Source organism: Chiroxiphia lanceolata, chromosome 8 (genome assembly GCF_009829145.1).
Source record: "Chiroxiphia lanceolata isolate bChiLan1 chromosome 8, bChiLan1.pri, whole genome shotgun sequence".
In the NCBI taxonomy this organism is placed as follows: domain Eukaryota; kingdom Metazoa; phylum Chordata; class Aves; order Passeriformes; family Pipridae; genus Chiroxiphia; species Chiroxiphia lanceolata.
In genome coordinates, this window is record NC_045644.1 from 35285668 (window position 1) to 36113388 (window position 827721).

Sequence of the window (827721 nt, forward strand, 5' to 3'; positions counted from 1 at the left end):
TGCAGGTGTCCCTTAAAATGTGTCCCACTGGATGGTATGACCTGCTTGTCCCTAAACTGTTGGGAAGGGGACGTTTTTCCTTCTCACTGAGTGTGCAAATCAAAACTATGTATTGCCAGGAGTCTGCTTGAGAATTCTCAGACAGAAATTCTCCCCAGCCAATGAAGATCTGGTTATGAGCAGCTGTCCCACTGAGGGATACCTTTCACTCTGGTGAGTTGGTGCTTCAAAGGCTTATGGGGTGTCCTTCACTGGAGTAAAATGTCACAGGGGGAATGAGTCTGAAAGGAATATTCTACTCTGAGTATTGGTTAAACTCAAGAGAATTTGGAAGCTGAGATCTGTTACTTGGTAAATACCTCTGTTGAATTTCCCTCTAAGAATATAGATTATTTCTTAAGTATTGGAGAGCTCATGAGCATATTTCCCCTTCCCCGAAAGTACCCGCCCTGCAGCTGATCTGAGGCCAAGGTGTAGGCACTTCTTAGTGCTCTAGCATCAAAAAAGTTGATAGTATTTCATATTTTGAGACACATTGCCTCAGATGATTCATATTTTACTTTTTTTTTTTATCGTATAGAAAACTGAATGCCTGGTTTCTTACCATTTTTCTAGAAAATAGGATGAAAACTGTAAGAGAGCTCTTTTGCCAGACCCAAAGCTTTACTTTAGTCCAGATTATCTCACCCAGCTCTGTTCAGTGGAAGAAAAGTCTCCCTGTGCCCTGCCTGTGATGCCTTATTGCTCTAGAAATCCTCAAAAAAGGAAAAGGAGCTCCATTAAGCACTTCATACCAACATCCTCTAAGTGCTGATTCAGAATTACAACAAAACTTGGGATGGTGGTTTGAAGGACGTTTAGGCTTGTTTTCCTAAGTTGCTTCATGTGCTCCCTGGTTTTCACTTCTGCATATTGCATATAGAAGATGAGAAAAAGGATATATTTGGCTTTTCTGTGTTGCTGTTACCCAAGGTAAGTAATCAAAGAATATTAACTTCATGATTTCAGTCCAATTCTACTTTTGGTAGTTATGCTGTACACTTAAAACTCTCCTGGCAATTCCAAATGATTCCTATTTCTCCCACTCCTCAGTAACTCTTGCATATTGCTGTTGTGTATAGTAAACTTTAGCTGTCTTTTTCCCATGAGGAGCTGAAAATGATTCCTGTAAGGCAAGTACTTAGCAAATCCATTTGTAAAGTGCATTTGGAAAGCTCATGAATGTGTCGGGGTGTACCATATAAATGGAAGATTATTCATTCAGTGTAAATTTAGTTACACATTTTCAATGCAGTATAGATTTCCCTCCTGAAAATAATACATAAAATTTCTAGGCGGGGGGGGAGGGAACCCACCTAAATTGGTGCCTCTTTTTTTTTCATGTATTCACAGAAATATGGATTACAAAATGGATTATCATAATTTTCTCACAGTATGCCATTTCTTGAATGATGCTAATACCTTGATGATTGATAGTCAATGTAGAAGGGAGAACATTAATAGTAAATGCAATAGTTTTATTTCCCTGTCTCTACATATTTATTGTATTTTGCCAGAAACACACATTCCTACAGCCTTGCTGGTTTAAATGCTATCAGACTATACTGCCTGTCTTGAATCATCTTTTTCTGAAACATAATTTGAGCTAAGTAATTTATAAATGTAAAAATACCTATATTTATGGCCTAATAAAATTTGATAAATTTGTTTTAGGTTAGAATGGAAAATTCTATGAGTAATCATATAAGTAGGTGCACACATTGTATTTTGAAATGGCAGTAATTTACTGAAATACCCACTGGCACAGACAACTTTAAAATGTGCTAAGTATTCGCCTTTGGACCTTGAGTCTTAAAAAAACCCCAACATCCTATATGAATAAAAGATCAGTCTTATTAATTCCTGGTTTGCATGTTCACAGGCTTAGTCCTTTCTTCCAATATTCTCTCTTTTTCTCTTGTAAACTTCCCTATTTCATTTTCAGTTGCTTATAGGTCTTCCTATGAATGTGAAATGTTAAAAAAAAAACAACAGTGGCATGCTTTTCATTTATAAGTTAAATTGCCCCTTTAGTACATAAATCCCCAGCATGGGAAGGACATGGAGCTGCTGGAGCCAGTCCAGAGGAGGCCCCAAGAGGATCAGAGGGCTGGAGCAGCTCTGCTGGGAGGAAAGGCTGGGAGAGTTGGGATTGTTCAGCCTGGAGAGGAGAAGCTTTGGGGTGAGCTGATTATGGCCTTCCAGGACCTTAGAGTATTTGAGGTTGGCCTCTGCTCCCAGGGAACAAGGGACAGGAGGAGAGGGAACGGCCTCCAGCTGTGCCAGGGGAGGCTCAGGTTGGACAGGAGGAGGAATTTCTCCCTGGAAAGGGTGGTGAGGCCTTGGCAGGGGCTGCCCAGGGAGGTTTGGAGTGCCCATCCCTGGAGGTGTCCCAGGAAGGCCTGGCCGTGGCACTCAGTGCTCTGGGCTGGGGGACAAGGGGGGCATCGGGCACAGGGGGGACTCGGTCTTGGAGACCTTTTCCAGCCTGAATAATTCTGGGATTCTGAGAAGGGAGCCTATAAGAAAGATGGAGAGGGACTAGGGCCACAAGGGCCTGGAGTGACAGGACAAGAGGGAATGGCTTCAAACTGACAGCTGGCAGGGTTAGATGGGATATTGGGAAGGAATTCCTTCCTGTGAGGGTGGGGAGGCCCTGGCACAGGTTGCCCAGAGAAGCTGTGACTGCCCCATCCCTGGAAGTGTTCAAGGGCAGGCTGGATGGGGCTTGGAGCAACCTGGGCTAGTGGAAGGTGTCCCTGCCCATAGCAGGGGGGTTGGAGCTAAGTAGTCTTTAAGTTCCCTTCCCACCCAAACCATTCTGTGACCCTATCATTCCATAACTGTTCATTAGCTGTTGTGTAACTAGTTCTTCAAGAGTCAACCTAAAGCTTGCATACCTTAATGTAACACACAAGGTACTTCTCTGAACAACGGACAGGCATAAACTTGATTATTTAAGTAGGCATTTACTATTTCAGTTCTTTACTAGTAAAAGTTACTCTTTGGGATTGGTGATGGTCCTTGTGTTATTTAAGAAAACTGTTGTGTTGTCTATCATTGTCTCTACAGGGATCAAGCAGCAGAGCAGAGATGCGACTGCACAGCTCAGCATGGATCCCAATTCTCTTCTAAATTAAACTATTTGACTTTAGTATTTCTAGGCCATGGTGTTTCCAACACTACCTTTCAATACCTTGGTAAGTACAGCTGGCAACTTCTCAGATTGTCTAAAAGGATGTTCTGAATTAACCTGTAATGCCATTGCTCAATATTGGGTTGATTATTGTGCTGGCTAATTGAAAAAATACAGACTTCATTCAGAACATGCTATAGCTTCATTTATTTAGGGGAAGAGAAAAATTTCCCCTAATCTTCCCCTCGCAGAAGTTTCCACTCTGAATGAGTACTGCCAAACCCAAAAATTGCTGGAAGACTTTGAAGCCAGAAGAAAAAGAAGATCACAGGATGCCATTGAATTAATGAAAATGGAAGAGCTGTTGTAATCCTTCCTGTAATAAGTCAAAGCAGTGTAAAATGAAGTCGGAGCTCTTACGTGCTGATGTTGTGATGGTGACAGCATTCTCTAAAATCAGGATATTTTGCCTCTTAGGGGCTGTCAGAACTCAGGGTTCTTTTTTTTAAATTTTTTAACAGGATTTTCTGTTTCTCTCTTTATAGCCCTAAAACCGAGGAGTCTGCTACTTTATCCTTTCTCTCTGCAGTGAGTATATTCTGCAGCTGATGGGTCATAAAGGACCCAGGGCACGAAGAGATACAGGGAGGAATTTGGTCACCGAAAAGCTCAGCCTGACCAGGAAAAGAGCTTCCTCAGGGGTTCCTCGTGTGTGTGGATCAGCCCTGGCCGTGCCCTGAGCTGTGCTGACCCACAGCAGCTGAGCCAAACTGCTGCTGCCAGAGGCTGCCCCGCTTAACTGCACTTGAATGTCCTTTTTGGATGGGCTGCTGCTGCGCTCGGGATGTGTGCAGGTTAATTCTGACTCCTCACAGCCCCTGGTGACAGCCCGGGGAAGGCAGAGCAGCATTTAGGATTAGGAGGGCTAAAATTACCCTGCACCCCCAGCCGGCAGCCTGTCTGTCAGCAAGCCCTGCAGACCCAGAGCAGAGCTTGTTCTCCTCCCGGCTGGAGGACAGGACGTGAACACAGTTTAGTGAACAGCTGCAAGGAAGAGAACAAATAGCTCTGGTAGGAAAGATTTCTGTTCATGTGACAGAAAAAGAGGAATTATTATTAAGTAGCTTAATTTCTTACAGATTGGGTTCAGCAAGTCAGTTCTTTTGCTAATTTGCAACCCTACTTTACCCACTGAGGTTCAAAGGCAATTGCTAATGGTGTTTGGCCCACGTCCAGCGAGCTGCACTTGCTATATTTGCATCTCATCATTCAGTTGTATCTCAGCATTCTTTATTAGGTAAGTAAAATTTTATTTTGCTCTACACAGAGAGATCTCAGTGAAAACTTATCATTGAGGTTTGTTAGTTTTCAAACTGAGAACGTAAATGGATATTAGAAACCCTATTTGGTCAAATGGGGAGAGTTAATCAGAGCAATGGAGGGTCATCTGGTAAGCACTGATTCCTGCCCAGTATTTAGTTTAATAAGATATTTCAAAATGTCTCATGCTTAAAATAATTGTTAATTGTACCTGTGCCAGGCAGCAGCCTAGGTGTGCCAGAAACAAACAACTGGATCCTTTGACATTTGACCATCAGCATCAATTTCTGTGAGGATGACCAATAGATTTTAGTGTTCAGTGGACCAACCTGGAATGGACAGCTTTAAAATGAGATAAAAAGCAATTGGAATGGACAAGTCTGTTTCTTTTCTGTCTCCAGGGACTTTGGAACACTGCTGGTTATTTTACTCCTTTGTATATAATGTTTTTTATTCAGATTTTTCTACATGTTTTTAGTGGATAATAAATGCTTCTATTGATTTACCAAACTCAATAAACTAGATTTTGGTCGACGTACCTGACTGAATTTCCAGATGCTCTCAGGGAGCAAAATGTTAATCTCTTTCCAGGAGCAAGACAAATGAACAGGACTGCCTTGCAAGAGGCCTCCAGGAGTGCAGAGCTCGCTGAAAGCATCCTCTGAAGCTGGGCCAGTTGCCTCAGAATTAGAAATGACCATTAAATAGATTAACAGTGTGAAGAGGCAGGATGCAGTATGAGTGGTGTTGTGAGGAGAGAGAGCTGTGTAAACACTTCCCTCTTATGAGACAGTGCTGTTGGACCGGGGGGAAGCACTGGGCTCTTCCCTGCATATAAGGTAATACACCCATGCTTAGCTGTGCTAAAAAGAAAGGCAGATTGCCTGTGGATGCATCTTCAAACCAGCTGTTAGTAACCAAATTCAGTTTTGAATTCTTCATATAGCATAAGTCTACCTTGCTTTTCTGGGTGGCATTATTCCTATTTATTTAATGCCTACACATAGTCCTGGAAAAATTATGTATCATATTTTTCCTTACAATATTCAAGTGCCTAATTTCACTGAAGCCTATGATGGCGTTTTCCTAAATTTGATGGGGTTTTTTCCTCCTAGATAATAAATCATCCCATTTCTAAATAGATAAGAAATTCACATTACCACATAGACTGAACATTCTGAGTCCTAAAAAGCATTTGATGTTCTAGAGACATAGCTACTAAGCTGGAATGAAAACAGGAAATAAAGCAACGTTAAATTACTGTAATATAAGTTAAATGCTCAAAATAGATAAACTGTAGATGTAATCTGTGTAGCCCTAGCAGGGTACAGGAATGCTGTATAGCTATTTCCAGGGTGTATAGCACAGCTACAGCTTCTAGTGATTAAAATAGCTAAAATAATAAACCCAAACATAACTGATGACTATAAGCAATAAATACAATTTCAAGCATCATAGGCTGAAAATAATCTGTTCTGGGCTGAAAAGTCCAACTCTTGAGAGGCAAAACTAACTTTCTAGCTGTCCAACCAGATTTATTGGCTACAACACAAGCCTCTAATGAACCTTAACAAAACAGTCAATTAGCAAAGAGCTTACCACTGTAGCAGAGCACTTTTGATGATAACATGTTTCTCTAAATTTTTAAACCCTATTATGTTTTGGGTTTTCTTTAAATTGACTTTTCAGTTCAATTTCCTGATTTTGAGTGGTTCTTCCCAATTACCCAACTTCTAGGCCTCATCACACACCCTACTTAGATTTGGACTACTGCTGCACTCATCATTCAGCAAGTTAGTGTTGCAGTAAGGACTGTGCCATTGGCACAGTCCACATGTTTTGCTTAATTTAAAAAATAAATGGAATAGCATGCTTTACCCATTAGGTATAACAACATGGAGGAAAATATTTCTGAGTGAATATGCCTGCTTATACATCACAGTTAACTTCTCATTTGGGGCTCAAATTATCAAAAGTAAGAATGTAGGAACTGTGATTACATCAAACTAACATTTGCCTAGTTTAGAATCCTGTCTCAAGCAGTTTGCTGGATCAGATGCCTTTAAGAGAGATGCAGAAAACCCCACTCTGTGTAATTTGTCCATTCTTCCACTTGGTGATATCGTGTTGACTTCTTCCTGAAGCACTAAGATGTGTGTTCTCATGTCTGCAATTTTATGATCTGATGTGACTTCATTTCCGTGTAATTTAAACAAAAGAACTGGCTAACTTGTTTTCAAGACTGTCTTTCAGCTCTGAAATCTTCAGGCTAATTTCATTGTATAAAGTGATGTTCTCTCATGCCACTTTCAAACAAACTGCTTCCAGCGATCCCTTGTTCTCCTCTTGTGACAATGGTACCTTGTAACGACCCATTCTGTTTTCATATCATTAATTAGCTTATGTATCTTTGTTTCCCCTGTATTTGTCTCTCAGCTAAATGTTTCTAACCTGTCATTCTTCCTTCTTTATATCTCTGATAAGTTTTACTGCTGTATCATTGCCTGCTATTTATTTAACAGGGAATGACCAGAAATTGTGACAATAATTACACCGTCTTGATGAGTTTAATCAGTGATGTAGTGTCTTACTAGGGCTAAACTTCGAGATATTCAACCTGATTTCATTCAAACACATAAAAAAGAGCTCACCATCACCACCAACACATGTATGGATGCAGCCAAAGTGGCTGCAGGTGATGCAGGTGTGCACACAGTGTCTTGGCAGCGTTGAACCTGTTGAATATGTTCAGCATACAGCTTCCAGGAAAGCTGAATATGGGGACACTCTAGTTTGAACAGACCAACTGGATTCTCATACAACACTGAACTCAGCCCCACTTAGGTGTTGGTAGCTCATGTAATAGCAGAACTTCAGGTCTGTCACAGCAAAAACCTTCAGCTCGACCCTTGTGATTGATTGTGAAAATTCTCCCTTCCCTCTCCCAAAACCAGCACCTTGTTTTAATTTTAAAGTAGAGTGAACTACTACTGCAAGATTTGTTTTGTTGTCCAGAAAAGGTGAATGAAGAGGGGATGGGAGTGGGTGTTTTACTGGTGATACAAATAGAGTGTTCAGGACTACATATCTCTCCTTTCCTTAGGTGAGCTGATAATGCTGACTGTGGTAGTGAGGTTCAAGGCATGAAAGCCCAAGGACAGGGAAGGAGAACAAATGTTCACTGAAGGACTAGAGCCAACTGGTGCTACACCTGCATTATCTCCTCTTCACTTGTGTGCTGTTGTCAGGGTTAAGGAGGAGGGGTGTACCTCGTATCGAGAAGAGTCAGCATTGCCTCTGAGAGGGAGGACAACTTGCGCTGCATTTTTAGACTGTCAGGCACTGTGGTCTTGCCCTGTGGTCTGTGTAAGTATTTTTCTCTCTGTACTAAATAGAGGCTGACTTTCCATCTAATCTGTCTGTAAAAGAAATGCATGCAAACAGCTGTTCCCTAACAATATCTGTCAGTCCAAACTCACCTGAGACAAGATGAGTTGATGATTCAAGCTGAGCTTGTCCAAATACCTTTCTGCATTGGTGAGACACTAACACTTCAGTTAGTCAAGATTTAGTCAATTCTTGACATCCAGCTTTGCAACTCATCAATATGTAATGTAAGCCTTCAAAGGTCAATCTCAGAACATTGAAAATCCATCTTCTCCTGCTGCAAATACTTCATGGACACAAATACATGTGCCAGCCTAGGAGGCCTCCGGGACAGCAACACACTTAGTTTAAGAAGATTCCTGAATAAGGGTGCTTCAGGGACATAGTCAGTTGTCAATGGTAGTGATAAAAGATTCTTAAAGGCAGCAAAAAGTAGTTTCAAAAGTTAATTCATTGTTTAAATTGTTGTATCCACCTAAAATCTATCTCTGTTTCTCCCGATTAAGAAAAATAAATGGCCTGTTTAGATTTTTGGTGTGAGCTCTTATCTCTCTGGTGCCCACATAAATCAAGGGTAACTTCAGTGAGACTATTACTCATTTAATACCGATGTAAACATAGATTAGCACAAATCTGGCCATCAGCCTATAATGGAAAAATGCCACGGGTTGTGTTTCAAATGTTTATATCAAGGGTGGCCAGCATTTAACAGTAAGGAAATAATTATGGAAGACAGTGAGTGTGTTTAAAGAATGGCTGGAGTAGACCCAAGATGGCATGGTTTGGAGTTAAAAGTACCAAAGATTGCTCTTCTCCCTCAGGCTAGTGTGAAAAAGTCACCAGAGGAACAACACTCACCGTTTTGACCATTAAATGTTACACTTTTCTCAGAGTGAAGGTTATTAGCTGCACGCTGCTGGCAGAAATCCATTTTGAATAATTGTATTCTAGCTTCCCAGTTGCTCCTGTTACTGGCTAAGGCAGTCTCCCCTTCCTGCCCTAAAAAGCAAGGTAGAAGCTACTGTGTGACATTTACTGCTAGTGGAAAAGTGGCTCTGATGAGGTCTTTAGTGGGATATTTTTGGGAACCATTTCAACTTTAATGTGATGCCCATTTGTCTATCTAAAAGATTCATCCTGTATCTCTTAGACCTTTTATAGCTCTGCAACCTGTGTTCCACATCTGTGAAAGTCACTTACCTGACTTTCACCCCGCTGTTAGACCAGAACATTCCAGTAGAGTTAACACCTGACTTTATTCCCAACTGTGCTTTCTCCCTTGTTGGGGGCTGAGCCTCTGTGCTGGACTGGCCCAGCTGTGCACTCCACAAATGGGAGCTCTGGGACATCAGGATTTCTTCTCACAGCTCAGAGATGCCAAAATTATAATTCTTTTTGGGTAGACAGAGGATCTTTCAGGTTTCTCCATCACAAGGCATTGTGCCCCGTGCAGAAGAGTCCCCAGGTAACAAGGGAATGCAGATTGTTGCTGTCTTGATCCTGTAGTGTGATTTTATTATCTATTTCATAACTTGGTACTGAATACAAATGGCTTCATATGGAAATGGGCAACAGCGAGGTCAACCCTTTTATGTAAAAGTCCAGCACTGAACCATACCAATATAAAGATTGCAAACCAATGTTATTTCCTTTATAGCTTAATATTCAGACATGAAAATATCATGAGATTTGGAACAGGTTGCCCAGAGAAGCTGTGGCTGCCCCTGGATCCCTGGAAGTGTCCAAGGCCAGGTTGGACGGGGCTTGGAGCAACCTGGGCTAGTGGAAGGTGTCCCTGTCCATGGCAGGAGGACTGGAACCTTTCCAGCCCCTACCATTCTACGATTCTAATGAGCTAAACTCTTTATTTCCAGTTTGTATAGATCAGGATGTATTCTTGTGATTACAAGAAGGAATGATATTTGGGTTACACTGACGTAAATTCATTGAGTAAGTGCAAACATGCATTTTAAATTCTGCATCAATTATTGCTGGTGTGTCACAGCCCAGAGAACTTGTGCTGCATTTAAAGGTGGGGGAGACAGGCACACAGGTTCCTTCCCCAGCCTCAATCTACCTCCTTTTGGGCTTCCTCAGAAGAGAAATCAAAAGAAACATGAAAATGCTTATGTTCAAATTTCAGCTGTGGTTATGCTTGTGTTTCCTCCCAGGACTGTTCCTTTCCCATCTGCTTAACTCAAGGGGTCGGTCCCTATGCCTCAGGCAGCGGAAACTAAACGTGTCTTTTCCAGCCACTGAAGGCACAGACAATTCCAGGCACTCCCTAGCAGCCTGTCACAGAAGATAGGAAAAATATAACATTCAACCTATTTTGTAAAAAAGTAGTGTGTGGAACATCTAACGAGACAGCAAGTCTAGATACACCATACGCAGGGAGCTGCAAAGGTCAAACACCAAACGGGTGTGTAAAAAGGGCCTCTGAAAAGAGAAAGAGAAAAATTTGCATTTCCTGTAAATAATCCTGGAATATTTTAAAACCACTCTGAAACGTAAGAACAACCTGGAAGGCAGGTGAGGGTCAACATGCTGAAATACATATTGAGACACACTTCTCCAAGTGACCTGCAAGACCCACTCTGATGGGCAGCATGTAGAAGGTGCCACATTCAGAGTGCGAGCACTCAGAACCCGTTTGTCCCTCTGTCATCAGGTCTGGAGGGTGAAAGTCAGCTGTGTGTGTCTGGGCTTTCCAAAAGCTTTGGAAGAACAGAGTAGATGATTAAATAATTAAATAATCACAGAATGGCTTCAGTTTAAAGAGACCTTAAAAAGCATCTAGTTCCAGCCCCATGCCATGGGCAGGGAAATTGTGAATTCAGCAGGTGAACATGAGTGTTTCTAGGCATTGTTTTAAGATACTGAATACAAATTTCACAATATTAAATAAACAAGGGCTAATAGAGCATGGTGCTAGTGACACCAAGGTTGTGGGTTTGATCACTTAAGGACTGGACTTTATGATCCCTCTGGGTCCCTTCCAACTCAGAATATTCTAAGATTCTATAATATTTTTCCAAGTTCTTATATTTTATTTGCAAGCAGATAATTTAAAAAGCTATTCAAAGGTGTTTATAAACCACAGATATAGAAGATTTCCCAACTGATAATGAAATGACGCAATGACAGAACTTTTATTGACTTTGGAGAATATAGAGGCAGTTTAGTTGTTGTTATTGTAGACCTCCTGCATTCGTGTTTTAACTTTGTAATTTAGTTATTGGTGAGGTATAATCATTCTTGATGGATGTGTTCACAACTAAGCCATAAAAAAACCTGCTGAGTGTGTTCTGGAAGCTGCTAATTATTCTTAGTTGTTATTAGTTTTAGTACTAGTCACAGATATCAAAGTCTTGACTTCAGTATTTCCCCAGCGTGCAAATAGAAACCTTGTTAGTGTCAGCTCCTCAAAAAGCACACCTGATTTTGACAGCTGTCCCCAGGCTCTGTAGAGAAGTAGGAGAGCAATGGTCACTGAAGTAATTCAGCCCTTTTCCAGGGAGAGGGATCAGAAGCTCCAAGTGAAGTGCATCCCATATGAGATGACCTTTCCAAAACCTCCCTCTGTGCAGTATCCTAGTCTGGAAAAGTGTAAGAATGCTTGCTTGTTAAGAATCTGTTCTTCCCTGTGCAAAAGGTTTTATTATTTATTTATTATCCAGTCTTTATTTATTATCCACTCTTATTTTCTAGATATGATGCTTTCTGAGCACAGCATATTTATTTCAGATTATTAGAATACACCCTTGTAAGAGACTCATACAATGTTTTTTCAGAGGCTGAAGCACTTATGTTGTTTTCCATCAGTCTTTGGAACTTGCCAGGGAAGAAAACCTTCAGACTCAGAGAAAAGCATTTATTACTTTATGAAATTCTTTTCAGTTTTGGCTGAGATGTAAACTTGGTAATTTCCTGGGTTTTGTACTTGATTTCTTAGCAAAATGCTGGCAGTTTGTCAAAACATAAACAGCGTAACCTGGCACGCTGTGCCACAAGGAATAATGGCACGTTGCACTGGCAGAAACACAGTCTCCTCAAGGAACAGAGAGAAGAAACTTGGGTAGACTGGACTTGTAATGCAACGTTGTCTTACCTGTTGGTGATTGAACAAACAAATAACCTCAATATCCCACTTCCCAGTTAAGAAAAACATTCCCTCTCTTTGGCAGGTGATGTAGTTGCTCTTGTTGTGTGGTGTCACACACAGCTGGTAATAGGTAACTGGGAACTGTTGGGATTCCTCTACCCCCTTTGCTCTCACTTGAAGAAAAGACACAGAAAACAGCAGCCCTCTCCTCTGTACTCCAGTTTGCTTTGGTTAAGAGCTGCTTCAGTTGTAGTGTCAGGCATTCAAAAGTTATGAAAAGCCAGTCGTTGGTGTCACCTTTCGACATCTCTGTGCACCGCTGAGGGACCTCGAGGGCTGGGCCCAGTTCTGGGCCCTCAACAGGAGAGACCTAGAGGGGCTGGAGCATGTGCAGGGAAGGGAACGGAGCTGGGGAAGGGGCTGGAGCAGCAGGAGCGGCTGAGGGAGCTGGGGGGGCTCAGCCTGGAGCAAAGGAGGCTCAGGGGGGACCTTCTGGCTCTGCAAGTCCCTGACAGGAGGGGGGAGCCGGGGGGGTCGGGCTCTGCTGCCAGGGAACAAGGGACAGGAGGAGAGGGAATGGCCTCCAGCTGTGCCAGGGGAGGCTCAGGTTGGCCAGGAGGAGGAATTTGTTGCTGGAAAGGGTGGTCAGGCCTTGGCAGGGGCTGCCCAGGGGAATGGTGGAGCGTCCAAAAAGCGTGTAGGAGTGATACGGAAGGGCATGGTTTGGTGGACTTGGCAGTGCTGGAGGAACAGTTGGACTTGAGGATCTCAGAGGGCTTCTTCAATCCCAATGGTTCTGAAACTACAATATTATCTTTACCTACATCACTAGATGCTCCTGCCAGCTCTCTCACATATTAGTACCTTGGTATATCCGTGTGTGCATCAGGAAGATTCCCTGTTCATGTGTAGAAATCTGAAGGTGCACGGAGAAGAGAGCAATGGAGAGGATTGCTTAAATAGAAAGGATCACCTGTGATGGAGGCAGGTGAATGAGAAGAATTCTCCTTTATCCTCGTTTCTGCTGCAGTCTCAGTGTGTGTTGCTGAGCAAGTCACTTCAACCAAAACAGATTTAGTGGCTACTCTCCATTTGTCTCATTCCCGGGACCCTCCAGGCCTAACATGGAGAAGTGCTGAGCACTCACATCCCCAAATGCAATCGATGGGCAGAGTGGTCACTCAGCGTTTCTGGAATTAAGGGGGAGTGGACTGGCTCTCTGGGCATGGGGAGGACAGCAGGTTCTGGGTGCCAGCCTTTCCTCTGCAAAGATTTGCAGCATGGCCTCTGGCATGGCTTGTTTGGGTTTTTCTGTCTTCGTGACTCTGTTGTGGACACAGTGCATCTTGCAGTAATATAAATTAATTAATGTCTGTGAGACATTCCTGGCTAAAATTTTCCCCAATATCACATGAAATTAATACCTTTTCTATGTGTAGCAGATTTTGGTTGGTATTGAGGATACAGTATTCCTGCAGATATATATGGTATACACATCACACATATATATGTACAGATAGTTTGAGATGAACTAGCACATAAAGGAGCTGCACCTGCTTTCCCTGAAATCAATAACAGAATTTCCATTCATTTCAATAGTTACAGGACATGATGGATTAGGAGAACTTAATTTGGGCTTTGGGGAATTATATTCACAACTTTAATTGTATTCATATAAAATGCACATTGATCCTTGAACAAATTCTCAGTACAGCTGGCCATTGCAAAAAAAATCAGAACTTTGCAAATGCCTCTAAATGTTCTTCCTGTGATTAACTGTTCTCTTAAAGAGAAGAGAAGGCAGGGATGTAATAGAAGGTATTGCCCTGTTTGCAATTATTTCGAGTAGTAAAACAGATTAAGTAGAGGCTTCAGGCATGAGCTTAGTGAATGTAGCCATATCTAAACAAACAGTGGCAAATCTGCTCTTTCACTCTGAATTTTAAGATTAAATAAATGGCAGAGTTGTTTAAATTATATGTAAGTACATGCAAATATTTGATTAATGAGGTCTTGACACTTTAGCTTGTAATTCCTCCTCTCTTATTAAAATCGTCCACCAAATTTCAAAGTAGAAATTAAATCTTTCTCTAATTAAAAGAGTTACTTTTCAAACAAGATTGTGCACCATGACAAATGCTACTGAGTTCTGCATTAGCACAAAAGCTCCTGAGCTCTCAAATCTGTAGGTCTTCTCTATAAGCAAACAAGGTTCTCTGTTAAAATCTCTGTAACTCATCTAATAATGATATGGAGAAATACCTGGCTAGTGCAACAGCTCAGGTGCTGATCAGCATTTCCCTCACACTTAACCTCCTTAGGCTTCCTTTTCTTCCTGCAATAGTTAATTTGAAGAACTCAGATGTTTAAGAAGCATGAGGAAGTATGAGAGGAAAGAATTCAAGTCATGACACAGGTTTTCATTCACCTGTGTGCCTACAGATGATCCTGTGGCATGAACTGTGAGCTGATTTCCATAGTGCACATTGCCATTCAAATATTTCTAGGATTCCTGTAAAGCACCAGGGTACCATAAGGGTTAAAATTCGTGCTCTTATCACTTTGGTAGGGAAGAGGAACATAAGAAGGCTCCATCTAAATCAATACGAGTTTTGCTTTTGACTTCAGAGAATGTGAAGGATGAAATCTTGGACTCAGCTGCAGTGGGGAGATTTAATCTGGATTTACACAGGTGAAACTGGGAAGAAAGGGTCAGAGTGGCTGAGCAAACATAACAACTGGCAGCTGAAGGGGATGGTCCTGCACCACTTGCATGATCTGCTCAGTCCAGACCTGCTCAGCAATGGCTTTGCTGCTTATCTGATTCCCAGTGATCCCACTTGGCTTGTTAAAGACGAAGGAAACTCGGCTTTTTGCTGCCAGGTTAGTTTTCTGCTGATTTAATGAGTTGAACTGGGTCAAGCAAAGTTGATGCAAGGGTAAAGAGTAGAAACGTGGCTTGGGGAACTTCTCTTTTGGAGGCAGGACTGGCCAACAGGACAGAACTCATTTTCTGAGCTCTGTTCATGTTTCCATGTGAGTGGCTGTGGTGGGAACAGAAGCAGCAGTGGGGTTGCTGGGGTCTCCAGCCAAGCCCAGTCTTCTTGGGATTCTATTGTTAAATAATTGTTCTTTGCATGCCATACCGAGTGGAGGAACCTGGCATGGCCTACCACGTTGATTGTGGGCTTAAGCTAATAAGTTTTGGGGGCAAACAGAGGAGAAATTTCACTCTGTGTGTGGTGTTAATCATAAATATTGAGGAAAAAAAGGAATGATGGCTGAGTCCCTGATTCCACTGGCTGCTGATCGTGCCTGTTTGAGATTTTTATTCTGATAGTTCACCGAAATTCTTCAGCATAAGCCTGCAAAGCTCACATATTCAGGAAATACTCATATTTAAAGCAAATAAACGAATACAAGAAAGCTTGTGGGCCTTTACTGAAGTGCACAAGGCTCTTTACAAATATCCCTTGTTTGTAAAAACAAATGTACAAGGACAACTGGTGGAATCCTAAACAACACTTTTGCCAATGAGCTGGCTCTTTGCCAGAACCAGGACACATTACCTTCCCTCTTCAGCTGCTGTAATTAATATTCATTTTTACTTCACGGGAATCACTCCTGTTAACTTCCAAACCCGTGCCAGCCCCCCTGAACAGAATCCTGCTCTCAGAGTTCACACCGGTGCCAGCTCACCGCTATTCCTCCGTGTTTCGGGGAAGTTTGCGTTTTACTTTTTATTATTATTATTATTTTTGTGAGGTTTTGTTGTTTTTTGTTTTTGGTTTGTTTTTTTTTCTCCCCCAGCGAGGCAGGTGTGCCCAGTCTCGGGGCTGCCTGCACTGCCGGGGTCCGGGGGTGCCGCGGCTGCAGTTCGCCGTCCCTCCGAGCCGAGGCGGGGGCACACTCTGCCCGCGTTTGGCAGCCCCGCGCCTCGGCTCGGCACCGCGGGGAAAGGAGAGGGAGTGGCAGCGGCGGGCTGAGGTGAGCGGCGAAGAGGGATGGGATGGGATGGGGGTCCCCGCGGAGGGTCAGGGCACCTTTAACAGCGAGGCCGCCCGAGCTGGGGGAGCCGCAGCCCCGCGCGGGAGCAGGTGCTGGAAGGAGCGAAGTCATTTCGCCCGAGTCTTTTCGCTCCTGGCCCCAGTTTGGGGAGTGAGAGGCTCCGAGGGGTGGGTGCTGCTACGTGGCGCCGTCAAGGGGAGAAGCACCTAAATATAAAATAGCTGGCGGCATCCTGCTTGCCTCGGATTAAACTCTGCGCTCCTTTTCTAATATGCAGTGTCGGAGCTCCTCAGTACTCCAGAAATATAGTCTGAGTCCTTCTGAAGGCTGGGGTTGGCTATCAGGATTCCAAAGGAATTAACAGGCTCCTCTGAAAATACTGGGGAAGCTCAGGTTTTATTCAGCTTCTGCGCAGAAAATTTGTGGTGCGTAAATCTACTTTGCCGTTTGGATCTGAGATGATATTGAAACAGGCAAAATTTACACGGTCATCTTAACTGGAAAGGTCAGGAGTGATTATTTTCCTTTATAAAAGGTTTCATAAAAAGGTGTTGGTGGTTTTGCAGATGGAGTTGCCCGCGGAAGTTTGAGGGAGGAGCACAGGTGAACCCAATAAAGGGGTTTGATTGCAAGAGGGGAGGGGAGTTCGGTGTGATTAAAGAGGCAAAGTCGGGTTTTGTACTCACTTGGCTTGGGAAAGCTCTCTTCCAGAAGTGAGGGGGCCCAGAAGTGCCTGTCCCGTCCCATCTCGGAGATGAGTAGAGCAGATGGGGCGAAAAAGTGAACATTTGCGTTTGAAACCAGCAGTGTTTAGCTGCCGCTCACCTGTGAGGTGTCTTCCCCTTACACTGGCGATGAAAGGTTGAACCAACGTGGAGTTTGTTCGCTAAGAAATGAAGGTATATGCTGCTTTAAGGTAACACCCGGAGGTTTGCCCCTTCAGGGCCTCAGATGTTCCTGCAGCAGGTGCAATTCGGCACAGGTTTATGCGGGACGGTCCGGGGGAGGAGCGGGAGCCCGTGGCGAGGCTGACCCGCCGCGCACCCCGGACAGACAAACAGGTCCCGCGGTGCCGAGTCCCGGCCTGAAACTTTGCGCGCCGAATTCTGACGGATGATAGCCGAGACATTGATCCTCCCTGGGAAAAGGCCTACAGGTGGCAACTGGGGGTAAGGCACCACCAGCAAACACACAGACTCGGCGGCCGGTGCGCGTCGGTCCGGAGTTGGGATCAGTAAGTGCCGGGAGCGGGTTTGTCGGAGGCTCCTTCCCTGGCGCCGCGGAGCATCTTCCGCTCGGGCAGGGCGGGGGGCGCGGGGTGGGAGCGCAGCGCTGCCGGAGCGCCGTGTCGGGAGGGATGGAGCGGAGGAGCGCGGCCCGAGCCCCTGCCCTGTCTGCCCTGCTAGTCCTGCCCTGGGTGTGCTCGCGGCCGGGGCAGCGAGGCGGGCGGTGAGGCTGCGAGGGAGTTGGCTGCTCCATCCCGCAGGAGCGGGGGGCGGAGGACCGGCTGCCGAGGCAGGGATGCCCGGAGCCCTCGCAAATGCTTGCCGCCTTCTTTCCTGCCCCCCTCTCCCGCCCCCCAACCTCATTCCTCACCCCTCCCTCCCTTCTTTTTTTTTTTTTTTTTTTTCGTTTGCCTATGCAGGGAGGCGGCCGCGAGCAGCCGCTCCGCCGCAGCGCAGCTCCGCTCTGCCTGCGCCCCCCGCGCCGGAGCCGCGGCAGCGCGGGGTGAGCTGAGCTCCGCGGGGTGAGCTCCGCGGGGTGAGCTCCACCGGGGGGGCAGCGCCGCCGCTCCCCGCCAGGTCCCCCCGCCCCCGCGCAGCCACCGCCGCAGCCGGCGCTGCCCCGGCGGGCGGAGCGGCGCCGGCGCTGCCCCCGCTCCCGCACGGACCCGGCGGCACCGGGGCCGCCCCCGCGGGCCTCGCTGCGAGAGGGCGGCGGCCCCCGCGCCCGGCCCCGTCCCGAAAGTTTCCCGGTGGAAGGGGGTAAGTCGGCGGGGAGGGAGGGATGCGCAGGTGGGATCGCTGGCGGGGTGTGGGGGGGCCGGACTGCGCTGCCGCGGCTCCTCGGGATGCCTCAGCCCGGAGGCTCCCACCCTGCTGGGGCAGGGCTCGGCGGCCGGAGCTGGGAGAGCCTCCTCCAGCGAGGACGAACACCTATCTCCTCCTCTCCTTCCCCATCGGTCCCTGCCGCCAGGCAGAGGAGAGACTGTGACCTCAACTGTTGTCGTGCCGCTTTGACATGTAGGGTTGATTCGCAAGGGCTAGTGTACAAATGCAGTGTTTAGACTTTAATATCTGCATATGGTAATGGATAAAATAAAGGAACCCCTTAGTATTCCGCTCTTGTAATACTTGGCGCGGGAGAGGCTGCTGTTACATCTCATTTCCGAGCTCATTTGGGGAAAGCGGCGTGATGCTGGGTGCCTTCCCTGCTGTCTTTTCTCGAGTGCCTCAGCCTGTCAGGCACTGGGGAGTCCTGCGAAGGGGAGACGGGAAGCTCCTTGCCTTGTAACTGCAAAGCTGCGGGGAGACACCTTCTCGGGCTCGGAAAGCCCCGTGAACGCTTTGCGAGTGGAATTACAGCGGGAGTCAGCAGGGTGACCCCGGTCCCCCGACTCGTGGTAGGTGATGTGACTCTGCTGCCTGCCTTTTACACACCCCAGTGATTTTATCTATCCCTGTGACTGAGCCGAGCTCTGGGTTTGAAATGTTGTGCTAACTTGAGAAATGAACGGTGAGGTAGCTTTGGGGGCTGGAGCCTGAGCACTGTGAGATTACCTGGGGAAGAGCAAGACAGACGTGTGGGTGGTGGTGTCATCTGGGGGCACATGCCGGGAGAGGCAGACGCCGGCTTTCCAGACCCTGACGTGTTCCAGCAGTGGCCATTAATGACGACTGCGTGGATGTTAATATAGAGGGAGGGGCGTGGTAGTTCAAGGGGCTGTTGGATGCAAATCAGTTCCCATTGACTCATTTGGACTCCGCCGAGGTGGGGGGGAAAACCCCAGTGTTTGCAAGGCAGGTTGCTCCCACATCCCATCATGAAAAGTTAAGGTGGAAACATTTTCCTTGTCTGTTCCCTCCCACCCCCCGACGGGAGGAGGTTTCGTGACATGTAAAATTCTCAAACGGCTCTTTGGGGTGTCTGCGTTTTAAGCAAATACGTTTCTCACTTCGGCTGAGAACAGTTTTGCTTTCTGATGAGTGGAAACTGGGGAAAAAGAGAGATTTAAAAATAAAATCAGACTGTATAGTCGAAGTGGTAAAGCAAATGTTCTCGAGATCCCACGTAGCAAGCTGGGAATGAACGCAAACTGTTCTTGCTGTGTAACTCTTCCAAATTCAGTTCTCCCTGGAAGATGCGATCTCCTTCTGCTTCCCAGCAAAGCCCGATCTGCATGGCCGGTCAATCAGGGAATGTGCATGAGGTGCTGAGGCTCCTGAAGCAGCAGTGGGAGTGTGTTGGCACTGCAGCACAAGTGACAGTCTTGTCACATGCGGAACCCGGCACGGACAGCAACGGGGTGGGAATCCACCCTACTTTAAACATTTCGGTGTGCCAAAGCTTTGCAAAATTTAAGGCAGGTTACTCCCGAGTCGGGGACAACTGGCTCTCCCCTCTTGCTTCAGCTGCTGTGGATCTGGCAGGCCCCCTTATGCCACCCTCTGGAAGGCACAGTGACTGTAGGTGACACGTGCTTAATTTTCAAGAGAATGACCATAGACCGGTAAAGGGACCCTTAGATCAGGCTTGCTTATGTTTTTATTCAAAGTTTCATAGTGCAGCTTTTCATATCCTGCTTTGCCTGTAACTTCCAAATGTCAGTATGTGCGCACGTTTGGGAAAGTGTAAGAGTATCTAATTCCATTGGCAAAATGGGAATGGTTATTAGAGCAACCTGCTAATCATCTGACAGGTGAGTACTGATCCAGTGTGCACTTTGCAGATGACGAGGTTCAATCAGCTTTGTGGGACTATAGTTATTGTTCATTCATCCCCTGTCCACCCATGAAGCATCATTTTTGTGTACATGTGTTTGTCACATCTGGTCTCTAGACTCTGATTTTTCTATACCCTAATGGAAGTCTGAAGCACGAAGTCTGTTGAGTTGCTGCACTGTGTATCCATGCTGTACATGTATTTACTACTTGATAGGATAGCTTGGTGTCTCTTTGGGACAGCTACACTGCAGTGCTGGATAGGGACATGGGAACAGTGCTGTGGCGTGAAGCTTTGCATATGATATAAGAGCATGGATATCAGACAGAAGTTAGAGTTTGGCTTAAGTTCTTTTTCCTCTGTTTACAAAATAAACTTCCGTAAGTTCCTTATGTATTGTTACTGGCACCTGTAGACTTCAGGAACTATGTCTTTACTCGGTGGAATACATCCTTAAAAAGTACAATCTTTCAGGTGTCTCTCACTTATTTCTCCTTTCCTCCTTCCCATGCCTTAGCAGCCACATACACATGGAGATTTACCCCTGAATCTGTGATTTAAGTCATTTGTGAACAGCTTTAAACGTGGGACATAAGTTGTTATTAAAACTCTGCTTGTGGTTAGCAAACAGGTGAAGGAAATCAAACCACTAGCTTTGCACTTTTCCTTTCCTGGCTTTAGTAAACTTCTGGAAGCAATTATGCCTTAGCTAAAATGCTCTTATACAGGAAAACAGGGTGAATGTTAGCTTTCTTTTTTGTTTTGTTTTTATGTTTGCATCAGGGCCTCTGTCCAGCCAAGCAACAAAATCTGTAAAGAGGAAAGTAAATTTTGGTCTGAGTGCAGTTGTAACAGTAAGTCTGATACCAAACCCATTGGTTTGGCAAACCGAACCTTTTCACTTCATGAAGGTGGTTTTTGGATCTTCATCCAAGCTTGAAGTAAATTTAACAGACCTCTAGCAAAATGAAGCATTGGTTTTTTTTTTGTGAACCAGCTATTTTTCTCCTAAACTTAAAGTGCACAGATGAAAACTGAACTATTAGCCAGGTAATATGTGCTTCTTGGTACTCAAAACATGCAGATGGGTAACAGAGTAGTTGGAGCTTGAGATCTGGATCTAGCCAAAAGGCTGCTTGAGAATGAAAGCCAAGTTTGCTGGTTCTATACTATTAATAGTTTATGAATTCAGTATCTGAACCACAGAAAACAGTAGTTAAAGTGGCAAGGATTATTGCTTAAAATCCTGCAATCAGAGCTTGCTCTTTTAATTAAAAATAACTAATCAACTGATTGATGAAGGGGAAAAAAGTGCCTTGCAGGTATATATTCATTTTGCTGCTACTAGAGTATTCTATTTGATGCATTTGTTGATGTGAAATCTTTTGGGGAAAGAGACATCGAGTGCCTAAAAAGCTTGTAAGAGCACAACAGAGCAGGCTTCTGAGAGAGGAGATTCTCCTGCAACTTTGCATGCTTAGGTGATTTATTATAAGAGACTTCACAGTAAGTACTAACTCAGCAGCAATTGGAAGTGGTTTGTCTTTTGGCAGTTCAGGCAGTCCGTATAATCCTGTTGGCAGTGCCTCTGTGTGTTTCCTTGCTGTTAGGATGACATGCTGTTCTGTGGGGACTGCATACCTGGCTGAATTTTTTTTTCAGGCTGTAGCACAAAAGATAGTAGAACAAGTACTTTTAATTGTGGTGATAAACCTCTGAGTAAGAGCTAAAGTAATTTACAGTACTGTCTGCGTATATAAATCTACCTCTCTGAGCTTTTTATGACCTCTGTATATGCCCACAATGCACAGCTTTGGGTGTGGGAGAGAGAAGGGTATTCTTCCTGGATTCACCTGAGAAGGGAAAAGCCATTGGAGAGAAGGGTGACCTACAGCTGTGGAGTGGCTGTATCTGTCTTTGACCCCTGTGGATTCCCCTGTCATCAGAGATTCGACCTTGTCAGCGTGATTGCCCTGAGTACTTGGCTAATCCTTGAATTCCAGAATGGTTTGGGTTGGAAGGGATCTTAAAGCTCATCTTGTTCCACCCCCTGCCATAGGTAGGGACACTTTCCACTATCCCAGGTTGCTCCAAGCCCCGTCCAACCTGTCCTTGGACACTTCCAGGGATGGGGCAGCCACAAAATGTTAATGAGCATTCTTGGAGGTGCCGGGATGCAGCAAACCCCAGCACTGTGAAGGGGGGATGAGCAAGGGCACCAGCTCCTCTGCTCTCTACCTGTATTGGAAAGGCGGATGAAGGGGTTGATTGGTTTTGTTTGTTTGTTGTTTTGGCTTTCTCGGAGGAACTTTCTGTCTGCTGGGGAAGTCTTTGAGGGGGGTTGATGAGCAATTCCTGGCCAAGCAGACGAGTGGTGTATCTCAATTAGGATGCTGCAGCTGCGGTGACAGCACAGAGCTGGCATGGGCCAGGTGCCAGCCAGGTGCTTACCCTGTGTATAAAACCCTTACCTGGGCTGTGCTGGCTCATAGGGGGAATAACTGCTCTGAAATAACGCTCCAATAGGAGTTTACATTGGTGCCATCAAGATTGTAATCTTAGCCTGAAGGTGAACAGAGGAGTCCTAGGCTTTTTCCTAATTTTCCTTGTAACTTCAAACAAACAAACCTTGCCTGTAGCGGATGCTTGCCTGAGGAAGGGCCATGGACTGCTGTCTTTCTCCAGCTGATTTTGTCTGTCATTAATAGAATGCCCTGCAACATGGAAAGACACAAGTGTTGGTTCAAATAAATTCCCTGAATTTATTTGCAGTCTGAAGGGCAAAGAAAAAGAGCAGAGGGAGGTTCAAAGTGAAGAACCACAAAGGCTGTGGTTGTTTTCTGTCTCTGAAGTACTAGCTTATTTTTTATTTAGTTCATACGTTTCATTTTCTAACCTGAACAAACCACTCGAGGTATTGAGAGAAGAAACTGAGGTAAAAAGACAAATCTGACTGATAAAAACAGGTGGAAAGATTTCTGGAAGGAGTTTGGGAAGCATGTAAGGAGAAAAATGCTCCTGATAAAGCAGTTTGAGGAGCCATCTTAGTAAAACTGTAGCGAGTCCTTTCTAAGGTGAAGATCATGTTTAAGCACTGAAATGCTGCTTTTGCTGAAGTGATTTAATTAGTGAGAGAGAAACATACAGCCTACTACTTTCATCAGTGCTTTTATTTACTACTTTGGTAGTTAGGCAATCAGATTTGGACAAGATTTTGTGGCTAAAATAGTTTTGTTTTTCCAGAAATAAACATTAACACACATTTCTACTTAGAAGCAACCCAAATAATTCTGTACTAACTGACTTAGTACCCAGGTTATAAGACTGAATGTGTAAACAGCAGTGCTTCAGGCTCTGACAGGGCTGTGTGACAAGGGTTATTGGTATGTCCATATTACAGACTTCTTATTGTTGTGGTAACTGGGGAGCCTTCCTGCAAAGCCAGGTTGTTATTGCTGCGTTTACTTAATTCACGGGGTTCCTGCTCACGTATTTTAAGCAGATAAAATACTCCTTCTTGGTTTCCATTCACATTGTGGTTCAGTGTACAGCCATTGGAGAGTGTTGGTGATTTATTCCTTTGGATGAGATATACAACTGCAGTCTGTTGTTGCTCTGTTGTTGCATTATGTGTTGGTGCTTTTTACAAAAACATGAATATTAATCCCAGAGTGTAATTTGAATAGCTGATTGCAGAATTTTCTGTTTGCCTACATTTCCCCCCTGCTCCCCCATCTTTAGAAACAGTGCTTCTGTCTTCCTTTTGGCACTTCCACAGTTGCTCTTGGTAAGAGGAGATAACTCCTGTTACCTGGTGCTCTGAGTGTCTCACAAACCGTCCCATGGGAACACTCCATATGGGATAGCATTGGATCTGTGCCATCTCACAGCACTTGCATGGCACCAGGTGAGTGTATGATTCCAGATTTCTCTGATATCCATCTTATAGGGATGGTGAGGGAGGTGGGGGTGGGGAGAGGGGACAATCCTATTTCAAAGCTGACAGTTCCATTTAAATATAAGGATATTACTTGGACAAACAGCTCCAAATGTTGCTGGCTGATGAGCAGCAATAGAGGGATGATAATAAGCAGCTTTGTGCTCTCTCCTTACGGATCTTGGTGTTAACTTTGCCTGTTTGTAGGGGTATTTCCCTAGTCAAGCAGACGTACCAAGCAACACCCAGTTAACCTGCCCACATCACAAGAGATGATAAAATTTCAAGGATGTATTTTAGAGTAATGGGCAGATGGCATTGGGAACTTGGGAACTTGGCAGTTCTGGGTTAATGGCTGGACCCAGTCTTGGAGGTCTTTTCCAACTAGGACTTTCTGATGATTATTATTATGATTGTGGAGAAAAAGAATCTTTTTCTAAACAGAGAAATTAATTATGACCTGTCATAAAAACAAACAGTCAGGTATTCTGTTGATGTGGTTTGGGTGGTTTTGATTCAGTTTTCTTTTAGCTGCATTTTGTGTGTTTGCTCTAAACAACATATATTTGAGTGTGACCACACTCTAAGGTTTCGTTCTGGTGACGGATGTGCTGCACTTCATAGATACTCCTGGGTCTGTCAGGGACAGCTCTGGAACCCATCCCTCTGGCTACTGGAGCTCTGACCTTCCAGAGGAGCTGTTTAAGCTTATCTGATCTAGTTTTATTGGAATGCAGTAGCAGTAAGGCTGGCTGGGAAACGGGTCTTTGGAGAGGTGAGCGATGGGAGCACAGGGATGAGCTGGGGAGCTTTCCAGCTGAAGTTGGGAAAGGCCTTGTGAGTGCTGGGCCAGCAGTTTCTTCCTGAGTGGCAGCAAAGTTGCTGTGTCTCAGTTCTGTGCTAATCCACGCTTCACTTGGCAATAGCCAAGTTCCAAAGCTAAGCTTAAATAGGTATGTACTCATTAACCATGTAGGTGTTTGAGTTCTTGAGTGCTATGGCAGACCCTTATTCCCAAGAATCTCCACTGAACAGACATGTATTTATGGACTATGAAGAGTTCCTTTCTTTTTCCCTTTTTCCTTTCAATTTTTACCTTTGGGCAATATTAAAGCTTGAAATAACCTTTGATTTCTGGTGGTGTATCCAACAACACAAAATAACTTGTGTCTTTGTTCTCTGCTTTTGTCTGCAGAGGTTGCAAGTTTGAGGAAAGTATTTGTGAGGCAGCACAATGAAAGTAATTAGAAGACGGTGTATTTAATTTTTATTTTTGCATCTGAAAGGAATGGAAGCTAAAAATGAAACACACACGCTAATGGCACTAGGTCTTGACATTTATGTGCCATGTGTATGACAAGGAAAAAGGAACAACCTGAAGCAGAAATAGAGTGTTGCCTTTGAATTTTTATTCATTTTTTTTCTTTAGGTCCTGATAAAGAAAAAGGTGAGTAGAAGTTAATTTTGAAGAAGCACTGAGTGGTTTCTGAATCCATTTAGCTTATGGAACTTTAAGTTATTTAACACTCACAAATAGAATCTTTAAATCTCTCAAGAACAGTCTGAACTCTGTTACTCGTATGTCCACTAGCAGAGATTTGTTCATAATAATAAAATTGCTGCAGTTCTGATAGTCAAGGAACTTTGTGGTATTTGCCTATTTTACTTTTAAGTTGGAGGGCTTTTTCCCCTGTAGGTGCAAAAATCAATCACAGAGCAGTAGATAATCTTATTCCTTTACTACTTTTTCAGATTTTTTTTCATTTTCTGAGAGCAATGCCTTTCATTGGAATGCAGTTTGAATAAAAAACTTGCAGTTTGAATAAAAAAATAAACCATTTAGTATTTAATGTGAAACAAGGTTATTTACAAACAAACCTGAGTAAGATCTGGGTAAATGCACCTGGTGACTTTCAGAAGGTGGTTTTTGTTTTTTAAAGATGGGCACTCTAATAAAATAGGATTAATGACTGGCGAACCACAGGGCAGATCTTGAGCTCATAGGAATCACTTTGCGTGTTGAAAAACTTCAGAGAATAAGATACTGTGAACTCCTGTGCGTATGAAAATACAGTCTGAGCAAAAGTGGAGTGTATGGCCTCTAGGAATCCTCCAGCAGCCTCTGTCACAAGATGGTGTCTTTCTGCCTGGCAGCCAAACTTGGGAAGCAGAGTAGAGGGAGGTGGAAGGCTGTGGTGAACCATGGATGAACCATGGTGGATGTCCTTTCCTTAGCAGTTCACCTGGATTTCTCCAGAGGTTTATGTGCATGAGGGAAGTGTCACAACACGGCAGCTACAAGAGGGACAGAAGAGCTGGGCTACCACTGTGGTCTTTTTTTCATCTAGGAAGGTGGGCTGAAGGACGCTGGTGGGACTGAAACTGCTGAATAGATGAGTCAGGCTGCTCATGAATTTCATAATAGATGGAAGCTTTGTCCACTGCCACTGCAACCTGCTTCCCTTTTTGCTTTATTTCTTCCTGATTCTAACTTCAAACAGCAATGAAACACTGGAAGATACTGCCTATGTTTGCCTCATTGAAGGTAAAGGCCAGAGGATTATTGAAATCCCTTACAAACTCTCTTTTTTGGGGGGTACAATGATATCTCTTCAAGTCTTTGATAATGTTCCTGTTCTAATATCTTTGAAGGCAGATTACAAAAAGAAAATCTTCTAACTACTAAGGGAGTCTCAAACTAAAGGGAGCCATCCATCAGAGATATGGATGTTATGTCCTCTTGCCCTCCCACCAATTCTCAGGATAGTGACAAGTTTATGACTTGGGCTGTCAGCCACAGAGGCTGTTGCCGAGGGCATGAAATTCCAAGTTCTTTCTGAAGGTATCCTTGTATAACTCCTGTGGAAGAAATTAGCAAATTGTTTTGGTGGCACAACAGGTAACTAAAATGTTAAGGCTACTGCAAAATGAAGTCAGTCCTCTGGGCCACACACACCTATCACAAGTTGGTGCTTTTTTTAATAGAAAGGAATCGATTCAGGGCAATTATTGAATCTTTTCTCTGCTTTGAAAATAATTCTGAATGAAATTGAGGTTGACATAGGTTGTGCCAGAATTAGTCCCCATGTGCTGAGAGGTAGTGGTGATTTGGTGGGGGCATGTAAAGCTGATGGGGAAAGTATCATGTGGCTGGAAATTTCCTTTTAACTCCAACTTTGCATTTACTAATATGAATACTACGGTAGAATATTTCTATCTCTGTATTTTAGAGTGAAGTAAGTTTTTAATTTGTAGTTAAAACCAATAGCTACAGTTCGTTGAATCACAGAATGGTTTGGGTTGGAAGGAACCTTGAAGATCATGCAGTCCTACCCCCTGCCATGGGTGGGGACACCTTCCACTAGCCCAGGTTGCTCCAAGCCCCGTCCAGCCTGGCCTTGGACACTTCCAGGGATCCAGGGGCAGCCACAGCTTCTCTGGGCAACCTGTGCCAGGGCCTCCCCACCCTCACAGGCAACGATTTCTTCATAACATCTAATTTAACACCTTTCTCCTGTCTCTGTACACAAATCTGACTCTGCCTGTGTCAGTAACAATGTTACTGGGGCTGTTGAAATACTTGGGGTGGTCTAGTTGTCGTCCAGCCTCCTGAAAGGACAGAACTGAGGTCACTCGTAGGAAGAGAGTTGCTGAGACAAGAGCAGTTAGTACCTGAGGTTCTTCAAGAAGTGTGGCAAGTGGGACTGTGCAGTCTTGGAAAAATAGTGCCTGTACAAGACAACATCTTTGGAGATTGATTCATTACAATTATGTGTGTCCCTACGGTGTCTGCTGGAATTCAGCTTTTTGAGCTTTGATGTGACACCAACTTCTGTTTCCCAACACAGGCACCTACAGATGAATGGGTGCATGTGCTCCTGGCCCTTCTAAATAGATGGGCATTTATTCGTAATGCGAAAGAAATGAAAACTTTTTTGGATGAAGTGTAGTGATAGAAGTGACACACAAAGAATTTAGTGTTAAGACTGTAGATCCATCTTGTCAGCAAACGTTTGTTTTCAGTTCTCGTACTGCTATATATGATCTTTTAGCAAAATCAATTACAGCTTAATATTACATGGAAAATTAAGGATAATGAAATCCATCAGTAAGGTTATGTTGTGAGCAGACAGGCTGAAATTGTTGTTAGTGTGCTGGTTTACTTACAGTAATGCTGTTTCCCTTTCATTCAGTCTCCTGATCAAATTTTAACAGGAGGTTTGACATTTACATGACATTCACATCTGTAGGAACACTGTTTCCTTTTCCCCATTGCTCAGTTTTCTTTGAGTTAACATTCTGCTCAAAGCAGTGAGAGACATTGGAGAAGGGAGCCGATAAGAAATGATCACTGTAATAAATTGGCTGTGTTCTCGAGCCTGGCTACCACTATTTTAGACTTCTGGAGTGGTGGTGAAAAGGCTTTAACTGACAAATTGGTCGCAGATAGTGCCACAGAAACTCAGATTGCCTGGTTGTGGCCCCTTTGTTTGTAGTGTAAGTAATTTTGCAGGGTTAAGAATAATGTGCTGCTTGTTGCTGGTATAGATTTGGATGAGGCTGTGGGGCTCAAGAACTTGGGAAGGAGCTGGCAACCCGGGATTGGGCTGTGTACTCTGGAGCAGAGCCTGTGGGGAGCTCCAGCATGGGCCTGGCTGAGAGAGTGTGCTCAGGGGGCTTTGGCCCAGGAGGAGGGATGGGGTGGATAATGCTGCAGCCAGAGGGTACCAGCCTCACTTGCTGAGCTGACTGGAGTGTTGGTGACCTTGGAAACAGGGCAGGGATGAGCCATAACAGTGTCTTGTTCACAGCACCTCGAGGGTGGAGGAACGGTAAGAGCTCCAACTGTACATCTCATTTTACATATTTTTACATATATATCCACTCGTGGGGGCTTAAATGGGCTCCAGAGCCTCCTAAAAGCCACAGAGCAATTTTTAGTTTTGGTTCTGCACACTCAAATCAGAACTGATAGAGATGCTCAATGCACATGCAAGAGTTGATTTGTTTTCATGGAAAATGGTGGCATTCCTGGGCTGAGGATGTTTGTTGCGTGTAAAGGAAGAGCTTAACATGGAAGTTTTGATGTGAAATCTGAAGCAGTCACTGAAGGAGTGCAGCTGCCCTGGGCATTACCAACGCCAGGGTCAGAAGGATTAATCTAATTATATAATTGCTATATGTATATGTAAAGATTTGTTTTCAGATGCTTCTAGTGCCCAGTCTGAATGCCACAGCCTTTCTGTGGAGCTGTATGCCAGGCTTTTTCTGCTGTATGTATTTTTAATAATTGTGTATATGTTAAAACTAATTCTTAATTTCATCGTGACAATCTCATGTCTGTCAATTAGATTTAGAGGTCGATTTAAACAGTGCATCTACTTAAAAATGCATCCAAATGCAGCTACTTAACTATACATTTCACAAATCACAGGGTCTAGAGTTTCTGGTAGTGGCTTGTTCTCCTGTGGTTAGGATGGAACCATTTGGACATTTTAACTGATCTGTAATTTCAGGTAGACTATGTACTTGAATTTTTGTTAACAACAGAGAGTAAGGTTTGCTGATATGAAGAACTGCTCATATTTTGAGACCTTTCTTCCCCTTTTTTTCAGTCCCACTGCAAGGAGTAGCAAGTGTGTTGTTCCACTGATGTCGTTATACAGAAAAGAAAAAAAACCCCACAACTTTACTTTGTATACTTAAGAGAAGTGTCAGAGCCCAAAGGAATTGGCTGCATTGTGTAATGGTATCAGCTGGGAGCTGGTGAAGCACAGCTAATGAATTTTGGACTCTGAAATCAGTTATAATGAGGAACTCAAAATCTGGAAAATTGTTTTTGAGAGTTGATAGGAACAAAACCAGCACTTCTCTCAACGGCAAGGCTGGATGTTGACTCTTTAAGGTAGGTAGGCATGTCTAATGGCAAAAGATTGGTCATTAGATTTTAATCTGCTGAGATAGCTGTGCACCTTGGCTCCTTTGGAAATGGGTAGAGTTAGAGAGGAGGAGGTAAAAACTAGATCTTTTCAAATATGTAGTTAAGTAGTGGGCCAAAGTCTGGTTGCCCATGTTCTCTGCTGTTTCTGGATTTCAGCACTGTTGTATCAATATTTTGGATGTTCTGTTCCGTAAGGGTTACACTCGTCTTTCAAATAATGCAGGTTTTAGTTTCTTGTTTTCTTAAAAGTACCTGAAACTGAATTTGTTCTTGGCTTTAAAAAAAACCCAAAAACCATAACAAACAAAAACAACAACAAAGAAACCCAGCAAACCAAACTAAAACAACAATAAAAAGGAAAGAAACAAACAAAAAGCTAAAAAAACCCCAAACAAACTCAAAAAACCTCAGAAACCTCCCCCCAAAACAAACAGACAAAAAACCTTCCAAAAAAATGAAACAAATGAAAAAAAAAAAACAAAAAACCAACAACAACAGAAAAAGAAAAACAAGACCTCTTGCTGATTTTTAAACAAGACTGTGAAAAAGTAAATATGAAAGACTGGCCACGGACAGCCTTTAAAATAGAAACCAAAGCCTTGGCAGGGTGTCTGCAAGAGATCACATGTTATTAGCCAGCCTCCTATCCTAGAGTCCTACGAAGGCATTTCTGATGGATCTGCTTTGTTCTCCTGTACCCTACTCCTTAGTGAGCTCTGTTTGGTTTCTGCCTCTCCTGAGTGGTCATCTAGAAAATTGTTTTGTTTAAGTGTTCAAATGAACAAGTGTGTTGGTTGTTAAAATTCTCATAGGAACACAGTGCTTTAAGGGACCTTCTGGGTCACTGACTCTGCCTGACTGCTTCGGTAGCTGCCATGCTGAACATTCCCTTTTGAAAACAAAGCATGTCATGGTTAATATTCCCTCCTCTCGCTGAAAGGCTGATTGCTCAAATTACTGTGCCTCTCTTACAATTTGTGCTTATTTAAAACCTCTGTATTCATATTTGTTATTGTGCCAGCATTGTCCTTTTGCTTAAGTAGTTTCCTGCCCTCCTTGGTGTCCCTTGCTTCCACAAAGTGTTCTGTAGAGAGAAAGATTATGTTGCTTTTTGCCTGTGGTTCCCCAGAGCGAGCAACCACTCTCCTTTTGTGACATCTGCTTTGGTCCCAGCACCATCTTAAAAGGTGTGAGCTTAGATCTCATCTGGGGACCTGAGGATTTAAGAACGTGTTAAATCAAAGAAAATCTCCGTGTTTTCCAGCAGTGTAGACAGTATCCAAATGTGTAGTTGCAAAGGATTAAACCAAACAGCTTTCACCTAACATTTGTAGTGGAGCAAGGATGGCTTCTCAGGGTTGAGGGAGCACTGTCAGAGGGTAGTTTATCAGGAACTGGAGAGATAGGGCAGAGGGGAATAGTTTCAAACTGAAAGAGAGTAGGCTTAGATTAAATATTAGGAGGAAGCTCTTCCAGTGCCTCACCCTCACAGGGCACAGGTTGCCCAGAGAAGCTGTGGCTGCCCCATCCCTGCAAGTGTCCAAGGTTAGGTTGGACTGGGCTTGGAGCAACCTGGGATAGTGGGAGGTGTCCCTGCTGATGGCAGGGGTGGGACTGGGTGATCTTCAAGGTCCCTTCCAACCCAAATCATTCTATGATTCTATAGTGCTGCTTAGGGAGATGCTAGGAAGAGTTGATATCCTCTCTTCCCTCTCTCTCCAAACAGCTTACACCGTACAGGCACTTCATGGAATATCTGATCAGCTCTCCTGTCCCCAACCAACCCAATCTCTCTTTTCCTTCTTGGACAAAAGAGGCAGAACTAGTTGTTGGTGGTGTCACCTGTGCATCCAGTCCAGCTGAGTGCTTCTATCTCATCATCACACTGAGTCAGTAAAAATCTGTGGGATTTGCTGCTGTGGGCGTAGATCCCTCTCTGTTGGGCTGCTGTGAGAGTCTCCAGGGTGTGTCTGGCTCTGAGCAGACTTGTCACCTTGGCTGTAGTGTCACATGAATGCCTCTGATGGTGTCTGACATGTGGGCAGGAAGCCTTCACGTTATTTGTGGTACTGTGCAATATGATTTAGAAATTGTCTGCTGAGTCTTCAGAAAACCAATCTGAGTCCCTTATGGTCAGGGCTGGGCTGGAGCTGAAGTCTGGACATATCTTAATTGGCCTTTACAGAGGAAGCACTTGGTGTTGTGCCTTTTTTTCCTGGTACTCTCTAAGCCCTTCAGGATTCTGTTAGCTTTGCTTGAGTACACGGAGCCAACTTGAGTTGTGTGTCTGCAGCCGAGTAATGAGCTTTTCTAAAACCTGAAACACCTCGAGGCAGGCACATCTTGGAAGCTCCAGAGGAACAAGCTCAGGTATGACTTGCTTTCTTGGGTGGGTGACTGCTCACTATCTGCTTTACACTCCCTAAGGTGTTTATGCAGGCTTTCACCCTTGGCCAGAGGAGCTATGCTGGATCCCTCCTCCAGGCTTATTCCTTCACAATTCTATTCCCTTTTTCCCTTCACACCAGTTCTTCTAGTTCTGGTTTCTCTGGAATATGTTCTCCTGTGGTGTTGTACCACATATACCACTATAATTCCAGTGAGGAGAGCAGTGTCACATCTGATTTGTTTATTGATGCAGGAGTATTTTGAAAAACTGTTGTATTTGCTGGATGCCTGTGGGTCTTGGGAAGGGAACTCATGTTTGCCAGTTCTTCATTGACCTGTGTATCTTTTAGCGTTGTCTTCCCTTCCCAAGCTCTGTGTGCGTGGGATACAGACTTAACAAGCTTAGTTTCTTAGATCTTTTTGCACCCTTTCTTCTTAATTAAAACCCTGTGTTTCCTATTCTGTAGCCAGTTCTTGTCCTGAACAGCAGGATATGCCCTTGATATGGTGGAGCCTTTTGAAGTGTCTGTCTGGCTCTGCTGTTTTGAATGCCCCGAGCTGCTTCTGTTTGTCTTTTACTGAGTGGTTGTGCCAATGACCACCTCGATTTCTGGCTTAACTGTGCATCCTTCATAAGAAATGCTCCCTTCTGCTTTTTGGGGAACTCTGTTTTTATTACCTGGATTTTCTCTCTTCTTTCTTCTCTGGTTCCATTTCTTTTCTGGTTGTAATTTATGGCAGAATATGGAAAAGATACCTCAACTCTATCTGCTGTTCTTTTGACCTCAGGTTTAACGAATCATTTTCTTCCAACTTCAGAATTTTGCCACGTGACATGGTGACATGTTTCCCTTCAAACAGAGGAGAAGGGAATGGAAACAAATGTCTAAAAGTGGAAACACCACAGAAGTGTGGGAGTATTTTGGTAAATGTTCATCCCCTAGACTATTATATGGCTATTATGACTAATTTTAATTTTGCTTTAGAAGATTGCACCAAATAAAGGAAGAGGTAATTGAAATTTTAAAAGCATTGTACATGAAAATAGCATTTGTTTCCCCGGTTGTACTGGAAACCATATATGGAGAACAATGCTAGTAGCCCAACAAATCTGGGGGTAATCTGAATTTAAAAAGCTCTTCCTTGACAGCTGTATCCAGATGCATGCTTTCCTCTGGCTTATTACTGCTCCAGGATGGCAATTACAGCCTGGCAAGTAGGGCAGAGTGAGGAATACAGGACCCACAGAACCTTCCTCTTTAAATTATATTACCACTTAGCAGCAGGGTTACCTCAGCACTTCTCAGCTTTTCCTCAGTTATTGCTTCGCGGAGCCAAGCATTTTTACAGCCTTTTAATTTTCTACATATTTTTAAAACCCCTCAAGAAGCAACAATCAGAAGGACCATTAACACCTCAGCTATGGACTAATGAGAAACACAACTTCTGTGCTGGAGATATCGATTTGCTCAGCTCCAGTTGTATTTCTCCCCTTTAATTCTTTGTGCTCTCCCCTTGACTGTGGCGGTTGTTTACTCACAGTACACCCGAGTGAGGAGAAGATAAACTACTGAAATACTGCTGCTCAGGCATTGATACATAGAGGCCTTTCCCTTTGTGTTCTTTGAATGCCAGAAATCCCCTTCTTTATTCGGAACATCTTTTTAATCTCTTCTTTCATCCATGAAGAAAAAGAAGAGCTAAGTTCAACAGTTAACTTTTATCTCCTTTATTCTTTTTCCCTGCAGCACCCAGAAGGTGCTTCTTTCCCTTCAGTTGCACCTTTCTAGCGTGTTCCACCTCTGAGAAGAGAAAGCAGACAGAATTTATCCCATATATGTGTGGGGGGGTCAATGCCCTTATTTTTTTTTTGATCAAGCAGTTTCATGTGGGTTCCTCATCTGGATTTCTGGGTTTTAAAACAGTGACAAATTTGTCTTGACCTTCATTTTATCTGTATGACATTAAGAAAACAGAAGGATCTGAATTAACAATAATGGTTTATAATGCTGTCTAAATTGAAGAATCAAATGGAAGAGGATAAACCATCAGTTAACACATTGGTAAAATGCCCTGAAATATGCTGCTTACCTTTTTTTTTTGTTGTTGTTTGTTTGTTTTTTGATATTTTGCCTTTTCTGACCTCAGATAAATATTCATTGCAAGCAGTTTCAGATTCATTTATCCTTGCAGGATATAACTTTACCCTGTAAAGTCTCTTGTGACTAAAATATTGTTTTGGAGGAGAAAATATATATAAAAAATAACCCAAAGCTTAAACTTTTCGCTGCTGCATTGTGAGTTTTTTGAGGTAGGAGCAGAATGATTTTATGATGTCTGTGCCCAAGAATGATCAGATGCTCCTTCTGTCTCTGCTTCCCAGTTTCATCACTGGGTTGTTTTTCACATCGTATGTGAAATCCAACTGATGTTAAAGCCTCTCTTTCCACATTAGCCTGTTTCCAAAGCACATCATTGTCTTAGAACAGATCTATTAGTTTATCAGACCACTGATTTTGGAGAAACTATCTGCAAAATATAGAATGTGAATCTAGCAAGGCACACTTTGTTCTGTTTTGTCAGCCACCATTTCCACATCACTTATTTAAATACAGGCTCAATTTTCTTTTAATAAGCGAATTCTTATGGATGTATTTATTTTTCCCATGTCCTGCTGGTGTAGTTTATGTAAAACTGTGGGTGCTGGCAGATTGCAGTGTTTTGTAAACTTCTGAGGAGGCTGCGTGTCTCATCTGGAACTTTAAAAAAAAATTTCCTGGTCTTTGAGTATGAAATAATTGCAAATTATCCCAAGTTGCTCAAGCCCAGGCTGGACAGGGCTTGGAGCAACCTTGTCCAGTGGAAGGTGTCCCTGCCCATGGCAGGGGGTTGGAGCTAGGTGGTCTTTCATGTCCCTACCGACTCAAAACATTCTAGGGTTCTATGAAAAGTAGGGTTTTTTTAAAGCAGTGAGTTTTCTCTGTACCTGTGTCTATATTTTAGTATGTTCCTTTCCGAAAGAATTGTAAAGAGTTGTTTCTCCATTAGTGGCTTGCTAGATGTGGAACACTTCCACCTTCTTATGTGGTTTAGAGAAAGAAGAAAATTATGCTTACAATAAGAAATGTGAGGAGGGACTCCAGCTCAGGGAAAGGCTATATAGCGACAAAGAAATTAAGTACAGCTTCAGAAAGTCAAATATCTTGTTAAGTCTGGGCAGGAATCAATAAGTGCTTTTGAGAATGGTGGTATTGAGTATTCTATTTTGAGAAATACTTGTGTCTGTGGAAAACTGGAGTAAACGACTACAGCAGAGATGCAGATGAATTCTGCAGCAACTTTTCTAGGTGTGCACACTGGGAAGTCGTGGACGTCTCTGCTGTACTTCTCTAGCTGTGCCTGGATTTCCAGGCAGCCTATTGGCACCTTGGGACAGGTGGGAAGTTTCTGTGGACGTTGCTGGTGTTCTTTACAACTGCCTGAAAGGAAGTTGTAGTGAGGTGGGGGTTGGTCTCTTCTGCCATGTCTCAAGTGAAAGGATGAGAGGAAACGACCTTAAGTTGCACCGGGGAGGGTTCAGATTAGATACTAGAAAAAAAACAAACAAACAACTAAAAGAGTGGTCAGGCATTGGAATAAGTTGCCCAGGGAGGTGGTGGAGTCACTGTCTCTGGAAGTGTTCAAGAGGCAACTGGATGTGGCTTTTGGGAGGGTGATTTAGGGGTGATTATGATGGTGCTGGGTTGAAGGTGGGACTTGATGATCTTAAAGGTCTCTTCCAACCCTGATGATTCTGGACAAGCACCCTCCCTCTCTCCCCTGGCTGCTCTGGCTCAGCACAAATGGCAGCAGCTGCCCAGGGAGTCCCCCCTGTGCTTCGGGGGGATTTGTCACCAGGTACCAGAGGAGATAACCACGGGCTTCCAGGACTGCAGGGCAAGCTTTCAAATGCTTCTCAGCTAACAGGGTCACCAATGCTTCCCCTGCCCTCCCCCTCCCCATTAGCAGTGCTCTTCTGTTACACAGAAGTCAATGATAGTGTTTTTCCATTTTCATTAAGGCTCAGCAGTGACGTCTGTTTTTACGTTTCCCTGGATGAGAAACATTCAGTTTGAACCATTGAAAATGCTGATTCTGAGCTGTTCCACAGCTTTCTCCTCTCTGTTGTAGCTGCTTGTAGTGAAACTGCTCTGTCAGAGGGGTTTGGCCAGTGCTGCTGTATGTGGAAGATGGGAAAATCCTGGAAAGCAGCTGTGTTTTCCCACTGCTCTGGTTGGCCATAGCTGCTTGGTTCTGCTGTTGGATGCTAATGCAGTTGCAGCTTCTCTCTGCATGAAGGCCTGTTCTTGGAAAAAAGTGCTTCAGGCTCCAGGAGGGCAAGTAGGTGATTTTAATTTTTGGACCTCAGGGCTGCTCTGTGTCCTTTGTGAGAGGAGTATCTACACGTCTGCAGAAATGAAACTTGACTCGTACTGGAAAGTAAGACTGTGTGAGTGGAACAAATTGTGCTGAAGTCAGCTGAAATAGGAGTGGGATTATGTGCCAAATCACATCCTGTGGGTCTCTAAATCATTATTCTGTAGAGAGCAGCCTATAACAAAGCTCACTCTGCTGCGAGACTCACAGAAAAATATATGTTCTCCAACACTTATATCAGTTAATGATACAAATCTGCTGATGGCTGGAAGTATTTATTTGCTGTGAGAAGAACCTGCTTATGTTGCACTGAGTGTCATGGTTGAATGGGAAGTACCAGGATTGTCTATTGTAGAGGTAAATGGTACTGGGACGTGCACTATTGACACGCTCCTATTCGAGGGAGCACGTCAGCATTTCCCATGTGCTTTACTGGGAGGTGAGTTGGGAGGATTTTGATCCTTTGTGGTTTTATATTGCCAGACTGGGTAAGATGTTGAAGGGTATTGGAAGAGTATGAGATGCTGTGGTGGGAGAACAATCTTAACTCCAGGGCAGAAACTTCAGACTCGTGGGTGTTTCCAGGTGTGGTTTCACTCAGCTTTTACCCAGCTGTGGCAGCAGTCCCTGTACTTGGCTGCCTTTTCCAGTGTGGAGGACAGAATTGCTGGATTGGTTTCACTTTTTTTTGTTGTTTTCTCCCATTGTGGGGTAAAGACACGCTCTCAAATGAGCAGGTGCATATTTTCATAAGCCTCAAGCATTCCTTTGTGGATGAAAGTGTTGTAAAATATCTGAAAGCTATTTTCTTTGACACAAGCTTCTCTGTTTAAAGAATATGTGCAATCATTTCTTATTTGGGCTGAAGTAGGTGAAATTGTTGCAATGTTCTGATGTAATGGACTGTATGAAACGGATATTTGGGCCTTTTTAAATAAGATGCCTTTGGAACATATTTTGAGCTGTGAAGCATCTCAGATTGAAGTGTAGGGAAACAAATAAAGAGAAATACCTCCCAAAATAAAGAGAATTTTCAACAATATGCTGGCAAATGCATGCTAGTGTTAAGCAGTGTATTTAGAGGGAGTTAACCCTTTGATTTTGGGTTAAGGAATCTGTTGTTTGGTGATGTGATGTGAGAAGTGGCATTGTGGAGTCACCATCCCTGGAAGTGTTCAAAAAATGCATGGCTATGGCACTTGGGAACGTGGTGGTGGAGCTGGGCTGATGGTTGTACTTGATGATTTTAAGGGTCTTTTCCAACCTTAAAGATTCTATGACTGTGCAATGCTGCTCTTAAGAATTATGTAAATCATTAATGCTAGAAAATGGTTTAGCTGTTTACTGTGGGAATAGTACTTACCTTCACAGGAAAATGGTTCTTTAAATTAGATTGATTTGAATCTGTGCAACGTTGTGGTGGAGTGAGGCGGAATACATAATGCATTCTCGGTTGATTCAGTTTTGCAAATAAATCCTGGATACAACTGCTGCTAAATGATGGATCCAGTAGGTGTAATGGTTGCCATGCTGGCGGCTGATACCATGTTTTATCTGTTTTTTCCCTTGCTGTTGCTCCCTGCTGTCCATGCAGTTTGCATCCCCGAGGGGTGTTGCTGCTAGGGTAGGAGTGCGAGAGAGATCAGATGTTCCATGGAAATTTTGGGAAGACTAGTAGCCTTAATTAGCATGAAGACCATATGCTTCTAGTCTGAGGGTCCTGTCCAGAGAATTGGAAGTGGCTGATCTTGAGCAGAAGAGGGGAACAGTCTGAGGAGCTGACAGGGGTGCTGGATTTCACAGTTTGCAAATCATCCTGGCCTGACCTGCTGTGTGTTGAATGGGTTTCTTATCAGCCCAGATGCTCTGCATGGAGCATCGAGACTTGAATCCAGAGGGAGTGTGTTATCAGCAGGCCTGACAGCCTTTGTACTTTAGTCCAAGGCACGGTGTTGCCTCTTGCCAGCAGTGGGACTTCCAGCAGGAAGCTGAGCTGGGCTGCACGGCCAGACAGCTGCTGAGCAGAGAGCAAAGGTGTGTTTGAGCAGTTCTGTGTTCCCCAAGGTCAGTCCTTGATTTTGGGGTTGGGATAAATTACAGCTGTGTTAATCAAGAGACCAGAGCCTATTGCAGTCAGGAAGACCCAATTGCATCATCAAAAGAAATGTGACCGACAGTTCAAGGTAGAAGATTCTGCCCCCTGCTCTGCTCTCGAGACCCCATTTTTTCTGTTTAAATTACCCTTCACTCTCAATCTGTGCTTTAAGCAGCAACAGTTAGTTCCACTGCTATTTTGACAAAACCATCTAAACCTGATGTACAAGTTCCCTATTTCAAACATTGCCCCCATTCCCCTTCTCCTTATATCATTTTTCAACCACTGCTTTTCACTTCTCTGGTCCTGTGCACAGCACATGCAGCATTTCAGAGAATGTTACTAACAGAGGTCCCAATCCCACACTGTTGAGGCCCCTCCTCAACAGTCCAGGTCCTAAATCACCAATACCCCTGTGAACCGTGACCACTGGCTCATTCCCAGTCCAAGAGTCTGTCCACACATCCAGTGAGAGATAAAATTTTTTCCACTTGCTGGTCAAGTTACCTTGTGATTTCCAAAGATGCAAGTAGTCCTAAAGATGACAATCAGGCTCTTCCTCTTGGGAAGAGACAGGGGATCCCTGTCACTGAAAGGGTAATTTGTGATGCACATGCACACGCAGCCGTGTCTTGATGGGAAGGGCCTTTTGGCAGCACTGTTTCTGCCTTGGTTGCATTTAGGCCCTCCTGATGAGGGCTTTTCCCCTCCTGATGAGGGCTTTTCCCCTCCTGAGCAGGTGTATGGCTGCCAGCCTGGAGATGAGGTTGTCTAATACAGGAGCTGCAGAGCAAAGTTAACGGTGCATGGCAGCAGAAGATTGAAGTTCTGAATCAATTTGCTCCATGTCAAGTTGGTCAGTTATTTTAACTGCAGTTTGCAATTACCAAATCAACACTAGAAAGCTATAAAGGGAACGGACTTAAGACCTTTCTACTCTTAATTTCTGTGTCTATCAAACTATAATTTACAATCAGCAGCTGTGTCACAGAGGTGCTGCTGCAGCCATTATTTATCAGTGAGAACCAAGAGGGGAGAGGGATCATCTCTTCGATGATCCCTCTTCAAACCACCAAACCCCAGGCTGGGCTCAGCACACCCCCCCCTCGGTTTTCTTGCTACAAAGAGCCCCATGCACAGGTTGTGCTCATATCTGGACACTGCTAAAGCAGATAAATCAACTTCTCTGCACTGGCTAATCCTATAAAAACTGAAAGTGCTCCCCATAGCAAAGAGGGGATTGTTTTGCAGCACAATCTAAATCTTGAATTCCATAAGGTGCAACAGTTTCCCTAACAATATTTTGAAATTAATGTTACCTTTGTTCTTAAAGACACTGAAAGAAAAGAAGCAGCTGCAAGAATGAGAAACACAAAGAAAAGGGGGTTTAAAGTGTAGTTCTCACTGCCATTTGTAGAAAGAAAAAAAAATTACATGCACACACATATAAGAAATGTTTGCCTCATGAATATTAACATGGATGTAAAATATTATGCTGGTGGCAAAAATCTCCTCTCAAATTAAGAAGGATATCCTAAATACCAAAGTCACGTAAAGTTGAAAGTTATTAGCTCTGGAATGATGTTATTCCACAACTGTTCATTGCCTGAAGCAAATGAGCCCCAGACCTAACACAGTTGGTACTGGTGGTGCAAAAAGCCGCAGTTGTGAAGTTCCTGTTCACCACTTTGCCAGATTAAGGTGCCAAAACTGAAAGTTGGCTCACTTCAGCATCAGCAAAGTTACTGGATAACTGAAAAAATCTCCACAGAAAACGAAAGGTAGAACAAAAAAGTTTTCAAGTTGCAAGGTTGTATATTATCCAGTTGCAACGTAACACTGTATGTATCTATATATAGACATATAATATATATATATATTTATAAAATAATTGCAGGAGTTGATAGCAGCTTTTTGATTCATAAAGCTTGAGACAAAGGGAATAAAACTAAGCAAGAACAGAAGAGATGCTTATCCTTGGAGGAAAGCACATATTAGGGGGGGGGGTGTGTGTGGGGAGAACAATGGAACGGCCGTGCAGAATTATGATATGGGATGTCCCCAGACCCTCTGGCTTGGTGGAGTTTAGTTTGTTTTCTCTGCCAGTTCATTCCCTCACATGCACAATACAGCAGGGCTTTCAGCTCAGCAAACTACTAAACAGTGCAGGCAGGTGATCCTCCTTCCAGTACAGTGATGTGTTCAAGACACACGGACTGAAGAGGGTCAGTTTGTGGTAGGGTTTTGTTTGTTTTAACACTGTGCTGCCTCTGGAGAGGATTCTAAATAATATTGTCATGGAGCATATTTCACCAACTTAAAGCATTGTAGATATAAACCAAGGGCAGGTTACTCTTGCTGCAACCGAGTTCCCACAGAGCATCCAAGCTACTGCACCACACACTGACAGATGCAACATCACTTCTTGTCTTCTGCAAATCAGCACATGTTGGCAACCAAACCACTCAGTACCTTAACACCCAGATAGGTTCCAGGAAGACTTTGCAACCCTCTCAAACCTGTAAGATCAAATTTTCCAGGCTGGATGGGACTCTGAGCAACAAGGTTTAGTGGAAGGTGTCCCTGCCCAAGCCAGGGGTGTTGGAACTGGGTGATCTTTAAGGTCCTTTCCAACCCAAGCCATTCTGAGATTCTACGAAATTAGTGTCCCTGTCACAACATCATAGCCCTAATGAAGCAAAAAAAGTGCTGAGCCTTTACAGAAAGAAGCACAATCCAGCACCCTCATGTTGCACAGGGAGAATCTGTGTAATACATAAGGCTACCTCAAAACTGGATAACAAATCGGGCAAGAATTTAGACAAAATCTGAGGTCCAAAATTTGGTGGCCAGCCAGTACCTCTGGTTCCTGTACCACATACCTGAATAAGGGAGGTACCATCACAACTCTCTACTTAAGTTCAAGCTCTGTTTTGCTCTTCCAACAGTGATTCAACACTTTGCCTAAACCTACCCTCCTTTAGGACACTCCATCATCTCCAGGGCATTCATGAATATACCATTAACTAGTTGAGTTACATACACCTTTAAATTTATTTCTGAAGTCATCCCATCTTGTGTTACAGTTGTGTTACAAAACAACACAGCAAGAGCACTGCACCTTGGACTTCAATAGCAAAGCTGCACATCTAAAATCACATTGTCACTCCAACAAGGCACCAAAGCCCAGGTTCTGTTCAGGTGTGCTGATGTACATATTACCTTTAAAGGATTTTTATGGTAAATTTAACTATTGCTATCCTGTCTTTATCCCGAGTTTACTAGTTGCTGAACTGATGCAGTTGGGGTTGTTAGCAGGCTCACCTATTTTAACAGGGCTTCCCCATTCCCCCTCAAGTAATAATAAGGTATGAAGAAAGTGTAGTGCTGCACAGTGGCTTCACCTACAGCTGTATTGTGCTGCTTCCTTGCCCTAATTTATACAAAACATGCAAATTTGGGCACAAAGTGAAACGACAACAAGGCGTTTCGAAACACGTCCAGAACTACTTGTCAGACAGACTGTTCATCTCACAGAAAGGGAAATTACCTGCAGGGGAAGCACAGCTCAGGTTCTGCTGGGCTGCACAAAGGGTGCACCCACCCCGCTTGGCAATACAGACACAGCAAGGTCTCGGGCAGCTCTTCCCTCCAAACACTGCAGAGCAGACCCTGCACAGATGGCTGTACTCACTTTTCCTCTATCCCTTGATAACAGGCAATGTTAGTGCAGCTGGTTAAACCTGCCTGTACACACCGTTTCCCCCAAAGCACAGGCACTTTGATATGTCTCACAGGTCTCAGGCCGTCAGCACTATGGGAAATACAGCGTATGAGGCGAAAGGAATAGAACCATAGAACAGGAAGGGTTGGAAGAGACCTTAAAGATCACCTCGTTCCAACCCCCCTGCCATGGGCAGGGACACCTTCCACTAGCCCAGGTTGCTCCAAGCCCCGTCCAACCTGGCCTTGGACACTTCCAGGGATCCAGGGGCAGCCACAGCTTCTCTGGGCAACCTGTGCCAGGGTCTCCCTGCCCTCACAGGGAGGAATTCCTTCCCAATATCCCATCTAACCCTGCTCTCTGTCAGTCTGAAGCCATTCCCCCTTGTTCTGCTATTCCAGGCCCTTGCCTGAAGTTCTTCACCAGCTGTCTTGGAGCCTCTTTAGGCCCTGGAAGGGGCTCTCAGGTCTCCCTGGAACCTTCCCTTCTCCAGGTGAACACCCCCAGCTCTCCCAGCCTGGCTCCAGAGGGGCTCCAGCACTCCAGCAACTTAGTGACCTCCTCAGCACTTCCTCCAGCAGATCCATGTCCTGCCTTTGCTGGGAACCCCAGAACTGGAGGTAGCACTGTGTGTGTGCAAAAAGCTAATGTGTCTGGAACTACATGTGGTTTGGAATCACAGAATCATCAAGGCTGGGAAGAGACCTTCAAGATCATCAACCATGAATCCAGCACCATAATCACCCCTAAGCCCTGTTCCCACGTGCCACATCCAGGTACCTCTCGAACACTCCCAGAGATGGTGACAAGAATGGGGTGTGTTTAAAACTTTATACAGCAGAAGAAAATATGGCAGATGTTGTGAAACTCACGGAGGAAACAGTGAGGTTTGAGCAGAATACTCGCTTGTTTGAACAGGGTATGGGGAAAGGGCATGGGGACAGATGTATTTTAAGCCTGATAGAGTGAGGAACCTAAAATGCTACAGCTGCAGCAAGGAGTAGCTCCTTGGGGAACCCCCCAAGAGAAACAGCTCTTTAGCTGCCCCTGAGAGGGGCAGGAGGTGTAATTCCTAATGTTGTTCCCAGAGCCCTTCTTGCACTGGCCATACTATACTTACTTGTAGGAGTTAGAGCCAAGAATTCATGGCAGCTGGGCTTGGTATCAACAAGGGGAACAGGACCATAAGGAAGAGACAACTGAGGAATGAAAAATGGCTCCTGAAAAGTAGTTCAGGGGTACTGAATGAAACCACAGATGCACAAGCCTTGTGTCAATAGTAGGCAAGCTGGTTGAAAGTAATGAGGATTAGAACCAGTTGATGGTTGAAACATAGCGAAGTGAAGAAGAATCAATGCAACATTTGTAGTGGGAAGTTGATCCTACTGCAATTACTGGAGCCTTTGAAGGGATCAGCTAGGGCTGTTAGGGGACCAAGGGGAATAAGAACAAAGGTGGTTGCGCTGACAAAAAGTGATTTAAAAACGTAAGAAATGAATGTTAGAGAGTCAACTTTCACGGTGCAGGGAAGTTAAGAGCAGAAGTGTGTTGTCTTACTGTTCCTTGGAAGAAAGTAGCACTGGTATGCTGATGATCCACAGTCAAGAAAGAAAGATGAGGGTGAACTGTGAAAAGCTACAAAAGGGCCTTGGAGTATTGAGTGGCTTGATAATAAAAAGGCAGATGAGATTCAGTCTCATAAATGTTGGAATGATGTACATAGGAATCCTAATTTTAATATGAAACCTGGGCTCTGATTGTTGTTATAATTCAGGAGTGTGATCTTTGTGTTAAAACAGGGAGTTCTATTAACACATCAGCTAGGGTGCTTGGCAGCTGTCAAAAAGGGGGCTCAATGGTTAGGAATTATTAGAAAAGGAATAGAAAACAGAAGGGAACATTCTATGACCATATAAATCCATGTGATCTTTGCACAGCTATCATCCTTCCAGCCTCGACAGTAGCAATGGAAGCAATTCAGAGACTGATGAAAGGCATCATCTGTACACAGAATGGTGTCTGTGCAGCCCAGTTCAATAGGCTGTGCTTGTCAGTCTGGAAGGGGAATACAGGGGAGAGGAGGGAAAGAGGCCTGTGATGTTTTGAGTGGAGAAGGTGAGTAGAGAATTGGTTTCTTTTCAGTGAGGACCTGGAGAGTGTCTGATGAAATGCAAAGGTTCACAAGAGCAGCAGGAGTTAATTGTTCACACCCCACGTGGGTGTGCTGTGGGGCTGTGCCAGGAGGGGCAGGTGTGTGGGAGCAAAGAAGTCACACCTTCAGGTACATGGGCACACTCTGGCTCCTGTTCAGCTTCTTGTCAATCCAAACTCCCAGCTCCCTTCCTGCCTGGCTGCTCTCTACCCACTCTGTCCCCAGCCCGGGGGGCTGCTGGGGGTTGTGGCCAAAGTGCAGGAGCCAGCCCTTTGCCTTGTTGAACCTCATCCCCTTGGAATCAGCCCAACTCTCCAGCCTGTCCAGGTCCCTCTGCAGAGCCCTCCTGCTTTCCAGCACATCAACACTCACCCCCAACTTGGTGTCATCTGCAAATTTGCTGATGGTGGACTCAATCCCCTCATCCAGATCATCCATAAAGATATTAAACAGAACTGGGCCCAACGCTGATCCCTGGGGACACCACTGGTGATGGATCCCAACTGGATGCAGCTCCATTCCCACTATGCCCTGGGCCCAGCCATCAGCCAGTTCCCAACCCAGCACAGAGTGCCTCTGGCCAAGCCATGGCTGCAGCTTTTCCAGGAGAATGCTGTGGGACACGGTGTCGGTACAGAGCAGACTGGAAATTATTCATGGTTTGTGAAAGTAAAAAGTACTTTTCGAGCATGGGAGGAACACTGTGCTAAACCCATGTAAGTTAATAAAATAATCATGGAGATGAATTATGTATTTTCACTTGGAAGATGTCTTACAGATTTCAGCAAGACAGGATACAGCAGAGGTGAATGAGAACCTCTCCTGGGGAGTGGGAACTTGCTCAGATTTCGTTCAGGCCAGGGAGGGAGAAATGATTTTCACTGGAATGTACTCCAGGACCAAAAGCAGAGACTTCCGTTGTGAGTCTGCTGTGTTGGGCCTCAGCAGGATGCAGCAGAGAGGTCTCTTTTTGCACTATAATTTATAAAATTACACCACTTGGTTAGGAAAGCAAAACAAAAGACACTCCCAAAGGAAACAAAAAAAGTGGAAATGCGTATTAATGGTGTGAAGGGTTGATAATAAGACACAGTCTCTTAAAATTTTTCTTGAGTGTTGTAGCTGTTACATGAAGGCAGTAGAATAAAGTGTTAGGTGTGTTTCTCAACTTTGTTGCAGGGTGTTGAAGGGTGGCTTTGCGTTGGTGGAAATAAAAGCTTGGCAATGAGGTTTCTACTGGAGATTCTGGCTGTAGATTCTGTTATTGTTTAAGGATTTTTATGGGTTCAGTGTGTCCCATTGACCATGGCTTTTGTTTGGCTCAGAAGTACTCCTGGTATGGAGATATGACTTGGCAGGTCTAAAATGTTGAAGGTTTATTAAAAAGAAGTTCTGCTTAGGTAACTGTTAGATAAACAGTGCTTGAATGCAAATGGCAATAAGGTTTGAAAACATGAGAAGAATTGAGGATGTAACTCAAATAATTAGCAGTAATATTTCAGAATGTCTTCCTGAGGAATGCCATCCCTTTGGGTGGGTTTCCTAGGATTCTTGTTTGGCACAGTTAACCTCCAGAAGCTGAGGTAAGGGAAAGATGGCTGAAACAGGTAGCAAATGGTAGTTTTGCTTCCCAAACCCCCTTGGAATGTTATAGTACTACTAGCTTGGCTAATTTAACAAAATGTCTGTGGGAAGTCCTCCAGGGACAGTTCACTCCATAGTAACAGTATCAAGTTTTGTATTTTTTTTCCAGACTCTCCTAATTAAACCATCAGGGGATCTCATGAAAAATTCTTTAAAACTTTGTTCTTGTAAATAACCTTCTATATTTGGAATGTCGTAAAAAAGGAAAAAAAAAAAGCAGGATGCTTAAATTAATATTTTATTCCTGTTGGAAAGGAAGAGTACAATTATGCCACGCTTTCTGTGCCCAAATCAGGTTGCTCTGCAGTGCTGCTCACTCCCCCTCTAGCAAGGCACACTGCTGTGGGATTAAAAGTTTTAATATAAAAATCCCTGTCTGCTGCTGGTGAAACATCAACTGTGTGATAACATTTGTCATCAGAGGAGAGCAAAGGCCACCTTCACCGTTTTTTATTCCAGCCAAATCAGTGCAGTGCTGCCCAGCTGAGGACCAGCTGTGCAGGAGGAGCTCAGATGCTCTCAGCCAGTTGAAGTTTCTGTCATGAATCTTTCATTGATAAAATACATGGGGGAAAAAAACCCCTTGGATATGGCCAAGAGGGTCAGGATGTGGCCAGGAAGCACACGAGGAATGTGAAGTTCTCTACAGAGAAAGGTGGAGCAGTTCTGAAGGAGCTTTGTAGCCAGGGCACTCACCTGGGCAAAGGAGCTTCAAAGGGCTTGGAAGCACTTATTTTCAAAGGCAGGGAGGTAAAAGATGAGATGGGAGAGAGGGTAGGTTCCTTTATGAATCAGATTCTCCACTATCTTTACTCCTGATAGTGAAATCCCAGTAAGATGTTCAGAACAGAGGGAAAGGATTTTCTAAACATTTTTTTCCTGCCCTCGTTCATGTTATTGTGCCTGTCCTGGAAAATGAAGCTGAAGGGTGAACTGGAACCTCTGTCCCTAAAATGTGGAAGTATTTCATTTTTGGGATGTCAGGTAAAATCTCTTGCATTCTTCAACTGAAACTGTTTATCGTATACTGACTTGGTCTTGGAGAAGGGTTTCAGCTGCCTACAGCCTGGGTGAATAAAATAAACTGTTAAAACCAAACAAAAAAATCCCTCTCCTGTTACAACTCCGACTTGGGACCTTTTTAATACAGTGGTTACAGGCTGAATCAACAAGATGTAACAAAAATCTGTCACAAACCAATTTACCAGCATGTGATGGGCACAGAGTATATGTGAACTGATAATTATATAATCACTCCACAAACTTCTTTTCTAGACACAAGTAAAAATAATGAGCTTGTCAGGAAACAAGATAGATGAAGCTGAACAGGAAGGCTGTTTTTATTTTGACACTGTATAATTAGGGAGTTTCCCCAGCCCCTTCAAATTGAGAAATTGATATATATGTGTGTGTTTGGAGTTAGCTTGATCCTTGAAAATTTGGGTGAGAGTGAACAAAATAGAATTCAAGGTTCCTGTTTTTCTGTCTGAATTCCTGTTTTGTTCTGGCTGTCTGGAAATTGCTCCCATTTAGTTATCTGCTTCTCTGTCCCAAACTGGGACATTGTCCTAAGCTGTTCACTGGGGTAGAACAGCATTTGAGCCACAACAAGGATATTTAAGTAAGATAAACTAATAGATATGTGGAATGGGAAACAGGCTACAGCTGGGGAGGGTAACAAACCAACAAAACCTAACAAAACAGAACAACTACCTTTTTTATCCTATTTTCAGGTTATGAGTTTCATTTTTTTCTTTTGTACATGTAGGACAAAGATCAGTAAAAAGTAATTTTTGCGTAGAAATTTTAAAGTAATTTAGAGCAACATGGTAACCTCCTTCTTGGACTCTGGGCAGCTTTCTGAGACAATTGGTTGATCCAAAATTTAGGCTCAGCCTTGGAGCATGTGTGGAAGATCAGCATTACCATTAAGTTCATTTGACCTGGGATAAAGGAAGGAGGAAACGACTGCTGTTGCCATAGATGCAGATTTTGGCAGAGGGTAACAAAATTGTTGATGCTAGTCTCAATAGAGTGATTTTGAGGTTTAAATTTTGACTCGAGGTTTTGGCTTTCACTCTTTAAGTAGGTGAGTTTGGGTAATCAAGGCCAACACAGTTTTTTGTCCTTTTATTTCTTTTTTTATTTTATTTGTTTTTACTTCAGACCTTAGTAACTATTCACTCAATATAGCAGTGCACTGCAGTACAGTTCCCTCTCTTTTAGCTACCTGCTGCTGCCCATTAAACCTTTGATGGGAATGTAGCTTTAGCTGTTACACATGTTGATAAGAAAGCTATGTGCATTTTATAAATGTCTGTATGGAGTGAAGCCTTGTTTTATTCTGCTCCCCCTCAACCGCTTTGCAGGTCTTGGCAGAGAAGCACTTGCACATATTTCAGTTCCTTCAGGGTCAGAGGAAATGAATTTCTTCTCCAGTCCATGCTCCAGAAAATGCTGTTTTCACTGAACCCTTATGCAGATATTTAAAGTTCTGAAAAAGAAACAAAAAATACTGTTTGCATGAATTAATTCAGATATTTATGGAGATCTCCCATGTGGAGTTACTATCTATAGATGAAAGCAAAGGCCAGTTATCTGGGCTCCTGTGACATCAGTCAGTTTTTAAAAGAAGTAATTTTTTATTGAACTCACGCACAAACTGGAAAGGCCAAAATAATTTTCCACAGGTTTAAAAGCTTCCACAGTGTCTTGTATTTTTTATCACCTCTCTGTTAGAAAACCACTGTGCACGGGAACCAAATTGGATGAGGCAGGTGAAATAATGGAGAACAGGATAGATAAGGGACCTTGAGCTTTCCTCCCTCCTGCTGTGAAGAGACAGAGAATTAACCTCCCTCCTCCTGTGCTTTCACACACATGCACTTTTAGGATCATTTGGTTTGGGTTTTTCCCCCTTTTCTCTCTAATCCTGTATTTCTTTTAGAGGAGATTTCTCAAAGCTCCTTGCTCAGCCAGCACGTTTTCTCCCCCGCTGATGTTGGTGTAGGGACAGTGCTGGAGGCATTTTACCACCATGGAGTCTGAAAACTGTAAAATCACACACAGTCAGATGTGTGTAAAAATGGTTCCCAAGTTCTGGCTGGCTGAAGTCGCCCCAGGCTGAATCAGTGAGATCAGATGGGAAGTTACTCTCATGGCCTTTATACCTTAGTATTGTCACCTTCCTGGTGAAGGCAGGTTCTGCTGAGGTGTAGAAGGAATTCAGACATTTGCTGTCTCAATATGATGGATTTTCATATGTTCTTTGCATGGGAGAAAGGTATCATGAAACATGTATTGTTTTTCTGGAGGCAAAATTCTGGTTTGCATGTAAGTGGTCTGCTGTGTCCAACAAATATGTTGTACTAATCTGGATTAAAGCAGCTGGCAATTTTTCTGGAGGGCCTATAAGGAATTGGGATTTTTATAGAGGAAAAAATTCGGCGACTACCTTGATGCTTTCATTGGGACCAGATGCTGTCTGCCTTGTACAGGATGAAGGAGTCAGGAGAGACTGGTGTGGGAGGCACACAGAGAACAAATCCATGCTCTACATGTGTGGGGTGTTTTGTGGTGTGGTGCTTTTTGTCTTAATTCTGGGTCTGTCTGAGCAGCTCAGAGTGGGGATTTGGGCACAGTAAACATTTTTTGTGATCTGAAGCTTTCTGAAGTCACCAGATACCAGCTGGTAAACCCTGTTTTCTACTTTGTGCCTCTACAAGAGGATATGAAGTCTTAAAAAAACCCAAGCCAGTAGTCCTCTGCCTTCACAATATCATTTCTGAAGAAGTAAAAATTTGTCTGTTGGAGTGATGGAAACTGGTGGCTGGGTACTACATGAACCATTTCTGTGGTTTCAGTTCTTCCCATTGAACTCGTTTCTTCTGTAAACATATTTCAAGACGTGAAAGCTTTATTTGCCTTATTTAATGTAATTCCTTGAACAGCATTTCTCAAGCTCATTGCTGAGTGAATGTTCCTGTATCCCCATCCTGTTGCACATACAGGAGCCTGGAAAGGGCAGTTTTGCAGGGAGGTTTTGTGTGACCACTCAGCCAAAAGCAGACATTTCAAAGGCCAGCAGTTAAAGCAGAGCCATGGGAGCAGTGAGCGTCTGAAAAACTCAACTCCAGGTGTTGCAGCATTTGTTACATGTTTATAAAACCATGTAATAACTAGAAGAAGCATTTGCTCTGATACCTGTCTTGTTGGTACTTCTGTAAGTGCCTGTAAGCAAATTCTAATAATTTTTGGGGTGTCAGGTAAAATCTCTTGCATTCTTTGATTGAAAGTGCCGGTGTTACCTTCTTACCTTCAGGGAGGTGTCTGTGGTTTTTACTGATGGTGGATAAATCTTGATTTTTTTTTAAAGCCTCCTCTAAAGGTTCCAGTTATGAAGAACTTAAATTCTCCCTGTATTCCTGTGGTGGTTTGATACCTGCTAAAGAATTCAGTTGAAATCACTGATTTGAGTGGGTTGCTTTTGCTACAAGGAAGTATTTGTTTCCTTGAGTGAAACTGCATCATATATATATATATATATATATATATATATATATATATATATAGCCTGTATGATGTGTTTCTTATATAATGAACCAAAAACTGGATAAAACTCCAGTGACTGAGGCCATGTTATAATTAAATGCTGAAATAACTCAAAGCAGGAAAATGAAGTGTTACTATTCTTCAGTTATCTGTGCAGGAGGAATTCACTTTCTGGTTTTACTCATTCTTAGACTTTGCAGCTACAGTTCACAGATGCAACAGAAATAGAGATTGGGACATTATATGGATGGTTAGGATGAAAAGTAATAGAAATGAAGGATTAGTGGATTTTATAATGACTTAAGAAATACTTAATTTTTTGGGGTGCATTTGTCAGCACTGAAGGGTTTAGGTTTCAAATGGTGAATTACTTGGAAAAAAAATTAAACATCTCCCATGGAAATAAATGCATGTATTTTCAGTTTGAAGTCCAAGCAAATCTGTAATTTTCACAGCAAAGAGCCAGAACAAAGCTGTGTATATGAAAAGAAAAACATAATTAAAGACACGTAAGCTCAATAGTAATCTTCTTGTCCAAAATGCATTTATAATCATACTGCAGTCAGAATAAGGATGAAGTTATGAAAAGTTAAGTAATGAAACCAGAATTGTTCTCTTTTGTCCTCAAACCAGTATCATTTGCCTTAGCAGACAGAATAATGCTTGAAGTTTTTAATGCATATTTAAAAAAAAACAAACCCCAAACTTGATTTAACACATATAAAAGAGGATCAGTGATTGAGAAGCAGCTCCTTGAAAGTGGTATCTGAATTGAAGCTTGACTCTGCCATTGCTGGGGAATAGACATGAAATGATGTACAGGAGAAGATGGAATGATCAGTGATCAGAACACTTCCCAGAGGGTGGGATGCAGGAGTGTTTATCTCATCCTTGTGTTGATGAGGCTCTGAAATGAAAATACCTGTGTGATAAGTTGAACAAGGCTGGTAAAACAAATTAGTGTAAGACTTTGTTTGAGCCAAAATACGGGATGAATGGGAGTAACACTGCTGATTGAAAGGAAACAGGAACCTCCTGAAATATTATTATTTGTGTGTCTGAATTATGCTAGAATCTGACTGTGTTTTCCTTGCATGCTAAAAAAATTAGACTTCATAGAAATTTTGACTGTCTGGTGAATTTAAGCTGACAAATGTTTTCACAGGTTAAAACTGTGATTATGAAACCACAAAACAAATCAGAATTTGGAATATGAAAAAAGTGAATGAGATGAAACTTGAACTTTGTGTACATCCTCTGTCTCGAGGTAACTCTTCTTGGCTCGAGGGTACCCAGCAGTAAATGTGACTTGAGTTTGTTTCTCGAGCCTTGAAAAAAGAAAAAGGGGTATGTGGGAAGGGCAATAAGGTCCCAGGAGGTGATGCAGAATGGCTGCTGTTGTCTGTCTGCATCCTGGCCTGTTTGTGTTGCATTAAAGGTATGGGAATTGAGCACAAAATAAACCCGCTTGTGTTCCAGCTGGTCCTCGGAGATCAGAGGGGCTGGGCTTAATTTCTGGGTAAAGCTAATTCAGCACTAGAAGTCTGGTTGAGTTGAGGAGAACTTGCCTGAGCACAGATGCACAAATCATGCAGTTACCAAGCCCGTGCTATAGGTCTGGTCACGTTTGATAAGGGCTTGGCACGATCCAGGTTCAGGAATGGTGTGGTTTATTTAAGGGACAGGAAAGCAGGTTTGGGATTGAACTTACTAACTAACTACAGAGTGTTAATATGTGTTGTGACAGAAAGTACAGTAAGAGAGCTGTAACAGCACTATATATGTACAACTAAATATTCCTGGGTGTGCTCCAAGGCAGTGGGAGGTGCCCCTTCAGGAGAGGACAGACACTGTCCCGTGACCAGTCCCGAGCAGGCAGAGGTGTTTTCCTTCTCCAGAGGTGTTTTCCTTCTCCAGAGGTGTTTTCCTCCTCCAGCCCCTTCTGCCCCGAAGACTCCCTTCATACTATAAATTTTGGCCTGTCCAAATGGGATGGAACAACTGGAGAGTTTACAGCACTAAATAGAGAAGCTAAAAGAAACGCTCCTTTCAGTGTCTCCTTTAAGAAAATCTAAGATTTAATTGGATATCAGCCCTTCCTGCCTGCACAGGAACTTGATTTAATTTGGCAGCACGGGCATAGCTGTGTTACCCCAACAGGCCCAGCATCTCTCTTGATTCAGAACTGTACTTTTGTTTGTTTCTTTTCTCCCCTCATTGTTCCTGTTGTGAAAGCTTTAAAGCTAGTTTGGGCTGTTTCTTTGCCAGCTGAATGCAAAGTATTGCCCTTTGCCAGGGCCCATCCACTGTCCCCCTCTGATAAGGCTCTTGTTTCTGTCTCATCAGGGGCAGAGGCAGGACTTGCTGGGAACAGCCATTAACACTGGAGATACCCACATGTTCCTGGACATGTTATACTGTGAAGCACTGAAGGAATTTCAAAGCCAGCTAATTTTCTCCCTCAATGCTTTGTGGGTTTCAGCATGCAGAAGAGAACTGGCAATTACTGGAATTTCTTAACAAAGAATAATTATTTTCATTGAGCTTTTAAATCTGAATTTAAAGGGAGCTTTCCCCAAAATAAGGCGCAAATTAGCCTTCATTAACGAAGGTAAATTTAGTAACTTTACAACATCTAAATTTAGGCTTCCAAATAAGTCCTCATGCTGAAGGATATGCCTTCTAGACACATGGGGGCTTGTGAACTGCTGACTGGGGTTTATTTTGCTGAAATTATGAGTCTGATTAAACTGTTGCTGTCACATTTTCTCAGTAGATCAAAGTTCAATTAAAAATACAAATACAAAAATACCTCGAGGTTTGTAACCTCAGACATTGACATAGTTTCTCTCTTCTTTTTTTTTTTTTAATATCTGCCAAATTTAGCACATGCGTGGAACATGCTCTTTTAACCAGTTGTATTCTATCAGAAACACTGTTGGTAAGAATAAGCCACCCCTGTGAGGGTGGGGAGGTCCTGGCCCAGGTTGCCCAGAGAAGCTGTGGCTGCCCCTGGATCCCTGGAAGTGTCCAAGGCCAGGTTGGACGGGGCTTGGAGCAACCTGGGCTAGTGGAAGGTGTCCCTGCCCATGGCAGGGGGTGGAATGAGATGGGCTTTATGATCCTAGTGAGCTCAGAGAGGGTTTCCCTCTTCTGTTCTTCTTCCACATGTCAGCTTTTCTCCACTTTTGCTCTGTATCATATCTAGAATTTTACAGGCTTGGAGTCTGAAGGTACTGTAGAAATCAGCACTTGGTGGCAGGCCCAAGCAGCTTAAAGATTTATAAATTAAGATTACTTCTGATCTGTTGTAGATTTGGGAACACTGCTTTAAGAAATATAAATTATTTTTTATGGTTATACTTCCAGTTAATGCAAATGAATCCATTAAAGTAACAGCTGAAACTTGTAATTGTATCCAAACTAGAATTGAGCAATGCAATCCTTACAGTATGGCTACAGCTGTAATGAGTAAGTGAAAAAATTAGCAGTATGAAACTAAGTAACAGACCATTCCCACAAGTGCTGAGTTCTGGAAGTGCTCAGGGCAAAACCTGCCTCGCAGCCACAGCTTTGTCCTTTGGTTTTGTAGCTGGAATACATTTCAGAGTTAACACTCTCCCTGAATGTTCAGTTCTAATGTGGAATGGCTTGGGGTTTTTTTTGTTTGTTGTTGTTTTTATTGTAATTGCTAATTTTTTTTGTGTATGGTGATATGAGACCATTTTGGTTCGGTGTATGGATGTCTGCATGCTGCAACTTAACACGCCCATGAAAAACAAGGAAACCTTAATAAAATTTACAGGAAGAAAGAAGTTTAACTATTAAAATTGTGAAGTGCTGGCAGCGGCAGGCTGAGACTTTGGTTCAGAATGGGTTGGTGGTGCCTTTGTTGATTTGCATCTTGTGCTGGTAGACTCAAGCGTAGTCAAACCAACATAGAGTTGTTGTTCCCTCCCAGCCTGGTGTCTGGATTGGGGTCAGTGCCACTAATCTTCCTTAGCTGCATGACACAAGACCTTCTCACATAACTATTTTGCTTATTAACCATGTTTCTAGATGATATTCTCTGCCTGGCTTTTGGAAGCAGACAGTAAGTCAGAAATTAGCTGATTATTCCTACACTGCAAGCTTGACTGGAGGTGCTTTGGCACATCCTACCAAGATACTCCTTTGAATAGAGCAAATTCAGAAGGATGCCTGCCATTGATTTGGTATATGAAAAGTGCCCCAAATAGCTTACTTTTCCACCCCTGGGTGAAATTTTTTTCCCTTTCTTTGGTAGTCTGAATAGCAGCTGAGAAACCCAGTTCTAGCACTTTGGTGGATACTGAGAGCTCTTCACTGCTCTGTGCTCTGCTCAAGTTGAGTAAATGACACGTTATTCTCTGAAGTGTTTTAAGACCTATTGATGTAAGAGGTAGCATTGAGAGTTTAATGAAATTGCTACTGTACCTCGTGGGGTGCACAGGTAAGTTCTATTCTAGAATAGGCAAGTGGAACTTGGGAGTCTGAGTGGAAATTTGCAATACTTTGCACAGAAATTGAAGAGGAGAAAATCGTGGTGACTGTTCTCAAGAAATGGTCAACTAACCTATTACATTAGGAAAAATATAAACATTATATTTGGGTACTCAGGAGAGTGTGTTTACAGTCATACCACTTGATATGCTAAATAGTTAAGAACAAACTCATTTTAAGCTTTGTCCCTGAGCCGAGGTTACTTAAGTTTGGTGGGAGGCTGGGGCCAGAGCTGGGGACTTGTGATTCTCAAAGTCCTTTCAGCAGGTTGGTGCCTGTGTTAAGCTTCTGATAGATTTATTTAGGGGCCCTGAGGGGTAGAGAGTGTTTTTAAGCAAATTAAAATTGGCTAATCACTTGTCATTGCTGTTCAGCAGCTGAAATCCTCACATATGCTGTGTATGCTGTCGGTCTGCCTGGGGATCACACGATGTCTCCCAGGTGAGGGGGATCTGTCCAGGTGAAGAATTACTGTTGGGATGTAATTAAAGACTAACTCAGTGCCCTGCATTGTCTCTGAAGGAAATAAAACAGCAGAGAACTGAACACCTTCAAGGTGATGGTGTGAAGTTCTCTGTGTCTATAAACTTACCTAAACATCAGTGTGTCTTTCTTACTCGTCCTGATCTAAATGATCTCTTAGGTCCCTTCTAACCCAAACCATTCTATGGTTCAAGTATTTCTTGCTTTTTTCCAAGACCCAAAGCTGTACTGCAATTTAGAAAATGTTTCTCAACACAGGGCTTGTTGACATACATAGTGAATTGTCTTGAAATATTGAATCTTTAAAATAAATTTTGCTTGAGTGCTTGTAAGTAATAACATACCAGGGATAATTCTGCCTTGGTGATACTGAGATGTGGATTATTCCACATTAATAGTTTGAATTTCCTGAGGAGGATGCTTATTTATAAAGAGTTGAGAGTATTTGAAGGGCTTCAGACTAAAAATGAACTTTCTGTTAATTTAGTTGCAACCATTGATCTTATCAAAGCTGAGCATATGAAAGATGTTGGTGGTTGGAGGGAAGAAATTGGCTTCCTCTGAGGGACCGAGCAGTCTGTCGCTTGTTTTATCACGGAATTCAAACACCATAAATTCTGACTAATGTCGGACTGTTCCTACCTCTGTGTCTTTCAAAAGGCTGTTTATGCTGGAATTCCAAAAATATATGAGAAATAGAATACAAACTTTCTGTTGAGCTGGAGAAAGGACGTAATGCGCCTGCACGGATTTGGGGTGTAATGAAGATCTGAGGAACTCTCCTGTTGTCCTTTGCTGTCCTCTTTTGCTGTTACAAATAATGACTATTGTTAGGTTTTGGAGGGTTTTTTTGCTGCTGTTTGTTTTGTTTTGTTTTGTTTTTATCGTGTATGTGATCAACAACAACCTGGTCCTTTGTGGGACATCTGGAGACTTATGTTCTAAGGACCGGGCTTTTTAAACTCATCCATTGTCAATAACTTGCATTTGGAAATTACATATTTTAACTGGTAATATATCAGTTAGACCTGTTACGTCTTGAAGAAAATAAACCAAGGGTTCTTCAGAGGTCCTTTACATCCTGCAGATAATCCCTTGTGCTGTAAAGGGCGGTTGCCTCTCGGTGGTTTCTGGAGCTTGGTCTTCATCCCCTGGGAAAGGTCTTTCTGCCCCACAGTCTTTGGAAAACTCTCCCCATAAATATCCATGGAAGGTCTCTTAGTTTAGATTTCTTCTTTTAAGCATTCTCCTTTGGTTTGTCACCTGCAGGAAGACCAGGCTAAAAATAGTACAGGTGGTAACTCATTTGTTCCCACTTGGCTTACAAAATGCTGATTTGCTTGCACTTGCATTTTTATGTTATTCTTTACCTTCCAAATGAGTGGCTTTCACCCAAATTTTCAATTAATGCTCTTTGTTCTGTCCATTCCTCTCACTTCTAAAAATATGACTTCTTTCATTTGACACTTTACTTGTTGCTGTATGAATTTCACATAATTACAAGCTGTGTTTCATTGCATTTGTGTTACTTTAGTGGGGGAAAGTGAATCTTAAACTAGGATTTGAGAAGTACTTTTAGATTTCATGTGGGTCCAATAGAAAACTGTTAAACTTTTTCTGTCTTGAAAATACAACTTATGGTGGAACCTATTCTCACCTGCAGTAGCTGGAAACAGAAGTTTAAAGAAAAAATTAGGTCTGAAACTTCACTGATCTGACAATTAAATATTTTTCTCTTGAACTCAGTACAATTGCAGTGATCTGCATACTTGGCCTCCTCTTACAGAAAAGAAAAGGTTCTTTTCCGTCACTCTCCATGTAGAATATATTATTGTCCTTCCAATTGTAACTGAATTCCAAGGCTTGTGATTAACTACTGGCAGAAATACCAAAAATAAACCCATTTTTTGGACTTCTTGTTCTAAACTTGGCAGTGACTGTTAATAAGATGTTATAGCTTTTAACTCTATTTTGAAAAATTGTATGAAAAAACTTGGGAATTATACCATTGGGATTGACAAGTGAATTATCAAATTACTCCTTTCCTCAGCTGATGGTAGATCTGTTGCCTATAATCATGGTTCTGTGAAGTAGCTCAAGAGATGCTTTATGCTCCTCTCCTAAATATTTTTTTTTTAATTTTATAAAAAGTTATTAGTTAATAAAATCTTGATGAAAGACTGACAAATGTCATTAGAATAGTATGTAGAATGTAAAAACGCCCATCCCTTTCTGTTCTTTGGAAATAAAAAGTATTTTTCTTGCACAAGGTTTGTCTTCTTTTCTCCTTTAATACAAATTATTATTATTCCAGTAATTCATTGCAGAGGACAGTGTAGGACTCCCCTAACTGTGTGAGTTCTTAATCTTAACAAATTCAGCAAGCAAATCAATGAAATTACAATATGAAAGAGGACAGGGAAATAAAGCAAATGCTTTTTTCCTGTGTGTTAGTGTGACTTCTGTCCTGTGCTTCTTCGGTTACACGAGCTGTGTTGCCAAAATAAAAGCACTCTCTCCATCTGAAGACCAAGACTGTTAATGATGCACAACCCTTTTTGGTTTAAAATGCTAGTAGAGGAAGGAAATGAGAGAAAAAAATGAAGTGCTTTACATTCTGCTATTTCATTTAAGTACCATTTTCTTCCATGTAATTGCCTTGGCCAGCCATACGAAAATGACCATATTGTGTTTATGCTCTCCTTAAAAATGTCATTCCCTTCTTTTTCTCTTTTCGTTTTTAAAAAAGAACATTTGGCCTCTTCAAAGCTTGAGTATTTGATATTCATTATTTCTTCCATTTACTCCTGGAACAAATTAGACAAATTGCAGGAGTTCAAGAGAGATTGAAAGTGTCTGTAATTAGGACAAACAAACATAAAAATGTGTAGTGAAGGAGCATTGCCGGCTATAGCTTCTTATAATATCTTCTATCTCCTACTCTATTTTTAATGTATTTATTTTGTTTTCTTTCTAATGGCAATGGCCTGGGTTTCTTTTCTTCTTTAATACCATTTGAGTGATGGTATATTTCTTGATGGGGACTCTGAGCCAAGGTCACAGGCAAAAGGAGATCCTACAGGATTTTCCGCAGCTAACTTCCCAAAGAAAAACAACAAAAAGGAATTCCCCCAAACTTTGATTTTCACTGGAAATTTAACTAGCTGTATTTTGGGCAATTTTTTTTTGTGCCTAAACAACTAACTGTGCCCAAAGGCACAGAATTAGCTAATGAGCTTTTCCCATTAAGCTGAACCTCAGTAAATGTATGTACCAGACCAGATCACAGGTCCTTATCCAGGGTTTTGAGAGGTTCTGTTATTTTCCCCCCTTGTGTTGCTTTGATCATGCACTTTCCCTTTTCCATATGTAATGGTGGTCTCTGCTCTTGAGCTTTAGGCCCTGGTGGAATTCTTTCACTGACATGACAGGACTGGATCTTTTGTCTTTGTCTGTGTTTTCTCTTGCACTTGGCATTCAGGAGTTTGTTGTTCAGGCCATTTCATTTGTCATTTATGCGATCTCTGTTCTTGGCCGTAGGGAATTAAAAATAAATATAAATCGTAAGCCTGTTTGAACCTCAGAATCAGTTACCAGAGCACCAGACTTATTACTGCAATGAGAGAAGTTATTTTATTAGCTTTTATATGGAATAAAGATTTGGGGTTTTTTTGTAGTGCTCAGGGTTGTCTCATACCCTCTTAGAGCAGGCAGGATGGCATACAGACTAATCTGGATGGCTTGCTAGTTTTTTGTGTGGTTGCTGGTGTTTGATTTTTGTGGGTTTGGGTCTTTTTTGTTTTGTTTTTAAGGAGGGGCTGTTGTTTTGAGCCCCCCCTTCTTTAAATAGCAGACATAATATTAGTGTTTGAGGGGTTTTTTTATTTTCTAATTCTTAAGCGAAGATGAAATCACATATCCCATCTGTTTCCTGTGGTGTTATTCTGCAAGGATAATAGAAAGGAACAGGTAATAATTTCCTTTTCTAAGCTGGCAGGTACCACCTGCAGTCTTCCAGCAGATGTCCTTTTGGGACCCTCGATTCTGCGTGCACTTCATAGTCCTGAGCTTACATCACGTTTTAGGACTGACACTGCATTACAGCTGTCAGCTTCTCTTTGGCATTGAAAACTCGGAAGGACAGGGAGCAGGAACCCTGAAGTGATGACAGGGCAAGAACACACAGCTGTAATGTTGTGCTGTAGAGATGTGATCGTCCCTTTCTGACGGATGGAGGCTGCTGAGAGATTGACAGATGCTCTCAGCCGAGTCCAAGGTGATAAACAAATAATCCTTGACAGGATGCTCCTTTGGTGGTCCTTTCTTTAGCTGTCTCTGGAGACTTGCAGACTTTCCTTTCCCTAAATATTTTCCCCTGGAGTTCTTCTGGAGAAAATTTGAAGAGTTGGCTTGGGTTTGGCCTCTTTTTGGGAGGTGCCTTTGTTGTGTTGTCTGTGTTTTCAGAAGCCCCAAGTCCTTCCCTGCCTCTCTCCTCATCCTTGTGAGCAGAGAGGGGAGAGTTTGCTCTCTTGTGTAGGGTGTGTTCACTTTTGATGTGCTTTTTTTGTGTGTGGGACTGGGGGAGAATGTTCTGCTGCTTTCAGTCTCCTCTAAAAGACTCTCAACCTTCTGGGGAGAGGAACTGGAAGAGTGAAGAATAATCTCAATTTTGTTATTTGTGCCCTTGGGCTCTCTACTTTCTTACCCACGTCTGTGATGTTTGACTAATTTCTTTTGGAAGATTGGAGGGTGAACTGCATTGTTTCTTGGAAGAACTGGAAAATGGCTCGTGCTTGTAGTGGTGTTTGTAGCAGAAATTTCAAGTTTCACAAAGAGCAGCTCATTTCGATGGATTATAGTCAAACGATCCTAATGTATTGGGTTTTCTGTTTGGTCAATGGTTTTCAGTTTTTAGCATTAGAGTGTGAAAGTTTCAGGAGAGAATTGTAATTGTGGGTGATCCCCAGTGCAGTCAGTAAAAAGGAGTGACTTTCTGAAGCCTTTAATCCAAATTACTTGTTCCCTCCTGGAAATCTCAATAAATAAATATTTGTGGCTGTTGGGAGTTTGTTTCCTAGCGACTTCCTGAGTGCTTCCCATTTTCTTTGTGGGATCTGGTCTTTCTGTACATTTAACCTCCTGGAGCAAAGGTGAGATGGTATTTCTTGAGATGCAAAATGGTTACTTCAAAATTTTTTTCAGGACATTTTGGTATTTCTTATGAGCACTTTGATTGTTGTGGGTGGTGCTGGTGTTTTAAGGATGCTCGAGCTGATAATAGCTCAGATTTTGTTCTAAATGTTTTTTTAATGTAAAGATCTATATCATGCATCCAAAAGATGATCAGCAGTAGTTTTGCTTAGAGAAAAATACTAGATCAGAGTTTATTACAGCTGAAAGTTCAGATACCTATATGACCGTGTGAGGACAATAGAGTTTAGCCCTGCTACTTATATTTAGATTATTGAAGACATTACTCTATTGCTTAACCTCTTTGGGTGCTGAATGTTTATTCATTTATTGAATCAATTCTTTCAGAACAAGCATCTCCTGCTATCAGAGCGGGCACTGAGGAGTTGGGCTGAAGGGAAGGATTGTTACAGGCAATCGAGTTCCTGGCGTGTGCCTCGGGACCTCCCTTCATGACAAGTCTGATGCTGTGTAATGATTTTGTGGGACTTAAGTTCCTTCCTATGCAGGGTAGTTGTACAAAGGTGGAAAACCAAAGGATTGTAGTACTAAACCCAAAACAACCTTCCTCCTCCAACAAATCACTGAAATCCAAAAAAACCCAACCCCAACCCCACCACAAAGCCCCAACAAACACACAAAACCCCTCAACCATACCCAAAAAATACACTCCATTTACATGTAAATCAGTTACCAAAGCAGTGTGGAATATGCTAGCAGTAGGAAATCTAACTGGCAAAGCAGAGTGAATGCCATGTGTTGGTGAAAACCAAGTGGAGGATACTTTAGATTTATGAATTCTAATTTCTCGTGTATGTGTAAATTTTTATACTCCTGATTTGCCAAACCATTTTAGTGAAGTTGTCAGCAGCATGTGATGGAGAGAACAAGTTTGTCTGTGAGTAGTTATGAAGAAGGACTACTTCATCCCTTTAGCTTGGGGGTGAGATGATGAAACAAGTTTTTGTCATACTGAGTGAGAAGTATTGTTTTGTCCTTGAATGGTTTTGAAGTTGCTTGGTTTTGTTGGAGGTTTGGGGTTTGTTTGTTTGTTTGTTGCCTAAAAAAGAAAAAAGAAGAAAAAATGGTGCTGTGGTGTTTGTTCTTCTTCCCTGTTGTCCTTGTGACCCACTACTTATACTGTAGCATTACCCTTTGTTTAGCCAAGAAAAGAAGGGAAAGAACTCTGGAAAATCTACATGGATTCAATTGACACGATGTGTATCTGTATGTGTACAAATCTGGGCAGATCAGCTCAACAAGAGGCAGAGAAAATTCTAAAACCAGGATGTGAGATGCTTTCCCTGGAATGACACCTCCCTTTATTAGGGTGAAGCTTGATCTCATTGCAAAGTAAAAATCTAAGCCTGGGGGAACTGTAAGGACAGTAATTCTCACCTGAAGAGGCTGCTCAGCCTTGGGAGTTCTGAGCTGCTCCTACCTGGGGCTTTGCCTGTCTCTAAGAGCCCAGAGGCAAATCCAGATGCGAGCTTGTACGGTGTATTTTTACCTACTGGCTCCTACAAGAGCAGAAAGGAAAAGGACGGGGAGGAGAGCAGCAATCTTGCTTTGTGAGGAATATACAGAATTTCTGCTTCCAAGTCATCCCTGGTCTTAGATCCGCTCACACTGTTCTCCGAGTACACAAATGTGTGGTCTCTCAAGAGGCTTTCTGGAAATCTCTTAAAAATTAAGAATCCTGAAGTAATGCCTTTCAAGGTTCTGGGTGCCTATGAATCTTTCAGACAGACTGAAATCTGGTTTTGTACTTAGGCAAAGTTAAGTGGGACTAAAACAAATATCCAAATTACATCACAACATTTTGGCTCTGCGTTCCCCAGGTCCTTTTCAGTTCAGCTTTTCTGCTGAGTGTCATTAAATCCTTAGGATGGTGATAAATACCACCCCATTTAATCCTCCTCTCAGAGATCAAATGGCAATAAATAAGCACTGATATAACGGCAGAGCTCGAGCTGCAGCAGTGCAGGTGATGGCATGTGTGCTTTAAAAAAGGCTTCTTGGTCCTGTGCCCTCTCCAGCTAAGGCTTCCATGGCTTCCTAGGGGTAGCCCATGGAGGGGCAGGTGCTGGAGCTGGCAACAGGCTCAAGGCAAAATTGAGAAGATGCTGCACTTACTCTTTATCTGTTTCTCAACGGGCACAATTTGCTTGCACAGCAGAATTCCTTACAGCTGCATCTACACCTTGCTGCACTCAGAATTCCTATCAAATCTGGATATCAACTCAATACCTGAGGAAGGAAACGGTTCTCTGTGCATCAGTGCCATCTCTTCATCCTCTCGATGTATCAAAACACAGAGGACAATCAAAGTGAACCCTTTGCTTATCTGCAGAAACATCATATTGGCCTGATTTCTGTTTGCTGAGTCTGCTTGCAGAGCTTATAAAAATATCGAATGTAGTATTTTTTAAGTTACTATAAATCAGAGATTGCTTTATAACAGTTGATCAGTATGTTTAAAAAAAGAAAATAACCAAACTCCAAAACATGGCATCTGCTATGCTGTTATCCTTGTGACTTTAGTTCTCAGATTTTATGAAGCAACCCTCCATGCACATCAAAATAAAATTATTGAATCCATCACCACAGCAGCAGTTGTTGTATAGGCAAAAGGAAAATAAAAGGAACAACTGGAAGCAGCTCCTCCCAGTGCCTGTGGTGCACCTGACTTACAAGGTGTGTGGAAATAAATAACCTGTGGAAATAAATAACAGATACCATAAAGTCATGGAATGGTTTGGGTTGGAAGGGACGTAAATCCCATCTTGTTCCACCCCGTGCCATGGGCAGGGACACCTCCCACTAGCCCAGGTTGCTCCAAGCCCCGTCCAACCTGGCCTTGGACACTTCCAGGGATCCAGGGGCAGCCACAGCTTCTCTGGGCAACCTGTGCCAGGGCCTCCCCACCCTCACAGGGAACAATTTCTTTCTAATGTATGAAATTTATACAGCAACAACTGTAGTTTCCCAGCTTCCAAAGCCTTCCTGTTCCCCCACCTGTGAGGAGTAGCTGTAGTTTGGCGGCCAACATGTTCTGCCACGTGTTGTGCTGTGCTTGAGCGGGAAGGTGCCTGAGAACCCTCTGCCAGGGTTAATGTGCTGGGTGAGTTTGTGCCTGCCACAGTTTGTTACTGTTCTGATTTTCCACCTAAATAGCAGCTGTGCCAGGAGATGGCCTTTATCATATTCGTGCTGCTGCTTTCCTGCATTGAATTTCCAAAATCTGTGCATCTAGGCACTTAAAGCAGCGTTAGCATTGGAGCCACTTGGATGCCCTGTATGTGAACAGCTACAGTCAGACAGCAAATGTGCTTCAAAACTCCTAAAGCAGGAGCTGAGTGACCCAGAAGTGGTTTTCACCAGCTTATGCCGATCAATTTGCAGCTAAGTGGTTTCCTTCAGCAGCTTAGTTGTTCTTGCACTGAATTATAAAGCTGTTTTTTCCTTTATTGTCATTTAAGTGCTTCAGCTTTTGACTTGATTTAATCAGACCCATCCTCTTGCTTCCAAAGCTATGCAGGAGTCCCAGTGGAGCACCATGTAGAGTCATGTTAAATCCATTTTTCATTTAACTCTATAATGCATAATCGTAGGTATGAGAATGTTTGTGTTATCATCCTGTATTAATGTCACTCCTGTTTATCCTACTACATTCCTTTTTCTTAATTTCTTTTCCTGCTGGTTCTGTTTCACGTGAAGTACGTGAAGGAAAGAAATCCAATTTTCTCTGCAATATTAAAGGTCTGCACTAAAAAGTTGTCTGTTCACAGAAATTTAAGCGATCTTATTATAATCGAGAGTAATTTAAATTTGGTCCTTGATGGCTGCTTGTTGGCATAATGGTCCCGTTCACCTCTCCATAGTTGTTGCATCCCTTGGCACAGAAAATGGCACATAAATATAACAATACTGGCCACTTGTCCATGGGTATTGCTATAAAAGATGCTTAAAAATTAACTTGGAAGTAACACTGAATAAAAAAGCAATAAATCCATGTTTGACAACTCGGATGTTGTTTTGTGCAAGTCTGTAAGTTCAGTCTCAAATTAGTTATTTAAAAGACTCCTATGGCATAGGGATTCATGTCCCTGTTTTGCACAGTGAGAATTAGCTGTGTAGGAATGCATAACATGGCCCTGCTGACCCCAGTGGTGGTGCCTTGCACCATTTTAATTGAGAGAAAAGAGAATAGAAATTGTAGTCTTGGTAATAGATTTCAGAGGTCTTTGCTAAAAGGTGTGATTGCAATCTGTGTTCTACTTTCAGTTTCTCAGTTTCACTTTTATTTTCCTTTGGGCATCATTTGAGGACTTAATTTATCTCCAGGACTCTGCTGGAATATTTCTGTAGCAGACCAATTATTTGTCAGATAGCTTTTTACAGGAGCCTTTCTCTTATTGCTCTCAAACGACTTTGCTATAGGCTTTTCCCTGTTCTTTTTAGACAGTCCCAGGGACCAAAAGAGCACTCTGGAGTTGAGACTGACTTCCTTACTGCTGTCTTTGCCTGCGGAGAGGCTCTCTAGGAGAAGCCACATCTTCTGAAGAAACATTCCAATTGATTGGGGGTGTGGTTCCCTCCCCTGCCTCCGGTAATTAAATTTGTAACTTCACAGCAGCCAAAAAGATACAGAATGCAGAGTCCTTGAACTGGGTACCAATTTGTTATTTGTGATTTGAGTCCCTAGGTCTTATGCTTTTTGGGCACGCTCATCACAGCAAATCAAAGGGCTTGTGGAATGCATGAACAGCGAGGGGAGCCTCAGAGAAAGACAAAATTCTGCTCCCTTGCTGGGAGAATCGGGGAGGGCAGAGCTGAGAGCTGTGTGGCTGCCACCAGCAGGGACACCTGTGTGCTCGCTGCATTTAAATCAGTGTGTTTATATTTAATCTGGAGCTAGTTGGTTGTGAGACAACCCCCACTTCAAAAGGTTTTCTGCTCTGTCGGCATCAGAACCGACTGCACAGTGTTGTGGGCCCTGGGAGGAGCTGTCTGGGCTCACATTCAAGAACCCACAGCATCCAGCAGGAGCGTGGGTGCTGCTCACCTGGAATGCAGCTTCTGCTTCACATCCCCAGGTGAGCTATTGCCAGAATGATGGAATGCTTTGGATTGGAAGGAACTTTAAAGCTCATCCCATTCCACCCCCTGCCATGGGCAGGGACACCTTCCACTAGCCCCAGGTTGCTCCAAGCCCCGTCCAACCTGGCCTTGGACACTTCCAGGGATCCAGGGGCAGCCACAGCTTCTCTGGGTAACCTGGGCCAGGGCCTCCCCACCCTCCCAGGGAACAATTCCTTCCCAATATCCCATGTATCCCTGCCCTCTGGCAGTGGGAAGCCATTCCCTGTGTCCTGTCCCTCCATCCCTTGTCCCCAGTCCCTCTCCTGGAGCCCCTTTAGGCCCTGGAAGGGGCTCTCAGGTCTCCCTGGAGCCTTCTCTTCTCCAGGTGAACCCCCCCAGCTCTCCCAGCCTGGCTCCAGAGCAGAGGGGCTCCAGCCCTGGGATCAACTGTAGTGGTCTCCTCTGGACTCACTGCAGCAGGTCCACATCCTTCTTGTGTTGGGGGCCCAGGGTTTTGGTCATTTTCTAGATCTGAGACATCGCCAAATACTGTCAGATCAGTAAAGAACAGCAAAGTGGTAACTAACAATTTTCATGGTGGATATTAGAAGAGAGAGGGGTGTTTTGTTAGAAAATGAACTTCTTAGAGGCCTTGGGGATAGCAAAGGGCTTTTGTTTTTTGCACTTCCAAACTGCACAGGCCCAAGGCTGATGGATTTCTGAGGAAGAGGGAAAACCTGTGGTTCAGAGATTATAAATGTGGAGAAGTCCTTTTCCTGCTATACTGTCAGGATTGCTCTGAATTCTTCCTTGGAGGATTTTGCTGTGCTGTCTGAGAGATGATCCACAAATTCTGGTTCTCTTTGCAAGGCAGAAAAAGTCAGTTCTGTGTTGGCAGTGAAGCAGACCTGTGCACAGTGATGGAGATCCAGGGGAGGAAGAGTCATGGATGGAGACATGGATTTGCTGCTGCTTCCTTCCCCTTTGATTTTTCTCTCCCTCAGGCCAAGCAAGACCTTGCTTCACCAATTGCCCTGTGTTGAAGCCACTGCTGGCTGCTCTCTGTGCTGCCCCATTTATACCCCTCCATCCCTGTTTCTTCCAAATTCTTTTTTGCCCTCTGGTTCCTATGTCTGTAGGGGTTTCAGGATTGAGTTAAATTTGGGAACCTGGCTGCCGTTCCAGGTGAGGCCAGAGCCCTCCTTTCCTTTTGAAGTCTGTTATGTGCATGTGTGTTTGTGCATTCTTGTCTGTTTTATTTGTTATCTTTGATAATTTTGACTTTTCTCCGCTGCCTTGGTAGAGTTGGGAGCAGAGGAGAGAAGTTAGGACAAGGTGGGAATCTGGTTCCCTGAAGCAACTTGTGCTTCTTTGTCTTCTTTCACAGCTGCCTTTTGAGGCCCACCACAGGTTTTAGTCCATTTATTATGTTGTGGCAGTGCTTTTGTTTTCTCATCAAGATGGCCTGAGGCGCTAAGTACCCAAGTCTGAGATTCCCACTGAAAAACTGCATAATGATTTATTTTGACAAGATCTATTTACCATGAAATCGTGACCAGTGATGCTAATTTTACTGTCATTTTCAATTCATTATTAGATGAACCCTTATTAGCTTTTCTAGCACTTTTTACTAGGAATGCTCTGACAAGCCTAAAATTGCATGGCTTTCAGATTTTGGCACTTTGTGGTCTGTTTTTCTTTCCTCTCATCCCCTGGGATCATTCCCACTCAGAATTGTCATATGCAATGACACTTAGAGCAAATGAGCAAAACAGACTGTTGCTCAACACGGAAGGTTGTTTAGGCACAGATGTATTCAAAGTCATTACATTATAAAAACAACTTATTGAAGCAGTTTAGGATATTTTGAACTCAAATTATGGTTTCTGAACAGTATTCCAGCAGTATCCTTCCCTCATGCATTTGAGCTTTCCCTGCCATAACCTGACATTGATACTGACTGACAAGTCTGAGTAGCGAGGCTCCGTCTTTTCTGAAGATAAGTGCTAATATTTTGTAAACCAAATTATTTGGAAAGGCTTGTTCAGCGTTTTCACCGGAGGAAAAGTTCTCTCTACTTGACTTAAAGTGAAACTTTGATTACCAGTGCTCTTTCTGATGGTATAATTCATTTATCCCCAGTCTTCTGTGCTCGTTCCTACCACAGGCATTAGCATAAAACTGGTGTTACCACTAGATGGGTCTGTTTCTTTAATAAGCCATTGACTACCACTTGGAGTAGTTTCACAAGAGAGAAATATTTGAAGACTTCTCTGGTTGATATCACGTACATGTTATCTAACTTCTCTTTGACTACAGTTACTTGTGGGTTCATTAAAAAATTATATTTTTTTTTAATCCATCAGCCTATCCTATTCTACTGTTCTCCATGGTATGGAGTTAGTCAGATCTCTAGGATTCTGGGGGGAAAAAAAGTTTATTTTAATTCATTATTTTAATTAGGAGATAAGAACTAATAACACCTTACTGCAATTTCCACATGTACATTTGAAAAATTTATCAGAATGTTTCCTTTGTATGACCTGTGATAAATGGAAATGTTCATCTTCAGTAAGTTCATTGAAAGCACATGAACATTACTTTGTTTTATTCAAAAACATCTGAAACAATCACAGACCCATTACCAAAGTGGTTGCAACAACAGCAGACCTTAAATATGAGATGCGAAGGTTATTTTTGGGAGCAAGCATTTCATCAGTTCAAAGATGTGATGGCAGCAGATGATTGAAATCTTCCATACACTACAGTGAGAAAAGCAAATCTGTGTTTGATGCTTTGCTCTTTCTCTCTCTCTGTGCCAGGAGACAAAAACCAAGAGATTCTCCCAGTCCAAGGCTGACTTGTTCTGGCAGAGCCAAGGGAAAGGGACTTGTGTAGAAAAAGGCAACAAACGGCCTGGTTTGGTGTTGCTGTGGTGGAGGTTGGCTTAGAGATGTTCCTTCCGACCAATACTTTTACAGCTGTATAAAACCAAATAATTAAAGTGTTCATAAACACCTTTAATTCCACAAAAAAACCCCAACCCCCCCCCCCAAAAACCCAACCAAAACCCAACCCTCCAAATGTTTTCTGAAAGCTTTCTTTGTACATAGCACAGGAGAACTGTCAGATCTTCTGTGCTTATGGTTTTTTTTTCAGACTATTACATTCCATGCAGTTATAACTTTTTTAATTGATTTAGGATTTGATTTAAGTACGTCTTCAGTTTTATTTTTTTAAACCCCAGCCTTGACAGAGCATCCCTGCTCTCCCTGGCACTTCAGATTTCAGGTCAGCCTGTCTGTAAGACATGTCTGTCGCCCGTTCCAAGTTTGTTTTATGATATTAGAGGTTTCACCATCACAATATACCAAATTTGCAGTTCTAAACAACTGCAACTAGAAACCTTATTTGCTGGTTTCTTTGAACTTACCATTCATTTCTCCACAGGTGTTTCTCTAGAGCTTATTTGCCACAGCAGTTATACAGTTGTGCCACAGATGATTCCGCAGATGTTCCAGCTGGTGCCCGAGGCAGCTCTCTGTCTCCTAAGGTCATACTACAAGTATTTAATTTTATTGGGCTGCTTTGTTTCTTGTTTGCTTCCTCACCCACAGCAGTAACTGCCTAATTCTTCCAATAGTCTTAATGAATGTTGGTGCATTTTAAGAAGCCTATTTCGCACTGCGGTAACAAATAATAACAACATTTTTGTATTCTCAGTGGCTGTTTTTAACATCTGCTTGGGTGTAGCAGTTGGCAGGTATGAGAGACAGAACTCGTGGGTCTGAATTCTTAGAAGACACAGTGACATGGGGTATTACAAGAGCAGTTGGATGTCAGTGTATGATACAGTGTGAACTGACCTTGAAGTATCAATATCTTGGTTGAGTAAATCCTATGTAATAGAGAAGTTGTGCATGTGTGTTCAACCTGACAGTTCTGTGCTGGAATTAAATGCAGTTGCAAACCACAGGCCTTTCACATGCTTTTACCGTTCTTGATGTTTTAAGCTGTCAAACAGATTAAAAAGAACAATTGTACTAGCTGCTCTCTTAATTTTTCAAACAAGCCCCCAAGTATTAGGGTTCAAGGCACTGCTTTCTTTTAACTGCTGATTTGAAAACAACTGTTGTAACCCAACTGCAACGCTGCAGAAGGGCTGTTAAATTTGACTTTTTGGTAGGAAATTCATTGCAAATTAGTACAGCACAGGCAGGGCCATTGCTGGGGTTCATTTTGCAGCTTCTTCAGTCCAACTGCATCAGCCTAATACGGTTACACAGGTGTGTAAGGTGGGTTTGGTGTATGTGGTAATCTGCAGGTGCTTTTTGGCCACCTTGGCTGCCTGTGGCAATATTGTGTGGATCAGCTCCTAGGACAAACCACCAGAGCATCTGTATCTGCTCTAGGCAGTGTTCTTGCTTGTAAATATTAAAATAGATTTCATAAGGCTTCTGATTTAAATCTTCCTTGTGGTACTTAATTGGTAATTTATATTTGAGAGAGGGATTTGGGTGAGGGTTTATTAGCTTGAATTATTGAATTACCGTTTTATTGTGAAGCTTTTTGTTAAAATTACCAGACACTGTAATTATTGATATCTGAAATCGCTTCAGTTCATTAATGAATAAAATCATAAAATAGAACAGTATAATGATACCTAATTGCAACAAACTAGATTACAATCTTTTATTTACAGGTAGGCATAAATGAACTCTAGTAGTACAACTTGAATAATAGATTTTCTGGAAGAAATAAGAAGATTTTCTGGAAACTTTTTTGGTTGTGGTTTATTTTTTTTTTCAATTAAGTCATTCTTCAGCAGCAAGCACATTGGTAGATGTTTAAATGGACGACATACCCTGCTTTGTATTCTTGGGTTTGCATGTGCATAGGTATTTTAGACAAGGCTATATAAAGAGGTTTCACTGTTTGCCTGTCAAAGGTGTGGTATTTGCAAGTTGTTCTAGATGTGGGGAAATTTTCTCGCCATTAAATTATTTAATGTAGAAGAATGCTTTTACTTTGCATTTAAGTGATAAAACAGTAATTTTAGTTACTTTTGCAGCAGACAGTCTGAAGTTTCAGGGTAGCAAGCAAGGGGGCTGCTACATTTTATGGCACATAGGGCATTTCCCTTGTGTTTGTGGAACAACAGCTTAAAGAGGATGCACAGGAGAGCTGTCATTAAAAATGTAAGCACAGTGGTTGAATAAAATGCAGGTTACTGTTCAGACTGCAGACTCAGTTCTGGAATGGATTTTACATAAAGTAAAAGCCAGAGGTTTCTTCTAAACAACCACACAGTGGTTGAAGTGGCACGTAACCGCTAATTTTCACCTCACAAGTGCTGAGTAAGAATAATAATTTTCTGTCTGCAAAAACTACTTTTGGTTTCCAAAAGCTTCCGTGATTTAGCTGAAAATACTGGTCTGTCTGTAGCCGTGTAGTTTGTTTCTATGCAGCCACGAGCTGAGGATAAGATTCCTAATGGGCTGTTTCTTGGGATGCCCGTCTCCTGCTGAGTGTAATTTTGTTTGCTGGTGATCAAGTAGACTCTGACACAACCCAGTTTCTCACTCCACTAGCGTTTGTGCTGCCCTTTGGCCCTGGGAGAATCATAGAAGCATTTAGGAAAGAAGAAACCTTTAAGATCATGAAGTCCAGCTGTTAAGACAACATTGCTGAGCCCACCACTAAACGAGGTCCCCAGGTGCCACATCTACATTTCTTTTAAAATCCTCCAGGAATGGTGCCTCCACCACTGCCCTGGGCAGCCTGTTCCAATGCTTTACAGCCCTTCCAGTGAAGGAACTTTTCCTACTATCTAATTTAAACCTCCTCTGGCACAACATGAGGCTGTTTCTTGTTGTCTTATCACTTGTTGTCTGGGAGCAGAGCCTGACCCCCCCCTCCCGGCTCCCCCCTCCTGTCAGGGACTTGCAGAGCCAGAAGGTCCCCCCTGAACCTCCTTTGCTCCAGGCTGAGCCCCCCCAGCTCCCTCAGCTGCTCCTGCTGCTTCAGCCCCTTCCCCAGCTCTGTTGCCCTTCTCTGAACTCACTCCAGCACCTCAATGTCCTTCTTGTAGTGAGGGGCCCAAAACTGAACCGCTTTTGTGTAAAACCAAGCCATGATCAAAGAAGCCAAAAATCTGCCAGTGACACCAGGCTCAGAGCCAGGTATTGATCTGCTCCTCCTGTTTCTTTCCTCGTCTTTCCCAGAAACTGGAAGGATAGAGAAGAGCACTACTTCTGCTCCTGATCCTTTAACCAGTTGTTCCAAGGCCCCAAAGTCTCTCTTGATTGCTCTCAGACAACTTCATTATCCCATGGAGAATAATCTGAGGGCTGTACCAGAGTAGGAAGCTTTCTCTTCAGATCTTTAACCCAAGCCCAAGGGAGCCAGGAGACTTCTTCCCTAAGGAATGCTCTGGTCTGAATATGAAGCCTTATGTTCCCTTCAGAAGGGACTCTCTGATGCCTTTTTTACTTTATCACCTCAACCGCTGTGACCAGTGCCAGATGAGCAGTCATCCTTGTCATTGTGGGGTTCTGCTTGCACAGCCTCATACCTGTGATGCCAGGGCCCCTGGAGCAGTGAGACAGTCACAGAGGAGCACACCTGCTGCTCTCTTGAGGTTCCCTGCCTCAGGAATCCCACCTGTGCACTGCACTGGAGCACTCAGCTGTGGGTCGTGCTCACCTTCACTGTGGAATGATATTGTGTCAAGCACTGACTGAACCTGCTGTTCCTACGAAGTGTAAACACTGAACACTGGGTTTGATAGTGCTATTGAAAGCGTTTTCAAAATCCTTCTAAATTTTTACTTTAAAACAGGTTAATGGTAGTATGGTCAAGGCCATCATAGGGGCCTGGCAGAGGACAGGCTTTGCCTCAGTGTGTCAGCTGTTGATCATCATGTTGACTTCTGCAGGGAAAAAATAGGGCAGCTCTATATTTCAGTACTATTTAAAATCTGTGTGACACTTTTAGGGTAATAGCTCACGTGTCTCTAAAGGAGGTAATGAAGTTGCAAATTGCCTAATCATTCTAATGCATGCATATTGCCATTCTGTTTGGCAAATCTGCAATCAAGCCATTGATTTGCTTTCGCTAATGCCAGCTAATCATGCAGAGGTGGAATTTGAGCTGTGAGTGATAGGCTCTGCAAGCAGCTTTCTGGGGCTGACAGATTGGGCAAAGCAAGAAGCTGTGAGAGCGGTGCTGTGCTTTCCTACTTTGCACTGTGGTGTTATCCTTAAAGTTGATTTAAATGATCCCAGCTGGCTGCTACCGGAGACACCCTCTGTGACTCTGCCATAGAATTCCACGTTACCTGGGGCTGCTGCTTGTTCTGGGGGAATGAAAGTCTGCCAGGTGACATTCCTTGGAGATTCCTTGTCAATCCCTCGACCTCATAAGTGTTTGTTCAGCTGGACTATAACTAATGTAAGGACCCGAGCCCAATTTCAGTTGATGCATTCCCGAGGCTGTTGCGTTACTTTAAGTAGCTCCTGGTGGGCAACCAGCTGTCCCTGCCCAGCCGTGTGTCCTGGGGACAGGGAGGGCAGTGGGATCCTGGGGGCACCAGGAAGAGCGTTGGCAGCAGGGCAGGGAGGGGATCCTGCCCCTCTGCCCAGCCCTGGGCAGGCACATCTGCAGGGCTGGGCCCAGCTCGGGCTCCTCAGCACAGCAGGGCCAGGGAGCTCCTGGAGCGGGGCCAGCGCAGGCTGCGGAGATGCCCAAGGGATGGAGCAGCTCTGGGAGCAGCAAAGGCTGAGGGAGCTGGGGCTGTTCAGCCTCCAGAGCAGAGCCTGAGAGGGGCCCTCAGCCATGTCTGGAGGGGCTGCAGGGAGGGGGCAGAGGATGGAGCAGGCTCTGCTCGGGGGGCCCAGCAATGGCACAGGAGGAACGGGCAGGAACTGATGCCCAGGAAGTTCCAGCTGGACAGGAGGAAGAACTTGTTGGCTGGGCAGTGACCCAGCCCTGAACAGAGACCAAGAAGGGGTGTGGAGTCTCCTCCCCGGGGATATTCTAGAGCTGTCTGGACACACTCCTGTGCCGTGTGCTCTGGGCTGGCCCTGCTGAAGCAGGGAGGTGGGACCAAATGTTCACTGTGGTCCCTTCCAGTCTGGCCCAGTCTGGGATTCTGTGAGTCTGTTACTGTGCTTTTCTTACAGAACACCAATGATTCATGGTGCTGTATATCCAACTGCAAATCTACAGGAGAGTGAATTTACTCTGACCTTTGATGACATCTCTCCGTGCTGTATTTCTTCAGCTGTTTGGTTTAGCATTGCTTTAAATTGTTGCTTAATGTGTTCATCAGGCTTGTGTCTGTGATTGTGTACTGACCTAAATTTCTATGGAAAGCACTGAGTTTTACAGTTGAGAGAGAATATCAACATCCTGGAATCCTCTGTGATTCTCAGTATGAAGTTACTAACATTGAATTAGCATCATACTGGACACATGGATGCAAGTACAGCTTTCAGTTTTATCACGCTCCTCTTGGCTCCTCTACTGCCAAAGTTTTCCCCCAGATTTTCCACAAAACCCAAACTCTTATCCCCTTTCTTGTAGTTTGACTTATCTTTTGAGTCTACAGCGGCTACAATCTCCATTTGGGCATGATGACTTTCCTCTGTTCTCTAGTTTCTTTCAGGAAAGCAGGAGGTCTCAGAGGTCTTAGACTATACATGTAATGTACCAAGAAGAAGGGAAATCCTAATTTTAATGCATTCTTCAAAATGTGTGACTAATATACTGTGTCTGGTTGATGTTTTAGTGCCCTTACTGATCCCAGCCACATCGCTACACCCTAAGGAAGAGAACTTTCTATCAAATTAATATATCTAGAGCTGACTTGGCCAGCATCTAATGCCTTTATGAACATTTCTAGCAGTCAGGGAAAGCAGATCCAGCACAGTTTAGTTTTGGACATGGTTTTTTTTAGGAGGGTACTGCCCTTAGCAAATAGGTCAGTAGCCTTTGTCAGCCTTCATCTGTGGCCAGCTTTAAGGCTTTGTGGCTATCAGCAGCCCATGATTTCTATCCCTGATTACTAATGAGAAATGATAGATGCTTGAAAAAAAATCAAAAAACCTTAAAGGCTAGTTTAGGCCATGTTATTTGGGTTTCTTTTTAGCTGAGGATATTTGGTGGCAGAATTCTGTGCCACGAAAAAATGACAGATAAAATGTGTGTTGTCCCAATGAGTCAAAGAAATCAGGCACCTAATAATAGTAATTACACTGTGCATCTGTGATGTTCTGCATGCTTAGGACTGTGGAGATATTAGCTAATTAATCCTTTCAACACTGCTGTGCAGTTGGTATAGCTGGTACTATTCTCTTCTTTTTGTAAATGAAGGAACAAATAGAAAAGTTTGACGGATGCGCTTTGCAGCAGCGAGCAACCTCACATTTCAGGAGTTTATTCCACTGCGGTGCCTTGAAGGCACAAGGTGGGTGGAGGTCCACCTCAGAGCATTACTGCAGAGGCAGGCAGTTCAAAATGCTGGCTGCTGTTGCCCTTTACCTTATTCTGTTTTTTAGGACTACATTATCTACCAGAATAGTTGTTAGAGTGGTGGTAGAGAGGAGAGTTCTTGTGGCACAAGAGCTGTACCAACAGCTACTGCTGAACACAAATTCAGCTTTCAACCTTCAGCAGTGCTGGTGGCTTGTAATGTGGAGGTGAGTTATGACAGGGTATCCTTTGTCTGCCAACTGCTTAGGGAAGAAGAGCAGCTGTTGGTAAGTGCTAGCTGTGGAGCTCATTTAATCTAGAATTAATTCACAGAGTGAATGAACAATCAGTGTTGATGCAGCACCTTCTGTGAAAACAGGTGAGCTGCGGTTCTCGTGTGAAGCGTGCCGGCCACGAAAGTTGATGGCAGCTGAACTCAAGGTGGTGTTGCACAGTGTCCTAAGCAAATGAATTTCTTTCAGCACTTCAGGTAGTAGATGTTTCACATCGATCTACCATTTGGACAGTATAAAAAGTGTAGATTAATGTTGGTGCTGATGATGCACCTTAATAATCTGGTGGTAAATGTGCTGCATCATGTATGGAGGTTTAATTCCTACAGCTAGATTGGCTTTGGAAAGTGTCAGCTGTCTGTAAACCCCCAAGGATGAGTAAGTGCTCATTGCCTTCATGAACTGTGTTTTTGTAAGCAGCCATGCTGACCCAGCTCAGGAACATGGTGTGCCCAAAAAGCTCTCGTGCAGAAGGCTGATTTCCTCCAACACAGCCCTTCTCTGCCCTTCTAGTTCAAATGCCTTACAAAGCCACCTGTCTGTTCATGTCATGCCACGGTGAGGGGGAACAAGGGAAAACACATCTGAAAGCTTGTTATGTTTGTGGAAACGCCCTCCTTAGTCCCTGAGAAAAAAAAAATCTTCTCTTTAAACCCATCTGCATGGCCTGCTGATAGTTCCAAAGTTATGAATACTCTAAATGATGTTCTTGGATCTTTTTTAGGGTAGCAAATAAAGACATCACTGGCATCTTTCAGTGTCTAATTTTTGCTCCTTGGCAGCCAGCACAGAACATGCTGATGTTGGGCAGTACTGTGCAATGCCTCCCTCCCTTACACTCAGAGAATACTCAGTGGATGGTGTGAAAGAGAACAGAAAAATGTAGATAGTGGAGATCATCAGCCTTTGAAACCTCAGCTGATCCTTTCCTGCTCTGCTGTATCATGGACAAAGTTGTTTGTCATGGCACTGACAACATTTTTAGTCTTGGTTCTCACTACAGTCTTAAGTGCTGAGGGTTTTTTCCCCCTTCTCAATTGTCAACAACTCTCCCGTGATTTTTGACCCCCTCATGCATTTCTGATGAGTTTTAACACGGGAGTAGAGATCTCAAATCTCATTTACTTAATTTGAAGGAAAATCGTGTCTGGCTGTAGAAATCATACTCAAATTGGTATCAGTGACAGAGAAACTGTGGTGTGGGTTCAGCAGTTCCTGACTGTATCTAACTTTTCTGACCATTCAGCATGTGTGTCTCTGAATCAGTCACACTTTATGCCACCTCTGAACTAGTGGTAATTTCTGGGTATCAGAGGGAGCTGAGAATAGTGGTTACATTGAGGGAGTTTAGGAGACACATAGGGGGAAGTTAGAATAGATAAATTCATGGGGATTGCAAGGGTAGTTAGTGATTGATACTGCAGGGAACAGTTGGAGCAGGTCTCTAAGTCTGGCATCCTAATTTTTCATCACTGGGAAAACATTAAACTTCTTTTTCTAGTTAATGAGTGCGAAGGGAAATTGCCTCTTGATCGAGCTGCCTGTCCTGTGTTCAGAGCTGTTAACTCTGTGCTGGAGCACGTACAGCGACCTCCGCAGGCAGCACGACCCAAAGGACGCCACCTTTAAACTGAAGCAATAAATGCTGTTTACCTTTAAAACGGCTCTTTTCCTTTTTCCTCATTTTGGGAATTATATTTTTGATGAATGGCCCTTCAGCAGCCTCCTTGGCTCATGAATGCCAGTGGATGTGGGTTAATAACAGCATAAAGGAGAGTGCTTTTAATAGTCCTTTCCGCGTGCACTGAACAGGCTGGCCCTGCTCTGATGCTCTGCTTTTGGATGCTGATGTGAACAGAGATGCTTTTAAAGAACTGTTGAATGGGTTTGTATTGGTAATATTTTCTCCCTCTCCCCCCCACTTGAAATATTTTATTGAATTTCTCTTCAGCTTTTTTGGCAGTTTGAGGGTTGGGAGTTTATCTGCTGGTAGGCACTGGGTCTGTTAAAGCCCAGCTGCCTTTGTTTCTGTATGTTTTCCTGGATTATACTCCTTTTGACGGGGTATTTTTTCTTGTAATTTGAATAGTCACTGCATTTGTGTCTTCTTTAGGGCTGATACCCCTACTCTTATCTGTCCTCTCTAAGCAGAGCATCACTTCTGAAGCAGTTTGCTGGATCCGACCACAAGATAGAGGCTTCTTTCCTTTTTCCCCTGCCAGACCAGCCTTCTGCTTACTGCTGCAGAGCAGCCAAGGCCAGGGCAGAGCCAGCACTCCCAAACTGCTGGGACTTTGAAAGTTAATTGAAAATATTAGTTAACATGTGTTCTACTAATGAATAGCCAGCTTGTTAGAAAGCCCACCCCCAATAAAAGAGAGTATTCGCAGCACTGCACCACTTGTGGTTGTAGAATTTTGGGGGAAAAAAGAAGTATATAGAATTTCATAGTGAGTGTGAATGGTTTGGAGGGTGATAATGGTCACCAACAGCACAGCTGTGGAGATCTGGCTCTAATCAGCTGCCTGTGAGTCTGCAGTGGGGGAAGATGTGCCAGAGGGCAAACTCAGGAGAAATACCTTCCCAAAAGAAGCTGCTGAGCCTCCCACGCTGCTCTGACTCTGTATTTTCTTATTTACCTTTCCAAAAGTGCCTGTGATTATAAAAGTTTCTGGATTCTGAAGAGAAATTTTGCTAAGATTTTTTTTTTTAATTTTAACTGTGCTACTCGTACTGTTTGGCAGGTCTGATAGAACACTCCTTTTCATGTTTCATTGAAGTACAAGATTCAAGGAGATGTGTTAATTAATAATTAGGCTTTTCTCTTGGTCTTTATCTGCATAGATAGCACTTTTTCTTGTAATTAGGCAAATCATTTGATTTTGCAAGGCAATACTAACCAATACACCTTTTTCACATGTGGTGAGAGGATGGACTCGGTCAAAGGTTGGACTCGATGATCTTTGATGTCTTTTTAAACCTTTGTGATTTCATGAAATTTGCCTCCACTCAGAATTTAAAGTAATTTTTCTAATCTTTCTAAAGGTTTCCCCCCCCCCTTTTTCCCCCTTTCAGTTATGTTGCCCATCCAGTTTACATTGTGTAACATAAAAAGAGGATCTGTGTTAAAATAGCTGGGTTTTTTGTTGTTGCTAATTAGCGTGAAACAGATAATGGGATATGTTACTGCTGGGTGGAAAGTGGGAGTAAAAGGAGAAAATGAAAAATTATTATTCTGAGCACCTGACATTATCTAGCACAGAGTAAGAATTCCCTCTATACCAGTAACAATAAACCAGTATATGTTTTAAAGATGTATTCAAACTGAGTGATTATTTTAGGATCGTGCCATTTATTATTGCATGAAAACCTTTCTCCCTTCATCCAATATAATTTTATGTTCTAAACTGTCAAACAAAATACTGCTCTGATTGCATTAAGATGATGTACCCAACGTGTATTGTACTACTCCCACAAAGTGGTTTTTTTTTCAAAAAAATAAAGATATTTTTTGTATGAAACCCATGAGGATAGATAACAATGGCTTATATCACCTAAAGCTTGTGCTGGGGGATGGAAACACAACTTTCAGTCACTGCTGCTTAACTGAGTGTGGGAGAGGAGGAATGAGCGATGTTCATTGATCCCGTGTTTTAACAACACGAATCTCTCAGTGCCTGAGTGCCAGAGCTATTCCTAAGCGAGGAAGCCAAAAGCAGTAATTGTAACATCATTTAAGAAAGCTTTTTGTTCCTTCCTTAAGGCAATCCTTCTGTTTTACCTAGCCAGTGTTGTTAAAGCCAGAGCACTGCTTTCCTTTGCTTTGTAGCCTTGAATTTGAGTGAAGAGGCACGAGCAGGGCTGCAACTCTTCTGGCAACTGATTCATGTTGGATGGGAATTAAAAAGTCCCGTGGCTCGTTTATAAATGTAGGCACATTCTTTATAAATGCTTCTTAATTGCTTTCTGCATTTCCACGTAGGGGACAAAGGAAAGGCCTGTGTCTCTGCAGGTCAGGTGAGGCAGCCTCTCACCTGGCCAAAAGCACAGCTCCCAGCAAGGATGCTTCCTCCTGAAATCTTCAAATATGCTTAACCCAGGGGAGATGAGGCTTTTGGTCACAGTGAAGTCATCTGAAATGTTGACAGGGTTCTTAAGTTGTTGACTTTGACGTTTGCCAGGTTAATAATTAGGCAAATGCTGTTGGAGCAGCTCTGCTGCTGGAGTGGAGGGACAGCCAGCCTGGGGAATGTGCTGTCTGCAGCGGCCTGAGAATCCTCTGACTTGATGAAGTACCAGCTGGGGTACTTCAGTGGTGCCTCCAGAGTGAGGGGAAGGCAAGGTGTGCTTTCCCTGTCCAGGAAAGCAGTGAAGTGATTACCTTCTCTATAGGGTGTGTACTAGACTGTTATGAGACACGTTTTAATATTCATGTGTAAATACGGTGTTCTCATTCCTCTGAGGTCACTCAGCTGCCTGAGGAGGTTCTAATAGGCTGCTGGACCAAACCTGTTTAATTTCCATTATCTTTCCAAGCCATCCAAAGCCAGTTTTCGCCTTTAATTTAATTAGACAAAAGACAAGTGTCCTGTAAATAAAACCGGTGTACCATTAACGTATTTCTGCATTGTTCTCCCATGCTAATCACACATGGAGGCCTGAAGTGTGTAATGGTAAGAGAAATGCAAACCTGTACTTCAGAGCTGTTGTTCTGTCTTTAGATCTTCCCGTATCAGAACTCTGTGTTAGGTCAGAACTCAGTTATCTGTGGAGCTGGGGCTGTGATGGTCCTGTGCTTTGGAGAGGTTTTCTTGCCAATTTTGTCTAATAGCACGTTCCATGAGGCCAAATGTTGTCTGCTAAGGGATGAGATGTACTGATGTATTTCATTGATCTGCTGCTGAAAGTTGAGAGAAATTTTTTTTCTTTGTCACTTCTGTTTTTCCCTGCAGGATCTTGTTGACAGGAGCTACAGAGCTTTGGCGGCTTCTTGAGGGTCTTTTTGATGAGCTGCTGCTTTGAATGATTGCCTTTGCTAGCCCAAAACATGGGTTCTGTATAATAATATCTGTACTGCTGTGCTTTTGGACTCCACAGCTAATATCTTCCTAAATTTGAGAGGTGCCCTTTGGCAGAACTACCTAATGGTGTGCACACTGAAAGCTCAGGAATTTGTGTGTGTCACGGTATTCCTCCTGGTGCCATCATATTTTATATCTACCCAGTATGAGTTAAAATACTGATTTAAGTAACATGTTTTCCAAACAGCAAGAAAAGAAAGGGACAAGATTTTTGTTGGCATAGAGAACTGGGAAGCAGGAACAGGCAGAGAGGACAAGATGGAAAGTCCCTCTGTTGTCAGCCAAGCTGGGGAGGATAGTGAGATACACCATGAACCTATGCCATGGGAAAAGAAGAGGGGTTTTGGATGAGCAGAGCATGCTTTGTTGTTGCTATCAAGGAAGGCATGTTGAGCCTCTCTGGGCTCTCTGATCATAGCTTTTGCTTCTTGCTCTGCTTGCCCAGGCTCTTGCCCTTCTCAGCAAAAAAGCTGAGGAAATCTACAAAAATAATCCAAGAATATGGTTTTGAGCAGAAGAGTGGAACGGTTTAGATTGCTGAAGAGAACTATTATGTGTTATAAAAAGAATGCAGTTTGGTTCTTTGTTTCTTAGTTGTGATGCTTCAATGACAAACTGCTGTTAGCACTGCGGAGCTGGAATGCAGGTGAGCTGACACAGCGTGATGCTGTGAGGTGTTACCTAGTTACTGATTTGGCCTGATTATCTCAAAAACCCAAGGAATTCTTTGACTGTGTAATCTTGGACTGAGGTACACTTGCTTGCTTTGTCAGCCTGCACAGTGTGACAGAAACCCAGAGCTGCGGTTTGGAATTCTTTCCGGTGGGTGATATTCCTCATCCCCTCACAGCCACTGGGGATTTGAGCTGCAGTGTGAATGGTGCTTCCCTAGTTTAATAAAAGATAGGGGACTGTACCTGCCTCTGCTTGTGTTTAATACCACCAGTGTGCCTTTCCCACCATCAGACACGGACAGGCACATTTTTATGCAAAAAAAGGGAGTTGATATACGCTACTTTATGTAATCTTTTTGAGTTCTGTGTCTCTGAGGTCTGCCAGCAAAGCTGTTAAGCAAATCCTAGATTTTTCAGTACTTGAAAATACATCAGAAAACTGTTCTTTTGTGATAAAGACCTTCAGTTCTTTCTTGGGCTGTCAGTTTTTATCTTTCTGGGAAGACAACTGTCCTTACTTTCTCACTTTGAGCAGAACTGGATTTCCTGGATTACACTGGTTTCCATTATCTGTGTCATGTACTTACCAGAGAATCTTTCCATATTTCTTGCAAGCTCTTGATTTGTGATATAATTTCAAGGAATTTGAAAGCCTGAGCTTTTGGCAAAGCTGTGTTAGGGGAGGATTTTTTTTTTTTTAATGGATCTTCAATGGAAAAATTTAGAAATTGCACCTGGCAAAGTTAAGCCACTCTGTCACTAAGTGAGTTTAGGATTTTTGTGTTTGAATTCCAAATGCCTTTTACTGAAATGTTTACGAGGTTTTTAGAAACACCTGTTACCTGGAGCACAGCTCTTTTGACTGCTTTGAAAAGCAAACAATGATGAAAACAGTGTGCCTGTGTCTCTAATGCTGTTTTAGAGTAGCACTAGAAACTCTGCTCTTTTAAGACAGGTGGTGGAGACGTCTGCTACCACCAATGTGCAATAAAGGAATTAATGCTCAATAAAAACACTTTTTCCTCTCCCTATAGTGAAGCGCATAAAGTTCTATTAAACACCCTATGAAATCAAAATAATGAGGGGACAAAAGCATGCATGAGATTCTTGAAGTTGTTAAAATCAGTATTTAGGTTCCCATTAAAATATGATTATTCCTGGTGTTTGTCTTTCGTTATGTCAGGCGATTCAAGTAATTTTTTCCATTTTCTTTCTCTGTCTGTAAATCCTTGTTGGCTTTTTGGAAGGGGAGCTGTTTTTGAGGGTGTTTTTTGTAGTCAGTAGAGTTGCATTTGTATGGCTTTTTTGGCATATAAAAGTGTTTGTATTCTTTGTAACTGGCTCTGTCTGCATTGGAGATCTGCAAAATCTGCATTTTTAGCTGAGGTGGGAAACCTCACCCCGCCTACTACCTCAGGTAGGATTTTTTATGATTCCTTTGTTCTAAAAGGAGTTTACAAACCCTATGGACAATTCTGCAGTGAAAGCCACTCTGAGGAGAGAGCAGTGGATTCTGTGGAGAGATGTGGAGGCAGAGAGTTGGCACTGGAGCTGGGACCACCTTAGGGCATCACTAACAGTGTTGGTCTCAAAATGTGCCTGCAGGCAACAAGTGTTCCAGGAATTGTTGTGGATGCCCCCACCAAGTGTCCAAGGCCAGGTTGGACAGGGCTTGGAGCAACCTGGTCTAGTAGAAGGTGTCCCTGCCCGTGGCAGGGGGATGGAACTGGATGATCTTTAAGGTCCCTTCCAACCCAAACCATTTTCTTAGTCTATGATTCCATGAAATTGGTACCAGATCTTTGAAAGGAGCACAGGCTCTGAGTATGCTCCCGTTTTTAAAAAGAAGTGTGTTGTGAAACACTTTGTCCTTGCTACTGTGTCCTTGAGCCATGCCGCTTTAGGGCTCATGGCTTTTTTCCTCGCTCTTCCAGTTAGCAGCTTTTTCCCTGCTCCCATGTTAATGTGACAGCTTAAATGAATAAATTTACATAGTGTCCCAGCTGCATGTGGATGTTCCCACTGCTTACAACAGAACTGAAGTGGGCTTTAGCTAGCCTTCCTACATGGCTGCTCTGGGTAGGATTTAACCAGAACCCAGTCCCTCTTCCTGAGTGTTTTGACTGCTGGAGTCTCCTCTTTATGTGAGGAAGGCTCATACTGCTGCTCCAAGTTCTTTTAGTGCATCTGTTGGCAGGGAATTTTCTGTGAGATTCTCACTTTGTCTTTCAGCAGTGATTGAGGACGTTTACTTTCCTCTAGAAGATCATTGCTTTGAGCTTTGAACGTGCTGGTGGTCTCATGGGGAGGTCCCAATGTGTCCTCTATACAAATCATAGGTGGAATCATGAAATGGTTTGGGCTGGAAGGGACCTTACAGCTCATCTCATTCTACACCCTGCCATGGGCAGGGACACCTTCCATTAGCCCAGGTTGCTCCAAGCTCCATCCAACCTGGCCTTGGACACAAATCGAGCCAGGCTGTGCATTTAACAGATGCCCCAAGCTTGAATAAGTGCAAAGGAGACTGTCTAAATAGCCTTCCTTTTTTTTATGATTTTGTTTTAATCTACTTTTTATTATTATCCATATTATTCAGTCGTGCTTTCAACGTGGAGGGTCTTTTCCCTAATTCAGATAATCCCTTCGCCTGCCAGCCAACATCAGGTGTTGAAGGGAATGAGGGTACCTGTTCAACACCCCACACCCACAGAAAATGGAGCTCTTCTCCATCTGTAAGGGGCCCTGTAACTCCAACATCCCCGGAGCCTGGTGGGCCAGCACTGCTGTGTCTGGTAGTGGCTAATTCAGGTCATCAGTGGGAAAAAACAAACAACAGCAATTTGTCAGTGTCTCACAGTGATAAAGAGGCAAACATATGGAAGGAGATCGGAATTTCACCATTTTGTGTGGGGAAAGTCATCTCAAAAATAAGACAAAAGAGAGGGGAAAGCCAGAGGCAGCTTACAGATGGGTGTAATCAAACAGTCTAGACAAGGTGTCCACATTGAAAAGGATAAATAATATAAGTAATTAAATATATATGTTAGCCAAGTGAACATGTCCCCACCATCACATCTGTGAGTTGATGGATCTCTTCAGTAATTTAGTGAGCACACCAGTGTCTCCCCTCTATTTATTCTCTTATTACCTCCATCCATTTTGTTTCTCCTCTTGCTATCTGCTGCTGCACGTTTATTCTTCCATCTCTAGCACTTTGCTGCTGAAATAGATACCAGCCTTTGCCGTGACCAGCCGAGTTTTCCTTGCCTAGACAGCTGTGACCTAAGCCCTGAGATTTACTGCTGGGCTGTGCAGGTCTTTCTGCAGAAGTAACCCTGGGAGGATGCACAGGGTGGCCCACAGCCCACAGAGAGCTCTACCTGCTGAGAGCTCCTATTGTGTCTCCGTGCCTGCAGTGCAGCTCAGGTGTCAAAGGAGCGCTGTATTACCCGTGGGGATGTGAAAGGGAAGTCCAGTAAGGCCTTCCACTCACCTCCTAATGCCATAGGATGGAAAACGACGCCTTTGGGGCTTCCTGATTTCATTTTGTTTGCTCAAAAATATAATTAGTATCTTGACTGAACTATTGTCCCGACTATAGGAATAAATTGTGAAATAAATACAACTTGTGGTTATTATGTTGTTGTTCTGTCTATGTTCCTTGTTTACCAATTATATCTTACCTCTAGGGTAATCAACTTTAAATATCCACCAATAATTTGAACATCAAATGGTACTTATCCTGGAAGTACACCCCAGTAATCTATGCACATACATTAGGAGGGTGCCAAAGTGTTTGCTTAGATTTTAATGTGATGTTCTGTATAATTTTCCCATAGATTAGCTTTCAGCAGGAAGTTTGCATGTATTTTTTCCCCCTAAAAGCTGCATTCAGTAATAACGGGTGGTATTTATAGCAGTTGTGGTGAATTAGAAAACTGATTGGGTGAACGACTTGATTGCTGCTCATTTAGCAGTTACACTCCTGCCAAACCTCTGTGCATGGAAGTTTGGGTGATGAAACACGGCTGCCATGGCGGGAGCATCCGAGGACAGCAGGAGTTGCCCAGGCAGAGCAGAAGTCAAAGCAGTGTTTGCAGCATGTGCAGCTTTAGCCAGCAGGAAACGTTAGTTGTTTGTCCAAATGAAATCCTGGTGTGCTGGTTTTCAGCGTGTAAAAAATGTCTGGTTTGCTACTGCACCAAGAGCAGGCATTTCAGGGACAGAGATGCAGCCCCATGAGTACCTTCCTAATCACAGAACTTGGAATCTTTTAAGGTGCTGGTGTGGCTACAGATGCTCCTCTTCTGCTCTCCTCACACCGGCAGCAAGTTGAGTTATATCTGTTGTGCCAAGGTGTGGCACAGGTTTTGTGTGAGGGAGTGTTTCTCGGTATGAATTTTTGACATGCTATTTGATACCTGCTTGCTTTATGTAGCATATGTGTTGGATAGAGGGTGCCTTGAATGAAACAAGCAGCCAGATCTCCCATCTTTCTTCCAAGATTAGGTACTTTGGCCCATTTCAGAGACTGGTTTTGAAGGTTTTCTTCGCAAGGTTTTCTTCACATTACCATGACATCTGACATTGTTTTGGACTCTTCCTGTCCTACAAGTGTTACATGATGTGCATGGGATATTGTTGAGCACCATAAAATTGGCAATGCAAAAAATTTCCCAAGAAAACAAAAGTTTGCGTGTCTTGGAAGGAGTATGGTGCTTACAAGGTGTCACACAGTAGTATTTCTATTATTTAAAACTGATCAGAACTGCATTAATTCTGACATGCCTCACACAGTTCAGTGGAGTTGCTCTTACACACTGGAATATGTTATGTGTTCTTGTATATTATCTGCTGAAGAAGATCCCTTTTTGAATATTAAGGAGTGTTGTTTCATAGGAAGAAATCCTTCCCTGTGAGTGTGGGGAGGCCCTGGACCAGGTTGCCCAGGGAAGCTGTGGCTGCCCCTGGATCCCTGGAAGTGTCCAAGGCCAGGTTGGTCAGGAATTGGAGCAACCTGGGCTAGTGGAAGGTGTCTGGCACAGTTGCACTGTTATGATTTCTCATGCTCTAACTGTGGCAATGGAATCTGGGTGTAGGGTCACCCTGAGGGTGAGGTGCAATTAATCTCAGTTCCTTACGTAGGTTATTAGTAATGCTGTCTGCCACAGCTGTGCTGCTACTGGTGCTGCCCACCACATGTGCAGAGTGTGCTGGTGCCACAGGGCTCATCACAGGTGCTCATCACCTGGAAAGTGTGGGAGGTGGCCAGGTGAAGATAGATGTGGTTTATATATTTCCCATGAGAAGGGAGTGAGTGCTTGTGTGGCTGTGTGAGCTAATCCCAGTGCCAGGGTGCCTGTGTCTGTCCCCAGGAGAAGTCTGATGTGAAGAGACAACCTGATGCCGCGTGCCATTCTTCACTTCACTGGCACAAGTTGCTACTTTTTCATGTTTTGCCACACTGGCACTGGGTCAGAGGATTTTTGGATTTGAGGTAGTTTGTTGGGCATGGGGGAAGTGTTATTATTTAACAAAACTTTCATGCAAAAGAGTATTTATTAATCTGCAGAAATACGGGACTGTGAGGAAGAAGAGGATGAGAAGTGTGGCTTGTTCAGCCTGGAGAAAAGGAGGCTCAGGAGGGACCTTCTCACTCTCTGCAACTCCCTGATGACAGGAGGGTGGAGCTGGGGTGGGGTGGGGTGAGGCTCTGCTCCCGGGGAACAAGAGACAGGAGGAGAGGGAACGGCCTCCAGCTGTGCCAGGGGAGGCTCAAGTTGGCTATTGAGTTGTCCTCCTTCCCCTCATCTGTCTCAGCAGCAACAGCAGTTGATCCTGTTATTTCCCTTGGCTCTGATGTTGATCAGGAGCACTGCAAAACATGGAGGTTTTTGGTTGCCAGCAGTGCCTGTAGCTCAACGTTGCAAGGAGCTGGATGCTCGGTGGGTAATGATTTATTGGGAAAGGCTGTCTGAAGCCGGTGTGCAGTTTTAGGATCTGGTTCTTGATAGAGTAATGAGCAATTTGTAATTCCTGCATATTTTTAATGTCCAAAGAAAAGGCTGCATTTAAAAATGATCCTGTTATTTCTTCGCTTTTTAATGAAAAGCGAAGAAAGGTGTAAAAGTTTCTTTTGGCAGTTATTTTTAGGATACTGTTCAATTGGCGTGATTCTGTTGTAATGGAAAACCAGTTAATAGCAAGTGTGTAGTTTTGGAAAAAAATGTAGAATGAAAGATGTGACAATTCACTTTTTGCACATTTGCCAAATAGCACTGATATCATATAAAGTAACAGATAAAGTGGATACAAGAGGAAAGTTATACTCTTGTCCAGAAGGCTGCAGAAATAGCAGCTGCCAGCTCATATTATTAAGCCCTGGGTTAGAGAAAAGGCCACACAATAAAAATTGCAGGAAGGACACCAAATGTTAAGTTACACTGAGAAAAGAGTGTGCTAATGGGTATTATTTGGGAATTGAATGGTCGTGGTTGCAGTTGGAGGAGTGAAGGGTTATAATAGTGGCACAGACTGTCAGTTGGGGGAGAAAAATAAACAAAATTAGCATTTAAAATACTTTCATAGCTATCACCAGAACAATGTGGCTCAATGGTTAATGGATTTTTAAATATGATGAAGCTATAGCAGATGATTTATGTCAATTCCTGTATCTAACTGTTTGCAGGAACCACAATAAAACTGAAAAAACAGGGCTGCATTGTACTTACTGTTGCGTATATTTATGATACTTATCTCACAGCGTTCTTACATAGTTTGGTTTCTGGCAAAAAAAAAAAATCTTAATTTTTCTTAAATTCATAAATTTGTGCAGGACAGCTGAGGGATGTAGCGCTGCCTGTGTTAATCTGACTTAGTGCTTCTGTTTACTATTGGTTAACGAGGAGATAATGTGATTAAAATATCCTTTCTCAGCAAGTGGAGCCATGGATAAGCTCTGTTGCCCCGTGCTGGCACTATAACAGGGGGCTGCTCAGCGGGGTCTCCTATCCCGAGTGAAGCTGTGGATGTCCCAGGGGGGCCTGTGGCCGCGTGTGCACGTGCGTGTCCGTGGGCCCAGCTGTGACATTTAGTGCATTAAACACCCAGGAACGTCATCCTGCTGAGCTCAGGGCGCCTGGCTCTGGGTACAAAAGCAGTAATTTTATGTACCGATAAATTGTGACGCAGAGCAGGATTTTTGGTGCTGTGGGTGCTTTGGGAAGTGGCTGGTTTCTCCAATTAGTGGAGCCAGGCCTTTGTTGTGTTCTTACAGATCTCTGTCTGTCCAGTATCCAAACATTTTAATTTTATCTGGATGTGACACATTAAACAGGCTGTTTTACTGCATTTGAAGGTTCTGCCTGATGTTTTCCCTGTAACCCATCCCGTAAATAATCTCCAAATGCATCATCTTGCTGCTTGAGGGAGACACTTGGAGAGAGGGGGTTAACTGGCAATGTCGTGTGCAATAATTGCTGAGTGACAGGACCACTTAAAGGAAGAGTTTTTGAGGGCAAACATGGGAAATTTCCTGGGCTTACTGCACATGACAGAGATATTCCTCTGCAAACTCTGTGCCTATAAAACAGTAAATGAACTCCTGTAATCCGGATTTTCCAAGATGAAGTCTAGTGCTGCAATTTCAGAATTCTGTGGAGACTTTTTCTCTGTAAATATATTTTGGAAGGGAGAGTATAGTGAAAAGTAACTACATACATATATATATATATGTATGTATGCAGTGTAGGTAAGTTCTGAAAGCTACTCAGTATTGTTTATGTAAAGCACGAAACTAAAACTGTGCTTGCTTTATACTGTTGAATATTTTGGCTCTTGCCAACTCCATCATTTAAGCAGAAAAGCCTAATTTTACATGTGTGAGCTCCCCTCAGATCCTGTTACATCTGAGGTGCTGCACATGCTGAGATATTTGGCTGTGTTTGGGCCAACAAGTTTGGAGACTCAGGTCAATAGTACAGAATTCTCTGTTAGGGTGAGGAGGCCCTGGCCCAGGTTGCCCAGAGAAGCTGTGGCTGCCCCTGGATCCCTGGAAGTGTCCAAGGCCAGGTTGGAGAAACCTGGGCTAATGGGAGGTGTCCCTGCCCATGGCAAGGGGTGGGACTGGATGGTCTTTAAGGTCCCTCCCAACCCAAACAATTCAGTGACTCTGTGATATGGATTGGTCAACTTGTGATATGTTTGCTGAGCTGTTGTAAGGAGTTTAAACTAAGTACATTCTTAATATACATTTTCTAATCTGCTCCAAAGTGATTATGGTTTAATTTTCAGCTGCATTTCTATACTTGTTTTGAAAGAAACCCAATACCTGTACTTTTTAAGAGGCAGAGTCCGAGCTTTTACCAGAAGGGGACTGCATAAATTACATAAATAATTTTTGTGCCTTAAGCCCACATTGAGGGGACCTGCTACTGAATTTTAGAGGAGCAGTATCTCCATATAGGGCTTTCATGCCATCAAAACCTGAATGATGGCTAAAATAAGTGAATTTCCTTTCTATTATGCTGATCTGAAAAGATGTGTGTGTTAGGTCGATGAGTGGAACTAGAATTACCTGAGTGTCTTTCTGCTCACCAGTTCCTATACTGGGAGCAAATCTACATGCTTACTGTATAAAACAAAACAACAATAAAACAAACACCAAAAAAACCCCCTCTAAAATCCCCACACATGAGCAACAGTGCTGGAGTGGGCATAAGCAATATCTTTTGTCTGCCAGAATTCATCAGACTGCTTTTCCTGGCATGCCAGATGCCCATGATGGGGACAGTGTGTGAATGTCACTTTGAAGCATATAATCAAAATAAAACTTACTATTCTTTAAGCTTGGAACTGCCAAATAAATTTTTGTATTTGTTTCTCGAGAAGTCTGCCAAAAAAAAACCCCCAACGGCAGCTGTGTCCAGTAGCACTCAGCAGTAATCTATGGAAAGAGATTTATTTACTTCACATTTGCTTCAGAGTAAATTTAATGTGAGTTTTTACAAAATTGTGCCAATTTTTATGTAGGTTACTGCCCCTTTGGAAAGTATTTTTTCAGATGGGGTAGCTTCCCTTGTTACGCTGCCGGCAAAATGTCAATTTTGGGAAAAGGAAGGAGGCATTGGGTGGATTTTTAAGTAGAAGTGTTTTAAGATGGAGTCAGAAGTTCCCACGCTTTCTGATGGAGTTTAATCCTGATAGATGCAGGTGCAAGGACTTGAGGATGAAGGCTGAATGAGGAAATGTGTTTGTTTCATTACTGTTCTCCAAAAATGTTTGATTTCCTGCTCTCCACAAAGTCTTAAAAACACCACTGGTGGCCCCTCCAGACCTTGTTTGGCCTCAGCTTTGTTCTATTTCCAGAGGTGAGGAGTTTTGATTGCAGCCTGCTTTGTACCACCTTGCTGGAAAGTTATCCTAGAAGCTCTCCCAAGGAATGCAGAGGTTGAACTGAAGACTGACCACCCTGTGTTCCTGTTTCTAGATCCCTACTTTCTGTTAGCTCTCTCCCTGATAATCATGTTTCTTGTCCTGGGGTGGTCGGAGTCACCTGGTGCATGTCTGCTGAGGTCCTCTGATGAGAACTGAGATGAGGCACCGTGGCCTCCTCCCCTTCTGTTGCTGCCTCATTCAGTGGTTGGTGCTTAGTGCCCACAGGCATGTTGGGCACACAAGCCTCTGGGCTGTTTGGGGGGTAAAGGTGATAACCCTTGGAACAAGTGAGAACAGGTGAGCTGGAGGCTGCTTTGGGGACTCAGTGGTGCAGTTACAGGTGACGAGGCTTCTCTCCCAGCTTTTGAAAACGATTCTGAATCACTGAGCAGCAGTTGTTTCCTTGTGCTCTGCTGCGTTTTTGGCCCTTTCTCCAGCAGAGCTGCAGCTGTTGAGCATTTGTGGTCCTGCCATGTCCTGGCACTGCACCCACACTGTGCTGCTGGGGAAGGGCTGCCAGCACTCACCTGGGAGCTCATCCAGCCTCCACAGGAGAGAACTGCCTATTCACACTGTGTTAAAGAGGATTTGGGGAGGAGACGGTCAGCTTGAGGAGATTTTTGCATTCTCCTCTTCTAAAAGTTCAACCTGCAGCAAATCAACTTTGATTATGGCTTAAACTGTAAAGCCACTTGCCCAGAGTTTGGGTTTCCCTCTGAAGAACCAGATGACCACAGGATAACTTCTGGAGCTGAATGGAAATGCTGCATTCCTCTGATCCCTCATGTTCAGGTGGCTGGTTTTGGAAAAGGTTATTTAACCCTGCTGCTGCTATGTCATTCAAAATTTCCTGCTGTGTTTGTTCATTTTGCTTTTGTTGGAATACTACAGTCCAGTAGTCAGGTTTGGCCTGCAGATGAATTTACAGGATGTAAATGTTCAAGGAGCCTGCACTGAAGGGTAACTCTTAGTTGAAAATAAATACTTTATGCATTTAAAACTGCATAATAATTGAACAAACAAAAAAAAAGGGGTCTGTACCTAGACTGAAACATTACCTTAAGGAACACTCATGGGGAATTTACTTCCTGGGACAGAATATCTGGTGTATTTAAACTTGGACACTAACTTTCAGTGAAAGCTCTGGAACATTTTCACATGAGAATAGCTGCGCTTGTGTTGCAAGATCACCATTTTATTGCAGAATCCTGCTTTATTTCTAATATAAAATTAGCATGAGTGTGCCTCGCAGGACTGTACCAAATTAGATACCGTATTTAACAGTTACCTATTTTTTTCAAATACTTTATAATCTTGAATTTGTATGATGTAGCATAGAACTCAAATTACCTTGGTAAGATAAAAGTTGCATCTGTTACCTGGGTTGTAATGAAGGTGCTTCTTGAACCTTTTGCCAGCATAAGGCACTGACTCATTTCTGTCATGGAATCACAGAACAGTTTGGGTTGGAAGGGACCTTAGAGTTTATCCCATTCCATCCTCTTGACATGGGCAGGGACACCTCCCACTAGCCCAGGTTGCTCCAAGCCCCGACCAACCTGGCCTTGGACACTTCCAGGGATCCAGGGGCAGCCACAGCTTCTGTGGACAACCTGTGCCAGGGCCTCCCCACCCTCACAGGGAAGAATTCCTTCCCATTATCCCATCTAACCCTGCCCTCTGGCAGTGGGAAGCCATTCCCCCTTGTCCTGGCACTCCAGGCCCTTGGAAAGGGTCTCTCTTCATCTTTCTTGTTGGCCCCTTCAGGCCCTGGAAGGCCACAATTGGGTCACCCCAAAGCTTCTCCTCTCCAGGTTCAACAATCCCAACTCTCCCAGCCTTTCCTCCCAGCAGAGCTGCTCCAGCCCTCGGATCCTCTTGGGGCCTCCTCTGGACTGGCTCCAGCAGCTCCATGTCCTTGCTGTGCTGTTCCCAGGGCTGGAGCAGCTCTGCAGGGGGGTCTCCCCTGAGGGGCAGAGGGGCAGAATCCCCCCCTGCCCTGCTGCCCACGCTGGGGGATCAGCCCAGGGCACGGGGGGTTTCTGGGCTGGGGCAGGTCCAGCCTCTGCCCCACCAGCACCCCCAGGGCCTTCTGCCAGGGCTGCTCCATCTGGTCATCCCCAGCCTGGATTGATCCCAGGGGTTCTCCTGACCCAGGCACAGCACCAGCACTTGGTCTTTCATCAGAATGTCCCCTCTGGCATTTCCCCATCATCTCATTTCCTATTAGCTCAGCCAAACCTGTGTTGGACCTGTGCCACCTTCCATGGAGTCTAATGTTTGCTAACCCGAGGGTGATTGATGTCACTGTCACTCTCTGTCTCTAATGGTCACAGTATGCTATTTCCAGTTGTATCTTTTTGATAGATAGCACAGCCTACTTAAAGAGGCGAAAATTAAATGATTGAATTCCAGCAGTTGTATTTTTGTCTGAAAAACCCATACTGTGCCAGGTTCTGACATCCTTTAGTACTTTATAAGTCAATAGGACAGCTGTGGAATGAAATGATTTTTAATGAGAAGTGATGACAGAACCTGGCAAGGAAATAATGGTGAGTTAATCAGTAAAGTTCTGCATGTTTGTAGCAGTCTATTCTGTGGTGTCTCAGTCAAATGATTTGAAATAGTGTTCAGAACAGGGCAGTGATAGCTCTGCATGTAGACACTTCCTTAATCATAAGAAATAAGACCCTGAACAGCTCTTTGTTTTGCCTGTTCATGGTTGATCACGTGGCCTTATGTCTTACAGAGACATTAGTCATTTGGCAGTGGGGGGCCCACTCTTGCAGGCAGTGCCGTGACCATTCCCCAGAGCTGGGACTCCATTGGATGTGGCTCTTAGTGAGATGTTTTAGGGGTGATTATGGTGGTGCTGGGTTGATGGTTGGACTGGATGATCTTGAAGGTCTCTTAATGATTCTGTGATTGCCCAGAGTGGGACTTGCTGCCGGGGACTCCCACTCACCCTTAATTTGTGAGTGCATAACCAAGGTAATGGCAGTGAAGCTGCTGACTCTGTGCTCTGGACAGATAGCTGGAAGAAGGCAAGCCAGGAAAGATGGAAAATGCAAAATACGCATCCTCTTCCCCCCCCGTAACTTTGTCAAATAAACAACTGATTTAAAAGAAGAAATGTCAGACTCTTATTTTGATACAAGACCCATCATTAATATAAAATTATTTATTTTTTTCCAAATTTGCGTGGAAACTGGAAGAGAATAGGGACAGATGAGACACACAGATAGCAAACTATCAAATTCATGTGTACAATTATGGCATCATGCAGGAGGAAAAACTGCAGCTGTAAGCAAGATCTGGTCAGACTTCCTTGCTGAAAACAAGGAAAGGGTGAAAAAAAGAATTCTGACTTCCTGCTGAATCTTCTTGCACTTGAGTTACCAAAGTGAATTTTCCATCAGCTTTCTCTAGGTAAAGTGGTATAACAACTGGCACACTTCTTTCCCATGGCCACCATTGGAGGGCAAAATAAAACTGGTCAGTTGAGAAAACCTGGCATGGCCAGATAATTAATACATTAATTATATAGCTCAGTTAAGTGCATATTAGCTGAAGGGGAAAGGTAGAGCTCTTGTAGTCTTAAAGATTTCTTGGATGTCTCACTAGAACAAGATGAAGCTGAACCTGGAGGACGTCAGGGTGAGTGTTCTGCATTGAGGGGTTTTTGTAATAAGCAAGTTTTCCTGAATTAATTTGAGTATCACACTCAAAAAAGTAATTCCCATATTGCTGTTTATTTCTCTATTCTCTGTTTTCTCTACATTCTTTTTTCTGTATTCAATCATCTCTTGGGAATCAGGACTGAGAAGAAGGTATTTGTATTTCCAGTTTCTTCTTTATTCTCAATATTCAGGCGGATTTCTGCCAAATCATTTGGTAGTCTTCTGGATGGTGGAATACTATCAGGGTGTCAAGTCTATATGTTCTTTAATATCCATTATGCTCCTGTCCTTTGGAAGATTATTTGTGTCTGCTGATCTCCTGGACGTGTGTTACGTGCTTCTCCCCACCACCACTTATATTGCATAAGGAAGAAAATCTGCTTTTCAGCAACTCTTGTGTTGACTTTGCTTTCCAGGATCACTATTTGCATTGCCATCTTTACACAAATATGTTTAGTTTAACTGCTGATAGGACTTGGTGGATAGGCTTCAACACCTGTTCTGATTTTGGAGCTGGGGAGTGCTGATGGGCTCTAAGGTGCGTTTATCAATATTCAGCTTATTCCTAAGTGTGCTCACTTTTCTTGCTGGTGCTTTGCTGCTGTAAATCATAACCTATTTTGCCTCTGTCACTTGCCCAGAAAGGAAAAATTTACTTATATTTTATGTATGGGGCTTGAATTTTAATCTTAATTTAATTTTAATTGCCACAAACCAATTTATTTTTCTTGTCACTTGCCCAACACTTGAAGACAAGCTTCATATAAGATAAATGCAAAGTTCTGTTGCAGATAAAAACTCTCTGCATATATTTTCAAACTTTGTGTTAGGTCCTGAGCTTGCATTTATGGATCCTGTGTTCATAGCTGCTTTTAGAAAATCCTGCATGTGTTTTAAGAGTTTTATGCTTATACCTGTGGCATGTTTGATTTCCAGAATCTCCTCTGGTGCATGGACAGTGATCCTGCCAAGCCTGGGTGATGGGTGTGAGGTCACAAACATCATCTCCTCATTTCACAGTCCGTGTTGGGAGATGGAGGTTTGAGTTAGTTACGGTTGGGTTTTGGTTTTTTTCTTTTCTATTTGGTGCAGAACTGTAAGGTGACTATTCTTTTCCTCCCCTGGTGTCATCTTCTGGTTTGTTGTCCTTGTTGCTCTTCCTCTGTACAAATGCGTAAATATTCTCTTCTACCCACATGGTTGTCACCTGAGGTTGCACTCCAGGAGCAGATGAAATTATTAGTATGTGAGTTAGAGAGTTCAGATCTTTTTGAAGTGAAGGTGAAATCACAGTCTTGGTTTTTAGAGCTAACATTTCGTTAACTTCCTATGATTTTGGCTAATTGATGCTGTATTTATGGGATGCAGGTCCCAGAGCTAGACTGGAGCCAGGGGAGGGGAGAAATGAACCACAGAATCCCAGAATGGTTTGGGTTGGAGGGGAACTTAAAGATTGTCTTGTTCCACCCCCTTCCATGGGCAGGGACACCTTCCACTAGACCAGGACCTTGGACACTTCCAGGGATGGGGCAGCCACGGCTTCTCTGGGCAACCTGTGCCAGGGCCTCCCCACCCTCACAGGGAAGGATTTCTTCCCAATATCCCATCTATCCCTGACCTCTGGCAGTGGGAAGCCATTCCCTCTTGTCCTGTCTCTCCATCCTTTGTCCCAAGTCCCTCTCTTGGAGCCCTTTTAGGCACTGGAAGGGGCTCTAAGGTCTCCCTGGAGCCTTCTCTTCTCCAGGTGAACACCCCCAGCTCTCCCACCTCTGAATGTCTCTGAAGGCATCCAGAGCAGAGGGGTCCCAGCCCTCAGAGCATCTCCGTGGCCTCCTTTGGACTCGCTCCAACAGCTCCACGTGTTTCTGATGCTGGGGACCCCAGAACTGGAGGCAGTAAAGCACACTGTACTCCCTTATGTACTGAAAATACTAAGGCCAATCCAAAGTGTAGCTACAGGTATGGGTGGGAAAAACATCTAAATGATGTGTGTTCTGAGCCTCTGTTTATATGGCCATATATTGTTTCATTTTTTATTATAAAGAAAACTCTTTATAGTTCCCTGTTTCAAAAGACTGCTTTGTCTCTGCAGACCTCGTCTGTGCAAGAGAGGACAAACAGCTGTAAAAACTGTCAGAAAAATGAAGCTCTTGTCTTGAACTCCTTAATGTAACCAATATTCTAGGTAGTGGCATGGATTTCTGCCAGCGAGGACAGTGGGTTTGTTTAAAAGGGATCTAGTATGCTCTGGAGCCTGTACTTTCTTGCTCTTAAGAACTCCTGGCAGAAGTTTTTCAGTAAATTCAACCAAAAATGTAGGTTCAAATGTTCTGCATTGCAATCATCATACTGAAAGCTCAAATTTCAACTGTTTGAGGTGGAGGTGAAATGAAGCAGCAACGTACAGAGCTAACAAATTAGATATCACAAAGCAAACAAACTCAAACCATGACAAGGGGAGATGAAAATCAATGTATTAGCACCAGATTGGAACAAGTACTTTATCTTCTTTAAGTATAATCCCTAAATTTGTGTCTGCTCATAATTTGATAATTAGCAGGGTAAATTAAATGGAATACATGAATTTATTTTTTGTTATCTTTAAACTGGTGGTTTTGTTCTTTTTCTCTACAAACCGTATTAAATTCTAGTAAGCTCATGTATGGGAATCTCATTGTAAGGAGGGGATAATTTTAAAATAGCCTAATGTTAATAAAAACATAGAAATATGTTAGTGGGCAAGGCACAACTGGAGAATTGGAAACCTTTCTTTCTTCTGCTGTGCAATATATATGTTTTCCTTGAGAAATCCCTACATTGTAAAATTTGTGATCAGTGCAGAAAGAAAGAGTTTGGAGTGGCTTTTGATGTGAATTTACTTTTTCAAGTGAAAAGTTCAAGTGTCTTTTTATTATGTTGGAAAAAACCCCCATTTAGTACATGTCAGTGTAATTGTATTATTCCTGACACCAGTTTAACACTCCAATGAAAAAGAAAAGATCTGTTTCTAATTTGCCTGCCCCAGTAACACTTGGGTGACTGAAGTATTTTGTCTTGGCTTTCCCAGACTTATTTCACTAGTTTCTCCTCTGCCCAGCAAATCTGGTATTGAAAAGCACTGATATTTCGGTTTTTTGAATAACAGAGTGGACAAAGTCTTTTTGGACTGTGTGAACTGGTCTGGAAGTTCATCTGTCTCTCTCATCCGAAACGTTTCCTTCCAACTGGCAATTTTCTCAGTGTTCCCTGTATTTCCTTCTTCTCCTGCCTGTTTGCTTGGAGCAGTTGTGTGAGTCCAGCACTGAACCAAACCAGGTGTGTCTGGAGTCCTTGGTGTGTTTTAAGGAAACCCCTCAATTTTTGGTACCTCTGGGGGTGGGGGAAGCCTTCCAAGGAGTTCTGTTTTGAGACAGGGAGATTTTGTGTGGATGTGTTGTGTTAACCACTGTGCTGGAAACCAAACTTGGTCAGTGCTTATGTTGTAAAGACAATTTGTTCCTGGGATCAGGAAGAGCTCCTTACCTTTGTGGAAAAGGAGAACAAAGTTGTTGATGTAAGTCCACTATTTAAGTGGTGCATGTTAAGTTGAATTAGGGATGAGAATAAAATGACAATTTCCCTTAGTTGGAGGTGTCCAAACTGGAGAAGAGAAGGCTCCAGGGAGACCACAGAGCACCTTCCAGTGCCTAAAGGAGCTCCAGGAGAGCTGGGGAGAGGGACTTGGGACAAGAGCCTGGAGGGACAGGACAAGGGGCACAGCCTTAGGATGAAGGAGGGCAGGTTAGATTGGATGTTAGGAAGAAATTCTTCCCTGTGAGGGTGGGGAGCCCCTGGCCCAGGTTGCCCAGAGAAGCTGTGGCTGCCCCTGGATCCCTGGAAGTGTCCAAGGCCAGGTTGGAGCAACCTGGGCTAGTGGGAGGTGTCCCTCCCATGGCAGGGGGAGGGACAAGATGGGCTTTGAGGTGTCTTCCAGCCCAGCCCATTCTGGAATTAGTGCCATGGGTAATACCAATCTGTTTGCATAAATCTTAACACTCAACCCAATAGCTGCAACTGCTTTGAGTCACCAAGTGTTTTACAAATTAAAATTCAGTTTCTCTAAGATGTCCTTAAGAAGCAACTTTTGTATTGAAAGATTAAACATAAAACGGTAAGCAAAGAAACGCCAAGCCAAAAATAACTCAAAATGAAAAAACCCAGACCCTTAGTTTTACTTTATATTTAATATTCGCTCTGACATTTTAGATGACTCTAAAAGGAATTCATGCTGCATCTACAATTCTCCAGCATTTAAAAACCCCCAAAGATTAATGTGGAAACTATGAAAATGGCCTTCAGAAAGATTTACTTTGTAGGGCTACATTTGCATATAATGAAATTGATATTATGTCCTGTATTCTGAGCAGAAAGGAGTTCCTTAGTAAACACTCAGGAATAAAGAGTTTAAAGCTCCTGTTCTGATCCAAATCAAATTACACAACATCTGTGTTCTCATCAGAAGATAATAATAGCAGGCAACCAGACTGCACGTGGGTGCTAGCAAGGGCCCTAGAAATGAAATAAACTTGTTGAGGCTGGGGAAAGAGCTGGTTAATTAAGGTTTGAGTGGTTTTGTGGGGGTTTTTTGAGAGATGAGCTCCTCAAGGTTATGGTAATTATCAAAATGCAGTATTTTCAATCTTTATTTTGAGATGTCATTATTAAAAAAACCACAGTGCACCATGAGAATGTTATTGATTGTTGCCTTCCATCTCTTTCAGAGAAAAAGAGAGAACAAAATAATCTGTTTGAACAGCAACAAGCTCAGTGAGTTCTTACAACTATTTAAAATGACCTGAAAACTTGAACAGATTCTAACTGATAGTAGCAACTTCAAATCCTCTCTAGAGCTTGTGTTCTCAGCACAGTTACAGAATTAAGAAAGAAAAAAAGCTTGTACCTACCTCTGTTACATATCCTATGTCTTCAGTACATTTATATTGCCATGCACATTTATATTATCAAAACTTACAAGATGAAGTAAGGGTAGAAGTTTTAATCAAGACAGGCATTTCTAGTGATGGAGCTGATCCTGTTTCCTTGTGTTTTTACTTTACTCATGAATAGCTCTGCTTGGCAAACCGAGGCTTAACTGGTTTATCCCATAAAGCCAAGTGAGTCACCTGAAAATATTCCCCTGATGTGTTCTCTTTCTCGAAACCACGTACTCCTGTACCACAGGGAGTTACCTGGTTTAAAAGTGGAAGGCTCTTTGGGAGTTCATCATGGTTTGCCTCCCTATCCAGAGGCAGGAACAAGTACACTGACAGATGTGTGTCTAAATTTGCTCTTATGGAAGAGATTTGGGAATTCCCAGGTGCCTCGTGCTGGGGCTGTGCTGGCCCTTGTGCACAGAAAGTTTTGCCTGAACTCCACCCTCAATAATCTCTCCTGGCTTGTTTGGATATGATTTTTTAATTTCTCCTCCAGTTTCCCAAGATAGCTTCAAATTTTGATCTTGTTTTTCAGAGCTATTTTTACCCTTTTCATCATCATCTTCTGCATGTTTTTGTAAGTCTGGCCTGTAATTCATCTTCTAAATCATTAGTGAAGATATTAAAGAACACAGGATGTATCTCTTCAGAACTGTACTTGAAACGTCCTTCAGGTTGAAAGAGAATGTTTTAAAAATTACTCTTGTGCCTTTTTACCTAATTGCAAAACTTAGTTCACTTTTCCTAAAGTCTCTGATTGAAGCCTCAGTGAAGTAGTTTCATACTTGTGCACTACTCTAGTTACTCTGTCAGAGATGGAAATTAGGTTGGTTTGACATGATTTGTACTTGACAAATTCATGCTGGCTGTTTTCTACCAATTTACTGTCCCCTAGGTGTCTGTAAATTGATTAATAATATGTTCTGATTTCTTTCTGGGTAGCAAAGCTGAGCCTACTGATCTCTAATTCCTTGAGTCCTCCTTCCTCTGATTCTGAAGAGAGTCCTGTAGCCCTTAGGGACATCTTGGGTCCTCTGTCAGTTTGGGGTTTGCTTCTGATAGTTCCTAAGATAATTAAAAGTAATTTTCACCTAGTTCTGATGATTTAAATGTTTCTTGTAAACCTAAAATTTTGTGGCTGGGTTTTCCCCCCCCCCCACTTTTGGGTCTTGAGATTCTAAACCATGGTTAGCTGGGCTGGACACTTGGTCATGTCTAATATTTGTGTAGAATGACATTAAAAAGGTGTGAGCATTTCAGATTGGCATATGAGATTATTTATCTTCCCCATTAAGCAGTCATTTCTTCTTCATTCCTTGGCTTGTTTCCAGCATCCCCACGATTTTCTAATGTTCATAAATTCAGGAGTTTTCAACTACTGATACTATTATAATTGAGGTAAAAATTGTTTCCCCTCCCATACTCTTAAAAATGTAATAGGAGAATGAGGAGGACAGAGTGGATCTTGGCTGATGGCAAGGAAACATGGAGTGGGAAAACTATTGTCAGCTTTCTTTGCAGCCTGCAACTTTTGGAATGTGTTCAGAGCAGTTATCAGAAGTTCACAGCTGATGTACTTCCCAGATGAGATGAATAGTGCTTTTTTTTTTGGTCCAGTCCTAGTCAAGTTTTTAATTAATGTAATTCCTTGTGGAATGTGCTTTTTGAATATTGAGCATTGAGGAAGGAAGGAAGAGATGGAAGTGTTTTAAGAGTGTGGCTTTCACACCAGGAGGATTTTCCCTGGGTAAGAGTAGCCTGAAATAAATGGAATGTAATTAGAGAGGGATCTGGGCAGTGTACTGAACTTTGGCAAACACAATCCACATAAATGTACTTGGTGAGTGGCTGCCAGGCCTGCTTCAGATAAAAACCTTTGGAGATATAGTGAATGAGAACTAATGCAAGACAACTGCCAAGCAGTTGCCAAACCCAAATGTCAGCCAAGACTATTGGGAATCTAGAAAATCTGTAAGAATTGTGTGTGTAAACTAATGAGTGGGAAAAGATGAGAAGTTAAATATGTAAAGCTGTCCTGGAAGGTAGATCTCTGTATGGTTTTGGGAAAGAAAACTATAGCAGGGGGAGGAGCAGATGCTCAATTACAGCATGGAGGCAAGAAAAAGGGATCTGGGAGTAGGCAGAGTTGAGCATAGAAATAAATGATCACAACTCTCAGATCTCTGCTATTATAGGTGTTTTCAAATAGTCTGTTGGAAAAATATTTGTCAGGAGTGTTTGGGGTTTTTTTGGAGACACCTTATTCTGCTTTTAAGGAGCAAGAAATAGCTCTGCAGTTCTCATGTTTTTACTGTGTTCCCATTTATTCCCTCTCATATTTTGGCAAACCTCTATTGATTCTTAGGTTCTATTCTCTTAGGCTATGTTTTCTTCCATTCACCAATAGGCTTTCTCTGAAGGTATAAAATCCTAAAAAGTAAAATAAATATACTCTGTCCACTGTTATGCCTCTTTATACAGAAGTAAAACAAAATGAAATATTAAATTTCTTGGTCAATGTATTCTATGGGCAAAATTGCAAGGGAAGATGGGAAAGGAATGCACAGAAATGACAGCGTGGCAATCTGGTGTCTGGATGACTTCTAATGAGAAACATAACTGCTTCTTGAGGTTAATTATTATGTGATAATTGCTGAAGCAGGAATGAAATACACTGGATTTTTCTTTTCGTGCCTCCTGATTTTGTGAACAAAAGGGTTTTACACTCCTGATAGCATGTAATCCAGAATTAATTGAAGAAAGAAAGGGCAGACAGAGTTTTGCAAGTGAAATGAACTTTAACTGTAGCTCTTAATTTCATTTGTGCTGGAACGTGTTTCAGCTGCATAAAAATGTTTATTTTTCTCAATCAGCCCAGTCTAGAGAGTAGGAGCAGTGAATTTTAATATGTGCAAATATTGATTTATTAGGAAACCTGTTAGCAAATACATACTTCAAGAGAAGACACTAATAGATACCTTAACATAAACATACCTGAAGAATGTGAGGGGGCTGAGTGACCCAAAACAGCACCAGCATCATTTATAGAATCACAGAATATCCTGAGCTGGAAGGGACCCACAGGGACCATCCAGTCCAACCCCTGGCCATGCCCAGGACACCCCAACAATCCCACCCTGTCCCTCAGAGCGTTGTCCAAACCCTCCTTGAGTTCTGGCAGCCTTGGGGCTGTGCCCACTGCCCTGGGAGCCTGGTCAGCACTGACCACCCTCTGGGGGAAGAACTTTTTCCTGAGATCTGTGCACTTATCACAGAATATTCTGAATTGGAAGGGACCCACAAGGATCATCCAGTCCAGTCCTTAAGTGATGGCCCATATGGGGATCAGGCCCACGACCTTGGCGTTACCAGCACCGTGTCTAACCAACTATGTTTATATAAAAAATTTCTCTTGATCTACTGATTATTTGGGTTTGCTTTCAAACAGCTAAATTATGCATCTGAAGTTGAAAGACTCCGATAAACTGCAGTAGGTTTACATAAAACTCTGTCTGAGGTAAAGACTGATGTGAAAATACCACTGTTCGGTCTTTCCCAGTTTTGCAAGTGTGCAGCTTTTCCCTTCTCTGGCTTCTTTCTCAGTTAAACATTCCAGACACTAAATAACCTTGTCTTGGAACAAAATATTAGCAATGAAATCTCAGTGACAGATCTATGGACAGAAACTTTGAGTGAAGCATTTGAGGCGTCACATCTTGGTATGTTGGGTTTATACAGTTGGCTTGAACTTTTTTCTCCTACTCTTTAAGGTGTCTTCTAGTGATGGCATCCAGGGTTTGCCTGCTTACAGCAGGATCTAAATTGGCTAATACATAATATAATACATTATATAATATGTAATACATTATTTAGTTTTATACAAGTTGTGGCTTACTTATTTATTTCTTTTTTCGAACCAGCTTAGCTTACATGTTTATTTTACTCCAATTGCCATGAATCTGTGAACGTGGACTCAGGCACTTCACTGCTTGTGCAACCTGTTTCACTCTTGCTGGCGACAGGAATAAGAACAGATTTATGCCTTAAAAGCAAAGTTTCACAGTCAAAATGGAGGGGAAGGGCTGCAGGTCAGAAGGGAGTCTCTGCAGGTTGTATTGACTCTTGGTTTAGAGTGCTTTTGTTCTAGGGCGCAGTTTGACTCATCTTTAAGATACCAATGTTTAATTCTTGTGTATTCTGTGAGGTGAGGGTGTTTGGGCTGTCACAGGACAAAGCTGCCCATTTTAGGTGATATTGTGGTATCTTATTGCTTCTCTGTTAATGTGTTATCTCTGTGTTATCTTTATTCATTTAGCATAAATAAAAAATTTAATGCTCAGCTCATTTTGATGGAGTTTAGGTATTTGGTAAAGGTACAAATAAGGCTCAGCTTTTTTATTTTACAGGAGTATTTATATGTATTTTTAATATGCTGATATAAACCTGAACAGCTATAGCATCTTATACTGTGGCCACCATTGCATAGTGTTTTTATTTCCTGTTGCCTTTTAGGCTGGAAGGGCCTGGCATTAGGAAAGTTTGGGATGGGTTTCTTTAGGTGTTCTTTAGAACAGCCTATGTGGATACAGGTCAGGAATGTTCCTGGTCTTGCATGGCATGTTCACATTTGCTGTTCAGAGGGGCAAATCTAGCACAGTGTTGCTTACTAGCAACCTTTTTTTGGACTGTTTCAATAAAGGCTGTAGAATGTGAAACTGCAGAAGTGTACGTGGGTTTTATTCTGATGCCAGGTCTTGAATTTTGGCAGTTCCAGAGATGAGGTGGGTGGCCTTATCCTGAAGTAAAAATTTTGCTTTGAATTCATTACTAGGAAGTTGTAGATACCCCATCCCTGGAAGTGTTCAAGGTAGGGTTGGACAGGGCTTGGGGCAACCTGGGATAGTGGAAGGTGTCCCTGCCCATGGCAGTGGGTTTGGAACGAGATGATTCACAAGGTCCCTTCCAACCCAGGCCATTCTCTGATTCTGTGCATTAAAAAAATAATTTCTTTCAGTCTTTAAAAGGAATTTGGTCAGCCCACTGTTAGGTTAGAACCTAAACTGGAAAGTTGCACAACAGATGCTGTTGGATCTCAGGGACCTATTCCTCAGGCTGGCTTTCAGAGTGACAAACTAACTCCCTTGTAACTTCAAAATAAGGACAGGATGCTTGCATTTGAGAAATGGTAGAGCACACAAGATTTTTTTATTAATTTCATAGGGTTTTTTTTTTCTGTATCATGTTATGAAGTGAAATGTTCTCACTATTGAGATGCATTCAGTGAAAGTGCTTTTTGAGTTCTTCTTCAAATAGACTATTGAAGCCAGAAAAAGATAATCTATTTGGAGGCAGGTACTGACATTTTATTTGAAAAGAAGTAATTTTTTTTCAATCTTGTGGGGCTGAAAGTCATTAATGCTGTTCTCCATTACAAAATCCAAACTATTTTTCTGAGATCTTACTTAGTGTATGACGGCCTTGTTCAAGTCATTCCTGCTGCTGGAGATGGGTTCCGGGGTTTCAGGAGTCTCTGTCAGTGAGTAAAGCTGAAAGATTTGCTGAGAAAAACAGCTGAATCTTCTTCCACCAAGTGGGTGCTGCTCTCCCATTCCATTTTACCAGTGGCAGCCCTTCACAGCCACCCAGTATTATCCTTTTTACCATCTTTGAGGTACCCTTTTACCTTCTCACCATCCTCTTTCTGGGTTATCTTAGGAATGGATTTCATGGTGCAAACCTGAACACAGATCCTGGAATACTTCAGTGGCCAGGGGGACAAGCATGTGTTGAATGTTTGTAGAAGGAGGTTTTCAGTGTTCTTAAGTTTAGTATTAGATATTGTCTAGATGAACATTTTTGCTCTGGGTTCTCCAGAGGTGTGATCTCTAACCTTAATAGTCGAGCTAATAATACCAGGTCTGTGTAGCAGAGAGGCACAGTAACCTGCTATGCCAGTTTGCTCATGTTCTCATGTTTGACATCGACTTAAAAGAGTACATGGCAAGAGAATGAATTATTTAAACAGAGATGTTATCTGCAATCTGATCCCTTTGCTTTTTACGCTGTCACAGCGATGCTGAAATGCAGAGAATGCCTTTCACCATGAAATCTTCTTCTTTTCCTACCGTGTGCTTTATTTAGCAGTTTAAAAGTTATTTTCACAGTGCAAAAGTGAGGAACCGGAAAGTAACTGAGTATGGTGAAAATAATACTTTGATTATGTGTCTGTGGAACACACATCCAGTACTTGGATTGTGCTGCTGAGGAAGTTGCTTTGAGGAGATTGTTTTACTTTTTTTAATGTCAATGTAGTACGTGCTGTCATCTAGACCACAACTCACCAACACCTCTTGAGCTGGAGAATAAAGTCCACTGGCCTTCCTACTCTTTCTTATATTTTTTTTAAAAAAAACCAAAACATAAAAGATGTACTGCTGCACAAGAAGCACTTGTACCTCTGTTACGGCCAGGACAGAACTCTCCCAATACCGATTTATTTCTTTTCTCATCAGTATCACTACTAATTTGGAAAGTTTCCTCCATATTCTTGCAGTGTAAATAATTTTTCTCTCCCTTGTGGTTTCCAGGTGCTCCCCCACAGGCCTTTCCAGGACCAGGACTGCCTCGAAAGGGCTGTTTGTGCTCCTCCTCCCAAATTCCAGTCTGAAAGAGCCTCAGGTCAGAGTGGCAGACCAGGCTCCCCCCCAATTCTTTGTTCAGGCATTGGATAGGGCATGGAGTGGAGCTGAAGCCCTGGTGTTTTTGTTGGAGGGGTGTCATGAGGGAGCCTTCTGATCTGAGCACCTCAGGCTGTTCTATAGACAGAACAATACAGTCAGATAAAAAATTGTTATCTAGGAAAAGTGTCTTGCACAAAATCATTCTTAGACTTACCAAACGTTTTTATGTATTTCTTGTATCTTTTGTAGAAGGCCTGAATGGCAATATAGAGGAGAAGTACACTGTACTTTAGGAAATTAAAAAGTTCACAGAGCCAAAGAAAAGCCACATTCTTCCAGTGGGAGGAGGAGCACTGACACAGACCTGACAGCACAGTTGTCCCAAGGAATTAACTTGGATTAGCTTTCTGAAAACAGAGATCAAAATATAATTATGAACCAAGCAGGATGTTTTGGTTCCCTTGCAGAGAACACTGTAATAAAATAGAGGTGAGTTGTGTAGAAGACTAGCTGGCATCAGAGTCTCAGGAGAGCTGAGGAACGTGTTGGCACACTGGCATTTCTTTAATTAGGCTTAAAGGTTGTTTGGCAGTGCTCTGATTTGGATGAATGTGTGCATTTTAGAGAATTGCAACTTAAGCTGCTGAAGCACTCGGGCATCATTTTTTCCAAATAAATCTCAGTTTGCAGTATTCCGAATCTGCCTTTGTTTTGGAACAATGTGCGTTATTGTTCAGATTTTAGCAATATAACATGTCAAAAGCAGAGACCAGAAGGGCCCAGAGTGTTTACTTTGGAAAAGGTTGTAACACCTGATTAAATATTTATCATCAGCTCTCTAGAGGAAGCCAAAACAAGCCCTTTCCTTCTGGGTGCTGGTTACAGATCATTCTGTTGGGTTTGACTGGTCCATTGCTGCCATTTTCATACCTTCTACCAGGCCTTTAAATGACTTCAGCTCAATTTTGGCTGCTGTGGCCTTTAGAAAGATGGTCATCATTGCTCAGTCTTCAATCAGTGTTCGGGTTGACACCTACAGAAACTCCTGCATCATTTTGGGGGACTTTTATCACCCTAAAGATTGCAGCCTTTTTTGGGGAGGAAAACATAGGAGTCCTGCTTTTTGATTGCTTTTTATTAAATATGCTAATAGGGCATTTATATATAGGCACATACTAGCAATTGTTTATTGTTTCAGTGGAGTAATTTTTTAAAAGCGTGTTTCAGAAGCTGTTTGCTAAACTGATACCTTGTCTGTCAAAAGGAAACTGCTGGAAGGTTATATGGTCTGTTTTGCAACCTGGCTTGCTTATTCCTTCTCTGGAGTAGGGCTGATAGGCTTTCCTCATTATTTGTAGACAGACAGGTTTAAAGATTATTATTATAATATTTATTATTTATTAACCAGGTAGTATGAGCCACAGTGGTAACTCCTAGAGGCCTTTTTTATATAAATTGTGCCCCTTTTTATATGAAACATTGCAAAAAAACCCAGTAAGACTGATAGTATAAAAATCTCCTGGAAACTCAGCAGGTTTTATTGGTTGAGGTTTTTTCCTTTTTTTCTTTTTAGTAAAACACTGTGTGTGTATGTACTTAGTGAAGCATGAAGAAGGGGGAAAAGAAAGTAACACTAAAAAACTCTGTTACATTTCATGCTATCTCTCGTGAGATCTATGGATCCGTGATTAAAAATTCAATCTTTTTTTCTTTTGCTTCTTTTCCTTTTTTGTTTTTCCTTCAATCGGAGTATGTTGAGGGTTTTTTTTGTTGTTTGGGGGGCAAGGGAATCATTTATCTCAATTAAAAGAAAGGGAGCATTCATTAGTTTTAGGACTTAATAATACCTTTTTGATTTTTGTTTTATAATTTCCAATAGTTACTATTTCTTTTCACTCTCTGTAGCAGGAGGCTGCTTATGATAAGTTGATGAATTTTTTTGAAAGGTCCTCTAACTCCCAGCAGCCTGTGTGTCCTTCTTATGTAGCCCAGAGTCTCCCAGCTGTGATGTGGCATCTTTGAGTGATGAAGTTTGTATTTCTGCAAATAAATATGTATCTTTGTTCAATATATTGAGCAGGGAGTCCACAGTTCAGGGGATCAGTCCTTTTTGTGTGAAGTCTCCTCTCTGGGTTCCTTGGGCCCATTGCTAGGAAGTTGTAGCAGACTGAAGGCAACCCATTAATTTTTGTGTGTGGCAGCAACACATTTCTTTTCGCTTCTGAAAGAGGAGTTTGTCTTCCATTTGAAAGCTGAAAAAAGGAGATAATTTGTTTTGGCTGGAGGGAGAAAGTGTGACTCCTGATCATTGCTGCTGTGCTGATGTGCTTGGCATTATACTAAGTCGTGCAATTATTTTACCTTTTCCCTTGGACCCTCAGTTCCATGTCATTGGTTATTTGATGTGAAAATCTGGACAATAAAACTTCAGAAACACCTTCAGTTGAGCATTCAGATAAGGGAGACCTAAGGATTTGATCTAATTTTGTCAAACTTCTCACTTATTTTTTCCTATATAATTGATGTAACTTGACAGTTAATAATATAGGTTCATTGGGCTCTGAACCAAGAAAAAGGTAATTTTTTTTGGACTGGCAAAACACGACATTCAGATATACTCTTCAGGCTGTATAGGCTCAATTTCAATAAGTACATAGCATATGTCTCAGACTTCAACAGGACTTGTGCTCACTCTGTTCGTGACAAAATTGATTTAATACAATGGTTTCTGTCCAATTTCTTCCCCTGTGGTCTTTCTGTTTTTCTTGCCTCATGCTTTCCTAGTTTAGTGTATCTGTGAAAATACAGTTTATATGATCATGCAGCCCCTTGTGCCTCCTTATCTGTTTTTATCTCTCTTCCTCGCACTAATAGGTTTTGAACACGTTTAACAGTTCCAACCAGAACTGACAGAAAGGTAGAAATTTAAAAAATGGGTTTTTCTGGGTTTTATGAAAAAAGAGACGAGGGTAAAGGAGGATGCTATTAGAGTCCCAGCTGATTTTCACACTCAGTCCTTGACTGTTTTCACTCCTATACATGCAGCTGGTTTAGTGCCATGTAACTCAGTGTCGAGTTTCATCCTCAGTAATCTCTGAAAAAAACAATTTCTCAGTGTGAATATTACTCCCTTGTTTTGCCAAGTCCTGAAAACCTGCACTGGTGGTATGATGGTCAGATGCTGATGCTTACAGAACCACAGAATCAGCTAGGTTGGAAAAGACCTCTGAGATCATCGAGTCCATCCGATGTCACCCAGACCATGGCACTGATTCCACATCCAGTCTTTTCTTAAACACCTCCAGGGATGTTGACTCCACCACCTCCCTGAGCAGCCCATTCCTATGCTTAACTGCCCTTTCTGTGAAGAAGTTCTTCCTAATGTCCAACCTAAAACTCCCTGGCACAGGTTAAGACCGAGCCCTCCTGTCCTATTGCTGGTTCCTGGGAGAAGAGACCAACCCTCACCTGGCTACACCCTCCTGTCAGGGAGTTGCAGAGAGTGAGGAGGTCTCTCCTGAGCCGCCTCTTCTCCAGGCTCAACAACCTCAGCTCCCTCAGCCTCTCCTTACAGCTCTTGTGCCCCAGTGATGTCAAAACCATTATTAGGCCATGGCAGAGTTCTTACGGCTGGTGCTGTGGGGCCTGATGGAATTGCTCACAGGGAGAGAGGCAACCTCTGTTTTGAACGGGTCAGGATCTCTTTAAGAGCGTGACCCACGTGCAGCAGGAGGCTGAGGACACGCAGAGCCAGGTTAACTGGGGGATTTATGCAGCCAGAAGTACGTGGCTGGGAATTGGTTTGACGACCTCATAGCTGACACTCTTTGTTCAGGAAGAAGTTTTGAGGGGATCCCTCAGTGCAGAGGGATCCCTGCAGTGCAGGAATCTGTAGTGGTGCCACCCTGTTAGCTTGGCAAGCTGCTAGTTGTCTTTGTTTATAAATACTGACATTGAAATGTAATATTTACGCTCTCTTTTTCCCCTCTGCCTGTGCATCTCAAGCTTGTTTAACTTAGCACTGGATTACGGCTCTCTCTCCCTGCCTTGATTTGCTGCTGCAAGAACTGTTCTTCACTGGGGAAGAACCAGGCTCAGAATGTGTGTTTGATCTCAGGGATTCCAAAGGTGACGTTAACGAGTGTCATTTATCCTTTTACCAGTGTAAGTGCTGTATTTTAACTGCTGTGATGAACCAGGGAGGTCTGTAGAAATGTTTCCATAGGACATGGAGTTAATTCCAGCTTCTCAGGTCATAAGAGCAGAACCATGGATACCTTTAGTGCTCTGTAGCTGGACCTGCAGTAATGCCTCCAGGAGGTAATGTCATAGCTCTCCCTGACCGCTTGCCTGTGTCCCAGGCAGTGGGATTTTTTGGTTGCAATGAGAGAGATGGGCTTTTATTCTCCACCATTATCTAAACAGGCACTCCCTAAGCAAGGATCCTTCCTTGTGGAAGCATTACATCTTTGCAAGCATTGACGGTTTCAATGGTAATAAAGTGTGTCTGGGTTTTATGATCTGTTAGACATCTGTTAGTCCACAAAATTTTGTTTGCTGGTTGTTTGAAATGAGCAATTTTGGTAGGCAAAAGTCTCTTTCACACCTTTACACAGAGGAATTAACACTACAGCATTTCCATCATTGGATGTCTGTTTTTATTGGATGCTCTTGCTTTTTATTCTGAATGCATACTGCTGAAAATTTCCATTTACTGCATCTGGGGATGTTGCAGCAAAGATAGGAAAAATGGTTCTCACCTCTTTGAAAAATGAAGTTATTTTCTTGTAATGCTAAGTGACCAAAAAATCATATTGGATCATTTTCATAGGAATTTTCAGCCAGAAAAAATTCAGAGAGCTGGATGTAGCGAATGACAAGTCTGTTTCTGAAGCAGCCTTTAACTTTTTTTTTAATTTTTTTTTTTTTTTGAGGAATCACTTAGAGCACTTTGGGTCGTACTTTTCTGTATTAAATAATACATTTTATTTTCTGAATTTAAGAGTGGGGTAGTTTTACAGTAAATTGAGATGGCGTTGCTCTGTGTTCTTCTTTTCCTTGCTCCCAGTCTTGATAAAGTCAAAAAGTTACGGTGTCTTTTTTCTTACTTTTATTTTTAGTGCCCACAGCCAATCTCTGATTGGCTTCTTCCTGGAGCATGTTGTTGGAGATCCATGTTTAGGTGCTGGCTCTGTTGGCTTCCTCATTACCTTCCTACCTGACAGGAGGGGGGAGCTGGGGGGGGGGTCGGGCTCTGCTCCCAGGGAACAAGGGACAGGAGGAGAGGGAACGGCCTCCAGCTGTGCCAGGGGAGGCTCAGGTTGGCCAGGAGGAGGAATTTGTTGCTGGAAAGGGTGGTGAGGCCTTGGCAGGGGCTGCCCAGGGAGGTTTGGAGTGCCCATCCCTGGAGGTGTCCCAGGAAGGCCTGGCCGTGGCACTCAGTGCTCTGGGCTGGGGGACAAGGGGGGCATCGGGCACAGGGGGACTCCATGGGATTGGGAGGTCTTTTCCAGCCTAAGTGATTCTGTGATTCTGTCTTTTCTATTCTGGGTTCTCATTTATTTTAATGAAAATTTCCATTGTGGACAAACCCAGTGCTGAAATTCTCAGCACTTTTTCCCGTCAGCAGCTCGCTAGTCTGCAGGCAAGGAAAGCAAACAGCAGCTTTCTTTTCCTTCTGTTGTTACTACCTGGTGTTCTGTGGCACTGTATAGCACAACCTGTTGTTTCTCACCAGTGGAGTGCTTGATAATTCCTTTTAGGCTATTTGCAGAAAGAGAGGCAAGTTCAATATTTTCATGCTGTGTGCAGTGTTTCAGATCCTTCAGCAATGACTGGAGTTCCTGCCCAAGGGAGATTTTCCCCACAGGCTGCAATGAGTAACTGGCAGCATTGCTTGCTATTAATAAGCACACACAGAAATTAATCTTGGAGCTGCTGTAGTTTATTCATCCTGTTGTGTGCAGTGGCCAGATCATTTAGACCTGGCACAGTTTACCATGGTTCTTCATCCACATGCTGTCGATGGGGGCAGAAGAGAAGCAAAGGCTCCTACCTGTGAGTTTTTTGAGATGTTGGGAAAAGCTGCCTTTCATCAGTGTGGTGGGAATTAAGCACTCCAAAGACATTGTTTGAATCCCAACGGTGTGTGCAGGGAGAGCTGCAGCAGCATCTGCAGGGGAGTCAAAGGTGGCCCGACTGGTACAGGATGCTGTTGCCTGGCTGGTGCCTGAGGAAGGTGGGTGGGAGCTGGGATCCCACCTCCACGGCAGAATTGTCTGCTGGTGATTACACCTTGCTGCTTGTCATTAGCTGTGACACCAAGAGGAATGTTGTATTTCAAGTCTTTAGTCTCAGATGTAGCATCGCTGTTGCTCGAAGTAACTTAAAAAATTAGAGCTAAATTTAAATGTGTTAATTATATCAAATTTTCCATTGTTATCAACATGTACAGCCATGAATACTCTCTCTAACAGTCACTGCTGAGACCATTTCAGTAAGTCTGAAGAGACCCCCAGCTAGAGAAATCTTATGTCCTAATAGTGAGAATATATTATAAAAATATATTATAAAAAAGTATTTTAATTTCCTGATTAGCAGGACATGGTAAAGAGCTTTCACAAACAGGAAGTCTTCAAACACTTGGTGAGGTGGGAATGAACACTTAACACGTGTTTTTGATGGTAGTCTTTGCATGTGTTGTTTGATTTTCAAACACGTGTCCGCTTTAGCAAAGGAGAAGAATATTAAATAATGAGATCTGTGTGTACATGGCATAATGAGACATGGGGCTGGTTTAGCTGGGAGCTTTTGCTCAAGGACAGGTCTCAAGGGCACTTGGAATTCCATTCTAAATAAAGTTTCTGTCATTGCTACCCTACCTAAATTCAGATCAATTTGTGAAAACTGTTCATTCCGAGGAGTTTCTAGTACCCTTAAAATTACAGAATCCATCGGGTGGACTCTTTATGCTCCAAAAGTGTGGATATTACTGTGCCCATTCTAAGTTTAAAAACGCCCAACCAACCAAAAAAACCCTGCAATAACATCAACCAACAGCAACAAACCAACCCTGTTGAAAACCCTGTCTCTGTCAACAAAATTATGGAGCAAGAGGTTGCTGAAAATATTTGGGAATTGCATGTGCAAGTTTAGAACATTATACTGAAGCAAATTCCTTGTGTACACATAATTTATTAATGGCTGAGGTTGTAAAGCATTGGGTGCAGATTAACATTTTGTTAATGATCTTCTGGGGAAGGTTTTTCCAGCAAACATTAAATACTTGAAATGACTTTTTGTTGGTTCATAGTATTCACGATGGAAGGTTATTATTATTATTATTACTATTATTATTGTTTAGTCATGCTGAGCCTCCAAAGGCAGTTTGAAGTCCCTGAAGAGCTGGAGAGGGACTTTGGACAGGGGCTGAAGTGACAGGACAAAGGGGGAATGGCTTCAGACTGCCAGAGGGAAGGGTTAGATGGGATTTTGGGAAGGAATCGTTCCCTGTGAGGGTGGGGAGGCCCTGGCACAGGTTGGCCAGAGAAACTGTGGCTGCCCCTGGATCCCTGGAAGTGTTCCAGGCCAGGTTGGATGGGGCTTGGAGCAACCTGGGCCAGTGGAACAAGATGGACTTGAAGGTCCCTTCCAACCCAAAGCATTCTGGGATTCTGTGAAGGCTTCGTTCTGAAATCTGGAAGTCAGTCCAGGTGTAGTGAGGCTTTATAGCTTAGCCAATAAACCTTATAACTGAAGCGAGGCAGATACTGTGATATTAACATATTTTAAAGTAGCCTTCAGTGGTTTCCAATAAAAACATTCTGTGGCAAGGTTGTCGCCTCCTGAACTGAAAGGAAGAAGATGCAGAACAGTCTCTTAAATTCCATGGCTTGTGACAGCTCCTGGGGGGCAGGGGCTGGATGGGGCAGCCAGGAAGGAAGGATGTACTGGCATGGCCTTCTCCTGGTACAGACCTGGGGTAACATGAGAGCATATCCTCAGCTGGTGTATTATACTTGCTGGGGACCTGTTTCTCAGGTATGAAAAGTAATATTACAGGAAAAAGTGACTCTGTTTTGGGTATGTAGCAGTGAGCTGTAGAAATGCAGGATTGTAGGTAATAAACAGTTTTTGAAGTAGGAGGTACAAGTAAATGTGGGTTTTGGTGCTTCCATATGTAGGAAGAAAGGGAAGTGTGCTTTGTTTTTTTCTTTCTTGGTGCTGAGTTTCTTGGTTTCTGTTAAATATTTTGATCACCTTTTCAGGCCTGTTAGGAATCTTGAATTTTTTTTGATTACTCTTATTACTTACATAGAGAACATCACTTTTCCACTTAATATGTATCTCTCAGATGTATGGGATCAAGATCAGTGCTGCCACTGGGATCCACATTTGATCTGGCAAATAGACCCCTGCTGTTCAGCTCAGCAGAATTTGCTGCAGCACTGACTGCTTGGATATTATAAATACTTGACTGGGATATACACACACAGAGACAGAAAAACACAGATATATATAAAACTCAAAATTATTAAATAATCATCAAATATTTAAAAAATAATTATTAAATATTTATTGAATATTTATAATAGCTATTATAATTACACATCTAATATATAATTATACATTAAATAATTATACTATGAATAATTACATTTATAAATAATATATAAGTTGATAATAGATGAGACGGTCAGAATATTTCAACAGCAGAATTTGATAGTGGACTATCAAACTTAGAATATTTATAAATACAAATATTTTTAATACAAACATCAGACAAGTAATTATTTATATATATATATATATATATATGTATCTTCCCTTGTCTTAGGGAAGATGACTGAGAAACATATCACTTCAGAAACTTTCCACTGCTGTAACTGGCCACAAAAGGGTAAGGGAGGGAAAATGAAGCAGATGACAGGACGTGGGGAACTGGATTCTGGGTCTGGATGCTGTTGCTCAGGCAGGGCCAGGGTACCACAGATTCTGTACATCCTTTTCCTTTTCTCCTTCTTGTGAGGGAAGAGAAGTGAAACTTTGTGTACTGCAAGCAATAGACTTTATAGAAATTTTGATTTGTTCCTTGCCCAAGCCTGCTTGGGGTGGGGAAGATATTGGTCTCTTCAGTGACTGAAAGCAAAAAAGAACAGTGAGGAGAGGCACCTTGTATCCAGAGCTCAAAGGCCACCTGTGTCACCCACCCAGTGTGGACAGTGTAAATAAAAGGCTGCTCCTGCCCCTGGAATTCATATTATGCCTGGTCAGGTGCAAACATGAAGAGCTTCATGCTCCTTTTCTTGCCTCCCAGTCTGTTTGTCAGAGATCAGCTGATGTGTCGATTTGGGATGCATGGGATTGATCCCAGAGTAGCCTTTTGCTGGAGCTGAAATGTGCCAGTCTGCTGTACCCATTATTCCTGTCTGTTATTCCTTCTCATTCTGTCTGACTCCACTGTTCTGGCCCTGTTGAATTACTCATGCTGGTAATGTTCCTACATAAATAAACAGAGTAAGAAGACAAATAAGCAAAGAAGAGTCTGATTACCACAAAATTCACAGGAAGGCTGCATTTCAAACTATGGAAATCACCCTTGGCTAAGGGTCACTGTGATTATTTCACATATTCCAGCAATAGCAGGAAACACACTGTTCACTTCTAGAAAGAATAGTTGCTGAAACATTTTTATCTTGGCCTCAGAGCTGGTCACTGAGAAGCATACATGCTTTTCAGTGCCAGGGAGGCTAACCCTGAACTGATGGATGTGTGTCCTTCCCCCCTGGCTGTCTCAAGGGCCCTGCCCATCAGTGCTTTGAGACCGTCTGGAAGGGTAAGACTGTCTGGAAGGGTAAGACCGTGCTCAGTTCTCAGTGCCTGGAGCAGTATTGTCCATCCCCTGTGCTGTTTGCTGTGCCAGAGGTGCCTCTCCTTCGTCTCTCTGGAAATAGTATCCTAGAAACAAAGTCAGGTTTGGGGTTTAAACTGCATGTTTGGCAAGATGGATGTTTTTGGTTGGCAGAGTGGTGCTTCTGGAGACCCGTGTCCTTTAATTCTCTCTTGTTAAATGTGTCCCCAAGGTGAAGGATTGTGCCGTGTGCTCCTCTGGCTGTGGATGGGATTAGCAGGTATTTCTCTCAAATTTCACACCGTCAGCCAAATTACTCATCTTTTCCTGAAGGCACGTGGGAGTCCAGAGCAGGAAAAGGTAGATAAAGTAAACACACAGGACGTTTTTGTCTGTGAACTTACCAGAAATGAGCCGGTTTGATTGTCCTTTGCCCTGATTTCTAGTCTGACTGAAGGTGAATGTCCCTTGTTGTGGATACTCTCCAGGTAGATCATGCAGATGTTGCTTAGTTTGATGGTTCATGAGCCTTTTCTTTCAAACACTACAGGGTAACCCAGCAAAACCAAATTTGCATCTCTTTTCTGCTTTAGGAATATTCGTGTGAGACCTTCAGGGCATTTAATGAGTGACTTAGTAATTCTCCCTGATATCTAATAATAAAAGGGGATATTTGTTAACAGTTTGGGATTTCAACCACTGTATTTCCTATGCCTTATGAAGGAATTGCATGGAGTTCATGTCCATGGCCTCGATGAACACAATACTTACTTGTTCCTGTATTGTGCTTTGCCAGCTGCATAATTCAGTGTGATGAAGAATCCTGATGACTATAAATACTTGTTCTGGTTCTGTGAGAAAACAAGTACTGTGATCCCTTGAAGTTAATGCCCTGTAGACCTCTTTGCAGAAGACAATTTGTTAGTAGAGCACTTTAAAACTAATTTTTAAAAATTTTTTTTTAATGCTTTCCATTGCTCTCTGGTCTTTGTACATTGATTATTCTCCTTATACACACAGAATGTTCTGTTACTGTTCCAATAGTGGTGTTTAATTATCTTTTTTTATTCTGTCAAGTGGATGGGAAAGATTACAAGAACAACGCAGGTGCTTGTAATGATCCTCTGCACTTTTCTTCACGTTAGGTGGCAAAGTAGCTGCAGAGGCACTGAAATGTGAAGTTCTCAGGCTCCCTTAGCCTTGAACAAATTCAAAATCTCAGCACTGAAGTTGAGCTGTACAGTTCACCACAGCTGGGAGGCTGCTTGCTTGTCTTCTTTCCTGCCACTTCCAGATTTCTTCCAAATCTGAATGCGAGTCATGAATTTTAACAACTCTGTTAAAATAGAATTGTGAATATCAGGATCTGGATGGAGAAGAGTAAGTGAGCATTTCTGCAGTGCAGGTCAGTGGAGTTTCTCGTGAGTGCCATAACTGGGCTCTTGAAATGGTGGTTCTTAACTATAAGTGTGATTAAACCGTGAAACAAAACAGTTTTTTAACTTCACCTTTTGTTTCCAGCTTTGGATCATCTTCTGTAACCTGTCTTTTCCCTTTCCTGCTCCCTAAAGGGAGCTTTTCCTCCATTTCTCAGATGCCTTGCAGCATTAGCTGCTTCAGTGCCCTTCCTTATGAAAAGTAAGAAACATAATAATCTGTTAATAGACTTATTACCCAAAATTTATCAGTCTAAAAAGCTGAAGCAAATTTGTCTGTATTTTCTTCAGTGGTCTTAAGAACAGACTTATGAGGATATGTCTAATAATAACAAATAGAGGGCAATGTCAGCCTGGACTCAGAAGTTGCTGGTGTTTCCCTATGAAGTAGTGACAAGATCATTCCTAGGCTGGAGAATCTTCTTTGAGTTCCAACATTGTGAGGAAAGAGGCACAGCAATGATTTGAGGACGCTTGATTTGCAATAAGATAAAAATGAGTTGTCCGTTTTGTTCAAAGAAAAGAGGCGTGAAGTGATTTCCTGCAACTTCTCTCTGCATAAACACTGAAAGATGATGTGATACTAAAGGACTCTTCAATCTGGAAGATGAAGGCATAAGAAAGCCTTTTAATAGGATCTGTAGCCTAAGAAACTCCAATTGCAAATCCTGAATTTTTAAATGGTTATGCTTAAATAATCACTGACAGAGTTCAGCAAAGGATGTGCTACTTTCTCCACCAGTGGATGTGCTGAGAAATTAAGATTCTCACTGTCTCCCTCTTTCCCCCTCCCAGTGAATAATAGGAAGAAAATCTGTCCCCAGTGCTATCAAAGTTAATCCAGGTTGGTCATAATGAGGACTTCTGCTTTAACCATATATACAGGTATCTATGTGAGAAATAGGAAAAGAAATTAATAAAAAAATAACTTGATCCATTCATCAGCAGTTGGAGCAGTAGAAATTTCCCAACATGCTCCATCTTTGTTCTTATTCTTTATAAACCGATTGTGTAAACCTTGCTTGGATCCTTTATGAGACGTGGTTGAGGTATTAATTTTTATGTGTTTTGAGGAACAACAGAAAATAATATTGGCCTATTAAAGTAGTTGTGATAGAGACATAGCAAGTAGAAAGGTTCTGTTTGTATGAGATGGAACATGCTTTCTCACTGGCATCATGAAAGTGGGCAGTGACCTGCCCATAACATACATGTTCCCTTATTGGAAACACAGAATACCCTGAGTTGTGAATCTCTCACGTGGACCATCCAACTCAAACTCCTAGGAATGTGAAGTGACCATGATACAGTCAAGCTTGGATGTGTTCAGCAAGGAATGGTGCTGACGTATTGTTTTAGTAGAGCAAAGATTGTTTTTCATTGCTTGCAACGCAAGTCATGAGGTCAATAAACCATGAAGTTGCTTGAAATACGAGGGCATGTTTGTAGGACAGGCATAGAATAGAAAAAGTGTGTATGAGAGGCAAGCAATGTCAGCACCGTGGTTAAAAACCTTTTTCCAAAGAATACCATAACTGCCAAAAGGTCCTAATTAAAATTCAGTGAATTGCAATTGCTTATTTGCATTTTAGCCTTTGTTGTCCTGCACTTCATAGCGGTTCTTGGTCTCTGTTATCCTGAATAACCTGATATGGCTTGGACACCCTCCTTTGGGAACAGTGCAAGAAGTGACTCCCTTTCTTTTTTCTCCCTCTCTCAGTGAAGGGTGAGAAATAGGCCTGATAATGTCAGAGAATCCCAGACTGCTTTGGGTTGGAAAGGACCTTAAAGCTCATCTTGTTCCACCCCCTGCCATGGGCACGGACAGCTTCCACTATCCCTGGTTGCCCAGGGCCCCAAGTGTGGGATGAACAGATTAAAATATTTAGAGAGCTGATTTCAAAAATTGAAAGAAAAATTCATCATATGCATAGTTGGTGTAGTGAGGTGATGAACAGACAATCGACAGAGAGATGCTTTAATTTCAGATAAAGGAATGCATGATTTGAAAGGAATGTTTGCACTAATAGTGAATTGATGAGGGGTAAATGCCTAGACAGGAGCTGTGTGGGTTTTTCTAGTAGTGTCCCCTCCATCAAGGCATTTCAACCAAGAAGTCAAAAGGAAAAGAACAAGGGAAAGAAATGGCACAATTAGCAGTTAATTTAAAGTAACTAAAGTGTATTAGGCCCAGTCAAATGAACCATTTAATTTTTGTTCCTTCTTGTTTGTAATCTCATAAGTATGAGTCATTGGGAAGCCAATCTGGCTTGGTACAGTGCGTGCTGTTTTATAGTCCTTGCTCCTTGCCAGCATAAGCATTTCCTTGTTAATGTTTCACATCTGTTCTTTGTAATTTAGTGATTATGTGCAGGCCTCTGTGTCCTCCTTGTTTATTTTAAAAGGACAGTGGGAAGCTTCACTTACGTGAGATTAAATCGATGTCTGTGATTTATTAAAGTTTGGGCATCCTGGACTTCTTTGCTGGTTTGTGTAAATGAATATTTTTAGCAGAAGATGAAAATGGGGATGGTTGGAGCAAAGTCAGTAATCTGCAGTTTGAATCAGCTGAATGTTTCAGAATTGAGTTGGCAAGTGTATACTGGAGATTTATATAGCTTTCTTATCAGTCACACTCAGGCTCCTTGCAAGCATTTCTGATGCCTTTTTGTTTTATCAAGTATTCAGAGAACAGATTTTCATTCTGTGGGGATCTCTGTTCACACAGATACAGGGTATTCATGTCCAAACAAGAATATTTGGTGTTAAATAGAAATCCTACTTATAGCTGATGTTGTTGGCCATTCAGACATTGGTATAGGAGATGGCAACCACATGTAGTTCAGGTGATTGATTGCATATAATAATATGCAATATGAAAGGGCAAATGACCAGAGTGAGCTCTGTTCAGAAGTGAAAATAAATTATTTACCTGGTTTGTAAATGCTTTAATACCTTCTGTGACTCTGAGGTGCTCAAATGCACGAAAGGGCAAACATAATCAGATAACTTAATAATTATGAATGGTTTTACTGGAGCACATAGTGAGCTTTCATGCATTACAGAGGAAGGTTTATTATTTATAGTAGAATAGAACCAGGAAAAATAAATCTGTTTGTGGAGAAGATACTTTGCAATTAAAATCCTACACAAGACTGGAGTCTGATTCAGATCTCTGCCAAAGCTATCTATGTAACCTTCAGCAAATTAAACCTCTAGTCTGGGTCGAGCCTGGAATTTAGATGCAGAGCTGTGAGAGCCAGGGATCCTGAAAGGGAAGAGCCTACATCCCCAGACAATCTGTCTCTGTTTCATATGGACTCAGTATTTATTCTTTTTCATGTGCCTGTGTATTTACCAACCATTTAGTGCTGACTGGGGTGCAGATGCTCTGGCCCAGGGATTCCTGTGTGCCCAGGGATGTGATCAGGGCATTGTCTTCATTGACAAAAGGGGTGAGGGGATATGCCAGTCCAAAAGGAGAGTACAGTGCATTTGGGTGAAGGCTGCAGTAGGGTTGGGGGGTGTTTTGGGAGCAGAAACTAAGCACAGCGGTGGGCAGAGATTAAAGAGGAGGGTCTGGGTTTGTAGGACTTGCACAGCACCAGTGTGGGGACACTGCTGGGTCCAAAGTGTGTCTGAGTGGATTCCCCAGTGCGGTCACAGAGCAGTGCTCAGTTAGTGTTCCCTCCACTGATGGGGCTGAACAAACAAAACTGCAAGGCTGGGTGTGATCTTTGCTTTTTTCCCCCTTTCCCAGTGTTCATATTCTCACATCTCCTGTTGAATGCTGCTGAGCCATTTTAAGCTCAAAGATGAAGGGTTCTTCTTCTCTTCTCTGCTTGATTTTCATGCTTTTCCATCATGTTTAGGGCTCTTCTCTTGGAAGTCAGATACCTGTATGGCAATATGAGCTTAGATCAAGCGTGCAATAAAAATTCCTTAGCAAACTCTCTCAGGCTCTGCACGCTCGGGGAGCTGGGAAGCCAGAGGTACAATCATGGGGTCTTTCTCCCGTATAAATTCTGAGTCTCCTCTTAGGCCCATGTAAATGCATGGTGTCTGGGAGCAAAGTTCCTCTGCCTAATTACAGGCCACACAGGGAATTCCACTGCCTTTTGTTTGTTTGGAATTGGTGTGGGATGCTCTGATCCTGAGGATAACAGCGAGCACCAGATTGGGCTGTCGCCCCTTTGCATCTTGCTCTGGGTTTGCTAAGTGTTTGCTGAGCCTCTGCCATCCCTCTGCTGAGTCATCTCCCTCTCCTGACTGAAAGGTCTCAGCTTGCTTTACCACTTTTGAACCCTTTGATTCACTTTTTGAGGTGGGGGAATCAGAATTACGTACAAGTCCGCACTGTGGATTTATACAGAAACACAAGATATTTTTTTTTCCCTGTTATTTTTATTTTTTATTTTACTTTTTAATTGACTGCCAAGGAGCCTGAGCCAATTTTCTCATAGCACTGGTAGTTGCAGCCCCACATTATGGTTCCTGCATATCAATATTCAGCAGGTGTCCATCATTTTGTGTGTAAAGCCAGGATGTTTTCCCCCTGGGTATATCACTCGACATCTCTTCCTGTTGCCTTCCATCCATCTCTGTGATTGCTCAGTCGCTGAGACATGGAGAGTCCATCTGCAGACCTTCACGGGTGATCCTTGTCTTTGCTGTCTTAACTTCCTTCCTCTCATCCACAGAATGTCACCTTCCTAGTGACTCTTTTCCCAGACTGATTGTGGCTTTGTTGGACAGGGCAGCTCCCAGCTGAGCTGACTGCTCTGGGACAACTCCGACCGTTCGATCCTACCCTCTGTTTCCCATCTTAACAACCAGTTATTTATCCATGGGAAGATCCCAACTTTTCTCCATACTTTTTCTAAAGAGAGACACTGTTGACTTTGTGGAGGGACTCAGATGGGGAGTTGATGAAAACCGTGTGGCTCATACAGACACATTTTTCCTGTTATTGATGTAAGATAAATTTTGATTTAGTGATTATGTCTTCTTTTAAATAATCCTGTATGATAGGGATATAATAGCTTCTGGTTTATGGTATTTTAAACTCTAATATGCCTTTGATTCCATCATGTTTTTTAGGTTTTATGATTACAATAAAACAGGTCTTGTAAAGTTATTTATGTCTGTAATATACATTTGCTTTTATAGAGGGGCCGTTGCCATCCTCCACTGTAGGGTACAGTATTCTCATATGAAACAGATTTAATTTGGTTTCTTATCCAGATCGTCACATTAGATATACAGTGCACATACTTCTTCTATTCATGATATTTAGGGGTTTTTTATACTTAAACTGACATTTAGATAGAAAGAATAAATTTACTTGGCTATTTCTCAATATCCTATGAGAGTTACATCAGGAATCACATTTGAAGTACTGACATTTCCAGCAACAATACCTGTATTGTAAGCCCACTGGATATGTTGATGAAATCAAATTTTGTTAGGAAAATATGTAAAATAATTATTTGCAATAAAAGCAGGGAGAGGGAGGGGCCTTAGCAAAGTACTGTCAATCCCACCCCCTCAGAAGCTATATGAAATCTGGCATTTCTCTGCTGAATTGACTGTGTCAGAGTTAATGCTGGAGAAATGCCAGAAAATTATTTGAAATCTCTTTCTGAATATGAAATGTGGAGGCACCAGGCAGAGGATTCCCTGAAGAGAGGGAGCAGAAAAGCTGTCTGTGCAGCAGACAGAGAAATCATCATTCTTAGCACTGGGATATTTTTAGATTCTCTCAGTCTGATGAATAGACTCAATATAGAATATATTAATTGCTGCTGCAGTCAGAAGTATTGAGAAACTCTAGGTCTCCACCCACAATTAATGGAGATTTCCATAATCTTAGTTTTGATTATTGCTTTCAGTAAAATTGAAGTTAAATATAATGTTAGATAGAAACTGTATCTTTGTTCGCAGTTGACTTTATAAAGTGTTTGTTTGTAAGCTGACTAAACACCACAGCCATAGGAAGAGACTTCTTAATCTTTAATATTTTGTTCACTTGTTAGCACTGTAGACAGTTAACAACTAAACTTAAAACTACCAAACTTGGCTTAAAATGAGGGGCATGGGAATGGGTGTACCTTCACGAGATTCCAATACTTATTTTGATTCATTGCAACTCGGATGAAAAGTTCCAGTATCAAAAGGTGTGATAGACACACCTTTTATGTGAGCTTGCAAGAGGTTAAATATTTTCAGTTTTGTTTTTGTTTCGAAATGTCATTTTTTTTAATTTATTTTTATCAAATTCTGGCTCCATGTTAAATTATTTTTTTGAATTGATTTAGAAGGAGAAAACGTACCAACAATTCAAGCAGAATGCAACAAAAATTGTGGAGTCCAACTCTGAGATTTCTGTGGGAAACTTTAGCTGACATAGCTTTGGTGGTTTTTGTTCTGTGTGGAACATATAATCTGTCAGGCAATACATTTAACAGAGGAAATACTGAATATGCTTGTGATGCATTTCATGCTGTTCTTGAAAACTTAGTTTTCCCTTGTCTTTTCAGGTGTTCAGGTACGTAACAAGTCAGGAGTATCTACATTTCTGTACATGAGCCATCCCATGACTCCGAGTGTCCTCTCTGAAAACACTGATTTATTGTACTTTGTAGAACAGAAGGTGGTTGGGATGTCTGATGTAGGTTCTTGGTTCTGCTGAGGGGCAAGAGGGAGAAGTGAGCTGGTTCTGCCACTTCAGAAGGGTGTGTGGCTTCACAGCTCTTGGTTTCTCCATCAAATGGGTTTATGACTCAACCTCTCTCATCAGTTTGTTTAAGCTCAACCTCTAATTCATTTCAATATTCTTCAAGTAAATGTCTGAAATTTTGGAGTGTAAAACAGACGCTGTACAATGGATTTTGATTAAAATACCAGGATATGTTCAGATGTAGAATGAATTGAAAACCAGTTCCACCTGAAAAGCCTTTGCCCCTGTCTAAAATAACTTAATAGTTGGAGTTGGTTACTTTTAAATTTTACCCTATGAGTCTAGAGCAAAACCATTGTCATTAAACACTTAAATACCATTAAGATCTTCATAAGGTTATGGAATGAATAATAGTGGCATTATTTGCTCTTCCCTGTGAGGGTGGGGAGGCCCTGGCAAAGGTTGCCCAGAGAAGCTGTGGCTGCCCCTGGATCCCTGGAAATGTCCAAGGCCAGGTTGGACAGGGCTTGGAGCAACCTGGGCTAGTGGGAGGTGTCCCTGCCCATGGCAGGGGGTGGGACTGGATGAGCTTTAAGGTTCCTTCCAGCCAAAACCGTTCTGGGATTCTCTGAAGGACACATCTGTGACAGATCCCTTTAACCAGACACAGACATATATGTTTTCTTTGATGTTCCCCTATCACAGTCAAAGCAACAGCTCTGCAAGGCCTGGGAAAAGACAGCTGTGGAAAGCTTTCTTCATTGCTTTAGGACTTTTAAATACATCAGCTGCTGGGATTCTCATGGTCTGGTTCAATATGTGCTTCAAGACAACATAAAAACACAAGATGTTTTTAGTCCTGCTACAGATCTTATATTTCAATTCAGCAGCTTTTTCTACTTGTCTTGGTGGCACTGGAAGAGACTGACAGCAGGAGGTGGACAGCAGTGGCCACCTCCCAGTGATGTGCACCTTGGATTTCAACCCAGAGGGTCAGGCTGATGCTGAGAGCTTTGTCAATGCCTTGCTCATACCCACTGTGATATCTCCTTTTTCTTCTTAGTTTGCTTTTTTACTACTGGTGTTTCGTTTCAGGATGTGCAGTTTCAGTTCACATTTCTGCTAGGGCCAGAACTGAAACCATTACCTCACATACACAGTTCCATAATATATGATGTTCTTTGAGGAATTTCAGAATTTTGCTGATGAGTTTTTTTGCCAGCAGGATTTCTTTTTAGAAGGCTGGAAGCTAGGAAGACAGTTCCTGTGTGTAACAGTCCTGTGAACAGGATTCTGCTTCAAGTGTAGATCATAGCTGTAGTTGGAAAACTTGGGTCTAGCCTGGAGTTAAAATGGGAGAAATAATGTAATGGATCTGTCTGGTGTCAGCTGCTGCTGCTGCCTGCTCTCTTTCTGCAACCCCCAGCTCGACATCATCTCCATTTTGGCGATTATTAACTAGATTAGTTAAAAATACACTAATTCTAGCTAATTATTTTAGCTACTGAAAATATAACTACTGCTATATTTAGTTGTAAAAAAAAGAAAAATGTATTGCTGAAGTTTCACTGACTGGTGCTGTAAGTCAAGCATTAATCACATAGATATATTCATTTTTTTCTGGTTTTTTTGGGAGTTGACTGGCTGTGGTGCAGTATTAAGAAGGAAGCCTCTATCATGGTAGGGAGAAACTGGAGTCTGTAGTTGTTATAAATGGGTCCAGTTAAATAAGAAATCAAGTATGCAGATTTGGCTCACCTCTAAAGAAAAGTAGATCATTTGGCATTTTTCTGTTAGTGAAGATTTTTACATTAGGATGAAAAAAGACTTGGCTTGAAGCGGATGCCTTAGTAATGAGATGCAGGCAGCACTCTGGGAGAGAGATTCCTTGCCAGAACAGAGACTTGGGGAGGAGAACAAACAGGAGATGTAAGAACTGAGTCAGAAAACTGCTCCTGGAAAGGGTTTCTCCCCATGTAGCTGCCACTCTTTATCTGGGTTTGGATGCCATCACCAGGCTTGTTCGTGCTCATGTTAACATCGTCTTTCGGAGCAGGACAACAATGGTTTGTTCTGGTCTCAGGAAATCCCTCCATAGAGGTCTGTTTCCCTGATTTTCAGACACCCCTGGGTTTCTCCCCAGGTGAGGTTCATTCTTTGGCACTGGGAAACTTTCACTCCTTCTTACAGTTGGTAATGGCTGAGAAGATAAATCAATTAAAGGTTACTGAAGTACTGAAGGGTGCAGTTCTGCTGTAACCGAAGCCAGGAATGTCACCAGGCTTAATGAGATGATTTGTCTCCCCAGTAAAGGGCTGTTTCTTGTAATTTATATCCATTAACCTTTTATTTAAAAATTACTCAAATTATAGTATGTTTTCCCATAGGAAACATCCTCATTAATGTGGTTGACTTTGTATAAGAAAAATAACTTCTGCTGTTTGGACTGGTTTATTTTGTATACTTTTAGCCAGTTTTTGTGATCCCTGCTGTTTGAACCTTGGCAACTCCCACCCTTAAATTCTAGTTTTCATTTGGTTTCAGTCAATTTTTAATGTATGTAGTAGTTTTGTACTGTAAGCACTAGTTAAAAAATAATAAATATATGAAATGTTAATGAATAGTCACGTCATGAAACATTCTATGCTATATTTACTGGGGTCCAAATATACCTGAGCCCATGTATTTCCACTTGGGAACCCCAGTCTGCAAAGTTTAGAGTGTTTTATGTTAAGGATGGATATGATTAATTTATTTTTTTTCCCCTTGAGTGCTGTGAAGTGATTTTGTTAATTTTTTATTCCCCTTTTTAAGACGAATACCCTACCTCTCATTTTTTCTGATGTTTTACATGATTTCAGGAATCCTTAGTAATTAACTGAAGCCCTTCGTGTCCTGGAAACGTATTTGATGGAAATTTGAGAGGATCTGACAGATTATACTGTGATTCTGAATCATTAGCAATATTTGATGGTTTATTTAAGATCAGATCTCTGCACTAAGTTGATTATCTGAGATTGCTGAACTTTTGCACTTTATAGACTTCTCTGCTCTTTTATCTCCTGACCAAAATTTCTTGCTCTAGGGTGAGTATTCAGGGACTTTATTGACCCAAACCTTTGAACCTACTGATAGAGAGGAAAAGATGGATCAAACAGGGAAGTGTGGCAGGTGAAAACAGGGAACAAGGGAAATTCTTGGAACAAATGCCTTAGTGTTAGAGCCTGTCTTTCTTCCCTCACACACATGTACATACTCACATACTTCTCTGGAAAACAGAGGAAAGAGTATGTTTGTGTGTATTCCAGTAAAATGTATTTTAATACCTGGAAAAAGTAATTCAGCTTCTCATTTTTTTTCACATACGTTATTAGAATTGAGGCAAACTTTCAGATACTTCAATACTGAGTGGGTTTCTGCTTCTCCTAATTCCATCCTTTTTGTTTATTTTTCTTCTTACTGGCAGTTTAATAAGGCAGCTTGGTAGCCCTGCAGTATGAGATTCACAGTTGGCTTGATCTTGTTTTTCATTTTTCTAATGGATTTTCCTGTCCAATGGTGCTTTTCTCCCCCAGTCCTTGACATATTCTTAAGACTTCTCGCTCACCTTAGAATTCTTTATTAATGTTAGCACACTTGAGCAGGGGAAGATTGCCAGGAACCTGGAGGAACAGTGGGCTAAATGTCACTTGTCTGGAGAACAGCTTTGTGAAATTCGTGGTGGTTTTTCTTTTTCATGGCACTGATAACCAGAAGAGGGGAGTGGTGAATATTTTTGATAGAAAAGCAAGTCTTGGAGGGTCAGCCTTTTTTTGGGGGGGGGGGGAGGAATCTTTCTCTTTGAGCTGTGAAACGTTTGACACTGGGGTGATACATGTCTGTGGGTGTATGTGCACGTCTTGTACAAAGAAATTTTTTAAGTTAGGAATTCAAACACTCGGAATTTCCGGATATACCATTTACTTTATTCTTCCCCCTTTGGTGCTGGGCCTAAGGCAGGAGCCTTGTGGAGCAGAGGAGTGTGGTTCCAGCTGGTTTCATGATAAATATGCACAGCAGAGGTGAATTAAGATTGCACCAGTAGCTATAATGCTGATGTTTCCAACACTTTGACTGTGAGCCTTCCCTTCTTAAATGTCCTTTTCCCCTATCTTTTTGTAGGTAACTTTGTTTAAGAAGCTTTAGAAAAGTTCTGTTTCATAGTGCTGAAAAACGGGAAGAAAACATTTCATACTTTGGAGCAGGATCGGTTTTCTCGTGAAGTGTTGTTGAATTTCGTGATTTTTCTAATTTTAAGCATATGACCCATGGTTGAGGGATATTTTATGTTATTGAAGTGCCTCTAATTTGCTCTACATCAAACAAAAAGAGGTTATTATTCTTCAGCACCAACTCCTTACACAAGCATCTTTACTCATCCCTGTGACAAAGAACTAAAGAACTTATTCCTGAATATCTATGGAATGTTTATAGCAGGTTTAGCATATATGTGCATCTGAAGTGATTTGGAAACTGGTATTTGTTTCAAGCATGGTTAAAGGAACTCTGCTATTCTGCCCTGCTTCCTTACCAGCAAAACATATTGCCTAGGTTGTTTTCCTGAGGTTTTCAGCCCTAGCATTGCATAGATTTCTTTTTCTTGCCATCTGGACCAGGACCTTGCTTTATCTACGAAAAGTGTTGCAAATTGATTTTTTTTTTCACTAACAAAAAGTTATTGGAAGACAAAACCCACTGGCTCAGATCATCCTGTGCTTCTGCATTTGATGGTGCAGCAGCTCCAGCTCTGCTGCTCAGCTTGAGGCTTCTGTGCCCACTGCAGCTCCCCAGGCTGGCACTGTGGCTCTGTGCAAGTCATCATCTGTCCATTAATTGGATATTAAAAATTCATTCTAGTTTATTTCACTTTGTTTTTCCTGGATGAAACTATTACTATTTCAAGCTGCAAGTTTTTGTGATGTTTTAAAGAAATTTTAACTCACAGTTTTCGTATTTTATTACCATTTTCATTTAAAAAAAAATTAAACAGAACAAGCCTTGCACTTTATATTTTCTTTAGTATTTTTGAAATGTCTTCATAAAATGATTTTTATTTAAAGTGTTATTTTGTTCTGATGAGAATACACAGGAAACATTCCTGTTATATTTTCTGTGGTCTGGTAAATGCTGTTGGACCTCTGTTTAAGACCATTTGGGGTTTGCTGAAGATACATAGGGATTTAAGCTGTAGTTAATGAAAAGTACTAAGAGGTTAAGGGCTTTTTTTTTCCCCATCTGAAGAACAATGGTGCATGAGCAGAACTCTTTTTCTAGAAAATACTGCAATATTGCAAGGGAAGGTTGCAATAAGATGATCTTTAAGGTCCCTTCCAACCCAAGGCATTGTGTGATTTTTGTAACAGGCAGTAATTGCTTTGTGTAACTAACCAGTGTAAAATGAGGTTTGGTTGGGGGAGAACAGGCTTCAAGTTTATTTGGTCTTAAGAGTCATTTTGGAAGGCACTTGCCTTGGAATCACTCAGGCTGTGCTGAGTACCTGCTCTGCACCCAACTCAGCCAACTGCTGTCTGATCTGGGTCTTGCTGTCTCTTCTGCATTGTCTTCTCTCTCATTGTGGCTTTGTCTTTCACAGAGCATGGGCTTCTCACCCACTGCAGCACCACAAGTAACGTGCTGAGCAATGTGGAGAGGGAGTAGAAGGGATCTGCTCCGTGGATAATGCCTCTGGTGGTTCTGCACAGACGTAGAATAAGGTCCAGCAGCAAGCAAGACTGAGGGAGCTGGACAAGAAGGTTGCTCAGAGAAGGACAAGGGATACAGTACATTCAGCTGGGGGGTTTGTCGGGAACCGCGTACACCCAGGACTGAAAGGTGAGGGTCTTTTATTTCATTTTGGGTTGATCTGTTGGATTCAGGGAACACAATTCTTTAATAGTAAAGAAAACAATGGCAGAACCCCCGAATCATTTGTGTTGGAAAAGATCATTGAGTCCCCCCTGTGCCCGATGCCTCCCTTGTCCCCCAGCCCAGAGCACTGAGTGCCACGGCCAGGCCTTCCTGGGACACCTCCAGGGATGGGCACTCCAAACCTCCCTGGGCAGCCCCTGCCAAGGCCTCACCACCCTTTCCAGCAACAAATTCCTCCTCACACCCAACCCCCTGATTTGTCTTTAATCTGTATCTTTATTAAAGATACCTGAAGAATCACACATGTTAATTTGCTTTAGTTTGGTAAGTCGAATTAATATTTAATTTTAGCTCAGGTCTGGTGATCAAATGTCCTTGGAACAAAAATTTCCAAGGGGATGACTCTTAATTGGCAGCTAAGGGAAGAGAACTGGAGAGGTGAAGAGATGGGAAGGAAATGCTTGAAAACTGGAGGCAGACTGGAATGGCAGAAAGCAGCAGATCCTTGGCAGGAGGCTGAAATCAGATAAATACAGAACAGAAAGAGGAGAGGAAGAATGAAGTATTGGAAAAGTAATTTGAAGATGAGCTCGGTTATCACATTACTTGATGCTTTAAAATCCAAATTATATGGAATTCAGGAAATACCACCATGGGAGTAGATAAAACATTCTTAACTATGGTTTGCAGGGGATGTCCAAGCACGTGAAAGTAATGTTCCCTTCCGGCCTTTTCTTATCTGTTTGCAGCTGATGGAGAGCATCCTTGATAGGGTTTAAATTGTGGTGTGCAAAATTATAACTGACAATTAGAGGCAATTAGGAAGACAGTGTTAAATGTCTTATGTGCTTCAGAAACTGCTCCTCTTGTTCTGTTTTGAAGGGGAAGTATGTGCTGTGGAAGGCACCGGTTAAGTAATTTTCAAAGTGTGACATTTAAGTATTTGCTCATCACATGGTTGCCTGAAAGGGTTCCTGCCCTGTGGGAAATGTGCGTTATTAAATGTTCCAATAGATTTACAGTTTGTGTTCTTGATCATCTCAGTAGTACAACCTGACCTTTATTTGTGGCATCACCTAAAACTTGATGAAATTAATTCCAGTGCAGAAGATTACTATACTCACATCTGTTTCCTTTGTCAGTCAACCTGGTTAATTAACTTTCATGCTGGTGTTTCTCGGTGGCATCTATAAATATGTAAAAATGGCAACACAAAGATGGTTTGGTTGGGGTTGTTTTGTTTGGTTGGTTTGGTTGTTTATTTAGGTTTTGGTTTTGTTGTTGCTGCTGTTGGTTTTTTGTTTGGGTTTTTTTTTTTGTTTGTGTGTTTGGTTTGGTTTTTCTTAATATTATGAGTTATCTTTCAGCACACTCTCTCTTAATTGACACTCCCTCTGCTAAGGTGTGTCCCATGAAGCCTGTGAGGTTGAGCTCATAGACAAGAAAGTGGCTGTGCAGGTTTTTATGGCTGTACTTGTACTTCCAATTGCAAAGAGTAGTCAAACAATCTAATAGGAGTAAACTGATTTGTGGCAGTGACACCTTCTCAGCCACAAACTAATGAAAGCCTGTACATAAAATTCCACAAGTTGATCCCGTTGCCTGATAGGTTAATGTGCTAGGTTAGGTATTATCCAGGCAGTAAAATTCTGTATTTTTGTGGTGGAAGTAACAGGGTTACAGTCAACCTAGTCAGAAAGTTTAGGCCACTTTTTATGTTGCTCTTTTAGCAGCATGTCTCAAAATAACACTCAACACGAAGTCAAATGAGGACACAGAAAACCAGAAAATTCAGACTGAATGGGCTAATTGTTATTTATCGTTTACATTTAACTTAATTTTGTAAAGAATAGCTAAGATTAAACGACATCAAGGCTGTATTTGTGCAAAATGATAAACATTAAGGAATCCTGACAAGTTATTGAAGTTTTGCTGTTTGGCATTGCAGGTTTTTTTCTCTTTTAAGTTTGAAGCACAAAGTTCAGAAATAGGAAAGTTAAAAGTATTTATTCTGTTAAGGAGTAAATGTTGACCCACTCTAAAATATGAGCCATCCCAACCATTTCAAGCAGTTGTTGCATCACAGGTGTTCCAGAAAGATCTTTCAGGCAGGGCTTGTTGTTGGTACTGCTCTTGTTTATTAGCACACCACGGTGAGTAAAAATGATACTTCAGAAATTGAGAGTTGCAGCAAACTCTTAGAATAATTCTTTTCCCAGGTGTTTTCCATTGTAGCTTTATGCACACCAAAAAAAAAAAAAAAAAGTGAAAAGCAATTATGTTAAAATTAGTTTTCAGTCATGTAAATAAAATGGTTCTTGTGCTGTGCTCAACCAGACTCTTGAGCTGCTGGGTGGGTTGTGTTGTTGCATTAGCATCAGCTGTGGTTAACACTTCAGTCCTACAGAAGGACTGTAGTAGGAGCTGTATGAAATGAAATAATCGTGTTTTCACCCACCTGAGAACTTGCTTGGGTAAAGCTCTGCCCCGTGGAATCCTGTTCCTTATGTGCACGTTTATGTGGCAGTTCACAAGTTTCAAGTTACAATCTTTGTGGAAGCCTTAAGTGAGGCGTGGGTGAGGTGGAGGTTGGACTCTTCTCTCGAGCAGCAAGTGGCAGGACGAGAGAAATGGGCCTCAACTTGCACCAGGGGAAGTTTAGATTGGATATTAGGAAAAAAAGAATTCACAGAAAGAGTTGTAAAGCACTGGAAGGGGCTGCCCCAGGGGAGTGGTTGGAGTCACCACCCCTGGAGGTTTTCAAAACACATGTTTGTAGCACTTGGGGACGTGGGTGAACACGCTGGTGCTGGGTTGGTGGTTGGACTTGCTGTTATTAAAGGTCTTGTCCAACCTTAATGTGATTCTGAGATTCTAAGCTGCTGCTGGCAAATCTTTGTCCCAACTCTAGGGCCTTCCTGCCCTGGTATTCCTAGTGTGACTTGGCTAATAGAGGCTGTAATTGTGGTGATGGCAGAAATATGGAAATCCTGATTTAATGAAATGCATTTGAGCAGTGGTGGTTTCTGCTGGATTGATCTCACACCACTGTTGTGTTCCTGGGCACTGCAAACCTCTCTCACTTGCTCTCCCTTACCTTCTCTCACTCTCCTCCTGACTGCAGTTGTAAGCTGTGGGGGCAAAAATTTCCTGTTACTTCACTGATTTGTATCAACTGGTTTAGTGTGGAACAGACCCCTCCTGTGTGCTCAGACTGATTCTGTCCTCACAAACAGTTCCATAAAACTGGAGTCCCAAGAAGTAGCTTTTTCCACAGCTGAGCCAGAGTCTGACAACAATGGGGTTGTCCTCAGTGGGAAGTGGATACTTCTATGGTTATTTTGCATAAAATTACATCATTATTTTTTCATCCGTTCACAAATACTTTTCTTATCTCAGATTTACTGTAGCAAATGTAGTAAATTATTTCCAAAACTCACAATCACTGTTTTCTTCCATTCTCAAAAGAAAAGCCTCCACTTGTATTTGATGCAGATGTACCAGCTGGAGAGGCTGCTCAGCTTCTACCTTCCATTACTTTCAGCTTGTGATTAAAAAAAAAAAGGAAAATAACAGCCCCCAGCCTTTGGGTGTGGAAGCACCTTATTACTTTTCATCCCTAATTCAAAAAGTATTTAAAGAGAAAAGCCTGTTATAAATACTGGCCCTGTCACAGGCTCAAGGAGAGTGGTTTCAACTTGAGTTGGCTACAAAACCAGTATTGGAGAAAGCTTCCCATGTGGTGAATGATGACCTATTAGTACTGCCTTTACTGGCATTTAGATTACACACCTCTTTCTGAGCATTTTTTCCTTTCCCAAAGCTGGCAGTCACTTCAGGTTTACGTACAGATTTCCTGGAAACTTCTTATTTCTTAGCAGTGGCACCTGTGCTGATGTCCGGAAGCTTGATTGGAATCAATAAATGTAATGAGTAGTGAGATTAATTCTCCCAGCACTCCAAAATCTTTGGCAGTTGCTTAAACTTTCAAATCTCATATAAATTTCTCAAGCAAATTTATTTAGTAGACTCCAGTTATAGCTGTCTTGGACAATACAAGAAGGTAATAAAAATGTGGTTCAGAAAAGAGAAGGGGTGGTGAGGGAGCAGGTGTCCAGTGCTACTCAACCCAAAGTCACAGGGTCAGCAAAGTGCTGTCAGGTGTACATGGCATCTCATGTGCTTCATTTAGAAAGAGGACATTTAGTGAACTCACTTTAGGGGATGGGAATATTTTTTGATAGAATTCATAGAATCACAGGTTGTCCTTGGTTTGGGTTAGAAGGGTCCTTAAAACCCATCCCGTTCCACTCCCCTGCCATGGGCAGGGACACCTTCCACTAGCCCAGGTTGCTCCAAGCCCTGTCCAACCTGGCCTTGGACACTTTCAGGGATCAGGGGCAGCCACAGCTTCTCTGGGTAACCTGTGCCAGGGCCTCCTCACCCTCACAGGGAAGAATTTCTTCCCAGTATCCAACATGAATTTCCCCTCTGTGAGTGGGAAGCCATTCTCCCTTGTCCTGTCTCTCCATCCCTTGTCCCAAGTCCCTCTCCAAGTCTCTTGGAGCCCCTTTAGGCACTGCAAGGGGCTCTGGAGTCTCCCTGGAGCCTTCCCTATGCAGAATAGCTGTTTTAACGTTTCCTTTAGGAAACTTGCTGTGTCACACAGAGCAGGTCAGGTATTACCAGATAAAGTGGTGTTACAAAACCTGATAAGTATTTCATCTTTCAGACACTTCAAGGATTGTTTTCTCTTTGAGACAGCTCAAAATGATCAACTGTTACCTAGTCTGAAATGATCCATTTTTGACTGACTCACAATAACTCATTCTTTCCATTTTTCCTTTTTTTTTTTTAAGTCCACAGGTGGTTCTTGAGTTGTTCAGGAAAATAAGTCTTTCTGAGTTGAAGAAATACACACGTGAATTGACGTTGGTTTGACAATGTGCTGCTTTGCATGTGTGAAATAATCAGTAGCAGGGGGGAAATATTAAAAATCTTGCTTTTATTTAAGCAGCTGTGGTGTTTAAATAATGGATTGAGCATGTCATACTGCATGAAAAGAGATTCGAGGCCATTAGCTCTGAAGTCTTACAGTCTCCTGTATGATATCTAAATTATCAAGAGCAATTGTTGCTTCTGTTACCTTGGTATAATATTCTTGCTTTTAGAGGGAAGGATGCTTAAACATTTTTTTTTTCCACCAGACAAGTAGTTGTATTTAGCATTAAAAAAACTACTGTGTAATGACACTGCCTGTGTATTCACTGAAGGTATTTGTGCTCACTGTGACCAGGCTTGTCATGAAGAAATGTCCTAGTTTTCCTTTGAATGACAGTGTTCATTATGCAGAACATAAAAGCTAAAATTCAGATCTGAAGCCATCTCAAGAGCTGAGTTAATTAGTCAGTTTATGGTGGAATAGACAGTGACTTAAAGTCATCGTGACATAGAGTGTTATTACCACCACACCACAAGCTGCTTAGCCCAGGTATATTTTCCCACCTGAAGCTAGTCTGGGATTTGGTGTTAATTAGCTGCCATGTTCTATTGATGTAATCACATGTACATACTCTTCCTGTTTACACACACATATGTGCACATATGTTTGTATTTGTTTTCGTCTGTGCTGGAGGTTTGCATCGAGTATGAATATCCAGGGATTTTTTTTTTTTTCCTCTCTGTGGTTCAGCTATAAAAATATGTATCCCACAAGTAGAAAACCATTGATATTTTATGCTACCTTCAAGCCTGTTATTCAGGCCACAGTAGTTTTTAGATCACTGTAAGGAATTCATACCATAGGATCTGCTATGAATTAGATTCCACTGGCACAGGGTGCCCAGAGAAGCTATGGCTGCCTCTGGATCCCTGGAAGTGTCCAAGGCCAGGTTGGATGGGGCTTGGAGCAACCTGGGCTAGTGGAAGGTGTCCCTGCCCATGGCAGGGGGTGGAACAGGATGGTCTTTAAGGTTCCTTCCAACCCAACCCATTCCATGATTCTATGATCTCCAAAAGAATATCGTGCATTTTTGCCCCAGGATACTGTAGTGTGCTATAATCAGAAAGAGAATGTATAAGGATATTAATAAAATCATCCTGATACTTGGTGTGATTTATTTGGATGATATTTCTTTATGGAAGGAGAGGACAACCTGATGGCCTTTGATTTATTTGGTTATTTTACCAGGAAAACGTACACTGGACATGTGTATATTATGACCCTGTAAAAATCTCTGAAGTTGACCAAACCAGCTTAGAGATAAGTTTTCTTTTTAGGTACCTTGTAGACCTTGAAAGGCTGGTAGACATAATTCAGTGTCTGTCTGTGACATCACAGGTTGTACTTCATGACAGTTTTTTCTAATTCATTAATAAATAAGTAATTTTTATAAAAAACAGTCACACGGCAACAACCTGCCCTTAGCCTATGCAGTGTCAGGTTTTTTGTCTGTGACTTTCTACCTGTAAGCTTTTCACTGTATGTGGTGTCTCTTAGATGTAATCCAAGGCTTCTGTGATATCCACTGGCAAACTTCTGGAGAAAACAATAACCACCTCCTTCATTCTGACAAAAGGCAAAAGGGGGATTTTTGGACAAAAATCTTGCCCCAGGAGACTGTCAGAGATTTGAAGGCACTAATTTTGTAGCTGTTATAGAGCACAATGACAGAGCTTGTCCAGATCTGCTGACACACATTTGTATCAAGTTGAGCTGCCTTTGTGTGAATCCTCTTGGCTTTTTGGGCAACAAACAATGGATGGGGACCTTGGAGGGGGATTCTGTACCAAGAGCTTTTGGCCAAATTCCTCACCAGTGTGCTTTTTAGGAAGTTAGACAGCCGGAACTTCAGCAAAGAAATGGGCAAATAATGGATTAGAAACTAGGAAATGGCGGTTAAAAGTCTAGGATCAGTCCTCACGAAGGAAGGAGTTCACCACTGCAGTACTATCAGGGTCTCTGTTGTCCATTGTATCCTGAAAAATAGGTTTACTGGGGAGATGACATATTTAGTGCTACTGGTAAGTTGTTTAGGGAATTCTGAAGATGGGACCTTGTGATTGCCATTAAAATGCCAAATGAAGTTCAGTGCAATTGGCAAAAGATGCACACGAGGGAGTAGTAATTTTAACTTCATCTCTGATCTGTTTGTTGCCATTTAGGAGCAGGAGTTTGAACTTGCAGTGGATAGTTCCATGAAAATGTCCAGTCAATATTAGTCAATAAATTAAAAAGGTGCTGTATGGAGAGTAGAAAAGAATCAGTTGTTTGCTGCTGCTTTGATAATAAGAACCAGGTGACCTCAGATGAAGCTTTCAGGAGCCAGGGCTCAATGCAGACAGGAGAGGAGAGTGTTCCCCCCACTGTGGGTGAGCTGTGGGACGTACTTCCAGGGGATACTGGAAGTTCACACAAGCCAAGGAGCAGAGCAGATGTGGTTTTAGAAGAGAAACCCATCGTTAGCTGCTGAGAACTGAACTGAACATATCTTCGTAAAGACCTGACCTGGAAACGGCTGGAGAAAGATTCAAGGAAGTGTGTGGTTCTTCTTTCCTTGTTCCACTGTCTTGGCTTGTGCTTTTGCCATAATTGGAGACAAAGAGCTGGCCCAGGCAGTTCTAGGAGTGGCTGAGGTCACTTGGTTTGTTCAGCTGGAGAAGAGGAGAATGAGGTCAGACCTCACCAGGGTCTGCAGCTCCTCCTGAGGGGCAGCTCTGATCTCTGCTCTGTGTGACCAGTGACAGCACCCAGGGAATGGCTGGAGCTGTGTCAGGGCAGGGTCAGGTTGGATCTCAGGGAAAGGTTCTTCCCCCAGAGGGTGGTTGGCACTGCCCAGGCTCCCCAGGGCAGTGGGCACAGCCCCAAGGCTGACAGAGCTCCAGGAGGGTTTGGACAACGCTCTGAGGGACAGGGTGGGATTGTTGGGGTGTCTGTGCAGGGCCAGGGGTTGGACTGGATGATCCTTGTGGTTCCCTTCCAGCTCTGAATATTCTATGAGCCCTCCAAACTGCTCTGGTATGGCTTTTCTAACTCCTGGCATTGTGCTGAGTGTTGCCATTGGATATGTCTGAGCAGGAGAAGGGCTAAAATTCTCCCATGCCCATTGCCCATCTCAGCAGCAAATGTATTTTTATTACTTTTAGCAAGTTCCCTGAAAGAAAGGAGGGCACTATTGGGATGGACGTGCACGGGCAATTTCTCTGTGAGAGTGAAAGCTTAAATAGGGTGAGCTAACCAGGGCATTCAAGCTCCATGGATGAAGACTTAGATAATTATCTCTTCTGCCTGTTCATAGGAAGGGGTTTGAGTGATGTGGAAACCGTCTCCATGAGTATTCACTGTAGCCATTTGTCTGGGAAGGAGTGCTCACACCTTTCAGGTGTTTATCCCAAATGTCAGGCCTGTGTTTGCAGTTTGACATATACCTGAAGGTAATCTGAGGCTTACATAGGTAGATTGATTCTTCTGAACAAAGGGAAGTCACTCTCATTTAGAAAATGTCATTCATCTCATTTAAACTTTTAGATTCAGGATTATGCTCCACTGTTTGACATTGCAAAGAAAACCCAGGATTGCTTACTCCTTAAAGGTTAAACCTCTTTACTGCTGGATGAATGAATCTTTTTGATAGCTTTATATAATCTTTCAGACATGACAGAAGAGCCTTGTGGGTGGGTGAAACAGGGAATCCTTCACTGGTGTCAGTGTTGGGTGTTCTCAGATGGGGTTTGTTTGGTTGGAAGCTTCAGCATTCTCTGCCTGGCTCTGTGGCTGAGGACTGAGCACTCTGCTCTGGGAGAGCTGGACAGGGCAACCTCCAGCTACAGCTGCTCCCCATAAACTCAGACAGAGACAGGATGCATGGCAGGGTTTCTGGAGAAATTGTATTCCTTATGGCAGGTGGTTTTATACCCTGTGGCCTTCTGTGGTGATTTTTTAATTTGCAGATGTGTTGCTGAATCTTGTCTTCCTTGTAGTTTTCTGATAGAAACTTCCTTAATAAAGAATACCAAATTTTCCAATGGAAAATGGAGAAAAAGGTGTTTTGCTGCAAATTGGTTTAGATTTGCCCTAAATTAAAAATTGTTCAGCTCGTTCCACAAATATTGAATTTTCCATTGTTGATGGAGTTGTGAATCTGCTTTGTTTTCTGGGGGCTTCTCTGATGCTTTGGGTCTAATTTCTGTTCTTGAGAAAATCGTGACTTTTCAACAAGTCGTTTCATGTAGAAGAAAATGGAGACATTTCAAACTTTGTTTAGTTTACATCTTTCCAGGGTTGATTGGTAGAAAACCTCCTGGTACATGTTTCAGGCAGGAGAAGACCTTAACAAGAGATGTATCAAATGCTTAGGATGTGCACCCATACAGGTTCTAAATGCTGTGTTTAGATCAGTTGTGTGGAGCTGGAGTAAGAAAAGTGAGATTTTATTGAGAAGTACATTGGCAGACATTGTCTTGCTACTTTCCAAAGACAAATTACCTATTAAAATAAATTTTGGGTAAGAACATTTGTATACAGGGTTCAGTTGCAGTGCAGCAACTGTTTCTCTCTTAGAACAATTTCTCTCTTGGAAGTGGCTGTTGTTTTGAAAAGCCTTTAAGGCTTTCCTAAGATGCCGTGTCTGACTGCATAAGGATTGTATGACTTCATTTATACACAGAAAGTTTGTGTTCCCAGATCTTACAGGAACCTCTGACTTTGAGAGCATCAGCCTAAATCTCTTTGGCACTTCACTTTGGGGAGAAAAGGAGAGGGCAAAAGGACAGAGTATACATCACATTTTCTGATAAACAGTTTGTCCCCAGACAGAGCCTGAGTTACAGACCTGTTTACCACCACCGTAGCCCAAGCAAACGCTGTGGAGGGGTGCACCTTGAAAAGTCAGGCAGTAGAATCACTCAGACTTCAAGAATCTTGGATTGATGCTGGTTTTCTTTTTTTTTTATTTCTATCTTGAATTTCCTGTTAGTTACAGTCACAGAACCATTAAGGTTAAAAAAGACCTCCAAATTCATCAAGTCCAACCTTTGACTGAATACCACCTTACTTTGAAATGTTTAGGACTTCACCAGGCCCAGAGCACACAGGCTGGAGTCCCTAATCAAGATGAGAAATGTGCTGGGTTACCTGCAGAGTAAGAGACATTTCCCACTTCTTGAGAGCCTTGGAGTTGGGAGTCGTCTGGGAGTCATGTCAGTGTGCCTGCCTGTAGGATGGGATTTGGAAATATGGAATCATAGAATTGTGTGGATTGGAAGGAACCTTAAAGACCATCCCATCCCACCCCCTGCCATAGGCAGGGACACCTTCCACTAGCCCAGGTTGCTCCAAGTCCCATCCAACCTGGCCTTGGATACTTCCAGGGATGGGGCAGCCATCTGTGCCAGGACCTCCCCACCCTCCCAGCTATGAATTTCTTCCTAATATCTCATCCTAACTTCTCTCTTTAAGTTTGAAGCCTCTTGTCCTGTCACTACCTAAAGCAGTCAAAAATAAAAGTATATTTTAAGCGTAAAAGATGAAATTATTGGCTGACTCCCTGCAGGCCAATGTTATGTCAATTGGTGTCCATAACTTCTTCCCCAGTGTTGGAGATAAGCTGGAAGAGGGTGGGAAAGTCTGACCAGTGGGTCCAAGTCATCAATTCAACTTCTTAGCAGATTATCACAGAGTGTTCTTAAACTATCTGTGTGTAGCTATTCAGAATCGTAATGCTGATGTTTCTCAGACCATGGCTCCAAAGCCCAGGACGTGCTTGAGCTCAGATGAGATGAGTGCATTCGGTTCCCAGCTCATATTGACTTCATAATAAACAGCTTTCTCCATCCGCCCTGTGCCCCAGTCTCCTTTTGTAAAATGGGAAGAACCATTCCTTATTGCATGGGATTGCTTTAAATGTAGAAGTTATAAAAATCTGTGATGTATTCTCTTCTTGTAATGATAGACCTGAAGATGAAAAGTGTTGTTTAATCAATATGTTACATTCTGGCAGTGCAAGAGATAAAAGATGATGCATTCCTAGCTTTGTGCATCTTGAGCTTGCAATCCAATTTCTGAAGAGCCATTAGTGGCCATGTACCCATGGGCATGTCTGCTCCTGATCTACTGCTTCAGATTAGGGGGGATTTATGCCTCGTCCACCTCTCTCACACTGGCTTTCTGCAGTGCTTTTCTCCGAGAAGAGCTGCTGTGTGATGATCCAGCAGGCACTGGGGGTCAGTTCTCATGCTGCTGACAAACAAGGAATGCTAAAAGCCCTTTCTATTACCTGGGTTGTCAGTGCAAGGGAATACCCAGCTGTGCCCATGTCAGCAATTCTCAGTGTTGTACAAAAGCTGAAGTAGAATCCAGTCATGAGAAATAAATAAACAGGTAAGAACAGCCTCTCAGAGATGTTCTGTGGATTGTTGCTTTTGTGTTTACACTGAAATCATCACTTTATTGTGGTATCCATGTGGTCACAAAGAGCTTTAAATTCTAAAGGCAGAAAGATTAGGGAATGAAGGCACTTTTCTATGCAGTGTTTTGCATTATAGCTTATTGTTCAAAGGGGTTTTGCAGCAATTTACTGTCTCTGTTTCTCTGTTTTTTCTTCTGTCTAGATCCTGTGGTCAAAACAAGTTTGTAGACTGTCACATATACGTAAAGATTTGGGGAGAGTGTTTTTGTCGAAGACCTTCAGTGCTTTGTGCCTATTTGTGCCTGAGCCCAGGGGAGCAGAGTTTGCATTTTACTGGAGTGACCTTTTGTGTATGCAATCGGTTTATCATAAAAAGAGGAGCCTGAAGGATTACACTTATTTTTAGATGAGGATATTGCCATAAGAATAGGGAAAACAGGGATAGGAAAAGTAAATTGTAAAAAATGCTACTGATTTTTCTTGTTGAGACAAGTTAATCACTGCTGTGGATAGGACAATCTGCATCTCTTTAGTGCGCTTGGTGTCTTCTAGAGGCAACTTCAGAGACTTCGAATTTTCGTATTTACTCTGGAACAAAAACCGAAACACGATTATTTTTCGTGGAGAAAAACAACAGTGGAGATCAGAGAGAACAGAATCGTGTGCATCAGCCACACCCTGCACAGAGCACTAAGGCTCTGTAACACCATTCAGCATACAGTGGTGAAAGCAAATGATCAGAAAGACAAATGGTAGGAGGTCCCTGCCAAATTTACTTAATGGGTGGTTCTTAGGAAGTCCGGGCCAAGTCATGTGCTACTTCCATGGGGTTAATCTGTGAGTGTAATCCAATCTTCAGTTCTTGATGAGTTCTTGTGGAGTCGATTTCCTTTTACTAGTGGCCTAGTTAATACTTCACTCACTTCTGGTTCAGATGTGCTGATTGCCAAGGTCGTGATTTTTATCAGAAGTCCAGTGGTAATGGGAATTTCATAGCAATTTTAATCACTTTTTTTCCCATGAAGTGATTTTTTTTTTTGATTTCCTTATTGCTGTCATCAAGACAAGGTATACTCTGACATCCACTTTAGACCAAGTAAATGGTGTCTGTATAATCATCAAAGGTAGTAATGGGCACATAAATTTTTCAGCGAGCAGTAGAGATGAAATGACATTCTGCAATTGTGCCAGATTTCTTCTGGTATCCAAGTATTTGAAACGGTTATACTTTAGTCACAGTCCAACCTTGTGATAGGTGGCATTCCAAACAAGCTTATATATTCTCTGATATATGTGACAATCATTATGTTGCACTGAGAATTGGCTTTGCCCTTTTTCCTAAGAAAAACACAGCCAAAATCATATTTTCCTAGAGAAGACTGTTTTGTAGCCTTCAAATCCTTGGCTATTTTCATGTCTTGCCTTTAGTTTGGTGTTTGGTTTTTTCCTTTTATTAATTTTATTATCATTATTTACTTGGTTTTGTTTAGAAAGTTTCAATACAAAAGTAAACAAGAATAAGACATTTTTCTTTCTCTTTAACGAATGTTACCTGCACAAGCAAGGTTTCAGTGCTCTACTGACTGGGATGGCCTAAGTTTTCAAGTTTGAAATTTATATACAAGAACTCATGTATTCTTTAAACAACAGATATAGGATCCACCAGGGCATTACAGTGTTCTGGAAATGGGATAGGTTATCATACTTTGTGGGTGGTTTATTTTGTAATGTACATGCTTAAGGTTATACATATTTTTTTCTTAAATAGTACTTCAGAATATCCAGTTCACTTCTGGACAGGCCATTTTTCAAGGGGTATCTTGCTGCTGTTTATTCCTAGTAGCTTGTCTTCTGTACCAAGCTGTGATTTTAGGGACAAAGTATTAATTGAGCAGCTATATAATATCTGATGTCGTGTTGGGTTTTTTATTTTCTCCAAACTGTGACTTCTTCCACAATAGATGGACCTTTGTACCTTAATTGCATTGTTTGTGACTCTGCTGTGAGTCACCCCCCACTATTGTCCTGCTGAGATTCTTGGAACCACAGAATATCTCCAGTTGAAAGGGACACATGAGGATCATCAAGTCTAACTCTCTCCTCCTCACAGGATTACCTAAAACTAAACGATATGGCTGAGTGTGTCATCCAGGAGCTCCTTGAACTCTGTCAGGCTTGAGCCACTTCCCTGGGGAGCCTGGTCAGTGCCCCACCACCCTCTGGGGGAAGAGCCTTTTCTTAACGTCCCATCTGCGCTTGCCCTGATGCAGCTTCATTCAAATTTCCTTGTGTCCTGTCACTGGGCACCAGAGAGAGGAGAGCAGCACCTCTCCCTCTGCTTCCCCTCCTGAGGAAGCTGCAGATGTGAGGCTTCCCTTCAGTCTCCTCTTTCCTAGTGTGAACAAGCCAAGGGACCTCAGCTGCTCCTCTAAGTCTTGCCCTCAAGACCTTCCACTGCCTTGGTTGCCCTTCTCTGGAAGCGTTCGAGCACAAGTGCTGTGAGGAGAGGCTGAGGGAGCTGGGGTTGTTGAGCCTGGAGAAGAGGAGGCTCAGGGGAGACCTCCTCACTCTCTACAACTCTCTGACAGGAGGGGGGAGCCAGGTGGGGGTCGGGCTCTTCTCCCGGGAACCAGCAGTAGGACAAGAGGGCACGGCCTTAAGCTGTGCCAGGGGATATTAGGTTGGATATCAGGAAGAAATTCTTTACAGAGAGAATAATCAGCCCTTGGAATGGGCTGCCCAGGGAGGAGGTGGATTCTCCATCCCTGGAGGTGTTGAAGGTGAGACTGGATGTGGCATCAGTGCCATGGGCTGGGAACCAGGGCGGGCTTGGATCAAGGGTTGGACCTGATGATCTCGGAGGTCTTTTCCAGTGCAGTTGATCCTATAATTCTATGATTCTAATGGTTTGATGTCCTTAGAAAAGCCCCCAAAGGGCTCACAGACCTTGAGGTGGGGCCTCAGCAGTGCTGTGCAGGGTGGGACAGTCACCTCCCCCAGCCAGGTACCTCTGCCGGGCTGGGCTTGATTTCCACCTGCCTGGAAAGTAAAGCTTGATGTTTGTAAGTCGTGTTGACTGTCCAGCACTTGTGTTCCCATCCTTTGCACTTGCAGTTGTTCCTTTGAGCTGGTGATTCTTGGCCATAAGCTGAGCTTTCATTCATTGCTTTTATTTGGTTTGCTCATTGCCCTGGCTTTGTTAGTGATTATCCTGCCTCGAAGAAGTATTATTCACTCAAAAATAAATGATTGATGGAGTTTTGTAATCTGGCTATTATTAGTACAAGGCAAATGATGTTTCCCTCTTACAAATTTCTGACGTTTCAGTTCACAATGTTTTTTGGTTTTAATTGAAGGAAGGTACAGAAATGAATTTGCAATTCATCTTTCGGACAACAAGAAGAAAACCTGCAGTTTTATGGGGTGACCCAGCCTATCCCTTTATAGGGAATTGACAGTCAAAGCATATCTTTTATGTAGTCCTTCAGTGACTCTGCAACATAGATTAAAATATTTTTGGGTACAGGATCCATATTGATATCAACAAGTTGTCCTTTGGGCAGGGGTGAAACCTGGAGCTTCTTGTCTCAGAACACATCACTCCTACTCACTCCTCTTCCATATTCTGCAGCCAAGTAGCTTGATGACATTCAGATGTGGTAAATGCTGCCTGCTGGCAGTGTGACTTCAGAGTAAAATTGTAGCTGGAGGGTTTTTGGATGTTTTTCCCTTTTTGCGCCAGACGTTCTAATAATAAACACCCCAATGAACAAACAGTTCTGTGCTTCTGTTAGGCAGAAGGAAAGGGGAACAGATTTCCAGCCCATGAAAATTAGATTTTGCTGAACCTTCAAATGAGATAAAAGAATATTAAAAATATGCACTGGGCAGGCCAGAAAGATATGTTGATATCAGGTTTATTTTTCAGTAATGAAGAATTGAATTTGGAGGGAATAATCAAGGGAGTGTGCTCCCAGGACAAAGATAGTTCTTTAGTAACCACCTATTGGAGTAGTAGGAAGTCTCCTTGTCTTCCATGAGTAATGACCTGGAATGGATAGCTCTAATTCCCTCTTTTAAAAATGCATTGGGAACTTAAACAGTCCTGCTTGTGCCTGGTGAAGCATTTGCAATTACATGAAATGCCTGTGAAAAGCTCTGCTGTGTGGAAGTTGCTGTTGCTTATGGAGCTTCAATTATTTAATGCCCAAAGCTTCTGTTCTTCCCTCAAGACTCGAGTTACAAAAGTGCTTTCAGAGGGTTTAAATTTTGATTTTTTTTTTTCAGCTTTGCATATCTTTTAGTACTTGAATCAAAATAGCCCTTAAATAAGTGAAGTAGTGTGTCAGAGAGAATTCTTGTTAGTCAGAGGAACATTAGTACCACAGATTTTTTTGTCTGAAACAGATGAAGCTGAGAACCTTGCAGAGCACTCGAAGTTGTTACAGTTTTCCTCCTTTCTAAGCATAAATCCTTAATGAAGCACCAAAGAAGTGTCAAACATCAGAGTTTGATGTGGAGGTGCGTCTGGGAAGAAGTCAGGATAATTTTTCCTGTCAAAATCTCAGTTCTGGGCCCCTGTTATGTAACCTGCTGTCCAACCTCCTTCCACATCAAGGAATTGCTTACCAAATTCCAGCCAATGACCCTGGGTTCATGGAGCTGCCAAGGTGTGTGTCCCCAGGGCCTTAATAAGGTTGATTGAACCAATTATGGCAATGGATGATAATTAAAAATCCAGTATGACTTTGCTGCCTTTCCCCTAAATATAATAGGTTTTACACATCAGGGATTTTTTTAATTAATATTAATTGGTAATTCTAATTTAACGTGCAGACTGAGCACTTTTGACCAGGTAACTGCTGAATACTGCAAATTTGAGCCTCCCCAGTGCCATTTTTATGACCAAGTTTTCAATAAAGAAGTGCACTATAGAAAGCAAAGGAATTTGTTATAAACCATTGTTGGAATCTGTCTGATTTCAGATGCATTTTAGAAGCTTAAACTTCAAACTTGGAAACAGGTTTTCTCCAACTTTCTTAAAGACTTTTGTGCCAAACCTACTGGAAAAAGAAATAATATTTTTCTCATCTGTTTTCTCATTGAAGAAATTTCTGCAGAATTCCTCTTCCTTCTTTCACACTCCGTGATTTTGCCAATATTTTTAGGCACGTGACAACACAACTGCTCCATCGTATCATCAGTATGTACTTACATATGTGAGTGGTTTGGAGAAAACAGGATTTAGTGTTTTCTCAGCAGCTAAACTATAAACTACATAGAGGACCATTGATGCTGATGTTCTCCATAAACTACCATCAATTCCTGTTTGTTAATTGATTTGATTCCTGGTAAAAAGAAAATGGACTGATCTGCTTGTCACAGTTAGGCAGCCTGTCATCTCTTCATTTGAGAAGAGGAATATATTTTAGGTTTTTGTTTTTTTTTTTTTTTTTTTTTTCATTTCATTTTCATATGAAGGGGCTTTCTGGACCAGCATCAAACCCCTCCTTTGACCCTGTCCCAGCTTGACTATGATTTTCTCAAAAAGTGGAGAGCTGCTACTGGGGAGGAGATATTAGGGGTTTGTTTCACCTGATTGATAGTTGAAAGTACTGGAAAGGGAGGAGGGAGGGCCAGGAAACAGAGTTGGGTTTGTAGCAGGAGGTGTACAAGGGGAAGGAGATCAGGACAAACCAGGGCTGGTCTCTGCAGGGGAAGTGCAAAGGAAGTGTCAGAAGGGTGAAATGTCCTGATTTTGGAGCTGCAGAAGGGCCCAGGAGCTGTCAGGGTACTTTTGTCTTTGACTAATTGTAGTGACAGAGAATACTCCTGCCTGGTGCTGCTTTAGAACGACGCAAAAATAGTATCAATACATTAAAGTGAATTGACACAGTGCTTTGAGGAGGGGACTGTCAGTATTTCTAATGGCTTCGCTTCATTTGTCACAGAAAGGGTGGCTGGGCACTGGAAGGGGAATGGTGGAGTCACTGTCCCTGCAGGTGTTTAGGAAAGGACTGGATGTGGCACTCAGTGCCATGGTCTGGCTGACAAGGTGGTGTTCAGCCACAGGTTGGACTCAATGATCTCAGAGGACTTTTCCAACCTGGTTGATTCTGTGACTATATTTACAAAATGAGTGTATACTTAGATGTAAAGGAATTAAATTTGATTCCAGTGAGAAGAGGTAAAGAGTATGATTTTGCTTTTCTTTCATGTGTGATAATCTTCCATCATCATTGGCATAGTCCTTGTTTTGGAGCACCTCCTTGTCCCTGGAGCACATGTCCTAGCACACATCCCTAGGTGGGATGAGTTTTCATAGAATCCCAGAATGGTTTGGGTTGGAAAGGACCTTAAAGCCCATCTCATTCCACTCCCTGCCATGGGCAGGGACACCTCCCACCAGCCCAGGTTGCTCCAAGCCCTGTCCAGCCTGGCCTTGGACACTTCCAGGGATCCAGGGGCAACCACAGCTTCTCTGGGCAACCTGTGCCAGGGCCTCCCCACCCTCACAGGGAACAATTTCTTCCTAATATCCAACCTAAATTTCCCCTCTGTCATTGGGAAGCCATTCTCCCTCGTCTTGCCACTCCAGTTCCTGATGCAGAGTCCTTCTCCTGCTTCCCTGTAGCCCCTTCAGATCCTGAAAGGTGCTGTGATGTCTCCACACAACCTTCTCTTCCCCAGGCTGAGCAGCCCCAGCTCTCCCAGCCTGTCTCCACAGGGTTTTATCTCCCTATTGCCCGACCTCTTTAGATCAGGCTGTGGATTGTGCCTTGTTTACTGTTTGCTACTGAAATACTTGTGAGATTAAATGATTTACTTATGGGCTTTCCCCTCTTTATTATCTCTGTATCAGTTTGTTTCACAGAGGCTGACTGATTTTGGGGGTTTGTTGTTTGTTAACGTCATTATAAATCAGGAATTTCATATTCTCAGTTTATAGCCCAATCTGAGGCTTTTAAGGTTTGGTCATTACGAGCACTCCATGCCATCTCTCTTCTCAGACCCTTTTTGCCCTTTGTCCCCTCATTTTGTCACCCTGCCCCTCTAAGGCCACGTGCATCAGCATTCCAGAATGGTCCCAACCTTTGGAGATTTTGGCTAGGTTTTATGATGAGTTTTCTGAGCACCTGTAGGCTTTGGGGGTGCTGGGTTGGGTTTTTTGTTTGGGGTTTTTTTTTTTTAAATGTGTGGCTTGTCACAATCAGGTTTTCATGAGGTGGGAAACTCACCTTCATAAATTGCCCTGTAAAGTGCATTTTCATTCGAAGTCTGCACTTTGGGAGCAGGAATAGAAGAACCTCTCAATGAAACAATGTTTCTTGCAATTCTGAATGTAAAATATTATTCCTTACAGCTGCTGGGGATATGAAACAACACCACAAAAGGAATTTGCTCTGTTTGAAGTTTTAGTCACCTATTTTTAGTGTCCAGGAACCAAGAGGGCTTTTACTCCAGAGTATAATGGTAGGAGGAGAACAAAAATTACACTTATACAAAACATTTTGTCTTTTGTCTGTGAAAAGGGTCAATCTCCATTCCCAGTTTTGTTCTAGTACTTGAACATCTGCTGAAGTGGACATTCAGGTTGTACTGAGAGCTGCTGGGTGCTGCCTGGTTTTGAAGATTTGATCCCAAACTGCCTATTGATTAAGTCTAATAAATTCTCTTTGGGAAGAGAGGCCATTTCAGCTGAAATGCCCAATGCCCAGCAGGAACTTAGAGGTGATGACAGGAGCTTTTCTTTTTCTGTCTGTGGTTTTCTGTTGTCTTCTCTGTTTCACGGTAGCAAAGACACATTGTTCTGTAGGAAACATAAAAATCATTTTTGCAAATCGCTGAAACCTTTCCATTTAAACGAGTAAACCACACAGAGCATTCTCTCCAATGGCACTCTGTGGTGACCCTCATTAAAATAAGTATTGAGTTCTTCTTCTGACTGGCATAGCCTACATATTCATGTATAATTAACTTCATTTTTGTTGGTCAGGCTCCGTGGCTTCAGAAGGATTTCTGGCTGAACGCGGTGACACAGAGCTCCAGATTGGAGGTGTGTGCTTTCCATTCAACTCCTGCCAATCTCACCAGGGTTTAAAATTGGACTCACAGAGAGAAAGTTTAAAGGCAATTGTGAAGGTGGTCTGAGGGATTAAATAAAGTTTAGCACAGAGCAGAACTGAGATGGGTTTGTAGCAGGTTTTATGAAGCGACAGGAGATTTTGGGGCTGTTAGAAACATGAAGAGGAGTTTTGCTAATTTCTAGATTTCTCCTCAGATGAGGAGGATTTCCATATTTTCCTCGGGAAAACATCTTCAAAAATCATCCTCGAGGCCTTCTTATCACTCTATTACCTCCTAACCTAACAGATGTTTTCTAGCAGTTAACTTATTATGAGCACATGACAAGTTTTCTTAAGTCTAGAGGGAAAAGAAAGGCTGTGCCTCAGTCTTGTGGTAAAATTTTTATGGTAACTGGATGAGAAAAGAGGGGACCTTTCTGGAATATGGAGAAGGGTCTCCTATAGACATAGCACAAAGGATGTCATCTCAGTGAGCATTGATAATGCAGCTGCTGGCTTGATGCTGGGAAAGAAACTGTATTTCACAGTGACCATATTTTCACAATATTTCACAAATTCAGCTACTTGTGAGCAGCTCCATAACTCCAAGGGACCAGTGCTCCCTGTTTCCCCTGCATGGCCACCAGCAAATTGTTCAAAAGAAGACTGTTCAATGACTCCACCTTCTTCAGTTGGATGCCTGGTGGGGCTGTCCTTGATAGATACCTTAGTTAGTCCTCAATGAGGAAATAAACAGGGAAACTGGGATAACTCAAGTTTTGTGCCACTTAAATAGTTTGATTTGTAGGGCTGTTCTTTTCAGAGAGTGCTGCAGGCTACAAATACCTTGGGCAGTTGTCGCCCAACTCACCCGAGTTCTGAGAGCAGATTTTGGCAAAGATTAAAAAGCATTTGCAAGCTGGCACTTTGTCAGGAAGTCTGGCTCAGTGCTGGAGAGCATTGCCTTAGAGCAGAGCCCTGCCAGTCACTAGTGCAAAGCTGTCTTAGTGAGTTTATTTGTGTAAGTTTATTTGTGAAAAGCAAAATGTGTGTCTTACATTATTCTAAGGTAACAAATGCGTCTGCCTGCAATCACATTGTTGTGGTGGTTTGCAACTCCCAAGAATCTAATTCCTAAGTTCAAGCCCCCCTCCCACAGTTTGCCCCTGTGAGAGGGTTTAGTGATGGTATGGACTTGATATTTTTACCACCTCATGTGGAGAGTTTTCAGACAAAACACAACCATTCGTTATTGGGGAAAGGGGAAAACATTTACAAAGGTTTATTTACACGCATATATATATATTTACACTGAATTAAATTCCTCTTTTCCTTCAATAAAAGTCTAAGAAGAAAAAAGAAAAGTCTTTCTGTCACTCCTCAGGCCACAGTTCCTTCATTTCAGTTTTTTGTGGCACTGGTTAGTGTCCTCAATTTTTTCCAAGGCAGCAGATTTTGCTGTAGTTGTGTCAAGTAGCTATTTAATAATCATTTTATTTCTGTTGTTATTTTCCCTGGAAAGACATAAAGTCCTGTGAAGGAAATTCTGAGTGAACCTTAGAGCTATAGCCTGTGCTTTTACCTCCTAATTTGTTTTTCTCAGGCCAGACCATTCCTAGGATGCTATTCAGTGTAGAAACTGTTTGTTTGTATGAAACAAAATGCTGGCTCGAGACCACAAAAAGTAGTTTTCATTCCTTTCAGTACACAATTGGATTGAAAAGAAAACATATTCATGGTTATTTTCATTATCATCATGAAACTGCCATTTCCACTGTCATGAAGTTGTTCATTGTTATTACAGTGAAGTTGGTACTAAGTAGTTGTTGCCCATTCCCCTGAGAGCTTTTCCTCTGAGTGTGGGCAAGGTTTTAATCCTAGAGGATATCCCTGTGAGAGGTTTTTGGTTGCACAGATTTCTCTGTGGAAGGGAGTTACGTACATTAAAGAAGCAGGAGGTTGCACTACTCTTCAAGAATTCATCAGACATTCCAAAATGGAGAGGTTGTGTCATTTTATTCCCTTTTGGACAGCCCTGTATTCAATGCACTGGCACATCTGTGAACAATGTACATATTACTGCCTTTTACATTCACTGTTAATCTGACCTTTGTAACTCTGGCATCCACTCTCATTTGTCAGAGACTCAGTGTTGATGCCACAATTTGGGACAAATTACTATGCAGTGAGAAAAGGCAACGTGAGTAAAAGAATTCCCATCAACTACAAATGTCTCGTACCGGTGGTCCTTATGACAACAACGTTACTCATCTGTCCAGTTTCAACGTGTAATTTGTGCTGTGTTCCAGATCCACTGGAGAGACCTGGCTTAAAGCAAGTCAGACCTTGAATTAGAGTGTCCCAAGGAGGCAACGAGGATGGGGAAGGGCCTTGATTTGAAGCCGTGGGAGGACTCTGAGGGCACTTGGTGTGTTCAGCTGGAGAAGAGGAGACTGAGGGGAGACCTCACTGCAATTCCAACTGCCTGGGCAGGGGCAGAGGAGGGGCAGGGACTGAGCTCTGCTCTGGGGGGACCAGGGACAGCACCCAGGGCTGGACAGGCTGGAGCTGTGTCAGGGCAGGGTCAGGTTGGATCTCAGGAAAAGGTTCTTCCCCCAGAGGGTGGTTGGCACTGACCAGGCTCCCCAGGGCAGTGGGCACAGCCCCAAGGCTGCCAGAGCTCCAGGAGGGTTTGGATGATCCTCTGGGGCACAGGGGGTGACCCTTGGGGATGGTCACAACAGGGCTGAGGATTGGACTGGATGATCCTTGTGGGTCTGTGATTCTGTGATTCTGTGAATTATGGATTAAGTTCTAGGTAACAGTTTGCTCACACTCACATAGTAGGAGTAAAAGGAGGAGAGATTGGGAAGTGCTCAAGAGAAATAAAAGAAACAAAAGAGAAAAAATATTTTTTAAAAGCTTCCACCTCCCCACCCCCTCCCACTGAGAGCAGTTCCACCTACTGAAGCCAGATATGGAAACTGGGGGGGTGGGGGTTTGTTTGAATCTATTCGGTTCTGATTCTGTAACAGGTTGGTGTAAAGTCAAAATGTCTCTCAGATGCTCTATGGGTCATTAAAATGCAAAATTCTGCAATATTCCATGTCATCCTACAGAAATGGAACTGGAGAAAACTGTTTCCCCTGTCCCCTGTTTCCTCCACTGAGGTGAGGAAGGCACACAAAGATGTGTGCGTTTACTTTGGTAAATACAGCACAACCACAGCTTTTTTATTTTACATTCCTGATTTCCCTGCATGCAGGGGATACAGCTCTGGTGTAGTATGTTCTCAGATACTGTTATTTCTTTGATGAAAAAGAGGTTGTAAGATGTTGGCAGACATGGTAGGCACAAAAAAGGGGTGGGGATGAACAGCTGAGGGGTAGTTGGATCAACCTGGTCTAGTGGAAGGTGTCCCTGCCCATGGCAGGGGGTTGGAACAAGATGGTCTTTAAGATTCCTTCCAACTCGATTAATTCTGTGATTCTTAAAGAGCTGGTACTTCTTGATACCAGATACTGTTCTAGTAGAAGTAAGGCCAGGGCTGTAGGGAGTGTGGGGAGGGGGAGAAAAAGTAAATCCAAGAGGTTGCACTGAGTCTTGGATCTCTAAAGTAAGATTTGATTTAATAAACCAGAAATAAAACTCTTCATATCATAATACCATGCCTGTCGACATCTCCTCCTTAGACCCTCCACAAATGAGCATCTGATCTTGTTCAGATGACTCTATGAAATATTGAAGCATAAAGGAAATTTTAACCTTTTATATGATAGAGATCAGAACCAAGCTAAAGGCCTGCCAGGATAAATAACACAAGTATTGTTGTATTGATTCCGAGTGCCTTTGCTACACCCACTGCTGTCCCCTATCCTTTAGCAATTTTCCAGGGCAGATAACTAATTCTGCTGAGATCCTGTCACTGAAATGACAATTTCACAGCTTCCTCTGGGGACAGTCATGAGTGTGATCGGATTTTCAATCTGCAAACATTTATTGATTTGCTTTCTAAAAACTTCCTAAGAAATCCCACCTGGGCGAAGAATTTCTCTGAACTCTATCAGCCTCTCTAACAAGTTCTTCAAAAGAATTATTATCTTTTAAATAGGACTGCAGTAATATGTTCTTGAAAGAATATGAAATTAAATTACCTAAACTGGAGTGCAGTTATTACAGGAGGTTTAGAATGAGGCATAAAATGGATTATCTGCCTGTATTTAAGATAGATACATGTATTAGATAATTAAAAATCATATGCATCTTCCTAGGGTTTTGGTGGGCTTTGTTTAATGATTGGAAAATCAATGGTATTTTAGGGCTTTTATTCTGCTATCAGTTAATACAGATACAGGTTGTATTGGAAAGCCATTTAGCAACAAAGAAATGTGTATTGTGGAAAGGTGCTGTAATTTTACAAGTTATTTAGTTCATATATACAAAATTTTATATACTCCTTAAGAAACACGGTGTTTCTTAATTTTGGCCATTAGAGTTTGATGTAGAGCTCCACAAGTCAAATGGTGCCTCACTTTCCTGCAGAGCACAGTAGAGTTTTTTTACTGAGTCTCTGTTATTCTTTTTGTACAATATTATCAGTTCCTGGATGTGTGATTGCATTAATCCTGATGATAGATTGCTTCAAATAAGCATGGGAATGAAAATGTGATTTAAGACCAGAGCTGGGCTTTGCTTATTAGCACTGACTATCAAGTGCATTAGGTCCAATGTTTCCAAGCCCTGCACTGTAAGATGCTGAGTGCTCTCCTCAGAGCACCAGCCCATGGTTCAAACATTGCACTTGATGATCTTGGAGGTCTTTTCCAACCTTGGTGATAATCTGAGGTGAAATGGCAGCTTTTCTCAGAGAGGTTTGAGACTATGGATTGCTTCAATATTTTGCTGTTAGTATTTAAAGGGGAGTCTGGTCCTGCAGCCGTGTCTGTGTGCAGGGATGACCTGCACTGCCCAGTGGATAAAACCAGCTCTAAATGGTGCAGTGTGGTTTTGTCACACTGGGCAAGTACACCCTGTGATAGGCTTGGGAGAAGGTTTTGGGATATGAGTTGATAGAGGGAGTGAAGAAGAGTCAGAGTTGGAATATTTTGTCTTGGCTTTGGTGTGTGTTTGTTTTACTCTGCAAGAGAGGGCTTAATTTGGAAGTCTAAGCAGGGAGACCTGACAGCAAACCTGAGCACATCAGGTATAAAAGTCTGCCCTCAATTCATGGAGAGAGCACTGAGAGAGATTCAGATTACACTGAGAAATGTCCGTCAGGACGTGTCAGTGTGTTAATGCAGGAACAATTTGTGACTGTGATAGGGGTGTAGTCACAGGTTTATTTCAGTGTCACACCTGTCCACCAGCACAAGTCAAACAAGAGTGGTTTTAACAGAGAGAGAAAGCAAAATGTTCTCATAATTCAAGTTTCCATCAGTCATCATCACCAGCCATTTCCTCAGTTGGTCCTATTAATATACTTTGTGTGGTGGAGGAGTCTGAAAGAGAAGGCAGAAAAGCTCTTAACAAGTGAGGGGAAAAAAATGTAGCTTAAAAAAATACTCAGCTTTGAGTGATGCATGATTTGAAGTTTTGTAGGATTCTTTTCAGTGGAAAAGAAGTTGGTAATTAAAAAAAAAATCTTTCTGTCCAAAACACTTTTGTAGTTTTGAAGTGATGGGAAGATGCAAGCTCTGAAATGCTGTCAGGAAAGTACATTTTTCCTGCACTTCCAAGATATGGCACAGAAGGCCATAGATGACTGAAATACAAGGTTAGATGATGCCTTTGCATGGGATGTGAGTCCCAGCTGGAGGGCAGAGGCCAGGGGTTTTATTTATTCTGCACAGAACAGTGCATGACACTCAGAAATAGAACATATTCTGTCTGAATTGATGTAAGGAAAAAGATCATGAGAGAAAGTGATACAAATGGAAGTTTTTTTGATCACTGCACCTCTGGTTTTGAATCTCAGACAACACCATTGTTGGAGTTCAAAGCTGGAATTCAGGGCTGTCTTACCTTGTTACCAACACAAGGGCAAGAAGTGCAGAAAAGTAGCAAATCCACCAAGTGAGATGAAAGTAGAAGATGGGCAAGTTTGAGACAGCTGAAATTTGCCTTATTCTGATGTCAAGAAGCAACCACAGGTGCTGCCTCGGGTTCACTTCTGCTGTGCTGTAAATATGTGTGGGATTCCTGGTTTGTTCTGTGATGTGAACCCATAAACCTGCACATCCTCCCTCTTGAAAGTTATCGATGGTTGTGGCAAATGTAATTATTATGGGATCTTTGTCTTATTCTAAGTCAGCTGTGGGACAGTGGAGCTGCTTTGTATTTATTTGCCTCGATTATTTGGTCAAGTTACCTTTCTTAGTACTTTTAAATGGAAATTTTGTAAGCAGAGGTCCTGCTGTGCTGAGAGCACCAGTGCAATTGTTCTTCGCTTCTGTGGGGAACTAGGAAAACCTGTTAAAAACAAACCATTTGGAATGGGAGCTTGTAATAGTTAAGATCAATCTAAGTCTTAATCATATGTGTATGTGTGAGAGTCACACAGGTTGTCTTTGTAGCTTTAAAAGGTCATGTGGAGCATGAGAGAGAGACAGTTTAAAAGCAGGTGGTGTGGCTGTGACCCTGACCTGCTAAACTCTGTGGAGTGCTGAGTTACATCAGCAAAATGCTGGAGCTGTGCTGATCATTTGTGCAATTTTGGGCCTGCAGAGTGATTCAGAGCGAGCTCTTGTCTGCCTGCTGCATATTCCCATTCTCACTGGAGCTACAAGGTGAGTGTTAACCACTCGATTTATATTCACATCTGCAAAGCATGGAGGCTTTGATAACATTGGAAATGTTTTTTGAATTCTGGGGTGAGGAAGAAAGAGGAAAATACCAAGACTTAGGGCTTTGTGACTTTCCAATGATTGGTTTTAAGAATACATTTACTCTTCAGAGAAATTATTTATCTCTCCTCCTTTCCCTGTGGTTGCTCGACCAAATGGTATTTCCAGCCTTAAGATGAAATTTAACTGCCAAGCTGAATATGTTGCTTTACTAACAAATACATAGTAGTTGAAAAAGGATGAAGTTTAAAGGCAAGAGAACACTCAAAAAAAAAGTGAGATATTCTGGTGTTTTCATTGGTATTGCTCATTATTTGCATTATAATGCTGCATTTTTCACATCTTTGGCTTGTTTCCACCTACCTCAGTCCTTAGAGCTTCTTTCCTTCCAGGCCAGTGTACACATGGTGGATGTTCACAATAAAGGATACTGTGGCTTTCAGTTCTCCCTCTTTTCTTTTTCTGTCCCAACACTCTTTTGGATTTGATCTAAATTTTTATTAATTTTGTGAATTCAGTACTGTTTAACCAAGGTAAATGGATATATAAGAGATTCTGATGGTATCACAGCTTTGAGCATTATTAGTATCTACTATTAAATTTAGGACTCTTCTGAACTGACTAAGTTTTCTCATTCATTTTGTTCTGTACTTGAAAGATTGTGCTGAACAGCAGATCCTGCTCATTTAATGTAAAGACTGTTAATAAATAGTGATTTACCCATTACACTTTTGTATTTCTGCTCGAAGTGAAGGTGGGTGTGTGTGAAGGAAGCCTGTGGGAGAAGCACTTACTCTTTTATTACCTTGGTTAAAATTCCCTTTTAACACTTAACAAATCACTGCTGCTGCATCTTTTCATAGCTGACTGACTGTGTCTTTTCTTACTTGGCTTCAGCCTTGGGCTGTGCTGTTGGCTGGGTTGGATACTGCAATTCCTGCTCTGCACAGTGTGCTGGTGTTTTTCCCCCTGGGCTTTACAGGTGTAAGCACAGACTTTATTGATCAATCCTCACACTTCAGTAGTTGTATTTAATGTGTGTTGCTGAGTAAGCTGTATACCTGGGAGAGTTTCAGGGTTTAATTACCATTGTCCTGGCTGATAGTCCTGCTTTGGGGATTTATTTATTTACTGTACTGTATTTTATAAATACATAATTCAATATTCCTTTAATATTTTATGAATTTAGCTCAGACTCAAATAAAAAGAAGCATACAGGTTTCATTAAAACACAATTTAGATCACACCATGACACAAGACAGGTGTTTCTGAATGAAGTAAATGCAATTTTCATAAAATAAAAAGGAGTAACCTTCCAACAAAAGTGTTTTATTACAGTGCGTTGTTGCAAATAAAATGAAATTCTACATAGGATAAAAAAAAATTCTGAAGATTCTCTAAACAGAAAATGTTGATATGCAAGTAGTAAAGGTTCAATAGATAATGCCCAAATGTTCTCATCTGTGTCACTTATCTTTTGCTGCAGACCAAAAAATGCGGCCAAAAAATTCACCTCTGAGCTTTCTTTGTGCATTTTTTTTTCCAAAATGAGCTATAAATGGATTGTGTCTGTGGCCACGTAACTCTGCTGTGTCTTTAATATATTCATTTTTGCCAGTGAACATGGCTTTTAAAAACACTGGTCTTAGTTCTTACGAATGCAGTGGGCAAGCCTGGCAACTCTGTGATCATTTTATTTTTCCTGAGTCTAAGAGTAGCAAACGTGATATGAAAAACGATTTCAAATCCTAAATCATATTCGTGCCAAACTCACGAGATTTTGTGTGTTGTGCTAATGGCTGGAGGTCATATAATGAAAAATAGATTGTTCATTTAGCGTCAAGGTGCTGTGATAAAACATGTTTTGTGCTCGTCGCAAGTGTTGTATTTGTTATAAGAAATTTATCAGTTATTGATTCTGTACTTTTAATTGCATGTAATGGTGTGATGATAAGTACGTGGTTGTCACTTTGCCTCAAAGATCGAGCTGGATGTGCTGTGCTACTGGATGTTTGGATTTATCTTAGTTTTATGTGATAATAATGTGCTATGATCTGCTCACAGTGGTAAACAAGATCCAATTTCATTGCTGCTGACAAAGTCGTGTGTCTTCACTGCAAAGGAAAATTGGCCACACTCATTGTACAATCCACTAGTGCATCTTCTCCTTTTTTGTAAATATTGTCAGCATTGCTTTAATCATCATTTGGGTGCTTTCCATCCTCTCTTCCTGTACAGCCACATACTTCAGCTCCCATCGGTTTTGCTGGAAGTTGGAGAGACTCTGCAGAAAGCAGTTTTAAGGGAGACCTTGACACCACAAAATTCATTGTCTTTCCAGCTTCTAGAATGAGTGTTACAGGAGTAAGAAAGTAAGGGTGGGTGGAAGGGGACCTGAGGAAGACTCTAGTCCACCCTCCTGCTTGAAGCAGGTCAGACCAGGCTCTTCAGGGTCTGGGTCCTGAGAAAATCTGAGGGTGGAGACTGCAGGGCCTCCCTGGCAGCCTCCCGCCCTCTTCCCTCCCCTCCAGGGAAAACTCTCACAGAGATGCTGCCAGCACGTCTCTCCAGCCTGTAGGAAACTCTCCCTTTCCAGTGACATTAAAAACAAAGTCTGATTCTAGCAATAGGTTATTCCTGGGGCTCAGAGAGGGAAGAAGTGACATTCACTTTTTAAAAATACTCTTCAAAAGCCAGCACTGAGTCTTTTGTATCCTGGGATATTTTGGTTGTTTGCATTGAGGGTATATAAATATTTCTGGAGCTGCACGACGTGTCACATTTATTTCAGTGCAGAGCTTTTGAGCTGTTCAGTGTCTGGAAGGCTGGGACAGTATTTCAAGACAAGGGTTACTCAGTAGAGAATAGGAAGGAGGTGAGAACCCTCTGCAAATGTCTTTAATGATATGCACATCATCTCTGTGTTTCCTGGGAGTAGCTGCAGGATGAATGTCTATATTAAGTCTCAGTGCATGTGTGAGGTTGTTTTAATACTCTGTTTCAAGAAGACTTGTTTGTCATTTGCTATGCAGAATGATCTGGGTAACCTGCAAACAACTCAGAGCTATAAAACATTCTTAGTAAAGTAGTAAGAGAAGTGAAACAGAACAGCCTACACCTCTTTTCCCTTTTGAACAGAAGCCCACTATTAATTCGGTGGGGACCTCTGGGTCACTTACAGCAGCACTTCAGTTACTGAACTGTCCTGAGTAACTGCAGAACACCTGAAGGGACTGTAAGACAAAAAGTGAATGGGATTGAAGAGAAAAATGTTTCAAATTAATAGAGAAACCAGCATTTCAGAATAATCCATAAAAAGGTGTTGATTGTCTATTTATTAACAGTCCTTCAGTCCAGTGGAGCATTTGGAAGGACTTGAATAATTAAAGAATCCTGTATGAGCTACTTTTCTTGAATTATTTCAACTCAGTTTCTGCTTCTACCCCCTACAGCCCCCAAATCTATGGTAGGTTTTATTTTGAAATGACCTGCAGTGAGGTGGGGGGGGTCTGTCTCTTCTGCCATGTCTCAAGCCAAAAGATGAGAGGAAGCGGCCTTAAGTTGCACCAGGAGAGGTTCAGATTGGATATTAGAAAAAAAAAAAATTCCCTGGAAGAGTGGTCAGGCATTGGAATAAGTTGCTCAGGGTGGTGACTCTGGAAGTGTTCAAGAGGTGTCTGGATGTGGCACTTGGGGATGTGGATGAAGGGTGGTTATGATAGTGCTGGGTTGATAGTTGGATTCATTGATCTTGAAGGTCTCTTCCAACCCTGACTAGTCTTTGACTTGCTGTGACTTACAGATGCTTTTGCAAACTGCTGCCATTTCCATGTACAGTGATTAGTTGCTACCAGAGTTCCCATAAAATGTGAGGACCATGTCCTGATGTCCTCATAGTTCACCAAGCAGTGAAGTCTCTGAATGTCTCCTTGTCTTCCCTTTCCTTGTCTCCCCTCTCCTCCTTTTCATCTTATTACCTCATATCTCACACAAGCTCAGGCTGTGGTCCGTGAGCAGTGTGTTTGCAGTGGGTGAACGGGAAGGAACAATGTCCTGGTGCTCAAACCTGCTGCCTGCAGTTAAATATCAGTGGAGGTGCATGTTGAAGGTCACCCTGTTTTTTCAAGCTAGGAAGAAGCCTCTCATTCAGTAAGAACTCAGACAATCCAACGTGAGGGATCTTTTCCATTGTAGCCAATGTGTCTGATAGGCCTCGCCCAGCACTTGGTCAAACAGCTCTTTATTCCACAGGCTCTTCAAGAAGCCTGGATTAACTGCTCTGAATAGTCTGATTCTGTGCCCCCCGTTACTGCAGATCATCCTGTCACCATCAAATGGGCTGTTGAATTCAATTCTGCTCGCTTAATGTCTTTCATAATTGTAACTGTGCATCATTCCAGCCTCAGTGCTGCCTTTTGTTTTTAATATCAGCTGCAAAGTGTGAGGAGGAGAGGTTTCTTCCTGATAAACAGAAAGATAACTAACGAGGTCATGGAAGCTGGAGCCTCTGTGTGTGTGCCCTGGTTTGTTCTGGGACCTGCTCTGTGAAATGCCACGGGTCTCCATTTAAAGCTGTCACAACCTGGAAGTTTTCTGTCAAAATAGTCCTGCTTAAAAACACAAGAGCTGATTTATAAATGTTTTTCTTCAAATTAAGAATGCATAATAACATGGTACCATAAAAATTGACTGTCTCAACACCTATCCATGTTTATACCTTGCTTTTGTCAGGACCTTGCTGTTCTTGCACCAGGTCACAGTCCTGCAGTTTGAACAGAAAAATCTAATCACTGAGTTTATCCCTAAGATTGTATTTTGGGAAAAAGAAACCAAACCAACTTTTAAATATGAGTTTTTGTGTATGTGCTCACAGACTATATTAGTCGAAATCTTCACATTACAGGAAATTTCAGGATAACAAAGAACAATGTTGTTATAAAATATGTGTATAGTTGCCAGTACTTTGTATCACAGAATCCCAGAATGGTTTGTGTTGGGAGGGACCTTAATGATTATCCAGTCCCACCCCCTGCCATGGGCAGGGACACCTTCCACCTGCCCAGGTTGCTCCAAGCCCCGTCCAACCTGGCCTTGGACACTTCCAGGGATCCAGGGGCAGCCACAGCTTCTCTGGGCAACCTGTGCCAGGGCCTCACCACCCTCACAGGGAAGAATTTTCTTGTAATATCTTATCCCAACATAGTCTCTGTAGCTTGTATTTATTATGCCATATGTGCAGAGAGCATTGGTGCAGTGTTGTTTTCCCCTGCAGATGACTAATTTAATACAAGAAAGATTTTTAATTTATTTTTGGTTTGGTTTGGTTTTCTTTCCTTTTCCATAGCAACTGTCTGTTGAAGAGCCTTCCAAAATTGACTGAAAACAGTGTGTGGCACATTGAGAGACATTAGGTTCAGAATGACTCCCCTCCCAGTCAGAAGGAAAATTCAATTTCCAAAATGTTTTCCATTACCTCAGACAAGAAGTGCATAAATGAAAGGTAAGATATGGGTGATGATGTAGGTATTCCCTGAGAGCATGAGTAACACTGTTGGTGTGGAAATGGGAAATGATGTGGCACATCAAGCTTTTTGTTGGTTCACCAGCTTTTTGTGTGACTTAGTTGAAGCTCAGTACAATGCCCTGTGTGCCTGCATCCCTCTTTGAGGATGGAACTGGTAAGGACAAAGCACCTGCTACTTCATTATGCTCAGAGCAGTAAGCAGGGGAAAAAAATTGATATTCTTTATTGTGGGAAATTTAACATATTACCCCATTCTGGCAAAGGAGGAGATGTGCTGGAGTGGGAGAATGTATTATTTGGAGTTATTAATTTAAAATTACAGTATTTAACAGGCATCCAACTTTTTATCTTAAAAATAGTAATGATAAAACAGTAACTGATGTGAGATGCATTGGAAATACAATTACTGATATAAATATCCTGTCGATCCTTGGTGTTGGAGAAGGAGGAATATTTTATCTGGGCAATTATAAATAACATGAAGAAAACCTTCTGTACAATATGCATGTGGAGGTGCATGTTTATAAGTTTAATGGGTCTGGTGGCAACATACCCCTGTGGAATCAGAAACTGAGACAACAGTATCCAATATAAAGTAACTGCACAATAGTCACTTGGCCTGAAATGACTGTGTTCTCCTTTTGTTTGCTAATTGCTTCACTTCAGAAATAAATACCAAGACTTAGAGCGGTATTTATGCCATCCAGAGGCTCAGAATCCCAATTTATCTGTTTGTTTCCTGTCTCGGTGGACTTGAGACAAAATTTCTCCGGTTTTGTGCTGTGCACAAAATTGAATCTGCCATAATTTATCTGCCAAACAAGATGAGTGTCTCTCAGTACGGCACAGGATTGTTGTGCTTCATGTCACGCTCAGGAGCTGTCTGACCTTACTCGTTTCTGAGTAGGAACGGCGGAACCAGGCTCGTATGAAACGCTTTTTAAAGTCTGTGTGCTGCTTTCAGTTCTTGATCCCCGCTCGTGTGTTTTGGCTGAGGCTCCATTTGATGGCTGCCGGGGGCATGTGGGGAACTGAGTGTTTTTTGTGGCCACGAGGAAACTCGGCCACCCTTTGGTTAGTTTTTAGTGCAGTTCTGCGGTTCAGATCACCATTTTGTTAAGGTGCAGGGGAATAAAAGGAGCCCGGCCATCGAGCAGTGCAGGGAACCACGTCACAAACAGGGGAGACCACAGGATGTAACTGAAATACCAACTTGGCATCTGAGCAAGTTAATCAAATGCGTCTCAATTCCTAATCTCTTGGTCTCAAGCCCTGGTTTGAGGAACAAGGAGAGGGATGAATGAGCAGACAAGCACTGCTAATTAGCACTGAAGGAGCAGTGCATTTCATGTCATTGTTACCCCAGGTCATCCTGAGCACACAAGTGGATATAAGCTTGCAAGCAAAAGTCATTTTTGGAGTACCTGCAAATTACATCCCTTAATTTTCTATTTTTCAGGTTCTCTTCTCAGGTAGATTATATTTTTTTGTGAGGTGGTAGCTCAGGTCATAAAATCAGAAAGGGTTTTTTAAGAGATCATCTCTTGATGAGCTGGTGCTCTAGTGCCTTCATTTCAGAGGAGTGCTTCTGTCTGTTTGTGCTTCACCAGAGTGAAAGCAGGTTACTGGCTAATTGGAGAGCTCTTGCACAGCTAGAACATTTGGGAGTAGGTTTTATTATGATTTATTTGTAGGTCGAAGACTTACTGACATCTGCCACACCACAAGGAGAAAAAAATCAGCAGTTGCATGTGTTGACCTTTGAGACTGGTTTTATTATTAACATCTGCCCTCATTTTGGTGGTACTTAGCTGGGTGGATGAGCCAGTGGCTCTTTTCCTCATTCATGGAATCCCAGAATCCCAGAATGGTTTGGGTTGGAAGGGACCTTAAAGCCCATCTCGTTTCACCTCCTGCCATGGGCAGGGACACCTTCCACTAGCCCAGGTTGCTCCAAGCCCCATCCAACCTGGCCTTGGACACTTCCAGGGATCAGGGGCAGCCACAGCTTCTGTGGGCAACAATTCCCTCTGCCTCAGTACAGGGACAGGATTATTTCCGTGTTCTACAGCACCAAGGGGGCTTAACTAAATCAATATGAACAGGAATCATTTAGGAACAAGCTCATGTTTTCTGCCATGGCAGGACTTTGTCTTGTCATGCCTCGTGGTTTCTCATGTTGTGTCCAGCGAGAGGAACCTCAGGCAGCAGAACTGCTGAGCAGCTTCATGTCCTCTCAGCAACTTCATCCATCCCTGCTGCCCAAAGAGTTTTATCTCTGGGGTGGTTCTTTCTTGTTGCTTTGTAGAGCTGAGAAAAAAAAAAAGAAAAAAACCCCAAAATCCCAAACCCCCCAAACCAACCAAACAAAAAAAAATATATATATCAAAAAAACTTCCCAAGCAACAACAACAAAACAAACAAACACCCCCCCCAAACTAACCAACCAAACAAAAACCCCTGTACTTTTTCCTGCCTTTTTCTTGGATTTACTTCTTTGTTTACAACACATCTGTAGTTTCATTTACTGATCACTTCCTTAGTGGCCCCTTCTGAACATGAATTTAAACACAACAGAGCCAGAGGAATACAATTACATGAGTGAATTTTCTGTATGTCCTGAATAAATTAGGGGAAGAAACTTGACTTTGCTTGCCAGCATGTTCTGTGGAAACGGCTTAAACCCACTTAGATCACTGGTGGGAATTACACTGAAATGGAATTAACAGAAAGGATTTTATATTAAAAATCTTGAAGCCTGTCAGCCAACCATCATCTTTTTATTCTCCCTCCTCTTCCCATCATCTGAATGTTGTTATTGCCAAGTTGTTGCCAGTGAGGGATTGTTAGGAGCAATTCACCATCAAATTGTCACTTGGCTAATTGCAACCATCAGCCAACCCTCAGATTGATGGCTGGAGTGGTCTGCACTCAGGAGAACATAATTCCTTGGGGGCCCTTGCATGGCAACGGCTGGAATTTGGTGTAGGTGGGTTGTCACTTTATTTTTTTTTGGATTTCCTTTGTCACAGTGTGTATGAATCACATCTGTTTTAGCAAGGTTGATTCTCAGGTGTTTGGAAAATGCTGGTGTTCTGGTGCAAAGTGGTTGCTTGGACTGGGCACCCACAAGTGAAATGGAGTCACCCAAGATGTACATTATCTACTTCAAAGTGTGTGGCATCGAGGAAATGTATTTTAACATGTTTTCATTGACTGATGAGTTCACTGACTGAATTGCATTGACTGATTTGGGGGCATAAAGCAAAAGAGAGGATAAACTTCACTAGCTGAATTTATTTTTTCTACAACCAGAGTAATTTGTTTTCTCAGCTTGATGACACCTCAATTTTCTGAATACAGTCACGGTCCCTTGGTTAAAATGAGCTCTGACAGAGGACAGCAGACCTTAATTGCAGTTGCACAGCAGCTGTGGGTCAGTATAAAGGTGTGGTGTCTTCCCTTTGCTGTTCCCTCTGAAAGTTAACTTCTAAAGGAAACTGCAAAGTTCTGTCTGGGATTATATTAAAAATATTGACAGGCTTTTCTGTATCCACTATATCCTTTTTCTATATCCACATTTCATGAGGTTTAAAGAATGTATCTCATTTTAAGGAATCATCTATGGCAGTGTGCAGGCATGTGACTCCCAGGAATGGTTAGGAATTTCCTTGGGCTGTCAGGTTATATTGTTACAAAGAATAATCTCCTTTTTTGCACTTTTGAAGAAAAATACCAGCTTTTTTGGCAAGCTGCTACTCTGCCTTTTTGGTTTTTCCTGAAAAATATGTTACATATTTTTTGGGCTGCTGCTGTTCTTTTCATCTTCCAGGAAAGTTTTATTTAGTGTTGTTTACATGCACAAAAAATGTATTTGGAAATAATGGTTTTCCATGATTATGGGGAAAGAAAATGTTTAATTTCAATAGCGTAGCCAACTAGTAGAACAGTTTAAACACAGTAGAGAGGAGAGGAAGATAAAGACTTGCTACACAAAGGCTGTCCCTATTGGTGAATCCAAAGGAGACGGATGGGATGTCAGTTTTTATTGACATTCAGTAAGATTAATTTATAATTTTATTAGATTGATTTCAGGTTACTTTGGTGATCTTTTATGGGGCATCCTCTGTTTAGCTGAAAATTAAAGGTGTTGGAAAATGGAGCATCTCCTGTGTTAACACGAGGAATTTATGGCAGGCATGTTAGGTCATTTCTGGGAGGCTTTTGGAAGTGGTGTCCAATGCCTGCAGAGGTCAGGGTCTATCTGAGCACTGTGCCAGACAGCAGTGACAGAGACACAAAGACAGACTTTAAGCAGAATTGTCTCATTAAAGGAGAAATGCAGTGATAGTTCATTCTCCATGAGCGGCCTCAACCTTCACATTGTCTTTGTCTGCTGGTCCTGAAAATTGCTTTTGTGTGTTTGATCTGAAAAGTGTTCTTTGCAGGAGCCCTGGATTGCTTTAGACAGAAAATATTAGGGTGGTGAATTTTATACTTTTACTTGCAATCCACTTTGTACCCCACTAGTACATATTGGCATTTAATCTGAGTCTGTCCTGCCTGGGCTGTGTGACCTGGTTTGCCAGAAGCAGATGGAGGGATCAGAACTTGAGCTGCAAAGCCTCAAAGTGATGTCCATGAGCATCCCAGTCCCTTTCATGGTTAATCACTTTACTCTTAACCTTTAAAATGTCCCTTTTGACTATGACAGTCATCTGCACGGTGCATAAATAGATTACTGAAAGGCTTCAGTGTCTGTAGACCCTATGGCTTTCGGTTTGAAGACTAATGGTATTTATCTGCAAATATTTTTAACTGTACAAAATGAGGAAGATATGAAAGAAAATGAAGCTGCACTTTGTGATACAAAGGGGCTGTGTGTCTCAAGAGACTATAAAGCAGTGTAATCCTTAATTTAGATTCTGTGGTACCCAGGTGAATAAAGTCATACGATGCAAACTTCATGACATTTCAGTAAATGAATTATTTAACTGCTGATTGATTTTTATAATCCTTCTTGCATTTTATTTGATTTTTTTTCCTCTTTTGTCAGTGTGCAAGTCACTTTAAACAAATGGTTCTCCTTCAGTGTCAAACGGGAACACTTCTCAAAGGAAAGGCTAGGGAAAACAGGAGGTGGTGCTGGAATATGAAGGGCCCTTAGACAACTGCATTGTTGTATTCCATTGGCATTTTGGTTTGGCTTTTGTGGCAACCAGTGAAGTGTAATTTACTTCTTCAAGCACATTGTGAAAATGAGCCTCATGGAACAGGTCTTCAGCCCCCCAGTGAAGGGGTAGAGGAGATGGCCAAGGCTCTTCCCACCTGAGAACAGACACAGGTTAGATAAGAAAGTCCAGGTAGGAATTTTTTTTTTCCATAAGAAGAGTGATTAAACAGTTGAAAAAGGACCTAGACAAGCTGAAGAAACTCTGTCCTTGGGGATTTTCAAGCCTAACTGGGAAAGGCTCTGAGCAACCTGTTCAGGTTGAACTGCACTGAGCAGCAGGTTGGGCTCTGGATGGTCATTAAGACACAAAGAAAAGGATTAATTCAGTTCAAGATTTCTTCTGGGCAGTGCATTAGTCAGAACATTGGCATTATGCACAGGTAACAGGTGGGTGTTTTGTGTCTGCTAAATGACAGTTTCCTTCTAAATATTTGTGCTAGATTGAAATGCCTCTCTCAGTGTAGAGCATGGAGTGGGCAGTGGGATTGCAGAGTGCTGTGTGTGTCTGGTACACTGGTATCAATCCCTGCAGATAGTGCTCCCCCTAACACAGGTTGGTTGGTGACCAGGGTCTCAAGTACTACAAAGTGTTTCTAACAATTCAAGATTCTAAGGTCAAGTAACTGTAAAAAAAATTCTGTACCCTTCCTCAATATTTTAAAATTCAGTCTTGGTGATGGCATGAGAACCTTCATCTCGCTTCTCATTTGGGCTAAACTGACATAACATCTGTTTGTCACAGCTGAGGATCTGGCCCTGCATTGCCTAAAGTGGCCCGACAAGAGCAGCAGGCGCTGGAACAGAAAATTAGACATCATATTGTTCTCAGGCAGTGATGGAGAACGAGCAAATGGTCAACACAGACTCTTGAATTCCCAAGCTTTTCTTGAGAGTGCATTATAGAGCCTTAGAGAACCACAGAGACTTGTTAAACATCCCTTTCTGGAAGGAAAACATTCCTGACAGATAAAACCAGAGCTTTTCCTTGCCCTTTAGTGAGAGCGAGATAAGGTTTATATATATAAAATTGAAAGAATGCTTTCAACCATAGTACAGCACAAAAACTTCTGGAAGTTCTGAAATGACTGAGGAATAAAATGAGTTTATTGTGTTTCCCTTTTCTGAAATAGCCTCTCCACTACCAGGTTCCTGTAGCAGAAACAAAATTAGTTGCTACAGTTCTGTACAGCCAAGTGTTGAACACACATATCGTGTGTGGCACAGCAATTAAAGCGTTGCTGGTGCTGGTGTTTGCCTGCCCCAAATAAATAATCAGTTACGGTACTTATGTGTAACTGGTGACCAGGAAATGTGGAAAACTCCAGGTTGTTGGTGATCAGAGAGTCATTAAGGTTGGAAAAGCCCTCCCAGCCCATGGAGTCTCCTCTGTGCCCAATGCCCACCTTGTCCCCCAGCCCAGAGCACTGAGTGCCACATGCAGTCATTCCTTGGACACCTCCAGGAATGGGGACTCCACCACCTCCCTGGGCAGCCCCTGCCAAGGCCTGACCACCCTTTCCAGGGAGAAATTCCTCCTCCTGTCCAACCTGAACCTCCCCTGGCACAGCTGGAGGCCGTTCCCTCTCCTCCTGTCCCTTGTTCCCTGGCAGCAGAGCCCGACCCCCCCGGCTCCCCCTCTCCTGTCAGGGAGTTTTCTGCAGGCAACCTCGAAGGTTTGGAAGGGGTCTGAGCTGGAGTGAAGTATCAGCTGCAGTGAAACAAAAATGTTTTTTCCATACAGTGAATTTTCCATTCAAATTCAGAATCCTTTTCAGTAGGGTGATATGCTTCAAAGTTTTTCTAATGGAAAGATAATTGGAATGGAAGAACTGCTTCAAGATTAAATGAGTTCCTTTATCCTGGTGTGTGAATAGTGTTGGGTCAGCAGCTTGCTATCAGATTTGGGGGCTTAAATTTTGGTAAAAAGATGCAAATGCATTTTTAGCATGTAATCTATAGTTACGATAAATTTTGTCACTTGGCATAGATTTATTCATGTAAAACAGAATGCAGATAGGCAGGCCTGTACAAATGTTGACAAAGTTTAAGCGGAGATCTTTCAATTTATTTTTCTATTTTCTTTTATGTTTATGTTGGCATTTCACCCATCTGTAAATAGAAAATCTTTCATTTCGAAAGTTGTTTCCAACTTAGATTAACTGCCCATGAAATTTATAAATTAGAGTTCTGTGAATAACTTTTTTTTTTTAACCATGTTCCACATACTCCTTATATTTTGCACTTTTTTGTTCATTAAATTGAAAGATGACTGTAGGGACCAATACAAATAAGATGGGAACAGTTATTCATTAGCTTGCATTAGTTCTACTGCACATTGCTTTTCTTCCCTACTCAATTCTTCCCTCGATTTACTTAAACCTTATGGGGAGGAAAGAATGTGCCAGACTGGAGCAGGGCACTTTTTAAGGGATTCTTAAAGAAAAAGAGCCATATACCAAGTTCACTTTTTTGGTTTCTGAATCTTTTTCTTGCCTGTATTTCTTCTTAGCTCTTCACAGTCACCTTCAGATATCCTTACTAATTGAAAAGGTAATTCCTGAGGTAAAGTAGCAGGTTAAGACTTCTGTTTCTCTGCCCTAACAATCCTTCTTTTCACTGATTTATTTTAATATGAAAATAAGAAGTGTGAATGGCAAGAGAACTGTCTGAGTGCCCTGCAGAAGTTACTGCCCCAGAGGCTCAGAAGTGTTATTCCTGCGCTGATTTTATTTTCAGTTTACTTCAGCTGGAGCTTGTGGAAAGGATACAGCACTTGCAGGAAGTACTTTATAAATTGGTGTGAGGATAGCAAAGTAAAGTACAGTGAAGAATTTTTTCCTGATATCCAACCTGAGCCCCCTGTGGTGCAACTTGAGGCCATTTCCTCTTGTCCTCTCCCTTTTAACTTGGGAGGGGAGACTGACCCCACCTGGCTACAACAGCCTTTCAAGCAGCTGCAAAGAGCAATAAGGTCTCCCCTGAGCCCCTTTTTCTGCAGGTGTCAATGAGACTAACATCTTTAAGATGTTAATTTGAATAAAAAGGGATTTTTTTTTTTCTGTGAACTCGCTTGTTTTTACAGTTCTCACATGACATCTCCTTCAGGCATATTTTAGGTTAGTGTTTATTTTGCTGGCTCAAATGTGAAGGTATAGTAGAGAGAGATGCACAGAGATTCAATCTGTTTCTCTTTTTAAAAATCCAAGTGCTAAAAAGAAAAGCAGTGAGTACTGACCTGGTGTATGTGGTACATGTTTTGCAGCAGGACCATCCAGTTGTATGGAATAATGTCACTGTGATTCCACTTCCTAAACCTGGTTCCTGGGATAGCTGCAGGTGCTGTCTAAGGAGAACTTAATGTATTCCAGAAAGGGGAGTTCATGGCAGTGTGCACTCTGCTTATTTGGTCTTTTTGCTACCTCAGAAAAGCACTGCATAAGTACATTTCTTTTGAAATGTTTGCAAGGTTATTGTAACTGGAAAGTTAAAATATAGAGTATTACCTTTGAATGTGCAAGAGGTGTAAAGCACTGGCCTTAGTGCCATAAATATACAATGAGAAAATACCTGTTTTTTATGTTCCGTGACAGCACTGCAATAAAACATCCTCCTGTAATGAGCGAGGAACAAGTTTCATAGAGCTGAACTTTAAAACAAACTTTATTGTGCTGGAGCTGCTGTTATTTTCTAGAGTGAACTACATTGTGAGGAATCCAATCTCTTTCCCACCTTTTGTGAATTAATATTGTGGGTCATTTTAATTCTTACATAATTTTTGTACTTGTATCTGCTTAGGAGCCAAATGGGATGAAAGTATGATTCATTAGTGCTCTCAAGTATGAGAATCAAAAGCTGCTCAGAATTTAAATTGGAGCCCGCTAAGTATTACACATAATTAATCTCATGTGAATGCCAGAAACTAAGGAGTTTCAATGTGTTAATTATACATAAAACATCTTTCAGTAAATGTCAGGTGACCCAGATGTTGCTGCATCCTGAGCAATCTCAGGACAGAAAGACCAGAAAATTGTAGAGGAAATTTTCACTTCAGTACTAAGAGATGAGAGATGTTCTTTGATCCTGCTTTTCCTAAAAGGTGCAAACATTATATGTTTTCTGGAGTCTCAGAGTCCTGTGTATTGTACTGTGCCTGTGTCTGATGGCAGTTGTCCTCACTGCAGCTCCAGAAGTGCCAGTGGAATGGAATGACTTTCTGCCTCACTACCTGAGCCAAACACTTCAGTCTATCATTTTGGGAGCTGCTGAGTTTGGCATTTCTTGGTCGTTTTGTTTGGGGTTACGTGGGCTCAGGTGCTTTTGCATCCAGTTCACATAATTCCCTTGACTTCCAAGCTGCAGGAATATACTTTCTCCTGGAGACATTGCTGCAAATTCAGCAGAAAAAATTGCTCCCTGTGAGGGTGGGAAGGCCCTGGCACAGGTTGCCCAGGGAAGCCGTGGCTGCCCCTGGATGCCTGGAAGTGTCCAAGGCCAGGTTGGACGGGGCTTGGAGCAACCTGGGCTAGTGGGAGGTGTCCCTGCCCATGGCAGGAGGTGGGATAAGGTGAGCTTTAAGGTCCCTCCCAACCCAAACCATTCTATGATTCTGTAAATGAGCTCTCTTAACCTCAGCGTAGTTTTCCATCGCCTCCTAAGGGCTTGTCTCCTGAGGACATCCTTGGGGAACCAGCCTGTTGTGTTCAAGAAAGGAGATTTACTGCAAGATGACTGGTTAGCTCTTGCTTTGAGCAGCCTTGGGCGAGGCAGTGCTGTGAGGCTGAGGGGGCAGGAGAGGGTACAAGGACAAGGAGGAAGCCTGTGTGGGAGGTTTTAACCCTGAGCTTGAAGGCTGTGGAGCCTGGAGGTCCACTGTCGTCTCAGAACAACACGCTTTGCAAAGCTTTGAAAAAGTATAAGAAAAAAATCGTTACTTTCTTTATATCCTTCAGGCAGTAAAATTCAATTTTGTTTCTGCTGTTGAGAGTATTATGCCCGAGCTGGAAAAAAACTTTGTTTGTTCTAAAATGAAAATGATCAGAGCTTACAGAGGTTCTTCACTTGACTTTTTAAAGACTGTGTGTTTTACAACCCTCTTGAGTAAAAAAGAACATCTGTGAAAGTAAAGGTGCAAGCAATGATCTGCTTGCAGTATATTCACAATTACAAGGTGAGGAAACTCGTGGAGTCAGTGACTGCATTGAAACTCTTGAAAATGCAATTCACTCCTCAGAAACAGCGTTTAATTTTAACCTTTTCCTGCTGCAGAGGTTTGCAGGAGGCTGTAAATATCATGTGGAGTTGCTAACGAATGAGACATGATGATCCTGAGAGAATGGATTTTAATCCTCAAAAAAACCCACCAAAACTTTGGGTATTTGACATCCAAAGGTATTTTACGTGGATTATTTTGTAATGTAACATGTTTACCTCAGAAGTCGTATGTGTTTATATAAAATAAACATTATTGCAGTTCTAAGCTACATTTATACAATTAGTATGTCTCATGATGCTGGAGAAAATTTAGAAAAAAATATCACTGACTATTCTTGTTTGTACAGAAAAGCATTTCATGATGTGAAGCAAGAACTCCAGGGAATGAAACAGCTTCCCCCTTAGGCTCCCACATTGACCCTCACATTGCCAAGACAAGGAGCAGTAAAACTGCTCCACAAGGTCCCTGCTGAGACCAGGAAAGAGCCAGAAACATTTGGCAGAAAATGAAATCCAGATTTTTGCATCTGCCTACTGCCCTTGCCAAGCTATGCCACGTGAAGGCTGGAAATTGCCTTTAGGTGTTGAAGTTTTTTAATGTTTTTAATAAAAAAAGTTGAACATCTTAGATTTTTTTTTTTTTTTAGAAAAAGAAATTACACCATTGCAGAAAGAATCAATATCAAGCTAACCCTTAAAATTATAGAGGTCACGGTGCAGTTTAATTTTAAATTCTAGTGCCATGTGGGGGAAAAGCTTATTTCTCCAGTTTTGGGCATAGTGGGATCCTTCTGGGATGGTGCAGAGAGTGAGGAAAGAAGAATCGAGTGCTGAAGTTGGATTTAAGTTGAAGCTGAAGTACTTCTAGATTTAATATCCCTCAGTACCTTCAAGGTGGTATTAAATATGATTTTGGAGAGGTTAGAAAGGAATAAGCAAGTCCTGTGTGCAAAGAGTCCTTTTCCCGAAGCAGAAATTTTAAGACTTTGTGTTAAATTTCTCACACTCTTGTTCCATATCTTTAATTTTTTTTCCTTAATCACCCACCTCTCCCTGTGGCTGATGACGTGTTCCTGAGCAAGATGGAACTTCTCTGTGCTCCTCTGCAGCTGCTCCTGCAACACCCACGTTTTCACCCCAGGTGTGTTGAGGTTTAGGCACCCCAGAGAGCTCTGGTTCCACCCATCACATGATAGAATGATTTATCTCCTCTTATGACAATCCCAAAATCTACAGCCCTCACTCACACAGTAATTCTTGGCACTGTTGCTTTTGTTAATGCAGACACTGCTCTAAGGGAATCCTTCCTCCGTAGGAATTTGTCCCAATTTTTTCCTCACATACTGTGTCACACTAGGAAGTTTTTCAGTTCAGAATTAAAAGCAGAAGTTGTGAAATTCAAGGACTTTATTTGTTAACAACAAAAGTGCAGTTATTAAAATAGCTGCCAGCAACAATGTATCATATCTGTTTTGTGGTACTGAATTTATTTAATACAGTAACATGCAGAAATTAGATCTTAATAGATTCATTAAAAAAGGCAAACAACAACAAAAGTGTGGATATGGCACTGGAGGACGAGCTTCAGTGGTGAACATGGTGGTTGTGCTGGGTTGACCTTGGTTGGACTTGATGATCTTAAAGGTCTTTTCCAGCCTTAATGATTCTGTGACTCTATAATGGCTTTGTGGACACAAAGGCATTTTCTAGTGCAGTGTACATCCATATTTTCAGTTCACATATCTTCACATATATGCTTCCCATAGTCCTGTTTCACATTCCCTTTCCAAGCAGTCCACAAATGTCCATGTGTTTTCAGGAAGGGTTGGAGATGTTGCAATTGTTCTGAAAGCAGCGACTGTTGGTTAAGAACAGGTAAATAAAATGTTGCTCATAGAGTACTTGTAGTTATTACAGCATTTTTCCCTAAGCAGAAGTTAAATTTATTCTTTAGAAGCAAAATATAAACTTAAAAGCAAACAAAAAAACCCTAATCAAGACACCCAGAAGGTTTATGTTTTTTATTTGACTCTGTTACATTTTGCTCTGCTGCAGCATTCTCTGGAGACATAATACTCCTGTTCCTTGAGAATGGCACATGGATTTTAGGGCTACAGCTACCTCGAGTAAGTTTTGTTCCCTCCTTTTGCTCTGCTGAATATTCAGAGGAAGTGTAAAGGTCTGTACATGGAATTTTTTACCCTAATGGTGTTTGCTGCTGCTGAAGGTCTGTCAGTGCACGTGTGACTGGGAGCTGTTGCTGCTGTGGCACAGAAATAGGTGTTACGTTAATTGACTGGTTCTCTGCTTCCACAACTTCATGAGAGGGTTGGGAACAAATGCTGCCTCCCCCTGTGCTGCCTCTTAAAACTGGTTGCAATAACTGTAAGTGAGGAGCTGAGTCAATACTTATTTTCTTTTTCCTTGAGCTGTACCCTTATGGAGCTCTTTACTTTGAATAAATCACCCAATAAAGCAAGGAAATTTCCATAATCCTTCTCCTGCCCCCCCAAACAAAAGGAAAAGGTAGGATTACTCTGCATCTTCTCATTAAAAAAACAACCAAACATGCCAGCACTGCTGCCTTGATGGAAATTTAGGAGGCAGATAGGGTTTTTGTGGCACTGGTCTAGACATGGCTGGATTTTGCAGCAACCAAGGTTTTGTACAGTCCTAAAATACCCTTAGCAGTTTCTGATGGGGTACATGAGCTTTAGAAGAGTCCAAGCAGCATGAGAAAGGAATTTATAGATTATGAAATCTAACTAAAGAAAAATAATCAGCAGCATAGAGAGAAAAAGAAAAGGACTGAAAATGGGTGGGTGAGGGGGGAACAAAGATGCTGCTAAAGGAAAGTCCTGCAATTACTTTCTGAAACTGAAGTGATGCATGGGGAAATTCTTTTAAAAAGTGCTTGTCCCTTATAGTGTGGGTGTTTTTTGTTTAGTTTTTCAAAATATTAATAGATTAGACATGTTTGTTTCCATCCTGATTTTTGCACTGCAGTGTTTGATTTGGATGTTCTACTTTACTCTGACCCTAATTAGTGTCTCCAAGATTCACCCTTCTTCAGTCTTTACAATTCTAAATTAATTGGGCCAGATTCTGAGTTTAGCTTAGCTTGGCTGGATGTCCATGAGGTGTGGCTTGAATTGCTCCATGGCCATCACACAAACCAATACTGTTGCACTAATAATAGAGGAGTCATTTTATCACTGGTGGGGTTTTACGTACTTTCTACCAAGTGAGCCTCTTGCTTTTCATGGTCTCTTCCTTTTGACATAATTTAAGGTTTTCTCGAAGCCAATGTATATTCAATCTAGTAAAAGGGCTCTTTTTTTCTTTCTGTATTCTGCCCTGCCAGGGTGTGTGTGCCTTTTGTGGATTTACAGCAATAAACCTTCTCTTGTGTTTGTGTCCTGTTATCTGAATGGAGCTGTGTCACAGGGAAAGCTCTCGAGGCCAACTCCCTGTGTTCTCTGGATAATGAAATGTTTTGCATTTACTTGCCTGTGTGAGTACAGCCCAGGAATTCTTTCAGCTTGATTCTTTAGGGAAGAAGTGCAGGAAACAAAGGGGTGTGCAGCCTCATTTTTCTAGCATTTGGTAACTCTCTGTTCCCATGAATGTATAACTTGGCTGCTGGGAATAACGGCATTCCTACCAAAAGCAGGGAAATACAAACAGATTGATTTGCTGGGAGTGCAGGTCATTATCAAATGGAAGGATTGAGTGTGAATCCACAGTAGAGGCTATTATACTCAATGGCAGCTGCTGCTTCTCTGCTGACTGATTAGAAGTCTTTAATATCATAGAATCTCATAATGCTTTGGTTTGGAAGGGACCTTGAAGTTCATCCCGTCCCACCCCCTGCCGTGGGCAGGGACACCTTCCACTAGCCCAGGTTGCTCCAAGCCCCGTCCAACCTGGCCTTGGACACTTCCAGGGATCCAGAGGCAGCCACAGCTTCTCTGGGCAACCTGTGCCAGGGCCTCCCCACCCTCCCAGGGAACAATTTCTTCCCACTATCCCATCTAACCCTACCCTGCTTCATCCTAAGGCCGTTAAGGTCATTTGCTGCACTGCAGTTTGTGAGTGTTGGCACCGCTGCACATCTGGCCAACCCAGGTGGGCTGTGTCAAGCCCCTCATGGCTTTTCACAGTGTTGTCCTTAGTTTCTGTTATCGGTAGATTCTGTTCCAGCACGAGGCCCTCAGACTGGAGAGGCCATCAGGCATCTGCCCTTCCAGCAAGCTGTGCCGGATAATCCTCCTGCACGTTAATCAGGATGATCTTAAATTGAGCAGGTCATTTTGTTCCTGTGTTCCCTGCAGCGAGGCTGCTCTGAACATCCTGCCTCAAACTGCTTGTGGCTCTTTTAGACACATTTATAATGCTGCCCAGAAGCTCTGTTTTGCTTAGCTCAGTTTATGTTTGCCCTTTGCACAGTTGGTGTGTATAGAGAGTAGCAATACAGTCTCTTGGCCTTCATTTTATCAGATTTAAGAAGTTAAGCCCATCCTGCCTTGTTTTGTTAAACATTCTCTAGGCACTTACCCCTCCCTGACTTTGTATACTTCTCTTCACCCCCTGTGCACTCCAAAAAGATTAATTTCAAGTACAGAGACCAGACAAGAGGTCATACTGAAGATAAGAACTCACATGTTACTCCTCAGGATCTCAGCGGTCCTCTGGCTCTACCTGAAACCAGGCAAATGGACTTTGCAAAATGAAATAGAAAAGCTGAGGACTAAGCAAAGAATTTTGTGGCTCACACGTAAGGAATTTGGGAAACTGAGGCATTAAATTCTAAAATCACATACACAGTTGGTGTGTCTTGGTGTGAGTGTGAAGTAACATATGAGTATTTCTGACATCTGAGATATGATTCAATATTTTTTCTTTTAAAAAATAAAGCACCATATTTAAGTGTTGAGCAAGATCCAGAGCCAGCTGAAGCTGTTCTGGTCAGGTTTTACTTTATCTCCAAAATAATTTGATCATATAGACGATTAAATTAAATTTGGGGTTGTGTGATTTTTTTTCAATCAGTGGTAAATTTTCTGTGATCTGATGTTTCTAGGCTAGGCAATCACCTGCTAAGTTTTCAGCAGACATTTGAAATGTACCAAGACAAGACTCACTTCCTTAATCTCCCGATGTCACCGAGTTTTCAACTTTCCTCTGGCACAATAAGCATTCAAACATCCTACAAGAATGTAGGATTCTGACATTTTGTGGATGCTTCTGCAGATGATATTATTCAGTCTGTCTTCTTGTCTGTCACTGCAAGCGCTTCAGACAGCAAATGCTTCCGAGCTCAGTACAGCATTTCTTTCCTTGGCTTTGCCAGAAAAGATGCTACTGCTGCTCCATGGAACTGGCTCCAGGGTTGTGGTGAGCCTTGGAGCTCCATGTGCGTGGTCTGGGTTGGAATTTAACTTTCTGCTGGGCTCTCTTGAGGCATGCTTTGAACTGGTGCACTTCTGCCTGCTGTATATTATCATGGAATCCTAGAATGGTTTGGCTTGGAAGGGACCTTAAAGCCCATCTCATTCCACCCCCTGCCATGGGCAGAGAGACCTTCCACCAGCCCAGGTTGCTCCAAGCGCCGTCCAACCTGGCCTTGGACACTTCCAGGGATGGGGAATCCACTGTGCCACATCCTGAAAGTGACCACATAGGGAAGAATTTCTTCCCAATATCCAGGGTAACCCTGCCCTCTGGCAGTGGGAAGCCATCTCCCCTTGTTCTGTCACTATCTGCCTGTAAAAAACATCTCTCTCCTGTCTTTTTCTAGGTCCCCAAAATCAGAGATTTGATCATTAATGTAGCATTTCTCCAGTGCCTGTGGTATAAATCACATGTTGTAACCCAAAATATATTTTGCAGCTTTTTTTTTTTTAGTTAGGAGAGTGGAGCCTTCAGGAGGTGTAATGGGTTGGTCAATGTGTAGTCTGCTGTTGTAAAGAGAATTCCATTTTCTCATGTTTATGGCTCAGACTGTGCTGCGCTGCTGCTGCTGAGCACTGCACGAGAGCTCAGGAGGGACTATCTCCTTTAGCAGGGCAGTTTGTTAGTGTTGTACAGTGAATAAAATCTAGAATCCCGCTCTAAAGGACAGGATATATTAGGTTGATCCATAACCTGGTTTTGTCCAACCTGTAAAATTTTTTGAGGAGGAGATCCTGTTGAAAAGGTATTGTGCAGTCATGTGTTATATAACAGAAAACATACCCAAAGGGGCCCAAAACATGTTTTAGAAGGAGCCTTTTTCTGACAGTTCTTCTCAGGGCTTGATATTTTAGCCTAATTTGTGCTTTTGTAAGTCATGTATGTACTCAGAATTAACTTCGCTGTTTTAATATTCATCACTAAATGCATCTAGAGAACTTGGCAGTGGTTTTGTACTTAGTAAAAGTGCAAAGTGGATTAGTAACTTTAGTTCAGTTTCAGTGTTTTAAGTACAGTTTTGTTTTACTTCCTTGTGTCACGTAATTCCAAAACAGTGCACTAGATTTAACACCTTTGATGAAAATAATCCTCGATAAATATTTGTGATTATTGTTTAAATTCTCCACTGGGCTCCAAGGAGAAATTGGCCATCCCGTTCAAGAATTTTTATGCTGGAATTTAAAATCACAGAATCCTAGAATGATTTGGGTTGGAAGGGACTTTAAAGATTATCCAGTCCCACCCCCTGCCGTGGGCAGGGACACCTTCCACTATCCCAGATTGCTCCAAGCCCCATCCAACCTGGCCTTGGACACTTCCAGGGATGGGGCAGCCACAGCTTCTCTGGGCAACCTGTGCCAGGGCCTCCCCACCCTCATAGGGAAGAGTTTATTTCTGACATCTACTCTAAACCCTTGCTATCTGTCTTTATTGCTGAAACATGGTTGCTCAAGCAAATTTTATTTAGCCAGGCTTTACAGGTGGTGCTGTTTTGTGCTTTATGAGCTGTGGGTTGGTACGAAAGTGTAGTCCCAGGGCTGGGATGGATTACCTTTAGAGCAATTTAAGATAATCTGCCTGAATATGGATCTTCTATAGGACCTGGGTCCTGTTTTCCAGAGCTCCTGCATGGCCAGTTATGCCTTATTCTGAACTGGTAGAGATGATTAATGTTTGAATACATTTATATTTAAATGTATTGCTTGGATTTGAATCTGGGTTAAATGGAAACCTTGCCTCGAATAGTGTCTGTGGCAAAGATTCAGTACCTTAAATGGCTTATTATTTTTAACTTGGTGTATAGAAACTTTTCACATATGTTGCTAATTATCACTAAAATCACTAATGACTTTTGCTAAAATACTGTTTCACTTAAATAATTTTCATCTTGTGTTAATTGATGTTCCAAGCTTAGATTTTTTTGAACAGATGCATGTGATTCCCTCTAGAAAACGTCTTTAAAAGGGTTCTCAGCTGTTGTGAGATTTTCATGTGGGTTTTTTTTGGTGTGTGGGTTTTCTGGTTTTGGTTTTTGGGTTTAATTTTCTTGCTCTTCAGCACTTGAGTTGCCTTGATCTGAAAAACTCAAATTACTCAATAAGTGCCAAACCCCTCTTTGAGGAAGGATGTGTATTTTGAATTTTATGTAGTAAGAAGCAACACCAACTGCTTTAGACACCACAGCGTTTCAGACAGTGTGAATGTTGAGGTGCCTTCAAATTTAAGAAGGAAAAGGGTTTCTGAGGGACAGATTGTTTATGTGGTGGAATCTGCTGGTGCTGGACATAGCTCGAGTGCCATTCTGTTTATTAAGGGAGTAGAAAGAAGTTCCTAATCCAGTTTTCAATACTTAGGTGGACTGTAAATAGAACCAAGAGAGCTGCTGTGTGCTCCACACTTTCTGGGTGTAGTTTCAAAAGCAAGTTTCCAGTCACGTGTATGAGAATGGCTTGAACTAAATTATTCCAAGAATTTTCTAATGTTAAAGTCTGTGTTGGCCTCCCTGGTTTTACCCATCTGACAAAAGAGTTTTTTCCCACAAAACTGAAGGTGACCACACTTTCTTTGAGCTTCTGTTTTTATTGTTGCTGTCCCCTTTGCTGGAATGAGCTCTGTTTTATATTTAACTATGCTGCTGGTGACAAAGCATAGGCTGCTCCTACCTCTGCAATTTCTGTCCAAGTTCCCAACTCAGTTTTTTTTCCAGTTGTTATTTTGATACCATTTAGTAGCTCATTATTTCCATAAATTCTCTACTTTGGGTGCCCTGCTGGCACCAGCTGCTGACAGAGGTCCACAAGTGCCCTGATGTGCACAACAGAGGTATTTTGAGTCCTCTCCTCCTGACCTCACCCAGGGAATTACTTTTAGCAGTGGAAAATGCAGGGCTCTCCCCCAACTCCTCCTTTGTTAGCTGAGACAATGCAGCTGCACTCAAATACCTTTTGAGTATGGTATTTTGCATTTCTTCAGTTATGCTGCCAAGTTATAAGGAAAAGATGGTTCTTCACAGCTGAACTGTGGAATTCCAAAGAAAAGCCTTGTCTGTTCTTAAAGGCACAGAAAGGACAACAGCCTCTCTTAGACCTTATTCAAAACAACAGAGAAGAAACTAGGATCTTTTAGGGTGAAACATGCTCTGCAACATAAGTATTAACTGCAACCATTTGGGTTTCTTTTTCCAGAAGTCAGTGTCTGGAATAATGTGTGAAGAACTTGGAAAGTGATTAAGGATGTGCTACTATCTTCATCCTGCTATCAGTCACCATTGTATCGTAAAACATTTTGTCTAATTTAGCATATTAAAAGGCAATATGTTTATTCTGTTTATTGTGAAGAATAGAAAGGAAATGAAAGATCTCTTGAAAGATTTTTGGCCCTTTATAATTTCTCCTTTTTCTGCCAAGAGTTAAAGAAATAATAACAGTAAAGCTGCTGAAATGATATACAGATCTTATCTCAAGCATGACTGTTACACTGGTTTTGGATTAGCAGTATTAGATATGTAGAGACTCGTGGCTGTGTAATCGTTTGGATTATGTCTGTCCTTTGTGGAAACAAAATTGCTCAGTTTAAGTCCAGTTGTGAATAACAGAAGAGTGTGAAATCTTAGTCATCTTTAAGGAGCTGTAGCGCTGATCAGGACTGTGTGTGTGCATCTGCCTCGTTTACTGGGTTAGGGAAGGGCAATCACAGAATCCCAGAATGATTTGGGTTGGAAGGGACCTTACAGCTCATCCCATTTCAGCCCCTGCCATGGGCAGGGACACCTTCCACTAGCCCAGGCTGCTCCAAGCCTCGTCCAGCCTGGCTTTGGACACTTCCAAGGATCCAGGGGCAGCCACAGCTTCTCTGGGCAACCTGGGCCAGGGCCTCCCCACTGTCACAGGGAACAATTCCTTCCCAATATCCCATATATCCCTGCCCTCTGGCAGGGGGAAGCCATTCCCCCTTGTCCTGTCGCTGTCTGTCCAGATAAAAAGTTCCCAGGAGGTGGGAACTTTCCCTGATGGGTAACAGCTGAGTTTCTTGATGATAACAGTGGTGTAAGAATTCACTTTTTAGTGATCACTGGCTTTCATCATTCACTTCCTCTGCTGGAGGAAACGATCCATGTGAGGCAATAAACAGAACTGCTGCTTAGATCTATGAATGTCTATCTAAATTTATACCAGTTATTTTCAGTGATTTAAAGATCTGCTTCAAACATTTTCTGGACCTTCAGGGATCCTTGAGTGTTTGCCTCTAAGTGTTTGAGTTTAGGACCATGTCTGTAATCGTGTCTATAATCTAAAATCATGTTGACCTCTTCCTTCCAGCACTTGTTTTTTGTTTGATCTTTTTAATGTTTATGTTGAAAACTTAGGAAAATCGCTATCTAACTGTTATAATTAAAAATCAGATACTAATTTCAGTCTGCATCATACTGCAAAATTGGCGCCAGAAAGTCCCCTCTAATGATGGGGGAGTGCTTCTGGCATGATTATGTAGCTTCAGGCACAGAGGAAAACCCCTTAATTAGCCTGGAGAAAATAAGTTGCTGTGTCTGAGTCTTTGCAAGGTGTGCTTAATTTGACTACTTGTCTCTGGCTGCAGGTGCCACTAATGCTGAAAAAACCCCAATGTTGTAGAAAATTTTCAGTTTTTTAATAAGAAAGATTAAGAGAAAGACTAAATTATTGCCTTAATTCACTTTTTTTTTCTTGTGTTTTCCTCTTTGATGTTAATATATAAGTATGTTGGTTCACCTTTGAACATCAAAATTGCCTCTTAGCAGTGATGGCTAGGCTTACTTCCCTTCATCTATTCTTAAAATAATTGTAATAGTTATTAATATTATTTGATTGTTAACAGTGGAACACACTGATTTCAGAGATGCTTGTTGGCCTGTCTGATGACTTTTTTTGTTTCAGTACACGTTTCCCAGTAATTTTGTTTATCACCACATCAATGACATTCCTCAGCTCTTGCAATCCTTGAAGATTGGGGCTCTGTTTTCAGAATTCAAACAAATATTACCCTTTTTAGGGTTATTTTTCTCTTTTAAATCAGCGCAGAGCAAGGTAGGAATACTCATCAGTTTAGAGCTTCCTGTCAAGTTTTATACACACTGCTTAAAGCATAAATCAGTTAGAAATTCATCATTCAGAAATCATTGCCACTTAAAGGAATGTATATCCTTTCTATGGGCTAGACATGAAAAGCCCTGAAGGAAAGCAGATGCTTTTGGAAAGGCTTGATTAGATACCCGGGCTTGCAGTGGGAAATGTTTTCTAAAATCAGTTCTATAACAGTGAGTTTTATAAATACCTTCAAACTTCTTGATCATGAACAGTTTCGAGGTAGTCTGATAATTCAGACTTGCTGCTATACCCATTTTTTTATCCCTGTCACTTTTTTTGTACACTAGAGTGATAGTTATTTTTTATGACCATCATGTATATGGCTGTTTATGTTTTGATTGTGTCTGAGCACAGTGAGATAATTGGAGGCTGTTGAGAAGAGCAACTAAAGATGGACATTTCCAGCTTTAAGACATCTCTGGATCCAGCACTTCAAAGGAGTTAAGGGAAATAGGGGAGCTTTGGGACATTCCTTTCCTGGAATACACCACCAACACACCTGCTAAGAATCAAGGGGCTTTTTAGCAACCTGACCAATTTCTGGATCTGCTTCCCAAAACATTTGGGGTAGAGATCCATTGAAGGACCCCACTGTTCACCCGATATTAAGGTGATTCTTGAGCTTTCCAGGTGGGCATCACCCTCTGTGACCAGATCTTGTCCTGATGATCAAACTCCCTTATTACATGGACAGGTCACACTAGGAAAGAGAACAGAAAATCAGTCCTCGGCCACTGGGTCTGTTAGAACCACAGTGAGGTGCAAGAGCGATGAAAAGATCTGAAGAAACATTGGATTTCAGGCAAAAGAATCTTACTTGGTAAGGGATAAAGGTCAGGCACCAGTTCCTGTTGTGATGGTGGCGGGAGCTGCTGATGCACGTGAAGGCTGAGCTGCCACCCAGCAGGACCTGGGTGCAGAGCTGAGTGGAGAGAAACCTCATGAGGTTCAACAAAGGCAAGTGCAGGGTCCTGCTCCTAGGTAGGAATGACCCCCAGTGCCAGCACAGGTTGGGTGTGACCTGCTAGAGACCAGGTCTGTGGAGAAGGACCTGGCAGTGTTGCTGGGTGACACACTGACCATGAGCTGGCCATGTGCCTTGGGGGCAAGGAGGGCAGTGGGATCCTGGGCTGCATGAATGAGGAAGAGCATTGGCAGCAGATCCTGCCCCTCTGCCCAGCCCTGGGCAGGCACATCTGCAGGGCTGGGCCCAGCTCGGGCTCCTCAGCACAGCAGGGCCAGGGAGCTCCTGGAGCGGGGCCAGCGCAGGCTGCGGAGATGCCCAAGGGATGGAGCAGCTCTGGGAGCAGCAAAGGCTGAGGGAGCTGGGGCTGGTTAGTCCAGAGAAAATAAGAGGGGATCTCATCAATTCCTATAAATATCTCAAAGGGGGTGCCGAGAGGATGGAGTCAGACTCTTTTCGTTGGTGCCCTGCAACAGGACGAGGAGCAGTGCCCATAAACTAAAACACAAGTTCCACCTTAACATGAGGAAGAACATTTTTCCATGGAGGTGGCAGAGCACTGAACAGCTGCTCAGGGAGGGTGTGGAATCTCCCTCTCTGGAGACATTCCAAACCCACCTAGGACTGTTCCTGTGTCACCTGCTCCAGGTGAGCCTGCCTTGGCAGGGGGGTTGGACTGGATCATCTCCAGAGGTCCCTTCCAACCCCAGCAATTCTGGGACTCTGTGAATATTTATTGTGCCTGCTGGTACCCTTCTGGTGGGCTGTGTATAATGTAGATCTAGTGCTTTTTTGGCTAATGCTCTACTGCCTCCTGCAGTTTGGGAATCCCTCTTCCAGGTGATTTTCACCTGCTAGGAGCAACAGCATTAATCCTTGCCTGAGCGGGGTGAGCAGGAACTGGAACAATTTCCTCAGGTGATTTCAGTGTGCTCTTGGAAATTGTTTTGGCACCCAAGCATTTTGGGCTCAGGACACTGGAAATTATTCCTAAAGCCACCTCCCATCAAGGACAAGCTTCACCAGCAGCTTTATTTAGAGAAGGGGCTCGTTCTCCAGTTTGCAGGGTGGGAAGTAGAAGCAGCAGCATCCTGGGTCATCTCTGCACCCTCGGGGCTGACAGGTCCTGCTTTCAGCATTGTGTAATTACTGTTTGGGAGTTGAATTACTTAGTGTTCTGTATTTCATACCCAGTGAAGGGATGAATTTTATTTACTGCCTCAAGAGCTGGTTATTTCATGTGTGAATAGGCATATATCCATGGAGAGAGCTTTTCAGTTACTGCCCTTGTGCTACCAAGATTTGTTTCTTCTATCCAAGGAATCGATTATCTTTCTTGAGTAGGGAAAGCCATATAAGCTGTGCTTGAAGAATGTAAAAAGTTTTGGGTTTTGTTTTGTTTTTTTTTAATTTCTAATCTCATGTGCCATGAAAACGATTTTATTATAAAATGCCACATTGCCTTATCCCCTCTTACAATTTCACTCCTCACAGGCCATTCTGAGTCCCGTGTTCTTCACAAATCTGGGAACAATGGGAGAAAGGAGTCTACTGGGATTTAGTCCTTCAGTGATTTGTAAAATCTCTCACAGTCACATTAGTTTAAGTAGACGCTACAAAAAAGTTAAAAGAAGCTCTGTACTGAACTCTGTGATGTTGATCTGGGTAAAGCACTGGGTTTAATTCCTAATCTATTTTATTTCCTACAGGGCTTTAATGTTATTATTTGTGGCTAGAAAGACATGGTTGACCTAGAATAGACATATTTTAATCTCATTAAGAAAAAGTTTCAGTATTTATGATCTTGCATTAATTGGGTGATTAGTTTAGTTTTAAACACTGACTTAGGTGACTTTACATTAGTGAACAATGGCAAGAGAGCTAAAGGAAGGAAAGACAATCCTGAGGTCCCCACACTACCTGCAGTGTAAGTTCTCAGAATGTTAATTTTATTATGCAACTAAAATTAACAACTATAAAAAATACACCAAATTTCTTTGGATCCTTTTTTTTGCCCTAGTTAGTTAATGAAGCTTTGTTTTTAGTTTGAAACTGTTTTTTAAATTCATCATTAGTGTAGTTGTATTTTGGTGAATTTTGGTTTTGCTTTGTTTGGTTGGTTTTTTTGTGGTTGCTTGGTTTTTGTCACCATGAAAGAAACCTCTTTCTTAAAAAATAATAAGGAGAAACCATTTTAATAAGATGGCTTTTGTTGTGAATCTTATTATATGTATTCAGTAGGATGACTTTTACCTTTTTGTTTTGTTTTATCAGCAGGGCAGATTTTTTTTATTTTTGTTTTGTTTTTGTTTTAGTTTTTGAAAACACAGCTATGTCTGTTGAAAACAAATTAGAGTTGAAGGTCAGAGTGTCAGTTCTGTTGTTGTTATGAGACGTTTTTAAGAGCTGAATCTCAGCTGCATTTAGAATCACAATAAGCAAAATTTAGTTGGAGGAGCCAAGTCAAGGTGCTGGTTAAATTTCCAGGTTGCCCTGTGTGGGGTCAGAAGGGGGTCTTGATGATCCTCATGAGTCCCTGGCAACCCTGGATTCTGTGATTCTGGAATGAAATTTTACAACTGTTGCCAAAACAATCAAACAATTTAATTGGCTTCAAATTCACTTTAGGGTTTTGTTTTTTACTTTGAATCACAGTACACTGAAAATCAAACCTGTCATTCAAGATGAGAATGCAGCATTTCAAAGATTTCCATACCATGGAGATTTAACTTTCACCTGTTATGAGGATGATATCTGGGCAGCTGCATAAATTTTTGGATGTTAAAGAGACTGCTCACCCTTGTACAACCCTGAGGCTTTCTCTGAGCATTAGAAGACAATGAGCAGCCCATGTGGGCCTCAGCCTCCCTCCTGCTGTCATAAACACAGGTTAGTCATTGACTCTTTGATGTTTAAAGAAGATATCCAAGAAAAATCACTCAGCTGGAACGTGGGGGAATGGTGTTGTGTTGTCTCTATTAGTGCATGAAATCAGATATTGAAAAATCTGTCTGGTTTCCATAACTTTGGGTTTGGAATTAAATTGCTACAGCTTATTTATGTGCAGAAATAAGGTCAGTAGATCATCAGGGGGCTGGAAGATTGTGTTTGACTTTCTCTGTTTGATCTCTGAATGCCTTTGCTTCAGCTGGAACCACCCTTCTCCTTTTCTTGTGTAGACAATACTTGTTCCTTCCTCCTCTGTTAAGAATAACTGTGAACAAATTGGAAAATCTAAGCTGTGCTAAAAATAAATTAAAGATTTTAAAGAAATCTTGGCTAATCAATATAATGTAGTTAAGTATGTAATTACTGAAAACTAGATCTGGTGAGCCTTTATAGGTTTTGGAACTGGAGTGGCAATTGAAAATGAATAGTTTTGGATTACAGAGCGTTTTCATGTCATTTCTTCCATGGTCTGTTTTTCCAAAAGTAATTCTGCACATTTGACTCTACATTTTACCCAGATTTGCAGAGTATCAACCTGCTTATGTCTTGGGATGATGGTAGATGGAAAGCATTCCTTCTTACATCTCCAAGCATGTACCCAGGCACCTTACAAGAGAAAAAATAAAGCTCTCCAGGAACCATGAAGTCTGGGCTGTCACAGTCACAGCTTGCTCTGCTCTTATATTTTGACTATTCATAATATGGAAGGGATCTTCAAGATCATCTCGTTCCACCCCCTGCCATGGGCAGGGACACCTTCCACTATCCCAGGTTGCTCCAAGCCCCCTCCAACCTGGCCTTGGACACTTCCAGGGATCCAGGGGCAGCCACAGCTTCTCTGGGCAACCTGTACCAGGGCCTCCCCACCCTCACAGCCAACAATTCCTTCCCAATATCCAGTCTAACCCTGCCCTCTGGCAGTGGGAAGCCATTCCCCCTTGTCCTGCCACTCCAGGCCCTTGGAAATAGTCTCTCTCCATCTTTCTCATCAGGTCCTTCAGGCCCTGGAAGGCCAACATTCAGTCATCCCAAAGCTTCTCCTCTGCAGGCTGAACAATCCCAACTCTCCCAGCCTTTCCTCCCAGCAGAGCTGCTCCAGCCCTCTGATCCTCTTGGGGCCTCCTCTGGACTATCTGGATCCAACAGGTCATAGTGTTGTGCTGCTGGAAAGCCTGGTTTTACTGCCATTAGTGATGGCAAAATAAGAAAAAATGCCATGGTACTGCACCAATTTTAGACTTGATATTTATTTAACTTTTTTTTTAATTATGTTTGTAACAGAAATTAAAAGTATTACATTAAAATTAGAGATGAGCAGGTGAACTGTTATGCCAGTTATGAAATATCTAAAAATATCTTCGGGCATAATAAGCAACTTCATTATATTAATGCAAAATATTTTCCTATCATTAAAAATTAAAGAACAATCCAAATGTCATTTTAGCTCCTGGAAAGAAAATAAAAATCTTAATTTTTTTACAGTTATTCCTTTGTTTTTAGATTAAATGTTGCCTACACAGCATCTTCAGAGCATTTCACTGATCTCAGATAAAACACTGTACAGAAAATATCATCAAGCTTGAAAGGAAATAGCCGTTTGAATTACTTTTTGTCCCCTCCCTCTGCACTTAATATTAAATTATTTTATTAATTGTCAGAAACAACTACAAAGTAGTGCTGCACAACTTCTGCTAATTTGAATTTCCTCAGAAACTGCATTGTTGTTTTCACTTGAAAAAACCCAAACTCTGCTTGCTAGAAATAGTGATGAGCTGCACAGATTAGAGTGATTGTCATGGGAACGTTTTATAATTCATTGAAAGTGTATCATAATCTTGCTGTAGCTCAGTTTCCTTGTGTGGACTGTGAATCTAATTTCTAAAGCTGTGCCTGTGCAGTGGTTATAGGACAGGCTTTTTGTGATTTAAATGTACAATGCATTTTCAGTTTATTGTGCATGTCCAGTGGGTCAGGGGCTTGACTTGGGGGCAGGTAGCCTGAGCTTTAGAGGTGTGGTTTTCATATTATAATGAGCTAAGGACACAATTTTAGCTCAAGTAAAACATATAGTACATTGCCAAACATGGTGTCACATGTCTATTTCAAGGTCTCTGTTGCTGTTCTCTTTTTACTTGTTTCAAAACTATTATCACAGAGTCACAGACTGGTTTTAGTTGGAAGGGATCTTAATGATCATCTCGTTCCACCCCCTGCCATGGGCAGGGACACCTTCCACCAGCCCAGGTTGCTCCAAGCCCCGTCCAACCTGGCCTTGGACACTTCCAGGGATCCAGGGGCAGCCACAGCTTCTCTGGGCAACCTGTGTCAGAGCCTCCCCACCCTCACAGGGAACAGTCCCTTCCCAATATCCCATCTAACCATGTTCTCTGGCAGCGGGAAGCCATTCCCCATTGTCCTGCTACTACAGGTCCTTCTGAATAGTCTCTCTCCCCGCTTCTTGTCATCCCCTTCAGGCCCTGGAAGGCCACAATTAAGTCACCCCAAAGCTTCTCCTCTCCAGGCTGAACAATCCCAACTCTCCCAGCCTTTCCTCCCAGTAGAGCTGCTCCAGCCCTCGGATCCTCTTGGGGCCTCCTCTGGACTGGCTCCAGCAGCTCCATGTCCTTGCTGTGCTGTTCCCAGGGCTGGAGCAGCTCTGCAGGGGGGTCTCCCCTGAGGGGCAGAGGGGCAGAATCCCCCCCTGCCCTGCTGCCCACGCTGGGGGATCAGCCCAGGGCACGGGAGGTTTCTGGGCCGGGGCAGGTCCAGCCTCTGCCCCACCAGCACCCCCAGGGCCTTCTGCCAGGGCTGCTCCATCTGCTCATCCCCAGCCTGGATTGATCCCAGGGGTTCTCCTGACCCAGGGGCAGCACCAGCACTTGGCCTTGTTAAACCTCCTGCGATTCCCAGGGACCTCTGCTCGAGCTTGTCCAGGTCCCCCTGGATGGCCCCGTCCTTCAGGTGTGTCACTGCACCCCCAGCTCAGAGCCACCTGCAAACCTGCTCGGGGGCATTATAACCTTGGTGTTTCCTGCTCTCTGGAGTTTTTATGGTATTTATTTGTTTGCTGTGATTGACTGTGACAGATCTTTTCCCTAAGCCATTCCTGTTCCATCACCCGTGTAAACAGGTGCTAGTTGCTGAGGCAGGGCAGGCTGTGCTGTGGGTGCCTCGCTGTGCACTGGGGCAGAGCTGTTCTGCCTGGGGAGAACAGAGAGCTGCAGGGAAGGAGCTGCGAGGGGCATTGCAAAGTGATCCACAACCCAAAGCTTTCCAGGCAAAATTCAAGTTTCTTTTCCAGCATTCCCTGAAGGGGAGCCTGGTTGGGGGGATGCCCAAACAGCAGCAAAGGGACAGAAGGGGCTGCCAGGGCAGGTTGGGGCTGTCTCTGCTGGGGACGGATCGAGGACCCTAAGGAGGCAGAGGGGGGGTCAGGGGTGTGTGAGGAGCTGCTGCAGATGGAGTTTTGGCTGCCCCACACCCCTGGGGACATGAGGCACCCGTGGGTGTGAAGGGATAGCTGGGAACCTGCTGTGTGATGCCAAGCTTGGGCTGACAGAGATTTGCATGAAGTGGGAATTGGTTTGAATGGCCCCCTCAAACTGCATCTGTTTCACCTGTTTAATACCCTTAAAGGATGTCATTTCAAATTAAATGTGGGAGCCTCATGTTACCTATTGCTTTTGGTTTGTTGCAGGTGTGTATCTGACTTACATGTTTATATACTTATTTAATGTTTACACCAAAGCAAAAGAAACTTTGCTTCTTTTTCCTTACACAGGCACTACTCAGCCTCTTTATAAATGCAGCCATTACACTTCAGGGGCGAGAGTATGAGAGTACCAGAACATTCCTACTCTGTCATATCCCTGGTTTTCCTTTAAAACTGCAGCCTAAGAAAAGCTAAATGATTGGGGTTGTGTGTGAATAAATAGATTCTTTAACCCTGGAAATCCTAATATCATTAATTCCCAGTGTCAGTGAGCTTTAGTCCCGTACCTGCTTGTTTTGTGTGTGTGCTTTGCCTAATTCAAACTGTCCCAGTTACCACAATATTAAATATTGTCTATGTGCTTATGAATGTATAAAATAGTGGAAGAAATAGAATTATGACAGTGATACATGGATGTATTTTGGAAATCGTATACAAGCACAAGTAACCATCAATCTAGTCATGCAACAGTTTTTAGATTTATTGAGCCTATGTACTGAAAATGTTAAATGGACTCATGTATTTTAAATCACCAAATTTGAGCTGGCATAGCTGTGCTTGTTTTGTTGGTGTTGTGGTCAAATGACCTTAGGAAATACATATTTTGGAGTAAATTCCCTCTTGCTGAAATCAAGGCTGTTACTTGAAGGATTGGTGGCAGAATACATTCGAAGGCATGTTATAAATCAAACCAATTCTTTCTCTAGAAAGCTTTGATTTATACATGTCAAATTAACTTTTCCAAACTTGCTGTAATTTATCTCAAACATGAGAATTCTCAGGAAAAGGAAAATGAAATGTATTTGCACTGTGCACTCAAGGTAAAATTTTTGACTCCGTATTAATCAACAACAATGTCTTCTAGGATGATGGGAACGTAATTCAGTGGATACCTTTGGAGCAGCAGTCGCTCTCTGGGCTGACAGAGGGACCAGAAAAAATGGTAAGAAAAACTCTCCTTTTAGCAGGATTTTTTGGTTTTTTTTTTTAATCCACTACAATAATAATGCAAAAATGTGTGTTAGGAGTTTTGATGGCGAAGAGCTGAACAGATAAAACAGATAAAAAATAAACTGTTTAACTGGTATAATATTAAAGAAAGTTAGCATGATGGCTTATTATCTGCAGAGGTACAAATAATGTGTCGTTTCTTCTGTTCTACATGTACAAAAAATAGTCCCACGATCTGGGATAGATTTATTATTCTTCATTGATTGCCTCATTCTGTTGGAGGACATTTCTGGCAGTAAAGTAGAAGACCTGTCACATCTATCATGAGGTGTCGGAGATCTGTCAGGTCTGTACCTCTTTTTTGAACTTTGCTGTTTCAGAAAAATGTAGCTGAGCATTATAGGCAGAAGTCTGACATTTCCAAGATGAAAATCAATCTTCTTTTATGTGGTGTTTCTCAAAGAAGACTCGCTTTGATTGCACGAGTGGTGGTTTCACATGTTGGAGGACACCACATGGACACCAAATAATTTGGGTAACAGATTTGATGGGTGTTCTGTAATGAAAATAAATTGAAGAAATGATCATAGAAGAGATGCTCAAGTCAAGATAGCAGAACAAACACTGATCTGCTGTTGTCACAGCTATGAACCTAAAGGTGTTTCTTTCTGGTTCTTGCATTTTCTTGTATTTCTTTTTAAAGCTGGGGACTAACAAGGTAAACACAGCCTGTTGTGAATTACTATTCCATAATATTCCATATTTAGAGAGGAAAAAAAGAAGAACTGTTAAAATGAATTGCTAAAAGTGTGAGAAACAATGAGATATCCTAATGTACAGGAAGGGAGGTCAGATGAAACACACTGAACTTTAAAATGAATGTTAAAAAAAGATGTTTAAGCAATTTATTTAATTGTAAAATACGTTGGAACCAAGAAACCCATTGTGCCAACACAGATCCTTGTCCAGGTGATCAGCACCTGGGCTTTTTACTTATGCATTGTGGTGTTACTAGAGACAAAAAAGGCTAGTTGTATGTTAGTGTCTGTGTCTAGAGACAGCAGAAGTCTGGGGAGAAGGGCACCATGGAGCCACAAACAGCCAGACAAGCACAGATTGTAAGATGCTGGGAGTGTCATGGGAAAATATTCTTTTGTTAGGTTGCTTCCCAGGGCAGATGTCTGGAAATAATGAACAGAATGGTCTTGTTTCCTTAGTAGTTGCATTCAGGGAAATCTTCATCAGAGAAATAAATAAGTAAACTAATGTTGTGATACTCAGTTGTCCCGTTCCAATAGAGAGAAGCATGGAAATTCCCATGAAGGAACCACTTTGGTTCTTGGGTGGAACCATGTGGGATGAAGAATTACCTGCATATGCACATGTCTGTGCTGATGGTTTCAGCTGCCTTTGATTTTGATAGACCTGTACCTTTGGTACAGACACGTGGCATAATTGAAGCAGTATTCAGGTGGTCAAGTAGCACTAAGAAGAAGAAATGCAGAGAAATCAGAAGAATTAGCAGGCAGAATTTGGATTTACAGTCATCAGTCATAGAAACAGACGTGAGCTGAGTGATCTCTGTTTGTAACAAATAACATGAAAAAATCTATATGAATGTAGCACTGAAATGTGATATAGTATTCTTAATATTTTTTTTTTAATCCACCCTGAGCAAAGACAATCATTGTATGAAAATGTCTCTTTCCTGTCACATATCAAGAGCATCCTGTGGACCTCTTGCCATACACCTGTTTTCACCAGCCTGCATAGCTCACAAAGCTAAAGAGTTTTCATTTTTAAATATTTATAAAATCAGTTAAGATAATTAGTAGCTATTTATATCAAGAGGTTTTAGCTTGGTAGGTTCTCAGTTTAATCACTCAAACATGCCCTGATATTCTACACAGATGATACTGTGTCAGCCCCAAAATACTGCCTCAGTTTTTTTAAGGAGTTTAGCAATGCATGACATGCATATTCAGAGCAGGAATAGTCTCCTATCTTTAGGTTTCTAGCAATTATTTAATTCAAGACAACAACAAAAGTCCCTAGAACACGCAAATAGTCTTAAGTTTAAATAAGATGACATGTAAGATGGATTGATAATTTCTCCTCCCTATATTTATTTTTCTTTATAAGTTGAAAAAAAAGATATTGGCTATTTCCAGGCTTAAGGCACTGAGAGAAACAAATCCATTCAGTTCCAGAGCAGACTCCATTAACACAGATTGCCTTCAGCCTATTAGGCCTCATCACTGAGATGTTCTAAACAAGTGTTTGTTTCTAAAAGCTCTGGAAGCCAAGGAATTACCCCCCCCCCCCAGTTTTAAAAGCATATTTTCTGAGCCTTAATAAAATGACACTTTGTCTTACTTTTGTGTCTCCAGTCATGCAGGAAATTAGAGGACTAGTTCCTTCCTGCAGACTTTGGGTTTCAGGCTTTAGGCTCAATTTGGCAGGTTATATTGCTCAAATTAGCTTGTAAATGAGATATTTGTTTCTAAAGTACAACTGATATCAACTTGAATGCAAATACTTAGAATATGAACATGTCTCTCATTTGATTCTGTAATTATATGATGGTTTTTCTTGTCAAGAGAGCTCAGAAGCTTAGTATTGATTTATGTTATTGAGTTTCTCAAACTGCAATGTGTCATTGTTAAGTATAATTTAGAATGGCCTTTTTTCTCTCCTCTAATCTTGTATGTGGCAAAGCTTGATCTAATTTGGGGCTGGAATGATCTCAAGAATCTTTTAACTCTTGTGCGTGTGTAGTGACGGTGGCACGTCTGGAGGAAGATGATGTCATTAAGATGTCTGATTTCTTTATGGTTGTCTGTTTGATATGAAATGATATTTTCAAGCCAGGCCTGAGTACTTTTAGCATGAGAGAGGTTTTTATGGGAATCCAGGTTTGGAGGGAATCTTCTGCTGTTCTGGAGGGAATCTTTTGCTTGTCAGGTGGGGAGGGGGTCACCTTCAGCACACGACTTGCATTCAGGCACGAAATGGCCCGTCTGGAGAGATGGTTGCTGTCCATCCCACCCATGCTTCAAGCCCGAATACCACCTGGGGAAATAATGGATTTTGGCAGGTGCTAAAGTCATTTTGCAGTGCTGGCCTTCATGTGTTGCAAGAGAAACACCAGAATTACTAACATTCATACCCAGTGGGTGTCATGTGATGCTTTGTGTTTTCCTGGCGCTGCAGAAGGTGACCATGGATGCTCTGGTTGCCTCTGCACACACTGCACTTGAGGTGCTGCAAAGTGCTGTGCTGACACCCCAAAGTCAACCAGAGCTGGAAGGGGGGGTGGAACAAGATGTGCTTTAGGTCTCTTCCAACCCAAGCCATTCTCTGATTCTCTAATTCTGTAATTAGTAGATGCTGGGCTGTAATAATACATTAAAGGGCAACTATATTTAAGGAACACAGTGCCTTTTTTTCTGTCCTTTTTTTTGCTTGTATTTGCATTCCGAACCAATCCAATGAACCATCTCTTGAGACTTAAGAAAACTGTAGTCTGGGCCCTAAAACCTCTTTTCAAACTACTGCATTATAATTGCCCAGTTCAAAAGAGGCACATTAACCTGATGTGTTTAAGATGTACATAAATAAACGCACAAACCTGTTCCACATCTTTGATTCATTTTGATACCAAAACTAAAATAATGATGTTAGAAATTGATTTCAGTTTTTGCTTTATAAATTGATTGGAATATTCTGAACATGAAATTCTTCTGGAATTTCTTTTGAAACATTATGTGTTATTTGAGAGACAGTTTGTGCAATGTGGACATTCACGTTTGACACATGTTGACATTGTGATCAGAGCTCTTGGTTTCCCAGTTTGTCTGTGTGGCTGAGATGAAAACGAGATGCTGGTCTCAAACCAGGACCCAGCAGTGTCTGGATCAGGTTGACTCTCTCAGTCACGGGTGCTTTTGTCTGTGTGCTGAACCTGTGGTCCCAATCCCTTCCTTGGGGTAAGCCAGGGAAGCAGGGGGTGTAGGCAGGTGTTTTGTCTGTTTGGTTTGGTTTTCACTGGGAGGTTTTTTTGTTAATTCAGTCTTAGCCATTCGAATCTGTTGGATTGAATCTGAAGTGTTAGGGTTTCAGGACTGCTGTCCTCATCCCACATGTTCCCTAACTGGTAGAGGATAACTAAGTTGGAAGGTACTAACAGCTCTAACAACACAGCTTTCCTCTGAGGGCTGACTGCCAGGGGGATCTAGGGCATTGGTTGGTTGCAGTTTTAAGAGGATCATCAGAAACATGAGGTAGGGAAGAATCCAGCAGAGAAAGATGGTGAGATAGGCAAAGCTCCTTGAGCGTCCTCAATTACCTTTATAGGGAAACAACCTTAGAAATTGTAAGGAAGCTGATAACTATTCTTTTGTCTGCCTTTTGTTCATGGAACAGCATTTCTGTGTCTTCATGGACTGGCTGGTGTCAGAGAGGTTTGTTTAGCATCACGTTTTTTCCTTGTGAAAGTAATCAGGTATGGGCCTCAAACTGCCATGTTGCTTAGAACAGCATGTACCTGGAGGTGAGTCCTCCAATTGAGTTGGTTTTGCCAGATAAAATAGGCCTCCTGGTTGAATGCTGTCAATGTGCAGTCATTCTTTTCTACTCACTCACAGTTGTGAAGTGCAGGATATACACTAACAATGACATCTGTGCAATTTTTCTCTCCAAAATGACACCCCCTCCCAGATGTGCCTTTAATGACTATTTCATACCAGCCCATTTTTCATCTTTGATAAAATTGCATTAATTACTCATACTCATGTATTCACTTTGCTATGAAACAGAACCAGTTTTCTTCATGTTATTGCCAAGCCTTCTGTGACAAACCGAAACAGATGATCTGTAGTATTTGCGTCATCATTCGAGCTCTTTGAAGCACAGGCTGAAGCAGCAGAGGTTGTTCTTCAATCACTGGGGGTCCATTTGTGCCTTGAGGATTGCAAATAGAGGATGTTTTCCCATCCTGTACGTACACAGATTTGCTGGCAGAAATCTGTAGTGTAGGTCAGTTGTCTGTTCAGTGATTCTGTCATCCTTTAAAGGCATCTAGGAGAGTGTAAATTCATCTACCGTGGCTGTGTGGGCCTGCAGGGTCCCCTTGCTGTCTGTTGCAAACAAGGTGGAGTGTTCAGTCATTCCTTTATTTGCCCAGAAGATTGTTTCTTCAACAGTACCACCTTAATCCTCTTAGGTTTGTGTTCATGGAAAGGTTTTGGAGCTGTTCATCTTTCCAAAGCAGACTGTCAGAGGTATGGAGGAAGGGAGTGTGTTATATTTCCCCCCGTGATGTTTTGGAACAGGAGGGCTGCATCGTTATGAATAAGCCAAAGCTTCCACAAAGTTATTAGCCTGTTCTTGGTGAAAATTTAAGTGGAACAGTAGCTTGTGGATCTAGGGAGCCAGTGGCCCCTGGGCTGTGCCAGCCATGGTGTGGGCACAGGCCCAGGGCAGTGCCCGTCCCTGTGCTGGCACCGCTGAGGGACCGTGAGGGCTGGGCCCAGTTCTGGGCCCTCAACAGGAGAGACCCGGAGGGGCTGGAGCGTGTGCAGGGAAGGGAACGGAGCTGGGGAAGGGGCTGGAGCAGCAGGAGCGGCTGAGGGAGCTGGGGGGGCTCAACCTGGAGCAAAGGAGGCTCAGGGGGGACCTTCTGGCTCTGCAACCCCCTGACAGGAGGGGGGAGCCGGGGGGGGGTCGGGCTCTGCTGCCAGGGAACAAGGGACAGGAGGAGAGGGAACGGCCTCCAGCTGTGCCAGGGGAGGCTCAGGTTGGCCAGGAGGAGGAATTTGTTGCTGGAAAGGGTGGTGAGGCCTTGGCAGGGGCTGCCCAGGGAGGTTTGGAGTGCCCCTCCCTGGAGGTGTCCCAGGAAGGCCTGGCCGTGGCACTGGGTGACGTGCTGGGGATCAGGCACAGGGTGGACTCAATGGTCCTGGAGGTCTTTTCCAACATAAATGACTGTGGTTCTGTAGCAGTGCTTCTGTGGTAAGGATGAGTTTCGTTTTCAGAACTGAAAATAGGTAACGTGTTTTTAAAAACAAAATAGACAGCTCCAGAAGTAGGATCAGTAGTAAAATCCTAAAATGTTTTTTTCATGTACCTTTAAAGCAAGGAGACACCCACATTTTGGTCCTTTGTGTCCTTTAAATCTTAAAAATTTCTGAATTTTACTTGGGTTTTCTTTCAAGGCCAGGTTGGATGGAGCCCTAAGCAATCTGATCTAGTGAGTGGCATCCCTGTCCATGGCAGGGGGTCGGGACTAAATGATCTCTAAGGTCCCTTCCAACCCAAACCACCCTAGGATTCTGTGATTCTAACCTAGTGTTCTATCTTGCCAGAGAGTAGCTGGTGAGTCAGATGTACGTACTGGCAAGCATTCTATATGCCGCAGTGTAATAATTTATGCTTAAAACAAGCTTATGGATTAAGGTCTCCTTTTTGAAGTTCCTCCCAACTCCTTCTTTCTGTGAAATTGTTGGGGTTTTTCTACATATCCTCAGTTGTAGGAACAGGTTATGCAGTTTGCTTGGTTTTGAGGGGCATTGCTGCACAGACAGCACTGCCTATATACTGACAGACTGGTGGCATGGAGTCATAGATACAGTTTTCCATCTCCTTTCACGACCCTTGTGTCATCAAACCTGTATAAACAACTACACAGTGCCCCTAACAAATGTTTCTGATACCTGAAAAATTCCAAGGATATGGTTGTCTTAATGATTAGTTGTCTTAAAATTGGATGCAAATTTTGTATGTTGGGTTTTTTTAACAAAAGAACCTAGGCAGTGAGGTCACAGTTGAGTATTTCTTGTATTCTTTCTTTTATTTCTTTTACTATGGATGGAGATTGGCATTTAATATAAAAATCTCTTCCAATACCTTTGTTGTATTTTATATCTCAGTCTGACAAATACATTTTTAAGTGTATATTTATCTTTTCCTGCTTTGTTACTAAGGGGCTCTGCCATTTATTGAATTTTATCCAAACCTCAGTTCAGACGATGCACAGGTGTTACAAGATACTACTTGTGTTTCTAAACTGTAAGTTTGATCCTACCAGCCCCAAGGCTTCAGGGAAGCCACACTGAGGCCCTCGCTCAACAGAAGTGTTTTGTTTACTGCCTAAAACGTGCTTTGTAGGAGCATTGCCATTCTGAGGAGTTCTTCCTGATGTTTTACAGTAGCAGCTGTAGGTCAGTAGGTGGTTTCCTTCTGAACATTCCCTCAGCTGTGTCCCGTTGAGTGTTTGTCAGCTGACAGACACAGGGTTGAGTGGCGTGTCCGTGCTCGGTTTTGAACAACATCTACTTGTACCAGCACATGGAAGACTAATCCAAGCTGGACTATCCCGGCATGACCAACTGTTACCCAGTAGCTCTGGGATGTACAGGAAAATAAATTGTTTTTCCTGTGAGAAAATAGATGGATGAAACTTGTGTTCGACAGTCGCAATTTGATGTATAAAAAGCCCTAAATTCTGCTGACAAGTGTGATACCCAAGGCAAATTTGCAGGCAAATGTAATGAAAAATATCTGTGAAACTTAACCACTGGGGTAGTTGAGCTGTTGGGTGAAACTGGCATTTTAAATACGTCTTGCACAGAGTGTCTGAACTCCTGCTGACTGTGTGCACTCTCAGACTCCCCATCCTAGTATCTTAGAGAAGGGCTTAAAAGTTCATTTAGTCCCAGCTTTTATAAAGGATAAACAAGAAAAACAACTTTTACACGACCTGCGAACAGGATGTGAAATCCCAAGCGTCACCTCAGCTTGGGGTTTACTGATTCTCACATCTGGGATGTCAGGATTGGAGAGAGGCACCTCACCCCTGACACCTCTGTAGTGTTGTGTCTCCAGGAGAGGATCAAAGTAGATATTAGGAAAAAAAAAATCCCTGCGAGAGAGTGGTCAGGCATTGGAATAAGTTACCCAGAGAGGTGTGGAGTCACTGTCCCTGGGAGTCATCAAGAGGTCTGGATGTGGCACTCAGGGGCAAGGTTTAGGGGTGATTATGGTGGTGCTGGGGTGGCAGCTGATGACCTGGAAGGTCCAACCTGGATGATTCTGTGTGCCCTGGCATAAACTGTCTGCATTTGTTTGGAATTTCCTCCCCTGCCAGGTGATCCTGGTGTGCCTGTGTGTGACACTGCTGCTGCACAGAGCCCATCCCAGGGTAGCCAACCCTCCCTCCACGTTTCAACAACGTGGGCAGATTTCCATACCCTAAGAGATCAAAGTCACAAGCAGCAGGTAAAGTCTTTAGCAGGTACTGGATCTGTACAACTCCCAAATGATCCCAGTGATCAGGCCACTGGAAATGTTTTGGGAACAAGCATTTTCTTCAGTTTCTGAGGCAATCAATGAATTGTGCCCAGCAAAGAGATGTTTTTAGCAGCGTGATTTCACAAGGGCTCTAATTGCTGTGTGCTGAGCAAGAGGGATGTTAGATGTAATGCTGAAACCACTTATTTATAAATTAATGTAAGCTACGCAAAATGAGTGTTTTAAGAGGGCTGATTGCCAAATCCACTGGTAATATGTGGCTTGAGCAATTGTAACAGTCATACTTTAATAAGTCCCTAATTTTGGTTTGGTTGTTGTTTTGTTTTTTTTTTTTTATTTGACAAATTTCCATCATATTTAAGGTTAAACTTCACATTTAACCAGTGTTCCAGTGCTTCACATGTGAAGCATTGGAACAGGCTGCCCGGGGAAGTGGTGGAGCCACTATCCCTGGAATTCTCAAAAAAAATGAGTAGACGTGGCACTTGGGGACGTGGTTTAGTGGTGGGATTTGGTAGAAGGCTGGACTTGATGGCCATGGGGGTCTTTTCTGACCTTAATGATTCTGTGATTGTATGGCTGTGGTAGCACTTTATATGATTTTTGCACTTATCGTGTTTTCTGTTTGTGTTTATTTCCCTCCCTTGTATAACAGACACAAAGCTAAGGGAAAACCCAGCCTAAATATATCACTCTCATTCTTTTTAACAAAAGGATGAAGAGAGTGTAACAGAAAAAAAGACCTTGCTGCAGTCATGATTTCCTGTCTTTTGAACTTGCTGCTTCTTTTTGAACTTAAATGTTATATATTTAAATATTTATTTTCATTGCTCGTGGTAACTGCAGCAGTCCTTATGTGGGCACATTCACTAGTATGAATAATGAAATCTTAAGCTACTTTAAAGTACCTTATCTACTTGTGCTGTGTAGGAAAAATACCCATCTTTAATCAAACTATCCTTTTTCATAAGCAAGCAGCTCGTCAGAGAGTGATAGAGATTGGAAAGAAGATTGTTAAAAAAACCCTATTCAAGCAGCAGTCCAAAATCAGGTTTAAGACCAGGCTGTGGTTCAGAACCCAGTAAATCTTGACTCTCATCCTGTTAAACCTGACAGAGATTGGATTTACAGTCAGGGGTAAGAAGACACATTCCAAGATCAAGAAAAAATGAATTCAGAGAAAAGTAATGGTATATGTATATTATGTCACATATATTATATCACGTATATTATATTAAAAATGCGATGGCAGGGGAAAAAAGAACAAGCATGTGGTGTTGGTATATTAACACAGAGGCCAAAACAAGTATGAAATAATGAAAACAGACAAAACCTATCCCAAAAAAACCAATGCTGAAAATTAGGTTCAGGGCACTACCTTGATTCATGGCTCTGTCCACGGTCAAAGCATTCAACTCTGCTATTTAAATACCTCAAATTGGAAATAAAGGGGAGAAATACCTGATACCTAAGTAGCCTTTTTTTTTTTTTTCTTTAAAATGCAGCCAATGCAACTTAAAGTCTTTTAACCCCAAAGTGTTTCCTATTGGAACATGCAGGTAGGGAAGTTCAAGTGCAAGTAACTTTTACTGGTGTGTGGATAATGACTTCCTTGCCAATTTTCCTTAGGCATGCAGTCTTTGAATAGAGGGTGAAATGAGAGCTGGTGAGAACACCTGAAAAAACACGGGTGATGTCCAGAAAGAAGCAAAAATATGTCTGTATGTCAACTGTCTAGCCAGGATCTACAAGCAGGGAAATGGAGATGTATGAGGCAGACATACCTAGAGCTTCTGGGGCAGAATCAGGGCATTAAGGGTAGGGAATTCCTTCCTCCTGCTGCACAGTTTTCCTGAGGGAGCGTGGCAGGCTGAGACCTGGGAGAGAAGAAAAGGCAAAGGAATGTGATGCATTCCTTTTAGATGAGTTTTCCCAAGTTATCTCGGTTAGCAAGTGGTGGCAAATCCAAGACTCTGTATGTGAGTGCATTTTTAAAGAGAAAACTAATTGCCTTCTTCAGGTAGAAACTCCGTGTTTGGGGAGGGACTGGAATTACTGTCACCAAGTATGTTTTGTTCTCAGTGTAGACACTGAAAGATAAGAGCTTAGCTTAGTAATGTAAAATTATCCTGCTAATTACCAATTAGACAGATGGAGTGCCCATCCCTGGAGGTGTCCCAGGAAGGCCTGGCCGTGGCACTCAGTGCTCTGGGCTGGGGGACAAGGTGGGCATCAGGCACAGGGGGGACTCCATGGGCTGGGAGGGCTTTTCCAACCTCAGTGATTCCATGATTCTAATTCCATTTTTTACTCATGCCAGCATTGTCTCTTTCTCCCTCTTTCTTTCCCTATGGTGTGTTTGGTTTTGGTTGGTTGGTTGGTTGGTTGTCTTGTTTTTTTGGTTTTTTTGGTTTTTTTTTTCCCTCTTTTGTAATGCGTTTTATTTCTGGAAAATATATTTTATAAAATCTGTACTACATTTCCCTTTGTCATCTCATGGCATTTAACAAATTATATGTGGGTGTAGACATCACTGTGACTCGTCAGCATTAGCTCACAAAATTTTAGCTTTCTTAAGGTATTTTGCTTTTTAAAGAACTCTGTTTTGAAGGGAATAAAATGAATACAGAAGTCCCTGAGGACTCAAAGAAATGAAAGCAGCATATACCTAGTCTTTTATGATAAAGCTTGAAAATGACTCAAAGTGGTTTAAGTTAGAAATGTATAAAAATGACAGTGTTTTCTGGGGCTTGTGATTTTGGTAACCTGACTCTATATTTGAACATTAGTTGGTGTTAGAGCATTGAGAAGGAGCCTGGGTAGTGTGTGCCTGTGTCCAGTAAGCAATTAGTATTATTTTTTTATTAATTTTAAATATTAGTATACTCATATTTATGATCTGTCCTATTTTAAATCTAATAATAATAATATTTATTTACCTTTGGGTTTCTGCATCTTCATCCTATTTAATCTCTGTATCTGATTGTCTCATGACCTCAGATAGACACTTGTGTGAAGCTTTTTGTCTTGCAGAGAGTGAACTCTTGTCCCTGACCTGTAATTTACTGATGGAAAAAAAGTTCTTGAGACAAACCCAGGAATTCTAGTATTCCTGCAGTCTTCAATTCTGTTATCAAGGCCTGTATTTTATTAAATCACACACAGAAGTGATAAGTACAATCATGCAAAACTAACTGTGTGTTGAGGTTTACGTATTTATAGATATTAAAAAAAGGCTCTCCAAGCAATACCTGGAAACTCTGGAGTGCAGTGGCACAGGAGGGATTGACTGAGAGTGCCAGGAGATCACAAGTGCTTATTATAATCCACTTGAGAAGCTGCTGTTTTGCACATTAATCTCATCTGAAGCATTTAAAGATCTTTAGTGCAAAGCCATCCTTCCACCTCTGAGCTGATGGGCTCTAAGTTTCCCGAGTCCACAAAAATGTTTCCAGTAAGATGAGATTTCTGGTGTTAACTAGAAGGATTTGGAGATTTCTAAATGATTTTTAAGTGCTTGCACAGAGGCAGAAAGCAAGCATGGGAAATGCTTGGCTCAGGAGAAAATCTCTATAAAATAGTGACTAGGAGAATATGGATGATTATACCGAAAGCCTTCAAATACCTTTAGACATCACTTCTACAATTGGTTCAATAGCTAAATTGTTTGTGATTAGCAGTGCCCTTACAGGGTGATTAGTATGTTATAGGAAGGATTTTAGCTGTAACTGTGTCCAAAACAGTTTTTGATAATGAGTGCTCAGTTATCTGCTGATCTTTAAAGTCTATGTTAAGGGAGAGTTTATCAAAATCAAAAATCCCAATCTATTTTGAAGCACATGAGGATTTTTCCATAAAAATACATGATCTTTTTGAGTTCTGTCGCATGAGATTTGAACATCTGGAGTTAATAGTGCTATGGATGAACCGAGGGAAAGGGGACATAAAATCAGAATTTATTATGAAAATAACACAGACTGCAACTAGGTAGAAAGAAAAAATATACATCATTGATGCACAACTCCCCTGTCTTTCTTCAGACCCCAACGGGCCTAAAAAGTGAAACAACTGGAAAAGCTTTGAGCAGAAATGTAATGTGTAGCAGTTAATGAAATATAAATGAATAGAAAAATGCAAGTATTGATTGTACCTTGCTTTGAATCATAAGCTGCAGATGAGGCAGTGGTTTGAGAAGGTGACAGAATGTGTAAGAAAGGTCTGAAAAGATAATCAGAGGGAGAAAAAAATAAAGAAAAATGGTCAAAGACATTTTCCTGCAGCAGTAGAAGTTTGTCAGACTGCTCCTTATAATTCAGAGCCATTTGCATATAGTTTGTAATGGATGCCATCACCATTGGTTGTCTAAACTGTTGTGGGTGTAAGGGAAAATTGCTTATGATTATAGAAGAAAAATGTATTAAAAGTAGGGAAAAAAGAAACTGTCACTGGCCCAAGTCCCTGACCTGTAAATTTTTGTAATTTCTGATCACAGAATCTGAGTCACCTAAACACTAGGGGGAAAAAAAGGGGAAAATGGACTTAGCCTTGGATGCAGGGGTTGCTTAGGGGGAGTTCTGTGTGCGAAGCAAAGGGTAGATTAATCAGTAGCTAAATAACAGAAGAGGTGGAGTAATAGGAAAAGTGATTTGCATTGTGAGTTTAAACCTTGAAATCAACAGAAAATTAGGAGTGTTAGTTTAAATGATAAATGTTGATGCTGGATCAAGGCAAGAGTCCTTGTCCCCTCTACCCCAGAAAGAAGGGAAGAAGGGTTAAACAGAGTATCACTTGAAGGGAATCCAGCAGTGTTAGACTGGAGCACCCATTGTTTGTTTTACCTTATGCATCTGAATGCCTTGGGAAATCTTTTCCTCTTCTGATAAGCAGCATAGCATCCAAACTGTTTGTTGGACTGCATTGCCAGCTGCAGAATGTCCTCTTACTCTGGAAGAGCCAGGAAGCAGGAGAGCAGGGCTGGTGTGGATTCCTCCCTGCTGAACATGAGGGTAGTACCAAAACACACGGGCACCTCCCCTGGTCAAACTTGAAGACCAGAGGATTTTCACTCAGGCCTGGACAGCAGCAACCACTGAAGACCCAAGGTGAGAAATCCACATGTAGGAACTCCAGGGAGACCCATTTGTATTGTATTTCCCTGTAGGAGCTTCCAAAATCCCAGTATAAATCCCAGACAAACTGTAGAACTGATGACATCATATTTTCTTCCTTTTTTCACCTTGCAGTTCCTGATCTGAGACAAAGCTTTTCCCTCTTTGATTTAACTTGGAATTTGATCCTCTAGGGAAGAACTTGGCTGCACAGATCAGTCTCTGGGTTTGAGGGCAGCTCCACAGTGGAAAGTACAAGGAAAAGGTAGTTAAAAGTATCAGCAGGTTTCTGACCCTGCGGTTGATCGTGAGGAGCAGTGTCAAAGCATCAAACATCTGAGGGCAGGTGAAGAGCTTTGTATGGCACAGGTGACTTTTAACAGACATACTGGAATTCACTTTCATGGTTCCAGAAGGGAGGGACTGTACTAAGAGTAGGGGCCCAGGGCAAATCTCAATCATCTGTTCATTATTTTCGTTTTGGAAGGGATAAAGTTTTCTCCTCTGCCTTTCAGGCTCTGTGTAATAAACGCTGTCATGCTGTTCTCTCAGCTCCCACATCTCTTCCTTCCCATCTCTCCATGCCACCATTTCCTTTGCAAGTTTGAAGGAATCAGTTATTCCACTTAGAAGGCAAAAACGGTTCCAACTGTTTTTCATAAGGGAGCAGAAACATCAGCTGAGGCTTTGCTTGAAAACTGGTGCGTCATTTCCTAAGAATAGATTTAAACTTTTCCATTCCGGATCTCTCTGGGAGCAAGACATGGTCTAGTTGAAGATGTCCCTGCTCATGGTAGGGAGGTTGGGCTACGTGGTCTTTAAAGTCCTTTCTAACCCAAGGCATTCTAGGATTCAAATACCCCATCCAGGGACTCCTGCATGCACAGGACTGTACAGGTGCCAAACCCATCCCCTCCTGACAGGCAGCACTGGAATCAGAGGTCTCTGTCAGTCTTTGGAAATCAGTGAAGCACTTGGAAGTGTTTTGAGTTGTCAGATACTGACACAGAAGATATTCTCTGGGCTCCAGATGGGCAGTGTGATGTGTGGGGAGCTACTGCTGGATACAGAGTGTGCCGTGCTTTTGATGCTGCTGAATTTGGCTGTTGTACAGAAGATCCGTGAAGCTGCTGGACAGATTCTCTTCCCACTTCCATATTACAGCTGAGGGGTTGGGAACAGATAACCCTGTTCAAAGCCCTGAGTGGCTGTGCAGTCACGGCATGGCAGCACTGACACACAGAGCTGGGAGGGGGTGAACACACAGGAACCCGGGACAAGGAAGGAAAGGTGTTTTTGCAGGAAAACCTCGTAAAGCCGGTGCTTGGTTTGGTGAATAGACACAAGTAGAAAGTGGTAAACATCAAAATTACATCAGTCACAAGTGTTGTAATAGTAGGGCAATGCTTCTCTTGGGGAAAGCAGTGTGCTCGACTGAGGCTCCAGCAGCAGCAAACGTGCTCTGAGGGGCACTGGGAGTGCATGAGAAAAAGTATTTCACATATGTAATCACTCTGGGTTGGAATCTCCCACTGCAGATGGGCTGCCTCTGTCTGCCTGCTTACATGGCAAAAGGATTCTAGCAAATTATGGAAAGAACAGTAGTTGCAGTAATATTAAGACTTTTGCCTCTGGACACAATAGGAAAGTCGGCATTAAAATGGGCTTGATTCTCTTCTCAGTTCTGTTCTTTTGCACACTGAGTTTTAGGATCAAGGGGGAACATTTTCAGTGCATATAAATTCACATCCTTTCCTTGGAGCATTGATGACTTATGAGGACCAGCTGTTTTATGAACTTGACTCAGAATTTTTGGACTTTGAGTTGTCATGTCACAGCCTTAACATTTCTTACCATAGTGTTTTGTATGAAGGTTTCTGTTGCTCAGGGAAACCCATGTGGCACTTGGGGACATGGTTTAGTTGTGGCCTTGGCAGGACTGGGTTAACATTTGGACTTGATGATCTTGGAGGTCTTCTCCAAACTAAATAGATGATAATTTCATGTGGAAGGATGCCAGTTTAGGCTCTCAGATTCTCACAAACTGTATTACTTTAATTGTACTGTGTGGTACAATTTATGCATAGGATTTGCTGATGTCTCTGGATTACTGGTGGTGCTGTAGATGAGATTACTGGGTCACACATTATAAAGATTTACAGCCAATTGTGTGTAAATAATAGGAGGTTAGTGGACATGCTGACTGCAGCATATATTTTCTAAAATACAGATCAGTATGATTTTTTCAGCTTAATATGCAGTTTCATATCATTGCACTTCCAAAAGTTTTATGGAGCTGATAGGTTAGTACCTTTAACACATCCCAGCAAGTCAGACAGATTGCATATTCTAAACCTTATGTTCACCTCGTAAGAATATAACTGAAAATTATTGGCAACATCTAACTTGAATGTAGATATATCTTATTCTCAGTGGGATCTAGAAAAGCCAAGTGTAGGAACTGTGTAATGCAGTAGTTTTTAAAGTTAAGAGCATTTGCATGGGCATATAATCTGAAGCTTGCTTTTTCCTTTTTTTTTGTTTTTCCTCCCACAAGTTAGTGCTGAGTGTGAATGATCTCCAGCTCCTCTTAGATATAGTCCAAAAATCATTTACTTATTCCTCAACCTCAACCAGGTATCTTCTGCTTTCCCTTTTTCCTTTTCTGCCCTTCTGGTTTTTATGCACTCACAGGGAGTCTAGACTGCTCACCCCCGGGGGATTAGTCTGTGTCCACTCAGTTCAAGTGTGAATTGGTCTCCACCCATCAGGAAACTTCCTGTGTGTTGATTCCAACCCAAACTGACAAACTCCATCTTTTTGTCTTGTCATTGTGTAGGGACAGTTGGCACTCCCAAGAGGAAAGGAAATCTTTGGTTGGGCAGTCATCCTAATTGTGATCTCTGCACTGAGTCACCATCCCTGGAGGTTTTTAAGGGACACAGAGATGTGGCCCCTGGGGACGTGGGTGAACAAGGCAGTGCTGGGTTAATGCTTGGCTCAGTGATCTCAGAGGTGTTTTCCAGCCCAAACCATCCTGTGATTCCGTGATTAATGATCTCTAACAAGACAAATACTGTATCTATGAGCACACAACAGCATGGTGCTTGTAAAACTTTATAGAACTGTCAATAGCTTTGACAGGACTCTCTGAAGGTTATTTTTTGCAACAGTGACCACACTGTTAATATGATCTCTGGGAGAAGGGTCATTTAAAGATTCATTAAATCTGTTTCCTGATGCCTTGATAGTACAGTGGTGGCAGGGAAGAACAGTGTTGCATAATTTCCTTCAGTGAATTAGTTATGTTGAAAAACACTATGCTTTTAAGTTATTTGCTGGAATCTTGGGTTAGGACATTTTCCAAAATCAAAGGTTATGTCTGTGGCTCTTTAGAATAGAAGCCTCCTCTTTACTGTTTCCCAGTTATGTTATCACTGCCTTACATCACTGTAGTGATAAAAGAAGCTTAGAAGCTGCTATGAAAAAGCTGATCTGTTGGGAACTTTGAGAGTTCTAATTGGCAAAACCAATGAGCCCCCAGCTAGAACAGCACCTCTTCTTTTTTAATTTTTCGTAATTGCATAGCAGTGAGTGATTTATCACCTGACTTCCTATTTTTAGCAGTTTTTCCAATACTGCTCTTTCATTGCTAACCCCAAAAATGTGCACAGCTGCTCAGAGGCAGAATAGACATGAGAGCTATAAATAACTTTTAAGTCTTTTGTTGCTTTATTATTTCAGTGGTAGCAATTTAACACTATAGGTCAAATAGATCCTGTTTTAACCTCTGTCTGTTCACTACTCCCTGGAGTTGATGTGACAGGCTGTAACCACCTTCCTTTCCATGAATTCAGTGAAGTGTATTGTACCTAAATTTCAATTGGAATGGGTAGGGCAATATTTAACACCTCCTGTCTCAACCTAAGGGACTCTCTCTACCTAATCAAGTTCTCGCTTCTACAAAGTCAATAAAAATTTGGTCGTACAAACCACTTGACAAATTCCAGCTGAGTGTTAATCCTGGGAGGTGAACTTCCAGAGTCCTTAGCAGTAATTTTGTATTGTGAGATAATGAAGGTTTAGACATGTCTGACATTCTCAGGGCATAAAGGTGGGTTTGCAGACCCACATCAAGACTTCATTGCAAAGAGCTGCTGTGTAGTTATTAAAGTCCAAAGCAGCTGTTTTAAGAGGTCAAGCTTGTGAGCCCACTGTTTATTCCCCTGATTGACAACGATGTGCAAACAAAGAGAAGTCACATGAATCGACCCTTAATCACTGCAAAAACTGAGAAGGCAGAACAAGTGATCTCTCAAAGTGCTTTTGTTTAGAAGAGAGTTAAATATGCTGCTAGCTTTGTTTGCCTTGTCTTAAGAAGTCCTGATTAGATAGAGAAAATAGATTGTTCATCCTAATGTGTTTTCCTACTTAGCCAGTTCCAGGCAGTGCAGACCACGGAAGAAATCAAAGCAGTGTGATGAGATACAGCACTGAAGAGGAGATTTTTATATATGACCACACTTGAAATTATTTTGTCATCTATAGAAAACCAATTTGGAAATTAATTCAATAATCGCTACCCCCCCCCCCCAAAAAAAAAAAAGCAACCTCTCTCTAGAATGTCTTGTCATATGTATGGAACTTATGTATGTTTTGTCTGCCCTTCTGCCTACGTTGTATATTAGATTTGGGGCCGAGTCTGTGGCTGTATTCCTTTAGACACTTAGGCCCTGAATGACTGCATCATTCCCTAAATTTGGTCTAAAAACCCTCTGGTGCCAAAGGCTTGAGGTGAGCCAGCTCACCCTGCCAAAACTCCAGCTTGCAGAGGGCATGAATGATGGATGAGTCCCCCCTCACCATTTCTCAGCTGTCAGGAGCTGTCTCCCAGCCATGGTCGGACCCACACAGTTACAGTGCCTTTCTGTTCCATTACCAGGAGGGATCAGCACCCAGAGCTGCTTCCAAATGGAGAATAATCCTCACCAATTTGGCTCCTACAGAAATTATCAAAGTTGCATGAATTCAGAATCAGTGGCTCCAACAAACAGATCTTCTCAGAGGGAATCAGTTTTGTTCTGATATGTTTGTTGTCCTTGGGAGCATGGTCCTAGTTTTAGGGGACTTCATGTTGAGGGAATTCCTCGAGAAAGACTCTTAATGAATTGGTTTATAGCAGTGGTTGAACTGTAATTAAAACAAATGGGAAAAAAAAAAAGAAAAAAAAAGGAAGATGAATTGTGACTCTGGTCATCATCTAAGGGGTGGGTGGGCAGCTTCCCAGCCCCACAGCCCATCTGATGGGCACATGTACAGAGCAGACCATGGTGCAAATCCTGGTCTATCCAGTACTGGCCTAGTCTTGGGTCCTGGTGCTTGGGAAGTTTTTGCAGGTATTTTTTTCCTCAGCACTGGGAGTTGATGCATCCTGTGCCACTTTGTAAGGCTGGGATGATTTCCTCAGGTGCTGCTTCAATGTTATAATGCATGTGTGCTCTGGCATGGAATTCCAGCTCTATCCACTTAAAATAGAAGGGATATTGGATACTCTAAGACTGGATTACCTGGGCTTATTCATACACAGTCTCCTAATGGATCTGGTACTCTTCCCATGTTTTTTTGCTGCCTTACACCCAGTTTCTTCCTTTCCTTATTCTTTTTATGATAATTTGCCCAAAGAACTTCTTGATTCTCTTAGAACAGGCAGCCCTTAAACTTACCATTTTTGAGGAAGTCTTAGTAGTTTCCTGTGATTCTGCATAGAAATTTCAATTGCTTTGTGTGTAATTGACTGTGTCCAACTTTCCCTTTGTGTACCTTGGAAGCATTGAGGTTTGAAAAGACCTTTAAGATCATCCAGATATGTTCCCCTGGCACTGCCCAGCCCACTAATCCACGTTCCCAAGTGCCACATCCACATGTCCTTTAGATCCCTCCAGGGATGGCCACTCTACCACTGCCCTGGGCAAGCTGTGCCAGTGCTTGACCCTCTCCATGAAGAAATTTTCCCTAATATCCAATCTAAACCTCCCCTGGTGCAACTTGAGGCCGTTTCCTCCTGTCCTGTTGCTGTTCCCTGGAAGAGGATCCCGACCCCCACCCAGCAATTATTTTTTTCTATAAATATTGCTCTATATATCTGTGTAGAATCCTCTTTTCTGTTAGCACCAGGGAGTGATGAGATCATTAATTTGAAATTAATGGCATTTTGATGTGATGTTTTGGTATTCTATAAATGTGCAAACTAAGTTAAATCTTGAAAGTATAAACATGGGCTGGAGATCAGAACTGCTGTGCTGTCAGCAGCTGGTTGCTGGGTTTTGTCTTCTGTCACCCCCCTGAGAGCAGCTGGGGATAACTGCTCTTGTGGGCTTAGGCTGCTGTGTTCCTACAGAACAAGGATGATGTGCATCATGCGCTGCAGGGGTTTCTGAGCTGTCTCCTGGTGCCTGCTTTCTGTTTGCTCTGGCTTCTCCTTATCTCTGATTCCTGCTCTGCTCTCCTGTAGCCTCAGGTAACTCTCAGAACCTGGAGCAGCAGTAAAATCCCGGGCTCCTGGCCAGGTTTTTATTATTCTTCTTATGAACTGTTAACTCTCCTTTTTCAAAGGTACAAGGAGGAGGCAGACATTTATTCTTTTACTTCTACAACTCTTCTGTCTTTGTTTTCTCCTGGCAACACTTTGTTCTCAAGATCTCTTGTTTGTGTGGAAAGGTCTTTTTATTCCATTGGCCTTGGTCACAGTTATGTGCAGTTTCTTGCACCCTCTTACCCCCTCACTGTGTTCAAATGCCTTTTTTGGGATATGGACAACAAATGTGTATTAAAATTTACAAAAGACACGTTCAAAGAACCAGCTCAAGAGTAAATTAGTAGTCTAATTCTCTCTTTCTGTTTTTTTCAAGTGTTACTACAGTGGATTTCCATAGGTGTAATCCTAATGTCCTTCAAGAACATTTTTGTTCTAGGTGTTTCCAAAATGCTGAATTAAAAATTTAATGCAAACACAGGATGGTGCTGTGTTTTGTGATATCCAGCCTGAATTTTGAAATAACAAATAGGTTTATCCTTAGGTAGACATTATTTACACATCTGGATATTGGCCTTTTTAATACCATTTAAAGGCTTTTCCATATGGTTTGATTTCTCTTATTGCTTGTTCATAAATTTCAAGGTCAGGAAACTCTCAGAATTCTTTCATTTATCCTTTTATTCAAAAAACAAACAAACAAAAAACTTACTTCATTTGAGTCAGATTTTTTTTATACCAGAAAATCCTGGAATAGCATGATATGTTCAGAACACATGGGTGTCAGTTGGGGAAGGCAAAGGGCTGTGAACCTTAGTATTTTTTGTAGTGTCTTGCTTGTTTATAGACATTTTTTTATATTTTGTCTCAGTTGTGCCTTTCCCAGTTTGGTACCATCCTGTCCTGGGAGCAACTTCCTTTTGTTGATGAGCATCCTCTGTCCTTCCCTGAATCCCTGTCCCCATGTGCACCATTCTGTTGGTCCCTGTGGTTCCTCCCAATTTCCCCGGTGCAGACTGCACACACAGCCATTTGTAGCTCTCTTGGTCTCTCCAAAGCTTTTAGAAGTGATTTAGTGTTGTATTTGCCACCTTTCCGTTCTCTGACCCAGAAACATGTTTAAGTAAGGGATTGCAAGGGGTAATTCACTGTTTTACTGGTGAGATCTTTGAGAAAAACTGATGTGTAACCTGATTCTGGTGATTTGTTATCAACTAAGTATTGTTTGGTTATCCTACAGCCCCTTCTGCCAGCAGTTATGAGGCATCCTTGGAGAAGTCACCTGTGAAGGAGGATTCTTGCTTTCCCAAACTTCCCTGTGTCAGAGGAACATAAAAACATTATTCTGTCAACTGTTCTCTAGTTTGATAGTTTGTTGGATCCACAGGATCCTTGGCAAACTCCTCTGGGCAACAGAGATGGAAAACATATTGCTTTTCCTTATTGGCTGAAGTTAGGGACTAAGACTTAGTTTAAGAGAGCTGTTTTGTAATATCCAGCCAAAATTCCATCAAGGGAAATTCTGATTAGATATTGAACAAAAACTCACAATGGAGGTGGCAAGGCACTGGAACCAGTGCCTTGCTCAGAAAGGTTGTGAGATCGCCAGCTAAGGATTTAAAACTCATTTGGCACCCTGAGTAACACAGTGTAGTCCTGCTTCTGGACTGTGGGGGCTTGGATCTGAGATTCCAGCCTGCATCACCCTGTGATTCAGCAGCATCCTGTACAATTATTCCTGAAGAGCCTTGGATCTCTGAGCAGAGAACATTAGCAGGCCCAGAACACACAGGGAAGTGTGCTGAGCTCCTGTGTAGGTCTGTAAATAAGTGCTACTGGAGTAGAAGGGAGCTTAGGGCTGACATCTAAACGGTGGGAAATGAGTATTTTCCCAGGTGGGGCGAGTGCAGCACGAGGGGTGGCTGGTGGGGCGTGGGCAGGTCTGAACTCCTGAGCTGTCTGGGGGTGTTTTGTGGGCTAAGCCAGCACTTCAAAGGCCCAGTTCAGGGTGCTGGTTTGCTCTGGAGTTACCAATGGCAAAGAGGATAAGTGACTGTAAGTCCGAGTGTCTCCAGGCCAGGATTGACTGTTCCAGTTCAAAGGCAATGTCATGGTGGTTTCTGCCGAGTGAAAAATCCCCCCTGAGCTCATCTCCGTGTTTCTGTGTGGAACAGCAGGAGCAATCCATGGGGTTTGTTAAAACAAAGCAGCTTGGAGCACTTCTCCCGTGTTCATCTGCTGTGACACATTCCAGCGAGCTGAAGAGATTATCTTCTTGTCTTGGAGAGTATTAAATATTTAAGCACAAAACCTCCTGTAAAGACAGATACAAGGGCTCCAAACCATCCTTGTTTTTCCCTGTTCTCATGTTCCCGTTTTCCTTTTGCCTCCCAGTTTAACCAGCTGCATTGCTTTTCCCCCTCTCTTTGAGTATTTGTCTCTTTCTGTTGATTTGCAAACAAATTCATTGTATGTGTTCCTGATCCCTATTCCCTGCTCCAGCCTGGTGTTCTCAGCTGTGCCACTTAGGCCATTTTCATGGCTAGTTCTGTCCAGCTGGGAACCCTGTCTGCTGGCTGGCAAACCAAGCTGAATTGAACTTTGGGAATTTTCGAGCATTTTAGAGAAACATAGTTAAAGAGAGTAGATAAACTTGCAGATGTTGATTCTGCCAAGGGATACGAGTTGTGTTGTTGGAATTTTTACTCTCACGGCAGCAGAATTGCAAGCAGGTGCATGTTGCAGTGCTGGGAAGCGAAGCAGGAACTCCCATGGAAGTTGCATAATTGTCCTTTGTAGTTAAACCAAAATGAAAGAAAAGAAAAATTGAGTCTTTAATGCGTGCTTTCTTTCTGTCACAACTTTTTGGGTGAACTCTTTTGTTTTTTATTAGTATTGGAAGAATAAATGATAACTCAAGACATTTTTATAACTCTTATTTCCTCCAGGAAATCGGAGTTATAAAATAAATCAGAGTTTCCTCCAGGAAATGAAATATTCTAATAGCAGTGTTCAAAATCCTTACCTATTATTTGTAAGTTAAAGGTGTTATCATTTATCTAAATACTAACAGGCTCTTGGCAGGGGTGATGAGCTGCTGAACATCTTATCAGCAAAGCCCTTGTGAAAATTGTTCTATCATGGGAAATTCTCCTGATGGGTACTTCCCCTCCTCCTTTAGTGGCTTTCTGGAGGTGGGTGACACTCGCTCCTCAAGCTGTTCTTGGCCTGCAGGACAACAAAGCCCTTTGATTTCATGGAATCACAGAATCATTAAGGTAGGAAAAGGCCTGCAAGATCATCAAGTCCAACCTTTGACCACCATGTCCACTAAACCATATTGTGGAGTGCCACGTCCACACAGTCCTCACACTGTAACAGAAAATGTTATAGTGGAATTGGAAGCAAAAGTGTGAAAGGGAATAGAGGAAAAAGAGGGCTGTGGATTAACATTTTTGGTAATTATACTAATAATCAATCATTTCTGTGTTTTCTTGATGCTCTGTTAATTCAGTCACATGCTTGTTCATGTGTTTGATAACAGCAGAACAAGTGAAGATGGCACCCTCCACCTATTCAGTTCTGCTCTTCCATCCATTGTAACATTTTTCACTTGTTAAAAGAACAATTAAGACAAATGTCATCAAAGAACACGTGGCCATTTCAGGAAAGAAGAGCAATGGTGAGCAGGAAACAGCAATACCTGCTGCCTTGGCAGCTGATTCCTCCTCACAAAACAAGCAGCAATCTCTGTGATGATTTGCAAAATGTATTCCCATCACGTTCTTGTCTTGAGCAATAAATCTGGAGAGGGACTTTGAACAAGGGCCTGGAGTGACAGGACACAGGGAATGGCTTCCCACTGTCAAAGGGCAGGGTTAGATGGGATATTGGGAAGGAATTGTTCCCTGTGAGGGTGGGGAGGCCCTGGCACAGGTTGTCCAGAGAAGCTGTGGCTGCCCCTGGATCCCTGGAAGTGTCCAAGGCCAGGTTGGCCAGGGGGGCTTGGAGCAACCTGGGCTGGTGGAAGGTGTCCCTGCCCATGGTAGGGGGTGGAATGGAATGAGCTTAAAGTTCCTTCCGACCCAAACCATTTTGTGATTCCATGATTCTGCAAGAGCGGTTTCTGGTATCTTTACCAGTCCTGTGTAACTTCACTTTCTCAGCACATAGTTTCACATCTGTGGTGTACCTGAGAAAGGCTTTTTCCTCAGGGAAGAAAGGCTGGATAAAGCGTCCAGCAAGGTCGTCCTTTCACTCACCTTGGCAAGCCAAGCTCCTGCTGACCTCCTGTGTGGGAGCAGATGGAAGGGCAGAATGGCCAGTTGGGTTTGTGCCTACGTGGGGGGATGTGATGCCTGTGATGTGTCAGCAACCTCCTGTGCACAGCAGAAAGTAAGAGGAGTCCTAAGGGACAGTGTAGGGATTTGTTAAATTTTTCTATGACAGGCTAAAGATGGACAGAGGATCCAAGTGCTTATTTACAAACAGCACGAAAAACTGAGCTGAAACTTTCATGTCTTCAACAGAATCCAGAAGATACTTCCACAAAATTCTTGAAAAGTTTGATTTTGCCTTCAGCTCTCAAGTTATGGCTTATTCCCAAACTGAATGTTTCAAATCTTTTGAGAGTTATCCAAGCTATTTTAAACATATAGGCAAATTCTGAAATGGAAACCACTACTTTTATCTGTAATTTTCATTTAATAGATGCTAATGCCAAATGTTCTCAGATTTCATCTGGCTAATGTGAAAATGAAAAAGGATTTGGTTACTTAATCAAATCTAGGTTTTAAAACTAAAAAGTAAATTTGGCATGAGTTCTTTTTTTAAAAATAGTTTTGGTCTATTCATTTCTACTGTCAGTTAATAGCAATTTCCAGCTCTGTGAACCAAAACCAGCTGACTCAACTGAACCAGGAAATCAAGAAATTGGATCAAATACTGTTTTATTTTTTAAAATAGAAGCAAAAGAGGAACAAGAGAAGAAAATCTACAGCTGTAATTTTTCACAGTTATGTCAGGAGAAACTTCTTTGCAGCTGGAATGTCTGGAAGTATCTGGGAGTAGGTGGATCTATGTGGAGTGAAAAGTAAGAGAACACAGTCCTGTGTAATATCACTTAGAGGGAAAAAACTGAACCATTAGTTTGAAAGCACTCTGTTGAGGGAAATGAAAGTGGTTTTTTTTCTAAAATAAAAGAAAATGAGTAGATTTTGAGTTTTCTCTGAAGTCTGTTTTGTCTACAAGCTTCTCCAGTTTTGGCACCACCTGCACAGGAAGGCAATAAATCCATGTGATTTTTAGATTTAAGTGATTTGGAGTCTCCTCAGGGCCACGTGTTTATTTTTAATAATTTGGGTGGTGTCTGAAGATCCCAAACTGAGACCAAGTGCTGAGCAAGCCAGTGGTTTGGGTTTTGTCAGTACCAGCAAGTGGGAAAACTGGTTTTAAATGAGCAAAGACCATAAAGGTCTATAAGCAGATTATGATGGGGGTGATATATTGGAAGCATGTCAGTGGTTTATGAGGCAAGGACTTTGTGAGATTTGGAAAAGCAGTAGAATAACCAGGGAAGTAGCACAATCATGGAGCTGCCCTAAGCGTTATCTATAGTTTACATATGAAATCTGTTCATTCTTTGGTTTTTTTGTGAATAATCAAGAATTTTTAAGGCTATACAAAATTCTGTGTTGTGGTTTTTAATGAAATTAAGATGGCTTTATGCTCCTTTTTCTTTTCTTTCAACTACTGTACCACTGTTCATCTCCCACAGAATTTATCTGCCCAAAACATTTTTTTCCTCTCCCACTGAAATGCAGTTTTCGTCATGTGATGGATTTCTCCATCCTGGATTTCTCCAGGGCTCTGGAAATACGTGAGGTTTTCAGGAGTACTTGAATATTTATTACTGATTTGGGGTATTTTTCCTTCAAAAGGACTGTGGAGACCATGAATTTCCACCTGCCTTCCCTCAAATCAATCACACCCTGCGCTTCCTTGCAGAAAACCAAGCTCCATCTGACTGGTAGTTAATGCTTTTAGCCAACTGTTGTTTTAGAGAGTCTGTTCCACAAACATGTTCCTCTGATGAGTAAAACTCTTTTGAATTTCACTGTAGTTTTATTCAGGGTAATAATTTTCAGTGTGTTTCCCATGACATGTAGACAGTGGAATTACAAACAGGGGCTGCTCTGCCCTCATTTGTGTTGTGCAGAGCCAATAGAGCTCACAGCTCTAAAAAGGCCTTCAGACACTCAACATGCACTTCACTTGAATTTAGGAAGTGTTTTGTGCTTAGGGCTGTGTTTGATCTTTGGGCATTGGATAGAAACAGAGAGGTTGGCAGCAAAGCAATTTGGTAAGTTGTGAATGATAAAGGAATGTTGTTTGAATAGAGTGTGGTACCACTTCATTTTAAATCACGCTTAGAATGTTCTAGATTTTCCACGATCACGTGTCTGATTAGCTGGGAATGGTTTCAGTATTTCACAAGTCTAATTTCTGTGCTGAAGTGATTGGCTCAACTTCTGGAGCCGACCTGAAACCTGTGGCCATTCAGCCTTCAAGAGGTCTTGTCTAAAAGAAGAATGAGAGTGCCCGAAATGGGGACTTTTGTTTGGAAAATTCAGTATTTGTTGGCAATTGGACCTTTGTATTAATTGGCATGATTTTAGACTGCTAAACAGTTCTGATTATTTAAAATATTAGTCTAAAAATATTCTACAGAATGTTTTTAAACCACAAGAGAAGATAAAAACAAGATTTACTGTCTTCTTTCATGTTGGCTATGAGAAGTCCAGATGTATTTAATGCAGAATATATTATGAAATCAGTGGGAACTGTCTGGGTTTTGGTAAATTAATCCAAGAGCAGATGTCCCTCTGACTTTGGTACCCAGGGAAGGTTACAGACCCCTGCACATGAGCCTTTGAAGATCAAAAGACTGTTAATTGCGTGTAGTATTTAAGGCGCCTGCACGAAATGCAAAGCAAAGCTAATAACATTTTGAGATTGATGATGGGCACTTTGTTTTATCTGATGGAAGCCGAGAAGCTTTTGGGTGTCAACAAGATTGTTAAACATTTAATTTGACATTTTGAAAACAGTGATGTTAAAAAAAGATGAGTATTGGGATCCAGTTGTGAAAAACTGAGCTTTAAAGGATTTATGAAGGACATGAAAATGATTAGCAAATGTTATTAGAATATCACAGGTCTTCTGTGGTTGCAAGTGTTCATATTTGTATAGCACTTATTTTTAATAAAGAAAATCACTAGGAGTTTGTAAAAAGGAACTGGTCCCTATCAGGGTCAGAGGTTGGCATACATCTGAGCATAGTACAAGAAAACAACAGAAACCCAATTTATTTTCTTTCCTAAAGCAGAAAACATGGACTGCGTGAACATGTTGATAACTCCTTATATGCAGAATTCCCTAAAAGCAGCAGTTCCTGGGTGCTGAGGGGAAATAAGATTGTGAGATATTACTCGAAGGAGGTTAATTAGATAATTAGGAGTGCAATGGGATGTTCACTTATTTGCATGACAGACTTAGTGATGGTGTTTTCCCAATAGCAGATGCACTAAGGGAGGACCGGGTGGTTACTTTGCATCCTCTGGTTGTATTTTGGTGCTTTATGTACTTGAAGCAGAGAATGCCTTTCCCTCTCTGTTTTTTGTGTGACTTCCACTGGGACATGTGCTTCAAACATGTGGACAACTCCCCTGGGTGTAAAGGTCATAAGAATTCTTGAAATGCTTTCTCAGGAGGTGCTGGGAAAGCAGGACAGGGTGGGTCTGTGGAGCACTGGAGCACGGCAGGGATTCTCTCCGAGAGCGGTGAAGTGCCAAACGTGCTGAGCAAAGTTAAAAAACTGCTTAAGGTGGGTTAGTGTAACCAGTGGGTGGTGGGATCCAGTATAACTCATAAAAGCATAGCATCATTAAGGTTGGAAAAGATCTCCACGATCACCAAACCCAACCTTTGACTGGATCCCACCATGCCCACTAAGCCATATTAGAGAGTCCTGCACCTACTCATACCTTGAACACTTCCAGGGATGGTGACTCCACCACTGCCCTGGGCATCCCCATCCGATGCTTAACCAGTCTTTTAGTGCAGAAATGTTTCCTAATATCCAGCCTGAACCTCCCCCTGCCCAGATGGCAGTGCTGGGTTAACAGTTGGACATCTATATTTAAGCTCTCTCCCAACCTTAAGGATCCCATGATAAATCAGAACTGCAGTGATTGTTTGCTGTTTATTTTTCTAAGTTTGACCCGGAGAAAAGAGGTCTGTGTGTGTTTCAGGGGGAGGAGGGGCTGCAGAAGAGCATATTTATCCCCAGAGTCCAGGGCCATTTAGCAGGAATCCTGCTGGGTGTGCCCAGCAGCGGCCTGGGACATGTGGGTAAAGTTTGCATTATTAATAGGAAGCTTTCCCCAGGTCCTCTGTCTGCTGCCTCTGTGTGAGGCCAATTGAAGCTTAGCAGAGAAAGGTCAAGTTAAAAAGAGCTGGATAAAGCCTGTTTGATTCATCCTTTGTGTTGGAGCTGCCTGCTGTGGCACACCGAGGGTGTCACTGTGTGTGCCCAGGACACGAGGCACTAATGGTGTAATGACTCTTCACAGAATCACACAGGGGTTTGGGTTGGAAGGGACCTTGAAAGGACATCTAGTCCAACCCCCTGCCATGGGCAGGGACATCTTTAACTTCAGGGCAGCCTTTGAACGGACAGGGAATGCTGGTTACAGATTCTTTAGGTATTTGGAGATAAACTACTCTGACTTTTAGTACATGTGTGAACCCGAGGGGATTCTCATGTGTCAGGTGGGAGTCTCCATCAGTAAGAACAGGTTTAATTACTCCTCTTCTAGAAAGCTGAATAAACCTTGGAAGCTGTACTAGATCATCTGCTGTGATCCTTTCAGTCCGTGTTAACACGGTGCCTTTCATACGATGAACGTGTGGTTGTGCAGTGAGTGAGTGCCTGCCTGGAGAGGGCTGGGGAGCTACAAGTATTTGTTCTTTTAGTTCTCTCACTGTCTTGATTTTGCTTTGAGACATTCAGCAGCCTTACGCACTCTGAACAGAGAAACCATTGCTCAGATATGACCAAGGCTTTTGAATGTGAATGTAGAAGCCTTCAGACACGAGAACTGTCGTCCTCTGCTCAGACCAATGCTGCTGTTGGGCTTTTGGAGGACAGGAGCTGCCATCAGCAAGGAAGTTTTCCATATGTCCCCTGGTAGCACTATGTTGCTAGGAATAACAGAATTCCAAGGAGTGCAGTGAGAGGCAGTTGTTTCAGATGCATGTTCACGCTTCCAGGGTTGGGGTTTCAAGCTTTATTTGTCATAGCAGTTACTGGCTGCAACTACTGGTGCATTCTGGCAAGATTATTATATTCAGTTTCTCCTGGAACGAATTTTGGAGTTCAGAGTAGGGCACAAAGAGCTTTGGAGAAATGATATCCCTCACTCCCCCATGGGTAGTGAGGGAACCTAAGGAGTTAAAGCCAGAAAACTCATGGGCTGAGGTAGAGACAGTTTAATGAGGAAAGCAAAAGCTGCACACCAAGCACAGCAAAACAAAGAATTAATTCACTGCTTCCCCAGGCAGACAAAAGCAGCATGGAAATCAAAGGAATGGTTAATCAGAGTAATAAGCTTCCTAAATTCCAGAATAAATGTAGTTCAGATTATGGATAATGATCAGGTCATTTCCTCCCCATCATGGAATTACAGAATGGCCTGGGTCGAAAGGGACCTTAAAGCCCATCTCATTCCAGCCCCTACCATGGGCAGGGACACCTTCCACTAGCCCAGGTTGCTCCAAGCCCCGTCCAACCTGGCCTTGGACACTTCCAGGGATCCAGGGGCAGCCACAGCTTCTCTGGGCAACCTGTGCCAGGGCCTCCCCACCCTCGCAGGGAACAGTTTCTTCCCACTATCCCATCTAACCTCTGGCAATGGGAAGCTGTTCCCCCTTGTCCTGTCACTCCAGGCCCTTGTTAACAGTCCCTCTCCTTCTGGCTTGCTTTTCTTCCTCTTTTCATTTTCCTTCTCATGAGAAGCTCCATTTCTTTTTGTGTTTTCCACTGGTAATTTCAGCCTATAGCTGAAAATATTCAGTCTCTTGATTTTCATGAAGAGTTGGTGCATAGCCAGGACTTCTTGTCAGGCTTAAAAAGAAGAATTTTTATCTTTGGGATATTTGTTTTCTTGCTGGTGACTCAGAGGAATAGTCCCTGCTTAGGCCTTTTTCTCTCACACATTTGATGATTCCTCAGATCAGCATGTAAGGGGAGCTCAGAGAATATCTGCTCCAGCCTTGCTCCACAGCTACATGTTGAACTACAGTCCTAAACATCCCTAGTACTGTAAACAGTGGGAACCAAAATTTTATGGAACACTGTGGTATTAGTGGGAATATTTGTATTTCTGAAGGTAAAAGTTCAGGTTTTGCACAATAGAAGAAGTTCTCACTCACTTTAACACTAGGTATTTACAGAGGAACTAAAGTTATCCAGATAGTAATTCCTGTGTAAGTACGAAAATAATTTCTATTGAAACTATGTTTTTTTTCTTTTTAATCTTACAGAATTCTTAGAAATTGTTAATATTCCTCACTGTTTTCCAAGTTTACATTAGGAACAGCCCAGGATATTAAAGGAGGATGTACCTCAATTGAAAATATTGATTTCTCCTTTCGTGCTTTTAACGGACATTTATTTTCTTAATACTATAACTAAGTGGAGGAGGAAATGTTTGAAGGGAAAGGTTTTATGTTGTTTTACATTCCCCAACATTTCCAAGTATTTCAAAGGCATGGAAGCATGTTCTCCCATGTGGACATGGCATTGCTGTCACACTGATAGGGGCAGTGGCTCAGTGATTGCCTCTGTTATCATGGAAACTAAAGTTGATTTAATAAATATATCCACGTTCCTTTATGAGCTCTGTGCCTGTATGATTTGACTTGACAAGTTCATCTTTTTTTTTTTGTGATTTTACATCCCCTTCAAGATGCAGTTCCCCAATTCCACGTGGGAATTGTCAGGTAGCATCTGGTGAAATGAAGCTGACAGCGTGTTCTGTCAGTTTTAGTAACTTAATATGTGAAGAAGTCAGGCTCTTGGAGGGGTAAGAGTATCTGCAGAAGGTTCTTCTGCCTTAGAGATTCATGTAAGAAGGCCAGCCTGTCTCTGGCATGGTGTCTGGTTTGAGGTGAGAGATTTTACTTTTTACACAGTTTGTATTTTGATCAGTTGTGATCAGAAATTGCTAAAATCAAAGGGAATGTCCAGTCTGTCCTAACCACTCTAGAAAACCAGTGAATGTCAGTGTTATGCTTTAAACACACACATTGTTACATGAAAAAATAATATTTTTGTGCTGATTCATTAGACATCAGAGTGTGTGATATTAAATCCTGAATTCTTGGGTATTCTGAGGAAGGCTTTCAGCAGAATGTCTTTTATAGTCATTATTCAACGGAAAGCTTAACTTTACATTTTTACATTTTCAGGATTTTTTGTGGTCTTCTCAGGACTATCTCCATACTGGAATTAATAAAAATCATGTTGATGGTTGATCATGGACTCCTTTTAGATGAGGGTAACTTATCAAGGGCAACTTTATGAAAGAATTCAATTGTTTGCACCCATAAAAGTATTCTCCCAAGCTCAGAAAGGATTCTGTGTGAAGCAGACAGAAAGTATTAAGTAACATAAAACCCATAAAGAGCAACATGTAAATATTATTTCTTTAATAAAGAACGTACATGGCTCAAAATGCATCAAACAGGGGATTAATTTTGAGAATTGTTTAAAGAAACTGTATCACCCAGACCAAGCCCAGTTGTGTCAGGCCAACACCTGGAAATGTGCTCCAGGAGGTCACCTATTCCAGTGTTTGGTCCTCTTCACAGCAAAACCTGGTATTTTTCTGTTGAACTGTACTTGCTTGTGTTTTAATTTGTGCCCATTGCCCTTTGTCCTTACCTGATAGACATTTAGATACCTGAGAGCATCCACCTAATGTGTCTTTGGGGGTCCAGGGATTTGAAATGCTTCCAGTTCATAGTAACGAGACCGCAAAACATGTTTTTAACAAGATTTATTTGGGTTTGGCATGTTGGGCTGGTTGTTTTTTGCCACAAAGCACTCTTCATCCAAACTATTCCATGTTGTGGGGAGAACAACTCGGATGTAACGTGTTGCTGCTGATAACCATGGCACTGCTGGGCTGTTTGATGCATTAAGTCCATTAGTGGCCTCAGGTGGGAAGTTCTGCGAGTACAGTGTTGGTTCTTTCTCTGCTATTCTCTACCCCAGCCTGCTTCTAAATCTGTTCAGGGCTGTACACAGTGTTTTAAGAATGCGAAAAAGGCATTAACATCTTAAATGACAAGGGAAATGAAAACCGAAAGGGAAATGAAAAATCCGAGGACAGATGCCGGTGTTCAGATTCTGCCTGTGAGCGCAGTCACCTCCTGGTGTGTGCTTGGCCACAGCTGAGGGACTGTAGGAGCAAGGAGTGGATGTTCTCTTCTGTGAGTGTATTTTGGAATTACCTGGCTGGAAGGGGCGGTTTGGAGTCCCCATCCCTGGAGGTGTCCCAGGAAGGCCTGGCCGTGGCACTCAGTGCTCTGGGCTGGGGGACAAGGTGGGCATCGGGCACAGGGGGGACTCCATGGGCTGGGAGGGCTTTTCCAGCCTTAATGATTCTGTGATTCCATGGTTATGGATTGTTTTCCCCCTGCTTTTCTTTACCACACTCAGTTGAGACTGATGCAGTTTGCCAGTTCTACATTAGTCTTTCTAGTCCTGGCCTAGGCCCGTGTCACAGCTGAGTGATGGCATCATGGGTGGATGTCCCTGTGGTACAAGCATTTCGGGAGCGGCTCTGAGGGATACTGGCTATCAGTCCAACTCAGTAAGGTGTGGTAAGTCATTAAGCAACGAATTTTTGATGTCAGCCTGAAGTTTAGCTTCTGTTCCTCATGTTTTAACAGAATTGTTGATTTCAGTGATTTTCAAATAATTTCTTTGTGGAGTGTTTTCAGCTCTACAAGTATTGTGGAGCTCTGAGATTAGCCTGAGATACTGTCAGATCTTGTCAAGTGCAAAGCCTTTATAATTGCAAAACAGGCTAATCAGTGTTTAAATCAGCCCTTTTGGTGAAATGCATAGTAAAAAGGTGTTGGGAAAAGGCGTTTTACCAATTTATATGAAGGAGTTTTGGGATGGTTCAGTGTCCTTTCAGAGACATAATCTTGCTTGGGTGTCTGCTGTGTGGGATAAGGCCCACTGACAGCTGCAGGCAGTGTCACAGAAGTGTCAGAGCTGGAAATGTTTGTTGGCATCAGGGCAGCACAGCAGGAGAGTCAATTTTTGTGCTTATTGCCTGCAGAAAGAAAGGGTGTGGGTCAGAAATCCATCCCAGTTTTCACTAGTTTTAAGAATCTAAAAATATTAAATAGGCCTGGCCTGTTTGATCTCTGCTTGCTCTTTTAGAGAAGGCAATGACCTTCTAACGCCATAACACCAGTGAAGTTCCTTTCAAATCTTATGAGGAATGATTTTCCTGTTTGCTTTGTTTCTTATTATACCGAAGAACATATTCCTACCAAATTTAACATTTATCAGTATAGATTATTAGTCCTGTAGCTGCAATGTAAATAACATTATTCACCTGCATGTTCAGAGTCCCCAGGGCATAGAACACCTCCACGATGACAGCATTGTGCTCTTCTGTTTAGGTAACATCTTAATGCATATTCATTTTTCTCTCCATGTACACAATAAGTGGAGAATTTTCATTAAAATTGTGCTCTAAACGATCACATCATAACAATGTTTTATAGGTGGGATTGTCAGTACCTGGGAAAACAGTAGCCAAGGCTGTGCAGACTTTCTCTTTCTGGCTCTTCTGCCATTTGGATGTGTGACTCCTGGGAGATCTGGCCTTCAGGAACACACTCCCCAGTTTCTTGGAGTCACTTGGGTTAGTCTAAACAGTGAAAGATCAGGGAATAATAGAATAACTTAATTTGAAAGGGGCCTCCGGAGAGGGCCGAGTGCAGTCCCTGCCTGACGCACATCTAATGAGATCAGGGGCTGCAGTCGAGTCTGGAACATCTCTGTAAAGGCTTGACTTGACCTGGCTGATCTTGCAGTAAACCCAGGAGTGCTTGTTTTTCTCACTGCAGATCTGTGGGAGGCTTATCTTTCAGAGGACAAGTGCTGAAAAGCATCAGAGGATGGGGAAATGTAGCCCCAGCACAGCTGCACCCTGAGAGGACGTGCCTAATTCCCTTTGGAAACACTTCAGAGCCTGCACACCTGCTGCCTCAGCTGGGGCCACGCAGATGCAGCAGGAACCAGGCACTTGCCATGGCCCAGACTCAGATGCCACAGAAAATTCTGCCTAAACTCTGTTAGATTTTCCAGCAAATGTGTGTTTGCAGCTTTCTGGAAGCGGTGGCAACATCTTCTCAGTTTCCTTTGTATTTCTGAAGGACAACTGTTGATCACTCCCTGTCTGTGAGACTTCCTATCTCGTGACCATTTTGTGTAGAGATTTCTGCTTTCCAGTCTTTCCAAAGTCTTCAATGTTTCTCTAGATTTTTGAATGAATATGCATTATTTTGATTTTGGAAGGTGAATGCACAGTTTTGTTGGAGCGAGACAGTTTTTGGGGAAAGAAAGGAAAGTAAAGGAAAACATGACTGATCACTTCTCGTGAGAGTTGCAACTGAAATGGGCACAGTGTGGGGAAGGGTCTGTTGCTGCTGTCATCTGACAGAGCTGTGAGTTAAGCCAGGGGGAGTGGGTTTAGCTTGGGAGAGGTGATTTTGTCTTTACTGTGAGTGCAGATATTCCAGTTGTACAGAACACACAGAAGTGATGCTTATTTTTCATTAGATTCCTCTAATGCAAAATGCTCAGCACTAAGCAGCGCTATCCAGGGTGTGTGGTTAACCTAAGAACAATTTTCTATGAACTTAACAATTCAAGTGCACTCTTAAACTTAACAAGAGAGATTGTGAATCTTGAGCCACCAAAGATGATGGGAAAAATAGTGCTTAGAATATTCACTTAATGAGTTCATATAACCTGGATCATTTAAGGTATGCACTCAGCTTATTGAAGTAAGTGCTGTACACCAGAGCTGCAAAGGAAGAGGGAAGCCTACACCTTCAAGAAGTGGCTGCATTAAAATAAATCACTGCTTAAAAAAGTGTGTCTGTACCTGTCAGAGGGACTTTTCATCTCACTGTAACCATAGGTGCTTAGCTGTGTCAGCACAGTACCAGTGTTCCTTGCCTTCAAGGAACAACTGAAGTATTTAGGGACATCTGTTTCTGTATTTTAGCACATACAGAAAGAGCATAAAGTGTTAATTTGTGAAGCAAAACTATTTAGTTGAAGCAGAAAAACTCCTAATTCTGTCTCCCTGTTTTTTGTGCTTTTGTTTTCATCCTTTTATCTCTTTTTTTTTTTTTTGTTCCATGTTGTTAATGTGAAACCAAGCACAGAATCACAGAATCACTGAGGTTGGAAAAGCCCTCCAAGGTCACCGAGTCCCCCCTGTGCCCGATGCCCCCCTTGTCCCCCAGCCCAGAGCACTGAGTGCCACGGCCAGGCCTTCCTGGGACACCTCCAGGGATGGGCACTCCAAACCTCCCTGGGCAGCCCCTGCCAAGGCCTCACCACCCTTTCCACCAACAAATTCCTCCTCCTGGCCAACCTGAGCCTCCCCTGGCACAGCTGGAGGCCGTTCCCTCTCCTCCTGTCCCTTGTTCCCTGGCAGCAGAGCCCGACCCCCCCTGGCTCCCCCCTCCTGTCAGGGACTTGCAGAGCCAGAAGGTCCCCCCTGAGCCTCCTTTGCTCCAGGCTGAGCCCCCCCAGCTCCCTCAGCTGCTCTTCGTGGGACTGACTCACTAAAACATGTTCTACATCCATAATGTGGAACACATTTGCTTTATGTAAATAGTTTTTATGTTATAGCAGCTGTGCATATGCAGCTCTCAATTTTTTTTTCGCATGGATCATCTCTAAACTGATATAAATGTGTATCTAATGTTAAATCTCAGTCTACATGTTTTATAGAACTACCAGCACCCACAGATAAAACCAGTGGAACCAGATTTATTTCGCTGCCTTTTGTGACCACGAGAGTCATGGTGGAATTGGTTCTTCAGTGGGTGAGATTTTTAGACAGCTCAGTGCTTTGTCAGCTGCATTGGCTTGTGAAGGCAGGAGGGAGTTTGCTGTGGTCATGTTATTCTGAGGAAGAGCTTTTATGATATTTGTGATTATTTTGTGGGCGTTGTGTGTGTGGTGTAAAGAGTCCCAGACAGTTCTGAGATCCTGTGTTAATTGTTTATCGTGTTTAATGGCTGTACATACAACTAACACATGGAGAGGTGATCAGAGGGCTGGAGCAGCTCTGCTGGGAGGAAAGGCTGAGAGAATTGGGATTGTTAGCCTGGAGAGGAGAAGCTTTGGGATGACTGAATGTTGGCCTTCCAGGGCCTGAAGGAGCTGATGAGAAAGATGGAGAGAGACTATTTCTAAGGGCCTGGAGTGGCAGGACAAGAGGGAATGGCTTCCCAAGGACAGAGGGCAGGGTTGGATGGGATAGTGGGAAGGAATTGTTCCCTGGGAGGGTGGGGAGGCCCTGGCACAGGTTGCCCAGAGGAGCTGTGGCTGCCCCTGGATCCCTGGAAGTGTCCAAGGCCAGGTTGGACGGGGCTTGGAGCAACCTGGGCTAGTGGGAGGTGTCCCTGCTCGTGGCAGGGTTGTGGAATGGGATGAGCTTTAAGGTCCCTTCCAGCCCGAACCATTCTGGAATTCTGTGATTCTATGAAGAGTTGTTCTGTGTATCTAAATTTGACTTACTGGTGTTAAAGCAAAAATTAGTTTCCTGGTGTTTGGGAATGACGTGACAGTGTCCTCTGGTGGCCTGTGGATGGAGTTCTGCTGAATCTTTTGCTTTCTCACTTGTTTGTTAATTTTGTTTTTTAATTGAAAGGAATTGTAACACACCTGCAAAGAAAAAGGCTGTACTTTGATCACTAGCAGTGATTTATAGAATAATTTTCTAGTGTGTGTGTGTATATATATATATATATTTATATATATATATCTTCTACAGTGATCACATCAACTGTGGATATACAACAGAAGCTGGGAATATTATTTATTGATGTGCATGAATCCCACCAGACAGAAGCAACCAAACAAGTGACTCTTGTCCTACCAATGGGTGACTGCATTTGTGTTTATATTTATTTATAAACTCCTAAGATTGAAGCCAGGAACTATTGGCAAACTTATTACATAATAGAGCATTAAAGGATCAAAGTAAGACCTCCTGGCATTCAAAGCTATCAGTCTGTTAAATGGATGGAGCCTCATTATTTTTCCCCCTCATATGTGCGTGTGTCAGAGAGAGCTGCAAGGCAGAGTCTGATCTCCAAGCACCCTTGACCTGTGGGGCTCAGCTTTAGGTCCCAAAATCTCCATTTTAACCCAACTATGGCTTAATCTCTCAAGATCATGGAATATAAACTGATTCCCTAAGTCAGTGTATAAATGGCTGCTTCAAGAAAGGAATGCTATTTTGAGTCTTAATAGCAGAATTCAATTAATCCAGAAACCAACAAAGACAGAAAATAGGCTTTAAAGCACATCATGATGCAGGTTTTCAATGGACCAATGAGCCTTTCACCTTGGCAAGTGTTTTTCATTAAAGCTTTCAGGGAGAAGGTCTGGGGGTTTTATGTTTTCCATAAGACTGTGTTTTTATAAGCTAAAAAAACGAGGAAAAGCTTCAACAGGCACTCCAGGTATTTGAGATTTCTGCAGATAAGAACAGTTCCTGATTAAAGGCTCAACTGGCATTGAAGTCTAACTCCACTTGTGTTAGTGTAAAACTAATACATCAGAGTTGACTTTATCTTAATTTTCACTGCCGTGTCTGGCCCTTTTCTTCACTTATGGCAGCACTGGGCTTCAGTACTGGTTTTTTTCTTATATATATATATGTTTCCTATATATGGAAAATACACAGTAAATGCAGTATCTGGGCACAGCATTGGGAGGGCCAGATTGTCAGACTTGACTGGCTCTGTGTGGGCAGCCTCTTGCAGATCCAGGAGTCAGCTGCCATTCCATGTTTGTCTTGGATTTGTTTTATCTCTGTCAAAGATGTGGAGTGTGGGTGTACCCTGACCTTTCCAGCTGCGAGCATTTGCCTTTACTTGCGTGGATATTGGAATTCCTGAAACTAAAGAATACTAAGTTGTCCTCAAAATCCTACACAAAAATCTCCCTCCTGTAATTACATCGTGGGCAAAATTCCAGAGGATCACAGCATGGTTTGGGTTGGAAGGGACCTTAAAGCCCATCCAGTCCCACCCCCTGCCATGGGCAGGGACACCTCCCACTAGCCCAGATTGCTCCAAGCCCCGTCCAACCTGGCCTTGGACACTTCCAGGGATCCAGGGGCAGCCACAGCTTCTCTATGGGCAACTTCCCCAGACATATAAATGTCCCAACCATCTGGGATAGATACTCACAATGAACATATATTTGGACTTTTCACCCCACTGAATACTGAGCTGTTTTTCAGCTTAAAGGGAAAAACCTCAACACTGGAGTGATATTTGCTGCAATTAAGGAAACTCTTGTAGCTATCATCTGGGAAATTTTCAGGTTCTGGCTGTTACAAATGGTTAAATAGGTCCTGAAAGGGAATTTTCAAAAATGGATTTCTCACAAAACTTTGGAAGCCTAAGTGCCCTTTCTACCTTAGATGATGTTCCCCTTAATTTTTGGTTAAACGACTGAATTATTGAGAAATGTGTTTAGATTCTGTCTTGGAAGAATTGGTGGCATTTTCTTCCTGAACAGCAGCTGACCCAGCCATGGATGAGTGCAGTTGGAGTTTGGGTATTCCAACAGCTTGATTTTTCTGTACAAAAATAGAAAATATCAGATATGGAAATGTTGCTTACAAACACAGGCTGATTTATGAGTTTTCTGAAGATCTGTTTACTCTACAAAGAAAATGTGCCAATTAGCTGTGGTGACACAAAATAGTTTAAAGCCATGGTTAACAAAACAAACTGTACACACTGGTGGTTTGGGGTGTATGTCTTCTAATTTCTTATAAATAATGAACACACTTTCCCTGTGAAGGAAGGTCAAATCCTGATTTGGTTGTCCAGCTGGCACAGGTTGCCCAGAGAAGCTGTGGCTGCCCCTGGATCCCTGGAAGTGTTCCAGGCCAGGTTGGACGGGGCTTGGAGAAACCTGGGCTAGTGGAAGGTGACCCTGCCCATGGTAGGGAGTCAGAACTGGATGGTCTTTAAGGTCCCTTCTCACCCAAACTAGTCTGTGATTCCATGGTTCTGTGGATCCAGGTTCCATATTTGATCATTTAAAGTACAGTGAGTGAAGTGAAAATGTTGGAATGGTATCCTGAATATCAGGGAACTTAGAGTCTACATGGAATTTTGTTTGCCTCTCAATCTCATCCTTAAAATGTTCAGGTAGTGACTCTTCCTCCATTCCCCCCCTGATTTTTGTTGATAGCCCATTCTGTCGTTTTGGAAGAAAAGAGAACGTTTTGCAGAAACGCTTTATTTCTCGACACTAATTCCCCCCCTTTCCCCCTGTCATATCCCCTCATTGGTTCTCACAAATTCCACGATCCTACATAATTTTCATTGGATTTTTTTAAGAAAGTCTTCAGTACCTTGGTTTTGAGTATCCAAAAGTGAGAAGTGTGGAGAAAAGCCTGTGAGGTTTGCTCTTGGTGTGGTGTCACCTCCCAGCTGTCAGAGGTCGGGCAGGTGTGGGAGTTTGGTGCTGCTGTGCAGGATCCTTGTTCTCCTGGTGTGCCCTGTGTGCCATCAGCTCCTTCCCTTGCCAGCTGAACAAACGACTTTCCACCTGCTGTGTGCCATCCGTGTCCTGCAAAACAAGCGGATCGGATATCGAGGCTTGCTCTGTCTGTGGCAGTAATGAGAATTTATTTCAGCTCACCCACACACTGCATGAAAACATCCCAGTGTCGTAATTGGAGAGAAGGCAAAGCAGCACGGATTGACTGAACTCAAAGGAATGACTAATCAGAGTAATAAACTTCCTAAATTCCAGAATAAAGGTGACATACTTCAGAGTATGGATAATGATCGGGTAATTCCCCCCCCTCCACCATAGAATCCCAGAATGGTTTGGGTTGGAAGGGACCTTAAAGCTCATCCCATTCCACAACCCTGTCATGGGCAGGGACACCTTCCACTAGCCCAGGTTGCTCCAAGCCCCGTCCAACCTGGCCTTGGACACTTCCAGGGATCCAGGGGCAGCCACAGCTTCTCTGGGCAACCTGTGCCAGGGCCTCAGCACCCTCACAGGGAACAATTCCTTCCCAATATCCCATCTAACCCTGCCCTCTGGCAGTGGGAACCCTTTCCCCCTTGTCCTGTCACTCCAGGCCCTTGGAAATAGACTTTCCATCATGTGTTTTATTCCTCTGGAAATTGGTCTGGGAAAGTTTTCTGGGTCTCAGCACTAATAATGTGGGAATTTCTGCATTTTATGTGTGTAAGTTCCTAAACAGCATAATAATGTTTGTTTATTAAGGTGAAGTTGTTCAAAACACTTATCAGTGCTAAGGTGAAGATTGCTTTGGTGAATAACTATATTATTGCAGAACCTCAAAAGTTAATCGTGTTTAACAAGGAATCTAAACATTAATGCTGTCACCTGACTAATTGACTTTCAACATATTGGTGTTTTGTAAGATTAATTGTGCTGTCCAGCCAACACAGAGATTCTGTGCCAAAAATAGTGTGCACTTAAAATGGAAAATAAGTAAATAATCAATATATGGTCCAGAAATGTCTCATGTTTTATTTTTAATCTTGCAAATAATTCACAGGACTTGAGCTCAACAGCAGAATTGCTTCAAGAGGCATTCTGTGCTGTGCCTCTGTGATTCAAGGCAATGACTGCAAAGGTAGAGGGAGAAAACCACTGACAAATCAGCTGCACTTGTTCAGGGGTTGAAGAAAATAAACTTATAGAAATAAGTTAAACTTACTGTATAAAATAAAATCATCAGTAGTTTTGAGGTTGTGGCTGCATCAAACTGACTTCAGTTCTTTCCTGATTTCTGGACCTTGGAGAGGTGAATTAAACACGTCTGCACAGGCCACTCAAAGGTTTGATTTTTGGTAATGAAAGGATTGATATTTATTAAATTAGTAGTGCTTTTCAAATGGCTTTTCTTCTTAAGGTCGTAATAGATAAGCAACACAGATTTTCTCTTACTAATTCAAACCCTGCCTAAAATCTGAAGGGATTCCATGGGTGATTGTACCCGTGGTCAGTGGTGGTGACCCCTGGCTCTCATTGCTCTCCTCTGGTGGTTGTGTTCAGCCATAGATGCAGCTCAAGGGCTGCTCCTGCAATATGTGGGAATGAAGCTGCTCAGACCACGGTTCTTACAAAGAAACTGGTCCTGGGAATTGTTAAATCCTGTCTAGCAGAGTCATGGGGATAAGGCTGGAAATGATCCTCTTGGATCATTGAGTCCAGCCATTAACCCAGTCCACCATGTCCACCACTAACCCATGTCCCCAGGTGCCACATCCACACATCTTTTGAATCCCTCCAGGGATGGGGACTTCACCACTGCCCTGGGCAGCCTTTCCAATGCTTTGCAACCCTTTCCATGATGGAATTTCCCCAAATATCCAATCCTAACCTCCCCTGGTGCAACTTGAGGCCATTTCCTCTTGCCCTGTCGCTTGTTCCCTGGGTGAAGAGGAGATTTCGTTGTGAGTGAGGAAAACCCTTCTGTTTTTCTTTAGGCTGTGTGTGTCTATTTGAGCAGAACTGTGGGGTTTGTCCAAACCTGTGGATGAAGTGACTGGATTCACTTCCCTGCAGCATCATATTAATTTCCATGTGGAAATAGCACCGAGCCGGGTACCCTCTCCCAGCTGGATCCCTGCAGCTGCTGTGGCTCGGGTGAGATGTTTGATGTTTGGTAGCATGTTGAGCCATAGTTCTGTCTCTGCTTGTGGTTTGCTTTGGGGTTATAACAAGTTCCCAGCTGGAAGCACACCTTCATTTCCTCTGAGCACACCTCTGTGCTTTTTTTCCTGTCTCCTATTCTCGGTATTCTTCCAGTAGACTTTGGAATCTTTATTGAAATTTGTGAGGGAAACACCTGTGTGGGCTATTTTCTTCTTATCAGGACAAACTTTGTAGAGTTTCAGTACTGCAGGTGTCAGTTTTGGGGTTTTTTTTTAGCATTTCTCTGCCCTGTTTTGGCCAGTGTTATTGATTGCTGCTGCCTTTCAAAAAAATGAAGCATTGCTTTCTCATGGAAAATGTACCATTAAATTGCACGTCATGGGTGAAAGCACTGTAACTGCAAGAAAAGAGATTCGACATGCAAATATGTTTGGATCTAATTCCATTCTTGCTAAAGTCAGTGGGAATTGTAAAATTGACTTCCAGTGGGAATGGGAGCAAATGCATGATGCTGAAGTTAAAAATGTAAAGACCTTGCTGTTTAATCAGAAATGTTAATTATTCTCATATTGAAGCCAGTTAGTTTTACAAAGTGGCATTGCTTAGAAGTTACTGAGTTGAATTATTTGTTTAATGAAGTGAATACAACATTGCAGAGGAGTCACCTTCTGCTGTTCAAAGGCAGCAGAGGTCTGCTCCTGACCAGCAGTGAGTGCTCTCCACTGCCCTGGGATTCCATGGACCCAAAGTGCTTCCCATCAGTGAGGTTCCCAGTCCTCTGTTTGACCACCTGGGACCTTTGATCATTTCCTAGAGGAGCAAAATGTAGGGGTGGCTCAGTGGTTTACATGGGAATCTCCAGGTGAGCTTCACAGCTGCTTCCTGACAATCCTTTCGGCTTCTGACTCTGAAGCAAAGTGGTGACATCTCTTTTTATGGTTGACTTTTTTCCTTGATGGATTATTTTCCAGCAAGTGCTTAGATCACTGCACAGTGTGTGAAGACAGAGGGATTTCTTTTGTGTGTTGTACCTTGTTTGATGCTTCATTACTTATATATGTCAAAGTTTGAAGCTGTAGCATGCTGGTGCATGTCAGTGCAGCCATTGGTTGGGAAGATGGTGCTATAAAAGCTTCAAGAAGCAGTAGCAATAATAAATTGAGCTTTGAATTGAAAGTGGTGGTTTTTAGGAAAGCTCTGTGCACGTTTAGCACAATGTTGGTATCGTAGGTCTTACTTTGTGAGGGTGTGAAATACTTTCCCTTAAGGAGTGCATTGGAATTAAGTCAGTAGGATTTGGGGGTAAATGCTTATATATCATACCAGACACTGACATTGCTCTTTTAAAGCTGCTGAGCTTTTACTGAAGCTTTTTATTCCTGAGAACCTCACTTGGACAAACCTCCAATAACAGTTTTAAACCTGCAGTGTATTTACTGCCAGAGTCAGATGAGTTTGCTTTGCCAAGAAACTCAAGCACTGCCCCTTAAAGCACTGCTAAAATGTACAGCCCTCCTTTGAAGGAGCTGAGGTTTACACTCTGAGGACCAAGATATAAACTCTTCCTCTGCTTTCAATCTCCTTTTCCCCTAAACAGCCCTTTCATTAAATTCTCAACAGCCCAATATATGCTCTGCATTCGTGGGAAGACACAGAGCTTTCAGAAGCTCAGTGCTGTTCAGGATGGCTGCCACTGCCTCAGGTACTGCAGTCACTTCAATTTACATATGTTAGAAACTTTGACTATTTAAGATTCTCCAGCTTTTGTCTTAGGTCTTTAATTACATTAAATAAGCATAGATTTTCATTTCCTTTAGTAAATTATTTCTTTAAGTGTATTGTTTGCTTTCAGTCCCTCAGAAAGTGTATTTTTTGGGGGGGGGGGGAACAGATATTACTAAAGGTTTAGCTAAAAGGTAAAAAAATGAGGGTTTGTTGAATTACAGGTACACATTTTGTGCCAGCATAAGCAGGTTGGTTGATTTGGAGCTGACCTTTGTGGAGAGGCAATCCAAAGGCCGTCAAGAGAGTAGGTGGTGTAGATTTTACCCTTCCACGTTCAGATGTGACTGTGGATTCATGGAATGATTTGGGTTGAAAGGGACCCTAAAGCCCATCCCATTCCAGCCCCAGCCATGGGCAGGGACACCTTCCACTATCCCAGGTTGCTCCAAGCCCCGTCCAACCTGGCCTTGGACGCTCCCAGGGATCCAGAGGCAGCCACAGCTTCTCTGGGCAACCTGTGCCAGGGAACAATTCCTTCCCAATATCCCATCTAACCCTACTTTCACTTTAAATCCATTCCCCTTTGTTGCTGTTTTGGTTTTGCCATTGCAAACCATGGCACTTCCATGTTTGTGAGCCTGTTCCCGTTCTTCCAGAGCTGAGTCATGGCCAGGTAGCCAAAGCCTGGCTGAAGAAATGTGATTTTGGTGGTGCTGTGTGAAAGCATCTGCCATGGCAGGGCCAGGCAGTTGAGGAGGTGCTGAGCTGATGGTTTGGAGAACTGCATCCATTTTAAACCATGGAAAATAGGGACTGGGTCTATGCTGGTATCCAGTATTAATGAATAGGATTCTCTCTGTTCCAACTGAAAGCCAGGTAAATTCACTCCCAGTTTTGTGAGTGAGGTGATTGGTTGGCACAGAGTATTGAAAATTACCATCTCTGTACATAACTTGTCAGTTCTTTGTCAAAAAAGAGTTTTACCAAATTACAATTTCCGGAGGGGGGGAATAATTAAGATTTGCTTCACAAAATTAAACTCATTATGGACATTTGCAGTTAGCCCCAAAGTGTGCTTGTAATTTCTATTTCAAAATAGCTTGTTTGCTAAAAGAGATAAAGTTTCCAGATTCATAAAGCTGCCACAAAATATTAAAACACACTTTTGAAAGAATAGAGGATAAATAAACTTTTGATGGGATCTCAAACAGCATTTTTGAATGTCAGTGATGATCAAGAACATGATAACACTGAGGTTTTCATTTTGACATTATGAGAAATTCTCTATTTTTTTATGCCTAAGTGAAAAGAGATTGGACTGAGCCTTGAAAGATGTCACATGCAATTCAGCGATATTTTTATCCTTGTCTCTTTAAATCCCTTCCCTCCTTTGTTCTTGGAATGAAAGAGGGATGCAGATCTGCAGCAGGTTTTACCCTGAGCCAGCCTCCATTCTCTCCCTCCAGCCCCACGAAGTGCCTGTGGCTTCAGAGGTGGCTGTTTGGCTGCTCTCAAGTGGGTGTTTACAATACAAATAACTCAATTCTTCCTAACCAGAGTCACTCACAGAAGCTAATTCTTGTCTCCCAGCATTTGGTTGTTGCAGTCAGTGATAAATGCGTTGTAGGAGAGCGAAGGAAAAAATATTCATTTACAGCAAACCAGCAGGAAGTGTTTTTGACCAACAGGAGCAGGAGCTGGGGGTTGGTTGTTGTCACCCTCTGTCAGAAACAGAAACCTCCACAGTACTTTATTTTCTATCAAGCCACCTCTGTTATGCAAGGAAACCCTGCTATCCCTGGGTATGTGACCATCAGGGTCATCACCTCTCAAATGAACTGTGGCAAACACCTGGCACGGTTGCTGTTTTGATGATCTTGTTACAACATTTCATGCAGCTCAAGATTTCAAGGGCTTGCTTCCCTTTCTGTTAGTTGAAGCCAATAAGTAGAAATATCGTGTGAGATTTTTTTCTTTTTTTTTTTTCCTTTCATTTTATTGTGGTAACAACCTGTCATTCTCAACTGGTTTTCCCTTCTTTTTTTTTTTACTTTTTTTTTTCTTTTTGCTTGACTTTGTGGAATTTGGTTTCTTTTCTAATCCTCCCAGCATAACCTTTTTTAGTGACCATGGCTGCTGCATCCCACCTGTAACAGATAATCACAGACAGTGAGAGGGCACGTGTTCTCCTTTGTGTGACCAGGTCTCACAGGCATTTAGGAATTGTGAGGGGATACCAAAATGCAAAGGGAATCATAGAATCGTAGAATGGCCTGGGTTGGAAGGGACCTTAAAGTTCATCCATTCCACCCCCTGCCATGGGCAGGGACACTTTCCACTAGCCCAGGTTGCTCCACATCCCATCCAGCCTGGCCTTGGACACTTCCAGGGATCCAGAGGCAGCCACAGCTTCTCTGGGCAACCTGTACCCACCCTCAAAGGGAACAATTCCTTCCCAATATCCCATCTAACCCTGCCCTCTGTCCTTGGGAAGCCATTCCCCCTTGTCCTGTCCCTCCAAGCCCTTGGAAATAGCCTCTTTCCATCTTTCCTGTTGGCTCCTTTCAGATACTGCAAGTCCACAATGAGGTTGCTCTGAAGCCTTCTCTTTTCCAGATCGAACGTAAATTAATGCTTACAATTAAGGATGTTTACAGAAATCCAGTTTACTAATGAGCTGGAAAGCCCACACCATTTTTGATTTAAAGCACAGAATATAATCCATCCGAAGTGGGGCAGATCTGAAAGACATCAGGGTGGAGCTGTACAGCCAGTGGTGTGCCACAGTATGTCGCCCTCAGAAGACATCAGCCTAATTACTTTCCAAAAGGCAGTCGAGGATGTTTGAAGCATCTTCTGGTTTGACATCCATGATGAGTTTTGAAAGACAGAATTGCAGATAATGTCAAGGAAAAAAATGCCTCTGTTCAGTCTGCACACGTCTCCGTGTGGGGTGCATTCTTCCCCAGTGTCTCATCACTGATATTTAATTAATGTGCTAGTCTGCTGTCTCTGTCGGGGTTGTATCCATGGCTGTGGAGCAGTGCAGCTGGTTCAGCTCAGCTCTTTAATTCAGCTCTGAGAGCTGATCTTCCCTCAGTGCTGGCCCCCAGTAATAGTGGCAACACAACAGCCTGTGGGGTTGTTTTTTCCTACTCTCAACTTGTTGACCACAATATTCCTTAGTGTCTGTGAGGATTTGTTTTTATCCTGTCCTGTTGTCTTTTTTTTTTAGGCACTGTAATTATAAAAGAAAAAATTATTGTAATAAAAATGTCCTTTTGAACACAAAAAGCACAGGTCCAGGTCCAGAGGAGGCCACACAGGAGGGCTGGAGCAGATGGGCTAGAAAGACAGGCTGGGAGAGCTGGGGCTGCTCTAGCCTGGGGAAGAGAAGGCTCCATTGAAATCTGAGAGCCCCTTCCAGTGCCTAAAGGGGCTCCAAGAGAGCTGGAGAGGGAGCTGGGACAAGGGATAGAGGGATAGGACAAGAGGGAATGGCTTCCCACTGCTAGAGGGCAGGGATAGATGGGATATTGATGGAAGAAATTGTTCCCTGGGAGGGTGGGGAGGCCCTGGACCAGGTTGCCCAGAGAAGCTGGGGCTGCCCCTGGATGCCTGGAAGTGTCCAAGGCCAGGTTGGATGGGGCTTGGAGCAACCTGGGCTAGTGGAAGGTGTCCCTGCCCATGGCAGGGGGTGGAACGAGATGGAACCCAGAGCTTCCTTGGGGGACCTGTGCCAGGGCCTCACCACCCTTGCAGGGAACAATTCTTCCCAAAATCCCATCTAAGCCTGCCTTCTGGCAGTGGGAAGCCATTCCCCCTTGTCTTGTCATTACATGCTCTTATAAATAGTCTCTCCATCATTCTTGTAGGCTCCCATCCCTCCTCCTGTCCCCAGAGTGCTCTCTGTGAAGCCAGTTAAGGCTCCAAAATTTGCATTTCTTCGTATGCATCAAGTTGATAGAGAGAGACGGGGCAGTGACCCAGAGCTGTGTGGGGCAACTGCTGCTGGTGGCCTGGCCTGATCGCAGCAGGAGGCTGTTCCTGCCACACCTGGCTCTGAAGGTGTCACTGTCTGGCCCCAGGGTGACCCAGAAACCTCAAACTGAGCTGGTTTGAGTGTTTTCCTTTCCCTTTCCTGTGGTGTGGCAGAGCCCCTGCACGACCATTCCTGTGGGACAGGAGCAGGACAGTCTCACTGCCAGTTCCTGGCCCTGTGCTGTCAAAAGCACAACTTACCCAGTGAGGGAGAACGTCATTCCTGCCAGCTTCCTCCAGTCTTGGTGCTTGGGATTGCAGGAAGTGCAGTGTTGTCTTAGGCAGTGATACTGATGTTCAGGAAGCTGTGGGTCCCACAAAAGCTGCGTGTGTGTTCTGTGCTCCTGACCTTTGAGCAGTGGCAAATGCAGTAACGCCTTTTTGGTAAGACACATTTGTCTTACAGTCCTTGACCTGGGCTGGGTAAATAAAAACATACTAGCAGAGCTGAATCCCCACAGGATCAGCAGAGGGACAGTGTTAGCAAAGGAGAAAATAAAGAAAAATGTACTGGCACTTGCGCTAAGGAATAGCATGGCAGAAGCTACTGTCTGGCTGTAAGTCAGGCTTCTTATCAAGGACTTTATGCTTGGTGGACAGAAGGCAGTTTGCTTTAAAAAACCAGAGCTGTTGCTGAATAGAGCTTAAACATTTCATTGGAGATGTGTGGTGTTTTAGGGATACTTCTGCATTGGGAAGAAGGGAGACAAATTACCTGAGTGGTTCAAACTTTGAATATTAACGTGTCATATGAAAAATATCGGCATCGTTTCCTTTGTTATGTGTCCTTGTAAGGTTCCCTTTTACCTCTGCAGATAGGGAGCAATAATCCCCCTTTCCCTTTTCTTCATGAGAAACCTGCTGTAGTAACATAGCTTTAAGGAAGGCTCATAAAAGGATCTGTTTTCTTCAGTGATTCCCTCCAGGAATCTTCTATGGATTATTCTGTAGACAAAAGAGGAAACTAAAGAGTTGCCATGCAAGAGTATTGTACAACATAAGGCAACTAAAGGTAGATCCTGAGTGCAGTTTTATGAATATCAAGAGGATGGGAGTGGAGGTATGTCTTGGTTCTTTGTATATTTTAAATCAGTAAGTGCAATTCATAAATTGGGTAGGACCCACTCCATGCAAAAATATAAAATCAGCTGTGAAACTGAAATCTGGTAAATATTTCATTTTAGGCATTGATGTTTCTTAAAATTGCTTGAGTAGTTTGATTGTAACAAGGTTCTTCTAGAATATAATTAGTTAAAACCTGCCAATGTTTGATAAAAACCTGCTGTGTTTAGGCCTGCAGTTGTTGTCTAATATTTCAGACAGAGAGGAATATTTGGGACCCTGTGATGAGCTTCCTTGCTTTTCCTCCTCAAAATAGGTACTGACTGGTTAAAATGCAGCGATGGCAAAAAGTGTATTGAAAACTTTAAGTTTCTTGTCAGCTATTGACCTTTTTGTTGTCCTTTTTCTTGGTTCTCTTTGAAATACATGCATTTATTAGCACGTTTGCATGTGGAAAGCTGCAGTCTCTGGAACACATGCAGTTTGCACCTTGGAGGTTCTCACACCTACTTTGTCCCTGAGGGAGTAATTCACGATGTATCCTCTTTCCCTGACAGTATAAGAACAATTTATTTCATTTCTTTTGTCTTAAATATTGTGAAGAAATGAAAGCTGTTGTGGAATTCAGAGTTCCCATGGGAAGGGCAATTCAGCTTTAACTGTTACCATGTTTGAATCCCTCATTCTCAAAGGTTCTGATTATTTTTTTTTAGACAGAACTTAGCTATTTTCCCAAGTTTTTCAGTACACAGCAAGACAGAAGAAGCTACCACAACCAAATACCTGTCACCATGAAACCTACCTCTGGCTGAAAGGAAGGGGGAATTTTCCTATATTTGCTTTAAACTCATATTTCCTCTTCTATTCCCTTTTGCTTTCCCGAGCAGATTTCACTTTCTTATAGTCATAAGGGCATCATCAAATTGGGTGTGGCTTTCCTGAGAAGGCCCCAGGAGTTGTGCCTTTGATTCTCTTCAGGGAAAACAGGGAACTGAACCCCAGTCTTCCAGTTCGTGGCTGAGAGCTGTGATGTGCTGACTGCGACGCCGTTAACAAGGCTCAGGAGCAGTGAGGTCTGAAGAGAAAATATCAACCCCTGCTGCGTTTCCTGTGGAGCTGATTGCAGTGCTCCATGGTAAACTCTCTAAAGGAGGATTGATCATCTCGAGGAGGCACACCACGACCTCAGTTTTTGCTCTTCCAGGGCCTGTGTGTGAGTGCTGAGCTTTCTGTGCAGTCACAGCTGACGTGTCCCAGTCATGGAAGTGCTGGAGCTGCTGGCAGGGGAGGGAACCTGGGATAAAATCGTGTGCTTATGGAACACAGGGGGTGAGCAGCTGCTCCTGGCACGTACCAGGAGCCCTCAGGAAATCCGGATTTCCCTCCCTCCCTCCTGCTCCTCACTGCACCTGCCCTTTAATGGGGTGTTTTACAAGCGTCCTACCAACCTTAGCACTTTCACTCCTCGCTCCCTGCAAGTTTGGTGTTTTGAAACTGAGAACCTCTGTGGACTTGCCAGACAGGCTTCAGGTGCCTTTACATGTCCCTGGCTGGGCAGGAACACGAGCACTCTACCAGACATCAGTAAAACTTCCCAGTTTTTCCAGTCAGAGATGAAATAAGAGCTGCCTGAAGCCTTGTCTCCGTCAGGACTACCCACAGAATCCTCGTATCTGGCTTTTTCATCTCTTGCAAAGCTCACCTTTGAATGTTGTGGCCTTCTAGTGTACCTGCATAAAATTTGCTTCAATGAACTCATAATTTTTGTTACCGAAGAAAATATTTGTAAGCACAAGTGCTCGAGATGTTTTATGCTATTCCTAAATTTAATCATAGGTGTCTTGAGAGTATTTACTGATCTCATTGAAAATAGAGATGCTGTAATTTAGGGGCTCTCTGTTAAAAGTGAAACGAGCCATAGAGTACAGGCTGCTGAAGAAGCAGCAATACCTACTGTTTTCAATGTGTGGAAATGCTGTAATAGGTCTCTTCAGTGCAGGAGTGACTGTAGGAGAGTGCTGGCACGTGTGAGCACTTAATTCTCTAACAGGCTTCCCTGGAAAACTAATGAAGGAAGAGAAGGACTGCTTGCACAATGTGTTCTTTTCGAGGCAATTTTTCTTTTGGTTGCTTTAGTGTTAGGCTTTAACAACTTTGGTAAAGACTGGGTATATTTTATACTGATAATCCACTCTATAAAAACACTTTTCCTGGCCTCAAGGTTCCTCGTAGCATCAAGACCCTGCATTTCAGCTGCAGGCTGCCTGTGTTTCTCCAAGGTGATCATTTGACAGCGTTATTCCAGCTTCTGATTTGAATGACTTGATTTGCTTTGCTTCAAAATGGAAAGAGGCTTTTAAGAGAGGGTCCTGAGCATTGATTTCCTCATGGTTTTCCTTCAGCTGAGTGCATCCATTCGAAGCTCTTTAGGATGAACTGACACAGTGCAGGTAGCTCTGAGATCATTTGTGATCACAGAATGGTTTGGGTTGGAAGGGACCTTAAAGATCATCCTGTTCCAACCCCCTGCCATGGGAACCTTCCACTATCCCAGGTTGCTCCACATCCCATCCAACCTGGCCTTGGACACTTCCAGGGATCCAGGGGCAGCCACAGTTTCTCTGGGCAACCTGTGCCAGGGCCTTCCCACCCTCACAGGGAACAATTTCTTCTGTATATCCAACCTCAATTTCCCCTCTTTCAGTTTGAAGCCATTCCCCCTTGCCTGTCACTCCAGTTCCTGATGAACAGTCCCTCTCCAGCTTCCCTGTAGCCCCTTCAGACCCTGGAAGGTGCTGTGAGGTCTCCACGCAACCTTCTCTTTTCAAGGCTGAACATTCCCAGCTCTCCCAGCCTGTCTGCACAGGGGAGGTGCTCCAGTCCCCTCAGCAACTTCGTAGCCTCTGGAATTGGTCCAACGTCTCCGTGTCCTTCCTGTGATCTGCTGGTCTAGGCAAACTCATACACCAAGGATGACAAGCATGGAATTGTAGCCAGCTGTTTCCCAGCACGACAGTTTCTCGTGGGTCTGTGTCAGCAGCACACAGCATCTGTTGCATTTTAAAGGTGAAACATCAGTTCTGTTTGCTTTAGTAACCTGTCAGCTGAAACCTTCTCTGTGTGCCCTAATGAACACAGTTAATATTTTATAGCTTTGTTTACCTGTAGTATCAAGCTTCAGGAGTACAATTGGATATGTTACCAACCAGGGGAGGAATGCATTTTATATGGCTAATTCCAGGTCATTTTGCCATTTCTGTCTTATGGCAAATCTTCTTTGCAATCCCCAACTCCTGTAACAACCTTTAAACTGTCCCACAGTTTATTTACAAAATAAACTGTCACACCTCAGGATAAACTAGTGATGAACTAGTTCAACAGAATCATGTTCCGTGACTGGAAGAAACCCTTCCCATTGTAAGTGCTCTGGAGGAGGTCACTGCACATTGTACCTGGTGAGTACAGGGGAAATAACCTGGTCAGTCTGGAAACTGAGGGTGGGAGGGGTGGGGAAAGGGGTGTTCTGAGTTACATGGAATCCCAGAATGGTTTGGGTTGGAAGGGACCTTAAGGCTCATCCCATTCCACCCCCTGCCATGGGCAGGGACACCTTCCACCAGCCCAGGTTGCTCCAAGCCCCGTCCAGCCTGGCCTTGGACACTTCCAGGGATGCAGGGGCAGCCACAGCTTCTCTGGACAACCTGTGCTGGGGCCTCCTCACCCTCACAGGGAACATTTTTTTCCCACTATCCCATCTAACCCTGCCCTCTGGCAGTAGGAAGCCATTCCCCCTTGTCCTGTCACTCCAGCTTTTCTTTAGATGTTTATATCTATATTTTTATTAAGGATAAATAAACCCCAAAATATTTTACCAGAACAGGTACGAGTGTGACTTTCTGCACTGGCAGGTTTCCCTCCACATTATATTGACGATTTGAAAGCAGAGCTGAAACCAGGTGTTAAATTGACCCTGCCTGAAAAAACATTATTCTGTTAAAGTGGCAAAGGAGTGCTGATGCTGTAGATCACAGCATCGATCACAGGAGCAGCTGGCATTCAGAGCACACTCCCTGGGCTCCAGATGTCAAAGTTCAGCAGGTCATTGTTGAAATTCGACAAGGTGAAGCTAAGTCACTGCTAAAAAAAAAGAATATATGTGATTACAACCATGCTCTGAAAAAGAAATGACTGTGGACTGTCACTTTGGAATTAGGTGGTTATTTTTTTGGAGTTCGGCAGCTCAAAATGTTTGTGGTTATTCTGTTACTGAGACTATTGCTTAAAATAATCATCTGCATCTTAATTCTGTAAATACATTTTTAAAATCAGACTTGTATTGAAGAAAAAAATTCTCACATTGATGACCTTGTAGGTTTGCTGGATGTTGGTGTCCCATGGCTTCTCTGCACAGGTAGTGCCTTTTCTCACTCTCTGAGGTGCTTTGGTTACTATTATTTAGGAAAACACAGTCTACAAACCTGATTAATACAAAAGTTGGCTTAATTAAAAGCATTTCTTCCTTTTATTTGGAAAATCAAGAGATTCCACATTCACAACATGCTCTCAAGGTAGTATTACATACACCCAGCTCATGAGGAAAATCAAATTGTTTTGATACATTTGTGTGGTTCTCTGACAAATTCAGAGCAGGTAAAAATCAAGATTTTATTATTGTAAATGAACAACCCTCAGAAGAGGTTCTCACTGTCAGCAGGGCTGAGAGACCACAGGGAGATTCCACTGTTTGGGTTATAGGAATCAGATAATCAGCAAAGCAGTCAGCTCTTCATAACTTATATTTTTCATGGCAATATATTTACAAGCCATTGCTTTTATACCCTCTAATTTACAGTAGTATTTGGTGAGATTGAGATTAGAAATAAATAGTAATTTAAGAAATATATTGCTCGAAGAAAATATCATACCTTAAGGCTCTTAAAACCTGCAGGAGGGATAGGTGCCACAGTCCTTGCTGTCAAGAGTAGAACACAACCGTTGGCATTTTGTTCAGCAACTGGGAAATTCTGGAAGGGGCTCTGTGGGTGGGTGGAGGTGTCTGTGAATATGTGGAGTTTCTCTCATCTGATCATTTTTAGTCCTATAAGAAGCTAATAAGAAGGGTGCTGAATTCGTGAAGAGGAGAAAAATAGCAGCAAACACAACTTTTTCGTGGTTTTGCCTCCTGTGAGGTTATTTCTTGAGCTGTGGTTGCTCAGCCAGAGCCCTGACTGGTGTCTCTGATACTACCCCTCCGTTTATCAGCCTCTGTTTCAGCCTCCTCTTTATGTATCTTCTTTTTACTAATAGATCTTTTAGATATTATGGTGAGTCACCAAATAAAAAAAAAAAAAAAAAAGAAGAGAAATGTTGTCAGCTTTAGCCCTGCTGAACTTGTGCTCAGATTTGAAGAAGGATGGCCTTCATGGCAGGAGGAAAACATTGGAGCAAACAGTCCTGCAACGGTGCTGACACCTCGTTTTGTGGCAGAGTTAGAGTCAGGCCTTAGTTTAAGCTTGTCAAAACTCTCTGTGTGCTGTGCAGGCGAGAGTTAAGTCATGTGTAAACTTAAAATTCAGGTTGATAGTGCACGGATAAGTACTCCAGAGGGGAAGCCCTGGAGTGGGTGCTTGTAGGTGTAATACACAACTGGAGCTTTGTTGGCCTGATGCAAGGAGGAGGATGCACCAAATGTGAGTGGGCTGTAGGAAATAGGGCAGGTTTTATCATGGTGAAAGGAAATGGAGTCATACTGAAGTGATTGGAATTGCATGAATAAGCTCATGCGTTGCGTGAAGTGGTAAATAAGTAAAATCTCCAAACTCAAACTGCTGTGCAAACGTGGGGAGGCAGCTGTTGTTCCAGATGCTTAGCACTGCTTAACCAGGGAATGGCTTTTTATAATGTGATCATTGCTATTGTTTGCAGAGCTCTCACTTGGGATCAAGAGCACTAAAGCAAAAGCCAGGACACTCTGAGAGCAGGTGATTGGCTTTTCAGATGAGCACGACTCCAGGAGCAGTGCACTAATTAGACAATCCAATGCCTTTCTCCAAGGAAACCTTGGGAAACCCTCCTGAAAACCTTCAGAGAACAGCCACTTCTGGAATGTCCCTTTGTGTGACTGATTTAAGGAACCTGGTGGCAACTGGGGGTCTTGAGACTAAAAAAAAATCAGACTCCAAGCTTTGGAAATAACAACCAGCAAACGCTTTTTGCTCCTTTCAGTTGAGGTCTTTGTACCCCTGTGTGCTGCCATCCACTGCAGCAAATCTGAGTGTGCTCTGCCTGCACCAGGTTTGCACTGGGCTTGAACTAGTCAGGAGAAAATATTTGTGGATTTAAGGTAGATTCTGTCAGCTCAGAGGGTTCTGAGGGTATAGAAAGGCTGAAAGAACAATTTTATAGATGGGAAAAGTTCTATAGGAGGAAAAGCCACAGGAGGTAAAAGAACCCAATTCACACTGGTGGGAGAAAGAAGAGATTATTTCTGGGTTCTTTATCAGGATAGTTGGTTGGATCTGCTTCCAAGGCTTTGGCTCCTTGAGGTTATCCCAGCAGGGAAGGGTTAGGCCACACAGGCCTGGCACTAGGACCTCCCAGTTACCAGTAGGAGCTTCTATAATCTAGTGCACAGATGGATAAAAATGTAATTTAGCTGTAATATAATTTTCAATTTCATTGTAAGAATTATTTTTTTTTAAATGCCTTTAGTACAGCTCTGCCAAAGAATTGATACCCTGATTTCCTTCCCTGCCTGCCGTGCCCGTATCCAGGTGTGCCCTGTAAACGTGCAAAGGCAAAAGCACTTGCAAGCAGCTCTTGGAGAAAAAGGATTTTAGATTAAATGTTTTATTAAAATATCCTAAACATGTTATTATGTAAGGGGAACTGTGGGAAAGCCATGGTTGGCGAAGAAATGATACTGTCATTAACTGAGGAAGAACACAGACCTTAATTTTTCTTGTTAAGCAGTCTCAGTGTTTCGAAGTTTCTCCCACACAAGCTGATAAAATGGGTGAATGACAAATAGGGTGTTACAATGGTACCAGTCATTAAGTTTTGAAAGTGCATTATATTTCATTTTAGATGTGTGAAACTAAGGAGAGAAACTGCAGAAGCTTTATATCAGGAAGTAACTTATGTGAAAGAGAACCTGCATTTGGCACAGTGTGTTCTCCTCCTTTTGTTTTCCTCAGAAAGAGTAGATAAAAAGATTTTGAATTATCATCTCAAAAATGAATAAAAGTAGACTTCAAATTAATGAAGCAAATTTATTGTTACAGATCCTAATCATCAAACCTCTTACCTATAATTAATCATGTTACACTTGTTTATGGTTAACAGTTGCAGTAATTGTATTTTAATTTTAATTTAAAATGATGAAATTGAGATTTGACATTTAGGATACACACGTTTTGGAGACTGAGGTTAACACTAATTTTTGTGTGAATGCATAGGAATGTTGGGAATTCTCTGAGAAATTTTATTGCTCCTTTCTGTCTATTGATATTGAAGGGCCTTGAGGGGAAGCTGTGTGAGGAGCCTGAGGGCACTTGGTGTGTTCAGCTGGAGGAGACTGAGGGGAGACCTCACTGCAGTTCCAGCTGCCTGGGCAGGGGCAGAGGAGGGGCAGGGACTGAGCTCTGCTCTGGGGGGATCAGGGACAGCACCCAGGGAATGGCTGGAGCTGTGTCAGGGCAGGGTCAGGTTGGATCTCAGGGAAAGGTTCTTCCCCCAGAGGGTGGTTGGGCACTGACCAGGCTCCCCAGGGCAGTGGGCACAGCCCCAAGGCTGCCAGAGCTCCAGGAGGGTTTGGATGATCCTCTGGGGCACAGGGTGTGACTCTCAGGGCCGGGATTTGGACTTGATGATCCTCGTGGGTCCCTTCCAACTCAGCACATTCTGTGATTTTGTCCTTTCTGACTCAGGTCACTGTGTGACTCTGTGATTTTGTGTAACTCAGGACACACCCTTAAGTGCCATCAAGTGCTGTGCTGTGGCTTGTACTTGTTTTACACCTTCTGTAGTGAGATGCCCAAATTAATCCTGCTCTTTTCCCTGTCATAGAATCAGTAGGGTTGGAAAAGACCTCCAAGATCATCAACTCCAACCTTCAACCAAATCCCACCATTCCCACTAAACCATGCCACATGCAGTCATTTTTTGACCATCTCCAGGGATGGTGACTCCACCACTGCCCTGGGCGGCCCACTCCTAATGTCCAGCCTCAGCCTCCCTTGGCACAACCTGGGACCATTTCCTCTTGTTCGGTTGCTTGTTGTCTGGGAGAAGAGCCCGACCCTTACCTTACCACAGCCTCCTTGCAGGGAGCTGTAGAGAGCAAAAAGAGCCTTCAGGGATTTTTAGGTGAGCAGTGTCTGTGACAAGTGGCTTTCTGTAAATGAAGCCATCAGTTGTCACGCTCACGCACCGAGTGCCAGGTACTGAGTGTACTTGTTGCTGTTTGCTGATCTACCTGTACAGTCATCTGTGTTATTTTCTCATGGAATTTCATTTTGATTTCCACTGATTTCAGTTCATCAAAACTCTTTCCTTGTAGGATTTTGGGTTCCTCGTGACCACCATGTTCCAACACTGTCTGCTCTCCACTGTGCTTGGGAGCTGGGTGCCTTTCTTTTTGGTCATCAGGCTTTACCAAGGTTTAGTTCTCCACTGTCCTCTCATCTTCTCTGAGAAATGTGATTCAATTTGTCATTGTGGTTTCTAAAATTTCTGATATCAGGTATTTGCTCTTAAGCTTTATATTTCCTGTGTTTATACTTGAATCATTATTGATTTGCTTCCTTTTTTTTTTTTTTTCGTGCATTGAGAGCATTATTTGGAGCAAATTTTCTTGACACCATATGTCTACATTTAATCACTTTGCTTGGATTGCAAAGATATACTGGAAACAGCAAATTCTTTAGAACAAGCCCCTCTAAAGCTCCAGTTCCCAAATCCCAGCCTCCAGTAGCTCATGTCTGGAATGCCTCAGCTTCTTGTAGAGCAGAGAAAGGAAAGCAGAAAGATGGGAAGTAAAGAATACAGTATTTCTGGGGTCTTTTTTCTTCCTTTGTTTTGTTTTACCTTCATCTAAAAATAGAAGTGTCTTCCTTTTGTGTGGGTTGTATTCAGAGCGACTGAGGCCATTAGTTAATTCAGACTCATGCCAAAGGGATCAAATCAAGCTGTGTGTGGAGGGGACAAGAGTTTCTTTAGGCCAGAGATGAAAATCTGTTTCTAACTTGCAGTCTAAGAAGAGGAAGGAAAGTCTCCAGGCATCTGAGAGGAGTCCCACCCGAAAGCCTGTTCAGTGTTAGGAAAGCTTCCAAGGAATTGAGAAAGAAAGTGGTATTTTTGGATGTTGGAAAATATCCATCTGCAAAGCAAATGAAAGAGAAACAGATTTCAGCTCCATCCATCCAGAGGGAGCAATGGGAGCAGTGCAGAAGTCAGGAGTGGGTGGAGGCAAATGTAACTGGAAATACCCCAAACCCAACACACCTCACAGGCACTTCTGTCCATCCATAGACCTGCTGTGAAAGCACTTGGTATGTTCTCACATGAGGAATTACTAATAAAACTGAGTCACACAGGGACTCTTCATCAGGAACTGTAGAGACAGGACAAGGATTCATGGGTACAAAGTGAAAGAGGGGACATTTAGGTCGGGTATATGGAAGAAATTCTTCCCTGTGAGGGTGGGGAGGCCCTGGCACAGGTTGCCCAGAGAAACTGTGGCTGCCCCTGGATCCCTGGAAGTGTCCAAGGCCAGGTTGGATGGGGTTTGGAGCAACCTGGGCTAGTGGAAGATGTCCCTGCCCATGGCAGGGGTGGGACTGGATGGGCTTTGAGGTCCCTTCCAACCCAAACCATTCTGGGATTCCGTGAAAACTGCAGAAGATTAGGTTGAGTATTGTTCAGGGAGAAGGAAACTGGCTGGAGCCGTGGAAGGATCTGAACTTCCAGAGGTGAAAGAGGGTATTTGGAGCTTGAGGGACTGGGAAAAGCAGAGGCACAGAAAATGTTCTTGTGTTTAATATATAGCTGGATAAATCGAGGAAGTGTTTAACTGATGATTGGGTGAGTGGTGGCCAGAGACTGCACAGGGAGTCCTGAGAGGGCTATTCCAATCCTTTATTTCCTGCCTGTCCACTTTGGGATGATGCATTGGCTGTTCTTGCTTACAGGCACTTGGCAGTCCTTTATGCTCTGTCACGTACAGGGTTTTAGCATCCTAAAGCCCAGAAAATAGCAGAAAAAAATGAAGGCTGTGTCCATTTTCTTTGCTGATAATCAGATCTGGATATTTCAGTACTGCTCAGGAATTCAATTCTGAGGCACGGTAGGAGCAAAGATGATGTTCTTGTTAGGCTGAGCTGAAAATATGATTAATAGGTGACAATTCCTTTGATTTAAAAAAATTAAACTCACAAGAAAAAAGACTACGACATTTAGAATACTCTTTTCCCTGTATCTGAAAAGACTTTCATTCATTTCGGCAACAATTTGATTCAGAGAACACAGAATTTCCAAAAACATCAAGACAATGTAGTCCTGAACTCAATTTCCATGGCAGGTAATGGAAAAATTTCTGGCAACATTATGACAGGTCCTGGAAAAGTGAAAATGATAAGTAGGACAGTTCAATAATCCCACTGGGAGAAGATCATCATCTCTGTAAAGATAAGGATATTCATTTTCACTTGTATTTGTTTTATAAAGTGCACTGAATATGTCTCTTACTTGATGTCACATGTGATAGAGCTTCAGGTAGCTGCTGATAGGGTTCAGAAAATCCATATGTATTCTGATTTAAAAGGAATTGTAGATTATTTTTCCCCTTTACAAGTACCATAGAGAACAGAAAAGTGGCAAACGACTATTTTGTGTTCATACTGAACCATTTTTTTTAGACTGCAATAAAAGAACTACATTATAGTTTCCTGCTCTTCCCAGGGTCCTTTTTTAGCAATCCATTGAGTGAAAAATCTGTAATTGCTTGTAGGTTAGTTCATTTCCCAACCTCAGCACATGACCTCTTGTTTTTCAGTCGGTTGCTTTGCTAAGAGCATTCCCATGAATCTGGCCCTTCTCCTCCCCGATTTGGGTCAAGGCAATACAATTCCCACTTGATCTCCCTTTTTTGCCTTGCTAGGAGCCAGCTCCTAATCTTTTGTTCTATGGCTCTGCCTACAAGCCTCTGACTACTTTTGCTTGTCCTCTGCTGCACTTGTAAAGTCTTTGCAATGTTCTTTTTGATCTTTGGAGGTTTTAGTAGGCTAAAATATTACGTTATTGACACATATTCTCCTGCTGGGAGAAGTCAAATGTGCCAATTATTTGGGAGAACTAGGGACTCCAGTTAGGTATCCAGAGCAAGACACTGTTTTCTCTCCATTTATCTTTTCTACTTGACACTAGAGTCGTAATGGAGATTTTATTCCTGCTTCCACTGTTCAACTGTGATACAGTTCAATTGGAGGATTTTCTCTTGTCTTTCATGTGTTAATAGCTCTGAGAAGACTTAAAGGGAAGTTTTGCCTCGCACAGTTGTTCTCATTCATGCCTATTGCTATGGTTTTCCATGCAGTATCTTTTATTTGCTCTTTGGTGTGATCCCTGTCCCACTCCCTGCGAGGATCACTTGTTTTACTGTGAGGGGGATTCTCGTAGGAGTGGGCATGTGGAAGTTGTCTAATTATATTATCCTCACCTTTACTCACATATGGGATTCAAGGGAAAAGATTTAGTTCCTGTTATAGTCTGCCTTTTATTTCTTCATTATAGAAGAAGTAAAATGTAGAACAACAATAATATATAGATCATAGCACCTTGGCCAGGGTTCTTAATAATCTACGTGAGTTCTGGTTTAAGGATCATAGAAAGGTTTGGGTTGGAAGGGGCCTTTAAAGGCCATCAAGTCCAAGCCCCTGAACTGAGCAGGGACACCTTCCACTATCCCAGGTTGCTCAGAGCCCCATCCAACCTGACCTTCAATATACCCAGGGATGGGACAGCCACAGCTTCTCTGGGCAACCTATGCCAGGGCCTCCCCACCCTCATTATAAAATTAAAGTTAATCTAATTCGACCCTCCTCCAGTTTAAAACCATTCCCCCTTGTCCTGTCCCTCCATCCCTTGTCCCCAGTCCCTCTCCAGCTCTCCTGCAGCCCCTTTAGGCCCTGGAAGGGGCTTTAAGGTCTCCCTGGAGCCTTCTCTTCTCCAGGTGAACCCCCCCAGCTCTCCCAGCCTGGCTCCAGAGGGGCTCCAGCCCTGAGAGCATCTCCGTGGCCTCCTCTGGACTCACTCCAGCAGCTCCACATCCTTCTTGTGTGGTGTGTCTTTCATTTATGACAGAGACCAGATTAGCTCACTCCCTTTGCATCCTCCTATTTTAGAGATTGTGTCTCCATTAATCACACCCCTGTGAGAGAGGTGACTGTCCTTCGAAGGTAGTAGCTATAAAAAACCTCCTCAGCCTCTTTTGGTCAGTCATGGGAGTTACCTTGTTCTCTTCTTGCTGGCTCCCTGCAATTAAAACCTGAACAGGCAGCTGGGAGCTGTATTTGCAGGTCAGACAATGAATTGCCTCCCCTGGGACACTGTGCTTTTAGTTGGATAACAGCTATCAAGGTTATTAAAGAATAGAGATTTGGTATAACTGAATTTTGTTGCTTAATGACATCACAAATGCCAGCAGTGGGTTGTGCCTGAGTTGCTGAATTGTAGACACTTCGCTTAATTTCATGTGTCTGAAGTGTATAAAGGTTGTTATTAAAAATAAATGCCTATACTTGGAAAATTGCAAAAGGCAAATATACTTGATTGCTGTTTAGCTTTTGCCCAGGACCTTTCTCTTACCCACGTGCTTGGCATTTTCAGAGCTGGTTCAATAGAAGAGTTTCTCTGTACTGCATCCATGGCCTCGCTTTGTGTGCCCTTTGTGACTGTTCCCTTGAAAGATGTTTTTGGAAAAAGCCCAGGCCAAGGTCATATTTTCTTCCTTTCTGGAGTGAATGTTTTCATGCAGTATAGAAAACGAGGCTGAGATGTGTTTGATACTTTATTTTGTAAGAAAGGTAAGTAAACAGGCAGTTTCCATTATCACAATCCACTGTTACAGAGGTGAGAAGCCCAACTGGTAAGAGATTTATTACAGAAAGGACATTTGAACCAGCTCTTCAGGATAAACCTCAGCTACATGAAAGTAGCAGAGTAGTACTTTCATAGCAAATGATGCAGAAGCTTCAGAATCCTTTTGCCAGACCCCTGTGTGTAGTATTCACTCTGTAACAAATCAAAGACAAAAATATTTAGATTGGTTTCACAAAGCCACTCTTCACAGAAAGCAAGTTCTCTGAAGAAATCTGTTCTATTATGCATTTAAGTGGCTGTGACATTAATCATTATGTCATTAATAATTTGACAGTAATAATTTCTGCCATCATTTAATCCCTTTTAAGTCTCTCTGCTACAAGATGCAAGAATTAAAAACAATCAGTTAGTCTCACTGTTTTCTACTCTTATCTTCAGAGCTGCTTGATTTTTAGATGATGTGCAGAAATCAGATCTGCCAAGTAAGTGAGTAAGTTTAGTTGTCTTCTTGTTCTCAGTTTATCACACAGTGCCACGTTTTTTCATGTTGCAGTTCTGTTGAATTTAGGCCTTTGCCTTTTCCTGGTCTGTCCACCGTTCTCAGTGAAGGATTAATTTTGTTGTTTGCATATTGTTGTCTGGACAGTGTGAATCTGTTATTTTTGGGTCCTCCAGCTGCTGTCATCGTGTTAGTTGGGTTGAATTACCCTGGGATTTGCTGTGGTTTCCTTATGGAGTTATAACTTGAGTGTGTGGAGGATATTGGAGGGCTCAAAGAGAAGGGTAAATAACTGCTGTTCCCCCCGACTCCTGTCTGTGTGGTCGAATGACATGACAAGAGAAATTCTGTACATCTGTCTCGAGCTCTTCACAGGGCAAACAGGGCACGGGTCTTCTGACTGACAGCAATTTAGTGGCAGATGCATTTGTCTGTGGGCTTAAAACTGGTTAAATGAAAGCGGGGTGTTAAAAGGGCGATGTTATCAGGATAAAGAGTTTATAAAATTTAACAGATGTGGCTTTAATTGTGTGGCACCAGCTCAGAGCTTCACTGGAGGACATTTGTAGATAATACTAAGGCAAATGAGTGTATGCTTTGTAAGCGTGTGGGTGCAGAGATAAGGCTCAATTTGCATATTTCTTTCACTTCACATTCCTTGGTTTTCAGAAGTTGCTTTTGAGGACGAGCCCAACGCTCCCCGTGTATGGGCTGAGTTACTGCCATTTGGGTCTGAAAGTATTTTCCTAGAAATAGAAAAGCTGTTTGAGGGCTGGAATGGCCATTTAAGCAACTGCACTTGCAGTGCTGGTTTCCAGTAGAGGCGGGACTGTACCTGGGGGAAAAGCTGTGTCTGAGCTTGGCTGCTCCCTTCTCAGAGCCCCGTTCCCTGGGCAGCCCCAGCTGCATGTTGTATTCTTCATTCCCTTGCAGTCACTCACCCTCATTTGCATACTTCATCCTCCTCCTCCCCTTTGGATGTCCACTCATCTGCAAACTGGCAGCTTCTTAGGGTGTGTTTGGCTCTGTGTGTTTCTCACCTGAAGCAGTGCCCAGAGAGTGAAGTCAGTCCTCGTCCTCTGGGCTGTGTGGTGGCCAAGGGTCCAACACTTCTCTGTCCCTTCAAATATCTTCTTTTTGAATCAGAGCATTTTCAGCACAAACCTCTTCCTTTGCCCTTTTCATTTACTACTTATCCTTCACTTACTGCTTATCCTTTTATTTACCTTCACTTGCTTTTTTTACTTACCTTTTACTTACCTTTTACTTTATCCTTTCTCTTTACCGTCAACCAGTTTAGGAGCCATGTGTTTTGCACATATCTTGGTATGTTTACTTCCTGGCCATTGAAGAAAAAAAATGGATTTTTTTCTTTGAAATCAGTGCAGATCTTGTCTTGGGTAGAGGGAGAAGGAGGCAGATCAGAGCTGGTATAATCCCCAGTGCAGGAAAGGGGAGGACTGTGCAAGGTGAGGCTGGGTAGAGTGAGGCTCTCAAGGAGCTCAAGAGATGGACACAGATCTGTTCACAGGCAGTGCCTCTGGTTGAAAAGGATTTTTTTAGCTTATGCAAAATAAAGAGGGAGAAGGAAACAAAAAATGAATGTGCTGGATGGCGTGAAAGGCATAAATGTCCTTGGAATTGGTACCACTGAGAGAAGACAAAAGTAAGGTGCTAACAAAGGTGAGTCCCAGGAATGTGGAGGAAGAGTGTGAAATTAAGCTGTGGCTGTGAGCTACATCTCTCAGAGACTGACAGCCTGTTGCAGGAGAAGTAATACTTAAGAGTATGTATTCAAAAAGAAAAAAAAAAAAAAGAAATCTATGCTATATATCTGAAGGATAGGTTTCTGTGCTGTTATACTTACTCTTCTGAGGGTACACAGATCTAACAAAGCTTCCAGAGTCCTCCAGGAAAAGAGAAAGATTTACTACCAATTTACTCTGACATATGGCCACCCATCCCTTCTCTGAAAATCTACACATTAGTTAATGGATAAAACTGTCATACTCTGCTTTTAACATTAAAAGTGTGGTCTTGAGGAAGAGGCCAGGCTCTTACAAATTGCAGTCCAAGAATAAGATCTCAAGATTTGATGTGATTTGGCATCTCTAGAAGTTGAGTTGTCTAATAAACCGTAGCAATTCATCATCTACTTTGGAAGTCTGAAGTTTAGTAGGCAGTCGTATAGTATGTCTTTTGGTGCCTAGACTACCTCAGGAAAAAAAATCATGGATCTTGGAGGGGCAAGGGGATTATGGCTTGATTTATTTGGCAACAAAATTGACTATAAAACTACTTTTACTATGCTCAGGGGACCAAGGCATAGAGATGTCATATTGAGTAATAACATCAGGATAATATCAAGGTCTTTGGTCATCTCACTGATTTCACACAGGCGAAGCCACAGATATAAAACACTTGATACCAGAGGAATAGGACATTTCATGTGGATAATAAACACCTAGGAAAATTAATGGCCTGTCTGGCTAAAGAGATAAACCCTGAGTCACAATAAGTGAGAGCACTGGGGGGAGAGGCAGCGACGTGCGTTTAACTGTTTTAGTGCTGCCTGAAGTATCACTTATCAGGTAAAACGGGGTTTGTACATCATATATTCCTACAGAAGAGCCAGTGCTGTATCAAAGGAATGCCCTGCAGTCTGCAGAGTGCTGCCTAATTGCACTAGTTAATGAAAAAAGGGCATTTGTTAGAAGATCTCTTTTCCCTGGGACACATTTTAACGCCAAAGTGAGAAATGAGGGTTTAGAACTGGTAGTACCTTGCATCAGGTAAGGTACTGTGGTCAGAAATACACTGAGAGCTCCTGACAAAGGGATCAGTAGTTGAGCTTCCCTAATTTTTGTCTGGCTCCACACTGGAGTGCACAGGATTATAGGCAATGCCACAGGGATGTTGAGTTTGTCTGCAGTTCTGGGCACTCAGAGCACAGATCTGATGAGGAGCAGCTGAGGGAGCTGGGGGGCTCAGCCTGGAGCAAAGGAGGCTCAGGGGGGACCTTCTGGCTCTGCAAGTCCCTGACAGGAGGGGGGAGCCGGGGGGGGGTCAGGCTCTGCTCCCAGGGAACAAGGGACAGGAGGAGAGGGAACGGCCTCCAGCTGTGCCAGGGGAGGCTCAGGTTGGATATTAGAGAAAAAAAAATCATGTGGATGTAGCACTTGAGGCCGTGGTTTAGTGGTGAACATGGTGGTGGTGCTTTGTGGATGGTTGGACTCAATCAGCTTGGAGGTCTTTTCTGTGATTCTCCAGCACTGCCACTAATACACTGAAAACAGATGAACAAAACCTGTCCTAAAGGAAAAAGCACTTCAGGCTGGGCTTTCACTCAGCTGGGCTTGCTTCTGATTAACGTTTGGTTTGTTGTTTTGAAATGTCTTGCTTTGCATCTCACTGGTGTTTTTATGGGGACTCTCCCCACGTGTGGTGGGATTGGTTCCAGCAGAGCATTCAGACGTGCTCTCCTCTGCCAGCACACGCTGGGACCCCGCTGAAGGCAGAGCTGGGAGCGAACTAAAAACAAGGGGTGGAGTGGGAAGGACATGGGAGAGCGTGGCCTGAGCACTGTGAGATACCTGCTTAACAGTCTGCTCACGAGATGGGATATTTTACAGCATAAACTGAATTGAGCAGAGGTGAAGGAAGGGCAGTTTGGAACTCTTGCCAGAAAATATCTAGTTTTTTTAACCTGTGCAATGATTATATTTGCACTCTAGGACACAACATGCACAGGAGGAAAACAGATCAAACTCCTTTGTGGGTACAAAGCACACTGCAACTATTTAGTAGTCACACCGGTGGCTTTTTCCTCCTGTTCTGTAAGGTGACCAAAATTGGTTTAAATGGCTTTAAATGACTCTGTAGAAGATGGGAGTGAGTCTTCTCCAGTAAATATTTGAGATTCATTTTAAAAGAGAGAAAAATCTGTAAGCGGATAAAAGGAACCTTATGAACCTTGGGGTGAATCAGTGAGTGATGAATCAATCCTATGGAGACAGAGCAAAATATGGACAAAAGCTGGCAACAAATAGGGAAGAACACAGAGCTGGTGTCCAGGCACACTCTCACTAGACAGGAAATGAATATGGATTCCTGCCCTTGTTGAAACTAAAAATGCTCGAACCAAACTTTGATCTTCTGGGGGTGAGGGAAATGCCACAACCAGAGATTTTTCAGATCCGAACACAGTTTTAGCTCAGGAACTGGAAAGTTTTGGGAGGGGAAAAAGAAGTAAAAGATAGCAAGAATTGCTTTAGAAATGCAGAAATTCAGCCTGAACTCACTGTCATTTGTGCTCTCGTTTATTCCATATATGTTATCAGAAATATGTGACTTGAGGTTTTTAGAGAAGTTTCCATGAGGTTTAACTGTTGTGATACTCCTGATACTGAAGCCCGCAGCAGGCAAAGTTATATACTGCTCCAATGTTTGCATTTTTAATACCTCATTACATTTTATGAGTTACAGTTGATGCTCTCCCATTTGTTATGGTTTTATTTGGTCTGTACATGCATTGCTGTCATAGCAAAATTGCAATATACAGCTGTTCTTTCCCAGAGGAACTTTGCAAGAATAGCCAGGAACTGTTATCCCAAACCTCTAATTATAAAATTTATGTCAAATCACTCGCAATATGTGCCGTATAAATGATAGATTGTGCTGGCCTATGAATACAAATAAGTGATAAAAACACCAATGCATCTCGTGAATAGAGTATTTAAAAAGGAAATATTTATAATCAAGCACATATAAACATGACTTTTTCCAAAAATTTAGTAGCTCAGAAGTGACCCACTGTCCAGGGGTCAGAGAAAATGAAAATTCCCAGGGGAAGTGTGCAGTGCTATGTGGATGCATTGCAGTGTTAGATTATAAAACAGAAAAAAAATAATCTGATGTCTCAGTACATGGTTGTGAGGAGGTTTTAGTATATAAGGGCTTGAAGTGAACTCTCAAAGATTGAGAGAAAAAAAGACTAGGCTGGGTGAATCAAGATCTGTAGCAAACAGGAAGGAAAAGGCAATTTATGATCTGGTGAGACCTCCGTTGGTAGGAGAAAAAAAGAAAAACACTGTGAGAGCTCTGGCAAATTTCCACTCTAGGGACAGCAAATAAGATGGCCTTTGGACAAGGGAAGAGAAATAGGACAGTCTCCCCTATCAAAGCAAGCAATCTATTGCTCCCTGTTTTCCTCTGCCTTTAACAAAGCAACAAACTCAGAACCAAACAGAGCCAAGAGAAAGTTCAAGGGCGCCCACGAGGAGCAGGTGGGATGTTCATCCTCAGTCAGGACAAGTCACTTGGTCTGTCAGTCGTGCTGGATGCGTGTGAGCTCAGGCCAGGGGCTCAGCAGAGTTCCTACTCTGGTTCTCTTGGCAAATAACCTGATTTAGCAATTGGATATTCTTTTCTTTCTTTTCTCAGTGCCAGATCATAGTAAGTCGTTTTTCACCATGGAGATTTGCTTGCAGAAAATGTGTAAATGCTAATTGGCCTTTGAGTTTACTGAAGTACTTGAAGATGGATTATTGAGAGTGATTTACTAGATTTGCTTGAATAATTCAAATTCCAGCTATGCTCTTCAAAAGTTTCCATGGTGCTGTTGTTTCATTTATTTGTATTCTTCGAGGAAAGCACTGGAGCTTTTGAGATCATTTAATTCCTTCGTTTGTTGGGGAGAAAAAAAAAGCTTTTGCCATTAGCATTAGATTAATTTTACAGAGATGGAGAAGGTGAAGCAAAAAAGGACATTATTGTGCAGAACTAGAAGACATTGGCCATTTCTTCTGCAGCTTTCCAAGGAGCATGGTGAAAGGGTTGAATCATAAGATGAAAAAAACCCAAACCCAAAAAGTCTGGCCTATATGTCCATAAGTTTTCTTACCTCTTTGTTTGACTGTAACTCCTAAACCAGCATTTTCACAAGCACCCATGTAGTCCTGTCCATTAGTTTATTACAGCTCAGATTACGTGATGGAATCAAGACCTCATTTTTCTTAAATGCTGCAGTAATAATTAAATATATTATATGGATAAAATTTCATTTGTACCTCAAGGCTCCTTTTCTTAGTGCTTTTAATGGCAGACATAACTAGAAGGAAGAGAAGGTGGGATTTTTGTTCTCACTGTGATGAGGTGAAACAGCTGAAGGATGAAGTTGGGTCAGTGTAATCTGTTCTTTCACACTTGAACCTCTTCTATCCAACACAGATTTTGTCCTTGCAAACTTCTTTGTCATTGCAGTGGGTAATAATTGCTTGAAAAAAGATGGCATGTTGTTCAGGTTGCTTTAAAAGTTAAATGAGATGCATTCATTATGTTATGGTTCACAAATTTAAGAATGAAACCCATATTCTCTTCAAATTTATCCTTTTTATTGTGCCAGGTATATACTGCCTTGTATATCTATGAACTCAATTTGCATCCAGTTTTCTCATTTAAAAAAATAATAATAAAAAAAGAAGAGTCACTTGAAATTACATGCAAATAAATGAACTGTAAATCTTTGCTATTATAGTCAATTAAGAATATTACCAAATGGCCAGATTGGACACTTTTTATGCAGCTTTATTTATGTGATTGCTGCAGAGACTGGAACTGCTGTGGAAGAAGGATTTTGAAAAGCTCCTTTGTTTCTTTAGAGTGAAAGTAATGCTTTACAGAGGATGGTGGAGCTCTCCAAGAAATTGCTGCAGTCAGCAAGGTCAGCAAGGTCTCTCCAGCTGAGAACAGCAGGAATCTCCAGTGTGTCTGGACAGAACATTCACAGAATCCTGGTGTGGGTTGGGTTGGAAGGGACCTTAAGGCTCATCCCATTCCACCCCCTGCCATGGACAGGGACACCTCCCACTAGCCCAGGTTGCTCCAAGCCCCGTCAAACTTGGCCTTGGACACTTCCAGGGATCCAGGGGCAGCCACAGCTTCTCTGGACAACCTGTGCCAGGGCCTCACCTCCCTCTTGAGGAAGAATTTCTTCCCAATATCCCATCTAACCCTGTCCTCCCGCAGCTTACAGCCATTCCCCCTTGTCCTGTCACTCCACGCCCTTTGGAAAAGCCCCTCTCCAGCCTCCTTATAAACCCTCTTTAGGTACTGGAAGGGGGAAAAGTGCAGAAATTCAGGAAAATGCAGATCCCTTCTGCTTAAAATTTGTCAGATGCAAAAGTGCTCTGAGTCTGAAAGGGAGTAGCTGCATCTTCAGCTGGTTTTAATCACCGAGTAGGCACTCAGTTGATTTTACATTAGATATCCCTTATAATTCCTTATATTATAGTAATTTAGTTCTGGAGGAAAATCATGTTTTAAATAGACTAGGTAGAGAGTAATTAATTGCTCACTAGCATGTCTTGAACTCACGGTGTTAGAGTAGGGATAACCTTCTGGGCCATGGAACAAAGGTGGTTGTCCAATATTTCTGCTGTGTATTATCCACTGGCAGTCACAGGTTAGGGTCAGAAGTGTACAGACACAGAGATGAGAAACTCAAAAGAGTTCTCTGAGAGAGATAACTCTCTCTAAGGCCAGAGATGAGAAGGGAATTGAAGAAATTTCAGGATGAAGCTGCTGTGATGGGAGCAGACTACCTGACCACAGAGATTTTTAGGAGGGTTTTGATCTCTCAGAGTCAATATTAAACGTCACAGTGAAAAAGCCTATATTGCCAAATTGTTCATGATGTATTTACTTTCAAGTGTCTTCGGTTTTTAGGTCTGGCAGAAGCTTTCATGAAACTTGAGTTAGTTTCAAATAAGTTGTTTCTAATTTGGTACCCCAGAGTCAGCATTAATCCTTCATGCGCTCCGTGAGAAAGGTCTCGAGTTACCGTGGTTTGACTGATGCACGGACGTGTCGGGCAGAGATGCAGTGGGAGAATAACTTCCTGCTTCTCAGTGACTCTATTAATTTTCAGTAGGTAGTATTTTCAATATTGATGTCTCTGCAGAAATAAATCAGACCACTTTATTCAGCAGAACCTCAGTGTGAAGTCAGTCCCGCCAAGAGCAGCAGCAAAACAAATGCATCACCCACAGGGACCTGGAGAGTGGAGGCAGCAGCAGAACTGCACAGGCTGGCACAGAACCCAGCCCTGAGATCGAGTGGGTTTGTGTAAACATTGCCCTACATATTTGTTAGTCTCAGTCAAGTCTTTGGGAATTTTCTTCCCTTCCGTGATTTCCTCGGAGGCCCTGATTCCTATAAAAGAATATTTTGTTTCGCTCAGTGAGCATTCCAGCCTTCCTTTACACAGAGAGCAGTATTTTGTCTGGATGTGTCAGACTTGCATACGTGATTAGCTGGAGCTTTTCTAGTAAATATAAAAGTGGATTATTGAAAAGTAAAAGCTCTTGTCCTGTATGACTCCCTTGCTGCCCTGGGAGAATACCCTGCTTTGAAAGAACGACAAAAAGTTGTATGTGTGATCAAACACAGCTCCCAGTTGTGAAGTTTATTAAACTGGATTTAGAATGCTATAATTTTGAGAAATGGTTTCTCATCCTCTCTGGGTCACACTCACCTCTGCAAGGTGTGTGATTCCACCTTGCACAGGCATCTACTGTTCTCACAGACCAACTTGCAGCTTCAAGGGGTTCAGGCAGGTGGTTGCAGGTACCCCTCCTTCCAACACCTCCCTGCACCGTGGCTTTTAGTGCAGGTGTCCTGAAAGAGAATAGGAGTGGATCCTGATGGATACATGAGCAGGGGGGACCCTTTCTGTGTAGTTGGACCTTAGGTTTGCTGCTGGACTGTCCGAGACAGGTAGGTGCTGGGGTGTTCGGGTCTGACCCAGACCCCCAGCAGAGTCACAGAATCATCCAGCTTGGAAAAGACCTCCAAGATCATAAAGTCCCCCCTGTGCCCGATGCCCACCTTGTCCCCCGGCCCAGAGCACTGAGTGCCACGGCCAGGCCTTCCTTGGACACCTCCAGGGATGGGCACTCCAAACCTCCCTGGGCAGCCCCTGCCAAGGCCTCACCACCCTTTCCAGCAACAAATTCCTCCTCCTGTCCAACCAGAGCCTCCCCTGGCACAGCTGGAGGCCGTTCCCTCTCCTCCTGTCCCTTGTTCCCTGGCAGCAGAGCCCGACCCCCCCCCGGCTCCTCCCTCCTGTCAGGGACTTGCAGAGCCAGAAGGTCCCCCCTGAGCCTCCTTTGCTCCAGGCTGAGCCCCCCCAGCTCCCTCAGCCGCTCCTGCTGCTCCAGCCCCTTCCCCAGCTCCGTTCCCTTCCCTGCACACGCTCCAGCCCCTCCGGGTCTCTCCTGTTGAGGGCCCAGAACTGGCACCGGCCCTCGAGGTCCCTCAGCGGTGCCAGCACAGGGACGGGCACTGCCCTGGGCCTGTGCCCACACCGTGGTAATTCCTTTCCCATCACTTTATGATGTTTCCGTTTCTCGAGGTAGTTGGAGAAGCTGAGTAGCTGCTGCTGCTCAGGAGGAGACCTTAAGTATGACCTGCACAATGTGAACCACAAGCACAGGAGCTTTTTCACGGGCCAAGTGAGCTCACACAGAGAAAGGAAGAAGATGTGGAGCATTTTTGGGCTCCAAGAGGAGCAGGGCAGGTGTCTCTGTCAGCAGCACCTTGCTGCTTTTCCAGTGGTGCTTGGATTTCTGAGGTGCTGTTTCTCTCTGCTTATAAAATGCTACAATCTGGTTAATCTGAAAAGGGGTACTTAGGACTTTTTGTGTGCTGTGCTTGTAGTCACAACCTTTCCAATTACATGAAATACAGAAACAACAGTTCTGAGTTAGTGAATTACAGTTTAAATCCGCAACACTCAGAGTCATGTCTTGAAGTGCAAATTTCCTATAAGAAGTTAAAAGCAGAAGTGAAATTATAGAAGGTCAGAGACAATGCAGTCTCTTGCAGTTTTTTCTCCACATCATTTACTTTCCTTGATACATAGTCCACGCTTTCAAATGAGTTTTCCCCATGCCAGGTTTTAAGGAGGGAAGTTTATTTTCTGATCATGAAATTAAGTTTGAAGTTCTGCTTACTAATGAGGTGAAACTTGTTTTACCTTTCCCTCCTGGTGAGTGCAGGTAGCCAGAGGCCTTGCTAAGTGCTAATGAACTCAGTTCTTAATTTCAGCAAATTATGAATTCAACAGTTTCAGAAGGCATTATGCTGAGGTAAGAGACTTTACTAAAATACAAGGAATTTAATTGTATTAGGTTCTCACCTCATTAAATATGTTGGAGAATTTGCCAGAAGTAAAAGCTGTTTTTCTGGCTTCATAGTTATTTAGTGGTTAGCTTGGTGTAAGGGTTTTAACATTTCAATTAGAACACAGATACGTTTTTATACTTCTGTAGTAAAATGATGTAGTATATAATTAATCATGCCTGTTGGAAGTTTCTCTTTGCACACTTAGGTTTATGGCAGGGCTGCGTAAAAAAAGATAAAATATTATAGTCCCTAGCATTAATTTTTATCTGAAATGTGTGTTCATATGAAGGAAGAGAGCATAAATACTTCAGTGCTACTGACAACTACAGCTTTTCTCTTTCAAAGAACCTTGGTTTTGTCTGAAGAAAGCAGGGACCAGAGCACTGAGTGCCACATCCAGTTGTTTCTTGAACACCTCCCTGGGCAGCCCCTTCCAATACCTGAGCACTCTAAGACACACAATGAGAAGTAATTAGAGGAATTGTGCGCTTTGCCATGAGAAAATTTCTATGTGACTTAATAAATTTGCAGCAAATTCAGTGAGATATTACTCTGTCCTGCACAGAACAGTAGCATCAGTCACCTGGCTGAGGAAGGTAGAGCAGGGTTACAGAATGTCACTGATTTTCTTCCCATGATATTTCATTTCCCATGGGAAATGTTGCAACATCCATGCCCCCATTCTTCTATGTACACTTTTTATAGCTGTTTGTTTATAGATGAGATTGAAAGCTCTGCTATAAATATGAAAACATTTTTGAGGCTTTATGTGTAACCAGTTGAAGATGTGAACACACACCTCTTGCTTTTCTAAGCCAGCTCAACAGTAGCTTCTGGGCTTTCAAATTCCTGAAATGCTGGCTTGGCCAGTGTGTCAGGCCTTGGAGCAGTCCTTGCCTTGGAGAGGCATGACCAGAGTAATTTTTTTTTAACCTCTGTCTGGTGGAAGCTGGAAATACAAACACTGTGTATTTTCAAAGAGAAACATGGCATAGAGGGTCTGACGTTGTCGCGGGTTTTCCTCTCGTGTTTTCTGTGTCCTTCTTCCCTCGGGAGACAAATTCAAGGAACTAAATCCATCCACAGAATTTTCTGTCTCTGTCTTTGACAGAGTGTTCAAGCACTTGAGAAAATTCCTGTTCTTGCACTGTTGTTTTGGATGTGTCGGGGATTTATTCTGCCTGGTGGATTTGGCCCCTGTTTTCCTGGGATGAGAAATGAGATATATGGACATGAGCTCTGTAGTAGAGCACAAACGGTTGTTGGTTCTTGGAAGATCTGTCAGCCATAAGCAGGAATCCTACTGCCTTCCAGGAGAGCCCAGAGCTTGCAGGCTCATTAATTTCTTGCCCATTTTCAAAGCTTAGTTCATGTTCCAGCTTCTTGTAATGAATCTTACCAAAACTGGGATAAGATTCCTTGGGGTTTTGGGGTGTTAGCCCACTTTCCCCTGGCTGGGAGCCTTTCTTTTTTCTTAAAAATCTCCTGTGTGCACTACTGAAATGAATACTGTGCAGGGAATACTGGGAAGGGCAGAGATTTGGGAGCGTTCCTTGGGAACACAAAACATTTATAGCAAAAGGGGATATTATCCAGGTTTTAATCCTGTAAAAGAGACTTTGATATCAGTGCAAGTGAAAGGATAATCCGATCCCAGGATTTCTGGGCTAATGTGGAGTCTGTGGATCCCTATATCTGCCCTGCTCTCAGCTGTGCTGATACAAAAGTTCTTTTGGCTTGATTTATATATGATATATTTGAAAAAATATAGGGATATTTTGGAAACCCAGGGTCTTGGAAACCTAGGAAATCCTGTCCTTGGTTTGGTTTCTTCTGCAATGTTGCCTCTGCAGCTCTGTCTCCTGGGACATTGGTCAGTCAGATGGACAACCAAAGTTCATTGTACAGGAGGTTTCTATTGGAAAGCAGAGCTGTGCTATTACAGATCTCTAAAATTAATACAGTGTTTTGAGAACCACACCCATTGACCTTGTGAGGTATCACTGCTACACCAAGGAAGGTTACAGAGTTCCTAATCTGAACCTTACTTTTCATCTCTATTGGATATAATTTCCCTGTAGACATACTGCCTTAGTTATAATGAGATGCCTTGGAGAAGGGAGGAGAAGTTTGTAAAAGGGATGAAAGGTAATCCTGTTTTTTCTCCTTTTTTTTTTTTTTTAATCTTCTGTCCTGCCTTTCTCACACGTTTGTCCTAAATATGCTTTATGTCAGGTAAAACAACATGTCTTCCAAAAGCAGTCTCCTGTCATTTGTTGTCTGGAAATTCCATGTCTCTTGTAATGGGCAGTTACATATTTGATTATCAATAAATGAGAATTGCTATATGTTTTTTTGTTCTGTGACAAGGACTGTAGAGCAGAATTTGAATACCTAAAATACCCATTTGGCCTGTAAAATTCTTGCTGTTGTAGTAGCAGAGGAGGAATTTTTTAAGGTAGCAAGTGAGAGAAGTGCTGCCTTACAGTCTCTGAAAAGAAAGGCTTTTCTTTAGCAGGAAGGTAGAACCCCCTAAAAAAAATCCTTGTCTGTAATGGGCAATTCCAGGGAATGCTGGAACAAGCAACAGATCCTGCCAATCTGAGGGACTGTCCCACTAAGTCTGTGAGTATCTGCTGTGTGGAAAATTAATCTTCTGTGAGCAGTCACCCCATGGAATAGAAAGATTTATCTTAATTGAGATTGAGTTAAAGATCATGGGGATGTTGAAAGGATGTGTGACCTGTCTGTTCAGTTCCTGGCTTTCACCTCTGCCAGGTAACCTGAGGGACTTGTCTGTAAATCAGAGTGTGTTTTGATGAAGTGAGCATTTTTCCAAACTGCTAATGTGGATGAAAAACATCATGAATCTTGGTTAAGGCTAAACCAGTATTGTTCTCAGAAGTTACTTTGTGAAAAAGAACAATAATTACTCAATCCCATTGCTCAACCACACTGGACATTTGCTAAGCCTGTTATTCCTTCCTATAGGTTCTTGTAAGAATACTTTTCACCGTATTAAGCTGAAGATTTATGTTTTCATAGAATCATAGAATATCCTAAGTTGGAAGGACCTACAGGGATCATCAAGTCCAATCCCTGCCCAGGACAGCCCAGCAATCCCACCCTGTCCCTCAGAGCGTTGTCCCAAACCCTCCTGGAGCTCTGGCAGCCTTGGGGCTGTGCCCACTGCCCTGGGGAGCCTGGTCAGTGCCCAACCACCCTCTGGGGGAAGAACCTTTCCCTGAGATCCAACCTGACCCTGCCCTGACACAGCTCCAGCCATTCCCTGGGTGCTGTCCCTGCTGATGGGTGCCTGAGGCCCCCTCACCCCCATTTTGAGGGGTGTTTCAGGCAGGATCTTTTAATACATGGACAACTTTTATGGAGGTACTAACAAACCCCACCACTGGATTGTCAGAGATTTTCCAGCAGATCTGTTGAATGGGCTTCAGAGGCTGTAGCAGAAAGTAGGAATAGTCCCTGGCTAGGCTGCACCTTATAAATATACATATTGGCATCGTTTGCTCCAGTCTGGTTTCTTGGAGGAGGTCTTGGCAGTTGTAATTAATTCTGAAACCAACCCATCCCTGAATTCCACATTACACGGCTGAGAGTTTTCTCTGCTTTTTTGTTGGAAGAATCCAATTTAGTTGTGATTGACCTTTGTTCCTTCCTTATAGCAAAAGTTATTTGAGGAGCAAGTTTTATCTGAGACTAATGTATTTAATGTGTTTAAGGAGAAATTTATAAGGAAGCTTTGAAAGGGCTGCATCAAAATTATGGATCTGAAACCATCTGAGGAATTCTGGTGCATTCTGGTGTAGGTATTTTAAGGCTGTGACAGCATTTGATTCAATCTGTTTTCCTTAGCTGGTAAAACTGAACACCCATTTTTAGCACTGAGTCCCACTTGGATTGCTTTTAGGTTGTTTATTATTCCTTGTTTTTCATCTCACCTCTTTTCGCATTTAAGAGTGAGATGCTGGTGCCATGCTGGCAGTATTGCCAAAGGTTACTCTATTATTATTTTTAAAAATAACCTTGTGTCACAAGTTTATATAGGGCTTTTTCATATAAATAAGAAATATTTGCTTCCCTGAAGGGATCAAATTATTTACGTATTTTCAATGTGTGTATGTGGCATTAAGTAGGCATGTGACACACCTTCCTGGGATGGAAGTGAAATGCCATTTAGAGGTGTGATGCTGTGTCTGGAAAGTTGCTGAAGCTTTATTTCATCCATCTGACTGCTTCCAACTTGGCCAGGAATCCAGACCTGAGAGGTGAGGTCATTTTCCTCTCCATCCCTTCCCTTTCTGTCAGCCTCGGGAAAGTTTTTTTTTTTTGTTACTGTAACTAAATTTTGGATTTTTGGTCTTGTTCCAGCCTGTAATACATTTTAGATAGTGAAGTTAAAGCTATATTTATACTTACTCTATGAAAACATGTTTGTGTTCTTTATGTTGCCAAAGAGATATGTGAAAAAAGAGGTACTGGTGATGTCCAGACTGTGCCTTATCCAATATTTGTCTCCCTGCAGAAGCGGGGGGCATTGTGCAGTTGTGCCAAAGACAGGCACAGCTTCTCACTAAAATAGGGAAGGATCAGTCTCTTTGGTTATTTTCTCATATGGAATTAGTGTTTCATAGTGACAGTGACAATAGAAATGCTCATAGAGTACCTTTAATGTAGAAATTTTAAAAATACTCCCTTCAGGAAAACCAAAGCAAACCAACTTCCTCCTGCAAAGACAGGTGCCCGTGTTTTAATCCTAAAAGCACTGTACTAAAAGAAGCTGGTGTAAAATGTGAAACCAGATAATATTTACTGGTCTGTTTAAAGGCTCCTGTTTTACTACTGTACAAAAATGCCAACCTCCACACTGAGCATTCTGAACTGCCCATCATTCGTTATTTTGGCAGACCGAAGATGGTTTGCCATTACTATTCCAATTGCTCTTTTGTAAGAATGCAACTCTTGGCTTTTGCTGCTGTTTTACTTTAAGAACTGTTCCAAACATATTTGGTGATTATCTCAGAGCCAGGTTCCCCACCTCCTTTAAGCTCCTTCCAGAGGTGCCTTTCTCAAGTGTCAAGGGGCAGAATTGTGCGAAAGCAGCACAGTGTCGTCATTTCCTTGAGACATTTGCCAGCAAATATGAGATGATCTCCAGTTTCTTTTCAGGAATGCAAAATGAAGTTTCTTCCCTTATACCTTCCTTCTGGATTGCATGTGCAGTCACAGAATCACAGAATTATTAAGGTTGGGAAAGGCCTCCAAGATCATCAAGTCCAGCCTTCAACCGAATCCCACCACAACCACTAAACCATAGAGTGAGGTGCCACATATTCTCATTTTTGGAACTCTTCCAGGGATGGTGACTCCACAACTTCCCTGGGCAGCCTGTTCCAAGCCACCGCTCCAGTGAAGAAATTTTTCCTAATACCAAACCTCAGCCTCCCTTGGTGCAACTTGAGGCTGATTCCCCTTGTCCTAGTGGTTGTTGCCTGGGAGAATTCAGGTCCTTGGGCCTCCCCATTGGACCTGGGGAGCTGGCAGACCTGGGAACCCATTGGCCTCAGCTCACCTTGCTCTTTTTTTGAGACTATGCAATGTCCAAAGCTGGCTGACACTTAGGGAACTCCTCCTGCAGGGACTGGGATGCCCATGTGCAGTTGATGTGGTTAATCCTGTTACCCCATAATGGTGCAGTTTCTGTGTGCACAGAGCACCAGGGCTGGCTCCTGGCTCCAGGAGTGCCCAGGGACGGCCCCTCAGACACGATCCAAGCTTTCCTTTCTTCTGGGGGCGTTACAGCAAAGGGAATCTCAGGAGGTTTAACAAGGCCAAGTGCTGGTGCTGCCCCTGGGTCAGGAGAACCCCTGGGATCAATCCAGGCTGGGGATGAGCAGATGGAGCAGCCCTGGCAGAAGGCCCTGGGGGTGCTGGTGGGGCAGAGGCTGGACCTGCCCCAGCCCAGAAACCCCCCGTGCCCTGGGCTGATCCCCCAGCGTGGGCAGCAGGGCAGGGGGGGATTCTGCCCCTCTGCCCCTCAGGGGAGACCCCCCTGCAGAGCTGCTCCAGCCCTGGGAACAGCACAGCAAGGACATGGAGCTGCTGGAGCCAGTCCAGAGGAGGCCCCAAGAGGATCCGAGGGCTGGAACAGCTCTGCTGGGAGGAAAGGCTGGGAGAGTTGGGATTGTTCAGCCTGGAGAGGAGAAGCTTTGGGGTGACCTGATTGTGGCCTTCCAGGACCTGAAGGGCCCAAGAGAGATGGAGAGAGACTATTTCCAAGGGCCTGGAGCGGCAGGATGAGGGGGAATGGCTTCCCACTGCCAGAGGGGAGGATTAGATGGGATAATGGGAAAGAATTGTTCCCTGTGAGGATGGAGAGGCCCTGGCACAGGTTGCCCAGAGAAGCTGTGGCTGCCCCTGGATCCCTGGAAGTGTCCAAGGCCAGGTTGGACAGGGCTTGGAGCAACCTGGGCTAGTGGAAGATGTCCCTGCTCGTGGCATGAGATGAGCTTTGAGGTCCCTTCCAACCCAAACCATTCTATGACATGTTATTTCTGCAGCAATGGTTGTGGAGTGTGGCTTAGAGTTAGACCTGTCTCAGTACTTATAAAGGCTGTCAAAAATGTGCTTTTGTTTCTCGTTTTTAAGTGTACTCAGAGCTCCAAGTTCTTGCTGCCCATATTTCCTCGATATTTTACTGCAGGTGCAATTCCAGCCTTTACTTAATCTGCTCCCTGGTGGTCTCACCAAGGTGATAAATGGCAAGGAGATAAGTGTCAGGAGGCTCCAGAAATCATTTGTTTCTAAGTTTTTTTTTGTCTGAGTGTAGAGCATGTTTAGTGTTCGGATCCAAGACTCCTTTTTTTTTTTCCTCTGGGGAGAAGATAACTGTTGAGTTTACCATATATAATTCACAGCCACTGCTGCTAAAGGTCTGCCTGGCAAATAGCTGTGTGCAGTTAAAGGATGGCTCCTTACCTTCGGGCTTGGGTGATGGTCAGGAGACGTATTGGCTGTTCCTGTGGACTGCAAGGGCAGCAGATGCTCCTGGCCTTTCCTCACACAGAAGCTGGTGAGATCATGAGCATGTGGCTGTGTTTCTGTCCTGACTGAAACCCTGCCGAGAGCACATCCCTCATCCCGACAGCAGCAATCCATTGCCCAGCCAGCCTGGGACAGAGGTCAAGAGACCCTTCAGATTAGAAGAGGTGGTGAAGAACAAGGGCTCACCCTGTGGAAAAACAACTGAGCAAAAAAATGTGTTATTGTTGACTAGTTACTGAGCTGGAACTGCACGAAGAGATGAGAGATTTCTGAGAGCCCTGAACAAGGTGTGTTTGGAAAAGAGAAGCTTCGGGGTGACATAATTGTGGCCTTCCAGTACCTGGAGGAGCCTACAGGAAAGATGGAGAGAGACTATTTCCAAGGGCCTGGAGGGACAGGACAAGGGGGAATGGCTTCCCACTGCCAGAGGGCAGGGTTAGATGGGATATTGGGAAGAAATTGTTTGTTCCCTGGGAGGGTGGGGAGGCCCTGGCACAGGTTGCCCAGAGAAGCTGTAGCTGCCCCTGGATCCCTGGAAGTGTCCAAGGCCAGGTTGGACGGGGCTTGGAGCAACCTGGGTTAGTGGAAGGTGTCCCTGCCCATGGCAGGGGGTGGAACAGCATGGGCTTTAAGGTCTCTTCCAACCCAAACCATTCTATGATTCTATGACATGGATGTCATCACTTCAGGCTCATATTCTGCCTTCATTTCATGTAGAAATACAGAACATGTCAATTTTGGTCAAAGTTTGAATAAGTTTCTGCACAGGGAAGACAAATGAATCATTTCCCTAAATGTTTTATCTTTCTTTTGGCTAGAACCTTTATGCAGAGATGCTATTTTTGAAACTAATAGCAAGTACTAAGCTTAGGAGATTTTAAAAACAGTCATGTTTCTATAAATCAGCCTTTTCTACATTCACTATTTTTTTTTTATCCCAGTACGTCCAGGAGAGGGTAAGATGTGAGAATTATTTTGGAGTGGAATGGGAAATAGTGTCTGTCTAGTGACTTCCTGAAGATGAATAGTCTCTAAATAAGTAATAAAGCTGAAATAGCTGTAACTTGCTCTTAGGAGTTTGTTTATTGATAGTTTCTGCAACTTGAGCTTAGATTTTGCTGTCCTCAAGTTGAAATGGGCATTGTCAATGGTTTTTCTTTTTCTGAGATTTCTTTTGGTGGGAGGTGGGGGGTTGGTTGGTGTTTTTTGATTGGTTCTTTAGAAGCTGCATGAGCATTATCCTGACAGGGTAGTTATTTCTTATTACAGTATACTCCAAGGCAAGAGTTGAAATTACAGTCTAAGGGAGGTTATTATCATTTACTGCATCATCTAGAACTTTGCTAAGGAAAATATTTGTTTATAAAGAATGCCATTTAGGTTTCTGTAACGTTGAACCAATGACAAATAATAATTGGGCTTTTGTGTGCAAAAATATTTTTCATGCCTTCAGTTTTATAATAATTAGGCTTTTGTGTGCAAAAATATTTTTCATGCCTTCAGGTTTTTTTATGAAGCTTATCCCAATTGTCTCCTTCTCCAGATACTAATAATAATCAGTGTTAAATATTTCCATGACACTGAATACAACCATGGCTTCCAGTTTTGACCAGCTACCCAACAGTGCCCTCTTCTTTAGTTAGTTGAGCAAAAACGTGCCTGGGATGTATCTGTGTAAACTTTAGAGAAGCTGTAGCTGCCCCTGGATCCCTGGAAGTGTCCAAGGCCAGGTTGGACGGGGCTTGGAGCAACCTGGGCTAGTGGAAGGTGTCCCTGCCCATGGCAGGGGGTGGAATGGGATGATCTTTAAGGTCCCTTCCAACTCAAAGCATTCTGCTTGTCTGATTCAGGGCTGATGGCTTCTCCTTTGTGCATTCCTGGGAGTTGTGCTGCTGCAGCCATTCCCTGAGCATGGGGCTCCTCTTTGCTCTCAGATGGTGGCTGGGAGGGTGCTCAGGCTTGTGGTGCTGTACTGGTGTGCACTGGCAAGGAGGATCTGCATTTGGACACATCGCAGCCTGTGGGGTATCTGGATACTGGGGTTTACTTAGGAACCTAACGAGATTAGAGCTTTTACCCTCCTTGATTCTCTCCCACACTCAACCCTGTGAGCCACCCTCAGCCCAGCACCATGCTTATTATCACCTGACTTTCCTGCCCACCAGGCAGGTCACTGCTGGCTGGAAAGGCTGGACAGAAAATCCTCTTTGTTCCTTCAGTTGCTCCATTACCAGTCCTGAGCATCACCAGCCAAGGTCTCTAGGCATCCCCTGACATTTGTCTGCACAGATCTCCCCCCATTTCCAGGCTCTTCCTGCATTGCCAGCATCTACATTTGTCTGCACAGATCTCCCCCCATTTCCAGACTCTTCCTGCATTGCCAGCATCTTTCCCCACTTCTTCCCAGGCCCTAAACCCCTGGTTCCCCTCCCTAACCAGGCTATGTGCAAAGCACACACGACCAGCTTCCTATTTTGTGTTTTCCATCTCACCTCTCTTTATGAGCGTGGCAACTGTGTTTAATCCTGCTGTTATGAGCATGTGATGCCCTTAGTGATACAGACAGCAGGGAAAGGCTTCTGTGGAGAGTTGAAGAGTTCAGTTTGACACGTTCATGCACAATTCTGTGCTGACTGCCCTGTTTAACCCTGTTAAGGCCCCCAGGCTGCTGTGCCTACAAATGTTGTGACAACTGCAGGTTACTGTCCTGTGCTCACTGTTGCACGGCCCAGATGGAGCCCGTGCCACAAGTGCATAGTTGATGAGCTGGAGTGGGATGCTTCTCACACCAATGGTTTTGCAGCCTGGGTGCAGTCCTGTAACAAATTGTACCTTCCAGAGTAATATGATTTCTTTGCATTAGTGGGTCAATTCCAGGCCTATTCCAGCTGGCTTAATGGACCATGGGAACACTTCTCCAAGTGCTTGGCTGACAGAAGGGGAAGATGGATGGTTGTGGCAGAAACCACCAACAGAGGCTTGGTGCAAGAGAAGCTCAGTCTGTCCCTGGTTTTCCTCTCCCTGCCCTTCTCAGCCTGTGCAGGAAGCTCTTTTTCAGGGCTGGAGCACTGGAGTGCGCTCTGGGCTGAGCATTAAAATCCAGGTGGCTTTTGGTATTTGTCATTAAATCTGAGGGTTTGGGATCCACTGCCTTCCCTTATCTACTCCAGGTTTGTGGATCTACTGTTGTTTGGGGGTGTTTCACGTTTAATGGTTCTTTGCACGACACAGGGCCAGGGCTGTCCGCAGGACATGGGAATGTGCCTCTTTCTTCACCAGAAGGGTGGTCAGGCCTTGGCAGGGGCTGCCCAGGGAGGTTTGGAGTGCCCATCCCTGGAGGTGTCCCAGGAAGGTCTGGCTGTGGCACTCAGTGCTCTGGGCTGGGGGACAAGGGGGGCATTGGGCACAGGGGGGACTCCATGGGCTGGGAGGGGTTTTCCAACCTGATTCTGTGATTAAACAGTTATGAGACACTCTTTGGTACTCAGGTACCATGGAGTGCCTACTGATGATGGGACACAGGTGTCTGAACTTCATGGTGTGCCCCACAGTCCTGGTCCCTTGATGATGGAGCCGGGAGAGCCTTTCTGAGCGCCCTCCTGTAGCTCCCTACCTGCTCTTGACTTCCCTTCCAAAGGGATCAAAGTTGGGAAGAGAGTTGAATACAGTTGTGTGCAGGGTGTGCACCAGGGAGCTAGGAAGTGCCCTTGTCCCTCCCTTTCCCTCCCCAACTTTTACTACTTGGTAAAAGTTATATTTGGGAAGGATGGGAGCCTATGAAGCTGAAACAAAGGTCATGCTTGATGTGGTACTTGCTGAGGGAAATAGGGAAATGTGAGACTGCCAAACAAAACTCTTTATGGTGATAATTCAGCAGTGGTAGAGGATCAGTCTATCTGTGCTTTGTGGAGGTTGCTGTATTTTATAAAAAGTTAAATATGGTTTCTTGGCTCTTATTCCAGCTATCCAGAAATTATTTTACTGAGGGACGTGACCGATTTTGCTTGTGATCTCACAGAGAGCACAGCCACGGCAAGGAATGATATAGTGACTATGGTGATGACACATAATAAGACTATTTGGTGTGAGTTTTGCTGAAGAGTATAATTTTAGGCACATTTCAGAGCAATCAGAATAGTTGCAATCTAAAGGTTGTGTGGAAAATACCAGAATTAACAGCCAAACAGTCAAATTCAGAAAGCTCTTTGGCACCACTAAATTCTGATCATTCAGAATGGAGATCATCACCTGCTGAAATGTTCAGTTAAAAGACACTTCCTGCCTTTGCAGACACCGTTGTTACAATGCACACACGTGCAAAAATACAGCTTTTTAGCCCACAGGACATGTGAAGGTTTCAGGCTCTTTCTAGATGCAGATGGCAGATTACCAACCAATCCTACTGTGGGAAAAGGTGTCAGATTTCTGTGTGCCCCTGAGAAGTGTTATCCAGGCCAGTGCAAAGGTGGAAGCAATTTACTGCTGGCTTTTGAGCCACGTGGTAAAGATAACTGGCTCCATCCCTCTTAACATTCCTCCAGTGGTGCAGAATCAGCAGTGGGAGGTGTAATGGGAGAGATTGCCCAGAGAAGCTGTGGCTGCCCCATCCCTGGAAGTGTCCAAGGCCAAGTTGGACAGGGACAGTGAAGGTGTCCCTGCCTATGACAGAGGGTGGAATGGGATGAGCTTTAAGGTTCCTTCCAACCCAAACCATTCCGTGATTCCAGGTGTTTGGCACACCTGGGAACAGCCTGGGACTGGGACCAGAGCAGTCTTTGCTGCAGCAGAGATGTGTCACTGGTCCCTCCTTGTTTCTGACAAGCTTGGGTTGTTCACTTCAGCAGACAAATGCCAGTTCTAGGTCTTTTTTTTTTAGCAATGGTGAAGGTGATGTGGAAATTTCAAGTTTCTTTGCTGTGTCTTTTGGACATAAGAAAGCAACCCCACAGCAAACCCTAAGATACAGATTGTCATGACCTGAAAAGGAACACAAAGGTTACTTATCTAAGTAAGTCCTTGATTCAGAACTTCCTTTAGTCCCCTCCTGAGGTCACAAAGGAAGGTGCAGTGCCACAGCAAGGACGGGAATGAAATCTCTACTCTCCCTTTTCCAATCCTGAGGTAAATGAATGTGCTGCTGCAGATGGCAGAGGAAGCATTTAGGATACAACACCCATGTCCAGTGGCTCTTTCTTATAGCCAGAAACACAAAAAAACTAGTGTGACAGAATTGCATTGAGCTGCAGGTCCCCGGCCTGCTGCTCACTGCGAGGTTTTTCCTCCAGAGTTCCTTAATAAAGAAATAAAAGCTCCCTGCAGTCAGCAGTCTCTCTGCAGGGGAGGGGTGAGCTTGCAGTTGCCAGAACGACAAGCAGATTTTTTGCGTGTGACCCAGGCCCCTAACAGAGAACTTGGAGTCCTGAAAGGTGAGGAAAGGGTTGTGAAGATATGTTTGAAGAAACTCGGTCACTAAAATCACCATATATTTAACATAATTGTTCCTGAAGGCTGTGAAAACCCTGAATTATTTCACATCAAGTTTGCTCATTATGCAGGTTATCGGTAGTGCCATGTTTAACTTGCTGGAAATTAAGTGCTGTGAGAAAAGATGCAATTTTCACAACCACATCATCTTGTTTTGTAGCACAGACATATAAATACATCTATACAAATGATACAATACTCTCAGATATTCCTTGATCCAGTGGAAACATCTGCTGTGAACTCACTAGTGGTTTTTAGGGGAAAGGTCCCACAAGTACATGCTTTTAGAGCTAATGACTGATATTTGCAATATCTTAATTAGAAATACATAAAAGAAAATAGAACATGGAGCCTTGTTTTGCAGTCCTTGCTGATCTGAAAGCTTTTCTAAAGCTGATTGTGACACTTGTGAGTGTGAGCAAAGAGAACAAACATAAAGTTGTAAAGACACCCAACAACAGCAGCTGTCCAGATTGGAATCATTGAAGGAGGGACTGTGAAAAACCTCAAGCGGTTGGAAACACATTCCTTCATAGCTGTTAGGGTAATAGTTGGATATATTTAATGTTTTTGCTGGCTGTAAAACATTTGCTGTCCAAGGAGGCTTGTCCCTTGCAAAGACCCCACCTGACCTCTGTCCACCTCAAGTCCAGTGGCTCAGGGGGGGATTCTACCCCTCTGCCCCTCAGGGGAGACCCCCCTGCAGAGCTGCTCCAGCCCTGGGAACAGCACAGCAAGGACATGGAGCTGCTGGAGCCAGTCCAGAGGAGGCCCCAAGAGGATCCGAGGGCTGGAGCAGCTCTGCTGGGAGGAAAGGCTGGGAGAGTTGGGATTGTTCAGCCTGGAGAGGAGAAGGCTCCAGGGTGACCCAACTGTGACCTTCCAGGGCCTGAAGGGAGCCTGTAGGAAAGATGGAGAGAGGCTATTTCCGATGATCTGGAGTGTCAGAACAAGAGGAAATTGCTTCCCACTGCCAGAGGGCAGAGTTAGGTTGGATATTGGGAAGGAACTGTTCCCTGTGAGGGGGGGAGGCCCTGGCCCAGGTTGCCCAGAGAAGCTGTGGCTGCCCCTGGATCCCTGGAAGTGTCCAAGGCCAGGTTGGACGGGGCTTGGAGCAACCTGGGCTAGTGGGAGGTGTCCCTGCCCATGGCAGGGTTGGGGATGGATAGTCTTTCAGGTCCCTCTCAACCCAGGCCATTCTGTGACTGTGATTCTATGACTTTTATAGTTGGAACAGCCACAGTTGTGTGGCAGGTAATTAAATATCAGCAGGAAGGTTGCTTGAGGTTCACATGTGCCATAATTCCACACTATCTTGCCTATGCAGACGTTTGCCCTGCGAGATACGGACAATTTTACAGTGTTCCTTTCAACCTCTGTGAGTGAGTTATGGGTTCATTTCTTCAGGGGAAAATGAACAACATTAATAGGACTTTGGAGAGCAGTTTGAGTTTCAGAATGATGTATCCTTATCTATTGAAGTTCTTCTGTACTGATCTTTGAAGCAGATATGAAACCATTCAAATGGCGTTTTATAACCTACCCTTGGGAAAACAAATGTTTGTAAACATCGCTCTCTTTTAAGGCCACAAGAAGTAGCTACTACGTATATTATATACTATAGGCACTGCACTTACTTACAGATCCTCATGTCTTCCCCTTTTATCTTCTTATTTTCACCCCAGCTCTTACATGTTACTTTGCTTCAGATTTGTAATGACTCCCACACGCATTGGATGTAGAAAAAGTGTGTCCAAAAGGAAACCTAAGGATCTGGGGAGTAGGTAGGTGCTGATATTACTTGTATCCACTCATAGGCTACTGATGAGAATTAAATTGAGGTCAGCCCTGGGCACAGAGGTTTATTTGATATTGTTGGTGTTGAGAGTATGTACAATTAATGTCTGACCTCGGGGTGCTGCAGCCAAGCAGATCGTATTATCTTTGCAGGTTCAGCAGGGAAAGCTGCTCCTCTGTCCAGCACCTGAGGGAGAGAAAAACAGTTTTAAAGGATGCTTCCAACTGTGCCACCAGGGTGTGGGAGACTGCTGGGGTCTGACATTCATAAAATTACTGTGGTGTACCTTGAACTTGTTTGTTTTCTCCTTCAGCTCCCAGTTGATGAAATCTTTCCGCCCAGTAGCTGTAAATTTAGCCATAAGTGGTTATCTGTCTCATTCCCAGCCTCAGTGGGCTCATTCCTGCTTTACAACCGTTTGTTATTGTGGGAAATGAAAGAAAAGGGGAGCTTGAGTAGCACCTCCTCTGCAGTGGTGTTGATTCCAGGACTATGGACAGCCAGGAGCCGTATCCCGTGTCAGACCTGTGCTGCTCTTATGGTGCAGGAGCCCTTTCCCCACCTGAGCACCCCTGCTGCACCTCTGTCAGTACAATGGTTTTGAGCATATGTGGCCAGCACAATGATTTAATTTCTCTTTCTGTCTTTTCCTGCTCCCTCCTGGAGTTCTGTCTGCCTTTCTCTGTGTCTCAACACGTGCTAGTTCACAGCCATCCTGGGATTGACTCACTGACTCTATTTGAGTTTCCTCACATAAAACACGTTTAATGCACCAGTATCACCATCAAAATAAACAGTGAAATTGGTTCCAAGCCCAATCCTTACACTTACAAACTCTTTCACGTTGTTTTGTTTGGTCCTGGGTGCCTTTGTTGTTGAGTTACTCTCGTGGATTGTGAAAGATGAGGAGCACCACTGCACAAAGGTGCCTCACAGGTCTCTGAGTTTCATCCTGTATTTGCCAGTTGGAGGTCGTTGCCCCGGAGGAATTTTTTTTTTAAATTTAAAATATGCTCTTTTTTTCTTCATACGGGAATTATTTAGGTGCAAATCACATTATTACTGTTATTAACAGTGCAGCATTAACCCTAGAGGATAGATGAAGCTTCTTCCCATACAAACTATGTTAAATCCAGGGAGAAATTATTTGAAATGCCATAGGGTATGCACCCAAAGGTTATATTCTACAAATCCTGTTACTTAATAATCACTTGGTGTGCTTGCCTCCCACATATTGCTTGGAAAATGTACTCATAAACTCAGTCGGAAGGAAATAGGGTGTTTTGAGCTATTGAGTCTGTATTTTGGGTAGTAGGAGGCTGTTGGGTGTCATCAGGCTCACACTGCTGTAGAATAGTTTGGGATTCTTCATGTTTGGGTTTGTTTTTTTTTTTCCCAAGAAGTCACAGTATTTATCTCTCAGAATGTTAGACCTTTGTAAAGAACACATCTTGCCAGCTGGTATAATTTGCATGGCAGTTTTTCCCATTTCAATGTTCACGCTGGTTTTGCAGGAATGTAATTTAAGTTGTAATTTGACACGGGCTTGTTTTTATCTCCCTGCTAAGATTTTGGTTTGGGGAGGTTTGCTCTCCATCTCCACTTGATGAACTAATACAATATTCAGAGTCTGTGTGGACCCTGTATTTCAATTTGGCTCATCGTTTGGAGAAGTGTGGAAAATGTTCAGTGCTGTATAATCAAATAATTTAAATTCTGCTGGGCCTTTTGCCAAGGTGAGTGTTGGGAGTGCTGAGTTTAAAAAACAAACCCTGAGTTACATACAGTTTTTGGTAGGTTCCAGAAGAGTTTTAGGACAATACTGAGGTAATGCAAGAGGCTTGTCTTGAGGAGGGAACCCGGAGAATTCGGAGACCCAAGATAAATAGAGAACCCTTGTTCCTCGGAGGAACAGAGTTGCTTTTGTCGTACCTTGGTTGTCACTGCTTGAAAGGGACACAGAAGTAGGGCTGGGTCATCAGGGCTGGGCAAACTCTGAGGAAGGAGAAGGGGCAGGGGGTCCCTGTGCTGACACCACAGTCCTTCATCCATTGGGCTGTGTGCACATTTTTAGGGTACGTTGCCTCAAAAACGTACCCCAAGTGTACATGAGTGTTGTATCGGCAGAGAGAGGTGCTCCTGTCACTTGGTGTAGTTCACTTCACCTGGGGGAGCCAAGACCATGGTTCCTCCCTAGAACCCGTTCATTTTATTCTGCCCTGGGCTGGAATGGTCCCAGAGGAGGGACCCACACATGTCACGTGAGAGCTTCCACAGGTGAGTTGTTGTCCTGGTTTCTTCCTGCCATGTGTGGTTTGCAGAGCACGGGAAACTGAAGAATCCTTGGCTTGGAGTGAGCCCTGCTCAGCACCAGCTAAAGCATCAGTGCGTTATCAACGTGATTCTCATCCCAAATCCGAACCTACAGCCCTGTACCAGCTGCTGGGAAGAAAAATAACTCTGTCCCAGCCAAACCCAGGACTTCTGGGAGAGCAGAAAAGGGGAACTTGTTTTCCTTCCATTAGTCTTCAAAGGGGTGGAAGAGAATCAGTGACGTGGAGGTGGCACCTTCATGACATTTTTTGTGTCCACCCAGGAAAATTCCCGTGAGTGTGTTTGACTGTGATACTTGTGTGTGTCCATAACAAAATACAGGATACAGGAGCAGGGAGAGGGAGCAGTTAAATGACATTTATTTTGTCTATCAAAGACACTTGCAAAAATCATATTTTCAGTGACAAAGGCTCCCCATTTTTCTACTGTGGTTCCTACACCATTTCCTATGGTCAGCTGGGATTTGTGCCCCCAGCATTTGGCCTTCTGGTAACATTGGTGCTACCACTTTATTTTTGGCATTTCTCCTTGTTGTGGGGGTTGTGAAGTTTTTACAGAATTTCATATTTTCTACATAACATTACTGTTATGTAGAGAAAAAACCACAGTTTTATTCAAGATTTTTTTCTTGTTTTAGGTTTGTGTTAAAAAAAAAAGTGGCTTTAGACTTTTTGAGTGTGATTTTCTTAGTGCAGCCTCTTTTGCTTAAGAAGTTCTTGATAAGAAACAGATTAAGAGAAGAGCTCTCCTGATATGAGAATGAAATGACTTGTTTGTTTTAGGCTTGTAATTGTTGTCAGTGATGGTTTTAGAATTGTAACTGATTTGTAAGCTTTAATAATCATAGTGTGCCATCATACCTTGCAGCATTTTATGGATGAATCCATCTCTCTTTCCAGCTTGGTGTATCAGCACATTTAATGTGGTTGCATTTTTCATGGTTTAATTAAAACTATTAATTTCCACAATTCCAAATTGCCCATTCTGGCAGCCTGTGGATGGATGTAACGAGGGTTAAATAATTGTCTTTGGGGATTGCTGGAGTTTACAGGGAAACTTGGGCACAGCTCAGGTGGTTTGTGGGAATTTGAAAGCCAGTGTGTGTCTTCCTTCCATAACAGTTATAGGCATTTTGTAAAATTACTTTATATGGCATGAGGGCAATGAGAATTCTGTGTCACTGACAAATACAATGAGTATTTTTCCCTCTGAATTAGTGAGGAGAAGCAGCCTGAATGACTCCCTGTCTCTAATGCATTCATTGGGTACAGAACAAATAGGCAGTGTGAAATCCCCCCGCTGTATGCTTGGTTTCCAATTTCACTACATGATGACTTGAAGGGAAAAAAAGATCATATAATGTTATTTCGGTGCATTTGAGATGTGGAAGGAATTTTAAGTTCTTTTATGTCGAGACCCCTTTTATTTAGTAAATATGTATCTAAATTTTCTGTTTCAAACAGAAATAGGAATAATATATTTCATAATATAATTATATATAACAAAATAAATATACTATATTATACTAAATATAAATAAATTTATATATATATATAATATGATATATTATATATATCATATATGATATGATTGGTTCTCTGGTTGCCCAGAGAAGCTGTGGCCACCCCATCCCTGGAAGTGTCCAAGGCCAGGTTGGACAGGGCTTGGAGCAACCTGGGCTAGTGGAAGGTGTCCCTGCCCATGGCAGGGGGGAGAATGAGATGACCTTTAAGGTCCCTTCCAACCCAAGGCCCTCTGGGACTCCATGTTTCCATGATCTTTGCTGTAGAGTGTGACTTATGCTGGAGTCTGTGTGTCTTATGTTCTGGTACCATATCCAGCACTTCCATAGGATTCATCTCCCAAGTGTCTGCACATCAGATATTCCTCTGAGGACTTCAGCAAGGTCATGGGAACATAGGAAACATGGGAAACGGGATTTTGGACATTTAAGTGAGGGAAGCTACAAAGTTCCCTGAGTGCCTGTCCTAGGGCCAGCCCTAGGAGTGGCCTCGCTTGGAAAGTGTGTCCTAAGTGCTCTTACTGGAGCACAGGGGGGAGGTTGGATATTCTGGAAGTTTTATGGGAGCAGAGGTGGGACACAAGTAGTGGCCAAGGGCTCATCAGGGTTTGCAGGGGCCTAAGGGTGGAACAGAAATCCTGGGAAGCATTTTAGAACCATCACGAGGATGGGGGAAAATGTCCCTCGTTGAAGCGAACAGGTGTGGTTTAAGTGTGGTCTCTAGATTGGAAACACCGAAATCATCCAGACTTTAAAGTAATTTTGTTTTTTTTTTTTAATTAAAATGTCTATGACACTCAAATGTTCATGGAAATTAATGCTATTACAAACCCTCAGTAGCTTTAGAATTAATTATTCCTTGCCAGTAGCAAAAGCTTAGAGTCACTCTATGGTAAAAGAGACACTTCAGAGAAAAATTGCCCTTCTTTTTGGCTATTCTACTTATTGCTGCTTCAGTCAAAGCCACGTTTTTTACATTATAGTCAAAGTCCTTAAATTATCCCCCTCAGCTGCTGAGGAGCAGTGGTAGCAGTTAATGCTGTAATAAGGTTTCAAAAAGTAAAGTCATAGACAGATGTGAAGATTGGCCACTCTGAGTTCTTGATCTTATTTTAAATCTCCTGTGGAACTGACCTAGAGGTTCTGGATATTGGGAATTCCTTGGTTTGGTGCCTGTGGCTGAGGCAGGCAGGTGTGTTTGCACGTGGAGATGGCAAAGGGGTGTATTTGAATGTGATCTGACTCTCCAGCTTCTTGTCCTGCAAAGGCTGGTGAGTTCTGAAAGACTGTTCCCAGGATTAATGAGTGACTTACAAATGGGCAATTCAACAGTCATGTTACCAATATCTATGTTTTTTCTGGGAAGTTTCTCTGATTCAGCTAATGAGATATTTTTCTCTGCATTTGATTTCATTGTTGGTTTTGTTAGGTATCAGGGAAAAGATCTACACAAGTGTCATGGCACTCCATCATTTAATTTAGGTGAGGGTGGGATCAGAGGATCTGTTTTTCAGAGGATAAATATGAAAAAATACTGTCTATTATATACTGGGTATAATATACTGGATATAAAATATTAGATATATTATGCTGATAGTATTTAACTTTTAAGTAGTGAGAGCATCATGTTTGCCAACAATAAAGAATTCATTGTAAGGAAATAGGTTCTCACAGCTGGATCATAAAACAGTTTTCCCCAGTGTGGCATAAGAAGAAATTACACTTCTCATAGATGGCAGAAAAGCCTTGCTGCACACAAATAGGATCAGTTAGAGGGGGATGCATGAAGGGAATGGAATTAGGATGGAAATATGCTTTGCTGAACATCTAATTGCTGCATTAAAAAAAAAAAAAAAAGGCATTCATTCTGAATATGTTCTGATTCCAGATACAGACAGAGCACCCAGGAAGGGGAAACTGCAACCTGGTATTCCTTCTCTGAGCTCCCTCTGCCTCAGCTTGTCATGGAATCACACAATGGTTTGGGTTGGAAAGGACCTTAAAGCCCATCCAGTCCCACCCCCTGCCATGGGCAGGGACACCTTCCACCAGCCCAGGTTGCTCCAAGCCCCATCCAACCTGGCCTTGGACACTTCCAGGGATCCAGGGGCAGCCACAGCTTCTCTGGGCAACCTGGGCCAGGGCCTCCCCACCCTCATAGGGAACAATTTTTTACTAATATCTAATCCAAACCTACTCTGACAATCCATTCCCCCTTGTCCTGGCACTTCAGGCCCTTGGAAATAGTCTTTCTCCATCTTTCTTGCAGGCTCCCTTCAGGTCCTGGAAGGTCACAGTTAGGTCACCTCAAAGCTTCTTTTCTCCAGGCTGAACAATCCCAACTCTCTCAACCTTTCCTCATAGGAAAGGTGCTTCATTCCAAAGGCTTTACTCTATAATTTTTTAAAAAATCAGATTTTTTTTTATATAGTTTTCTCATTAAAGTTCCTCTGGTTCATCCTTTCATCCCCTGGGCCTTGCCATTTCCTTTCCTAGGTGTTTAATTATAAAATAATTATAAATTATAATTAATTATAAATAAATGGAATTTTATTTAGACAATATCATGCATTTTAACAATGAAGGTCATTAGTTTTCTGGAATGAAATCCTGTAGTGGAGTCACCATCTCTAGAGGTTTTGAAGAAATGACTGGATGTGGCACTCGGTGCCCTGGTCTAGCTGACAAGGTGGTCAAAGGTTGGACTTGATGATCTCTGAGGTCTTTTCTAACCTAAATGTTTCTATAATGAATGGGAAGAGGGAAAGGAGAGAAAATCTGTCTAATTACTTTCCTGAAGACCTCCTTTGTCAGTGCCATAAACTGAGGCAGGATTCTCTAGTTAGGGATGAAGTGCAAGGACTGACCTCTGCAAATACATTTGTATTTTGAGGATGTTGTTGGCATCAGCAAGGAGGTCAAGGCTGGACATCAAGCAATGTTAATGTGGTATCCACCAAAATGAATAGAAAAGTTGTTTCTTCTCCTGATTAGCAGGGCAAAAATGTTAATGTTTATTATTCTACTAACAGGGAAGATCTGAGAATGTAACGCTCAGGTTGCACACTCACCAAAACCATAACTCTTGGAAGCAAGTTGGTAACATTCATGAGACTCATAGAGGTGTTAGGAATCATTCCAGGATTAGGAATCCTCAAGAAAATTGTTTATGAAGTGGTACAGCAGAGTTACGAACTGGCTGGGTCTGGGAGCCTCCACCTGTTCCTCTGGCATTGGGATGGGTGGCCACCAGACCTTGGATACTGAGGGGTTTGTGTGGCTTCTCCGCTTGCCAGGCAAACACAGCAAATGAACCAGGAGAACAAAAATGCCTTGGAACAAACCTGTATCCTTTGTACAATGTAGAGTACAAGCAAAGAAGTAGAAAAAGCATAGTAACTATCTTAAGAATATTGAAATCCTTGTGTGTAATGGATATTACAACTATCAACAGATCATTTCCCAACTTCCTTACCAGACTGGACTACTGTGTGAGCAGACCCAGGTCCTTTCTGTTTTTGGAGATCCCCTTCTGGTTCAGTGTTTCAGGCTGAGTGCTCTGCTCCTGGCCTGCTCAGAGGTAAGGAAAGCACATTGTGCCACAGGGGACCTCTGTGAGGATCAGGAACAGGGACCTGAATTGGATTAAACAGGATCCTTGGCTGCTTGGTAGAGGGTGCATAAGCTCCACATCCTCCAGCACATCTGCCCATCCATCTTTCTGCTGTCAGGATCTCCAGGCACCCTCACACAGTGGTTCCTCATTTCTGTCATATCCTCTGGGGTAGCACTCTGCTGCCTCTCTGAGTTTAAAACTCTCCCCGGGCAAGGCAAGATGCTCCTCCAGCCTTCAGCAGTGCCCTGAGTGGGTTTTATTTCACCAGGAGTCTGCTGGGTTCGAAGGGCTATTGGCAAGGTACTGTTCTTGTGTCTCTTTACCCACTGAAAATGAGAGCAAGGTGAGACTGGGAGATGAACGTGTACGGAGAGGATTTTGTGCAGCACCAGATGATTTTTGGGTGGGCACTGAGCACACAGCTGATCTTTTCCTGCCTGCTGCCCAGGAATTTCTGTTGGTGGGAGTTCTGCCTTGTGTGTGTGTGTAAGAATTGCTGAGTTTGGTCCTTTAAGGTGACGAGATTTGTGCGTTTCATGGATAGATGGGAATGTTGGGAGGTTGCCTCTGCTATTGCTTTGCTGTAGAGTAGCACTGAGTGCACCCTGTATTTTTTGGTCGACAGAAATGTAGAATCACAGAATCATTAAGGTTGGAAAAGCCCTCCTAAGATCTTCAAGTCCAACCATTAACTCAACACCACCATGTCCACCACTAACCATGTCCTCAAGTGCCACATGCCTTTAGAACACCTGCAGGGACGGGGACTCCCCCAGGGCAGCCCCTGCCAAGGCCTGACCACCCTTCTGGTGAAAATTTCCCTAATATCCAACCTGAACCTTCCATGCTGCAAGTTGAGGCTGTTTCCCCTTGTCCTGTCCCTTATTCCCTGGGAGCAGAGCCCAATCCCCCACTGACTCCCTCCTCCTGTAAGGGAGTTGCAAAGCCAGAAGGTCCCTCCTGAGCCTCCGCTTCTCCAGGCTGAGCCCCCTCAGCTCCCTCAGATGCTCTTGAACCTGATGTCCATGTTGGCATGAAGATATTCTTACAGGTATTACATTATATAATACTGGTTTGGCTCTTTCTCTCCAGTTCTCTGTTTTGCATTTCTTCTGCATTGCAGCACATTCTTGAGACAGAGAACAGGAATAGGGAATACCCTCCCCTGTTGGGATGCAGATTTGAATCCAAGAGCAAGTGAACTGATGTGAGAGAACTTTTGTTTGCTTTTACTTTTAGTGATTTATTTAGTATAGCCCTAATTAATTATGTAATGTTATGACCTTTAAGTCTTCAATTCTCCTTGTCTTTAAATTATATTAAAATTCCTCATGGCAGCATTTGGTGGTTTTTGGCTGCAGAAACATCTCCCACAATCCGTATCCCACTCCAAGACCTTCCTGCTCCCCTTGGACTTGCTGCCTCTGTGAAGATAAATGACCCAAACTTCCCAGCAATGCTCTGGATGAGCAGTGCTGTGACTTCTGCTTTGTGCCCTTGGGCTTTGAAGGTGTCCCCAGCCTGAGGATGGGCCATGTAGCCCCTGACAAACCCCCTGGGTTTGCCCTTCTGTTCTTTAAAGAACTCTGGTTTGTGTGATCCGTGTTCAAACAGACTCATGTCCTTTCACTAGCAGGATATTCAGTCTCTTGGGATAAAGTGGCTGCTGGTGAAGATTTGTCTGAGCCAGGAGAGGATGTACCAATTGACAGCAAGGGATTAAGTGGTTCTGTTGATGCCAGGGGTAATCCTTGTGGAGAACTCCAAAATCAACTGATCCTGAAGCACAGAAGGTTTGTGTTTTTTTTTATTTCCAGGGCTGTGATCTTGTCCCTTCTGACTTTGTTCTTTCCCCTAAAATACAGTGGAAAAAGGCATTAATGAGCAGTGTGACACTAAGCAATTGAGAGTGTGAACCCAAAAATGTCATCAGATTTCGGTTTATCGGTGAATTAGGAATCAGATCTGGTGATGTTAAATAACCATTCAGTGATTGTTTAGCCCTCAAGGGGCTAAGAGGCATTAGAAAAAAGAATGTAATGCTAGATGTGCTGTACTTTTGTTAGTAATGTGAAATTTAAGAGATTAGGCAGAGAAAAGCCTTTGTCACAGCATGAGGTGCTCCCAAAGGGTCGGATAACAGATAATCCCCTCGTACTAAAGCTATATATTTCAGCTACAACAGCAATCAAAGTAAAGCCTTGAGAGCCTGCAAAAACCTGCCTGAAAGGCAAGGGCTCTCCGAGTGCTACAGAAGCTGTTTCAAAGTTGATATAACAAGAATCAATTCCCTCTTTTTCTAAACACTCTGTGTTGGATGTTGGGTCTCCTCTGATGCTGTCGGGAGCTCTGTCCCGGGCAGGGATCTCCGAGCTGTCACCTTCTTTAATATCTGTGTTTAAAACAAAATGTATGAATAAAAAAACCTCTTTGAACGAGGTTGGTGTGTTTGAGGAACGTAAGATTTTTTTATTATATTATTTGATTTTTTGCTGGTTGTGTTAGGCGAGCCAGGTGACAGCTCAGGAGGGTGTTTAGCAGGCAGAAGGATCTGCTGACCTGCTGGAAATGGGGAGAGGGAAAATACAAGTGAATTACACTTACAAGTTACAAAAGAATTTGTTAATATGGACTGCCTTTTGGCCACTGGCAGGCAGTCAGAGCAAAAATGTCTGTGGGGTGGTCAGTTTGTAGCCTTTTCCCTGAGAGAGCCGTCCTGGGTCTGCAGGTCTGAGGATGGGGAGGATTACTCGTTTGATCCCCATTGTCAGGTCAGGGAAGAAACCTCCGGGTGAGGGGCTGTAACTCTGGGAGCTGACAGGGCCATTTTGTACTCACAGGGACGTTTCCCAGATTCTTGGGCCCCCTTTTCCTTTGGTGTAAAGCTATTTGAACCTGGTTTTCTGGAATTTCTCCTTGAAATGGAGCCGTGCTTTCCCTCTGTTGCCAGAGTCGCGTGTCGCGGCACCGGGGGGTGTGTGGGTGTCTGAGTTCCTGTGCTGGGTCTAAATACTTCAGCACAACTGTGCAATTTAGAAAGGAAACACAGCTTTTATTTTCTCTTCCCCATGCCTTGTTTTTCTCTTGCTTTTCAGTCTTGAGGGCTCCTCCTGACAGCCAGGAGCCCTCCCAGTCAGACATTACCCCGTTACCTACTTTGAGCCGTGACTTATTTTTCTTGTAAAATGCAGCCATGACAGGGTGAAATGCAGAACCATCACTGGGCTTTTACAGAGGCAGATTTTTGAAGCTGAAAACACTTGCAAGCTAAGATTTCCTCTCACCTGTGAATTTTCACAGCAAAAATGACTAATTTTGTACTAAATAAGGGACAGAAGAGGTACAATACTATGTGACAGCTGCTGTACATCCCAAATTTAAATAGCTGTTAGTAATGATGGCAAGTTTTAAAATGTTTCTAAATAATTGCCATGATGGAGATGAGTGATGTGGCAATGGGTGGCCACATTTGAGTGTAATGTCAGGTTATTCTTTGGAAACCACCTACTTTGTGGTGTGTTCCTCCCCAGCGTCTGCTGTGCTCTTCATGTGTCGTGTCTTTTCTCCTTACTCCCTTGTTTGATTTCTTTGCTTTTCTTTTTCTCTCTCAGTCTTTAAAACCCTGTTACCTCCCTCTGCTTTTCTGAGTTTGGGACTTGTGTGCACTTGGAATCTGTGCTGAGGAAGGTGTAGAAGCATCTTGCACCCTGTTCACTGAGCTCTGAGACTTGTGCACAGTTCTGAGGGTTTAAGTCAAATGGAACCTGTATAACCTGCAGAATATAAAGGAAAAATTAGGAGAGTAACAGAAGAAAAAAAAAATCTCTTAATGTTTAAGTTATTCTCTCTGTTGCTTATGTGACCATCAGGAAAGCATTGAGACATTTCATAACTACCAACTGGGGACAAAAATGCATAGAATCATAGAATTGCTGAATGGTTTGTGCTGGAAGAGTTCTTAAATATCATCTTGTTCCAACGCCCTGCCATGGCCAGGGACACTTTCCACTAGCCCAGGTTGCTCCAAGCCCCATCCAACCTGGCCTTGGACACTTCCAGGGATGGGGAGTTGTTCTAACATGATTTTATACAATGTATAAAAGTATAAAAGTAGAGGACAGTAGCGCTAAGTCTGGACCTTGCATTACCTGCTAAGTGTGAAAGCACTGGAGTGATAACGTTCCCGTTCCCCAGAAGAGGAAAGATGTGCTTGTAACAGTGTCAATATTTAATAAGTAAGTTCAAATGTCCCACCATGTTGGTTTGTGGACAGGGAATTTTTCGAGCGGGCAGTTCAACTGTCTGCTTTGATCCTGAGGGTTTATAGGAGCCACAGTGGGTGTGTGCTTACATGCCCAGAAGATTTCCAGGAGGAAGATGGGAGGTCACAGCTGAGCTGCACAAATGTATGTGTGTGTCCCCGAGCACAGGGAGGTAGAGCTTGGTAGAGCTTTTCTTTGAAGAGTCTGTTTTTCTCCCGTGTTTGTGTTTGCCTGAGTCACGTAGGTAGGTTCTTTCCACGCCACTGAGTGTCACCAGGGAGGTCTCCTTTCGGATTCTGGTCTGCTGCCTTTGCTTTTCTGCAGCATTAGGCATTCCTCCTCCTCCTCCTGTGCTTCAAAGGCGGTGGAAACCAGCCCAGAACACCCCAGCTGTGTTCCTTCCTCTCAATTAGCAATCACAAGGCACCCTCAGGACACCTTACTGTTCCTCAGTGGAGGCTTTCTATCCCTTACCATGTGGGAAGCATGGAAGTGACTGGAGAATGCTCTCTGTTGCAAACCACCAGCAAGTACGTTAAAGGTTGTTTCTAAGGCCATGGGTGGAGATTTGTCCATAAAAGACATACATGAAGCATACACTTCCTTTGCTCCAGGAGAACCCCAGTGAACTGTGGGGTCACTTTCATAGAATTACATCACTTGGTGTTCTTTGTCCTCTCACAGAACCACAGGATCACTGAGACCTCCAAGGTCACAGAGTCCACTCTGTGCCCGATGCCCCCCTTGTCCCCCAGCCCAGAGCACTGAGTGCCACGGCCAGGCCTTCCTGGGACACCTCCAGGGCTGGGGACTCCACCTCTGCCATGGGCAGCTATGCCAATGCTTTACAACCCTTGCTGTGAAAACTCTTTTTTCCTCATGTCCAACCTGAGCCTCCCCTGGCACAGCTGGAGGCCGTTCCCTCTCCTCCTGTCCCTTGTTCCCTGGGAGCAGAGCCCGACCCCCCCCCCGGCTCCCCCCTCCTGTCAGGGACTTGCAGAGCCAGAAGGTCCCCCCTGAGCCTCCTTTGCTCCAGGCTGAGCCCCCCCAGCTCCCTCAGCCGCTCCTGCTGCTCCAGCCCCTTCCCCAGCTCCGTTCCCTTCCCTGCACACGCTCCAGCCCCTCTGGGTCTCTCCTGTTGAGGGCCCAGAACTGGCACCGGCCCTCAAGGTCCCTCAGCGGTGCCAGCACAGGGACGGGCACTGCCCTGGGCCTGCTGGCCTTGCTGGTTTTGATACAAGCTGAAATGCTTATTGCTTAGGCAGAAGCAAACCCTCATTAATTCATCATTCTGCAGAAAACACAATAAACCCCACAATCAGTAGGTTTAAGAGGAGGAAAAGTCCCGAGGAAAAAAGTCAGCTCAGTGCTGCCTCAAATATAAAAAACACTGTACATGGTGATGAGAAGAGGTTGCACAGTTTAGAGATCTCCATGTAAAGCCAGTCTCAGCCTTGATTTTGTTGAATGATCAACAACAAATAGCAACACAAAAAAAGCTCTGAGAAGCCTTTTGCTTTCCAGAATCTGTGTGTGAATTCTGTTTAGGGCATCACTGCCTTTGAATCCAGAAGTACCTAATTAGTAAAGGGACAAATGATACAGAGGTGCTTATGTTCAGGCATAAAACTATATAAATCTAAAATAAAGATCAGGATAAGGTATTACCCTATCAACTATTCAACAAATATGTGAGATGGTGCTAAGAAGTTGTATCATCTCAGCCACCTCAAAATTCCTTCTGTAAGCTTTTATAGCTCAACAGCTCCTTTTTCTAACATTTTTCCTCCAAAAACTGTGTCAGTTTTGTACCATCTTTGCCAGTCTGTCAGAGGGCTGTGATAGAACAGAATAATCATCTATTTAACAGAAAACAATCAGAGTCAGATGAAGCAACATTTGGGACTTTGAAGTGTGAATATTTTCCCACTCTATGCAGTAAAATATTTATCTTAAGGTATTTTTAGATTTAGTTTTTTTACCAGGTAAGAGTAAAATGCAGGACACTCGTTTTCCAAAGGATGAATAGTGTAGTCTACAAATGTTTAATTTAATGCTTCCTCTCATTGTGAGCAGCATTGCAAATACAATCAGAGTTTCCTCAATAATTTAAGGAGATAAAGCAAGGGTCCAAGGAGGAATAGATAAAGTTAGAAAAATAATTAGAGATATGATTGGTATTCAAGTCACCAGAGCCAAGAAATTCACCCTAAAGCATCTGCAGAACTGGCCAGAACAGGGTGACCTGTTATCTGTGACCTGTCCCTGAGCCTGGAGGGCAACAGGAGAGGTCTCAAAGGACTGAGGAGGGAAATTTCACAGCAGAAATGATCCCTTTATAGATTTGTAGTTTGTTTCAAGTTCAGTTGCTCTTTTAAAAATTCACCACGTGTTGTTCACTTAAGTGAACATCGGAATTATGATCCAGGGTAAGTCACCAGGAACACGGTTCTGGCTCAGTGTGACGCTGTTGTCACACAGGGAAGTGTTTTCATGCCTGTCCTGAGCTTGTGACAAACATTAAACACTAGATGCCATGTTTAATTTTTTTGTTAATTCGTTGGCTGGTGAGATATCACAGGCTAGAATTGGAAAGTCACAGACACAACGGCTTCAGAAAGGACTGGAGCCATTTCAACAAGGACAGAGTTACAGTTTCAAATGATGTTGGCTCAGGAAGAAATGCTCTGAAATAATTAAGATTTATTTTAGTCACGGCGAGTGCTTGGCAATACCAAACAGAGAAGAAATGGCTGTGCATAACTAATAGGACTAAAAAAGGCCTAATGAGGGGCAGTTGGGTGAGAGGCATCGTGTGAGGAGACACTGAATGGATTCGGAGTGTTCAGCCTGAGAGGTGCAGCCGAGACTTGGGCCTGAGGGAGGGATAGAAGCTCCCCCGTGGGAAAAAGGGGTTACAGGCAATTTAATAATTCTTTCTCGTAACAAAAGTAGTAGGATTAACATATTTGCAATGAAATTATCTGGTAGCAAATTTAAAGCAAGCAGATGGAGTGCTTTCCCATGTCCTGGTTAGTGCCTGGGGCTCACTGCCCTGGGGTGTGGTGAGATGGGGACACCTTATAGTTCCTTCCCATGCCTAAAGGGGAGGAAGCCTTTCCAGCCTTAAAGAAGACTGGAAAAGGACTTTTTGCAAGGACATGGAATGACAGGACAAGGGGGAATGGCTTCCCACTGCCAGAGGGCAGGGTTAGATGGGATATTGGGAAGGAATTGTTCCCTGTGAGGGTGGGGAGGCCCTGGCACAGGTTGTCCAGAGAAGCTGTGGCTGCCCCTGGATCCCTGGAAGTGTCCAAGGCCAGGCTGGAGCAACCTGGGCTAGTGGAAGGTTTCCCTGAGCCTCATGCTGATCTGTAGAAACCCACTGAAATTAGTGAGTTTTTCTCTGTAGTTGAGGTAAAAAAGAATATATGTAAAGTCTTTTGGGGCCGCTTGCCGTGAAAATAGTTTCACGGCTGCTTTTATCATGCAATAAATTACCCAGGAAAAAAGGATAACAGATTAATTTAACTAATTTAACTAAATTGCAAATAGTATGTTGTTTTATTAAGCAATGCTGTGGTGTAATTAAGAGTTGTTACTGATTAAACACCTTGTAAACACAGAGCTATTAATTAATACTAAATTACAATAAAATTAACCACGTAACATAAACAACCATGTAAATGTTTTAAAATGACAGATAATTCGTCAACTAAAAAGCTGATTATGGAAACCATTTCCTGCAGTGTTTGCTGAAATTAATGTGTATATAATAATTGCAAAAATGGAAATAGGGCAAGAAGAGCATTCTTTATGATTTTTTAATTCTATCCTTTCAGTTCTATCCTTTTCAGTCCTTTGATGAGAAACATGGTGGTTTTTTTTAAGATGGATATTCTTAAACAAATGTTGAAGCAAAGGCCTTGAGCCTCAACTTACAGAATGCAGGGAAAAATGTAAAAGTAAAACTCAATGACACCTTGAAGACCATCTCTGGATTTGACACTTGTTTGTCTCATTTGAATATGAATCTGAACAACTCATGCATTGCTGAGCTCTAATTTGAGTGTTATGTATTAATGCTATGGCTCCCATTCAGTTCTCATTTGCAGGAATGTCAGGGTGTCTGAAACTTATTTGCATGCTTAAAAGATCCGCTGGATTGGATGGTTCACAAATTCTGGAAATCCCAGAGGTTTTCATTTATCGTTGTGCATTAAGTAGAGAAATACAAAATCCATGATATCAAAGTGCAGGACTACAGGGGATGGTGGCAGTAGGAGATACAGAAATAGCTCTGAACTCTTCCAGACCTGGGATCAAATCTGATTAAGACCAAATAATTTGAAGCAAATTTTAGCCATGCCTGAGAACACCTAGCAGCAAGATTGCCAAGGTGTATAATAACCACTCAGGCCTTGGGCTTTTGTTCTGTGTGAGGCAATGTGAAAACTCCTCTAAATATCTCTGGGGTTTAATGGCATTTTGGAAACTACTGAAAATTTCAATTGACTGTTTTGATTATCTCACAAACAGAAGCTCTATAAACAGACTATTTTTTTTCCTAAAGAAGTTACTGAAGTTTAAAAACTAAAATTATTATGTTTGTATCATGCTGCTGAATAATACTGTAAGTGCCAAAAATGTAAATAGATGTAAAATGTAAAATAGACCTGGTGTGGGTGCAAATTGAAGCCCCAATGTCTCAGCTAGGAGGCAGCTAAAAAAAGTTTGTTACAAATATCAAAATCCCTTCAACTTCTAGCTTCAATATCTCAGGCAAAATTTGGTCTCTTATGTGTTTTAATACATCAATGTGACATGTCGTTGGTTAATCAACAGTTTCTGTCTTGTCTTCTTGCATGGAGCACGTAGGCACATGGTTAGGACATGGGAACATGCAAATACATTTGCTGCAGAATCCCAGGATGGGTCAGGCCTGGGCACAGCAGTGATCGCTGTAATGCCCTCAATCTGCAGTTCAAACCAGAGGAATTTAGCTAAATAAGGTACTTGCTAGGCTTGGTTGTACCTATAATGGCCATGACATGAGCAGGTCGACAGCAAACACTGATCAGCAAAACCAGCTCAGCTACACAGGAACACAGATGATCCTGCCCTGCCTCTGCTGCTCTGCTCATCCTCCAGGCTGGCTCTGAGAGCAGATGAGGAGTAATGACAAATCCTGTTCCATAAACTCCAAATGGGAGTCACTGCAACTGTTTTACATTCTCGCTGAGAATTGTAACTGAGCTCAAATATCAGGTTGGTACCAATCTACACGTAATGAGACAGGAGCTCATTAATGAAGAAATATTGAGATTTTGTACTGGATTATCACAGAATCCCAGGATGGATCAGCCTGGAAGGGACCACAGTGGGGATCTGGTGCCACCTCCCTGCTCCAGCAGGGCCAGCCCAGAGCACAGGGCACAGGAGTGTGTCCAGACAGCTCTGGAATAGCCCCAGGGAGGACACTCCAGCCCCTCTCTGCTCTCTCTTCAGGGCTGGGGCACTGCCCAGCCAACAAGTTCTTCCTCCTGTCCAGCTGGAACTTCCTGGGCATCAGTTCCTACCCGTTCCTCCTGTGCCATTGCTGGGCCCCCCCGAGCAGAGCCTGCTCCATCCTCTGCCCCCTCCCTGCAGCCCCTCCAGACATGGCTGAGGGCCCCTCTCAGGCTCTGCTCTGGAGGCTGAACAGCCCCAGCTCCCTCAGCCTTTGCTGCTCCCAGAGCTGCTCCATCCCTTGGGCATCTCCGCAGCCTGCGCTGGCCCCGCTCCAGGAGCTCCCTGGCCCTGCTGTGCTGAGGAGCCCCAGCTGGGCCCAGCCCTGCAGATGTGCCTGCCCAGGGCTGGGCAGAGGGGCAGGATCCCCTCCCTGCCCTGCTGCCAACGCTCTCCCTGGTGCCCCCAGGATCCCACTGCCCCTCCTGTCCCCAGGACACACGGCTGGGCAGGGACAGCTGGTTGCCCACCAGGACCCCCAGGTCCTTCTCCCAGAGCTGCTCTCCAGCAGGTCCCCCCAGCCTGTGCTGGTGCCTGGGGTTGAATGTCAGACAGTTCCTCTCTGCCCTTCTCCCCAGCCTGCCCAGGCCCTTCTGAAGGGCTGCACAACCCTCTGGGCATCGGCCTCTCCTCCCGCTGTGTGTGGGCAGCGACCCTGGGGAGGCACTGACCCTTCCCCCCAGTCACTGCCGAATGTATTGAACAATTCTGGGCCAGCACTGAACCCTGGGGACACCCCCAGTGACAGGCCTGTAGGTAACTGTAGGTACAACCATGGAGAGGTTTGTGGGAATTCACACGTAACGTCACTGCGCGTGTGTGATCTGTCACATGAATGGCCTTGTAGGGACCCATTTGCTTTCAGGTACCAAAGTATGTGCAGATGAAGGTACTGAACAGTAAAGGCCATGAAGTTGTGATTTTGTGTTTGATTATGTTTATCAGCGGATAGCGGGCTGATGGAGGAAAAATAGCTGTGAATAGATATGTTTGGAGCCCTAAAACATTGCTGAAGGTTTCCTTGAATAGTTCCATTTAAGTGCGAGAAATATTAGCCAAACCAAGCATAGCCTAAAACAGGCTGACATAAATATTCCACAGACTGGGGGGTGAAAGACTATGGGAGCTTTTATTCCTGACTCTACTGTTCAAGCATTCCTGGACTTTATTAAGAGGGAGAGTAGGAGGGAGATTTCAGGAGGACCGGGAGGAGTATGAACAAACATGGAAGAGCAGCCACTGGTTTAAGAAGCACAGTGTAATTATGTTGTGCAATTTCATGTCATCCCTGTTCCAGAATTCCTTCAGTGCCAGGGAAACACAGAGTGTGAGCAAGGGATCATGTCTGGGAACATCCATGTGCTGGTTCTGCCCAGGTTCATGGTGTGGAGTGTGTGGCTGAAACCACAATGTTAAGTTTGTGGTCTGGGAGCAGCTGCAGCTCCATGTTTGCTTAGATAAATCCCAAATCCTTTCCTGTCTCATGCAGGTTTTGCATGTGGCGTCTCTTGCTGCAGGATAAATGGATCTGATTGAACTCTGCATCTGGTGCAGATTCAGCTTCTCTTGAGGACTAAGGTAGGTGTAGGTACCCCATTTTTCCAGAGTGGAAAGGCTGTTCCCAGTTTCTCCTTGGCTGTATTTGCTGAGAAGGTCAACCTGCTGTTTCCCACCACTCTTGCTGCATTCCCACCTCCCCAGGCCTCACAACCGGGCAGTTTCTAGGGGCTTTTCTAAAACCAAGGTGTTGGGGTTTTTTTGCCAAATGAACCACAACCTGCCACTTACACTTGTTTTGCTGGGATGGAAGCAGATTGCAGAGCATGCTGTGCTCCAGCAGGGCCGGGGGAGTGGGAGCCTGGGCCACAACAGCAGTGAGGAGCAGCTGGACGTGGGCTGGGACACGCGTGGGCCCGGCTCGGCGCTTGCCGGAGTTGGAGCCGGGTGAGGACACATCAGCAATTCCTTTCTTTCCCTGGGTTTCTCTCCAACTGCTCGATAAATAAGAGTGTTTCATAGGAAAGGACTGGCACCGTGTGTTCTGCTCTTAGAAAGAAGTCAGTATTAGGAGAGTTGAAGCCTTTTTAGCCTGAATTAGCCAAGTAAAGATAAAGGGATGGAATGATGGGACAAGGGGGAATGGCTTCCCACTGCCAGAGGGCAGGGTTAGATGGGATAGTGGGAAGAAATTGTTCCCTGGGAGGGTGGGGAGGCCCTGGCCCAGGTTGCCCAGAGAAGCTGTGGCTACCCCTGAATCCCTGGAAGTGTCCAAGGCCAGGTTGGACGGGGCTTGGAGCAACCTGGGCTAGTGGGAGGTGTCCCTGCCCATGGCAGGGCGTGGAATGAGATTCTCTTTAGGGGCCCTTCCAACCCAAACCATTTTGTGATTGTATAAACCAATTCAGATCATCACTTATGGAAATGCTCAGTTCCTGGCCAGGCTGTTCCAGACAACACCTTTCAGTGGTGACTCCCTGTAATCTCTTGTGTGGGTTATGAATCCCCACGTGTCAAGTTTTCAAAAACCTGGAAAGTTTTTGAATTCCTTATTGAATTCCCTTTTCTGTTGTGTCTGATTTAACATAGAGCCACACTGAACTCAGAGGTTCCACACTGACGAGCTTGAAATCCCTGCTGATCTATAATCAAACCTTTTTCTGAGGCACTGTAAAAGTTTGAGTGACCTGCATTTAGAAAAAAATTCACCGAGACTTTTAAAAAACTGGTTTTGAGGTTTTATATATTATCATTAGCAGTAAATTCTTTAAATAGACTTCAGATGCAGTTGTGAGTTTATGTGGCACAGAGGAAGAAAGAAAAGAGAACTCATAATCTGGTTATAATTTTGGATTTGATCGCTGCTCCTGTGTGCAACCAACCAAGTTCCACCAGCTGTGTGAAACCAGCATTTACATGCAGTAGAAACAGAGGCAGACATAAATATATATGAAATGTATTCAGAAAACAAGAAATAATGCTAAAACAAATCTTACTTTGACTGAAGTTTACTTTCTGTTGCCAAGAAAAATATGACTGAGTTGATTTCCCACAAAAAGTTGACAGTAAATCAGGTTTTCATTGCTCCAATTTGACAACAAAACTTACAATAAAAATGCCAGAATAGTGCTCTTTTCATATTATTAGTAGTTGAGGGAGACTTTTGGAAGATGGTGGTTTTCTGAGAGATTCTAGGAATACCACCTGTACGGCTTTGCAGGAGGAAATAGAGATATTGATTTACAAATCTGGAGCAGATAAGTTGTATTAGTTGTACTAGGGGATAGAGTTGCATTTGTGTTTTTTCTGGTGATAACTTTTAACATACCTTTCAGGCAAAATCAAACCCTGTTTTTTGCTACATATGAGGAGGAAAAAATGTTTGCATACAAAGCAATCCTGCTGCCCCCACCCTGACCCTACTTAGGGATTTGGGTTCAGGAATTTGCCTTGTAAGCAGCCAAAAAAAAGTAGTGAATAATCTCTGCAGAAAGCAAATTCTGTGAATATTTCAAGAGCTGATTAGTATTCTTTATTTTCCTGAGTTATGGATAAAAAAATCATCAATTTCTGCATAAAAATTCAAGAGCAGACTTTGAGAGAAGTGTAGAGATGGAGTTTGATATAGGAGATGATATAGGAAAATGTATGTAGTGTAAGCATCCTTATAGGTAACATTTGCTTAATTAAAATAAAGGGGGTAATTTTCAAAGCTGCTGGAGAGATTTAGGATTCTTGCTTCATAAAGAAGGTGAATTTGCATTCCTTAGCTGTGATAATAGTGCTCTTCATGCTGATTTTTAAAATTCTTATACGAGTTACTTGTTTTGGTGGAGAAGAGGCTGAGTGAAAATGTGGACTTAAAGAAGGTGCTGGAGGGGGAAAAAAGTAAATTTCACGTAGAAATAAATAGGGCAGGCCCAAAGAAATTAATGAGGGTGTTCTTTTAGATGTTCCCTACTAATGCTACTCTGAGGAGGGAAGGGGGGGTTCAGGTAAGGGGGATGTGGCTGGGAGAGTGCTTCAAAGACCCCTTTGGAGTAGTGTATCCACCAAGAACCTGGAGCCCTGATTTTAAACCTAAACCTTAGGCTAGCTCTTACCCCATTCCCATAATCCAAATCCTAACCCTTCTATTTTAATCATTTAACCATGGAATGGTTTTGGTTGGAAAGGACCTTAAAGCTCATCCCACTCCCACCCCGTGCCATGTGCAGGGACACCTCCCACTAGCCCAGGTTGCTCCAAGCCCCGTCCAACCTGGCCTTGGACACTTCCACGGATCCAGGGGCAGCCACAGCTTCTCTGGGCAACCTGGGCCAGGGCCTCCTCACTCTCACAGCCAACAATTCCTTCCCATTATCCCATCCAACCCTGCCCTCTGTCCTTGGGAAGCCATTCCCCCTTGTCCTGTCCCTCCATCCCTTGTCCCCATTCCATCTCCAGCTCTCCTGGAGCCCCTTTAGGCCCTGGAAGGGGCTCTCAGGTCTCCCTGGAGCCTTCTCTTCTCCAGGTGAACACTCCCAGTTCTCCCAGCCTTTCCTCATAGGAGAGGTGCTTCATCCCTGGAATCATCTTTGTGGCCCTAAAGAAAGAAGGAGAAGTCCTCAAAAATTAGAAATATACCAAAAAATGTTTCATATTCAATGATGGGAGTTGTTTTTCAGGCAGTCATCAGTTGTAGAAATTAAATTAGTCTTCAATTACAGCCTTGAAAATGGAGTTAGTCAGGACTATATTTTACAATGGTTCTACCAGTGTGCCCTTTGTGCTCATTCCTACTTGTTGCATTTTGGGTCAGTTCAGTGTGTTTTGGTGCACGTGAATGAGCTCCCTTTCAGAGGAAACTAACCCAGAAGCCACATTTTGATGGGCACAAAAGGCTCTGCTCCCCCTAATCCAGATGTGAGAGTCCAGCAGAGTGGCTGATCCTTCACAGGGCTCTGAACCACACGGACGGTGTCAAATCCAAAGGAAAGCCCTGAATTATCGATGGTGTGGATGAAATGGATACAGCAGGACCTGTTCTCACCTGCTCCTCTCACCCCAAAGCCCAGGCTGGTGTAGCATCCACGGTCCATGGCTGTGTTGTCATCTTCCAGTGCCATGGGCTGCAATATCTGTCTCTTTTTATAATGTTAAAATCCAAAGCAATCCCCATCTAAACAGCCTTTTTTTTGTTGTTGTTGTTGTAAAATAATATACAGAGCTACAAGCCCTTGATGATTAGAGGAAAAGTGTTCTGCAGTGTGTGAACAGCACACAGCATGATGCATCTTCATTACCCAAATACAAAATGACGGTCATTTATCATAAAATCTGCTGACAGTGGGCATTAATCTCCTGGTAAAGCAAGTAGTAAACTCAGTTCCTGTGGCATTGCAATTCATTTTGTCCCTCTCTCTCCACTCCACACATGAAAAACTGGTCATTCTCTGGACAAAGTAATTGTAGCCTTAATGGTGTGGATTTTTGTGGGTGAAATATGGAATTATTTTGGTGGGATGTGGATTCGGTGGTGACTACGGTGTTGGCAGGACGTGCCTGTTTTTCGTACCTGCTCCATTTCCTCCCGTCCTCAATCTTACACCAACTCTGTTTAAAGCAAAGAACAGGAGTTCTTTCACGAGGAAGTTTCAGTGATGCATTTTTGTGCTGGAAGCAATCCTCTTCCTTTGAACAATGTGATGGAATAGTTGGACATCTTCAGAAATGCAAACAAATGTCAGTTGTCGTGAACTGTGTGTTGTTTATTCCTTATAACTGTCTGATTGCACTTCTGTGTCTGTGTGTGTGTGTCTGTATATATATTTATAGAAGAGAGAAATGATTTGGTCAAGCAGACCTGGGGAAAAGTTACACATTCCCACACACGTATGGAGTCCTGATAATGAAACTTTTATCCATTTTTACCGAGGTAAATTTTGAAAGCTGAGGAAATGTCACGGTTTTTCCCCTTACCGGGTATTTTTTTTGGAAGTCAGCACAGCATCTGTGTATTTCCCCAAATTTCCATCAGCCTTCAAAGCTAAGAGTTACTTCCTAAATCTGACTGCCCAAAGTAAGTGTATTTATTCCACCTCAGCGTAAACCAGCAGTTTAGGTTATTGCAGAGCAAACCACGTGTCCCTCAATATCCCTGTGTCTGCTTGAAGAGCAGGGCAAGCTGGCTAATTCCAGTGGAACAGACACCTTCTGTGCTGGGCAGCCTGGAAGAGAGAAGGCTCCAGGGAGACCTGAGAGCCCCTCCCAGTGCCTAAAGGGGCTCCAGGAGAGCTGGAGAGGGACTGGGGACAAGAGATGGAGGGACAGGACAAGGGGGAATGGCTTCCACTGCCAGAGGGCAGGGTTAGATGGGATATTGGGAAGGAATTGTTCCCTGTGAGAGTAGGGAGGCCCTGGCCCAGGTTGCCCAGAGAAGCTGTGGCTGCCCCTGGATCCCTGGAAGTGTCCAAGGCCAGGCTGGATGGGGCTTGGAGCAACGTGGGCTAGTGGGAGGTGTCCCTGCCCACAGCAGGGGGTGGAATGAGATGAGCTTTAAGGTCCTTTCCAAACCAAACCATTCAGTGATTCTGTGAATTAACAGCTCTGAGAAGAAGTTTTGATCTTTTCTTGATCGAATTGCAGCTCTGTGTACATTCTGGGTCCTGTTGGGTACATAACTTAGGAACACTGAAGTCAACCAGAAAGCAGCAACCTCCAAAATGTCTCTGCTTCCTGTGACGTTGTCCCACTTGCTGACAGGTGCTTTGTGAGGAAAGACCTGTATTTTGGCAAAGAAAAGGGAGGTGAAATGAGCCCAACAATGTGAAATTTGATTTGACAGCCCACCAATAGGAAGTTACAATGTGCCCTCTGCTATCCTGAGTCTCTCACTCCCCACAGGGAGCCCTGGGCTCTCTGCCCTGTGCCCACCAGGCTCTCCGTGGCACAGGAAAGGTGAAAATCCAACCCAGTCAGTGCCTGGAGGCCAAAATGCTTGTTGAACATTCCCTGGACGTTCTGAGCTTCCAGATGGAATGGTCTCACCTGGATAAACCCTGGAGAAAGGGCACCCAAAATACTCCCAGCCCCCCAGGTGTGTTCCTCATCCCAGGGAGGACTCACACACACACACACAAAAGGCTGGAAAGTGCCAGTAAGGGATTTTACTGCTCAATATTTTATGCTGGGGAAGGGCAGAGAATATATTTGAGTCTAAACAAATTACAGATAAGTGCCTGATATGTTTTAGGGCAGGTGTTTTATAAGAATGAAAATTGCTATGAATTTTTCCTTGGTTTTTGAGTTGACAGCTTTCATGAAAATATGTAAACTACTTTAATGAAAACCTCAGGCTTTGTTTTCTTGTTATTTTTCTTGTTCAAAGCTGCATTTATCAGGAATAATATAGCAGATATCAAAAACTATGTGTTCTGCTCTTCTCTATTTGTTTGGAAGGTGAAAACTACTTAAATAAAGCAAGTACATGATATTAGTTGCTCTTCTTAATCAGTAATTAAAATATGAACAATATCATTAATCTTCTATTTTATACTTTCCAGGTGATAAACATATAATCTCACCAGCTATGTTTGAGAAGTGCAGTTAAGTTACTGTGATAATTTCCCTTTTACTATGGACATGTTTTTGCTGAAAATGATTTCCAAAATGCTCTCTCCAATAATCTACTTAATAACCTTTATTCCTTGAGGCTGAGTTCAACTCACTTCCTGAAAACTACATGACTTTTTTCCTTGTATCCCTTATCTTTCAGTTTTCTGTTTTTAAATTCAGTCCTGTTTTAAGATGTCTGTGTAGACATACAATGAGAATAATGTTTCCATAATCTCCTTGCGACTGACAGTCATGTCTTTGAAACTTTAACTCAGAAAATGTTGTGGGGTAAGGATGGAGAATCCGTCCTCTTGGAATGTTGGCTGCACGCTCCAGGGCTCTAAGAATTTGTTGATTGGAATCACAGGGTGGAAATTGGCTCAGGAGCTCTGCTGTTCCCCAGGGAAAAGAGGGTTGGGTTGGTTGGAAATGCACATCTCATGACCAGAATTACCTCTCTTCAAGTCATGTTTCCACTTGTGAATTCTAGCTGGGATTTCAAACACAGGAGGTGGAAATGTGTCAGGTTCCTTTTCCTGGGCACTGAACTCAGGTGGCAACATAAACTGCAATGAAAAAAGTATTTTCTTTCTTATGAAAAATTCGGGTAAAGCCTAAAAACTTAATGAACAACATTAAACAGTTGTTGTAAAATGACAGGAACTGATTCTTGCCAAAGCAATTGTCATGGCAGTATTCCCATTCCACTTCTAAATGGTCCTCTGTTGGTTTGATGTTGCTGTTGGAGTGGTGAGCTGTAAAATCATCCTGGAATTCCAGAGTCTCCTTTCTGTTGGAAGTTGTTGTTGCTGAGTGTATGTGATTTATTTAAGGACGAGTAAAGGGTAGCAAAGTTCTTGTTTTTGTCAGCTACTTCCTTTGGAGAAACTGAATAAGTTACTTTTCCCATTTTTATCTCTGGTCTCTTACAAAAACCTGTAGTGTTTATTTCCATATGGGGATAATGGACTCTGATGTGTGAATACTGTGCCAAAGAGATCCTGAAAAGTACATGCAGATTAGGTTTTTTCTTAGGTCAGGTTTTGAACAAAGAGTAATCAAGAAGGTCCTAAGTGAAAAGTGGGATAAAAAGCTGAATTCTGATCAGCAGGTGATTTTATCTGACTGTGGGGATGGTTCCTTCTGCTGAGACAGTGAACAGCTCAGACTGCAGCAATGTGGGGGGCTTGAGCTATTGAGATTTATAGGAAGCATTTACTCAGTACAGTTCCCAAAGGAAATTATTATTTAAAGTGGAGATGGAGCAGATTAATACAGGAATTATAAGAAGCTGGCTAAGGCAGATAAGGAGCTGGGAAGAGAGGGGACCAGGAGGGGAGGAACTGAGAGGTGAACTCCCAGGTTGCAGGGGAAGCATTGTATTGGAAGCATTCCTAAGGGAAAGGTCCTGTGACCAGCCCCCTGTAATTCTTCTTTAATAACCTTGACACAAGGTCTTTGATACGGCTTTTTAAACTCCTGTAATGCTGTGAAGGACAAAAACATTATACAACAGAATTTTGTTGACTTTGTGGATTAGTATAACAAAGGTAGGACAAAATTGAATAATCATAAGCACACTGCCATTCTGTTAGGGGCTAAGAGCAGGGGGTTGCTATAAACAAGAGTTTCAACATATGGAAATTCAACTTTTTAAAAAACAAGTGTTTGTTTGTAGCACATAGCTGAAGCTGTCATAATTACAACATTTTCCAGAACACCTGCTCAGCAAAGAGCTGTGATTTCCCCCGAAGAGTTGAGATCTTAGGTATTCCATAAATTCAGAATAAATAAACCCTTAGTTTTTAAATATCGGGTTCTGAGCCTTATTCTATCAAGTTCAAAGCAGCTGCAGGTGTGACCCCCTGACCTTGCATGAGGAGTAGGAAGGTGCCAGACTACCAAGGTGCAGGTTATTATTGTAGCAGCTGAGGAACTGATCTTCATGTAACCAGCCCATCTGCCTCCTCCCCTCCAAAAATTCCCAAACAAACCAAAAAAACTGGAAACAAGCTAGTGTGGATCTCATGCACTAAGTGAGCAGCCCTGTTCTTTGAGGTAAGAAAGCTCAGGATGGGGGGAGCTGGAGCAGGAGCTCAGCCACGGAGACAGAACTGGAGGCAGAGCAATCTCTGGAATGAGGGGATGTCCAGCAGGAATCTGAGGGATAAAATGGTACAGTTTTGGCTCTGGGAGGGAGGAGTGGAGCAGGACACTCAGTGTGGGTCAGATCAGCCTGGAGCAAAGGCAAACTCATGTGATCAGTGCTCATCCCACCTCACAGAAGAACCAGCATGTGCTGTGGGGGGTCCAGCTTACTCAAGTGGGTGTCAAAATATAGTGACACCTCCCTTACATGGGGCTGACCAGGGGACAGCTGACTGTCCTCAGATCAGCTTCTTGTAGGAACTCAGGAATCTGAAAGGATCACTGACACGCTGCCTTCAGGGTCATCACTCACCAATCTTTCCTCTGGTTGAATAATCCTAGAACTACTGAGAAAGAGGAAAAAGAGGGGATGTTTTATCACAGAATCACAGAACGGTTTGGGTTCAAAGGGACCCTAAAGGCCATCTCATTCCAACTCCTGCCACGGGCAGGGGCATCTTCCACTATCCCAGGTTGCTCCAAGCCCCATCCAACCTGGCCTTGGACACTTCCAGGGATGGGGCATCATAGCACAATCTCACCTCCAGAGTAGCAGCCCCAGAGTCGTACCAAAGTGACACCATGGTAGTAAAAAGGAGCAGATGAACCTCAAAATGGGCCCTCATCAGTGAAATATGGGTATGCTCTACTCTGTGGCTGACCCTCTGAGGATTGGAGATTAAAGCCAAAAAGATGAGAAAGAAAAGGAATGTTCTACAGATCAGCAAAAAAAATTGGTCAAAAGAGATGAAACAGAAGGTAGGACCAACTGATCGGTTTTGTGAGTGAGAGGATGACAGCATTACAGTCTCCAGAGAATCTGTGCACAAACCTGTGATACTCAACTGATAAATGAACTGCAAAAGAGGCAGAGTGTGCTGCTGATGCTTTTATTCGAGCAATGAAACCGAGTGCTGACTGTGGAAAACTGCCGGAGGACTGAGCAAAACAAAGTGCCTGGGCAAGGCGGTGGCAGGTGAAATCCTCTGGAGGTGGATGCAAAGTGAAGAAGACAAAAATCCCACCCATGAGGTGATGAATACTGAGCTGGCCATTGCCACTCACTGACCAAAACGTTGGGCAGAGCTGGAGCTGTAACCTGCAAAGGATGCTTTCCTGAGGGTCGCCGTAGCAGAATCATCATAGAATGGCCTGGGTTGGAAGGGCCCTTAAAGCTCATCTCCTTCTACCCCCTGCCATGGGCAGGGACACCTTCCACTAGCCCAGGTTGCTCCAAGCCCCGTCCAACCTGGCCTTGGATGGGATGGGCAGCCACAGCTTCTCTGGGCAACTTGTTCCATGTTAGCTTTAGTTATAGAAGTTTCGTAATGGGGCCTGTAAAATATAAAGCCTTTTTTTCAGGAAGCAACTGAACTGCAAGTGCTTGGGGATCAGTTGGGAGTTTAGGGGAATTCTCCCATGGGATGAACATCTCTGCCCTTCCTTGGGGGCTGCTTCTGTCAGGGAGGGACTTCTGGGCTTGATGGACCCTCCTGTGAAGGGCTGATCATGGCTTGTCATGGAGCTTAAAGTGGGAAGAGCAAGGAGCTGCTGTTGGTGGAGCTGCTAAAAAATCCCCAACTGAAAGGAATTTCAGGCTGTGCCTGATGAGTAGGAACAGGGAGGTGTTTGCCCAGTTGTACAAGGCTCACTCACACTATCATATGTGGTTTGGTTCCTTGTCATCACATGAAGATCAATTTAAAATGTGAGAATCAATAGAAGGACAAGTAATTGCACAGTGTGCCTCCATCCCTCCCTGTTACAGGGCTGATTGGGATTTCATTGCTTTTGTAGCAAAATAAAGAGATATCCAGTTTTTAAAAATACAGGGAGGGTTCAAATATGAGGAAATAGAACCTATTAATGTGGATAGAGGGGCTAATGGACTTCAATGTGTCTTAAGTGTGTTTAAATTAGAAACTGGAGAAAGACGAGTGAAATTCCAGAAGGACTTTCCAAACACAGCTGGGACACAAACCCACTGTTTTTTCAAGATGAATTTCATGGCAGGGATGAGATTTCTGAGTAGAAGCCCACCTGCAGTTCTCAGGAATAGCTTGCAACACGGGGAGCTGGGCCCCCAATTTGTGGGTGTCCCCAGGCTTTGAAGAAAGCAGACCTGAAGGATCTGTCAGGTGTATTTACTGTTGTACAGTAATGCTGTGTTGTACAGTCATACTGGATATTCCTCTGCCTTGGCACTTCACAGGTTGCCTCATGAGGCCAGGAGGACCTTTTTGCCTTGATGTTGACTTCATTTCTGGGATGTTTCCATTCCTCCAGCACAGTTGGATTGGTCTTGTAGGGTCCTACGGGTGCTTTCATGTGATGAATTCAGCCACCTCAAGGTTCTGTAGTGTCAGTCAGACCCTCCCCTTTTCTCCTCCACTTTTCCCATCATATACTATAGCTCTGGAGACTTTCCAGCTCATCTCCTAAGCATCATAACTTGAAAAAGGTTGCAGTTGGCAGTGGAAGCTGGAGATAAATGACTCTTACCCACAGTCTGCTGAGGTCTTCCTGTTGCTCTATGGGCATCCCTGGATGGATGAATCCTTCTCACAAGAGGTGGATGGTGACACTTGGATGCAGCAGCCTGGATTTCAGTTCAGGACACTCATGTTAAATCTGTTAGGATCTAAAATATTTGGAACCATATACAGCATAGATGCTACAAGTCCCCAGGTCCATTCTGCCATTTTAAAGCCACTTAATTGTAGAAACTAATGGAGATCTCTTACGAAAGAATAAAAAAGGCAGATTAAAACAATGTTATGAACATGAGACCCTACGTCATGTGAACTATCACATTTTCATCAGCTTGGGTTTTGTGACAGATTTAGGGCAATGGAAAATATCTCCCTATCCTGAGGTGTGTCATTGCAAATCCAGTGTTCACATTTTTGACAGGAGTGAAAAACTCATGAGGGCTTGAAACTAATTTTTTATTAATTTGTTTTTTGTTTTACAATGAAAAGGAACTGTTAATATTGTGGGGATTTTAGAAACAAACAGAAAACTGTACACATATAATAAGATGAAACGTGGTGTCCCTGTTAGCTTACATCCAACAGGACCCTAAAGGACAGATGTTCTGGGAGAACAGATATCCATTAGAACATGATGGAAGGGGGAGATTTTGAAAGGTAGCCAGAACCTACAGATGGAAACTTTAAATAAATAAAAATCAATTTCTAAGTAGCCAGTATAAATAATGCAGGGAATGTGTAACATGTTCTGGATGGTGCAGCCCAGCAAACAAACCCGCCTGTGCATTCTGAGGGGATCGGAAGGGATGGAGCAGCCTTGCAATGGGATTAGCTGAGGGGGAGCCAGAGCCAGCCATCCTCCTGGGCATTTGCAAAAGGAATGTCAGGACAGAAGGAGTAAAGACTTGGCAGAATCTGTTTTTTTGAGCAGTGCTCTCTCTCCTCCCTGCTGCTGTAACAATTAATATGGGGATGCTCCATCCTCGATGAGTCTTTTCGCCTTTTTTGAGGATCATTAAAGGCAAAAGGAGAGGGAAGAGATGTAGAAGGACATCATGTGTAAGAATGTATGAAGTGATAAAAGATGGGTAAAAAGAGTCGTCCCACTTGGTCCAATATTTTCATTTTTTTTTAACAGAGGAAGTTTTTTTGGCACAGTCTCAGGAACAAAAACAGAGTCTCCTTTTGAGAGTGGCCCCTCCGGTGTCCCAGCAAGTCACAGGTAACCTCAGCAGCAGCAGAGGGCAAAAGCTTTGCTGAGTCACATATCAAAAGAGTTGGGGGATTGTTCACTTTAAGAAACCAGCCACAAAACTCAGAAGATTTTCAATGTCCAAGCAACAACCAAGAGAGTGTTCACTTAGAAAGAAACCCCACACTGGCAGCAGTAGTTGATTTAATTGTGCCGATTGTGAAACAGAGAACAACTGTGAGAAGGAAATGCTGAAGCTCAGTGTGGCACTGCTGGCCTCCTCTAAGGAGAGAAATAATTTAGCACTGGACACTGAGGAGCAGAAACCTTGTGTGAAGACAGATAAAATTGTGGTTTTCCTGGCAAATACAGCTGCCCTTGTTTTGAACGGGAATGCAACTTTCCAGTCTTTGTGGAGCACTTCAAACCCCAACCCCTGCCAAAAAAAAAAAAAAAAAATCAGATGGCTTCCATGAAGAAATTATAAAATACTCCAGTAGGAGCAAAATGGTCTAAAAATCTCTCATCATGTTATCTTCAGAGCTGTCCTTCTCTTAATTTCAGGCCAGGGTGAGGCTCATTGCACCAGGAGCTGTAAATCTAGTCCTGTAGCCCCTTCCACGTGAAATCCATGTGAAATCCAGTATCCCCTCAGCAGGTTTGCAGGTGACTCTGAGCTGGGGGTGCAGTGACACACCTGAAGGACGGGGCCATCCAGGGGGACTTGGACAAGCTCGAGCAGTGGCCCCTGGGAATCGCAGGAGGTTTAACAAGGCCAAGTGCTGGTGCTGCCCCTGGGTCAGGAGAACCCCTGGGATCAATCCAGGCTGGGGATGAGCAGATGGAGCAGCCCTGGCAGAAGGCCCTGGGGGTGCTGGTGGGGCAGAGGCTGGACCTGCCCCGGCCCAGAAACCCCCCGTGCCCTGGGCTGATCCCCCAGCATGGGCAGCAGGGCAGGGGGGGATTCTGCCCCTCTGCCCCTCAGGGGAGACCCCCCTGCAGAGCTGCTCCAGCCCTGGGAACAGCACAACAAGGACATGGAGCTGCTGGAGCCAGTCCAGAGGAGGCCACGGAGCTGCTCCCAGGGCTGGAGCCCCTCTGCTCTGGAGCCAGGCTGGGAGAGCTGGGGGTATTCACCTGGAGAAGAGAAGGCTCTGGGGAGACCTGAGAGCCCCTTCAGTTCCTAAATAGGGCTTATAAAACGGAGGGAGAAGGACTTTTCACATGGGCAGAGTGTGTCAGGACAAGGGGCAATGGTTTTAAAGTGAAAGAGGAGAGATTTAGATTGGATATTAGAAAAAAATTGTTCCCTGTGAGGGTGGGGAGGCCCTGGCACAGGTTGCCCAGAGAAGCTGTGGCTGCCCCTGGATCCCTGGAGGTGTCCAAGGCCAGGCTGGACAGGGCTTGGAGCAACCTGGGCTAGTGTATGACCAACCCCCATGGCAGAGGTTTGGAAGAGAATGGTTTTGTGCTTTTAGTGATTCTATGATTCTGTGATTTCTGTACTATTTTCCACTCCCTTAACGCCTGACTTGCTTTTTTGCATCACAGCTGTGCATTACACAGTACCAAGAAAATGTCTATATATGTTGGGTTTCAGCTCACATATTATTCCAGGGGTAAAGCACTGACATTAGAGGAACCAATTTAGAAATCCATGTTATTAAATAAATGCTTACTGATAAACATTCTGATAAGGGTTTGATGCAAGAGGGAAGTTGCTGGCAAAAGTTTGTCATAAATTAAAGACTTCACATTAATTAGCATTAGAAGACTTTGCATTTCCATGTGCTAAAAACCAGTGGGAAGTTATTTTAAATGACATGCAGCTCCTTAGTGATACCTTGTATGTAGTTATTTTGCCTGGCTGTTTAAAAAAAGGTTTCTGTGTTGCTGTGTTAAAACCTGCCATGGATAATTGGACTGATTTGATTTAATAAAAGGCTCTGCCTTTTTGTTCTCTAGTTTCTGGCAATTTGGGTGTTCTGGGGATCAGTTTTGCCACTGTGTTCCGTGTCACTAGGTGGCTCTTTTATAGGGAATGCTTTAGCAAAGTATAGGATAGGAGTGCCAGGTGTCTGGCCAGGTTTGGTTTGGGTTGGGTTGGATTGGTTTGAATTGGATTGGATTGGTCTGGTTTGGTTTGGTTGGGTTTGGTTTGGTTTGGGTTGGATTGGATTGGTTTGATTTGGTTTTTGGTATGGATGGGTTTGGTTTGGATTGCATTGGACTGCTTTGGTTTGGGAGGGTTGTTTTGATTTGGTTTCATTTAGTTTGGTTTGGTACGGTTGGGTTGAGTTTTGTTTGGTTTGGTTTGGATTGGATTGGACTGGATTGGATTGGATTGGTTTGGCCAAGGGCCCCTGGGCTGTGCCAGCCATGGTGTGGGCACAGGCCCAGGGCAGTGCCCGTCCCTGTGCTGGCACCGCTGAGGGACCGCGAGGGCTGGGCCCAGTTCTGGGCCCTCAACAGGAGAGACCCGGAGGGGCTGGAGCGTGTGCAGGGAAGGGAACGGAGCTGGGAAGGGGCTGGAGCAGCAGGAGCGGCTGAGGGAGCTGGGGGGGCTCAGCCTGGAGCAAAGGAGGCTCAGGGGGGACCTTCTGGCTCTGCAAGTCCCTGACAGGAGGGGGGAGCCGGGGGGGGTCGGGCTCTGCTCCCAGGGAACAAGGGACAGGAGGAGAGGGAACGGCCTCCAGCTGTGCCAGGGGAGGCTCAGGTTGGATATTAGGAAAAAAAGTTTTCACAGCACGGGTTATAAAGCATTGGCTCAGGCTGCCCAGGGCAGGGGTGGAGTCACCATCTGTGCAAGTGTTTAAAAACCACGTGGATGTGGCACTTGAGGACATGGTTTAGTGGTGAACATGGTGGTTGTGCTTGTCGGTTGGAGTTGGTGATTTTGAAGGTCTTTTCCAACCTTAAATTGATTCTGTGATTCCGTGACCTCTCCTGTGCTGCCCATCTCTGTGTGTCAGTAGCCAGATTGGTACATTCAAGCAAGCTTAAGGGCAAGACTGTCCTTCGTTACAACAATAATGACTTTATTCTTCAGAAACTAGGATTATTTTTATTAATTTTGCTGCAGTAGCTGCATTGCTGTTGTTTCTCTCAAAGCAGTGGTACTTGCACATTAAAAATGTTGTGTTAGTGCAGTGCTGTTTTCTTACTGCATCTGTCTCTCCAACTAACCCTGGAGGCTTATTTCTCCAAACACAGATTTACCTTATTTTCACAGTGATCTACATTCTCTGTACTAAAACAATGCCATAAGGAACAAATTGTTGGTTACACTGTTAATCAAACAGCATCACAGTGGGAGCCAGCCAGCAGCACCAGCAATTACAGTTTATTAGACATCTCTTCTTAAACAGTTGATATTCTTACACATGATATTATGTGTTTGCTAATAGGCTACATATCTTATTTATGCATTTCACCCTCCTTTACCTACACCAATAGTTATGCTCCAAGCACATGCTTTTGCACATAAATGGGATCATCATTTGGAGCTAATCCAGTTTACAGATTCTCTCAGTCAAGCAACAGCAGGTCTGATTTGAATAGTCAAACTGGAAGCCCCCTGCTGTCATTAGCCCTCCATCAGTGTTGTTCAGGTTCTTTTCAGTATCTGAGCTAATATAAAGCTCCTCTGATAACCCAGATCTTTCCTCCTGCTTGTGCTGTGTAGTTTTACAGATGGGTAAACCCAGTGTCCGTTTTATGGTTGCCTTTGCCATAATGCCACTTAATTGTAAAATAAATCGTTATTGGGGTTTGCAAGGAGAGAATTGAGACAGAAAAATATTAAGGAAAGTACCTGTCGCTTAACTCTATCCCAGCCAAAACCAGGAGAGGTTGTTTTTAAGGGAATTTGAAACTGGTGCCAGTAAGAGGAATTCCTGCAAGGAAGTCAGCGGGGATTTTGCAATTCTGGCTTCCCCAAGAGGAGTGGCAGCCAAATCTGGGCTCTCTGCCTGAAGAAATGGACCCTCCTTGGACTACGATGCTCTTACACTCCTGACTTTATTCCCTGTATATATTTCTGTCTGTGGGTTAAGAAAATTAATCCTTTTAGAAGTTTTTATTTGATCCAAACTGAGGCCAGACTTTTCCTGGTTAAAATCTGCCATTATTATTTCTGTGGATAGTGTAAAAGTCCTCCCTGACTTAAGAGTAAAATATTTCCATGGTAAGAATAAATAACATGCACACTGACCTTTCAGTCCCAAGGAGAGTGTCTGCCTAAGAGCTTCACAGCTCCCTGCCTCAGTGCAGGTTGACATTTGCAAGGTTGATAAGTTGGTTATTTGGATGTAAATCGACATGGAAGGAAAAACAGTTCCAATAGTTGTGATAAGAGTCCACTTTTTCTCAGTTTAGTATAATATAATGCACAGTAGATCATGGAAACCCACCATCAATGCATAGTTTAAATGGGGACTGCTATTACGTGTTGGTGTGGAGATCTGGAAAGGGAGAGAGTTAAAATTTAATTGATTAAAGAGGAAAAAAATGCCTATCAGGGATTTTGCCCACTATGCCTTAAAGCATCTTTGCAAGCAACTATCTGTGGTGATAGTATTTTAGGGATTAGAAGCAGGCTGTGGAATATGAGTCATCTTGAATTCTAATCGAGATGTGCAAGCCTCTGATGCAGAGAACTGAGAAAAATTAAGGTTTGGAGGTTTTTTTCCTTCCTTTGAAGACCCTATAACTTCCATCGGCGTTTCTGGTCACCAGGAAGGTCAGTGGTTTGCTCTGGCCACAGCAACAACCAGCTCTTTGTTTAGCCAAAGCTTCTTCCTAGTCTTCCACAAATCTTTGGGAATTTTGGCTGGGCACAGGCAGGCTCACTGGTGCACACCTGTCATGGCTCCAGTGCAGTGGTAGTTTTAACCTCAGGGCAGGGTGGGTGAGGATCCAAAGGACTTTGTAAGGAGCCTTTGCACGTGGGCACAGCACAAACCCTACAGGACAGCAGCAAAGCCTTGTGTGAGCTGGAGATGAGGAGGGGAGTCCAAACCCTCCTGGAGCTCTGGCAGCCTTGGGGCTGTGCCCACTGCCCTGGGGAGCCTGGGCAGTGCCCAAACACCCTCTGGGGGAAGAACCTTTCCCTAAGATCCAACCTGACCCTGCCCTGGCACAGCTCCAGCCATTCCCTGGGGTCCTGTCCCTGCTCACAGAGAGCAGAGATTGGAGCTGCCCCTCTGCTCCCTGTATGAGGAAGATGGATTTTGGCAACCTGGCCCTACTGAATAAACTTGTACTTTACTATTCTCTATCTTCCCACTCATAGATCTTCTTTTTGGAGATATGGGCAAGTTGTTACACTCATCATTGCTGTTCTGGGCAGATAAAGCTGTTTATTTAGAGGCTTCCTGGCTTATTCTGTGCTTCTGACACTCAAGGACCAGTGACTAATTCAGTGTTTCATTAAACATGACTGTTTAAGATCATACTGACTGTGCAAGACTTTCTGCTTCTGAATTCTTCATGATGATTGCAAACTTTTAATCCTTCTATGGAGAGGGCTCACAGAACACACTCCTGGTATTCTCTTGTTACATGTTCTTAAGCACAAAGAGGCCACTCTGTACTGGAAGCTGTTCCAAATCAAGCTGAAGCTGAGACAGAGCATCCTGGTTTTGCTGCATCCCGGGAGACTTTGAACACGATATTCCCAAAACTGTGCATGTTGAAAGGTGGGAGTGTGAGCCTTTCTCCTCTCCTGGCAGTGCAGTGCTGGCTGAGTGAAGCAGCAGGTTTGGTGCTGTGGGGGATGACCCTGCCCCGTGCTCTGCCCAGGGGCTGTGTGTGAGAGCATTGCCCTCGGGGGCTTTGCTGCCTGTTCCTCTGCAGGAGTGACCTGTGATGGCCTGGCCTGTGGCACAGACTTTTCAGCTCCCTCTTCAAACACTTTCAGAGCATTGTCTTGGAGTAATTTCATGTTATTTGGGGGGTGTTTTGGGCTTTGTCCCTCCACAGAGTGAGTGCTGCCAGGCCCTGGCAAGGCCACTTGGCGTGTCCTTCTGTAAGACAGGTATTGAAGAGATCACACCCTAAATTAATTCCTGGAACTTTTACCAGGACTGATCCAATTACTTACTGGCCCTTGTCTTGAAACTCCCATTCCTGACAGAAGAGTGGCCCACAGTACATTTGCTACACACACATGAGGCCCTCCTGGGATATTCCCATGCTTTTATTTATTCAGTCTGTCCCCTGTTCTCACCTCAAGCCTGGAAGTTGTTATTAAGTTTGTAGAAAAAGAGCCTTACAGAATACATGTATATTCATCTACTTCAAAATTATTGGCAAAGCCAACACCATCTCCTTCAGCCTCTGAGACCTGCGAGTCAGCAGAGTGAAACAGCCCACTGCCTTTTATTAGATGTTATGCACTTGACAGCCAAGTCAAATGCCAGGCTTGGAGAGCAGTAATTCAGTTCCTGACTAATCCACTGAATGTGTCGTTCCTGTCCTCCAGAGAAACGTGTGACCTCTGCAGTCAGCTCCAGCTTGAAATAAGACTTCCTTGAAGGTCTCTAGATTTTCAGTGTCTGAATCCCTCCTTCACAACCCTGTTTCACTTTCCAGAGTCTTCAGCAGCATGGCTTTGGAACTGGGGGACAAATGAGAGTCCACGTCCATGCCATCCCCAGACAGCAGGGGTAGAGTTGTTGCGGTGCCGTCTCATCAAAAGTAATGAGAAAACGGATTTTTAGTGGTCATCTTGGAGCAAGTCTGGAGAAGGCACCAAGACGATCAGAGGGATGGAGCAGCTTTGCTGGAAAGAAGGGCTGGGAGAGTTGGGATTGTTCAGCCTGGAGAGAAGCTTTGGGGTGACCGAATTGTGATCTTCCAGGGCCTGAAGGAGCCTGCAGGAAAGATGGAGAGAGACTCTTTCCAAGGGCCTGGAGTGGCAGGACAAGGGGGAATGGCTTCCCACTGCCAGAGGCCAGGGTTAGGTGGGATATTGGGAAGGAATTGTTGGCTGTGAGGGTGGGGAGGCCCTGGCACAGGTTGCCCAGAGAAGCTGTGGCTGCCCCTGGATCTCTGGAAGTGTCCAAGGCCAGGTTGGACGGGGCTTGGAGCAACCTGGGCTAGTGGGAGGTGTCCCTGCCCATGGCAGGGGGTGGAGTGGGATGGTCTTTAAGATCCCTTCCAACCCAAACTATTCTGTGATTCTGTAATATTACCAATACTTTTTGTGGAAAACCCAGCCTTGAATCAAGCTGAAGCACTTCATCACTTTGGTTTTAAAGGTTGCTGCCCTGAACACTTCTTTTCTGCCTTAAGTTGTTTTTGGTACATGCAGCAATTAATTGCCCTAAAGCATGGAGAGACTCCCTTCCTCGTCCCCCTGGTGTGTGGGGACAGTGCTCACCTGCCTTCTCATGCTAAGCTTTTTGGACTAGAGCTGAAAGTTTCATCCTTGCAGTGTGCAGCAGTTTGCAAAGGGCTGCTGAGCACTGGAAGGGGCTGCTCAGGGCAGTGGTGGAGTCTCCATCCCTGGAAGTGTTCAAAACACGTGTGGAGGTGGCACTTGAGAACATGGTTTAGTGGTGAACTCAGTGGTGGTGCTGGTTGATGGTTGGATTCGATGCTCTTAAAGGTCTTTTCCAGCCTTAACTCTTCTGCTCTGTTCTATTTGGTGAAGCCTCCTTGGTGCAGAGAACAGTGCTACAGAGTGAGTTCCTTATTCCCCAGCTCTGCGTGGAGGGGGCCCAACATGCAGCCTTTAAACACAAGCAGAGCTCAATTATACTGAGATTACAGGAAGATAAGCACAAAGACCCACAAAACCTTGGTGGGCTGACAGAAAATTAGATCTTAATTGTGCTTTTGCTAAGCCAACTCCATCAAGGCCCCTGAAGCTGCTGCTTCCTTGTCTTCTATGTCCAAGTTGTTTTACTGTTTTACTACAGACCAATGTGCTACTTTACTAACAGAAACTACTCTGTCTGACACAACATTGCCTTGAGGTGAGTCAGAGGGTTCAGCAATCCCAGAGCTGCAAGTCATAGAACCTTTGAGACTGGAAAAGACCTCCAAGGTCACCCAGTCCAACCTCTGATGGAGGACCACCATGTCCATTAAACTGTGTGACAAAGTGCCACGTTTGTTCAGGAATTTGCTTGTGATAATTTTATTTTACTCTAAGGAAAATTGGAAAACAAAATTAATTTCTTTCTCCTCAGCATATTTTTAATTAAATGTGCTATTCATGTTCCAATGGGTGATGCTGTATTTAATCTATTAGCTTATTTCTAGTGGGAAAGTTTAAAAATTTCACTTCACTATCATGTAGATGAGGAGTTGAGGGTCCTAACATGTGCCAAGAGTTAGGCAATTTATTTAATGAAGATTCCCAGTCTGCTTTTTGTAGTTACTCTGAGGATCAAAGCAAGGTTTCTCAAAGGAGACTAAAATCTACTGAGAGTGTCTGTGCAGTGAGGAAAAGAGCTTCTCCTCTGTCACTCAGTAATAAATAAACACAACTAATGGCCAAAGGTGATGAAGAAAATGTTTTAAGGATAAACTTTTAAGAATAAACTGGACTGACCAAGAGACAAAGAGCTAATGTGCTGAAGTGGAATTAGTTAATATTCATATTTGTAAATTTGTAAGGAAAATGAAACTGTAATAATTCAACTTCCATCTGCATTGAAATTCCTCAAAATCTTGACATTTCTTCTCTTTATGTTAGATGGGGTTACAGACCCAACAGATACCAAGTATTGGTCATGTAAAATTACATTTAAATACCTTGGGGTTTCTAAGGATCAGAGAATATAAACCCACGGGGTTACTCCACTCTACCAGCTTCAGAGAGGTGAAAAACTGCTCAAGCCATGAAAGCAACCCACAGAGTTGTCCATGCTCTCTTCATTCATGATTTCAGAGCATCTCCTGAACCACCTGCACCTAATCATTGCAAGGGCATTTTCACAGTCTGAGTTGTGATTCAGTGGGAAACACTGACATGAAAGAATTTAAGCAAACCTACTGTTTTAAGCAGCTGCTCGCTGGTGTAAGCAGCTGGTTCAAACTCCACTGCATGCTTTCCTCTAGGATTGGAACCAGGATTCGTCCTGGGGATTTGTTTTAAAGAGAAAAAATTATACAAGAAGGAAATCTGCAATCTCTCACCTTTTTTTTTTTTTTTTTTCCTGAAGAAACACATAGCAGACACCATTCCAACACAGAGGCAAATTGAATATACATGTCCTTATTGTAACATCTCATTCAACATGTCCCTCTCTCCTTTTTCCTCTCAGATGTCTCGGGAGCTTTTGAAATGTTAAAAGGTGAACGAGACAAAACCGAACCATGAACAGATACCCCTTGGAAAAATACAATAGATAAAGACATCACTGCTGTTGAAGGTGACAAAGAGTGATGGGAAAATTACATTTTCCGTGCTTCTGCCAGCCCTATTGGAAGGCTCTGCTGTGATGTTTTAATTTTGTCTGATTAGATATACCTGATCTGCAGTGAGGGTAATTATTTTCTTACACAATTGAGATGAAGAAAGGTAGGATCACTCCTCAGTTGATCAGAATAAAACCTCTTTGGGATAAGAGTGATCTCACCCAACAGACTCTCTGGGATGTGAATTGGTGGCTCTTTCATTAACTTAACCCTTCTTGCCTCTTTGCCTTCTTCCTGATTGTCCCTTATTTGCCTGTCACCAGCTTCAGCAGGACCTCTGACAGGACCTAAGCAAGATAATTTGGATGGTGAAAGGGGGAGACATGGAGAAGGAAAGCAGATTAGCTCTCTTAGAATAGGGTTTGAAATAAATTAATTCACAGTTGGATATTTAAATTTTCTGACTTTCACCTAAATCAAGGTGTTCAGAAAACGAGTGGATGTGACACGTCACAATATGGTTTAGTGGCCACGGTGGTATTTGGTCCAAGGTTGGAATTTATGATCTTGGAGGTCTTTTCCAACCTTAATGATTCTATTTTCCTTTTGAATCATAGTTCCACTGTGGGTGCAATTTATATTTCTGCCTCCCTTTTTCACACACGGGTGTAAATTTTGGTCAGTGGCATTGTTTTATTCAGAAAAGTGCAACAGCAGGGTTGGGCTCTCTTGCCCTTTTCCAGGTTGTTTCAGGTGAATGTCCTGCTTCTTTAGGAAGATCTGAAAGCCAACTGCCTCTCCCATGCCTGGGAAGGGCAGGAGGAGCTCCATGCTTGGAGTCATGGGAAACAACAACTGTGTGAACCATGGTTTCTGCTTCAGGAAAAAATCCAACGTTTTATAACAAAATAAGAACAAAAATCTGAATGCAGCTGGGTTAAATTATTGTACTTTTAGATTGTGAAATGCTTTCATTTGGGTACCAGGTTTGTTCTCTTTTTTTTTTTTTAATGTTGATTTATGATAATATTTTCTCTTAATTATCCTTTGTTTTGTAGTTGATGAAAAATAGACTAAGAATGAGCACTCAAAAAAAAAATCCCCTTGAGGAGAATTGGTTTAAAGACACCTCAGCACCCTTAAAGCTCCTAAGAGCCACTTCACAGCACAGGCAGCTTCTTAAAAACATTGAGCCAGTCCCAGTGCCAGTTTGGAGAGAGATGGGAAATTCCATTTCTGTCTGAGACCAGGGTAAATTCAGCCAGGGTGAGTCCAGAGTCAGGCAATGATCAAATTCCCTTGCTTTTCTTCTGAGGGGAAAAAAAAGTAAGGATGTCGTTCAGTAAGAATTCAACCCTTAAAGGAAATAAAAAGGGAGGAACAGATAAAGATTATGTTGGAAGACAAAGGAAGGGGAAAGGAAGGGGGAAAAAGTTGAATATGAAGCAAAAGTGCCATTGTGATGGAGGGAAAAAATAAAGGCAAACATAATCCTGATGTGTGTAGCAGTGGAGTTGGGGTCTGGTTCCTGCTCTGAGCTCTGCATCTCAGGGAGTTGTGGAAAACCAGAAGAGAACAGGAAAATCGAACAGAGGTCTAGAAAATACACCTTGCAAGGATAAATTGATACTTAGTGTGAAAAGGAAAAAAGGGAAGTTTTAAAACAGTCTTTCACTACGAGAACATTGACTTTAAAGCTGAAAAAAAAATGTGGATGTGGCACTTGAGGACATGGTTTAGTGGTGAACATGATGGTGGTGCTGCGTTGACCTGATGATCTTAAAGGTCTTTTCCAACCTTAATGATTCTGTAATTCTGTTCTTTTTATCCATGATGGATGGTGTAAAATCAGTGGGTGGAAATCACAGTAGGGAATGTTTGTAGTAGATATTTGGGTGCATTGACAGTTTAAGTAGTGGATGAGTTGCCTGAGGCCAATGGAGCACACCCCAAATGATGGATACACTAAAGTTTCTCGAAAGACTTAAAACAAACATTCATCAGAAATGAAGGAAAGGTCTGATCATGTCTTGGAGCAGAAAATGGATGTGGTGACCTGGTGCTTGCTCTGGTATCTTTAAAATAGAGGCCTAGAGCCTGATTCTGTCTTTTACAAGGGAAGGCTGAGGGAGCTGGGGCTGTTCAGCCTCCAGAGCAGAGCCTGAGAGGGGCCCTCAGCCATGTCTGGAGGGGCTGCAGGGAGGGGGCAGAGGATGGAGCAGGCTCTGCTCGGGGGGGCCCAGCAATGGCACAGGAGGAACGGGCAGGAACTGATGCCCAGGAAGTTCCAGCTGGACAGGAGGAAGAACTTGTTGGCTGGGCAGTGACCAGAGAGGGGCTGGAGTGTCCTCCCTGGGGCTATTCCAGAGCTGTCTGGACACACTCCTGTGCCGTGTGCTCTGGGCTGGCCCTGCTGGAGCAGGGAGGTGGGACCAGATCCCCACTGTGGTCCCTTCCAGCCTGACCCATCCTGCGATAAACACACCCAGAGCAGCACAGAGCCCAGAGAGGAAAGGAGGATTGTGGGTCTGATGCTGCCCAGAAGAGCAGATTCTTGTGGGCAGACACCAACAATCCAGCACCAGGATAATTTGAGATGTTCCTAAAGCTTTATCCCTGCAGGGGACATGGCCAGGTTGCTCAGCAGGATGCACAGGTACCCCTGCAATTTTGAATTCAAATATCCAGGGATTTTGCTTTCACCTGTAAATCACTGAGTGTGAAGACTCAAGTTCATTTTGCTCCAATTAAAGTTTGAAGATGGCAGTGCTGATGGTGGGGACTGAAACCTTCTCCCCTGTTCCCATTAAGACAGTTTGTATATTCCAGTTTTTTATTTCTATTTTTAATGCTCATAACAGCTCTGCTTGCCAGAAGCTTCTCAGTGTAGTTGCTAATGAGAGAATGAAAATAGATTTTGGAATGTTTGTAGAAATCTTTGGATTAAATGTGTGTATTTTTGAGTGACTTACCCCCCTGTATGTATGCTTAGCAGTACATTCACAAAAGCCTTCCTCATTTGCCAGTGGCCTAAGGAGCCAAATTGTTTCCCGTTGCTGTGAAATTTTATTGCTATGGTATTTGTTTCGCCAGTTGTTCTGCATAACCATATGGTCAAGAAATTTGAGGTGAAAGGCCATAAAGTGGAGCCAATACCTCTGAGGTTTTGCTTTCTGTTCATCATAGTTATCATCCTGATCTTGCATAATTTAAAGTTATTATTTTTATGAACAGGTAGAAATTGTAAATCAGCATCCATTTACCTTTGCTAACAGAGCAAATGCCTGCACTGGTAATGCACAGCTATCACTGCATCTGGATTTGTGTGTTTGCACAAAGTTGTGTCTCTGTTTGAGATGTATCTTCTTATATTGATTTCTTTGGTTAAAATAAAAACCTCAGTTGTATGAGTGCTGGAGGAAGTTTCAGCACAGCTTTTGGATTACTTCCAGATGAGCAAACCATAAGCAAACAGCTTTTTAAAGAATCCAGCTTTTCCTAGTTTGTATTCAATTCCCTGGTTATTTTCCAGTGGGAGGCACAGGAAGGCTGGGGTTGTCTCAGCTGCTATCCTTAATCTGCTTGTAGAGGAGTCTTTAATTCTGCCTGGGCAGGTGGTTTGTTTCAGCTGAGGCCTCTCTGCCTGGGCCAGGCAGTTACTGGCTCACACCTGAGGAGATTTTGGGGTGTGAGCAGGTCATTAACATGATGCACCAGTGGAGTGCCTTTAAATCACCCCCTCCTCTTCCAGCAGGTTCTAGGGGTGTGTCTTCCCAGTGGAAAGATCCAACCTCTCATCCATTTCTGACTCTTTGTGGTTGGGAGGTAAGAATTTCTCAAGGTGTTTGAAAGCTGGGCTTTGATTTAATCTGTTTGAGTGCAAGTGAGAGATGAGTGTAAAGGCTGCGTGGTGAAAGAGGAACAACCTCTGCCAAAAGGATCCAGCCAGTGGGAAGAGTGCAGTGTGATCTGTTCTAGCTTAAAAGAGTGAAAGTCCCACTAGTAGTGCTTTTCCCCTCAAAATAAAGAGTGCCCTCCTCCGTGGATGTGGCTCTGGGCACCTTCACTGACTGATGAACCCATGGCATATTTATACTCAGTCAGCCCAAGGCTGTTTTCATGCAGAACTACTGCTGCAAGGCCTTGCCACACATCTGTTCCTTCTTCACTGCCACCCTTTTGGAGCTCAGTGTTTGAATCATGATCTCAAAGAATCACAGAATCATTAAGGTTGGAAAGGACCTCCAAGATCCTCAAGTCCAACCTTCAACTAATTCCACCATGCCCGTGACACATTCTTACTGTTCATTCTTGTTTGCATCTGCCTTTGACATTCACCTTGAACTTCTCCTCGCTTTCTTGCTCTGCCTTAGCATTTCCTCCTCCTGAAAGGGAGAGTGCCATCACCCAAAGTGAACTTCTCCAGGGAGACAGATTCCTCCAGGACAACAGGCTGCTGTCCCTGCCTTCGTGACATATAGAGATCTATATAATGGACGATAGAAAAATTGTTGAGTTTTGTTCTGTTCTGAGCGTGAATAATATTGTCCCAATTTTTCATTCCTATAGGCTCTCTCTGTGTGACGCTGCAGCAACTCTGTGGAGTATGAAGAAGGCTCAGAAGTCCATGTAAGTGTGTATTTTCACAAATGGGAATTGCCAAAGCAGCTGTTAGCTCTCTTTTTAAATCTGAGGGAATTGATACAACAGGGAACACTGATGGAAAAGGGATGAGACCATCACGGGGTAGGAAAAAATAAAAAAAAAAAATCACAAACAAGGTTAAAAAATGCAGCAGGTGAGAGTAAATTGTCAGTGTCTGACTTCTTGGGAGCAGTGGCAATTTATAACAGTGGTGAGTCACCCAGGAGTCTGGAAAGAACAATAATGCATTGCTGACTCCTGCTCTCTGTTTTTTTGGAGGGGGTTTCCTGCAGCAAGAACCAGTGGCTCACTGGGGGGCTGGAGCAGCTCCCAGTTCCCCACCCCAGCAGCTCCAGGCCGTGGTGTCTTTGAATATTAACACCCTCAGAGCCCTGGCATCACCTTTTAGCACCCAACATAGCAAGCGTTTTTTTGTTGCCTTCTCAGCTCCTGGTGGTTTTAGATGTGTTTGCAGATCTAATCGGCATTCCACAGATAAACAGGGCATTAACTGAGGTGTGGACAGCTCTGCCCCTGGTAATTGCAGAGCCAGTTTCAGAGCTGCACAACAAAGCTGTGAGAAGTTACTAAAGCACAGCTGAAATGAAGTAATCAGGGCCTGGTGCTGTATTGATTAACACTCTTAGGTGCAAGATAAGGCAGAGTGTACTGTATCTACTGTAATGCTTTTATCTGCTGTGCCTAATTTAAGTTATCCTAGATTTTACGTATTCCATCAGTAACGAGTTCATTGTATATGCCAGGGTCACATGTCTAATGAAGTTATCAGCAGTGTGATTCTGATTCTGCCTCCTCTACATGCTTGAGAACCAAAGAGGAATTATCCAATAAGTTGTTTTCTGCTCTAGGTCCTGGCTAGTTTGATACTAACTCGATATTAAATGGAACACTAATGGTTTACTGTTACATATTGTGTAAACACTCAGCTTTGCTGAATTTTTTTGTTCCTTTTCTTTGGTTTAATGGACTCTCCATGGAGGAAGGAGAAGTCTCGTTTGCCCAGGAGCACTGTGGAAGTCAAAGGGCCTGCTGCACATTTTAGCTGAGCTACAAGGAAGTGATCCCTGTTTGAAAAAAAAAAAATAAATCCCAAGGGAAGAGCACTGCTGTAAAACCTGTCAGTGCAATCTGCCAGAGAGCCTAGGATTTGGGCTTGGAAAAATCCCATTGCAGTAATCCACTAATCCATGGAATTACCTGGAAGTTTTTCAATATAAGGGAGTAATTAGATGAGATCCCAATTTTTTAAATTTTTATTTAACATTTATTGCTCTTGCTGGTGCTTTATTTTCTTTTATCCACTGCCCTCTACAGGTCTCGTGGATCGAGTTAGACTGAGGGAAATGAGGTTGCAGCAGTGGCTGGCTCTGGCTTTAAAATAACTGCAGAGATGCTCCTAGAACTGTTTTCCCTGCTCTCTGGAAAGGGAAAAAAAATATCTACAATGGCAGAAATTCAGATTTTAATATAGGGATTGGCAGTCCCAGCTTTTAAGAGCACAAAAGCAAGGATATAACATTCCTTTCTAAGAGCCTGCCTGCTTTATTACAGGTGATAAGAGTTATGGCACAAAGTTATCAGGGCATCAAATGTATGGCTATTTTTCCTCTTTTAGTAGATTCTTGTTAAAAACCATTTTCAGGGAGAGATCATCCTTGCAGATGAACTGCAGAAATGCTTCTGAACTTGAAAGTCTTGCTCTGGATAAAAGAGTGGGGGAATTGCAAGGTCCTTATGGGTTTGTGTCTCCTCACTGGGCTCTGGGGGCCCTTGCCAGGCATTTCCCTCTCCCAGAGAGTTGGAACAACTGTCTCTTCCATGGCCTTTCCTTGTGTTTAAAGAACATGAATTGTAACTGCAGCACATCCCCCTCATAGGGATGTTTGGGAATCACTCTCCTCTATCTGGCTGCTGCTTTCCTGAAGTGATTTGCATCTTAATAGCTTCGATACCGCTATCAGGATTTTTTTGGGGAAGGACAAGAAGGCAGTGGTGTGGTAGGATTATGTGAACCATGTTTCTTGGAGAAACCCAGCTGTAAGTAGAAATGTTGTCTTTAAATTATGGCAAGGCTTCAGTTCAAGCCCTGGTGCTTGGCATCACTCTGAGAAATTAATATAAATTCATGTTTAGCTCTTTTGCCCTTTACTCCCTGGCAGTTGCCATGTGCATCACTCAGCAGAGCTGCCTGCAATCCCAGTGCTTATCCAATTAGGGAAATGGCAGGATGTCTGGGCTGTGTGTTTTAGGGTGGGAAACGATCCCGTGCTTTTCCAAGGGAGGTTCTGCGAGGTGTTTATAAGACATTAAAAAATTAAAATTGGCTGGAGTCCAGGGGCTGCTCCTGGGCCAACAACCAACCAGGGACCCACCGTGGGATGTTTTGGATGGACTGAGGTGTGTTGTAGGTTGGAACAGTTCCTGCTGGGGATCCAACCTCTACCCAACATGTCCAAGAGGTTTCATGCAGACTGTCTGTACCTGCTCCCTGAAGGGGCTGGCCCTCAGCAGCTGGAACAGCCATGCCATTCCTGCATTTCATCATTTTATCCTCCAGGAATGCAGGTTTTGTGCTCCCAGACCTCTCTGCAGTGCACCCCAGTGTGCTGTGGCGCGGGGACAGCAAGGACAGTCACTTCAGAAGTGCATGTCTGACCTGCACTGCAGCACTCTTCCACAGACACCCCTGATGGATCAGTATCTCTATCCTCACCAGGAGAATAAGATTTATCATGGATCTCTGATGCAGTAATTATGTAGCCTCTGTAGATTTATATATGATACTTATCTCCATGATTTGTCTCTCCCGTGTACACCCATAAATTTATTTTCCCTTTTCAGCATACAGTTATAGATAGTTTTAAAGGCTCTGCAGTTTGGGCTTTAGTTGAATTGTATCTCAGCATTGGGCCATTCCTCCACAAAGTGATTCTTTTCCTAAATTATAGTCCCCAAAAGACAGAAATGTCAGTTCTTGCAGTTGTGCAGTGACATAAGTAAAGCCACAGAAGTAACCTGGCTCTGCTCCCTGGGGCATCCAGAATTAGTCAGCTGGCTTTGAAACTTAGCTGGGGATGGTGGAGATGAGAAATGAATTTCCATAGATCTGCAGCTTTGCATTCATCTTAATTTTCCAGTTGACTGGGGATTTGGGGAATCACAGAAGAATTTGTCTGTTGTCAAAGTCCTGAAGGACAAATAAACCACTGGAAGTTGTCACTTACAGCAAAATATTTTATAATTAATGAGATCTGTGAGATTTAAACAGGAAGAGGAATGGAAACATTGGCCGCCTTATAGGAGCTTATGGGCACAGAAATGAGTGTAAGGAAAGAGTAAGAAAACACCCAGGGAATTAACCCAGGTAACTACAGGTAACAGCAGTAGGAAAAAGGTGAGATGGGTACATGTGTGATGCAGGCAGATACAGGAGAGAGGTCTGTGCTCATGAGTTGGACACCCTTTGGGAGAATGGGAAAGGAATTTTCCTTCTTTTGATATCAGGAGGAATTTGTTGCTGGAAAGGGTGGTCAGGCCTTTGCAGGGGCTGCCCAGGGAGGTTTGGAGTGCCCATCCCTGGAGGTGTCCAAGGAAGGCCTGGCCATGGCACTCAGTGCTCTGGGCTGGGGGACAAGGTGAGGACTGAGCACAGGGGGGACTTGATGGTCTTGGAGGTGTTTTCCAACCTCAAGGATTCTGTGATTCTATGACTCCTTTCTTCAGTGTCTTCCCACACACCAGGTCTTCTCCTCAGCAGCTGCTGTTGAAAGCTCCCAACTGGCAAATTGTTCTCTCAGCTTCTCAGCTGCTTCTCTGGCTGATCCTGTGCACTGACAAGGCCAGGGATGACCAGCTCCCAAATTCTGGGAGTGCTTTACATTGCCCCAGGCCCCATTTGCACACCTGGGCTTCCCACTGTCCGTGAGGAATGCGCTACCTTCACCCCCACGGTGATCATTCCAGCATTTGGTGAGAAATGTCCGGGGGTTTTACTGCTGCACAAATGCAGCCAAGTTTTATGAGAGTGGATGTTGAGAGGTGGATAATCGATGTTAGTATGAACCTGAAGGGGTCTGCCAGTAACACATCAGCTTTAAGCCAGGGCAGGACAAAGTGGCTGGTATCTGTTAATTGCTGTCTGTTTGATTTTTGGATCATAAGTGCTTTTTTGCAGGTAACAGAGGCCTAATTTTGTCCTGATTTTCCCCAGGTAACTGGGTCAGTCAGGATACGTTTCCCACAAATATGTTGCTCTTAACACTAATTATACCTGCAGATGGCTTTCCTACACAACTCCCTCTCTGCATGCCTTTATGTGATACAGGGTATAAATTCTGATGTTCTCCTTAAATAATACAACAGATGTAGATTAAAAGCAGTTCCTCTTCACTGACTGCTCAGCTCATAAAGTTCTTCTACTCTCACATGGGTACTGACCATGCAGGTGCCTACAAGACAGAAAAGGACACTGCTGCCTAACTTGACAGGCACTAAGAGATCCCTTGGGATGGTGTGTAATATCTGCATCTCCATTTATCAGTTTCTTGACATACACTCATATATTATTTATGAAAGAAAGCACCGTCGTTCCATATATATATATATGTATGTATGTATTTATGCACTGAAATAAAATACATCAAGGAAATTACAGTTCCTCTTAATTCCTGGCCTCTTGGAACTGTGGTTCCTTCCTGAGTCCTTGTTTAGGATGAAAGCAGAGCTGCTCAGCTCCAGCAGGGCCTCGCTCACTGGCCATTGATGCGTGATTTTGTTTGGGTTTGTAACTGCTGCTTAAGGCGGTAATTAATACATAAAGATGCAATTTGTCACAGCTGAGGTTATTCAGGCTGGGGGGCAGAGAACCTGGAGGCAAGAGGAGGACTGGTGTCCCTTAGCAGAAACCTGGACTAGGTGGTAAATGTGGGTGCAGATGAGGGCAGGTACCGGGGCCTTGGCCTGAGCTCTTGATTCTCAGTAGTTTAACAGCCAAAACTGAAACAACTCCCAGTGCTGCAGCTGAAATATAATGGGATTATATCAGAGTTACCTCTTTCTCTTTCATTACCGTTTTAAAGGTCTGTTTTTCTGTCAGTTCTCTGTGATTGCTGATTAAAAATGCTCCTGGATTGTATACCTTGATGGAGACCAAGATAATCCTCAGGCTACTCTGTGGGCTCCAGTATTTGGAGAAATTTCTCAGAGCTGAACATTGGCTGAGTTGATTTGTCTAGAATCAAAGAGAGGGTTTTTTTTTTTATCTAAATGGGAGCAGAATTCCAGCCAGGCTGATTTTCTCACAAGTCAGCTTTCCTGCTCCCTGGTTTAGTCTCTCCTTCATGTGGCTCGGATGAAGGCAGCAGCTCCCTGATGTCTCTCCCCAGTTCAGAGCCTTGGCTGTTACTGCCACAGGAATTGCCACTCTGTACATGCAACACTTATAACTTTTATGGTCATTAATAACTTGGAAATTCCTGAATTGAAATTTAGTATTTTCTGCAATTTGGGAACCTTGAAATGATCTCTCCTCTGGGAGAAGATGCTCTCCCTGCTCTCAGTACCCCCAGCAGCAGGTCCAGGTCCAAGTGCTCAAGTAACATTTGGCAGATTTTGGTAAGAAAGTCAAGCATTTGAATAGCTCAGTGCATCACTCCTGCCCACTTCCATGTGATGCTGAGACAAGTTTGGAGCTTTGGATTGTTTTTGTTTGGTTGGTTGGTTTTTTTTTTGTAAAGGTTTTCATTTTTAATGCTGTAGGAATCAAGCAGGAATCCCTGTGCTCCCAGGGTTTGTGTCAGGACATTGGAGCAGCCTCTCCTAGACTGCCAGAGACAGAGCAGCAGGTGATCCAGGTGCTTTGAGGGGACATTCAGCAGAGCCCAGGAGGCTGTTTGTCCTGTCCATGCCCTGCCTGTCCTGGGCAAGGTGTCTCCAGAGCCCCAGGAGCTGTTGGACACCTGCTGCATCCCAGCACATTCCTCACGAAGAGCAGAGTTCCTTTCTTTAGTGGCACTGTCCTCCTTACCAAGGTGAGAGGTTCTGGCTCCTGTGGAGCTCAGAAACAAATCCTGCTGGATTTTGGGGATGTTGTGGAGACTCACGTGGCATCCATCACTTGTTCCTGTTCCTTGTTCCAGCTGCAGCTCTGAAGGGGCTGGACAGGGAATGAAGGACAGTGGGCTGAAACTCTTGAGTCATCTCGGATTATAAACAGCATTAGTAACATCTCTAGGATGAAAATGTCACAGATGTTCCCAGATCCATAATTCACGTGGACAATGCATTCTGCAATCTCTTTTCTTGGGTGCAGTGTTCGGGTCAGCCTCAAATGTGATAGTGTGCAGAAACCCCAGGCTGGGCTGAGCTGCAGGTGCTCGGTGTGTCAGTGGGGGGCTGGATTTCTCTTGTTCCTCTTATGTTCTTACATGGAATGGCTGTTAGGTGGAGCAGGAGGCTCAGCAGGGATACAGCCACCTGCTGCTGTGTTTCTGTCTGTTGTCTTGGAAGTGTTAGGGCCTCCTGCACCAGGAAAATTACCTGGGGAACACAGGTACACCAGGTCATCCACAGGTGGAAGTACGATGTGGCAGAAATGGGTGTAGTGTTCAGAAATCTAAGCATGGAGTTTCAAGGTATAAATCAGACCTATAATAATTTTCTTATATGACCTGAAAAATATAAGCCATAAGATAAGACTGGGAAGCTTGACCAGAGAAACTGTGGCTGCCCCATCCCTGGAATTGTCCAAGGCCAGGTTGGACAGAGCTTGGAGCAACCTGGGCTAGAAAAGGTGTCCCTGCCCATGGCAGGGGTGTGGAGGTCCCTTTGAGGTCCCTTCCAAGCCAGACCATTCTATGATTCTGTGAAGAGAACATGTTCAGAGATTTAGACCAGCAAGAGGCTTTTCCTAGGTATCCCTTTCCCTAAACACACCTCCAGAGAGGAGTGGTGTTCAAATGCAAACAGCAACATTGGCTGCGGACTGTCTCAAATCACGGGATAGGGATGGGAGAGACAAGGACTAAGATAAAAGACATGTTTCTAGTTCCCTTGCTGTGTGATTTGGCAGCTGAGATGCAAAATACTCCTTCAATTACTTTTTTTTTTTTCCCTCTGAACGTTGGAATCTCAAGCTTAAGCAGAGAAATAGCAAAAAGTGGTTTTTAAGGAGAAGCTTTAAAACCAAATGGACCAAATTCAGAGCATTGTGGAGATTGTGGCCCCTTCCGTATTATTTTGTTATACTGTTTAGAGTCCCTACTCAATGTGTATGAACAGGAGAGACACTACAGGTATATAAGCCAAGGGAGAGGCTCTTAGGTATAAAAATGCTGAGCTAGCTTGCCTTTCTCTGTCTTTTTGCCACCTCTTAGCCTGGTCTTATGATCATCCCAACTTAGACTTCTCCAGCAAAGTCAAAAGAGTTTAAGTGTGAATATACTTTGGGGGGGAATCTGAGGACTCTTGAAGCATTCAGAAGTACCTGAAAGAAGCTAAAGTGTTGTGGGTTTAGTCTGCCTGTGGAATGTCATCAGATCAAAGCCTGGGTTTATTACTGGGTTTGGGTTGTTGGATGGATTTAGGTGGTTTAATTACCAGTATAAACACAGGCATGGGATAATGAGAGCATCCTTAGGTGTTGAGGAAGGAATAGTCTTTGTCAGATCTTTTAATGCAACAGTGACACTGCAAATAGTCTATTCAGCATTTGAAGAAACTCTGCCCAGAACAGGGGTAGGGGGTGGGAGCAAGAAAACTGTCTGCCAACCCTGAGCTGGTGCCAGCTGTTTGAGCAGAGTGAGGATTTTAAATCATACAATCATGGAATTCCAGAATGGTTTGGGTGGGAAGCACCTTAAAGCTCATCCAGTCCCATCCCCTGCCATGGGCAGGGGCACCTCCCACTAGCCCAGGTTGCTCCAAGCCCTGTCCAACCTGGCCTTGGACACTTCCAGGGATCCAGGGGCAGCCACAGCTTCTCTGGGCAACCTGTGCCAGGGCCTCCCCACCCTCACAGGGAAGGATTTCCAGCATATTTGTAACCTAAATTTCCCCTCTTTCAGTTTGAACCCATCACTCCTTGTCCTATCATTACAGTTCCTGATGAGAATTAAAACAATTAAACAAGTTAAAATAGCTTATTTTGTGCATGAGCATTAAGAAAAAAAAAAAGAGCTTGTAGTTCTACTAACCAATAAGAAATGCCTTCAGCACAGTCCTTGGAGGGAAACTTCTGACTCCCTCAATTTAATAAAGAACTCAAAAGACTGCCACTGTGATTGTGGATTGCACAATTCACTGGCATGAGAATTTAATATGTATTCAATCTATGCATTTTTGCACCTGTGAACCACAGAGAGTGTTGTTTGTGACAGATGTGAAAGAACCTCTGTATTTCTCCACTGCAGAACATTTGTCTTGGTAATTATATGAAGGCAATCAGTAGTTTTAGAGGGCAAGTTTCAGTTTATTTATTTACCCACTTTCATGCTCAGTCCAGCTCCACCATTGCTAATAAACTCTTTTCTTTTGGTAAATAAATTACTGCTGATGATATTATTTAATCTTGCCCCTATAAAGTTGGGGGATTTTTTGGTTATGTAGTAAGACATCAGAGGCATGATAAGGAATTTTCCTTCCTCAAAGAACAAATACTAAATTTCTCTTTGAAACTGGAATCAAAGCAAGAGAGTCTGCAACTGATTTGAGAACTAGGACACAGGTATCCTGTATGAAAGTAAAATCACCAGTTTGGTGTTGACAGATACATATTTTTTTAAATACTTGCATTTCCTTGTGATTTTCACCTGACTAAAGGCAGTTTCAGTCACTCCAGTGAACCAGAGTCTTCAGCTTATGGATTTCTTTGTTTCCATTGCAAAGGAAATTCAGGTAGAGAGAGGAAAGATAGGAACTGTTCTAACACATCATCTTTAACACACAAAGGGAAAAATAATGTAAATAATAGAATCTAGGGCTTCTAAAAATATTTCGGAAGTGTTTGATCCTCCTAGATCTCTAAAGAAAAGGAGACATCAAGAAAATCTTTCTTACTTCCCTTTTTGGAGACTGGCAGCTTTGTGCTGACTTGGTGAATTGAACTGAACGTTAATGAGCATTTAAAAATGCCAACATATTGTGACATTTCTGCATATAATTCTAAATATTGACAATATTAAAAAACAGATTAATATTTCCTTGATGGCTTCCCTTAGCAAGGTATTTCATGGAATTATAGAATCCCGTAATGGTTTGTGTGGAAAAGGACCTTAAAGAACTTGTTCCACCCCCTGCCATGGGCAGGGACACCTTCCACCAGCCCAGGTTGCTCCAAGCCCCATCCAGCCTGGCCTGGGACACTTCCAGGGATCCAGGGGCAGCCACAGCTTCTCTGGGCAACCTGGGCCAGGGCCTCCCCACCCTCACAGCCAAGAATTTCTTCCCAATATCCAACCTAAATTTCCCCTTTTTCAGTTTGAACCCATTCCCCCTTGTCCTGTGACTGCAGTTCCTGATGCAGGGTCCCTCCCCAGACTCCTCGTAGGCCCCTTCAGATACTGCAAGGAAATCTAATCCCAGACTATCCAGATGTAAAAGAGAAATATAAACTCTGGCCTTTTTTCCCCCCATTATCTGTCAGCCCTGAGGTTTCCCTGGCTTCCTGCTGCTTTATTGTCCTAATGGGTTTTATATTTCGTAGCACGGCGTTGGTTTTTGTTCTGCAATTTTTGCCTCAGATTCTCTAGTTCTTCTCCTTTTAGCCCTAATTGTGGCTGTCAGTTGTTGAATCAAAAAGAAGTGCAGCTGCAGGCTTGCTTAGAGCATAATAGTACTTTTTGGCTCATTATGGCTATACTTTGCCTTTCTTGGGGTTAAGAGTCAATGTCACCACTTTGCTATTTCTTTCAAAAAAACAGAGATTTGAAAAAAATCCCCTTGGGCTTCCTTTCAGAAGCAGGTTATACACGGTGGAGGATGCAGCTTTAAGGTCCCTTCCAACCCAAACCATTCCAAGATTCTGTGATTCTATAGTGGAAGACAGTTCATTGTTTGATTTATTCTGCACTCCTCTAAATAGGAGACACGCCCTGGAAAGCAAAGCAGACCCCATTTCCAGGTCGTGAGGAGGTTTGGTGCAGACAGCAATGCACAGCCAAAGGAGAGAAACTGGAGTTCACCACCACGTGGAACAGAAAGCCTGAACCACATTATCAAAACCATCTGATTTTTAGCTTTGTTTGGCCTCTTGGAGCTCTCAGGGTGCACACCAGGATTGCTCCAAGGAAGTTTTCAACCACATTTCAGGGGCTGAAATCGAGTGCCCAAAGAAAAGAGCAAGTAGGACGTGGAGGCACAGGGATGAGAAGGACAACCACACCAGGGCTGAATTGACTGTAATGGCAATGAGTTATCACAGGCTTGATTTCTGATTTCTGTATTTTAATTTTGAAGGAAGACAACAACCAGAATGAGGCGCAGGCAGCTGTCCTGACAAATGGGGGAAAGTCCGGCAAAGAAAACAGAAATACAAAGTAACAAAGTTTTGAAGTAGTTAATTAAAATCTAGCTCAAAGGCAGTACCAGGGTTCTGGGTCACAGTAGTCAGCAGAGCAGACCCAGTCTATGAATATTCATTCTGAGAGCTCAGTCCTGGCTTCAAGGAAGGTCAGGTCCTCCCTGCTTTTCTCAGCAGTCAGGAAAATTGAGAAAGCAGGGGTGGGTAAAGGAGCTGGAGCAGGATTTTACATGGAAAACATCCTTTGTTCTGAAGGGCAAGTGCAGTGTGTTGAAAGGTGATTGAACTCTTTGACCAAGAACAGGGAGATGTTCAAGAGATAATGGGAATGCAACCTGGCAGAACTATTACTTGACCAAGAACAGGCAAATGTTCAAGGGATAGTGGGAATACAACCTGGCAGTGGTACAGGACAGCTGCAGGATTGGAATGTAGTTGCCTTTTAGCTGTGTATGTGCTTTAATTAATAAAAAAAGAACAATGTTAGATATGAACAGAAGTTGTTTGCAGTGCTAGGACAAGAGCCTGGGGAAGCCATGGTTGCAGCCACTGGAAACAGGAGCCCAGGATTTGGGAATTTCAGAGGTGTGAAGTTTGCTGTCAGTGCTAAATCTTTAAGGATAGTGATTGAAGGAGAGCTTTTTAGTCCTGGGCATTTCTGTGAGGAAACAGTGAATGCCATGGTAGTCGGTGAAGGTAAAACAGTGAAGTGCTGCTGCCCTGAAACAACACAAGGGTTAAGATGGGGATTTTTGTTCTAGCTAAAAACTATGACTAAGAGTCCTTTGACAGTCAAGAAAGTAAAATTACAAATTGGAGTTAGTGGAAACAGAACAGAATTTAAAATAGGAAGTGTATTGTCAGACGGGTACATGGTACAGTTTTGGTCACTGTTACTGGAGACCTGTTGAAGGTGGAGAGAAAGGGCAACAATGATCAAAAGTGTGGAAGGGCTTACCAAGAATAACAGCAGAGGCTGGAAAAGTGAAAACTGAATGCTGTATGATAGAGAAGCACAAAATCCTGAATGTAAGAGTTGGCGAGCACACAGTGAACCCAAAAGATGAGAGTGCCAGGGTCAAAATAAAGCAGAAAAGGTCCTTCCATGTGTGTAGTTACTTTGCAGAGCTCCCTGCCTGGTTGGACTTCAGGAAGTGCCTGGCTCATGTCATGAAGGGAGAATCCATCACTGGCCAGTAACCATGAGAATATAACCTCAGCTTCTCTAATTAACAAGCTGCTGGAGATTATTCCTGGGAGGAACCACTGTGTGCTTTCCTATTCTGACTCTCCTCCCTGGGCAAAGACCCAGCATGGGTGGGCAGAGCTCTCCCCTGACAGGAGAGGTTCTTATGTTTTAATAGAGCCATTGGTGCAAAGAAATGCAGTATATACCCATTCTGAAGCTTCCCCAAGCATCTGTAAGCTATGGCTTCAATTAAGCTTTTGTGTTGCAGGGCAAGGAACTCGTTGTTAGCACCAGAATCTGTAAGATGATTGTAATTTGAAAAATGAGAGGATTTGTTCAGTAGAAAATTGGGATTAAAGCAGGGAATGATTCCATGCAGTAACTCAAAGCCTGATGCCTGTACAGGTGGGATGCTGTGGGAAAGCTGTGGCAGTGATTAGGAATTCCTTTGGGAAAGTATCAAGGACTGAACCATTGTGAAGTAGTGCAAGATAAATAGTAATGAAATGATGAAGGACTTATTTTGATTAAACTGGGACATATTTAACAGTGGTGGGACACCCTCTCACCTGGGATGCCTCTGCCTGCCTCTCTGCCTGAAAGACTTGCTGAATGCCTGGTTTCAAAGTAGCAAAAATTTTGTGTTGATATTTAATTGACAAAGCTACAAATAGAAAATAACAGTGAGAGCACGTTTAAAATCATATGGATGAGCTGTGCTTTTGGACCAAGTTTCTAATGGTCTGTGTAGGAAGATTTAATCATTGTAAATCCAATAATATGCAGAAAAATGCTGCAGATTAAAAATAAAGTCCAGGTAGGATAATAACTGAAAACCACAGCTTATGCTACATGTGCAGGGATAAAAGTAACAATGCCTTGGAGCTGCATATGGTGAGATAAGGCAATAAATGCTGGAATGTTATCCTGGCAGCATCAGACATTCTGTGAGACCACATTTGGACTCCCAGAGAACACTGTTGTCATATTGCAGGGGTGCAGCAAAGCACAGACCCCTCCAGTCACCTTTTGGGGAACTTGGAGAACACTCAGCCACAGCTGTCTGGAATATTTCTGGAGAACCTCGCAACGGGGTCAAACAGCAAAGAAGCTGCTGGAAAATGAGAAGTGGATTGATGAGAATGAGTTGCCTCCACTTGACACGTGGAGATGACAAGTACTGGGATAAGATGAGGAGAAGAGGCTCTGCCAATGTGTTTTGGGCACGAAAACCAATTAGCAGGGAGGGTGAGGAGATGAGCTGGAGCCAGAGTGTGAAAGAAATGCATAATATCAGCTTGGGAGGAGAAAGTGTACTGCTGAAAGATCCTCACGGGCGACACCACAGACTGGAGCAGGAGATGGGGACTAATGTGCTGCTTGCTGGGTGATTTGTGCTGCCTGACTCTTTAGGGACACGTCTTTCCTGACTCTCTGAAGTTTTCTGTGCCTGTCATTTCTCTCCTGCCCGTGCCACACTTCTGATCTTTGGCCATTCCAGCACTTTCTGTGATTAAGACATACCTGTGGTTGCCTTGCCCTAGGGGAGGTCAGTGAGTAGCTGATGAGCAGTTTAGCCAGGAAGATTCACTTTTTGTCGACTGTAACATCTAATCTGAGTTATCTCTACCAACTGGCAGAGAACATGACAAATCTATTCCTCAAAATACTCCACCACTTCAGCAGCTCTGCAGTTAATTATTCCTGGCAACTTGCAGATGGGATAAGGTTATAAAAATATATAAAACAAAAGGGGTTTTCTGCTTTGATAAGCTCTCGGAGGAAAGTACAGAACAGCAAAATATTTTCCCCAAATATCCAGTAGCACACGAGTTCTCCTTGTTGCCTTTGAATCATCTGAAGTTTTATGTTTACAACGTAACTATCTTAAGTTTTGAGGTGACCTTAATTTATAAGCACGATGAAAAAACTTCCTGAATGGTACGATTTATAGGGAATAAGGAATCACTTGACAGGATGAAAAAGAAAAGGGAGAAATAAAAGAAGGATTTGGGGTGGAGAATGGCTCTATTCATGGGCCCTGTCAGTCCCATCCATTTGGTACAAGTCAGAGCAGAAGAATTTTCTGGAGAAATGTCTGTATCAACAGCTACAAAACTATTTCTTATTACTTGGCCCCAGGCTTTTCATAAGCTTAGAGATATTGTAAAGGCAGAATTCTTTGCCTTTGCACATTTCAAACATTTTAAATAATTTCTAAAGAGTTTTTTTAATGGTGCTGAGATTTGTCTCTCGTGGATGGTTCTGGTCATTATGAATAAGGTAAAAGATGGTTCTATTTTCCAATATTGTCTTTGACTGATTAATGCCTCATTTAAATTCTCAGTCAGTGAAGATCTGATATTATTTTAGCTATTTCCCTTAATTGCCTTTGTGTTGTAATTTGACTTTAATTTTATAATTTTAATTAAAAAAAAAAACTGTAAAAGCCCAGTATCTAAATAGTTTGCTAACATTAATTTTACTTTATGAAAAGAAAATAATTGAGTGTGGAGTTTCTAAATTGCTGCTTTTAGTCATTGAGATCCTGATAATGGTGAGAACTTGTTATCTTTGTACAGCACTTTAGATAATTAGGAAAAAAATGAGATGTGATGGTTGTTACCTTTTTCCTAACTGGGCTTCTGCCAGCACCAGCTTTGGGTGTTCCTCACACTGAGGGAACAGCTGGGAGGCCAAGAACGAAACAGATGTGGAGAGCAAACCCTTGTTGAGTTGGGCTAAACTTGACACTGGGAGAGGACATGGCAAATTGGGATTTGCCAAGAATGAGAGGACCTTCTCCATAAAACCTGGCCCCCGGTTGAGATTTTAGTCTTGGTTGCTTAAATTTGGTTATGTAAACCTAAGCCACTGACAGCAGGATGAAATGAAGATTTAAATCCATGTTTATTTCTTATTTGTGCTCATTCACTGTCCGTCAAAAAACATGGATTTGTTACTAGAGAATAACCATCCAGTAAATGCACAAAGGTCTCTTACACTCTTTAATTTATTGAGCTCTAAATGCTTAATTTTTTATCTCCATGATATTCTGGAATAGAAACACTGGACTGGAGAGTGTGTGCTTGGAAAGGTTTGTCACTAGTGCCAGTAAAGTCCACCAAAAACATCACATATAATCGGAATGCAGGATTTCTTCCTGGTTGTCAGGCATTGGAAGGGGCTGCCCAGGGCAGTGGTGGAGTCACCATCCCTGGAAGTGTTCAAAAAACGTGAGGATGTGGCACTTGAACACAAGGTTTAGTGGTGAACACTGTGCTGGGTTGACAGTTGGACTTGATAATCTTACAGGTCTTTTCCAACCTTAACAATTCCCTGATTCTATGAATTTAATAAAAGGACACAACTTTTTCTCTCTCTCTTTTTTTTTTTTTTTTTTAACTTAGTTAGGAACAACCCTCAAATTCTCGAAGGTGGCATGGATACAATTTGAAGGTGTCATAGGGGATGTTCTGAACTTGCTAACTATCAAAAAAGATAGGAGAAAATCCAAAAGGAACCTGCCCCAGTTGGAAGCAGGGAATTGATAGTTGCTAGAAATACAAGAGGGCTGCAGAAAGCTGGGGCTGTGTCCAAGAGAAGAAAATGGAAAAGATCAATACCTGGCAGATTGAACAGGAAGGTGTGCCAGGAAAGGGTTGGGAGAACAATTTGAGGAGAGCATAAGAGCTAATAAATTCTTTTGCAGGCACGCCAGGTGGAAGAGCTGCCCACAGAGCTTGTGGGATGAGTAATAGAGGCACAAAAGGAATAGCCAGAGGAAGTAAGGCCAGAACAGAAAAGGAGGATGAATATTTTGCATCTGTATCACTCCAGACATGTTTGAGCAGGTTGCCAAGCTCTTATTTTGAAGGTGAGTCCTTTCTGCAACCAGCTGCAGTTCCTCAGAGCTGTCATCAAGTCTGGAGACAAAGAAATGTGGCTCCATTTCCAAAAGCATCAGATGTGGATGCTGCCCAAAGGCACTGAGAGAAACTGGCTGCCATGAAAGGAAAGGTGAGGTCTTCACGTGGAGAAACAGTGGATAAACCATAGGAATTTGGCAGCTGTTGTCTTTCTCAAATACCTTCTGGGAAATGGGCTTCATCTCCTTGTCTTCACGTTTATAGCTCAGCTAAGAGCCAGAGTTGGCTGCTCTTCACCTTCCAACTGCCTTGGAGCCGAATCACTCCTAGTCTGCTTTCTAGCTAAGGCTGTCCCTGAATTTTTTTCTCCTTCTTTGCCTTTGCATACTTAGCAATAGGATGCCTGCAAGCTGTTGGTAAAGCCAGCGGCACTGGGGGTTTTTACTGCACACAAAGATGTCAATAATTAACACCAGGCAACCTGCTTGCTGATTGCTCTTCTTATGACCTTGCCACTGTTGAATCTTAAATACTCAGTGCAAAATGTAAAAAAAGATTCTGTGGGAACTGCTGCCTGGATGGAAGGAAAAGCAAAACTTTTTTATTTACTTACACTGTACGGTTTGCTTTGGGATCCTGGGAAGTGTTTTGAAAACTGGAGTGACAGGCAGCATGTGTTAATATAGCCCACAGTGATATCTTTAAAACATTGGGAACATTTGAGGGATTTTCTTTTTATATTAAGTCACACTTTATCCTAACTTTTGCATAGTTCTTGCCATAGAATCCTGGAGTGGTTTGAGTTGGAAGGGACCTTAAAGACCATATCATTTCATGGGCAGGGACACCTTCCACTAGCCCAGGTTGCTCCAAGCCCTGTCCAGCCTGGCCTTGGACACTTCCAGGGATGATGCAGCTGCAACTTGTCTGGGCAACCTGTGCATAATATGCATTTATATGCACATATGTGCAAACACAGATCTCTTTGCCCCTCCTTGAACTCTCCTTGTGGCTTGAAACCATTTGTCAGCTCTAGGAGGGAATAAGGTGAACGCTTGTGCCAAGAGTCGGCCTCTCTCACCCCTGCCACAAATCACAATAAACACATTTTACCATGATGAATGGAGTACTTAGCATTCTACTCCAGATCTTCTGTTTCAGGAGGAATGGGAATATTGTGACCTGGCAGCTGACTGGGCCGTTAGCCTTCCCTGTTAGCCCGTGATGGAGCACCCGGTGCCGCACGCGCCGTGCACCTCCAAGCACGATGCCAATTATTTTCCCTGGCAAGCTGTCACCTGGCAGGCTGACTCTACTTTTGCAGTTGTCCCCGAAGTATATGAAACTAAATGATGCACAAACAAGGCAGGCCATGGTTTATTTAGAATTGCTGCTGTAGGTGTTCCCGTATGGAAATGATTCTCTGGGGAAGCGCATCAGGAGGTGCTACATATTGAAATAGGCAGAAGAAAGCCTGATTTGGGATGGAATAAGTGTTCAAGTCAAATTGTTGCATGTTCTTGTGGGTTTCCTGTGCTGCCTAATTTCCCAACAGTTGCTTTCTGTATTTGCTTTCTGGCTTACAGCTGTTCCTTGTCAGCTCTTTAGTTTTGTAAGTGGCAAAAAAAAACGTTTATCACAATTTGGATTTAACCCCCTGGTAGCACACATTGTATCCCAGAAATGACTAATGTGATTCATGGAAATTTTTCTAACTCAGTTCATTCCAAAGCTCAGAATTCTCTGATGACCAGTATGATGCCACATGCCGTGCAAACCTCCATTGGATTTGCTTTTATAAATACCTGTGAATACATTTAGGAAATGTTCACACATTTTAAGGGAGCTGGTGGTGTTTGGATCAAAGGCTCTGGCAGGAACTCGGTTTACAAAGAGTGCAGTCATCTTCACACCTTCCTACCAGGCTAATGCCCAGGAACCTCGTGGTTCTCCTGCTGTTTGGAATTTCCCAGGTGATTGCCAGAGATAATTTTCTCCTGCCCACTTAACTACAGCGAGTTTCATTGAAAACCAAGGCTGATGCATGTTTCTGGCTCAGTGAAATGGTATTAACTCTGGGCTTGTCTTTTGAGCCCATGGATGTGGTTTGGAAGATAAAACACAGATAATGTCAAGGTTTTCTTAATGGAAATCTAACCATTACCTCAAATAATGCCTCCTGGAGCTCGACAAATGCAGCTATTTGTTACCAGCTAGAATTGCAAGAGCCTCCATCAGAAGGCTTTAGGTCAGAAATTGGAACAGCAGCAAGTTTAGTTACATTAGCTAGTATTGCAAGAGTCCTCACCCTGGTACTTTGATTTTCCTGCCTTTTCTCAGCAAAAAATAACATATAAGATGCAGTAAACTGACCTTTAGTGTTTCCTCTCCAATATATTGGAAAGCCAGAAAAAAAGACAGAGAGAAAGAGAGAAAGAAATTGAGAGAGAGAAAAAGAGAGAGAAAAAAAGACAGAGAGAGAAAGAAAGAGAGAAAGTAGAAAACAAAGAAGGAGAGAAAGTAGGAAAGAAAGGAAGAAGAAAGAAAAAGAAGAAAGGAAAAAGAAGTTTTCCTTTAGGACTCAAAATGCAACTGGTGCTGTCTTAGCAAGCTCGATAAGAAGGTAAAAGCAGTAATTAATAAAATGCTCAAGCAGGAATTAATAAAATGCTCCTTTGGTATTTCTCTTTCCATAGAATCATATTTTCATCCCAGGCTCTGCTATTTCAATCTCCTGCCTTTCTGGAATTGTGAAAAAAAGGAGAAAACTATTGGCAGTGAACACAGATATTAAAGAGAGCAGAGAAGTCCAAATTCTTTTCAGTGTCCAGAAGTGTGAAATGGAGAACCTGGAGGGCAGGTGTGTTCACAGAGAACTGTCCATGGTACAACTCCCCACCTGCTCTGAGCTTGAACAACTTCCTTCAAAAGGGAGGAAATGTTAATCCTTATCCAGCAGCTTTCTGGTAAGGGAATTTGGCCAGATTGCCTTAAAATGAACCAAGTGGATTACAGAAACATAAGACAGACTACTTTTTCTGGCTTTTTTTACTTGATGTAATCAAGTAAAGGTTTATTTGCCTGAAAGGGGAAGGGTCACAGAAACGGTATTTTGCAATATTTCTTAAATGCAGTTTCTTCTGCAAACTGAAGCTGATTTATTCATTTCCTTGCCACACTATGAAGTTTATTAGGTTTCAAGGTATCAGAGGGAAAAGTTCTTTGCAAATCAGAGTGGGTAGATGGAGACTTTGGAGTGAACTTATTGTGGTCTTTCAGTACCTGAAGGGCCTACAAGAAATCTGGAGAGGAACAGTTTCCAAGGGCCTGGAGGGACAGGGTAAGGGGGAATGGCTTCCCGCTGACAGAGGGGATGTTGGGAAGCAATTCCTCCCTGTGAGGGTGGGGAGGCCCTGGCACAGGTTGCCCAGAGAAGCTGTGGCTGCCCCTGGATCCCTGAAAGTGTCCAAGGCCAGGTTGGACGGGCCTTGGAGCAACTTGGGCTAGTGGGAGGTGTCCCTGCCCGTGGCAGGGGGTGGCACTGGATGGGCTTTAAGGTCCCTTCCAACCCAAAACCATTCCATGATTCTGTGATTTAAAAGATCACTTCATCTGTCAAGAGAAATGAGTGACCCAACACATTTTTGCAGTTTCTCTTGACTTGTTCCAAGTTTTTGCATTTTGATTTATTTGTAAAGCAACTTCAGCTGCAAAAATACCCTGGACACCAATCAACACAAATTCTGTGAAATCACGGAGGCAATGAATTTACCTACTGCCAACATTCCCAGGCAAACAAGTTTCCTAATGAAAATATTGAGTTAGGATCACTGAAAGAGCTGTAAATATTGTAGTAAAAAGTGAGAAACAAGTGTTTTGTATATAAATATATTTTGCAGTTGGTTTAGGTAACAGTAAGCCCTTAGTATTTAAACTGTGCTCTTGAGAAACACAAGTGGATGAGTTTGCAGTGCTGCATCAGGAGGGGAGTGTGGAGAACAACCTGACAGAAATCATGGGACACAGATGTGTGTATTGCTGCATTTGGATATGGAAATGTTGGAAAAGTTGAAACAGCTTGGATAAAGTAGGGGTTTTTGTACTTGGTCCTTCTATAAATCCTCCTTTCTGGGGTTGTGCTGGGGGTTATTTAGAAATTATCTGGGGGAAAACAGTAGCATCCTTCCCCTCAGCAGCTTTCAGCAGGGAAAAGACATTGAAAACTCCAGGACAGTAAGATCCAGGCAGCCCTATTCCACAGTCTGGATTTAATTAGTGTTTCACCAAGAGACAGCTTGGTGAAAACTGTTGATGTTTGTCATTCACAGTGTAACTTCTAAGCAGTAGGTATTAATATATTTAGAAAAAAATTGGTTTTCGGTCAAGTAAAATATTACATTAATGGAAAGATAATGCCCCTCTTTTGAGACTGAAGGAGTGCTTGGGCAAGAGTTCCTTATTTCCTCAGAAGCCTTTATTTAATTAGACAAATATCAAAGTAGGGGATTAGTAACTTATTGGGAATGAAGTCGAGAGAAGGAAACCTAAATTAACATTTCATAAAAATATTGCAGGTGGTTTTCTCCCTTTCTTTAGCTCTCAAAAGACAGGCCCTCCTACCCATTTCAAAATTCTTCTTGAATTTGGTGGGAAGTGAATCACTCTTTCTCTAAATTATTCAGGCTGCATAATGAATATAAGAGTAAAATCCAGCTGAAATCCCAATCTGTGCTGTTGTCCCAGGGCCTGTAACCAGTTTATCTCCCTGACCAGGCTGAACTTTAAGCACCTAATCCATTTACCTGCATATCAATTACCCTGTGGTGGTTAATTAGCAAGTTATCCCGCTGGGGAAACAATCAAGCAGTCACATATGTTCCCATTTTTCACAGTCATCAAATATTGTGGGTGCCTTCTTGTAGCAAATATTTGACCCAAACACTTCTTCTCAGTAATGACTACAAAAATATTCCTCTGGAAATGCAGACCTCAGGATATCAATGTTCATTTTCGGAGTGGAAGTTCTGTAGTTTGGGAGCACTTGCAGCATTTGTTTTACTGCTGTTTTAAAAGGAGGGGTCCAGGTCCGTGGTGTTATCTTGGCCCTCTCCTGTGCCCCAGAACCATCCCTGAGCTGGGGACAGCCCTGTGTCTGCACCAGAGGGAACATCTCACCTGCCCTTCAGGGATGGGTGGCTCTGAAACTCCTCATTCTGGAGGAAAGGCAACGTTTCTAGCCTGTAGGGTAAAATGGAAGAGCATCCATTGCCTCACCTGGAGGGGATGGACAGAACCAAGGTGCTCCTGTTGCACTTACACGTCTAAGCTGGTGCCAAAATCCTGCCCTAACTCAAACCAGGGAGCTGTCCCACAGCTTCAGGTAAAGTTACAGAGGTTAAAATTCAGTGTTCTGAGTGTAAAGGTTAAATTATAACACTGTTTTATTTTTAAGTGTGGATCGAAGGCTCTTCCCCAGTGCAGATACTGAAGGGAAGAAGTCACTGCACCCCACATTGTTTTTCACCCGTTGTGAATCTGTTTTAGGAGGGTGATTGCCTTGAAAATGGTCTCCTTGGGAAGCCTGGGGAATTAAGGGCTCTGTTTTGTTTTGTTTTCTTCAGACAGGTAGGAAGAGCTAATAATAGCACTTAAAGTATCCTCTTCCTTCTCTTTCATTAACAGAAGATTGAGGCCAGGCTTAGATCAGTTAACAGGGGACATTAGCAAATGAGTTGGGGCAGAAGGTCCCTGTAAAAGGGGTTGTGGCTGTGATGTCCTGGCAGCAATTTCAGGATCCTGTTGGGCAAAGGAAACACGTTTTTAAAATGCAGATAAAGTTTCTTTGTACAGGAGCCCCCAGTAATCTGTGTACACGGGGGTTTTGGTGTGTTTTAGAACCAGTGCTGAGGCTTCTAAAGCCTTTTATATCAAACATAAAGCAAAGAAATCGCTGCTGGTGTCTGTAATCCCTGAGCCTGGGTGGGATATTCATGCTTGCTGCTTTGGATATGAAGAGAAGTGAGGAAACTAAATTCTGCACTTCCAGCCTGCTGAACCAGTTCTGCTGATCTTTATTCACTGGCCTCCAAAAGCACAGAGTCCTAAATACCTCCAAATCCTTCTGTTTCAGATGGGATTTAGGGGGAAAAGAGGTGTTACCTTTGTGCCAGGTGACTAAAGGTGTGGCTCAGGAGCATCCTTTGGAGCTGTGGTTGCATCAGGTGATGGCTGAGCAAGGTGTTGGCTCTGGGCTGGGGCAGGGTGTTCCAAGAGCTGTGGAATTCTAGGACTGGTGCAGAGGGTGCTGCCCTAAATGTGAAGGCAAAATCAACGGGGTCACCCGTTGCTGGGTTGGGTTTTGGCCAGAGAGATGAAGAAGGCAACAGCATATTCAGGGGCTCTGCACGTAGAAATAGCTGTGTGCTTTTTTTGGCTCTTTGCTGAAGGTACAAGGAATTTATGATTTTGTAAGTAAAGAGGTGGCACAAAGAGCTCCTTAGTCCACGAGTCTTTGCAAGGTCTTCAAAGCTGCAGCTTCAAGAAAGAAACAGTAATTAATAATAACAAAACCTCCTTGTCTATGAATGTTTCAGGGTAAATGCAGTTTGGAATCCATGCTCTGGATGAACTTTGTGACATGGACTGGTCAGCCATTTGTGCAAAGGGGACTTTCCCTATGATCTACTCTCTTTTAACCTGAAACCCCCATTTAACCCAGCCTGGCCATAGCTCATGGGCTTACTTGGTGCTGGAGGTGGTCCCTAAAGCTTTGGAACACTCGATTCTCTGCTGAAGGTGGTCCCAAAAGCTCCATCACACTTGATTCTCTCATGGCCTCCTGGGAGGTGAAACCAGACGAGCTCTGAAATAGAGACCCCATAGGAAATTTCAGCACCATATGGATTTTCTTAAAAAAGTGAGCATTCAGTGGCTGCAGGGAAAACAAATTCCTGAGTTAACAGGCTCTCCTGGCAACCTTCAGCAGCCACAGAGCACTCTTGGCCCTTTCCTCAAATTTTTGGGAGGGTTATCAGGGTGCCTTTCTCTTGCAGGGGCACTATCTGATCAAAACTGTTGCTGCCTGTCCTCTTCTTAAGCATATTTATTTCTCACGTTGTCTTTGATCCAGAATAGAGATTTTGCTGTTAAATGCTGGATGTTGTCCTGGTCTCCCGAAAAACACCTGCCCCCAAATTCCTGTCTGTGCCAGCTTAGATGATTCCATATAACTGCACCCAAGGGCTCATGCAAGACAGACAGTGACTCATTCTTTCCTCTCATAAATAACATCCAGAAAGCTGAACAGAGGAAGTAAACAATGAACACAAGGATTACAAAAATGCTCCCATTCTTCACAGTAATTTTAGAGTAAAATCAACATTTGTTTGTGGTTTAGAAAGCTCCCCATCCTCAATATTATACATTTTATTATCACTGTGGCTGTTTTTAAGCAGCACCTTGGATTTCCAAGGGGGTTATTTTGACCAAATGGAAAGATGTGCATTGGGCATCAGTGGCAATCAGAGGTTGGTTCACCCTACTCTGGGAAGGTGAATTTATTGCAAACACGAAGGTTTTCTTAGAGGATTCTTTCTTTTCTGTTAGAGGAGATGATGGTGAGAGATGAGGAGGATGACTTCATAACTAATTCCTGTTGCCTGTTAGGATCTAAAAATAGGACATATGTGGACACTGGCAAAGCAGGGAGACTTCAGTTGTGCAACTTTCAGAAGTGTCAGGGCGAGAGTCTTGGTCAGGTCTCAGGGGATTTCTACCCCCCATCTCACTGTGACTTTTCCAAGCTATTTGTGTCCTGGTTTTGATCCCCCATTTGACTTTGCTGGGCACCATTTCTGCCTGTTTTGATCACTGGTATTTTATGCTGTTGAAGACAGAAGTTTAGAACCCTCCCGAAGGGAACTTGTAATTTTGTAGGGAGAAAAAAAGTCAACTTTCATCCTTCCCTCTGACTGTCCTTGATTTGTGAAACACAGGGGTCCAGAGAACGTTTCACTGTGGAGGAAAATGTGATGGGTTCCAGGTGATGAACAGCAAAGCCATGAGCAAGTGAAGTGGCAATGGGGAACATAAACCATGCAGTCAAAACAGCCAAAGTTTTTGGTGTAGCCAGGAAGGCAGCATAACATCCCTGGGCAAGGCTGATTGCTCTTCCAAGGAAAATAAAACACTTCTTTCCTTTTTTTTTTTTTTAATGCTGAATAAAGTTACCTGCCCGTAATGACAGTGACTGTCCAGAGGTATTTAGCTGTGTGTGGAAGGAGGAAATTCTCTGATTAAAGCAGTACTATGACCAGGGGGAAGGAGGAAAAACCAGCCTTTGCCATATCACATTCTAGAATGGAAATGTGGCACTTCATAGAGAAAAAAAAGAGAATATTGTCATAATTAAGTTTAGCGGCTTAAAATAGCACAGGACATAGTGTGAGTTCTGCTATAGTCAAAATGAGATTGTAGACCTCTGGTGAAGGGTCTCAGGGCTTATTGTCCCAAAAATTCCCTTTCTGATTGAAATTTTTCATTACTCAGCCTAAAACTGAATTTGGGTGGAGAGATTGTTATACTGTTTTCTGAATTACCAAAATAGTTCATCTGCCCAGTATAAATAAATGTCCTTAGGCAGAGCCAGCTGACCTCTAACATGCTGCTTGGCAAGGAAAATGCTCATATAAAACTTACTATGTAAAATGTTTTTGTTGTTTTTAATGAATTAAAATATTTCTTCTCTCTCCCCAAAAATGTGTGGCTGTTTAGAAATGGAGGCTTCTGTAAGGAAGGGATGTATGTTCATATTGCCTTTATAGGAGCATTATTTCTTATTTCTATCACGTTATACTCAGCAGGATCTTCACTTCCTAATATTTTTCTGATTTAAAATTAATAAAGTTTAGTTGCACTGAATATAAATGTTGGTTATGCAACTTGTATAAATCACAAGATGAAGAGCTGTTCTCCCTTGCAAATAATAATTGGGTGTAGATCACGGAGTGATCTCAGAGGAGAAAATCCACTTGGATGTTAATGCTTGTATGTCACAATTAAATTTTCCTCTCTGAGTCAAAAAGGGAGATGTGACATTTTAGCCAAAAGGGTGGGAGGTAAGAAATGGGGTTTAAGATGCTTTGCTTCTGAATGTGTCACAATAGAGTATTTATTTCCAGAGAATGACCATAATGAGGGGAGAGCAGTGGATATTGTCTACCTTGACTTTAGTAAGGCATTTGAAAGTGTCTCCCCAACATCCTCCCAGGCAAACTCAGGCAGTGTGGGCTGGAGGAGTGGGCAGGGAGGTGACTGAGAACCAGCTGAACAGCAGATCCCAGGGGGTCCCAGTCAGTGGCACAGGGTCTGGTTGGAGTCCTGTCACTGGGGGTGTCCCCAGGGTTCAGTGCTGGCCCAGAATTGCTCAATACATTCGGCAGTGATGGGGGGAAGAGTCGGTGCCTCCCCAGGGTCGCTGCCCACACACAGCGGGAGGAGAGGCCGATGCCCAGAGGGTTGTGCAGCCCTTCAGAAGGGCCTGGGCAGGCTGGGGAGAAGGGCAGAGAGGAACTGTCTGACATTCAACCCCAGGCACCAGCACAGGCTGGGGGGACCTGCTGGAGAGCAGCTCTGGGAGAAGGACCTGGGGGTCCTGGTGGGCAACCAGGCTGTCCCTGCCCAGCCGTGTGTCCTGGGAACAGGGAGGCAGAGTGGGATCCTGGGGGCACCAAGGAGAGCGTTGGCAGCAGGGCAGGGAGGGGATCCTGCCCCTCTGCCCAGCCCTGGGCAGGCACATCTGCAGGGCTGGGCCCAGCTGGGGCTCCTCAGCACAGCAGGGCCAGGGAGCTCCTGGAGCGGGGCCAGCGCAGGCTGCGGAGATGCCCAAGGGATGGAGCAGCTCTGGAGCAGCAAAGGCTGAGGGAGCTGGGGCTGTTCAGCCTCCAGAGCAGAGCCTGAGAGGGGCCCTCAGCCATGTCTGGAGGGGCTGCAGGGAGGGGGCAGAGGATGGAGCAGGCTCTGCTCGGGGGGGCCCAGGCAATGGCACAGGAGGAACGGGCAGGAACTGATGCCAGGAAGTTCCAGCTGGACAGGAGGAAGAACTTGTTGGCTGGGCAGTGCCCCAGCCCTGAAGAGAGAGCAGAGAGGGGCTGGAGTGTCCTCCCTGGGGCTATTCCAGAGCTGTCTGGACACACTCCTGTGCCCTGTGCTCTGGGCTGGCCCTGCTGGAGCAGGGAGGTGGCACCAGATCCCCACTGTGGTCCCTTCCAGGCTGATCCATCCTGGGATTCTGTGATAATCCAGTACAAAATCTCAATATTTTTTCATTAGTGAGCTCCTGTCTCATTATATGCAGATTGGTACCAACCTAATATTTGAGCTCAGTTACAATTCTCAGTGAGAATGTAAAACAGTTGCAGTGACTCCCATTTGGAGTTTATGGAACAGGATTTGTCATTACTCCTCATCTGCTCTCAGAGCCAGCCTGGAGGATGAGCAGAGCAGCAGAGGCAGGGCAGGATCATCTGTGTTCCTGTGTAGCTGAGCTGGTTTTGCTGTTCAGTGTTTGCTGTTGACCTGCTCATGTCATGGCCATTATAGGTACAACCAAGCCTAGCAAGTACCTTATTTAGCTAAATTCCTCTGGTTTGAACTGCAGATTGGGCAGTTCAGTGATCTGAACTGGCATTACAGTGATCACTGTTATGCCCAGGCCTGACTCCACTCCAAGATTTACTCTTAGATTCATCTGGGGCACATACCCAGAGTGGTTGAGCACAGGTACTAGGGACTGGAAGCCTTCCCACTGCATATCCCACAGGGATCCCTGTATTCCCTTTGGAAATACAATGCTTGTTTCTGCAAGAGAACTATTTTCAGCCTTGGTTCACCTTGTGCTCAGGTCATGGTCAGCTCGTGGGTTACCCCTTACTGTCCCCAATAATTCTTTTTATTTGGAGAGAAAGGGGGTGGGACAGAAGACATCCCAAATCAGCTGGGAGCATTGCCTCATTTATGCCAGAATCCCATCCAATCCAGGCTGGTCAGTAGAGTGGAATGAAGTGTGATGTAGACTCTGGGAGTAAACCCAGGCCTCCCACCCAGCAGCCACAGCTCTTCAGGATGAGCTCTCTGTGCCAAAACACCTGGACTCTGTGCTGGAAAAGGGATGTGGGAATGTGGGATCCTTGATCTCCCTGTCAGATAGAGAGCTGCTTCCAGATGCTGGCACACTTGGATAGGAGTTTAGTCTCCATAAATACTTCTGCCCAGGGCATATGAATCACAAGAGGTGGAAGGGCACCAGTAGTGGAATAGATGTGAACAGCACACTGAAGGATAGTGGGCATCTGCCTGTGGAAAAACATGGATGTAGGAAAGCTAACAGACAGCTGAGAGTCATGTCTGGAAATTGTGAAAGTTTTGGGAAAGCTGATTATTGCATATCATCTTGGGGAGTACTGGGGGGGAGAAATGGCTGCAGGGTAGGAGTGGATTCCACTGGATTCAGGATGTGACCTCTGTGACCTCAGCAGCTGAAAGAAGTCCTCCTGAGCCTCCTCCAAAGAGACAATGAGGGAAGGAAGGCACGGGAATGGAGGTAGGGACAGCCAGGAGGATGGCAGAGAAAGGAGATGGGAGGAGAAGTGGATCATCCAAGTACATGAGGAGGAACCAGCAGAGAAGAAAAGGAGGGGGTTCCAAGCAAGAATAGGTGCTCCTGAGACAGGAGGAGGGCAGGAACTGGCAGGGGTAGGCACAGAGGAAATAACAGCAGGAGCTGGGAAGCTGGGGGATGGCAAGGAAGGGTGAACAGAGATGCATCATTGAGATTTGGAACTGGTTGAAGGTCTGGTGCAGATACACAGAGAATGGAAAGGAGGATTTAACAAGAAGAGAAAGTACCAGGAGAGCTGGAAAGAAAGGAGAGAATAAGGATAAGAAGTGATTAAGCTTAAGCAAGGGAGCTTTTGATCGAGACAAATTACATGGGCATAATCAGCATTTAGCAGGGAGAGAGAAAGGCATTTTGAGGTCTGGACCATGTTTTGAAACATATTTTCATGATAAAGATAAATATGAGTAAGAAAAAGCATATTACGAAACAGTTCTCTAGCTATCTACTAGGATTTGGCAATTTTAGCAGGAGAGTGCAGGAGAAGTTTCAAGAGGACTAGGGTGGTTCTGCAAGGACACTTGTAGAAGTGGCTTCATACACATGGGTGATGTGAGAGAGGGAAAATAGGGGCATGTGGATGATGGAAACCAGCCCTGCCAGTGGAGCAGGGGCACAGGTTTCTTTCTTCTTTTTGTTGTCTCACCTGAGAGAACCAGCAGGGATGTTTCTGAAGAGTTACTCTGTTGGCACAACCCATGTAATGGTTGCAGGTATTGAGGTTTCAGTCAGAAAATGACCAAAGCATGATGAGAAATGACCTTCCTCTTATTCCTCTGTTAGGCTCCACAGATACCTGGAGACAGCCTAAGTGTTCTTTGATTCAGCTGAACACTCACTGTTGTGCTTTTCTCTGGAGGTGTTTCATGCAGCTCTGGAATATTTCAGCATAAAAATTAGAAATGTGGTAGAGAGCAATGGAGATGGAAGAGGGATAAGGCAGTTATCTTCAAAAGATTTTAAACTGTAATGTTAATGACTTCAGTCTTTTCTATATAATACTTAAAAAACCCTCAGGTCCATCTGAAGTATTTTATCGTATTTCCTGTAAGGCCTGAATCAACATAAAGATGAATTTGGGGAATACTTAAAGGTGTTCTTAATCCACCTTTGTTCTTTTCAATATGCTTTAAATATGTTTCCATTAACTTTCACAATGCTGCATAGTGTTCCTTCTTCTAAGAGCTGCTTGACCCTTGCTCAAAGTCTATCACATAATAACACATTAACATAGAAATGATTCCAAGAGGTGAAGGTGAAGGCATCGAGTGGTTACAATCTTCCTTCCTCAACTAGATGAGAAATGTGAAGGAAAAGATGTTAAATACACATTGTACATGTTCCCTACTGCCCAACAATTTTCAACAGTAAATATATACAAGCTATGCAGAACATTTTAAGAATTTTAAGTACTGCCAGCTTTAGAAAAAATCAGGAAACCTGGGAATTGAGCGCTCTGTGATTTGCCATGGGCACTGTGGAGAAGCCAGGGTGGCTCCATCCTTTCTGCTCCACCTGGCTCCAGTCAATCTACTCCAGCCACGTGCACAACAAGCTCCTTGGCACTACAGAGATAATTACTGGCCCCCTGCTCACTTTATGGACAAGGCTCCACCTCGTAAAAAACGGCAGCGCTGCCGTTGTGTTGAACTCATGGCAAAGTCTCCTTTTGAATTTAGTCCATAAGAGTCTTAGCAGAGGCTCAGAATGGCAGAACTGTGAAGTCCAGGTTAGATTTTTAGATTCTCATCCTCAGTATTCACATTCACTCAGAGAATAAAAAGTAAATCATAGAATCATAGAATCCTTAAAGTTGGAAAAGATTTTTTAGGATCATCAGGTCCAACTGTCAACTCAGCACCGCCAAGGTCACCGCTAAGCCATGTCCCAAGTGCCACATCCACACCTTATTGAATGATTTCAGGGGTGATGACTCCATCACTGCCCTGGGCAGTCTGTTCCTGTGATCCAAAGGTATCCACCTTGGATCTTTCAGATCCAAAAGGGATCTGAAAGAGCAGCCTCGGAGCTGTGCCAGTTGGTTGAAAGACTGATGGAAGTGCATTGAAACTCAGCTTTATCCAGAACTGAGGAAAAGGGGCTTTGGCACACAGTGGGTAATTCTTCTCTCCTGCAAGTTCTCTGTGAGGTTGTGGACTCCCCAACTTTGGAGGTGCTCCAGACCAGGTTGGATGGGGCTTGGAGCAACCTGGGCTAGTGGAAGGTGTCCCTGCCCATGGCAGAGGAGTGGAAGTGGATGAGCTTTCAGGTCCCTTCCAACCCAAACCTTTCCATGATTCTGTGATTCTCTTGCAGCTGTGTCTGATAGGCTCTTTGCAGTTTTGTGGGATTTGAATCAGGCAAGGGGGCACTTTCATCTTTTTCTTGGAAGCTCTCAGTGATAATTTAAGATTTCTCTGTCTACAAAGGGAGAAACAGACTTGGAGAAGGGGAAGAACTGGACAACACTCACGGGCACATGGTGGTGTCCTGTGCAGGGCCACGAGTTGGACTCAATGATCCTTTTGGGTCCATTCCAACTCAGGAATATTCTATGCTTCTATGAACTGAAGAAGTGGAGAAGGTGTGGAGAATGTCTAAAAGAGAGAGCTCAGGCTTCTGTTGAAGTAAGAGAATGGATATCCCTGCCAAGTGCTATCCACAGACTCTGGGAACAAGCCTTCATCTGGAGGCTTCAAGGAATCAGGAGGGCAAATGCTCCTCTGAATTTAGGGAAAATGTTAATTTTGTGAAGGAGCGAGATTGTCTGTCTCTGTTTCTCACAGCAATTCAAACCCTCCCGTTCAGAGTGACAGTGCTCTGCATTCCTTGGAGAGCAGTTGCATAAGGACACCAGGAAAGCAGAGGGGAGGGATTTGTGGTTGTGGGGTTGTCCCTGACAACAAGTGACTGTGTGATCATGGCATTAACCTTGGTAAACCCACCGGGAGTGGGTGGTCTGGGAACGACACAAACTCAGGGGTCGGTGGGCTTGGTTCACCTCCTCTGGCACTTTTGGTGCAGATGGTAATGATTAATGGACAATTCCTTTTTTTGTTTCCTCTAAAAATATGATTTAGGAAGACACGAGAAGCTCTTCTCTTAGCAGTAGTGTTTAGGACCTGGGGAACTGTAAGGATTTCCTTCTCTAATCTGCAGGAATTAGCCCTGACGGACAGGGAACTAGCATACAGTTGACTTACAGTCCTCAGCTACCCTGCAGCTCTATAGAACCACGGGAATAAAGCCTTTTTTTGTCCAAAGTGGAATTCATATGAGGATCCAACCAGAAGGGTCAATGCTGGAACGGAGGTTGCCATCGTGTCCTGGGGGAAAATCCATGCAGGTTGGAGGGCAAAAAGTACTTTTTGGGGGGTAAATCTTCAGTATGTAGTAAAACTGATTAGGGCTGTGAGGTGAACTGTGAGAAGAATAACAGTAGAAACTGGTGTGTAGTAGTTTTACTAGAAGTAAATTCAGTGGCTGTTGTACTGTGTACATGTATGTACAGTGTGTCACGTTGTAGTGCTTTAAAGCAAAGAGAGTGTTTGACCTTCCAAAAAATGTAGTTGTGAGCAATAAGCCACTAAAGAATAGCCATTTGAAAAACAGAATTTCAGGTACTGGAAAGCAGATAATCATCTAAACACAGCAAGTGTGGCAGTTGGAAACAGTGGGCAGAGTATGGGAGAAAGTAGCAGAGAGGGAAGCAAATACACCAAGAAGCCCTAGTGCAACGTTTGGTTTATTGCTGGAGCATTTAGGGAAATCTCTCAGACAGGATTACAGCCTTTCCAAAATTGTTAGATGAGGAGATGTCAAATGTCTCATAAAAACTCGTATTTGGATATAAAATACCCCTTTGCTACAAAGGGCATTTAATTTTGCACGATGCCTTCCTCTGCCCTTTTACTGCTGAGGGAGGAGCAAATCGCTGCAGTGAGTTTTATGTGTTTCCCTGCTGCCTCTGCCAGCTCACCTGGGGAGAAGGAAGGGGAATACAGCACCAGAGGATCTGGGTTCCAGCAGGACAGAGATGAGATGGTGTTTTTCCGTAGCCCAGCCGCTGAATTCCGTGCTGCTGTAGTGGGAGTGAAGCCAGGCCATGGCTGTGCGGCTCTGCAGCTGTTGGGTTCATGCTCTAGGGAGCAGTTGGTCACTGAAGAAAACTGTTTTCAAGGCTGGTATTCTTTGACTTCAGGTTGGCTGCAAGTGAAGGACAGGGGCACCTGAACCACGGAGATGTTTGTAGGAAGAGGCCACGGCACTGGGATGTAGCAGTGGGGTGTCACCGCTGTGTTACTGAGAGCTCTTCAGGCACACCTTCCCCAGCCTTGGCATCCAGAGGGAGAAAGGAGAGGGAGAATTACAGTTCTTATTTGTTTGACTGTGATTCAGTAGTATGGCACTGTCTTGTGCTTCAAGTGCTTGGATCTTGTTTAAGGTTCCAAACTTATGTGGGCTTAAAGTGGTCGAAAGGGGGAGAGAGCAGCTGAATTTTTACACCACCAATTAAAATGTGCACATTTTCCAGGAGCTTTGTAATACGTGTGTGTGTGTATAACTAGGCATATTTTTTATATTTGTATTTATATATATATGTGTGTACAGATGTGTATTTGCTTTATGTGCTACATTACTCTGCCCCTTCCAATATCAAGTGAATTTTAACAACCCCATTGCATCTTCTGGCACCCAAGACAGTGGCTCTCTCTCCCTGGCACGTGCTGGCCCCACAAGCCCATAGCTGTTGGGATGGCACCATGCCTGATTTTGCAGACCTTGCCCCCCAGCAGCTGCAGGGAGGTTCAGCACCCCACCACACTTCCCTGGGCACCCTGCTCCGCTCTGGAGCCTCTTCCCTGTGCCACGCACTGTACACGTGACACCAGGTGCCACACGTGGTGACCCCGGCCAGGAGGAGCCTCCCAGGGTGGCATCCTGTCCCTCAGGGCTGCTGAAAGGAGAGCTGTGTGCCCACCCACTGGATTGCAGCTTTGGGGACAGATTTTCATCCTCCTTCTTCCAAGGGCTAAGCAGAGCTGACATTTTCTGTTTCAAACACAGCCAGCAGCGGGGGGATTCTGTCCCAGGACTTTCTCTGCATTTTACATCAACCAGCCTAATCACCAGGACACTGAGGAGTTATCTCTTAATCTGGCTTTGCAGCCCAGTAAAACCCTCTTTGCTGGCAGGGATTCAGCAGTGGAGGTGAGGAGTGTCTCTCCCAGAATCGTTACTATCCTGGTGTTCGGAGTGTTTTCCTGCTGAACAGAAGTGGTATCAGCTTGTTCCCTTCTGGTCCTGAAGGGCTTGAGCTTGGTTTCATTTCCTGCGTGGAGGATGATGGGCATCTCATCCCTCATCCCTTCTCCAGCTGAGTGTTTATGGAAAGCTGTAGTAGTAATTCTGTGGAGGGCCTGGGACGTGGGAGTGAGGTCATGGGAGGTGAAGTATAAGGAAGCCTATATATACATCTTAGTTGCTGGATTTCACGTGGCTTAAGGTGGGAAATGTGTTTCTCAGCCTTGGTGGGACCAAATTCTGAGTGTGCAGGGAGCCAGAGCTCCAGGCTGGGAAATGCTGAGGTTCAAATGCAGCAGCCCTCGTGGTCTTCCAGCAGCACAGAGTTCCTGTGTGAGAGGGGAGCATTTCCAGTGCGGGGTTTGATTCAGGCATTGAAAATTCCACGTGTCCTGTTCCAGCTCAGAACTGCTGGGCTGGCCGTGTTCTACCACGTTGTACTGGGGTTTTTTTCCTTCCTTTCTGCCTCCAAAGCCTCGGAGCAGAGATGGGGACCTTGTCCATACCAGACTGGGAGCACACTGTCCCAATCCCAGTCTGTGCCAAGCCCCCACATGCTCTCAGAGTCCTTGTCCTGAGAGTTTTGTGCAGGTGTTTTAAGGACCTGCACCAAAAGTGCTCCTGACACATCAAGCACAATTTCCTTGGCAGGACAAGGCAGGGTTGGCCCCAAAACATTGCCTTTGCAGTAAGAATCCCAGGTTGCACAGCCTTAGCTGTGCTGTGCCTTAGATGAGAAGTTACTGTGCTGTTCCATCCACTTAAACCTCCTGGTTCTTTAAATAGGTGTCCTTGGCCAGCTTTTCTCACTCCGTTAATCCCAGCACAGATGAACCAGCATGGATATAAATGTTTATGGCAGTCGTCACAGCTGCATATGGAATATATCTGATTGTTGCATATAGGCAGTGCTGTGGGCTTGTCATTCGATGCTCTATAAAGAGTCTTGGATAATCTTTCTGAAAAGAGCTGTGTAAATGCAGATATAATTAGCTGGGTTTTTATCCCCTTGGAAATAGATATCTTTTAATAAAGCACTGGAGCACAGAATAGCCATTTCCTGTGATTTTCATTCACATAATATTTATAGTGCTACAGAACAAATGAGCCGTTGGAAGGGGAGAAAAATGAATACCGGGAATGAACTTGCCTTGAGAGGAATTTGTGATGAAATTAGGAATCTAACAAACTTCAGTAAACCAACTGCTGCTCCTCCTGGATTTGTGAGTGTGCAGGCTCAGTGGGATTTGGTGTAATCCCTCCCTGTGAACAGATGGGAGGATTGCAGGGCTCCTTCCCGATCCCTTCCCCAGCCGGTGGGATCGTGTTTCTGAACCTTTTGCCTCTCGGTGACAAAGGTACTCGAGAAAGGACTCAAAAAAGAACGAACAGAATCAGTTAAGACGTTTCTGACATGTCTCTGTGCAAACTGGCTTTAAATTTTAACCATCTAGTACCTCCAGTCTCCCCCCATAGAAGGAGGGCGGTCCTTTTCACATTCCCAGTGGCACACCGGGCTTACAAGCTGGAGTTAAGAGGTGGTCAGCATTTTAGTGGAAACTGCTGTTTGCAGGGAATTGCACAACAGCCAGATCTTCCTCTCCAAGGTCATACCACCTAAGTTACAAGAAATAAGTCCAGAATAATTTTTAGTTCTCCCTGAAATCAGCTGGATCACAGTTACTGAGTTAACCATACGCAGCTTTTGCCTCCCAGCGCTGCAAACTTTCTGCTTTTCAGGAAGACAGAAAAATGCTGCATCAGGTCAGAGATAAAATGATTTTATATTTTGTCCACTGTAATTGCAGCGGCCTCCCTGTGCTCCTTACATTGCTCTTTACACAAACCACACGCCTGTACAGCAGAAAGCTGCCAGTAGCTTCTTTTGCCTCAACTAAACTGCATAAAAATCTTAAAATCATTAATATTTTTAGCTGCATTATACAGTTGTGGTCTTGCTTGTAACTGGAAATACACGTGTTGGTAACTTTGGGACTCAATCCAATATTTGTTTCCCAAGGAGTAGGTATTGCTTCTCAACTATATTTGGCAACCACTCAGTAATGAAATAATTTGCTGCCTGCTTATATGTGAGTGTGTAACTTACCTGGAGGCAAGATTAGGAATGACAGAAAATTTATGTTGGAAGGGAGCTTGGGTTCAAACCAGGCTCTCCAGAGCTTTGTCCAGAAAAAGCACGAGGATGGAGCGTGCACAGCCCCGCTGGCCACCTGCTGCACTGCTTCTCTCTCCTCGAGGGGAAACTTTAGTCCTTATCATCCCTATTTATTGTTTCAGCTTATGAATCCTAGAATATCCTGAGCTGGAAGGGACCCACAAGGATCATCCAGTCCAACTCTTGGCCCTGCACAGACACCCCAGCAATCCCACCCTGTCCCTCAGAGTGTTGTCCAAATGCTCCTGGAGCCCTGGCAGCCTTGGTGCTGTGCCCACTGCCCTGGGGAGCCTGGTCAGTGCCAACCACCCTCTGGGGGAAGAACCTTTTCCTAAAGAAAAAGGTCTCTCCTGTTGTCTGTCCTCCTGCAACATCTGAGCCCTTTCATTCAACAGTTTTTTTTAGTTCACCCGTTTTTTACTTGTTCAGCCCTTTAGACCATGCCGTCCTCACTTGGATAAAAAAATGTCATGGAAGACAGTGCTGAAAGTCTTGAGAAATTACAGCTGCTGTCCTCTCATCCATGGTCCATCCCTTTATTATTTCTGTCACTGTTCACAGACAGGTTGCTCAGGCATGACTTAGCTGTGGTAAATCCAGACTGAGTGAGCCCAGTCACCCTCTCCTCCTTTGTATGCCCAGAGAAGTGTTTTGGGAGGACAAGCTCCATCATTTCCAATGATCTCAATGTCATACAAGGTGTTTAAAATAGCAGGAAGATGAGAAGTAACTTTACACAAGTTTTGAAAGGCTAAATTGAAGAACCTGTTGTATCCAGCTGTAACTGTGAGGAGAATCAGAGCCCTGCAACAGCTCTGGAGTGTGTTTTGGGCAGTTGGGTTGCATTCCTAGGACAGGTCCCCCCTCCTGGAAAGGGTAGGTGGGGATATGGTTGGTGAAGAACACCCAAGACTCTAACAGGACCTTAGTTCCTGCTTTTTGCAAAAGCAGAATTGATTTCCCAGACACCATATCCCCAGAGAAACACCCCTCTGAGTCTGGCAATGGTGTATTTTTATCCTCTCCGTGCTGCACTCCATGTAAATGCATCCCAAGGAGACTTTGCCATCAATTGCTCATCAGTTGATTGCCGGGGAAATCCTCTGTGAAATGCCAACCCTGGCAACATTTTGGACACACCCATTGGCGAGACACAGGATCCTCAGAGAAGGTAAAGGAACTAATGAGCACCTTTCCAGGCAATCAGCGCTATTTCTGTCAGGTTTTCACACTTCCCAAATCATTTCCCTCTGGAAAGCACTCCAGTATTGTAGCACATCAGCAAATTAGCTCCTTTCAACAATGTTCTGAGGAAAACTGAAGCTGACAACGATAACATTCTTGGAGTATATAAAATATTTAATACACACGTCTGTGCTGGAGCAGGAAGTCTTTCCTCCCACTCAGTGGTGGTTTCTCTTGGATAGTCCTTTCTGCCTGCAGGAATTCTTCATTTCTGGGGAAGAAATTCTGGCTTGAAGATCCTGTGCTATTGATTCCATGGCAGCTGGCCTTGGTGCTTTGGGAACATGTGAGCAGTGAATACTGTTACAGAAGTACAGTAGTGTGTGCTGGGCAGGTGTATCTCACAGGACAGGTGAAGCTCACAAGAGATGGAAAAACAAACTAAGTGCCCACCCCTACACTGGGAAAGAGCAATTACCCTGGGTCTTACTATGCAGATCAGATTTTTATTTTATTTTATTTTATTTTATTTGAGGTTTTCAGTGTTCAGGTATCAATAATATTTTGGTCTCACAGGGCAAAGAAAATGCTCGTTCTGATTAGTTGCGATTTTTAATTTTGTGAGTTTCTTTTGAAAGAAATTAAGGTTTTAAGTCATATTGGTAAGCAGGGCTGGTGGATGAGAAGCTGTAGCATTAGACAGGTTTGCAATAATCCTGTGTATTTTTTTTAAAGGGTCGACAAGAAATTTTAGTCCCAGCAGAGGTTTTCAAGTAATTGAAGTGCTCTGGTATAAGCTCATAGAGGTTGCATCATTTTATTTACCTTTTTTTTTTGTGAGCTCCTCTTTAGTCCCACCATGTGCTCTCACAAAAAATACTCTTATTTTGAAAAAAATGGACTTTTTTTTTTTTTCTTGTAATAGGGACAACAATACAGTAAGAAATTCAAACTGAAAGAGGAGAAATTTAGATGAGATATGGGGAAGGAATTCTTGGCTGTGAGGGTGGGGAGGCCCTGGCCCAGGTTGCCCAGAGAAGCTGTGGCTGCCCCTGGATCCCTGGAAGTGTCCAAGGCCAGGTTGGACGGGGCTTGGAGCAACCTGGGACGGTGGAAGGTGTCCCTGCCCATGGCAGGGGGTGGAACGGGATGAGCTTAAAAGTCCCTTCGAGCCCAAACTCCGATTCTCTGCTTTCAGTAAGCCCAGACCCTGGGTGATCTCCCACGAGCTTTGCTGCAAACGGGAGTTTCCGTGAGTTGTTTAAATCGAACGGAGGCAAATAAAAGCCTGAAAACTGTTGTCCAAACCACGCTTTGCCCGGCGGCACGTGGCACCCGCACTCCGGGTACCGCAGCCTTATCCAGCTGCGCCGAGCGGCATTCCCGCTGTCCTGGCGGAGGATCTCACGAGGAAGCCCGAGCTGCCGCTCTCCCGGCAGCAGGAGCCAGCGCTGCCGCACGGAGCGGGCTGGGAGCCGGGGGGGAGAGGGGGGGTCCTGGGAAGCCAGTCTGGGAGTGCCCGGCGCCAGGAAGGGGCAGGCGCATCCCTGCCCGTGGGAGCATCTGGAGCAGCCGGGATGCAGAGCCGCGGGCGGGGACCGGCCGTGCGCCTCCTGCTCTGACATGCCGAGGTATTTTTTTTTTGCTGTTCCTTGGGTTGTTTTGCTGCCAGGGGCGTTCGTAGGGATCGCTGTTGCGCTGTTTTACCGGGATTTTCGGGAAGCAGAGCCGCGGGCAGGTGTGTTCGTACTCCCTGTGCAGACGCGTGTGGGGGGGTGGAACTTGCTGCATCACCCAACGCAGCAAACTTTGAGCTGCCAAGTCAAGCTGGGGGTTCTTCTTGGGTTTAATTTCCCTTGGAAATGAGGTAAAATTACCCCCAGAACTAATATTTTATCCATGTGTTTAGAGAAACCAGGAACCCTCGTTCCTTTAGGTCTGTGGTGCGGGGAGGCAGTAAAAAAAGTCGGGGGTTTGTGTCCTTTCTAAAACTGAAGTCTGTGTCTTTCACATCAGTGTGGTTTCCCTGCAGGGAAATAGAAAAGAACTAAATACTCGCTTTTTAGTTATTTGGACTGGAAATTAATGTCTGTTGCACTGTAAGGATCCCACACCTCTGCTCCTCTTCCTCGGAGGAATTTATTTGCAGCAGCAGCACTTTGGCTGTTTTTTCTTGGTTTTAGAGTTGAGGATTAGTAAACTTAAGGGTTTGTACATGGCTAATTTCTTGATAAGCCTCTAAACTCAGCTGTAAGTGCCCTCTTAGTACTTTCTGTTAGTCTCTGTACTCTTTTCTCATGGCACAGTTAACCTGAATTTGAAAAAAAAAAAGCTGCTTTTTTTTTTGGTCGTACCTTGAATGTCCTTCAAATTCAACTCTTGTTACTATATACCTTTTTGAAAAACAAAACAAACCCCCAAAAAACCCTTCCTCCTTGTGTGCTAATTTGTCTTCTTGGTATTATTTTAGTAATTACCGTTCTTGGCTTTCTGCATTTTCCTTGCCCGATGTTCATCAATCTAAAACCATTACTTCAGCTTAAAAAAAACCTGCTAAATTTTAGTGATTACTGCATCCCGTTGCATATGGAGAACTATAAAGGAGTTTATTATACTTTCTGTAGCATTTGAAGCCAGGAGGGAGATGTGCATCTGTATTTCCCTGCCAGAAGGAAGCCTGTGTTTGAAGGGCTGTGCTGTGCCTGTGTAAGGGTAACTCGGGGTCCACGTCTCATTAAAAGTCAGCTGACTGGTGGAGCAGGTAATGAATAGTATGGGAGATATGGTAAATAATTAATAATATTAGTGTAATGGACTTTTCTGGGATGGAGCCTTGCTCTGGAGAGTTTGAGACTTTGTGTGAACTCTCAGTTACTCTTATCTGAATGTCACCGTTGCTTTTGGGTTTTGGTTTGGTTTTTTTTGGCCAGGAGAGGCAGAAGAACGGTGAGCCAGGGGTTATTTGATGCATTTTATCTCTCTGTGTTAGTCCTCAGGTTTCAGGAACATAATCCCTGTGGCTTTGCAGGTGCAGCCCTAAGGAATAAGAGTGCAATTTAAGGAGAGGGCTGCTCTGCTTAGGGATGGAGTGCTGGTCTCTCAGCTCTCATGCCAAGCTGCTGAGGCAAGAAAGTTAGTCCCAAGTGCTGTGTTTCACACCTTACCCTTGGAGAGTGAATGTGCAGACTGCAGGGAAGTTTGGGGCTCGATATCTTCTTTATGGTTTTCCACTTGTGCTAAATCACTGGTTGGAATAATTGTATTGTCACCTTGTGTCATATTTGCTCAGGTGTAATAGCTTTGCCAGAGAGGCAGTCGCCTGTAAAATTGTGCTGCAAAATTTTTAATGTTCCTTGGAAAGGTGGGGAGGGTTTAGAGGTGTTTTTTTTCTCCCTATTATAAAAGTGTTTTTTAAAATTTTCATTCTTTTTTTCCTCCCTTTTTTTAATTATTGACTTATTTTTAGTGGTGTATGGAATTCTCTGGTAGTATCCTTTTATAGGAACAGTAGATGGGTCTGAAGACACGTTTCCTCACAAATATTTTCAAATGACATGAAATGAATGAAATTTAAGCTGTTTAGATGCAAAATAAAACTGAGTGGCCCCGCTGGATTCTGGTCTTTACTTGCTGTACAGCTAAATTGTTGTAAGGGTTAAAGTGAGAATAAAGTGAGAATCAATTCCTTGTGTGCTGCATGCTTTGGTTTAGGTGTCCAGTTTTAACTTAGTTTCTGTTTTTTACATTGTGTGTGTGGTTCTTTATTTTTTGTTTTGTTTTGTTTGTTTGTTTGTAGGTTTTTTTGTCTATGAATGTCTATTATACACTAGCACCATCTTTAATAAAAAGAAAAGAAGAAAGCAAATTTTCAGAAAGACTGGACTTGTGAAGGGCACTGGTGTAGTTCAGTACCTGTAGTGAACTTTCAGGGTGGAGAAGTGACAACACTGACATTTGTAGTCAGTTTTGGCACCATTGGTTGTAAGATCATAATTTTAAATGTGTGTTAAGAGCTTCAAATTGGAAAAGACCATCTGCGTCTCCAGCTGTGCTTCTTGGTACCTCAGCCTTAATACCAGATTGTCAGGTGTAATTACTGAGTCCCTTCCAAACCCAGGGCTGTGGCTGGGCTTTTTGTTCTTAGAATCCCAGAATTGTTTGGGTTGGAAGAGACCTTAAAACTCATCCAGTCCCACCCCCTGCCATGGGCAGGGACACCTCCCACTAGCCCAGGTTGCTCCAAGCCCCGTCCAACCTGGCCTTGGACACTTCCAGGGATCCAGGGGCAGCCACAGCTTCTCTGGGCAACCTGTGCCAGGGCCTCCCCACCCTCACAGCCAACAATTCCTTCCCAATATCCCATCTAACCCTGCCTTCTGGCAGTGGGAAGCCATTCCCCCTTGTCCTGGCACATGTCTTGTGAGAAGTGGATGGTTTGTCATTCTGTCATCATTAACTGAAATTCCCTGGTCCTCTTTTCCAGTTTGCACTGGGAAGGGCAGAGCACCTTAGGAAGTGCCCTGTACTCCCTGGGTACACAATCCTGAGCTGTGCCTTACTGAATTTTGTCCTGTTTCTGTTACTTCAGGTCTTCAGAGCCTCCAGTTATTTCTATGTAGTATCTAAGTCCCCCCTTCTGAGACCTGTGTCCCTGCTGTGTTATGTATGATCAGCCTGTTCCTGACACCAGTGACAGAGTTACTGGTTGAAACGTGTAATAAGATCAGTTCCAAGCCTGGTTTTTAAGACCCTCTAATAATCACTTAAGTTTTCAGGACTTCTGCTGTCGTCTCCCCATGAACCAGATGCTCACCTACCTCTAAATGCCTCTGCTAGTTGCAGCTTAACTGACAGTTTCCCACGTGACACTGCTGAATGCTCAGCTAAAATCCAGATTAATGAGATCTACAGCATTTGGAGAATGTTATCTGATGAAGTAATCTCTTAGGTTAGTCTCTCACCAGCTACCTTGTGCTAAATAATAAGAAATTTGGTCACATTTTCCCAGTGCTTTCATGTCTCTAGAAGGAAGTTTGAAGGGGAGAGCACTTGGGTCTCTGTGCCACTGAAGAAAGTGTTACAGGCTTGTAGAGAATTCTTCTCTTAAGCATGAATAATTTATTTGCTCCTCTTTAATTGCATGCAGCATCCTAGTTAAAAGAAATGTCTTAGTGGTGTTCAGTTTTGTGTGCCGTTCTTTTCAGAACTCTGGGCTTGACTTTAATGGCCCCTGTGGTTTTTATTTCCTTTATGATGATTTTTTTTTCCTTCTGTACCCTTGTGTTTCTTACTTTTTATTTCTTTTCTTCACCATTCACCCCCTTCCTCTCCTGCCACAGTTAGTATGAATACCCTTACTGAAAACAAGATCATGAATTTCCTTTGGTACTTATAGTGGTTGGACTAGAAAGGTTGGACTTGATGATTTTGGAGGTCTTTTCCAACCTTAATGATCCTATGATTATCCTTCCTAAAATACTTTTCTCACTGCACAGGAACCCAAGCTGTTCTTTTCCTGATCCCTCCCTGTGTAGAGCACCCAACTATCTTTATAAAGGTATCAAGACCAGGAAAATACTGTGTTTGGACTGAGAGATCTTACTGAGATTCTGTTATACCAGTTCCCTACGGTTTTTCTTTTCTTGACCTCTCGATTGTGGCTTTAGGCTTTTATAAATCCATGTGTTCCCAATGAAAGCCTTCTAATGTTGGAGGTAGTTCCCTGTTAGCTGTACATCCATATAGAGTCTTTCTTCCTGAAAGTCTCTCTCTCCCTCTTCTTTCCTTGGAATACTGAAGGCTGTGATACCTGGGATTTGAAGATTTCTAGACCTCCTTCATATTCTGAGCTCCTCATTTCAGTTGATTTTTCTAGTTAGTTCCCTTATTTTCTTTTTTTTTTTTTCCAAAACAGATGCTGATAACCCTTAATTACAAATCCGTTTCCTTTTGTTCTTCCATCTTGTTTAACCAGCTTATTATCATTCAAATCCGGTTTATTTTCTGTCAGTGAACCCTCTCAAAGTCCAGTGTGAATTAACCTTATTTCTTACAGATACAAAGGTGTCCTGCTGGATCAGTCCTGTATGAGAGCACACAAATTAGGCTGCCACTGGTATTCTTTGTTCTTCGGATCTGCAAAATTAAATTCTCCAGTAGTGGCCCAATTTCTATAGAGTTCTTACTTCTAAGAACAATCCATACGTTGCTTCCAGGTTTGTGGTGTCACTGCAGGTGATGCAATTTGACTGGATCAGCTCTTCCCAGAGTGGTTTTGACCAAAACCAACAGTGAAGTTTCACACATGGTCACAAGTTCATCCACACATGGATAACTGTTGGCTTGATGGAGAGATCTGCAAGGTTTCAGGGCAGAAATCCAGTCTGAAATCCAGGCTTTGAAGAAAAAAAAAACCCTCGTGTCACAATGTGCAGAGGTAATTGTAATCTCTGTTAAAGCACGGAATGTCTGTTGAAATTTTACAGTGGTTTTTAAAATCATACACCTTTTGTAAAGGGAAATTCTGCTGTGACTTTTTCTACTGAGACTGTTCAGTCTTTGGAATATCACCGGTGCTTTGGCTTTGAGTCTGTGTAAGCTGAATCTGCTTCCCTTTGTGGCATTCGAGATGCTTCGACACCTTCTGCATCTCCAGAAAATTACTATTGCTTGGGAGTCCTCTGTTCCCTCCCAGCAAAGCAGCACACAGTAGGTTATAAAGTAGACAATGTTCTTATCATTTTTTAAGCACTTCCACTATCTCAGCTCAAATGAATGAGGAATGAGCAAAGCAGGATTGTGCCAATCCAATCATGCAAGAGGGACTGGAGGCGTAATTTGTGATGATTCACTGGCACAAAAAATGGTTTGTTTCAATTGGAGTGTGCAGAGGCCAGGATGCTTCTAGGGTGGGGAAGAACTCAGGTTCCTCAAGTATCATGGGAAAGTGGAAGGCTTAGATAAAGTTTTAAAAAGCAAAGCCTTGCTAGAGAGTCCCGAGGAGCAGGAAGGACTCCCTGGCTTTCTAAACCTCTTCTCAGGGAAGGGTTTAGGTGCAGCTGAATCCCATCTTAGCCCCAGACTGTGTTAGTGGTTTAAATTTAAAGGAAGTATAGAAGTGTGATTAAACCACTTTGGCCCACGGGTTTTAATGATGGCAAACCAGAAAGATTTATATAAATGAATTATTTATTGTGACAAATTAACAAACAGGTGAACAGATGAAAGATCCTACTCAGAAATATTTACACTACACGGTGTAAAAGCTAAAAAATCTACTAGTAGAGGATTATATAACAAAGCAATGAAGTGCACTGTAACAAAACAGTTATATTAAAGCAATTGTATTGAAGCTAGCAAAAGAAACAAACATTTAATAGAGATTGATATAATTTACCATAGGGGAGATAGAGGGCAGATCTCTCTCTTAACCCCTGGGAAGTAACCATGAGGAAGTTTCCCTGCTTCACAGGAGAAGCTCCCCACTTCAAGGAAGTCTGTGGAAGAATCTGCCATATGGAAGTTTGGACTTGGCTTTTATAGTTATGAAGTGATGGACTGGTGGTCACAGATTTACAAGCTCGCAGACTCGCTTATCTGCCACATCTCGTTTAAAAAAAACAACTATGTATGTTTGAAGTCTGGTGAACCAAGATGGTTTCAGCATAATTTAACACCAAGACAGCACCCTGGTGCCAGCAGCTGAACTTGCATGATGGCTTGCATTGCATGCATTATTGGATTTTAAATCTGTTCAGGGTGGACTATCCTGCCACATCAAGTGACAGCTCCTGATCCAGCCATGGTCTGTAGGTCCTGCACATTCCCTGAATCCCAGCCATGGGATTTCTGTCTTCTGGTAGAAGAGCTTGTCAGGGAAGAAGGTTTAGGGAGGGGAGTTTATTGTTTTTACTACTCTCCAAGTGTCACTGTAAAGTGCTTCCATGGTTTTGAACTGTGAGAGGGAATGCTGGACCAGGAAAGTGGGCTCTGATTCCACGTTAGCAGGTGGGAAAAGCTGGAGAATGCCCTGTGCTCCCACTTGGAGTACAGTCACCATCACGGCTCTCACAGCCCAGGAAGCAGCCAAATAGAACAGCTGCAGTTTGACACAGCAGGTCAGAAGAAGCTGATGATGGGATACAGAGCCGTTCTTGGTCCATAAATTTACATCCTTGGGTCATAAATAACCAACACTTAATTTTAATTTGGTGACGTACTTGCACACGGTATCTTTCCTTTAACAGTGTTGTCATGAGTTACCACCACACTTAATGCTTCAGGGAGTCTGTTTTAGAAGTTCCCTGCTCAACCTACTGAGACTTTGCTTTAGAAATGCCATGTATTGACAATAACTTTATATTCATCACCACTTGTGTGGCTCAAGTTCTCTACATGTTTTTGGTGCATCCGGAGCAGGGAATGTAGTGCTGCACCTTTGAAATCACTGTTAACCAGGTAAGGTCACCACACCACTGTGGCCTGGATTCTTTGTAAATCAGTTAATAAACTGGGCAGGGCTGTTCTTGCTGGGTAGACCATTCCCTGCAGTCGCAAAAAAAGGCGAATTACGGCATAGCTGACCTATCTCTGAAGTCATGAACCTCGTAGGAAATGAGCTGCATAAAACCCTGTCTCTGTTTCTCTACTTCTGAACTGAATATGAAGTGGCCACCAAGCTGTTGGCTGTGGTGGAGTTGGCTCTTCCTAAGGTGGGCCTGGAGTAAAGCCTCCTCGACGCCCCGTGCAGTGTTGAGTTGATTTATCCATGCCAGGATTCATCTGTGCCTGTGTCTGTCCTCAGCAAAACATGAGAGCTGCTGCTTGCCCAAATGATGAATACTGTGAGGCCTGGACAGGTGAGATATTCTGTAAAATGTGCTTCCCAGCAAAGTAGCACATGAGGGGTGTGAGAGACAGTATGCCAGTGAAGTGGTGGATGGGGCTCCGAGAAACCTGGTCTAGTGAAAGGTGTCCCTGCTCATGGGGGGGGGGTTGGAATGAGGTGATCTTTAAGGTCCCTCCCAGCCCAAACCATTCTGTAATTCTGTGATGGACAACCCTCTCTTTTCCAGAACTAGAGGAGTTTGTGCTGGCTTGACACCAAGGGCCCTGCCGTACCTGGTGGAAGCAGGATGTGAATGCCCTTGGCTGCCATTAGAGCCGTGTTTAATTTGTACTGTCGTGACCCCTCAGCCCCACGCAGCGTCCAGTTTGTTTTCTAAATAGCTAAGGTAGGCCTTGGTGTTGCTTTTGCAATCTTTATGCTGCACATAGTGCTTGAAATGCAGCCAGAAGTCTAGAATGGACTGTACTTGTCCCAGGCGTGCCTGTAAACAAGTGGAGCAGACGTGCTTCTGTGGTAACCTTGACTCCTGTCCTTTGCTCCTGCATGGCTCTGATTTACTTGCATGTTGAACACACCACAGACAGTGCTTTCCTCTAATGCAGGGAGCAGGATAAGGAGTTATGGCCCTGTAACTTCGATTTCATGGGTTAGGATCTCCCTGATTTCCCAGCATCAGCTGGAAAGTGGAGTCCCCGTTGCAGTTTATGAGCCGTGGTAGAACCACTGTTATCACTGCAATTGTTTCAGCTGATGAGCTGCACACCAGACGTAGCTCAAGGCTGCTACTACTGCTTACAGAGCTTTCCAGGGGAAACATGATTGATTGATCCAAGGCCTAGCATTATCTTGGCCTCGGATCAACAGCAGAGAACTGAGAATGTGGCACAAAGTATCGTGTGGGTGGACCATTCTACCAAAATGTCTTTCTTTTTCCCTACTCACATTGGCTTAGCTCAATGCAAAAGAATTGCACGTAGTATCCCTTGGACATGTCTCTGTTCAGATAGCTTGCTCTCAGGTGAACACCTCCAGTTCCTCTCCCTGTTGCTCTTATTCCTCTCCTAAAAGTGGCAGAAAGCCCTCACATGCTTTTTTTCCTCCGCAGTCTTCTCTTGGAAAGCTTATGAAGAGGGTACCTCTCAAGAGATCCAAACAAGCCCCAGTGTCTGGTGGTCCTCCTTATACTGAGGGACACATGGAGCTGCTTGTTCTTCCCATCAAGGCCTCCCCCTCCAGTTCAAAGAGCTTTTCCCCCTGGTAGAGATGGTCATCTCTTTGGAGCTGGACCACTCTTCACCTTAGTGGGCACTGCACGCCAGGTGTGTTGTCAGTCTCTGTCTGCACCACTCTTCAGCAGCAAGTGTTGTTTTTAGACCCTTAATGAGGATTCTGAGCCTTAATGGCTTTGCTGAGGGGCTTTTCCCTTTTGGGAGGAACACAGCAGCTCCTTGATATTCATGTGGGATGACTGTGAGTTGTGAGCCCTGTCTTGGCCCCACTGCCTGTAGCAGAGCTGAGGGGAGCTTCAGACCTGGAGTCACAGAATCCCTTGGGTTGGAAGGGACCTTAAAGGTCAGCCAGTCCCACCCCCTGCCATGGGCAGGGACACCTTCCACCTGCCCAGATTGCTCCAAGCCCATCCAACCTGGCCTTGGACACTTCCAGGGATCCAGGGGCAGCCACAGCTTCTCTGGGCAACCTGTGCCAGGGCCTCACCACCCTCACAGGGAACAACAATTCCTTCCCCATACCCATCTAACCCTGCCCTCTGGCAGTGAGAAGCCATTCCCTCTTGTCCCTCCATCCCTTGTCCCAAGTCCCTCTCCAGCTCTCTTGGAGCCCCTTTAGGCACTGGAAGGGGCTCAAAGTTCTTCCTGGAGCCTTCTCTTCTCCAGGCTGAACAGCCCCAACTCAGTCTGTGTTCATAGCAAAGGTGTTCCAGCCCTCTGAGCATCAACTTGTGTTCCTTCAGATCTCTGGCACATGAACCACCCTATGTGGGTGCAAGGTTTGTAGTTTTTGTTGCAAATTGCCTTCAGTATCCCCTGAGGACTGTATACAACATATAATCCCTGAAAAATGTGCCTTAACTTTCACAGACTTGTGGGAATGTAACCCCAGTGAGGAGCAGCAGTGCTGATCTACTCTTCAGAGGCCGATCTGAGAGTCTGACGGGGGTAGAGGAAGGCTTCTGTACTTCCCATCTCACCACACAACCTACATGATTGTTATGAAATGAACTGATGAGAGAGATTACTTCTCCCACCATCATTAGGATGCAAGTGTTTGCTGAATGTGCCAGATGTTTGGCTTTCATTATCTGGAAGTTTCTTTCATTTCCAGCTCTAGTGAAAGGGAAGCCTGAGCACGTCCAGCGGAATTATAAACAGTTTCCTGTGCGAACAGAGAACGGCATAATTAATGAACCCATCAGGGTAAGAGTGAGTCCAGCTGATGAATGCTTTCCCTGTCATTTTAGAGAGGTGGCCAAGAGATGTTTTATTCCAATTCTGGATCACTGAATCCGTATGGATTGTCCGTCTCAGAAAGGCTTCCTTTTGTTGTAATATCATACTTTAAATACCCTGTGCGTTACAGTCGGATTTCTGAGCTATTCACAATATCCTTGTATTTAAAGCTGGTCAAGGGTCTGTCCTCTCTATGGCAGCAGTTGAAAGAAGTATCCTCACTAACACTTTTTGTGTTTATTCCAGAGAAATCCAGTGAACATCTTTTCAAAGCACTATAATTCCACAATCCCAGAATCACTGAGGTTGGAAAAGCCCTCCAAGGTCACCGAGTCCCCCCTGTACCTGATGCCCCACCTTGTCCCCCAGCCCACAGCACTGAGTGCCACGGCCAGGCCTTCCTGGGACACCTCCAGGGATGGGCACTCCAAACCTCCCTGGGCAGCCCCTGCCAAGGCCTCACCACCCTTTCCAGCAACAAATTCCTCCTCCTGGCCAACCTGAGCCTCCCCTGGCACAGCTGGAGGCCGTTCCCTCTCCTCCTGTCCCTTGTTCCCTGGGAGCAGAGCCCGACCCCCCCCCCCGGCTCCCCCCTCCTGTCAGGGACTTGCAGAGCCAGAAGGTCCCCCCTGAGCCTCCTTTGCTCCAGGCTGAGCCCTCCCAGCTCCCTCAGCCGCTCCTGCTGCTCCAGCCCCTTCCCCAGCTCCGTTCCCTTCCCTGCACACGCTCCAGCCCCTCCGGGTCTCTCCTGCTGTGAGGGGCCCAGAACTGAACACAGGACAGGGGATGTGGCCTCACCAGTGCCCAGCACACAATTACAGCCATCCAATAACACTGTATTAAAAATGTAGAAGGAGGAGTTGCTGAACTGTGGGTTGTAACCAGCTCATTAAGACCTGCATGATCAATACTGCTCTGCCAAAACCATGGCAGACTCACTTGACTCCGTGCAACAAGGCAGTCACTGTTAATTATCAGAATATTCTGCAAATATTTTCTCATACTACTGGGCTGCTTGGGATTTTTTTGGTGCATTTTTCTATTGAAGGACTAAAGAAATGTTTTTTGGAGCATTGAAAAGCACTTGTGTAGACAGAATGTCACTGCACCAGATGGAACAGGTTTATTCTTTCCAGTGGTAGAAGAGGAGAGGACTTGTTTTGGGTGAAATTGTCTGAAACTATTTTCTCAGCCTGACTGTGTGTGAGATGTGACTCACTGATTTTTCCTGTGACTGAAGCTGAGAACTCCCTGGAAGTAGTTACAGTTCATGGAAAAGCTGGAGTCAATTGTCTGTTGCCTCATGGTTCAAATGCAAGTTGCATATTGTAATAGATGAACCTTTAGAGCTGTCCTGTGGTTGTTCTTCAGGATTGTGCTCTCCCAGTCTAGAGGTGAGAGCACAACCAAAGCCTCTTCCTGGTGCTGGAAGCAAGGAGATTCTCCTGAGTGGGGTAGTTATTCATGGAATGCCAGAATTGTTTGGGTTGGAAGGGACCTTAAAGCTCAGCCCTTCCCACCCCCTGCCATGGGCAGGGACACCTTCCACTAGCCCATGTTGCTCCAAGCCCCGTCCAACCTGGCCTTGGACACTTCCAGGGATCCAGGGGCAGCCACAGCTTCTCTGCCCAACCTGGGCCAGGACCTCACCACCCTTACAAGGAAGAATTTCTTCCTAACAACCAATTCACAGGAGCTTTGTGAAGAGTGAGATCATCTGAGGCACTGTGTGTGTTACCTTAACAGGATACTCTGCATTTTCAGCAGGAGGAGGGGATGGCACTTCAAATGGCCCTTAAAAGCATTTTTCCCCCATTTTGTCAGCATGGCTTTGTCTGAGTTGTTCTTTAGAGAGCTCCTTTCCTCCCAGGAGCAGGGAAATGCAGGGATATTTTTGTGTGAGCTGTACAGCACTGGTCTGTGGGGAGTTGCCATCATTGTGTTGGCATCTCTGCCTGTGCTTTCTCACTCTGCTCTTCTACAAAAGGAGCTCAAAAGTGGTGGATTCATCCCTCCAAAAGCAAATTCGAGGGGATCAGTGTGTCCATTCCGGGAAGGCTGGGTGGAATTACTGCAGTGCTGCACCGTTTCTCCCCGAATAACTGGAGGGAATTTGAAATGTACTTTGAAATATAACGCGTCAAAAAATGATGAGGCCTCCAGCAGTGTGAGTGTGGAAATCTTATCTGTGCCTGTCTCATAAGTCAGAGCTTCTGGAACAGTTCTGTGCAGTAGCCAGCTCAGCTCCTCAGTCTCTCAGACCGGGGTCATTAGGCAATGTGACATTTTAATGCAGTCCAGTGGTTTTTCACAGTTTTGATCAGATTGGGTATGAAAAGTGGATCGATGGAGATCACTTTGGTGTGTAGGTGACATTGCAAGTACTGGACGTGGAGCTTGGATGTTCCAGGGACTTGGTGTGCCTGCTCTGCAGAAGGTCCTTAGTCTGGGTTAGTTATGACCTCAAATCCTTTTTGTCAGGAAGCTGCAAATTGAAAAAAAGGTTGGACTCAGTGACCTTGGAGGTCTTTTCCAACCTTAATGATTCTGTGAATCGATGAAAAGGATCTGGTCCTTCGTATTTTCTCCAAGAGAGCAGTGCAAGGGTTTGGACTGAACAAAAGAAGGGGAACACGAAGGGAAGGGCAACAGGTATGAAAGGAATGGGAAGAGCTGCAAAGATAAGGCATGTTGGATGAGGAGGAGGATACAAAGGAGGATGAGGGGGAGAAAGAGGAGTAAAACCTGTGATTAAGCACAAAAGCAGCCTGGGCCAGGTGAATGCATTTTTTTCCTCCACAGGAATGTAGGAGAAGAGCTGCACAGCACGTGGCTCTGGCTGGCTGCTGGAAGCTGGGTGGGAATTGCCCTGAATTGGAGTGATTTTGTTTCATAATCTGTTTTGAAAATGACAGGAAAGCCATCAGGTGCACGCTCTGTTCACAGCAATACATTATCCCTTTAATGCCGTGTTTTTGAATGTGTTGAATGTGTTGATATGAGAAGTGGAAATGAAATACAGTAGTTACTGTCCAATATATATAATACATGCTCCATGCTGGAGTATTTCCTCTTGTCTGAGGGAAACTGAAAGAGGGTTTATTTAATGCTTAAACAGGTTTGAAAAACATCCCTCTGCTATTGACCTAAATCAGCTGACTTGGAGTGCTCGAGTGATTTCTAAGTATTAGAGTTAAGATATCAGATATACAACTTTTCAGAAACAGCAAATGATTTGTAAAATATGGTAATCTTTTATGTGTGATCTTTAGTGCCACGTGATCATTGCTTGTCACTTGGTCCTTCTAGCAGTTTCTTCACCTGGTGCTTGGACCTCTTGCCCTACTTTCTCTCTCAGGACGAATTTGGGAACTGGGATGTTCCTTATGTGTGATGGAAGGAGAGCTTTATTTCCATTATTGGTTTTCTGTCACAGCTGCAAACCCCAAGAAATTGGTCATATGTTCTAGCAGGAGTTTGGGAAAGAAGACAGTTGCATTCTGCATGTTGGTACTAATAAGTCCTATAAAATTCAGAGAACGCTGTATTTCCTGAAAAATGTAGCTGACAGGAAGCACCATAACATCTGTTGCTCTCCAGAAAAGGATTTTGGAGCAACTGCTGCCATTTCTTTAAAAAATCATTCCCCTTTTGCTCAATTACTAACAGTGAAGTATCATTAAATAGACATAAGTTCCTTGAAATACAGCCCAATGATTTTTAGTGATATTGAGAGTTTGAGAATATATAGGAATAAGGATGAGCTTAAGGGAAAGGAAAAGCCAATAAAACTGTGGTTTATTTTTACATGCCACACACTGGTTATAAATTTCTGGCTTACAGGTAATTAGTCATATTCAGTGATCAATATTTTATAAAATAAATATAGAAAAGCTGATGCTTTGGCAAGTTTTGGAGAGGACAACTAAATTTCAGAACAAAACCCCAGCTTTCTTCTCACTGCAAGAACAGTAGTAGTATTACAGAACTCATGGAGAGAAGGGATGCAGTTTTTTCCTGAGCTGTTTTACATTAGCATAAGTTATCAGTATCCTTTAGTATTATTGATTTGATATTATGTCTTATGTACCTTGAATTGCAGTTGCTTCTGATGAGGACTCTAATTCCTGCAAGCCTATTCCTGCATGTATTATTCTGAAGGGTTTTTATGGGTTTTTGTTTAAAGGATAGGTCCAGGATAAGTGATGGCCCCAGGAGACTTTCAGAGATGTGAATCATCCCACTTACTGTACTTGAGAGGTCAGGCCTTGCTCTTGCTCCCAAAGTAACTTTTTGTCATTGCAGCTACTGACATTTTGTCAAAGCCAGACAAGCAGAGTGACACTCACCCAGGGCAGGAGTGACTGGGGATGGCTTTGTTTTGAAGCTGTCCTGGGCAATTGTTTTCCATGTCAAGACATTAAAAATTCGCAGAGAAATTAGTAACTACAGGTTGCTGGCCCTAAGGTTTTGTAGAGCCTCTGCCCTTCCAATAGGAACAGCAGTTCTGCACCTTGAAAACATCTTTTCCCAGTCTTTCTGTGCATTAGGCACATGTTAATGGCTTCTGTGCCCTGGCACTGGCTCATCCAAGCTCCAGAGCTGCTGTGACTCATGGCGTGATCCTTTCTCTTGCATCACAGCACTTTTGATACATTACTTTGATTTCTTTTTGGGTTCTTAAGGCTTTTGAAAGGAGTGTTGTACACACCTGCAATGTGTGTGTGGTGATCTCATCAGAGAATCTCTGGTTATTAAAGAAATAGTCTGGAGTCACATACATGGATATTTATTGGGGATGGTGGTGGCACTAAATCCATAAACTGTACAAACTGAAAGTCTTTTTGTATTTTTTTTTTCAATTTTCAGAATTTTAATGAAAATAATCATAGAATCAGAAAATGGTTTGGGTTGGAAGGGACCTTAAAGCTCATCCAGTCCCACCCCCTGCCAGGGACACCTTCCACTGTCCCAGGTTGCTCCAAGCCCCGTCCAACCTGGCCTTGGACACTTCCAGGGATCCAGGGGCAGCCACAGCTTCTCTGGGCAACCTGTGCCAGGGCCTCCCCACCCTCACAGGGAGGAATTCCTTCGCAATATCCCATCTAACCCTGCCCTCTGGCAGTGGGAAGCCATTCCCCCTTGTCCTGCCACTCCAGGCCATGTAAAAAGTCCCTCTCCATCTTTCCTGTCGGCTCCTTCAGGTCCTGGAAGGAATAATACACGTTCTCATGATGGTTTAGTAGAACATGCCCATGCTGTGCTATCCATGGCTGCACTTGTTCCCTCTTTAGTCGCTTCCCTTCTCCAAAGCTGCCGAGATGGGAACACACCTGGCACTTGTATTTCTCAGGAAGTGTCTGGGGAAGAGGAGAATACTTGAGGTGCTGAAAGTAGGGTGGAACTGGAATCTCTCCAGGTGGATGGGCTTCCTTGGTTGCTGTTCCCACAGTTCTGGCCCCTCACTGAGGGCAGCAGGATCAGTGAGATGCAGCACAGAAGTATCTTCTTGAAGCAACAACCTGCAGCAGCAAGTGCTGCTTCAGCCCTTCTGTGTGGGATGGGAAAACACTGCCAGGTAGAAGTGGGGGTTGGAAAAGGAAGAGGTGTTTGAAATGTAAGGGAAGTAAATCAGTGCTTTGAAAAAACACCTTTCCGGGCCAATTTAAGCTACTTTAATGTATCCATGCTTTGAAAATGCACCTCCCATTGGCTGCTCAGCTTTGACTAAGGGGTTTCTCAATGGAACAATATTCCAATTGAGCATTCTTGTTTCTCTTTTTTTTTACAGAGAAGAGGAATGTGTACTCTTGCTGTAAATGACAAGCTTAATCAATCTGAGTATGCCATTTATCTAATTACAATTGGAGATTATTAGGTTTTTAGGTAATCCTTTAAATTAGATCAGAAATCATTTTGTCTTACAGCTTGATGATTCCTCTCAAATAGGATTTTGCTTCCCTGCCGAGAAAAATGGAATGTTCTGTAGTCTCATGGCCCATTCTCAGATATTCCTGTTACATTTCCATGCCCTGGAGCTTCTGAGAAACCTTGATATAGACATTTTAAGGCAATACATGTTGTTCAAAGCACTGTGCTCTGTACATACATGAAGGTATGGAGTGAATCTGCTACATGGACAATGCCAAGTGGCTTTTTGGCTTACAGTGGAAGAAGTGGGTTGTTAAATCCTTATTCTATACCTGTCAGGTGTATACAGCAACCTGAGAAGCTCATGTGGAAATGGTTCTGGTTTTTAACTCTCTGTTCTGTTTTTTTTTTATTCCATTTCTTATTTTGCATGAAAACTATTTTGTTGAGCTTAACCTGTCCCCCAAAGTGGGGATGAGAAGGGCACAGGAGGGACAGCAGCACTAACAGGACCTACCCCTTCACCTTGTGCTCCCCTCTCTTCCCTTTGCTCTGCACAGCCCAAATTCTCTCCCTGAGATGGTTTTAGGTTCAAACAACAGCTTTTGCTTCCTTTCAGGATTCCAGTGCCCTGTGCAGTTCATGCAATATACAGCAGACTCCTATTTATAGCAAAGCTATTTTTCATGGCGGCTTTGAGTGCAAATTGCCCTCCATTAAAGCACTTCAGCTCTCCTCTACCATCTACCTGTGTCCCCCTGCTGCCTCTCTAGGACCTGCTCTTGGTGGCCAGTGAGCTGCTCTGGCTCTCTACCTGAGAGCTGGCTACAGTCACGGGAATGTAACGTTTAGATTCCACCACAGAGGCTCCTTCCTTTGGCTGCTTTAAGTCAAATTTGCCTTTATCCCAATTTATTTATTTCTCCCCCCCAAACTGAGTGCTGCTGGAAGAGCAGTACATCACAGTTGCTGATCACATACCATGCCTGCAGTTGTGAATCCTCCCACTGGGTACAGACACAATCCTCCTCTCCCTAATTGTGATTAGGATTCAAATGGTGCTGCAAGGAGCCACCGTGTTCCTGCTCTGCATGCTGGGGTCACTCCTCTGTGCATATTGCTCAGACAGTGGGGTTTGCAGCTAAAGGGGAACAAGAAAAGAAAGGAAAAAGAAACAAACCCCATGGATGCTGTTGCTGCAGTGTTTCAGTTGTGAAATGTGCGTCTTTTGGCTCCTTCACCCAGTCTGTTGGTAACAAAGAGAACCTTTTCATGTGTTCTGTTACTGGCTTAATTTGGGGAGGGGGGTGTCCTTTTTTGTGGTCAGGTGTTGATGCCACGTAGGAAACAGGTATTTCAGTAAATGCTGTTTTGTCAGTAATTTCTATTGAAGAGCTAGTGACACAGAACAGTGTTTATTTTGGGGTTTCTGAGACCACTGAGCAGTTAAGCACCTACTGATTATGGGCTGGATGTTCAAAGGTCTCTTTTCAGGAGGGACAGCTGCACATGCCCTGGGATGTTTACGATAGGTGTTTCGTAAAATCTTGAGTTTTCTTGCTCACAGGGTCCCTTTGTGGCCTGTCATTAGTGCAAGACTCGAAAAACTTGATGAAGGGGATGAGCTGCCTTCCCCTTTCAGTCATTCCAGCCACTGAGGGTGCCAGGGGCAGTGCCCTGGGTCACCTCCCCGGGGTCACTCTCTGTTTCCTTTGCTTGGGGCTGTTTTGGTTTGTAATTTTGGATATTCTCTGTGCAAACAAATGTGGTTCTTGAAGCTTGGCAGGTCTCGAGGCTTCCCCAGGTGTATCAGGTGGAGTGTGGTGGTGCTGCCCAGCTCTTCCCACTTTGATTATTGGAGGAGCTGCTTTGGAGCTGCGAATGATCCCAGTCATTGTGGTGCCACTCATTTCACTCCTGATGTTGCCTTTTCAAAATCTCGGGGTTTTTTGGCTGCAGGCCTTTATCATGACTGGTTGATGCTCATTTAGGTTGCACATTCTAATCCATTGCCTTGGAGACTGGCAGAGTCTTCCTCACAAAGCATCACCTCCAGTTTTTCCTGCCAGATCCAACCCTGAGCCCCTGTGGATCACTGCCCAGTAGGTGGTGATGCAGTTGCATTTAGCTTTGGAATCTTTACAAGTATGCAGGGTTAATCCTAAATTTTTAAAACTTTCCCGTTTTGGTTGAATTTTTTTACCTCCAGTTATTTAACAGCCAGTTAAATTTTAGTTTTAGTCTGTAAAGTAGCACAGGCAATATTTCTTAATCAGTTGCTCTATAAATTAATGAAGGCTTAATCTCATTCTTGATATGTTGCATTTAATAATCCCATTAGTTCTCAGAGGTTAGAAAGAAACAAATTACAGGTTTCCAAGATTTACAGTTGTGGCATTCTGCCAATTCTGCTTTGTGTGCTTGTATTTTTTGACAGAATTTTTAACTTCTGGGAAAATCAACAATTCTAAGTCATGCAGTGAGAAATTCCAAATAAATCCCAAATTGCTCTGGGCTTCTGGGAAGGACTCTTCTGGTCTTCTCTACTTTCTGAACTCTTTATGTGCTCAGCAGTTTCCGAGCATTTCTAATACTTGGTTACTCAGAAACACCAATAAAGCATTTTCATAGAAGTCTAGGTTTCCAGAACTCCTTCTTTTAGGAAGTGGGCCTGATTATATATTCCTGTCCTTGGGGTTTTTAACAGAGAAAGGGAAAAGGTTTTTACCACAGATGAAACAGGAGCCATATCCAAAGGTTTAACAAGGCTTTGCTTAAATTCAGGCTCTGTAAGGCCTCCGACTTCTTGTGGGAGTGAAGTGGCAGGTAGGTGATGTACTCAGGAGTGAATTAATCTCCAAAATGTAAATGTTGCCATTTGTCACAGTGATTATCTTGTCTTCTTGATGTAAAACCAACAAGAGGGTTTAAAAGACTTTGGGGACAAGCCAGAGGGTGAATTTAAAGGCAGACTTGCCCTCTGTGCTTTTTTTAGTGCTGCCGAAGCAACATCCCAGTTCTGTGTTGCACGGACATCCCTCTGGGTTTTTTGGACAGATGATTTGTCTGTTTTTGTCTGCTGATAGTTGGTCCTGCTGGTTCCTAATCAAACTCTCTTGGTCAGCTTCTGCAGGTTTTAAAATGTATTTAAAAGGAAGGGACTGAGCAGGGAATAAAACGAGCAAAGGTGAAGTGCAGGTTTGTGTCCCTTGATGAGAAAATCCCTGCACCTGGGGCTGAGTGTGGTGTAAAACCCTGAAATGAGGGAATGAGATGAACCTGTGGCAGCTCCACTCCCTCCTCCCCCAAAAACCCCAAACCAGCTCAGGTGTGCTGTGTAAGGCTTGATAAGGCTCTGCCTACTGAGCAGTGCAGAAGGTCTGACTTTGTTTTGCAATAAAAAGCTGCTTCAAGCCCGAGTCAGAAACTGGGAAACCTGAATTCCTGCTGCTGGGAGGAAATGTAAGAATTTTTTTTAAACTCTGGTCTCTGGTTGAGTGTGGGGTTTGCTCTAATGGGCGAGAGGAAGAAGTGGTAGCCTTTGAAAAAGGATTTTGGCTGTTGGTTTTATATATGTTTATTAGAAAATCAGGGAATGTAGAGTGTTTGGGGTTTATTTTTAAGTGAAATTTTAAACTCTACTGTGTTTATTTGAGTTGAAATTGGTCAGATTATTATTCAGGGAAGAGTAAAATTTCTGGCTGCTGCCTGCTTGGATTAGTTCATGCTTTTATGAAATGTGATAAGTTACCAGTTTCTTTATTAAAGCCTTCTTGGGGCTTTTAATTTTTGTGTCTGTGATAGTGTGAACTGAATCTAATTCAAGTCTTAGAAATGTAGATACATGTTATCTGTCCATTTTCTTGAGCTCTTAAGACCTACTATGTTATTTGTTACTGAAGCATTTGGCAATCAGCCTTTTGAATACAAATACAAAATTAAGCCTAGCTTAATTTGCATTTAGAATTGATAAATGTTCTCAAGACACTGGTTAAAAAATAAAAAGCAAACAACAAACTCCTTTCAGTCTCTCCCTTCCCAACCTGAAATTGTGTAGATCAGACTTCAAAGCAGCATGGATTCAACTTTTAATGAGCAAAATGAGATTGTTTCCAAACTTGTTTTTTACTTTAATTGCAAGCATGTGTTTGTTTTGTTTTTTTTTTTCTGTAATTGTGAAATTACAGGAGCAATGAAACAGTACCTTTCCTTTGGGTTCTCATGTTACTATCTCGTTTAGCTATTGTAAAATTTGGGTATCAGAGCAGGTTTGGGGACATAACTTTACAGAGCACTTGGACAAACTATGTAGAAGAAATAGGAAATAAATTGAAGTGGGCCTCTGAGTTGTGCTTTTTCTGCTTGCAGTTTAATTAATTAAGAAGTTGGTTTAAAGCCAAATCACTGCATCCTATGTAAAGTATTTTCTCCAGTCTTAATGGATATTTAATGTGGGGGGTTTTTTTCCCCAGGTTTGAGGGAGAGAGCTGTGTCTTTGATGGTTCTCTTATGATTATAATGCTTGAAAGTTGTGTATTTGGGGTTGGTGAAACTTTTTCACTGTGTTGTGCCAGAGGCTGGAGCAGCCCCATGTCCTCAGGCTTCACCTCTGTGTGTGTGCAGCTTTCATGGGTGTTTGTGTGTATTTGAAATTCTGGTGAAGCCCAGAGATGACTGGGTTTGGTTGTGGATGGAATCAACAGCAGGGCCTGTTCTCGGTGTGCACAGGGCCAGGTGTTGCTTGTGTTCCCAGGGGTACAAACCCCTCTGACCCCTCACTGTGCTCTCAGCTGCACAAAGAGCTGCTTGGAGACTTTCAGGAGCAAAGGCTGCAGGTGCTACAGTGGTACCCTGGTTACTTCAGGTCCTTGAAAAGGAAGAGCAGCTTAAATTGGGCTTGAGTTGGCCGTGATGAGGTGGAAGGTTCACCTCAGCTCCCCAAGTAGCTCCTTAGAGATGCCAGGGCCCTTCAACAGCAGCACCTACAACTCCATGTGTGTGTGAAGCGTCCCCAGAGCATGGCAGTGTAATTCCACAGGAGCCTGCTCCGAGAATGCTGTTACAGACTGTTAGAAACATGTGTTTCTGAGAGGAGAAAGTTGCGAGGATTTCTGTGGGTAATTAGGGGAGTCTTAGATAATACACCCATGAACTCGCATCAGGAGCTTTCCTGTGAGTAGTTTTCCAACCTGTAACAATCAACAAGACCAGCAACAGATGGTGAGGTAACAGCAGGAAATCTGTGTGTTCTCTGCCTGCCTAAAATGCTGTGTTATGTCCTGGAGGAATCACAGTCTGTTCAGTGGAACGTAGGATGGTTATAAACTTCCCCTGGCGTGGTGGGAGCAGCCCAGGCAGGTGCCTGTAAGCAGAGTGGGGGTGGCAGTGTCGGTTCCCAGCTCCATCCCAGAGCTCTGGAAGTGCCTGGGCTGGGAAGGGTGCAGGCAGCTGAAGCTGGGCTGGGTTTGTCCATGACTGCTTTGCTCTGAAAGTGAAAAAAAAAATACTTGATTACTTTTGCGTTGTACTGTTGGTTTATCATCATTTCCCAAAAGGTTAATTTGTGCTCTAAGCAGACACAACCTTGAGTAGCTGATACACCTGGTTTTCTCCTCAGATATCATAAATATTAGCCTAAATCTGTGATGCATATTAAAAAAAAGGCAATAAGTTAATTCAGAATTAATATTCTTATTGTGAACAGAGCTTTATTTCACTCCTGTGTGTTTCTTAAGTGTGTGCACGCTCACCTTTACTTCTCCAAGCATTAACTGTGTTTATACTCCCCATTTTTCATGCACGGGTTATTGCTTTGTTGTAGTCAAACTTTATTAGTCATATTAATAAGAGAACAGTTTGGAAAAGGACATGAAACTTATTGAACCGATTTGTTTGTTCTGGGGTTTTTTTAGATTGCATTTTAAGGTTGCATTTTAAGGTATTGATTCCAGTTATCGTGTATTTTTATTTGTTTGCCCTTAATATGTCTTTGCATTAGCCTCAGGATTGCCAAAGTCAGCAGCTGGGCAGCTTGATGTATTTAACCCTTGGCTTCAATTCTTTGAGGTTTTCCCTGTGTTGGTTTCTTCTGTACAGCCCTTTAAAGATACAACCCCCAGGCCCTTGGTGGTTCTTTTCTCCTGTGCATGTTTTCAGTAGCTGATGGAAGTGCAGCAGGGTTGAGTGATCTTAGTAACGTGTTCTTAGGTCACCCTCAAAACACTGTTTTTCATCCCATTCTGGAGGCAAGGCACAGGTTTTGGGGCTGGAGCCTTTTCACAGAGGTGAGGAGGCACCTGGAGCTGCAGAGCTACAGCAGGTGTGTGCTTGGCTCTTGGATTTCTCCAGTGACCTGTCTCCTGATGTTTCCCCAGGTGTCTGTGGTTTTTTTCCCCTCCACTTTCCATTGCTTCCAGTCAGAGGCTTCCTGGAAGTAGATTGGAGGTTTCATGCTACTGTTCTTAAGTCAAATTCCTCTGAAGCCAAGCAAGACCTTGCAGGTGCTGCTCTCAGGGGCCCAGTTTCTGCAGAAAGTTTTGAGGACTTTGCCAGTCTTTGTACAGTCTACAGACTGAGTTTGAAAAGAGCAGATTGCTCTGAAATTTAGGACCCTGAAGGCTGCTGGGCAAACTCAGGAATACTCCCCCACACATCCAGCCATCAGTAGCCAGAGCAGGAGAGGGGTGGTGGCTGTTTACACGGTACTTCTGGTGACCAGAAGGGGAAGACTCACAAGCATCTTCCTTGGTTGCTGATGATGTGCCACTCTTTGCTCTTGGGATTTTCTGCTCAGTTTGGGTGCTCTGAGCTGTTCCTGAAGCCTGGGGCCTGTGTGTTCAAATCCATGCCAGGATTTTCAGAGCTAATTCAGAGCTGGAGTATCTGCAGTAACACAGGCTCAGTCACTGATGCTTCAGGCAAAGGAGTTTATGCCTTTTGTTTTGCTTTATAAGGATTGTTACTCTTGGGTCTCTCTGCACCTGAAGGTTTCCCTGTTTTCCCTGCAAATATTCACCACTGATTTGGCCCTGGAGTGTCAAATGGGCCTGCTTTGGATTCTGGCAAAAAAAGTAGATTGAAATACTGCTCTCTAATGAGATAAATTGGCATTTGGATGAGGATGTAAATGAAATATGAAACCCTGAAGGGTACAGATTGGACACAAACACAGGTTCACCCATCCCCCTCCAGCATTCTCACAAAAACCTAATTAGTGTCTTTGAGAAGGAACATGATTTCCTCTGTTACTTTAATCACTGGGTTGGGGTTTTTTTTTGCTTTTACTGAGAATAACACATTGTGAAAAGGAAATACCTGTATGATGGTAGTCTTTGATTTTATTTTGCACAACATTAATTGAATCTGCTAATTCAGGTCTCTTGCAACTAGGCTAAGGTAATAATAGCCCTGCTGCAAACTGCATAGCAGTACCAGCTAAGAGTTGTTGTTTGGATCTTCCTTCTTTTGGGAATAAGGCACTGCTCTAGGAAAGCCAGAACTGAAATACCACTTTTTTTTTTTCTTCAGCTTCCATCTGTTGGTTTCTAACATGGTTTTAACGATGCACTGTTTCAAATACCACCCTGAATTTACAATATGGAGTTGAGTCAGCATCCCTGGAGGGATTTAAAAGCCATGTAGATGTGACACTTGGGGACAGGGGTTAGTGGTGGCCTTGGCAATGGTGGAGGAACAGTTGGATTGATGATCTTGGAGATCTTCAACCTGAACCATTCGATGCTGTAAGAACGCTGAGAACTGGTGTTCCTGCTTCTCTGGTTGTAGGTGGGTTCCCTGTTTAGTCAGAGGGGGTTAGGAAATGTTATTTGAAGGTACAGATAATTTTATTTCCTCAGTCTCTAGAATTTGGGACACCTTTGGAGTGGCTGTTCCTTCTACCTGTAGAAATGGATGTCATGCTTCTTTTTTACCACAGATTCTGCTTTCAGGATTTTTACTGTGCTGCCTCTACCTCATTGATCTTCCTGTATTTGCAATTCAGTTGCTCAGGGTGTTGTTTTCTTCTTATTATTTTGTAATTATACCATACCCAGCTGCTATTCTCATACAGTATTTTTTTTTTCCAGCTGTCTTAATTTTACTATAAATATTTATTCTTTTCCTGGAGTTGCATCTCTGCTTGAATCCTGATTTTCCTTTGAATCCTGATTTCCTTATGAAGAGTGTCTGCTGAAGTACAGATGTGTGTTATTGCACTTTTATCAAGGTCCTTGTGCCTCTGTGAGCTCTCAGCCATGGGGATGCTTCTTGCTGAAGTGATTTTAAGTCTCATCCTGTTACTGTCCTTGCTGATGTGGATCTGTCCTCCCTGGGCTGAAAAGTTTGACTGTCTTATTTAAAGGCTTCTGGCTCTTGTGAGTCACTTTCCCAGCAAGGTGACTTTTGAGAAAAGGGGAAAAAGAGGAGGGGATGTAAACATATGGGGATTAATTTTAGGAACATGCTCGAACAACTTGGAAAAGCAGCTGTCCACCAGTGCAGAAGTGTGTACATTAACCTTGGACTAATCCACATTTATTTACCATGGACTCCCCATCCCTGGAAGTGTCCAAGGCCAGGCTGGATGCAGCTCTGAGCAACCTGGTCTAGTGGAAGGTGTCCCTACCCATGGCAGGGGGTGGAACAAGGATCTTGAAGGTCCCTCCCACCCCAGACCATTCTGGAATTCTGTGCTGGTGTGTGTGTGTGTGTGACGAGAGGAACAATCCCATTTTGGAGCAGGTCTGATGTTTGCTGCACAAAGGGAGGAGGAGGAGAGACAGATGGAAAGTCCAAACTCTTACATATTTTCACGAAAGAAAACGTATAACCCACACTCCTGAGAGCTGTTTGAGGGCTCATCTGTTGTTTGTGTAGATAAGGCACAAATTAACTAATGATCATGCTGGAATCAAGCAAGTACATGATACAGTCACTGCAGTGGAGGAGCCCTTGGCCAGAAGGGATTTTTTTCCTGTTCATCAAAAGCCCATCTCTTCCAGAAGGACAATAGTTTGTATATGAAATGGGCTGTTGCTTGTGGAAGGGGATAAGATCTGTTCCTGTCTGTCTCTGTTCTTGGCTTGTTGTGAGCGTACAGAGCAGATATGAGTCTGTACTCTGCATTTAATTAGAAAGCCCAAACCATCAGCTGCTTTATAGATCTCATTTTCAGTTAATGTGCTGTGATATATGGATTAAGTGTAGCTGGACTTTCAAATAAAGTGAAGCTGCTCTTTTTGCAGATGAGGAAAACTCAGCTAACCTAAACATAAAAAGTTTCAGAGCTATGACTACTGGGCTGAAAGGGCTCTTCAGAGACAGGTGATCATCTACACGTCCTAAATCCACAAACTGCTGCCAAGACAAAGCTTGTCCTTGGACTTTTGCTGGTCAAAAATTCAGTGTATCCTCTCTCAATAATTCTTGTGATAGTAAGAAGAAGAAATGCAGGAGATGCATATTAGAGGAATATAGTTGAAACTGGAGACTAAATGGAAGGGATTATCCCTTTCCAGGGTCTGTGTGTGTCTGATTCTTGGTATTATGCATGGATGTACTTCCTTGGATTGCACTTGGGAACTTGGGTAGAGGGAGGATTTCTGTCATTGTCCTAATGAGTGTTTACCCCAGTGAAGATGCAAGAACATGGTATGACCTGAAAAACAGTGCCACTGGTGCATCTTTGAAGTGTAAAATATATTGTTTACAATTAATTTATACACGGAACTTTCTGGGGAAGGGAGAGACAGATTCCTGGCAACAAACATGTTTTTAATTTCGGTGGGGTTTTTTTCTTGTAGCCTTTAGAGGTTTGATTTGGTGTGGTGGTGACAGTGTTGTCTTGTTCATAAGCTGCTTCACAGGGAACATTGACAGCCTAAGTTATCTTCTCCCTGAGCATTTTGTGATGGTGGTGATTCCTCTGAAGTTGTGAACCATATTCTTGCTGTCCTCACTTGTTACTGCTTAGCAGGAGAGTCTTCCCTTTTCACAGGATTCCAGAATGGGCCACATTAGAAGGGACCACAGTGGGGAGCTGGTGCCACCTCCCTGCTCCAGCAGGGCCAGCCCAGAGCACAGGGCACAGGAGTGTGTCCAGACAGCTCTGGAATAGCCCCAGGGAGGACACTCCAGCCCCTCTCTGCTCTCTCTTCAGGGCTGGGGCACTGCCCAGCCAACAAGTTCTTCCTCCTGTCCAGCTGGAACTTCCTGGGCATCAGTTCCTGCCCGTTCCTCCTGTGCCATTGCTGGGCCCCCCCGAGCAGAGCCTGCTCCATCCTCTGCCCCCTCCCTGCAGCCCCTCCAGACATGGCTGAGGGCCCCTCTCAGGCTCTGCTCTGGAGGCTGAACAGCCCCAGCTCCCTCAGCCTTTGCTGCTCCCAGAGCTGCTCCATCCCTTGGGCATCTCCGCAGCCTGCGCTGGCCCCGCTCCAGGAGCTCCCTGGCCCTGCTGTGCTGAGGAGCCCCAGCTGGGCCCAGCCCTGCAGATGTGCCTGCCCAGGGCTGGGCAGAGGGGCAGGATCCCCTCCCTGCCCTGCTGCCAACGCTCTTCCTGGTGCCCCCAGGATCCCACTGCCCTCCCTGTCCCCAGGACACACGGCTGGGCAGGGACAGCTGGTTGCCCACCAGGACCCCCAGGTCCTTCTCCCAGAGCTGCTCTCCAGCAGGTCCCCCCAGCCTGTGCTGGTGCCTGGGGTTGTTCCTCCCCAGGTGCAGGATTTTTAATTCTACTCTTCCTCGAGACTCCTGAGCCTTGATGGAAAATAACCTCAAGAGTAGGAACCTTCTGCAAGAGTTGGTTTGATTTCTGGGCCTCTAGGACAAGGGAATTCAGGGTGATCCACTTGACTAGAAGGTTTAACAAGGAAAATGCTGTTTATTCCACAAGGTGAGGAGTTATGGGATTGATGGCAAAGCTATAACAAAGAAATTGAGACAACACAACCTTCTGATATGCCTGATCTTCACTTCTGTTGTCTTGTACCTCTGCTTTGGATGTCTTGGGGTCGTGTTTTGTCTTTGGAACCCCAGAAAACTGTCTTCAGAGCTTTGTTTTCCCCAATGTGTTTTGCTATTCTGTGTATATTTGGACAGAACTGGATCATAGAAATGGGCATCTACACTTCATGTGAATAATGACATAGGCTGGAGCAGTTCCAGTGAAAATGCCAGTGGGTTATAGCTGCTGAGAGGACCATTCCCTTTTCTTTTTTCATTAGGTTTGTGTGGTTTTAGGGTTTTTTGTTGTTCTGTCCCTCATCTCATTCCTGATAATCATTTTGCTGATTTGATTGGTGTCTTTGATGCCAGAGGAAATAGTGACACCTTTCCAAGGCTTCACTGGGGATCCCTCTATTGATGTATGTCAGAGCCAGCAATTTATTGTTAGTTTTTATTTCCAGGAGACAGGTTCTGCTGAAAACTCTATTGGTTTTGTGCCCTTTGCCCCTCCCAGGAGTTAACCTTAGCCATGCTATTAATTTCTGTGAAATCCTGGACTGTAATTATGGAAGAGCTGGATTCTGGTGGCTGTGAGTTCCCCCTGACTTCCATTAGAGGTTACCAAGCTTTTATTCCTGGAAGTGCCAAGAGCCTGGTTGGAATCGCTGATTGCCTGTAATTTATCTGCCTGGGCTGGTCTCAGGCAGCTCTGGTGGCAAGGTCTCTGCTATTTCAGGGTTTGCTGAATGTCCTCCAGGTGAGGTAAATTGTAGCATTCAAATAATTAGGAAGATGGAGGGGTTTTGCTGCAGTCCTTGTTTGCCAGACTCATCAGTCTGTTGAGGTGAGGAGAGGATGGAAATTGGGCCACCTAAATTGGATAGTTGGTGTCTGTGAAAAGGGCAAAGAACCAGATGGAACAGGCAGATTGGAAAATTGGAAGCTCCCTGTGTATACCTGCGACTTTCACAGTGTTGTTGCTCTTTGTCAGAAATAAAATATATACGTGTATTTTAATAATAAAGCTTTAAAAATAAGTGCTGTGGAACACCAACACACTTCACCCAAGCAGAAAGAAAAAAATAGCAGGGTAACCTTTTTGATCTAGGTTGATTTTTAGTGCTTGAGGGCCTTTATTGTTGCAGCAAAGTATAATGGCTGGAAGTCAAAGTTGTTGATGCTTGAATTGTAAACAAACTGTACATATTTAACAGAAGGTAATCAGCCACTGAAATAAATTAACAAGGGATGTTATGAATTTCCCCTTGGTTTGAAACTATTCCTGACTAGAAGTCTTTGTAAAGCACTTTGAGCTCCACAGTGAGTTGGGGTGACTGTGGGCATTGCTTGAGCAACAGGCTTTGGATTTGAAGCTTTTTTTCATTGATTTGACTTTTCTTTGGTGTTGAGGGAGGGGTTACATATTTATGAGATGAAAAAAAGAGGTTTAGATGAGATATTAAATTGTCAGGGTGCTGTGAGGGCCGGCAGCTGGCTGGGGCTGAGGAGCTGGAGGGTAAATGGGGTTTGTAGGGCTGTGCATGATAAATCAAATACAATAATGAATTGCAAATAGGATCTTCATTTAGAAGGGGAAAATAATACATTGTTGGGATGATAATGCAGGTCACAAGCAGGGTTTTTACTTTTAAATGTTGATTAGTTAAGCATTTTTAAAAAATGATGTTGCATCCGTGTTTAGGAACAGCTTGTCAGCATCTGATTAATATTTGTTTCATGATTTCTCAGAAGGGATATCAGATGGGGGAATTTTGTTGACTAAATTACTGGAGGCTATTTGTCAGGCTCTTGGAATATATTATTACAAATATCTATGTAAATCAGTCATCCACTACAAGTGGATTGTTCCTCTTACCCGTTGGCTTATTTAATAAAAAAAGATTATAGAACTCATCTGAATCTTCAGTAGAAGAACTGGGTTTGTGTTTTCTGTGTAAGGACAAGCTGGAGGTGGTACATGGGTATTGATTCTGGGGGAGGGCAGAGAGGGGACCTGCATTTTTCTCTGAATGACTCTAAGCCTTCATTGCTTTTTCTCTGCTGAAAACCTTCCAAACCCAGCAACTCTAGTGAAGTTTCTTTCAGTTTGGACACTTCTATTGCTGTTTTCTGGCAGCCTGAGGGAGGGGCTGTGCACAGCCTGTCCTGGTGCTTGAGGTTTGAGAAGTGAACACAGAAGATGGATTTTCTCCTGCCCAGAGCAGCTGAGTAATGGACTGGCGAGGACCAGTCTGGCTCAGTAACTCACCTGAGCCTTGTTGGGCTTCACCCTCCTTCATCTTCATTCCCAACTGGAGTGTGTCCAGTGTGAGGGTCAGTGGGACCAGACCTAGCTGGGACTGGCTTTACTGGGTGGAGGTGATGTCCCTGCTGCAGGCAGGCACAGGACACTTCTCTCCACCTGAGAAGGGACCACAGAGAGCAGATGTGGCCCAAAGGGAACCACTCAGTTTGTCTCCTTTGCCCACACTTAGTTTTTGTTGACCTTTCCTTGTCTGTTTTCCTTCATGTGCTTGTGTGTGAAATCCTGCCAGCCTGGCAAGGAGAATGTATGGATTTGGCTGCCTTGTGACACCCTGCCTGCATTTTTCCTCCCCACTGGACAGTTAGGTGTATATTGAATGTTCCAGAGCATGGCCTGGGAGGGGGATGTGATCCATTGCTGGGAAAGGAGCTGCTTGTGCTGTTACAGACATGATTACCACCAATCTTTATGATGAAAATAAGCAAAGCCACATTTGCTGACTTTCCAGTCTTTCCTGCCAGTTCTTTCTGAGTCATCAGCTTTTGAAAAGAGCATTAAAAACTGTGCAAAGTTCTAACTTTCACAAGTAATCATATTCAAGCGTGACAGTTGTCATCTCCATTCCCTTAGAGAATCACAGAACAGTTTGCATTGGAAGGGACCTTAAAGATCATCCTGTTCCAGCCCATGGCAGGGGGGTGGAACACCTTCCACCAGACCAGGTTGCTCCAAGCCCTTTATCTTTGAAGCTGGACAAAGATGGGTCTAAATTACTGGCTTTTCCACTACTCTTGGAATGATTCATGGCCAGAATTTGAAGTGGGTTATTTAATTTTGTGAATGGGTTTTTGGGGGAATGATATATCTCTTTAGACAACTCCTTGGCTATAGGTTCAACCTGTACCATGGAATTGGACCCAACTGTTGCTTCTTGGATGTCAGGTGTTTGAAGGATCATCTCAGTGTGGTTCTTTCACACAGTCTTCTGCTGCTGTGACAGGAGAACCTCTTGCTTTTTGATTACCTACTGTTCAGTGAAAGCTGTTTTACAGGTAGGCTCTTCCTCATGATGTTTGTTAGAGAATCATTCTCCATCACACCATGTAATATTCAATGTCTGCTCCAGGGAAATACCTTTGTCCCATCTCTGCCTCTCTCCAAGGTTTTCCTAGGCTATGCTCCACTGGAAGTGACCCACAAAGATCATTGAAGTCCAGCTCCTGGCCCTGCTGTGAATCCTTATTGCTTATGACTAGTTTGGAGAATTTTTTTTTTTGTAAACATCTAGTGGAAAATAACTGTGAATGCATAAGAGGGATTTGTTTTGGTTTTAGTTTGTGTCAGATCTGTCATTCAGTGCCCACTTACCTCCAGGACAGATTTGAAAGTAAGGAAATCTAGTGGTGTGTTCACCTTTATGTTGCTTTGGGAGCACCTGAATGGTAGTTCTGGTTTTATTACTTAAGCCTGAAAGCCACCTTTTGAATCCCTAGCAATTTGAAAGCAAAAATGTGTGCTTCCAACTAGGAATGAGTAATATTACTCTGAATAGTTGCTACCCTGGAGTTTTTCATAACCGTAGGTTGCAAAATGCAGTAGATCCTCTTTTCTGTTTACCCTCACTCCCCAGGACAAGATGTTTCTACTCCTTTAAGCTCTCAGGATTTTACCAACGCATGGCATTGGGGAGCCATGGCAGGTCCTTTATCTCCATGTTTTTTGTGAGACAAGGGAAGAGCTACTAATTTTTTGAGCACTCCCTGAATCTTGTCCTTCTCGTTGTGTCCACAGAGATTCAGAGCAGTGTTGCTGCATCAAGTGAGGGTTGGTGCTTTAGGACAAAGTCAGTGAGTTACATTTCCTTAATTGGTTGTGATGATTCAGCCTGGAACATGAATCACCCTGGACAGAGATTTGGATGTTTCTAGGGCAGTAAGAGCCAAGTAATTTTAGTTTGCCCCAGAGGCTAAATTGAGGTACAGATCAAGTTCAATTAAATTTTTTTTTTCACACTCCCAAACTGTTCATTTGTCTTGTTCTGACAGTTTTATTTACTGTGTACCTAAAAGGTCTGTCACACCGACCGCTTGGCCGTGCTGTCAAGAGCCTGAGGCAGCGCCTATTTCACATGTGCTCTTCATAAAAATGTGCATGGCTGGACCATTTGCTTTTTGATTTACTTAAATTGGAAGGTGTTTCTGGCGTCCCTGTTCCCCCTGAAAGCTGGTTAGTAACAAACACAAGGCCTGAACTTCCAGTGTGTTTTCAGGGAGAGGAGGTTTCTCACCTTGTGGGCTGTCCCAAGTTACAAGTTCTGTCTGTGGTGCTGGAAATCCGTCAGGGGCAAACCTGGGCAAGGTGCCTCTGAAATAAAACTTTTTAATTATCTTGGTTAAAATGTTCAGGAAGAATTTCACAGAAAGGGTGGTCAGGGATTGGCAGGGGCTGCCCAGGCAGGTGGTAGAGTCCCCATCCCTGGAGGTGTCCAAGGAAGGCCTGACCGTGGCACTCAGTGCTCTGGGCTGGGGGACAAGGGAGGGATTAATCACAGGGTGGACTTGATGGGCTGGGAGAGCTTTTCCAACCTCAATGAATCTGTGACTAAAAACTTCTGAGGTGGTTTCTTTGTTCTATTTTCTGGTATTCATTTCAATAGAAAAACTTGCTGTGAATTGGACACACACGGAACTCCTGAGTGTTGGAGCTTTTGTTTCTTCTTTATACTGTCCATTTTTGAACTGTGTATAACGCTTTGTGGAAGGATTTCTTGATTTGCTTCACACATCTAAAACTTCTGCCAGGGTGGAGATGTTCGCTCAATCCTGTGCAGGAAACTTTCAGTAGTGTGCAACTGTGAGGGTGGGGAGGCCCTGGCACAGGTTGTCCAGAGAAGCTGTGGCTGCCCCTGGATCCCTGGAAGTGTCCAAGGCCAGGTTGGGGCTTGGAGCAACCTGGGCTAGTGGGAGGTGTCCCTGCACATGGCAGGGGGTGGGATGATGATCTTGAAGGTTCCTTCCAGCCCTTAAACTGTTTTCTGTGCTTACATGAGAGGCAAGAAAGTTCTTGTGGCACAGAGAAAGCCAGTTCCTGTAGGGGATGGGTGGAGATGCAGGTGGATCAACCTCTGCTTCTCTGCAGTTCTGAGTAAAGACTCTCTTCTCCAGTGTTTTATTAACCTGTTTTCATGCTCTTGATGTGTTAAGGATGGACTGTTGAGTCACTGAAGGAGGGGGAATGTGATCAGGTAAAGAAATCTGAGCAACGCTGCTTTTCCTCTGTTATTTGTCTGGCTTTTTGTGGCTTTTTTTTTTTTCTGTTTGGGGTTTTGTTTTTAATTTCTAATGTTTCATATGATTTTTTTTTTTTTTAATAAAGTTTATTTGTTAGAAGTTAGGTGAAATGTTGGGATTTTGCCTCAGTTCTCACCCGTGCAAAGCTTCTTTTGACCTGTTGTTCTTGGGTTAGTTGAAATTCAGGGCCTGGATCTTTTTTCAGGTGATGTGAAGAGCTCAACTGAGCCTTACATTGCACCCTTCCAAAGGAGAGTGTGTGCTCCTGGAGATGAAAAACCTATATTAGGAGACTGATTATAATACACAATTTCATTTTATGTTTTAATTTTAGCTCCAAGTTGAGATCAATTAAAGGCTAAATTGCCTATCACACCTTCCACTTGTGATGCTTCAGTGCCTCCCCATATGATCAGATGGAACTGGAAGGCCTGAACGCTCAGCTGAACACACTTGTACATGAACAATGAGAATTAAAGAGTGAGGTCTGAGTACTGGTCAATTAAGATTACAAGAGACACTGGTTAGGGTAAATATCTTCATGTTTTACCATGAAAGTTAATTTAAAGAGGAAAGAACATCTGGAATGAAGAATTTGAAGGAATTCTGATGACTTAACTGGTAAAATTATGTAGAGAAAACTGTTGGGAAAATGCTTATACGTGGTTTTAGAGAATCAGAATTCCCAAATCATTGCCTTCCTTACTGCCTACATCAAATGTTCTACTCGAACTCTTGGCTATTATGCATTACATTATGGTCTGAATGGCCACATTTGAAGATTTCAAATCCTATAGAGCAGACCGTGAAGAGAAAATATTAAACAGCTTTCAAGATGCTGAAAATAAGCACTGAGGAATTCTGCAGCATATGCTGATGTAAGTGTTGCTGTGGCCCTGTGTGTGTATATATATGTATATATATTTACATAAATATATGTAAGGTAGTGCATATAGAGCCAAAACTCCACTGAACATGGTTTACTGACAGTTGCACACTTGTGCTTTATTATTATTAATTTTGAGCCTTTTTCTATCTCATCAAAGACTTTGGGTAGAACACCAATGGATCTGGAGCTTTGTGTCAGGTGGCTTTTACACCAGTGGGCTTTATGGATCCTAGGGCCCAACTGGAATGACTCAGTGTGCAGGGAGGAGGACCCTGTCCCTCGTGGCTCTTGCTTCACAATCACTACTTTTCAGATAATGAATCTGTTTACTGAAATTTGTTCCTCTTCTGCCCTGATTTTCTTCCTCCTCAGAATATGCAGTTGGCAAGCTGCTCTCCAGATTTATCACGTGTGCTTAAAATGGTCTGAGGAACAAAATGAAGACATTTTTCCTTAACTGCCTGGCTGTCCTTGGAGCCTGGGGCTGTGCAGCAGCCAGGCCTGAGCAGAAACGGATGAGGGGGTTTTCTCTGGTTCTGCTCTGGCTTTCAGCAAACTTTCATTTTCTTGCACTTCAGGTGGGAAATGGGGTGTATCCTACTATGAGGTGGAAGAGAGTAGCAGAACCAGAGAAAATAGTGCTGAAAAGCATTTGAGGACCCATTTTTTTTCTTAGCTACTCAAGTATTCCAAATACTGCCTTTTTTTTTTTTTTTTTTTTTAAAGCAAACCTGTGCACAAAAATACTGGAATTCTGAAGTTCTGCTGTCTTTCTTCATCCCTAGGGAATAAACTACTTTTGTGTTGCAAAATTATTGAAGCGGAAACTTCTGAGAAACCCAATTTATGCAGGGTCCTTCTGACTGTTGGGAAGTGAGGGGGGGCTCCAAAGAATTGGAAGTCTCTGGAATGCAGGAACAGATGTTCTGTTTCTTCTGTATGTTTTATGATTGCAATGAGATGATCCCCCAAGCATCCAGGGGGACCTGGACAAGCTCGAGCAGTGGCCCCTGGGAATCGCAGGAGGTTTAACAGGGCCAAGTGCTGGTGCTGCCCCTGGGTCAGGAGAACCCCTGGGATCAATCCAGGCTGGGGATGAACAGATGGAGCAGCCCTGGCAGAAGGCCCTGGGGGTGCTGGTGGGGCAGAGGCTGGACCTGCCCCGGCCCAGAAACCCCCCGTGCCCTGGGCTGATCCCCCAGCATGGACAGCAGGGCAGGGGGGGATTCTGCCCCTCTGCCCCTCAGGGGAGACCCCCCTGCAGAGCTGCTCCAGCCCTGGGAACAGCACAGCAAGGACATGGAGCTGCTGGAGCCAGTCCAGAGGAGGCCCCAAGAGGATCCGAGGGCTGGAGCAGCTCTGCTGGGAGGAAAGGCTGGGAGAGTTGGGATTGTTCAGCCTGGAGAGGAGAAGCTTTAGGGTGACCTGATTGTGGCCTTCCAGGGCCTGAAGGGGATGACGAGAAACAGGGAGAAAGACTATTTAGAAGGACCTGGAGTGTCAGGACAAGGGGGAATGGCTTCCCACTGCCAGAGGGCAGGGTTAGATGGGATATTGGGAAGGAATTGTTCCCTGTGAGGGTGGGGAGGCCCTGGCCCAGGTTGCCCAGAGAAGCTGTGGCTGCCCCTGGATCCCTGGAAGTGTCCAAGGCCAGGTTGGATGGGGCTTGGAGCAACCTGGGCTAGTGGGAGGTGTCCCTGCCCATGGCAGGGGTGGGACTGGATGATCTTTCAGGTCCCTTCCAACCCAGTCCATTCCATGATCCTGTGGTATTTGGGATGTCTGTGCTCTTCAAGCTCCCAGGTCTCTGCCCCTCTGGCAGTTGAATATTCATCTGCCCAGCAGGAAATAGGGAACGAAGGCACCACTAATGCTGTGATACATCACCCTTGTAGAGCTCTGTAATCAAGGAGAAACATCTTCCTTCCACTGCTTTGCTCATCCATAAGAATTAAATAATCTGTCTATTATTAAATATTATTAGATTGTTCTCAGTTATTAGTTTATTAACTAACAGTATCAATCACACTGTTTTGTTGGCTGTTACCTATTGAATTAAAACAAAGTTTGTAACAAACACTAATGCTTCTTGCTGTTGATGTAACAGGCATTTCATTTACTGGAGTTATAAGTTACCTTCTGGTGTTACTTTAGGAAGTGTGGTGGCCTTACAGTAATTACCAGTAATTGGTATACAAAGGCAGGAACTGTTCTCAGTAGCTGAGTATTGTTAGAAAATAATTTCATTTATTCAGTGGTATTTCAGCAGCTCTAACCAATTTCTAACCATTTTATTATGTGCCATATGTCTGTGCAGCAGAACTTTGAATTGGGTTCATGAAGTGGAGTTGTTCTGCTTTTATTAAATGTTGATTTTTTAAAAGTACCTTTTTTTGCTCCGCGCTGTATAAAAATATACCTCTCTGCCTCCCATGAGTGTAACTCTCCCAGCAAAGACCACACAGCTGAGACAAAACTGAACTGGGAGTGTTCCACTGATGGGGAAGAACTCGAGGACCTTGGTTTGTGCTTTGGGGGTTTTGTTTGGTTTTCCCCTCTGCTGAGAGGCCCAGTGTTCACAGAGGTGTAGGATATGAGTTTGGTCCTGGCTCTGACATCCAGCACCTGGGATGGTGCCTGGGATTTGCCTTTTCCCCTGTCCTGAAGCAGTGGTGGTGATGTGTTGACAGTTTCTCTTTTTCTTAAGCATTTAGATTTTATGAAAAGACTTTTCAGTTTCTCCACTGAAACATAGGAGGGTGAAAAACACGTTGTTCGTTCTCCCTTGGAATTAGTCTCGCATTTTCCCCCGTTGTAAAGATTTCACGAAATGCAGGGACAATTCCACACAGATCTAATTTCAGATATATAAATAATTTCTCTGTGAAGAATAACTGAGTAAGGCAGGACTCAGCCTGGAAAAGGAATGACAGAACCAGGATATGATGGAGGTGTGTAATCATGTCTGAAGGGAAAGGGGGACAAAGACAGAGAGTTCCCATCTCCCCAGTGCCAGCTCTGAAGCATCATGACACAAAAGCAGTTCCTACTGTTTTGGGTTTTTTTACTTTGTGTTCAGAATGATTTTTCTCTCTGATTTCTTAGGAGGTACAGCAGCTGTGGCTGATCAGCCATGGGTTTGTCCAGACTGAAAACTTTTGTCTTTGTCAGGGTGGAAAAATTATTTCATACTACTTTAACTCTTCAGAGGCTTCTTTTTTTGGTGTTAATTTTTATATAGCCAGGATGGAAACTTCTTCTCTTATGTAGGAAAAAGGGAGATTGCTGCTTGTCCAGTTGTAGGATTGATAGTGGTGTGTGTGAGCTCCTCCAAAAAAGAAATTATAGTTGTCTGCCTCTGCTCCTTTACTGAATTCAGTTTGACTGTCTTGTGTTGAGTATTTCCCCCTCAGTGTATGTGGGGGGAGGGAAGGAGAACACAGAATGGAAAAATCTGAATTGTTTTTCAGAGATGCCACCTTCTTCTTGTGTTTTGCAATTCAGCCACTTGTTATGGTTTTTAAATGGTGAGCTGCATTTACTATATAATACCAAATGTATGGTCAGATTGGGCATTTAATTAACTTTCCACAAAACTTTCATATGAAATAGGAATGGACTTGATGTCCTGCCACAAAGCAAAATTACCTTGTGTTTTGGGACGCTCAGAATTGGATTTTAGAAATTTTATGCTGAATTATGCCATGGAATAAGGATAAGTGGAAGTGTAAGATGATTTTTAAACAGCAGCCTTCCAGTTACATGAGTGATAGAAATGATAAGTGTGAAGGTATTTATGTGAAGTTTTTTTGCATAATGAGAAAGGAGTGAGTTATTGGGGGAGGGATAGTAATAATCCAGCTCATAAAGGCTATGCTCATGAGAATAATTTCATTAAATACTCCAGCAGATCAGTAAATCCTTCAACTGCCTTCTTCAGTGCAGTCACAGAGTTTGTGTTCTTTTGGGAGGAATTCACCTCCTGTTTCTTGCCTCCTCCCTCCAACCTGACATTTTGCTAAATCAGTTTATTGCATGGCAGAGCCTGCAAACAATACCTTCCAAGGTATTAAAGATCCCATCTATTTAGAGAGGACATTGTCTGTTTATATCCTAAATATGCTGTCAGCTGATCGTTGGGTTGGGGTGGAGCCTGTCCCCTTCAATCTACTGCACCTTCACTCCAGGGACAAGCCCAGCTTCTGGGCTTCTCTGCCCTGCTGTTTCCTTCACCTTAACAATGATTTTCTGGGCTCTGATTCCTACTTTTCCTATCGATCCAGTGACCTCACTTGGACTGTCTGGTTAGTGCAGTGGCAGGTCTCCATGACTTCGGGTAATTGGATTGGAGTCGGAGGCCGCCTGTGCCAGTGATCCTCAAAGAGGAAAAAGAATCCTTTAACAAAGCCCCATTTCTGTGGGATTCAGCTTGAGGGAACAGAAAGGAAAGGGAGAAATGAATGTTAATGGATTACAGCTGGGTTTGGGGGGAGTTGGTGAAAAATGATGAGGTAAGATGTGAGGAGTTCAGCAAATAGTGTTGGGAAACTTCAGTGCTCTTGAACCCCCTTGATTGTATTAAGCAAGTTAAGTCTCTGAATTTTCTACCCCATAAACATTCTTGTAGAGTGATACTGGTCATTGCTTACCTGGGCCTAATTCTGAATTGGAAGGGACTGAAAACTTGGTGTCCTTGCCCATGGCAGGGGTTGGAACAAGATGATCTTTAAGGTCCTTTCCAACCCAACCCATTCTGTGAGTCTGTAATTCCCTTAAAGAACGTAAGTTCTCAACTCCAAAATACGATGATTACTTTTTGTAATTTTTTTTTTTCTTTGCACTGATTCTTCCTTTCAAGAATTTAAAGGATAATTGTTAATTTGAGTTGAAATCCAGGGCAGGCGTTAAGCCATAGAGCAGTCTACTGGGTCATTCTATGTTCCTTATGAATTTGAAAATTCTGCATCTTGTTAAACTTCCAGTTTGGAGCAAACTAAAATCTCATTAGCAGAATAGTTTGAAAACCTTTTATTCTAGTAGTAGTTAACGTTTTTGGCTAACATTTTTCAAACTGGTCAGTCTGTTCTTCATGATGAAAAGTTTGAGAGGGAACCTGTGACAAAAAAGCCCAAGTCTCTAAATGTGTATTTTAAAAATCAGTTCAATCACAGATGATATTTTAAGCAATTACAAAGACACTGAAAGCAGAGTGCAGTTCCAAAGAGCAGCTGTGTGGTACAGATGAATTCCCTATGTTTTCCCATTATAAAATGGTGGGGTTTGGAATGGGCATTACTCTTCCACACCTATAATAGTAGAAGAATTCTGATGTCTTGTGCTGAAAAGCTCATATTCAGATGTAGTAAAAGCTGCAGTGCTACATTGTCTCTCCGTTGGGTAAAGGCCTTACCCTGTTCAAAAATGAGATTTATGTTGAAGGGCATGAATAGAATTTTATGCTAAAAGATCCTGCAAGAGGACTGTGGGCCAGAAAGCCAACATCCACTTCCATAACTTCCCAGTCTCCCAGGGTTTTCCTGTGGGGACATCTGCTGAACCAGCTTCTGCAATCTGCCTGCATCGAATGTGTGTGCAGCTACATGTAGTATTTATGATTGCACCCTAAGTGATACCTAAATATGTGTATTTGCATTTTTACCTGTCTGTATTTGTTCTGAGGAAGGTATAAACGATGATTAAAGCGTCGGGTAAGTGGCTCATGCATAAAAGATTTGAGGAGAAATTCGACAGAACTTTGAAAACAAACTGCAAGAGTAGGGAAAACCCTCTATAGAGATGTCTTGAGATTAATTTCAGTAAAAGAATGACATATTTTAGTCATGACTGAGGTTACCTGTGCTAAAGTGATTTACAGCCACCTTGTTAAGAGCAAGTATAAGCTGTTCAGGGTAAATCTCCTCATCAAGAGGTATTTTTAAGAGTTTCTGCCTTCCCAGCTGAGGTGTCCAGTATAAGTGGACTCAGAGGAGGTTTAGCCAAAGCTGGGTCTCCAAAACCTTTTTTCAGTGGTAAGTTCAAAGCACTACTGCTCTCATCCTTATTTTATTTCTTTCCCCCTCTGCCTTTCAAAGGGAGGTGGCAAGAAACCAAAATCCTGGCATAGGGTGTGGAAGTTGTTTAACCCCATCTATCCACTTATATTACTGAAGGTGTTTCTTTCAAAAAATCTTCTCTCAGCAAGTTTAAAACTATCTAATGCATTCAAGGTGCAAATTATGAGAAAGCACTGATAACTTAAACTTCAAATTTGGGGTAGCATTCATGTAATTGCTGGGATGTTCTCTAACTTCGTTGTACCACCTCAGACTGAGTGTCCTCAGGACAAGTGGCAGTGTTCCTCTCTGGATCCTAGTTTGGATAATCTCCCAAAGGTCTCTGTACAGATTTTGCCTTGATTTTGGGGGCTTACCTCCAAGGCAAAACGTCTTATTGTTACTGTGATACTTTGTCTTGAAGGAGATTTTTTTTCCCAATTTTCTCCCTTGAGGAGGATGCCCCACATCAGTTGTGGGAATTAGGAGGTAGCTCCAGGAAAGCCTCGATGTCACTGCAGTAACATATCACAGAATCATTGAGATTGGAAAACACCTCCAAAGACACCAGGTCCCCCCTGTGCCCGATGCTCCCCTTGTCCCCCAGCCCAGAGCACTGAGTGCCACATGCAGTCATTCCTGGGACACCTCCAGGGATGGGCACTCCAAACCTCCCTGGGCAGACCCTGCCAAGGCCTCACCACCCTTTCCAGCAACAAATTCCTCCTCCTGGCCAACCTGAGCCTCCCCTGGCACAGCTGGAGGCCGTTCCCTCTCCTCCTGTCCCTTGTTCCCTGGCAGCAGAGCCCGACCCCCCCCGGCTCCCCCCTCCTGTCAGGGACTTGCAGAGCCAGAAGGTCCCCCCTGAGCCTCCTTTGCTCCAGGCTGAGCCCCCCCAGCTCCCTCAGCCGCTCCTGCTGCTCCAGCCCCTTCCCAGCTCCGTTCCCTTCCCTGCACACGCTCCAGCCCCTCCGGGTCTCTCCTGTTGAGGGCCCAGGACTGGGCCCAGCCCTCGAGGTCTCTCAGCGGTGCCAGCACAGTGAGCTCAGAACAAAACACCGTTCCTCAACAAATGAGCTCTGGCCCTAAAGGACCTCTAAAATACTATTTTCTTACTCCAATACCAATTTGGGGGAGAAAAAATGATGTGATCTCTATGGAGCTGGAGACATCTACTGCACAAAGTAGCAGAAATGCTGCCTGGGGCTCTGGGTAAAGGTGGGTTGTTTGTCCCAATGAACACAGCTGTGGTGGGGGGAAACAGTTTTCCCCCTGGGTTTGGACTAGGGAAGTGGATTTTTGGGCCTCTCGAACCATGACAACAGCCTATGGAAGAGAACACCCTCACTTGGAGTCGAGTGGCCGAGAGGGCTTGGATACCCCCCTCGTGTGTACTTGTAAAAATGAGGAGTGAGACTCTTGGCTTGCTGAACATATTGCAAAGGCACTGGTGTTGCTTGGGTAAATGCTTCCAGGTGAATTCCATGAACTGGAAGGTAGCGGGATCGATGCCCGCATTCTCCACCAAAAATGTGGTGGTTTGAAACTCCCAAGAATTTAATTTCTAAGTTCAAGCCCCCCTTCCACAGTTTGCCCTTGTGAGAGGGTTTAGTGATGGTATGGACTTGATATCTTTTTCACCTCATGTGGAGAGTTTTCAGACAAAACACAACCATTGGGGAAAGGGGAAAATATTTACAAAGGTTTATTTACACACACAAAAGAGAAAGTAGTCTTACTGCTCATAGGGTTGTCTTTGCTTGTCGAAAACTGTGTGAAAGTGTGGATTATTTCTTTTTGCTTGCTCTGATGTGTTTCATTTAGTCTGTTTTAACTCTTCATCTCTTAGGCTGGAAGCCCATTGGCCCTCCAGCCTTGCAGCATCACACTAAGAGATTCAAAGAGGAAAACTGTAATTTTTTTCTTTAGTAGAACCTGAAGAGGTTGGTCAGATAACAGGTCACTAAAAGTTTCTTTTGTAGAATAAAAACTGTGAGGGAGAAAGAGGTATGGGAAAGCCTGTGGGGGATGTGTTATCACTTGCAGTGGGCTGAATCAGAATGTTTTTGAAACAGTTGCATTTAAGCCAAAGCTTCCCAAAATCTGACTGCCTTATGCTCAGGGATGGTACCTTCCCTCTTCCCTGTGTGCTGAGGGCCACAGTGATGCTTTTAGAGTAAAATTTGCATAAGGTGAAGAAAATTCCTTACTCCAGGCAGTTTGTTTAGCTTGGAACAAATGTAGAGAAATGCGAGAAAACTCAGACTTCATTTAAGGGCTTTGTAGGCTTTCCTAAATTTACAACACGCAGCTGGGGGGGAAAATCAAACATATAAATTAGCAACTGAATTGAACCACTAATCTGTTACATTCAGCATCTATTGCTCTGATTTCCTGACCCCTGTTCCTGAGGTGAAGTGTGTACAGCACTACCTGGGTATTCCCTCCTGGCTCCTGCAGGCAGTTTGCAAAAGCCCTGAAGCACAGAATATCCTTGTCTTAACTTGAGTAATTAAGGATGGTATTGTTTGTAAAGGTAGCAACTGGGAGGAGAATTAGCTTTCTCTCTGTCATTATGACTTCCTGAAGGAGCCTTAATGTTCAGTTTGTGTGAAAAAGATTTCTTTGTGTGTATTCTTTTATTTCTGTCCGTGTTCCTCTAGTATAGAAATATTATGGTGGCAAGGGAAAAATGTGTTACTACAGCAGCATTGGTCATCGAGATTTCAGTTGTTATCTGTAATGTCTCTTTAATGTCTCCTTGCAGTAAATAATCCTTGGGCTTCTTTCTGGTTTGTTTGCTTGTTTGTTTTTTTTTAAAACTGCCAGAGGGCAGGGTTAAATGGGATATTGGGAAGGAATCCTTCCCTGTGAGGGTGGGGAGGCCCCTGGAAGTATCCAAGGCCAGGGGACTGGGCTTGGAGCAACCTGGGCTAGTGGAAGGTGTCCCTGCCCATGGCAGGGGGTGGAATGAGATAAGCTTTGAGGTCCCTTTCAACCCAAAGCATTGTATGATTTCTGAGAGGTGGGGGTTGTTTTTTTTGGGATTCTTGTTCTGTTTGAGAAAGGAGGGTTAGGTCCCACAGTGTCGTCACAGCTGAGCCATCCTTCCTGAGACTTTGTCCTTCTCTGGTGTCTCTTTGTGAAATGATGTCCGAAAAACCAGTGTTTAATGCTCCAGGGGGGTTTTATTGTCCTTTATAATGTCATTATAATTTAGGCCCTCTTTCTATCTCTCTTAATGCTCTCAAGCACTTTGTTTACTTTACTCAGTACCATCACACTGCAGCAGCTCCCTGGGCCGCTCCCTCTGAGGGGAAAACAGCTGAGAAGCCGACAAATTCCCCATCCTTCTTTGCATATGTGAATATCTCATTTGTCCCAACGTGCCTTTTCATCCAAATGGAGCTTCATTTCCCAAGCTATTGCCCAGGTACTAAATGCACTTAAATCCTCACGGAGCTGCTGAGAACCCTCTGTTAGTCCCCACAGCTGAGCTCTGTGGTTGGCAGACAGTCACCTGGCACCTCTCCATTCCACACTACATCCCTGACTCCAGCACTGCCACCTACACCTCCCTCACCCCTCAGTAAACCACGTGGGCCTCCTCATCTGGGCTGTAGGCTCGTAGTTTTCTATCCCATTTACAATTGAATTGGATTAAAATTGCGTTTCCTGCAGTTCAGCCTTTCATCTTGGACAGCCAACCTCATCCACCATGGGTGCTCTCCTTCAAAACCATCCCAGAACCAGGCCTCTCTTTACACATTTAAAAGCCATTCTAGGACAGAAGCCCCCAAAACTGAGGGATGAGGTTGGACTGATGCCAGTCCCATCAAATAAATGCCTGAGTTGAAAGATATCTCTCTTCTGACACTAAATGACGACTGTCTTCTAATTTTGTCTGTAGAATGAATATTTCCTGTAATTCTATTCTTATGTTCTTGCTACCAAGGCCTTTTTTGTACCTCCTCATCCTGACAGCCCCAGGGCACTGTGCAAGGGGGAATAAGGCCCCAGGAGGGACCAGATCACCCCACTTGGCACTACTTACCTGCAGTTCATCTGTCTGATGCAAACTACATGAATGTATCTTCCCCTTTCTTCAAAGGAACTGTCTCAGGACCATGTCCAGAACTCCAGTCTCTCTCCTGTACAAATAATCATGACTCCTGAGTCCATTCTCCTTTCCTTATTGTCCCACCTTCAGTAGTGAGTAAGAATCTGTGCTTGGTATCCCCAGTTCTGAGCATCAGCTGTTTGGCAATGTTAACAGACCCAGTGGTGTCTTTCAGGTTCACCCTTGTGATTCCAAGGTGGTAAAATTACTTCAGTGTTGTGATCAGAGCAGCTTCCAGGATGGATTGTCATTGGTCACTCTTCCTTAAAAAAGGCAAACCATTGCCCAGCTGATTGTCATGAGCTTTGTCTTCTGTATTTTCCTTCCCCCTGAGTGACTTGGGTACAAGTCCTTCTCCTTGTGTGATTCTGAGGGTCAACAGGTTTTCATACAGGGCCTCTGCTGCTGAGCTTTGGGTCCAAGGAAAAGAGGCATCTTCACCCCTAGTTTCTGAAGCTTGGTTTATTGTCATAGAATGAGAATGGTTTGGGTTGGAAGGGACCTTAAAGCTCCTCCCATTCCACCCCCTGAAGCTGTGGCTGCCCCATCCCTGGAAGTGTCCAAAGTCAGGTTGGACAGGGCTTGGAGCAACCTGGGCTAGTGGAAGGTGTCCCTGCCCATGGCAGGGGGTGGAACTGGATGAGCTTTAAGGTCCCTTCCAACCCAAACCATTCTGGGATTCTATGTTAGTAATCCCTGGCATGTGTCAGCCTACCTGTGGTCTGGAAACAGTTCTCTATGGCAACCAGGAACCATCTGAAAATCCCTGCCCTTGCACATCTCCCAGAGTAACCTCTGCCATGATTTCTTATGCCTCCACAATGAATTTTAAGATTATTTCTCTTCTGTCCCTCAGAAGAGGCAAGCCATTTCTTTCTGTTTTGCCTGGAGATTTGACTTAAAAAAATAAAGAAATACTTGAGCAGATAAAACCCCCACACATATGTATTTAAATCAAACAGCAGCAGCTTTGGGAGGCTCCCTGTTGCCAGCTGTCCCTGGATGAGTGCCCTGTGCACATCCAAATGTCCCAATCCGTGGGCACACACCCCCCAGCTCTGCAACGTGTGAATCACCGGCAGATGCAGCTGAACAAAGGGGCTGAGAAATGCAGGATGAATCCCTCCATTCATCACTGTGCATAAGCACTTCTCAGAGTCTGGAATGCTGGAATAGAGGAGAAGGATTTGCTTGAGAGATGTGGAGGCCAAGGGTCTTGGAATAGCCAAGGAAACCTGAGCGGGTGAGAGCGCTGTGTGCTCTGTGTTTTAAGGAAAGCTGAAATAGCCAAAATCCAGGAAATCTAGGAAGTCAGATGCTGAGTATTGGGGATTGCTGAGGCAGTACTGAGGTGTGAGGTTATCTGGAGAAAGGGAGGCTCAGGAGATGGATATCCATGACTGGCAGAGGGCTGAAGGGCAGTTGGAGTCATGAGGAGGTGTAGGGGGTAGAATGGTTGGATGGAGATGAGTGGATCGTGGAATCATAGGATGGGCTGAGTTGGCAGGGACCTTAAACACCATCTCTGTCCACTCCCTGCCATGGGCAGGGACACCTCCCACTAGCCCAGGTTGCTCCAAGCCCCGTCCAGCCTGGCCTTGGACACTTCCAGGGATCAGGGGCAGTCACAGCTTCTCTGGGCAATGTAAAGAGGGAAGTGATTGCAGACTTTTGAAGCCTTTTAAATATGCCAAAACACAAGCAAATACTTAACTATCTCCTTTCCCTCATGGCCAACAAACTCAGAAAGCAATCCAAGTATAATCAAAACAAGTAATCATGTCTAATTATGTTCTCATTGCCTGTTAAGGAGGGATAAGAGGCATTTTTAAGGGTAAGATCCCTGCAAAATACTGGGAAGAAAGGTGATGGAGCAGAGGAATGAAAGAGTGCTTGAGGCCTGATAGACATGGTGTGAGATAGGGAAAAGCTTGGAGAGCAGAGGGGGGTGTGAGGTTTGGAATAAGCTGTTTAGGAGTGATGATGACAAGTGTGTTTGATGTGCAGAACTAGCACCTGACAGTGCAGGAGGTGGGGGAAGGCAAGACAAGGACCTCTTTGGGTTTGGGTTGCTGTGGGATGGGAGCAGAAGGAACCTGAAGGGCAGGCTTAGGGAGCATAGGCAAAATATAGGTGATAAACAGCAGATATGTGGTTAAAATAATGAAGATCTGGCATGTGGCTTAATTAGCAGCCTCAAATCCAGGTGTCCAGGCCAAGGAGGCTTCCCCAGAAAGCTGTGGTGTGATGTATGAGAGAGGTCTAAGCATAACAGGTGTGTCATGGAATATCTGAGGTGGTTTGTCTGGAAGGCTCCTCCTGTCCTTGGCTCATGGGTCAGATGATCTGTTGATTTAAGTGTGAAGCAGAATGTGCTAGCTGGGAATACACCAGGTGACCTGGGATCCAAGATGAAACCTGCTATTTACTGTTCTTTTCTAGAAAAGAAACCTGAATTCCTGTTAAATAGCTTAATTTAGGATGACCTGTGGAGTCTGGTCTCTGGAGGGTGAGAGGAGCCACTGGGGTTAACAACAGGTAGGTACTGGTGGGAGAAGAGGTGACTGAGATTTATTTGGAGTATCCCTGGGGTGTGGAGGAAGGCAGGCTGGACCCTGCCTTCATCTGTACAACAACAGGAGGAACATTTGCTTTTTAGAGGACTCCTGAATTCTGCTGCAGGTGTGTGACAACTATATGGCTTAATCAGCCTTATTATTTGTCATCTGTCTTAAGTTCAAAAGCCAGGACTATTTTTAAAGCTTTAGGCCCAGCAATCTCCAGTACCACAACCTTCACCCTGCCACAGAAGTAGGGAGCATTATGTCTGTTCAGGGTATGTCACGTGTGTGTATCTGTGTACATGTGTTAATTCTGACATGTCATTGCACTGAACTGCTCCAACAGAGCCAATGCAGAGCTCAATGTCATTTCTCCAGTGTGTATTGAACACTGCTCCTGGTGTGTGGTGACCAGCAGGCAAGTAGGAACACTCATTTTGTAGAAAGGGAGACTTTGCTGTGACAAGTTTTTGGGGTGTTGATTTTTGCAAAACTTAAATTAAAACTGTCTCGGAGAAGAGAAGCTGCAGCATATAAATTCTACTTGAAAAAAATGTCATTTTCTTCAGTCAAATTCACTTAATGTAGTTTGGGTCATTTCCATTGTCATAACACAAGTCAGTGTTGAAGTGTTAGTGAAGATCTTGGAGTTGGTTTCCTGCAAGGAGCTCTCCGAGGGGACTCTTGACAGAATATTTCCTGGTGGCAGAGAGAGATTCACACCTCTGATTCTCTCCTCTGTGTTAAGTAATCCCAGTGAACAATCCTTGGAGAGAAACAACTCTGTCAAGGCAGAAATAGAGAGGTTTTTGGGATAGTATCCAACACTTGTCTTGCAGTCAAACCAGTGAAACCCATCTTTGTACTTTGATATCAAAGTATATTTTCATTATTAACACTTCAGTGTGTAACTTTAGCTCTGGGTGCATATGTTGTGAAGACAAAAGTTATCAAAGAATTAATTTCACTACTCCTGGCTAATAGAGATTGTATTTCTTTTAATCTTTCTATGTTAGGCAGTTAATGTCACTTTTCAAATGGAGTCCTGCTGGCACTGCTCTCAGGGGTTTAGGGTGTCTTTCCTCTCTCCTCTTTCTGGAGCCACCATCTGCAAAGCAGGAGTTTCAAATGAACAATGTCACAGCCCAAACTTACCAATTGCTTTGGATTAAGCACTCAAAAGCTTCTGTGAGGACAGTGTTTTATAGGCTAAGTCCGTGCAGGGGGGTTGGGAGTCGGAATCTTTTCATAATGCATTAAAAAAATGGGATTTCTGGCAGGAATGAATTGGCTGCCCTGTTTACCCAGCCATGGCCAAGTGGTTGTGATCGTGTGAACCCATCTAATGGCTGGGTTACTTGTTAAAAATACAGAAAATGCATTAAAAAGTTAAATTAAATTTTAAATTTTAAAATGCATCATTCACATTTAGGTCCAGGGCCAGCTGTGGTGTTTTCACTGAGGTTTTGAATGACTTGTTACTAATGCAGAGGCAAGTTACTGGGGCTACACCCTGTTACTGGTGCTTCACTTTGGCTTTGCAGTGCCTGGCTCTGGCAGTGGCATCTCATCAACTCTTGCAGAATCATTTCTACAAGAAAGGCACAGAAAATGATATGTTTAAAGAGTGGGGCGAAGAAATAACTAAAGCCAGCAGCCCTTAGAAGAATATGGGCAAGCAGGAATTATGTGTGAATTATTTCAAGGTAGATAGAGAGAACATAATGAGGAATTTCAAATTGCAGGTGAACATTTTTCTTCAGCTCTTCATGTAAATTGTCGTAATTTTTTTCTTCAGTTCTTGTGTCTTTGCTTTCTAAAAATGCTGTCTCCAAGTAAAGCTAAAAGCTCAAGACCCTGCTAACACAAGGACAAGCGACAGAAATACAGCATCAACGTTACTTTATTTTTAATGTGTTTGTTCATGCTGGAATAGATCCAGCAGCTGTGAAAAGGGAATCAAGTGTGAGCATGTTTGATCTTGAAACTCGGTCTTAAAATTCTTCATACCACTGAAAGGTTTTACCCAGAGAGAGGAGAATAACAAAATCCAAATCAACTGTGCCAATCCTGTTGTGTGAGAGCTCTTTAATACAGGAGGATTGAGTAAATCCAGGAATCCATAGGCTGAGCTACGTGTTAAGTGCCCAAGAAGTGTCAGTGAAATAAAACCTGTAGTAGTGTTCTGCCTTCTGGAAGATCCAAAACTCGAGAGAGGGTTCTGTTTGCACTGTAAATTATTCAGTGTAGTACCAGATCAGCCAAATATTTGCTTATGCTTGAATTCTTCCTCAGGAAAGCATTTAAACAGATATTTGCCTTCAGTAAACAGAGTTATTCATGCCTGCTGCTGAACTAAAGCCAGAGTTGGCTTACGTGGGCTTAACTCAGAGGTAAAGGCTTCCTTCACTGGCTTTTCCCGTGGTTATAAGGAGGTGCTGTGGGAGGGAGTTTGTGGGCTGATATTCAGCCTTCCAGGATGCCCTGAACTAGCTGAGGTGATCCCTGAGCTGGAATTGTGGTTTATTGTTCTGGTTAAGCCCAATCTGAGGGTGTTTTCCAGCAGTGCAGATGTGCTCCAGATGTGCACCCTCAGTGAGATGGCTCAGGACCTTGCTAGGGTTCCCAAGTAAACACCCCTGAGATATTTAGTGAAAATCATGGATATGAATTCAGAGGATACCAGATGAAGTGACTGTGGTGTTGAATGGCATTGAGGAAAACCAGAATTTGGGGGTTTTTTTGTGTGTCTGTTCTTGGGTTTAAATAAGAGTTTAGAAGTTTATTTTTATTCTCTTGGCAGTTCAACATAATTTCTTAGGCAAAATAAACAAAAATAAACCATTTGGGACACACAGTTTAATGAACTGTAACTTTAACCAAGCCAGGAAGGCTGTCAGACTGTAAAGCAAATCCAGCTCCTTTTTGGCTTCTGTAGGAGGCTTTTTCCCCTGTTTCTACTGACATTTCTGATTTATTATGGCACCAGTTCTCTGGAGTAAACACCTACACTTCAGAGACTCCCTATTTTGTGTCCACAGTCTTTGAGTTCATCAGATCAGTAATAATATAGATGAGCCTTATAATAAAACTGTCCACTATAATTTCTCCTGTGTTTAAGCAATTCAGTTGCGTGAACTTTTAAAGATACATAGTTATAAAGATTTATCACAATTGTAATAGACAAAGAGCATCACCACTCACCAAAATGTCACTTCTGATGCTTGAAGGAGTTCTGGGTGATTGTGTAAATTAACAGAACCCATACAAATGGGTATTTAATCACTTTTTAAATGCTGTGGTATTCATCTAGCCATGGCAATTTCTCAGCAGCCATTGTTTTTGACATGTATATTAAGTGGCAAATATTTGTTTACATGTCTACTGAATTAATGTGCACTTAATGATTTCTGTTGAAGTTTGCACTCTCTGCTCTTACAGTGGCTCAAAGCCCTGACAGTGTTGGCCTCAAAGCTGTTTTCAGATTTGCTGTTCACGGTGAGAGAACACTCCAAGCTGGTGACTGTTTGTGGTGTGGCACCACCACAGTCCCTGTTTCATGTGAAATCAGGGGTGCAGAGGTCAGTTCTGGTGTGAGGGCTCTGCTTCCTTCAAGCCTGGTCCAAATTTGAGGTTTCCTTTTTTTTTTTTTTTTTCTGATTCAAATTGAATATTTTAAGTAGGGGAAAAAGATGTTGATCTGTTGGAGCGAGTCCAGAGGAGGCCATGGAGATGCTCCCAGGGCTGGAGCCCCTCTGCTCTGGAGCCAGGCTGGGAGAGCTGGGGAGGGTTCACCTGGAGAAGAGAGGGATCCAGGGAGACCTGAGAGCCCCTTGCAGGGCCTAAAGGGGCTCCAGGAGAGCTGGAGAGGGACTGGGGACAAGGGATGGAGGGACAGGACAAAGGGAATGGCTTCCCACTGCCAGAGGGCAGGAACAGATGGCATATTGGGAAGGAATTCCTGGCTATGAGGGTGGGGAGGCCCTGGCACAGGTTGCCCAGAGAAGCTGTGGCTGCCCCTGGATCCCTGGGAGTGTCCAAGGCCAGGTTGGCCGGGGCTTGGAGCAACCTGGGGCTAGTGGAAGGTGTCCCTGCCCATGGCAGGGGGTGGGACTGGATGATCTTTTGGGTCCCTTCCAACCCAATCCATTCTATGGATCTGTAATTCTGATTTACTGAAACACAGCGTTCTGCTGGAATTTCAGCTCTGATTTTTGGGTCAGGAGTTTATCACAGACCACTGTGGGTAAGGATTTGCTATTTGTACACTAGTTTTTTGTTCTGTTACCTCCTAACCATGTCAACAACTTTGAATATTTTCTTCCCTGGCCTGTCTTTCTCTGCCAGTGTAACTCTTATAAAGAATCTGTTCCACCCAACAGGTGGCTTTAGGCTGTGTTAGCCTATACTTATTTCAAAAAACTTCAAAAATTCAGGTTTTATTTCCATACCAAGAACAATTTTCTACAAGCATTAAAAAAATACTTTTTACCCCAACCATGCCTGGTTATTTATTTGTATTTCCCCACTCAGCTTCCTATGAATGCAGTGTTTTAAGTACTGTGGTAACACCAGATCTAGAAGTAAGTAATTATTTGAGGTTACCATAATGTCATTATTAAACATAGTCAAGGTGCTTGGATGTCATAACTGATATTTTATATTCAGTGGGATTTTTAATTTACATTTATCCCGTCTTAAAATTTCAAATTCTGCTGTCGCAACATGAGAATATTTTCCAGGAAAATCCCAAGACATATTGTATGTCTTTATTTTACAGATCTTCCTTCTCTCATCAATTCATAATTCAACTCAGGATTGTCACTTTCTATACTTGGTATTTTTCTTTTTGTGGGGTTTTTTACTTGCTTCTTTGTTTTTTTTTTTTTGTTTTATTGTGGGGTTTGGGATTTTTTGTGGGTTTGTTTTTTGGCCTTTTTTTTTAGTTTTTGAGGTGGTTTGGGGTTTTTATGGTTTTTATTTAATGTGGGGTTTTTATTGGTTTTTTTTGGTGGGCTTTTTTTGGTCGTGTTTTTTTTTTTTTTTAGTTTGGTTTTCTGTGGTTTTTTGTGTTTTTTTTTTTTTTTTTTCCTCCTGGTACAAATTAAAGGAAAAACAGGGGCCAATTTTTATTCTCTTGTATTCCAGTTGCATATGGAGCTGCTTATTCTGGGAGCAGCAGTGTTGCTCTCCTCGTGGGTAACTTGACATTTCATCAAAATCAAAAATAAATCTGTCAAGATTCTGTCCTAAAAATCTCTCAGGAGCAGACTCAACTCAAGGGTGTCAGCTGAGCTCTGAATAACTTTCTAAAATAGCACATCGTGATTGGAAAGCTGGAGTTTTTCTCAAGGTTGTGAAATAAAATATCAGAGGCCTCTGAAGTGGGACTGAGCTCTTCTTTCTTGCTCTTGTAGCACCTTTAATCTGCGCATGGATGTTATTTTTTTTCCTTGGCTGGCCTGAAGAAACCAAGGCTGTCTCCTGAACCTTCCATTTCTGGAGTTTGAGATGTAAAAGGTTGGAATATATTATGGTGGAAGTGACTTTGTGTTGTTTGAAGGCACCATTGCAAAATCCAGAATGAGCTTAGTTGGCCAAGGGGAAATCTGGATGACAGTGATTAAATGAGCATTTTGGGAAGTAGAAGGGGAGGGCAAAACCCCTTTTGAGCAACACTGGAAATATTGCTGAGTGGGCTTCTCAAGGAAGCTGTGCCAGGGCAGGGTCAGGTTGGATCTCAGGGAAAGGTTCTTCCCCCAGAGGGTGGTTGGCACTGCCCAGGCTCCCCAGGGCAGTGGGCACAGCCCCAAGGCTGCCAGAGCTCCAGGAGGGTTTGGACAATGCTCTGAGGGACAGGGTGGGATTGTTGGGGTGTCTGTGCAGGGCCAGGGGTTGGACTGGATGATCCTTGGGGGTCCCTTCCAGCTCAGGATATTCTAGGATTACTTTTGTCTCCAAGAAAGAACCAGCTGCTCTTTTTCTCAGCAGGTAACAGTCCTGTCAGGTTATTGCTGACATACTTTATGGGCTTGGTGCTTCCTTTTCATAGCTGTGTCAAGCCTTTTAAATAGCTTTTTTCCTATGGACAGTGGGATCTTGGAGAGCAGTTCCAGTCTCCTCACATGTATGGGAATAATAGACCCTTTAGGAAAGACTGAAGTTCTCATTTGAACTGCCCTTAATTTCACATTTAACACAAATTCACATTGGAGATGTTGGGATTCCTCTCTCCTCTCTGAGGTTGTTCTCCACAACTCCCTGAAAGGAGCTTGTAGTGAGGTGGGGGGAGTTTTGCCTCTTCTCCCAGATAGCAGGTGACAGGATGAGAGGAAATGGCCTCAAGTTGCACCAGGGCAGGCTTAGGTTGGGTATTATGGAAAAATTCTTCCTGGAAAGGGTTATAAAGCATTGGAACAGACTGACCAGGGCAGTGGTGGAGTCACTACCCCTAGAAGTGTTCAAAACCTATGTGGATGTGGCACCTGGGGACAAGGTTTAGTGGTGAACAGGGTGGTGCTGGTTGACAACTGGACCTGGGGATCTTGGGGATCTTTTCCAACCTTAGTGGTTCTGTGACTGATTCTCTGCTGGAGTTGGGGACAGAAAGGCAGGAGAAGTGTAAGGGGAAGAGAAGGAAGAGAGAGGGGAAGGAGAAAGAGGAGAGAGGAGGAAGGTGGGTGCTTCTTGTATGGCTTGAATCAATGAATTCTGAACCCCTGAGCTGCTGTGTCTGGTGGAAATAAAAACGAGCAGTGCCATGAGATCTGTGCCAGTGCCTCACTCAGACACAGGCTGCATCCCTCTTCAATGCCTAATATTAAAGTTTTTCCTGGAATTGCTGCCTGTTCCAACTGCCTGCAGAGACCTCCTGCTGCTGGACAGGGTGGGAATAGTCTGACCTGAGCAGAGATGGAGATTGGAAAAGCCCCTCTCCACCTTTAACCCCCAGATGAGAGAGGAGCAACATATGCAGTGTGGGATTTCAAGTGGTGTTTTGCTGCTCCCCTTTATTTTTACAGCTTTTGGAATAGTGAATGTTGGTATTAAAATCCAATGGAAGGCAAAAAGTCAACTGTGATCTGTGTCCTTTGCAAAGAAAAAGAGCTCTGCTTGCTGTGTAAGGGAGCCTCAGATCATAGGATAGAACCATTAAGGTTGGGAAAAACCTTGAGATCCCACCTATGTGAGATGTCCTGGAAGCAAGCAAACTATATGTGTGTGTATATATATATATTTGTATATCTGAAACAGATAGTGTCAACCACCTTCAATATTTAAGTAAGCATGGGCCACTCAGTCTGGTTTATTAGATTTCACTGCTTGCTTCCCTCATCCTTTTGAAAAAAACCCCCACAGATTTTCCTCCAAAACTCTGGATATACATATCTTGCTTTGCAAGATACAATTCATAATAAATTCAGCTCTTTGAGAAACTCTTGGCTTGTCCCTTGAAGCTATCACCTGTTTTTGTTGGAAGTGGAACTCCTGCTTCCCTGTGGCTTGGATAACTCTTTGAGAGTGATCTAAGAGGCTGTTTTTATGCCCTGAGTGGGTATTTCTGGGTGTTTGGGTGAATTCCATGCTGCCCAGACCTTTGTGTTTGCTGTGAGCTTGTGCAGGGAAACAGCACATCACTGGTGCCTGGCTGGGAGAGGATGGAATGTGGGAATGCCGGGTGAGGTGCTTTGCTTGGGAAAACTGACAGCACTTCAAGCCTCTTTATGCAACAGCTTGTTTTCTTATTGCTGAAAGTCTCTCTCCAGACAAGTCCATTGAATTTATCACAACCTTTTTTTTGAATTTGAAGGAATATTTTTAAATAATTTAATTCCAAAGCTACAGAAATATGCAAATTCTCTTTATTGGAGCCATAAACCAGAGCTTTAGAGAACTTCCTAATGCTACTCACTCTAAATATATCCTGGAGTTCAGCCAGACCTGTCTTGGCCAGTTTATTTTCCTAGTTTCGGGCATTTTTGGTAGTTTGTTGTTGTTTGTTTTTCCCATTTTCCTGGACACAAATCAACAGTGTCTCATTAAAGAAGACCATCTTTGGGGATCACTCATGTTTTTCCTGGGTGATGCCTTGGAATCCTGAGTCCCTCTGGACTTGTGGAACGCTGGTTTTAATCAGTGGAATTTCTCTGCTCCAGCTGCTTCTCCAAAGTGCTTTAAAGCAGAAGGCTAAAGCAGGAAGGATGGCATAAATACCTTATTGCATGGAAATTAGGGAAATCAGACCTGATTTAAGCAAGAAACTTGCATTTTCTCTCCTTGGAGGGCTGTGTGTGCATAGTTACCAAGTGAATGAGTGCCTGCATATGTATTGATGTTAATGGGGTTAACCTGGCTCATTTTCTGGTTTTATTGCAGAAACAGTGCCCTGGTCTTAGAGACTACACATCCCCTGGGAAGGAGTTTGTAATCACTCCCCCTGGTGCAGGTGGGTTGACTAATGTGGGGATCAAATCTCTCTCTTTCAGATCTGCCTCGAGTGAAGTGTGACAGAAAATGGTCCAGCAGCTTTGTCTCTGGCAATGGCTCTCCGTGGGGACTGCACTCACTGCTGTCCTGGCAGCTGCTCTGGCCCAGAATGATGAAGGTAGGCTTTGGGCTGAGGGGGGTGGAGCTGTGGGAGGGATGGGATGAGCCTGTGATAACATTTTAACCTGACATTTTTGATAGGAAAAAGTAGTTTGGTGGGAAAGAAAAGTTACAAGGAAGAAAGATCTGCGAACGTTTCACGGTTTCAACTTCTACTGATGATTTTATTTTACAAAGCTCTTGATCTACCAGGCAAGAGAAAAGCTTAAGTTATGATTAAATCGGTGTGAGACTTCAGCATAAAATTTTGTATTGTCTTAGTCATTGAACAAGCTTTAAGAAATTTTACTTTGCTTTGTTTGTAAATCAGCAGTCATGGTTGGAACAGGAGTTTGAGAGAATTATTAATGGGCTGTATATAGATCTGACCAAAAACTTGGGAAAAGATGCACAGTGAGGGTTTTCTGGAGAAACAAGAGTTCAGGAACCCTGAAACGTGGCACCAGTAGCTCATGTTCCTCCTCACAGAATTTTGGTTGAATTTAATTACAATATACCAGAAATGTGTTCTGCCAGCGATCCATAGTAATAAAAAAATTCCAGACCTAGAGAATTGACTAGAATTTATTGTTCTGAACAATTTATAGAAGTTGAAGGGCAAAGGCTGTCAGACTTGCTCTTAAATACTCTTAAGAGTAATGAGTGGGATAAGTAAAAACTGAGTATGGTTTCAGAGTGTCTGTAGTGAAGTTGCTCGTGCGTGGCACTTAAGCCCTCCATGTAAGTAAACTGTAATTGCTCACATTTATGATTTTTGTAGCTGGATTTTCTTTTAGAAGCCTTTATTTTGGCAGTTCTGAAAACACAGTAGTTTTGCTTTCATTAGAAATTGAAGCAGGATTGAAGGCTTTGCTTTGGTTTTTGCTATCGAGTCGAAAGTCTATTTTTCTTGCTCTACTAATTGCTCTCCAAATGTCCTTTTATTCCCTTCCATCCCCCAGCCCAACCCCACGTTACATTTGATGCCTGTGATGTCCAAGAGAGCTAATTTAATTTTCTCCCCTTTTCCAACCTGTCATTATCCCTGTCATTCCTGACACTGAAGTGGAGCGTTCGAGCTGCTCATATTTCAGATATTTGATCTGTGCCTGGCTACAATTAGCTTGCTTTTTAATCATTTATTGCAGCAGAGGAGTGGCACCGTTAGGCTTTGCAATATTGACCTTGGAGGTGGCTGTTTGAGGAGGGAAATGCTCTGTTTGATGGAGGAGAGGCTGCAGGGCAGTGGGATGTCCTCTGGCATGGGAATAAGATGTTGGGGGGGAAGCAAGATGATGGGGGGGCTCTGTCCCTTCTGGGATGAAACAAGACTACTCAGGGCAGGCTGAAAATCTAAAGCAACACTTTTTACTGTGATCTTACTTGTGCTCACACTGGTAACATAATGTTCATGCAAAAAGGCATCTTTGATGGAAATAAAATGGGGATTTTTGGTTGAATACCCATTTCTAGTTACAACTGAATGATGCTGAAGGGTGTGGAACACGTGGCAGGGATGCCCCAGCCAGGATGGTAACAGACAGTTTGATCTTCAGATCAGGAAAACTGATTTCAACAATTTTTGTTCCCTTCCACTTATATGACAAAATTCTGTGTTCATGTCTTTATCCCAAGGATATTCAGATCATACCCTTTTAGTTCCAGGTGATTCAGATGAAGGGAAAAATACTTATCCACACTTACATGTACATCTATAGTTAATTAATGTGACTGAAAACACAGCAACTTTCTTACTTAAAAGGGCTGTAAATATGTTGTTTGGGTGGCTTTTTTTTTTTTTTTTAGCCTGGCTTATGCCATTTTATTTATCACAAAACTTAGGTTTATCCTTGATAATGTTCTCTTCCATAGTCTGAGCAGAGGAGCTCTGCCTTTCACTGAAAATAAATTTGCTGCACGTAACCAAGAGCCTTGTTCCCTTTCTGGGGGGAACAGCTCAGAGATGCTGTTTCTTGAGGAACTTGCAGCACCCTGAGACAACCTGGTTTCCACCCCCCTCACACTGTGTTCAGGAAAGGGTAAACTGAGCTCAAAGGACTTCTAATCGATGCCCTAATTCTCTAATAGAGAAAAAGTGATCTGGAAATGGATTTAAGCCAAGGTGGGGTAGTGGTGACTCAGCAGATGCCACCCAGCAAACGAGGCAATGCTTACAGGAATAATTACTTTGAGGTATGTTTCTTGCAGCCAAAGAGAAAAACTCTGTTCAGTGCTGGGGCTGCCGGAGTTGTTCTAATGTGCAGGAACAACATTTGTAACCCAACGTGTAACATCAAAACCCCCCTGCTTTTAGCAAGTGCCATTTCCAACCGAGTGTTGTGGTTATTTTAACAGCAGAACGATCACGGGTACAAGCAGGAGAAAATCAATTATGGCACAATTGATAAGCTGTTTCTTTGCTTCCAGCACACAAATGCTCCATTTCCTGGTGGGAGCTGTGCATGTTGGCTCAGTTGCTCTTCTCTCTTACTGAATTTTGCACCATTAGCTCCTAATTTCTTTATTTCACCTGGTTTTTGCTTGACCACCCGAGTCATCAAACCTTCCCTACACCCATCAATTAATGATGTGACAAAGTAGCCTTAAAACTTTGGCAAAGACTACCTCTGAAATGGTGAGGCTGCTTTCTTCGGGGACTTATTAGTAGGCTTCCCCAGGAGCTCATTTATTTGTGATGAAATGCAAATACTTTCCATCTACTGCAGCCCCTTTTATTAAAAAACACCATCCCCCCCAAATTATTAAAAACCTCAATAATGTTGATCACTCTGTAGCAAAAGAAGTCTCAGTGTACTGGTGATGATCCCAGTCAGTGTTTAATTCCAATTATTTTAATAATAAATAAATTAAAGTTATTTTCTATAAATAAATTATATTTAATAAGAAATAATATTTGCGAATGATAATGCTAATAATTCTATTTTTATTATCATTATTTTGTATCACAGTTATTCTTTTGCTCAGTATTTGCCAGAATAAATGTTGGGCTTGTGGGTGGATGGGGAATAAGTGGGTGTTTTGTTTATGGTTGGTTGGTTTTGGTTTGGTTTTGGTTTTCTGAAAGGAGGAGATCGGGGTTTACAGTTCCTGCTCTTGTCTTTCTTCCAAGCAGAAGAAATGCTGCAAAGGTTTGGGTTTTTTTCATAATATTTTAGCTTAAGTAAAAGTAGAAATGTCAGTTGTAGCCTTGCAATATCTGAAATTAGGTCAGCTAAAATCTCTTTTATTTTTACAGTGCTACTCTATTGAATTCAGAGGCAAACTCTCAGACTAGAAAAAATCAGGGAGGAGGAAGGTGGAAACACAAGATCAAATTTTTCTCTTTTTTTCCCCCCTCTAATCTAATGTCTGTGCCTTGAAGAAACACTTTAGCAGCGATTTTTGGTCAGGAGAGAAGGCTGCTGAGTTAAAAAGCTGTCTGTGTGCATTTCATGCCACCCAAACCAATCCAACAACAATTATTTGACAATTAATGGACTTAATTGTCTTCAGCACCTAGGACATGCCTGCCAGGAAGGAGACAGATGTGAGCTTGGGGGTCCCACTAATTTATTCTTTACTCTTGAAAGGGATGAAAAAAAAAGGCAAAAATAATTCTGATCAGTTTTTAAAAACACAAGGGAGTGTGAAGGTCCCCCAACAGAAGTTGCAATGAATCTGTCACTGGGATTTTCAGAAGTATTTGCTGGGGTTGTGAATTGTGGGGCTCTGTTTCATACAGTGGCATCTTTGAAGGGTTTTTGAAGATTGTTGGGGCTGCTTTTCACTCCAGTTGACTTGTTTTGATCCTTTTTTTTACACATCAGTGAATAGGAGTTGAAGTCCTTTACGTTTCTCCTGAAGACTCTTAGCTGGAAAACAAGAATTCTGACAAGAATCGTGCATTAAATACACTCAGAGCTGAGATCACCTTAGTTCATATTATGTTATCTTGTAATGCAGGTGCAAATTTGGGTTGTGTTTTAGGGGGTTCCCTTGCCTTGAGGGGCAGGGAGGGAAAGGCTGGGCCTGCAGAGGCTGCTCGTGTTCCCCTGCACAGCTCAGTGTCTCCTGTCCCTTTCCATCCCCCTGCCAGGGACCTTTATCCCACCCTATCACATCCCATCCAGACCAGCAATACTGGAATTCCACGTGGGTTGGATACAGGGCTGGGAACCACTGAATCAGCTCAGTTGGAAAAGACTTTCCCCTCCCCTCTTTTTTTCCCCTCCCCTCCCCTCTTTTTTTCCCCTCCCCTCCCCTCTTTTTTTCCCCTCCCCTCCCCTCTTTTTTTCCCCTCCCCTCCCCTCTTTTTTTCCCCTCCCCTCCCCTCTTTTTTTCCCCTCCCCTCCCCTCTTTTCCCTCCCCTCCCCTTGAGTTGCCCTTGGAACACCAGTTGAGCCATTGACATCAGTGCTGTAAAAAGTGTCTGTCAGCGATGGCTCAGTGGTTTGGTTTCCTTCTGACCTCCTGGTTGGATCTTTTCTCCAAGGATAAGTCTGCAGGGGAAATATTTCCTGCTTGGAATACGTGTCAGCATTTTATTGCAGTCGAACTTACCATGGAGTTGGAGAGAAAAAAATAAAACACGACCTTATTCTGTTGAAATAGAAGATAGTTTTTTGTCTGAAGACCCTTCAGGGGCTGAATCAACATGGCTTGGTTTTGGGGGGGAATATAGGCTTGTCTGGGATAAAATCTATGATAGGGAGAAATTGAGGAAATAGCTGACTTCAGTGGGAATTGGTGGAAAAACATTAAATACCTGCTTTTTTTTTTTGTTTTCTTTTTCCCTGCTGTTTATCCTCCTGCCACTGAGAGAAAGGGAGTGAGGGGGTGACTGGTTTAAAAGCAAACTAAAGGCAAACCTTGTTAATATCAACAGGAAGGTTTTTTGGCCCTGGTACCAAAAGAGCAGAAACTCTTACTCCCAACTTCTTTTGCACATGGAAAAAAAAAAATCCCAGCCAAAAGGTTAGATGAACAACAAGAGCTCACTGAGTTTATTTTCCAGGTTAACATAACATAAAACTGTATCCTCATTGAATTCTTAAGCTGGAACTCAGGCTTTGCAAGGTCTGTGGGCCTGGCAGGGACAAACATCTTTTGCCCACTTCAGCACTTCAAAGGTGCTGAACTGATTGAGATTAAGTCCATCTGTAGTTAGTGTTGGCATCCAAAATGAAATGAATTGAGGCTAATCAGAGGATTTATTCATCTAAAAATGTATTGTATTTAATAAGTGTTAAGCAGACGTGTATTTTCATCAGAATGTAAGAAATAGCCATTTAAATGGTCTTTGCATTACCCTGAGTGGGAGATTCCTTTTTAAAAAAGGCTTTTTCTTCTGTGAAAAGCACAACTATCCACTTACACCAGCAGGACTCTTGAGGCATGAGCCCCTTCAGCTGTTTTCAGGGTCCCCTCTATTAGTTATCTGTCTTTTATTCAGTCTAACAGCGTCTCACACTACAAAAATTGAATAACTAAAGGGCCTTACAAATCACCTCAAGAGGCTGCTTTAGAAATAAAATAGTTTCAGACCTTGATGTATTACTGCTGGGCAGGAAATGAAGTCTGGAAAATGCATATTTGAATACCTGTAGCCCATTGATCATTCCCTGAGCCCAGCACTGTACTTATCCAGGGAGAGGAGAGAAATGCCAGCAGGTTCTTGCCTAAGGGAAAGTGTCTGTTCTTCGAAACAGGAGTAATTTGTTTGTTTTATGGACACTTGCTGCTTTAGGTTGGGAGCTCTGCAGTGACCCTAAAGGGCAAAGAGCTGCCCTTGATGTGTTTTGAGTGGGAGTTGAGCCACTGGTTCCTCTGAAGGGTTTAGTTCTTCAAAGTCTTAACTGATGGGCTGCCTTGAAGTGCCACCAGCAGTGCTCTGAGCCTGCAGGAGATCGATTTCCCTTTGGTGAGAGGTGAGTTATTCCTGAAATATGAGCACTGAAACAAGGTTCATCTCGGTTAATGTGCACATTTTAGTCCTGGGTCTCCTGGCAGAAGGGACCAAGTACCTGTGTCTTCCCTGTGGCAGAGCTGGGATGGATGAGGCAGGAAGCTCCTTGGTGAGGAAGAAAAAAATCCCAGATTCCAACAGCCTTGGAACTATCAGGCTGTGGGACCTAGCTAGGATTGAGCCTCTTCCAGGCACTGGCCTACCAAGTTCTTTATGCTGCAGAAATGCTGAAGGGATGGAGCAGCTCTGGGAGCAGCAAAGGCTGAGGGAGCTGGGGCTGTTCAGCCTCCAGAGCAGAGCCTGAGAGGGGCCCTCAGCCATGTCTGGAGGGGCTGCAGGGAGGGGGCAGAGGATGGAGCAGGCTCTGCTCGGGGGGGCCCAGCAATGGCACAGGAGGAACGGGCAGGAACTGATGCCCAGGAAGTTCCAGCTGGACAGGAGGAAGAACTTGTTGGCTGGGCAGTGCCCCAGCACTGAAGAGAGAGCAGAGAGGGGCTGGAGTGTCCTCCCTGGGGCTATTCCAGAGCTGTGTGGACACACTCCTGTGCCGTGTGCTCTGGGCTGGCCCTGCTGGAGCAGGGAGGTGGGACCAGATGCCCACTGTGGTCCTTCCCAGCCTGACCCATCCTGGGATTCTGTGATTGTTTGGTCCATGAGGTGTTGTGTGTTGGATTGCCTGGATGACATGATGTGAAGCATTGATGTGCTTTGATTCCTCGGGGACTTCAGTGTCCTGAGCCATCCCAGGTGGGAAGGCTGTGAGTAGTGAGCTGGTGCTTTTCCTCCAAGGAATGAGCGTCCTAAGGTGATGTTCACAGCTGGGAAGGGGAAAGCCTGATGCAGGGAAAGCAGAAAACCCTCATGAAAGCGCAGTGGCACAGCTTGTGTCCAGGGGAACTCACTGTGTGAGTGCCTTGGACTTTGATAGAGTAAACTACACCAGCAATGACAGTTCTGGGGCTGAGTGCCTACAAATCATTCAGAGCTGTGTCTGTGTGTTCAGGTGGGGGTTTAGAGCAGCTGAGTTTGTGTGTTGAGCAGAGCCACCCCTGTACTGGGCATTCCTTGTGCTTTCAGGGTGTAATGGCTGAAAGAGTCTTGAAGGGGGAGATATATCTGTGCAACTCTTGGACAATTTAGTCAGTGTTTTGACACAGAATTAGAGTAAGGAGATCCCGCTTTCTAGAATACTGTATTTGTCCTTATGGCCAGATCTCACAGAACAAATTCATCACTTCCTTAAAACTGACTCCTTTTAGCCCAGAGAGACACTGCACTAGTGTGAATAGGGCAGTGCTTTCCCAAGGGGGCAGATTTCCCCTCTGATCTGGGGGGAATGAGGTGGGATTTGTGACCATCACTGGGTACAGAGGTTATCCTGGAACTGCCCTATGTTTATTTTCCAGTAATGCTCTTCAGTCAGGAATTACACACATACATTTGGCATCTGTTCTAAGCAGCATGAAGACATTGGTGGCCCCAACATTCTTCTTCTGGTGTTCTCTTAAGCAGAAACACACTTGCAGATCAGTAGGGCCACTAGATCTAGTAATGAGGCAGCTCATATAAATTGACTGTTTTTCCTTACTAGGAAGTCCTGAAATGTAAACACTTTCACTTAATCAGGCTTTGAAATTGTTGTTGAAGAACAATAACTAGACTAGTCTGACTTTCAGAGAACTAACAAAGATGGACTACAAATGACAGCATTTAAAATATGTAAATGTGTCTCTCAATGGCATATTTTTCAGCTCTTGGTCCAGCAGTTATTTCCACCGCCTGCTCAATTTTTATTTTTATTGGCAATATTATGCTGACCTGCTTGTATTCGCAGATTCTGTTTGTAGCAGTAGTTTGGAAACACAGAATTCCTGCGTCCTGGAGACATGGGATGCCAGTAATCTTCCTTTTGCAGGCACAAGTGTGGCTGTAACAGCTGTTTGTGTCAACACAGAGGCTTTGAGCTCCCTGGGGTTGAGGTTGGTTTTAGGCAGCCTGCAAGCAGATGGGTTTCAATAAGTTTTCCACTGCATGATTAGTTGGGTTCTGCACCTAAATTACAGCTTAGAGAGGCAGCATTCATAGCACAAGTATTTTTTTCTTTGGCAAAGCTTGTTTTCCAGTCAACTCTTGTGTTTTCCTAAGTTGGAGCACTAGGCCTGGGAAGAGGGGGCTGAGCTGTTGGGAAGCCCCAAGGTTGCAGGTTCTCTCCTGTGGGCTCACGTGGCACACGGGAGGAATGGGAGGAGGGGAGAGTTGAAACACAGAGGTATTTTCTGAGTATAAACTTATATTTCCAAAATCTAAGAATGTACCCCTTTAAAGCCTCTTTTAAAGTCAGGGTGTGGGGAAAACCACCCTTTTGTTCCTTCCTCTTTCTCCAGGCTGTTCCCCCCTTCCTGCTGGCTGGGAATTCTGGTGAACATTCTCTTTCATGCTCAGTCTTGTGTAAATACCCATTTCTGTCTCTTATCCTTGGGGTTTCCCGTTCTGCCACTGAACCTTGTTGCCAGCTTGGCAAGCTGAATATTCCTTCTACTCCATTCCTTGCTGTCCCTCCCCCATCATAGTACTTTCCAAACCCTCATCTGCCTTCTCCTTGTCTTAGTCCAGCAGTAAGAATTATTTTCTGGATGCTCATTTGAGACTGTCACATGTTGACAAATAAACTGTGATAAACACTGCCTCCCTGTTGCTCTTGGCTTTCAGTTTAATCCATTTTTTATGAAAAATAGCTGTTTAAAACAAGGCACGGGAACTTCAGCTTGATAAAAACTTGATTTTGCATGATTTGATTTTCCTAGAACAAGAACTGACTCATGGCTGTGTCCTTCAGAGCACAGGTTTGGTGTGTTGGGAATGGCAGGTGTGGGTTTGGATCACTTCAAATGTCCAGTTTTGCTTCAGTTCAGTTAATTTATCTCTCAGGACTGGCATTTTTTAAGGGCATCAGTAACAAGCACAAGATTTCTGGTTTGTTATGTGGCAGAGGTGTGATTGAACAGTGGGTTATTGCAAGGACTCCTCCATCGGCAATTCCAGTTGTGAGGGGATGGGATTAAGACTTACTTGCCCATTCTTTCCTTCTTCCTGCTGGCTGGGAGTCTTGATGCACGTTTTCCTTGCTACTTCAATCCCCTTGGCCAGGTTGGACAGGGCTTGGAGCAACCTGGGCTAGTGGAAGGTGTCCCTGCCCATGGCACAGGTTGGAATGAGACGGGCTTTAAGGTCCCTTCCAGCTGTCCAACTGTTCTGTTATTCTGTAAACAGAAAGTTTTAAGTAATGAGTATAGAAAAAAATCAGTAATATTGTAATGAAGTTGTTCGGGGGGAAAAAAAGGAAGCATTACAGTTTTTCAGAGGAGATCTTGACTTTCTTGTTGATGGTGAGTATAAGCTCCTGCTTGGGAAGGTTTTAAGGGATCTGGGTTTTCCAGCACTTCCAGAAACTCTGAACTTCTGCAGGGGCTGAGTTCTGCCCAAGCCAGCAGCACTGGTGCTGTGCCCAGTCCTGGACCCTCAATAGGAGAGACCCGAAGGGGCTGGAGCAGCAGGAGCAGCTGAGGGAGCTGGGGGGGCTCAACCTGGAGCAAAGGAGGCTCAGGGGGGACCTTCTGGCTCTGCAAGTCCCTGACAGGAGGGGGGAGCCGGGGGGGGTCGGGCTCTGCTGCCAGGGAACAAGGGACAGGAGGAGAGGGAACGGCCTCCAGCTGTGCCAGGGGAGGCTCAGGTTGGCCAGGAGGAGGAATTTGTTGCTGGAAAGGGTGGTGAGGCCTTGGCAGGGGCTGCCCAGGGAGGTTTGGAGTGCCCATCCCTGGAGGTGTCCCAGGAAGGCCTGGCCGTGGCACTCAGCGCTCTGGGCTGGGGGACAAGGGGGGCATCGGGCACAGGGGGACTCCATGGGCTGGGAGAGCTTTTCCAGCCTCAGTGATCCCAGGATCTCTGCTGTTGTGTGTGCAGTGGGAGCAGCCTCCTGAGTTTGGGCAATAATCGTAAAGGATGAGCTCTCAGCTCATTTTAATGCATTCATTTTGCAGTAATCACTCCCAGATTAGGGCATCATTAGTGCTCAGCTGCTGTCTGTCATTAAACACAGATAGTGTTTTTCTTGACTGAAGCTCATGTAAACTCTGTCACTTGCTGGGGATTTATGTGGAACTCCCGCGGCAAGGAAATATCTGTGGATTTGAACCTAAACCCACAAACACAAAACAAATACTTCCCAACCATTTCCACAAATATTGTTGTAGTTTTTGAATGCCCAGGTGCCATCACTGGGTTTTCTCCCAGGCTAACACCCTCTCTCTCATCTCTTCTGAGGAATCTCTGTTGGAAGATAAGGATTTTTTTTTTTCTTTTTAGGTGGTGAAAGGAAAACTTTTGGGTAAGTGGAAAAAAGAAATAGAGGGGTTTAAAAGGAAATAAATTGAAGGTTCTTATTGAGTTAGGTTGGAAAAAATAGTAAGGAAAAAATCAGTCCCTTGCAGTATTTATTAGACAGTGTATTGAGGTGTGAGAGTCTTAAATTGGCAAAGAGATGAATAGCTGATGTATGGAGGCAGAAATCAAGTGTTTAAATAACTTCAAATTGTGGTGCTGCACCTACTGAAACCTGACTGCAAAGGGAAAGGGCTGGGGAGGTGAAGAAGGAACCAAAGGAGAGAAACTGTGTTCTTGAATTGAGTTAGAGATAAATGGGATTTCTCTGCAATTGAAGGCTGAATTCTAGTCTGAATTCTCCTAGAAAGCTGATTTTCACAGAAAGGTGGGGGTTGTGGTGTGAGTTCGTGTGTACCTACAATGTCACTTCAGTTTGCTTTTGTGAATTCAGTGGTGATGGACCACTTCTCACTTCTGGAACATCTTAGTGGGGTTTCAGTTCAATGTATTGCAAACTTCTTGGGCATCTTTAAAGACAGAGCAGGAAATCCCAGAATCATTTAGGCTGGAAAAGCTCTCCCAGCCCATGGAGTCCCCCCTGTGCCTGATACCCACCTTGTCCCCCAGCCCAGAGCACTGAGTGCCACAGCCAGGCCTTCCTTGGACACCTCCAGGGATGGGAACTCCAAACCTCCCTGGGCAGCCCCTGCCAGCACCTGACAAAATAGTTCACATTTGTTTGATCCTGTACCATAATATCTTAGCTTTAGTCTCTGATCTATAAGCTGCTGATTATTTTGCCTGCCATATTGATTCAACATTAAATACTTGATTATATGTCCCTTATAGCAGGTCAAACCCTACTCTGTGGTACCACCTCGAGAGAAAAACAAGTTATTTTCAAAATAATTATTTTTCCTCTTCATTTGTTAGAACGAACTCTTTGTATTCACTCAATTACACTGACAAGGGTTTCTCTTTGTAAGCTTATCTTGTTTTGGATCATCATCAGTTTGAGCAGCTCCATATAATCCTGTTAGGACCAAGTAGGTTCCCTGCCTTTGACTCCTGTTCCTTTTTATATCCTTAATGATATGACCTGCTGGGCAAGTCTGGCTTGAGACTGATTTCATGGTTTATTTCTAAGCAGAACTGCTTGAACTCGACTTGTTTGGTCCTAAAAAGGAACACAGACTTTAAGCACCTCGAGGTTCCCTCATTTAAAACTTGAATTCAATCCTCTGGATGGTCTGAGCTTTAAACCAAGATGTGTCTGGTTTGCCTTGGTATCCGTTTTCTTTGCAACCTGGTTGGTGCAGCCTGATTGTGTTTCTTGAGAAGTAGCTGGGCTTTTTGCAAATTCAAAATGGATAACACAGCACAACAATTAATTACTCAAAAATCATAGCAAGCTTTTAAGAACTTTCAGGAAAAAGGAGAAAAAAAAAAAGAGAATGGGCTGGTTTTTTCTTCCACACAGTGTAACTAATAATGATGCTGATTCACAGGGTTTCTGGTGATTATATCATTCTCTCTCCTCTTTTTTTCCCCATACAAACAATACATTTTATTATTGTTTTATTCCACTATTGTTAATAAATTTTACTCTTTGCTAAGTCTTCTTAACTCATCAGGCCTTTTGTTCCATAAAATGGTTGGGATCCACTGAAATCCACATAAATTATTATAAAGCTCAATGTGCTTCTGTGATTTTTGAGCCACTGGTAGGGACTGATTTGTTTAGTGTGGGAAGTTTCAGATACACAAATGAGAAACTTCAGCTCTGTTGCCCTTTCTTCAGTAGTTTGGCTTTTTTTTTTGTTATCCTTCCGAATTTCCCTTTACTGCTTTTTTATGGAAAAATTAATTGCAAAAATCTGGGCAGTGCATTTTCTAACTTTCTAACAATTTGAAGTTTTGGGGTTTTTTTAATATTTTGAGGGTAAACATAAAGTAGAAGCAGCATTTAATGGAGAGGGACTTTCCAAAAGTTACAGAACAAGGGAGAATGACCTTAAGCTGGAGTAGGGCAGGTTTAGCTTGGATATTACGAAGAAATTCCTGACTCTGAGGGTGGGGAGGCCCTGGCACAGGTTGCCCAGAGAAACTGTGGCTGCCCCTGGATCCCTGGAAGTGTCCAAGGCCAGGTTGGATGTGGCACATTCTGTGAGACAGAATCTGTCCCACGAGGGGTTATGGGGTTTTTTTGTGAGGGAAGAAAAAATTCCCTTGTACATCATTTGTTTTAGAACATGCCATGTATCTTCTCTCTTATATGGAACTGTAGGAAATTTTCATAGCCTTACATTTATTTCAGTAGCAGACATCAATCACTCAGATGTTATTTTACAGGCTTTGTTAATACAGGTTTTGTTTAGTTTCTCCTTGACTCAAATACCATGTTCTGTAAGATGTGTTTCTTATGAGTCACTTGCAAAGTATGTTTGTCCTGATAGGAAATCATTCCAGTTCAATTAAATGGGGCATCAGCAAGTCCTGTGGAGTACAGAATGGGAAGAAGATGCTTTTCTTTGAAGAGAGAGGGTTTAGGAGCACTAACTTGGAGCTCTCTGTGTGTTTTCTGTGGGATGAAAACAACAACGAAAAAAACCCCAAACCAAAAAACCTGCTTCCTTTTAGTTTCCCTGTGTAACCACACAGTATCTTCATGGAAACATGGAATAATTTGATTTGAAAGGGATGCTTTAAAGGCCATTTAATTCAACTCCCTACAATAAGCACGGATATCTTCCACTCTCCCAGGTTGCTCCAAGCCCCGTCCAGCCTGGCCTTGGACACTTCCAGGGATCCAGGGGCAGCCACAGCTTCTCTGGGCAACCTGTGCCAGGGCCCCCCCACCCTCACAGGGAACAATTCCTTCCCACTATCCCATCTATCCCTGCCCTCTGTGAGTGTGAAGCCATTCCCCCTTGTCCTGTCCCTCCATCTCTTGTCCCAAGTCCCTCTCCAGCTCTCCTGAAGCCCCTCGGACATACCAGAGGGTTTTTGTTCAGAAATGCTCCAGAATAATTTCTGGATGAACAGTTTAAAACAAAGAGTTATTTTTAACTGAATTTTTACTGGTAGTTGAGGAGAAAATGAGAAATCCTCTGGCACTGGGCTCCCAGTTTGACTGAGGGTCCTGCAGCCCCCCGAGGAGCTGCTGTCCGTGGGCTGCAGCCGCTCTCTGCTCTCCTGGCAGGATCTCAGAGCTGCACCAGTGGGGGCCATTCTTCAAATCTCCCCTGCACAACCTGCAGGAAAACAATATTATTTTTCATTTAATGAGCTTGAGCACATGAGCAATTAAGAAGGCATAATTGAATGAAGCTAATCAGGGAGACACAACCGCTGGCCCCTGGGACGCTGCTCAAGTCAATTGCTCCTCATATTTACAATTTTATCTGTTTAGTTAATAAAACTGAGGGATCCAGTGGCACAGGGAGTGGGTTTACAGCTCCAGGGGCTGAGCAGTTTGGTTTCCAAGACTTAGAGTCTTTATTCTACTAAGGAGAGATGGTGATTAACAGGGGAGGAGAGTGTCTGCTTGGCCAGTAACACTGAGGGCTCAGAAAAACAGGATGGAGACCACTGGGTTTTAAATGTCTTTGAACTGCTCAGCACCCAAACTGCAGACCCAAACCAGAATTTATGTGGCCTTTACACAGCTCCAAATAGTCAGTGACCCCGTTGTTGTCTGATAATTAAAACAGTTATGAGCATACTGTCAGGGAAAAGTAAACTGTGCCAGTGGCTTTGGATAAACTCCTGGTTTCTTCATTATCCCAAAATAAACCCATAATGAACCAGAACCTCCCCCCCAACTCATTTTATACTTAAAGAACAAAGACTTGCACATAAAAAGAAAAAATCCTGTATCTGTGCTCTGCTGTTTTCTTACCATCCTTGTGGGTAGAACCTTTCTATAATTAAGTACTAGAGGTATGAAAAGAAAAATACCTTATCTGCTTGTTCTTCCAGTGTAATCAATGGCTTGGGATTTATTTTCATTGTGGATCTGGCTAATACAAAATTAATCAACCTCTCCATTACAGTCAGCCTGGATATGGAGGAGAGGCTGAGTAGTTTAGTTTTCTTGTGTGATAGATAAAATCAAAAATAGGGCTGAATGGGATTAGGAGGGGAAGAGTTTGGGTGTTACTGAAGGCTAAGAAAGCTTTATAATCTATAGAAATACCCATGCAGTTGCTGTCTCATCTGCAGGATTATTTCCAGTGTTATCCCTGAGGGGAAAACCCTACAGGCAGCATTTGAAAGCTTCTCTGTATCCTTGTATTTCCAGCTCTAGGAGTAAAACTGAGTCTGGCTTGAGGCACCACTTCTGTCCTGCTGCTGCTGGCCTCTGTGTAGCCTGTGGGTCCAAAATATTACTATACTTCTTATAATTTATAATCAGGAAAAACCATATTCTCTTTGCTGCCCATCCTTAGCGATGTAAAACTTCCCTGAATGTGCACTTGGGTTGAACTGACCTCACAGTAGCACCTGCTGATCCTTGTCCTTTCTAGTCCAGTGCTGCTTTGAAAGTGTTTGTGTGTCTGTTGGTATTTGGAGGGGAGTTGTAGGGAGTGAGAAGGTCCCCTTGATGCCTTTGCAATAAGAAGCTGAATTGCATTTCATGTTAATTTATGTAAAATTAACGTGCGTATGTAATTTAACATAAATTGCAAGTTCAGCTTCTTATTAGCAACAGGAGCAGTAGGTTTGTTAACTGTTTTTATGGTTTTTCTTGGCTATTTCAAAGAACCAATTAGGTTGGAAAAGCCCTCCCAGCCCATGGAGTCCCCCCTGTGCCAATGCCCACCTTGTCCCCCAGCCCAGAGCACTGAGTGCCACATCCAGGCCTTCCTGGGACACCTCCAGAGATGGGGACTCCAAACCTCCCTGGACATCCCATTTGTATCTAAGGAAGCACAAAGGTACCACTACTGCCTTTTAGAGAAAGTGATTTTTTTTTTTTCCGTGCCTTCAGCTCTCCTGAGACAAGTGACAGACAGAGGGATTCTGATGATAATCAGTATATGTCCTGTAGGGTGTTTATTTCTGAAACTGTTTTCTAAGTAGGTAAAAACGGAGAAGTAAATATTTTCAGGGTTTGGAGTCAATATTGCAAGAGATATGAAATGTCTTTTTCAATGTAGCAGGAATCTAGTGACTCTCTCCTTGTAATTGCTCTCTTGTTTGATGATAAAGGTTTCAGACAGCAGATGAGCCTTGCTTAGACTTCATTTTCGCTGTGTTATTAAAGAAAAAATTAACCCCCCCCAAATCATCCTGTTTAAAGTTTCTGGAAGGAGTCTTTTAGTGTTTAGAGGTTGGAGAGTCCACACAGTAGCATCAGTGTCCTGACAGGACAAGGGGCAATGGCTTCCCATTGCCAGAGGGCAGGAATAGATGGGATATTGGGAAGGAATTCTTGGCTGTGAGGGTGATGAGACCCTGGCACAGGTTGCCCAGAGAAGCTGTGGCTGCCCCTGGATCCCTGGAAGTGTCCAAGGGCAGGTTGGACAGGGCTTGGAGCAACCTGGGCTAGTGGAAGATGTCCCTGCCCATGGCAGGAGGTGGAATGAGATGATCCATAAGGGCCCCTCCAACCCAAACCATTCTGGGGTTCTGTGATCAGCCACTCTGCTCAGTTGTAACACCACATTTTTGGGACTCCTCTCCAGATGGATTCCAGTGACCACCCTCTGCTGAGGGTTGCTGAGTCCAACAGTCCTTGCACTCATCCCAAAATTCCTCCCTCACAGAGCTATTTTACAGAGGAGATACTGAAAACAGTTACATGTATTAAAACAAGGCTTAAATCACTTCAAAGGCAAACAAAGGCTGGCACTACTTTGCACTCTCCAGACCATTTCTGAATCAATAGTGGCCAAGTTTTCCAAGCACGAGAAGGAGGAGGTTCTGACAGGAGTAACAGATGGCTCCATAAATCTGCTCTTGTGTCTCGGATTGTGGTTTGCTTTTTTAAATAGAGGCTTCAAAAAAACAGCCTAAAGTTCCACCTTTATGCTTTTCACCAAAAGATTTTTTCTAAAATACGTCTTGAAGAAAGTATTGACTTTGTATCCCCCCTTTTTTTGTTTATTTAGGGTTTTTTTGATATATTATGAGACATTTTGTGCATTTACCTGAAAACATAAATTATAAGCTTTGGGACAGGAAACTGAAGTATATCCAGTATAACCACTGGTATGATTATCACTGTAGATGGGGCAACATTTTGATTATAAAATTAAGATAGCATCATTTTTTTGCTTGACAAAATAGGTATCAAAAGGGTGCAGCTCACCAGAGGAACAGCAAATAACTCTCTGTAGCTGTTCAATATTGAATCCTCATTGCTTTTCTAATTAAGGCTCTTTAGACACAGGCTCAATCTCTGATGGTCAGAAAGCAGTTTAGGCTTCAATTATTGAACCCCTTGGACCATAATTTATTAATGAGATACTTCAAAGGATGACACTTTCTGTGAAGTCTTATTACTTTGTGTTTTTCATGGATGAGGAACATGCAAATGGATATGACTCAGGTGGCATCCAAGAGTTGCACACTCTCACAGATGCCTTCACATTTTCGGGGGGGGAAAGGACCTTCTGTCTGTGACTTTGGAACCTGCTTTCCACTCACAGCTCCATACCTTTGCACCCAGGCTGTGGAGGCAGCATTTCCTAGGTCCTTGGCTAATTAAACTTCTGCATCCCTGAATATGTGTCAACATCCTCTGTGCAAAATAAGGTCATTTGACAAAGCCCCAGGAACTTGGTTTCAAGTAGTAAGCTCATTCCCTGTGATTTCCTGGGTTCTGCTGCTGCACATGTGCTTGGAAATGAGCTTTAAAAACAGATTTTGGGCCTTTTGGGGCTTTTTTTGGTTGCTAATGTTGGATACAATTTCTTCTACTTGAAATATCTAAACCCTTCCCCTTTCAAAACTCTGCAGCACAGTGTCTTCAAGTTACTTCAAGACAATAATTAAATCATGATTTAGTTCAGACACCTTATCAAGGTCCATATTTGAAATGAGAAAACACTCAGATGAGTCCCCAGTCGTGCAGAGGGTTGTTCCTGCAGGGATGGGATGCAGGAGACTCTGGTTTGTGCTGGGTCATTCAGGGCAGTCCTACAACTGCAGGACATGGCAGCACATCCTCCAGAACGGGGGAAAGAGGGGGAAGGTTTGTGCTCAGCTGTTGTAGTTCAGATGCAGTTGTGGAAAGTCAGTTTGGCCAATTTTATCAGCATTTGAGTGAAGAGCTGAAAGAGTTGAGTGTCTTCAAGGCCAGGGGTTGCCTTGCCTCCCCTTGCTTTGCATGAAGGACGGCAAAGGCACTCCCTCACCTTCTGCTGCTGCTGCCTCGTGTCTTGATTAAATTCCAGGAAGATTTTGATCAACATTCCCTTCATTAGAGGTGTCAGGAGGAAGGTATTTATAGGCACAATATGTAAATGTTCCCCAAATTGCTGGTTAATTACCTGGAGCATCACCAGTCCTGGGAGTGGCAGGTTAATTAGCACAGCCTGTTTTCCACTGGGGTGGCCACGGGTGACCTGCTGCAGGTTTGGCACAGCTGGTGCCCCGTGGAAGGTTCTGGAACTGTTAGAAGAGTTACAGCTTGGGAGAGGTGACTTCAGCAAAACAGTTGCTGGTTGTTCTGCCACAGAAGGACTCTGACAACTTGGCTTTGGGTTTTGCTTCATAACATGAGTGTTGAGGATGAGGGGAGAGGGGCTGGGGTCTTAAAGATCCAAAGGGAGTTTCAGGTTGCAGGTCTATATAACCCTTTTCTAGTCTAATTTAGAAAGTGCTGCTTTTGAAAGGAAACTATAATCTCAAAAAATACAGTTCGATGGTATTCACATGGTTATGGAATATTTTTAAATTTTACACCTGCTTTCAAAAATGAAAATATTCCTGTGTGTATGGCAAAATTCCATGAAGTTTTTTTCCTCAGTTTAATCTTAAACCTTCCTTTTGTTGCTTCTTTCTCTTGCCTGAGCTAATCTCAGTCAGTTCTGTGGAACACAAACTGATGTTTTTCTGTCTCTGTTGTAAACAAACAAAAAAAAATCTGGACTGAAATAGGAGGAAATCTTCAGGGGAAGATGAGAAACCTGATTGTTAAATATGATTTTTCAACCTCAACGTTGAATGTAAAGCCTAAAACTCACAAATTTACCCTTTAGGAACAGACCAAAGCTAAATATTATTGGCTCAGCTATAAGTTTAGCTGACCCTCTCTCATGTTTCAGTTAATAAATGCTAACTTATTTGGTTTTAAAGAAATTTCAACAGTATGAAAGGTTATGAGTATGAACCTTGTACTTATGGTTGAATGTCTGCTTTTGTACAGCAGTCAAAAATTACTTTACATACTTTTGTAATACCAGGATTCAGTTTAATTCCCAATATTAAATATTTTTCATGTTCCTGTATGAAAGATCTGTCTTAAATGCACCACAGGCACAACAGGGAAAATGCAATTTCAAAAAATATTGAAAATAACACAAAATTTGAATGCTGGGTGCATAGGAATGGTTAAATGCAGGTTTAATCAACTTTGGAAGTTTAAGCACTTCTGAAGATATTGCAGCTTTTCTTGACTCATTCAGTGCTTTTTAGTGGTCTTAAAAATTACTTTTGGTAATAGCAATTTTAGTTGCTGCTTGGCATAGTATCATATTTTTATGTGCTTTACAGTGTTTTCAGACACAAGTATGATTTTAAAGACTTGTCAACTCCGAAACTGCTTGTAAAATGGGAAGTTATTTCAATCTAAGAGCACATTGCCCAAAAGAAGGATGGGTCTGCATTTTTCTAAAGCTGTAAAAATAAAATAGCAATCCAGAGCACTTGCAGGGTAATTTTCACGTAGCAAACCCTTTATAGATATTATATCTGTGGGAAAAAAAAAAAGAAAAGGGGGAGTGGAGGAATGGCAAAATAAAGCTACAAAACAAATTGCCCTTTCCAGGTGCATATTCTGAACTGGAATGGGAGGTTACAATAATGGTCTTTATTTGGTTTATGTCCCTTTTGTATTTATTATCCATCAGCCTCACTTTTTGTCCAGTTAAGGACAAAACCAACCCCAAGTTCAGCCACAGTCAGATCGTCTTTCACTCAGATCATCTTTCACTTGGGGTTTCTGAGCTATAAATTTTAAAGTAGTGCTTAACTCCCGTCAAAGCACAGAAACTCTGTAGGTTTAAGGAGCATCACAGATGTGTTTGAATCAAACTCCAGTTCCCTGCTGTTCCTTCCCAGGTCCTACAATTAGAGATTTCTATCAGGAAGAGCTGAAAATAGCCCCTGAAAGCCCTTCTTATGCGATTTTCAATACAGAGCAATCGTGGTGCAATGTAAAGGTTATGCCAAGCTTATCCCAAACTGCACAGCTGGAGGGCTGAATTCAGGCACACAGGAAACAAGGCTGGGCATTTTCCCCTTACACTGGGTTGCTTAGTTACTCAATTTAAATGTATGGTCCTATGTAGCTCTTTATGAGGAACCTCAGTCTGTAAATCGAGATGTTCAGAGATCCTTTCATGGGATTTTCCCCCCCCCCCTCCGTGAGTGTTTCCTGCTGAATGGAAGTGGAGGTGAGTCCGAGGGCTTTCAAAGGAGCGTTTCCTTTGTGAGCAGCTGGGGGAATTCTGAGAATAAAGTACATCTGGAAAAAGAAATACATGTTCAGGCGGATATAAATGTGAGGTGTTTTAACCCAGCCACTGCCACAACCTGCTGGAATTGCAGTTCTTGCCTCTCCAATTTCAGTCCAGCGGAGAAGGCGCTCTCGCTTTCCCCGCGCGCCACCGGCTCCGAGAGCTTTGCTGGGAGATCCAGCCTGTAAAAATCCACAGGCTGGAGGTTTCACTGTGTTCATGGTGTACTGTTTTTGTGAACAATGTAGTTCTCTTTAACCAGGCTTTCTCAGGGGCTGGTCCCATCACCAAAGGGTCAGAGCCGCCCTCGTGGCACTTTCTGTCCTGGCGAGGTTTTAGGAAGTGAGTGAGTGCAGGTGTCTGGCTTTGGGCCATCACATGTCTTGTGTGTGGCACACACACCAACTCTCTTTAATTTCCAGCCAGTGATCAGGCAGAAATCAAGGGTCTATTTCCTTAATGAATGACTTAGTAATTTCTTATTTAAAATGGCCCTGGTATTGTCAGGGACTCAGGCTTGAGGGCTGGACTTACTATTCTGACTGTGCATCTCCAAGACTTTTATAGGAGTGGTTTTTGGGCTTAACCATGTAGAAGAAATGGGGGGAAAAGGCTTTAAATACTTTAGAATCATGGAATGATTTAGGTTGGCAGGGACCTTACAGACCATCTCATTCCACCCTCTGCCATGGGCAGGGACACCTCCCACTAGCCCAGGTTGCTCCAAGCCCCGTCCAACCTGGCCTTGGACACTTCCAGGGATCCAGGGGCAGTCACAGCTTCTCTGGGCAACCTGTGCCAGGGCCTCCCCACCCTCACAGCCAAGAATTCCTTCCCAATATCTCATTTAAATTTCTCCTCTTTCAGTTTGAAGCCATTTCCCCTTGTCCTGTCACCCCAGTTCCAATGAACAGTCCCTCTCCTATTTCCCTGTAGCCCCTTCAGACACTGGAAGGTGCTGTGGGGTCTCCACACAACCTTCTCCTCTCCAGGCTGAATGGCCTCAACTTTCTCAGCCTGTCTCCACCTTTGACTTTCTAAACCCTCTTCCACGAGCTGTTTTTCTTTTTTTCTCTCTCACCGTGGGTGAAGGACCATGGTTGAAGAAAAGAGTAAGCTTGAAATCAAGACTGTTGCTGAGTGCTGAGTGTTTTATTCTCACAAGAGCAAAACTAAAATGCTTAGGGGAAGAAAAAAACATAACCACTACAAGACTTTTAGCTCTACTTTAGGTTCTGGAAAACTCCCCTTTTCTCACTTAGGCTTTTCTCGGACTCTGCTCCTGCTCTTTGGAAAATAATTTGGACTTGCTGGGTCACACTTTTTGTGGTACCAAACAACTTGTCATTGCCTTGTTCCTACAGAGGTTGTCTTTCCAGTATTTGATGCTGAATTATTCAAGGTTTCCTCTAAAATCATGTGTATATCAAATGAAGTGTCTTTAGTGGCTGCTTGAAGAATTTTCCGTATTACCATTTGTGTTATTGGCAGCACACAGTCCCTGAAGGGGATCACAATCCTGAACTCTCTCTACATTATTGTTTGCTGCAATATTTAGGGATGATAAAGAGGTTTATTGAAGACACAGAGGGTAGGGAATGGTTGAATGCTGCCCCATGCTGAGGTGGTGCCATGTGAACAAGCCATGATTAGGTTCCAGGGAAGCTTGCTCCAAGATGTTGTGGATGCTGCACACTTTCATGGATTCAGGAAGAGTTTGGACAAATTAACAGAAATAAAACATAATCTTAGAGTTAACACTGTATTCTTTTCTGCCTCAGGCAGCAGCCCAGGGAAAGTAAGGGACTGATGCTGAGGAATAATAGAGCCTTCCCCAATTGCTGACAAGGTTTGTAACTGGATCCTTGTTCCAGTTACAAATCAAAGAACGAATTTTATTCTGCCAGCAAATAAAATAATTTCCTTCAGCAGTTAGTGGGTAGAACTTTATTAAATAGAAAGTCTTTGAGATTGGGCTGAGCTTCTGCTGGGAACTGAGTCGGGTTTTTGGGGCTGCCAGTTGCACTCCCTGGGACTGTTGAAATAAACCCAAACAAACCTGTTTGACTATAGAAAAGCCAACTTGAATCTAAGATAAATTGTGAAATAACTCAGAGTAAGGATGGGGTGTTTCTGCAGCAGCTGGAAGAAGAGTTGGTGATTAGCATATTGAAGTGAAATTTTTTTTCCCAGTTTAATTTCAGGAGTGCTCAGGAGGAGATGACAATTATTCCACAGAATCCTGTCCCCAGGAAGGTTCAGGTTGACTGTTTGTTTGTTTTCCCAGGAAGGTTCAAGTTGACTGTTTGTTTTCCAGGTGAGCCTGTTCCCCCTGCAGGGCACCTCACTAATTTTCTGTGTCAGGGTGTAAAACTCTTTCTGTCTTTGAGGAGTCAGGACCAGGTTATTGAACTCTTCTCAAAGTTGTGCTCCATTACTGGCAACACAAATCCCTTCCCAGGTGTTGGGGGAGACCTTTTTCTGGTTAAAGTCACTTAAATTTGTAGGGCTTTGTGGGGCAAGCTGGTTTTATTATTAAACTTCAAAGCAGCTGATGTGACCTTGCAGCCATGTGATCTTCAGACACTGCTCCCAGCTAGTTCAAATGGTTTATTTAGCTGGATTTTAGGGGTATAGGAGGTGTGAATGGTTATTTTGAGTTTTCCAGGTAATTGTATTTAGTAGGGGGAGGTTACAGGCAGCTCTTGATGGCTGTGACTGCCTCTGTGGTCAGATTTGAATGGTGTGAGATTGTGAGTGTAGGAATGTGGGGCTTGTCAGAAATGCTGGTGAGGAGAGATTTGAAAAAGCTGCTGTAGCCTCATAACCTCCACATACAGTGAGGGGTGGAGGAGTTCAGGTTCTTTTAGCCTGTTGTTCATAGTGGAAGGTGTCCCTGCCCATGGCAGGGGGTTGGGACTGGGTGATCTTGAAGGTCCCTTCCAGCCCAAGCCCTTCTGTGAGTTGGGAGTCCCTCTGGGGATTCGGAGCAGGAGATCAGTGTGTGGGGACCTTTGAACAGGAGGAATTGATCCTTCAGAGGGTGGCAGTGCCCTGGCAGAGAGGGGGGTGTGAGGATGCAAGTGACCTTAAGGATGGTGGGAATGAAGAGAGTCTTGGAGGGGAAAGGGCAGCACTGGAAACTGCAAACTTCCACAGTTGGGGGGGAAGGGTGGTTGGAAGGGGCATCCTTAAATCTCAACCTGTTCTGTGACCTTGGAATCACAGAATGGTCTGGGTTGGAAGGCACCTTCAAGATCATCCAGTTCCAACCCCCTGCCATGGGCAGGGGCACCTTCCACTACAGACCATCAAGTGTCTTTGAAGCTCTGTGGGATTCCCCACGATGGAATTTTGTTATCAGCTACTTCAATAATATTTTCATTTTTATAGGTGACTCTGTTTGCTTTAGCTGTGAAGAGAGAAGTCCTCAAAGGAGGGGAGCTGCTGGATGGGAGGGGGCTTCAGGAGGGCAAGAGGAAAGGAAGATGCTCAGGCAGCTCTGTTGGCAGAACACGTGATGATTCAAGTTGTTGTGTTTGTTTCTGCTCAGGCTGTTTGACCTTGCTGAGTGTCTTCCCTAGGGCAGTGATTGAGGGTTTCCTCTGAGCCACCTCATTAAAAATAATTAAAATTAAAGTAATGAAAATTAGCCATCAGAAACCAAATAGATCTGAGCCTCGACACTGTTACATGGAGAGTGTGCTAAAGAGGTTTTCACTTTGCTCCCAAGGAGACGGGCCCTTTATTTACCTGCCTCTGCCTTGGTTGTAGAAATGTGAAGCAAAAGCACAGTGAAGTTAATGAGAGAAACATAAATGCTTTTCTGCAAGCTTTTAGGAAAGCCTTCAGAGCTTGTTGTTTTATTTAGTAAGTTCTGTTTGCCTTTCCTGTAAGGTCCTTAGGGCAGGGGTGAGGGCACTGCTACCTCAGGATTCCATTTACCAGCATTGCTGCTTAAACATAAAACACACCATGAAAACTGTAGGTAGGGGAGCTCATTTATGTAGTGCCTTTTCTTTTTTTCAAGTGTGTTTGATAATTCATGATTTGACTGCAAAGACTGCTCCATTATGCTCAGGAATTTCAAGGACAACTTGAGGTAAAACAATGGCAAGAAGAGTTGTACTGAGGCTCCCAGACGTGGGGCACCTTTCTGTTCTCTGGTTTTAAAGTCTTGTGTTAACATCTCCTTCAGAAATCAATTATCAAGTAAAATATTGTGGCAGTTTTGGTCACCACAACATAGGGAAGATCTGAAGCCATTAGAGAGTGTCCCAAGGAGGCAGTGAGGATGGGGAAGGACCTTGATTGGAAGCTGTGTGAGGACACTGAGGGCACTTGGTTTGTTCAGCTGGAGCAGAGGAGACTGAGGGGAGACCTCACTGCAGTTCCAGCTGCCTGGGCAGGGGCAGAGGAGGGGCAGGGACTGAGCTCTGCTCTGGGGGACCAGGGACAGCACCCAGGGAATGGCTGGAGCTGTGTCAGGGCAGGGTCAGGTTGGATCTCAGGAAAAGGTTCTTCCCCCAGAGGGTGGTTGGGCACTGCCCAGGCTCCCCAGGGCAGTGGGCACAGCACCAAGGCTGCCAGAGCTCCAGGAGGGTTTGGATGATCCTCTGGGGCACAGGGGGTGACCCTTGGGGATGGGGGCTGTGCAGGGCTGAGGGTTGGACTGGATGATCCTTGTGGGTGGGTCCCTTCCAACTCGGCACATTCTGGGATTATGTGAACTTGGGACCGCAGTTATCTGTGCTCATTTATGTTTAATAAATCATTCTTACTGCTGAAATATTTTTTGTTGAGGAACAATTAAAAAAAAAGTGAGAAAAAACTTGAGAAAACTTGAGACCTGTTGGCCCAGAGGAGGCCACAGAGATGCTCCAAGGGCTGGAGCCCCTCTGCTCTGGAGCCAGGCTGGGAGAGCTGGGGGGGTTCACCTGGAGAAGAGAAGGCTCTGGGGAGACCTGAGAGCCCCTTCCAGGACCTAAAGGGGCTCCAGGAGAGCTGGAGAGGGACTTGGGACAAGGGATGGAGGGACAGGACAAGAGGGAATGGCTTCCCACTGCCAGAGGGCAGGGTTAGATGGGATAGTGGGAAGAAATTGTTCCCTGTGAGGGTGGGGGGGCCCTGGCTCAGGTTGCCCAGAGAAGCTGTGGCTACCCCTGGATCCCTGGAAGTGTCCAAGGCCAGGTTGGATGGGGTTGGAGCAACCTGGGCTAGTGGGAGGTGACCCTTTTTCCTGTCTCAAGTAATTCCCACCATGTGTGGCCAGACCTGGTGCTTGAGTTTATGTCTTACTGAGGTGCTATTGCTGCTTACTGATTGTATTTTGTGAGGAAAAAAAAAAAGGTACCACCATGTATTTACACCATGTAACTTGTCTTTAGGTTTAATTAAAATTATTGTCTCCCTTTGAACTGGGAGTTTCTGTAGGACTACAGTTTTAAATTTATCTGTTTGGTGATGAATGTGACACTAAGGCTGTGGCATTATTAATTTTGCCCTTTGAGAAGGGGATCGAGGGGGTACCAGACACCTTAAATAGCAGTCTGAGATTTGGCCAGTACTGACATGGTGGAAATTATGTGAAATAATCTGTAAACTCTTATCTATGCCCTAAAACTACGTGTTTGTTCATGAATCTGTTATTGGTGCTATGAGTGTAACCCACAGCAAGTTTCCTACTTCCCATTCTGTTTGTTGTTTGTATTTTTTTTTCTCCTCTGGCTGTAGAAATAGTTCTGGCTGTTGCTCTGATTTTTTCTTTTCATTGAAATTTATCTCATGGTAGATTTTATTGCTTCACCTGCTCACACTTGCAGTAAATCCTCTGCAAGTTGTTGAATTTCACTCTGCCTTTTCTCTGAGACTCTCCAGATCCAGATTGGAATGAGCATTCATTTTAAATGTACTGTACAACTGCTTTGATTATAATTCTGGACATTCCAATGCGTCTGATGGAAAACCAGCTTTGGGAAAAGGCTGCTAACATGGGATCTGACTTGTAATGTTGCTAATTTTCTTACTGAAAACAGAACTAGAATTTGGTCTGATTTGGGTGAACTTTTCACTGGGACACCCAGCAGGGAGAAAATATCATGGAACATAGATGATAGGGGGAAGAGCTCATTGAGTTTTTTTAAAAATATAATGATTCTTCTTTTGGTAAGGCATAGGAAATTTTAAGAATTAAAAATTGTCCCTTCCTTTGGATTTTTATTTGGATTTTTATTTGTTTGTGTGTGTGGTGTCACTGTTGAAGGGGGAATAGCAAAACTGAGCTTCTTTGACCTAACAAAGAGTTTGTTGAGGGCTTGTTGATCCAAATCCTCAACCTCTAGAAAATTATAACGCACATCTCTGGAAAGAAAAGTTAGGAGTTATTTTTGTTACGGTTCTGGAATTTTCATAGCATTCAGTGAAAAGAATTAGAGGGGGAAAATTAGTCCTTATTTCATGTAGATAATGCAAACATGGCTTATCTTCCCACCCGATGTGCTCATAGGAAACTACAATGATATGAAAGATACGGTTTTCCAGATGATTTATTTGTTCTGTTAATGCCTTCAAAACAAAAAGCTTTAAAGTAAAATAATAGTTAATTTAATTAAAAAAAAGAGAGATAATCAATTGTTATGTATCAACCTAGAGCATATAAGAACAAAAGGTGTATATAGGAAGAGTTCATTCATCAGTAATTTTGTTTAGACTGCCTAGGGTTTAGTGGGCATGGTGATTTTGGGTCAAAGGTTGGACTTGGTGATCTTTGGAGGTCTTTTCCAACCCCAGTGATTCTGGGATTGCAGTCCAAGTGGGGTGATGAATCTGTACGAGCAGAGTCACTGGGGTGAGGAAGGGGAGTGATGGGCACCCGCCCCAGCTCTCTGTATTTCTCAGTGTCTGTGTGGAGGGAGGGGATCCTGCCCCTCTGCCCAGCCCTGGGCAGGCACATCTGCAGGGCTGGGCCCAGCTCGGGCTCCTCAGCACAGCAGGGCCAGGGAGCTCCTGGAGCGGGGCCAGCGCAGGCTGCGGAGATGCCCAAGGGATGGAGCAGCTCTGGGAGCAGCAAAGGCTGAGGGAGCTGGGGCTGTTCAGCCTCCAGAGCAGAGCCTGAGAGGGGCCCTCAGCCATGTCTGGAGGGGCTGCAGGGAGGGGGCAGAGGATGGAGCAGGCTCTGCTCGGGGGGGCCCAGCAATGGCACAGGAGGAACGGGCAGGAACTGATGCCCAGGAAGTTGCAGCTGGACAGGAGGAAGAACTTGTTGGCTGGGCAGTGACCAGAGATGGGCTGGAGCTCTGGGAATAGCTCTGGGGCTATTCCAGAGCTGTCTGGACACACTCCTGTACCGTGTGCTCTATAACTGGGTGTTGTTCAGGCTGTTCATCCCTGTCAGCAGCCTCAAGGAACGCTGTGCTGTCAGACCATCTCTGTGCTGTTCAGAGGTTTGGTCTCGCAGTCGAGCTCAGGAGAACAACACAAAACTGTTGCTGGAGGAAATCCCGGTGCTGCAGAGGTGTCCTTTAGGGATCTCACCCAAATGGAGATCTGAACAAAAGCTTCACTGTTTTGATCTCCCTTTGTAGGTCTTGTCTGTGCTGGGGTAATTATAGTCTGGAACGAGCTGCAGCGATTCCTTTGAAGTCAATGAATGTGTAATTTTTACCACAAGCTGGGAAATAGCATTTACCTCAGCGTGCTCTTGGGTTTAATTCACAGATGGTTTTCTATTGGGATTTGTGTCTGAAGTGTTTAGACCTCAAAAAAAGCCCCAGAACAGTGATACTTGAGTATTGCTTCCCTTGGTCAGAACTCGGTTAGAAGGTGCCATTCCATACAAATGGGGTGCAGCCATCCATGGATCAGAGGAGCCTCAAAATGTCTGTTTAAAGATAGGCTGCAGTCTCCCAGGCAGTCCTGTGTGGTGAAAGGGGAAGGAGAATGGTTGTCTCTTACCCCGCTGGGTCGGTGGTGCTTTGAGGCTCTTTGAAAATAAAAAGTGCTTCTTAATTAACTTTTATTTCTGTGGGCTTTAGAGGGGGCACTGTTCTTCTTCCATTTAAAGTAGAAAACCCAATTGTTGCCAAAATACAGTCATCACATGTGCTATATGTGCTTTTATGTATTTTAAGGCTACACCTGTGCATTTGCTAGCTCTGCATGTACTGCTTTGTCTTTGAACCTATCTTTTGAGTGCACCAACAAACACTTACTTATTTTCTTTCGTTGTTCTGCTCTGCTTCCATTGATGACTCTAAACTTTTGACTCCAGACTGGCAATATGAGGGTAAGATGGCAAAATGTGACTTCCTGAACATTGCTTGTCTGCTTTTGATTTGTGTTTTCCTTAGAACGTTGTTAAAATTCCGTTCACTGAGTAGATCCTTTTGTTGCAATTAAATTCAAATTATGTTTGTTTCTGTTGTGTAACTTTAATTGTGATTTATACCTTCTAATCATTCTTTTGTTATTTCTTTGGGTTAAATTATCATTGTATTACCTCTGTCCCGACGGAGTTGTGCTTCACTGTTGGGATGGGATAGAGATCCTGGTGGGATCTCTAGAGCAAGACACGAACAGATTCATTAGTGTAGCCATCCAACTGTGTCCTGATGGCCTGTGACAACAATTCTTTGCTAAGGGCGTGGGGAGGCCCTGGCACAGGTTGCCCAGAGAATTTGTGGCTGCCCCTGGAAGTGTCCAAGGTCAGTTTGGGGCTTGGAGCAACCTGGGCTAGTGGGAGGTGTCCCTGCCCGTGGCAGGGGGTTGGAACTGGATGATCTCTAAGGTCCCTTCCAACCCAAACCATTCCATAATTCTGGGATTTGGGGAGTGTGTTCATGACACGGAAAGAGTGACATAACAGACAACAGAACAAATATAAAGATTTTGCTGTTTAGGTGTTTGTTTTAAATAAGGATCGTATCTGAGATGTTAAATCCTTTGTCATCACGTTCCCCCATGCTCTGTAAAGTTCCTGTGAACGAGGGATAAGCAAACAGCTCAGATTTTGATCCTCTGTGAGTGTAACTTAGCTGCCAGTTGTAGCTCATACTTACATCATACTTAAGTGAATACTTTAGCATGCCCAATACACTGACTTAAAAAATCCCAGCAACACAACCCCCAAGATCCTACTTTTGGAATGAGAAATAACTTTACTTTTCATCTTTATAGATTGCAAGTTGGCCAGAACAGGTCCTCCAGCCACAATAGTTCCCATTGACGAGGAGAGTCGGAACGGTGAGTGCCCCCACAATTATTTATAACACAATTATTTATATACACCAACTTAATTCTTATCATCTAACTTCTTATGTCAGTGTGATGTTACCAGAGGACAAAGTTCTGTCCAGTCTTTGGTTTTGGTGTGGTTGGGTAAAGCTGACACCTTACTCTGCAGCTTGATGGGAGTGTTTTGCTGCTTGTTGGTTTGCTCTAATTTTAATAAGGTGAGTTTGTGGACACCTCGGAAATGGCAGAACTTGCTTGCTTGTAGTCGTGGAAATTTCAAAAGAAAATGAATGACCTTCTGTTTTCAATTGTTTTAATTGTCCTCTCCAATCATACAGTTGTCACATTGTTGATCTGTGGTCTCAGCATTGCATATGTGCAGAATACTGCGAGGGGATGAAGTGCTTTGCCCTGCTGGAATCAGCTGTTACTCCTCATATTGTGACTACTCTTTCCTGCTTTTTATTTTCATATTTTATTTGGTTTTAACCTTGTAAGCTAAGTGTAGTTTTGTGCTCTGTGTGGTGATGATTTATCATATGTGGGTGCTTGAAATGGTGAACAAAGTCATGTCACGCTGGTGGAACCTCTCTGCCGTTATCCTCAGGGGAACTGCTCATTGTTGGAGCTGCTCAAGGTCAGATGGATAACAAAATGGTAAAAAAAAAAAAAACAACAAAAAACCAGTTGTTGAAGCACCTGTGTTCTGAACAACTCTGGTACTGGAGTGGTTGTTGAAAGCAGGCTGATTGCTTCCTCCTGCGGGGGTTTTCCTTGCAATCCTGAGTGTCCAAGAGAGGAGCAGGAAGGTGGTTGTGCTCTTTCAATGGGATGTGTTGGTTCTTAGCAAGTCTCTGTTGTATCCTGATGTGTCTGTCCACTTCCTGATGTGTGTGTCACTTGTGTGATCCTTAGTTTTGGCAGAATGACCCCTGTTGCCTTCAGCGGAAATGGTTTGGCCACCAGAGCTCGTCTCTCATAGCCTTTCATCCTCCCTATTCAGTAGAAAATTAATCTGTATAAATGGTTGAGGTATGTTGTGGACTTCCCATCCCTGGAATTATCCAAGGCCAGGTTGGACGGGGCTTGGAGCAACCTGGGCTAGTGGAAGGTGTCCCTGCCCATGGCAGGGGGTGGGATGAGATGGGCTTTAAGGTTCCTCCCAACCCAAACCATTCTCTGGGATATAAAAGGTAATGGGGAAAATCAGCTAAAGCAGTTTGCTGTGATAAGAAAATGTTTTAATCCCAGTTTTTTGATATGTTGGGAGCTTTGTTAGGAAAGTTGGATGGGGGCTGTGTTCTAGACCATGAAAGTAAAACTCACAGAGATCCATGCCGGGATCAAAGGGCTGGATGTGTTTATGTCATTACAGACAGTGCCGGCAAAGCTGTGGTGAGAGACATTTGTGGGATATGTTAGACAACATTCCCAGTGACCAAACAAGCTTTATGTTGGGATTGCCAAGAGATGCAGAGAGACAGTCCACCTCATTTTGCTCTAATCCATACAAACGTGTCTCTAGATGACCTAAAGTATGAAATCTAATCAGCTTGTTTCAGTTCTTACTCTGCACTGGTGCTTTCAAAGGTCGGTTGGTGGTTTTTGGAATGTCTCTTATAAGGTTTTGGAATGAAAATCTCCAAACAATAGCCAAATTAGCACCCCTGTGTGACATTTCATACCATCCAGTGCACTTCTCGTGGAGTCCTGGCAGCAGAACAAACAGCAGATCCTGCTCTTGAGAAATACAGATTCAGTTCCACTGTGCTGGGCGTTGTTTCGTGGCATATTGAGGTCACTCATTTCCAGTTCACAGAAAGTCAGAGACCAGCAAATCTCATGGAACAGAAGTTCTTTTCCAAAATAACCGTTGCTTGTTTTCGCAGTCAGACCCACAGTTATTGTGTGACCCTCCTGAGAGATGAGCAGAGATGTTGGGGGTGACAGTTTCCCACCATGGGATTAATGTCTCTTTATATCAAGTAATTTAGGTGCAATAGTATGTTAGATTATGGTTGTGCTCATGTGAAGAATCCTTCAAAGGGAGAACCTGGCATTTCTTAAGGTACAAATGAGTTATTTTCTGATTTTCCCTTTCCTTAACTGAATTGGGTGATAGCGCTTGAGATCATATTAACAGCAAAACTGAATTTTTCTATGTGTTTCTTATAGGCAGAAAGTTGTTTTCACCCATTGATTTGGGATTTTTTTAATTGCTGAGTTTGAGACCTGGTTTTAACTTGTTTTAAAGACTCAATGAGACTTACTCATAGCTCAGAGTTTGTCATTGCCACTGCACCCCAAGTTTTTGGTGGCCTTCATGTGGAACCGTCCGTGCTCTTTCCCCCCCAGATGAGCATCCTGAAATGCTCAAGGGCTTTGAATCAGTAGGAAGGGTTTTTAATGGAAAGGGAGACTCTTGACCAAATTGAAAATTGCTAGATATGACTGATGAAATCAGAATTTGGAACAGGATGCAGAGGTTGGGGGAGAGGAAACAAGCAGACCGAGTGAATCACCCTGATGTGAGGAAGGATTTGAACTGGTGCAATCCTAACAAAAAAACCTCCACAGTTAGGAATATTTTGGTTTTGCTCTTACCTATCCTAGGGAAATTAGTAAATGCTGTTGTGCTTTGATTTTATTTGGGTGTTTTTTTGTTTCTCTCCCCTGCCCCTACGATGGTACAAGTGCTCCGATGAGCAGTGGGAAGTCTCCCCTCGTTACCTGCTCTCCACACACAAATCTCCCTGGTCACTGGGGATGTTTGGTATTCGTGCTAACCCAGGGGATTTTGGGAATGAGCTTTCGTGGCTGGAGGTGGGTTGGGTATTATTTTTGTATCTTTTCATCTCCCTGCTCTCTTGGCAGCAATCTTTTGTCAGCCTGGCTTCCCGGGGAGGCAGAGGATGTGGGATTGCTCCACAAATCCCCATCAATAACCCCCTGCAGGGAGGGATTAATGGCAAATGGGGCACAAATATGCAGGGAACAAAGCTGGGGATTTTTTTTTCCCCTGATACTGTTGGACCAATTTATTTTCAGTTTAATTGTATGTAATGCTGGAAGAATGGACCTGATTGCCAAGGCACATTGACAATGTCACTGCAAATTTCCGTGCTGTAGCAAACATTATAACTTGGTTTTCAGGGACAATTGACAGGGACTGAAGAAAATGTCTCTAGAGGCACAGAATCTGTAGCCTCTCTCCTGAGGGGGGCTCAGTGTGCTAATACATCTCCCAAGGACTGTGTGTGATGGCTCTGAACAGCTATTACTTAATAAAATGTTCAGTGACTGCAGGGCTGGAACTGAAGTAATGAGCCTGAGGAAGAAGGAAGGATCCTCTCTCCATGTGCTGCTTGGATCCTGTGCCCATTCCAGCTTTAAGGCATTTTGCCCAAGGAGCAAAAATTCTTCAGTAAAAGATGTTCTGATCTGGGAAGTTGCTGTGGCTGAACTCAGGTGTATCAAGAATGGCATTCCTTAAGAGCTGTGTTTCCATGTTCTTTTCCTAGTTTCCCTTCCTGTTTCAGGAAAAATGTGAATTACTGACTTGAAGGTGCTTCAGCATCTTGATTTCTGCAAATACATCTTTCCTACAGAAATTATTTCTGTGCTGTTACTGCTGGTTTGAAATTATCTGGAAGAGGCTGCCCAGGGAGGTTTGGAGTCCCCATCCCTGGAGGTGTCCCAGGAAAGCCTGCCCATGGCACTCAGTGCTCTGGGCTGGGGGACAAGGGGGGCATCGGGCACAGGGGGCACTCTTGGAGGTCTTTTCCAGCCTCACTGATCCCATGACATTCTTGTATTGTCTTTCTCTGACAACCTTTAATTTCAAATCAACATATTTTCACCTATTACTTCTATCATTCAAAAATCAACTTTATGAAAGAAAAGGAATATTAGTTTTCCCATTTCAAGTGACTCGAGAACAGCATTTCTCAAGTTTGGGATGTGTGTGTAGATGTGGAAAGAGGCCAAACTGTGATTTTGTGTTGATTTTTCGTACTTTCCCCATAAGGGCAGTTTAAGGACTCTTTGCATTTTGCTTTCACTTGGTGCACTATTTTTTTGGTAGCAGTTAACAATTGCATTATTATAATGAACAAAAATCAAATCATTACTTTATATATTATCATCCCTGTGAAATATTTGCAGAGAAACTGCTTCAGTTGATTTCTAATCTTATTTATGCCATTGTCTATATGCCTCATAGATTTTTCTCACCCCTTTAGACAATCCTACAGCTCCCTAAAGTGTTTCTGAATGTTTTTGACCAGCTTTTGACCATTCTTTCCAGATGTACCTTCACCAGTGTGGAATCTGGTTTCTCCAGCAGTGGAGATGTGGTGTGTTGAGTGTATATAAGTTAAGGTACTGCAGCCAATAAATAAAGCTTTGAATTAAGGTGAGCTTAGGTAGTCCTGGGCCGAGGATTGTGGCACTGGGGGGATTGTGGCACTGAGTATTAGCAGAGTTTGGTTGGATCTGTGTGTGCTGATGCCATTGTGTGGTCATTAATGCCACCTCTGAGCACATTAGATTAGCCAGCAAAACAAATGTGAGCCGGGTCAGGCCCAGGCACGTAATAACATCTGGGCTAATTAGGGCACCCGGTGTGCAGTTTATTCTGGCTTTATGTTTTTATGTAGGAAGAAAGGTGATACATTAGATGTAATAGCTGTCAGATTAAGTAACTTCTGTCAGGACTTCCTACCCTTGGAGAATGTTTTGGACAAATTCTAATGAGAGGAGTGGATTTGCATTGATTTGTGTGGCCACGTGGCTGCACAGTCCCGGGGCTGCTGCCAAGGCCTGAACACTGAATTTACCACGTCCAAGTGCTGTCAGCCCTGTCTGCCCATCCCTGGGCTGATTGGGAACCTGGGTGTTTCCTACTGATGCTCCTCTAAGAGGAGAAGGCCCTGGGGGTGCTGGTGGGGCAGAGGCTGGACCTGCCCCGGCCCAGAAACCCCCCGTGCCCTGGGCTGATCCCCCAGCGTGGGCAGCAGGGCAGGGGGGGATTCTGCCCCTCTGCCCCTCAGGGGAGACCCCCCTGCAGAGCTGCTCCAGCCCTGGGAACAGCACAGCAAGGACATGGAGCTGCTGGAGCCAGTCCAGAGGAGGCCCCAAGAGGATCCGAGGGCTGGAGCAGCTCTGCTGGGAGGAAAGGCTGGGAGAGTTGGGATTGTTCAGCCTGGAGAGGAGAAGCTTTGGGGTGACCTAAATGTGGCCTTTCAGGGCCTGAAGGAACTACAAGAGAACTGAAGAGGGACTTGGGACAAGGGCCTGGAGTGTCAGGACAAGAGGGAATGGCTTCTCACTACCAGAGGGCAGGGATAGATGGGATATTTGGGAAAGAATTGTTCCCTGTGAGGGTGGGGAGGCCCTGGCCCAGGTTGCCCAGAGAAGCTGTGGCTGCCCTTGGATCCCTGGGAGTGTCCAAGGCCAGGTTGGATGGGGCTTGGAGCAACCTGGGCTAGTGGGAGGTGTCCCTGCCCATGGCAGGGGGTGGAATAAGATGAGCTTTCAGGTCCTATCCAACCCAAACCATTCTGGGATTCTGTGATAAGTACTGGCTCTAGTTCTGGATCATTCAGGGCATTCCTGTGCCATTTAGGAATATGCTGGTTTGACTTGGAGAAAGGGGTTCCACTGGGTCATAGAAATCCACTGGGAAATGTCTGTCCAGGAAAGTTACTGCGAGGGCATCAGGAAGGGACTTACTGAGGCTGCTGCCTTCCCTGGCATTGAGGTGGGACACCTGTACAAGTGTCAGGGTATCAAGAGACACCCAGTTGTAGCTGACTTGGTTTATTCTTCTGGTGGAACTTTTCCAAGTGCTCTGGTCCAAGTGCTGTCCTCAAATTTCTCCATGGTGGAGGAAACTTGGCTCATACACAGGTTAATAATGTGCTTTGAGCCTTTTTGTCGTGTCTTGCGTGTTTGATTGCCAGAGATGGAAATGTCTTCTGCATTCACTGATCCAGCCAATTAAAACTGAGGATTATTTGGCCTTAATCAGCTGTCCCAAGAATCATTATTAAATGCAACAGCAGGAATGTTATCAGAGCATAACATTTGTATTTCAGGAAAGGGCTGGAAGAGCAGAGCTGCTGCTCTTGTCAGGGGAGAAGGCTCGGAGTTGAGAGGAGGTGTAAGAACTTTAAGTTATAAAATTCTCTTTTCCTCGGCTAATAAATGTCTGCAATTAGATGAAATATGGAATATTTGTTTTTATAACTTCTGTTATTTTTATAACTCCTTCCCATTCCTCATGTCAGCACCTGGCTCGTGTGTGTTGGGGCTCAACTTGCTGCCTTAAGATGCTTCAATCAAAATGCAAACTAGGAAGTATCACTTCTTCCCTGACAAGTTGATTTAGTTTATAAATGCATGAGATGGGAAAAGAGGTCTAAATTTATGGAAATTATTTTTGTTTCATTCAAGCCTGTTTGCTCATTTCTGTTCCAAAATGATACATTCTTTGGATTTTGGTATTAAGGGTTTCATTGGGAAGTCATGAAGCAATTTGGTGTCTAATGCTATTTTTATGCCACAGATTTAAATTCACACTCACACTTTTTCATGTAGGACAAATGTGTAAAGACTGGAGAAGATGTAAAATGGATCAGCTTCTTATTCTACTTCTATTCATCAGCTCATCGCCAGTACTTAAGCAGAGCTTTTGTTAAAAGTCTCTAAAATTCTCTGCTTTCAGTAATTTTTTTTTAATTTATGCCTTTTAAGAAAAAAGATCAAAGTGCCAAAAAGCAGGATATAATTTGGGGTGGAAGCAGAGGAGAAAAGTCACACTTTTAGAAACTGATTAATTCTGAAGGGTAGAAAATAAAGTTATTGATTAAGTTGGAAATATTTAATTGGTTTCGTGCCATCATCTGTCTAGAAAAATGTCCTCCCCTGGTATTGGTGCTCTCGAAGGAGGTAAAATAGTCCTTAAATTACTTTCAGGACTGGGAGGGTTTTGCCCTTATTTTCATAATAATTAAAGTGTCTCATCTCCCTCTGAGGGTTCTTAGGACTTTGTGTGGCCATCAAAGCTCTTTGCTTTTCACTCTTTTTGTCAGGTTAGACATGCTCAGGTGTCACAGTTCCAGGTAGATCTGCTGAGATGTTTCTTGCAGCTGCCATGGAGAACCCACAGGCCCCAATTCAACTGCAAGTGATTCTGGTCACTAAATATTGAATAACTGTAGCAGTAATTAGCAGATCAGGTAAGCCCACAGCTCTTTCCTAGGTGTGTTGTTTACAAGGACAAAAATTTGGAACTGAATTCCATTTTGGGATAGGCATCGTAGTTGTGAATCAGGACTGTGCTCTGTAATGCCAAGGCTTTTTCAAAATGTGTTTGGGATTTCCTTTTTTAGTGGAAACTCTCCTCAGAGTGACTAGAGTTCTTCTGAAGAGCTCATCTCTGAGAGTTTGAGTATTAAGAATAAATTATTCAGATTCAGTACACGATCCATCCATGTTCCAGGGGTGTCAGTTTACCTTTGCCAATGAAGAACTGCATATTTCCACTAATTATTTCTTCCACATAATTTTGAAACAAGAGATGTTGTTTTAGTAGTAATATTCTTTGACTGTCTTCTCCTTCACATCCCCAGTAAAGCAGTGCAAGAATTGGACTATTTAATACATTTAAAATCAGTTTTCCTCTGGGGAGTGTGAGGTGATGGCTGGGATTGGTGCCCCTGTAGTAGTTGCCAAAAATGTGATGTCATTCTTTGGAAGTGTTTTGGTATCACTTTGTTTTTGGAGTGTGAAACAGAGCTCAGAGCAGGGCTATAGGGTTGGTGGGTTTGGGGGAGCCTGGCCCAGCCACCTCCCAGGAATGGTCTGTTGTGCCATGTGAACACAGTGGGTACCCTGGAGGTCTCTCAGTGCTGAGGGCTCTGATCTCCTCTCGTGCCTCTGGCAAAGGTCTGGCATTGATGTCAGTGAATGGGTCGTCTTCTGCCTCCTGAGGAATGGGCTGTTATGGGAATTCTTTGTCAAGGGATGGGGCTCCTACCCAGCCTCTCACAATCCATCTGCCCTTCTCCATTCAGCTCTTGTGGGCTCTCTGGGCAGGTGCTCTTGTTCCAAGAAGCCCCAGCTCTGCTGGTTCTTGGGCACTGGAGCTGCTCCATCCCAGATCAGCTGTTCTTACCTACCCAGGCTCTGCTGAGCCGAACCAACTGGGCTCTCCAAATTTACCTATTGCTCAACTCTGTGCTGGGTGTGAATCCCAGAATGGTTTGGGTTGGAAGGGACCTTAAAGCCCATCCAGTTCCACCCCCTGCCATGGGCAGGGACACCTCCCACTAGCCCAGGTTGCTCCAACCTGGCCTTGGACACTTCCAGGGATCCAGGGGCAGCCACAGCTTCTCTGGGCAACTTGTGCCAGGGCCTCCCCACCCTCCCAGGGAAGCCATTCCTCCTAATATTTCATCTGAATGGTTGGAGCCACTTCAGTTTTTTTCAAAGTCCAGTTAACACCAGGAGACATGTTTGTGTGATGGGATCTCAAACTTCCCTCCCAATCCTTCCTTTCTTGTCAGTGTCAAAAAATTGTCTCCTTCTGGAGGTGCCTGAGGACCTTGGGAACCCTATATCCCAGGACAAAATTCCCATTCATGTTCTGAGAGGCTTTCTCTGAGCCAGGCCTGCTTTTGAAAAATTGCCTCCTTCTAAGGAAACCTCAACTCCCTTTCCATTTAAAACACTGATAAAACCCCAGTACCTTTTCACACCTGGGTGAGCAGGTTTGGCTTTGCATCTCTCATTCTTCAACATGTGTCTCAAAGGGCTGCAGGGAGCGTGGACCTGGACCAGATGAATAATGAGCTGTCCTTAATACTTTCACAACCCTTCACACCTTAAAATAAAAACAAAAGTGGAGGGGGAAAAGCCTTTTAAATGGTCAAGCCCCAGTTTCCTTTAACTTCCTTTAACTGTACAGCAATTCAAGGCAAATTTTTCTCCCTCACATTCCCTGTGTTTTTAAGCAGATTGTTCCAAAAACATCAGTAATTTTACCTTGATTCCAACTTTGAAGTGCTAATAAGAAATAACGCTTAACTTATTGCTTGTTTTGAACAGCAGAGTGCTCATAACAGTAAAATAATTCAATAAATGATGGATTTCAAAGCTCTTCTTGGCTCAAACATAAATTACATTTGTTGCTTTATTTTGTTACGCAGTCTCATGTGAAAACTCCTTGTATCCTTTTAGATTTTCAAAGTCATGTTAATCAAGCCAAATGTTGTGCTCCGCGGCTCTGATATTTTTTTCCTCCTTTATCCACTCACCATTTTTCATCATTACTCTGATATTCTGCGTTTTATCCTATTGAAACAACTGTTTGGGAACATGCAGCTTGATTAAAATAAATCATTAAGTCTCGACCTTCTGGCTGTTTTCCTTTAATTTATGCCATTAGCACAATCCTGAAGATCATTGAGTCCCTCTGTCCTTTTCCTGGAGATGTTTTGGGGAGCAGTGGTCAACTGTATGGTCTGGAAGAGAATCTCAGGAGGTTTAACAAGGCCAAGTGCTGGTGCTGCCCCTGGGTCAGGAGAACCCCTGGGATCAATCCAGGCTGGGGATGAGCAGATGGAGCAGCCCTGGCAGAAGGCCCTGGGGGTGCTGGTGGGGCAGAGGCTGGACCTGCCCCGGCCCAGAAACCCCCCGTGCCCTGGGCTGATCCCCCAGCGTGGGCAGCAGGGCAGGGGGGGATTCTGCCCCTCTGCCCCTCAGGGGAGACCCCCCTGCAGAGCTGCTCCAGCCCTGGGAACAGCACAGCAAGGACATGGAGCTGCTGGAGCCAGTCCAGAGGAGGCCCCAAGAGGATCCGAGGGCTGGAGCAGCTCTGCTGGGAGGAAAGGCTGGGAGAGTTGGGATTGTTCAGCCTGGAGAAGGGATGTCTTCAAGGAGACCTGAGAGCCCCTTCCAGTGCCTAAAGGAGCTCCAAGAGAACTGAAGAGGGACTTGGGACAAGGGCCTGGAGTGTCAGGACAAGGGGGAATGGCTTCCCACTGCCAGAGGGCAGGTTTAGATGAGATATTGGGAAGGAATTGTCCCCTGTGAGGGTGGGGAGGCCCTGGCCCAGGGTGCCCAGAGAAGCTGTGACTGCCCCTGGATCCCTGGGAGCGTCCAGGGCCAGGTTGGACGGGGCTTGGGGTAACCTGGACTAGTGGGAGGTGTCCCTGCCCATGGCAGGGGGTGGAATGAGATGAGTTTTAAAGTCCCTTCCAACCCAAACCTTTCTGTGATTCTTTGATGTTTTTATATGATCAAATATATATTCATTCTTTTCAGTGGAATAATTATATGTGGCTGTTACCAGGTATGAAGTTTTATGTCTCAGGATGGTTTATGAGCCCAGTGAAAAACCTGGCAAATGTTGCTTCTGAAATGCACTACAGAGCATTCGTGTTGGGCCTATTATTTTGTCACTGTCACAACAGGATGAAGTTTAAAAGAGCAGTTCAGTGATAAATTATCTTCCATGCAAGGAATTAATAGTTTTTGCAAAGGGCATCCCTGAGGAAAGCAGCAGTGGGAGAACCACCTCACTCTTCGAGTATGTCTGTGTGTTTTGATAGTTTTTGTTTGTTCTCTTTTTTTTTTTTTTTTTTGGAGTACTGATGCTGTTTCCCCTCACATGCAGCTCTCCACTCTCTGATGCATCCAGTCTTCCCATGGTTCCTCCCAGCAGGGGAAGGGCTGGGGTGAGAGGATGCAGTGCTGACAAACAGAGTTGCCTGGGATGGAGCTCATGGGATGGTCCTTTCCCTACTCTGGGGTTTGTGGTGGATAATCCTCAAGTCTGATGAGGAGCAGCTGAGGGAGCTGGGGGGGCTCAGCCTGGAGAAAAGGAGGCTCAGGGGGGACCTTCTGACTCTACAAGTCCCTGACAGGAGGGGGGACCCGGGGGGGGGGGGATGGACTCTGCTCCCAGGGAACAATGGTAGGATGAGAGGAAATGCCCTCAAGTCACACCAGGGCAGGTTTAGATGGGATATTCAGGAAAATTCCTACACTGAAAGGGCTGTCCAACCCTGGCACAGCTGTCCAGGGCAGTGCTGGAGTCCCCATCCCTGGAGGGATTTAACAGACGTGGAGATGTGATACCTGGGGACACGGATGGTGGCCTTGGCAGTGCTGGGATAACACTGGGACTCAGTGGTCTTGGAGGTCTTTTCCAACCTTAGTGGTTCTGTGATCTTCACCTTTTTGCTCACTCTTGTTGATGCCTTGGTGTGTCTGTCCTTTTACAAGCATAAATCTTACTAGGTCCCTTTAGGGATTCTTTTGAGAACAATGCAATGAAGCGTTGAATTCCTAATTTCTGGGGAAGTTTTGGAGCCGTGGGTTGCTCCCCACATCTGCATGTCAGAGGTCACTTTTTATCCATTTCAGTTTCCAGAATTAACTCTGTTTTCCCCTCTTACCAGAGACCCCTGGGGAACTTACTTCTGGCTTTGTCTTAGTCTCCTGGGGGCTCCCCATCCCTGGAAGTGTCCAAGGCCAGGTTGGATGGAGCTCTCAGCAACCTGGGCTAGTGGAAGATGTCCCTACTCATGGCAGGGGATGGAACTGGATGAACCTTAAGGTCCCTTCCAGCCCAGCCCATTGTGTGGTTCCCTGATGTGGTCTCTGGATCAGTATATTTTACCAAGGACAGTCAGTTAGGTTTGTTATGTGTTTCTTCTGTCCAGGGAGGTGTGCACTGATCTTTCTGTTCCTTCCCTGTCTGGTTTTACCTGAAGAGGTTTTTCCAGTGCAGCAGGATGGGCTTTACTGGATGGGCTGTAATGTGCAGGTGGCAGACCTCCTGCAGCCCTTTGTTGAGAACAGGAACTCTGTCTTTAGTTCCAGATCCTTTAGCAACTAATTTGAGGCAAAATTTGAATTTTTTTGACTTTCAGGGTTAGAATTGAATGATTTTTTTTTTTTTTTGAGTAAACTGTATCTCATCAGATAGTAAGAAGTTGCCCACTGCAAGGAGGAAATAGGGTGACCAAATTGTTGGTGTTTGTGATGTGATGTTCTGCACACACGTTTTCCCCTTTTTTGTGGGAAAGAGGAGGTTTGGGTTTTTGTTCTGTGTTTAAATTGGAGAAGTGCAGGTGTATTTATCAGCAGCTCTGTTGGTGCTTATTTAGCTAAAGGAATTTTCTGGGCTTTATTTATTCCCTTGACCTTTGTAAAACATCCATTAAGCCCTGTTTCCCAATTTAGAGCCCATTTGTCTGTAGGACCTTACACCCCAGTGGGCTGGTAGTGCTCACCTCTCCAAAGGGAAGAGCCCTTGGAGCCATTAGCCTTGTCCTTGCCTTTGACTGTCCAGGAAGGAATGCACTTTGCAGTTCGTTTCTCCCACTTTCCTTGTAAAAGCAAAGCAGAAGGGCCTCGAAAGAAGAAACTCTTCCCCAATTCCCCAGTGTTTAGCTGTGTTACACTGGGGGGTTTGCCAGCCTGTGGGTGCGAAGGATCATTCCCTCTGCCCTGTGTGTGCAGCACAAGCTCTCAGCTCTCGGTTCTTTGCTGGGCTCCTCATCCCCCCGTGCCCACTGAAGGCTCCTGGAAGGGATTTCCTGCCTGTTTGCCAGGAGGTGCTAAGGGATGTCTGCCCTGGGTCATTCAAATCCTTTCGAGTGCAGCTCAAGCAGCTCCTAATGGAACGACGCGTTACATTTGTAAAGCGACCCTGTGGGGTTCGTTTCATGCCTTTATTCAGCATTAATGCTCCTGTCGAGGCATCACAGAGCAGCGTTGCCTTTGTAAGTGGAGTCCCTCAGTCAACAGGGGCCCCAAGATGCCCCTCCAGGCACTTAATTAATCCCAGCAGTGAGGAACTATTCCTTTTGAAGATGTGTTGTCACCGTGGCTGTTCACTCCCCCCCCTCCCCTCGGCTTTTAAGGGTCTGTGGCTGAGAGGAGCTGAAAGGGAAGGATGTGCTCCTCTTTTTTTTTGTAGTGGAGCTTGAAAGTGGAGCTGGGGGATGATGCTGTGGCTATGAAAAAAAACAAAACCGAAGAATGCATAGAATCATAGAATTCATAGACTTACTAAGGTCAGAAAATACCTCCCTGTTTAATCAGTGTATCCTGATTAAAGTGGAGGCAGTGTATAATATTCTCTCACAGAAGTTTCATTTTGAGATGTTATTTTTTCTCCGTTGCAACATCATATACATTACTACTTCTAAACTCCTTTCTGCTATTTCGGTTGTTTTATTAACAGCAGCTCAGGTAAACCATAGGTTTTCATCTGTTCAAGCTCTGTAAAAGGCACTTAAAAAGCGCCTTTCTTCATCCAGCTCTGCAACTGGAGAACACCCTTTGTTGGTGCCCCCACTGCCCACGGTGTATTTTAAGTGTTAAAGATCTGGCAGTGCTGTTTCTTGCCTGTTGTTAAGCTCACTCATGCATTATTTATCAAGCGGTAGGTGAAGACTTCAACCTTTTTATGATAATTGATAGTGGTTAGAATACACGATTACCAACAGTTCCTGAGCACCAGTAAATGCCAGCATGGGAGGTGTGTGTTGACAGGACGTGTTTTTCATCGTTAATTCAAAATATATGGGCTTTGTTGGGCCTCACTGGGTCAGTGTGGAGAGGCAGAGAAGAAATAGATGATAAAATGGGATATTAATAGCTTTGCATGGGGTTTTGCCTGTTTGTGTTGCACAGTGTTGGTGCAAACTCCATAAACTGTAGCTCTTCCAGTGTGAGGTAACAGGATTAAAGACACCTTCTGTGGTTCCCTGTATCACCCGGGGGTTTAAAGTAGTTTTGACAATGGGTACAATTAGAATTATCTCGTGTAAATCGGCTGCTTCCTTTGCTTAGGGCAGGTTTTGGCTCCACACAGCCCAGCTCCTTGTATTTGGGGACAGTCGGTGCCTGCTTGGAGTTGAGATGTAAAAAAAGGTCACTGGAAAGTTGTACTCTCAGTTCAATAAGATTAAGCACAACTGAAGTTAGCAAATTTTAGCTGTTTATAAACAAGGAATTGGGTGCTTAGGAGATGTGAAGTTGTAGCATGTTTGCTTTTTAGTGTCAATTGTATTGAAAAAAGGGAGGAGATGGAGGGAAAAAAAAATACCATGAGCTGTTAATTCAGTTTGATAGAGCTGAAGCAGCTACATATTGATGCCTCATTATTTTTAAATTGACTGAGGGTTTCCTTTCATTAATCCTTTATTCTCTAGACAGATGGGAAACGGTGGCTGCTTTTTTTCAAGGGCAATTTCACCCAACTGACAGCACAGTGAAACTTTGGTTTGTTTTTTTCTTTTTTTTTTTTTTTACTATCGAAATATGGTATGGCATAGGTTGAAAAAAAAAATAACAAAAGATTCCTTAATAAAAACGTGCTGCCTTGTTTCTGCTTTATTTCTTTATAATCGGAGGCATGATCTATGTTAGTTTACAGCTTGGCTGTCTGAAAACAAGCCTGGTAAGTGTCAGATATCTGTGAAGGATTAGTAATTATTAAAATAAATTGAAAACACGTATTTATCCTCCCACAGTACTGATTTTCACTGTCCTTCTCATTCAGCAGCTGAGCGTAGCCCTGAATATTTTTTGTACCATTTCTGTGAGCTCTGAGAAGCCTTTAAGCAGGATGACAGTTCTTAACCACTGGGTAGCTCTGGGTATTTTATGAGTCCTAGACTGCCAGGCCAGTTTTTGGGTTGTGACTGCTGTCTGTGAGGTTACACCCAGAAACAGAGCAGAAAGAAAGAGCTGTGAGTGGAGCTGAGCCTTTCCTGCTTCATCCCATCAAAGGCATCAGGGTGTTAATGGGGGAGGATGTTCTTCCAGCTCAAGGCAAAATACAAACCTTACTGGTACAGGAGTGCAAGGGGGAGACTGAGGAGTGGAAAATGGAAAAGCCCTGAATAGATGATGAGGTTGCTGTAACCTTCTTGGCTCCCAGCAGGGCACGTGAATACCCTCACACAGCACAGCCTTTGTTTTTCCAGTCCTCATCTCCCATTGTTTTGTTAAGAAACAGTCCGACCACACTGTTGGTATACAACTTGAAAGGGAAAATATTCCACTTCTCAAAGAAAATATTCCACTTCCAAAAGAAAATATTCTACCTCTAACAGAACACACACCTTCTCATTCTTCCCGTGGTGGGAATCCAGCCTTGCTTGGACTGGAGTTGTCCCCACTGGAAGCAATTTTTAGTCTGGTGCCTTAAGGCAATGCAAGTCTGGTCAGCTCATTCCTCAATCTCTGCTTGAGGAAGTAGAAAAAGGGAGGTTTAGAGCATTTCTTGTGGTATCAAAGGTTCTCTGCTGTGGTCATTGGGCTGGGCTCCTCCCAGAGGACTGGGATTAATTTGAATTTGTGAATTGTTCCCACTTTGCCCTGCTGACACCAGGCACATCCTCGTTATCCCCTTGGTGACACACCTGTCAGTGCCCATGGACACTGACCCTTTTCCAGCAGTGATGGCAGGCGGATGCTGGAGGACAATTTGGCGTGGCATGAGCCTGAATATTTGCCCTGAGTATGCCCAAAATCTGCAGCTGTTTTCATCCCAAAAGGAAAGAGGTACCCAGGGACTCTGCAGCATCTTTGTGGTGACCAGACCCTTCCTGGGCGACACCGCATTTCCAAAGCATTCCCAGCCCTGGACCTGTGTGTTTACACGTGGCTGATGCAGGGATTTCCTCCTGGCTACATTTTGAGACCTCTCAGCTAACCAGCTCTTAATCCATTTAATGTTCATCCCATTTATTTTCATAGTTTCATAATCAGCTTATGTGAGATGAGGCCATGGAAATTTAAACTCGTGTTCCCTTTGCTCTCCCGGCTTGTAATTTCATGACAAATAACCAATTTTATATATTTTTAAAATTTCTTTTCCATTATCTCCTGTTTATAGGTGTGTTATATTCCTGTAGCATGCATTTGGTCTCACATGCATGTTTGCATTGCTTTTCCACCCAGCTGCTCTGTGGATTTACTGGGTTTAAAGAACAGCCCAGTGTTGGCTTTCCCTCTCTCAGGACTGTTGCCAAGGGAGCTGAGCAGCTTTTCCCAAACACTTCCACATCCACACCTTGGGACCAGAGGCACAAAAATGTCAACACTAGTTTGGTTTGTCCTCTGTTACCAAGTAAATAACAAGTGTTTTGTCAGCATCTTATGACTTAAATCACCTTTTTCTGCTGAAAAGTGGATGTCTGTTTAATAAGTGCTTTTGACTCTTCTGTCCTGCAGACAGAGGTTAAGCAACACCAGGGTTCTGATTTTTTGCTTTCTGTGAAACGTAACAAGGGGAGATCTTAAAGCTACTTTCAAGGGCTTGACTTGGTTCCTTGCAGATTTGTAGGGTCTTTTGTGTCTCTTGTCAGTGTTGTGAAGCTTTCCCTCTGTCTCACGGTTGTTTCTTCATCTTGTGACATCTCACCTGCCTCCAGCCCTGGGAACAGCACAGCAAGGACATGGAGCTGCTGGAGCCAGTCCAGAGGAGGCCCCAAGATGATCAGAGGGCTGGAGCAGCTCTGCTGGGAGGAAAGGCTGGAAGAGTTGGGATTGTTCAGCCTGGAGAGGAGAAGCTTTGGGGTGACCCAATTGTGGCCTTCCAGGGCCTGAAGGGGATGACAAGAAACATGGAGAGAGACTATTTCCAAGGGCCTGGAGTGGCAGGACAAAGGAGAATGGCTTCCCCCCAGAGAGTAGGTTTGGATTAGATAATAGGAAATTCTTCCCTGTGAGGGTGGGGAGGCCCTGGCACAGGTTGCCCAGAGAAGCTGTGGCTGCCCCTGGATCCCTGGAAGTGTGGCTGCCCCTGGATCCCTGGAAGTGTCCAAGGCCAGGTTGGAGCAACCTGGGCTAGTGGGAGGTGTCCCTGCCCATGGCAGGGGGTGGAACTAGATAGGCTTTAAGGTCCCTTCCAACCCAAACTGTCCTGGGATTCTGTGATCTCCAACAGTGTTCAATGGCTTCTCTTTGCTGGAGAGTTTTCTTTGCTTTGCCTGATCAGGTTGTTTTGTTGTTTTTTTTAAAGCCTGTGGAACTTTAAAATTTAGTGGGAAATGTGTCTTATTCTTCTGGTGAGAGTAACTTAAGTACACCTTTAGAACACTTTTTTTTTTTTTTTTTTGTGGAGAACATCTTGACTAAGATAAGCAAACCTTTGCAGCAGTTTGAGAAATGGTTTTAGGAGTCCTCTCCAGAGAGGTGAAAAGAGAAGTCTGACACCAAAAGGGATGCAAAGCCAGAGGAAACAAGGCTGTCTAACCAAGTGTGACAGCCCTGTCCTGTTTCTGGCCATCCCTTGTCTGTGCAGGACACAGCTGAGTTAGAAATGACTAATGGTGGTTGTTACAAGTGTGGGGAAAAAAATCAATAGGAGATAGATTAAAAATCTCCAGATTCTTGAAGTACAGAGAAGAGGTGACATGCTAACGGTGTGGGGAAGGTAAATACACAGATTTAGTGTGCCATGAACACCATTATCCGTGGGAATGGAGTCTCTGCTGGCTGCAGAAGCAGCTCAGGGCAGCCTGCAGGGATCCAGATTGTGGCTGCCCAGATAAACCAAAGGGAGATGCATCTCCCTGCCTTTCAAACTGCAACTGGAACTCAGTGAAAACTGCTCGGTCAGGGGGCTGGAAGCAGCTGGGAATGTCATCCTGCCCTTATGGTGAGGCCTTGCTTCATCTCACTCACCCACAGAAATCACTAATTGCAATTAGTGATGTCCAGCAGTGTTAGAGCTGATGGGAAGGAGAACCAAACAGCCACAGTGCCTGCTGCCAGGCTGGCTGCCAGGGTGTCCTCCCCAGGAGGGGGCAAAGCCACAGGAAGCCATGCAGGGACAGTCCATCTCTGGGATGGATGGATGGAACCACAGTGTCCCAGACTCAGAGCTGCTGAAGAGGGTATAAAGGTGCAGTGTTTGAGATCGGGGGGGGGGGGGGGGGGGTTGATTTTTTTCATAGTTATTGCTGGGGTTGTTGTTTGGTTGGTTTGATTTTGGGGGTGATTTTTGGCCCCTGTTAAATGCTGGACTGGTGCTTTCACAGAATCTGATTGCAGTTCCAGAGTGTGATGCCTGAGTGGACATGACTTGCTTGGAGCCCAGTGTGTTTGTATTAATTCAGAGTTCCCCACGCCAGTACATGTCTGTCTGTATTTGTATGTCCTGGCTTTATACCCTGCAGGAGACTTTTCTCCCTTTGCCTTCCTTAGTTTGGAAGTGAGAGCCCTCCTTGGAACTGCCAGAATGACAGACATTTGGGGTTCTTTCAAAGGCAGTCGTAGATTTTCATCTCACCGGGGAGAGGAGCCTTCCAAACACCTCATCTTGTAGTGCTTTCATGTCTGTGTGATCCTGATGTCAATCAACCTCTTTAGAAGTCTTCCACAGAGTATATTTCCAGCATAGATGGATTTCCAGATGTGAGGAAGCAGCAAAGTGAAGCCTGGGGGTTGCTGGAGCTCATTTCTGCTGGTACCTGCTGCAGGGAGCAGCATGGGAGCAGTGCTCCTTTCCAAGGATTTGCAGCATGGATATTAAACCATTCCTTTATCAAGTCTTGTGCCATTCTCCAAGCCCCAGGAGGCCATTCCCACTCCTTTGAGCAGATGCTGTGCTCTCACACTGGGCAGCACTTCACTCTGTGCTGAAGGATTGCTGAGGTTTGAGGGTGCACCTTCTGGGGGGGTTTAGAAGGGCTGGCTCGTGGCAAGAAACTGCTCTGTCTCCTGTGATGTTCAATCAGTTCATTTCCAGCTGGAGACAAGGAAAAACTCCTAATTTGGGATAGCAAAGCCTCCACTGTGGCCATTCAATCAGCAACAACTGAACAGACAAAACAGAAAAGAAAAAATATATGTAGCACAATTGATGCTAAAATAATAATAATGGGGGAAACAAGCAAAAGGGAGAATTGGACTTCAGATTTGCCACAAAGGCATGAATACAAAATAGGACATTTCCCACTGAAGTGAAGAACTGTTTGAAACACAGAGTTGACAGGTGATTAGTATGGCAGTGTAGGAAGCTGTTGGTGTTCCAGCCTTTAAATCCCTGCTGTGCTAAGTGGATCTTTTTGCCCTCTTTGGAAAACTCCTCTTCCTCTGTGATTTGCATGTACTTTAAGGCCGAGAGACCTTTTGGTATTGTCTCATGTTTGCAAGGACAAAGCTAATTTCCAACTGTTTGTAACATAATTCCCTTTCTCCCTATTAATCTATATCAATCAAGTTTCCTAACTTCCTTTATGAGAAATATTTATGCCTACTCAGAACAGAATCAGTTAAAATTGATTGCATCTTAATTGGATCCAGCACAAAATATTTTTTTCTTCCTGGTAGGAGCATGGGAGTGTTAAAAGGAGAGGAGGTGGAGAATGTTGTCTGTAGCTGTATTTAAATATCATTTAAAGTTGTGGTTGTGAGAAGAACAACTTTGGAGCCTGTGCTGCTCCGGGCAGGGCCCAAGTTTCTTCTCTGAATGCTGGTACTTAGCCCATGCTGATGGAGGGTTGCAGGGTGGAAGGGCAGCTGGAGCTTGGTCCCAGGGAAGGATGTGTGCTGCTTAATGCTCTTCTGGAAGCTGGCTCCACTTCATGATTGGTTTTTGATTTAGCAGCTCCTTGGCTTGACTCCCTGTTGGTGGAGAAAATGGAGTGGGCTGGTGGTGGCACAGAGGGTTTGGATTCAAGCCTTAGTGTGACCTCCCCACTGTTACCAGCAGAGCCAGAACTGGGCATTCCTGCTTTGAAGCCATGATTGTCCAAGATCTACCTGGTGTGAGTATTCTTCCAGCAACTGGTGAGGTGTGTTGGTATTGTTGGGTGCGGGACACACTGGAATGAGCCTGTGTCACCTTCCAAACTGCTGCTGAAAGGAGCTCCCAAAAACCAGTGAGGAGGCTGCTGTGCAGAGAGCCACTTGTCACCTCAGGGGAGGCCCTTCTGCTCTTTACAACTACCTGAAAGGAAGCTGGAGCTGGGGGGGTTGATATCTGCTCCCAGGGAACAAGCCACAGGACGAGAGGAACCGGCCTCAAGTTGTGCCAGGGGAGGTTTAAGTTGGATATTAGGAAAACTTTCTTCACTGTAAAGGTTGTCAAGCATTGGAAGGGGCTGCCCAGGGCAGTGGTGGAGTCACCACCCCTGGAAGTGTTCAAAAGACATGTGGATGTGGTACTTGAGGACATGGTTTAGTGGTGAACACGGTGTGCTGGGTTGATGGTTGAACTTGATGATCTTCAAGGTCTTTTCCAGCCTTAATGATCCTTAAGACTTTGGCCTTGTAGTGTAGTAGAAGAGTGCAATTAGAAAAGCTGTGTGTAAGACTCCTTTGGGCACCCTGTCTGAGTTCCCTCATCCAAATATGACCCTAATAAAAGGTGATGAGGGGCTTCATATAGAGGGAATGTCTCCAGGGTCTGCATCTCTCTGCCATGGCTGTGGTGGAAGAATTCTGGAAAAGAGGGGATAAAATTAAGCAGGCTATGGTGTGTTTCAGATATTTGAAGTTTCCAGAGAGTGGGGTAAAACTGCCTTCCTTTGCCAGCTGTGTAAAAGCACCACGTGACTTACTGGTGTATCACACAGTGAGTTGATATTACCTTAAGTTTACATGGGATATGTTTTCATTAGTGACTATTTTCCTAAATAAAACAGGGAAAGTAACCAGAAGGTAAATAACCTGCTTAGCAGTGCCTCCAAGGTTTTCCTGGAGTTTCATGGCTCCTTTTAATAGTTGCTGTTTAAGATGAATTTCATTTCAGCCAAAATGCCATTTTACAGTTAGAAGTCTGTAGGGAACTTGAGCAATGAATGGTTTTGACAAATGAGCAGTTCGAGGGAATTCATCTTCTGTGGAGGACATCAGCTTTTTCATACAGGGATAGGGTAGAATCTGATTAAATTCAGGCAGAAAACAAGGAAGTGATGTCTAAAATCAGAAGTGCCTTGGAAGGTTTTATTCTGATCAGACCAGACGAGCAAGCAGACCAAGATCAAGCATTCAGATTCTTGTGCTAATGCTTGAAGTCTTAAAAACTGCAGCAGCCCAGTGCAGTCTGTGTGCTCTGGACATCTGGAATTCCTGTTGTAACAGATGCATCAGGAACTTGCTGGAAGGCAGAGAACTGATGGGATCTGTACAGCAGGAGCAAATGGGAGGAGAGGAACAAGGCTTGTTTCCAGTGAAGCCCCGAAGGAAGCACAGATTTATGAAAGGAAGAGAATCATAGAAACACAGAATGGTTTGGGTTGGAAGGGACCTTAAAGCTCATCTCGTGCCACCCTCTACCATGGGCAGGGACACCTTCCACTAGCCCAGGTTGCTCCAAGCTCCATCCAGCCTGGCCTTGGACACTTCCAGGGATGGGGCAAAACAAGGCAACAAGTACTCTGGCATCTCCATAGACTGCAGGGTCAGGCCTGAGAGGGGAGAGTTGAATATTTGTGCCCAACCTGCCAGTTGGGCAACCAATTTTGTCCATTTCAAGTGGTAATTATCAATATGCCACGTTTTAATAGTGGTTTTACCAACTTCTTTAATGGTTTCCTTGTAGAAGCAAATAGTCATCGAGGTCTGTACGGTCATAAGTGGTAGGGAAAGCTCTGGGTTTTGGGGTGACTGAATTGTGACCTTCCAGGGCCTGGAGAGGCCAACAAGAAGGATGGAGAGAGACTATTTCCAAGGACCTGAAGTGCCAGGACAAGGGGGAATGGCTTCAAATTTCTAGAGGGCAGGGTTAGATGGGATATTGGGAAGGAATTGTTCCCTGTGAGGGTGGGGAGGCCCTGGCCCAGGTTGCCCAGAGAAACTGTGGCTGCCCCCGGATCCCTGGAAGTGTCCAAGGCCAGGTTGGATGGGGCTTGGAGCAACCTGGGCTAGTGGAAGGTGTCCCTGCCCATGGCAGGGGGTGGGACTGGATGAGCTTTAAGATCCCTTCCAACCCAGGACATTTTATGACACTGTGATCTCCGGGTTGCAGGATGACGTGAGGAAAACATTCCTATGTCGCCTCATGGGACTGGGACCCCCCACTGTCACAGAGTGTTAGAAATGTGAGTGAGCTCCAAAAAGGAATCTGAGTTATGGAAAGATGTGAAATCCCCATCCCTGGAGCTGTTCAGAGCTCCATCCAGCCTGTCCTTGAGCAGCCTGCTCTAGTGGAAGGTGTCCCTGCCCATGGAAGGGGAGTGGAATGGGATGAGCCTTAAGGTCCCTTCCAACCCAAACCATCCAGGCCCTTTTCAAGATCCCTGTAACATACACTTGCCAGCTCTGGATTTTTTGAGAATGGTGATTGTGGAGACCTTGAAAGCACAACAAAGAGTGTCCTCTGCACCTTGGTAACCAGGTCAGGTGTTCTTCTGCTCTTCACTGCCAGCTGCTGTTGAGGGAAGGCCATTTGCTCAGAGATGTTGGACCTGGCTGTGACCTACCCATGCAGAGGAGGAGTTGGTGGGATGCACAGGGCTGACCCTGCCCTGGGACAGCTGCAGGACCTCTCTGTAAAGAGGGGAAGCTCTGAGGGGAGCAGGAGCTGAGGGCTCAGTTAGATCTGTTGGATGCACCACCAAAAAAATATCTTCGGCCCTCCATGGAAAGAACTGAAGGAAGAAATAGAGGGCAAGCTCTGCTCAGCCAGTACAAAAAATAAACCAACCCACCTTTAAGTCTGACGCTGCTGGGATGGATTTTTAAAGTACTTTTCAAGAGGAAACATATCTGCAAACTCTCAGAGGATGCAAATAGACTGAAGTAGAACCCTAAGTAGGAGCAGTTGTAGTGCATGGAAGCATGTGTGGGAAATTTCTGCTTGGATTGAGCAGGTATGTCACAGAAAGTTTCTAGAAATAATGAGATATAGTCAAATAATCATAGCTGCCCTAGCCAGGACTTGGGATTACCCCAAGATAAATGTATAAATCCAGCATATTTGTGCCCCAGAACCACCTGCCAGTCACTTCTTTATGGTAAAATCCACACTTCTGGCAAGCTTCCTTTTTCCTTTCTGCCTGCCATGAAAATGAACTGTTTGTTAAACAAAAACAACCACCCTTCTGTCTTAATGGAGAATGTGCTGAACTGCCACAGCTGGGTACTTAATTTTAAGCTCTGAATAGACACTGAGCAATTGGCTGTTAAATATATAAAATATCTAAGTGTGTCCAGTATCTTTTAACTTGACAAAGAGTGTGGAGTTGGAATCATTAGCTGAGCCTCTCTGGTGAAATAATGGAATTTGTGTGAGGTTTTGATATTCTGTACTGTCTGAGAGTTGTACAGTGGATAAAATAACTGCATTTTTTGGGCATTGGTGCATTCACTGATAGGAGAGGAAAGGTGCTGTGCACACCTTAGAGGTTCTTATTTGCAGGCATTTCCCTGCAGTGAGCCCTGGCCACGTTGTTATAGGACAACACAAGCCCTGAGGTGATTCCTGTCAGTACATATTTGGGGTTTTACAGGATGAGCACCTGGGCACTTGAACAAAAATAAGTAGAAATTCAAGGCCAGGTTGGATGGGGCTTGGAGCAACCTGGGCTAGTGGAAAGTGTCCCTGCCCGTGGCGGGGGGTGGAACGAGGTGGCCTGTGAAGCTCCCATTCAGTTGTTCACTCATGCTCTGAACTGGAATTGCTGGCATCAAGTCTTTGCTAAAGGCACATACCAGAATTGTTTGGGGGGAGTTAAAGGAACAGGTGGAATATTGTGCTGTGGTTTTATTTGCACTTCTATTTGCATTCAGGTCAGTGGGTGAGTGGAGACTGTGAATGCTGTAATCAGTGGTGTGAGAGGATGAGCTGGAGCACAGCAGAGCATTAGCAGGAGTTGTCACCAAGAGCTCCAGGGCTTATGGTCACGGTGGAAGACCAGGAAGAGCCCAGGAGCAGTCAGGGACCTGCTGGATCCCTGAGAATCCCATCAAGGACCCACATACCTTGGTGGTATTCCTGTGGAGACTCCCTCAACTGGAGCACGTGTTTAATCCCCCAAATCCCACTGGTTTGGCCATAATCAGGAAACCAGAAGGTGATGGCTTAAATTTAAGACAAGAGAGCTTCATAATGTCTGTGTAAGGGAAGGTAAAAAGGGAGATTTTAAGTCCTGGCATTAGGGTGAGCAGCAGCAAAGCCAAGAGTGACACAACCAGAGTCTTTGTGCCTTCAGTGAAGAAACAGAAGAGGCAAAACCTGAGCCTAAGAATTTTCTGTTCTTAATTCCTTTTGCTAATTAGGTGTATATAGAGGAAGGGATTTCTTCTTTCCAAGCTGCTTCCAGGTCCCAGCACTGCCACTGAGGCAGTGGCTTGTCCAGCCTTGGGTGGATTCTGTGGGAAATAGACTGGAGAAAAGGAGGAAGCCTGGGATTAGCCTGGAGTAAAGGAGGCTCAGGGGGGACCTTCTGGCTCCCAGGGGGCTCTGCTCCCAGGGAACAAGGGACAGGAGGAGAGGGAATGGCCTCCAGCTGTGCCAGGGGAGGCTCAGGTTGCTCAGGAGGAGGAATTTGTTGCTGGAAAGGGTGGTGAGGCCTTGGCAGGGGCTGCCCAGGGAGGTTTGGAGTGCCCATCCCTGGAGTGTCCCAGGAAGGCCTGGCCGTGGCACTCAGTGCTCTGGGCTGGGGGACAAGGGGGGCATCGGGCACAGGGGGGACTCGGTGACCTTGGAGGGCTTTTCTGACCAGGCTGATTCTGGGATTCTGTGCAAACAGCCCCTTCCTCTCTCTGCACGTGCAAAGCATCTCTGCAGTGCCTGGACTAGAAGCTGAGCTGGAACAGAATCAGACTAGATAGAACATACAGTTTGTTTGAAAAGCTCAATAAGAGGGGTTGGAGCAAAGCTGCCACTTGATATTGTGTGTGGCTCATGCCTGGTCCCTGAGGTCAGTGCTTAATCTCCTGTAATGGAGTGGGTTTTTCTACACTCAGATGCATCTGAACAAAACACCAGTTAGTTTTTAAGCCTTTCTATTTTATTGCAAGAATGTACTGGAAATGGCAGTACTCTTTATAATAAAAGACAAAATGAAAAGGTAAAGGGTTTGAATGTCCATAAAGAATTGCTTCTAATGTTGTTTATTGGCCTGTGTAGTAGGCTGTTATTGTGCTTCTCAAATGATACTGCTTTTCCCTTGGGTTGCTCTGACCTCTTCAAGGATAGTCTTATACCAACTGAGAAAAAAATCAAACATGTCAAAATGGAAAAACCAGCACTGAATATTCAGCGGTCACTATCAGGGGTAGGTAAATTAATTTAGATGATGCTGCAGGAAAAAAAATTGGGGAGCAGAGGACGGTCTTGGTGATTCATCTCTCTTCAGAAAAGAATTTCTTCCTAATATCCAACCTAACCCTGCCCTCTGGCAGTGGGAAGCCATTCCCCCTTGTCTTGACACTCCAGGCCCTTGGAAAGAGTCTCTCTCCATCTTTCTTGTCGGCCCCTTCAGGCCCTGGAAGACCACAGTTCGGTCACCCCAAAGCTTCTCCTCTCCAGGCTGAACAATCCCAACTCTCCCAGCCTTTCCTCCCAGCAGAGCTGCTCCAGCCCTCGGATCCTCTTGGGGCCTCCTCTGGACTGGCTCCAGCAGCTCCATGTCCTTGCTGTGCTGTTCCCAGGGCTGGAGCAGCTCTGCAGGGGGGTCTCCCCTGAGGGGCAGAGGGGCAGAATCCCCCCCTGCCCTGCTGCCCACGCTGGGGGATCAGCCCAGGGCACGGGGGGTTTCTGGGCCGGGGCAGGTCCAGCCTCTGCCCCACCAGCACCCCCAGGGCCTTCTGCCAGGGCTGCTCCATCTGCTCATCCCCAGCCTGGATTGATCCCAGGGGTTCTCCTGACCCAGGGGCAACACCAGCACTTGGCCTTGTTAAACCTCCTGTGATTCCCAGGGGCCACTGCTCGAGCTTGTCCAGGTCCCCCTGGATGGCCCCGTCCTTCAGGTGTGTCACTGCACCCCCAGCTCAGAGTCACCTGCAAACCTGCTGAGGGGACACTTTGTCCATGTCATTAATGAAGATATTAAATAACACTGGTCCCAGTACAGACCCCTGAGGGGACACCACTGGTCACTGATGTCCATCAGGACTCTGAGCCGTTGACCACTATTTTCCTTTCAGAAAACAGAATATGCTTCATTTTATAAATCACTTCCTTTTATAGCTGTTTATTTTATGTGCTTGGGAGGTAAGAAGGAAGTAGTGCAGTTTATTAAGGGAGTTTAATATACTGTACAACAATATGGTTTATGGAGAGAAAGGATTATGGATTTCTGATACTGTTTCTGCAGTAAATGCCATCAGTGTGGTGCTCCATCAATGTATCCTTGCTAACAGAGAAACTAGCTTGGGTTGGTGCCAGCTCCTTCCCAAGGTTTCCTTTAGGCCGATTCCCCAGGCTTCCTGCATTTCCCAGGGCTCGGCCTTGAGTACTTTCCCTCCCCTCTCCCCCCCCACCCCCCCCGAAAAAAAAAAGTTATTAGCAAAGGTGAACTTATCGTTGTACTCAGAAATTTTAGGTATTTTGAATTCCCTTTGACATTGTAACAGCGTTTTAAAAGAAAAATATTAATAAGTTTTTACAAAGCAAACAGTTCCCAGGGCACTAAATCTTGCAAGAAAACATTTCTTATCTAAAATTATACCTCTGCTCATCTACAAATATAAAACATCCGAGCCTATTAAGCCCCCCATATATTGGATAATACCTTTTTATTGTTTCCTCACATGGGATGGAGAACTGTTAATGAATTGAAGAGGTGTTTCTAAAAGAGGAACTTCTCTGAGCAGCTACAAACCACAGTGTGGGAGAACTCTTAGTTACTCCGAATATTAAGCTTGCAAGTTTTTCCCAGGGAGCAGACCCAAAGGACTCAAAGGCTGCTTGATACAAATAAGTGTCTAAAAAAACAGAAGGTGCAGTCTAGAGTGAGAAAAGGAGATGCTCCTTGGAGTGCATCACTCCTGAAATCTAGTCACAAAAGCCTTGGACAAGTTCCTCTGCTTGCCCTCTCCAGTAGGAAATGGGAACTGCACTGTCCTCAGGCACGATGCCAAGAGGAAAGCTGGGAGAAACAGGGATGTCCCACACAGCCAGCCCTGCTGAGCCTCCAGCTGCAAAGGGATGGTGGTTCTCCTGTCTGCTGGGTGAGACACTGATACACAGGAAAGGATCCATAAAGGAAAAAGGTGATGTCAGTGCAGCAGTAACACTGCACAGAACTGCACTGAATTGGGCTGACTGTGGAAAAGCAAACAGGAACTGCCCCGATCCCTCTGGATGGGCAGTGCTGGCAGGTCGAGGGAGCAGATACAAAAGGCAGAGTTGGAATCACAGAATAGAATCCCAGAATGGTTTGAGATGGAAGGGATGTTCAAGTTCATCCAGTTCCAAACCCCTACCATGGGCAGGGACACCTTCCACTAGCCCAGGTTGCTCCAGCCTGGCCTTGGACACTTCCAGGGATCCAGGGGCAGCCACAGCTTCTCTGGGCAACCTGGGCCAGGGCCTCCCCACCTCACAGGGAAGAATACAGTCTAGCCTAAACTTGATTTGAACCTTAAATTTTTCTCCCTTGTTGCTTCAAGCCTTGCTTTGGAAAATGGAGAAAATGGGGAAGATTCCAGCACATGCTGGGCATTGACCTCAGTCATCAGTGACTGTAAGCAATTAGGGTGACGAAGCCAAAATTTTAATTACATAATCCCAGAGTGATTTGGGTTGGAAGGGACCTTCAAGATCATCTCATTCCAACCCCTTGCCATGGGCAGGGAATTAGTTGCTTACAGCTGCAGTGTTGGTACCTCTGAGCCTCTGTCAGCACTTCCCTTTACTGGGAAGTTGAGCAGCATGAGGGTCTTCCCTGTGGCCCTGACCCCCCCCCTGGCTGGGCTGACTGTGTCCCTACAATGAACTCCCTGGCCTCCAAAGCCTGTACTTGTATCCAAGCCAGGCTGGGGGTTCCTCCTAAGCTGTTCCCAGCTGTTATTTGGGCAAGGACTGGTTTGCCAGGGCCAGAAGTTGTCCTGGAGGTTGGAAAGCAGGTCAGTTCTTATTGCCATTCCTACCCTTTGTCAGAGTAACTTGCCTTTCAGTGATTTGCTTGGCAAATAAACATAATGCTTTATTAGCATTTGAGATACTTATTTTTATCCTTGTTAGATATCAGCCATTTACAAAGCAACTGACATCTGTTTTGTGGTTGTTTTCTTTTTCTATGCAAACAGAGAACTTGTACGACAAAATAGAGGAGCTGCAAATGATCTCTTGCTAAACTTGACAGGGTTTTTGATTTAATATCATTAAGTTCTGTGTTCTTATTTTCAATTACCTTTGAAATCTGCTTATGCACTCTGCTGTGTAGTATTTCTGTCAAAGAAAGGAAGGGATGGCACCGTGTATTCAGGAAAGACATGGGCTGGGAAATGCCATGGGAAGAAATACATAACTGCACAAATAATTTGCTCCTCCCGTGTGTTGGTGGAATTGCCCAATGCAAAGGTAAAAGCATGCTGGGTTTGAGAGAACATCTGGAAACATCATTATGTTCGTGAGGCTTTTTTGGTCTTCTGTGGGAAGCTCTTATTTCAGGTGGTGTTAGTTTTGTGTAAGAAGTTGTTGTCCAAAAATATAGGACAGGGAGCTCCTGGAGCGGGGCCAGCGCAGGCTGCGGAGATGCCCAAGGGATGGAGCAGCTCTGGGAGCAGCAAAGGCTGAGGGAGCTGGGGCTGTTCAGCCTCCAGAGCAGAGCCTGAGAGGGGCCCTCAGCCATGTCTGGAGGGGCTGCAGGGAGGGGGCAGAGGATGGAGCAGGCTCTGCTCGGGGGGGCCCAGCAATGGCACAGGAGGAACAGGCAGGAACTGATGCCCAGGAAGTTCCAGCTGGACAGGAGGAAGAACTTGTTGGCTGGGCAGTGACCCAGCACTGAAGAGAGAGCAGAGAGGGGCTGGAGTGTCCTCCCTGGGGCTATTCCAGAGCTGTCTGGACACACTCCTGTGCTCTGGGCTGGCCCTGCTGGAGCAGGGAGGTGGCACCAGATCCCCACTGTGGTTCCTTCCAGCCTGACCCATCCTGGGATTCTGTGATTGTGAGAACATGAATAAGATGAACGCGTAGAGGAAATTTGACTGGAATTCTGATTGCTCAGGATTGAAGGATTAACAGACTTTAAGGGCTTCCAAATCAGTTCTTATCAGAAAACACTGACACTGAACTGTGCAAAACCATCACTAGACTGGATGTAAAACAAAGAATATTTAAGAGATGTAGCAGTTGCCAAGTGTTATCAGTGTTCTGAAAGCTTGGTGGGTTGTGCGAATGCTACCACACTTGGGTTGGTTCTACTTTCAAGAAGTGTTAATTCTCTATTCCTTGTCTCTTCTTTTGTAGGTTTTCTCTGAAAAGTCATGTTAAATGTACTTCCAGTCCCTAAAGAGGCTCCAAGAGAGCTGGAGAGGGACTTTGGACAAGGGTCTGGAGTGCCAGGACAAGGGGGAATGGCTCCCCACTGCCAGAGGACAGGGTTAAATGGGATATTGGGAAGAAGTTTCTGGCTGTGAGGGTGGTGAGACCCTGGCCCAGGTTACCCAGAGAAACTGTGGCTGCCCCATCCCTGGAAGTGTTCAGGGTTGGATGGGGCAGCCAGATAACCTCTCTGGTTTGTGCACTAGCTTTGGAGAAGTCCTGGGAAATATTGACATCCTGGAAATGAGATGCCTTCAAGTGGTGACTTTTACCTCATAAGCTTGTGGTTGAATAAGTGAAAAAAGATGTAAGTTGAAAAGACTGTGAGAGAGTATTTAAGTTACTCTGCATTGAAACTTTTAGTGGTAGAAATATGGAGTGAAATCTGCATTTTGAACCTCTGTATTTTCCTCTGTGTTTTAAGCTGCTCCAAAGCAGTGGTTAAAATCCCCCTCATCTGGGCTATAGCAGCCTCCAGGTTAGTGTAGCATTAAACCAAAAATGATGTACCCAATGTTTTTAGCAGGAAAGTCTGAATCACATTGTGCTTATTTTTTATTTTGAAAACAAATCCTTGAGTCCCCGCTGTGAGCTGGAGCAGTTGTTTGTTAAATGGTCCCACTTCAGTTGAATTGGTCTATGGAACCACGTCCCACTTAGGTCTGTTTTTTGTTTATAGAGAAGGTTGTCATTGTCCTTTTATCATCCCAGTTTTGACCCTGGAGATGGGGAATGGGTGATGTGCCATCATGTTTGGGGCTGGCACGTGAGCAAGGGGCAGTGGGGAGGGGGATGAGGCACTGGTGTGCTCAGAGGTGATAACATCTTCTGGCACTGTAGTTCCTAAATTCCCAAGTCTTGTTCTGAACACCTGGGAATTGTTTTATTCATCAGCTTGAATGTGGGCAAGTTTTCCCACGTTTGAGGCATGTCCCTGATGGCATTAAACACTTTGCTTCATTTCAAATTCCTGCTCTGGAGGAGCTGATCTGGAAGTCTTAAAAGGTGCAAGAGGTTTATTTTCATCTGGATTTTGTTCTTAAAAACCACTGTCTTAAGACAACACTCCTGTTTTATGATCTCAGCTGGTTTCCCACTGTGAGGGGCTCAGCAGGATTAGAGCAGGAAGCTTGGCTGGTGCTCAAGTTGGGCAGTACCAACTGTGCACATGTAGAATCATTAATATGTTTTATCATTTCAGTGATTTTATTTTTTATTTTTGCTTCAGCATGTGCTGAGACTTCTTCCTTTTCGGCTTTGCTGCAACTGCTTGATAAAGCAAATGTCAGAACCATTAAGGTTGGAAAAGACCTTTAAGAGAATCAAGCCAGCACCTCCGTCATGTCCACCACTAACCCATGTTCCCAAGTGCCACATCCACACATTTTTGGAACACTTCCAGAGGTGGTGACTCCACCACTCTCCTGGGCAGTCTGGTACTGACATCGCTTTCTGTGAAGGAATTTTCCCTGCTATCCAATCTAAACCTCCCCTGGGGCAACCTGAGGCTGATTCCTCTCGCCCTGTCACTTGTTACCTGGGAGAAGAGACTGACACCCACTTCCACATCCATTTCCATTTCCTTCTGCATCAGAACAGTAAAAACTTAATTAATCACATATCTAAAATTCAGCTCTTAGTTAAGAGGAGTCTCAGATGACAAGTGAAGTGAAATGCAGTGAGCTCTCCAGCAGCCCCCCTGCAAATGTTTGGTTTCAGTTCACTCAACTTTCTCCTTATCCTGAGACCTGTTCAAACAGCCTTTTGGTGAGGGTGAGTTCCCTTTGGGAAAGGAGCAGGTCTGGCTGAAGGGAAAGAAAAAAAAAATCAATCTTGATTTGCAGGTTAGGTGATGAAAAGGTTAAAAACCTGGTCCTCCTGTGTCACTGTTATGCTGGATGTGTCCTTGCTGCTTCCCTGACAGCCGAGTCAGGGAAGTGTGAAACAATTGACTGTCTCTGGGGAATGATGGGGCTTTAACAGGTTTGGTTTTCCCTCTGATAACTGCAAAACTGCGGCTTAAAATTGGTTTTTGAACGTAGCACTTCAGTGACACTGGGGACTTGGGAACTGAGTTATGAGGAATGACGGAGTCACAGAGTGTTTGGGGTTGGAAGGGACCTTGAAGCCCATCTCGTTCCACCCCCTGCCATGGGCAGGGACACCTTCCACTAGCCCAGGTTGCTCCAAACCCCATCCAGCCTGGCCTTGGACACTTCCAGGAATGGGAATGTGTGAAGAAGCCAGTGCTTGGTTGCAAAGGCAACAAAACTGCTTAGGAGAAACTTTTCAGTGTTCTGAAAGAGAGAAAAAAGTGCTTCTAGGCAGGATGTAGTGCCAAATATTCCTGGTTTTCTTAGGTTTCTATTGGAGTGGCTGCAGGAGCTGGTACTAGTGGTAATAAATCAGTGTGGTTTGGTGGAATGGGAATAAAATAGGATAGAAGGATGTTGGACTGGTGTTTGTATCAGTGTGTCCACTGTAATCCATCACTCTGCTGGCTCTCACAACTCCCTGGTTTGGGATTCTGCTCCCAGACCCTTGAGGTGACTCTTTCTCTGCCATTCTGTTGTCAGTTGTTTGGAATTCTCATTCCCTGACAGCAACACAATTCACAGAGGTTTGGGCACAATTGTAGGTTACAAATGATCCTGTAGGTGTCTGTGAATGATAAAGGCCTTTTCTTACGCTTTCTGTTTCTGTAATAAAGCAGTTCTCAGGAAAAGAAAGGATTTGCTCTCTCCTCAAGAATGGAGATGCTTTCCCTGTCCTCATAGCAGGTGAACACTAGGCAGGAATGCACTGAAAGCTTATGTGGCTTTAAAATAATTAGAAATAGTGGATGTTTCCTCCAAACCCAGGCTATTACAGGTGAGTAAAGAAGGAATTTCAGAGGCAGAAGCTCCTTTTCCTCTGTCCTGCTATCGGGTCCTCCTCACATCTGGCATTTGGGGTAGTTCCTCCTTCATGTGCACTACTGAGGCCTCACAAGAAATTCCTTCATTCCCTGATAAACTGCATCTCCCATTTTTGGGAAATAGGTGAGAAATGGTGGGTTCTCCTCTATCTGCCATCAAATCCAGTGTGCCTTTGCTCTGTGGTGCTCCACTCCACACCTCAAGAATTCTTTTTTCCTCTAGGCAAAAATTGGATAGCAGGAGAACTGGAACATTGAACTGTTGTTTAACAAGGCTTGCATCCAGATCTAGGTAGAAATTTTGGTCTGGGATCATTTCATCTGCCTGGATGATGAGTGCAGAGGAGGCACCAAGATGATCAGAGAGATGGAGAGAGACTATTTCCAAGGGCCTGGAGTGGCAGGACGAGGGGGAATGGCTTCAGATTTCCAGAGGGCAGAGTTAGATGAGATATTGGGAAGGAATTGTTCCCTGTGAGGGTGGAGAGGCCCTGGCACAGGTTGCCCAGAGAAGCTGTGGCTGCCCCTGGATCCCTAGAAGTGTCCAAGGCCAGGTTGGACAGGACTTGGAGCAACCTGGGCTAGTGGAAGGTGTCCCTGCCCACGGCAGGGGGTGGGATGAGATGAACTGTCTTTGGGGTGCACCAGGAAAATCCAGGTTTGCTGGCAATGTTCATTTTTTCCCTCCAGATGCTTTCCTGTAGAAAGTAGCACGAGCAGATAAAGAGGAGGGAAAAGCATCAGTAAGTTGTCCTTTTTTTCCCTGCTTTGTTAGGAGAAAACAGATACATGTGGAGCACAGCAGAAGCCGAGAAGATATTAAAAAAAATTATGCAGTTTAAGCAATGCTTAGGTAGGCTTTTATAATGTTAGTAATTCAGCTTTAGAGCTGAGTCTTACAGGCTCCTGCTGCTCCTCTGGTTTGCAAACAAGCCCCAGGATGGCTCCAAATTGAGGTGAAAACATTCAAATCATTTAATTCCCACCCTCAGTGGCCACTGCCTGATCACAGTGTTCCCAAATAACTGCTGGATCTGTTTCATTATTTACAAGTCCCTGTGTGCTCAAAGTGTAAATTAGACTTTCCTAAACAGAGACCCAATAAACCTGGATGTTGATTGGCTTGAGTAATGGCTGAAGGAACTGGAAAGCAAACAAGATTTACCAAACCAGTTTTGAATATGTGTGGTCTGCCCCCAGAATGTGCCCAGGAATTCTGAGCCAGGTTTGAGGCATTTACAACCACACAGGCTCTTCTTCAAAAGCTTTTACAGGCTCAAAGCTGAGAGGGCACCAACATTGACCCTGCTCATCTGCCCAGCAGGCTCCTGATGAAGCCTTACAGACCCCTTGGAACAACAAGGTGCAGCAGATGACAATAATTAAATGGATAAAAATTGATCAGTTTGGAAGATCCTCGACATTGGTATCGATCAGTTGAATCTCTGGCAACCCCAAAAGGGCAAAACATCTCCTGAAGTAAAACTCTGAAAGACCTTGAACTGTGAGGCTTCTCTTCTGCTTTTTTGGTTTAGTCAGTGGGACCAGAAACAGATTGCTAAGGTCGACATAAGATTCTCCGTTACCCACAAAAAAACCTGCTAGTTCTTGGAGAAAACCATTCCCAGGTCAGTGCTCTCATCCCAGACAGCAAGTACAGACACAAGGAAAATGACCACGAACAACAATGGTACTTAATAGAGTCCCCCCCACACAATGGGAAGGCTCTCGAGAAAAAAAAATGCAAAGGCTAAAATTTCTGGGAACATTTTAGAAGAAAACATTCCTCTTAGACAGAAATAATAAAAATTCACATCCTACAGCCAGCAGTGAGATAAAAAGTCTTCAGGCTATTCCAGCAAACCTTTGTTTCTTGTCTCACTTCCCAGAAGACCTTGGCAACAGCAATTCTTGAAGGTGATTTGGATTTTTAGGAGACAGCACACAACAACAACAAGGATCTGTGTAAACAGGCAGAACACAACCGCTCTGATTTGGGTTATCCAGGGAGGATGTTTCTGGAATTATGGAAACTTCCTCCAATGCCACATCTTTTCATCAAGGAGTCTTCATCAGTGAGTCTCTGTTCTCTGGGCCTGTAATTCTGAGGCAGAGCAGAAATATCAGCAAGTTTTATTTCTATCCACAGAGGATCATTAAGGTTGGAAAAGACCTCCAAGATCATCAAGTCCAACCTTTAACCAATATGTTTTATAACACTGGGCCTTTTCCTTGGCCCGGTTTCTGAAAGCCACAGTTGGGAGGTTGTTCTTTGCATGAAGTAAAGACTCAGAGATGAAGGAGAACCAGTACAGGGAAACCTTGGAAATCAAAGGATGATGGGAACATGAAGCTTTACACAGTTCCATCTTGTGGGCTGGCCGTGTCCTGCCATGAGAAATTACCCCAAAGCAATGGATAGTTCCTGCCACAGCACCTCATTCTACAACTGCCTTTCACACTGAGAGTTCCCACACCTGAGATTAAGCTTCTTACACCTTCCCATGATAAAAGTTCCATGGCTTATTTTGGTACTTTGGGGAAAAAAATATGTTTGTGCATATTCCCAGCCAGAGCTGAGCTCTTGGGAACACAAATTCCCTGATAGCATTCATTGATTATGGAGTTTGGCACCTGCAAATAGAATGATTTGCACTTAAAAGGAGTCACACTCCCAGGGATATCCAGGTGTTCCCATTGAAATATGTTATCACAAAAGCAATCTCAATTCTATTTCAAACCTGGTTTATTTTACTGAGACTAGATTAATTAATGTTGTATTCATCCTTCATCTGCTAAGCACGCCCCAAGCCAGGACAAAGCAAAGCCAATTTTACCTGGTTTTTTGTTCATTTAACCCAAATCTGTTCAATCCAAAAGCCCAAGAACTTTCCTTTAAATGTATGTTCACCTTCTTTTGCTTTGGGCTTCCTCTTCCCAAACTCTTCCTCAAGTTAACAAGATGAATGCACTCAAACTGCACCTGCAAAAAGTACAAATGGGCCAGAGTTTAAACCAGAAACTGAAAGCACCAGCACTTACATCGTGTACGAAGACCAGTCCTTAAATGAGACAGAAATTCACGCACAGAGGTCAAGAGAAATGCAACTCAAAAAAAAAATACTGCTGCTGAAAACTGGAAGTGTTCCTGAATTAACTTAGTGTTGCCTGCAGTGACTTATTTTTGAGGCAGCTGCAGCCCATGTGTGATATCATTTGTATTTGCAGTGCCTCCGTTCCCTCTCGAGAGCCCTGACTGATAATTTTCTGATAACGGTGTTTTTAAGTTCCTGGGAATACTCTCTGTCAGGTTTGACAAATGTGCTGCAACACAAACCAGTTTTCATCAGAGATCTGCCTCATTTGTTAAGTTATTTGTTGCTGGGAATACAAGGCCAGGCTCTGGGTGCCTACACACCCCCACAACACAGAAGCTTTCTGCTTCTGCTTCCTTTTCATCTTCCTTTGATATGTTCTGGAGTAGAGTGTCAGTGCTGTGGGTCAGAAGTTTCAAAGTGACATATAGAATTAGGGAATCACAGAATGGTTTGGGTTGGAAGGGTCCTTAAAGCCCATCCAGTCCCACCCCCTGCCATGGGCAGGGACACTGCCCACTAGCCCAGGTTGCTCCAGGCCCTGTCCAACCTGGCCTTGGACACTTCCAGGGATCCAGGGGCAGCCACAGCTTCTCTGGGCAACCTGTGGACCACGAAATATGGGCCCTGTGTGTGAAGTACTGGGGTGCTTCAGTGTTTTTTTGGGACTCTGGTCCCATTGTCTGGCTGGGAAGCACTAAAACAAGAGAAGGGGTCACCTTCACCAAAGACAGACTCAAAGCAGCCCTGCAGTGCCTTAGGGACACACCTTTTCCCCTGGGGACAGAGTGTGGCTCCAGGTGGGAAGGCTCCATGTGGGAGGACTAGGAATTTACAAATTTACTACAACAAGCCTTTAACCTGACCTTGTCAAACTCCTTAGTTTGGCCAGAATAAAAGGTTTAGCTGTGCTCTGTGAATTTGGTTGGAGGCTGTGGCTGCATGTGGAGCAAAACAGACCAGGACAGCAGGAAAACAATCTTGAAACAACCTTGGAAACTTGTGGGAGAGCTTCCCATCCCTACTGATGATGGGAGGACACGACAGGAAGTATGTAACCCAGGAGGTGGCTTTGCAGAATTAGCATATTTTTGTATATGATCCTGCAGGGTGGGTCTGAGTAAGTTCATGATAATTTTGAGAATATACTTATGCAATAAGGTTTTCATTTTCTGTTGATTTGGGATTTACTGCTATTTAATTCATCCTATCCTACAGACATACACCTTCAAATGGAGAAAAATAAGTTTGTAGTCCAGGTTTAACTAGAAAAGCTCTGTAGAATATATAAAAAAGCAACTCCCGTTTCAGCTGATCCATATAATGCCTTTCTTTAAGTAAATAATCCCCATTTCCAAGCAGATTTACAATCAGTGGCAGGCATAGGAAAGAAGGACAGAGATACAGGTGTGGTTTTAATGCACATTTTCTGTCTCTGAGAGAAACCTGAGGTGTCAGTGTTCCTCAGGAGTCACCAAGTGGGGGAGAAGTTACTGGGTGTGTAACTGGGTATGTGAACTGTGTTACTGTTCACTCCTGCTTGGTTTTCACTTTTCAATACACCGTGTGAAACCCTCCCACTGCTTTAGAGAGCAGAAGTGATGAGTTTCCTTCAGTCTGGGGACAGCTCTTGGTACTTTGGGGGTTGGAATGAGATGATCTTTAAGGTCCCTTCCAACCCAAACCACTCCATGGTATTCCTTGCCCTTCCTGCAGCCCAAACAGAGTGTGTTTATCCATCTCTCTATCTAAATGTGCCTTTTAAGTACCGATTTTTCTTCTCACTTCTCTTTGGAACAAGTTAATAAGTGACATGTCCTGTTGCTCATTTAACTACTGCACCTCTGTGAGTACACTACACAGGATTCCTGAGTCTCTCCCTGTGGATTTCTCCCAGGCTAAATACCACTGGCTAAAAAATTCAACTGATGTTCCAGAGTAGAAAATTCCATGTTATGCCAGGGAGGATTTAGATTAGATATCAGGGAAAATTTCTTCCCAGAGAAGGTTGGAACGGGCTACCTAGAGAAGTGGTGGAGTCACAATCCCTGGAAGTGTTCAAAAATTGTGTGGATATAGCACCTGGGGATATGGTTTAGTGGTGGTGCTGGGTTGGTGGTTGGAATTGGTGATCTCCAACCTTAATGATTCTGTGATTCTGCGTTTAATGTAAATTCTCTGATGAGTTCTTTGAACTCGTTGTACGGACTTGATTAATCTGCTGAAATGAGAAATATGTTCTGTGTAAACAGCAGAATATGAGTTTTTAATGATACTTGGCCCTTTTGTACATCAGACAGCTGAAGGGGCTGCTAATGTAACTTGGCAGTATCGGAGGTTATTCCTGCTCTTGCAAGTGGTTTTGTCTTTTCATCAACTTGGAAAGTAAGAATAAGTTTTAGACTGTTCTTGAAGGAAGGATAAATTCGTTTGGATGACAAAAAACTTCAGGGCTGTATTCATGTGCCAGCATTGCCCAGAGAAGCTGTGGCTGCCCCATCCCTGGAGTGTCCAAGGCCAGGTTGGACGGGGCTTGGGGCAACCTGGGCTAGTGGAAGGTGTCCCTGTCCATGGCAGGGGGTGGAATGAGATTGTCTTTGAGGTCTCTTCCAACTCAGGCCAGTCGTAATTCCCTCACTCCTTGAAAAAGAGCTCTGCCCAAACATTCAACTAAAATAATCCCCAAATGTAGTCTGAATTATGAAGAAGGGAGTGTTGCTGGGCACTGCCAGGCTGCTTTAGCAGAGCAAAAAAGGCAACTTGCACATTTCATGGCTTTTGCGCCCGAGGCTGGTGCCCTTCCCGTAGAAAGTTCACCTTCTGCAGAGACTGGGCTGTAAAAACAAACCCTTCCCTATTAGTTCAGCCAAATGAAGATTTTCAGCTTCTGGATTCCTCTCAAAGGAGGTCTGGTGTAGAACTGTTGTAAAAATATTTACAGCCCCCTTTTGTTGTCTTGTTTTGTAACGATCGTTGAATAATTGCAGCAAGCTCAGAAAAATGATATTACATGTGAAAATAGTAGATCTTTCCTGACTTGTACAGTCCATTGGTTTCTGACTGGTTTTGTTGGTTTTTAAGCCAACAGCTTGCTTGACTTTGATTCTTTGAGGCTTATCCTGCACTAATCCCTTGACAGTCTGTATGGTCGTTCCACGAGGCACCTCAGTCATCAGGCAGGCTTCAGGACAGGTGGAAAAGCAGCCAAACTGTGTGGTCTCCACAGAAGGTGAAAAGCTGTTCTTAAAATCTGCCTGCGTTGAACTGCAATCTAATTGGCCCCTCAGGTTTTTTCTCTTAATTAGCGAGGAAAAATATCATTATTGATAGTTCCTGGTGTCCTTTTCAATGGCTTGGGCACAGAGGAGAGAAGGGCAGGCCCAGGGCAGTGCCCATCCCTGCGCTGGCACCGCTGAGGGACCGTGAGGGCTGGGCCCAGTTCTGGGCCCTCAACAGGAGAGACCCGGAGGGGCTGGAGCGTGTGCAGGGAAGGGAACGGAGCTGGGGAAGGGGCTGGAGCAGCAGGAGCGGCTGAGGGAGCTGGGGGGGCTCAGCCTGGAGCAAAGGAGGCTCAGGGGGGACCTTCTGGCTCTGCAAGTCCCTGACAGGAGGGGGGAGCCGGGGGGGTCGGGCTCTGCTGCCAGGGAACAAGGGACAGGAGGAGAGGGAACGGCCTCCAGCTGTGCCAGGGGAGGCTCAGGTTGGCCAGGAGGAGGAATTTGTTGCTGGAAAGGGTGGTGAGGCCTTGGCAGGGGCTGCCCAGGGAGGTTTGGAGTGCCCATCCCTGGAGGTGTCCCAGGAAGGCCTGGCCGTGGCACTCAGTGCTCTGGGCTGGGGGACAAGGGGGGCATCGGGCACAGGGCTTTTCCAACCTCAGTGATTCTGGGATTCTGTTTGTGCAAAGAATTGCAAAGGCAGATTGTGAACTTACTGTGAGGCTTAATGGACAAACTGTTGATGCATCACATCAGATTTATGGTTAAGAGGTTCCCTCCCTGGCATTTTAGGCCAAGGACAGAAGCAGGATGTGAGGAACAAAATTACAGGCATCTAAAAGGGGAAAGACCCATAATGTCAGATTGTTTGTAAATTAGGAGAATAATACTTTAAGGATGGCTATTTAAAGGCTTATTTGCAAACTACTGTCTCTCAAAAAGAGTTTGAGTGCCTCATAAATATCTGAAGAAATTTCAGTCCATTTGTAAGAGGAAAAGAATCGCTGTATCAAACCAAACCAAACAGAAGTGCTTTGTGAAATCAAGCAGAGCTGTTACAGAGGGCAGCAGAGGAGAGTCCAGTGAGATGCAGAACTCAAAGCAGTGAGATCAGTTAAATAATGATCCTTTGCTAGAGACTGTGAAGCTCATCACCACAACAAGATTTTAAGTTGATTAAATACTTTTTTAAGTATGTAATTGGAATAATGTATTCTCAGGTCCATTGAAAAATAAAGCTGTTTGAGCTCTTTAGTCCTTGCAGAAGGCTGAGTTAGGAAGAAGTCAATCTTCTTGTGTTTTGTAGAAACCAGGGACCGGTTTTCATGTAAGACAATCTTTAGGTTTTTATTTTTTTTTAAGCAGATTTCTAAGAGAGAAATAAACCCTCTTCGTATGTCGGGATTGTGTAGTTATCCTGGTTTCACAGAGAAGTTGTTGACACCCCATCCCTGGAAGTGTCCAAGGCCAGGTTGGATGGGGCTTGGGGCAACCTGGGCTAGTGGAAGGTGTCTCTGCCCATGGCAGGGGGTGGAATGTGATGGTCTTTAAGGTCCCTTCCAACCCAGACTGTTTTGTGATTCCATGAAAAGGTGTGTTGCTGGGCAGCTGTGGTGGCTCTGTGTCCTTGTGACTCCTGCTGTGGTGCTCCTGTGAGGGACTGAAAACCTGAAAGAGTTTAATGACTCAAACATTCAGCAGAGGAGAAAAGGATCGTTCCCATGCCAAGGAGATAAGGGGCTGTTAGAAAAGAAGGTCTTTGAGGAGGCTTTGTGGGACCACCATCCAAAGGACCAGGGTGGAATCAGGACCACTGGAATCCTGTCTGGTGACCTGGATTTTTTTTCCCTTTACCTCTCTTTTCCTGTCTTTCCTTCTACCTTTCTTCTTCTCCTTAGAAGTTTAAATCCCTGTTGCCACGTGTTGTGCAGAAAAGTTTAATTTGCTGGCTGTTCAGAAAGGTTTAAATTGTTGCCACCACAGGCCATTCAACCTGTCATAAAGTCGAAATCGTTGCTGCCATAAATAAAAGTTTCTAATTGAACTTTGGCATTGCTTCACCTTAATTTAGCCCAAGGGTACTCCCAAATTCGGAGTAGGCAGTCCAGGAATGTCCTGTAGGGACCTGATAATTTGCAGCTCTCCCAGAGCAGGTGGCCCAGGACTACCCTGTGGGGACAAAACAGCTGCTCGTGGACTTACTAGTCTTGAACACCAGAGAGAAGCAAATCTGCTGCTGCTTTTCCCCTCCCCTGTTTCCTAATCATCCCTTGCAGGATATTCTCCCACTGCTTTCACAACTCTCTCCTGTTCCCATTTCTGTGTCATTTACTTCCTTCAGTTGCCCCAGTTCTTCCATCCCATAAGCTCCTCTTTTCCCAGTCTGGAAAAATTCAAAGCAGCTGAAGCCATTAGGGGGGTGGTGGTGGTTACCTTGGGGTTTTTTGGGGGGAGAACCTCTTGTTCAGATGACAAATTTGGATTACTAACCCTTCTTTGCATCATCGTTGAGTCACAGTCATGAGAGACATACAAAAGCTGGTGGATTTTATAGATTTTAGAGGAATTGTTGAGGAGACATCAACCCTCTGGATTGTCACAGGGTTTGTAACAAGCTTTTTTTTCCTGGTGAAATCCTCTTTATGTCAAAACTGGTGGTGGTGTCCCAGAAGCTTCCAGGTCAAGCTCCCGGACCACTATAACTGTACAGATGTTATTGAACAAGAAATTGTGCAATAAAACATGTGGGTAGACACAGTGGCTGAAAAGCTGTTGCTCCTTGAACTTGAAACTAATCTTTGGTGCAAAGTTACAGATATTTGGCAATTTTTCATCTCTGCTGCGTTAAAACAAAATAATTTTAAATAACTGATTGAAAAAAACGCACTGGGGTGTTTTTCTCCACAGGGCTGTAAACCAGTTTGCTGGGGTTAAGATCAGTGATTAATTTTACTGTTTTATCCAAAAAAAAAAAGCATCAGCCCAACTTGGGACTATATATTTATGCAGAGTTGCTGTTTTGAAGTGAAGGCGTGAAGAAACTTCATGCTGCACTTTGGAATAAATTATTTGGGCCCTTAATACAGGAGGTTACGTGATAAATATTTTAACCTAATTTAAATGTTCTGCAGCTCCTGACAGTCACAGATTTTCTCCCCAATTGCTGGTGAACTTCCACAGAGATCATTCCTCGGAGTATTTCCGTGTGAAGCAAACTGGGTAGTGTTAATTTGTCAGAGAGCTGGAATTTCAGAGAAGTGTTTATAAACACTGCGCCTGCCAACGCGAGGCACCATGGGGCAGCGCTCAGGGTGGTTGGTCATGCTTGACATTTGGGGAGTGAGTTGGAGTGTTTTACCCAGGGAAAGGATGTGCCTTGTGGGTGCTGGGAATGACCAGAGCTGACTGTGGAAAGCAAGGCTTTGAACCGCAGGGTGGGACACGATGGTCTCTGGTGAGGCCCCGCCTGGGTCACCGTGCACAGTTCTGGTGCCTCCAGAATAAGAAGGTCGTGGAACTGCTGGTGGAGTCCAGAGGAGGCCACGGAGTTGCTGAGGAGACTGGAGCACCTTCCCTGTGGAGACAGGCTGGGAGAGCTGGGAGTGTTCTGCCTGGAGAGGAGAAGGTTGTGTGGAGACCTCACAGCACCTCCCAGGGTCTGAGCGGGCTACAGGGAAATAGGAGAGGGACTGTTCATGAGGAACTGGATCAACAGGACAAGAGGGAATGGCTTCACACTCACAGAGGGGAAATTTAGGTTGGATATTGGGAAAGAATCGTTCCCTGTGAGGGTGGGGAGACCCTGGCACAGGTTGCCCAGAGAAGCTGTGGCTGTCCCTGGATCCCTGGAAGTGTCCAAGGCCAGGTTGGACGGGGCTTGGAGCAACCTGGGGCAGTGGAAGATGCCCATGGCAGGGGATGGAACAACAGGATGATCTTTAAGGTCCCTTCCAACCCAAACCGTGACTATAGGAAAAAAAAACATGTTCTGGATGTTGACTGTCTGGCTGCTCCTCATTAAGTGCTACCTTTGTCATGGTAAATGTAGTTTTCACATCTTTATCCTGCAAATTCATTTTCTGTTGCAGAGCAAGTCAAGGTATAAACCTTTCTTTTTCCTGGAGAGCTTTATGTAACTGTGCGCTTTTTTTTCCCATCACCTTGATGTGTCACTCTTGCTGCAGCAAATTTATTCTGGGTTTGGCTGTTATTTCAGTGCTTTCATTTGTTTGAGGTGAGATTGGGTGATGGTTGCTCAGTGGAGGAAAAGCTCATCACGTTAAGTAGATCGCTGTATGTGATGGGTCTCATCGTCAGTTTAAATTATTGTGCCTTGCAAGTGCTGCTTCTGGAATTGTCTGAAACAGCTGCAATGTCAGAGGCAGCTCTTTGCTACAGATAATGAGGTTTAAACCTCTTTAAACATCACTCAAAACATGAAATACAAGAAATCCGAGTTAAAAACCCAGTATTTTGACTGTTGCTGTTGTTACAAAAATACATAAAAATGCAGGTTGCCCCTCTAAACGTCTCCCTGGTGTGTTTATTGTCCTTGCAGGCACTATCCTGGTTGACAACATGCTGATCAAAGGGACAGCAGGGGGGCCTGACCCCACCATTGAGCTCTCCTTGAAGGACAACGTGGATTACTGGGTGATCCTGGATCCCATCAAACAGACTCTGTACCTGAACAGCACCGGCCGAGTCCTGGACAGGGATGTGAGTCTGGGGGGGCTCTTTGTTTGCTTTCCTCCCCATGGACATCAATTCCTAATTAACCATAACCACCAGACCGGCTGGAATATAATTCCTGCATCTATCTTGTCCCCAGATGGATGCGGACAGAGTTAATTGGATTCTTCATTAGGATTTATTGGGAGCACACAGAAACTTGGCCATGTGTGCAAATTCTGTGTGTGGACAAACACAGCAATAAAGACCAACCAAACAAAGGTGTGGGTTTTACACCCAACCAAACCTGGCTCCTCTACTGAATTAAATTTTTATTGTGCATTGAATTTTGAGATGTGAGAAGAGCAAAGGATTTGTGACTACTACAAATCACTTACAAAGTTTGACATGTTCAATTGAGAACGTGCTGGTTTAGATTCTTTTTTTAGGGCAGCATAAAATTCATGTGGTACATTCGTTCCTAATGGCATTGAAAGAAATATTGTCAGGCTAAGTTTGACTTTTATAAAAAGAAAGCTAAAAAGCACAAAAGAAATAGGAGTGTTCTCATCTAGGCTAATTTCATTGAAGAGCAACACTTTAAATATAGAGATATTTTCTCACAGTGTTGCAGCATTGCTGCAGTTCATCAGAACCTGAAAGGAAAATTGACTCCAAAGTGCTGTAATCAATATGGCAAGGATGCTTTAAAACTCAGGAGTTCTACTTGGAGTGCAGGGAAGTTTGTTTTGTATTAGCTTGATTGATTAATTTGTCTTCTCCATGTGTTTTGAGATCTATTCATAAGTACCAAAAACAACATGCAAATTTTCCCTCATTTCCATTTTGAGCTGAAAAAGAGCTAATTGAATTCAGCTGTTCTTAATTTAGTTTTAATTCACAAGCTGTTCTCAGATGCAGAGCACAGAGTGGCACAGTGGTCACGGTGGCAGAAGCCTTGTGGTGCCTCAGCAGAGTCGGCGCTTGCTCGAGCACCAAACAGCAGCTGCTGGAACATGTTTGGCCTTTCAGTTTTCATTTTAAGTCAGAGCAAAAAAATGAGAGCCTGGAATGGGAGGTGAACCTGAAGAACCACTGTAAGAAATGCAGGGTCCATTCTTCCTCAGCCCACGGAATCCTGCATGGGGTCAGGAACTGGCATTAGTCCCCATTAGGTCAATGCTAATTCTTTTTCAGTACCCCTTTTGGTGACAGTTCTCTCCCTCTGGGGTTGTTCACCTGAGCTGCTTGACCTGAATCTTGCTTTACCAAAAGGGCCTTGTCAGATTATTTGAGTTCCAGTATTAGCAACAATATGAATCAACTCACAGATACTTCACATCCTGCTGAATTCACAGCCATTTTACAGTGATGCTTCTTGCCAGGAGGAGACTCAAGTCCAGAGGACAATTGAAGTGTGTACCTATATAATTATATATAGATAATAATGTGTTTAAATTGGTATTTAAGGTATTAATTCCTCACTTTTTGCTATGAACTTTTAACACGTCTTATCTCTGGTACTGTGTAAAATTACTCCTTTGTGATTATTTCAGTTTAGTGGGCTATGAAAAGAGAATCTGGGATTTGAGGTCGTTTAGGTTTTGGGTGTGAGCCCCACTGTAGATCTTCCATGGGCTCAGTGAATTGCTGGAACTCACAAGCCAAAGAAAATGAAAGCAGCCCTCAAAAACCCCAGTGACTGAGAAAAACTATGAAATGTGTCATGGGCTTGATTAATGTGGCTCTTTTGGGGCCAGGGGGAAGGGGTGAGTTGGCAGTGCTGGGTTAACTGTTGGACTTGGTGCTCTTGAGGGTCCTTTCCAACCTTGATGATTCTAAGATACTGTGAAGGCTGTTTCCAGCCTTCAGAACCAGCTCTGTGCTCACCCCCAAAATGCAGAATCATTCAGACTGTGGGTGGTTCCTTCTTCTATTAACAAAAACCCCCAAATGTGTTTTTCTCATCTTTCAAGTTAAAACCAGGTGAAACTTGGTTTTGGAATTGGGGGGGTTATTAAGTCAAACCTTCGGATTCAGTTTTTATTACAGAGGAAAGATATATTCTCTGATTCACAAATGGTGCATGTACAAGCACGTTCAATATATTTGGATACTCTTCCCATTTTTCTCTCCCTGCTGATTCAGTTATCCTGATCCTGTTCCTGTGTTTTATTGCCTTTCTTGAAGGCAAATCTTATTAGATTCCGTTGATTGATTTTACTAAGAATGGCAGTGTGTTTTCCAGATAAAATCAGATAAAAAGAAAATTCCAGACTTTACTTCCAAAACTTTAAGTACTTAGGAAGGGTGAATAGTGATAGTTCAGAGCTGAAGGTGCCAGGAGCTGCTAAGAGGTGCTGGAATGATCTGTCCCCAGTGTCATAAACAATTTGTGCCATTGTGCCATTATGTATTTAATTTTTTTGCCTATAAATGCCCAGACTGATGAGAGTTTGTTTAAACACCTGATTTTAGATCTAAGCACTGACCCAGCAGAAATTTTAGATCTGTGGAAGGAATGCTGGTCCTGTTTCTCTCATATTTTATCAAAAACAACAAACTATTTTTTCCATGTTCTCGTGACAAAGACCAAATCCAGAATATCAAGTGGTTATCAAATATCTATTTTTTCAACTAATTATATTTTTCTTGGGAATAACTAATAAATCTAGATCTACTTAGTAGTGTTTAAGCTTATTAAAGGCAGCCTAAAAATTCTTAGATCTTACTCAGATGAGTAGTAATAGGCATTCCAGCCTAAATTTCTTTGCCTATTCATTGAGTTTGGGAGTTATTTGTATTTGAATATTAAGATGTTCACTGGAATGAAAACATCAGGAGTCTGGGTTGTCTACATGGAAAGTTGTTTCTGAAGTATTTGTAAATGTAAATGGGAGAAAACTGGATTTATTTCTGGTTTGACCTTTCAACTGGAGACAAGAAAGAAACAAGAAGGTTGTTGGAGCAAGTCCTGAGGAGGCCCCGGAGATGTTCCAAGGGCTGGAGCCCCTCTGCTCTGGAGCCAGGCTGGGAGAGCTGAGGGGGTTCACCTGGAGAAGAGAAGGCTCCAGGGAGACCTGAGAGCCCCTTCCAGGGCCTAAAGGGGCTCCAGGAGAGCTGGAGAGGGATTTGGGACAAGGGATGGACGGACAGGACAAGGGGGAGTGGCTTCCCACTGCCAGAGGGCAGGGTTAGATGGGATAATGGAAAAGAAACGTTCCCTGTGAGGGTGGGGAGGCCCTGGCCCAGGTTGCCCAGAGAAGCTGTGGCTGCCCCTGGATCCCTGGAAGTGTCCAAGGCCAGGTTGGACAGGGCTTGGAGCAACCTGGGCTAGTGGAAGGTGTCCCTGCCCATGGCAGGGGGTGGCACTGGATGCTGTTTCTGGCCTTGCATTCCCGTGCAGTGCAAACCATCCCAGGATTCTCTGAATTCCACCATTCATAAACCAAGGTTTCCCACCTCCGGCATTTTCTCGGGATCTTTACAAAGTTGCATTTTCCCTTTCAGCCCCCAGTGTCCATCCAGTCCATCGTGGTGCAGGTGCAGTGTGTGAACAAGAAGGTTGGCACCATCATCAACCATGAGGTGCGGATCGTGGTGAGGGACCGCAATGACAACTCCCCTCAGTTCCAGCAGCAGCGCTACTACGTGGCCGTGAACGAGGTCAGAACCCCCCCATCATCTTCCCTGTCAGTGCTAAACCCTGGCTTCCAGTGCCTCCCATTTGAAAACCCCATAAATTCAGTCGTTTTCAAGTCCCTTACATTTGTGTCCCTTTAGAATCCGAAGCTGGGCCTCCATGAGTGAAGTGATTTCTGTGACATTAATGCAATTGTAGCAGCAAACCTGGAAGTAAAACAAACAGGAAGTAAAATGAAAAGTATTTATGAAAGCAAAACCACAAAAACCCCAAAGTAAATAGTTCAGAAGGATTTGCTAACAATATTGAAGCTTGCCAAAGTGCAGGTTTGGTTTATTGCTGTTTCTCTTTATTAAATGATGTCTGTGTAAGGAATTATTTTGCTTTATATCTTTATGGAGCAGAGAGCTGTGGATTGGACTTCTCTGTGTTATTTGAAGGCAAAAAACCCCTATTTCTGTCTTGGGCTGGTACAGCTTCATTTCACTTTACAGTTAAGTGTCTTATTCTCTTAGGGATGGAATAATCTGCTAATAAGCAGTACAAAGAATCTCTGTTTTCAGTGTTGGTATCTCGGGGCTTTAGTACTAAGAAGCAGAAGTGGAGATTTACATATGGAAGTGGAAGTATCCAGGGTGAAATTATGTGGAGAAAGGAAGGTCTCGTGCAGGTGAAGACTGAAAGAAGTAGAGTTGCTTTTTAAAAAATGAAGCTGTTAAATGTCTGTGTGCATCGTGTCCCAGCTGGGGTTTGGTTTGGGAGGCAGGGCTGACTGCTTTCATGTTGTTTGGTTTGAATACAGTTGATTTACTGTTTCAAAAAGAAATCTCCTAGTTTTTTGTGTTTGGGAGATTCAGGTTTTTGAGGTGTCTGTGTGTTGTTCCAGGCCTCAAGTGTGCAGTGATGTGCAGGACATCCCATTGCCCCCAGGAAAGGAGTGGGAGAGTTGGTTGATGAGTTTAACCCAAAACTGTGCAGAAAAAAATCCCGAATCCACACATTATATTGAAATAGAGACCTGAATTTGAGATAAGGATGTGCAGGCATCTCAAACTTCCTGGTCTCCTGAGAGGTGACACCTTTTAAAGTGAGACTGTTTCCCTTCAGGCAGATTTTTGGCCATCCTGGCTGGTGTGACTTACACTGGAATGTGGAGGTCCCAAAATATCATTGTGGGCACACCAGGAAAGTCCTCCTGATGCTTGTACGTGGTTTTCAAATTGGCCTTTACGTGGCCATGGAATTTCTCTGTTTTACCAGTTTCTGGAACGTTTCTGGTCTGGAGTAAAGGCAACACGAAAACGAGTCTGAAGTGCCTGTGTGGGCTGTGATGTAGGGCCAAGATCACTTCCAAAACCTGCATAATTTTGTGAGCAGAGCTGAAGGCTGGCAGTGTGTCAGTGCTGTCATACTGAGGAAACAAGGATTTTCCTTAATTAGATTGAAGTCCGAAAGGCAGAGCGAGAAATGCCCCACTCACAATTGTTTCTGTTATTGAGCAATGTTCCCTGCAAGCATTTATTTGCATTATTACTGGGCAAAATGTTGCTCTTTCCACCAGCTGAATCCCGATTTAATTAATATCTTAGGTTCATTTTATCCCTGTTCCGCCTAGAACATCTGACATGGCACCACTGTGCCCTTGAGCAGCACCCAGGGGGTTAATGCTCCCATTAATTAATTAACAGCAAAAAAATACACAGAGCATCTCAAACTTCCTCCAAGGTTTTAATGAGTGATTAATTTGTTTTAATGCTGCTTTATTCTGCTCCTAATTGGCACCGCCTCTGGTGAATTTAGCAACAGGAATACACTGGTATGAGGGATTTAGTGGTTATTTTTTGCTTCTGTTTTTCGGTTGTTTGTAAACCAAAAAGTGCAGAAATATCTCTTTCCTAAGTAACATAAATCAAAGGACAAGTAGATTTTATTACATTTTGGAGAAATAGAATGGTTTTTATGTCAAGTCATCTTTATATTTGAACTGTCCACACCACAGTAAGATGAGTTTGTCACAGAAGCAGAGGGTACTGGTAATAGCAGCATAAATCCTGGTTTCACACGTGTCTTTCCCCTTTGCACAGAAAAAGACATGGTTTAAAAGCAAGCCTGGATTTTTCCAGAAGGCTTAGAATGAGATGGGATGGGGAAGGGTGGTGTCTGTTCTGTTTTATACCAGAAGGTGTTTCAGTTTTTATATTTGATTGGAATAACCCAGCACAGAGTTAGACTAAAAGCTTTCCTAATCCCATGTGTTTCCTCGGTCAGTGGCCCTTGCAGATGCTCAAGGAAGAGCATAAGGATTAGGAAAAATGAAGTGGTACTTTCCTAATGAGTTCCCCAAGCTCCAGTCCCTGGTACCTGTAAAATCCATCAAACCAAAGGCAGTGTGTGCAACAACTTCCTGTTGCCCAGTTGCTTGTGAACATCAGTCCCTCCTTTCCTTCCTTACTCCAGGTGTTCTGAAGCCTTTTTTCAGCATGTTTTGTCTTGTATCGTAATTCCTCACTCTGCTGCTTCAATTATCTTCACCTGGCTCCTAAAAATCCTGAGAAATCTCAAGACTTGAATAGTGTGTGGAATATTCTGGGTGTTGTCCAACATCCTGTAGGGACTTCAGTGTTTTCTTCTGTCATCGCCACACTCGGACCTGTAGGAGACCCCCGAGGAAAGGGGATCCAAAATTAAATGGTGCAGAGAGGTTCGTGTTCCCCTCCAGCACATGTGTGGGTTGAAACTGTGGCTTTTGCATCCAAGCATCAAAATTATCATTACGTGTTTATTGAGGAAATACTTTTTTTCCGGAGGATTTTAATCGTTTCTATTAAAAGTCTTCTTCAAGCCAAAGAATGAGTCTCAGCCGACTCCAGCTGCTCTCCGCAGCATTTTGAATCTCCTCATGAAAGTAAAAACAACTTAAGGTTGATGTCCCCATTCTTATGATAATTAGAAATACTCTGCAGAGTTATTTCCTTGGCTTTTCGCTTTACATATTTTTATTTATATGAAAGTATCACATCATTATTCATTTAGAGAAAAAATCCTGACAGTGACATCAGCCTGGGGCTAAATCTGACTGGATGTATTAGTGACTTGAAGATAGGAGTTATTGCAGTATTAAAGCAAAGTTCTGGAGCTGGGATGGAATTCAGAAGAATTATGCAACTAATTAAAATTCCACAGGCAAATCTATAGCATTGCTGCAAGGGTTTTAAATTTATGTATCCTAATGTGGGGATTAGGAAGTAAAATCTTGTACTGCTGAGGCACCATTGTGGTTGTCTGTGTTTTGTGTTAAATACAAGTTATCTTGATAGTTTTTATCTGAGCTGAATACAGCTCCAATTCAGCATTGCCTGGGTTTCCTAAAACTGACTTTTTTGGTCTTAGTTTTTCCACTTACCCGAGTCCTACAGAGGTGTTGGGAAGCTCAGGAACTTTTAATACTGGAAATGGTAGTGGAGTTACTAGAACACTGTTGAAGTCAGTATCATGTTATTAAATGTACATAATTATAGAGCTGTGGAATCCAAAACTGTAGGGTTGATTCATTTATTGGTTTTTTGGTTCTTCCCCCCCCCCCCCCCCCCCCTTAAGTTGGCAGAGATGGGAATCCTTTGCAAAATGAGTGTGTTTCTTGAACTTCACTAATTTCCAAACTTTGGCTTTGGGCTGTTGAGAATTTTAACTTGTGCTGAATTTTCATTTCTTGTTGTGTAATTATTGCTGTCTTTTTCCTTGTGGTAAGGAAATAATTAATCTCTGCAGGTAGACATCATCAAAAGAATGTTAGCTCAGAATGATTAACTGGAAATCTTGCTTTGCTCTGCTCTTTGGGGCCCCTGTGAAAAATTATTCATTTTTAACTTTGTAAATAGCCAATAATAGGAGAATTCATTTTCCAAATGTTTTATGGAAGAGCTGAGCATTCCTGCCCACATCTAGACTTCTAATAGACATAAATCACATTGAGGGAAGTTTTTAAGCATTACAGCTGCAGACTGTGGAAGAAGAAGATGTATGATGTGCATTTCCTCTCTGTTTGTTTAATTGCATTCTTTTTGAAATCTTCCTTGTTTCTTGTCACCATGGTTCTTTTTCACTGGGTGGAATTCCCACAGAGATGATTCTCCTCAGACTGTCATGTACACTCAGATAATTGTTTCTTTACAATTCCTAATGTTTTATCTTGCAGAAGGTAAGACACTCAGTGTGGTCAAACACTTTGCTACATAACTCCAGTGCCTTCCTGTAGGAGACACTAAAGGTTCACAGGGAGAAACAAAATTCCACTCTTTAAGTAAAGAAATCTTTCCTAATATCCTACCTGAGCCTCTTCTGGCTAAATAGTCACATTTTATTAGGTGAACTGAGTTCCCCCTTGTTGTTCCAACAATAAACTGACAGAAATCCCTCACAAATTTGGGGGTAAAAGTGTTATGGTAAATGCAATAGTAAGAAGTGATATTGCTGGCTAAGGGTGAATCATTGTGATGCTGAGATCTCAGTGCAAAAATATTGTGTGGCTTTGAATGCTGAGGGGCCTCTCTCAAATGATTGGAAGTGGGTTTTGAAGCATCCAGTTAAGAGCTCATCTGAATTTTTCTGAAGGCTGAAGGAGTCTATAATGTGAGATCTTGAGCAGGCTGGAAAGAGGAGTGGAATGAGGGAGTGGTGGGGATTTTTGTCTCTGGTATTTCTAGTATCACTTGTGTTGCATAAAGAAAATGTACATAAAATGAAAAGCTGCGTGTCCTGAAGGTCTGCACATCTGCAGTCAGTTATTTTGGATGCAATACATTAAATCCAGGACTTTAGCTTTTGACTTTTACTGTTGGAGCGTGCAATTGTAATTCTGGTGTTTACTGATAGTTCATTTTTACAACTGTCTCCTTTGTTATCACTTAATAATGTGCTTTACAGTGCTGGAGCCTTTTTATGTTGGCCATCCTTTCTCTGCACCCTGTCAGAGCCCTGATACAGCTGCTCTGAGGGAGACAGCAAATAACTCTGGCTTTTCCAAGCCTTTCCATGCTTCTGGAGAGCACCACAGCTCCTGGCCCTTCAGCTGGGAGCACTTGGGCAGGCCCAGCCCTTCCTCAGCCTCTTGGCAGCTGGGAGGTTCCCGCTTGGAGTGGTCTGGTCCTTTGGAATGCTGGCTGGAGCTCTGCCCCCTCCTTTTGCAGGGCATGGTGTCATAGCTGGTGGGAGCAGCACAAACCCCCTGGGAGTTTCTGTCAGCTCCTGGGCTGGTTGGATGGGGCAGGATTTTTAAAATATTTTAATATTTACTGTATTTTAGTATCATACTGTTTGGAAAAATATGAGACCCCACCAGGAGTACAGTGTCCATCTCTGGGGTGCTCAGCACAGGAAGGACGTGGAGCTGCTGGAGCGAGTCCTGAGGAGGCCACGGAGATGCTCCAAGGGCTGGAGCCCCTCTGCTCTGGAGCCAGGCTGGGAGAGCTGGGGGGGTTCACCTGGAGAAGGGAAGGCTCCAGGGAAACCTGAGAGCCCCTCCCACGGCCTAAAGGGGCTGCAGGAGAGGTGGAGAGGGATTTTGGAGAAGGACCTGGAGGGACAGGACAAGGGGGAATGGCTTTCCACTGCCAGAGGGCAGGGATAGATGGGATAGTGGGAAAGAAACGTTCCCTGTGAGGGTGGGGAGGCCCTGGCACAGGTTGCCCAGAGAAGCTGTGACTGCCCCTGGATCCCTGGAAGTGTCCAAGGCCAGGTTGGACGGGGCTTGGAGCAACCTGGGCTAGTGGAAGGTGTCCCTGCCCATGGCAGAGGATGGAACAAGATGAGCTTTACATCCCTTCTAACCCAAACCAATCTGTAATTCCACATGTCTAATGTCTACAGAGCTGCTCCTCTCAGCTCCACCCAGGAGCACCAAGGCTTTTCCATGTCTGGACCCCAGAACCGTGGGAGATTCCCATCATATGCCACCCCCTGAGGAGCCAGCAGCACCTGGCTCCTTCCCCTAATGAGAGTGTTAATTACCCAGAGATGAACGGGTTAAGCCCTTTTCTTTGGAGCTGTTCAGGGTGTCAGTGCCCAGGGGCTGAGGGGTCTCTGTGAAGATGGTGGGACTGCCCTGGGCAATCCATGGGCCAGCTCAGAGCCTGGCCCAGCCCTCAGGAAAACGGTGTTGAGAGGGGAAAATGCTGTGTGGCAGCAAGGAGGGAGGAGCTGGGAGTTCAGGAGTGATGCTGAGCCTGGGCACAGGGGTGGGATAGAGGGGAAGGTACTGTTCTGTCTTCCCTTGTCCCCATCCCAGTGTGTTTTTAATTGTTGGTACATCAACTTAATGTCTCCCAAGGCTCATCTCTCTTGCCTATGTGGACCATGGCTCTGTACTCTCCCTCTCTCTGCCCTCAAGCACGTGTGATTTTCCTCCCCTGAGCTGCTGAATTGTTCCTGATATCCAACGTGAACCATCCTTGGCTGAACAGTCACATTTTATTAGGTGACCTGAGTTCCTCCTTGCTGTTCCAGTAATAAACTGCCAGCAGCCTGTCAGAAATCCCTCACAAATTCGGGGTCAAATTGGCATGGCTGGCAAGTGGCCAATGCAACAGGAAGAAGTGATGTTGCTGGTAATGGGAAAACATTGTAATGCTGAGATCTCAGTGTAAAAATATTGTGTGGCTTTGAACGGGAGGGGCCTCTCCCAGATGATTGGAAGTGGGTTTTGAAGCATGAAATAAGTTTTGAAGCCTGGATGCTGAAAAAGGGGTGAGAGGTGGCCTGGGTGGGGAAAAAAACCCCCTGCAAACCATCCTGGAAATTTTCCAAGCTGGTTTTTGGGTTTGCTTTGGTTTTCTATTCCCTTCCAAAAACATGAGAAAGCCCCTTCCCCCCTGCACATCCTAATCCTAACCCTTTAGTAGGTATGAGGGTACAACCCATATATGACACTTCTACTGCCTGTCCCAGGAGCAAGTAAGTCAAGGTTGCAGCAAAACATAAACATACATAGTTATTGTGGCCTAAGTGTGGATAGTATAAATATTGTAAATTAAACCCTACCTGTTTCACAACAAAAAGGCTTTGAACTGATGTTTTTTTATTTCAAAGATTCAGTATTCTCAGCCCTGAAAACGTTTCTCAGGGAACTCTGTCAACCATTGCACACCTAATTAGCAACTTTATAAATAAAACAGGAACTGTGACTGTAAGAGGAAATGGAGAGTTAGTTATTTGCTGTGTGGTGTGAACTACAAAATATGAATGTGAAATAACATCCAGATCTGCGGCAAACATTTGACTGACTGTCCTTTGCCACCTTCTCTTTTTACAGCATTTCAGTCCTTTTTGGTCAGTATAGGCTTAAATATGTGCAAAAACTTCTTATAGAATTGAGAAAAAAGAAGAGGGGCCAGTGGGACTCTGAATTTCAGGGCCACAAATTTGGGGGTGATGAGAGCAGCGGGAAGCAAGGGCTGTGTTGGATCCAGAACTGTTTGTTCATTTGTTTTTCTCTTTCAGGTTGATTACTCACAAAGTTTCCTGAATATTAAAATTCAGAAACGATGACTCCAAAGAAATCTTCTGTCCTTGGTCTCAATGGGTCTTGATTTCATGCTATTTATCTGTGCGAGGATAATTATAAATTGATTCTTTTTCAGAATATAATTTAATGGGTATTCAGTTGCTGCCAACACAGTATTGGAGCAACAGCATCATTCTTGTGTTTAAAGCCATAAAGCTCTCTGGGTGTCTGTGTTTGCATGTAACAATATTAAGCTGGCACTGTTCATGTTGCCATGAAGACACTGTCAAATAAGTTCTGTTTACATTTGCAGCTCAGCTTTGTTTTCCTTCCTGAGTCTGAAAAAGCAGCTTTTACTGGGTTTAATCTATATTTATTTCATGAGTTCTTTCAGTTTTAAGATTTTTTTTCTCATCGTCCTTTTTTTTTTTTTTTAAATAAATGAAGTTCTGCCTTGATGCATTATAGCCCAGAGCTAGGGGGGGAAATAAAACAATAATAAAAAAGACTTCAAGGAGTTGTTTAATTGTTTGTTGTATACCTTAAGGTTTTAATGGGTGTCTGTGTGTCACTGTTGTTGCAGTTAACTCCAGTTGGAACCACCATCTTCACAGGATTTTCTGGAAACAATGGTGCTACTGACATTGATGATGGTCCCAATGGCCAGATAGAATATGTCATCCAGTACAATCCTAATGACAAGGTAAATCCATTGAGGGCTTTTTCTCCAGCTGTGTGTATATTTATATATATCTATATAAATAAAGAAGCTGTGGCTGCCCCATCCCTGGAAGAGTACAAGGCCAGGCTGGACGGGGCTTGGAGCAACCTGGGCTAGTGGAAGGTGTCCCTGCCCATGGCAGGGAGTGGAACTGGGTGTTCTTACAGGTCCCTTCCAACCCAAACCATTCTGGGATTCTGTGATTAATAACCCCCTGCCTGCTCCAGTGTTGTTCACACACTTCACCTTGGCTTTGGAGGCATTTTCAGGTAGCTGGATTCACTCCTCCACATCTACACCTGATAGATTCACAGCTAAGATATTCACAGGCATGGCTAAATTACTCTCAAAAGAGACCTTCTGACTTTCCTCACAAAGTCATTTATATTTTAAGATCACTGTTTGTTGTGTTTTTTTAAAAAGGGTTATATATTATTAAAATGAAACTCTAGTGATCCTTATCATTGCAAACACATGATTTTAGAGCAAACAGTGTAAAGGTACTAAAATAAATTCTCTTTAGAGTTAGATGGGGGAATTTCTCCATTAGAACAAGGTCTTGAACATGAGTGATTTCTGTGAAGTGTCCAAATGCATCTTTGTAGCAAATTTGAAGTAATTTTAGCAGTGCTCCTTTGCAAACCCTGGGCTGTGAGCGCAGTTGTGGTGGATCAGCTGGTGGGGGAGTTCCTTCAGCAGTCTAACCTGGTTTTTTAGTCATGGCACAGATGTTCAAGTGTGTATGTGGGGGTGAAATAAGAGTGCATAGATTTGGTAACCTCTCACTGAAATTCCCTGCTTTTCCTGAAGGGGAATTGGAGCAAAAATGGTTTTGTGGGAAAAGAGCCAATCTGGTTTCCAGCTGGGTTAGAAACGCAGGCACAGAGCTTGGGATTCAGCTGCCACCATCAAAGCTGTGCACCCATAAAGGCTTCAGTCCTGTTCCCACTGAATTCAACACAAATTGAAATACCTACAATTGCAGTTGTTGCCTATACTTTTTGGGAGGTAGAACTGTGTGGAACAGTGACAGTATCAGGGAATAATTCACTGAGAACTAATGATGGGAGACCCTTCTTTTTTACTTTTCGCTGGGGTGGTTGTTGATCTTTGCATACGGACATGCTGAGGTGCAATATTTACTTATTATATCTGCATATTTGGAGGACAGAGGTGGTTCCTTGGAAAACTTTGCAGCATCTTAAGCCATAATCTTGTCTGGGAAGAACTGGGAAAGAGGCAGTGTCTTTTGTCCAAAGGTAGAATTGGGATGTTAGGTTTTTGGGAGATGGGGAGTTTTCTGGTTTTATATGTTGTGTATATTTGGAATTCTTTTGGGGTTTAAAAGTTTGCAGTCAGTTTCAGAGATTCAATTGATTGCACAGACTTGAGCAGTCTCTCAAGTTCTGACACTTCCAGCAGTGAGACAACCTGGTCTAGTTGGTGGCCCTGTCCATGGCAGGAGGGTTGGACTAGATGGCCTTTAAGGTCCCTTCCAACCCAAACCATTTTATGATTCTACTTAAAGGAGTAAAATTTGTAGTGCATGATGTCCTTCATGTCACCCTGTAAGCTGTTCTTTGTACTGGTGTTATGTATGACTGAAGTATTTATTCCCTAAGCTTTTATAAAGAAAGGGAAGGGTTTTCTGTGGCAATAGTGAGCAATAAAATGTTCTGTCAACATCATCTTTTAACTGTTTGCATGACAGAAATGTTGACATGACTAAAAAACCAATCCATAGATGCTGTTCCCCTACCACCAATATTTGAAAAGTAAATAGAAGACAGGGAGGATTGCAAGGAATGCACAAGTAGTTTCAAATTTGCAAAGAAAATCCCCAGACAAGCTTTGAGTTCTTCTCCACTCTTCTGTATTACCCTTAACTTACAATACCAAAGAAAACCAGCTCAAATAATCTCTTTCAGTAAAGACTGTGATGAAGATGTTTGCACTGAGAAAATACTTCTTCCGTGATAACTTGGAAAATTGAAAGTGTTTTAAAATAGTGAAACATTTTAGCATGCATTGGCTATGTTTGTGTGCTAAAAACAATTAAAACAATTTTTAAAAAGTATTTCTATTAAGATGTATTGAGCCACAGTGAAGTAGAAGAACTGCTTTGTATTTAAGTTACTATTAAGTCCTAGCACTGCATTGAACAGAGGCATCCTGGGAAATCATTCTGAAAGCATCTCCTTGAAATAAAGATGCTTTATTGCATCTTTGCTGTACTATTTTGTATCCCAGATTAAATAAATCTGCTGCTTTCATCTGTTGATATGTGCACAACATTGCATTTGGAGCGTGTGCAAGACAGACATGACTTATCATCGTGCTGAGCTGCTTCATCTCTGCTGTCAGCTTGCCAGAAAGTTCCTGTGTGATACATGCTGAAAGTGGATTTTTCTTCCTTGAACTGGGAAAAACCAGGCTCCAAAATGCAGCTTAGTGCAAAACATCTCTGCTTGTTGTGGGCTGAAGTTGCCCACGGTGTTGTTTGACACCAATGAGACCATTCCCTGCCTTAGAAGAGCAGGATGATTATAGCTCATAATCATGGACTTGTTAGGGGAGGAAAAGGCCTTTAAGATCATCAAGTCCTTTGAGCTCAGTGACCCCTGTGGGTCTCTTCCAACTTAAAATATTCTGTGAAATTCTGTGAACCATCAACCCAGCACTACCACCATAACTTTTATTGGAGACTAATGCAGGCATTTGGAAAAAAAAAGACCAACCTATAAAAACAAGAGGTGTTATTCTAGAAATTCAATTTAGCTTTATTATTTTTTTGTGTTTAATTGGGAAGATATATAAAAGCCAAGGAGAAAAATCAATGCCAGACATACTTGCTGTAGGGCTGGGCTCTAGCTGTCATGTAAAGGAATACCATAAAACTTCTCCTGGCTGTTACAAGCTAAGGATTAAGTCACTTCACTTGCCAAAAACATTCTGTCTCCTGATGCAAAGTGAGGGCTCTATTTATACCTGAGGGTTATTATTACAAATGTATCCTGAAAGCTAGTTCTGGACTCCCTCCCTACTTGCTTATTTTATGGAGATCCGTTGTACTGTGTTTGATGAGGATTCTAAATGTTTTGAGATAATCTGGAATTAGGGAATATGCATAATGCTGTTGCATTACTCTCTGGGGAGTAATTTGATTTGTGTTTTCCTGGTGGCTTAACCCATTTTATAATTTCCTGGCCCATGGTCACAACTATGGGCCAACAAGGGTTTTAAGTTACGGAGACTCTCGTGCAGAAGCATTTTGTTGTCTCTGTTTTGAAATGAGAGGAGAACCGGGTTTATTCTCTTGGAGAGAGCAGGTGACAAAGAAATGTCTTGATATTTATTCCTGACTTCCAGACTGCTCATTTCTGTATTAGAGGGAAATCCAACTGAATTGTTTTGGTGGGAAAAGATTTCCAAGATCACCAAGTCCAGCATTCCCTCAGCACTGCCAAGGTCACCACTAACCCATGTCCCCAAGTGCCACATCCACACATCCTGTGAGGCCCTCCAGGGGTGGGGACTCCACCAGTCCCCTAGGCAGCCTGGTTCAGCCTCAGCTTCCAGTCCCTGCCCATCCTTTCAGTGAAGGAATTATCCCTCATATCCCATCTAAACCTCCCCTGGCACAGCTGGAGGCCGTTCCCTCTCCTCCTGTCCCTTGTTCCCTGGCAGCAGAGCCCGACCCCCCCCGGCTCCTCCCTCCTGTCAGGGACTTGCAGAGCCAGAAGGTCCCCCCTGAGCCTCCTTTGCTCCAGGCTGAGCCCCCCCAGCTCCCTCAGCCGCTCCTGCTGCTCCAGCCCCTTCCCCAGCTCCGTTCCCTTCCCTGCACACAGTCCAGCTTTTAGTTTTCTTGGAGCTTCAGTAAAGTTTGGGTTGAAGAAGAAATAAGTGGTGTTTGCAGAGGGATCGGGGTTGAGTTGATGTGGTACCTTCAAACTTACAGCTGGAAGTTCAGCTTCAAATCACCCCTGAACGATTGCATTTCAGTGCTGAGTTGGAGTAAAATGAGACTCCAGGTACAGGCAGTTTGGGAAGAGGTCAAATGTTGCATAAGAATAAGAATCTGGCTGCCCCATCCCTGGAAGTGTCCAAGGCCAGGTTGGACGGGGCTTGGAGCAACCTGGGCTAGTGGAACGTGTCCCTGCCCATGGCAGGGGGTGGAACAAGGTGAGCTTTCAGATCCTTCCAACCCAAACCATTCCATGATTCTATGGTTTCTACTTTGCCTCAGTATAAATGACATAATTGATTTCTTTCCCCCCAGTAGGAACTGTGTATGTTTTATCCCACCAGATGAGTCCCAAACTCGGATATAAGCAAACAGTTATTTAGCAGAGTCTGGGAGGTACTTCCCAATCCTGTTTTCCTGCACACCACAGACACCTGCAGCATGGTGAATTTGACCAGCAGTCCCACTTATCTGCTGAAAAACAAACTGCAATTTTATCAGTTTTTTGGACTCTGAAAGGCTCTGTTTGTGTGATCTCATGAAAGAATGGTACAGTGTCCCTCTGCCTGCTTTCTGTGCAGAGAACTGGGAATATTGCATTGCTACTGCCTGTTCAACATACCTAAATGTTACCTGTGTTCTAATGGTAAATGGGCACACAGAAGGATTTTTTTGATGTGATTAATTTGATAGAATTGGAACTGGATCTCAGGCCTGAAACCTGTCTATCCTGCAGTGCCCTGCTGCCACTGGTGCCCCAGCTTTGTAACCTGAGTCTGTGTAAGCAAGTCCACAGGACAAATTGGATTTCACCTGGTTTGGCACCCTGATTTACCCTGAAATCTGAATTTACTGGTGTATGAACATATGCATGAACTGGCATCTGAGTGTGTGCCTGGTGCTCTCTGTGTTTACCACTTAATTGCCCTCATGAAAGCCAGAATAAAGAGCAGATAAGTACAATAATGTGGATTTCTCAATCTCCAATACTTGATAATTTCTTCTGAACACACCACTGCAAATTCAGGCTGGTAAATGGGAAAGAAGCAGAATAGTCAGACTTCAGTTTGTGGTTGGAAGTAGCAATGGATATGTAAAGAATCCAAGAGAATTCTGTAATGTACAGATTATTTCTTGTGGGGTTCTTATGGAATAAATTGGTGGGGAGAAAACTTAGAAAACTTTGAAATCTCTGATCTGAAGAGCAGATGCAGTCTTGGAATGGCAGCCAATGGATCATCCCATTGCAGCCCATCTAAAACCCATTTCAAGTGTGAAGCATGTTCAGCTTTATCAGATTGTTTTCCCTTTTGCAGGCTTCCAACAGGACCTTTGATATTCCTCTCACTTTGTCCGGAGCAGTAGTTCTACGGGAAAGACTAAATTATGAAGAAAAGACTCGTTATTTTGTCATTGTTCAAGCAAATGTGAGTATAAATCTCTTAAAGGCCATTTCTGCCACTGATTTAGGTGGGTTTTTAGTTTCCTTTCCAAGCAAAGGCAAAGCCTTGCTGAAATATCAGGTCTGATAAATCCTCTTCTCCTGAAGATCTAATTTAAGATTTATCTGGGCTGCTGAAAGCTCAGACATATTATTACTGGTTAAAAAAGCCTGCTCAGTGTGTGTGACAAGCCAACCTTTTTGGCACAAGGAGCAAGTTGCAAATTTGCAGTGCAGCCCATGCAGAAAAGTGCAGTCTGGTGGCACTAAGTGTTCATTTTCTAACAAATCTGGCAATGCTAATTTGAGCTTAAAGGAGTATAATGGATACAATTTCCTTGTATCCTTCAGGTTTGAAATGCATTTTGCTCTAAAGAGGTGATTTTTCCTTCAAGTCATATCACGAGTGTGCAGAGAGGTTTTTCCAGAGTGGCTGGCAGTGGATAATACACGGAGAAGGAAAGTGATGTTTAAACTATATCTCAGATATCTGTCATCAGAGAAGTTTTTTGGTGCCCTTGAGGGCTGTGGAAGCTTTTTTCCCTTGTTGTCCTTCTGATAACAGCTGTAAATGAAAACTTCTCCTTTGTTGTTTACCCTGTTGTGATACAACCTCGTTCGAGGGAAATGAGGCAGCTGGAGATATCTCGCTCCTGAATCCTCACGTTTGGGGTTCTGTCATCTCCCTGATACAGAAGCACAGATACATTTCACAGTCTGTTTTCTTACATATTTTGTGGCATGTTCAGCATTCTGCCAACAGAAGACAGGCTGTGGGGCTGGCTCAGTGCTTCCTGAGCTTCTGCCGTGCTCCGGTGAGACCCCCCTGCAGAGCTGCTCCAGCCCTGGGAACAGCTCAGCAAGGACATGGAGCTGCTGGAGCCAGTCCAGAGGAGGCCCCAAGAGGATCAGAGGGCTGGAGCAGCTCTGCTGGGAGGGGAAAGGCTGGGAGAGTTGGGATTGTTCAGCCTGGAGAGGAGAAGCTTTGGGGTGACCTAAATGTGGCCTTCCAGGGCCTGAAGGGGCCGACAAGAAACATGGATAAGGACTCTTTCCAAGGGCCTGGAGTGCCAGGACAAGGGGGAATGGCTTCAAGCTGACAGAGGGCAGGGCTAGATGGGATATTAGGAAGAAATTGTTCCCTGTGAGGGTGGGGAGGCCCTGGCCCAGGTTGCCCAGAGAAGCTGTGGCTGCCCCTGGATCCCTGGAAGTGTCCAAGGCCAGGTTGGAGCAACCTGGGCTAGTGGAAGGTGTCCCTGCCCATGGCAGGGGGTGAGGATGGCTGAGCTTTAAGGCCTCTTCCAACCCAGACTATTCTGGGATTATAAAACACCACAGGATGCATTTCATTCTCTCTGTTGTCTGTGGTGTGCAATCACACTTCTGCTCCACTGGTCACAGTATCAGCAGTTTGTTGTTCTTGCATCTCGAAGATACTGCATGGAATTAATTCCTCTGGACCTGCTTTGATCCAGTATCACTCAAAGGCACATACTGGGGGAATGTAAGGAAAGTTTAGCTGAGGAAGGCTGCTCCTTGTGGCTGGAATTGTTTTTTATCACTGACCTTGAAGAAAGCTGAATGCAGAAATTCTCATATTTACTATAAATGTGAAGCTGTTCCAAGAAGTTCCAAAATATGTATCCCATCCCCATCTGATTTAAAGCAGTGACCTATTCCTTTTATACAGATATTAATTATTAATTATTTATGCCATATTAAATGGCATAAATACAGAAAAAATTAATTAAAAATTCCTTTTTTTTTTTCCTTTTCTGTTAACGTTATATTAGAAAAAGAGGGCAAGACTCAGCTAATGGCCCATATTTCCTTAAGTCTGTAAAGAAAAGCTGATGCAACAGTCCCTCCATGAAAATGGAAATACTTTTGACTGATTAAAATAAAAAAATAATGGCTAGTCATGCTGTCCTTTCTCTGTGATAACAAAAGAAGAAAGAAGAGGTGCTCTTAACTACTGTGCACATTGTTCAGTGTGTAAAATTAATGTGGGTGGTTCCCACAATTCAGGAACTTTCAGGGTTTATTCTGTGTCATCTAGAAAGAAAAGAAAGGAGACAGTAGAGAAGTTGCAATAGTCAGCAGTGTCTTGTGTACCTAAAGAATAAAAAAAAATAAAAATAAGCCAAACCGTGCTAACAGAGATGAGAACCTGCCATGCAGTGTGGAGGTCTTTTGGGGGATGCAGCATTGGAGCTGCTTTATTGTGGACAGAAGTGTTCTTGAACCTTTTAAATCATGAGCAGTATAACTCATTCTGTGGACAAATCAGCTTTCCACAGTTTTTACAGTTTGGAGATCTTGGGTCAATTCCATAGCTGTCCTCTGGCTGGTTTTTTTGGGGGAGGGGAGAGGGAGAGAGGTGCTAAATCTTTCTTAAATTGAGGTGGATTGAGCATTACAGTCCATGACAGATGAACCCCAAAATCATGGACTAAATGAACTCATTGCTGGAGTCAAGGGCTAATGCAATCAAGGGACATTGCAGTAGGATGCTCTGAGGGTGAGGAATGATATCTGTGTGTATAAACAAGGCTGCGAAGGTGGTGGGGATTAATTGGGATGTATTCATTGGGATGTATTAGGAAGTGTGGGACTTGGGCATGATGTAGACAGTATAGAACAAAGCATGGATATTGTCCTGCTTTCAGCTGAGACAGAGTGAATTCTCTTCCTAATGCAGGACTGTGGTGTGAATTTAGGATGAGAGCAGTGTTGGGGACACGGGGATGGGTCAGGAGGTGGTCACTCAAGGAGTTCTCAGCAAGGAAGCTGGGGGCACAAGAAGCTGGGAGGGGGCAGTTGGGACAGCTGATCCCAACTGGCCCAAGGGATATTCCAGACCACGTGACATCCTGCTGAACAATGAAAGGGGGGGCATTTGGCTGGGAGGGGGCAGCTGAGCATCTGTCTGTGGGTGGTGAGCAGTTGGGTTGTGCATCAATTGTGTGTTCTTTTATCACCAGTATTATTATTTCCCCTTCCTTTTCTGTCCCATTAAATTGTCTTTAACCTCAACCCCTGAGTTTTACCTTGTTTACTGCTCCTCTCCCCCATCCCCCTGGTGCTGTGGGGTTCAGCTGCCTGCTGGGTAAAACCCCATAATTTCACATTATCAATGAGGCACGAGGGGCTTTTTATCTTCTACAAATTTGCTGCATTTTTATAGATTTCATACTCCAGATTTCCCAACGTCTGTTATTTCTGAGTGACAGATGTCTTGCAGTATTTCTTAACTTTTCCCTCCTAATTGTATTCCTGAGCCTCTGAGGCTGAAGTTCCTGTAATTAGCAGGAATGTGGATAACTGTGTTTTGTCCTTAGCTTTGCTTCAAACTTTTAAGTAGGTGCTGACTTCAGAAAGTCTCCCCATTTGCTCCACAGGACCGAGCCCAAAATCTGAATGAGAGAAGGACAAGTACAACCACCCTGACAGTGGATGTGCTGGATGGGGACGATTTGGGACCAATGTTTCTCCCCTGTGTCCTGGTGAACAACACCCGTGACTGCAGACCCCTCACCTACCAAGCCAGCCTGCCCGAACTCACTGATCCTGTAAGTCCTCTGGAGTTTTGGCAAGTTTGATGTGTTTGTTTTGCAAGCAACTGCCCTCTGTTTCTGTGGACACAATTAAGAACTGTAATAGGAAGATTCTGTGTGCTTTAGGCTGCCTTTTGTGTGTTAAGCAAAAGAAAACCAGGGTAAGATCCATGTGGTGAAATCCCAGCTTTGGTCCAATGGCGAACTAATCCCTCACTGCATAGGCTGAGTCTCACTGAAATTTGGTAAATTGTGGAATTGCTTTTCTGATCTGTCTGTGTTTCACTCTCAGAATATCCCAAAGAAGCACTTCTGGGAAGGGACTTGACATGTTATTCCATGCAGGGTCGTTATAAACCTTAGGAGAAATATTTTTTTTAGAAGAGGAAGCATTAGTCACTCGTCCCTGGGAAGATTTTTTGGTTTTGTGGTCAGGTTTTGATCAAGAGGCACTGAAGAGCAGTGGGGGTTTATCTTTTGTAGGTACTTTTACTAAGTGTGTATGTTGGTATATCCATAAATAGGGATAAAGGTGAGTGTAAGGCTCGTTTCATGCTCAGTGTGCACAGTGAATCACCAAATGAGGTGAGAACTTGATCATTTCTCGGTGCGAGACGGTGCTGGAACCCTTTCCCTCCAGGTATGATGGAGATGTGCATCTCTGTTGGGGGGGGCAACAGAAAGAGGAATTTCTCAATTGATGTATGACCTTTGATTCATATGTTTAAGAATAGAAAAAGGAAGAACCAGTTGAATCACGAGGTATTACCCCTCCCCTGGTTAACTTGGACATTAAGATGACAGTAAAATAATGTTAAACATGGACATTCAGGTCATGACTTGGCTTGTTGCAGGACACACTCTCTGTCCTGCTTCCTCCAGCCAGGAGATGGGGGAGGTTGAGGCTGTAAGTGTGGAGGTTGCTGCTGTTCCCTACCTTGTCTGTCTTGCTGTCCTGTGCCTCGTAGTCTTTTCCCCTCCCACACATTTTGGTGTCTTGCTTTGTCTGGCCCCAGGGGTCCTGCTGCAGTTATACCTGAGCTGGGTCAAGGGAAGGGGAGAGATGATCCATATTTAATCTTGGTGCATTGGTTTTCACATCCTTCTGACCCCATCTTGCCTGCGCAGATCTGCTCCAGTTCCCAGTACAGGGGCAGGTGAGGCAGGAATCATTACTAACTAGTGTTTGGTCATTCCCTTCTCTTTTTTTATGTGGTTGTGATGGAAACCACACAGTTCTGGGGACACTGTGCTCTCAGATGAGGGCAGTGCAGCTCTGTCCCTGTTCCTGTCCTTGCTCAGGCACATGTGCTCCACTGGAAGACACAGTGTCTGCCAGAGCTTGGAAAAATCTGCCCTGTGATGTAGGTGCTGAGTTACAAAGTGTTTTCATTTACCTCCCTAAGCTGCAGTCAGTTCAGGTTCTGTTCAGCTTCTTTTGTTTGCTTTCTGGCTTTTTTTTGCATCAAACTGCACCGTGAGAAATGTGATCTCTGAAGCGAGAACCTGGTTCTGGTGATAAACTCTGAACTTTCTGCTGTTTATCTACGTGCAGAAATTTTGATAAACCAAAGTGGAAGAACTTACACCTTGGTGCCTCAGACATCTACTTGACTTTTAAGTGATAATTCCTTTAGAAGATACAGATGGTACCTAAAAAGATTCAATTAGGAAACACTTGTATTACATTTATCCTTTATTTTATCTTTTTATGAGTTATATTTATTCTTTATTAACCTACTATTAAGCTACTACATAGCTACCATTACCCTACTCCGTAGGCTAAAGGACTGTTTTTAGTTTAACATCATCTTTTTGTTTTTTTCTTTTTTAATTTGGTTTTTAATTTTGAAATGAACATGAGAAGGAATATTAATGAATCTAGAGCAAAGTTGAAGTATGAATTATTCAGAAGCAATAGCTTGAAAGAGAAGTCCTGCTTTGCAGGGCAAGATGTCTACTCAGCTGACCCCTGAAGGAAAGCATTTAGTGTAGGTGGGAAGAGTCATATTTTGGCTCAGTCTTGCACAATTCCTTCTCTGCAGTTGGCATCTATCCATGAATTTACTGAGGTGTTTCCATTCCAAGCTGCTTTCCCTTGGACCCAGAGCAGTTGGATCCATTGGCAAGGAAGAATCCATACAGTGTCTGCTTTGTTTATAGTCTTGGGCTGAGCTGGAAGAAACCAGTGATGGAGGAAACTGCTTTATAAATTCCCAAACCAGGAAAGGAAATAAATCTCCTGACTTCTAAGTCCTCTAATAATCATTGCCAAAATTACCCTGCAAAAAAAGATACCAAAGCCCATTCTAAGACAGCATTGTTTGAAGTTCTGCCTCATAAAGTCAGAGGCTTTGCATATGTATTATTTCCTTTAGAGGATTGCAAGGAAGTTTCCAAGAAAAGCTGTGTTGTTTGTTGATTGGGTTTTTTGTTGTTGTTATTGTTGTGACATAGTTTTATATTTAAATTATATTTGGGAATTAATTTTTTCCTGCTTTTGTATCAAGAAGACTTGAATGAATTAGAATTTATTATGGGGACATGGAAGCCATCAAATGGAGTTACAAGGTAGAACCTCATGAATATCTCACAGCCTTGGAAAGATAATTTCTCCTCCCTCCTTCCCCTTCAGTCTGTTCCTGTCACACATGCTTTGGGAAGGTTTCCTCCCTTTCTGTACTTGGTATCTTCCATCATCATGCAAAGAAGAAAAGCCAGTTAGCAGCAAAATATAGATGAGGTTGGATTAATTGATTGCTGGCCTGGTTTTGTGAGGCTGTGCTCTGGTATCGTGTTCCAGGGGGTAATTCCCACTCTTATACTCCAGGACACCTTTGAGCCTGGCTTTGTCCTCAGGCAGGACTCAGCCTCTCAACAACTCAGCACTGGGAGGTGTTGCTTGTTCTTGCACTGCTGATGGATCCTTCTACATGGAAAACATTTGGTTTTGTACTAATTATCCTCAGGATCCTCAGGAGCTGTGTCAGCAGGGACCTTCCCAGGTCTGTGGGCTCAGCTGCCCTCACGGAGAAGGGTCTGAGCAGGGCCCTGAGAGATGAAAGGCTTAAACCAAAAAGAGCTTAAAAAGTTCTCAAAGGACAGTGCAGTTGAGGGGAGTGAAAAAGACACTGAAGAGCAGAAATTGCCCCTAGAAGCCCTCGGGTTTTTATTAGAGAGAAGGACCTCTCTGGTTCTATCAGTTTGGATTCAGGAGGAGAAAACTGCATTTCTTGGAGGTGGTGTTGTAATCCTGCTGGATGAGGCTGGTGTTGGGAACACAGGACATTTCCTAAGTATCCAGGTTTAATCAGCTTTGTACAAATCACTTTTATGCCTATTATTGAGAGCTAATTAACACTGCAGAGGATAGGCTGGTTTTTAGGTTCCTCTGGCCTCAAAGATGACAAGCACTTACCAATTCTTTCCAACTGAATTCTCTTGCAGTTCCTTGTACAAATCCCAATTCCATCCAAACACAAAACCTCCTGGAAGTTTTCTCACAGAGACACATTGACATCAAACTTGCAGTAGCTCAAGTGATGTCTAAAACTTCTAGAAACAGCATCTCCCCCTCTTAGTTCTAGTGGCAGGTATTAGTCAGAGGGTGAAGTCCATCATCATGTTCTGGGTTTTCTCTAGTGGTTTTTTAATCAATTTATTTATTTCATTATTTCTGGGAGAAATCCCTGCCCAGAGAAGACATTTGATCCAGGGGCCTACCACACAAACTAACAACAAATACCTTCCTGAGGTGTGTGAGGCACTTGCTAGTTCACCTTGAGCTGCCAAGGAAGATTTTGGGGGCACTGAAACACACAGTCTTCATAATTTGGCCTGTTAAAACTTTACTCTGAGTTGAAGTGGGTATGTGTGATTAAATCAGCTTTGATAAAAGCTTTCAACAAATAAGAAATGCCTCTTTCACCTGCATGAAGGGTAAAATCCCAGAGTAAGTGGGGTTTTCTTTGCTGACTTTTAAGCCTGACTGCTTTAAGTCAAACCCATGGGAGTGAATTTACCCCTAACGACAGTCAAATTGCAGAAAAACAAAATTTCAGCTCAGACTACCAGTTTTCCTTGCCAAAGCTTTTCTTTTTCTTGGTTAGATATGGTTCATTTAAAACTGCAAATGTTCATGATTAATTTAGGAAGTTGTTGGTTTCTGGAGCAGTTGAATCTCAATCTGCCTTTATTTTCTTTGCCTTATTTGCACTAAGATTTGGATTTTTTTAATTCAAACATAGTAAAAGAGGTTTGCCAGCCTTTGGCTTGCTCTGCCTGTAGAATCTTACGAGCTGTTACATCCAAGCTTCAGGAAATTATTTGGGATTTAATTTGTTTCTAATTGTTCCTTTCTCAGCTGAATAGGTGCTGTCCAATTTTTGGGGCTGATGCTCTTGTAGAGGATGGTATTTACACTTCATGCTGGAATTAGACCATGATTGAGCACAGTTATGTCCCCTGGCATAATTAAATGTTTCAAGTCTGGCTTCCAGAGAAAACAGAGCTCTCATCATTAGGAGAACTGCGTGTTTCTCTTTGTACAAATAATTTTGGTGAAGAAAGAAGTGACTTTTTATGTTTTGAATAATCAGAGTCGTCCGGCTCAGCTGTTAATTAGACTAAAATGTTTGGTGTAAGATAATATGTGCTGTCAGCTGTTGGGCTGTGAGATGACTGTGAATTCCTGGGTAATTCCCTGCCAAAAATTATTTGGTGGACAGGGCAATGATATCACCTCAGCCACAGCACAAGAAACAGCCATAGAAATGCTTTAAAAATTGTCTGTATCTCTACATGCTCGGGTTGTTTGTTCAGTAAATTAGAAAAGAACCTCACGAGTGAGGCTTTGAATAGTCCCTTTGCCACTGAAAGATGAGCAAATTGACCCATTTTGTCAGGTATTAATTTTTCATTAGCAATTTAGGTGACTCAGATTAGGGAAGGGGAACTGCAGATGATTTCCACGACACATCTGCAGCGCCGGGGTGGGTTTTATTGAAAAGGGCAAATAGTTGTGGCCAAGTGATTTGCAGCACAGGCAAGAGGCAGATAGCAATTTTTCTAATTAAATTTAAACATAAATGCAAGATGAACTGATAGGCAACCTGGAATTGCTTTGGAAGTGGGAAAGCCAGTGGAAAGCAATGATAAAATCCTCTCGTGGGTGTAGTCACCCCTTTTACAATTTCCAAACAAACTTTTCGTTGGCTTTTTTTCCCCTTCTTTCCACTCTAACTGCAGCCCTGCAGGGGCCACCAGATTGCTGGTAAATCCAAGGTAATGGGCAAAGTCAAACAAGCACAGTTCACAGTAGATTTACAACCTTGGACTGTTTCATAACTTGAATTAGTGATTTTGAATTCATAACTCAGCAAAGTCAAAATCGACAGCTTTGATAAGCTATTGATTATCTGCTAGTGCATGATGAGGAACCATAAAAGGTGTTTTAAGTCTGCTGTTGTGATTTTCCCTCTCTTTTCCCTTTTTATGATTGATTGTCTGTCTCCCACTTGCAATCTCTTGATAGGAAGAGCCTTTTTTTTTTAAAGGAAATGTCACTGCAAAGTAGCGAAGCATGAAAAGGTTAAAATTACAAAGATGTGCTGTTACAGGTAATTAAATTTTATGTATTTGGGAGGATACCAAGGTGACTAATTAAAAAGAACCGTCAGTAAAATTGTCAGTAACTCTAATATGTGAATGCATGAACCTGAGTCTTGTTTTCCATAATCTCCCTTAGCAGCCAGGAAAACACTTCCCTGATATATTGATCAGGCAGGACAGTCACTGTTCAGTGTCTAAGATTACCCTGTGACTTTAAATATAGATGTATTTCAGATAGAAGAGAGGGTAAGTTGGATGTTTAGCCCTTCAAAAGCAAACAAAACCATGATTTTAATTTCCAAAGTGTTTAAGGAACCAGGTGTTATCAACGGAACTGCTTGGGAAAATTATAGCAACTATCCAGAATTAGGGAATATAGTCTGAAAGGTACTTTGCTCTTGGTGATTTGAACCCAGCTGTGGTTCAGAAATAGAGTTGCTGTCTAGTAAAAAAAAAAAAAAAAAGTAATAGAACTAGTCTTTCTTAAAATGCACAAGTGGAGGTTTTAAGGGAAAAAGGATCAAACTGGCCTGAAAACTGAGATTCAGATGTTGGTAAAAAAATGAAATTAGGAAAAGAAAAATATGGTTGCAGATCACATTTGAAGTTGTGTCTGGGGTGCAAAAAATACCTTTTGTTCATTAGGGTACACCCTGCTGGCACAGGAGGATCTCACAGAGTCTCAGTCTGGGCTGGATTTTTGGCTGACGGTGAAAACAGGCACAATATTCTGAGTGTTTATCAAGCTCTAAAGTGAAATTTTGGAGAATTAATCTAAAATATGATTAATTATCAATATTAAGAGAGGTATAAACTGGTAAAAATGAACTGATTTTATCACATGCACAGGTTTTTTTCTTTTTTTTTTCCAAATGTGGAAATGGTCCATGAATTGCCTGATGTTTCTCCTCATGGTTAGGAATTCCCTGGGAACACGAGTGGGAAAATACCCAGTTCTTCTGGCTTTGTCAGAAGCTAAGAGGAAAAAGGGTCCTTATTTTGCTGGGAAGAAGTAACTGTGGCACTGAATTTAGAAGTAATTTCCTTTCAGAAGTGAAGATGATCTGCTTTGATTCCAACTTTGGCACATCAGCCACATAAGTAAGTCAAACACATCCAGTGTTTGGAGGGGGATCTCCAGGGTGCTGGGGCAGATTCACTGACATAAAACACCTCCTTGTGCAGCAAAACCAAGGCTAAAAATCAAATTAATGAATTAATGAAGTGCACAAAGTGCCAAACACCCAAATGTTGGCTGAAGAGCTCTGGCTGTTTCATCCTCTTGCGTTCTTTGCTCATTCTCCACTTGCCATTTTAAAGTGCTTTAAAAGGAAGAGGAAAAAGGCCCACCTGCCTCCTAACAAAGATTTTAGCATAACGTGTGAGATCACACCTTACAAAAGCACAGGGGGAAAGTGTGATTCCTCACTTTTGGGAGATATTCCACAACCTGGGATTTGAAACTGGATTGCTGTCTGTGATGTCAGGTCTGAAGGGATTGAGCCTTTCTCTCCTCAAAACCCAGAGCTTGAGGAGAGGGAAGAGTTCCTGGGAAAGAGTTCCTGAGGTCAGGTCTGTACCTTGAATGAACAACCAGCCACTCGTGTGATTTAATTGCTGTCTTGGCTAATTGCCATGACAAAAAGCCATTTTCCCAATGTGCACTCCTGTTTTCCCTTCCGTGGAGCCGTGTTTGTCACGGCGTGAAGTGGAGCTGTTGTCAGAGAGGAAGCATATGCAGCAATTTATTTGATCCTTAAATGTCACTGAGAAGCGTCTGAAGGTTTTAAATTGTTGACATTTAAACAAAATACTCTTGCAGTGATGCTTTATTGGCCTATTTCACTTCAGAAAAATTCTCATCCCTGTCATATCCCTGATCCTTGTAGAGATAATTATTTCAGTGCCTGGGTTATCCTGTTAAACTGGAGCTGATCATGAGGGGTCAGGAAGAATTATTTCTCTTTTCAGCTTGTTTTCACAGTGCAGAGTAGTAGTTCTTCAATTAATCAGTGGTGGTCTGAAAACCTTTAATTGAGGAATATGTGCAGGTAATGGGAGAGGGAAGCAGCAGAGGGAATTTCAGCTCTGGGGTGGAAGTGTTGAAGAACCCTTGGAGGCACGGGGATCCCCATGACGTGTCCTGGCCTCTTGCAGGAACAGGGCAGCAGGGTTTGCTGTCACCTTCTCCTCAGCAGTGCTGTGGTGTCACACAGCTGTGGGCATCTGGTTTGGCACAGAATTCCTTGCCAGGCCTGGCCCTTGCCAGCCCAGAGCTCACCTTGGGCTGCCCCACCTGGATTTTTTGGTTGCCCTGGTCTCCAAAGGCTAATCTGGGAGTCTCTTTGGTCTACTGCAATCTGTGGTTCAGATGTGCCCTAGTTCCCCTTTGTGTTGTCTCATTCCCGAGGTCCTTGGAGGACCTTCCCAGCTGTGCTGTGTGTGTTGGGATCACAGGGGAGGGAGCAGCCAGAGGAGCCTCGTTGGCCCAGCCCAGCAGCTCAGTTTTTCCCCAGTGCCCTGAACCCCTGCCAAAAACATGGAGAAGCCAGAGAGAGTGTGTTGTCCTGTGTCCAAGAGCATTTCCCTGCCTCCAGCCACAGACTGAGCGATGGAGTGCAGGGAGGGGGAATCATCAAGAGTATCAGGGAATGGTTTGAGTTGGAAGGAACCTTAAAGCTCATCTCATTCCACCCCCTGCCATGGGCAGGGACACCTCCCACTAGCCCAGGTTGCTCCAACCTGGCCTTGGACACTTCCAGGGATCCAGGGGCAGCCACAGCTTCTCTGGGCAACCTGGGCCAGGGCCTCCCCACCCTCCCAGGGAAGGATTTTTCCCTAATATCCCACTAAACCTACTCTTTCAGTTTGAAAGTCACCATTACCAGGACAGTTGTGTTTGTCTCTGCTCCATGCTTTTGGCAGTGATTCTGCAGAAACCCTCCCTTTAATCCCAGGGCTCTTTCCAGCAGAGGACAAGGAGTTTCAGGGTGAGCTGGAACACCCTCTCCTGAGTCGAGGCCGTGTGGTTAATCTGCATTTGGCTCTGCATCAATGCCCCAGGCAGTGCAACAGTCCTTGGGTTCCAAGCAGCTCTTATGGCTGGATAGGCAGGAGTGTGCCTGGTAAATAATTCCTGCTTTTTGTCCTGGGAGGGTGTTGGGATTTAGGAAGAAAAGCATTTAAGTGTAAAATTTCACTACACCCTAAAAAGGTGTTGAGCTTACGGATGAAGGGTGTGAGCGTTGCAGGGGGTGCGTCCACGTGCACACACATTATAACTGCACAGCTGCCCAAATTGGTTGAAAATACACCCAAAATACACCTAAAAAATCTTTTTTTCCTATAACCTTCAATCTAAAAGGGGCATTGATGCCACTGTTAATGTTACCACTAAAGCAGTGCCATAAAATGGTTATAATAGTGATGAGACAGAATTTTTAGCTGGCTCTGGCCACAAAACCTCTACCTCAAATTCTCCCTCTGATAGGGTGACAAACATTAATGACAAAAGTTTGATGGGTAAGTTTGAATAAAATAATGAGGTGGTTACAGGTGATATTCCCACTCCTGAAGTAGAGAAGTGCCCATTTAGTACCCAAATAAAAAGAAAATCAGTAAAGAAAACATAAATGCAGTGGCCACAGTGGGGTTTTGTTACCCCCAAGTATTAACCTCCTGTTTCAGCCTTCTGAAATTTTCACTGCTTTGAGACTTTTGACCTTGCTTGTTCCTCCAGGTGGGGAAATGGCTCCACCAAAGCCAAGTTCTCTGAAGGAACACTCTAAACGTGTAGATAAGAGAAGGAACCAACAACACTGTGGTGATAAAATCTCTGTGTAAAGCAAATCAATCAAGAGACAAAAGCTCTTTTTTCTGACTTTTTCTTTCATTTCAAACGAATTCTCTTTCATACAGTTTCACAAGAAAGGTCCCACCAGTGATACTGGTTATATTTTCCCAAGGATCTTTCTCATAATTCATAATTTTTCTCAAGCTGGAAGGTACTATGGAATCATATCTTTGATTGTAACTTCTTGTGCCTTTTCTAGTGTATTACATTGTGGTTAATTTTTCTAAAGGCATAAGGCAGCCATCAACCTCTTCTCCTTAAAAAAAGAGATATGTTATATATAGGTATAGATAGATATATGATATTGAGAATCATCCCTCTTGAGAAATATACTTTTAAAAGGAAACAAAATGGGGTTAGTATTTCATAGACTTTTTTTATTGCAATGAAATTACTCTTAGAAATGAAAACAAAAGTAATTCTGTAAGGCACCAGGGTAGTGCTACACTGAACTTTAAATATTTCCTCATTTTTCGTGGGTCTGTGTCAAGCAGAAGCAGGTGTTTGTCTGAGGCTTTCCATCTCTGCAGCTCAGAAATCAGGATAATCAGAATCCTGCCCTCGAGAATTTGAAGGATAATCGAGGAAACAGCCTTCGTAGTTTGGACGGAAAAAAAAATGAACCGTCACAAAGGAAATGTTGATTGTGCTTTAATCACAGTCATCACCTTGGAAGGAGCAGAACCTCTGGATTGAATTCTCCTTGTGCCTGAATTGCTCCGGAGATTGCTCCGTGTGCCCAGGCAGGAGGCCCATTGCATAATGCATTTCGTTTAGTCTCCAGCACGGAAACTCTGCTGGGGACATTTCTTATCAAGCATGTCAGATACAGAAAAAGCAATTTAGTAAGCACTGTGATCAGATCCTGATGAAATTCAATTCTTTTTAGGATCTGTTGTTCCTGAGAGACATCATTGATAAAAATAGTCTGGTTTCCTCTGTGCTCGGGTTCATTATGCTCTCTTGCTGCTCTTTCAAAACATTTTTTTCCCCCCTCAAAGGTGGCTTGTTTTTACAAATAAATGAAAGGAACTGTGGTTTTTGACAGCTTACTCTGTTAACAACCCAATCTGTCAGGATATTTGAATTTTACTGTTTTCATTTAAATAAACTACATAAACATTGGCCACGACAGCAAACTAAGAATGCAGCAGCCATGGATTATATTGAACAACTAAAGAAGGTGCTACGAGCTGTTTGACAATGGCAGTGCTGAAATCAGAAAGTAGATGCCTTTTGAATAATCAATCTCATGCCTTAATTTTCCCCATTGGTCCCTAAAACAGTTCTTGTACCCCCAGAGAAGACATGAGGGGTCAGTCCCCACATCCCAACTGCATAAATGAGACCTGCTTTTGTCTGTGCTATTTATCTGTGGCTTCTGGAAATGAAGGTGAACTTCTGCAAAATGAAGAAAGAGAAAAGTTAGATTTGATTTAAGCTTGCAGATCAGCCCTGGGGAACAGCACAGCAAGGACATGGAGCTGCTGGAGTGAGTCCAGGGGAGGCCCCAAGATGGTCAGAGGGCTGGAACAGCTCTGCTGGGAGGAAAGGCTGGGAGAGTTGGGATTGTTCAGCCTGGAGAGGAGAAGCTTTGGGGTGACCCAGTTGTGTCCTTCCAGGGCCTGAAGGGAGCCTGCAAGAAACATGGAGAGAGACTTTTTCCAAGGGCCTGGAGTGCCAGGACAAGGGGGAATGGCTTCCCACTGCCAGAGGGCAGGACAGGGTTAGATGGGATATGGGGAAGCAATAGCCTTCCTTCCTGTGAGGGTGGGGAGGCCCTGGCACAGGTTGCCCAGAGAAGCTGTGGCTGCCCTGGAAATGTCCAAGGCCAGGCTGGAGCAACCTGGGCTAGTGGGAGGTGTCCCTGCCCATGGCAGGGGGTGGAATGAGATGGGCTTTTAGGTCCCTTCCAACCCAAACCATTCCATGATTCCATGATCACCCCCCATTATTATTACTTTCTGCATATACATATGTTTGAACGTAACAACTTTTAGCAGTTTGTACCTTTATTCCCCTGGCTGAGCTGTTCCTGTTTCATTAATGGCAGGGACAAAAATGTCCTTCCAGCCAACTGTTCCACAGCAGAACTAATCCCCAGGGATGCTGTCAATGCTGCTCATTTTCATATCAAGTGGGGACATTTGACAGGATCTGCTTGGACTCTGCAGCATCATTTGGTGGTAAGAAGTATTATTTTAACACTTGATGATCCCACAGGTGTGTGTACAAACGAGGGAGTGGTGGAGTCCCCATCCCTGGAAGTGTTCAAAAAACGTGTAGATGTGACACTTGGGGACATGAGTTAGTGGTGAACATGGTGGTGGTGCTGGTTGATGGTGGGACTGGATGATCTTAAAGGTCTTTTTCATCCTAAACAATTCTGTGGTTCTAAGAAGTACAAATTAGGTGAATTTGCTGTGAATCTCTAGGGCTGAGCAACATAGATGTGGTTCCCACGTGTTGTTTTACCCTTTTTTGGGGAGCAGTTTCCAGGCCCAGGATTTTTGTTGTACAAACCTCTTCAACTCCTGTGACAACTTGATCAAACAATTTTCTGCAGAGAATTTATTCTCTTTGAAAGGTGTTTTCAATCTGTGCTGGGGGGGTTTTCTTTCAAAATATCAGCGTTCAGCTTTAGCCCAAAAGTTTAGGTTTCTGTGTTGTGGCAAAGGGAAGGGTCAGAAGATCCCGTTCACCCTGGATCTTGGGCATCTTTGTGTCACATCAGCCCTCAAAGAGCAGCCCAGGAATTTCTGCTCTGCGTCCCTTGGGTCTGCTCCTGATCAAAGGCAGGACCTGTGGGCACGTGTAGCTGTCAGTGGGAAGGCAAGAAAAGAGGGAGAGTGTTGAGATCCTGCAAATAGGAGATTTGACATGACTGATGACGAGCTTTTGGTGGTTTCTTCAGCTGGATATACTTTTCTAGTGTGATTCTTTCTTTTTGGATTTCCTTCATTTGTGGTTGGATAACTCTGTTGAAATATTTTCGGTGTTTTGCTGACATACTCTGTGATGGATTTCTGCTTGCTAGGTTTTTATCACAGCCCTTGTTGGACTGGCAAAGCATCTGAAGCAGCAGCAAGAAATGATGTTGGAATGGTTTTGCAGCTCTTGCTGCTGTTTTTGTGCCGTGTGCTGGCAATAGTTGTAGGCAGCTCTGCACAGCACGGATAGAACTGAGCCCATTTCCCATTTACAGCTTGTGTTGGAACCTCAGGAAAGCACAAGGTGAACCAGTTTGACCATAATGATTCATCAGTTCATCAAGAACTTTGTTGGTTTAACAGTGTAGGTCTCCCTGGGTTTTGGATGTCACCATGGGGCTTTCCTAATATTTTCCATCTGAAAAAAAGCTTCTCACCCTTGTTTGCCATAGGGAGGAGAGTTCTGCTGTCTTTATCAGCAAATTCATCAGCTGAGCTATGAGAATGGTGAATGTTGAAGGTCTCTAGGCTTTGTTTGAAGTTCACTGGCCACAGTTACAGCTTCCTGTAAAAATAATACTTCTCAGGGTGTAAAATGCTGGTGTGAAATGTCTGCTGGGAACTAATTGTGCTATTGCAGGATCCCAGGATGGGTCAGGTTGGAAGGGACCACGGTGGACATCTGGTGCCACCTCCCTGCTCCAGCAGGGCCAGCCCAGAGCACAGGGCACAGGAGTGTGTCCAGACAGCTCTGGAATAGCCCCAGGGAGGACACTCCAGCCCCTCTCTGCTCTCTCTTCAGGGCTGGGGCACTGCCCAGCCAACAAGTTCTTCCTCCTGTCCAGCTGGAACTTCCTGGGCATCAGTTCCTGCCCGTTCCTCCTGTGCCATTGCTGGGCCCCCCCGAGCAGAGCCTGCTCCATCCTCTGCCCCCTCCCTGCAGCCCCTCCAGACATGGCTGAGGGCCCCTCTCAGGCTCTGCTCTGGAGGCTGAACAGCCCCAGCTCCCTCAGCCTTTGCTGCTCCCAGAGCTGCTCCATCCCTTGGGCATCTCCTCTGGAGCTGCTCCAACAGCTCCATGTCTCAGTTTTAATTCTTTCCTGGTCTCTGTGTTTGCCCTAATAACTTAGTCTTCAGTGTGACTCGTGGGTAGGAGATGTTTTGCTCTGTTTGACTCCAACAATAAACTCCAGCGATGGTTTTGTCCCTTCTGGCAGTGGATTCCTTGCAGGCTCTGATGGGAGTCTCACCTTGGTGAATCCAAACCAAAGTTTGGGAACTCTTCCTTTTGATGTAGTTTTATCTCTTCCAGCATTTGGCAGTGTTTACTTCTGCCTGTGTGGTGGCCCTGGCCCCTGATCCCAGGGGCACCTCTGGGCAGGCAGTGAATCATCACAGCAGCATCACCTGAGGCAACCTGCAGCTGCTTCATGGGGTGTTGTCTTCAGTCATGTACAAGGCAGTTCTTGGGAATAAATTACCTGCTCACAAAACAGGCAGTGGCCAAGCTGAGGAAGGTTAACTTTGTTTCAGTTTCCCAGAACACAATAATTTTCGTGGCAATAAGCAATTAAAACCAAAGGACCCCACGGAAAACCCCACAAATGAAAAGCCAGCTCCAAGCAGAAAATCATGTTGTTATTCCAAATCTAAAAATATGCCATTTCCTTTCTTTTTCTTCTCATCTTCCCCAGAGGAAGAAGTTCTCCATGAATAAGTACAGTTGGCAAAGTTAGCATTGCATCTCAGATAGACCATGGGAAAGATAGAAAATCTGATTTTTGACAGCAGAGCTGTCCTTGCTATCAACTGTGAAATGATCATTGTGGGCTTCTACCTTGAAAAAAAATGAGATATTGTGCATATCCTTCTATTGAAAGTCTGGCCTTTGTGCACATCTTAAAATATTTTAAATAAAAGAACAGAGATAGAATAATAGAATCATAAAATGGCCTGGGTTGGAAGGGACCTTAAACCTCATTCCACCCCCTGCCATGGGCAGGGACACCTTCCACTAGCCCAGGTTGCTCCAAACCCCATCTGACCTGACCTTGGACACTTCCAGGGATCCAGGGGCAGCCACAGCTTCTCTGGGCAACCTGTGCCAGGGCCTCCCCACCCTCACAGGGAAGATTTTTTTTCCTTATATCTAATCTAAACCTTCTCTGTGCATACAAAATCTTTGGAAAAAAAAAAAGTAGCTGTAGTCCTAAATTTATTAAGCACCATGTTAATAAATTAATTAAAAATATCAGTTGTTCCCTTTGTTCACTCTCCTTAGTAGGAGCCTAAAACACTCTTGCACAAATGCAGGCAGAGGTTTGGGACTAGTCAAGGATGTGCTGGTTTGCTTCAGATTCTTTAATGTATTTTTCAGGTAAGAAAAAAAAGTACAGGAAATTTCTGTCAGTCATTATTTTTCTCATAATATGATGTTATCCCACTTAGACATCTGTATTCTTTGGGATTTCTGTTGTCAAGAACTGAGGGAAAGCTTGTCAGTGCTCTGTCCTTACAGCCCTTAAGCTTTAAAGTCTTAGACTCAGAGAATGGTTTGGGTTGGAAGGGACCTTAAAGCTCATCTCATTGCACCCCCTGCCATGGGCAGGGACAACTCCCACTAGCCCAGGTTGCTCCAAGCCCCGTCCAACCTGGCCTTGGACACTTCCAGGGATCCAGGGGCAGCCACAGCTTCTCTGGGCAACCTGTGCCAGGGCCTCCCCACCCTCACAGGGAACAATCTCTTCCCTATATCCAAAGCACTTTGAAGCAGGACATTCCTTAGCACAAGTTCACAGGAATCCCTCTTGCCTTCATTTAGAAACCCATCTGCTCTTGGCCTCGTGACTCTTAACTTGCCTTAACTCCATAACATCTCTGAAGGCCACGACTTTCTGCAGGACCTGCAAGTCATCCCACTTGGAGAAAGTGCTGCCACAGGGACACATCAGAGTTCTTCCACAATGAACACAAAAGAAAGGGAAAAAACTGGGGTTTGTGCTACTCCCTTATTCTCTCTGAGCTTTTTTTTTTTAAATTTAATATTATTTTTCCTTGATCATGTCCTGGCCCTGCAGACTCCCTGGCAGGTTCCCCATCACGCTTCTGTTTGAAGAAGGATTTTTTTAAAAATTTAATATTTCTGATAACATTTGCTAGTCAGGCTTTGGGTTCTGGTTTTTGGCCTGCCCAGTGCTGTGTTGTGCCACGTTGAAGCCCCTGGAAGTCTACTAATCTCCAAGCCAATAACTGAGAGATCTTTTCCCTAATGAGGAAAAAGTAAGTAAATTACTGCATATTTTGCCACAGAACTGACGAGTTCTCCTGGCTTGTTTGTTTTTTAATCACCTGCTTCTGCCAGAGCTTGTGAACCCTTTTATGTTCCTCTCTTGGAAGAGGCTGGTTTTTGAGGGCCGTCTGTTCATTCCGAGTGATGTTCCTGCCCTGCTGTGTCTCCGTGCTCCCTTTCCTTGCATCTTTTTAAGCCTCTCTCAATAAACTCCCCCCCACCAGCTTTTGTTTTGCCTCTGAGTGTCCTTAGGCACTCCTGGGCCCCTCAGACATCTCACTCTTTCACTGCTCTGTTTTCCCTCCTTTTAATAAGCTTCCACTTCCTCAGGAAGCTCATCTTCCAGGCTGAGAACGACCCTTGTAGAGGGTTTTTTGGCCTCTTGCAGGAATGTTGGATACCTGTGTAAGGATCATAGTTATTCCTGCTATGGATCAAAGCATGTTTTGACTACAATTTTTTAAAAATCATTATTTTTGATTAAAAGTATATGTTCACCTTCCAGAACTTCCTACGTGTACTTTGGTAAATTTATTAATGTGCTTTTACACATTTATTAACATACTTCATGGCTGCTTCTTTGGTTTGTTCTGTTTTCAGAGTTCTAATTTATAAATCTGAATGAAATACTTGCATTATCTGTGGATTATTTGAACAATATGAAAGTACTTTGAGTTTTGCTTCAAAGGCACATCAGCCTATTTGATTCAAAACAGCTTTAAATTATTAAAGTTGGGGCTGTTCAGCCTGGAGAGGAGAAGGTTTTGTGGAGACCTGCCAGAAACATTCCAATATCTGAAGGCTTACAGGGAAGCTGAAGAGGGACAGTTCATCAGGAACTGCAGTGACAGGACAAGGGGAAATGGCATCAAACTGAAAGAGAGGAAATTTAGGTTAGATATGGGGAAAAAACTGTTCCCTGGGAGGGTGGGGAGGCCCTGGCACAGGTTGCCCAGAGAAGCTGTGGCTGCCCCTGGATCCCTGGAAGTGTCCAAGGCCAGGTTGGAGCAACCTGGGCCAGTGGGAGGTGTCCCTGCCCATGGCAGGGGGTGGAATGAGATGAGCTTTAAAGCCGCTTCCAACCCAAACCATTCTGGGATTCTGTAATTCTTCCCCTAAACATTTCAGCAGATGGAGACTGATCTTGGAGCACGGTATCTTCTAGCTCATGAGTGGCCCATTCCAGTACAGTACTAGGAAAAACAGCTTATATGGGATAAAAATGAAATGGATTTCCCTTTTTATTCTTGGTTTTCTTATACTTCCTTTTCTTATAAAACTTCTTTGTGTTCAGCCGAGTGCTTTGGTTCTGAGCAGCCGATATAAGGGTGGCAGCATGGGATAAAATGTCTTTCTTCTGTTCAACTAGAACAGAAGAGCTACTCCAGCCCTCTGATCCTCTTGGGGCCTCCTCTGGACTGGCTCCAGCAGCTCCATGTCCTTGCTGTGCTGTTCCCAGGGCTGGAGCAGCTCTGCAGGGGGGTCTCCCCTGAGGGGCAGAGGGGCAGAATCCCCCCCTGCCCTGCTGCCCACGCTGGGGGATCAGCCCAGGGCACGGGGGGTTTCTGGGCCGGGGCAGGTCCAGCCTCTGCCCCACCAGCACCCCCAGGGCCTTCTGCCAGGGCTGCTCCATCTGCTCATCCCCAGCCTGGATTGATCCCAGGGGTTGCCAGAGAAAGCACTGAAGGCTTGTCTGTCAGTCCAGTCTCCAGGAGTAACCCCAGAGCTGCCATTCCCAACTCTGAAAGAGCAGTTCCAGTGACTTTGGCTGCTTAACCAACTAGAAATGCAGCCATCCATGGATGTGTGTGCCCCAGTCTTGCATCCCCTTGGAATGTTTACTTGCATGACAAAAATGTTTAATGATCTCTGTGAAAAACCAGATGCCTTTTTTTCTCCACATACAACTGGTTCTGGCACCCTCTGCTTTGCACAGCTCCAACTCTCCGTGTTCTGCAAGAGGGAACTTGAAATTTAGCATAGGAATAGGAATGAGACAAGTCCACACTTGGCCAAATTTTGGCACAGCCTTCAGAAATCCACCTGCTGAGAACTGGAAGGAATCTGTGAGAGCTTTAGTGATGCCTGATGATAAAACTAGAGGGAAAAGGGGTGAGCCAGGAGGAGGAGCCCAAGCCCAGGAATTGGAGGTGAGGCAGTTTTCCCTTTCCACTTTGGACTCTTTGAAGAATTAAACTCTTAAAAGCATAATGTGCTGAGCTCAAAATAGGCAGAAAGAAAGAGAGAAGATATATTTGACATCTGTTTGAATTTTTAAAATGCTTTAGGACTGCATAAAAGTTAAATGTCAAGAGAAAAGACTGGGTACAAAACTGACCAAGACTGAAATGCTATTTTTAGATTTATAGATCACTTGGGCTTCAAGTGATCTCAGAAAAACCTCCATCAGAAACACACTCACAACAAAACCAATCCCATTTGCTAAGGATAGTTTTAAACTCACCATTGCCCAGAGAAGCTGTGGCTGCCCCTGGATGCCTGGAAGTGTCCAAGGCCAGGTTGGACAGGGCTTGGAGCAACCTGGGCTAGTGAAAGGTGTCCCTGCCCATGGCAGGGGGTAGGAGTCAGTTGATCTTTAGGGTTCCTTCCAACCCAAACCATTCTGTGATTCTTTGATTCGTTTCCTCAGAGATCTATCACAAATGTGTTTTTCCAAAAAAGGAGGTTGCTTTAGAAATGTGTGTGTTGCCTACTTAATTTTTATTTAAAGAGAGCCTGGAGCTGTAAGTATCCCCTTAATTATGAGGGGTTTTTTCTCCTCTAGTTTCAGCAAATACCCTTTCCAGTGAGATGTTTTTGTGCTAAACCTGCAGATCTGCCTACTGGCTTTCTAATTTCTCTGTTTCCAATCTGATTTTTCATTTCAGGCACGTGTGAATCCCATCAGTGTCACTCCACCCATCCAAGCCATAGATCAGGACCGAAACATCCAGCCTCCTTCCGATCGACCCGGCATCCTCTATTCCATCCTAGTTGGTTGGTGTCTGCTCCTCTTCCTATCCCTCACAATCAGGCTCTTTGTTATGACCAGCCACAAAAAGGTTGCCTGGGAGAGTGGAAACCTAATAAAAAGTCCTGTTGTCGTCAGTGGGATGTTTGAAATCGTTGTTCTACCTGTTTGTGTTTAACTGCCATGGAGAAGTTTATTTCAGATGGGTATTTATTATTATTTATTCAGATTGAATCCGTAATTGTCTGGTTTAGTGAATGGGGCAACACAACAAGTGAAAGGAGAGAGACTCTGAGTTCTCATAGCTCTGCTGGGGTGTGTTTTTCATTCACAGGCCCAATAAAAGAGGCTAAAGAAAGGCAATTAGAGCAGGTTTCATCCCAAAAGGCTCCTGGCACAGAGCAGCTTAAAGGGGCTCACTGCATCCACCTCCAGTTGTGCTGCCTGTGAGCTCCTGTGCTTTCCCTTGTAGTTTAATGTTTGTTTAGTTGTTTGTGCTGGTTTTTGGCCATGTCTTTTGTTTTCCTGCTACTTCCCTGTGCCTGGCATTTGTTCCCAGTCACTCTGCTTGTAGGATGTGATAAGGGAAAGGCCTGAGGGTGGTTGGCAGTTGCAGTGCTCCACCTGCCCTGCTCTTCCCAAAGTCCACACGCTGACTTTGGAGGCATCTCTGTGGGATTTGAAGAGGGGGTGTTCTGTGGAATCACATCTTTGTGGTGTTTCCTGAGTTAAACTGCAGCTCCATGGTTTTCTCACCCAGGGGGAGGTGCAAGTAAAGACTTTAATGAGCACCTTGAGCACCTTTGCCTGTCATAAAACAAAAGCTGCTTCTGTGTCATAGAACCACAGCTGAGTTCAGCCTCCTCCTGGAGCACAATTGGGGTTTTTGCGGGGAAGCCATGGAGCCAACTGGATTCCTTTGGGCTGCACCTGGATCCAAATCTGGCAGACCAGCAAAACTGCTCTGGGAGGAGATTGGGAGCCATTTGTAGAGTAAATCCTGGGTGGATTTATGTCTGCAAATGGACTTGGCTTAGTTAGACTTGGCTGATCAGCAGCTCTGCTGTGACAGCTCTGCCCCAGTGCCACGGTTAGGCCAGTTTTTTAAAGTTCTTTGCAGAACTGACAAAGCTCTTCAAGAGTGAAATTATTAAAGATTGTGTTTCACTGACCTGGGATATTGTTGATATAGGAGTGACTGGTTTGACCTCCAAGAAATAATTCAGGATGATGTGTTCCAGGAGTTTGGTTGGGTTTGGGGAATTCTTCAATGGACAGGCTCTTTCTTTTTTCCTTCTTTCTTTTTTCCTTCTTTCTTTTTTCCTTCTTTCTTTTTTTCCTTCTCTTTTCTTACTGTTTTTACTTCTTTCCTTTTTTCCTTGGTTTCCCTCCTTTTTTCTTCCTTTTGCCTTCTTTCCTCATTTTTTCCGTCTTTCTTTTCTTCTTTCTTTCTTTTCTTCTTTCCTTCTTTTCTTCTTTTCTTTCCTTTCTTTCTTTCTTTCTTTTTTCTCTTTCGTTCTTCTTTCTTTCTGTCTTTCTTGCCTTTCTTCTTTCCTCCCTCCCTCCTTTCTTGTTTCCTTATCTTTTCTTTTTTCCTTCATTCTTTTTCCCCTCTTTTCCTTCTTTCCATTTTTACTTTATTTTTTTCCTTTTTTTTCTTTTTTCCTTCCCTTCCCTTCTCTTATTTTTTTCTGTTCTCTTGTTGTTCTGGTTTTCCTTTTTTTTTTTTTTTTTAAACCTTCTTATTTTTTCCCCTTTAGTCTTCCAACGTATTTCTTTTTAGATTTTAAGCCTGCCTTCATCTTTGCCAGGATTGCAGTGCTATTTATATTTTAGCCTCAGAAAATATTAAGTAGTTTCACAGGAAAAAGGCCTTTGCAGGTATTTCTTGTTACGTGGATTTAGTAACTTGCTTTAGTTCTAAATATACTTCTTAATATCTTTGGATTTGTCTTTTTTAAACACTGCAAAGTTTGAACTGTGACCATAAAATGAGGGATTTGGCTACTTACTGAATATGAGAATGCTTTTGAAGTTTATTTGATTTGACTGTTCTATTTGGTTCTTCTTTTCCCCTTTTTTCATCCTCCCCTTCACACCTGTACAAATCCTGGCCTCTGCTTTGGGCACTGTGGATTCCCAATGTTTAACATTTGGAAACATGATATTTGGAATTTTTTTTCTTTTTGTAGTGCACTAATTTTTCTCATCCTTCACTTTCAGGAACGTTAATTAATTTATTTGGGCCTTGCAGTAGAGCCACATATGGTGCCTGGACATACCAAGTGTGAAGCAAACCCACCTCCCCTTATTTTTATTAGTAATACCATTTTTATTAATAAATTTTACTATATTTCCTAGTAAATTACTAGTAAAATATTATTTTTATGAGTAATTTTAAGCCTTTTTTTATCCCCTGGGGCTGGTCCTCGAGAAAAGTTAAATTTTCCTTTAAATTGCCAGCTTCTGACCCTGGAACTGTCTCTGTGATTTCTGCTGCCAGTTTGCACAAGTGACTGTTTTATTTGGTTGATATTTTAACTAAAGAGCCACACACCCCCCCGCCCCAGCATTTTTGGGGGGCTCCTCTCCATCCCTGTGTGCTCCCTGATGCCTTTGGAAGCACCATGTCCCACAAAACCCCTCCTCTGGCTCCAAGAAAAGCAAACTCCTCCCCTCCATAATTTTCTCCTTCAGGGAACCTCTTCTTTTCTACTTTGGCATTTAGTCCTTAATATCTTGATTTTTTTTTTTTTTTTAGCTTCAGCATCAGCCCTGGTGATGTGAAGCCTCTAAGACCACAGCAGTCTGTTACCTGCCAAAAACTGGGAGCTCCTGCTGGGTGCCTTGTGCTCTTAAAGAATTAGATGAATTAATTAGGAGCTGAATTTAAAAGGCAGGACTTGGAACTTGAAGCTCTGCATTGATGGTGGTGGTGTAGTAGAAAGAATAATCCACAGTAGTTCTTCTGCTGCTTTTTGGGTCGATGACATACGTGTATATCAAGATAGTCACAGAAAAAACCCCATATATATATATATATGTATACACTATATATATATATAATTTATATATCTGGCAACTGGTTGTCATTTGAGGAGCTGCAAATGAAATTATTGCCCATGAAGTCTGGACAGTGATCCATCTCCTGAGGCAGCTTCTGGCTTTTTAAGAGCAGTTTCTAACCATTCCTCTTGAAAGGTGAACACGTAACAGCACCATTTTTCAGGAAAGTGGTCTTTTCTTGTGTTGAATCTTCTGCCCTGTTGTGCTTCAATCCTGGCTGGATTCAGGATTTGGTATGGCAAGGTTTGTCCTGCTCTCCTGGCTCAGGGCACTTCCTGGGACGTTCATCCCACGAGCCAGCAGCGCTTTCTGCCCCTCAGCTGCTGCACAGGACTATTCCCAGACCTAAATTCCTCCAGAGCTTAGGTTTATAATCGGTGTTTTGGTTTCCTGGGATGCTCTCCCAACGCTGCCAAGCTGGGAGGTGCCAGGGTTTGTGCTGTGTGTCAACACTGTGGCTCTCTGAGCCCTTTGGTACCAATGCTTTGAGTATTGGAGTCCTTTTGTGCCATTTCTTTGAGAGTCACGTGGCTCTAAATCCCAGCAGCTGAGTCCTTCCCTCCTCCTGTATCTGCCTGGCTCCAGCAGGAGCCCTTTGGAAGGTTTTTGGGCTGCAGGTGCCAGGCCCAGCGGGGTAATGGCTGTGCCAGCCTTTCAGGGCCCTTACTCAATTTCCATGACATCCCACATCTGCTCAGGCTCTGGTGCCTCCACTGGTTTGGAGACTATCCTGGAAGTCCCCAGCCATGAAGACACCATTTCCAGCTGGCAATAAATGGAAGATGTTTCATCTGGTGCCTCCTCCCTGATGAGAAACTTCATTTCTTAGAAGGATTTTTAAAATGGCCTATGTGTTTTTATATTGTACAATTATCATTTATGCTATTACTTATATATATTACTTCTATGCTATTAATAATGCTCCTGTTGTTATCAAGCACCTGGGGATTCCCAGTTGAGAAGAATCTTCGTGGTCAGGGACAGCAGGGACATAATGGTAATATTAAACACATTACTTAGTAGTATCCTTAAGCTCCATGTACACATGATGTGCAATATTTTATCCTTACAATAACAGGATTAGGTTTTGTTCCTTTGATGACTAATGAGTAAAATAAATACATTGTTGAACTAAACCTTTCACATTTATGCAAACCTCAATGTCTTTCTTGCAGGTACCCCTGAGGATTATCCACAGTATTTCCATATGAATCTCACAACAGCTGAACTGACACTCCTCAAGCCAATAAATAGGGATTTACACCAGAAGTTTGACTTGGTTATTAAGGTAATTTTGGCTGAATTCATCTTTCTATATTCTTTTGAGAACAAAAAGCCCTGAAGAAAATGTGGGGTGGGCTTGCTTGTCTTTCCTGCAGTGCTCTCTTTTCATTTTTAGCCTGTCAGGCATCATTTAACACCATCAAGGGGAACAAGGGTGTGAAGTATTTGAGAAAAGGGAATGAATCATGGCAGAGTCCCAACAGTTCATGTTATATTGTATTAACAAACTAAGTATCACTTGTCTGTTTGCTTTTTATGGCTCCTGAGAATGCATTTTGTTTCTGTTTCACGTGTTCCTGTGCTGAAGGTTCATAGAGGTGCAGATAAATGTGTGAGTAGTGAATATTCACAGGATCCCAGGATGGGTCAGGCTGGAAGGGACCACAGTGGGGATCTGGTCCCACCTCCCTGCTCCAGCAGGGCCAGCCCAGAGCACAGGGCACAGGAGTGTGTCCAGACAGCTCTGGAATAGCCCCAGGGAGGACACTCCAGCCCCTCTCTGCTCTCTCTTCAGGGCTGTGTCACTGCCCAGCCAACAAGTTCTTTCTCCTGTCCAGCTGGAACTTCCTGGGCATCAGTTCCTGCCTGTTCCTCTTGTCTTATACTGGGAGCAAGGACAACAAAAAAAATCATCTCCACATCTTGTAGCAATTTTGTGGGGGGTTTTCTTGGTTTAGTGTTGGTTTTGTTAGATTCAAAATAAAGCAGCTCAGTCCAGAGCTCTGCTACTGAATAGAAAGAAAGCTCCTGAAACATAACCAGTGCTGAGCTCAATCAGCTCCTGATAATGGGAAAAACCATAAACCATTCCTCATCCCTGGAAGGGTTCAAGACCAGGTTGGACAGGGCTTGGAGGAACCTGGTCTCAGCATGTCTCTCAACATCTTCACCTGGTTACTGAGTCCCAGCTCTGCACGTATAAAATATAGTCAGAATTTGCTGCTTTCTTTGCCAATTTGAGGATTAAGAGGAAAAGAATAGGAGGTGACAATATCAGCGTTTGACTTGCTAAATGTACTAAGCTGTTAATTTTATTTTGAGCCAAATTGTACAAAGCTGAAAGCTTTGCTGTAGGTGGGGTTTGCACCAGGCTGCAAAAATCAGTGCAGTAAAGATGGTGGCAGTGAGAACAGAGCAGAGTTACATCTGATTCTTTTGCAGAGAGTCCCGACCTGACCCTGGAGTTGTTGTCTAATGATGGAAAATCGAGGTTTTGTTCTGTTTATTCGTAGCTGGAGGGGCAAATAAAAGAGAAAGGAATCTCTGCAGCCTTGTAGTAGAGCACTTCTGTATTTATCAGGGCATTCCATGGAGAAAAAAGAGCGTGCTTTCAAACTGCACCACATTTAAACACATATTTAAGCACTTAGTAGTATCAAATTTATTTCTAAATACAAATGTTCAACTCACACAGGTAGTTTGGATTGGAAGGGACCTTAAAAACCATCTAGTTCCAACCCTCTGCCATAGGCAGGGATGCCACCCACTCAGTGCCACCCATTATCCAAATACACTGGTAATAAGTTTATTAATGTACAGGTCCTTTCTGTATCTCCTGAGGAACTGAGCTCTGAGTACTGTAGGACAGAAGATGAAACAAAATTGCAGCTCATAACAGTGTTGAATAACTTGGCACCTCTTTAAATACTGTGTTGATTTCCTCCCTTTGTTGATTTTGAATGCAGCAAAGTACAAAGCTGGTGCACACTGACAGTGAAATCATTTGGGATTGGATTCCTTGATAAAAATCTATTTTGGACCTTACTTCCTGTTCTGGAGTTCTGCTGTCACTGGGACAGATGTGGAAATTTGGGTGAATTAACATCTAAATAAATGGAGAGGGACTTTTCCCAAGGGCGTGTAGTGATACAACAAGGGGGAATGGCTTCCCACTGCCAGAGGGCAGGGATAGATGGGATATTGGGAAGGAATTGTTCCCTGTGAGGGTGTGGAGGCCCTGGCACAGGTTGCCCAGAGAAGCTGTGGCTGCCCCTGGATCCCTGGAAGTGTCCAAGGCCAGGTTGGAGCACCCTGGGCTAGTGGAAGGTGTCCCTGCCCGTGGCGGGGGGTGGAACAAGATGATCTTTAAGGTCCCTTCCAACCCAAACCATTCTAAATATAGAATTCTAAATATACTAAGAAATGACAGGTTAAAGCCCTGGAGCACTTTGATTTCCAAAATTCAGCAGCCAGGTACAGTAGCAGGACACACCAATTACAGCCACCCCTTACCCTGCTCTGGGGGGGCATCTCCTGAGCCTAAATGGCCCCTTTGGTTGTTAATGGCACTGTTTATGGGCATTGCTGGTTCATGTTGCTGTGCTGTAGGTGCAGTCAGGGGGATAATCAGGGAAATGATCAGTCTGTAAGAATGACAATGTGCCACCAGCTAGAATAATAAAAGTTTTAATGCTGTGCTGTTCAGGGCCCTTTTGAACTGCTGTGATGTCTCAGGCTTGTTACAAATCAAACCTTCAGATTCTTGTGTTGCTCATTCTGGAGTTTTCATTTCTCGCAGCGTTGAAGTTGTTGGATCTGATTCTGTTTTATCTGTGTGATGTTTCCCTTCAAACAGAAAATACACTGTTTTTTGCAGCACTCACAAAATTCAATCTTTAAAATATTCCCTCTCATGTGAGGAGATCAATTTTTTTTTTCCTGTTAAGTTATTATGGAAAAGAGTGAAATGGAAAAGGTGGTTAAGTCAATACATGAATATTTGAATGCAGGAAGGAAGGTGGACAGGAAATGGGTGTGCTCACCTGTGGGACAAAAATTGGATTGCTGATAAATTTTGAATTCTCAAATAGGGAGACAATGGAAAAAACTAAATATCTTAATAAGAAATGCTGGTTTTCAGCCTCTGTGCTATCTCCAGAATATAACAGATGATAAGCAAGGAGAAAAACTATTCTGTCCTCCTGTGGCACTTCCATTCCCTGCCAAGCAGTGTGGGCTTTTACAAAAGAATGTGTGGATTTTTTTGGGTGTCCCATTGAAATTTCCATGTTTCATCATCCACACTGTGTGGATTTAGAACCTTTAAACTGAAAGGGCTTCCAGTGTTAATAATACTGTAATTAAAATTCGATACACATGACCATTGCACTGTAGACATGAGACCATGTTCTTGTTACCAGCTCTAAAAAGTGTTAGTGAGGTTTTATTTATTTTTAAAGCATGTATAACATGAAACCAAAAGGAGAATTAATCAAATTTTGATGCATTTGGATCCTTTCCTCTTGGAACTTGGGTTATTTATCAATCAGACAAAATCTAACCTGGCAGTTCTATTATAATCAATTTGCAAAGAGGATGGACTGCTGAAGGCTGGATGTGCTTACACAGCCAGTGAAACCTAATTCCTGGAATTGCTGCACTCCAGAGAATTTACCACATCTGTAAGAAACCAGATTTTGCTGAACTTGCTGCACATCAGGTGAGAGAGCAGAGGAATGTTTTGTTGGTCTCATGGGGGCACCTGTGCAGAGGGGAAATGAAGTTGATAATGTAGTTTTAGAGTTGGTTTACATAGAGCCTGTATGGTATTAAACCACTGTCCACTGTATTTAATTGTATTTGGGAAATTGAAAAGGATTTATGTAAATTGGGCACCTCAAAAAAAAAATCAAATTAGATTAAAAAAAAAGGGGGAGAGGGGAAGGAGGAAAGAAGTTTCCCAGCTTTAAATAACATTTGTAGGCTGACTTTTTAATAAGACTTTTACTTGAAACAAAGAGTTTTATGGTTCTTAGGGAATAGACTCTCACAACCTGATCTTGTGGGAGGTGTTCCTACCCAAGGCAGGGGGTTGGAATGCCATGAGCACTAAGGTCCTTCCAACCCAAATCACTCTGGAATTTTATGAAAAAGGGGTTTTTGGTGCTTTCCTTACCGTTTTGGGAAGAGAAGTGTCTGTGCCACAGTGGTGCAGATTATTTTGAAGAATATTCTTACAGAGGATTTTCTGTATCCCAAGGACCTCTCTGTGTCATCCCCACGAGGTGCCTCTGCCAGGCTGTCCTTGGCCCGGGGTCAGATAACACCATGGAGACACTTCTACAGTGGGATTGCATTTCCCTGTTGTTCAGGTGGTGACAGAAGGTCAGACTGTTTGAAATTCCAGTGTCACCAGGAAATTGGCTTGTGGGCCCACTCTGCAGGAAGTGATGGGGAACTTTCCTGTAAAATTCTGTTTACTCTGGAATTTTTACTGGCTGGAATTTTTGAACAGAGTGGGATTTAGAATCTTTAGAAGGTTTTCCTCTGCTGAATTGTCAGGTTGTTCTACAGGCTGACATTAGACACAGGAGGTGTGAGTAAGTCAGGTGTACTTGCTGTGAGCATTTCTGCAAGACTGAGTAGCAGCCAGACCAAATTCCATGTTAATCAGGGAAAATTGTGAGTGAACTCGGCTTCATGCATAAGATGCCATTTGCAGTGACATTCCTGGGCAGGAATTTGTGTGCCTGTTGTCCTGCCCATCCCAAGAAAATGCCTGGGAGCTGGAAACAGCTTCCTCACAAGGGGCACTGGGGGGACAGCTCCAATCTCCGCTCCCTGTGACAGTGACAGGATCCAGGGAACAGCAGGAGCTGTGTCAGGGCAGGGTCAGGTTGGATCTCAGGGAAAGGTTCTTCCCCCAGAGGGTGGTTGGCACTGACCAGGCTCCCCAGGGCAGTGGGCACAGCCCCAAGGCTGCCAGAGCTCCAGGAGGGTTTGGACAACGCTCTGAGGGACAGGGTGAGATTGTTGGGGTGTCCTGGGCAGGGCCAGGAGTTGGACTGGATGATCCCTGTGGGTCCCTTCCAGCTCAGGATACTCCATGATTCTGTGATTCCTTTCTTGTGGAGGTGCTTTGGATCAGGGAGATGCTCCCAGAACATGGATCAGCTGTTCCAGTACAGGGAAGCCCTTCACAATGTGCACAATTTTCCCTGATCTGGATCTCAGCAGAAACAACAGAAAGTTGGTACTCTCCTGCTCCTCCCTCAGGAGGTTAAGTGGTTTCTCTCTTCCCATTGGGAACTTCATTGATCCCTCCTGTCCGTTGCTCTCAAGGGTGTTGAAAACTTGCATTCCGTGAAAAGAAGGCCTTGCTTCTGCAGCAGCCTTGGGATCAAACTGTGGACAAACATGCACTTTGAAGGCAGAAAATAAAGTACATTTAGCCATGTTTTGTGGGGATTTGTTCATCAAACAAAGGCTGTTTTCTGTTCCAAGTGCAGAGGGCAAGGCTAAGACATGATCAGTTTAAAAGCCAGGGAGGTCATGGAGCACAGCACTGGGATGGAGCCCGTGGCTTTTGAAGGAACTTGGGAACGATCTCAGTGGGTGAAATACTGGAATAAAAAAGCTTGTTATGATCCTGAGGTGTTACAGAATCATAGCGTTGCTGAGATTGGCAGGAACCTCTGGAGAATGGCCAGTCCTACCCCGTGCTCTGGATGGGGAGGGAGTATTTGGAAACTCTGCAGCCTCTCTGGGCAACCTGGTGAAGATCCCCACTGCTCTCCCCATGCTCACCAAGCCATTAATCTCACTGCAGAGACCTGTCAGGGTGGTGGAGCATGAATTGCCCTCATAAACCCACAGGAGTGATGACTCCCAGCCTCCTCCTAGTCCTTCATATGCTTGGAAATGACTCCCAGAATTGTCTGCTCCCCCACGACTTTCCCTAGCACTGAGGGGAGGTTCTGGACTTCCCTGGATCTTCTTTCTTGCCTTTCTTGAAGATACAAGTGACATTTCTTTTGTTCTAGACCTCAGGAACCTTTCAAGTGCAGTAGAGAGGGGTCTTGCAGTGACATCAGCCACCCTCCCTTAGCATGTGTGAGTGCATCCCATTGAGGTTGGAAAAGCCCTCTGAGATCACCAATTCCACCCATTCCTCAGCACTGCCAAGCCCACCACTAACCTGTGTCCCCAAGGGCAATATCTACATGTCCTTTGAACACTTCCAGAGGTGAAACTTCCAGGGATTGACTGTAGAATTGCAGAAGGACTTTGCAAGACCGAGTGAGTCGGTGACAAAATGGCTGATAAAATAAGGCATGGCTTAAAAATAAAGTCAGAAAAGATCATCCCGGCCTTCTACTGAAAATGATGGGTTCTGGCTTGTCTTGGGAATGAGATCTTGGCGTTGGAACTGAGCACTGAGTGTGAAGGTTGGCGCAGTGATCCATGGCTGTCAAAAAAAAAGGAGGCAAAATTAGAAATCATTAATGAAGATAGAGAACAGAACAGAGAAAAAAACCCCAGCAGTACTGAAGGGATTCAGGTGCACAGCTCTGGTCCCTGTCCCAAGGAGGACAGAGCAGAACTGAAGCAGGCTCCTGTCAGGTGAGGAAGGAGGAGGCCATGGTAGACACCTGTAAAACACAGTGTCAGAGTTCTGAGGGTGAAGAAGAATCAACAGTTCCCTCTCTCTGGAAATGCCAGAGCGAGGAGTTACCAACTGAAACAGGAGGGGGCAAAGTTTAAAACGGATCAAATGGGTTGTTCTTCTCTGAAAGAGAAGGTTGAGTGGAGACTTCAGAGCAACCTTCCAGTATCTGAAGGGGCCTGCAAGGCAGCTGCAGACAGACTCTGCCTGGGGAACTGGAGTGCCAGGACAAGGGGGAATGGCTTCAAACTGACAGAGGGGAAATTCAGGTGAGATGTATGGAAGAAATTCTTGGCTGTGAGGGTGGGGAGGCCCTGGCACAGGTTGCCCAGAGAAGCTGTGGCTGCCCCTGGAACCCTGGGAGTCTCCAAGGCCAGGTTGGACAGGGCTTAGAGCGACCTGGACTGGTGGGAGGTGTCCCTGCCTATGGCAGAGGTGCAATGGGATGAGCCTTAAGTCCCTTCCAACCCAAACCTTGATTCATTCTCTGTTTCTGTGACTCTGACAGAGCCTGTTTGATCTGACAGGCAGAGGTGAAGTCACTGTCTCTGGGAGTGTTCCAGAGGCATCTGGATGTGGCACTTGGGGACATGGGTTAGGGGTGATTATGATGTTGCTGGGGGAATGGTGGACTCAATGATGTTGAAGGTCTCTTCCAACCTTGATGATTCTGTGATTCTGTGGTTCTTTTATTATGAATTTTAGACAACACAATGCTAGCAGGCAATGAGATGTCCCTCAGCTGAAGCTCCCTGCACTGGAAGTTCCTGGACTTAGAGAAATGCTCCAAAGTCCACGGTTTTTGAGATTTAAAAAGTCCTGAATTATCTATTTTTTTTTCCCCCCAGCACTTCAGAAACTTCGTATTTGCAGTGTTTGGTTGGTTTTTGCAAGACTGTCAGCCTTCAACTCCTCACATCCTATTTTGATCTCTTGGCTCTGTGCATCTGGTGACCTGAGTTGTCTTTGTTCAGGGTAGCTCCACTTTTCCCCTCTTCCCATGTATCTTAATGAATATATTTTCTTGCATTTAGGAATTCTTTGCTTTTCTAAGTTTTTGGGTTTCAACTCGCAGTGACAGATGAGAAAAAGAATAAAAGAAGTGTATTTTCATTAAATACTTGCTCAGTCCACTTCCTGACAAGGCTGATATCTCCCACATAATTAGTTTGGTTGAATTGCTGTGCATCTCCTGTAGGTATTAAGTACAATTACTGGTCTTTTAAATTAGCTATTCAAATGTTCATCCCTCAGGTGAACTCAGTATTCAACTAATTCTCTTTGAGACCTCCCTTTTTCTATCCTGTATTTAATCTAGTAATGAGAGTTGATGTAAAATTGAAAATCTGAGTGCAGGGACAGGTTTTGTCTTTGTGAATAAGGAGAGGGGGAAAAAGGGTGCAGAAAACCCAGACCTTTTCCTATCCATTACTAAAATGTTGCTTCATATCAATCTTAAAAGTTGTCACACACATATGGAAACAGCAAGTTTTCCTCACCTTTAGCAGTGTGGTAAAAGATTTTCTGGCCTTTAGAGTGTTGTCACAGATACACTTTAGAAAGACCAGTGATTGTGAGATAAGATTAACCCTAAACTGTGTGTCAGCACTCCCAGAGCAATGAAACTATTAAAATCAATAATGGCTTTGTTCTGTAATGTCTCTTATTGACAGAAATGGCTGTATTTTCTTCCTGCAGTAAACAGGCATCTTTGTTCATGTAAAACTCAAACATCCATAACTTAAAACTTGGCATAACGACTTCATAGTTGGTGTTTTTCTTTAAGGGAAGGGAAGAAGAAGAAAGACTTGTATTATTTGGAAAGGTGGCCTCTGTAACTAGGACTGTTCACTGCACTACAGCCTTGCTGATCCTGAAGTCACCTGATACGTGACCAAAAAAAAAAGTATGTTTTGGGGTTTGGGGTTTTCTTAAGCACAGTGTCTAGACACATTATGTGCCAGTTTAATTTCCTTGCCACATCACAGGCTTCACTGACAGTAAAGTCAAATTTCTTCTGAGTTCTAAAGGTACTCTGTCCTTCTTGTCCTTAAGCCATTTTTTAATCCATATCAGTGGTTCTTTCCTTATGCTGTACTTTGTGACCTTGGGAATTAATCCAGTGTGTGACATATAACCCTAAATCTTAGCCCAAATCTAGATAAATTATGTCCCTTGTTTCACTCAGATCTCCCAGTTCTGATATGTACTTCAAAGAAGCAACTTTGTGAGCCCTGACCTTCTCTCTCTGTCTCTGTGCTGGCTGCTCCTTAGTTTAATTACATTGATTCAAATAACTGCAGCATAGAATTATAAAATGGTTTGGGTTGGAATGGACCTTAAAGAACATCTCATTCCACCCCTTGCCATGGGCAGGGACACCTCCCACTAGCCCAGGTTGCTCCAAGCTCCGTCCAACTGGCCTTGGACACTTCCAGGGATCCAGGGGCAGCCACAGCTTCTCTGGGCAACCTGTGCCAGGGCCTCCCCACCCTCATAGGGAACAATTCCTTCCCAATATCCCATCTAACCCTGCCCTCTGGCAGTGGGAAGCCATTCTCCCTTGTCCTGCCACTCCAGGCCCTTGGAAAGAGTCTCTCTCCATCTTTCCTCTTGGGTCCTTCAGGCCCTGGAAGGCCACATTTAGGTCACTCCAAAGCTTCTCCTCTCCAGGCTGAACAATCCCAACTCTCCCAGCCTTTCCTCCCAGCAGAGCTGCTCCAGCCCTCTGATCCTCTTGGGGTCTCCTCTGGACTGGCTCCAGCAGCTCCATGTCCTTGCTGTGCTGTTCCCAGGGCTGGAGCAGCTCTGCAGGGGGGTCTCCCCTGAGGGGCAGAGGGGCAGAATCCCCCCCTGCCCTGCTGCCCACGCTGGGGGATCAGCCCAGGGCACGGGGGGTTTCTGGACCGGGGCAGGTCCAACCTCTGCCCCACCAGCACCCCCAGGGCCTTCTGCCAGGGCTGGTCTCAATCACTTCTCACTTAAAGCTTGAGTTTAACACCAAGGAAGGAATGATCCTTAGGAAATCCTTAAATCAGCAAAGATGAGATCCCAGCCTGCTCCCGGGAGAGTGTCTCTATTTCCTCACATAACAATTTAACATAGACATCTCTTCAGCCAGCAGGTTAAATTAAATACAAGCCTTTAGAAGTCAGTCTGCTGTATAATGGTCTTCAGGGGAGATATTTAATGTTATTCTACCCAAAATTCCAGAGTTCATTTTCTTTTCTTCCTCACCCTACAGAAATCTCGTCCCTCCTGAACAATGTCAGTGCTGTACAAGTAGCAGGGGATGGACAAATGTTCTCATGTCTGCAGACAGGCACTAGGGCTTCACTGGTGTGGTATTCCCAGGTTTTGGCCCTGGGAATACACATTTTGGCCGTAGGAGACTGTCTTTCAATGCCCTACTATTGTCTTGCTACAGGGACATGTGCAGGACTATAATTAAAACTGGTTTGCTCTTCATAAATTAGAGAACAAATTACTTGTTGTCTTCTACTTCTCTTGTTTATTTGCCTTAATTAGTGGTTGGCTGTAAAGTTAAAAGACAAGAAAGGAATATCATGGGTTTATGTTGGATGAGCCCACTGGAATGGCCAGTTAGTGCTTTTATGTTTAGGAAGTTTGAAAATAAGAATAAATCAGGTGAAAACTGGGGGTTATTCATTGAAATAAAGAATATTTTACTTGACACTCACATCCACAACTTCTCTGGGAGCAGGTTGCCCAGAGAAGCTGTGGCTGCCCCTGGATCCCTGGAAGTGTCCAAGGCCAGGTTGGATGGGGTTTGGAGCAACGTGGGCTAGTGGAAGGTGTCCCTGCCCATGGCAGGCGTGGGACTGGATGGGCTTTGAGGTCACTTCCAGCCCTAACTGTTCTAGGATGCAAAACCAGGCAAACCCCAAATTAAAATCCCACTCCTGTAACACTGGGGAGGTGGATTTGGGGGGAGAGGGAGGGACTCGTGTCCAGTAATCTGTAGGAAGCACTGTGCATCCATGTGTGCTGGCAGCACCTTTGGGCTTTAACTCTCTTGCTGGTGCCTTAGGTTCTGTTGTACAATCATCAGTCTCCAGTTTTCTTTTGTCCTTCGAAGATTTTTCCAAAACTCTCAGTCAGTCCTGCGAGTTTAAGGAACTATGTTTGCTCATGTGCTGTAGAGCTTTGGGTTTCTTGGGACTATGTAAAAGTTTGTTGTGATGGGAAGTCTTTCTGTTCTTCTCTCCTACTAATTTTTAGTTGTTTGGATTTTTTTTTTCATGATGCCCAGTTTCACAGAAGGGGGATCTGTGCAATGGTATCCATTTCTTTAACTGGATTTTGGTTGTTAACTCCAAGCCATCCCCAGTCAATCTCTGTTTGTAGCTGAACTTAGCTGAGAGAGCCTTTGACAAATGAGGTGTTTTTTAGGCTGAACAAGACAATGGCCACCCCCTTCCTGCCTTTGCCAACCTGCACATCGAGGTCCTCGATGAGAACAACCAGAAGCCTTATTTCACCAGATCCACCTATGAGGGCTTCATCCTGGAATCCTCCCCGGTGGGAACCACCATCTCAGATAACCAGAACCTCACTTCTCCACTGCAGGTCGTGGTGCTGGACAACGATGTGGAGGAGGTATGTGTTGGTCCCTTACAGTGTCCTTCTTGTGGTTGCATTTTTATTGCTTTCAGGGCTCTTTCTTTTTCATTTTTTTTTTTTTTAAATTGAGACAAAGGAGGTTTGCTCAATAAATTAAAAAAAAAAAACACCAAAACTCACTATCACTTTTTTATCTCTCAGTTTCCTTTTTGTTTTCGTTCTGAGTTCAAATTTGAGAAGTGATTTGAAAGTGCATCTGAGCTGGAAAACTACTCTGTGTTTTACTCAGCTCTCCATGAGTTTGTGTTCTGTTCAAGGTGTTGAATCCTCAGCACGAAGAGGTTTTTGGGAAAGGGATGGGCCTTTCCCACAGTGTGGGCAAATGGGAGAGAGGGATGAGCCTTTCCCACAGTGTGGAAAAATGGGAGAGGGGGGCTCAGAGCGGGAAGAAGTCGTAGTTTGAACTGAGAAGAAGAGGAATAGGGGGGCAGGAGGCTGGAAGGTCAATCCTTTCTTTGCTCTGCCTAGATTTGGATACCAGCACTACTCATGGGGATCTTCAAAGGAACAGTAACCAAGTAGTAGCAGGACATCACTCCAGGGCTGATGTTTCTTCAGTTCTCACCAAGGCTGTTAGAGGGGTTTTTTTGGCTCATGTTTCTTTTCCCTCTGTAATTCTTGTTGTCTCTCCAGTTGTCCCCGTTGGTCGTTTTGGTTTCTGTTCTCTGGTTGTCTTCAGATCCATAAGGAAAGCTGAGTTTTGGGATAGGATTTGTAGTACTAGTTATACTTGTCAGTACTCTTTAGTTCTTAACCTGATAGTCCGAAAACAACCCCCTGATTCTGAAGGATTCATGTTGGACACAGGCAAATCCATGATTTTTAAGAAACACAAGACTGTTGTCACTGACAGATGCTTTTGCATCACTGCACTGGAGTGATATATTGTCCCAAGAAGGTCTTTTAAAGCCCACATTCCTGTAGAATATCTCCTTCCTATCCATTAAAATATCTCCCTGGATTTATGGGCATTGATAAAATCCGGTTGGAAGGCAGGTGGGAATGACTGTTGGATCTGGCTTTGTGGGGGCTGGATAAAAGGTGTGGAATGAGGGTGTGGGACACCAGCAGGCATTGCTGAGGGTCTGGATTGCTTGTGAAACACTCCTGTTCAGTTTTGTTAAAAGCAAAGCAGTTTCTTGTTTGATCAAATTCCTGGGATCTTGGATGTTAGTATAGGAATAATCAAGGTGTGCAGGCATCAGGTGTGTGTTTATAATTATAATACCTTGTGCTGAACAGAATCTGATGGTGTGATGTGTTCCTGAGCACAGCAGGCAGCAAATCATTGCAGTTAATGCCACGGTTTCATGGCCTTTTTAAACTGCTAATTTGAGAAATTTTCTTGTGAGGCTGCTGGGATCCTTTGATTTGATCCTTTGGTTCAAACAGGCCTTGGTGTGTGTCTGTCTGTGACAGAGGCTGTGGCTGTCCCATCTCTGGAAGTGTTCCAGGCCAGGTTGGTGCAACCTGGTCTAGTAGAAGGTGTCCCTGCCCATGGAAAGGGACTGGGGTGAGATGAGTTTTAACCTTGCCATGATTCTGGGATCAGCTGCAATGAGCTTGGAAAATCCTCCTGTGCACACAAAGAGTGTCCAAAGAATCCACCCACCACAGCTGGAAAGGGAAGGGCTGAATCCCTTGTGCTTGGAATAATTCAAAGCAAGTTCTCCTTAATTAAAGAAAATTCAGTGTCCTAGTTCAGGCTTTTAAATTGACTGGCAGTTTTCTGTGCTGCTGCTTTTTTGGGACTCTTTCCCATTTCTGGCAGTTGATATCATTCCACTGAAGGGATGACAGACAGACTTTGGGCTTCATTAACCTCCAGAGAGTTTCCAGGATGGAGTTAATAGTGCTGGGATTAACCTTTCCCTGGCAGTTGCACAGCTCTGCCCATGAGATGGCAAAGGCAGATTTGATAATACAAGGTTCTCTGCTGTAACTACATATTAGATTATATACGAGACAGAAAATTAGGATAACTTTGAGCTGCTAAATCCTGAATTTGGGCTGACTCTGATTGAATCATGGAACTGTCAGGTAGATAGCAGCCCACGTGCTATGTACATGCTCTCAAAATGCAGATGTTTAATTTCAAAAGCTTCTGCACAAAAGAGCGGCTTGTTCTTTTACTCTCCTGGGTTTGTAATGTAATCCTGGGATTTCTGTTCCCCGCCAGAAGTGCTTTGTGTTACTCATTTAGTCAGTACAAGTTCAATACCTCGAGTTTTGTAGGGTGCTCTGAGAATCGTCACAAGCGGTTTGATCACTGGGCCCCTCTTTAGTCCATCAGCACATTCCCATGAAGTCCTCTCAACATTTGGATATTGGAAAGGAAATCTCCTGTGGATATGACAGTTCAAGAGCCCAAATGTTTTTCCTAGTGAACCTAAGACATGGTTGTTTTACATCACATTTTAGTTTTCATTGGATGTTGGATAACAGGAGTTTGGAGAAGTGAGTGAAAATCAACTTCAGCCACATGATGCAAAACAAAGAACCAAAAGTGAATTATTTCTGTTTATTATTGGAAAAGCTTAATACTTCAGTGTGGCATGATGAGTAACTGCCAAGGATTTCCAGACTGGGAAATGATGTGGCAATAAAGCCTGAATTCTGACACCCCAAAGTAAGAACAAAATAAGGGAGATCTCCCTCCCTGCTGGGCTGTGATTCCATGTGCTGGGCAGATGGACTGTGCTGGAACTTTGCCAGTGGCCCTCACGTCCCTTCTCCTTGCTGCCAGGCTGGGGCTGCACCTGAAAGGCCCCTTCCCCCAGGTCTGAGGGATAAGGACCATGGACACAGGAGACAGGGAAGGATTGCTCTGTCTCAACACCAGATTCTACAACAGGATCAGTTTTTGTTTTGCTGTTGCTTAAAGGCAACAGATGTGATCCATCAGATCTGCCAGAGGAGATGCATCCTCTCTCTTTCCAGAGTACTCGTACCTCGGGATGTAAGAGAGCGAGGGGTGTTCACCCGGAGAAGAAAAGGCTCCAGGGAGACCTTAGAGCCCTTTCCAGTCCCTTAAGGGACTCCAAGAGAGCTGGAGAGGAACTTTGGAGAAGGGCCTGGAGAGGCAGGACAAGGGGGAATGGCTTCAAACTGCCAGAGTTGGGTTACGTTGGATATACTGATGGAATACACCCTGTCAGGCTGATGAGGACCTGGCACAGGTTGCCCAGAGAAGCTGTGGCTGCCCCTGGATCCCTGGAAGTGTCCAAGGCCAGGCTGGACAGGGCTTGGAGCAACCTGGGCTAGTGGAAGGTGTCCCTGCCCATGGCAGGGGGTGGGACTGGATGATCTTTAAGGTCTCTTCCAACCCAAACCATTCTGGGATTCTATGGAAAGCTCTTCAGCATTTATGTCAACTCCACTTGGGAGGAAAAGATGTCAAAAGGTTAAACCAAGGACCAGGATGGTGCTGAGCAGTGCTTTAATTCCAAATTCTTTCAATCACCACCAAAGCCCCTCCGGCCCCTGCACAAAGCAAGACTAGAAAGTCACACACCAGAAAGGGCTACAGCCCTTTTCAGATTTTATAGGTTGGGGCGGAAAGGGCCATATCCCTCCTGGAATGAAAAGCTAATGGGAAAGTTTTGGAAAAAGTCACCTTCTGTTCCTCACAGAGATGAGTCATTGATGGGAGATGGCAATAAACAAGTGTCAGCTTCAGTGGTGCCACTAATTAGCAGTAACATTTGTTTAAAACGGGGAAGATACACAAAACCCCAAATTCCTTGAGGACTCCAAGGAACTCAGAGAGAGAAAAAACAGCTTGAGAGGGCAGAAACCATGAGATATTCACCCTGCACAAATAAAGGAAGAAACACAATGCTACAGGAGTGATTCAGTGTTAATATTTTTAATTTCCCTTAAGTGAAAGATCCCCCCAAATTAAAAAACCCTAATCTTTATAAATCCTGAAAAAGAGAAGCAGCCTTTTGGCTTTGCCTTTCCCTTCTGTTTGTTTTAGTAATGATATTAATGGGCTGTTTCATTCTGGGAGGAATATTTCCTGAATTATTCTTCCCTACCATAACTGGTGGGGTGACCCAGAAGTGCTGCTCAGTGTTATGAGAACTCTCCTCTCGAGAGAACATCAACTGCAAAACAAGTTCAAACAACAACTGTGAAAGATAGAAGCAATCAGGCAAATATTAGAGAAAAATGCTTCAGCACTCCTGGTTAAAAAAAAAAATGTGAAGAAATCTATTAATTTCCTTTTCTGGGTTTGTTATTGGAAATCCATAACCTGCGCTTGTAGTTAGATTTAAAACTTATTTTACCCATTATTTGCTCCGTCCGCTCCAGTTGCTACCGAGATGCCTTTAAGTAAAAGAATTATTTAAAATTGCCACAAGTTCTCTGAAAACACAGCTCACTAAATGTCCTGAGCTGGAGGGGACCCACAAGGATCAAGTCCAGCTCTTGCACAGGATAACCCAAGAATCTGCCCATGTGCCTGGGATATTGAGCTTCCTTTGACTTCAACTCCACAGGTAACGGAGGCATCAACCAAGGAAGTGTCTGGGAAAAGAGAATCTGGAGTGGCACAGTAGTGTCCTGGGCCTTATTCCACTGCCCAGGGATGCTGCACGGGCTGCAGGGATGCACAGGAGCACCAGGAGTAGCACACAGGTGCTGTTCTGAACATGTGCTGGCACACCTGACAGAGATGGCATCGGTGTCCATCAGCACCTCCCCTCTGGAGACAGGCTGGGAGAGCTGGGGCTGCTCAGCCTGGAGAGGAGAAGGTTCTGTGGAGGCCCCACAGCACCTTCCAGGATCTGAGGGAGCTACAGGGAAGCAGGAGAGGGACTGTTCATCAGGAACTGTGTCCAAGGCCAGGCTTGGAGCAACCTGGACTAGTTGGAAGGTGTTCCTGCCCATGGCAGGGGTTGGGACTGGATGGTCTTTAAGGACCCTTCCAACCCAAACCATTCCATGATTGATACACAGGGCAGCTTTCTCACCAACCCTAATCACCAGATAAGAGAAATGAGTTCTCTCCCATGGAAGGCCCAAGAGTAAGGAAGCCAGTGGCTTGGGAAGCCTTATGTAAAGAGTCCTCAGATCAGACTGTTTAAATTCCTCATCTCAGCTTTGGTTTACTCAGGTCTTAAGGTACCCGTGTGGCTTAATTTAATTTATGCCATTTAAACAGACCACTTAATTATATCAGTACTTGGCAGGGCTGCTCTAGTTAAAGGTCTGTTTGCAGTGTCACATCTATAAATTAATTTTTGGAAGGTTTATAGCAGGACTCAATTATAATTCCCACGGGGTTTAAATTTAGAACGTGTTTTGTTCTCTTTTTTTTCCTTAAGACACTCAGTTCAGATGCCCACTTTCTTCCTGCATTTATCAGAAGACAGGGAGTCATTTTAACAGGAAATACTATCTCAACTGATTTTTCAATTAGAAGACAGAATACATTATGTTTAGCCAGTGCCACCAGTGGAAACTAAGATGCACAGGCACGGAGAGGGCGATGGCAATGTCTCATCAGCAATCCTGACTCAGTAAATACATTCATTTATGGAGGTACAATGAAGCCAGCAGAACATCGAGACCTGCAGAAGTTAATGAGCATTACCTGTGCTTACAAACCCACCCTGAGCTACCGTTTAGTCCTCCCAGCCTTTCTCTGCTGGAAGCCTCCTGCCCACCCCAGGCTGGAAGCTCTCCATGAATCTCTGACACGTGGATTAACACAGGGGAAGTTAAATTTGGTTCTCTGCTCCCTCACAGCCGTGTTACAGCTGCACCACTTCATGGCCTTGGAATGGTTTGGGTTGGAAGGGACCTTCAAGACCATCAAGATCATCTCATCATTAGCCAAGAATTCCTTCCCATTATCCCATCTAACCCTGCCTCTGGCAGTGTGAGGCTATTCCCCCTTGTCCTCTCCCTCCATCCCTTGTCCCAGGTCCCTCTCCAGCTCTCCTGGAGCCCCTTTAGGCCCTGGGAGGGGCTCTCAGGTCTCTCTGGATCCTTCTCTTCTCCAGGTGAACCCCCCCAGCTCTCCCAGCCTGGCTCTGGAGCAGAGGGGCTCCAGCCCCGGGATCAACTTTAGTGGCCTCCTTTAGACTCTTTCCAGAGGTCAATGTCTTTCTTGTGTTGGGACCAATAACCCCACTTGCTGTGCCTCTGCAAGGCTGTGGATCTCACATTTGTCTAGTGAAAGTGGGAAAGACTTTCTCCTTTCCCCCAGAAATGCCGGAAACATCTCTGCAACAAAACAACTCTCTGCCGTGGGCGTTTCAGTGCTGATCATCCTCCACGTGGAGAATGCTGGGAAACCCAGATGTGTCATTAAAGTCTCTTTGTTATTGCTGCAGCTCTTTGGAGATGAGCCTGTGCTGGCAATCAGGAAGCCTGAGCAGTTTGGATAGTCTTGGAGCTCGTTCTGGCTACCCTGGAGAACTTCACAGCCAAACAGACTCCCTCCAAAAAATCCTTGGGGATGTTGAAACACATACAGAATATATGTCCTTGCCTGCTCAGTCTTGACAATATCATTTAATTTTGGTTTAATCTTAGTAAATTCTGGAAAGCTGTTTGCTTTGGGCAGAGTTGTAAACCTTTGTGTGTTTACACAGCAGGAATGGAACATTAACATCCAGGCAGGAACTTCTCCAGAGATTTTTCAAGCAGAGCACATCCAAGGCCATTCTTTGTTTATTGAGTGTTTATTGGAGCCCTTTGTGTGCCTCGTTTTTTTGCAGTTTTTTTGTCTGTAGCCATTAATTCCCCAGATGTCCTGCTCTCCTGATGTCCCTCAGTCCCAGGTTTGTGTTTCCTCACTTGGATTCATGTTGTGCCCTGTTTTCCTTTGTAGGTCGCCCCAGGTGCCCTGCCCGTACGTATTGGGTGTTGTGTTTGAAAAACTCCATTTCTTGCTTCAGTTGTGTGATTTCTTTATTTATTTCCTCTTGTCTTCCTTCATTTTTCTCTGCCCTGATGGTGTTTGAGGCTGGAGCTGTCCCTTGGTTTGGGAAACCTGCAAAGAGCCGTTTAAACACATTGGACCAAGTTCAGGGCATAAAGTCATGTGAATGTTCATTAAATGCTTAATGTTCATTAAATAATTATATGTCTTCACAGACATCTTAAGTATTACAAAAAGTCCTTTTTTAATTTAAAAAGTACCTCCTAAACCATGTCAGGTTTAAAAATACCTACTAAACCCTCTCAGGTTGGAACTGTGTGCTTGAAACGGCCCTTGCAGGTTGCATGTGCACTCTTTTGTGTGGATTCTGATCCTTTCCTACATAAAACCACATGCTAAAGAATTCCTCAGAGACCAACCTTAATGCATGACCCAGTAGTGTACCCAAAAAACACAATCTTTAAGTCCAGGCCCTAAAACAAAATAGTTTAAAAATTAAAGTATTGGAAATAGTGTTGGCAGCATTGCTGGATTGTTTCCCACAGTCGTATTCTCTCACATGAAATGTTCAGTTAAGTGATCTACTTTCTTGCAGCACAAAATGTGATAATAATGTGAAATATCCATGCTAATGGTGTAAAGGCATAACAGTGCTTTTCCAGATTAAGGAAAGATTAAGGAAATAAATTGCTCTGTAGATCTGACATGCATGGGAGGCACATGAACTAGGCATTGATTGCTGTAAAGGCAATTTAACTTCCACATTTGGATAACGTTGCTAATACAGGAATAGCAAAAGAATAGGATGGATTACTTTGGGAGGGCGTGGGATCTCCATCATTGCTTTTCCCGGGGAGCAAATTAGGAAAAAAATACTGTTTATTAGTGTTCAAAATGACATGACAAGCCAGAAGTGTAACAACCAACAGGGGTTTTTTGTAAAATAAATTTTTGCTTGGCTTTATAGTGTCTGCAAAGGGAGCAGTTGTTGGCAACTACCTCCTGTAATTTTGCATGAGATAAAGACATTGCTGTTTGCATTGCTGACTGGAAAAGGAATTGTAATTTTCCTGGGAGCTGGCATTGCAGCAAAGCTTCAGGGAATGAGAAACCACTTGTTTGGAACACTGGGATAGTTCTTCCACGTAGCTGGCGGCAACGGAAATGGTTTCTCCTTTAAACTGGGCAATCTTTGCATGGGCTTTGTTCTAGTTCACTAAGAAAAGTTCCTCTTTCTCCTTCTAATTGTACCAATTTTGTCCTGGGAGTTGTTCATGATGCCACTCAGTGCCTGTTGGTGACCTCTCCAGTGCTCTGGGGGGTCTAATCCAATAGGACTGACACTAATGACAGGTAGGAATTAACCTTTTGGAAGCATTGTGGCCTCAGGTTGAGAAAATATTGAGAGAGGAAGAGACTAATGCTCCTTTTTTTGGTTAATTTGCTGAATTCAGCTGTTTGTGCCTGCGTTGTGTGTCCTGCCCTGTATGGGGTGGCTTTTGTGCAATGATGTTGGAAAGCAGCTGGTAAAACCCTGAATTTTCTGCTAGGTTTTATTCATCCCTCTGATCCCTCATCTCCACATTATTTGGGGCAATTTAAACCAGTTTTTATGGGACTTGTTTCCCAGCCTTTTGTTAAATTTGCACTCCACCAGCTTGGCTTCATCTGACAGAAATGGACTCTCACTCGTGACCGAGAGTAGCACAAGAAGTCAGGTTAAATTAACCACATTATGGACAAGGACACGGGAATTTGTTGGAATGCTGGAGGCAATAAAAGCTAATGTAGTTTGTTTGCAAATTTAACTAATGTAGAGTGACCCTTGCAGTCCAATCAGTTAAATAACTCAATAACATCTTGAAAGAGATGGAAGTCAGGAGTGACTGAAGTACTCATGAAGACATGAGTAAATTTACAATGCCTTGACTTGCCTTTATTTACCTTAAAATGTTACTTGCTAATGGAAACGGTGCCACAGTTCGTTTATTATGTTTTTTCCCTTGATCAACTGAGAAGTTCATAATTCTGCATCAATATATTTTGATTCTTTTTGAGATGCAGAGAGTCTCTGAGCTGCATCTATTTAATGATGCACTTCAACACATCATTATATTTTTCATTGCACCAACCCAACTGTTTTATTGCTCTGTTAATCAAGATCAGTTTTGTTTTGTTTTTAGTATGCTTGAAGCTGGTTTCTTATATTGTTATATTTGGCTTAGAAATTACTGTTTCAAAGGAAAAAAAAAGCAATCATTTAAAACTAACAGATGCAGGTATTTGTTTACCATTGGATTTTCTCACTCTAGAGGTTAAAGTAGGGTTTTAATCCAGTTTTCATGAAGAAGATTAGATTTTTAGACCAGCAGTGGGGGTTTTTACCTTTTTTTTTACAGTTTTGACGATTCTTAATCACAGCATTTGTACTTTCTGCCTATTTAGGTCTCAACTAAATCAAGCACTTGCATCAAATAATTGGAGAGTTAATGGTGCAGGTGAATTTCTAATAAAACACCCTTTTTTTTCTTGATGTTGTTTGAAGACCAAGGATCCCCAGCTCCACCTCTTCCTGAACGATTACAGCACGTTCTTCACTGTGACTCAGAGTGGCATCACCCGCTACCTCACCCTGCTGCAGCCCCTGGACAGAGAAACCCAGCAGCTCTACACCTTCTCGGTGAGTGACCAGCCCTGGAAGGCCCTGCAGGGTCAGTCAGAGCTTGTGGGGAGAAAGGGTTGGTTCTGACATCCTTGGAGATCAGGAAAACGGCCCAGGAGGAGGAAACGGCAAAACCAGGGGAGCTGATGGGGGTGGTGCCTCCTTCCAGAATACTTCTCCAGTTTGAGAGCAGCATTTAGATCCCCCTGAGCATCATGTCCATGGTCCCAGGTGTGTCCCCTGCTCCTCACCCCCCTGCCATGGCAGCATCTGAGCCCACTTTTTTATACCTGGCCTTTGAGGCCGTCAGTGCCTTTCTTTTCCCGTCCCCTGAGCCAGGAACGTGACACCTGCCTTGGTCTTTTTGCTTGTTTTCAGGAGCAAATAAAAAACTGGGCTGCAGTAAACCTCAGCCAGCAGTATTTAAAAAAAAAAAATAAAGAGGAAAAAATGGATTTGATAGTCCCTCAGGCTGTGAGTAAACAACGGCCCTACAGCAATTTGGAAATGGGCTGTTCCTCCGCTGGGGTTCCCAGTCTGTGCCTCCTTATTTTCTGTCCTTTTAGCACTTGAAAGGAGAGCTCAGATTTCCCCTCTGGAGTGAAAAAGCCTTCAGCTCTTTCAGTGCCACCTTGAAATGCTCTCTTGGAGGTTTAACAGAGGTAGAGGAGCTCCTGTGTGTGGTGATGCCCAGGTGAGACCTGGCAGGTGGCTCATCCCTCCCAGCCACGGACTGTGGCTCATATCCTGGTCCCAACCCTGGGAAATTCCAGGTGATTCCCTCTCATTTCTCCTGCCCACCTGACACAGAGCATTTCAAAGGTATGGGTTTGCTTTGCTTTTCCCCTGAGTCTTGCACTCTGCAGGCTCAAGCTCAGCTGAAGCCTCGTGGAATTTTGAAGTGCAGAGAGAAGTGAAATGCTGATTTTTGGTCGTTACGCTGTGTTTCCTCACAGCTGGAATTGTATTAAGAACACATCATTAAAATATGCTCCTATTCTGCTTATTTTTTTCCTGCTGAAGATGACAGCTTCTGATGGAGTCCAGGAGAGTGTCCCAGTGACTGTCAATATCCTGGTGATCGATGCAAATGATAATTCCCCCACCTTCTCCAACATCTCTTACAATGTCAAGATTTATACGGATATGAGGCCTGGGGAAGGTGTTATAAAGGTAATTTCAGGTCTTTTTATTGGCTTTGTTGACTCACTTTTTGTTAGCAATAGATTGGAAATGCACTGAAACCCAGCTAGAACTTAATTTTGTGTATCTCCATCCACTTCATTAGTTAAACAACTATTAAAATTGCTCCTACTAAATGTTAGGCCTGTCTTAGATGTACAGCTGCAGCTCAGCTGTTTCACCTGAAGTTCTGCAAAACCTTTTCAGCTGGAAAATTTCAAAAGAAAAAATAATATTCCCCTTGATTAGCAGGATATTGAAATAAAATGCTTTGGGGGAACAGGTAAACAGTTGAGTAGAACATAACCAGGAATGTTTTTACCATGTCATAAAACCTGTTGGTTTTTACAAGTCATTTGTTTGTAGAGCAAATGAGCAGTGAAAAATGTGCTGAACACGGGCCCAGAGAGAAGCAGCTTTAATTAAAGTTTGCCAGCACTGATTTATGTCTTAGTGCAGGACTGGAGGTGAATCCCAGTGGCACTGAAGTTAATGGAAAAAGGCTTTTTTTGGGTGGTAATTCTTCTGAGATCTCAGCCATGCCCTGAGTGCTGCCAGTGGAGATGGGTAAGGACAAGATCCCATTGGTGGAGGCGGTGGGAATATCGGGAAAATAAAATTAATCAGCCGACTTGAGTAATAAAATGCCATTTTCTGAATTACAGTCAGGAATTAATCAGGCTAGCAGTGATTTACCAGCATTAGGAGGGGGCTCAGTGTCTGTTCTGGCACATGCCCCCCTTGAGCTGTAGCTGTGCATTTGCACCCTTGCATCTTCATTCATGTCGCTCTTGCCTTTTCACCAATCTGCTTAAGCTACAAGTGCTGAAAAACCATCAGTGAGAGCCACGGGGGCATTTTCAGCAACATTTGAGGGAAAGATAAAAGTTCTAAGCACAATTGAGTTCCTTCAAGCGATGCACAAGTGGAAAGAAAAGATATCAAATACTGTTGTCCTGAAGGAGCCAGGGAATGTAAGGCAGAAAATGTTGCTAAATGAGATTGCTGAATGTGTGAAAAGAATGTTTTCCTGCCCAGAATTGGCCTTGAGGATGCTCTGGGCTGCCTGAGGTCTGTTAATGGTACCTGGGATGAAGCAGAGCAGCATCTTGTGCTTGTCTGAAGTACCCAAAGTGCTGCTGTGCTCAGAGGGAATGTGCTGCTCTTGAGTTCTCAGACACATTCTGGTCTTGGAGCTGCAAACATATTTAGGGCCTGGAGGCATGGAAAGAGGAGGAGTACAAATTTCTTAATGAACTTGATCTGGACAAGGTCCTTTGGGGAAGGAGTAGTGAGGAAGTTGGGCTCTAAATTCACCTTTGCTAAAAAATGTAAATTCTGCACGTGGTCGGCACGTGGGTCCTTTCAGGTTCTGTGACTTTATAATGTGGTCAGAGATGGAAGGGAGAAAATTCTGGCTCTTTTATCAACTCATCTTACATTGCCAGATGATCTGAGTTTATAAATTAACTGACTTAGAAAAAAAGTAAGAGTCAATGTTTAAGATTTTGGTGTATTGTGATGATACCAGGAATAAAAGGAGAGTCCACCTCTGGGTTCTCAGGAGATGATCAGAGGGATGAAGCACCTCTGCCACGAGGAAAGGCTGAGAGAATTGGGATTGTTCAGCCTGGAGAAGAGAAGGCTCCAGGGAGATCTGAGAGCCCCTTCCAGGGCCTAAAGGGGCTCCAGGAGAGCTGGAGAGGGACTGGAGACAAGGGATGGAGGGACAGGACACAGGGAATGGCTTCCCACTGCCAGAGGGCAGGGTTAGATGGGATAGTGGGAAGAAATTGTTCCCTGTGAGGGTGGGGAGGCCCTGGCCCAGGTTGCCCAGAGAAGCTGTGGCTGCCCCTGGATCTCTGGAAGTGTCCAAGGCCAGGTTGGACGGGGTTTGGAGCAACCTGGGCTAGTGGGAGGTGTCCCTGCCCATGGCAGGAGGTGGAACAAGATGAGCTTTAAGGTCCTTTCCAGCTCAGGTCATTCTGTGATTCCATTCTGTGGGTTTGGGCTGCTGTGCTGTTTGGAAAGTTGCTCATCTTTTTCTGTATAAATCCCCAGGGTTTCCTTAGGCTGGGAAGGTGGGTTTGTGCTGCCTGATTTCAATTTTCTTCTGCTTTATAACGACCTCAAAGGCAAAACTGACCTTTCTTTTCCATTTTTTGAACTCTAATACAGTGATTTTGATGGCTTGTTCTTGGCACATGGAACAAACTCCCCCTGTAACCCGAGCTCATCCCTGGGGTGAGGATCCTTTGAGATCCTCTGCTCAGCCCTGACAGTTCCCACAGGAAAATGACCCAGGTCAGATATGATTAGTTCATAAAAACCACTCTCTGATGCGAGGAAGGAGGTTAGAAAAAGAACAGTGACCTCAGAAAATCTGTGCAGGCTCATAATCATTTATTATAATAATCAGGCTGATTTCAGAGAGGATCAAGACAGATTTTCCTTTATGAATCATGTCATCCTGCTACCAAAATGCAAATGTTGCTACAGCACTGGAAGTGCCCTCAGGGAGTTGCCACTTTGCTTTTATTATCCTGAGGGTAAGAAGGGATTGAGATGGTTTTCTTATTTTTTTTTAACTGAGTGAAGCTGCATGAAAATGTACAAATAAAATATACCAATAGCCTCAGTTTGTACTTTCTCATTTCCCCGTTTTATGGGGAATTGGCTTGATTTTACTACTGAAAAGAACCCGAAAACATATTAGTTAATAGTTTAGATTGTGTTTGCTCTCTGGCACATGCCAAAAAAACTTAAAGAAAATAAAAAATCCTTAATTTCGGCTTGAAAATAGCCAAAACTAGCAGGAAAATACATTAATTACAGGCAAAATTCAATTTTTTTTTCCCTATCCTTTTCTTTCTCCCTGAGTGGTTAGAGCAAGGAATTTCCCTTCTTTCCCTGTGGCCTTTCAGAGAAGTGAGCAAAAGTTTTTATTTCAGTTGTCTGCTTTCAGTACATGTGAAATTGTTTGAGGCCTTGGTTGAGGAGAGGAAAGTAAAGTTTAAATGTCTTTACATTCTGCTTGAGAATTTCTTATCTGTTTTTTCCTTCTGCTTTTAAGTGTATTTTTTTGTGGCAATTGAGACTGAGAAATCTGTCACTGAAAACAGTTAAATGTGTGGTAAATAATATTTGTCACTAGGAAGACTGATTAATAGCAAACCTATTAAAATACTTTATTAGTACTTTATTACATCTTTCTTACATCTTTAATACATCTTTATTATTGTATTTTTTGCTGTCCAGTTTTCCACCCTTTTACTGTTGTGATTCAGATATTTAAACTGGTTGTACATTGATGGTTGGAGTATGGAGCAGTGGTGCTGTAACATTTCAGATGAATGATTTAAATCCACTGTGTTTCTTTAGACATCACTCATTTTACGGACAGCATGAACTGTGCTGGGCACAGGGAACGCTGAGCACAGAAATGAGAGAGCTGGGAAGGGACAGAGGATGGTAAAAAAACATCATTCACCTGAAACTTCCTATAAATTTGCCTCAAGGTCTGAGGATTCCTTGGCCCGTGAAGAGATTTTGTGTATTTTGTCTTTACAGGAAGACTTGTCAAGTGGTCTTTAGGTGTGTGTCCTACAGTCATGGAATCCTGGAATGGTTTGGGTTGGAAGGGACCTTAAAGCTCAGGACAAGGTTGCTCCAAGCCCCGTCCAACCTGGCCTTGGACACTTCCAGGGATCCAGGGGCAGCCACAGCTTCTCTGGGCAACCTGGGCCAGGGCCTCCCCACCCTCACAGGGAAGGATTTCTTCCCAATATCCCATCTAACCCTGCCCTCTGGCAGTGGGAAGCCATTCCCCCTTGTCCTGTCCCTCCAGGCCCTTGGAAATAGTCTCTCTCCATGTTTCTTGTCAGCCTCTTCAGGCCCTGGAAGGACACAATTAGGTCACCCTGAAGCTTCTCTTCTCCAGGCTGAACAACCCCAATTCTTCTCTTCTTAGTCTTTAAAGTCATGAAACCAAAATAACCTATTTCAATTTATCCATGTTTCTTAATTTCTACCTAATCTCCTCTTGCAGTGGCATGACCCACGTTCAAGGGCTCTTTTCCAAGAACAATTAAGTATCTCTCTCATTGAAAATGGAAAATCTAACATGCAGGGGATTGGTGCATGACCTGTTCACCTCTGAAAAGTTCTGCCTGAGATCACCAGTGCAGGTTAATTCAGAGGTCCTGCCCCAGCTCTTGATTGCACAGAGCATTTTGGGTATTTGGAGGTTGGAATATGCTCATGGTTTACAGCTCTTAAACCTGCACCTTGCCATAAAACTGCAGCACAGTTTAGGGGAGACCTTAGAATCATGGAATATCCTGAGCTGGAAGGGACCCACAGGGATCATCCAGTCCAACCTCAGGCCCTGCACAGACACCCCAACAATCCCACCCTGTCCCTGAGGGCACTGTCCAAGCCCTCCTGGAGCTCTGGCAGCCCTGGGGCTGTGCCCACTGCCCTGGGGAGCCTGGTCAGTGCCAACCACCCTCTGGGGGAAGAACCTTTTCCCAAAAAGAAATCTTCATTAAAGCCATCTCCAACCCCCACTTAATGTTTTATTTATGTGGTTATTTGCAACCCTTTGCCCATCAGGTTATTAGTTCCCATCCCCAAAGTGAACATGATTAGCAGGAAGAGGAAACAAAGCTGGGTTGTGTTTGCACTGCTCAGTCAACATCCCTGCAGACTCAGGTAAAAATATGGGGTAAAGACTTGAGAACATAATGAAAAAGTATTTTGACCTGCTCTATGTTTGGTTGACTCAAGTTCAGGGATATCTCCATCACAGTCCTGAATTATTTCCATCACAATCCTGGAATATCTCCATCACATTTAATCTGTTGGCAAAGGCTTCTGGAAAGGTTGGTCCAGGGCAAGCTCCACTAAAAGTGTTGCTGTGAAAAGCTGACAAATCAAACACCAAAGCCCAGTTTCCTCCAAGTACAAAGTGAGTCTGACCAGATCTTATACTGTGACCAAGAATGTCTTTGTGAGCTTAAGGTCATCCTTCTAAATCTCCTTTTTCTCCCATGAAAATCAGTTCTTGCAGCAGCAGAACATGCACCCATTTTACAAAACTTTCAGTACATTAAATATTAATGCAATGGAGCCGATACTGCTGCATACAAAGTTTTTTAGGAAAGTAAAATAAACCTTCTTTTGCTCTTCTTCCTGTATATTTTAGCCCATGTTTCTCAAATCTTGTTAACTATGAAGCTCTATCAGTCTGGGACAGCTGGAGATGGAATTTCTAAAATCATACATTATGGCAGCTGTTGAACTTTAATTCTATTTAATTCCAGTTTTGATTCCCGATTTTGCCCCCAAAATGTTATTCAAATCACTTATCTTTCCAAGCATTCAGCATTTGTAGGTTTAATTAACCTTCTAAATATATGGGCTTGTGTAGTCAATTAATTTTCCTTTTTCATGCTGTCACAGTAAAAAGTGGCCTGGTTCCAAATCCTGTCATTAAATACTTAGGGCCTTGTGTTTTGCATAAAGCCTTTATTTACCTTTTTTGTGTGTGTGTTACCTTTGGAGTTCAGCAGAGAAGGTTTATTACAGCTCTTTTTTTATCTGTGTCACGGAGGTGGATTACCACTCCCTCTGAGGTTAATGAACACGTCCAGTTGTGTGGAGAGGAACTGCAGAAGGAGTGATTAAAGTGCAGCCTTCATCCTTCTCAGAATTTCAAAAGAAAATACAGAATGAGGTAGATAAAAACCCTCACACGTGGATATAAATTTGGTTTTGAAACCTTTTAAGGGGAGATGAACTCCGTTTCATCATTTTTTGGGGCGTTTCAAGGGTTTATCCCGCGTTCAAAATACAGTGTCGAAAAATACTGTAGGAATTAAGATTTGCTTTTTAAGTGCAACCAGTTTAGGAAAATTAAATAGTTCTGTGTTGGAAATTTGCTTTGGATCACTGTGCTGGGTGTGAAAGAAGCAGAACACTGATTGCTCCAGGAGAAAAGTGACTTAATGTGCTTTTTAGTTGGTGAATACTGTGCACAACCTATTCCATGTTCAGAATGATTGATCCTGCCTAAAGTAGCTCAGTTCCCAACAGCAGGAATAGGTGGAACTCCTAACAAAGAAGGTAAATTTTTGTTAATATATTTAAATTTTAGCATTTCAGTCAATACATTCTGTTTAAGATATTGTGCGCTTAGATCTTGCTTTGAACAGGTTCTTGACTTTCTACATGAAATTTCGTATTTCACTGAGCCTGTAAAGAATCAGAAATATGAAATTTAAATAAAGCAATTAGATACCTGAGTTTTTCCCTGGAAGTGTTCAAGGCCAAGCTGGATGGGGCTCTAACCAACCTTCTTGTGGAAGGTGTCCCTGCCTAATGCAGGGGCAGTTGGAACTAAAGATCTTTAATGTCCCTTCCAAACCAAACCATTCTGGGATTCTGTGATTCAGTGACTCACATGCTCCCCTTGGTGGTTAAGGTTGTATGAAAATGTGATTAACTCAAATATTACAGCTTTGGCTTCTTGTTTTAGGGACAAGGTTTGGTTTCTGCTCTTCCAGTTCTTCAGCCATCCTTGGGCAAAGGTGGTTTGGCAGCTGTAGGAGGTGATTTCACAGTTGTAGGGGATGGTTTGGCAAATCTGGGTGGTGCTTTGGCAGCTGTAGGAGGTGCTTTGGCAGTTGTAGGTGACATTTTGGCAGCTATAGGTGGTGGTTTGGCAAATGTAGGTGGGGGTTTGGCAGATGTAGGCGGTGGTTTCACAACTGTAGGAGGTGTTTTGGCAGATGTAGATGGTTTCACAGCTGTAGGAGGGGTTTCACAGCTGTAGGTGGTGGTTTGGCAGCTGGAGGGTGGTGGTTTGGCAGATGTAGGTGATGTTTTGGCAACTGGAGGTGGTGGTTTGGCAGCTGGAGGTGGTGGTTTGGCAGCTGGAGGTGGTGCTCTGGGCATCCCTGACCCGCTGAAGTTCAAGTGTGATGCAGCATTGACTGATAGATTATTTTAGATCATAGCACAGCAGAGATATCACTGAGCTCCTCTACCTGTCTGCAGTGCTGTCACCTCTGAGGGTGTCACAGGGGGGGAAAGAGGTTGCCCAGCAGGCAGAAGTTTATCCTGCTGGATGTTCAATTATTGCTCATGTGGCTTCATGTCCTCCCACGTGCTGTTTGAGGGGACATGTAGTTGTACCAAATGAAAAGCCAGTTGAGGAAGCAGTGTGTGTTTTGTATCTGCAAAACAACCCCTAAGGGAAGAAGAGCAGCTAGGCCAGGCTGGGTAGGGCTCTGAGCAACCTGAGGTAATGGAAGGTGCCCCTGCCCCATGGCAAGGGCTTGGAATGAAATGGGCTTTAAGGTCCCTTCCAACCCAAACCATTCTGAGATTCTATTTTGTGATTTTTCTTGTCACTGAAAGCAAAAATGTTCTGGCTGTGTGTAAGTGTTTTAACATTGCAAGCTACAGAATTGGGATAAACCCACTGCCTTTCCCGGGGCAAGATAAGAACCCCCTCATTTCGTTATGTTCATCAGTAGAATTTGGGCCTTTGGGTTTTTCTCATGCTCAGAATCAAAACTGTGTAAGGAAGAAACACTGGAGGTGGGAGTAACCACCGAGCCAGCAGAGGTGGTGCAGAGTCACCAGAGTATAGAGGGATGTGCCCAGTTGTGTTTGTCTCACCCTGAGGTCACCCCCAAGCACAGCCTGTCAGGGGGGTGGTGTCACCTTGCCCTGTGAAATGGGCCTTGCACATCTGGGATGTGTTTCCTACAGCTTCAAGTTGCACCAGGGGACGTTTAGTTTGAATATTAGGAAAAATTTCTTCGTGGAAAGGGTGGTCAAGCATTGGAACAGGCTGCCCAGGGCAGTGGTGGAGGTCCCCATCCCTGGAGGGATTTAATAGGTGTGTGGATGTGGCACCTGGAGATGTGGGTTAGTGGTGGCCTTGGCAGTGCTGGGGAATGGTCAGACTTGATGATCTCAGAGGGCTTTTCCAGCCTAATGGTTCTGTGATTCTCCGTGTGTATCCATATGGGAACAGCTGCCATTTCCCTCCCCTTGGCTCTTTAGAGTGTGTGCATATTAATACAGACTTTGTTCTCCAGTTCTGCACAACAAGAGATTGGAATGCCAGACCTGGGAGTGAAACCTCCTGGCAGTACCAAGGCTGTCCCTTTGAATGGTGTAGGGAGAGATGGGAACTTCCAGTAAACAAATATGATCCTGTTGTTACTTTTGCAACATAATAAGTGTCTTCTTCCCCCTTTATAGGAAGTGTTATAAATTCCAATCCACAGAGAGGAAACTTGGTCTTAATTAGGTTTCTTAATTTGTACCTTAAAATAACTGGCTTGCAGTCTTTAATAAGCAGTTTTTATCTGCTTCATGATGTTTTTACACCAATTACCCTCCATTTAAACTGTATCTTTGTTGGACAGTGATTAGAAATTCCTGCCTGTGTTCCAGCTGTTGGAGTTTCCCCTCTGCCTCCTCTCCCCCTCCCAGTTGCCTCCCCACGGCCTTGTGAAGGCCCAACACTGACACTGTGGTTTTAATTCCAGCTCACAGCTGTAGATGCGGACGAGGGACCCAATGGCCAGATAGTGTATGAAATTTTGGCTGGGGATCAGGGAGACTTCAGCATCAATGAGCGAACAGGCCTTGTCACCATCGCTCCAGGAGTGGTGCTGGCAGTGGGGCGATCCTACGCTCTCACTGTCAAAGCCTCTGACAGTGCTCCTCCTGCACAGAGAAGGTAATGCAGCTTTCCTGAACTCCTTATTCCAGCAGTGCTCAGTGTGGCACCCTCCTGTCTGTCCCTCCACCCTGCAATACAATCCTGTGTCTTCTGTGTGGTGGAAGGAAAAGCATCATGCTAGAGCTCTTTCCCTTTTTGTTCCTTAATTCTGTTTGCTTTATTTCCTTCCCTTCCCTCTTTTCATGATTTCATTTGCTTGTAACAGCCTGGTTTTTTAAGAGTTCCCAGTTGTGCTGTCACTGTGCATGTCCGTTCGCTGGGAGAAGCCGAGGTGAGGGGATGTCAGGAAGAAAGCAAGTGGGAAGGGAGATGCTGTTTGTTCAGAACGCAGAAAGGATCAGAAATAACCTGGTTGCTGAGCTGGAGACCTTCTCTCCGGGTGTAGCATGTGCAGGGTCACCCAGACTTGGCATGAGGGGGCCATCCTGACCAGTTGTGCCAGTGGTGAGCAGTGCCCCCATTGAGACCTGAATTCCCACCAGCACACGGGAGTCTCTGCTCTGGCACCCAGAGCACCTCCTCTTCCTCCAGCTGATAAAGAAGAGCAGGTTGCAAATTTAGGATGGTTAGGATAGGACCCTCTCATGCCCATGGCAGGGAGTGGAAAACACGATCTTTAAGGTCCCTTCCAACCCAAACCATTCTGTGATTCTCTAAGTTCAAGAAAGTAAAGGTATTGAGTCCTGCTGACCTGGATCTTTGGAGTTTGTGTTCTAAATATGGCATTTGTGCCACAGGAAGGTGTGGGGGTTGAAAAAACAAGCCTCTCATGGTCTGGGTCTGGTATTGATAATGTGACAAGTTCCCTGTTCCAAAGAGGATGACAGAAAGGAACAGCAGGTTCCACCTTTTAAACCTCCCACAGCTGTGAAGTGCAAACCTTTTCCTCACATGGGGAATGCGAGAGGTACTGAGTGGGCAGGGACACCTCCCACTAGCCCAGGTTGCTCCAAGCCCTGGCCAGCCTGGCCTTGGACACTTCCAGAGATCCAGGGGCAGCCACAGCTTCTCTGAACAACCTGTGTCAAGGCCTCCCCACCCTCACAGGGAACAATTCTTCCCAGTATCCCATCTAACCCTGCCCTCTGGCAGTGGGAAGCCATTGCCCCTTGTGCTGGCACTAATGCCCTTCTGTTGTGGTCAACAAAAACCATTTTTGCTTTTAGAACTTGATTGAAAATAACTCATCCTGAGCCTTATTTAGCTGCAGCAGAATCAGGAAGAACATGATACAGAACAATATATTTTATGAACTATTCAGCAGTGGAAAGGGGATAAAGACACTAAGCCCCAGCTCTTTGGATGTGTCTTCCATACACAGGCAGCAGCTATCCCAAGAAAACAGGCAGCCAGTGCTCAAGGGATGTTTTATCTGCTAATTCATGGTGTCTGTTGATCATCTGGTGATGGTGGTTTTCTTTACTCCATCAATAGAAGTGTGGAACATCAATTCAGGAAATATCAGGGAGATGTGAGGGGATAGTTTAAAACAGACAAGAAGACAGGAGGCAATATATAAGGAGGTAATTAGGGAATGTTCAACTCCTGCTGTAATTATCCATCTTCCATGCTGCCTGTGGGAAGCTCGGGATTGCCCCAGACTAGCTGGCAACCAGGATTTTTGGGCACAGCTGGAGGATTGCTGGGCTTCCATGGCGTGGGGAGTGGTGGAGCAGTGAACATTAAAGGCTTGTTAAGAGTCAGCTTGTACCTAATGTTAACGTGGAGGTGGTGGGTTGGCCTTGGCCAGCTGCTGGACACCTTCTCAGCCATCTCACTATCCCTCCTCAGCAGGATGGGGGAGAAAATAAGGTGGGAAAGCTCTTGGATTGAGATCAGGACAGACAGGTCACCAATTACTGTCACAGGCAAGACAGGCTCGGCAAGAATTGATTTGACTGGTCTAGTGGAAGTTCCAACCCCCATGGCAGGGGGGACCTCCATGAAGGTCCCTTCCAACCCAGAGCAGTGTAGGGTTCTATGATTCTGTGAACTTATTGCCAGTACAATGGGGTTTGTTGGTAAGAAATAAAGACAACTCTCTCCCACCCTTTTTCCCGGGCTCAACTCCAGTCCTTCATCCCAAACTGCTCTGCCTCTGAGTGTCATGGGGGTGGGGAACAGGGGTCACAGGGGTTACAGGCAGTCCACAGCATCCCTCTCTCATTCCATCCTCCCCACACCTTTCTCTTTCCCACCAAGGTCTCCCCATGGGCTGCAGGTGCTCTGGCACCTGGAGCACCTCCTCTTCCTCCTCCTCCCTTCCTCCTCCTCAGTGCTCACAGGGCTGGATGTGCTCCAAGCTGGAGCTGAGCCGTGAGAGGTGGGACACACCAGGCTGGGTTTAATCCCTTCCTTGAGGGTTCTGTGTGTGGATGTGCCCCAGGGGACAGAGTGCTTGCAGCCCTTCCCTGTGGGTGGCATTTGTCCTTCTGGACAGGGGACACTGGAGGTTTGTTATGGTGGAGCATGGCCAGAGTGCTGTGGGACAGTCTCCAGCACATCTGTCCCGGTGTTGCAGTGCTCTGCCCAGCTCCCACAGTGACCCAGAGTCACAGAACCTGCTGGGAAGGGGCAGTGGGGAACATCCAGAACAGAGTGGGGACTGTGCTCGGTCAGAATTTTGTAACTTTGTAATTTTAACGTATTGGTGAGTGATGTGTTGTTCTGGTATTAAATGAGCTCCATCAGATCACACAGCAGCTGTTTCAGCTCTAACATAGCTGGTAATTTCGGGTAGGACCCTCTAAACCTGCTCTGGAGTTTGCTGGCCCTGCAAGAAGCAGCTCATTGGGTTCATGATTTTCTTTTTTCCACCTTTCCCCACTCCCCTTCAAAAAAATTGGGACAAACCCCTTTGGTTTCTTTCCTGAAGCCCTAAAACACGAGATTTCCCAGCTTTGTCAAAGGGCTTGTGTAGGGAAAACCTGCACCTGCAGCACAGCACTCACTCTCCTGGGGGTTTTGTCCTGGGGTGGGAGTGCTGTTCTAACATCCAGGAGAGAAGGCAGGTGGGATAATGGAGCAAAGAGGCAAGAGAAAAGTGCCTTTAAGCCAGATTTTAAATCACTTTCAACTTCAGGGAGACTTCTGGCTCCTTTTCTCAGATTGGAGCAGTTGAGTAGCAAGTGGGTTCACAGGGTGGTCTGTGGAGGGTCTGCAGTGTCAATGTCCCACAGAGCCTTCAGCATTCCCCCTGGAATGCTGTTTGCAGCATATTCAGGGCAGCTGAAGGCTTTGCCAGGTTTCCACAACGGGATTTGTCGTTTCCTGTATTGCCACTGCTCTGAACTGGGCTGGGATTTCTTGGTGGGACCCACAGTATTGCTGTGTCCTGCCAGAGAGCTGTGTCCGTGGCTTCTCCCAGCATTATCCTCTCTGTCCCTCTCTTCCAAGGAAAGGTAGCAAATGGACTGACAGCAGGGAAGCTCCAGGGGCAGATGTTGTGTGTGACAGGAGCAGTTACCAGCTCAGAATTTGGAATGTCTTACAGAGGACACAGGATCACCAGGGCATTGTGAGCTGTGTTTGTGTGTGGAGTGTGCACTGGTGTCTTGCTGCTCTATTTTTGAAAGACCACCACTTTGGGCTACTTTGAGGGAAATTATTTAGCTTTTCTTCTTTTAATGGCTTTTCTTTTGGTTCGGGGGGAAAAAACACATCCTGAAGCTTTTAAAGAAGCAAAGGGAGGTCGTTAGAGCTGGAGAACACACGGTGTATAAACCAGACTTTGTGGGTTGCCTCGTGCTTGTTGATTTATTGATTTTCACTGGCTTGGACTGTGATTTACCCCCCCCCCCTTGTGTTGCAGGAGCTCCATCACCACTGTTTACATCGAGGTCCTGCCACCCAACAACCAGAGCCCTCCCCGCTTTCCCCAGCTGATGTACAGCCTGGAAGTGAGTGAGGCCATGAGGATCGGAGCTGTGTTGTTAAACCTCCAGGTACAGATGCTTCCCTCTGCTTCCCTCTGCTTCCCTGGAGGTGCTGAAGCCTTCATCACCTTCCTTCTGTTTATGCTCTTGCCATGCAGAAGCCAGTCCTTGGATACAGGAGGGAAAAGGGCAGTTTATAGGAATTGAAAATGATTTCATTCTAATCGTTGCCCCTTTCACACAGACTGTATCGAAAAAGGGCTTATGTGGCTATTTCTGTAACTTCTTTTCATGGTTTCAGTGTGGAAAAAGGTGCTAGAGGCTGCATTAGGCACTGCCCAGAGAAGCTGTGGCTGCCCCATACCTGGAAGTGTCCAAGGACAGGTTGGTCAGGGCTTAGAGCAACCTGGGCTAGTACAAGGTGTCCCTGCCCATGGCAGGAGGTTGGAATAAGGTGATGTTTAAGGTCCCTTCCAACCCAAACCATTCTGGGATTCTATGATTCTTGTGATAATTATATTAGAAAAAAATCCCATGAGTGGCTGAAATCTTGAATGGCCTGTGATTTCTTATGTTCAAATCTCTCTTTGCCAGCAAATCAGAGAAGCTTCTGTACCAAATTCCTGTGGAATTTCAGCAAGATTTTTGGCAATTCGCCTTCCTTAGCCTGTCATTTCTGAAAAATGCCTGAAGATATTTCTTCCCCTTGGTGTGTGTAACATGGTTCTGTAACAGGCTGGCAGAAAGCAGCCATCCCAGCACTCCCAGACCTGGGATCAGGGCTGGCCTCCTGCACCGGGACCAGGCTGACCTCGTGTGCCAGCTCCTCCAGACACAAAGCCTTTTCCATGTGCCCCCTCACCTGGCCATGGTCTCCTTCTCCATCAGCACTGGCACATTCCTCTACTTGAATTCCCCCTCCATCCACATCTGGATGAGGTCTAAATCTGGCACTGTTAGTTCTGTGCTCATTGGGGCCTCCAGCACTGAACCCCCTCTTGTCTACAACATGAGGAACCAGGAGCTCAAGGGTGACCTGAGGAAAACAGTCACTGGATGATTTTTGGAATCAATGAAGTGCCTGTTTCCTTCTCCACAGCATAGAGTGCAACTCCTTACAGGCCTGTCTGCTGAAGTGGTTATGTGGGGAGGGGGTTTCCTTTTTTATTTTGTAATTATGTTGTGCACAAAGAAATTTGATTATCCATCCCATTTGTAATTCACTGTTTATATATTAAATGTGACCCACACGGTGTATAAATGAGGGATCACCTTCTCTCTGCATTTTGGCAAATTAAAGGATCCTGCAGTTATCTTTCTTTGCCAGAAGTCCTTCCTGTGTGTCTGTGTGCTGGCTCCTCATGGGCTCAGGGCACACACACACATATATGACCCCCATGCAGTGGGATCAGGCCAGTTCCAGGACCAGGGAGCTCCCTCCTGCATCCCCATCCTCAAGCAGCAGAACCAGACCTTCCCTTGTTGGGTTAATGGTTAATAAATCAGCTTTCTCCTCACTTACTTACTGTTCCCTAAGCCTTTGCTGTGTTGTGTTCTGCCCACACATCTCCAAATCAGCTGTGCAAAACAGGGAGATAAATGACAGCTCTTTACATCCTTTTTTGGGGGGGGATCAGGAACTTAATACTACGTTCAGTACTAGTGAAATAAAGTGAAATAAAGGAGCTCTAATTGAGTCACTGATGCAGGTGAATGGGTGAGCTCCTGGTTAAATGGTTTACTGATGAAAGATTTGGATTATTATGGATGGTTAGGCTGATTTAGTCACCTGTGCTGAGGGAGGGTGACTCATTTAGCTCAGTGCTGCAAATTAACTTCTGGCACATCTGTGGTGCCTGCAGGGAGTGCAGAATGGAAGGGCCATGCTGTTCAGGAGCCTTCTCCTCCCTGGTAGGGAGACTCTTGCTTTTGGAAACCCCACAAAGGAACAGGAGCCAGGAGCATGCTGAGAAACAGAAACATTTCTGTTTACTTGACAGGTGCTGGAATATATGGCTGAGGGCCTGAGGGATCTTTGGAGGCAGAAAAACTATTGGCAGGTTTTAGTATTTAAGGGGTTTATACAATTTAAATGTGGTTGGAAAGTGAAACTCCATGTTGGAATAATTTGCTTCGATGTTTCACTAAATCCCAAACAGCCCATTCTGTGCTGGCAGAATGAGGGGACCTCGAGGGCTGTGCCCAGTTCTGGACCCTCAACAGGAGAGACCCGGAGGGGCTGGAGCATGTGCAGGGAAGGGAACGGAGCTGGGGAAGGGGCTGGAGCAGCAGGAGCGGCTGAGGGAGCTGGGGGGGCTCAGCCTGGAGAAAAGGAGGCTCAGGGGGGACCTTCTGGCTCTGCAACCCCCTGACAGGAGGGGGGAGCTGGGGGGGTTGGGCTCTGCTGCCAGGGAACAAGGGACAGGAGGAGAGGGAACGGCCTCCAGCTGTGCCAGGGGAGGCTCAGGTTGGCCAGGAGGAGGAATTTGTTGCTGGAAAGGGTGGTCAGGCCTTGGCAGGGGCTGCCCAGGGAGGTTTGGAGTGCCCATCCCTGGAGGTGTCCCAGGAAGGCCTGGCCGTGGCACTCAGTGCTCTGGGCTGGGGGACAAGGTGGGGGTTGATCACAGGGTGGACTCGGTCTAAGAGGTCTTTTCCAAACTTAACAACTGTGATTCCATAATTTTACGGTTTAGATTCTGTTTCCTTTTCACATGATCCTTGGTGAGGAATGCTGAGGAAATCTGGGAGAGGCAGCCTGTGCCAGGCAGGGCAGGAGGGATGCAGGATGGCCATGCCAACTCCTGTCCTCCTCGCCGGGATGCTGCTGAGCATTTTGGGGATATAACAGTGGGTGTTCTCTTGCCACATGCCAAGATCCCCAGAAATCACAGGTTACTGTGTTTGGGAAAGAGTGAAGTGCCTCAATTTGTTTTAAGAGCTTTGGAAATGCATAGAAGATGTTGAGGTTTACTTATTTTTACCTTGGTGTGGATTAATCTTTTATTACCAGATCGCTGTGCGTGGCGTGAATTCAGCCAGACAATTGCTCTTTGTGAAAAATACTGGATTGTTAAATCCCAAATATGCTTGGCTTCAGCTTTTGGGGCTTAGTCCAGGACTGGATCTTTTGTAGGGCTGGTGGTCCTGGACCTGGAATGTGGGTGCATCATACAAGAGAGATGGAGAGGGACTTTTTCCAAGGGCGTGTAGTGATACAACAACGGGGAATGGCTTCCCGCTGCCAGGGGGCAGGGATAGATGGGGTATTGGGAAGGAATCCTTCCCTGGGAGGGTGGGGAGGCCCTGGCCCAGGTTGCCCAGAGAAGCTGTGGCTGCCCCTGGATCCCTGGAAGTGTCCAAGGCCAGGTTGGACAGGGCTTGGAGCAACCTGGGCTAGTGGAAGGTGTCCCTGCCCATGGCAGGGAGTGGCACTGGATGAGCTTTAAGGTCCCTTCCAACCCAAACCATTCAGTGATTTTAAGTTCAAGTGCCTCATTCTGCATTAAAACACCCCCCTGTGTTAAAGCACTTGTGGCGATTGCATTTCTGTCTTCATCTTTCTTCTCATTCCCTGCTGTGTAAAACTGGCCAGGACATTTTAAACATTCCTAAACTGAGTATTTAAGCTTGTGAAATCTTGTGCTGTCCTTTCCAGGCAACAGAAAGTTACCAATTAGTTACCTTGGTGTGGGTTTTTTGTGCAATTCTAGCAATAGCTTCAGGCCTGTGTTCCCTCTTCACATGGAACATCACTAAGATCTCAAATATTGAACAAATACGTTCATGTGTACATTTTCACACTGATGTTTCCTTTCATGCTTCTTATCAATAAATTGTTTAGATTGGTGCAGATTAAGAGGTTATTATTTTATGACTCTCTCTTAATAATACTTTGTTAGTGTTGCCTACAGCATCAGGCTTACAAAATCTGGGGAAGAGTGAGCAAAATATTTTAAATATTCCCAAGTTGGCAAATCTGAAGATCTGCAAAACATCAGGGTCAATAACAATGCAAATGCAGCTGCTTCAGATTTTCCTTTTAAACTTTAAAATACCTGTTCTAAAAATAAAATTCACTTTCTCCCTGTCCATTAAAATATTCCATGCTGGGGATGGAAGGTTGTATTTCTTTCTTATGCTGTTATTTATTTTATAATGCGCCCAGTTGATTGTGAGTGGTGTTTTAATTAACAAAATTTGAGATTAATGCAATATTAAATGGTCTCCACAGCATTCATTTGTAAATAAACCTCAGAGTTTATTGCATGCCTGGGAGGCATTTATGGCTTCATGTTCTGCCAGCCATTATTAATTAAAATATGCAAATGGTGTCATTTTTCTGGGAGTCTGCAAAACAAATAGGGCTGTTACCATGGTCCAGTTCTGTGCTGAACAAGGAGGCAACATGGAATCGTTGTGTACAATTTATGGAGTCACTGTATTCCATTGATCTGGAAAACAGTGGGTATGGATTGCTCTCCTCACTTGCAAGCCTTCAGTGGTTTTCTTATTTCATAATAACCTGCTGTCCTTTGGTTTTAAAGAAAACAGGAGCTTTTCAAAACAACGAATTTTTCATCTTCTCCCTGATTTTTAGTGTGTGTTGAATGGAAGGTGGATTTTCCTTGGAGATAAGGAGAAAATGAAATAAACTAGAACCAGTCCTTTATTTTCTGTCTTTTTGAGAGCTTCTTGTTGTGAATGTAGGCCCCAGTCATAACTCTGAGACCCTGGAATGTGAAGGGAGGGCAGGATGCCCTGCAGATAGAAGGAATACAAAGGGCCACTAAAGATTTAGGATCTGGGAGAGTCCTCAGAGAGGCCAGCTACTCACATTTTCTGCCTCCAGTAATTGTAGCATTTTGTATTCTTGGCTGACAATTTTTCACTTGTCTTTCCTGAGTCAGATCCTGGCTGTTCATATCTTCAGGATGAGGAGATCCAAATCCCCCTCACAGCCACTAAGGTGGTGCCAGCTCCCGTCACTCAGTGGATTTTACAAACAAATTTCCTACTCTGTCGTTGCTGTTGTGGATGAAACTATTGATCAGTCCTGGAAGAACTATTTACACCTGTGCAGAACTGAGTCAATACTAAATGTCACCCACTGCTGCCTGACCTTCATTTTTTATGAGTGGTTTTATTCTTGCTTAATCCCACTTTCCATTTGGAGACCGTGTTGTCTGAACTGCTTTGGGAAGGTGTCACAGAAAGCAGCATGAGAAGCCTCTCCATGGCTCAGATGCATTATTGCCCCCACAGCCTCTGCCCTGTTCTCTAGCCCTGTTGTGAAAGATCAGGTTCCTTCACCATCCTTTTGTTCTTGGCAGAGTTAGCTTTGTGTTGTCCATGTCCATATTGTCATCCAGGTCACTTACAGATGATTTGGTTATTTGTGGTTTTCTGGGAATTGAGCTCCACCTGTGATTTCCTGGCTCATCCCCCTGTGAAGGATGTACCTTGTGTTGGCCCTTCAGCACATCTTTCTTCTGTGAGTTTTCAAAGAAAACCATTAATGGCCTTGAGATTGCTTCAACCTGGGTTTTATACACTACCATGAACTTCATCAGGCTTTAGTTTCAGCAGATGATTTAAAGATGCTCAATTTATGTACAGCTTCTCTGCCTATTCTTTCCCAGTTCTCAGCTGAGATTTTACCCCTTTGTTGTCCCAGTTAATTCCAGCAGTGTCAGCTCTTTGACCTTCTCAGCATCATCCCTTCTGCTTGGAAGGTAGCACACTCCTCAGGTTTCCTCTGCAGTTTGAACATTCCTTTGTTATCCCTTGCCTTCTTTCCTGTTTCTATTAGTTTTGCCTTGACTTTTTCTGACTCTGTGCTGCTCTGGTTGTTCTTGCTCTTCCTTTGTCTGACTTAGCCACTATTTTCTTTATGCTTCCTTTGGCTCAGGCAAGTTGTTTTCTTACTGAATTCCCTGTTCTGCCTGGACTCTGAACTACTTGGTGCTTCTGGTCTTAATGTTGGGGTGGGTTTGAGTTGGGGTTTTTTTCCTTATTTTTCTTGGGTTTTTATCTGACCTGACAGGAGGGTGGAGCCGGGGGGGGGTCGGGCTCTGCTCCCAGGGAACAAGGGACAGGAGGAGAGGGAACGGCCTCCAGCTGTGCCAGGGGAGGCTCAGGTTGGCCAGGAGGAGGAATTGGTTGCTGGAAAGGGTGGTGAGGCCTTGGCAGGGGCTGCCCAGGGAGGTTTGGAGTGCCCATCCCTGGAGGTGTCCCAGGAAGGCCTGGCTGTGGCACTCAGTGCTCTGGGCTGGGGGACAAGGGGGGCATCGGGCACAGGGGGGACTCACTGACCTTGGAGGGCTTTTCCAGCCTGAATGATTCTGGAATTCTGTGAAAGGCTTATAAAAATAGATATTAAAAGGGATGGTTGTTGAAAGATGAGAGAGAGAAAAATACTCTCTTCTTACCTTCTTTTCCATGTTACCCTATCTCCTAGTAAAGCCTGTCTGCCCTTCTTGGACCTGTTCACTGGCCTTCTTGCAATTCTCCTTGTTGTTTTTCCTCCAAAAATGTGCTTAATCGCTTTGGGGTTTGAGTGCTAACTGGTTGTAGCTGTGACACAGTCCAGGAGACTGTTTAGTAGAGAGTAATTTCTCTAAAAAGCTCACAATAGTCTTTCCTGTGAAAAGGTTTGTGTATACTTGACAAAACAGTAATAATACCTTGGCAGATTTATGGCTGGGTTTGGGAACAGATTAGCCAAATCCTAACAACAGAAGTAGTTTACTCAATGTCTCAAAAGGGTTTTTTTGGTACCCAGTAGGTGCAATATAATTGTTTTGGCACTGCTAATAGTCATTCTTAAAGGTCTTATCTGAATCTTCATCCCCCAAAAAGCAAATTATCCTGGAGAGTGAGTGCTACAATGTCTACACTGCTGGGTGGAGCATCAGCCAAAGGTTGGGATTCTGGTAAACCATCAGAAAGAGAGATCTGGGCAAGAAGTAGAAATGAAGAATAGGAAGAAAGGAAACAAGAAGTTCAGTCTAATCAATTTGTAGCTGCATAAAATAAACCTAATTGAATAAGCCTGAATTTCATCCTTGTGCTGCTGTGTGTGTATGTGTGGCATTAATTTGATAATTTGATAATTACTAATTATTAATCCCGTATTCAGGATATTGTCATTCCTCTGTAGCATGAGAGTTCTGATGTGCTATAGCTTTATCTTAAGTAGCCCATCTGCCATAACCAGAGTTGCCTTAGGAACAGAGATCAGTGTTATCCCTGCAGACATTCTTGGAACCTCAGGGGTTAATTCTCCACTTTATGCATGGAAGGAAAGTAAAGAAAGCTCTGTCACTGACTTAATTTTCTCCTTTTTTTTCCCATAAAGGCTTTTGATAGGGAGGGTGACCCCATAAGATACCTCATTCAGAATGGAGATCCTCAACAAGTTTTTAATCTCTCTCAAAGGTAAGTGGAAAACCCTTGGAAAACTTTTCAGTCAAGTGAATGTGTGGGCTGAGAGTGAAAGAAAAGGTTTGTAATTACACATCCTCAGCTGCTCCTTACACATAAATGAGAGCTCTGTGAGCCTTATTGCACTCTGAAGTTTTTCACAGGGGACTATTTATTTATTTTGAACACTGTAAGTAGGTAAAACTCACTGAAGTGGAAACATTCTATTTAAAAGAGTGACCAGGGATTAATTAAGAACCTTATACCTGTCAGCTCTTGACTAATGACAGGGACAATTTTTGCTTTATTTTCCTGCCTTCTTGCAGCTTAGCCTGTATTAAAAATGCCTTTTGAACATTGTTTTAAAGCATCTTTTCTTCAGATTGAATACCAGCTTAAATAGAGTGAGAAACAGAGGGTATATAATAAAATTATGAGCACCAGATCTGTCTGTGCCTGTCCCACCACCCCTTTCTTTATTTTATCTATTATTAGCTATTATTTACCTATTACTAGGTATTATTTACCTACTGGTAGCTATTATTTACACTCCAAAGTATCTTCTTCCTTTGCAGAAGGAAGGGAAGGTGGTGAGTTGACTTCCTGTGATAATGATGGGACAGAAGTAACCCGGGGCTAGTTTGTGTATAATTGCAAGATTGTTCTCTTTTGGGTTGAGGGAGACTTTGTGAACCTAAATACACAAACCTGCTGAAACAGGTTTGTATGTTCTAGGGAAGCTCCAGGTGATAAGTCTCCCATTCATGGAGAGCCAAATCATTTAGGAAAGAATGTAAAAACCCCTTGAAGACCCCAGGAGATGGTGCTCTCCTCCACCAAGAGTGATGGATGGGCCCTCTGATGATAAAGACTTGTCAGGTGAGGGAAGGGACACCTTGGAGAGGGGAGACTTTCCTTCACTGAGGTGGCCAGGTTGGGCTGCTGGTGTTATCCATGGCTCAGGATTGGAGGTTTTGGTGCAGATCAGGGAAGGTGTGCTGTGGTCATCGGCTCAGATGGATTGCTGGGGGTTGTAGCTCCAGCACAGCGTGGATTTGTAGTGATTCCTGCACAAGGGATGCTGGCCACCCTCTCCTTAACACAGAGAAACTCAGTCTGACCTCCTCTGTGACCTTCAGAAGGTGAATAATCTAACCTGGTCCATGAGAGCTGCTCCAGTGGGGGGTCACACTGTATGGAAAGCAGCATTTGTTGATTTAGAAGGTGAATTGTCTGACCTGGCTGCAGGAGGGATGTTCCAAAGGGGTTTCTCAGTGGGTAGTTGTTTCATGTAGTTCGTGCTGTTCAGGTCACACCATAAAATTCCTGGTAGTTCTCCATACCAGAGAAAAAACATGTGGGAATTCAGGACAGCTTCTGGCATGAAGGTACTCTGGAAGTGGGATCCTTGGCAGCTCCTGTGTTGTCCGACTTCGGATGGGGGCAGTGTGGAGATATCCAGAAGCCAAGCTCTTAAATGTGGCATGTGAATAACTGGAAGTCCTCCTCCATCCCTCCATCCCCATGCTCCAGGACCCTTCCTGGGCAGGCTGACACCCCCACCCTCACAGCCCCCACATGTGTCTGAGCACCACACTACGAGGTTTGGGGCCCTGAATTGGTGCCTCCTGATAAAAAAGGGGCGCTCTTTAAAGAGTTTTCCCCTTTCTGTTCTCTTGGAAATGGCCTGTGCAAAGTTTCCTACAGCCTTTTTTGCGTTTTTTGTTTCCTGGCTGCTGGAATGTCTTGAGAGGAGATGAAAGGAGGATTAATATTAAAGCACAGAGTTAATGTGAGTGGCATATTAAGGCTACAGGAATTCACCTCAATTTTAGATACTTTAAGGCCGAGGCAGAGACCTTGAACATGATTCTTTCTCTGCCTTTCTCTCCTCTGGATGATTTTGTTGCGTCCTGGAGCGTGGCAGTGGAACCCCTGTGCAATTCCACCAGGAGTGCTGAGTGCTACCAGTTTTACATCTACTACTACATCTTTTTTCTCCTCAGTCTGAAGGTTGTGAGGTGGTTTTGTTCCTCCTTCTTTAGCATTCCAACCTGAGCACCACCTGTAGTAATTCCCCACCTCCTCGTGTTCCCCAGGGAAAGCAAGGATTGAAAGCTGGGGTGGTAGAGGAACGTGGGTACGTCTGAACCCTGGAGGAAAACACAGGATATTTCGAATTTAGCCTGGCTTTTGGGTGATGTTCATCTGTGGGAACAGAGAGACAAGAGAGTGTAACTTTTCAAGCAGTAGGAAGGAGAAGATAAAAGCGGTGATATGATAGTGCAGAAATATTGGGGAAATGTGATTTATGCAGCTCGAGGTCAGTGTTAATAAAGCAGGATTTGGTGTCAATATTTTACTCTTAGCTCCATTTTGGTACTTTTTTAAAATTAATAATTTACCACTTAAGTGGTTTATGTTTTATTTACTGTTCCTTCCCCATAAGAAGAAATTGTTTGTATTTTATTGCAGTGTCTTGAACAAATGCTGAAAAGTATATATTCAGTCTATTATGATAACTAATTGATTTGCCTTCTTGTGGGCTGTCTGTATGCAAAGCTAAGAATTTACCCTTGGTCTAATTAAAGTCTTAATAGTCTAATCAAATTATGATTAGTCTAATTATGGCACTAATGCAAGAAGCTAAAACTACAAATCTAAGAATGTTTTAGTACGTGTATATTGGTAGATATAAAATATGTCTCGTGTACTTTATGTGTGTATGTAATTTTTAAATGCATATTCATATATGTATACATATACATGTATTTTAATAATATAGAACTATATATTTCTTTATAATAAGTATAGCTGTATATTTTTATTAATATATATGGCTTTATATAAAAATATATTTTATCGATTTATATATTTTATATTATATATTGTGTATATATTAATATATATTATACATTATATCATAATGTATATAGTTGATATATTGATATATTACTTTTATATATTATATATTATAAAATACTTATATATTTTATAAAAAAAGCCACATATATAAAATATATATGGCTTTTTATAAATATATGAATATGTGTGTATATATATAATATATGTGTATATATATACACACAATGGACAGGCCTGAGAGAGTTTATATATATATACACACATAAAATATATTATATATAATATATATATATAAAATATATATTATGTAGTGTGTATCTATATTATATGTATAATCTATATACAATATTTATTATATATACATATATTACTATATATAGGTAATGTTAAATAAATATATACAATATATACAAATGATATATAAATATTTAAAAATTTATATTCTATATATTATATTTTTTATATTATGTATATTTTAAATATATTTAGGAAAATATTTAACATTTTATTTAGTACTATATTTTAATATATTATATGATATGATATATACAGTATATAAGTTTACGCATTTGTATATATTTACAAATTTATATATTTTATATATTTATATATATACAGGCATAAACTTTCTCAGGTGTGTCCCTTGCTTGGGTGTTACACTTTCCCTTTCCCTCTGGGGAGTCATTTTCCCCGATGAAGGGATCTCTGGGATCTGAGGGATCTCTGCTGAATCCTCAGCACCTGAAATCCTGCCCTGGAAGGAGGAGGATGCTGGTTCCATTCTCCTCCCTGCAGGATCCGAGGCCTGTCAGCTCCTTTTTTACTGGGTTACAAACCCATGCACGGTATCCACCTCCCCTCTGGATTTTACCAACCTCCAGGGAAGTATTTTAGGTCCAGTGAAGCTTTTCCTTTTTGGGTGAAGCCAACCAGGACATGAGCCCATGTTTTTATCGTATAGCCATGAGACAAACTGAATGGAGCATCTCCTGGAATATTATTTTCTTTGATTTCTGAGCTTGGATATTATTTTACCTCCCAACCTTTCAATCCTAAGGGAGAATTGTCCTCCCACTCACATTTTCCACCAATTTCTGTTACATTTTTTGGAAGAAATAGCTCAGCAGTAAGTGTTGTTATTTGTCTCTGTTGGAAGAAGTCTTGGCCTGGAACCGGTTTAGTGAATCTTCTCTGAGAATAAGAAATCAGAGCAGAAACTCTGCAGGAATTTATAGTCTAGGGAAAAACCATCATTAGGTACAGATGTTACACATCCAAACATCCTGGAGAAGTTCAGCTAATGAGACCTCCTGGTTCGGGGGGACTTTGGGCTTTGCTTTGGCTTTTAACTTTTTTTAACAAAACCTCTTTTCTGTATGAGCAGCTGTGGAGGTTCTGGGTCATGACCATCAGATGTGGGTACAAAAAATGCAGATTATAGCTGTGCCTCACCAATGCTTGTGTCTGAGAGAGCCACTGAAAATGGCCTAACACGTGGAAAGTCACAGCATCCCCAGATTCCAACTGGTGTGGATTTTGTGCTGTGAACTCACGTGCTCTTATGCTTTTCTTCAGATATTTTAAGCTCAACATGACATGTTTGGTGGAGTCCCATGGGAGAAGCTGCTTAGCCGTGGAACAGAGGATAAGTCATCCTGGATCTGTGTTTAACTGTAATCCCAGATCCATGCTTTTTGGGGCACAGGAGTTAAATAGCCCATGGATTTAAGAGAGGAGTCAGTTTGTTACACGCTCGCCCAGGTTCCAGTAGACACAAAAATCCCGTAAATGAAATGTGGAGCTTTGGGGGTGGTCAGGGCCATACCTCTGGTGTCAACTCAGTTAAGCAGAGTTTAGCTTGCTCAGACAGGATTGTCCAGACAATACTTTCCTTATCCTTCCTAATATACCAGTAATGAGTCCGCAGTGGGATCTTGCCTCTCTGCGTGCTTCCAGACCTCTACAGGAGGAAATCAGATCATCCTAGAGAAAAAAACAGCACTGTATGTGGCTTCCAAATAACCTTTCTTTTAGTGTCCTTTTAGAATGGGTGTCAGTAATCACAATATCCTGATTCCTTGGAAGTGTCCAAGGCCAGGTTGGATGGGGCTTGGAGCAACCTGGGCTAGTGGAAGGTGTCCCTCCCATGGCAGGGGCTGGAACAAGATGGGCTTTGAGGTCTTTCCATGATTCTATGAGTCATTTTCCTCAACATTTGTTCTTATGGGAATATTTTATTACTGGGGACTTTGGTATCTCAGTGCAAAGTGCTCATTGCAGCACTTACTCTGACGTTCCACAATGTGTAAGTTTGTAGCCTTTCCCTATAAAACCCTGAGTAAACTGATGCTTAAGTCTGTGTGTGTTGTATTCCCACAGTTTACTGCTCAATCCTGCTGGATGTCAGAACTCCTCAGTGTTTAATAGCCTGTTCGTTATTCTCTCTTCTCATGTATTGCAGCAGTAATAGTAATCATTAAATAAATATATATTTAATAAATAAATAGATGAATAAAGTGCAGCAGTAACAAATAGGGGTCCTGTGTTCAGTGCAGCTCTTTTTGTAGTCACCTGTAGATCACTAGGTTGTTAAATTAAATTAATATATCAATAAATGTTAAATAAATTAAAAACTAGGTTGTTATTTTAATCCTAAGTTGTCCAAGTGGAAAACATTAACAACTGGCTCATGGATTTTTATCAGCCTTTACCTACATAAAGCCTGATGGGAAACCTTGGTGTGGCACAAAGTGGTGGAGCAAAAGCACCTGTGGATCTCTATCAGCTGCTGTGGTGACGTGTTGTGGGTTTGTTTTATTACAGTTCTGGGCTTCTGGCCCTGGGAAAACCCTTGGACAGGGAAAGCACCGACCGCTACATCCTGATTGTCACGGCCTCGGACGGCAGACCCGACGGGGTGAGTGTCCTGGGAAAGCTGAGGAGAGCGGGCTGTGCCGCTGGGCACTGGGGGGTGGGATGATTGGAGTGCCTGTGAGGTGGGTCTTGACCAAATACATGTGTAATCTGCAGCGATTTTCCTTGATCTCCGAAAGGTTTGTGTGGGTAAAGCCTGTGTGTCACTGCCTTTGGTCGGGAAACAAAGGGATTCAGGGAGCATCCAAAGGAGGGAGACGAAGATGGAGAAGGGCGCTGGAGGGTGTTGCCGGTGCATCACTGGCCATCTGGAGGTTGTTCTGTCATCAAGGGACAGTTTTTCTCAGCCAACAGATCCCTGCTGCTCAGCAGGAAGTAAAATTCCATAGTTTTGCTTCTTTTCCTGAAGATTCCTGAAGATGGGGTCTAGAGGGGAAGCCGTGTGAGGAGCCTGAGGGCACTTGGTGTGTTCAGCTGGAGGAGACTGAGGGGAGACCTCACTGCAGTTCCAACTGCCTGGGGAGGGACAGAGGAGGGGCAGGGACTGAGCTCTGCTCTGGGGAGACCAGGGACAGCACCCAGGGAATGGCTGGAGCTGTGTCAGGGCAGGGTCAGGTTGGATCTCAGGGAAAGGTTCTTCCCCCAGAGGCTGGTTGGGCACTGCCCAGGCTCCCCAGGGCAGTGGGCACAGCCCCAAGGCTGCCAGAGCTCCAGGAGGGTTTGGATGATCCTTTGGGGCACAGGGGGTGACCCTTGGGGATGATCCTGTGCAGGGCCAGGGGTTGGACTCCATGAGCCTTGGGGGTCCCTTCCAACTCAGCACATTCTGTGGTCTGTGATTTTGCTGCTTCTTTGTGTTATTCTTCAACAAGAGCCAGCACAGTTGAGGTTTTGTGTATTCAGATATGTTCATCCTCTAAATATTTCTTCTCCGTGCTGTTAAAGACCTTATTTTTTTTTTCTGTCTTGTGCTTTTTTCCCTATTTTAGCTTCTTCAGCTCACAAGGTTTGCCTTCCTGCTCAGTATTTACTCAGAATTTTTTTTTTTCCCCAGCAAATATTGGGAAAGTTTAGAGCCTTTCTACAGTTTTGTGGCAACATGGAGTAATTATAGGAGAGCCTGCACCTTTTCCATTAAAAATCTGGTTATACTTATCTTTGGAAATCTGTTAGTTGTGAATTACTCTCCATTTCTGAGAGCAGTGAATTCAATTGTTTTGATCTCAGACTTCCAACTGTGAAATCTGAAGATGTAAATAAAAGATCTTCATGTTGTTTCAGGCTGTGTTACACTCCTTAAATACTCTCTGGGGTATAAAGAAGGCAACTGAAAAGATACTTCCTCTTCCTTTCATCTGTGGATTCGTTTGCTTTGCCCTGGGATTAACTGGACATCTGAATGTTAAAATTAATCAGGAGATAACAGCTGTTTTTTTAACAGAAATCCAGTCAATCATGGTGGCATGGTTACAGAAAATAGTTGTGTATGGGGTGAGAAGTGACTTTGAAGCTCAGCTTTGTAAAACTCACCAAAAATAAGCCATGGAGGGTTCCATTAATGTTGTCTCTGAACTATGCCAGGGTTCAATACTTACTCTAACAACATCATCCACTTAAAAAATCCACTCCCTTGCTAAGTCATTATCTCCTTTCCTCCCTCAATGCCATTGGCAGGGGCTGCCCAGGGAGGTTTGGAGTGCCCATCCCTGGAGGTGTCCCAGGAAGGCCTGGCCGTGGCACTCAGTGCTCTGGGCTGGGGGACAAGGGGGGCATCGGGCACAGGGGGGGCTTGGTGACCTTGCAGGGCTTTTCCAGCCTCAGTGATTCTGGGATTCTATGCCAGATGTTTCTCCCTGGAGTTCTATACCTGCCTGGTGTGGTGTTTGTTGCTCTCTGGGTGAAATGTGGTCACACTTTCTAGTTTGGGCGTGTTCTCTGTTGCTGCACTTTGGGGTCTTTATCACCATGTCTTACCCGGCTGTAGCTGTTTTGTTCTGTTGTGGTACTTTCTGTCAGTGATGGGGCACCTTTCTTCTTAAAGTAGTCCAGCAATATGACTTATTTGCCTGCTTGTGCCCCCAAAGCTTGTGGTGGAACCAAAGGGAGAAGAACTGGGCTTGCCAGAATCCCAAACGGGGCTGGATGAGCTTCTTGGCTTTTATTTTACACACAAATGGATTAAACAGGGTAGCTCAACCAAGCCATTAAATCTCCATGCCTTTTCCATGCCAGGAAACAGTGGGTTTGACTAATTTGCCAGGCTTCCTTGTGTCTTTGCACAATTTCCTTGATTTGCAGCTCTTTTGGACGTGCTCCCTGCTGTCTGACAGCTCCTTGCTGGCTGGTACCCTGCCAAGTGTTCTGAGGACAGGGATGCTGGTTTCAACAAGTCACTGTGATTTCAGGGAGGAACTTTGATTTTTAACTAGTTTTTATCAGGAAGCAACAGTGTCTCTTTAAAAAGAAAAATTGAAAAAAATCCTACAATTGCAAACTCCTGCTTCCCAAGCTTTGTTCACCTGCTGCTTGTCATCCAGCTTTGCTTGCTCTGAACAATCCCATTAGTGCCTACAGAAAACGGGGGATCTGATTGAATGACTTGTTTCAGTTTCCCTTAAAATCACAAAATTAATTCCCCAGGCAGGTACAATGTAATTTAAATCACATTAACATATTTTAGCTAGCAGCATATCCAACCTGATCCCTTTCCATCCAACACTGGGCTGTTTGAAACCAGCTATTAGAGTCAAATATACTCCAAGTGAGCTTTTGTATTCTGTACAGCTTTTGCTGGATTTGCTTGTTTCTTTAAAATTTGAAAGGCATTCAAAGGGAAAAGACTTTATTAGTGTGTGTAGGGGTTTTTTTTGTTACTGTTGTCAGGAATAATACAATGAAAGGTTCAGGAGTTGAGATAAGGATGGGGAAAAATCACTCCCACCCTCCAGTGTGGGTCCCTTCCATGGGGTCAGTCTTTCAGGAATAGGCTCCAGTGTGGGTCCCTTCCATGGGGTTGGTCCCTCAGGAACAGGCTGCTCCAGTGTGGGTCCCTTCTATGGGATCAGTCTTTCAGGAACAGGCTCCAGTGTGGGTCCCTTCCATGGGGTCAGTCCCTCAGGAACTACTCCAGTGGGGGTGCCTTCTATGGGATCAGTCCTTCAGGAACAGGCTGCCCCAGTTTGGGTCCCTTCTATGGGATCAGTCCCTCAGGAACAGGCTGCTCCAGTGTGGGTCCCTTCTATGGGATCAGTCCTTCAGGAACAGGCTGCCCCAGTGTGGGTCCCTTCTATGGGATCAGTCCCTCAGGAACAGGCTACTCCAGTGTGGGTCCCCTCCATGGGATCAGTCCTTCAGGAACAGGCTGCCTTAGTGTGAGTCCCTTCTATGGGATCAGTCCTTCAAGAACTGCTCCGGTGTGGGTCCCTTCCATGGGGTCAATCCCTCAGAAACAGGCTGCTCCAGTGTGGGTGCCCCTGTGGGGTCACAAGTCCTGCCAGCAAACCTGCTGCAGCGTGGGCGCCTCTGTCCACATGTCCTGCCAGGACCTGCTCCAGCATGGGCTTCCCACGGTCACACTCTTCTTTTCAGGCATCCCCCTGCTCCAGTGTGGGCTCCTCCAGGGGCTGCAGGGGGGCTCTGATCCATCACAGACCCCCATGGGCTGCAGGGGCACGGCTGCCTCCCCAAGGGCTGCAGGGGATCCTCAGCTCTGGCTCCTGCAGCCCCTCCTGCCCCTCCTTCCCCACTGCCCTGGGGGCGTGCATGTTCTAAATCCTCTCTTCTCTGGACCCAGTTACATCTGTGCAGTAACTTTTTTTTCCTTCCTAAATCTCTTATCCCAGCCCACTGGTGGGCTTGGTGGGTCTTCCTGGATCCACTGGCGTTGGCTCTGTCAGAGCTTCCAGCAGTTCCTCAGGGAAGCTGTCCCTGTAGCCCCCCAGCTACCCCCCAGAACCTTGCCTCACAAGCCCAATCCAGAAGAACTTTCCTCTTCAGTTGTGACATGGAAATTTGGCACTGGTACATTTTTGTAGCTTGGTTTTAGGAACAGCAGTCGTAGGATCACAGGATAAATTTGGGTTGCACGGGATCTCAAGAGGTGACGTTCCTCCAGCACTGCCAGCTGTGGTTGCACCACCAGTGTAGTGGGAGCAGGGCATTGAATACATAGTTTTCAAGTATAAAGATGCATAAAAGCCATGTCAGTAGTCTTACAAGGAGGGAAAAATGAAATATTTTTATTGATGTTTCATACTTAACTGAGTAAGTTCGGTCTTTGTAAATTCACCCAGTGATTTTGCTTCAGAAATTGTGACCGGCACTCCAAACATTTCAACATCAATAATAACTTTCAGATAAAAACTGAACAAAGATTTTTAGCCCTTATGGCATGAAACCAAAGGGGGCATAACTTCAGCTCATTAGTTTTTAAATATTAGTGTATAAAATATTGCATTTTAGATGGAATACTCCAGCTGGGAGATGCTGCTCTGCTTTGAAATTGTTGACGCTTTCGGAAAGAAATTTATCCCACGCTGCTTTGAAAGCTTCTCTCTCAAGGTGGTGACTCTCTTGCCTGTTCAACATTGTTCTCATAAAACTAGGAGTGTTTTCCTTCATGGAGATAAGCAAGGCTTGCTTGGCATCTCCAGCCCTGACACAATCTTCTTTGGCCCAGGGAACCATGCCAAAATGGATCTTTCTTTCCATCCTGGTATCTCCAGGAATTTGGAGGACAGCAGGACACTTCCCGCACAAGCTCACGTTTCTGCTTGGGAAGAAACACCAGCCCCAGTCCCCTGGGGAGCAGCGTTTCTTCGGAGTGCCTTTCCCATAATCCTGGAGGTACAAATCCCACAATCGTTAAGGTTGGAAAAGACCTCCAGGGTCGTCAGTACCAACCGTCAACACAGCACCACAACCACGGTCACTGCTAAACCATGTCCCCAGGTGCCACAGCCACATGTTTTTTGGACACTTCCAGGGATGGTGACTCCACCACTTCCCTGGGCAGCCCCTTCCGATACTTTACAACCCTTTCTGTGAAGAAATTTTTCCTAATATCCAACCTAAACCTCCCCTGGTGCAACTTGAGGCCACTTCCTCTCGTACTGGAGAAGACAACTCCTCATTACCTTTCTAAACCCACCAGTTACTGGACTCCTGATCTTTTAAGGACTGGACTCCCTCAACCAAGGCAGGCCAGCACTGTGTGCCTGCTATAAAATCCATGGGATGTTGGACTAGTCCACAGGATACAATAAGGTATCGGCCCTCCTTTTGATCCCTGATGTTCTCTAGGGAAACCTAACTCTTCACCATCATCATCACCATCATCATCATCACCACCTATGAAGTCTGGTGAGCACATTTTTGCATTTGAAGCTCATGGTCTCACACCCTTTTTTTGTTGTTGCTTTTTTTTTAATGGCATTTTTTTCCTGTTCCTCTTTCCGTGCCATTAACTGAGGGTCTAAGAGAGGTTGAACAGTGTTGCTGTGGCACTGAGTTAGTTGAGGTTTCTGTATTCTAAGCCCCAAGGGTTATTTAACTGCCTGATGATGCGTGGTGACAGTCATGTTGACACCTTTTGACTTTGGGGGACTGCAAATTCCATCAAAATTAATACAAACTTTCACTGAGTACAGCTTTCTGTGGAGTGCTGTGGCCTGTTCCATCACTCTGCCCTGCCTTATAATGCTCTTGATGGCTTACAATGCTCAGCTATGCTTCCCAAATTATCGTTGTTCTGAGTTATAACCTGGAGCATTAACAGGCTTGTGGGTTTTCCTGGGGAAACATGACCTCCCACCCATCACTGTTACCAACCTGACACAACAATTAAGGAGGCATTAATTGAGTAGTCAGGAAAATATTTTTATTCCCCTGGTAATGAGCATTTAGTCGTAGATGGGCAGAATGACATGGGAATGAAAAAACAGCTCTGAAATCGTTTTCGCTGAGTGTGGTGTGTTTGGATGTGATTTCAAGGCAACAATTCCTGGCTTCACGTTCCAGAGGGAGGCATTTGAATAAATCTGCGTGGCTTTTGTTAGAGGGAAGAAAAAGCCTTCTGTGCTCTGTATTTTTGTCGTGTGTGAGTGTGTGAGTGTGTGAGTGTGTGTGTGTGTGTGTGTGTGTGTGTGTCAGTTCATTTATCCAGGTGAAACGGGAAGCCCTATTTTATTGTCACAGTGTGGATTGTGTGATTTGAGCGGGATTCAAACTTCCAAGTACAAATGTCCAGTCCTGAAAACGTTCACCCGGCACTTCAGCAGTTGTGTTCCTGCCCAAGTCTTGGCAAAGCAGAGCAGCTCAGTGCCAAGTTGATAAAGGCATTTGGGAGTTAGGAATTAAGTATTCTTGAGAGTTGTCAGTCATCCAGGGTTGTTCCCAGCCTTCCTTTCTGAAGTGGCTGAAGGATGTCCCTGGTCACGGTCGCTTTGGGCTACTCGGGAATTACTGGCAGGGCTTCAGATTCCTTTTTAAGTCTTAGGAGACTCACCCATCAGGCCTCTACACTCCACTGGAAGTCCAGGAGAAGCTGTTGTCCACCCAGCTGTCCAGGACACGGTCCAAGGTTCGCTGCCTGGGGAAGATCAGAGGTGATCTGGCTCTGGGAGGGTTTCTCTGAAAGCCCCGAATCCCAGATCTGCCCCCGTGAATCCACTGTGCCCACTCCTTCTGCAATGAGGAAATGGAAATAACAGTAGCACTTCAGACTCCAGGACTAATTAGGGGCCATTTAAAAAAACCTGAATACCATATTCCTGGCTACAGGATGCAGAAGTCTGGTATTCCCAGAAGGTCATGGGAAGAAGCAACGGATGAAAACTAGTGGGAACCACAGGGAACGTAGGGAACATAAAGAGGCCTTATTTTCTTCCTATGAGGGTGGGGAGGCCCTGGCCCAGGCTACCCAGAGAAGCTGTGGCTGCCCCTGGATCCCTGGAAGTGTCCAAGGCCAGGTTGGACGGGGCTTGTAGCAACCTGGGCTAGTGGGAGGTGTCCCTGCCCATGGCAGGGGCTGGAATGGGATTAGCTTTAAGGTCCCTTCCAGCCCAGGGCATTCTGTGATTGTATTATTTCAGTTGTGGTTCATCTTGTAAGTCAGACTTGAGTATTTGAGCCATCTTAAGATCGTTAATAATTCAGAGCATCTTTCTCCCATGACACTGGAATTAATTACCTTTCTTAGAGCAAACAGGTAGCACTAGATCAAGGTAATTTAAACAAAGATTTACTTCTTGAATAGCATACAGAGAATTAATTAATTACAGCAAATTTTCTGTTACTCCTTGAAATATTACCTGTCTGTGCTCCACACCAGTTCCATTACGTAGCAAGAAGAAATCACACATACCTCTCAGGAAATACTGAACTGAGATTTTGCCTACAAAAAAGCTTGGATTGAGAAGGACTTCTGCTTGAGTGACCCTTTTGTAATCAGTAAAACAAGCCTACCAAAAAAATAATATCTATGTAGCCTCTTTATTCTGGGCCACTTTAATACTACCTTAACATATTAAGTAAATATAATTAAAGAGAAACACTGCCTATTGCTATTTTCCTGCCAAGTTATGGGTTTTGTATGAGAAAGCCATAAAAATTTCAGCTGATCTATAAATTTCAGTGTGCACAAGAATTTGTCCAGCCAGATTTCCTCCTCTTTGAGAGAAGACTTTTTCTCCCTGAATCAGCTCTTTTATTAGGGCAAGATTTAGGAGACTCCCACACTTCCAGTGTTTGTGCAGCTTAGCATGGATAATATTCCCCATAAAGGCTTTGATTTCATATGCTAAAAGGGAAGGGGTGAATTGAGTAATGTTCATAAAGGAATGGGTTGATCACAGTTTGCAGTTAGAGATTTTGAGCAGATTGTCATTCCATTCTGAAAGGTGAACTTTTAATTCTTTTGGGGTAAGAAACAGATCTGCCTCAAGGATTGTTGAAGCATTTTGCATCCCAAAATAAATACACTCCCATTAAGGGAAGGCTCAGGGGGGACCTTCTGGCTCTGCAAGTCCCTGACAGGAGGGGGGAGCCGGGGGGGGTCGGGCTCTGCTGCCAGGGAACAAGGGACAGGAGGAGAGGGAACGGCCTCCAGCTGTGCCAGGGGAGGCTCAGGTTGGCCAGGAGGAGGAATTTCTTGCTGGAAAGGGTGGTCAGGCCTTGGCAGGGGCTGTCCAGGGCAGTGATTGAGTCCCCTTCCCTGGAAGTGTTCCAAAAACACGTGGATGCAGAGTGTGGATACCTGTGGATGTGGTTTAGTGGTTGGTGCTGCACTGGTGATCTTGGAGGTCCTTTCCAACCCAAACCATTCTGTGTGTTTGTCAAGGATGTACACGAGTTTCTCTTCCTTTCCCCCTGAAGTTCTCATTTTTCCATTCGCTTTCTGGATGTGTGAGGTTTTAGTTTTGGGGGCTTTCCTTTGGGACTTTGTGTTATTTTTTGTGTGTTTGACAGCTTTTCTCTTTGTCTGCTCCACAGACTTTTCCTGATCTTTTCTCATTCAGCCTTATCTTGTCTCTTCAAGCCTCAGTCTTTGCTCTATTTCTTTGCAGTCCAGGTGGCCATTCCTTCTGTATAACTTGGAGAGCTGTAGGGGGGTGGTAGATGCTGGTTTTTGAGTTCTCGTGCCCTACACAGGCAGGAAAGAAGGTCTGAAAATAGTTATAGAATCACTGGTTCTGTGGTCATTCAAGTATAGTTTTGCTGAGTTGAATATAGGTAAGTCCTGATAGGTAAGTCCTGTATATCAGAAGCATTATTTACTGTTTGTTTGTTTGTTTTTTTTTATTAGATAAGGTCTTTGCCTCCCTCAGATTTTATTATTTGCAAACTAGTTCTGTCTCGAGATGAGTGTTTGTCTTAGAGTTTGTCCAGATTAATAAACTTGCTCGACATCAGAGCTGAGAATGTTTCCTCTCCCAAGGCATAGAATGCTCTCATCAATTCCCAGCTTCAATTTAAATGACAGGGTACAAATAAAGAATAAAGTGGAATTTCCTTCATATTTCCCATCCATAACATTTATCAGGGCCTGGCGTGCTCAGGACACAAAGGTATTTGTGCAAGCAATGTAAATGTTACAGTTATTGCTCAGGGAAGAATTATATATGTAAGAACTATTTCAGGGGCCCTAAGAAAGCTATAAATTGCTGCTGTTGATCTTTTATTTGAGTTATGCTTATTATAAAAGAGAATTAAACAGAGTTTGCTTCAGTAATGAATGGGAAGTGCCCGATATGAGGCTGGGCTGGTTTTTTCCCTGGGTGAATTTCCAGTAGTAGCTTCAGGACTCCTTTCCAAACCCTGCTTGACAAATCTGCTGAAGAAATACCTCATTTTAAACCAGCCAAAGCAGTTTTTTAGCCTCGCTGTGTTTCCATGGAGAGCATCCATTCGATGGATGCACAAAACCAAGTTGTGAATTACGTATCTGTCATTGCCTTGGGGAACCACTCAAGTTTCTTTAAAGACTTTTAGTGGTATTCAAACATATGTGAAGAGCTTTTTTTTTTCTGTTGTTTCACTGTCTTCGAGCATCCTCTATGAAACTCTGCAACTTTTCATGATTCTTTAAGATATTTGTGAAACTCTTCACATTCTGAGCCTACAGGAAAGATGGAGAGAGACTGTTTATAAGGGCCTGGAGTGAAGGGATGGAAGGGAATGGCTTCCCACTGCCAGAGGGCAGGGTTGGTCGGGATATTAGAAAGAAATCCTTCCCTGTGAGGGTGGGGAGGCCCTGGCACAGGTTGCCCAGAGAAGCTGTGGCTGCCCCTGGATCCTTGAAAGTGTCCAAGGCCAGGTTGGATGGGGCTTGGAGCAACCTGGGCTAGTGGAAGGTGTCCCTGCCCATGGCAGGGGGTGGAATGGGCTGAGCTTTAAGGTCCCTTCTATCCCAAACTGTTCTGTGATTCTGTGGAACAACCAAAACAGCATCTACACAATCAAGGGGACGAATAAGAGATTCCAGCCCTGACTGATTTGCTTCAACCATCTTTTCTTGAAGCATCATCTTTTTCTCTGTTCATTTCCCCCAAGCTTTGCGAGGCAAAAATCTGCTTCCTGCTGCTGGGAATTCTAAGCACTGAGTTCATTTTCCTCTACCATGTTCAGGTGACCTTGCAGGGGTACAAAGACCAGAGCCAGAGCGGACAGTAACCTTGTAGGGGTGTGGGATGCAGGTCCCAGGTGTGGGGCAGCACTTGAAGTATGAGAACCAGTGACCCATTCCCTCACTCCCCATGGTCCTTCCCACCTGTTGCCTAGTGCCAGACATTTCCTTGGCTGCTGTAAGAAGGTGACTTTCTCCATTATTCCCAGGATGGATGATCATGTTGTTAGCAACACTGCTCTGTTCTGCAGTTCTGAATAAGCCTCTGTAATTAATTCCAGTTGTCTAATAAAGGCTATTTCAGAGCAGGGCTGAGGCTGTGGTTTGCACAGAGCTCAGGCAAATCTTTGGAGCCATCTAATGGGGATATAAAAATATGAGATTTAGTTAATAACCTTGGATTGTAGCAGTTTGTGATGTTAGTGGCAGAACTGCTACTCTGTGTATCCCAGAGACACACAGGTAGCCAAGGGACTCCCATTTCATGTTAAAGGTTGGCATTTCAACCTTTCAACAAATGTTTCCTGTATTCAGGTGAAAAAGCGAGATTTTTGAGTATTCCCATGTTCTTTCTCAGTTCAGAGTCTGGTGTTGCTGATTTAAAAGAAGGGAACCCAGGGGCACTGCTGCTCACCCAGAGTTTGCTTTGAGTGCTCCTCGTGATTTCATCCACTTTTGATCATTTACTAAATTGTGGCTAAAATAATAGGAAGATTATTTGAAATGTTCATCTGATTACAGTGAATTCTGAATTCACTGAATTCATCCACATCTGATAGTCTTCTGAACTATAAATTTCTAAACTATAAATTTCTAAACTATAAATAAGGGATTACTTGAAATGTTGGTCTTATGACAGGATCTTGTTTTAGTACCCCTGCAAGTTTAGGAAGAAGAAGATTTTGTAAGATTTTGGGAAGTAATTTTCCTTTTTGGCATCTCAGTGAAGTATTTTTTTTTCCTTGCAAAATATTATTTCTTTACAAAAATCTTGCTCCTTAAATTCATCAGTGGAAATTTGAATTGAGACTCAGTGACAAGAGGAGCAGTGGCCTGGCTGTGTTGGCTGGCAGGTAAAGGAAGTGCTTAAGATGAGTAAAGTATTGCCATCAATGTGAAAAATACTAAAAATTCTTATCTAAGAGTTAGGAAACAATTCCAGATATCTCTTCTCCTCCCTCCTTGTGTCTCTTCTTGTGAAATCCTCACAGAAGAGAAGACAGGCTGCAAATGCTCAGCCACAGCCCCTTTAAATTGCCTTGAATGAAAAGAAATGTTTTCCAAATGGGAATTCCTGTCTCAAGCCCTGGTTTTTTAACACCACCTTTGTCTCAGTTTATTAAATGTGAGACTGTTTGTTACCCTGAGTTCTGTGGAATCAAGTTATCCTTGGGAAATTCCATTTACATTCAGCGTGCATTGCACATCAGAGCAAACGTTCTGGAGCGTGTTTGGTGATGACAGTGATGCATAAAGTGCATTTCCCTTATAGAAACTGAACGTGGGAATGGCACTTTCCGAAACAATTAGCAAATAAGTGAGCCTGAGCAAATAGAAGCAGCCAGCCTGAAAGGATCCTTGTGTTTGCTCAGTTCCAAATCCTCTGGATTCATTACTTTGGCAGTAGTAAGGGGTTGTCGTGTGGTGCTTCTGTGAGTTCGTGGGACACGGGGCAAACACAGCAGCTGGATTTAGAGCTGTGAAAAGAGGCAGCTCATTCCAGCTGGGCTGCTTTCCAGGGCTGAGGATCTGGGAGGTGAAGGAGATTGGCCTTTTACAGGATTCCTCCTGCAGAAAGTTATTGGATTGAACCGGCAGCGGCGCAAGGAAAGCAGGACTGAATGCTGCTAAGCTGGGATGTTGGGAAGGAATTGTTCCCTGTGAGGGTGGGGAGGCCCTGGCCCGGGTTGCCCAGAGAAGCTGTGGCTGCCCCTGGATCCCTGGATGTGTCCAAGGCCAGGTTGGACGGGGCTTGGAGCAGCCTGGGACAGTGGAAGGTGTCCTTGCCCATGGCAGGGGGTGGGACTGGATGAATTTTAAGGTCCCTTCCAACCCAAACCATTCTGTGCTTCTCTGATTCTATGAAGAGAGTGAGGGCATTAGCTGTCCTTTGCAGGTGCTTTTCCCACATGGCAGATACAAGGAGATTTCCTCTTAATAAAAGTTAGATTATATTCTGCATTAATTGTGGGCAGTTACTGTGGGGGTGTATGTGACACTGCTTGGGGTTCATTCTGGGGGGAGGTACAGCACTAGAAGCTGCTGCTTTCCATTCAGACTTTTTGAGGGCTTTTTGGTTCTGTTTAGGTTTTGGTTTGGGGGTTTTTTTGTGTGTGAAACCACTGAGGTGTCACTCTCAGCCAGGTTGGTCAGTCTTGTGCCTAAAGCAAGGGACTTTTTCTGGGGTTACACCTCCACTGTGTAATTGCTGTGACTGTAATGTCCTAAACATTTCATGGAATCCCAGAATCACTGAGGTTGGAAAAGCCCTGCAAGGTCACCAAGTCCCCCCTGTGCCCGATGCCCGCCTTGTCCCCCAGCCCAGAGCACTGAGTGCCACGGCCAGGCCTTCCTGGGACACCTCCAGGGATGGGCACTCCAAACCTCCCTGGGCAGCCCCTGCCAAGGCCTCACCACCCTTTCCAGCAACAAATTCCTCCTCCTGGCCAACCTGAGCCTCCCCTGGCACAGCTGGAGGCCGTTCCCTCTCCTCCTGTCCCTTGTTCCCTGGCAGCAGAGCCCGACCCCCCCCGGCTCCCCCCTCCTGTCAGGGACTTGCAGAGCCAGAAAGTCCCCCCTGAGCCTCCTTTGCTCCAGGCTGAGCCCCCCCAGCTCCCTCAGCCGCTCCTGCTGCTCCAGCCCCTTCCCCAGCTCCGTTCCCTTCCCTGCACAAGCTCCAGCCCCTCCGGGTCTCTCCTGCTGTGAGGGGCCCAAATTTCCCTTAGTGTAGCTCGATGCAAAGCAGATCCATATCCAAAGGCATTTCAACCCAGGAAAGCTGATTTGAGACACTGTGTTGGGTGAATTGATTTAAAATTCAATAATGTATCAATGACAATAATGTATTAAATACAGCAAGGGGGGGGGATTGTGTCTGGAACTCTCAATGTGTAGGAGAATTGAAAGAGGATGTGATTCAAGCTGTGAAGATCCACAAGCAAAGTATTTCCCTCTCCAACAGTGTTTGATTGGGATAGAAAAATTTCCACAGGGAGCACAGACACGTTTTGTGGACGTTTTATGTGTGTAAAAGACAGTTAATTAGGCTGTTCCCACGAGGCACCTCTCTGGCTGCTAAAATTGGTGTGGTGGGGCATAAAGCACGTCAGTGTGGGGTGGGGGAAGGAGGGTACAGGAGGATGAGACAAGATGATTGTGCCACCTCAGGGTCTGACTGATCCACTCAGCTCATCATCACAGGAGCATATTTTGATTGATAAAGTCACTAATTTATTTCCAAATGTATTGTTCTGGCAAATTTTGATTTTTCTGGATTTTTTTGGGGGGAGAGTGGAAGCTCCTTAAGTCCTTCAAATGAGGTGTAAGAAAAAAGGTATCAGATGTTCTTTGGTTAATATATTATTCAATCTCAAACCTTTTTTATGTTATTCAATCTCAAGCCTTTTTTGTCTGATAAGAATGGAAAGATTAAAAGAAACTCTTCAAATTAATGCTGCTTCCTCTGTCACAAATTGATCCTCTGTTTACCTGTGATTCTGTACTGGTCAGGTCTAATAAATAAGTTTTTCACCTGGGAAACTGTAAAACAAAGATAATTTGTTCATAGTGTTATTTTTCTCTTTAGACCTCAACTGCTACTGTCAATATAGTGGTGACAGATGTGAATGACAACGGACCAGTTTTTGACATGTTTCTACCCAAAAACCTCTCTGTGCAGGAAGAGGAAGCCAATGCTTTTGTTGGTCAAGTTAGGGTAAGTCATTTAAATTGTTTATTTTATTATCCAAACTGTCCAGACAGTTAGGAAAGAGCACGAAATAATTGTGCCTTAGGCAAAATCCCACCAAAATGTCATAAGTTTAAATGCAAACTGTCCATTGTCAGATGTATTTGTGGTAACAAAGTCGTGTTTTGAGCTTTAAAATATAGAATTGTGCTTTAAAATATGGAATTGATTGTTTTCTTTGCTATGTTTAATAACTGAAAACACTTTTTCATGTAAAAATAACACATTAAAACCCTGGGGTTTTTTAAGAAATGCCACTGTAAAAACTCACTTGTCACAGATTTCCAGTGTTAAAACAGTGTTGCCACGTTTTTAAACTCTTACTGGTTTCTTTTTAAATCATTTCCTACCATAAAGAACAAGTGACACCCAGCTATAGGAAATTGTCCCACATATGGAACATTTTAAGGCCATTAAGGTGAAAACCAGTTAAAGCCTTGACTGAAATAATTGATTACCTGCTGTAAAAATAGATGTTGCTTGGGGGTATTGCTAATTTGAGGGCTTTGAAGCTGTGTAAATTTTTATAACACCTGTGAGTCTCGTGAACTCCTGGCTGCAGATTCAGTCACTTGAAGCAAACATTGCTTTTTTTTTTTTTTGGGCAAAGTCATTTTTTTCCAGCATCAGGTGCAAGAAGAAAGTGTGAAGGAGTTGTTTCTGTGGGGTTTTGGTGCCTGGTGTTTGAATGTAATGTTTCATATCTGCTGCAGGGATGAGTTAACACTAAGGTTGGATGCAGCATGAGCTGTAGGTAAAAGATGAATTTGAAAGCAAAGTTTTTTCAGGAATTTAAATGAAAAATCTACTTTTTTTTTCTTTTTCTCTAGTAGCAACCATATAAATAGAAAATGGGAGCTCCTTAACTCGTACCTTCAGGAAGAACAGGACATTTTGAGTACCATGGGAACCATCTTGGGTAGCATATATCCATAATGAGCATGGGTTTTTTCCCAATTTGTATTATTTAATAAGACATCAGAGACTGGTCTGAAACCTGGGACATGGAGAATTTAGGATCCCTCACTGCAATTAAATCAGGTTTCACAAATTGTTAAGTTATTGCTTTGGTTTTTGGCAATTCCTTCATGTGTGGTGGTTTTTCATTTTGTCTGCTAAAATGCACGGGTGTAATAGTTCAAATCAGTACCAAATATCTTTAAAATCCATTTTGGGTTTTGCTGGGGGCCCTCAAGGCTCAATCATCCTCTCAGGCACAAGGGTGGATGTATATTTAGCTTCGATGGAACTATAAAATATAACAACTTATTGGCATAGAACCTCTCTGTCTTCTAAATTAGTGGAATTTCTAAGTTGTGTTGAAGTGAAAATATCTCCTGGAGCCTTGGGATGTCTTGTTCCCACTTGTGGTGTGACAGAAACTGGTTCTACCATTTCCAGTCATGGTTAACACCAGTCTCTTGGTGGAGAAAGCTTTCTCTTTATAGCACAAATACTGGATGTAATTCCTGTTGTTTCATGTTCACAAATGCAAATCAACGTAGAAATATCCTTTGGAAAAACCATTCCATGGTGGAGAAAAGAGAGATTTGGGCATTTGGAATTTTTTTCTGGCTTCGGCGAGGTTATTGAAATAATGTTGGAGAGCGTTTCGGTGTAGCTGTGTTGTTTGAGGATATTCCTCTTTAAAAACTGAAATAGCTTTTGGGGTGTTGTGCTTCAATGTACAATAGAACCACAGCAGGTATGGGAGAGGTTTCTGTGGGAATACAGTTTGTATAGAAGCTGTAATGTGGTTAAAATATACATAAAGGCCTATCTGAGGTGAGAATAGCCTGGTAAAAGAACATGAACTTATTGTGATGTGTGTTTTCCCTCCCAAGAATTAACCCACTGACTACCAAGCTTTTCAGAATCTCTTTTACTACATTTATATCAAACAGAAACCTGAAATCCACCAGAACAAAGAGTGACATAGATGATTAAAAAAAAAAAAAAAAAAGACAGGTTTTTGGAGTGTCCCTTTCCCTTTGGAATGTCGTCATCTCATTTTGCACAGGGAAAACAGAGCAAGAGATTTTTACCTTCAGAGCCCAGAAGATCTGGCCCTGCTGCTCCTTGAGGCAGAGGACCTGATGGTGAAGGATATGGAAAAGGTGCTCAACCATTTTGGTCCCTTAGGATCTTTTACACGTGGGGTTTGGTGTCGGGATCATCACCTGCCTGAGTTCAGATGGGGTTGGGTTGGGAGGGACCTCAAAGCTCATCCCACCCCCTGCCATGGGCAGGGACACCTTCCACTAGCCCAGGTTGCTCCAAGCCCCGTCCAACCTGGCCTTGGACACTTCGAGGGATGGGGCTATAAACAGTTTGGGGTATAAAACAATTAGTTTGGACACTCCCATTTAGTAATTTTCCACAGACAAGAGTTTTCTGTGCCCTGCTTTGTTTTGAGTGGGAAAGTTGGACTTCAAAAGGGATTCCCATGAGGGCTTAGGTGGCATCTGGGAGGTTGTTTCCCAAGGAGATGTAGAACAAGGGCAGTGAAAGATTTCCTGTGGGAGAGGGGAGGGTTTGTTCCTGCAGTCAGGCAGGATCCACACTCTGGAGTACTCTCACTCTCCAGCACTCCAACAGCTCTGTCTGCCAGTGGAGTTCAGTTCCTGAAGGCACTGGCACAGGAGTTCTGCCTGGGGGGGGTTGTGGAGCAGACTGAGGATTAAAAGAACAAAAACCAGGCTGGCAGTGGAGCAGATGTTTTTCCAGTCCCTTTTATTTTGCACTGCCTTGTCTAAATTGGGGCAGTCAGGGGTGGATTGGATTCCCTGCTGCTCCCTCACGTCTGATCCCAGAGATACCCCGAAAGGCAGCAGGAGAATTGCTGCATAAAGGTCTCTACAAAGGAGCAAGGGGAAGCAAAAAGCTGCAAATGGGAAACTTGACAGTGAAATTCAGGCAATTCATTGCGGTCTAAAACATGCTGAAGGCAGGGCATTGGAATGGTTTGCCTTGTACAGTGCTCTGTTATCAATACCAGGGGCATGGGAGGGAAAGCATGGAAGGACATTTAGGAAGGGATCAATGCATCGACTGCAAAATCTGCTGGCAGGTTCACAGTCCTGTTCAGGGAAGGTCAGTCCCAAGTAGTTTGTTGCAGACTCAAAATGCAGTGTCTGGTTAAAGAAGAAGCTGTTGAGCTCATGGGGCCCAGGAGAGGGAAGACATCACTGGACTGAGGGGTTTATTCATTTATTTTTTTAATATATATATCGAGATCCCTTCACTCCCCCCTGTCATTTGTTTGTTGATGGTGTATTTTTGTGATCAGCACTGTTTGAAATCTCCACCTTGAATGTGTTGGTATCGAGGGGAGACAGCGCTGGGGAAGGAAATGAGAAGGAAAATAGAGATAAAGAGTTATGTGGTGGTGGGGAAACCACTCCTTAATCAGATGCTCGAGTATCACTGACCTTAGATCTTCCCTAAGATGGAGACTGTATAAATACACTGCAGTACTGAGAGCAGTTTGCAGTGTGTGTGATGCCTCTGTCACCTGCTTCTTTTTAAAGGATGAAAAAAATGCTTAAAGAAAGTTGCTCTTTAGAAGTGGAGCTATTTTACCTCCTGGAAAAGGGGTTTGGAGGCCGTTCTTTGATTGTACTGCACAATGGAAATATTTTGCTTTCCTTTTGACATAATAAATGTGAAATCATACCTGTGGTAGAAATCCAATAGCCTTTGTTCACTGCAGAGCAAAGTCAGGCAAAAACTAAGACAAAACTAAGTGGGTGAGACAGAGATATCCTGTCTGGCACCAGTCTACTGATCCTAGACATTGCTTTTTAATGGGAAAGAAGTATTTTAAATGCCTTGGGTAAAGAAGCAAACTCACTCTTGAATGCTGATGAAAGGTAATTATGTCACCAGTTTCCTAACAGAGCTGGCTGTCTGTGGGTATCAGTGAATTGTGACAAGTTCTTTTTTGACAGAGGGCTGGAGCAGCTCTGCTGGGAGGAAAGACTGGGAGAGTTGGGATTGTTCAGCCTGGAGAGGAGAAGCTTTGGGGTGACTGAACTGTGGCCTTCCAGGGCCTGAAGGGGATGACAAGAAACAGGGAGAAAGACTATTTACAGGGCCTGGAGTGGCAGGACAAGGGGGAATGGCTTCAAGCTGACAGAGGGCAGGGTTAGATGGGATATTGGGAAGAAATCCTTCCCTGTGAGGGTGGGGAAGCCCTGGCCCAGGTTGCCCAGAGAAGCTGTGGCTGCCCCTGGATCCTTGGAAGTGTCCAAGGCCAGGTTGGATGGGGCTTGGAGCAACCTGGGCCAGTGGAAGGTGTCCCTGCCCGTGGCAGGGGGTGGGCTGGGCTGGTCTTTAAGGTCCCTTCAAACCCAAACCATCCTGTGATTCAATTTTTATTTAAATTCACAAGGCTCAGGATTTACAGCCCAGTTTAAATTTCACAGATGTTGGTGAGGCTTGTTGTGTTGGGCTAAATGACTTCTGGAGACCACTCACAACTCATTGATTCTGTCTTTCTATAGACAGGCAATCTTCTTCCAGTGCTGGTGAAGTATTACTGCCCATGCCCATGGCAGGGAGCTTGGAATGAGATTATCTTTAAGATCCCTTCCATGTAACATTACAAGACCTTGTGAAAAAGTCCAGAAAGGAATCCCACTTTACTCAAATCACTGCATTTTGACTTCTTTTAATACATGTAAAAACAATATAAATCAGAATCCATAAAAACCTAATCAGAACCTAAAGTCAGAGAATCATAACGTGGCAGATGGACCTCAACCAGAGAAAGTTCAGACCTAGGTTCTTGTAAGTGGTTGATCCTTTGGATAGAACCTTTGTGGTATCATTTTCTTCCATGTTTACTAAGAAAGCTGCCTACAGGTTAGGTTAGATAGGACTTAAGGACTTTAATAGGACTTTCAGCACCATCTCCCATAAGATCCTCATAGAGATGCTGGTGACATAGAGATTTTCATATGCTTCTAGTTGGCTTTTCATCTGGTTCTTAACAGGCAAATTCCTGCTGCCTCTTAAAAAGTTTCAGTTCCGAGCCTGTGGCATGAGAATAAGTAGATGTGGACATAGATTTGTGCTACTTATTTCCATTTTAGACCACCAGTGCTGGACAGGATCACCTTCTTTCTGCTGAAACCCAAGGGACTGTGTTATTCCTGAAGAATATTTTGCAACCCTGCTCTACCACAGGTCCCTGAACTTAAGTCAGCTTAAGGGGCACAGATCAAATAGGTTAAAGAAGCTCCTTGCCATTGGTAAATGAATTTCAAAAGCTGTGCTCTTGTCTGCCCTGTTCCCAATATCTCTTACATTTGTGTATTAATTTCCATCTTTACCTTCCCAGTGATACCATTCCTGCTTCAGCGCAGTGAATTATTGATCCTTGTCATCAGACCAGTTGCACAGCCCTGGCAGTTGCTTGTGGAGAGTCCAGGGATTTCTGAGTGAAAGGAATCCTTGTTTTTGTCTCCTGACACCTTGCCTTTCAGGGTGCTTTTAAGCCCTTTTATCTCTTTCAGCCTGATGCTGTAATAAACCTTCTGAATCAGTGGTTTCATGTCTGAGCTCCAGGAGTGTTTGGACAACGCTCTCAGGGACAGGGTGGGATTGTCTGGGTGTCCTGGGCAGGGCCAGGAGCTGGACTGGATGATCCCTGTGGGTCCCTTTCAGCTCAGGATATTCTAGGATAATACAGGCCCATTTAGGATTTTGATACCTGATTCTCATCCCTGGAAGTGTCCAAGGCCAGGTTGGATGTGGCTTGGAGCAACCTGGGCTAGTGGAAGGTGTCCCTGGCAGGGGATGGAACGAGATGGGCTTTAAGGCCCCTTCCAACCCAACCCCAAATTTCCTTATAATACATGTCAAGTGTCTTTTTTTCTACTATTCAGACCTCTTGTCTTTGCTATCTGTAATTAATGTAAGAAAACTAATTCCCTTTAAGTTTTCTTCTGTGAACAAGAGAGGTGACAGAATGCAACCAAGAGCATTAGAAGAGTCTGACTGGTGAGATAAGTACTTTTAAATCCAAGGGTTGACTCTTATGTCCCAGCTTGGATTCTAATTCTAATATTCTTTAAGTAGGTGGGCTTAGGAGGAGAGCCAGCAGTCAAGAGAAATTCCAAAAATAACTTTCAAATGGATTAACATATTAGAGAACTCTTTGGGAGCCCAGCTAAACGTGGAGATTTCCAGCAATATATTTCATCTGTGGTTTAGAAAGTTTTATTTGGGGAGGGGTTTTTTTTGTTGTTTTGGCTTTGCATTGTACATGCATTGGTTTCATCTCTGAATTGCCAAAGAACATACTCATCAAAAAAGCAAAAATTCTAATCATCCTTCAAGTAAACCCAAGTCTCTAAAGTTAGGCTTTGGTTGTGTGCCAGACTGAAAGAAGCTTGTCTGTTTTTAAGTGTTAAAATGTGATTACCTTTTGTAGGAGGTTCACCAGCCCATTAAATCATGAATTTGCAGCCATGAGGTTTTTGATTTTCATTTATTTTAATTTATATTTGCTCGTAGCACTTAACTGCTCTTACTGTGTAGTTTCATTATGAGTCTCATTTAATTGGTTTGGGAATTAACCCTCCAGATGCTCTGGAATTAGCATTGACTGGGAAAGTAATCATCAAAGGTTCTTCTGGCTTGTCCAAGGGCTAAAAATGTGTCAGTGTTTGAAAATTTACAGGGTGTCACCTTTATCCTACTCCAAGTATAGTGAAGGATAAGCTGGTATGACTTGGGAATTCAGCAGGATACAGAAGTTCCTGGAGGATATCCCCAAAACCTGTAGTATTTTTTTCAAAGAGTGTGTGAGGAAGGCAACAGTTTGTTCTCTCCAGGAAGTGGGAGTTGCCTTAACATTTCAAGACAGCCAAAATCCGGGAATCCCAGATAGGTTTGTGTTGGAAGGAACCTTAAATCTCATCTCATTCCAACCCCCCTGCCGTGAGCAGGGCCACCTCCCCCTGCACCAGGTGGAATGTGGGGGTGGCAGATCACTGAATTTGCCCCCTGATAGAGCCATGCCCAATTTTATTTTGTGTTCTTTCTATCATCTCTCCTCGTTGGGTTATTTTGTGCAGGCCAGGAATTCAGGATATTTGAGATTTATCCCACAGTGTAACCAAGCCTCTGGCTCCTGCAGTGCACCATTCAGTTTTGTGTTGGTACCTCCTCATCTTTTGCTTTGCTTAGAGCACATAATGAACGAAATAGAGAAGGGAAAGTCTGTATAAAATCAGGCAAAAAGGAATGAAAGAAAAGAAAAGCCTTTCTGAAGTTTAGACAAGAGGAAAATCCAAACTTTTGTGGATGACTGATGTTCCTTCCTTAAAATATTCATAAATAAATACCAAGAGGTCAAGAACATTTCAAATATTTGTGGCCTCTTACTGCACTTGGGAGATGTTAATTTAGTCCTGTGGGCACAAACAGGAATATCCCTGCAAAACAAGTACAAAATCCAATTTAACACTCCCACCCACACTTGATTTGCTGTTTGACACAAATGAAGGGCTTGGGAATATTTCCAGCCCATAATAATAAACCCATTAAACTCTCAATAATAACCCTATTAAACCCATAGTAATAAAAAAATCATGTTATCAGCCATGCAAACAGTAATTCTCACCAACAGCATCATTTGGATCCTCCAGCACAATTTCCATCCCTCCCTGGAGCTGTGGTGTTTGCTGGAATACTGGGAAGCTGGGGGAGATCAGGAGCTTCTATTGAGTTGGGAGGGGATCGCAGGGAACTTCTGTCCCTCAGGAAGGGAAATTTAACCTGGAGGAAGTTGGTTTGGTGGTAAAGTGGTCCCTGAGAAGTGTTTCAACTTGGGGATTCCCATTGTGTTCCCTCAGCTGTGTAGGAATAACAACCCACTGCCTTATTTTGCTGTTCTCCAGCTCCAACAGTCCAAGCCCAAATCCTCAATTAACCTGCCTAAATCCTGTTCCCCATCATGAGCAAGAGTTGTGGGTATTAGTGGAAGGTTTCCTTTGAAAAGACTGATAATGATATAATTAATATTGTTGACATTAAAGCCCTTGTCATTATATTGCAGAGTTAATGATCCTTCAAGAGGCATTTTGGTAATTCAGATCTCCCAGAACTGTGTTTTCAAGCTGTTTGAGACGGAGGAAGATAATTTGTTAGCCTGGAATACTGTTGCTTTATATTCTTAGGAATATCCTAGGAATGTTGAAGCAGAGTTGGTAACACAAATTTCAATTTACCACAACAGGTAAAGGCTGTCACCTTGGAGATGATGGTATCTCTAAAAAATATGGGATGCATTTCCTGGGAAATAAAGTAGCAATTTATTTGAGTTTTATGAAGCAGTACTTTGTAAGTTAATGATGGAAATGAGAGTTTTCATGTGGATCTGAGGAGTTACTGGAAGAAGAGCAGTAGTTGCTCTGGCTCTGCAGGGGAACGTGGTGTTCCTAATTCTGAATAAACATGAGATGTATCCTGGGCTGCATCAAAAGGAACATGGCAGCAGGTCCAGGGAGGGATTCTCCCCCTGTGCTCTGCCCAGGTGAGGCCCCACCAGGGTCGCTGTGCACAGTTCTGGTGTCCCAGCATCAGAATGACATGGAATTGTTGGAGCAAGTCCAGAGGAGGCCACCAAGTTGCTGAGGGGACTGGAGCACCTCCCCTATGGAGACAGGCTGGGAGAGCTGGGAATGTTCAGCCTGGAGAGGAGAAGGTTGTGTGGAGACCTCACAGCATCTTCCAGGGTCTGAGGGGGCTACAGGGAATCTGAAGAGGGGCTGTTCATTGGAACTGGAGGGACAGGACAAGGGGGAATGGCTTCCCACTGCCAGAGGGCAGGGATAGATGGGATATTGGGAAGAAACTCTTCCCTGTGAGGGTGGGGAGGCCCTGGCACAGGCTGCCCAGAGAAGCTGTGGCTGCCCCATCCCTGGAAGTGTCCAAGGCCAGGTTGGATGGGGCTTGGAGCAACCTGAGCTAGTGGAAGGTGTCCCTGCCCATGGCAAGGGGTGGAACAAGGAGATCTTTAAGGTCCCTTCCAACCCAAACCATTCAGGGATTCTGTGATTCTGTGGGATGGGAGAGGTGGAAACGGGCACCTCACCTTTCTGTGTCTCTTGCAGCACTGGTAAGAAGGGCCAGTCAGTAAGGGATTGTTTTATTTTCTTTTTTTTAAGTCTAATTTATGCTCCTGCAGATGTTCTTAATTGAAAAAAAAAAAAATTACCTTAAACTTAGGTAAAACAGGCTCCTCTATCCTGACAAACGTGTCCCTTTTGGTTTTTGGCCACACTGGCTGAAGGGAATTTATGAACTCTTCAGTTGGGTAACTCTGGGGCAGTAAATTTCCCTGTCAGGCTGCTTGGACCAGTTTCCCTCAGAGCAGAGGGAAACCTCTGAGCATGCAGAGGGATGTTTCCAAATTATTCTATTTCCCAGGAAAGCAAAATCAGCTTAGTTCCCTCTCCCCATTTCCCAGGAATTGCGTGTGATTGCAGGTGGTGGAACACCAGAATGCCTGGCAGGTCCTGGGGGGACTGTGCTGGAGCCTCAGGTGTTGCAGGAGTGCTCCTGTGATGGCTGAGGGTACCCCAGGCTCCTTCATGCTCTGGGAATCACTAAGGTTGGAAAAGACCTCCAAGATCACCAAGTCCAACTTTTGGCCAAATCCCACCATGCACACTAAATATCACCACTTCTGCCTCTGCAGGCACTGGAACTTTCCTTCCCTTTGCCAACTGTGGGGATGAAGGGAAGGAGGAGTTGGGTTAGGGCTGAATGCAACAAAAAAATCTTGTAGCAGGAATGAGTCAGTTTGTTCTGCAGTTGTCAGGTGTTCACATCCCACTGTGGAGGGGGAAGAGTAAGTGATCCTCTCTGGAAACATGGATTATCACTTGTGCTGCCCCCAACTTTGACAGCTTTGGCTTATTGCAGGGGAGGAAATGTGCTCTGTGCATGGCCTGCAAACACAGGAGATCAGGAGTGGAGGGGGTTCAGTGAGGCTACACTGTGGGGGATAGAAAAAAAACCGACCAGTTTTGGGCTCAGTGCTTTCCCTGATACTTCTTTTTACTCCTAATGGACCTTAGCTGATAGAAGAAATTACTAAGGTTATTTGTGTAGCCCAGAGAAAAATAACATCTGTGATTTGTATGTTGTGGATAGAGCTGAAAACTGCCACGGAAACTGGTTTGTGGAGAGGCCCCAGAGCTGACATCCTGTCCTTCCTCCCAGCAGAGAGGTTTTGAGAGAAAGCACTGACTGGAAAAGTCAGGAGCAGATGCCAAAACATCAGGGAGGGATTCTTGGTCTGAACATGTGTTGTGCTGTGGCCCAGCTTGACAAACCAGATGCTTGTGAAGCCAAGCCCTCGGATAATCCTAATGCTGGAGGATCTTCAGGTGGTGTCTGAGGGGAATTTTTGTTTGACACTGTTTGATTTGGGTGTTTCAGCGCTGGCCAAATCATTCTGGAGTGTGTCCTTAGATGGAGGATGGATGCAGACAGCTGGAATGGACACATTAGTTAGAATTTGGCTTTTCCCTTAACACGTTTTGTCACATCCAGTGATGTTTTAATCGCCGCTCTCTGAAGAGCTACTTAGTTTTCTACAGTTTGTTCATCGTGTTCTTCAAAACCAAATGTTACCATGTTTCATCGTTGTTCCTCTGCTCTCAGAAGAGGCCAGTCATTGCAGCAGAAAACTGTTAAGGTGTGTTCACTTGGTGTCTCTGTTCTCACACACTGAACATCCAATTTTGGTAGCAGCCAATTAATTCATGACTGTCCTTATAGGGATGGACATAATTCATATGCTTTTCCAAGAGCTCCCAGGTTTGAATGCTGACCTGCTTTTTTTCCTCCTCTTAATTAAATTATGGTGTGATGAATAAGGTTATGTAAATGAAACAAAGGGCATCCTGTGAGCAAGGCATTCTCATTTATTTGCCTTTATAAATGACATCTGGGATGATCATGAGAGATTTGCATGTTTTGTTTTCAGAACAGTTGTCAGGAAGTTTCCCCGAATGTTTCATTCTGGTGGAAGTGTTCATTGTAAGACTTGGTAATGAAACCTTTTATCTTCCTGGAAATCAATTAAAAGTTAATTAAAATTGTTAATAAGAAAAAGATCACTGTGCTTCTTCCCTGTACTACATCCATGTGCTAAGCAGGGGTGGCTGTGACTTCATCCTGACTGGTCTGTGGATAATTGTCCTTTTAATTGACATCTGTCAGTGGATGGTTGGATCTGCTTAGTTTCCAATCAATTCTATTTCCTCCACAGAAATAACTGATCCAGACAAAAAAAACAACCAAACAAACAAAACCCCACAGGAAACTCCAAAAGTAATCTGAAATACTCCTATAATTGGAAACCAGGAGAACAAATTCTCATGAGACAACGTTTTTGTATTAGGTTAATTTGGAAGTAAGTTTTGGATTAGATAAACTTGTTTTATAGGAATGTAAATTAAAATTATTTTCAAATCTATGGCAGGCTTTGCAATTTGGTTCCTAAAAACATGGCTGTGTATGTTGTGAACTCACTTGTGTCCATCCTCAGGTATAAACATCTTTGCCACATTCTGCAGGACTGATTTGATTCACAGAATCACTGAGGCTGGAAAAGACCTCCAGGACCATGGAGTCCCCCCTGTGCCCGATGCCCCCCTTGTCCCCCAGCCCAGAGCACTGAGTGCCACGGCCAGGCCTTCCTGGGACACCTCCAGGGATGGGCACTCCAAACCTCCCTGGGCAGCCTCTGCCAAGGCCTCACCACCCTTTCCAGGGAGAAATTCCTCCTCCTGTCCAACCTGAGCCTCTCCTGGCACAGCTGGAGGCCGTTCACTCTTGTTCTGTCAAAAGTTGTCCAAGGCTGAGCAGCTGTCTCTCTCCTCCTGAAGAATTGCAGTTGAGATCCGGTTACCTGCCTTCTGTCATTGCAAATCGAGCCATTTGTTTCTGTGGGGTATTTTCCCTTTGGTAAAACGTCAGGGAGAGGCAGGGTGCCCTAAAGAAGCACCTCTGAGCAGCCACACAAGCAGTGGCGCTCTGTAGAACCCTTCCCCAGGTTACCTGCTTTCTCTGGGGGAGCCGTGTTGAGTATGTGCATTAAAACATGGTTCTTCTGCTGTTCCTCCAGGCTACAGATGCAGATGCTGGGGTCAACGGGCAGGTCCATTACAGCCTGGCAAACTTCAACAACCTGTTCAGGATCACATCCAATGGCAGCATTTACACAGCAGTGAAGCTCAACAGAGAAGTGAGGGACTACTACGAGCTCATCGTTGAGGCCACAGACGGAGCCGCGGATCCCCGTCGCTCCACGCTCACCTTGGCCATCAAGGTGCTGGATATTGATGACAACAGTCCTGTGTTTACCAACGCTTCCTACACCATCTACGTGCCAGAAAATCTACCCCCAGGCACTGTCTTTCTGAAGATAGAGGTGAGAAAGTTAGGGAGTGAGGAAGATGTTGTGTGATTGATTTAACTTGGCAGTGAGAGTGCAGGCAGAGATTGGGAACTTCAGTGTGGGGGAAGTCTTTTTGCCCAGAGAAGCTGTGGCTGCCCCATCCCTGGAAGTGTCCAAGGCCAAGTTAGACTGGGCTTGGAGCAGCCTGGGCTAGTGGAAAGTGTCCCTGCAGGGAGTGGAATGAGATGGTCTTGAAGGTCCCTTCTAACCCAAACAGTTCTGGGATTCCTTGATCCTCTGCCTGGTAGTGGCTGATAGCAGGTGCTCCAGGGAAGAGAACAAGACCAGACTCATCTTCCATTGCCTCTTTCCCTGAGTATTGTCCTTGTCTCCTTGTGGCAGGTACCTCTGGTTGTTAGACCCCTCTGTGAATTTGATTGCTTGTGTCTGTGTGCATCAAATACAATTAGAGCAATATAACAAAACTCCACTTGTTTGCAGCAGTTTTGTTTTATATATCCTTTAAATCTAGTAGGGATGTTTTGTGAAAAAGGGCTTTGTTCGGTTTCAAGTCCCTTTGTTTCCCCGCAGGCGAAGGATGTTGATCTGGGCTCGGACGTGAACTATCGGATCCGCACGGAGGAGGCACGACAGTATTTTGCACTGAACAGGCACACGGGCGAGTTGTCCCTGCTGAAATCCTTGGATTATGAGTCATTCTCTGACGCAGAAGCCACCTTCACCTTCCTGGTGGAAGCCTTCGACAGCAAGGGCACGATGCCTCCTGGGCTGGCCACCGTCACCGTGAGGGTCAAGGTGAGAGCAGCCACTGCTCACTCAAGAGCATCCTGTCCTGGGGGGTACAAAACACTCCCCCAGTTTTCCCAGGAACACCAGAACAACATTAGTGTGTCTGCTCCTCTGCTTTTCACTTGGACAGAGCTACGTTTTCTGTCAGCAACTTGTTCAGTTAAACTCACATTTTATAACAGTTATACTTTTCTGTGTGCAATTATGTAGTTAAATATTGAATCACGGGTTTATGAGGTACAAGAAGACCTGACACATGTATAAACATTTTGTCCTTCAGAATCCCTGAAAGGCTGAAACCAGCCCCTAATGGAATTATCTGCAAAAATGACCTAGTCATGTTTCAGGTGCAGCTCTGTCTCTCAGTCAAGTCCTTTTGAGCAGTTGCTTGATTTTTGTGAGCTTGGGGAGAGAAGATAGTTTAATTACTTGTAGTTTAGCTAAGGAGCAAAAATTGTAACAGGACCAGAAGCACAGTTCACAAATGTGAACTCCATCTCCAGCAACTTCAGTGTAGATCCAAGTCTGTGGAAAGAATTCAGCATTTATGAATCAATCTGGGGTTCAGCTTCCTGTGTATCTGAGGTGCTGGGAACTGCCATATGGTTTTGAGTAATTCTGTTTGTCAGTCTCTACTGAACTCAGAATTATTTTAGGGAAAGTAAATGTCTCCAGTTATTTGGTGACAGTGCAGGAAGGCTTCTGTGATACTTCTCTGTCTGCAATATTTCTCAGTTCTGAGATGCAGGTCACCTGTTCCCTAAAAATCCGTGCTCTTCCCTGGCAGGTTCCAAGTCAGTCACAGAAATCAATGGAATTTTGGCTTTTGCCATCATTCCCTGAGGCTTTTCTGTTAGACTTTTAAGAAGGAAGTTGCTCAAACGTGGTTTTTTTCCTGTAAGAAGCCTTTTCCCAGCACACTGAATTTTTGAAAGAATTAAATGTTTGAGTTGGTTTGGGTGGGTTTGGTGGGTATTTTTAAAGGTACCTGTTTTCAAATAGGATTGTATTCAGAGCAAGTTGTTGTCTGTGTCATAGGGCTGATGGACAAAGATGAAGGGATCGAGTGTCCCCTCAGCAGGTTTGCAGGTGACTCTGAGCTGGGGGTGCAGTGACACACCTGAAGGACGGGGCCATCCAGGGGGACCTGGACAAGCTGGAGCAGTGGCCCCTGGGAGTTGCAGGAGGTTTAACAAGGCCAAGTGCTGGTGCTGCTCCTGGGTCAGGAGAACCCCTGGGATCAATCCAGGCTGGGGATGAGCAGATGGAGCAGCCCTGGCAGAAGGCCCTGGGGGTGCTGGTGGGGCAGAGGCTGGACCTGCCCCAGCCCAGAAACCCCCCGTGCCCTGGGCTGATCCCCCAGCGTGGGCAGCAGGGCAGGGGGGGATTCTGCCCCTCTGCCCCTCAGGGGAGACCCCCCTGCAGAGCTGCTCCAGCCCTGGGAACAGCACAGCAAGGACATGGAGCTGCTGGAGCCAGTCCAGAGGAGACCCCAAGAGGATCAGAGGGCTGGAGCAGCTCTGCTGGGAGGAAAGGCTGGGAGAGTTGGGATTGTTCAGCCTGGAGAGGAGAAGCTTTGGGGTGACCTGATTGTGACCTTCCAGGGCCTGAAGGGGCTTAAAAGAAACGTGGAGAGAGACTCTTTCCAAGGGCCTGGAGTGGCAGGACAAGAGGGAATGGCTTCAAACTGTCAGAGCAGATTTAGATGGGATATTGGGAAGAAATTGTTCCCTGTGAGGGTGGGGAGGCCCTGGCCCAGGTTGCCCAGAGAAGCTGTGGCTGCCCCTGGATCTCTGGAAATGTCCAAGGCCAGGTTGGACGGGGCTTGGAGCAACCTGGGCTAGTGGAAGGTGTCCCTGCCCATGGCAGGGGGTGGAACAAGATGAGCTTTGAGGTCCCTTCCAACCCAAACCATTCTGATTCTGTGACTGTGGTTGATTGTTTTCATTAGTAGTGGGGTTCAGGGAAGAAATCCAGTTCAACTCTGTGGCCTCAATAACAGCAGCTTGTGCACTCTCAGAGCGGGTGGTGTGGGAATAGGGAATTTAAGAAGGGGATTACTGGGATCAAAAAAATGGTTCTTGCTCTCCTGGAAACTCTTCCCACACATGATCAACAAAAAGATTCTTTTGAAAGGCAAGGGAGAAGCTGGAACACCAGGATGGAGCTGGGAGTAATGATTTCAGCAGTAAAAGGTTTTAGACTGGGAACAGAACAGGCTTGGGACAGAGGACAAGCAGCTGATCTTTTAAATGAGAAAGAAAATAAATCAAAGTATTAAGTGAGTATTGTCAGGTGACAGGCTGACTTTTGCAACAGATCAGTGGACATAATTAAATATTACATATATTGCTGAGATGAAGATGTTACCTCGTTTCCAGACTGCCAGTGACAGGTAGGACAGTGGTATTTTGAGTGGCAGTTGAGAGGACTTGTGAAAAAAAACAGCTTTAATATCTCCTTTTGTTGGGCAGATGTCATTAATGTGTCAGGTGGTAGAAATTATGAACCTCGGTCACAAGAGATGTCTGGCATAGAAAGAGTGGTTTAATTGGAGTTTATAGATGAACTTCCCAGATCCAAAATTTACAGAGGTGGGGGAGAAGGTGGAGATTGCAGTCCAGACCCTGTTCTGTCCCTGAGATGTGATGGATCCACAAGAGGACACCTTGTGTGGCTGATCCAGGTGATAGAGCAGCAGGGGAGAGTGCAGAGTCTTGGAAGCCAAATGAGAACAATTACAGGCCACCCATTCCCTCCCACTCAGCTCGTCTCTGGCTCCAGGACCATGAACTGGATGTGTCTCCTCTTAGCAGTACCTGTGTTTTCACTTTGTTTAGAAGCTGGTATTTGATTAATTATTTTAGCACGTTGTTTGAGACCCCAGATAGGGAATAAACCGAGTGGATGTGCACTGTAGGCTCCAACATAAAAGCCATACAGTCTTTAATAACACAGACCTGGACTAGAGGAAAGCAGAAGCAAGAATTAAAGCAGTTGTGGGACCAAGCAGGGAACTCGTGTCACCATTACAGATTCAGCCCCTCTGGTCCTCAGAACATTATTTGTATTATTACTGAGGTCTCCAAGTCCTCTTGGGCTTCCACTGCTCTGTTCACATTTGTCATGTTTCAGAGCCCAGCTCTTTACCCAAAGCACTGTAATTTTTCCTGTGTAATAGGATTCTGTTAACCAACTGTGGACATCTGATGGTGTCATATATCATTTATGGGATATCAGACAGAAAGAGCAGCACACCCATAATCACCCTGCTGTTTGTGGCCAGAGGAGGGGGGAGACACACTGGGATATTCTTTAGACTCCCACTTTTAGCCTTTGGCGTGACAACTTACAAATATTTTGTATTAACCTTCCCTGAACTAGATCGAGGCACAGATTGCAGAGCAGAACAAACACTGCAGGAGAAATAACTTCATCTGGTCCTGGTATTGAAACATAGAACAAGCTGGAGAGTTGGGCTGATTCCAACAGGATGAGGTTCAACCAGGCCAAGTGCCAGGTCCTACACTTTGGCCACAACAACTCCCTGCAGCCCCACGGGCTGGGGACAGAGTGGCTGGAGAGCAACAGGTAGGAAGGGAGCTGGGAGTGTGGATGGACAGGAAGCTGAACAGGAGCCAGCAGTGTGTCCAGGTGGCCAAGAAGGCCAATGGATCCTGGCCTGGATCAGGAACAGTGTGGCAGCAGGAGCAGGGAAGTGATTCTGCCCCTGGACTCAGCGCTGGTGAGGCCACCCCTGGAGTGCTGTGTCCAGCTCTGGACCCTCAGCTCAGGAAGGACATTGAGGGGCTGGAGCAGGTCCAGAGGAGAGCAACGAGGCTGGGGAAGGGACTGGAGCACAAGTGCTGTGAGGAGAGGCTGAGGGAGCTGGGGGGGCTCAGCCTGGAGAAGAGGAGGCTCAGGGGAGACCTCCTCACTCTCTAAAACTACAGGAGGTTGTAGCCAAGTGGAGGTCAGGCTCTTCTCCCAGGAACCAGCAGTAGGACAAGAGGGCTGGGTCTTCAGCTGTACCAGGGGAGGTTTAGGTTGGATATTGGGAAGCAATTTTTTCTAGAGAGAGTTATGAGGCATTGGAATGGGCTGGGCAGGGAGGGGGTGGAGTAACCATCCCTGGAGGTGTTTAAGGTGAGACTGGATGTGCCATGGGCTGGGAACCACGGCAGGGTTAGATCAGGGGTTGGACTTGATGATCTCTGAGGTCTTTTCCAACTAGGCTGATTCTATGATTCTATTATTGACCGCTGCTGCAGCCAAATGGCTCCTTGCATTGTTTGGATGTCTCAGGACTCTGTTCTCAGAGAAAGCCAAAGGTAAAACAGTGAATTCGTAGAAGTATTTTGATTGGAAAAGACCTCTAAGACCATGGAGTCAAACCATTATCCAGCACCAGTGTGTTCACCACTAAACTGTGCTCCCAAGTGCCCCGTCCACATGTCTTTTGAACACTTCCAGGGATGGGGACTCCACCACTGCCCTGGGCAGCCCCTTCCAATGCTTGGCCACCCTTCTAGTGAAGAAATATTTGCTAATATCCAACCTGAACCTACACTACCCAACTCAAGGGTAGTGTAGGTTGCTCCTGTCCCTTGTTCCCTGGGAGCAGAGCCTGATCCCACTGGCTTCAGCCTCCTGTCAGGGAGTTGCAGAGAGCAATAATTATTGCATCCATTCTAATATTGCCAAGGAGGAACAGTATAAATGGCATTAATTTCTTCTTGCCACCTCAAACAGACCAAAATTTCTCTTTTTTTCCCCAGTTCTCAGATTCCTTTGGCTGCTTCCATAACTTTTCCCCTTGATCTGAGGCAGCAGCAAGTCCCAGTGTGTTTGGGAGGGCTGAATCACTTGCTCTGAGTTGCCACACAGACACACATCCCCTCCCAATACAACTGATTCCCAGTGTTAGGAAAAGCAAAATCATGGCAGTTCAAATGGTGTGCCTGTTGTTAGGATTTAGCTTTTGGAAACGTTGTGGTAATAGGGCTTAAGAACCAGGACCAACCTCTTCCCAGTGTGTGTTGCTCTTTAGTGAGTAATGTGTTCCTAAACGCATATTATGAGTATTTCTGTATCTTGGGGCCTCTGAGGTACCTGCATATTTTATGCTGTGTCCTCCTCTTAATATTACCAGCATTATTTTTGTATTACTTTGTCTCTTTCTTGTTGTAATTGCCTTTTCTTCTCCTTCTGTGTTCCAGGATTGGCTTACTCTTTAGTTTTTCAAGGGGAATGTGGAGTGCAATGAAGTCATTGCCTCAGGTTAAGGATTCCAAGTGATAGAGCAACAAGAATAAATAAAACCAGAGCTGTCGTTTTCTAGCAGTGCCATACTACAAGACTGCCCTCAAATGAGGGCTGCAGGAGTGGGCAGGGAGGTGACTGAGAACCAGCTGAACAGCAGCTGGGACAGGGAGCTCCTGGAGCGGGGCCAGCGCAGGCTGCGGAGATGCCCAAGGGATGGAGCAGCTCTGGGAGCAGCAAAGGCTGAGGGAGCTGGGGCTGTTCAGCCTCCAGAGCAGAGCCTGAGAGGGGCCCTCAGCCATGTCTGGAGGGGCTGCAGGGAGGGGGCAGAGGATGGAACAGGCTCTGCTCAGGGGGGCCCAGCAATGGCACAGGAGGAACGGGCAGGAACTGATGCCCAGGAAGTTCCAGCTGGACAGGAGGAAGAACTTGTTGGCTGGGCAGTGCCCCAGCCCTGAAGAGAGAGCAGAGAGGGGCTGGAGTGTCCTCCCTGGGGCTATTCCAGAGCTGTGTGGACACACTCCTGTGCCCTGTGCTCTGGGCTGGCCCTGCTGGAGCAGGGAGGTGGCACCAGATGCCCACTGTGGTCCCTTCCAGCCTGACCCATCCTGGGACTCTTACTGTGCCATAATCCCAGTTATCAACATTCTGCAAGGTATTTCCAGATCTAGTTATCACTAGGAGAGGATGGGAGAAGAGGGATGCACAGGTCAGCATTAGGAAGAGGGAGGGACACTTTGGTTCAAACCCTGCTGCACCGGGTGTGTAAGTAGTGCCACTGCTTTCTCTTCCTGCAGGAATTTACCTGAAATTCAGTTAATTCATGTTTCCAAGAGCAGGTGAGCAGTGATACATCACTGCTTCCTTATGTGAGATTTCATTCCAAAAATAATGGAGGATTTCTGCCAGAACTTACACGGGCAGTGAAGGACACATGGAAGATAAAAGACATTAGTGAACCAGTTAAGGTCAAACACATGTCAAGAGTTTCTAGTATTTCTAAAATGAATTTGTTATATTTTTTCATTAAATTTCCACCCACGAAGTTAATCCTTGCTTTCTAACACCTAACAAACATCTTTTCCCATTTAAAGAACAGCAGAGCAATACAGCACAGCAGCAGCACAAAACTTACAGGAAGGTTAAAAAAAGGATCCGTATTACCTCCAAAATTTATCTCATTTGTAGTGGAATTAATGGAATAGCAGCCATGGTGTTGGTCTGCGGTGCCTGTAAACAGATTTATTTCTTTTCTTCCATCTCAACTGATCAGTTCAATCATCTGCCAGTCATTTATTGCCTCGTATATTCCATCATGAATATTATCCCCTAATTTATATGATGAGCTACTTTAGGGCTTGCTGAGCGCTGAATGTGAAAAAGATGCATTCAGACCATGTGAGGTGTAACAAGGCTCTGTTTTGGGTGTCTTCAGACAAGAATCCTGTGTAAAGCAGCACCAATCAAAGGCAGAATTCAAGGGGCCACTTCATACTTTTTGTCCTGTCATCACAAAGATTTTGAACTTGATAATATGAAGGTGTGTGTTTGTTCTGAGGGGCCAAGAGAATAGGGAGAGACGGGAAGAGACTGGGAAGGCACTTCTTGATACTCCAATATCTGGTGAAATCAGGTATTTCAGGGAGTCATAGAGTGGTTTGAGTTGGGAGGGACCTTAAAGCTCAGCCAGTCCCACCCCCTGCCATGGGGACACCTTCCACTAGCCCAGGTTGCTCCAAGCCCCGTCCAGCCTGGCCTTGGACACTTCCAGGGATCCAGGGGCAGCCACAGCTTCTCTGGGCAACCTGTGCCAGGGTCTCATGGTATGGGAGCCATTTAAGGGAAGAGGAAAAGATAATTTTCTCATACAGGAATTAGAGTTGAATAACATTTGATTTCCATTCAGAAAAAATAAACTCTCCTGTGAGAGAGTTGTTTTCTGAAGTCACAGCTCAGATTTTCAATGGTTCCCATGCTGGGTCTGTCACTCCACATCCAGAGACTTTGCTTCTGAAGAACTTTAAAACTTATTTTCATGCTATCATTTCTAATAGCATATGGAATTTGCATTTTAATATTTAATAGGCAATTCTTGCTGTTCTCACTAAGGTGCTTATTATGAAGGGTTCACTTCTCGCTTCCACAGAATCCCAGGATGGATCAGCCTGGAAGGGACCACAGTGGGCATCTGGTGCCACCTCCCTGCTCCAGCAGGGCCAGCCCAGAGCACAGGGCACAGGAGTGTGTCCAGACAGCTCTGGAATAGCCCCAGGGAGGACACTCCAGCCCCTCTCTGCTCTCTCTTCAGGGCTGGGGCACTGCCCAGCCAACAAGTTCTTCCTCCTGTCCAGCTACAACTTCCTGGGCATCAGTTCCTGCCCGTTCCTCTTGTCTTATTTCCTGTTTGTTTGTTTCTTTCCATGAACTGGCAGTTAACAGATGGAGAAACTGAAAACTAATGGGAGAGATTAATGGGAAATTAAGGGGAGAGATTGGTGTCTGGGGTCTGTCCAGGGAGTGCAGCTTGGAGCAAAAGGGGAAGGGGCTGGAAGCTGTTGTCCTGTGGCATCACTGGAGCAGTACTCAAATAGGATCCTGGGCCCAGGGCAGGTGTTGGGGCTCCAGATGAGGCTGGTCCAGGCTTTTAAGGGCTATGAATGACCTTAAGGCCGTGAAATCTTGGAGCCTTTAGGGGATTTTCATTGTGCTTATTTAGTAAGAAAATACCTTGGATTTTTGTTTTTTAAATAAGGTGTTGAATGGCAACTTCCTGTGGTTAAAGAACACACCAGAGGAGTTGGGATTTTCAAGTACAGAAACCACCCCTTCGCTTTCCACAAAAGAGAGTTTCCCACTTATAGTAGAGGAATGTGAAATATGCCCTTGGAAACCCCCAGACAGCAGGGAATTATTAAACACCTGGAGGCAGCTCAGGTGGGAAGGCACCAGCTCTGGGAATGTGCACATGGACTGAAGTGGCAGATGTTCAAAACCAAAAATGACAGCAGAAAATTACAGATCCAGATCTGGAGCTGTGGGAAGAGACTGGGGGATTTCCGTGTGTGACATGAAGGAAACCTTTTCACTTTCTCCCTTTGTGGGATTGAACATGAGTGGAAGAGGAGATGGCTTGAAAAATACATTTCTTTTCCTATTTATTAGACTTTTCATAAAAGCCAGCAGACTGCAAAAGGAGCTGGAAAGGCTTAATGTGCATTTATTAGCTCAGACACTGGTTTTTATAGCAGTGGAATACTGATTTCCACTTTGACTGGAAACCTTGGTATCAGCACAGTCCTGAAGTTGTAGGAAAAACACATGGATGTACTTACAAAAGTTTCCTGTGAGAATTTACACTGCAAAAATTATAGCATTTAAGAAGCTGACAAACTTAAGAAGTGATTTTTCTTTTTCCAACAGGTCAGAAATAGGAGACTCAAACATTTCCTGAAACTTCTAGGATTTTTTCATGGAATCGTGGGATGGTTGGGGCTGGAAGGGACCTTAGAGATCATCTAGTTTATGGTCATTTCTGCTTAACAGTTGAGGAGAGAGGCAAGAGGAAAGGGAAGCTTAGGGGTAAATGGTGTTTTCCCAAATGGGCACCTTTGCACATGTTGGTGATGGTAAAAATCACCTGAACGGTGGGATTCTCTTAATGGTCTGGATAAATCAACAGGATATGTGGGTTTGGTGTTCTTTGAGAGGAATTTGTCCCTCTGGAACTGCAGAGGGATTTTATCAGCAGATAAAAAATTCTATTTTGCTGTCGCAGAATTACAGCTATTTTAATAAATAATCAATCCTTGGGTAGAACTAGGTCCCAACCTACAAAAAAAAAAAAAAAGGCAGGAATTTAAAAATCACACTGATTTTAGAAGCTGCTAAAGAACCCCTCAAAACCTGGATGAGTAGATGTAGAAAAGTATAACCCTGTTTTAGCAAGAAGGAAATCAGTGAGGGTGAACCAGGTGGTTTTTTGGGGATGTTGGGAAGGAGAGGCTTCATTCCCATTTGGAAGGGCTGCCATCTAGTGCACTGCAGGTGCTGGCAGCAGGTTTAACAGGGTTCCTTTGGATAAAAGGGCATTTGCACTAATTATTGGGCCTGAGATAGCTATAGAGACATACACATAAATATATATATGTGTATATATACATATATATATGTAAACACACACACACACACATATATATCAAATATATTGGAGTATCACCCAGAATTGCTTCTGTCGGTATGGAGGCTAAAAACAAACTCCAGCTTTTACTCTTTCATTTGTCTCTCATAAAACAAGATTTCTACCAAAACACTTCTTCAAATCAAAGTTTATTCTTCTTTAGGAGGTCTTCAGGTTCGTGGTAATATTCAAATCAGACGAGTCTGTCACTCAGGTAACATTATTAATAATATTAATTATTACTAACAAACGTGAGTTATTAATTGGAAGGTGTAACCGGGGCTAGTGGGAGGTGTCCCTACCCATGGCAGGGGGTGGAATGAGATGGGCTTTAAGGTCCCTTCCAGCCCAAACCATTCCATGATTCCATGCAACAGCTGCAGGCAGAGATTTGAATCCAAGGTGTGTGTTTCCAGAACAGGGAATGAGAAGGAAGAGGGAATTACTTCACCCAGGTGTTAAAAGCTTATATTCTTAGTGGAGCACAAGCATAAAAGGCCTCCCTGTGTCCTCATAAATCAAAAATATCTGGATGTCCCTGAAGTCCTCTGAAGCTTCCAAGTCCATTTTATGCTGGGAATGCTGTGCTGGAGGGATTTTTCTTCTGCTCTAGCCATGGATTGCCCTCCCCACGTGTCCAGGAGCACCTGGTTTAGTATTAGTGCATTACAGCAAGTGACTGGCTTAATGATTTTTAAATTACATATTGATTTCCTCCTTAATACCTTTCGTCCCCCCTGCTTTGTTTCCCCTCTCTGGCATTCCGTGGTGACAGTCTCAGTTCACAACATTTTTGTTCAGCATTTTAATACTCTTTGCAGAGAGGTCAATATTTGTTCTCCTACCAACCTTTTTGCTAAGTAACAAGCCTTTAAATCTTGGGAATGAGCTGTTTCCTCTTCAGAGCGTAAGGAAAGTGCTTGGGAAGAGGGATCATTCACACAGCTGACTAACAAATGAGTTGGCAACAAGAATATATCTTAGTTTGCTTTTGGAGGTGCTAATGTGGATTTCTCAAGACCAGCAGAATTTGAGCATCTCTCCCATCCCGGGCTTGATCCTTGATCTTTGGGCAAGGGAGGGATGTCAGGGTGTGTCGTGGCCTGTTTGATGTGTTTGCCCTGTGTGAACATGGTGAAACAAAACCAAAGAAGTGGCAGATTAAGAACATCTGTGGTGGGAAGACAGCTTTGGGGGCGTTATGCTTTGACTTTCCCTCTGTTTTGTAAATAACAGATAAGCAGTGACACAAAGGGTGGTTTATATCTATCTCTAAGTATTTGGCTGCTATTCCCTTACTGTCAGAATACACAGCCCAGGTGTTTGAAAGGGAGATATATGGAGAATCCATTACCTAGATTTCCCATTTACATAGTTTGGTGCGTGTCTGAGGGTTAACAGGAGCCTGGATTTAAGTGAATAGGAGCCTGGATTTAGTTGAATAGGAGCCTGGATTTATGTGGCTGAAGCAGTGAACTGTGGAAGGTTGTAAGATGCTGCAGTTTGGCCACAGGAGCACGTGGAGGATTGTGCCTCGGATTTAAAAGGTGATTTCATGACTTCTTACCACCACTTTGGGGAAGGTTTACTACCCTATTCCTTAACCTGTGCTTAGGGATGGCACTGGTGCTGCATCCATTTCAGTGCCTAGGCAGGTTTAGAGGTGTTTTAAGCAAAAGCCATGAGGTGTAGAGTGAACTTCAGTTATTAACCCGTGCAAATGTCTTTGGTCTTTGGTTGTAACAGAAGCCCAGTACTTGCTCCAAGTGTTATATTTTTGCCCAAAGTCTTGCTGTGATGAAAACCTGAAAACTGTGTCTCTGCACCTGTCCACCGTGAAGTCCACTTTGATGGCAAAAATTGGATTGGAGGTCTTGGAGAGAGATGATTATTTCCAAGGACCTGGAGGGACAGGACAAGGGAGAATGGCTTCAAACTGACAGAGTAGGTTTAGATGGGATATTGGGAAGAAACTCTTCCCTGTGAGGGTGGGGAGGCCCTGGCACAGGTTGCCCAGAGAAGCTGTGGCTGCCCCTGGATCCCTGGAAGTGTCCAAGGCCAGGTTGGACAGGGCTTGGAGCAACCTGGGCTAGTGGAAGGTGTCCCTGCCCATGGCAGGGGGTGGAACCAGATGAGCTTTAAGATCCCTTCCAACCCAAACCATTCCATGATTCTTTGACTACAGAGGCACAGGATTTGGGGTGAAATGGAGTGGATCTTGACCTCTTGAGCTACTCACAGAACATACCATGTGCTTTCTTTCTATACTCTGAGAAAATCAGGTTTGGGCTGTGTTCCATCCTCAGTGATGGTGCTTTGTGCCCGAAAATCAGTAGTTTCTTTTCGTGACCTTTTTGGTACCTTAAGTGCCCGTAATATGTAAAGAGGAATTATACCAGTTGAAGGAGATGATAACATAAGAATTTCTCCTTCTCACCTCTGAAACCAGACTTTATTAGAATAAAGAAAGCATTACAGCCAAAAAAATCCCATTTCCATGTCATCTGCAATGTTTTTCATGTTAAACCTTCTGCCTGCAAAAATTCCCTTTGTGCTTCCAGCACTTAACTCCTCGTAGACATTTGGGATGAGCACAGGAGATCCTGGTCTCTCTGAGGGGCACTTACTGCAGCTTCATAGCAGTGACCTGGGATGATTCTTCTGGGGAGCTTTTATTTTGTTAAAAGTGGAAACATTTAAGCTCAAACTCTGCTATAAAAAGAATTAGTGGCTGCTTTAGGATTCTGGAGAGATGAGCCAGGAAGAAAAGCATGTGAGGCTCTTCTGGGTAGTTATGACTGAGGCATTTAGTGCCTGTTGGGTCGTCTCAGTTAACATTTATGAGGCACAGTCATGCATAAAGCTTGTCTTAGAGGAAAGATAAGTTAGAGAGGCAGAAGACTTTCTGTGTCCTACTTTATGCTTTGCTTTGTATTCCTTTGTATTTTGTACTGATCTGTGTATCTTGGAAAAAATAGGTGTGTTAAGCAGGATGACTTCCTCATTTTCTCTAGCAGAGGATGTAGTGTATCATCTAGCAACAGATTATGCTTCCCAATACCTCAAGTCACCAATTTTCAGGCTCTAAGGCCACATAAAGGTATTCAAAGATAACAAAAGCATCCCAGGGTGAATTTCCCCACCCCCAGGGAGCAAAAAGCAGAGGGTGAACTCTTGTTCTTGGCCCAAGAAAAAGGATGGCTGTGGGTTTGCAGGTGCACAGAGAGGGGTGGATCCAAAATACAGGGATAAATACAGATAAAAGGCTGTATTTCAGAAACTTCACCTGCTCCAGGGAGGTGATTCTAAGCGTGCAAATCATGGGAGCAAGACGCAAAAAAACCCAAGTTATCATGAGAGTGTTATTGGGTTGTTATCCCCGATGGAGGATTCATAGAATCCCAGACTGGTTTGGGTTGGAAGGGACCTTAAAGCTCATCTCATTCCATCCCCTGCCATGGGCAGGGACACCTTCCACTAGCCCAGGTTGCTCCAAGCCCCGTCCAACCTGGCCTTGGACACTTCTTGCAGTGGGAAGGGTCTGTATGATGTCGGTTCCTTTGCCACAGAAACATATTGCTCCAGATTGGAGTTTCTGGGAGCAGAATGGAGCAAAGCTTCTTTCCCAAACACCACGTCCCTTTGAAGAGTCGGGAGAAACAAGATTGATTATGTAAACTAGACCTGGGTATTAAATTCTCAGATGAAGTAAATTATTTTCTCACAAACAGGTCAAGAAACGAAAATTATAAGATCCAGTGCCTGTAATTCTGTGTAGGAATGCTCATGTTTGAATTTGGATGTTTTTCAAAAATGTTTTCATTTGAATGCTCTCCTAGTTAAATTGCCTAGGAGTGGCTTTTTAATGTAATGTTGTCTTTGAAAATCTGAAACTCGGAGAAAAGGCTTTTCCAGTACCTTTTGAAGACTTGGATCACAGACCTTTCACCAATCACAAGGCATGAATTTTTCAGGCATTTATTACATGGATTTCTGACAGCCATTTTTTGACATGTAGCTGTTCATTATGCTGTTGTACCCTCTGATGAGGTCTGGGTGAATGTTTTAAAGGACTGTGTAATATAATGTTTAGCCCATATCAGCACACTGAATTTGCAGTGTGCAGAGCTCTGACAACAGGTCAGGGCATCGTTGTAGGAACTTTGTGTACCTGGAGTCACAAATTTTTAATAACCTGTGACGCTGGTCGAGCTCCTAAATGTTGGTGGCTCCTGGGTCAACATGTCACTGAGAGCCACGAGCATCCAACAGTGGCATCTCCTGTGGTGCCAGCCTGGGCATTCCCACACGGCCTGGGGTTTGGGTGAGGGTGCATCTGTCCCACAGGGATGTGCCCATGGATGTCTGTATACACATATAGCTGTGCACACATCTCTAGGGGGGAAAATACAGTGAAATTGGGTCTTCGAAGCTTCTTGTCATCATGATACACATCAGTCCAAAGAGCACCAGCCTGGGCTCTCCTGGGGTGTGGATGCTAATCTGACATTCTATTTCCTCTTGATTTATTGCATATTAGAGGTAACCAACACCATCAAACAACAGCAGCTTGTTCCTTTTGGAAAATGAGCAGAGCCCAGTGCTGGAGGAGCAGGTGGGGTGGAATTCTCTGTTCTGTTCACTTGTGAGACTGTGTTTTCCTGCAGAATTTCCTTCAGTTGAGCTCTCACAGGAATATTTCTGGTGAATCTTTGGCTCCTTCCCCTTGGGTGCCGGTTTTGTGTGGTGGCAATGGCACTGGGAGAGCCTGGGAATGGCAGCTTTCCCGAGGAGGGAGTGGGGAGAGTTCAACAAAACCATTTGTGAATGTGTCTGTAATTCTGTTTGAACTTCAGAACTAAACTCTTGATTGTGTTTAGCAGGATATGAATGATCACTTGTCAATTGTGTTTTGCAGGATATGAATGATTACTCACCAGTATTCAGCCAGAAGCTCTACAGGGGGATGGTTGCTCCCGATGCCATCAAGGGCACCGTTATCACCACGGTTTCAGCTGAGGATCAGGATCCCCCGGTAAGCAAAAAGGGCCTGTTAATACCCTACACCCAGGAGGGAAAAAACTTCAACTCTCCTTAGTGCCTGTACTTTCATCCACCAAGATGATGAGCAGGAGTTTCAGAGGAGTAACTCCCACATTTGCTTTGCGTCGGCCTCTCCTTTGTCGTCCTGGACAGAGGCTGCATTTACAAGGCCGGTTCCTGAAGCTGGAAAATCACTGATACAGCTCCCAGGGAGATTTTTTGAAAGCTCTCTATCTGACTTCACAATGTAGATGAATAAGGGAATAGGCAGGAAGGGAGGCTGTGCCTGTCCCTGGGACAGTTCTGCAGCTCAAAGAGGAAACAAAGCACAGCTTTGTAAGGTTGTCGCTGTCTCGATTTCACAGTCACCGAGCATTTCCAGTCTGAGCCACCCAGGGTTGTGTGGAACACACACCTCACCAACCAGCCCATTCCACGTGCAGGATTTGAACCCAGGGCACTCATTTTGGGGATAAAGTTTGTTTCTGTCACTGGCTTTTGTTGCTGTCCCCTGGTGGAGCTGTGGATTGACAGGACTGGGCACACGTTCCTGACTCGTTGGCTGTTCTGAAGGGGAATAGCAATCCTTGGAATCAGAGGGTGATGAACATCAGTGACCAGATGATCCACTGAGGACAAGAAAAGCCAAAGCTGTTCTGCCAGCCAGGTTTAATTTTTAATTGCTAGTGTTTGGCATATTAAGGAGAATAAGCCTGAGGGAGAATGTGCCATGCACATTAAAAGCTGGTGGCAGTGCTCTGACACAAATCAGCTAAATATGCTCTGTGGTGAGTTCTTCGCCACCCAGAGGCAGAAATGCCAGAGCAGAGTTTCTGGAAGGACAGCCCTGCTACCCCAAACACAGAGAGGCAGCAAATTCCCTGCAGGTCATCCCTGTCAGTGGGGGATTCCTCACCTGGGAGGCACTTGAGGTTGTTTAGAACAGCTGAAGATCTGGAGTATTGTTTGTTTAAAGTGTAGGAAAGCCAGTAACATCATCAAGTAGGCAATTAATAGTGGCTAATTAATAGTAGTTAGCAATTAATAGTGCTGCAGGGTATTTAAGGACAGGCAGCAGAGGACAGAGGCAGTAAGGGAGCAGTAAACAAAAGAAACTGAGCAGAGGGGTCCCTTGGTGGCCAGTCTTGGACAATTTTGGTGGTGGTGCCTGACTTTGAGGGGAGAAAGCAGAAAGGTGATGGAGTTTCCTGCTCTCCTTCCTCTGCATCCTGTTTTGTTCATCTTAGAAGTGTAGAACCACAGGATGGTTTTGGTCAGAAGGGACCTTAAAGCTCATCTGGTTCTACCCCCTGCCATGAGCAGGGACACCTTCCACCATCCCAGGTTGCTCCAAGCCCTGGCCAACCTGGTCAGACTTGGTAGGAAAAGCCTTTCCATGAGATGTTAAGAGGCCTGTGCTCCCTTCTCTCCAGTGGTGGAAGGATTAAACCTTTAGCTCTATTTCCATGTAAAATATCCTCGCTCCAGGGAAGGAGGTTGGCCAGAGTTCCTGACAAACTTGAGGTGTATCTGCAGGTGTTGGGAGTCTTAAAAGCCTGGAAGTTGCTATAAAGGTGACAAGCTGCAGCACCTGTGAGGATTTGTTGTGGCTGCCCCTGGATCCCTGGAAGTGTCCAAGGCCAGGTTGGACGGGGCTTGGAGCAACCTGGACTAGTGGGAGGTGTCCCTGCCCATGGCAGGGGTGGGACCGGCCTTGGACACTTTAGGGATGAGGATTTGCTCTTGGCAAGTTTATCCAACTGTCCTGTGAGAAAATCCTGCAGAAAAGGATGTAAAGGATCAATAAAACCAGGCAAGAAGATGAATTTCTAGGCCATGGAAGTTGCAACCTAAGTGGGGAGAGAAAGTAAATAGTTGTTCTTTGGGGTTAGGAAGCTGGTTTTAAGTTGGTCTTTTGTGCAGCTTTTATTTAACGTTATCTGTTGCTTTACAACAACAAATTTTGGATTCTATTTGCACATTCTGATAGAAGCTCCATTTTATAATCCCTGGATTTAACATGTCTAAATTTTGAAGACTGAGTTCTTGGAGGAAACAAAATATTCTGAAACTGATGAATGTATACTTATAATTCTTAGTCCTGTGCAATCAGCATTTCCAATACAAAGTTACTCCACTTTTTCATTTTAAACCTCTTTCCTCTTCTGTATTTCTCTCACTATCACATGAACACTTGTTGCATTTGTTTGATTTTTATGAAGATTTAAAAACGAAGCTGCCCTGAAGCATTTAATGAAAGCAATAGCCATAAAAGTCAGCCAGCTATGGAGGAAAGCTTTTAAAACAGGTTTTCAGAGGGTTTTTTATTTCAGACTAATGGCTGATAGTTTTGTCTCTCATCTTTTTTATTTTAAAAGTAAGAATTATCGGGCATAAACAGCTTTGTTTCTTTTTCTGCCTGAGCCAACCTGTTTAGATGCTTTGTGCTCCTGGAAAATCTCTGTTTATTTGGAGCTGGCTTTGACATTAAAAGGTGTCACAAAGTATTTGATATGAATTCGCCAGAAATTGGTTTTAAAAACACACAGCCTTTTCTCTGTTCACCAAAGGACCTTCCTCTAAACTTGCCTTAAGGGATAGAATATTTTTAGCTATCATCAATATTTTACTTCTGTGGATTGGGTTTTTTAACCTCTTGGAATCTTATTTGCAGAGCACTAATACATCTATTTTATCAGTTCAGGAAAAGAAATAGTTGTCTATTAAAAAAATAATTGTTGGCTTTAAAGTACACCTGATTATCAGGGCAGGTCTAATAAGAGCCTCACTAATTTGAGGTATCCAAGCCTGATTTTTTCACTCGTTATTTTGCAAGCAATGTAATCTATTCCCATATCCACATTAAACTCGGCCCAGGATAAAAGTCCAGCCAGATTTTTCCATCATCTGCAATAAAAGCTTTTCAGAACTAATCAGCTCTTCAGAGACTCCCACTGTCTTAGTAAATCCCAGCTTGGCTCCTCATTGTCAAATTAACATGGATGCTGTGAGAATCCGAATGGAAATGCTCAGCACCTGCACGGGATTGCTCTGCAGCCAAGGCAAATTGGAATTTTCCAAGAGCAGAAGAGCAGGTTTGGGGTGAGAAGGATGCGTGAATGTTGTCAGTGGAGGTTGGCTCTTCATTCCAAACAAACAAATAGTAGTTTAGGTGAAAGATAAGAGGGTGAAAAACACCTGGGATGTAATTTTCTGTGTGGATTTCCTAAATTATTTAGAAACCTACTGCATATGGAGGTGTGGAAGTGTCACAATGACTATGATGTGCTTTCAGGAAGTCAGAAGGAGTAAGAGCCAGGTTTTACTCTTCAATTGCTCTTAAATTAATCTTTACTCTTAAATTAATCCAACAATTAATCCTCATTTATTGGAGCTGTAGATGAAAAGTTCTCTTGGTTTTATTTAAAACAACTCCCCCCATCAAATCTCCCATTGTTTGCAACTGTGTATCTTCCATGTCTGAATGAGTATCTGAGGATGAAGATGTGTGATCTTCTTTATTTAATTCCTGCTTAAAACTTGAACCATCAATAGAATGCACCTGTTGATAATAGGATTGGTTTGTTTGAAAAAAACACCCATGGATTTCTGGTTATTATTAACACTTAAAACAGAAATAATCTGTGCTAGATTCAAATGTTTCCTGGTAGGTATTTTGTTATGTTTTTATTTTGACCTGTGGATTTCAAAGTGGTCAAAAACTCTTGTCCTGAAGGCATAAGAGACCTCTGATAGTTATTCCTTCAGGTCCTTGCTGAAATGTCAATTAAAACATAGAAACCAATGCTTTTAACTAAAGGCCAGAGCAAGATTTGCAGGGCTGTCTTTGAGAAATGTCAGTCTAAATTCTTACCAGTTACTTACACTTTCCCCTTTCTTTTCCAGTTTTAATTTACCTTTTATTTGCAGTGACTGAGAATATAAAATATGTTTCAGAAGATACTTTTCCATTTGTTGTAAGAACTCGAATTTGAAGTGCAATTCTGCTCTTTGAAATCTGGTCAGTTTTGCTTGACCTGTTTTCGTGAAATGTGGTAAATCAACAGATTGTCCTTTCAACCCAAACCAGTCTGTGGTTCTGTGATTTTTTTTTTTCCACTGTGAACTTCTTGCCTTCTTTCCTGGAAGAGCTCCTTTGACCCTCTTTGAGTTTGATTCCCCCAGCACAACTCTTTTGTGTTGAAGTCAGAAATGGTGAAAGGTGCCAGCAAGTGTGAGATGGGTGACTTTACAGGGGCTTTGTGTGCCTGGGAAGCCACTAAAATGCTGCATTTTTGATGATGCTGGAATGGTGCTTCTAGATCTAGAAAGATGCTAGAAATGCATCCTGTAGGAAAATCATAGAATCCGTGAATGGTTTGGGTTGGTTAATGATCATCCATACCATGGGCAGGGACACCTTCCACTAGCCCAGGTTGCTCCAAGCCCCATCCAACCTGGCCTTGGACACTTCCAGGGATCCAGGGGCAGCCACAGCTTCTCTGGGCAACCTGGGCCAGGCCCTTCCATGTATCTCACCTAAATTTCCCCTCTTTCAGTTTGAAGCCATTCCCCCTTGTCCTGTCACTCCAGTTCCCAATGAACAGCCCCTCTCCAGCTTCTCTGTAGCCCCTTCAGACCCTGGAAGGTGCTGTGAGGTCTCCACACAACCTTCTCCTCTCCAGGCTGAACATTCCCAGCTCTCCCAGCCTGTCTCCACAGGGGAGGTGCTCCAGTCCCCTCAGCAACTTCTGGGCCCTCCTCTGGACTTGCTCCAACAATTCAATGTCCTTGTGATGCTGGGACACCAGAACTGTGCACAGTGACCCTGGTGGGGCCTCACCAGGGCAGAGCAGAGGGGGAGAATCACCTCATGAAAATACTGATTTTGAAGTGCTTTTTTCCTTTACTGGCACAAATGTGTGCAGATCTGGTTTCTCTTGGATATTTTCAAGTCTTTACAGGGACAGATCCCTGGACTCCCCACAGCCTGGACAAAGGCAGTACCTGACTCACTCACTTCACTCTGACTTTTCACACTCTCCAGCATCCTCAGGCAGCACCTATCACCAACCATCTCTTTTTTGAGCAGATCCACATCCTTTGGAGCTGAAGAAATCTGAAGCCTTGTCCTAGGGTTGGATAAATCCCTTGGAGACAAGGAGAATTTCCTTCCTGGTGAACATGTAATACCTTGCTGAAGTGGTGTGGTAATGAGCGATGCCAGATGGTTCTGACTGTGTTCTCAAAGCTCTTAACCCTCCAAATATTGGGACAGGAGAGCACCAGGAGCTGTTTGATGGCTGCTCAGTTTGCTTTGTTCATCGGAGGTGATTCCCAGGATTGACATAACGAGGGGTGTTTGCTTTTCCTGTATAGGCCTTTTTTTTGTGTGGTTTATCACTGTAAAAGCTGGAATATTTCTGCCCTGGGCTCCATAGTCTGATTGTTTTTATTTGAAATGTTAATTTAAACAGATGCAGAACACTAATTTTAATGAGCAACCAGCTTCCAGAGCTCCAGAACATCCAATTTAATGGTTTATCCGTTCTCTTACCACCTCATGAGGTTTTTCTTCAATGGAGCCCTTTTGTCAAATTGAGAATAATTGTCCTTATTGTGTTACAGGCACCCACTAAATATAAGATGCTGATAGATATTTAATTAGCGATTTCACAGAATTTTAATTGGAGGCAAAAGCATTTTCAGGCAGTCCAGAACTTCATCTTCTAAAAGCTCTTACTGCTGGATTTCATAGAGTCTGCTGGAGACCTGGATGTGGGACACATGCTCCAAATTCCATGAGTTCTTCAAGTCATTTCATCTCAAGGCTTTAGAGGGTCACGTTCTTTTTGTGTTCAGCTTGTGAGAGTTTAAGAATTCAGAATTTCCAGCTTTAGTAATTCAGAATTTCAGGTCTTTTTGCTGAGTTCCCTACGAAGGAATAAAACCCACCCACAACCCAGAGCTGGGATAAGACCCACCAAAGTCATCCCGCTGCTCTCATCTGCCCCATCTTTCATGGGGACTTTGAGCATGTTACAAAAGCCTGTACCTTTTGGGTTAGGCATCACTTCCCAACTTTTTTCCTAGAACTAACTTTACAAAATTTGCTTTATTGAACTCTGCTTTATGCAAGTCACTCGGATTTGTTTTGAAGTCTATGGATGGAGGCAATTTATTACTCTCCTCACGAGGTTCACGTTTTATCTGTAATAGCCTCAGAAGCTTTTTGACTTCAGTCAGACAGAGGCATTGAGTACAGAGAGACTTGGTAGACAGCTCTGTTTTCATTATGCTACCATCCCATAATTGGACTTTATTTAGGGAATGAAATCCACATCACTGACCAGAGGCACATCCGGGATCTTCACCAGTTGACTGCAAATGAATGAAAGTGAAATTCATTTTTTCCCCATTCTTTGCTGGGCCGAGTCATTCTGGTTTCATATGTGTTATCCATTTGAACCCTGGAATCATGGAATGGTTGGGGTTGGAAGGGGCCTTAATGATCATCCAGTGCCACCCCCTGCCATGGGCAGGGACACCTTCCACTAGCCCAGGTTGCTCCAAGCCCCATCCAGCCTGGCCTTGGACACTTCCAGGCATCCAGAGGCAGCCACAGCTTCTCTGGCAACCCGTGCCAGGGCCTCCCCACCCTCACAGGGCAGAATTCCTTCCCAATACCCCATCTATCCCTGCCCTCTGGCAGTGGGAAGCCATTCCCCCTTGTCCTGGCACTCCACCCCTTGTCCCAAGTCCCTTTCCAGCTCTCCCGGAGCCCCTTTAGGCCCTGGAAGGGGCTCTCAGGTCTCCCTGGATCCTTCCCTTCTCCAGTGAACACCCCCAGCTCTCCCAGCCTGGCTCCAGAGCAGAGGGGCTCCAGCCTTCCTCTCCTGGAGAGTGGAAGTAGCGATTCCTGGCTTCCTCTTGAGTTGCTTGCAGAAATACACCTGAAAACACCCAGAAATTGTTGTGCTTCACTTTCTCTTTTTTTTTTTTCCTCCCTTTATTGGATTACAATTTCTCTGCAACCTCTCTGTGCCTGTTGGGAGTTATCTGGACAGTGCACATGTGCTTCATCCATGGCCCCTTTCCCAGGAGCAGCCTCTTCATCGAACCTAAATATTGGGGCCCTGCTTGTCCCTGTCAAGCTGGGCCACAAATGAATGTTGTTTCCCCAGAGCAAATGGAAACTTATGGAATAACAAGCCATGAAAGAAATAATTGAAGTTGGATGAGCTTTTTTAAAGAGTTGTGTCTTGAACTCTCAGGGAAACTTTGCTTTGAGAGAACAAACATGGTTCCTTCCAAGCAGAATCCTTGCTCCGTGGCTTATTTGAGAATAGGATCTGCTCTATTCAAGTTTTGCTGCAGACATAATAATGTATCTAAATTAATTTAGAGCAGAGGCAAAAGATGATTAATATTTCAGATAATTAAAACTTGCTTCTAAAGAGATTTCCCCGGGAAATCTCTCTGGAGATTGTTCTAATTACATCGGTGCCAAAATACCGTAAATAAAAAATAAATCCCAGTTTTGTTATTTTTCAGCAATGGCAGGGGCAAAGTGTACTTGATAGTCAGAGCAGGAACAATAACCTGATGAGAGTTTTGTTTATTTAATACCAAATTACCCAAGGTGTGCAGGTTTAATGATGATGAGAGCTCTTAGTCTTCCAAGCCAATGTGAGGGCCATTACTCTGAGACCAAATAGACTGGATTTCAGCAGGTAATTTGCTCTTAATTACAACGTTGAAGAGAATGACTGAAGCAGAGAATGCCAGCAGGAAAGTTGATAATGGCCTCTGTTATGCTGTGATCTTGGGAATTTCTCACATTTCCAAGGATTTGCACTCTTAGCACTCATGGGCCTGTGAAGTTCTTCTAACTGTTAATGTGACCTTCCCTGTGTTACTTTGCTGAACACCCAAACACGTCGGGCAGACCCAGGTCTGGATGGTTAAAGGTGCTGATTCTGCCTGTCACCTGAAAGGGGGGAGTTTGGATTTTTGCCTGTGGGTGCCCCCGGGAGATTCCAGACCCTGATGTCCCCCAGTCTGTCAGTCAGTGTCTCATAGGGAGGATTGAAGGCTGTCGGGGAGAGTTTCTGCCTACAAAAATAGGGTTTTAATCAATCTACTGGTACAGAGATTAAGCCAGGACAAGCTCTGATACAGAGCAGTCTACTCACGTGCCATGGGCTGAGCGCAAACACAAGCTCCAGTCCTAAAAGCAGCATTTAGGGTATAATTCTCACCCAAGTTGTCCCTGTGGAAGATGGGCTCAGCCCCTTCAGTTTTGGTGAAGTCTTCTCCCAGTTTCCCCCTCTCCCCAACTCACTTTTATACTCTTTTCTTTGTTTGGCTGGGGTTTGAGTGGCTCTAGTCATAAATACCTTTTATTTCTGATTGGGGTATTTAATGGGAGGGGGGTGGTCGTGGCTTGGTACCTGAGAGGGGGTTTGATATGGTTGTTGACTTCAGCAGCAGAACACATTCTCTTGGCAGACAGGTGCTGTGTGGTCTCAGTACCACAATATTCCCCCATTCTGCTGGAATTTCAATGGAGGAGGCCACAGAGTTTATTCCTCTCTCCATCTGTTCCTCTGAGCAGATGTTTACCATTGGACTGGGGAGCAGGTCGACCTCAGTCCATCCAGGGAGCTGCAGCTGCTTTTTACCCTGGAATTCTGAATCTCCTCCATAATTCTGAAAAACTGTCTGGGCTGGAGTTCTTTGGAGGGCTCCAAGAGGCAACAGTCAAAGGACTTTAGTTAGATCAGCAAAATGTCGATAGGATTTCGTGAGCTTAAAGCACTTTGGAGCCATTTCTGTTGCTGTTTACAAAAGGAAATGCCCTGGTTCCTTGTAGTTAGTAGCTGACATGGAATATATTCTGGATAACAACAAAGCTGCTTTGTAGCACGTTATTGAATACAGATGAAAATCACTAGTTCTCCACTAATGAAACCGTGGGCTCTGATGTTTTGGTTGTTTAAATCCAGTGTAAAGGTCAAAACCCAGTCTGAGATCCAGACACTGAGGCATTAAGAACATGAAATCGTGGCAGTGATAGGACATGAGCTTCTAAGTGCTTCTGTGAATCTACTCCCAAATATATTTTGTAAATAACTTGACTTGAGTCTTGTAAAATGTCCCAAGTGTCTGTATAACCAGGACACACAGACTTTGGGCTGCTGAAAAATTGTTCTTCAGACGTTGGTGTGCAGAGAGAATCAGGGGAAGGCCTGATGTCGTGAGTGGAGTCTCTTCTAAACCAGGATGAAGAAGCAGATGAAATTTTCTACAAGTAGCTGGGAAAAGTCTCACTATTGCAAGTCCTTGTTCTCTTTGGGACTTCCACTTACCAGATGTCTGCTGGAAATACAACACAGAAGAGAGAAAACGCTCCAGGAGGTTCCTGAGGGTGTGGAAGGAAAAGGGCCAAAGCCCTTTCCAGAACCTCTCTGGCTACTGCCATAAAGGACAATAAAAAGTGTTTCTGTATCAGCAAGAGGAAGAGGGCTAAGGGGATTCTCCATCATTTATTGGGTACCAGCAGATCCAAGGCAGTGCCCATCCCTGTGCTGGGCACAGTGGGACACCTCCAGGACTGTGTCCAATAACATGAGAGAGACCCGGAGGGGCTGGAGCGTGTGCAGGGAAGGGAACGGAGCTGGGGAAGGGGCTGGAGCAGCAGGAGCAGCTGAGGGAGCTGGGGGGGCTCAGCCTGGAGCAAAGGAGGCTCAGGGGGGACCTTCTGGCTCTGCAAGTCCCTGACAGGAAGGGGGAGCCGGGGGGGGTCGGGCTCTGCTGCCAGGGAACAAGGGACAGGAGGAGAGGGAACGGCCTCCAGCTGTGCCAGGGGAAGTTTATGTTGGATATTAGGGAAAATTTCTTCACAGGAAGGGTTGTCAAGGCCTGGCACAAGCTGGTCAGGGAAGTAGTGGAGTCCCATCCCTGGAAGTGCTCAGAAAACATGGAGATGTGGCACCTGGGGCTGGTGGGCTTGGCAGGGCTGGGCTAGTGGTTGGACTCAGTGGTTTTTCCAACCTTATGACTCTGAGCTGCCTGGAGGATGACTGCTGGAATGGGATCATTGGAATATAATGGATACCTTAAGAAACTACATTTCTCTCAATAAATGGGAGTTTTCTTTAGGCAGGTAGTGTTAAAACAGTTAAATCAGGTAAATACCTTCTATCAGAAAGTGCTGTGTTACTGATCTGAAAAGTTACTCCTCTGGCAGTGTTGCTTCTGATTCCCGCTTGGATTTGGTGTTTCAGACGGTTTGTGACACACTCATGGGCTGCCTCTGCTTGTTCCTTGTCACTGAAACAGGGTCTGAAGAGTGAGGAGGGTTCGTTACAGGGCTACTTAAAATTCGTTTGCAAAACTGCAATTTCTGTTCTTACTGTTAAGTTTCATGAACTTCCAATGGGTTTTGTAACATGTTAAATCATTTTTGAAAGGTATTTTAGGCAACCTTAAGCTCTACCCATCTTCTATTTAACAATTTCAGTTGTTATAAAACAGACACTGTTTCTGTGTTTAATTGGGTGGAGGGTTCAGGTCTTTTCTCTCCGAACCTCCGGTTATTTTTCTTGCTGGAAAATTTAAGGTCTTTTGAGGGGAGACAGAGGATCGCTCAGTAAGTTATGAGGAAGACAAACAGAAGTTTTGTTAGTGATGGTCTTAAAAACGTTGCATTTTAACCCTTGAGTGATTTCATGAGTTGTATCAAAACACAGGAATGCTGCAGCTGCCTTGTTTTTGCCTTCCAGGGCACACCAGCGAGTCGGGTCCGGTACAAAGTGGATGTTGTCCAATTCCCTTACAGTGCCAGCATTTTTGACGTGGAGGAAAACTCAGGACGTGTCGTGACCCGAGTGAACCTCAATGAGGAGCCCAGCACAGTGTTCAAGGTACAGACTCGTGTCGTTGTAGTGCCTGGAAATACTCCCTGCATTTCCTTTCCCCTTCATGTTTCTCCTCTGTTTCCTTGTATCATATAGAAAAATCACAGATTGTCAAGTCCAACCTTTGGTTGGCTGAAGATGTGAAATTTCAATTTTGTTTGTTCCTTGATTTCGTGGGGTTTTTTTCTCCTGGCGTGTGCTTCGTGCCATTCTGACTTCAGGAATGTCTTGAATGGATGTGGTTGCACTGATTAGGAGGGAAGGAGGAACAGGGAGACAGCTGAGGGAACACCCATTTTTCCAAAGTTCGTTTTCATCAGGGCTGTCTGAATAGAAATGTTGGGAGAACTTTGTAAGAATAGCAAGATATCCTTTAAAGAAAGTTACTGCACAGTTGGATAGTTTGGGAGTTCCTGTTCACAAGGGCTTTAATGCAAAAATATTGACTTTAAGAAATTCCTATTGTGGTGTTACTGATCCTGAAGAGTCTGGAGTGTAGTTAGTGTGGAGTAAGGTATGATTTGAATCAAAGTCATTGGGACAGATCTCCCTCTAAGATCCTTCAGTGTAGGGTGTAATTAAAAATGAAAATAGATTTGTGTCAGTAAGCAAAAATAGTATTGTCTTTGATATCCTGGCTTTATATGTAATTCCCAACTTTGGAACTGCCAACCTTCCCTGTGGTCATTAAGGTGTGGTTTGTTTCTTCCTCCAGTTGTTTATTTTTGAAATGAGGATTAAAGTGAGGTTTATTTGTACGCTTTTCCATTACAAGGAATAAAGCTGTCCACTGTTTTCCACTCTTGAGTGTCCCATCAAGCACTGCTTGAGCTGGAGCAGCCTCCTACTGATGTCCCTGCCAGAGCACCTTAGGACAGTGCTGATGTTTCCTCAGTTTCTAACTAACAGAGGAAATCTCAGGGAGGAAGAGGATTATCTCTTGGCTAACATCATTAGAGTGTCACTCCTCTGTGGCTGCACTTGTTATTTTTACTTCTCAGGAGCTATTTTGGAGCTGTTTTCCAAAGCTGAGATCCATCCCAGGTGAGGTGCACGCGGACACGGAGCACCGTTTCTATAAATGGTGAATTTAGCAGAGCATTACTTTACAGAAAATATGGGTCCTTAGGGAGGAAGCATAGGAAAGACTCCAGAAATGAGTGATGAGAAGACTTGGAGTTGGTATTTGCATCCTGACCATTGGGCTTGTGTCTGCTACTGAATCCTCTGGGAATTTTTCCAATCCCTGTTCAGCATCCTGATACTCTCTGTAATTATGGTATCTTGTAGTGGTGAGTTCCCCAGTATGTTGGCTGGGGGGAAGAAAACCTGTCATCTTTTGTTTTAAGCTGTCTCATCACTGAGCTGTTGTGGGAATAGCTTGGACTGGCAGGAATGAGTCGAAAATGCTCTGCTGGAGTGAGGCACTGACCTGCTCCACCGAGTGATCTCGGGAAATAAGGACAAATTTAGGCAGAGGAAACTGCAAAACTGTCTATTGCTTCAACTTCAGTGGGCTGGTGTCACATCCATTTACTGGCAGATCTCATATCTTGGTGTGAAAGCTGAAAACAAGTGAACCTGTATGTCCCAGAGGGTATTTTCTGGGGGGAGTTGGAGGAGAGTAATGTTCATTTTTTGTTTTGTTCTAAGCCCTCGGTTCTAGATATTGATGTCAGCACCACAGAATTCTTACCCAGCCCTTTCTCTGTTTGTTTTCTTGGGATTTATGGACTCAGAGAATCATTTGGGTTGGAAAAGAGCTCCACAACCATGGAGTCCCCCCTGTGCCCGATGCCCCCCTTGTCCCCCAGCCCAGAGCACTGAGTGCCACGGCCAGGCCTTCCTGGGACACCTCCAGGGATGGGCACTCCAAACCTCCCTGGGCAGCCCCTGCCAAGGCCTCACCACCCTTTCCAGGGAGAAATTCCTCCTCCTGGCCAACCTGAGCCTCCCCTGGCACAGCTGGAGGCCATTCCCTCTCCTCCTGTCCCTTGTTCCCTGGGAGCAGAGCCCGACCCCCCCCGGCTCCCCCCTCCTGTCAGGGACTTGCAGAGCCAGAAGGTCCCCCCTGAGCCTCCTTTGCTCCAGGCTGAGCCCCCCCAGCTCCCTCAGCCGCTCCTGCTGCTCCAGCCCCTTCCCCAGCTCCGTTCCCTTCCCTGCACACACTCCAGCCCCTCCGGGTCTCTCCTGTTGAGGGCCCAGAACTGGGCCCAGCCCTCGAGGTCTCTCAGCGGTGCCCAGCCACTGTCACCAGCACCCCCAGGGCCTTTCCCAGCAGGCACTTTCCATCCCCTCTGCCAAAACCTATATAAGTGATTTTTCTATAAAAAATTGCCTAAACATGGACCTCTCTACACCATAAAACTTTAAATTGCTTCTGGAGTGCTGAATAAAGGCTTTCATTATATGTGAAAGTAACCCCCTGAGAAATGTCCTTGAAGCTGGTGATGTGTTTTGGAGAGTATTTGTGGAAGACAGTTTTATTTGGAGTCCAATTTACTGTGTTCCTGTAAATTTTCTAGCAGAGGGTTCAACCTGTGGACGCTGTCACCTGTTTCCCCCGTGTTTTGTTCTTACACAAGTTATGATTTGCAGTGAAAGAAAATCTCATCCAATTTGTTAGACCCTGAAAGTGCTAGTGTTGCTGCAAGTCAGTGTGAAAAATGTCCTTGTCTCTGCTCAGGGAGTGGTTTTCTCTGTTGTTAACAGCTGGTGGTCATTGCATATGATGATGGGGACCCAGTGAAGTTCAACACCACGACGGTAGAAATTGCTGTGCTGCAGCCCTCAGTCATCCCACGCTTCACACAGGATGAATACAGGTAAAATATTTATTCATTTATTCACTGCTGTTTTGTAGGTCCTCCTGAATGCTGGGCTATGAAAACACTGTGGTCTTAACGGATTGTCTCCAGCTAGAAAGATCTGGGCTGTAGGTGACAGGGATGGGGAGGAAAGGTTTGCTCGGAATGATGCTCTCAGGAGCTGCTGAACATGTCAGTCCTTTGGATAAACATGTCGGTCACTGGGATAAACAACAAATGTTGAGCCTTGGAATTGTGACTGGGATCACCAGGGCTCGTGGTTAATTTTCCTCCAGCCTCTTGGAGTGTGTTTTGATCGTCTGCAACATTTGTGTGTCAGACTCGACCTCTTCGACGTTAGAAGTGCAGATGATGATTACTCTTATTACAGAGGATGAGTTGATAAAGTTTACTCTCTGACAATTTAATACCTTCAACTTTAGTGTCTTAAAATTGAGTAAAAACAACAAAAAAATAATGGGGCACAGGCTGATTAGCTTGTTAAATTCCTTTACAGAGAATGTGTTTATTAATTTGGCATCTATATAATGATATGAAGTGATAAATTTGACATCCGTAGAATAATAGGGAGTGAGGGATAGGGTCCTTGCAACCAGCCTCAGGATATCAAGGAGTTGCACTGTGTGCTCAGGATGCCAATGTTGTGTCACAATCAGCATTGAAATATATTGGGCTTTGTACAGGTATTTTCAAGTCCAAGTACTGCAGGAAATGAGAACACAGAAATTGAATGTAAATGGTCTTGACAAGGCCCCTAATGGGGGGCTTGCTCAGCTATTTTAAGGAGTTTAGACAAAAATTCATGGTATACATCCTATTTATCCTCATCATTAGAGCATTAGTGTTTTGAAGCCATAACTTTAAGAAATGAAAAATAGCAAAATACTGCCAGACCTCTCTTGATTTCGTATTTAATCCTGAAACAAACACAGAATCTGAAGGAACAGTGCAAAATTATAAACTTTGCATTTGATTATAATCCTTTGCTGAAGGATTTTTCTCGAGAGAGATTATTCCTGCTGCTCCCTATAATTTATTGGGGATGTTCAGAGGTATGAAGTGTAATTTAGGTAATGCAGCAAATACAAATGTGTCCATTGTGACTGTAATTTCAAACCTATCAGGGCATGGAGGTTGCTGCTGGAGCAAACTTGCTGTTGGAGCAAGTCCAGAGGAGGGCCCAGAAGTTGCTGAGGGGACTGGAGCACCTCCCCTTTGGAAACAAGCTGGGAGAGCTGGGAATGTTCAGCCTGGAGAGGAGAAAGTTGTGTGGAGACCTCACAGCACCTTCCAGGGCCTGAGGGGGCTACAGGGAAGTGGAGAGGGACTGTTCATGAGGAACTGGGGTGACAGGACAAAGGAGAATGGCTTCAAACTGAAAGAGAGGAAATTTAGGTTGGATATATGGAAGGAATTGTTCCCTGTGAGGGTGGGGAGGCCCTGGCCCAGGTTACCCAGAGAAGCTGTGGCTGCCCCTGGATCCCTGGAAGTGTCCAAGGCCAGGTTGGAGCAACCTTGGCTAGTGGAAGGTGTCCCTGAGCTTTCAGATCCCTTCCAACCCAAAGCATTCTCAGATTCCTGAGCTCCAGTTTTATCCCAGGAGGTGGGAATGTTACTTCAGTACGTTTAAAAACCCTTGCAGTAAGAAGTGACTTGTATCCCTTACTACCTTTAGATGACAACTGAGTAACCCATGGTGTCTTTTCCTCCTTGTGAACTCCTCAGGATTAGCTGAACAGCCTCGTTTCTCTTTCCAAAGGAATAGCAGTGCTGCATTCCTGAGAAATTCTTCCGTGTGCGCTGTCTTAAAAAACCACTTTTGGAGGCAGCAAAGGCAGTTACTTGTTTTCTTCAGTGTCAGAAATGACATGGAAACAACCCCAGAATTTTGTGGTTCAGCTCTGAGACCCTCTCAAACATTCTGGAGAGGGACTAGTGTTGATTCCTGAGGTTTTCAGGAATTGTCACCCTCCGCAGACTGCGCTTTGTGTTTGGTTTCTTGACAAGTGATTCAAGCTGGGACTGGCAGGTTTCACAGCACCTTATTTTTCAGTTGACATAGGATATCTTTAGGGTAAATGACAGTAAAATGATAAACTATTGGATGTGGATGCTCGAATTTCTGAAGGATTGAGAATTAGTGGCTTTAGAGTGGGTTAGAATTGATCTTTGCTTGTTTAATTATCATAATCTGGATGATTCCAGCATTGTTTTCGAGCTGTTTTACAAAATTCCTTTCTGTGTATTTAGGAAAAGGTCACAGTTGAACAGTTTGACAGAGCAAAGCTGCAGCATGTATTACAAAATCAGAAATAAATACAAAATACAGGAGAGAGGGACCAGATGGCCTGAGCAAAAAGGGAGATAAAAGTGCCACTCTGCCTTGAGCTGTTGGTCTGGCAGCTCTGAGCTCTGCCAGAAGTACAGCAGCGCACTGGGGGCTCTGCTTGCAGCCCTCTTCATACCAAGGGAGGTTTTGATTGATTATTATCCCTATCTTAAAGTGCAGTCAGAGATTTGCGTTTATTCACTCTGCATTATTGCATAACTTGGGGCAAATTAATGAGTCTCTTTTCCCCCCACCTTCTCTGTTTGGATTGTAAATTATACTGGAGACTTCTGGATGCTGCTGTGCTGTACATATCAAACAGGAAAGGGCAGCTGAGGCTATGAGAGCCAGAAAATACAGAGTGGAGCAGTTGTTTTATGACGAGGGAGTGATAAAATGCAGGTCCTTCCTAAGGACTGTGAGAGATGGACCTCAAAGGACATCGCAGGGGGATCAGCTGAACCAGTCAGCTCTTCTGGTGGGGACTGGAAGCTGAAGGCCAAGCAGGCTTTGGGACATCCCTCCTCTTAGAAACAGAGGAGCATCAGTGCGAACCTTCTGGCTCTCTGCAACTCCCTGACAGGAGGGGGGAGCCGGAGGGGGTCGGACTCTGCTTCTGGCAACAAGGGACAGGAGGAGAGGGAACGGCCTCAGGCCGTGCCAGGGGTGGCTCAGGTTGGATATTAGGGAAAATTTCTTCACTGACAGGGTGGTCAGGCATTGGACCAGGCTGCTCAGGGCAGTGGTGGAGCCACCATCCCTGGAGGTGTTCAAAAAAAGGTGTGGATATGGCACTGGGGGGATTCTGGGATTCTCTGCAGGGTCTGGTCCAGCAGCTTGAGAAGATGCCACTCCAGGGGCTCCCAGGCCAGTTAATGAGGGCCAGATGATCCATCCATGCCTAGTGCTCCTAGGAAACTGTCTTCTGGGAACATGGATCCACTGCAGCTTCCACAGATGTCTCTCCAGCACCCCCTTGGCCAAGAGCCTCCCTGCCCTTGCCACATTCCGGCTGGTGCTGCAGGTCATCCCTGTGCTCCAGCCTGGATCTTCCTCTGGATCCAAGGACTTTAACTGCATTAGCAGTGTGGACCCTTGTCTGTCCTTCTCTTGGATATTAAAGATGACTTTGGAGAGCTGACAGCAGCAGTGCCTGATAAATAAAGTGTTTTCCAAGCCAAGCATTGTTCCACAAAAACGCAAAGTGTGACGAAAAGAGGCAAAAATCCAAAAGAATCAAAGTGCTGTAACGTGTGGACATTTAATTGGAGAAGGCTGGTCCACCCTGAGCCCACTTGACCTTTCAGCTGCCAGGGAAGGACATTGCTGATGCTGCTTCTCTCCCCACATCTCCCGCAGGGTGGTTGGCGCTCAGTCGGATTCCGCTGCTTTTCCAAAGCACCGATGGCACAGGGAGGAACCAGCACCCAAAGGGATGCATGGGGTGCTTGTCAGCAGTGGGCACAGACACTTCCACCCTCTCCAGCTGCTATGACAGCCTGGAGGGCAAGGACACAGCAGGGTGATGAGGGCAGGGATGGCAGAACAAGACATGGGAGACTTTGTCCATCGCTGCCTAAACAGGCTGAGACAAATCCCACCATTTATTCAGGTCTTTGATCCTGGCTGATCTCATTCTGTTTTCTGCTTCTCTGCAAAGACAGTCATAGAATCCCAGCAAGGTTTGGGTTGGAAGGGACCTTAAAGCCTTAAAGACCATCTTGTTCCACTCCCTGCCATGGTTCCCCCTTCCACTATCCCAGGTTGCTCCAAGCCCCATCCAACCTGGCCTTGGACACTTCCAAGGATGAGACAGCCACAACCTCTCTGGGTAACATAATAAAAAGGTCAATAACCAAATAAACCAAGTAAATCCCTTGCTTGGGAAAATCAAACCCCTGATTTTGAGTGCCCCTTTCTTAAGCTGTTATTTCTCTTGTCCCAATGGCTCCACCCAGATCACCTCTGGACTGAACTTCAGAGCAAGGAATTGAGCCAGAAGAACTTTCCATTTCTTCCCAACAACTAATGGCAACACTTTCATTTCTTAATTAACAGCTATTAATTAGTAGCACTACAAAGCAGTTGAAGACTAGATGTGAAGCAAACCTCAGAAGAATATAGATTTTTTTTTTTTAGCAAGCCTGTCCTCTTTATGAGCACGTTCTCATTTTTAAAAAGTAAAAGTTCAAAGGGATTCGGGATCTTTTTGCTGTTTTGGTAATTAGTAAATACCACATCCTCTACAACTGGAAGGTCGTTGCTAATAGGAATGTGCTGCTGGAGCAGGGAATGAAACGTTAACCAAGAGCAGCGTCATTGCTTCCTAATTACTGCCTGTGGGCACATTAAACAGGTGTTCAGCCATTGCAGAGCAGGAAAAAAGGAAAATACTGGAAACTTACAGCTTCTGTTAGTGTTGCGTTATAGGTCCCCAACCTGCTGGAAAAGATGTGTCCAGTTGTACAGTAATCTGAAGTTTTATGGGGAAATATGTGAGCCTGGGAATTCGAGGCTATTACTCGCTGTAAATGTAGTGTGGAATTTTATTTCTCTACCAGTAGCAACACTCTGCTGTGAAAATGCGTTCTGCCTAAAAAGTGAGATTTTGGGACATGTGGGCTTTTCTCTCCCTCGGTGGAAGAGACACTGTGATGTTTTCCACCTAATTAAATCCTTCAGTATCGCAGGCAAATGCCATCCAAGCAAATAGTCACGTGTCCTAGGATTTCATGAAACAAAACTTATGGAGCTGCAGCAGGAATCAAATGGAAGTGTTTTACTCCAAGAGACTTCTCCCAGTTCTCTGGTTTATTGCTGTCCAGTCTTATTCTCACATTCTCGTTGGGAAACAGGGAATGGAGAATCCTGTGTAACGACAGTGAGGGGATGGGGAGCATTCCATGGTTGGAATCTGTCTCATTTGGTTTAATGATGGTAGATTTGTACCATCCGTTTGGGCCATCCTTTTACCAGGATACCCAAGTCTGCCCAGTGCTTCTCCCACCTTTCCCAGAATGGAAATTTACATTTTATCAATGAAAGACCACTGGCAGCCTTTTTCATGAAGCATTTCTGAGGTGTAGGAGTAAAAGCAGTCAGTGTTTTCCTCCAACTGAAGCTTCCAACATATATTTTTAATTTGCTTCTCATGACAATTTGGCTTCAGGAAAAGATGTGTGATTTTGCTTTTGGAATCGCTGGTTTGTGGTGCTTTTCTCCTGGCACTTACTTGGTTTGTAATAAAAAAATAAAAAAGCACTCTTTAACATGTGGTTGTGTAAGAAAATTAAATTATTTCTACAGCAAATGCTGGAGCATGAGTTGCCATTGAAAAATTAGGGAACAAGATAATTAATGTGCAGTAGAAGTACAACCCTTTTTTTCCCCGTTTTCCTTGGTTTAGCACTTCTACGTTGCATTTTATTCAAACCTTCTGCTTTTTTTCACCAAATGAAAAGGAAAGTCTAATTTTGTGAATAATTTTTCAGTGAAATATTGTGGTGAGATGGTACCTGGTGAGAGCAGAGGAGGAAAGCAGAGGGGGCAGAGCTGGGCAGGGAACATACCTCGCTGTGCTGGGTGAGGACGAGGGTCAGAGCTCTCAACGTGGTGTTGCAGTTAATGAAATGTAGAAATAAGTCGCTCTGGGGATGTGGGAATGGGATAGAAATAATCCATTATAATAGAATTAAACCCTCTTGGTGTATTAGGAGGCAGTCTTGGAATTTATCCCGTCAGTCTGACCAGTTCCAGCATGTGAATGTTGTGCTTGGTGGGAATTTTTCCTCCCCTTTTTTGGCTCTGCAGTAATTCTGACAGAAACATTCCTGTCTTCAAATCCTCAGCTTTAATGCAGGAAGATTGGTGGGATAACAGGAACACGTTCTGCCTGATGACAGGGTTCATGAGAACAAAATTTGACACTGGGTTTAAAAAGCAATAGGTTATGACAGGGGTTCACTGGAGCAATGTCCAGACTCCCCTGTCATCTGTTCCAGAGATAAATGCCATGGAAAGGTCAGAGTGTCTCCAACCACTCCAAGAACTGAGACAGAAAAGGAGGATATTAAGTCCAGTAAGGAATATATGGTCCTTTTCAGGAAACTTTGAAGCCAAACTGCTTGAAAAGTACATCTAATTAAGAAGAAAATATTCTTTTCCAGAAAAAAAAATAAAATAATCACTGTCTCTGGCAAACTGTTGAGACAGTTACAGTTGCATCTCTAGGAACCCAAAAATTTGATAAATTGAGTGAAAATCCCCTCAGTGTTAATCAAATTGAGGTGAGAATCTGACCAATGTCATTAAACAACAATAAAACTTTAGTTCTGACTTATGCTTATGGACCTTTAATCAATATATATATTGATTAAAATATCAATATATATAAAAATGCATTACAATATGCTATAAAAACATATATATAAAATATAAAGTCCACAAACAGAGTTGACTGAAGTGTCTGATACGGAGTCCGTACACATCACACTATTAAACTTCACTGCTAAGCCAATTTTCCAAATTATTATTGGGTTTGCTGCCTTTAAATTTAATTTTTTATTAAATCTCCTGTTCATGCTTTGGGAGATAGACAAGTTTCATGGTGAATTTGCAGCATATTGGATCTCAGGCAAATTGAAAAATGGCTGCGAGTCTGACGTGTTCAGCAAAGGGAAAAAGAAGAGAGGAAAAGCTAAAATTTCACTTCAGACACTTCAAATAGTTAAGCCCTGCAATGTATTTGACATTTGAGGCTCCATTTCCCCCCCCCCCCTCCTTTTCAGGTAATTGAGATGGAGCAAATTAAAATATATTATTATTTTAAAAATTTGTATCTATTTTTTGCATGAATAATGGCTTCATTTTAATCCTGTTCTCCTGGTTTGGGGTTGCTTTGGTTTTTTTCTGAGGGGCAAACCCAAAGAAATATGATGGGGGTCTCTCCTGGGCTCCATCCCATCCTGGATGCCGACGAGACACCACCATTTACTATTCCTGTGGAAACATTAAAGGGGCTCAGCCAGCCTAAAATCCACATCACTGGGATGGTTATGGAAAAACACCATGGGAATGGATGGAAGGTTGGTCTAGGAAGAGATTTAATCATGGTCAGCGGATGGTTGTGCAAAGGAGAGTGTTGAGGAGGAAGGATGAAGACTCTGGGTGGGCTGAGCTGCAGCTCAGGGGTTGGGGTGGGTGTTGGTTGCTGTTTATCTCATTTCACCCCAAGCTTTATGGGGTGCAAGTGGATCATCGTGTTGTTGCGTGGGGTCTTCTTACTTTCAGGGGCTGTGTGGATGTGGATCCCCAGGCGGGGAAGTCTTGGGGAGGAATATTAGAAATCCCAGATTCAGGAGGGTGCTGTGCTCAGAAAGGAACTATCAAAATATTTCAAAGCAAGTCCAGGGAAGGGAACGGAGCTGGGGAAGGGGCTGGAGCAGCAGGAGCGGCTGAGGGAGCTGGGGGGGCTCAGCCTGGAGCAAAGGAGGCTCAGGGGGGACCTTCTGGCTCTGCAAGTCCCTGACAGGAGGGGGGAGCCGGGGGGGGGTCGGGCTCTGCTGCCAGGGAACAAGGGACAGGAGGAGAGGGAACGGCCTCCAGCTGTGCCAGGGGAGGCTCAGGTTGGCCAGGAGGAGGAATTTGTTGCTGGAAAGGGTGGTGAGGCCTTGGCAGGGTCTGCCCAGGGAGGTTTGGAGTGCCCATCCCTGGAGGTGTTAGACAAACCTGTGGCTGTGGCACTGGGGACACAGTTTAGTGGTGAACATGCTGCTGTATTGATGATTGGACTGGATGACCTTAAAGGTCTTTCCCAACGTTAAGGACTCTGTGATTCCATGAAGTCGGCCCTGGGCCATGAGGCAGTGCCACCCCAATCCCACCCAGGTGACAGGGACACCCCAGTGGTGCCAGGTGGGCAGAGCCTGGGGCTGGCAGGGTGGTGCTCTGGTGGCTGTTGCACTCAGAGACTGGTTAAGTTATTGCAAATTTGATCAAAAATACCTGCCCACTCTCTGAAACCACATGTGGAGGTCACAGCAGTGCCCTTCCCTTCCACTCCAAGGTCAGTTTTCCAAGCCTTCTCTGTGTGGCTTGGGCTGGATTCTCCCGCTTTGCTGGAGTCACATCTTCTCACAAAAAAACCCAGCTTTTATCGTCCAGTAACACAAAATTATTGCATAAAAACGCCCTTGCCTGTGCCCTAATCCAGCTTCAAATAATGTGTCCTCCACTGAAAAAGAAACAAAAGCACCATTTTACTTCTTAGTCATTCAAAACAGAAAATAATGCACTTATTCCCCAGGAAAGCTTATTAGAGCTTGTAGTACAGGATAAAACCCAGGATATTGTCACTTGAATGGTCTTGGTTTTTGCCTCTTTGCTTCTCTCCAGTTCAGGAAAATGCTCTGAAGAGACGAGCTGAGTGTTTTATCCAGCTGATGCATTGTTCCCATTGATCCCAATCCCTTAGGTTAAATCAGGGGAATGAAACCACAGCCATTACCCTGGGGGGGTTCTGCCCCTCCCTCCAGAGCCTCTCGGAGCAAACACAAAACCTCTCCCTAATTGTTATTGATTTGTCAATCCGCTGAGTTCAGCCGTGGCAGAGGGGGAGGTACAAGGCCATTGCCACTAAAAATATACTGAAAGTGTGCTTGAAATGAAGTTTGTGTGGTTGGTTTTTTTTCCAATCATGCACCTTCAGAAGGAAAACAAACCAACATAATATATAATGCAACATAAAAAGGTTATTTTCCTTGCTGACCTCATCAAAAGAAGTCCAGCTTTAAATGCTTCCAGGTTTGACAGCCTTTTTTCCCTGTCTCTAAGATTACCCTTTGCATTGGTAAAATGCACATTAATAAGCATTTCATAGCAGTAGCTTTATAGCTTAATAAATCAAGGGCAAGGAGGAATTTTATTTCTCCCACTGATGCAGAGGCAGAAGAGTGGGAGCCAGAGGGATCTGCTCCAGGCACATCTTTGGGTAAAAGTGAATTTACCATCACTTTTTCCTGTGGAAAAAAAAGGGGAGGTCAGTGTTTCAGTACAGCCACTATTACATGATGCAGAGCTTAATTGTGTATGTTCAGTGTCTCAGCCTGTTTCTAGGATGTTCAAACCAATATTCATCCCAAAGGAGGTGTTTGTAAGACAGAGTTCAAGGGCACATTGCCCATTTCATGGGGGGTAATGGCAAAGATTTGGGTTCAGTAGTTAGGATTGTGACCTGGGGTTCGGGGAATCACAGAATTTCCCGACTTGGAAGGACCCCCAAGGAGCATCCAGTCCAATTCCTGGCCCTGCACAGACACCCCAGCAATCCCACCCTGCCCCTGAGAGCATTGTCCAAACCCTCCTGGTGCTCTGGCAGCCTTGGGGCCGTGCCCACTTGCCTGCCCTTAGAATGGGAAAATGTGGTATGGGGTGGAATACTTGAAAAATACTTGTAAGATTTAAGGAGGAAGTCATAAAATATTCATAGAGTAACAGAATCATTGAGGCTTAAAAAGAGCCCTGAGTTCATCAAATCCAGCCACTCCCCGAGCACTGTCAGGACCACCACTAGTGCATGTCCTCAGGTGCCACATCTACATGTCTTCCAAATACATCCATGATATTTCCTGGAATGAAGCAGATGTAGGTTCTGTCCAGAACTTTGAAGACCACTGCACAACTGAAATAGCCCTTGGCATCTGTTCCTATTGAGGAGCCTCTCTGAACAAATCCTCATCTGTCTTTTATTTTGTTGTACATCAAATGAGTGTAACTTTAAAAAATTGAAAGTGTCTGCCCGATGCTAGTTTTAATAAAAATCCATCTGCATTTATGGCTGAGTGTAAAAAAAAATTCCTTTCAAATTGTTTTTTAAGAGCTTTAAGCATGGATTCAACCTTTGCTTGCCATGATGAAAATCTGAATGTTTGATTGGAGAGGAGCTCGAGTGTCTCACTTCTCTTGGTTGAAATTGTTTAGATCAGTTTAAAGACACCAGCACAGACTCTTTGTTCTTTCTGAAGTAGTTACAGTTTCCTTGAGGAGACAGCACCTCAAAGTGTTCCTCATCACATTTTCTGAGGAGATGGGATTTGGAAAAACAGAAGAAAAAGAGTGAAGTAATTCTTTGGTGCGTTCCAGGAAGACATTAATTATTTAGACATGATGGAACAATGCTGAGTGTGAGATGCTCCCTGGTCAGTGTTTGCAGGGTATGAAGATTGTGAGATACCCGAGTGTTAGTGGTGTAATCATTTGCTTTTTTCTTCTTTCTTGACATAAATCATGCTCAGTGAACCAAAACCAATGTACTCAATGCTTAAAAGTTGTGTATGTACAGAATCACAGAATCAGGGAGTGGTTTGGGTTGGAAAGGATTTTAAAGCTCATGTCATGGGCAGGGACACCTTCCACTAGCCCGGGTTGCTCCAAGCCCCATCCAGCCTGGCCTTGGACACTTCCAGGGATCCAGGGGCAGCCACAGCTTCTCTGGGCAACCTGTGCCAGGGCCTCCCCACCCTCCCAGGGGCTGGCTAAACTTGGGTTGAAGTTGTTTTCCTGAAAAGCATCTTGGCTTTTAGTACCAAAATGGGTTGGCAGGAAATTTTATGTTTCCTTCTGAAGAGCAGAAATTCCTGTGGAAGTGACCCCAAAGTGTTTACTGATCCATGAATAAATTTTCCTGCTTTTCTGACAGATTACTGAGTTGTCTTAGTATTATAAAATTTCTGAGTACTATAAAAGACCTATTACGTTCTAAATTTTCCTCCTAGTTTATCAGGCTGTGATGGTTCTCCTGTTTCACTTTCTGCTCATTATTCCCTTCTTTTCCATTTCTCATATCAAAGAACCATTAGATGTTTATGTTGCCCCCTCAGTTGGACCTTTTACTGGTTTTTGCATTTGCACGGGGGTCAACACTTGCCTTTTTAATGTGATTTTCTTAAATAACAGATCCTCTCCCTTTGGCAGCCTGATAGATGGAGGAAGCTGTTAACCTGCTGTTCAGGCAACGGGAATGTAACTCTCAATCCTTTTGTTCCACTCCACAGACCCCCCCCAGTGAGTGAAAGTGCCCCCAAAGGAACCGTGGTCGCCGTTGTCACCGCGGCCGCCCTGAACCAGACAGTCGTGTATTCCATTGTTTCAGGGAATGAAGAGGGTGAGTACAATATCCACGGTCATATTTGAGTCTCAGTGGTCATGCTTGGCCTGGTGTGGGCACCAGAAGCCTGCAAGGAAGTGTTGGGAAGTAAAGCTGCTGCTGAGGGGAATCACACACTGGTTGAGGTTGGAAAAGACCTCTAAGGTCGAGTCCAACCCAGAGGTGAAATCCCACCTCATCTGGCCCAGCATGAGGGAATTGCAGTACCTGAAGGGAGCCTACAGGAAAGATGGGGAGTGACTTTTTGTAGTGACAGGACAAGGGGGACTGGCTTCAAACTGACAGAGAGCAGGTTTAGAAGAAATATTGGGAAGGAATTGTTCCCTGTGAGGGTGGGGAGGCCCTGGCACAGGTTGCCCAGAGAAGCTGTGGCTGCCCCTGGATCCTTGGAAGCGTCCAAGGCCAGGTTGGATGGGGCTTGGAGCAACCTGGGCTGGTGGAAGGTGTCCCTGTCCATGGGGTTGGAATGAATTGGGCTTCAAGGTCCCAACCCCTGCAAACCAAACTGTTCTGTGATTCCATGATTCTATGACTGCCATTACCAAGCCTTTAGAGATGAGCTAAAGATCAAATTAATTTGCAGAGTTGCACTAGTTTTCACTAATGTAAAAACTCCCATTGCTGCCACATGGTGTGAATCCAGGGCATGCCGAAACAGGCTTTGATGAAGTTCTACTTGCTTAAGTCTGGCTTAAGGCCTTACAGAGTTTGCCTTGCCACAAGCATTAGGTTAGAGCCTGATACCTGAACAAAACATCCTACTTGGATACTCTCTGTGATCCACCTGGAAATCTCAACAGAGTCCCACTGAACAATTTGGAGGGATGTGAAAGAATTCTCCATCCCATCCTCCTTTTTGTGAGAGGGGGCTCTTTGACTTGTCTCCTCTTGCCAGCGTGACCTCAAATCCTGTGCAGGGCCAGGAGCTGGACTCGATGAGCCTTGTGGATCGCTTCCAGCTCAGGATATTCTATGATTCCCTGATCCTGGGATGGTTATCCCAGTAGCTGTGGGATCCAGCACAGCTTCAAAGTGGAGCTTAGAGGCCTGGGGAAGGGAGGGGAATGACTTTCCACAGACAGTGTCGGAGAACAGTGTCACCACCAAAACAAAACACTTGAGCATTAAAAAAAAAACAAACATGTTTATGCATCTTAGAAAAAAAGTTGCTTGTGTTTTTGCTGCCTTTCAGATGTGTTTGCCATCAACAACAGGACGGGCGTGATCTCCGTTAAGAAGGCTCTGGATTATGAAAGTGTGACAAGTTACGAGCTCCGGGTCCAGGCAGATTCCTTGCAAGTGGTGAGATCCAACCTGCGGGTCCCTTCCAAGAGTAAGTGGGAAAATCCATCCTTTTAAATCTCTTTTTCACACGGATGGATGTTATTATTTGATGAGGGTGAGGCGGTGACCTGGTTGTGCTCCCGGAGATGTGAGGGTGATGATGGATTTCTAAGCCTGACTTCCTGCTCAGGTTTGAGGTAAATCCTCACAAACCATCTCCGTGTAGGTCTCAGTGACACAGTCAAAAGTCATGTTGATGTATAAACAGAGAGCTGATGGCACAAATTGTACATTCTCAGTGTCATTAGGGGCTTATGTGAGGGAATGGCGCAGTGACTTTTTCACAAACACATTGCACTGGCCAAACTGGGCTGGTGACACCTCACCAAGGGTTGGGACGCTACCAAGAGGATGGGGAAGAGACCCACAGCAGGGGGAGCAGGAAGAAAAAACTCATTCCTCGCCCCTGAGGGTCTGTGTGGAGTTTATTGGAACCCCAGCTGAGAGCAAAGTGCTGGGACAAAGACCAGAAGGTTCTTTGCAGCATCTGCAGGCAGGAAGGAGTTGATTCCCAACAGGTTTACTTTGGCTCTCTCTCATGATGTGGGTTTTCTTTTTCCTTTGAGTGGCTTTCTTTTTTGAAGAAAAATATTTTGAAACATCTTTTGATTGTCTTTATCATCCTCCCTGTAAGGAAAATGTCCAGGAAGTCTGGCTTTCAAGAACCTGGCTCACTTTGCCAGTCCTGTACCACTTCCTATTTAACTCACAGTTGGGCCAGAACTTAAAAAAAGCCCCAAACCTTGTAACAAAAGTATTTTGGTAGATGTTTCCACACAGACTGTTCTTGTCCAATTTTTTTTTGTATTTTTTGGTTTCCATGTGTCAGTTTTTTTCCTGTTAAGGAGCATCATGGGTGTGTTTTGGAGCTGAGGAGTCCCTTGAAGCCTGGCTTTGGGTACCTGCTGCTGTGCGTGCATAATTCATTCAGAAAAGGGAATCACACTGATGTTTTGAATCTAGGAACTACAGATGGAGTTCAGATTTACGTCAGACTTCAGTTTTAGGAGAATAACCATTATTTAGTTAGTTGTCAATCCATAACCAAAATGTCAACCTCAGACTGTTCCTAAACATCAGTGAGATCTGGGCACTTACAATGTGGGTGCATAATTAAACCCTCTCATCATTTTTGGAAACTCTTAGCAATATAAGGAGCAATTTGAATCCAAGTGCATCTTTGAAAGCATTGCTGGCTGTCTGATGCTGTAGGGATGGTGCTGCCACAGCCTTGGATTTGATCTCTGCTCCCAAGGAGGGCTGCATGGCCAGCCCAGGGCACGAGAACTCCCATCAATCTTTCATCTGCCTGTCACCTTCTTGCCAGAGATAATTCATCCTGCCTGTGTCCAGGCACAGAGATCTCTGGGAAAACTGGAACTCAGAGCACAGTGGGATTTCTGTTTCTCCTTTGCTGCAGGGAGGAGTGAGCTGTGTCAGCTCTGTCCGCTTTGGCTGCTCACTCTGGGCAATCTGGCAGGGTGACAAAGTGCCACCCTGTCATGGTCAGAGGTGACAGAGCTGTTCCATGACACACTGAGTCTTTCCCACACTGCAGGTTGTGACCCCCACAGTTAAAAGCCTGAGGGTTTTTTACAGGGAAAAGCCAGCCAGATTTTGAAAGTTCTTAAAGGTAGGTGAGACCCCCCCTGCAGAGCTGCCTCCAGCCCTGGGAACAGCACAGCAAGGACATGGAGCTGCTGGAGAGAGTCCAGAGGAGACCCCAAAATGATCAGAGGGCTGGAGCAGCTCTGCTGGGAGGAAAGGCTGGGAGAGTTGGGATTGTTCAGCCTGGAGAGGAGAAGCTTTGGGGTGACCTAATTGTGGCCTTCCAGGGCCTGAAGGGGCTGACAGGAAAGATGAAGAGAGACCCTTTCCAAGGGCCTGGAGTGACAGGACAAGGGGGAATGGCTTCCCACTGCCAGAGGTCAGGGTTAGATGGGATATTGGGAAGGAATTGTTCCCTGTGAGGGTGGGGAGGCCCTGGCCCAGGTTGCCCAGAGAAGCTGTGGCTGCCCCTGGATCCTTGGAAGTGTCCAAGGCCAGGTTGGACGGGGCTTGGAGCAACCTGGGCTAGTGGGAGGTGTCCCTGCCCATGGCAGGGTCTGGAACAAGTTGAGCTTTAAGATCCCTTCCAACCCAAACCATTCTGGGATTCTGTGATCTCGTATTAGTTGAAGGGGCTTAGGTATTGGGGCACATGCCATAAAACTTGGGAATAGTTTGAGGGAAAGCCTGAGACATTGTCCAGGGCTGGCAGTTACAATATGTTCATCCCAATTTCCAGTATTACTCATGTAAGCAGCAGGAGATTTTGGGAAATGGAGCACGTGTCATCCTGGCTGATGTTCCAGGTGCCATTGGAGCTGTATGTGCAGAGGGAGAGCAGGAAGGCTCTGGGACAGCTGTCTCAGCTTTCTGTGCCTGGCAGAGCTCCACTGAAGGGCATGTGCTGGAAAATGCAGCCAGGCCTGCACAGGGAGGACATGAGGCTTCTGGGCATCTTCCAGCCTTCTCCAAAGCTTTCTCTGACATGGATCAAGAAACGAGGGAGTCAACAGGTTCTTCTCTCCTTTGAGGGAAGCAGTGGCCTTTCTATCCCTCTTCCAACTCCCAGCCTGCACTAGAGCAGTTCTCCCAACAGAGCAGCACTTCCCAAAAGGAGGTGGCTGAATTATTTTATCCAGGGATGCTCGATAAGGACTGGAGTTGGAATTCAGTCCAATGTGTTTGGCTACCCAGGAGTTTACAGCCTGTGTTGGGCTTGGAATATGCCCTGTGCTGCATGGAGAGCCAAAGAATTTGGTAGATGTATGTATTTTAAATATTTTACAAGTATCTGGCCAGCTAAATCACTTATGTCTTTGTAATGGAGACCCCTTGACCTCTGGGTTTGATTCCTGCATTTCCACAATGTCTTCCTTTCCGTTTTCTCAGCACCTTGTTCGTTTTTGATGAGTTTTAATCAGGTTAAATCCTACTTCAGAGTTTTGGGGCACTGAATTGATGAGCTCCAGTGGGAGGAGATGAAGCAAAATTAATGCACCACTGAGGACTTTGGTGCTACTGAAATGATGTATCCACTCTGCAGATGGGTGACTGTGAATGCCCTGCTCTGGGATTCTGTGACATGGAATTAATACACCACTGAGACACCCAGTGGCAATGAGGTGCTGCCACTTTGGGTGCTGGATACCACTAAATCAGTGGAATTTGCTCTGGAATTTCTGAGCAGGGCATTGGTGACCTACTCTGGAGCTGCAGTGATTATTGGACCCCTCACTTTGTGCAAGACCTGGAGGGGCTGGAGCGTGTGCAGGGAAGGGAACGGAGCTGGGGAAGGGGCTGGAGCAGCAGGAGCAGCTGAGGGAGCTGGGGGGGGGCTCAGCCTGGAGCAAAGGAGGCTCAGGGGGGACCTTCTGGCTCTGCAAGTCCCTGACAGGAGGGGGGAGCCGGGGGGGGTCGGGCTCTGCTGCCAGGGAACAAGGGACAGGAGGAGAGGGAACGGCCTCCAGCTGTGCCAGGGGAGGCTCAGGTTGGCCAGGAGGAGGAATTTGTTGCTGGAAAGGGTGGTGAGGCCTTGGCAGGGGCTGCCCAGGGAGATTTGGAGTGCCCAGCCCTGGAGGTGTCCCAGGAAGGCCTGGCCGTGGCACTCAGTGCTCTGGGCTGGGGGACAAGGGGGGCATCGGGCACAGGGGGGGACTCGGTGACCTTGGAGGGCTTTTCCAACCTCAGTGAATCTGGGATTCTCTAAGTAACAGAGGTCTGACAAACTGCTCGGCCACCACACAGGGCTGGATTTGACAGAGCTCAGAAGCTGGGTACCAAATGTTTTAACTGATGGTATTAGAGAAGATAATTATATAGAAGCAGGAGTTTGAGTTTTCATCTGTGCAGGGGAAAAGTGGACAAATAATGCATTAAGTGTAACTAAGCCTGTCATTCAGTGATAGTGCCACTGATAGTGTAGCAATCATTGAATAAATATACGAGGAGAAAACGTAAATGGAGATGTCCTTTGCAGTATGAGAACATCAAATGGATAACTTAAGATGGGTTTTTAATATATGATGCTAAATCATGCAAAGTCACACTCTCCCTTTCAGTGGCATCAAACTCACTAAATGAGTTACTTTAAGTGAAACTTTATCACATGCAATTGCTGTGCATTTTTACTTCATTTGAATGGAAAGAGAGTTAGGTTTCCTGATGATGGTGAGTTAAAAACCTTGGAATTCTGGCTTGAGGAATCAGCAACCTGGTGATGCTGAACCCTGAAAGACCTTCAGTGTTAATGGGGTGTTAATGTTTGGACCATGCTCTGAGGCACATGGTGGGAGTTCTTCGGGTTGTGCAGGGCCAGGAGTTGGACATGATGGCCCTCATGGCAGAGAGGGAAGGGGCAGGAGGAAGCAGAAGGATTTATGGGGAAGCAGAGGTGTTTATGGGGAAACAGAGGGAGCAGCAAAGTGCTGCCTAAACACTGTGAGAAAGAGCAGTGGAGCTGTAGAGACAAACAAGGGCAAAGACAGGGTTTAACAGCAAATTAAACATGGTCCCAGTATAAGAATAAAAGCATTAGTGGGCATACCCAGAGAACCTGTGGCTTCCCCATCCCCAGAAGTGTCCAAGGATGGAACTTGGAGCAACCTGGTCTAGTGGAAGATGTCACTGCCCATGGCAGGGAGTGGGACTGGATGATCTCCGAGGTCCCTTCCAAACCCAGCCTGGTCCCTGTGCCAGGCAGAAGAGAAATGCTCTGTGGTGGGAAACATCAAGGCTTTTGATCCCAAAGGGAAGGGTATATTTACAGAGAATGGGAACGTGTGCAGGGAAGGGAACGGAGCTGGGGAAGGGGCTGGAGCAGCAGGAGCAGCTGAGGGAGCTGGGGGGGCTCAGCCTGGAGCAAAGGAGGCTCAGGGGGGACCTTCTGGCTCTGCAAGTCCCTGACAGGAGGGGGGAGCCGGGGGGGGGGGTCGGGCTCTGCTGCCAGGGAACAAGGGACAGGAGGAGAGGGAACGGCCTCCAGCTGTGCCAGGGGAGGCTCAGGTTGGCCAGGAGGAGGAATTTGTTGCTGGAAAGGGTGGTGAGGCCTTGGCAGGGTCTGCCCAGGGAGGTTTGGAGTGCCCATCCCTGGAGGTGTCCCAGGAAGGCCTGGCCGTGGCACTCAGTGCTCTGGGCTGGGGGACAAGGGGGGCATCGGGCACAGGGGGGACTCGGTGACCTTGGAGGGCTTTTCCAACCTCAGTGATTCTGGGATCCTGTGACAGGATCTTGTCAGAGATGGTTTTTAGCTTGGTGTCAAAAGATTTTTAAGCAAAAATAGACCCTGATTATTTCCATGTTTGATCCAGTCAGGTAGAACTGTCTTTCACCTTTGGCATTCCCCCGTGTGTGTTCCCAGCTCTGATCTGGGCTTTGCTCTGGGTTTTGGGGGGGTAGGGGAACAGCTCTGTCTCTCCTGTGTTGTTTTTGTTTTCTAAACACAAAGTAAACCGTTGGGAATAAAGTGAAAAAGGGGGAAAACCAGCTTTACAACTAAAATCCTGCAGCTGCTCAACAGTGATTGGGAACAATTGTCCTACAAAGTTAAATATGAACATGGATTCTTTGTCCCCGATGTAATAGCAAAGTAATAATAAGTAGCCTCACATTTTTAGTTTCAAACATGCTGCAAAAGTTGGTGCTGATGGCGTTTTACAAGTTGGCTGCTCTGGCAGTCCCCAAATCCAGGACAGATGGACACAATACGCTGCAGAGCTTGCAGAGCTGTGGCTGATTCCTCACAGCTCTGGGGCAGTTTGGGACAAACCTCAAATTTCTTTAGGTGTATTTAGTGCATTTTAGAGAGACCACATCAAATGTGAGCTCTCATTCAGTTAATTATTTTGGTAGAAAATGAAGTTTTATATGGGTTTCAGTCAGAGCTTGGATCGGTGCTGTTCCAGATATGTCACTGTTTGTGTTTTGTCACAGCTTCTTTTTGCACCATTCTTGATCAGTGATAGCACATGAGGAGCTTCCTCCGGCTTTATGGGCTGATTTAGATCAAAATGCCACTGAAGAGATATTCAGTGCTGATTCCTATTTGGTTGTGCCAAGTTCAGGAAGGCAAGATGGAGCAGCTGCAGCTCAGTGCAGTTCACCTGCCAAAGCCCAGAGTCTGCTCCAGCCCTTGTAAGGCAGGAGTAAAGTGCTACTAAACCCTGACAAATTACAAATCTCACTCCCACTGCGATTAAAATGCACTTTTAAAGGGAAGAATCTGCTGTTGCCTCCAGCAGAAGAGCTGCTGCTTTTTGAGATGCGGGGATTGATGTTAAATGATCTTTGCATGAAGAGCAGCTGGATCAGTGGCTGGTTTGGTGTGTTCCAGAAGACAAGGGCAGTGCTGTTGGGGGAAACCTTGTGTAAAACTAATCAGGGGACACTCAAAGCATCATTGATGCTGTCCCAGTGTCCAAAAAGCATTGCTTTAGTTCAGCTTCATTTCTGCAGCCTGGTGAGAAACAAATGGATCCAGCAGGTAGATAAACAGTGATGCTGGGAAAGGGTTTTCAGCAAGAATGTCTGGGAAAAACTTCTGGAAATTAAATGCCATGCACACTCTGGGATGAACTTCTGGAAATGAAGTGCTGCTACACACTAGTTGTGACCAGCTCCCTGGGGTTTCTGTGGGTTTTGGTTTTTATGTTAGTCATTCGTGGTTTAGTAGTTTAAGTTGTTTCAGAGGTTCCTCAGCTTTTCACTCTCCTTGAGCAAATCCCAGAAGCTCAAAGATCCAAAGGTCTTCTGGTCTTGGGAGTGGTTATTTCGCTGGTTCTTATAAACCTAAGTTGACTTAGAGGCAGCTGCAGTTCTGTATTCTCTGTGCAATCCTCTCCAGAGGCCTGGAAAAGAGGGAAATGGGACACAAGGACCTTGCAGGAGACTTAGGTGGCACAAAATCAATTTTCTTTGCTCTTTTTGGCCCCCTTGACAGCCTGTGCTGCTTTGTCCAGGCAGAAATGCTGTTTCTTCTTTCACCTGGCCAGCTGTTTAGGTAACTCAGTCATAGCAATAAGAAATATTCTTTGACTCTGTGAGGTCTCCCAAGAAGTCCTGTAGAGGAGTAGATCCTGGTTTCGACTCCTGGAATCCATAAAAAAAAAAAAAAAAAAAAAAAGAAGAGTGTAACTGTAGCTGGTCTCCAGATCTGGAATACCAAAGGTGGAAGGTTTTACATGTAGGAGGATATAAAATTTCTCCTGTGGAAGGTGAGTGTAACTACTGACACTCTTTGAGGATCCCTGACCTTACAGTGGATGCAAAGAGGATTGGAGCCACACACAAACAATGTTTAGAAGCAGCAGGAACAAATAGGGAATATGAAGGAAAAAGCAGTCCAGTGGCAGAGCCTAAACCAGCCTGTGTAAGAATGTGCTCTGTCTGGGTGGCCTTCTCCATGGGGCAGGATGCTGGAGGGGCAGGGCTGGTGGATTTTAGGAGCACCAGACCCCCATGGTCAGGGATATCTGCTGAACCAAGCAGGAAGATCCCCATGGGGAAGGGTCTGGCACAACCTTCCACGCCTGGCACAGCTGCTGCTGAGGGATCTTGGTGAGAATGAGGGTCAGGCAACCTCTGTAGCTGGCTGGGAGCCGTGTCCTGCAGCCAGCTGGAGCTTGGAATTGGATGCAAAGGCCAGCACAGGGAGGAGTTCACAGATGCCACGTTCCACTCCATCTGCCAGGAGGGAGGACATGTAAGCTGTGTGTAAAACTCAGGCAGAAGCTGAAATGGAGGGAGATGTTTGGTGCTGACGGGGCTCTGTGGATGTGCAGGATATTTCATTTGGTTTGTGTGTAATGTGGTAACTTCCATTTCTCATTTTCAAAGCTTTCACCCCTCACTAAACAAATTAGTGTTTTGGCAGCTCAGAGAACCGCCAGCAAATGAAACAAATGGATTGTTGAGCAAATTGTGACACAAACTTTGCAGGAGGCTGAGCCACCTCACCCAAGCGGGCTTGACACGGCAGTGATAGTGAGCACCAGGCAAAAGGTGTTTAAATTTGTATTACACAGAGCTGGAGTAGGTGAGCAAAGGGCTGATCCTGCCAGCACTGATAGAATTAGATCTCCCCTCCAACAGCAAACTGGTGCCAGCCATTAATGTAGCTGGTTATTCCCTCAACATCACTTCCATGCATTGCCCATAATTCTCCTCCCATTGTTGCCTCTTCCCCTAAAGAGTGGAGCTGCAGTGGAAGAGTCTGCCTGGGAATCTCATCTTTCTACTGTAACTTGGTGTTGCAGCCAGAAACAATAAGGATCTGGTTTAATGAGATTTTTCTTTTCTTTCCTTTCTCTTTTTTCCTTCTCTTTGCACTAATGCATTGGATCACAGAATCCCAGGATGGGTCAGGCTGGAAGGGACCACAGTGGGGATCTGGTGCCACCTCCCTGCTCCAGCAGGGCCAGCCCAGAGCACACGGCACAGGAGTGTGTCCAGACAGCTCTGGAATAGCCCCAGGGAGGACACTCCAGCCCCTCTCTGCTCTCTCTTCAGGGCTGGGGCACTGCCCAGCCAACAAGTTCTTCCTCCTGTCCAGCTGGAACTTCCTGGGCATCAGTTCCTGCCCGTTCCTCCTGTGCCATTGCTGGGCCCCCCCGAGCAGAGCCTGCTCCATCCTCTGCCCCTCCCTGCAGCCCCTCCAGACATGGCTGAGGGCCCCTCTCAGGCTCTGCTCTGGAGGCTGAACAGCCCCAGCTCCCTCAGCCTTTGCTGCTCCCAGAGCTGCTCCATCCCTTGGGCATCTCCGCAGCCTGCGCTGGCCCCGCTCCAGGAGCTCCCTGGCCCTGCTGTGCTGAGGAGCCCCAGCTGGGCCCAGCCCTGCAGATGTGCCTGCCCAGGGCTGGGCAGAGGGGCAGGATCCCCTCCCTGCCCTGCTGCCAACGCTCTTCCTGGTGCCCCCAGGATCCCACTGCCCTCCCTGTCCCCAGGACACACGGCTGGGCAGGGACAGATCGATGGCATTATAAATGTTGGGGTTTTTTCAGATTTCAGTTATTTATGTGGAGTCCTCATTTGTTTCCCATCAGTTGGACCATCAGATAGGCAGAGTATGACTTTGGCCATTTGAGAAATAGCCTGGATTTAAATTTTTCTTCCCCTAAAGATACAGCTCCTAAACCTTGGTAAAGGAGCCCTGTTGTGTAACTAACTCAGCCCAGCGTGGCACCTGTGCAACATTTAAATTACCCTGGCACTACAACGAGCTGGGAAAACCAACTCTGCAATGAGGCAATTTATCACTTGCAAATGTGGTTTTAATGAACTGGATATCATCATTTCCAGCAATCTTTCTGGATTATACAATGCTGAAAGAGAGAAACAGATGTTGGTGGAGATTACTGCACGGTGGATTCTGTCTGGCACTGGCTCTGTAGTTTTTGCTGGATGTTTTTCCCTTGCAGAAGGATGGAGATGTTTATTGTTCAGTGGGGTGGATCAGGAACTGTTTAATAAAAGCAAATTAACAGTGGTGGTTTGTGTTGAACCTCTCAGGGGGGATAATACCTGTGGAGGTCTTCTGGGCCAGACCAGGTCTGGGAGGAAGACAGAGATGCATTCAATTAACACAATAAATTAATTGGGTGCTGAGGCTGCTTAGCCAGGGCTGCTGACCATTTATGAGTTTAGAGACACCAGAACTGAATCACCTGTTAAGTAGCTGCAGGAGAGTTGGTAATGATTAAAATCTATAAAGCAAGCTGCTGTTTGCAGCAGACCTGCTGGTGCTGATCCTTCATTACATCTTTGTAACATTTAGGAGTATTTAATGGGACCAAAATCTGTGTAACTAAGGTATGACATCATTAATTGTGCTTTTCTAGTTATTTTAAAAAATTAGCTACAGGTCTTTACTTTTCTTTTACCCAAAGTGCTTGCTTTGTAAGGAAATCCATGGCACCTTTTTGCTCATGGGCAAATTCAGGTAGCCCTGATGGTGAAGTGCAGGTGTCCAGATAATGGGAATTATTCTCATAATGGTACAGATTTCAGCTCCAAGTTAAACCAAGATCCATTCACCAAAAAATGGCAAATGGAGAAATAATAATTAACAAAAAGGAGGTGTCCCAGCAAGGCCTGGCCATGGCACTCAGTGCTCTGGGCTGGGGAACAAGGTGGGCATTGGGCCCAGGGGGACTTGGAGGTCTTTTCCAACCTTAATGATTCTGGGGTTATGCAATTTTAGGATATCTAAGGTACTTATTTTTAAACTATTTTCCGTACACTGCCCTTTTTCTCTTCGGGCTGCAAATGGAATGCCAGTAGGTATCACAAAATTAGGACAAAATGTTCTATTTACCCTTTTCCCTCCCTCTTTTTAGGTAACACAGCCAAGGTGTTTATCGAGGTGAAGGATGAAAATGACCACGTGCCTGTGTTCACCAAAAAAATGTACATTGGGGGGGTGTCTGAAGATGCCAAAATGTTTTCTTCTGTGCTTAAAGTTAAGGTAAGACTGAAGTTTTTCAACTGACATTTGCTTGCAGGGGGGAAATATTTACTCACTGGTTTGATTTTTCACAGGAGATTTTGAAATATGTGTCTTCTAAAGCTGCTGGAGCTTCTCAGGCACTGGCACCAATTTTGGCTGTATTTCTTCTTAGAAACAAGAATAATGAGCACAGAATGGGCCATTTTTCTGCTGAAATCAGTGTCTGAGTATGAATAAGGGTGTGTTGGTTTCCATTGGTGTGGGTATGATTGACTTGCCTTGTCCTGCTGTTCCAGCAATTACTGACACAAGGATGATTTTGAGTTAAAAACCAGGGGTTTTTTCTACTGAGTTTTAGGTGCTTATTTCCCACGAGGGTTTGTAGCTTTCATTTTATATCTGTTAATATTTAGATGATTTTTTGATGGTCAACACCAGTTTTTACCTTAATTTTTTCCGACTACTTGGCAGCAGCATGTTTAGATTTTGAAAGGGAAAGAACAGTTTCTGTTTCAGGTCAGCACTGGGACATAATTTTGAGGGAAAATTAACTGGGAGGTTTTTAAAAATAGAAAAAATTCAAGAAAATATAATACATAGAATCTAATTAGAACCAGACATAAAAATAGCTAAGGGTAAAAGCAATAAGTCTTCAATAAAATGCTTTTTTTTTTTTTTTCAATAAAACTGCTTCTGTGACACAATCTTTTGTGCTTGAGGCAGCTTGAGCTGCCAAGGCAGCTTCTTTCCTCTGGCTTTATTCTGTTCCCTCGCAGATCTCCTGCATCTCTGTTCACTTTAAACATTAGTGGAATAGCTTTGAAGTTGCTGATTCCAGCTTATGCATGAAAGGGCACAGAAATATGACCTGCTCAGCTTTCTTTTCACCTCATGATGTGTTTTAGAGTGCCAGGAATGAAATAGAGAAGATCAGAGGTTATTAAAGAGTTGTCCATCGTTTTTTCTTGGCAATCCTTCCCAAAATAAGCCCAGAAACGACAGAGAGGTGGGAAAACTGTTAAGCTTCTACTTCACCGACTTCATCAAATGTGAACACTCAGTTCAGGCTTCGTAAACAAAGCCAAAAAAAAAAAAGGGTCACGTAGCAACACCTGTGGTTTTTTTAAAGGCTTATTTCTGTGGGGTTAAAGAAGCTGTGAAGTGACAGCACCACTGTGTGTTGGGAAGGACACACTCGGAAAAAGATCTGCGGGATTTCCTTGGACCAAATTTCTTTCCCTCCGTCTTCTGCACTGAAATTTTAATCTCCACCAGGTTTCTCTGCCGTGTGAAATGGGTGCTGACACGTGACTGGGTGTGTGCCTGGTTCACGGGATCATTTAGGTTGGAAAAGCCCTCTGAGGTCACAGAGTCCAACCGTTCCCTTGACGCTGCCAAGGCCACCACTACCCCATGTCCCCAAGGGGCTCTTAAATCCCTTCAGGGGTGGTGACACCACCCCCTGGACAGCCTGTTCCTTTCTGTGAAGACATTTTTCCCAATATCCAATCTAAACCTCCCCTGGCACAGCTGGAGGCCATTCCCTCTCCTCCTGTGCCTTGTCCCTGGGAGCAGAGGCCGACTCCCCCCCTCCTGTCAGGGAGAACAAGAAGGTCTCCCCTTCTCCAATGAAAAGGAAATTCTAGTTGCACAAATCAGCACTGGCAGTGTTGCTGTTGGGGTGGTCTGAGACCATAACTGAGCAGAGTTTTGCAGGTGGGGGTAATATTTCTGTTAAACTTTTGTTTTTCCCTCCAGACTTTTCGCTGGTCGTTGCTTCCAGCTGCAGACCTTAAGCTGAAGGTTTGACATACTCAAAAACTACAAAAATTCTGGAAAATTTCAGAAGGACTGAACAATCATAGAATCACTAGGGTTGTAGAAGGCCTTTAAGGTCTACAAGTCCAAGCATCAACCAGCACCACCACTGTGTTCCCCAGTAACTCATGTCCCCAGGGGCCACATCCTCATGGCTTTTGAACACCTCCAGGGATGTGAGTCCACCACATCCCTGGGCAGCCACTTCCAAGGCTTTACAACCCTGTCTGTGAAGAAACCTTCATAATATCCACCTTAAACCTCCCCTGGTGCAACTTGAGGCCGTTTCCTCTCGTCCTGTCACTTGACTGACACTCACCTGGCTCCAGCTCCTGCCAGGGGCTTGTGGGGAGCCCATTACAGGACCTGCACAATGGCACTGCAGGAGATCAAGAATTCTGAAGGGCACAGTTATTTAGGTAAAGGAGTGTTTTGTGTCTGAAAGTGAATGAAACACGAGTCACAAATGCCAGATGACATTTTGAGTCGATCGTACGAAACGTTGGCCAGGCTGTGAAATCCTTCCTGCTTTTCCAAGAGCCATCCCTGATTTCTTAGGCACAGATATTCATGTGTGTCAGTCAGAGGGATAAGAAAGGGGTGGAAAAGAGCAGCTATACAGGTGGGGGAAATTTGGGGGTGAAGAGGGGAATCTGCTTGTCCCCTTCAGAAACATTTGACTCAGAAAAGGCCATCAGAGGACAAGATCATCAAAGGAGGACCAAAAAAAATATGACAGTTTTATTTCTCGAAGCTATTCCTGACAGAATTCTCCCTGACTTTGCTGACAGGCAAAATGGAACGAGGCAGAAGCCAGAAATTGTTATAAGTGGATGGCATCAAACTGTGTGTTTAGTTAAAGTAAAATTAGAAACAATTAAGAAGTGCTCTTGTTGCAGAGAATCAGGCTGTAATTTATTGTTCTAGCACTGAGCATTTTCAGCACTCAGTGCCACTTAGCTTGTTTTCTGGCCTGTAGAAAGGAAAAGTAATTACTGTTAGTTAAGTACAATCCCCATTCCAGTTTGTTTTAAGAATAATTAATCAGATGAATGTCTTTTCTTGAGCAGCTCAGGTGAGTAAAATAAAAAGAGTAGTTTTCCAGGTTGAAATTCAGAAGAACATTAATAAAGTATACGTAGAGCTTGCACTGTAGAAATTATTCAGATTTTGATGCTACTGGGGAAGTCAGGTTCTTAGTAGGAGTTTCAAATGCACTTGCTGTCTTCTTCTGCGTTCATGAATTCACATCATCTGAGTAATTTTGAAAAGAAACTGATATTCTCCTCCTATTCTCATTATTCCTGTCCCTGACAACAGCTTTGATGATCCTCAAATATGGGGTATTAGGATCAGAGAATCCCAGAATGGTTTGAGTTGGAAGAGACCTTAAAGCTCATCTTGTTCCACTCCCCTGCCAAGGGAAGGGACACCTCCCACTATCCCAGGTTGGACAGGGCTTGGTGGAACTGGATTGAGTTGCTTTGTCTTCATATGGTAGCTGAAAGTTTTGTAAAACACCAACTTTTATAGCAAAATTTACAAGAGAATCCCATTTTATCAGACTTTCAGAGGAAAAGCACGTTCATTAATTATATTTTTACGTCCCAAGCACAAATATGTATTTAGTTTATCCCAGTGGGTGCAGTAAGTATTCCCCAACAAGGGCCTTCCAGCTGGATGGCAGGGGATGCTGCTTCTGGAAGCCCTACTTGTGGAAACACCAGTTAGCAAGAAGTGCCTTTTTCCAGAGTGGCAGGAGGAGATGATGGTTGAAAATAAGAGTCAGACTCATTGGCAGACCCTGGTCACTGATGGTTTGCTTATTTATTTTGAAAGCAAAGGAGAGGTTGAAGTACCTGAGGTTAAAACTTATCATCTGGGTATCTGTATCTGCCTCAGCCTCTGGCTTGTGAAGATCAGGGTATGGAGTTTCCAGTGAAGCCAGATTGTTTCTATTCCCATTTATCCATTTTTTTTCCTGCCAGAAAACTGAGACTCACCTTGAAACCTTTCCTTTCCCCCAAAGCTGTTTGTGGCCTTAGCAGGGGCGGGGTGAGCGACCACCACACAACTCTTTGTGCTCAGATAACCCCCAGTTTCACCTTCCTGAAGTTCCCAGCATGTTCCCAAGCATCTCCATGGGAAAAGAGCAGTGGGTTAATTGCAGACCCTGGAATGGCTGGTGTTCGGATATGGGCTCAGTTAGATGTGATTTACAGGGTGTGTCTGCTTTATTTGCCATGGCTGTCATTCAATTATGAAGCATAATCCCAGTGGCAGGCGCTTGGCAGCAGTTTAAGCTGATGTAATTCTTCCCTTTTTTTATCAAATAGGATAAAATAAATGGGATAAATAGGAAAAGATGAACTGAGAGCAGTTAGTGAGGAAGGACTGAATTGTAGGTGGTTACCAGGGTAGATACTAAGGAGGCTTAAAAATAATTTTATGTTCTGGCAGAAATTTATTGTTTCTTTAATTTAGAGAGTATGTGAGGTACATCAGAGAATCAGAGTGGTTTGGATTGGGAGGGACATTAAAGAACATTTCATCCCACCCCCTGCCATGGGCAGGAACACCTTCCACTAGCCCAGGTTGCTCCAAGACTTGTCTGGACTGGCCTTGGACACTTCCAGGGATCCAGGGGCAGCCACAGCTTCTCTGGGCAACCTGTACCAGGGCCTTCCCACCCTCACAGGGAACAGTTTCTTCCCACTATATCCCATCTAACCCTGTTCTCTGTCAGTTTGAAGCCATTCCCTGTGTCCTGTCCCTCCATCCCTTGTCCCCAGTCCCTCTCCAGCTCTCCTGGAGCCCCTTCAGGCCCTGGAAGGGGCTCTCAGGTCTCCCTGGAGCCTTCTCTTCTCCAGGTGAACCCCCCCAGCTCTCCTAGCCTTTCAAATGACCCAGTGCAAAACTGCAGCTTTCAAATAGAAAAAAAAAACCATCCCTGAAAGAAACCACAATTAGCTCTTCTTTAGTGGGACATAATAATGATGGGGCATAATTAACGAGGGTAGTCGTTAATTTTTAGTATAGTAGTTCATGTGAGTAGGTTTTGGGTAAATTCATCACAAATACAGCACTGAACATTCAGATGTTTGGGTTCAGTCGTTTCAGTCGTGCTCTGTGGCTTGAACCAAATTTCAGCACTGGGAGTAAGAAACAATCAAACAACCAACCAAGAAAAGAAGTGGGGAGAGAAGAAAACAAATTGAATTTAGAGACCAATACAGTATTGGATAAACACTTCTCTCATCATCAAAACAGTCCCACGTGTGACCAAGGCCAATACTATGAAGCCCTATGAGGTCAGTGGGTTTGCTGCCAGCAGCATCCACTCTCTTAAATATTTTAATTTGAATATAAAAGCCTTTTAGAATAGGCTAATGTGTTGTCTTGCCCTAGATTCTTAGTAAGATTGCTCTAAGGAGATAAAAAGGAAGCTTGAGCTCAGCAGAATGCCACAAATCATTATCCAAAAGTCATTTTCAATTAGAATTCATTTGGGTAGTGATAAACCATATGAATTATTCTATATGGGGATGATTGGATTAAGAGCAGTGTCCTCTGAAAGCTGAGAAGTACTAATGCTCCAAGAAAAAAAAAGAAAAGGGATATATTAATGCAAATGACACCTTTTTAACCAAGGATCCAGGCCGTGATTCCTAAAGTCCCTTCTCTGCAATTCCCTTTTCTTTCTCAAAATTTTCAGCGCATACAAGAGCCCATTCCCATGATTAAAGGCCTTTTCATGCTTTTCTCCGTGAATATGTGATTTAAAAACAGGTGTAACGCTCATAGCTACTAATTTATGAATTTTGTGCATTAGGATTTGCTTTGCATTTCGATATATTAGAATTATTTTGCTTTGCCACTGGGATTTTCGTGGCACTCCTGTTTTTCCCCCTCAGAAATCCAACCAGGCTTCCTTTAGCCACATACACAGTATTTTCAATCTGCTCAAGGAAAACAACCAGAACCAACACAATCTTTAGGGAAATTACTGGCAGGAATTGACTTTTCACTATAATGGTGTGTCATTAGCCCTTTCTTTTTAAAGATTTTTAAAGTAAAAACCTCTGGTTTTATTTATTAAAGTGCATTTAAATGAGGAAATATCAGAGATCCTAATTCTAGTGAAGGAAGGGAGAGGGTCTTTTTCTCTACTCCTTGGTTTATAAAGGTATTTTTGTGCTGCAAATGTTTGCAAAGAAGGAATCTTGCCAAAAAAAGGACCAGTGAATCCAAGTCTGTGGAAGTGGTGGCCTGTATTTGGTGGAAATAGCTTGGTTCTTACAATCTGGTTGATCAGGTTTTCATTTCAGACTTTTCCTGTGGTTTTTCCCCCTTTCTGATGAACTGCATAATGTAACTTCATCCTTTATTGCCCCTTGAATATCTTAATGTACAGGGGAGCAAATAAAGCCACGTCACGCTGCAGCTCCTGACCCTGCTGACACACAGGGGAGCAGGGATTGCTCTTTCCTTCCCCACCATCCTCAAAAGCATCTTAGGGGTTCCACACTGGGCTAAAACAATGGATAAGATAAATATTTAAAATTCCTGGATGTAGATATGTGGATATGCAGAGGGAGAATACTGGGATTACTTTTTTACCCAGACACGTTATCCATGTTAAATCTCCAGTTATTTTCTATCCGTGCCCAAAACTTCCACATTTCTTTTGGTATTTCCTTTTCCTTGGGATGACCAGTGAATCTTTAGGGTGGCAAGTCCTGGAAAAGGGAGATTCCACCTTGGGCACCCAGGACAGCTTTGAGCTGGGAAAGACAAAGCGTTCCCTCGTGTGTCCACCAGGGAACCACTTGTGCCTAAAAATCAGCTGCTTTGCCTGTCACGACCTTTTCATAGTTAAAATGGGATTGATGAATCCCAGAGGAGGGAGAAGACATCCCTGGGAGAAGGAGAAACCTCCTCTGCAGCCTCACTGCAGGCACAACAGCCCAGCTGCTGTAACATCTGGCCCCTGATGGAAGCAGCGTGTCCTGCTAAAAATATCATCCCAGGAATGCCAAGCACACAGGTGATTGCTTTCAAAAAAACTATTTCTGCTTAATATGTTGGCTTGCTAAACTTTTTACTATAAAAACTATTGGTTTATTATTCTTTTCCTCTGGTTGTGAGATCAGGGAATCTGCTGAGAACTTACTGAGATTCTACAGAGAACCCTTCGGGTTTTTTTTTCAAATTAATATCGGATTATTTCAGTTACTCTGATATTTTCCAACATTTTTAAGGCTGTTAGTCCTGCATGTGCCTTTCTGAGTAAAGAGGCTCTTACAGGGGATGGAAGGGGGGTGGCATGCCTGGATTATTCCCATCCCATGGAGGATCTCCATGTGTGTGGGCTGCACTCCCACCTTCACACGTCTTCTATCGAGCACTAACTGCTCTTGGAAGAGCAGGAAAATGCTATAAAATCGTTTTTCCCAGTCATATTTTCCAAAATCCTAGTTTGGGAGCACCTCTTATTCAACATTTCTTTGCCATGAGACAGCCTATCAAAGTGGATCCGTGTTTCCTTCCTGCGCCTCGGGGGTTTTGACTCCGTTGGACAACAGTGTGAGCGATTCTTATTTGCCTTATTTCTGCCCACCTGGGTCCTTGGGAGTGGGCTGGGCAGTGACAAGGATCACTGATATAGTGATACATATATATTTATATATATATATATATATATATATAACTGCCTCCAGCCCTGGAGAACAGCACAGCAAGGACATGGAGCTGCTGGAGCCAGTCCAGGGGAGGCCCCAAGAGGATCTGAGGGCTGGAGCAGCTCTGCTGGGAGGAAAGGCTGGGAGAGTTGGGATTGTTCAGCCTGGAGAGGAGAAGCTTTGGGGTGACCTGATTGTGGCCTTTCAGGGCCTGAAGGGGATGAAAAGAAACATGGAGAGAGACTATTTACAAGGGCCTGGAGTGACAGGACAAGGGGGAATGGCTTCCTGCTGCCAGAGGGCAGGGTTAGATGGGATATTGGGAAGGAATTGTTCCCTGTGAGGGTGGGGAGGCCCTGGCCCAGGTTGTTCAGAGAAACTGTGGCTGCCCCTGGATCCCTGGAAGTGTCCCAGGCCAGGTTGGACGGGGCTTGGAGCAACCTGGGCTAGTGGAAGGTGTCCCTGCCCATGGCAGAGGTTGGAATGAGATGCACTTTAAGGTCCCTTCCAATCCAACCCATTCCATGATATCAGTGACAGCCCATTCTTTTTCTCTTTGCTGTAGTACATTTGTAAGAACACCAAACAAATGATGCTTTTAAAGCATAAATTAATTCCTCTTTGGCTCCACGTGGCTCCACAAACACAACCCTGTGGTTGGACACTTATCCCCTCCTCCAGGGAGACTTGTAAAACTAATCCCACGTGGCAACAGCACTGATATTGTCACCAACAATTGCCAGTTCTGTGGAAGAGCATTAAAATCATCACTGACTGTAACTCCTCAAGCTGTTCCCTAACCATGGGCCGATTCCAGCTTTTAGCATTATCAGCGGGGGCTCAATTCAGTCTTGCTGCTTAGAATTAAATGCAATTGTTAATTTTAAATGTTTCCCAGTCTCCCTGGAAGGGTCACCCTTAATCAGGAGCCCGAGGATGCTAACAGGGCATGGAAAATGGATGGGACTGTGCTGCTGAGGGGTTTTTTCCCTTCTTCCTAGCAGATGGCGGCTTCAACTGTTCCCAATTAGTTGCTGGCACATAAAATTGCTTTTAGAACAAGACCATTTCTACCGGCAGGAATTTACAGATTGTTGCAGATTAGCAGTTCTGCAGCCACAGCTGCCACTGGCCTGTTTTAGAGGCAGTTTTACTTGGTGATTTACAGACACTGAAGCCACTAAGTTTGTTGTAGCTATTGCAGTTTACCCTTTTTTTTTTTTTTCTGTATTTCTTCACTGCTCTGCTCTTTTACACTCTCCCCTGGCTGCTTTTGAACTGCTGCTCATCACCTTGGGTTTGGCTGCCTCAGAAATTTGTAGCTTTGCATCTGCTTCTCAAACTTCACCTTTTTTCCCACCGAATTCCCAGCTGTGAGATATTTGAACAGCCTTAAGGGACAGCTCATGCGGAACCTAAGGCTTGTGTGAATAGTCAGGATGAGAGGAAATGGCCTCAAGTTGTTCCAGAGGAGGTTTAGATTGGATGTTAGGGAAAAAAATCTTCGTGGAAAGGGTTGTCAGGCATTGGAAGGGGCTGCCCAGGGAGGTGGTGAAGTCCCCACCTGTGTGGGGTGTTCAAAAAACATGTGGATGCGGCACTTGAGAACACGGTTTTGTGGTGAACACTGTGGTGGTGGGTTGGTGGTTGGACTTGGTGAATTTAAAGGTCTTTTCCAACTTTTATGATTCTATTTATTACACCAGAAAAAACTTCTATACTCAGGGAAACTGTGAGTGGCTACAGAGGCACCACTAAAGGGATCTCTATTGCTTCCAGTTTTTGGCTCATGTATTTTCATCTCTTATTTTCACCTTGACTCAGCTCTAATGAGTCCTATATACTTCCATACCAAGGATTATTGGCTTATTGGTCTTCTTGTTCCAAGAGAGATATCTGACAGTAAAATGATAAGAAAACCCTGTCAATAACTTTTCAATAAACCATAGAATCCTGGAATGGTTTTGGGTTGGAAGGGACCTGAAAGATCATCTTGTTTAACCTCTGCCATGGGCAGGGACACCTTCCACTAGCCCAGGTTGCTCCAACCTGGCCTTGGACACTTCCAGGGATCCAGGGGCAGCCACAGCTTTTCTGGACAGCCTGTGCCAGGGCCTCCCCACCCTCACAGGGAAGAGTTTCTTCCATACATACAATCTAAATTTCCCCTCTTCCAGTTTGAACCCATTCCCTCACTGATGGGGTAGGAGCTGGAGGTGATGCCAGCCAAACTCCCTCACTGTGGGCACACCTGCACTCAGTCACAGGAGGGTGGAATTTGGCCTGATAATTCCTAACATCATCCATATTTATCAGCCCTCAATCACAGCAGAGTTTCGGAGACATCTGTATTTCTTGCACATGACAAAAGGCAGATTTGCCGCTGTACTATTAAGATTAAGTGTAGCTCTTTCTCTTCTTTGACAGTCCTAATGCAACTCTTGAGATGTTGTAGATCTCCTCCTAATGAAGTGTCAAAAATATTTACCTTCAGGACAAATTACAAGAACAGCAAACATCCTCACCGTGTATTAAAGAAGTTTGGTACGTTCCTGTCAGCGGCTCACAAGCTCTCCCTGGTGGTCCTGCCGAGCCGAGCCTCTTGCCAAGCGTTGTTAGGTCTGAGCGATGAGGCGGGGGGAATGGAAACAACGAAATTAAAACATTCGAAACTGGAATCTGATCCTTTTCCCGGGCTGTTCTGCACCTGTTTTGCTCGTCTCTGTGTAGGTGGCTTCTGGGAGGGAAATGGCCTGAGCTGCAGCGATGCTGACGCTGTTTGATTACTCTGGAGTGACACTGAGTTCTCAGAACTTCTGCAAAATTAACTCATAGCCTGCCTGCAAGCTTTGGGCACCTGAGCTGCAGGATTTTAGAAGCTGGAGCTCCTAAAATGCCTCTTTCACTGGAGTTTGATGTGTTAAACTCAGCTGCAAAACTAAGATCTCGTTGCTTCTAAGCAGTGACTCCAGAGTGCTGATGTTTGTTCAGAAAGGCTGACTCCAGGTAATGTCTGTGCCTGGGGAATGGATACCTTCATTTGGATCCAAATGTTCTTTATCCCTAGTCCCCCCCTGACACGGGTGAAATGCTGAAGGTGACATTGATTTCTGGTGTTATTTGAAACAAGCTGCTATTTAAAGCTGTATCTTTCTGTTGAGAGAGAATTTGCTAATATTACAAATATGACAGGCTTCTGACCCAGCTGAACCAACCTAACAAATCCATTTTACCACAGAAATTGGCTTTTTATTGAAAGGGTGTAATGCTCATCCCACAGGGCACCTCCAGAGAACCTTTGGCACTTAGCTGGGCAGCCACTGTGAAACTTGTCTCGCTGCAGTGATGAACCTCAGGGAGCTGGATCAGATATTGCTGCTCCACCTGCTGCTCTGTGCCTCGTGCTCAAACACATGCTGTGTGGAGTTACTGGAATTTCCTTTGTCTTTCCCCCCCCCCCCCCCAGCTCCATTACTGACATGCCAAGTGGGCTGTGGGTAAGCCAGTGGGTTTGTCCAGACAGGTCTTTTCTGGATTGTTCCTGGCTTTAACCTGAGTTATGTTCTACAAGCTGAACTTACCCCAGAATGGTCTGGGTTGGAAGGGACCTTAAGGACCATCTCATCCCACCCTCTGCCATGGGCAGGGACATCTTCCACTAGCCCAGGTTGCTCCAAACCCCATCCAACCTGGCCTTGGACACTTCCAGGGATCCAGGGGCAGCCACAGCTTCTCTGGGCAACCTGTGCCAAGGCCTCCCCACCCTCACAGGGAACAATTCCTTCCCAATATCCCCTCCCTGTGCAGTGTCAGTGGGAAGCCATTCTCTCTTGTCCTGTCCCTCCAGGCCCTTGGAAACAGTCCCTCTCCAGGTACCTGCCTGGCCTTGGACCCACACACAGGGATTTGGTCTATATGAGACAAGAAAGTGATGATTTTAAAAATTTCCCTGCTCTGCATCAATACGAAGAGTTACTTTTACATATTCCAGTATCCCTTGCTACCACAGGCAGAGGCTCCTTGACCTCAGCTCCGAGTTTGTGGATGATATAAAACTCTCTTACAACACTTTGACAAAATGGATCCAAAAAACCACCCAGAGAAGCTGCTTTGAATGGTTCTGTAACCAACAGTCCGCATGTTTGCAAGGATGCTTTATTTCTGTTATCAGGCTGATTTGAAATGTTTCTTTAGTAAGAGTAACTTTAGTAGTAACAGTGTAGTAATAGCAATCCTGTGCACTCTTTTAGTTGTAATTTGAAGATTTCTGTGGTGTTTGGTTAAGAACAGGTACTTGAAGTGAAAGATTTGATTGTTATCATATATTCATGATTTGTAGGGATCCCTGGGAGGAGAGGCTGGGGCTGCCCCAGGCTGGGCACAGCCCCTTCCAGTGGCCCCTTCCAGTGGCCCCATGGCCAGGCACAGCTGAGGTGCTGGTTTAATTTTTGTCTTGCTTTCTCCCCATCCAAATATCAACCTGCTGTTTAGGTCCAGCCACTTCTTTGTGTTCAGGTTGGATATTGGGGAAAATTTCTTCACTGAAAGAGGAGTTAAACATTGGAAGGGGCTGCCCAGGGAACGGGACACCATCCTGGAAGTGTTCAGGAAATGACTGGATGTGGCTCTCAGTGCTCTGGGGGGGGTGACAAGGTGGGGATTGGGCACGGGGTGGACTGGATGGTCTTGGAGGTCTTTTCCAATTCCATGATTCTGTAGCACAGCATGCTTTCACATTCAGTTCTTCCTTCAGGATTTAATTGTCAAAGGAAAGCCAAAAATTTGCCTAGTCCTGATATCCACCTGTCAAGCTCCTGCCTGCTGGCTCCAGGATGTTCTGGGGCTGTATTTCCCTGTGCCAGTTGGAAAGCAGGAGTGCTCTGGAAAAGCTCACTGATATCTTTACTTTTTTGACTGACAGAATGGGGTACATTTCAGAAAGCTTTTAACCTCCCCCATCTTCCCTAAAAACGCTAATAAAGGGGGTTGAGATCACCCAAGAGGCAGTAATCTTGATTTTAAAAGCAAGCTCCGGAGCTAGAGAACAAAAGCAATTTAACACATTTCATATTTATGCTTTTGGTAGCCGAGCTGGATAAAGCTTTATCAATTTAGAGGCAAACAAAATATTCCCAGAGGATGTGAGGACCATTTCAAGCAGTCCTGTCTCAGTGATGAGTGACAGCCGGTGTCATTGTGGGAGCTCATTTTTGGGCAGCTCTGCAGCTCTGTGATGTGCTGTTTGAAAAGTATTTGCTGTCTCCAGCTAAACCAGGCTGGATATTATCGTTTAAGTGCTGCATAGTTCTGTCTATTCCATCTGGGCTGATAGGAGTTGGAGTGTAGCATGGAGAGCACATCCAGCTTTGAGTACCTGGATCCGGTGCGTCTCCTCGCTGGTATTCCCTGGAAATTATCCGAAAATGAAGACAGAACAGGAATCAGTAAAAATTTCCACCGTAAAGATGTTGTTCTCTGCTGGTGAGGAAACAATTAATGATGATTAATGGCCACCTACTGAAGGCTTAATGACCTTGCACAGATGAAGCCCCTTTAGCAGCAGTGGCGTATCAGGGCAAACAGCTCCAGTCTCTGCTCTCTGGGACCAGGGACAGCACCCAGGGAACAGCTGGAGCTGTGCCAGGGGAGGATCAGGTTGGATCTCAGGAAAAGGTTCTTCCCCCAGAGGGTGGTTGGCACTGAACAGGCTCCCCAGGGCAGTGGGCACAGCCCCAGGGCTGCCAGAGCTCCAGGAGGGTTTGGACAACACTGAGGGACAGGGTGGGATTGTTGGGGTGTCTGTGCAGGACCAGGAGTTGGACTGGATGACCCTTGTGGGTCCCTTCCAGCTCAGGATATTCTGTGGTCGTATGAGCTCTTAACGCTGCCACAAACCCTGACTAGATTGTGATTATGTTTTGTTCTTAAATCAGGTAAAGTAGGGATTTTACACGGATTTTACATGGATTTTACACCAAGACCTACCCCTTTTTGAAGTCAGGGCTGTTTTTTCTCCCTAGTCAGGGTTTGTGGCATCCACCAGGCAGCCCTGGGAGCTTAAGCCACAGGTTTAGAAGCTGTACCAAGGCTTTGATAAAAGCTGGTGATAGCTGCTGAGGTGCCCCACATGCTGAGGTGATGCCCAAACCTGTGAGTGTGCAATGTACAGGCAGTGATTAACTTCCATCTCGCTGACCCTTCCCACATGGAGCACGGGAAAGCCTTGGAAGGGTCCTCAGAAACACTCCCCTCTGAACACGGCTCCTGGCTGCTGAACAGGAGCATAAGGAATGGGTCTGGAGAGGCCAGGATGGGGCTACCCAGGGTTGGCAGGCACAAGGAAGATGGAATAACAGCTCCCAGGGCTGCCTGGTGGATGCCAAGTCTGCATCCTAAATCAGCAACAGGACAGTGCCAGGGCAGCTCTGGGTCTGCACAGCAGGTCCTTGTGCACCAGGGCAGGAATGCCACTCATTCCTTTCTTTTTTCAATAAAAAGATTTATTTATTTGCTCCAAAACTGCCTGTGCAGAATATCTCTAAGAAGAGGGAAAACATTCTCATTGTATAAGTTTGTGAATAAGTTGCTGGGATGTTTTTTTTTCTTTGATATTGAATTTTCAACAAGAATTTGGTGGTGGAGGTTTCTCAGAATTGAACTGTTCTTACATACTGTTGCAGACTTGAACAGTCAATTTATATTTTTCTTTTTCTTTTCTTTTTTTTTAAATTTTTTTTCTTTCTTTTGGAGCAGTTTAGTGCCAACAGAGGAGAAAGAAATTGCTGGAAAAGCAAAACTGTGAGCAGCAAAGTTAAATGAACCATTTAAAGCACCAGCAATATCTGCACTCTGGGATCTAATGTTTTAAATGTCAGAGTGGAAGAAATTTGCTGGACCAATGTATAACTTTATTTAAAGGACAAGGTTAATGATTCCTTGCCTGCATATTTACCTTGTTTGCCTCTGCTTGTTTTCTTTTCCCCATCAGGCTGATGATAAAGACACTGGGAATTACAGTGCCATGCAGTACAGACTCATCATTCCCCCCATCAAGGATGGCAAAGAAGGTTTTGTGATTGAAGCTTACACAGGGCTGATCAAAACTGCAATGCTCTTCAAAAACATGAGGAGATCCTATTTCAAGTTCCAGGTCATTGCCACTGACAATTACGGAAAAGGACTGAGCAGCAAAGCAGAAGTGCTTGTAAGTATGAGCCAGGCATCGTTAGGGAATAATTCCTGAGGAAATTTAACCACCATGTAGAGTTTAATTCCAGGCAGACCTATAGAAAAGCCATGAACTGTGTGTGCTTAATTTTTTAAGTCACTGAAATAAAGCTTTTGCCTTTCTAAAGCAAAAGATTTTAGGACATGTTAGAGTGAGTCCAGAGGAGACACCAGGTTGGTCAGGGGGCTGGAGCAGCTCTGCTGGGAAGAAAGGCTGGGAGAGTTGGGATTGTTCAGCCTGGAGAGGAGAAGCTTTGGGGTGACCTGATTGTGGCCTTGCAGGGCCTGAAGGGGCCTGCAAGAAAGATGGAAAGATGGAGAGAGACTATTCATAAGGGCCTGGAGTGTCAGGACAAGAGAGAATGGCTCCCCCCTGCCAGAGGGCAGGGATAGATGGGATACTGGGAAGAAATCCTTCCCTGTGAGGGTGGGGAGGCCCTGGCCCAGGTTGCCCAGAGAAGCTGTGGCTGCCCCTGGATCCCTGGAAGTGTCCAAGGCCAGGTTGGACGGGGCTTGGAGCAACCTGGGCTAGTGGAAGGTGTCTCTGCCCATGGCAGGGGGTGGAACTGGATGGTATTTAATGTCCCTTCCCACCCAAGCCATTCTGTGATTCCATGACTCCATGTCCCTGCTGGCCATGTCCTAGTTGGCCACGTCTTACTTGCTCATGTCTAAAGGGAGCCTCAAGGAATAATTTTGGGCTGAGAACATACTTCTGAGTTTCCAGGAAAGCCCTGTTTCAGAGCTGGCCCCAACCTGAGGCCTCGAGCTCGTGGTTTTTTGCTGTGTAAAGGACATTGACTTAGTCCAGTCACGGGAACCATCAGAGCTAAATTTCTTTAAAGCCCATATAACATGATGGATTGGCTTAATATTAGCATAATGTGGCAGGGATGAAGTGCATTATCCACTTCATGGGAACACTGTCAAATGATACAGATGAGAACCATAACACTTGGGGCATTGAGTTATGCAGGGATTCACCAAATAAACATAATGTATGACGTCCTCATGCTTGACCTCCCCAAATGATAGGGCACCCTCAGGCAATTTGGGCAGTAATGGCATATTAAAATATAGCCAGAAGGTATCGACATTTAAATTAGAAAGTGAAGGATGTCTCATTAATTTATAGAGGTCCCTTTAGGTTGTCTGGGTGAGTGATGGGCAGTGCACCCGTTGTCTTTGAGCAAGGCATGGAAGCTGAGAGTGGCTGGAGAGACAATTAGAGATCGACACCATCCCACTGAAAGTTGGGACATGGAGCTGCTGGAGCCGGTCCAGAGGAGGCCCCAAGAGGATCAGAGGGCTGGAGCAGCTCTGCTGGAAGGAAAGGCTGGGAGAGTTGGGATTGTTCAGCCTGGAGAGGAGAAGCTTTGGGGTGACCCAGTTGTGGCCTTCCAGGGCCTGAAGGGGCCTGCAGGAAAGATGGAGAGAGACTATTTCCAAGGGCCTGGAGTGCCAGGTCAAGGGGGAATGGCTTCCCACTGCCAGAGAGTAGGGTTTCATAGGATAGTGGGAAGGAATTGTCCCCTGTGAGAGTGGGGAGGCCCTGGCCCAGGTTGCCCAGAGAAGCTGTGGCTGCCCCTGGATCCCTGGAAGTGTTCAAGGCCAGGTTGGATGGGGCTTGGAGCAACCTGGGCTAGTGGGAGGTGTCCCTGCCCATGGCAGGAAGTGGGACTGGATGATCTTCCAGGTCCCTTCCAACCCAAACCATTCTGTGATGCTCTGATTTTATGCCCCAAGTGAGATCCATATGTGAAAATCCTTTCTCAAGATTTGAACAGGATTTGTCCTGCTGAAACTGTGGCTCAGGTGCTCAGCCTGGCAGGTGTTCTTTCTTTCAATCCCAGCTCAAGAAGTGCACATAGAAATGGGAAATGGATTTAGTTACTCTTGTGCAAGTGAATAAGATGTGGGGGAAGGAGACAGGACTGCACTGGGAGGAGGTCTAGGGGGAAGAGGCAGGACACGACCAGAGGAAGAACCTGAGCAAGGTATCCTCCAGAACTGAAACCAGGAGCTTCCTCAGAGCCTGGCACAGCTCTGTGAGCACCATGACCTGCCAAATCCACTGGTTGAAGGTCTTCATGCTGGTGGAGACAGTCCATGTGATGGACACTGGGCTGCTCCTGATGGCTGGAACCGGCTTGATGGCTCGAATCAGACGTCTGAGGGGAGACAGTTTGGTTCCATCTGATGGCATTTCCCTCTTTAAGCCTCTGTGAGAGAACAGGAAGAAATAAGAAATTACATTTTAAAATGAGTTTGCTGCAAGGAAGCACTTAAAGGTACTAAGTGTAGGTAGTGAATATTCACTATCATAAGATATGATGTCATAGTTATCTTTATAGGATATCATGGATATCATCTTTGATCAAATGGGGTTTGGGGAGTTGCAAGGCCCCTTCCTCATTCAGCTCTCAGTATAAGCTACTCCCAGGAATCCCTCAGTGCCACATAATGATCCAGACTCTTTGTAGGCTCTGCCTTAATTTAAAACTTGGGAACTACCTAATGAATGAATCTTGGGATCAAAGGGATATCACTTATGGGCTGGTGCTTATCAACAATTTTATGCTTTCCCTGCCTTTACAAATGTGGATAATAAGCCAGTTTCCTCTAGAAACCTCCAATTTTGCTTGATTTTTATCCAACACCCTTGGTTTCCTGTAGCTTGTCATGAATGTGTTTATCCATGTTTTTGTATAGGAACAAGTGGTGATAATTGTGATTCCTGGAATGTGAAAAGAACTATTGCCTTTGTCTGCAGTGTTGCCTTTATGCAGCACTCAGCATATGGAGCACAGTGGTTGCTTGAATTGGCTCATGTCATTAATTCTATTAAATTGATCATTCTGTTAGAGTTCCGTTGTATGATTTTAGTCTAAACTTTATTTGGAACTCGTTATAATTCTGTTCTTCTTACACAGAAGCCAGATCAGGGCACCTGATGACATTTCAAGAACATTTAAATATTTAAAGTTGAATTAAGCTTCAAAGCTGGTGAATCAGTGTTTGATGTGGAAGGGTATTGTGGCTTTTCTGCTGCAGTGATTACAGGGCTTGGGCTCCTCTTTTGAAAATCATGCGTTGTTTATTTCTTTTAGAATCAACTTAATTCTTGATTTTTAAATTTATCGGGTTTCACATTGGCCTACTTTTCCAAATTTTCCTCCAGAATCCTTCCCAGGATTGAGGAGGACATGGCTCAGGAGCTGTGTGGTGTCCCTTTTGCACACTGACTGTCCAGCCCGACGTTGGGAAACTCAGGAGTGATGTTGGTTTTGTAGTAGAAAATGCCAGTTCCAGAGATTTGTTCTGAGCTCAGTCTGTGCTTTGGTGGAAAACTGGAATTTAATTTTATTTCGACAAAGCACACAAGTATTGAGTGGAATAGAGGCATTTTTCCTTTTTTTTTTTTTTTTTAAGGAAAGAGCTCAACTGTAAAATATACACAGTTATGAACAGTTTTATGATGTAGAGAGGGAGAGGCTAAAGCAATTGGAGATTAAAATAAAGACTTTCACTGGTAACTTCAAAGTAAGCAAACAATTTCCTTCATGGTTTTCTAACAAAATATCATTGATTTAGTTGAATTAATCTTGTATTTCCATTTACCTTGGTGCACGTTGCATGTCTCCAGGGCAGGATTTCCCTGTCGTCAGAATGCTCGTAAGTAATTTTGGATATGGCCCCTGGGAGATCTGTGATTCTGGGAGTGAAGTCTAAACTATGAAGAACAGGTTTTGCAGTCCCCACCTTAAGAATCTCTAATTCTGTCGCAGAGCTGCAATTACAGCTTCTGGTTAAATCTTCACCTGCTGTTTATGGCTTTTGGCTGCCAAGCAAAGAGAGATTTCCCAGCTCCCCCGTTTGGAATTAAAAGGAGGAATCTGTGCGTGGCTGTGGAGGCAGGGAAGTGGTGATTCCATTCTTGGTGTGTGGGGAGGATGCTGTGCCTGGCAGTGCCAACTGAATTTCCCTCTTTTCTTTCCAGGTCTCTGTGGTCAATCAGTTGGATATGCAGGTCATCGTCTCCAACGTTCCTCCCACCCTCGTGGAACAAAACAAAGATCAACTCATAGGGTAATTAATTTATTTCCTGTACAAATATCAGACAGTTCACTGGGTTTGGGATTAGATCCAACAGGGAGTGCTGATATATTTGAAACCAGCTAAAATCCCTTTGATCCAATAATTGCACTCAGGCACCACAGCATCATCAGGTTCCAGGAGCCAGGCTTGCAGTTCTGGCTTCTTTTTGGGAGACAGAGACAATTTTGTGTGCTTGGGGTCTTAAAACCATGGATTAGACAGTGTGGGATAGAAAATAACGTAGGAAATAGTTTATAAATGATCTTTGTACTCTTCTGTCCATTTAATCAGCAGTGAGAGGCACTTCTCAGATTTCCACAGGTCTGGTCCATCCTGACTGTTGTGGTACCTTTAATTCTCCATGGAATTTTAAATACCTTGGGATTGATGATGCAATCCCTCACTGGAAAAGCAGTGAATGGCTTACAACTTCCCGGGACTAGGAAAAATTACTGGTGGATTTGCTCCTGGAGATTTAGGACGTGTTCCATTTTTCTAACATCAGAAGCACTAATGAAGTTGTTCAGGCAATAGGCTTCATTCACATGGATCCCATTTCCTAGAACTAGGAATAACTTCCTAAAAGGAGGTTCTAATGAGGTGTGGAGGTCGGTCTCTTCTCTCAGGTAACAAGGGACAGGATGAGAGGAAATGGCCTCAAGCTGTGCCAGGGAAGGTTTAGGTTGGATTGGAGGAACCATTTCTTCACAGAAAGGGTGCTTAAGCATTGGAAGGGGCTGCCCAGGGTATTTCCATTCCTGGAACTGCTCAAAAAAACATGTGGATGTGGCACTTGGGGACATGGTTTAGTGGTGAACATGGTTCTGGGGTGACAGTTGGACTCGGTGACCTTAGAGGTCATTTCCAGCCTAAATGATTCCATGATTCCGTATTTCACAGGGAACTGAGTTTTTGAGTGAGTACAAAGTCTCAAAAAAAAAATCATGGCCAGGTTTTGAGTTCCCAAAATCAGCTTGGGGAGTCTTTACCTTCACCAACACCATGAGCAAGCAAGTGCAACTAAAGAATTTCTCTTCTAAGAATAAGTTTTCAAGGACAGAAGATACAACCACGGGCAAAGGGAAACCAAGTTATTTGGAGAGCTTCTCAGACTGAAGTACTTTGACCACTTCAAATAGTGCACTAATTTATAAAATTGGAATGTGTAATTCATTAACAGATGAAAAAACTCTATCATTAACCTGGTCTAGTGGAAGGTGTCCCTGTCTGTGGCAGGGGAGTTGGAACTAGATGGTCTTTAAGATCCCTTCCAAACCCAAACCATTCTGTGATCTGTGAACTGAATGAGTCACTACAGAGGTTACTCAGCTCTTTCTCCTCTCATTTTGTAAATATTAATCCCTGAAAATATAACATTTAGTCAGCAATTGCAGCACTTGGTGATGGGGAATGTTAGGGAAGAGAGGGTAGTTGGGTCATTTTTGACATTACAGTGATTTTTCACCATCAAATAAATAGTGGTTTAAACCACTTCATAGAACAAATGATACCAGGATCTCCCCAGCTGCCTGGGGAGGTTTTTTACCAGGGGTTATGAGGTATCAAGAAATACATAATTCAGTGTTTTCCACACTGGAAAGGCTTACTCAGCACAGCCCAGGGCTGTGTGGGGGTTAATGGTCCACATAACAAAAGCACAGCAGAGAAGAGAAGATTTAAAGCCTCACTGTCCATTTGGCTCAGGAGTTGAAGCTTTTTGAGGGATGCAATGGGCACATCTTCCTTTCACATCCTCTGGACTGAACATCAGTGTCACATTTGCCATTTGCTCACCCGCTGTCATTGTGGCTGTGCAGGTGAATCCATTTCTGGCTGCTACAGGAGGTGGCAGAGAAATTAGGCTGAGGCTTAGTGGAAAATTTGATGTGTGTTCCTCTCCTTCAGAAAACTTGGGGGAGGCAGATGACAGAGTGTTCTGTAAATGTGGAAGTTTTTGGGAGTGTTTGCTGGGTGGGCAAGGATCAGCATCTCATAGGATCATGGCATATCCTCCTTTGGAAGGGACCCACAGGCATCATCAAGTCCCACTCCTGAAATTCAGCTGGAATTAAATAGCCAGTGTTGTTTTCAGAGCATTTAGTTCTTTACTTTTCATGTGATGGCAACTTAAAGCTCTGCCTAAAGTCAGATATTCCACATTGCCCAGAGAGACCTGGATTCCTCCTGTAGGTAATAGAAGTGTTTGTGGAGTAAATTCCTCTGTACTGTTGTCTAGAGATGTCACATCATTTCCTCTGAAATGGAATAATGGAGTGGCTTACAATGAGTGTTTTGATGAAATATAGTCATAGAACAGGTCAGCCTGGAAGGGACCACAGTGGGCATCTGGTCCCACCTCCCTGCTCCAGCAGGGCCAGCCCAGAGCACACGGCACAGGAGTGTGTCCAGACAGCTCTGGAACATCCCCAGGGAGGACACTCCACCCCCTCTCTGCTCTCTCTTCAGGACTGGGTCACTGCCCAGCCAACAAGTTCTTCCTCCTGTCCAGCTGGAACTTCCTGGGCATCAGTTCCTGCCCGTTCCTCCTGTGCCATTGCTGGGCCCCCCCGAGCAGAGCCTGCTCCATCCTCTGCCCCCTCCCTGCAGCCCCTCCAGACATGGCTGAGGGCCCCTCTCAGGCTCTGCTCTGGAGGCTGAACAGCCCCAGCTCCCTCAGCCTTTGCTGCTCCCAGAGCTGCTCCATCCCTTGGGCATCTCCGCAGCCTGCGCTGGCCCCGCTCCAGGAGCTCCCTGGCCCTGCTGTGCTGAGGAGCCCCAGCTGGGCCCAGCCCTGCAGATGTGCCTGCCCAGGGCTGGGCAGAGGGGCAGCATCCCCTCCCTACCCTGCTGCCAACGCTCTCCCTGGTGCCCCCAGGATACCAGGATACACCTCCCTGTGCAGCCTCCTGGGGTCTTTTCCTTCACTTCCTCGTGCTTTTCTCATACAGTTCCATGCTTGTAAAAGAATGGTGCATTTCCATAGTTAAAGAAAATCCAGGCTGAACCCTTTAACATGGTGCAAAAGTGACCAGGAAGGTTTTTCCCTGAAAATCCAAATGTAAAATCAAATGCTGGTCTTTGGAGATATTACTGAGGGAGTGTTTTGGAATATGAACATTGAAGCTGCTCACTTAATGGTTTGCATATATAAAGTTGACTGCCATCATCCCTCACAGGAGCTCTGCTTTGATGCAGAGAAACTATGGTTGCACTTAAAAGAGATATTATATATTACAGCAATAAATATTGCTATAAATTATAGGGCCTAATATACATCACATGTACATTGTACATCACATATAATTTTATGTCTAATCACAGCCTATGAGATAATAAATTTTATGTCTAGGAGCTGGAACACACGGTGCTTTTTCAGGGAAATGCTTCTGAACGGGGATGGTTTCCCTGCAGTTGTGGTTTTTTTCTTCTCCACAGTCCATGAAGTGGTAGAAAATTAGTTTGTCTCAGCTGCTGGATGCAGTTGAGGTGCATAAATCACTCGGACTCCTCAGTTTTCCCATAGGAGAAGTACTATTCTTTAGGATTTTTACCATGTAATTACCGAATTAAGACCAATTACAGTTGGCTGGACCTTTCCTCTGTTGGGCTGGTGGCAGTGAACTTGTCCTTCAGCATTGGCCACAGCCAGCACTTGGTTTCCTCCCCTTTAGGAGACACTCTTGAGTCCCAGGTACTGCTAGAGCTGCTTTGCTCTTTGCCTTAGCACTCTCTGACAGGAACATTTTTGGGGTCATTTTGCTCCTGGCCCTTGGTTCCACCTCCCCTTCCTTTTTCCTCTGTCACTTCCTTGCACTGTATTGTTTCATTCTAAATTAAATTGCCAAATTAGGAAAGAAGTAGATTAGATAATCAAGGAATTGATTTAATTAGATTAAATAGATTTAATTACATAAAATAAATACATTAGAGGGACATTTGCCACCAAGTGGCTGCATCCTGTTTCATATCCAGCCTGTGTTTGGCTTTTTGGGGACAATGTGTGTCCTGGAGCCTGGTACAGTGTTAACAGAGCCCATTCCATCCCTCAGCCTCTGTCTGCTGGAATCAGGATGATAATAACAGGAGACCACCTTTATTGAGTCAGGTTTTTGGAGGGCAGGGATGTGCAAGATGGGCACAATGAGAAGGAAAGGAATTTTAGCAGTATGTTAGAAAGCAAATCCCCTTTGCAGTGTGCAGTCCAATACACTTGTGGTGGTGCTGGGTTGATGATTGGACTTGAATCTTAAAGGTCTTTTTCAGCCTTAACAATTCATGATCCTATGCTTTTATAGGATTAGGATAAGTGGGTATAAAGACATTGGCTCTGGGTTGTTTTCTAAATATTGTGGGTGTTATTTTATGCAGAGGAAATTGGCTCAGTGCTGCTCCTTCCTGCCAGACACTGGCCTCGTGTGTTCTAGAAAGCTAGAAATAATCTTTGTGAAAGGCTGTTTTATAAAGAAGGGCTGTTCTTGGGCTGGAAATAAACCTCAGGGACCACAGAAAGTGTAGAGCCTGCCCTGTGCTCTTTGTGTGCTGCAATAAGGCATTTGGGAGCTCAAGTGCATCCCCCCCAAATCTGTCACTAACTGCACAGGAGGGGCTGGAATTGGTCCTTGTCTGTTTGGGAAAGTACAGCTGAAAATCCAGCTGGTTACTTGTCAATTATTAACCTTGCAAAAATCACACAGCCAGAATTTGGCTGAAGTGGAGTAAAACTGAAGAGTTAATGAAACCACTTGAAAAGTCTGCACTGCTGTGGACAGGCAGAGCTCTCATCTGTGCATTGTTGCCAAATTTGCATTTCCAAATACTTGGAACGTGAATTTATCCTATACTGTTCAACTAAGTTTTTTTGGGAGGTAGAATTTCAGCCAAAAATGATGCAGGATCTCGAGTCTTCAACACTGCTGACTCCAAGTCTATGGTACCAGTTTTTTGAGTCCTGAAAGGAAGAATGTTTCGGGGTTGGTTATTCTGAATTTCTTAAAGTATTTTATGTGCTCCAGAAACATAAGAGGCTGTCAAATTACTAAACAACTTAGATGGGATGTTGGGAAGAAATCCTTCCCTGTGAGGGTGGGGAGGCCCTGGCACAGGTTACCCAGAGAAGCTGTGGCTGCCCCTGGATCCCTGGAAATGTCCAAGGACAGGTTGGAGCAACCTGGGCTGATGGAAGGTGTCCCTGCCCATGGCAGGGGGTGGAACAGGATGATCTTTAGGGTTCCTTCCAACCCAAGCCATTCTGGGATTCTTTATGAAGCAGAATGCCACTATCCAAGGGACAGCTCAGCCAACTAAAATACCTGTAATAAATACCTGGATTATTTTGCCTTTCCCTGTCTTTGGCATCTAAAGATGAAAAAAACTGTCTCAGAGTTTTCAGGGTACTTTGGGGCACGTGGTGTCCTCAGTGACAGTGCAAATCTATGTGCCCTTCATTTCCCTGGTATCACTGCTGGGAATTGGGAGAGTGATGGGAATGGAGATGCACAGGGAGGTGTTTTGCTCATCACATTTTGTCTGTGGAGCTAAAAGGGACTTGGAGCAGGAGGAAAGGCTTGTTCCCTGTTCATTTGCTAGTTCCACCTCTCACTACACCACTGTTGGGAGGATGATAATTACCATTAACAAGTGACAGACTACTTTTAATTTAACTTCTGCTGATCAGTACAGCAGAACTGCCAATGCTGTTGTTACTTAAAAGTAGGCACCTCAAAACTTGGTTCTTTTGAGTAGCACTACAAGCAGGTGGCCTCTTTCAGCAGAGTTTTCAAACCCTAAAGAATTTTTCAGCATCACAAGTTCAGCTGAATGACTTTTCAAATAACTCTACAGGGAACTGCTCTATTTTTAAGTGAATTCTTTAATTGCTACTTTTCAGTCTTCGGTGCATTTTTATTACCTGTTTTAACCAAAACATGCAATTTGTGTGTTTCAGATTGAATATTCCTGTCATTCTCCTGTACTTAGTGGTGTTTCTTGCAATGTCAGTTAAAGCCAAGGCCTGCACATTGCAGGTGCCTATTTCCCATAGGCAGAAAGTGGTATCCCAGAATCCCAGAATGGTTTGGGTTGGAAGGGACCTTAAAGCTCAGCCAGTCCCACCCCTGCCATGGGCAGGGACACCTCCCACTAGCCCAGGTTGCTCCAACCTGGCCTTGGACACTTCCAGGGATCCAGGGGCAGCCACAGCTTCTCTGGGCAACCTGTGCCAGGGCCTTCCCACCCCCACAGGGAACAATTCCTTCCCACTATATCCCATCTAATCCTGCCCTCTGGCAGTGGGAAGCCATTCCCCCTTGTCCTGTCCCTCCATTCCTTGTCCAGAGTGTGCTGTTTGTTCTTCAATTTTAATCATGTTTTAGGCAAAAAGATTCTCAAAGGCAATGAATTCCAGCAGGATGTCAGGAGTTTCTGAGGAAAGGGAATGTTGTTACCAGTTCTGCTCCAAGTGACCCCACGTTATAACCTTCCAACCTTTTGGAGCATTTTTCTCCAGGCTGTAATAACAGTTCTGGACAAGGAAACACAACAGGACAAAAGGGAACGGCTTCCAGCTGTGCCAGGGGAGGCTCAGGTTGGCCAGGAGGAGGAATTTGTTGCTGGAAAGGGTGGTGAGGCCTTGGCAGGGGCTGCCCAGGGAGGTTTGGAGTGCCCATCCCTGGAGGTGTCCCAGGAAGGCCTGGCCGTGGCACTCAGTGCTCTGGGCTGGGGGACAAGGGGGGCATCGGGCACAGGGGGGACTCCATGGGCTGGGAGGGCTTTTCCAGCCTCAGTGATTCTGTGATTCTGTGAAAAACATCCCCTGCCTGCTGCAAGAGAAGATGTTTGCATGGTAATTAGGGAGGTAAATCCTTTACCTCCTTGGTCTTTCTAAATCCTTTTGCAGAACACCCGTCTAAGGACTTCAGGTTCTTTCAGCCATTTCCATTCACACAATGTTTGCTGGGGCTTTTTTTTTACAATAATCTGCATATCCCAGATTTGTCCTGTCAAGTTTTACCTGGGAGAATTATTGTTCCCGAGGTGTCTGTGACAGGTTATCACCTTGGCTGCCAGTGAAGAGCGTTCCAGAAGCAGAGATAAGTAGAGTTTACCCTATCTGCAAACAACAGGAGTGCTTGTTTAGAGGACACCAGTCAACCAGCAGCGTGGCAGCCAATCTGTATCTCTTATTTTCTCTGCACTAACAGTATATATTCACTGCTAGGCTGAGACCTGGCTCTGACAGACTTGGATTTTTCAAAATCTTTTAGAAAAGCTGCTGTTTTAAAGGCAGGATAAGTTTCCAAAAAGAGAGGAGAGATGAAAAATTAGGAGCTGGTGATGCTGCCTTGACAGTGTTACTTTGGAAATCTTGTGTCAGGAAAAAAACCAGCAGCAAAATGTAACCTCAGCAACTGCAGAAGGTTTTGTGTAAAACAAGTGACTTTCTAAAGTCACTGGTGTCTTTTTTTGAGAGATCTGTCTTCCTCCACACCAATGCATCCTTGATCCCAATGCCTTGATCAGTCAGTATGTTCCCCCTGCTTCCCTTGCTTTTGCCTCCCAGCTCAGCTGCTGCTTTTGGATTTGATACTCTGATCACATAAATTAGTCTAGGAAATTCTGTATTTATTTATAACTCCCAGGAGTTTAGATGGAGCACTTAAACTTCCAAATTCTCTGGTTTATGTCTCCATACCTTTTTGCCCATGTGTCCTGTGTTGATGATATTTGCTTTTATGCCTTTGTTTATAAAGCTGTCTTTGAGGGCTTCGAGGGAACCCTTCTTGGCCCCAGCTTGGAAACCTCACCAGACCATTAGCAAGTCTGGGTGGTGTTATTGTTATTTTGGGCAGAGCTGCTGCTGAGTTCTGTTGGCCTTTTTTTCCCCTCTGCTTGTAGAACTCCTGCTGCAGTTTATTTTATTCCATTTTTTCCCATGTCAGCCCGATATTCCAATTTTCTTCTGCCTGTAAAACTTGCAGGTGTTGCAGCACCTGAAATGTTGGAGGGACAGATGAAATATCCAGTTGAAAGTCATTGGAGTGGTTGTTTCTGTGGGGGAAAATTTATTGTGTAAGGGTGGAATGGAAGTGCTGAAATAGTACACCTTAATAAAAGGATGGCAGGGAAGCTTTGTGTGAAATATAGGTGGTGTTTCCCATGAGCCATTTAAAACGCAGCTGAGGTCGTAAATACAGAGAGCTCGACTTAAGGACACTTTCCTGATGACCTCTCCAAGCACTGCTGAGCTTTTCCCAGGAGTTCAGCATTTGAGAGGTTCTACTGAGCAGAGATTCTTTTCAGAAAGTGCTCTGAAGGTCCCCCCCGTCCTCCTCGGCCCATGGGCTTTGGCTGTTGGTGTCTCATTTGGCCCTTGGGCGGCACAAACCGATCACTGCAGCTCTCTGGCTCCGTCTCCTCCGCAGGATTTTGGAACGCTACATCCAGGACCAGATTCCCGGGGCGACGGTGGTGGTGGAATCCATCGGGGCCCGGAGGTTTGGGGACGGGTTCTCCGAAGAGGATTACACCAAGTCCGACCTCATGGTCTACGCCATCGACCCGCAGACCAACAGGGCCATCATGAGGAACGAACTGTTTAAGTGAGTGTCTGATTCCTTGCTCCTCCTCTATCCCTGGGGCCTGTTTGGAAGCCTGTGGGTCTGTTAGGAGGTGGTTCAGCGTAACAGGAGTAGGGAAATCTCTGGAAGCAGTTGCTGCCTGGCCTTACCCTCCGTAACTCGGGGATTTACCACTTTACCAGTTCAGTGCATTGCCTTGAGCTAAATCATCCCCTGATTTAGACATTTTCACCACAAGAGCTTGCAAGACACTTGGGCCACCCTGTGCAGGAGCTCCCAGCTTCAGTTCCTCTGAAGGAATTTCCTTCCTATGTTCCAACACTCCTCTGTGATGTCCAGGCAAGGGCTTTGCTGCTGCAGTGCTGGACCTTCCCTTTCCATTTGGAAAACTGCCTTTTTCTTTTTTGTTTCTTTCCGGGTTCTGGGGTTGGGTTTTTTTGTGGGAACTGAAGGAAGAGAAGAAAGGGAAGGGGAAGGAACAGAGGTGGTTTGCAATGTCTGAAGCACATTGGGGCATGACCCAGGAGTACCCACACAGAGGAGATCAGGCCCTTCAAGATGCAAATCAGGCTTTTCTTCTACAGCAGCCACTCTCTTTTGGGTTTTTTTCCTTATTTCACCTTTGTGTTTGCTTTTTATCTTGGTGAGAACTGGGCTAGGCTGTGGCTGGAAAAGGCCTTGTTCTCCTGAGCTCCTCGTGGAGTACAGATGAACTGTGGTGAACTAAAGCTGTGCAGGTATTCAGAGTTTACAGGCTGGAAAAGATCCCTGTGATCAGTCTGAGCGAGTGTAATAAGGATCATGGAACCCCTCAAATTCATTCTGGTTGGAAAGTGTCTGTCAGCAAAGCAGCTCCACAAGGAAAGCCACTCAATTACCTTTGTGTAATTTCCTGACAAAAATTAGGTCTTTTTCCCCTTTTTTTTTTATTTATTTTAATTTCTGTAGGTTCAGTCATAGAGTTTTCTTATAACTGAAGTATCCAACTGGTGCTTTTAGTTTCTGTGTCCCACCAAGGTCTAGGCTTATGATCACATCGTCCTCTAAATTTTTATTCTTGAGAAGTTGCTTGACCTCTGCACTCTGGGCTGTGTTTACATTGTTTTGATCATTTCAAGTTGTCTCTGAAGCCTCTCCAGTCTTCCAGCATCACTTTTTGAACTAAGGATACAAAAATTTTGTGGTTTCATATAAAATTTTCTATTTTTATATAAAAATATTTTTAAAAATATTTTTTAAAAGAGCCACTCAGAGGGGTGGCAGTAGAACCACCCTGTTGGCATTTGGTTTTGGGTATCTACTAGGTCATACAGTCTCTTTAGGTCTCAACGATGCTCTGGGAGTTTGTGTTCATGTGTCCACTGCTGATCCTTCCCAGAATGGTGTCTTTGCGTTTTTATTCCTAGTTTTATTCAAGAGTGGAAGTGGAAATTCAGGAAGCCAGCAGAAATCTGTGATAGATAGATAACCATTCTGATTAATCTCCAAAGAAAAGTGCCAGTGAATCTGCTTGCAGTTGTCCTGTTTCAGCCCAACCCACTCCCAAAACGAGTCTCAATGAAAAGGATCTTGCTGCCTTGCATCCAGATTATCTCCTGATCCCTCTTTATCATTGCTTTTCCACTTTTACCCTTTATAAATTCCTGGAGCTGTGTGTTTTATTCCAGTCACAGCCAGTTCAGAGTGGCTGAAGTGGGATCCCTTTAGAAATGCTCGAGGTCAAAAGGACATTATTGAATTCCATGAAAAAATAAAAACTTTTTCTGATGCAGACTCTCTTCACAGTCAGGGAAAAAAAAATGTCCCTCTTCCTTTTGGGACCCTTTGAAAATATAGGAATGTCTTTTAGGGACATTCATGTGTCCAGTGAAATACCCAGAGCAGAAGAGAGCTAAGATAGGTTAAAAATCTGATTTTCAAATGTGAAGGATCAGCTGAGAAGGAATCTCATTAAAATGCTCCATGTGCCTGCACACTCAGCTTTTTGGTTGGTTTTTTTTTTCCCCTCTCTTCAAAAGCTTTTAAATATTCAAATCAGCAAAATCCCAGGGAATACTCTCCTGGCTTTAGGGTAGAGGTGAGGAGGTGTCAGCTCCCTGGAGTAAGGAGGGAGAGTTTTGGAGCTTGGCAGCTGGAGTTACCAAGTTTTCCCCAGCAAGTGGGTGAACCACCAGAGATTTGCCCCAGCTCAGGGACATACCCAAATCTACAAAGAAATCCCTCCTGTGGGCGTTTTCCTGGAGGCTTGATTTTCCAGGGATGGCTCCGTGTTCTTCCTGCCACACTCCCAGGACACAGTGGTTGTGCCCTCAGTGGGAAGCCGTGAGTCACAACCATCCTTCTGCCAGGCAGGAATCTGCTCTGGATCTACCAGACAAAGAGATCAGTAGGAGAAAGGATCATTTAATAAGCTGGAGATGATGGGAGGAAGGTGAGAAAGTCCTAAAGAAACTCCTGTTTTAAAAACTGAATTGATAATAAGGAATATAAATTTACCTGAGTTATTTTCCAAGTGTTCAGCAATTCCATGATGTGTCCAGAAGAGAGAACTGTACCAACAGCATAGAGTTAGCACATGAGTTCTGCCAGCTGGGATTTTAACACAGTTTACAGAGTGATTATGTTTTGGAAGATACCTGGAATGGGCTTTTTTGGGAACACCCTGCTGAGATCTTGCTCCTAAAACATTGAGCAGGCCCTGATTTAAGAGTTTGCTGTCCCTGTTTGAAACAGTCCCCTGTGAAGGTGGGACAGGAGGTAAGTTGAGGACAGAGTGGAGCAGCCTGTTCTCCTTCACAAGTGGAGTGCTGCTGGGATACAGACAGGTCTCAGGGATAGAGACCCAGGTTCTTGGATTTACCCTGGAGCTGGGAGGAAAGGGTGGGCTTGGCAGCTCAGGCCCATCACCAGCTAAGCAGAGTCACCCACTGAACCAAAGGATGTGTGTCAGGCTCCCATCATCCCTAATATTAATCCCATCACAATTCCAGCAAAAAGTTTGGCTGGAAAACAAAGCCATGATTTAGAAATCATGGATGTGGCCATCACTGCCAGGGGGGAAAACCCGTGTCCCTCCGGACCTGACGAAGTTTCCCTGTCCTGTGCTCTGTCAGACTGATCCACAACGAGAGATTCCTGTTTTTCCTTATGACTCTTGTGACTGATGACCTGCCATTTTCATTAATCAGCAATCTCATAAAATAGAATCATTAAGGTTGGAAAAGCCCTCCAAGATTGAGTCCAACCCTGAAAGCAGCACTGCCGTGTTAACCACTCACCCGTGTCCCCAAGTGGTACATCCACACATTCCAGGGATGGGGACTCCACCACTGCCCTGGACACCCTGTTCCAGTGCTTGACCAACCTTTCGGTGAAGAAATTCTCCCTACTATCCAATCCAAACCTCCCCTGGCACAGCTGGAGGCCGTTCCCTCTCCTCCTGTCCCTTGTTCCCTGGGAGCAGAGCCCAAACCTCCCCGGCTCCCCCCTCCTGTCAGGGACTTGCAGAGCCAGAAGGTCCCCCCTGATGAGCCTCCTTTTCTCCAGGCTGAGCCCCCCCAGCTGCTCCTGGTCAGACTCTTGCTCCAAATCTGTCTGATTACACCCAAAAAATGGGCCTGAATGGTAACTGTGCTTTGCTATTTCCTCTCTCTACCACGAACCCCCGAAAGACTCTGAGGCTACTTAGAGATAATTTTACAAACTGAAATGATCAGCCTCCTTTTCTATCTTTTTATAGGAAAGAGGGTTTGATTTATTGGAGCATAAAAAGCAGTTGAATCCAGCAAATTTCTCCTGCATATATTAAGTGGAAAATGTCCACCATTAAAAACAAACTGCTTACCCTGCCTGAGTCTCCTGCACAGCGTGTCAGGTTCCGTCATGGAGTAAACGCTCACGCTTGAGTTACAACCTGTTAAAACAGGGTTTGTCAAGAAAATGCTGAGGGAATTTTAATGGAGAGATGGTTGAAATCATCCAGAGATTTAATGCTGTCCTGCTGGGATGCTTTTGCCAGCTCAAAGGACGTGTGACATGCACCAGTGACATCTAGTGTGCAGCAGAAGAATTTAGTCTCACTTTACGCCTCGTGAACCGTCATTAGGTTTGAAAAGGGATTTTTTCTCAAGCACCACGAGCATTTTTGTGGAAGAAATCAAGGGGCAAACAACGCTGTGAGGGTTTCTGAGTAAATTAATTAGAGGGGAAGTCGATTTTAAGAAATTAACTGCCATTAGGAAATGGTTTTTGAGGAGTGTTATTTCTATCTGATGATCAGATTAAGGAAATCAAGCTATTTCAGGCTATTTCAGACTGTCTTTAGACATTCGGAGTTTATGTGCAGAAATCCTTTCAGAATATTTTTTTTTAGCTGTTGTTTTTCATTTGATCTTTTCTGGTTTTTTTCTGACACATCATTTTTCCCCAGGAGAACTCCTGTCCAGGTGGAGGTCCTGCTATGGCTCTGAGCCATAAGGATCCTCCATCCTAATAGTGCCTCCTACTTTGGTCTTTTTAGCTGGGCAGCTTGTGAGACACTCAGTCCTCACTTCCAGAGTGATCCAAGGATTTTTCTTTTCCCTTAGAAGTCAAAGCCTTGGCCAATGCATTTTTTGTCCCTCCAGCCAAAGGATTTCCCTAAGAAGCTGAGGGAAGTCCTCCTGCTTTTAGAGTAGCATCAATCACAGTCATGAAGGAATCCCATAAAATAGAATCATTAAGGTTGGAAAAGACCTACAAGATCATCAAGTCCAACCGTTCCCCCAGCACTGCCAAGGCCACCACTAACCCGTGTCCCCAGGTGCCACATCCATGTGGTTTTTGAACCAAGGATGGGGAATCCACCACTGCCTGGGCAAGATCACGTGGATCTTTAGGCCAGAGTGGGATGGTTTCAGGAAGGGCTGGTTGATCCTCTATAACAGACCAGTGAAGGAAAGAGCACAATCAATGCCACTTTGAGCCCCTAGAAATCAGGATAAGCTTCAGCTCACCCCTCCTTTTCAGTGCTTAAACTGTGTCCTGGTATTAAGTACCTTGGAGTCATTCCAGGGATTACAAGGAATTGCCAATACCTAAAGACCAGGCTTTATCAGCCCATGGTTACTAACCCAACCACAGCCACCCAACCACACTTCATGAACTTGACTGTAATTCTTCTGTGCTGCTGAAGGTTCCTGGATGGCAAACTACTGGACATCAACAAGGAGTTCCAGCCCTACCTGGGGCAGGGCGGGCGAATCCTGGAGATCCGCACGCCGGACGTGGTGGCCAACGTGAAGAAGCAGGCGCAGGCCGTGGGCTACACGGAGGGAGCGCTGCTGGCCCTGGCTGTGATCATCATCCTGTGCTGCCTGCCGGCCATCCTCATCGTCATGGTCAGCTACAGGCAGTGAGTAACCTCCTCCTTCCCCCACTCCCACTGCCAGCAGCCTCCCAGTAGGGAGGTCACGCAGCGTGGCAGAACCGCTCCGACACCATCCGTCCTTGCAGCGAGAGCAACGTATCATTTCATATTTATATGTTATATATATATTTATATATACTTTTATATAGTATATTTTTATATTATATGTATTTTTACGTTATCTCTTCTAGGTTAATTCCTATTTTTAACTCCTCTCTCCCCACAAGGGTTGGCCAGTGCTCGGTGTGATGCACGTGGGAAGCGCGTCTTGTCGGACTTTTCTGGGGCAGGGAGCTTTTAGAACACAGCCTCAAAAGCCAGGTGTTTTTGAAACACAGGGGTAGTTTCAGGGCTGAATTCCATGCCAAAGGGAAAAAAAAAAATTGAGGAGAAAAGGTGCTGTCTCAATCAATGACCCAAAAATCAAACTGCGCAGCTCGATAAAATAAAGAGTCCATTTTTTTGCTTATATATTTATAATTTAATAACATTATAAAATATTTATCATATTAATGTATTTATAATATTTATAATATAATGTATTTACAATATTTCTAAATTACATTTATGACATTTCTTTATACTATTTATTTATAATATTTCTAAATTACATTTATGACATTTATTTATACTATTTTAAAATAATATTTATAATACTTATAAATTATTTTTTTAAATATAATGTTTTCCCCATAAAATAATCACAGTTATATACTTTTCCCGACCTTCTCAATTGTAAATGTTTCCTGGAGGATGCTTTTTGTGCCATTTCTGTCTAAAGCTGCAGGGAGAACCTTCTTGCTATTTTCACTCACCTCTTATATTAACTTTAACTCACCTCTTATATTCACTCACCCCTTAATTAAACCTGAAGAGGTTTAATTAATTGGCTGATAAACTAATTAAAGGGTCAGCATCACCAACAAGAACCTCCCAACTAAACTTTTTCTGGCCCTCTCATATTTTAAATCAATGCATTTGAACTACAAGGTAGATCGATTCCTAGATTTATATATATATATATTTATAGATTTTTCTTTAATTAAAGATGATGCTCAGAGATACTTAATGGATTTACTAATTAATTATTATATTCACATCCCACTTTCTCCAAAACATTAGAGTCAATGGAAAAAGACCTTTTAAAAGAGTTTGGAAGAGTTTGGTGCATTCCCAAGCTTCCCTGCTTATCCCAAAATTCTGTAGAAAATTCGAGTTCAACCTCCAATTAGTTGGTTGCTGTTACCCGAACTGCCTGTTTCTTGAAGAAATCGAAGAGCACTATTTTTCCCTGGCATCTGTTAGATTATCAAAACACCATCCATCTCTTTTAAGAGCTTTAAGGAATCTGCCCAACTTCATTTCATCAAACAAAATCCCATTTTTGCTGTCTGGAAGTGAGACTTGGAGCCAAATTTATAGCAGCCCAGTGTGAATAAAACTGTATTTTTATGAGAAATGCATCACTGAAGAGTGCCAAAGAAAATAAAAGGAATTTTAGTGTTAATAGAGGCACCAAAACTGTCCTGAGCCTTCTGGTTTGTTTTTCTATTACAACCTTTTTTTCTCCTTTTCAAAAGGAGTTTCAGGATTTTTCCTGAAATATTTCTCTTGTAATAAAGCTGAAAATTATGCCTTTGAAATACAGAATCCAGTACAACCCTGCAAGGTACTTCTAAATAATAGATTATTTACTAACACTGATCACAAATGAATGGTATCTTCTAAATAATAATAAATAATACTCCCTCATTATTGGAAATGTTTTCTAGACCATTCTTGAAATGTGTTAAAATGGAGAGACTGGTAAATAAATTATTATTATTATTATTATTATTATTATTATTAATAGTAATAATAAGTGTTGTCTATATTTTTTAATTTACAGTTATATTATTATATGATATTATATTATACTAAAAACTGGTATAAAAATGCACGTGTTAAAGAAATAACATGAGAAATACTATTTTTTTCCATGTCTTACTCTGTTCCCTGTATGAGTGTGGCAGGGAGTTGTTTTCCATAAGCCCAAAGCAGCTTTTCCCTTCTGGAATTCCCATTTCTGCTGACTGCAGAATTGTTCCAAGGGTAGCAAAAATAGCAGCAAAACACTCTTCAGCTGTGGAAATTAGGATCCTTTAAACATGTCATTAATCCTGTAATTTGATGTATGGATTAATTAAGTAGCCTCTAGTTTATTACTCCTGTTAAATTCACTGTTTGAGACAGTTGTTGGAAACAGAATTCATTTAACCTGCCTTTTTATCTCTTCTTTTTTTTTGCATAACAAAACAGATTCAAAGAGTAAGTACTTATTTCCAGCTTCATTTTTACCAGCTTGCATTGGAATACTGACAGCCTGCCAGACTTTAGTGTTTAAATACATTAAATGTATATTTTTAGCCTTCAGTGAGAGTTGATTCCTATGCTCCAACTTGCTCCTGAACACTTGGTATGAGGAGTTTAAAAGTGATTTATTTTTTTGTGGCTACTCAATGTGATTTATTATTGCATTAAGGATATGGGGGTTGGGGTTATTGCTGTTTCCTGCAGAGAAAAAGGTAAATATTCCCATGTGTGTGGAATTCCACAAGCAAGTCAGGGCGTGTCAGGCAAGGAAGAGTCAGGTGTTGACTTCACCTCAAAAACCAAACTGAGGTGGAGCTGTCGTGTCACCTTGATGGTGCTCCCCAAAAACACCCATGAGACACCACAGCTTGGTTTTCTACAGGGAAAACAGGAATCTCTTTCATAGGAACTTGACTCCTTATAAAGAAAAAAAAAAAAAAAGGTATTTTTTTCAGGAAAACTCTTAATTGAAACAGAAATTTCCCAGCCAGCTCCCTGAGAAAAAGGAGTTGAAGATGGACAAGGGGAGTTGCTTCAAGCCAACAAAGAGGAGATTTAGATGGGATATTGGGAAGGAATTCTTGGCTGGGAGGGTGAGGAGGCCCTGGCCCAGGTTGCCCAGAGAAGCTGTGGCTGCCCCTGGATCCCTGGAAGTGTCCAAGGCCAGGTTGGAGCAGCCTGGGCTGGTGGAAGGTGTCCCTGCCCATGGCAGGGGGTGGAATGAGATGATCTTTAGGGTCCCTTCCCACCCAAACCATGCTGGGATTCTGTGATTTTATTCCTGTCTGGAGGAGCTCTGGGATTCCACCAAAACAGAGCAACAGAGCTGAACAAACCAGGAAAATATGATCACTTTGGTGAAGGCAACACTCAGGGATGTTTATAAAATGCAGAAAAAAACATGGAAAACTTTCCATTTGGGCTTTATGTTGGGCCGAGGAGCGTTTCTGATGAGTCTTTCTCCTTCCCTCCGTGGCTCCCAAAGGAGGCAGGCTGAGTGTGCCAAGACTGCCAGGATCCAGATGGCTTTGCCAGCAGGGAAACCAGCCAGTGCCGCTGCCAACAACCTCTATGAAGAGCTTGGAGACAGCACCATGTGAGTATTCCTTGAGTATTCCATCAATAAATCCAATCTGGGCTAGTGGAAGGTGTCTCTGCCCATGGCAGGGGGTGGAACTGGGTGAGCTTTAAGGTCCCTCCCAACCCAAACCATCCTGGGATTCTGGGATTTTCCAGTCTCGCTTCATGCACTCTGTGTCCAAAAGGCTTTTCCTCACTCCCACTTGGGGTTCTCCAAGATCCAGAAAAGACACAGGATGACCCTTTGAGGAGAGAAAAAGCAATTTAATCTTCTTGTAGGGCCTGGGAGGTTGTTTAACAGTTTTAAGTGGGCAAAAAGCAGGTTTAACCACATGGTTTCCTACGAGCAAGAGCCTGGAGCAGGTCACTGCTGCCAGGGTGAGCCAGCTTTGGATTCCTTGGCAAATCCAGCCCTAGACGTTTTCCAAAGCTGTTGACTAAACACATCCAATAGAATTCATTACTTATAAATTCATTAATTACCTGGACACATCTGAAATGACAGAACACTGAAAATTGCTGCCCCAAAGTCCCCATTTCCTACAGTAAGAAATAGTCTGGGTAAATACTTTGGGTAAAGTGTGTTGTTTTTTGGTTTTTCCTTTTCTGCTCTAAATTTAAAACTGTTTAAATATTGAAATAAAAGGAACTCTCAGAGAAGAGAAACCACTGGCAGGTCTGTGAATGCATCTTTTATCTATTACATGCTCATAAAATAATAATATTGCGAGGTTGCTTACCTTTTCATGCTTCTGGAAACCTGAAGTTGATGGACTCCAACAACAATTTAACTCCCAGCATGAAAATATTCCAGGGGGGAGTAGCCAATTATTATTTGTCCCATACTGGGAGGGGTTTGTTCATGAGCTTTGTCACACTCTCTTTGTATGAAAAATCCAAGGAATGCTGAAGAGCACAGTGTTAATAATGTTTGGAGGCAGGTAGAGAGGTGGAATTGAGGATTGCTCCGTTTTCCATCATTATTTGTTTTGCTCAGAAAGCTGGAATACTCCAGCTGCTGAGATTGAGTTTAGAAAACGCTCCAGGGGCGTGACAGAGCTGTAACTCTTGGCCAGACACTCTGTGCCTGGGGAATCATTCCAGAGCTTGAGCTTTTCTGGGTGAATAGAGGAATAAAAACTCCTGGGAGCAGGAATAGCTTCTCCTCATTGCTGAGTTCCCTCCCGTGCCGTTTGCCTTTGACAAGTGCTACACTTGGGCAGGAAGGGAGGAAAAATGGATGTTCAGCTGTGGAATATAGTGATTTTGGACTGTGTTTGTGAACCACAGGAGATCACATCTGTACTTCTGCACAGAGGTGCCTGCTGGGTAAAATTCCCTCTTTTTTTTTTTTTTTTTTTTTTGCATTAAACTAAATTTCTCTTGAAATTAAAGATGTGTTGCCAAATACCCAATGCTAAACCCAGAAAAAGCCTTGTTTTGCTGGGGTTTTATCTGCAAAGGGTTTTTTTAATGTTTTAGTACTGCAGCATATAGGGGCCAGTTCACAAATATGCAATATTGACTCTGAGGCTGAGATTTATGTTAATTTTGACAAAAAAATTGATTTTATCGCACCAAAAAAAAGGTGCTGTAGTTGGAATATTTTCTCTCAGATGTCTTTGCATACGGCTAAGGTATATCCATCATGCTGAGGAACTGATTAAACACAAACCAGTAAAAATCCTTAAAAGATAACTGAAAATCTACAGGATTTTAAAGAAAAGAACACACTTCGATAAATATAATTACAATTTTCCTTTTCCCTGTCAGTTACTTGATTTCAGGCTACACATATAACTTAGGAAATTATTATTTGGGAAATACCTTTGATTAACATTTTGCATGAATTTTAGTCCAATATTCCCTGTCCTTAATTGTCCTAAGACAGTCATCTTTCATTTGCAGTGCTGCCTCGTGTCTTGTTTTCTTTCTTTGGTGTTTATAGCAAATGAAATGGAACTAAGCTCTTTAGTTTTAAATCTGCCTTGTCTCATAATTTTCATTTTTCTCTGTCTTTGGATACATAGGCATCAGTAAGTAAGCTTATTTCATTGTCTTAATATTTGTAGCTGGTAGAAACACTAGTTAATTTTCCTTTCAGTGATTCCCATTCAACCTTGCAAGCTGAAACTCATATTTTATTTATCCATTGATCAGGAAAGACATTTACTGTGAAGCTTCAATATTTCCATGCTTCTTTATCCCTCTTCTTGGAAGCAGAGAGAGCAAGTGTGATTGCTGAACTTGAATGGTATTATTTCTAAAGCCAAAGAAAAGCTACCTTAAAAAAGAAAAAAGAAAACCAAAACAAAAACAAACCAAACCAACACTGAGTGAAGGCCCAGAGGTTTGGACTTATGGCTGGATGCAGGCAAAGCCTGTTTTGTCTGTTATTTACAATTCCATGCAAGGCTGGGACGTGTCTTTCAGTTTACAGGGATGTGCTTCAACCTGAGTTGCATAAAAATAATCCAGGACCACAAAGAGATGCAGGGTCAGCCCAGCCAGGAGAGGTGTCATGTGGAGCCAGGAGGGAGCTGAGGAGCTTTGGAAATAATCCATTCCAGTAGCAAAAAGGTTGTGTCACCTGCATGAGCCTTCTACTGGAGGGGTCCTTCAAGTTCACAATCACTGCTTTCTCTCACCTCTGAATAGATGGACAGGGCTTGAATCCCCTCCGAGCTGGCTGCTTTAGGATAAAGGATTAGTTTAGGGACTCTGGGGAACAGCCCAGGAAGGACATGGAGCTGCTGGAGCCAGTCCAGAGGAGGCCCCAAGAGGATCCGAGGGCTGGAGCAGCTCTGCTGGGAGGAAAGGCTGGGAGAGTTGGGATTGTTCAGCCTGGAGAAGAGAAACTTTGGGGTGACCCAGTTGTGGCCTTCCAGGGCCTGAAGGGGCTGACAAGAAAGATGGAGACTATTTCCAAGGGCCTAGAATGGCAGGGCAAGGGGGAATGGCTTCCCCCCAGACAGTAGGTTTGGATTAGATAATAGGAAATTCTTTCCTGTGAGGGTGGGGAGGCCCTGGCACAGGTTGCCCAGAGAAACTGTGACTGCCCCTGGATCCCTGGAAGTGTCCAAGGCCAGGTTGGAGCAACATGGGCTGGTGGAAGGTGTCCCTGCCCATGGCAGGGGGTGGGACTGGATGAGCTTTGAATTCCCTTCCAACCCAGACCATTCTGGGATTCAGTGATTAGTGTGAAGTTAATTATGTTTCATGCAGTTCTGTTCTGCCCAGAGACAAGCCTTAGGCACACTGAATTTTGGCAAACTGCAGTGCCTGGGGAGAATTTATGCACTGATATAACCCTGGAGCTTTGCTGGGTGTTATTTGGAAATGGGAGTGTGATCCCTGTTCTTTGTGCAGGGATTCTGGTCCTTCTTTGGTCCCTGGGACCATTAGGGAGCTGCAAGTTCTCTGCCTGGGTGATCTCCCACTGAAAACAGGAAACAAAATTTAAGAACCAAATGTTTTTCATTACAAAATACAGGCTTTCAGGGGACTTTTACATATTAAATAACTTAGAGGAAACTTAATCTCTCTTAATTAACCCCTGTCCAGTGTCTAGTCACTTAAATTTCCCTTCCAGTTTTGCTGGGGAATATTTAAGCACCAGAGTTAATTTTCCATTAATTTAGATTTAGTTATATTTTCTGAGACATGACACACCACCACCAAAAACAATGGAACAATGTGACCAGGAGGCCTAAAAGTTCATCTTCCAACATTCACATCATCTTTTTGGAGTAGGTGTCCTCTGGAAGCCTGGTTGAATAAGGGGTTTGGTTTTAGCTCTGTGTGACACAGACCCAAATCTTAAATTTCTCACAGGTTGAGGGGAAAATAAATTTCGTTTCAGCCTGAGGTGAACGGTGTTTAAAATAGGGCTCCCAGGGTACTTTTCTAGCAGACAGTGTGGAGATATTGATTTTAGAATGCTGTTTATTTTAAAATCTGCTCAGAAGTTTGTGGTATTGAAAATATTTGAGAAAAGTAGTTAATGAGGCACTGGGAGGTGAGAGATGAAGTCCAAAAAGTGGTAAGACCTCCTACTCTTGGTGTAGAAATTCGATGTAACCCACCTGCAGGGGCTTTTCATTGGGTTTAACGTGGTGAAGAGATGAAATTCGTACACGTGTTGATACTTCTGTGATGTTTTGTGTCTCTGGGGAGATGGGGTCCAATATTGACTGATCATTTTGAAACCTAAGAGGTTTTTTTTTTTAACAAGAGGTCGACTTATTTTTGAACTTATCGAGTAGCTGAGCAACTTTAAATTAAAACAAGTAGTAAACTTGTTTTAATTTCTCTTCCTTCCCCCTTAAAGAAGATGCAAAAGTAAATGTCTTGCCCAGTAGCCCAGTGAATGTGCTCTTTCTGTTGGGTAGTAGTAGTTTGCTAGAAGTAATTGAATGGCTCTGATTCATATCATGAGTTCTTTTTTTTCTCTCTCTCATGAGTATCTGTGTCCATGCATGTTTCCTCACATGTGATTATCTTCTTTTCTTTCAAGTCTTTTTCTTCTCTACCATTTCCAACAAAGCAGGGGAAAAAAGTCAAAGTCAGTCTTAGAAGAAGGAGACCGTCAGAGAGTTATAAGCAGCTTTGCTTCCCGTGCTATTGAGGCTCACAAGCAATCCAATATCAATGGATCACTGAACAATAACCTCCCCAAATCCTCAAGTAACATTACTTTTTTATCTGATGAGAACCCATTAACCACTCAGAACCCGCTGTATGTGGAAGGTCTCCCTCAGAGTCCCACTGCTGCCGGGTTTCTACGGAAAAGGAACGATACTCTTGATACTCTTTCTCCTTCAAGACTGGCCCTGAGAGAGGCCTCCTTGGGGGGCAGTCACCGGGCGTGGACGGTGCCCACTCACCTCACCAGGAGGCACACGCCTGGTTCTCTGAGCAGGCCAGTTATCATGGACCCCATCCAGTGGCAGCAGGAGAGACTCAAAGCCAGGAAGGAAGGAGCTGCCAGTCAGGAGAGCAGTGTTGATGTTAGCAGTCCACTCTTTCAAAGACTGAGTGGCCCCAAGTTGACCGTGAAGGAGAAGGCCAGGCAGTTTGAGCAGCAGGCGTTGCAGGAGATGAAGCAGGTGAAGTCTCCTGATGTGAAATCCAGGCGGTCGCCGACGCACAGCAGCGCCGTCCAGGAGGGAGAGAACGCCCCAGAGCAGTCTCCTAAAAGTGTGGTTGCTTCTCCTTGCCTTCACTCTTCTCCTCAGTCCTCTCCAACACCTTGTGCTGAAGTAGCTGAAGCGGAGGCCTCCGTGGTCCCCTCTGTGATCATCACTCACCACGACTCTCCTGAAGAACATTCTCCTCCTCCGACCCGCAAACCAACTCCTCCATCTTCTAGGACAAAGAAACCAGTTTGCCAAAGTTTTCTAGCTCCTCAGACCAAAGAAGTCATAGCAAGCATTCCAGATCCACCTAAAATTCCCCCACCCCCCCCACCACAGCTGCCGCCTCCACTGCCACCGCCTCCTCCATCCCCTCCCCTGTTGCCACCGCATCCTCCTCCTCCTCCGCTTGCAGTTTCTCTTCCTTCTTCTATTTCTTCTTCTTCGCCCCCTCTTAGCCCCCGGCTGCTGTCCCCTGCCAAGCCTCCCAGCTCCCCTGCCAAACAGCCAGCTGTCCCCCCGCCGGCCGCAGTGCCAGAGCCTCCCCCTCGCAGGGAGCTCAAAGGGATTCTTAAGAACATTCAGAATTTAGCTGCCATCGAGAAGTCGGTGGCCAACATGTACAGCCAAATAGACAAGAACCACCTGCTGCCCAAGCACGTCTCCAGGCTCAAAGCGGCCGCGCCCCCGGAGCTGCCGACTCCGGAACCCGCGGCCGAGCACAACCAGCAGAACGGGAACTTGAGCTGTGTTGTGGAGGAGCTGGAGCAACGCTTCCCCTCCCAGTCAACGGCACTGTAATGCTCCCAGTTGGATGTTTTCTGCATGGGACCTTTGGACTCTAATGCAGCACACGGTGTCTGCCTCAGACTCTCCAGCAATCCCGACTTTTCCCCTTTCCCTGCCGTGTATCACGACTTTTCCATCGCTAATCCCCAGCTGAGACACCTCGTCTTTCCTGTTCGCTCGGAAATTTGTAATGTATCCTGTAAACCTACAAGTTGTTTTCTCAGAACTACATCTTGCTGTTCTGCCATGTTGGTTCTTTGTTTACTGAAAATTCTTGGGGGAAGCTGTCCATTTTTCCCCGAGGATTGGTCCCGGCCGGCAGCGGGCTCGGCGCTGCTTCACGTCAAGCAGCTCTCACTGTAGGTAATATCAGTAAGATTTTGCTGGAATCTCTTGCTTTGCCCACAAAATGTGCCACCTGGAAGGAACCTCCTGCCATGTGTTGGGTGTCAAAGCAGGCTCAGCCACGGTGAGCCGGGGTATTGGACGGGGCCTGGAGCAACCTGGGCTAGTGAAAGGTGTCCCTGCCCATGGCAGGGAGGGGAATGAGCTGATCTTTAAGATCCCTTCCAAGCATTCTATAATTCCGTGCTGCATCTTGGTATTCCACGAGCGATGACACTCCGCTCACACGCTTTGTGGCAGCTCCAGTCAGAAGAAGGGCTTTGTCTTGATTTCTCAGCAAACTTGGCTGTCTCCCCTCCTGTTACCCATGTTCTGCCTTCCATTTCGGTTTTTTTTTTTTACATTGTAACTGCATGTTGAAAGTTTTTATTTTGTAAAGTCCTCTCATGTACAAACAATTTGTTGGTTTGTTTTTTATTTTGCATGTGCATGTTGTTGACGTCTCCCTTGAGCTTTACAGCTGAAACATCTCACCTGAAATTGTGATAAAGTCACTCTGATTAGTGTCACCAAGTACTTGTAAAAATCCATGGAATATGGATTTACTTACTGGCTTTTTTGCTCACAGTCATCTAAATCAGATCTTTACATTAAAGATGTCAATTATAATTATACAGATAAATAAATTAGCTTGTCCCTTGAAAAAAAAAAAAAAAGGTAAGTAAAAGCAGCTTGGGCATTTGAATGTTTGGTCCAAGTTGCAAGTTTTCTTTTAGTCCTTTGCCAAAATCTAAAATATTTGCGTTTAACATGACAACTTCTAAAAAACACATTGGGAAAGCCAATTACATAAAGGAGCAAAACTAAACCCCCAGTTCACTATCAAATGTCGTAATTCTGAGCAAAAAGGTAATGAATTCTTTCTCAGACTGCTTAGAGCCACTCAGCATTTCCATGGTGCTTGGCTTTGTCTCTTGTCTCTTGTTTGTTTTAAATCTGCAGTTAGGACATGTGTGGAGGCCTCAGGCTCAAACTGCTGAAGGTAGTTTCTCTTTCTTTGTCCCAGAGCCAAACTCCATGAATTACATCCCAGCTGATGCATTAGAATTTTTCTTTACTTAATCCTCCTGTTGGGCAGACTGTAGTTGCAAGGTATGTGTAGTAGCTGGATGTGTGAGGGGAAGGATTGTCCTCATCACCTTGTTTTTTTGCTGGGAGAGAATCTCTCTCATTTATGGGATGTGCCCATGAAGAAAACCTGCCCTTGATGCTGAATTCTCCAGGGGTGGCACCGCTGCAACGCCAGCATCAAATCCTCAAAGCTCAGCACCTCTTAAGTAGAGAACTTTTACGACTGAAGAGCCAGAATGGGAAGGTTTCCATGTTTAGTTCTGTGTGTTGGCTGTGGCACGGTGGGAGGTGTGCAGAGATGAGCATGGGGAATTATTGGGCTACACACATTCGGGGTGGATCAACCCAAAAAATTGAATTTAAGTACCCAAACCCCACTTTAGAGCTCATAGACCCCCAACAGATGCCGTTGAGCAGATCATTACATCACTGGTGAAATATTAGACAAATAGGGCCTCGTTTTGTGGTGTGCAGCAAAAGTGCAGGTGTTTAGTCACTATAAAACTCCACGAAGGTTTTATATGGCTACAATTATTTGGGGTGTTCCCTAAGCACAAACAGTGGGCATCACACAGGAGTTCCATTTTAAACATGTATTTTACCGTATGAGAAGAGTCTGGGAGGGGGTCATGGCAATCAGCTCTTCACTGATGAGGAACACCTACTTTCTCATTCTGGAAAGTTAAGTTGCAAAGTTTACAAAAACTAGTTTTATTTTCATATGATGTGCTCCTGTTGTGGTTTTTCTTTTTTTGGTTGGTTGGTTGGTTTTTTGGGTTTTTTTAATAGCCTTTCTTAAAAAATAATTCTATTGGATCTGGAAAGAAGCTGTACCAGGGAAATTCTGTCCCGCTGAGGTGTCTGGGTGCTGAAGGGGGAATGGTTTTCAACCAAAAGAGGAGAGTTTTAGATTAGATGTTGGGAAGGAATTGTTCCCTATGAGGGTGGGGAGGCCCTGGCCCAGGTTGCCCAGAGAAGCTGTGGCTGCCCCTGGATCCCTGGAAGTGTCCAAGGCCAGGTTGGATGGGGCTTGGAGCAACCTGGGCTGGTGGAAGGTGTCCCTGCCCATGGCAGGGGGTGGAATGGGATGATCTTTAAGGTCCCTTCCAACCCAGACCATTCCATGATTCCACAGTACTGCAGTTCTGCAGCACTACAAAATATTAGAACCAATATAGTAGTTGGTAACAAGTTGAGAATATATAATGATATATATTTATATGTATACTTTACCCCTTATTAGCTTGTCTGATTTGGTCAATTAGGATCCAACATGACCCTGGATATACCTCTTATCCTTTCATCATCAGCATGATGGGGTCAAGGTTTGAGCAGGAGCAGAGGTGGCATCAGTGGGAAGCTCTTCCCTGCAGAGCTGGAATGGAGCCACGGTGTTAGCACTACTCACCCCCCTTCCAGAGCTGCTCTACCTCAGTTCCAGCTATGAACTACAGGAAACCTCCCTTTTAAGAGGCAGGGCAAATGAATAAGTAGCTGTCTCCTCTGAGTAATATCAGTAGTGTTTGGGGGTTGTGATTTTTTTCATTATGAAATAGGAAAGGCCTGCTGGGGTCCCAGGAATGGGGGAAATGTTGCTTTAGGCAGATCATGGTTCTTTAACCTGTTTTAGGAGTGAAAGGTTGGCACATTTATACATGTGAATTCATTCTTGTTTCTCTCTCATATTGAGTGCCAGCACTGTCCTGTTATCCTGCATCCTTACAGGCACCATGGCCTTGCTTCCCATTTCCCACTGAACATTTCTCTGTGACTGACTGCAGGGAAGTCTGGCTGATAATGTTTATCCAGAAGCAATTCCTCCCTCTGTGGAGAGCTTTAATTCCTTCCTGGAAACAGATGGTGTTGTTTTGACCTTTGCCTTTCTGTCACAGTAGATCCTTGTGCTGTATTGAGTGAAAGGGTATTTTATGTCTTTTGAGCGTTTTTTTTTTTTTTTTTTTCTCCTAATCGTGGCCACACAAAACTCTTAGAGAAGTATCAGCGTCTCAAAACCCAGTGTGGTGCTGTTTTTAAGAAAGCTGAGTTCCAAATTTAATTTGAATTACTTATATTATGCTTTTAATCTGCAATATAATGACTATCTGAGAGCAATTAAGAGTAATAAGCTTCTCCTCAGACCTTCTTTCTCTGAAGATTGTTGTAGGCAATATAGAAACTAAATACAGAGTTCCTCAAGTGGGCTTTGAAAAGCCACAGATCATCTTCTGATGATAAATCTGCATTTCAGTTGTTCATTAGTCTTATATTATATAGGTGACAGCATTAATTTAATGCTGATAATCAATTCCATGTGCTGAATATTAATAGGAAACTTTAGAGATGGTGATATTACAGAATTAAAAGGACTTCTACTCTGTTCTTTATTAATTACTCGGTGTAATTAGAGACTTCCCCTAGAGTGCTGTCTGTGTACTAGGCTAAACCTAACATAAATTTGAGCATTTACCCTTTCCTTCTTAAAAAATGTAATAAAAATAATCCAGCCTTATCCTTAAGAATAATGCCAAGGCCTAAAAGACCGAAACAATTCTAATTTTCTGACACAAAATGTGAAAATAGAGAACTTGATAGACGTAAGTGCATTTGTCATGCCCAGGAATGGCTCCAAGAAAATGAATTAAAACAACAACAAATTCCCAATAAGATCAGAAGCCCAAAGCCTGTGGCAAAATTGCAGGGAAAAAAAAAAAAAAGATAGCAGAAAAAACCCCAAAAACATTTAACTCCCCCCTGCTGAGCAAATGTTAGGAAGTGAGTAATTTTAATAACAATGTTGGTACAAGGAATTAGTAATAGAAGCTGCAGGGTAATTCCCAGCAAGTCCTGGGTGGATATGGGAAGTCCAGGAGTAGAAGAGAAGTTGTTTCACTGCCTGAGCAGATGTGGGAGGTAACAGAGTCTCCCTGGGGATGGTCTCTGTAGGTCTCTGGGACAGCAGGAAAGGGCAGGACCTCTCTCCCAACCCCCCTGTTTCCCTTTGCTGAGTCCCACTGGATGCACTGGCTCTCTGGCTCTTGGGGGTCTCTCCTCATCCATTTGCAGTCTAAAGCAAGGAAAGCTCCCAAAGCTTCCCAGCCTTTCTCATGCAATGATCCCTGTGCCCAGAGCCAATCCAAAGAAAAACCTATTTGGTATTATAGATACGGATTTCTTTTCATGCCAGTTCTAATTGCATTCTCTTCTCACCTCTCCCCAGCAAGAATGGCCATGTGCATCTTTGTGCAGGTTCACAGAATTCTACTAACTGGTTTTTTTTCTTTTTCTGACTTCTAGGCGAGGATATGCACAGCAAGAGGTGAGGCTGCACCTGATTACCTTCAAAATATTCATTACACCAACATGGTTGTCCCACACAGTCTTTGATTGTGGGCAGCAGGTCCAGGGAAGGGATTCTCCCCCTCTACTCTGCCCTGGTGAGGCCCCACCTGGGTCACTGTGCACAGTTCTGGTGTCCCAGCATCACAAGGACATGGAATTGTTGGAGCAAGTCCAGAGGAGGCCACCAAGTTGCTGAGGGGACTGGAGCACCTCCCCTGTGGAGTCAGGCTGGGAGAGCTGGGAATGTTCAGAGAAGGTTGTGTGGAGAACTCACAGCACCTTCCAGGGTCTGAAGGGGCTAAAAGGAAGCTGGAGAGGGGCTGTTCATTGGGAACTGGAGTGACAGGACAAGGGGGAATGGCTTCAAGCTGACAGAGGGGAAATTTAGGTTGGATAGTGGGAAGGAATTGTTCCCTGTGAGGGTGGGGAGGCCCTGGCACAGGTTGCCCAGAGAAGCTGTGGCTGCCCCTGGATCCCTGGAAGTGTCCAAGGCCAGGTTGGACGGGGCTTGGAGCAACCTGGGCCAGTGGAAGGTGTCCCTGCCCATGGCAGGGGTGGGACTGGCTGAGCTTTAAGGTCCCTTCCAACCCAAACTATTCCATGATTTGCTGTTGGGAAACTCATGGCAACTGAATGCTTTGGATGCCAGAAATATAAAGTGAATCAAAAAGTTGATGAGACGTAAATTCCCTGGGGGCTGATATCCCACATGGCACAGGTGTGACATCCAGGCTGGAAGATTGCTGCTTAACAAGCTGCCAGAAGCAGTTTCCCAAGGAATTCCCTCCACACTTGCTGTGTTTTCCAAAGTCACACCTAATCCTCTTCTAAGAGTCAGGAACTGGGCTACTCACACCTCCCCTGCAGCTCAGTGGGCTCTGTTGCTCTTGCAGCAGCATTTTCTTCAGCAATGAATAACAGGGAGAAGAGTTTCCTTCAGAGCAATCTCATTTAATAATTGGCAAGATCCCCAAAAATACATTTCTGTCATAAAGGTCAATATTTACTGATTTTCTTCCTCCCTTTGCAGAGCTGGTTTGTGTCTCTTAATTCAGTTACAGACCTTAGTCCTCTTGGTCTCTGATGGAAGTCCTTGAATTAAATATTTTAGAGAATCACCCCATAAACTGTGGATTTGAGTTTATATTAGGCAAAGGAAATGGTGAACTGTAAAGGGATTTTAGTACATGAGGTGCTTGGCAGTGTTCTCACAGGGAGGATCCAGTGACTGCCATAAAAAACCTCTGAAGGACCCGTGGTTTTAGCATTTATGTCCACTCTTAAGCACCAAAGACCTGCACTGTAATTGTTACTACCTAATTAACCCCTTTCTCATTTTCTCTTGTAGCAACAGCAGTTGCTGAGACCTTCTCTTCTCAGACCAGAGGTATCACTATTTTTCATTTTTTTTATTATTTTCTAAGTTTTTAAATGGCTTTTACATCATTTCCTGATAAAAACCTGTCTGTCTCAGGTAATTCTTCCCCCTGGCTCTTAGAGAAAAAAGAAAGTTCTGGCATTGTAACCCTATTTATGTTATTTTAATTAAATATCCTAAATTTACTGCATCTTGGTATTTTCAAGGCCAGGTTGGATGGGGCTTGGAGCAACCACGGGGCTAGTGGAAGGTGTCCCTGCCCATGGCAGGGGGTTGGAACTGGATGAGCTTTACTGTCCCTTCCAACCCAAAGCACTCTGGGATTCTGTGGTTTTCCCCATGAGCATCTTTCAGTGACTGCCATGGACTTCATCACGCAGACTGAAAGCTTTCCCAGTTCCACATTTGCAGACAGAGAAATTTCCTTGCTCTCCCACTGCAACCTGATTTTTTTCCGATGTCAGTCAGCTGCTCATTGATTCCTGTCCCTGGAGCTGAGCTGAGCAGTTGCCCTGCTGAGGGACTGGAAGCATCAACACGCTGCTGGGAAGGGCAGAGGCAGCTCTGGATTACAAACCTTTCTGTTTCAAACCTTTCAGCCCCAGAGTTGTTTCCACAAGAAGCAGTAGAGCAAATGTGAGATGTTGCTATCGCGTGATATAGAATAGGGATGGTTTCTGTAGTCATTAGAAGTAATTACATCCTAAGTAATAATAATATTGGTAATTGCATTTGTGCCTTTTTCATCAGACATCGCTGTGTTTGACTGTTTGCACTCACTCAGCGTTTCTCTTTTACAGGAGCTGAGTATGGAGTCTGGAATTGATCCAGGGCAGGAATACTATGGGCAAGATTACTACAGTTATGAGCATGGGTATATTTTCATTTTCCCTATTTATTTCTGAAAATGCTGCTTTTCCAGGCTGGTGATGTTTATTATTACAGCAGCTAATCAGGAGGCTTTCCTTCACCTCGGGATTACTTTAATCTTTGTGTCCACAAAAGCATGCACTGACCAAAAAACTCTTTCCAGAAGTTAAGGGGGTGTTTGATAACTCCTTGCTTCTTTAGCAATCTCATTATTCCGCTTCCAGAGTGTGCTCCCATCTATCACGCTGCTTTTACATTTGTGCTTTGGTTATTTCGTGTGTTTCTGCTGTCTTGGAGATTAATTCCCATCACCTCTTCCCCTTCTGAGTTCAGGGATTAATCCTCTCTGCTCTCTGTTCCCAGCCAGCATCTGACCTTTTAAATTTCCCTCGAAAAACATCATCCTGCCTTGTTCTGATAAAGCCCATTTGACTACAAGCACCTCAGGGGTGCTGGCCTTACGAGGGATTCTCCAGAACTGATCCCAGGGGACCTGTTCTTTCATTCCACAGTTATAAAAAAGATCCCCCAAGAAATCAGGTGGATGGAAGGAAGGTCATTGCACTTGGGGGGTTCTTGACTGATCCCAGAGACCTTGCCATTCTGGTCTGGTCATAACAACTTGTGGCCAGTTGGAATAAAAAGTTTGGGAGTGTGTTGCCACTAAGGAAAAAGGAATAATTATCTTCTCGAGGTAGAGAGAAAGGAGAGAAGTTTTGATCCGTTTGGGATGTGAGCGTGTGCACATCGACAGCCAGGCCAGGAAGGGGACTGTCCCGCTCTGCTCTGACCTGGGGCGGCCTCACCTCAAATATTGGGGCAGTTTGGGGCACCCCAATATAAAAGAAAGATATTGAGCCATTAGAGAGTGTCCAGAGGAGGCAACGAGGATGGGGAAGGGCCTTGATTTGAAGCTGTGTGAGGACACTGAGGGCACTTGGTGTGTTCAGCTGGAGCAGAGGAGACTGAGGGGAGACCTCACTGCAGTTCCAACTGCCTGGGCAGGGGCAGAGGAGGGGCAGGGACTGAGCTCTGCTCTGGGGGGACCAGGGACAGCACCCAGGGAACAGCCTGGAGCTGTGTCAGGGCAGGCTCAGGTTGGATATTAGGAAAAGGTTCTTCCCCCAGAGGGTGGTTGGGCACTGACCAGGCTCCCCAGGGCAGTGGGCACAGCCCCAAGGCTGCCAGAGCTCCAGGAGGGTTTGGCTGATCCTCTGGGGCACAGGATGTGACTGTTGGGGATGGGGCTGTGCAGGGCTGAGGGTTGGACTCCATGATCCTTGTGGGTCCCTTCCAGCTCAGCTGGTTCTGTGATGTGTGATTTCTTGCTGTGTGGGGGGACATGGCTGTGCTGGTGCTCACGAGGTGTCTCTGGCAGGTACGAGCTGCCGCAGTACGGGAGCCGCCGCCGGCTGCTGTCCCCGGCGGGGATGTACGACGAGTACGGGGAGGTGGTGGTGGAGAGCGACGGTGGCTACTACTACAGTCCCCATGGACCCACAGCTGAAGAGGTGAGAGGCTCTGGTGTGCTGAGCCTGCCTCTGCAGCAGGGTGAAGCACCACCAAACCTTGTCAGATGTGTGTTATTATCGATTAGACCAGTGTTCCTCACAGACCAGATTAGTGTCTCTTCCATGCTGAGCGTTGTCTGCCTTTCTGATGATCCCTAAAAGTTTGTGTCAGCACCCCTTTCCCTTTTTCTAGAAACAGAAAGGAATTGCCAAGTTTCTTTGAATATCCACATCTATTTTTCTCCTCAGTTGTAGATTTTCAGTTCAAAGAAAAATCCACGTAGCCTTAGGTAATTCTATTTTATGTCGTGAACCAAATGAGGAGACCTTCTGATGTGTGAAGGGGCTACGGGGAAGCTGGAGAGGGACTGTTCATCAGGAACTGGAGTGACAGGACAAGGGGGAATGGCTTCACACTCAAAGAGGAGAAGTTTAAGTGAGATATATGGAAAAAATTCTTTACTCAGAGGGTGGGGAGGCCCTGGCACAGGCTGCCCAGAGAAGCTGTGGCTGCCCCTGGATCCCTGGAAGTGTCCAAGGCCAGGTTGGATGGGACTTGGAGCAACTTGGGCTAGTGGGAGGTGTCCCTGCCCATGGCAGGGGATGGAACTGGATGATCTTTAAGGTCCAACCCAAACCATTCTGTGTTTCAATGATTCTGTTACTAATATTCCACCGAAAACTGATGCCTTTCCACTGAGCAAAGCAGTACCTGAACTCATTATCATAAATTTCACAACTGAATGTAAAAAAAATTTGAAATGTCAGTGGCAACCGGAAGAAAGTAGAAGTAAAGATTCCTTTAAAAAAATAATCTAATTTTCATGAATCCTAGACTCTTAATCCATTATTAAATGAGAAGAAATAACATTCCCGAGCCAGTATTTTTCCCTGTTGCAGAGTAAGGTAGTTGTGCACTTGCAGCCTATTCTACAAGTAAAACTTTCCTCATAACTTTGGTAAAAAACCCGTTCTATAACAGGTAAGTTAGTTTTGCTGCTGGGAAAAAAATGGTGTGTTTGTTCCTATTGACTTACTTTAGGGTACAGGCTTTTGCTATAACTGTCTTTCAGATGGTAATCAATTCATTTTCGTGATTTGCAGGGGATGAGTCCAGTCAGAGGTGCTCCGAGCAGAGGGATAAGCCAGGCAGCAGGGGCTCAAATAGGAGCTAGACCTTTAGGTGGTGGGATGGACCCAAGGCGTGGTCCTGGACCGTACAGGACCAGCCAGGGCAAAAGGAGACTGAAAGCAGTGATGCATGTGAGTCGTGTAGCAGTCAGTGCTCACAAACCGGTGGGAAGAGCCGAGTCCGCTCGTTCCCGATGGAAGAAAGCAAAGATATTCCCGATGATCCTGCAGAAAGTGAAGGGCAGTAGGAAAGATTCCAGCTATGCCAAGCTGATGTCGGCTCGCCAAGCAGACGGAGACAAGAGCATGATCATCAGGGGAAGCTACTTCCAGAAATCCACAGATGACAGACCTTCCATGAGGAAACTAAATCATGTGTTAAAGCGCATCAGCATCTCCAGGAAACTTCAGGAGCCTCTTGGCAAGGATTTGGCGCGGGGAGAGGAGGAGTCTGAAAGAGAGGAAGCAAAATCGGGAGTTTCAATAAGTATCACAGCAGAGAGTGAGCAGGAGGACAGTGACTATGAGAAGAAGAAGAAGAGAAGGAGACACACCTCAGATGAGTCATCCGAGAAGAGCAGCAGCTCCGGCTCGGAGTCGGAAGACAAAGACTACTTGAAAATAACTCTGGACCAAGATGAAGCCACAGAAAGCACCGTGGACTCGGATGAAGAAACTGGGCAGGATTTGGGGGATTCTGAGGATGACTCCGAGTCCAGCTCCAGCAGTGAATCGGAGGAGGACTCATCTGAAGAGGACGATGACGAGGAAGACTCGGACAGCGACGAGGATAGTAGCCTGTCAAAGAGCTCATCCACACGAAGTTCCTACAGCAGATCAGGGACCAGCGAGTCCAGCAGCATCAGAAGCACTGAAATGTCCAGTATAAAAAGCAGGGGAGGGAGCTCTCATGGCAGAGCAAGACGCTCCAGCCAGAAATCCAGCAGCTCTACTGCATCAGGCAGTGACAGGGACACGAGCTACAGGAAAACTTCAGGATCCAGCTACAAGAGCAAAACCTCCTCCGCCAGCGTCGGGATAGAAGACACCATAGAAGAGGTGTCAGAAGAAGAGGAAGAAGCAGATGAGACAGCACATAGTTCAAGCAAGGCCGTTTCTAAAACATCTGCAAAACCTGGAGAGGGCAAGAAAGGAAAATCAGCTGTCAGTGGTGAGGAGAGCGAGGAGGAGAGCGCAGAAGAGGCTGACACAGATGGTAGTGACAGGGAGGAAACTCTCAGTAAGAACGAATCTTCTGGCTTAGAAAGTGAAATCAGTGGGATTTCCAAAGGTCCCAACATGAAAAGAGTGAAAAAGGGGAAAAAGGTGTCCCAGGAACAGAGTCAGTCTCAGTCAGGTGAGAGCCTGGAGACTGGAGTCACAGAGTCAGAGGCTGCGGGGGATTCCACGTCCTTCTAAAGAGGAGTGACAGTAGGTGCATGGTTTGCAGTGAGCAGTGGGTTTGTTTGCTGTGCCTTCTGTGTGGTCTTTCTACTGACTAGAGATAGCCAAAGAGAAAAGGGCAAAGCTTATTGATTCAGCTTTTGACTGTCTTAAGGATGGAACTGTAGAAAACCAAACTGTCTGAGAGGAATATATATGTTTTAGATAGATATATAGATACATATACATACACACATACTCCTTATATAGAAATACTTAGTGATTCATGGTGGATAAAGATTAACTTTCGTGGAGCAATGGCAGGAAGAAGTGCTTTATTTTCCTGCTGATTTCCATAATATAGATGAAGGTGCATTGTGATGATTCTTGTTCCTTTTGCATCACACACGTCATGGAGCAAAGGAAGGTCGTGTTCTGCAGTGGCTGTGACAGAGCTCACCGAACCTGAGGGCACAAACCCTGTGTTCGTGCATGGGTCTGACACAAAAGGGAACACTGCAGGAAGGAAGTGGGGCAAAACATGGGATTCGGGGGAGAACTCGAATGATGAGGATGAAAACATTTTAAAATCACACATGTTTTCACCTCACAATGCCCTGCTATACATTTGCTCATCTTCAGGTGAGTTCTCTGCTGGCAACGTCAGCCCTGTTTGGAGGGAGGACAAGGGAAACTGCAGCAAAGAAACACTCCCAAAACTGCAGAGCATAACTGGGAGAACTGGGATTGAACTGATTCTGGATCGTGGGATTCAGGTTGCAAACACCAGTGATGCACGAGACAGGGGTGCAGAGGGAGGGGCACCCAGTGAGCTGGGTCAGGAAAGGAAGTGGATCACATTTCCAGACCTCTGCCCTTCCTGCCTAACAGTACAGTGATTTCATTTCATTTTATTGAAACATCTAGTTGAACTGGATTCAGGATCACTTGCCTGCTCCTCTGCATTCCCATACAGCACAACGGTGTAGCTGCACAGGGTGTTTCAGCAGGACTCCTGTTTAAACCAGGCAATCTTTTCATCCAGCAGAATATGAAGAAAATTGTATGTCTTTGCCAGGAACAATGGGAATAGGCATCAGAGTCCCAATTTGTACCGAGTGTGACTTCTCAAAAGCTTAAGAATAATCACCACCCCTTTGTGCCTTGCATGATTTTCTTTCTCTAAAAACTGTCTTTTTTCAGGTTCATGTGTGTTTTGCAGTGGGAGTTAACTGATGGTATCTGCTGATAGTGTTTGCATCATTAATTCAGGAAGGGTAGGAGCTCATTTCAATGTACTGCAAGGAGACATTTATTTTAAAAAGATCAATTATAATTAAAATAAGTAGTGGGGTTTGTGTAATCACTCCGTGGTAATCGCTATTATACAAAGTCTCAGCAGCGTGGAAATTGTTTGCATTAATTCTTTAAAAAAATATATATAAATTAGATAAAATCTGAAGTCTTGTTTCTCCACCATTTTCCATTTAATAGCCAAGCATCTCCATTGATTCCACCAGACTGGAACTGGCACAGAGCCTTATATTGAGCCCTTCTTTTTATAGCCAGCCAATTTTGCCAACGTCGTGCCTGAGAATTTCCCTTGTGGAGGTCCCGAGCTTTTCTCTGCTCGATGTGTCGTGCATATAAAGCAGAGCTGCTCAGTGCCTTTTCTGCACTGAATCCACAATGGAGTCATGGAAGAAAACTTCTAAGGCCTTCCCAGAACTTAGAGTGGTTTCTTGAAAGTGTTGCCTCTGCAGCAGCTTCCTCCTCAGTGCCTTCCAGCTCCCATGCACAGCCCAAGGTGCACAGACCGAGTTAGGAAAAATTGATATGAGTTATTAATTAATTAACAGATAGAAAAAGGGCAGGGAAATGTAAGAAGTGGCAGGGGAGAGATGTAATGGCGTTTCTGTTTCTCATCAAACAGTGGGCCAAAAAGAAAAGGATCAAGTTGATAGTGGACCCGGAGTACGAGACCAGCTCCACGGGAGAGGACAGCGCTCCCGACTCGGGCCAGAGGAGCCGGCTCAGCAACCCCAGCGTGCAACCCAACGTCAACGGGAACATCTACATCGCCCAGAACGGCTCCGTGGTCAGGACCCGGCGCGTCTGCCTCGGCAATAATTTAAAAGCCACGTCTCCGGTGAGGCTGGGGAAACAGTTCAAGAAACTGGACAAGCTGGCGGTGACGCACGAGGAGAGCGTCCCACTGAACACGTTGTCAAAGGGACCTGCTCCCAGTGACAAAATGAACACAAGACCTTGCAGTGTCTCCTTTGCTGCCTCTACTATAGGGGCCGAAAATATAGTAACAAAGCCCGGGGGGTCCAAAATGAAAAGCACAGAAGAGCAGGAATCAGTCGTTGACCACGAGGATGTCAAAGAGCCCTTGGAGTCGCACAGTGAACACACCCAGTCAGACGAGGAGGAGCTCTGGATGGGCCCTTGGAACAACCTTCACATACCAATGACGAAACTGTGATTTTAGTTCCTTTTTTTATTTTCATTTTTACTTCGGTTTATAATAAACTGCGCTTTTTATTGTCACCCAGGGGAGATGTCCGAGGTTTGTGTTGTGCACATCCGTTGTCTACAAACGGCACGCTTTAAACTCTCCAAACACAATTTGCACTCACATTTGTACCGAATAATTGTCCTCCCCACCAGCTCTTTTGACAGGCTCCCATTTCACTAAACAACCCTTGGTTTAAATTAATGAGTTCTTTTGGATCTGGATTTCTTGTTTTAATAAACAGTAAACTACTAATAAATGCACAGCACCATTTGGTTCACTTTTCAGACAGTTCTATACCTGCCTAGCTTGTTTTTCTGTATGGTACTTGTGGCTATACTGTTTAGATTTGGAAATTGTCTATTTATGTTCGAGATTTATTATCCAGAGCTCTGCATTCTGAACTCAGAGTAATAAATTAAAAATAAATCCATGAAAGTCAATGGAGCAAATCCTCGGCTGGCTTAAATTTGAGTAACAATTCCAGAGTCGATAGGGATAGAGCGGTTCGTGCAAACAGAGCACCTCGCTCAGTGCCCAGCTGGAAAACGTGTGGAATCAGAGTTCCTGAAATTACAGCACTTGCCACGTAGAAAAGTAGAACAGAAAATGAAATCAGATAAAAATTGCAAAGAGGAAGGAGATGTGTAGCAATTAATCATATTCAGAGCTACCTGGCCGTGGTTTGTTCATTTTCTTCTGTAAATGAGCTCGTTCCAATTTTCTTCTCCAGTCAATTTTTCATCTTTTCATCTCTTCCCCCATCAGTTCTGTTTGCTTCTTTCTACGGTCTTTAGCTGCAGTTTTTATGCTCCAGCAGTAATTGTCATCCTATGGCTATATTCCCACGAAATAAGCCGGGATGATACACGAGCCTGGGTGATAGAAGTAGGCATTAAAGAGTAATTAATAGGAAGAGGATGGATCCATTTCCAAGCCCAGCTGGCTGTTGGGTTGAGCGGTGCAATCACCATTCCACTCCCATAGTGGTGAACATAAACCTGCTGAAAAGACAAATGGATGGCAGGGGGAAGAGGATAAAAAGGGAATATTTTATGAGGGTAATATGCACAGACAGATCTGTGAAGGGCAAAGGGTGTCAGAACACATACACACACAATCATTTCCCAAACTTTCAGTGCACATTACTTGGAAAATACACACCATAAGTTTGGGCATGTGCTTCTGATTTCTCTCTGTACCTCAGAGTAACGAGTTGTTGTGTCACAGCTTGAACAGGATGCTGAGAAATGCCCCTGTTTGTAGTCACCAATATGATATAAGACAGAAAAAGTATCCTGTTGTGTTGTGCCAATTTTTTTTCAGCATAAGATCAAACTAGCTGCGGGAATAATATGGATTGTTCCAGAAAGATTGGAAGAGTCGACACGTGCGATCAGTAAGGAAGTGATTGGTGTCATCCTTCTTCCCCTGTTCTACAGCTGAAGCTTCACCACAAGATGTGGGTGGGGATGGTTCTGCTCTGGCAGGAAATGGACTTGTGCTGCTGTGCTCGTGTTTGCTACCCCTTTTCCACAGGTTCTCCTCCTCCAGACCCCTCGGGATGTGTGTCTTTAGGAGCCGTTCGCATGTTCTGCCGATGTAAACGTGACCTTTCTGTCAAATACCTCCTTCTCCAGCTGAGGTTTCTGACCAAATATTTTGAGCAATGGTGCTTGTTTTTAGGCATGAGAAATGCAATGTAGCCTATCACACACAAGGGGAAAACAAAAACCCCCGGGTGTTTCTTTTTCTTAACTCTTTTATCTTGGCATATTTGCACTTGGTACCTAACAAAAAAAACCCAGCTGTTTGGAATTTAGCTGGAGGCTGGACATGCACATAAGACTGATGGAAGAAAGAAAAAAAAAATCTATTCTTTGAAATAACTAGTAAAATGTTCTATTTTAATCCTGTTTAAGATACTGTTATTATTTCACTCCCTGATTTTTGTTGCAGAGTCTGTCAGTTCTGTTCTTACTAATATTTCAATGTGCTTTGGAGAGAAACATTTTCTCCCAGCTGCTCTCAATTTTCTGAGGGAAAACCAAGTTGTTTCTTTATTTCTAGAGACTCAGAACTCTACCAGCTGTAGCTCTGAGAAGGATCCTCAGGCTGGACACTGGTGGTCAGTAGTGCTGTCCGTGCTTCTCAGAGGTAAAACCCCTCAACACCATCTCCTTTGTGCTGTCCAAGCACTCAGAACCTTTCTCACAATGCAAAGAGCATAAGAAATTCCACTTTTTTCAGCACTGGGGGGCTGTGTTATCTAAAATTTTAGCTCGATTGTAGCTAAACTTTCCAAAACACTGTTGGCTTTGTAAAATCTTTCACGTGTGGGTGGGAGGGGGTGGGTGTAATTTTTTTTCTTTTTTTTTATTTTCTGTGGATGTAATCCTGTAAATTAATACAGAATCCCCAGCTTTGCTTTCTGGGGATGGCACACTGACAGAGTGATCCAGTCAAAAAAGTCACTCCAGCTGTCCCTTTGGGAAGCCAAGCATCAGCACTGGCTTTGGATACAGTAAGTGGAATAACAGATCTGTGTCTGGGGATATAATTTACAGCTATTTAACCACTGAAATTTGTCAAGCTGAGGCAAAGCACGAGCAGCTTCCCCTGGGTGGCAGAACTGCTCGCTGGCTGATGGATCAAGGTGATAATCATCAACCCTGCCATTGATTTAATTTGGACACTCCTCCAAGCAGGCACTGAGGATTTTGAGGTTTAGCACAGCACCTGCTACGTTTTTACTGGGAGGAGGATTCTAGTGACCGGTTGTGGGGCTGTGTAATTCCCACTGGGAGGCAGCACAATAGAAAATAGAAATAATTTTGGTTTCTCCTTTCTGTATATACTACAATGGGCAAGACTGTAAAGCCCCACAGTTCTGTCAGGGACCTGTTGGGAAGCTTAAAATATTTCTGTATTAATGGTGAGTAGTCCTTGCACCCAGGATTTGGTGTGAGGGCAAGGACAGTGGGGTGGTGGAGGGTGACATGTGTCTCTGTCTTGGTGCCTTCTGCTGCCAGAGATGTCCCAGCACATTCATTCAGCATCCCCCCACCACGGGCTGAATCCTTCCAGAACCTGCTCATGTAGCTGGAAAACTTGCCCAGTCAGCAAAATGGAAAAGTGCTTGGGAAAAAAAAAACAAACAGTGAATTTTTAGCAATGGGAGAACAACACCATCCTGAGACAAATTTCAGCTTATGTGGTGGACAAACACATAGTGGGAATGGGCTGTTTTGGACCAGTCCCAACCTGCTGACCCCCCAAATGCTGCACGAAGAAATGGGGACTTGAAGACACACCTGAAGGACGGGGCCATCCAGGGGGACCTGGACAAGCTCCAGCAGCGGCCCCTGGGAATCTCAGGAGGTTTAACAAGGCCAAGTGCTGGTGCTGCCCCTGGGTCAGGAGAATCCCTGGGATCAATCCAGGCTGGGGATGAGCAGATGGAGCAGCCCTGGCAGAAGGCCCTGGGGGTGCTGGTGGGGCAGAGGCTGGACCTGCCCCGGCCCAGAAACCCCCCGTGCCCTGGGCTGATCCCCCAGCGTGGGCAGCAGGGCAGGGGGGGATTCTGCCCCTCTGCCCCTCAGGGGAGACCCCCCTGCAGAGCTGCTCCAGCCCTGGGAACAGCACAGCAAGGACATGGAGCTGCTGGAGCCAGTCCAGAGGAGGCCCCAAGAGGATCTGAGGGCTGGAGCAGCTCTGCTGGGAGGAAAGGCTGGGAGAGCTGGGATTGTTCAGCCTGGAGAGGAGAAGCTTTGGGGTGACTTAATTGTGGCCTTCCAGGGCCTGAAGGGGCTGATAAGAAAGATGGAGAGAGACTCTTTCCAAGAGCCTGGAGTGGCAGGACAAGAGGGAATGGCTTCCCACTGCCAGAGGGCAGGGTTAGATGGGATATTGGGAAGAAATTGTTCCCTGTGAGGGTGGGGAGGCCCTGGCACAGGTTGCCCAGAGAAGCTGTGGCTGCCCCTGGATCTCTGGAAGTGTCCAAGGCCAGGTTGGATGGGGCTTGGAGCAACCTGGGCTGGTGGGAGGTGTCCCTGCCCATGGTAGGGGTGGGACTGGCTGAGCTTTAAGGTCCCTTCCAACCCAAACCATTTCTGTTTCTGTTTCTAAGTTACCATTGACTGTCTCATGGTTTATAGCCTGTGAAAGACTTACATTTATTACAAAGTATTGATAAACCTCAAGGTCTGATAAACCCAAAGAAGGTGCAGTTTCTCAGATGAATTTTGAAGGCAGCTGGTGCTGAAAAGCCCATCAAACGAGGACTGAGGAGTAGTGCCTTTTTTCTTTATTACTGGAAGAGGAGAGTTTCAGTCATTTCCCCGTGTGGAGTGGGAGCAGTGATCCCAGCTGATCACATGATAAAGCTGTAGCAGGGAGTTGGATCAATAGTGTAGCAACAACATGAGCAGAATTGGGTAATTCACTCGGAGTGTCACAAAAGCGAGGCTTTCAGGGTGGCACAGCTGGAGTGGAGTTTATCTTTCTGGCAATGATTGTTGTAGTTTATGTTTCTGGCAATGATTGTTGCTCTTTATGGGATAAAATTGTATCGATCCTTTCACTATCACCCAGCAGGAGCAACTCCAACCCTGCTGCCAGCCCCACCCAACCTGGCCTTGGACACTTCCAGGGATCCAGGGGCAGCCACAGCTTCTCTGGGCAACCTGTGCCAAGGCCCCCCCACCCTCACAGGGGAGAATCTCTTCCCAATATCCCCCCTAGCCCCGCCCTCTGGCAGTTTGAGGCACTGTGGGCAGAAAGGGGATGTTGCACAGACCTGTTGGTTTTAACCAATATTTGGCTTTCAGGAGGTCCTGTTGAAACTCTGGCTCTGGACAGGCTGATCTTGCTTGGAGGGGAAATTATCTGGTAAGTTGTTTGTGCTGGATTCAACTGGATTTGGGAAAGGGACAATGTGTGTGCAGTGACTGTTTCACAGCTTTTCAAAGGGCAAAGACAAGATCCTGCATCAAACCGTTAAAAATCTTTGTCTTCGCCTTCACAGCTCTGCAGAAGTGCTTAAAGAATAGAAAACATCACCTTTTTAGGGCCACAAAGCTAAAATTAACCTTTTTTAGCGTATGCCACCCTAGATTTTGTTCTCTGCTCCCAGAAGACTGTGGGCATGGTACCAAGAGCAGGTTCAGGGTTTACCTGTTTGCAGGGCAGGTGTTCCCTGCAGCCCTGTGGGTGATGGAGAAGTCCAGTCAGAGGTTCTGGGGGTGATTTTGGGGGAGCCAGGGACAGGATAATTACAGAGGAGGGCAGCTTTGGTGCAGAACTGAATGTTGTGTGACAATGGAGTGAGGTTTAGTTCTGTTTCAAGAGCTTAGGGAGAATCATAACACCAAAGTTTACAGAAATGCTGCTTTGCTGTGATTATTTTTGGTATCTGAGAAAGAATTATTTCCTCAGTAAAGGTCACCAGGGGAAGTTGCATTAAGGTCAGTATTTAATCTGATTAATGTTTCACAGGTAGAAAGATGATTACTTTCTAATGTATTGTATTTCAGACATTAGACAGCACTGCCCTCCCAGCATTCACAAAGAGCTCCTTTATTCTAATTTGTTGCCTCAGAAATGTGGGTGAGAGGCTGTTTTAATGAAAAAGGGAAGTTTTTAAATACATAAAATCCTGAGCAGGGTCTGCCCTGATATAGCATCACACAAAGGGAGAGGGAGTAAACAAAGTGGTGAATGCTGATTAATCACCACAGTTTAAATGAGGAACACAAAGTTTAAGGGGTAAACTCAAAACTTTATACCATTAGCAAGCCAAGTGAGAATAATAAGTGTTTGTCTCTTCCTTCAGTTTAATCTACTGATACACATTTTTGCCTTGCAGACTGAAAATTCTATATAGTGACATTTACCAATATGCATAAATTAATGGAGTCTGAGGATGTGAATTCTGAGGAGGCACCAGGGCACAAACCTTGAAAGACCTTCCCTGTGTGGTGAAAGGGGGGTGGGGGTGGGACTGTAAGGCCAGGAGAAGCACAGGAAGGGGAGGGATGCTCCCAGGTCTCACATTCAGAACTGTGCTTGGCTGAGCCAATGCTTCCTTCTTAATTTCCTTGCCAAAGGTGAGGAAGAGCAGGAGAACCAGGACTCTGCCCAGGGCATGGAGAGATACAGGGTACCACGCTGGGCACTGGGCTGCCCAGACTAATTAAGCTGCCAAGATGACAAATCACAGTCCAGACCTGAGGAACAGCCCTGATTTGCTCTCGTCGTGCACATCCACAGACACCCTCCCATGGCCCTTCTCCTTCTCTGAACGTGAGCCTTGGCACAGAATATGGGATAAAACAGATCTTCCTGTTAAAACAGGCTGTGGAGAGACTGCTGGAAATGAAAGGTGGATATTCTGATTGTGAATGGAATGTACCTCCAAGGGGAGGACATGCCATGGCTGTGAGGGAACACAGCACACAGGCTGGAGGTGCAGCTCCATGGAAGCCAGAGCGTGTTTCTTACCCCTCTGTGGGGGCAACACAACAAAACAGCCCCTTGTGCCAAAGGTGTTTGGGGTAGCAGGAGGCAAAGTGCTCAGCTGGATCTCCACAAAGGCAAGCAGGGAAATCCCATGGATTTCAGCAGCTGCTCTGGTTCTGTTTCCAGCCTCCTCAATAATCTGCATGTCCTCAGACTAATGAAGACATGGATGCTAAAGGAAAAGAGGATAAAAAGAGCAGACAGCAAAGCTCCTGAGGTTTAGGCAGTGAAAACACCCCATCTGCTGCAAGGAATCACCTTGAATCCTTGTGCTTCCTTCCCAGCATCCATGCACCTCGTGTTGCAGGAGGGAAGGGAGGGCAAAACTTGCTTTTTAGGGATTTAAAGGGAGAAGTGTAGAAGTGAATGCAGAAATAGGCTGTGATATACATTTCAGTGCTCTTAGTTCAGCCTCTAGAGAAAATATCACAGATTCATGGAATGGTTTGGGTTGGAAGGGACCTTCGAGACCATCTCATCCCACCCCCTGCCATGGGTAGGGACACCTTCCAGGTTGCTCCAAGCCCCATCCAACCTGGCCTTGGACACTTGTAAATATGTTCTCTTGTTACAAGTTGGAGGCAATGACATCTAATAAATCGTGAAGCAGGAGCTGTTGGCAGCACCCTGAGCACAGGTAAGTGCAAAAGTGCCACTGCCACAGCTGGGAGGGGGGAGCTTTCCTGAATATTAGACCTTTTTTTGCTGATCTATAGGCTTCTTATAGAAATTTTTCCTAAAAAAGGGCAGAAAGAGAGTCTGGTCTTGATACTTGGGGTATCCTAATACCAGAATAATCAGTCCCATGATGTGACAGGGGGGCTCTGAAGGGGTAGTGTTGACCTTAAGTCCTTCTTGAGGAAACTTCCAGCTTTGGCAAAAAGAAAAAGGGGCTGCATTTGCCAACTGAAAACAAACCATCTCCCAGAATTCCGTAAACTGGCATGGAATATTTTTCCCATGTGCTGGATTTTGTGCTGTAGCAACTGAGGGCCTGTTGCCTTCATCTGGCTCAGGTAAGTGCCCAAGCACAACTTGCCCACTGAGCCTTTGCCTTGGTTTCCCTGCAGATCATTAGGAATGCAGGGATTCCTTTTGGACAGGGGCTGCATGTTACCAGGATGGCATCCTTGATTCCCATCCTTCATAGCTTCTCCTCCAAGAATCATACCCACTTTCTCTTGCCAACTTTTTTTCTTTTCTTAGGGACAAATTGAAAATATTCCTCCACTGTTTGTGGCTGCTGAAATGCAGGTTTCTGGTTGCATTTAAAAACTGAGGAAGTGGGTTTTCCAGAGAACTGGAGGGTGTCCCTGCCCATGGCAGGGGGTTGGAGTGAGATGATCTTTAAGGTTCCTTCCAACCCAAACTGCTCTGTGCCTCTGGGATTCTAAGAAGAGACCACCCAGGGACAAATTTTGACATCAATTCTTACACATCCTTAGCAAAGGGGATTTCTGTGGGGTCATTTCATATGAGATTGTGGCTCTTATTACTGATACATATTTTAGAAGCTTTAATAATACATGAAAATATAAATGACTACTGGAAGTCCTTTTATTCAAGCAGCAAAATGCTGCATGAATTTATAAAAGAAGTCTCTCTGAAATAGAAATAACAATGAAATAACTACAAGGAGGCTTGGTTTGAAGTTTGAACCTGGTGTAGTGGAAGGTGTCCCTGCCCATGGCAGGGAGTTGGAACAAGATGAGCTTTAAGGCCCTTCCAACCCAAACTCTTCTGCAATTTTATGATTTCTGTGATTCTAAACCTCCTCTGACACCTCTTCATGTTCTCATGGAACAGCAATAGTGTGTGAGTTTGGTTGGTCTTTAATCCCTCTCCATCTTTCTATGAAAGGTTTGGTTTATATATAAATGAAAAAACAAAATGTCTGGTCAGATTTGGGGAGATCTCATTTACAGTTGAATACAGCTCAGTGTGGCTGAACTGAAGAGGAAAATACAATCCCCAAACCAAGCATTTATTCTCTTTCCTACCCTACATTAAAATAGAACTTTCAGAGTTACCTTTTAGAAAAGGTACAGGAAATAAGTGTTGAGGTTTTACAGCCCTGGTTAATAACACCTTTCCAGAATCGTCTTTGTAGCTGAACCCAGAGAAAGGAGTGTTAGTTTAGATCTTATGGCATCACTAAAATCTCCAAAGACAACCAACCAAAGTTTCTGCATAGAAATAGAATAGAATAGAATACCCTGAGTTGGAAGGGATCCACAAGGATCATTAAGCCCAACTCCTGGCCCTGCCCAGGACCACCCCAAGAATCTTATAGCACTGCTTCTCATTAGCTTGGAATCCCAAAGGCAGACTGAAAACAACAGAAATTCAGAACTTTCAGCAATTCAAGTTCTTCTCAAACTTACTGTTTTATTTACAGGCTTGACTGGGCTCGTTGTATTTGGCAAAGAGCCCTGTTCTCCACGGCCATGCCCGTGTCCTTTGGTGAGTGCTCACTGCAGCACCACTGCACCCATGTGCATCCCTACCCCAGATACCTGGGCAAAATTAGCCCATCAATAATTAGTTTTCCAGCAGTTGTGAGATACTAATTAGTTCTCCTAAGATTTGAAGACCTCTTTTTTTTTCTTTTTTTTTTTTTAATAATGTTCTTGCTACGCTCCTGTTTTCAGTTTTATTTCCTAGGGAAACAACGCTGGCACGAGTGCAGTGTCCACCCACCCGCCAGGATAATTCCCAATAATTTCTGAACCAAATGACCCATTTCATCCCAATTGGATGGAAGGGTAGGAAATTAATCAAATTTCCACAAGCTGTGGTTGTACATCCAGCAGGAGATGGGATGTGCCCGTTGCTGCTGCACTTTGCCTGGCAGAACATTCCAAACACTGTCCTCCAGCAGAAAAAAAACCCCCAAAACCCTTTGACTTTTGGTTTTAGATAGTGTTTTGAAGATATAATAGCAATTTAATGTGTTGAGTAAGAACAATTATTTGCTCTCTTATAATGAGAATTATGACAGCTGTGTAATCTGAGTTTTCTCCCCACTAAAATGAAGCTCTAATTAAAATGATAATGTCTCTTCTTTGGAGAAGCTTTTAAAGTAGCTGTGAGGTCACCTCCACCTTTGTTTGAAGTGGCAGATCATTCTCAGCTCCATTTTAGTCCCTATCTCCCCTGACTTTCACCATAAACCCACCACCTCCCACTAAATGAAGCTGAGTTTCAATTAGAGTTTTCAATTAGGGATACTCAAGGTTTCTCTTCCATTTTAGCCAAGAAAGGCACTGTACAGGGACTTCAGGGGGATAGTTATTGACTATTATATTAACTTCCTAGACACTGATAGTTATTGACCCTGTTATATCCATTTCCTTAAAGGTAGAGGGAACAGAGCTTGTGTTTCTAAATCTTGATTTTCAGTGCATTGTCTTCCCTAAACCCTGAATGCTGATAAACCTTATGATGTGCTGTGTCTGAGGTGTCTGAAGTGGAGTGATGTTTGTACCAAGCTTTCACAGGAGCCAAGTGCTAGTAAGAAGTACAGAAAAACACAGTAAAATATGGCCATGTTAACAAAAACCTTAAATTGTGCTTTTGTTCTCCTTCTGGCCACTTATAAAGCATTACTCTAAGGCAGATGTGACTCTGGGAGGGCTCAGGCTGAGCAGCACTGGGCCATGCACCTCTTCCCTCTCTCCCAGAACAATTCCATGCCATTTTCCCCAGCCTGTCCTGTGACCCTCTGACCCTCCACCTCTGCCAACTCCTGGCTCCTGCCCTGGGTGTGCCTTGGCAGCCCCCCGGGTCCTCCCAGCCCTGGAGTGTCATCAGAGTGGGTCATATGATATATCATCTATGAGTGGGCAGCGTTTCGGTTTGGAATTTCTGTCTAAAGTGCATCAACCAAGTCTCTTAAGTCGTTAATAAGAACTAAGAGGATATTTGCAGCATCACACCAGGAGCTGGAAGGAGCCAGGGCAGCAGCTGGACATGAACACCAACTGATACTCTGAATGAATTCTGCAGATTAACAGATTAAAAATTTAAAGCCTAAAATGGGATTTGCAAATGCAGCAGCAGAACAGATTTACTCGTCTTTTCCCTCTTCCTTGAAATTCCTTTCCCCCTCTAAAGTTGTAGGAGAGTCCCCCTTGTGGTACAGGCCAGAAAAGCAAGACTGTGATTTTACCTGGTCGAATTTTCCCACCTGATCTGCAAGTTAAATCACAGAATCATCCCAGGATGGTTTGGGTTGGAAGGGACCTCAACTCTCATCCAGTCCCTCCCCCTGCCATGGGCAGGGACACCTTCCACTAGCCCAGGTTGCTCCAACCTGGCCTTGGACACTTCCAGGGATCCAGGGGCAGCCACAGCTTCTCTGGGCAAAATGCTGCCCTCCCTGAAACCATCAGCATGAACAAATCATGACTTTTCTTGGAGAGTTTTTTTAATTTGTATTAGAACATTAGGGCCGATTTTCTTCCACTTATCACGGCTCTGAAGTCACAGCACATGAGCTGGGGCTGCATCACAGCCTCTGCAAGATGTGGCACTGGAGGGGGGGGGCACAGAAGGTGGGAAAGGTGTTTTACAGCATTTTTTTCAAGTCTGAAAAGCTGAAATTGGGAAGCTGAAAAAAGTCAGTGGGTCACAGGATCATAGAATTGTTAAGGTTGGAAAAGCTGTCCAAGATCATGGAGTGCAACCCTTAACCCAGCACTGCCGTGTTCACCACTGACCCCTGTCCCCAAGTGCCACATCTACACATCTTTTGGACACCTCCAGGGCTGGGGACTCCAAACCTCCCTGGGCAGCCCCCGCCAAGGCCTCACCACCCTTTCCAGCAACAAATTCCTCCTCCTGGCCAACCTGAGCCTCCCCTGGCACAGCTGGAGGCCGTTCCCTCTCCTCCTGTCCCTTGTTCCCTGGGAGCAGAGCCCGACCCCCCCCCCGGCTCCCCCCTCCTGTCAGGGACTTGCAGAGCCAGAAGGTCCCCCCTGAGCCTCCTTTTCTCCAGGCTGAGCCCCCCCAGCTCCCTCAGCTGCTCCTGCTGCTCCAGACACGGAGCTTTCTCACGTATTCAGGTTTGGTTTTATTGAAGTGTAAAAACATGAGTGTGTGTGGGATGCCTGATGGAGCTGGGAATCAGCATTTGCCTGGTGTTCATCTTACAAAGAACACCCTTTCCAGTGGGAGTGTTAATGATTTATCCACTGATGAGCTGTTCGGGGCAGTTGTGCTTTGTGGGCTGCTCCAGCTCCCTCACAGAGCAGAGGGGTTTTCCTGAGAGGCTTTTTTTGGCCACACATCTGGTTCTGACTCTGCCAGGTCACTCTGTCCCCTGCACCAGTGTCACTGCATCCAGCTCCAGGTGGTAGGGAAAAGGACCTGTGGGGTTTGCAGCATGGTTTTAAGGCTGAATTAGTGTTTAGGCTTTCTCACTTGCTGATAAAGAGAATTCCTCTCCTTGGAGGGAGGATCCTTCCTCCCTTTCCTTTCATTTAAGGGCTATAAAGTCGTTATATAAACTCACTTAACATGGTGTTGCCTGTGAGGCCTCGCCCTCACCTATCCCTGGGACCCTCGTCCCTCCCTTCACCTGGGACCAAGAACAACCCATTGGACAATCCCAGAATGATTTGGGTTGGAAGGGACCTTAAAGACCACCTCTTTACAACCCCCTGGGTGGCAGGGACAGCTTCCAGTAGAGCAGGTTGCTCCAAGCCCTGTCCAACCTGGCCTTGGACACTTCCAGGGATTAGGTGCAAAATGGATGGGGCCTTTTTTACCTGTTTCATAGACTTTTTCACCTGTTTCCACCACCCTGTGCTTCCTGCAGGTCAGTCTCCCCTTTTCTCCATGTGAGCACAGGATAAAACCTCCAGATGACCAACAGCCTTTCTCCCAGCTCAAGTTATTTGGCAAGATGTGGGGGAAGAGGGATAAAACAGAGACAGAACTCAATACCAGACTCTTTGTGCTAATGCTCTCCAGGAAACAGCTCATTTGGCACTTGGGTGCCTGACATAGCCCTGGCACAGCTGCCCAGGGCAGGGGTGGAGTCCCCACCCCTGGGGGGATTTAAAAGCCATGTGGATGTGGCACTTGGGGACAGGGGTCAGTGGTGGGCTGGGCAGTGCTGGGGGATGGTTGAACTCGATGATCTCAGAGGTCTTTTCCAACCTGAATGATTCTGTGAGATCATTTTGGTGTGACAAACCTTGTATTCAAGCCAGCAGCACTTAGAACCACTTTTACCATTATCATTGATTTTCCATTTCCTGTGTTAAAGTTTATTTAATTAAATGAGAAGGTGCTGAAAGTTGTGTGTATTCCCTCCTTAAACACACTGAGCTCCTCACCTCTGTGTTTGCCTTGTTGCAGTTCATTATCCAGGAGGCTGCAGCAGATCAGGGCTGGGTTAATAGTTACTCACAAGTGGTGTGAGGAGAGGCTGAGGGAGCTGGGGTTGTTGAGCCTGGAGAAGAGGAGGCTCAGGGGAGACCTCCTCACTCTCTGCAACTCCCTGATAGGAGGGGGGAGCCAGGTGGGGGGTCGGGCTCTTCTCCCAGGAACCAGCAGTAGGACAAGAGGGCTGGATCTTAAACTGTGCCAGGGGAGGTTTAGGTTGGATATCAGGAAGAAATTCTTTACAGACAGGGTGATCAGCCATTGGAATGGGCTGGGCAGGGAGGGGGTGGAGTCACTGTCCCTGGAGGTGTTTAAGGTGAGACTGGATGTGGCATCAGTGCCATGGGCTGGGAACCACGGCGGGGTTGGATCAAGGGTTGGACTTGATGATCTCAGAGGTCGTTTCCAATGTGGTTGATTCTGTGATTCCGTGATCCAACGAGGTTCCAGGTGAGATGTGGGCATTGAGCTCCTGCTCAGAGCATCTCTCACGTGTGCTGTGGAGTGACAGGGAGCTAAAATGAGCAATGAGACCTTCATACCTCCCCAAAGAGCTCTGCAGGCCACAGCCTGGGGGAGTTGTCTTAGGTGCCCCTACATTTAGTGGCATTTTTTTTGGTAAAGATTTGCATTCTGGAATAGATATTCCTCATTTTCATTGCAGAGACAGGACATTCCTGTCTTGCCTGAGGTAAAAGGCCAAACCAGGCTTTATTTGGGGATATAGGCAGTTTGGGAAGTTGAAGTAGCCTTTGGATAAAGCATGAAGGTCCAAGATGCTTGGGATTGGGAAGATGAGGGGTGACCTGCACCCCACACCCAACTTCTGAGCCCTCCTTTTGCTCAACTGAGCTGGAAAACAAAGCCAGTAAAACCAGTCAGCTCTTGGGAACGGGGTGAGGGTTTGTTGGGTGGAGCTTTTCCCAGACAAGAAAGCCCTAAGGAGGATAATCCCGGTGGGAAAACTGAAGAGAGATATTTTTTTTGGTCCAGATTAGAGGTCCCTTAATGGCCAGAAATGGTTTCTGGGCTGTCCCCAACCGGTGTCGCTGCTTTGTGCAGTGTGAGCAGGGCCCAGAAGGTGTCACCACAGGACAGGAGGAAAGAGCCCGAAATCCTCTTGAAAACCAAGAGGAGAGAACCAGATCTATGCAACGACCAGCCCAGGCAACCTCGAGGCATTTATATTTAGAAAACTGTTGTGTTATTTATTTATTTTTTTTTAATAATTAGATGAACATTAACACAATTATGGTAAGAGAGAAGCCAAAGATGTGGTAATAGTTGCAACATTTTCTTTCCAGGGAGGATTTTTTGGTTAAGATTTGAATTCTGGAATAGATATTTATAAGTCACTTGCAAGGCAGAACTGAAGACTATTTTTGAACAGTCACACAAGCAGCCATGGGAAAAACCTCATTTTTACCCATAAAAGGAGTGGTCAGATGGTCAAATGAGTGGGTTTATTAAAAACAAGCAGCATCCTGTTCTTGTTTTTGCCTTGTCTGTGGCTGTTCCTCTCATTTTCTCTGAAGTGCCATAACTTTCACAAGTTTCTCATTTTTAATGGAAAGATTAAAAGGGTCATTTTTAAAACATAACGAGGGGCAAATAAATAAAGTGACTTTTTCTTTTGCAGAGTCAGACTTGAAAAAAAAAAATGATGCAAACAAATCTCTCCATGATGTATCAGAAGAATCCACTTGGGACTGACACAGGCATCCCTGGAAGCTTTATGGGATCTGCAGCTGGATGTTTCGAGGTATTTTTGCTGCACTTACTTAACCCTTGAGCCCCCAGTTTCCAGCTCTCCACTGGGAGGATAAAACAGGAACTTCAAGCAGCTCTGCCCACTTTTTCCGGTAGAAAATCCCAATCTCTGCACAATATCCCAAGGAATTAAATTTATTTACCAGGAGCAATAAGAATTTGAATGTAGTAATGGGGGAAATCTGTGAGATGTGCTAAAAATTGGGGAATTTTGCACATTGTGACTCCTTTGGAGAAAAGATTCAGGTCTATCCATGCTGTGCTCCCTTGGATGCCTTCAACAGGGCACATCCCTACTTTGCAGGAAACCTGGATGAGTTGGGCTCTTGCTGACTTGTTTCTCCACCTCATTCCTTCTCACTGCCCAGAGAAGCTGTGGCTGCCCCTGGATCCCTGGAAGTGTCCAAGGCCAGGCTGGATGGAGCTTGGAGCAACCTGGGCTAGTGGGAGGTGTCCCTGCCCATGGCAGGAGGTGGGATGAGATGGGCTTTGAGGTCTCTTCCAGCCCAACCCATTCCAGGATTTTATTTCTATTGCCCCACAGCTGGTGCTTCCTGGGAAAGCCCCTCATATGGAGCATATTCTGAAGGCATATTAAAGTATAGATTTCAAAAATTCAGGCTTGACAATGTTCCAATGTCTATTCCACACTTGACTTCAAGGAATTACAGCCCAGCCCCAAATCTTCCAAAGGGACACTGACAAAATAAATCATGATTTTCTTACCTAAGGGCATCTCTTAATGAGGGAATTCAAAAGGTTATATATAGAAGTAGGAGCTATAAAAACTGAGTTATGTTTACAATGTAAATGTTTACCATATAATCCAACCTGTTCTTGCCTCTTGGCTGCGGCCTGGCTGGTTATTTTTAATTCTCCCTGTTTTCAGAGCATCTTCATACACTTCAAATTTATCCCTTTCTACATGGAAAATTTTATCAATGAATAATTTTTTTTCAAGGATGATATTTGCATTTTTTAGAGAAAATACTATGAAGAAGTGACAGGGTTAAACTGTGTCTCCTGGGGTTATAAAGTTGATTGCAAATTTAAAGGAAAATTAAATCATAGAATCATAAGGGTTGGAAAAGACCTCAAAGATCATTGAGTCCAACACTTGTCCATCACTAAATCAGGTTCCCAAGGACATCTATGTGATTTTTGGACACCTCCAGGGATAGGGACTCCACCACTACCCTGGGCAGCCTCTTCCAATGCCTGACCACCCTTTCAGTGAAGAAATTTTCCCTGATATCCAACCTAAAACTCCCCCCTGAAGCAACTCACTCGAACTGATTTCTGTTCAGTTTTATCATGCTGAAGCAGTTTTTTTGGAGGAATAAGGAAAAATTCGTTTTTAAAAGGCTGGACAGGAGAAGATTGCAAAGATAAGAGTGGAGGCAATCAGTGCAGGGGCAAAGGCAACATAATTAACAGCAATCAAAGGCACTCTGTGAAAAATAATTCCTGCGAAGCAAATACGAAATCTATTCTGGTGGGGTCAGAAATTTAATGAAAAAAATTAACTTTTACCAGCAGGGCTGAGAAATCATTTGCTGCACTTAATTAAAGCCACGGGAAGGAGCTTCTCCTGGGGTGTTAAATCAAGACTAGGCAGAGCATTCCAAGAGGAGTCAGCCCTTGATGTTGGGAGTGAATCTTCCAGCCTTGGGGAGCCCCTCTCTGTCCTGCCCTTCAGAGGTGAGTTGGGAAGAGTTTTCCCAAAGCTCCTTTAAGTTGCAGTGTAGACACAGAAAAAGAAAAGCTTTGCCAGCCTCAGTAAAAGCAGATCATGGAATCAGAGAATCCCAGAAGGGTTTGGGTTGGAAAGGACCTGAAAGCTCATCTCGTTCCACCCCCTGCCATGGGCAGGGCTGTCACCCTCTGGATCCCATTCTCTTTGTGGCTTCTTTGGGACACTTCAAGGTGGCAGTGACACCATCCTGTTCTTTTTTTGTCTATGCTCACAGATGTTTACTTAATGAACAGTGTAAATCTAAAGCTGTCCTTAATACCTCATTTATCAGAGCTCCAAAACATCGTGAGGGTTGGCAGCACCAAAACAAGCATTTTCTGTCAGATATGAAGCATCTGTATACTTTTCTACATACCATATATATAAATATTTAAATTTTTAACTATATTTTATATATATATATAGATAGATAGATACACTTTCCATATACTGATATATATCCTGATTTGACAGCCTGAGAAAGTCGGGGCTGTTCAGCCTGGAGAAGAGAAGGATGTGCTGAGACCCTGCAAGAGATTGTTGCATCTCTGACTCACTCCTTTGTTTTTACATTGCCCGATGCAATAAACAATTGGTAATCAGCCCCTCTGCCGAGGCACAAGAGGTGTGAAAGGGGCAATCCTGGGATTCTCGGACTTTTCCCACATCAATCAGTATAATTGCACTGCACTGTAGTTACACTCATTAATGTGTGCGTTGTATAATGTGTTATGTTGGTGAAAAGTACACAGAAAATAACCATTCTAGAAATGCTGATCCTAAAGTGTCGGGTGCTGTTTTCAGGACAGCAAACACATGGAAAAAGCAGGATTGGAGAGCTGGCAGATGATCCTAACGCAGTGGTGTGGAAAGGAGAAGGTGTCCCCTCTTGGAGCTTCACGGAGAAGAAACCCCCCAGGTGCTCAGGAATCCCAGGGCAGGTAAGGAGAGGCTTTCACTCAGTAATCCCAGATTGCACCGGGAATAAGCAGCAGGATCTGACTTGTCTGTAGGAAAGCTGCTCCCAGGGTTTGCTCGGGAGGACCTGCCTCGCTGAGACTGAGCTCAGCGACCTGTCCGGGCTGGGGCTGGGGTTACAGGTCCAACCTCCCAGCCCGTGGGGGTGCAGCACGTTCTCCCACGACCACATCCACTGTTTGTCCCGCTGGGAAAATAGTGAAGGGCTCCCTCGTTAGTGCAGCAGCATCCTTTTCACAGCACCTTCACGGAGCAGAGAATCCCTCTTGATCTTAGGGAAAAGGTGGCAACGACTCCCTGATAAGGCAGCTCCTTATCAGGGCTGGAGATGAGATCAGCCCTTGATCAAGTGGGATGTTTGAAGGCTCTGGAGGGTGGTCCCGTGTTCCCAGAGGGGCAGTTTCCCCATCCTGCAGGTAGAAAGATGTTCACAGCTCTATCACACAACAGTTGTCTCACCCTGGGCTTTGTGCCTGTTTCCCTGCAATAACACACCCTTCATCACAAGGCTCCTCATCCAAGCCATTTAAAAAGTCATCTACAAGTTAATTCCAGATAACACAAGGCACTGCAAGGCAGCTGCTGCACTTAGGAAATCACCTGAGATCTTCAGGAGGAGGGAGAAGATAAAGGCTTTTCTCCCTTTCTGGGACCTCTGTCCTGGTATTGAACCGTGGGATTGATTTTATTCCTTGTGTTCTTCCACACCTGGTGTTAGGAGAATTCTCCCTGAATTTCATTAGTTGGATGGGGCTCTGAGCAACCTGGGCTAGTGGAAGGTGTCCCTGCCCATGACAGGGGGTGGAAAGAGGAGCTTTAAGGTCCCTTCCAACCCAAACCAGTCTGGGATTCTCTGAGCCTGTTGGCAGCACCTTCACAAGGCAGGGATGTGGCAGAATTCCCTATATTCATTTGATAGGGAATCATCACAGATATTCAGTGTCCTAAATGTATTCCATAGTTATTTCTCCTGACTCTTCTCACTTCTAGAGCTAAATTATATAATGAATGATTTGCTTCTTTTGAAATTGCAGCTAATCCTGTAAAAAAAATTTGACAGATCCTGTTATACTTTACACCATTTAAAAAGTGGAATAACAGGTATAAAAGTTACAAACCAACTAGTAAATTAGAATTGAAAGCACATTTGGAAGGAACTGACATAATCAAGCCAGAATTGCTTTTTCTTCCCAGCAGTCACCCCATCAGTTCTCCTGTGAAGTTATTGAAAGCAGAAATGAGGTAAATTTTCCATCTCTGAGGTGGAATTGATCATTTTTTAAAGTACACTGATTTCAGGGACAAGGGATGAAAGGGTTTAGCAAGGGCTAAATAGATTGCAGGAGTGCTATTGAATAAATTTAGTCCGTCCAAAAAGCGTATTTTGTGCCAGGTTCAGTGAAACCAGGCCTAATTAAGATTTTGCAGAATAGCCTGTGTCTGAGTGCCCCAAATGCAGCACGAGGGATAACTCGTTCTCCTGTCCTGTGTCAGGGAACTGGAACAAACCTGTTACAAGGGCTGAATTATAACAAAGGCAAATTGTAACCTGTTACAAAGGCAGAACATTCAAGTGGGGGGAAACTGGAGCAGTTCTGTCATTTAAGCACAAGCGAAAAACAAAGAGGAAAAACTTGCCCGGGATAAAACCAGACCCATGTGAATGTGGGGGGTAGAAAAGTGGCTGCAAAAATGACCAAAGACTTCAGCAAACCTCCCCCACCTGCTTGTAAACGCAGTCCTTTGGGTTTTGGAGCCCCTGTGCTGGAATTGGCAGCCTGACTCCCAAAATTCCATATGGGCAAAGATTCCTCCCAGGCAAAAGGTGCCAGCACAGGAAGCTCTGTATGTCCATGGAGTGCCAAGAGTGGCCCACACACTGCACATGAGAGACAGCAGAGATTTAGAGAATCCCAGGATGGGCTGGAAGGGACCTTGAAGATCCACCCCAGGACAAACAATTTTCACCTGCTCTGGCACCTGAAATGAGGTTAAAATCAACTCAAGGTCAGGCTTGATGGGACTTAGAGCAACTTGGGATAGTGGAAGGTGTCCCTGCCCATGGAAAGGTTCTGGAACTGGATGATCTTTAATGTCCCTTCCACCCCAAACCACTCTGGGATTCATTGAAAGAGCCTGTGTGTGTAAGTAGCAGATTTTGGGTGGGTTTGGTAGTGGTTTTGTTCCTAAATTCAGTTTGATTCCATATTTTCCTGGCTATTATAAAAGTGTTATATTTGTAATACTGTCTAAATCTGAGTGAAATTAGACACAGGCTCCAAGTAGAGAGGTCTTGATATGTTTTGAAAGTTATATTAATAGGATTTAAAATATACAGATTATTAGCTGACAACTATTTGCCTGATGTTGGCATCAGTGCTGAGTTCAGATAGAAAAGAGATATTAGGAAGGATATTGGATACTTAGGAGGAAATCCTTCCCTGTGAGGGTGGGGAGGCCCTGGCACAGGTTGCCCAGAGAAGCTGTGGCTGCCCCTGGATCCCTGGAATTGTCCAAGGCCAGGCTGGAGCAACCTGGGCTAGTGGGAGGTGTCCCTGCCCATGGCAGGGGGTGGGATGAAATGAGCTTTAAGATCCCTTCCAACCCAAACCATTCCATGTCTTTGGACTGATATTGATATCTAGACATGCTTCATGTGAGCCCTCTGATTTTCTTATTACAGCCCAAATATTGGGGGGGGGGGGGTGTCAAGCTCAGTTTTGTGGCCACGCTGCTGTGCTGATAACTTTTGGCTCCCACTGTGAATAAAATTCTGGAGACTATATTTGGGGGCAGGATTCAAGTCCAGCAGCACTGAAACTGGCCAGCAGATCCAAAGAATTCCAGCTGGAGTTAGGAAGCTCAGAGAAGGCCTTGGAAAAGTCAGTTAACCCGCATCCCAAGGATTATTCCAAGTAGCAGCTGCTGCATTCTACTGGAATTGTACAGTGTGTTTTGGGAATTTGGGGGATTTTTCAGTCAGATACCAGGATAACCTAAGCTGTGCATCAGCTTTTAAGAAGAATTAAATTGTGCAATCTCATTGGGTTGACAGTGATTTGAGCACAACTGTTCATTTTCTCACTGTGGATTTGGGAATATCATGTGCACACTCATGGGCTCAGGTGCCATCCCTGTAAGATGCACATAAGCAACTTTCAATATGAGGAATGATGCTTTTCCAGACCTTTGGTTGTTTCTTCTTGGGAAAATCTTATCCCACAGGAGTCTTCCTTGCGTGATCCCTTGTTAATATAAGTTTCTGTTGCAAAGAATTTTGACATTTCAATAAAACTGAGGTGGTCTTGAAGCCACCCGGTGAATTTAAAGCCTGAGGACAAATTAAACAGAAAAAAAAAGGAGAATAAAATTCTTCTCCAAACCAGTGGGATATTAACTGTGCTTTGGGCTGTATCCAAATGCATCCATGCTAAGATTATTTTTGGACATAAATAGAGTGCATTTATGAAGACCAGTGGGTCGAGTTTTCTGTCCTGAGTAAATCCAGAGCTGGAAGTTTGCCATCTAATTCTCCTGCTGGTTTGCTCTGAACAAGCTCCTTCTTCCCCCAGGAGAAGAAGTTTGGAGGTTACAGGAGAAATTAGGGCAGGGTAAGTGTCTCACTTGAGTTACATAATCCCACAAGGTGACTCCCCAAGGCCAAGGAAAAAATGCATTAAAGGAAAGTCACAGGAACTCGGACTCAAATTGCTGAGATAAAGTAAAACTTTTTGTAGGATGAGCTGCTTTTAACTGGGAGAGCGAACCTTCCACTTTGTGAATCCCCCTCCTGTAATTGAAAATTATTTCAGTTTGCTTTTAAAAATCGCCTCGTTTTCTGTAAACCCCAGTTCTCCAAAGCCCCGCGACAGCGGAGAGAATCAGCAGGGTCTGGTTGTGCGTCCGCAGTTTGAGCCACCGTGGTATTGCCACAAAAAGACAGTAGAGGGGGATCGTGAAACGCACAAACCTTGCTCGGTTCGGCACTAAAATACCGAATTTCCTCCTTTTTCTGCTGCTGGGGGTGGAAGGAGGAGGGTGCTCGGATTCTTTTCCAGGCAGACAGTGCCCCAGCAGCGTAGCTCGGAAGTCGAGGACAATTTTGAGAGGATGCCAAGTGAGTTCGGCTCAGGTGCCCAAGGAAGTTAAATTTCAGGTGATGTTTAGGTTTTGGGTTTAATGTATGGAGAATATACAGAGCATGGAGTGCCTTCAGTTCCTTCTTTGTGCAGCTTGTGGTCCCAGATTCACCAAAATGAGCTTTTCCAGAGGCCTTTTACAGTGACTTTTTGTGTTTTATGCTTGAGGAAAAAAATGTCATTCTATTTTCAAATAATCCCAAATTGTGACAAGAGAGATAGGATCAAATACTGGATTTCTCACCATAATGACCCTTCTTAAATGGGACCTGAATGGAGAAGGGGTGGGAAAGGGGAGTCAGATGGGTAAAATAACCCAGTTAGTGGTATAGATCATATACATCAACAGGAAGAGGGAATGGTTTCCAAGTAAAAGAGGAGAGGTTTAAATTAGATGTGGGGAAGAAATCCTTCCCTGTGAGGATGGGGAGGCCCTGGCCCAGGTTGCCCAGAGAAGCTGTGGCTGCCCCTGGATCCCTGGAAGTGTCCAAGGCCAGGTTGGAGCAACCTGGACTAGTGGAAGGTGTCCCTGCACATGGCAGGGAGTGGAACTGGATGATCTTTAAGGTCCTTTCCAACCCAAACCATTCCATGTGTCTGTGGTCATGATGCAATTTCTTTGAGTGAGAAGTGGTTTTCTTATTTAATCAAACCTTTAATGTTTTTCTATGTTTTGGGGCTGTTTCTTCAATTTTTCTTTCTTTCTTTTTTGGCCCTCAATGTGTCATATTTGCTGTTGATAAGACCAATTATCACAAATATCAGGAACAGAGGAACCATCCTGCTGCAGTGAACCAGCATCACTCTAAATGTTACATATATGGCAGCATTTTGTTCTTTTCACCCGTGTTTTAAACACCTAAAAGAGATGACCTAAAAACTCCCAGTCCATGGTATGTCAGCAAACCCAGGACACTGAAATATCCCAGGATTAGCACATCACTTGTAAACAGAACAAATAGAACAGTGTTGCAAACAGTAGGACACAACACAAAATCGATTAAATATGTGTTTAAGTGTTCCCTTCATGTTTGCTGGGCTGTTGAACAGGTTAGAAAGGGGAATAGGTTTCTTTTTAAGGTTTTTCTCAGCCAAACACATTTGCTATGCCATGGGCCACCTCCTGATGTGACTTCACTGCTGATGGGAATGACCTTTGATTTGCTGTCAGTGGCATCCTATTGATCCATGGTCAATATTCCCTTGGAAGCCACGATTATAAGTGGTGTGTGGTGTGTTTAGTCCCACATTTCCCTCCCAGAACAGCAGTGACATCATAACCAATGCACTGCTGGAACTGCAGTGGAGTGGGTTTTTTTTTTTTCAGGTAATTGAATTCATATGGATTTTGGCCTCATGTCCTGTAGGAAACCACAAGTACAAGGTGCTGAAAAATCCCCTGTGAAGCTGGGGAAGGACAGTGGACCTTCCCAGAACAGAGTTTTTGCTGGGAGGTCGTGGCCTGGAAAGCATATTTACCAATGTTCATTGTTAATAGTGGTGAGATGAAATCTGAAAACACCCCCCCTCCAAGAACCAGCCAAATAGGATGACTTTTTTTTTCCATACAATTAAAACACATTCAATCCTGTTGTGTGTGTGTATATATGTGTCTGATGCACAGTAATATTTCCTGGGGACCATGGAAATGTATCAAAGCCCATAACAGGCCTGTTAATAAAAGTTCCCCCTCCTGAGTACAGATTTTGTCCCAAGTACTTGCTCAGTGACATATCAGGGAGGTAAAAAGTGCCTCCCCCTTAATTCTTCATGGCCCAAGTGCTGTAAAACACAAATTATTCAAAAACCCTTGAAAAAATTTGGGGTTGTAACGGGAGGACTTTTTTTTATTCCAGAATAAGTAGTGAGGTGTGTAAATAGAAGCTCAATCCTGCAAAAAAAAAAAAAAATGCTCCATATCTGGCAGTCCTTGATGGACCTGAACAACACAAAGGATTGGTTCAAGACTTGAGGTGAATTATTGATGGATGTTCACCTTCTTTTTCCTTAACAGTCCAGGAACATTTTCTGTGCCTGTGGATGATTTGGGGTTGGGTTTTGGATGTTATTGGCAGAAGGATGAGACCAGGGCAGCTGAAGGAAAAAAACCCCCCCAGCACCTGCCAAATGCTCTCTGCCTCTCATATTTTAATGGTTTCTTTATAAGTCCATGAGGTTTTTTCCATTTTCTGTCATTTTTTTCCGGTTTTCTCATACTCCTGTATGTCTACTACCCCTGTGTGTTGTCCTACTGTCCTGTTTGCAACACTGTTCTGAGTCAGGAGTATATTTGTTCTGTTTACAAGTGATGTGCTAATCCTGGGATATTTTGGTGTTCTGGACTCACTGGACAGACCAGGCACTGGGAGATTTTAGAGCATCTCTTTTAGGTGCTTAGAACAGATGGAAAAGAATAAAATGCTATGGAACATTTAGGATGAGGCTGGTTCACTGCAGCAGGATGGTTTTTCTCTTCTTGATATGCATACTAATTTGCCTTATCAACAGCAAATACACTGACATATTAATCACAAAATAAAAGAGAATAAAACTGAAGAAACAGCCCCAAAACTTAGAGAAACAATGATTTAATTAAATAAGAAAAGCCTTCTCACTCAGAGAAATTGTGATGGATTGTCCTACTGTCAACCCACCACACCCTGCTCGCCACAGCCTTGCCTGGAACCTGTTTTCCTGCTGGGATAGCAGGTCCCGAAGATGTGCCACATCTCCTTCCACCTTTCCTTAACCTGTCAGTGCACAAATTGACTGCAGGAACTGTGTTATTTGGGCTGACTCGAGACCTGTCTGCTCCTGGGGCTGACCCTGAGCCAAAAGCTTGAATTAGGGACCTTTTGATCCTTCCTCCTCGCAGAGTTTCTTTCTGGCACTTGTGGCTGGAGATGAGAAGTCCTGAAGTGCAAACACTCCCAAACTAAAGTCTCCCTTATATACTGATATCTGCCCCCAGGTTTGCCACTTCCCAGCTCCCACTGCTCTGTGGGGATGTGCTTCCTTCATCCTTCCCTCTCCTGGAGCAGGAACTCAGGGAAGAACAGCTTGTCACTGCTTTTTGCAGCTTTCCTGCAAATTAGCTTTACCTTGAAGTTGTAAAGAAGTTGCTCCGTTTGTTCCTTTCACTTTGATCTTGTGGCCTGAGCTGAAGAGGGAAGTAGCTGGGTGAGGAAGAGGTGTTTTACAGGCAGCAAAAATCCTCTGGGAGCTGGCTAAGCAAATCCAGGACTAGAGCAGAGCTGCCAAATCTGATCCTAAACTGTAGAAAATGTCAAGTCATTCAGACTTTTGAGATCTTAAATATTTATCAGGTGCAGAATAGAACGTGTCCAAGCCTCCCCTAGAACAGAAGCCACCAAACCCTTCCCTTTCTCTCTTTTTTCTTTCTTTCTTTCTTACTAAGAAGCGAGCAATTATTCAGTTGCTTCCTGTGGAAAGAACAGGATTCAACCCCAACCCTACTGCTTTACCCTGTCATTTATGTCTTCTGTGTCCAACACAGGGGACTTACAAATTCTCTTGTTTCGGGGAAAGGGGAAGCAAGAAACAAAGTAAAAGTATTTTGTGCTGTTTCTTAAGTAAACTGAATACAAGAGGCAAAAGAATTGCAGTGACGGAACAAGGGGAGATGGGTTCAGACTGAAAGAGGGGAAAGTTAAGTTGGATATTGGGAAGGAATTGTTCCCTGTGAGGGTGGGGAGGCCCTGGCACAGGTTGCCCAGAGAAGCTGTGGCTGCCCCTGGATCCCTGCAAGTGTCCAAGGCCAGGTTGGAGCAACCTGGACTAGTGGAAGGTGTCCCTGCCCACGGCAGGGGTGGAATGAGATGAACTTTAAGATCCCTTCCAACACAAACCATTCTATGATTTTATGATTAATCTGAAACCCATATAGTCTATTAAATCTAAAGTATGGGTGAGGGAAGAAAAAAGAGGTAACTAAGCTGAGAAGGTGAGACTGTGCTCCTTTTTTACCATAGATCTCAAGCTGTGTTTTTATCTGTGTGATTTTTGTTTTAAACCAGTACTGTTATTTTTCCTCATTTTTTCCCCTACAAACACAGATGAATGTCCACCAAGTGGCCTCTGACAGAAATCAAAGTGGACAGCCCAGATTTTTATAACCACAGCACAATTAAGCTTTTGGGTGCACTATTTTAGGTTCTAGCAGAGACTGGAGGAGATCTAGTAAAAGCCTCTTCTAGACTACATGGAAAATACAACCCCAATTGCCAGCTTAAATGTCACACCTACCTAAATGCCTCAATATCTGAATGGAAAGTCTTCTCCACCCCAAACCAATATGATTTATGGGAAGAGATAAGTAAAAGGAACCGAACCGGATAATTGTAATGAGAAGGGGAAAAAAAATCTCTCCCCTCTTCTTTCTATGAAAAACCACCCCAAGCCCAAGGCTTGCCAAACTCAGTTACTGGAAGTGGTTGGACAAGCTGGAACTGGATTAATGAGCAGAGGAGAAGGTTTATGGGTGCAGAGGTCCACAGATCCATATGACTCAGCGGGGGAAATGCTTCCTGCAGTCCTTGACATTAGTCTTTCATGTTGAGCTCCTTCCAGTTAAGTGGCTCATTAATGGTGCATCTCTTGCATCATCAGATTCCCTCAGGAGTTGTCTCAAATTCCCTCTCCTCTTTATTGGCTTATGTGCAGCAACATCCTCCTAAGTCCTTGGCATCTGTTCCCTCTGTGTAAGGATGTAGAAATTAATCTCTGTGTATCCGTACAGCTCATTTTCCAGGATTAACACGGGGGCTGTTTGCATTGTTATGAATAAAGCACCTCTCTTTATCAAACAATTCTGCAAGGAACAGGCACATAAACTTCAGTGTGTAAATAATACACTAATATTCCAGCTGTCTGGTCCACAATCAGATGTTGGAATGCAAATGTTTTCTTCTTTTTTTTCTCTGGGAAGACAGCAAATGTTACATGTTTTCCACTCTGTAAATGCCCCTAGTTAAGATTAATCAAAATTGCTTTTCAGCTGCAAACAACAGTCCTAGATGTGCATCTCCTGGGCAGCCCAAAACCAAATGGGTGTCAGGCTTCTCATGGATCTCTCCTGGAGCTCTGCTCCACCAGCACTTGTCTTTGTTAACACCTCATGTTCCCATCCTGGGATACAAGGTGGGATATGTTTGTGTTCTCATCCTGGGATACAAGGTGGGATATGTTTGTGTTCTCATCCTGGGATACAAGGTGGGATGTGTGTCTGTGGCCTTTCAGGGCCTGAGGAGAACCTACAAGAAAGATGGAGAGAGACTATTTCCAAGGGTCTGGGGTGCCAGGACAAGCGGGAATGGCTTCAAACTGACAGAGAGTTGGTTTAGATTAGATATTAGGGAAAAATAAGGGTGGGGAGGCCCTGGCCCATGTTGCCCAGAGAAGCTGTGGCTGTCCCTGGATCTCTGGAAGTGTCCAGGTTGGACAGGGCTTGGAGCAACCTGGGCTAGTGGAAGGTGTCCCTGCCCATGGTAGGGGGTGGAACCAGATGGTCTTTAAGATCCCTTCCATTCTTTAAGGTCCCAAACCATTCTGAGCTTGTTTCCACAGATCCCTGAACTTTGAGGATTTCTTGCAAGACTGAAAAGAAGGCCATCTGAGGATGGGCTAAGAGTAAAATCCCCCAGGGGTTGACTCTGGGCCTGGTCTCATTCAATAACTTCAACAACAACCTCAGTGATGAAACAAATTGCAATTTGCTACAAATGCAATTAATACATGTGATGTAAACTATGTTACATGCAGTATAAATCATATTACATGCAATTAGGCCTGTAATATAATTTATTTTACAAAGTCACTCTCTTGGCAACCCATGGCACTTTGGAATAGCTCCACATTCCTATTCTGGGATAATTTTCCGGAATAGCAGCTTAATTCATGATTGATGCTGAGGGGTTTTTTGCTACAAGTGAGAGGACAAGAGGAAACGGCCTCAAGCTGTGCCAGGGGAGGCTCAGGTTGGACATCAGGAGGAATTTCCTCATGGAAAGGGTGGTCAGGCCTTGGCAGGGGCTGCCCAGGGAGGTTTGGAGTCCCCATCCCTGGAGGTGTCCAAGGAAAGGCCTGGCCGTGGCACTCAGTGCTCTGGGCTGGGGGACAAGGTGGGACAAGGGGACTCGATGGGCTGGGAGGGCTTTTCCAACCTGGATAGTTCTGAGATTCTAAAACCTTCAAAACTCAGGCAAGAGGATTAAAATCTACTAAAAGATGTCATTTTTTTTCTTACATGATGTCTTAAATTTTGAACTAATTATGCAGCAGCTGCAAATATGCCGTGATCTCACATAAAATAATTTTCTGGGTGAAAGGACAAAAATAGCAGCTTAATTTTGGTGTTCCCCAAGGAGGGCAAAACTAAAATATTGTTTCCAGTGCAGAGTTTCAGGATATTGTGGCATTAATTAAAAGCCTGTTTTGGGGCTGTTATCTGTTGAAGGGCTTAGAACTTGCAGTGCCTAATAAGGTGCTCAAAAAAAAAATAGCTTTGATTATGTGTCATGGATGGTGGTTCTTACACACAGAGTCACTTGGAATGTTCAGCTGGAGAAGAGGAGATTGAGAGGCAGTGGAGGGGCAGCTCCATCTCTGCTCCATGTGACGGTGACAGGACTCCAGGAACAGCTGGAGCTGTGCCAGGGGAAGTTTAGGTTGGATCTCAGGAGAAGGTTCTTCCCCAGAGGGTGGTTGGCACTGACCAGGCTCCCCAGGGCAGTGGGCACAGCCCCAAGGCTGCCAGAGCTCCAGGAGGGTTTGGACAACGCTCTGAGGGACAGGGTGGGATTGTTGAGGTGTCCTGTGCAGGGCCAGGGGTTGGACTGGATGACCCTTCCCACTCAGGATATTCTGCGATGCTTGTTTTGTAAGAACATAAGAAGGGCAATATTGAGGGAAAAAAAAGTTCCAGCTTCCAGTCTTTTTCAGTCCTGTGAAAAAGGATGACTGTGAACTGAGCTGAGCTGGTTCTCAGATATCCTGCCTAACCCTAAAATGTCCCTCCAGAGGCAGGCAGGACGTTCCCCATCGCTGTATCTGGGAAGTTAGGGCTGGTTTTCACTTCTGGCACTTTACCTCAGGGCTGAGCTGTCGTTTTCCCCTCTGTCCCTCAGGCCTGCAGGTTCTCCTGCAGTTCTGCACAGTGCTCTCCTCTCTGCATTGAAGAACATCATTACCGCTCTTGGAGAGTTTATCCCCTTTTCCATGTTGTTTGCTAACACCTTTCCACACAGACTGCAGCAAGACTGCAGGCAAGGGCATGGGTTGTTTCAAGGTAGGAAAACTGTAATTGCTGCAGAATGAAGGCATAGCTTCTGATTTAAGCATGGGACTGTCACCAGAGTGTTTGCTGGGTTGTTCCTGTTGATTCTGGATCTCACACTCCTTACTGTCTCACCCACAGCAGTGACACTGGAGCTGCTGTTGCAGGATCCCCTTGGATAGTCTGCAGTTTGTTCCCATGCTCCTGACTTCAATTTTCCAGGCAGTGCATACACAGGGAGCCTGTCTCTGCTTCTTGGCACGGAGCTGCTGTCCACTGGCTTCTGCTTGCTTTGGGTTTTACTAATTCTCCTACTTCAGTCTCTGTGGTTTTCAATCAGTCCCAAACAAATTCCTACTTGGATGAGATTCTTCTCAGTGTTTGGTATGTTTCTGCCAGTGCTTGTCCAGTCAGCCTGGGTCTGGCTTACTTTTATCCCTTCAGGCTTATGTATGATTAAGGAAAATTTCATTGGATTTGACTGTAGATTTCTGCTTAGATACAATTTTCTGCTAATATTTGCTGTGCGAAATACATAAAGAGACCTTCCAGAAACCCAGGTTGGTTTGTAAAAGAAAAGGCTACAGGTTCATGCATTTGATGCCAAGTTTATTCTGTGTTCACCGGGTTAAACCCAACAGAAACAAAATAGAAGTTCATTTAAAAAACTAATCTAATTCCTTCACTTTAACTGGAAGAGTATAAGTCCATAAAACCACAAACTAGACAGAGGTTCAATTCTGCAGTGGTGTTTGAAGGGTAGAAAGCTGTGACGTTTGGCAAAAGTCCTTCCAGCCCAATGTCTCATTCCCAGCAATGGCCAGCAGTGGGTTTTTAAGGAAGAACATAAAGAACACACTGGAAGTGTCCAAGGCCAGGTTGGACGGGGCTTGGACCAACCTGGGCTAGTGGAAGGTGTCCCTGCCCATGGCAGGGGGTGGAATGAGATGGGCTTTAAGGTCCCTTCCAACCCAAACCATCCCATGGTTCTTTCTGTGATTCTGTGCTGCTCCTGCCATTTTTTGTTATAAATTAAGGAGTTTGGCAATGTTTGTGTGACATCCCCTGGGCAGAGATGTGCAGGAATTCCGTGTGGCAGCGGGGCAGGGCTGGCTCCAGGCTGCCTTGGGATGAGCTGCTGTCCTTCCCATGTGGGTGTTCCCTGGGCAGGAGCTGCCACCCTGAGCTGGTGCATCCTGAGTGCCCTGGGGGTGCTCTGCAGGCAGGGGCTGCTTGGGCAGCATGTGGGCACCAGATGTTGCCCAGCTGGTCAGTCTGGGCAGGCACCACATGGCACAGCACATCCTCTTGGCCATCAGAATGTCCCAGGCCTGTAAGCCCTGTATGGACAAACCATCCTTTGGAAAAGTTGGTGTGGCCCAGTGAACCTGGATGATGCTCAGTGATAAAGAGGTTTTAAACAGCCACTACATTTCTAATGCATCTCAAAGTTTGGGACTAATCTGTCTTTGCTTGAAGCCAGGGCCAAAAATCACACTTGTTCCTCCGGAAGCTGTTGTTGGGATACCTTTCTGCTTTCACCAAAAATCCCACTGCTAGTGAGAGGAACTGGACAGCAGGAAAGGGTGATGTGCAGTGAAATCAGCACCTGCTTAAAACCTGGCAGTTGTGTCAGCAACTTGTCTGGAGTCAAGACTCGGCTGTGGATTTTAATTCTTTTGGTGCCAAGTTTCCATCCTGCTGCCAGTGAAGAGGAGCAACTAAAATAATGGAATTCTCTGGCTGGAGAAGTAGGTTCAGCTCATTTCTTTGCTGCAGCTTTTCTTTGTCTTGGCTAGTTCCCCTATTGTTAAGAAAAATCCCTCTGGATGCCTCTGACTCACAAGGGAGGGGAACATCTCGGAGGTGCTCCCAGCTGCTGAAGGGCTTTGGATTGACACCACCACTTCCCTGGAATTCCTCCATGTTTCCTTTTGTATTGTTTTCAATTACAATAATTTCAGCAGAGCTGTCCACAGTCAGAAACTATGGAAATTGGATACAGAAAGATGCAATGATTCAAGGAAGGGTGAGTATAGCAGTGTCATTTTTTTTTCCCTAAGGAAAGGATATGGATTTCTCCAGAGCAGCTCTGTATCCTCAGTTTAAGTGGCAGACAGGAAATGTTTTTTCTTTCTTTAGGTCCCAAAGGATGTTCCTTTGTTAGAAAGCCAAACCTCCATTTCCTCTATTTCTTGTAGCAAACCTGGTGAACATAGAGTAGACTTGGCACCAAATGCATGAACTTGTAGCCTATTTCTTTTACAAACCGATTTTGTTTGAACCTTGGAAGTCTGCCTTTGTTTTCTGCTGGATAACTTGGTAGGCAACTAATTGATGTTCTTGTGGCCAGATGCTGGAGCCTTAATGAGACTTCACTTACACAAACAGTCTCAATGAGGTTAACAGCAACCCATGTGTGCCTGCAAGTCCCCAAGGCAGCTGTTTTATGCTGAGAAATATCAGCAGTGTCTTGGTCTCAGTCCCCACCTGGACCCGCAAAAAATCTCCCCCCGGGATCCTGTGCGTGCTCCGAGGGTGGCTGGACTCGGAATGCACACACAGGTCCTCGAGCTGGTGACAGAAACACCAGCTCTGCTCGGCCACAAACCTGCTTTTAAGAGGGCTAATTGTAGTTTGGGTGTGCAGCCAACACGCGGGCTCGTGGCCCGTGAAGAGACAGGAGGGAAATTTCAGGAGCGTTTGGAAACAAATCAGTCTTGTAGCGATCAAAGTGCTGTGGCCACAGCCCGGTGGTTAAGTTGGGTTAAGCCCAGGCTGAGTAAGCCTTAGGGTATCTGGGATGCTGCAGAAGTGTGCTGGGATGGTTTGGAGCAGGTGCTGTGTGCCTGCGGGGATTGTCCTGCAAGGGTACAGAGAAGTACCAGCTTAAACAGTGGAAAAACTTGGGGTGTCTGTGCAGGGCCAGGAGTTGGACTTCCATGATCCTTGTGGGTCCATTCCAGCTCGGGGTATGCTGGGATTCTGTGAAAACTGAGACGCGGCAGAAAACAGCACTGGAATCATGGAACCATGGAATGGCCTGGGTTGGAAGGGACCTGAAAGCTCAGCCAGTCCCACCCCTGCCATGGGCAGGGACACCTCCCACTAGCCCAGGTTGCTCCAAACCCCGTCCAACCTGCTCCTGGACACTTGCAGGGATCCAGGGGCAGCCACAGCTTCTCTGGACAACCTGTGCCAGGGTCTCCCCACCCTCACAGGGAAGAATTTCTTCCCAATATCCCACCTAACCCTGCCCTCTGGCAGTGTGAAGCCATTCCCCCTTGTCTTGGCACTCCAGGCCTTTGGAAATAGTCTCTCTTCATCTTTCTTGTAACTCCTTCAGGCCCTGGAAGACCACAATTGGGTCACCCCAAAGCTTCTCCTCTCCAGGCTGAACAATCCCAACTCTCCCAACCTTTCCTCCCAGCAGAGCTGCTCCAGCCCTCTGATCCTCTTGGGGCCTCCTCTGGACTGGCTCCAGCAGCTTCATGTCCTTCCTGGGCTGGGGACCCCCATCCAACTTCTGGCTATTTCTGGCACATAATTGTCATCCTATGGCCAAAGCTGACCTCCCTTCCATGGATGCAGGACTACAAACACCGTGTCTTGCTGTTTTTCTGTACAGAGGTTGGGAACCCTGTATTTTCAGGGGATGGTTTTTCCCGATGGCTTCCCGTGATTCGGAATTCAAGGGGAAGTTTCTCACCCACGAGTCTCTCCTTTGCAGAACTGCCGAGATTCTTCTCATTTTATCACAACTGAAAGGTAAAGTTGAGCCTCCCTTTTTTGCCTGGTTTTGTGCCCCCACCTCTGAGTTCCTTCTGCAGTGGTTTGTGTGACCATGGAGCTGCAGAGAGCAGAGGGAGACAAGGAAGAATCCAACTATTTATGTAGAGCTTCTACTCTACAACTCCCTGGCAAGAGGTTGTAGCCAGGTGGGGGTCGGTCTCTTCCCCCAGGTAACAGTGACAGGAGCAGAGGAAACAGCCTCTGGTTGCACCAGGGGAAGTTTAGATTGGATATCAGGGAAAATTCCTTCACCAAAAGGGTTTTCCAGCCTTGGAAAGGGCTGTCCAGGGCAATGGCAGAGTCACCATCCCTGGAGGTGTTCAGAAAACACATGGATGTGGAACTTGTGGCTGTGGTTTAGTGGTGGGCTTGACAGTGTTGTGTCTTGATGTTGTGTCTTGGACTTGATGGTCTTAAGAGGTCTTTTCCAACCTTAATGGTTCCTAAATGGAAATACCTGTGTTTAAGTTGGGTTTGGGGGGTTTATATGTTTACATTTGACTGCTCTAACCTGACTATTGTGTTTATTGCTGGTTAAAAGGTTACTTGAACAACGAGTTGCTTACTTTCACCACATGCAGACAGTCATGCTTTAGTGGTAAATTAGCCACAAGTTCTCGTTTAAAAGTTCCAAAATATTCCTACATGATGTTTGTCCTTGATACAGGAATCACATGTCAAGAAGGCAAATTTAGGAAGCCCCTTATAGCAAGCCTACAGATAAAAACTAAGTACTCATAAAGGACTAATTTACAGGCTGGAATTGTGATAGTTTGATATCTTAATAAAAACCAAATAATTGTTCTGCTTTTAAACCATCTGTAGAAACATTTTACAAGATTATCAGTGAAGACAGTATTTGCAGAGATTAAGACTACATGTCCTTAGAGGAAAATATAGCAGGGAAGGAGCACAGGGAGAAAAATAAAAACATGGAAGAAGAGGTTGATTGTGTTGCCTGACGTGAGTTGTGTATTTTACTCCTCCTGAGATTAAGTTTGATCTTGATAGTCAGTTCTGCAATGCAGTCATTTGCTGTAGCACACACGTGGCTGCCCTGCCATTCAGAGAAAGCAGTGAGGCTTTTAGACTGGTGTAATCCAGCTTTCAGAAAAGGGGAAGCTACAATTGCAACTTCATTCGAGCCATCAGTAAATTTCAACTGTCTTAGCTGGCAAGAAAAGTAATCTCACTTTTAATGAACTCGATAAAAATAGTTTTGTGGTGCGAGACGAGTAGTCAGGCTGGGAAAACACACGTGGGTCATGTTTCATGTGGATGCTTGAGGTGGAAATAACCACTGTTAATGATTTCATTTAGAGGCTGAAGCCAGGCTCTGCTCAGGGGGGCCCAGCAATGGCACAGGAGGAACGGGCAGGAACTGATGCCCAGGAAGTTCCAGCTGGACAGGAGGAAGAACTTGTTGGCTGGGCAGTGACCCAGCCCTGAAGAGAGAGCAGAGAGGGGGTGGAGTGTCCTCCCTGGGGCTATTCCAGAGCTGTCTGGACACACTCCTGTGCCCTGTGCTCTGGGCTGGCCCCGCTGGGACCAGATGCCCACTGTGGTCCCTTCCAACCTGACCATTCTGGAATTCTGTGATTACCAGTCTAACTTTGACAAAATGCAGCATTAGCCCCTCCCTGTTTTGCCTAATGCTGCTTCACCAAGGCTTGTTTAGGCTGTGCCCCCAGTAAGAGTTTATTTTGCCCATTTGTCTCGTGCTACATTATTCTTTGTAAAATCATAATATCAGAACGTAGTTAGAACATCATACATCTCTTAACAACAAAACTTTTACTGGAAGCAATCACAGAATCATGGAACTGTTTAGGTTGGAAAAGACTTTAAGGTCATGGAGTCCAACTGTTAACCCAGCACCATCACCTATCTGCAAAGTAATTCTTCCCACACATCCATTTGCAGCTGAATTACTTTTAAATGGTATCCATTTAAAATGCAATCCACTTTCTTAATTTCCTCCTAATTAGTCTTCTGTAGGTGATATGTAGGTCAGTGGTCCCTCAAGACGGAGGTGGCCTGTGCAGGGAGGATAAATACGAGTCCAAGGTTTGCCCAAAGGCCTCTCAAACCTGCATTGCCCTTCAGAGAGTTGGATTGGTTTCTTTCTCATGCCTTTGGAAAAAAATAGATCTTTGGTTCAAAGCAACCTTGAGAAACATCAGGTAAATGCAATGAGCTCAGACAGCTGAATCTGTGAGGGAGCTAAAACCAGGTCCCAGGAATTAGCTGGGATTCGCGTGTCAGTTCTATGATGTAAAATCTTCTAAATGCACAGCCTTATCAAACTTCTAAATGGCCTGGAGCTGTGCCAGGGCAGGGTCAGGTTGGATCTCAGGGAAAGGTTCTTCCCCCAGAGGGTGGTTGGCACTGACCAGGCTCCCCAGGGCAGTGGGCACAGCACCAAGGCTGCCAAACACTCAAGGAGTGTTTGGACAACGCCCTGAGGGACAGGGTGGGATTGTTGGGGTGTCTGGGCAGGGCCAGGAATTGAACTGGATGATCCTTGTGGGTCCCTCCCAGCTCAGGATACTCTGTTTCTGTGATTACCAGAGCAGTATATTGGGAAGAGCCAATTGTTTGGTTGCTGCAGAACCATGAGATGGCCCCCAGTTCTTCCTGCCTTCACCCAGGGACTGATTGAACTTGTAGAAGCCGTATCTTGTAAGAAACCAGTCCTGGTTCAAGCAGTGTTTGGACAATGCCTGGCATGCAGGAAAGCTTGACAGAGCTGACAGGAGCATGACCAAAGTCTGTGTGTGTTTATACAGCTTGTGCTTATCATGAGGCAGAAATTTCCTTCAGTGCAGGAACACCCCAGTGGGTTCTGCTCTGCTGATGTAGAAATTTAGGAAGAAATTCTTTCCTGTGAGGGTGGGGAGGCCCTGGCACAGGTTGCCCAGAGAAGCTGTGGCTGCCCCTGGATCCCTGGAAGTGTCCAAGGCCAGGCTGGACGGGGCTTGGAGCAACCTGGGCTAGTGGGAGGTGTCCCTGCCCATGGCAAGAGGTGGAACGAGATGATCTTTAAGGTCTCTTACATGCTTGACCCACGTACTGCTGAGAAGAAATCTTGGAGGTTTCCAAGGCACACGGGTATTTTCTTTTCCTCGGAAAGCAGTGGGGAGCCAAAGAGGCACTTGGGTCTTTGGGGGAAGTACAAGTAGCAGTTACCAACAGCGACAGGTCTCTTCTTGGCAAGGAAACTCTTGGTTCTGATGGTTCTGATGACCTTCAGTAATACATAAATCCCCAGTCTGCTGTTTCCCCCCTCCTCTTTCATCAGCTGAGCTGCAGGTTTCAATAGCAGCTGAAGATCCTGTGGTTGAAATAGGATCTAGAGAGGGGTGTGTTTGTACTTTACCAGCTGCCATAGTAAAAACTCTGTGGTTTGATGATCAGTTCTGTCTAAATCCCCACTTTTAATGCTCACTGATACGTCACAGTGAGAAATCAGCCTTTGCAAAGGATCTTTGTGGCTGTTACGGTGCAGTGAGGCCAAAGAGTCTTGCTGCTCTGAATGAGGATCATTATGAAGGTGGACTGACCTACTCCTGTGTTCTGCCTTGCCATCCATAACACATCCTTTCACCAACCCTTCCTGAAAACTGCAGGCGTCGAAGCTACGGAAACTTAGCCCAGCTTCTCTGTGCTGCCTCTCCAGAGCTGTGAATGGGTGCCATGGCTGGGTCCCTGGTTTTTTTTGCAGGAAAATCCTGGTGCATCATGTTCTTGCTTGAGCCACTTGGGAAATGGGGTGGTGGGGGAAACCTCATTTCTTCCTTTTGAAGTAGATTTCCTCATTTCTGCCCCATGTGCTGTTTTTCCTGTGCTGTAACGGTTGGATTTCCAAACAGACACCGTGGAGCCTGGTTTGCCCAACAACTTTTAACGAGGGTTTCCAAATGTTTCAGGCAGGAAGACTTAAATATTAATGTTCCTAGGAAAAGGAACTTAACCCACTGCTGCTGTGTAGAATCAGTTCATTATTTCCAGAGGTGCTGTAGCTTCTCAGATAAGACTTCTGTGTGTTTTTCTGTTGAGCAGCTAATTCAAGTTTAGCTGTGGCATCACTGAGACTGTGAATAGTGTCTCTGTTGCCGCGATGTCTAAAGATGTGAGAGAAGATCCCACGGAATAATTTATTCCTGTCGTTCGAGCACGAGGCAAACTGTCTAAGTGAGAAAGCAGGAGAAGAAAAATAGATGAAGTCCGGGAAAAGCAAATTGAGGTGTTTCTGGAAGGCTGGCAGAGGTGATGGATGCTGTTGTTGTAACATGCAAACAGCAAAACAAGTGGTTTGGCAGCCGATGTGGAGCAATTTACCTTGGTGACCAAGACAGCCTTGGTTGCATTTCTGTGCTCCTTTTACAGCCTGAACTCTCCTGCGGTTCCCAACTCTGCCCCTGGGTTGGTTTTGTTTCTGTTGGTGCCTAAAATACAGTATCACACAATGACTCGTTACTAAAGATAATGGCGGCTCCATCTCCGCTCCCAGGTCCGTGTGGGAATGCGTGGCCTCCTGCCCGTCGGGTGTGTGATGGCACCCACGAGGCTCTGAGATCCCCTGGGCTTTCCCCAGCCTGTTGTTAGAGCCTGGATATCAGCACACCCAACAGGTGAGAGCCCTCAGGTCTGATCCAGGTGTTCCTGAAGACAGATGAAGCCCAGATGTGGTCACATCTGCCAGGGAGGAGGCCATCTCTGCGTACTCTGTTTTGGGATCCCCACAAGAAGGACACTGAGGCACTGGAGCATGTGCAGGGAAGGGAACAGAGCTGGGGAAGGGGCTGGAGCAGCAGGAGCGGCTGAGGGAGCTGGGGGGGCTCAGCCTGGAGAAAAGGAGGCTCAGGGGGGACCTTCTGGCTCTGCAAGTCCCTGACAGGAGGGGGGAGCCGGGGGGGGTCAGGCTCTACTCCCAGGTAAAAAGTAACAGAAAGGAAACCGCCTCAGCTTGTGCCAGGGGAGGTTTAGATTTAATATTAAGGGAAAATTTCTTCACTGCAAGGGTTGTTAAGCATCAGAACAGGCTTCTCATGGAGGTGGTGTAGTCACCACCATGGGAAGTGTTCAAAAAACATGTGGGTGTGGCACTCAGGGACATGGTTTGGTGGTGGGCTTGAAAGTGCTGGGTTAACAGTTGGACTCAATGATCTTGGAGGTCTTTTCCAGCCTTACCAGTTCTGTGATTCTGTGGCACCCAACTGCTAAAATCTACAACAGCAAGACAGAACCGTAGCTCTGTGGGAGCTGTGCCCAAATCATCGTGCAAAATCTGTGACACAGCACTTGGAATGTGACTGATCGTGTCTTGGATGCAACTGCTGCTCTGAGGTCCCAGTAGAAAGGGTGACAGGCTGCTCTGACCATGACTTCCAGTCTGAGAGGGTGGGATAGCCCAGCTGGGACTGGGGCACTGGAACACCTGCCAGGTGAAAACGTCAGTCCTCTTAAAATCCCCACAGCTGGGTAAAATTGCTGGGTTTAAGGATGCTGTTAAAATGGATGGAAGCAGAAAGCCCCAAATACTGTGCTGGCCCACAGTGTGAAAATACTGCTTACTGCTTGGAGAAGATGGATTTTGACCACAGTGTTTCCCTTTTGAATGTTTCTTCAGTGTGGCTTTTTATATTCAGGTAAGACAAATCAAAATGAATGTTTAATGTGAGTGTGTGTGGGCACAACTGCAAAAGCCAAATCTACCCTTCAGCTCTTTCAATAGCAGCGTCCATATAGGAGAAAAAGGCCTAGATCATTTATTATTATTATTATGGTTTCTGTGAGGGTTTCAATGTCCACATGACCAACAGAGACAGGCTGGCTGTCGTGGTAGAACTCAGGAGGGGCCTTTGATCATCTCTTCTGTTTGGTGGATAAGTGTGAATCTAAAATCTAACTGTGTCATCTAAAATCATAGACTTTACTTTGAGTTGGAAGGGACCTTAAAGGCCATCTCATTCCAGCCCCCTGCCATGGGCAGGGACTCCTTCCACTAGCCCAGGTTGCTCCAAACCCCATCCAACCTGGCCTTGGACACTTCAGGGATGGGGGAATAACCCCATTGGTACAGGATAATAATTTATCAGCCTGGTTAAAATCTTCTCTCAATGGAGATGATTTGCTTGGCTAATTCTGCTCAGAACTCTGTGTTTTCAAAGAACCACATCTGTGCTTCAGTTTTTAAGCCAAGGTTGAGAGTTGGAAAGTGTAGCTAAAATCTTTCTGAATGACAACAACTCTTTTGCAATTCATGTGGCAGGTCCCAGGTGTGTTTCACACTAACTGCTTCAAAACACACTTGCTCTCAGCTGTAGACCAGCTGTGCAAAGGACAGCTCTGAAATATTCAGAGTTTAACAAATCTGGTCTTTTAAGTCTGTGAAACCACACAGTCCACAGAAATGCTTGTTAGGAAGCAATCAATGAATTCTAATATTAAATGGAATTAAATAGGAGCTTGCTGATTTGCAGCAAAGAGCTCATTGCCTTAAATCTACAAAGCCTTCCTAAATTTTATGGTGCTTGAAAGGTGAAACAAGCTATTTTTAAAAGGGTACAGTTTGGGCTTTTTCTTCTTGCTTTTTTCTTCTTGCAATAACTAGAAAATAATTATCTTATATACTTCTTTTTTCCTGAGATCTTTCCCTTGCTTTTTCCTGAATGAGGAAGTATTTCTGAAACCATCACTTTAAATTCTGGCTTTCCATATTGTAGTGATAAAAGAGAAAGTCTGCCCCAATGTCACAAAGGGAATTATTAGTGCCTTGGTTCTTGTATCACAGCTGTAAATCCCAGTCACATTCCAGCAGAGCTGTATTTCTTCCCAAAAGTGTGATGTGGGAAGATATTAAACCTGTCAGTGATTCAGAACAAGCCCTTCACTGGAGCACATGTATTGGAAGGAGTCTTGTGAGATTGGAACACCTTGGGAAAACACCTTTTGAAATCATCCCTCAGAGGCACCTTGCTACATGTTCTCTGCAGCTCACTTGGGAAGAAGGAAGTAATGGATAATCCCATGGGAATGTTAGGCTGCCTGATGACATACTCTTACCTCCCCACTTCTCTTTACACCTGTGCTTGTCTCCTTCCTAGCACACCCTGACTTTTGCTGCCCCTCACAGAAAAGGTCTCTTTTGTGTTCTTCGCCAGAGAAAATCATCCTTATGGATAGTCAGCTCAGAGCTGGATTTAGCAAGGCAGGGTGGGGAGGAAAACAGGGAAAAATGCCGTTTTTTATAGAAAAAGGATATAAAACATTGAAGAGGGTCTAAAAGAGGGCCAGGAGGGGCCATATAAAAAGGGGTTGAGGACATTTGGTCTGTTCAGGTGGAGGAGAATGAGGTCAGAGCTCAGCAGGGTCTGCAGCTCCTCCCGAGGGGCAGCTCCAATCTCTGCTCTGTGACCAGGGACAGGACCCAGGGAATGGCTGGAGCTGTGTCAGGGCAGGGTCAGGTTGGATCTCAGGGAAAGGTCCTTCCCCCAGAGGGTGGTTGGCACTGACCAGGCTCCCCAGGGCAGTGGGCACAGCCCCAAGGCTGCCAGAGCTCCAGGGGGGTTTGGACAATGCTCTGAGGGACAGGGTGTCTGGGCAGGGCCAGGAGTTAGGGTCTTTGTGGGTCCCTTCCAGCTCAGGATATTCTATGAATTGCTTCTGGTTGGAGATCTGAGCTGGCTGCTCCCAGGGCAGGCTGAGCTGTTAATCCTCCCCTCTGGCTTATACAGGCCTAAACTTGAAGGCTAATTCACCAGAAAGATCTGCTCCCATGGTCTTGCTTTCCAAGCAACCACGCCTTGTGGGGCATCCCACATTCAGGAATTTAGGTTAGAAAGAAGTAAAGAAAGGTTAAGCAGCTGGTGTTATAGTGGGAGAATTGAGGAATAACCTTCCCTGGGTGGGGGTGCAGCTGGGGAGATGTTTTTCTGTCATTCCTGGGAGATTCTTACAACATGTCAGTTGCAAAAGACTGGTCACCCTCCTGGACTCTCTCTGTTAAAAACTCTCTGTCAATCCCTCTGTTACTTCTTATCCTGCCCAGTGCAGATCCAGAGGATGAGGGATCTGTTTCCTCATGGCCTGCAGTGGCTTTTTATCAGTTAGAAGATGGTTATTGTGTGTCTCCTCTGTTTAATCCTTCTCCAAGTAACCTGGAATGGATGAGTCTGATTATTCCAGATGGATGCAGCAGGAGTAGCTCTCTGGACTCACTTCATCTGCTTCTTACCTTCCAGGAAATATGTTGTGCAATAAAGGATACTGTGCTCTGGCAGAGACCTCCCAGACACAGAGTGAAAGTACATGATAGAACAGCACCTTTTCTACCTGAAATTAAGCTGTTCTGCTCAGAGAAGAGAGGGAAAGGCTACTTCTAATGTATTTTTTTAAAGAAGTTAAAAAAAAAAATGTTTGAGACAAAAAGGAGATGAGTTGTTGTCATTTTTTTTTATTTCAAACAGCTTCACATAAAATCTTTTTCTTCCTTCTGAGGTGGTTTTAGATTATGCCTATTCTATTGGTATCTAAGTAATTACTTGGGTTTAGAATCCCAGGATGGTTTGGGTTGGAAGGGACCTTAAACACCACCTTGTTCCAACCCCTGCCATGGGCAGGGACACCTTCCACTAGCCCAGTTTGCTCCAGTCTCCAGTCCAGGAGATGGGAAAAAATAAAGGCCCTGGCACAGGTTGCCCAGAGAAGCTGTGGCTGCCCCTGGATCCCTGGAAGTGTCCAAGGCCAGGCTGGACAGGGCTTGGAGCAACCTGGGCTAGTGGGGGTGGAACTGGATGATCTTTAAGGTCCCTTCCAACCCAAATCACTCCATGACCTTCTAGTGCATTTATAAACAGCCAAGAGCAAACTTGTTGTCACATTTCTTTACAATAATCAAACACACTCCTAAAGCATAAAAAAATTAAGCAATTTAGAAGTTTTCATCAAAATACCTGTCAGCAGCGTGGTGGAAACTGTTCCTGCCTGGCCCCTGGGAGTGTGCATGTGTACAGATGATTCAAGGGAGTGCTTGTAAAAATGGACAAGTAATTGCTCCACTTAATGCTGAAATTTATTGGACAATGAATGAAATATCTTGCTAGGAAAAAAACCAAACCTGTGGTTTTGATGACCTTCAGGCCATGATTTCTCAACTGGAAAGCTGAGACAAGTGCCAGAAAGCCTTGGCCAAGGAATGAAAAATGGTGAGAAGCCTGAGCAAGGTTAGGAAAGGAAAACTGAGCTGTAAAATTGCTGTTTTTTGGAAAATGAGCCATGAACTACGTGGAAAAGACTGGAGTGCTACAGGGGTAAGGATCCTCAGCACCATGAATGCCCTGGGGAGAGCAGGAAACTGGGAAGTGTGAATGGGGAGCTTTGTTGTGTCATGTCTTGGGATTAGTGTTCTTCAGGTTACTAAGCCAGGAGCAATTCCATCTCTGCTGCCTTTAATCCCAAAATGCCTCCGAGCAGGTGGGATGTGGCAACTGCAGGGAATGACTGAAGGAGGAGGATATTTGTTAATGGGAAAGGAATCTGATGGCTCTTCAGTAGGACTGTGGAAGTCCTAGAGTGAAGGGTGTCTGCCTCTTCAGTCCTCTGCCAAATTTCTATCCCAAGGCAGGAAGGATATTCCTCAACCCTCCTCCCCAGAGCAGCATAAGTCAGTTTTGTTGGAAAGCTCAGGACTGGTTCTGCTGAGAGGACTTCAGATTTATGTGTCACTAATCACATGTGGTGCCTGTTCTGGGAGATAACAGATCTCTTCAAAGGTCCCTGACTGCTCTGGGAACTTGACTGTATACTTGACTCCTACATTCAGCTCTAGAAAGGATTGTCTTGGAAAACAAGGTTTTTATCAAGAAAGATGATAGAAAGAGAGTTGGTTTAGATGGGATATTGGGAAGGAATTGTTCCCTGTGAGGGTGGGGAGGCCCAGAGAAGCTGTGGCTGCCTCTGGATCCCTGGAAGTGTCCAAGGCCAGGTTGGACGGGGCTTGGAGCAACCTGGGCTAGTGGGAGGTGTCCCTGCCCATGGCAGGGGGTGGAAAAAGTTCTTTAAGGTCCCTTCCCACCCAATCCATTCTGGGATTCTATGAAATATGATGGGAATTCTTTGGTATAACAGTGGCCTGAAGAGAAAAAAACACCTGAGATGTTTCCACAGTTTTACACCCAGATTTGAGAGAGGATTGTTAATGGATTTGAAGGAGATTTTCTGATTTGTGCCTGTTGACTTCTTTCACTGAAGATGTCTGATGTGCTGCCACCAATATTTCAGACAAATTGATGGCATGGTGAGGCAGCTGGTCTGTAATTATTAGTAAATGTGACAATAAATGAGGTCAATCAACAGTCAGTCTGTGGCTGATGCCACTGGAAAGACAGTTGGTGATGTGTCCATTGCCTCCAGACACCCAGGTTTTGACACCAGCCAGACACTAAAAAACTCATTAAAAATACTCCTTGTTGCAACCTCTGAATATTTCTTTCTCTCCAACATGTTGCAGTTCTATGCATTAATTTATTTCTCTGCCATCCCAGTGACCCTGGGGGGAAAGGGACAGGCCTCTCTAATCCCTTCTCTCTTTTTGCAAGCCAAACCCTCCTCAGTGGACACGTTTGCAGCAGCAGGAAGGGACCTGTGCTTTCCCTCTGTTTGCATTTGAATTGTATCTGAAACCCCAAACTTCACATTAAATAATGAAATATTAATAATTAAAAGAATCATTTCCATGTGTTGTTGCAAGAGCCAAGGAATCTAATTTAAATCCAATTTCAGCTACCCCTTGCTTGCTGTTAGTGTCCCTCTGACGCTTACTTATCTGGTTCAAAAGTTGGTAAAATTCTATTTAATTTCTGCTTTCCTTCCCCTCTCTCTGTTTTACTCTTTTCCTGGCTCTGTCCTAAAAAGGAACAGTGCAAAGGACCATGAGCCAGTCCTACTGATTTCAGTGAAACACTTGAATTATTTCAGTGAAACACTTGAATTATCTCAGAACTTCTGCTTCTATTGGTAAAAGATAAATACTAATAGATAAAGCTGAAGCCTAACGTGCTCCCTGGTGCCTTGTGACAGGGAAAAGGCCCCTGAACATACAAAATCTTACTCTGTAGGGATGTGTTTTATCTTTGTAGAGCAGATTAGTGCTGCTGTGCTTTGTCCTGAAACCCACATGTGCCTGTCAAGTGAATTTTTTTTATGTCTTTACATCACTCCTAAAGAAAACAGTGTCCAGTGACTTGGTGAGAGGCAGAGGAGGAAGGAGGTGCCTCCTAGCAAAGTTCTTCTCTCCAGCAAGAAGGCAAATTGGTGTGGTTTTGGACAAAAATGCTGTGGTCTCAAGGGCTGTTAGCGTGGGAAATGGTGGGGAAGGGGGTAGCACACACTGTACACAGCCTAAAAAAAGAGCAGTTGGAGTGGTTGGCATTGAGGAGGGAGATAATGCAAGAACATTTCACTCAAATATCTGAAAACTTGCCAAATCATTGAATTTGCATCATTAATAAAGGCAACTCCATGCAAGGGTTGGTGTAACCCCATCTTGTTATCTCCCTGTGAGGTGGGCATTTCCCCCTGGTGTCCGTACTTGAACCAGGGACCCCAAGAAAGCTTTTCTGGAACTGCTTCCCAGTTTGCAGAGCTCGCTTCCAGCGGGATGAAGCAGCCACATTTCAGGTGGAGGGGGTGGAGAGGTGATCCCTTCTAAATGTGTCCAAACTGGGCTTTGCAGAACCCCAAACTCCGGGCTGGAACAGCCACTCTTGGTGTGTCAAAGCTCTGCACGTCCCAAACCAAGCTGCCAACCTCAGCATGGGGGTTTAGGTGGCAACCACAGAATATCCTGAGCGAGAAGGAACTCACAAGGATCATCCAGTCCAACCCCTGGCCCTGCCCAGGACACCCCAACAATCCCACTCTGTCCCTCAGAGCGTTGTCCAAACCCTCCTGGAGCTCTGGCAGCCTTGGGGCTGTGCCCACTGCCCTGGGGAGCCTGGTCAGTGCCAACCACCCTCTGGGGGAAGAACCTTTCCTGAGATCCAACCTTTTGGATCTCTAATCCATCCCATGTGTGAGGTCTTGGCATCTAGAGCAGCCAGTGGAGAGGGCAGGGTGCCAACCACAGGGTGACATGTGGGCTCAGGGTTACGGATGGGAAGGTTCAATTCCCTTGGTGGACTTGACTCCTCACTGCCTGGGTACTGTTTGGGGCACCTGTGGTGGCTTCTGCCCATGATGGGACACACTTCTGAGTTAATGCCAGTGCTAATTCCATGGCTCTAAGAGTTTTTGACTTCTTAGTTTTGCCTTGTTGTCATTTGCAAGCAGGAACTTCTGTTGTATTGTCCCTTCATCTGTGGACACATTGCTGCTCTCAGGGCACTGTGAACATGAGCTCATATGCTCCTTGTTTCCATATCCTATGATAAGAAAGGGGGAAAAAAGGGAAAAAAAAATCCAGTGTTTCATCCAGAGGACAGGGAGAAGGAAAAGTCCCCCTAAAAAAAAAAAAGCACAACCAAAATTCAACTGTGTGGGAACTCCCCCTCTTGGTTCACTGAAGGGGGTGATTAGAACTGCCTGGATTTTGCCACACACACAGAAATATTGGGGAAAAGTGCAAAACTACAAGTGCTGAGGCTTTTTAAGTTTTTTCAGTCTGCAGGTAGAAAGCACAGCTCACACTGGGTCAAATGTACCTGCTCACCTAAAGCCCAGCTTAAAGGACGTGTAGTTTTAGCCCAGCAGGGCAGTCCCCTTGTGCCCCATAAAATAAAAATTCTGGCATGCAACTGGGACAAGCTGGTGTTTACTAATTCCTGGATATGGAGCTACTGCTCCAAAATTAGCACCTGAGAGAGTTTTGAGATGTGGAATCAGGGAAGGAGAAGTCTTTTTCTATCAACATTTTGCCTCTTGTTATTTGTAGTTTTTGTTGGTTGAGGAGGGGATGGACAAGACATGACATGACAACACAACTCCCCTCTTCAAAAAAAAAAAAGATACAAAGTGCTGTTTTCATCTCTAAAACTCCTGAAAGAAAGGATTTAGGAGGATGGAATCGTATATTTTGATAATCTTCCCCACCTTTTCCTGTGCTGCTTCTAATCTCAGACATAAAGTCTGAAGGGGGAGCGTAAAGCAGCTCCACAGATGGGGATGAAAAGCCTGGCTCTGGAGAGATGGACAACAAGCAGGAGGGAAAGATGGAGTGAGAGGAGAAATCAAAGGAGAAAAGGTGTGAGAGACAGGCAAGAGGAGTTAAATTGAGCAAAATCTCCAAGGACTGAAGGGTCTGTTGCACTGAAGAGGCCTGAGAGAAAAAACGTGAGCACAGTGGAAATATTCATAAGAGATGTTATTTTGTCTTCCTGCTGTTCTCACCCCTAAACGCATGGCTGGAGGCAGAGACATGAAATAAAGGCTCCATTGGCTGCTGAGGTTCCTGTCAATCCATCCTGAGCACCTCTGGGGAGCAGGGACTGACTGTGTGATGTGTGTGAGAAATGGGATCAGAGCAATCACAGAATCCCAGAACGGTTTGGGTTGGAAGGGACTTTAAAGGGACTTTAAAGCTCATCCCGTTCCACCCCCTGCCATGGGCAGGGACACCTCCCACCAGCCCAGGTTGCTCCAAGCCCCCTCCAACCTGGCCTTGGACACTTCCAGAGATCCAGGGGCAGCCACAGTTTCTCTGGGCAACCTGGGCCAGGGCCTCCCCACCCTCACAGGGAACAATTTCTTCCCAATATCTAATTCAAACCTACTCTCCCTCAGGTGGAAGCCATTCCCCCTTGTCCTGACACTCCAGGTTTTCAGAAATAGTCTTTCTTCATCTTTCTTGTTGACTCCTTCAGGCCCTGGAAGGTCACAGTTTGGTCACCCCAAAGCTTCTCCTCTCCAGGCTGAACAATCCCAACTCTCCCAGCCTTTCCTCCCAGCAGAGCTGCTCCAGCCCTCGGATCCTCTTGGGGCCTCCTCTGGACTGGCTCCAGCAGCTCCATGTCCTTGCTGTGCTGTTCCCAGGGCTGGAGCAGCTCTGCAGGGGGGTCTCCCCTGAGGGGCAGAGGGGCAGAATCCCCTTTGGGATCAGCCCAGCACATGGGGGTTTCTGGGTGCCAGGGAGTCCCTCACCCACAAATAGCTTCTTTTCACCCCTGATTAAAATCAGAATAAAATGCTGGCCCAGAGGTGACAGAAAGAGTGTCTCATGATGCTGTTAAGACCCACTCCTGTGTTCCATGTTTGATTGTCTGATAAAGCAGTGGGATGTTATGGAAGCATCAGAGGCTTCCCCAGCAAACTGTGCAATCCTGGATTTGAAACAGCAAAACTGAGAGAGGTCGTACCTAAAAATCTAGTGGTACCATGCCTACTTTTTCTGTATCTTCCATCTTTTCTGACTTGGGAAAGGTGTCTCACTGGGGGAGGTTCTGTGGGATGAACCCATCAGGGGACTCAAAGGATTTGGTATCTGTACTAACAGAAACTTGCTTTTGAACCCAAACACATACTTAATAGAATAATCCTAATTTCAGGGCCTCTCTGAAACACGGGATCTCCGTCTGAATTCCTTTGACAACAGAAAATTGAGGGTTTGTTGGGGTTTTTTGTTGTTGTTGTTTTGCTGTATTTTTGACCAAGGCTCCACTAATTAAGCAGCAATTTAGTTGCTTACACTTTGAAGTTTCATTCATTACCTGTCCTGTGTTAAGTCAACAAAAGGCTACATCTAAGGCAGCGAGTCTCAGGCCGTCACTTCTTTTTTTTTTTTTTTTTTTGGCTGCCTAATTAACTGTAATTACTTTATTTTGTGCCGGGGTTCATACTTGTAACATTGCCTTGTAATAATTTAAATTGCATGTATGCTGCGGGGGGACTCTCTGACGCCAGAGAGGAGACGTTCCTGCTGTCCTTCCTTGGAATAGCATGGAAGTCAAAAGTACAGAGACATCATTTTCCTACCTACTCATTAGCTGCCCTAGAGGAGAATCACCAGTGAGGCGCTGGTTTTATAGGGACAGGATGTATAAGGACCCACTATTGTGCCTAAAAATAGCCTGTGTAGTTCAGGATTAGCCACAGAGGGAATCCTAGACGGTTAAAAGAGTGACCTTCCCGTGGCACACGAGCTTTGCATCCGTTCTCTTTTATTTTATAATTATGACAGATCAAAAGCATTAGGCTGCCACTCATTATCTCTTGAGGGGGATTTGAAGAATTACTGTCCTCTTGACAAGCAAAATACTCCCGCTGCTTCTATTTGTTGAGATCAAGCAGCAACCCCAACCCACCCATCCCCCCCCCCCAACAGACAAATCACCTGTATTTCATTTTTCCCCTCGTGCATCAGGAAAAAGGTTGTTGCAGGCGGAGTAAATGAGGACCCAGCGCGGTTAATGAGCTCTGGGAAAGCTCCCTGACCCACCAAGGCAGCCTGAATTTGGAGTCAGGCTTTAATGATTAATAATATGGTAAATCTAGTCTCACTAGCACTAATCATAGGGGTCGTTTTGGCTCTTTGTTGGCCACGGCACCGGGCGCATCTTCTCGGCGTGCTGGAGCCCTCCCTCCCTGTCAATGGTGCCAGCAGGTCTACGCTGGAGCAGTTAAAACTAATGTGAGAGCTTAAAGTCTCTCAAGCTGCATTTGGGTTTAAAGAGGAAGGGGGGAAAGGAAAAAAAAAAAAAAAAGAAAAAGAAAAAAGGCCAAACAACTTCTGGCTTTCCACGGGCCAGATAATTTGTGGAGTGTTTGGAGGAACATCACAAAGAATACAAATGGGAAAACAATTAATCAACTTGATGTAAAAGAGGGATGAGGCTGCTTCTTTCCAGAAACAATGTCATATCAGTATTTGGGGACTAACAGGAAGCAGGAGTTCATTTATAGTGTGTTTGATTCCATATAAAATGGTTTGGGGGTGGGGTGGGGGAACCGAATTTTTGTGGCAGTTTTGTGAGGGGCAGCAAGGTGAAAATCAAACACTGGGGTATTTGCTGTGGGGGGTTGGTTTGATTGTTTCGTTATTTGTTGGAGAGTTTTTTAATACCATTAAGAAAACCTGATTCCTGCTACATACTGTTCTAATTTAAGCACCTTTGGCAGTTCAAGGGCCTGAATTATAAAGATAACTCTTTATTTTGCTTCTAGGCTTGGCACCCAGTTCACTAAGTTTATCCTGTTGGGAGCAGAGTGCACGTGTCACTGGCAGAAAACAGTGGGAGGCACTGGGAAAACGTCTGTTCTTTGATTAGGATGCAGGTCATCAGGATTTTAGGCTGTTCAGGGAACACAGGGAAGGGGGACTTTATATTCAGCTGATCCAATTTTGATTTTAGGACCCCACTATGTGTTGTACCAAGAGAGTGTTTAGTGTGAGGGATGAGGATGTTCATCTCCATGAAAAGTGTCTCAGTCTTGCCCCTAAGCTAAACCTTCCTCTTTTTTTTTATCTTATATTTCCCCCCACTTACAGCCCTGTTTGCCATCTCATGATGGCATGAGCTTCTTGAACTAGAGAGCCTGTCAGTCTGTGCTCGATTTTAGATGCAGGGATATCATTAATGATTAATTCCTCCTTTGAATATCAATTTAAATCAGGCCCATTTTGAACACTGGGAGCTCAGAATCCTCAGACTCAGGCTCACATCCCCAGGTTCATTTGAGGATGAGGTAAACAAGGTTGTGGTGATAGAGGCAAAAAGTCTTTATGGACCCCCACTGCAGAGAGCCAGGAGGATGCTTGGCAGGCAACTAGTGCCTTGGTTGGAGAGGAACACAGAACCACTGATGGAAAAAAACATTGGAACACAAGGAAAATGCTCCTGCTCAAATTCTGCCTCTTGTGAAGCCCTCTCCATGCTGTGCTGGTAGTGCCAGGGAGAGCCAAAGAAATACAGCTAAATTTATATGTATGTAAAAATGTAAAGATGTATTTATAATGTTTTATGCTATTATAATATAGATACATCTATGAAGAGGGATTTTGGAAAAGGGCATGGAGGCAAGGGGAATGGCTTTCCCCTGCCAGCAGGCAGGGTTAGATGGGATACTGGGAAGGAATTGTTCCTTGTGAGGGTGGGGAGGCCCTGGCACAGGTTGCCCAGAGAAGCTGTGGCTGCCCCTGGATCCCTGGAAGTGTCCAAGGCCAGGTTGGACGGGGCTTGGAGCAACCTGGGCTAGTGGGAGGTGTCCCTGCCCATGACAGGGGCTGGGCTGGGCTGGGCTTTAAGGTCCCTTCCAATGTCAAGCATTACATGATATGCTAAAGGTCACCTCTGCTCTCACCATTTCTGTGTCTGCAGTTAGAATTTTGTTTCCCTTATGCATTGTTTCCATGGATCAATGTTGAACTAGATCTGACACTTTATTGCCCAGCTTTTCAGTCCTTCAACAGTTCCCACTGAGGGAAGAAAACTGTCAGGCTGAGAAAATTGGGGCTAGTCAGCCTGGAGAAGAGAAGGTTGTGTGGAGACCTCACAGCACTTTCCAGGATCTGAAGGGGCTGCAGGGAAACTGGAGGTTCATCAGGAACTGGGGTGACAGGACAAGGGGGAATGGGTTTGAACTGAAAGAGGGGAAATTTAGGTTGGATATAGGGAAGAAATTCCTCCCTGTGAGGGTGGGGAGGCCCTTGCACAGGTTGCCCAGAGAGGCTGTGGCTGCCCCATCCCTGGAAGTGTCCAAGGGCAGGCTGGACAGAGCTTGGAGCAACCTGGGATCTCAACCTAAACTCTGTTTGAGATGCTTCTTACACTGGGTGTAAGTCCTGTTTGGCTCCCTTAGTGCTCCTTGGTTTATTACCCACCATTACATTTGAAACAGCTGTTTGGACCCAGCATGACACTTGTGAGGCCCTAAGAAATGTCTCCACCAGCTGTGATCCTGTGGCTCTCCAGCAGATTCCAATGGATTTGGAAGGAGCATTCCCATCATCCCCCTCCGCTGGATTTCAGGGCTGTGCACAGACGAGATGTGGAGCCACGAGATGTGGAGCCAACATCCAGATCTTTGTTTGCCAAGAGCTGACGAGGCTCAACTTGAACATCAAAAATACAACCCCAAAATGCTTCCAGCCCCTGTGTCCTGTTATCAACAGATGGTATTGATAGGCTGTTCCACAGTAAAACAACAAAGGTCTAACCGGGGTCTTTAACGAATTGCCAGCGGGGAGGAGGGGAGGGAGGATAACGGAAGGAGAAAGATGGTGCCTTTAAATAGAAAGGAAGGAAAGGGAAAAGATAATGCTTCCAGTTTTTTTAATTGCACAAGTCCTGGGGCCAGCAAGGAAAACGAGTCCAGCCTATTGCAGAGCCACAAATGGCAGCTGAGCAGGAGAACCAGGAGAGGAATGGAATTGCCCACGAAATTTTGAATCATTTCCAGTGTTAGTAGCCTTGGATGATATCAAGGGAGCAGCAAACCCCCCCCAGCAGGAAGGATAATTCAGGTGAAATCAGTTTTCTTGTATGTGCAGAAGATGTGTTGGGACAGTTGGTTTCAAAAGAGGAACGTACATGTTTTGTAAAATGGTCGTTTAAATGCAGTTTTTCCTTTTCCCAACTCCAAAGACAGGACTAGGGAAGGTCCCCCAGTCACATAAGGAAGGTCTTGGCTCTAGACCAGCCTTACCTGAGGCTTTGATAAACATCATCTATCTGGGAGGAGCCAGTGGGGTGTCTGCAAAGCCAAGTCTCACATTCTTTCAGGTCTGTAAGGTGAAGCCCATTGCTGTGTGTGTCCCAATTCCCAGTTAAAACAGGTTTGGAATAACAGTTTGGCAATTAAAGGTGCTGTGGGTGAGAGGGAAGGCATTTACATTAGTTAAAAACAGGGAAAATTGGGAAGGAATAATGTCCCTGCCCGTGGCAGGGGGTGGCACAAGATGAGTTTTAAGGTCCCTTCCAACCCAAACCATTCCAGGATTCTATGATTCTGTGACTGCAAACCAACTGTTTAATGCCAGTATCCATTTTTTCCCCCATTCCTAGGCTTCCAAGGTGGTTCCAGGGTTTCCAAGGCTGGTTGTATTGTGTCTGCCAACCTCTTTTGCCCCTGAGTGATGGCACTGCAGAGTGGAAGGGATCACAAGCCAAAAGCTGGTATGTCTGTGAGCGTTTTTGCATACTTTAAAAACCCATTAGCCGAAATAGTGTCTATACTTTTAAGCAGCAGAACATCAATCTTGGAGCAGTTGCAGAAGAAAGTACTTAATATTGAATTTTCTTGCCTTTAAATTTCGATTGGAATGATGTGCTGCTGTGGCTTTGCGTTTTACAGCGCGACTCCAAAAATACCACACAGCCACTTTCAGATACTTTCCTTATAATTGTAATGTCTCTCTTGGCAAATGGTGTGCATTATAAAGATGGATTGTAGCTGTGCTGAAGGTACTTGTTACACCAAAGAAAATCTTCATTAAAAACAGATTATATATTAATAACCGTGTGTTCTTTCTGAAAACTGCAATTGCTCTTAAAGCACCTATTGAAAAAGTTCAAGTAACAAACATCTTTTTTTTTGCTTAGGTATTCCATCCTCTCTATCTACAGGGAAAAAAAAAAATTCCCCAAACAGGAGAGGGGATTCCAGTTGTAATTCTGTTGCTGTTTTCTTGAAGCTTTCAAGTAACTGAATATTGCCAATAAGATTTTGGAGTGCTACATAAGGAGCTCTACATTCTCTCTCCCTGTGTAGCTTCTTCATCCCAAATTTATTATCACAATGGCTTCTTCAGAGGTGTGAGTGTGTATAAGAACAAGGTGGGGCTTGGAGACCTGAGAAGGAATTCTGAAGAGTAGGTTAAGTATTTTAACACCGGCTTGAGGTTGTGATAATTTAAAAATATGTCTTGGGGGTTATAAAGGTTGTTTTTCAGGTATAAGGTAAACAATTGTTAGCAAACTGCTGAAAATAATGAACCCATTTATAACAACACAAGAGGGAACGGCCTCAAGCTGGGCCAGGGGAGGCTCAGGTTGTCCAGGAGGAGGAATTTCTCCATGGAAAGGGTGGTCAGGCCTTGGCAGGGGCTGCCCAGGGAGGTTTGGAGTGCCCATCCCTGGAGGTGTCCCAGGAAGGCCTGGCCGTGGCACTCAGTGCTCTGGGCTGGGGGACAAGGGGGGCATTGGGCACAGGAGGCACTCTGTGACCTTGGAGGGCTTTTCCAACCTCAGTGATTCTGGGATGTAATCTGAGAGAGAATCCTCTGAAATCCAAAAAATGTATTATAAGATTTGCTGTAAAAGTGGGGTGAGAACCTGCCAGGTTTCCTGCCAGGCAAACACTTCATTCCCAGTCAAGCAGACTGGCTATTGAACAGATCAAACAAAACCAGTGTCCTCATGAGCTGCCATCAGTCCCTGACTCACTGCCTCTCCATGCAGCTGATTCAGTCATGAACACCTGTTCTGCTGTGTAGTTCCTCCTCCTTCACATCCATTCCTTGATCCATGCTGCTCTGGATTCGTCACTCTTTGCCCTGATGAACTGTAATCATCAGACTCTTGATTTCTCTCATTTCTATTGCAGTTTCTTGTGTCCTACAGTAAATGCTGCCCTTTGCTCTTGTGGTGTCTCTTGGGCTCTCTCATCTCCTCTGTGCCTCAGACACTTCCATCTCTAATGGAATTGCCCACATTCTTCTTTCATCCCTGTTTTCTCATGCAATCTTTGAGGCCTTTGAGGTTTTTGCACTTTGTCTGTGACACAAGTGCTGATTCATTCACTCCCTGTCACAATTTATGCATTCCTAATCCCTCTTTCCAAGGTGTCATGGAATCACAGAATCCCAGAATGGGTTGGGTTGGAAGGGACCTTAAAGCTCATCTCATTCCACCCCCTGCCATGGGCAGGGACACCTTCCACTAGCCCAGGTTGCTCCAAGCCCCGTCCAACCTGGCCTTGGACACTTCCAGGGATCCAGGGGCAGCCACAGCTTCTCTGGGCAACCTGTGCCAGGGCCTCCCCACCCTCACAAGGAACAATTCCTTCCCAATATCCCATCAAACCCAGCCCTCTGGCAGGGGGAAGCCATTCTCCCTTGTCCTGTCCCTCCATCCCTTGTCCCACGTTCCTCTCCAGCTCTCTTGGATCCCATTTAGGCACTGAAAGGTTCTCTAAGATCTCTCCAGGGCCTCTCCACCCTCACAGGGAATGATGTTTATTTGCTGTGTGTGCAGAGCTGTGCTGAGGGCTGACAGCCTGCCCTGGGTCCCAGGGAAGTTTTATTGCAGAACATTTATAAAATACTCCATTTTATAAGCAGGAGAGGAAGGACAGAGAAGACCTTCTGTAAACCGAGCCGGAACAGGAGGAAGGTCATTTCCCTCCTGGCTCCATGGCATCATTTCAGGAAGGTGTGAGCGTGTGCATGGCCAATATCTCCTCGTTACACCGGGAGGGGTAACAGGGTTAATTAAGCAGGGCCGTGCTGTGCCGCTTGGCAGTGCTGGGGACAGTGCACAGGGACACGGCTGGGCTGGGAAGGGAGCAGGGAGCAGGACTGTCCCTCTAAGTGCCCGCCCTCCTGTTTGTAGCTCGGCCCCGTTGCATCTTGCCAGACACACAGACTCCTCCGAGCACTTTCACAATCATCTCTTGTCTCCTCAATTACCACTTCCTCCTCCTCCTCCCCCGCCTCTCTCTTCTGTTTGACCTTCTGGTCATTCCTCCTGGTGCAGGAGGCTACACTACCCGTCCAATTAAAGATAGAAGTATGTGGCACATTAGGACTTACTTAACAAGCCTCTAAATCCCCCTCAAACCAGAGCTTGAAGCCTCGATGATCTCTATTTGGACCCATTTTGAATTTTTGCAGGCTGCAGTTCACACTCTGACACAGCAGTTTCAGGGCTTTGGCACTTTGCTGTTGCTTTGCTTTTTTGCTGCCAGTCCACTTCTAGGCACAGACCGAATTCCCAGGTTCGCATATTGCACTGGGGGGTTATTTTTAATTCCTAAAGACCACTCCATGTAACGATCAGCAATCAAAAAGAATACACAGTTATCACTCTTGCAACTTTCCTGTGCCTCGGTAATTAAACCAACAAATTAGTTAAAGGCTCCAATGCGGAAGGAGATCGGTAGACTGTGGTCAAGACGCACATTTAAGGATTTTTCCCTTAAGCTGCTTTTTCTGGGGGAAGCTTTGATAAAGCCCATATGATATCAATTATCATTAACTCTGTGTGGTTTCCCTGCGTTTGGAGCTCTCAGACGTCAGTAGACAGGAGCCCTGAGTTAAGTCTTTAATGTAGAACTGGTATTTATGCAATTCTCCTTCGGATTTGTCAGCTGACATTTGAAAGGGAAGATTTGAGACAATTTATATGCACAGCCTGTGGCCCGTTGTGCTGAGTGACACTTCCTCCACTGATCTGATGTGACAGAGCTGTTCCAACAGCAGCAACAACATATTTCAAATGCCAGGTTCCAAAAAACAAACATTTTAATTATACCTCGAGTTCAGTCACTGCCTGAAAAACTGAAGGATGAACTTTAAGGTGTCACTGCTCAGGAGTGTCATTTAATAAACTGATTTAAATCCTCTGTTTAGACTCATAGAAAGGCCCTAAAACATCAAAGTCTCTCTTGCCTTGAGCTCTGCTCTACAGTCCGAGCCTTCCTCCACAGGCAGCAGAAGGAATTCGGCAAACAAGGAGATGTGATTCACTCTTAAGATCTTCAAATATGCGGATGAGTCACTGATAAGGACATGGAAGTTGTGCTGACCAGATTGAGTGGCAGCAACAGGCACTGGGAATCACAGGATGTAGTTGGGAACAGATGAGGGAGCCTGGAAAGTCGTTTAATTGAGGAAGTACATATGAAAATCCCCAGTACATATGAAAACCCACAGCACATCCACAGCAGCCTGGGGAGTTCATTCCACGGAGGGGGGAAATATCTACATAATTCATTTTAGTGGGATTTACGGGCAGGTTTTTTGGCCAGATAGTTCACAGCTCCTGAAAGTTTGGGGTTCTCGACAATTTGGAGAAAAAAACCCCAAACCAAAGCAAAATACAGAGCCCCACAAATTAACCCCAGAGCATCTTTATTCTGAAACGTTTTGGCAGTTGCATGTGACTGCAAATGTTGGTTCCTGTGCTAGCTGAGCTTCATGTCCATGTCTGACCCGAATGCTGTGGGCTGTAGCATGGATGTGGATAACCAGGAGGCAGAAATATCATCAGGAATTATATTTTCATTATATTTTGATTTTATTTGGTTTGGGTTTTTTTGCCCAAACCAGGCAGAGTGAGATCATAAAAGTTGAGGGAACCTTGAACATTTTGACTTGACCTTTTGTTTATGGGCAGAGCCCACTTCACTTGTGCTTCACTTCATACCTGTGAACACCAGGATTTTGGGGACAAGGAAGGGGGAATTATGTTTGAATGCACCACATGCTTTCACGCAGTTCTTCGACCTGAACAGTGAAAAAGAGTGCAGCATTTTATACCCTTGTGGGCAGAGAAATCAACTTTTGCCTCCCAAGAGAGATTTGGAGACTTCAAATGACGCTTCCATGGGTTACCTGTGACTGCCAGTACAGGAGATGTTCACCTGCTGCTGTTGTTGTTCTGACTCAGGCCATCATTTTGGGGCAGTTCAATGCCACTTTGCCTTGTGCCATGGTTTTTTTCCTGGTTTCCTGTTCATCCAGAGCTTCCATGGCTTTTTTTTTTTTTTTTTTTTTTTTTTTTTGTGGCTACAGTAGCACAGGTGGTGTTTTCAAGTGTCATAACATAAAGCTTAGGGATGTTTTGCAGCTACCAAATATGCAGCAAACCAGCCTGTTAAGCAGCCAAATTCCTGCTGGATGTCAGCACACAAAGCTCTCCCTGCACAGCAGGCCTGGACTTGACCTTGGAATTTCTCCCACTGATTCATCCCAAGGTTATTTGTCTGGGATGTTGCTACAATCAGAGTAATTGGAAAATAATCTTATGCTGTTTAATCACCTTTAACTGCCTGCTCCTGTAGCTGTACATGAGCAGAAATCCTCAAGGATGCGGTTTCCGTGTGGTTATCAGGAAGAATTAAGTGGATCCTGATTTTTCTCATGAAGTTTCAGAACTTTTGTGTTATCAGATGCTACAATCAAAAATATTGACTCAACAGCTTTGAGAAACACCTTAAAATGTCTTAATACAGCTTCAAAATGCCTTAAAGTTTTCTATTTCTCAGAATTTTCACTCTTTTCTACAGCTGTCTCTTTAAGATATTCTGAACACTTGGAAATTTGCCTTTAAACTCCCCATGTGTAACAGTTCCTGTTTAGTTGATTAGAAATTCTTCTCTTGTACTCCTGATTTCCAAGATTTTTCTCAACCAGATGTAGTGGGAGCATGGACAGGCCTAGATTTGTCTTTTCTTCCCAGATTTCTGCACCGGGTTACACACTGCATTCAATAGATGTGGAAGAATCCCCTGTTTCTCCTGTGAAACTCCAATATTTGCAGTGTCTCCTGACCCAGGCAAGACATAAGCCCCTGACACACAGTGTAAACCCCACAGATCAGAGGTTTCTGTAGTGACCTCTGATGCTCCTGAACAACACAGACTGGGTATTTTACTTGTATTACTACTAGTTTCTACATTAAACTTAACAACCTGGCACATAAAGGACTGGTGGAATGGAAGACTTTCATCCCTTTGAGAGGGTGATGTTCCAAAATAATCATAGAATAGAATATCCTGAGTGGGAAGGGACCCACAGGGATCATCCAGTCCAACTCCTGATCCTGCACAGGACACCCCAACAATCCCACTCTCTCCTTGAGAGTGTTGTCCAAATGCTCCTTGAACTCTGAATTCGAGGTGGGAATGAGCTGAGGGGTTGATCCCAGGGTGTCCTCTCCGAGGGAAGGCCCATTCCCACACAGAGTCCATTCCTAGAAGTCAGAGGCTGAGTGCATTGCTGTCTGATGAGGTGACCCAGGGATTTTGATGAAACCTCTCCCAGGTAATGATGCCACCAGATGAAAGGGAGGTAAAGGAACTGGAGAGAAGTGGAGGGAAAACAAAAAGACTTTCACCAGTCTTGAAAACTGCTCCATACAATCCCAGAATGGGTTAGGTTGGAAGAGACCTTAAAGCTCATCCCATCCCACCCCCTGCCATGGGCAGGGACACCTCCCACCAGCCCAGGTTGCTCCAAGCCCTGTCCAACCTGGCCTTGGACACTTCCAGGGATCCAGGGGCAGCCACAGCTTCTCTGGGCAACCTGTGCCAGGGCCTCCCCACCCTCACAGGGAACAATTCCTTCCCAATATCCAATCTCCATCTTAAAAGAACTGTGACAGCAGCTCAGCAGAAAAGCCAGCCAGGAGAGCTGACAATTTCCACTGGGAATGTGCAAACAAGCGAGGTTGGAATGTGTGCCCGTGTCAGACAGAGGCTCGCCCTGGCTTAAACACAGCCCTTGCTCAACCAAACCCGGCTAAGAAAAGCCTGTGGTGCTGGAGACCTGCAATTTCTGAGCTGGGTCAGTGTTGTAGGGGGAGCCACCAAAGAGGCAGAAATGTAAATACATCCCAGCAGCACAAAGGCTGTGTGGGGATGGAGTAGTTTTGCTGTTGACAAGGATTTTGGATTAATGGAAATAAATCATTTCCCATCAGAGCTTTTCATTGAATGTTCCAGTCTTTCTGTTTTAATTTGTTTTAAGGCAGGAAAAGTTTTTCCATCAATCTCGTACTGCTACTACAAATATGTTTAGTGAAGTTAAGAATTAATTATATTGACCATTCATCGAGCTTTTTGTTATTGCTGCATTGTATTAATCTTCCTCAGCTAAAATATGCTGGAATTACATTTACTTGCCCTTGTCTAGGCTTTGAGCATTTACACAGAGCCTCCTCCAAACTAAATATTAGGTGAGTGCTGCAAAGCCTTCAAAGCACTGCTCTGGATCTGCTGGGTTTAGGCAATGGAAGGTGAATAGGTTACTGAAATCCATAGTGATCCCCTCACCTCTGTTCCTTAAGCTCAAACCTATCAGGGATATATCCTGCAATGCCCTTTTCTCCATTTTCAGGAATACTTAAAAGGAGGTGGGAGTCAGCTTTGGAAATCCCAGCAGTAAACTGGATTAGGATCCTGACAACGTGTAGCTTGGAGGGGACACTGAGAAGCTAAAAATAAGGTGCTGTTTAATGACTCTGTCGAGAAAGAATGGCCTGAAACTCCTGTGAAGTGTCCTGGACCATCTTTCAGGGCCTGTGATCACGACAGAGTCGTGACAGGCTGCACCACAGTGATGCTGCTTCACTGCTCCTGCAGCCCTGCACAATTTGCACTCTGGAGGCTACAAGAAGATTACCTAAATGCAGTTATTTTGTCTTTTTGAAATGAATTATTAACACCCCCCCACACCCTATAATTAGTTGTTAGTGAGATCACCATCTGCATAAGGCCAAGGCAAAGAGCCTCCAGTAGAGGGAGTGACCAAATTAAAAATCCCACCTAAACTGCCTCTGGAATTACATGGAAACATTTTTATTCCTGAAGTGTGTGTGCCCTGGGAAGCAGGGAATTCTCTTGCACAGGGCCTGGTGTGTGAGGGTGATACTCACAGCCCACGTGTGAGCCAAAGCCTCTCAAAAAAATGACATTAAAAATGGGAACAGAGCAAGAAGTTTGTCCTTTTTGCAGCTGCGTCCGCTGCGTTCACTGCTCCCTGCATGTCACTTGGTATGTCACAGGCATGTGTGACACTAATCACACTGGTTCTCTGTTCAAAAGGAACCCGAAAATCCCAGCTTTGATCCTCAAAACCCTCGCTGAGCTGAAGTCCAAACAGGAGTCTTGTTTGCTTCTCCTGCTAGGAAAAGGTTCTGATTAATCCAAAGGATTAGGAGGTTGCTTAGTTTTAGGTAGCACTTAAAACAACTTTGAGGTACTTGATGATGAGGCTCATCTGTCCTCTTCCCAATCCATCTTTATCAGCCTTCCACTGTCAACCCAGGCACCTAAAAATGACTTTTTTCTTCAAAGGCAGCTCAGAGAAAACAGTTCTAACCAGGGTGATGCTGAAAGATAAAACCCCCTTTAAGTGAACTTTAAATTTAAATGTGAATTCTAAATGCACATTCTTCCCATCACATCTCAGTTTAAGCTTTTTTTCCTGTATAAAGTCTTTTTCCATGCAGCATCAGTGCTCTGAACTGGGATTTTTATGTTACAAGGCAGTGGAGATGCAGTTTCAGAAGCCTGAAACTTCTCCAGGTGCCCGTTAAACAGCTCAGAGCAGTACCAAAACCTGTCCTACCATAAACCATTGCATATATTCTATTTAAAGATGTGATTAGAAAAGCAGTGTTTAGGGAGGTTGGGGAAAGAGTGCACTTGAGAAAAAAAATACGGGGGCAACAGTGGGGAGGAGAGAGAACCCCACCTGAAAAAGAACTTCCATCAGCGATTTTAAATATGGGGTTTGATTTTAAATACGGGTTTTGATAGACACTTATCTTTTTAAGTAACCCCTGACCTTTCTACTTTCTTGCAGCTTTCAGATGTATTTTTTTTCCTTTCTGTACCCAGGCTGAACTGCGTGTTCAGCCCCATTTCAGGTGAATTTTTTAAGCCCTATAAACTTCACAACCGTAGCACACAAACATTTTATTTTTTTCCCGAAGACAAACAATATAATATCCTCTGGGGAAAACAAGAGGTCTCCAAGTTTAGAAAACAGGCTGGAGTGATCATTAGTGAAGTACAATTTCATGGCAGGAAGTCGGCTTGGATCCCGTCTATGTATCCCAGACATTTTATGGCCTGGATACAGAAAGCTCATATGGTGAATGTTGGGGTTTTTAACAGCCATATTTTGGGCCCATAAAATAACCAACTACAACAGTTAATTTTCACCCACACACCCAAATTGCTGGTTGGTATCACAATTTCAGTCCCCTGACACCCCTTACACAAACATACACTGCTCACCACCAAAACAAGGGAAGCCGGGAGGGGAGTCTTGGGGAATTGCGATGGAAGTTAAAAAAACACACACACCACAAACACCAAAACGAGCAGCAGATGACTGATCCACCTCCCAGCCAGGCACAGGAGGAAGCACTTTACAAGATGTGTTGTCTCCCAGCTCTTCCATCTCTCCATCACCTTCGCCTTTCTGGTCTCTGTCATCCTCCTTCCACGAGCTGCTGTGGCCCCGAGCAGAATCAACAGCTTCCAAGAGCACCAGCAACTTTAAAGTCTGCTTTAACTCTTTCCCAAGCTCTTTCCGTGTGTTTTAGCAGGGAACACAGTGGATGGGCGGTGGTTTGGATTGTAAGAAAATGTCAGCAGGAGGCTGAGTTATCATCCACTCATCCTAAAGAGCATTTAGCTCTACTTGAAATACAGATACACAGCACGGCCAAGAGAAGTTGTGAAACACATTAAAGCTTCTTGGTCATCCAGTGCAGTAAAAATGGGGAAAAAGGGAGGGAACGCTTGTTAGTGAGTGGCATTTGGGGTTGGAACAAGAAGATCTTTAAGGTCCATTTCAACACAAAGCATTCTATGATTTTTTTTTCTCAAGCTCTCTGAAGGATTTGGCTCCCAGGTCCCACTAGAGGTAGTTAAAAGGAAACCCCACGTCCCTGAGGTGGTTTTGACAAGTTTGGGTGTAAGTATATTTTCAGCAGAGACAAAATGTGTAAATATGTATCTTGAATTAAAATCTTCTCGTTAGGAAGATGAGGGTGATTAGGGATGTCTGCAGGATGTATGTTAGGGAGAGAGTTGTTATTTGATAAATCATAGACTCCCACAATGGTTTAGGTTGGAAGGGACCTTAAAGCTCATCTTGTTCCACCGCCTGCCACAGGCAGGGACACCTTCCACTAGCCCAGGTTGCTCCAAGCCCTGCCAGCCTGGCCTTGGACACTTCCAGGGATGGGGAGTCCACAACCTCTTTGACTAGTAAATAGCTGATGAGTAGTAAGTAGCAAATACCAGCTACTCAGTCATGTAAACTGGGTTGGAATTAAAATGGGAGTTTTCTGGGGTCTTCCTGAGATGTATGGAATGCTGGGCTAAGGTTCCAGAGCAGGATGCTGCTTTGGCAGGCCCTAAAACAAGGAAAAGGGACAGTGGGCTTGAAAGGTGCAGATTTATAGAGCAGTCCTGCATTTCCAGAATGAGTTATGTTGGGTGATTTAAGAGCCCTTCCTCTTACCTTTTTAAGTCCTGGGCACTTTCTGTGAGAAAATTGTGTCAAGTGCAGAAAGAGTATTAAGAAGTCTGAGGTGCTTTAAAAACTAGCTGTAAAATACAGATTTAAAGCTGAGCAAACACCTCCTGCCAAACCTTTCTGGCCTAATCAATCTGGCCTAAAAACCAAGCTACTGTAGGTGGTACGTTGCGTCTCCTTTGTGTGTGTTCAGACTGGTTGTCTTCTAAGCCAGAGGGGAGCTCAGCACACAGCTTGTAAACACAATTCCTTTGGAGTCTGCATGGGACAGGAGGTGTTTTTCCTGAAGCCACATCCCAGGAACTTCTCTCCTTAAATTGCTTCCGTAGCATCATTTCACAGTTGCTCATAAAAAGGAAGGCAGCTTCCTTACGACAGAGAACATGGGAGAGAAGCTGGAATCCTCTGCCCTTCCTCTGCCAGGAGGTGTTTTGTCCCCTTGAGGGACTCAAATCCTGTTTCCTGGGTGGAACTTGCTGACATTGAATGTCCCAGTGTGCAGAGCTGCTCTCTCCTGGCACTTGCATCCTTCACTTGGGGTCCCCTACTTCACCTCACACACCAGGTCTTTGCAAGACTAATTTCCAGTTTCTAGTCATCAAGTTTCTTGATTTGTCTGCAGTCTTCCAGACTCAATCCATATCTCCAATTAGTGTCTGGATGAAGTCCTAACAGCATGTTTTCCTAATAGAGATTCTGACTAAAATTGTATGTTTTACAGGTGAGCCAGGGATGGGAGGGGATTTACAGCTCCCTGACAATCAGCTCTTTATTTTTTTCATATTTAAAATGCAGGTTATTTTAACCAGCAAAAGCTGAAGCTGGAGAATATTTGAGGAACACCATCTCAGACTGATGTGCTCAGACATCATCGCTGGTACTGGCTATCACAGAAACCCAGAATGGGTTGGGTTGGAAAGGATCTTAAAGCCCATCCAGTCCCACCCCTGCCATGGGCAGGGACACATTCTACTAGCCCAGGTTGCTCCAAGCCCCATCCAACCTGGCCTTGGACACTTCCAGGGATCCAGGGGCAGCCACAGCTTCTCTGGGCAACCTGTGCCAGGGCCTCCCCACCCTCACAGGATTTCTTCCCGAAATCCAACCTAAATAGAAATTTCAGTCTGAACCCGCTCCAGTTCCTGATATTTTGGCTTCCCTGTAGCCCTTTCAGATGCTGGAAGGTGCTGTGAGGTCTCCACACAACCTTCTCCTCTCCAGGCTGAACACTCCCAGCTCTCCCAGCCTGTCTCCACAGGGGAGGTGCTCCAGTCCTCTCAGCAACTTCGTGGCCTCCTCTAGAATTGCTCCAACAGTTTCTTCTTATTTTGAGCCCCCAGGGCTGGAGCAGCTCGGCAGGGGGGTCTCCCCTGAGGGGCAGAGGGGCAGAATCCCCCCCTGCCCTGCTGCCCACGCTGGGGGATCAGCCCAGGGCACGGGGGGTTTCTGGGCCGGGGCAGGTCCAGCCTCTGCCCCACCAGCACCCCCAGGGCTGCTCTTTAAAGTCCTTAGTAGGATTTGTGCTGTTCCTACTCTTTCTGATGAAGCCCCATGTAACATGTTAAAGATAAAACCTGCAGGTTTTCCAAGCTGCCATTTTTCAGGTGATAGTGGGTTTAGGAGAAGAATTAGGGCCGACCTGAGTTCAAACAGAACGTGGTGTAGCATGTCCACATCACTTGTCAGCTTTGAGGGGTGCTATGAAACTCCACTGATGTGGGGAAATTCAGGCTGTAAATCCATAATTCCAGCATGCTGGGAGAGTAGTGAAAAAGTAGATGTGCACCTCCCTCAGCAAGGTTATGGCATACACTTCATATGGAAAGTATTATTTAACTACATTTTGGAGGGGCTGAAATCCTTGTCTAAATGGTAGAAGAGCTGAAATGTTGTTGTCTGACATGCAGAGCTTTCTTTTCTTTAAATGTTTTATATTTATATAAAAATATAAATAGGAATATCTATAATTTTGACGGTAAATAAGTAACAATAGCAACAACACTCTTGAACTAACTGTTTACACCACTGTGGAGAAAGGGAGGACTTCTGCTATTTGTCACTCAGCTTGAATCAATGCTTTCACATTTCAGAGACTTGGTTTGGGGCAAACTTTTCCTGCCTTTAATTTTCCAAGGTTTTATTTTGTTTCTGATCAAAGCCACACACAGTGAACTCAGCCAACAGAAGAACCACTGGAACCAGTTTCCAGATAGCTCCTTTTCTGCAAATCAAGTGACAATGGCTCGTCTCATTGTGTGGTTTCGACGATTGGAAGACAATTTAAAAGCAAACTTCAGCACTCAGCAAATCCATGGAAATCCAATGACAAATGGAGCGAGCTAAAAGCAGCCAGGGAATGATGAGCATGGGAGGCTCGGTCTAACAGAGCTCAGCTGGCAGCCTGGGCTTAATGATTCGTCTTAATAACTGCCGTGGAAAATTAAAAGGTTTGATCCAACTATAAAAGGCGCCTTCCCAGCATTTGATGTTCCATTCTAAGTCAGGATCAATTAATACAACAGGGTGAAACCTGAAGCACAGAGCAGAACCACAGAAGACCTGGCTCGGGTCAGGGAGTACCACCAGGGCTTAGGAAAAGCTTTGGAGTTGCTGATTTTGGGTGGAGTTGGGTTTGTTTGAGGGTTGTTTTTTTTTAAGAATTACTCCTCTGAGGTGTAATGTGGAGCACTAATCTAAACGTGAACCATGAATTCCACCATCACAAACTCTCTGCAAGCTCTCTTAGAGCTGGAAAGATGGATAGAATCATGGAATGGTTTGGGTTGGAAGGGACCTTCAAGACCACCTCTTTCCACCCTCTGCCATGGACACATTCCACTAGCCCAGGTTGCTCCAAGCCCCGTCCAGCCTGGCCTTGGACACTTCCAGGAATGGGGATTCCAAAAACTTTCCCAAGTCTAGGAAACTGCTAAGCTGGGGAGGCCAAAGGCTGGGAAGGCAGCCCAGGGTGCAGAAAGTGCTGGTTGTGCTTTATTGAGCCTTCCAGTGCTGGGCACAGTGGGGAATCAGCTGGAGCAGCAGGTCTGGGAGGGCTGTCTCGGTGGGGCTGTTCCTGTGCATGACATTTCTCAGGTGTGACCTCCCCCTGCTTCCTCAACCCTGGTTGTGAGACTCTCCCTGACCCTGGGGAGGAACAGCCAACCTGGACACAAACCCACTCTCCCAGTGATATTTATTCCTCCGTGGTGTTTTCGAAGCCCACGTGCGGCCAGTGCCAAAATCCCAGGGCACATTTTCAGTCCCGATGTGCAGATTCTCCATGTTTTGGTGACATAAGTGGGAACAGTCATGATTCCATGAGCCAAACCAGGCAGCAGCTTTTCCTTGCTGAGGGCAGATGACTCTGCCTCTCTCTCATCCTGTTGTTCCTAATATCTGCCACAGGGAGCAACCTAACCTGAAGTTAGATCCTTTTCAAGCGGAAAGCTCAAGAATCACTGCATTAAGTAGGTTCTTCTACCTGCTTCCCCCCTCTTCCTCACGTGGCATCACATCCCTGCCTGACTGTAGCCAAAAGTGTTCCAGGACAGTCCTGAAAACTAACCTGGTTTCTTGCCTGGGCAATTATTATTATTATTATTATTATTCCACCAGATGGCTTCTGAGGCTGGAAGTGCCCTGGGAAATGCTTGTGGAGGGTTCTACACAGGGCTGGGAATGAGGGGATGCTTCAGCATCCCAGAATCCCAGAATGTTTTCAGTTGGAAGGGACCTTAAAACTCATCCAGTTCCATCCCCTGCCTATTATGGGACATGTTATATATGTGTTTCTATGTATTATATATATATAATATAATTGTTTATATTTATATTTAAAATTATGACCATAGGACCATAGAATCCCAGAATGGTTTGGGTTGGAAGGGACCTTAAAGACCATCCAGTCCCACCCCCTGCCATGGGCAGGGACACCTTCCACTAGCCCAGGTTTCTCCAAACCCCGTCCAACCTGGCCTTGGACACTTCCAGGGATCCAGGAGCAGCCACAGCTTCTCTGGACAACCTGTGCCAGGGCCTCCCCACCCTCCCAGGGAACAATTCCTTCCCAATATCCCATCTAAATCTGCCCTTCTTCAGCAGTTTTTAAATGTTTTAGCCCAGTCTAAGCAGCGTGACCTGGTCGACCTACAAGCCCAGGGGTGCCTGCCTGGGTCTCTCGTGTGTGAGAGAAGGTCTGTAGAGCAGCAAGAAACATATTTTTTGAACTCTTCCCAGTGTTCAGGCTGTGCCACTTCAGAACGTTCAGAACTAAAAACACTAAAGGGAAAAAAACCCCTCCCTTTTTATAGCCTACTGCCTCGTTGAAAGTGATTTATGAAATGGAGCTTCCTGCCCACCCAGTGCACAGAACAAATACAGACAGTGCTTTGAAATAACTACAGTACTGTGCTATTTTCAGTAATATTTAGCTCAGACTTAGCCAAGAAAGCCCACTAAGCTCAGCAGACAGACATAAAAAGAAACGCTCTTTCTGCATTTTTGTGTGCGTGTGCATCTATTTTGGGTTTTACTCCTCTTTTCTCCAGTTCCTTGTCTGACTATCAGTGCAGTCCCGGCTCAGGAGAACACTTCAAACCCACTTCTCAGCACAAGTCACAGCCCTTGAGCATGCACCTAATTTTAAGTGCCTTAATAAACATGTGCTTAGTTTGAGATAGTTTTGTTTACTGTAGTGGAACTCTGCTCTGTGTCACCAGTGGCAGGACCCAGGGAACGGCTGGAGCTGTGCCAGGGCAGGGTCAGGTTGGATCTCAGGGAAAGGTTCTTCCCCCAGAGGGTGGTTGGCACTGACCAGGCTCCCCAGGGCAGTGGGCACAGCACCAAGGCTGCCAGAGCTCCAGGAGCTTTTGGACAACGCTCTGAGGGACAGGGTGGGATTGTTGGGGTGTCCTGGGCATGGCCAGGAGTTGGACTGGATGATCCCTGTGTGTCCCTTCCAGCTCAGGATATTCCATGATAACTTGTTGAATTCTGTCACTTTGACAGCAGTGGAAAATGTGGCCCATTTACTTGCACAAGTTGATTATATTTTGTGTATGTGTGTTTAGAAAGTGCTTTTCTCCTTTTCTGTGAGGTTTTACCTTGGCACCAGATACCCTGTCGCAGTTGGCATCAGGAGGTCACTGTCTTGGCCATCACCGACTGTGTTTTCTTTCTTGAGCTGTAACTTGTTTCACAATTCTGTTTAGGAGAAAAGATAAAACCAAGTCATTTAGGTCTGTCCAGTCCATTTCTCTTGCCTTCAGCCGAATATTAAATCGGATTGGGCAAACAGTGACAGCTCTCCAAAATCCTCTTCCCTTTCCCCTGGGGATTTGGAGGTTGAATGTTATCTTTGCATGAGGGGACTTGTATTTGAAACGGTCTGATGCTTTTGAACACCTGTAACTGCTGTGAATTAGCTTGTGAACTGTAATTATTAATTAGGAACCATAATTGCAGAATCACAGAGTGGCTTGGGTTGGAAGGGACCTTAAAGACCATCTTTTTCCACCCCCTGCCACGGGCAGGGACACCTTCCACTGGCAGGATCACAGCATTACTCAAGACCAAGTGCTGTGGGTGTTGTCTCAGGAGCATTTCTGATGCATCTGGATACCCGGATCCTGAATGCAATCCAGGGTTTGCCATAACTTTGTGGAAGGAGAGCTCCTGCCCCTTGGGTTTCTACTCTGAGATGTGTGGGATACATAAGCACCTCAGTTTCAAACTGCTCCATCACTCCATCCCCTCACAGAAACCTATGGAATATCTGTCAAGTTTTCCAGCTTATCCCAGTTCACACACACGCACATTTTCTAATTGTCCTCGTTCCAGTTGCTTTTGTTATTCCCCCCAAGCTCTGGGATCTGTCTCTCTGAGGACAGAGACGTCAGCGGGGCAAAACTGCCTAGAAATCTCATCATGTTCAAAACACAGTAAGAAAGGTCTCTCTTCTTGGTGTTCCCACGCTGTTAACACGTGGTTTTCTTATTGTGGTTTACTTTGGAGATCGAAACCATGTGCTGTGCTAGGAAATGCTGTGGAAGGTCCCTTTCTCATGAGAGTTTATCAGACGAGATGGTTCAGAGCATACATTAAAAATACATCAAACAGAAACCCGTTATAGTTCACTATCTCAGTTTGAGGCAATGGAAGGAAAGCACCACTGGTGATGAGGACTTGGGCTTTGCGTCAGTGCTGCAGATAAGTTCTCCTACCCAAAGAGGACTCTAAAGAAACTTTATAAAAATATCTTTTAGAATGAGAAATACCACATCATTTCAGTTTAATAATGTGTTACGCAGCTGCACAGTTGGATTTAAAAAATGCTGAGACTCTAGTAGATAGAAAAATAAGTCGTAGTGTTGAATTTACGTCCTGCCCACGACAGCACATGACACTGTTTATCCTTTCAGCTAAGGGGAACTTTTGGGATGTGCTTTTCCCCTCATTTAAAACCCATTTGGGATGTTTGCATTTTACAGTCCAAAGAGAGAATATGACTTTTACTGCTCTAAGAAAGATGGTAAGAATTTCAAAGGCAGGAGAGCCCAGGTACAGTGGGATGAGCCCATGGGATGCTTGGTCCTCAGCCCCATAATTACAAGAAACAGTTCCTCACCAAAGACCAAAATGCTGATTTTCAGACTTTCCGATGCATGACTCAGTGAGACACACTGCTCTTTTCACAAAGCTTCTTTCCATTCTTCTCCTAAATCAGGAGAGCCCTCGATCCAGCCCTTTCTGTCATGCATTAGGAACTCCAAAAACATGTTTACTTAAGTACAAAACCACATTAGCTCAGCATTATTGTATGCCTCCAACACACATAAATTACAATAGATTGTGGGGTAGGAACTTTGATCAAGAAAAGCCCACACTGAAATTCCCTTGGAGGAGGGTTGGAGCACTAAATGCTCCCTGTCTCCTTTTCCTCTCATCCCTACGATTCCCACTGCCGGTCGGTTTGTGGATTCCTTGCTATGTCTGCACTGCAGGCTATGAGGGAAGAAAGCACGAAGAGTAGCCCTAGGAAAATCATGCTATTTCATGCATCTAATCTCTTTCTCTGGCACTAATTTCCATGTGCAGAACCTCAAGTGTCAAGGGAAAACCCTCCCGTGTTCTCCCCAGCGCTGTGTCTCTCACCCGGGGTTCTGGCGTAGAAGAGCAGCTTTGGGAAGGAAAAATGTTATATGGACCCAACCCTTCCAACTGAACTCTTGTAGACAAGATTTTTTTTCCCCGTCAGAGGCCCTACACTAGGATTTTTTCCCCATCAAAGCAGGAATTCTGTAGTGGTAGAGGCAATTATAATGCTGAGGCGCCGAGGCACTGAGGAAGGTGCTGTTGTAGGTAGAGGAGCTGAGAAACAAACCCAGCACGTTTCTTCCTTACAAACTCCATGCATTTGACCCAGTATGATACGTGTGGCACGTCAAGTCTAGGAAGAGTGTCCTGTCCCCCCATGTGACAGTTCTTCTCATTCCCTTTGGGAGGACCTTTTGGCTACTGCTCTCAAGCTGATTCCATTGCCACCAATGCCAGCACCAAAAAGTGCACGAGAAACACAGTGCTGGGGTTGGGTTGATGGTTGGACTTGATGATCTTAAAGGTGTTTTCCAATGTTAATGATCCTGTGAAACAGTCTGGGTGTCATTTGAGGAACCAGCATCCCTTCCATTGAAGAGACATTGCTCCCTATGCAAGTGGCAGCAGAAGTCAGTCCGTGCTTGCCTCTGAAGTGTTAATTGATTTTGTTGATTAAACAGCATGATACACTGTTTATCAGCCGCTAAGGAAACCCCCAGATTCTTCCTGTGCCAAGTGTTTGATTTTTTTTACTATTTGTTTGTACATGTAGAAATCTAAAGCCCTGAAATTTGAGAAACTTTACACTCAAAGCGAGGGACTTGCTCACGTGTTTATATAAACACGAGTTTACAGAGCACTCATGGCAGTTTGACTCTGATACTGTTGTTCCTCCCTTGTTTTTGGCAAGTTAGAACACCCTCCCAGCCCCAGGCTGTACATGGGGAAGAGCCATGTACTTTAAGAAACTGATATTGCTGTTATAGGCAACTTTTCCCTTTAAAAGGGTTTGGATTCTGCAAGGGAGTGATGTGTGTCTTGTCCAGCAGTGCATCCTTGTTGCAATCATCTTGAAAAGAAAATCCTTCCTTCCATTTAATTTGGGGGCTTATCACTGAAAAAAAAAGTATATTACAAGAAATATGAAGTTTAGAAAAGTGTGAAAGCAGAGAGAAAGCAACTAAGCAACTTGGTCTAGTGGAAGGTGTCCCTGCCCATGGGAGGGGGTGGAATGAGATGGTCTTTAAGGTCCTTTCCACCCCAAACCATTCTATAATTGTGGTTCATCATTAATAATTATAGTTCACAAGCTAATCTACTGCAGTTACAGGTGTTCTAGCTGCTATTCCTTTTTATTACTGTATTATATATATAATGACCTGTATATTAGATTATATATATCTGATAAGGGACTTAAAATGTTGCTTTATGTTAAACTGCAATGTCACATTATTATCGTGCACGTATTATGAATAAAAAGAAAGAAGTAGAGGATTTAAGAAGGAAACCTTTCTCCAAAACTCAGGTAATTTACAACACACAAGGAAACTCCCCGTGGTTGTTAAGAAGCATTCCGTAGTTTATCTTTTCTCTGATCAGAAAAACAGAAATTAATCAGGGAACTGATTATGGCAACACTTCTTATTTACAAACTATAGCCCTGGATCCAAGCCACTGCTCAGGGATTTCTACATGCTCATGCTCCCTAAGCCTGCTAATTCATTGGAAATTAGTCCTTGGTGCAGTGACACAGCTCTTGTAATAGCAAAATCAGATTTCTATGGTTTGATTAGTGCCTGCAGCAGCCACCCAGCAGCAGTTGGGGTGATAACCTCATTTCACATCTGTGTACAGTCCCACGGGGGTGTCTGGTGCTTCTGCAGGCTCCCAGTACAACATGTAGCTCCAAAGGGTGTGAGATGGCACATTCCCAGCAGCTCCTCAGCAGCACAGCAGCGTTCCCAAAGCCGGGTTGGGATATCCCACTTGCTGGGTGCCAACGTCCTGGCGGGAGTTTGGCAGAGCCAAGTGGCACAGTGTGTGCTGCCAGCTGCTCCAGGATCCCTGCTGCTGCTGCCAGCTGCTCCAGGATCCCTGCTGCTGCTGCCAGCTGCTCCAGGGTCCCTGCTCCTGCTGCAAGCAGGGCTCTGCTCAGCCTGCCCAGGGACAGGGGTGGGGCTCCAGCACAACCCACAGCCCTGATTCCCTCCATGAGGCTGAGGGAGCCTTCAGGAGTGATGCCACTTGGGACACCATCAGGGTGCTGCCACTGGAAACCCTCTTGATGGGCAGCATATGAGCCTGGCTGTATTTAAGGTCCATTTTCAATATCCAGGGAGATGCCCTGGATCCCAAACACATCTTGAACCTGGTGGTGCTGCTGCCCTTAAATACATTGCTGGTGTTTGTCTGCACTGCCCCTCCTCCACCTCCATTTTACCCTTTTATTCCAGGGGGAGAGATCCAGATGGACTTTCTCACTGTCAGCAAAGATCTGACTACCCAGAAGAGCTCAGCATCACCCCCAAACCGGGAAATTTCCTTGATGCTTCCCTTCCCAGTCACCAACAGGACTGGCTTTATGTCACAGCCTCTAGGAATCCACTCAGTGCTTTCCAAGGAACTCTCTCAGCCCTCCCCTCTGGCTGCCTGGCATGGCACAGTTCCCAGTAAGAGGTCACACACCCTGGCTGGGAATTCTGCAGTGTCCCAGCTGAGTTCCTTCAGGATTTTCAAGTGATGCCACTCAATTGTGTGGAGTATAAATCCAATGACCCTGCTCCTCTGAGCACCCATGTGATGATGTCTCCAGTGCTTCCAGGAGGGGAGGGTGATGCAGTCACTGGTATAATCTTAGATGTCTTTTCCAACCTCAACAATTCTGTGTTTCTGTGTCTCCACAGTCTAATTGTTTCTGTGTCTCCACAGCCTAATTATCCCTAAGTGCCCCTTTCCCACCTTTGCCTCCGAGTGGTCCTACTGATTCCCAGGCTGCCTTCCTGCTTTTGAGGAACATGAGAGCATTTCCCATCACCTTGATCACCCTTCCCACGTGGTCTGCAAATTGTTTCAGCCCTCACCATGTTTTGCTAGTCCCACTTGGAGATCCCTATTCTGCTTCCTGTTATTATTTCCATTGCAAGTTCTGATTATTTTACCCACCCTATTGCTGGGCAGACACCTCCATTGCAAGTTCTGATTATTTTTTTACTCTCTAAAGGATCAGATTAATTCCATTTCCCCTTTGAGAAAGGGATTAAGGCATCAGCTGGGCCTTGCAACACCAGCAACAAAACAAGAGCTGGCTTTGCTGAAACCAACCCGTGGCGGGAAGAAATCACCTGACCTGGAAAAAGCCCCCGTGCTTTCCTATAGGGTGTAGGTACTCACCAGAGCAACCCTTTGAGCTAAACTGGTGCAAAGAGCCTCAGCTAGGGAGACACCACCCTTTTATTCTCTCCTGAGTCAGAGGCAGTGCCACTCCCTTGGCAGGATGATGGCACAGCCTTCAGCCTCTGCTCCTAGTGAAGTAACCAGCACGTGGCTCTTGCGAAGTCCCATGTGCTCACCTGGCCTACAACCCCAGCTCCCCCCACAGACCACAGTGATCCAAACATTCCTCACCTGAAGGAGACGGTCCCCCTCTCCTGCCTGCCTTTCCTTGACCAAACTGGGCTCATTTGTCTGCACCCTATCCTCATTTCTTCCCTGCACATCATCCCAGTCAATATTTTATGAGCAGCTGCTGCTGACAAGCTTCAATCAGGGGGAGTCATGATCCACCAGCTGTCATGTTCACCTGGTGTCTCCTGGATCCCAAGAGTTGCTCCAGATGGACGATGCCATATGGCAAACAAAAATACATCTTTAACATCATTTAATAAATGTACAGCCAAAGCAGAGCTCCACATGGTGGCCCTCGGGTTTGTGTCATGGGCAGAAGGGGTGACCATCAATGTTATGGTACCTGTGTACACGTGTCCCCTCAGAGCCCTTGAGGCCAGAACTGCTGAGAACAGAGTTAAACACATCGCTGTCTTCCCTGACATGGACCCATCTTGCACGCCATGGCTTTCAGATCATCTTGAAAAGAGCAGATGAGGCTACAGAAGCTGTCAAACTACCTCAGCCTGCTTAGCATCTCTCAGACACTCTACCTGATAATACACAATGCCTCAGGCTAATCAATACAGACACAGGTGCTCATCCCTACCTTTTCCCTGAATTCCCTTGCCTGGGAACTGTGAACATTTATGTAGGCTACATATCCTATCTGAAGATGGAGCTGTAGTGTGGCAGGACTGCAAACCTGCTGTGAATTTGAACAGCAGCTGCTTGACACCTGGTCAGAGGGACAGATCAGAGCCTTAAAATTCAGTGGGAAAAAGAAAAAAAGCTCCTAGAAAGATGTCGTGCTAAAAGGAATTAAAGATCAAATAACACGTAGAATCAAAACACTCTCTCAGGTAAGATCCACCTGTCTCAGCCTATTTTGTTCCATAGTGAATTTTCACTGTGGAAATACAGCTGTTGTAGTTGTGTGTAACCACAGGACAGCTTTGGGCAGCAGCTCCCTCCCTGAGCACCGCTGGATGTGGCACAGGTTGAGTGAACACTTACCCCAAATATTTACAGCCAAGAGACACATTTGTACAACTCCACGTATTGCACTGAGTGATGTGCAGCAACTGGAGCAGTTGGCATCTTTTTCCTGCTCTCCCTTGTGCCTGGAGCCTCCCTGTCCCTGTTCCAACCTTTGACCCAGCCCAGGGACTCGCTGCAGTAGAGCCAGCGGGGACAGTGTGGCTGGGGACAGTCCCAGTGCAGGGACATCCTCCGTGGGGACTGAGGTCTGGCACAGGCCAGCAGGGTCAGGATGCACATCCACGTGTCCATGGCCAGGCTGGCAGGAGGACCCTGGCCAGGGACCAAACAATCCCCTCTCCCAGGGTATGGGGAGGAAAATGGAAGGGGGAAAGACCCATGGATTGAGATGGAGACACAAGCTGTGTGTGCCAGCAAAGCAAGAGGAGGAATTCATTCACTCTTCCAAATGGCTTCCCACTGCCAGAGGAATATTGGGAAGGAATTGTTCCCTGTGAGGGTGGGGAGGCCCTGGCACAGGTTGCCCAGAGAAGCTGTGGCTGCCCCTGGATCCCTGGAAGTGTCCAAGACCAGGTTGGATGGGGTTTGGAGCAACCTGGGCTAGTGGAAGGTGTCCCTGCCCATGGCAGAGGGTGGAATGAGAGGAGCTTTAAGGTCCCTCCAACTCAAACCATTCTGGGATTCCATGATTCAATGACTTCCGAGAGGGTTGGGTGATGGGCAGGAAACCCTGCAGCACATTTTAATTCTCCTTGTGGCCTTTGCCTTTGTGAACTGCCAGAGTTCTCTTACAGGGCTTTCACTTACTGATTGTGTCCTGCAGATTAAAGAAGCTGTTTCTGGTGAGCAACAATGTTCATTTTTGGCCACATGGGAATGCCTTTGCCAATGTCCCACTTTCTGCCTTCTCCTCTGCCTTTGACAGCAGGAAGGTGTTCAAGTTACTTTATTGGTGGTGACCAACCCCTGTGCCCCAGAGAACCTGAAACAAGGAAATAATGCTGTGGATTTGAAATTCCACCCCAATAACTTTCACAACCTCACCTTTGTACTCAGACTTCTAAAATCATGGAAACACTAAATTTTTAGGCCGTTTGATGATTTTCCTCTAAGCCAGTTGCTTAGAAACATAGGATTATAGAATATCCTGAGTTGGAAGGGACCCACAGGGATCACCCAGTCCAACTCCTGGCCCTGCACAGACACCCCAACAATCCCCCCCTGTCCCTGAGAGCGTTGTCCAAACCTTCCTTGAGCTCTGTCAGCCTTGGGGCTGTGCCCACTGCCCAGGAGAGCCTGTTTGCTTGATATAAAGCAAAGAAAACAGCTGATAGTGTTGAGAGGAACATCAGGTGTATTAAGCACCTATTTTTTGGTCTTCATTTCATCAAAGTTCTGTGTTTCTGCTTAGTGTTTTTTCAACATACAAAAATAATAAATATTCTCAGGGGTGGAACCAAAGCCAGAGGAGGAATCATTGTCCTTGTGAAATCACCGTCCTTGGAAGTGTCCAAAAAAATGTGTGGATGTGGTGCTTGGGGACATGGGTTACTGGTGGGCTTGGCAGGGCTGGGTTGATGGTTGGGCTCGAGGTCTTTTCCAACCTCAGTGATTCTGTTTCCGGGTGCGTGGCCATGACCCCACGTTCAGCCCATATTCCCCCCCCAGTACCACTAGTGAAAAAAAGCAAGTTACAACACCGTGGATTAAGACCAAAACCTTAACCCTGGTCTTGCCTTCAAACCACCTCCCACTGTCAGTCCCAGTTCACCCCCTCTTGGAAATGTGGCCAAAGCTCTGGAGCTGCCAAAATATCCTGAGCCTCCTTTGGCTGAGCTCAACACTGCGGCTCCAGCGTGTGCGCGTGAGGGATCACTGAAGTGTGGGAGATCCCTGGCCCTGAGCCCTCTCTCTCAGCCTGGAGCTGTTTTAACTCTGAGGTGCCATTTTTTTGATGTTTGGAAGATAAAAATAGCGTCCTCTCAGTCAGGCAGAGCACCCAGTGCTCCACAGCCAGCACGGGGAGCATGTGCTGCCTCTAGAGCTGCAGAAGGGAAACACTGCCCAGGGGGCCTGTCTACAGAGGAGTTATCAGTGTACTTTAGGTAATTTCACAGAATCCCAGAATCATTTAGGCTGGAAAAGCCCTCCAAGATCATCAAGTCCCCCCTGTGCCCGATGCCCACCTTGTCCCCCAGCCCAGAGCACTGAGTGCCACGGCCAGTCAAGGATGGGGACTCCACCACCTCCCTGGGCAGCCCCTACCAGTGCCTGACCACCCTTTCCAGGATGAAATTCTTCCTGAAGTCCAACCTGACCCAATCCTGGTGCAGCTTGAGGCCATATAATAATTATAAACTATAGCTTTGTGGGTTTGGAATTTGCATTTCACCGTAGCAGGTTGAGGAGGAAGAATCCACACAGACCAGCCCTAATCACATGTACTTTAAGATCCTTTGCAGGGTCAGAGCAGTATCTGGCAGCTTCATAGGTGCAAGACTCAGTCTCCCAGGTTCAATAAACCTTTACAAGGGACCCCCTTTGTTTCTTATGATGCCCAGGTGCTGATGGGGAAATTTTCATAAACTCTCCTGTTTTGCTCTGGGTGTTGTAAGGAAAATAAATGTGTGTGTTATGATGCACAGTAACCTGCAGATATTTTGGGAGTTTCTGTGTTCAGTAGTCCCATGCATCTCCGGATGTCATTTATCAAAACCAGCTGTTCTTTATATCACTATGTCTTGTATCAATGTCTATTTAAAGTTAAACTCAGAGCAACTGCAGCCAAAGAAGCATGCTTTGATTTAAATAAATCAAAGCATATCACAGTCACAGCAATTAATAATCCAAGGCTGGGGCAAACATGAAGAGTAGGAGAAACCCATTCAGACAGGATTGGTTTTGTTTCTTGCCGCTTTCCTCAAGCTTCTTAAAAGCAGCAAGTTTTTGATTAAACTAGATCAGCTTCCACAGAAATCCCTGGGTAACAATAGGTATTAAGAGGCTCAATCCTGGCAGCCTGTGTAAATCAAGGCTGAGGGTTGGACTGTAATGGTCCCTTATTTATGACAGGTCATGGAAGGCAAACCTTCACCTGAATCATTCTCAGCACTAAGTGCATGAGCTCCTGCTAATGATGCAGGGTGAGGGCTCAAGCTGTAATTAGGTTACTGTCAGGCAGAGCTATTAATGAACCACCACTCAAGTCATTAGAGCTGTGGGAGAGGGGGTCTTGGATTAGGAGACCAACTTCAAATTCTACCGAAGCAGCAAAACCAATGGCTGGTTTTATTCCTGTTGAAGTTGGTTCATATTTTGTGTGCCTTCAACTGGAGATTTTGTGTCTCCTTCCCACCTTCTCCAGACCACGGCACCAGCCCTGGTCTGACCAAACACTGTTCTGAAGAGGCATCACTGGAACAGCCCAAACTTCAGAGACATTTTGGGAAATGGCTGAAGACTGTCCTGCTGAGAGGGTCCCATTCTCACTGGAGATGAAAGCTACTTCTACTATAGCAGAAGATTCAGCTTCATGTTTGAAGTAGGTGAGAAAGACTCACCAAGCCTTTCATCTCTTTCTACTGAGAAATTTTGCTGGAATTGTGAAGTCACAGAATGGATCAGGTTGGAAGGGACCACAGGTCCCACCTTGCTGCTGGAATGGGATGGGATGCTGGAAGAAGTGTGGGTGCATTAAGCAATTTAATTTAATTTAATTAAGCCTCAGCACATTTTCTGCCAGCAGCAGGCTCATCATATTTTCTACTATTCCTTTGCCTTTCTTTCCTTCACCAGCTGTATCCCAATCCTCGCATTCTAAACATGGGGAGAGGAATATTTTATGTTTCCAGAGAAACATTCACCATCTCTGTGATGGTAGAATATTGGTGAAAGCATTGTTACAAACCAAAATAAAAAAAATTAAGACTGTGGTGAGAACCTTTTTTTTCCTGTTTAAAATGTATTTTTTAATTTATCCAAACAATTTATGGCCATTGAAAAAGACTTGAAAACGCAGGGTTTCCCCCACATTTCCCCCTCCCCCTTTTTTTTTTATAATGCTTCAGTTTTTATTCCAAAACAATTTTTCTACCCTCTGCCAGCTCCAAGGACAAGTTAAAATAGTGGGAAAAAATTGTTCCCTGTGAGGGTGGGGAGGCCCTGGCACAGGTTGCCCAGAGAAGCTGTGGCTGCCCCTGGATCCCTGGAAGTGTCCAAGTCCAGGCTGGATGGGGTTTGGAGCAACTTGAGCTAGTGGAAGGTGTCCCTGCCCATGGCAGGAGGTGGAACTAAATGAGCTTTAGTGTCCCTCCAACTCAAACCATTCTGGGATTCCATGATTCAATGACTTCCGAGAGGATTGGGTGATGGGCAGGAAACCCTACAGCACATTTTAATTCTCCTTGTGACCTTTGCCTTTGTGAACTGCCAGAGTTCTCTTATAGGGTTTTCAGGGATCCTTATCACTTATTGTGTTCTGCAGATTAGAGTTGTTTCTGGGGAGCAAAAATGTTCGTTTTTAACCACATGGGAGTGGAACTGAATGAGCTTTAAGGTCCCTTCCGACCCAAACCGTCCCATGATTCATTCTATGATAATTTTGACTGGCGAGTGTCACCCCCACCCCTCTCCTTTAACAGCAGACCTTTGCTCATCTGCAGAGCTGAAATCGTGGGGTCTGTGAGCTTGGGTGAAGCACTGGTAAGGTTTAGGTACAAGCACTGCTGCTGAAGCAGAAATGAAAAGGATTAGAAGAGGTTCCAGCAGTGACAGGGCACCTCTGGCCACCCGGAGCGGTGCCCGCGGTCCGTGCGCTCCCCTCCAGGCACCGAGGGCAGGGGGCAGGCAGCGGCTTTGCTCCTCTTCCCGGCGGGTCTGGTTTGAGTTGGAGGGACCTTATTATGTCCCGGAGGACGGGCACAGGTTCCTGCAGGCAGCCGGAGCTCTGTCAGCGCTGCCATCGCGGCACGGGATGGAATGGTCAGTCCGGGAACACACCCGGGCTGCGAGGGGAACGCGAGCGCAGCGCTCCCACCCTCCGGCTTCATCCCTTCCCTCTCCCAGCTCCAGGCGGGGTTTTGGCAGGGAAAACACGGAGACGCTCCGCGTGAGGGGAGGCCGTCGCCCCGTCCCGGGCAGGGATGATATATTGCTTGCAGGATGATATATTGCTTGCAGAGCTGACTGTGAAAACAACGGCGCCTCAATAAAGCTGTGAATCATCCCCCCGTCTCACAGCGCTTCCACTGCAGGAGCTCCCCCTCGGGAAAAACGTGGCGAGTCCTTTGATTGCGAACATTGCAAATAAATAGGTCGGTCCCGGCAACGCTCTGGACAGACTGTAAGTGAGGGGGGACGTGTTGTCCCCCCCGCCTTTGGGGTGGCTGCTCCCCGGCAGTGGGGCAGGGCGGGACCAGCCCCGCCGGTAAATTCAAGGGAAAAGATGCCTTGGTCCTTGATCCAGTCCTGTTCCCTCCCGGATCCTGAAATAGTATGATTTTCTAACCAGAAATAAAAAGAGTCCAGGCTGAAGGGGGCTTGGAGCAACCTGATCCAGTGGGAGGTGTCCCTGCCCATGACAGAGGCTTGGAACTAGACGGTCTTTAAGTTTCCTTCCAACCCTAATTATTCAGTGATTCCATGGTTCTGTGACATTTCCCTTGGTTAATGGTTGATGCTGACTACAAGTGCCACCAGTGCTGTGACTGGGGACAGGTTTTAGAGTCACTCCAATTAACTTCAGGGCTTGTGGTGCAGGATTTCAAATGAGGAGAAATACCTAAAGGAAAACCCCTGAGGATAACTGAGCCCTGACTGTACCAAGGCAACTTGATGTACTTTACTTTTTTGGTGGAATCACAGAGTCACGGGATGGTTTGGGTTGGAAGGGACATTAAAACTCATCCAGTCCCACCCCCTGCCATGGGCAGGGACACCTTCCACTAGCCCAGGTTGCTCCAAGCCCTGTCCAACCTGGCCTTGGACACTTCCAGGGATCCAGGGGCAGCCACAACTCATCAGTGGATACACTTAGTCAAAAAATACATCCCTAAGAGCTTATGCATACTTGTTTTCTCTGATTTTCCTCATAAGATGCAACTTCCAAGTGCATGAGCTCCATTTCATTTAGTTAGAATGTCTGGGATAAGAAACAGGATAGCAGATGTACCCCATATCTACGATCTTACCTGACCTCTTACCTCAGTCTTACCTGGCCACTGAAATCCAAAGGCAGTTCACTTTGTGCTTCACTTAAATCCTGACAAACAAGAGGGAGGGCAAGTAAGGAAGAAACCTAGAGAATGGGTGAAGTGAAAAACATGCCCTTTAGAAAGGGTGAGGGGGAATTATATATACACAGGTCAGTAAACAGAGAGGCTGGTTGGGCTGCTGGGCACTGTGAGAGGTGTCCTGCACTCCCTGAGGGAGACAAATATGTTGGGTTGGTTTTTTTTTAATGTAAACTGTGCACCCTGGACAAAAACAATATGATTTGGAATGGTGGTGAAATGCACTTTTCTACCCTAAATTAGCAGGCAAACTCCATGAACCCGAAACAGGCTTTGCCAAATTCCCCAAACCTCAAACACCGCAAAGTTTGCCCACCTCGAACTTGAACTGCAGGTGAAGGGGCTCTTTGAATGGTGCAACTTAAGCCCAAGGTCTGAGGAGAGTATTAGAAAGATGAATATTTACTGAATATATGAGAGAGAATCAGTGGAAATTTTTGGCATCCTCTATTAGCTATGAAGTTTCAAAAAAGTCCAGGAGAGCACTGGGCTGTTGACAGAGATTTGGCTGAGTTTGCTGGCTCTGAAAGTGTGAAAATCCTAGAAACCCCTCAGGAAGAGGGTTTAAATTTAGACCTATAAAGCATACAGTTGAGGCTTTAAGCAAATCCCAGCCTTAGCAGCACACCTGTAAAATCCACTGAGCTGATAGAAAACTACACACTCTGCAAATAGTTATAACTGCAAAGTTACTCTGCAAATAGTTGTAACTATAAAGTTGCTACCTCCCATATTTGCTGAGGGTACAGTCACACTTGATGCAAGAGAGAATGAAACTCCACTTTCCTCCCCCTCACAGCATTTTGCCCATAGATTTTCTTGTTTTTCCACAGGACAGTGATATATTTTTTGATATTCTGTGAATTCATTGGTGGAAGACAACAGAGACTTTATTTCTCTGGAGGAAGATCCAAAAGGGTTGGAAAAATGTGTTAATCACAGATGGATTCCCCTGCAGGTCTTTACATGATTAGAAGGAGCTGAATCTGATGGTTGGAAAGAAATGACAGACTGGCTTTGGGCTGTTTGAAAACACATTGACTGGCACTGCAAAGTCCAGGACTTGCTATTTGAATGTTCTCATTTTAATCAGAGAATCCCAGAATGGGTTGGAAGGGACCTTATAGCTCATCCAGTCCCACCCCCTGCCATGGGCAGGGACACCTTCCACTAGCCCAGGTTGCTCCAAGCCCCGTCCAACCTGGCCTTGGACACTTCCAGGGTTGGGGCAGCCACAGCTCCTGTGGGCAACCTGTGCCAGGGCCTCCCCACCCTCATAGGGAAGAATTTCTTCCCAATATCCCATCTATCCCTGCCCTCTGGCAGCGGGAAGCCATTCCCCTTATCCAGTCACTCCAGGCCCTTGGAAATAGTCTCTCCCCTCATTTCCTGTAATCTCCTTCAGACCCTGGAAAGCCACAATTAGGTCACCCCAAAGCTTCTCCTCTCCAGGCTGAACAATCCCAAATCCCAGTCCCAAGAGAGAAGACAACAGAAATCCTTTCCTGCAGCACATCTGGTTGTAGCCAGGCTGCTTTATAATATATGAGAGTGGTATTGCAAAATTATGTGCTTTCCCATATGTTGGGGGGGCGGAATAAAAGGCAAACAAGCAAAATAAAATCCAATCACACAAAATTCATCCCTTTCTTAATTTCTCTCCAGAGCTTGGAGATGGTCTATACAGGAGATAATTAAAAGCATGTTTGACACGAGTCATGATGCTCTTCCCATGGCCTAAGACTAACTAAAGAGGAGTTATTTTTTGTGCTAATTATTATTTATGGGACAAACCATGTCTATTGTACAAATGGAACCTTTTTCCTGAAAAGCCAGAAACAACCTGTTTCTTTTCCTCTCTGGTGGAAAGCAGCTCTTCCTGCAACACCTGGAGCAGATCTCTCCCCATCCTTCACAAGAACATCCAGTGAGTGCTGTGGAAAACGGGACACTCAAGCTTATTTTAGAACCCTTTGATGACTTTGCAGCCTGTGCATTGCTTTGCTTCCTTCCCCTGTAGGGTTTTCAACAAAATACCACCGACCAAGGACGGCAGCATCTCATCCCCTGCAAACTCAGTAGCAGTTCCCATCCAGCACATCAGATTTTCCCTTGCCACCCAGCTTCAGTTTAATGAAGCTGACGTGTTTTCAATTAGTTTGGAACTCCACATTAGAAAATATGACCATATATTTCAAGTTACATGCAAAACTCAAGCTGGAACCATGTTCACAGCAATGTGATTGGGTTTGGCTTCTTCCACGCAACTCGTTTCCTGTTTTCCCAGCAGCCTGTCCTGATGGTCCTTGAAGACCAGCATTGCTCTGACACACCAGGAGAAGTGCAGTGCTTTCACACTGGTTTTTTTTTATTTTGTTTTAGGTGACGTCCAAGAGAATTATTGCCTTGCAAATCACTGTTGCTCCATCTCCGAACTCTGGCCATGCTCGTGGTTGTGCCCCCCAAAGCCATTTCCCAGGCTTGTGGAGCACATTGTTGCTCTTCTCCTCCTCCAAAAGCTGGTGAAGCAGAGGAGGACATAGACAGGAAGGCTTCTCACTCTGCTGTTTGACTACAACTTTATATATGTATATATATAATAATGGCTCTCAAGTCCCACTCCTACATGGAAAGGAGCACTCAAGATTCGTGGTTGAAAAAGAACACCAAAAGCCAAGAGGGTCCAAAAAGAGAATTCACCAAGTTTTACTAACAAACTACACCCTCAGCATGAATGTTGGCATACTTTTTGGCCCTATTTTCTGGTAGTAAGAAGAATAAAAGAATAGAAGAGGAAAGAGAGAAAGAGAGATTGGATTGACCCTCAGTTGACAGTTCCTGCCCATTTCTTGACCCCGCTTGTGCTGTCCTTTATGTTGTGTGGTCACCATGGACCAGAACAGTCAGAAAGGTGCTGCCCCACCTCCATAAGGTCCCTCTTTCCAGCCACATCCTGTTCCAACTTGTTTGTTCGAGTGGCTGTCGGTGTTCAAGGCACAGCAACGCAGGTTGCCCAGAGAAGTTTTGGATTCTCCGCCCCTGGAAGTGTCCAAGGCCAGGTTGGATGGGGCTTGGAGCAACCTGGGCTGGTGGAAGGTGTCCCTGCCCATGGCAGGGGCCGGGACTGGGTGAGCTTTCAGGTCCCTTCCAACCCAAACCATCCTGGAATTCTGGGATGAACTCCTTACTGCCCAGGTGTCTCCAAGGTCTCAATGGAGCCTCTCACTCAGCCTTAGGCTTTGAGGTCCTTCAAGGGCATTCAAGGCTGACATGGGAATGGCCATTCACACAGGAGGGGGTTGACAAGCACCCACCAGAGCTTCTCCCCTGGTTTTTTCCAGATGTTTTTATTGGCTATAAACTCAAATCTGCCCTCATCCCTCTTCACCCCACAGTGGTGTCATGAGCGTGGTGGTGCCCAGCTCCCCAAAAAGACACCACTGGGGTTACTTTTCTAATGTGCCAAAGGGACTGAAGCCCAAACCTGCAGCTTCTGAAGCAGCCACAGCATCTCAGCCCCCACCTCCTTGCAGGAGAAGGGCATTTGTACCAGCGCAAGCAGCAGAGTAAAAGGTGCCCTGAGCATCTCTCCCTCCTCACCACACGAACTCCTCCTGGCCACCAAAGCAAAAGGGAGAGGGATCACTGTGCCAGCAGATCCCACATCTCCCTCCCAGCCTGAGCAAGTGAATCCTGCCTTTAAACCAAGGCTTCCACCACGAGCTCCCCGGCAGATGTTGCTCAACACCGCTCCTTAATGAGGCTGCCACAGATTTTTAATGTGGTGGTCTGCTGGCTCTGGCAGCTGCACAGATACCCAGACTACAAAAGAGGTACTTCAATGCAAAGAGCTGCCAGTGAGCCCCACGAACAGCCACTCTGCCACAGGGACGAAGGCACTGCAAATAAACACTTCTGGGGAATTCTCTCTCTCTCCTTAAATAACACATTTATAGAGTATCCAGATGTTGGTTTAACACTTAACGACTGTGGGAGAAAACAAAGCATGAAGGGCTGCGTTTAGGTTAGGTTGGGTTTTATTTTCTCTCCTTGGTCTCATCTACTGAGTGTGTACAAACAGTGTGTCCAGAGAATGTCTAGGGAATCCATAAATATGTGTGTGTGCCCCGAGAGTTACTGGGTGGTGGTGGTAAGAGCTGGATCCTGCAAGGATGAAGGTGGGAGGATGACCCTCATCTCTGCTTCGCTTTGGGACACTCACAATGGACCCATCTTACCCACTTTATTTCATGGTGGTTGCAAGAAGCACGAGGGGGAGGTGGAGGGAACAACCCTCCCAACATTGATGATGAGGTGCCAAAGGTCCTAAAAGGAGATTTGAATATGGCTTGGACCAGGGCTTTGCAACCAGCACTTGGTGCTCACCTGGCCCTGCAGGGACACCTTTGAGGTGTCCCAGAAGGCTGAGGAGCACTTGAGACCTGAGAATGTGGACCCACCCCTGCACTGGCAGGGTTTCACCTCCAGGCCAAGCCAGGGGAGCCTCCAGTCAGTGGGGTACAGGAGAGGACAGGAATTCTTCCCCAGACCCCAGCACCTCCATCCAGAAGAACCTGTGAGCATTTCTCTCGGAGGCAGAACAGTGTTGGGAAGAGCTTGTGTTTTAATGAGTCCCTTCATAGAGAGATTTATGTAGAGGAAATCTAGCTGCTTAATCCCCACTTCCCCCTGGCATAACCTATTTTCTACTCCCTGTTCTTCTCCTCACTTCCTCTATTCCTTGGTATGGGGAGCCCTCAGCATCCTCCACAACCCTGCCAGGGAGAGGCAGGAACAGTTCCAGCTGGTGCTGCTGGAGGTCGGGCAGCCATCCTGCTCCTCTCAGGAGCCAGGGCAGCATCACCTTCCCAAACCTCCCCTCCTGCTCCTATTGGACCCTCCAGTTGCACAGTGTAGAGTCTTCCCCCGAAGCCCCAGTGATGCTGAGCAATGGCTATTCTATGTGGGAAGAAGTGAGAAAACAAATAGTGGATCGCATTTGCAAATCCATTTTTGGGCATGCACAGCCCAAGAGTCTGCAGGAATCTGGACATTCCCAGCCAGTGTGAAGTCACCAAACCGCTTTGAAATCCCATTGCTGTTGGGAAGCCTGTAGGACTCTTGAAGACATGGGAAACCACAAACTTAGATTAATACAACCCCGTTAATATGGGGTGACCACAGGGATCTGCTGCACTATTCCACATTAAATCCTGGTTCATAAGCACTGGTGTCCTCCAGGGGTGACAGCACCGGGCACTTCCAAAGGAAAAACTAGTTTTTGAGGCTGCACTGCTGCTTCTGAGCCTGAGGGCCACATGCCCAAAATTTGTCTCCGTGGGAAACTGCTCTGCCTAAAACCTACCACATAAAACGTATTTTGCAGACAAGAGCGGAAAGCAAGGCAAATGCTTTGCTAAATTTGGCAGTTTTGGGATAGCTCTGGGGGACAGGAGCACCCCAGCCAGCTTCTGCCCTGAGGGCTCCTGGCCTGTTTGCCACTTAGCAGCTCCTGGATAAAATACAGACCCTGAACCTAATCCCCTGGGGGGATTTGGGTCCACACCCGAGGTGCCCGGAGCATTGGGGTCCCTTTAGATAAGGCAGGAGGCTGGGGATTTTCAAGATCAGTCTTTGGAGCTCAGCTTAAGGCACTGAGGCATATTTTTGAGCTGGTTTTAACTTTCTGAATGCTCTTTGCAGCAGGTGCTACATCCCGGCAGCTTCCCTGGGGTGGAGACACCGCGGGACACGTGAGTTCATCTACACAGGCTTTGCTGGAAAACAGAACCTGAGACTTGAACAAGGGTTTTAAGACCTTTTCCCTGGTTCTGCAAAGCTGTGGAGTTGTTGCGTTTGAAAGGAAAAATCCCAGTTCCCATCTCCTCAGAGGTAACTCTTCAATATTCCAATATTCCCTACGTCCCAGCAAATCATGGCTGAGCCTTCTCCACGGCCTGTTTGGCTCTTTCCCTCTTGACCTTGGGGGTGCTGCCAGGCACCCACAGCCCCTGCAAGGCTGTGCTGCATCCAGGGAAGTTACCATGGCTTTGAGATTGGGAGTTTTTTCCCTTTACTCTGTCAACTTTTACCCCTAAAACATCCAAGGCTATTAGAAGTCGTGGCTGGGTGGGGAGGCATTGGGGAATGTGTGGAGGTGGAGCAAAGCTTGAATTATTGGCTTTGGTTTGATTTGGGGTGGACATCCTTGGGCAGAGGTGGATTCACAAGTGTCAGAGCTTTGCCTCTCCCTCCACAGGCAGCATCCAGCACCACCCACTGAGCCAGAGTCATCCTAAACTCCATCCTGCAGAGCCTCATCCCTCAGCCATCCTCGCCACACCTCCTGGTGTGGGGGCAGCAGCACCAGGTCACTGCCAGCCCCTTCACCCTCTTTGCTTCATCCTGAAACTGTGCATGTTTGGAAAGTTTCACTTATGCCTTTATTTTGTGCATTCACATAATATCGATTCCCTGGCCTGAGCTTCCCTTTTCTCATCACTAACACATCATTCCTGATTTTTCCAGGTCCCACATTAGAATGGCAGATTCACAGACTGGTTTGGCTTGGAAGGGACTTTAAAGACCATCTCGTCCCACCCCCTGCCATGGGCAGGGACATCTTCCACTAGCCCAGGTTGCTCCAACCTGGCCTTGGACACTTCCAGGGATCCAGGGACAGCCGCAGCTTCTCTGGGCAACCTGTGCCAGGGGCTTTCCTTTTCCCACCCGTGGCCTGCACTGACTGGCTGGATCTCCTCCAAATCAGGTTGTTTGCTCTCCTTAAATCCTCATCCTCCAAAAAAGTACCCCAAAGCATGATGATTATTTCAGGGCCTGCCATAAATATTGGAGAGGATTTAACGGAATGCTGCTCACAAAGTCTTTTGGAAAACACCCCTGCACGTGGGCTCCTCTGAGCATCAGCTTTGAAAATAATGCTTAATAATATAGAGTTAATACCTGAACTGAGGTCACACTCCCCAGGCAACATCCCCACCATAAAATTCAGCAGAGAGGCTCTATATCTCCCTCCTTTTTTTTTTTTTTAATCTTGTAGGAAACTATTATATCCGAGCTGCAAAATCTGCCCCGGAGTCTGGCAGAGTGGAATGAGGAGCCAACGCTTAAAAATCAATTCATGGTGGTCTCGAGCTATGTTTTTGTTCTGGCACATTAAACAGAATGAAGACATATGTCTGAATTTAAGACATCCTTTTGGTTCCCTGTATACACGAGCCAGCCGAGAAATTTGAACTATTTCAAAGCGCTAGGAAAAAGAATTGTAGACACATCCTTTGTTTAGGCATATATTTTTAATTATCCTGCCTTTTAATATTCCTCTCCATTTGAGGATAATCAGAGAAAATAGATCCTGCTGGGCATTGTCATGCTTAATAAAAGTAAGACTGAACATCTGCAAATTTGGCGACAGTGTGGCGCATCTGATGCACCAGCGGCCGAGCTGCATTCCTGGGTAATTATAACACCACATGCAGCTGGAATGGTGTAATTCTCTGTTTACATTAGTTCTAGCACTTATCCCAAACTCTGCTGGGTTGGGGTGCTAAGCATTTGGAAACTGGGAACGCTGTTTTCCCCCCCCACCCCCAGCCCAAGAAAGCTGGAAGGCCAGGAGGACTCTCTGTTGCCTGCCCCACTGGGCTCCGGGGAGCGGCTCCTGCGAGGCAGGGCTGGCGTCGCCCAAATTAGCGCCGCTGGAATTAAGTCAGTGAAAGTGAGAGCAGGCTGCAGGCTTTCTCTCCTCCTATTTATTATTTGATTTCTTTTGGCAGTGCAAACCCCACATCCTGCAGCGGCTGTTGCACAGGCTGAGCTGTGCTCTGCAAAATTTCCCCCCCTCCCGGGGCAAGCACGGCTTTGCCCCATCTCTGCCTTCGCAGGATGGAGAGGAGCCCAAGGCAATGCTTCCTCCATCACCCCAAAGCTGAGCCATCCCACTGCAATATAAGGTATGGAGTCATTGGAGAGTGTCCAATTGAGGGCAACCAGGATGGGGAAGGGCCTTGATTTGAAGGCGTGTGAGGACACTGAGGGCACTTGGTGTGTTCAGCTGGAGCAGAGGAGACTGAGGGGAGACCTCACTGCAGTTACAAATTCCTCAGGAGGAGCAGAGGAGGGGCAGGGACTGAGCTCTGCTCTGGGGGGACCAGGGACAGCACCCAGGGAATGGCTGGAGCTGTGTCAGGGCAGGGTCAGGTTGGATCTCAGGAAAAGGTTCTTCCCCCAGAGGGTGGTTGGCACTGACCAGGCTCCCCAGGGCAGTGGGCACAGCCCCAAGGCTGCCAGAGCTCCAGGAGGGTTTGGCTGATCCTCTGGGGCACAGGGTGTGACCCTTGGGGATGGTCACAACAGGGCTGAGGGTTGGACTGGATGATCCTTGTGGATCCTGTCCAGCTCAGCATATTCTGGGATTCCGTGCCCTTGTGCAGAGCTGGAAGTCGGATATAAACTCCACAGAGTGATCAATACCTGTGGGCACATGTGGGAGGAAAGCAGGGAACATCCTCTCCTTGGGGCAGCTTTTGCCTCCTGAACTTCACCTCCCCTGGCTGCTGCACACACTCTGTCCTTCCAGGGCTGGGGAAGAGGGAAAGCAGGAGTCAGGGAAAAATGACCAAGGAAAGTGAGCATACTGCCGTGTTCCCAGCCCTGGTAGACATGCAAAGCTCAAGCTTTTGGCAGATGTAAACCTCCCTCTGAAGCACACCTTGCCTTTCCACCACAATTCCCCACACCAGCCCTTCTCCAAGAGACAGAATTGAATTTAGACCAGTGTGGGAGGGAGTGGGTGAAGGATGTGACACACCTTTGGATGCTGTTCCAGGGAACAGGGATGACCTCCCGCCCTAAATCAGCCCCCAGCAACAGTGACAGGAAGAGAGCATTTTTATGCTGCATCATAATTTCATCTCCAGGAAGATCCCAACTTTTCTCTGGGACCAAACTAGATATTCACATGCCAGAGAAATGTTCCAAGCTCTAAGAAGAAAATGCAGGGGCTGAAGAAATAAAAGTATTGTGCCCACCTAGCAAATGGAGGTGCACTGGTGCAGGTCTCCCAAGTGGCAGCACAATGTAAGAAGGTGTTAAATTATCTCCCAGGAGACTGAGGGGGGAATATCTGCTACAAAAGTTCAGTCATGACATTCTGTGGCCATCTGAGAGTATTTTTGTGGCCTTCCAGTACCTGAAGAAGGCCAAAAAGAGAGTTGGAGAGGGACTTTTTGCAAGGGCATATAGTGACAGGACAAGGGGAAAGGGCTTCCTGCTGCCAGAGGGCAGGGTTAGATGAGATACTGGGGAGGAATTGTTCCCTGTGAGGGTGGGGAGGCCCTGGCACAGGTTGCCCAGAGAAGCTGTGGCTACCCCTGGATCCCTGGAAGTGTCCAAAGTCAGGTTGGACAGGGCTTGGAGCAACCTGGGCTAGTGGGAGGTGTCCCTGCCCATGGCAGAGGGTTGGAATGAGATGAGCTTTCAGATCCCTTCCAACCCAAACCATGCTACAACTCTACAGTTCTATGACCCGACACTTGAACTCCTTGGGGCACAACGCCCAAACCCATCTTTCAGCGGCTTTCTAAACCATTGTGCTCTCAGGGGAATAAAACGACCCCCTCATAAAATGACCCCCTCGGGCTGAGGCCTGACGTTCACCACTGGTGTGGGAGCTGCCTCCTGTGTGTGCCCTGGAATCCCAGAGCTCGGAGGGCACAGGAAGCTGCCCCCAGCACTGGTGGAGCTGCCCAGAGTGAACGCTCTCTCTCTCGTTGCAGCGTCGCTCTAACGAGCGGGCGGCGCTTTCCCTTCCCACATGTGCTCGGCAGCTGCCTGGCTGCTCTTTTGAAAGGATGCCACAAGATGCAACACCAGATGCTTGAGTTTCCAGAGAGACCCTTAACGGTGGACTCCACTCTGTCTTAGTCTTGGCTGCTGCGCCAGAAAGGAAAAGGGTAATAAAGGATCAGCTGCCCACGGCAGGGGCTGCAAGCTGGGGCCTTATATCAGTCAAGAGTGGCACAGTGAGAGAGGGAAGTGATGCTGAGGGGACAAGGCCAGTTGTTACATCTTCAAGCAAGATGGGGCCTTTGGCTGCTCTCACCTCCTTGATCTGCGACAGTGACCAAAATCCACAGGGTTACCCCTTCCCAAGGCTGAGGCAAGGCCGTGGTTTGCAGTTTCCAGGGCCTGTCTAGTGTTCCAGCCTACAGTTCCCTGTGCTGCTGACAGCACCAAGCACGGACAGGGAGTGTACACCATTCCTGGTCACACAAGTGGCAGTTGCTGGAGATGGGCTTTGCCACGGGTTTCAGGATAAAACAGGCTGGGATGGAAAGAGAGAGGTAAGATTTGAGGTCTAATCTCTTTTATGCAGACTGTAGGCGTGTCCTAAGGAGGGTAAAAGAACACTGAATCAGTAACCATCACATCACTTTAGAAACCTGCTTAAATCTGGCGTGCCTTGGTGTTTGCAAAATGAGAATCACTGAGGTTGGAAGAGGCCTCCAAGATCACCAGGTCCAGCTGTTACCCCAGCACCACCATGGTCACCACTAAACCATGTCCCCAAGTGCTCCATCTATATACCTCTTGAACACTTCCAGAGAAGGGGACTCCACCACAGCCTGTTCCAGTGCTTGACAATCCTGTTGGCAAAGAAATTTTCCCTAATATCCAATCTTAACATCCTCTGGCACAGCTTGAGGCTCTTTCCTCTCATCATATCACTTGTTACCTGGGAGAAGAGGCTGATCCCCACCTTGCTAAGACCTCCTGTTACAGAGCCAGAAGGTCCCCCGTGAGCCTCCTTTTCTCCAGGCTGAGCCCCCCCAGCTCTCTCAGCCACTCCTGCTGCTCCAACCCCTTCCCCAGCATCATTGCCCTTCTCTGGACACACTCTGGCAAATTTTATTACAGTTCAAAGTGCTTTTGTATTTCAATTTCAACATAACGTTCTCCATCATGTTTCCATGGCTCTCTGTCATGGCTGCACGAGCCAGAGTTGTACCAGGAACACTTTGGAGGAGGCTCACAATCAAGGGAGGCAAAACCCTACCTCCCCACTGGTGTGTCCAAAGGGCTTGAAGATGATTTAGGAAGACATGGCAAGGCCAGGGAAGAGGGGCAGAGAGGACAGCATGACGAGCAAAGTGCCTCTTGCTGCTGCTGCTGAAATCCCGGGGTGCAGGACTCAGTCTCGGGTGTATCCCCCCTTTGGCCAATCCCCCACGAGATGATTTCTGTGCAGTCACACAGAAAGCAGCCATGGCCACCACCAGAACCTCAAACGCTCGGGCAGAATCCCAGCTGGAAAATGTTGTTAAACCAAGCAATTATCCAATCTCCTTGGTGGTCTGCAGTGGCGCTGGGGGCAAGGAGTGGAACCTGTTCCCAACCTGGACTCTGGACAGAAGAGAGGGAGGGAAGGCTCCCCTGGGACAGTTCAAAGGATGTTTGATTATTGTTTATTACACCACATCTATATGTAAATATATGTGTATTGCCCCCAGATGTCTAATGCTGTCTGCAGAGAGCAGGAGTTGTTCCCCTCCTTTGCCTCTGGGTTTTTGCCCTCCTCTGCAGCGACGGTGAGACACGAGTGGTTGGACGAGTGGTTGGCTTAGCCCAGTGACCCTGTGCTGCTCCTGCTAGTTAGGCAATCAAAAAACAATCAAATCTTCATGACCTTTGGTCATTTGAGCTAAAAGCCTTGTACTGACTAGCAGGGAGGGTTTGGGATACGGAAGGTGGGTGTTCCCTGGACCAGTTTCTTTCATTGAGGTCTTTTGCCCAGCTTGTCCCACGCTGATGGTCCTCTGCCCCAGGAGCTTTGTGCAACAGCTCAGCAGACAAAGCACTTGCTTAATGCCCTGATTGAGATCCCAGCCCTGTACCAACTCCTCTGCAAGTGCACAACCACAGCCAGTGCTGTCTTCCAAAAAACATCTCCTTCCCTGGCACATTTGATACGGACCCAAAGAGCTCGTCCCAAGCCCTCCACAAAGAAATGTCCCTTGGGAAGGGCATAGAGTGTTCCATCCGTGATGTGAACACTCTGGGATGCTGCAGAGACATTCCTTATATTCCCTGTGCATTACAGGTTTAAGTATCATCTTGTGCACCCACCCACACCATTCCATATTTATTCGTCATTAAACAAATGCAATCAGCCCCCACATTCCAGCTTGCAGCTAATTAAAACCACCATACGCTTCGTGATCCCAGCTTTTCCTTGGCTTCAGTTTCCACAGTCCAAAAGAAATGAAAAGGAGCTGGTTCTGGCACGGCTTTTCCTCCTCTGGCTCCACATTCCTCGGGGTCTTACGGGAATTGCTCGAATTCTCAGATGTTGTTAAACAATCAAAGGGTAAATATTCCATCACATCCTGATTTTTCTGAAATGGTTGTGGTTGCAGGGAACAGCTTCTGTAAAGGGGGCTGAGCCCAGCAGGCCTGCAACTAGTGGTTACTGGAAGGCCACAAATGAAAGGCAGCCAAAAAAAATAAAGAGAAGCAAGCCTGGACCACAAGCGAGCGGGAGCGAGACGCGCGTGGAGCGACGATGAGCTTGGTCTCCACCGAAGGGGAGGATGTGCTTGCTTCAGAGGAGCTTCCAAACTGCCACGTGCCCCTTCTTGGAATTCACCCTGAGCCCCTCAGTAAAGGCACCGAGTCCCAGAGCCGCACTGAGGGCTCCTGTCTCCTGCACAGGTTTGGTGCAGGAGCTGCACGATCTAATTTATGCATCTTCAGAGCTTCTGGACTGCTGTCGGTGTGGATTTTGTGGAATAGTTTGGGTGGTCAGGGATTGGAATGGGCTGCCCAAGGAGGTGGTGGAGTCAGCACCCCTGGAGGTGGTTAAGAGGTGTCTGGATCTGGCACAAGGTGTTGTGGTTTAGGGGTTACAGTGGATGATCTTAAAGGTCTCTTCCAACCCTGATGATCCCGTGATTCTGTGAGTGATGCTGTGTGTCCAAGGGGTTGTAAATTCCTGTGGAGGTCAAGTTAGGCTGTGGCTGTCCCAGAAGAGGGCAGAGGTGCTCCTTCCGACCCAACCTGGCATTGAGGTGGCTTCAGGGGCCACCCACACCTGCCACCATCTCGGCACCTTATCTGGCACCTTTGGAAAGTGTGACATCCATCGTGTTGCTTCTCCCACTCCCAGCGTGTCGCAATCAGATGGTGTGGGGTGATAATACGGTGATTGGCACTGAAGGGAAAAACCTCGGGGTTGAGCTGGAGAAATCTTTGAGTGGCAAGCAGGCTGGTTTATCTGCCCAGCTCCCCATTTTCAGGAGCAACTAAATTTAGATGCCAGGTGACTTCTTAAAAATAGCCTGGGGATGTTATGCAGAAATTTATTCAGATTGATATTGTTCAGGGGTTGAAAAGGTGCAACCAGGAGTGGTTCTGTTGGTTCTTACATTTGTTCTCAATACAATAAAGGTGAAAAGTGGGTTATACTTATTTTTAAGAGATTTTCATGTCCTCTTTTTTTTTTTCTTTTTAAATATCAATTAATTAAAATCACGTCAGGGAGACAAACCATAGGTGTTAAGCTCACTTATCCAAACATTAATCCTACCCTCAAGGATCAGCATTTTCCCTCACCATGAAAGTAATACTTCACTACCTCTTAATCAAACATCTCATTTATTTAAAAGTGAAAATATTGAATGCTCCCATGCAGTTTTTAGGTTCAATCTTTCAAGATTTAGTCGTCTTTCAAGATTTAGTTGTCTTTCAAGATTTAGTCATCTTTCAAGATTTAATAGCAGTGGTTGCAACTGCAGAGATCTTTGGAAGTAGAAGGAGTGATGTGTGTAGGAGAGGAAAACAGCTTCTACTGGAGAAACTGAGATGTGGAAAAACGGAGATGTTGGGCAAATTGCTTCTCCTATTTTTCTTTTCCTTGGCCCCACCGTGTAGCACATCCCATCCATCCTTTGGAGACAGAGGCTGTGTTTTATCCCCCAGAACAACATCAAGGGGCCACCCCTTCTCCCGGGTGTTGCCTTTGCCCGAGCAGCAGGTGATTCTCCGGGCTCCATCCCTTTCCAACCCTCTCGTTCCTCCTTTTTAAAACACCGTTGCCTTCAGGAGGCCCGAGATGAAAGCTGCCTTTAGAAGCGGTGTCCCCGTTCAGGGAAGGCCGGCTGGGCTGGCACGGCCGAGGGGACGAGCCTTTCATCTCCCGGCTGCCCTCCCCGCCCGGCTCTTTATCCCGGCCCCGGCTGCAAAGGTTGTTTGTCTTCGGTGCAAAACTTCAGCCCCCGGACCTTTGAAGTGCCTGCCCCGGCTCGGTGTCACCCACTGCTCCTGTCAGCGCCCAGACAAACCCGAGGGCTCGAGGTGTCCCCTCTGATGCGCTCGCTGACACTCGGAGCGCGGAGATAGCGATGCCTCATTAATGCCGGGCCAGATAAGCCGGGCTTGTAGGCTGTGCAAGGCCTGGCTTCCTAAGGCCCTAACAACCCCCAAAGCTCGCAAATTAGCACCTCGCCGAGATCAAAGCTTTCGCTTTCCTTTCTTGCTGCCGTTACCTACCGGCAGGGATTAGGCACCGCATCTTCACCCACTTACGGAGCAAATGGTTAAACTACCCCCGTGGAGGTCGGGGTGCCTGGCCGTGGTCGTTCCCCCGAAGAAATCATCTGGGAGAGGGAATGTTTTCTCTTACGGGACGGAGATGACCCACAGCAATTGTATTTTTTTCCCCTGCCCACATGAGTTCATAAACAAAAAGCGGTAATATCCTCCCAAGGCTTGTGTTGCATGCACTTATAATTTTGAAGGCTATTTGATATTAAACTATATTATCTTCCGTGATATTATCTTCCTGGAAATGCCCTTCAAAGCCATTGACTGGCTTTGTCCTTGCACGACAGACCGAGCCCAGAGTGAGTGCCATGAAGATGGGAAGGGCAGGTCTGAAACATTCAGAGCGTGTTACAAAAAAAGATTAGATAACTGGAATCCAAATGCTACTTTAACGTCACCTTTGACATGCAATGGTGACATTGAAATGCCCATGAGCCCATTGAAATGCCCATGAGCACTACGGGCAAGCACTGCCTCCCTGACATGCAATATCTTCAGCACAAGCAAAAAGTGGCATCAGAAATCATGTATATTATGTGACATGTTATATATGTGTTTCTATGTGTTATCTATGTAATAGAATTGTTTATATTTATATTTAAAATTATATGATGACCACAGAATCACAGGATCCCAGAATGGTTTATGTTGGAAGGGACCTTAAAGCTCATCCAGTCCCACTCCCTGCCATGGGCAGGGACACCTTCCACTAGCCCAGGTTGCCCCAAGCCCCGTCCAGCCTGGCCTTGGACACAGGGGTGTTAGAGGAGCTGGATCTGCCTCAACCAGCCACCTCAACAGGCAAACAGACACGAAAGAGGGGCATCTGGAGAAGATGAAGACTCGCATAAGCCAGTCAGAAAATGTTGCACAGACCAGCACAGTCAAGGCTCAGAGAAATCAGGATGCCTTTTCACACAGGTTTCATCACCCTGGAGGGCTCAGGAGGTCTTGAAACTGCTGCTGGGTTTTGCCCTAATGCCTTTTTTTCAAGTAACCAAAATAAAAGGTCCTATCTTCCCTCGCCCTCCCTCTCCTTATGCAATATCACGGTGATTAAAGCATCCATTTAGGATGTGGGAGATGCACACTGAAGTTCCTCCTTGCCTGGAGGGGTTTGGACCTAATCTCCAAAATCAGGAGAGCATCCAGGCAAGCTGGGCAAGGGCATGAACGGGAGGAAAGGGAGGAGGAGAGATCTCCCCTCACCCATCCAGCCCCACATCACATCTCCTGGAAGGCTGGGTAGCATAAAATAAAATAAATTAGTCTTCTCTTTAAAGTGAAAAGAGGACAAAAGTGTCCCTGTAGCTGATACTTGTCTTTCTCTCAAAGAAGAGGGTTGGCATCATCCTTTTTACCCACAGAGGAGAGCGAGAAACAATAATACCCAGGTGAAACCAGGATTTAAATGAAGCTCCATGAAATTTTAATGAAGTTTAACAGAACTTTCCCTTTTAATGAAGCTTCTCTTTTATGCCGTGAGATGCTCTGACCCACAGAAGAGCAGCCAATGACTCTCCCAGGGCAAGGGGAAGGTGGGTTCTGTACATGGGGGGCAAAGTTTTGTCATTCATGGTTTGAAGAAATGATTTGAAAGCAAATCATTTTTGCTGCTTGTGGCACCAGCAGCAAACCCTGCCCAGAAAAAACAGTGCTGGATTTGGTTTGGCTCTGATGGCTCAAGTGTGCTGCTCCTTTAACCACAGGGAACGTTTCACTCATGGGCTTCTGCTCCACTCGCTGCAGGACAGGAGTTATCCTGTCCTGGATGTGTGACAGTAGTGAAAACAAATGTTATTAGTAAAGAAGATGTTATTTTAACAGTGGTTTAAAAGTCACCTTCCAGAATAATGAGGGGGTTAAGCGTTTTGCTGCCCCATTTCCATCATGCCAAACTGTTCCTCCAGCAAGTGCAGTGGATTTTCTAATTCTGATTTGTCCAAAAGGGTGGATAAGGGATGAAGGAATGGCTCCATGGTAAGTTGGAGGAGGTGATGCTTATTGTGAGCCTTTGTGGTGATGGACCTCCACTGCTGAGGTCTTTCCTTGCCCCAGCTCCTGCAGTGAGCCAGAGCTTCCTCTGAAGCCACAGACTCACTGGTGGACCCACCAGAGCACTGAAATTTGTAGCAAGGTGCGTTGCCTTTAGCTCAAAAATGAGCTGGATGTATCCATGGAAGCAGCTTTACACTCAGAGAGCAGGGATGGGATCTGGACACCTAATTGTAGTTTCTGGAGGTGCTGGGGGTGGTTACGTGGAACATCCCCAGCTCCTGTTCTGTGGGGTGCAGGGCTCCTGCAGGCCCCACATCGCCTTTGACTGCAAGTGAAAATGAGGGTTGAAATGAGTTCCTAAAGGGTTTTTGGGGTTCCTGGCGGGGTCAGGCAGTGGAGGAGGATGCCAGACCGAGCTATTATCTGGAGTCAGGCCGTGCAAACCGGCAAGTGGAAGAGCAGATGTGAGATCTTCCTACTCAATCTCCTGCCTCCCCTTTTGAAGTGTGAGATTAATGACCAAATCAGATTGTTGACTTTACAGGGGCTGTAGCTGGGGCTAATGTCAGAGTGTGATACTTCAATAGCGGAGGGACGATCCTCGCGTCTGACAAAAGCAGCTAATAAACAAAGATAAATGGAATGTACTTCCAGGTTATTAATGACTTCCCAGCACTGTAATCCCTAGAAACAATAGGGAAATGTTTACTCAGCGGGTTATAGTTTTACTTAGGTTAATGGCTGTTCAATTAACCCGGGGATGCTTCAGTGTGTGCTCCCAGCAGCGTCCTGCGGGGACAGATCAAATGGGCTGTTTTGGGATGGAGGGGGGGAAGGAGAGAGCTCAGCGGTGACCTGTGTCTTCTCCAGTACGTGGAGACACTGGGAAAAATAATTGGAAGCACTCCTGGCTCGGGAGATGAAGCGCTCTGTTTATCTGCCCCTGTTTGTCCAGGTTCTCCTCTCCATCTTCAAAGCCCTTGGCCAGCGTTATCCCATTAACGTCCGAGCGGGAAAGGCAAGCATCGAGCACTGGTGTGGGGACAAGCACCACCTGGAGCTGTGCCTGGGGGACATCCACACCCAAGCGGTGCCTACTCCCCATGCCCAGGGCAAGGGAAGTCCCACATCCCCGTGGGATGAGGCTGAACCTCTGCTGCCCGGACACGTGTTTAACTGGGAAAACTCAGAGGTGGATAACGGTGACAAACCATTTCCAACAGGTAGAATGAATCCTCCCACAGGGGTTTTGCTGGAAATAGGAGCTAAACATAAATATGCACATCCATCCCAGCTCACATCCCACCCACAGGTAGGGCTATACTGGTTTTAACTGCAGGACTTCTTCCCATTTGCCAAAAAAAAAAAGGGGTATTTTACCCATAGTTGCCCAGTGGCAGTGGAGCCAAAGCATAAATAGAGCCACTGAGAAACTGAGGTTTGTTTTGCTGACACTTTTCTGAGCAATCTGAACACTGCAATTGCAGCAAGTGGTTCAGCTGAAGGCAATCCCTCCGTGACATTGCAGGACATGGAGCGGGTTTTCCATGGGCATTGGTTCTTTAAAGAAGAGTTTATTCATTTCTTCTCCTTGTCCTGCCTTCCTCCCAGCCCAAAATTGCTGAGAAATAGCTTGCAAGCCTGGATGCCCGGGAGGAGACATGGAGGGGACTGCACCAGAGGTAAAAGCAATGTGGTTTTAAAAGGAAAAGAGGCAAAATTCCAAGTATTTGGAGTAGCAACAGAACCCCAACGTTGCTCTCAGCCTTGCAGATCATCCAGTGTCCCTCCCAATGAATTCTCCATCCACTGCCAGCTGGAGGGCAAGAAAACCAGCACGAATTACAAGCGGCCTCGGGAGCAGCGACTGTGAAATTAAAAAAAAATTATATAATAAGGATTTAATAGTCATAGAGTGGTCTGGGCTGGAAGGGACCCTAAAGATCGTCCATCCCAGCCCCCTGCCACGGGCAGATAATCGCCGGTGAGGACACCGGGAAGGGCAGCGCCGGTTCTGTGTCGGGTGCTGGAAGCGCAGCCCCGTCGCCGGCGGGGCCCTGCTGAGCGGGGCTGTCGTTCGCACTCCCCACCTTCCTGTCTGCTGCTCGTGTCAGGAGGTCGCACAGCGTGAGGGGGCTGATTTATGGGCTCGCCGGAGCGCACAAAGGCTTGCGGAGGAAGTCGGAGCTCTCCCGGCAGCGCCTTTCAAGGGCGGCGGGTCGGGGATGCCGAGGAGCTGCCGCCCAGATGAGGGGCCGCCGCTCGGAGACCGGCTGCCTGCCTGGGGCTTCGGCAGCAAGGATGGGGAAAACTTAAAAAGATCATTGAAATTGTAAAAATCGGTATAAAACCCCTGGGTATTTCCCCTGCGGCACCCACTGGTTCTTGTTTAAAGGGCCGGGGCTGCCCTTCGGTGATGCCTCCTCCTGATGCTCGTCGGATCTCGGGAGAATCCCCGCAGCCGTAAATCCCGCATCCATACTTTCAATCCAGGCTCTCCCCTTGTGTTTTTTGCTGCCCATCTTCCCCATCAGTTCAGCCCTGGTTGGGTTTTCCAGCCACGTGCAGTCAGTCACAGAATCACAGAGTGAACTAGGTTGGAAAAGCCCCCTGAGATCACCGAGTCCAGCCTTGGACCCAACACCGAGTCCAGCACAGGTTGCACGAGTCCATGTGAAAAGGGTCAGAGTGAGTTGAGGTCACTGGTAAGCCCGAACCTTGGGATTTTTTTAAGCCTCTGGTTGAACACTCGCTGCCCGAAGCCTCGAGGATTTTCAGAATTCAGCAAAAGCCAAATAAACACAGCGACCCCCACTTGCGAGGGAGCATTTCTTGCCCGGACAGCAGTGCAACAATAACCTTAACAAACCTGTTCTTTTTCAGTTTTCTTCTACTATTAGGAAAAATGTTCCTTGTGATGATTTACTATTTTTTTTAACTTTTTTTTGGCTGATTTTTGAGCTTGCACACATCTCTTCCACAGCAAGAGCACGCTCAGACTGTGCTCAGCTCCACCTCACATCGGTGTCAGCTCCACGTGAAACAGCAGACCTGTGACGTGCCCTGGTGACTGTGCTGATCTATGACATTAATCTTTATAAAGAAAGATCAAATTCTTGGTTTTCAGCCTTTTATTTTTGAGTTCTATCCTTTCCTAGCGGAAAGTTTCTGCATTTTATTGCAGGGAATGGGATGTTGCCTTATTTTTAGATGAACACACAGAGAGAAAGCAGTTCTATTTCTGCATTAATACCGTGTCCTTGCCATAATAATTGTAAATCATTTTTCAAACTTAATTTTCTAAAGCAGGAAAGATATTTATTTTATGGTTGGTTTATTACGCGATGTGTGCAAAAATCCTTGCCATAATAATTGTAAACCATTTTTCAAACTTAATTTTCTAAAGCAGGAAAGATGTTTATTTTATGGCTGGGTTATTATGCAATGTGTGCAAAAACAATGCCACACACCTATATTCAGATTATGTGTTGATATATATAGAGTAACATCACGTGTATGAACGTTTTGGTTTTCTCTTGGGAATGAAGGAGAGGTGGAGAAAAAAAAAAACCCAAACAAGTTCTCTGGCCCTGAAACTCAGTGAAAAATTACACTTCAAAGTATCTGACTGGATTGAAAGGGGAAATACAGCAACAGTAGTTTTTCATGCACTGGCTCATCATGGTGTTGGATGCAGTTAAAGGAAAAGTTTGCATGAGCCTCGTGCAGCAAATCAGTGCAAGAAAGCAGCTTTGAAGGGACCACCTACCATAAACATTATTCCAAAAGCCTAAATTCTTAGCACAAGCATCCAAGGAGTAAATGATAAACAGATGAGGCAGCAAACAGAAATTTCACAGAGTTGTAACTTTAACTTTCTGCATGTGTCGAAGAAACACGTCCTTTAAAAGAGCAGTGGAGCTGTTTACTATTAACAGCATCACTTTATTTACATCCACAGCACTGTTCTGATCAACTTGATGTGACACATGAAGGGGTTCCCCCTCTGCTGCCAAGTTTCCTTTTCTCTAACATCACTTTTATTTTTGCTGGTCGCTGCCTAAAATCCAGCCAACAGATTGGTGCACTGTTTTTTAAGAACACGACATATTTCCAGGTGCTTATTGCCAAGCAAACGGGGAGCAAACACACTGCAGCAGCTGCAGTGCAAATATGGGCATTTAGGATTGGATTTTTTCTCCCCCCACCTTCCTCGAAGTCCTTCACTTTCTGACTCCTCCAGTTTTAGAAATTAGGGGCAAATTTGTAAGTGAGTTCAGCAGCTCACACAGCAGCTGAGTGAAGCTTGAGAGAAGAGCTCTTTTCTGTTTGGAGTCAAATTGAAGGAAAAATCTGGAGTGTGACTTTAAAAATGCCGACCAGCTTCACATGGATCACTTCAACACATCACGAGCCACCTACAGGGGATATTTATGGCTGAGAACAAGCAAACAGAAAAAAAAACCCAACCCAAACGTATTTTGCTGGTAAAAATCCTGGGATGGTCTGAAAAAAAGCCACCACCTGAAATATGAGGGCAGTGAATGTCTCAGACCACATAAAACACACCCACCAGCCTCTTTTGTAATAAATAAAGAAGCAAATACAAGGCTCTAATGAACAAACTGTTTGCCTTTCACGGGAAGCTGTGAGGCCCTGGGTGCCCAAGTGCTGCATCCCAGCACCCCCAGTGCTCCTGGGATTCACTCCCAGCATGGATAAAGATATTCCCAACCAGGTTTACCCTGTGGAAAGAAAAGGATTTGGTCCAAACCCTTTTGATTCTGGAAGCACCACACAGTTGTGCCAGCCTGGTCTGCCCAGTTAGATTTGTCCTGTAGGGAGGAAACTGGACTGGTAGTGCTGGTCGTGGTGGCTGGTGTCACCTTCCAGAGACACCACTGTGGTCCAGTGAAACTGGGTGTCCCCTGGGGAATTCAGGGGTTGTGGTGTGACATGGGAATTTCTATTTGTAAATATTTGAAACTTGGGACCGATCTGAGGGTTTGACGCCCTCAGTTTTTATCTCTGAGGCAGCAGATCCTGGATTTTCCTGTATCTGATGTAGCATCCCACCTTCACTGTTCAATACTAGTGAATCCAGCATTTTGAGATGGGAATTTCAAAATGGGGTGCCCATGCCCTACTCACACCCTCTTCTCCTTTGTAAGCTCTTTAAAAAGTCTTTCTCCCTTATCCCTACTTTGGAAGGTCCATGAACACCCATGGGCATGGCCAGATACCCCAAACCCTACCTTAGACATGCCCTTCCCTTTCCCCACCTCCATGGGTCTCAAACTGTGAGATGAGCTTGGATGGTGTCCAAGTTACCCCTGCCAGGTGGTGGTGCAGCTGAGAGGGAGCGTAGAAAAAAATGGGAAGGAAAAACATGGGAAGAAAAACAAAGGCAATAAGCCTAAATCCAGAGAATTTCATGGCTGAAACCCCAAATGTTCTTGCCCAGAGAAGCTGTGGCTGCCCCTGGATCCCTGGAAGTGTCCAAGGCCAGGTTGGATGGGGCTTGGAGCAACCTGGGCTAGTGGGAGATGTCTCTGCCCATAGAAGGAGGTTGAAGGAGATGAGCCTGAAGGTCCCTTCTAACCCAAACCAGCCTGTGATTCCATGATTCCCATGGGGAGCCCAGGTCTCCCGGAGCTCCTCCTTGCCCCTCCTGATCCTAATCCAGGAAAGGTCAAGCAGTCAACACCAGTTTTGGGCACTCCCTGCTCCCAGCCATGACCCACCACCTGGGCAGGACTGAAGTGGTGACAGCCCTCAGTGTGGTGGCCAAGTCTTTCCACGCTGGGATCCCCAACACCAGGGTTTGGAACCAAATGTCCCACAGCCGACGGGATTCAGTGTGTGTGCGTGTCCATCCGGGCTTTAATGAGAGGATCCTGGGAGAAATCTGTCCATCTGCAGCCTCTCATTTCCCTGCATCCCTAAGTATACCATGTGTGCCCTGCAGAACTGTAACCTACTATCAAGGGCCTGATACTGCAGAATGTGGAGCAACCCCTGGGAGGTGCTGAGCATCCGCAACCCCCAGAAGTCCCTCCGTGCTTCCCAGCGCCAAATAAACAGGGAGAGTTATTCCAAGGCATGCAAACCAAAGCAGGGATGCAGCCTGAGCCAGCTCCTGCCCTGTGTTATTTGCATCTTGCTATGTTTAACTCCAGATCACAGTTTGTAGTAAATTGGGCTCGAAAACGATTCGAGCGGGTTGGAGCTCGGCTGGCAAAGCTTGGGTAGTGATTTCCTGTTCCTGTCATTCAGGAATAATTTAGGATACATTTGTCAGAGGAGTTAATGCAGTAGGATTTCAGCAGCAGACAGCTCTTCTTTTGGGGCTGGAAAGCCTCTAGGAGAGCTGGATGACGAGCTGTGAACTGGGGCCACCAGCCCTGCTGCTGCTGGAAACTCCAGGAGGATGATGGGCTTGGGGTGGTGCTTTCCAATCCATCCCTCTGGATAACAGACCTGGAGGTCTCTGGCACACAATCCATATTAGAAGAGGCCACAGCTTTGCTTTGCTGAGATTTTTGCCCTGAAATATTCATGTTCATCTGCAGTTCTGGACGTTAAACTTGGAGCTGTTGTGTGCAACAAAATCATTTGCATTTTTTTCCCAGCTTGCCAAAAAAAGTGTGATCTTGGAACCACAGAGTCAGTAAGGCTGGAAAAGAGCTCTAAGATATCAAGTCCAATGCCCCCATTCCCACTAAAAGGCCACATCTCCTTATTCTCTGAACACTCCCAAGGATGGTAAATCCCCCACTTCCCTGGGCAGCCTGTTCCCTTGTTTTACCTCCTTCAGTGGAGGAATTCGTCCTAAATGCAGGGAAGTGATGCAGGGATGGATTTGTGGAACAAGAGGAGCTACATTTCTTTTTTGGAAATTACAGGAGTCAAAGAAAAACCAACAAGCCCAGACATGCAACAGTTGGCAAGAGAACAATTCCACGTGGGAGCCTCCCTGGGTGTCGGCCACACGCCAGGGGTGGCACTGCTGCTTGATGATGCTACAGCATCTCCTTTTAGTACTAAAAGCATCCCTTGCCTAATCATCAAGGTGTATTTAATGCAATCATTATTTCAGTGCTCTGCTTTAATTCAGTTCACTGCTTGAAGAGCAGAATAAACCCCATTTCACAAAAAAACCTAACCAAACCAAACCAAACCGACCAACCAACCAAACAAAAAAACCCCAAAAAATTAAAACCAGAAAAAAGTTAGAATTTTTGTGGCAGGATTTTTTTTTAAATGCTGATGAAACACCTGATACAGTAAATCAAGAGATATCATGTCTATGAGTAAAACAAGATACACCCTGTGTTAGAAAAATAGGGTTTTTTGGGAATAAATAAATAATATTAGTAAAGTTGGGGCTGTTCAGCCTTGAGAAGAGAAGGTTGTGTGGAGACCTCACAACACCTTCCAGGATCTGAAGAGGCTACAGGGAAGCTGGAAAGGGGCTGTTCATCAGGAACTGGAGTAACAGGCAAGGGGGAATGGATTCAAACTGAGAGGAAATTTAGATGAGATACATGGAAGAAATCCTTCCCTGTGAGGGTGGGGAGGCCCTGGCCCAGGTTGCCCAGAGAAGCTGTGGCTGCCCCTGGATCCCTGGAAGTGTCCAAGGCCAGGCTGGAGCAACCTGGGCTAGTGGAAGGTGTCCCTGCCCATGGCAGGGGGTGGGAATGAGATGAGCTTTAGGGTCCCTTCCATCCCAAACTGTTCTGGGATTCCATGACTCCATCACTGGCTTGAATCTCCTCCTGTCCTTCTGCTGTTCCCCCAGAGCTCCCTGTGGTGTGAGCTGTGTCAGACACCGTTATTCTCTGTGCTCTTCTCACAATACCTTCACCACTCCTTCCCTGGGGAGCAGCTCAAGCCCAAGGCTGAACAGCTGCCTGTCCTCTCCACTGTGACACAGGGCAGAAGGGCTGAATTTAATGTCAGCCTAAGCAGCCCCAACACGGTGCAGTTTGTGTGGTCTCCTCCCCAGTGCAATGCTGGAAACACTTTCTTAGACTTGCCCTGGGGAAAGACACCCTGAATTTCCCTTCCAACTGTGTTTTGAGGCACGTGATACTTTTACCTCCTCAGGATGGTTTTTCCCCCCCCCTAAACTGTCCTGGTGCCCTCCAGTAAGTCACAGGCACGGGTACAAACCAAGCCCTGTGAGCTGAGAGCAAAATAGATTTTGGACTACAGTGGCAGAGGGCAGAAATCAAGGTACTCTTGGGGTGCCTCTGATCACTGCAGTGCTGCACCACAAGCCAAATATAACCCAAAAAGCTTTGTGGGGCCACCAAAGTGGAGCTGAGGAGACGACTCGGAGTTGAATCCAAGTGTCAAAGCCACGATGGTGAGACCAGCCAAGAACAGCCCCAAGCCAAGGGCAAGTGGCCCACAAACACGAGTTCCTCGACATACAACACTTGGGTCTCTTTTTTTGGTCAATCCACTTTAAAAAATATTCGAGCCCCTGTTTTGCTAGACTGTGAATCCTTTAAACACGCCAGGGTTGGTTCCTAGTTGGGGAATAACCACAAGCCAATTAGAAGTTAAATTGTTGAGCAGCATGCATCTAATTGAAGTCTCTACTTTCTGCCCACTATTTTTAGCATTTGGCCTGAGCTGCAGCTCCATGTAGGGTATAATCATGTTTATTTAAGAGCAACATGTACCTCAGTGAGAAAAATAAAATCCAGCAGGCAGAGCTGTTTTTTTTAACCAAATATACATGGGTGGGTGGTACGGCTCAGGTCTAGACTGTTGTGCCTCTTGCTGCACCCTGTGTCCCATCAGGATCCTTTCTGTGTGTTCATGCCCGTGATCTGACATGATGTGCATTTTCCCTGCTCTTTTAATGTCATTTGTCATCATCTGTTATATTTTCTTGATCCTATTCTGCAGAAATTGGAGCAGGGACAAGAGATTCAGGTTGTGCTGGAGCAAATAGATGGGCTGACACACGTGGGAAATAAAAAGCAGAAGAAGGTGCTGTGAGTCAGCCCTGAGCACCCTCCCCTTCTCCCAGGGTGTTTGGGTATGATTTTGGAGATTTGAAGGGCAACAACAAGGTGATCGTGTTGGAGATTCTGGGAAGAAGAGGGAGAGAAAAGGGTTATTTGTCAGAAGTTTTCAATTCCTGTGCTCTGAGGAGTCAGGGGAGTGGTGGGACTGGGATGGGACAAACTCAACATGAGGTTGGATGCCTTGAAGGTCAAGACATTTTGTCTGTGCTTGATAGATGAGAAGGAAGGGTGGAAAGAGAAAGCAGGACAAGGAACCAAATCCCATCAAAAACAGAATAAAAGGACCTTTGCAGCAACAAGAGGGTCAAGACAGGTCAGCAGGAAATCCCAGAGTGGACAGCCCTGCAGTGGCTGTCACTGGGCTGCAAATGAGACCCTCAGGGCAGTGCTGGAGGAGGAGAAGGGCAGGGAATAACTCCATGAGCACATGGGACGTGATGAGCAGGTTCCTCATGGGAAGCACAGCCTGGACAGTGAGGGAGGGGGAGCTGAGGAGCTGTGAGGTTGCAACAGCAGCTCTGGCTCTGACTAAACACCACACAGCCACCCTACTGAAGATAAGAAGGCAGATAGGGAGCCTGACTCGTGCCTTAAAAAGCTCTGTCTGTACCATGGCTGCTCCCTGTGACCTCGTCAGCCTGTTTCCCTAAAACACCCCGAGGAAGTAAACAAAAACAAACCCTGAGCAGAACCCAGTGCTCTGCTTGTTCTTGGCAACATCTGATTTTTCTTATTTATCTCTATATCACATAAGCCCTCTGAACAGCTCGTGTGCAAGCCAAGTCACACTGGGAGGAAAATAGTGGTAGGATTTTCTTTTTCAGGAATTTTGCTTACATTCCTCCTCCTCACCACAAGCAGGATTTGAGTTTGTTTCAGTGAGAAGCCATAAATTTTATTTTAAAAATTCCCACACTCATTTATCCTGTCTCAGCACCCCTGAAAAATGTAGAGTCAGGACTAAACAAAACCCAGCAGTGCCCTTCCTAAAATGCAAGCCTGGAAAGACCAGCCTCAAAATCCCTCTTAAATGGAGAAGCACATTGCCTTGCTCCTTATCTTGTTTCACAGCACTAGATGTGAAATCCTCAGATGGAGGCAGTTTGAAAGTTATTAAAATGATGTTGACAAGGAGGAAATTAAAACTGCAATATATGCAAAGGGATGTTCTGAGGCTCAACACTTGTTAAGGGATAAATTAAGAAACTGAGGTCAAGTTACCCAAACACTCCTGTAAAATATATTTGTCTTTGTAATAGGTAGATGTGGGGAATAGTCTTCAAATTTTAGTGACAGCAAAGGCTTTTGATAGCATTAGGCTACCTAGTAGTAAGAAATGTTCAGGTCTAAGGGTTCATGACAACAGAAACTCCAGCTTTGAAAGGCTCTCGCTTTACTAATTACTCATTTAACTGCATCCACAGCTTAGGAGAGGGTCAGGTCTAAGGAAGGATGGAGTGACAGGACCCAGGGAATGGCTGGAGCTGTGCCAGGGCAGGGTCAGGTTGGATCTCAGGAAAAGGTTCTTCCCCCAGAGGGTGGTTGGGCACAGATGGTCCTCGTGGGTCCCTTCCAGCTCAGCACATTCTGTGATTCTGTGACATGCCCGGGGAAGAAGGGCTTGACTTTCTCAGTAATTTGACACAGTGAAGAGTTGCCTAAAAACAGAAGCTGAAAAACACCATCAGGAACCCAGCAGCTGCTCCAGCCCCCTCTCCAGGGGGTGTTCAACCACTCCTGGAAGCAGTGCCCCCAGTCTAAGGGTGATGCTTGGGCTGCACAGCCACGTTAACACCAACACAGAGGGTGGGGTGTTGTGACTCATGAGGAGGAGACTGAGGGGAGCCCTCACTGCAGTTACAAATTCCTCAGGAGGGGCAGAGGAGGGGCAGGGACTGAGCTCTGCTCTGGGGGAACCAGGTACAGCACCCAGGGAATGGCTGGAGCTGTGTCAGGGCAGAGTCAGGTTGGACCTCAGGAAAAGGTTCTTCCCCCAGAGGGTGGTTGGCACTGACCAGGCTCCCCAGGGCAGTGGGCACAGCCCCAAGGCTGCCAGAGCTCCAGGAGGATTTGGATGATCCTCTGGGGTACAGGGGGTGACTGTTGGGGATGGTCCTGTGCAGGGCCAGGAGCTGGACTGGAAGATCCCGGTGGGTCCCTGAGCTCAGCACATCCCGTGACTCTGACACACAAACAGGACCCTGTGCACCATCAGAAGCTTCCTGGGACAGAACCTGGCCCTTTCCCAAACCCAGGGAGCTCAGCAGTGTGGAGAGATGAGCTGTAAGCAGCAGATCAAGGCAAAAACCCAGACAGGAGGGCTGCAGTTAATGCCTGGGGTTGCTCAACAGCACGAAACCAGGCACTAAGCAGCTTCCACGAGCAGGGGCTTTGCCGCTCCTTTGCTGACAGTTGCTGTATAAAACCTTCATAACAGAGGGTCAAACAGCAGCCTACAGAGTAGCAAACAACTGCATATCCCACTGGGAAGTAAACTTTTAAAGAGCAGTGAAACCTTGAAGAACTTCAGGAGAGAAAATTGATGTTCTTCTCTCCAGCTCGTTGCTGTTGTGGCACTTTAAAATGCTGTGGTACCACAAACCCAGCGGGCATTTCCACACAGCATAAGTAAATTCACAGGGGCAGCAGCAGGGTATTGTGCTGGATAATAAGAATTCTTACCAGAAATCCTTCCCTGTGAGGGTGGGGAGGCCCTGGCACAGGTTGCCCAGAGAAGCTGTGGCTGCCCCTGGATCCCTGGAAGTGTCCAAGGCCAGGTTGGACGGGGCTTGGAGCAACCTGGGCTAGTGGGAGGTGTCCCTGCCCATGGCAGGGGGTGGGATGAGATGGGATTTGAGGTCCCTTCCAAGGCAAATCATTCCATGATTCTGACTGTGGGCTTTGATGGTTCCTTGTTCCCAGTTGTCACAAAAACCCCAAGACAAACCAACCCAAAACAACCTTGATGGGCTTTGAAAGGGATCCAGATGAGTTCTGTGGGTCAGATGGAAGCTGGAAGCCTCTTTTCCCAACCCAGTGCTCTGGCCACCAATTAAATGGGATTTTTTGAGAACGTGATCTCTAAACCAAAATAAATAGAAGTGAAGTTTCCAATGCACGTGACATGAACTGAGGAAAGGGTTTTCCCCTCCCTGCTGATCACAGTGGCTTCAAAATATAACCTTCTTCAGGAACCCATCACATCTCCCCCTGCCAGTGCCTCCTCCCAGTGTGGTGGCACCACTGGACTTGTGCTGTCCCAGCTTCTGGGTGTCTGGGAGAACATCAAATCCTACGACAGGGATTGAAACCCATCAAAATTTGAGGGACAAGGGCTTCACTTTTGCATTCCTGCTGCTTTCTGGTTGGTCAGACAAGGCTGACAGCAGCCCCTACCAAGGAGCTTTCTGATGGAAATGATGGATTAGCCCTTTATCACCCTGTTGGGAGTAGATCCTGGTGCATGGACAGGTTTCATGTTGTCCTGAGCCCCCATCTGTCTCCAAAGGGACTCCTTGCCAAGGAGGAGCTGGAAGTTCTCCCCAGCACATGATGGGACAAAATACTTCAATATTGCTCATAACAGTGCCTTGTCTTGACAAAAGGAAGCCAAGACATCCTGCATGAACAAACCTTCTCTAAAAGTCACATAAATGCTTTGGGGCAGCACTGAGTTTGAGAAGGAGCGTTGCCCATGAATGAAGGTGTTGGTGCCCACCAGCCTGGGGACAGAGAGGTTGGGCTGTTCCCTCAGCAAAGAGCATTAAAATCATTGAGGTTGGAAAAGCCCTCCAAGGTCACCGAGTCCCCCGTGCCCAATGCCCCCCTTGTTCCCCAGCCCAGAGCACTGAGTGTCACGGCCAGGCCTTCCTGGGACACCTCCAGGGATGGGGACTCCACCATCCAGCCCCTTCCAATGCCTCACAACCCTTCCAGTGAAGAAATTTGTCCTGAATAAAAGCAGTGTACATCCCCAAACCCTGATAGTCCTAAAAAAACCCCTGAAAATTACACATAGAAGCTGATTTCTGTGTGAAGGATTTGTGGTTTAGGCTGAAAACTCAAGAGCCCATGAGCTTAAGTGGTTCCTGTGGATGGGAGTGGAATAAAGTACCAGCTGAAAACAGCTCCAGACTCTTCCCTTTCCTCCTCTCCCAGTGCATCCCACGAATTGTGGTGTGCAGGGAGCAAGGCTCCAAATAGGGGAAAGATCTGGGCTCGCCGCTCTTGTGGCCATCACTCATCCCCCTGCACAGCCTGGGCTGCAGCCAAGAGAGGTTGCATTTCTTGAATGATCATTTATGGTCAGCCTTTCCCCCTGGCTGGGGCTGCCAGAGCCCCGCTAACGTGAGAGGTCTGGGCCAGCACAGAGGGATCAGCACAACCCGGGGAGGATGGGCAGCCTGGGCCACCTCACACCAGCACAGACCTGCTCAGAGACACAGGGAAGAGCAGGGCAGGGACCCCTGGCAGGCATTTCACATCTCCACCTCCCAACCCACAGCCTGCTCCTTCCCCAGGAGGTGACCCCAGCTTGGCAGTGGGTGCAAAAAACCTGCCCAGAGAGGTTCTCCACACTTCCAAAACACAGACTGTGGCAGGAGCTTTGATACCCTGTGTCTCCTTCTGCTGCACACCAATGGAGAGATGCTCCTGGAACGTGCAGGTGAAAATAAATGAAATGAAAGTCATTGTGGGTTTGATTTGCTGTTACTTGTGTGAATTCAGTTATTCTGATATACAATCATACAACCATAGAATCAACAGGAAAGGACCTCTGAGATCATCAAGTCCAACCTTTGATCCAACCCCGCTGTGGTTCCCAGCCCATGGCACTGATGCCACATCCAGTCTCACCTTAAACACCTCCAGGGATGGTGACTCCACTCCCTCCCTGTGAAGTCCAGATCCTACTTGACTACCAGGATTGTCCAGCTTCTCACCAAGTCATGAAATCAGCATTTTGAGGGACCACAAGCCTGGCTATAAAGCTACAAATGCTCCTGTATATCCATGGAAAATAGAGGATTAAGGTGCAAGATCAAAACTGGATAGAAATACTTTCATTTGTTGTGACTTGGATCTCAGCACTAATTAAAACAAAACAAAAAAAAGGGAGAACAAGTAATCCAGTCTTGAAACACGTTCTTCCACCCTTTGGCCTTATATCATGGACTCCAGGGCTTGGGCTGCACAGCATAGAACCCATGGCTTGGGTTGAAAGGGACCTTAGAGATCATCTCATTCCAACCCCCTGCCATGGGCAGGGACACCTCCCACCAGAAGAATCTCCTGCTCTTCTCAAAATCAGCCTCTTGAACCGATGAGGTGTTTCAGAGGAGAGTTTGGTGTCAAATCATAAATAAATAAATAAGTGGAGGTGGATTAAGGCTTCCCTGTGGGTCTGAAAGTAGCCCTGGATCATCTCAAAGTGGCAACAGCAGGGCCTTCAGGAGCTAATATCCAAGAAAAACAACCCCAAAGTAATAATTAAACAAATCAATAAATAATTAATAATATAATTAATTAATTAAATAAAATCCACTATTAAAACACTTCAAGTACCACCCTTCCTACTGCCCATAATCAGCATTTAGACATTCCCTCAACCAGTAGTTGCATCCAAATCTCCGTTTTCCATGGATGTGCTTTGTCCCCAGGTCACTTGATTCTCTCAAACCTGAGTTTTCATTTTGTGGCCACACAGCTTGGGTTTGTTCTTAAGCTGAACAGTCCATCTCTCTCCTTTGTACTAAACAAAAATAACCCCTCGGTCCCCTCCTCAGCTTTACAGACAGCTCCCACCCTCCCTTAGTCATCTCTTCACCAGCTCAGAGCAGCCAAACTTTTCCTGGGAATGTGCTCCTACCTCACCCTACATTTGCCACAGTTCTGTGCTTCTGGAGTCACTTGGTGTCACCAGATTGTCCTGCAATATTTTCTTGGTTGGTTACTGGGATTTTGGTTGGATTCAACGTTCTTAGACGATTTTTAGTTCAACCTTAATGATTCTATGGTGGTTTTTTCCCCCAGATTTACCTCTCCTGGGTGCGTGCCCCCTACAGAATTAATATTAAAAATTAAAATAAAAGGCGAGTAAAGCTGCAAAGCCCAATCCCAGCGCCCGTCCTTACAGGAGATCATCCTCTTCTTCCACCACAAGCAGCAACCATTTGTTCCCATGTCTTGCTCCACAGTTATTTCAAAGGAGGGGAAAACCTTTGTTTTCTCCAGCACCAGCAGCAGCAGCTTCACCTCTTTGCCGCGGCTCCTGGATCACCTTCCTCCACCTCCTTGTGGATTCCTTTAACCACTTCTAGCCTGGCAAAGCGCCACTTTCTCACCCAAAACTCGCGCTCGCTCTTTGCCCACCCCACAAAATCCATCCATCCATCCATCCATCCATCCCCCTATCCCCCTGCAGCTGCGTCCCTTCCCTCACCCAACCGCTCTGCCCCGGGGTTTGGGGGACAGTCCCTGCCAGATTCCGGGAGGGGGGAGGCTCGACGTGCCCTTGTGGCCCAGCTGTGCCCCAGCCAAGCCTTTCATCGGGCCGTGGCCATTTACATGTTGATGGACTTATTACTCCCTTAAATCACCTGCTAATGGGTCCCCTCCCTCCCTGAGAGGTAGATTAGAAGCTGTGCCCAGAAGTGCCCTCCTTAAGTATCTCGGTTATCCTCACCCCCCTCTTAAGGTGTTAATTAGGGGCACAAGTCAGGCACTGGGGGAGGGAAAAAAAAAAAAGCTGCTTGAGAGAGAGAAAAGGAAAAAAAGGCCAATAAACATCCCTTTGGATTAGCAGGGATGAGGTGTATTTGTTTGAGGGAGTGCAGGAACCCACACCTTTCCTGCTCTGCGAGGGGTGCCGAGGAGCGGGACCACCTGGATGCTCCACTTCCCACCCCGAGTGAGATCAAGGTTTGCTCGGCCGAGCCCCAGCTGAAAGGCTTGGGACAAAGAGCAGCTTGGGCAGGTGGGGGAACTCCCCCCCAGAGAAACCCAGCCCCAAACAGAGGAGAAAACAAACCCCAAAACCGCCCCAAAGCTTTCGGCGTTGTGTTACGGCCACAGAGGTTTTCACCTGCTCCCTCTGCCCAGGGCTTTCATCCTTCTGAGCCAAAATGGGCGGGTTTCTGCTCTGTCGGGAGAGGTGAGGATAAAAAAACCCGGGAACTTTTCTTGCCTTGATGCCAGTGAGCGGATTTGAGGATTTCTGTAACCCTTTCTTGCACTGTGTGACTGTGGAGAGGGTTTGTTCCTCAGACGGGTGGTTTTAGGGGCATTGGAGTCTAGTTTTTAAACGATGGGAAGATCAGTGGAAGCAAGGGGACCGTGAGCATCTGCTTCAAAGAGTTGTTTAAAAATAAAAGGGGTATTTCTTGTGCAACAGCTTGGGGTGAAACTGATTTCTGAAAGAACTTAGGGAGAAAATTAGAAGAAAATGGGATTTGCTTCCCTAAAAAGTCATTTCACCACAAATGGCAGCAAAAACCTGCTCTGTGTCCCATCCTCCCCACTTCTTCCCTTGGAAGATTAATTCCTTTATGTCCCCGGGTGCAACAGAGAGGGGCTTTCTGGGGATACATCTCCCTGGAATCTGCATCCCCAGTGCAGAAAAATCACCCCAAGGAAAACCACTGCAGAGTTGGAGAAGGACTTGGGAGAGACAGGACAAGGGGGAATAGCTACAAACTGGCAGCTGGCAGGGATAGATTGGATACTGGGAAGGAATTCCTCCCTGGGAGGGTGAGGAGGCCCTGACACAGGTTGCCCAGAGAAGCTGTGGCTGCCCCTGGATCCCTGGAAGTGTCCAAGGCCAGGTTGGACGGGGCTTGGAGCAACCTGGGCTAGTGGGAGATGTCCCTGTATCTGCAGGAAGCTGGAAAGCTGTGCTGCCAGCAGCCAGCTGTTATGGGAGGCTACTCTTCAGTTTTTATTATTATCACTATTTACTATTACTGATTTACCATTATTACTATAAATAACAATATTTAAATCTGTGAAGCTTTATTGGCATCTCTTCCAGCCCTATTATAACCAGGAACAGGGAGTAGAGGTGCTAAAGCTCCTCATCCACCCAAACTTGCTTCTTTCAGGGACTATCCTCTTTGCTTGGAATAAGGGGGAAAGGTTTCCTGTCTTTTTTGAAGGGAATAATTTCATCAGAGAGGAGAATGGTGGGGGAAGTGCATCCTGAGATGTCTTTTCCAACGGGTGTCACTGTTTTGTGCATCCTGTGCTGAAGGAACACAGGACTGTGTTTCTCCAGCTCTTCTCCCTTTGGATCAGAGCAGGAGATCCAGATCTGGACACACCAACCAGTCCAAACTTAAAGGCTTCCCACATTCCATTTTTTTTCCCAAATCTCAAAAGGTTCTACTTTCCATAGGGATTTGTTGCTC

The 827721-nt window shown here is 44.4% G+C and overlaps 1 protein-coding gene and 3 long non-coding RNA genes across 23 annotated transcripts; 2 read left to right on the forward strand and 2 right to left on the reverse strand.

Moving 5' to 3' along the window:
- The first annotated feature begins 16928 nt into the window (after positions 1-16928).
- Positions 16929-713871, forward strand: PCDH15 (protocadherin related 15). Of its 20 annotated transcripts, XM_032694772.1 has the most exons (44): positions 16930-17164; positions 129955-130193; positions 162149-162220; positions 174566-174636; positions 191578-191655; positions 323242-323301; positions 415047-415165; positions 443450-443464; positions 444355-444420; positions 487673-487833; positions 491296-491451; positions 499510-499629; positions 504928-505038; positions 508454-508624; positions 527180-527288; positions 531504-531616; positions 542411-542617; positions 552085-552219; positions 553225-553374; positions 561951-562144; positions 565959-566091; positions 573380-573459; positions 579133-579226; positions 593112-593240; positions 605425-605730; positions 606289-606513; positions 620865-620981; positions 631777-631917; positions 634624-634736; positions 646119-646228; positions 647424-647564; positions 657952-658079; positions 672549-672764; positions 676788-676876; positions 685306-685482; positions 690635-690853; positions 693167-693175; positions 694206-694316; positions 704995-705016; positions 706388-706426; positions 707218-707291; positions 708666-708798; positions 709903-711286; positions 713246-713871. In XM_032694772.1, the coding sequence occupies exons 7-44, from the start codon at positions 415075-415077 to the stop codon at positions 713440-713442; spliced, it is 6186 nt and encodes a 2061-aa protein (XP_032550663.1). In that variant the 5' UTR covers positions 16930-17164; positions 129955-130193; positions 162149-162220; positions 174566-174636; positions 191578-191655; positions 323242-323301; positions 415047-415074; the 3' UTR covers positions 713443-713871. The 20 variants fall into 20 exon arrangements, 19 of the variants coding, with proteins under 19 accessions (XP_032550671.1, XP_032550672.1, XP_032550673.1 ...); XM_032694771.1 differs by lacking the exons at positions 162149-162220; positions 174566-174636 and adding an exon at positions 278521-278619; XM_032694768.1 differs by lacking the exons at positions 162149-162220; positions 174566-174636.
- LOC116790110 lies at positions 90578-93330 on the reverse strand. The gene is made up of 3 exons (XR_004358264.1): positions 93266-93330; positions 92375-92462; positions 90578-91934 (listed from the first exon to the last, which is right to left on the reverse strand). It is a non-coding gene; the product is annotated as an uncharacterized LOC116790110 (long non-coding RNA).
- Positions 287002-291167, reverse strand: LOC116790108. The gene is made up of 3 exons (XR_004358262.1): positions 290457-291167; positions 289614-289878; positions 287002-287959 (listed from the first exon to the last, which is right to left on the reverse strand). It is a non-coding gene; the product is annotated as an uncharacterized LOC116790108 (long non-coding RNA).
- On the forward strand, positions 466237-481589 carry LOC116790109. The gene is made up of 3 exons (XR_004358263.1): positions 466237-466289; positions 467953-468021; positions 481555-481589. It is a non-coding gene; the product is annotated as an uncharacterized LOC116790109 (long non-coding RNA).
- Positions 713872-827721: the final 113850 nt, after the last annotated feature.

Coding starts and splice junctions, on each gene's coding strand:
- PCDH15 (XM_032694772.1), top strand. CDS start 415,075: ATGGTCCAGCAGCTTTGTCTCTGGCAATGGCTCTCCGTGGGGACTGCA. Junction 647,565..657,951: donor CCTGCGGGTCCCTTCCAAGA/GTAAGTGGGAAA, acceptor CCCTCTTTTTAG/GTAACACAGCCAAGGTGTTT. Junction 685,483..690,634: donor ATGAGGAACGAACTGTTTAA/GTGAGTGTCTGA, acceptor GTGCTGCTGAAG/GTTCCTGGATGGCAAACTAC.